Genomic DNA, 1,153,433 nt, shown 5'->3' on the forward strand with positions numbered 1-1,153,433 from the left:
AGTGATTAGGTATGTTTGCTATGCCTAGGGCTTAACAGTAATGCTCGATCGTCTCCTAGCGATTAAAGCAGCCAACAGGATCATGCAAAGATCAGGCAGCTTTTCCATGCGGTCACCAGTGAAGTTTTCTTCAGGTGTTAATTTCAAAGTCAGCGCAGTGTTGGAGCCAACTTTATGCCAAGGGTTTGTGTAAGAATTACACGGCAGCTCTGGTCACTCTATGGCTGGCATTGGTGCTCCACAAGAGCCTCATCTCACTCAACTGATTAGGTTTCACATTCTCTAATTTGGACCCACCTCCCCCCTCCCCCAAACAACCCACACCCAACCCCAGGACTTTCCATCAAGTCATTGATTACACTCAGTTAAAAGGGGAGCAGCCTCCCCCTGCTCTCTGTTGCTCTAAACATCCAAGCTCTTGCCCGTTCCTTCCTCATCTCGCCCCACCCTCACTCCTAGTCTGATACCCTACACCGTGTGGTCATCTACCCACTGGCACAGTCGCTTGGCATACTGATCAGGGTTGACAGTGGAGAAGGATTGCCCCCGATACCGGATGGACTTCCACAGGTGCTCCAGCTTCTTGCGGAAGCCGTAAACGGTGAAGATGTCGATGATGCCCACGAAGTAGCGGGTTTGGGCCCCATCGATGACATGCAGAGAGTTCCTGAAGTTGGGCAACAGCCGGCGGTTCTGAGCTGCTGCCTCCACCAGCTCCAACTCCGACCCGCTGCTACCTGCTGAGGTCAGGGTCACCCCAGGGATCTCCTTGACGTGGCACTCGTCCGTGCCAGTCACCGTCTCAGCCACCAGCACTGCTGATTCCTCTTCCACCAGTCCCGGCACCGAGGTTCCTGCTGAGGTAGTGGGGCTGCCTCCACTGGTCATCGACCTGCCAGAGAGACAGACGCAGAGAAAATAAAGAACTTGCATTTATATAGAACCTTACAGCCAACCAGGTACCTTGTTGAAGTAAAGCCCCTGTTGTAATGCAAGGAAACGTGACCAATTTATGCACAGCAAGACTCCATCAACAACAATGGGATAATGGTCAAATAACCTGTTTTTAGTGATGCTGAGTCGAGGATAAATATTAGCCCCAGGATATGGGGAGAACTCTTCATTGAAGTAGTGCCATTGGATCTTTTACATCCACCCAAGAGGGCAAACAGGGCCTTGGTTTAATATCTCATCCAAGAGACAGCACCCCCGACAGTACAGCACTCCCTCAGTAATGCACTGGAGTGTCAGCCTGGATTTCGTGCTCAAGTCTCTGGAGAAGAACTTGAACCCTCAAACCTCTGACTCCGAGCATCTGACGCCCTGAACAGGAACATATCGCCAATCGTTGTCATAGAACCATACTGCACGGAAAGACGCCACTCAGTCTACCACTGTCCTGGGTCTTGTTAGCTGATACTTTAGGCCCAGTTTAATTATGGGTTAGCTCCAGAGGGAAGCAGCCACGCCCAGGGAACTGGCCTGTACTGGTAAATTTGCTTACTTCTTAGTGCGGAGAATGATATTGGCAAAGGACCAACTCTGGCGACGCTCATCAAGGTGCAGAGGCTGATGGGCCACCAGGAGGCTGTAGTCCAGAACATTCAGTCCTTTCAGATATTCTGTGTCAATGCCCACTTGTCGAATGAGCCAGGACTTTTGCTGATCTGGAACAGAAAGTTTTGGAAATCCAGAGCAGTGCGGAATGAACATAAAAAATACAGCACATAGGCTTGTAGATTCAGGAACTCACAAGCTGAGTATAATGGGGTGTGTTTCGTTTCTTATTCATTCACTGAATAAGTGTGTCGCTGGCTAGGCCAGCATTTGTTGCCCATCTCTAGTTGCCCTTGAGAAGTTGGAGGTGAGCTGCCATCTTGAACCGCTACAGTCCATGTGGTGTAGGTACACCCACAGTGCTGTTAGGAAGGGAGCTCCAGGATTTTGACCCAGTGACAGTGAAGGAACGGAGACGTCTTTCCAAGTCAGGATGGTGAGTGGCTTGGAGGGGAATTTCCAGGTGGTGGTGCTCCCATCTATCTGCTGCCTTTGTCCTTCTAGATGGTAGTGGTCATGGGTTTGGAAGGTGCTGTCTAAGGAACCTTGCTGAGTTCCTGCAGTGTATCTTATAGATGGTGCACTGTGTGTTGGTGATGGAAGGCATGAATGTTTGTTGATAGCGTGCCAGTCAAGCGGGCTGCTTTGTCCTGGATGGTGTCAAGCTTCTTGGGAGTTGTGGGAGCTGCACTCATCCAGGAAGTGGGGAGCATTCCATCACACTCCTGACTTGTGCCTTGTAGTTGGTGGACAGTCTTTGGGGAGTAAGGAGGTGAGTTACTCATCCCAGGATTCCTAGCCTTTAACCTGCTCTTGTAGCCACAGTATTTATATAGCTGGTCCAGTTCAGTTTCTGGTCAATGATGACCCCCAGGATGTATCTTTATATCATTATAAATTCACAGTATAATGGGCCAGCCTGATCTTCATCAGTTAACTCCCATCTGCTCAGTGACAATACAGCATCAGGTTGCAATGCTCTTAATTTCATTAATAGGGGTTACAGTGGACAGGGGAAGCTGGGGAGTAAAAATAGATATGGACAGATTGACTACATGTAATTGGAAGATGGTGAAGGTGGCTCCTTACCCAGGCAGATGGTGTTCCCCTCGAAATTCAAGTCTTTAAGCACCACGATGACATTGCTACCCTCAGGGGCAGGGTCTGTCCATCGACTCACCTGGCAACCCTTGATATCATACCTGGGGAAAAGAGCAATGTTACTGAACACAGCCATTCCAGTCACACTCATAGGCTCCGAGCTAGGGAGGAGTAATGGGATATGGTGGGTGGGGGGATTGTGGGCGTACTGGACAGTTAATGGCAGCACCACAGGTTGATAAGGCCATTAACGAAAACTTAATGGGATCCTAATTTTTAGGCTAGATTTGCTACCAACACAGTGCATGCACAGCTGTACCACTTCACTCTGTGACATTATTGCGAGTGACAGAGATCAGAACTCGACTCATTCCCCCAAGCTCAGCATGATACTTATCCTCCCCATTTATTTCTCATTTTTTTTAAAGCATAATTCAAACTTGCAGTGATCCTAATGGGAACTGAAACTGAAAACAAAATAAAATTAACAATCCTAGAAAGGATTTTGAAACCAGAAAGGACTATTTTATTCAGAACAAGGTACAATACCCATTTCCACCCGGGTAATTTCCTTTAGCTTTATCATTTTCTGCGGCATATTTTCAGTTCTGTTACATACAAACCCTGGCAGCTCACTGAAACATTTTATATTTTAAAAAAAAGAGTGCAGAAATTAGCAAAGTCAATTTCTCTTACACAATCTGCAACACACATAGTTCTGTTAATAATAACCCTGGAAACGTGCGGTTTTATTTTCCAACGTTTTTAACCGGGTCGCATTTGCTGCCAATGCATCCGGCCAATGACGTCATTGGGTTTCTGTGCTTGCGCAGGCAAGTGCACGCGTGCTGATGGGTGTCATCGGCCATATCGCGTTGGCAGGAGACACAGCGTAATTGTTATCCCAGGAGGTGCAGTATCTGCAGAATCTAAAAGGTGTTTTCATATTGTCACTCTCTTGGTTTGGAAATTAGCACAAGGATTCAGAGGTCGACGGACAGCCTGACAAGTCACACACGAACGCTATTTGTGTGTCTGTAGCAATCTTTGTACCAGCCAGTCAGAAGCTTAGCCTTTTACAGCACGAACATAAGACCCAAACTGAAGTTTACTATCAAACAAGCACTATTGGTGAAAGTCCATCCAATATTTAACTTACTCGACTGCAGAAGATAATTCCTAAAAGGACTACATACCTGGTAACAATTCTCTCGTCGGGGTAAAAGACACTCTGCATTACAATGAAGTATTTCTGTCAAAAAAAGAGAAACTGTTTTCAGAAAGACGGGTTATGTTACTGGACTAGTGATCCGGAGAGCTGGACTAATGACTTGGGAGCATGAGTTCAAATCCCACCGGAGGTGCTGAAGAATTTAAATTAAATTATTTAAATAAATCTGGGATTAAAAAGTTAGTACAAAACTACGGGTCTGTCATAAAAACCCATCTAGTTCACTAATGCCCTTTAGGGGAGGAAATCTTCCATCCTCACCCGGTCTGGCCTGCACGTGACTCCAGACCCATAGCAATGTGGTTGACTCTTAACTGCCCTCTGCAATGGCCAAGCAAGACACTCAGCTGTATTCAAGGCAGCCGCTCGCCACCACCTTCTCAAGGGGCAATGAGGGATGGGCAATAAATGCTGGCCTAGCCAGCAGTGCCCTCATCCCTTGAATGAATAAAGAAATGTTTCAGCACTGAATCCACCTGACCCACTCACAACCTGTGCTTAGTCCTTGAATGTTCCCATTGTGCTGCCAAATAGTTGCCACGTTTCCTGCATTACATCACTGACGATGCTTCATTGGCTGTGAAGGCCTCCTGCTATGATACTATGGGTGGGTTATTCCTACAGGCTTCAGGACCAAATGGAGGTCCCAAGCCCACACTTGTCAGAAGACAGATTTTCCAGGAGGCAGCAACCTCCACGATCATCATCCTATTAAGGGAGGGCAGGCAGGGGTCCCCCAGGCTGCTGGCCCAATCATATGGCTGGAGGTTCTACCAGAGAACTAGGTGTTGCTGAGGCAGGTAGTTGAACCTGAGGGTGCCTCAACATGGAGTCTTCCTCAGGAGGGGTAAAAATAATGAAATGTTTCGGTGGGGGGGGGGTGTGAAAGGCATCAGGTCTCGTGGAACAGAGGGAAAGTCCTCCAAGGGGATATTTGGGCTGTCAGGGTTGTCTTCCCCTTCTGTGTCCCCATCAGTGGGGTATGGGACCACCAGCATTCTGTAGGGAGGTCACCTCCATTAGGCTGACAGCCTCCCCATGCTGCCGACCTAATGCCAGAAAGCTTGAAAAAAATCACCCCCAATTAGGGCCTTAATTATTTAAATTTATCCCGCCTCCGTTCAGTGGGCAGCCGGTCCACATCCTGTCCTGCCCGGTGGCTGGAATGCATCGGGGACCCCCAAGGCTGGGGAAATTCTGCCCCCATGATTTCTATAATATTGGAATCAAACCAAACCTTCAGGCTGCCATTCCTTTTCTGGTCACCAGGGGACAGTACTTGCACAGGAATTATTCTGTCCAAGTGAGCGCTGGTGTCCATTCCAATCTCCCTCTCCCACATCATCACTCCTTTTCACAGCAAGAGGAAATTTACTGAATATACACTTGGCAACAACTAAGGAATTTTCTCTCATGGGTATTTTAACAGTTTGTGCCCTGTGAAGAATCAAACATGCATCATTCTGGGGAGCCACTCTGAACAGAGTTTACTCCACTCCTGTATACAGGGAGCTCTCAGCAAACCAAATAAGCACAGCCATAGGAAATTGGGTCACAATCTGAATGCTGTGGTTTTATTTTAAATCTTAATTTTGGTCCATTTTGATCCTCCATGCGTCAAGATAGATAACTCACGGGCTTCTTAAAAGGTTTAACTCATTCATCTCTCCCCACCTGTAGGGAACTTGTATTCCCACCTGACTCTCTTTATATAAAGTGGGACAATATGAAGAGAGTGGGAAAACTGTACAGACCCTCTGGATCTACGCCCATTAAGCTCTCTTTCTTATCTCTCTCTGCCCTTTCTTGGAACCCATCCAAAACTCAGTGGCCTGCATCCCGACCTGCACCGAGTTTCATTCACCAATCACCCCCTGTGCTCGCTGACCTACACACCACTCCACCATTAGATTCACACAAATGGCATCTCAGCCTCAACCTCCTTGTTATTTTTAACAGCTTGCTGGATCTGCACATGAATTCTCCATTAAACACACTGGTAATTCAAAGTGCAAGTATCCTTTTAGCATCATGACTATTGTTGTGGTGGAGGTGACTGTCTTGCAGAAGGCCAGTGGTTCCATACCCTATTGATGGGGCCTCAGAACTGGAAGACCATCCTCATGGCCCCAATGATCCCCTTGGAGGATCTTTCCCTCTGTTCTGCTCGGTCTGATGCCTTCCACCTCCCCTTAAATTATTTATTATTTTTTACCCCTCTGAAGATACCTCCATGTTGAGGCGCCCTCGGGTTCAACTACCTGCATCAGCAGCGCCTACCTCTCTCAGTGGAACAGCCGAGGCTCTCGCACTTCCTGACACGTGATTGGGCCAGCAGCATCGGGAGCGCCGGCGAGCGAGGGAATGGCCCGTTAGGAGGCTGCCTCTTGGGAAACCGTTCCCCCGGTCAGGCTCCGAATCAGAAATGCCTCAATTTTGAAATTCTCATCCTTGTTGGAGGTGAGACCATGGATGGATTTGAAAACCAGGACAAGAACCAAACAGTGAGATTCCTAAGGAGTTCTGCAGGTTCCAAAGGAATATTTATTCAGGTTTTGATGGGAGAGAGTCCCACAAACATACTACTGAGGGGGAAAGGGCCAGACTGTAATGGAGTGGGCATCTTACATTGAGCCATGTTACTTAGATCATCTTTTTACCTGCACCCTACACTCCAAAATGTTTTTGAGCTGTAACTTGCTGGGAGTGTAAGCTGCTAACGGTGCAGTGAGAACAATGGGACATCTGGGATCTTAGTAAACAAGGGGACCAACAATGTATTTTGTTAAGCAGCGATTGAGAACAAAACAGAGAAGGACGTAGGGTGAATTAGAGTTAAATCAGGTACAAAACAAAAAATAAAAGGCTGAATTACGAGAGAGATAAAGAGAGACAGAAGGGGAAAGCAAGGAAACAAAATTAAAATGTAAAAAAACCTCTAAAAACAATTTAGGGCCTCTGGGAATGAGATTGAATAATTTAAATTGTTTTCCTTCTTGGTTGGAGAGGTTGGTTGGCATTGCATTAAGAATAGTAATAATGTTAAGAGAGTTCAGGTGAGTACCTGGAAGTATGCTGCTATTTACACAGGGGTCCCTGGGAACGTGCATATATTCTGTTTGGGGGGGTGGGTGGGGGGGGAAGGGAGAAGTGGGGTGGAGGGGCAGAGGGCTCTCTCTGTTCCAAACACTTGGAGACCGAATCCAAATGTGTTTTACTGGTGTCTCAAGAGGTTATCACAAGCCGTTGTAAAGTTGGGACATACGAACATATGAAATAGGAGGAGTAGGCCACTCGGCCCTTCAAGCCTGCTCTGCCATTCAATAAAATCATGGCTGATCTGATTATAACCTCCGGCCTACCTCCGAAAACCTTTCACCCCCTTGTTAATCAAGAATCTGTCTGGCCCTGCCTTAAAAATATTCAAAGAGTCTGCTTTCACTGCCTTTTGAGGAAGAGAGTTCCAAAGACTCATGACCCACTGGGAGAAAAAAAATTCTCCTCACCTCTCTCTTAAATGAGCAACCCCTTATTTTTAAACCATGACCCCTGGTTGTAGATTCTCCCACAACAGAAAACATACTCTCCACATCCATTCTGTTAAAACCCCTCAGGATCTTAAAGGTTTCAATCAAGTTGCCTCTTACTCTTCTAGACTGTAGTGGATACAAGCCGAATCTGTCCAGCCATCCCTCATTAGACAACCTGTCCATTCCTGGTATTAGTCTAGTAAATTTCCTATGAACTACTTCTCATGCATTTACATCATTCCTTAAATAAGGAGATTAATACTGTACAGAATACTCCAAATGTGGTCTCACACGTGCCCTATATAACTGAAGCATAATCTCTCCACTTTTGTACTCACTTGCCCTCACAATAAACATTTTCCAAGCCAATGCTACTTAGTAAACACAGTTCAAAGCTGTTCAGCCCCAATGCTGGCAGAGATGGGCCGGGTGTGAACACAGCACAGTGCAGTTTCTAACAGAGAATGTAGACACTGACTCACCATCCTCTCGTGTGGTATCTTGATACTGTGTACACCTGTAAGTAAGAAAAGAGTGGAAAACCTCAAATAACTAATGGTCACAAGTAAAATTGATTCAGACATGAGTACAAGGCTTTAAAAAAAAATCAATATTCTAGTGCTGGAGACTGATCCCGAGCCTGAGATTGTCAGACATCATGAGAATTATTTCCTTACTGGCTCATAATTTGCATCCTTATACAGTGGTAAAAAGTACTTGCCGGCCTGAAGTTTCAGCTCAGTGGGCAGGCCTGATCGGCAGGCTCGGGAGCAGTCGGGAAACAAGCCCCCGACTGTGATTTCACACTGGCTGGCTGGCTGACCAGCATGATTTTAAGGCTGATATAATTTGCACTGCCTGGGTTGGGGGGGGCGGCGAGAGGAGGGCGAGCACTGAAGTCAGCGCGAGCGTGGGGGTGCGTGAAATGTAAGGCAGGGAGCTGAAGAATTTAAATGCAAAAAATTCAGTTTTTAAAAACCGGGAAAAAACGCCCACGCATCAAAATCAGTCACCGGAACATGCGGTTGATGAAAACTCTGTGCAAACATTTTTTTTTAAATTAATATCGGAAACCTCAGCCCGCCCTTGGGATGAGCTTTCCTGAAAAATGCAAAGGCCGCCTGGCTGATTCACCCGCCCGCCAACTGTAACGTTGGACGGGCAGCGAAAAATCCCAGTTAATTGCGCCATTACTGGGCTTAGTTGATAGCTGCGCTTCTGAGATTTGCGCGCACCCGTTGACCGTCATCGTGCGCTATTTACGCTCAAGTGTGTCGGGATCTGCCCTCTCTAACCACACTGCAACTTTGTCTTTAGATAACTAATAGAATAAAGGCCTGCCCAGGAGTATGTCAGTATTTACAGGGGGTCCCTGGGAGTGTGTCAGTATTTACAGGGGTTCCCGGGGTGTGTGTCAGTATTTACAGGGGGTCCCGAGGTGTGTGTCAGTATTTACAGGGGGTCCCTGGGGAGTGTGTCAGCATTTACAGGGGGTCCCTGGGGAGTGTGTCAGTATTTACAGGGGGTCCCTGGGGAGTGTGTCAGTATTTACAAGGGGTCCCGAGAGTGTGTCAGTATTTACAGGGGGTCCCCGGGAGTGTGTCAGTATTTACAAGGGGTCCTCGGGAGTCTGTAGTATTTACAGGGGGTCCCTGGGGAGTGTGTCAGTATTTACAGGGGGTCCCTGGGGAGTGTGTCAGTATTTACAAGGGGTCCCGAGAGTGTGTCAGTATTTACAGGGGGTCCCCGGGGTGTGTCAGTATTTACAAGGGGTCCTCGGGAGTCTGTAGTATTTACAGGGGGTCCCCGGGAGTGTGTCAGTATTTACAGGGGGTCCCTGGGGAGGGTGTCAGTATTTACAGGGGGTCCCTGGGGAGGGTGTCAGTACTTACAGGGGGTACCTGGGGAGGGTGTCAGTACTTACAGGGGGTACCTGGGGAGGGTGTCAGTACTTACAGGGGGTCCCTGGGGAGGGTGTCAGTACTTACAGGGGGTCCCTGGGGAGGGTGTCAGTACTTACAGGGGGCACTGGGGAGCGTGTTGGTGTTTATAGGGGCCCCCAGGAGCGTATCAGGATTTACAGGAGCTCACCGGGGAGTGCGTCACTATTTACACGAGGGAATCCCCAGTAAGTGTGTCAGTATTTACAGGGAGTCCCCGGATGTGTGCCAGGATTTACTAGGAGTCCCCAGGAGCATGTCAATATTTACAGGGGTGCCCAGTAGTGTGTCAATATTCACAGGGGGCTCTGGGTGTGTCAGTATTTACAGGGGGGGGGGTCCCCAGGAGTATGTCAGGATTTACAGGGGATCCTCCTGTCATTCTGTGCAAGAATACTGGAACAAAGGTGAGGGCTCCATTGTCTCCTTTGCCCAAGTACTGCCTGCTACCTGCTACCTGCAGAAGGAACTGGTGGACATTCCAGGATGGGTCATCCTCCCAGCGTTCCCATCAGCATTCTCACATTGGGCAGCCAGGGGCAGGAATCTGGCACTCCCCCACACATCCCCCTCCCCCCTCCTCCAAGGAGACTCCAGCATCTCTGGAGAGTAGTGGCAGAATCCTGGCATCACTGGGTTCTATTCCTATCCACAAGCCGCTAAACCTGCCATGGATATCAAAGATTTCTCAGATCCTAGAAGACTGGGATTTTGCCTGGAAGACTGTTACTTTGGATGAATTACCAGAATGGGTGCCCATAGGATCCCGTAATCTGGTGCTGATGGGGTGTCGAGGCACTAATGGAAAACACACTGCTCTTGAGGAGCTGGAGGTCCCGTCAGCTCAGCATTACTGACAGTGGTGGTTTAGCAGCATTTACAATTCACAGGAAGCCATTATAGGGCTGTTTACCAACAATGACTCATTGTGTTAGTATCTAATAAACGCAGGATAAATGGCTATCAGGGAGCAATTACCAGGCAGTTACATGATCCAGAGCTTCAAATAACCTCCTAAATGGTGACAGTCAGACTCCCGTAGTTTGTGACTACCATTTAGACCCTCCCAAGATGGGAGCTGGAACAACACCATGATCACCCCAGGGGATTGGTTATTTTTTAAGACTAAAATGGGTCTCCTGTGGCACTATTCAGGGACGTAAATAAATCTATCCCTCACCCAGTGCACCAAAAGCAATGAGAACTCTGCCCTCATGGACCAGATACAAAAATAATCCTCTCCCTCAGCTCTTGCCTTGGGCTTAGTTATATAATGATTAGACATGAACATACGAATGAGGAGGAGGAGGCCATTTGGGCCCTCAAGACTGCTCCACCATTTGATAAGATCATGGTTGATCGGATTGTGGTCTCAACTCTACTTTCCTGTCTGCCCCTCACAACACTTGACTCCTTTGTCAACCAAGGATCTAGCTAACTCAGCCTTGAATATATTCAATGACCCTGCCTCCACTGCTCTCTGAGGAAGCGAATTCTGTAGCGAATGAATTCCATCGTTAATCACCCTCAGAGAAAAAAATTTTCATCTCCATCCTAAATGGGAGACTAACCGAATGTTCTAGACTCAGCCACAAGTGGAAGAATCCTCGCAGCATCCACCATCAGGATGGGCAGTTTCAGTAAGGTCAGATCTCATTCTAAACTCTAATGGATATAGGTTCAACTTGTTCAACCTTTCCTCATAAAATAAGCTCTTCATCCCAGGCATCAGTCGAGTGAACCTTCTCCCCACTGCTCCTAATGCAACTTTATCCTTTCTTAAGTAAGAAGACCAAAACAGTACACAGTACTCTAGATATGGTCTTACTGAGGGCCTGTAAAACTGTAACAACATTTCTCTACTTTATATTCCATTTCCCTTGCTGTAAACAACAACATTGCATTTGCCTTCCTAATCACTTGCAGTATCTGCATACTAACTTTTAGTGATTCATGTACCAGGACACCCAGATCCCTCTGTACCTCGTGTTCTACAATCTCTCTCCAGTTAAGTAATATGTAGCTTTTCTATTCTTCCTGCCAAACTGGACAAGTTCACATTTTTTTAAACTTATCTATCTATAACCCTTTGTAGACACTTTATTGTCCTCTTCACAGCTTACTTTCCTACCTATCTTTGTGTCATCTGCAAATTTAGCAACCATATATTCGGTCCCTTCATCCAAGTAATTGATATAGATTGTAAATAGTTGAGGCCCCAGCACTGATCTCTGCGGCATTCCACTAGTCAGATCCTGCCATCCTGAAAATGACCCATTTTATCCCAACTCTCTGCTTCCTGTTAGCTAACCAATCTTCTAACCATGCTAATATACTACCTCCTATATCATGAGTTCTTATTTTGTGTAGTAACCTTTGATGTGGCACCTTGTCAAATGCCTTCTGGAAAGCCAAGTGTACCAGTTCCACAGGTTCCCCTTTATCCACATTGCTTATTACTTCCTCTAAGAACTCCAATAAATTAAACATCATTTCCCTTTCACAAAACCATTTTGACTCTGCCGGATTGTATTATAATTTCCAAATGCCCTGTTATAACCTTCTTAATAATGGATTCTCCCTGTGACTGATGCTGGACCAACTGGCCTATAGTTTCCTGCTTTCTGTCTCCCACCTTTCTTGAATAGACATGTTATATTATCTATTTTCCAATCTGCTGGGACCTTTCCAGAATCTAGGGAATTTTGGAAGATCACAAGCTGTGCATCTACTATCTCCATAGCCACTTCTTTTAAGATCCTAGAATGAAAGCCATCAGGTCCTGGGGAATTGTCAGGCTTTAGCTCTAATAGTTTTCCCAGCACCTTTTCCCTGGTGATTGTGATTGCTTTAAGTTCCTCCCTCCCTTTTCCCTCTTGTTTTTCAAATATTTTTGGGATGGATTTTGTGTCTTGTGAAGGCAAACACAAAATATCTGTTCAACACTTCCTCCCTTTCCTTATATACCATTATTAATTCCCCAGACTCACTCTCTGGAGGACCAACACTCAATTTAGTTACTCTTTTCCTTTTTATGTACTTGTAAAATCTCTTAATACCTGTTTTTACATTTCTAGCTAGCTTTCTCTCATACTTTAATTTCTCCCTTTTCTCTTAGTCTTTCTTTGTTGGTTTTTAAAATTTGTCCATTCTTCTGAACTACCAATAAACTTCATAGAATTGCACATTTTTTCTTTCAAATTTGAAACTATCTTTATCTTCTTTAGTTAGCCATGGATGGTTCATCCTTCTGCTAGAGTCTTTCTTTCTCACTGGAATGTACCTTTGCTGAGTGTTATGAAATATCTCTTTAAATGTCTGTCACTGCATCTCTACTGTCCTACATTTTAACCTAATTTTGCAGTTCACTTTTGCCAACTCTGTCCTCATATCCTTTTAATTGCCTTTAAGTTTAAAATACTAGTCCTAGACCCATACTTCCCATCCTCAAACCAAATGTGAAAATCTATCATGTTACCCAGAAGTTCCTTCACTTTGATGTTATTAATTAATCCTGTCTCATTGCACATTGTCAGGTCTAGAATAGCCTGCTCCCTGGTTGCCATTAGGACATACTGCTCTAAGAAACTGTCCAGAATGCACTCCATAAACTCATCTTCCAGGCTACCTTTGCCAATCTGAGATTGATCAGATTCATCCAATCTATATATAAATATGTAAAAAGCAGGACAAATCCAACCTGGCCAATTACTGCCCCATCAGTCTACTCTCCATCATCAGTAAAGTGATGGAAGGGATCATCAACAGTGCCACCAAGCGGCACTTGCTTAGCAATAACCCTGCTCACTGATGCCCAGTTTGGGTTCCGCCAGGGCCACTCAGTTCCTTACCTAGTTAAAGCTATGGTTCAAGTATGGATAAAAGAGCTAAACGCCCGAGGTGAGGTGAGAGTCACTATCCTTGACATCAAGGCAGCATTTGACTGGCATCGAGGAGCCGTAGCAAAACTGGAGTCAATGGGAATCAGGGGTAAAACTCTCCATTGATTGGAGTCATACCTAACACAAAGGAAGATGGTTTTGTTGTTGGTCAGTCATCTCAGCTCCAGGACATCACTGCAGGAGTTCCTCAGGGTAGTGTCCTAGGCCCAACCATCTTCAGCTGTTTCATCAATGACCTTCCTTCCATCATAAGGTCAGAAGTGGGGACGTTCATTGACGATTGCACAATGTTCAGCACCATTTGCGACTCCTCAGGTACTGAAGCAGTTGCTGTCCAAATTCAGCAAGACCTGGACAATATCCAGGCTTGGGCTGACAAGTGGCAAGTAACATTTACGCCACACAAGTGTCAGGCAATGATCATCTCCAACAAGAGAGAATCCAACCATCACCCCTTGATGTTCAATGGCATTACCATCACTAAATCTCCCACTATTAACATCCTGGAGGTTACTATTGACCAGAAACTGAACTGGACTAGTCATATAAATACTGTGGCTACAAGAGCAGGTCAGAGGCTAGGAATCCTGCGACGAGTAATTTGCCTCCTGACTCCCCAAAGCCTGTCCACCATATACAAGGCACAAGTCAGGAGTCTGATGGAATACTCCCCACTTGCCTGGATGAGTGCAGCTCCTACAACACTGAAGAAGCTTGACACCATCCAGGACAAAGCAGTCCACTTGATTGGCACCACACCCACAAATATTCACTCCCTCCACCACTGATGCAAAGTAGCTGTGTGTACCATCTACAAGATGCACTGCAGGAATTCACCAAGGCTCCTTAGACAGAACCTTCCAAACCCACGACCACTACCATCTAGAAGGACAAGAGCAGCAGATAGATGGGAAACCACCACCTGCAAGTTCCCCTCCAAGTCACTCACCATCCTGACTTGGAAAGGTATCACCATTCCTTCACTGTTGCTAGGTCAAAATCCTGGCACTCCCTTCCTAACAGCATGGACTGCAGTGGTTCAAGAAGGCAGCTCATCACCACCTTTTCAAGGGCAACTAGGGATGGGCAATAAATGCTGGCCCAGCCAGCGAAGCCCACATCTCGTGAATGAATAAAAAAAAAAGTCAGCCATGATTATTGCAGTACTTTTGTTACAAGCCCACATTATTTCTTCTTGTATACTCTGTCCTACTGTTAGGGGGCCTTTCAACAACTCGCACAAGTGACTTCTTACCTTTGCTATTTCTTCTGTCTACCCAAACTGATTCTATATCTTGATCTTTTGAACTGTCATCTCTCGCTACTAATGTCACTTCTAATTACCAGACCTACCCCACCATCTTTTCCGAGCTTTATGTCCTTCCAAAATGTCAAATACCCCTGAATAATCAGGTCCCAGACATGGTCAACTTGCAGCCATGCCACAATGCTCCCCAGGGATTGGTACTCAGACCACTGACATCCGTGATCTATATTGATGACCTAGGCTTGGGTGTACAGGGCACAACTTCAAAATTTGTAGCTGATACAAAGATCGCAAGTATAGCGAACTGTGAGGATAGTGATAGATTTCAAGAGGACATAGACAGGTTGGTGGAATGGGCGGACACATGGCACATAAAACTTAATGCAGAGAAGTGTGAAGTGATTCATTTTGGTAGGAAGAACAAGGAAAGGCAATACGAAATAAAGGGTGAAATGCAGGAAAGGAGGGACCTGGAAAGGTGGGGAGGTGGGGGGATCATTGGTGTGATGCGGCGTGGAGGTGTGTACAATTCAATGAAGGTGGCAGGATAGGTTGAGAGAGTGATTAATAAGGCATATGGGATCCTGGGCTTTATTTATAAAGGCATAGGGTAAGGAAAGCAAGGAAATGATAATCAAACTTTATGAACCACTGGTTCAGCCTTAACTAGAGTTCTGTCCACAATTCTGGGCACCACACTTTAGGAAGGATGTGAGGGCATTACAGAGGCTGAAGATAAGTTTTATGAGAATTGTTCCAGAGCTGAGAAATTTCAGTTATGTGGATAGATTGGAGAAGCTGGGGATGTTCTCCTTACAGAAGGTGGAGAGTGGATTTGACAGAGGTGTTCAAAATCATGAGGGGTCTGGGCAGAGATAGAGAGAAACTGGCAAATTTGAAAAACAAGGCATTGTCGTACAAGGAGCTAATGTTGATCAGTGAGCACACTGGTATTGGGTTAAAGGGACATGGTGTGAGTTAGGATATGGGCAGCAGTGATTTGGATGAGTTCAAGTTTATGGAGAGGGAAAGAAAGAAATGAAAGACTTGCATTTATATAGCACCTTTCACAGTCTGAGGACATCTCAAAGCGTTTTACAGCCAATGAAGTACTTCTGAAATGTAATCCACTGTTGTAATGTAGGAAACTTAGCAGCCAATTTGTGCACAGCAAGCTCCCACAATCAACCATATAATAATGACCAGAGAATTTATTTTTGTGATGTTGGTTGAGGAATAAGTATTGGCCCCAGGACAACAGAATTCCCCTGCTCTTTTTCAAAATAATGCCATTGGACCTCTTACATAAAAATTCATTTATGGGATATGGGCATCTCTGGCTTGGCCAGCATTTATTGCCCATCCCTAATTGCCCTTGAGAAAGTGGTGGTGAGCTGCCCTCTTGAACATCTGCAGTTCATGTGATGTAGGTATACCCACAGTGCTGTTAGGAAGGGAGTTCCAGGATTTTGACCCAGTGATAGTGAAAAAATAGAGATATATTTCCAAGTCAGAATAGTGAGTGGCTTGGAGGGGAACTTCCAGGTGGTGGTGTTCCCAAGCATCTGTTGCCCTTGTCCTTGATGCCTGGGAGTGGGGGCAGATGGGGGTCTCAGTTTAACATTGCACCTGAAAATGGCACGTTCAATAGTACTGAAGGAGTGCTGCACTATACTGGGGGCTATCAGCTTAGGTTTGGCACTCAAGTTTCTGGAGTGGGGACTTGAACCCATAACCTTCTGGCTGAGTCACAGCAGACCAAAGCAGCTGGAGAATTGGATGTAAAAATGTGATAAAAATTACTTAATAACTTGAAGTCCAAAATCCAATATGGCTGCTGTTCACATGGTGATGCAATTGATTCCTTTGATCTGATATACAAGCCAAACCAGACGATAATACCATATGCAATACTTTCTAGCTATCAGGAATGATTGAACAAGGCAGGGGCTTTTTGTTTCAGAGAAGTCTGAGTGGGTGACCCAATAGAGGTCATTAAAATAATGATGGGTTTGATAGGGTAGGCGGAGAGAAGATGTTTCCACATTGGGGCTTTCAGTACATGATAGTAATTCATAAATTCAATAGAGAATTCAGGAGAAAGTTTCCTTCCCAGAGTGGCGAGAATGTGAAACCCACTACCACAGTGAGTGGTTGAGGTGCATAGCATAGGTACATTTAAGGGGAAGCTTAATAAACGTGAGAAAGGAATAGAAGGATATGGTGATAGGGCAGGGTGCAGGGAGAGGCTCATGTGGAACATAAACACTGGCATGAGCAGATAGGTCAAATGGACCTGTTTCTTCTGATGTATACTCTAGGGGGCATCCATAAAGATGCACCCGGACAGTGATCAGAAATGCAGGTTGAGCTGATTTTTGCCTCACCAACAGGCCCCACCAGTAATGCTGCCACTCTGATCAGCTGATGTAGATCAAACTGGAGATTGACCCTGGGATCTTCTGATCTCAGTCTCTCAGCTACATGCTGCCTTTACTCACTGAGCCACTGTGTGGGAGCTCCTTTATTTATTTACTTTTCTTTATTCTTCCATGGGATGCAGATGTTGCCCATCCTTAAATGTCCTTGAATTTAACATTTCAGAGGGCAATTAAGAGTCAACCATATTGTTGTGGGTCTGAAGTCACACATAAGCCAGACCAGGCAAGGATGGCAGGTTTCCTTCTCTAAAGGGCATTAGTGAACCAAAACAGAAAATGCTGGAAAAGCTCAGCAGGTCTAGCAGCATCCGTGGAGAGAGAAACAGACTTTCGACTCGTTTTGACTCAAAAGGTTAACTCTGTTTCTCTCTCCACAAATGCTGCTGGACCTGCTGAGCTTTTCCCAGCATTTTCAGTTTTTGTTTCAGATTTCCAGCATCTGCCTCATTTTGCTTTTGATATTAGTGAATCAGGTGGGTTTTTAAAACAAGAGATGATAGTTGCATGGTCACCATTACTAACTAGCTTTCAAATCCAATCTTGTCTTTATTAATTGAATTTAAATTTCACCTGCCAGGGCGGAATTTGAACCCATGTCACTAGTGCATTCGCCTGAGCCTCTGGATGACTTGTCCAGTGATATTACCATATACCACCATCTTACCCCGAAATTAAAAGGTTCTTCTTCCTCTTACCCAGAAACTTGACGAGCAGCGAGTGTGGGTACTTCTCCATGTGCTGTATGTAGGACCGCAGGTTTGATAGCAGAAACTTCATCTCTCTCTTCTCCTGGGTTTTCAGGAAAATCCTCTTGTCATTCCTAAGTCAGGTTAATAAATTAAGCAGTTTGTTTTCTCTCCCAAAAATCAGCAGCTCAACTCTGACGTTTATGTTGAGGGATAGGGAACAGGGAATGGGGGGGTGGAAGAGGAATGGGGAAGGAGTGTGAGTATATGGGAAAGGAGAGGGACCGTCATTCTGCACACTCACGGTTGGGGGGGGTTTGGGGGGGGGGGGGGGGGGGGGGGGGGGGGTGGTGGTGGGGGGGTGAAAGGGAAGAGGACCTTCACCCCGGGTGTGGTGGAAGGGAGGTGTGGAGACCCTGGTGGTGGGGGGTGGGGGGAGAGAAGAGGAAAGACCTGTCACCCCCGTCACCTCGGGGTGTCAAAGAGGGGGGTTCGGGAGAGGTGGGGGGAGGAAACCTTCAGTCTATCCAGGGAGGGGCTAGGCAGCAGACCATCACTCTATGCAGAAAGTAATCAGGGTCTTTTATTACTGCTTTTGCCACAGCTGCAGGAAGTCACCGCATGCTACCCACGTGGCGATCACACTCACGTCAGGAAGAAGTTGGCCTTGCTCTTCGAGTTGCTGATGAACTGAAGGTAGAATCCTTCTGAACTGAGAGACTGCTGGTAATCCTTCTCGCTCATTCCCAACATGGACCGGAACTTTGCAAATACAGGTCCCGCAAACGTCCTCATCTCAAAACCCTGTCACAGTCAGATAGACAGAAAATCTGAGCCCACAGCTGATACTGTGACAATCCTTAACGCACAAAGCAAATGTTCTCTACACTGAGTGCAAACTGATGAATCTCCTGGCAGACACCTTCAAACGTTTCCCGTAAAACAGTTAAATTGTCTTTGGTCAATTCAGCATTGTGTCAAAACCAGCAAAAGTGGAAAGTTATGCAGCCGTTTTTTTTTTTACATAGAAACATAGAAAATAGGAGCAGGAGTAGGTCATTCGGCCCTTCCAGCCTGTTCCGCCATTCATTATGATCATAGCTGATCCCTCTATCTCAACACCATACTCCCGCTGTCTCCCCATACCCCTTGATGCCTAATCGATTGGGTTCCCAGGCCAGGGCGCTGAAACGCAAAGTATGATTAGCAACGCAATACAAAGAAGCACAGGTGATGCGAAGAAAAACTCTCGCATGACATAAGTGTTTAAGGTTTAGAATGCACTGCCTGAGTGTGCGGTGGAGGCAGATTCAATCAAGGATATTCAGAAGGGAATTAGACTGCTGTCTGAAAAGGAAGAATGTGCAGGGTTACGGGGAGAAGGCCGGGGGGAACAGCACTAAATGAATTGCTCATTCAGAAAGCTGGTGCAGACACAATGATGGAATGGCCTCCTCCTGCGCTGTAACAATTCTGAGATTGTGTGTTTCTGGAGAGAAGAGGGAGATGCATGGTAGAGTGGATCACTCAGTAAGGAAGGAGCTTCTAACATTCTCCTAAAAATTGGGTGCAGAGGTCAATCTGAATAAACACCCGACTATTCCTCAAACAGCTAATGGCACAATTCCATTTACCTCCCCTTAAACACAACTAGAGGAAGTGGAGTGACCCACCTTGTGCACCTGAGTTAGGTCAGCACTGAAGTCTGTTTCACAGAGTATGCCCTGGAAAAGAAAGAATATCAAATTACAAACAGGAAAACCGTTTCCCTTCCGTCATCGTTAAGTAAAAAGAAAGACATGCATTTATGTAGCACCTTTCATGCTCCCTCACGTGACATGAAGGCCCTAAACATCGACCATCGCACTTGGGAGTCACTAGCTGACGAAAGAGGGAAATGGCGACATTTCCTGTGGGCTGACGTGCATCACCATGACAACCAGTGGCTACAACAGCTTAGCAACAGTTGCCAATGCTGAAAACAACCTAGAACTTTACTTGGTAGCTTCATGTGTGGTGCTTGTGGCAGAACCTGCTTCTGAAGGATTGACCTTCATATCCATCAGCAATGATGCACCAAATGAAGACCCCTCCCCCACCTAAATGGATTATTTGCTGCGTGTTCATCAACTCTTGTAGATGGAAGGATGCCAACACCATGACCTCTGGACATCCCAGAGCGCCTCACCGCTACACTTTGAAATGAAGTTGCTGTTGGAATGTAGGGAATGCGGCAGCCAATTTTCACACTGCAAGATCCCAAAAACAGCAATGTGATAACGACCAGATAAGCTGTTCTGATGCAAGGTCATCAATCTGCAACATTCACTCTGCTTCTCTTGCCATAAGACAGACCTCCTAAGCATTTCTAGCATTTTCTGGTCTTATTTCAGATTTCCAACATCCGGAGTATTTTGCTTTTGTAATTGGTTTTGATTATATCAGTTAAAGGATAAATATTGGCCAGGGCATCGGGAATAACTCCCTTGCTGTTCTTAAGAATAGTGACCATGGGATATTTTACACCCACCTGAGGGGGCAGATGGGGCCTTGGTTTAATAGAACATCCAAAAGACAGCACTGCCGACACTTACTCTCTCAGTTCTGCACTGGGCATGTTGGCCCGGGTTTTGCATTCAAGTCTTTAGAGTGGGGTTTGAACCTACAACTTTCTGACTCGGGGTGGCGGGGGGAAAGAGTTATCCCACCGAGCCACAGCTTATCCAAGTATCAGTTTTCTCACAGCAGCTACGGTTGTGGATTGACGGTCACGGTGTCTTGTCACAGTTGATTCTGAAAGCCATTTCCTGAGATTCTCGAGAGTGTAGTTTATCCTCATTCTGCTTGCTCCCATAGACAAAACAGGAAGGAGTTCGCATTTTGAAATTACAGTCTGATGCTGCAAAGGAGACGACAATTTGGCTCTTTGAAAGAGTTACCCGGTTAGTCCCTCTGTCTCCTCCCCAGCTCTTTCCTCAGAGTAATTTTTTTCCCCTACAAGTATTTATCCAATTCCCATATGAAGGTTGCTTTTTAATCTATCTCCACCACCATTCCAGGCAGTGCATTCTAGATAACTACCTGCTGTCCTCATGTCGCCTCTGGTTCTTTTGCCATATGCCTTAAATCTGCGTCCTCTGGTTACTGATCCTTTGCAATTCTCTGCCCCAGGGAGCTGTAGATGCCCCAGCTTTGAATATATTTAAGGCTGGGATAGACATATTTTTGGTCTCTCCTGGGATATTGGGAAGAAGTTCTGAACAGGAGTCATATTGAACTCGAAATGTTAACTCTGTTCCTCTCCCCACAGGTGCTGCCAGGCCTGCTGAGTTTTTCCAGCACTTTCTGCTTTATAATGGGAGTGGGCAGGAAAATGGAGTTGTGTCCCAAGGTTAGCCATGATTGGACTGAATAATGGAGCAGGCTTGATGGGCTGAATGGTCTACTCCTGCTCCTATTTCCTATGTTCTGCCACTGGAACTAGTTTCTATTTACTATATCAAAACCCTTCATGAACACCTCTATTAAGTCTCCTTTTTTACATAGAGAAGCCAAACTTGTGTCTTACAGTTTATTGCTATTACTGACATTAGTGTTTTTATAGGTAAGGCTATATTCAGGGATTATGAAGCCAAGGTGGGTAAATGCACTTGAGATATACATCAGCCATGATCTAACTGAATAGTGGAACAGGCTGGAAGGGTCGAATGGCCTCCTCCTGGTCCTACATGTTCACTGATAGATAATTTTTTATCAACATTAGTCTGGTGATGTTGATTAATACTCCAGGATTTAATCTGGTTCAGAAATGCCAGGGATTTAAAACATGTGGCTTTATTATGTTTATATCAATACTGTAACCACAGGAGAATTTATAGCTGTAACAACAGGGCAGCTTTAATCCATGGGGTATTGGATAGTCTCTGTTGTGTGTTTGTCAACAAGGAGATCGGCCCACTCTCAGATTTCCATTCAGAGTGATGTGTCTCCAATTACCATAACAAAACGACAAGGTCATATATGACTACTGGAGGGAGGCAGGAAGGGAACTCTCTCTCTACCTACCAATGTGCAACTGTGATTTATTAGAAACAAGAGAAGGCCATTCAGCCTCTCTAGACTGTTCTGTCTCTCAATTAGATCCTGGCTGCTCTGTACCAATGAAAACCAGTCAATCCCAGTCTTGAAAATTTCAACTTCCCCAACATCCACATTGTTATGGGCAAGTGAATTTCAGATTTCCACAACGGTGTGAGAGAAATGGTGCTTCCTGATTTCCCTCCTGAAAGTCCTGGCTCTAATATTGAGATCATGCCCCTTTGATTTTGATTCCCCCACCAAAGGAGACAGACAGAAACTATCCACCCTAATAAATCCTTTTCACATTTGAAACACTGAACAGATGACCCCTCAATTTTCGATACTTAAGGGAATACAAGCCTGGTCTATGCTAATTTAACCTGCTCAGCCCCGATTTCCTTCTGGAGAATCTGCACTGTGGCCCCTCCAAGGCCAGTATATCCTTCCCAAGGTACAGTGCCCAGGACTGAATGCAATACGCCAGATGTTGTCAGTTAAACAACTCACTGGAGGAGGTGGCTCCACAAATAACCCCATCCTCAATGATGGGGGAGCCCAGCACTTCAGTGCAAAAGATAAGGCTGAAGCATTCGCAACAATCTTCAGCCAGAAGTGCCGGGTGGATGATCCATCTCGGCCTCCTCCCATATCACAGACGTCAGTCTTCAGCCAATTTCATGCACTCCACATGATATCAAGAAATGGCTGAAGGCACTGGATACTGCAAAGGTTATGGGCCCTGACAACATTCCAGCAATGGTATTGAAGACGTGCTCCAGAACTTGCTGCACCTCTCGCCAAGCTGTTCCAGGAGAGCTACAAGACTGGCATTTACCCGGCTATGTGGAAAATTGCCCAGGTATGAGCTGTACATAAAAAGCAGAATAAATCCACCCCAGCCAATTACCACCCCATTAGTCTACTCTCCATCATCAGTAAATGATGGAAGGGGTCGTCAACCGTGCTATCAAGTGGCACTTACTCAGAAATAACCTGCTTGCTCACGCTCAGGTTGGGTTCCGCCAGGGTCACTCAGCTCCTGACCCCATTAAAGCCTTGGCTCAAACATGGACAAAAGAGCTGAACTCCCGAGGTGAGATGAGAGTCACTTCCTTAGACATCAAGGCAGCATTTGACCAAGTGTAGCATCAAGGAGCCCGAGCACAACTGGAGTCAATGGGAATCAGGGAGAAAACTCTCCAATGATTAGAGCCATACCTAACACAAAGGAAGATGGTTCTAGCTGTTGGAGGTCAATCATCTCAGTCTCAGGACATCACTGCAGGAGTTCTTCAGGGTAGTGTCCTAGGCCCAACCATCTTCAGCTGCTTCACCAACAAACTTCCCTCCATCATAAAGTCAGAAGTGGGGATATTCACTGATGATTGCACAATGCTCAGCACCATTCACGACTCCTCAGATACTGAAGCAGTCCATGTCCAAATGCAGCAAGACCTGAACAACATTCAGGACCGTTAAGCGGCAAGTTATATTCGTGCCACACAAGTGCCAGGCAATGACCATCTCCAACAAGAGAGAATCAAAACATCTTCCTGTGACATCCAATGGTATTATCATCACCGAATCCCCCACTATCAATATCCTGTGAATTACCATTGACCTAAACTGAACTGGACAAACCATATAAATATTGTGGTTGTAACAGCAGGTCAGAGGCTGGGAACTCTGCAGCGAGTAATTCACCTCCCGACTCCCCAGAGCTTTTCTGCCATCTACAAGGGACAAGTCAGGGGTGTGATGGAATACTCTCCATTTGTTTGGCTGAGTGAAGCTCTGACACTCAAGAAGCTAACGCCATCCAGGACAAAGCAGCCTGCTTGACTGGCACCCCATCCACCACCTTTAACACTCACTCCCCTCCACCACCAAAGCACAGGCAGCATTGTGTACAAATCTACAAGATGCACTGCAGAAATTCACCAAGACTTCTCTGACAGGCCCTTCCAAACCTATGCCCTCTACCACTAAGAACAAGGGCAGCAGATACATGGGTGCACCACCACCTGCAAGCTCTACTCCTAGACACACGCCATCCTGACTTGGAATAATATCGCCGTTCCTTCACTGTCGCTGGGTCAAAGTTCTGCAATTCCCTCCCTAACAGCACTGTGGGTGTACCTACATCACATGGACTGCAGCAGTTCAAGAAGGCAGTTCACCAACGTCTCAAGGGCATTTTGGTGCTGACCTAGCCAGTGACATCCACATCCTATGAAAGAATTAAAAAAAAAGACCAAAGTTCCATATAAGTATTACTTCCTTCACTTTGTAATCCAGCCCCCTTGAGATACATGTTGTAAACCCAGACAGAGTTTCCCACTTTGTTTTGGGACAGCAGCAACACCTTAACTTTGTTCATTTTTAATATGCCCCTGTACAACTATACTTAATTAATCCGTACTGAAAATTTCTCCATAAAAGATTAGGATTTCCATTGACTGAGTGGAAGCTCTCATAGGGTACTTCATCTGATCGGGGACCTCTGAATTTACATTGGTTTCCAGACTCTTACAAGTCTACAGTTCTCTCCCCTAACCTACACACATTTGGGCTTCTACCGAATGGAAATAGAAATGTCCACTCTTGTGATTGTGCAAGGGGAATGTTTGGTGACTAAGATATATTGGAATGAGCCCTCACTCGCCAGCCCTGTTACTTGCCATCTCAGTCAGCACAAAGTGCCTCCAATCCTTTGATGCGGAGTTGGGTGAGAGTACAAATGCTGGAGTTAAAAAAGCACCATTAGAGAGAGCAAATATCATCATCTCTCTCAGGCTGGATGTATTCATGGAACTGTCACATGAGCCGCCCGCTGGCAACTACCTTACTCAACTTTGGCTGGACACATTCCTGGAAGATCATCACATGATCTCCTGTCTCCAACCACCCCATTTCCATACTCCCCTGGGGGTTACCATTGACCAGAAACTGAACTGGACTAGCCATAAATACTGTGGCTACAAGAACAGGTCAGAGGCTTGGAATCCTGCGACGAGTAACTCACCTCCTGATTTCCCAAAGCCTGTCCAGCATCTACAAGGGACATGTCCAGAGTGTGATGGAATACTCTCCACTTGCCTGGATGAGTGCAGCTCCCACAACATTGAAGAAGCTTGACACCATCCTGGACAAAGCAGTCCGCATTATTGGCACCATCTCCACAAACATTCACTCCCTCCACCACCAATGCACAGTAGCAGCAGTGTGTACCATCTACAAGATACCCTGCAGGAATTCACCAAGGCTCTTTAGACAGCACCTTCCAAATCTACAACCACTACCACCTAGAAGAACAAAGGCAGCAGATAGATGGGAACAGCACCACTTGGAAGTTCCCCTCCAAGTCACTCACCATCCTGACTTGGAAATATATCGCCGTTCCTTCACTGTCGCTGGGTCAAAATCCTGGAACTCCCTTCCTAACAGTACTGTGGGTGCACCTATACCACATGGACTGCAGTGGTTCAAGAAGGTAGCTCACCATAACCTTCTCAAGGGCAACTAGGGATGGGCAATAAATGCTGGCCCAGCAAGCAAAAGCCCACATCTCTTGAATGAATAAAAAAAAGCCATTGGTTGTCCAAGATGTCCATCACCTTCCTCCAGCCAATCAGAAAGTGAACAGATTTTCCTTTACCCAGTTGGATGCTTCTTGACCATCCATCCAACAGTCTTTTCCTCCCATCTCCCATACTTTCATAACTAACTTGAAAGATGATTCAAAGCAAATGAGAAAAAATCTACTTTTAAATGTCACTAATAATGTTTGTCCAGGATATGCCAGAAGCAATGTCAAAGGAAAGTCATCTTTAATTCCTGCAGGGTCCAGAATAATGCTGGAAAGTTAGCAGCCCTACTCTGTGTGTGTTGGATTTGAAATTAAATCTGAGAAAGGACCATTCTGCTTTAGTGCTAGTTGATCGTGGCTGCATATAGTGACATCATAAGTTCCAGCCAGAATGGGAATGATTGGTAATTCTCCTGTCAATCATTCCTGGAAACTGCACTGCTTGGATTGTGGCTCGGATTGATATTAGGTGTGAAATTAGACAAACAATCATCTGCTCACTGCATTTTGCTAAGGGAAGACTCTGCTACAATTTTTGTCAAGAGTCCTGTTTGCTGTAGTTCATGGAGTCTCTTAAGACTCAGTTTGCCAAATAAAAGACTGAGCTGAATAAATTGACTCTGTTTGCTGTAAAATAGACTGTTTGTCATACATCCTGACCCATCCCTAAGTCAGTGGCTGACGTGGTAGTGTCAACAAGCACTCTGGTTAACCTTACTATTTGTGGATTGTCGATGGAGACTTGGACTGCAGCTGTCAATCCCTCCTTCAGCATACAGGTAAAGTCATAAAATTCATGATCCCGATCAATCTCAAACAACCCCAACAGTTTCCACTTCTGTCTGACTCGCCACAGAAACTTCCTCTTTGCGGCTGATCTTTGGTTCACGTTGATGTCTTGACTGTCCATCTGAAAAAAAAACATCAAACTAAATCAGTGCCTTAAAACCCTCAATCATTCATGCAGCTGGGGTCCAGAGAGGCCATGATAAATTACTGCAGGGTTGTTGTCCATCAAAAAGCATGAAATTAACCTGGCTACAAGGCATGCAACCTCAACTAGCAATCTCGCCTTTAGTGCGACAGTCTCTGTAGACCTTTAGTCTACAGAGCTAGCAGCTACTGGAGGAGAAGAAACAATAGCTAGTCTGATGTTGAGGTTAATTCAGGCCAGTGAAAGTACTGAATGAGGAGCTTTGTGTCTTGTCTTTCAGAAGACAAGGAATGCAAAGAATAAACGTATTTGTGTGGAACTCAGTTATGATAAATTCAGCTGTTAACTAAAAACCAAGAAAAGATGATTGATAATAATCAAGAATGAAGATTTCAGATGACAAGCCCACAAGAGGTAAACCAGCACACCAATAGAGGAAGACTCAAATATTTTAATTTAGTGGCTAACCAACAACAACTTATGTTTATATGGTGCCTTTAACACAGTAAAGAGTCCCAAGATGCTTCACAGGAGCATTGGCATACAAAATGCTGACGCTGAACCAAAGGACGTGACATTAGGAAAGGTGACCAAAGGTTTGGTCGGAGGGTCTTAAAGGAGTGGAGGGGTGGGGGGCAGGCGGGGGGGGTTGGTGGGTTGTAGAGAAGTTGAGATATTTAGGAAGGGAATTTCAGAGCTTAGGGCAATGACGGCTGATAGCGCGGTCACGATGGTGGAAAGAAGGGGGTGGAGAATGTACAGGAGACCATAAATGGAGGAATTCTCCAGGGGGGCTATAGGACTGAAGGAGGTGACAGAGTTAGGGAGAGGTGAGGCCATGGAGGCAGTTCAACACAAGGAGGAGAAAGAATTTAAAAATCTGTGATGTTGGAAAGGGAGCCAATGTAGTTCAGTGAGCATGGGGTGATGGATGAACAAGATTTGGTATGAGTTAGGATATGGGCAGCAGTGTTACTACCAAATCGAAGATATTGTATCATCCTATATTAATATTCTTCAAAATTCTGCAGGTGTTCGACTCAGCTCTCCACCACCTACAAGGCACAAGACAGGAGTGTGATGCATTATTCTCAACTTGCCTGGATGAGTGCAGCTGCAACAACACTCAAGAAACTCACCAACCAGGACAATGCAGCCTGAATGATCGGCACCCCATCCACCACCTTTGTTGTGTTTTACTATGGGGTCGCTTTGCCTGCTAACCGGTTGCACGCTTATCTGTCAACAGGTGAGTCGATTACAATATGCTGCTGATGCAGAGACAAATATGAAATAAATCACATGCTATTTATTTACGTGAACAACAAAGCACTAACAATATGTATGCTTCTCCAACCAGACCCTGCTCTAGACTAACATTAACATGGTAACCCGCGCTTCACAGCTATTGGGTCTTACAGTCACATGGTCAATCTGCTCACGTTCTCTTAAAGATGTATTACATCTCCGATTACCACAACCTTTGACATTCATTCCCCTCATTGTGGCATCTTCAGCCACACCTCTCAAAGCTGCACCCTCCACCACCTAGGAGGACTGGGGCAGCAGAGGCACGGAGCACCACATTACACCAAATTACACCCCACCCTGACATGGGAACATATCACCATTCTTTCATCGTTGCTGGATCAAATGGATGATATGTTGATGAGGTTAGATGAATTAAAGTGGAAGCAGGCTGGCATAGAACATAAACAACAGCATTGACCTGTTGGGCCGAATGGCCTGTTGCTGTGCTATAACATTTTATGTAATTCTATATAAAGTCCTGGAACTAAGAACACTGTGGGAGCACCTTTCAGTATAGGCTGCCGGGGTGGACAATAAATGCTGGCTTTACCAGTGACGCCCACATCCCGAGAATGATTTTAAGAATTCCAGCAAGAGACCTGCACAACCATCGGGGGAATGCTATAAACTGGAGAATGGCCACTTTACACCGTTTCCATTTTATACCATTCCCTGGGTATTCCCACCAGTCTCCTCCCAGGGTTGCACTGGGAGATTAGTCGGTTTCCCCACAGAATTGCAGGGTCAAGTTGTTCATCATGGAGCTAAAGAACATGAATGCCACTCATTGTTCAGTTATATAAATCAAGAAAAGGTAACTTTGCCAAGCACAGACTGTAATCTTCATTGAGCAGCATGAGCTGATTGCATTTTGAATTCAGCTAAGTCTCCAAACCTGTGATTCTGGAAATGCGATGTGTCATATTTAATTGAAGCCAGTAAACACTGCGCTGTTGTAATTCTGAAAGCAAGTTATTGTACTGCTTGTGACAATCTCTCTTTCGATTGTATTATCTCTTCCCATACAGAAGGGAAATAAAGTGGTGACTAGAAATACATCTTCTCCTTTCAGTCCAATAACCCAGGTTCTACTGCTGGCCTTCTGCTATCTGGACTGTAACGAATCTTAAGACAACTCAAATTATGAAGGAAAGCTCAAGGAACAAATTGGGCATCAAACCATAGACAAAAGTGCACCCAGATCCAATCCTGTTGCAGAGTATCAGGTCCAACTCAGGGCATCACATTTTAAGAAAGACGTAAAGGCTTTGGAGAGTTAACAGAAGACAGTTAAAAGAATGATGAGGATCACAGTGACGTGGATAGACGAGGGAAATTGGGGTTGCTGTCCTTAGAGAAGAGGGGAGATTTGATGGAAGTGATCAAAATTATGAAGGGTTCAGATAGAATAAGCAAAGAAAAATGGTTTCCAGTGGCTGAAGGGTTGATAACCAGAGTGCACAGATTTAAAGTGATTGGTAAAAGAACCAGAGGTGATAGAGGAAAAGCCTTTTTTAATGCAACGAGTGATTGGGACTTGGAATACATTGCCTGATAGGATGGTGGATACAGATTCAATAGTAGCCTTCAAAAAGGATTTGGATAAATACTTGGAAGGAAATTAAATTACAGGGATATGGGGAAGTGTGGAACTAACTGGACTATTCTTTGAAAGGGCCAGCACAGACTCGATGGGCCGATGAATAATACAGCAGAGAAGGCCGCCAATGATTATATTAGCAGGGTGGAGGGTTGTAGGCCTGGAGGTGGTCACAGGGATCTGGAGGGATGAGGTCAAGGAAGGATTTGAGCACAAACATGAGAATTTTAAAATGGAGGCATTTATGACTGACATCTCTGGTTCTTCCTATTCTAGCCTCTTGCGCATCTCTGACTTACTTTACTCCACCCTTGGTGTCTATGGTTTCAGTCGTCTAGTTCCTAAGCTCTGGAATTTCCTCCCTAAGCCTCTTAGCTTTCTCTGTCCTTCTTTAAGATGCTCCTTAAAATCTACCTCATTAGCTATGCTTTTGTTCTAGTATTTCATATGGTGACTTGTTGACAATGTTGTTGTTTGATAACACTCCCATGAAGGGCCTTGGGATGTTTTGCTGTTAAAGGCGCTATATAAATACAAATTGTTGTGTCGGTCCTGGGAAAAATCAATTAGAGCAAAGCAGGAGCAGGACTGGAGGTCGAATCACTGCTTTAAGGGGATACAGTGGTGTAGTGGTAATGTCACTGGGCTAGTAATTCAGAGACCCAGGTAACTGCCCTGGGGACAGGGGTTCAAATCCCACCATGTCAGCTGGTGGAATTTAAATTCAATTAATAAACTTGGAATTGAAAGATAGTCTCAGTAATGGTGGCCATGAAACTATCGATTGTTATAAAAAACCCATGTAGTTTACTAATATGAAGGAGGGGAAGGAAATCTGCTGGCCTACACACGACTCACAAATTCGTAGTTGACTCTTATGGTCTATGACTGAAATGGCCTAGCAAGCCACTGAGTTCAAAGACAATTAGGGATGGGCTGGTCTTGCCAGAAATGCCCACATCCCATGGAAGAATAAAGAGAGAAAAAAAACATATTTCAGCACAAGGAGCATTTGAAATTCGTGCTACTTTGAGCTTCAATGCATTGAAATTGAAGTGCACCCACACGCAAATCTCTGCGTTACACTTGAAAACTATTTTAAACAAAGATAGGAGAAAGTCAATTCATCACTGATCATTTTTACTGCCCTCTGGGGAATAGCCACTGTTTTACAAATACCTGTCAATTATCTAGAGATACCAATCAAACACCTGCAACTGCCCAACAAATCATCAGCCTCTAACCAACCTCAGGCTATGTCTGCACAACAATAATCATTCATTATAGCACATTTAAGTCCCTAGATGCTTCACAGGAGCGATTATTAAACAAAATTTGACACTGCCACTTAAGGAAATATTAGGACAGGTGACCAAAACCTTGGTCAAAGAGGAAGGTTTTATGGAGCATTTTAAAGGAGGAGAGAGACGCAGTCAGGTGGAGAGGTTTGGGAGGGAATTCCAGAGTTTCGGGCCCAGGCAGTTGAAGGAACGGCCAATGGTGGAGCAATGGAAACTTGGGATGCTCAAGAGGTGAGAAATGAAGGAGTGCGGAGATCTCGGAGGGATGTGGGGCTGGAAGAGGTTACAGGGATAGGGAGGGGGGTGGCCATGGAGGAATTTGGAAACAAGGATGAGAATTTTAAAATGGAGGCCTGTAGATTTTATATGGACAGACTGCTACCTTAACATCAGAATGCGTGTAACATGGTATCTCTCCTCTGTCTTCGTGAAATAGTTTGGTTGACTTATCAGTAGCAACATCATTGAAGTATATTATCATATACAGATTGCTATAGATATGGGCAGTACAATTTCAAGCACTTTTACAATAGCCTAAGATTATTATAGTTAATGATGCAAAACACTGCCTGGGGCACCAATATATGACCAGAAACTTGGTCAAGGTAGGTAGGTTTTAAGTAGCGTCTTAAAGAAGGAGAGAGAGGCGGGGAGGCAAACAGGTTTAGGGAGGGAATTCAAGAGCTTAGGTCTAGACAGCTGATGGCACACTGCCAATGGTGGGGTGATTAAAACTAGGGATGTGGGAGAGGCCAGAAATGGAGGTGTGCAGGGTTAGAGGGCTGTGGGGCTGGAGGAGGTTACAGAGAAAGGGAGGGGTGAGGCCATGAAGAGATTTGAATACAAAGGTAAGAAATTTAAAACTGAGGCATTGCCAGACCAAGAGCCAGCGTAGGTCAGCAAGCAGAGAGGTGAACACACTTGGTGCGAGTTAGGATGTGAGCGGCAGATTTTCGGATGAGCTCAAGTTTATGGAGGGTGGAAGATGGGAGGCTGCCTAAGAGAGCATTGGGATAGTCAAGATAGGTACTGGGAAGAGGGATGACACTCTGTACTTTGTAGGTGAACTGGAGGATCAAAATTAAGGAGGAGACGGAAAGGGGAGAACAATAGAGTGTGATATATAGGAACAGGAGGAGTCCAATCAGCCCCTCGAGCCTGTTAAACCTTTCAAGTAGGTCATAGTTGATCTGTATCTTGGTTCCATTTAATGGTTTAGGCTCAGTAACTCTGAGTAACTCAGTAACCCTAACTCATAAATATGAAAGATTTTATCAAAAAAAAGATATTACCAAGGAAGTAAAGTTTGGGAACAGAAAGTGAAGGAAACAAAGTAAGTAACAATCTGTACTGTAAGAGAGTTTGAATGTATCGGAGCCCAGATAAGGATTTCTACATTATAACACAATTAAGGAAAGGGATGCTGACCTTTTGAAAATGCACATTATCACACTTTGATATTTATGAAGGAATTACAAAGCATTGACAGCATACAGAAACATGCCCAACTGGTCTTTTTTTAAAATTCATTTGGGGATGTGGGTATTGCTGGCTAGGCCAGCATTTATTGCCCATCCCTAACTACACTTGAGAAGGTGGCATTGAGCCACCTTGTTGGCAACTGAGTGGCTTGCTAGGCCATTCCAGAGGACAGTTATGAGTCAACAACATTGCTGTGGATCTAGAGTCACATGCAGGTCAGGCCGGGTAAAGATTGCAGATTACCTTGCCTAAAGGACATTTGTTACAACAATCTGGTTGTTTCATGGGGCCACCATCATTGAGACTAGCCTTCTCATTCCAGGTTTATTTATTTAACTAAATTTAAATTTTCCCAATTGCTGTGGTGAGATTTGAACTCATGTCGCCAGGCCTCTGGATTGCTAGCCCAGTGACCGGATCAATATTCTATTGTTCCCAGATCATGCCAGCCTCCTCCCACCTTACTTCATCTCCCTGAGGTGCTTAAAACTCATGTGCTTCGGGTGTTCCAAAACACTCAAAAATTCTAACAAGTGAAACAAACATGAAGAAAATGACAAATTCATATGGAATAATCACACTTGACTTTTGAAAGATTAATTTTAATTTGCATGCCTGGTGAAGATAGAGGCTGGTTATTCTTTAAGTCTCACAAAATGAAATCTGGTCAAACCACAGGCAGGAGGGATGATCCACTCGACAGAAAAAGGAAGGAGAACCTGGTGGGAAAGGAATGGACCATGTGATACCCATGAGTTTTCCAATCAACATGAACAAAATGGTTACTTGAATAAAATTTGGACAAAACACTGGGAGATCATGGAGTTTTCCTTTCATTGCACGACTCAGAATTATGATTTGAAAGTTCTTACTCATTCTTGGGGTGTGGGTGCCACTAACAGGGCCATCATTCATTGCCCATCCCTTGCTGCAACGGAGCGTGATTTTATGCAGGCTCCTTACAAGATGCCTCACTGTATTAATTTGTAGCTCAATATTTGTGCAAGAGTCTTGTGCAACATGGGAGAGATTGTGTTCAACGCCAGGTGTGAGCCTGATCAGAGGAGTGAAATAGCAGAAGATTATTCATGACAACTCTCTGAGGTTTCTGATCTCCTCCATCCCTTTAACCCTCAAGATCTCTGCTTTCCTCCATTCCTGCAACCTTCAAGGTCTCTGCTCTCCACCATCCCTACAACCCTTGAGATCTCTGCATGTCTCCATTTCTGCCCCTTATGCATCCCCAATTTCCTTCCCTCCATCATTGGCAGCCATGTCTTCAGCTGCCTGGGCCCTAAGCTCTGTATTTCCCTCCATGAACCTTTCTGCTTCTCTTCCTCTCTCTCTCTTCCTTTAAGACCCTACTTTAAAACCTATCTCTTTAACCAAACTATTGGTCATTTGTCCTAAAATCTCCTTAAATGGGTCAGTGCCAAGCTTTGTTTGATAATACTTCCATGAAGTTCCTTGGGATGTTTTACGACATTAATGGCACTATATAAATTAGGGTTGTAATTACAGACCTGACATGATTATTCCCCTCTTTCAGGTACCATGCCTTAAAAAGGCATTGGCAGCCATGGACTTCCATTGGATTGGTCCATGATTATGCTTGGCAAAGCACTGCTGTGGTTTGACCATACTGCAGAAGGCAACAGCAATCATAAAACTCTCCCACCCTTGCTGCCTGCCATTGGGCATATTGGAAGGATTTACAGGCTGATAATCAACCTGTTTGGCCACACTGTCCTGAAGTGGGACTTGAACCTGGAGCTTCTAGGGTGCTATCACTGTGCCACAAGACCTCCCAACACAATTATATTGCCACAAAATTGTGAAAGATGATAAACCTCAATAAAATATTGTTATCACAAAAGGGCTTTATGGATTAATCAACCAGTTATCTGAAAAGCCAACTGAAGGAGCTGGAGAAACTATAATCCACCTTTACTAACTGACCTGCATCTGGCACTAACTGAGTTTCCCAAATCAAAACTTCCCAAAGGATATCCCAAGGGGATAACTCTCCCCTGAAATCCTGCTGATTCAGTCACATTCCTGAGAATGCTACTGAAAAGCTGCAATGGAAGCCATGCATTCTCTGTGAAACCTGCCAGAATTTTCCATTCTTTTCAGTCCACTTATTCACTAGTGCCCTGCACTAGTTTGTGACACACAATATAATCAGGTTCACAACAAATCAACACAAACAGAAGCAGAGGTGACATAGAACGTTCTAGCTTAATAATGAATCATTGCTACTTCTCTCATATTTGTTCAAGCAGAGATCAAGGGGCGTAGATGGCATAGTGGTATTGTCACTGGATTAGTAATCCCAAAGCCCAGGCTGATGCTGTGAGGACATGGGTTCATCCCACTACAGCAGCTGGTGGAATTTAAATTCAATTAATAAATTTGGATTATAAAACTAGTCTCAGTAATGCCAATCATGACCCACAGCATAAGTGTTTGACTCTTAACTGCCCTCTGCAGTGGTCTAGCAAGCCACTCAGTTCAAGGGCAATTAGGGATGTGCAACAAATGCCCACATCTGCCCATGAAAGTGTTCACATGCAGTTGTCATTTGATATCATGAAAATATATAGCATATTAGCTGAGACCTGCAAAACATTTGCTGTATAATTAGTACCTTTATTGCAGAATCAAAACCTCTCACTTGTTTATATTCATAGAATGTGAAAGTCTAATTGGGAAATGTTTTCTCTGAAAAGGCAGGTTTAGTGGGCTCATTATTGTTCAAGGAATAATCATTCTATTTCCTTGAAATCTGCCTGTTATAATTTCCACATTTGCCATTGAAGAAAACAGCCTCCTAACTATCAATCTTGTCTCATGAAAAGTCCTTGTTTATGATTCAAATGTCAAGGCAACATCATAACTGCTCCTTCCTTGAGTCTAAGTTTGCGCTATGGAATGCACATTGAACTTAGAATATCAACTTCATTGGCTATAGAATCAACATGGATGTATCCTTCTAAATCACCTGACAATTTTTCTAAAACCTTTTCATTCAAATCGAGTGAACCTTCATTTTTAGCACAAAGAATAGCTTTTGAATAATCTGTATCAAATAATTTGCCCCTTAATTTTGTCACACTTAACCAATTCTATCTTATCCACCCCTTCCCCGTTCTCCATCTCCTTCACTCCATCATCCCTCACAGAAACTCTCTCTCCAGCCAGGGTAATGTTGTTAACTTTGGTGTAGGGCTTCCCTTGCCTTACACTGTTTAGTTCCTCACTATCGCTGCCCCCTACCTCCAAACCCACCACCACCACGCTCCAGTCCTCTGTACACTCCAGGTACCGCTCACCAAATAAATCCACCACAGAGATGCCCCTTAGGCCGACCAATCACAACAGTCAGGACGGACAAAAACTGACTATGATTATTATAGATCGCACACAATTAATCATTATTCCTCAACATTCCCCTTGACATTGATTGGCATCGCCAAATCCTGTGCCATCAACATCCTGCATGGGTGCCACCACAGATCAAAAAGTCAATGGACCAGCCATTTAAATGCCCTGGCTACCAAAGCAGGTCTGGGGCTGAATATTCTGAGGTGAGTAACTCACCTCCTAACCAATGTTCTCCCTAAGCTGAACAGTCATGCACCTACCCGAAAGTGCCTATGCAGGTCACACACAAATAGGCTCCTTAAGTTACCGTGCATGCTTTTAAAAAATTTATTTGTTCATGGGATGTGGGTGTTGCTGGCTAGACCAACATTTAGTTGACCTTGAGGTGGTGGTGAGCTAACTTCTTGAACATGTGGTGTAGGTACACCCACAGTGCCGTTAGGAAGGGAGTTCCAGGATTTTGACCCTGCAACAGTGAAGAAACGGCGATATATTTCCAAGTCAAGACGGTGTGTGGCTTGGAGGGGAACCTCCAGGTGGTGGTGTTCTCATGTGTCTGCTGTCCTTGCCCTTCCAGGTGGTAGAGTTCATGGGTTTGGAAGGTGCTGTTAAAGGAGCCTTGGTGAGTCTCTGCAGTGCATCTGGTAGATGGTACACACTGCTGCCACACTGGTTGTGGAAGGAGTGAATGGGGTGCCAATCATGTGGGCTGCTTTGCCCTGGATGGTGTCGAGAATTTGCGGTTACACAAGGAATTTTAAAGGGGCCACACATTTAAATCACCCATGCAAGCTTTGTCATCACCTACAAAGCTCAAGTCAGGAGTGTGATGGAATACTCTCCACTTGCCTGGATGTGTGCAGCTCCCACAACACTCAAGAAGCTCAACACCATTCAGAACAAAGCAGTCTGTTTGATCGGCTCTCCATTCACTAGCATAATCATTCACTTTCACCACCAGTAGCATGCCATGTGTACTATAGGATTGGGGATGAAACCAGCTAAACTGGGTCAAAATCCTGGTTCCCCCCAAGCCACTCACCATCTTGACTTGGAAATATATCACCATTCCTTCATTGTCACTGAGTCAAAATCCTGGAACTCCCTTCCTAACAGCACTGTGGGTGTACCTACAACCACATGGACTGCAATAGCTCAAGATGGAAGCTTACCACCACCTTTTCCAGGGCAATTAGGATGGTCAGTAAATGCTGGCCTTGCTATCGAGGCTCACATCACAAGAATGAGTTAAAAAAAATTACTCTTACAGAGAGCAGCCACAGACTCAGCAGGTCAAATGGCCTCCTTCTGTGCTGTAACCATTCTATGATTCTAACCCACCAAGACTCCTTCAACAGCACCACCAAACCCCCAACCTCTACCTTCTAGGAGGACAAGGGCAGCAGGGGAAAGGGAACACCACTACCTGCAAGTTCTAATCCAAGTCACTCACTGTACTAGCTGGAAGTATGTTGCTGCGCCTGGAACTCCTCCACTAGTAGCACTGTGGAAGCACTTTGGAATAGTCATTCAAGAAGGAGGCCCATAACCACCTTCTCAAGGGCAACTAAAGGATGGGCAATGATAACTGGTGGCTTGCCAGTGAAATACACAAACAGAAACGCCTAAAGATTCAAACACAAGTTTCCTTGCAAGTGGAGAAAGATAAAACCTTAAAAAATCCAACAACCAGGGGCATTGAGTGCAAGAGTTGAAAGATAGTGATAAATTTGTATTGTAACATTGGTTAGGCTATAGTTAGAACACTCTGTGCAGTTTGGGGCACTCTATTACAGAAAGGACATTAAAACCATGAAGAGCATACAGCGCTAATTCACCAAGGTGATGCCTTGAATGAGAAACTATAAGGAGGTGCTTGAGATAATGGTGCTTGTCTACTGGAACAGGGGGCGAAAAGGTGATTTAATCAAGTTTTTCAAATGATGTAAAGTTTGATAGGGGTCATAGAAAAAGATTCTTTTCTCTGGTGAGGGATTATCAATTTAAAATGATCACAAAGGAAGTGAGTAGAAAAGATCAGAGCACTTTCCTTATGCAGGGGTTTGTTGGGAGACAGAGAAGGAAATGTGGATAAGAATTAGAATCAGAGGGAGATACAGAACAACAGGAGAGGGCAGAGCTGTGGAATTAGTTCTGGATTGCTGGAATGAAACCCAGCACAGACATGATGTATTGGATAGGCTTCTTCTGTCTTGTGAGTTTCTATTTCTGACATTGAATTGTCAAATTTAGTAATTGTCCTCTCTCAGGCAACACAAAATCCTGTCATATTAATTCCTGGTGTCCGCAAACCAGAGCTGAGCTTGAAACATCACCTAGATTTCCTATCTCTGCATCAATACCCTCCTCTGCTCTGACCTCACCTTGAATCTTTATTGTTATTTTTGTCACCTCTTGACTTAATCTTCCTAAAGTCCACCCCCCCATCCTTTGTCCTCCTTGAGTTTCAACTTGCTCATAACTTCAATTGCCTATGCACCCCCCCCCCCCCCCCACATTGTCCATCACCCCCATCCCTGGCTCATCTACACTGATTAAAATTAATGCTCCACCTTGGTACTCAAATCTCTCATCTTCCTCTGCAGCCTCCAGCCTCAGACCTCCCCATGTCCTATGATCTTCTAACTTCCACCTCTGTGAATCTGCCCTGTTCTGCACCCCAAAACTGATGACAAAGCCTCCAGCTATTGTGACCTGTGAAACTCTCACCTTAAGTACCTTGCCATTCCTAATTCTCCCACCCTTTCTTGATGTCAGTTCTATTACACCTTTTATTTACTTGTCCCTCGTCACACTGTAAAATGCCGTTGGATGCTTTGAATATTAAAGGCACTGTCTAAACTCACACTGTTATCAGGAAAGAAGGCATTAAGAATGTGAAATGTTGCTGGGGAGCTAATTTCCCAGAATAAGCTTTTCCAAAAACATCACTATAATGCTGGAATGCCGGACTCTGCAATAAGTCATACAGTTGCAAGAAGTTATGGTTAACTAAAGTTAAGGAAAGCATCAAACTTAAGGAAAAAGCATACAACTCTGCAAAGATGAGTGGCAGGACAAGTGATTGGACAAAATATAAAGAACAACAGAGAATGGCTAAAAGGTTAATCAGGAGAAAGAAATTAGAGTTTGAGAGGAAGCTAGCTAGAAATGTAAAAATGGATAGCAAGGGTTTCTACAGAAACTTTAAAAGGAAAAAAGTGAAGTTAGTGTTGGTCCTCTAGAGAGTGACAGTGGAGAGTTAATAGTAGATAAGAAGGAAATGGCGGAAGAGATGAGCAAATATATTGCTTCTGTGTTCACTATAGAGGATACAAAAAACATTCCAGTAATAGCTGCAAATCAGGAGGTGAACGGGGGAAAGGAACTTGGTGACATTGAAGTCACTAGGGGAATGGCACTGAGCAAATTGATGGAGCGGCAGACTGGCAAGTCTCCGGGTCCCATTGGACTACATCCTAGGGTCTTAAAAGAAGTGGCTAATGAGGTAGTCGATGCACTGGTGTTAATTTTCCAAAATTCACCAGATTCGGAAAGGTCCCATCAGATTGGAAAGTAGCAAAGGTAACCCCTCTATTCAGGGAGGGAGGGAGGCTTGCATAAAACAGGAAACTATAGGCCAGTTAGCTTGACATCTGTTGTGGGGAAATTATTAGAATTGATCATTAAGGAGGTTATAGCTGGGCACTTAGAAGAGCTCAAGGTAATCGGGAAAAGTCAGCATGGTTTTATGAAAGGAAAATCATGTTTAAACAATTTATTGGAGTTTTTGAAGGAGTAACATACACAGTGGATAAAAGGGATAAAGGAGAGACATACTGTACTTGGATTTCCAGCAGGCTTTTGATAAGATGCCACAAAGATTATTACGGAAAATAAAAGCATATGGTGTAGGGGGTAACATATTAGGATGAATAGAAGCTTGGCTGGCTGGCAGAAAGCAGAGAGTATGTATAAATGGACCTTTTTCTGATTGGTAAGATGTGATGAGTGTAGTCCCACAGGGATCTGTACTGGGGCCTCAACTTTTTACAATTTACGTCAATGACTTAGATGAAGGGAGTGAAGACATGGTAGCTAAATTTGCATATGACACAAAAATAGGTAGGAAAGTACGTTGTGAAGAGGACATGAGAAGGTTGCAGATGGATATAGATAGGTTGAGTGAGTGGGCAAAGATTTGGAAAATGGAGTTTAATGTGGGAAAATGTGAAGTTGTTCACTTTGGCAGGAAGAACAAAAAAGCAGAGTATTACTTAAATGGAGAATGGCTGCATAATTCTGAGGTGCAGAGGGGTCTAGGTATCCTAGAACATGAGTGGCAAAAAGTTGGTATGCAGATAGAGCAAGTAATTAAAAAGGCTAATGGGATGCTATCCTTTATTATGAGAGGGATTGAACATAAAAATAAGGATGTTATGCTTCAGTAATACAGGGCATTGGTGAGACCGCGCCTCGAATACTATGTGCAGTTTTGGTCTCCTTATTTAAGAAAGGATGTAAATGCATTGGAGGTGGTTCAATGGAGGTTTACTAGATTGATACCTGGAATGAGTGGATTGTCTTATGAGGAAAGGTTGGACAGGCTGGGCTTGAGGGGTGATTTGATTGACGTATATAAAGGTCCTGAACGGCCTTGACAAGGTGGACATCGAAAGGATGTTTCCTCCTGCTGGTGAATCCAGAACTAGGAGGCACTGTTTTAAAATTAGGGGTCGCCCTTTTAGGAAATAGATGTGGAGAAATTTTTTCTCTCAGGGTTGTGTGACTTTGGAACGCTGTCTCAGAAGGTGATGGGGGCAGAGTCATTGAATACTTTTAAGGCAGAGGTAGATATATAGTTGTTAGGCAAGAAAATCAAAGGTCATTTGGGTTAGATGGGAATGTGGAAATCGAAACACAAGATGATCTGCCATGATCTTATTGAATGGTGGAGCAGGCTCGAGGGGCTGAATGGCCTACGTCTATTCCTATTTCTTATGTTCTTAAAGTTGGCCGAGGGAGAATGAGCACGGTTGTAGCAGTGAATCTGTGAATTCAGACCAGTCATGATCTATTAAATGATGGACTAGGCTCGAAGAGCTGAATGGCCTTCTCCTATGTTCCTTCCTTTTAGCGTCATGCTAGTCTTTCAAATTTTCCCAAATTACCAATCCCAGAGTCATATTTCCAATGCTGGTTTCACTTACTGTTACTTTCTGATCATAAGGATCAGCACAAATAGGGGATCATTCCCCCTGTTCATGTCATTCTTCTACAGAAACCTCCAACACAGCATCCTGCTGCCTTCTGAGCCATGGTATCAGAGAAATTTACATTATGGAGGGAAGCCATTTGATCCATCAGGTCCTTGCCAGCCAACAAGGAACATCCTGCCTAAGCCCACTTTCTGATTCTTGGGCCGTAGCCCCATAGGTTACGGAATTCAAGTGCATTTCCAAGTACTTTTTAAAAGTTATGAGGGTTTCTGTTTCTACCACCCTTTCAGGTTCCATTACCCTACCCAGAAAACCATTCCAGATACTGCAACAGGCCTGAGGCGTTCAATGAAGATCTTACATTAACTTTTTAGTTCTTGTCTCCGAGCTCCATTTCTCACCAACCTGTATCGTATTGCACATGGGGAGTGGGTGTGTGTATGGAATGCACCAACCACCTGTTAAAGGAAATGCAGAAAATCTGCCTCAGACCTCTATTAAATTCTATGTTATGAATGACTTCTCCCCACTATCTGGATATGTTGCTCTAAGATTGACTGCTAGATGGTAAATGATAGAAGGTCAGGGTGATTCTTCATGGGCTGGCACCCAGTTTCCATGTGCACAGTTCTGGTCTCCATATTACAAAAATATAAAGGCACCAGAGAAGGTTGAAACAAAGATTCACACGGGCAATATCAGAATTGAGAGACCAAATATCAGGAAATACTGAACAGACCAGGGCTCTTTTTTTTGTAGAAAAGGAAGGCTGAAGGGTCATCTGATTGAGGTATTTAATGTTATGAAAAGGGTTCGATAGGGTAGATGTAGAGATGATGTTTCCCCTTCTGGACAGACCAAAACTAGGGGCCATAAATTATCACTAATATACCCATAGGGAATTCAGGAGAAACTTACTTACGCAGGGAGCGGTTAGAACATGGAACCCCCATCCTCCCCACCCCCCACCACAGGTAATAGTTGAGGTGAATAGCGCAGATGCATTTAAGGGGGAAGCTAGTGAGGGAGAAAGAAAGAGAGGGAGAGGTCGATAGGGTGAGATGAAGAGGGGTGGGAGGAATCTCAAGTGGAGCATAAAGACTAGCTTGGGGCAGTTGGGCCGAATGGCCTGTTTCTACTCTGTACATTCAATGTAAAGATGTAATTCTATGTACATAGGTATATCTCAGTCACTCAAAGTAGGGAATTGCAGACACAAACCCACCTCCTATCATGCCATAGTACATCCACATGCCCTTGTTAGAAGAACATCTTTGGACACCACCCCCCCTCCAACCTTTTTTGTTAAATTGGAGATTCTTTGAGGTTTTCAGTGGGTAAGAAAGGATTTTAACCTCTCCCAAGTTTGTTCAGTTACTAATCTGGCCAGGAAGTGGATATACTTGAAGGAGAAAGATTTGCAGGTCGACAAGGAAAGGACGTGGTATTGGTGACTAATTGGATAGCTTTTTCAAAGAGCCAACAGTAGGTATAATGGGTCAAATGGCTTTCTTCTGTCCTGTAAGTTTCTATTTACATCCAATAAAGCACAGTCCTTCCAGGTGCATGGCCATATGACACAGATTGGGCTTTATACAATGAAGCAAATATTCTCTTCCTTTTGTGTTTGATGATGGATGGTCCATTTGTTGAAGGGGATGGAGTTCACAGCTACATTCTGTAGATTTGATTTATTTTGCTAGACAATCACAACAGTGAAGTCTGATGACTCAGCTGAGCTTACATATACCATCTTTCTGAAGCAAGTGGGAAAGGAGCAAAGATAGGGGCTATGAGACTACAAGGTGAGGGAACATGCACAGGCATTGTGCTTGAGAATGCCGTTGGAGTGAGTAACTTGTGTTTAGACATAATGATGCATGCAAGAAATTCCTCACTAGGAATCTTTGAATTTTCTATGAGTTGGGGGGGGTGCGGGGAGGTAGCGATAGGTCCTCCCTCCCTCTGTCCTCCGCATTTTCATCCATTTTCTCCTGCACATGTTGCTCTTTGAGTACAGGCACTATGAGACCTCTGCTATCTTACTCAGGGGGTTGTGACCAAGTCTGGACATCAAATGTCAGGTTACTTCACCACAGACCTTGACCTACTCCAACCCAATATCAAAACACGTTGCACCTCCCATTCCAAGTCAGTGAATAATGATAAAGGGCCCAGAACCAAGAAAGTCAAGTTGACAACAACAGCTTGCATTTCTATAGCACCTTTAACTTAGGAAAATATCGCAAGGCACTCCACAGCAGTGTTTTGAGACAAAATTTGACACCGAATCACACAAGGAGAAATTAGGACAGGTGGCCAAATACATGATCAAACAGGTAGGTTTTAAGAAGCATCCTAAAGGAGGTGGAGAGATTTAGGGAGAAAAATCCCCAGCTTAGAGCCCAGGTGGAGGCATGGCCACCACTGGTGGAGCGATTAAAATCAGAGAAAGGCAAGATGCCAGAATTGGAGCAGAGCAGAGATCTCGTAGGGTTGTAGAGCTGGAGGAGATTACACAGATAGAGGGGCGCAGGGACATCGAGGGATTTGAAAGCAATGATGAAAATTTTAAAATCGAGGGTGTTGCTGGACTGGGGAGCCAATGTAGGTCAGCCAGCACAGGCGGTGATGGGTGAAGGGCTCTTGGTGTGAGTTAGGATATGGGTAGAGTCTTGGATGAACTCAAGTTTACCAGCTGAAATACTGCTCCTGTTGATATTAACTATCTCAGTGTACAAAGGCCTTCTAACTCTAAATAGTTCAGCAATGTTCACCCACTCAGCCTTCAAGGAAGCTCGACAAGTGGATTGTAAGGAGTATTGCATAGCTCAACTGTTTCAATTATATTACAGAAATCCCCTTCTCCTTCTCATATTTCCTTAAGTAACCTCAGCAATTTAGGGGAAACTATTTCAACCAGAGGGTGACAAGAATGTGGAACTTTCCATGCAGTAGTTGAGGCTAATAGCATAGATGTATTTAAAGGAAAGCTAAAGAAGTACATGAGGGAGAAGGAATAGAAGGTTACACTGATAGGGTGAGATGAAATAGGATGGAAGGAGGCATAAACACTGGCGTGGACCAGTTGTGTTGAATGTTTTTCTGTGCTGTAAATTCTATGTATTCCTATGAAAGTATACTAACTTTCTACTTCAAATTCTGTACAAATTAAAATTTCATTATGCATGCAGTCAAAGTTTCTGCCCACGGTATAATTTAATCAATAGCATGAACTGCATCTCCCAATTTCATTTTGTCCTGACACTGTTATCATCCTGACTGATAGTTACTGTTGAAACCTAGTCTGAATATTGAACACTGCAGCTTTCGAAAATAGGTTGTTTTAATCGCACTCAAATAAAATCTATGAAACGACATTCTCTCACATTACAAGACTGGAGATACGTAGAAACATCCAAGGATCAACCAATTTATTGGAATCTCAAAAAAGATCCCTGCTGCTCTTAAATAAAACTTGTAAGTTTGGTTACAAATCCAAATTCATTCTCAATTTTACTGTAATAAATCTCTTAAAAAAATCACAGCAATATCACGGCATGCTGAAATATTTTACAGATTTCATCAGATCTTACCTCCTCAGCCATAATGCAAGGATGTTGACAGCAAACTGGCTTCCCTGTGATCTGTTTGGATCTACAGTTATTTTTTTGGGCTCCCTGGGGTTAGGTTGAGCTGATAACCACTCTCCTTTTTTCCGGCATCCTCCTTGCTAGTTAGTCCCTCCAGAGGCCTGGGTACAGTAGAGCATCTCAAGTGAATTCTTCAACACAGTGCCTCCACTTACAGACTGACTGCTCATTCCAGGACACCCCTACAACACAGAAACTCGCAAACATAAAGATCCATCACTATTCGAGATCCACAGCCTGTGGGCTGAACCTTTGTTTAAATCGTAGCAGGGGTGGTCAGTTTTCAGACTGCTGGATGTAAATGTACTTACACCCTAGTAAATAAATCCTTCACAGTTATTCCTTTAAATTATGCCCTTTACTCAATTGCAAAACTTTTGGCTGATGATATACTGTTTGTTCTTTTTTCAAAGAAATATTATCATTTGTGCCACTTTCCAACAATGGAATGGTGCAGGGCAGGGTTTGCAGACTGTACTAGAATAAAAACCTCCAGTCAGCAGGACTAATATCGACAGCATTGCAGCTAATGCTAGTGCTCTCGATCCACCCCATAATCACGCTCTAGCTGATAAACAACCATGTTGCCAGGTAACTTCATACACCTACTTCTTTCAGTGGTGCAGGTGTCTTCCAACAAAACATCTAGCAGAAAAATACCCTTACAACAGCATAACAATTAACATCAAGGTGACAGGTGTGCTGCTTAAGGCTGAGTTTGGAAATCCTTAAAACAGTTCCTCTTTCCAATCTACAACTGTGATTGTCAGACAGGGGACAGAGGCCAATGCAACTGGTAGAAACCCTTGAAACAGGGTTAATTGAATGAACAAACTTGCATTTACATAGTGCCTTTCACAACCTTTTCTAATAGAATCATACAGAGACATAGTGCAGAAAAAGACCATTCAGCCCACCCACTTCTCTATCCCCATAGCCCTGCAAATTTAGGATTTATCTTAAATCTGCATCCTGTGGTTATTGATCCTTCTGCCACTGCTAACAGTTTCTCATTATCTACACTGTCAAAACCACTTGTAACTTTGAACGCCTCTCTTAAATCTCTCCTTACTCTTCCCTGTTCTAAGAACAATCTTGGCTTCTCTAGTCTCTTCACAATTTTAAATTCATTTACTGGAGTCAGTTCTAATAAAAGCTTATCTGAAATATTAACTCAGTTTCTCTCTCCACAGATGCTGTCTGATCTGCTGAGTGTTTCCAGCATTACTTCAGATTTCTGGCACCTACAGTATTTTGCTTTTGATATCATGCTTTTGAAGTGAAGTCACTATTGTAATGTAGGACACTTGGCAGCCAACATGCACACAGCAAGATCCCTGACACAGCAATGCGATAATTGCTAGATGCTCTGTTATTTGTGATGTTGGTTAAGGGATAAATATTGGACAAGATGTGGCAAATTCCCAATCTTCTTCAGAACAGTGACATAGGATCTTTTCTGCCCGCCTTAGAGAACAGACAGAGCTTTGGTTAAACATCTCACTTGAAAGATGGCCCCTCCGACAGTACCTCACAGTACTCCACTGGGAGTGTCAGCCTGGGTCATGGCTCAAGAGAGTCAACAGGGACTTGAACCCGTGACCATCTGACTCTGAGGTGTGAATACTACACACAGGCAAATGGAAGTAGCGTTACCCTAGCCCCATTATAATATCTTATTTCATTCTTTCATGGGAAATTGCATTCACTGGCTAGGCCATTTGTCACCCATCCCTAACTGCCCTTGAGAAGGTGGAGGTGAGCCACCTTCTTGAACCTCTGGAGTCCATGTGGTGTAGGTACACCCACAATGCTGTTAGGTAGGGAGTTCCAGGATTTTGGGCCAGCCATAATAAAGGAACGGTGATATATTTCCAAGTCAGGATGGTGAGTGACTTGAAGGAAAACTTCCAGGTGGTGGTGTTCCCATGCATCTGCTGCCCTTGTCCTTCTAGGTGGTAGAGGTTGCAGGTTTGGAAAGTATTATCAAAGGAGCCTTGGTGAGTTGTTGCAATGCACCTTGTATATAGTACATGCTGCTGCCACTGTGCAAAACTTTTTATATAAAAAGTAATATTAGTAAAAAAAACATCTAGATAAGCCTCTCACACGAGTGTCTTTTGTCAACACCTAGGTACTATTCAACTAAATCAACACCACAAGCCAGTGGTCATAACTACAGGTTTCCAACTCCAGTAAACGTGCTGTCTGAAAACTCTGTTATCATCGTTGCGAGTCTTAAATGAAGCTGTCCATAGTGAGGATTTAGAGATACTGCTGGAGTCAAGGCTGTTGGTAAACTTTACCTTTTATGGAACATTCTATTAATAATGTACAATACTAGGCTTAGTACGAGGCTTCACACACAACTATCTCTCAGTGTAAGACCATAAGACATAGGAGCAGAAGTAGGCCATTTGACTCATTGAGTCTGCTCCACCATTCAATGAGATCATGGCTGATCTGATAATCCTCAACTCCACTTTCCTGCCTTTTCCTCATGACCCTTGATTCCCTTACTGATTAAAAACCTGTCTGTCTCAGCCTTGAATATACTTAATGACCCAGCCTCTGCGGTAAAGAATTCCACAGATTCACTACCTTCCAAGAGAAGAAATTCCTCCTCATCTTGGTCTTAAATAGGCAGTCCCTTACTCTGAGATTATGCCCTTTGGTCCTAGACTCCCCCAAAAGGGAAAACAACCTCTCAGCATCTACCCTGTCAAGCCCCCTAAGAATCCTATTTGTTTCAATAGGTTGCCTCTCATTCTTCTGAACTCCAATGAGTAACAGGCCCAACCTACTCAACCTGTCCCCATAAGAAAATCCCTCCATGCCCAGGATCAACCTTGTGAACCTTCTCTGGACTGCCTCCAATGCCAGTATATCTTTTCTTAGATAAGGGGACCAAAACTGTTCGCAGTATTCTAGATGTGGTCTAACTAGTACCTTGTATAGTTTTAGCAAGGCTTCCCTATTTTTATACTCCATCCCCTTTGAAATAAAGGCCAACATTCCATATGCCTTCCCTATTAAACTGAACTTGTGTGCTGGCTATATTGGATTCATGCGCGAGGACCCCCAAAACCCTGTGCTGCAGCCTTCTGCAGTCTTCCTCCATTTAAATAACATTCAGCACATCTATTCTTCCTGTCAAAGTGCGTAACCTCACATTTTCCCACATTATATTTGTCAAGTTTTTTCCTCACTCACATAACCTATCTATATCCCTCCAGACTCTTTGTGTCATCCTCACCACTTGCCTTCCCGCCTATTTTTGTGTCATCTGCAAACTTGGTGATAATACATTCACTTCCCTCATCTAAGTCATTAACATATATTGTAAATAATTGTGGCCCCAGCACTGACCCCTGTGGCACTCCACTAGTTACAGATTACATCCTGAAAATGCCTCCCTTATCCCAACTCTGTCTTCTATTAGTTAGCCAATCCTCTATCCATGCTAATATACTACTCCAATACCATGGGCTCTTATCTTATTAAGTAGCCTTATGTGCGGTACCTTATCGAATGCCTTCTGAAAATCCAAATATATTACATCTACTGGTCCCCTTTTATCTATCCTGCCTGTAACCTCCTCAAAGAATGCTAATAAATTTGTCAGGCAAGACTTGCCCTTCATGAAGCCATGCTGATTCTGCTTGATTATATTATGCATTTCTACATGTTCTGCTATTACATCCTGTATAATAGGTTCCAACATTTTCCCAATGACAGATGTTGTTAACTGGCCTATTGTGACCTGTTTTTTGTCTCCCTCCCTTTTTGAGTAAGGGTGTTACATTGGCAGTTTTCCAATCCTCTGGGACTTTTCCAGAATCTAAGGATTCTTGGAAGATTACTACCAGTGCATCCATTATCTCTGTAGCTACTTCCTTTAATACCCTAGGAGTAAGGACAGTAAAAGTTTTGATAAGAAAAACGACCTGATCAATTTAGCACTGTTGAGCTACCATCCCACACCACTCCAGAATGGTTTGGCTCCATCAGAACTTCTAATGGAAAGAAACTTAGCATACTCTGGTGTCATGTGACTTTACATCAATGATGATGTAGACTGTCTATTTATATATTTAACATTAATCCTTTATACTACATCTCGCCCCCGCCCCCACCACCCCCTAAGTCTCTACTCCATTAAATACATTCTTTACATTACTCTACATCCCCTATCGAAATCTCTGCCTTCATCCCTGGTTCACAGAGATAAGCGTTGTCATGGTTTCATCAATCTCCTTGATCTTGTTCTCAGCTCTCTCAGAGGTTGTATAAGATTTATGCTCTCCATGCTCTCTCTCAAACTCAGTAGAGTAGTATGTGAATCATCAGAGACAACTGGCTCTCTGTTCAGGTTGTTTTCCTGATTGTCTGGGTAGTTGGTCCATTCCATTGATGGTCATCTTGTACATACAGTGTGCTTCTGTTTCTTCTAACTATTCCATTTTCAGTGTCTACAAGACAAGATCATGAATTCAGTATTTTTTTTTCCCAAAATTTGACCTTTGCAATTCTGGTCACGAATCCAGACTGATTCATCTGCCTAGAGTTCTAGTAAACCATGTGCTCCATGACATTGATTATAGTTTCTGGTTTGATCTGCACAATACTCATCCTCCTTCTCCCTTCCTCTTTCTATATTTGTTGCTTCAAGACATGGCATGCATGTGTGGAAGAACAGGAAGCTGGATACGTAGTGGTCTTTTCATCAGAAGTTCTGACAGAGCCAAACCGTTCTGGAGTGGCGTGGGACAGTAGCCAACAGTGCTAAATTGATTAGGTCATTTTTTAAAAAAATCAAAACCTTCACAGTCCTTAATCCCCTTTCGGCCTCTCCATTAGATTGTGGGTATCTGCCTGAACTAGTCATGTGGACAAATCCATATTCTTCTGTGAACTATTTAAAAAATTTGTTGGTAAACTGCAAACCATTGTCTGAAATGACTAGATCTGGAATGCCAAGTCGGGGAAAAATTTTCTTTTAGTAATTTGATGACTGTTTCCTAGGTGGGACCATGAAGACGTTTGACCTCAATCCATTTGAAGTAATAGTTAACAACTATGAGGGATGCCTTCCCTTTGAGCTTGATAAAGTCCATTCCAAGACATTCCCAGGGTCTGGATGGAAGTAAAGATATCATGAGTTCTTCGCTTTGCTCCTGGCGATGGATTGCACAGGTGACGCAGCTCAAAATCATTTCCCCCTAATGAGTTTAAGATCCTTGTCCACCAAGTGGAATTTTGCGCTCTAGCACAAAGCTTCGTAATGCCTACATGTTCCTGATGCATTCACTGAAGGATCTTGAGTCTGAGGACTCTGAGTGTCTAAACTCTCATCATAAAATCTGCAAGCATCCACAACCCTGAGCTGTCCTTGTTGCTTGAAGTGTTGCTTCATAGTGAGAGTATTTGGAACATATTCTGGCCATCCACTGATGCAGCATTCCCTAATCTTAGCACATTCTTCATCCGCTTTTTGTGCTTTTCAAATTTCATTTAGCCTTTGTGAAGTTGCTGGTAGGAATTTTGTGGTCAATGTGGTACATGACTCTACATCCTCAACAAAATTTATGTCTTCCTGTTCAAGGTTTTCAACAGGAATGCGTGACAATGTGTCTGTTGTTGTTTGTTGTCTCCCTTGTTCCGGTTTGTCCATGTGTTTCTTGCTTGATGCGAGCTGCCCTTTCAGGTACTGAACTGGTGATTCCTTCTCCTGCTGTTCATGGGAAACCTTCTGCCTCATTTTCTCAAGTTTTCACATGATTCTATTAAGTTCTGGTGCTCCTGCTTCAGGGCACTTGTTTCAGCTTTCTCAAGGCCTCTGAATAATAATGGAAATCCTGTCCTGAATTCAGTTGGTCTTCCTGGGCTTCCCAGTTCATCCACTTTATGATGAGTTGTAGATCTGTGCAAGATTTTCAGCTGAACAGTGAACATTCTTCGTTTTGGGTCACATAAAAGTTTCTATGACTTCTCTTCCTTTGTACTGAAGTGTACCAGTTAGCTGTTCATTGACCTTCAGTTGAATGCCTCCTGGACCATGGAGTTGTATGACCAATGGCTGGAGGAAGTCTTGCTTTAGCTGCTGTTCTGCGACTGAAAGAACTGAAACTCATGCTCCAGTTTGTTTTATGTCTGTTGACCACAATGTCTGCGTTATAAAAGTTCCCATTAGATCCTGTAATTTCTCCCAAGAATGGCACTTCATTATCTTTTTCATCTTCAATTTCTTGAATGCTACATGATTTAAGTTGCTTCTGCTTTAATTGTTGTGTTAGGAGCTTTTACAAGAACGGCACTCTGCATTTTTGGCGGGGCATTCTTTGCGCCGATGCAGCCTTTTCCTGCCAGAGAGAGAAAGTTGAGTAATGGCGGCTACCGCATCCTCTTCACTCCTTGTTTTTGCATGGATGTGCTACCCCTTGTGTCCTACAAACCGTGTCAGTCATTTTTCTCCACCTTTTGCTTTCTCACTTCTGCCTGCCTTGTTAATTACATAGCCTTCAATAAGGTTAAATCTTCCTTTGACTGCAAAAAATCTGAGAAAGTCTCCTCCAAGACGCCTGCCACAATGCAATCCCGAATTATTTTGTCTTTCAGGAATCCATATTCATAATTCTCAGCTTTAAGTCATTAATGAAGGAACCTACACGCTTTCTGGCCTTTGGACACATCCATTGAACTTGGGCCTATGATGGTGTTCCTTCTAAGGCTGAAATATGGATCAAAGGCTTTGATACCCACTTCGTATTTCGATGTCTCTTCTTTTTTGTCCTGTCTAACCATTATGCCATCTGCACTGCTGCCTATGGCATAGAGAAGGGTACTGACCTGTTCCTTGCTAGTCTTCTCTGCTAGTTCTGGTAAACATACAACGCCAGTTCTGCCACTTCTCAGCCTGTTCCGGGCTTTCCACGTGATGGAAGCAATCTGGTAAGGATAGGATTTTCTCCATGGCTTTTCTTCAATCTAGCCTTTGAGTTCTGTTGATGTTTTCCTGCGTTGCCCTTGTCCTGCAGTCATTTCTTGTTGCTTTTTCCAGTCATTGGGATCTTTAATTTTGCCATCGTCTTTTCCACCGTCACCATTTGTTATCATTGTTGTGGGTCTTAGATGAGGTTGTCCAAGGTGAGGATTTATAGATACTACTGGAGTAAAGGTTGTTGGTAAACTTTACCTTGTATTGAACATTCTATGTACAGTGCAAAGCTTAATATGAAGCTTCACATTGAACTATCTCTCAGCATACTTTGTTGTCATGTGATCTTGCAACACTGATGATGTAGACTGCCTATTTATATATTTAACATTAACCCTTTAGACTACAAACTCCAAACGGCCCATCCAGTCAAATAGCTCTTTATTCCCAACTCCAATATTTTCATAACTAATAAACCAAAATGATCAAAGAAATGAATCTTAAAAATCCACACACAATGGTTCTTGGAGCCGCTATGACTTTTACGCCCAACTGTAGTTTGCAGCAACATCCTGGAGATGAATCTCTAATTTCTGTAGACTCCAGGGCAATCCTGGAGGGTTGGCAACCCCAAGTAAAACAAGTCAATTTTTCCCAACTTTGCATTCAGTAGTAACTGAACCAGATTCAGCTCTACTCCCATGCAAACACCAAATATTGTCAGGGAAAATACCTAGTCAGTCTAATAGCCTTGGACTTCCTGACTTGAGGGAGTTGGTGCTATGAGTCACATTGGAGGACAGAATATTGTCCGTGACTAAAAACTCAACCTGTTCTAACTCTCTTGTATGGCTCTAAATGGAAATTGGAACCAAACCGGATGTTGCCTGGTTTCCTGACAGTGTTGATCGCAATTAATTGGGAGATCGGATGTAAAACATAGGATCATATAGCACACCAGGTGGCCATTTGGCCCATTGTGTCTGTGAAAGAGCTATCCCATTACTCCCACTTCTCCTGCTCTTTCCTGCGCATTATTTCTTAGTGTTTATCCAATTCCCTTATTGAAAGTAATTGAATCTGCATCTACACCCTTCCAGCCAGTAAATTCTCAATCACCACCGTGAAAAAGAAATCTAGCCTGCTTTCTTGTTCCTTTGCTAATTACCTTAGAATCAGTACTCACTGTTTATTGATCCTTCTGCCAGTGGAAACTGTTCCCTTCTCCTAACGTTATTGCTAAACATTCAAACTGTACCAAATGTTAAACAGGCCTTTCTGAAAGCCTGTTATCCATCCAATCCCAGGCAAAGTTCTATGCTATAAAATGATGATGTAGTTGGCCATGCAAACCTTGCCCATTCCTCATGCCCGTTTCCAGACCGTGATCTGCTAATCTCACTGACAAGAAACCTTGGTTACACACAGGGGAGAGAGCAAAACAGGCTACATGAAGGCAGAATGTTCCTTTTACCTCTCACTTCTGCAGCATCGATCTTCTTTTTGCATAGGGAGCATTAAGACATTCAAAGCCACCTGCATGGAAATCAGAATAAGCAAATGCTCTATGCAGCAACAGTGGATGAAATTCATGGGGTGCTCCTGGTTTAATCAAAGCTGATGTAACCAGTCTAGGTACACGAATCTGCTTGTCAGCAATCTTACTTTAAAAAATGCGCTGTTACAAATGACACATCTTACAATATTGTATAACGTAAGTTGTTATTGGTTAAGCTGATGGTTAATCGAAACTGTGTGGAATCTCGAAGATCAAGAAAGAGGTACTTTTTGAATTGCATTACTCTCCTGGCCAGCCTCCTTTCCTGCACACTTTGCAAACTTCAGCAACACTGCTGCCCATATTCTATCTCTCACCAAGTCCCCCTCATCCATCAATTGCCTGTTCCATGTTAGGTCCCAGTCCCCTCAGTACCCCCAACTTAAAATGATCACTGTCATATTTAAGCCCCTCCATGGGTCTTGTCCCTCTCCACCTCAGTGACCTTCTCGAGCTTTACAGCCACTCCATAACCTTCCATTCCTCCGACTCTGGCCTCTCATGCACCCCCAACTTCCTTTGCCCCACCGTTGACAGCCATGCCTTTAGTGGCCTCTGCCCTAAGCTCTGTAATTCCCTCCCTGAAACTTTCTCCCTCAACCTCTTTCCTTTAAAAACCACCTTGAAACTCACTTCACTGACTAAGCTTTTGGTCACCCCTATTACCTTCTTCTGTGGCTCAGCATCCACTTTTGTCTGATATTTGCACCTTTGTGAAGCTCCTAGCAAGGCTTTTCTACATTAAAGGTGCTATACAAAGTCTAGATGCTGTTGCTATTCTTTGTAACACAGCTTAATAGAAAAGGCATTATTGTCTCCTCTACCACCTTTGGCTCACATCCAGATGGAACACAATTTGGCTTCCTGTAGCTGTACTCCCGGATAGAAATAAAAATATATTTACCAAACACTTTGCAAGACAGAGTTATGCATCCCACACCATTCCTTTGCCTACCTGCCTGTGCTGCGTTGAACTTACCTCGATTTCTTTTCGAGTTATTGATCCTAGTTTTGAAGTTACTTTCATGCCAGCCAGCCATCCACTTTTGAGGTGGACAACAGTGTTTTAAGGGATAATCCCAAAGGTCTGGGATCAACGACGACATGATAAAAAGCTTTTTTGTGTAGCGAGTGGTTAGGATTTGTAACCATGGAATCATAGAATGGTTACAGCACAAAAGGAGGCCATTTGGCCCGTTGTGTCTGTGCTAGCCCTCTGAAGGAGCAATTCACCTAATGCCACACTTCTGCCAATTTCTCACAGCCCTACAAAGTTTTCCTTTTCATATAATGATCCAATTTCTTTTTGAAAGCCTCAGTTGACCTTGCCGCCACCACACTCTCAGGCAGCCTGTTCCAGGTCCTAACCACTCGCTGCGAGAAAAAGTTTTTCCTCATGTTGCCGTTGCTTCTTTTGACAATTTCCTTAAATCCGTCCCCTCTGGTTCTCAATCTTCCACCAATGGGAACAGTTTCTCCCTACCTACCTGTCCAGGCCTCATGATTTTGAAGACCTCTTGTCAAATTTCCTCTCATCCTTCTCTCCTCCAAGAAGAACAGTCCCAATTTGTCCAGTCTTACGACATAATGCACTGCTTGAGAATGTGTTGGAGGCAGATTCAATCGTGGCTTTCAAAAGGAAATTGGACAAGCACTGAAGAGAAAAGGTTCGCAGGACTACAGGGAAAGGATAGGGTAGTGGGAATAACTGAGTTGCTCTTGCAGACAGCAGGTACGGACATGACAGATTGAAAGGCCTCCTTCTGTGCTGTAGCCATTCTATGACCTTATGTTCATTAGTTAAGTCCCTTCTGCCCTCAGCTCTGGTTCCAACCATATTGCTGCTGCTCCAAGTAATTCCTCCCACTGCATACTCTAGGCTGGGGCGTCTTGAGAGATAAAGGTGTTCGCACCCACAATACACTATGGGAGTTAGTGCATTATAGCAAGGTTCAGGCAGGAGGTCCACAGGCCAGACTAAGGGAATGAGGAAGAAGGGAGGAATGGCTTCTGAGGCTTGTGGTGGTGGGGGTGGAGAATGTGTGTGTGTGGGGGCAGTGGGGATGGTGCAGGCAGAAGGGAGGAATGCCAGGAGCAGTACTTCAAGTTGGGTAGGGGATGAGATTGCCTGTGTTAACTGGGGTGAGGCAGAGGTGAAGAATGCCAGCTTGGAGGAGGGTGAAGAGGTGAAAATTGTTAACCTACACACCGATTATCAATGTGCTTCCACAGCATTGACTGCATTGTGCTTGGGATGTACTAAGGTAATGAATAACACTTTATAAACACTGCCCATACTTGTAACTGGAAAATCCCATGGTCAATAAGGCATAATAACCAGACAACTCTCAAAAATGTAATTAATAAGATAGGATTTCTTGGACTCGAACTCAAGTTCTGTTGAAGGGTCATGAGGACTCGAAACATCAACTCTTTTCTTCTCCGCCGATGCTGCCAGACCTGCTGAGTTTTTCCAGGTAATTCTGTTTTTGTTTTTGTTTTGAATTCTCTGTTTGTTATTAGGCAATTAAAACAATAACTAAAACATTTCTCCACTGCCAGTAATGCATTATTTAAGAAGTAAAATAACTCACTCAAATGGCACAATGAAAGTTTTTAAATAAAACTCAGCGAACATTCCCTTCCTTTTTAAATTGAATGAATATCAGATGCTAGTGTTCCATATAGATTCCAAAGAGCTGGAATTGAATCAAATAAAGTTTCCAAAATTAAATGTCAGATTATTATGGGGATGGGGAGGGGTTGTGTCAGTTGGACTAATTTTTCAGTTGCATGTATGGATTTTTTTGTAAACTGGGGGGAAGAAAACAGTAAAAATCAATTGAAATTACCTAGGATATACAGCTCAGAAACAGGCTATTCAGCCCAACTAGTCTGTCCTAGTGTTTGTATTCCACATGAGTTATCTCCCATTTCAGCTCAGATTTTCAGTATCTTTCAATTCCCTTCCTTCTTAGGTAGAAAGGATCAAAGTTATTTTCTTTAAGCACTTCCTGTGGTAGCAAGTTCGACATTCGAAACACTCTCCGCTATGCCCTTCCGCACCAAATGGCAACTAGGGACTAATAACAGTCGAGATTTAGTTTTGTCACAATTTTGCTACAGACCAATCACAGCTCTCAACATCTCAGAGGCACCAGTTAGTTACCAGGGACAAATGGGTCCTTTGTGTAGCCATGCCCAGGCATGAAGGTACCATAAACTTTAAAGCTATATTTTTAAAAGTGGACAGCAAAAGCTGTAAGATGGCTGTAGCCTATTGTGCGACTTGGCAGTATCTAGCTCCAGTCAGCCCTGAAACTTAAGCAAATACTCAATTAAAATATAGACAATCACAGCCACTTGTGAAATTCACACATCCCTTTTGGTAAGGATGTGCCGTCAACAGAAAGGATCATGGGCACGAGAGACATCGAACTCAATGGATGCTAGGCAAACATGCAATGGATCACATTGACCTTTCATTGTATTGAGATAGCTCCTCATCCCAAATACAAAGCCTTGGCTGCCTGAAACTGTCAGTGTGAAAAGCCACAATATAGGATGTTCACCTGTTTAACACACCACCTTATTTGGAAAAGGACTTTGGACTTGTAACAGGTCACATTTGTATCTCCCCCTCAAGCATTGAGCTTGAAAGCATGTAACTCCTGTCTCTCTTGGAATTCCCGTTTTCCTTTCCTTTGGGGTTTCTCTCTCTTTCCCTTCCTTCCTTGCCTGAAATTCTAGCCTGTGCTCTTGCAGGCTAATTTTGGGTTAGGTTAACCTGGTCTATTTTAGGTTCCGTTTCTTCTACCTGTTCTAATTCTGGAGTGAGGCCCAAATTGCTCGGCCAGCATCTTTAGTACCTTGCATCTCTGTATTGGAAAAGCCCATGAGATTTATTCCACGCTACTTGACAGTTCTGCCAGTTGTGATCAGACAAAGTTAAAATATAACAGCAGAAGCTGTTCTGAAACATGCCATCAGAAACACCACCTTAGCAATTGAACCAGCTGCAAGACAAATGCGCAGCTGAGGTAATTACAGCTATGCCTTTAAAGTGGGAGGAGGACTCTTCCCTCCCCACAACCTGTTCCAACTTCAAGTTCAACTAAGAGCCGACCTCCTGGCAATTCAATTACAATAAACCTTGCAGCTTACTGAGAATCCTTTGCTTTTACAAGATCTCCACTCCAGCTAAAGCATCAATTCATCTAAGAAATTATAGGCCAACAATGAAAGAGACTGAAATAATTCTAGATTGTATTACTTTCTTTCCCATCTGTATCTAACCTTTGTAATCGTGATATTGTATGAGAGACATCATGTTTTAAACCTCCGGGGCAGTGTGTTATAATAAATAATTTTCTTTTTTTTTTAATTCACAAAACCTTGCTGCTGGAACCATTTAAATTGGGACAAATCACTGAGAATCCACTAACCTCACACATTAAAACACTTTGATCATGGACAGCAACAAAATACATAAATTCTGTCCGTGACAAATTGGGAGCTCATGTGGGATCAATCTATTGCAAACAAATCAAATCTGACTTTAAAGGAATTGCAGTTAAAATGGAAAAGTAACCCAAAGCCAAAATTGTTGAAATAGGAATAAAGGGACTATAGCTGTAAGCTTGTGAATACAAACAATTGAAAATAAAATGGTTACTTTTGATGTGAAAGCATTTCTGCAGGAGGAGAGCTTAACTTGACAAAAATGAGCATTCTTAAACATAGAACAACTAAAAATCATAGATAAGCAAGTATAACTTAATATATGCAATAATGCACAGAAATTCAAGGTATGAAAAATGCTGGCCGAGCATTTGGGCCTCAACCCAGAATTAGAACAGGTAGAAGAAACAGAATCTAAAACAGACCGGGTTAACCTAACCAAAATTAGCCTGCAAGAGCAGAAGCTAGCATTTCAGGCAAGGAAGGAAAGGGAACAGAGAGAAACCCTGAAGGGAAGGGAAACAGGGGAATTCCAAGAGAGACAGGAGTTGCATCCTTTCTAGCTCGAAAAGCTTGAGGGGGAGATACAGGCACAGAAAGATCGGGAGTGGAGACAGATTGCAGCACCTGGGGACTTTACCTGGCTTTAGCCAATGGTATTTTAAATACCGAGCTTGGAGACAAATTTTGATTTCCTGAAGTATTCCCAATTTGTCCCCAAGTTTGAAGAGGAGGATGTGGAAATTTTCTTTACAGCTTTTGGAAAACTGGCAGTTCAATTACAATGGCCAGCAGAATTTTGGACGCTCCTGACAGAAGGTCAGCTGTTCGGAAAAGCCCATGAGATTTATTCCACGCTACTTGTTGACAGTTCTGCCAGTTACAGTCAGAGAAAGGCTGCTCTTCTCCATGAACTCATGTCAGAGGCACGTCGGAATTCCCATATAAAAACCCAAATAGGCCATCCTAGAGTTCTAAAGAATTAAACAGTTAGTTTTTGACTGGTGGACCCAAGCCTCAAAAATTGACAGCACCTTGGAAGGGCTGACAGTTAGTTTTTAAAACTCCTCTTGCAGCACTGTCTCCCATAAAGCCTTACAACTCAAGTAAAGGAACAAAGGATTTACAGAGTTAGAGATGCAGCTATCATGGCTGATGATTACAACTTAACTCAAAACTCTAAACCAAAACAAAATTTGGATCTAGCAACTCTTACCAGCAAGGCAGAGATAAAAAGAAGTTGGAGAGAACAGGAATAGACTCCAGAGGAAAGGAGAGTAAGGAAGGCAGATCCGATCAATCCCCAACTTTTAATAGACCCTGGAAAGTAAATCAGCAGGACCACACCCTGCTTGCTCTAATGTGGTAAGCCAGGCAATATAAAAGAGAACGGTTGGTTTACTAAGAAGTAAACAGGATGGGCTGCAATTAAACTGTGCCCATAGCCTTAAAAGTACCAAGCTCAAAGTGCTCAAATGGGATGGGAGTAGGACAAAATTCCTACTAAGGCTTTTTGCAAAAAGGGACAATGACTTGCAGCACAAGCTCACAAAAAATAAATAATTATTTCCCAAGATACAAGGTGTTTTCAAACTCTGCTTGCAGCAACACTCGAAAGCAGGACAAATATCTCAGTGCAAGCAAAGGGGAAGGAACCAGGAAAATGCTGTTCAGCGGGAAAAAGCTGAAGGCAATCCCAACATCCTACAGGAGGTGACAGATCCAACAAGGATTAGGGAGTTAGAAGGAAAGCCAGGGAACATTGCAGAGGATAGAGCCGTCTGAGAATTTTAAAAAAGGGTCAGTACTGTACCCAGATAAGTTAAAGAGGCCAAAACTAGGCCGGTTGAGCTTTACAAGGCCAAGAAATTTTTTTTTAAACGAAGGCGCTGAACCAGAGGTCTGGTTAGCACAAAACTCCTTTCCAGGTTTGAACAGGGACAGAGGAAGTTCCCAAACCAGCAGACAGAGGGGAATGCCTCACCCAGTTGAAGAGCCACTAAGCAATGATGCAGAAGCTGGCCAGCCACCTGTGGGCAGAAGTTTCCCAAAAGCTATGGAGCAGATTGAGGACCAACTCATTCCCAAACTAACAAAGAGGGGAAATTCAATGCCCTTTAAAAGGTGAATCGCACTTGTGAAGGCCACAAGGGATATACAAGAGCAGCTAACTGCAGAGCCAAAGAATCAGATCAGAGCCCCAATGCTCAGTCACATCATGAATTACTTGCATTAATGAAAAAGCAAATGCACATTAACTGTATTTAGAATGAAGGTGGATTCTACAACAAGTCTAAAATAATATCTTTGAAAAGTACTTTCTTTTTTATTCATTCACGGGATGTGGGCTCCACTGGCTGGGCCAGCATTTATTGCCCATCCCTAGTTACCCTTGAGAAGGTGATGGTGAGCTGCCTTCTTGAACCGCTGTAGTCCATGTGGTATAGGTACACCCATAGTGCTGTTAGGGAGAGAGTTCCAGGATTTTGACACAGCAACATTGAAGGAACAGTGATATATTTCCAAGTCAGGATGGTGAGTGGCTTGGAGAGGAATTTCCAAGTGGTGGTGTTCCCATCTATCTTCTGCCTTTGTCCTTCTAGTTGTCATGGGTTTGGAAGGTGGTGTCGAAGGAGCTTTGGTGAATTCCTCCAGTGCATCTTGTAGATGGCACACACTGCTGCTACTGTGCGTCAGTGGTGGAAGGAGTGAATTTTTGTGGATGTGATGCCAGTCAAGCGAGCTGCTTTGCCCTGGATGGTGTCAAGTTTCTTGAGTGTTGCACTCATCCAGGCAAGTGGGAGGTATTCCATCACACTCCTGACTTGTGCCTTGTAGATGGTGGACAGGCTTTGGGAAGTCAGATGAGTTACTGGTCACATGATTCCTAGCCTCTGACCTGCTCTTGTAGCCACAGTATTTAAATGGCTAGCCCAGTTCAGTTTCTGGTCCATGGTAACCCCAGGATGTTGATAGTGGGGGATTCAGTGATGGTAATATCATTGAACATCAAGGGGTGATGGTTGGATTCTCTCTTGTTGGATATGGCCATTGCCTGACACTTGTGTGGCACGAATGTTGCTTGCCACTTGTCAGCCCAGGCCTGGATATTGTCCAGGTCTTGATGCATTTGGACATGGACTGCTTCAGTATCTGAGGAGTCGTGAATGGTGAACATTGTGCAATCATCAGCGAACATCCCCACTCCTGACCTTATGATGGAAGGAAGGTCATTGATGAAGCTGCTGAAGATGGTTAGGCCTAGGACATTATCCTGAGGAACTCCTGCAGTGATATCCTGGAGCTGAGATGACTTGACCTCCAACAACCACAATCATCTTCCTTTGTGCTAGGTATGCCTCCAACCAGCAGAGAGTTTTCCCCGATTCCCATTGACTCTACTTTTGCTAGGGCTCCTTGATGTCACACTCTGTTAAATGCGGCCTTGATGTCAAGGGCAGTCAGTCGCATCTCACCTCTGGAGTTTGGCTGTTTTGTCCATGTTTGAACAAAGGCTGTAATGAGGTCAGGAGCTGAGTGGCCCTGGCGGAACCCAAACTGTAAGTTAGTGAGCAGGTTATTGCTAAGCAAGTGCCTCTTGATAGCACTGTTGATGACCTCTTCCATCAATTTACTGATGATGGAGAGTAGACTGATGGGATGGTAATTAGTCAGGTTGGATGTGTCCTGCTTTTTGGGTACAGGACATACCTGGACAATTTTCCACATAGCCTGGTAGATGCCAGTGTTGTAGCTGTACTGGAACAGCTTGGTTAGGGATGTGACAAGTTCTGGGGCACAAATCTTCAGTACTATTGCCACTATCCAATGCTTTCAGCAGTTTCTTGATATCACGTGGAGTGAATTGAATTGGCTGAAGACTGCTGGGGACCTCTGGAGGAGGCCGAGATGGATCATACACTCAGTCCTTGTGGCTAAAGATTGTGACAAATGCTTTAACCTTATCTTTTACACTGATGTGCTTTGTGCAGTGATGTAGCGGTACGTAGAACACTTCTTCACTTACACAGTGAAGAGTGATTGGAAAACCTCCTGTATCAGGCAATGCCAAGACTGATTTTCAACCAGCTTTGCCACTCAATGTAATACTGAATCATTTCCATTTTAACTGCATTATACTTCACATCTTTTAGATGTGGAGAAATGCAAAGGGCCAGGAAGTTACTCTGGTCAGTTACCAGAGGGGACAGATTTAAGACAAGTGGCAAAAGAACCAGAAGGGGAGGTCAAAAGAGTTGGAATACATTACCTGAAAGGGTGGCAGCAGCAGATTCAAAAGTAACATTAAAAAGGGATTTGAATAAATTCTTGAAAAGGGAATAATTTGGAGGGCTATGGGGCAAGTGGGGGTGTGGGGACTAATTGGATAGCTTTTACAAAGAGCTGGCACAGACATAATGGGTTGAATGGCCTCCTGTGTTGAGAGATTCGAAAAGTTGTGATTGCATGATTTTCCATTCTGTCCTTTATACTTATTTGCCTCCCAATAGGATGCCAATTGAAACCTCCAGCTCAAAGACTAGACTCTTCCATCCCCCTCTCCTCAGCACACAATAATTCTTCCATTTAAGGGTTTCAAGTATAAGATTGAGATGAACAGAATTTTTTTCTTTAAGGGACATTAGTCTGTTGAATTCTCTTCCCCTGAGAGCAGTAGAGGCTGGGTCACTGAATGTATTCAAGGCTGAGTTAGACAGATTTTTGATTGACAAGGAAGTCTAGGGTTATGGGGGGGCACATAGGAAAGTGGAGTTGAGACCACAATCATATCAACCCAGATCTTATGAGGAAAATTTGAACAGGTTGGGCCTACACCCACTGAAGTGAAGAAGAATGAGAGGTGATCTTGTTGAAACATACAAGAGCCTGAGGGGATTTGATAGCTGGAGGATGTTTCCTCCTGTGGGAGAGACTAGAACCTGGGGACACAATTTAAGGATAAAAGGTCCAGCGTTTAAGATGGAGATGAGGAGAATTTTTTTTTCTCAAAGGGTTGTCAGTCTGTGGAATTCTCTTCTCCAGCAAGCAATGGAGGCTGGGTCATTGAATTTATTCAAGGTTGAGTTAGACAGAGTTTTGATGGACAAGAGAGTTATTGGGGGGGAGAGGGGGGGGGTGCAGATGGAAAGATGCAGTTGAGACCACAACCATATCAGCTATGGTCTTACTGAATGGCAGAGCAAGTATGGAAGGATGAATAGTCTACTCCTGCTCCCAAGTCCTATGTTCCTGTGATGTTATCGAATGGCAGAGCAGGCTTGAGGGGCCAAATGGCCTATTCTTGCTCTTATTTCTTATGTGCTTGTGTTAATTCTGATAAGTCAATGCTCCTCTTTCTTAGCTGTTAATTATGAAGCTTATATATCCTGAATAATACTCATCTATTTCCTGAACACACATGGTGGGATAAGAATGCTTTGGGTGTAGACAAGCCTTTAGTATGGTACATTCTCTCAATGAATGTCACTCTCTGTTCCACTGGATTGGGAGGGAGGTGCATTGAGGGGAAGTCTAGTGCCGGACTGCTTTGGTTGAGACTGGATAACTTAAATCTGGGAGCTTCTTGCTGCATATGACGAAGTATAGCACCATGCATTTATCCCTTAAATCATCAGGGAAATCCATTTCATTCTCATCGCTGCCCAAAATTTAGATAGTAATTTAACTATAAGTAATTTCCGATGTGTTGCAGTCTTCACAACCATCTAGTCAGCTTTTATTTTCTTTTGAAAACTTTAGAAAATGGCCACTTAGAAACTTTAGAAAATGCTTACACACATTTGCCATGGTCTCCATACTGATCCTGACAACAGGGTGTCACCCATAAATTATCTATTCATATTTCATCTGAACCACACACGATGTTGAAGGCTTTTAGGTTCATACAATGGACACAGGTTCCAGTATGTCTGGCTTCTAAACTCGAACTTCCTACCTTCCAAATCAAAGGAAATACTCACTGAGAAAGGAAGAACGCAGGTGCCGTGTAGGAATGCAATGGAGCTCCACATCCTTCATGGAGCGTCCAAATTCAAATTGGAGTTCCTGACTTCAGGAATATTCTGAAAAGGACAACTGCTACCATTGCCATCTAAAACCCCAACAGAGAAGTTACAGTCAGGGAAACAAACTTATTAGATGTTGAAACGATGTTTCCACTTATATGGAGTCCAAAACTGGGGACCACAAATATAGGAAAGTCACTAATAAATCCAGTTGAGAATTCAGGAGAAACTTTACTTAAGAGAGTGGCAAGAATGTGGAACTTGCTATCACAGGGAATGGTTGAGGCTAATAGCATAGATGTATTTAAGGGAAAGCTAGGTAAGTACCTGAGGGAGTACATGAGGGAGAAAGGAACAATAGGTATTGGTGATCAGGTGAAATGAAATAAGGGGAGAGGGTTCATGTGCAGCATTAACACTAGCATGGACAAGATGGATCAAATGGGCTGCTTCCATGCTGTGAGTTAGATATAATTCTACGTAACCCTTAATCTCTCTGTGTATACATTATAGACTTACCACTTTGCACTCCATTACCAATGGCATGTTCTTGATTTAGATTTGTAATCCTTTGACTAGAACCAATTGCACTGGACACTTTAGACACAGCTTCTCCACTCCCTGGGTTCTGTGATATATCAGGTGCACCAACTGTAAAATTGCTACTCCGCAGAAATGACTGACCATTCATTCACAAATGAAAAACAGCACCTATACAGAAACTTTAACATAGAAAGCAACGGGGTGCTTTATGGTTCCAGGTGGAGAGGGGTGTGGAAATAGGGCACTAAGCCGGAGCAGACACAATGGGCTGAATGGCCTCCTTCTACACCGTAACAATTCTGTGATTCTGTGAAGTTGTTTGGATGTAGTTATGGTGATAGCCAGTCGATAAAAACACTAATGCAAACAAACCGAGGATAACAGCACAAACTAAAGCCATTAGCCACTGTCATTCTGATCAGATTAAGAGTTCCATCAATAAAATCCTAGAATACAAAATTGAACAAAAATGTTTTATCCTTCATGACTGATATGGATCATCCAGAATTTATGTTTTGACTATCTATCCATGTTTTGGTGTTACTTTGAAGGCAAGAAAACTTCTCAGTGTTTTTCACTGTGCATGAGAACCTGTATCCAACCTCTCATCAGGTGGAAGACCATCTTCCCACTTGCTTTGCAGTTACTAGCTGTGTCAGAATTTCTTCCTCCCACTTTGCTCGGTCCAGTCGGTGCTGTGGTATTATTAATCCTCTTAGCATCAACAGTGAGAAAGAAAATTTGGCATCTTTATCTCACTCTCCTCTCGTTATTATTTTCTCAGTTGTTTCGCAAGAGGTATCGGTTATCACTGAACATAAAAAAAGTCTCTCCAAGTTGCAGGTGATAACCTCCTTAGTCCCAGCGTTTGAATCCCCTTCCTTGGCTCATCACTCAAGAACAAATCTCCTTCCTTCTCAACATCAATGAGTGTGCATGAACAAATCCTCTCCTGATCATTTTGAGTTCTTCAATGTCTTCCAGCAAAGCTGAGCTGTGAGCGTATCAGTATTACTATTAAATATTCATACCTCAAAAGGTTGCTAGGAGATGACACAAGTGTTTTGAAAGATAGTATTCCATTTAAGTATTCTATTTATAGCTCTAGATACTTCAGAACTGACAACTGAAGAAATATTACATTTCCTACCTTTAGTCCCTCCTGAAATTTCTACTATTTTCACTGTAACATTTAAATATCATTGGCAATTTCTTGCAATTGCTCTCCTTTTCCCTAAAAGCTCACAATGATATACATTCCTCCCTCATGGACAGCAGGTTCTCCAAGTGACCACTCCCTTACAGGATACTAGACAGGGAGGCTATTTAACCAAGGGCATGGATCAAAGCCAAGAATGAATTCAATATTCACAGAGGCACTTTCCTGCAAAAGATCACTGGATACCAATCCCAAACAGGGACTCGAGTCCAGGGCAGTTGGATGAAATCAGCAAACTCAGCACAGACAAAAAGTCAGTTTGATTTATTGGTTTAAGCAACCCACTTAATGGCTAAAGCAGCTGGCTTGATTGTCACCACATCCACCACCAACACACAATAGCAGCAGTATGTACCATCAACTACTTGCATTGCAGCAACTCACCAAGGCTCCTTCGACAGCACCTTCCAAACTTGTGACCTCTATCGCCTAGAAGGACTAGGGCAGCAAACGCATGGAAACACCACCAACTGCAAATTCCCAAGTCACTCATCATCCTGACTTGGAAATATATCGCTGTGCCTTCAACTGTCGCTGGGTCAAAATCCAGCAACTCCCTCCTTAACAGCACTGTGGGTGTACCTACACCACATGGATTGAAGTGGTTCACCACCTTCTCAAGGGCAATTAGGGGTGGGCAATAAATGCTGGCTTAGCCAGCGACACCTATATCCCATGATTGAATATTAAAAAGGGCAAATTACTTTTTAAAACTGGACATAGGTAGATGGGAAGAGGAGGAGTTACTATCAGAACTTCCTGCTTTGTCCAGCATCTCTGGACAGCAAGTACAAAAACTATTGACTGGTTTGGACCACATCGCAGTGTAAACTTTGCAATTTCCAAACCTGCGATGTCCACCACATAGGCCAAGGACAGCCAGCAGATGGGAAGAGCATCACCTCCCAGGTTCTCCTCCAAGGTGCACATCATTCCCATCAGAACATAAATCACTGTTCCTTCATTGTCACTGGGTCAAATCCCTGGAACTTCTTGCTTAATGTCACTATTAGTGTCCCTTCACCACAAAGACGGCAGTAGTCCAAGATTTAGGCCATCACCAACTTTTCAAGAGCAACTAGGGATGTGTAATAAATGCTAGCTTTGCCAAGGATGCGATAATTTTTTTTTAAAAAAAGAAGTGGGCTGGGGACTACCTATGATTCCCAAGTGAGTCCAGTTAATAGAAACATCTTCTGGCTTTGGGTGTGTGTTGTAAACAAGCTGGTGTTAAACCAGAATCAGCGTGCAACCAGAGATACCTCGAGATTCATTCCAGAATTTAAAATCCATTGTGCAACTGTACAAAATACACTAGATTTTGATCCCGTCCAAATTTACAATAACACTAATGCAGTTTTTGTGGAAATGCCAGAATTCCCTTTAAGGCAAATAAAATTTGGTGGAAAAATAGGCATGTTTATGACCGTGTTTCACACTTGAAGAGAGACAGGGCTGGAACAGTCACTTGGAAAAACAAGGGCAAAATAAACTTCAAAAACAAAAGTCTTTCCTTTACTACATTGTCAGGTGCTGATCCATAAAATCCCTAAAAATACGAAAAGGCTGGTTAACAAAACCGAAGCTCATGCAATAGGAAGTTCCATGTCAGCTTGGATTAAAAATTGGCTTAATGCAGAAAACAGTGAGTCATGGTAAGTGATTGTTTTTCAGGGTGGTTAGAAAGTAGTGTTCCCCAAGGGTTACCAGTGCTAGGACCATTGCTTTTTTTTGTTATATATAAATGACTTGGATATTGGAACACAGAGTAAAATTTCAAAATTTGCCAATGATGCCAAACTCGGAGCTGCAGGATGGACAGCGAGGATCAAACCAACCAACTGCACAGGACAGAACAGGCAGACAAGCAGCAGGTGGAATTTAATACAGAGAAATGCAAGGGGATGCATTTTGGCAGCAGGAATAGGGAGACATCTAGACTTAATGAGAGGTTGAATTCTAAAGGATGTGCAGGAACAAAGGGGCCTAGGGGTGCATGTGTATAGATCTTTGATGGTAGCAGGACATATTGAGAAGGTTAGCAAAGTATATGGGATCTTAAGTTTCATAGAAGTATTGAATACAAAAGCAGGGAGGTTATGTTGAACCTTTAAAAAGCTCTGGTTAGACCACAACTAGAATATTACACCCAGTTCTGGTTACCACGCTTCAGGGAGGGCGGTAAGGGTCCTCGAAAGGGTGCAGAGGAGATTTACCAGAATGGTTCCAAGGATGAGGGATTTTAGTTATGAAGTTAGATAAATTAGACAAAGGAAAGCTGTTCCCATTAGCTGATAGTAATAGGACTAAGGGATGAAGAGTTAAGGTTTTGGATGAGATATGGTCGGGGAGCAGGAGCTGGTGTATGTTGATATGTAGAACTTTTCTTTTAATGCAGCAAGCGGTAATGACATAAACACTCTGTCTACAAGGGTGGTAGAAGCCGAGCTGATCAATTATTTTAAAAGCAAATTGGATGGACACTTGAGGGAAATAAGAGTTTCAGGGATTCAGAGATCGAGCAGGGGAATGGAACTGACTGGGATTGTTCTACAGAGCACCCGCATGGGCTCAATTATCTCCTTCTATGAAGTAATAACTCTCTGACTGCTTCTGTACCAGAAGAGTTACTACTATGGACTGCAAAGAATAAAGTGACTTTAGTCAAACTACCAGAGCTGGTGAAAATAGTCACTCTATGACTGCACAACACAAAAGTAGTCCATTCAGTCCAACTGAGCTCTCCTGATGCTTATGCTCCATTCCAGTCTCTTCCCAACCTTTTCAGCATAACCTTCTATTCTGTTTTCCCTCATGTGTTTATTCACGCGCCCCTTAAATGCATCTATACTATTCACCTTAACTGCTACACTCGTTTCTAATTCCAAACACTTCATCAATGAAATGAAGTAGTTTCTCCTGAATTCCCTATTGGATTAATTATAAATATTTATGGGCCCTAGAATTGATCCCCCCCACAAGTGGAAACATTATCCCTCTTTAACCTATCAAACCCTTTCATAATCTTAATCATAATCCTATCAGGTCACTCTTCAGCCGTCTCTTTTCTAGGGGGAAACAGCTTCAGCCTGTTCAGTCTTTTCTAATAGGTATAACCTCACATACTTGTAGATCTCCTTTGCACCTTCTCCAGTGCTTATTTTATAAGAGAGACCAAAACCGTGCATGGTACTTCAAGTGTGGTTTAAGGCTTGATACATTTATTTTACGTTATATTAAATCTATTTTATGCAGTGTAGTACAGCTTTACCAGTAGTCACAGACCCTGCCCATGTCACTTAGCACATCATCCAGAAAACGTGACAACAATCATTCAGATGGAACAACAGAACTCTAGCGATAATTACTAATGTTTCTAATTATAAATTTCCACGACATTCTCTGATCCCAACCAGACCACCTGTAGCATGTATACCTGAAGCAAATAAAACAGCTTCAACCACAACAGGTAGCAATACTTTCCACAATTACAGTAAACATGTAACACTTTGCTGCAATTCTTGCACAGTTTCCAGAGAGAAATTATATTTGGGCTTCAAAATAAACAAATACTTTAAAATCTCACGCTGTAGCTGAGTGACGTAAACCAAGGAGTTCCCCAAATTCAATCCCCAGTCTGCCCTGGGCTAACTTAATTGAGCCAAGTTGCATTTCGCCTGGGTGGGGGAGGATTGGTGGAAAAGAAAATTAAGCAATGCTCTCAGCCTAGGCTGCTATCTGACTGGAAATGGCACTGTTGGTGACAGGAATAAGGAGAGTCTTGTTTCATTGTGGTGCACCTGCATGACATAAAATTAGAAATAGGAGTAGGCTATTTGGTCCATCGGGCCAGTTCCGCCATTCAACAAGATCTTGGCGGATCTGCATCCTTAATTTAATTTTCCTGCCTGCCCCTATTGTAACCCTTTTACTTCAAAAATCTATCCAACTCAGCCTTGAATATATTCCACGGCCCAGCTTCCACTGCTCTGAGGTAGAGAATTCCAATCTTTTAAAATTCATTTGAGGGATGTGGGTGTCACTGGCTATGCTAGTGTTTATTACTCATCCCTTATTGCCCTTGAGAAGGTGGTGGTGAGCTGCCTTCTTGAACTGCTACAGTCCCTGTGATGTAGATATAACCACAGTGTTGTTAGGGAGAGAGTTCCAGGATTTTGACCTAGCAGTGAAGTAATAGCGATATATTTCCAATTCAGGATGGTGACTGGCTTGGAGGGGAACTTCCAGGTGGTGGTGTTCCCATCTATCTGTTGCCCTTGTCCTTCTAGATGGTAGCAGTCCTGGGTTTGGAAGGTGCTGCCTAAAGAGCCTTGGTGGGCATCTGCAGTGCATGTTGTAGATGGTACACACTGCTGCCTCTGTTCGTCAATGGTGGAGGGAGCAAATGTTTGTGGATGTGATGCCAATCAAGTGAGCTGCTTTGTCCTGGACGGTGTCAAGCTTCTTGAGTGTTGTTGGAGCTGCACTCATCCAGGCAAGTGGAGAGTATTCTATCACAGCCTTGACTTGTGCCGTGTAGATGGTGGGCTGGCTGGGTGGGTGGGTGGGGGGGTGTTGGGAGTGAGTTATGTGCCACAGGATTCCTAACCTCTGACCTGCTCTTGTGGCCACAGTATTTATATGGCTAGTCCAGTTCAGTTTCTGGTCAATGGTAACACCCAGGATATTGATAGTAAGGGATTCAGAAATAATAATGCTATTGATTGTTATGGGGCAATGGTTAGATTCTCTCTTGTTGCAGATGGTCATTGCCTGGCACTTGTGTGTGAGAATGTTACTTGCCACTTGTCAGCCCAAGCCTGGATATTGTTCAGGTCTTGCTGCATTTAGGCTGCTTCAGTATCTGAGGAGTCATGAATGGTGAACACTGTACAATCATCAGCAAACAATGATTAACAACTCCCTGAAAGAAGAAATTCCGTCTCATCTCTGTCTTAAATGGGAAGCCCCTTATTTTGAAACTTCCCTCACAAGAGGTAATATCCTGTCAGCATCTACCCTGTCAAGCTCCCTCAGAGTCTTATACGTTGCAATGAGATTGCCTCATGTTCTTCTAAACTCCAGTAAGCATAGGCCCAACCTGCTTAACCTTTCCCCAGAAGGCAACCCCTTCATCCCAGGAATCAGTCGAGTGAACCTTCTCTGAACCATCTCCCTGACAGAACAACTTGCTGATGCTCTCAGTTAAGGTTGGGAAATCAATGGACGCTAGCTTTGGTGAAGCATCTCCTGGCAGAGAGTCCTTGTTTTAGAAAATAAATTTGAAAAGGGAGGATAGGAAATAAATGTGTTGAATTTGAAATAAAAAATAATATTGGGTTTTTGGAGCCATTTAATCAGTGTTACAGGCAAGCTCCTATAAAGAGGGGTAGTATGAGCATACAGATATGGAAAAAAAAAATCAAGATAATTCCGTATGTTCTATTTTGATCCAAATAAACCAATATTTTAGGCAGAGAAAATGAACTGATAACAAAACTAAACCACAGTTTCTGAACAGAACATTTTCTTAGTTAGTCCTGTTTCAATGAATCTTGACAAAGTGATTCATGCTCAGGGAATTCTCATTTTCAAATAGACAGAACATCCTCTTCCCTCACTTTGAAATGATTTTATTGCTCCTTGCTAATAGGCTTGTCAAGCACACAAATCTAATTATAAGCCATTTCATGTTTTATCCAGTTTTACGTTGCATTTTAAGTGCAGGGCTCCTCCGACACACTGCTGAACAGAAATTTAAATACCATAACTCACAGCATTTAAGTTGACCTGGTGTATAATACGACCCCAATTTTCTGGGCTCAAAATCACATTTTTGCATACACTTGGTGTATAAATTTCCCCCCTTTTCAGCCACGATATGTTGTACTCGCATTAGTAGACAGGCCAATTTTTCATCCCTCAAATGCATGTCTTACTTACCAGTACCTTAGAGCTGGGCACAAGGAATCAAACAGGCGATACGTGCTGCGTTATGAAGACGCGCAGGAGTTTTAGACACGCCCACTCTTTGTGTCAGATGCTGATGACATTTCAAAATGGCGACCACCCGCACCCACGCCGACAGTTCACTTTTATACTCGGTGTAAATATCAATCCCCGTTTTTGGAGGGATTGTTCGAGACTTCAAACGTTGATTTATATGCTGACAGCTCCTTTGTGTTTGCTCGCATCAGGTCAATTTACAATACAAATTGTGCTTTACAATTAAAAAAATCATACAAATCTATTTGCAGCATTTGCTCCCACAATTCAAGTTGCTTTTGAAAACACTGCTGGATTATATGGAAGATCCAGTTATACTCCCACACATAGTATTTTCCACTTTCCAGTGATGCATGGATGATTTGTGTAACTGCAGGGTAAGGTCCTGATTGGACTGCAGAATACAGCAGGGAGCCACACAATCTAGGAGAAAGCATTCTGCTTTGATCAGCAGCTCATCCACCATCTTAAGTAGCTACTCCATCCACCACTGGTGCATTGTGGATGCACGACCCACAGGATGCAACTTGCTAAGGCTGCTTTGCCAGCACCTCCCAAATCACGACCTTTACCATCTAGAAGAACAAGGTCAGCAGGCACGTGGGAACACCACCAATGGCAAGTGCCCCAAGTAACACACCATCCTGACTTGAATACATATTCACCATTGCTTCCTCATTGCTGTGTTGAAATCCTGGAACTGTCTAACAGCACTGGGAGTATCGTCACTGCATGGATTGCAGTGGTTCAAGAAGTTCCACCAGCACCTTCTCAAGGCCTTGCCAGCGACACTCACATCCCAAGAATAAATTTTTGCAAAAAGCTCATTATTGCATCAAATAAAACTCCAGAGAAATGAGATGCTGGGCTTAAACAGAGCTCAAATGACCCTCTTGGATCCCCCAGATTCTTTAGAACCAGAGTCTTTATAATGCTGTGAGAACCACATGCTCCCAATAATGCTCTTAAAACATTAGAACCTTGCCAGGCAGGCACGCAGCTCTGCACACAAGCAGCTGAACGTTCTTTACCGCACGAGAGGTTCAGGGTGCAATTTTCAGTCTGCAGTCTAACACAGCAGCTACTGGACATACCTGCCACTCACCAACTAGCTGCCTCAACACATATAGTACGTGATAGTTGTGACATTATTCTCCAAAGTACTCTCCTAAATATGTGAGAAGTTGCTGTGTTTATTATACTGCAGACTCCACTGTGATAAAACTTCAACAACTTAGTTTCACAGCACATGTTAATAAAAAAGATCATTAGAAATTTTGACAAATGGTCTGGAATTGGTGAATGTATTGCTCGTGTTGAACTCCTTCCCCAATGCTCTCTGAAGCTCCATGATAGTTAGGGCAGCTAAACTTCTCTTGATAAGAGGAATTATTTGTGTCAGCTTCTCCAGTGTATTACAATTAAGCAATTCAGCTTCTCTGATAAACAGGTATATTGCATGAGTCCTAATTTTACACAAACATTTCTAGACAAGACTGATTTTTTTTTTTGGAAAAATAAGTGTTTCTCTGAGACCAAGCACAAGGTTCAACTTGCACAGTGGAATTACAGTACTGATAGACTAACACAAGGGGCACTGTGTCCAAACCTGGCACCGGTGGAATCCCGTTACAGATGGAATGAGGTACCCATACAATACATCAGACAGTCAAAAAACAATGTGCAATGGCATCTCAAAGCAGAAAGGTTTGTTAATCCACTGTCTGTATTTAAATCCTCTGTTTACGCCGTTATCTGACCTGGACGAGTCGACATTGGGGTAATCTGTAGTTCTCATTTGGATCCTGCTTAATCTATTTTCTTCGCAGGTTTTCTGTTTCTCCACATAACTATAGCAACAAATGTTCCTTGGAGAAGAGAACAGAACAGCATCAGTACAATTCCGCTCTTATTTCACAGAATTTACAGTATGGAAACAGGCCCATGCAGCTCAACTGGTTTATAATTAGTACAGGCCTCTTCCCACCCTCACCATCTCACCTCATCAACATATCCTTCAATTCCTTTCACCCCTGTGTGTTTATCCAGCTTCCCATTAAATGCATTGATGCCATTCACCTCAAATACTCCTTGTGATTCCACATTCTCACCACTCTCTGGGTAAAATTTGTCCTGAACTCTTCACTGGAAATATTGGTGACTATCTTATACTTATGGCCCCTAGTCCGGTCTCCCCTACAAGTGGAGGCATCCACACATTTACCCAATCAAATCACTTCATAATTTTAAAGAGCTCTATTATGTCACCCTCCTCAGTCTTTTCTTTTCTAGAGTAAAGAACCCCAGCCTGTTCAATCTTTTCTGATGAATTCCAAGCTCTCATTTCCCTCACAGCTGTCGACTATACTTAATTTCCTTCTCAAGCTCATGCTTTTCTGCTGGTTACAAATATCCAACAGCAAGTGGACACATGCTCTACTCTCACTAGCTTCTAAGAGATATTGAAAGAAGGGACTTGAATTTATATCACGTCTTTCACATCCTCAAGCACTTTAGCTCCAATGAAGTATTTCTGAAGCTCTGTCACTATATTTAATGTGGGAAGCACTCAGCAAGGTCTGACAGTGTGATACATGACAAGATAATCTGTTTTTGTGATGTTAGTTAACGCATAAATTTTGGCAGGACACCAGAGATAACTCCCCTGCACTTCAATGAATAGCTGCCACAAGACTTTTTAAGCCACCTGAGCGGGCAGATGGGGCCTCAGTTTAACATGCTGTCTGAAAGGTGGAACGCCCTCAATGCTGGGCTGATTTGTCATGATTGCCTTTAAAAACACGGAACAGAGTTTTTTTTTCCATAGCGGTGATGTTGGGAATGATCACAAGCCTTTAAAATAAACAGAATTCCAGCATGCCTCGTAGCTTCGAGTTCTGGAACACCTCCAGCAGAGACCTCGGAGGAGGCTAGGTATCTGATCTCTTACTCAGGGAGGGGGGCAGGAAAAGCACTAAAAGAAAACTTACAAAATGGAGATGACAGAAATTAAAAACAAAAAAGACAAGGGTAGCAATTTCATCCCATGAACAATACAATGCCTGTTGATGTTTTTCTCTGTAACTCACAACAACAAACACCCCCGCGTGCCCCGAATCCAGAGACATTGTAACTGGAAATCGAGAACACAGACGGATCAAGATTAAACATCCCTTTTGGCCAGTCAGCATTAGTATGAAGGTCTGCCCTGGAGTAGTTTTATATAGTGGCCAACTGGGACTCAATGTGAAATAAGAACCTGGACTGTAGTTTCCTTCCCCTCCCACAGGGACCAATTTCCACCATCAATCAGCCAATTAAAGGGGTCAGCAGTCATATCTGGCTGGCTGAAAACAAGTTGAGCGTTTTGATGAAACAATTACAAAGGGACAAGTCAGTGCACTCACCTACTAATAAAACCAAGAGCAGGCCAGCAACAGCGGGTAGGATCACAGCATACTCACGTGCCAGGAAATAGCTGTGAAGAACATGACTGCTGTCCACAAATGGCTGTAATACAAGAATTACTTTGGTCAGCAGATTTATTCTCAATTTTTTAGACAGCATTAAGAGTGAAAAGCCACTTCACTCCAGCAGGAGGCTGTAAGATTGGGCAGCAAACTTAAAACCTTTCAGGCCAGGGCTGCTAAATTCCAGTGCCTGACGTTGGAGCTGTTTAATGGTGATTATTGTACGTGTAAATGGCCAATCAGACAGATTTCCACCATACACAGGCTGAAATGGACACAAAAAATAGTACCTCACTACAACCAAAAGATTGTTAGAGGCATGAGCCACTATCATTTCAGGTTTTGTTTTAGTGGCAATATGGCCAAACAGATATTCTTACTCCAGTTTTTTCCTACCATGTATGAGAACCAAACAGCACAAGAGAGTGACCATTCAGCTCATTGTGCCTGGGCCAGCCTACTGAAAGAGCTAAATGATTAGTCCTAATCACCCACCCTTTCCCCGTGGCTCTGCAAAAGTTTCCTTTTAACGATATATCTGATCTCCTTTTGAAAGAAGTTACTATTAAACTGCTTTCCCAGTCCTTTCAGTCAGTGCCTTCCCGGTCACAACAAATCACTCTTTCTCATCTCCCCGCTGGCTTTCCTACCACTTATTGTAAATTTGTCCTCTCTGGAACTGACCCTCCTGCCAGTGGAAATAGTACAACATTTAAATAATATTTTAACAAAGACTTAATATTAAATTACATAGGCCATGTTGATGACCCAGAGAGTTGTGAATGCTCAGGTGATGAGTATATTCAAGACTGAGGTTGATAGATTTTTGGGCAAAAGGGGAATTAATGGATATAGCGGGGTGGGGGGGAGAGCAGGCAGGCAAGTGGAATGGAGGTGGTAGATTAGCCATGATGGTATTGAATGCGAATTAGCCATGATTAGAATGCAAATTGAATTAGCCATGAGGATTGAGGGGTCAGAAAATGGGGAAATTTAAAACAATTCTGGAAATGAGCCCAAATACTTAGCATCTTCCTGATTGATGGAGTATTTAAACCAATATCGAAATCCAAACTGTATCATATCACTTATAAAATCAACACTCACCAAGACAATAACCCAGATTGTGTAGTACGTGAAAACCAACAAGCTGAAGCCCACAAGGCCCATTCCAACCACTTGGTCTGCTCCTGTAGCCTGAGAGAGAAAACAATAAGGGGAAGTTAAGTAAAGAACATTGTAAATCACACACTGTCATAAGTGGCTGCTAACATTCATGTCACACAAGTGCCATACTGTGACCACCTCCAACAAGAAAGAATCTAGCCATCTCCCCATGACATTCAATGGCATTACTATTGCCTGATCCCCCACCATCAACATTCTCCCCGGGGGGGTGGGGGGAGGGTTGTTTCAATACTGTGGCTATAAGAACAGGTCAGGGGCTGGGAATTCTGTGACAAGTAACTAATCTCCTGACTCTCCAAAGCCTGTCCACCATCTAGAAGTCATAAGTCAGGAGTGTGATGGAATACCCTCCATTTGTCTGGATGTGTGCAGCTCCAACAACACTCAAGAAGCTCAACACCACCCAGGACAAATCAACCCGCTTGATTGGCAGCCCATCTGCCACCTTAAACATTCACACCCTCCGCCACCAGTGTTGCAACAATGTGTACCCTATACAAGATGCACAGCAGCAACTTGCCAAGGTTCTTCCAAACCCATGACTTCTATCACTTAGAAGAACAAGGCCAACAGATACATGGGAGCACCACCGCCACCAGCAAGTCCCCCTTTCAAGCCACTCACCACCCTGACTTGGAAATAGACCCCCATTCCTTCAATGTCACTGGGTCAAAATCCTGGAACTCCCTCCCTAACTGCACTGTGGGTATACCTACACCTCATGGGCTGCAGCGATTCAAGAAACCGGCCTCTCTACCACGTTCTCAAGGGCAACAGGGATAGACAACAAATGCTGGACTTGCCAGTGATGTCCACATCCCAAGAATGAATGAATAAAAAAAAGTGGCAGACTGGGTAAGAGCCAAACCTCAAACTGCCACAAACCTAACAAAACCTCAACCCCTCATGAGTTCCACATAGCCCCTGAACAAACTAACCAACTGCTCCAATACCAGCAACTAGTATTTATATAGCACCTTTAATGTGGTAAAACATCTAAGGGTCCTTCATAGGAGTGATTATCAAACAAAATTTGATACCAAGCCACATAAGGAGATATTAGGGCAGATAAAAGAGGTAGGTTTTAATGAGTGTCATAAAAGGTAGGATTAGGTGGAGAGACGGAGAGATTCAGGGAGGAAATTCCAGAGCTTAGGACCCAGACAGCTGAAGGCATAGTTGCTAATGGTGGAGTAAAATAAGACATAAGACATAGGAGCAGAAATTAGGCCAATTGGCCCATTGAGTCTGCTCTGCCATTCAATCATGGCTGATAAGTTTCTCAACCCCTTTCTCCCACCTTCTCCCTGTAACCTTTGATCCCCTTACCAATCGAGAACCTATCTATCTCAGTTTTAAATACACTCAATGACCTGGCCTCCACAGCCTTCTGTGGCAATGAATTCCATAGATTCACCACTCTCTGGCTAAAGAAGTTTATCCTCATCTCTGTTCTAAAAGGTCTTCCCTTTATTCTAAGGCTGTGCCCTCGGGCCCTAGTCTCTCTGACTAATGGAAACATCTTCCCCACGTCCACTCTATCCAGGCCTTTCAGTATTCTGTAAGTTTCAATCAGATCCCCCTTCATTCTTCTAAACTCCATCGAGTATAGACCCAGAGTCCTCAAACGTTCCTCATCTGTTAAGCCTTTCATTCCTAGGATCATTCTCATGAACCTCCTCTGGACCCTCTCCAGGGCCAGCACATCCTTCCTGAGATACAGGGCCCAAAATTGCTCACAATATTCTAAATGTGGTCTGACCAGAGCCTTATAAAGCCTCAACAGCACATCCCTGCTTTTATATTCTTGTCCTCTCGAAATCAATGCCAACATTACATTTGCCTTCCTAACTACCGATTAAACCTGCAAGTTAACCTTAACAGAATCCTGGACTAGGACTCCCAAGTCCCTTTGCACTCCAGATTTCTGAATTCTCTCCCCATTTAGAAAATAGTCAATGCCTCTATTCTTCCTACCAAAGTGCATGACCTCACACTTCCCCACATTGTATTCCATCTGCCACTTTTTTGCCCATTCTCCTAACCTGTCCAAATCCTTCTGCAGCCTCCCTGCCTCCTCAATACTACCTGTCCCTCCACCTATCTTTGTATCATCTGCAAACTTAGCCAGGATGCCCTCAGTTCCTTCATCTAGATCATTAATGTATAAAGTGAAAAGTTGTGGTCCCAACACTGACCCCTGCGGAACTCCACTAGTCACCTGCCGCCATCCTGAGGACTCCCTTATCCCTACTCTCTGCCTCATGCCAGACAGCCAATCTTCTATCCATGCTAATACCTTGCCTCTAACATCATGGGCTTTTATCTTACTGAGCAGCCTCCTGTGCAGCACCTTATCAAAGGTGGACTTCTGGAAGTCCAAGTAGATAACATCTATTGGCTCTCCTTTGTCTAACCGACTCGTTACCTTCTCAAAGAATTCTAACAGATTTATCAGCATGACCTCCCCTTGATGAAACCATGCTGACTTTGCCCGATTTTACCATGCACTTACAAGTATTCTGAAATCTCATCCTTAGTAATGGACTCTAAAATCTTACCAACGACCGAGGTCAAGCTAATCGGCCTGTAATTTCCCATCTTTTGCCTCACTCCCTTCTTAAACAGGGGGGTTACATTAGCGATTTTCCAGTCTTCTGGGACCTTCCCTGACTCCAGTGATTCCTGAAAGACCACCACTAACGCCTCCACTATCTCTTCAGCTATCTGCTTCAGAACTCTGGGGTGTAATCCATCTGGTCCAGGTGATTTATCCACCTTCAGATCTTTGTTTTCCTAGCACCTTCTCCTTAGTAATGGCCACCATACTCACCTCTGCCCCCCGACTCTTGAACTTTGGGGATGTCACTCGTGTCTTCCACTGTGAAGACTGATGAAAAGTACCTATTCAGTTCCTCCGCCATTTCTTTGTTCCCCACTACTACTTCTCCAGCGTCATTTTCCAGCGGCCCAATGTCCACTTTTGCCTCTCTCTTACCTTTTATATATCTAAAAAAACTCTTGCAATCTTCTTTTATATTACTGGCTAGTTTATCCTCATATTTAATCCTCTCCCTCCTTATTTCTTTTTTAGTTGTCCTCTGTTGGTCTTTGTAGGCTTCCCAAACCCTTGGTTGTCCAGTGCTCTTCACCGCATTGTATGCTTTCTCTTTAGCTATTATGCTGTCCCTGACTTCCCTTGTCAGCCATGGTTGCCTCGTCCTCCCTTTAGTATGCTTCTTCTTCCTAGGGATGAATTTTTGCTGTCTCCCCCAAACTACTCCCAGAAATTCCTGACATTGCTGTTCCACTGTCTTTCCTGCTAGGCTCATCTCCCAATCAATTCTGGCCAGCTCCTCCCTCATGCCTCTGTAGTTGCCTTTAATCAACTGTAATACCGTTACATCTGATTCCAGCTTTTTCCTCTCAAATTGCAGGATAAATTCTATCATATTATGGTCACTTCCTCCTAAGGGTTCCTTCACCTTGAGCTCCCTTATCAAATCTGCCTCATTACACATCACTAAATCTAGAATTGCCTGTTCCCCTAGTGGGCTCCACCACAAGCTGCTCCAAAAAGCTATCTCGTAGACATTCCACAAATTCCTTTCCTTGGGATCCACTACCAACTTGATTTTCTCAGTCTACCTGCATATTGAAATCCCCCATGATCACTAACTTTGCCTTTCTTACACGCCTTTTCTATCTCCTGGTGTATCTTGTGCCCCACATCCTGACTACTGTTCAGAGGCCTGTACATAACTCCCATTATGGTTTTTTTACCTTTGCAGTTCCTCAACTCTACCCACACAGATTCTACATCATCTGACCCTACATCATTTCTTGCTATCGATTTAATTTCATTTCTTACTAACAAAGCAACCCCACCCCCTCTGCCAATCTTTTCGATAGGATGTATATCCTTGGATATTTAGCTCCCAGTCCTGATCCCCTTGCAACCAAGTCTGTGATGCACACCACATCATACCTGCCAATTTCAATCTGCGCCATAAGCCCATTTACCTTATTTCATATACTGCGTGCATTCAGATACAACACCTTCCGTCCTGTATTTCCCGTCCCCTTTCTCATTGTCATCCCTTAATCTGATGTGCTTGAAGTTAGATTCCTAGCCCTTTCCAAACACTCTGTCCTATTTTGTGTTCTGGAGACTTTAAAAGCCTCTCCTGGGCTCTCCTTTCTTTTCAGTTTTTTTCATAATTATCCATGAAGTTGAAATGGTGTATGTGCAGCAGGCCAGATTTGGAAAAGCACAGTATCTCTGAGGGCTGTATGCTGGAGGAGATTACAGGGATAGGGAATAAGCAACCTCCATCTGAGAGAGATTTGACAACTTGTTCTTAGGTCCTTTATCAGAACTGTCCTGAAGTCTATCGCTATGTGTACAAGATCAGCCTATGGAAGCACTCTAATTATTTCTCAGTGGGAAAACAAGAATGTGAATGGAATGCCTAGAGACGAATCTACATCCACCAAAGCCTGGTTCATGGCAATCCCAACCTGCTGTTTCACTTCTTGCACAGGGTGTCAGGAAGGTATAATAATTCTCAATGTTATTGGAGTTTATTGTAGAGTAATAGTGGGGTTTGTGTCTATGGGCTATGTCTGTGTGTGTGTGTGTGTGTGTGTGAGAGACTTAATTGAATTAAAGGCAGCTGAATGTTTTGATGTATTAGAAGATAAACTAGGCTTGAAATGTTACATTTTGAAATAAAGCAGACCAGACTGATTTCAAAAGAGGGGTGAAATGTGTCATCTAGCCAGATGAAGTTCAGAAACAGTGTGTTTATTTTTCCCGAAGATTACTGGTAAAATTGGTACTATGAGAGATTTTTATTATAAGAGAGGTAAAGTCCAAAGACATAGTGAAACAATGAGAATTTGCATTCAAAGGGGAAAATGTGTATAAAGGAGCAAAGGTTGTGTGTAAGGGCAGGAATTCTAAGGTCTAAACAAGTGTGAAAAATCTTCAGAATCTAAACTTCAAGCTGCTGACTACAAAGGGCTGAAGTTAAGAAAACTCACTTTGAATTGCATTGTTCAGGGTATGGTGTTTCTTTGCCTGGGTCTTTTAAAATCTGTGCATCTTACTGTTGCCTTAACAAAAATGTAACTGGAAGTTAGATTAACTAGGATTTAGGAGTTAGCATAAATCTATAAATTACAAACTATGGATGTACTTAAAATCACTTCTATTAATAAAGGTTTAATTTAGTTTTGTAAGAAACCTATTAGACTTGGTGGTCTTATTACTGCTGAATTCAAGGCACGCATGTTGAAATTATACAAATTGCAAAACTGTTGTGGCAGTTGTTTCAAGTTTCCCTTTGGGATTTGAGCAGCTCAACATTTACCATCGGCTGTGTCATAACAGAGAGCCTAGGTCAGGCCCCCAACTAGAGAGTAACTGCATTCAGTTCTGGACACAACCTCAGGAAGGATATACTGGCCTTGGAGGAAATTCACCAGGATAATACCGAGGTGGAATGGTGAGATCAGAGTTAGCTATGCGTAAACCTGGTTTGCATTTCCTTGAGCTTTAAGATTGAGGGGGTGATCCAATCAAGGTGAGTCAGATACAGAGAAACTATTTCCTCTGACAGGGGAAATCAAAAAGAGAGCATAATCTTATAGTCAAGTCATTCAGGAGACAGAATTAGTGCTACCTTTAATTATTTAGGGTGACACAAGGGAGGGTTCTTTAGGAAATCAATATGAACGAGTGTAACTCCACCTGAAAGATACTTTACACTTAAAATAGTTCCCAGGAAGGCTATCAACGGAGAATAATAGTGGGCTTCAGCTTGGCAGTTTTCATGTACTATAAGTCTGGGTCATCGTCTTGGTGAGCATTGATTTTATAAATGATGTGATACTGTATATAGATAATGGTAGTTTAAATACTCCAATCAGGAAGATGCTAAGTATTTGGACTTGTGGTCCAAATGGTTCGGTCACAATCAAGGTATATGCCCTCAAAAGGGAAAGGCAGGGCAAACAAATCCAGAGCTCCTTGGAAGAAAAAAAAGAGATAGGAATTAAGGTAAAGAAGAAAAGGTGTGCTGATGACAGGTGTCAGGTAGAAAATACAATTGAGAACCATTCTGAATACAGAAGGTACAGAAGAGAGGTTTTTTAAAATTCATTCATGGGATGTGAGTGTTGCTGGCTAGGCCAGCAATTATTGCCCATTATCCCTAATTACCCATGAGAAGGTAGTGGTGAGCTTCCTTCTTGAACTACTGCAGTCCACTAGTGTAGGTACACCCACAGTGCTGTTAGGGAGGGAGTTCCAGGATTGTGACCCAGCGACAGTGAAGGAACGGCGATATATTTCCATGTCAGGATGGTGAGTGTCTTGGAGGAGAACTTGCAGGTGGTGGTGTTGCTGCCCTGTCCTTCTAGATGATAGGGGTCGTGGGTTTGGAAGGTGTTGCTTAAGGAGGCTTGGTGAGTTTCTGAAGTGTATCTTGTAGATGGCCCACATTGCTGCCACTGTCCATTAGTGGTGAAGGGGTGAGTATTTATGGATGAGGTTTTAATCAAGTCAGCTGCTTTGCCCTGGATGGTGTCAAGCTGCTTGAATGTTGTTGGAGTTGCGCTCATCCAGGCAAGTGGGGAGTATTCCATCACACTCCTGACTTGTGCCTTGTTGATGGTGGACAAACTCTGGGGAGTCAGGTAAGTTGCTCGCTTACGGATTCCTAGCCTCTGTATTTACATGGCTAGTCCAGTTCAGTTTCTGGTCAATGGTAACCCCCAGAATGTTGATAGTGCGGGATTCAGCGATGGTAATGCCACTGAACATCAAGGGACAATGGTTGGATTCTCTTTTGTTGGAGGTGGTCATTGCCTGGCACTCATGTGGCATGAATGTTACATACCACTTATCAGCCCAAGCCTGGATGTTGTCCAGGTTTTGCTGCATTTGGACATGGACTGCTTCAGTATCTGGAGAGTCACAAATGGCGAACACTGTGCAATCATCAGTGAACATCCCCACTTCTGACCTTATGATGGAAGGAAGGTCATTGATGAAGCAGCTGAAGATGGATGGGCCTAGGTCACTACCCTGAGGAACTCCTGCAGTGATGTACTGGAACTGAGATGATTGACCTTCGACAACCACAACCATCTTCATTTGTGATCGGTATGACTCCAAGCAGCGGAGAGCTTTCCCCCGATTCCCAACAACTTTGGTTTTGCTAGAGCTGCTTGATGCCACACTTGGTCAAATGCTGCCTTGATGTCAAGGGCTGTCACTCTTGCCTCACCTCGGGAGCTCAGCTCTTTTGTCCATGTTTTAACCAAGGCTCTAATGAGGACAGGAGCTGACTAGCTCTGGCAGAAGCCAAACTGAGTATCAGCTAAGCAAGTGCCCTTGATAGTACTGTTGAAGACACCTTCCAACACTTTTCTGCAGATCGAGAATAGACAGAAGGACAGTAACTGACCAGGTTGTATTTATCCTTTGTGTACACAGGACATACGTAGGCAATTTTCCACATTGCTGGGTAGATGCCAGTGTTGTATCTGTACTGGAACAGCTTGTATACTAGGTACAGTATAGAGCTGGTTAATAGTTTTTATAGTATTTTTGCCACTTAATGTCTAAACACTGAAATGTTGGAACTTGAGAAATGCAAATTATACAAGGGTGAAATATAAAATGTGATGAGTTTCATTCAAGTACATTGAATGGCTAGTCCCAGATGGAAGGTATCAGCTATGGAAAATATAGAAATGGTATGCAGAAAATTACAGGCAATGAGATGGTCAAGATTCAGAAAGGTTATTGAAGTTTCTCTCATGAGATAATTTATGAAATTGGAAACCTCATCATTCAGCATCAACACTGGAAAAGGAGGAGGTCATTCATCCTCTTGAACCTGTTCTGACATTCCTTTAGATCATGCCTGATCTGCATCTTAACTCCATCCACTTGCCTTGGTTCCGTGACCTTAAAATGCCTGCCTAGCAAAAATCTACCAATCTCAGTTTTAAACTTTAAGTTAAACATTATTCCACTGAAAACACCAGTAGTAGATTACTAAGAGTTTGGGGATACTTCTCATCATAAGATCGCGAGTTCTTATGAGTAGAAAGACATGAAGCTATGATAGAATCAAAAGAGAGAAACTAAGAAAAAATATCAGACGAAGAGTCCTATTGAAAACAAAGTTCAATTGTAAGAACAGAAGAAACATGAACATGGGTAGGTCAACATGCCCCACAGGTTGGCTCCATCATTCAATATAATTGTGGCTGATCTTCTACCTCAACTTCTCTTCCCTGCTATATCCCCATATCCCTTGATTCCTTTAATGTCCAACAATTTATCGATCACAGTCTATTCAACAACTGGGGATCCACAGCTTTCTGGAGTAGAAAATTCCAAAGATTTACAACCCTGAGTGAAGAAATTTCTCATGTCAGTCCTAAATGGCTGACCCCTCATTCTGACTACTAGCTCTAGACTCTCCAGCCAGGGAAAACAGCACCTACCATGTCAAGCGGAAGAATTTTATATGTTTCAATGAGATCACCTCTCATTCTTTGAAACTTCAAAGAATATAGGCCCATTATACCCGCATTCTCCTCATAGGACAGCCTTCTCACCCCAGAATCTATCTAGCTGAAAGGAATATTTGGTGTAATCATACACCGGGATTGTTAAACACATAGAAAGGAGTGAAAGACAATGAATAACAAATGACAACAAATCAGATGGACCACATCACACTAAATCAGCTTTTCAGGAACTCAAAGAGCAGACCAACAGACTGCAACTCAGCAAATGTAGAGAGCAATCAAGAAATAAAAACAAAGTGCAGGAAAAACTCAACGGGCCTGGTAGCATCTGTGGAGACAGAAACAGAGCTAACATTTCGAGTATGTCTCTTCTTCGGAACTGGTAAAGATGAACAAGATCACACCATTTCAATTCATAGTTTCCAAAAGGCCACAGTGCAAAGGAAGGAATTGTGGAAATAACGGACTTGAAACATTTTAATGGAATACAAGCAGAGAGTAAAAGCTATCATTGAGGAATGCTGGTACAGCTTTAAAACAATCCTGGTTTAGAACAGTAGGGGAAACTTGGGTTGAAAAAAGGCAAAGGGGAAGCAACACAAGGAATTGTCAATGCAAGTGAAGCTGAGGAGAAAATATAAACCGAAACATAGAAACTAGGAGGAGTAGGCCAATTGGCCCTTTGAGCCTGCTCCGCCATTCAATACGATCATGGCTGATCCTCTATCTCAATGCTATATTCCCGCTTTCTTTCCATACCCCTTGATGCCCCTAATATCAAAAAAATTATCAATTTCTTTCTTGAATATATTCAGCTACCCAGCCTTCTGTGGTAGAGAATTCCACAGGTTGACCATCCTCTAAGTGAAGAAATGTTTCCTCATCTCAGTCCTAAATGGCCTGCCCTGTATCCTGAGACTGTGGCCCTGGTTCTAGGCTCCCCCAACCAGGGGAAACATCCTCCCTGCATCTAGACTGTCTGGCCCCATTAGAATTTCATATGCTTCAATCAGATCCCTTCTCATTCTTCTAAATTCTAGTGAAAACAGGCCCAGTCAAACCAAACTCTCCCCATACGACAGTCCTGCCATCCCCAGTATCAGCCTAGTGAACCTTCGCTGCACTCCTTCTATAGCATCCTCTCTAAGGAAGGGAGACCAAAACTGCATGCAATACTCGAGATGTGGTCTCACCAAAGCCTTGTATAACTGTAGTAAGACATCTCTACTTCTGAGCTCAAATCCTCTTGCACAATGAAGGCTAACATACCATTTGCCTTCCTAATTGCTTGCTGTACCTGCCTGTTTACTTTCATTGACTGGTGCATAAGGACACCCAGATCCCTTTGTACGGCCGCATTTCCCAATATATCACCATTTAAATAATACTATCTTTCTGTTTTTCACACCGAAGCGTATAACTTCACATTTATCCACATTATACTGCATCTGCCATGTGTTTGCCCACAAACACACAACTTGTCTAAATCGACTTGAAGCCTCCTTGCATCTTCCACACATCTCACAACCCCACTCAGGATTAGATGATATTAAAAGAAAACAATAAAGGAAACATACACAGAAGTGTGAGTGGAACAAAGTGCAGAAACAAAAAACAAGAGTAGATAGCCCCATGGAAAAATCAAAGAGCTTATGACCAAACAGGAGGAAAAATACAATAAGCGATCACACAGTAAACAGTAAAACATTTTCTGCGATGGATATCACTGCAGGATAACCAAAATACACTGAAGGACTTTCTTCTGACTTAAGCCAAAAAGAATAGGCCTGTAATATAGCTGAGCTGGGACTCTGGAGGCAATTCTACAACTACATCAGGGGCTAAGCATGCTATAAAACAGAGATACACAGCTGGCAGTGACCCAACAGATGCTGCAGAATATGGGAGGAATGGTGCACAGGAAATAACCCAACTGTCATATAATCTACAGCTCAGGGATTTTACCCCTGGACTTGGAAAGATATTTGACTACCCCTCCCCACCAAAAAAAACCTACAAAATGGACTGTCTTTTGGACCAGACTGTGAAAATGCTATCCACAACATCCATAGAGTTACATAGGACACACATCACAAACTATTCAGCTTCACTGGTCAATGTCAGGGTTTATGCTCCACACAAGCCTCCTCACACTCTACTTCAAAATGTAAACAGGATTGGGAATTAAATGGTGATAGCTTGGTTTTAAGAATGAAAAAAAATTAAAAATGCCATGGTACTATTTTGAAGAAGGGCAGGGGAGTTCTCCTTGGTGTCAATATTTGTCCCTTGATCAACATCGCCTAAAAATAATCTGGTCATTATCACATTGCTGTTCAGAGGGAGTTTGCAGTGCACAAATTGGTTGCTGTGTTTCCTAGATTACAACAGCAACTACACTTCAGAAAGTACTTCTTTGGATGTCCTGGGGGTATGTAAAGTACTATAGAAATGGAATACTTTTTTGTGTTGTCACTGTAACATACGAACATGAGACAGAAATAGGCCATTCGGCCCCTCAAGCCTGCTCCGCCATTCAATAAGATTATGGCTGACCGGATTGTGGCCTCAATTCCACATTCCCACCTATTCCCAGACAACCTTTCACCCCTTTGTTAATCAAGAATCTATCTAGCTCTGCCTTCTGCAAAAAAATTGTTTGATTTAGATTCCTTTGCAGCACCTTTAGATGTTTAGCTTCAATAAAGGCGCAGAGCAATTACACAGTAATGTTGAAACACAATTGCAGTTATCCACACAGCAAAATCCCACAAACAGAAACATAATGAGAATTTGAACTGTTTTTGTGATGTTGATCATGAGGATTTTTTAAGTTGAACCTGGGAGAAGACAACTGGTTCAAGGTCTCATCTGAAAAGATAGCACCTCCTACACTATGGTGCTCCCTCAGTACTGACCCTCCGACAGTGCGGCGCTCCCTCAGAACTGACCCTCCGACAGTGCGGCGCTCCCTCAGAACTGACCATCCCACAGTGCGGCGCTCCCTCAGTACTGACCCTCCGACAGTGCGGCGCTCCCTCAGTACTGACCCTCCCACAGTGCGGCGCTCCCTCAGTACTGACCCTCCCACAGTGCGGCGCTCCCTCAGTACTGACCCTCCGACAGTGCGGCGCTCCCTCAGTACTGACCCTCCGACAGTGCGGCGCTCCCTCAGTACTGACCCTCCGACAGTGCGGCGCTCCCTCAGTACTGACCCTCTGACAGTGCAGCACTCCCTCAGTACTGAACCTCCGACAGTGCGGCGCTCCCTCAGTACTGACCCTCCCACAGTGCGGCGCTCCCTCAGTACTGACCCTCGGACAGTGCGGCGCTCCCTCAGTACTGACCCTCCGACAGTGCGGCGCTCCCTCAGTACTGACCCTCCGACAGTGCGGCGCTCCCTCAGTACTGACCCTCCGACAGTGCGGCGCTCCCTCAGTACTGACCCTCCGACAGTGCGGCACTCCCTCAGTACTGACCCTTTGACAGTGCAGCGCTCCCTCAGTACTGACCCTCCAGTCCCCTTGGTCTGACCATTCCCGCCTCACTCACCATCTCCACTGTACCAGCCACACCGTCTTCCACTTCCGGGGTCACCAGTCAGTGTCACACTGGCTGACCAATCAGTAGCGAGCCTTCGTTCCCGCCCGAAAATTGCCCATATTTGTCCCGTCAGTCCGGCGGGATATTAATCTCTTTTTTCCGTTTGATATCTTGCGAGGAACATTGAGATTTCTGTAATTAAAACCAGCCGCGGTGTTTTGTTTTTCGGATCTAGTTTATGATTGGTCTGTCCTGATGTCAATCATCACCAACCGACCTCGGTTTGCGCATGTGTATTCCCGATAGCCTTTTCCAATGACGTCATGTCCTTGGCGCAGCGCCCCCTGCTGCTGAGAGGCGGTAATTTCCTTAAGAGCCTCGGATTCCCCAGCTCAGCTCCAGCCCACCCCTGCTCAATCCAGCTCCACGCAGCCCAACTGAACCCAACCCAGCCCATATCAACCTAGCTGAGCCCAGCTCAACTAAAACCAGCCCATGTCAACCTAGCTGAGCCCAGCTCAACCTATATCAGCCTAGCCCAGCCCAGCTCAGCTGAGACCGGCCCAGCTCTGTCCAGCACTGCCCAACCCAGCCTTGCTCAGCCCAATTCTGCCCAGTTCAGCTCCACCCAGCCCAGCCCATCCCAGTTCAGTTCAACCTAGCCCAGCCCCACCCTTCAGCTGCTTTAGTCTCCCAGCCCAGTGCAGCTCAGCTCCCAGCAGCTTCAGTCTCCCAGTCCAGCCTAGCTGAACCTAGTCCAGCACAGCCCAGGTGGTTAAGAAGGCATATGGGATACTTACCTTTGTTAGCCGAGGCACAGAATATAAGAGCAGGGAGGTAATGCTGGAACTGTATAAAACACTGGTTAGGCCACAGCTAGAGTATTGCGTGCAGTTCTGGAATCCGCATTATAGGAAGGATGTGACTGCACTAGAGCGAGTGCAGAGGAGATTTACCAGGATGTTGCCTGAGCTGAAGAGTTTTAGTTATGCGGAGAGATTGGAAAGACTGGGGTTATTTTCCCTGGAGCAGAGGAGATTGAGGGAGGACATGATTGAGGTGTATAAAATTATGAGGGGCATAGATAGGGTAGACAGGAAGGAACTTTTCCCCTTGGTGGAGGGATCAATAACCAGGGGGCATAGATTTAAGGTAAGGGCAAGAGGTTTAGAGGGTATTTGAGGAAGAATTGTTTCATCCAGAGGTTGGTGGGAATCTGCAACTCACTGCCTGAAAGTGTGGTAGAGGCAGAAACCCTCACAACATTTAAGAAGTATTTGGATGTGCACTTGCAATGCCATGGCATACAAGGCTGTGGGCCTAGTGCTGGAAAATGGGATTAGAATAGTTAGGTACTTGTTTGACCGGTGCAGACTCAATGGGCCAAAGGTCATTTTCTGTGCTGTAGACTTCTATGAGTCTATGACTCAAGACGATCTGATCATCTCCCTCTGCCACATCCCTCTCTTCCACTAGCCCACCGAACCAAACTCACTCTAAAATTCTCCACTTCCCGAGCCCTGAACACAAATCTCTCCCTAGTTTCTCTCCTATTTCCCCTGAAGCCCTCTCTAAGCTCATTTTGTTTATGAGACCCATCTGTTCCCTCAATACTATTCCCATTAAACTGCTGACCACCAACTTGTCCTCCTGGTGCCCAAGTTAGCGGTATTGTAAATGGTTCTCTCTTCAGGTCTTGTCCCTCTCTCCTTTAAATCTGTTGTCATCACCCCTCCTCAAAAAACAACCCTTGACACCATTGTCCTTGGAAACTAGCTCCCTATCTCTAACATCCCTTTCCTCTTAAGCCCATGGAAATGTTATCCTTTCCCTAAAACCATGCCCATCTTTCCCTATGTTTTCTCCATTCTGAACCTGTCCAATCAGGTTTCCACTCCTCCAAAACAGCTTTTGTCAAAATTACTAATGACATTCCGTGTGACTGTCACAAAGGTAAACTTTCCCTCCTCATTCTTCTCGACCTGTCTGCAACCTTTGACATGGTGGACCACATCATTCTCCTCCAACACCTCTCCACTGTCGTCCAGCTCAGTGGGACTGCTCTCACCTGGTTCCATTCTTAACTAATCGTAGCCGGAATATCACTTGCAATAGCTTCTCTTCCTGCTCCTGCACCATTGCCTCTGGTGTCCCCCAAGGATCTATCCTTGAACTCCTCCTATTGCTCATCTACATGCTGCCCCTCAGCGACATCAACCAAAAACATGGTGTTAGTTTTCACATGTACGCTGACAACACCTACCTTTACCTCACCGCCACCTCTCTTGATTCCTCCACTGCTGCTATCTTATCAGACTGCTTATCTGATATCCAAGCTGGGCAATTGTCCTACAATTAAATAAAGGAAAGACTGAAGCCATTTGTTTTCATTTCCTTTCCAAGCTCCATTCCCTAGATACTGATTCCATCCCTCTCCCTAGCAACAGTCTGAGAGTAAGCCAGGCTGTACCCAACATTGGCATCATATTTAACCCTAAGATGAGCTTCTGACCACATATTTGTGCCATCATCAAAACTGCCCTGTTCCATCTCCATATGTAACATCGCCTGACTTTTAGCTCATCTACCGCCGAAACTCTCACTCATGCCTTTGTTACCTCTAGACTGACAATGTTTTCCAATAAGTTCCTCATTATGATGTTAGGCTGACTGACCTGTGGTTTCATGGGTTATCTCTCTGCCCTTTCTCATCAGCCTTGTTTCCTGGGTTAAATGGGCGGAATGAAGTGATAGCCAAGTCTATTAGGTAACAGTTTGCAAAGGAAGTCACAGTTCTGGCTTGATTTTGAGAAAACTACAAGTTACACTTACACAGCAACCTATAGTGTACTAAAACGTCCCTAGTCGCTTCACGGGAGTGTTTTCAAATTTTGGACACTGAGCCACTTAAGGAGATATTAGGTCAGATGACCGAAAGCATGGTCAAACAGGTAGATTTTAGAGAGTGTCTTAGAGGAGGAAAGTGAGGTAGAGAGCAGAGAGGTGTAGAGAGGGAATTCCAGAGTTCCAGGGCTTTGGCCACCAATGATGAAGTGATTAAAATCAGGAATGCTAAGAGGCCAGAATTGGAGGAGCTCATAGATCTCTGAAAGTTGTAAAAACTTAACATAAGATAAATGGGAACAGGAGTAGGCCATTCAGCCCCTCGAGCCTGCTCCGCCATTCAGTGAGGTCATGGCTGATGCATTTTCCTGCATTATCCCTTGAGATTTTTAAAATGTAAAAATCTATCGGCCTCAGTCTTGAACATACCCAACGACTGAGCCTCCGCTGCCCTCTGAGGGAGAGAATTCCAAAGTTTCCCCCTGAGTGAAGAAATTGCACCCTATCTCAATCCTAAATGACCTGCCCCTTATTCCGAGACTGTGTCCCCTGATTCTAGATCCCCCCAACCCCCACCAGGGGCAAAGGCCAAAAAGGTTTAAGAGCTGGGGAGAGGGAGAGGCCAGGGAGGGATTTGAAAATGAGGGTGAGAATTTTGAAAATTGAGGCGTTACCTGACCAGGAGTTATTGTAAAGGAGAGGAGGGAGAGTAAAACAGTCTGCACCAATCAGACAAGGGAGCTTAGGCCACCCCCATGAGTTAACTTAGCAACTGAGGCTTTAGTACCAATGAAATACTGCAAACAGTTTCTCTTCAGTTGCCGGCTTCAAGTACAATTCTCACTCTGATGATACTTCAACACGCAGTCAGAGTGAGGAATTCCTCTCCGAGATGCCAAGTGTTGTGACTGTCAGCTGGATGTGCCTGCTGGTGATATTATGGCCTTCTGTCTCTTGCTCCCAGAAAACCGAATGCATTAAGATGAACCCCTGCAAATGTATAATGGAGGATGGATCAGGGGTGATTAATCTGGCAGCAATGGGAGACTCTGATGGATTTCTGGAGAGGAATAAACCATTAACCGGTTCAAGCAAGGAATCTGATCCTGATACTTTGTACTCATTTAGTCCTTGTTTTCCATTTAGTGAACCTGTTGAATTTGCCTTTGAATGTTTGGACGTGGCAGTTTGTCTTGTTATCAGACACCAGACCCAGAACGGGGAGATTGTGGATTTTCTCAACTTTGGAAGACACGAGTATAACGAGTTCAGCTATGACAACAATTCGCAAACACTCACTGTCACCTACCCTGGTAAGAATTCTTTTCCATTTGTCCTTAGAAACCTGAGCAAAGAGCTAAGTTATCGATCAGTGGTAAAAAGACTAGCAGATAAAAAGCTGGATGGGCTGACAAGTCTCCTCTTGTTCCTAAATGAGCAAGTTTGAGTCGGCTTTTAAAGATGTTAAATTGAAGGCAGAATGAGGCAACTGAAGAAATTTGGGTGTTTTAAGTTGTTGAGAAAGAAAGGTTTATTCTGGAGAGACAATCCAATGAGTAAGGATGTATGTTATGACTGAGCAGCTGATAAAGCTGAGCTGTTTAAAAAAAAATCCCAGAGGGAAACTTTAAACAACTGTTATAACCTATAATTTTAAGTGTTATGTTTGAGATACAATTCTAAATTCAGGAATCAGACCACCAGTTCTCGAGATGTTTTACATTAAGCTAAATGAAACATTTTATTAATTTATGCAAGTTAAACTTATACACATGGCTACAAATTAGGATGATCATAACTTTTAACAAATTCCCAAACTAAACTCTATTAAGGCAACAGCGACTCATAGACTTAACCAAACACCAGGCAAAGCATTTTCACCTTACAAATTCAAAATGAGGTTCTTTTGGAGGCTTACAGCTGCTTTTGATCTCACATTGCCTCTGCTTTATACACACAAAACTATTGAAGTTATACCTAGCGCAGCCCATTGAATGTAAATTCTCATTGTATCACCAGTCTCTTCTAACAATAAAACTCCTTTCATAGTACCAATTTTATTAGTAATATAAACATATTGCTTGCTATCTGCTAGCTAGGTAGTAGTTTTCACCCCACTTCTTGAACGCTTTATTCAAAATATGCAAATACACTCTACCTCTCTGTTTAAATCTCAAAACTAGTATGCATCAAAGCACTCAGGCTAGCTGGTTTTATTCCAATTAAGACACACCCACAGACTAAACCTCTATTTTAAAAGAAAAATCTTTTCCAATAATATGATATAAATTAATAGCTTCATGACAATGTAGCAAAGGAGAGCAGCTTATGAGGAAGCAGAAAGAAAAGTCTCAGGAACCAGTGTTCATTGTGTTATCTCTAAAATGTGACAAGAAAAATAGAAGGAGGCGTGAAACTCTGGAATTCTCATCCTACACCTCTCTATGTCTCTTCCTTCCTTTAAACTTACCCCCTTTGACCAAACTTTCTGTTACTTGTCCTAAAATCTCCTTTTATGACTCAGCGCCAAATTTTGTTTGATAACATTTCTGTAAAGCATCTTGGGACATTTTACTATGTTAAAGGTGCTATATAAATGCAAATTGTTATTAAATGATTCACTTCTATCTTAAAGATAGACTTTACCTTTTAAATGCTAAATTTCTAATTTTTTGTGAAACTCATCAACCTGAATGTTCTTATTTTTTACGGGTGGGACTTTGTTATGATGGAAGAGTTTTACCGGGTAATTTCAGAGGGCAATTGTTATGGCACTGCTGATGGTAAAGGCTGAATTGTTCAAATTCCAGAAAGAAACTTGAGACAACTGCCATAACTATTTTTTGCAATTTGTGTGTTTCAAGATGAGGGCTTTGAATTCAGTAGTATTAAGACCACTGAGCCTTATATGTTTTTACAAAACTACAATGATTTTAAGCACATATATATGTCTATAAATTGTTACAATAATAACTTCTAAATCCCTTAATTAATCTGACTTCCTGTTACACCTCTGTTAAGGCAACAGTAAGACACGTAGATTTTAAAAGACCCAGGCAAAGAAACATGATACCCTGAACAATCCAATTCAAAGTGAGTTTTCTTAACTTCAGTTCATTGTAGACAGCAGCTTGAGGCGTCGATGCCGAAGGCTTTTCACACTTGTTAGATCTTAAGATGCCTGCCTTTACACAAAGCCTCCTCTCCTTTATATATATTTTCCCCTTTGAATGCAAATTCCCATTGTTTCACTATGTCTTTGGACTTTATCTCCTTGCTCATAAAAAATTATCATAATACCAATTTTACCAGTAATCTTTGGGAAAAATAAACACACTATTTCTTAACTTCTGCTGGTTAGGTGTCATATTTCACTCCCTCTTTTGAATTCAAGCTGGTCTAGTGTATTTAAAAATGCAAAGGTCCTTTTGCACCTTATGTTCTAAGCTTCCCCCATGTTTACCAGCTTAACATTTCATACCTAGCTCATCTTCTAATACATCAAAGCCTTCAGACCAGCTGTCTTTAATCCAATTAGGCCTCACACAGACACATATACCACTATTTTACAATAAATTCTAATAACATTATTATTCCTTCCTGACAGCAATTAAGAGACAATCATTTTTTTATTTATTCTTTCTTGGGATGTGGGCATCACTGGCAGGCCCAGCATTCACTGCCTATCCCTAATTGCCCTTGAACTGAATGGTTTGCTAAGCCATTTCAGAGGGTAGTTAAGAGTCAACCACATTGTTGTGGGTCTGGAGTCACATTTAGGACATATACCACATTCCTGAAGGACATTAGTGAACCAGGTGAATTTTTACAACAATCACCTTGATTGTACCTAACTTTTATTATTATTGAATTTAAATTCTACCAGCTGCCATGGTGGGATTTGAACCCATGTCCCCACAGCATTAGGCTGGGCCTCTGGATTACTACTCCAATGACATTACCATTGCACCACCATCTACCCCACATTAAGCAGACCCATCTTCTCCAGGCAACATGGGATGGGTAATAACTGCTGGCCTTACCAATGACACTCAGCCACAAAATGATTATTTTTTAAAAAAAGTTAGGTTTTTCCAAATTTTAGAAAAATATTATTAGCAAATTTGAACAGTTTGAAAGACTTCATCTGTCCCTGCTGATTGTAGAAACTGGCAGCTATGGAGCCCTGCAGGCAGTGTGTGTGTGTGGAAGGGCAAGGGTGAACACAGGCACTCTGGGTGGAGGGTGAGTGCAGCCGCTATTGGTGTGGAGGGGAGGGCGGTGGGGGCAGAGGTGGGGTGGTGGAGGGTAAATGCAGCTATGCTGGTTGTTGAGGGTCGGGTTTAACAGGCGCTTTGCTTGTTCATTCTGGGGCCTGGTTGAAAACTTTAAACACATCGTACCCACAGGTAATGAACCAAGTCCACGCGACACTTACTAAAATCTTCCACTGCCTCCCACCATGCCAGAATCATACACCCTCAATTAGGCAGCAAATAAAATGCCCAGTCCCCATGTGGCTCTTGGTCGTATTTTAAAGTTCAATTTTGTGCTTACCAAGCCATTCAATAATGCAGTTCTTACCATTTTTGTCACCTGTCCTATTATCTCTTTGTGACACAGTATTAAATTGTGTCTGATAATGCTCCTATGAAGCGCTTTGGGTGGTTTCATCATTATAGGGACTACATAAATACAAGCTGTCGTTGTCATTCTCTCCCAGCTCTTACACATTTTCATTCTTTTCTTCTCTGTTATTTTGCAGCATCTCACAGCAGCCCACTGCATACAGTGGTTCGGTTTAACTGCAACGCCAGTCACTCAGTGGTTCTATCGCGCAATGCGGAAAATCCCAACCTGTTACAGATTTCCGTCGAGAGTCCTTGCGCCTGTCCAAATGGCTGCAAACCTCAGGATGTGGGTCCAGGAACCATCATCTCAATAGTGTTCAGCATAACCGTCACAGCCTACTTCTTGTTTGGTGGGTGAAACAACTTGCACTTAAATAACTCCTCTAACCAAGGGGTGGGGGATGGGTGGGGAGGGGGTGTGTTAGTTCCTAGGTACCTCGTGACATTGTCAGAAACATGAATGCTAAAGGGCACATTGGTGGGAGTGTGCAGAAGGTTGGTCAAAAAGGGTTTTAAGGAGGGTCTTACAGGAGAGAAAGGAGGAAAGGCTAAGGGAGGGAATTGCAGAAAATGGGGACTAGATTCTGAAGGTACGGGCACCAATAGTGGGGTGAAGGAAGCCAACTTGCCCAGCATCGAGGCACTAATCACTCAAAACCAGCTCTACTGAGTGGGGCTTGTTCATATGCCTGACATCAGACTCTTGAAGCAACTGCTCTACTTGGAACTTGGTAGTGACAGGAGACTCCCAGGAGGACAGCGGAAATACTTTAGGGGTGTCTCACAGCGTCCCTGAAGAGATCAAATGTCCCCTGATTCATGAGAGACCCTGGCTTGTGACTGACCAAGGTGGAGAAGGCTGATTCGGGAAGCCACCGAACAGGAGAGGAACGTCAGGAACGTGCTGAGGTGAAGTCAAGGCATTGGAAGGAGGGCACAAACCTCTAAACATCCCATCTACCCAACGCTTTAAGGACCACCTGCCTCACATGTGGCAGAGTCTGCAGATTGCACATTAGATTTATCAGGTCTCTCAGAACCCATCGAGCCGGAGTGGGAGAAAGTCATCCTCGATCCTGAGGGACTGCCTAAGGAGGAGGAGGTAGGGCAGTGGGACGCATAAGAGACCAGAGTTAGAGAAATGAACAGTTTGGTGAGGTTTATAGGCTGTAGGGGATTTGAGAGATAGGGAGGGGCAAGGTTATGAAGGGACTTGGATACAAGAATGAGAATTTTAAATGAGATGTTCCAGGAATTAATACAGGACAACAAGGGAAAGATGAAAAGGGAAAAGCAAAATACTGCAGATGCTGGAAGTCTGAAATAAAAACAAAAAGTGCTGGAAAAACTCAGCAGGTCGGGCAGCATCTGCGGAGAGAGAAACAGAGTTAACGTTTCGAGTCCAATATGACTCTTCTTTGGAAAGGTGAAAAGATGATGTGTAACTAGGACTACCAGATGTCTTTGTATCCGAGTCAGAGCTGCAAACCTACTCCAGAGACTTGACCACATAATCCAGGCTGCCATTTCCAGCAGTACTGAGGGAGTGTTACACTGTTAAGGGGTGCCAACTTTCAGCTGAGACGTTTAACTGAGGCCCTGCCTGCCCTCTCAGGTGGATGTAAAAATGTCCTATGCCACTATTTTGAAGAGCAAGGGCATCTTCCTGGTGCCCTGGCCAATTTTTATCCCTCGAACATCTCTTTCTCTTCAGGTACCATGCTCCATGGACTTCCATTTTTAACTTATGTTGGCCCATGATTATGCTCGACAAGGTACTGCAGTAGTTTGCCTTTGCCTTTTGTAGTATGGCTGACCAAGAAACTCTCCTGCTCTTACTGCCTGGAAGGATTCACAGGGTTGACAATCAACCTAATAATAATATAACAACCTGTTCAGCCACGTTATAAATGCACTTTCCACGGGCATCAAGTCTTGCAGGTGAACTTGAACCCAGAGCTTATGGCTAAAAGGCAGGGCTGCTACCTGCTGAGCCACAAGACTGGAGAATTGCAAACATTACGCCCTTGTTCAATAAAGGTTATAAGGATAAGCCCAGCAATTAGACTAGTCAGTTTTTTAGTGGTGGGCAAGGCTCTAGAAACAATCATTTGGGATAAAATTAGTCACATGGAAAAACGCAGGTTGATGAGGAAGAGCCAGCACGGATTTCTAAAGGGGAAATCGTGTTTAACTGAATTGGAGTTTTTTGAAAAGGTCGATGAGGGTAATGCTGTTGCTGTGGTGTACATGGACTTTCAAAAGGCATTTGATATAGTGTCACACAGACTTGAGAGAAAAGTTATTGCGCATTGGAATAAAAGGGACAGTAGCAATGTGGATACGATATTTGCTGAAAAATAGGAAGCAGAGAATAATGCTCAATGGATATTTTTCGGGCTGGAGGGAGGCTTGTAGTGGAGCTCCCGAGGGGTTAGCATTGGGACCCTTGCTTTTCCTATACATTAATGATCTTGATAGCAGGGGACAATTTAAAAGTTTGCAAATGATACAAAGCTTGAGAGTGTTGTAAACCGCGAGGAGGATAGTGTAGAACTTCAAAAGGACATAGACAAGTTGGTGGAGTGGGCAGATAGGTGGCAGATGACATTCAATGCGGATAAGTGTGAGGTGATGCATTTTGGTAGGAAGAACACGAACAGACAATATAAAATAAGGAATGAAATTCTGAAGGGGGTGCAGGAGCAGAAAGACCTGGGTGTATTTGTGCATAGATCATTGAAGGTGGCAGGACAGGTGGAGAGAGCAGTTAAAGTAGCATATACTATCCTGGGCTTTATTAATAGGGGCATAGAGTACAAGAGCAAGGAGGTTATGCTGAATTTATATAAGACACTCGTTAGACCACAGCTGGAGTATTGTGTACAGTTCTGGGCACCACATTATAGGAAGGATGTGAACACATTGGACAGAGTGCAGAAGAGGTTTACAAGAATGGTTCCAAGGTGAGAAACTTTAGTTACAAAGTTAGTTTGGAGGGGTTGGGACTGTTCTCCCTAGGGAGAATGCAGCTAAGATGAGATTTGATAGAGAAGTTCAAAATCATGAGGGGGCTGGACAGTGTGGATAGGGAGAAGCTGTTCCTGCTCATAAAAATATCAAGAATGAGAGGGCACAGACTTAAAGTGATTTGCAAAAGAAGCAAGTGACATGAGAAAAAACTTTTTCACACAACGAGTGGTTTGGGTCTGGAATGCACTGCCTGGAAGTGTGGCGGAGGCAGGTTCAATCAAGGCATCCAAGAGGGCATTAGATAATTATTTGAATAGAAACAATTTGCAGGGGTACAAGGAAAAGGCAGGCAATGGTACCAGGTCTTAATACTCATTTGGAGAGCTGGTGCTGACACAATAGGCCGAGTGGCCTCCTTCTGTGCTGTTAAAATTCTGTGATTCTGTTTGTGGGACCTGGCTGTGCTCAAATTTACTGCAGCATTTCCTACATTAGAACAGTGACTACACTTTAGAATTACTTCATCTTCTCATTTCCCCTTGCATCTCTAGCCCAAAATTTTAAATCTGTGCCCCCTAATCCTTTTGCCATCAGCTAATGGGAAGTGTTTTTCTTTATCCATCTTATCTAAGCTGGTCATAAGCTGTGCTCAAATTGACTGCAGCATTTCATACATTACAATGACTACACTTTAGAATTACTTCATTGGTTGTAAAGCATTGGTTTGTGTGTCTTAAAAGGAGACAGTGTGAATCAAGTTGGTCTTTTTAAGTTTAAATGCTGTTGAACCACATCACCAATATTAGCAGTCCCCACACCCCCCCCCAAATCAACATGCCTTCTTCACTCTGCACTGACACTTCAAAACAAAAAAATGTCTTTGGTTTTGAGATTTCCCAGCATGTGCAGCATTTTGCTTTTGACTTTTTTAAACAAGTTGTGAATAGAATCTAAGGCCCTCCCTCATTAAACGAGTGTTTGTTAATGGGAACATTAGAGTGAGGAATCTGAAATCCTTCTGGTTGTTTTCTCAGGTTTATGCGCGCTCAATCCAGTCAGAACTCCCAACGGCATTGAAATCATTCCCAAAGAAAAGATATGGTGCAGTCTGTGTTACACCTGCGTAGAAAGGAAAAGAAGAAAGCAGAGGAAGCATCAACAGCACAAATGAAGTACTACAGTGAGGATTTGCTGTAAAATGTTCAATTTCATTTTTCACACACATTAGGGATATTGTGCATGAAAACAGTACAAGTTTTATTTTGTAGTTGGGTTATTTTCCAAATCTGCTCTTCAATGCTCTCAATTTTTACCCTTAAAACACAAACCAAAGCCAGTTCTCCATGGATTGAAAGAAGCAGAACCAGACGTTGAGTCATAGTATTTTACAGCACAGGAGGCCGCCATTCAACCCATCAAGGTTATGCCAGTTCCCTGCAGAGCAATCCAGTCAGTCCCTGCAAGCTTATTTCTTTCAAGTACCCATCCAATTTCCTTTTGAAGTCATCAACTGCCTGCTCATGAGGCTGGTGAAAGGGGAGAGTGTTCCTGGTCTCTGCATAAAAAAATTCTTCCTCTAATTTCCCCCTGCATTTCGAGCCCAAAATTTTAAATCTGTGCCTCCTAGTCCTTTTGCCATCAGCTAATGGGAAGTGTTTTTCTTTATCTATCTTATCTAAGCCGGTCATAATTTTGAACATCTTTAAAATCAAATCTCCCCTCAAACTCCTTTGCATGAACGAGAGCAACACCAGCCTTTCCAATCTAAGCTTGCAACTAAAACCCCCAGTCCGAGGAACCATTACATTGGTGATTCTCAATCTTTTTTTGATTGGGGAGTCAAGAAAATACTGAGACCTCCAGGAACCTCCTGTAAATACTAACACACTTCCAGAGATTCCCAGCCCAGTCACTCAAGACAGGGATAATAGTATAGCAGTTATGTCACTGGATTAAAAAGTTAGAGAGGATTGTTGCTCGGTAGTACAGAACTTGAATATTGCTGAAAAGAGACGTTGCCAAAATTTTTCACCTTGTACTCAAAAGGACAAATTCAAGAATGCCAAATTTCAAACAAGCTCAACAATTTATACGACAGGATAAAAGGGTTGTGATTGGTTGGTAAATTGGCTCCGATTGACATGGAGACTTGCCAACCAATCAGCATCCTTTTTCTTTTTAGTATAAATTGAGATATTTTGAAATTTGGCATTCTTGCATTTGTCGTGATGAAAGACAGGCAGAAAGCTTTGGCAACATGTCTCTTTTCAGCAATATCAGAGAATTCAAATCTCACTCTGGCAGTTTAAGAATTTAAATTCAGACTTTTTGTAAAAAGAGTATGATAGTACAATGATTATATATTATGTGACTAGCGATCCAGAGGTCCGGATACATAATCCAGAGAATTACTTCAACAGTCATGATGAGCTAGCGGCTTCCCGTGCCGTCTCATTCCACAAGACATGATTGGAAGTTTGCTATGAAGACTGACAGGTAGCATAACCTGCCACACACCATCTAGGAAAATTGTTTTGTTGAGCACTGCCGTCAGCTCACGTACAACCTGGTTTATTACCAAGCTATACAGGCTATGAAGGTCATAGGATCAAATCCGTCTCCTGTGCTGAATTAGCCAATCTCAGGAGTTGACAATTCTCCCCTGGCCTATAGAAATGAGGAAATCTTCCTGGGTTCCCATTACAGAATACTATCCAGATAATCCAATTAGTAAAATGCCAATGTTACATTAGTGACAGATTATTGACTTGCAAACTGGCACCACAGACAATGTGCCAGAACACACACCATGTAACCTTGCACAAAGAATGACCACTTGGGCAAAGCATGAGAAAGTTACCGGGGGTCTCACTGAACCACAAGAGTCTAGAAAGGTGTAAAGGTCTTTACAATATCGAACAGGAAAAGATCCTTTGGGCTTATCCAGCCTGCCTCAATGGTGATAGGACGTGTCCCAAAACCATTTGTCTCCAGGGAGAGGCCAAAAAACAGAAAAACCCAAGTAACCGCGTTTAAAATAAGATTCTTCACGCTAAACACAAAATAACATTTTTATTGTTAATACAGGTACCCAATATCATTTATTTCCCAGAAAACAGTATTACATGATACTGCTCCTATAGTTACACTTTAAAATATGAAACAAATAACCTTAATACAAATATCTTTTAACCAATTACAGTACATTGTGCATTCTAAACATATCTAAATGTTATACAATATTCCAGCTGATAAACATTTCTATAAATTCCACATCCTCTGGGCATTTTTTTTAAGAAACCTGTACACCCACCTCCATTAAGATCACAAAAATAAGTGTCTAAATATATCATTCGAAATACATTCTGTAACACCTTTACTTTTAACAAAATCATAAAAATCTCTTGTCATCATTTAGCTTTAGTTCAGAGTTAGGTCATTTCAGAAAATGTTAAATCCATCTAAAGAAGTGCCTAATCTCCCAATGCATAGCTTCAAATCCCTTTCAGAAATATACAGATTTACTTAAGGCAAGTAGAGTGCCAGGAGGCCACACGTCATTTGCCCGAATGCAGCTGGTTAGGATCACTAATAATTGTTGTAATGAATGTGCCACCTGATCAGGTAATGGGTATATTGCCACCTTCAGCAGTCCTATGTGGGTTTATGCTGCTGGCATTTAATGAGCTGTTGGTTAAGAAAAATGAGCATCAAATACTTTCAAAATCAATCCAGATTTAAGGTGACGCTACTCATTGGTTGGAACATCCAGAATCTACAAGGTTCTCTATAGCTCCCATATAAAGCAGGGAAATCTCAAAAAATATTTCAAAGGGAAATGCAAGCAACAATCTACCCAAAAAACAATTAAAAGAACATCGATAGTTAGCAATAAAAATGTCCCAGTGGTACCTAGGTGCTGGAATAAACCACCTATAGCAGAGTTCACCCCTGGCTGTGGCAGTGAACCTATGCTACTCCTTTAAACAGCCAATGGGCCACCAGAACACATGATCAGTAGCAAGTACTTCATGGAGCACACAGCAAATTTCAATTTTCCTCTCATTTCCTGCTTGTTATGAAAGTGGAGTGTCCAGCACTGTCATTTTAAAGGTAACTAGCAAACTAGTTAGTTACCCAGTTAACTTAGGACGGCTTTAACAATATGGTTTCCCCACAGGAAATGGACTCTCTGTTTGGATTTAACTCTAGTCTCTCTCTGAATGCTTCCCCCCACCCCCCCCCCACACCTCCTCCCATTGATTCTATGCTAATGAAGTTGCAGAATCTCAACTCAAAAATATCTGCTTTTCAGTTTAAACCAGGACACACACCACATCTCTCTCACACAAACACACACTCCAGTTGTATGATAAAAACGAAAAAACTGCGGATGCTGGAAATCCAAAACAAAAACAGAATTACCTGGAAAAACTCAGCAGGTCTGGCAGCATCGGCGGAGAAGAAAAGAGTTAAAACTCTTTTCTTCTCCGCCGATGCTGCCAGACCTGCTGAGTTTTTCCAGGTAATTCTGTTTTTGCTCCAGTTGTATGAATTAGTTGGAAACAAACGACAATCAAAATAAATCTTTGGAATGAAGTATGTGTTTGCTTCTGGTTCTACGGCAGATTTTAGTCGCCTCAAAGATTCAAGTGCAAGATTCTGCAAATTCAGGTATTCACAACAGACAGAGAGTAAGCCCACAGGTCTCTTGTGCAATGGAAACATATTCTAACCAGGCTTTCTGCTGCTCAATAAAGCATCCTCTCATGGAATTGGGTTAAAGGCTTTAAGTCTGATTTGGTTTAAATATCATTTAAAGTTTATATTGTTTGACCTTCCCATCCAATTCCAATCCAAACAAAGATATACAACTAATGTAGCTGTGATCGATTTACCCATTATAAATGAACACACTGTAGGCTTCATATAACTGGTACAATTAACTGCAGGTACCACACATTTTACCATCCGGGAGTGACTGCATTCAATTGCTGCTATAAAACCCTGAACTGATGATCCAGAAAAATCTTGCTTTGCTTATCAATATTTTTTCATCGGCTGTGGATATACCATGGGAACTAAAGCAGGGGTATCACAACATTTCAACTAATTATCTTTAACCTAACTGGGCAGAGATTGCCTTTGTCAGTGTGGCCAGATGGCACTCCATCATGCAAATGTCTTTAGTCAGAGGTTACAACAGTCCAATATAAACTCTCACACTAAATACCAAAAAAAAAATGCTGCCTTTTAAAAAAGAAAATCAGAAACACGATTGATATTCTAAACACATTTTCTAATGTCACACTGGGAGACGCCCATGCTTATGGGCCACTCTCCCACCGTGACAACACAGCACACAACCAGCCCGCTGGTTGTAAGCGCTGTGATACATCGCAAAAAGAATCAAGACAATTCAGAAACAGCTTAAAAAAAAAACACAGCTCCTACAACAGTGGTCAATATTGGACAGTTTTACAAATAAAAGCAATCACCAAATATTCTTTTTTAAAATCTGTGATCAATATTTGATTGGCAGAAAAAGCTATTAAATATGAATTGGAGGAAAAAAAGCAGTGCACCTGAGCTCTAAAATGGATTAATTACTACAGTATTTTTATAATGAAATGGGTAAAGCAAACTCTCAAACCATGTCCAACAAGAGTGAGGTTCTTTCACTGCATTAGCGATATTTTGGGAACTCCAGTTTCCTGGTGTGATCCAGTCTCATTAGCAAGAAGCCTCACATATTATGTTAAGTCATAACTCAAAAGTCCTGCCTTTCCTTCAAAGTTACTAGTTTCACATGGTTCTGTGAGCAAATGCAACAAAAAGGGGTGGGGGTGTGGGAGTTCGCTTTGCAAGTCCGCTCTCATCAATTCCCCAGATGGCAAGACCTCGGTCCTACTTAGCAAAGGACTTGGAGGTGGCATGGTTGGTTGGTACTTCAATACTGCTATGCCATGGAGTGGCAGCATAAGAGCCCACACAAGGGAGAAACGGTACAAAGGTGAGGGCAGAGGCCTGGTAGTAGGTTACCTACCAGCTTCGCAACCAGGGAATGACATGAAAGCAGGAGAAAATTAAACTGGGATGCAGGGGAGAGTCATGGATAAAGGAAAAAATGGAATCAAAAGACGACTGCTTCAAGTCTCAGTTACGAAGATTTTCTGCTTTGGTTGAATAAAATTGGCTCTTTCAATGGCCACAGCATAAGTGCAGCTCCGAGTTGGTGGCAATCTAGTTTGAAATCCCTGTATTTAAAGTAAAGTACAAATTGAAGCTCTGTCAGCAAGACCTGCAGTAGTGTGAGATCCTACCTCCGAAAGCAGCACGTAAAAACAGGAAAAACTGCTAGAAAAGGATCTCATTAGAAAACTGTTCAAGTGAAGTTACTCTAAACTATGATTAACTGAACACCTTGATCACCAATAACCAAATGTTGTTAAAACACAATAAAACTCATTCAATTTTAACACTTGATCTGCTGGTTTTGTAGATGCTGAAAATATCTGCTTTTCAACACTTCCTGAAAAGTTTAACTTCTCTTGAGAAAAGAATCAATGCAGGAAAGGGCTGTGATATTACACACACACACTTATAATCATGTACGAGAGATCTCTGATGTGTATGGAGCTCAGCCTGAGCAAAGATTTTCTATGGAAATCCCTGCATGTATGTTAACACACTAAGCTGCCTGTCTGCAATAAATGTGTACTGCGCTACCCCAATTCAACATTCAGAGGCTGTTAAGTTGTTTAACAGATGGGGTGAGAAATCTCTCAAAGAGTCATGTGCCAAATTAAAAAGAGCCTAATGATGGAGAGATCAAACCAAAGCATTGGGGTCATGAAACTGTTGGTCATTTAGTCGATAAGCATCAAGTATATTGATATATATATATATATATATTTTTTTTTTTACAGCTAAAATCTGAAAATACAACTGCATAAAGTATTTAATATTTTCTATCCATTTAAGTAGAATGAAAAATATTTTTATTCACTACAATTTTGTCAATGGGGCAGCATTCCACCTTATGGATAGCTAACTGTAGGAAAAAAAATATTGGGCATTAAATCTAGTCTTCTTTAAGCCACAGTGTATGTCATCCGTAGGGAGCATACCTGCATAGCGCACATCTGTGCTCAGATTAAATGCCCACTGGCAGTTCCTGCCTCATGCCCCACACAATATATAACAATATTATTAATTTGAAACAATGGACAGCATGCATGCATCCCACTTTGTTGTACTTTGACGTTACTGAACGTGTTTTGGATAGGCACCAGCTTTGGCAGGGGACAGCATGAAGCAGAGAAAGTGTCCTTGAAGTAAAATATAAGAGTGGGCTTTACATGGATACTGGGTCTCCATATCCCAGTGTTGGCTTGGATATGTATCAAATTCACAATAATTAAAAGGGAAGACCTTACATTTCTATGTAACTTGACAAATGGGCCACCTTTTATTTCTTCAAGCATGTTGCACTTCAGTGCTGAAGCTGAGCAAATGCCCAGAAAGATTTTTTTAAACAAATATGCAGACTGTAGGAGCTTGAAGGTGGTGTGTTTAGACTTTTGTGAACCAGTCTGTGCGATGAATTCTGTCCCAGCAGGTAAAGTGTTAATTTTGGCTCTGCATTCAACAAATAACTTAAGCAAGAGTTTTCCTTTCACTAGTTGTCACAGAACAGTTATTAAAACGGTACAAAAGTCAGGAGATAAGATTCATCACAGCCATTGTATTTTAGGCCTAATATACCACAGATACGGATAGTGGACAAGTTAACCGTTCACAATACGTCAAACTGAGGCACAATATTCACAGGTGGCATGCAATAAGCAAGACGATAAGAATAGTGTAGGAAATGTATAAGTCTTCAAAGTGCATAGCTAACCCAACGCCAGGACATTCAGACAGGAACAGGAAAATGACATCATTAAAGAGCTACAGCTTCTAGGCATCATTTGTTCCATTAGAGGTGACAGATATTGCTCACAACATACTGACTCAGGACTGAAAAGTCGAAGATCTGGACCATCAGATTATACACTTGCAGCCTGAAAGGCCAGCAAAAACCATGGAGTGCTCAATTTTCATTGTTGGATATTTCAACAGCTGAGCGTTGCAATAGCATAGTATTGCTGAAAAAAAGAGTCAGCTATTAATGTTGTGTAGCAGAAATCTGTGGCACTTCTTTAAACACATCCCTCAGATCAATGGGGCAGTAGGTTCTGCTCCGCTGTTCCAGAAACAATTCAGGGAAAAAAAAAACAATTCCAGCCCTGAAGGTTTACAGGAACCTTGTTTCAAAGCAAGAAAGGCCTCTATTAAAGGCCACTTGCCAATGGACTTTGAGACAAATTCCAGTTTTAGAATCAGCTGCCTGCACTTGAAATATAATTCAGCTGCAAGGAAACATCAGCAATTCTGCAAAGGCAAGACTTGCCCACCCCTGTTCTGAACAGTTGGGTAACAATTAAAAGGTATTAATAGTCATCTATTGCCTGGTTCAGTGGTGCATCACTAGTCTCTGCAAGTAGGTAGTAGAGCACACAGAATGTACTTTTCTTCAGAATAATTTCTGACTAGGTTACTGTTATTGCAACAGCATGCCACTTGACTTTAATATTTTTCTTGAGCATTTAAAGCCAGCCTTTTTAGTAAGTGTTCAGATAGTGCATGGTAAAACACATTGGATTTTTCTTCTGAAGCACAGATTTTAAAAAGTGATTTTTTTAAAAAAAATGAGTGAACCTGCTCCCTGCCTATAAAGAAATGTGCTCCCGTAACATTCATTATTAAAGGAACATTGACATACATGAAACTGTCGAGTCCCTGACTTGCGTAGGAAGCATCAGAAAACATGAATAATGTCATAACTAGACAAAGGAAAAAAAAGTCCTATTACTTCATTTCAGGAGAAATACAACACCCCACAGGTACACAAATACTCTGTACAAGACATCACCGTATTTGATGTGTCCACTGATGGCGTCATAGTTGATTCATTGATTTGGAATTGGGTCATCGTGTTTTACTGTGAAAACATAATGGCCCGTCCTTTTCTTGATGGCAATTAATGTTTAAAATTAAATGAAAAACTAATGACCAAAACCACAATCAATTTTGGTTGTGTAAAACAAACTGTTCTCTGCACACACATGGCAGCTTAAATATTTGGGGCTAAACACAATAAAATCTTTAAAAGCATTTAAAAGTAATTTTTTCTTTATGCAGCAGTCAAAGATTCACATGGTGGTGTGCAGTGCAGTCCTTAGCCCTGGTCTGTAAATGGCTGAGGAATGGGGAGAAAACAGTTTTTATGTGCGCTCTGGTTTTACCATGAAATAACACTGCCACAACATCTCAAGGAAAAACTGTCACCTTTTTAACAAACTCACAGCCAAATAGTTTTGGTATTTAATTGTTGCATTTCGAAAAGGTTTTGGAAACATTTTAAAGTCAAGAAAATTATTTTTCAAATTAAGTCCCAAAAGCTGTACTGGTTCAGAAGATTTTGTGACAAAGGAATGAAGATCCTTTTTTAGGGACTTGTGTCCCACTCAATTACTCCAATGCGGTCAGAATCAACGTCGGCCACTTCTTGGGGTTGTTGGATAGAAATGGCCACCCTCCTCCTTCAGTCCAGCTGGGCTGGTGGGCAGCATGACCTGATGAATAAGACTAGATGTGCAGTAGGCAAGGAGCTCAAATGGAAAGTGGTTAAGTAGGTGCAGAGGGGCTCACAAGCTTCTCAGCGGCTCTCAATAACAACAGGCTCAAAGACACCTGCAGATACCCTGTGGAGAAAGGAGCAGTGTTTGTTACTCTCATAACATAAACACTCTGCAAACACCAAGGCATTCCATTGCTTCAACATTGACACCTTAAGCATAAGAATCACACACACACACATTTGAATACAGCATGACTGATAGCAAGTCTCAGTTTGATTTGGTTTCTGAAATCATTTGCAGGGCTGATGCGAGAATGGAAAACAATCTTGGTCAAGAGATTCTCTCAATTTCTATCTCATTGCTTTCTGGACAGTGTTCAACATAAAAGTATATTCTGCTGTCACTGCACAGCTAATGAGAGTTATGTTTTAGGTTGGAGGGTACAAAATGCCATATTCCCCAGATTGGACAGGAAAAGAAACAAACCCATTAAATGATGATTAAAACTTGGTATTACTGTCAGAAATTAGTTGAATGAACAGTGGTTTTTAAAATGACATTTATTTAGCACTTTTCAAATAGTAAAACATCCAAGGCATTTCACAAGAGCATTATCAGACAACTAGTTGATTGTCGAGAATTTGTTCTGTGTAAAACCTTCAAAGTTTTATTAAAGAATGTATTTACAATGTCAGTACAGCTGGCACAGAGGAAATGCTTCCCTCAGGTGTTGTTGTTTAATGAGATACTGATAAACAAAACCCCTTGATCAGATGGTTGCCTGGTGGGGAAGTCACTACATTGCATTAAAACACTTGTGGATTTAAAGGGTCAAAATTGTTATTCTAAAGCATTCCTCTGTGCAAACAGAGGAAAGACAAGCTGAAGATTAAAGGGCCCAACCTTACAAGATAAACCTCAGAAGGGTTTTTAAGCACCAAAGATTCATTTAGAAGAAAATCCCACCCTAAAATAATCTGGGTGTCTAGGATAAATTAGACATGAAACACACCTGTTTCCCAGCTGAATGCCACTGAGTGCTGTTGTTCCATCTCTGCTCACAAACAGCCTTAAATTACTGTCTGGAAATTAAGAGTACACAACATTAGCATACGGTAGAGAGAAAAAAATGCATTCCTGGCTCAAGAATCTAAGCCCTTGGCAACAGCTCATTTTGAGAACACTGATTCAAAGACTTGCATTTATATCACACCTCAACATGTCTCTCGAGGAATGCAGAAGTACAATGAATTACAATGTGTAACAGCTGCTGTTCTCCAGGTAAAGATGGCAGTCTTTTTACAAGTTCTTGCAAACAGCAAGGAGATAAATAGCCAGTTAATCACTGTTTGATGAAGTTTGCTGAGCAATGTCAGTCTGGACAGTGGGAGAACTCCCTGTTCCCTTTGAAGGAATAATGGTCTGGAACCTTTGACATCCACCTGAACAGTGGGAATAAGCAGATGAAGCCTTGGGATTAAAGGCTCACTGAAAAGTTGAGAATTCTGATAATGTAGCAATCCATCAGTACTGCAATGAACTGTTGCCCTGAATTGATAAACTGAGTCAGAGAGAATTAATTACATCATTTCTCTAACCAGAGTTTGCCAATAACTATCTTTTCATAAGGCCAAGATCAAGGAGTTTGAGGCATAAATGTGCGCCTCCTTGTGGTTGGTGCTGGGAATCAATGGAGAGAAATAAGAGGAACCTAAAGAAAAGCACAAAATAGAGAGTAGATCATGTGGCCCATTGATCCTCCTCTGCCATTCAATACAATTATGGCTGATCTTGGCCTTCAACTTCATTTTCCCACCTGCTCCCATATCCATTAATTCCCTGAGACCTCACAAATCTGTCTATCAAGCTTTAAATACATTCAACGATAGAGAAGCCACAACCCTCTGGGACAGAGAATTCCAAAGATTCATAACCTTTTGAGTGATGTAATTTCTCCTGGTCTCAGTTCGAAACCATCGGCCCCTTATCCTGAGATTGTGCCCTTGTGTTTTAGATTCCCCAACCATGGAAACAACCTTTGTGTCCAGCCTGAAATGCCGCTTCAGAATCTTGTATGTTTCAGTAAGATCACCTCTCAGTCTTCTAAACTCCAGCAAATATAGACCCAATTTACTCAGCCTCTCATCCCAGGTGACCAATCTAGTGAGTCTTTGCTGTATTACCTCCAAGCAATGTGTTTTTAAACTTTTTTTTAAGAGCAAAATGCTCTTTGGAGTTAAACAAAATCCTTAGATAGGAATTATATAATTTTATGAAAGCTACCCACTTTAATATAGCATTAAGAACAGGTCACAGAAAAAAGGGGTGAACTCCATCCATCATTGCAAAAGTACATCTCTATTAAAAAGAACTTTATTCGAAATAAGCTACCCACCTCAACTCCATCAGCAACAGTCACTCCTATTTACACCACAATTGGACAATATTACTAACCAAATGTTTTATTTTTAAACCAATAAAAACAGTGGAGACATTCACAATCACTGCTTACATCATAAAGTCTCCGTCAATTTGGACTCCATATACAAACCTCAGCATAAATGACGAGGTTCAAATGGCTTGAATCCCAGAACACTGAAGGAGTGTGGGGAGGAGGGAGCAGAGACACTAACCATAATTCTTCAAAAATCTTGGCAGTTGTGACAAAGGACTGCAGAGTGGCAATTATTGCACTCCTTCTCAAGAAGTCAGGTTAAGGCAGGAAAATTGTCTCACCTTGTGCGTAGGCAAAGAAATTCCTGTTGATTACTACCTACTGCCCTCCATCAGCTGATGAATCAGCACTCCATGTTGAACACCATTTGAAGCAAGCACTGAGGGTAGCAAGAACACAATGTACTATGGTTGGGGAACTTCAATGTCCATCACCAAGAGTGGCTCAGCAGCACCACTACTGACTAAACCCTGAAGGATATTTCTACCAGACAGGGCCTGAACCACATGATGAGGGAACCAATAAGAGGGAAAAACCTACTAGACCTTATCCTCACAAATCTACCTCTTGCAGGCAGGAGTGACCACTGCACAACTTTGGCAACATGTCTCTTTTCAGAAAGGTGAATTATTGAATAATATGAAGATACGAATTAGAAGGAGTAGGCCACCCGGTCCCTTCAGCCTGCTCTGCCATTCAATAAGATCGTGGTTGATCTAATTTTAACCTTGGCTCCATATTTTTGCCTACCCTTGATGATCTTTCATCCCCTTGCTTACGACAGTGGAGCTGGTAGCAGTTTGGCCCATCATGTTTGTACGAGTTCTTTGAAAAAGCTATCCGATTGGTTCAAATGCTATGCCTCTCCCTGTGGCACTGCGAAGGTTTGATCCTTCCAATTCCCTTTTGAAAATTATTGAATTGGTTTCCATTACCCTTTCAGGTAGCACATTGCAAATCAAAATGCACTGCGCAAAAAAATTCTCATCTTGCTTCTGGTTCTTTTGCCAATTACATTAAAGTCTGTGCTCTCTGGTATACAGCATAGCTTTGCCACAAGTTGAGGTTGAGACTGCAATGTGATTTAAAGGCGACTGGATAAATACTTGAAAAGGAAGCATAAGTGAACACGGGGAAAGCAGGGAAGTGTGATTAGGTTAAATTGAAGTTACAGGTGTGACGAGCCGTATGGCCTCTGCCCATGCTGTAGTTTCTATAATACTTGTGTGGTCCAATTGACAGTGGTGAAATAAGATTTGGCAACTGCTGAAATCAACATATTTCCACAGTTGTTTCATCATAGACCACACACCATTGTGGTTTTCCCCATGAGTAACTGAGGCACGTGATGAGTACTGTGCCAGAGCCAGATTCTCTGCAGCAACATTAGTCACACTGCTGGACATTGATGGTGATCACTGTACAAATTTAATCAACATTTTGCCTTTTCTTTTGAACTTAAGTCATACTAACCTCACAATACATTTGCAAAGTAGGTAGCATTTTGGAAAGAAGCTTTCAATTTGGGTGATTCAACCTATAATAGCCCTGTTGGCCCCTAAAAGAGCAGCCACTTGAATGAGTGATAGTTGGTGGTGCCCTGGGAATCATGCCCCCTGCATTAGGAGAGAACAACAGAATGGGGTGAGCTTACCTTCAGCATTACTGACATCTGTGAAATCTTGACTCTGCACGATTTTTTCCACAATGTCATCTGCATCAATCCTGGTGTCATCGACCCAAGTGGGTTGACTCTCCACAGTTTCCTTCTTCCGCCTAAGGGATGGAGAAACTGTTAGAAACAGCTACATGCCTAAAAATTAGATCAACAGCCAGTGTATGAGGGCCCTGAAATTCTGAAGTTGGCATACATCTTCCAATTCTTTGTGGAATGCCAACTGTGACAGACCTTTCCCAAGATGTCATTAAAATCATGTCAGTAGCTATGGTATGTTTCATCTTGTGAAGCAACGTTGTCAATCTACTCTTTCCCCCAAAAATGTGCATTTTCCAGCAAAGTCTACATAATCCAGGAGCATGAATTTGGGCTAAATTTTCTCCCCTTACAGTGTCACAAAAGACCAAGTGTAGCACCCACAGAAGGATCAACTAAATCAGCACAGTACAGGGATAAACCCAGCACCTTCCTGATCTATATAGCCTAGTACTACACCAAATAGTTGCTCACCAAGCCATGAGGGCAGCTGAACTTGAGTTTTCTTAGGCTGCTTCCAATGATCCTGAATCAAATTGGAATTTACAGAGAGAGTACCCTTTTGTGCGAACTGGTTGTGCAACACTTATGGTTCAGACGCATACAGAATACATCAAGGTCACAGATCAGTTAATGAACTAATGAAGTTGCTTTTTTTCACTTCTACATTATCAGCAGTACACTGTTGACGCACTCCAGGTTTGATATTTATTTCTAAATTTTGGGCCCACTTTTTACATTGTTAAATACAGTACAGATCATATAAAGATGTGTACACTTTCCATTCTGCCCACATTCCTACATCACCAATTCTTAGGTCTTTCTGAGGGAGGCTGCGTATTTAATACCAGTCTGTAATGGATTATTCAAGTCTCAGGGCACAGGCAACAATCCAGTAGGATAGAGTGAGATTTCCCATACTCATTCCATAGAGAACCTTCACTGTATGGTTTGATGGTGTCCTAGGAGAAACAAGAGTTAACGTTTCGAGTCGGATATGACTCCTCTTCTGTCCAAAGAAGTCATAACAGACTTAAAACATTAACTCTGTTTCTCTCTTCACAGATGGAGACAGGCCTGCTGAGTCTTCCCAACATGTTCTGTGAATTTGATCAAACTAGTCTGGGTTGAATTTGGGCCTGTACAGATGAAAGGACAGCATCCTGCATTGTCTGTTTTGGACACAAGGCAATACAATGCCTTGGAACACCTTAAGTCGGTCATAAGGTTGGATACGCTGAGACAAAAACAGTCAGAAGCAAAACTGAAGACATTCAGCTATTTGAATCCTGTTAAGTCAAATTGTTTTGAAGAAAAATGGCATAAGGTAGAGGTACTTAATAAATTAAATAGAACAGCACAATTTCAATTTGAATAAACAGATGATTCAAATTAAGCAACTTTGAATTAAGAGTAGAATGTCTTTAAAATCCAAACTGGAGCAATAAAATAACCATCCATTTAGTCTGCCAGAAAAGTTACTTTGAAGTTTTTCCAGTCAGAGACTGCAGGGTGTGAAGATGCGCGGGCCATTTGCTGGCAGAGTCGAAAACCTTGAATGGGACAAAGAATGCATTATCTACAGTTTTATTTATTTAAAAACAGTTGGACTACAGACAAACAATTTCTGATCTGGAACAAACAGATCTCAAGACAGAGGACAGTGTGGAGTTTGAAAATGTAAAGACACAGAAAATATCACAAATTGGTAACAGTAACACCCTTCAAATCAAACTGTACACACAATGTTCCGTGTTCTCACCTTCTATGGGTCCTGCTATCAGGATGTGCACTATCCAGAGATAGGGAACTACCTCTTTTAAAGAGAACAGCTGTGTACCTGGATGGCCTGTCAGGTGGAAGTGCTGGCCTCGGGGGCCGGGGTGGTTTCTCCACTTTTTGTTCCTTCTCCCCTTCTGTGCTCTCAACGGTTATGCTGAGCCCTCCAGAGGCACTGCTGCTACTGGATGTGTTACGCCGGTGAGTTAGGTCCGAAAGACTAGAGGACCGTGAGTGCTCTGTGCTGTAACCTGAATTTTTAAACAATATTGAATTTTCAATACATAATTTGTTGATTATAAGTGTAGAATTTTCTCTGTAGATATAAACCATACAACCATTTTCCAATTTTGCGGTCATTGCTCTTTTGGACACAACTTTAGTTAACAGCAATTAGCTAAAAATTGCTATCCGATTTGGACAGTTAGGAACTGAACTATCCATGGACATGTACAACATGACTAATCTAATTCGACAATTGAACTCAACCCCAGGCTTTCTAAAGAACAAATCACTTCAAGGGACATGAGCATCCTGCACTAGATTGCTCCCTCCTGTGAATCATACAACTCTATTCTTCTGCACCCCATGACAGTAGACTTTCATCCTGGCACTAATTTTACTTCATCAGCATGAATTTCACATGAAATTACAGTGTACATTTAAAAAAAAAGCAGGGAGTGAGCAGAATCTGGCATCTCATCTATTCATGACATCACCCAAAGTACAAACAAACTGCAGCTGTAATATTCATACCAGATGTGTAATATCCCTTACCCATCATTACAGACGAAATAATAGTCAGCATGAGGCTTTCTTTGCTAGATAGACTCTCAAATATTTCATTATTCCAGCAATGTCTTTAAATTTCTTTTATTATGTTTCTTCCTATAGTCTCATGTTAATATCCCGGCCATGTAACCATTTCCTGTTTCTCCCAAGCATGAATCTTATTCTCTCACGTGTGCCCTTTCCCTTCCGTTCCCCTTTGTTTTTTTCCTATTTAAATCCTGATAATTTTCCCAACACCAGGAAGTTTAACTCGTCTGTTCTCTCTAAAGATATTGATTAATTTGATGAGTGTTCCTAACCTTCTGTTTTTCTTCCACTCTTTAATGCAGTACTCAGCTCAAGGCCCCACCTAAGAGATTATTAGTAAAATTACGGAATCAGAGGTAACCTTGTGGTATGGCTCTGTTAATTAACTGCGAGGTTGGAGATGGCAAGCAGGGATAAAGGTTTTGTTCTTGAATTGTCAGGATATGATGGAGTCTTCCCCAGGGATCTGTACTGGGACCTCAGCTTTTCACCATTAATATTAATGGCTTGGATGAAGGAAGAGAGTTATATATCCACTTTTGCAGACAACACTAAGTTAGGAAGCACAGCAAGGTGTGTGGATAGGAACATGAAGTTACAAAGGGCCAGACAAAGTGAGTGAGTGGACAAAACTGCGGCTGATGTAATTCAATGTTGAGAAGTAGGCAGCTATTCACTTTGGATCAGAATATTTTCTTAATGGTGAGACTAGGAAATTTTGTATACTCATTTTGAAATTCAAAAGTGAGAATATTGTACTGAGCCTTGGTCACTCCAACCTGGAGTGCTGTGTTTAGTTTTGAGTAGAGAACCTCAGGCAAGATATAATGGCCTCGAAACAGGTACAGTGCAGATTCCCCAGGATGATACGAAAAAGCAAGATATTGAGGGTACTGAAAATCTGAAATAAAACAGAAAATGCTGGAAATACTCAGGTCAGGCAGCATCCATGGAGAGAAATAGAAATAGATGACCTGTCACTTGAACTGGAAAGGTTAGAGTTATAAAACATTTTAAGCAAGTACACTGGCAGGGAACAGATTGCAGAAAGAACAAAAGGGAAGGTCTTTGAAAGAAGGTTTATGCAGGAGTGATATTTGGACTCAAAGGGTAATTATGAAGACAGGTTGCATAAGCTTTTCTCAATTATCAAACTTAGCCTGCAATTCCTCAAATTTGGATGGTCAAGGGTGATCTAGAGGCATTAATATGATAAGAGATTCAATAGGGTAAGTGGAGAAAGAGAAAATGTTTTCCTCTGATGGTGGACTTCAGCGCATGTAGCAATAAATGCTAGCCTCGTCAGTGACACCCATATCAATGATCTTGACCACAAGATTGAGATCGACTGACCTGGGCTGGCAGGCCCTCAACCCATTGCATACTGGTGCGTTGTAGTAGGATAAATGTACTCTATAGGCATCAGGGCTACAAGGTTAACCTGGTCCCCAACCTGATATTAAATCGGTGTGTACATGATTTGTTAAATGTAGAATTTCCTTAAATCCATCTAGTTTTTTGCAACTGTATCCCTCCATTGACAATGATACTAATACACAATCTGTGTCAAACTTTGATGACCCTGAATGGGATCTTGGACTGTCCCCATTCCACTGTGCTCCTAATGCAAATATGCAGATTAAAAAAGATTAATGGAAAAAGGTTATGTGCTTCATGGCCTTAATCCTAAACAGCTTTAGTTCTTTATCTAATGTTTTGTCAGGTCAAGCTGCTGCTTTCTCTTGAGACTGCTTTGAAATAGTTAAAAGTTGTGATACTTCTAAAGGGTAGGATAGAGATTCCAAAGCCAGCATCTAAAAGAGTGTATATTATTTTCCCTCAAAAAGTATAAAGCTAAATTAATTGCTGAACAATTAAGGCTACAAGACTAAAATCAGATGGCTGAGGGATGAAAATACTCACTGATTGAAATGACCAATGTTCCCTTCAATAAAGGGAAAATACTACAGGTGCTGGAAACCTAGAAAAAAAATCATTAAGTGCTGGAAATACTCAGCAGATCTGGTAGCATCTGTGGAGAGAAAAAAGGCTAATGTTACATGTTGAATATGACTTCTTCAGAAAGGTTAAACGTTAACTCTCGCTCTCCACAGATGCTGCCAGGCCTGCTGAATATTTCCAGCACTTTGCTTTTCCCTTTAATGTTTTGCTGTGCACAAGCACATTTTTCAATATGGAGTACTTTTAAAGTTTTCACACAATTGTGCGTGTGTGCAGTTTACTGGGAACACTAAACATGATTGATGCAAATAGGTGGCACTTTACTGGGCACTGGATGAAACAGCAGGTTAACACATTGCCCTGTTCAATACTGGCACCCAAGCTTGAATCCTACCCAGAGCACAGCAAAGAAAATCTCCTCTCTGCTGGCTTCAAGGATCCAATGGGAAAGAATGGTGGCCAGGCTTAACACAAGATCCTAATGGGTGCATAGCATAAAGCTCTAATCTGGTAATAACTGGTATAGCTGGAAATCACAAACAGGAACACCTAAGGGACCAACTGCTGTGGGAAATGAGGAAAGAAAAATTACAGTGCTGCAGGGAGTTATTTTTGGTGGTTGGAACTTGCCGTTGTGCAGAACGAAAGGAGCTTTGCTCTGCAGTTGACTAGGTTATAAATGCCTGCTGATACAGCACACTGAAATAAGAAAGCATTCCATTCCTCAGCACTGACCTCCTTTATCTTACTGAGTTGCTGAGTGCATAAAAAATCTGTTTAAAGAAACAAATACAATAAACATGAAAAATGGCATTCAAGGGTACCTTACAGGACATGGGAAGGTTATACCTTGAAAACAAAAAAAGAAACAAACAACTGAATTGCACTCCACTCCCAAAATAGGATTGAATTACTTTGCTGAGAAGGAACAAAAGGCTATTGCAGTAAAATCTTTGGAAAGGTTACTGCAACAGAGAAAGCCATCAGGAATTTTCAAATGCCGTCAGTTCTTTTCATTTGCTTCACCAGCAAATGCTGGCTTGCATCTTGTGCCAGTTGCTAAATTTATTTCAACCCTCTACCCACACTTAGCTAGTTTCTTTCATTACAGGAGCAGTATGTCATTTTGAGTGAAGGACTGTGTCACCGGTAAGGACCCATTTGTGAAAAATATTTTAACTACACAATTACAGGATAAAAAAGTGATTTGAATCTGAAGTTTCCAATGGATAAAACATTGCAAGGGCAATTAATACCTTTTGCACTGCAGCACAGGGAGAGCTGAATTCATCCTGTAGGACCATTCTGTACAAAGCAACTAAAACACTTCGATTGAAGGGAATGTGTATAAACAGCAGATTTGAAGAGTACATCCCCATTTTTACTTCCTCTTAAATTCCAACAGGAAATGTTCAACTTCTAATCATACCACAGGTTTGTTGCTTTTAAAAACTAGCCTCGCTCCCAGTGTTACTTTAACTGGACTCTGAATCCTGGCTTTGTATTCTCATGTTGCCTTGCTCTATCAATCTCTCTACACCGTTTGTTTTTACTGCCCTAGATAACAGGACTTTTATTTTCCCCTCTTGCTAAGATTCACTATCCCACCCAGGCCAGCTATTCTCGAAGGGTCATGAGGACTCGAAACGTCAACTCTATTCTTCTCCGCTGATGCTGCCAGACCTGCTGAGTTTTTCCAGGTAATTCTGTTTTTGTTTCAGCTATTCTAACCTCAAATTACTATCTGCTGTGCACTGAACTGCAAGGCTGGTTAAAGAACATCAATCCAACACTACTGAAACCCACTTTCCTGTCATCAAATCTGGCATCACATTACCAAATACTCCATAGTTTGGCCTCTTCTGTATGTTCAAGATTACAACTCCCCAGCCTACACTAAGCCTCCCCAAGAGAAGGCAGAAACACAGGAAGAACCACAGGAAATATTTACCTGACACTTTAGAATGCTGACTGGCATAGCTGGAATTCCGAGAATGACCAGTTTGAAACACTTCATCTGGGCTGGACGGGGTCTGATCTGCATCTTCGGTCAGGCCTAGCACAAACAGTACAAACAAAGGCGGCATTGCAAAAAGCTTCATTTTCTTTTCAAAATCAATTTAATCCGCTCAGGACAAAGGTAAACGGTAACACAAGTGGTACGGGGTTGGGCGGGGCAGAGAAACAAAGTGTTCCACCATGTAACTTGCAGAAGCCCATCTCTGCTCAGCTAATGAAGTGCAGCTACAGGCCAGGGCTGTGCTGAGACACAGTACAAGAGTTTGGTCTGTTCCACCTTGTTGAGGTCTGGGTTTTTGTTGTGATACAGCAATGGAAAGGGGTGGCATAAAAAAACACTATTCAAACTTTAATTTTAAACAAAAACTAACAGTGGTAACGAGAAACCCCAGCACTGGCCAATGCACTTATATATGCTATGTATCGAATAAAATTCTAATCTTAAAATACCACAAAGTCCTTGAAAATAGTCTTATGCACGAATAACTTGGCATTTTAAAATATTTCCATTCTAGCAAATCTGCCATGGCATCGCTGATGGCAGGTTGAATGATTTAAAGTAATTGGCAAAAAAGCCAGAGCTGGGATGAGGAAAAGGTTTTTATACAGGGAGTTATGATGATCTGGATTGCACTGCCTGAAAGGGTAGAGGAATCTGACTCAATAGCAATTTTCAAAAGGCAATGCGATAAAAACCTGAAGGTAAGAAAACTGCATGGTTATGGTGAATGGGCAATGGAGTGGAACTAACTGAATAGGTCTTTTAAAGAGTCTACATTAGCTGAATAGCCTCATGTTCTGCAAGTCTTGATGATCTGTTTATAATGATGGTAGCTTCATACAATGTAACACGCAATTATTATGCTGCTAATGTGTAGTTACGTATAACTAGCCTGCCCCTCAGAGGCCACAAACCTCAAGTGCTGTAATATCCTAACGTCAACTGCTGCTGATGAAGTTATATTTTCTCATTTTTATTGTGAAGTTTACATTACTAGCTGGCTCTAATGCAACTGAGGAACCCAAGTACTTGGGCCTAAAGTGTAGTATATCGCAGATGACCTTCCTATAACAAGATCTACAGGACTTGTGTTTATATAGCACTTTTAACGTAGTAAAATGTCCCAAAGTGTTTCACATCAATAAATCACCAGTTTGACTTTACATGTCAACAGAAAATTGAACTTTTCTAATAAAATCTGATGGTTCCTTAAGGCGGGAGTCAACTAATTGATATTCCTGCTGACTGGACAATAGGAAGTCATTAGGAACACTAAGGAGATGCCATAAAGAGGTCGGCACACTATTTAAAAACGTGATCACTTAAGCTGAAAGTCTGATTTATAGGCCCAGGAAGCCAAGTGCAATGAGTGAAATGAGCCCTATTAACAGTAGCGCAGTGGGAAGGACCTGCTCAGGCTGTGAAGGACAGTCGTAAAGTCAACTGAAGAAATTTAATTTTTACTTGCACAGACAACGAGGTTTGCAGACTACTTCAGATCCACATTAAACATGTTATTTAAAAGAAAAACGCTTATCTCTAAGGATTTCCATTGTGAAAATCTCAGTTTGGATGTTGAATAGAGCAGCAAACTAAATCAAGGCTATCCAGTGCAGATAACGACATTTCAGAAATCCCCAGATGAAGAGTGAGTAATGTCTGCCCTGGTTAAGTAAATGAGATTTATGGGTCTGCTGCATGAGATCATCTTTAACCTTTCCAGTGAATGTAATGACAATGGGTAAGACTGTCTTTTCATTTGTAGTAGATAGATGGAAATGGTTACATTAGCAGCTTCATTTAACAATGTCCCAAGGCACTTCACAGGAGCACTATAAAACAAAGTGTGACACCAAGGCACACAAAAAAGTCAAATGACCAAGGCTCCTTTGACAGCACCTTCCAAACCCACAACCACTACTATCTAGGAGGACAAGGGCAGCAGCTAGATGGGAACACCAGCATTTGGAAGTTCCCCTCCAAGTCATTCAACATCCTGACTTAGAAATATATCGCCGTTCCTTCACTGTTGCAGGGTTAAAATCCTGGAACTCCCTAACAGCACTGTGGATGTACCTACATCACATGGACTGCAGCGGTTCAAGGCAGCAGCTCACCACTACCTTCTCAAGGGCAACTAGGGATGGGCAATAAATGCTGACTGAGCCAGCAAAGCCCACATCCCATGATTGAAAAAAAGGTCAAATGACCAAAAGTTTGGTCAAAGAGGCAGTTTTTAAAGGTGTGTCTTAGGAAAAGAGACGGAGCCAGAGAGGTTAAGGAGGGAATTCCAGAACTTAGAGCTTAGGCAGCTAAAAGCATGGTCACCAATGGTGGAGCAATGAATTACAGGGAGGAAGATTATCATAGAAGGTTGTGGGTTGGATGAGATAGGGAGGGGGAAAGGTCATGGAGGGATTTGAAAACAAGGATGAGAATTTTAAAATCAATACATTGCTTGACCAGGGGCCAATGCAGGGCAGCAAGCACAGGGATGATGGGGGAATGGGAGTTGGTGCGAGTTAAGACACTGGCAGTAGAGTTTAGGACGACCTCAAGGTTATGGAGGGCAGAATGTGGGAGATCAGCTGGGAGGATGTTGGAAGAGTCAAGTAGAGAGGTAATGAAGGCATGAATGAGAGGTAAAATTAATTTAGTCAAAACCCATCATTTATTTATTTATTGTGTTAAGACGTTGATACTACCCAGGCCATACATACAGAGAAAACAGTATTTCACACAACTGGAATATCTTTTACCTGAACTGAGTGGAGGCCGAGGTTTTGGCTGCCTCACTGAATGCAAGCCACCGGAGGCAACATTTTTGCCTGTGGTCCCATCCCCCTTACAGTCCAGCTGCAAGGAGCTATCTTGGCCTGGGATTGCGATAGACTTGGCAGTACATGCAGGCCTATGGAAATCAACACAAGAAATTAGCTGCAACACTTTCGAAATTCTTGCACTTTTGGCTGGAATATCTTGATTGGCAATACCATTTTTACAGCTGGGCAGACGAAATGGTAACCAAATTCTCTCTCTGGAACCTCAAGTTTCAAATCAGTTCAGATAGCATCTGGACTGGTAGGACAATGGGCTGCAGATTAACAACATTATCTCTTCATCTAAAACCTTATTCTAATCCCAAAAAAGGTCAATAAAGCTACCATCTCTCTGATCAGCAGCAACATATCCAAAGGAAATCCCCAATTACTCAGCCGAGTGGAAACGAGAGATAAACCGGTCATTTGAGAACTATTTGCAGCACAGAACGACAGCAAGTGCTGCTACAAAATAGTTGTTGCAAACAAGTTCATTTCATGAATATTGTGAAAAGTTTCCATAGAGATAAAAATGCTATAAATAAATGCAAATATTTATTTTATTTCTTGTTCCATATTTGATGCCTGGTCTGTTTTGAGTTAGCTGCTGTTCTCAGATTAGGCAGTGAGGTGGCATAAACACTGGACACAAATGTCCTTGGCCAGAGGAGGCGGAAGTCAGGCCGACTGCTATTCAGTAAAGTACCTTGGTGTATTTGGGCTTAGTTGCAAAGAAACACCCACAGGCACACAGCTTGCCTACACTTTAGGCTTACAAAGAGAATGGCCACTTGTGTGAGGCACTGGAGGGCTGTTGGCACCTGTGGAACTGGCACCCCATTTGACAAAGCCTTCAGGAGGAGGAGAAAGGGGAAAAACCCCCAGTAAATTCCTATAATTCTCAGAATAAGTTCACAGTTAAGAAAAGTTCACACCTTAAACCACCTACAAAAATGATTTGTATCAGACCAACATTCTTTACTTCATCATTGTGAACACTGGTATGCAGAAACATTAAATAAATACAGGCGCCAGATGCTCTAAGAAATCACGTACAATAATACTCAGAGGGGACTGGGGGCGGAGAAAGAGGACTTAATCACAGCTCTAATCTGTGCTATCCCTATCCTGGGACTGTTCCATGCTCCCAATGCCAAGCAGTCAGTCGGCATTGCATTTCAGGTGGCTACTCATCTTCAGTAAAATGTTAAAAGAAATCTTTTACAGACTGTGGAGAGACTCAAGTTCAGCTTCCTTATTTGGAGATTTATGACAGTAGGCCTCAAATTAAAATTAGTGGACACAATTGCAAAGCAAATGTACACCCTAACAAAGAGAACCTGCTTTTCTTTTACCAAAATTCTTTGTTCTAAAATTCAAACTTTTTTTTCCTCAATTTAAATCATTAAAGGAGGAAAAATCCTAGAATTGTTTTAAAATGTAGCTGGGTGCTGAAATGGGAGGAAAATGTGGCTTTACTTATCTGTGGAACAATGAGCCAAATAACTTTTATTATTCATTTATGGGGGCATGAGTACCACGACAAGGCAGCATTTATTGCCCACCCCTAATTGTCCTCAAGACAATTAAGTGGCTTAGAGGCAATTTCAAAGGACAATTGAGTCAGACACACTGTGGTGGGCCTGGAATCACATGTAGGCCAGATCAGCTTAAGGACAGATCTCCTTCCCTAAAAAAGGATATTAGTAAACGAGGTGGGTTTTACAACAAAACAGTAGTTTCATGGTCACCCTGACGGATATTTGGTTTTTTTTCATTCCCGATTTACTTACTGAAATTTAAATTCTGTCAGCTGTGACATGGGATGTGAACTCATGTCTCCAGATCATTAGCCAAGGCCCATGGATTACTGTCCAGTACTGTAATCATCATGCTGTACCATGTACCAACTGTACCATGAAAACTAGCTTTCCTTATCTGTATCAAATGATGAAGATTACAAGATATTCATAGAATCACAGAGCTGTTATAGAAGAGGCGGTGGGCATTCGGCCCACTGTATCTGTGCCAGCTCTCTGGAAGATTAACTCAGAGTTCCACTCCTTTGCCTTTTCCCCCATAGCCTTGCAATTTTTTTCTCTTCAGATAATTAGCCAGTTCTCTTTTGAAGGTCTTGATTGAACCTGCATCCACCACATTCTCACACAGGGCATTCCAGGTCCTGATCACACACATCGTAGAAGTAGTTTTTCCTCGTGTTGCCTCTGCTTCTTTTGCAAATCACCTTAAATCAGTGTTCTCTGGTTCTCAGCCCTTCTGCCAATGGGAGCAGTTTTCCCCCATCTGCTCTGTCCAGGTCCCTCATGATTTTGAACACTTCTATCAAATCTTGGGTGTTGAACACTGCACAGATACCCACAGGCACCAGAGGGCAGCGTACTCTCACACTCCCAAAATGCTGGAACAATGAAACAAAAATGGAGATTTTCTAACTGGCAAAGAAAGATTGCCCAATGACTGCAATGGAAACACTTATAGCAAATTAACCTCAACATTGGTTCTGAATGCACTGTGGAGCTAATAAAATTTAAAGACATTCATTGTGCAATGAGCAACATTTGTCAGAGGACCATGAGCACATAGAGGAAAGAAGCTGCTTGTTGTAAAGGCTGCCTTCGAGAGAGGTTTGTTGCGTTAGTATTTTGTCATGGCTGTGTGCAAATACTACCAATTTGGATCAATCGTTAGTGCGATCCTAACTGCTGTCAGCCTGGTCTAAGTGGTGGCACTCAGCCCCCACAAAGTCAGATTAAAGCCCCACTTCCAAGGACTCGAGCACACAACCTGTGTGTGACTTGAAATCAGGTGCAGCCGAGCCACACTTAAGGTACCCCACACAAACAAGTTCAAAGTGGACTAAAAAGATCCTGGAAGTCAAGGCTTAATTGAGGAGATATTTACAGACCAGAAAAAAGTACAGCAAGAGATGGAGATTGCTGTTTAGTGACAATTGCAGGAGATGTGTGGATTTCAGGTAAATCCAGACGAGGATTAGGCTGGCATGGACTCAAACAGTCTGCGGTCAACCATTGTTACAGTCTATACATAATAATAGCACATAGGCAGGCTGTCGTGCCCAAATAAGGGTATCAATGTTTTTAGGAAAGAAGAAATACCAAGGTCTGTAATTTAGCAACTCTTTCTCCCCAGTTTCAGTTTTCACTTCTCCTGAAGGTAGTTATCAATAGGGTACAGAGTTCCATGGAGGCGGTAGTAACAATCCCCACTACTCACTCAAAATATTTGCCCAAAAAGTGTCTTTTTCATGCTGGAGCCTGCATTGACCATCCATGGCCCTGCCCTTATCCACAGCCATACACATTAAGCATCAGAGCCAGGATTATCCTCTTTGTATAGTTAGTACTGTACACTGCTAATAAACGGAAAATCTAAACATTTTGATTGTGTACAAAATTATATTGCTTGATGGGACAAGAAAATAAATTGAGGTTTCGCAAGATGCCAGGACGCACGCTCGCCATCTGCTGCCCTGTTTAGAGTGACATTTTCAACATTTTTTAAAAAAAAATTTTAAATGTATAAACAAATCCACACATCTCCTGCTTCCATTTTGAAACTTCCTTTAGGGCAGGACATGAGCACAATTTTCAAATGTCCCACAATGCTTTTGTGGTTTCTTCAATCTTTTGCAACACTGCACTGACTTTTCAGATGGTTGCACAATAGATTTTCTCCAGTTTGTAACACAGATTGGAAAGAATAATCTTCAGTCATCCTTTGGCAATGCAGCCTTGGCATAGTTTTGCATTATGCCTGGTGATATAAAACTTGTGACTGTTGCCACAGTTACTTCTTCAACAAAGAACAATTGTTTTAGTTTTGACCGTTCACATTCAAAGCTCAATAATTCTGTGAATCATAAATATTGGGCCATTGCACTCATCCTCACATGAACTCCCAACCTCAAACTCAACATCTGAGGAACTGAGGTGCTTCCAGAGTACTTTTAGACAAAGGATGGGGAGGGTGGAAAAGGAAGGAAGACATCAAGGATGTGTCAACCTATTATAAGCCTCTTGCAACCGGTGAGACTGATGTCCATGCAACTCAGATCTCCTTCCTGTGGGCTCTCAGTCAGGGAATAGTCGGTGACAGAGTTTCAATAAATGGAGCAGAAGTGGCATAAGAAAAGGGTGGACACTCCCCAGTGATTCAGGAGGGTGACTCTGCTGTTTAATGTAACACTGTACTAAACATAATAGAACCATCCTAGGTTTCCAACTGTGCTGGGTCAACAAGTATCAGCCAGGGGCAAGAGGGATGGCCTCCAAACCCACTGCCCAACCCAACAGGAAGAGTGGCTATTTAGGCACAATCTCATTTGCCAGTGGAATTGGATACCAACAAAATACATGAATTTCACGAGAGGGAGCAAGCTGTGACATTGATATTTTAAGTGGTTGACAACTAATAGATTTTGATGACTGGCATGGTGTAAATTATAACGTCCTCTGTTACTTTACAACCAAAGTAGAATCCGAGTGTGGATCACTAAAATAGTCAGAGGGGAACAGTCTACGGAGAAATGGTATATAACTGGAACCTACCAAAAGAGAAAAGAAAATGGGAAAATTGTGAGGTGTGGAAAATCAGTTCTTCACAATTTCCATTAGCTGAATGGATTGTTTTAATCAGCACAAAGTTACTTTTCCCAATCACCCCTGTGAACAAACCAATGAGCATGTGCATGGTGCAGCACTAAGCATGTATGATCCAGTTCAGTTGGTCTAGCTCTACTGCATTTCACTGATATCACTATGCCAACAAGACAAATACTGAAGTGTATTTTTAGTATTTAGTTCACTATCTGGACAATTGATGTACATACACGTTTGAAAAACATCACCCGACACCACTGGTTGGATGTCAACCAGCTATTGTTCAATTTATTGAGTGTGCATTTAACGAGAGAGTGGTGCCAGAGGTTAATCCATCACAATGCAGCAGTAATAGATTCTTTGACTCTTGGCAAACTTTTGTTGGCAAAACCCTACCAGGAAACATTTCCCATCGCACTTGACTGCTTTTTGTCTCCAGAATCTGTGCGTGGAATCATTCCTTACACATTTTAAAAAACATATTGGTGGTGAAGTGAAGTTTAGTCATCAAAAGAGACATAATACTTGAAGGAGTTATATAGCAAAGAATGTGAATCAATATAAAACTATAGTTATGAAACTTTTGAAGTGTCCTGTGGGAGGTCAACTTTACACTCTCATCAGAGAGAGCAACTTTCATTCATTTGTGGAATGTGGGCACTGGTGTCAAGGCCAGCATTTATTGCCAATCCCTAAATGTCCTTGAGAAGGTGGTGGTGAGTTATCTTCTTGGCAACCGAGTGGCCTGCTAGGCCATTTCACAGAGCAGTTAAACATCAACCACGTTATTGAAACATAAGTTACCTTTGCCATGTCATCAGCTTAATGCTTCAGTGATATCCAGTCAAGAGGGGGATGTTTGCCAAGGTTAATAGCTCAGGAGATGCTGAGATTAAAGCTTATTCTTTAAAAGTCAAGATTCATGACATTGTAGGATGTCTACACTTGGTATTGAGAATAACGAATGTGCAGCTTCACGGAATTCGCTGGTTATTTTTGGAAAGCAACTAATCCACACAGGAAGTTTCCCAGGTAGGAGGAGAATTTAAAACATGGTCCTGTAGATTGCAAAGCATTTTGCATTCTGAAAGGAGCACCGTTTCAGAATCTCTCTGCCCACACAATGCAGCCCCCCAGAAGAATGGGCTACTCCAGGAGTTAATCTTGAAGAGCCAGATTTCATGTCATCCTAATCTGCCACTTCAGACAGCAACAGACCTGAGACTTTTAAATCCAATTCTCAACCATACAAGGCCGGCTACTAAAATCAATGCAGATTAGCCCTATTATCATTTCACTTTTACAGATTTTACAAAAAAAATTTCCCCTCTGCCACTTTTACATGAAAAAGCAACTGCTCCCCGTTTAACAACTGATAAACAGTTCTAAACTCTGCAATCCTGCCACATCCAGTCGTGAATGGTGGACAATTAAACAACTCATTGGAGCAGTACGCTCCACAAATATCCCCATTCTCAATGACGGAGGAGCCCAGCGCATCAGTGCAAAAGATACGGTTGAAGCACTTGCTACAATCTTCGGCCAGAAGTGCCGAGTACATAATCCATCTAGGCTCCTCCAGAGGTCCCCAGCATCACAGGTGCTAGTCTTCAGCCAACTCAATTCACTCCATGTGATATCAAGGAACAGCTGAAGGCACTGGATACTGCAAAGGTTATGGGCCCTGACAATATTTCAGCAACAGTACTGAAACTAGTGCTCCAGAACTTGATGCACCCTTCACCAAGCTGTTCCAGTACAGCTACAACACTGGCAAGTGCCGTCTCAGGGAGATCGGTTACGCTTTTAAAAATAGAAGAAAAAAATTCCCTAACATGTCCCCCTCATGTGACAATGTCACATGAGATGGGACATGTTCATAATTAACATAACTTTATTAAAAATTTTGAAACCCTGCATGAAACCTCATCCCGTCTGTGGATGAGGTTTCACGTTTTATCTGTTTGCCGCTGGGGCAATCTTAAGGTTGGATGGTCAGGTCCTTTAATTGTATAAGTGATCCTGTTAATGGCCTCAATTGGCCACTGGCAGGTCGGTGGGCCCACAACTGATTTTGCTGCGGGCCCACCTTCCTGAAAATTTAAATGGACCAGGATGATGTTGGGGGTTCCGCCCAACGTCATCCTGTGTCATTTCACGCATCGGCGAGCAGGCCCCACCCCTGCAAAATTCTGCCCTTGGTTCAAACAGGGACAAAAGAGCTGAACTCCTGAGGTGACTGCCCTTGACATCACGGCCACATTTGACTGTGTAGCATCAAGGGGCCCTAGCAAAACTGGAGTCAATGGGAATTGTGGGGGGGGGCGGGGAGACACGACTCTCACTGGTTGGAGTCATACCTAGCACAAAGGAAGATGGTTGTGGTTGTTGGAGGTCAGTCATCTCAGCTCGAGGACATCACTGCAGGAGCTCCTCAGGGTAGTGTCCTAGGCCCAATCATCTTCAGCTGCTTCATCAATGACCTTCCTTCTATCATAAGTTCAGGAGTGGGGATGTTCGCTGATGAATGCACGATGTTCAGCACCATTCGCAACTCCTCAGATACTGAAGCAGTCCATGTCCAAATTCAGCAAGACCTGGGCAATGTCCAGGCTTGGGCTGACAAGTGGCAAGTAACATTCGTGCCGCACAGGTGTCAGGCAATGACCATCAACAAGCGAGGATCCAGCCATCAACCCTTGATGTTCAATGGTATTACCATCACTAAATCCCCCACTATCAACATCCTGGGGACTACCATTGACCAGAAACTGAACTGCACGAGCCACATAAATACTGTGGCTACAAGAGCAGGTCAGAGGCTAGGAATAGTAAGACGAGTAACCCACCTCCTGACTCCCAAAAGCCTGTCTACCATGTACAAGGCATAAGTCAGGAGTGTGATGGGATACTCCCCACTTGCCTGGGTGATTGCAGCTCCCACAACACTCCAGGTCAAAGCAGCCTGCTTGATTGGCACCACATCCACAAATATTCACTCCCACCACCACTGACACACAGTAGCAGCAATGAATACCATCTACAAGATGCACTGCAGGAATTCACCAAGGCTCCTTAGACAGCACCTTCCAAACCCACAACCACTATCATCCAGAAGGACAAGGGCAGCGGATAGATGGGAACACCACCACCTGGAAGTTCCCCTCTAAGTCGTTCAACATCCTGACTTGGAAATATATCATCGTTCCTTCTCTGTCGCTGGGTCAAAATCCTGGAAACCCCCACCCTAACAGCACTATGGGTGTACCCACACCACACGGGCTGCAGCAGTTCAAAAAGGCAGCTCACCAACACCTTCTCAAGAGCAATTAGGGATGAGCAATAAATGCTGGCCCAGCCAGCGAAGCCCACATTCCATGAATGAATAAAAAAAACTGTTACCTTTTAATGTATGGAGGGTCAAAATCCAACCTGGTACGAAATAAAGTTTAATATGGAATCCAGAGGAAACAGGCATTCCATTTCTAGAAAATACCTAAACACGGAAAGGTTTCATACTAGATAGAACAGTTACTTTTCAGTTTCAATTGCTCAGCGACTGACATAAATTGGATCCATCCATAACACATTTTCTGATACTTGGATGAGCTACCGCCATCAGGTACACTGTTTCATTGATTTGCCCTAACAACAAAACAGTCCTTAGCAGTTTTAAGCACTTAAATAAAATAATTTTAAAACATTTAGTACCATTTTATTGCTTCCTCACAATTAACAGCTTACACAACACCACCAGATGCTATCACATTTGTGCTATTTTATCACTTCAGTTTTTTTGTTTAGAGGGGAGCGGGCAGGGAATGAGATATACTGTCAGACTAAATTTTTCATTCAGAATCATTCACAAGACATGATTGGGTATTTGTTCGAGCCCTTGAGCTTAAGGATGCAAGAAAACACCCCTTTGAAAGAGTCCTTCCACTATTAAATTGCATTATTAATACTTTTTTTTAAAAAAAGTGTATTAGTGGGCAGATGCTCAAAGTTCCTATTTTCAATCTGTGCCAATGCTACACTGGAAATGGAAAGGAGTAAATGTTTCTTTGCCACGTTCTGCATCTGGCTTTTCCCGGCAACCAGACAGGGACAGGAGGTGCCAGGCAGCTTCCTGCTGAGCTCCCAGCACTTCCGGTTTCATCTCACTGAATCAGACTGCTGACAAACTTGGTGTCAATATCTGACCACCGAAATGGTGGTAAATGAAAACCGAAGAAATGGATGCTTGGAATCTGATCTTCGCGGAGCATTTACTCCACTGGCAATCCAGCACCGACATCCAAGAAACACAAACTAGCCAAAACCTCAAAATAAAAGCTTGAGATGGAGCAATCTGTTACTTTTTAAAACAAGAAAATAAAGTATGAGGGAGCATAACTGTCTTTAAACCACATCAGCATCTAGAAAAACACAAGTCAGGCTGTTTTTATTATCTGCATGAGTTCAGCTGTAACTGTACTGAATTCATACACAAAAGCTAGTGTAAGCGTCACTGAAACACTTACGTTTTGAAACATGGGTCTCCTGACAACAGTTGCATGCCTATGGTGACCTGAGAAGAGAAAAAAGGCTTTGTCAGAAACTGGATAAGATTTCTAATAAAAGGTCCATTACTGCTTTTAAAGCAGCTGTGAGAATGCAAGGGAAAAAACTGAATCATTAAAAGGCAGCGATTTCATCCAGGGATCAGAGAACCTCAAACCAAAAAGGTCAGAATTCATCTAAACTCCAAACATATGATCACAACCCTGTAATTACTTCAAACTCTTCCCCCCTCCCCACCATTATTTTGATAATACCACTACAAGTTTGAAAGCACATTGTTTATATGCTGCTGGTGGAGATCTGTAGTCGACTACAGTGTAGTATCTTTTCAGTGGTTCTGCACTATAGCCCACTTGGCAAATCATGTCTTTTTTTTAAAAAAGTGCTACAAGAATAAGTGATGCTTCAGAAAAACATTAGTACAATCCTTAGCTTTCAAACAAAATGAAGCAACCTTCTTGAGAATTACAGCAATGATTGACATCTATCAAGTGAATGCTAGGTTTTAGGCTAGTTACCTATAAAACACAGACCTGTATTTATAAACCTATAAAAGAAAGACCTGCCTTTCACAGCCAAAAATATATTTATTTCTGAACAGCATTGAGGTTGTGTAGGCAAATACACAGCAAGCAATCACCGGAGCCCACTAGCAATTAAATAAATTGTAAGAAATCTGTGAAAATCTGAAATAACAACGGAAAATGCTGGAAACACTCAGGTCAAGTCACAGCTGAGGATAGAGAAACAGGGTTATGTTCTAGCTTGATTACCTTTGCCAGAACTGATGAAAAGTCATCAACCTGAAAAGTTGGGCGGAATTTTCCTGGGCCTGCAGGGGAGGGCTTCAAGGCGGGACTGGGGGGAATCTGAGAGAAATACGTGTCAGGCCAGCGTAGGCAGAGGCTTCTGCCCGACAGTCAGTCTGCATAATTAAATGTCCATTTGCGGGCCAATTGCACACATTGCTGACAGGCGGACACCCCATTCAGGGGCAAGCCTGGCAGGTGGCTTGCCAGTGGTTGGCCGGATGGAGGCTCACGAGGACTTCTGTTTTAGCATGTCCACAGGGATGGTCACTGTTTATTTAATTGAATTTTAAGTTGTCAGAGGGTGCCTCAAGATGGAGGAGGCCTTGAATTCCCCCCACCCTGACATTGGCAGCACCCACCTCTCATGATGGGATGCAGCCCTTCCAAGCCTGCAAGCCCTCTGATTGGGTCTGCAGCCTCAGGTACCCACCCGCCATTCTTACTTGGGCAGCAGGCCCAGAGGTAGGCTCTTAATCAGCTGCCTCCAGGGATATCTCATAGACAGGCACCCTGACAAAAAGAGCAGGGCCAGAACCTGGATATGATCCTGACTCATGCTCATATTTCAAGAGATGATGATTCCACCCATTAACTATTTCCCTCTCTTCAGATGCTGCCACACTTTTTGTATTTCCAGTATTCTCTGCTTTATTAATGAAATCAGGGACCTGTTTTTGCTGATTGAAGGAAGGGCATTGGCTACAACCCAGAAGAATTCTCCTACTCCTCTTCGAATAATTTGCAGGATTTTAAAAAGAATTTTAAACATCCACTCGAGGAAGCAGATAGGCCATAGTTTAACATCTCATTTAAAAAAAAATTTAAACCTCAGAATCTTCTCTCTCCACGCCCCCCCCCCGCAACAATACCTTAAGGATAGAGTTGTCCTGACGAGTATTCTTTGTGTCATAACCCTCCAATAAACAGCAGCGTGCAGTGGAGCCTGAACCTGCAAACTCCGCTAGGTTGAGGTCAGCGAACCCAAGCTGGGAAGTGGGGAAAAAAACAAGTTTTAAAAAAGGAAAATTACCAGAGAACGTCTGGCCATTGCCCTTGGAAAACCAGGACAACAAAGCCTAATTAAATTTAATCTGGTGTGTCCTCTTTTACTTTCACAAAAATAAATAACTCAAGAGAAACACACCATACACAAACACACAAATTTCTTATCTAGAAGTTCACACTAGCAAACAAATTTACAGGTCAATTATTATTTTAAATGAATTAGATTTGAAGGATTAAATTGGAACTGAACTTCATATTCTGCACCTCCCCACCACAACCCTCAATAAAAGAAAAGTGCATTAGCAGAGAAATCACACTGGACAGATATCTGCACAATCACGCATGACTTTCCCAGAGAGTACAAAGAAACAACGCTTATGTGGCAGTGGCTAAAAACCAATAAAGTAAACTGAACATGCAGAACTGGCTAAGCATGACGACAGAGAAAGATGAGCTATAATGACTTCCAGCAGTTGAAACTCATAAACCAAACAACACAGTTGCACTTGGGTAAACATTTTAAACTGTATGCTTTAAAGCGGCACTCTTCAGATTTCTTGGAAAACTTCACTACCAACCAAGCTGGAAGTACTCTGCATTGGACCACAAACAGTTTCGAACTGTCAGGAGCAAAGGTGAAAAATTTGACTTCCAGAAACTAGGCATTCAGCTCAAATGGGAACAAGAAAATGGAGGGGGAGGGGGAGGGGGCATGAGGAGAAACTGACAGAAGCTTCAAAAGAAAGCCATGTTTCCAGCTGAGTGCTGTCAGTTTCCACATGAATGCTGATGACAGCCAGCTCTCTCACCACCATCTCTCTCAATCCTTCCACTGTGCAGAGATTCTTGGCTGACATTCAGTCTTCAAATGTGATGTTACCTCCCAAATTCATACCCAGCTTTCCTGAATCTGTCCAATCAGGTTTCAGTCCCAGCCACAGAACCAAATGGGCTCTCAAAAGGCACAAATGACATCCTATGCGGCTATCACAAAGGTAAACTATCCCCGCCTCGTCCTTTTCAACTTGCCTGCAGCCTTCACAAGTTGACTACGCCATCCTCCTCCTGGGGGGCTGTTCTCAAGTGATTCCATTCTTAACTAAATGTAGGCAGAGTATCACTTGCAATTGGCTTCTCTTCCTGCTCTTGCACCATTACCTTTGGTATTTCCCAAGGGTCTCTCCTTGGCCCCCTATTTCTCATCTACATGCTGCCCCTTGGCAGCTTCATCTGAAGGTACAATGTTAGTTTCCACATGTATGCTGACAACACCCATCTCTACTTTACTACCACCTCTCCATGGCTCCACTGTTGCTAAATTATCAGACAGCTTACCTGATATCCATTCTGGATGATCAGAAATTTCCTCGTATTGGGGTGAACAAAGCCATTGTTTTGTTCCCCTCCAAACTCTGTTCCTAGTTATTAATTCCATCCCTCTTTCTGGCAACAGTCTGAGACTAAACCAGACTTCGCAATCTTGGTATCATATTTGACCCCGCGATGAGCTTCTGATCACATCTTAGTGCCAGCACTAAGACCGTCCATTTCCAGCTCCATAACACAACCAGACTTTGTCTGTTTGAACTGCAGGTTAGCTTAGATATTTATTCATACCTTCGTTACCTCTGGACTTAACCATTCCAACACACTCCTGTCTGGTTTCCCACATTCTACACTCTTGACTCCTCCTGGGGGTCATCCAAACTTTGCTGCCCATGTCTTAACTAGCAGCTAGTTCTAATCACCTGTCACCTGTGCTCATTAACCTACAATGGTGGGAGCCAAGTAATATCTTCATTTTTAAATTCTTGTCCTTATTTTCAAATCTCTGTGGCCTTGCCCCTCCCTACCTTTGCAATCTCCTCCAGTCCCACAAGTCGAGTTTTGGTGCTCATCTAATTCAGGACTCTTCAGCATCCCTGATTCTAATTGCTCCACTGCTGGTGGCTGAGCTTTCAGTTGCCTAAGTCCGAAACTCTGGAATTCCCTCCCTATAACTCTCCGTCTCTCCACCTCTTTCCTCAAGACATTCCTCAAACATTGATCTGGTCATCTACTCGAATATATAATGTGGCTCGGTCAAAATTTGTTTGATAAACACTCCTGTGCAGTACCTGGGGATGTTAAAAGGCGCTATGCAAATGCAAGTAGTTTGTTTTTGGTAGGATAATAACTGACGACATTCACAGGCATATCCATTGCATCAGCACAATTTGTTCTACTGCATAATTCTGCCACAGCTTCGTTTAAATCAAAATTAAGATTCATTATAATGCTTGCATATGTGCCAACAAATTGTGACATGCAAGTTTTATGGCTATGGAACCACTCCAACAGTTATTAAAGTCCCCTCCAAAAAAAAGGATACACCAAATTCATCCAAGTGGATTTGAGTACCGCCTATATGAAAAGGTGTTGGTGAAAAGACACCAACATATTTTTAAAAACTAAATGCGGTTTCACAAAATAATTTGAAAATCTTAATATAATAAATGTTAAAAGAGAGGGTGAAAAGAAAGACAAAAGTGAAGGTGACCTCTCTCATGGGCTTAGCTGGCTAAAGCAGTGAGTGGTTCAGTGAGTGGCTGGTGCCTTGCATTAAAGTACATCAGCTAGATTTTGCGAAAGAGAAGAACAATTGTTGTCTTAAAGAAGTTCAGGCTGTAGGTTATGCAGTCAGGAAGAATTCATGGTTCTAGGATGGAGAAAACTTCATACAGTATATCTATAAACACCATTATTAAATTGGTCTACACAGTGCTGAAAAACAAGCATCTAAATAAGTCAAAGCAAGTCATTTTGAGCTAACAATCCTTTACAGAGGCTAACTATCTATTGTCTGATCATTCTTCACCTCCTCCCCACCAACACTGCCCCAACCCCACAATCACAAACTAAAGTCATTATAGAAAAGTCACGCAAGTTGTCCAGATTGTTAGCATCTTAGTAAGGTTCTTACTCCACCCCCCACTCCCACCCCCCCACTAACCCTGGACCCCAACCAGTACCCTCTGCTGTCCACTGTGAGAAGTAGCAAAACTCCACAGTAGTGATGAGAAATATTAACAGCAAAACTTAAAAACTAATACACTTTACTTAGAAGAGAAAAGATGACATTTGCAAAGCTATAAGACCAGCTCCAGATTCAGAGGTCTTGATGTTCAAACCATCCAAAGTCAAGTGTTTTCCTCAATATAAACAGGTTCCTCTATACATGGGGAGATGATGGCATAGTGGTAATGTCACTGGACCAGTAATCCAGAGGCCCAGGCTAATGCTCTGGGTACACAGGTTCAAATCTCACTGGCAGCTGGTGGAATTTAAATTCAATTAATTAATAAATTTGTTGGTGATCATGAAGTATGATTCACTCTGCCATCCTTGAGCCCAGTGAGTCACTCAAGGGCATTTAGGGATGGGCAACAAATGCTGGCCTTACCAACAACACTAACATCCCATGAAAGAATAGACAGAATAAAATATATACTTGAACATTAATACAGCAAGGTAAAAGAATTGTGATCATAGGTCCTGATGACTGTGATACACAAGGAACTCCTTGGTCTGCATTGCACCTACAGATACCATATTATCGTAAGTAATACACTTTTTTAAGTATCCACAGAGGAGATCCTGTTCTCATTACTTTTAAAATGTCCTGAGGCAGCACATACCAGTTAATGGGTTATCTCAGATCTACAAGCAGGTGTTTGCCACCGAAGAGGTTTAATTGCATACCCTTGTTAACACTGCTGATTAAACTGACAAATTTAGACAATGCAACACTGTTTAGGAGGAGGTTATTTCAGATTGAAATAAGAGGCTCATTGTCCCAGTCTCTTCTGAGCCTATTATGAGAAAGCAGTAAATACTGTTTTAGAAAATCAAACTTCCTCTTAACTCACAATGTAAAGAACAATTTAAGCTTTCACAGATTTTCTCAAACTAGTACAAGATGTTAGCATTTTTCTTGCCACTTGCGAAAGCACCAATTTATCAACTGCAGAAAGGGCAACATAAATTTCATACTCTCTGTAACAGACGCATGTCTAGTAATTGGAGTTGGACAGAAGCACATAGAAAAGCACCACAGGCACAAGACCGGTATGTGTTTCAGTTCCAGTATGCCACAGAAGTTGCTCAATACTTGTATCAATGTCCAGACATTGGCACAGGCCTCCTAAAGACAAGTGGCTTCTTGACATTTAAGTTTGTAAGGAGAGGGGTGCATTATCCACAGGCTGCACAACAACTTCCATCTTAGGCTGGAAATGGTTGGCAGTCTCTAGTTATTCAAAAGAAAGAAGCACAATCCAATGGAGAAAGACTAAACAACTGTTCAAACTTGGCATTTAAGTGTTGAGGGAAAAACTTGCACAACTTGTCAGATTAATCTGAAAGGTTGAAGCCAAAAAATATGCTAAGAACGTGGAATATAACTATACAGTGGGCTTGATCTGTTCACAATTGAGATGTCAGGTGATTTTATTCGGGTGGGATGCAAGGACGTTGAAATGACCTCGAGCAGTGCTTCCTGTTAGCTAATCCAGGAGGCAGTATTGGAGGTAAAGTCCTGGAAGTGTGTAACTACTCAAAAATAGCACAGAGGTAAGTCGTTAAAATGTTGGAGAGCAAGAAAAGGATTAAGATAATTGAGAATGGAGAATGGAGAGGAAGAGAAAGTGAAATATTTTAAAATTATTTTGGATTGGGGAAGAGAGATTGGATTTTCCGCTGTTTAATCCATTCAATCTGATACAATCCAGAACTATTGTGAAGTGATGTAAAGTCTTCTTCCATAGACGGATGTAGGCTTATAAAATGGAACAGCAATGTTATCTTTACTGAAAATAATCCCCATTTATATTTGAGGCATCTGTGAAACCAAACACCTTTTCCACTGTCCAATGTTTTGATCTATTTGGTATTCAAAATGCTGCTCTGGCATCATTCACCATCTGGTTCTTGGTCTGAATCTTTAGTGTTCATGAAAATAAAAGCTGGCAAGTGGGTTGCTCTGGCACAGGAGTGCTGGAGCTCAGATACACAATCCTTCATTTCATTTCTAGCTTTATCACACACATATATATTTAATTGATATCTTAATTCTGATTTTGCCAACACTGGAGCCAAGGTATCAGATGCAGCAAATTTCCTAATGCCCATGTCTGGGAGAAGTAAACCTCATCTGATCAATGAGTGAGTTGAAGCGGTTGGTGTTCCAGACCAGCTAATCCTGAAAGCTAATGCATGAAGAACAGCAAAGAGAATTTTGCGCGTTTTAAGAATCAGTTACAAGTGGGGAAAGGGAACATTTGAACTGCTTCAACTCGCTCATTGATCAGATGAGGTTTACTTCTCCCAGACATGGGGCATCAGGAAATTTGCTGCATCTGATAGCTTGGCTCCAGTATTGGCAAAATCGGGATTAAGATGTCAATTAAGTATAAACGTGTGGTAAAGCTAGAAATTAAATGAAGGATTGTGTACCTGAGTTCCAGACTGGCACAGAACATTGGTATTTTAAGAGGTTCTGCAGTTCAAAGTTAAAATGCTTGCTCAGCATGGAAATAGTATAATATTGTACACAATAGGAACCCTTCTCTCTTTTAACCATAGTACAAAATGCAATTAACACAGTCTGTGTTATTTAACTTAACTGGCCTGTTAATACACTGCACAGTCTTATTATTATTTTTCAAACATTTACAGACATGTCAGAAACTACTGCCTTGGAAGAGACTTACTTATGGGTGAGTATTCACTATTTGCGGCAACATGACCCTTAAAAATAGTCCAATGACAAATGTGGTACATATCCAAAAACCAATTGAGGTCACACTGGAAGTAAAATATCTACATATTCACATTCACTGCTATCTTGCAGCTTCGCCATGGTAACTGCAACTGACAACATATTGTTGACTCTTTAGGAAAAATTATGTCACTGTTGAAGACCGCATTGATCAGGAAACCTTTCAATCCATTCCCTTCAGGAATAATAGGTAATATTCAAACATTACTAGGAATTAATAGATCACCATACACCCCTTTACAAATGCATACAGATATATCATATTTTATGGTAGGCAGTGCTAAGGAGCAAAGTGCTAGGAGCTCCAATTCTTGGCACAAATGCAGCAACAGCATGTTCAATTTTTCCAATCCACTGCATTTCTTAGTCACACCCCTTAATGATGGTAAGGAAACAAAGAGAAGCATTTATATTGAAGTTTATCATTATTTCTGAAAATACATCTCAGAGGACTTCACATATTATTGTGAACATATGTAAGCAAATAAACTTTGCGCAGTTATATCCTACAAAGAGGAAGGAGATGAATGACCTAATCTAATATTTTTTGAACCCGTGCTGGTTAATTGAAGAACACTGGCCAGGATTGCAGCAGAACTCCCAGCTATTCTCCAGCATCCTTCAGGTCCACCAGAACCTGTGGAACATGTAGATGAACCTTGTTTTAACATCGTCCAAGGACAGCGCCTGTACAAGTACAGTGCTCACATATTAATCTCACCTGATATTACAGTGCAGCATGTGCTCAAATTCTAGAGGGGGAGGACTTGAACCCACTAACGTCCAACCAGAAACAAGAATGCTACCGCCTGAATCAAGGGTTCCTGTTTACTCAGTCTAGGTAGAGTTGTATTTTTCAGTCAGGAAACAGTGCTTACAGTTGAGTTGGTAAAGGTGAATATTTGGACTGAAAAGACAGTTGGCAAAAATGGTGGAGTGTTGGTTCGGTGGATCAATTCCCTCTGCAAAGTGTCTTCCTAGCAGATGTTTATTGTGTTACTCACTGATTTCAGTCACATATAATGCAAGCATCCTGACCATGTGAACCCCGTTACTCTACATCACATTCCGTCTATGGCTTACATGTCACTATGTAGATATGTGATCTTACCTTAGAGAATGTCTTTCCGCCTTTCAGTTCCTACAACAAAACAGGAAGGAGCAACAATTATAATTACAAACTCTATTCTTACCATTGTGTGACTCTCAGATGGATACATGAAAGTTTACTCTAGCACACTGCCATGTGATTGAAGGAGCTCCAGAGGTGCCCTTCTTACTGAAACTTAATTTTATGTGGAAGAGTTCAAAAACGTTTATATTTCTTAATTTCAGCAATGCTCCTATCTGAAAGGTTTTGACAGGAAGAAAAGGACTGTTGTAACTATTATATTATGTTATACAGATTACAGAAATGATCAATTAAGACATATCAGGGTGGAGAGTGGTTGAAGACATAAAAGGTCTGAAATTCTTTTATCAAGGAATTATGTAATTATAGCACTTTTTATAATCTGCAGTGAAACGCAAATACTTCTAGGTCACTTCAAATAGGTGGAATAAATTAGATTTCAAGTGGGTAAAAACACCATCCCTTTGTTTACCTTCTATACTGTCAAGACTGTGGACCAATGCACTTGTACCAAATCACCAAAGTGACCTCAGTATTTCAGCATTCAACGCAGTCAGTATGTTTAATATAGGATGAAGTCCATATGAACAACAGAACATGACCTGGCTGGATTATGTACATGTCAGGAGAAGCAAGGTCTATGACAGTGTTTTGCAAACTATTTTCCAATGTCACTACATTTTAATTCACCACCACCTTCTCAAGGACAATTTAGGGACAGGAAATAAATGCTAGCCTCGCCAGCAATGCCGACATCCCATGAACGAGTATACAAAAAATCTCTTGAAAATTAACGCAAACACAGGCAACCAAAAATAAAACAGCAATAAAGCAGCATAGTAATATTCATGGACTGCAGCAGTTCAAGGTGGTGGCTCAGCGCCACTTTCTCGAGGGCAATTAAGGATGGGCAATACATGCTGGCCAGCAAGCGACACCCACATCCTGCGAAAGAATAAATTACAAGTCTCTCTCACATTGCAATCAGCCTCTTTGCCCAAAACCCACAAATTCTGCCTCAAACCCACTCGTCTTGCCAACCACCCTCCCTCCCTCTCATCAGTCAGCAGCCCATCTTCCCAACAGCTTTCCATCCACTTACTCAGCAGCTCCTCTCTCTAAACTCTTGTACCTACCCCCTGCCCAGTCACTCAGCAGCCCCTATTGCCAACTTCACTTCCCTCCCTCCCATCCGCCCCAAATACCAAATCCACGGAGACTCAGGCTCTGCTGCTTCCACGCCCGGGCTTTCCAATCCCCGCAGAGACTCAGGCTCCATTGCTCATGCCCCCAGCTGGGCCTGCCAAACCCTTTGGCTCCACCAAGCAGCCCTTTTGGTGGGCTGAGTGCTGGCAGCTGGGTCTGAGCTGGTGCAAGGCTAAGCAGCGGCTGCTTGGGTCCTACTCCTGGCCTAGTTATCTCCTGATGGAGATTTTCCAGATTGAGACTCTCCCCTCCTGGCTTTGGCTGAGTTGGAGGCAACAGCTGAGGGGAGGCATAGGTCAGGAAAAAAATAAAAGAATAGCATTCCATTCTCCAAAAGTTGGAACTGCAGAAACTTCTTAAGCCTGGATATACAAACTGTCATGAATAGCACGGCAATTTTCCAAGCAGGGTGTTTAAAATGAATGGAAAAATATGGTCACAGACTTGAATCAGTCATGCAAATCTCGTGAATCCTCATTCTTACCTCAACAATCCAAAACATCCAATATAATATCCAACTCAGTTTATTTATCTGGCCATTTACTTGGCCATTCCTTTGAGCAAGGAATCAAAAAATTAAGAAAATTCAGCACAAATTCCCTGTAAGAAATAGATTTGGGGGAAGTGGAGAGGAGGAGCAAGCTGTGTATTAAAGATGAAAAACAGGGACAAACAGTTAGAATACAATCCTTCAGGCTCTGGGACCTTAAATCCATCCTGGACACTTAAGACAATATGTCTTTTCTTGGGTGTATATAATAGCTCAGATTTTCCTCTCAGCGACAAAGGAACAATTCGGCATTGACCTCGTGTACAGTTGCCCAGAGATATTTAACGGGTTTGTCAGCAGAGATTTCTACTAAACCTGCATCCAATCCAGTGCTGCGTCCTCTAAAGGGGCTATGTGGTGTCTGAATGGGGAAAGCACCAGGAAATTCTTCAATCAATAAGATTAAAGAATCCTCCCTGACATGGACTGCAAACTAGGAAGTGAAAAACAGGAACTATAAGCTACACGTAAATAATTGTGCAGGAAGCAAAGTAAAGATTGGGACATGCAGACTGGATTATGAGAAAGAAAAACAGAGAACTAAAGAATTTCAAAAATATCTCCAACATTAATTTGAGGAAACTTAAGTCCATACTTGTAAAGTTATTTTAATGCCAAAGGGGCACAAGAGGGATAGCAGAAAACTGTCCATATTTCAAGATCAACGGAACAATCTTTTTCCAGGAACACAGGGTGCCATAGGTAATCCAATAAAGTTTAGGCTTAAAATTGTATCTGGACAGAAATTTTCCTCTAACAAAACAATAAAGCAATCAAGAAGAAAAAAACCTGTGCAGGTAAAGAATGTTTTCCCTACATAGTCCATCTCCTCTGTCTGAAATTCATTAGTGTTGAGCACTCTGCACACATGGCAGTTGAGCCATTTCACAAAACAGACATTAATAAAACTCAATAAAACATGATCTCTAGATAATTTTTACATAGTGAGATGCAAGTCCTGGGTTCCAAGATACCCACCTTACGTACAGATACTCTGCAGATACACGGATCTAGTACACCAGTTGCGGGATTTGCACTCATCTTGCAGATGAAATTAAATTTCTTCTTCCAACGAACACAATTCTCCTGAACTTCCTCTCTGCAAAAAGATGAAGAATTTGTTACCTAGTGCTCACATCACATTTTCATGCAAGTATGGTTTTTAAAATCAAGCATACCAAATTGGAATGCTCCCTCCCATGTCTTTTTTCTGGGTATAAATCACCTGTCCCATTCTTTACTGACAGACTCTCCTCCCCAACTACCAATGGACACCTCCGCCAGCCAAAGTTTTGAGTGCCTGTGGCTAACTCCAAAGTCCTCACATTACTGACCAGTCTGGTGGGAGACTCCGCATTTCGTTCCTTTTTAACTGCCTCTTCCTATCGTCAGTGGAAAGTTGATAGCCACTCTTTTAAAAAGGTGCAAAATGGAGGTTAAGATCGGGAATACAGTTGCAAGGAGGAGACGAGAGTCTATAACTGAAGGTGTCTTTAAATACACTTGGCAAGATTAGTTCAAGGATGAATTTCAGAACTGGACAAGTTACCTACTCACAAAGTGAAGTATTATTTTGAAAACTGAATATAAATCATCTGTCAAGCATCTCACACTGGCATCAATTAATGATTTTCTTCAGACACACCACAGTAACTTGCACTTATTTAACGCCTTTAACATTGTAAAGCATCCCAATGGGCTTTACAGGAGCATTATCAAATAAAATTCAATGCCAAGGCACATAGAGATATTAGGAAAGTTGACCAAAGGCCTGGTCAAAAAAGTAGATTTCAATGAGCATCTTAAAGGAGGAAAGGTAGCGAGCCAGAGAAGGTTAGCAAGGGATTCAGAGCTTTGGGCCCAGGCAACAGAAGGCACTGCAACCAATAGTGCAGCAATAAAAATCAGGGGTGCATGTGTAAGAGGCCAGAATTGGAAGAGTGCAGAGAGCTTTAGGGCTGGACGAGGTTACACAGCATGTCGCAAAGGCCAAATCAAGAAGAACATCAACTATGTGGCAGGACCATGAGGTCATTCTATAACAAGTAGCAACTTAATTTTTGCAATAAAGTTTTAATGACTCGATTAGATCATGAGCTTTGATTACATAGATTTACTGCACAGAAAAAGGCCATTCAAGTAACGAGTTCCATATTTTCACCACTCTTTGGGTAGAGAAGTTTCTTCTGAATTCCCTACTGGATTCCTTGCAAAGGCACTGAGCTATTTTTCTATTCGAAAATAGATGGAATATTGGACAGGCTCAGGGTTAAAAATCTACAGGAGTGTCAGTCTGAAGCCTGTGGGGTAGATGTAATTAATTTAACTCCTATTCTTTTGTCAAAGGTAATGCTGCTATTTTCATAATTTACTGTGGATCTCTAACTACTTACAACCAACATGGTTCTATCAAGGGGCTGAAAAATGTTCAGTTTCTGGACCAGAACATGCACAAAATTATATTCTCTATACTGGTTGCAAACATCATAGATGTCTAACTTTTCAATACAAATCACAAAAGTATGGATAGCTTTCACAACAGTAAGCTCACACCAGTTCTACATAGGGTAATGGTCTATTTACCTCTATTGCAAAAATTAGCTGATGCCTGCCATGTCACGCTTAAAAACTTTAAAGGAAATGTGCTATTGATTTTTGTTAAATTACTGTAGCTCAGAGTAAGAGCACATAACTTGGTGCAGACACTGCAGTTAAATGCTCCCAGATGAGACCATTACTGGTACAAAACAAAGTGTTGGGAAAACTCAGCAGGTCTGGCAGCATCTGGAGAGAGTGAAACAGAGTTAACATTTTGAGTCCAATATGACTCTTATTACTGGTAGATTTATTCACGTCGCAAGAATGAATTAAACTAACAAAACAGCTGACTGTCATGCTTTGTCCAATTGCAAAATAATTAAGGCAATGACCAAGCACAATAATTAATCAAACTAAGTAATAAACAGGTTTTTGAAATTGCTCAGATCATATTTAACTCCTAGACTGGGTCTGCAGCAGGTGGTGAGGAAACCAAGAGGGAAGAACATATACTTGATCTCATCCTCACCAACCTGCCTGTCCATGGGAGTATCAGTAAGAGTGACCACCTTACAGTCCCTGTGGAGACAAAGCCCCATCTTCATTGAGCGTACCCTCAATGTTTGTGTGGCACTAGCACTGAGCTAAAGGGGATAGATGTTGAATAAATCTAGCAACGAGACTGGACATCCATGAGACGCTGTGGGCCATCAGCAGCAGAATTATACTCAACCATTATCTGTAACCTCATGGCCCAGCATATCCCCCACTTTACAATTACCACTGAGCCAGGAGATCAACCCTGGTTCAATGAAGAGTGCAGCAGGGCGCCCAGGAACAGCGTCAGGCATACCTAAAAAAATCAGATGTCATTCTTGTGACACACATGGGACCACTTGCATGCCAAACAGCATAAGCAGCAAGCAAAAAGCAACGCTGTGCGATTCCACAACCAACGGGTCAGGTCTAAGCTCTGCAGTCCTACCACATCCAGTCGTGAATAGTGGTGGACTATTAAACAAATCACTCCATGTGATATCAAGAAACTAAAGGCACTAGATATTGCAAAAGGCTATGGGTTCTGACAAAATTCCAGCAACAATACTGAAGACTTGTGCTCCAGCTGTTCCAGTACAGCTACAACGCTGGCAATGTGGAAAATTACCCAGGCACGTCCTGCACACAAAAAACAAGACAAATCCAACCCTGCCAATTACTGCCCCATCTGTCTACTTTCGATCTTCAGCAAAGTGACAGAAGGGGGCCATCAACAGTTCTATCAAGCAGCAGTTGCTTAGCAATAACCTGCTCACTGATGCTCAGTTTGGGTTCCACCAAGGCCACACAGCTCCTGGCCTCATTGCAGCCTTGCTTCAAATATGGACAAAAAGAGCTGAATTCCAGAAGGGAGGCGAGAGAGACTGCCCTTGATATCAAGGCAGCATTTGACCAAATGTGGCATCAAGGAGCCCTAGCAAAACTGAAGTCAAAGGGAATCAGAGAGAATACTCTCCGCTGGTTGGAGGTATACCTAGCACAAAGGAAGATGGCTGTGTGTTGGAGGTCAATCATTTCAGTTCCAGGATATCACTGCAGGAGTTCCTCAGGGTAGTGTCCTAGGCCCAACCATCTTCAGCTGCCAACCAGTAACTTTCCTTGCATCACAAAGTCAGAAGTGCGGATGCTCACTGATGACTGCACAATGTTTAGCAACATTTGCGACTCCTTAGATACTGAAACAGCCTATGTCCAAATGCAGCAAGACCTGGATAACATTCAGGCTTGGGCTGACAAGTGGCAAGTAACATTCATGCCACACAAGTGTTAAGCAATGACCATCTCCAACAAGAGAGAATCTAACCATTGTCCCCTAGCATTCAATGGCATTACCCCAGCTGAATTCCCTTCTATCAACATCCTGGTGGTTACCATTGACCAGAAACTGAACTGGTCACTAGCTACAAGAGCAGGTAAGAGGTTAGGAATGCTGTGGTGAGTAACTCACTACAGACTCCCCAAAGCCTGTCAGCCATCTACTAGGCACAAGTCAGAAGTGTGATGGAATACTCCCCACTTGCCTGGATGAGTGCAGCTCCCACAACACTCAAGGAGCTGGACACCATCCAGGACAAAACAGCACTTTTGATTGGCACCCCATCCACAAACATTCATTCCCTCCTCCACTGATGCACAGTAGCAGTGTGTATCATCTACAAGATGCACTCTAGATAGAACTCACCAAGCTTCCTTGGACAGCACCTTCCAAACCCATGACTGCTACCATTGAGGACAAGGGCAGCAGGTATATGTGAACACCACCACATGGAAGTTCCCCTCCAAACCAATCACCATCCTGTCTTGGAAATATATCACTGTCCCTTGCCGCTGGGTCAAAATCCTAACAGCACTGTGGGGATACCTACACCACACAAACTGCAGCGGTTCAGGAAGGCAGCTCACCATCACCTGAGGGAGCAATTAGGGATGAACAATAAATGCAGGCCTAGCCAGCAATGCCCATATCCCATTAATGAATAAAGTTTTTTAAAAAGTGATGAGGGAGTTCTCTCTAGGATAACTTAACCATAAACAGCAGACTGATAGGTGGGATCTAATAATCACAGCTTTCTGCTAGACTCTATTGCCAGTGGTGATTGCAAGTGTTTTTCAACAAGGGTTCCTTCTCTAGGTTGAGCATGTTAGGCAATATCTCAGACCGAAAAAGGGCTTCTTTGAAGTATTTCTCCCTCTCACCCCCAACACCAAAGAAAAAGATCATAGGAGCAGCAAAAGGACTTGATCACTGCAGCTTGCCTCTCCCAGTGGTCACGTTGAACATCTCCGCTTAATGCTTGGTCTCGGAGTCAGATTGTAGGGCGGCCTCAAACTCATCACGTTGTGTGCTTAAATTATATTGTTAAAAAAGGCCCAGTATGCACAACAAGGCAGTGAACACTTTTTTGAACCTAGGACATAGGAATATAGCACTTTGAATTTTGGGATATTTATAACACAGTGGAAAATATGCTGCATTAGAGATGCTGACACCTGCTTGCGAGTTCACTAATACTAGGTTAATCATCTTAACTGATTCCATTATAGCTCCAGATTTTAAATACAACTGCACATGGAATTTAAACAGCAAACTGCTTGAAGAATTTACATTACAAATTATGTTCTTAACAAACACACTTTCAAAGAGAGGCTTACCCAAGAGGAATAAAAATGTTAATCAATCCTACCAAGAACTTTGAAAACATATCAAAGACATAATAGTGCAAGTTTTATTAGAGCAGCAAGGAACTGGGCAGCACCAGCACAACCCCAGGCAGTTATGGCTAAGATTGTTAAAGGTGTTAGTTATAGCAGAGGATAGGTTGCAGTCCTAGAGTCTTTCCATGCAATAAATTACAATAAGTTTGTGGGATGAAGAAGCAACTAGCCAAAAAACATCAGGCAATGTAGCAGTCACACAGAGCACAGTGCGGCACAGTACAAGACTGGTCCTTCAACTATAGCTCTCCAGTTTTGAAATTCAACTTAGCCTGATTAAATTAAATTACTCGTCTCCAAGATTGAAAGAGCGTGAGAGGGTTGTGCTACACCTCAGTTGGCAATGTTTAAAGATGACATGAATGCAAAAACATGAAACACATTTTGCTTCACAGCATCAACATGTTTCGCATCAAACAGCACAAAATTCACCTTATGTTCGGAAAGAAGCATTCTGGTGCACTGACTCTTGGGCAACAGTCTTGACACAGTATAGTAACCGCACACATTCTATGTGACAAGAATGAGGGAGGAATTCACAGTTGTTGACATGATTAGGGTGAAACAAAGGAGTCTAAATTCCTTGGTGACAAACCTAACGCAATTCTGGTGTTGTGCCAGAATGGAGAGGCCCAAGGGCCAAAGTAAATTCAACCTCAAGCCTCATCAAGATAGATCAGCCGAATAGCTGAAACCAATGTCAGAACCTATGGTTGGAGGGGGAGGGAGAGACTGGGGGTCTGAGGGCTGACTAGCACTGACTCAGTTGGCCTATTCCATTCAAATCCCACAAAACTAAAAAAATAAAAATTTTGACCTTTTTCAAATAAGTGGGTGCAACAGTGTTAAATTTCAACAGCGTTTTTGGTCAGAGTGGAGAAAAATGGACAATTTTCAGTTCTTTAAATAGAATTGTCAAGGAAAATCAGTATACAAAAATTCATAACTATTGACCCCAGACAGAAAGCTTGAGACTTTACAATTTGTGATAGGGCTCGTCTGTGCGCAAAAAAAAAATGGGTTTACACCAAAATATGTCCTCTCCCTTCTCCATGGATGACTCAGACGCCATTAGGCAGCACACAGACTTAGAACTGTAGCACTAGGCTGCTTCACACTGAGACCACAGCTGCAAAGAAAATGCAACCTCAAATCCTCTGCATGAATGCTGCATTTGGTAATCAAAACTTCATTAAATGTATTTTTTTTTAAATTAACAAATCTGCACTATGCTCCCAGCAGTCTTGTGGATAGTTTGGCACTGAAATCAGTTTGAGAGAAGTCAAATGTAACAGAACTGAAGTTCGATTTATGAAAGGTTTGAAGTAATGCAGGGACATGAGAGATCTTTCCTCCTCCCCGCACTGAACCTAACTCTTTCCCACCCCCACCAATCCTGTTTACATATATACAGCAAAGCCACAGGGAATCTAGAGGGATAAAGATATGCTTAGCTTCAAAATTTTGCTCAACAGATGCAAAGTCAACATTTGCAACACATAATGCCCTCTACACCTGCCACATCCAGAGGTGTGGGAAAAATTCTCGCAACATTTAAACTGTACAGGTTTATGCTTGCTGGATATAAATTCTCAGAGTAAGAGCAAATCTTCAGGTGTTGCTTACATTAATTTTAAATCAGCACTGAAATTAGTTACTTTTAAGCATCAACGCTTAACTTTAAATCGGTTGTTAATTCCATTTCATTTTGAATACAGGACTTAAAGCTTTCATTGGCATCAGGCACTCTTGATGAAAACAAACAACATCCTTAAATTACTACAGACATGCTGAAAACTAACTAAAGTATAGTTAATGACCCATCAGAGACAGTCAACTAACGTTTATTAGTGCAGGGGGTGGAAATGAAGTCTTCTGTAGTCGGTTGAACTAACTGTCCTGATATTACAAACTGCACCAGCATCCTGGCAATGGAAAAATTCACTTCGATTCATATCCCCTAGTCTGTCAAAGGCCAGGAACTGACGATAAGACATAGGAGAAATTAGGCCATTGGGCCCATCGAGTCTGCTCCGCCATTCAATCATGGCTGATAAGTTTCTCAACCCCATTCTCCCGCCGTCTCCCCGCAACCTTTGATCCCCATACCAATCAAGAACTTATCTATCGAACTTATTTTCTTTTCTTCTCCGCCGATGCTGCCAGACCTACTGAGTTTTTCCAGGTAATTCTTTTTTTTGTTTTGGATCTCCAGCATCTGCAGTTTTTTTGTTTTTTAAGAACTTATCTATCTCCATCTTAAATACACTCAATGACCTGGCCTCCACAGCCTTCTGTGGCAATGAATTCCACAGATTCACCACTCTCTGGCTAAAGAAATTTCTCCTCATCTCTGTTCTAAAAGGTCTTCCCTTTACTCTGAGGCTGTGCCCTCGGGTCCTAGTCTCTCCTACTAATGGAAACATCTTCCCCATGTCCACTCTATCCAGGACTTTCAGTATTCTGTAAGTTTCAATCAGATCCCCCTTCATTCTTCTAAACTCCATCGAGTATAGACCCAGAGTCCTCAAACGTTCCTCATATGTTAAGCCTTTCATTCCTGGGATCGTTCTCGTGAATCTGCTCCGGACCCTCTCCAGGGTCAGCACAAGCTTCCTGAGATACGGGGCCCAAAATTGCTCACAATATTCCAAATGTGGTCTGACCAGAGCCTTATAAAGCCTCAGCAGCACATCCCTGCTTTTATTTTCTAGCCCTCTCGAAATAAATGCCAACATTGCATTTGCTTTCCTATCTACCAACTCAAACTGCAAGTTAACCTTAAGAGAATCCTGGACTCGGACTTCCAAGTCCCTTTGCACTCCAGATTTCTGAATTCTCTCCCCATTTAGGAAATAGTCTATGCCTCAATCCTTCCTACCAAAGTGCATGACCTCACACTTCCCCATGTTGTATTCCATCTGCCACTTCTTTGCCCATTCTCCTAACCTGTCCAAAATCTTCTGCAGCCTCCCCTCCTCCTCAATACTATCTCCACCTATCTTTGTATCATCTGTAAACTTAGCCAGAATGCCCCCAATTCCTTCATCTAGATCATTAATGTATAAAGTGAAAAGTTGTGGTACCAACACCTACTCCTGCGGAACTCCGCTAGTCACTAGCCACCATCCTGAAAAGGACCCCCTAATCCGCACTCTCCGCCTCCTGTCAGATGGCCAATCTTCTAAGTACCTTGTCCCTAACACCATGGGCTCTTACCTTATTGAGCAGCCTCCTGTGTGGCACCTTGTCAAAGGCCTTCTGGAAGTCCAAGTAGATTAAATCCATTGGCTCTCCTTTGTCTAACCTACTCATTACCTCCTCAAAGAATTCTAACAGATTTATCAGGCATGACCTCCCCTTGATGAAACCGTGCTGACTTTGCCCTATTTTACCATGCACTTCCAAGCATTCTGAAATTTCATCCTTAATAATGGACTCTAAAATCTTACCAACGACCGAGGTCAGGCTAATAGGCCTGTAATTTCCCGTCTTTTGCCCCATTCCCTTCTTAAACAGGGGGGTTACATTAGCGGTTTTCCAGTCTTCTGGGACCCTCCCTGACTCCAGTAATTCCTGAAGGATCACCACTAATGCCTCCATTATCTCTTCAGCTAACTCCTTCAGAACGCTGAGGTGTAATCCATCTGGTCCAGGTGATTTATCCACCTTCAGACCTTTCAGTTTTCCTAGCACCTTCTCCTTGGTAATGGCCACTATACTCACCTCTGCACCCCACCCCCGACTCTGTTGAACTTTGGTGATGTTACTCGTGTCTTCCACCGTGAAGACTGACACAAAGTACCTATTCAGTTCCTCCGCCATTTCTTTGTTCCCCACTACTACTTCTCCAGCGTCATTTTCCAGTGGCCCAATGTCCACTTTTGCCTCTCTCTTATCCTTTATATATCTAAAAAAAAACTCTTGCAATCTTCTTTTATATTACTGGTTAGTTTACCCTCATATTAATCTTCTCCCTCCTTATTTCTTTTTTAGTTGTCCTTTGTTGTCTTTGTAGGCTTCCCAATCCCCTGGTTTCCCACTGCTCTTCACCGCATTGTATGCTTTCTCTTTAGCTTTAATGCTGTCCCTGACTTCCCTTGTCAGCCATGGTTGCCTCGTCCTCCCTTCTTCCTAGGGATGAATTTTTGCTGTGTCTCCCGGATTATTTCCAGAAGCTCCTGCCATTGCTGTTCCACTGTCTTTTCTGCTAGGCTCATCTCTCAGTCAATTCTGGCCAGCTCCTCCCTCATGCCTCAGTAGTTGCCTTTATTCAACTGTAATACCATTACATCTGATTCCAGCTTTTTCCTCTCAAATTGCAGGATAAATTCTATCATATTATGATCACTTCCTCCTAAGGGTTCCTTCACCTTAAGCTCCCTTATCAAATCTGCCTCATTACACATCACTAAATCTAGAATTGCCTGTTCCCTAGTGGGCTCCACCACAAGCTGCTCCAAAAAGCCATCTCGTAGACATTCCACAAATTCCTTTTCTTGGGATCCACTACCAACCTGATTTTCTCAGTCTACCTGCATATTGAAATCCCCCATGATCACTAACTTTGCCTTTCTTACACACCTTTTCTATCTCCTGGTGTATCTTGTGCCCCACATCCTGACTACTGTTCGGAAGCCTGTACATAACTCCCATTATGGTTTTTTTTTAACCTTTGCGATTCCTCAACTCTACCCACACAAATTCTACATCATCTGACCCTACGCCGTTTCTTGCTTACGATTTAATTTAATTTCTTAATTAACAAAGCAACCCCACTCCCTCTGCCAACCTGCCTATCTTTTCAATAGGATGTATATCCTTGGATATTTAGCTCCCAGTCCTGATCCCCTTGCAGCCATGTCTCCATGATGCCCACCACATCATACCTGCCAATTTCAATCTGCGCCACAAGCCCATTTACCTTATTTCGTATACTGCGTGCATTCAGATACAACACCTTCAGTCCTGTATTTCCCATCCCCTTTCTCATTGTCGTCCCTGTATCTGATGTGCTTGAAGTTAGATTCCTAGCCTTTTCCAAACACACTGTCCTATTTTGTGTTCTCGAGAACTTAATAGCCTCTCCTGGGCTCTCCTTTCTTTTCAGTTTTTTCATAATTTTCCATGAAGTTGAATCCACCCCCCACACACTAACCTGCTGCTTTGTTTTCTATTAGTCATACTTCTCAGAGTTTTACCCCCCTTCCCCGAGTTTAAAGTCCTATTGACCACCCTATTTACCTTTTTCGCTAGAACATTGGTCCCAGATCGGTTCAGGTGGAGACCGCCCCAACGGTACAGATCTCTCCTGTTCCAATACTGATGCCAGTGCCCCATGAAATGGAACCCCTCTTTCCCATACCATTCCTTTAGCCACGTGTTTACTTCCCTTATTCTTGCATCCCTATGCCAATTTGCATGTGGCTCGGGTAGTAATCTGGAGATTATAACTCTTGAGGACCTGTTCTTTAATTTAGTGCAGGGGGTGGAAATGAAGTCTTCTGTAGTCGGTTGAACTAACTGTCCTGATGTTACAAACTGCACCAGCATCCTGGCAATGGAAAAATTCATTTCAATTCATGTCTCCTAATCTGTCAAAGGCCAGGAACTGACATTTTCCTTTACGCAATCAAAACATATGTGGAGCCTTTTGTCAAGGATACATCTGTGTGCAGTAGGTGCATAAGAACAAGGACACTGAAAAGTTGGAGAAGTGTTACAAAGAATCACTCCCTTCCTCCCCACCTTCAAAACAGTGCCATGCCAAAAACCTATGGAAAATGAAAGCATTCGCAGCATTTCTAAAATATTTCTGTTTCAGGGGATCCCAAAATCCACATTAACTCATTCTGTAAAGAGAGGATATACACTTCCTGGCAACTTTTCTCCATTATAAAGTTCTGTGTCTACATTTACAATGGAAACTGCCTATGTAAACTTATCACGTTGTAACTACCCCTCCCACCAATGTGTCTCTGTAATTACACCCTCGTACCTCCAACCTGCCAAATTTACATGGGTAATTCCCATTACACATGTACTCAGGCATTTAGAATGGAAATATAAAAACGAATCAAATGCATTCCTTTAAAATGAGGAGTGAATTACTTTGCAACGTGGCCAAATTATTTCCAGACCTCTAATCCCACTTTATCTAAAGAAAATACCTGGTCTTGATTCCTCACGTGTAACAACACAAGAGGCTGATTGGTATACCCAACTCCCTTTCTCTCCACAGGAAAACACCAAGACCAATTATGCAAAATGTTACCATTTCCAGCCTCATACACCTGGCTCTCAGCTCCAGACTAGTCCTTTACCAAAATACTCCCCTATAATTTGAAACATTTTCCAGTGTGCTAATGCCAAAAATGTTCATTTCACAAAATTAAAACACATTTTAAAAATGAAGAAAAGCACTCGCCAGCTTCATGACTGGTTGTTATTCACAACTATTTTATTCAAATACCTTGAGAACATAAACAGCCCATTGCTCACAAGTTGAGATGGTTCCATCTACTGAGAAAGCGAACTGACCCAACCTAACACTTCCAAAGTGGGGAGGGGGAGTGGGGGAGCCATCCTTTTCAAAAACCAATTCAGTAGAGTTTTCATGTACTCTGAAATCAGTGGTTATCTAAATTTATTTTATCATCTGCTTCAAGTAAGAGGAATTCAAAACTTATGGACTGTAAGAGAAACTGAGAAAATTCTGAAATTCAAATACACCTTGTTCAAACTGATTTATTTGACACCAACATTCTTTATACATAAGCTATTTCACTCAAGGTTATAAGCCCTTGAGCTATGCAGTATTCTTGCAGAGGTTAAAAACTAGGAATGGAAAGCAGCCAAAAATGTAATCAGTAGACAGACATGCCGATGACTTTGCACATTAAAAAGGTCAAATTTTCAAAAATTCTGCAGAAGCAACACAGGTTGTGCTATTTTTAAAAGGGCCTTGATCACCTTGGAAGTTGAGAACTCCACAGAGTTAGATTGTGTTAACCGTGTCAGCCAGGCAAAGTGCATCACATTGGTCTATATGACCCAAGAAAGGCCCCTCAAATCTCTTAGTGCCAGTCTGTCTAGAGTTAACTAATCTCAGTGTGCTTGGCAGCACAAGGGCCACAATAGTCATGTTGTCCTTGGGGTATGGAGAAAGAAAACAAAAACAACACCACTTCCCGTTCTTAATTGCCAAATAACCCGAAAGAATATCAATTGAGACCAGGGTCATGCCAACTGGTGGTAAAAGCTCCCTTAAACGGCCTGCCCATTCTCGCCTGTTGACCTATGAATAATTATCACTGGGTTAGGACTCAAAGATGCCACTGCAGTCCCGCATAAAACCAACTTGTAAATAAGTGGTAAATCGGAGGAGAAAAAGTTGAAAGATGCAGTCTAGATCACAAAATCTGTGCAATATTTGAGTGGTTAAACCTAATTATCATAAAACATTGAATACACTAATAGATTTGCAAGGTTACATATAATCTAATATTGCATCTACTTTTCAACAAGTACGGTCCCAGCAGAAAAGTAGAAAACAAGGCAATGGATACCAAATCTGGTAGTATACCACCAATGACAATATTAACACTTGGCAGGGAGAGATCATGAGTTTGTCTAAAGAACAATTCCTCCTTCCTTCTTTCCATACCTCCTCCATTAGATCACATAAATGAAAAATCTATAGAATTCAGTGACTTCGGAACAATTGTACATTGTGTTGTGGCTCTGCTGTAGAAAGAATCTATATCACTCACAACCATCAATTCTAAGCACAAGAAGCTACAGATGCAATTACACACCAAAACCATCTTTCCTATGGTTGATGTAGATGTAGAGCTACAACTATCATTTTACATTCAGTTATAGTGGATGGGGATGGGGAGGTGAAAAAGTGATGAATTGTTTAGGTATCATCATAGAGCAACGGTTCCCAAACTGTGGTCATGGCCACAATTGAGGTCACTGAAACAACAAATGGGGCTGCGAATTCCCCTTCCTCCAAAACTTCAGTCCACACAAAGACCAAGGCCCAGCTGGCAACCAGCACTGCCCTTCGCTACTTAATCAAGTCTTCTGTCACTGGGGGGGTTATGAATAGTTTGGCTGAAACCTCAGTGGCCAGTAACTGTCCCATCGCATGCCCTATGCCTGCTCAGAAGCACTCCACTTTCCTCAAAGCCTGGCCCCAACCGTGAGCCTGTTAGTGATGCCCCCACTGCAGAGCTGGGCCTGCCCGAGCCCAGCCCCATCACCCTGGTGTTGTGGAACAACCTGGATCGCAACATCAGCTACCTTAAGACCCTCAACCTACATTTCCACTGCTTCCTGGTCAAGGTCCATCCCGCGACTCGGATGAACTAAGGGGCAGCAGAGTACATAAAATAACATTTTCAAGAAGTACTTTAAAAACAGATTTTCATTTTTGTGTGTTGTATGTTGATTTATAATATGCAAAGTTATTGTGCTTTATTACTTTTGTTGTCTGAGGGTGTGTTAATTTTTAAGTATTAAAATGGGGTTGAATTAGAAAGTAGTTTGGGAAGCGCGGTGGTAAACGCTACAGAAAGAAGCCAAAAAGGTGGTAGAAATAATTCACAAAATTGGAAGAAAGTAGGCCTGCAACACTTAAGACTTTTTTCAGATCTGTGCTTATAGCATGGGAGTACACTGAAAATTGAAGAGGTCTATTTTGTTCACGAGTGGTTATATGCCTCATGCTCATCTGCCGCTGTGCTATCTGCATGCTGGATGCATAAAGAACACACTTATGCAATGTCTTTCACATCCTGACGATGAGCTAAAGTACTTTTACAAACTGTTTCTGAAGTGCAGTCACTCATGTTATGCAGGCAAACGTGAAAGCCAAATTGCACACAGCAAGGCCATAGTAATGAACAGACAGACAGCCCTGTGAGCTACAGTTTGGTGTCATTCAATATAAAATTGTTACTGGTTATTTGAGTACGGCAGCTGTTTTGGTGCTTCCACTTCTGGGCCAATCCAAATAATTAACCAGAAGTACAATAGCTTTAAAATAAAAGTACAGAAAATGTAGCCTGGAAGCAGTGTGTGAATAAAATGGTTTTATTGGCAAACAAAAATGTGACAGCAGTCCCTCAGGGAATATTTACTCAAAAATAAGGGGAACTAAGAATATGAAGGTTTCAAAAGTGGTTTAAACAAAACGCACAAAATACAGGAGTTGTACTTAAGAAAAAAAATAAGAAAAAACTTAAAATACAACATACGGAACTCCCAATTGTTTCCTTCCTGCACGCAAACATTTAGACAAGGTTAAATATTGCAGCTATAAGCATCCACCACTGAGTAATCTATTTAGTTAAGTTTGAGACCAATTACACAACTGAAAAGAAAAAAAATCTGTTGGAGTTGGTCCTGGGTGTTGAGACCTTTGCCTAATGTCATATGATTTTTCACAACAGTATCCTTTTTTACTAATCATCAGGGAGGGGGTGGTGTAGTAGTATTGTCACTGGACTGGTCATCCAGAGACCCAGGGTGATGCTCTGGGTAGCCGGGTTCGAAACCCACCACAGCAGATGGTGGAATTTGAATTCAATAAAAATCTGGAATTAGAAGTCTAACGATGACCGTGAAACCATTGTCAATTGTTTGTAAAAACCCATCTGGTTCGCTAATGTCCCTTAGGGAAGGAAATCTGCCATCCTCACCTGATTTGGCCTACATGTGACTCCACATCTGCAGTAATGTGGTTGATTCTTAAATTCCCTCTGAAGTGGTGTAAGTAAGCCACTCAGTTGTATCAAACCGCTGAAGAGTCAACAGGAATGAAACCAGACAGACCATCGGGTATGATCTCGGCACTGGAAACGACAACAGCATACACAGACCTGTCAACCCTGCAAAGTCCTTCTTACCAACATCTGGGGGCTTGTGCCTCTCAGACTAGTCAAGCAACAGCCTGACAGTCATACGCACAGAATCATACCCTCAGATCATGCCCCAGACACCACCATCACAATCCCCGGATATGTCCTGCCCCACTGGCAGGACAGACCTAGAGGTAGAGGCACAGTGGTTTACAGTTGGGAGGGAGATGCCATGGGAGTCCTCAACATTGGCTCCGGCACCCAGGAAATCCCATCAGGTCAAACATGGGCAAGGGAACCTCTTGCTAATTACCATGTACCACCCTCCCTCAGCTGATGAATCAATGCTCCTCCATGTTGAACATCACTTGGAGGAAGCACTGAGTGTAGCATGGGTGCAGAATGTACTCTGGGTCACGGATTTCAATGTGCATCACCAAGAATGGCTCAGTAGCACCACCACAGACCAACCTGGCCAAGTCATTATTGATATAGCTGCTAGGCTGGGTCTGCGGCAGGTGATGAGGGAACCAACAAGAGGGAAAAACATACTCTACTTCATCCTCACCAACCTGCCTGCCACAGGTTCATCTGTCCATTACAGTATCGATAGGAGTGACCTCCATCATTGTGGAGATGAAGTCCCGCCTTCACATTGAGGATACCCTCCATCATGTTGTGTGGTACTACCACCATGCTAAATGGGTTAGATTTCGAACAGATCTAGCAGTGCAAGACTGGGCATCCATGAGGCACTATGGGCCAGCAGCAGAATTGTACTCGACCACAACCTGTAACCTCATGGACCAGCATATCCCCCATTCTACCATTACCATCAAGCCAGGGGATCAACCCTGGTTCAATGAAGAGTGAAGCTACAACATAGGACTTTTTGCGTGCCAAATAGCAAAGCTGCAAGTGTTAAACAGAGCTAAGTGATTCTAGAACCAACTGATCAGGTCTAAGCTCCGCAGTCCTACCACATCCAGTCGTGAATGGTCGTGGACAATTAAACAACTCACTGAAGGAGGCGGCTCCACGAATATCCCCATCCTCAATGATGGAGGAGCCCAGCAAATCAATGCAAAAGATAAGGCTGAAGCATTCACAACAATCTTCAGGCCACAAGTGCTGAGTGGATGATCCATCTCGGTCTCCTCTGGACGCCCCCAGTATCACAGATGCCAGTCTTCATCCAATTCAATCCACTCCACATGATATTAAGAAACAGCTGAAGGCATTGGATATTATAAAGGCTATAGGCCCTGACTGTATTCCAGCAAAAGTACTGAAGGCTTGGGCTCCAGTACTTGCCACACCCCTAGCCAAGCTGTTCCAGTATAGCTACAACACTGGCATCTGCCTGGCAATGTGGAAAATTGCCCAGGTATGTCCTGTCCACAAAAAGCAGGACAAATCCGACCCAGTCAATTATTGCCCCATTAGTCTACTCCCAATCATCAGTAAAGTGATGCAAGGGATCATCAACAGTGCTCCATCAAGGGGCACTTGCTTTGCAACAACCCGCTCATTGATGTGCAGTTTCAGTTCCACCGGTTGTTTGTTGGCAATCAATCAGCTCAGTTTCAGGACATCACTGCAGGAGTTCCTCAGGCTAGTGTCCTAGACTCAACCATCTTCAGCTGCTTTCTTAATGACCTTCCCACCATAAGGTCAGAAGTGGAGATGTTCGCTGACGATTGCACAATGTTCAGCACCATTTGCAACTCCTCAAATATTGAAGAAGTCCATGTCCAAACGAAACAAGGCCTGGACATTATCCAGGCTTGGGCTGACAAGTGGCAAGTAACATTTGTGTCAAACAAGTGCCAGGTCATGATCACCCCCAAGAGAGAATCTGTCACCCCTTGACATTCAATGGCATTACCATCACTGAATCCCTCACTAACAACACCCTGGGATTACCAATGACCAGAACTGAACTGGACTAGCCATATAAATACTGTGGCTACAAGAACAAGTCAGAGGCTTGGAATCCCACAGCGAGTAACTCACCTAACTCCCCAAAGCCTGTCCACCATCTACAAGGCACAAGTCAGGAGTGTGATGGAATACTCTCCACTTGCTTGGGTGAGTGTTGCTTCCACAACACTCAAGAAGCTTGACACCATCCAGGACAAAACAGCCCACTTGATTGGCACCCCATCCGTCAACATTCACTCCCTCCACCACCGACAAACAGTGGCAGCAGTGTGTACCATCTACAAGATGCACTGCAGAAACTCACCAAGGCTCCTTAGACAGCACCTTCCAAACCCATGACCACTATCATTAAGAAGGGCAAGGGCAGCAGATACATGGGAACACCACCACCTGGAAGGTCCCCTCCAAGCCACTCACCATCCTGACTTGGAAATATACTGCTGGGTCAAAATCCTCCCTAATAGCACTGTGGATATACCTACACCACAGAGACTGCAGCGGTTCAAGAACACAGCTCACCACCATCTTCTCAAGGACAATTAGGGGTGGGCAATAAATGCTGGCCTAGCCAGTGATGCCCAAATCCCGTAAATGAATTTTAAAAATCTGCAAGTATTGTCGTTTTAGAAGTTTAAAAAAAAGGTTGGGGTGGGGTGCAGGCACGATAAAGGGAATTTTAAAAAGTAGCAAAACTCAAGACTTGTGACATCACAGTGCTACATGGAGAATCTAAAACACAAAACAAGCCATTCAGCTCAATTGATTCATGATGGTTCTACTCCACACAGGTCTCCTCCCATGCTAACTGCCTCATCCCACCTAGCCCCATATTCCTCTTTTCCCCTCTCCCTCACGTATGCATCTGCTACAACCACTCAATGAGATGTTCAGTTGCATTCTCATCACTATGTGTTAATTGAATCGGAGTCGGTTGGTGAAGTTGAACACAAGACAGGGCTTTTCTTTACCGAGTTTATGACTTGGTTCAGTCTCACAGCTCTCCTTCCACACAACCCAGTGTCCGAGCTATCCTCTATTTATACATGCTCAAAGACAATTAATACCCATCACCTGTTTCTCTTAACCTTAATGTAATTGATATGACATAAACAAACCTCAGTGAAATTTGTTATTTTCCTCCTTTATTAGCATTTTCCTCCTAAATGTTTTATTTGATCTGTTGGTGGCTATCATATATTTAAATCCTCTTGTTTTGGACAACTCAAGTGGAAATAGTTTCTTCATGTTTGTTCCATCAAATTCCTTCTTAACTTTAAAATCTTATCAGGTCACCCTCGGTCTTCTTTCACCCTCCCAGCTAGAACTGAGCCTCCAGCCGATTCAATCCTTCCCAACAGTTGCATCCTCTCAGTTCTGGGAACATCCTTGTAAATACTTCCTACTCTTTCTCCAGGGCTTCAATATCCTTTCTTGTAGTGCGGAGTGCAGAATTACAGACAATACTCCCAGGTGTGGTCTGGCTGAGATTTCTATATAAATTTAACATGACCTCCTGCTTTTGTATTCTATTGCTCTGGAAAATGAACCCAAGTGTGTTTCCATTCAATGACCTTGTAACTTATGCTGGCAATCCGATGCATCCCTTGAAGCTTGACTGCTGACTGGTAGACACAAAAAGGAGCAAGTGAACTACAACAAGCAACTCAAGAGTTACAATGGAAGAAAGGATCCAACAACATCTTGAGATTATAAGATCTGGACAAATGACCCAGGGACAGCATTTTTGATCCTGAACATTTCAGTCATGAATGAGACAGGTGTGTTTTTTTTTAAAAATCCCCAGATCTCTCTCATCATTTTTCTCCTGACAACAATGACCTACATAGTACATGTCCACCAGTACTGACAGCCCTCCAGTATTTTCACCGTGGTCATTCTTCACCCTTGAGCCCAGATTGTGTCAGTGAGCTCAATGACCATGACATCCATAGGAATGGAGCCTAACCCTGTCCTCAACCAATATTTTACTGCCAAGTCAGCTGATAGCAATCAGTAACGTGAACCAATAATCAAGGCACCCACATGCCAAGATCTTTTTGATACATGTATATCAGGGCTGCCCTGTGCAATGGAACTCTCAACTCATTTACTGCCCATCGACTACGAATGGGTGGATATGGTCCTTTTCATTTGGTTGGGGGAAGAGAAATGGGAAGAAGGAGAACATGGAACTATGGCCATCAACAAGGTGGAATTTTCCCAGATGAGAGGCACACAGTTTCAGCCAAACATTCTTGTGGGTCAAATAATCAGCAGGCATGATTGAAGTGAAGCAGGCCAGACAATATTCACTTTTCCAATGACAATTATATTAACAAAAGGACTGTGCCCTGCATAGATTAAAGTTAGGCCTACAAAGATACACTATCTTTTGTTTTCAAAATCAATATCAAGCAAACTGATAGCTTTGCATCAGTATAAATGGCTGCACTACCTGCATGGTGTCACATTGTGACACAAGTGCATTTTATTTTTGTCTTAGAATCACAGAAGGGTTACAGCACAGGAGGTGAATATTTGGCCTGTCATATCTGCGTTGGCTCCTTAAAGTTGAGGTTCACCTAATGCCTCTCCCCTATAGAGTCATAGAATTGATCAGAAATGTTTTCAGAAGCAATTCTGATACAGCAGCAAAATGTAATAGAAGATTTTTTTCAATGTCAGATAAAGTTGAAATTGTAGAAATATAGTTTTCTTTATAACATATGCATAAAATGGATAATAATTTCTTTACATAGGACATGAGGCAGAAAACGATCATACTGTAAGGGATTTCAAAGCACATATCAGTATATAAAGATTATGAGAACAATCACAGTTTGCTTTTAACTTGGTTGGGGACAGTTATCTAAGTGCCATTAATGTTCAGTGAACATTCGACCCTTGCAAACAGGTAAACCTCATTCCACTTTACATGGAGACAGGAATGTTAGGTCTTGCACTATTTTCAGAATGTGACCTCATGTACAACTGAGATTCCTCCCTTAAGTACATGGTTGCTATTTAAGAAAACTACCCAAAATGCAGTTACAAATGCAGCCTTGTTCCCTCACAGCTCCTGGTTTGATGGTCTAACAAGACATTTTTGGAATAATGATCTAGGTTTTCAAATAACAAGGGGGCAGCCAAGGTGTCGAATCAGGATCCACCCAGAAACAAAGCTCAAGAATTGCACATTTTCAAGAGTAAATTCAAAATAATTACTGATAAGCCTAAACAATGGAATTGCTGTTAATAACCTCTCCAGCCACGTTTTATTCCCTCATTTGAAATCCAGATCAATTTAGAGTCAATCAGGAAAACAACTGTACAGAGAACATGGCCATAATTGCCCCTACCCTCCCATATAATACCTCCCCATGTCATCCAGGGCTGCTATCTGGGAACTAATAAAACTCTGATAAAAAGTAAACTTTATTTTAAAAAGCATTCCCCACTCCCAATGTCATTGGCTCAATGGGCCATTTTCCCTGTGCATTTGTTTTCCTGACTGACTAAATTGATCTGGATTTCAGATGAGGGAATAAAACATGGCTAGAGAAGTTAGAGATTGAATGTTTAGATGCACCAGTCAAGTGAGTGATGTGCAGCTGGGGCAGCATGAAAGGAACTTCAATTGGTGCCAGCACTCTTGGGATGGTAGAATCAGCCAGGACCCCCACTTCTCAACGCTAGATGAAAGTGCATGTAAAGTCAAGATTGGGTGTAGGTGGTCCCTGAAGTTGAGATGCACCGCCTAGCTTCACACTCGAATAGCAACCACTCTGGAGGACACACCTGAGAACAGTGACTCCTTCACTGGAAAGACAAGGAGGGGGCAAAGTTGACAAGAAATGCATGAGAGGGAAGCAGAGAAAAATTAATCACTTTGGATTTACAAGTACCCGTATAAAAAAAGCTAGCTTTAGTCACAATGTCTTCTGTAGTGGTCAAAGGAGACAAGAAGAGGAGCATTGTGCTGAAGGGAGATCTGGGTACAAAGAATAGAAATAACTCGTCTAACAGGAGTATGAGGACACAAGAAAGCAATGAGAAATAGTCTGCAATTTACCATAAAGTCTAGCATTTTTCACCTCCATGTAGACGTTTGTGGGATGGGTGAAGGAGGATTCTGAAACAGATTGAAAAATCGAATGTCCCAATTACTACACAGTGGATTTTATAGTACATTTTCTTTGCTACGATTGTTTCCAAATGGGCAAAATTAGCCTAGAACAATTCACTCCTTTTCTCTTCTAATGGCAGCAATATTTGCTCACAAAGAAAGGTCTGACTGGGAAACGACGTCTAGTGGATTGTAACAACAAACCAACATTCTGGCACAGCACAGTGTCGACATGTAACAAGATGGGTCAGGAAGATTTTGCAGAGGTTGGATAACAAAGGGACATTCAAAGCTGCACAAGCCACATCTTTGAAAAGGTTTCAGATGTCTTCACACAAGTTGGCACTTTCTTCTAAATACGGATCCAAAATCATATTTCACAGCTGTGCGATTGCATAAAAATGTCAAATAACATTACCAGCCACCCAGTGCAGAAAAGTGAAAGATACAGTAACCCAAAATGAAGGCAGCAATCACTTCAACTCTCAACACACAATCTCCAACTATTCTAAACAACAACAGCCCTTTGTGTTAACTTGAATAGTACCATTTCAAGACTCCAAAAACTAAACTTAAACCTGACAGAGACACAATGAATATCTTACTGACCCTGGAAAATTATAGACCACTTTATTCATCATTCCTTGCTACACTATTTAAAACCAACTCTGCAACAAACCTTACAAATAAAAAAGGGGGGAAAGCTGTAGGATTTTGAGCTGATTTTTAAATTTCAGTGCTAGCACCACCTCTATATTATTTGTGGTTTAGTCACTCAAAGGAATAAAATAGCTTCTAAGTGACATAGCATAAGTAAGGTTTTTGTTGTCAAATGCATTTGAACACACATCTCAGATTAAACGTGAATGAGATTAGACACACCACAAAGTCCTTTCATCTGCTAAAAGGATCAAGACAGAATGTGGTCCCAGAATATAGCAATAGCTTCTGTTCAGGCATAGGCAGACGGAGCAGGGACCCCACTAGCTCTATCCCTATGATCCAATAAGAGCTAAATCCACATCAGCTGCTTCAGAGTCCAAACAGGTTACCTAGGGTCAAATCACTCCTCTTGAGCAAGCTGCACATCACTACTATCTAGTCCCTATCCAAATGTCCGTAAAGACATATTATAATGCACAAGAAACTGCTTCACATAAGGCAGACCGGATCCAGAAGCTGCAACGGGTCACAAAACAGACTTGCATTTATACAATGCCTTCCACAACCTCAGGACATCCCAAAGCACTTCATATCCAATGGAGAACCTTTGACGTTTACCCAGAGTTTTAATGTAGAAAACACAGCAGCTAATTTGAGTACAGTGAGGTCCCATAAACAGCAATGTGACAATCTGTTTTGATGATGTTGGTTGGGGGGCAATTATTTTCCAAGATATCGGTGAAACTCCACAGATTTTCTTTGAAATAGAGGCACAAGATCTTCTACCCCACCCAAGAGGGCCGATGGGAGCTCCTTTCAGCATCTCATCTGCAAGTACAGACTTTAGTTCCTGAAAAACTTGTATCAATTTGAATCAATAAAAAGAGTTATGTTTCATCACCATAAACAAACTGGCCCTGTTCAAATGGACTCCTCTCAGCTGGAAGTTGACTCAGCCTAGAGTGAATACTGTCATTTATTAAATCTATTAATTGCTAATGTTTTTTCTGGGTTACTGAACAGTTTACAGGGACAGTAAACAGAGGACACAGATGTTCAAGGGTAATTGTTAAATAAAAAGCGAGATCAGGAGAAATTTTTATACAGCAAGTCATGATGATATGGAATGCACTGCGTGAAAAGATGATGCAAGCAGATAAACTAACTTCTAAAAAGGAAGCCAGATGCATATTTTAAAAGTAAAAATATGTTGACAGAGCAGATGAGTGGGATTAATTGGACAGATCTTTCAAAGAGCTGGCACAGGCATGATGGGCTAAATGACCTGTTTTGTGCTCCATTATTCTACATGACAGAAGGACTTTTTGATTAAAATCTGAACTTTCCCAGAGTTTAAGTAGCTGCCGAAGTCATTTAAAATGAAAACTGAACACTCCTGTAAGGTGTTGGGTAAGAACTGTCAAGTGACTCTTCCGTCATTTTTAAAATTTACAATCTGAAGGACCCAGCTAATGATGTCAAACCAACGTACAACATAAAATTTATCATGCAGTGGACTGACAACTTGCCAGCAACTCCAGGAATCCTTACCATCAAATATCAGCATCTGCTGTAACTGAGGATTGACATGTTGGCACTAGCTTCATCATTAAAAATCTTGCCACTGTCTGTAAAACCTTCTAACTTTGACCATAGTCAATTCAGTACTGGTCAATTCAGTATTTCAAAAATCAATTATCAAAACTCAGAGGTGCAATCCACTGGCTAATCAACATAATGTACCATAAAGTCAACTTTTTGTCTTGTATCAGAAAGCAAATACAAATGTTCAAATAACTAACCATCACATGGAATGTGATTCTGTTGTGCAAGGCACTAAAAATGCAAACAAATTGAGCCGGTGGCAAACAAGTGGATTAAAAGGAGTCTTAAAAACACCCTGTAACAAGGACACAATGTGCAAGAGTTTAAAAAATCTCATATCACATCATATTGCAGGAAAGGTCCTCAATGATGGCATTTTTGCACTATTTGCAACCTGTGCTGCATAAAGATCACATTTCTCAAATACAACTAGTGAATTTAAGAGGAGATCATTCTTGTGCCTTGACTGAACCATCTGAAGCGTTTTTTTGGTCACCCTACATGCAAGGTACTAACAGGTTAAACTGCAACAAAGTATATACAAACTGAAAAACTGGCAGATGTTCAGCAGTTTTAGTTTACATAAATTGCAGTTGTACCTCAAGTACTTTTTGTGTAAAATCAGGCCTCTTAGTTATGGAAGCTGAAAAATAATTGTCACAAAGCTACTTGGAACATGGTAAACAGGAAAATCAAAAATGAGTGACACTTGTGAAAGGAAGCTCACTAACACTTCGCCTGTTATTAAACAAGTATGTCAAGCTTTGACACAGCAAGCAAACAGGAAGAGTCAAGAGCAATACGATGTTTGCTCCAAGCCAACTCCATGTCTAATAGCGTGCACAAAACTCTAGGGCTGGGAGCCAAATAAATGCTTTCCCCTTACTCTGAGTAGGAAGCCAAGTTATTGAACTGGAATATTCCAGTATGCAAAGGTCAATAAACCAGCTCCAAACAAGTTCCTCCTCATTTCCACACAGGTTTCTGAACCAACTATTGAAACAACGAACTTACATTTATACAGCACCTTTCACAATCTCAGCATGTCCCAATGCACTTTGCAGCCAACTAGGTACATTTTGCAGCATAGGCACTATTATAATGTAGGAAACATGGCAGCCAATGCACATGGCAAGGTTGCTCAAATGGCAATGTAACAATGACAAGACCATCTTTTTTTTAAAAGAAATTCAAGTTGGTTGAGGACTAAACATCTGTCAGGACACCAGGTAGAGCTTCCCTTCACTCAAACGGCTGAAGGCACTAGGATACTGCAAAGGCTATGGACCTTGACAACATTCTGTCAATGCTGCAGGACCTCTTAAATGTCCACTCCTAGGCTGGAATAGCAGCATCAAATTTGAGCTTATCTTCATAAGTTCCACAGATCACACTGACTGATATTTCCCATTCCAAGTCTAAGAATATCACAGATCATTTTGGTGGTCTTATTTTGTCCCAGCTGAAGTCAGGCAAAACCAAGCTGGAATATGAACCTAAAACCTGTTCTGTATGGCTAAGTAACTTTCGCAATATGCAACTACCTCCATTGATGTGATAAAAGCAAAATACTGCGGTTGCTGGAAATCTGAAACAAAAACAAAAATTGCTGGAAAAACTCAGCAGGTCTGACAGCATCTGTGGAGAGAAAGAGTTAACGTTTCGAGTCTGGGTGACTTTTTCAGAACTCAGCATCTTCCATTGATGTGACCTAATTTTGTGACTGGCGGCAGAACCACAATGATTCTATCAGCAGGAGCTGTCTATGCTATTATCTTGATTTAGGAAATAAACATCTTTGCATACGTTAAACAAATATTGATCCTAACAAAAATAACTGAAAATCTTTGAAATTCCCAGTATTGATATCAATTGAAATTTCTGCCCATCAGCCATTGCCAAAACGCACGTCTACACGATGGCATAGTCTGTTTCACACTTTGGTTGGTAATAGACAAGTTGAACCACATACAAGAGCCTGATGGGGAAACAACTTCACAACTTGAAAGAAAACCACAAACCACAATCTAAAACATTTGGATGATTGGTTACACAGCCCATCTGAAATAAACTAGCCACAGTGGTGGGGTTTTTGGGGCAAGGGAGCATTAGAAAAGTTTCCAGGCTGACCTACATTTTGGAAAATACAAAATAGCTTTTCACTTAGCTTCAACTATTAAGTAAATGATCACACTCCAGAAAGCAAAAAGAAAATAGATCCGCCATCATTAACTCAATGGCAGTTCACACCTGCCAAATGTCACTCTTGTAAAGTCAAAGAGCTGCTTACACCATTAAAAACACTGTCACACTGAGAATTTATCCATAAACAGCATGATCAGATGAAAGGCTGTAACTGAAACATGAACTATTGATCACTCAATGGTTAACTAAGGATGTAAAACACATTCTCAGTTTCAAAAATGACAAACATTAATTTGAAAAGGATACTATGGTAAGCTCAGCTCTCAAACAACTAGCCCTGAAATGTTATTCTTAAAATACAGTCCTCTTGGCCGTTGGGCATGGTGCATAAACTTTCACAAAGTACATTTCATGATCCGAAAGTTTTATTTTTAGAAATTAAAACTGAAGATTGACTGCAATGTACAGAATTTAAAGACTTGGACAAAGATCTTAGTTGCATATCCAAGTTTGCTGATGGCATTAAATTAAGAGGCACAGCAGGTTGTGAAGCACAGTAGGTTGTATAGATGAGAGTAAGAAGTTACAAAAGAACACAGGCAGATTTAAGTGAGTGGACAAAACTGAGGTAGGCAGGAGTTCAATGGGGCAAGTGTGACATCGCCATTACGGACCGTAGAAAAAGAAGTTAAACATTTCTTAATGGCAAGAGAGTAGGATGATGTTGGGTAAAAGGATTTGGATGTTCAGATGCCCTAGGTGATGGGTGCCCAAGGATCAACCATCTTCAGCTGCTTCATCAATGACCATCCTCCCACACAAGGTCAGAAGTGGGGATGTTCATCGATGATTGCACAATGTTCAGCACCATTCACAATTCCTCAGATACTGAAGCAGTCCATGTCCAAATGCAGCAAGACCAGGACAATATCCAGACTTGGGCTGACAAGTGGCAAGTAACATTCATGCCACACAAGTATCAGGCAATGACCATCTCCAACAAGAGAGAATCTTACATTTGCCCCTTGACACTCAATGATTACTATCGTTGAATGCCCCACTTATCATCCTGGGGGTTACCACCAACCAGCAACTGAACTGGACTAGCTATATAAATACTGTGGCTACAAGAGCAGGTCAGAGGCTAGGAATCCTGTGGCGAGTAACTCACCTCCTGACTCCCCAAAGCCTGTCCACCATCTATAAGGCACATCAGGAGTGTGATGGAGCTCTCCCCACTTGCCTGGATGAGTGCAGCTCCAGCAACACAAGAAGTTTGACATCGTCCAGGACAAAGCAGCCCGCTTGATTGGCATCCCATCCACAAACATTCACTCCCTCCACCATTGACGCACAAGTGGCAGCAGTGAGTACCATCGACAAGATGCACTGCTGCAACTCACCTAGGCTCCTTAGCACCTTCCAAACCCACAAGCACTACCATCTAGAAGGACAAGGGCAGTAGACACATGGAAACACCATCACCTGGTAGTGCCCCTCCAAGCCACTCATCATCCTGACTTGGAAATACATCGCCTTTCTTTCACTGTCACTGGGTCAAAATCCGGGAATGCCCTAACAGCACTGTGGGTGTACCTACACCACATGAACTGCAGCGGTTCAAGACAGCAACTTACCACCACCTTCTCAAGGGCAATTTGGGATGAGCAATAAATGCAGACCTAGCCAGCGACGCCCACATTCCATGAATGTAAAAAAAAAGAAAAAAGGTACACTAAAGATGGTACTCAAGCTCAGAAAGTAATTAAGAAGGCAAATGGAATGCCAGCTATTATCTCAAAAGGGGGGTTTGAACTCAAATGTGAGGAAGTAATGTATCAGTTATACATTCTTGATCAAACCCCACCTGGAATACAGAGTTCAATTTTGGGTACTGCACTTTCGGATAGACAATTTGTCACTTGGTAGTACAGAACTCGAATATTGCTGAAAAGGGAGACAAGTTGCCGAAGCTTTTCATCTGGCACTCATCTGGCCAAATTTCAAACAATCTCAACAATTTTTACTACAGGAGAAAAGGATGCTGATTGGTTGGCAAGTTGACTGACTGGCTGAGGTATTGCCATGGAGAAAGCAACTATAAGCTCCCCAAGCTCCTGGGTAATTCAGAAAATGTACAAGGCTTGAACATATTCCTTTTGTTTGCAGAGAACAGGTCCCTGTATATGAATGTATGCTGCTTCTAGCAAGTGTAAATGGGCCACATTACAAGCTCTACTTAATAATTTGTTCAGCACTTTTAAATCCATTGCAGATTCAAGAGATTGGCAGATGCAATTTAATGCAGATAAGTGTGAAGTGACATACTTTGAGGGAAACAACAGTATGGTACTATTTTGAAGGGTGTGCATATTTATATGACTTTGGAGATACCAAAAGCTGATAAGGAGATTTTAAAAAGCATATGAGATACTTGGCTTTGTAAACAGGGCTTTGGGTTACTAAGACAAGGATGTCACGTTAAACCTTTCTAAAATCTCTGGTTAGACCTCAGCTGGAGCACTGTGTACAATTAAGAGCATCACACTTTAGGATAGATGTCCAAGGTGATGGTAATCCTTTGTACCCTCTCCAAAATAATACCAGGGATGAGTGAATTTAGTCATGTGGAGAGACTGGAGAAAAAGTGAAGATGGTTCTCCTTAGAGCAGAGAAAGTTAAATAGAGACCTAACAGAAGTATTCAAAATTGGGAGTTTTGATAGAGCAAGTAGGGAGAAGCTATTTCCATTTACAAATGGGCCTGTAAATAGTGGCCATAGATTTAAAATAATTGGCAGGGTTGGAAAGGAAATGGGTAGAAACTTCTTCACACAAGAATGCACTACTTGAAAGGAACTACTAAAAAATCAACTGGACATCTACTTGGAGGATTAATCTGCATTATGGGGGAAAAGCTAGGGAGTGGGACTAAATTGCACAACTCTGTCAAAGAGCCACCATAAGCATGATGGGCCAGATGGCCATCTCCTCCATCTGTGCATCTATATAATTATGAATGATACTAGGGTTTAAAGGGTTAACTTATATGAGGCTAGATTGCTTAAACTTAGTTTGCATTCCTTCAATTTAGAAGGGTGAACTATATATACTGTTTTGCACATTTAGCAACAGCAAAACAACTGCTCTTACGTAAAAGCTGTTCAAGAGTCATGTTTGTCTGTCTAATTCTGGCTATGGAACTTCCCTGATGTTAGAGGAAGCTCTGATAGGATAGCAACAGAATTTACATGTTAGCCTGAGAGTTGAGCCCTCCAGCAGCTTGAATAAAAAGCTGAACCCAGCCAGAGGCATTTATCTCTACCTCTAACAATGTCTTCCTCCATAGGCAGAGAATGAACCACCTTATGTGGTGATGTTCTCCACCACCATGTTAATGAGGTACCAATGACAAATTAACTGAACCACTGGCCCCAAATCATATGGGTGGGGGTCAAAAGCAATATTTTATAGTAAAATGGTCAGGGTGAAAATGAATGACTAATTTATTTTTTAAAAAAACCTGATCAAATAGTAGTTCTTAAACAATTGCTCAATAGTTTTCTTCCTTAATATAGGGATTGAAATAATACACAAGTCAACAATGCTATTAATCAATACAATGATCAGTGCTTTAAAAAAAGCGAATTACTCATAGTTGCTGCAAAAATCTCGAAAGTTGATAAAGATTTAAACAATTTTGTTCATAAGATTTCAACAAAACTGGAAAGACAATTTCTTTCCCACTACCCTGAGATAATAATGATAGCTTATGCTCTTGTAACACTACAAACCATGTAATGACAGTGTTTCCACAGAAGTGTTAGGTACAGAGTTTCAGGATTTTGAAGGAATAGTGATTATATCTCCAGGTCAGGATGGGTTTGTGACTTGGGGTGACGGGGCTTCAAATTAAAATGCTGCTCTTATCTTTTTTGGAGGTTGAGTTTTCAGAGCTGGCTGTGTTGTTGAAGTCTGCTCAGTGAATTGCTACAACACACCCTAAAATAGTACATACTGCAGTTGCAGTGCACCAGCAGTGAAAGGGATTATAAGGAGACAAAAACATGAAATGTCTTACATGCTTTGCAGGTAGTCAAGTAACTTGTAGGGAATAAAACTATGGTTTATTGAAACAAGTACTATGACTACAGGGTCAATGTCGACTGCATTAAATATACGAGCTTTAACATTTTCAAAGAGTCATATTCCTGAAATACTGATTTGAAAAAATGTGGCAGGCACAGATTGACTAAATTCTTGGTTAAAGTACAATGTGCACAGAATGCGGCATCAACTAATGCATAGCATTTATGAAAATGGCACAAGCTGACAGCTTGTTAACTGGAGAGGTTAGAACATACATACTCAAATATGTGCATAAAGCTCTGTGCACAGTTGAGAGTCAGAGAATGGGCCGGGGTCTCCACTGGCAACTCAGTGGATTAAATACAATACATGTAAACCAGGTTTGCTGTCTTGTCAATAGTGAGTTAGTCAGGACAGCAATGGCCACCATATAATTGGCCTATGTCCCAAGACAAAATGGGATTGGGAAGCAGCGGACCACTATTTATTCACTCTTCTACAAACTGCATAGGATTGGGTGCTGAGAGAACAGGTTGAATCTGTGCCTTTCCTAACCGTTCTCCAAACAGCACGCTATATGCTCCATGCAGAGACCAGAAGGCAGGAGAGCTGAGGAGGGAAATAAAGAAAACGAAAAGATGGTTGGTGAACAACTGGAGATGCTCGGTTCTTTCAAACTTAAATGTAAATACAACTGGCACAATTTTTTTTAGCAACACGAGACATTGATGGGAAAACAGCCAGAGGTGTTGCCAGAAATCACCAATGTCAAGTTGGTGCAGTTATGCAGCGCTGGAATTGTCTTTCAAATCAATACAACACAAGGCCTCTGATCTAAATAGGATATAAATTCAAGTGACTGGCCGCACACTGCTTCAGCACCCGCTTTCACTTGATGGAAAACATGACATTTTAAAAACCAAGCTCTCTTTTTCTTTGAAGAATTATTTGGTAGTTCAATTGAACATTTATTTAGCGCTTCAACTGAAGGTTAGAATATTTTCACTCTTTCCACATTTTAAATGAAATTTTTAGAAGTCTTGAACCTCAAATCCTCACCAATTCCACAACTATTTGGCATTAGCCTTGTCAAATTCAACTGCAACTCCACCACACCTCATTCGAGACCAAAAGTTGTAGAAATCAACTCAGGAAACAGTGATTCAACAATATACTACACTGATGGCACAGTTGCAAATTTCTCTCCTTATAAACTTCCTTTTTCAACCACCTTTTAACTCTATTGACCAGGTTGGCTTGTTACTCAAATATAATATTTACACACAACCTTGAACTTGTGTATTTATTTTAGAAGCAGAATCTTTAAACACTAATGCTAACAAGCCAAGGCTGGACCAGTAGAAAGCGATAGACCAACCAATTTGAATTTCTGTAAGTTTCTCTATACCTACAAACTGGTCAGCTGTTAAACTATCAGAAAGTATTCAATTCAGTCCACCATGCCATAGAGTAGACCAGAAATACAGACCTGTTACAACTTGTTTAGGATAATTAAAGGTTAAATACATCAGTATCAGGAAGAGGAAATCAGGAGCCAGTTTTTCCATGTCTTCACATTCCACTGCAGTGGCAAGGATCCAAACTGAAGGCATTCAGGAAGACTCCTTACTAACAATTAACATCTGATGTAAGCCCTTCCTGAAGTTTTTCAGTTACTTCTCTCTAGCCTACCTTCACAATTTAGACAGAAGTTATTTGGGGTTTTCAAAAAGCTTATTCATTCACAGGATGTGGGCACTAAGATACTCCTACAGTTCTGTTACAAGGGAGTTCCAGAAATTTGACCTAGCAACGATGAATGACCAGCTTGTGACTTGGAAGTGATGGTACTCCCATCCACGAGCTGCTCTTGTCCTGCTAGGGGAAAGTGCTGTTCAAGAAGCTTTGGCGAGTAGCTGCAGTGCCTCTCGTATATGGCACACAGTGCAGCATATTGCGTCACTGGTAGAGGGGCTTGATGTTTAAGGTAATGGATGGGTGATCAAGCAGGCTGCTTTGTCCTGGATGGTGTTGAGCTTCCAGGGTGTTGTTGGAGCTGTACTCATCCAGGCAACTGGAGAGTTTTCCAATCACACCCCACTTGTGCCTTGTAGATGGTGGACAGGCTCAGGGATTCAGGTGATGATTCATGTTCTGCAGAATATGTAGCCTTTGACCTACTCAGGTCCAGTTAAGTTTCTGGCCAAAGGTGACCTTCAGGATGTTGAAGTTGAGGGGTTTGACAATGGTTTGGTAATGCCATGGAGTATCAAGGGGACCAGTTAAACTCATGCATGGAGATACTTATTCAAAACAAAAACAGAAAATGCTGGAAAAACTCAGTAGGTCTGACAGCATCTTTGGAGAGGGAAACAGAGTTAACATTTTGAATCCATATAACTCTTCAGAGCTACAGAAAAGTAGAAATGTGATGGAATTTATACTGTTTAAGGGGGGGGTGGAGGTGAAGCTGGATAGGCCAGCGATAGGTGGGGGCAAAGGAGAGATTGACAAAGATGTCATAAACAAAAGGACAAAGGGAGTGATAATGGAAGTGTTAAGAGCTAAAAAAAATGGTGCTGATAGTGGCATTAAGGTGAGAAAGCAGAATGTGATAATAGCAGGACACGGGCCAGCACTCTGAAAAGAACATGAACAAGTAACAGCTGTGGTGGGGAGAAAAAAAGTGATCAAAAATGGGATAAAAAGGGGGGATAAAACAAAGAACAAATGAAAAAAAATAAAGTGGATAAAATATAAAAATGAATTTTGAAAAATGGGATGTAGATAGAGGGGGAGTTCATGGTCGGAAGTTGTTGAACTCAATGTTAAGCCTAGAAGGCTGTAAAGTGCCTAATTGGAAGATGAGGTGATGTTTCTCCAGCTTGCATTGGGCTTCACCGGAACACTGCAGCAGGCTAAGGACGGACATGTGGGCATGAGAGCAGGGTGGTTTGTCGAAATGGCAAATGACAGGAAAGCCTGGGTCATGCTTGTGGACAAAGTGAAGGTGTTCCGCAAAGCGGTCACCCAGTCTGTGTTTGGTCTCCCCAACGTAGAGACGACCGTATTGGGAGCAGCGAGTCCAGTAGACCAAATTGAAGGAGATGCAAGTGAAGCGCTGCTTCACCTGAAAGGGATTGTTTGGGCCCATGGAGGGTGAGGAGCAAGGAAGTAAAGGGGTAGGTGTTGCACCTTCTGCGATTGCATGGGAAGGTGCCATGGGAAGGGGTTGAGGGTGATGGAGGAGTGGGCCAGGGTGTCCTAGGGGAAACAGTCCCTACAGAATGTTAACATTGGGGGTGGGAGATGTGTTTGGTAATGGCATCATGCTGGAAATGGCGGAAATGACGGAGGATGATCCTTTGAACACAGAGGCTGGTGGGATGAAAAGTGAGGACAAGGGGACCCTATCATGGTTCTGGGAGGGGGAGGAAGGTGTGAAGGCAGAGGCGTGGGAGATGGGTGAACACGTTTGAGGGTCCTGTCAACCACAGTGGGTGGGTGGGAAACCTCGGTTAAGGAAGACATGACAGAAGCGCCATTTTGAAAAGTGACATCATCGGAATAAATGCGACAGAGGCGAAAGAACTGAGAGAATGGATGGAGTTCTTACAGGAAGCAGGGTGTGAGGAGCTGTAGTCGAGGTAGCTGTGGAAGTCGGTGGGCTTGTAATGAATATTGGTAGTGTATCACCAGAAAAGGAGACAGAGGGGTCAAGGAAGGGGAGGGAAGTGTCGGGAATGGACCATGTCAAGGTGACAGAGGGGTGGAAATTGGAAGCAAATTGATAAATTTTGGAGGTCCAGACAAGAGCCTGAAGCAGCATCGAAACGGTCATCGATACTCCAAAAAAGAGAATTGTAGGAGAGGGCTCGAGTAGGATTGGAACAAGGAATGTTCCACATACCCAACCTATCACTGGCCTTTTATCCAGCTTCACCCCCCTCAAACAGTATAAATTTCATACATTTCTACTTCTCTGTAGCTCTGAGGAAGGGTCATTTGGACTAAACGTTAACTTTGTTTCTCTCTCCACAGTTGCTGTCAGACCCGAGCTTTTCCAGCATTTTCTGTTTTTGTTTCAAATTTCCAGCATCCACAGTATTTTGTTTTTATTATATTGGAGATGGTTATTGCCTGGCATAAATGAACCACTTTCCAGCCCAAGCCCAAGCCCAAATGTTGTCCAGGTCTTGCTGCAAGCACGACTGCTTCGTTATCCGAGAAATTACAAATAGAACAGGACATTGCAATCAGCAACACCCCCAATTTGCCGAATGCACTCGATCGAGACATCCAGGAGTTTATTGATAAGGGAATGCACAAATGCAAGTCTTTCCTTCTTTCGATTAAAGATGCTATCTGCCCATTTCCAGTTCACCTTATGTTTCCTGTCTTTTTTTTGACTATTTTGCAATCGTTGTACATTATTACTTATTCTAATGAATGATTGAGCATATCAACCTGTGACAAAACTAGGAAGTCAATGCTTTGAAGGAAGGGTGGTCTTTATTTTCACAAGCTCCAGTTAAGCTTGAGCTCAAAATGATACAGTTTTCATTCCTATTAAAGCTCACTAATCACAAGATTTGCCACATGTACCAGAGCTCTACGGTGCTGAAGCTACTGCATAAAACATCTTTAGCCAAGACAAAAGCAATTCTGCAGCAAATTTTAAGAAACAATATTTTCACAGAATGATTTCACACATTCTATTGTATAATAGGGAGCACAAAAATTGTTACATCAACTGTGATGCATGTTTTAGAATAGATTACCGAATGAAAACCAGCTTTTACTACAAGATGGTCAGATGCTACAGCGCAGGACAAACCCAACATTCGCATTCCTCCTACAAATCGCAGAATGTTACAACTATGTCCATGTACCACGTGATTCAAATGTTTATTAGGTAACTGGAGACACCAGCACTAAAGGAGTTAATTAGGCAGGGCTGAAGTTCTGGTGTACAAAGAAGTTTTTGTATTGAGAGTGTGCGAGTGGAATAAGAATAAGACTAATACTGGCCATACAATGTCGGGGATGTCTGGTGCCACATTAAGATAGGCACCTTTTTATATTCACTCTCATACTGTTCAAAAGCTGCTGTTGACTAGACAAGAGCAAGATTCAATATTTTGGCTGAAACAATCGTCCTCATTGAAAACAGGACTGGCTAGTACAGCCGAATTTGGAAAAAAAGCAGAATAAGCTTGCCAGGAAACTTTCTGCTTGGATCAGCATTTGTGCAGCCTGTTTCTTAACAACAAAATGTGTAATAATTGTACTGCAATCCACTTAATCATTTGTGCTGCAATCAAATGAAAATTCAAACAGTTATATAGTCCATATTTCAGAGGGTGTGTGAGAAAGATGCCACATTTACTGAGGTGATAGGCTGAAGAGTCATTAAAAAATAATTAGGTAACAGTTTGTGCCAGAATCAGGAATACTTATTTAATCATTATGCTGGGGCAGGAATTCTTTATAACAAGAGTGAATGGAGCATGATTTTGTATAGGGGAATTTGCTGCTTGAATCAGAAAAAGTGTCTCAAATCAGCTACCTACTTAAAAAAAAGATTTGGTCTGCTAATTGTGAAAGAAGCAACTATCCTCAAAAGTGAAAATATTATATTACTTTCACCGCACCCTGACACATTATTAGCTCAATGAAGTGAGGTTTGTTAAAGGTTTAACATTCCACCTCAAATTCAATGTGAACTTCAATAATATTAATTTTACACAGGTGAGACAAAGGTCACTGAAGAGTCTTCCACCCTGAAAACAATTCAAGCTTCAAAATAAAAGACAGAAGGGGAGATTCCCAATCAAGCATGACTGTTTTCCCTCTCCACAGATGAGGAGTTAACGCTCAAGGTGACGACCTTTCAACAGAATTGCTGCAAAATATACACTCAGAGCAGCAGAACACCAGGCCAGAGGATAGATTTTACACATCTTTACACTCAAAAACAACTCCTACATGACTACAGTAAAAATGTCTCAGGGGGCTGCTGGTTTACACAAAGCAAAATCAGTTCTACTTTTGGAAAACGGCAGCAAGGCTGTGGTATTATGAACCTTTTGGGACAGAATTTCATATGATGTGTTTGGTGCATTTATCACAACGCATTTCAATGTGCTGCACTCTCAGTAAAAGTAGTTACATTATGAAACTGTTAGATTATATAACACGAGTGTCAAGGAATCAAAACACAAGCTGTGCACAGATACCGCATTTGCAAACAATGGTGAATTTGGGGGTGGGGGACGGGGATTCACCTCCAAAAACCATCGTGCAGTGAAAGGTAAACTTCAATTTCCTTCTTAAAAATTTTACCCGAGTCCTCAGTATAAAATGAATCAAATGGGTGTACAAAACGTCATTACATCACTGTTTATTTAGACGTTTTCTGTATCTGGAAGCAGATCATCCAGTGAGGATCAATTCAGAAATGGGATACAAAAAGCTCCTTGTGTCAGCACAGTTTGTAAGTTAATTTAACCATGATTGTACAAAGCAAAATGGGGCTAAGACATGAAATACATGCTGCAAAGTCACTGATAATGTTATCTCAAACGTTCTGCAATGAATGCACAGTAGTTAATAAAAGCATGGATAATGCAATCTCTTCTGCCCAGTCAGCACAGTGCATGAGCAATTCATAAATCATCCATCACTTATGTATGTATAAGCACTGAGGTTAAAATCATATCTTACTTCCAACAACAAATATTTGCATATAAGCATTCCCTGCTGTAAATTCAGTGCTTACTTTTTAACAAGCATAAATATATAACCATGCTTTAAGAGCCATCCATAGAGCATAAAGCCTTAAGCAAAGCCAAAAGTAGTGTTCCTCTAAAGAACAGAGATAAAAAATCTTGAGAAATGCACTTTAGCTTTCAAAGAAGCTTAAAAAAAATTTAAGATGCCAGCACCAAAAGCAATATAAAGAGTAATTACCCAAGTCAGTATGTGGGAACCAAAAATGCAAGGCTCACGCTCAACCTCATGCAAGCAATCCAAATCTGAAGAGGTGTGTCTCCATGTTGGTGTTCAAATCACTCATAAGCTAAAAGAGATGAATGACTATGCACAAGAGGTGTTCAATGATCTGGATTTAAAATGGGATGAAAAGCAATTAACAGTTTCCTAATTAAACAAGGTTAATAATCAAGAGTGACCAATGAACTTTCACCTTTCTGGCACAACGTATAGAATGTACGCTCCACTTAAATACTATACAATAATGCAACGTGCTCTCAAATTGCATGGCACAAAAGCAACAGCTGATGGTGCAACAAGCTGTTCTGTTGATTGTTACTACATAAGACCATAAGACATAGGAGCAGAAGTAGGCCATTTGGCCCAGCGAGTCTGCTCCGCCATTCAACGAGATCATGGCTGATCTGAATTCTCAACTCCACTTTCCTGCCTTTTCTCCATAACTCTCGATTCCCTTACTGATTAAAAATCTGCCTATCTCAGCCTTGAATATACTTAACAACCCAGCCTCTACGGTAAAGAATTCCACAGATTCACTACCCTCAGAAGAATTTCCTCTTCATCTCTGCTTTAAATGAGTCCCCCCTTACTGAGATTATGCCCACTGTCCTCAACTCTCTCACAAGGGGAAACAACCTTTCAGCATTTACTTTGTCAAGCCCCCTAAGAGTCTTTTATGTTTCAATAAGGTCGCCTTTCATTCTTCTAAACTCCAACGAGTACAGGCCCAACTTAGTCAACCTCTCCATGCCTGTGGTCTACCTAGTCAACCTTTTCTGGACTGCCTCCAAGCAAGTATTTCTGTCCTTAGAAAAGGGGACCAAAATTGTTCACAGTATTCTACGTGTGGTCTAACTAGTGCCTTGTATAGTTTTAGCAAGACTTCCCTATTTTTATACTCCATTCCCTTTGAAATAAAGGTCAACATTCCATTTGCTTTCCCTATTACCTGCTGAACTTTATGTTAGCATTTTGCGATTCATGCACAATGACTCCCAAAACCCTGTGCTGCCGCCTTCCTCCATTTAAACATTCAACTCCTCTATTCTTCCTGCCAAAGTGCATCACCTCACATATTATAAAGTGCATTACCTCACCATATTATATTCTATCTGCAAAGTTTTTTGCCCGCTCAATTAACCTGTCTATATCCCTCTGTAGGCTGTGTCATCCTCACTACTTGCCTTCCCACCTATTTTTGTCATCCATAAACTTAGATGAGGGAAGTGAATGTACTATCACTAAGTCATTGACAAATATTGTAAATAATTGAGGTCCCAGCACCGATCCCTGCGGCACTCCATTAGTTACAGGCTGCCATCCCGAAAATGCCCCCCTTATCCCAACTCTGTCTTCTATTAGTTAGCTAATCTTCTATCCATGCTAACATACTACCCCTAATACCATGGGGGCTCTTATATTATTTAGTAACCTTATGTGCAGTACCTTATCGAACGCCTTTTGGAAATCCAACTATATTACATCTACTGGTTCCCCTTATTCTATCAGCTTATTACCTTCTCAAAGAATTCTAATAAATTTGTTAGGCACAAACAGTGTGATGCCAGCTTCACAGCCTGAGTTGGAGGAGGCTAAAATAGAAGCAAGTGGCTCCAATACAACAGTTACCTTACAGAAATCATTAACTACACTCAGACCATCTTAACCACACATTAACTTTTAATAGAAAACACTATATAGATATTCTTCACAATCCAGGTAATTGTACTTCACTGATGTATACAACAAACACCTACCATCATCCAGCAACCAAAGTAACACACTCACAGTGATCAAAAAAACTCTTGCTTGGTTTCAAGTCTTACCAGTTTACCAACAAACATACACAAATGTTGAAGTACCCACATACATGCCATGTGAATAAAAGAATTGAGATCATATGCCCAACAACTGTCATTTATATACTAATTAGAAATACATTGAGAATTCAGATGTAGAGAATTGTGTCGCATGTGGCACATGCTGACGCAGTGAACAACCCTGCAATAGAAGTAAGTTGCATCTCTCAAAAAATCACAAGCTTTATTTTGTCCTTATTTACGGCAGGGGTGGGGTGGATTAATATCAAATTGTGTGCTATTTGGCCATGGTTTTAGACGAGTGGTGGCTGCTCTCCAATGAATCTCACTATGATTTGAGATATGTCTATCCCACAATACATTCAGACTATCAGAGGATCTAATCATAAAATAAGCCCCTGAAGCTCAGTGTACAAATGCATTTTATGTAATTTGCTTAGCACAGCTCCTCTGTTGAGAACACTACAAAGACAGTAAGTGAAATTCTATTTATTTAAGTACTCGCTTGAACACTTTTGTAACCCCATGGAGTAGAAATGCAAATGAACATATGAAGAAAGGAAAACCATGGCTCATTCAACTAGAAGTAAAAAGCTGAGCTGATACATCACACAACCATATGTTCAGTGAGTCACCAATCAAGCAGCTTGAATGAAAATGGTGAAAAATGTAAAGTGAACAGAGTAATATGGAATTTTACATACAACAGGATGTGAAGGTTCTTGAGAGGGTGCAGAGGAGATTTACCACAATGGTTCCAGGAATGGGGTGGGGGGGGGGGGGAATGTGAGGAAGAACTTTCTCTTTGCCTACAGTGCGTGGAACCCACTGTGGAAGCAGAAACAATGATTTCAAAAGGAATTTGGATGGGCACTTGAAGGAAATATAAACTTGCAGGGATATGGGGGCTGAGCAGGGCAATAGGACTGACGATTGCTCTGCAGGAGCTGGCATGGATTCAATGGACTGAATGGCCTCCTTCTGGGTTGTAAATGACTAGGAGATCCATTGTGCTGGATAGCAAGTGACCACAAAATAAAACCCTCCTTTTGGCAAAAAAAAGAACCTAAAAAACAAGTTCAGAATACATCAGATTAAAGAAATGTTGTTGTAAGCAATGAATATGGATTACAATTAGGATATTTTAAACGAAGGCAAGGTTTATTTACATCATTGCATGGATCTAAATGATCATTTATCAATCCTGGAAATGGAAATCAGTGTTTGAAAGTTTTAGTGTTCTTACACAAGTGCTTCAGACACGCACAGTTCATATCACCCAAAATACGTTACCAATTTAGTTAATAATGGCTTTATGGACTCTAAGGACATCTCAGCATTTTCAAAAACCACACAACAGTCCTCACTTGCCCAAAGTTTAAATGGATTTTTCCTTCATATCAGCATGCTTCAGTTATAGTATAGCAACTGAAGTACTTCAGTTTATTGGTAATCTGCTATTCCACTCAGATGTTTGTCTTAACAGTGCCATTGACATAGTGCCATTATGTTGACATTGCGCCATTAGGGGCATGAGCAGAGTACTTCTAAAACTAACTGCACTGGATAATTATGCTGAAGGTGAGCTCCACACCTCCAAAAGGATTCAAGAGCTGACTTTTTCTGGATTCAATTTTGCCCGAGGACATAGAAAGAAATGGTTAGTTTCCTCAGTGGCCCTCAATAAAAAAAGAATGCAACCACCAGCACCACACTACAATATTGAGGGCAGGATTGGTGCTCGCCAGGTATTAGGTCTCTGTCTCAACACCACCTCTTGCAATTATTGTATTTAGATTCTTTACACTACTGCCTTTAGATTCAGTTTCTTGTGCCACTTCTTTTCATCTGATTTGGCCATGAACTACTTTTAAACAAAACTCTTGCTTTGCTTAGTTTCAGAGCAAAGCTCAGGAGAGCTGGCTTTATACTTTCCTTAGGATTTCTGTTACCTCAAAAAGAACAGGTCAAAAGGATTCTCCACACTGCAACAAACAAGTGGCATCAAAAGCAGAGTTCTTAAATTCAGCAACTTTTTCTTCTTTTCACCCCTTAGGTAGGTACTCACTTTTAAAATGCATCTCACAGCACTTCCCACAAGAACCACTTCAAAGACCAAATAGTGTTTTGATCTAAGCATCTCTTCAATAATAATGTAGGTCCATAAAATATCACTTGCTTACAAGCTCAATCATAGACACAAAGACGCTATTTTGCAGATGCTATGTGCGTTCAAAGAGTTTACAAAAAGAAAACAGATTTAAAAGCAAATAGTTAAAATATATAGCATTCTACAATCTCACCTCTGCACATTCTAAGGCAACAATTTTATATTTAATAAAACTAACTGGTCAAAAAAGTGACCAGTTGACCAGGATTTTTCACTTTAAATGGATGAATTAGCATGCTTTACAGATGTATTTTATCCTTGTCATTTGAAACTAAAAACAAATACTATATCTTCTACATGCAGAACACTGTGCTTTAGCAGATCATCCAAAGCTTGCCTTTTCATTATATGCAAGGTTAATTACATTCGCTACCTCATTACTCCCTCCCAGACAGATCATCAAGAAATGTATGAAAATTGAGTAAAGGAAGAAGCCATCACCAATCACCACCAATTTGTACACTTCTCTGAAGATCCAAGCCATAACAAAGTACCTCCGAGAACTAATCAGCTATACAACAGTACAGCACAGGAGGCCATTCAGCCCCTCGAGTCTGGACTTTCAAAGAACTACCCAGTTAGTTCCACTCCCTGTATCTGTCCCCATATCCCTATAAGTTTTTGTCCTTCAAGTGCTTATCAAATTCCTTTTTGAAAACTACTAATGAATTTGATTCCACTGTCCTATCAATCAATACATTTGAAACCTGTTCTGTGAAAATAAAATGTTTCCTCCATGTCACCTCTGGATCCTTTACCAAGCACTTAAATCTGTGCCCTTTGGTTATCAGCCCTTCAGTCACTAGGATTAGTTTATCTTTACTTATTTTATCTAAATGTTGCATAATTTTAAAATACCTCTATCAAATCACCTCTTCAACCTTCTCTACGGGGAACAACCTCAGCTTCTCCAGTCTATGCTGTAATCCTTCATCCCTGGAACTATTCGCATAAATCTCTGCTGCACCCTCTCCAAGATGTTCACTACCTTCCATTCAACTTTAAGCAAAAGAGGACAACTGGATTTCACTTTACCAAAAAAAATAGAAGGTAATCTAAATGAGGGTGGATGGCGGGGGGGCGGGGGGAATGGTTCAGTGGGTCAGGCATTGGTCTTTCATTTCTGGGATCTGGATTCAAACTCATCCCAAACTAATGGGATTGGAGTTTTCTCTGTCACCTTGCTGTAAAGGTCTATGGAATCTGTGAGGTCAGTTTCAATCTAGTCGCTGGTAGGCATGTGTTTAAGAAAAATGGTCCTCAACTCTGCACTAATTGGCAACCTCATTCATTCCTCTTATTCTGGCCGACTTGGGACAGCTGGATGCTGACACTAGAAAAGTACTCCATTCGCCAAGCGTCAACATGCTTCATTAGGGGAAAATTCACAAAACAAATTGCAAAATTATAGTGAAATATTACTGACAACTGATGGCAGGCTCATTAGTGGTTTAGCAAGCTGTGAACATTATGTCACATGCATTGGGCAACTTGTCACTAATACCTATGTATATTGCAAATCCTAAATTTCTGCCAAAGAGAACTGGATTCCACCTATTGCCATCTGGAATTCTGTCAGTCTGGGGAGCCCAATTTGGGCTTCAGCTTCCAAAAGGATAGAATTACAGATCAGAATTTTAAAATTTTAAAACAGGGACTCATCTAAACATAATACTCAAGGGTTCAACAAAATTACTCAAAGTATCTCAAGGCGATTGAGAGTAAATGCAAGGCATGGAGTCACAGAGAGTTTCAGAGGCAAAGGTAGTTGAAGCTTTGCTCCCAGGCTGCGCTGTTAGCTGATATGCTTGGGGACAATGGCAAGGAGCTCCAAATTCTAATGCCAAAATCCTTGGGCTGAAGAGTGGGGCAAATCAGAAAGGCCTCTGATTTCTGGTTACTATCTAGACCCCTGGTGAAAATAGGCATCAATGGAAACTATCTGATGATTATCTAAAATAAAAAAGAGGTGGGGGGGGGGTCTCTAACAGAAGCTTGCAACTAGCCCCAATAGTACACTAACTGCAAAATTGAACTCGACAGACTGACAGCGCTCTGGTTTGTAATTGACAACAGATTTTACAATGTTATTCCATTATATTAGTTACTTGAGGCTCATAAATAGGCCTTTTCAAAGCACTTGGGATGGGTAAAATGAGCAACATGGATGATAAACGGGCATGAAAGTTGCAGATTTAATAAAAAAGAAACTTTAATAAGGAATAAATGCATGTGCCATAATGTGGAGTTGGAATGCCAAGAGAAATGCATCTGTAGAGATCAGCTAGTTATCTCAGTTATTAACCTGTGGAGTTTACAACTATTTTACAGAATTGTATTAGCATCTGTTTTTTTTAAAAAAAATCAAAAAGAACCAAATAAAATTAGGTTTCTATATCATAATGAGACTTACTGGAATTGGATAAAAAAGCTCACTTGCCTCGACAAGCAAATACTTAAGAGCATGTGAAGATTAATGTTACCTGTTCTCAGAATAAGCACTTCAGGTTAGGTTACTTGAGATCAACTCAGAAATAGCATAAATCTGCCTAAAGGTTGTAGAGATATGCTTAACTGTAACTTGAGAAAGCAATAATTCAACAAGTTGACAAATGGTTTGTGGTCTGTGCATCAGACATAATTTCATCAGCTTCTGCAACACATTTCCTGAGAAATGTCATCTCATTCCAGGAATGTCATGGTTTTCCATACTTTTGTCATTAACTATTCATACTCCCACTAATGCATGTTGTAACTGATGAATACGTGGATTCCTGAACTGTAACACACAACATCAGTTGAAGTCACAGTGCCTCAAGGGGTCAGGTATACTATAGGATATGATATTGAGCTATAAGAGACCAGGGAACATCACATTTCCAATCCTTAGCCTATACTGAGTTAGATGCTCTCAGCCTGAGCTGTGTTGTGGATACAGACAGACCTCGTGGTTCTGATTAAAAGCAGAATGGGTAAAATATACAGGGTAGAGCAGAAAACAGCTAGAATTCCTACTCAGAACTGCAGTCCAGTGATTACCATCAATCTCTTAATGTAGCTCACTTGAGTCAGAAGGTTTAAACCCTGGTGTGAGACATGAGCCTATAGCATACATTGATACTTCAGCACAGAAGGAACCCTGCAATTTTGAAGATGCCAACTTTCTGATGTGATGTTAAGCCAAGGTCATGTCTATCTATTCAAGTGGATGCAAAAATATTCCAAGAGCATGAGACACCTCCTGGTGACCTGACAAACTCTTAGTTCTTCAATTATCCCCCAAAACAGATTAATTCGTCATTCATCTCAGTGCTGGGGCCATTGTGAGTGCAAACTGGCGGTTGTGCTTATCTACATGAACAACAGTGACCACTCTTGGTTGTGAAACACTTTAGCATTGAGTATATGTGAGAGAAGCTACACAAATGCAACTATTTTCTCTTATTCCTTCTAATTGAAAAAGTACATTATTTCAGTTGTTAGGCAAGGACTTGGCAGGGATGCTCCCAGTAAAAAAGCTTGGACTCCAACCGCTTAGGAGCTATAAAAGGGACCGCCAACATCTGCTGAACTGTACCCAGACTGAGTCACTGCCTTCAGGAGAGGAGATAGGAAGACAAGGGAAAAGAATAAAAGGGCGATTTTGGTATACAGCAACTTAAAACAAAATATACATAAAACAGATCCCGCATTTGGGCTTTGATCTCTGGAGTTTAAAGCATTCTTTACTTATACCAAAGCTTCCCCAACCTACTCAGTCACACAGTCAGCTGCAATCCATTCTTATAGTACCACAGCAACCACTGAACCAAACCACACAAAAAATCTGTCAATGGTCCAGTTAATGTCAGTCTTAAGCATTGTGTTTCCCCATAAAGGTCCCCTTCAGTGTAACCCAATCCAACCATTCCCATCCCCCATTCTAGACTGCACTTTCGTCTGACCCTCAAGTGGAGCACATTCTCTCCTTTTCCCATACATTCCAGTGTAAAACCTGAAACCACTTCCGTGCAGCTTTCATTACTTTTTGTTTCACACAGAATCAAAAACATAAGTGCTTTTTGCCTGTGGCTCCGAATATTAAAAACCTAAAACTGCACATCCAAACATCTGGTATTGAAGGAACATGTGTCTTTGATGTAATTTTAACCTGGAACTTTATTGTGAAGTCTGCACAATCACTTCCGCAACATTTATCAATCTTGCCTGCAGTAACATCCTGAAGACCACTTGCTGACTGACCATCAGATCCAGCCACAAATTCATACTTCAGACTTAAACTTTAATTCGGAAACCTCATGCCCTCTATCCCAAAGGGGATTACAACACTGACTGTTCAGAATTGTTAACATTCAACACAAACCACACAGGTGGCTATATCAATACTGGAACCATTTAAATACTCAAGTGCATTTCACACAAATATGGACCATGGCGCTTTGTGGACTCAGGGTATTGCAATATGACAGCCAAATAAATTAACAGCTAAATAGGACAACTGATGAGAAAAGAAATCACTTAATGCCAGTAAAGATTTAATTTTAATCTCACCTTACTTCTGTTATGTAACTGTATCATGCTAACAGGAAGGCAGAGATGATCTATAAGGGGATTTTACCAATCACCACGCAAGGGTGCCTTACCTTAAACCCAAATTAGGTAATTTTCATTATAATATAGAAGAAAAATGTGATTTATAACACCAAGGTTTACCCAAAATATAGAATAGAGAGCTTCTGTTTAAAGAAAATGCACTTCAACAAAATCTCAAGTACTGATTATTCATATCCTTTATTGGGAAATTGGGAGCAAAGTGAGAAGCCACAAAGTAACGAAATTTTGACACCAAGTGTCAGCAAGCCATAGAAATTCATGGATAAAAACAAAAAACTGCGGATGCTGGAAATCCAAAACAAAAACAGAATTACCTGGAAAAACTCAGCAGGTCTGGCAGCATCGGCGGAGAAGAAAAGAGTTGACGTTTCGAGTCCTCATGACCCTTCGACAGAACTTGAGTTCGAGTCCAAGAAAGAGCTGAAATATAAGCTGGTTTAAGGTGTGTGTGTGGGGGGCGGAGAGATAGAGAGACAGAGAGGTGGAGGGGGGGCGGGGGGTGTGGTTGTAGGGACAAACAAGCAGTGATAGAAGCAGATCATCAAAAGATGTCAACGACAATAGTACAATAGAACACATAGGTGTTAAAGTTAGAGTTGGTGATATTATCTAAACGAATGTGCTAATTAAGAATGGATGATAGGGCACTCAAGGTATAGCTCTAGTGGGGTTTTTTTTATAATGGAAATAGGTGGGAAAAGGAAAATCTTTATAATTTATTGGAAAAAAAAGGAAGGGGGAAACAGAAAGGGGGTGGGGATGGGGGAGGGAGCTCACGACCTAAAGTTGTTGAAATCAATATTCAGTCCGGAAGGCTGTAAAGTCCCTAGTCGGAAGATGAGGTGTTGTTCCTCCAGTTTGCGTTGGGCTTCACTGGAACAATGCAGCAAGCCAAGGACAGACATGTGGGCAAGAGAGCAGGGTGGAGTGTTAAAATGGCAAGCGACAGGGAGGTTTGGGTCATTCTTGCGGACAGACCGCAGGTGTTCTGCAAAGCGGTCGCCCAGTTTACGTTTGGTCTCTCCAATGTAGAGGAGACCACATTGGGAGCAACGAATGCAGTAGACTAAGTTGGGGGAAATGCAAGTGAAATGCTGCTTCACTTGAAAGGAGTGTTTGGGTCCTTGGACGGTGAGGAGAGAGGAAGTGAAGGGGCAGGTGTTGCATCTTTTGCGTGGGCATGGAGTTGTGCCATAGGAGGGGGTTGAGGAGTAGGGGGTGATGGAGGAGCGGACCAGGGTGTCCTGGAGGGAGCGATCCCTACGGAATGGCGATAAGGGGGGTGAAGGGAAGATGTGTTTGGTGGTGGCATCATGCTGGAGTTGGCGGAAATGGCGGAGGATGATCCTTTGAATGCGGAGGCTGGTGGGGTGATAAGTGAGGACAAGGGGGACCCTATCATGTTTCTGGGAGGGAGGAGAAGGCGTGAGGGCGGATGCGCGGGAGATGGGCCGGACACGGTTGAGGGCCCTGTCAACGACCGTGGGTGGAAAACCTCGGTTAAGGAAGAAGGAGGACATGTCAGAGGAACTGTTTTTGAATGTAGCATCATCGGAACAGATGCGACGGAGGCGAAGGAACTGAGAGAATGGGATGGAGTCCTTACAGGAAGCAGGGTGTGAGGAGCTGTAGTCGAGATAGCTGTGGGAGTCGGTGGGTTTGTAATGGATCTTGTAATGAATATTCTTACCTTCTCTCGATCTTTTCATTGAGAACTGTCGGCGCGACGTTAGTCGTCTCAATTTCTCTGCTCCTCTCACCCATTCTAACCTGTCTCTCTCTGAACTTACTGCACTCCATTCTCTCAGGTCCAACTCTGACATTGTCATCAAACCCGCTGACAAGGGTGGTGCTGTTGTTGTCTGGCGCACTGACCTCTACCTCGCGGAGGCTGAGCGTCAACTCGCAGACACTTCCTCCTACCTCTCCCTGGACCATGACCCCACCACTGAACATCAAGCCACTGTTTCCAGGACTGTCACTGACCTCATCTCCTCTGGGGATCTCCCTCCCACAGCTTCCAACCTGATAGTCGCCCAACCTCGGACGGCCCGCTTCTATCTCCTACCCAAAATCCACAAACAGAACTGCCCCAGTAGACCGATCGTCTCAGCTTGCTCCTGCCCCACAGAACTAATTTCTCGTTATCTTGACTCCCTTCTCTCTCCCCTTGTCCAGTCCCTTCCCACCTACATCCGTGATTCCTCTGACACCTTACGTCACATCAACAATTTCCAGTTCCCTGGCCCCAAACGCTTCCTCTTCACAATGGACGTCCAATCCCTCTACACCTCCATCCCCCACCAGGATGGTCTGAGGGCCCTTAGCTTCTTCCTCGAACAGAGGCCCGAACAATCCCCATCCACCACTACTCTCCTCCGTCTGGCTGAACTTGTTCTCACGCTGAACAATTTCTCCTTCAACTCCTCTCACTTCCTCCAAATAAAAGGTGTGGCTATGGGTACCCGCATGGGCCCCAGCTATGCCTGTCTCTTTATGGGGTATGTGGAACATTCCTTGTTCCAGTCCTACTCCGGACCCCTTCCACAACTCTTTCTCCGGTACATCGATGATTACTTCGGTGCCGCTTCATGCTCTCGTCAGGACTTGGAAAAATTTATTAATTTTGCTTCCAATCTCCACCCCCCCATCATTTTCACGTGGTCCATCTCTGACACTTCCCTTCCGTGACCTCTCTGTCTCAATCTCTGGTGATAGACTGTCCACCAATATCCATTACAAACCCACCGACTCCCACGGCTATCTCAACTACAGCTCCTCACGCCCCGCTTCCTGTAAGGACTCCATCCCATTCTCTCAGTTCCTTCGCCTCCGTCGCATCTGTTCCGATGATGCTACATTCAAAAACAGTTCCTCTGATATGTCCTCCTTCTTCCTTAACCGAGGTTTTCCACCCACGGTCGTTGACAGGGCCCTCAACCGTGTCCGGCCCATCTCCCGCGCATCCGCCCTCACGCCTTCTCCTCCCTCCCAGAAACATGATAGGGTCCCCCTTGTCCTCACTTATCACCCCACCAGCCTCCGCATTCAAAGGATCATCCTCCGCCATTTCCGCCAACTCCAGCATGATGCCACCACCAAACACATCTTCCCTTCACCCCCCTTATCGCCATTCCGTAGGGATCGCTCCCTCCGGGACACCCTGGTCCGCTCCTCCATCACCCCCTACTACTCAACCCCCTCCTATGGCACAACTCCATGCCCACGCAAAAGATGCAACACCTGCCCCTTCACTTCCTCTCTCCTCACCGTCCAAGGACCCAAACACTCCTTTCAAGTGAAGCAGCATTTCACTTGCATTTCCCCCAACTTAGTCTACTGCATTCGTTGCTCCCAATGTGGTCTCCTCTACATTGGAGAGACCAAACGTAAACTGGGCGACCGCTTTACAGAACACCTGCGGTCTGTCCGCAAGAATGACCCAAACCTCCCTGTCGCTTGCCATTTTAACACTCCACCCTGCTCTCTTGCCCACATGTCTGTCCTTGGCTTGCTGCATTGTTCCAGTGAAGCCCAACGCAAACTGGAGGAACAACACCTCATCTTCCGACTAGGCACTTTACAGCCTTCCGGACTGAATATTGAATTCAACAACTTTAGGTCGTGAGCTCCCTCCCCCATCCCCACCCCCTTTCTGTTTCCCCCTTCCTTTTTTTTCCAATAAATTATAAAGATTTTCCTTTTCCCACCTATTTCCATTATAAAAAAAACCCCACTAGAGCTATACCTTGAGTGCCCTATCATCCATTCTTAATTAGCACATTCGTTTAGATAATATCACCAACTTTAACACCTATGTGTTCTATTGTACTACTGTCGTTGACATCTTTTGATGATCTGCTTCTATCACTGCTTGTTTGTCCCTACAACCACACTCCCCGCCCCCCCCCTCCACCTCTCTGTCTCTCTATCTCTCCGCCCCCCACACACACACCTTAAACCAGCTTATATTTCAGCTCTTTCTTGGACTCGAACTCAAGTTCTGTCGAAGGGTCATGAGGACTCGAAACGTCAACTCTTTTCTTCTCCGCCGATGCTGCCAGACCTGCTGAGTTTTTCCAGGTAATTCTGTTTTTTTATAGAAATTCATGGCTTCACTTCAGAAATTGAGTACACTCCCTCAGTACTGTCGGAGGTACTGCCTTTTAGATGAAACATTAAACCAAGATCTTATTTGCTTGCTTAGGGTGGGTGTGGAAAATGTAGGATATCCCATGGCATTATTTTGAAGAGTAGTGAAGCTATACTTGGTGCCCTGGCCAATATTTATCCCTCAAATCAACATCACGGAAGCATTATCACATTTGGTAGTACAGAGCTTGAGTATTGCTGTCAAAAGACATTTTGTCAAAGCTTTTCATCTTGCACTCATCAGGACAATTGCAAGAATACCAACGTCAGGAGAAGCAACAAAATTGTACTGTATGAGAAGAGGGTGCTGATTGGCTGTCAATGGACACTGATTGGCAGATGTGTTGCCATGGAGACTGTACCAGTTAATGGTGACTGACAGTTAACTGCCAAACATTTTGAAATTTAAACCAGGCAGCTTAACCCTGATTGGTCCAGGCATTGCCCCAAGGAATGAACCAGTCACTTATTTTGTTTAGCTGAAACAAGCACAAGGTGTGCACATTTTCTTTCTGCCTGCAAAGAGGGTCCTGTGTATTAATATATGTAGCTTCCAGTACATGCAAACATGCCACATTGAGACCAACTGCCAATCTTAAATTAGTTATCAGCGTAGTTTTTAGCACACTGAGGATTATTTCTTCTCATCTGACCTTGCTGATTCATTCTTTTTTTAAAAAAACAAAGAACTTTTTGCCTATCGCCTACAGATCTTTAGACATTCAGTTAAACCACCTGTTTTGTCACAAGAAAAAGCTGCCAACAAAGAAAGTAGCGTTTTCTAGTCTGCGTAATTTTAGACTGTTTACTCATTATCCCATGGTCTGCAGCTCATAGCAACATTCAAAATTCACTGCATCACTGGCAACAGAAAAAACATTCTTTTCAGGACAGAAACACATGGGAGCCTTGTAAAAACAAAGAGGAACTGTATGCAATGCTATTGTGCATCATTTCTCCACCCTCCACTAAACAATGGCCTAGTCTCAGCAGTCACACTGTACAAAGCACTGCAGAGCACCAACTTTCAGTCTAATTCTAGGGCAGGCAGGGTGATGTGTCTACGCTTTGTCTGGGCTTTGAAAAGAGATTTTCCAGAGACGGGCACTACCATCAGCTGCCTGGTACAGCTGAATTCTGATAGATTTCCTTACATCAGAATTTGAATGCAGTTGAAGGGAGCAGAACTGGGAACTCTTGGATGAGATATGCATGTGTCCACTAGCTATTCCATTGTTTTGCTAAACTGCAAGCATCTAACAGTACCCATAGGATCGCGAGCATCTGCTGACACTTGCCACCTTTGAACTATGACCTGAAGTAACACCTGCTCACAATTAACAAAGAAACAGCAAAGACAAAACAAAACAAAATGCAGAAGTACAAAACTCAGTTACAATGAATCTTGCTCTAGGCACCAGCCAAGAAATAGTGCCATCTGGGAAATCAGATTTTGACAAAATTCAGATTTTACGGGGTCTGTAAAAACATTGTTGGAGCATGCCTATTAATAATTGAATTTAAAACATTATGTTTGTAGATCTAGGACAGCTTTAATTAGCAGAAGACCCTGCATAACCAATTTTTCACATTTTAAAAAGATGTACAAGTGGAAGATTCTAAACTGTACACTGAAGCCTCGCCACAACACCTTACGCAACAAACTTACACATTTATCCATCGGAATTTGTAAAAGAAACTAATTAGCTCAAGCGCTGAACATTTGTGTGTGCTGCATCAGCTTTACAGGACATTATCTATCTTGCAATGTCACCTCCCTTAGGCACAGTCTGGGAGGACAATCTGAAAACAATGATGAGCTTGGGATGCCACAGTGTCTTGCTGCTTTTCAGCCATCCCATCTGGTTATGGTCACAGTGCAGACAATGTTGAACAGAATGAGGATGAGTAAGGAAACATCTGCCACTGTTGGTTTACAAATATAGGGCAGAGAGGCAAGGTCACGTCACTGCCATTCCATGGAGTTTGTCAGCTCTGAAAAAGACTGTCCCCTCCCCAAAAATTCTGTAGGGTCCTCCCGAGTAGGTATCCTTAGTGTTTGAGCCTCTCAAGGCAAACCACACTATTGAAGAGGTTTCAAATTAATGTGAATAGATTTTTTAGCCTGCAAGTCAAACTAACCAAATTCCCAACTGGATAGTTAATAGCAGATTTGAGAAGCTTAAGATGCAGCAAATTGGGCACACCTTGCTTCTTTCAAGTTTTGTTAAACGAATAGTTGAGTAAGAAAAAGCTGATTAAAACACATTTAATGAAAAGATAACAGCTAAAATAATTATGCCATTTCTTCAAAATCATGTGCAGTTTTAGGCAGCTAAAGTTTTCTTGGACAATCACTGGCATATTAAACAAAAAACAGATTTCTGGAAACACATGACTGATCAGTCAGCATTGGTGGAGAAGACAGACATGAACATTTTGGGTGTAACCCATCACTAGAACTGTTCTAATGAAGGCTCTCTACCAGAGCATCAACTTGCACGCTCTCCAAAAATACTGACTGATTGGCTGCGTGTTTCCAGCACTTTTGGTTTTAGGTTTCCAGTACTTGCAGATTTTTATTCACTTTGATTTATGACTGCTTTAAGAGGAGTGGGGTGTCTTTTTCTGAACAGCTCAGGAAATACATACCTTGAAAAAATAAAAATTTGAACAAAAAATCACAATGCTGCACTATTTCAGCAGAGAAAGAGTCATAAAATGAACTAACTATATGGAACATACATAGTTTCTCACTGCACACTTTACAGTTACCAAGTTTCATCCAATACTTTGCAGGATCCACACACAATCTTTTTGAGATGTCTCTGGGTGGAAAAGTAAAGGAAATGTGGGAAAACAAAGTTTTACCCTCCTAAATTTATGTGGCTCACTGGATCAATGGAGCCAAATGAAAACATCTGTGTTTCAAACTCACCATCTTTATCTAAATAAACGCCACGTTTCAAGCTACTTACAAAGGCTACTTTCCTCCCTCCCACCCTCAAATCCTCTTGAGCGCTCATGCTGGAAAGTGATCAGGATAGCTAATTACAACCAGAGTTTTGCCAGACTATTGTCAAATGAGAGAGGCCCCCAAGTAGGACCTAGTGCCAGAAGGAGGTGCGCTGATAGAGTACTGTTCGGACAACAGCAAATAACATGTACATGATCTTCACTTTATAGCACAAATTAAACTGGGTATTGTGAATCTGGAGTCAGGCTGACTTCATTCCAAAGCAGAGCTAGACTCTGCTTCAGGGAATCCCACTCCACTTCAGTTTCAGACTGTATCCTGACTTAGGATTTGAACTGCGTTCATATTAACTGTGGAACTGGTACAAATGAAAATCTCATAACAACATCTCCACCTCACAACCACTTACGTAAAATATTTAAAAAGACATTGCTTCACTTCAGTTTAAATGTAACTCTATTGTATTGTAATCGTGCCCACTGACCTACATTACTTGACCAGAAGCCAATGCCTTGTTGTTAAAATTCTCATCCTTGTTTTCAAAGCCCTCTATGGCCTCACCTCTCCCTATCCCTGTAATCACCTCCAGCCTCACAAACCTCCAAGCTATCTAGGCTCTTTAATTCTGATCTCATGTATCCTGAATTTTACTTATTCTACTATTGGCTACCCAGTCTTGCACTGCTGGATCTGTGCAAAATCTATCCCATTTAACAGTGTTAGTGCCACACAACACAATGGAGGGCATCCTCAATGTGAAGACAGGACCGTGCAGTGGTCATTCCTACTGATACTGCCATGGACAGATGCATCTGGGGCAGGCACGTTTGTAAGGATGATGTAGTGTGTTTTTCCCTCTTTTAGTTCCCTCACCACCTGCCGCAGACCCAGTTGAGCAGCTATGCCCTTGGTGATGGACATTGAAGTCCCCACCGGGGGGGAGTACGTGGTGATCAGCAGGAGGATTCCTTGCCCATTTTTGATGCTATGAAGTGTCATAGGCTCTGGAGTCGATTTGAGGACTCCCAGAGCAACTCCTTCCTGAGTGTATAACAATGTGCCGCTGCCTCACCCTCAGGTAAGACAGAACACACCCAGGGATGGTGATAGTGGCGTCTGGGACATTGTCTGTAAGGTATGTTTCCGTGAGTATAACTATATCAGGCTGTTGCTTGACTAGTCTGAGAGACACTAGTCCCCTGTTGTTAGTAAAGAGGACTTTGCAGGGTCGACTGGGCTGAGTTTGCCATGTTGTTTCTGGTGCCTAGGTCAATGCCAGGTGGTCCATATGGTTCCATTCCTTTTAGACTTTTTAACGGGTTGATACAACTGAGTGGCTTGCTAGGCCATTTCAGAGGGCCACATTGCTGTGGTTCTGGAGTCACATGTAGGCCAGACCAGGTAAGGACAGATTTCCTTCCCGAAAAGGCATTAGTGAACCAGATGGATTTTTACAACAACCAACAATAGTTTCATGGTCATTAGACTTTTAATTCTAGATTTTTATTGAATTCGAACCCAGGGCCCCAGAGCATTATCCTGGGTCTCTGGATTACTGGTCCAGTGACAATACCACTATGCCATTGCCTCATTGCTATGCAATCGGGAAAGAAATAGCTGGCAGCTCATAACGGATGCAGGTGGGAGGGTGTGAGAAAACAGTGCCATGTTCTGGTCCAACTAGAAATGACTTTTTTAAAATCTCATGTATCAAGTGGAGACATTGACCAATTAAACAAAACTGAAATCACAAAATCTAAAGGGGCAACTAGTAAAATGCAAAAGAGTAGTTTTGAACCCAAGGTGGGTCAGAGGAGAAAGGAAAAAATCCAAGAATCTGGCAAACAAGTAAATTTTAACCATGAAGCTGTACATAGCCAGTGGCTCAATGTTTCAAACTCAATGCAAATTGGTCATAGAAACAGAAAATAGGAGTAGGCCATTCAGCCCTTCGAGCCTACTCCACCATTCATTATGATCATGGCTGAGCATCCAACTCAATATCCTGCTCCCACTTTCACACAGAATCAGATTCACACAGTGCAGAAGAGGCCCTTTGGCCCATCAAGTCTGCACTAACATGTGAGAAACACCTGACCTACCTACCTAATCCCATTTACCAGCACTTGGCCCATAGCCTTGAATGTTATGACATGCCAAGTGCTCATCTGGGTACTTTTTAAAGGATGTGAGGCAACCCACCTCCACCACCCTCCCAGTGAGCGCATTCCAGACCATCACCACCTTCTGGGTAAAAAAAAGTTTTTCCTCACATTTATATACACCATCTGGTTTTGCCTTCTTTATAAGTCTCCCATGTGGGACCTTGTCAAAGGCTCTGCTGAAATCCATATAAACTACATCAACTGCACTACACTCATCTACACACCTGGTCCTCAAAAAATTCAATCAAATTTGTTAGGCATGACCTCCCGCTGACAAAGCCACGCTGACTATCTTTGATCAAACCTTGCCTCTCCAAGTGGAGATAGATTCTCTCCTTCAGAATTTTCTCCAATAGTTTCCCTATCACTGACATGAGACTCACTGGCCTGTAATTCCCTGGCTTACCTCTACAACCCTTCTTAAATAGCGGAACCACATTAGCTGTTCTCCAGGCCTCTGGCACCTCCCCCGTGGCCAGAGAGGAATTAAAAATTTGGGTCAGAGCCCCCGCGATCTCCTCCCTTGCCTCCCTCAGCAGTCTGGGACACAAATCATCCGGACCTGGAGATTTGCCCACTTTTAAGCCTGCCAACACCTCCAATACCTTCTCACTCCCTATATTAATTTGCTCAAGAACCTTGTAGTCTCGCTCCCCGAGTTCCATACCTTCATCCTCATTCTCTTGGATGAAGACGGATGTGAAGTATTCGTTCAACACTCTAATGATGTCCTCTGGCTCCACCCATAAAGTGCCCCCTTGAACCCTAATGGGCCCTACTTTTTCCCTAGTTATTCTCTTCCCATTGATATACTTATAGAATATCTTGGGATTTTCCCTACTTTTACCAGCCGGAGGCTTCTCATATCCTCTCTTTGCTCTCCTAATTGCTTTCTTAAGTTCCACCCTGCACTCTCTGTACTCTACTAATGCCACCGCTGATTTGCTCCCCTTGTACCTGCTAAAAGCCTTTCTTTTCCTTCTCATCGTATCCTGAATATCTCTGCTCATCCATGGTTCTCTGGGCTTGTTACTCATTCCTATCAACCTAGAGGGAACATGTTGAGCCGGTACCCACCCCATTGCCTTTTTGAACACCCCACTGCTCTTCTGTAGATTTTCCCACAAGTAGCTGTTCCCAGTCTACCTTGGCCAGATCCTGCCTTATTTTACTAAAATCTGCTCTCCCCCAAACCAAAACATTTTTTTGCAACTTGTCTATTTCTTTGTCCATAACAAGCTTAAATTGTACCATGTTGTGGTCGCTATCACTAAAATGCTCCCCCGCCATCACCTCAGCCACCTGTCCGGCTTCATTCCCCAGAATTAGGTCCAGCACTGCGCCATCCCTTGCTGGACCCTCTACATATTGACCTAAAAAAGTTCTCCTGTACACATTTCAAGAAATCCACTCCATCCAAGCACTTAACACTATATCTATCCCAATTAATGTTGGGAAAGTTGAAATCACCTAATATAATTACCCTATTGTTATTGTTTTTACACACCTCCACAAATTGTGTACATATTTGCTCCTCAGTTTCCCGCTGACTATCTGGGAGTCTATAATAAACACCTAACAATGTGGCGGCCCCTTTTTTATTCCTAAGCTCTACCCACAAAGCTTCATTCGATGCTCCCTCCAAGATATCATCTCTCCTACTGCAGTTACTGACTCCTTAACTAATAATGCAATGCCTCCTCGTCTTTTACCCCCTCCCTGTCTCACCTGAAGATTTCCCGGGATGTTGAGCTGCCAATCCTGCCCCTCCCTCGACCACGTCTCTGTGATGGCTACAATATCACAATTCCACATGTCAATCTTCACCCGTTTTACTTGTAATACTCCAGGCATTAAGTCCCAGTCCTGCCCAGGTGTAACCCCCCCCAGTTTGCACTGGTCCCACCTCCCCCAGAACCAGTCCCAATGTCCCACGAATCTGAAAGCCTCCCCCTCACACCATATTTTCAGCCACGTATTCATCCGATATATCCTGCTATTTCTACTCTGATCAGCACGTGGCACTGGTAGTAACCCTGAGATCACTGCCTTTGGAGGTCCTACTTTTCAACTTACTTCCTAATTCCCTATATTCTGCTTTTAGGACCTCATCCCTTTTTTTAAACCTATGTTGTTTGTACCAATGTGTACCACGACCACTGGCTGTTAAAAATGCCCTGTAGCCGCTCTGAGACATCTTTGACCCTAGCACCAGGGAGGCAACATACCATCCTGGAGTCTTGTTTGTGGCCACAGAAATGCCTATCTATTCCCCTTACAATTGAATCCCCTATAACTATTGCATTCCCACACCTTTTACTCCTCCCCTGTGCAGCAGAGTCAACCGTGGTGCAACCAATCTGGCTGTTGCTGCTTTCCCCTGAGAGGCCATTCCCCCCCCCAACAGTGTCCAAAGCAGTATATCTGTTTTGCAGGGGAATAGCCACAGGAGATTCCTGCGCTGCCTGTCTAGTCCTCTTGCTCTGCCTGGTGGGCACCCATTCCCTTCCTGCCTGTGGACTCAGCCTGCGGTGTGACCACCTCTCTATACGTGCTATCCACGATATTCTCCACCTCGCAAATGCTCCACAGTGTCCCCTGCCGCCACTCCAGCTCCGAAACCTGGGCTTCCAGGAGCTGCAGCTGGAGACACTTCCCGCACACATGCTGGCCCCAGGCACTGGAAATGTTCCCAGCTTCCCACATAGAGCTGGGGGAGGCACACCATGGCTTTGAGCTCTCCTACCATGACTTACCCCTTTAAATTAAATTAAACTTTTTGGAAGATACTTAATATCAATTACTCTAGGGCCCCTTCTTCCCTGCTTGTTGTTACAGAATATAGCCCTTACAAATGATGAACCACAAAATAGGACCTTAAAAACTATGTGATAAAATTAGTAAATACTTACCCAACCGTACTAACGGCATTCAAAGGATCACCTCGTTTCCTCTTCACCAAACCCCAATTTAAGCACTCTACTGCAGCCCAGAGCAGTACTCCAGTGCAGACAAAGTCAGCACTGTAAGATGGCCTGTTTTTATTATCTCTGAATTTAGCCTCTGAAAACCTGCTTAAGCCAGTTTTCTAATTAACTAGTAATAGCTGCAAGCAGAGCCTGTATAAACCCTGTTTTAAAGCTGGCCTAAAACTCACCTGCTTCCAATCCAAACAGCAACTCAATAGTCGAATAATCAATAATGGTCAAATTTGAATATTATGCCAAGTTAGGAAACAAAGACTTACTTTTATACAGTGTCTTAAACGCAATAAAACACCCCAATGCGCTTCACAGGAGGGTTAAGAAAAACATGTCACCAAACCACATAAGGAGATGTTAGGTCAGATGACCCAAAAGCTTGGTCAAAGAGGTAGGTTTAAGTTCTGATGAAAGGTCATTGACCTGAAACGTTAACTCTGTCCTTTCTCCGCAGGTGCTGCCTGGCCTGAGTATTTCAAAACATTTTCTGTTTTTATTTCAGATTTCCAGCATCCTCATTATTGTGCTTTGCGATGAGCTTTTAAGAGGTGTCTGAAAAGGAGGAAGGCACAGGAGAGAGACAGGGAACTGTAGGAAGGGCACAAGGCCTAGACAGCTGAAGAAACACATGAATTAGACAAAGAATACACATGCGCAGAACAATGGGAGACAAAAGTGAATGCAACGTGTAAAGTCCTGCACACAAGCAAGAAAAATGACTGACCCACGCACTACATAAATAGTAAATAGTAAAAAGCAGCAATTTGAAAGTGACCTAGGAGCTTTGGTAGAATGGTAGACTCTCATGCATAACCAATATTGAACAATAGCCAAGGAGACCAAGGGTTCAAACACAAAGGGACAAGTTTTAAATTTTGAGGCACCGGGAGGCCAGGGGCCAATTCTGGTCAGTGGGAACAGGAGTGATGCCAAGCAGGATTAAGTAGGGCACAGAGTTTTGGATGAGCTGAAGATTATGGAGAATGGCTAGGAGACCATAGTCAAGCCTGGAAGTAACTAAAGCATGATTGAGGATTTCAGTGGCAGATGGTTTGGAGGTTGGGACGGACACAGAAGACAGACTGGAAACATTTCAGTTCTTGAATTTTGAAAAAGGCATCCAACAAGCGATTTTGGAGAGGCATTTGTTAGCCTGGGCTCAGTGGTAGCACTCCTACCTCTGAGTCAGAAGGTTCAGAAGGACTTGAGCAATTTCAGTACCAAACTGTACTGTACTTCTGGACGAGCTATTAAACGGACCCCTCAGGTGACATCCCATTCTATAATTCAAAGAGAAGGAGGGGGTTCCCTTAGTTATGATACCAACACATTGTCCTTCAATAAATATTACTAAAACAGATTACACGGTCACTTATCTCATTGCTGATTGTGGGAGCTTTCTGGGAACAAATTGGCTGCTGCATTTTCCTACATTATAACAGTGACTACAAATGACAAAAGTACTTCATTGGGTTTGAGCAATTTAGAATCTCCCGAGGCTGCGAAAGAAATACTCCCCTTCATTCTTGCATGGGAAAGGTAAAATCTGAAAAATTACTTTCAGCTGAATTGTCAGACATGGGAACACCAGTTTAAACTGGTAAAGACAAAAAAAAAAAATCATCATTGTGTTGCCTTGTACAAAAAAGTAAAAGTCAAAACGAACATGAAACTGAAAGGTGAAAGCTGTCCCAATACAGGATTTTCAACTCTAGTTATTGATCATGGATAAAGCAAGAAAAACTAAAAAAAAACTTCAGGACAAGTTCAAATAAATTTTGAGCATATTCAGATAACTGACGACAGTACTGCAGGAACAGCAAATAGTTGCCTACCTAGGTTACAGTCAGTTATTATACATGGTCAGTGCAACTGATGGATGGACATTACATAAAACTTTTATTCTGTGGCATGTTAGATTTACAGCAACAGACACAGTGATCGAATGTATACTTCCAGCTATGTTTTTTAAAAATATTAAACATCAGAGCTGGTTTGAGAGAGAAGACAGCAGCCAATCTAATTTTAAAACACCCACTTTCTAACTTTTCAACAGGCTGAACCACCTTGCCTTTCTCTTTTGGATTTTCCAATGTAACATGAGGTCACCACAACGCTGGGTGATCAGTCCTGCATTTCAATCATCATTTTTGGATGCGGCAGGTGGCTTTACAGCCAGATACCTTTCCTTTTCAGCAGGCTTAACCACTTGAACAGCACAACTTAAACATTTCAACAACTTTGGTTGCCAAACTCATTAAAGAGTGGCTCAAGTTCAGATAAGACAATGCATCAACTACAATGCAAGTTGAAAAGATTACAGCATTCTTTAAACCCAGCTCTCAGCATCTGTACAACATAGGAAAGCAACATTACAAAAACCTTAAGGGTAAAACCAGATTTTCCCCCCAAGACCCCACTGTCTATTCCTCATTAAAAAACGACACATAAAAAGATGGAAAACAAACTAAATTTTAGGTGAATAAAAATGACTCGACATCAAATGCATTGATAAATATAGTTGGTTGAAAAGAAAACAAATTTGGAGAATCCTTTAAAAGAGGTGAAAAGGTTTCATCATCATTTCCTTCTGACATGTTATCTTTATTATGCACCTGCTGTTCTGCAAGTGTAGATAATCAATTCCATGCTGCATTGCATTGCTTAAATGTCAATCTTGCTCTAATCCACTCACATCCTACTAAGCACTACAAGTACAAAAATTACAAACTGAAAGACCATTGAATACTACACATTGCCCCAAACCTTCTGCAAAAGTCCTAACAAAAGACAATCCATTACATTTAAAAGTGATGCTATCAAACAGGCAATTTAAACCAATATCTTTCATGCTATCGGTGTTTTATTTTTTTCTATAACAGCTAGTAACTAAATCAAGCTAAAGGTAAATGATAATGGCCATCTTTTGTCAGGCTGATAACAACACAATCCTTTTGAGGGAGGCAAGAGGGAGGCGTTATGGCACAGCCAATGGTAAAAGCCGAGTTGTTCAAATCCCAAAGGGAAACTTGAAACAACTGCCACAACTTGTTTTGCAATTTGTATAAATTTTGAGATGCGTGCCCTGAATTCAGTAGTACTAAGACCACCACCTTAAAAAGAAAATGATTTTAAGCACATACGTCTATGAAATACTACTATAACTTCTAAATCCCCCAATTATTTTAACTCCCAGTTACACTTTCGTTAAGGCAACAGTAAGGCATAGATTTTAAAAGACCCAGGCAAAAAAATGATACCCTGAACCAGTCAAATTCAAAATGTTTTCTCTTAACTTCAGTTCTTTGAAGATAGCAGCTTGAGGCATAGATGCTGAAGGCTTTTCACACTTTTAAGGTCTTAAAACGCCTACCCTTACACTCAGCCTTCACTCCTTTATACATATTTCCCCCTTTGAATGCAAATTTGCATTGTTTCACTATGCCTTTGGACTCCATACTTCTGATAATAAAAATCTGTCATACCACTAAGTTTTATCAGTAATCATTAGTAAAAAGAAACACTTTCTAAACTTCACCTGGCTAGGTGACACATTTCTCTCCTCCTCTGAAAACAATCTAGCCTGGTTTATTTAAAAATGCAAAAGTTCCCTTGACACCCATGTTTCCAAACTTCCCCCATGTTTATATCAAAGCCTTCAGACTAGCTGACTTTAATTCAATTAACTAACAAACGCACACACACACACCCTTTACAATAAATCCCAATAGCATTATTGCATCTTCCTGACATGTGCTAAAGGGGTGGTAAAACAGCTTCTGAAAGTGTCACCAAGTCCAAGCATATTAACACGGTTGCACAAGTCCAACTTTTTGAGCACACGTAATGCAAACATCCTTCATCCTAAATCTTAATCCATTTGACCCAGCTACAATCTTAAACCAACAGGAAAACATTTCTGGAGAAAAATATGTACTCACTATATCAATGCTTCAATTCACACCCACCATCCCCTCTTTGGCACATTTCCAACTTCAGCCATGCCAAAGGAGGGAGCAGCCAAGTGAGGCCAAGAGTCTCTTCCCCTGCCGACCTCTTGTTCCCCCACCCCAAAAACCAGGGCAGAATTTCAGCTTTCAAAATCAGGCACAGGCACCCAACCATTTCTGCAAACCTCCAACCAACACAATCTAACATATTAGCAGGAACGTAGAAGTACGGTATGGTGCAAAGCATAGGAATAAAGGGAAAAGACAGGACCGAAAATGTAGAAATTGTTTTAGAAAATATTTCACCTGGAATAAGACCGTCTCTGAATCAAAACATCTCAAACTTCTAAAGGTCTTATACAACTCTCAAAATGTTTAAGGATCCTATGTGAATGTGAATGATGGTCATGTTGAGGATTGAAGGTTTTTCTCCCCCAGGTACCCAATATCCCCATCACGACCAAGTTAGGCACAGCACATTTAAATGTAGGTTAAGAACTCAGGTAAAATTCCACCCAACCTCATGGGCATCTGTCCAGTGGTTTGACAGTTTTCCATTTCTGGCACCTACTTTTGGACTAATAGTAATAATTGGCATCAAAGTTGCAAAGTTAAGGATTGTTTTATGCATGAGCTTGTGTTCATCTGGAGGTCAATTGTGACTGTGCAAGCAGATTTCACCTAAAACATAAGGCACCCAACAGTCAGGAGATTTTTGTCCCATCATTTTGGGCTAAATTCAAAGATAAACCTCAAGGTGAAGAGTAAAGGTCTAACCCACTACACCACTTCCCTTTTTGCCAACTTGAGTGTCTTTTCTAACAGAAGTTTCACCATTGAAACTGGGGTAGTATTCACGAAATGTGTAAAACAATTTTACATGAAACTATACTTCCTACCTACAGGGCTGTGCAATAACACCCCTATTTCAGTGCTTACATTTAATGGCATCCAGCAATTTGATGGCATCCAATTTTTTAAATCTTTATCTTTTGAGGGGAAGGGAAAAGAGGTCCACACTGGGCAGGTGAGGTGGTTCAAAACATCGACCATGCTCCTCTATAAGCACATTACAGTTCCAGATCATAAATAGAAAACAAAGAATATGAGATCTTATCTGAATTTATATGTTTTTAAATGCAGGATCATATGACACAACATTCAGATTTTATACGGCACTCTTTCCACTTCAATTGATGAACTCACTTCCCTTTTTTGATTCAAACTCTGATCATAACCTACAGATGCACTTCATTTAAGTGATGTTATTCATGTTATTCAACTAAAAAGCTATGAACTTGTGACAGTCAACTAAACACAAATTAAATAGTCAATTTTACAAAATGAAATAGCATTTTTAGGAATAGTGGATAATGTTTCGCTTAAGTTTCAATACTCCTTAACTCAGTCCAATTTTAGAAAATTATATCTGTATTTTACTCCCTGCTCCCAATTTCTGAACTTATCCTCAATTATCAAAAATAAACAACTCACTCCCAAGCACAGAAACTACACTGGAAGGCAGATTGTGATTGGGTGGGTGGTGGGGGGGGGTGGGGGGGGGGTAGTTTTTAAACAGAGAGAAAAAAGTGGTTTTGCTAACAAGTTGCTAACCTCGCAATCATCTGGGACTGATATTTAGACATTGTAAATGTTGGATTCTGTCCAGAATAATTTTCCTGTTAACAGCACAAATTGTTCCACTCCCATTGCAAAGCTCTCAAAAACATCTCTGCTTGTTGGGTTCAATTATTCCCTTTGCTGCTGACCAAGAGTTTTTCTTGACGAACTACATATGGACATATTATAAAATAAATCAAACAGGCAGTAATCCCCAAAGAACTCTAAAACGCACAAGATTTTTCCATGAATCTCTAAGCAATTAGATTAGGATAATCCAGCAAAGAGTTGTTGATCATTTCCATTTAACTCCTTCAGCTGTACGAATACAATGCGGACCTCAATTAGAAAACTTACCATTACATTACAGTGAAGAAATACTGGTATTACCAATCTCACTGCATTTGAACTGCACCTTCAATTGGCTAATGGCGAAGCAGCGCTGATGAAAGTTGAAGTAGTGTACATTGCCCACACCATTCTACCTTCCAAATAGTAGGATAATAAAAGGTTGCAAAGGGATGAGAAAAGAGAATGAAACATAAAAGAAATTGTACTTGATTAGAATTTGATAGACCCTACCTCATCCTGCCTACAACCCATGATTGTGTCAAGGCAATAATCACAGGAAAGTTCAAAGTTAGACTGTCTTGAATTAAAATTAGTATGGAGTATTAATACTCTATTTAGAAGCAAATAACCTGTGTTCAGATGTCTTTTAAAACGTAAATGTCATCATAATAAAATGCAAGCTGAGTATTACACTGTCTAGCCTTTTCTACAATGGCATAATTGACAGTTGCAATACCTTACCCATCATTTGGTGTTGCATGGGAAATCAAGTCAGGCTGCAAATGGACTGAACGTGCACACTACTCTGTATTTTTACCCACATTCAAAATATTACCTTGACAAAAATGCAAGATTTGTCTTCCAACTGAAGTAAACTAATTAGAATTGTACATCCAGGCGGAAGATATTACCACCCATGCCAATTAAGTGCACTATTTCTTGAAGGAATCAGACACTCATTACCCAAAATATCTTGGGAGCTACTCCCGAGCATTAAAACTACACAAAGTTTCCAATTTCACTTGTAAAATTCAAGCAAAAATAAGGCAGGCTGTTTAATATAACAGCACTAAACTGTTAGGATGGACTTAGTCTCCTGACAGGTGGTTACCTATTGCAAGTACCCTTGTTCATCTTTCCAGGCATGTGATAGTTATTAATACAAGTGGTAAAAAGCTTAATGGCATGTTACATTCCATCATCCTCCCTTGCTTCCCATTTCAATTTCTGCATTTTTCATCAAGCTAAACCATAAATGAGTAGCAACTGAAGAAAAGTTCAGAGTTAAAATAGGAAAACAAGTTATTAGTAAATAAAGCTAACCCTTATGCATGTTTGAAAAGAGCACAAACAATTAGGTGGGCATCTTTTTCCTATTTTTGCACGATGGCTAAAACCACATAACACAATGAATACAAACAGCAAAACAGCTTGAAATGTAAAATACAAATATCAGTGAATTTAAGTTTTAGAGTTTTGCATTATTCAGTGCTCAGAAAGATCCTGGTTAGGTTCAAGTGCATAAACTGGGCCGCAGACTAGATTCAGTGATATATCCGTTAACCACAGTTCAGCCAAGTGGTTTGAACTTAAAAACAAAATTAAAATACTTCATCAACATAATACAGTAATTATCTAGTGTTAATTTTGGATCTGGATTTTGATAGATTAAATAGTGGTGGCATATTGCAATTAATTATTTGGATCCTTCATCATAATTCATTTGTGAACATGTAGAAAATGCACAGCGCAAGTTCTAAAATTGAGACACTGCACAAACTGTACCTGTATGCAAAGCACTGCAAGAAGCTAGGTCATCCAAATTAACATTCATCAACATTTCAACAGATTGGAAAGTATGCGTGACAATCCACTAAAAGCCCCAGAATTAATATCACATTTCCCACCATTGCTTGTGTGTTCTGTGGTTACAAAAATAACCTCAATTTCAGCAGAATCAAGTGTAATGACTCAGCATGTACACACAACCAAATGTCTTCATACAGTTCTACATGAAAGTAAATCTCTGTTACTGAAAAATAATACCTTCATGCACCTCACTGGATGCAAAGCACAGAGGTCATGGAAGGTGCTATATAAATGCGCGTTCTTTCTGATTGTTTCCGAGATGAGAGCTACTATTTGCAATTGTTTATGTCTATGGGTAAGTGCCCTAGCTTCTGTCATACAGAGCTTGATCTTTCACGTGGGAAGATAGAGCCGATATCAGCAGCAACAGTGGTGAAGATGCTTACAACTATTCTCCACATCCTTAAGCTAGGGACAGGAAATTAAATAGACCTTGCCACAGTTTCAATTCTGATGGCTGTTCATTGCCTTCAGCCTGAATGTGTTACGTTACACACACACTCCAAGTTAAGGACAGGGCTCAGCTCTCCGCACTTCCCCTCCCAGTGATCATTCTCTAGCCTCATGTGTGTAGGATAACAATTTGAAGGCGGCAGTATTTGCCTACACATGGGGGCTACACCCTTGTATGAGTTAGCACCGGGGAGGGAAAACAGAAAATAAAAATTGTAGGTTTAATAGATTTGTTATGAAGTGGTTCTGCAAGAACATCTTACTGTTGTGGGCCAAATACGTTTACCTGCTTGGTATGTAGTCTAATGAAAAGCAAATGCACATTTTTATCCATATACCTTACAGTAAATGCAAGGAACAGGAGAAAGCAAGTACGCAGATGAGGTCCGATTTTGGAAGGGACTCGATTCGGATAATAAATCCTCCTTTCATTGAAACATGGCATCAAGAGTTCTCCTCAGAGAAAGGACACCGGCAATAATCTTTCATCTCAAATGATGCCTTGCTTTTATACAAACAGCACTGGCAAATTGTAGTGCTTCCAAACTGATATTTTAAGCAGATTATAATTTGTATATAATCAGGAACAAAAAAAATGACATGAAAACATGATGTAACGCGCAAATCTATAGTTACTGCATATCAGTAAATATTAGGAAATGGTATGTGACATTCACAAGGTCTGTGATCAACACAGAGCTGTTATCAAAAAAGGAATAAATCAATAATATATAAAAATAGATCAAGGGCATTTGATTACAACTCCAAACAGATTATTCTAACTTTCCAAAGATCACTGCTAAAGCTAGATTTCAGACAGTGTGTGAAATTGAGCATCTAATGAGAAGGTCTTTTAAAAATAGTCCTTACTAGCACTGGCAAAGCCACATTTATTACCTCTTCCTAGTTGCCCTGGGAAGGCATTGGTGCTCCATAGCGACTGTACATGTAAGTGGTTCACTCAGTCACTTTTTGGGTATTAGGCTTTAAGCGAGTGTGGACTGGAACCACATTAAGGCCAGACTGGTTGTGGCTGGCAAGGAGCCGGTAAACCAGTTGGTGATAACGTGGTAACTCCCATGGTAGTATTTCTTCTGAAGCTGTGATGGGATTTAGACTGGACTTGCGAGTTTGAAAGTCCAGTACTGAGGCACAGGCATGTTGAATTTGAAAGTCCAGTACTGAGGCGCAGGCATGTTGAACAGGGTTCAGAAACAAACTCATTTTAGAAAATAAGACTCAAAATACAAATAAAATGAAGGGCACTGTACATATATTTAAAATAATAAGAATCTTAAATTATGTAAGCTTAAAACAGGTTGGGAGCAGAGAAGCACAGGACAAGGGTTTAAGGAGCAAACAACACTGGGTATTACAAAAAACAGGCTTGCTCTTATATAGCACCTTTCATAATCGCAGAGCACTTTACAACTGAAGCAGTTCTGAAACACAGTCACTGTTGTAATGTAGAAAACATTTGGAAGAAATATTAACTCTGCTCAACCTGCAGGAACAGACCCTCCAGCAAAAGCAAAGTTCTAAGAATAGGTATAAACCAAGATCAACTACTCCACAGAGGCCAACAGTTTGTGCCCTGCTGGAGCCAGAGGGATAAGAACTTGGCTGTGCTTGTCTATAGGAAAGGGAACAGTAAGCTTGAGCTAAACAGTAGAGTTATGAGGGTGGATGAATTTTCTGGAGTTTTGACCAATTACCTTTGGGAATCAAAAAATATTTAAACAGATCATTTCCTCATGAGACTAAATATGTGTCCGAAGGAACTGAGACAGGAAAACACGCGTCTGGGAGGAATGGGCTTGGCAATCTGATTTTTTTTCTCACTATTCCATCTTATTGGTTTCATCTATGTATTAAAACACAAGAATCATCACTATATATTCCCAGAAAAAGTTAAAACTCAATACTGCCTAAAGATAGGGTTTTTATTTGGTAGGGGGGAGCTCTGGTAGAGTGTGTAGTCCAAAAGACTAAGAGCAATGCTATTTTGCTAGGAATTGTAATCCAGCTGATTTAACAGTAAATTTGCTCCTATATTCCTATGAATTTAGTGGGGCAAGGTTCATTATAAAATGACAAGATACAATAGATCACTTCCTCAACAGTTTTGCAAACTCTGAGCAGTTATAGAGTCAGAGTCATTTTTGCACCAACCAGGATGATTAAATGCTCGACAGGATATCTAAAAAAATACAAAAGCCCAAGATTGCCAAAACTCTCACTTCCCCAATCTGCCCATTGCACGTTCACTACTCATACTAATAAATTTTATATACACTCGAACGGTGGTTCTCAATTTGGGGTCCAAGAACCCCAGGAGTCTGTAGAGACATTCCAACCAGTCTGCAAAATGTGAAAGTGCAGTGTGCAGTTGCTAAAAGTACAGCAAGGAGTAGGTAGGAGGAGCGTGTACATAGAGAAGCACAGAGTGGCACAAAAGACCTGTTTTGGTAAAAGCATTATTAATGCTTGCTTTATATGCAGCACTTTTATATATCTTAATTTAGACTGGTGGCCCATGATTACTAATCCATTTGAAGACGGGCCCTTCAATCAAAAATGTTTGATGAACTGCCTCAGGCTGAGGAATGTGAAGTCCAGCAGTACAGGAAACTGAAGTAAAGGGCAGTAATGCAGACAGTAACTATTAAGCTATGTATTTTATACTGAAACGTATCCTTTTATTACTCAGCAACTTTTGCAAAACCTGATGAAATTAATTGCAAGAGCATGTTATGACCCACAAAGTTAAAAAAATTAAATCCAATTGCTGGTGTTCGAAAGATGTGTTATAAAGGGTGCAATGTGTTGTACTAGAATGCTGTGGCAAGAGATGGTTTACACGTCAACACATCTAATCCTCCTCCCCCACTCCCAGGTACTTTTTCTTATAGGAATGGAATGAAAAGAAAAAAATAAAATAAAATCTCAATGCAATGCACCCTCCTGCTCCCAGCTGCCACCAATTGATTCAAGAACAAACATCAGCAGAGGAAGCACCTGCACACCCGGTCAAGCAAGAGAACATTTCAGAGATCATTAAATAAAGTTACAAGAATAGGTGAGGGAGAAATAAAAGTGACACAACTCTAGCGTAAAAAAATATAAAGGACATAAATAGAGCAGTGTGCCCTCAAGTGTCATTTTACAGGACCATTCATTTGCAGTAAATACAGGTGGTGAATGGAGAAAGTGAATATCCTGGCTGCCCCACTGCATGTATGAAAGGAATGTAGATTTTTTAAACAAGACTGAAACTACCTGTCTAAATCTGATAAATGCAAGAGATTTGCATTCTGAATTTCTCCATCTCCAGGTAATAGCTCTGCTGTTCCAAGCTTTGGCACTGAATTTAGCAGAAGGAGAAATAAAATCACTTAGCCACTTTAATGCAGTTCAGTGCAATACTGCAGAAGCACTGACCTGTCGGAGGTGCTTAGTTAAGATGGTAAACTACAGCCCCTCTGTCCTCTCAGGTAGGTATAAGAGATCCCATGGCACTCTTTCAAAGGGCACTGGAGCACTTCAGGGTGTCCTGGCCTCTTCTTATCCCTCATTCAACACCACGGAAACAGGTCATCTGATCATTCTCAAGTTAATGTTTGTGGGAGCTTGCTATGTACAAATTGTTTGCCACATTTCCTACATTATAACTGACTACACTTCAAAAGCACTCCTTTGCTTGTAAAGTATTTTGGGACATTACACAGTTATAAATGCAAGTCAGTCAGTCTTTATTTTTTTTCCTTACAGAACTCTTAACTGTACTCCTCAATAGTGTCCTTGCAAACTTACCTGATCCATGTCATGCAAAGGGCAAGAGATCCCTCAGGAAACCTTTCTGCAGGCCTGAACAAGTAATCCCACAGCTTCAATGTTACAACTTGTTTAATTAATTTAAGAGTAATTGTTTTGCTTCTAATGGGTTTGGCCTACAAGGTGTAATCACTCTGAACAGCACCACTCCTTTCATGTTGAGCATGTCATGAAAACCACTTCATGTTCTATTTTTTCCAGTTTGAAAACTTAAACTCAAATGGTAAAATCGTCACAAATCGGACCTAAAAACCAAGCTATTCCAGGATGGGATAGTCTGAGGAGACTGCATTTCAGTCTGACAAAAAAAAAACACAAAACAAAATCCCATGAAATTGCTTCAATACTGTTCATGAAAATTACATGTGCAATGCAATATCTGGAACAATTTAACCGTGCTTTGGTACTGAAAATAGTGAGATAGCAGCCTAGAACCACAATAAGAATGGAGAGCATTTCAATGTTTTTAATATATAGTTTTAACTGTGCTTTGACTGTAGAAGTTCACCACTATCAGTGACTTGCTGATGTATTGAACAGACAGCAACACTTTTCTGATTCTGCCACAGCTTTGCTTCACATCAGAAACTACAACTGCACCACATCCTTCGTTACTGTTCTAACATCGTTCACTCAATGAAAACCAACAAGGCCAATACTGCTGACATGCAATTTTTTCCATTCACTGGCTCATGGAAAAAGAACCGCATCATTTGTTGTAACCTGTTTTATTCAGTTATCAATTAAGAAACTCAGAATGCAAATCACTTGCATTTAACAGATTTAACTGGAGAATTTCTGGCTTGCAAAATATTTTTGCCTACATTCCTAGACATTAATCTGGCAGAAAGCATTGACAAGGAGAGTTCCTTTCCAATATATTTTGGCAAGTTATTCAAAACCTTCCATTTTCTGCAGCACAGCACAAAAAAAACTCACTCAGACAACAGAGAGTAATATCAAATAGTCCTGATTTCCTTATAACTGTAACAGAACATAATACCATCACAATCTGACTTCTACTGCTAACTACAAAAAGACAAAACTGAGCCATAACTCAAAATCAGGCCATTTCTGAACTCTAAAAAAATTCAAAGCAATGTACTTTATTGCAAAAGGATTTAAGGGAAAACTAATTCATAAGGTCGGACTTGAACAAGTATCAACAGGTTCAAGGACAAAGTATATACGTAACGCATGTGGGAGATAAGCGTAGGTTTGAAAACTTGCTTGAAAACCACACAACGTTTTCAAATGCAATTGGTAAAATCACTCAGTGAACGCAACTCTCAAGTCTGTATAAAAGACATCTAAAATGTTTGCTGCAACAGATAACAGTGCACTTAGCCCAGCTTCATTCTCTGAGCTCCCCAACAGAGGGTAAATGTTACTGCGACACAGAACAATACAGAGCAGAGGGACCCAGGGTTCAATTATGTCATGCCATGCCAATTGAAGTGACAATGGTGTGTGCTGCATTTGGTTTTGTTTCATTTCATCCAAAAGCTGGACAGGGAAATAAATCAGCCAGGATCACTGAGTGCACATAACTGAGCATAGCTGTGATGCATTCATGGTCAAATAATTATAAATATCTAGACTGATGCATTTAGAATTGTCACTGAAAAGCTTCCTGCACCTAATAAATTGCATTGCCCTTTGCTAAAATAAACTACCACCCTCAAGAAACAGAGTAAGAGGGGTAAAGGATTTATATCTAGCCAAGTCAAAAATATATAAAAGCTCGAGTTTTGGAGGTGGTCCCAATCAGCTTTATCTCACTTGCCTGTTGACGCCATAATATCACTGGTGAGGCAGCAATCTGTGAAAAAAAACCTCCGGATTTCCAACACAGTCCAATTTACAAAGAACAGAGCACAGAAACAGGCCACTTGGCTCCACTGGTCTATGCTAGTGTTATTTATGGTCCACATGAGCCTCCTCCCATCCTCTTCAACTAACCCGATCGGCATAACTTCCTATTCCTTTCTCTCCCCCGTGTCCCTCACGCTTACCCTTAAATGCATCTAAACCATCCGCCTCAACTACATCTTATGGTAGTGAGTTCCACATTTCAACTGCTCTCTGGGTGAAGGTTTTCCTGAATTCCCTATTGGATTTATTAGTGGACCCTAGTTTTGGTGTCTCCCACAAGCAGAAATGTCTTCTGTGTCTGCCATATCAAACACCCTCCTAAACTCAAAGATCTCATCAGGTCATTCAACCTTTTCAACAGAAATGTGACATTCTAACCACAAGTACTTCAGACACATGCTAAGGAAACTAAAGGGACAAAAGATTAAATCTGCAAATACAGCAAGTGAACTGATAGTTAGACAAATTCCCTTCCAGAACATGTAGGTAATAGAAAATGGGTACCTGGGAGTGATCTAGATAATCTTTTTTAAAATATTCAGATAATACCCTAATTGTCATATGAACCACCAATCACAAGCAGATTGTCACAATGTTTGTTGGATCTTGTTGTGCATAAATAAGCCATCATATTTTCTATATTACAATCATGACTGTACTTCAAAAGTATCCCATTGATTTTAAAGGGCTTTTGGGCATCTTGAGGTTGAGCTCAGAAATTCAAGTTTTACTATATAATCCTAGATTTTGCTCCACTAGCTGAAAGTACACTGGCAGTGCACTGTTTTGTTGAAAGGTCAGCAAGCTGAAAGTTAATTGTTTTGCTCTCCACAGATGCTGCCAAAACTGATGAGTACTTCCAGCATTTTTTCCATTTAAATTTGCCTTTGGCTTGTTTGACCCCGTGTCCCCTTTGTTCTATTCCTACATTTTAACTTAAGCCATTTTGCAGATTTACTTTTACCATCTTATATCCCTCAATGAGACCACTCCCAGATACGTCCTTCCCAGACAGAAATCCCCAAGTTTTCCCAATCTTTGTTCACTGCTTTGCCCTGGGATATTAATCCACCGGTATTGTGACTCTCTCTCCCTCCCTCTCTCTCTGCTAAGCCTTCTCAGGCCCAGAACTAAGCGGACCTCAAGTGGCCTTGACTGGAGCACAGCCCAGAGTTAGGATTAAATACTCCAGGCTTGTACAAGTTTAGTTCAGCATTCAATTTGCATTGCTGATGGCTGCTGCAGAGTGAGCCGGAACGGCCACATGCAAAATTAAAACTGCGCAAAAAAAAGACACTTTTCTCTCTGGCCACATCAAACCAGCACAGCGCAGAGCCACAAGGCAGGGTTTTTGCAGCTTCTACAAACGACAGTGGAGGGTAGGCACCCGTGTGCCCCCACCTCACCCCACCCCATGTCCCAGTCGTCTAAACAAAAATCGCCCTCTCTAAACAGAAACTAATTTTCTGGGACTTGTACCGGTTTGGAAACAGAAAGACATCCTTGCTTGGGGGGGGGGGGGGGGGGGGAGCACAACTTTCCTCAGCAGCCTCAGGGGTACCTTCCTGCCCCTGGGTTGCAGCCAGGGGTGATATAAGGGGGGAGGGGGGTGGGGGAGGGTTCCTGAAGGGTTTTAGGTTATTTATTTATTTTTGGTTTACCTGGTCGAGAGTTGGGTGAAGTCCCCTCCGTCCAAGAGGCGGATTTTGCAGAAGAGCACCCCGTTGACGAAGGGGACGGCGGCCAGCTCCTCCAGGCTGAAGAGCGTCTGGAACTTGAACTTCTTCTTCTTCATGATGAAAGCCATGGACCTGGGGCCGGGGCGGGCGGAGCGGGCCACCCACCTCTCAGTAATCCGGCGACCAGGAGGAGAGAGAGAGACAGAGACTGAGAGAGAGAGAGAGAGAGTCGGAGACCGAGATCAGCAGCCGGACGGGGGAGGCCCGGGGCGGCTAGAGGCCGGAGCCAAGCCCGCCGGCGGCACCACCGCCGCCGCCGAGGTCGGACGGGAGTCAGGCCCGGGGACGCAGGGGTCGGCGCTCGGGCCGCATCCGTCCTCCCGGGAGCTGGGCATGGGCGCCGAGCGGGGCTGTTTCCCTCCTCATGGGCCACACTCCAGCGGGGATGGAGGAGAGGGGAGGGGGGGGGGGCGGCTTCTCTCCGGCCGCTGAGCCGGGGGCGTTTATTTGTTTTAATTTAATTTAATGGGGCAATGACCCCGCCGCCCCGGGAGTTATTTCAAATGCTTTCCTTCCCCTTCGCTTCCCCTCACGGACTCAGTCAGTGACCAGCAGCAGCAGCCGCCGCCAACACCGCCCCCGCCCACAGCGCCTCCTGTCAGCCACTCCGGCCGCCGCTCCAATCAAAGCGCGACGCCCATTGGCCGCACGGCCTCCCCTTCCCCCTCCCCCCCACCCCCACCATTAACGACACCTCTGATTGGCTGCGACCGGTCTCCCTTCAAAAACAATCAACAGGGAACGATGATGATTGGTTACCGGCGCAGGCGCCGTATGAAACAAACCATTTCATTGGCCCGTACGCCCCTCAAAGATAAAAGGCCGACGACAGTTGGCTAAGACCTACCCGTGTTCAGATACGGCGTCGTCGACCGGTTGAACACGGTTCCGGGTGTCTGACTGGTTAGGTTGTTTTCGGATCTGATTGGTTACCTTAGCTTCGTACCTGATTGGCTCTTGTAGTTGTGATATCAATATTACTGGTTACTTCTGGAGAGGACATCCTGTCCAGGAATGTCATTGGCATTCTGTTTATTGTTTATTTACCATTTGTGATGTTTAGGTGAAGCTGATAGGCCAGTGTCCAAATCCTTCAGGTGCTTGTGCAGAGTTCATTGGCATGAAATGGATATGTTAGTTTGTCATCACTTCTTGTGAGGACAGTGTTAAACTTCAACGGAATGTAGACAGGCTGATGGAATGGGCAGATGGAATTTAATACACAGAAGTTTAAAATGATTCATTCTGGTGGGAAGAATGAGGAGAAGTTATATACGATAAGGTATGTGCACTAATCACTGAAGGTGGCAGAGCAAGTTAAGACAATTGTTTAAAGAAAACATACAGTATGCTTGGGCTTTATAAGTAAAGCCATAAAGTACAAGAAGTTATGATTTAAAAAAAACCTGTATAAAACACTGGTTCAGCCTCACCTGGAGTATTGTGTCCAGTCCTGGGCACCGCACTTTAGAAAGGATGTGAGGGTGCAGAAAATGATGAGGATGAAGAACTTCAGTTAGGTAGATAAATTGGAGAAGCTTGTTGTTTTCCCTGGAGTAGAGAAGGTTGAGAGGAGATTTGATAGAGGTATTCAAAATCATGAGGGGTCTGGGTGAATTAGCACTTACTCGACAGGCCGAATGGCCTCCTTTTGTGCTGTAACCATTCAATGAAAAGCCAACCAAACACAAGAACAGAAGCAAAATACTGTGGAGGTTGAAAAACTGTATTTAAAAAAAAAAACAGAAAATGCTGCAAATACTCAACAGGTCAAGCAGCATCTGTGGAGAGAGAAACAGAGTTACCATTTCAGGTACATGACTTGGAAGAAGTTAGATTGGAGATTTAACAGATTAAAGTGAGAACAGAGGTTGTGGGGAGGAGGCAGAAAGAACAAAAGGGAAGAGCTGTCACAAGCAGGAGTGATTTCAACAACAAAAGGGAGATGGTAATAGCACAAACAAAAGAACACATGATAGGTCTAGAGGACAGAAAATGCTGGAAGTGCTCAGCAGGTTGGGCAGCATATGTGGAGAGAGAGTTAATGTTTCAGGTTAGTGTCCTCCTGTCAAAACTAGAACAAGTTGAGAGATGTGACAGGTTTAAAGTAGCCTAGAGGCAGGGAAAAAGGTGGAGGATAGAACTGAAGTGAAGATCTGAGAAAGGCTGGAAGGCAAGAGAGATTAGATGGCAAAATGGGTTATGGTGCAAGGGAATGATAATAATGGGACAATTAAAAAAATAAACAAAGGTATATTTAGAAGAGAGGTATATGGGAAAGCAGAATCATTACTAACAACTGACATCCAAAAACAAAATCAGAAACCACAGAACAAAATTGGAGCAGAGGTTATGATTTGAAACTGTTGGACCCAATAATGATTCCAGAACCAGCAGGCTGTAAAGAGTCTAATCAAAAATTGAGTGCGGTTCCTCAAACTTACACTGACCCTAATTAGAACACCGCAGGAGGCTGGTGGCAGAGGAGGAGAATTGGATTGACAGGTGACTGAAAGCTTGGGATCTTGCTGGCGGATTGAATGGAGGTGTTCAAGCAAGGAGATCACCCAATCTGCTTTTGGTCTCCCCAGTGTAGAGGAGACTATTTCGTGAGTAGACGAATACAATATGCCAAATTAAACTGTAAGGAAGGGGAGGGATGAGAGCAGAAGGGCAGGAAATGGAATGGACTCAGTTGAAGCTCTTGTCAACTGTGGTGGAGGGGATTCTCAGTTGAGGGGAAAAAGAAGACATATTGGAAGCACTGTTGTGGAAGGTAGCATTGTCAGAACAGATGCAATGGAGAAATTTGGAGAATGGAATAGACTCCTTACGGGAGGTGGGTTAAGTTATGTAATCAGAGGACCTGTGGGAGTCAGTGGGCTTATGGTAGTAATTGGTTGACAGCTTGTTGTGCCCAGACAGAGTGAGAGAGAAACCAAGGAAAGGAAAGGAAAAGTTGAAATGGACACTGTGTCGTATGGGAGGGATGGATTTTGGAAGCAAAGTTGATGATATTTTCCAGTTTGAAGTGAGCTGGAAGCAGCACTGTTAGGAAGATATAATTTTCATAATGTTATTGGAATTTATGTAGAGTAATAGTGTGGTCTGTGTCTATGGGTGTGTGTGTGTGTGTGTGTGTGTGTGTGTGTGTTTGGGACTTAATTGAATTAAAGGCAGCTGGCCTGAAGGCTTTGATGTAACAGAAGATAAGCTAGGTTTGAAATGTTAAGTAGGTAAACATAGGAACATAGGTGTAAAGGGAACATTTGCATTTTTAAATAAACCAGACTAGCTTGAATTTAAAATAGGGTGTGAAGTGTTTCACCTAGCCAGGAGAAGTTAAGAAACCGTGTGTTTATTTGTCTTAAAGATTACTGGTAAAATTGTACTTTGATAGATTTTTATTATTAGAGAGGTAAAGTCTAAAGACATAGTGAAACAATGGGAATTTGTATTCAAAAGGGAAAATATTATAAAAGAGATGTGGTAGTGTATAGGAAAGAAGGCATTCTAAGATCTAACATGTATGAAAAGCCTCCACCCTCTAAGCCTCAAACTGCTGTCTGCAAGAACTGAAGTTAAGAAAATGCACTTTGAATTTGACTGTTCAGGGTATCGTGTTACTTTGCTTGGGTCTGTTGGAATCTATGTTGTTTTACTGTTCCCTCAACAAAGGTGTAACTGGGTGTTAGCTTAATTAGTGGAGCTAGGAGTTATCACATTAGTAATTTGTAAACCTATGTATATACTTAAAATCATTTTTTTTATTTAATAAAGGTTTAATTTAGGTTTGTAAGAAACCACTAAGACTCGGTGCTCTTAATACTACTGAATTCAAGGCACACATATCGAAATATATACAAATTGCAGAACAGTTGTAGCAGTTGTTTCAAGTTTTCCTTTGGGATTTGAACAGCTCAGCATTTACCATCAGCTGTGCCATAACAGCACCAATACAGTCATCAATATACCAGAAAAGAAGTGAGGAAGGGGCCCTGAGTAGGACTGGAATAAAGAATATTCTACATAACTAGAGTTCCCAACCCTCCAGGATTGGCCTGGAGTCTCCAGGAATTGAAGATCATTTTTCACAACACTACTGTGTGCAACCCTGGAGAAAAATCATAGGGACATTAAAATGGATTGATTTTTAAAACTTTTTTTGAACATTTCTCTTTACCACTTACAGGAGTATTGAAAATGGGGGGAAAAGGGCTGGCTGACATTTAAGCATCATCCAATTGGGTATTGTGTCTATTTGCTTCCAATTGGTGTAGGAAGGCAGTGCTTGACAAGGATGGATGTGTCAACTGACTAATGGCTGGAACATGGGGGCAAGTAATGTGATGAAACCTCCAGGAATATACTTAATCAGAAACAGAATTACCTGGAAAAACTCAGCAGGTCTGGCAGCATCGGCGGAGAAGAAAAGAGTTGACATTTCGAGTCCTCATGACCCTTCGACAGAACTAGGTTAATCCAAGGAGAGGGGTGAAATATAAGCTGGTTTAAGGTTGGGGGTGGGGGGGCCCGAACAATCCCCATCCACCACTACTCTCCTCTGTCTGGCTGAACTTGTTCTCACACTGAACAATTTCTCACTTCCTCCAAGCAAAAGGTGTGGCTACGGGTACCCACGTGGGCCCCAGCTATGCCTGTCTCTTTATGGGATACATGGAACATTCCTTGTTCCAGTCCTACCCCGGCCCCCTCCCACAGCTCTTTCTCCGGTACATCGATGATTTCTTCGGTGCTGCTTCATGCTCTCGTCTGGACCTGGAAAAATTTATTAATTTTGCTTTCAAGGTTGTGACTTCAAGTGCTCGTGCAAAATCAAGGCTGAAACACCCAATTGCCAATACTGAGGGAAATGTTGCACTGTTTGAGGTGGTGTTTTATGGATGAGATGCTGTATCGAGGTCCTGTCTGTCCTCTCAGCTAAATGCAAAAGTTCCCATGGAATTATTTTGAAGAAGAGCAGGGGGGCGCGGTTTCTCTCTGTTGCCCTGGCGCCTGTATTTAGCTCTAAATCAACATCACTATAAACAGGTGATCTGGTCGTTATCACATTGCTGTTTGTGAGAGGTTGCTGTGTTTTCTACATTACAATGGTGCCTACTGTTCAAAAGTATTTAATTGGCTGAAAAGTACTGTAGGAGGTCCTGGTGTTGTGAAAGATGCTATACAAATGCAAATTCTTTCCCTTCTATGTATCTTTAAACATAGTGTGGAAATTACATCAAATTTTACAGCACAGAAAGCAGTCATTCAGCCCACCTGGCCCAAACTGATATTTATGCTCCACACAAGCCTCCTCCCACTTCTCTTCTTCTCAACCTTTCAACGTAACCTTCTGTTCTTTTCTCCCACATGTGTTTATCTAGCTTCCACTTAAATACATCAATACTATTCACATCAACCACACCACATGGTAGTGAGTTCCACTTTCTCACTGCTCTCTGGGTAGGCAGGTTCATCCTGCATTCCCTATTTAATTCATTGGAGACAATTTTACGTTTACAGTATTTAGTTCTGGTCACCCCCCCCCCCCCCCCAGAGATGTTTTTCTCAACATCCACCCAATCGAACCCCTGTATCTGTAATAATTTTAAAAATTTCTATCAGGCCCAGCCCGTTAACCTTTACCTTTCTAGGGAAAAGAGTTGTAACTTCTCAATTCTGGTATCATTCTTGTAAAAAAAAAAAAATAGAACAATCGCACCTTTTCCAGTGCCTCTATATCCTCATCAGAAACTTGCACAGTACTCCAAGTGTTAAATTATGTTTTACTGTCAAGGTTGAGATGAGTGCAACTTTCCAGTGACTAAATGTAGCTCATGACATAGTGTTGAGCATAAGCCTTGTGTTCGATCACTGGGCGTGTGCTGCGCCAGCTGGTTGATGCTACAACTTCCATCGGTGCTTAAGGCCAGGGAGGGGATGAAGCATTCTGTTTCCCAGCTCCGTATTATCATCCAATGATGCTGGCTAGAAAGTGTATACATTTGGACATTGGGTGAGATGAGGGTCAAACTCCACTCTGATAGCACACATGGCTGCTCAGGGTTGTAGGTAAAGAGTAGGATGCTTGGCAATGGTAAGGATAAGGCCCATTGAATGCATTCAAGGCTGAGTTAGATATTTGATCCACAAGGAAGTTAGGGGTAGGGTGGGACAGGTGTGGAAGTGGAGTTAAGGCCACAATCAGATCAGCCATGATCTTATTGAATATTGGAGCAGGCTTGAGGGGCCGAATGGTCTACTCCTGTTCCTAATTCTTGTGTGCTTGCATTACCCAAGGCATAAGTAACCCAGCATGAATAATAGAGCCAAAGAGGAGGCCATATCGGGGAGGTGATGACATAGTGGTATTGTCTCTGGACTATTATTCCAGATGCCCAGGTTCATGCTCTGGGGACCTGGGTTTGAATCCCACCATGGCAGATGGCCAAATTTGAATTCAATAAAAATCTAGAATTAAGAATGATGACCACGAAACCATTGCCGGTTGTTGTTGTAATAACTCACCTGGTTCACTTTGTGCTTTAGGGAGGGAAATCTGCAGTCATTACCTGGTCTGGCCTGCATGTGACTCCAGACCCACAGCAATGCGGTTGACTCTTAAATGCCCTCTGAACTAGGACAAATAAGGATGGGCAATAAATGCTGGCCTAGCCAGCAACGCCCACATCCCATGAATGAACAAAAGAAAAGTCAGCCTGTCGAGTCCAGGTCAGCTCTCTGTAGAGCGATCCAATCAATTCCATTCCCTTGCTCTATGTTTCCCTGCAAGTACGCATCCAATTTCCTTTTTTTGAAATCCTTGATCGCCTGCGTTTCCACCACCCTCATGGAAGTGAGTTCCAGGAAATTAGGGATGGGCAATACACACTGGCCTAGTCAGTGACGCCCATGTCCCGTAAAATGAATTTAAAAATACAACCCCCCCACCCCAATGCCTCCCCCCGCCCCCCCCCCCCCCGGACACACACACACACACACACACACACACACACAGCATCTCGTGGCCAAAATCTTAAACCCGTGTCCCCTAGTCCTGCACCATCAGCCAATGGGAACAGTTTTTCTTTGTCTAGCTTATAGCTTATTTAAACCTTTTACACCTCTATCAGATCTCCCCTCACTCTCCTTGTTTGTTCACTACCATTCAGATGGGAAAGGGGTAAATTTGGAATCAAAAATAACACGTCTCCAATTTGCCTTCTGCCTCCCACCCAAAATTAAACGTTCCAAGCACAAGGGAGGCATTTCTTTAACAGTGACCCTTAACAAATGCATATTCTGGCAATGATTACATGTTGACATCAAACATCAAAGTGAGGGAGACCTCCACCATCTGGCTGGCTTGGGTCACATGCATGTCATTGCGAGCCATAAGAAAAAAATGATCCACCTGAAAATAAATGATTAATGTTCATTTCGCAACTTGATTCGTTGGAGTTCATTCCCAGAGGAATTAGGCAGAATGCAAATAGTACCGAGGCCCACTGTCACACTGTACCTCTGGAATGGGCATAGTTAGATCAAGACAAGGCTGGCTCTGTCACTCCTGATTTATTGCCTTGGCTCCAGCGGGCTTAATGCACTGAAACATGTATTCATTCAATAATTGAGCAGTTATCATGACCTCATTTATTTAAAAAAAGATTCAGCAGAGAGGGGAATAATTTGATCGACATCACACCAGGGCCCTCTAGAGGAAATAGGATGATATCATAATATTTTACAGATTTGAAAAATACATTGATTGTAGAATATTTAATTTGCAAATTAACTTTAAATGTAAAAAAGAAAGGTGCTGTTTACAACTACAAACAGCTGCAGTTTATTATTTTAAGATGAGCTAGTCTTATTATTAAAATAATTTTCACAGAATCTCACAATGCAGAAGAGGCCCTTCGGCCCATCGAGTCTGCACCGACACGTGAGAAACACCTGACCTACCTACTTAATCCCATTTACCAGCACTTGGCCCATAGTCTTGAATGTTATGACGTGCCAAGTGCTCATCCAGGTACTTTTTAAAGGATGTGAGGCAACCCGCCTCCACCACCCTCCCAGGCAGCGCATTCCAGACCGTCACCACCCTCTGGGTAAAAAAGTTTTTCCTCACATCCCCCCCTAAACCTCCAGCCCCTCACCTTGAACTTGCGTCCCCTCGTGACTGACCCTTCAACTAAGGGGAACAGCTTTGCTTCCTATCCACCCTGCCCCTCATTTTGATCTGTTCATTTACCTAAGAGAAGGAGAAGGACACACAACATCTCTCTGCTTCTCTCTTCTGCTTTAAGACACTCCTTAAATCGCCCTCACTAGCCACTTCTGAGGCATTTGTCCAAATATCTCCTTACCTGGCTCAGTGTCAAATGTTGTCTGCTGCTGTTGCTCCTATGAAACACCCTGAGACATTTCACTCGGTTAAAAATTAGGGTGTAAGAATGGAAGTTGTTGTTGATCTTCACAACCACAGGCCATCCCAAAGCACTTTACAACCAATGAAGTACTTTTGAAGTGTAATCTTTTCTTATTGCTCTTTCATGGGATGTGAGCGTTGCTGGCAAAGCCAGGTGTGATGCAGCGATTAGCCCCGGGGGTATTGCCAATTACAGGGTGGCACATCGACGCAACGGTTAGCGCTGCTGCCTCACAGTTCCAGGGGCCCCGGGTTTGACCCTGACCTCGGGTGTCTGTCTGTGTGGAGTTTGCACGTTCTCCCTGTGTCGGTGTGGGTTTTTGCCAGGTGCTCTGGTTTCAAAGAGGTGCTGGTTAGGCGGATTGGCAGTGGTAAAGTGTGTGCATGTGAGTGTGTGCCCTGTGATGGCCTGGCACCTGTCCTGGGTGTACCCATTGCCTGTTGGGATAGGCTCTGACTCCCCATCACCCTGAATTGGATGAGGTGGTTCTGGATAAGTGAGTATTGCTAATGACTTACAACCATAGTAAATAGTTAATTTTCTATTTGATTAACAACTTGTAGGGATGAAACCGGACTAAAATTGCTGATCCCTAATTGCCCTTGAGAAGGTGGTGGTGAGCTGCCTTCTTGAACTGCTGCAGTCCATATGGTGTAGGTACACCCACAGTGCTGTTAGGGAGAGAGTTCCAGGATTTTGACCCAGCGACAGTGAACGGTGATATATTTCCAAGGCAGGATGGTGAGTGGCTTGGAGGGGAACTTCCAGGTAGTGGCGTTCTCATGTGTCTGCTGGTCTTGTTACACTGGTACACTATAGGAAAAGTCTGCAGAAGAGTCATACGGACTCGAAATGTTAACTCTGTTTCTCTCTCCACAGATGCTGCCAGACCCACTGAGTTTTTCCAGCATTTCCTGTTTTTATTATAGCCAAACAAACTCCCTGAGATAATGACCAGATCACCTGTTTCTATTTTTAATGATGTTGGTTGAGGAGTAAATATTGTCCAGGACAGTGGGGTGTCTCTTCTTCGGAAAGCGCCCTGGAATCTTTTACATCCACCTGACAGGGCAGTTGAGGCCTCGATTTAATGCCTCATCCAAAAGGCAACAGCTCCGAAAAGACTTGATTCATGTAACATCTTTCACAACCTCCAGATATCCTGAAGCACTTTATAGCCAATGAAGTGAAGTCGCTGACGTAGGAATGGGCAGTACTCCATCAGCACTGTGTCCAGAATTTCAGCTGAGAGTTTGTGCTCAAGCCTCTGGAATCAGGACTTGAACTCATAACCTTCTGCGTCAGAGGCATGAGTGCTACCCACAGAGCCACACTACGGAATATAATTACTATAATTACAGTGCCTTGTAAAGACAGTAGCTGTTTGTCAGAGGAGAGAGTCACAGTATTGTTTGAATTTAAAGCGGTAGAAACTCCTCTTGGGTGGAGGGCGCAGAGGCATTTATCAGGTGCAGTGTAAAACAACAACAGCTTGTATTTATATAGCACCTTTAACATAATTAAACGTCAGAAGGTGCTTCACAGGAGCATGACAAAACAAAGTGTGACACCGAGCCACATGGGAAAGATTGGGTCAGGTGACCAAAAGATTAGTGAAAGAGGTAGGTTTTAAGGAGGAGTGTCTTGAAGGAGGTAAGTGAAGTAGAGAGGCAGGCGGGTTTCAAGAGAGAATTCCAGAGCTCGGGCTTAGGCAACTGAAGGCATGACCACCAATGGTGGAGAGATTAAAATTAGGAATGCTCAAGAGGCCAGAATTAGAGGAGCACAGGTATCTCGGTGGGTTGTGGAACAGAGGAGATTACAGAAATAGGCCGATTAGCCTGACCTCGTCATTCCTAAGATTTTAGAGTCCATTATTAAGGATGAGATTTCAGAATACTTGGAAGTGCATGGTAAAATAGGGCAAAGTCAGCATGGTTTCATCAAGGGGAGGTCATGCCTGATAAATCTGTTAGAATTCTTTGAGGAGGTAACGAGTAGGTTAGACAAAGGAGAGCCAATGGATGTTATCTACTTGGACTTCCAGAAGGCCTTTGACAAGGTGCCGCACAGGAGGCTGCTCAGTAAGATAAGAGCCCATGGTGTTAGAGGCAAGGTACTAGCATGGATAGAAGATTGGCTGCCTGGCAGGAGGCAGAGAGTGGAAATAAGGGGGTCCTTCTCAGGATGGCAGCCGGTGACTAGTGGAGTTCCGCAGGGGTCAGTGTTGGGACCACAACTTTTCACTTTATACATTAATGATCTAGATGAAGGAACTGAGGGCATCCTGGCTAAGTTTGCAGATGATACAAAGATAGGTGGAGGGACAGGTAGTATTGAGGAAGCAGGGAGGCTGCAGAAGGATTTGGACAGGTTAGGAGAATGGGCAAAGAAGTGGCAGATGGAATTCAACGTGGAGAAGTGTGAGATCATGCACTTTGGTAGGAAGAATAGAGGCATTGACTATTTTCTAAATGGGGAGAGAATTCAGAAATCTGGAGTGCAAAGGGACTTGGGAGTCCTAGTCCAGGATTCTCTTAAGGTTAACTTGCAGGTTGACGTGGAGTTAGGAAGGCAAATGCAATGTTGGCATTTATTTCGAGAGGACTAGAATATAAAAGCAGTGATGTGCTACTGAGGCTTATAAGGCTCTGGTCAGACCACATTTAGAATATTGTGAGCAATTTTGGGCCCCGTATCTCAGGAAGGATGTTCTGGCCCTGGAGAGGGTCCAGAGGAGGTTCATGAGAACGATCCCAGGAATGAAAGGCTTAACATATGAAGAACGTTTGAGGACTCTGGGTCTATACTCGATGGAGTTTAGAAGGATGGGGGAGATCTGATTGAAACTTACAGAATACTGAAAGGCCTGGATAGAATGGACATGGGGAAGATGTTTCCGTTAGTAGGAGAGACTAGGACCTGAGGGCACAGCCTCAGAGTAAAGGGAAGACCTTTTAGAACGGAGATGAGCAGAAACTTCTTTAGCCAGAGAGTGGTGAATCTATGGAATTCATTGCCACAGAAGGCTGTGGAGGCCAGGTCATTGAGTGTATTTAAAATGAGATAGATAGGTTCTTGATTGGTATGGGGATCAAAGGTTACAGGGAGAAGGCGGTAGAATGGGGTTGAGAAACTTATCAGCCATGATTGAATGGCGGAGCAGACTCGATGGGCCAAATGGCCTAATTTCTGCTCTTATGTCTTATGGTCTAAATAGGGAGGGGCAAGGACGCATGGAGGGATTTAAAAACAGGATGAGAATTTTAAAATCAAGACGTTGCTTGACTGGGAACCAAGGTAGGTCAGTGACTTACGACCCTCTTCAAGGGTAATATGGGATTGGGACTTGGTGCAAGTTAAAACAAGGACCACAGGGTTTTGGATGACCTCAAGTTTATGGAGGGTAGAACATGGGAGACCAGTGAGGAGTGTTTTGGTACAGCTGAATTTGGAGGTTACCAAGACAAGTTGCGTGATCATGCATGACAAATTTCATCTCTCAAAAAACTTAGAAGGCTTCTCGCCCTTAGTGACATGTGAGGCAGATTCTTATGTCTGTTTCCATAGCTAATTTTTTCTGGAATAGGTCACTAGCCTGTTTGTAGCAAGCATGGCTGACCAGGAGACTTCTCTGCTCTTACCACCTGCCATAGGTATTTTGGAAGGATTTACAGATTGATACTCAACCTATTTGGTTATGTTATGAACACACCTTCCTTAACCAAAGTCCTGAAGTGGAATTGAAACCCAGTGTTTCTGGCTCTGAGGCAGGGATGCTACCCACTAAACCACCCACCCCTCTAAAGTTTGTTGATCAATTCAGGCTCCAAAATTAAGCACTTCCTCTTGGGAGAGATACTACTGAACTAATTTCACCAATGGGAGCTGTAGCCAACAACAATCTCTTCCCCAGAAAGGAGCAGGGATCCTGGGTTAAAAATAACCAAGTACCAGTGACATTTATGTCCTCAAATAATGAGCATGCTACCATCTAGTGGTGACAGTGAAAACTGTTTCTTTAGAACAAAAAGCAAAATGCTGCATTGTACTCCAGATGAAATAAAAGCAGAAAATGCTGGAAATACTCAGAAGGCATGGCAGCATCTGTGAAGAGAGAAACAAGATTAAAGTTTCAAGTACAGGAATTCACCAAGGCTCCTTAGACAGCATCTTCCAAACCCATGACCACTACCATCTAGAAGGACAAGGGCAGCAGATAGATGGGAACACCACCACCTGGAAGTTCCCTTCCAAGCCACTCACCATCTTCACTTGGAAATATATCGCTGTTCCTTCACTGTCGCTGGGTCAAAATCCTGGAACTCCCTTCCTAACAGCACAGTGGACCCACAGGGACTGCAGCAACTCAAGAAGGCAGCTCAACCCCACCTTCTCAAGGGTAACTAGGGATGGGCAATAAATGCTGGCCCAGCCAGTGAAGCCCATATTCTGTGAATGAATTTTTACATGTACCTTTTTAAAAAGATACATGACCTTTCACTAGACTGGTTGAGTGTTTATAGGATTTTTCAGTTTTTATTTAAAACTTTTCTTTGACAGACATCCTTTGGGCTGACTTGCTGAGAGTCAGGAACTAAATACTGTTCACATATTAAGATGCACTTTCCTTTCTGTAAAAGAACCACAAACAGTATCACAGGAATTCTCCTGTACAACAGATTCAAGCCGTAGAACAACAGTGGCTTGTGCAGATGATGATACCGGAATGGAGAGGTTATACCTAGCAGGAAAGATTGAACAGGATGGGACTCTTTTGTGGCAGAGAGTTTCAAACATCACCCTTTGTGTGAAGAAATGTTTCCTAATTTCATGCCTAAAAGATCTGGCTTTTTGGCTATAGCCCCTAATCCTAGACTCCCCAACCAGCGGAAATAGTTTCTCTCTAACTACTCTATCATTTCCTTTTAATATCTTAAAAACGTTGATGAAATCACCTCTTAACCTTCTGAATTCCAAGAAATTCAACCCTAGTTTGTGTAATCTTCCTCGTGATTTAACCCTTGGAATCCAAGTATTATTCTGATAAACCAATGCTGCACTCTCCCCATGGTCATTCTATCCTTCCTTAGGTGTGGTGCCCAGAACTGCTCACAGTACTCCAGGTGTGGTCTAACCAGGGCACTGTATAGCTGAAGAATGACTTCCACCCACTTCATGCAATCATTAGGTACTGATCACCATCCAGCAACCCTGATTGAAAAGGGCATGTGTGGGCATTAGCTGAGCTAGCAGATGTGGTCTTGGCTGAAATGTCTCACACCTTTCGCTCGTTTGTTGGCAGATCCCATCTTGGTCATTTGGATACAGTATCAAACACACCAAAAAAGTGACTGAGAAAATAAAAACTGGTCCATCTAAATCAGTCCGATTCAGATGAGGACCAGCTAGAATGGTAGGAGCACAAAGATCTCGGAAGGTTGTGGGGCTAGAGGAGGTAACAGAGGTAGGGAGTAGCAAGGCCATGGATGGGTTTGAACACAAGGAAGGGGACTGTAAAATTATGACATTGCTGGACTAGGAGCCAACCTAGTTCAGTTAGAACAGGGTTGGGGGCATGGGGTGTAGCTGATGGGTAAATAGGATTTAGTGTGAGTTAGGATGTGAGCAGCAGAGTTTTGAATCAATTCAAGATGAAGAAAGCCCATTTAGGGGAGCCACCAGTGGTGTCCAGCACGAAGCAATGGTTTTGTGTGACCTGCTCAGGCCAAGGGGTGGTAGATTTAAAACAGAGATGAGGAGGAATTACTTTTCTCAACGGGCCGTGAATCTGTGGAACTCACTACCTCAGAGTGCAATGGATATCGGGAGGCTGAATAAATTTACGGAGGAGATAGACAGATTTTTAATTAATAATGGGTTGAAAGGTTATAGGGAGAGGGCGGGAAATTGGAGTTGAGGCCAAAATGAGATCAGCCATGATCGTATTGAATGGCGGGGCAGGCTCGAGGGGCTGAATTGCCTACTCCTGCTCCTAGTTCTTATGTTCTTATGCTTTTTGCAGCGATGGAGTGAAAGCTTTTAACAAGCACTTCCCTCTGGCAGCAAAACATTTCCTCTTCCAACGATTCCAGTTCAGAGGTTTGTGTACTGATCCTAATCCCCAATTTACAAGGTGTCTCAAAACTGGCCAGAACTATAAAAAAAAACATTGCCTGTGAGAGTGACTTTTCTTTAGACGTTATAAAGGATAATAGGGTCATAAAATTCCTCCGATAATCAGATCTTTTGAATGGGCCCCGATTATAACTCACTTAAAACTCATTCACTTGGACAGAGTTAAAATTGGGCCATCAATTTGCATGAAACCCTATAGAGCAACAGCAGGATGGGTTCTGGTGTTTGCTTATCTATTCTCAGTACAATAAAAGCTGCACATATTCTTGGAGCATTTGGAAGATTGTAGGGCTGGATGCGGTTACAGGGGTAGGGGTAGTTGAAGGGAGGTCTTGTGGTGCAGTGAGCAGTGTCCCTGCCTCTGAGCCAGAAGCTCTGGGTACAAGTCCTACTCCTACTCCAGGACTTGCTGACCAAGGAAGGTGCATTTATAACAAAACCAAACAGGTTGAATATCAATGTATAAATCCTTCCAACACACACCAATAGCAGGCAAGAAGAGTGGGAGAGATTGCTGGTCAGCCATGTGATGGAAAGAATGTTGGAGCCTCTCCCATCACTATCTGTAGCTCCAGATTACAATGTGCATGTAAAAGTACATGTTGCTGTTGGGAGTGTGATTGGCTCAGTCAGCTGGACAGCCAGTGTGAATCAGATTGGTACAAACAGCATGGGGTCCAATCCCTATTTTGGAGGTGGATTTGGGACCTGCCTCCTTGTCCTACCAGCTCTGTTGGTCAGACCTCCCTTGGGCAGTAGGCTGAAGAAGTTGTGAAGAAATTTGAACATAAGGATAGCTATTGGGAGACAAGGAGCTAACACAGACCAACAAAGTCAGGGACGATGGGTGAGTTATGAAACTATATGGGATCAATGTTCAAGTTTTCCAAAACCGCTCCCACTCAACCCCATCTCACCCCCAGAAGCAGTTTTGGATTTTGGAAGTGGTTACTAATCTACAGATCCTTCCCTAGGCTCTAATTGCTTCCAGAATGTGCTTATTCAGGCCACTCCACCCACCAGGAGTACCAGGACTCCAAGGGTAAAATGATGAGAAGTTACACAATCTAGGGTTGTATTCCCTGGAAGAATTTAGAAGATTAAGAAGGGATTTGATTGAAGATTTCAAAATATTGAGGGAACTGATAAGGTCAATAGAGAGAAAATATTTCTGCTGACTGGGGAATCTAGGATGAGGGGCGTTGTCCAAATATCAGACTCCGATCATCCAGGAGTGAATTTATAGAGCCAAAGAGTCATCAATGAAACAGAAAGAGGTCACTTGGCCCACCAAGTCCATGCCAGCTCCTGGGGAGTATTCCAGTCAGTCTCATTCCCCCGTCTATCCCCATACCCCCTGCAAGCTTATTTCCTCCAATTGCCCATCCAATTGCCTTTAGAAATCATTAATTGTCTCCGTTTCCACCACCCTCGTGGGCAACAGCTTCCAAGTCATTACCATTGCTGCTTAAAAATGATATTCCTCACATCCTCCTTTATCTCTTGTCCAAAACCTTTAATCTGTGTCTCCCCGGTCCTTGTTACAAGAGGCTACTGAAAATAGTTTTTCCTTGTCTACTTTATCCAAACCGGTCATTATCCTGTACAGCAACTATCAAATCCCCTCTCAATCTCCTTTGCTCCAAGGAGAAAAACCCCAGCCTAACCTTGTCACTAAAATCCTTCGTCCCTGGAACCGTTCTGGTAAATCTCCTCTCCACCCTCTCAAGAATCCTCCCTCCTTCCTTCCTAAAATGTGATGACTGGAATAGGGAAAAAAATGTTAGAAGACACTTCTATACACAAAAGATGGTGGAAGTTCAGAACTCTTCTCCACAGGAGGCAGTAGAGACTGGGTCAATTGTTAATGTTAAATCTGAGATTGATAGATTTTTGTTATCTGAAGGTATTAAGATATTTGTGGCAAAGGTGGGTTTATGGAGTTGGGTCACAGATCAGCCTTGATCTCATTGACTGGCGGAATAGGCTTGAGGGGTTAAATGTCCTTTCCTTTAATGTCCTTCAGCTTTGGCCTTAAAGGAACATGCCTGGTTTCAAAGAGCTCCATCCGAGCAACTGGAACATTACAATCCTGCTCCAGAGGATATCAGCTGGTGCACAAAGAAAAGTGAGTCTACTGCAGCTTAGTACAGCAATGGGACAATTAGAGAATCACGTATAGTATTCAGGAAGAGTAATAAGAGCAGATTCAGTGGAATTCACTTTCAGGTCTAGTGCCTGGTTACTGCCAGCACTACAGACCACCCAGTTAAATTGCTCTGTGTGGTTTTTAGAAGTGATTGCTTCTCCTCTGAGCATCCGCTTCCCTCCCGGTTACATTTGCACTGATTGTCTCTTCCCCATGTTGGTCATTGTGTGGAAGGCAGCTGATGCCGAGTGAGGGAAGGTGATGAAGAAATTAAGTCCTGTGCATCCAGGAGCATTTAGTATGCGTGAGCTTTGTGTCGGACACCACAGCAGTGATTTATGTAGCTTGTGTAATTTAACACTGTTACTTGTTAACATTTTAAAGTAGGACAAAGTGCCAGGGGGACTGGCGTTTCCTTCTGGGAAATCAACATTTGACTTTTCACTGCCCTTTTGCTTTGTTTAATCATGTCACTGTAGCTCTGCTACTCATTCTGCTCAGCACTGTAATCGAGCACTCAAACACAGCAAGTGGCAGCATGGCCAACTAACTCAGTTGTGGCTCAGTGGGTAGTGCTTTTTTATATATATCTCTGAATGAGAAGGTTGTGTGTTCAAGCCCCACTCCAGGGACCTGAGCACAAAAATCTAAGCTCACACTTCAGCACTGGTGTTGTGAAGGAACACTGTGTGTTTGGATGTGCCAGCTTTTAAATGAGATTTTAAACCAAGGCCCTGTCTGCTGTCTAGATGGATGCAAAAGATCGTGAGGCCACTATTTTGAAGAAGAGTAAGGGAATTCTGTCTGGTGTCCTGACCAAAATTGATCCTTCAATCAAAATCACTTGATCATTATCATAGTGCTGTTAGCGGGAGCTTGCTATGCGCAAATTGGCTGCTGTGTTTCCTACATTACAACGGTGACTACACTTCCAAGTACTTAATTTGCTGTAAAGCGTTTTGGTCATGGAAGGCACTATAGAAATGCAAGTCTTTAATCTTTCAATTGCTGAGGTTTTTCCCTCCCTCCCTCCTACCCCCCCAAGTCTCATGCTGATCTTACACTGCTTCCTACGGTGCTCTGATTGTACCTGATCCAGAGTTTTGGTTTCGTAAACACTGACCACTGGACATGGTCAGGATTTGGAGAAAATGTGGATGTATTTTACGCATTTAGAGTGGATTGAATTGAATTGCAATTGGTTCATAACTGATAACTCACCACGGCTGATTTTTGCACGATGGATCAAGTGAAGATGGCACAGCTTGGTCTATTTACTGGTCTTATGCCCGCACTTAAAATGACATTGGCGATTGTGTAAGGCTTTTTCACTGGGCTTGGGCCTAAAGTGTGAGAACGGGAATCCCGTGGGACTCTTATTTTGAGATGGGAACTGCAGGAGACTGGCAGAGTGACAATTCAATTAATCTTCAGTGTGGCTGGACTGTTGAACGCAGAAGTGTCCGGCTTTATAAAGAGGACAAGAATAAACCTGACAGTATTCCAGATTGAGGCTAAAGGGGCATTATGAGGCTTTGTGGATTTATTATTTAGAAAGGAATTTAACAGTGGCATTTTTTGATCTGACTTTGAAGTTCAATCATCTAATACATCGTGATGTGGTCACATAGTGATTATGTTACTGGACTATTAAATCAGAGGCCCAGATTAATGGTCTGGGGACATGAATTTGAAACTCGCCATGGCAGCTGGAGAATTTAGGTTCAATTAAATAAATCAGGAAGTAAAAAACTATTACTGGTAATGGTTACTTGTAACTAGAGGGAGGTGGTGGTGGCATAGTGGTCTTGTCATGGGACTGGTATTCTAGATACCCAGGGTAATGCTGTGGGGAGCTGGGTTCAATGCCCACCACAAGCAGATGGTGAATAAAAAAAATCTGGAATTAAAAGTCTAATGATTTTTGTTAAAAACCCATCTAGTTCCTTTAGGGAAGGGAATCTGCTGCTCTCACCCTGGTGTGACTCCAGACCCACAGCAATGTGGTTGGCTCCTAAATGCCCTCTGAAATGAACTAGCAAGCCCCTCAGTTCTCAAGGGCAAAATAGGGATGGGCCAGCAAAAATAAATTTTAAAAAAACTACAGGATGGCTGTAAAACCTAACCTGGTTCACGAATGTCCTTTAGGGAAGGAAGCCTGCTGTTGTTACCCAGCCTGGCCCACAGGTCTAAATGGTAAGGGAACGATTGTCCGGTACAAAGGAATGGTCACCATGTTTTTAAGTGTGGTGAGCAGAGGTAGGCACGGTTAGTACTTGTGGCTGGGAGACCCCCTGCCTCAGGTCTGCAGGTCTTGTCTGTGCCCAAATGGCTCTGGAGAGGGAACACCCAGTGTCTGCTGGTATGCTCGAGATCTTCTGTGACCAGTGGGGACCGGAGAGTGTAACATATAATATTGTCCTTTTTACTATTGTTCGTTTCAGTTTTCTTTTTATTATTAGTCACGGAGTCATATAATCATTTAAGGCACAGAAGGAGGCCATTCAGCCCACTGAGTCTATGCCAGTGATGGACCCTTTTTAAAAAAAAGGGGACATTTATTATTTGGTTTTTAGTTGATGTCACTGGGACAACTCAGTGCATCCTTATTGTTTAAATAACAAGAAGGCATACTGATGCTGCTGAGCATCGCCAGCATTTTCTGCTTTTATTCCAGGTTTCCAGCATCTGCAATACTTTATTCCTGTATTATTGCTGCTGCTCTGTTAGCCACTGGCTCTCTCTCTCTCTCTCTCTCATACACCAGATGGTGCTGTAGCCTCTCTTCCTGAATCTCATGCTGAGGGGGTGACAGCGTGTCTTGCTGCAGGAGGAAAGTGTAGCCAGCTTGACATAACACCTTCAGGCACAAAATAGGCTCAATCTGTGACAAGCTGCACTCATCCATGCCAGGGTGAAACTGGAGTGTCTATTTTATATGCAGCTTCTAGGAGCTGTTTCTGCATTTGTTACTCGACTATTCCGGTGCTCTCTGATCTAGCCGTGCAATGTCTGTTAAAACATACACCCCGAGGTGATTACCCCACGGAAGCAATGATCAAACACAATTTTGACACTGAGCTACATAAAGGAGATATCAGGACAAGTGACCTAAATATTGGTCAAAGATGTTGATTTTAAGGAGCGTTCTTAATGTAGGAGGGGGAGTTGGATAGATGGAAAGGTGGAAGGAATTCCAGAGCTTAGGCCCTTGGCAACTGAAGGCATGGTCACCATTGGTGGAGCAATTGGGGATATGCAGGAGGCCAGAATTGAAGGAGTGCAGAGATCTCAGAGGTGGGGCTGGAGGAGGTTTCAGGTGTAGAGAGGGCAGTGCTAAAACAAGTCAATCTCAGCTAAAGGATTGCTCAATTGACCTGATGTTTTTTCAGGATTCTACACATTATGCTACATGCTATTAACTGGCAAGATGGCAGCCACTCTGATAGTTTTACTCCAGAAGGGCAAAGCTGACAAAAGCTAACACAGTGCATGTGATTTGAATTTTCTATCCTTTTAAACTCACTTGTACTTTTTTTTTGCAAAAATATACTTTATTCATAAAACTTCAAAAACATTTTGAACCATTTCAAAATCATCATTACAAAAATACAATCAGGTTCAACTTTTACAACATGAATCACAATGTGTATCAGTACAGATAATGAATATTACAATCATTGGCAGACATTCATTTTAAGCTGTACAGCCTGAGGGGCTCTTTACAGTTCCCAGCCCCTCAGTGCACTGTGGCAGAAAGGTCTTAGGCAGCGACCCTTCCCCATTGCACCTTTGTGGCGGCTGCCCCAAGCTTAACTGTGTCCCTCAGCAGGTAGTCCTGGACCTTGGACTGTGCCAGTCTGCAACACTCGGTCGGGGACAACTCTTTGCGCTGGAAAACCAACAAGTTTCAGGCAGACCAAAGAGCGTCTTTCACCGAGTTGATGATCCTCCAGCTGCAGTTGATGTTTGTCTCGGTGTGTGTCCCTGGGAACAGCCCGTAGAGCACAGAGTCCTCTGTCACAGAACTGCTCGGGATGAACCTCGACAGAAACCACTGCATCTCTCTCCAGACCTTCTTCGCAAAGACACAATCTACAAGGAGGTGAACAACGGTCTCTTCCCCACCACAGCCACCTCGAGGGCAACGTGCAGAGGGGGTGAGACTCCTGGCGTGTAGGAAACTCACTTGTACCCTGAGGTGTATCACTAATTTGTCATACGGACAGGTTTTAGGTGCCTTAAAATAGTCACAGGTTGTTCTGAACGCAGCCTGGTATAGTGAATCCTTTCTCACCCGCCCCATCATCTTCTGACCCCGTGAGACCCACAAACCATCTCCCGGCCCCCGACTCCCTCACAAACCCCCGCACCGACCCGAAGCTTGAAACCCTACTGACATTTCAAACAGTTTCCAGTGCCTTTAATTATGCAGGTTGCCTCCTTGAGTTTAATTAGCTGGCAGAGCTGCTTCAATTGCTTATAGGAAAATGTAGCCAAAAGCGTGCTTAATATGGAAACTGTTGCAAGTCATCAAGTTGGCCAGTCACAAAAGACAATTTGTTCTCCCTTAGCTCATCCAGCCAGTAAAGGTCCCAAGGTGCCCTCTGCATTGCTGCACCCAACTGATTCCCAAAATTTGCTGGAAGTCCATCCCTTGTTCAATCATCACGGCTTGAAAAGTGAATGCTTCAATATGTTCTAAATTTCTTTTTCACCATTTGGTATCCATGCCACCTTGTTCCATTCTCGTGGTTTAATTTGAAGTAATGTCTCAGAGCAGTTCTTTTGTACTCTCACCTATTTCACATTCCTCTGTAACGTTAGCTCTCTAAGTTTGGCTGTTAATGTCACCTACATCCTGAGAACTGGAACAGACCTTCTCAGATGCAATGACCATCAATACATTCTCATCTTGGCGCCAGTGACTTTGGTCCCTACCACAACGTTGTTCCCGAACCAGCAATTCCATACTCCCTCTTAGTAAATGTCTGAAAGCTTAACCAGACTGTTCATAACCTTGGTGGCATATTTGACTGAAGTTGAGCTTTTTTTCAAATGTGTTCATGGGATGTGGGCGTTGTTGGCTAGGCCAGCATTTATTACTCATTACTAATTGCCCTTGAGAAGGTGGTGATGAGCACCTCTCGAACTGTTGCAGTCCATGTGGTGCTTGTACACCCACAGTGCTGTTAGGGAGGGAGTCCCAGGATTTTGACCCAGAATCACAGAATCTTGACAGTGCAGAAGGAGGCCATTCAGTCCATTGAGTCTGCACTGGCTCTCTGAAAGAGTATTCCACCTAGTCACACCCAGCAACAGTAAAGGAACAGCAATTTATTTCCAAGTCAGGATGGTGAGTGGATTGGAGGGGAACTTCTAGGTGGTGGTGTTCCTACGTATCTGCTGTCCTTGTCCCTCTAGATGGAAGCGGTCGTGGGTATGGAAGGTGCTGCCTAAGGAGCCTTGGTGGGTTCCTGCAGCGCATCTTATAGATGGTACACACTGCTGCCACTGTTTGTTGGTGGTGGAGGGAGTGAATGTTTGTGGATGGGCTGCTTTGTTCTGGAGGGTGTCAAGCTTCTTGAGTGTTGTTGGAGTTGCATTCATCCAGGCAAGTGGGGAGTATTCCATTAGACTCCTAACTTGTGCTTTGTGGATGGTGTACAGGCTTTGCGGAGTCAGGAGGTGAGTTACTCGCTGCGGGATTCCTTGCCACTGACCTGCTCTTGTAGCCACAACATTTATATGGCTAGTTCAGTTCAGTTTCTAGTGAATGGTAACTCCCAGGATGTTGATAGTGGGGGATTCAGCTATGGTTATGCCATTGAATGTCAAGGTTAGGTTCTCTCTTGTCTCATGTTGGAGATGGTCATTACCTGATACTTGTGTGGCGAGAATGTTACTTGCCACTTTTCAACCCAAGCCTGAATATTGTCCCGGTCTTGCTGCATTTAGACATGGACTGCTTCAGTATCTGAAGGGTCACAAATGGTGCTGAACATTGTGCAATCATCAGTGAACATCCCCACTCCTGACCTTATGATTGAAGAAAGGTCATTGATGAAGCTGCTGAAGATGGTTGGGCCTAGGACACAACCCTGAGGCACTTCTGCAGTGATGACCTGGAGCTGAGCTGACTGACCTCCAACAGCCACAACGATCTTCCTTTGTGCTAGGTATGGCTCCAACCAGCGGAATGTTTTCCATTGACTCCAGTTTTGCTGGGATTCCTTGATGCCATACCTGGTCAAATGCTGTCTTGATGTCAAGGACAGTCACTGTCATGTGCCAACCACATATCCAGGCTATCACTAAGATTGCCTACTTCCATTTCTGTCACACCACCTGGCCTCGCCACTGCTTCAGCTCACCTGTTGCTGAAACCCCTGTCTTTGTTACCTCTAGACTTGACTATCCCAACTCACTCCTGGGCTGCCTTCCCATCTTCCACTCTCCATGAACCTGAGCTCATCCAAAACCCGGCTGCACATATCCTAATTGGCACCAAGACCACTTACCCTATCATCCCTCTGCTCGCTGACCTACTTTGGATCCCTCTCCATCACACCTCAGTTTTCAAATTCTCTTCTTTGTTTTCAAATTGGTCTATGGTCTCACCTCTCCCTATCTCTGTAATTTCCTCCAGCCTAACAACCCTCCAAGATCCCTGAGCTCCTTCAATTCTGGCCTCTTAAGCATCCTTGATTTTATTCAGTCCATCATTGGTGGCACCTGTAGATGCCTGGATAAAATCTCTGGAATTTCAATCCTAAACCCCTTCACCTCTCTAACTTTGTCACTGCCTTTAAGACCAATCCGTCCTGATATCTCCTTATGTGGCCCGGTGTCAAATTTTGTTTGATTACATTCCTGTGAAGCGCCTTAGGACATTATACAACACTAAAGGTGCTATATAAATGAAAATTGTTGTTGTTGAATCAAGACCTCTTTTCTTTCCCACTGTTTGAGTGGAATTCTACTAACTTCATCCAATTTCAGGGCCTATACTTCTTTGGCTTGACATCAGCTGCCTCAGAGCAGAATTTGGGTCCAAATTCTTGGTTGAATGACTAGGTACCACTTCAGGCAGCACATTTACCTTCACATTTACTAGGGGAGCAATTATATAGGCCCTCAAGTTTATGATTTGCAATATCCTTACTGGGAAAATCGTTAAAGTATTAAATGGAATTACATGGTATATGAACATGCAAACAAGGTGCAGGAGTAGGCCATTCAGCCCCTTGAGCCTGCTCCGCCATTCAACAATATCATGGCTGATCTCAAATCTGCATCCGGCCTACCCTCGATAACCTATCACCACCTTGCTTACCAGCACAGAAACAGGCCATTTGGCCTAACTGGCCAGTGCCAGTATTTCTGCTTCACGTAAGCCTCCTCCCACCTCTCTTCATCTCACCCCATCAACATGCCCTTATATTTCTTTCTCCCTCATGTATTTATCTAGCTTCTCCTTAAATGCACCTATACTATTCACCTCAACTACTCCCTGTGGTAATGGGCTCCAAATTCCCACTGCTCTGGGCAAAGAAGTTTCTTCTGAATTCCCTATTGGATTTATTAGTGACTATCTATCCTATATTTATGGCTCTTAGTTTTGGTCTCACACCTTCTCTACATCCACACTATCAAACCCTTTCAGAATCCTAAAGACCCTATCAGGTCACTCCTCAGCCTTCTCATTTCTAGAAAAAAAGAACTCGAGTCTGGTCAATCTTTTCTGATAGGGGTCAACCATGCTATCATTCTTGTAAATCTTTACTTTGGCGTCATTGTGCATAACCCTGGTGAAGTGGCATAAAATTAATAAAGTGGCTAGTCCTGCTCTGCCTGAATGTGCTCACGCTGCAAGAATAATAAAAACAGCTCTGTCTCAAGAGGATTGCTCAGGGACAAACACACATGGGAAAATTCCATGGGACCAAAAACACTTTCGACAGTGTTTGCATATTGCACACAGGGACATGATTTGCAAAAGCTTGTTAGCAAAGACCAATATATTTATAAATAAGCTGATTAGGGCCATGTCTGATAGTACGGGAATGTAGTAAGACTTGGTGAATTGTTACATTCTGTAGGCAAAGGTCACCAAGTCACAAAAAATACTCCATAAGGTTGAAATACTTAAATGCAACCTTTTCTGCAGACTCAGGTTGTCGAGAAGCCACGGACATTGACAGGATTAGTTGTGGAGACGGGAGGGGGTGGGGACTGGAAATAGCACCTCTTTATGGAGACACCCTTCGACCCCAATTTGTGTGTTTTCAAGAACACAATTCAAAGACAAACAGAATTGCATTTGTGCCCCCTTTAAAAGGATCTCAAGTCACATGAAAGAAAAAAAAGTGCATTTTTATATCACCTTTCATGACCTCAGGACGATCCAAAGCACTTGACAGCCAGTGAAGCACTTTTGAAGTGTAGTCACTGTTGTAATGTAAAAAAGGTGACCAATTTACCACAACAAGCTCCCACATACAGCAATAGAATAATAACCAAGTAATCTGGTTTAGTGATGTTGTTTGAGGGATAATTATTGGCTAGAACACCAGGGAGAACTTGCTTGTTCTCCTTAGTGCCATGGGGATCTTTTACATCGAGAGGGCTGGCAGGGGTTTGTTTATCGATTCATCCAAAAGACAACACCTCCAACAGTGCAGCATCCCTCAGTACTGCACTGGCGTGTCAGCCTGGATTTTGTACTCAGACCTCTGGAGTGGGACTTGAATCCACAATCTTCAAACTCAGATGTGAATGCTGCCCAACTGAACCACTAGAGGGATAGGACTGGAAGAAGGGGTTATGCTAAATTTGTATCAAACATTGGTTAGACCACACTTGGAATACTGTGAACAGTTCAGGTCTCCATATAATAAAAAAAGATACAGAGGCACTGGAGAGCATGTAAAAATGATTTACAAGAATTATACCAGAACTGAGAGGTTATAGCCATGACGAAAGACTGAACAGGGTAGGGCTCTTCCCTGCAGAAGGCAGAGGGGTGACCAGATAGAGGTCTTTAAAATTATGCAGGGTTCGACAGGGTCATTACAGAAGCAAGGTTTCCAATTTCAGAGGAGGCCAGAACATGGGGCCATAATTTTCGAGATAGTCACTAATAAATCTGGTTAAGAATTTCAGGAGAAACTTCTTTACCCAGAGGATGGTTAGAATGTGGAGCTCACTACCACAAGGAATAGTTGAGGTGAATAGTGCTGAGGCATTTAAGGGTTCCAAAGAAGAACCATAATGGAGTTATGGTCAATTCTGTTCCTCTCTCCACAGATGCTGCCAGTCCTGTTGAGTTTTTCCAGCACTTTCTGTTTTTATTTCAGATCTCCAGCATCTGCAGTATTTTACTTTTATCTTGCATTTAAGGGGAAGCTAGATAAACACACAAGAATGGAAGAAATAGAAGGGTATGTTGATGGGAGTAGATGAAGTAGGGTAGGAGGAGGTTCATGTGGAGAATTAACACTGGCATTGACCGGCTGGGCTAAATGACCCATTTCTGTGTTGTAGACATGATATAACTTGATGTAAAGTGCTTTTTGAATTTGGGAAAGGTGCAATAGAAATGAAAGTCTTTCTTTCTTTTAGCTAAGGGAAATTGCAACTTTTTTCCATCTGCATCTCAGTACATTATGGGATTTTGAACATTTTTTCCTTATCTTTGGGCTCTTGGCAATCTGTAAAAGTCTGGAACCTGTTAGTGTTAGTTTCCCCAGCAATAATGCACTTGCATTTCTTCAATGTAACTTGTTTGCTCCATTGGCCACATGATTATTGATTGGGTACAGCAGGGGTGGTGGTTGGGGGTGGGGTGTGTGTGTGTGTGTGTGTGGAGGGGTTGGGCGGGCAGGGGTGGAGGGTGATGGGTGGGGAGTGGCGGGCTTGTTGGGTGGTGGTGGTGGATGGAGGTGGGGGTGGTGGAGGGGGATGGGGTGATGATGGTGAGGGGGTAGTGGAAGGAGAACACGGGGCATCAGAGCTGTTTCTGGTCCAGCGCTCTTCACTGACTAATGAACCATTGAAAAGAGCGTAGTCCCAATGAAATACCATTGACCTGAAATGGTAACTCTGTTTCGCTCTCCAAAGCTGCTGCCAGACCTGCTGAGTATTTTTTGTTTGTATTTTGATATGGTGGGGGGGAATAATGTGTAGCCTGAGATGCAACTTCAGAGCCCAGCAAAGTGAAATAGGACATGCAGTGTTGACAAGAGGATTAACTCAGCAGCAAATCTATTTATGTTAATCTATTTTTGAACTAGTCCCAACGATAGCTCTGCCACCAAGAATTTACTTTATCCTTTTGCAGATTAAATGCACCACTAGAGGGGACATTTACAACATACAATATGTTCACCCTCAGAAGCTGCACGTCATTATACCCTGAGCAGCTTGATTGTGCTACTTGGGTGCATGAGTTTCAAATGTTATACTTAAAAGGAACCTCCATGCTAGTAAAATGCAGTACAAAATGTATCACTGAGGTCAGTTTGCAATAAAGTAGTTTATAGCTTGACATTTTATCAGCTGTTGAATTTTACATCACCACCACCTCAAATGGTGGAGCAGACTCGATGGACCGAATGGCCTTATTTCTGCTGCTATGTCTTATGGTCTTATGGTCTTAACTAGCTAAATTTTATGTTAAAATAATAAACTAACACTGCGTTCTGAAAGCTTGCAAGCAACAAACACAGCCTCTAATATAGAAACACCCATGTTTTTCGAAACACTTTACTGAATGTACTCAGCAGGTTGCAAAAGAGAAAGAAACTTTAAATCTGAAAGAAGTATAAACAGAGATAACAATTGCTGAGCTTTGTGGTTTCAGAATTGATTTGTCTTTAGCTTAACTTGCATTACAAGTGCACAAAACCTAAGAGAATGCGCACCAGACACCTAGGCAATCATGAAACAGAACCTTAATCACTTTGTCAACTGCTTTTGTGCTGCCTATTTCAAACACAACTTTTCACCACTGTTCGTGTATGGACTTGACACTAGATTAGGTTGGTACTACTCAGTATCGTTGCAAAATGAAGGGACCCCCTGCAAGGCGATCACCACTCTTGCCTCCACACGTTTCCTTCCATTCATGGCCCAAGTAGCCAAAATCCATAATGTCAAACAAAGCTCAAAGAATTCCCCAGCTGGTAAACACAGGAGCATGAGTAGCCATTTGATAAGATCATGTCTGATCTTTAAAAATATATTTGTTCATTCATGGGATGTGGGCATCACTGGTTAGGCCAGCATTTATTGCCCATCCCTAATTGCCCTGTTCAGAGGGCATTTTAAGAGTCAACCACATCGTTGTGGGTCTGGAGTCACATGTAGGCCAGACCAGGTAAGGACAGCAGGTTTCCTTCCCTAAAGGGACCAGATGGGTTTTTACAACAATCAGCCATGGTATTGTGGTTATCATCAGACTTTTAATTATTGAATTCAAATTTCACCATCTGCCATGGTGGGATTCAAACCTGGGTTTCCAGAGAATTATCCTGAGTCTAGAATACTGGTCCAGTGACAATACCACTATGCCATCGCCTCACTCTAATTGTAGTCTCAGCTCCACTTTCTTGTTTATCCCCCATAACCTGTTGACTCCCTTGTCTATCAAGAATCTAACTCAGCCTTGAATATATTCAATGACCCTGCCTTCATCGCTCTCTGGGAAGAAAATTCCACAGGCTAACAATCCTCAGAGAAAAGATTTCTCCTAATCTCCGGCTTAACATTGGATGGCAGCTAGGTTCTCAAGGACACTTCATTTAGTTAAACAAGTTAATTCTCACTTTCCTTCAACAATCCAGATGTAACTTGCAGTGCAGATGTTTTGGATGTTGATCCTGGTTTAATACAATGGAAATAGACATGGCCCTATATATTTATGTTTAGCTTTGGTGCATTCCAGCGACAAATGGTGGTTATGTACATTAGCAACAACTTGCATTTATACAATGCCTGCAACCCAGTAAGGTATCCTAAGAGGCTTCACAGCAGCATAATCAGATAGTGGGTGACAATAGGAGGTATTAGAACAGGTGATCAAAAACTATACATAGGCTGCACAGGATAGAAACAGGCCATTCATCCCCATCACACTAGGTCAAAGAACCAGGTTTTAAGGCGCGACTTAAAGGAGGAGAGAGAGGTGAGAAGCTGAAGACGTTTAGAGAAGGAACTTCAGAGCTTAGGGACCAGACTGTTGAAGGTACGTCAACAACGGTGGAACAATTAAAGTCGGGGATGCACAAGAGGCCAGCATTGAATGAGCGTAGAGATCTCAGTGGTGGTGGTGGGGTGTTATAGGGTTGGAGGAACTTGCATAGGTATGGACATCAACACACCTATCATTCAGGTTGACCTTATACGGCACTGAATTGCTAAGAGCTTGATTGTACTGCTGCCCTGACTCATTAGCTAACTCAGGTTTATGTCTTAGTACCATGACCGCTAACATTTACTCAGAATCATTGGTTATGAATGCTTCTAGTTTCTAGAGGCACTTACCTTTTTAAAAAAAACTTCCATATTGATCCCAGTACATTTCAAATCTGACCTATCAGGCAGCAGATGCTAAGGACACATATGTGCAACACTTAACATGCATACATCATCATGACAATGATGGATAGAGACAGCTGGGCATTTTACAGTGCAATCTCCTTAATTTTTCCCATTGACAAAAGGGGGGAAGCAGTCAGAGCACATCAGGGAACACAGGAACACAAGAAAGAATAACGGGAGTCAGCCATGTGGTGCCTCAAGTCTGCTCTGCCATTCAATAAGGTCATGACTTATCTTGTACCTCAACACCCTGGGTGTTACCATTAACCAGAAACTGAACTGGATCAGCCAAATAAATATTGTGGCTACAAGAGCAGGTCAGAGGCTGGAGATTCTGCAGCGAGTAGCTCATCTCCTGACTCCCCAAAGCCTGTCGACCATCTACAAGGCACAATTGAGGGGTGTGATAAAATACTCTCCACTTGCCTGGATGAGTGCAGCTCCAACAACACTCAAGAAGCTCAACACCATCCAGCCCACTAGATTGGCATAAGCATTCACTCCATCCACCACTGGTGCACAGTGGCAGCTGTGTGTACTATCTACAAGATGCACGGCTGCTGCAAATCACCAAAGCTCCTTTGACAGCACCTTCCAAACCCATGACCTCTATCACCTAGAAGGACAAGGGCAGCAAATAGATGGGAACACCACTACCTGGAAGTTCCCCTCCAAGCCACTCACCATCCTGACTTGGAAGTATATTGCTGTTCCTTCACTGAGTTAACATTTCAAGTCCATATGACTCTTCATCAGAACTAAAGACAAATAGAAATATGGTGAAATATAAGCTGTTGGACAGATAAAGCTGGATAGAGGGCCAGTGATAGGTGGAGGCTAAGGAGAGATTGCCAAAGGTGACATAAACAAAAGGTCAGAGAGGTGTTGACGGTGGTGATATTATCTAAAGGATGTGCTAATGGTGACATTAAGGGTAGAAAGCAAGATGAGCAAGTGAGATGGCCCTAGTGGGGGTGGGGTGGGGGGAGGAGATCGAAATAGGCTAAAAGGTGGAGATAAAACAATATGGAATTAAATAATAATAGAAAAAGGTGGGAAAAGAAAAAAAATTTAAACTATATAATAATTATTTGAAAAAAGGGGATAAAAAAGGGATGAGGATGGAGGAGAGAGTTCACGATCTGAAGTTGTTGAACTCAATGTTAAGTCCGGAAGGCTGTAAATTGCATAATTGGAAGATGAGGTGCTGTTCCTCCAGTTTGCGTTGAGCTTGACTGGAACATTGCAGTAGGCCTAAGGATGGACATGTGTGCATGAGAGCAGGGTGGTGTGTTGAAATGGCAAGCAACAAGAAGGTCTGGGTCATGCTTGCAGACAGACCGAAGGTGTTCCGCAAAGCGGTCACCCAGTCTGTGTTTGGTCTCTCCAATGTAGAGGAAACCACATTGGAAACAGCGAATGCAGTATACAAAATTGAGGGAAATACAAGTGAAGTGCTGCTTCACTTGAAAGGAGTGTTTGGCCCGTTGGACAGTGAGGAGGGGGGAAGTAAAGGGGCAGCTGTGAAGCTCAACACAAACTGGAGGAACAGCACCTCATCCTCCAATTACGCACTTTACAGCATTCCGGACTTAACATTGAGTTCAACAACTTTAGATATGAACTCTCTCCTCCATCCTCAACCCTTTTTTCTAATAATTATTATATATTTTTTTATATATATTTTTTCTTTTCCCACTTATTTCTATTATTATTATGACTTATTTCCATATTGTTAAAACAACACCTTTTAGCCTATTTCGATCCTCTTCCCCCACCCCACCCCCACTAGGGCCATCTGCCACTTGCTCATCCTGCTTTCTACCCTTAATGTCACCATTAGCACCTCCTTTAGCTAATATCACCACCATCAACACCCCTTTGACCTCTTTATGACATATTTGGCAATCTCTCCTTTGGTCCTCTATCCAGCTTCACCTGTCCAAACACCCTTAAACAGCTAATGTTTCACCACATTTCTATTCTTCTTTAGTTATGAAGAAGTCATACGGACTCAAAATGTTAACTCTGTATTTCTCTCCATTGATGCTGTTAGACCTGCTGAATTTTTCCAGCAATTTTTGTTTTTGTTTGTTTTATTATTGTTTTATTTGTGGCACCTGGTTTAATGTTCTGTGACACCTTAACCCACAGGTAAACTAAAGTAAAGCACCCTGTCTGATTCCAGTCTCACCTGAAAAACTGCAGCTTGGAAGAAACAATCACCCAAGTTTCTCACTCTCAAGCAAGGCTCATGCACTGGCCAACGATTATTGGATAACAAACCTGTCAATCATTTTTGACGACGCCCTCTTCACTTCCCCATGATCTTATTGGCTGGAATCCCTGACAAGACCCACAATAACGTAAAGTCTATTGGTGAATGATGCTGTCAATCTAAATCTTGCTTAGGTTCCTCTCGCCAACCCACCGAGTGAGATATCATTGGCTAAGCTTTCGCACGCGCCCACAAAAATGGCCATTCCTTGTGGCGGCTGCGCTGTCAATCGTCGTCCCCACCCGCCCCTCCCCGCTACGGCGCCTAAGCCCTGAGTGAGATATTATTGGCTGATTCTGAGCACATGGCCTCAGCGTTCTGCAGTCTGATTGGTAAATGCTGCTGTCAATCTAGACCCCAATTCCCCCCCCCAACTCCTCCGGGTGTGATATCATTGGATGAAACCTTGCACACACCCAATTCTAGTTGTGGCTGGTGGTGTCAAGTTAAACGCTGACGTCAGGCTCCCGCCCCACTCCCGGGTGTGAGATATGATTGGCGGATGTGGCGCACCCGCTCGCAGAGTTCCGCAGCTGGATTGGTGGACAGAGCTGTCAATCGTTCCCGCCCAGCGCGCTGCCATCACCTCAGGAGCGGACTGCCCGGCTCGCGAGTGCTTCCCGCCTGAAGCGAACGGGCGGAGTGACCGGTCCGCTCATTCTCTTCGGTCTCTACCTCTCCAATCCCCGCTTTCCCGCCCTGCCACCCCCCGTCTCCCCCCCCACCCACCCACCCAACACAGGATATGAAAGAACGGGCCGTCACCTCCCCTCCATCCAGCGGCCCCTGGTGCGAGTGTGAGCCGGCCGACGCTCAGGGCCAGCAGGAGCAGCGGCTGCACCTCCTCTTCCAGCAGCTGGATGTCAACCAGGATGGCGGGCTGTGCGTCGACGACCTGGCGGCCGGCCTGCAGCGGCTCGGAGTCTACCGGACCAGGTCCGAGCTGAGGGTGAGTGTCCGGGGGCTGAGGGCAGGCTTGGAAATGCCGGTCCTGCTAGGCCGCTGTGGGGGGTGGGGGTGGGACTGGGACCGTGGTGGATGCGTTGGGGGGGGGTGTGTGTGTGTGTGTGTGTGTGTGTGTGTGGGGGGGGGGGGGGGGGGGTGGGGGGGGCGGTTGGGACTGTGGCTGAGGGGAATCAGCACAATCAAACTAAATATTTTGGGTGGGTGGGGGGGTGTGTTGGTTGTGAGCTGAAAACATTCACCAGAATGGTTCCAGGAATGGGCAGCTTCAGTCATGATGATGGATTGGAGGAGTTGGGGCTGGTCTCCTTGGAGAAGAGAAGGTTGAAGGAGATTTTATGTAGCTGTTCGCAGCCATGCAGGGTCTGGACAGAATAGATGAGGAGAAACCATCCCCTGTTGACAGAAGTGTCAAGAACCAGGTCGAGAGGAGATTTTGTAGAGGCACCGGTGTTCAAAATCGTGTGGGGTCTGGGCAGTGTCGATGGGGAGGCACTGTTGCCGTTGGGGGGAAAGGGGTGGAAGAGCGAGCGGGCACCGATTTAAGGCAATTGGCGCAAGAAGTGGCGGCAAGATGCGGAAGAGCTTTTTCCACGCAGTGAGTGGTTAGGATCTGTAACACGCTGCCTGACTGTGTGGCGGAGGCAGATTCGATCGAGGCTTCCAAACAGGAATTGGATCATTTTCTGAAAAGGCAAACTTTTGCAAGGCTGTGGGGCAAAAGGCAGTGGAGTGGCACTAAGTGATTGCTCCTTCTGTGGGCCAGTACAGACACGACAGGCTGAATCTTTCCGTGTGCTGTTACCAATCTACGGGCACCCAGTTATGACCGAGCCATGTAAGGCAATGTTAAGCCTGGTGATCAAAAACCTGGTTTATTTTACAGACCATATTAAAGCTGGAGATTTAACGGTTTCTAAATCTCTTCCTCTGCCCCTCCTCCTTTTAAGATGCACCTTAAACTCGTTGCTCTTTGCCACCCAAATACGTTCGTCTGTAGCTCAGCTATAATTGGGTGACTGTACATTTAAAGCTTAAGTGTAAAACCAAGCAAAATGAGTCAATTTCTTTCATAATGCTCCGGTGAAGCACTGTGGGATGTTATCCTGTGTTAAAGGCCCTGTATAAATGCAATCTGTCATCCCAAGTTCCCCAGCAATTTGGAGTTGATGCCATGGGATTTGCTGCATCTGCCTGAGAGTCTTTAATGTCTCATCCAAAGACAGCACTTGTGACAATGCAGCACGCCTTGGGCAGTGTCAGCAATTTTAGGTACCACACCTTGGGCAAAATACTGTGGATGCTGGAAATCAGCAATAAAAATAGAAATTACTGGAAATACTCAGGAAGTCAGACAGCATCTCAGTCAGAACTGAAAAGTGCACTCACCCCTGGATCAGAAGATTCAGGTCCCTGCGACTTAGGTGCATAATCCAGCATAATAGCACTGTTACTGAGGGAGTGAAACATAGGAACAGCAATAGGCCATTTAACTCCTTGAGCCTGTTCCACCACTCGAGATTGTGGTTGATCTGCAGCCTAACTCCATATACCTGCCTTTGCCCCGTACCCCTTCATATCTTTAGCTAACAAAAATCTCAGCCTCATATTTAAAATTAACAATTGGTCTAGCATCAATTGCCCTTTGTATGCAGAAGTGGTTCCTAATTTCACTCTTGGAAGGTTTGGCTCTTATTTTAACTGTGCCCTCCACCCTCCCCAATCAGCGGAAATAGCTTCTTTCTCTTTATCTCATCTGTTCCCCATAATATCTTGAAAACTGATCAGATCGCCTCTTAACTTTCTAAATTTCAGGATACAATCCCAGTTTATGTAATCTCTCTTTGTAGCTTAAACCTTGGGAATTCAGGTATGATTCTGGTAAATGTATGTTGCACTCCCTCCATGCCCATTATATACTTTGCAGGTCAGTTAGCATCTGTGGCGAGAGAGAGTTAACATTGCAAATCTGATGAAAATTAACTCTTGTTTCTCTTTCCACAGATGTTGCCTGACCTCCTGAATATTTCCAGCATTTTCTATTTTTATTTCTGATTTCCAGCATTGGTAGTACTTTGCTTCTGTGACAATATACCCTGTCTAAGGTTTAGTGCCCAGAACTGCCCAAAGCATTCCATGGCGTATTGTATTGTCACTTGTGTCATCTTTGGACAAGATATTAACACCAACTCTGCCTTATTGGACGGATGCAAAAGAGCCTGAGGCACCACTGCAGAAGAGCTGGGATGTCCATGCCAATAGATTGCGTTTGTATGGCACCTTTAACATAGGCTGATACGTAGCAGCACTTCACAGGAGTGTCATGAAGCAAAATTAGACACCGAACCATATATAGAGATATTAAGATGTGGGAGCCAAAGTTTGGTTAAAGAGGGAGCTTTTAATGAACATCTTAAAAGGAGAGGGAGAGATTGAGAGGAAATTCAGAACTGAGCTTTCAATTCTGGAATTTCCTTCTAAATCCTACCTTTTTAGGTGCTCTATAAAATAAACCCCTTTGCCCCATGTTTGTGGAGAGGGATGGTTGTAACTGTTCAATTTGACATTAATTTAAAATGTTCTGAACGTATTGTCCTAGATGATGGTGCTTGATTTTTAAGCAGCCATGGTGTTACAATTGTTTGCAGCTACGTTGCCATGTACCACTTTTCAATGGATACTGAATGTACTGTTTGCTTGTGATCAGCAGCTCATCACTTGCATCTGTTTTGATGAATTAGTAGAGTGGTATTGCGTACATAATGCCACAAAACAAACTACTAATTCCTAACAAGTACCCCTCCATTTTCCTGGGGAACCTGTAAACAGAGGTAGCCATTCAGCATCTCAAGCCCTTTCCAACATTTAAGTAGCTCTTGGCTGATCTGTATTTCAACCTTATTTACTCACCTTTGATCTATCACAGAATTGTTGCAGTGCAGAAGGTGGCCATTTGGCTCATTGTGTCTGCACCAGCTCTCCAAATGAGCAATTCATTAATGCCAGTCCTCTGTGGTCTCCCCATGACCCTACACATTCTTCCTTTTCAGATATGCTATGACACCTACCAATACAAGATGGCCACTGATACCTGTCTGCGCATGCGCAGAAAACCAATGATGTCATTTGTAGGAGACACAGTGCTGGTTGGATCTTGAAGCCGTTCACCCAGTGTCTGAGTTGGGCAGCCGATGGAAAGTCAGGGCATGGCCTCTCTGCTGTTTCCATCGATGAGGAGGGAGGGGAAACTTCTGATAAAACCTCCATATCCTACACTTGCAGCTCCGGGGCTATTTCCTGATGACAGGCCCGGGTTAAGACGAAGAGGCTCCGGAGCTGGAGATTCAGAAACTGGCCCTGACTGCCCACATGCCACGAGGCTCAGAAACTGGGTGACATCTTCAGGGTCCAATTAAGACCCAACCAGAAATGGCCCCAGAGCTGCAAACATAGGATATGGAAAAAACGTCCTTGTACATTAGAATGTTAGTCATCAACAATTCTTCCGAATGACTCATTCTCCCTACAGGCCTTAATTAAAGACGTCTTAATTAAACAGCCTCTGAAAGTTTACACGCAATATGTGCTTATAAACAAAATAGTTTTACATTTTGTAAAACTTTATTAAAAAAAACATAATTAAAGCATTTGAAATTTCCTCTTTAAAAGTGTATCCTCGATTTCTGCAGCCTGTAGGAAAAAATGCAAAACTTGAATTAGATCAAAAGTGAGCCCAGGTTAATGGCAAAGAAAAACAATACAAAGAATACAACACAATACAAAGAAAAACAATGCAGGGCGGGGGAGTTAATACAGCAAATACAAATGGACACCAGAAATAAGATACCAAAAATAAGCTCCAGACAGATCTGAACATTGAAGTCATTTATAAATCTGTTGGGTACTGGCGAGTCCCACGACTCTGAGAAGGCGAGGCTTTTTAAAAGTCACTTGTCTTTAATAGCTGTTTGATGAGCATGACACAGGAGTCTACAGAGGGGTATAGACAGGTTAAGTGAGTGGGTAAAAACCTGGCAGGTGGAATATAATGTGGGAAAATGTGAAGTTATGCACTTTGCCAGGGTGAATAGAGGACCTGAATATTATTTAAATAGAGAAAGGCTGCACCACAGAGGGATTTGGAAGTCCTTGTACATGAATCCCAAAAAACTAACGTACAAGTTCAACAGGTAATAGGGAAGGCAAATGTTGGCCTTTATACTCTATTCCCTTTGAAATAAAAATAGGCAGTCTTGCTAAAACTATACAAGCTACTAGTTAGACCACAACAAGAGTACTGTGAACAGTTTTGGTCCCCTTATCTAAGGAAAGATATGCTGGCATTGGAGGCAGTCAAGAGAAGGTTCACTAGGTTGATCCTGGGTATGGAAGGACTTTCTTATTAGGAAACACTGAGTAGGTTGGGCATGTACTCACTGGAGTTTAGAAGAATGAGAGGTGACCTCTCTGAAACATACAAGATTCTTAGGGGGTTCAACAAGATAGATGCTGAGAGGTTGTTTCCCCTTGTGAGTGACCAGAGGGCATAATCTCAGAGTAAGGGGGTGCCCATTTAAAACAGAGATGAGGAGGAATTTCTTCTCTCAGATGGTAGCGAATCTGTGGAATTCTTTGTTGTGGAGGCTGGGTCGTTAAGTATATTCAAGGCTGACATAGACTAATTTTTAACCAGTAAGGGAAGCAAGGGTTATGGGGAAAAGGCAGGAACGTGGAGTTGAGGATTATCAGATCAGCCATGATCTCATTGAATGGCAGAGCAGACTCAATGGGCCAAATGGCCTACTTCTGCTGCTACGTCTTATGAGCATCTCTATTCCTGTTCACTGCCTACTCTGTCGCTCGCAACGACGTCACTGAGTAAAACAGTACAATTGTGCATGTACAGTGTTGGCAGCAAATGCAGCCTTTCAGATAACAGCCTAATTCCCCTTTTGAATGTCTTGATTTAACCTGCCTCCACCATACTCCTCAAGCAGTGCATTCCAGACCTTAACCACTTGCTGCGTGAAAAAGTTTTTTCTCATCCCTTTTGCTTTTTGTCCCCCCAATTATTTAAAATCTGTGCCCTCTTGTTCTTAATTCTTTCATGAGTGGGAATGGTTTCTCCCTATCTACTTTGTCCAGACCCCCCCATGATCTTGAATACCTCTATCAAATCTCCTCTCAGCCTTCTTTTCTCCAAGGAAAACAGTCTCAACTACCCCAATCTGTTCATAACTGAAGTTCCTCATCCTGGAACTATTCTCGTGAATCTTTTCTGTCTTACCCTATCTGCCTTAACATCCTTACCTGAACAAATCTGTCGCTCTTAGCCTTGAAAATTTCAGCTGAGCGTGTTACAGTTTTCCATTATCTGTTATTTCTGTTGTTTGTGTGTGGAAAAAGTGCTTATTTTCACTCCTAAATGGCTTGCTTTAACTTCAAGATGTGCCCCTTTGTTCTGGATTACCTGATCACAAGAAATTGTTTATGCCCAATGTCACTCTGGGCCCAGACAGAAATGCAGCTTGTTGTAGTGAATTTATTTCAGCTAGGACTTGCCTTTTCTTTGCTCTGAGTTGACATCAATACTACTTTAAACTCAACCATAGAATAGAATATTTGTACTGCAGTTTCAAAGCACATCAAAATGTTTCATTTTTGTAACTTAAGCGTTCCATACAGACACATTTCAGTTGGGTAATAGAATTCCATAATTAAATAAGAAATAACTATTCATTAGAACCGAAAACAATGCCTAAATACTATAGGATAGATGGTATCATTTAAAGTAAAGTGACTTAAACTTACTGTAAACTTGAACCCTGTAACGTGTAACCTTTATTCTTAAGTTTTTCTTTTTAGCACTGAGATGCTGAGGCTACTGTAATTTCTGTTTTCTATAGGTCATCTTATTTATTATAGGAAATAGGAGTAGAAATAGTGCATACTCCTAAGAGTTTCTTGGTTAATGGAAAATGTCATGATTTTATCCCAGACTTTGTTTCTAAAGCAGGTTTCATGATTTTCTCTTGTGAATTGTTGGATTTTCTTTAGTTATGACACTTCAGTTTTGGCAAGGAAGTTCCTAAAACGAAATATAACCACCTGGTGACTGCTGGATATAATTTCAAGCCTGTAATTTCATTCCAGGGCTCAAACTTCTTCAGCTTTGCTCAATTGTTGTCCTGAACAATTGGATAAGATTACAATTATGGCCTTGAAGTCACTTGCAGCTGCCTGTTTCGGCAGTGACTAACACAGGTTTATATTTCATATGGAGTCAATTGGAACAAGGCTGGAGTTTTCTGCTATTTATGGCTTATCAAATTGAGGTTGATTTTCTATTTCTGTATGGTGTGAAGAGGAGTCCTGCTTTCTGCAAGCATAGTAGGAAAAACAGTGAACAGCATTTTGACAGTTTGACTTGCAATCCACATAGTCCAATGTGTTGTCACTAGGCTTATTTCATTGTGTGCTAGGAAAAGTCACGTAACATTGTGAGATACTCAGTTCATCACAATATTGCTGCTAGCAGCCTTATTACCATTGCTTCTCTCTAGTATTCTCACCAAATGCGCCAAGATTTTGTCCTTCCAGAATTATCATGGTATTGTTGGATCAAGTTGTTCAAGGAGTCATAGAATGAAAATTTTGCATGGTCACATTTACTCCTTGCTGAAATCTGAATTGCACATGACCAACAATTGTGGTAATAGGGGATAATTATTTACAGAATATAGCTTAAAAGTACATATGATTCAAAAATTTTTTTAAAAAAGCTGCTCTCAAAATGAATATTAAAGAAAATAACCTGTGTCAGGACATTCTTGCTACAATCAGGTTGTTGGTTTACTTAATGATGAATGGAGTCAATACTTTTGAATAAATCATGTTATTACTAAGGCAGGTGTCTTCCCAAATAACTGTAGGTCGACTGATTTCTTCATTGAACTTTACAAATGGTAAAATCTGAATGTGACTAGTTTTAAAACAACTTGTGATTTGGCACTTACAATCTACTGTCTCATGTGCCTCTTTAACTACTGTACTTTTACATAATCAGCTGTTTTGTAGAAGCTGTAATTTCATTATGCATTTTGCTGGTGTTTATTAATTAATTTGGTCGTTTGTGTCAGCATTTGACTTGAACCAGCAATGTTAATTTGTGCTTCATCCCAGCTCTAAGACTCTTTGTTATTTAAATCTCCTGTGCACTTTAAATTGTAAAAAAAAAGCTGAAGAAGAATGATATAGCATTGGGGGGAGCGGGGGGAGAATTCAGCAGAAGGCCCAAAAATCAGTTTCATGCTGGCGTGTATTTTAAGCAGGATCTTCCGATGCTGCACACCATGGCGGATCGGGAATCCCTTGGAGGCTGGCGTGAAGCTCAAAGAGGGGTGCAAAGGAAGGCCCGACTAGGATCACCCCTGCCGTGCCCCACTTCTCCCAGCAGGAAAACACGCTGGCCCAGAACACCTCTGGACAAGAGGGACATGCAGAAGCCGGGACTTTAGGAGCTTGTCAGGTCACAGACATCCAAAGGGAAGATGATGCTGGAGGCCAACAGCCACCTGACCCTGGAGGAACATGTGGCATCACATGGTGGGTGGATGCTCATGCACATGGCTGCACCATGAAGCAGCTCTTGGAAGGTGGGAGGTCTCCAGGCAGCAGTTTTGACTTTGCTGAGGTCTTTATGTACTTCACCATGGACTGGTAAGGATGTGGCGAAGTGGGAGTGGGGAGGGGAGGTGAAGTTGGAGATGGTGGCGAAGGTGGGGGTGGTGAAGATGAGAGGCACGGGCAAAGGTTTCGGGGAGAGGGATTTCGGAGGGAGGAGGAGTAAGTGGGGAGGTAGTTGTAAGGGGGGAAGAGAAGTGTAAGGGAGGGTGTTTGAAGGTGGGCAGGTGTCTGGGTGGGGGGTAAATGTCCAGGTGAATGCAAGGGAAGGATTTGTGGAGTCAATGATTGCCTCCTGGGGAGCGAAGTCAGGGTGAGTGTGGTGGGAGGTGATGGCTAGAGTAATAGGGGGATGGGAAGGAGGTGGCTGGGGAGTTCATTGTAAGCAGGAATGGGGTTCTCTGGAAGGTAGGGAACATGCGTGCTCACCTGGACGTTCTGGAATGTGATGGTGAGGAGGTTGAAGGTTATGCCAGGCGGGTCTGTTATGGCGGAATGGACATGGGTGACTGGGGGAGAGGAAATGATGGGGTGGGGGGGGCGGGGGTTGCTGGCTGATCAGAAATCTGACTATTGCCATCTTTTGGATATTGAAAGTGAGCGGAGCCTCATGTTGGAAGGGCACAGGTGCTGCATGGGAGTGTGATCAGTGGGTGGGCAGAGATGCACTTCAGCTCAACTGGACAACCGAAAGAGAACCCCAGCAGGCAGCTTTAAAAACGCTTGCACAAGTCTGAAAGGCTCTGTCACAGACAATTCTCCCTCCAAATTCACTCATGGTCCGGCTGCTTTCAGCTGAACTGCTAGGGGTGGGGGAGGTCTCACGATGCTGACGTAATGACACTGACTGACAGCAGTAGACATTATTTAGTAAGAGTGAATTTATTTGCAGCTAATACAGTGACAGTGTTCACCTGTGAAACCTCTTGAGATCAAATTTTCTTGATTTTACATTGCCTACCACTTCTGTGGTAGGTGCTGCCCTGACATCAGCAGTGGTGGAGGCATCCTGTGGAGTTGTTTGTCCTTTTACCTTTGATGACTTCGGTGGTCATTTTCTGGAGAGCCGAAGCCTGGAGGGTCCTGGCTTACTTTGGCTGCCTGCTTGTGGGCCAGCTGCTCCCTCTGCAGCAACAGAGGACGAGGTTGAAGGGGTCAAAAGCAAGGGTGATTCAGAGGGAGTGGATAATCTGAGTCCTGGGTGGATGACCCAGGCCTGTCCAGTTGCCACTCCTCCTCCCTCTGGGTGTCCAAGGACCCCAGCCTGACTCCTTGAGCGGAGGGGGTGCCTGGAGGGACGTTGAGGTGCCCCATTCCTCTCTCGTGTTGCCACTGCATGAACTTACCCACAGCAAAAGCAATGGAGTGCAGGTCTGCATGCATCTCCAGCAGAAACTGGGTGTTCTGTTGGACTAGATTCTCCATGGTGTCCGCCATCCTCTCCATGGAAATCTCCATGCACGCACATGTGGGCACCACTTCATCAGAGAGCAGGCGGGTGGGCTCCTCCAACTCTCGTGCCACTCTGAGTGCTTCCATTATCTCTGCATGATGTTTTCCTGCCTCTTGCTGAGATTCCACTATGAGTTAGGCCAATTCTAGAGGTTTGTCATCTGATTCGGACCTCACTGATTCTTCTTCCCCAGCTGTCCTCTGAGAGCCAGGAAGCTCAGCTGAAGTTGCCTCCTGCTGTGGACATGTGTCTATGCAGTGACTGCCAGATTGAGAGACCCTTTCTAAACTAGCATACCCACAGGGGTTTATTTTCCTGAGCTGGTGGAGGATGCACGTGACAGCTGTGACTCCTCTTCCGCTCCCTCCAGCATATCTCTGGGCTAACGCTGACACCTGATAGGGAGGCCTCTTCCTCTTTCCCCAGGCCTTGGTCTCTTCCTAGAAACACCTGTAAGTGAGATAGAAGAGTGCAATTGATAGCATCAGCTGCCTTCAACTTGGAGGTATATTTGGCTTCAGGTTTGCATTGAATGGATGAGTCCTTACTAGGTGGACGCCCAAAGCCAAGCTCCCCATCGGCAATGGCTCTGTCCTGCGAGATCAGGTGCCCTCTCCGTGAATACTGTCAGACCTGAAAAGTGGTGCCCTGCACCACCCATCTTCTCATGTTCTCTGCAATTGTGACTGAGCTTCTCCTGTTCAAAGCAGGGAATATGTTTGTGAGGATTACCGCAAAGATATGTTGCGTGGATTGGGCCAGTGGAAATTGGTTCGTTTATCATATCTCCCCTTGGAAGATAGCCCACTTTTGTGGCACATCATCACTGGTACGAAGTGGGCAGAAGGATAGTGGAACAGCTCCGTCCAGAGTGCTGAGCAAATCCACATGCAAGGGGAAAGCTCAGACAGGCATATGATTTGCGGAGGTTGATGGTTCCCTCTTCGCTTAAGCTGGTTCTCCCCCCCTCATCCCCTTCCATGCAGTGTTCCCTGTCTACTGAAGGGTGAGGGAGGCACTGTGGGCACTCTACCATAGCATGGGGTAACTGAAGAGGAACTGTGGGGCAGGACACACTGTTGCCACTGGGTTTTAGATCCTGATATATTGGAGCCTTTGTGATTTATATGGCCATCTGATGAGTTTTACCCTGGTGGAGCGAATAGGGTTGTCCATCCTCTTCCAGCACTGTGTTGCTGACCTCTTGTGCACCCCCCGGGCACTGACGGCATCGGTCACCTGTGCCCATGCAGCAATGGTAGCCCTGCTTGGTGGTCATCTCCCATTAGGTGGGTACAGCACGTTCCATGGTCCAGGAGGATGCGCAGGGAGGCATCACTAAATGTTGGAGCTCGGCCGGTGGATAACCTTGCAGACATCTGTTTTTGGCCTGATGTTGTGGATATGATGGCGGGAAGCATGCCATCAAGCCTGTCCCACAACAGAAAACGACACAATACTCCTGTATGCATAATTAATTGCGTTGGGGCTGCAATATATGGTGTGGTTTCCCGTCAGCCTCCACAGTGGAAGACACTCTCTGACCCTACTGCCACCATGGGACTTAGTCCCGGATGGGAGAATTCTGCCCATTGTGTTACCTTGCAAATGCTAGTGCTGCAAGATCAGATGAAGTTATATTTCTAGATCAGCAAGATTGATCCTCATTTAGACTAATGTTCAGATTTTTATCCCTCATCACAAATTTTGGTTAGCATAATTTGTGCATTGTCATTTGTTCCTGCTGCACGATGAGGCACAGTAGATGCATGGAAACAGTAATACCATGAAAAGCTGGTAAAATTTTAGTTACTTTGTGCTGAAGGAGCAAACGAGACTCCTGAGCTGACAAAGTGTGGATATCCTGGTTAGCAATACCAGAATCGTAAAGCCACAGCTTTTAGTTATTAAATGGACTATTAAATTATCAAGGCAACTGGGTGGATGCAAAATAATTTACCTTTCAAAACTTGAACAAGTTAATCTAACATTTATGATTAGTTTTTTTTTTAATTGGAAGTAAATCATTTTCATAAGTTTGGGAATGTGATCCTGTTCCATACATAGTTATGCTTACTTTGCAGTAATATATATTGTCAAAATATGAAATGTTGCATTCCATACTGAATTTTGCATTTCCTTTTGATAGGAAAGGATGGATCTTATTGAAAATTAGAATTTACAGCTTCTTACTGAACATTGGGTACTGTAACGTGTTGTTTTTCTCTAATATCAGTTTTGGGTAGATACAAATTTAAGTAAAATAATCCAATAATTATAATAATAATGACAAATGTAGCACATGCATGGCAACGCCACCACCTCTAGTCATATACTATCTTGATTTAGATGTTGATCACTGTACCACCATCAAAACCCTGGAACTCTCAACCTAACAGCATTGTGAGAGTACCTTCCAACGTGGATTCGAACTGTTCCAAAAGATAGCTCACCACTACCACCTTGAGGGCAGCAAGATATGTGCAGCAAAGGCTGGATTTGCCCGTGATGCCCACACCATTCGAACATAACACCTCAACAATAGTTAATCTTCTAAGCCTTTTTCTATAAATATCTCCCCTAAGTTGTGGGGGATTTCATTTTGTCATTATTTTTATTGTTGAATCTTGTTCAGCCATCCAGACAAATCCTAAAATACTTGGATTGGGAATCCTAACTCGTTTTGTATTGCTTATTTTTCATTAGTACCATACAAAAAAAAATGCATTTTAATGCTGCTTTTACTGGTATCAGCTCTAGTCACCTAAATATATTGATTATCTTAAGTTTTGTTTAAAAAAACTGTCCTTTAATCTATTCCATAAAGTATTAAGAGTCAAATTATTCAGAAGGGGACCTTTTGTGGTGGTATTCATTTTATTTTATGCTTAGGTTATTATCATTGCTGACTGGTTGCCTACTTATTCAAAGCAGAGGCAATTAAACTTCTTTTGTAGTAAATCTAGGCCGGGCGGTGTGATGCTAAGTCATGTGACTTGCCTCCTCTTTACCACTTCTGTGCTGAGAAGAGTCATAATTCAATGACCTCTGTCAGCTTCTTCTATGCATCCCATGAAAGCAAATGGTTCACTATGTCCAGTGAGCTTCTGTGTATGTAAAGCATAATGTTGTGGTGTGACATGATAAATTGATGGATCAATATGAACTGCTCAGCAGCTTTTCATCAACGGTGACCCCAAAGATGCTTCAGCATCAGGTTCTACAATGTGATTGGCTAAAGGGTAGTACTTGAATAATGATGTGTTAGTATCTTGTTTTGTGAGTGGTTAGAAAAATACTGCATTGAGTCTGCAAGCTTTGCGACACTGCAGGGAGAATGAGACTCCTCTGCATTACTTTCACATACCTTTTGGCCTGTGGTTCAGTAAATATAGCATAGTGTAGGGTGCTGCTGCATCTCCCCAATAGGGATTATACACATTTCTAGTTTTGAACAATTTAAGATACAGGATGCTGAAAGCTGTTTATGAGTATCTATATAGAATATTTCTGAAAGCCGTGTGTCAGGATGCAGGTATGGGGAGGGAACAAACCAATTGCTTGGACAATGCAACTGAAACACAGGGGAAACCCAGTGACACAGAGGATGGGAGTGATGCTGACGGAAAGCGAGATGGGCGGAAAGAGAAATCTGTGCAAGAACCAGTAAAGGTAGTGTGTGAAGATTCTTATGGTCAGAGAGCAATACTGTTTTCTTTCAACAACTTAAGAGGGTATGTTGTGGTATATACAGCATGGCAGATGTTGCTTTAAAGTTTCGACAAGATCCAATTTTAATTCCTTTAGAAATTACCCTTTTATTTGTGAAACAATCACAAAAATAACGTATTTGAACGTGCTAATAAAGAAGTGAAAATGATTTCAGTGTTTGTTGTATAAAAGTATTTCTTTGTTATCCAATCTATTAACTGCATTCAGCTATAGATTGTAAAATGAACGCCACTTCACACTTTTCTATGGGGGGGGAAGGGGTTTTTTTAAAGAGCAATTTTATTAGTACATATCAAAAGATGATCTATGGAGCGATTATACAGAATGTGATTTGCCTCATCCCTTGCTATATTATTGCATTGTCCAATCAAGTACATTAAGCAGGTTAATTTTTTTGCTGTCCTTCGTGAGGGGTAAACAAAGAATCTTATTTGATTGGTCAGGTAATGAAATATACTTACTGGTGAACATTTTCCTTGGAACAGTGGACACAATGTACCTAAGGAGAAAATTGAGCTTGTTCCTGCGCAGTGCTTGTCGGTTTACCCTCTAACGTGGTCTCCATTGCAATTGACTTGCAGTTTAAAACTTGTCATTTTGACAGTCCTGAAACAATTTCTGGATTATAGGGTGTGATTTTCATTTGTGTCAACTGTGACTCTATTCAGGATGTAGGGTTTGATGATGATTTTGCAGAATGGGTCATCACATGAACAGATTTCAAAGTTGAATGGAGGGTGCCCACTTTGCCTCTAGAGTTAAGACACTCAAAAAGTTATTTCTGTAATTAGAAAATGCTTAATTATCAGTGTATAATTTGCTTAGCCTCTTATGCAAAATCAAAAGCTACTGTGTTGTATTTTCATGGAAAGTTAATCTCACTGTTCACCCACTTTTGTGGTTTTTCTCTGGAGGATTTTTGGAAGATCAGGAAATCGAGGCAACTAATCATCCTGCCTCAACATGATGCAGGATGATTGGTTGCCTCAACTGCTGAATATTTAATGAAACTCTATCTATATGTCCTGATTGGTCTATTCTATTTGTATTTAAGAGAAATGTGATGCAATGTTGAACACTGAGTTGAACACGGCTAAATATAGGGAAATGTTGTACCAAGTGGTTTAATTAAAGAAAATCCAAAATATTCTGTAAATGCAACTGTTTGCTGAGTTGACTAAGGTGCACAGAATCCCATAAATTACATTTGAATAACCTTAATCATACTGTGCTTTAGAAATAATTAAAGGACCACAATGTAAATTTAATTCAGTTGCAGTGTAGTTGTTGTCATTTGTAGTTGTGCTGTTTACCTTGAAGATGACTGCAGAAATCGTAAAGCTAGTTTTTATTAAATATTGTATTTTTCAAGAATGTGTTATGGTCTCTTGTCTAAATTTGGATGGGAATGAATCTTTGCATGCAATGCAATTAAGTAATTTCATAATGCAAGTGGCTAGTAACTGATAAAACACATGTAAGTGGAGACAGCATCAGGGTGTACCTTTTTTTGACAGTTTCAAACAGCATTTCCAGGTTGAAAACATTCTGCGAGTAGCAGTCTTTCAAATATTGAATCTGTATAACTTGATCTGTAAACTACCTCTTATCTTAATGAAAAAGATAAGTACTCTAGCTTTTCATAATATTACTGTGGGTCTGCCTAGACTATTACTGTACTGTTTTATTGTAATTACCTTTTTATGACTAATTTGATGACTAATATTAGATGGCTTGTTTTAATCCTTTTTGATTGAGATAGTTCTCAAATTTAGTAAAATCCAACTGAGCTAAGAACACCGAAAATGGATTTTATTTTTGTTACGCCATTTTTTGAGGAAACTTTTATTTAACGTAACAAATTAAGAAATCTGTGTGAAGCTCATGTATTTCTAAATTGTGATATGAAAAATTCAATTGTGGTTATACCTTTCAGTAAAACCTGAGAGCCAGGCTCAGAATTCTGCCTTCTAATTATTATGTATTGAATGCCTTGTTTAGCTTTCTGTACTTTGCAAGCCAGTGCATTATGGGATCAGAGAATCCACGTTGTTAGTTCTGTTACTGTAATATTCAATCAACTCCAAGCCTCTGAGTATCGATTTAGTCTTTAAAAAGTTATCGGGCGTACCAATATTAAAACATAACATAACATAATTATATAGTCTCAGCATTACTCGGGTGGATGTAGTCCGGGGAAACTAAAGATGCACATTTTTGTGGAAATAGTACTAATCTGTAATGAAATCCTATTAAGGAAAGCACAACCAAAGATAATGAATTTCTGTCAATAATACAAACCCTCACGGTGAAATTCCATTAAGCATGACATAAGGAATTTCCTTCATAATGAACAGCTAATAAGATCGCACCCTCAAATCAGGTATTTCAAAGCTGTTTGTTAGTTAGTTTTCTCCACAATTGACAACCATCATTTTAGAGAATTTAGATCCCCATGTTAGTTGGGAAGCAACTTGGAGGAGAACTTGCAGGTGGTAGTGTTCCCATGCATTTGCTGTCCTTGTCCTTCTAGGTGGTAGGGCTGCAGATTTAGAAGGTGCTGTCAAAGGAGTCTTGATGAATTGCTTGGAGGGAGTGAATGTTTAAGGTGGTGGATGGGGTTCCAATTAAGAGGGCTACTTTGTCCTGGATGGTGTCCAGCTACTTGTGTTGTGGGAGCTGCAGTTGTCCAGGCAAATGAAGAGTATTCCATCACACCCCTGAGATGTGCCTTGTAGGTGGTGGACAGGCTTTGGGGAATCAGGAGATGAGGTACTCAGCATAGAATTCCCAGCCTTTGGCCTGCTGTTGTATTTATATGGCTAGTGCACTTCCATTTCTGTTCAATGATAACCCCAGGACCCTAACTTCTTGCTGGCCTACGGTTTAAAGATCCCTCTCCTTGCCTTAATCCTTCCACAGCTTTCCTCCATTCTTTCTCTAATCTCCAGAATTATAAATTCTCTCCAGTCTGCTTTGGTCTTCTGAGTCTGACCTCTTTGTACCCCTCCTCCAGCTGTCCCAGCTTCACATTCTTGGAACTCTCCAGCATTTCTCTACTTGTCTTTTTTTGTTTAAAATGAAATTTTTTCAATATCCGGCTTTTGAATTGAATTTATGGCTATTTTTAATTTCATCTTTGTGCATTTCTTCCAACTCCTCTCATACCCCCAACCCAGCCAGATCATAGCTCAGCATCCATTCTTCTAGCCTGTTTTCTACGTTAAAAATCAATTTAAGCTCAAGCCGTGTTGATAATTTATGACTGTGTGTGGTGGAGGGTGGATTTTGTGGAGTCTGCAAGAGTGGAAAACTCTTGGGTGACTGAATTAGGTGGGATGTGAAATTTCAATTTCCCGATGGGTTGAGATTCAGAATGGCAAGAAAAACATTGGACGCTAACATGAATAGTCAATAAATTGAAGAGTTTCTTCCACAATAAAGGAAATGTCCCTCATTCCCCTGTAACTATCAATGCATGCCAGCCATGAGGTGTGTCAGCACATTTAGAAACTAGGAGCAGGAGTAGGCCATTCGGCCCTTTCTGCCATTCAATATGATCATGGCTGATCCTCCATCTCAAAGCCATATTCCAGCTTTCTCTCCATTCCCCTTGATGCCCCTAATATCCCAAAAATTATCAGTTTCTTTCTTGGATATACTCAGTGACCCAGCCTCAATAGTCTTCTGTGGTAGAGAAATCCACAGATTGACCACCCCCTGGGTGAAGAATTGTTTCCTCATCTCAGTCCTAAGTGACCTGGCCCATACCCTGACACTATGGCCCCTGGTTCTAGACTCTCCAGCCAGGGGAAATATCTTCCCTGCATCTATCTATCTAGCTCTGTTAAAGTTTTATACGTTTCAATCAGATCCCCTCTCATTCTTTTAAACTCTACTGAATATAGGCCCAGTTGAACTAATCTCTCCTCGTACGACAGTCCTGCCATCCCCGGTATCAGCCTAGTGAACCTTCGCTGCACTCATTCTCTATGGCCAGTATACCCTTTCTTAGGTGGGGAGACCAAAACTGCACGCAATACTCCAGGTGTGGTCTCACCAAGGCCTTGTATAACTGCAGGTAGACATCTCTACTTTTGAACTCAAATCCTCTTGCAACAAAGGCCAACGTACCATTTGCCTTCCTAATTGTTTGCTGTAGCTGCCTATTTACTTTCATTGACTGGTGTACAAGGACACCCAGATCCCTTTGTACATCCACATTTCCCAATATATCACCATTTAAATAATACTCTGCATTTCTGTTTTTCACACTGAAGCATATAACTTCACATTTATCCAAGTTATATTGAATCTGCCATGTGTTTGCCCACACAGAAAATTTGTCTAAATTGTCCTGAAGCCTCCTTGCATCCTCCTCACAACTCAAACCCTGCCCAGTTTTGTGTCGTTAGCAAACTTGGAAATATTTCATTTGGTTTCCTCATCCAAGTCATTTATATATATTTTGTGAATAGCTAGGGCCCAAACACTGATCCCCGTGGTACACCAGTAGTCACTGCCTGCCATCCAGAAAAAGACTCATTTATTCCCACTCTCTGTTTCCAGTCTGTCAACTAATTCTCAATCCATGCCAGTATATTACCCCGACTTCATGTATTTTAATTTTGCTGACTATTCTCTTATGTGGGACTTTATCAAAAGCCTTCTTGAAACCCAAATACACCACATCCACTTGTTCTCCCTTATCTGTTCTACTAGTTACATCCTCAAGAAACTCCAGCAGATTAGTTAAGCATTATTTCCCTTTCATAAACCCATGCTGACTTTGTCTAATCCTGTTCATGCTTTCCAAGTGCTCTGTTATCACACCTTTTATAACAGACTCTTGCATTTTCCCCACCGCTACTGATGTTAGGCTAACTGGCCTATAATTCTGTTTTTTCTCTCCCTCCTTTTTTAAATAGTGGGGTTGCATTTGCTACCCTCCAATCTATAGGACCTGCTTTAGAGTCTATAGAATTTTGGAAGATGACTGCCAATGCATCTAATATTCCCAGGGCCACTTCCTTTAGTACTCTGGGATGTAGATTATCAGGCCTTGGGGATTTTTCAGCCTTTAACCCCATTAGTTTCTCTAGCACCTTTTTTTTTTTTACTTAAACTGATTTTCTTCATTTCCTCCCTCTCACTAGACCCTTGGTTCCCTAAGATTTCTGAGAAATTATTTGTGTCCTCTTTTGTAAAGACAGAACGAAAATATGTGTTCAATTCTTCTGCCATTTCTTTGTTTTCCCATAATTTCTCCCATTTCTGACTGTAAGGGACCTACATTTGTGTTTGCTAATCTTTTTCTCTTCATGTATTTATAGAAGCTTTTACAGTCAGTTTTTATGTTCCCTGCAAGTTTACTCTCATACTCCATTTCCTCCTTCTTGATCAATCTTTTTGTCCACTTTTGCTGAATTCTGAACTGCTCCCAATCCTCAGGCTTGCTTTTCCTGGCAATTTTATATGTCTCCTCTTTGGATCTAATACTATCCCTAATTTATTTTGTAATCCATGGTTAAGCCACCTTTCCTGTTTTATTTTTGCACCAGACAGGAATGAATAATTGTTGTAATTCATGCATACATTCTTTAAATATTAGCCACTGCCTATCCACTGTCAACCCTTTTAGTAAGGTTCCCCAATCCATCATTGCCAACTCGCGCCTCATACCCTCGTAGTTCCCTTTATTTAGATTCAGGACCCTAGTTTCGGATTCAATTTCTTCACCCTCCATCTCAATAAACAATTCTATCATTTTATGGTCGCTCTAAAAAACCATCACGTACACACTCCAGGAAATCCTCCTCCGTAGTATTATTGCTAGTTTGGTTTGTCCAATCTATAAATGTAGATTAAAGTCATCCATGGTTACAGTTGTGCCCTTATTGCATGCGTCTCTAATTTCCTGTTTAATGCCTTCCCTTACATCTCCGTAACTGTTTGGGGGCCTATAGACAACCCCCACCAATGTTTCTTGCCCCTTGGTGTTTCTTATCTCTACCCAAATAGATACCACATCATGATTTTCCAAGCCAATATCCCTCCTCACTATTGTATTGATTTCCTCCTTTACTAACAGTACTACCCACCTCCTTTCTCAATTTGTCTGTCCTTCCTAAATATTGAATACCCCTGGATGTTCAGTTCCCATCCTTGGTCACCCTGCATCCATGTCTCTAATTGCAACTATATCATAACCGTTTATATCTGCTGGCGCTGTTAGTTCATCTATCTTATTGTGAATGCTCTGCGCATTAAGATACAATGCCTTTAGACTTGTCTTTTTAACCTTGTTAGTCATCTTAGCTTCATTTTACACCATGACTCCATTTGTTTTTTGCCCGTGTTTTTTCTGCCTTCCACTTTTGCTTCTTACTTTTCTGTCTTTCTTTCCTATCGTTGTTTCCCCCTCCTCTGTCTCCCTGCTCAGGTACCTGTCTCCCTGCCATTCTAGTGAGTCTCAACAAACAACAATGATGCACACATGATTAAGGTGAAACCAATATAATGTAAAACATTTACAAGTGAAATTTAAATTAGTAAAAAAAATCTGTGCCACCTTTTGTGCTCAGTAAGTCTTATGTTAATTGCAATGGAGTTGGGTAGGAAAGTTGTTTTTGACCGTGATGCAGGGCCATCCTGATAGCCCATCTGTAGCTGCAGCACGATGGCAGATTTCACCAGTGAAAAATATCTCCTCTGTGGAATCACATATGCACTTTAAATTGTAATCGTGTGAGGAAATGGGAGAAAGCGAGAGCACGGAAGTGACACACTTCCAGTTTCACTGTCAAGAACAGTTTGCCACTAATAAAATTCCGCCCATGTTTCCCTCTGACCACTGTTCGTACACAGAATGTTTTACATAATGACAGAAGCAAGGGACTTCTTGAAATTATTAATATCTATAAGTAATTGTATGTTAGTCAGGTGTCTGAAGGTTACTGTAACTGGCAATTCTCAGTAAGAAGGAAGTGTTCATTTTGTAACTTTTTGCACAACAATTTTAAATTGGGGGTAAGGTGGTCTGTCTATTTTAGGAATTTCCTTTTGTGGTAACAGTTGCAATTTTTAAAATTGTATTGGAGTGAATTATCTAACAAGCAGATTCTTGTAGAATTAATACTAGTTAATTGTTGCATAGAGAGTAGACAAGAAAGATACATTAGTTCTGAAAATTTGAGTTGGTCCTATTGTTTCATTGCTGCTGTTAAAGGCAAATCTTATCCTGTATATACTGGGCCTGTATTTTGGTATACATAATTTTACTTTCCTATTTATGGTACAGAATTACCTGACTATTTGAGAGTAATAACAAGAATTTCTAGTCTAGGATCACGAAGTACAGAATGTGGCAGGCTTTGGGATCTATGGTAGAGATGGTTATGGTATTGGACCATCAGTCCAGAGGTTGGTGTTCAAATTCATTATAACAAGTTGTGAAAAAGTTTAATAAATCTGGCAATATTTGATAACGGGATGGCCATGAAAGCTGCTGGATTGTTCTGAAATTGATAAATTGATTCCTTGATATTCTTTAAGAAAGAGTACATGACACACCCACTGAGTGATCTACATGTGATTCTAGTCCCACAGTGTGGTTGACTTTTAATGTCTTCCTAAGTAAGTAAGTTAGTGAACCACTCCATTGTAAAAACACTCACTAATAAAATGCTTCTAATCATCTTTTCAAGGCACCCAAGGATGGGCAGTGCCTGGTGCCTTGCCAGTTTTACACACATCCCATCAACCAATTAAAAAAAAATAACCTGTATTGAAGAGTGGGGCGGGGGGGTTGCAGAAGGCAGACTTGGGGCAGCTGAGTGTGTAGAAATCCAGTAACTCGAATGATGCAATTGGAGTAAAATGACTTGCATTTATTTGCATGATTTGCACCTTTCAATTAAGTACTTTTTGAAGTGCAGCCTTATGTTGTAACATAGGAAATGTGACAGCTAATTTGCACATGGTTAGATCCCACAAATAGCAATTAAATGAAAGACCAGATGTTTACAGGTAAAAGATAAATGGTTGCCAGAATAGCAAAAAGCTCTTGAAGTACAGAAATGGGATCTCTTATGCCCACTTGAGAGGGAAAGATGGGGCCTTGATCCAATTTCTCAACCTGAAGAATGGTACCTCTGACAGTGTAGCAATCCTTCAGCACGGCACTAGATTTTGTGCTGAAGCTTCTTGTTAGTAGTTAAAATCAAGGGAGGTCATTAAGGTATGAGATGTCTGAGTAAATTAAATATAATTTTCTTCCTTATTCTACCTCACTTTCTTTTGAGACACTCCTTAAAACCTGCCTCTTTGACCAACTCTTTAGTCATCTGACCTAATGTCTCCTTATTTGGCTTGTTTCATTTTTATTATGCTCCTGTGAACTGCCTTGGGACTGTATTTTTACTTGAAAGGCACTATATAAATATATTGTTGCAGCATGTGTGGTATATCAGTGAAATGGAAAATAACTGGGCAAAGACTAATCCTTAGTGCCTTTTTTGGTCAGGCAGAGAGCGACTGACATAGGATTGCTCTTTTTGTCATTTGAAAAGGGTTTGAATGGAGCGAAAAGTTATAGTGTGATCTCCTCCTCTTCCTCCTCTTCCCTCCCCCAGTTCTAGATCATTGGTTCTGAGATGACAAGTTCAATGTGTAATTTGCAGACCTACTACACTTGACGCAGGTGGTGCATGAAGGTCGGGTAGACAAGTTGTTTGTAGGTTTGTGCACTCTCCAACTTAGCCTCTGCATGTTGCTGACAAAGTCTCGAGATGTGTTCAGTGTCTTCGTGAATGAAACATCTCCACTTTGGTCAGTCACAAACTGGGGACTCCAATAAGTTGGCGGGGATCCTTTTGAGGACATCCCTGAGTTTCAGCTGTCTTCCTGGGAATCTCATGCTGCAGCCGAGTTCAGAGTAGAGCGCTAAGATAAAAGCAAAATACTGCGGATGCTAGAAATCTGAAACGAAAACAAAAATTGCTGGAAAAACTCAGCAGGTCTGACAGCATCTGGACAGCTTGTGATATTCATTATAAGCCTCCCGACTCCGAGAGCTACCTCGACTACAGCTCCTCACACCTTGCTTCATGTGAGGACTCCATCCCATTCTCTCAGTTCCTTCACCTCTGTCGCATCTGTTCCGATGATGCCACTTTCTGAAACAGTTCCTCTGAAATGTCTTCCTTAACCGAGGTTTTCCACCCACGGTGGTTGACAGGGCCCTCAACCATGTCCGACCCATCTCCGGCGCCTCCGCCCTTACACCTTCCTCGCCTTCCCAGAGCCATGATAGGGTCCCCTTGTCCTCACTTTTCATCCCATCAGCCTCCGCATTCAAAGGATTATCCTCTGCCATTTCCGCCAACTCCAGCATGATGCTACCACCAAACCCATCTTCCCTTCCCCCCTCCTCACCATCCAAGGGGCCAAACACTCCTTTCAAGTGAAGCAGCACTTCATTTGCACTTCCCTCAATTTAGTCTACTGCATTCGCCGCTCCCAATGTGGTCTCCTCTACATTGGTGAAATCAAACCAGACTGGGTGACCGTTTTGTGGAACACCTTCGGTCTGTCCGCAAGCATGATCCAGATCTTCCTGTTGCTTGCCATTTTAAAGCACCGTCCTGCTCTCATGCCCACATGTCCGTCCTTGGCCTGCTGTAATGTTCCAGTGAAGCTCAACGCAAACTGGAGGAATAGCACCTCATTTTCCGATCAGGCGCTTTACAGCCTTCCAGACTTAACATTGAGTTCAACAAATTCAAATCATGAGCTCTCTCCTCCATCCTCACCCCTTTTTTATCTCATTTTTTTCTAATAATTATTATATAAATTTTTTATATACATTTTTATTTTCCGACCTATTTCTATTATTATTTTTACAATTTATTTCCATATTGTTTTATCCTCACCTTTTAGCCTATTTCGATCCCCTTCCCCCACCCCCACCCCCTCTAGGGCCATCTATCACTTGCTTATCCTGCTTTCTACCCTTAATGTCACCATTAGCATATCCTTTAGCTAATATCACCACCATCAACACCCCTTTGACCTTTTGTTTATGACATCTTTGGCAATCTCTTCTTTGCCTCCACCTGGCCCTCTATCCAGCTTCACCTGTCCAACCCCCCTTAAACAGTATATTTCACTACGTTTCTATTTCTCTTCAGTTCTGATGAATTCATATGGACTCAAAACGTTAACTCTGTCTTCCTCTCCACAGATGCTGAGTAGCAGTTTTTGTTTCAGAGTAGAGCAATTGCTTCGGGAAATGAAGGTGCCAGGTATACGAAGGACATTTCCTGCTGAACGAAGTGGGTATTGAGTGATCAGCATCTCTATGCTAGGCATGTTTGTTTGGGAGAGGATGCATTTTGATACTGAGAAGAATATAACACAGTAGATGAGTGGGGGCAGGGGTACAGATTCTTTGGAAATTGAAATGGCTGGAAGTACTTTCCCCTTCAGCTAACTTTTGCTGAACAAAAAGATTCGTTTTGTAGTTTAGTTCATGTGAAAATCACCTGAAATTAAAGGGATCACAAATAATTTAAAATGTCGTCATTACTTTTATAAATTGTTAAATCATTGATTTTCAGCTGTAAAGAAAGAACTTGTGCTAGATAAATACCTTTTCAGAGCTTTGGGATGCCCCAAAGTTCTTTGCAGCCAATGAAGTATTTTTGTGTGATCACTGTTGTAATGAAGGGAAGTGTTGCTAATTAACAGTCATGAGGGTGTCTTTCAGCAAGTTACCAGTACAGACTGGCAAAGATGAACTCTACATCTTTAATCCATGTAAGTAGTATAGCAGAATATGTGGGACACAGCTGAATTGTTTTAAACTGTTTGGATCAACCCATTGTTTTCTTCCTGATTTATGACTTCCATTGAAACAAAGATAGAAAATGGCTTTTGTACAAAATTGGAATGCCTATGCAGTTTATTTTGGAGTGAAAAAGAATTCTGTTCCTGGACTAGGACGAACTAATCAGCAAATAAAGTGATTTGCTATTTGGAGCTTTCCTCTTCCCCTATTGCATGACAAATTACAGAAGCATTCATGTCATTAATTGACCCTGTGTCCCGAAGGGCTTTCCCTAGCTGCCCCCTTCTCTTCCTCAGACTTCCATAAACTTTCTCCCCTTGGAACAAAGATTTTTTGTTGACCAGGAATGTTTTATTGGGCTTGCACCTCCTTTTCTTCCATGTTTTCTGTAAGGCTTCCAGACCTTCTGTGCAGCAAGGTATTTTGTTGCACATTTGCCAAGCGTGTATCTCATTTCAATATTCAGCTTGTCTGGGAAACTGACTGGCTGCTGTTATGTACAGACGCTTGTCCCCTGCATAAAATGAAGGACTCCATAATATTTTGACATTGCAGCTGAGGAAATAGGCAATTAGTTTATTTAATAAGAAATCATTTGTTTAATATGAATAATATTTGGGTAAGAATACCCGTTTCTTTTATTTAAAAAAAAAATCAAAATCTAAATAAGGATTAGTAAGAATAGCAGTGGAGAAAGGAGAACCTTTTTTTCTGTGTATTACTTTAAACAAGTTCAGTTTCTGACCTGCATTTCATATTGGCCTGAATTTTTAATTTTTGTTCCCAGGATGTGGGTGTCACTGATGAGGCCACTTTTATTGACCATTCCTAACTGCCCTTGAGAAGGCGGTGGTGAGCTGCCTTCCTGAGCCCCTGCAGGGTATGTGGTGTAGGTACTCCCACAGTGCTGTTAGGGAGGGAGTTCCAGGATCTTGACCAAGCAGATTAATGAACTGTGCAATTTGGCTGAAGTAAAAAGTTATTTTAAATTTTCCTCTTTATACCATAGGTAAGCTGGCCAATCCGCCTGGGAAATAGCTTTGAATGTAATGTTTTTAATCTATATCATGTGGCTTCTCTTAAGTGGCTGGTCATCTTAATTCCTTGAATTGGGCATCTTCTGTTGTTGCTCCACATAAGTGATTTGTCATTCAAATTTCCATCCATTGCAGGAATGCCTTTTCAACCATCTAGTTACAATTCACATAATTGTTACAGCACATTTGGCCCATCATGTCTGCGCCAGCTTTTTGAATTTTTTAAAATTCATTCATGTGATGTGGACGTCACTGGCTGGGCCAGCATTTATTACCCATCCTTAGTTCACTTGCATTGCTATTGCCTCCAGAGCTATGGGTCAAGTGCTGGAAAATGGGATTAATGTAGTCAGATCTTTTGACCAGTGCAAACACGATGGGCTGAATGGCCTCCTGTGCTCTAGACGTCTGAGTCTCTGAGCCCTCGAAGGTGGTGATGAGCTGCCTTCATGAACTGCTGCAATCATAACCAGCCATAGCTTCTTTGTATCAATGAATTTCTGTTGGAAATTTAAATGAAGACTGAGGGAATTCAACTGATTTTTAAAAATGCCATTACAATAAAGAAGCTTGGAAATGAATTTTGCTATTAGTAGAAAACTTAATGCATTCATGACATTTAATTTCTTTATTTAGAAAAAGCATTAACCCATTTGAAATAAGCAGGTTAACACCTAGAGCAAAATACCTGGAGAGGAATGCCATCGGACTGCTGGCCAATACTTATCTCTTAATCAACATCACAAATAGATTATCTGCCCTTTGACATTACTGTTTATGACAGCTTTCCAAAATTGACTCCATGCTTTCTTTGTTATAACAGTGACTATACATCAGAAGTATTTCGTTAGCTTTGTGCTTTGAGATTTTCAGCAATCATGAAAGGTGTTATATAAATGTAATTCATTGCCACCTTTATTAAGAGTTCAGGTAAACCTGGTCAATGGGCCTTGATGCTCCCTATGGGGATCAAGGGGGAATTCTCCAGTGGCTCGAGTTGTACTTGTTAAGAGGGAAGGTGACTGTGATCATTGGAAGCCAATCTTCACCGTCTTCTGGGCATTACTGTTACATTCCTCGGGGCTTTGTTCTGGTCCCAGTTATCATCAGTTGTTTAAGTAATAGCTTTCCCTTCTTCATTAAGTCTGAAGCTTTGTGAATGATTGCAGTGTTAAGCTGTATTTTCATTTCCTCAGATCAGTCCATGCCTGCATGCAACAAGACTTGGACAGCATCCAGGCTTGGGCTGATGAGCACCAGATAACATTTGCACCACGCAAGTGCCAGGCAATAACCATCTTCAGCAAGAGCATAACCACCTCCCCATGACATTCAGTGCCAATGCACAGTCTTGCAACATCTTATAAGTTACTATTGAGTAGAAACTGAACTACATCATCCACCTAAATGCTGTGATAAAACCAAAATACTGCAGATGCTGGAAATCTGAAACAAAAACAAAAATAGCTGGAAAAACTCAGGTCTGACAGCATCTGCGGAGAGGAAGACAGTTAACGTTTCAAGTCCGTATGACTCTTCATCAGAACGAAGGAAAAATAGAAATGAGGTGAAATATAAATTGGTTGAGGGGGGTGGGACAGGTGGAGCTGGATAGAGGGCCAGTGATAGATGGAGGCAAAGATGAGATTGCCAAAGAAGTCATAGACAAAAGGACAAAGGGATGTTGATGGTGGTGATATTAGCTAAGAAATGTGCTAATGGTGACATTAAGGGTAGAAAGCAGGACGAGCAAGTGACAGCTCTCGTGGGGGTGGGGTGGGGGCCGGGGAAGGAATCGAAATAGGCTGAAAGGTGGAGATAAAACAATGGATAGAATTACATTTTAAAATAATAGAAGTAGGTGGGAAAAAAAAATATATATTGAAAAAAAATGATAAATTATTGGAAAAAGGGGGATCAGAAAGGGGGTGGGGATGGAGGAGAGAGTTCATGATCTGAAGTTGTTGAACTCCATGTTAAGTCTGGAAGGCTGCAAAGTGCCTAGTCGGAAAATGAGGTGCTGTTCTTCCAGTTTGCATTGAGCTTCACTGGAACATTGCAGCAGGCCAAGGACGGACATGTGGGCATGAGAACAGGGTGGTGTGCTGAAATGGCAAGCGACAGGGAGGTCTGGGTTATGCTTGCGGACAAACCGAAGGTGTTCGCAAGGCAGTTATCCAGTCTGCGTTTGATCTCTCCAATGTAGAGGAGACCACATTGGGAGCAGCGAATGCAGTAGACTAAATTGAGGGAAGTGCAAGTGAAGTGCTGCTTCACTTGAAAGGAGTGCTTGGCCCCTTGGACAGTAAGGAGGGGGGAAGTAAAGGGGCAGCTGTTGCACCTTCTGCGGTTGCTTGGGAAGGTGCTGTGGGAGGGGGTTGAGGTGTAGGGGGTGATGGAGGAGTGGACCAGGGTGTCCCGGAGGGAACGGTCCCTATGGAATGCCGACACGGGGGTGAAGGGAAGACGTGTTTGGTGGTGGCATCATGCTGGAGTTGGTGGAAATGGCGGAGGATGATCCTTTGAATGCGGAGGCTGGTGGGGTGATAAGTGAGGACAAGGGGGACCCTATCATGTTTCTGGGAGGGAGAGGAAGGTGTGAGGGCAAAGGCGCGGGAGATGGGCTGGACACGGTTGAGGGCCCTGTCAACCACCGTGGATGGAAAACCTCAGTTAAGGAAGAAGGAAGACATGTCAGAGGAACTGTTGCAGAAAGTGGCATCATCGGAACAGATGCGGAGGCAAAGGAACTGAGAGAATGGGATGGAGCCCTTACTGGAAGCAAGATGTGAGGTGCTGTAGTTGAGGTAGCTGTGGGAGTCAGTAGGTTTGTAATGAATATTGGTGGACAGTCTATCGCTAGAAATTGAGACAGAGAGGTCAAGGAAGGGAAGGGAAGTGTCAGTGATGGACCATGTGAAAATGATGGAAGAGTGGAAATTGGAAGCAAAATTAATAAATTTTTCCAGGTCCAGACGAGAACATGAAACTGCACCTGTTGTCTTTCTCCGGTACATCAATGACTGCTTCGGTGCCGCTTCATGCTCTTGTCTGGATCTGGAAAAATTTATTAATTTTGCTTCCAATTTCCACTCCTCCATTTCCGTCAACTCCAGCATGATGCCACCACCAAACACATCTTCCTTTACCCCACCTGTCGGTATTCCGTAGGGACCGTTCCCTCCAGGACACCCTGGTCCACTCCTCTATCACCCCCTACACCTCAACCCCCTCCCACGGCACCTTCCCATGCAACCGCAGAAGGTGCAACAGCTGCTCCTTTACTCCCCCGCCATCTCACCGTCCAAGGGCCCAAACACTCCTTTCAAGTGAAGCAGCACTTCACTTGCACTTCCCTCAATTGAGTCTACTGCATTCGCTGCTCCCAATGCGGTCTCCTCTACATTAGAGAGACCAAACGCAGACTGGGTGACTGCTTTGCGGAACACCTTTGGTCTGTCACAAGCATGACTCAGACCTCCCTGTCGCTCGCCATTTCAGCACACCACCCTGTTCTCATGCCCACATGTCCATCCTTGGCCTGCTGCAATGTTCCAGTGAAGCTCAACGCAAACTGGAGGAACAGCACCTCATCTTCCGATTAGGCACTTTGCAGCCTTCCGGACTTAACATGGAGTTCAACAACTTCAGATCAAGAACTCTCTCCTCCAACCCCACCCCCTTTCCGATCCCCCTTTTCCCAATAATTTATCATTTTTTTTTCAATATATATTTTTCTTTTCCCACCTATTTCTATTATTTTTAAATTTAATTCCATCTATTGTTTTATCTCCACCTTTCAGTTTATTTCAATCCCTTCCCCTCCACCCCCAGCAGGGCTATCTGTCACTTGCTCGTCCTGCTTTCTACCCTTAATGTCACCATTAGCACATTTCTTAGCTAATATCGCCACCATCAACCCCCCTTTGTCCTTTTGTCTATGACTTCTTTAGCAATCTCTTCTTTGCCTCCACCTGTCACTGGCCCTCTATCCAGCTCCACCTGTCCCACTCCCCTCAATCAACTTATATTTCACCTCATTTCTATTTTTCCTTAGATCTGATTAAGTCATACGGATTCGAAATGTTAACTGTATTCCTCTCCGCAGATGCTGTCAGACCTGCTGGATTTTTCCAGCTATTTTTAGTTTTGACCTAAATGCTGTGGTTGGGTATTCTTTAACAAGTGGCTCATCTCCTGATTTCCCAAAGCCTCTCCACCACTTACAATTAACAAAGCTTGACACCATCTAGGACAAAGCAGTCTGCTTGATTAACACCCCTGCTGGCTTGAACGTCACTCCCTCCAACAGCACCAAACCATGCCTATTATTTGTGCAATCTTAAGATCTGTTCAGCAAAACCCAAAACCATCACCTCCAATTGCCTAGCAGAATAAGAATCACCACCACCTCACACCTCAAGTCCAAGTCTCACATCATCCTGAGTTTATACATAAATTGCCATTCATTCATTGTTGTTGGGTCAGAATCCTGGAGCTCCCTACCTAACTGCATTTTTTTTGAGCATATTCACTGCAGCCGTTCAAGAAAGCCCATCACCATCACCTCAAGGGAACTAGGAATGGATACAAACTGTGCCAGCCTTGTCAGTTTCAAAAGAAAACTACACCTCCATTTGCCACCACAATGAGAAGCTATTTAGCCAGTTCAGATTCATACCTATCAAACTCTGCATTTTTGTTTGATGGAAAATAAACCATGATGGCTGATTCTAACTTTTCATAACTTGTATATGGACTTTAGTGTGAAGTCTGTTATAACCAAGATGAGAGGCTTTAATGTTAGATAAGGGAATTAAATACTTATGATTTATTTTGTGTTATTCATTGTTGTAGTTAAACCTTTTGCAGATGAAAATAGTCCCTGATATGTTTTGAAGTAACACTGGGTATTCAGCTACACCACAGAATTCTGGCTGGCTTATCTTGTGAACTGCTTAATAACATTGACCAGTTGAGTAAAACAGCTGGGGCTGTCACTTTGGAGTATTGAAAGCTCTCTGTTAAGTTAAAATGTTAACATCTATCAATCGGGGAGTTTTCCCTCTGGGTCTTTTAGGTGATTAGTCAATAGTTGATTCTGGCACCCTTGAATCTGAGCTATGAGGAAATGTTAAGCAAGCTGGACTTGCTGAGAAGAGATGTAACAGTGATTAGATTGAAGTGTTCAAGATTTTTAAGTTCCTATAGTAAAGCCCTTAAATTCAAGGAGGCATAGGTTAAGTGCTGAGAAAGCAGAGTTCAGAAAGGTGGTCAAATAGATTTTTTTTTTTCAGTCAAATGGTCAAAAATACTATGGAATAAGGTACTAGGAAACACCATTGAAACTGCATAAAGGTCAAGAGTTTGGATGAATTGATAATGAGGGATACAATGAGAAAGCAAGTAGATGTAATTGAGTGTTAAAAATGGCCGTATTGTGCCTAATGGATTTTTCTTTTCTCAAATTCTCAAGAAAAGCTGCATCTTCAGGTTTTTGTCTGTCCTATGCCAAATGAAATTCAATTATCTGTGCACCTAGCCCATTACTTGTCTCGCAAGGGCCAGACAGACATTCTGTTAAAGCCACCAAGAAATGTGTAGAAATGGTACAGACCTGAGCCAAAATACTGCAGATGCTGGAAATCCTGAGATAAAAACAAAATGCTGGAAATACTCAGCAGGTCTGGCAACATTTGTGGAAAGAGAAACAGAGTTAACGTTTTGAGTCCATGTGACTTGAAGAAGATTCATGCGGACTCGAATTGTTAACTCTGTTTCTCTCTCCATAGATGCTGCCAGACCTACTGAGTTCTTCCAGCATGTTCTGTTTATATTATAGACCTAAGCCAAGGCCTATTTGGCTTCTTGGGGGTCTCTGATATTGCCAACTAAAGATATGACTGGAAAACAATAGAATCACCTACCTGGCTCCTTGAGTTCACAATTTTGATTACTTTTTCCAGCAGCAGAATCGTAGTCCCAGTATTTCAACTTTGATTTGCTACCAGGAGGAGGGAGCTGCATTAAACTCAAGGTGGCAGCTTATGACATCCAAATTAAAAAAGCACCAGTTTAAAACCAACTCACGTTTTACTCAAGAGATCCACAGATATACACTTAAAGCAGGAATTGCCATTGATAAAAGTGAGCCCCATCATTGTTTTACTTTTCTTTTCATTCTTTAGCTGAAAACCCCTAACTTCAGTTATGCAAGGATTCAAGTCAGGTACTGTCCTGTTCTCTATGGCTCATTGAGCCATTGGGGTTCTTTTGGTTTTTTGCTAAGTTTTATGGTCACCGTTTTCACCATATCCTTAAGACGAGGCCATTGGCCTCATTACTTCTTCTCTGGCTTTCTTCAAACCTCCCACCTCTTAGTCCGCATCTCAATGTTATCCAACCATCTGGTTTTTCCTCCTGTACTATTTTTGCCTTCACTTTATCCTTAAATTGATGCCAGGACAAGGCTGTTTATCTTGTCATGATAAATGTGTGTTTGCAGCCTAGGGGCAATGTTGATCTATTTGGTCCCAAGGCACAGTCATTACTGCTTTGGAACAGCCCACTCTACAGTACCCAACACTGAGGTTCCATTGCACAGTGCTATTACATCACTCAATCATTGGGAAAATGCTAGAGAGTCCATTATTAAGGAAGAACTAGCAAGACATTTAGAAAAGCTTAACACAATCAGAGTCAACATGGTTTTGTGAAAGCGAAATCATGTTTGACAAATTTGCTAGAGTTCTTTGAGGATATAACAAGCAGAGTTGATAAAGGGGAACCGGTAGATGTAGTGTATTTGGATTTCCAGAAAGCATTTGATAAGGCGCCACAGAAAAGGTTATTGCACAAGATAAAAGCTCATGGTATTGGGGGTAATGTATTAGTATGGATTGAGGATTGGTTAACAAGCAGAAGACAGAGTCGGCATTAAAGGGTCTTTTTCAGGTTGGAAAGGTGTAACTAGTGGAGTGCCACAAGGATCATTCCTAGGGCCTCAATTATTTAATATATATATTAATGACTTGGAGGAGAGGGCAGAGTGTAATGTATCCAAATTTGCTGCTGATACAGAAATAGATGGGAGGGCAGTTGTGATGAGGGCATAATCTCCAAGGGAATATAGACGGGTTGAGTGAGTGGGCAAAACTTGGCAGATGGAGTTTAATGTAGGAAAATGGGGTCGCTTCCAAGGCCAAACATTTTTTCATTTTAGTGGAGTTCAAGTGTACATTTTGAAATAGTGTGCACAATTGGTTATATGAAAGTTCATGGTATCTTTAAAATGTAATATCTTGAACTATTTGAACTTGTAACAGCACTTATGTTGATGGACTTTATTCATTTGCGTATGTTTGAACGTCAATGTGCTCCTTGCAAAACTCTGGAGAATTGCCAGACAAATTAATGATCAATATGCAATCAATACTTTACTGGCCAGTATGCATCATTGAATCAGGTATGTTTAATGTAATATAAAACAAAGTATTACATTTTGTAACAACAGTTTGTCTTCAAGTGCGTTTTAGATATTTTTCTGAAAGTGAGTTGAGAATCCTTGGTTACTAATCCACAGCAAGACTTAACTTGAGTGGCTATATTAAGTTTGTAGATCTGTGCTTGTGACTGGTGAGAATGCCGGGTGTCATGAGACTGCGTAGACAGGAAGGGCAGAGGAAACTGATCTCTGTTATAAAAATGACGTAGATAACTTCCAGTAATACGATCTTCAGTCAGCCGGCATTTCAGCAGTGCCTCAGTAGTGGCTGCTTAAGTGTAATAATTTTTAATTTATTTATTATTGATACATCTGAATTTGTAAAGAATTAAACTTTTGACATAAAATCCAGTCAATATGCTGTGCCTATGTTTAACTGTACCAGTACTGGATAGTTTGGAAAGAGAATTTGAATACTTTGAATCAGGACGGCTGCCTGCTGAGCTAAAATCTTTGTTCAAGCTCAGCCTTTTCATCCCTTCGCAGGAGTTATCAACCTATCGTCAGTGGAGACAGGTAATTCGTAATGCAGTCTGAAGTATTTCGGTCTTGTTTGTACCTAATAATTTCAGGTGTTTTGTAGGATTTTTAACTTTTAGGAATCCTGTGCTATTTGATGGCTGTTCAGAAGACACTTCCCTAGATTTCTAAATGTTCAACATTCCAGCAATAATCGGCTGCTTTCTGAATGACTCACCGTGTACTAGCTGTGGGGATGGGATAGGCTAAAGTCTCCCACTTACAAATTCCTGTTAATGTCAATAGTTTTATACCAGTTACTGGAAGCTGACTGATAATATCACAGCAAAGACTCCTTTTTCTTTCTGGTCTCTTCCCAAAGCACTACAACTCAAAAAAAATAGAATTCTGAGTGGGTGGTTAGACTTGCAACTTACAACGTGCATTACAGTGCATTATTTTGTTCTTATCTCATGTCGTCTTTTGTGGCTGTAAGAGGTTGGTGTTACTGTTAAAATGTTAATGTTGCAATATTGCAACCTTGCTGGATTTGCATATTTTATTAAGGATTACTTTGTAGTCAAGGCAATACTGGAAATTTGAAAAATAAATATTGAGAAGACCCAGCAGGTCTTCCACAGCAAGTTAACTTTGTATCTGGAACCTTACCTCACCAGAATTGTAGCATCTGAGCTGAAACTTCCAAAATTTCATTCACTACTGAGGATTTCAAACCATGAGCATTAGGATTCCTCTCAGATTATCATTTTTAATGAGGTTTTTAAATAAATGATTAGCCAAGCAAACATTCAATATACTAAAGATATATAAATGCTTTCCAATGCATGCACTGGCCCAGGCTTCTTATAACCATCACATGTTACTTTCTTAGAAGTCTAGCAGTGAAATAGCTTATTGAACCTTGGAGAATGAATCTGCTTTTACCATGTCAATAGTACAGGTTGCAGGGCTATATTTGGCCCTGCTTGTAGATATTGACTGTCCCATCAATATCTTAATGGGAAGCATTTTAAAGAAAGGGTCCTCTTTTTCCACAGTGTCCCATGCTGTTTCCTGTTCAAAAAGACAGGCAAGCAACCCTTGCAGGGTATGTCTTGCTCTAATGCATTACTTCAAGGTTTGCGCTCAGCACATTGTCTGAGTGGTTGAATTTGAGTTTGCTGTATAGAACACAATGGAGAATTCCTTCCTACTAATCCCACTGCATATACAATGTTGAGACTACACAATTTTGGAGTCCAGGGTGACTTACCCACCTCCATTATGATCTTTATTTATCAGATCCAGCTTTGTACATGTACATTTGTTTTGAAATGGGGAGCTACAAAACCTTAATTATAGTATATATGATGTTAGTAATGGAGTGAATAGTTAGCTGTCTGGTTTGCCGAGGCAGTTCTGCTTATTATCAGCTGACATTGCAATTCAGCTTGGTGAGGAACCTGATCCCCACATACAAAATTTTTATTGGAACTTGACCTTTAGTATTAGGTGTAGTGTAATCACAACCCTAACTATTTAAAAGTCATGCTCCAAAGTGCATCTTGATAATGTATATTTGAGGGTGGGAAGGAAATAAAATCTCTGCTGTGATTCTTGGATTTTTTTATGGCATAGAAGGAGGCTGTTTAGCTTATGCTTGAGTCAAGTGTGGAAGAACCATTAAGTTAAACATATGCTTTTTGTTCATTGTAGTACCAGGCAATTATATATTGTGACAAATCTTAAAAGTAGCAATGGAATGCTTACCCTTCGCATTTCAATGCTTTCCATTTAAGAAAAAAAACAGTACAAATATACACTGCACTAGATGCCTGCATGAATGGCTTGAGTATGAGGTGACCAAATTCCATTAATGGTGATCTTAGCTACGTTGGAAAAGGTCAGCTTGTTACACTTTTTTTTTAAAAAAGCAAATTGCTCAGACAACATGAGTTTTAAATTATAACCTGTAGCCCCTTCATTGCAGGCAAATGTTCAGGTATGGGTAGAGTTTGCATTTGATGAAGACACAGAATATCTTTACGTTCTAAGCATAGATTGTTATTTTTATAGTCTGTATGATGGACCAACAGTTTTAATTTGTCTGAGCTGTTGTCAAGATGAATTATAGAAAAGTCTGTAATATCTGGTATTTGTGAATTAGTACTTCAGAAACCTGCTTACACAAAAGAAAGACCCTTTGTACCACAGGACCTTGAGAAAAAAATCTGTAAATTAGGCATTGAACAAAATTATAATTATAATGAAAGTGATCACACACAAATCCCTTTGTATCTGACTTTAAGGGATGTTATTTAGTCAATAAGCACTCGCAAATGGCAGATGTACAGACTTTGATCCTCCCCTTCAAGATTGAATTACCCACACCAAAAGGCATGGGGATGTGATGGGTTTTTCGTGAAAAATGTTTCACATCATTCCCATTCCTCTATTGTCTGTAAAATATTTATTTTGTCTTTTTAAAACAGAAAGTTGTAAAAGCTGGTGACAAAGACTGTGATGGCCAACTGGATTTCGAAGAATTTGTTCATTATTTAAAAGACCATGAGAAGAAGCTCCGACTGGTTTTCAAAAGCCTGGATAAAAAAAATGATGGTAAGAACTAAATTGTCAGCACAATCTAAAAATGCACACAGTTAAGTGAATTCCAAATTCTAGCTTAAATCTCAAACACTGCAGTGCAGCATTGTTGTCTAAGGCTTGTAGTATGGCCCGGTAAGAAATATATCCACAGATTTAATCGTGTTAAGCAGAGAGTGCAGTAAGAATTTTTCTTGATTTTTCAGGTAAAATTGATGCACAAGAAATCATGCAGTCGCTGCGTGACCTTGGAGTGCACATTTCAGAGCAGCAGGCAGAAAAGATCCTGAAACGGTGAGTCGTGTTACTTAGATGAGCAGTCATTTTTTTAGTCACTCATTATAAATGTCCTGCACCATTATTACCAATTTGTGAAGTTTTCCTTTGAAACTTCCTGCCCCTCTATTTAGGAATTTCTGTGCAATTATAGAGTTTATTTCTTCCCTTTTCCATACCCTGGTCATACACCAGATCTTGTTTGGGTGGAGGTACATGAGGACTGCCTTGTAAAGATGCATCCTTTCATTTTTCATCTATATGGCATATGGCCTTGACTTTAGAGCCTCCCCATGCATTAGGAATAAAAATGGAACTTTGTAAAATTAGGATCAATCGTGAATCCTTCCACTCAGTAGCTGGTACTTGAGTACGGAATGCTACTGCACAGGCTCCAGCTGAATGCGTTCTGACGTCTCCCACCTCTTACCCCTGGAAATCTTTGGCCTTGTAATTATGCTGATGCATCTGTCTGAAGCTGTTTTTTTCTGCATTAATTTTAAACAAATTCGTATTCTTATGAAAATAACAATAGAATTTCAATTTTCTTTCATATTCTCGTGTCCCACGATTGTCTCTTTTTGAAACTTTTTTGACAGGATTGGCCAACACGTTAAGAGAGAATGCTCTGAGCCTTATTTGGCACTCCCTTATGTTATTTAGCCAATTGACACGGTCTGCAATACTAATTTTTTTCCCCAGAGTAAAGATACGCCACATTCATGTCACCTGCCCCTGAGATTGTATCCTCTGCAGGGTACTTGTGACTTTTATAGTTGGGTGACATCCCTACAGTAGTTTGTGAGAAAATGATCTAGTAACCCTGCAAAATACAAGTTGCCACCAGAATCACAGAACTGTTAGTGTAGAAGGAGGCCATTCGGCCCATCATGTCTGCACCAGCCCTTTGAGCATTCTAACTTAGTCCCATTCACCTGCCTTTTCCCTGTAAACCTGCACATTGTTTCTACTCCAGCAATCATCCAATGCCCTCTTGAGTGCCTCAACTGAACCTGCCTCCATGGAGGTGATATTGGGGCAGAAAGAACTTTTAAACATTTGTGAATGTGTTTTTTTAAAAAAAAAAAGAATATTGGGATAGTAGCTTTGCCTAGGAAAGATTGTGCAGTTTGTAGTGACGGGGATGAGGTGGTGTAGCAAAGTGTATTTGTTCTATGCCCTCTGTTAAATGTACAAAATACTTTATCTGTGCTGTTTTCTGCATCTTTTGCTTTCTGTCTTCAGAATTTGGAGAGGGCACCTCTGGGGCCCTATTGTATAGTAAGTACCAGTGTATGCCTGTCTACTTTCTCTATCTGCTCTCCTTCATAGAAATTATTAACACACATTTGTTTCCATCTTGTGCAGCTTCACCCTTCCCTGATTTGTAAAATAGGTTTGAATAATTATCCTTGCACAAACTCATGAGCCTATAATGCTAGTTAGTTACATGCTGATAAACCTTCACCTCCTATTCCTGCAACAACAGCTTATAATATAAAATTCTAATGTTTTAAAATATTGGATTCTACCACGTATATGTAGATTATAACTGTTGCATTAAATGGTAGAGTTTGTATATGTAGCAACCACAACTTAACTTCATGCTTTTGTTGTCTTGCTCTGCTTTTTTTAACAGTATGGATAAAAATGGAACAATGACAATTGACTGGAACGAGTGGCGAGATTATCACCTTCTACATCCAGCGGACAACATTCCTGAAATAATCCTGTACTGGAAGCACTCCACAGTAAGTCCAGCACGTAGTGTATTGAGAATGACTACCTGAGATTAGCTAGCTGTAGCTGAATGTTTTGACAGCTCCTACACCCCTGATCCAATGTCTTGTTCTTAACTTCTGCACATGTGCTCCAAGTGAGCATGGCACAAGCCTGTAATAAAATCAGTAGTGGAAAATAAACACTTGAGATATCCATTAATGTTCAGGACTAACTCATTCTCAGTTAGCATTCATTAGTACATTGTGTTGGAGCAGAAACATTTGCCCTGTGGATTTCATAATTGAACTTGTGTAAGAAGAATACTCTAGGAAGTATTTGGAATGACGTTAAACCTACATAACTCATTGGTTGGGGCAAAGCCGGAATAGTTAACTTTTTTACTTTAGGAACAATGTTGATGTGGAAAGGTTGCAGAAGAGATTCACTAAGACAACCCCAGGGATGAGAATAGGCTTTAGATATGAAGAGGGATTAAAGAAACTGGGTTCTTTGCATTGGAACAAAAATAGTTGAGATCGGATAGAGGTGTTCGAAATTGAAATTTTTGCTGAGGTAAATAGAGGGGAAATTATTTCTGGTGATCAGTATTTGATAACTAGAAGGTGTAAACCGAAGAGCATCACCAAAAGAATGAAGGGAGAGTGTGGGAGGTATTTTTACTCAAGATTTGTTAGGAAAAAGAATGCCCCTGAAAATATGTTGGTGGAAGCAAAATCTTTACTAGCTTATAATATGGGAATGGATAATATTTGATTGAAAAAGGTATAATGTATGGGCTAAAGGCAAGGGAATGAAACTAAGGGAAAAGGTATTTCAGAGGGCCAGCACAGATACAATGGACAGAATGGCTGCCTGTGTGCTGTAAATTTTGAGGTGGGTTTCATTTGCTTTTCCTTCTCTGGCTTCATGCCCTTGTGTAGCTTAATCTAGACCAGCTGAGCTTTTTCCTCTTTCAGTCCTAGTAACTTAAATAGCGCAGGCAGATTGTTCTGGTTTTTCACTGGAATGAGCTGGTGGCTCAAATTGATTGGAATTTTTGGCTTTGACTTTTTACTTTTGATAACATCACTTGCTCACGTAACTGAGTCCATGAACTAATACTTGGTGACAGGTCAATGTCAGATGTCACAATTTGACATGTATATCTTTTAGCAATATGTTTGCATGAAGTGACCTCATAACCTACCAGATAGAAGTCAAAAGGAAGGTAACTATTGGCATGTACAAATTGGCACCATACCTCAGCAATAATATAGCATGTTTAAGGTAACATTGGAAAAACCTGTGTTCACATTTTTTAAAAATGAATGGATCCTGGAACCCAGTGCCTCATGCAAATTTTATATTGGGTAGTATCAAACTTGCTTTTGATTGGATACAATGCGTAGTCTTTCTTTTGTGAAAGATTTAGTTAAAACAGATGTATTACCGTGAACTTAATTGTCTTTTGATTTGGTAAGGGATGGGTTGTCTGAATAGAGTGAAAGTTGACTGAAAAATATAGAACTTTTGAGCATGTTTTAAATGTGTGAATTGCACCACAATTATGTTACAAGCAAATTGGGTTACAGGTATTATTCTACACACCAAGTACTAACACACCAAGGCACACCTGGGCAATATGCTATTTTTGATGGGGGAGGAGGGCTTACTATATCTAAGCCACTCTTGCTGGTGATTAAATTCCAATAACTAGGTTTATGCAGCAAATCTATTTGCTGTTTAAAATAGTGTTTATTTAAAATTGTAATTCCCAGATCAAAATTTTATTAATTATTGGTATTTTGCAATTGTGATCAGGATCATTGTGTTCCTGTAGATGGTGGTGATCGGTACATTACATGAGACTTGGCAACTTAAAATTGTTATCCTTGTTTCATAATAAGGGAGATGTTTGAAATGTAAAATTCCATTGTAGCCTAGTTTAAATATTAATTATTTAGAATGTAATACTAGTAAATGTACCCTGGTAAATGTACCCTGACTCATCAATTAGTGTGCAGCAACAGTTTCCTTGCTCAGCAGTTGAATTGAGCAACAGATCTGATTTAAATAACCTTTGGATATCAGCAGATGGATTTAAAGTTTGCACCAGAAAATCTTTGAGATCATGTTGCTTCCATCTTACTTGAAATAAAGCTATCTTGAAATCAATAAAATTATTAGTTTGGGTACAGGTATTCTCCATTTATTAACTGAAAAGATTGTTACATCGATTACTGCCGTATTTATACATGGGTTTATTTTGAAACCAGTGCCTAGCTGTAGGAAGTAAAAAAAAAGCCTCAACTTGTGGTTTCAGATCTTTGATGTGGGTGAGAGTTTAACAATTCCAGACGAGTTCACAGAGGAGGAAAAGCAAACTGGGATGTGGTGGCGACAGTTGGTAGCGGGAGGAGGTGCGGGTGCTGTGTCCAGAACATGCACTGCTCCACTTGATCGGCTCAAGGTACTCATGCAGGTGAGTTTCCCACTTGTTTCATTTTGTTGTAAGTGTCAAGTATTTAATTCTAACAACCCAGGTTGCTGGGTCTGCAGCCCTCTGATGCCTCACCTCCTCAATCTGTAATCTCATGGCCTTGCGTATTCCCCCACTCTACCATTACTATCAAGCCAGGGGATCAACCCTGGTTCCATGCAGAGTGCAAGAGGGCATTCCAGGAGCAGAACCAGGCATACCTAAAAATGAGATGTCGACCTGGTGATAACACAGGACTACTTGCATGCCAAACAGCATAAGCAGCAAGTGATAGACAGAGCTAAGCAATCCCACAACCAATGGATCAAATCTAAGTTCTACAGTTCTACCACATCCAGCTATGAATGGTGCTGGATAATTAACCTCATTGGAGGAGGCGGCTCCACAAGTATCCCCACCTCAACGATGGGGGAGCCCAGCACATCATTGCAAAAGATAAGGCTGAAGCATTTGCTACAGTCTTCAATCAGAAGTGCCAAGTGGATGATCTATCTCAGCCTTCTAAGGAGGTCCCCAGCGTCACAGATGCCAGTCTTCAGCCAATTCGATTCAATCCACGTGATTTCAAAAAACGGCTGAAACCACTGGATACTGCAAAGGCTATGGGCCCTGACAATATTCTGGCAATAGTACTGAAGACTTGGATAGTTACCACCCCATCAATCTACTCTCGATCATCAGTAAAGTAAGGGAAAGGGCCATCAACAGTGATATGAAACTGCACTTGCTTAGTAATAACCTGCTCATGTCGCCCAGTTTGGGTTCCGCCAGGGCCACTCAGCTCCTGACCTCATTACAGCCTTGGCTCAAACATGGACAAAAGAGCTGAACTCACGAAGTGAGGTGAGAGTGACTGCCCTTGATATCAAGGCCACATTAGACCGGGCGTGGCATCAAGGAGCCCCCACAAAACTGGAGGCAATGGGAATTGGAGAAAACTCTCCACTGGTTGAAGTCATACCTAACACAAAGGAAGATAGTTGTGGTTGTTGGAGGTTAGTCATCTTGGCTCCAGGACATCGCTGCAGGAGTTCCTCAGGGTCATAGGGCCAATCATCTTCAGCTGTTTCATCAATGACCTTCCTTCCATCGTAAGGTCAGAAGTGGGGATGTTCGCTGATGATTGCAGAGTGTTCACCATTTGAAACCCCTCAGATACTGAAGGAGTCCATGTCCAAATGCAACAAGACCTGGATAATATCCAAGATTGAGCTGACAAACGGCAAGTAATGTTCGCACCACACAAACGTCAAGTAATGACCATCTCCAACAAGATAGAATCCAAGCATCACCCCTTGATGTTCAATGGCATTACCATCACTGAATCCCACGCTATCAACATCCTGGGGGTTACCATTGACCAGAAACTGAACTGGACTAGCCATATAAATACTGTGGCTACAAGAACAGGTCAGAGGCTAGGAATCATGTGACGAGTAACTCATCTTCTGACCCCCCCAAAGCCTGCCCACCATCTACAAGGCACAAGTTAGGAGTGTGGAATACTACCCCTTGCCTGGATGAGTGCGGCTCCCACAACACTCAAGAAGCTTGACACCACCCAGGACAAAGCAACCTGCTTGATTGGCACCACATCCACAAACATTCACTCCCCCCACCTCTGACACCCAGTAGCAGCAGTGTGTACCATCTACAAGATGTACTACAGGAATTCACCAAAATTCCTAGACGGCACCTTCCAAACCTACAATCACTACCATCTAGAAGGACAAGGGCAGCAGATAGATGGGAACACCACCACCTGGAAGTTCCCTCCAAGTCACTCACCATCCTGACTTGGAAATATATCGCTTTTCCTTCACTGTCACTGAGTCAAAAACCTGGAACCCCCTCCCTAACAGCACTGTGGGTGTACCTACACCACATGGACTTCAGCAGTTCAAGATGGCAGCTCACCACCACCTTCTCAAGAGCAACTATGGATGGGCAATAAATGCTGGCCCAGCCAGCGAAGCCCACATCCTGTGAAGAATAATTTTTTAAAAATGGCTTTTTAAAAATTTTTGAGTTAATATGTGTGCAATATTGACTGGTGCATTTACCCATTGAGCAGTTGGGATCGCTCAGGAATTGGATAGCCACAGGGTTGTTTCTTTCTCTCCTTTCTTCTGAGTGTATTTGATCCTGTGGGGTTGCCATTACCCAGGCAATTTTCATATATGGACATTATCAGCAAGTGTCAACAAGCTGTTCAATCACACGAGGCTCAACCTCATCCTGCCCCACACTTCAACAAGGGTCCCTGAATAGCAATCAGGTGAAGGAACCAGGGCTGATGGGTTTTGCTCTCGCTCTCACTCTCACCCCTATCTGTAAAGTACTGAAGTCGGTTGCCACACCTTTGTCACGCTAGACGAGATCAGCTAACTTAGTAAAAACAAGCCATTTGCAGGAGAAACTGAGTAAACCATTAGTAACAGTTAACCTGGGTTACTCTTTGTCCTAACAGTCAGATGTTGGAACAACCAATGTTGTATTGGGAAGTATGGCTATGCCTGTAGGAAATTTAGAGGGAATATGCATAACTCCTCCCTGAGTTTGTAACTTAACACACTTCACACAAGTGGATTAATTTGAAGGTTAAGGGCATGATCCCTTCATCTATCATTTTCCTATTTTAAAAGTAGAAGGGAAGAACTGATGGAATATAGAACATTTTAATGCAGTTTTGACCATCATAAGTAACATGCTGAAGGTTTTCTTTAAAAAGACTCATGTCTTCCCAAATGCAGGAATTGTAAAGCAGAAATAACATCTCGGTTCATTTTCACAAATCTGTCTACCAGGTCAGTGGGATATAAATCAATAGGTGGAATTGTTTTGGTTTTGGCTCAGTAATGGCTTTTCTGCTTTGCTGTACATAAAATGTTAAGAAGGTGCAAGTCTCTGTAAACTTGGCTAATGACTTTTTCTCTAAATGCTGCAGTGGAACAAAGAGAGGTTTGAGTTTTAAAAAAAAGTTGAGGTTGAGTTGGCATTCTTCCATCAAAATTAAAGTAAATTGACTTGATTGCCTAACCCTAGGAGGGTTCTTAGCAGAAATAATTGCACAACTGATTGATATGTTAATCAGTAGTCAGTTTTTTGTAACAGTCCAACTCTATTATGTGGTTTCTCCTTCAAAACTTAATTATTAGTAAATGACTGCAAAGGATTGAATTTTGGTATAAAACTAACTTTGTCCCCTTTTTAATGCTTCTGAGGGCAGAATCTTATCAACAATGTTCTTGTACTCTGTATAATATTTGCCTTGGCTTTAAGGCTTTAATATATCTATAGCATGTTTACATATGGAGCAGAGCAGGGATCAGTGCAGACTCGATGGGCCAAAGGGCCTTTTTCTGTGCTGTAGACCTCTGACTTTTTTTTGTTAAAAGCATTAATTTCTCATGTAGGAATAAAGTAACTGAGTATAAAATGCTCTTCATCTTCACAAAACACAGGTTCTTTACAGTAACACTTTATTTCATTAAAATTGAGCCACCGACATGTCTTGTGCCAATAACTGATACTTGGTGCATCAATGAGATTGCCTTAATTTTCAATATTTGTCCAAGGGTTTTGAATATTTGGGGTATGTTTCTGGGGATTTAACCTTCTTGATTAGTGTCAACAGGCCATTTGATTACTCTTGGCGCTATCTTGCTCATTACACACACTTATAACTGGGCTCATGATGGGTACCAAATAGAACCCTTGACTCTTTGTTCCATTATCTGAAACCCAGGTGTTGAGAATGAGTCGGTCCCCTCACTAGTACCATATGTGAAAAACCTAACTTGGGATGGGCTGGGGATCAAGCTTCACAACCTTGGTCTACATGACTCAGGTAATCACACTAGATAAATTTCCTGAGTGGAGAAGCAGTGCTGAATTAAGATGAAACTTTATGAAGAAATTTAGATAGCACAAGATTAGCAGTGCTAATTATGTAGCCTGGTTATGTGGTGGGGAGAGGCAGAGAGAGAATGTGTGTTTTTCAAGCTGCTAATGATCATTTTAATTCATGGCACTTGATGATAAAACAAAAAAAAAATTCCAATCCTTATCCCATGTTTCCAATAGCTGAAGTATATACACTGCTCACGTAGGGCATGATAACTGGTAAATGAAGACAACTTTCATGTGTTCTTACTAAACAGGTTCATGCTTCCAAATCGAACAATATGTGCATTGCAGGAGGATTTAGCCACATGATTAAAGAAGGAGGATTCCGGTCTCTGTGGAGAGGAAATGGAATCAATGCAATCAAAATTGCACCCGAGTCTGCACTGAAATTCATGGCATATGAGCAGGTGAGATAGATCATAGTCATAAATTGGAATTTGGTCAAAAATGAAATTATCAATAGTTTTACTGACTCCATTTTTGACTTATTCTGTTGTATTAAATGTGATCTAATTAAAAGTTAAAGTGATGAATCCAGTCAGACTAAGAAGAGAGCATTTAAAAAAAATGTTGACAGTGAGGAAATTTGAATAAGCATTATTTGCCTGATATTTACACAGTTCAATGTGGCCATTATTTTAATTGCAAACATTCTTTTGCAGATTAAGAGATTAATTGGTAGTGACCAGCAGCCTTTGGGAATTCAGGAGAGATTGATTGCAGGGTCACTAGCTGGACTAATTGCACAGAGTACAATCTACCCAATGGAGGTAACAGGACTTAATTTGGAGTTATAATCTCCATAGCAATTTACACTTCTTCAATCTTTAAAAAAAATACCATTTTCTATTTGTGCTTCTGGCTATAACTCTGGGTATTGCTCACATTAGGTGTTAAAGACAAGATTGGCGCTGCGGAAAACTGGACAGTATTCAGGAATGCTTGACTGTGCAAAGCACATATTTAAGAAGGAGGGAGTTACAGCCTTTTACAAAGGCTATGTTCCTAATATGCTGGGCATCATCCCTTATGCTGGAATAGACTTGGCTATTTATGAGGTGAGTTTTCCAACTTTCAGGATTCCTTTTAAGATTTAAAAAAAAATAGCTGATTGTAGGACTTATTTTTGTTACTGCGTTTGCATTTCCCTTTTTTTTTGTTACAAGGAAGCTCTTGCCTTACACTGCAGTTGAGGTTCATTTCTAATTATATGTATGTTAAGCTGATTGGAAATGTTTTTGTTTTTCTTTAGACTTTGAAGAATTCCTGGTTGCAGCGCTATGCCATTGACAGTGTGGATCCTGGGGTGTTTGTTCTCTTGGCTTGTGGCACCGTCTCGAGCACATGTGGACAGTTAGCTAGTTACCCATTAGCACTTGTCAGGACACGAATGCAGGCGCAAGGTAACTCCCTCTACAATGGGAAGATCCACTTTGATTTTCCTCGTGAAGGGCGGGAGAAATTTAGTTTTCAGTTGATAAGTCGGTCACCTTTTAGAATGGATTGTTTGTCAGTGAGAAACTGACACATAAAAAACATTGTGCATTGGACAGAGTTCAATCCATAAAGTCTGTAGCTGGTTTGCTGTTTGCAGCAAGGATTGGAAGAGCATTTGGTCGATCTGTTCCCAAAGAGACTTCTGTGTATTCTGCATAAACTCCGACTTGCTGAATACCAGTATAAGTCACTGTGAATTTAACCAAACACGACACCTGAATGAAACTGTTTTTGTGATTTCCCCCCCCCCCACCGCTTGTCTTTCCTTCTATTCTGAAGACACTGATTTTTGCTGGGGTATATTTTTGAAAATTGCTGCAGGCCTGTTGCACTCTTACAAGAGGCAATTCACGTGGGAGCCTACAGGATGAGTGTTTTTTTTTTCTCAGAGCCAAGCCTGATCCCATCCTTGTGCTCATTGGTACAGAGAATCAGCCAGCGTTCACAACTTTGATTGTTAGCGCGTGATTTCAGGGAGCTGAAGGCTCATTGTAGCACTCTAAACTGTTGTCCCAGATGACATCAGCAAGCCCTGCTCAGAGCAGGGTTTGCATCTGGGACCCTCCTGTTCTGTTGTTTGTTAGTTTCTAATAGTGCGTTTACCTAATCAGCAATTGGGGGGAGATCCTCGATGACGTTTTAATTAATATTTCCAGTAACATTTTATTAATACAATGGTAGGATATGTTTCACAGTATTAGATTTGAAATCCATCTTAGATCATCTTTTGGTCTGCAGCTGCGTTCTGCTATTGGGTTTGTTTCTTGAATAATCTATAATTCAAATAGTTATTTGCCTTAAATAATTATCCATTTATTTTCCCTTTTTTTTAAAGCTACCACTGAAGGAGCACCCCAGCACACAATGCTTGGACTCTTCAGGCACATTCTGAGCACGGAAGGAGCAACTGGACTGTACCGGGGTTTAGCACCAAATTTCATGAAAGTTATTCCTGCTGTGAGCATTAGCTACGTAGTGTATGAAAACCTGAAGATGACCCTCGGTGTCACATCACGATGAGACTTAGAAAAGTGACTTGAAGCTGTTTAATCTTGGGTGATCACCCTGAGGTTTTAACCATCTCATTCTGTGAATGTCATAAAACACTAGTTATTTAAGGACAATGGGGAAGAGGGTTAAAGGGACCATTCCCCAACTCATCAGCAGATTTATTTTCTGATTAGCCTTTCATTTTTGTCAAAAGCTGTATAATTAAGTCTGAATCTTTGATGGAGCCATTTTGTGCAGCGTTATCACCATTTCAGCTCATCAGATGAATCATCAATCATTCAAAGGCCACATGGAGCTTCTTAATTGTTTAATGACATGATTGCAAATATCCATGTAGAAATTGCTGTTGGCAGTAATAGAGGGTGAATGCTTTCACAGCCTTATGATATTCTGCCAGCTGATTTAACAGTGGCACTGTCCTAATTTTAAAATAAGTGGGTTAACGTTACTGTTAAACAGTAAATAGAGCAATATCATGGGAATGCTTTTTAAGTATTCATCCACTAGTATTGCCAATCATCATTGGTATCTTGAAGTCAAGAAACAAAATCATTTTTTTTTAAATGAGCAAGTTTGCATCTGTGAAGAATCCTAATTTCCACAATCCTATGTAATGTGGCCTTGGGTTCCCCTCTGATTTGTAATTGACATGCACAACTGGAAAGTTCCAGAAAGGATTCTGATTTCCTTGTTAATTTTGGGGACAAAAGCAAAGTCATTCTTTTGACCCACTTGCACATTTCCTGACGTTCATTACCAGCTGAGTTAGTTTTATTACAGTGTCTGGTTTTATCATATAGTTCAGGTGTCAACTGGGTATTTATGTTATTTATTGTTTACAAGTTTTGAAAAGGCTTAAAATCTGTGATAATGGAGGCTTAATCTTCTGGTGAAGGAACCAAATATTAGGTCCATATAAGATTCTGTTAGACCATCATGAGTGAAGTCAAACCCAGTGATGGCCATTGAAGTTTGTCAGAAATCTCCTTCACTATTTGCTGTGCAGGTGGTCAACTATTATCTTATAGAAACCTTAAATGACCGTCTTACATTTAGAAAGGGGTTAAATTATTTATTTTTATACACCTTGCAGTGCTAACCAGATATTTATTAATAAATGTGACCTAAATGAGGACAGTGTGTGTGTGTGTTGCTGTCATTTGCACGTCCTATAAATTAGCTGTTTTGTATGGGTTTTAAAGCTTTTCAAAAGCCCTTTCTAATGTGTGGAGGCAATGGTTAACATTAGTATCAGTTATTAGTCTTTTTTGTTCATTCCAGACCTTTTTTGGCTGAGATGAGGAATGAAAGGAACAAAAGCACATGTACTGCACAGGCCTGTTTACTCCTTTGGGGATAACATTTTCCAATGTAGCATATTTCTGCAGCAGACTTCTGAGTAAAGTAGTTGAAAGGGTGGAAGTTATAAGGCCACAACTTCAGTTCAAACATAATCACAAAGATGAGCCACTTTATTAATATTGTTTCAGTAATTTAAAATGAAGGCATCTAACATTCTGACCATTTATGAAAAAAGTAGCAAATCTGAGCTGGCAAACTTTACTATTTTAAGACAGTCTGAGAGTCATCATAGCTTTCATGCAAACTACAAAATGGGAATGACTGTCTCTCACCTGGTGAAAGGCCCAAGGCACCTTGTAGACCGGTACTGCAAATGTACTCTTGCCTATCTTAGATTTTGTGTTGTTAGGCCTGATCAATTACAGTCTGCTTTGATTAGAAAAGCTTTTTTTTTAAGAGGGTGGTGAGTGGGAGGCAAATGCCTGGTGGAAGAAGGCAAGGTGATTTGAAAGTGTTGAAGGATGTTGCAAACCCCTGGGTGTGGGGGGAGTGGGGGGTGTGGGTATATGCACAGAGCTTGATGAAATTTCATGGTGAGGTGGGGCCTGCAGGATTTGGGGACCAGAAACCATATCTATCTGGTGAAATGTCACTTTCAGCAGTTGTCTTGGGCTCCTTTAGCAAGACTTGTCCTTGTGCATTTGTATGTGATCAGAACTGGGAGGGTTGAGGAGCATGTGGTTTGTGCTATACTTGAGCAAAAAAATCTGTATAGCTCAACTGTTAAGTGTTGTTTTAGCAGCAGCAGGTTGAAAGTCTTGTGCTGATTCTGTTTTTAAAAAAGGACAGTTTTCTGAACTAACTTGCTCTTCGCTGACTGAACAACCTTTTTACAAGATATCATTTTAGACCTACAAACTGAAAATCTTATTCACATGTCTAATATTGGCTAGTATGTGTTGTAAGCTGAGTTTTTGAGGCGTTTTCTTTCTCCCATCTAATTTATGTATTTATTTTGGAAGCTTGTGAAAAGTAAATTGTGTGTAACTTTAGTTGTAACTGTTTTTGTAATCACTAAACTTAAAAAGATCTGACCTAGAGCATGGCTTGGTCTCTGCCTTGTCCAGCGTGTTTCTGTTCTAGCTGTTTATGCACAGAATTAACGGGGTGTGAAACTGCTGCCCTTCAACGTTCTGTGAAGTGAACAGGACACTCACCCCATTTATTTTGTTTAAAAAAAAACACTTCCTACTGGTACAGTGCTGCACTCTGGAAGTGGGCTATAGATTGTCTGCAAAAAAAAATCACAGACAATCTTCTTGATCTGATGCGCAGCCCTGGAATCTGCACTGTTTACACTTTTTTGGAGGAGGGGATCAAGGGAATGAAGTGGCTTTGTTTTACATGGGTGATTTACTTCACAAACATGTAGTCAGATTTAATAAAATGATATTTTACTGGGACCAGAAGGTGTTTTTCTTTTGGAAGGTAATTTCATGTTGTGAATCAGTTGATCATGTGAATGCAGTTTTTTTTTAAATGTATGAAAGCTTTTTTTAAAAAAATACATTTAATAAAAGCAAGACCTATTGATCAATGGAGGTGGCCCAGGGTCTGTAAACTGTGGATATTGGTTTGTTCTCAAAGCCTTACAGCGTTAAAAGTGCCTCTGCAGATCCTGACGTATGTGTTTTCCCTGTTTGGGGACTGTGCTGTGAGCCCTCTTCTATTGGTGCAGTATCTCCAGAGAACAGGTCCAAATGTCCTGTAATGCTGCCGTTTAGCTCAACCCTTTATTTCTTAACTGAGTTAAGGTCACTGTTTATTCTGGGATTTCACAGTGGAACCTGATTTGCCAAAGGCAGCCTGTAATTAATTTCTTAAATTATGAAATGCAAGCCGTGCAGAATCAATGCAATCTGTGTTTTGTGTTCCTGTTTGTGTTGCAGAGTAAGACTGATAAATTGACCCTTTATGTACTTACGTTCAGATAGGGAACAGTCTTCTAATAAAGTAATTTCTATGCGAATAAACTTTGTTGGTGTCTTTCTGCTATGTTTGTATAAAGTGTCTACCAGAGCATGCCGTAATGTGAAAAATGCACTGAATTGTATAGACCAGAATGTCCCAGATTTGACCCCCAATCTGACGAGTTAGCAAATTGCCTTTGGTGCTTTTGCACTAGAATAGGGAGGGGGAAACAATTGGCCAGAATTTCTGCTCTTGAGGGCACCACTTTTTGAGTGGGAACTTGATCACAGAATTGTTACAGCACAGAAAGAGGACATTTGGCCCATCGTGTCTCTTCCGGCTTTCTGATTGAGTGACACACCTAGTGCCATTCCCTGGCCTTCTCCCCCCCAATCCTTCACACTCTTCCTTTTCAGATAACAGCTTAATTTATTGCTGAATGCTTGAATTGAGCCAGCCCACTATCAAACAGTGCATTCCAGACCCTAACCACTCGGTGTAAAAAAAAATGTTTCTCTTCGTATCGCTTTTTTGCCCCTATTACTAATTACTTTAAAATTGTGCCCTCGTTCCTGATCCTTTCCTTTCATGAGTGGGAACAGCTTCTTCCTAACTACTCTGTCCAGGTGCTTCGTGATTTTGAATATCTCTTCTCAGTTGTCTTTTCTCAAAGGAAAACAGTCCTAACTTCTCCAATCTATCTTCATAACTGAAGTTTCTCATCCCTGGAATCATTCTTGTGAAACTTTATCTGCAACCTCTCTAATGCCTTCATATCCTTACTAAAGTGCAGTGCCCAGAACTGGATGCAATACTCCAGCTGGGGCTGAGCTGGTGACTTATACAAATTCAACATTACCTCCTTGCTATAATACTCTCTGCCCCTATTAATAAAGCCCAGGATACACTATGCTTTATTAGTTGCTATGTCAACCTTCAATGATTTATGTTCATATACACCCCATTCCCTTTGCTCCTGCACTCCTTTGAGTTGAATCCTTTATTTTATGTTGTCTCTCCATGTTCTTCCCACCAAGATGAATTATTTCACACTTCTCTGCATTGAACTTCATCTGCCACCTGTCCACCCATTCCACCAACTTGCCTATGTCCCTTTGACGTTCTACACTATCCTCCTCACAGTTCACAATGCTTCCAAGTTTTGTATTGTCTGCGAACTTTGAAATTGTGCCCTGTACACCAAGGTCTAGGTGGTCATTAATATGTCAGGAAAAGCAAGGGTCCCAAAAGCAGGATTTCCCTGGGGAACTACCACAAACCTTCCTTCAGCACAAAAATAACATCCATCAACCACTATTGTTTCCAGTCATTCAGCCAATTCCGTATCCATGTTGCTACTGTCCCTTTTATTCCATGAACTGAACTTCTTTTGCAAGCCTGTTGTGTGAAATTGTATCAAATGCCGTTGGAAAGTCCATATACACCACACAACATCATTGCCCTTATCAACCCTATCTGTTACTTCTTCAAAAAACAAGTTAGCTAAACACTGTTCCTTTAAGAAATCCATGCTGGCTTTACTTAATTAACCCACGTTTGTGCACATGACTATTAATATTGACCTGAATTGATTGTCGGAGTTTCCCCACCACTAAAGTTAAACTGACTACTGGCCTGTATTTGCTGGGCTTATCTTTACACCCTTTTTTTGAACAATGTTCAAACATTGTCTGATGTCTGCAATTCTCCTTTCTGAGGGAATATACCTTAACCATATCTGAATCATCTCTCTTTTGAAGGTAGCCCGTTGATCATCTACTGATTTTGCTGCCGTTAGATTCCAATTTATTCGGCCCAGTTCCGTTCTTACTCCATTAATGTTGGTTTTCTCCCAGTTAATTTTTCTTACTCTGGATTGCACTTTGTCCTTTTCCATACAGCCTAAACCTTTAATACAATGACCACTGTCCCCTAAATGTTCTCCTACTGACACTAGATCCACTTGGCCCCCTAATTTACAAGAACCAGGTCCAACAGCACCTCCTTCCTTATTGGACTGGAAACATACTGCTGAAAGAGGTTGTCCTGAACAATATGAACTCTTGCCCCTCTGTCCTTTACATTAATACTAACCCAGTTTACATTTGGATAATTAAAATCCCTCATAAGCACTCAATAATATTTGCACCTCTGATTTCTTTGCAAATTTGTTCCTCTACATCCTCCCACTAGTTTGTGGCCTATAGACTACAATTAGCAATGTAATTGCATGTTTTTTATTCCTGAGCTCTAGCCAAATAGATTTCTGTCCTTGATCCCTCTAGGATATCCATTTTCTCTAGCATTGCAATGCTGTCCTTCATCAATACTGCCACTCTTCCTCATTTTCTTCCTTTCCTATCTTTCCTGGATACCTTGTATCCAAGGATATTTAACACCCAGTCCTGTTCTTTGAGCCAGGTCTCTTACAGCCATAACATCATATTTCATGGCAATCTGCACCTGTAACTCACCAGTCTTATTTACCACGCTCTGAGCATTCACATACATGCACAGTAACCCTGATTTAGACTCTATTACTGTCTTTCTTTGACAACTATTAACATTATTTCCTATTCTAGTGCTATCTATCTCTCCAAGTATTCTGTGTCCCTTGGTATTCTTCTCTCATATTATCTCCTGGTTCCTGCACCCCTGCCGAGTTAGTTTTAACCATCCCCAACAGTACTGGCAAAATGCTCCGCAAGGAGCTCTGTTCTGGCTCTGTTCAGGTGCAACCAGTCTGGCCTGTTCAAGTCCCAATCTCATAAGAATCTAAAATCCTCCCTCCTGCCCCATCTTTCCAGTCACACATTCATCTGTCTTAACCTCCCATTTCAGTACTCACTTGCGTGTGGCACTAGGAGGAAACTGGAGGTTACTAATTTTGAGATCTACCTAGCTAATTTTCTACCTAGCTCCCTAAATTCAGACTGCAGGACCATGTCGCTCTTTCTACCTGTTTGATTGGTGCCAATTAATGTGGAACACAACTGGCTGTTCAGCTACCTCCTCCACAGCCAGGCCCCCCCACCCCCCCTCAGTGCTCTGTAATCGCAGGTGAATTTGCCTTTCAAATGATGACAGGATCAGGTTCACTTAAATAGTTTGTAGAAACTTACTGCAGACTCAGTTGTGAAAAATGACTACTGGGGTGGGTGGTGGTGGTGGTTGGGGGGGGCGGGGGGGTGTTGGGGGAGAGAGGAGGAAGAGAGATAGTGTTACTGGAGGGTGACCAGCATGTGAGGACTGTAACAGCATCAGCTGTGCCTCAGTGGGTAGCACTTTTACCTCTGAGTTCAAGTCACACTCCAGAGATTTGAGCACAAAATCTAGAATGACACGCTTGTGCACTATTGAAGGAATGCTACGTTGTTGGAAGTTCAGGCTTTCAGGTTAGACGTTAAGCTGAGGCTCCATTTTTAAAAATTCTTTGGGATGTAGCCCAACCCTAACTGCCCTTGAGCTGAGTGGCATGTTAGGTCATTTCAGAGAGCAATTAAGAGTCAACCTCATTACTGTGGATCTGGAGTCACATGTAGGCTAGACCAGATAAGAATGGAAGATCTCCCTCCCTAAAGCGGCATTAGTGAATCGGGTGGGTTTTTACAACAATTGATGATGGTTGTCATGGTCACTGTTACTGAGGCTAGATTTCAATTCCAGATTTTATTAATTTAGCTTAAACTCCATCAGTTGCTGTGTTGGGATTTGAACCCATGTCCCGAGTATCCTGGGCCTCTGGATTATTAGTCCAGTGATGTTAGCACCACGCTGCTCACTTCCCCCTCAGATAAACATGAAAGAGCCCAGGACACTGTTTCAGGAAGAGCAGTGAGTTTTCCCTGTTGTCCATGTCAATATTAAACCCGGAACCAACATCATTCGACACATTATTTAACTGGGATCTTGCTGTACACAAATTTGTCACCATATTTCCTACATTGCTGTGGTAACTACACTTCAAAAATAGTATCTTATTGGCTGTAAAGTGCTTTGGAACTTCCTGAGGTTGTGAAAGGTGCCATAGAAATTCAAGTCTGTCTTTGATCTGTTGCCTATTTTTACCCCAATAGCATTAGTTTATGCAGGTCTCCAATTTTATTCCCCCCATAGGAACATAGGACTTAGGAGCAGGAATAGGTTATTCAGTCCCTCAAGCCTGCTCCACCATTCCATAAGATCAGGCTGATCTGGTTGTGGTCTCAAGTCCACTTTCCTATCTGCCCCAAAACTCCTGACTGCCTTGTCTTATCAAAAATCTGTCTAACTCAGCCTTGAATAAATTCAATGACCCAGCCTCCACTGTTTTCTGGGGAAGAGAATTCCACATCCTGATGACTCTGAGAGAAAATATTTCTCCTCATCTCCATCTTAATTGGGAGACCACTTATTCTTAAACTGCTTCCCCTATTTTATACACTCCTGCAAGAGGAAACATCCTCCTGTTATCAGCCCTATCAAGTCCTCTCAGGGTCTTATATGTTTCAATAAGATCACCTCTCATTCTTCTAAACTCCAACGGGTACAGGCCCAACCTCCTCAGCCTTTCTTCATAGGATAAGTCCCTCATCCCAGGAATGAGTCAAGTGAACCTTCTCTGAACTGCTTCTAACGCGATTATATTTTTTTTCAAATAATGAAGCCAAAACTGTACACATTATTCCAGCTGTGGTCTCACCAAGGCCCTGTACGACTTCAGTAAAGCTTCCCTACTTTTATATTTCATTCCCTTTGCAATAAACACCAACGTTCCTTTTGCCTTCCAACTGACTCTGATCTCTGAATTCCATTCGTCTGCTCCACTGCTTCAAGTTTAGTATCAAGTGCAACTTCGACCAATTTGAATTCAATTTCTGAATCCAAGTCATTAATGTAAATTAGAAACACTTGTCAATGAGTGAGAGGGCTTTTTTGATGAGGAGCATAAGAATTGCTGAATTTTTTTAAAAAAAGACCAATGTGCATCTCCCTTACCTGCCATCCTGGTATGCCTATAACGAAACAATAATGGAGTTGATGTCCAGCCACAGCAATAGTTCTATCAATGAGTCTACAATAGACACCAACATCAGGCGAGGAAAACCCCTAGTGGTGAAGATCTTTGGGAACTGCAGGTCCAAATTTCACCCCAAGCGTGTTGTGCCCATTACATGTCTTGGGCCAGATATTCGTGGAGCCGTGGAGAACCTTGTGGACCTTCAAAATGGGAGGCTCCTGGATTTGAAAGCCCTGCCCTCATTTCTGACATCCCATTTTCACCAGTAGGGGACAGGTATGACCCACATGAGGGAAATCTGAACTCAGCAGGGCCATTTGAACTCTGAGCTGAGTTCAAACTGACCCCATTTTCGCTATAGCAAGAGCCTTAACCCACACTGTGGGGTCATGAATTTTTTTAGTAGATGTAAATGCTCATCAAGGGTGGATAAGGCCTTTAGAACTGTCAAGCTGTGAAGTTATTTAAGCCCCCAACCCTTTAAAAAAAATGCTGCCTGTGTCAGTGAGTGTTAAAAAAATCTGTCCCAGCAAATTCAACAGCTATTTGTTGACATTTCACCCAGGGTTTTCATTATGTCATTATCTCAGCAGAGGCTCCTAAATTCACAGTTTAATTGACAGCTCAAAGAGATTATTAAAGGATTAAAAACAAAAAACTGTGGATGCTGGAAATCCAAAGCAAAAACAGAATTACCTGGAAAAACTCAATAGGTCTGGCAGCATTGGCGGAGAAGAAAAAAGTTGACGTTTCGAGTCCTCATGACCCTTCGACAGAACTGAGTGAATTTTAGGAAAGGGGTGAAATATAAACTGGTTTAAGATGGGGGGGGCGGTGGGGGGAGAAGTATGGGGGGTGGTGGTGTGGTTGTAGGGACAAGCAAGCAGTGATAGGAGCAGATAATCAAAAGATGTCACAGACAAAAGAACAAAAGAACACAGAGGTGTTGAAGGTGGTGATATTATCTAAACGAATGTGCTAATTAAGAATGGATGGTAGAGCACTCAAGGTACAGCTCTTGTGGGGGTGTGAAGCAGCATTTCACTTGCATTTCCCCCAACTTAGTCTACTGCATTCGTTGCTCCCAATGTGGTCTCCTCTACATTGGAGAGACCAAACGTAAACTGGGCGACCGCTTTGCAGAACACCTGCGGTCTGTCCACAAGAATGACCCAAACCTCCCTGTCGCTTGCCATTTTAACATTCCACCCTGCTCTCTTGCCCACATGTCTGTCCTTGGCTTGCTGCATTGTTCCAGTGAAGCCCAACACAAACTGGAGGAACAGCATCTCATCTTCCGACTAGGCACTTTACAGCCTTCCGGACTGAATATTGAATTCAACAACTTTAGATCTTGACCTGCCTCCTCCATCCCCACCCCCTTTCTGTTTCTTCCCCCTTCCTTTTGTTTTTTCCAATAATTTATATAGATTTTTCTTTTCCCACCTATTTCCATTATTTTTAAATCTTTTATGCCCTGCTAGCCTTTCCCCCCCACCCCCAATAGAGCTGTACTTTGAGTGCCCTACCATCCAGTCTTAATTAGCACATTCGTTTAGATAATATCACCACCTTCAACACCTCTGTGTTCTTTTGTTCTTTTGTCTGTGACATCTTTTGATTATCTGCTCCTATCACTGCTTGCTTGTCCCTACAACCACACCACCGCCCCCCACTTCTCTCCCCCCACCAACTTAAACCAGCTTATATTTCACCCCTTTCCTAAGATTCACTTAGTTCTGTTGAAGGGTCATGAGGACTCGATACATCGATTCTTTTCTTCTCCGCCGACGCTGCCAGACCTGCTGAGTTTTTCCAGGTAATTCTGTTTTTGTTTTTTATTAAAGGATTAGCTGTTGTAGATGCAGGCTCATGAATACAAGCCTGTTTGTTTATAAAGGATTAAATTCTTGAGGAGGTTTAAAGGTTTAGAATGGGCCATTCATAAATTGGATTATTTTATCTAGTGTTGGCTATAATAGGCATTTAGATCTTTGTTTAATTCTCAACTTGGGTCCTGAGGTCTGCCATGGTGGATACTGGGTGAGTTGGCATGGAGGGTGTAAGAGCAAAGGGTGGTGGACAAAAGTTAGCATGAGTTGGCATTAAGTTGTCACAGGGCTGTAAGGAGACATGGGGGAGCATGAGTTGGCATGGGAGTATAGGGGTGGTGTGAGATGTGGGTGGTGGGGGTGTGATGGAGTTGGGGGTGGGGTGTGGGTTAGAGGCTCTAAAATTTGAGGAAACAACTGGGACAAAGTCCCAGAGAGCGGAAGCGGGTTTTTAACCAGCCCACCTCGGCACTCAGCAGCCCACGCGGCTGCCTTCGGTCTGTGATTGGTGGGGGTGTGGTGGGACTGCCTCTGTCTCCAACAGCACCTCGCCTTTGGAGCGAAAATCGGGTCTGACGGGTACCTTCTCCCAAGGAGGGTGCAGTGAGTTGGTAACTTCCCTGACTTGTGCTGCCCATCTCAGAGTGAAAATCCTGCCTCATGTACCCAACTGCTCACATACAATACCCTAAAACGTTAGTTCCTGAGATAAATGTATCTAACTTGCTTTTGAATGAATCAATGCTAACCGTTTTCCACCATCCGCTCAAGGGGCTTTTTTCGTAGGTTAACCACTGTCTCGCTGACTCTGTGTTTCCACAAATTATTTTAAATAACCTCCCCCAGCATGGGCTGTAAACTCAGCTTCTAAATAATACTTTCAAAAAAACTATTCTCTCCAAACAAGCAGAGAAAGGTTGATAAATGGGTGAAAATAGAATGGCAATTTGCAGAATCACGGTGCCTTATAATGAGATTACAAATCAGTGGAATGGGGATACCTATTAAAAAATTAATCTGAACCTTGCAGCCTGAGGAATTGGAATTCAGACAATATATACTGAAACTGCTTTTCAAAATGGAGCCTGTTGCTTCTACATACTGAGCCTGTCAGTATTTGAGAAGATGGGTGAATGGTTTGAAAGCCTCTTTTGTTGGGGGGAACAATTCTGATGAATCTCACCCAAAACATTAACCCAATGTTCTCCTTCTGCTTTTCTCTTCAAACGCTGTCAGGCCTGCCTGAATTACATTTTATTTTGGCTTTCCAGCATTAACAGCTTTGCACTTAATCTCGGATCAGGTTTCATTTGGACAAAGAGAGTGAAACTCATGATCTTGAGCTCATTGTGAATGTTTTGAATCAACTGCTGTTTTGCAGAGATAAGCCCAACTGGTATTTTTCTGTTGGAAGTTTAGTGAGATTGTCTTATCTCCTGGCAAAACCTCAAGAACTTGTCCTAACGGTAAATCCATTGATCAGCCCAAAGGTTTGGTTCATGTTATTCTGCTGGGCACAAATTGGCAAATCATACCCACTCAATTATTTTTAAATTGTTTCAAGTTTTTGGATAAAGCTAAAGAATACATCTTTTAAAAATGTCCTAGAAATATTTGAGCAAAATGTGAGCATTGCAATACAGAATGGAAGGCCATTCGGCCCATTGTGGTTGTGCCAGCTTTTTAAAAGAGCTATTCAATTAGCCCCACTGCCCTCTCCCCAGAGCGCTAATTCCGTGTTCAAAGAATCTGCTACCACCACCCATTCAGGCAGTGCATTCCAGATCATCGTAACTAGGGATGGGCAATAAATGCTGGTCCAGACAGCAAAGCCCAAATCCCGTGAATGAATTTTTTAAAAAGTGTGTTAAAAAACAACCTTCTCGTTTCAATTCAGGTCCTTTTTATAATTAAACCTGTTTCTTCTAGTTACTGAACATTCTGCAACTGGAAACAGCTAATATCTTGTTACCTATTCTATCAGAAGTCTTCATGAGTTTGAAAACCTCTGTCAAATCTTCCCCTAATCTTCTCTGCTCTGTAAGGAACACCGATTTTCCAATCTCTTCACAAAACTGAAGTCATGCATCCTGGTACCAGTCTGACAAATCTCTCCACCACCTCTAAGACCTTGCCAACTTTAGTATGAACTACATATGAATAAAACTGAGAAGAAAGTGTGTCTTAAAAACATGGCCACTGTCAGACTGTACCTGGAATCAACCCTAATAGTACAGATGTGCTTTGTAAAAAAAACCACTCTACCACAAACTTGCATTTTAAAATGATGATGATGATGGTGGAATGTATCAAAGGTCATTGTAAATGTTTTGAGCTGGTGCTGTTTTTCAGAGTGTGGAGCCAATCTCCGTTTAGTCTAACAAGAGGCAGCTGATCTCCCAGAATACACAATCTGTGTTCTGGATTTGCCGAGCTTAGGCAAAAAGACAGTTTGCTAAAACATGCCTTGCGAAGGTTGGGTTTTCGACACCTGACCCCGGTGGACCCCAGTGAACAGACAAATTCCTTCAACCTTGAAACCTCACTGACCTTCCAACATGGCACAACAAGGCTTAAGTGAGGCTGTAGCTTGTTCCTGCAAGCACCATGCATCAACTTATACATTGGCTTTATGAGATCAAACATATGCATGTCACTGTAAACTCCTGAAATTACAATTTATTATTTACTTGGTAGTACAGAGTTTGAATATTGCTGAAAACAGAGACATGTTGCCAAAGCTTTTCATCTTGCATTCATCAGGACAAATGCAAGAATGCCAAATTTCAAACGATCACAACAATTTATACTACAGGAGATAGGGCGCTGATTGGTTAGCGCTTGCAAAACCCAAAACAAGATGTCTACTAAGATAAAGTCAAAATACTGCAGATGATGGAAATCTGGAATAAAAATGGAAAATGCTGGAAAAATGCAGCAGGTCTGGCAGCATCTGTGGCGAGAGAAACAGAGTTAACATTTTGAGCCCATATAGCCCTTCTTCAGAGCTCTGGATTAAATTAAACCAATTATCACCCTTTTCTACTGCAGTGTAAATTGTTGTGATCATTTGAAATTTGGCACTCTTGCAATTGTCCTGATGAATACACATCAGAAAGCTTCGTTAACAAGTCTCTCTTTTTGGCAATATACAATTTAATATATTAGGAATGTCATGGAAAGTCTGGAGCCTAATAAAGACTTTTGGATTTTTAAATATCCAATAATGGACACGAGAGGGCATGTTATATCCTGTGCTCCTCCAATTCTGCCCACTTGAGAATTCCTGATTTAATTACTCCTCCATTGGCCCACCATGGTGATCATGCCTCCAGCTGCCTAGACCCTAAGCTCTGGAATTCCTTCTCTAATCAGACAGCAACATTCAGCATCCACACATGTGCAGTTAAACACAGAAATTCAGGAAATTTCGCTACTTCGCTACAAGCTTCACTCCAACAATGTCTCACCAATAGACTTGGCATTGGAATCAATGTAAAAGTGTGGAGTTGTTGCATTTATCCACTAGTTACCCTTTAAACTTGCTAGAAAAGGTTAAGGCTGGGGCAGTCAAATGTAATTAATTTTTAACAAAGTGGTAAGTCTTAATTTCTACCAAACAACCTCTCTGGCATTGAAAATAATTTTATAAATGGGGAGCATCATTGCTTCAGAATTTAATTATTAAAAACAAATTTAAAAATAGATTGAAAAAAAGTTAAAATAAACCTTTGCTTTTAATACTTTCTTTCTGTCTCTTTTTTCTCTCTCCTAATCATGTCTTCCCCTCGTTTCATTTTACTCCTGTACATGATTTTGCAATGAAGTAAATATTCTAATTTATACTTCCTGGTTTAGACACTGCGGCCGGAATTTTCCAGCCCCACTCCTCGCCCACCCCTCACCTGGCCCGTGGCAGGTTCCGTTGTGGCAGGGCTGTCGAGCTATTGAAATCTCCATTCACACTGGCAGGGCCGGAATATCCCATCTACGTGAGGATGCTGTAAAATTCTGGCCTGCGTGTCTCAGTGAGGATTCTTCAATCTGATTGGTGGAGAAGCCACCCTGTCGTTTGCACTTCCCACATATGCTACCACACCCGCGTAGAGGTGCCGCACTGCGCCAGATGCCTGATGACAACTAGTCCACGCCCAAAAGACTGCAAAAGGAACTCTGTGAGCAGCTTTCAATGTGGTGAGTGGGTAGCATCACCCCCTTCATCACTACCAACAAAAGTCAATGCCTTTGCATTCTGTTTGGGGAAAAAAAGTGTGTGGATGGATTTTGATTTTTATATGTACTTTCTAAAAATTGAATTGTAAATTTGAGTATATGCTATGATGCAACAACCAAAATTAAGCTGATGTTAGGCAGGGTAGGGTAGGATAGATGTAAAGATGTTTCCAGTTGTGGGAGAAACCAGAACCAGGGACCAGATGTCATTAGTAAATCCAACAGGAAATTCAGCAGAAATTTCTCTACCCAGAGACTAGTGAGAACTTAGGACTACAAAGGGTAGTTGAGGCAAATAGCATTGAGAAATTTAAGGGAGAACAAGATAAACACACGAGGCAGAAATAAAAAGAACGATATACTGATTGGGTTAGATGAAGTAGGCTGGGAGGGGGCTTGTACAAAGCATAAAGACCAGTCAGTTGAACTGAATGACTTGCTTTTATTGGTGGCCATGCCTTCAGCTGCCAGGGCCTTAAACTCTGGAGTTCCCTCCCTAAGCCTCTCTGCCTTTCTCTCTTGCTTCCCTCCTATAAGATGCTCCTTAAAACCTACCTCTTGGAACAAACTTTTCCCCAATATTTCTTTAAGTGGTTTGGTGGCAAATCAACTTTATAACGCTCCCATGAAGAGCTTGGACATTATACTAAAGGCGCTATATAGATAAAAGTTGTTCTTGTTTCTCTGATGCAATTTCTGTGTCATTTTGTGTATATTTGATAATCTGTGGGCTACCAAAGCAGATTGATTAAAACAAAATACACCCAACTGGATTAAGGGAAACTAACCTACTTGGTATGGGTTTATATGTGACTCCAGTCCCATGCCAATTTGGTCAACTCTTATCTACCATCTGAAGTGGCCTAGCAAGCCACTCAATTGTACCAAACACCAAACAGGAGAAGTCAGGTCCCCACCGCCTTCTCAGGGGCAACTGGAGACGAGCAATGAACGCTGGCCTTGCCAATGATGCCCACATCCTGTGACTAAGTTAAAGTAAATTAACAAGTTGGCCAAGATCTGGATCTTCACTGGATTGAACTGGCACCTCCTTTTTCTCAATTGTGTTGTGTGTTGGATTTATGCTCGAATAACAACAGAATTATATAATTACCACTGGGCTAGTAATCCAGAGACCCTGGCCAATGCTCTGGGAACACGGGTTCAAATCCCACCACGGCAGCTGGTGGAATTTAAATTCAGTTAATAAATCTGGAATATAAAGCTAGCCTCAGTAATGGTGAGCATGACAACTAGCATCAGTTGTTGTAAAAACCCATCAAGTTCAGTTACGCCCTTTAGGGAAGGAAATCTGCTGTCCTTACCTGGTCTGGCCTACATGTGACTCCAGAGCCACAGCAATGTGGTTGAATTGTAACAGCCCTCTGAAATGGCATAACAAGGCACTCAGTTCAAGGGCAATTAGGGATGGGCAACAAATCCTGGCCTTGCCAATGATGGCCACATACCATGAAAGAATTAAAAAAAAATAAACAGAGTAATGCGTCATTGCACTGTGATATCGACATACCCCATCGCACTTCAAGGAGAACCTTGCCAACATATCTTTAAAACTTGTTCCTGCTTGCATGTTTGAGATATTAACTTGCTTGGATCAGGATCATGTCAGTTTGAGTTTCACAATACAGGCTTAAAATGTCTTTGCTTAGAATCAGTGAATGATGCACCACCTTTGGCCCATCATGCCTCTGCTGGCCCTTTGAACAAGCTATCCAACTAGTCCCATTCCATTTCCACGTAGCCCTCACTATGTGAATAGATGTGACCAGTTTTTAACCCCTCACCTAAATGTTGCCAAGGACTCTTTAATTTTAATCTGAATGTCTCTCAGGGTTAGTGAGTTACTTGAATAATATTCTGGAAAGTGATTTGAATGAAAAGTACATGCATAGTGAAGGGTGATGTGAGGCCAAACAGGTAACCAAGGGCCCAGTGCTTAGTATTAAACTGATTATGTCTATGACATGTGAGATTTGGGTGAGTGAAATATCAGATTCCTTTTTAAAATTCATTCATGTGATGCCAGCATCTCTGGCTAGGCCAGCATTTGTTGCCCATCCCCAACTGCCTTCAAGAATATAGAGTAAGTCACATTCTTGAACTGCTGCAGTCCATAATGGTGTTAGGGAGGGAGTACCAGGTTTTGACCCAGTGACAGTGAAGAGAAAGCGATATAGAATGATGAAAGCAAATTATTGCAGATACTGCAAATCTGAAATAAAAGCAGAAAATGCTGGAAAAACTCAGCAGGTCTGGCAGCATCTGTGGAGAGAGAAACAGTGTTAACGTTTCCAGTCCAAATGACTCTTTTTCAGAGTTAAAAGGAAGTAGAAATGAGATGGATTTTACACTGTGCAGGTGGAGAAAGATAGAAGATGAGGGATAGCTGGGGGCTAAGGAGAGCTGGGCCAGCATTTATTGCCCATCCCTAGATGCCCTTGAGAAGCTGGTTGTGAGCTGCCTTCTTGAACCACTGCAGTCCATGTGGTGTAGATACACCCACAGTGCTGTTAGGGAGGAAGTTCCAGGATTTTGACCCAGCGACAGTGAAGGAACAGCGATATATTTCCAAGTCAGGATGGTGAGTGGCTTGGAGGGGAACTTCCAGGTGGTGGTGTTCCCGTCTATCTGCTGCCCTTGTCCTTCCAGATGGTAGTCGTCATGGGTTTGGAAAGTGCTGCCTAAGGAACTTTGGTGAATTCCTGCAGTGCATCTTGTAGACACTGCTGCTACTGTGCGTTGGTGGTGGGGGGAGTGAACGTTTGTGGATCAGGTGCTAATCAAGTGGGTTGCTTTGTCCAGAATGGTGTGAAGCTTCTTGAGTGTTGTGGGAGCTGCACTCATCCAGGCAAGTGGGGAGTATTCTAACACACTCCTGACTTGTGCCTTGTAGATGATGGACAGGTTTTGGAGAGTCGCCTGCCACTGGATTCCTAGCCTCTGACCTGCTCTTGTAGCCACAGTATTTATATGACCAGTCCAGTTCAGTTTCTGGTCAATGGCAATCCCCAGGATGTTGACTGTGGGGTATTCAGTGATGATAATGCCATTGAATGTCCAGGGGTGATGGTTAGGTTATCTCTTGTTAGAGATGGTCATTGCCTGGCACTTGTGAGGCATGAATGTTACTTGCTACTTGTCAGCACAAGTCTGGATAAGGTCATTGATGAAGCAACTGAAGATGGTTGGGCCGAGGACACTACCCTGAGGAACTCCTGCTGTGATGTCCTGGAGCTGAGATGACTAACCTCCAACAGCCACAATCACCTTCCTTTGTGCTAGGTATGAGTCCAACCTGTGGAGAGTTTTCCCCCTGATTCCCATTGACTCCAGTTTTGCTGGGGCTCCTTGATGCCACACTCGGTCAAATGCAGCCTTGATGTCAAGGGCAGTCACTCTCACCTCACCTCGGGAGCTCAGCTCTTTTGTCTACGTCTGAACCAAGTCTGTAATGAGGCCTTGGCAGAACCTAAACTCGGTGTCAATGAGTAGGTTGTTGCTAAGTAAGTGCCACTTGATTGCGCTGTTGATAACCCCTCCCATTACTTTACTCATGATCGAGAGTAGTCTGATGGGACGGTAATTGGCTGGGTTGGATTTGTCCTGCTTTTTGTGTACAGGACATACCTGGGCAATTTTCCACATGGCCGGGTAGGTGCCAGTGTTGTAGCTGTACTGGAACAGCTTGGCAAGGGGTGCAGCAAGTTCTGGGGCACGAGTCTTCAGCATTTTTGCCAAAATGTGGTCTGGGCCCATAGCCTTTGCAATATTCAATGCCTTCAGCTGTTTCTTGGTATCATTTGGAGTGAATTGAATTGGCTGAACACCAGCAGCTGTGATGCTGGGGACCTCCGGAGGAGGCCAAGATGGATCAGCACTTCTGGCTGAAGATTGTTGCGAACGCTTCAGCTTTACCTTTTGCATTGATGTGCTGGGCTCCCCCATCATTGAGGATGGGGATATTTGTGGAGCCTCCTGCTCCAGTGAGTTGGTTAATTGTCCACCACCATTCACAACTGGATGTGACAGGACTGCAGAGCTTAGATCTGATCCATTGGTTGTGGGATCACTTAGCTCTCCCTATCACTTGCTGCTAATGTTGTCTGGCACGCAAATAGTCCTGTGTTAAAGCTTCACCAGGTTGACGCCTCATTTTTGGGTATTACTGGTGCTGCTCCTGGCATGCCCTCCTGCACTCTTCGTTGAACCAGGGTTGATCCCCTGGCTTGAAGGTAATGGTGGAGTGGGGGATATGGCAGGCCATGAGGTTACACATTGCTTTTGAGTACAATTCTGCTGCTGCTGATGGTCCACAGCACCTCATGGATGTCCAGTCTTGAGTATCTGTACAAAAACTATCCCATGTAGCACAGTGGTAGTGCCACACAACATGATGGAGGGTATCCTCAATGTGAAGGCAGGACTTCATCTCCACAACGACTGTGAGTTGGTCACTCCTACCAATACTGTCAGGGACAGATGCATCTGCGGCAGGCAGGTTGGTGAGGGTGAGGTCAAGTATGTTTTTCCCTCTTGTTTGTTCCCTCACCACCTGCTGCCGATCTAGTCTAGCAGCTATGCCCTTTAGGGCTCAGCCAGCTCGGTCAGTGGTGGTGCTACTGAGCCACTCTTGGTGATGGACATTGAAGTCCGCCACCCAGAGTACATTCTGGGCCCTTACAAACCTCAGTTCTTTGCAGGGTCGACAGGGCTGAGTTTGCCATTGTCATTTCCGGTGCCTTGGTTGATGCCTGGTTTCATTCCTTTTTTGAGGCTTTGATAGAACTGAGTAGCTTGCGAGGCCATTTCAGAGGCAACCACATTGTTGTGGGTCTGGATGTCAAATGTAGGCCAGACCGAGTAAAGACAGCAGATTTCATTCCCTAAAGGGCATTAGTGAACCAGATCAGTTTTTACAACAATTGACAATGGCTTCATGGTCATCATTAGACTTTTAATTCCAGGTTTTAACCAAATTCAAATTCCACCATCCGCTGGTGGGATTGAACCCAGGACCCCAGAGCATTACCCTGGGTCTCTGGATTACTAGTCCAGTGACAATAGCGTTACGCCATCACCTCCTCCACTTGAGGGGCACTGGGCAGTCGGGGTGAAGGGCAGCCCTGCCATTGAGGTGACTTGTGTGGGGGTTGGGGGGCAATGGCCTGCCATTAAATATAGTACACAGGCATTCAGGGTGAGTGGTAGTGTGGGCGAGGGAAGTGGCCACACATTAGGGAAACCTCGTATATAGTGACCATTCCTCTGCAACTGAGACAGTTCAGGCGCAGCGACATTGATATGATTGGGGTCAGGCTTCTAGCTTACCTGCTGCCTTTACTTCCTGCAGATGACCAGCAACCATTGTCACTGAAGACAGCACATGTCTAGGGAACTGGCCGGTCACATCTGCTGGCTACTGCAGGATTTGGTGCCACAGGGACATGGAGGGCATCCACTGCCAGTGCCCATGAAAGTGACCATGGTGCTCAATTTTTATGCCAGTGGCTCTTTTCAGGGCTCCACAGGTGACCTCTGTGGGATATCACAAGCCTCCACCCACAAATACATCCATGAGGTTATGGATGCCATCTTCATGAGGGAACACAACTTTGTGCATTTTGCCCGGGACCAGGACAGCCAGGATGGAAGAGCGATTGGATTTGCCCAGGTCTTGGGTTTCTCACAGATGCAGGGGGCGATTGACTGCACCCTTGTGGCGCTCAGATCTCTGTCGCAACACGTGGTGAACTATATCAACCACAAGGGGTTCCATTCGCTGAATATGCAGTTAGTGTACGACCACCAGAAACACATCTTGCAGGTGTGCGCATGGTTTCCAGGGAATGGGTGCGACTCCTATGTTCTCAGCCGGTCACAGATCCAGAGTCTTCCAGGGTCCACAGAGGCTGTAGCGATGGCTCCTCAGGGACAAGGGCTACCCACAGAGGCCGTGGCTGATGACACCCATGTGGCGGCCTCAGACTGCAACAGAGCGATGTTATAATGAGGCTCATGCTGCAGCTCACAACTTGGTGGAGCAGACCATCGGGATGCTGAAGATGCAGTTCCGGTGCCTGGACCGGTCTGGTGGAGCCCTGCAATACAGTCCGCAGAGGGTGTCATCATTGTCTGCTGTGCCCTTTACCACCTGCCACTCCAACGGGGAGAGAAGCTGGCTGATGAGGAGATGGAGGAGCTGGAGGTCTCCTAAGATGAGGAGGACGCCAGCGGGGATGAGGGTGAGGAGGTCCTTGGAGGCAGCGATGAAGGGTTTGAGCCCCTTGCACTGGCCAGATGAGGCAGGCGCACTCAGGAGGCCCTCATAGCTGCTAGATTTGTAGAGAGTGATGTAATGATGTGACTCCATAGATCGGGACTACTGCAGGAGGATGCTGACGTCATGCAGTGAGGACACTCCATAAATCTTCACATAGCCTCTGAGAATGTCTGACTCCTGTCTGGCCAAGGGCAGATCACTTGCACCCTGTGATCAGGGTCATATCATAGAGATGCAGCCATGAAACTTTGGGAGCATCTGATCCTTTGTCCGCCTTCAACACCTGAGCCCTTCAGGAGCACAACTTCACTGGTCACAGATGCTGAAGAGTTGGGGGCCAGCCCCTCCATAGAGGTGCTGAGAGCACACAGAGAGAATGAGCGAACTCTGTGACTCCTGCCCACTACATTCTGGCAGCAATGACCAGCACCATCGAGGTGCAGGCATCGGTAATATTTCCAGGGAGTGTGAGGCTGGACCATCACGTTGGTCTGAAGGCTGCACAGAGCACAGGGGAGAGGCCCTGGACTGAGACACCCGCCTTTAGCTTGTGCAGAAAGGATTCACATCTGAATGACAAGAACACTGCTCATCAGAACAAAGCGCCACAGACAGAGAGACATTCTTGGGAGTTTATTGACAATAGTGAACAGTGTGTACAAGTGATTAACACCCGTGCCCAGGCTGTGCAACTAATTCTCCTTAACGTTCCTAACCCTGCCTCTACGTCTTGGTGCTCCCCGGAGATCCACAGCGGTTGTGGAGGCAGCCTGCTGACTGTGATGCCCTGTCTGTGATGACTCTGGTGGGCATCCTCTGGAGGCTGAGACGTGGAAGGCCCCGGCCTGCTTTCAGGGTTCTGCTGTGTAGGCCATGATACCCTACTCGGCCTGTGAAGCTGGAGTTTCTGAGGTCACAGGAAGAGGGGATTCGGATGGGTCGGACACTCACAGTCACCTGGGTGGATGACCCTGGGGCATGCACCTGCTGATCCTCCTCCCTTTGGGTTCCCCTGGTTGACTCCTTGAGGAGAAGGGGTAGCTGGAGTGAGATTGATCTGCCCGGCACCCCTCTCAGTGATGGAGTTGAGTCCTTGCAGCAGTGCAGGAGCGAAGTCCTGGACCAAGGTCTCCATGGCGGCTGCCATCCTACCAGTGTTGACCTCAGTGTGTTGGCATGCCGGCGCTATCACCTCAGCCTGAAGACTGAGACTCCTCCAACGTGCCTTGCAACCTGAGGAGTGCAACAGACATCCCTTCCTGATGTTCCCTAGCTTACTTTTGTAGCTCCAGCAACTGTGACATGACTGGGTCCAGAGACTTGTCATCTGACTCGGACTCAGCAAAGTTCTGTCCTGCAGCAATCCTCCAAGTGCCGGGGACCTGGGAAGTTCCTGCCTCCACCTGCTGTGGATCAGATGGCACAATGTGCTCACCAAATTGTGATCCCGATGCTATTCTAATACTAGGTCCCACCAAGGTGTGTGTCTCTGCACTAGTGGAGGGTGTGGGTGAGCGCTGTGATGGGACTTTAGAGAGGGTGCCTCCAGATTCCTCTTCAGAGGTTTCTTTGGGTCTTAATTGGAGGCCTTGGGTCATGGACTCTGTCAGTTGTTTCCCAGATGTGCCTGTGAAATCAAGGAGAGATAATTAGTGCATGGCAGTGGCCTGTGAAAGAGGACACATCACTCACAGCATGGTTGTTTGATGGATGTTGCACAGCTGGATCCTCACTTGGTAGAGCAGCGCTGACCTCACCGTCAGCACAGGACTGGTCTACATCCTCGCTGGACAGCTGGATGGCTCTGTTTTCAAAGTCTGTGAGGACCTTGATTTCGGGCATTCCTCCACCAGTCTGTGACCTCTCCCTCTTGTTGTGTGCCAGCTTGTCCTGCATGAATAGAGATGGAGAGAGTGTAATCAGGATGTCTGCCAGGCTAGATAATAAGTATGCCTGGAATGTGTGGGTGGTGGGTGGTCCCATGGATGGGGTGAGGACAATGAAGGTGTGTGTGAGAGAGTGAATGATGATGTCCCTTGCATTGGCAGTGAGTGAGGGCCCTGTGGATGTGTGATGGGTTTGTGAGTGTGTGGGTTGAGAGTGTGAGAAGAGCGACTTACTCTGGCAGAATGGAGGAGATCATTCATCCTCTTGTGGCACTGGGTGGCTGTCCTCTTTTGCAGGGCGTTGGCGCTGACCACCAATGGCACCGCCTCCCAAGCCGGGTTAGTGCTGTTGCTGCCCATTCTGTGGCCAGAGTGGTGGTAGAGGACATCCTGGTGGGCCTCCACAGCATCTAAAAGGCGCTCGAGGGACACGTCACTGAACCTGGGGGCTGTCGTCTTCTTCAGTTTTAGGGCCATGTCTTCCGTGCAGCAGTGGCGGTCTGGAAGCGCTGAGGTGTGTGCGCACGGCTGGACTTTAAATATGGCGCCCGGCATGATGAAGTGGCGAGTTGATGGCGTGGTGGGCAAATGAGACCCCGCCCGTCATGGAGATGGCAAGTTCCCTGGGAATGCATCAATAATGTGGCAGATTCGGGATGATATGGCGTGAAAACCGTGTGATTGCGGTCGGCGGGTAAGATGTTGTTTAACCTGCCTGCTACCCCACGTGGTGCAAATCTGGGATGATTCCGCCCAAAGTTGAAGTAACTATGCAGCATTTGAAATTAGAGCCGATACTAGGGAAAACCCCATTCTCCAAAGGGTGAGTCACTTGAGTCGGCTGAGTTTCAGTTGCAAATCAAAAAACATGAACTGGAGGCGCAAGAGAAAGAGAACGAGCATTTCAAAGGGAGCAAGCAGAAAGAAAGGATAGAGAAAGGAGACAGGAAAGGGAATTGGAAAAGAGGGGTTAGCAATGGAGGAAAGAGAAAATGAGAGAGAAAGGAAATATCAACTTAAAAGGCTGGGCTTTATAAAAGGGACCTTAGATGCTGAGGAAGGTTCTGATGGTGAAATGACCACCTTCAACACAAAACCCAGGGGGGGAGATATTTAAATTTGTGCAGGTTCTTCCGAAGTTTGAGGCAAGGGATGTGGGGACGTTTCTTTATTTCATTTGAAAAGGTAGCTAAGCAAATGAAATGGCCAAAAGAAATCTGGACATTGCTTTTACAAAGTAAGTTGGTAGGTAGAGCTCATGGGGTATATACATCGCTGTCAGAAGAAGTATCTGCGGATTATGACGCAGTAAAAAAGGTTATTCTGAGTGCGTATGAGTTGGTTCCTGAGTGGTACAGGCAGAAGTTTTGAAATGTAAGGAAACAGCCTGGACAGACTTGTATTGAGTTTGAGAGAGTAAAACAAAGTAAATTTGACTGGTGGATATGGGCATTAAAAGTACAGACAGTATGCAGCTCTTAGGGAAGTAACTCTTTGGGAAGGATTTAAAGATTCACTTCCCTATGTGGAAGAACAGAGGGTTAGGACGGCCAGGCAGCAGCAGAGGTAGCCAATGATTATGAGCTGGTCCATCGATCTAAACCTTTTTTACTGTCACCCTTTCAAATGTGAGACGGATTGGAAGTGGGAAGGTGAAAGGGAAGGCAGGTCGTCAGGGAAGGGAAGGGGGCAGCTGGGAATTCTCTGGAAATTTCTCCTCGGACCAGAAAGGAAGGTGCCGAGGGAGGTAGTGACACTCGAAGACTTGAATGTTTCCTTTGTAATAAGATTGGGCACACAAAGTCAATGTGCTGGAGGCTACGGGGAAAAGCTTCTGCAGGAATTGAAACTCAGAGAAGTTCTGGAAATAAGAGTACTGTCGATTCTGAGATCCAGAGGCAAGAAAAAGCCAGTGGCCTGTGTACAGATGGAGCAGGAAGAATCAGTAGTGGCCAAAGAAGTTGGGATGCGTTCACAACCTACCCAAAGGAGTTCCGAAGGGCAGGTTACAGAAATGTTTAAATATCCTACAACGTGAAGGGAAAGTCTATCCACGTTTACAGTGTGGAGCCGGCAAAGATATTAAAATTTTAAGAGGCATGGTCGCTAGTCAGTCCTTAACGTTATGGGATTGTGCTATTTGTGGTCCAGAGGAGTATTGCAGGACAGAGTATTAATAAGTAGGATTCATGGAGACACTAAACCTGTTCCATTGTGTCAGGTAAATTTAAAAAGTAGGTTTAAAACAGGCGAGGTGTTTGCTGGGGTGGTGGAAACATCTCCCATTTCAGGGGTTCAATTTAACTGAGGAAATGATACAGCTGAGTTCACAGATGTTGGCGATACCTACAGTAGTCCAGCAGATGTGGAGACACAATCAACAAAGATGTTGCAGAAAGAGCATCCTGGATTGTGTTTCTAGATTGTGTAGCAATGAGATCACAAACTCACAGGTTGAAACAGGAAGAGGAAGAATCTAAAAGATATGGGAAAGGATGCTGACATCCAGTCAACTGGATTTGCCTTTGGAAAGACTGTTCAGGAAGAGAAAGTTGGAGGGAGTGAGACTGATGTGTTTAACTCGTTGAAATTAGTAGAGTTACAGCAGAAAGATCCACGAATAAAGCAGTTATACCAGACAGCTTATTTTGAAACAGAGGCAGAATGTAGTCCAGAGTGTTATTACCTTAAAAGTAATGTGTAAGTGAGGAAATGGAGATCTCCTCATGTTCTGGCAGATGAAAAGTGGACGGTAGTACATCAAATAATAAAACCATCTGGATGCAGAAATGAAATATTAAGAGTAGCTAATGAAATTCCAATAGCTGGACATTTAGGAATTAGGAAAGCTCAGGCTAAAATACAGAAACATTTCTATTGGTCTGGACTGCATAAAGATATAGTCAAATTCTGTTGAACATGTCACACATGTCAGGTGATAGGGAAATCTCGAGTAGTGATTAAACCTGCACCTTCAATTCCGATTCCAGCATTTGAGGAACCTTTTACTAGGGTCCTGACTGATTGTGTAAGGCCCCGTCACTAAGGCCAAAAGTGGAAATCAGTACTTGATGACAAGCATGGATGTGACCACAAGATTTCCGGAAGCGATACTTTTATGAAATATTACAGGAAAGAGCATTGTAGAGGAATTCTTGGCAATGTATAGGTTAGCAAAAGAAATACAGTCGGATCAGGGTTCAAATTTCATGTCTCAGCTGTTTAAGGGAGTAATGAACAGCCTGGGGAAAAAGCAATTTAAATCCTCAGCTTATCACCCTGAATCACCAGGTGCTTTAGAGAGTTGGTATCAAACTTTAAAAACTGTGATGAGACCTTACTGACAGGACTGGAATCGAGGGATTCTGTTCTTGCCATTTGCTATTAGGGACGCCCTCAATGAATCGACAGGGTTTAGTCTTTTTGAATTAATCTATGGCCCTGAAGTAAGGGGACCACTCAAGTTGATTTGGGAGAAATCGGTGGGCCGGAGTTCCAAAACTGCTCTCCTGGATTATGTGGCAACATTTAGAGAAAAACTGAACAGAGCATGTGAGGTAGCTAAGGAGCATTTAAAGATATCGCAGCACGGGCTGAAGACAAGTGCAGATAAGAGGGCAAAAGCTCATAGTTTCTTTGCTGGAGAAAAGGTGTTGTCTTGTTGCCAGGTGAACCATTAAAGCCAAAGTTTAGTGGGCCTTACAGGATTGAAAAGAGACTAAGCGAAGTCAATTATTTAATAAATATCCCAGATAGAAGAAAGAATCAAAGGGTGTGTCATGTAAATATGCTTAAAAGGTACTTTGACAGGGAAGATAACCAAAAGGAGGCATTAGTAGGGGTAGATAAGGAAAAAGAGGTGGAAATTAAGGTTTCTGAATTGACTTTCCACTAATTAAGTTGGACAATTAGGGAGTGCTTAAAAATTTAAATGTGATACTGAGTTACCTTCCAGACAAAGTGTTGAAGTGATTTGGGAAAGCTATTGCAGCCACACAAAGCTATTTGTGGGACTAAGCTGGAGAAAAACAAAACAAAAACAGAAACAGAAATACCTGGAAAAACTCAGCAGGTCTGGCAGCATCGGCGAAGAAGAGTACAGTTGACGTTTCGAGTCCTCATGACACTTCAACAGAATTGTTCAACGTTTTCCAGGTATTCCTGTTTCTGTTTTTGTTTTGGATTTCCAGCATCCGCAGTTTTTTGTTTTTATATCTGGAGGAAACAAATTTGGCTATACATGACATAGATGTGAGGGATTCAGTTTCAATAAGGCAATGTCCTTATAGATTAAATCCAGTAAAATTAGCTCAAGTGCAAAAAGAAATTGAATTCATGCTTCAGAATGACATCACAGAGTTTAGTTGCAGTGTCTGGAGTTCACCCATCGTGATGGTACCGAAGCAGAACACAAAGACTGTGTATGGATTATCAAAAAGTGAACGCAGTGACAAAAGTGGATTCATATCCTATTCCACGGTTGGAAAATTGTATTGAGAGAGGGGGACAATCAGAATTTGTCACAAAGATTGACTTGCTGCAAGGATGTTGGCAAGTAACCTTATCGGAAAGCGATATCAGCTTTTGTGATGCCAGATGAACTATATCAGTTCAAAGTTATGCCATTTGGTATGAAGAATGCACCAGCAACATTTCAAAGACTGACAAGCAAAGTAATTGCAGGGCTGAGCAATTGTGCTGCTTATATTGATGACTTGATAGTTTATAGTCAAACGTGGGAGGAGCACTCACAACATCTAGACAAATTGTTTGATTGACTGCAAGAAGCTAATTTGGTGGTGATCGTGGCTAAGAATGAATTTGCGAAAGTGCAAGTTACATATTTAGGCCACACTGTTGGACATGGTCCGGGGGCCCTAAGAGATGTGAAAGTAAAAGCCATCGCAGTGAATTTTGCAGTGCTTACAGCAAAACGGGAAGTTTTGAGATTTCTCGGCATGAGTGGACTTTAATGGAAATTTGTACCAAATTCTAGCAGTGCGGTTGCTCCATTGACTGAACTATTAAAAAAGAACAAGAAACTTCAATGGACACATGAGTGTCAGGATGCGTTTGACAGTTTAAAAGCTGTTTAGTTTTGGCAGCACCTAACGACGCCAAGCAGTTTAAATTGGCAACTGATGCACGAGAGATTGATGCTGTGTTGTTGCAAGGAGATGAAGCAGGAATTGAAAAGCCTGTAGGGTATTTTTCACAGCAGCTAAATGTATATCAGAAAAGATATTCAGCCATCGAAAAAGAGACTCTAGGCCTGGTGTTAGTGTTGCAACATTTCAAGGTTTTTGTTGCAAACAATTCTTCAGGAGCAATTGTTTATACAGTCCACATTCCTTTAAAATTTCTGGAAAAATGTTGAAACCAGGATGCCAGACAGTTCAGATGGAGTTTATTACTGCAACCGTTTAATTTACAAATTATGCATGTGGCTGGGTGAGAAAATTTAGTTTCAGATACATTGTCAAGAGTTTAAAGTTCAAAGGAAATTGGACATTTGAATCATGGTCAATGGACTGAAATGACCTCTGCTGATACATAGGCCTTGTGTATATTGTCATGTTAATGCACGTAACTAGTAGTATAATAGTCTTGTGTATAAATAAGTGAAGTAAGTAATAGGTTGAGAAAATGAAACTGTCCTTTAGAATTATGACGATTCATTTTTCCACAAGGATGGAAGTGTAAAGAGAATATCATCCTTTCCAATATTACTGTGGGATGCTGGGAAGCAGGCTTTTGGGGGCTGTGTGTATGTTTTGTGTATGTGAATAATTTAGTTAGGCTGAAGACAGTCAGACTGCAAAGTTTAAATCATAAAAGGGTTAGGTGCAAAGCAGGCATTTTTGAAGTGGAAATGAATGAGCTAATCTGGGATCCCAGTAGATACAGCATGAATAGTAATTTGCGTTAGGAGATAAATGAGGAGTGAATTTTTAGCCATTGAATTTCAAAGAGAGAACAATGGAAGTTTTACAACTAGCAAAGATCATAAATAAATAAAGCAAAGTTATTATGTTTATTTTTCCCAAAAGTAGTGGCCATATAGACAACATGAAAAATTTGTAGATCCTGGGAAAGGTAGCTTTCAAAACACAGTTGAAAACAATAGGTTTAAAGATGGAAGGGGGAAAATTGTATTGAAGAAAAGATTGAAAGTTGTATGAGGTGTGTGTGTGTGTGGCCATGTGATTTTGAAGAGTCTGCTGTGTGAGCACAGTCTTGTGAAGGAAGCAGCTTCTAGCTACCACAGAGAAGTGTCTGGCTGTTCCAGAGAACAAAGTTTTGTTACAAGCCTTGGTTTTCCATTGTTGAGTGAGAGGGAGAGAGAAGCTTGTAAAATACCTCCCTTGTAGCAACAGTGGGTGCCTTGTGGCAATACTACTGGATGTTTATAGATTAAGAATCTATAGGGACTGTTGCCTGGAAAAGGGTGTTTATTTGTGAGTCTAGCTAAGTGGAAATATTTTGGGAAATGTTATAAGACTAAATTTAACTGTGTAACTGTAACTTTGTGTGTTTAAGTTTTCTTTTCTTTAATAAATATTTTAATTTAAAATTAAAATCTCCAAAAGTGGTAGTGGAATCTTTACTTCTGACTTCAGTAAGCATACCTAATATAAATACAAATTGCAACTTGTTGTGATAGCTTGGCCAAGTTTCCTTTTGGGATTTGGTTAGCCTGGCAATTACCACCTGCCATATCACAACAATAGCAGCATGTGTTAATGGAAGAACAAGGGTCAGCGTTCTGTGAAAGCATAACACAGAAATAAGTGACAGATGACCCTGTGGGGGTGTGGGGAGGATTGAGATAGTGGATAAAAATTAACAAATAAATAAAAATAAATAGATAAAAAATAAAAAAAATGAAAGATTTTTTAAAAATTGGATGGAAAAGCGGGTGAGGATAGAGGAGCGAGTTCATGGTCTGAAGCTGTTGAACTTGATGTTAAGTCTGGAAGGCTACAAAGTGCCTAATTGGAAGATGAGGTGCTGCTCCTCCAGTTTGCGTTGAGCTTCACTGGAACATTGCAGCAGGCCAAGGACGGACATTTGGGCATGAGAGCAGGATGGTGTGTTGAAATGGCAAGCAACAGGAAAGTCTGGGTCATGCTTGTGGACTGAGTGAAGTTCCGCAAAGCGGTCACCCAGTCTGTGTTTAGTTTCATCAATGTAAAGGGAACTGCATTGGGAGCAGTGAATACAGTAGATAAAAGTGAAAGGAGTGCAAGTGAAGCATTGAGAGGGGTATTTGGGGCCTTGGATGGTGAGGAGGGAGGAGGTAAAGGGGCAGGTGTTGCACCTTCTGCGATTGAATGGGGCGGTGCCGTGGGAAGGACAAGAGGAGTTAGGGTTGATGCAGGAGTGGCTCAGGGTGTCCCGGAGGGAACAGTCCCTTCGGAATGCTGACAGGGGGTGAGGAGAAGATGTGTTTGGTGATGGCATCAATTAGATGTGGGCCAAGATTTTGTGGCTCCACCCGCCAGTGGGTATGGCGAGCCACTTAAACCCCCATTCAGTTTGGCGGGACCATAATATCACGCCGGGCAGGAGGGGCTGTAAAATCCTGGCCATGGGGTGTGGCTTGGAGGAGAACCTGCAGGTGCTTGGGTTCCCATGCATCTGCTGTCCTTGACCTTCTAGGCTATAGTGGCCATGGGTTTGGAGCTGTTGGAGTTTAAAAGAATGAGGGGTGAGTGATTTCATTGAAAGGTACAAGATTCTGAAGGGGCTGGACAGGGTTAACGCTGAGAGGTTGCTGGAGGACCTGGAACACTGGAGGGGGGGTGCAGCCTCAGGATGAGGGGCTGATCACTTAGGACTGAGACCTGGAGAATTCCTTCACTTAGAGGGTTGTGAACCTTTGGAATTGCCTGTCCCAGAGGGTTGTGGATGTTCCATCTTTGAATACATTGTGGACAACGGTGGGTAGACTTTTGATCTCTCAGGGAATCAAGGGGTATGGGGAGCGGGCAGGAAAGTGGAGCTGAAGCAGATGATCAGCCACGATCGTACTGGATGACGCAGCAGCTTCAATGGGCTGAATGGTCTACTCCTGCTCGTGTTCCTTATGTTCCTATGGATTGGTGCCTTAGCTATCTCGGAGTAATAGGACAATATATCTGCAGCTGTAATTCTCGACACAAGTTTCAGTCACAACCCGATTGTCAGGAAATGCCATTCACCCACTGAGAGGGCGCAACTACTGGGAGAAGGATTGAATCGGCTGGAGGCTCTGTTCTAGCTGGGAGAGTGAAAGAAGACTGAGGGCAGCCTGACAGGGGTCTTTAGTGATAGGAATCACTGAGGTGGGATGTGGAGAAGACGTTTCCAGAGCGTGAGGATTTAAATATAAAACAGCCACCGACAGATCAAATGAAGAAATTAAGAGAAATTTCTTCGTACAGATAGTGATGAGAAAAACTGGTCGCATGAGGTGGTTGAAGCAGGTTAATTAATTATGTTGATGCTTTTAAGGGGAGACTTGATGCAAACATGTGCTAAGAGAGTAGAGAGGGTCTGGGTGGGAAGAGGTAATTAGAGTGGGTGCAGATTTGTGGGAACTAAATACACAGAATCGATTTGACTGGATGGTCTGTTTCTGTGCTCAAGATTCTAGAGGATTGTAATGTTGCATTACCAACCATTGTGCACACCCTGGTGGCAGCATTGAGGTATTGCAAGCAGATTTTTTATCTAATCCATTTTGTGAAATATAAAGAACTTAGAAAGAAAAGAAATACTTGGATCCATATGGCACTTTTCGCAACCACATGCCACCCCAAAACACTTTGCAGCCAATGGAGTACTTTTGAAATGTGGTCACTGTGTTAATGTAGGAATCACAGGTGCCAATTTGTGCACAGCAAGCCCCCACAAGATCCCATTTGATAATTATCAGATAACCTGTTTTTCTGATGTTGATGGATGAATAAATAGTGGCCAGGACACCAGGACACCACTGCGCTTCTTTGAACAGTGCCATGGGATCATATGCATTCGCCAGAGGAGGCAGATGGAGTCTCAGTTTAACATCTCATGCGAAAAGCAGCACCTCCAACAGTGTAGCACACTCTCTGTACTGCACTGGAATGTCAGCCTAGGTTTTTGTGCTCAAGTCCTGGAGTGAGGCAAGAGTTCTACCAACTGGACCACAGCTGCGTCACAGACTACAAGCATTGTGGCCCATTCCATGCTATGAATGCATTTTCTGTTGGTTAGGGTGAGTTTCACTGTTATTTCAAAGATTGTTGTAAGAAATTTGCAAGTAAGGTATATAACTGCCAGAGATTTACCTCAACTGATAGTCACACAGGCATTGTGACATGACAGAGTGAAAACGTACAGGCCATGTACTTTTTTTTAATATATTCATTCATGGGATGTGGGTATCACTGCCTCAGCCAGCATTGCCCATTTCTAACTGCCCTTGTTCAGAGGGTATTTAAGAGTCAATCACATTGCTGTGGGTCTGGAGTCACATGTAGGCCAGAGCAGGTAAGGGTGGAAGATTTCCTTCCCTAAAAGGCATTAGTGAACCAGAAGTGTTTTTTTAATAACAATCAGCAATGGCTTTAGAAGCATTATCAGACTTTTAAATTCCAGGTTTTTACTGAATTCAAATTTCACCATTTGCTGCAGTGGGATTTGAACCCTGGATCTCTGGGATACTAGTCCAGTGACAATACCACTGCACCACCACCTCCCCCCATACTGTACTTCTTATATTGCCAATGAATCCATTACTCACGATGAGCTTGATGATAACCATATGGTTCAGTGCTCCAAATGTGGTCTAAGCAAGATTCTACACAAATTTAACATAGCTTCTCTGTTTTTCAATTCTTTTCCTCTCCTATGATTTCCAATGCCTCTTTACAATTTTTAAAATGAATCAAAAATTGGAGTTTGATTCTTAGGAAGTGATGGGCACACAATGCACCACAGGCTATACAGTTAACATAATGTTACTAGCGAGGGACCCAAAGGCATTGTTCATGGTCAGTCAGAGGATGCATTGCCCTAGAAGGACGGGAATGTTATACAACGTTCTCACCAACTAAGTTGTAGATTTGTGTCCCTTTACGTTACGCCTGCAAAGTGTAATTCGAAAGTAAGCTCTGGGTGGATTCTTTCAAAGTTCTGTTGTTACATTAGGTTGCCTACATTTGTGGGGTGGTCAATGAAAAGGCTGCAGACATTGTGGCTCTGCCATCGTATGTTCCCGGAGAAACCTTTTGCATTGTAACTGGTTGCCTTTATATCTTTCTACATTGACCTAAGTCTGTTGTGTCAGCATGTGACATCAGAAGTGTAGCAGACAGAAAATGTGTGCATAAAGTTTTTCAAATATCCATTAAATAGTTTAGAAATTAGCTGTTACGCAGCTAATAACAGCATTTGCAAAATACTGTGGATACTGGAATATTCAGCAGGTCAGGCAACATCAGTGGAGGGAGAAACAGAGTTGGATGAAAGGTCATCGACTTAAAATTTCAAAACAAAAGCAAAATACTGCAGGTGCTGGAAAACTGAAATTAAAAACAGAAAATGTAGGAGAAACTCAGCAGGTTTGGCAGTGTCTGTGGAGAGAGGAACAGAGTTAACGTTTTGAACGCAAAGAGTTATCTTGGATGCAAAGTATTAGCTCTGTATCTCTCTCCACAGCTGCAGCCAGACCTGCTGAGTGGTTGTCTTGTGGTTTATTGTTAATTATAGCCTCTATTTGAGTAAGCGTTTTGAACACTCTCTGATATCTGCAACAGTAACACATACAAACATTGGGAACTGGTAGTTGACAAAGATTGACAAGTGAGTGAATCATGAGGTAGATTCCAGTCCCCCATTAATGTTGTGATTTTTTTAAAAGCTGGAAGGTTGAACAATGCAACATAGGACAGCGGACTGCAAGAATTCATAGACCAGTACCTTTCAATACATGACACCCATTGCAGGAGTGGCACCTAGGACAGGATTTTGGGTTGATAACCCAAAGTCGGGGTCAAATAAGTGTCCCGAACCCACACCGTGTCAGGAGCAGTCACCTGACTGGATTGGACAATTAACGGCCAGGATTAATCTCGAAGCTGAAAAGCCAGTAGGAGGCCCTCCAGTATGGAAGGAGCTACAGCCTGCACCTTAAGGTGTCCTCTCAGCATTTTTTGGAGATTCTGAAGTAACAAAACAGCCATGGCCCCTGGAGCAGCATTGTGGAAAGGAAGGAAAGATTCACAGGCTGACCTGTGGCAGGGCCTGTGCCTGGGTAAGCCTGGGTTTGGTGGGGGTGGGGTCAAGGGGTGGGACAGAGCTTTGGGGCAGAACGGTGAGGCCCCAAAATCTTCCTGGAGAGCTGAGCGTCCCACCCCATCCCCCGCCACCCGCCCTCGTCTGCTGCTGGGATGCTCCCGCCAGGCAATTGGTCTGTTCTCAAAAATTCTCTTTGGCCTCCAACCAACGGTTTTAATCAGCCTCTTATTACCATAGGGGGAGGCGATGGAGTCGTGGTTATGTCGCTGGGCTAGTAATCCAGAGACCCAGTGTAATGCTCTGGGGACCCACCACAGCAGATGGTGGAATTTGAATTCAATAAATATCTGGAATTAACAGTCTGATGATGACCATGAAACCATTGTCAATTGTTGTAAAAACACATCTGGTTCACTAATGTCCTTTAGGGAAGGAAATCTGCTGCCCTTACCTGGCCTGGCCTACATGTGACTCCAGACCCTCAGCAATGTGGTTGACTCTTAAATGCCCTCTGAAATGGCCTAGCAAGCCACTCAGTCATAACAACCCGCTACAAAGACACAAAAAAGGAATGAAACCAGACGGACCACCCGGCATCGACCAAGGCACCGGAAATGACAACGGCAATCGCAGCCCTGTCGACCCTGCAAAGTCCTCCTTACTAACATCTGGGGGCTAGTGCCAAAATTGGGAGAGCTGTCTCACAGACTAGTCAAGCAACAGCCTGACATAGTCACCCTCACGGAATCATACCTTACAGATAATGTCCCAGACTCCACCATCACCATCCCTGGGTATGTCCTGATGTCCTGTCCCACCGGCAGGACAGGCCCAGCAGAGGTGACGGCACAGTGGTATACAGTCGGGAGGGAGTTGCCCTGGGAGTCCTCAGCATTGACTCTGGACCCATGAAGTCTCGTGGCATCAGGTCAAACATGGGCAAGGAAACCTCCTGCTGATTACCATGTACCACCCTCCCTCAGCTGATGCATCAGTGCTCCTCTATGTTTAACATCACTTGGATGAAGCACTGTGGTGGCAAAGGCACAGAATGTACTCTGGGTGGGGGACTTCAATGTCTATCACCAAGTGTGGCTCGGTAGCACCATTTCCGGCTGAGCTGGCCGAATCCCAAAGGACATATCTGCTAGGCTGGGTCTGCAGCTGGTGGTGAGAGAACCAACAAGAGAGAAAACATATTTGACCTCACCCTCACCAACCTGCCTGCCGCAGATGCATCTGTCCATGACAGTATCGGTAAAAGTGATCAATGCACAGTCATTGTGGAGATGAAGTCCTGCCTTCACATTGACGATACCCTCCATCATGTTGTGTGGCACTACCACTGTGCTAAATGGGATAGATTTCAAACAGATCTAGCAACTCAAGGCTGGGCATCCATGAGGCGCTGTGGGCCATCAGCAGCAGCAGAATTGTACTCGAACACAATCTGTAACCTCATGGCCCATCATATCTCCAACTCTACCATTATCATCAAGCCAGGGGATCAACCCTGGTTCAATGAAGAGTGCAGGAGGGCATGCCAGGAGCAGCACCAGGCATAACTAAAAATGAGGTGTCAACCTGGTGAAGCTATAACACAGGACTACTTGCATGCCAAACAGCATAAGCAGCATGTGATAAACAGAGCTAAGAGATTCCACAACCAATGGATCAGATCTAAGCTCTGCAGTCCTGCCACATCCAGTCTTGAAGGGTGGTGAACAATTAAAAGCTCTCTGGAGGAGGTGATTCCACAATATCCCCATCCTCAATGATGGAGGAGCCCAGCACATCAGTACAAAAGATAGGGCCTAAGTATTTGCTACAACCTTCAGCCAGAATTGCCGAGTGGATGATTCATCTCAGCCTCCCCCGGAGGTCCCCAGCCTCACAGATGCCAGTCTTCATCCAATTCAATTCACTCCATGTGACATCAAGAAATGGCTGAAGGCACTGGACACTGCAAGGACTAGGGGCCCCTGACAATATTCGGCAATAGTACTGAAGACTTATGCTCCAGAACTTGCCACGACCATAGACAAGCTGTTCCAGTACAGCTACAACACTGGCATCTTCCCAGCTATGTGAAAAATTGTCCGGTTATGTCCTGTACATAAAAAGCAGGACAAATCCAACCTGGCCAATTACTGCCCCATCAGTCTACTCTCCATTAACAGTAAAGTGATGGAAGGGGTCATCAACTGTGCTATCAAGCAGCACTTGCTTAGCAATAACCTGCTCACTGATGCCCAGTTTGGGTTCTGCCAGGGTCACTCAGCTCCTGACCTCATTACAGCCTTGGTTCAAACATGGACAAAAGAGCTGAACTCCAGACGTGAGGTAAGAGTGACTGCCCTCAGCATCAAGGCAGCATTTGACTGAGTGTGGCATCAAGGAACCCTAGCAAAACTGGAGTCAATGGGAATCAGGAGGAAAACTCTCCACTGGTTGGAGTCACACCTAGCACAAAGGAAGGTGGTTGTGGTTTTTGGAGGTCAGTCATCTCAGCTCCAGGACATCACTGCAAGAGTTCCTCAGGGTGGTGTCCTCGTCCCAACCATCTTCAGCTGCTTCATCAATGACCTTCCTTCCATTATAAGATCAGAAGTGGGGATGTTCGCTGATGATTGCACAATGTTCAGCACCATTCGCGACTCCTCAGATACTGAAGCAGTCCATGTCCAAATGCAGCAAGACCTGGACAATATCCAGGCTTGGAATGATAAGTGACAAGTAACATTTGTTCCACACAAGTGCCAGGCAATGGCTATCTCCAACAAGAGAGAATATAACCATTGCCTCTTGACGTTCAATGGCATTACCATCACTGATGCCCCCACTATCAACATCCTGGGGGATACAATTGACCAGAAACTGAACTGGGCTGGTTATATAAATACTGTGGCTACAAGAGCAGGTCAGAGGCTAGGAATCCTGCAATGAGTAACCCACCTCCTGACTCCCCAAAGCCTGTCCACCGTCTACAAGGCACAAGTCAGGAGTGTGATGGAATACTCCCCACTTGCCTGGATGAGCGCAGCTCCCACAACTCTCAAGAAGCCTGACACCATCCAGGACAAAGCAGCCCACTTGATTGGCACCACATCCACAAACATTCACTCCCTCCACCACAGACGCACAGTGGCAGCAGTGTGTACCATCTACAAGATGCACTGCAGGAATGCACAAAGGCTTTTTAGGCAGCACCTTCCAAACCCACATCCATTACCACCTAGAAGGACAAGAGCAGCAGATAGATGGGAACACCATCACCTGGAAGTTACCCTCCTGACTTGGAAATATATCGCCGTTCCTTCACTGTCACTGGGTCAAAATCTTGGAACTTCCTCTCTAACAGCACTGTGGCTATACCTACACCACATGGACTACAAGAAGGTTCAAGAAGGCAGCTCACCACCACCTTCTCAAGGGCAATTAGGAATGGGCAATAAATGCTGGCCCAGCCAGAGAAGCCCACATCCCGTGAATGAATAATAAAAAAACCCAGCAATGACTCACCGCTTGCGGGTGGGTAGCCAATTTATCCCGAACCGGTTTCCAGTAAAAAGGTTCAGGGTGGGATGGTGCCAGCATCACCGGGAAAACGGCCGGCAGTGCCAAATTATATTCCAAAGATGACTTATATTGGACTTGAAACGTTAACTCTGTTCCTCCCCCCGCAGATGCTGCCAGACCTGCTGAGCTTTTCCAGCATTTTCTGTTTTTATTCAAAGTGATGCAGCTGCCCGTTTCTGTCCCTGATGGCCCCTTGAACGTATTACTCCTGGTGAACAATGACCCCGTGCGAGTTATTGCGGAGTTTAACTCTTGCATTTCTCCACCGTGCTGGGGAGAGATTGTGGCGCAGCCCACACTAATGCCAACAAGGCACCCGGAGGAATTTAAATTCAATTAATAAACCCGGAATTGAAAGCTGGTGTCCGTAATGGTGACTGTGAACCTATCACTGGTTGCTGTAAAATTCACTAATGCCCTTCAGAGGAGGAAATTCACCGCCCTTCCCGGGTGATGGCCTGTGTGTGACTTTAGGCCCACAGCGATGGGGTTGGCTCTTAGCAGTCCTCTGAAATGGCCTGGCAAGCTGCTCGGCTCGAGGGCAACTAGGGCTGGCCTGGCCAGCGGTGCCCGTGAAAGAATAAACAAAGGTCATTTTGGCTCCACGTAGTGATGTTTTGCGTTCTGTGCAGGGTGCAATGTGGATGGACTGTGAGAAGAAAGGCCATTGGCACCTGTCAACATCACGGCTGCTGAGCAACAGCACGGAGCAAAAAATATTGTCTGTGATTACAATGTTCTTACTCTCTGCCTAGTTATATAAACACTAAATATTTAAACAGCGGAGACATTTGTGGCGAAGACGTTGACAGTTGGCTGTGGGAACAGATTGAGGTAAAAGGTTATATCCTGTTTTCTTTGTTTCTCTCTGGCTATAGTGCTGGGCCGTGTTCTCCATAATTCCAATATTTTCCTTCCACCCCCCACCCCCTCTTTGAACAAGGTCAGTTCAGTTAATATAAAAGCAAAATACTGTGGAGGCCGGAGATCTGAAATAAAAACAGCAAATGCTGGAAAAGCTCAGCGAGTCTGGCAGCCTCTGCGGAGAGAGAAACAGAGTTAACGTTACGAGTCCTCTCAGCTCTGAAGAAGAGTCATATGGACTCGAAACGTTAACTCTGTTTCCCGCTCCACAGCTGCTTCCAGGCTCGCTGGGCTTTTCCAGCACTTGCTGCTTTTATTTCAGAAACGAAAACAGAAAATGCTGGAAAAACAGATCTGACAGCATCTGTGGAGAGAGAAACAGAGCTGACGTTTCGAGTCCGTATGACTCTTCTTCAGAGCTACAGAGAAGTAGAAATGTGGTTACATTTAGACTGTTTAAGTGGGGGTGGCGCAGGTGAAGCTGGATAGAAGGCCAGCGATTGGTAGGGACAAAGGAGAGTTTGACGAAGATGTCATGAACAAAAGGACAAAGGAGTGTTAATGGTAGCGGTACGGGCTAAAGGAGGTGCTGATAGTGGCATTAAGGTGAGAAAGCAGAATGTGATAATAGCAGGACAAGAGTAAGCACTCTGAAAAGAACAACATGAACAAGTGACAGACGGCCCTTGTGGGGGTGGGGTAGGGGGAGGGGATGGTGATGGGGGAAAGAAAAGGATTGAAAATGGGATAAAAAGGGAGATAAAACAATGAATAAATGAATGAAAATAAAAATGAATAAAATAAGTGGATAAAAAATAAAAATGAATATTGAAAAAAGGGATAAAAAATGGGTGCAGATAGAGGAAGAGTTCATGGCCTGAAATTGTTGAACTCAATGTTAAGTCCGGAAGGCCGTAAAGTGCCTAGTCGGAAGATGAGGTGCTGTTCCTCCAGCTTGCGTTGAGCTTCACTGGAACAATGCAGCAAGTCAAGGACAGACATGTGGGCATGAGAGCAGGGTGGAGTGCTGAAATGGCAAGCGACAGGGAGGTCTGGGTAATGCTTGTGGACAGACCGAAGGTGTTCCGCAAAGCGGTCACCCAGTCTGTGTTTGGTCTCCCCGATGTAGAGGAAACCACATTGGGAGCTGCAAATGCAGTAGACTAAATTAAGGAAATGCAAGTGAAGCGATGCGTCACCTGAAAGGAGTGTTTGGGCCCTTGGACAGTGAGAGGGTAAAGGGATTCTGCGATTGCATGGGAATGTGCTGTGAGAAGGGGATGAGGTATTGGAGATGATGGAGGAGTGGACCAGGATGTTTCAGAGGGAACAGTCCTTTCAGATCATGAATCCTCTCCTCTTCTACACCCCCTTCTTTTATCCCTTTTTTCAATATTCATTTTTATTATTTATCCATTTATTTTTATTCATTTTTATTTTCATTCATTTATTCATTGTTTTATCCTCCCTTTTTATCCCATTTTCAATCCCTTTGTAGCTTAGAAGAAGAGTTAGACTGACTTGAAATGTCAACTTTGTTTCTCTCTCCACAAACCTGCTGAGTTTTCCCAGTATTTTCTGTTTTTGTTTCAGGTTTCCAGCATCTACCATATTTTGCTTTTATCTGAGTGCTTTTATTTCAGTTCAGTTAATGTTTGGACACCTTTTTGTGGGGACTCAGTGTTACTCACAGTAAGTGCTTGTGATGGAAGAAAAAGCCCAAAGCTGGTCTTTTTCCACAAGTTGGTTTATTCTCAAGACAGGTCTTCAGTACAACAGACTTCCAAGTACACCCACCCACCAGATTGTTCCAGCTGTATCAATTTATACAGTTTTTATAGGAGAACCAATGCCCATCAGCTGTTTTAACTAGCTATTGTTTCTTTAACAATGTAATTTCTATGCAATGTAATTACCAATACATTGACACTCAACCTCAGCTCAGGTGACTGTTTCATCTTGTTTTGTCTGTGAGTTTGGAAGGAAAGAAGGAACAGTATTTTCATAGTGCTTTCCATGTCCAATGGACATAGCAAAGCACTTTGCAGCTAATGAAGCACATTTTGAAGTGCAGTCACTGTTGTAATGTAGGACATGTGGCAGCCAATTTGCACACAGCAAGCTCCCACAAGCAGCAATGTGATGATGACCAAATAATTTGTCTTCTTGGTGTTGATTGAAGGGTTGGTCAGGACACCAGGGAGAACTCCCCTGCTCCTCTTCAAATAGCACCGTGGGATCTTTTACATCCACCTGGTGCAGGCAGTTGGTTTAATGTCTCAACTGAAGGCGCTGCAACTCCAACAGTGCAGCACTCCCTCAGTACTGCACATGTAGTGTCAGCTTTGATTTTTGTGCTCAAGCTCTGGAGTGGAACTTGAACCCAGAAACTTGTGACTCAGGGGCAAGAGTGACACAACTGAGTCGCTGTTAACTCTTCAGGGTTATCGATAGGCTGTTCGACTATATTGGCCACTGCAGACCATTCTGATCCAAATTGAAGTGTGTCCTGGGTTGTGTCTTTATAGTTTTGTGTGATCTGTGTGTGATCTTTAGATTTGATTGCCTGGTTGGAGAGGGAGGGGGAGGGATGTGGAGGGGAGAGGAATTTTCCAGTATTTTTTTCTCCTCATTGGCCCTGGGTATTTTCCTGTGTCTTTTAACAGTCCCAGAAGATTACAGAGCTGTGGGGATGGAAGTGGAGAGGGATGGGGCTGTGTAGGAAGGCTCTATTCATGATGCTGCATGTACTATTAGATGTGACCAGACTCAGTGTTCCAGCTGGTCTTTGCTGACCAATCACTGTTACATGTACATGTGTCATTCTTAAAATGATCAGGGCTGAAAATCTCAGCTGAGTGTTCCCCTCCCCTTCCTCCACTCTTCCCTTCCTCCCCTCCTCCCTTCCTCCCCTCCTCCCTTCCTCTCCTTCCTCCCCTCTTCCCTTCCTCCCCTCCTCCCTTCCTCCCCTTCTCCCCTCCTCCCTTCCTCCCCTTCCTCCCTCCTCTCCCCTCAGGCTCCTGGCCTGCCTGCCAGCCTTAAGATTGGACGGGGAGGTCTTTAATGACTTTAAGTGGCCTGTCAATAGCCTCAATTGGCCATTGACAGGTCGGGGACGGACAGCTGATCTCGCTGTCCGCCCGCCTTCCTCAATACTTAAATGGGGTGGGATGACGTCGGGCGTTCCTCCCAACGTCATCCCGTGTCATTTTCCCCTCGGCAACCGGGCCCCGCCCCCAAATCACCAAGGGGAAAATCCTGGCCATGGAAAACCACAGTCTCTATATACCTTAACACTGGTGCGGGTTGGGACCCGGAAATGGTTCCGACATCACAGCCCTGACCCCCCATCCCCCAGGCTCCCCAGGTGAAAATCCTGCCCATTGTTTCCCCAGATTAGTTTTAAATTCTCTCCCCTTCGAGCTCAGGCTGTGATCTCAGGTTCTGGACATCTCGACATTATTCCATTCCCTTTGAACCCTCAACACAGCAAACCAATCACCTCTCAACTTTCTCTTACCCAATGGGAACGTTTCCAATTTATTGCTGGAAAAAGGGACATGTCGAAGCTTTTTGTCTTGCACTCCTTGTCAGGACACTTTGCAAGAATACCAATGTAAGGGGGAAAAGAACAATTTATACTGTATGTTTTCCCCTTTATATTGGGATTCTTGTGAAGTGTTCTGATGAGTACAAGACAAAAAAACTTCAACATGTCTCAGCAAAACTCTAAGTTCTGTACTACCAAACAACTGTGTCCAATTTACACAACGGCTCCTCACAATCCAATCCCCTCAATCATTCTGTTTGCTTTGTTCTGTATCCTTTCAATAACTGTGATATCCTCTCTATACTGAGGCAACCAGAACCGTACAGATTGTTCCAGCTGTGGTGGTTGCTCCAGTGGTTTATAAAGTGGCGGGTTTACTTCACTATATTTTAGCTCAGTATTGACCTTTTTAATACACCCTAGCACCTGATATGTATACATATGTATAAATATATAGACAATAACAGTGCCAATGCAAATGAGAGCTTTATTACCATTGCAGAGGTATTGACAGACATTGAATAGGATGGTGAGTATCATTATGCCAATTGTGATCTGAAGCGAGTACAGTATCCAAACTAGAAAAGTCATTGCATATTGTACAGAATGACATCTCCATATGTCTCCAATACTTTATTAAGATTCGATCAAAAACTGACAGCAAATGAGATTTCAATATAATTTAAGATAAACATATTGGTATCTGAATATCACCTTCCCGACCTCACATCCAGACTGTCTCATGTGCTTAATGGAGGAAGCGTGTCAGCAGTGATAACATCTGCTTTGCTTCATTCAAACCTTACCCCAAAAAACACCATCGCTGGGTCAAAATCCTGGAACTCCCTCCCTAACAGCACTGTGGGTGTACCTACACCACATGGATTGCAGCAGTTCAAGGAGGCAGCTCACCATCACCTTCTCAAGGGCAACTAGGGATGGGCAATAAATGCGATGTTGACAATCCATGAACGAATTTTAAAAAAACACCCAACAGTAAACTGCAGAGTTACTGAAACAGGTGGAAAGATTTTTCAAAAGATTCTTAGGGGTTTTTAGTTAAAGGCCTGTCTGAGTGCCTCCATTTCCTTGCCCTTTCTCCCATATTTCTTTATTTCTCTCCTCACCTATGGGCCATTTTCCTTTCTTTCTCTGCCAATCATCTTCCTGTCCTATTGCAAGCCGCCAGGGAAAGGTCGCACTCTGAGTCGCTCAAACCCAGAGCCACAATCACAGAATCATCGTACAACATAGCAGGAGGCCATTCAGTCCATTGTGCCTGTGCCAGCTCTTTGAAACAGCTATCCGATTAGTCCCAACCCTCCCTTTCTCTTTCCCCACTGCCCAGCAAACATTTTCTTCTCAAGTATACATCCCGTTTCTTTTGAAAGTTCCTATTGAATCTGCTCCTGTCGCCCATTTTGGCTGTATGGTGATTACACCATCTCGCTGCATTAAAGCATTCCCACCTCCCCTTTCCTCTGCTCCTTTCACCCAAATATCTCTCAACGCACAGAAACCTTCCCTCTCAATAAAACTCCGTACTCTGTCCTGTCTAAATAGAATCACGGGCTGTTGCTGTGATCTGCTATTCGGAGATATCTCACTGGGATCACACAGGTTCTCCGTACAAAACACTTCAAATAATGCCTGTTCATTAAATATCAAATATCTGCGGGATAATTTTAACCTAACTCTCTGTCTGGGAGTCCTATGGGATGGGGTGGAATGCTGGTTTTACATTCCTGCCCAGTATCTGTTGACAATGCGGTGTAAAATCAGAGGGGCTGTAAAATCAATGTTGCACCCAATACCATCAGCTTCCTGGTGGGTAGGTGATTTTAGAATTCTCCCCACCAACTCTGGCGTGGAGACTGTGAGACACTGGTTAATCCCTCAACTGTAAACTAAAATGGGTCCACTCTCATGCACTGCTGCCTCTACCACAATGCTTTTCGCATTATCGCTAGCTGTGACTTGAGCTATTAGCTCTGGGTCCCTGTGACAGGTACTGACCCACAGTCAGGGGGAGTCACAGCAGCATCAGCTCTATCAACAGGGTTATCACAGGGTCAGTTCTGCTCGGTTGCCACCAATCCCTCTCCCAGATCTCTCAGTTCATAGTCAACCCTCAACTTATGCAGACACCGCCATTGATCCCGGATCAAGCTCCATTTTAATTCTTTCAGCATCACTGGCTGGGTCAGCACTTATTGCCCATCCCTAATTGCCCTTGAGAAGGTGGTGGTGAGCTGCCTTCATGAACCGCTGGTGTAGGGATACCCACAGTGCTGTGAGGGAGGGAGTTCCAGGATTTTGACCCAGTGAAGGAACGGCGAGATATTTCCAAGTCAGGACAGAGCATCAGCTGCCCTTGTCACTCCAGGTGGGTTTGGCCATGGGTTTGGCAGGTGCTGTCTAAGGAGCCTTGTCGAGTTGCTGCAGTGCTTCTTGTAGATGGTGCACACTGTGCGTCGGGGAGAGACCTCTATGGAAAGCTGAAGTCAGTGATATCCAGTCAGATACACAATGGAACATTCTGCTGATGGACCATGAGGGAAACAATTTGTTTTCTAGAGAAGAAAATGTGAGGGCTATCGCTGAAAATCACTACCAGCTTTTTGCTAACTTGCTTCCGGTTTAGAAACTTGATATTTGAAATTCATTGCTGGACAGTGTTTTGCAAAGCTTGTGTTTACTGGGGAGCCGGTGCTGTCACTTCCGACTGATAGCTTCCTCTGTATCTTGTGGGTCACACTCTTCCTGAAGTGAAGAAAAATAAATAATCAAACATTGACAGAAATCATGTTTGAGATAGTACAAATTTCATTCACCCCCCCATCAGGATACATGAGAGGAGTTAAAACACCATCTTTGCATACACTAGAATACCTTTGATACAAATGCTTCCAAGTTTTGGTCTGTTTCAATGCAGATGTCTGCAGGAATTAAAGTTATAAAGAAAGACTTGCATTTTATCATGACTTACCATAACCTCAGGATGTCCCCAAAGTGCTTTACAGCCAATGAGTCACTTCTGAAGTGTAGTTTCTGTTATAATGTAGGAAGTGGGGCAGCCAATTTGTGCACAGCAAGCTCCCACAGACAGCCTTGAGTTCATGCTGGATGTTTATATGCTGCATGTGGTCTATTCCCATTCTATCTATCTCATCTCAGCCTTTCAGCTCGTTCTATCTCTTTTTCTCTCATCTACTCATCTAGTTGGAGGCAGGAGGTCATTTGATGAAGGCTAAAAGAGCAAAATTAGGCCACTTGGCCCCTCGAACCTGCTCTACCATTCAATAAAATCACAGCTGATCCTCCACCTGACCTCCAGATTCATTGATTCCCTTAATGTGCAAGAAAAAAATCAATCGAGCTCTGTCCTGAACATGCTCAACGATGGAGCATCCGCAGCCCCCTGGGGTAGAGAATTCCAAAGATTCACAACGCTCTGAGTGAAGAAATTTCTCCTTGTCTCAGTCTTTAATGGTCTTTAATGAGAATGTGACCCTGTGTTCTAGACTCTGCACCAGAGGAAACTGTCCCTCAGCATTTACCCATCAAACCCCTTAAGAAATGTATATGTTTCAATGAGATATATCTCCAAGCTTTGTCAGCTTTAACTGCGACTTCAACTCCCAGTGTGTGTGTCCTCGGGTGTCGAAGGGTATTTGATGGAATCAGTGTGGGGCCCACAGCACCATGAGATCTCTGATCCATATGCCAGTTGGCATTCTCATTCAGAGATCACAGGATGGACAATGTGCTATTGTGCAGTTTGCTATGGTCCCCTGATTGGTGACGCGGTGGGGTGGGGGGGGGGGGGGGGGGGGGGGGGGGGGGGGTGAGATGGTGAGATTTGCGTTCAGCAGAGCTTTACTCTGTATCTGAATATGGGATCCTTCTCCAACACAAACCATCTTTCACTTTAGCTAATTTGAGCTAAGTTTAGCACTGGTGTTTGATCACCTGGAGGGGCTACAGAAGAATTTTCCATATTTTCAAGAATTCCCTTAAAGAAATGGCATCAGAAATTGTTTGGAATTAGCTGCTCTATTTCTGCTTTCTCTCTGTTTGTATGCATTACTCATTTCGATTCTAAGCTTTTAGTTTGAGGTTGTCCTGGAAGCTCTCACTGGCAGCAATCTTCTTCAATGTCTGTCTCAGTGAGAGGCTTATTGAACTGAATAGAAATGGCTGCCTACAGTGACTTTGCCAGAATCACATGACTACGGCAAGTCAGGTGTGGCATCAGTCTGATTACATTTCACAACCCAAACATCCCTCCTTCCATATCGAGCAAAAGATATAAACATCCCCCTTTACCCAGTGAACAAAAGACATTTGCATGCACGATCCTGTGTGACTGTGAGTTACTCAAGTTACCCACGATGCACCCATTGTTCTCCTGCATTGACAACTGTTTGTAACCGGTCTGATGTCACATCTGACTGGTAACATTTTACAACCCAAACATGCCACTTTCCATATTGAACAAAAGATGTTCCAGCCACAGGAACCTTCATCCCCTCTGTTTTCTTCTATTACTCGAGCCCTAGAGTCATTACAGCACCCAGAAGGAGGCCATTCAGACCATGCCAGCTCCCTGTAGAACAATCCAGTCAGTCTCCATTCCCCCGCTCTATCTCTGCATACTGGCAATTTATTTCACTTAAGTGCCCATCCAATTTCTGTTTGAAACCATTCATCGGGTGGAATTTACCATGGCTGGGGGATGTCATAGGGTGGCATGGGAGACCCCGTGTTGGAGGCCAGACACTGGGAACCCAGGACTGAATCAGGTCGGGGTTGGGGAAGCAGTGAGGTGGCCATGCTGTATGTGAGTGGTGGGAAGGTATTTGAGATCATTGAAAAGGTAATTAATTCAAATGAGCAATACCTCAGACAGGAATTAAACATTGCTCTCCAAACTTAACAAGCTGTCAGTTCCCCCAACATTAAAAGGTAGTGGTTTTGAGGTGAGGTCTCTGAGGGGGAAGGTCAGCCATTCTGGAGCTGCCTGCCATTGGAGGGCAGGCATTTTACAAAAGGAGAGAGGAAGGAAACAAGTGTATGAAGGGGCAAAACTGAGGGGCAATACCTGCGCCAAGGGCAGCAGCTAGCGAAGGGGGTGGGGCGGGGGTATATCATCCAAGTCCTGTCTTCCTGGACCCACAAGCGGTGGAGGAGAGGCGGAGTGGGAGGGGACAGCAGGCCCCAGAGCGGCCATTACTGGGACAGAGGGAGCAGCGGGATGCAGCCTATGGCTGGACAGGCTGCACCAAGACGCAATGGGGAGCAGGAGCAGGAGGGCGGTCGAAGACAGCTCGCGCCGTGGACTGGACATTGCATGAATTACCTGCAGATGTCAGAGCACCAGTGCCAGGGAAGACTGCGTCTCTCAAGGGAATCTGTTACCACACCTGTGCATGAAGCTGCAGGGTGACCTCTGACCAATGGGTCTGGGTGGACATCCAATGCCATTGCCATTGCAAATCACCACAAAGCTGAATTTCTACACCTCTGGCTATTTCCAAAAAATCACAGGGACACAGTGCAGAATATCCCAGGCAGCCACACAGTGTTAGAGAAGTGACCAATGCCCTGTTTAAGAGACCTGGAGAGTTTGTATGACTCCACACTGACCCTGATGGCCAGGCTGAGAGGTCTCTTGGCTTCAGGTTGCAGGTTGCCAGGGTGCAGGGTGCACCGGGCGTAACTGGTTGCACCCATGTGGCCAGCAAAGCTCCCTCGAGCTGTCCTGCAGCCTTCATCAACAGGAGGGGCTTCTGCTCCATAGATGTCCAGCTGGTATGTGACCAACCTGCAAGTTTGGGGCCCGTTTCCCTGGGAGGCCCTATGATGGCATATATCCCTTAGCACTTCCAGCTGCCAGTTGTTCAAGCGCCTCACATGCTGCAAGGATGTCCTGGCTGCTGTCGCCAGTGATGAGCCCTCGCACTGAAGCTGAGGGACGGTACAATGCTTGGCACAGGTCGACCTGGGCCACAATCAAACAGACAATAGAGCGGCTCGAGGTGGGATCCTGTTCCTTGGGCTGCTCCAAAGGGGCTCTTTAATATGACACAGTGACAGTTTCCAGAATCATTGTCATCTACTGCGCTCTTCATAACCCCCAGCGGCAGAGCGATGAGGCATTGAGGGGGTGTGGAGGAGACTTAGTCCAACTTCTGACAAGGAGGGTGTGGAAGAAGAGGCTGAGGAGACAGGTCAGCCACATCAGCTACCTGCACCAGGAGCCAGAGCCTTGGAGATACTCTGCTCGGGAGGTGGTGACAACCTAATTCACACCAGTTCCAGCAGGCATCAGTCAGGTCACTGAGCTGGCTGTAGACACCATCAGCAGATCATGCCTCCCCCACATCCCATTAGACATATTACCCACCACTTTCCATTGAGCCACCATCTCCAAATCCAAAGGACACGGGAATAAATGTGCAAACACAATTTAATGAAATATTAAACATTGGTCAAAGCTGTCGCCCTGGTGTGTCCAGGTGCCCTTTCTCACATGCTTCCGTTTTAATGAGGCTTGGCTCTGGCAGCTGCAGCTGGGGTGTAAGGAGGATGTTGGATGCGATTCCCATGACCTGAGTGACTTTGCAGGGCATCCTCTGGCAGCCTGAGTCCTGGAGGGCCCCAGGATGCTGGGGACGCTTGCACCAGTGCAGCTGCCTCAACTGTGGCCACTTCCATTGGGAGGTAGTTGGCAGAGGAGCTGAGGGGAGCTTTCCACCCTTGAGGCACCTTGAGAGGGGTCTCCAGATGTGTCAGGCTGCAGCTCCTCCTTCCTCCCAGTGCGCAACGGCATCTCATTGTCTACCAGAGAAAGAGGGGGCAACTGGAGGAGTGTCCAAGTGCTCCGTCCCCTCCATTGCCTGTTTCCACCACGCTCGTGGGCAGCGAGTTCCCGGTCACCACTTGCTGCGAAAAATATTCTTCCTCCCCCCACCTACCCTTTGCATCTTTTGCCCAAAACTTTAAACCTGTAACCCCCGCCCCCACACCCCACCCCCCCTGCCCCCGGCCCCGGCCATTGTTATTATCTTGTTCCTTTTAAACTGCAGTTTGTTCACAATATATTGTTCACTGTCACTTCAATCACCAAGTCCCAGAATGAGCTTTAGCTGCTGGAAGTGGAGTTGAACAGTGAAAAGATAATTGAACCAAAGCAATGAAGCTGCTTGGGTTTTTCATCTGTTATTTAAATTTAGCAACAACTTGCATTTATATAGCACCTTCAACATAGTAAAATGTTCCAAGGTGCTTGACAGGATTGTTATCAGGCAATTCTTGACACCAAACCACAGTAGAGTGACATAAAGAGAGGTGATTGAAAATCTGGGCAAAGGGCAAAGTGGAAGGGACGTCTCCAATGTGGAAACTAAGGTGGAAAGGCTGATGAGGGAAGTTCAGGACTTCCAGCCTCGTTAATTGAGGGCACAGCCGCCAACCAGGGAGCGGTTGAAGTTGTGGTTGTGTAAAGACACCAGACCTAGAGGATATCTCAGAGGGTTCTGGGGGCTGGAGGAGACTACAGTGAGAGCGAGGGCATGGAGGGATTTGGAAACAAGGATGAGAATTTTAAAATGGAGGCGTTGGACTGGGAGCCAGTGTCGGTCAGTGAGCGCAGGGGTTGATGGGTGAAAGGGATTTGGTGTCAATTTTGGATGAGCTCAAATTGATGGAAAGTCCGGGACAGCAATAAAATTGTCAAGTCCAAAGGTAACAAGGGTATAGATGAGGAGAATTTGCACTTTGGCTTTTAGACTTTTGACAGTCAAAACTAGTATTGCTGAGAGAAACCAAAACAAGAAACCAACCTCTCTCTGAGCCAGGATAATGATTTTATCCTTCGTCATTCCCAAACATTCAACCTGGTCTTCAAATTCCTTCACTGCATCCTCCAACCCAGTTGCATTTCGATCTGTTTTCATTCATAAAGGAAACGTTTAGAGTGATGCCTGCTCATTATCACATTTTATTACCTGTTCCTTTGCCTCTCGATAAACACCCTAGAGAAAATGTGCAGGGTTACGGGGAGAACGCCAGGAGGTGGGGGGGCGGGGGGGGGGGGTTGGGAATGGCACTGAGTCGCTCATTCGGAGAGCTAGTGCAGACACTATGGGCAGAATGGCCTCCTTCTGCACCCTCCTTTCCACATGAAAACACCAATAAGTTTGAGTTGTGGCTCAGTGGTGCATCTCATCTGAAAGTCAGCGCCTCTGACAGTGCAGCACATCCTCAGCACTGCACTGCGAGTGTTGGGCCCAGATTATAGACTTAAGTCTCTGGAGTGAGCTATGAAATCTTCTGAAAGATTTGTCAGTTGTGGCTCAGTAGGAATCTCTCTTGACCTGAGTCAGAAGATTGTACTCTTACTGCATTAAAGGTGCTATATGAATGCAGATTCTTGATCTTCTTGTGCACATTAGAACAAAGACCAGCCCTCCCAGGGTTGAAGACCCTTTCTGCAATTAATAGCTGACCTTGACTACTAAATTGGGGAGGGCTGAGGGAATCCCTGAGGGAGGGGAAGGAAGAAGGAGGAGGGGTGCGTGTGTGGTGGAGGTTGGAGGAAGGAGAGATGGAAGCTGGGAAAGAGAGCGGGGGGGGAAGGAAGGAAAGCAGTGTAGAGGAAAGGGAGGAGGAGAAGGGATTGGGAAAGGGAGAGATAAAGAGAGAAGGTGGAGATGGAAAGCGGGCAGGGAGGGTGAAGGTGGAGAGGGTGGGAGGAAGAAGGTGGGAGGTTGAGAGAGAGATGGGGAGGGGAAGGGAGGGGCAAGGAGAAAATTGAGGGGGAGAAGCGGGAGGGAAGGTATAGAGGGGGAGATGGAAAATGGGTAAGGAGGATGAAGGGGGAGAGCGAGAGGAGAGGGAGGGGGAGAGGGTGGGAGGCTGAGGGGGAGTTGGGAGGCAGTAGAGAGAGAGAGGAGGAGGGACTGGGGGCAAGAGATAGGTTGAGGGAAATAGGGAAGGAGAGATGGAGGGGCAAGAGGAGGAGGCATGGGGTGGAGAGAGGGGAGGGAACAGAAAGCCTGGGCCTGGTAAATTTATGCAAAAGCTTGATTTAGAAAAGAAACTTAATTCAGCAATTTGAGAACACTCACTGTACAGTTCGATGGTGCTGTACTTTATGCCTTCTCGTACCTCTTGGGCGTGAAAAATCAGGGTGTCTTGAATTTTGGAGTTGAGAACACTCATGACAATGCCACGTTTTGCTGCAGGAGACAGAGGACAAATACTTCATCCAGTTCTCAAATCTCCTGCGAGTTAAACTGCACAGGGAAAGGATCAAAAGTTCTGGCAGCATCGGCGGAGAAGAAAAGAGTTGACGGTTCCCTCTTCCTCTCCGCTGATGCTCCCAGACCTGCTGAGTTTTTCCAGGTAATTCTGTTGTTGTTTTGGATTTCCAGCATCCGCAGTTTTTTGTTTTTATATATTTTTAAGGATCAAAAGGTCCTGTCCTACTCAGGCCCCCCTCCCACGACTCTGCCTATGGTTCATCGATGACTGCTTCCTGTTCTCAGCCAGAACTGGAAAAATTCATCAATTTTTCTTCCAGTTTCCAGTCCTGAAGAAGAGCCAGATTTGACTTGAAGCATTAACTCTGTTTCTCTCATCTGTACAGATGCTGCCAGGTGTGCTGATCTTTTCATCATCCCCATTTGCTCCCCTCCCCTTGCCTTCCCTCACCTCACCTTACCTCCCCTCCCCTTGTCTCCCTTCTCACTTCACCTCCCCCTTGCCTCCCCTCACCTCCCCCCTCGTCTTCCTCCTCCTCACCTCACCTCCCCTCGCCTCACCTCACCTTCTTGCAATTTTCCGCCTTCCCTAAGCCTCTCTCCCCTTTCCCTGCTCCAAGTCTGGCTCACCCCCCCCACCACCCCCACCCCAACCCACCACATGCCTACACAGGTTCCCTATTCAATTTAAAATGGCCATATCTACATCCACATTTTCCCGTTCCACCTCCACTGGCACCTCCAGCACAGCCTCCTCCTGCCTCTTTCAGTTCTCCAACTCTGGCTTTCTACACGCCTCCCTAAAGCTGCCCTCTACTGCACCTTCATTGGAAAGGCTATCACTAACTGAGTGAAAGTTGCAAGTTGCACAAGCATACATCAATTTTTTTGTTGTTTAAGCTTTAAATCTAGTACTTACATCCACAATTCAATTCCAGATGATCATTAGATAAGTAGCAAACATCCGACTCAGAGGTACAGTTGTTTCCTCTAGGTGAAATGAAAAAGGAATTATCAAGCATGCAAACCTGATGGTCTCGTTATCTCGACATTGCTGGTAAATCCTTCATCGCAAATGTCTTAGACTCATAGAATCATAGAATGATTGCGTCACAGAAGGAGGCCATTTGGCCCATTGTGTTCACGTCAGCTCTCTGCAAGAGCAATTTAGCTCCTCCCACTCCGCCATTCTTTCCCACAGCCTTGAAAATTTTTTCTCTTCAGATAATTATCCAATTTCCTTTTGAAAGCCACAATTGTATCTACCTCCGCCACACTCTCAGGCAGTGCATTCCAGATCCTAACCACTTATTCCTGAAAAAAGATTTCCCTCATGTAACCTTTGGTTCTTTTGGCTGCCATCTTAAATCAGTGTCCACTGGTTCTCCATCCTTCCACCAATGGCAGCACTTCCCCCCGATCTACACTTTCATGGGATGTGGGCATCGCTGCCTGGGCCAGCATTTATTGCACATCCTTAATTGACCTTGAGAAGGTGGTGGTGAGCTGCCTTCTTGAACCGCTGCAGTCCATGTGGTGTAGGTACACCCACAGGACTGTTAGGGGGGGAATTCCATGATTTTGACCCAGCGACAGTGAAGGAACAGCTGATGTCTTTCCAAGTCAGGATGGTGAGTGACTTGGAGGGAAACTTCCAGGTGGTGGTGTTCCCATGTGTCTGCTGCCCTTGTCCTTCTAGATGATAGAGGTCATGGGTTTGGAAGGTGCTGTCTAAGGAGCCTTGGTGAATTCCTGCAGTGTCCAGACCACTCATGATTTTGAACACCTTGATCAAATCTCCTCTCAACCTTCTCCTCTCCAAGGACAACAGCCCCAGTGTTGGATCCAATGTCCTTGGTTTGTACGGGCTAAAGGATCTGGGTTGCACACTTGTTTCTGGGTGACCGAGTTGGTACAGAGACAGAGAACACCCAGAGATCATTGTTAGAATAAACACATGCTGTTTATTTACAAACTAAACTCAGCAGCTACACTTGTGTGCTCACAACTTAAAAACTCTTTCTTCACTCATCAGGGTCTAACTCAAGACTCTCTCACAGAGAGGTAGCCTTCACTACTCTGCTATTGGGTATCAAGATCCTGTGACCTTACATTACAATACTTGTCTTAAAGGAATGTTATATATCATATTACTACACCCAGCTTCTCCAATCTATCCACGTCACTGAAGACCCCATGCTTGGAACCATCCTTGTGAATCTTTTCGGCACCTTCTCCAATGCCTTCACATCCTTCCTGAATTGTGGCGCCCAGAATTGTCCTGATGAGGCCAAGCCAATGTTTAATAAAAATAGGAAAATTTGGTAGTTCAGAACTTGAATATTACTGAAAAAAGAGACATGTTGAATCTTTTTGTCTTGCACTCATCAGGAAACTTTGCAAGGATACCTGTGTGCAAGTGTCATGATTTCAAGATGAAAAGTTTCAACATGTCTCTTTTTTCAGCAATACTGTTTCATAAAGGTTCCTCATAATTGCCTTGCTTTTGTTGGTATTTTTCTGACAATCTGACAGACAGCAGCATTTCAGAACAAAATTCATTTTCTCAAACTTCCACCGTGAGATTTGAGCTACCTGAGTTCTTAGTGAAGGTCACTTGGAGCTACTGGTCCAATGCATAACCAATCCCTTGGCCTATTCTTGTCCTTAGAGCAGAGAAGGTTAAGGGGAAATTTATTAGAGGTGTTCAAAATTATGAGGGATTTTGATGGAGTAAATAAGGAGAAACTGTTTCCACTGGCAGGAGGGTTGGTAACCGGAGGATACATTTGAAGTGATTGGCAAAAGAACCAGAGAGGAGAAGAGGAAAAACATTTTTTTACATGGCGAGTGGTTAAGATCTGATAGTATTGATAGGGCGGATAGGAGAATTTTTTTCTCTCAGGGGGTTATGAGTCTTTGGAACCCTCTTCCTCGAAAGGCAGTGGATACAGGGTCTTTGAATATTTTAAAGGCAGAGCTAGACAGATTCTTGATTAACAAGGGGGTGAAACATTACCAGGGGTCAACAGGAATGTGGAGCTGAGGTTACAATCAGATCAGCCATGATTTTATTGAATACTGGAGCAGGCTCGAGGGGCCGAGTGGCCTACTCCTGCTCCTAATTTGTATGTTTGTATTCACAAGTAAAATCCCAAAAGTGAGTTGAATACTCGAAGGGGAAAGAAATTAAGCAGGGCTACGGGGAAGGAACTAATTGGATAGGTCTACAAAGAACTGGCACAGGCATAATGGGTGAATGGCCTCCTTCCGAGCTGTAAGGTTCTATGGGCAGAATTTTACAGCCCCATTTCAGTGGGGACAGGGCTGTAAAATGCAGCGGGCCGTTATAAATCCCACTGACGACAGCGGGAACATAAAATCCCACTGTCGTAAAATTCTGCCCGATGATCCTATTTGAGCACAAAGACATGGCTAGGTGATACCTGAATTCCATCTTTAAATCTGGTCAGAAATTCATTGCAAATCTTTAATGAAACAGGTACTTGAGTATTTCTGAAATGAAAGGCCTGTTGTTGAAGATTTTCACCTTGCGCTCATCAGGACACATGAAAGAATGCCAAATTTCGAAGGTGGTGGTGTGGATGGGTGGGGGGTGGGGTGGGGGGGGTGCAACAAAAGAAAATATACTCCTGAAATAAGGGCAGAAAATGCTGGAAATAGATGGCAAGCCTGCTCACCAGCAGAAGTAAAGAAGGGGTAATTTAAACAAAAGCAGAAAATGCTGGAAAAACTCAGCAGGTCTATCCAGCATCTGCTCTGAAGAAGAGTCATACGGACTCGAAACGTTAACCCTGTTTCTCTCCCCACAGACACTGCCAGACCTGCTGAGTTTTTCCAGCATTTTCTGTTTTTATTTCAGATTTCCAGTATCTGCAGTATTTTGCTTTTACCTCAGGGTAATATAAAGTTTATCGTTCCAGCCTGAACAGTATGAGAAGTAAATGTTATCCAAAGGGATGGGTGAATATACTGTCTCATTGAGCAGGATGGGGAGCAGTGTTTATATGAGGCAGAGCATGGCTCTCTACTCCATCCCTGCCTGATCGATCTAGCTCTATCACTTCTGTAGTCCAGGTTTAATTGGTCTGGTAAATGCAATTTTCCTCACTTCAAGTGGAGATCCGGGACTCTCCCCTACAAAAGAACAAAAGCTGAGAATGACAGATTTTTGTTCGACAAAGGGCATTAAGAGTTACAGAACAAAGGTGGAAAACTGGAGTTAAACTGCTGATCAGCCATGATCAAATTGAATGGCGGAATAGGCTTGAGGGGGGAGGAATAGGCTTGAGGGGCTGAATGGCCTCCTTTTGTTCTTCTGTAGTCAGAGGTCTCAGTTGCCTCCACCAACCATAAAACATCAAAAAGGCACACTGTAAAAGAAATGGAATATAAAATGGTTCACCTGATGGGGTTGGACTTACAATTGCATATAGCCCTTGATCAATGTCTCGTTCATTTGGGTGGTGGGAGTGTTTATAAGGAATGCGTTGTCTATCAGGCCGTATTGCCTTCGGTATGGCTCATACTCTGTCGCCCAACGGATCAAGTGCCACTTGCCAGTAAACTGTCAGGGATGAAGAAGGTTAAAAACTGTCATTGCTAATGAATTGTTGAAGGTTTTTCAATGTTTCTTTCTTATAAGCAGGTGGGTCATGTTGCACAGATTCTGTCGCACAATGAGCCAAGAAAGATAGGGCTTGCATTTATATAGCGCCTTTCATGACCTCAGGATGCCCCTAAGCGCTTGCTAGTCAATGAAGAACTTTTGAAAAAGTCGCTTGGTAGTACAGAACTTGAATATTGTTGAAAAGAGAGGCATGTTGCTGAAGTTTTTCATCTTGCACTCATCAGGACAAATGAAAGAATGCCATATTTCAAACGATCACAACAATTTATTCTACAGGAGAAAAGAGTGCTGATTGGTTGACAAGTTGAGTCTGTATACATGGAAAACTTTGGCCAGTCAGATTGCCAACTCTGGTTGGGTGGAGATTTTATCACACGACCTCCTGTCTTCAAATGCCCCGCCCCCATACTCTCACCATTTTTAGCCCAATACATCCATTTTCATGGCATCCCACCTCCCTACCACCAATTGGAGAGCGGAACAGCCTTTTAAGAATTTATGAATTTAAGATATCAGATCTGGAGTAGGCCATTCAGCCCTTCGAGACTGGTCCACCATTCAGTGAGTTCATGGTTGATCTTCTACTTTAACTCCACCTTCACAGACTATCCCTTAATTCACTTAGTACACAAACATCTAACGACCTCTATCTTGAATTTACTCAATGACTGATCATCCACAGCCCCCTGAGGTAGAGAATTACAAGGGTGCACAACCCTCTGAATGAGGCGCTTTCTCTTCATCTCAGTCCTAAATGATTGACCCTTTATTTCTAAATGTCAGAGCAAAAATGAACTAAAGACAATTTTATTTTAAAGTCCTGATAATTTTCCCCCTGAGTGTTGCTGGTAGTCGTGTCCAGGAGATTAACCTTCAATTGCTGGAGACTCCAGGGCAATCTTGGAGGAGTTGGCAACCTTTATTGGCCACAATTGAATTGATTGAATTTTTTCTTTGTTTTGTAACAAATCCAGAGCTAGCCTGATTTATGTCATTGAAAAACCTGCAGGAATTATCTTACCAGTCAGGAGATGCTCTACATTTAAATTGAATGTAAAATGCGGAACTGATTGCTGAGAGGCTGGGAATCTAGCGGCGAGTAACTCACCTCCTGACCCTCCAAAGCCTGTCCACCATCTACGGGGCACAAGTCAGGAGTGTGATGGAATACTCCCCACTTGCCTGGATGAGTGCATCTCCCACAACACTCAAGAAGCTCGACACCATCTAGGACAAAGCAGCCCCGCTTGATTGGCACCACATCCTCAAACATTCACTCCCTCCACAACAGACACACAGCGGCAGCAGTGTGTACCATCTCCAAGATGCACTGCAGGAACTCACCAAGGCTCCTTAGACAGCACTTTCCAAACCCACGACCGTTATCACCTAGAAGGACAAGGGCAGCAGATAAATGGGAACACCACCACCTGGAAGTTCCCCTCCAAGCCACTCAGTACCCTGACTTGGAAATATATCACTGTTCCTTCGCTGTTGCTGGGTCAAAATCCTGGAACTCCCTCCCTAACAGCACTGTGGGTGTACCTACACCAAATGGACTGCGACAGTTCAAGAAGGCAACTCAAGGGCAATTAGGCATGGGCAACAAATGCTGGCCCAGCCAGCAATGCCCACATCCTGGAAAAGAATCAGAAAAATCATCTGTACTTGCTCAGAGGGCTGGCAAGTGCTTCGCTGGCAGAGCAACATTATTCACTGTTCTCTCAGCAGCCGGTGGGGCAAAACACTCACCGTGACATGGTTCTCAGTCACAAGCACAGGAAGATCCCAGGCCTGCGCTGAGTTGGCTGACCTTAGACGGGACACTGCAATTAGCGTCAGTGCCTCTGCGCTTCAAAGGGTGGGGCTTGGGAGGGCTGCGCTAAGGGGGGAAAAAGCAGCCAATAATCCCCTCTGCCGATTGCTATCTTGTGATACTGAGCAGATGTTTGTTCTACTGACTCTCGGGATCTGGGCATGACTGGCATGGCCAGCATTTATTACCCATCTGCATTTGAACCCTAACCTGAGGGGCTCACAGGGCCTCTTCAAGGGGAGAGTTAGGTGTCAGCCACTAAGCTGTGGGACAGGAGCCACATGTAGGCCGGAGCCAGATAAGGATGGCAGGTTTTCTTTTGGATAAATGCCGCTAGCGAACCGGTTGGGTTTTCACAACAATCTGACGGCTTCATGGTCACTTTTATGTTTCCAGATTTTTAAACCTGAATTCAAATCCTAGTGGGATTTGATTTCAGGTCCTCTCATTCATTAGTCTATGCGTGTTTGGGAGATTGGGCAGGGAGGGGGCAGGATCCAGCTTGATTTGGAAATAACTTACAGTCAAATAACTTGCCGACACTCATAGGAGCAGGAGGAAACCATCTGGCCCATCGAACCTGGTCCACCATCCATTTAGATTACAGCCTAGCCAGCTTTTCTCCACATCCCACTGTACCCACACCCAACTAAAATCCATCCATCTCAGTCTTGAAAGCCGGAACTGATTCCCGCTCTCTGTAGCCTTTTTGGGGGAGAGCTGCTATAGAGAAGGTCGAGAGGAGATTTGATCAAGGTGTTCAAAATCATGAGGGGTCTGAACGGGGAAACTGTTCCCATTGGCAGAAGGATTGAGAACCAGAGGACATTGATTTAAAATGATTGGTAAAAGAAGCAATGGCGAATTGAGGAAAACCTTTTTTTTTACTGGAAATGGCGACATACTGGTACTGTCACTGGGCTAATAATCCAGAGACTCAGGCTCTGGGGACACAGTTCAAATGTCACCATGGCAACTGGTGGATCTAAATTCAATTAACAAAATTTGGAATTGAAAGCTTGTCTCAGTATTGGTGACCAGGAAACCATCGTCGATTTGCTGTTATAAACCCACCTGGTTCACTAATGTCCTTGAGGGAAGGAAATCTGCCATCCTTACCTGGTCTGGCCTACATGTGACTCCAGTCCCACAGCAATGTGGCTGACTCTTAACTGCCCTCTGGAATGGCCGAGCAAGCCATTCATTTTCAAGGGCAATTAGGGATGGGCAACAAACGCTGGCATGGCCAGCAGCGCCTGCACTCAATGGAAAAATAAAAAATAATGGTAAAAATGCAGGGAGAGGTTAGAATCTGGACTGCGCTGCCTGAGAGTGTGGTGGGGGCAGATTCAATCGTGGCTTTCAAAAGGGAATTGGATTAATGCCTGAAGGTTGTTCAGGTGGTTTCAGTGTTGCAGGGTTACGAGGAAAGTGGGACTAGCTAAATTACTCTTGTGGAGAGCCAGCATGAACACAGTGGGCTGAATGGCCTCCTTCTGTGCTGTAACCATTCTGCGATTCTATCCTCCAGATTTCCTCTCCCTTTTGTGTGAAGAAGTGCTTCCTCAGGGGCCTGGTTCTGATTTGAAGATTTGTTCCTGATGCCACCAGAAGAGACTCGCTAACAACCCTACTAAAGTCTTTAACATTGTGAGCACATCAGTCCGAACATTCCTCAACATTCCAATGCTGCAGGGCTTACAAGCCTAGTTAATGCAACTGTTCCCGTAGCATAACCGTCTTATTCCTAGCATCGTTCAGGTGAACCTTCTCCAAGGACAATATACCATTCCTGGGGGTGACTGGGCCTGACCCAAGTACAATGAATGAGCGTGAGTGGACAAGGGTCACCACATGCTGAGCAGAGAGAAGAGCAGAGGAACAAAGTTAAACTGTTTTAAATCCAAAGTTTATATCTTCCCAGCCCCACCTGGTGGCAGACTCAAGCAAGAGCACCTGAAGCCTCTAGAAGCAGGAGGTTCACTCGACTGATTCAGGTTAGCTTTTTAAAAATTCATTCATGGGTGCGGGTGTGCGGGTGTCACTGGCTGGGCCAGCATTTATTGCCCAACCCTAATTTCCCTTGAGAAGGTGGTGGTGAGCTGCCCTCTTGAACCGCTGCAGTCCATGTGGTGTAGGTACACCCACAGTGCTGTTAGGGAGGGAACTCCAGGATTTTGGCCCAGCGACAGTGAAGTAACGGTGATATATTTCCAAGTCAGGATGGTGAGTGGCTTGGAGGGGAAACCTCAAGGTGGTGGTGTACCCATGTATCAGCTGCCCTTGTCCTTCTAGATGGCAGTGGTCATGGGTTTGGAAGGTGTTGCCTAAGGAACCTTGGTAAATTCTTGCAGTGCATCTGGTAGATGGTACACACTGCAGTCACTGTGCGTTGGTGGTGGAGGGAGTGAATGTTTGTGGATGTGGTGTCAATCAAGTGAGCTGCTTTGTCCTGGATGGTGTCAAGCTGCTTGAGTGTTGTTGGAGCTGCACTCATCCAGGCAAGTGGAGAGTATTCCATCACACTCCTGATTTGTGCCTTGTATACAGGCTTTGGGGAGTCAGGAGGTGAGTTCAAGTGAAGTCAAAACTAAGACACAGAGCCTTTCCTTGCTGAGCGAGCTTATTGACCATTTCAGTGTCAACACTCCTCACCTCCCTCCAGTGTCCCAGCTATCCCCTATTTATATGTGTTCAAATACCCATCATCTGTTTCCCTTAGCAATGTAGTTGACAAGCCATTGACACAAGGGATCAGAGTTGAAGGAAAGCAGAGACCTCAGAGGTTTGAAGGACTGAAGGAAGTTCCAAATGGAGATGTGGGTTCATGAAATGGTTTCAATGCAGGGGTCAGATGTTGGGTTTTAAATGCTGTGTGAGCTACGCTGAGGGGCTTCACGTGAAGTATTTTGTACAACTGAGTGAAGTGTAATCCTGCCCAAATGTTACAATTGGCCTGGTAGCCCTGTGTTTGAAAGCGCGCGGGAGTGGGGGAGCGGGGTGAAATCAGCCCACTTTCCGCACCTCACCCTGATCCAGTGACACCTGCAAGAAAGGACTTATGTCTCTATAGCAACTTTCATGACCTAACACGTCCCAAAGTGCTTCACAGCCAATGAAATACTTCTGAAGTGTAGCCACGGTTGCAAAATAGGAATTGTAGCAACTAATCCAAGACCCCACAAAAAAGCATTGCAATCAACAACCAGCTAATCCATTTTGGTTAAGGGATAAATATTGGGTTAGGCACCAGTCCCTGCTTTTCTTCGAAATAGCTGCAGCAATTTTTTACAACAGCCTGACAGGGCAGATTGGGCCTCCGTTCACCTCAGTTTAACACATTATCCAAAAGGCAGCACCTCCAACAGTGCAGCACCCCCTCAGTGCCAGTGTCAAACTGGATTCAAGGCTGTGGAATGGGGCTTGAACCCTCGGCCGACTCAGAGGGAAGACAACTGAGCCACAGCTGACACCCAACTGGTGTGGTGTTCTGCATTTTTAATATACCCGATCACTGGTAGGATTCCCAGCCTCTGACCTGCTCTTGTCAGATAAGGTTGAGCAGGTTGGGCTTATCCCCGTTGCCGTTTAGAGGAAAGAGAGGTGATCTTACAGAAACATAAAAGACCCTGAGGGGCTTGACAGGGCATCTTTAAAATTAGGGGTCTCCCATTTTAGGCTGAGATGAGGAGAATTTTTTTCTTTCAGGGGGTCATGAGTCTGTGGAATCCTCTTTCCCAGGGAACGGTGGAGATGGGGCATTGCATTTATTGAAGGCTGAGTTAGACAGATTTTTGATTAACAAGGGGTTCAAGAGTTATGGGGGACAGACAGGAAAGTGGAGTTAAGGCCACAATCAGATTGCCATAAGCTTATTGAATGGCAGAGCAGGCTTGAGGGGCTGAATGGCCTAGTTTTCCTAATTTCTATATTCCTAATTAAGTCAACCCTGGGATGGGAGGTTGCCCCAGCTGGCTGGGGAGCTGTTTGGGATTGAGTCACAGTTCAGGGTGGTACATTATGTTTCTTACCAAGGTCAATACTAAGGGAGCACCGTGCTGTCAGAGGGTCAGTACTAAGGGTGCTGCAGCATTGTCTGAGGGTCAGTAGTGAGGGAGTGCCACACTGTCGGAGGGTTAGTACTGAGGAAGCACCGCATTGTCAGAGGGTCAGTACTGAGGGAGTGTTGCACTGTTGGAGGGTCAGTACAAGGGTGTGCTACACTTTTGGAGGGTCAGTACCAAGGAATTGCTGCACTATAGAACAGTCAGTACTGAGGATGTACTGCATTGTTGGAGGGTCAGCACCAATGGAGTGCTGCACTGTTGGATGGTCAGTATTGAGTGAGCACCATGCTGTTGGATGGTCAGTACTGAGGGAGAGCTGCACTGTCAGAGGTTCAGTACTGAGGGAGTGCTGCACTGTCGGAGGTGCCATCTTTTGGATGAAATATTAAGGCTTTGTTTGCCCTCTCAGGTGAACTTAAAAGAGGCACAGCCATTATTTTGGAGTTCAGCAGGGGAGTCCTTCCCAGTATCCTGGACAATATTTATCCCTCAACCAACATTACTTAGAAAAGAGATTGTCTTGTCGTTATCATATTGCCCTTTCTTGCTGGGATCTTGCTGTGTGCAAATTGGCTACTGCATTTCATACATTCCAGTAATGGCTACTCTTCAAAAAGTATTTCATTGGCTACAAAATACTTTGGGGTTTCCTGAAGTGGTGAAAGGTGCTATATAAATGCAAGTTTGGTCTTTTCTATTCAAGTTAAAATCTCATCAGGTTAACGTTGGTCTTACCATGGGACTTGTCACGTCAATCTTTCTCGGTGTCAGCATCTTGCAGGGCTGTGGTGAGGCACAGAATGATCCAATCACATTGGCAGTGATGAAGATCAGGGCAGTCAGGACAGCCATTGTTGCCCTTGCTCTGTCTGTTGCTGTATTGGTGGGTCCTGGGCGGCAGCAGGAGTACTTATAGGAGCTTGTTGCAATCGAAGTACTGACTGTGCTTTTGCCCAATAACAAGACAACATTTCCCAGTCTAATCATGATGAAATGTCTCCTTGTATTTGTGTCATGAACAATTTCTTCATGCAGAGGTACACACAAACACAAATCAAGTTCAGGACCTCAAAGCAATTGTGAAGCAATGGCAGGTTGTCCTATATCTGACCCTGAGCACTGACCTTGCGAATTAGTGTCTCAGTGTTGGCCAGGGCTCAGGAGGCTGCACTTTGGGCGCACAAAATCAATGCTGGTATGGTACAGAGGGAGTTCTGCACTGTCGGAGTTGTACCCTTTCCGTTCAAGTGTTAAAGGCAGGCCCTGACTGCCCTCCCAGGTGGATTAAAACGACCTTGGGGCCACCATTTCAATGTCGACCAAGGGGAGTATATCCCATGGTGGGCCCGCCCAGTTTTTAATCCCTCAAACAACATCGTTAAAATAGAGAATCCAGACATTTCATCTCACTGCTGTTTGTGGGAGCTTGCTGTGCGCAAATTGGCGGGGGTTGCGTTTGCTACATTACAGCAGTGACTGCGTTTCAAGGGTATTTCGTTGGCTGCCAAGCACTTTGAGATACCCTGAGGTTGTGGAAGGCGCTATTGAAATGCCAGTCTTTCATCTTTTCCACTCAGTGGGCGTTCGTTGGGAGTCAAAATGGGGACGGAGGAGGGTGAGGGGAGTGGGGGTGGGGGACAGGATGGATGAAAGCATAGAGCGTGAGATGGAGTGAATAGGGGAGTGTTGAGAAGTGGCAGGGCACAGGCGCGCACAGCAAGCTCCCACAAACAGCAATGTGAGGATGACCAGGTCATCTTTTTTGAGTGAGGTTAGTTGAGGGATTAGTATTGGTGCGGGGCACCGGGGAGAACTGCCCGGATCTTCCATGGGGTAGTTTACATCCACTTACCAGAGCAGGCGGGGCCTCAGTGTAACATCTCATCCTAAAGATTGCACCTGGGGTAGAACAGCACTCCTTCAGTGCTGTGCAGAAATGGCGTCCAAAGGTTAGGAGCTCATGGGTAGAAACTTCCGCTTGGCTTGTGGGCGTGTGCCCGACCGTGCTCGAGCATGAAATAGCGTCAGGCGAGCGCCCCAGTGTCACTGCGCACTCACTTGACATTTCGGTCAGTGGGCGCTGGCAAGAGTTGGCGGCACGCCCGCCGACAATTAAGGGGTCTATTAAGGACATCAAAATAACAATTGGCGGCGACTTTCCGCTGCTTGTCCCAACATTCCGGATGGCGGGCAGGTGAATCGGCCAGGCGGCCTTTTGCATTTTTGAGGAAACATCATCCAAGGGCGGGATGAGGCTTCCGTGACTGACTAAAACAAAGGTGAAAAGGTTTGAAAAAAATTTTCATCACCCGTATGTTGAGGTGTCTCGTTCTGAGATGTGGACATTTTCTGCGCCCCCCGCCCCCCCCCCCCCACCTCGATTTTACATTCTGTTTCTATTGGTTTTAAATTCTTCAGCTCCCTGAGGCAGCTCTCAGCCTTCAGGGAGCCTTCATCCTGTGCTCCCCCACACCCGCGCTGACTTCAGTGCTCGTCCTGCTCCTGCACAACCCCCCCCACCCACCCACCCACCCCTGCCCAGGCAATGCTAAGCCTTTCAGTATGCCTTTTGCGCTGGCTGGCTGTTAATTGGCCAGCCAGAGTGAAATCGCGGCCCGGGGCCGATCGTGGTCGGTGGTCTGTTTCCCAGCCGCTCCTGGGCCTGAAAATTCTGTCCCAGGTCTCTGGACCGGGTCATGAACCCTTCAGCCTTTGAAGATTGTTACTCACTGAACCAATTCCGCACAGGAAATATCGATTTTGTAATCTCAGAATTCTCAAACACGATTGCATCATGACTGTAATTTCTGTTAAGTTCCTGCTTTTATTTGAGCAGATTGTGGTTTTGCTGCAAGCTGGTTGTTTGAATGTTTGTGGTTGAATGATTCCCTTAATGGGACATGCGGGTTTACTGAGTCTGATGAAATGGGACTGGCGGCGAGGTTGTAAGTTTAAATCCCATCATGATAAGTTGCGAAATTGAGTTCAACAAACCTGAGCTGGTGTGAGAAAAACAACTATTCAAGTGCTGCTGTCTTGTTATAAAAATCATGTCGGCTCACTAACATCCTGCGGAGTAGGGAGTCTACTGTCCCTGCCTGCACAGGTTGAACCTGGATCTCTTGCATTTTGAATGTGCCTCCTTAATCTCCACCATTGAATTGTAGAATGCTTATAATACAGGAGGCCCTTCAGCTCATCATGTCCGTGTGCTGGCTCACTGTAAGAGCAACTCAGCTAGTCCCGTTTCCCAACCCTTTCCCTGTATCCCTGCAAATTTTTCCTTCAAATAATTTATCCAATTCCCTTTTGAAAACTATAATTGAATCTGCCTCCACCACACTCCCAGGCAGTGCACTCCGGATCCCAACCATTCAGCACATATAAATATTTTCCTCATGTTGCCTTTGGTTCTTTTGCCATTCACTTTAAATCTGCCTCCTCTGATCCTTCCACCAACGAGAACAGTTTCTCTCTATCTACTCCATCCAGACCCTTCATGATTTTGAAATCCTCTACAAAATTTCCCCTCAACCTACTCTGCTCTAAGGAGGCCGGTCCCAGCTTCTCCAATGTATGCATGTAACTGAAGTTCCTCATCGCTGGAACCATTCTCATAAATCAATTCTACACCCTCTTTGATGCCTTCAATTCCTTCCTAAAGTGTGATGCCCGGAATTGGACACAATATTCCAGCTGAGATGGAATCGGTTATAAAGGTTCACTATAACTTCCTCGTTTTTGTACACTGTGCCTCTATAAAGCCCAGGTTCCCATATATCTTTTCAACACACTTTCATTTTTAAGTGTTTAGACTGAATTGTCCTTCCCTAAGGAGAATAAGCAAGACCTTTCAGCATAACTGGAATAAAAACTGGTTCACGAGATTTGGGTGATATTGGCAAGGTTGTATTTATACCAACCCTGAGGAACTGTTAGGCCATTGGCTTAACAATTGTTTGTTCTACTGAATGTCTTTCTAGGCAGCTTGAGAAGGTGCGAGGGGGCAACCCTATAGCTGTGGGTCTGCCTACCTTTCTCTTAATGGGAAAAAGGTCCTGTTCAAAATGAGAAATTGGATCTCCCAATGTTTGGAATAGAAAGAACCTTCCTGGGTTCAATTCTTGTGTTGTGGAGCAAGTTGTGGAACATAACAACAGGAGGTGGCCATTTAGCCCCTCGAGCCTTTTCTGTCATTCAACGAGATGTCTAATCTGCAACCTAACTCCCTGTCCCAGCATTTTCTCCATATCCCTGAGTATCCCTTTAGCTAACAAAAATCCTCCAATCTTAGATTTACAATTAACAATTGATCCAGCACCAGTTACTGTTTCTGGAAAGGTGTTCCAAAGTTGTACCACACTTTGGGTGAAGAAGTATTTCCTAATTTCACTCTCTGATTTTAGACTATGTTCCTGAGTCCTAGACTCCCCAGCCAGCGAAAGTAGTTTCTATCTACCCAAACTATTCCCCTTCATATCGTGAAACCTCAATCAAATCCCCTTTAATTCCAGGGAATACACTGTGGTAAAGTGAGGTACCCTGTCCCTGATCATGTGACAGCGCTGACGAATCACTGTAAAGCACGGGCAACTGGGAACTGTAAGTCTAGCTCTGGAGCTTTCTGAGGGAGCACATATGATCTGGTGCTCTGCCCTATGTCTCAATAAACCATCACTGTTTATTCTTGCATCAGTCCCACCCTGTTATTGACTGCAAGCAGCTACTGAAGAGAACATAGGAAGGTGTGCAGTTAGTGTTCGGTTGGCCAACAAACTCTTACTCAAGATGCAAAAACAACCTTAGTTTGCTTAATCTCTTCTTGTAATTTAACCCTTCAGCTGAAGGTATCATTCAGGTAAATTTACATTACACTCCTTCCAAGGCCAAAATATCTGCTCACAGCAATGCCAGGTGTGTTATAACAAGGGCAGCATGACGTCTAACCCTTTGTATTCTGGTCCATCTAGATATAAAGGCCACATATAGAGATATTCGGGATGGGATTTTCTGGCCTCGTCCATTGCTGGGAATTTCCGGTCCCCCTGAAAGCCAATGGGCTTTTGACTGGGCCGCCAAATCTCCTGTGGCAGGTCCTCCCATACTGGAGCTGGAAAATCCCTCAGATAATGAGGGGGGAAAGAAGTCTGGTTAGAGTTGGTCCTGCTCACTATCCCTAATGCTTGATGGGTGAGGACTGGATGAGGCTTTGGGGAATGGTGAACAGGGAAGGGAAATGCTAACACCTTCCTGATAAAGGGATGGGAAAAATAGACAAGAACGAGAGGAGGAAAATATATAAAAAGTAATGAAAATTTGATGGCTTTTGGAGACTTTCCCACTGCTCATTCTGCCCTTCTTTCCAATGAGCTCCCTGTTGTTGTGTGATCTTCACAGAGCTGTGTGAGCTGGAGCTCATGGTGCCAATGTCCTTGGATTTTGAGGTTTCAGTTCCCTCGGTCTCTGAGTGGAGTCAGGATCCATTCCTCCCCCTCCGACCACTGTTTACAGGGGTACCCGTGACCCACCCCTGCCTGCTGCAGTGTGATTGATTACAGGGCTGCCCTAACGCAATGTCCCCCACCACAGTGCTCATAACCCTGTGTCTTTTCAAGAACAATAATCCATTGTTGTTACCAACTTGGGAAGACCTTGTATAATGTCTTGTTGTCAGTTTGCAGTGAGCAGCTTTAATGCAATTAGTTCATCACTAAATGTTGCCTTTTCACTCTACACTGCACAGGTGCTGAGACCTGCTCTCCAGGCTGTTTTGCCGGTTGGGATAGGTGGGTGCTGCTGATGTAGGTAGGAGAATGTGAGGGCACCTCAGGATCGAGGTTCCCTCTGAGAATTATGAAACTGTTAAAAATAAGTCTGGACCTCAGCTGCTTGGAGATCATTACGGGTGGGGGGACATCTCTCCACAGGAAGGTCTGCATCCTCTGTTATTCATGGCTCCAGGACAGGGGGAATCAAAGCAGGTATCGTTGGCTCCCTGTTCTGATGCTGAGCGGCTGGCTCCAGGTAATAACCGGTCTTTAGTCTCAGCATGGGAGGTGGGATCGGTCAGCTGCTGAGAGGGCCATCCAGCAGGGGTGGGCAAGGGGGTCCTCCACTGCTGGGAAGATCCCAACAATGAAGCCAATTTGACTTCAAATGGGGTCTTGATTGAACCTCGTTCATGGTCCATCGCTCCTGGGCGGGAGTCAGACCCTGTTCCCGGGCAAGATCATTCAGAAGCAGGGGAGCTGTTCTAATGTGAGAATCTCAGTGCTCCCAGTGCCACCTCCAAACAGGTGGGGCCAGGAAAATTCAGCCCAACATTTCAGGTTTGTAATTTTTCATAAGGCTGACTTTAAAAATGTCTTACTGATTATGCATTTACCCCAAAATAAATGCCTCAGATATGATTACCGATTCCAATCGTGAATCGTCTAATCTCTGATTTGAAACGTGACTCAGTAACACCAGAAGTATAGTCAGCTCTCAAGCAACTTAATGTGCATTAAAGAGCAATGTGGAAGCTTCTTTGCCATGCTTTCAGCTGGATAGGTAACTGTTACGCTTTGTTTCATTCTAGCACAGTTCTATAATGGTAATGAAGCTGCATGAATGTAGGAGCTAACTGTGAGAAACGTTCTCATCATTCCTTCCTTAAGGCAATGTGTTTCTTTACTGTCAACTATTTACTGCTGTATTTTGACAGAAGTATTGGGACTCGCACCAAGTCCCCGTTCCCCCCTGTGCACATTGACCTACACTGGCTCCCAGTCAAGCAACATCTTGATTTTAAAATTCGCACCCTTGTTTGCAAATCTGTCCATGGCCTCACCCCTCCCTGGTCGGAATTTCCTGCCCTTGCAGGAGGAGAGGAAGGAGGTGGGTGGGCCTGAGAATTTGGCGGGCGGGTGTCAGGACTGATATCTGTTGCCTTCCCTCCTCCACGTGTATTAAGATCTGGGCAGGAAGGGCCATGGTGAGCCTTCCTGCCCAGCCTCCACTTGAGTCCCTTAAATGGTCAACTAACAACCACTTAAGGGCCCCTTCCTAGCTGCAGACAGTCTTGCCAACATACAGCCTGTGCGCCAGGTAAAACTGTGTGGGTTACATGACAGCTGGAAGGAGTGGGGGTGGGGGGGGGTGGTGGTGTGGTCTCCCAATCTGCACTAATCTGTACACGATCAAAGGCATAGTCATGGGACAGGGAGATGGCCACTGACAGGCAACCCCCCCCCCCCTTCCCTTGCTGCTGACTCCCATGGCCCCCCCCTCAGCTCACTCCACACTAGACCCCCTCCCCCAGCAGCACTTACCTTTTTCCAGGGCCACTCCATGATCCTGAGACTCAGGGGAGGGTGTTGCTCTGGCAGCAGCCACAACCTCCTAAGTGGCACTGCTGAGCGCATGAGCTGCTGGCCTCTGATTGGCTGACAACTCTTGGCAGGTGGGAAGTAGACTCCCAGGGTCCTCAGTCTGGAGGAAGGCCCGCTGCTGTCCACTAAACTGCCTGATGGGCAGAAGATATAGCAGGCCTTCCTCCTCAGAGTCAGCATATGTGTCTCGCTGCTTTTTCAGGCAGCAAGTGAAATACCTGCCGAGAATGAAAGATTCCACCCCCCCCTCCCCACCACCGATCTCTGTAAACTCCTCCAACCCCACAACCCTCTGGAATATCTGTGCTCCTCAAATCCTGGCCTCTTTTGCATGTTTGATTTTAATTGCTCCACCATTGATGGCTGTGCGTTCAGTTGCCTGGGCCCCAAGCTCTGGAACTCTCTTGAGTGTGGGAGGAATGGCAAGCGGGAGACAAGAACCCAGAGCACACACCCTGGTTGACTTTGGCCCTTCCTACATCAGTGACACAAGTCATTTATACTACCCAACTTCCCTCAGATTCTCACACCGGCTGAGATGAATTAACTCAAACTATTGCAAGGTTTGAATCTACAACTTCCTAGTTTGTCAAAGATTACGGGGAGAAGGCAGGAGAATGGGGTTGAAAAACTTGTCAGCCATGACTGAATGGCGGAGCAGACTCGATGGACTGAAGGGCCTAATTTCTGCTCCTATGTCTTATGGTGTGACTCAGTAAGAGCTGTTGTTGACTCTGTGGTTGACTCTTAACTGCCCTCTGAAATGGCTGAGCAAGCCACTCAGTTATATTCAAGATGGCAGCGTGAGGGCAATCGGGGATGGGCAATAAATGCTGGCCTTCTCTTAGTAGGCCTTTAAAAAGCCTTAATTGGTTATAAAGTGGGATAATTGAAATGACTTCATATTAAGATTGATATCAAAACATGCGTTAATAGGTTTTAGAATAGACAACTGAACAGATTCAGAATAGACAAATGTAGTGAGAGCTCTTTCTAGGCATTATGGGAAAGATGGTCTGTACTATAAGCATAAAGTGATATGTAGCTAGTGCTGTGGGAACTTAGCTAAGAACGTTAGAGCGATAAGAGGGAGGCATTAGATCCAGACAGTAACAGCTTCCCAGTGCAAAATAAGGAGGAAGCCACTTAGAACTGAGACGAGGAGAAATTCTTTCACTCAGTGGTGGAAGCTAAGTCATTGAGTATGTTTAAAGTAGAGATCGACAGATTTCTAAATGCCAGTGACATAGAGGGATATGGGGATAGTGTGAGGAAAAAGGCATTGATCAGCCATGATCAGGTTGAATGGCAGAGCAGGCTTGATGGGCTGAATGGCCCACTCCTGCTCCTATGAGAGAACAGAGACCATCTTCAGCCTGAACAATCATTAGGTTTTATGATGTATGTAACTGAAGTTTGTAACCAAAAGCTAAAAATATGTTACAAAGCCTTGGTATCAGAGAGAGAGGGACACCCTGTAGAATCAGGCTGTGTTTCTCCCAGTAGCTTGTAGCAAAGTCCTTGCTTACTTGAAGCTCACAGACTCGAGAGTGTTTGTTTATTTACCACATCAGTTACCCATCCAACCTGCTTTTATTTTCTTTTATTCTTTCATGGGATATGGGCATTTTTGGCCCATCCCTAATTGCCCTTGGATTGAGAGGGCAGTTAAGAGTCAGCCACATTGCTGTGGGTCTGGAGTGACATGTAGGCCAGACCAGGTAAGGATGGCAGATTTCCTTCCCTAAAGGGGCATGAGTGAACCAGATGGATTTTTAGACCAATCAATGATAGTTGGCATGGTCACCAATTACTCAAGAGTAGCTTTTATGTTCCAGATTTATTAATTGAATATAAATTCCAGCAGCTGCCATGGTGGGATTTGAACCCATGTCCCCAGAGCATTAGTCCAAGCCTCTGGATTACAAGTCCAGTGAGATTACCATTATGCCACCTCTGGGAGGGTGGCCTGCTGGTTGGCAGCATGAACTTCCTCCCCCATGGGGTGGGGGGGGGGGGCGGTGACTAAAAGTCCAGCTCCAAGTATGACAAAAACATGGAAGTCACACAGTGCAGACAGGAAGTATAAATACTTTAAATGGTGAAACTGTTTAAGAAGTTGCCTGGTGATGAGAATGTGGCTAAAAATATTGCTGTTGTGTGATGCCGAAGATGCTTTGATTCAGAGTGCAAAAACGTCTTGATCAGTTTTAAAATGCGTGGACTCGGATCGCTCCAAAAGCCATCTTCTACTTTTCTTGAAGAACGCACAGAACGGTCAAGGCTGGTTTCGTTGCTTCAGTTTGAAATATTTATTTCATTAAAATTTCAGAAACTTTTAATTTCAAACAACGGAAGAGTCTAAGCCCCATCGAGTCTAGCAAAGGCTGAATAAAGTAATTCACAGCTAAATAGTGAACTCTTGCACAGAACGTTCAAACGTGACTAAGGCAATAATGATACTGATGTCTGCGGTTGACCATTTTATGGCGACTCTGTTTCTATAGCAACAGACACACACAGAAAAGCGAATGGAATAGATGGAAAAAAAACCCCCAAAAACAAAGTAAAAAAAAAAGAAATTAAAAAAGGAAATAAAAATAAACAAAGCTGAAGTGTGCTCAGAATGGTACCGAAATGTATTTGAGGTATTCTGATGGCTGGCTTTTCAACTGTATTATCAGATTTTTGATTTTAAAAAAAATGAAATAAATTTAAAATAACGCATTAGAATTCTAGATTCTTCACATATTTCCTTCAAAGTAAAAAAAAACTTCAGGAATTAAAAAGCGCTTAAAGCATTTTCCTATACAGTACGTTTAAACTCTGCATAATATCTTATAGATTTGAAACACTGAAATATCCTTCTCTTCAAAGCACCAAATTTACACATTAGGACAAGCAAAACAAAAAGAACTCTACATAATTCTCCAAGACCAGTTGGGTGCTGAAGCAACATCTTTACAACTACTACAAAAAAAAAGACAGTCTACTTCAAACATAGACATCTGTGATAGGGACAGGCGATTGGTTTTTTTTTTCTTTCAACCATAGTTTTAAAACATTTAAATAACATTAAATAGCAGATTGTAAAATATTGACCCACTGTATACAACATAGCGCAGAGAAACATTGTACACAATCTGATGAGGAGTTGGAAAATCTATCATTGTTTCACGGAAAGATCTGGGTTCCTTTTTTTTTAATGAATAAAGCTTCTCTAAATATTAATTACAGCTTTTGGGGCAACTTTGTACATAAGAAAGCAAATGTTCAAGGTGAAGAACTTCAGTGTGGGTTTCAAAAACTCTCAGCAATTTTCCCCAACTCTCTTTCTTTCAAAAAAAAATCAGTGACTCAGGAACAGTAGGGTTTGAAACCTCTCCAAAGCACAACTAAAATAATCCCTTCAAATATTAAAGGCACTTTAGAAATCATTAAGTTAACAATTATCGCTGTGTTTTTTTTTGGCTGTCGGTGGGCAGAGGCCCCGGGGGGAGGGTGGGGGGGGTCACCCCACTCTCTAAACATCAGCCTACCCCCCACCCTGTGATAATTACATAGCACCATTGATTCAAAAATATGACATGCGAATGAAAGCAAAACATGAGAATGTGAGCACCAATACCAGAGGTAGAAAAATCACCCCACGAAGCTCAATCCATTAGCACCCTGTCATAATCACCAGGAAAGTGGACACTGCTAACGCACTTCCTCATTACTTGGTTTCTCCTTGCCCGAACCTGATCAATTAGTTTCAGGCGTTTGGTGGCTGAAAGCTAACACTAGAACCGTTCACACATCACAACGAAGTATCACAGATTTAGAGAATTTCAACAACTCGTACAGTTCCCCCTTTCCCCCTCACTATTGCACATTGGAGATGCTTAGCAGGCGATGCAGCCACCAGCTCTATCTACTATGTATAGTCACTCCTCTGAGTATTCTAACCTGGGACTGCTGAAAATAATGCTGGTTAAGTATCTGTCTTTAGAATGGATCTTCTGCAACCCAGTTAGAGCCATTCTCGTCCCTTGCACTGCAACGTCCTACAGATTCTTTGGCTATAGGTGGAGATCTTCAATTCTAGGTTGTTTTAGCTAAACATTCTCCCACAAAACAAGTCCTCTTAACATTTCTTTATAGAATTTTTTTTTGTTTAAAAAAAGCCATTGACAGTCTTCTCTGGTGGGTAATGTGACATTTTCACATCACCTCAGCAATTCCTTGAGTTTTATTGAATACACAGTAAAGAATAACTACGCTCTGATGTGGGTTAAAGATGGTTCACTCAGGAGCTCAGAGGAAGCAGACGGGCCCAACCTCAAGGTGGTAATGTAGTCCAGGCTTTGGTTGTGGTAAATTATAAATACCAATTATGGGCAACTGATTGGGATCCTGCGTGTGAAACAAGAAGTGGGTCTGGTGCCATCGGCCATCCTTTATCTGTAAGGCAACAACAATGAAAGAAAATGGTCGTCATATTTTATTTCTACCTGTGTTTAAAGCAGCTAAAGCCGTGGGCTTGTGTAAATTAAAAAGCTCTTCCCCTCTCTACACTTTTAAGACGCTCCTTAAAACCCACCTCTGACCAAGCTTTTGGTTACTTGTCCTAACATCTCCTTATGCGCCTCAGTGTCAAATTTTGTTTGGTAGCGCTCCTGTCAGGCGCTTTAGGATATTTACTACATTGAAGGTGCTACGTAAATATAAGCTGTTGGTGTCAAACTTTCTGATGGGTATTGAAGTGGGTTAGCACATTGGACTTGCACCCCTGGTTCCGGGATTTGAATCCCCCTCTCCATCACTGGCAACTGTGCCTTCAGTTGTCTAGGCCCTACCCTCTGGAACCTGCTTCCTTGGCTATCTGCCCCAACATCTCTCGATGTGACTTGTTGTCACATTTTGTTTGATTTACGCTCTAATGAAGCACCTTGGGACATTTTGCTACTTTAGAGGTGCTATATAAATGCAAGGGTGGGATTTTTCCCGCCCTGCCATTTGAAGAGTTGGCGGGGAATGCAGTCAGCGGCCAACGCAGCCCCGCAGCCGTGTGACACTCGAGGAGTGTTAATTAACCGCAGGCAGAAATTCTGTGCCTTGCTTGGGCACAAGTCCTGCCTCAAGAGAGCTGTCGGCCATATAGTCCCAGCAGTGCCAATGACAGTAATGGCCAGAACTGAGACTCCCCAGGTTCTGAGCCCCAGAGTCCAGGACCAGGTTAAGTGTGGGTGGTCTCACAGCGGGGAGGGAAGATGAGGCCCCGGGGGAGGTGTGGAGGGAGGGGTAGGGGTCTTGATGAAGAGGTCATGGGTGGAGGGAGCACCGCAGGGAGGGCTGACTGGGGGGGGCAGTGCCTAAGGTGGAAAATGGGCCTTTGAGGGACGCGCCCCCCCGCCTCACTTACGTCTGAGACCCGAGCTGGGTGATCTGCCCTGTACTCCTCTTGCCAGCCTTAAAATTGAGCCAGGCAGGAAGCGGCCCAGTAATTGGCCACTCAAGGGCCTCAAATGGTACAAAGCAGGGGCTGGCCACCCCAGGCCTCTCCTGCCCTCTGTAAAATCATAGACAAGTCTGAAGTGGGCAGGACCCCCACCACTTGCAAACCCACCAGCGGGGATTGCAAAATTCTGGCCCAAGTGTTGTTTTTGTGTATCCAGTGACCACCAGGCTACAGCACAAAGCTGGGTGTAATTCATTCCTGCAATTGGTAGAATCATTCAGAGGCTCCAAATGATGTGAAGTGACAAATGGAAACATAGTTCTGATGCTGTACGTGGTACTCTGGTGTTATTGGGTTAATGGGTGCTCGGCAATGTAGTGAATTTTAATCTCCACGCATGGATAGGCTGGATGTGGAATATGCAATTTAGGGGGAAGCAGCTAAATACTTCAATGCTTTACCTTTGAATGCCAACTCTCTGGCACATCGCTCTACCTCCCTCCACTGAACATCAAATATCCTTACCAAGACTGAAGGCCAACCAGTCCCATCTTCCTCCGTCTGACTGAACTTGTTCTCACTCTGAACAACTTCGCCTTCAACTCCACTCACTTCCTCCAAATAAAAGTTGTTGCCTGGGTCCTAGCTAAGCTTGTCCTTTCGTGCGATCTGTGGAACAGTCTTTGCTCTAGTCCTACTCAGACTCCCGCCCTTATCTCTTTTCCCGGTACACTGATGACTGTGTAGGTGCCTTTTCCTCCACTAGTCTTGAACTGGACAATTTCATTAACTTTGCTTCCAATCTCCATCTGTCCTATACCTTCACGTGGTCCATCTCCAACTCTTCCCTCCTCTTCCTTGACCTCTCTGTCTCCATTTCTGTGGATGGGCCATCAATCAATATTCAATGTAAACCCTCTGAATCTCACAGCTACACTTCCTCCCACCCTGCTTCCTGGAAAGACTTTTCCATTCTCCCAATTTCTTTGTTCTTGTCACATCTTTTCAAATGATGCAACCTTCCACGACAACGCTTCCATTACATCTTCCCCTTTGTCCTTGACCAAGGACCCCCCCCCACCATGGCTACAGGGCCCACGACCATGTCCGATCAATTTTGGGCACTTTCTGCTCTCAATCCTTCCCCTCCCTCCCAGAACCATGATAAGGTTCCCCTTATCCTCACTTTCCACCGCACCAGCCTCCATATTCAATATATCATCCTGCACCATTCCCACCATTCACCACTAAACACATCTTCCCCCCACCTTCCTGTTCCACATTCCAAAGGGACCATTACCTCCGCAACACTCTACTCCACTCCTCTATTACTCCCACCACCCTTTCCTATGGTATCTTTCCATCCAAGTGTAGAAGATGCAACACCTGCCTTTTACCTCCTCCATCCAAGGCCCCAACCACTCTTTCTAGGTGAAACCTGTGCTTCTTTCACTTCAATATATTGTATTCACCGCTGACAATGAGGTCTCCTCTACTTTGGGGGGGACAAACACAGGCTAAGTGACTGCTTTGTGGAACATCTCCGCCCAATCTACAAGCATGACCCCGAACTTCTGGTCACCAGTCTTTTTAATTCTCATCTTGTTTCTGCTCTGACCTCTCTGCCCTTGGCCTGCTGCAGTGTTCCAGGGAAGCTCAATGCAAGTTCAAGGAATAGCACCTCATCTTTCAATTAGTCGTTTTACAGCCTTCTGGACTCAACATTGAGGTCAACAACTTCAGTTCATAATCACTGCTCCTTGTGATTAGACAGCAACTATGATCAGACAGCAACTATTGTTGAAGATTCTGCTTTCTCATTTATACCTTCTCTAGACACATCTTTGTTTCGTTACTTGTTGCATTAACATCTCCTTTGCCTTCTGCCATCATCCCTTTTGCCATTTAGTCCCTGCTGCCTTTCACCTTATCATAGGCCTTCCCTTTTGTTCATCCTCCCTCCCCACCTTTCTTTGTCTCTGTACTTGCTTAAAACTTGTTGCATCTCTAACTTGCCCCAGTTCTGAAGAAAGATCATCAACCTGAAATGCTAACTGTTTCTCTCTCCGCTGATGCTGCCCGATCTTCCAGCTTGGAGTATGAAAAAAAAATCTTTGACTCCTTTCGGCAATTTGTACCTAGAGTCACGGGGACATTTATGACACTGAAGAGGGCCATTCGGCCCTCCGAGAGCATGCCAGCTCGCCACGATTACTATCTAGTCAGCCCAATTTCCCCCGCTCTATTCCCGCCACCCTACAAGTTGACTTCCTTCAGTTTCCTTTTGAAATCGTTGATCATCTCCACTCCCACTGCCCTCACAGGCAACGGGTTCCAGATCATTACCTGACAGTCATCCAACACCACCTTGGGTACCAGCTGCCCCCCTGCTTCCATCATCAGGCCATTCCAGGACTTGAACTTTACAGCTTGTTTGAAGGGTTTGTCCGAACTTCCATCTGCCCAGACTGGCACGTTCAGACAGTGAATGGTGATGTGTTGTACCGCCTCTGAGCTTAGCAAATGTAAGAAGTTCATCTGGACCCGGCCCACTGAAAACTCCAACTGAAACCAAAGCAAAGAATTATTAGGAGCCGTCGTGTTAGGGCTTGAAGAGAAAAGGAAAACAGCGGCGGCCTTGTGTATAAAAGCAAAATACTGCGGTTGCTGGAAATCTGAAATAAAAACAAACAAAAAAAAAATCTCTGCCCCCATGTTGGTTCCTTGTCACAGAGTTGTTACAGCGCAGAAGGAGGTCATTCGGCCCATCGTGTCTGCACTGACTCTCCAAGTGAACATTATGACCTAGTGCCATTGCCCTGCCTTTTCCCCCATGCCCTTCCACATTGTTTCTATTCAAATAATTATCTAATGCCCTCTTGAATGCCTCGATTGAACCTGCCTCCACCACACTTCCAGGCAATGCATTCCAGACCCAAACCACTCGTTGTGTGACAAAGTTTTTTCTCACATTGCATTTGCTTCTTTTGCAAATCACTAAATCTGTACCCTCTTGTTCTCTATCCTTTTACAAGTGGGAATAGTTTCTCTCTATCTACTCTGTCCAGCCCCCTTTTGAACACCTCCATCAAATCTCCTCTTAGCCTTCTCTCCAAGGAGGACAGTCCCAACTTCTCCAATCTATCTTCATAACTGTCCTTGCATGTTTTGGTCTTTATCTTGCTTTTCTGCTGTTCTCCTTTCAGAAGGCAGCTGTTCATTATTCTACCATTCACACCTCCGCTGGACATATAATTTGTTTCTTTACTTGTCCTATACCACTCTCTTTGGCTCTGAACCACCAACTCTTTGGTCAAATAATGCCTCCCACCTTCCACCCTATCACAGACCTTCCCTTTTGTTCTTTCTCCACTCTCTCCCATTTCACTCGCTTAAAACCTATGACATCCCTAACTTTTTCCAGTTCTGATGAAAGGTCGTCAACTTGAAACGTTAATGCTGCTTTTCTCTCCACAGATGCTGCCAAACCTGCTGAGCATTTCCAGCACTTTCCGTTTTTATGCCTCATATACAGATTGTTCTACAAATTAGAACTGTTTTCCATAAATATTACTGACAGGAACAACCCAGCACTAGTGATGCGCTGTGTGGGTCAAATAGCTGGAGTGTGGTGTTAGTAACACCAGGGTTCTGGGCTCATTGCTTGCAATGGTCAGTTCATGGTGCCTCGAATGCATTAAATGCATTTCTTGCAAATGGTTCATGTTTTTACTCTTTCACGGGATGTGGGCATCACCGACAAGGCCAGCATTTGTTGCCCATCCTGAGTTGCCCTCAAGAGCAGCTAAGAGTCAACCACATTGCTGAGAGTCTGGGGTCACATGTAGGCCAGACCAGATAAACATGACAGATTTCCATCCCTAAAGGACATTGGTGAACCAGATGGGTTTTTAATGGCAATCGCTGATAGTTGTTGCGTCAGATGAAGTCCAAGGCGGAGAAATGTGAAATGCTACATTTTGGTAGGAAGAACATGGAGAGGCAGGGGTGTAATGGGAGTTACTGCGAGTTAGGGTACAGGCAGCAAGGTTTTGGGTGACCCCCAACTTTTACGGAGTGTAGAATGTGGGAGACCGGCCACATCCGGAATAGTCGAGTCTAGAGCTAATAAAGGCATGGACAAGGGTTTCAGCAGCAGAGGGGTTGAGGCAGGTACAGAGTTGGGTGATTGTACAGAGGTGGAAATAGGAAGTCTTAGAGATGGCACGAATATGAGGTTGGAAGCTCTTCTAGGCGTCAAATGAGACACCAAGGTTGCGAACAATCTGGTTCAGCTTCAGACACATGACGAGGAGAGGGCTGGGGTCGGTAGCTAGGGATTGTGGCAGGGGCTGAAAGGTCCTCCCAATATTTAGTTGGAGGAAATTTCCTCTCATCCAGCACCAAGTGCTGGACAAGCACTTAAGATAACTTAACAACAGTGGACGGGTTGAGAGATGTGGTGGTGAGGTAGAGCTGGGTGCCGCCAGTGCACCTATGAAAACTAATGCTGTGCCTTTGGATGTTGCTGTCAAAGGGCAAGGCGTAGATGAGAAATAGGAGGGAGCCAAGGATAGATCCTTGGGGAACACCAGAGCTAATGTCGCAGGAGCAGGAAGAGAAGCCATTTTAGGCAACACCCTGATTACGATTACATTAATCCTCCCTAAATGTATCCCCTAACCTCACATAGCTCTGCATTGAGACCAAGGCCAAAGTGACACTGTAATATTTGTTGTATAAATTTAAATAGTAAAGATTGGGTACAGGTTTTTGGTGACAGCTACAGTAGTTATTTTTACCTCTTTATATAGTTACAGGTTGAGACCCAGGTTAAGCTAAAAGAGTATTTGTTGTGCAACTCCTAACGATATAAAGTGATATCTTTGTTGCAGAATTATACAGAACTGTTTGCCATTAAGGACAAGGTTAAAATGATAGTCACAATATTTGTTGAGTAACTATGTGCAATCATTATTTATTCAGCAGCATGAATAGGAACAAAGTCTTTCACTGTCAGGAACATAGGAACAAGAGTTGGTTATTCAGTCCCTTAAGCCTAGTCTGCCATTCAGTTAACTCAGGGCTGATCTGTACCTCAACCCATTCAGCTGCCTTGATTTATTTCCATTGAAATCCTTCCATAGAACTACAGAACCATAGAAAAGTTACGGCACAGAAAGAGGCCATTCAGCCCATCGTGGCTGTGCCGGCTGAAAAAAACCAGCCACCCATTCTAATTTCACCTTCCAGCATCTGGTCTGTAGCCTTGCAGGTTACAACACTTCAGGTGCCTTTTAAATGAGTTGAGGGTTTCAGCCTCAACCACCAATCTGGGCAGCAAATTTCAGACACCCACCATCCTCCTCTGGGTGAAAATGCTTTTCCTAATATCTTCTCTAACCCTTCTACCAAACACCTTGAATCATGTATTCCCTGGTAATTGACCCATCCGCTAGGCAAAACATGTCTTTCATGTCTGCTCTATCTACTCCCGATCAAGAATTTGTTCATCTTAGTCTTGAAAATTTCAATTGATCCCCAGTATTTCCAGTTATCATTCGGGTGAGATTTTAAACCGAGGCCCATCTACCCTCTCAGGCGGACGGGAAAGATCCCATGGTACAATTTTGAAGAAGAGCAGGGGATGTCTCCCCAGTGTCCTGGCCAATAATTATCTCCCAATCAACATCACAAAAAAAGCTGATCTGGTCTTTATCACATTGCTGTTTGTGAGAGCTTGCTGTGTGCAAATTGGCTGCCACATTTCCGACATTACAACAGTGACTACACTTCAAAACACTGCAATGGTTGTAAAGCATTTTGAGATGTCCAGTAGTCGTGAAAGGTGCCATAGAAATGCAAGTCTTTCTTTTTTTTGGGGGGAGGTTTCCACTCCCCTCTATGTGAACAGTGTTTCCAATTGCCTGGCCCTAATTGAAGATTACTCTGCCAGCAGAGGAAATTGTTTCCTCCTATCTGCCCTATCAAATATCTATATCATTTTAAACACCCCAATCAGATCAAACCCTCAACCTTTTAAACTGTCCGAATCCAATCGTTACAACTTGGCCTCACAATTTAACCCTTTAAGCCCTGGTATCATTCTGGTGAATCTCTGCTGCACCCCTCAAAGGTCAGTGTATCTTTGCTGAGGTGTGGTGCTCAGAATGGAACACTGCTCCTTCAGATTGAGCCTGACCAATGTTCTGCACAATTGAAGCATCACTTCCTCACCTTTGAATTTCAATCCCCTTGAGGTACAGGTCAATTTTTTCTTCTCCGCCAATGCTGCCAGACCTGCTGAGTTTTTCCAGGTAATTTTGTTTTTGTTTTGGATTTCCAGCATCCACAGTTTTTTGTTTTTATCTCAACATTCCATTAGCTTTGTGATCATTTTTGTAACTGCTCACTGGCTTTTAGTGATTAGACACATTTCCTGTCAAATGCAGGGTCTGTAGAAAATATCACTAACAGGAACATGCTGTACCTAAAGCTTATAGATTCCTATAGGCCAAAAGAATCCAGTCTAGGTGTAGAGTTCCGGGATATCACAGCAGGAGTTCCTCAGGGTAGTGTCCTCGGCCCAATCGTCTTCAGCTGCTTCATCAATGACCTTCCTTTCATCATAAGGTCAGAAGTGGGGATGTTCGCTGATGATTGTACAATGTTCAGCACTATTTGCGACTCCTCATACACTGAAGCAGTCCATGTCCAAATACAGCAATAACCTGGACAATATCCAGGCTTGGGCTGACAAATGGCAAGTAACATTTGCAGCACACAAGTGCCAGGCAATGACCATCTCCAACAAGAGAGAATCCAACCATCGCCCTTTGACATTCAATTGCATTACCATCATTGAATCCCCACTATCAACATCCTGGGGGTTACCATTGACCAGAAACTGAACTGGTCTAGCCATATAAAAACCTTGGCTACAAGAGCAGGTCAGATGCTAGGAATCATGTGACAAGTAACCCACCTCCTGACTCCCCAGAGCTGTCCACCATCTGCAAGGCACAAGTCAGGAGTGTGATGGAATACTCCCCACTTGCCTGGATGAGTACAGCTCCCACAACACTCATGAAACTTGACACCATCCAGGACAAAGCAGCCCACTTGATTGGCACCACATCCACAAACATTCACTCCCTCCCCCACCGACACACAGTAGCAGCAGTGTGTACCATCTACATGATGCACTGCAGGAACTCACCAAGGCTCCTCAGACAGCAGCTTCCAAACCCATGGCCGCTACGATCTAGAAGAACAAGGGCAGCAGATACATGGGAACACCACCACCTGGAAGTTTCCCTCCAAGTCACTCACTATCCTGATCTGGAAATATATCACCATTCCTTCACTGTCGCTGGGTCAAAATTCTGGAACTCCCTCCCTAACAGCACCGTGGGTGCAACTACATCACATGGACTGCAGTGATTCAAGAAGGTAGCTCACCACCACCTTCTCAAGGGCAATTAGGGATGGACGATAAATGCTGTTCTAGCCAGCGATGCCCACATCCTGACAATGAGTAAAAACACACTTGATAGTACTGACAACCTGAGATAACAATAACCCACAAATTAGCAGGAACTCAAACTTTCTTAGTGTAAGTGAGGATCTGGTGCATAAAGCAGCCCATCTGTCGGGTTTAAAAGTTTTGTTTGTGGTTTCAGGTTAAAAACATTAATACCAGCAATCTTTCTGCTTCGGGTAAGGATTCGAGAGAGTTTTGCAAATAGCTGCAGTAACAGCATGCGCCTGCTGGGGGTGCTGCTTTCATTCTCGGCACTTCCACCTGGTGTTCCCGACTGGTACTGCTGCTCTAAATAACAATGGTTTGGATTCCATGTCCCTGCCCGCTTCCCTCCATCGCGGCAAACCGCGCGACGCTGGGCTCATTAATTACACAGCCGGGGTTGTCCTGACTTTGCCAGCGGTGGGGTGGGCAGGAAGCTGCGCGCCCCACCCTCACATCTGGGCACCATGTTTAAAAGGCGCCTGGACAGCTGCGGCTTTATCCCCACCCTGAACTGCGGTCCAGGAAAAACGGCTCGGAGGCCCCCAAGCAGCACTGGCACCCAGGTTCAGCGATGCTGCGCCCCTGGAAGTACTGCTGAACACAGCGGAGGACAGGCGGGACGTCCCCTACCCCAGGGATGGACGGTTGGGGGGGGGGGAGGCCCACCCGACTCACCAGCCCTGCACGGGAGGCCGTCGCCAGGGTGGTGAGTGCCAACAGTGTACGCCAGGGGACAGCCTTGCGGTGCAGGAAAAGGATGAGCGACCTCACCCGCACCGCCAGGGTCAGCGAACCCTCTGCTGCTCAAATTCACCTCACAGAGCAGGAACTGGGACAGGGGCCTCAGAGATCAGGCCACCACCTGTGCATAAAACGCTTCTCGACGTGAAGTGTTGATGTCTCATAGCCATGTTGCAGTCCGCAGGTAGAAAGACAACTGCCCGACAGAGAGCTCATATTGTGGGAGGTGGGGAGTGATCTGGAGTAGAGGTCCCTCAGCAAGCACAGCTGATGCCATGCCTCCTCGTGCCTTACCCTTCCATCTGCATGAGCCCACCGCTCTGGAGGGTGCTGCCAAAGAACCCTAGTGGATGAGCTGCAGTGGATCTTTCATACGGCATACTGCAGCCAGTGGACTGCTGCATTGACATCCGAATATCACCAGCATCTCAAGTGCTCTCAAACCCCCTCTCTCTTTCTGCAGTGTGAGTTAGCACACAACAAGTGCGAGAGCCAGAGAGAGGATGGGAGGCAGCTCACACCACACAAAGAGTGGCCTGCCGAGCTGCTAGGGGAGGATTGAGACCGGGGCACCTGGAGACAGTGAGTTAGGCGTCTGGTCTCCAACCAGTGAGGAACAATGCTTAATGTCTCTACCGAGAAACCTAAGGGTCTTGTGTGGTGCCATGTTGGAGGCAGCCCATGTGGTCACTCGCTCTCTCCTCTCACAATGGCAGGTGCCAGCAGGAGAGGGAAGAGGCCAGACCTCAAACCCGACTCCATTGATAGCTCCAGCCCACAGAGGGGTGAGGATAATAAGGGCAATGTCGAGATTGCACCTGTAGAGCCATCACTGCAGCAGTCACCTGCCCCCTCCACCAGCCCAGAGACACAGAGCTCGGTGGGTACGAGAGCCAGTTCAGGCAAGGTCTCACATTATGGTGGTCACCGCATGGACACGTTTGCCCAGCAGGAGGAGGCAGGGGCAGCCAAGCCCACTGGTATTCGGACGGCTGCTGGGGAAGAGGCCCCTGCAAAGTCCGAGTCAGCTGATGGGCCTCTGGGAGCGGTGCTGGACAGGGTGCTTGGGATGCAGCAAGGGGAACACCGGGCAGAGGTGTCAGAGGCATTCAACAGAGCGGTGGAGGAGATGGAGGAGTCCGTCTACGAACTGCCTGATGATGTGCTGCTGACATGCACCCATGTTGGGCTTTTGGGGCGGGGCAGCAGAAGCCCTTGTCCAGCAGAACGCCCAGTTTCTGCTGGTGATGTGTGCACACTGCACTCCGTCGCAGTATCCATGGGCGAGGTTTCGCAGTGGCTACACGAGAGGGGGGGGGGGGGCAACTCACCTCCACCTCCATCCACCTGCCCTTTCTCCTCAAGGAGGGGCCCGAGAAGGGATATCCCTGGGACCTCCACTCAGGACTCTCTGAGGGTGTGCAGCCCCTATGGAATCCCCTTTGTGTGTGATCCCATCAGCTTCGGCCCCTGCTACAGATGTTGGCGGTGCAACCTAGACACGGCTACACTTTCAGTGTTCAATGTTGGCACACTTTTGTTAATAGACTACACTTGCACCTTAATGAGGTCTGAAGTGGTTTCACTGTGATTCTTAGTTGTTAAGCCTGCCTGCCCTCCCCGCACCCCCCACTTTCAGGGGGCCACCCCAGGCTGTGTCCATGTCCCCTGGAATCATGTGAATGCAGGGAGGCAAAGGTCTATGCCAGGGTCCTTGTGAGCCGTGTGTGAGAAGCCTCCCACGCACACTTATCCTTTGCCCTTCACATACTAATCGGTTCAAACGCCTTTGCACTGTGAGCACTACATGCTGGGGGTTCACCTTCAGTTGTCCAGCTGAGCTGACCTGCAGCTCTGGCCACCCGATGACCCACCTCACCACCCTTCAGATCACCAATTACCTCATTTCCTACACCTCGAGGTTCTGAGCAGCCATCACGAGGGTACGCTTCGAGACCCACTTAAACACCTTTTACACTCCCCTCGTTACCCAGGCCACATTTCCCCCGGCCCCCCACCGCCAACCAGTGACCCTCCCGTTGTCACCGTGAACCTCTCCACAGTGACCCTTGAATGCCACCCCATTACCCCTCGTCCCATACAGATTAACGTACATGTGCCCTCCCTTCCCAAGAAGCCCACCCTAGTCACTGTAGGAATGCCCACCCTCATCCTTCCCACCCCCAAAATCTGCGTGTCCTTTCGTCTATCCTCAAACAACCCTTTCCGCCCCCTTCAGCAGACATCACTGCACCACAACCCTCCCACCAATCGGATTTCACTGCCTCCTTCCCCATCCTTCATATCACCAATTACCCAGGGCTCAGCTGTCGACACCACAGGTTCCTCCCTTCGAGACCCTCCGCCCCCTCCCCCATGCTCTCCTCACTCACCTGCACTCTCCCCCTCGCACTAGATGCCCTCAATCCGCCAGGGCCTTTCCCAGGCTCACACACACCAGACACCACTGCTGCTACGACCATTTCAAGACCCCTGCAGCATCTCACTCTTTCCCTCAACAGCCTCAAACTCACCTGCACCACCACCCCACCCCCCCCAAACCCCCCCCCTTCCCCCGGCTCTCGGCCTCCACACTCACCCCGCCACTTCATTCCTCTCCTCCCTATCCCTACCCTGCCCACACTCCTCCCCCCGGCCAACGTAATACCGACCATCACCGTGCTCGCGTACATCACGCAGCCGACCATGTGACCCAAGTCCTGGGTGCTGCAGCCACTTCAGCGTCTGCCTGATCGATGCTGCCCCCATCCTCTGGTCCACGTGATGTTCCACCATCGCGAGAGCCCTCCACCTCTCCCAGGCTCCGCAAGCTGCCCCATGCCTCCATCCAGGTAAGTCCCGACATGGGCACGCCATTGTTGGTTTAGACATGTTCCAGGTGTGGAAACCCGCTGGTAAGGTGAGGGGTGGAATTTCCAGTCAGGGGCTCATTTAAATCCCGACAATGGGATGCAAATGGGCTTCCCAGTGGCTTCTAGTGGGAATGGTGAGCCGCCATTACCCCGCTCCAATGGTCAGGACCACAAGTTCCCATCATCCACTCTCACAGATCCGGTGGGATTGTCCACCCCCGCCCACCATGACTCCCACTGGTGGCAGGTAGGAGGGGGGGGGAACGGTTCCGCCCTTGATCACATTTATTTTGTTCGCCCGCGTTTTGAAACTGTGAGATACAATAAGTTATGGACATTGCTGTCTGTGGTGTCTGCAAAACCTTCCAGTGCCCTTATTTGAATGTTGATGAAGAGGAAGACATGCTGCTGAAGCTTTTCATCCTGCACTCATCAGGACAAACACAAGAGTGTCAAATTTCAAAGTCTCACAACAATTTATACTGCAAGAGAAAAAGGCGCTGATTGGTCAATCAGAGTCAACTTGCCAACCAATCAGTACCTTTTTCTCCTGTAGTATAAATTGTTGTGATCGTTTGAAATTTGGTATTCTTGTGTTTGTCCCAATGAGTACAAGATGAAAATCTTCAGTGACATGTCTCTCTTTTCAGCAATATTTATGTTCTGCGCCACCAAATAACTGTTAGTGCCCTTATCTAACCCTACCTGCAGCTAAACTGATACAATGTCTGCTGGATGCACAGCTCTGAAGAGCAGAGTGACACTTAATGAAAATGCTTGGAGCACACAAAGGAGCAAGGGGAGGCCATTCAGCCCCTCAAGCCTGTTCCATCATTTAACGAGATCACGGCTGATCTGTGAGCTAACTCCATATAGGCCCTTAATATCTTTGGATAACAAAAATACATCAATCTCAGGTTTTAACATCAGTTGCCATTTGTGGAGAGAGTTCCAAACTTCTACCAGTCTTTGCGTGAAGAACTGTTTCCTAATTTCACTTTTGAAAGGTCTGGCTCTAGTTTTTTGTCCCTGCCCCTTAGTCCTGGACTCTCCAACCAGCGGAAACAGGTTCTCTCTTTGTACCCCATCTGTCTCCCTTAATATTTTCGAAACATCAATCAAACCACCTTTAAACATTCCAAATTCCACGGAATGCTACCCTCGCCTGTGTAATTTCTCCTTGCAATTTAACCCTTGGATTCCTAGTGTCATTCTGGTAAACCGGCACTGCCCTCTGTCCAAGGTCAACAAATTCCTTTCAAAGGTTTGAGGCCCTGAACTGCTCGCCATACTCAGCGGGTCAGGCAGCATCTGTGGAGAGAGGAACGGAATTCATGGCTGGAATTTCCCAGCCCCCTCACGCTGACGGGATCTTCCGGTCCCGCCGATGTGGATGGGGATTTCGACGTCTCTGGGGGAACCCGCTGTGGCATTCGGTGGTGGGGCAGAGGGGGGGAGCGTGGGGGCTGAAAAGTTGCAGCTGATGTTTCCGGTCAGCTCCGGTGAAAGATCACACAGACCCGAAACATTAAAGCTCTCTCTCTCTCTCTCTTTCCAGATGCTGACTGAGGCATCTCTGGCACTTTGCTGTTTTTATTTCAGATTCCCTGCATCGTGGCTTTTTTTGTCATGACACCTTTTAATAACCAATGCGTCTGGTGCCACAAGTTCACCAATTAAGCCTTCATCAAAAGTAAGAGTCATATCAGAAAGTTGCAGACATTTTCTGTCCCTTTAGTCTCAGTGCATCCAGATATTTGCAGGTCCATCTCTGTCCAGGGAAAAGGTGTAAGTTTATTGTTAACAGTTCCTGTTAGCTTATCTAGATAGGCACTAACGGTACGTATTTGATGAATACGTACTAGGCTATAGAAGGAAGCTAGGTAGATAGTTAAGTTAGTAAAAAAAATACAAGAAAATGAACATTGTAGCATTACCTTGGAGACAGTGATGGGTTTCAGACAGGTCTGCCCACCATTAGTGAAGTTACAGGTCACTTCAACAGTGTCAGATGTGCAGCCGAGGTTAGGATCGACCCAGTAAGTGCCTGAAAAGCAAATAAAAGACAAAGATCAGATCTTGACCTCAAACAGCTGTGGGGAGTTGAGGGGAACTACGCCTTTCAAATCACTGATACAACATGGTCTGAGCTGGGGGTCTAACTTGTGTCTGTCCAACAAAACCAGTCTGGGAATGAATGGGATCAAAACTGTACGGCATGTATACTGGACACTATGGACCAGTCTGAGATACCGGTCACTACGACTGGTCTGAGAGACCGGACACTAGGGACTGGTCTGAGAGACCGGACACTACGACCGGTCTGAGAGACCGGACACTAGGGACCGGTCTGAGAGACCGGACACTAGGGACCGGTCTGAGAGACCGAACACTAGGGACCGGTCTGAGAGGCCGGTCACTACGGACCGGTCTGAGAGGCCGGACACTACGGACCGGTCTGAGAGGCCGGACACTACGGACCGGTCTGAGAGGCCGGACACTACGGACCGGTCTGAGAGGCCGGTCACTACGGACCGGTCTGAGAGGCCGTTCACTACGGACCGGTCTGAGAGGCCGGACACTACGGACCGGTCTGAGAGACCGGACACTACGGACCGGTCTGAGAGACAGACCGGACACTATAGGCCAGTCTGAGAGACTGGACACTGTGGACCAGTCTGAAAGATGGGTCACTACAGGCCAGTCTGAGAAACTGGACACTGTGGACCAGTCTGAAAGATGGGTCACTACAGGCCAGTCTGAGAGACTGGACACTCTGCTGTTTTGGGAATGGAGGGGGAAGTGAAAAATATTCTGTCACAAAGTAACAGGATGCTGTATTGTCTCCATGTTTGGGTTCTAGCTCTGGCTGCAGTGGGGGTGGATGTACCTCACAGCTTGGTCAGAAGCTGTGAAAGGAAACCAGAGAGAAGTGGACTGTTTACACCTTGTAATATCACTGTGTGGTTTAGCCAACTACTTCTCGAGGGCAATTAGGGATGGGCAATAAATGCTGGGCTAGACAGCGAAACCCACATCCCATGAATGAATAAAAAAAAATGAAAACAATTGGGTCATTGGTGAGCTGATAGGATTTGTTATTGAAGTTCATGCTGCCCATTTATTCAACATGTTTCTACATAGTCAGATTGGGAGCTCCCCTGGTTTGCGTTCGTACTGTATAATTCATCAGGTAAGCTCAGAGAGACAGTGTTTGACTCCAACATTGGCAATAATTTCCAAGAAACAAAATTGCCAACTTGAATCTGGAGTGGCAACAGTGTGTGCGGCATAGCCAAGAACAGGTTTCAGGTGATTGGTGGAAGGATTAAAGGGGACGTGAGGAAAAGCGTCTTCACCCAGAGGGTGGTGGGAGTCTAGAATTCGCTGCCTGGTTTGGTGGTGGAGGCAGAAACCTCCAACTCATTTAAAAGGCACCTAATGATGACCATGAAACCATTGTTGTAAAAACCCATTTGGTTCACTAATGCCCTTTCGGGAATGAAATCTGCCGTCTTTACCTTGTCTGGCCTACATGTGACTCCAGATCCCTAGCAATGTGGTTGACTCTTAAAATGCCCCCGAAGGGCAATTGGGGCTGGGCAATAAATGCTGGCCTAGCCAGTGATGCCCACATCCCTTGAATGAATAAGAAAAAGATGCGATTAAAACGGGCAGCTAATTTTTTTAAAATATGTTTTCTATATCAGCCAATGCAGACACAATGGGCTGAGTGGCCTCTTTTCAATGGTTATGTTTCAGATCAGTCAGCTGGGAGTGATATTAGAAAACACTAATACATCTATAGGTTTAGAGAAGATTTGAAAGCGTGTTCAAAATCACACATAATTTTCACAGATTAAATAAAGAGAAACCGTTCCCAGTGGCAGAAGGGTCTGGAACCAGAGGAGACAGATTGAGGTGACAGAGGCGACATGAGGAAACATTTTTATACACAAGTTGTTGTGATCAGGAATGCACTGCCTGAAAGGCCGGAGGGGGTGAAGCAGATTCAATAGGAACTTTTGAAAGAGAATTAGACAAACAGTTGATGAAAAAAAAAAGTTGCAAAGCTTTGGGGAAAAAGCAGGGGAGTGGGACTAATGGGATTGCTCTACTAAAAAGCTGACATAGGCATGAGGGGCTGAATGGCTTCCTCCCGTCTGGTCTCATTTTATGACTTGTAGCAGCAAAGGGTCAAATTGGGAGCTGAATTGTGAAGACATGGCCATTGGCCGCGATAGTAGAAAAGTTAACCGTAGAACGTGATGCAAATGGACTCACCATCATTCATTCGCTGCTCACAGTTCATGAGGTCACGGCAAACACGAGCCGGATTGTCCCTGGTGCCCAGGGGATTCTTAATGCTGTGGATAAGATTACTGAGGTAGTGTAGGGTCTTAAAGATCTCCGCTCCTTGGTCAATCAAAGGTAGGTCTGAATTCTGATAGTTCTGCAGGACGAAAACAGAGAGGTTGGTTCTAATAATTACAGCTGGTTACTTTGGTGATTCATTTTACAATGGGATATTAATACAGGAGTTATCAAAAATATGGGTCCAACTGATCAGGGATATCAACACACAGATGAGGAGCATTAGATTACCTCGGTCCTGAGTGCAGTTTTCGATTCGATAAAAGCTTGTAAAGCAGCACCTAGCTCTTCATGTTTCTGAAGATACAAATGGTACAAAATAAGAACAGAAAGTGCTTCAAACTCAAACCAAGGGGATGGGACTGTGAGGAGAGCTTTTGCAGAGTGTTAGCACAGGAGTGGTGGGCCGATTGGTCACCCCCATGCTGTAAGTTGCCCAAGGCCTTTTTGTTGCGGCCTTACCTACTGTAGCTTTTTTCCCCTGGCTGGAGAGAGAGTCTAGAACACGGGGTCACAGTCTCAGAATGAGGGGTCGGCAATTTAGGACTGAGATGGGGAAAAATGGCTTCACTCAAGGGACTGTGAATCTTTGGAGTCCCTCTGCTCCAGCGAGCCAGGGATGCTCAATCGTTGAGTATATTCAAGGCTGAGATTGATACTTTTTGGGCATTAAGGGAATCATGGGGAGAGGATAGGAAAGTGGAATTGAGGTGGAAGATCAGCGATGACTTTGCTGAATGGTGGAGCAAGCTCCATATGACCTACTGCTGCTCCTGCTTCTTACGTCCTTTGTAGTATGTTAGAAATGTTTAAAGCCTCTATAACTGCACTGTACATAATGCATTTTATAAATATTTAACCCATTTTAATGTTATTGCATGATGCGTAAAATATTACTATTTAATATTAGCTGTACCACATTTTTTAGCTTGCTAAATCAGCCAGTTTATTTAGTCACAATGTTGTATCTCGATTATTAAATAACCTGAGAGAGTGTGCATATATAGTTTAGGGCCAGTGTTACCGGCAGACTATCAGCAATTCTATACATTGATGCCTTCAATCTCAGAAGCTAGGGATTCCATCCTAGTTGGAAGATCAATGAAGCTATGTTTTTTTTAAAGAAGGAAGCAGACTGGTAGTTTGAGATGGTGCCATGTGAGATTTGAACTCATGACGCTGGGAGTTCAGGCTTACTAGTCACTACACGGTTGTACTTTACATTTTTTTTCATTCTTATTAGTAGAAGAGGCAATAACATTTTGTTCTAGTGAACAAGGGGATTGATGCTTCTGTGATGTTGTTCTGTTCCATATCATTTTCCTTGACGAGTATAACACCCGAGAACTTGGCAAACATTTCTCACAAAAAGCATGAAACAATCATAGGATTGTGACGTGGATAAATTGGGAGAGGCTGGGATTGTGTTCCTTGGAGAAGAGAAGGTTGTAAGGAGATTTGACAGACGCTTTCAAAATCATGAGGGGCCTGGCCAGAGTAGATAGGGAGAAACTGTTCCCATTGGTGCAACAAGAGGACAAATATTTAAGGTGACTGACAAAAGAAGCAATAGCAACATGAGGGAAAGCTTCTACATGCAGCGAGTGGTTGGGGTTTAGAGTGTGCTGCCTGAGAATGATTCAATCGAGGCAGATTCAATCGAGGCATTTTAGAGGGAATAGGATTATCTAATAAGCAAGAATGTGCACGGATACGGGGAGGAGGCTGGAGTGTTAAAGTCACTGTTCATGCATTAGATAAAGAATAAATCTGGAGCCAGTCTTTTGCTTAACACAGGTTTATAGGAGTGCAGGCATGCATTCCCCCAACATCGGTGTAAACCAATTCTTATACACTTAAGTATAATGCCCTAATCTTTCCCCAATTACTAACAGCCGCCTTCACTTAGAAACTAAAGAAGGCACTCTATTGTAACAGGATTCCAACAGGAATATGGGAAGTGGCACTAGGTAAATTGCTCCTTGGGAGAGCCCACACAGATATGATGGGGCGAATGGCCTCTTTCTGTGCACAACTGTTCTGTGATTGTGAGCAGGGTGGAGAACTGCCTAGTTACCCAAAGGAACTTTGTGACAATTTAACTTTCCGTGAAAAGTGTTGCTGTAACACTGTCCACTTATTCCGATCGTGTACAGCCACTGCATGGCTGTGAAACAGATGCAGAGATTGCAGATTAAATAACTTTAAAAAATAAACTTACAAGTGCGGCTTGAATTCCAGGAGGACCCTGTTCAAAAGATCAGAGGTTATCTCACCAACAAGTAAATGCTGGAGCTTTTATAGCTCATTGTGACTTTTGTGTTTTTCCACTGCGCATACTGAGCACAAACTTTCAAGGTATTAAATTATGTTGCTGCAATGATAAAAATTTAAAAGATGCAATTAAAGAAACTCACCGGTGGGCCAGGGAGTCCCCGTGGGCCTACTGGACCCTAAAAAAAGGTTAAAATGTATCTCATTATTTTCCGGTGTAAAGACAAGTTGAATATGAATATATTCCTGCCTCCTGATCTATATTGCAACACATTGATGTCTTCAACCTCAATAGTTTGAGATTCCACTCCCATTGGAAGATGAATGATGCTTTTAATTTTTTTTTGAGCAGAGTGCAGTCTGGTAGTGAGATGGGGACATGGTGGGATTTGAACTTATGCGACAGGATCCAGATCACTGGTTTATTGGGTTCACCAGACTGATTCCTGGGATGGCAGGATTGTCGTTTGAGGAGAGACTGGGGCGACGAGGCCTGTATTCACTGGAGTTTAGAAGAATGAGAGGGGATCTCATTGAAACGTATGCAACTCTGACAGGGCTGGACAAGCTCGATGCAGGGGATGTTATTTCCTCTGGCTGGGGTGCGGGGGGGGTGGGGGGCGGGTAGGGGGGTGGTGGTCTAGAACAATGATATCTTAGCACACGGGGTAGGCCATTCAGGACTGAGAGAAGGAGAAACCTCTTCACTCAGAGGCTGGTGAATCTGTGGAATTCTCTACCACAGAAGGCTGTGGCCAAGTCACTGAATATATTTAAGAAGCAAATTGATAGATTTCTAGACTCAAAAAGCGTCAAGGGGTATGGGGAGAGAGCGGGAGTATGGCTTTGAGATAGAGGATCAGCCATGATCATAATGAATGGCGGAGCAGGCTCAAAGGGCCGAATGACCTACTCCTGCTCCTACCTTCTATGTTTCTATGTTACTGGCACAGTGACGTAATCACTACAGTATTGTCCCCTACAGTTTTCCACTGAAAATTCTTAGGTAATGGAAGAGGCATTGCCAGTTTGTTGCTGAACTGTTTCTAATGAGCAATGCCTCGATTTTAAAATTCTCATCCTTGTTTTCCAATCCTCCCATGGCTTCGCTCCTCCCTATCTCTGTAATCTCCCCCAGCCCCACAACCCTCTGATCTCTGTGCTCCTTGGCTTCAATTTTCCCAACACTGGTGGAAATTTCTGCTCATCCAGTTCTGGACGATAATATGGCAACAGTGGAGGGGTCGAGAGAGATGGTGGTGAGGGAGAGCTGGGTGTGGTCAGCGTATGTGTGAAAACTGAGACTGCGTTTTTGAATGATGTTATCCGGAGCAACACGTGGATGAGAAGTAGGGGGAGGCCAAGGATAGATCCTTGGGGCACAAAGGTAATGATCCAGGAACAGGAAGAGAAGCCATTGCAAGTGATATTCCGGCTAGGATTAGATCGATGGGAATGGAACCAGGTGAGCGCAGCCCCACTCAGCTGGACAACAGTGGAGGTGTGATGGAGGAGGATGGTGTGGCTAAAGGCTACGGACAGGTTGGGAAGGACGAGGAGGGAAAGTTTACCTTTGACACAGTCACACGGGATGTCATCTGTGACTTTGGTGAGCCGTTTCAGTTCAGCGGAGGGGCAGAAACCTATTTGGAGGGATTCAAACACAGAGTTTCGGGAAGGATGGGCCCAAATTTGGAAGGTGACATCATGTTCAAGGAGCTTGGAGAGCAAAGGGAGGTTTGCAGGGATGGGAAGGTCAGGGGTTGGTTTTTTGAGGAGTAGGGTGATGATGGCAGATTTGAAGGGCAGGGGGACAGTAACTGAGGAGAGGGAAGCTTTAACAATATCAGTAACACGGGAACCAGGGAGAGAACTTGGGTGATCAGCGACTTGGTGGGACTAGGGCTGAGGAAGTTTGAAGCGTGTCTCATGGAAGCACATGAACATTAAATCGTTGGCTCCTATTTTCTGTCACCAGTCAGGACCATACCAGTCACACTTGCAAATTGGTGGCCCAGGTTAAAGTTCACTTTAGTCTTAAGAGTGAAATAAAAGGAGAACCTTACCTTCGGTCCCTGTGGCCCCTGAAATCCAAACATGGAACAAAGAAGGAAAAAAAAGGGATAATGATTAGAAAAAAAAGGTTCCATTCGGATACCCAGAATTTTAAATTAGTAACATCAATCTAATGACTAGTCACCTGGCACACTTAGCATTCTCATTCAGCTTGCATCATCTTAATTTGAGAGTTACAATTACCACATGCACTAATCATGTGCTAAAGTGAACTATAATCATCTCTGCTGGCAGGTACAAGTGTGTGCTGCTGGACGATCGGCAGAGAGAATCTCTTGTGCACTCCGGTTTACTTGATATCTTGTCTGCCCTTCTTTCCATTGGCAATCCCATTGATTTGGAGGGGGGGTGATGGTCAGCCCACATTTACAAAACCCAAAACAAAGGGTCTGCTGTTAGGCAATTGGGCAGCACTCACTGAACAATCCTGAGTGCGCTAATAGCTACAACTACAACCAATTTAAGATAATCAGTTGAGCTTATAATGTGATTCATTTGTGTTTGCCAGAATTGCAGAAGTGACATACATTCATATACAGGGACCTGTTCTCTGCAAACAAAAGGAATTTGTTCAAGCCTTGCATCTTCTTTAATTTCCTGGGAGTTTGTTGGAGGTTGGGGGGATGGGGTTGGGGGGGTGGGGGGGAGGTGGGAGGTGCTGTTGGTTCATGTTTCTTTCGCCATGGAAACACCTCAGCCAATCAGAGTTCACTTGCCAACCAATCGGCACCCTTTTCTCCTGTAGTATGAATCATTGTGTTTGTTTGAAATTTGGCATTCTTATGTTTGTCCAGATGAATGCAAGATAAAAAATTTCACCAACACGTCTCTGTTCAGCAAGATTCAATTTTTTTTTGCTTTAAAACAATTGGCACAAGGGATCATAAGAACCCAGGCACCAGGAGTGGAAAAATTGGATCTCAAAAGGCCCAAAATGAGTGGCACAAATCTCTTCACTGGCCATTTGAACTTGTTTCTACCCCTTATACCCCTGATCTCTACCTCCCACCCCACCCCCTAAGTAAGTATATTGTTACAAATTTTACGTTCACCACAGTCCAAATCTTTTTACACTATCTGAGTGAGGTTGACAGTTTTGCACTAATCTTGAGCTGTGGACTCACACCTACTCTCCAAACTCTTGACTTTTTTATTTGTTATTATTCACAGCGCTTTTCGCAACCTCGGAGCGCTCCAAAGCATTTTACAGCAGACGGGGGAGCTCTTTAAAAGCGTAGTCGCTGTTGTAATTTAGGAGACGCTGCAGCCAATTTGTGCACAGCAAGCTTCACATAATTAGCTTTTTAGCGACATTGGTTAAGGGATAAATACTGGCCAGGACATGAGCCCTACTCTATGTCAAAATGGCAGCCATGTGACCTTTCACATTGACTCGAGAGAGCAAACAGGGCCTCAGCATATCGTCTGAAAGGCAGGTCATTTTCTGCTCAAGCTTCATGGAGCAGGGCTTGAACCCGCAGCCTCCCGACTCAGAGGCCAATGTGTTACCCGCTGAGCTACAATTGACAGCGTAACTAGATGTGAAAATGAGTTCCCTTATTATCGAAGGTGACTTTCAGACTTTCAAAGCAAAGCCCGCTGTATCATCACAAGAAGTGGGAAAAAATGTTCCATCCATCGTTTGTGACTTGACCAGGACAAAATAAAATAAATAAAATAATGAATACATTTACGCAGCTCTTCAAGAATAGCACTTCAGCCCACCATATTGAAGAGCTGAGCGCATGTGTCCATTCTCAAAGCGGAGAGATGGACTTTTAATTCTTTCAAATTAATCAATCTTACCGTATCACCTTGATTTCCTTTATACCCTTTTGGACCCTAAGAAAACAAAGGACCATAGAATTTGTGCTTAAATTAACATATTACAAAAATTGTAAGCAACAGCGATTACTTTTGACCTTTGCTTCTTTCAACTTCATAAAGACAAAATGGAGGTTACTCACAGGATGCCCAGTGGGACCCGTCACGCCAAATGGACCCATGATGCCTTCTTTGCCCTGGGTAGGAAATAGCGTTTAGAGACCGTTCGGCTTTTAAACAGCACGTTACCAAGTCATGTGTGCAATTTACAATCCGGCTTTAGAATTCTATTTTACGTCCAAGTCTTGAGCTGTTTTTGCATTGGGTTTTATTGAGACCCGGGCTTGCTAGATTTGCAAAAGACCGAAACTTGGAAGGGCCCAGTGAAAGGCCAGTCCCAACAGCCGCGGAATCCAACACCTTTAACAGTCACTGAATTTACCACACGCTTTTAGGCTCAAACTTCAAATGCATGCATACACTGATTATACATCGTGTTGCAATAATGTAGAACTGATGCTTGGCAGGAATCCACAATAGAAGTACAGGTATATTAGCACCTTCCAGTGAACCAGGCCTTTACACTGATTCCATGTGACAAAATGATACTTGTCGGACATGAGGATTGCTTGTAGAATTTTAAATTTCTCACAAAATCCGTAAATAGTACGACACATCATTTAAAGGAGCCTGCAATGCTTATCAAACAACACAGAATTGCTCATTTAAACAACCCAGTGTTACTCAGTTAAAGACCTATGCGTAGCCCATTGAATAATCTTTCATTGCTCATTTAAAGGATGCTGCCTTGCTCATGTATTAAATGGAGCAGGGCTGAAGGGGAATCGCAGGCACAGGCTCAAACACTAAATGTGTTGGGGCTTCATTGAGTTACAATTAGTGATTTGGTGAAAAGCGAATCAGCTATTCAAACAGCCATTGGCATGAATACATCATGCCCTTTACACAGAAATTGTGCCATTACAGATTATGTAAAACAATTGAAATGAAAACTCAATGAGGTCCTCTGAATTCCCTGCAATAAACGATTACTTACCATTAATCCTGGTGGTCCTTTTGGGCCCTGGATCCCAGTAAAACCAAGATCACCAGGATGACCCTAAATGAAAAGAAGAAGATCACAGAAGATGGATCTTTCTATTCTGAACTCTAATTGGATCCACATCAATAAACAATGACCAGAACTGGCACGATACACACACTCTCACTGGAGAAAATAATTAACAACCATCGTATTTTTGACTGGAATTTCCCATTTCCACAACCCCTAGGCCAGGATTTCCAGTCACTGAGTCAAATAGGTGAAAAGTCACAAGCTGGCAAGCATTAAATCTTCCATACTGCTAATTACGGCCCACTCAAAGATTCAGGAGAGCACGGAGGAGCCATCACTAGGAACTGTAGCTACGCAGAACTGTTGGTCCTCAGAAGACTGGGTGTTTGAGGGTTTAAGTTCTGGATTGCTGACTGTTTGAATATGTGTGTGTCAGGTTACAAAATTACAATAACAATAACTTGCATTTAAACAATGTATAAAATATCTCAAGGTGCTTCACAGGGGTGTTACGAAACAAAATTTGCATCAAGCCACTTAAGGAGATATTAGGCCAGATGGCCAAAAGTTTGGTCAAAGAGGTAGGTTTAAGAAACGTCTTAGAGCAGGTGAGCAGAATGCATTTTTCTCCGGCTGACCTTTCCATTTTAGAGTGCTATTTTGTTTACCCTTGGCCTTATCGCTGTCTTACTGAACTCTTTTCAGTTCTTTTAAAGCCTGTCAGAGCCTGAGCTGTTGAGTATACATCATTTCAGTAATGTTCTAGATTTTTATTAAAAACTCACTTGCAGAATAATTAAATACTTTCTTGTGTTTGGAGTCACAACATGTGGGCTCTTGACTTTTGCTGCTGTTCTCTGTCCTTGTTTTGTCACAGTTTAGTTCTGATGAAGTGTGTAGACGAATCCACAACTGTTAGTCTGACAGGGTTGGGAGTGGTTCTATCCCAGGACCATCCTGGAGGTGACGGGACCCCCTCCCTCCCTCTGAAATCTGAAAATCCCTGGAAGCAGAAGCGCACTCATCCTACATCACCAGCACTTGTTGCTGGAGAGAAAATGGGAGCTGTAGTTCAACTCGGAGTTTTTAAAGTCAATATTAAGGCCAGAGGTCTGTAGGAAGCCCATTAGAAAGATGAGCTGCTGTGCCTTGAACTTGTGTTGTGAGTGATTGGAATGTTGGAGAAGGCTAAAGATGTGGAAGCTGGAGTGGGACGCGGAATTGAAATGGCAAACGACAGAGAGCTGAGGGTCACAATTGTGTACAGAATGGAGATATTCAGCAAAGCGATCACCTTATCTGCATTTGAACCCTCCAATACAGAAGAAACCACACTGTGTTCTCCACAGAACAGAGAAAGCTAGGAGGAGATTTGATAGAGGTGTTTAAAATCATGATGGGTTTAGACAGAGTAAATAAAGAGAAACTGTTTCCAAAAGCTGAAGAGTCTAGGGCACAGATTTAAGGTGATTGGCAGAACAGCCAGTGGCAGCATAAGGAAAAACATGTTTATTCAATGAGTGACTGGGGCTTGGAACGCAGCGCCTGAGATGATGGTGGGAAGATTCAATAGCGGCCTTCAAAAAGGAATTGGCTAAATACTTGAAGGAGAAAAGAATTGTGGGAATATGGGGCGGGTTAGGCTAACTTGGCTGTTCTTTGAACGAACCAGCTCAGGCTTGATAGATTGAATGGCCTCATTCTGTGCAGTATGAGGTAATCTGAGGAGCAATATACCTTTAAGAGAATGTGAGCAGATTGACCACATGACTGTATTACCCAATGACTGTGTAGCACGGGCTACAATGTTAATCAGTAGTTTAGAATAGGGTCTGGTTGGAGAAGCACATGTGTTAGTGCTCTGTTACTTGTGTTAATAAACAGCATGTGCTTCATCTTATATTGGTCTCTGCGTCTGCAGTATCTTGTTTTTCTTTATATTCATTCACGGGATGTGGGCTTCGCTGGCTAGACCAGCATTTATTACCCATCCCTAGTTGCCCTTGAGAAGGTGGTGGTGAGCTGCCTTCTTGGACCGCTGTAGTCCATGTGGTGTAGGTGCTGTCAGGGAGGGAGTTCCAGGATTTTGACCCAGCAACGGTGAAGGAACGGCGATATATTTCCAAGTCAGGATGGTGAGTGGCTTGGAGGGGAACTTTCAGGTGGCGGTGTTCCCATGTGTCTGCTGCCCTTGTCCTTCTAGATGGTAGTGGTTGTGGGTTTGGAAGGTGCTGTCGAAGGAGCCTTGAGTGAGTTCACCAACTCACTCAACAGTAGATAGGCGTGCAACTGTGTTCACTGAGCAAAGCGACCCGACAGAAGGAACATAACAACTAGCGACGAAGAAAATCACGACCAGTAGACGTCACCAAAGAAAGCCACGAAAATTAAACAGAAGTGAATCAGCCGTAACTTGCAAGGTGATTATGAGTACAGCCTACATCATAGTTGTCAAAGTTATCTCCCTCCAGTATGCCACAGTTTGACCGTATCGAACTGTTTGGTCAGACCGCGATGGTAACATTATATTGAATGCCTCGCTTTCTTCTTGTTGGCCAATGACATATCGGGGGAGGAGAAGATGCGAGCGACCCTTTTATCGACATGTGGCAGTAAAACATATGGCCTAATTCATAGTCTAATGGCACCCAAATCCCCAGATCCTGAGAGCTTTGATGAGATGGTAAATCTCGTGAAAAGCTACTTTCAGCCGAAACCCTCGGTAACAACACAGAGTTTTAAATTCAATTCGAGGTGTCTTGCCCCTGGAGAGACAGTCGTTGCTATGTAGCAGCTTTAAAACAACTGACAGAGCACTGTGAGTTCGGGAGGTCGACTAACGACATGTTAAGAGACCAGATTAGTATGTGAGAGTAATGAAGACTCCATTCAAAAAAGGTTGTTCTCAGAAACAAATTTAGTCTTCAGCAAGGTGCTGGAGTTGGCGCTCGCAATGGAGAGCACAATCAGGGATTCAGAAGCAGTCAAGGGAGCACAAAATGGTTCCATCCTTCACATCAGGAGGAAAGCACCGGTTAGAAATGGCGTGGAAGCGCAGGGCTCCGCGGAAAGGCAGGAAACAGCCTCCATTAACAGACCAGCAAAAAGCAAAGGTTTAACAGAGAAAAACCACAATAATAATGGCAGAACTGGAAGCAGACAGCCTGCAAGTGAACGACAATTTAAAAGAATCAAGTGTTTCACTGCCATCGTAATGGGCCCATTATGCGATATTGTAAAGACAGATTAAGACAAAACTTTAAGGAAAAAGGTAGAAATTGTGAAATCCACATAATAGAGGAACCAGGAGAAACAGAGCCAGATATTTACTCACTACATAACTTAAAAATGGGTAAAACAGCCAATCCATGTGACAGTGAAATAATGTGAAATTCACAGGAAACCCATCGGAATGGAGGTGGATATAGGGGCATCACGACAGTTATAGGGGAACATGCATTCAAATATCTGAATGGAGGAGACCACTCACTAAATATGGAAAATTCAGATGCTAAGTTAAAGACATATGGTGAAGACATATGAGTAGGAGGTATATGCAAGGTTTCAGTACAGTATGGAAATCAGTCTGTGAATCTACTGCTAATAGTGACAGCAGGCAGAGGATCGAATCTCCTCGGAAGGAACTGGTCAGGAGAGAGTAATCTTGAGAGACTACTGAGACCTCAGTCAGAAGCAGGAAATGCTACTGTTTGGAAAAATGAGTGTGTAAAGACTCAACAAAAGGAATTCGTAGAGCTGGTGCTTCAGGACAGAGTTTGAGTTGAAGCCAGTAACCTCCAAAAAGAAAAAGAAAACCTGCTGAAGGACTTTTGCGTATTGCAAGATTCCCTCAGATCCCAATTTATATCACTAAAAAAAAGTATGACAAAGAACAGAAAGAATTCAGCATATCTCTGGCAGAGATGAAGAATAAATTAGCAGAGAAAACACAATAATGTTTAATTCTCCAGGAAACAACTAACAACTACAAAAAAGAAATGGAAGAGCTGAAGAATCAGCTGCGTGGAAGCCAAGAAGCTTTAAAAATAGAGACCTCTGAGTTTTCAGAGCTGACAGATGAGGAAATGCTGGAAGACTCAACCACTGAGTTCACTTAAATTGAGCTTATTCCTGAGCCTAGTCTGGTCAATAGGGAAAGTGAAAAGAAGGCTGAGATTAAAGTCAGCACTGCCAGGAAGAAAAGCCATCAAAAGAGGATGCATAAGAAGAAAATGTGGAAATACTAAGAAGGCCCCAGAAATTTTTTTACACAACAGGAAGCTGATCATACTGTGTTGAATTTAGCCTTGCCCAACATCCTGATTTCAAGAACCTTCCCGACAGTTGACCTTCATATTGTTGAACTTGGAGGGGAGAGGCAGCAGAAGTGCATGCAGTTGGGCGCAAAAGAGTGTGAAAACATTCCCGTTGGAGTCTACACCATATGTGGAAGGAACTGCACTTGGTTTGGAAGTGCCTGTAGGATCTGTTGAGTCTGAGACAGGCAAAGAAACAAACTTACAGGTTCCGACTGGAGAGCCTAGTGGACAGATGACTCCTGAGAGAGAGAGGCCTCGGATAAACCATCCGAAGTCATAGAACTACGACATTCAACATGTTTGAAGAAGCCTCCAGAGAGACTGAATTTGTAAATAGTTTATTTATGTAAATAGTTTATATATTGTAAAGATTGTAAATTGTACTTTCAAGTAAAGGGGGAGGGATGTGGTAATCTGAGATGCACTACACCTTTAAGAGAATGTGAGCAAATTGACCACCTGATTGTATTACCCAACTGCTGCGTAGCACAGACTACAGTGTTAATCAGTAGTTTAGAATAGGGTCTGGTTGGAGAAGCACACATTGTGTTACCGCTCTGTTACTTGTGTAAATAAACAGCATGTGCTTCATCTTACATTGGTCTCTGCGTCTGCAGTATCTTGTTTACCAACCCACCCACCGGTAGACAGGTGAGCAACCATGTTCGCTGAGCGGAGTGACCCGATAGAAGGAACATAACAGTGTACCATTCTATGACTCTATGAGATAAACCTGCCTGTGCTCTTTTACAGATGCAGAGTGGTCCGCAGCAAATTTTCAACACTTTCTGCTCTCGTTCCCAATTTCCAGCACTTGGACATGATCGTTTATCTCTCTGCTGGACTAAAAGACTTCAATAACACCACAACAAAGGTTGCTATAGAAAGGTGCTCAGTGAGTTAGATGGTTTTAATCCCTTCCTAGATTCAAGTTCCAGACTTTGAAACAAAGGTTTAGTAGGTGATGTAGGGATTTATTCTTTTGATATGTGGATGCTGGGGGAAACAGCTTCCGAGAACAGACCCACATTAATTACCTCCTTACTGAAAACAATAGGAATTACTTTAGTAAACTGTGAGTTCAACTATATTTTTACTGAGTATTGATGCCGTCAGCTGTGTATATGCAACTGTCTCTTAGTGCCATGGGTAATGCCAATTGTTACCATTGGAAACAGCCACATGGTTGTAATAGAGAGATAGAGAGACAAATAACTCCTTGTTGCCCAAGGGTGACACACACAGTATTTAAATATTTCCTTAAGGATGAATAAATAAAAATTAAACATTTCAATGCAGCTCCTTAGACGTGAACACATGTACATAATGAGGCTGTTTACAGGAAGACGTCAATACTGATTACACCCTAAATAGTTTAAGTCAGAGTTAATCTGCTTACACAGGTCTCAACAAATGTTTATGCCCATTTGTTGATACTTATCAATGAGTTTATGAACAATTATTTAAAATTACCCAACATCTGCTGTACATATAATGTTGGCCATGAGCAATATTTGCTGGTTGGTTCATTGAGTGGTTTCCAGGCTATGAAGGCAGCATTGTAAAGAAAACATTTTTTTTAATCAACAAATTCACCAAGCTTGAAGGTGAAATGTTGAATTAAATCTGCACTGTCTTACTTAATTCATTAAAATAAATGTTAAAATCAAAAGCATTGGTCAAACAAGCTTTGCAACAACTTCAAGCAAACGCACTTGAGGTCACTGAATCCTGTGAGATTCTAATCAGCTCTTGGAAAATACCCTGGGGGACATCACATTATCCTTTTCAAATGTTTGTGTGCATGGCTAAATTTGGAATGCTGGACTCTGGAAAAGGCTGTGACACTTAGCTTAAATAATTACTACCAGACACTTGAGGCTTGTTTGTTAGTTTTGCGTATTTTCACACACTCTTTTCCTTTGAAAAGTAGTGAGGAAATGTTCAGAAGGAATCGCTGACTGATTATCAACCTTGGCCACATCACAAACACTCCTTCCGTGGCCATCTAGTCCTAGACTGTGGATTAAACCCTGAGTTTGCGGGCTTGTAGGAAGGGGCGCTACCCAATAGAGTCAAAAGTCCTTCTGCATGATATTAAAACCCTTGATTGCACAAATGCCATTGAATTTTACAACCCAAGTGACTTGGCCTGCTCCAGGTCTATCTGGTCACTTGCTTTCTGTACAGTTCAATTCCCTCCCTCCTATCTTTTCTTGTCCATGTGAAATCTCCAATGTGAAGCCCCCAACCACTTCTCAACATTCTCAAACCTCCCACCTGCTACATGGCAGATAGCCGGACAGTGAATGATAGAACCGGAGCCTGGTCTTTACATAGCTATAGGCTTTTATTTACAGAGCCACAAATCACAAACATGCGCCTCCAAACCCAGCAAACACAATTTCAGTATGTTCGTATCTATAGGAGCCCTAGTGAATCCCCACCACCCGAGTACAATTAAATGCTCAATTAGTTTAATAGATATGGTGGTAATGTCACTGGACTAGTAATCCAGAGGCCCAGGCTAACGCTCTGGGGATTGGGTTCAAATCCCACCATGGCAGCTGGTAGAATGTAAATTCAATTATTCAAAATCTGGAAAATAAAGCTAGTGATAGTGACCATGAAGCTATCATTAATTGTTGTAAAAACACATTTGGCTCACTAAGAGAAGGAAATCTGCCATCTTTACTTGGTCTGGCCCATTAGTGACTCTGGATCCGCATGACTTTTAACTACTCTCTGAAATGACCTAGCAAGTCACTCAGTTTAAGAGCATTTAGGGATGGGCAACAAATGCTGGCATTGCCAATGATGCCCACATTCCATGAAGGAATAAAGAAACAAAATACAATTAACGCTACCAGTTTCCTCTTCATCATGCTACTAAAGTCCCTGCTTTTACAGGTAATGAAACAGAGGAACACTACAGCACATTGAACACAACTGATGGGATTGCAGTGTCACCACTGGAATCTGGGATGCTGATTTAGCCTTGATGTCCCCTTTTCTCACTGAGAGAGGCAGTACTGCAGTACTGGGATAACTGGAGGCAGGGGATGTGGATGTGGGAAGAGGAGAATTAGGAAACAGGGTTGAGGGAGGAGTAAAAGACTCAACTATGAGGCAGGTGGAGAAGGTGAGTGTGTGTACTTGAGGGGTGTAAGAGATGGCGGGAAGGTGGGCTTTTCAGGAGATGAAAGCAGATGAGAGGTTTCAAAGATATGGAACAATGGGTGTTGAGAGTTAGTTGGGGAGGGGCCTTGAAGTGTTGGAGAAGATGATGCAACCTTGAAGACAAGAAACTTCATGAGGAATCTTGGAGACACAGATAAGTTGGTGATCACAAAGGGTAGGAAGTTGGGGATATAAAGAAGATGGAGGATTATGGAGAGGGCCAGGAGGGTTGTTGTGGAGGATATCATGTGTTGAATTGATTAGGGTCTGCCACTCTTGTATTTTTAAAATGCAAGTTGACCCCTGTTTTCCTAAACTCACCATCAACATTTGTTAGAGGGCAATATAATTCATTTCCACTTTCACTCCTTTCAATAAATTATTCAAACTTTGATAAAGAAATTTAAACAAAAATTTTGAGTGACCTCTGCAGGAATGATTTCCCCTAATTGTGTGGCAGCTTTATAGAGTGCAGAGAATTTTAAAGAGAGATCTTTTGTATGAAAGAAGCTTTGTGTGTGCCTCAGGAATCACTATCTTCATTCAGAGAATGTAATGAAAAGCATATGGTAGCTACTGGAGAGCTACTGGGTATAAATGACTACAGCAGAGGGAGATGTGAGACCACAATACTGTCTCATTGAACAACTGACTGTTAAGTGTTTGCAGGATTTATAAATTATAGCTGTAGGCAGTTCATAAAGTGAGTGCATTCTTACATATCCAATAAATTATATACCATTCCAAATTTGAAAGGCAGAGTCCCAGATCAGTCTACAGTTTTCCTAAATTAATTATTTTTTCCCCACTATGTTCTGGCTCATGAACTGTTCTTCACATTGCGAGTGTTGGTGGGCGATATGATAGTGCAGGTGGTGGTGGTGGTTGGGGGGGGGAGTGTTCCCTTGACGCTGCATGGGTGTGGGGTCGTGCAGCAATCTGGAATATACCGGGAAGTGCATGAAACCACATCCAACAAGTGTGTGCCAGCGGTGGCCCAGTTAGTAGCAATCTTGCCTCTCAATCACAAGAATCACAGAATCACACAGTGCAGAAGAGGCCCTTTGGCCCATCGAGTCTGCATCGACACGTGAGAAACACCTGACCTACCCACCTAATCCCATTTACCAGCACTTGGCCCACAACCTTGAATGTTATGATGTGCCAAGTGCTCATCCAGGTACTTTTTAAAGGATGTGAGACAACCTGCTCCCACCACCCTCCCAGCTCCCAGGCAGCGCATTCCAGACCATCACCACCCTCTGGGTAAAAAAGTTTTTCCTCATATCCCCCTAAACCTCCTGCCCCTCACCTTGAATTTATGTCCCCTCGTGACTGACCCTTCAACTAAGGGGAACAGCTGCTCCCTATCCACCCCTCATAATCTTGTACACCTCGATCAGGTCGCCCCTCAGTCTGCTCCAATGAAAACAACCCAAGTCTATCCAACCTCTCTTCAGAACTTAAATGTTTCATCCCAGGCAACATCCTGGTGAATCTCCTCTGCACCCCCTCCAATGCAATCACATCCTTCCTATAATGTGGTGACCTGAACTGCACACAATACTCCAGCTGTGGCCTCACCAAGGTTCTATACAACTCCAACATGACCTCCCTACTTTTGTATTCTATGCCTCGATTGATAAAGGCAAGTGTCCCAAATGTCTTTTTTATCACCCCACTAACATGCCCCTCCGCCTTCAGAGATCTATGGACACACACGCCAAAGTCCCTTTGTTCCTCAGAACTTCATAGTGTCATGCCGTCCATTGAATACTTCCTTATCAAATTATTCCTTCCAAAGTGTATCACCTCACACCTTTCAATTTAAATTCCATCTGCCACTTATCTGCCCATTTGACCATCCTGTTTATATCCTCCTGTAGCCCAAGACACTCAACCTCACTGCAAGGTTCTGGGTTTGTGTCTCTCTCCAGAACTTGAGTATAAAAGTTAAGGTTGATACTCCCAATGCGATACTGAGGGAGCACTGACTGCACTGTTGGAGGTACTGCCTTTTGGATGAGATGCCCTGTCTGCCCTCTTAGTTGGATGTAAAAGATCCTATGGCACTATTTCAAAGAAGAGCAGGGGACTTATCCCTGGTGTCCTGCGCAATATTTATCCCTCAATCCACATCACAAAGGCAGATTATCTGGCCATTATCACATTGCTGTTTGTGGGAGCTTGCTGTGCACAAATTGGCTGACGTGTTTCCTACATTACAACAGCGACTACACTTCAAAAAGTACTTCATCGGCTGTAAAGTGCTTCGGGACGCCGTGTGGCCTTAAAAGCACCATATAAATGCACATCTTTCTTTCTATTAAAGAAAGATTAGAGGGAATATTATTGCATCTAATGTAGAAGAGGGGAGATAATGCATCTAAGAAGGAAGGAGATAGAATTGTAACGTAGGGTATTAAGTGAAACAGAGACACTTTGGTTTACACATACACAGACATTTAAAGGTGCTGGCACGAGGAGGTAAGGGCATTATAAAAAGGCAAAAAGAATCTAAAGGTATAGAACATAGAATAAGGAAGCAAAGGTAAACTTGTCAAAGACTTTAGTTAGGCTGCAGTTAGAGTTGTGCACATCATTGTGGCAGGTTATTACATTGGATAGACAAGGTGCAGGGTAGCGTCACTAGGATATGACCAGGGACGATTTAGAATGAAAAAAGACTTGAGAAGACTGGAAACTAGAGATGAAAAACAAAAGGTGACTTGATGAAAAGGTTCCGACAATGGAAACGGTGATATTTATAAGAGGGCACAAATTTAGAAAAACATATGATGAATCAAAGTGAGGATAGGAAAAAAACCCTTCACAAAGAGATTGAATAGAATTTGCAATTTTTGGTTGCAAGGAGAATTGATTAATGCTTTTAAAAGTGAATTGGGTTGCAGCTTTAAGAAGAGGAATATTAGATGGGCTGGGGACTGGGGGTTAAATTTGTTGAACCCCATGATATAAACCAGTGTGGACTTGCTGAGTTAAATGGCCTGTTCACAGGCTAAGTGTGGACCTAGTGAGTCACATGTCTGATCACATGTTACCAGAGCCATGGCTTGTACTCAAATTCACCTGTTTGAATGGATGCCCAGAGATCCTAAACTGGGGTGAAATTAATGCACTTTCCAAAATGTCCAAATGATATGAAATAAACTATGAAATAAAATGTGAAGTACAAACTTCCTGACCATTAATACAGATAATTCTCATAAACTTCTCCAATGACAGGTGTCAAACAGGACAGACCCTGATTTTTGTAACAGAGGCACCAATAAGTTTAAGTGGCTTCAAAGAACTTTGAAACCTGTTGCAAGCAAAATGCATTTAGTATTTCACAATAAATTTGGGGAGATGGTGGCATAGTGGTAATATCACTAGACTAGTAATCCAGAGGCCCAAGCTAATGCTCAGGGACATGGGTTCAAATCCCACCATGGCAGCTGGTGGAGTTTAAATTCAATTAATAAATCTGGAACTGAAAGCTAAGGGAGAATATTTTCTCACCATCGGGGGTTGGGGGGGGGGAAGTGTTGGGCAGGAGCAGGTGTGGGCGGGCGCACCACCATTTCACATGGGTGGGCCAATTAAGACCCGCACAACGTGACGCGCACCCGGAAGCGCTGAACACTCCCTGTGCGGGTGGGGGGAGTAGGCTGAGTCGGGGCCTGCACTCTTCCGTGCATGCACGTGAAAGAGCGCAGAAATCTCCCTGAGGCAGCCATGTGATATATAAAAATTTAAATAAAGGGAAAAAGACATTTCTTAAGACATGTCCCCTCATGTGACAGTGTCGCATGAGCTGGGACATGTCTGAATTGTTTTGAAAATTTTTATTAAAGTTTAAAAACCCTCATGAAACCTCATCCCGCCCGTGGATGGGGTTTCATGATAAATGCGAAGGCCGTCTGGGCTCTTCGCCATGATCCCCGCCAACCTTAAGGTTGGATGGGCAGCTCAGTTAACTATTTGAATTGCTGTTTAAACGCCTTTAACAGGCCTTTGACAGTTTGGACGGCACGCAGCCGACTCCGGTGCGCGCCCGCTGAACTGAAGATCTGAATGGCGCACGGTGATATGTCAGGATGCACACCCAACGTCATTTTACGCGTCGGCGAGTGGGGCCTGCCCTGCTCACCGGCCCGAAGATTCTGACCCTAATCTCAGTAATGGTGACCATGACGACTGTAATCAATTGTTGCATAAACCCATCTGGTTCCCTAATGCCCCTTTAGGAAAGGAAATCTGGCCTACCTGTGACTCCAGACCCACTAAACTGCCCTCTGTGATGGCTGAGCAAGACACTCAGTTCTCAAGGGCAATTAGGGATGGGCAACAAATGCTGGCGCCCACATCCCATGAAAGAATTTTATAAAGCCTCCAGCGTGGAGGAAGGGATTATGCAGCAAATGTGTGTTCGTGTCATTTCATTCACACAGCGAGAAAAATCGAGCGTAGGGGTAGAGGCTGGTTATTCAGCTTGGAGGAAGGTGGTAAGTGGTATTCTTGGTGCCGGGACCACTGCTATTCAGAAGTTACATTAATGATTTGCACTTAAGTCACTCAATATCACAATTTGTAGGAGGTGACAAACTGTGCTGCAACTTCTATGTAATTTTCTTATTCATCATCTGACCGGCACTATTATTTAAACTGCGATAAGGTGGATTCAGTGAGTAATGAGACCTGTTTTATTAAAGGGAATAGATCAGGTAATAAACACAGGTAAAAAATGTTTGGCTTGTGTTGGGTTTTCATGACTCTGCACAGTTTGGGGATAATGAATTTCTCTGGTTCTCAGTCAGGAGGCTTGGAAGAATACCTTGTGCTGGATCAGAACTGTGCAAGTACACATTATTGCACATACAGGTGAAATTGAGAAGTCTTCGATTTTTTCCAGATTACACCTGCCCACTTGTTGGCTTTGCACGCAAAGGGCTAATTGTTTGATGATGTTTTTAATATGGATCTAGAAAAAGGCAGGATTGAGATTGGGCAGATTATATTTTCAAGTTCATTTCAATTTTCATAGAATCATATGGCACAGGAGGAGGCCATTCAGCGTGATGCCCTTGCTAGCTCATTGAAAGAGCTATCCAATTAGTCCAACTCTCCTGCTCTTTCCCCATTGCCCTGTAAATTTTTCCTTTTAAATATTCAATTCCCTTTTGATGGTTACTATTGAATCTGCATCATAATATATTCATGCTATCCACTGTAAATGGAGATTCATTAGTCTATCTCCTGTCATTTGTACGCACAATGAATCGCAGAAACAGTGGCCGTAAAAGATAGTTGCAAAGTTAGTTTGAGAATATCTCTAAACCTGTGAACACTTGCTCTTTTGGCCCTGAATGCTCAGCCTCCCTGGTTGCAGTGGAATGGACAAGCTGGGATAGGCAAGAAGTCCCCCAAAAAGCAACAGCAAACACAGGATGAAAATAAAGCTCACAAAACATCTTCAGATACAATACCTTTGGTCCAAATACTCCCATCAGCCCAGGGAAACCAGATTCTCCAGGGTCCCCCTAAAGTCAAGAAGAAAACTTTGGTTAGTGATGAAGAGAAGGATCATGTTAGCCGCAGAACACATTGCGGGGTGAGACATGGGCAGGATGCAAGAGCATTGGAACACGAGAAATAGGAACAACCAGCATAACTTCAGCACAAGTTTTAGCCGTGATTTGAGCTAGGCGCTGAATGAAGCTCATGTTTCCCTGCTAACCTGAGTCACAGTTGTGCAACTGTCAGCAGCAGGATAGAGATACTTGTGAAGGTGAACTAGGGCAGGAGGGGGCTCATGTGGAGTTAGGAATTTTGCAGCGAGTAACTCACCTCCTCACCCTCCAAAGTCTGTCCAGCATCTACAAGGCACAAATCGGGAGTGCAATGGAATACTCTCCACTTACCTGGATGGTGCAGCTCCAACAACACTCAAGAAGCTTAACATCATCCAGGACAAAGCAGCCCACTTGTTCGGCATCTAATCCACCACATTAAATATTCACTCCTCAACCACCAACGCACAGTGGCAGCAGTGTGTACCATCTACAAGATGCACTGCAGCAACTCACCAAACCTCCTTAGACAGCAGCACCTTCCAAACCTGAGATCTCTACCATCTAGAAGGACAAGGGCAGCAGACGCATGGGAACACCACCATCTGCAAGTTCCCCTGCAAGCCACTCACCATCCTGACTTGGAAATATATCGCTGTTCCTTCACTGTTGCTGGGTCAAAATCCTGGAACTCCCTGCCTAACAGCACTGTGGGTGTGCCTACACCGCAGGGACTTTAGTGGTTCAAGAAGGCAGCTCACCACCACCTTCTCAAGGCAACTCGGGACAGGCAATAAATCCTGGCCCAGCCAGTGTCACATCCTATGAAGAACAAGCAAAAACGTCAACACAGACCAGTTTCTGTGCTGTACACTCAATGTAACTGGATGTAGCTGGATAACTCCCAATAGCAGATGCTGGAAAGAGGTGTGCAGGGATAGAGTTTGGCTCTGTATTGTCTCCTGCTTTGTTTTGCCGGCAAAGACTGCATACCTTCCGAGGCTTGCAATGTAAAACCATCACGGGCATGGAAGAGAGGGCAAGTCAGAAGCTGTATTTTTAAGCATGTTGCAAGGATCTTCAATATTGGAGCATTTCATGAAACAAATTTATTTTTGGATTAATAACAATGTTTGAGTTACAAACAATTCTTCTGATTTTCTGGGACAGATTTCTTTTCTACAATGATTTTGCTTTCCCGCTATTGCCGCTGGAGACTCGACGACAGAGTTCTAACGTCAGAAAACCCATTCACAATGACTCAATAATCTCAAGCTCTAATTCACATGAATACCTGCTTTCTATGCTAGTGCTAGTTAGTCCCACTGCAATGGATGGAAAATGAGACCAAGTACTTTCTGGTGCTGTGCTGCATTGGTTAAGTCATGCAGTGAAGTGAAGTGATGGGTTAGTATACACGCACATGCATGCCCACGCAACACACATTATTCCGTGGGGTTACTGGACAGTTGGAAGTTAGTGGAAATCCTGGCTGATCTTTCTCCTAAACCTTCGGCTGGCTAAGGCTAACCACAGCACCCTACACTGCCCCAACTGAGATCAGCTTGTGACCTGCTTGGTTGGTCCGGTTCAGCCCATCATAGGAACGTGGGTCAATGATTTGAAACTGGATGGCAATTCAACTGTGCCAGCACACAACGCCACCAATCTAACAGATCAAATCGAGCAATGCATCATATATCATACCCAATCATCCGATCTTCTTGAACCACAAAATTGTTGCAGTGCAGGAGGAGTCCATTCAGCCCATCATGTCTGCACCTGCTCTCCAGCTGAACAACTCCCCTCGTTCCATTCCCCCTGCCTTCTCCCTGTAACCCTGCGTTTTCTTTCTTTTCAGATACCAATCTAATTCCCTCTTGAATGTCTCGATTGAACCTGCCTCCATTACACTATTCTGGATTTTTAGGTTTGGTATCCTAAACAACACAAGTTGGGAAGGATTGATTGTCTTTCAACTTGACTGGCTGAAGTCAGATAAACTAGGAAGAATGAAAAATTTTCCCCACAGAACAGTAGAGGCTGGGTTGTTGAATATATTTAAGTCTGAGTTAGACAGATTTTTGATCAACAAGGAAGTAAAGGATTATGTTGGTTGGGGGCAGGGGGGCGAGGGGTGCTGGGGGAGTAAGGAGGTAAGTGGAGCTGAGACCAAAATCAGATCAGCCATCATCATACTGAATGGTGCAGCAGGTTTGAGGACCAACGGCCTACTCCAGCTCCTAATTCTTGTGTAACTCCGCACATTCTTCCTTTTCACAGAATAATCCAATTTCCACTTAAATGCCTCGATCGAACCTGCCTCCACCGCACTCTCAGACAGCGCATTCCAGATCTTAACCATTCGCTGCATGAAAATGTTTTTCCTCGTGTCTCCATTGCTTCTTTTGTCAACCACCTTACATTTTCTACCTAATCTAAAGCTAGTTGAGAATTCAAGCTGTGAGGAGGACACAAAAAGGTTGCAAAGTGGTATAGACAAGGTAACAGAGTGGGCAACAAGGTGGCAGATGGAGTATAAAGTGGGAATTGTTAGATTATTCAAAGAAAGAAGAAAGAATAGAAGGGCAGGATATTTTTTACAAGGCGTGAAACCTATAAACATTGATATTCAGATAGACTTGGTCAAGTTGTACAGGGAACACAGAAAGTTAAGCATGCAGGTACATCAAGCAATTAGGAAGGCAAATGGTATTTATTGCAAGGGAATTGGAGCACAAGGGTAAAGAAGTCTTGCTACAATTGTACAGGGTTTTGATGAGACCATGCCTGGAATACTGTGCACAGTTTTGGTGCCCTATTTAAAGGAAGGATATACTTGAATTAGGGACCCAGTTAGTTCAGTTGGCTAGCGTGTGGTTCAATATAACCAACGGCATGGGTTTGATACCTGTTCCAGTTGAGGTAGACTTGGGATCTGCCTCCTTGTCCTACCCCTGAGAGTGGGAGGCAATGACAAACCACCACCAAGGAAACAACTCAGGATGATGTATTGGCAGATCATGGGCAGAGCACTCATGAATGGATACTTGAACTGGAGGCGAAGGTTCACTAGATCAGTCCCTGGGATGAGAGGATTCTCCGATGATGACAAGCTGAGTAAATTGGACCTATATTCTTTGGAGTTTAGAAGAGTGAGAGGCATTGCAAGGTACAAGGTTCTGAAGGGAGTTGACAGGGTAGACACTGGGAAGTTTTTTCCCTTGGCTGGGGAATCTAGAACACGGGGTCACAGTCTCAGAATACAGGGTCAATCTTTCAGGATTTAGATGAGAAATGCTTCACTCAAAGGGCTGTGAATCTTTGGAATTCTCTACCCCAGAGGGTTGTGGATGCTTCATCGTTGAATATATTTAAGGCTGAGACAGACAGATTTTTGGTCTCTCAGGAAATTCAAGGATTTGGGGATTGGGGTGGGGAAAATGGAGCTAAGACCGAAGATCAGCCAAGATTGTATTGAATGGTGGAGCAAGTTTGATGGGCTGTAGAGTCTAATCTTCCTCCTATTTCTTATGCTCTTGTTCCTAATAATTAATTTTAGACTGTTCCCTAAATGATAGCAAAGCCATTATCATTTCTGTGATCATAGCTCCCATAATACTCAGCTGAAGCACTTGACATCATCTTGTTAGAATACAGCTCAGAGAACAATGTATTACTGACCGGTTGACCTTTGGAACCTGGATTGCCTCTCTTCCCAGGCAAGCCTGTCCCGCCTTCTGTTCCTTTGATTCCAGGAGGTCCTGCTTGGCCCCGCAAACCTCTCTCTCCCTGTGGCAATCACAGTGGATAAAGAAGCATAAATTTACTGAAACTGGTTACAGATTACATAGGACTGGCTACTTCACAATGAACCATCTGTGGTTGTTACAGTATCTGACTGAACACCAACTGACTACTAAGTTCAGTGTTCTCTAAAACATTGAAGGGAAGACTGGTAAACATACTAATGCAACAATAATTCACTTTCAGACAAAAAAAACGCACAAATAAATGTTTCCAACAAATATGTAGTGAACCAGGCTTTATTTTTTAAGTGCAGTCACTCCCCCAAGAGGTTATGGATGGTGGGGGGTTGGGGGTTCAATTGAAATTTTCATGATGGAGATGGACAGGATTTTGTATGGCAAGGGTATCGAGGGATATAAACCATGGTGGGTAAATGGACTTGAGGTATAGACCAGTTATCATCTAGTTGAACAGCAGAGCAGGCTTGAAAAGCTGAATGGCCTAATCCTCTATGAACACACAGAGTGATCAGAGATCTTTTGAAAGTTGAATAAGTTCCATCATTTCTCCACTGATTTCACTGAAGCACTCTCCAAGGCTCCTTGGACAGCACCTTCCAAACCCTCCACCGCTACCATCAGGAAGGGCAAGGGCAGCAGAGACATGGGAACATCACCACCTGCAAGTTCCCCTGCAAGTTCATCCTGACTTGGAAATATATCGTCGTTCCTTCACCGTCACTGGGTCAAAATCCTGGAACTCCATCCCTAACAGCACTGTGGGTGTACCTATGCCACATGGACTGCAGTGGTTCAAGAAGGTGGCTCATCTCTACCTTCCCATGGGCAATTAGGGATGGGCAATAAATGCTGGTCCAGCCAGTGATGCCCACATCCAGTGAATGAATAAAAACTAACTGCTGGAGTTTTATCTCGTTTGTGCTTGATGTTGCTGGTGTTTGGATATAGCCAGCTTAGTGATAAGAACAAAAAACTGCGGATGCTGGAAATCGAAAACAAAAACAAAATTACCTGGAAAAACTCAGCAGGTCTGGCAGCATTGGCGGAGAAGAAAAGAGTTGACGTTTCGAGTCCTCATGACCCTTCAACAGAACTGATTGAATATTAGAAGAGGGGTGAAATATAAGCTGGTTTAAGGTGGGGGGGTTGGGGGGAGAGAAGTGGCAGGGGTTGGTGTGGTTGTAGGGACAAGCAAGCAGTGATAGGAGCAGATAATCAAAAGATGTCACAGACAAAGGAACAAAAAAGTGTTGAAGGTGGTGATATTATCTAAACGAATGTGCTAATTAAGAATGGATGGCAGGACACTCAAGGTACAGCTCCAGTGGGGGTGGGGTGGAAAGACTAGCAGGGCATACAAGATTTAAAAATAATGGAAATAGGTGGGAAAAGAAAAATCTATATAAATTATTGGAAAAAATAAAAGGAAGGGGGAAGAAACGGAAAGGGGGTGGGGATGGAGGAGGGAGGTCAAGATCTAAAGTTGTTGAATTCAATATTCAGTCCGGAAGGCTGTAAAATGCCTAGTCGGAAGATGAGGTGTTGTTCCTCCAGTTTACGTTGGGCTTCACTGGAACAATGTGGCAAGCCAAGGACAGACATGTGGGCAAGAGAGCAGGGTGGAGTGTTAAAATGGCACAAGTGACAGGGAGGTTTGGGTCTTTCTTGCGGACAGACCGCAGTTGTTCTGCAAAGCGGTTGCCCAGTTTACGTTTGGTCTCTCCAATGTAGAGGAGACCGCATTGGGAGCAATGAATACAGTAGACTAAGTTGGGGGAAATGCAAGTGAAATGCTGCTTCACTTGAAAGGAATGTTTGGGCCCTTGGACCCTTGGACGGTGAGGAGAGAGGAAGTGAAGGGGCAGGTGTTGCATCTTTTGCGTGGGCATGGGGAGGTGCCATAGGTAGGGGTTGAGGAGTAGGGGATGATGGAGGAGTGGACCAGGGTGCCCGGAGGGAACGATCCCTACAGAATGCCACCGGGGGGGGGGGGGTGGTGGAGGGAAGATGTGTTTGGTGGTGGCATCATACTGGAGTTGGCGGAAATGGCAGAGGATGTTCCTTTGAACGCGGAGGCTGGTGGGGTGATAAGTGAGGACAAGGGGGACCCTATCATGTTTCTGGGAGGGAGGAGACGGCGTGAGGGCAGATGGGCCAGACACGGTTGAGGGCCCTGTCAACAACCGTGGGTGGAAAACCTCGGTTAAGGAAGAAGGAGGAAATGTCAGAGGAACTGTTTTTGAAGGTAGCATCAATAGATGCGACGGAGGCGAAAGAACTGCTCCAACAACTCATCGACACCAACACCCATCAAGGACCCTCCACCTCTGCCTGTCCCTCCGTCCCCACCCTTTCTTCCAATCCCAGCCCCGGCCGTGTATTCACTATACCCCCTGACCTTCCCCTCTCCGCTGCTGAACGTTCAGTGCTCAGCAAAGGACTTAGTTTCATCCCCTTACACCCTCATCTCAATGAATATCGGGCTCGGCATGATGCTGAACTCTTCTGCCGCCGTATTCGTCTCCGTGCTCACTTCTTTGGGCAGGAGTCCTCTCCCCGTTCAACGGATCCTTTCACCCACCTCCAATATTCTCCCTCCACCCGGATCCCTCCCTCTGGATTCTTACCTTCTCTTGATCTTTTCATTGAGAACTGTTGGCGTGACATTAGTCGTCTCAATTTCTCTGCTCCTATCACCCGTTCTAATCTGTCCCTCTCTGAACTTACTGCACTCTGCTCTCTCAGGTCCAACCCCAACATTGTCATCAAACCCGCTGACAAGGATGGTGCTGTTGTTGTCTGGCGCACTGACCTCTACCTCGCGGAGGCTGAGCTTCAACTCGCAGACACTTCCTCCTACCTCTCCCTGGACCATGACCCCACCACTGAACATCAAGCCATTGTTTCCAGGACTGTCACTGACCTCATCTCCTCTGGAGATCTTCCTCCCACAGCTTCCAACCTGATAGTCGCCCAACCTCGGACGGCCCGCTTCTACCTCCTACCCAAAATCCACAAACAGGACTGTCCCGGCAGACCGATCGTGTCAGCCTGTTCCTGCCCCACGGAACTCATTTCTCGTTATCTTGACTCCTTTCTCTCTCCCCTTGTCTAGTCCCTTCCCACTTACATCCGTGATTCCTCTGACACCTTACGTCACATCAACAATTTCCAGTTCCCTGGCCCCAACCGCTTCCTCTTCACCATGGACGTCCAATCCCTCTACACCTCCATCCCCCACCAGGATGGTCTGAGGGCTCTTTGCTTCTTCCTCGAACAGAGGCCCGAACAATCCCCATCCACCACCACTCTCCTCCGTCTGGCTGAACTTGTTCTCACACTGAACAATTTCTCCTTTAACTCCTCTCACTTCCTCCAAATAAAAGGTGTGGCTATGGGTACCCGCATGGGCACCAGCTATGCCTGTCTCTTTATGGGGTATGTGGAACATTCCTTGTTTCAGTCCTACTCCCGCCCCCTCCCACAACTCTTTCTCCAGTACATCGATGATTATTTCATGCTCTCGTCTGGACTTGGAAAAATTTATTAATTTTGTTTCCAATCTCCACCCCTCCATCATTTTCACATGGTTCATCTCTGACACTTCCCTTCCCTTCCTTGACCTCTCTGTCTCAATTTCCGGTGATAGACTGTCCACCAATATCCATTACAAGCCTACCGACTCCCACAGCTACCTCGACTACAGCTCCTCACACCCCGCTTCCTGTAAGGACTCCATCCCATTCTCTCAGTTCCTTCGCCTCCATCACATCTGTTCTGATGATGCTACCTTCAAAAACAGTTCCTCTGATATGTCCTCCTTCTTCCTTAACCGAGGTTTTCCACCCACGGTTGTTGACAGGGCCCTCAAATGTGTCCGGCCCATCTCCCGCGCATCCACCCTCACGCCTTCTCCGCCCTCCCAGAAACATGATAGGGTCCCCCTTGTCCTCGCTTATCAACCCACCAGCCTCCGCATTCAAAGGATCATCCTCTGCCATTTCTGCCAACTCCAGCATGATGCCACCACCAAACATATCTTCCCTTCACACCCCCCCGGTGGCATTCCGTAGGGATCGTTCCCTCCGGGACACCCTGGTCCACTCCTCCATCACCCCCTACTCCTCACCTACCTATGGCACCTCCCCATGCCCACGCAAAAGATGCAACACCTGCCCTTTCACTTCCTCTCTCCTCACTGTCCAAGGGCCCAAACAGTCCTTTCAAGTGAAGCGGAATTTCACTTGCATTTCCCCCAACTTAGTCTACTGCATTTATTGCTCCCAATGCGGTCTCCTCTACATTGGAGAGACCAAATGCAAACTGGGCGACCGCTTTGCAGAACACCTGCGGTCTGTCCACAAGAAAGACCCAAACCTCCCTGTCACTTGCTATTTTAATACTCCACCCTGCTCTCTTGCCCACATGTCTGTCCTTGGCTTGCTGCATTGTTCCAGTGAAGCTCAATGCAAACTGGAGGAACAGCACCTCATCATCCGACTAGGCACTTTACAGCCTTCCGGACTGAATATTGAATTCAACAAGTTTAGATCTTGAACTCCCTCCTCCATCCCCACCGCCTTTCTGTTTCTTCCCCCTTCCTTTTGTTTTTTTCCAATAATTTATATAGATTTTTCTTTTCCCACCTATTTCCATTATTTTTAAATCTTGTATGCCCTGCTAGTCTTTCCACCCCACCCCCACTAGAGCTGTACCTTGAGTGCCCTGCCATCCATTCTTAATTAGCACATTCGTTTAGATAATATCACCACCTTCAACACTTTTTTGTTCCTTTGTCTGTAACATCTTTTGATTATCTGCTCCTATCACTGCTTGCTTGTCCCTACAACCACACCAACCCCCCAACTTCACTCCCCCCACCCCCTTAAACCAGCTTATATTTCACCCCTCTTCTAATATTCAATCAGTTCTGTTGAAGGGTCATGAAGACTCGAAACATCAACTCTTTTCTTCTCCGCCGATGCTGCCAGACCTGCTGAATTTTTCCAGGTAATTCTGTTTTTGTTTTAGCTCATTTGGCCAAATCAAAGCAGGGTCAATTAAACCAGACTGTGTGAAGCTTGGTCAAGCAGTGGTTTGTGTTAAACTTCTTACAGGAAGGAGGCCAGACGTCAACTCTTTCAGATTCATTCACAAGGTGAGACTTTATGTAAAGCTCCTAACTCTACAATCCACTACCAATGTCAATAAATGTCTCTTTATATGTACACAAGTCATTACCCAGTGAGTGCCTGCCACCTGTAGACATGACTTAATTAACAGTTTGGCCTTTCCTTGCAGTGTTAGTCATAGTTCAGTCAGCAGCATCCCAGGACTGGAGTGCAAAAATCAAAGCTGACACTCCAGTGCAGTACTGAAGGAGTACTGAACAGTTAGAGGTGCTGCCTTTCAGATGAGATGTTAAATTAAGGCCCTGTTTGCCTGCTTGCGCGGGTTTAAAAGATTTGTCGGCACTATTTTTTGAAGAAGTGCAGGGGAGTTATCCCTGGCCAGCATTTACCCCTCAATAAGCATCACAAAAAACAGATTATCTGGTTATATCATGTTAGCAGTTTGTGGGAGCTTACTGTGTGCAAATGGATCTTTCCTACATTACAACAGTGACTGCACTTCAAAAATACTCCATTGGCTGAGATACCTGGTGGTGATGAAAAGTGCTATTTAAATGCAAGTCTTTTTTTAGATCACGTGACTCCATATATTAAAAGCTTTCAATACTCCCACTAGTTTGCTGTACAGACAATGGACAATGGTGAGTTCCCAAGCCCTTTTGTCACAAATGTATATGTATACGTTTCAAACAACGACTTGACTTTAAAATCCTTATCCTCATTTTAAAATCCGACAATGCCCTTGGCCTTGCCCCTCCCTATCTCTGTAATCACCTCTAGCTCCACAACCTCCTGAGATAATTGTGCCCCTCTAATTCTGGCCTCTTGTGCATCCCCAATCATAATTGCCCCACCATTGGTGGCTGTGCCTTCAATTGTCTGGGCCCCAAGCTCTGGAATTCCCTCCCTGCAGCTCTCCACCATTCTACCTCTTTTTCCTTTAAGACACTCCTTTAAAACCCATGTCTTTGACCAAGCTTTTAGTTCATCTGACCTAAGATCTCCTTATGAGGCTCAGTGGCATACTTTATTTCATAATGTTTCTGTAAAGTGCCTTGGGAGGTTTCATGACATGAAAAGTGCTATGTAAATATAAGTTGCTGTTTCTACACCACGCTACTTTAAACAATTTGACACCTCAAGAGGTTAGAAGAGAGCATAAACATGCACCTTAATCACTTAAGGGGATGAGCTCTCCAAAGGAGCAAAGAGAGATGGCCGTTTGATATCTGTAGTGTAGTGACAGTCTATTTTAACTTTTGATCATGTTTCTTCCTTGACCCCAACCGAAGGGTTATTCTGGCTTCAGAATGGGGAACATTTGCACTCCTTAAGGCAGTTAAGTGAGCAATTCCTGGCAACTATCATAAAAACATCACAATGAGAATAGGGTACGTGGCATGAAGATAAAATAAAAATGTGAATCATGGAGACACTGGGGATTTGTTTGTTATCAGTCTATAACCACTAAAATAACTTGTTTACAATTTGCTTAACAGATGGAGCAAAATGTGTGGCTTTGTTTCATTTGTTGTGAAATGACAATTGACCACATCAGATACACCATGGAGTTCATGGTAAACAGAATAATACTGGGGTTGTTTCCACTCTGAAATACACAGGAAGAAGTGATTAGAATTCCCTGTAAAACTATTTCTCCTCCTCTTAGGCAGTCCCTCTGGACTGAGGACGACTTGCTTCCACTCCGGTTTGATGGATTCTGAGATGGCTGATAAATCCAAGGCATGATCTGCAGACCCTGCTATGTGGGGGGCAGGTGGTCCTTGAAGCATTGGGTAGCTGGGTCGTTTGGAGGTTTGTGCACTCCCTCACTCACCTTGACTTCACCTCAGCACGTTTCTGACGTTCCTCTCAATGCGTTGGCCGCCTTCCCAAATCGCCTTCTCCATTTTGGTCGGTCATAAACCAGGGTCCTCACATGAGTCAGGGGGGATGTTTGATCTCTTCAGGGGCGTTTGATCTCTTCAGGGATGCTTTGTGGACATCAAGCGATTCCGCTGTCCTCCTGGGGGTCCCCTGCCGTGACCGAGTTCAGAGAAGAGCAGTTGCTTTGGGAGCCTGGTGTCAGGGAAGGCCTGACTGGTGGAGCTGGTTTTGAGTGATTAGCGACTTGATTCTGGGTGACTTGGCTTGGAAGAGGACGCTGCTGTTGAGATTCTTCATTCTTTAGATTGTGATCCTCCGGCAAATTGGCTTCTTCTGTTCCAGATTGTTAAAGCTTCTTGGTAAATTAGAGTCAATCTTCTGGCAGTTTGGGGCGTCAGGATTTTTATCACCTGTTATTAGATTTTGTGTGACAGGTTTGTGTGAGGGTACGGAATTTCAGGAAATGATTGGAAAGTGGTGGAAGAAGTCTTGTATAGATGCATAACAATCTTTCACTAGCACTATTAGACATTAATTAAGGTAAAATGTCTGTTATTCCTTTGTACAGATGAATTGAGAATTTGTATCAATCTTTAGGTTACATTTTCCCAAATTTGAGATACTGAAGTATTTGTCTGATCTGGGAACATTGTGATAGGTTTATTCAATTATGCGGCAAATTGATTCCAAAGTTTGAAATAGTTTTTTAAGTTATTTCTTGTCCGCAAAAAGTGTGAATCAGACAGGGTCTAACACACAATGGCAAGGTGATTTCTAAGTGTGAATTGAAGATGACCAGATACATTAACAGCATCCAGGAGGAGGGCAGGCTACTAACTCACAAGGGGTTCCAATCGTTTCAGCTATCAAACCTGCAGTAACTGCATTAAACCACCCTATTTACTGATCTGACTGTAATAGCAATGAACCAGTTAATACAATGTGAACTATAAATGCTGACAGGAGATCCAAAATTGCTTCGCCCTAAGAAATTTAGTAATATTTAGAGACAAAACCATTCATATAACCTTCAAATGGACAGAGTTGTCTTGACCTTGCCAGAAAACATCCTGCATTTATATAACACCTTGAACATAAAATGATTTTAACATCTCAATTTGAAAATTCTCATCTTTGTTTTCAAAACCCTCCATCACCTCACTCCTCCCTATCTCTGTAAACTTCTCCAGTCCCACAACTCTCTGAAATCTCAGAGTTCCTTTAATCCCAGGTCCCTTCAGCACCCTGATTTTAATCACTCCACCATAGGTGGCTGTGCCTTCCGTTCTTTGGACCTTAAATTCTGGGATTCCCTCCCTAAACCTCTTCACTTTGCTCTCCTCCTTTAAGACACTCCTTAAAACCTATTTCTTTGACCAAGCTTTTGGTTTCCTGCCCTAATATTTCCTTATCTGGTTTGGTGTCCTATTTTGCTTTATAATGCTCCTGTGAAATGCCTGGGGATGTTTTATGATGTTAAGAGGCGCTGTATAAATATAAGTGGGAAAACGCCCCAGGTCAGAATAGTTGAACCTTTGCTTTAAGATCCAGCATTTTAGCAACGAGGCTCATCTTGAGGTCACAACTTTGACTCTGCATCAAAATTACTATTTCCTAATTTTATCAATATTACGATTCATAAACATTACCATAGCAACGCTGCTGCTTCAGCTAAAATATCTCAAGCTGGGAGTTTCCTAGAATGGTTGGCTTGGTACCACACGTTGTGTAAATTTAAGGATTGTAGTTGGGTTTGATATATTTGAAGGAATAATGAACTAACAGAAGAATATAAAAGATAGGGATGGGGCAGGCCATTTGGCCCATGGAACCCTGCTTCAACCATTCAATTCCTGCCCAATCCCATATCCCTTGATTCCTCGAGAATCCAAAAATCTATCGCTCTCTGACTTGAATATGGTCAATGACTGAACATCCACAGCTCTCTGAAGGAGGGAAGAAGATGCACAGCCCTCCGAGTGAAGAAACTCCTTCTCATCTCCATCTTAAATGATCCAGCTATGGGAAGCAGCCTCCCAGAGCCATTCCACCCCACCAAGCTCCCTCAGAATCTGTTATCCAAGTTGTTGTGAAATCTACTTTCTCTTGCTAAGAGAAAGAGACTGGTATTTACATAGGACTTTGGGATGTCCATAAACATTTCACAGCTACTGAGGTACTTTTGTAATGACTGCTGTGATCCAAGCAAGCATTGCAGCCAATTTGCGCACACTAGAGAGAGTTCCAACAAACAACCCCGATTTAACATTTCACCAAACGCAGCACATTCTGTGCTGTACAATCAGTTTGGTTACATACTCAAGTCAGACTTGTCAGGATCCACATTTTTATTCCCTCAGAGGCAAGAGCGCTGCCACTGAGCTCAGATAAGACAAAAAAAGTATAAAATTACAATGGCTTTTAAAGAAAACATAAAATTGACAATATGCAACAATGGCAATGTCTTACATAACTGTGTCTCTCCCAGTAGAGTGAGAATTCCCTCTAGAGTATTATTGCTTTTTTCACTTGAGTGGTGTACCATTTTATTGATTAGCAACACCATCCTTCACCCCAATGAATAAAGGTCTCTTCTGAGTTGGATGGGCAGGCCCTCGGGATCATAGGAACATACAAAATCGGAGCAGAAGTAGGCCATTTGGTCCCATGAGCCTGCTCCGCCATTCAATAAGGTCATGGTTGATCTGTTTTGTGTTTCGAATTCCACATTCTCATCTATCCCCGATAACCTTCGATTTCCTTGCCTAACAAGAACCTATGTACCTCTGCCTTAAAAATATTCAATGACCCTACCTCCACTGCCTTCTGAGGCAGAGTTCCAAAGTCACACAACACCATGACAGAACAACATTCCTCCTCATCTCTGTCCTAATGATTGAGGATAACTTGCTTCCACTCCTGTTCGATGGGTTCTGAGATGGCTGATAAGAGTATACAGATCGCAAATTGGACCTGCTACATGTGGGGCAGGCAGTCCTTGAAGCGTTGGGTAGTTTGGAGGTTTGTGCGCTCCCTCCGAACGCCTCGGCTTCACCTCAGCACGTTCCCGATGTTCCTCTGAACGTGTTTGCTGCCTTCCTGAATGGGCCTTCTCCAGTTTGGTCGGAATCAAGCCAGGGTCTCCCATGAGTCGACGGGGAAGACTGACCTCTTCAGAGGCGCTGTGAGGAAATCCCTAAAGCGTTTCGGCTTTAGGGGTGATCCGTGTGGGCGAATCGCCTTTCGAGGAACTACCACTGCCTTTCTAGTTAGTGAGCGGTTGTACACCCCAGCTTTTGGCTACTGAGCTTTGGCCCGGGGGTTCCTCGAACTTGCTTACCTTAAAGCCAGGAGGCCCCTGAGATCCAGGTAATCCTGGGACTCCAACACCGCCACGGCCTCCCGGTTTGCCAAGCAACCCGACACTCCTGTCGTCGCCCTGTTCTCCCTAAGGAATGAGGGAAAATGACATCTTAACAAACCTCAAGAGGAACAAATGGTCGTCAGTTAATTCCAAGAACAGCTGCTGCAATTCTTTATCCTTGACAAGTGATTCGCTGCAGTGAAAATAAAATGCAGACCAACAAATGTCACTCACAGGGACACTGGGTGCAATTCACTGCAATCCATAAATTTGAATGCCTTTATCAGATCGCCTTTTAACCTCAGTTCTAATTAAAACAGTTTTTTTTCTATCCTTTCATTACCAAAGCTTCCGAAGCCCAGCGTAATCTTAGTGAATCACTGCTGCACACCCTTCAGGGCCTCGAGATTCTTTCTAAAGCGCGGCCAAATTTACAAAACCTCAGCAACTGATTTCCTCCTTACTTGAACAGCTTATCAATGGCATAACCTTCCATTTAGCCAGGAAACCCGATCTCTTCATTAGATTATAAAATAGGAGTGGTGGTGGGGGGGGAGGGGGGGGTGGTGAGGGAGGCAGTCATGTTTCACAAAGGGGAAATTCCCTTTTCATCAGATATTAGTTACCATAAAGATGCTTCGATAGCGGGACTGCATGGGGAGAATTTTCTCCCCGCCGGGCAGGCCAATTAAGGCCCACCCCAGTGTGACACACGCATCCGGAAGCACTGAGCACTCCATGCGGGTGGTGGTGGTGGTGGTGGTGGTTGGGTGGGGGGGGGGGGGGGGGGGGGGGGGGGTGGGGAGGAGGAGGAGGAGGAGGAGGAGGAGGAGGAGGAGGAGGAGGAGGAGGGGGAGGGAAGAATCAGGGTCTGCACTCTTTCACGCATGCACATGGAAGAGAGCTGGAATCTCCCTGAGTCACGGAGCTGCCTCAGGGAGATTAATTGGATTGTGGGGAAAAAGGAATAAATTAAAAAAATTATTCAGACATGTCCCCCACCCCCCCCCCCCACCATGTGTCACATGAGCTGGGACATGTCTATGAATTTTAACAAAAAACTTCTTATTGAAGTTTGAAATCCTTCATGAATCCTCTTCCCCCTCCGTGGACCCAGACACTCAGTTTAATTCGCTACTTAATGACCTTGACAGGCCTTTGACAGCTCGGCGGGTGCGCAGCTGACTCAGCTGCGCACCCCCCGAACTGAAGATCGGAATGACACCTGGTGATGTCAGGACGCACGCCCGATGTCACCGTGCGTCCTTTTACGCATCAGCGTGTGGGCCCCGCCCCCACACCTGAGCGGAAGATTCTGGCCCATGTTTCACTTTTCAATTAACGCAGCTTAGACAGAAAGATGCATCATGGGAGAGAAAAGACTCCCCAAGCTGTTTAGTATTTTGCCCGTGTGTCATTGCCAGTATGTATCATTTTATTTGTAAATAAATCCAGCAGCTGTTTTGATCTTACACATGTTCCAGACATCAAGTTATAACAAAAAAGGGCAGCAGACACATGGGAACACCACCACCTGCAATTTCTCCTCCGAGCCACACACCATCCTGACTTGGAAATATATCGCCGTTCCTTCACTGTCGCTGGGGCAGAATCCTGGAACTCCCTCCCTAATGGCACTGTGGGCGTACCTGCACAAAGGCAGCTCACCACCAACTTCCCAAGGGCAATTAGGGACGGGCAATAAATTCTGGCCCAGCCAGCGACACCCACATCCCGTGAAAGAATTAAAAAAAAAGGGGGAGGTTAATTGTTTGATCTGCATTAAGCAAATTGAAATACAGCGTTGGCTAAGGAGCCATGGTCGTTGCTTACAAACAGTGACACTGGCAGGATTTACTAACTGAATTATTTGGAAGCAGAGCTTTAAACTGGGAGAAAAAAAATTAACAAACAGCAATGTATCAAATTGCAATGGATTTGATGGCTCGACTGTGTATTTAACTGTGCAGTATGGCTGGTATATTTATTTCTACTGTTGTGCAATATTACTGGTAGGCACAGATTCAATCAAGGAGGATATCTTAAACGATCTCTACACAGATGTCTTTAACACTTTACCAGAAGCAAAATCTGACCTGGATTCCTGGTTTCCCATTGATTCCGGGAGCTCCGTCCAACCCTGGAGCCCCCTCTTGACCTTGTCGACCAACAACACCTCTGGGACCTGGAGGTCCGACAGGACCCTGAGTGTTAAGCAGAAGTGATGCCATTAATTAAACTTTAAAATATTCTGAATTACAACAGTGTTAGAATGTATTATGCATAATATTCATCTTTGTTCTGATAGACCTTACAATAATGTATTACACTGTTAGAAATCATTTATGTTTGCAGCTTTATAGCCTCCGGACATCGCCAGACCCTTTGGAACCGCTGAAGTTGTTTTGAAGTGCTGCTACGCAGCTGAATTGATGAATTGAATGCGTAGGCATAGTTTTAAAATCCACAGACAACACTTACTGGTGGGCCTGGGCTTCCTTGCGTGCCGTGGGAACCTGTTTTTCCTTTTCGTCCCTAAACCAAAAAAGGAAAGGGTTGAAAGAAAAAGGAGAGACTTGCATTTATATGGCACCTTCTATAACCGCTGGACATCCCAAAGTGTTTGACAGCCAATGTAGCATTTTTGAACTGCAGTCACTGTTGTGACGTTGGCAACAAAACCGCCAATTTGCACACAGGAAACTCCCACAAAACAACGATGTGGTAATGACCAGATAATCTGTTTCAGCGACGTTGACTGGGGATAAATATTGGCCAGGGCATTGGGGTTACAGGCACAGGCAATACCAACACACGTAGACACCAGCAGAAACCACAACCATGACTTCCAGCAATGTGGTTTATCCAACAGCTGTTGCGCTCAGTGAAATGGAGATGGAAGCCAATTTCAATCTCAATAAGTGGAGTAGAGTACGCTGGCTGAACTTTGCCGATCGGGCAGGCAGCCTGACATTGTCTGGGTAAATGAGTCGCTGGCATTCATGGGCAGTTGGTGGGACCTCCCCGCTCCATTTTATGGGCGTTGAACCTGCCGCTCCAGTCAGCAGACCGGCAGCCTCAGGAGCGTCAGGGGTGTCACCAGGAATGGTGGTTGCTTCGGAGGCAGGTAGGGACCCCTACTAGGTAGGCCGAAAATATTAAACAAATAAATGTGCAAGTGATGGAGGGGGGAAGCCCCCTCCTAGGAAATCATGGGGAGTTGTTGTGTGTGTGTGTGTGTGTGTGTGTGTGTGTGTGGGGGGGGGGGGGTGGGGGTGCGCATGGGGACTGCCTCCCCTGTCCATGGCCCTTCTATTCTTTGAAATAAAAACAATCCTCTCCGGGCTGTCACTGGGAGGTCGTCCTCCTCACACAACCGGGGACGGGGTTGATCTGTTGTCAGCAAAATGCCATTGGCTCTGCAAAAATGGCCCCTAATTGGACCTTTATTCATGCAAATTGGCTGCCTGGCTTCCTGGGGCGGGCGGACTGTCCAATCCTGCTTCTGCCATCAGTTAAATTCCCCAATGGAGGGACATGGTCGAGGGGCTGATCCATGATTTCCCATCTCCTGGGAGCCAGTGAAATTCTGCCCTGTGTGCGCTTTGGTCAAAGAGTTGATGTTGCGAAAGAATCATGAGTTCTCTTTTGTGACTCTAGCTTGTCACCTAACCACACATAGGTATGACAAATACAAATCACAGAGAACTGGTGTGTTACAGTCACTCAGGAGTCCAAATTTCTGTGCACTTGCACACATATACTGTAGTCTGGAGCTAATCAGAGTGATAGTAGAGGCTTCAAGTTTCTTCCCATCATATGCTGACCAGGAATCTCTCTCTCTCTGTTACCTCCTGTCAGTGTGTTCAAAGGATTTGCTCAACCTGTTTGTCCATGTCATGAATGCACCTTCCTTGGGCATCAAGTCCTGGGGTGACACTTGAACCCAGAGCTTCTGACTCAAAGGCAAGGGAAATACCCACTGCGCCACAAGACCTCCTCACAAGGAATGAGTAGATTATATGTTTATATGAATCGAAAATTCGATGAAGGAATTGCCACTCAAACAGAGAGAGCTCTGCAAAGTGATGGGTGTTGCTGAGGTATATTCTTCTGTCAGCATTTTGGGGAATACATCCATGAATATATTTTGGAGTGCTTTAATATTGGCCTAAAAGCACAGCACATGGAAGATATTACATATTTCAAACCCCTTGCAAAAGACATGGTTATGTAATGTTGGGCTTCTTTTCAATGAAAGGCTGGCCCTCTGGACTTGTAATTTTCCCAATTTTTTTTGAACTTTTGGTGTCATTCCACATGGATCACATTATAAATTTTAAACTCTGCTCATCAGCTGCAACTTTCAAACTCTTGGCATACTTGTGGAGAACCGAGCTGGTGATTACTACAGGGGAAAGTTTGTAATTAATTGGTGAGAAAGCTGAGTGCTGCAGTGGGATTTGGGCTTACTTAACCCATTTGCTCATTGCTGCTAAACTGTCCTCAGCACAATCCTACATTAAGGATGAAAAACAGTGCTTCCCGGGTGGATTACCATTTTCCAATATTGAATAATATTTGGCGCACAGCAATTGAGTTTGAGTTGTGAGGCGCTGTATGTATGAAGCAAGGAATGAAATCTTGATGTGGGTCCATGAAGGTCAAGCATAATACTTCAGTATTGCTGAAGATAGAGGAATGCTGTGGAAGCTTTTTGTCTTGCACTCATCAGGACAGGTTCACAAGAATACCAAGTGTAAAGGGAAGAACAATTTATACTGCATGAGAAGAGAGTGCTAATTGGTTGGTAAGTGGGCTCAAAACTCAAAACATAATATCCAACATTAGATGTGATTCTGCAATTGGACAGCACTGGCTAAACAATCCTGATTGCACTAAGAATTACACTGACAACAAATTTAAGATTATCAGTCGGACTCGCAGCGTGGCTCACTTATGCATGCTAGAAGCTACATATATTTGCAAACAGGGCCCTGTCCTTTGCAAACAGAAGGAGCATGTCCACACATTGTGCCTTTTTCAACTAAACAAAAGTTTTGTTTACAAAAGACTGGCCCACAGCCAGTCTCTGGTTCATTTCCCCATAGCAATGCCTTGACCAGCCAGAGCTGACCTGCCTGATCTGAATTTAAACAAAAGCTTGGCAGTTAACTGTTCCCTGGTACATTCTTCATGGCAGCACTTTGACCAATTAGAGTCCACTTGCCAAATCAATCAATTAGCACTCTCTTCTCATGCAGTATAAATTGTTGCTCCCTCTACACTTGGTATTCTTGCAAATTCTGTCCTGATGAGTGCAAGACAAAAAACTTCAATAGCGTGTCTCTTTCTGCAATACTCAAGTTCTATACTACGAAACGATTAATCATAATACTTCAGACATATATATCAACTGGAAAATGTAAACATTGAAATTATGGCCAAGTGACTTAAACTCCAAAGTGAGGATGCATTCAAGGTCTACGTTTTCTAATTGATAGAAGTTCAGGGAAGTTACGCTGAACCTTTATAAAGCTCTGGTTAGGCCCCAACTAGGGTACTGCATTCAGTTCTGGTCACCACATTTTAGAAAGGATGTGAGGGTCCTAGAGAGGGTGCAGAGGGAGATTTAACCAGAAAGGTTCCCGGGATGGGGGATTTTAGCTACAAGTTTACGTTGAAGAAGCTGGGGTTGTTCTCCTTGGAGAAAAGGAGATTGAGAGATCTAGAGATATGCAGGGTTGTGCCAGGTTTAGATAAGATAAACAAAGTAAAGCTATTCCCATTAGCTGATGGTACAAGGGCTAGAGGACACAGATTAAGGCTTTGGGCGAGAGATGCAGGGGGAATGGTGAGGAAAAACATTTTTACACAGCAAGTTGTAATGACCTGGAACTTGATGCCTACGAGGGTGGTAGAAGCGGAGACGATGAATGATTTCAAAAGGAAATTGGATGGGCACTTGAGGGAAATAAACTCGCATGGTTACTAGGATAGAGTGAGGGAATGGGACTGACTAGATTGCTCTTCAGAGAGCTAGCATGGAGTTGATGGGCCAGTTGGCCTGGTTCTTTGCTGTGATGACTCTATAAACAGTGTAGTGCTGGAATGCTAATGCTGGAAGATTGCACAAGTGTTAAGCACTTTACACAAGCTGAGCGCCCAATCTTGTCCAGAATGCTTTGCAACACCAAGGAAGTTGCAGGAGAGGTCTATCCTCAGCTGGATTTAACCACCTCTGCGTGATTAATCATAGAATAGAGCTGATATAGGAGGGGATATTGATTACTTTGCCTCCTCCAACCTGTTCTCATCCCAAATATCTCAGGCACAGATCATGCATGAAGAAGGGGAAAGTCACTTTAAATGAAAATGGGAAGGTTAATTTCAAGCCAATCGCAGCACTAACAAGGATCTGTGCAATAGATCACACTGGTGCTGCTTGGCTTGATTCAGTGGATTTTGGATGTCACACAAACTAAAAGTTAATGTGCAACAGGAATCTTTGGTGATTATTTTTCCCCAGATGAGAATTCTTTGCACTGATATACCTTCCGGTAGAGAGAGAATATTCCTGCCAAGCCTACATGACGCATTGTATTTTGGCTCTGCCGCTGTCTTGCCCATGACTTATCATTCAATAAACTGCTGACTGCTAACGTAATGATCTTACACCATGTCACTCCAACGCCAATTCCATTCCAAACATGCACCCTTCCATTATTTTCTAGCTAGAGTGCATGTAGGAGTATTCTGCAGTAAAGGAAAAGTTTATTGCTTCTCTGTAAAAGCTTCTTTCATGTCAGCTGACCCCTTCTATCATGTTGGTCTCACTCCATGCAATATACGGTTGGATTTTGTGGAGGCCACATGGGTTTCACAACCGGAGCGACCTCACGTAGGTTAACTCCCAAGAGCTGCCAGCCCAATCAGAGGGTCGGCCGTTCAGTAGCCTCAGCAGCGCTATTACTAGCTGTAGCCATCGCTGGAGCTGCACCTGGAGGATGAGGGCCTATGCCCTCAAAGTCGTAGGTAAGTAGGGAATGGGGGTGCTGGGGTGTCTCACACTGGCTGCGGGGAGGGTGGCGTGGGTGTCACTGAGGGTAGGTGATGCCGATGCTGCGGCAATTGCCACCGGGGGCAGGGATGTTCTCCCTGGGTCAAGGAATGCCCACAATGGAAGGTCCTCCCCATGAACCCACTAGGAAGCTGCCAAGGTTTAGCTCCCCACGTCTCCCAACTGCTGATGAAATGTCAGAGGTGGTGGGAAGTGGCTCTAATTGTCCACTTAAGTGGGCAATTGGGCTCCAGGCAGGAGTACTGTCAGGACATCCCATAGAAGTGTGCTATGTTAAAGTACTTTTGAAGTGTAGTCACTGTTGTAATGTAGGAAACACAGCAGCCAATTTGCACACAGCAAGTTCCCACAAACAATGTGATAATGACCAAATAATCTGTTTTTGTCATGTTGATGGAGGGATAAATATTGGCCAGGATACTGGGGAGAATTCTGGTGCACTTGTTTGAAATAGTGCCATGGGGTCCTTCACGTCCATCTGAAAGAGCAGATGGGTCCTCGGTTCAAATCTCGTCTCTGACGGTGCTGCACTCCCCTCAGTAATACACTGAAGTGTCAGCCTGGATTTTTGTGTTAAAATCTTGGAGCGTAATCATCGTGGAAGTTTTAAAACTTGCATTTTTTCACGGAAGCAGAGGAAGTTGGGGAGTTCCAATCAGCATTTAAATTTTGAAAGGTTTTGAATGATATTTGGTGAAAAATTGGCGGCCAAATCGGTTAACAAGGGGGAGCAGCCTGAGAATCAGTACTAGAAAGACAAGGATGGGAATTGGAAGAATTCATTTCACACAGAAAGCTACTAGAACATGAAATGCTTTGTCACAAGTGGTTATCGAGGCACACATAAGAAGCCACTTGGAAGGGAACCGAATATATATCTTAAAAGGGTAAACGTCAAATGTATATTGGGCACGAGCAGAGAAACCAGAACAAGTGCAATATGCCAAATCCCTTCCTTCTGCCAGTTCATTTTTAGGATTCAAGTTGGCTGTAGGGAATAATAGAGCAGAAAGTTGAACACTGTACAGTTACCTACCTCTTGCCCCTTAGAGCCTTTAACACCTGGTTTACCTGGAGGTCCAGGGTTACCCTAGAAGTTCAAAACAAACAATTAAGAAATTATCTGTTAAACTATATCTAGTGTAAGTCAGCATTTTTACTCCATAAAATGTGGAATCAATTACTGTAACGCTTCCCATCCAGAAAAATTCTCCTCCCACTGCACAATCACACAAGTAATTCAACACTTGTGGTTTGCAATGAAAAATGCCGGCTTTCTAATAAAATGAAATTTTAAGCTCAGGGAGCACTTACTCCAGCTCGCGGATCTTTATGAAGTTTTAATGTCCACTTACCGGCAAACCTTGCTGGCCATGCTTCCCTCTCTCGCCGTCCAGCCCCTGCTGTCCCTGTAAGTGAACATATGCCAGTCAATGCTAACGTGCCAAATCCTACTAAGTTTATCATACTTTGGGCATTTTAAATTCAAACACCCAAGTAGCTTCATATTTGTTCATTGTGCACTGCCCACTGCTCTCATTAAATGTATAGATGACTTTTTAAAAACAAATTGATAGTAGAGCATAGTTCTCTACTGCGCAGCCTCTTGTGATAATCCCCACTGCTGTCAGTGGCTGCTGAATAAATCAGAATGTATTTTCCAATGAGGTAAAGTGCCAGCTGTGATTGGTCCACGATGCCTGCCCCATTTGTGGAGGTCTCAATTCAGCTATGACTTGAATAATTCCCGGGATGAAGAAGTGTAGCTGTGAGGATAGATTGGAGAGGTTGGGACTGTTTTCCTTGGAGAAAAGAAGACTGAGAGGAGACTTGATAGAGGTATTCAGGATCCTGAGGGGTATGGACAGGGTAAATAGTGAGAGAGCGCAAAAAGAACTAGAGGGCAAAAAAAATTGGCAAAAGGAGTAAATGTGACGCGAGGAAAAATGTTTTCACCCAAAGGGTGGCTGGAACAAACTTCCCGAGAGGGTGGTGGAGGCAGGTTTGATCGAGGTATTCAAAAGGGAATTGGATTGCTACCTGAAAAGAGAGAATGCACAAGGTTACGGGGATAAGGCAAGGGAGTAGGACTAGGTGGAATGCACTTTCAGAGAGCCAGTGCACATTCGACGGGCCAAATGACCTCCTTCTGCACGGTGAAGATACTATGGTACTGAGGTCCCTAAGTTTGCTATCTCATAGTTCCTACAAGTACCCAATCCTTACACATATATGCATGCACCATCAATAAACTGCTTTCGGAGAAGATTACAGGTTTAGGGAGGGGTGAGCCGTGGGGGGGCTTTGAAAACAAGGATGAGGATTTTAAAATTGAGGGATTGCCTCTCCAGGAGCCAGTGTAGGTCGTCGAGCACAGAGGTGATGGGTGGATGGGGGTTGGTGCCAGTGAGGATATGGGCAGTTGAGTTTCAGACAAACTCAAGTTTTCAGAAGGCGCAGGGTGGGAGGTCAGCCAGGGGAGCATTGGAATAGTCAAGTCTAGAGGTAACAAAGGAATGGATAAAGGCTTCAGCAGCAGATGAGCTGAGGCTGGGGAACAGTTGTCTGGAGTTTGCGGCTGTGAATTTTGAGAATGAATTGGAACTGGACACTTGAAGGAAAACAGGAGGGGAAATATTTAAACAGTTGCACACATGAAGGCTGCAGATGTATCTGCGGACATTCCACACCGAGAGAATAATTGTCACTTCAACCATCTAAAAGGCCGCCTGAGACATGTACAGTCATTTTATTGGTATTTTGTCTGTTTACCTTGTGTCTTGTGGGCCAATCACAATTCATTGCCAGTTTTCCCAATCATCAAATGGTTCAGTTCATGTGACTGCATTAGTTTATTTTTCCATTTAACAGATCAATCAGTCTCTAAACAAGAGGCCAGTTTAGGGTCAAATTACATCAAACAACAGGACTTAGCTGTGGCGGCTTAAATCAATTTAATGCAGGACTCTTACTGCGGACTGAGAGGAGTATCATCCAGTCAGTGTGGCTGATTCACAGTTCCCTGAGTTAATTGGACAGTAGGCTTACACATTCCACCACCTAGCCTTCAGTTCCTTCGTAGGTTTCTCTCCCATTTTAGTCACTCCACTATGGGCAGCCATGTCATTAGTTACCAAAGCCCTAAGCTCTGGAATTCCATCTCTGCCCCTCTCCCTCGCTCTCCTCCTTTGAGACAGTCCTCAAATCCTATCTCCTCGGTGACACATTGTGTTTGATAATCACCGCTGTGAAGCAGCTTGGGATATTTTACTACATTAAAAGGTGCTTTATAAATACAAGTTGTTGTTGTTAGCTCTTCGACTTTGCTGGCAGCGTTTTCACAACCAAATGCTTCAAATACAATGCATCCATCAACATGCTGAGCCCCTTATAAGTGAAGGTACTGATTGTGACCAACTGCTTTTGCCCTATCATTCACGAATGGGATTTGCTACTCAGTAGTTCGGGAGCTCGGAGACAAACTCTGCAAAACTCTATAAAAGCTTCACGGGTTATTTAAGTCATGGAAAGCTGAGCCTTATTGCAGCTGCAACCAGCTGCAGGCATGGGATGGCCACTTGAACGGTAGGGTGGGGCAGGAGATGCTGAGAGAAATGGTAAATAACCTACAATATAACCAGGGTCTCCAGATTCGCCTCTGTCTCCTCGATCCCCAACAGGGCCCTGCGAAAACAACACACCAGCACTTTAATTACGTAGGTTTTCTTCCTCCTCTTTCAGTATGTCAAGTGTCCGCTGTCAATATTCCTGGGAGTTTAAAAGTGCGCGGGGTGATCTATTTGAAACATAGGGGCTTGACCTGGTAGACGCTGAGAAAATGTTTCCCCCCCACCTGGGGGAATCTAGAACACGGGGGTCACAGTCTCAGGGTAAGAGGTCAGCAATTTAGGACTGAGGTAAAGAGAAATTTCTTCACTCCGAAGGTTGACAACATTTGAAATTTGCTACCCCAGAGAGCTGGGGATGTTCAGTCCTTTATAGATTCAAGACGGAGTTCAATAGATTTTTGGGCACGAGGGGATTAAGGGATATGGGGATAGTACTGGAGGGGGGAGTCGAGGCAGAAGATCCAGCTTGAATGGTGAAGCAGGCTTAAAGGGTCAAATTGCCTATCCCTGCTCCTATATCTTGTGTCCGAATATCTGTACTGGTACAAGATTTTTTGGTTTAACTTTACTCTTGCTGGAGTGTCAGTTCTGGATCAGTCAGCAGCACCCCTTGTCTCTGAGTCAGAAGGTTCTGGGTTCAAGTCGCACTCCAGGATTTAAGCACAAAAATCTAGGCTGACACTCCAGTGCAGTACTGAGGGAGTGCTGCACTGTCTTTTGGATGAGACATTAAACTGAGGAAGAGGAGCCAGGAAGTTCTCCCCTGTTCCCTGGCCGATATTTATCCCTCAATCAATATCACAGAAACAGGTTATCTGGCCATTATCACGTTGCTGTTTTGTGGGAGCTTGCTGTGCACATATTGGCTGCTGCGTTTCTGACATCACAACTGTGACCACAATTCAAAAGTACTTCATTGGCTATAAAATTGCTTTGTGACATCTGGTGGGTCGTGAGAAGCGCTATATAAATGCAAGTTTTTTTTGCTGTTTGTTGGATCTTGCTGCGTGCAAATCGGCTGATGTGTTTTCTGTATTACGACAGTGATTGTCCTTCATTGGCTGTAAAGCACTTTGAGCTCAGTGATCGTGAAAGGAGCTACATAAATGCAAGTCCTCCTTTCTCTCTGTAAAATGAAACTTCACGATTTTATGTCCCACTTCTTATGATGGCTTTGCTTTTTATAACTAGCAATTTGCAGAAATTATGGTAGATGCTTCTTCCACTAACTGAGGCTGTGTTCCAAAGCGGTTTTACCTTTGTACATAGATGACTGTCAAGGCTAGTGCAAGATGGCAAGAGTTAAGTAAATTATTTATAGTTTGAAATTAATGAGGACCTTGGCTGGAAGTCATCTAAAGAGCATCTGTTGAGAGTTGGATGCGCGCTAGCCCTGAGCGCTCTGGTAACAATTTAGCGATTGGAAACTGAATCGTCTTTGTGATTCACTGCAGAAGTTGTCGTCATACTGAAGGCAACTCGGATTAGGTTACATCTACTCAGTGAATGCAGATCAGATTTAGGGCATGACTTTGCACTGGGGATATGACCGTACAGAAGCTAGCAGAAGAGCCTATATTCTTCTCAATGCTCATGGAGACAATACCCCATTTACTTTAGGTCAACTTTGTAATTTCAGTTTCCAAGACTCCATCATATAACCGTACATGCATCTATCGGATGCTACACCACGAGAGTTAAGCTACCCTGTATTTAGTTTGCAGTTGGCTGAGAAAGATATTGCACTGTGTTCCTTCAGTGCACTCCCACTCTAAGGCCAACAGGGGTATAGAGGAAGACTTGTGCCCAGCCAACAGAATGCCAAATAAGTGCTAGCCTACCATTGTGATCCAGCTCCCTCTGCTGGATACATATGCAGCTGCACAATACGCTCTCAAAACACTGGTCAGGAAATCCCTGTGTCTTAATTGCTCCACTGGTCTAATTCCTCTAGAGCAGAACCCTGCCTGCCCTTGGCCTCATGCCATGATCCCACCCTCAATCCTGGGGTTGTTGGGATGTTTAGCTCAGGCATCTGCCATGGCGTACCCTTCAGTGCCCTTCCAAGGTGACAGGAATTTCAGATGAAGGCAAAATACTGCTGGAAATCTGAAACAAAAACGAGAAACGCTAGAAAAACTCAGCAGGTCTGACAGCATCTGTGGAGTGAAAGACAGAGTTAACGTTTCGAGTCCGTATGACTCTTCTTCAGAGCTAAAGGGAAGTAGAAATGTGGTGAAATATATACTGTTTATATATCAACTGTTCCACCCCCCCCCTTAAAACGGATTATATTTCACCGCATTTCTACTTCCCTTTAGCTCTGAAGAGTCATACGGACTCGAAACGTTAACTTTGTCTTTCTCGCCACAGATGCTGTCAGACCTGCTGACATTTTCCAGCAATTTTTGTTTTGGAGTTTCAGATGAATGTATTCATTATTCTTAAACTCTGGAGGAAGTGTAAGGCCCAGGAGGACAAAGGCAGTAGTCCTGTCTATCTGGGTCATAAACTGTTGCCTTAGCTTCTGGGGAGGAGGTGCATCTTGATGAGGCAGGGACTCCTAGGCCATGAGTCGCCAAGATCCCCTATCCCTCATACGCCTGGTGTTCAAATGGTGGAAGTGGGGTTCACCTTGGGGTTCCAGAGTAGAGAAGCACCTGGTTCCCCAAAGGTTTGTGCTATTCCGCCATTCCCTTACAGCGAGGCTGCTTGAAGCCAGAACGGGAGGTTTCTACGAGGGGACAGGGAGCTAGGCTGATACTGTTCGGATATCCCAGGAACCTGCCAGAGGTGGGCACCCAAATGTGTGCACAGATGGTGCAGGTGTCCGCCGGACAAAGGCAAATCAGGTGCCTTCTCTATGAACTTGCACACTCCCCCGGGGGTAGGGGGGACTGTCAGCAGTGAGCCGGTGGTGTGTTTCTGGTATGTGCCAGAATCCCTGGCACAACCATTTGCGAAGCCTTTGTAATCGCTACAGACCGGAAAGGTCATTTGGCTAATCTTAGCTCATCTATTCAGGAAGAAAAAATTAAGCTACAATATCACCACCCCTGCCCATCAGAATATCCTGAACTCCTGTTCGATGAACTTTGAAGTTTTTGCATCACTTACTCTTCACAGCACTCCATCCCAAGTGATGAGTATTCTTTACTGAAATTCTTCTTTGATATCAGCTCCAAATTATTCCCTCAGCAGCTTGAACTTGTGGCACACTGTCCGACTAACACCATATAATTAAAGTTTGATTAACTTTGTTGAGCCATTTGGTATGTTATGAATTAAAAAAGGATCCCCTGCCCCAACCTGTTGTCAAAGTCCAGGTGCCTCAGTCTCTCTGGCTTTCGCTCATGAGTCAGTTGTCTCACACAGTTACTTAGCCTCATCCCTTTTCACTGTGTCGGCAGAATCATGAGTCCCTTCATCAGGGTCATCGACTTGAAACATTGGGCGAGGCATTAAATTCTGCCCTAAGGTGGCGTTGGTGACGGAGGGGCATTTAACTGAGTGGGAAGGTGGCAGCTGGGGGCCTCACTGCCTTCTTTACTCTACCCCGATTAAGTCAGGCCTTCCTGCCCAGCTGCCAATTGAGGCCTTTAAGTGGGCAATTTATGCCCATGTAAGGGCCTCATCTCACCACCGTGAGAAGCCCAAAGAGCAAACCTGTTGGGGTTGCTTACAGGCTTCTGGGGGTGGCGAGGTCTCTTGTTCAAAGGCACTCTATCTGATCAAAGGACCCGATATCAGGGAGGGGAAAGCTTGTGGAGAGCCACCCCCCTGTCCTTGCTGCTGACTCCCATCTCCAACCCCACAATCTCATCCTGCCATCACTCACCTGTGGCCTGGGTCCCTTGGTGATCCTGTGTCACAGGTGGGTTGCATTACTGGTAGCAGCCACCGTATTCCCAGTGGCGCTCTCAAGCAATTCACAGCTGACAGCCTCTGATTGGCCGGCAAGTTGTGAAGGAATAAGGGGTCAAATAAGTTGGAATCATTATGGGAATATTAGATCAAAGGTTACTTTGGGTAAACTCACAGTTACTTGACTAGGCAAAGTTGACCAATATGACTGTTACCTAAGGTCTAGTTTTCTGGGATAAGTTCAAAATAACATTTCTTAGAAGTTGAATGGTCCTATTATCAAATAGGGGATATTAGGTAAGGCTGATCTTTTATCGAACAAGTGAACGTCGTCTACCATTAACCATTAATGATACAACTCCAAAATTTATTATAAATATCTGAACCCAAACTCAAATAATTTCAGGTTTGTATGGGTGTTTAGATTGGCTTCATGTCCTTCTGAATCTAACGAGCTTCAGACACTCAGGAATTAAGATAGTTTTACTTTAATATTTGATGGACATCCTTACGTTTCTTCTTTTAGAAGTACTGGATTTGTAACATTTTGAAGCTTAAATTTTGGAGAGAAATAAGAGCCAGCAACTTTTTTCTTTTTGGAATTTATCTGTTCGCAATTTATGCTTTACATATATAAAATTGCAGGCTTTCTTTCACAATAAATTTGTGCGTACTTAAAACTTAAATTGTCTCATTTAGTCAGAGTCATGAACCTGATTCCTGGCGGGAGAATATTTACGAAGGAGTTTCATATGATTTCCGGGAAAATTACAACCTAGCTAAAAGCTAGGCTGTCAGGGACAAGGTTCTAATCTTAAACAAAAACAGAAACAGAAATACCTGGAAAAACTCAGCAGGTTCTAATCTTGGCTGGTTTCCGCTCCTTTGCCTGAGGTTTGAGTTAGACTCAGGAAACCCAGTTATGTGTTTTTGAGCAGAATTTTGCCCTTGTGGGGCAGGCTCGGCAGAGGCGTTGTGGGGTGGGGGGACCGACTGTGATCGGGGCAGACCGCTGTTTCCACGCTGGTGGGCCGATCAAGTTCCGCCCAGCGTGAAATGCGTGCTGCAGTGCTCAGCGCGGCCTGTAAGGGGGGGGGTGTTGGTAAAGAGGGCAAGCGTGGTGAGCGGGGAACTTCACGCGGGTACGCGCTGGGAAAGCTCCCCGAGGCACAGAGCTGCCTCAGGGGGATGAAGAGTTCTGAAAAACAGAAATAAAGAATTGTTAAATGTTAAAAAAAACACCCGTGGATGAGGTTTCCTAAAAAGGTGCAAAGGCCGCTTGGCCTTATCGCCTGGCCGTCAACTGCAAGGTTGGACGGGTGGCGAAAAATGTAAGTTAATGAATGCCTTAACAGGCCTTTTAATTGTTGGCGGGCGCGCTGCTGACTCTGACCCACGCCCGCCTACCGAAATATCGCATGTCATTTCACGCTCGGTCAGGTCGGTCTCGCGCCTGCCCACCAAGCTAAAAATTCTCCTCCAGGTAGCAATCTAAGATTATAATACGCCACAAGCTCTCAGGGGAGGGTGCCGGGATTTCCGGCCCCTGGATCCTTGATTCCAAGGGTCAAGTACCCGGCGGGCACCTAATTCGGCGGGCCTTCCCGAAAGGGAAGTGTGTGTGGGCACTCACCAGCTCTTCAGTCACCTCCATTAAATGCCGCCCATTAACTCTGTCTGTCTCTCTCTCTCTCTCTCCACAGATGCTGCCTGACCTGCTAAGTATTTCCAGCATTTTCTATTCTTATTTCAGATTTCCAGCATCCGCAATATTTCGCTGATGTAGGAAAATTTGCAGGAAGACATGCACGGGGACAGTGGGATGGATGGGCGGATAGGTAGTAGATTCAGTTCAATACAGAGTGGTATAAAGTAACACATCTCGGAAATAAGACTAAAAATTTTAAAGGAATTAATGGAATATTTGAGCCTGGTGTCTATTAAAGAAGATAGCAAAGTAGATTAGGCCATTAAAAAACAATGTTCAGCATTTTTTCGAGAGCCATTAAATATAAAATTAAAGGAGAATGTTGAACAGGTTTAATTAATTATGTTTAACAAGGGTTTTTCTTAAAAAAAGACACTTACCCTGTCTCCGGCTGGGCCGGGAGGTCCTTCCACCTTCCCATCATCCCCTTGTTCACCCTGGGACACAAGAGTAATTTGATTAGTAACATCCTCAATGTACCATGGGAACCAGGGCCTACAGAATGGCTTAGCCAGGAAAGCCCTGGTAGCGTCAACGATTCCACTAATGTAAAAATAAAAAAGAAAGACATGCATTCATGTAGCACCTTACTTGGCATCTCAAAGCACTTTACAGCCAATGCAGTACTCTTGAATTGTAGTCACTATTGTAATGTAGGAAGCCAACTGGCAGCAGCCAATTTGCGCACAGCAAGCTCCCACAAACAGTGATGACCAGATAATCTGTTTTTGTGAAATTGATTGAGGAGTAAATATTGACCAGGACATTGGGGAGAACTTCCACCACCAACCCCCCCCATCTCCTTCAAAATAGTGCCATGGGATCATTTACATAACCCTGTGGGGGCAGCTTAATTTCTGATCCAAAAGACAGCACATCCAACAATGCAGCACTCCCTCAGTACTGTGGAGTGTCAGCCTCGATTCCTGTTTCTGGCATAGGATTTGAAACCCAGCCTGTTCTTAATCAGAGGCCAGAGTGCTACCAACTGATCCAAGATTAACACTTTATGTGAACAAAATAAAAGAAAGTGAAACCGGAAGTCCAATTAAGTGGTACAGGTTTACTGATAACTGAACCTAGTAATCACTCTGAGTTGGCAGGTCGGTGCTATAACGTAGCCAGATTTTCTGAATAACACTGCTTATTGCCAATGCAGTTAATAAGATTGATCAGAGGATCTGGGGCAGGATTTTCCTCTGTTGGGTGGACGCGGTGGTCGGCCGCCTGCGATCGGGCCCCGACCACGGTTTCACGCCGGCTGGCCAATTAACGGCTACCCGGTGTGAAAAGTGCGCCGAGGAGCTCAGCGCTGCCGGGGTGGGGGGTGGTGCGGGAGGAGGGCGAGTGCTAAAGTCTGCGCGAGGGGAGCGCGCACTGAAAGCTTCCTGAAGGCACAAAGCTGCCTCAGGAAGCTGAAGAATTTTACAATCAAATATTAAGATTTTAAAAATGTGAGGGAAACGTGCCCACATGTGACTCAGTCACATGAACAGGGACTTGTTAAGAGTGTTTAAAAATGTTTCTTTTTCTCATTACTGTTGGAAACCTCATCTCGCCCGTGGATGAGGCTGCCTAAAAAAAATCCAAACGCCACTTGGCCGATTTGCCTGCCCGACAACCATAACTGTAAGCTGAATTAATTGATTAATGGGCTTATTAGCCCTCTTAATTGTAAATATTGCGTGAGTGCACGATGACCTTGGTGCCCTTGCCCGATGTCATCTCGCACTATGTTACACCTGATCAGCCCAGGCGCACACGTGCCTGACGCACGTTAAAAATCCTGCCCCTAGACTTGAGATCGTCGGTCAGAATTACAATTCCCAAGGAAATATTTCACTAATTTCCATCAAGGTTTATTTATGGCTGCATTGCAAAATGTCACAAATTCCACACAAACAATTTTTAAATGGACGCAGCAGGCTGAAATATTCCTGTTCCTGGAGTAAAAACCAGTCTGGCCACTAGATAGAGTCAACAAAAACTGAGAGATCAGAATAAGAGATAACATTACTGAGTACTTAGACAGGTGTGAGCTACTTAAGGATGAATTTGTGAATTTGTTAAAGACAGGTCATGCTCAAATGAATTCTCTGAAGAGATCACCGAGCAGACAGGCAAAGGGAATACAGAAAATAACCTGGACTTTCAAAAAGCGTTTGAAAAAAATGCCATATAAGAGAACTGTGAAGATGAAAGAAATTGGGACGAAAGGTAAAGTAGAGATATGGATAGAGCCTGAAAAGTTCAACCCCAGGACTTCAGATGCTGTAGTGCAGCACTGTAGGAGTGCTGCACACACACTGCCCTTGCAGCATCACAGCTTAGAGAGGACATGGCTCCTGACTCCCCAAAGCCTGTCCGCCATCTACAAGGCACAAATCAGGAGTGTGATGGAATACTCCCCACTTGCCTGGATAAGTGCAGCTCCCACAACACTCAAGAAGCTCGACACCATCCAGGACAAAGCATCCCGCTTGATTGGCACCCCATCCACCAACATTCACTCCCTCCACCACCGACGCACAGCGGCAGCAGTGTGTACCATCTACAAGATGCACTGCAGGAACTCGCCAAGCCTCCTTAGACATGTGGGGGAGTGGTGGGGTGGGGGGCCGCACACACACAGCTTTTTGGGTGAAAACTGATTCGGATGAAAACTGTTGAACAAGCTTAAAAGATTGTACAGACTCAGGCTTAATGTAGTTATGTATGTTGTTGTATTTCATTAAGGCAGGCAGCAACTCACCATAGCTCCTTCAACAGCACCTTCTTAACCTCCACCACCTAGAAGGACAAGGGCAGTAGATACATGGGAACACCACCACCTGCAAGTTCCCCTCCAAGTCACTCACCATCCTATCTTGGAACTAGATCGCCATTCCTTCACTGTCGCTGGGTCAAAATCCTGGAACTCCCTTCCTAACAGCACTGTGGATGTACTTACACCACACGGACTGCAGCGGTTCAAGGCGGCAGCTCACCACTACCTTCTCAAGGGCAATTAGGGATGGGCAATAAATGCTGGCCCAGCCAGCAACGCCCATAACTCATGAATGAAAAAACAAAATCAATTTGCAGGGCTGGGGAATGGGGCTAATTGGATAGCCCTTTCAAAGAGCTGACCCAGACATGAATGGCCTCCTTCTGTGCTGTATCATTCTATGATCCTATTCAGCCATTTAAAAAAAAAATGATGACAAATGGGGTCTCAGGATTTTAGTGAAAAGACAGCTCTGGTTCTTGTGAGTCAGAACACCAGACATTATGAAACAATTTTCTTTCCTAATCTCCCAGTGAAATGAGATATTTCGCTCTGGGTTGTGTGCAGACAGCAAGTTAATTTTGACTGTCAAGATTTGGCAGCTGCTCCCACCTTCAGGATTGTTAGAGAATCATGGGCACTTTGTTTTCCTGTGGGTTGAATCCAGCTGGAACGGAGTCTGTTTTTAATCGTAGATAGTGGGGAGGTGAGTCAGCAATGAACCACAGGGCTGAGTTCTTTTTTGCTACGTCTGGAGAACTCATTCAGTTTTAGAGCAAGAAAACTCCAAACATCAGAACAATTGGAAAATGGGAGTAATTTTACCTAAAGCTAGTTTAAAAGATAGATCCTTTCCATTTCCTTTCGATGAACTCACTAACGTTTTTTTTTACGTACAATTGCTATATTTGGTAACTCTCAGCTGGTTGCTCCTGTCTCCTCATTCTATTATTGAATTTTATTAAAAGTATCTACAAAATGAATGTTATTTGAAGCCAAAAACAAATCATTGCTTGCAAGTGTGACAACGGTGTTTTATCATCTACTTCTGAAATATGATCCAGTTTCCTGGAAGAGGAATGAACAAGCCCATGTCATGGCCTCTGAACTTGCACTGCAGGAATGCACCAATGCTCCTCAGACAGCACCTTTCAAACCCATGACCATTACCATCTAGAAGGACAAGGGCAGCAAACACATGGGAACACCACCACTTAGGAAGTTCCCCTCCAAGCCACTCACCATCCTGACTTGGAAATATATCGCCGTACCTTCACTGTTGCTGGGTCAAAATCCTGGAGCTCCCTTCCTAACAGCACTGTGGGTGGACCTACACCACATGGACTGCAGCGGCTCAAGAAGGCAGCTCACTGCCACCTTCTCAAGGGCAGTTAGGGATGGGCAATAAATGCTGGCCCAACCAGCAAAGCCCACATCCTGTGAATGAATTTTTAAAAATTACTGCCAATGTGTTAATGGCAATATTGGTCTGTTTAAATTAAATGCTTCTGTTAAAATTTTCAAAAGGTGTTTCGTACAAATTGATTGTAGCTCAGGACAAAAACTATGCTGATTGGGGTTGGCTCCTAGAATATTAAGAGGAGATTTGATGGAGGTGTTGAAACTCATGTAGGATTTAGATAAGGTAGAAAAACTGCTCCCAATAGCTGATGTAACAAGGAGTGGGAACACAGAGTTAAGGTTCTGGACAAAAAGGTTGGGGGGGGGGGGGTGGGGGGGATGTAAGGAAGAACTTTTATTACACAGCAAGTGGTAATGACCTGGAACCCGCCACCCATGAGGGTGGTGGAAGTGGAGATGATGAATGATTTCAAAAGGAAATTGGATGGGCACTTGAGGGAAGTAAACTTGCAGGGATATGGGAATAGGGAGAGGGGACTGATTGGATGATCGCCAGGGAGCTGGCATGGACTCAATGGGCCGAATGGCCTCCTTCTGTGCCATAATTACTCTATGACTTCAGACTGAGTAAATAAAGAGGAGCTCTTTTCAGTGGTTGAAGGGTTGATACCAGCGGACACAGATTTACGGTAATTGGCAGAAGAACCAGAGGTGACATGAGGAAAAACCTTTTTATCTAATAAGTGGTTGGGATTTGGAACACACTGTTTGATAAGGTGGTGGATACAGATTTAATAGTAGCTTTCAAAAGGGAATTGGATAAATACTTGAAGGAGAGAAAAACTGCAGGGATATGGGGATAAAGCTGGGGATTGGGACTAATTGGATTAAAAACAAAAAAACTGCGGATGCTGGAAATCCAAAACAAAAACAGAATTACCTGGAAAAACTCAGCAGGTCTGGCAGCATCGGCGGAGAAGAAAAGAGTTGACGTTTCGAGTCCTCATGACCCTTCGACAGAACTTGCGTTCGAGTCCAAGAAAGAGTTGAAATATAAGCTGGTTTAAGGTGTGTGTGTGGGGGGCGGAGAGATAGAGAGACAAAGAGGTGGAGGGGGGGGAGTTGGGGGGGTGTGGTTGTAGGGACAAACAAGCAGTGATAGAAGCAGATCATCAAAAGATGTCAATGACAATAGTACAATAGAACACATAGGTGTTAAAATTAAAGTTGGTGATATTATCTAAACGAATGTGCTAATTAAGAATGGATGGTAGGGCACTCAAGGTATAGCTCTAGTGGGTTTTTTTTAATATAATGGAAATAGGTGAAATAGGTGGGAAAAGGAAAATCTTTATAATTTATTGGAATAAAAAAAAGGGGAAGGGGGAAACAGAAAAGGGGTGGGGATGGGGGAGGGAGCTTACGACCTAAAGTTGTTGAATTCAATATTCAGTCCAGAAGGCTGTAAAGTCCCTAGTCGGAATTGGATTGTTGTTTGAAAGAGCCAGCTTAGACTTGATGGGCAGAATGGTCTCTGTGTTGTACTATTCTATGATTCTACGCTTAAGATTAAATTGATCACAGCAAAATTATTAGAAGAGAAATTCTAATTTTAAGATTCAATACAATTCTATGACAGCAACTGGTCCCTAAAACTTAGAAGGTTTCCTACACTTATAGACCCGTGAGGCAGGCAAAGCACATGCTTATATCTGTTTTCTGTAGCTTGTTTTATCTGGAACAGGTTGCTAGCCTGAAGCCAATGGCTATAGCTTGATGGGCACTGCTCCACATCAAGCATGGCTGACAAGGAGTCTCTCTTCTGGCTCTTACCACCTGCTATCAAGTGTGCTGGAAAGATTTGCAGGTGAATAGTCAACATTATGAAAACACCTTCTGTAGCCATCAAGTCCTGGAGTAGGACTTGAACCCAGAGCTTCTGGCTTAGAGGCAGGGCACTCCCCACTGCGCCACAAGAACTCCAGGTCTCTAACTGACCATAATGAAACATAACCAGCCATGTAGTCTCCAGTCCGTCAGTCTTCTAAGAGGGCAAGTCGATAGATGACATTGTAAAATCAAATCCCCTCCCCCCAATTGTTGTTGACATCTTTTGATGATCTGCTTCTAACACTGCTTGTTTGTCCCTACAACCACACCCCCCCCTCCACTTCTCTCTCTCTCTCCGCCCCCCCCACACACCTTAAACCAGCTTATATTTCAACTCTTTCTTGGACTCGAACTCAAGTTCTGTCGAAGGGTCATGAGGACTCGAAATGTCAACTCTTTTCTTCTCCGCCGATGCTGCCAGACCTGCTGAGTTTTTCCAGGTAATTCTGTTTTTGTTTTGGATTTCCAGCATCCGCAGTTTTTTTGTTTTTACCCCTCCCCCCAAACTGGTGCTGGCTTCGAGGACAAAATGGTGCAAATGGTAAGAAAATGACATAAAAGTCAAATGGTAAAAACCAAAGACAGAAGCAGCTTCACAAGTAAGAATTTGGGAGTAAGGAACATATTGATCAAAACTGCATGTCACAGTTCGAGTCAAAGGGCAGAATCATCCCTGAATTGCACTAAGCATGAGAAACGAGGTTTTACCCATCAGCAGCTGCAATGGTGGGTTTTTGTGCTGTATCGTCCGCTTCCTGGCACATCCTGCCTTAGTAATAATGTATTCACCAGGAAACACACCAGATCGCTGGCAGGCGGGCTCGGATTTTCCTGCCGTGCTGGAGCCTCAGTGCTTCCTCACTCCAGCAGAGCACAGCTTACAGACCAGGGCTGCAGCAGGTGACAGGTGGCACCAAAAGCAAAGGTGACAGCAGCATCTAAATTTAGTGAAGCCTCTCTGAGGCGACAGTGGAAGGCCGCCGCAATGTCTTCTATCCCCGCTCTGGCCGCAGGAGGTCCATCAGAGTCACCAATCCGGCCTGGGAGGTGGTGGCAGTGGCAGTCAGCGCCACCGGAGCACAGAGGAAGAAGGGGATGAATGATCTCATCCGTTCCACCAGGTTAAGTCAACCACCTCATCGTCCTCAACTCTCACACTCCCAAACCCATCCACAGGGATCTCACACCTCAAGGGGCAACACCACTAACCCTCACACACACCCTCACATCTTTAGGCTCGTGTCCGCTCGAGCTCACTTCCTCATCCTGTCCATGGCTCCGTTCACCACACAAACATTCTACACAGTGTCCTGCTCACACTCTCTCCGTCTGTTTTCATGCAGGAGTAGCCTGCTCGCATCAGTAGGAAGAGTTCCCAGGCCAGGGGTGGAGTGACCTACATTAGGCTCCTCACTCACTTTGAGGAGCGTGCCATCACACTGACTGGTGAGGACGTGGACTGCGCTTGCAGTGAAGGTGAGTCGGTGGCGAACAGTCCTCATGAGGATCCTGCACCACATCATCCCTCCCTCAATGTGACTGAGTGCTCTCTCTCCTGTTTGTTCACTCTGCTGCACCTGCCAATTATTCCTACTTTGGTTCACAGGGAGCTCTGTCAAGCGACCAACGGCCAAAGCCAGCCAGTTCCTCAGCTCCATCCAGGTCCACACCTCCAACGAAGAGGACACCTCCTCCTTGGATGAGCTGGAAATAAGCAACCTGGAAGACCTGTCATAACGTTTACCCACACCCGCTAACAGCGCAGAGGCATATACCTCTGTGGGACCTAGATCTAGAGCAGGCTTGGGTTCACAATCTGGTGGTCACGTGTCCGCAGCAGGAGGAGGCAGGTTCAGCCGAGCTCCCCGGCACTCGGAGGACTGGGGAAGAGGCATCTGTCAGGCCGGGTCGGACAAAGCCCTCTGGATTTGGCCTTCCAACTCATCCTGGAGAGTCAGCAGAAGGTGGGGGAACGTCACGTAGAGTGGATGGTAGTCCTCAGCAGAGCGACACGCAAGACAGAGGAGTATGTACACCTGTTCTCTGATGAAGTGTTGCCCATATGTGCACACATGGAGGTCTCCATGGCGAGGATGGCAGATGCCATGGAGACCCTGGTCCAGCAGAGCATAGAGATGCGCGCAGACCTGCAGTCCATCGCGGGAGTCATGGGTGAGTTCCTGCAGTGGCAATGCCTCCCCTCAAGGAGTCAGGCTGGGGCCCACGAGCACCTGAAGGGAGGAGGAACAGCAGCTGGACAACCCTGTGTCATCCACTCAGGAATCTCAGAGGCTGCCAGCTCCCTCCAAATTCCCTTTGCCTGTGACCTCCTCAACCTCAACCCCAGTCACTGCAGAGGGAGCAGCTGGACCAAGGTTGGGAGAGGAAAGGAACATGTCTGGAGGGACTACCAAAGCAAGCTGGGGCCCTCAAGGCCTCGGTTCTCCAGAGGATGCATGCCGAACCATAAGAGGCAACAGGCCAACCGTTGCACAGGCTGTCTCCACCCCTGCTGCGGATGTCAGGGCAGCACCTAGATGAAGTGGTAGGACTAGCAAAGTTAAGAAATTCTGCTCATAAGTGATTGCATGGGTGAACACATGTTGTCACCTTATAACCTGAAAATATATTCACTTTCACTGAATAATGTGTAATGGTGTCTTTCAGCATCATTGACACACTTTGTGAATGCTCCCCCTGCATTCCTCTCACTTCGGCTGAAAGCAGTGAATTTGGAGGGAGAAGTGTCTGTGACAGGGCCTTTCCGAGCCTTGTGCAAGCACTCTCCTGTGCATGTGGAACCTTCATCCATCACACTCATCTCAGTGCCGAGCATTTTTAAAGCTGCCTGCTGGGGTTCTCTTTCGGTTGTCCAGTTGAGCTGAATTGCATCTCTGCCCAGCCACTGATCACACTCCCATGCAGCACCTGTGTCCGTCCAACACGAGGCTCCGCTCACTTTCAATATCCAAAAGATGGCAGTCATCGGATTTCTGATCAGCCCCCTCACCATTTCCTCTCCCCCAGTCACCCACGTCCTTTTGTCATAACCATAGAGTCACCCCCAACCCCCCACCCTACCCCCACCCCCGGCATAACCTTCAACCTCCTCACCGTAAACGTCCAGCTCGAACCCTTCTCATACCAGGATGTCCAGGTGAATGCGCATGTTCCCTACATTCCTTATCTTCCTGAAAATTCCACCCGTCCACATTGATTTCCCTGACCTCCTGCTTCCCGCCCTGACCCCATGCCTACCTCTGTGTCCCCACCAACCGCTAGCGCTGCCCCTTCTACCGATACCGTCCACCCTTACACCCCCACTCTACCAGCGCCTCTGCCCTGTTACTCTAACCATCCCCTACTACCACACCCATCCTGAGTTTGCTCCCCAGAAGGCATTGACTCCACTGACCCCTCCCTTGCACGTTCACCTAAACATTCCGCCTCCCCCCAACATCCATCTCCATCCTCACTCCTTCCTCCCCCCTCCCCCAATTTTCCCTCCATCCCCCGGACTCCCTCCCCACTCCGGACTCCCTTCTATCTCCAGGGACACCTTCTCCATTCCGGACTCCCTCCTATCCCTGGGGACACCTTCTCCCCTCTGGACACCTTCCTTCCCCTGGATAATTAGGCCCCCGCACCCCACCCCCCCCACCTGCCCCCCCCACTTTACAAACTTCCTCCCTTACAACATCCTCCCCCCAACCCTTTACATCCACCTGCCCACTTGCGGCACTCTTTCCCGTTATATCTTCCTCCCCTCTGGACTCCCTCCTCCCCCGTACTCCATCCTCCCCCCAGACACGCTCCTTTCCTCTCCCAACCTCAGCCCCGTTGCCTTCGCCAACCCCCCTCCCTCACCCCTCCTTCCCTAAAACCTTCACCATCACCCCGCCCTCCCCACAAACTTCCAACCTCACTCCCTGGTACACCTTCCTCTCCCCCTCGCACCCAGACCTTCCTCTCTCCTCACTCCATCTTTCACCAAACACCCGTACCAGCCCAGGGTGAAGTCCGTGAAGTTCTGAAGCCTCAGCGAAGTTGAAGCTGCTGTCTGGAGACCTCCCATCTTCTGAGAGCTGCTTCGCAGTGGAGCCATGTGCATGAGGATCCACCCACCATGCGATGCCATGTGTTCCTCCAGGGTCTGGTAGCTGTAGGGCTCCAGCATCTTCTCCTCCTCGGATGCCTGTGACCTGAGCAAGGCCCTAAGGTTAAGTCTCAACTTCTGCACATCTCGCTTGTCCAGATGTGTTCTGGGGGTAGGCCAGTTTTCCCACCGGTGTAACAGTAAATCGGACATGGGGGGAGGGTGGAGGGACGATTCCAGTCTGGCCATTAGTGGGATGCAAATCGAGTTCACGACGGCCTTTAGCGGGATTCCCAATTAGCCATGGTGGACACCATCGGATGATCCTGCTGTGATTTAACGCTAGTGTCAAACTGATTTCTGCCCCTCCCACCGAATTCTACCCCCTCGCTCACCATGATGCCTGCTGCAGACCAGTCAGCCTAAAGAGTTGGATACTGAGATTCTACAAAATAGAAGCTACTGGTTTTAGGAAATTACAATCAGGGGTAATAGTCTTTCAGAGCTATTAGTGTCTGAAGTCTTGATGGAATCTGATGAATTGAAATTCTAACCATTAACTTTGTGAGAATTCTTGTAGTGTGCATCAATAGTGAACAGGAAGCAGCATTTACAGGCATGGATGCTTAGAGAAAATCTAAAGGGAAATGGCCTAAATTTCCACAGTTCCCACTTTGCAGAGGGGTGCTCAGTGCAGTGCAACGTCTGGCCACTGAACTGCGGGGCTAAGGAACTATGAGAGTCTGCAGTTTGCTGTGGTTCAGTTGGTAGCAATTACCTCTTAGTTAGAAGGTTGTGGGTTCAAGTCCCGCTCCAGGACTCGAGTACAATGAGCAAGGCTGACGCTCCTCAGAACCACACTGATGGTGGTGCTGTCCTTTGGGTGAGATATTAAACCGAGAGGACCTCTGGCGGATGTGAAAGATCCCATGGCACTTTTTCGAAGAACGGCAGGGTAGTGATCTCTGTTATCCTGGCCAATATTTATCCCTCAGCAAACATCACAAAGCCAGATTGTCTGGTTATTACCACATTGTTGTTGTGGGAGCTTGTTGTGTATTCCCTGTGTTACGGGAACACAGAGTGGAAAGGCACAGGCTCTATCTCCACAGTGCTGTGGTATCAATGTGAGGTATTAGAGAGTGGAGCTGGAGCATTGCTGTAGACACTGAGCAGAGGCTAGGAATTCTGCGGCGAGTAACTCGTCTCTTGACCCTCCAAAGCCTGTCCACCATCTACAACAAATCAGGAGTGTGATGGAATACTCCCCGCTTGCCTGGATGGGTGCAGCTCCCACAACACTCAAGAAGCTTGACACCATCCAGGACAAAGCAGCCCACTTGATTGGCACCACATCCACAAACATTCACTCCCTCCAGCACCGATGCACAGTAGCAGCAGCATGTACCATCTACAAGATGCACTGCAGGAATTCACCAAGGCTCCTTTGACAACACCTTCCAAGCCCACAGCCGCTATCATCTAGAAGGACAAGGGCAGCAGATAGAAAGGAACACCACCACCTGGAAGTTCCCCTCCAAGTCACATACCATCCTGACTTGGAAATATATCACCGTTCCTTCACTGTCTCTGGGTCAAAATCCTGGAACTCCCTTCCTAATTGCACTGTGGGTGTACCTACACCAGATGGCCTGCAACAGGCAGTCAAGGGCAATTCTCAAGGGCAATTAGAGGTGGACAATAAATGCTGGCCTAGCCAGCGAAGCTCACTTCCTGTGAATGAATAAAGAAAAGTCTGTTCTTGACTTGCTTGTCCCAACCTCTCAGTTTCAAGGGGTGCTTGGCTTAGGGAGGATGTACGAGGAGTGAAGCTGCTGGGGGGTAAGATTTGCCAGGGTGGGTAAAGACTTAAAACTCAATTTTTAATAAATCCATCTCATTGGATTTCAAGGTTCATAAACAACTGCAGAGAGCTGGCATGGACATAATGGGCCGAAAGTTCTTCTTCTGTAACCAGGCTGTAACCATTCTATGATTCTAATTATTTTTACATATCAGAACTGGCCAGTCTTACCATTTTCAATCTAAAAGTGTAACTTTCTGGAGGCCACAATGTTGAGCATAAATAACTTAAAAAAGGAAATTCACAATTAATGATGGCCAGGGTCCTGGGCAGATGTTGGTCTCTGGCACAGGGTATATTTCAGAAACAAGGTCACAGGTGCAGAGCCATCTCCCTCCACAGACAACTAAACATTGACAGCAACAAAATTCAAACAAAAATAAACAAAATGTTTCCCTTCACCTCTCCCCTTGAGGAAGATGTAAAGGAATCGCAATGCACTGGAGATTTAGAGACCTTAAAGAAGCCTGTCTAAAATATAAAGCAATGAGCTACCATCCACTGAACAAAAAGACTGTTCCATCTTTGATTCAGCTCTGCCTTCAGTGCACAAGCTCATTTCCAGATAAAAGCAAAAAACTCATTTTTTCTCATTTCCAGATGTGCCCGGCTGCAGTCGGTCTAGTCAACACATACAGGATGAGATGTTGGTGGAGTAGTTTGTTTAATGATTTAATTGGGTACATTGAAAGGGAGTACGGTTCAGAGCTCCAGGCATGTGTCACTGAGACGACTGATATATATATAGGTTATTTAATGCAACTGAGTTGTATAAACTGGGGAACAGCTGAGGATTGTGGAACTGGGTGTACGATTCACTCTTTAGCTTGGGTCTTTTGTTGCTGCCAAAACACAATTTAACTCTACAGAGCTTTCGCTGCAGAGTAATTAAAAGCCAGCTTTAAAAAAAAATTAGGCGATTTTACCTTTTCACCTTTCGGGCCAGGTGGTCCTTTTGGGCCTGGTGGTCCTTTATGTCCCTGTAAAAGACAGCAGCAACCAGGTTAAAGTGAAGGGATACAGGCAGTCATGCGGCATTTTAGACCAGCACATTAAAGACACCATAATATTCACCATTACCAGCACAAAAAAGGCTGCAAGGGTAGCAACCACTGCTCTTGCACAGCTCTTCCACTTTAAATTAATCTGTGACAGGTGTGGGTGCAGTCTCAGTGTGATAATGGGGTATTCCCCTCAGAAATGCAATAAACCCAGATGATTACCAGCTTCATCACTGGAACAGCTCACAGATATTGCAAACATATGTTTCACCTTTATGGAAGGCACAATAACCTGTTGAACACAATCACGTTCCATTATGATAAAGGACTGGGAAGTAAAATAGGGATAGTTGTAAAACAGCAGCTGATTCCATCCACAATAAAAACAGAAACAGAAATACCTGGAAAAATTCAGCAGGTCTGGCAGCATCGGTGGAGAAGAGCACAGTGCTCTTCTCCACCGATGCTGCCAGACCTGCTGAGTTTTTCCAGGTATTTCTGTTTCTGTTTTTGTTTTGGATTTCCAGCATCCGCAGTTCTTTGCTTTTATCGCTGATTCCATCCTGTTAGGCCTCGGGTGGTTAGTTTTAGTTTAAAATTACTCCCTGTTGAATGTAAAGTGCCAATTTGATTTTAAATGATCTTGGGAACAGAATTTAATAGGTAATGAATAGATCAGCACAATGCAATAATGAACATTCCATCAGAATCACAGATGGAGGCCATTCGACCCATTGTGTCTGTGCTGGCTCTCCCAGTAAGCAATGCACTGGGTGCCATTCCCGCCTTCTCCCCATAATCCTGCACATTCTTCCTTTTTAGATAATAATCAATGCCCTCTTGAATGTCTCGATTGAACCTGCCTCCACCACACTCTCAGGCAGCGCATTCCAAATCTTAACCACTCGCTGCATGGAGAAGTTTTTCCTCATGTCTCCATTGCTTCTTTTGCCAATTACCTTAAATCTGCGTCCCTTTTGTTCATGGTCCTTTCACCAGTGGGAACAGTTTCTCCCCATTTACTCTGTCCAGACCTCTCATGATTGAGAAAAACCTCTATCAAATCTCTCAAACTTCTCTTCTTCAAAGACAATGTCCCTACTTTTCCAATATATCTTTCTGACTGAATCAGACTGCAAACAATGTTTTGATATGACAAATATCATCCCAATATTAATGTGATGGTGTTTGATCACTTTAAGCCAGCATCTGGTGCAAGATTTGACTTGTCTTGGAGCTTTGCCTTTCTCCTTTTTGGACATGCATCGGATGTAGTGCAGGAAATCTTTGCAAATTACTGAATGTAAGTGAAAGATCTGGATTCTGATCTCTCTTGGCCATATAACTGGAAGCTGCAGTAGTCTTCACTTAGCAATCAACCGGTCACTTCCATCAAGCCAGATTCCAGCCCATCACCAAAATTTTAGCAGATGAAAGATAATGATTGGAATAAATTTTGGGGGCCCCAAGCACAGGAAGGGCTTCCTGTGTCCTCAGTAAATTCTATAACTATGGGTCAAACCACTTAATTAATCTGAGGGTGCCATGGATTGTCTCAATCAGCATATCCCACCAGACAGGGATAACTGCTACTGAGAGAAGAGTCCACTTCTAATGACAGGGTTAATTTGCTCGTTTGCTGAGATTGTGACGAACCTGAAGGAGCCGCAGTCTGCTTGGACCTTGCTTCACTGCCTTAGGGGCTTGTCATGAAGCTATTAATGTACATAAGGTAACTGGAAATTTTTTTTTTAAATAGAGGGTTACTCTGTGGGTGTGTCTTAATTGGATTAAAACCAGCTAATTTGGGTGCTTTGATGTGTGCTAGTTTTGAGATGTAAGAGAGGTGGAGTGCATTTGTATTTTGTTGAATAAAGCATTCAAGAAGGGGAGTGGAATCTGGCACCTAGCCAGCAGAGACCTAGCAATGTTTATATTACTAATAAAATTGGTACAATGAAAGGGATTTTATTATTAGAAGAGGTGGAGTTGAAAGGGGCTGGTGATACAATGGGAATTTACATTCAATGAGATGTGCTGGGTATAACAGATAGCAGTTTTGTATGTGCAGCGCAGAGGCAATGTAAGACCAAAGCCTGTAAGCCTACCACTGTGACTGCAAAGGAACCAAAGTGAAAGGAACTTCATTTTGAATTTGTAAGGTGAAAATGCTTTGTCTGGTCTGCTTAAAATCCATGGGTTGCTGTTGCTTTAGTGGAGATTAGTTTGGGAATTTGTTAAAAGTTATGATAGTAGTAATTTGTAGCCATGTTTAACTTGTGTAAATTAATAAATGTCTCATGTAATTTGACATAAAAACCTCTCAAAAACTGGTGGTCTGATTCCTGAATTTAGAGCTGCATCTCAAACATACCACATAAAAATATAGGTTATGACAGTTGTTTAAAGTTTCCCTCTGGGATTTTTAAACTCAGCTTTACCAACTGCTGGATCATAACAGGGCTCAGAAGCAAATTCCCAAAGTTTTTTCCCACATGTACCAAATGATTTTTCCTTTAGTCTTTTTCTGTCTCTTGCAAGAAGTTGCAATATCCAGAGAGAATCAGGTGGTACGTGATTGGTGTCTGAACTTACGAACTCGGAGCAGGAGTAGGCCACTCGGCCCTTCGAGCCTGCTCTGCCATTCAATAAAATCATGGCTGATCTGACTGTAACCTCCCGCTTACCCCCGGTAATCTTTCACCCCCTTGTTTATCAAGGATCTATCTACCCCTTCCTTGAAAACATTTAAAGACTCTGCTTCCACTGCCTTTTGAGGAAGGGAGTTTCAAAGACTCAGTACCCTCTGAGAGAAAAAATTCTCCTCATCTCTGTCTTAAATGGGTGACCCCTTATTTTTAAACAGTGAACCCCAGTTCTAGATTCTCTAACAAGAGGAACCATCTTTTCCACATCCACCCTGTCAAGACCCCTCAGGATCTTATATATTTCAATCAAGTTGTCTCTTACTCTTCTAAACTCCAGCGGAGACAAGCCTAACCTGTCCAACCTTTCCTCATAAGACAACCTGCCCATTCCTGGTATTAGTTTGGTAAACCTTCTCTGAACTGCTTCTAATGCATTTACATCATTCCTTAAATAAGGTGACCAATACTGTATGCAGTACTCCAGATGTGGTCTCACCAATGCCCTATATAACCGAAGCACAACCTCCTTACTTCTATATTCAATGGCCCTCACAATAAACGATAATATTCCATTAGCTTTCCTAATTAACTATACCTGCATTCTAGCCTTTTGTGACTCATGCAGATACCTCTCACTATTTCTCACCATTTAGATAATGGGCAGAATTTTGCCCTCGGATGGTTGGTGGGCCCCACTGGCTCGGCAGTGGGCAGGCAGCCAATCCCTGCCACTGAAGCGGGCCCCGCCGCCATTTTAAATGCGCTTCCGGTGCAAGGGTCAGTGGGGGGGGAGGAGGGAATCCCCAGCTGTCGAAGTGCACTCTTTCGCGCATCGCCCTGAGACTAAGTGCTGTCTCAGGGAGATCACAAAGTTTTTTCAACATCAAGATGTCACATGAGATGGGCCATGTTAATAAAAAGGACTTAAAGTTTATTAAACATTTCTAAAACGAATATGAAACCTCATCCCGCCGGTGGATGAGGTTTCATGTTTTTTTCTATTCCCCACCGGGGCTCCTGGTCTGCCTGCCAACCTTAAGGTTGGACGGGCAGGGCCTTTAATGAGCTTAATTATCCTGTCAATGGCCTCAATTGGCCATTGACAGGTCGGCGGGCGGACAGCTGATTTCGCTGTCCGCCCGCCTTCCTCAATACTTAAATGGACCGGGATGAGATCGGTGGTTCCTCCCGATGTCATTTTCCCGTCAGTGAGCAGGCCCCGCCCCCTGCTCACCGACGGAAAAATTCTGGCCAATATGTTTCTTTTTATTCTTCCTGCCAAAATGGGCAATTTCACATTTTTACACATTATACTTCATTTGCCAGACCTTTGCCCACTCATTTAACCTGTCTATGTCCCCTTCATGCCTCTTTATGTCCTCTTCACAATTTACTTTCCTATCAATCTTTGTATCATTAGCAAATTTAGCAAACATTCCTTCTGTCCCTTCATTCAGGTTTTTATATAAATTGTAAAGAGCTGAGGCTCAGCACTGATCCCTGTGGCACAACCCACCAACCAGAAACCAGGGCAACCCTCTGTTTCCTGTTAGCTAGCCACTCCTCTATCCATGCCAATATGTTATCCCCTACACCATGAGCTTTTATTTTTGGTAATAACTTTTGATGTGGCACCTTTATCCACAGTACATGTGACTCCGTTAAAGAAGTCCAATATATTAGTTAAATATGATTTCCCTTTCACAAAACCACATTGATATGCCTGATTGCCTTGAGTTTTTCTAAGTGCCCTGCCATAACATCTTTAATAATAGCTTCTAACACCTTCGGTCTGTCCGCAAGAATGACCCAAACCTCCCTGTCGCTTGCCATTTTAACACTCCACCCTGCTCTCTTGCCCACATGTCTGTCCTTGGCCTGCTGCATTGTTCCACTGAAGCTCAACATAAACTGGAGGAACAGCACCTCATCTTCCGACTAGGCACTTTACAGCCTTCCGGACTGAATATTGAGTTCAACAACTTTAGATCTTGAACTCCCTACTCCATCCTCACCCCTTTCCGTTTCTTCCCCCTCCCTTTTGTTTTTTCCAATAATTTATACAGATTTTTCTTTTCCCACCTATTTCCATTATTTTTAAATATATTCCACCCATGGTTTATTTCACCCCATCCCCACTAGAGCTACCTTGCTCATCCTGCTCGCCAATCTTAATTAGCACATTCTTTTAGATAATAGCACCGCCTTCAACACCTCTTTGTTCTTTTGTCTGTGACATCTTTTGGTTATCCGCTCCTATCACTGCTTGCTTGTCCCAACAAACCCCGCCGCCTTCTCCTCCCCCCCTTAAATCAGCTTATATTTCACCCCTTTCCTATTTCTACTTAGTTCTGTTGAAGAGTCATGAGGACTCGAAACGTCAACTTTGTTCTTCTCCACCGATGCTGCCCGACCTGCTGAGTTTTTCAGGTATTTCTGTTTTTGCTCACAAAGCCATTGTCAATTGTCATAAAAACCCATCTGGTTCACTGATGCCCTTTAGGGGAGGAAATCTGCCATCCTTACCTGGTCTGGCCTACAAGTGACTCCAGAACCACAGCAATGTGGTTGACCCTTAAAAATGCCCTCTGAACAAGGGCAATTAGGGGTGGGCAATAAATGCTGGCCTAGCCAGTGATGCCCACATCCCATGAATGAATTAAAAAAAAGTTACCTGCTTCCCTCCCTATTTGAATCAAGGAGAAGTTGACTGGATTGGGTGGGCTTTACGATTTAATTCATATGGTCAAATTTCTTACTATCATAACTATTTAAATGTTTGGATAGAAAGACATTATTTTTCTGTGCATTGGTTGAAAGTGGAAGTGATTTGTGTGAAGGGTTACTGTTTTAAATTGAAGCACTAAGTATTATCCACTGGGGGGCTCTTGATCACTCAAATTATTTGAAGATTTAAAATAAGTGAAAGTCCTTGGCTTTAGACTCAAAGTCATAAAAGTCATACAGCACAGACGGAGGCCATTTGGCCCATCGTGTCCACGCCAGCTCTCTGTAGAGCAAATCTGTTAGTCCCATTCCCCTGCTTCATCCCTGTAGCCCTGCTAGTTTATTTCCCTCAAGTGTCCATCCAGTTTCCTTTTAAAATCACTCATTGTCTCTGCTTTTACCAACCTCATAGGTAACGAGTTCTAGGTCGTTACCATTCACTGCATGAAAAAAGGTCTTCCTCATATCCTCCTGACATCTCTTGCCAAAACCTTAAATCTATGTCCCTTAGTCTTTATACCATCAGCGAATGGGAACAGCTTTTCTCTACCTTATCTATACCATTCACAAACTTGTGCCCCTCTATCAAATCTCCCCTCAATCTCCCTTGCTCGAAGGCAAACAACCCCAGCTTCTCCAACCTATCCTCGTAGCTAAAATCCCTCATACCTGGAACCATCCTGGTAAATCTCCTCCGCACCCTCTCAAGGGCCTTCGCACTTAACCCACTTCATTTACCCGGCCAAACCGTCTATTCTGTTTTAACTCTGGTCACTCTCTGACGTCGGACTTCATTGACAATTCACGCCTTTTCTTGCCTTAACGCATCGGTGAAATATTTTCTCGCTCCGCTGTTTGGATGCCGCCATGTGACACGGTGACAGGTTTAAATGGGTCAAAGTATATTTAACCGGGTTGGCGTTTACAACTTGCCATGCTGAGTTTTGAAGCCAAATTTCTATTCCCGCACCAGAAGAGCGGAGGCATTGGGCGGGATTTTCTGGACCCGGTACCGGCGGACATCGTTGTGGGCGGGACGGGAAAATTTGGAGAAGCTGTTAAAAGCCAACAGCTCTCCAAATCCTCCCGTCCCACCCGTGACGATGTCCGCTACTGATGGAGCCGGAAAGTTCCACCCATTGATTGCTCAGATACTGCCTGGCTGACTGCAGAATTTCCAGCTTTCGTCTGTTTTTATTTTTATTGATCCAGCATCTGTAGCTTTTTTTTTGATCACAGCCACTGCCCTACTCTAGCCGTCTTGGGACAATGCTGTGAAAACAAGATAACTTTACTATTTATTCCTGTAAATGTAGTTGCGGCTACATAATGCTGCAGCGAATGTCGCAACAGTCAGATGACTGATCCCCGTGAAGAGGGGTAACTTTTAAAAGACTGGAATCCCCACGGTGAGAACAGAAAGACAACCGATGCACAACATTTCACTTTTTAAAGCTTTCGCTCGAACAAACCAACCAAAATCAACATAACTCACACCTTAATTAACAGGCAAAGGATATTTCAAACCAAGAGATAGCTTTCACTTTAGGTGGTCAATACAGGCCTCAAGCATTTACAAGCACTTGCATTACTACCCACACATTTGTGGCACCTTGTGCAATCTCAGTCCTTCCAACTCAGCCTCCGCTATGTAGGATCTCTCACCTCTCACTCAATTATTTCAGCCTTGAGTTGCATTCACCAGCAGCTGTGCTCCATCCGATGTCCTTGGACATGGTTACCACCAACAAGAAGCATGTCTATGAACCCCCTCACACAAGGCATGACAGTCTTGATGCCACAGAATCCTCAGAGACGCCCTTTTACAATCTCTTTAAATGGTCTGGTGGGCTGTGGCAATACTGAAACAGCAGAAATGGGTCTTGTCCAATCCATAATCTTCGTTGCCCTTCCTGTCTTCATCTCTCTGCTTTTTCCAACTGTATAACACACATAGTAACTCAGTCTCTGCTCTATTCTCAGAGGCCTGTTTCAATACCCAGATCCATTTCAGAACTGCCAAACAGAAAACTGAGAGAGAACCTTACTTGTTTCTCTCTCACACAAATTCTCAGTGGGTTCTGAACTGTCAGCCACAAAGATGGACAGAAAAACCCAACACCACTGCAATTAGCTTTATATTTACTCTTTGCTTCTTAGCTGTTCATCCCCACGGCAACCTCAGGTCACATGGGCATCTCGTAGAACCTAATGATGTCATAATCAGGAAACCAATTAACCCTCTTTCAGAATACTCCCCAGCCCTCTTCGGTATTAAAGGGACACAAAAGAAAATACAGACTTTTCCAATATAGGCTTTTCCCAAAGCAAATGGGTCATCACACAGGTGATAATATTCCTTTGTTATGCCTAGCTCACATTCATAAGTTTACTGTACTCACTCCTGTCTTTGCTCATCTGCTGCTGAAACCCTCATTCATGACTGTGTTACCTCTAGGCTTGTCTATTCCAACATGCTCTTGCCTGGTCTCCCACATTCAACCCTCCCTAAACTTGAGGGAAGTTATCCGAAAATCTGTTGCCCATGTCTTAACTCGCACCAAATCTTGTTCTCCCATCATCCCCTGTGCTCTCTGGCCTCCACTGGCTCCTAGTCGAGCAATGCCTTAATTTTAAAATTCTCATCTTTGTTTTCAAGTCCCTCACCGACCTCACCCCTCCCTATTTCTGCAATCTCCTCCAGCCCCACGCCTTCTGAGGTCTCTGCGTTCCTCTAATTCTGACATCGTCAGCAGCCCCCATTTTAATCCTTCTACCACTGGTGACCGTGCTTTTGGCTGCCTGGGCTCCAAGCTCTGGAACATAATCCCTACATCCCGATATGAAAGCAAAATACAGTAGATGCCTGAAATCTGAAATAAAAACAAAAAATGCTGGAAAAATTCAGGTCAGCCAGCGTCTGTGGAAAGAAACAGAGTTAACATTTCAGGTCAAGGGACTCTCCTGACCCAGCTCTGATGAAAGGTCACCCGTTAGCTGAAATGTTAACTCTGTTTCTCTCCGCAGATGCTGACCGACCTCCATAAACCTCACTGCTTCTCTACCCCTCTATCCTGTATTCCACCCTTAAGATGCCCCTTAAAATCCACCTCTTTGACCGGGCTTTCAGTTATTTGGCTGATGAGCTCTTTACGTTGCTCAGTGTCAGATTTTGCTTTATAGTGCTCCGATGAAGCACCTTGGGGCGTTTCATTATGTCAAAGACGCTATCTTAAAATAAGTTGTTGTTGCCAGCAGAATATCCTACGAAGGAGGAGGGAGCATCCGATGGACTAACGAGCCTGTCTGACTGCTACTTCAGCCACTCTTTTGTGCTCAATGTTCCTCCCCCACTTCCCTGTAGGTACAGATTCGCGCTGGGATCTTCTGACAGGCCGTAACCAATGATATGCTTGCCAGCGTCACTTTAGAACATGCCTGAGGGAGTTGTTGAGTCAGAGACCGTTCAGTTGTTTTTAAAAGGAAGAGTAGATACACATTTGGAGAAATGGGGCAGTGGAGACGAGTCCTGGATTGTTTTAGCGAAGATTCAGTGCAGACATCATGGGCCGAAAGGCCCTCCTTCTGTGCTACAAACCTCAATGGTAACACATGCAATTCACCTACTGCATTATCGTGTGATATCAGGCAACAAGTGGGCCAAAGGGCCTTTTTCTGTGCTGTAGACTTTACGTATCTAAATCTTTTGCACTGCAGGAAGCTACAGTGCATGGTGTAGAGTGCTGACTGAATGAAGTACTAAAGCAAACGCAGAAATGCTGGAAAAACTCAGCAGGTCAGACAGCATTTATGCAGAGAGAAACAGAGTTAACATTTCAAGTCCGTATGACTCTTCTTCAGGGAGTTTTGGTTTAACAGCATTGTTCCGAGACACAGTTGTGCTGTGGTTATGTTAAAAAAAATAGAACCAACTGGGATTACTGGAAATATGAAAACATAAACAGAAAAAGCTGGAAATGCACAGCAGGTCAGAGAGCATCTGTGGCAAACAGTCATTGTTGCCTGACATTTGGCACTGCACCAGAAATCTGAAGGTTACAAGTTCAAACCCCACTGCAGCAAGTTGTAGAATCAAATAAGAGAAAGAGCAGAAAATATTTACAGGTAGGGTTCCAGGGATGAGTAATTTTAATTATGCAGACAGTTTGGAGTGCTGTTCTCCTTACAGAAGGTTAAGAGGAGATTTGGTAGAAGTGTTCAAGATCATGAGGGGGAATCTGGACAGGGTAGATAGGAAGAAACTGCTCCCATTGGCGGAAGTGTCGAGAACCCGAGGACAGCGCTTTAAGGTGAACGGCAGAGACACGATGAGGGAAAACGTTTACCTGCAGCAAGCACTGGATGCACCTGCCTGAGAGTGTGGCGGAGGCACATTCAATTATGGCTTTCAAAAGGGAATTGGATTGTTAGCTGAAGAGAAAAAATCTGCAGAGCTACAGGGAAAAGGCAGAGGTGTGGAACTAGGTGAGTTGCTCTTGCAACTCACAAAGACATGGCATGGACATGGACTTCTGTGCTGGAACCATTCTATGATTTTATGAATTCAATACAATTGATCATTTTTGGCCTGGCACCAGAAAAAGCCTTTCCTTCAGGGAAGGGAAGCTGTCACCTCCTATTGGTTCTGGCCACACATGCTTCCAGAGTGGTTGACTCTTTGTGCTCTCTGAGTTGGAGTGGGGAGTTACTCAGTTGTAAAAATAATTGTTAAGCTGATTGCATGCAATAAATGTGGCCATTCCAGCATCATCCACACCCCAAGAACAAATCAAAAAGGTGGTGAAGTCATTGCAGTCTTCTCACAGTTAACTCAGATGTAGTAGAAGGTTATGGGCTAAGAAGCATTAAATGTAGCATTTGGTAAGAACACACAAGAACTAGGGGCAGGAGTTGGCCATTCAGCCCCTTGAGCCTGCTCCACCATTCGATTAAATCGTGGCTGATCTGATTGTACCTCAAGTTCACTTTTCTGTTTGCCCATCATAATCCTCGACTTCCTTGTTGATCGAAAATCTAACTCAGCCTTGAATATGTTCAAAGACCCAGCCTCCACTGCTCTCTGTGGAAGAGAATTCCACAGACTAAGGACCCGCTGAGAAAAAAAGATTCACCTTATTTCAGGCAAACTGAGTGGTGGCTGGGCCATTTCAGGGGGCAGTTAAGAGTCAACTACACTGTTGTGGATCTGAAGTCACTTATAGGCCAGACTGGTTAAGGATGGAGGATTCCCTTCCCTGACAGACGTTCACACACAACAGTCCAGCAGTTTTGTGATCATTATTACTGACAGTAGCATTTTATTCCATTAGTCACCATGATGGGATTTGAACTCATGTCTCCTCCAGGATTAGTCTATTACACTACCACTACCCTACCTTCTGAAGGGCAATTAGGGCTAGGCAATAAATTGTGGCCTTGCCAGCGACACCCATAACCCAAGAATGAATAGCGAAAAAAAACTATGCATAGCTCTTTCATTTTCATACCTGTGTTGTTACCTGTTGTGCTGTGGAGTAAAGCGGAGTCTGTATCGTAAAGTGCTCTTACCTCATACCCTGCGATCCCTGGTTCACCCTGAGCTCCCATGCGACCAGGTGCGCCCTAACAAAGAGGGGAAGATAAGTTGATCAGACAGCTAAATCAGGAAGCAAGCAGAGATAACAATGTGTTTGTACATTTTTAATCATTTTACTCATCCATTCTTTGGAAAATATGCTAAATACGTTTATGAGCTCCCCTTTTGCAGCACCAATCAAGACCTAGTGTATCTGAATGTGCAAAGTTCAATGGAACTTCTAACAACAGATATGGCGGGCTGGGGAAGGCAAAACATACACTCATACTTCCTGCACAAATGTGTTTTATCCAAAAATAGAATTAAGTCCTCAATAGGGTGCAATTTTAATCTATCAGTTTTGAGACATATAAATTAGCACATTAATAATGTTCTCTTTTTGGAAATGTACTGGGAAATAACACATGTTGTATGCCTGCTCCAGTTTCTCATGCTGTAATGCGATAGTTTATCTCCTTTGTCTGCTGTGCTGCTCAATATCTAGAGCTTCTGTATATTCAGTGTACAGATCATTTATATGAAATGTCCTGTTCAGTATACACAGCTTCTGTGTGCAACACCTTGCTCACTGTTCAAATTTCACATACAGTGCTGTTCGGTGTACAAAGCCTCTGCGTGCTATTTAATGTACAAAATGTTCACCGTACAAAGCTGTCAATTACATTGTATACTTACAGACTCCTATTTTCATTTAAAATCCCATCCTTAAGTGTCCATAACTGGCATAATATCATACAGGCAATTAAGGAGGTGTCACGTCTACACACCATAGCTTTTGATTAAATGTGCATTATTTACGCCTCCTTTACTAGTAGAAAATCATTTTTAAATAGTGTAACCCTGACTATAACACATCTTTTGTGCAGCAATCAAGTGTAACAATATAGAAGAAGATTACCTGTATTCCCACAGTTAAATATTGTAGAGTTTGTCAGTGCTTTCATGAGTTAAGAAGTAACTTTACATTTTTTTAGGTGATAACAGATTGACATGTGTTTAATTCAGTGAAAGATACTGTAATTACAAAGTAAGTACCATAGCTCCTCGTGTTCCTCGAGATCCCTTGGGCCCCTGGGTTCCCTCGGGCCCTTGTTCTCCTGGGGGACCAGTCTCTCCCAGATGTCCCAAGTGACCTTTGCTACCCTACAATGCATAAGACATGAAAGTGTTAACAAGGATTTAATCACTGGCAAAGTCTTAGTGATTCCAGCACATTGCGCAAAGGGGAGTATAAATTGCAAATAACAGGGCAGTCCAAGAAACAAGTGCCTTGAATTTATTGAATAATTTGACTTTAGATGGAGGGGGGGTGGGGCAGAAAGAAAATCATCTGGGCTTTTCTTATCTGAGGAGCAGTCATTGTAAGAGTGGATGACGTGTCTGGGTTGTGGAAGTGATCTGAGAGAGGTTGTGGCTACTGTTGGATGGATATAAGCTGTCTTTCAGAGAGAGATGCCTCCCCTCCATTCTGCATTGCTCCTGGCCACAGCAAATAACTTTATTCAAAAGAAAATAAAAATACAAAACAATTTTCCCACACAGCTGATTTGATCCATCTCTCGATTTTTCAGCTTTCGTTTTAGTGATGTGCGAATGATTAATTTGTACTCAAAATCCATTCGCCAAAAAATATCACTTGTTGTTGGGCTGGGGGTTGCGGGGGGTGGGGAGTTGGTGGGGAAGAATGCTGTTAGCGTCTAGGGACTGAATGGTTTTACAGTTTGCTGATGGATCTTGTCCAAGGTCACAGAGGAAACTACATATCCTTGTAAGTTTCACATTATTTTGATATGAGATCGGAATGTGTTACTTTCAACGCAATTCAATGATGCTCAAGAGATTACACCCTTGTAATGCTTTTACATGAACGGGTTGTGAGTCTATTTGGCACTTAACTGCATGTAACTTTTGGATGTCAGGACAATACATTATCAATGGAGAAGGTTGAATGAGGAAGTGTACCAAATTCTGAGGGAAAGGTAGATGAATACAATGAAAGATAAGTGCACGAAGAGGTAGATAACCGCAGGCTGATTTTGCAAACAGGTAGACAGATCTGGAGCTAGGGGCTGACAAATACCATATATACTCGTGTAAACGATTTTGGGCCTAAAAAAAACGTAATTTTTCATGTACCCCGGCCGCAATTTTCTGGTCCCACCTGCTGCGGGAATCATCGTGGGCGGGATGGAAAATTTGCTGGATCAGCAAAAGGTCTTCGGGGGCGGGACTGGAAAACTCCACCCCCTGTGTAGAAGTCGGCCCGCCATGTTTCAGAGATTGAAGCCCACAACTTTCAAAACCAAATTATAATCCTGGAGGTGATAATGACTCAACGTCATTCTATTCATAACTACTAATGAAAATGAATACCAGTAAGTAAATTACTTAATATTAAATAATTATTATGAATTCTTTAGTGTTCTTTAGATTTTTAAAAATTTTATTCCATTAAGGAAGCCTCATCTGGATTTCACCTGGGCCCAAAGCATGAAATGTTAACCTTTCGAAAACATTACCATGTAAAAGACAACTCCAGGACTTTTGGCTTAAAAAAAAATCTGGCCTCAAAAATTCGACTTTTGCATGAGTATTTATGGTAGATGTATCTTTATAATTCAATTTTAAAAAATGCAGGCCCCACTAACCTTTCTGCCAGGTTTTCCCCTCTCCCCAGGTTTTCCTGGTTTTCCTTCAGGTCCCTGGGTGGGAAATAACAACACTGATGAAAGACATTGTGCACAGCTTTTATAGCAATCACTGATTAAGCTGACAGTCCTGGTGTTGTGTTGGTCTGGGTCTCTGGCTTTGCTCTAACTCTGCTTGTTGACTGGGCGATAGGAGGAATAATTCACAAGGGGCCCTTCCTTCTCAACCATTCCTTGGCTTTATGGTACCTCAGTATTGTATGATATTCTGACCAGTACGTTTGTGAAGTACAGGAAGGAGAATGAAATGGTGTCTGCGTAACTTTTACTTATGTTCATTCGGGGAGAGGGGGAGGGGGAGGCTTTGCTTTTATCGTACGAAAGAAAATCATAATGGAACTATGTGTCAGAGGCACTTTCACATGACTTCCTGGGCTCTCAATTTGATAATCTCTCTGTAAATATTATTGTCATATTGCACACTTGAGGCAAACAGAAAAAACCACCTCAGCGGGTCTGGCAGCATCACTGGAGAGAGAAACAGAGTCAACGTTTCGAGTTGGACATGATTCTCATACAGGGTTCCAAAGAAGTTTCATCTTTCTGCAATATTTATAGTCAATATGAGGTCCATTGGAACAGGAGTTTAGCTATTCAAGCCTGCTCCGACATTCAATGAGGTCATGGCTGATCTGCAACCTAACTCATGTTATGGCACAGCTGATGGGAAATGCTGAGTTGTTCAAATCCCAGAGGGACAGTTGAGACAACTGCAACAACTGTTTTTAGCAAGTTGTATGTTTCGAGATGCGGGCTTTGAATTCAGTAGTAATTACACCGCCGAGGCTTGTAGGTTTTTACAAAACTAGATTAAACATTTATTAATAAGAGAAATGGTTTTAAGCACATACATATGTCTAGAAATGTGTACTACTATAATAACTTCTAAATCCTATAATTAATCTGACTCCCAGTTACACCTTCATTAAGGCAACAGTTAAACACATAGGGTAGAGTTTTCTGAATGGCAGTAGGGGGCAGAGCAGGAGCGGACACAGACCTGATCGTCGCTTGCGATCAGGTCCGTGCCGCCATTTTGAGCGGGCAGGCCAATTAAGGCCCGCCCAGCATACTTCACGACTCCCGTGCATAGTGAGAGTGTCCAGGCGGCAGCGGGTGCGCTCATCCTGCCAGGTCCAATGGCGACCCGGTGGCCTGTATAAAGGAAGGCCTGGGAGCCTTGGAAAGGCTGCTCGCAATGTCTGGGTGAAGGGCTCTGCAGAGGGGCAATGGAGGTGACGCAAGTCCGGAGAGTAGGCCATTGGGGCGGGTCAGGCCGGAGGGTAGAACACTAGGGCAGGCCAGGCTGGATGGTAGGGCAGGGGGCCAGTGTGCTATTCATTTTTCCGATGACTGCCTTGCTGTTCTCAAGGAGGCGGCAGCACGGTGGGAGGTGCTGGGTCCCCAGGACAGGAGGAGGAGGCCCCCCCCACATGATGAAACGTGCCTGGGAGGAGGTGGCGGAGGTGGTGAGCTCCTGCGACGTGGTGCGGTGCACCTGGATCCAGTGTCGCAAGCACTTCAGTGATTTGTTGCGCTCTGGAAGGGCGAGTACCATGTTGGCATTGGTCACTTAACCCAGCAGGTCGGCTTACCCCCTGCTGCAACCCCTCAAGTTTGAGTGTAGTGACTGCATTGACTCATTGATGGCATTTGTCCTTTGCTGGGTGGGTCCGCAGATATTGCCCATGCCGAGGTCAGCCTGAGAGGGTGGTGAAGAGATGTGTTTTGCATCTGCAGCATGTGGTACACTGAGACCCACATGACTGGTTTGGGGGCAACCTGGAGGAGCTGCACCTAGGCGCTGTGTTTGAACTGCAGGACATGTCCAAGTCATGGTGATGAGATGCTGGGAGAGGAGCTTCAAGGTGGCGTGGCAATGAACCATCTGCTACCCTCTGCGCTCCACGTGCTTGCGCGTCCTTGCTATGGAAGGATATACCATATGGTGCCTAATGTGATGTAGGCAGCATATGGCCAAAGGGGTGGGGGTTGGGGAGGGGGGATAGGCCCAGCATCTTTGTGCGAGTGATCGGTAGCAGCGGGGTGAGGAGGCTCTGGAGCCCTGATATGTCCCACTCTGGCTGGGGTGGGCTGTGCGTGAAGAGAGTCCAGGTACAAATGGAAGCTCTTCTCTCATTTTCAGGAGAAGAATGCACATAACACGGCAGAGCAGGTGAGGACTGGCAGCAGCCAGGCGCAGACGCCATTCTTAGCTGGTTTGAGCAGGAGGCCCTGGATTTGGAGAGGCGCCATGCACCTAGGTCCACTGGTGTGGGTGAGGCTGGGGTGCTATGGGTAGGTATGTTTGCACAGCAGTCAGGTCAGCATTGTCCTCCCAACAGCTACAGCAGTGCTGATTGTTAAGTGATTTAATTTTGCAATATGGCTTGAGCACATAATAATCCAGGGGACAGGGATGCCCTTTGTCATTGTCTCCAAGTTAACTGATCCAATGTCCTTGTTCTTCCTTTCAACATCAGTGCAGCAGGGCCAGGAGGAGGAGCAGCAGAGGCCCCCTCTCACACCGGAGGGCCCTGAAGTCTCACCAGTGTCACACCATCTCTGCCAGGCACCAGCGCAGATACTAGCACCTCGGTGGGAATTAGAACATTGGCTAGTGTCCCGGGGAACAGTGGTGAGGGCACTTCACAGTCGCTGGAGAAGCTGGTAGAGACAGAAAGTGCCCATAGTGCCAGCAGTTGGAGGACTGCAGGAGACCAGGCACATGCTCAGTCGGTGCCTGATGATGTGCCTCTGGAGTTGTCTGCAACACAGCAGGGGCAGGAAATGCAGCTGGGTGTGCGGGAGCATCTGGGGGAGATACATGAGGCTACGTTTGGCTTGGTCTCCGTGATGGAGGAGTCTACGCGGACGTTCGCCGAAGCAATAAGCGATATGTCCGAGCGCTATGTGTCCTCCATAGAGAGAATGGCAACTATCGTAGAGAGGCTCCTCCAGGAGACCCAACAGGGCTTCCTGGGGATTCGCTCTGACCAGCAAGCCCTCACATCGGCATTGATCTCAGCTGGTCAGCGCCAATGTAAGAGATGGTATGGGCACCAAGTTTCCCAGCTCGGTGCCCAGCCATCCAAGGTGAGCATGGAGGTCCGAAGCAATCTCATGTTGGTGCAGCAGCTGCCTGTTGCCTCTGCGGGCTCCTCTCAGGGCGCTCCAGATGAGGGTGGCAGCTCCTCTGCCCCTCCCCCAGTGACCGTATCATCCGGTGTGGCAGTGACGACTGGGGAGATGCCAGCTGTAGCACTGGCAGATCCCTCCCAGGCGGGGCCAGCACAGGCTCCATGGGCCAGAGGACGGCCGCCAAGGTCATCAAGGCCAACAGGACAGCAGAGTCAGCAGGCTGGCTCAGATGGGGCAACACCAAGACGTAGCACCCAGAAACATAAACATAAGGCACCTTAGGCACATCACGGGTTTCTCACTGCTGCTTTTGTGTTGGCCCGAGATGAGGTCTTCATGATTTGCTTTGAATTGGAACACCATCGTCATTTTTTTGGCTAAAGTTTCTTTGCTTGTGATATTAATTTCAGACATGTGATCATGGCTGAGGGTGCCTCTTCTGCTAGTGGACGGCTTTCAAAATTGTTAGGAGTGCTTTGTGGAACATTCAGCTTTATTAACAAGACACTTAGTTACTGTTCCTAATCTGACAGATTTGGCACGTAGGTATTGAGTATGGAGCCTGCAGCCCAGGCTTGTCCTGGTGATCCATCTGTGTTGTGCTGGCTGAAGGTTCGTTGGATTAAAGCCTCCCGGGTGTCCCTGCCTCCCTGGAGTATGCCCGGGTCAGTGTCTACCCCCTCAGTATTTCCCTGTACGTGCTCATCCTCGGACTCACTGCTGGACTCATCGTGTGCAACCGCAGCCACTGCGTCTACATCTTCATCGTCCACTGCGTCCCCCCTTTTGAGCGCAAGATTGTGGAGAGCACAGCCTGCAACCACTATCACTGGCACACGATCTGGGGGGTATTGCAGTGTTCCCCCTGAATGGTCCAGGCATCTGAAGCACATCTTGAGAAGACCGATGGCTCTCTCCACCACAGCCCTTGTGGAGACGTGGTTCCTACTGTACCGCTGCTCAGCTTCTGTTCTTGGATGGCGGAGAGGCGTCATGAGCCACCTTCTGAGGGGATAGCCCTTGTCACCCAGCAGCCAACCATCCAGCCGGGCTGGAGCACCGAAGAGCCCCGGCACCTGGGAGTGTCTGAGGATGTAGGTGTCATGGGAGCTGCCTGGGTACCTTGCACAGACTTGTAGAATCTGCATCCTATGATCACACACTATCTACACGTTCATGGAGTGAAGCCTTCCTGTTGTCAAAGGCACCAGGCTCACCTGCTGGCACCTTGATGGCCACATGTGTACAGTCTATTGTATGTCACAGGGGAAGCCAGCAATGGCCGCGAAGCCTCTGGCTCAGTGTGTCTGGTTGGCCTGGTCCCAGCGGTAGTGGTTGCAGGTCAATGCACGCCTGCACAGAGCGTCTGTGATCTGCTTGACACAAGTGTGGTCAGCTGATTGGGAGACACCTCAAGGATCACCCACCGACCAATGGAAGGAGCCAGATGCATAGAAGTTGAGGGCAGCTGTGACATTTAGAGCCACTGGCATGGGGTGTCCACCCACAGTTAGGGGAGATCTCAGGCCTAATCACCTGACAGATATAGTTGACTGTCTCCCTTGAGAGATGGAGTCTCCTTCTGCACTGCACCTCAGACATATTGAGGTAGCTGCTTCGCCATCTTTATACTCTTACAGCAGGAAAGTGGCATCTTCTGCGGCCCCTTCCACCTTGGTCCACCTCTTGGCCCTGAGCCCCCTGTGCCTGCCCAAAGGTGACTCCCCTGGAGGCTGAATGTGCACTCCTGGCCTCCTCCCCCTTCTAGCCATCCATTCCTCCTCAGAGGAGGTGCCTCCAGTGGAGAGTTCAGCTCCCATTCCCAGGCTATGGGAAGGCTTCCTGAAAGCTGCAAGCCCAAAAAAGATTCCTGACTGCAGAGTGCTGACCTGAAGGTTAAGGGTTCAGTCCAGGCAGCTGGTACGCGCTTTGAAATATTGCTGATCACACAGGCAAGTTTCAATAACTTTGATAAATCAATACTTGAGAGAGCACACTCATGACCTCACTGACCCCTCTTATCCCGCCCATGGATGATGTTTATACAAATGTCTCCGACCCATCTGCCCGTTGCGCCTGTGTGCCAACCTGAAGATTGCACGGGCGACAAAAAATTGGCGTCGATTGGTGTCAAGGGCCTTAAGTGGCCCATTAATTAATGGCAGGCGCGCAGCAGATATCATTGTGCGCCCTCCCAGTGAAATATCGCGATGGCGCGTGGTGACGGGACACTCGCCCGACATCACTGTGCGTAATTATACGTGTGGACGTGTGGGGCCTTCCCCCGCACACCAGCTGGAAAATTCTGTCCATAGATTTAAAAAAAAACAGGCATAGAAACATGATACCCTGAACAATCCAATTCAAAGTGAGTTCCCTTAACTTTAGTTCTTTGTAGACAGCAGCTTGAGGCTTAGATGCTGAAGGCTTTTCGCACTTGTTAGACCTTAAAATGCCTACCCTTACAGACAGACTTCACTCCTTTATACATATTTTCCCCATTTTTTCACTATGTCCTTGGACTTTACCTCCCTGATCATAAAAAATGATCACAGTACTAATTTTACCAGTAATCTTTGGGAAAAATGAACCCACTGTTTCTGAACTTCACCTGGCTAGGTGACACATTTCACCCCTTCCTTTGAAAACAATCTAGTCTGCTTTATTTAAAAACGCAAATGTCCTTTTGCACCTTACATTCTAAACTTCCCCCATGTTTACCTTTTTTAAAATTCATTCATGGGATGTGGGCGTCGCTGGCTGGGCCAGCATGTATCGCCCATCCCTCGTTGCCCTTGAGGAGGTGGTGGTGAGCTGCCTTCTTAAATTGTTAGCTGTTAGCAGGGTGGGGGGGAGTCCCAGGATTTTGACCCAGCGACAGTGAAGGAACGGCGATATATTTCCAAGTCGGGATGGTGAATGGCTTGGAGGGGAACTTCCAGGTGGTGGTATTCCCATGTGCCTGCTGCCCTTGTCCTTCTCGATGGTAGTGGTTGTCGGTTTGGAAGGTGCTGTCTAAAGTGCTTTGGTGAATTACCTACTTACTATTTCAAACCTAGCATATCTTTTGTTATATCAAAGGGTCCTGACCAGCTATATTATATATATATATATATATATATATATATATACACACACACACCACAAATAACATTATTGTATCTTCCTGACACATCTTTTCAGAGAGAGTGCAGGTAGGCATGTGATGTACCTCTAAGTAACATTCCATTATGATTCTCTCCTGTCCAATAAAGACAAAACTCCCCACAGCCACCTCGAATGATCATAAGTTAAAGTTACGCAGACACCATTTCATTCTCCCTCCTGCAATTCACAAACAGAAATAAATAAAGGGCTTTTCCATTTCTTCAGGAATGAATAGGGCACTCAGTTTTCGAAAAAGTCAATGAGGAAATTAGTAAACCACTAGGTGGTCTTACCATAAAGTTTTTCACTCATCTGATTTTTTTTTCCCCCTCATGAATTTGTTTTGCTTTCCTTTCAGAGTGGTTATCTTATATTTATCCCTCCTTTTTTCCAGACTCACCCACCTGTGGAAACTGTTTCTCCACATCTATCCTTTGAATTATTCCATAATTTTAAAGGCCTCTCTTAGGCCACCTTTGTATCTTCCCTTTTCCAGAAAAAAGGGCCCCAATCCTGCACAATTTTTCCTCTTGATTCTGGTAACATCCCTTGTAAATCTTTTCCACACTTTCTCAATATCCTTTTTTATAGTATGGGGAAATAGTGTGTATTAAGTGAACTATTCATTTTATAGCTCATATGAGCGTGAATAATGGAGACATCTTTTTGGTGCCAATTCTCAGTCGTTGCTAAATTATAATACATTTTCAAATCTGTGCAGAGGAATAGCATAAGCGATGGAAACAGGAGAGAGCTGCCGCCCTGATGTTTGTATTGCCTGGAACAGAGCTGACTGAGATAACTGTGGAGACTCGAGGATGGAAATTGCTCCTGGTGACAACTATAGTGAAAAAGTGGGTTTGAGCAGGAAATTACCAGAGAAGGAATTTTATCCTCAGAGTCTGGAGACAAAGGCTGAGTTGGAATATGAAGCGGATGGAAACATAGATAATTTACAGCACAGAAGGAGGCCTTTCAGCCCATCGTGACTGTGGTGGCCGAAAAAGCTATCCAGCCTAATCTCACTTTCCAGCTCTTGGCCCGTAGCCTTGTAGATTTCAGCACTTCAAGTGTTTTATAAATGCAGTCAATTTACTCATGGCAAGGTCCCATAAGCAGCAACGTGATAATGTGCTTTTGTGGTGTTGATTGAAGGATAAATATTGGCCAGGAGATGGGGGATAACTTGCTTGCTTTTCTTTGAAATAGCGCCATGGGTTCTTTCAGGTCCACTTGAGAGAGGAGTCAGGGCCTCAGTTCAAAGCTTCATCCAAAACATAGCACCTCCAAAAATGAGGGAGGTACTGCACAAGAGTGTGCTAGCCTTGAATTTTAGGCTTCGCTCCTAGAGTGGGACTTAAACACACAACCTTCTGACTTAAAAGTAGAGAGTGTGACCAATGGAGCCACAGCTGATACACAGCTTTGGGCTGCCAATGATTCAGTGTGATTCTTCATGAATTGTCCTTTTCGTTCCAGGCTTTCTGATTGTACATTTCCAAAAGCACATTTCTTGGTTGTGACGATACTGCAAATGCTTTAGGAAAACTTTTGATTAAAAAAAAATTTGGCAAAATGGGTATTTTACCCTGGAGAATTGGTGATGACAGCCTGTGATTGCGACTTCACCCCTCTGCAAACAGCTAGTGGCTAATTATCTAAGGTACCTTACGTGTACAGGATTCATTTAATTGCTCCTGTTGGGGATCTACGGGCTGGTTAACACACAACCATTAATGGTGACATCATTCATTTCACTCTGAAAATGACCAAAATGCAGGAAGCTATTAATTGCAGGAATTTCCTCTGACTTCTCTCTCTGAAAGCTTGGGAAATGGGGAGGTGTGACTAACCTGAGGTTGATCCCTGATCTCACAGACTGACTTCCTTCAATCTGGGTATTTGAAATAGTTCTCAGACAAGGGGCATGGGCCTGGAGCAGATCTGTTGGAGCAAATTATCTAAACGGAGACACAGTGGCATCTACAAGATGCACTACTGTAACTCACCAAGGCTCCTTTAACGGCATCTTCCAAATCTGTCACCTCTACCACCCGGAAAGACAAGGGCAGCAGGCACATGGTAACACCAGCACCTCCATAGAATCACAGAATGGTTACAGCACAGAAGGAGGCCATTTGGTCTGTCAGGTCTGTGCATACTTTCTGCAAGAGCAATTTAGTGAGTTCCACTCCCCTGCCCTGTCCCCACAGCCCTGCAAATCCTTTCCCTCTCGTATTTACCCAACGTACCAGCCATAATTTCCCTCCTAGTTCAACAGTGCTGAAATTCAGCATTCCATACAATTTATGATAAGCATTGTGCAATGATCTCCCTCAGAATTTGTTTAAAGACTACATCTGGGGTAATACAAAATTAAAGAAAAACAGTGATGTCCACATCCCAGGGAGCAGTCATAAAGTCAACCACTGCCCGCGATAGGGGCCCCGACATCGATCTCACGCTGGCTGGCCAATTAACGGCCGCCCAGTGAGAAAAGCGCGCTGCAGCGCTGTCTGGGAGGGGGCAGGAGGAGGGCGAGCATGCGAGTGTGTGCAATGAAAGCTACCGGTGGCACAGAGCTGGTTCAGGGAGCTGAAGATTTAAAAACAAAAAAATTAAAACATTTACCTCAGTTAAAAAAACATGTCCCCTCATGTGAGTGTCACATGAGCAGGGATGTGTTATGAATGAAATTCAAAGACTTTTATTTAATTTTTATCTGCAGTTGGGAACCTCATCCCGCCCGTGGATGAGGTTTCCTAAAAAATCCAAAGGCTGCTTGGCCTTCTCGCCTGCCCACCGACCGTATGGTTGGACGGGCAGTGAAATGGTTCAGTCAATTATTACTTTAATGGTCTTAATAGGCCTGTTAATTGTCGGCGGGCGCTCTGCCGACTGCTGCGCGTGCCCACCGAAATATCGGGCGAGTGCATGATGACGTCAGAGCGCTCCCCTGACATCATCGCACGTCATTTTACACTCGAGCGAGATGGGCACGTGCCCGCCCGCTCAGTGCAAATTTCTACCCGCAAACTAGATATTCACAAGAATAGTGAATGCTATCCTGGAGGGAATAGGTTTTATTTATATTTTCTTGGGATGTGGACATCACTGGAAAGGCCAGCATTTATTGCCCATCCCTAACTGCTCTTGAGAAGGTGGTGGTGAGCAGCCTTCTTGAACCGCTGCAGTCCATGTGATGTAGGTACACCCACAGCGCTGTTTGAGTGTGATCCATGTTTGTTTCATAAAGACAGAATAGATGAGATAGAGCTATAAAACAGCAGATTATCTTACTTAGAGCTGGAGATGTGATGTCTACAAAGCTTGCAAGAGCAATGGCAATGATGAGGGATTTTTTTTTGGGAGGTTCAGTTAAATTGGTTTCAAAGCATTTGACAAACCATGAAAGGTTATAAAACCCATTTACTTCATCAGATCTAAAAGGAAATTGCAAATCAGGCATAATTAACATAAAGGTCAGTTTGAGGACAGCCCAAGGTCGTCATGAAGATGGTTGGAGCTGAGGAAGATTCTCTGGTTTCAATTTATCTGGGTGCTTTTTGTTGGGAGGGTTAGTCGCAGCTTCAAACTGGTTGTGAGCAGCTTGGAGCTCACTGAGAGAAGTTAGCCAAAGTAAGTGACAGATAGACCTGCACTGTAAGCAGAGAGAAGAACTAATGTCACCGCTGCCCCTGTGGAAAGTCAATAAGGCTTAATCTAAGTTTGAATTATTATTTTGTTTTATTCATTCAAGGGATGTGGGCTTCGCTGGCTGGGCCAGCATTTATTGCCCATCCCTAGAGAAGGTGGTGGTGAGCTGCCTCCTTGAACCGCTGCAGTCCATGTGGTGTAGGTACACCCACAGTGCTGTTAGGAAGGGAGTTCTAGGATTTTGACTCAGTGATAGTGAAGGAATGGCGATATATTTCCAAGTCAGGATGGTGAGTCACTTGGAGGGGAACTTCCAGGTGGTGATGTTCCAATTTATTTGCTGCCCTTGTCCTTCTGGGTGGTAGTGGTCGTGGGTTTGGAAGGTGCTGTCTAAGGAGCCTTGGTGAATTCCTGCAGTGCATCTTGTAGATGGTACGCACTGCTGCTACTGTGCGGTGGTGGTAGAAGGAGTGAATGTTTGTGGATGTGGTGTCAATCAAATGGACTGCTTTGTCCTGGACGGTGTCAAGCTTCTTGAGTGTTGTGGGAGCTGCATTCATCCAGGAAAGTGGGGAGTATTCCATCACACTCCTTATGCCCTGTAGATGATGGACAGGCTGTGGGGAGTCAGGAGGTGAGTTACTCATTGCAGGATTCCTAGCCTCTGACCTGTTCTTGTAGCCACAGTATTTATATGGCTAGTCCAGGTCAGATTCTGGTCAATGGTAACCCTCAGGATGTTGATAGTGGGGGATTCAGTGATGGTTAAGCCATTGAACATCAAGGGCAATGGTTGGGTTCTCACTTGTTGGAGATGGTCGTTGTCTGACACTTGTGCGGCACGAATGTTACTTGCCATTTGTCAGCCCAAGCCTGGATATTGTCCAAGTCTTGCTGCATTTAGACGTGGACTGCTCCATTATCTGAGGAGTTGCGAATGGTGCTGAACATTGTGCAATCATCAATGAACATCCCCACTTCTGACCTTATGGGTGGAAGGAAGGTCACTGATGAAGCAGCTGAAGATGGTTGGGCCTCACCTCCAACAACCACAACCATCTTCCTTTGTGCCATGTATGACTCTAACCAGCGGAGAGTTTTCCCCCTGATTCCCATTGAATCTAGTTTTGCTAGGGCTCCTTGATGCCACACTTGGTCAAATGCTGTCTTGATGTCAAGGGCAGTCACTCTCAACTCACCTTGTGAGTTCAGCTCTTTTGTCCATGTTTGAACCAAGGCTGTAATCTTGTCAGGAGCTGAGTGGCCCTGGCAGAACCCAAACTGGGCATCAGTGCACAGGTTATTGCTAAGCAAGTGCTGCCTGATAGCACTGTTGATGACCCCTTCCATTACTTTACTGATGATCGAGAGTAGATTGATGGGGCAGTAATTGGCCAGCTTGTATTTGTCCTGCTTTTTGTGTACAGGATATATCTGGGCAAATGTCTATATACATGAGTAGATGCCAGTGTTGTAGCTGTACTGGAACAGCTTGGCTAGGGGCTCGGCAAGTTCTGGAGCACAAGTCTTCAGTATTATTTCCAGAATATAGTCAGAGCCCATAGCTTTTGCAGTATTGAGTGCCTTCAGCCATTTCTTGATATCATGTGGAGTGAATCGAGTTGGCTGAAGACTGACAGAAGTAACGCTGGGGACCTCCAGAGGAGGCTGAGATGGATCATCCACTCGGCACTTCTGACCGAAGATTGTAGCAAATCTTTTGCACTGATGTGCCGGGCTCCTCCATCATTGAGGATGGGGATATTTGTGGAGTCTCCTCCGCCAGTGAGTTGTTTAATTGCCCACCACCATTCATAACTGGATGTGGCAGGACTGCAGAGATTAGATCTGATCCGTTGGTTGTGGGATCGCTTAGCTCTGTCTATCACTTGCTGCTTATGCTGTTTGGCACACAAGTAGTCCTGTGTTATAGCTTCACCAGGTCTCCACAATGTCTGTGCAGTGCTCACTGATGCTGTCGTGGACAGATGCATTTATAGCAGGCAGGTCGGTGAGGATGAGGTCAAGTATGTTTTTCCCTCTCGTTGGTTCCTTCACCACTTGCCACAGACCCAGTCTGGCAGCTATGTCCTTTAGGACTCGGCCAGCTCAGTCAGCAGTGGTGCTCCCGAGCCCTTCTTGGTCATGGACATTGAAGTCCCCCATCCAGAGTACATTCTGTGCCCTTCCCACCCTCAGTGCTTCCTCCAAGTGGTGTTCAACATGGAGGAGCACTGATTCATCAGCTGAGGGAGGGTGGTATGTGGTAATCAGCAGGAGGTTTCCTTGCCCATGTTTGGCCTGATGGCATGAGACTTCATGGGGTCCACAGTCAATGTTGAAGACTCCCAGGGCAACTCCCTCCCGGCTGTATCGCTACCTCTACCCAGGGAATGCGATGGTGGTGTCTGGGACATTATCTGTAAGTATGATTCCATGAGGATGGCTATGCCCTGCTGTTGCTTGACTCATCTGTGAGACAGCTCTCCCAATTAATAATTACTGTTGTTTCCCATGCTTAAGTTGATGCCAGGTTGTCTGCCCAGTTTCATGACTTTGCAGTGGTTTGATACAACTGAGTGGCTTGCTAGGCTATTTCAGAGGGCATTTAAGAGTCAACTAGCTGGATAGAGGGTCGGTCATAGGTGGAGATAGCCAAAAGATGTCATAGACAAAAGGACAAAGAGGTGTTGAAGGTAGTGATATTATCTAAAGGAATGTGCTAATTAAGGGTAGAAAGCAGGACAAGCAAGGTACAGATAGCCCTAGTGGGGGTGGAGTGGGGTGAAGGAATCAAAAAAGGCTAAAAGGTAGAGATAAAACAATGGATGGAAATACATTTAAAAATGATGGAAATAGGTGGGAAATGAAAAATCTATATAAATTATTGGAAAAAAAAAAGGGGAGATCGGAAAGGGGGTGGGGATGGAGGAGAGAGTTCATGATCTAAAATTGTTGAACTCAATATTCAGTCCGGAAGGCTGTAAAGTGCCTAGTCGGAAGATGAGGTGCTGTTCCTCCAGTTTGCTTTGAGCTTCACTGGAACAATGTAGCAGGCCAAGGATGGACATGTGGGCATGAGAGCAGGGTTGCGTGTTGAAATGGCAAGCGACAGGGAGGTCTGGGTAATGCTTGTGGACAGACTGAAGGTGTTCTGCAAAGCGGAATTTCCGTATCTCTCTTTTGCCTTGTACACCTTCATTGCTTTCCATTTCTCTCCTGGTGTTTGACAAGGTGTTTAATAAAACCTGCTTTCACAGCCATATTTCCTTCCTCAGTGACTGTCTCCGTCTCTGACTTACCCCATGTGGATTTCAACTGAAGTTCCATCCCTCATGTTTCGAACCCACCCAGGATTACAGGTACCTTTGGGACATACAACACTCCTCGGACTGCTGTTCTCATCGTATTCTGAGATCCACACTCAGTGCCATGTGCCGCCATATGAACACACTCAACCTCTCCCTCCAGCAGCACTGCCGTGCCCTTTTTCTAAGCTGCATGTGCCCCCAGTTTCATTTTATTCTTCGTCTCATCCAACGCCTCAACAACTTTGTTTCTTTCTTTCAGGTGCAAAAGAACGCAAGCTCCAACAACTCATCGACACCAACACCCATCAAGGACCCTCCACCCCTGCCTGTCCCTCCGTCCCCACCCCATCTTCCAATCCCAGCCCCAGCCGTGTATTCACTATACCCCCTGACCTTCCCCTCTCCAACACTGAACGTTCAGTGCTCAGCAAAGGACTTAGTTTCATACTCTTACACCCTCATCTCAATGAATTTTGGGCTCAGCACGATGCTGAACTCTTCTTCCTCCGCCTTCGTCTCCGTGCTCACTTCTTTGAGCAGGAGTCCTATCCCCATTCAATGGATCCTTTTACCCACCTCCAATATTCTCCCTCCACCTGGACCCCTCCCTCTGAATTCTTACCTTCTCTTGATCTTTTCATTGAGAACTGTCGGCATGACATTAGTCACAATTTCTCTGCTCCTATCACCCACTCTAACCTGTCTCTCTCTGAACTTGCTGCACTCTGTTCTCTCAGGTCCAACCCTGACATTGTCATCAAACCCGCTGACAAGGGTGGTGCTGTTGTTGTCTGGCGCACTGACCTCTACCTTGCAGAGGCTGAGCGCCAACTCGCAGACACTTCCTCCTACCTCCCCCTGGACCATGACCCCACCACTGAACATCAAGCCATTGTTTCCAGGACTGTCACTGACCTCATCTCCTCTGGGGATCTACAGCTTCCAACCTGATAGCCGCCCAACCTCAGACGGTCCGCTTCTACCTCCTACCCAAAATCCACAAACAGGACTGTCCCGGCAGACCGATCGTGTCAGCCTGTTCCTGCCCCATGGAATTAATTTCTTGCTATCTTGACTCCATTCTCTCCCACCTTGTCCAGTCCCTTCCCACCTACATCCGTGATTCCTCTGACACCCTACATCATATCAACAATTTCCAGTTCTCTGGCCCTAACCGCCTCCTCTTCACCATGGACGTCCAATCCTCTACACCTTCATCCCCCACTGGGATGGTCTGATGGTTCTCTGCTTCTTCCTCAGAGGCCCGAACAAAACAAAAACAGAATTACCTGGAAAAACTCAGCAGGTCTGACAGCATCAGCGGAGAAGAAAAGAGTTGACGTTTCGAGTCCTCATGATCCTTCAACAGAACTAGGTTAATCCAAGGAGAGGGGTGAAATATAAGCTGGTTTAAGGTTGGGGGGTGGGGCCCGAACAATCGCCATCCACCACTACTCTCCTTTGTCTGGCTGAACTTGTTCTCACACTGAACAATTTCTCACTTCCTCCAGGTAAAAGGTACCCACGTGGGCCCCAGCTATGCCTGTCTCTTTATGGGATACATGGAACATTCCTTGTTCCAGTCCTACCCCGGCCCCCTCCCACAACTCTTTCTCCAGTACATCGATGATTACTTCGGTGCTGCTTCATGCTCTCGTCTGGACCTGGAAAAATTTATTAATTTTGCTTTCAATTTTCACCCCTCCATCATTTTCACATGGTCCATCTCTGACACTTCCCTTCCCTTCCTTGACCTCTCTGTCTCAATTTCTGGTGATAGACTGTCCAACAATATCCATTACAAGCCTACAGACTCCCACAGTTCCTCACACCCCGCTTCCTGTAAGGACTCCATCCCATTCTCTCAGTTCCTTCACCTCCGTCGCATCTGTTCTGATGATGCCACTTTCAAAAACTGTTCCTCTGACAGGTCTTCCTTCTACCTTAACCGAGGTTTTCCACCCATGGTTATTGACAGGGCCCTCAACCATGTCCGGCCCATCTCTTGCGCATCTGCTTTCACACCTTCCTCTCCCTCCCAGAAACATGATAGGGTCCCCCTTGTCCTTACTTATCAACCCACCAGCCTCCACATTCAAAGGATCATCCTCCGTCAACTCCAGCATGATGCCACCACCAAACACATCTTCCCTTCACCCTCCCCGGTAGCATTCCGCAGGGATCGTTCCCTCCGGGACACCCTGGTCCACTCCTCCATCACCCCCTACACCTCAACCCCCTCCCACGGCACCTTCCCATGCAACCGCTGAAGGTGCAACACCTGCCCCTTCACTTCCCTTCTCCTCACCGTCCAAGGGCCCAAACACTCCATTCAAGTGAAGCAGCATTTCGCTTGCACTTCCCTCAATTTAGTCTACTGCATTCGTTACTCCCAATACTCTACATTGGAGAGACCAAACGCAGACTGGGTGACTGCTTTGCAGAACAACTTCGGTCTGTCCGCAAGAATTACCCAGACCTCCTTGTCACTTGCCATTTCAGCACTCCACCGTGCTCTCATGCCCACATGTCCGTCCTTGGCCTGCTGCATTGTTCCAGTGAAGCTCAACGCAAACTGGAGGAACAGCACCTCATCTTCCGACTAGGCACTTTACAGCCTTCCGGACTGAATATTGAATTCAACAACTTTAGATCTTGACCTCCCTCCTCCATCCCCATCCCCTTTCCGTTTCTTCCCCCTTCCTTTTGTTTTTTCCAATAATTTATATAGATTTTTCATTTCCCACCTATTTCCATTATTTTTAAATGTATTTCCATCCATTGTTTCATCTCTACCTTTTAGCCTTTTTTGATTCCTTCACCCCACCCCATCTCCACTAGGGCTATCTGTACCTTGCTTGTCCTGCTTTCTACCCTTAATTAGCACATTCCTTAGATAATATCACCACCGTCAACACCTCTTTGTCCTTTTGTCTATGACATCTTTTGGCTATCTCCACCTATCACTGGCCCTCTATCCAGCTCTATTTGTCCCAACCCCCTTAAACCAGCTTATATTTCACCTCTCTTCTATTTTTCCTTAGTTCTGTTGAAGAGTCATACAGACTCGAAACATTAACTGTGTTCCTCTCCGCAGATGCTGTCAGACCTGCTGAGTTTTTCCAGGTATTTTTATTTTTGTTTTGGATTTCCAGCATCCGCAGTTTATATAAGAGTCAACCAGGTCTGGATGGCAGATTTCCTTCCCTAAAGGGCATTTGTGAAACAGATGGTTTGTTACAAAGAAGAGACAATGGTTTCGTGGTCATCAGACTTTTAAATTCCAGATTTTTATTAAATTCAATTTCCACCATATGCTATGACAGGATTTGAACCCAGAGCATCACCCTGAGATTACTAGTCCAGTGACAATACCACTACACCATCACTGCCCCATGAGGGAATGAACAGAAGCTGGAAGGTTTTCTAGTTTGAATCCATTGGGCGAATCATCATGGCTTACTGCAAACGAAAGTATTCAGCTGAATTTAGCTTGGGAGTATTGAAAAGTAACCAGAGCAAGTGACTGAGGCCCCCCACAGGCAGGAGATGGTGAATGAAAGATGGCAAATAGCTGGAGCTGAGGAGAATTCCCCAGAGGACTTGGCATACACATGGGTGGCCCCTACAGAAGTAACTAACTATAAATTGATGTGTCTTATAAGAGAATTCTTGGGCGAAGCAAAAAGTAACCCGAATACACAACATGTAATTATAAGCTATTGTGTTAACTTAATCATATTTGCTCTGTTTAATTCTTTTATATACTACAAACTTTGTTTTGTGAAAAAATGTGAAATACTTCTGTTGGTCAAAACAAGGTATTCATAATCGTTTTTAAATGTTAATGATCCCTAACTGGATCGTAACAGTATATTGGGTTTGCACTATGATTTTCCTTTGTGTCCAGTTAATCGGCAGACTGCCATAAATAAAGAAAGAATAAATAATCCAGATCAGTCCAAATAAAGTTATTGTTTCAAACAATAAAAAGCATTAAACATCTCTCAACGTAGGAAGTAGAACGTCACAGTCACTGGGCTTTATTACTATATCGAGGCCCAATTTAAAAAGCCGTCATAAAATGTTTCTTGCAGGTCTGTACTTAAAAGTTGTGTTCGTCTCAACAGAATTCCGGGTCTAGTAAATGTGATCAGTTCATCGCCAAGCCACAGCCGTATTATGATCAAGATTTTAAAAGGTTTTCGTGTAATACTTGTGGGATACTACTTGGAAAAAAAATGCTTTCTTGCTTCAAAAATATCCCCTGGTTCTGCGATCATACATAAGGTTTGAATAAATGTTAAATGAACTAAACAAGTGGTTTAGGAAAAGATGACATCACTTCTATTTTACTGATTACTTAGGAAGCTATCAGTAAACGGAGATAATCTGATGAAAGGCTATTATCTGGTAATTTGCCAAATGGGTGCATAACTGATAATAATCCTGCTGCACTTCAATAAACTTTTATCAAACAACATTTGTTTATTTAATGTCTTGATATGCTGGTTTTCCTTTACTTTCTTGCATCTGGGTGTTATTGTCCTACAACAAAGGTTGTCTGGGCTACCTAGTCTCTGCAATCTGCACCAGTACAACTTGACAGAAGGCACATGTAGTGAGCGGAGGGGGTACATTTTCCCCTAACACTAAGATTCTCCCCATCTGGTGGCCAGCTGAACTTCAATAAATTTGCCATTGGGAGCAATTGATTCCAATGTCAATTGAGGCTGGAATTTGGCCTTGGGTCCTTTGAGAAGTCCAAGGCTTTAACCACAAGACATCGGGTTACCAGAAATGTTATTTTTATTTATGATGTTCCCCTATAAAGTCAGTCACGTCAATGCATTTCTTTTGAAGGCTATGAGGGTTTGTCAATCGGGCCTCAGGCTTACCAAGTTCTTCCAGTTCCTTTGTTGGTGGGCAGTAGTTTCAGAACAGGACCAGTCCCTACCTCTGTGTCCTCAGAATCACAGAATTGTTACAGCACAGAAGGAGACCATTCAGCCCATTGTGTCTGTGTCGGCTCTCCAAATGAGCAATAGACCTAGTGCCATTGCCTTGCCTTCTCCCTGTAACCCTGCACATTCTTCCTCCTCCAACCCGATATTCAAATACACACACTTCACTCTTCTGTGCAAGTTTCCTTCCCTTACTTTAGGGTCTTGGACTGTCCTCTTAGCTTCTAGCCTTTATCCAAGTGTAAGCTGGTGTCTTTGAAATAATTCGCAACTTTGAAGTGCAGCATTAATTGGATCTGCAGTAAAATAGTTAATTTTGACTGCTCCAGGTGATTGAATTAACAAAAATAACATATTAAGAATCAAAATACATCTTTGACAGCACCTTCCAAATCTGCAACTTCTATTACCTACAAAGGCAATGGGGCAGCATGGAAACACCGCCACCTGCAAGTTTCATTCCAAGTCACACATCATCTTGACTTGGAACTATATCACCGTTCCTTCACTGTCACTGGGTCAAAATCCTGGAACTTCCTTACCAGCGATACCCACAACCCGTGAACAAATGAAAAGAATGTACTTCATCTTGTGATACTTAAGGGCAATTAGGGATGGGCAATAGAAATGCTGGCCTAGCCAGTGAGGCCCATGTCCCGTGAAGGAATAACAAAAAACAAAGTTAAATAAAAGACAGGAGCATTAGTAGGTCACAAGGCCTCTTAAGCCTGCTTTGCCATTCAATAAGATCACGGCTGATTTATCTCTTCTTCCTCATTGTTTTCTGCTGCAATGAGCAATTCAGGTTCAGCAGGTCTTCATGTGGATGATCACCGCCTGCCCCTGTGTTTCTGTATCTGCCACCTCTGCCCTAACTTCACGAAGAACTGAGAGGTTCATAACTCCGATCTCCGCCCGGGATGGATGGTGTCCCTGTGAAAGAAAGGAACTTACCGCTGATTGAATAAACTTCCTCAGCTGCTATAGGCTGAAGTTCCACCAGTTCTAAATAAAAGGTCGAAGGTTGTTCGATGAACGACATTGTGTTGGTCAAATGCTGGGCATCATCTGGTTTTTCTAGGATTCCTGGAAGCATGCCAACATCGCCACTCAATAAGGATTCGCTGCCTGGCCTTTGTAATTTGATGACAAATGGATGAAGAGGTATTGGATGAAGCCAGTCAATATCATCTGCCAGTATGTTAACACCAGCTCCTGTATCAATGTTAAAGGTGGTATCGAAGTCTTTAACTTGCACTGCAACTGACCAATAGTTCGGGCTAAGATTATTCCTTTTCCCTGGGAACTCTGTAATTTCATCTTTATCTTGATTTCCAATCTCTTTGATGGAGTGTGTTTCATTAATATTTTCTTGTCTTCTACTTTGATTAAAGTTGTTAGATTTGCAGTAACGTTTGAAATGTCCAGTTTTGCTGCACTGGAAACATTCCACACACACCACCCCGCTCCCCCCCCCCACGCCCCCACCCTGTGCTGTGCAGTCCAGGCATCTATGTTGGCTCTTTATGCCACAACGCAAGCATCTCAAAATGGCTGGCGGTGTGGAGTTTTCCACCCTTTCGCCCGGTTCGGCGGGCTTTCTTTTGGGTGGGGCCACTGCCCGTGGGCCTACCCAGTCAACAGAGTCATGTCAAGCCTCAGAGTCGCGCCATAGTATAACTCCGCTAAATCCTCTGAGCTCGACCTGCCTTGCATACTGGACCGCTTGATCCAAAGTAAGATTGTCTTTGGTCTGCAGGAAGTCGGAGAGTTTTCCATCCTGGACACTCATAGCTGTGCGATCATGATTAGCTTGTCCTTCAGTGCCCCGTACATGTAAGAACTAGCTAGGTCACATAGTTGGTGAGAAATAATTCAGTCAATTCTGTTGCAAATCAAAAGGTGCTGGCTCTAAGTTTTGCTTTGGGCTAAAATAGGTGTCAAAGGCTTTGAGGATGTTCTCAAAGTCCGTGGTGGGCTCTTCCACTTCCTGCCTCAGGAGGACATCGGCTGCTACTGGACCTACAGCACAAAGAAAGGAACTGACTTGATGCTTCTGCTCTGCAGTGTGAAAGCCCGATGTTACTCGGCACCGAAGGAAATGGCGTTTCCATAACTCCCTCTGCTGGCCTCTCTGTGGGCCCTCGAGACAGCCAAACAGGTGGGATAGTGGCAGGAACTGCTCACCAGGTATGGCCGTTGTTACCTCTCTCCAGTTTACCTTCTCCTTCCACTGAGTAGTAAGTATGAGCTGCTATCAAGCTTTTCTTCACTGTGTGGCTCCTTTGATAAGAGCAATGTAATTTTTACATCAATGTCTCTATGGCAGTCACCAAGTTCTGAAATGGTCCTTTCTTTCTGTGGACTATAGGTGTGGTACTTGATTACTAGACAGACTGTAGTCATACTCTGGCACTTGCTTAACACTTGTTTATTACTACTACATCCAAAAAGGTACAGAGTAGGCATGTTGCTCCTGAGCATGGTGTTCCAATATCTCTCTCTCTCTCTCGAGAAAGTCTAACCCATGACTGACTGATGTCAGTGATGCTTCAACATCTATGTCATACATCAGCATATCCCATCTGTTAAGCCTTTATACTACATTTCACCTTGTCATACATATAAATAATAGGAGCAGGAGTCGGTCAAAAGGCCCCACAAGCCTGCTTTGCCATTCAATAAGATGATGGCTGATTTACCTCAATTCCACTTTCCCGCCCTATCTCCCTAATCCTTGATTACTTTGCTTTTGGAGTGTTTTTGTTACCTCTAGGCTCGATTATTTCAAAGCCCTCTGGGCTGGTCTCCCACATCCTACCCTCTGCAAACTTGAGGTCATCCAAAATTCTGCTGCTCGTGTCTCATCTCGTAGCAAGTCCCCTTTCCCCTATCATCCCGAAGCTCCCTGACCTACACTGGCTCCCAGTCAAGCAAGTCTTGATTTTAAAAGTCTCATGCTTGTTTTCAAATCCTTCCATGTCCTTGCACTCCCTATCTCCGTGATCTCCTCCAGCCCCACAACCCTCTGAGATATCTGCACTCCTCTAATTCTGGACTCTTGTGCATCCCCAATTTTATTTGATCCACATTGTTGGCCATGCCTCCACTTGCCTAAGCCCCAAGCTCTGGAATACCCTCCCACTATCTCTCCACCTCTCTACCTCACTTTCCTCCTTTAAGACATCTCTTAAAACCTACCTCTTTGACCAAGCTTCTGGTCATCTGTCCTAATATCTCCTTGTGTGGCTCCGTGTCATATTTTGTTTTATATGAAGTGCCTTGGGGTGTTTCATTATTTAAAGGTGCTATATAAATAAAAATTGTTGTTGGTGGTAGCAATTTGCAGTGTTGATTAAAGGAATCAATGTTGGTCATGTTGCTTGAAAGGTCTTTCGATCGACTTTAAGGCCCAGCAGTTTGTGAGCCGCTCTCTTTGTTCTGAGTCTAAGAAGGCTCCTCTGAAAAAAAAGTACCTCTGACTATGCAGCATTCCCTCAGTGCAACACTGGAGCATCAGCCTAGATATTTCTGCTCAAGCCCCTGGAGTGTGACTTGAACCCACAACCTTTGGACTCAAGAGGCGAGAGAGCTACTGACTGAGGGGCAGCTGACACTTTAAAGCAAAAGTGAAACACAATACTTAATATAACCGTACAAAGAGATAATCCAAGTCTGGTACTAGGAAACATGGGAGACAGTGGTGTGATGGTAATGTCATTGGACTAATAATGCAGAGGCCCGGACTGATACTCTGGGGACATGGGTTCAAATTCCACCATAGCAGCTGGTGGAATTTAAATTAGAAATTAATTAATAAATCTGAAATATATAGCTAGCCTCAGTAACCCAACAATCAATGATTGTTGTAAAAAGCCATCTGGTTCACTAATGTCCTTTAGGGGAGGTAATCTGTCATCCTTACCTGGTCTGGCCTACATGTAACTCCAGACCCACAGCAATGTGGTTGACTCTTAACTTCCCTCTGCAATGACCTAGAAGTCACTCAGTTCAAGGGCAATTAGGGATGGGCAACAAATACTGGCTTTGCCAGTAATGCCCACATCCCATGAAAGAATAAAACAAAAAATTATAGCTAGCAAAAAATGTGTGTAATGCATGCTAATCTTTGACAGCACAGAAACAGGTCCGTCAATCTAATGGTCCATGCCAGTGCTTATTTTCTACATGAGCCCCCTCCCACCCTTCATCATCTGACCCTGTCATCAACATACCCTTCTAGTCCTTTCTCCCTCATGTACTTGTCTGGGTTCCCCTTCAATGCAACCAAGCTACTCATCTCAATTCTGCCTGTGGTTCAAGTTCCACTCTCTGGCTAAAGAAGTTACTGCTGGATTTCTTAGTGACTGTCTTATATTTATATTCTGGTCTCATCTCAAAATGAAACCATCTTCTCTACATTTATCCTATCAATCCATGGACTAAAGTGGTTCAAGAAGGCAGCTCATCACCACCTTCACAAGGGCAATTAGGGATGGGCAATAAAAATCCGTTCATGATCTTAAAGACCCCTATCAGACCATTCCTCATTCCGCTTTTTACTAAAGAGAAAAAGCTTCATGCCTTTTCAACTTTCCTTGACAGGTATAAGCTCTCACTGCTGATATCATTCTAGTAAATCTTTTTCGCACCTTCTCCAGCACCTCTACATCCTTTTTTAATAATATGAAGACCAGAATTGTGCACAGTATCCAAATGTGGTCAATCCAAGGTTCTGCACAAGTTTAATATCATTTCTCTACTTTACAATTCTACCCTTCTAGAAAATGATTTGATTTAAGCTCTCCTCTTACACTAAAGCTTAATTCACTTCATTTGTGGTAGATTTGTGTTTCTCCCACTTTAGTATTTTCTATTGCACTTTATTTTCTATTCTGATATTCAAGTTCCTTTGATGGTGCAGGATTTGCTCACTATTCCAGAAGAGGTACATATGCAAATACCTTTATATGTATCCTAATTGGCTAAAATGCCTCTAAATGTAGTTTAAACGAAGGGGTGGACTTTACAGGTGACGCATTACCCACACTGCTACCCACCACCACTAGCCCCCAGACCACCAGCACCCCGCGCACCCCACCCACCACCACCCCCCCACCCCCCGCCCCGCCCTCCCCCCCCACCCCCACCCGGCCTGGCCTAAAAGTCAGTCAGCACCTTGCCGACCAGCAATCCGGCTGTCCCATAATGATATTACACTTTTATCAGTTGAGAGCAGGATTTCCGCACCCAATGTCCTGCAGCTCTGTCGTCCCAGCAATGCCAGAAGACAGTAGTGGCCACTGCTGGACTACAACCAGTGTCCACGAAGAAGTGAAGATGGACACTGGTCTTAAGGGAAGTCCAGGGGCTTTGGGTGAGCATGGCTGGGTGGTTGCAGCAAGGAGGGTGAGGGGATCGTGTCAGAGAGGTGGGGAGGGCAAAGCATAAAGGGTGGGGCGGGGGGGGGGGGGTGGGGGTTGCTCCTGATGGGCACAGGGGACTCCCAGAGGAGGTAGCTCCCTTTCCTGCCCAACAGTAGCTCGTGCACTCAAAGCTTCCGGCTGCTTACCTTTCTTCCGCCTTCCCTGCAGGCCGAGAATCTGTGGCGGAGGCAGAATGAGGCGAGGCGATGGCGTAGTGGTATTGGCGCTAGACGAGTAATTCAGAGACCCAGGGTAATGCTCTGGAGACCCGGGTTTGAATCCCGTCACAGCAGATGGCGGCATTTGAATTCAGCAAAAATTTGGAATTAGAAGAGTTTAGAATTAATTATGACCATGAAACCATTGTCGATTGTTGTAAAAACCCGTTGGTTCACTAATGTCCTTTAGGAAAGGAAATCTGCTGTCCTTACCTGGTCTGGCCCTACATGTGACTCCAGACCCACAGCAATGTGATTGACTCTTAAATGCCCTCTGCACAAGGGCAACTAGGGATGGGCAATAAATGCTGGCCTGGCCAGCAATGCCCACATCCCATGAATGAATTAAAAAAAAAGCGGCAGTTATTGTCCACTTAAGGGCCTCGATAGGCCTAAGGGCAGGCGGGCTGCCTGATGCTTTATCTGCCCCCCTTAAATATGGCGGACAGGGTCGGGGATGGGCAGGAAGATGGTGGTCAAGCCACTCACATTATTTCATGTGCCCCCGCCTTTAAATACGCTGGTGGGGTCCATAAAAATTGAACCTTGTAAGTTAGACTGCAGGCCTAAGAGGGCACAGGAGATTTGACTGAGGTGTTCAGGATCACCAGATGTTGTTGTGGAGGGCGTAGCGGACTACCATAAATATGGGGACATGGTCCAGTGAGTACTGGAGGGCTCTTCCCAATTGGTCCAGGCAGCGTAACTGTGGTTTCAGGATGTTGGAGGCTATCTCCACAACATTCCTGGTGGCAGCGGTTCTTATCATAGGTGCGCTATCCATGCACGGCTAGGTGGCGAGGGGAGTCATGTGCCAGATGTAGGGTGGGCAACCCTTGACACCCAATAACCAACTTTTGGTCCTTTGTGGTGGCTCAGAGATGGTGGGTACAGCTGACAGTCGCAAGATAAAAGCATTGTGGCTGATGCCCGATAGCAGGAATTCACCAACATGATGTTTTCTGTAACAGCTGCACACCAACTGCAAGCTTAGAATGTGGCACCCCCTGTAGTTATGGGTTCCGGTGCATCTCCCTGTAACTATGAGGCAGCCGCAGAGACACATGCGCACAGTCCATTGCTGCCTGCACCATTGGAAATCCTGCTAGCTTAACAAAAATATGTGCTTGCACCTTCTGCTTCTCTCTGGTAGGAGAGAAGAGTACGAAGTCCCGTCTCCTTATGTACAGTGCCTCCGTAACCCCCCTGATGCAGTGATTCACAACAAACTGTTACATGTTGGTAATAGCACTGCTCCCACCTGGAAGCATCTGCTGGTGTGAAGAAATTGAGGACCAGAGGAACTTTCCCAGCCATTGGCAGCTCTGTCCTCATCCAGCTGGGTGGCTGTAGGTCCATTTGTAAGAGAGGCCACAGTTCAGGGACCACCTCCTTGGTGAAATGCAAATATCTTGGACACTGCTCCTTGCTGAATTGGAGGTAGAACAAGTGCTCTCTAAAGACCCTTGGGGGGTATGGCCTTCTATTGGGAACCTCCTCCTCCTCTCACTGTGCATGGCCTCCCCCCTCTGCTGCCCACGCTCCATCCTCAATTCATGTTGCAGCCCAAGAGTGACTGTAACTCTAGCCCCCATTACTGAAAGCAGGCTTTCTATTGACAGGATCCAAACTCCTCCTTGTTAAAGTCTAGCAGCACTATCTTCAGAATCTTCCCAATTTTCCACACTCCAACAACACAATATAGTCATTCCACTCACTCTGCAGCACCTCACTTGGAAGTCCCATGGTGATCCCTTTAAATAGCACTCATGGGAGGTCCCTCATGCAGTTGAACACATGTTCGGACGGAAGTATCTAAGAGAGGGTGTTAACAGGTTCTACGAGGTCCAAATCATAAGCTGCGCACCAAACCATCACTAGACATGGAGTGATGTCATGGTCTATCTACTCTCTGAGCCTCCGACACATGTACACCACGGCCTCACTGGTGCTGTTACAATCTCGGCATGCTGTGTGGCTCTTGCTGGAAGTAGCTGAAAGTCATATGGTTGCCATTTTATAAGCCCTGGGCTTTCACTAGTGGTCTTAATGTTTAAGTGTGGCCAGAGAGCCTGACAGTGTGCTCAAAGAGCTCTACTTCCCATGAGCAAAAATCAGAGACAAAACTCAAAACTAGTTTTGTAGGATTGGTTTGTGATGGCATCACTAGCATGCCTCATTCAGATTGGATGGATTGCTGTTAACACATTCAAGTCTAGAGTAGTATGTACCACTTGTGAATATAACAACAGGCATGTAGCTATGCTCTGGAATGCTGCAATAGTGTCCTGCAAAGCCTCCAGACGTTAAGACTGAGCGGGTGCTTATGTTGCAGTATGAGGCTCTGATTATTAAAGAGACTTGGAAGAGTCACAAGGAGATTTCCTGCTCTTCACCATCTACAGGGGAGAGTGAATGCCAAAATCTGGAGTGATTTATGCAAACTCAGGCCAACATGAACTTGCACTAAGTACAAACTCATTCCAGATTTTATTGGCTTGGGTCCCTTCTGAAACTTAATGGAAACAGTTAATCTAACGGGTTCATCAAGACTGAACAAACTCAACAGTGGAAATGAATTGAAACAGGGAATTCAAATGAGTCTTTGCAGCAGTAGCCCATTTAACCCTTTGCCATATTTAATCAACCAAATCTGCATGGAAGCTGCAAGCACTTGTGTCACTTCATTTGTTTAAAGCCAAAGCAGCTGCAAGACTCCCAAACTGCAGTCACGCCTGACTATGACAGCTGTCAGCTTTGTTCAAATTCATTGATCTAATGTTATCAGAAAAGGCATTTTGCATGCCTACCATTGTAGGTTGTGGATTTAAATGCAGTGATGGGTAGACCCTTTGGCATTCTAGTCCCTTGTGTAACCACAATAGAAATCACCCATTAAACATTCTGAGAACACATCCAAAATGCATACTGAGAAAATCCAAAACTCTCACTAATAGTATGGTCTTAGTGCCCAGCCCCTCTCCAGTAATACTTCTCATTTTAGTGGTCCTCACTCTTATCAGTGAGTGGTGATCCTACGCACCTGTGTTGGTGAAGAAGGAAAATCCAGCACCAAACACAGAAAATGATATCATGAGGATTTGTAAAATGAAACTAGCAGTAAAAGAATTAACTTTTTTTCACAGAATTGAAACATGGAGATTCAGATTTAGATTTTTATTAAAAAGTCACGTGGCGTGCAATGTTTAGGTTTTTGCTGCTGGCTTTTTTTTCATTGTAATATTAGAACGCTGTCCCTGGGCACATCCATACAGGTGCCAATTCACACAGACAGGCAAAAGAAAAAAAAAACAAAAACCCTTCTGCTTCGGGAACACGAAGAAGGAATGAACCTTGTAAACAAGGTGCGGCTGATTTAAGTGGGAACATGTCTGGCTGGCGTCCACGTAATTTACAATGAAAAGATAACCAAGTTTTGTAAGGGGTTTAGCGCAACCGACCCATAATTGAGCATTTAACCTGCGTTTGTAAACATTAGTTTGTCTACTCGGTGGCTGGTTCTGTAATTTTGAAACGTTTGGAATTGGTTTCAGATCCAGAACATACAGCCTTGACCCAATTCCCCCTGCCTGCCTGACGCCTGCTCCCTCACAATCCTGACTGTACAATGTCATTAAATGTCAGGTTCAAACAGCCTCCAGATGTTGGGCACCTGGTTCTTGAAGTCGCTACTCAACAACTTCCTAAATCTACAAACATTGGACAGAACCGCGACCTATTGGGAAAAAAGCATCTCTTGTTTGTACTCGTATGCAGCATTTAAAAATAGCCTCTAAAAGATACACAATATTTTCTTTTGAATAAGCCATTCTTTTCAACAAAGGGTTTACAGTGTTCCTGAACAGTTTCGAAAACAGTTTGAAACCGCAGATAAGGATGGCAGCAAGCCACTGCTCCCACATTCATCCCCTCTGAGAATATTAACTGAGATGATAGGAAACAGTATACAAAGACCTTAGCATGGCCTACTGCTGTAAATGAAACTACCAGGAGTATTATTCAGCGGAAAAAAACAGCAAAATCAAACACCACTGCACTTTGACACACAGAAAAGAACATATTTTTAAGAATTCTTTTAACAGCTAAGATGACCGACTGTAATTTTCTAAAACAGAGCTATGTGGTGGTTTTAAACAAGCAGAACGACGCAAGATTTCTACCTGAGTAATACTTACTAGTTTGCAACATGGTTGCTCTGTGCTAATGTTCATTTTAAGAGGTAAAATGCTGTCAATTTATCTCAAAAATGATGCCGGGCAGGTTCCTTGACATGACCTGTCTCCCAAACCGTAACAGACAAAATAACTCCTTCAAAAAAAACTATTTCCATCTCCCACGCTGGGAAGATATTCAACGCTGGAACAAAATGGGTGAGTTGTAAGCGGGGGGGAAGGGGAATGGTGACAGAACAACATCCCACTGCTTCCCACCACATCTCAAATGACTCAAAAATGTGAAATGCACGTTTCCTAGGTTTTGCCGGCAGAAATTGCTGAATCAATCAAACCTTCACTGCATCGCACCTGATGTAACAGGTGAAATAATGCAGCGATATAGGGCGGGATCTTCCAGCCCCAATTGTGATGATCCACGCTGCAGGCTGGACTGGAAAATCCTGGCCACAGAGTTAACTCTTCAGTCCCCTGATTGTAACAGGAGTAGAGATTAAATAACACATTGTAATGTCCACTTATTCAACATACAAAGATATCAAAAGTAGGAGGAGTAGGCCACTCGGCCCCTCGAGTCTGCTCTGCCATTCAATAAGATCATGGCTGATCAACCTCACATTTCTGCTGACCCCTGATAACCTTTCACCCCCTTGTTAATCAAGAATCTATCTAGCCCTGCCTTAAAAATGTTTAAAGGCTCTGTTTTTACTACCTTTTGAGAAAGAGAGTTCCAGAGACTCACCACCCTTTGAGAGAAAAGGTTTCTCCTCATCCCTGTCCTAAATGGGCGACCCCTTATTTTTAAACAGTGACCCCTAGTTCTAGATTTACTAGATTCTCCCTCAAGAGGAAACATTGGCCAGAATTTTCCAGCCCCTCATGCCAGCGTGATCCTCCAGTCCCACCGATGTGAACGGAGATTTCAATAGCTCACCAGCCCTGCTGTGGGGAATGTGCTGCAAAGGGCTGGAAGATTCTGGCCATCCTGACAACATCCACCTTGTCCAGACCCTTCAGGATCTTATATGTTTCAATTAAGTCACCTCTTACTTTTCTAAACTCCAGCGGATACAAGCCTAGTCTGTCCGATCCTTCCTCATAAGACAACTTCATAAACCAGGTATTAGCTAAGATAAAAGCAAAATATTGCAGAAGCTGGAAATCTGAAACAAAAACAAAAATTGCTGGAAAAACTCAGCAGGTCTGACAGCGCAAGGGTCCACCTTGTCCTCACTTATCACCCCACAAGCCTCCGCATTCAAAGGATCATCCTCCGCCATTTCTGCCAGCTCCGGCATGATGCCACCACCAAACACATCTTCCCTTCACCCCGCCCCGGCGGCATTCCGCAGGGATTGTTCCCTCTGGGACACCCTGGTCCACTCCTCCATCACCCCCTACACTTCAACCCTCTCCCACGCCACCTTCCCATGCAACCACAGAAGATGTAACAACTGCCCCTTTACTTCCCCCCTCCTCACCATCCCAGGGCCCAAACACTCCTTTCAAGTGAAGCAGCACCTCACTTGCACTTCCCTCAATTTAGTCTACTGCACTCGCTGCTCCCAATGCAGTCTCCTCTACACTGGAGAGACCAAACACAGACTGGGTGACCGCTTTGCGGAACACCTTCGGTCTGTCTGCAAGCATGACCCAGACCTCCCTGTCGCTTGCCATTTCAACACTCCACCCTGCTCTCATGCCCACATGTCTGTCCTTAGCCTGCTGCAATGTTCCAGTGAAGCTCAACGCACACTGGAGGAACAGCACCTCATCTTCTGACTAGGCATTTTACAGCCTTCCGGACTTAACATTAAGTTCAACAACTTCAGATCCTGAACTCTCTCCTCCATCCCCATCCCCTATCAGATCCCCGCTTTTCCCATAATTTATAATTTAAAAACAAAATTTTCTTTTCCCACCTATTTCCATTATTTTTAAATGTATTTCCATCCATTGTTTTATCTCTACCTTTTAGTCTATTTCAATCCCTTCCCCCCACCCCACCCCCACTAGGGCTATCTGTCACTTGCTCTTCCTGCTTTCTACCCTTAATGGCACCATTAGCACATTCCTTAGATAATATCACCACCGTCAACACCTCTTTGTCCTTTTGTCTATGACATCTTTGGCAATCTCTTCTTTACCTCCACCTAACACTGGCCCTCTATCCAGCTCTACCTGTCCCACCCCCGTCGACCAGCTTATATTTCACCTAATTTCTATATTTCCTTAGTTCTGATGAAGAGTCATACAGACTTGAAATGTTAACTGTGTTCCTCTCTGCAGATGCTGTCAGACCTGCTGAGTTTTTCCAGCTATTTTTGTTTTTGTTTCAATCCAGGTATTAGTTTAGTAAACCTTCTCTGAGCTGCTGCCAATGCATCTACATCCTTCTTTAAATAAGGAGACAAATACTGTACACTGTACTCCAATGCCCTGTATAACTGAAGCATAACCTCCCTACTTTTCTAATTCATTCCCCTCACAATAAACAATAACATTCTGTTTGCTTTCCTAATTACTTGCTGTGCCTGCATACTAGCCTTTTGCGATTCATGCACTAAGACACCCAGATCCCTCTGCACCACAGAGCTCTGCAATCTCTCACCATTTCGAAAATATGCTTCCTTTTTTATTTTTCCTGCCAACATGGACAATTTCACACTTTCCCATATTGTACTCCATTTGCCAGGTCTTTGCCCATTCACTTAACCTATCTATATATCTCTGTAGCCTCCTTGAATCCTTTTCACATCTCACATCCCAGCTACCTTTGTGTCATCAGCAAATTTAGCAACCATACCTTTGGTCCCTTCATCCGAGTCATTTATGTATTGCAAAAAAAGTTGAGGCCCCAGAACTGATCCCTGTGGCACACCACTTGCTATATCTTGCCAATCAGAAAAAAGACCTATTAATGCCTACCCTCAGTTTTCTGTTAGCTAGCCAATCTTCTATCCATGTCAATATGTCACCTCCTATTTTTTGCAATAACCTTTGATGTGGCAGCTTATCAAATGTCTTTTGGAAATCTAAGTACAGTACATCCACCAGTTCCCCTTTATCCACAGCAAATACTACTTATTTAAAGAACTCCAATAAATTGGTTAAACATGATTTCTCCTTCACAAAACCATGTTGACTCTGCCTGATTACCCTGAATTTTTCCAAGTGCCCTGTTATAACATGTTTAATAATAGCTTCTAACATTTTCCTTATGACAAATGCTAGACTACCTGGCCTGTAATTTCTTGCTTTCTGTCACCTTCCCTTTTTGAATAAAGGAGTTACATTCGCTATTTTCCAATCTAATGGAACCTTCTCTGAATATAGGGAATTTTGGAAAATTAAAACCAATGCATCAACTATCTCACTAGCCACTTCTTTTAAGGCCCTAGGATGATGTCCATCCGGGCCTGGGGATTTGTCAGCCTGCAGCCCCTACAATTTTCTCAGTACCGCTTCCCTGGTGATTGTAATTTTCCCGGGTTTCTCCCTCCCTCCCTTCCTGATTTACAGCTAGTGCGGAATGTTACTCGTGTCCTCCATAGTGAAGAACAAAGCAAAATATCTGTTTAAATCACTCGCCATTTCCCTACTTTCCTTTCTCAATTCCCCAGATGCTCTTTCTATAGGACCAGCACTCACTTTGTTAACTCTTTGCTTATTTAAATATCTATAGAAACTCTTACTATCCGTTTTTGCATTACTAACTTGCTTTCTCTCATACTCTAATTTTTTCCCTCCTTATTAATGCTGTGGGTGAGTCTCGACTCCAGTGTAGAGCCTCGCCAGCAGTCAGTGCATGTTGAAAAATTGGATTGCTGCATTGTAGTCCTATCTCCTAAGTACTGTGGGGTAGATGGTAGTGTAGTGGTAATGTCACTGGACGAGCAATCCAGAGGCCCAGACTCATAATCTAGGGACATGTGTTCAAATCCCACCATAGCAGCTGGTGAAGGTCAATTAATCAAATCTGGAATAAAAAGTGACCCTCAGTAGTGGTGACTGTGAAACTATGTCACTTGTAAAAACCCATCTGGTTCACTAATGTTCTTTGAGGAAGGTATCTGCTGTCCTTAACTGGTCTGGCCTACACAGGACTCCAAATCTATGTGTTGACTCTTAACTGCTCTCTGAAATGGTGTGGCAAACCACTCAGTTCAAGGGAAATTCAGGATGGGAAACAAATTTGACAACCACATCCCACGAAAGAAGAAGAGAGTGGAACCTGGCAAAATTACCAGTAACTTGCAAATGCATCAAAGATGATCAAGTCTGTGAATAATCTTGGTGGGCAATTATCATAAGATTATTGGGGATTTAAAGCTTTTTCATGGGCACTTTGACATCCTTCATCTGTGATTGTCTCCAACTTATTTTCAGCTGCTCCATATTCATGATTTCTGTGAAAATAGAAATGGTACTTACTTGAACTCCTGTGATTCCTGGTACTCCTGGTGGTCCTTCTGTTCCTTTCAATCCTTCAAGCCCCTTGTCTCCTTTATCTCCTTCTGCCCCTGGGTCTCCCTTGTCACCCTAATATGGAAAAAAGACAAGAGCGCGGTCAACAAGATGGAGATCATTCAACAAGAGAAAGATTAGTGAAAGCTGGAGCCTCCTCCAATCCTCCGAGATATTTGCACTCTTCCGATTCTGGTCTCCTGAACATGCCCAATTTTCATTGCTCCAAAGACATGGCTGCCAAGGCCCCAAGTTCTGGAATTCTCTCTAAACCCCATCCGACTCTCTACCTCTCTACCTTCCTTCAAGGCATTCCCTGAAACCTACCTCTCTGACCTAGTTTTTGGTCACCAGTCCTAATATCTCCTTATGTGGGTCGGTGTAAACGTCTGTTTGATAATCGCTCCTGTGATGGGCTTCAGGATATTTATGTAAAAGGCACTATATCAATGCTAGTTGTTGTTACTGCCTGTGAAGCACTTTGGGAAGTCTTGAGGTCATGAAACCAGTGCTAGATCAGTGAGGTAAGGAGCAATGGGTTAAGGAGTTCATTTGTACCTGTCTTGGTCAGTGAGATTGGGAAAACGTTCCGTAAGAAATATCTCTGAGCCTTTCCTCAAGTCCACATGATAGTCTGTGAATAGGAATAACACAATGGTCCAAATCTTCTGGTCTCGGGGTAGTAGGCAACAGGGCATATGACTGAAGATGCACGTCAGGATTCTGTGGAAGCCCTAACATATGGACCTCCTTGGGAATTGCCTGGGAAGTTTCAACTTTTGATGGGCAATTCCACTGCTCCCTGAGATCTTCCACAAAAGTCTGAGAGTTAGAGTGAGAGACTTTGGACAGTTTCCGATGTACTGTCCAGGAAATGTTAGGCAAATTAAACCCTAGTCTTAGTCCCGGCTAACTAAACAGCTGACTCCCCAGGCATACCCCCTGACCCCTGCCCCATTATCTCGACAACCTGACTACCTCCCTGACCACCTCCTGTAGATCCAACTGCCCATTCATCTACCCTACTCACCTCATCCACCTGCCACTTCACCCACCCTGTCCACCTCACGCACCCTCCCGATATCACCCACCCTGTCCACCTCACCCACCCTACTCACCTCACCCACCCTGTCCACCTCACCCACCCTACTCACCTCACCCACCCTGTCCACCTCACCCACCCTGTCCACCTCACCCACCCTGTCCACCTCACCCACCTTACTCACCTCACCACCCTGTCCACCTCACCCACCCTACTCACCTCACCCACCCTGTCCACTTCACTCACCCTCCCGATATCACCCACCCTGTCCACCTCACCCACCATGTCCACTTCACCCACCCTGTCCACCTCACCCACCCTGTCTACCTCACCCACCCTACTCACCTCACCTGCCCTCCCAACCTCACCCACCCTGTCCATCTCACCCACCCTACTCACCTCACCCACTCTCCCGACCTCACCCACCTTACTCACCTCACTCACCCTCCCGACTTCACCCATCCTACCCATCTCACCCACCCTGTCCACCTCATCTCATCCACTAACATTCAAATTAGACCTTTAAACTTACTATATGGCAGTGAGTGCCGTAAAAAAGGGCATGTCCTGTCTTCTGCTAACTCCGCTTCGATAGACACTGCCCGTTTCTGTGGAAGCTGGGCTCAGAAGGTCCCAGTAGGAATATGCAGCGGTGTCGAATTGGGGGAATTTTTGATCGCAGTGTCAATCTGACGATCATTGCCGCTGCTTGGAAGATCCGGGCGAATATATTTTGAAAGCATAAGAAAATTCCACAATACTGTCTTTTCTTAGCAGAATACGGAGTCAAAAGATTGTCTGCTTCAGGACAAGTTGACACTCCACTAAGAGATGGCTTCAACGTTGGAGGTGTTATTCGTCAGGTGAAATGTCAAGATGAGGTCTTGAATGCTCTGGTTCAAATGTACCTGGTCATCTTCCAGCTCTTGATCCCCCAGGGCCCTGGCTTGTAATACGTTTATAGAGACATGCAGAATTCTAGATTCCAATGGAAACTCCATAGCCTATTACTGGGCCAGGCTGGCTGATGTTTAGTGTTGCTCAAGACATGAGTTACCTTTAAATGTTGTGTTTTAAACCATTGTGTATTATTCTTCTTCAGTTCTCTGCCTGAAGACAGGTCCGACCCACAGCACCACGATCTTCACCATGGGTAGGGCAAGGACGCAAGTCCAACTCCACCTCAGCTGGAATGGGGAGGTCGAACCCCCTGCTGTTGGCACCAATCTGATCCACACTGGCTGCCCAACTAACTGTGCCAACCCGTGCCCTGGCTAAGGAGTCTGAGTTGCTGTGGCAACACAGACCTTTACATACAAGTCATAGTCCAGGTCTATCAATGGAGTATGGTAGAGGCTCCAATTTTCTTGACTGAGTAGTTTATGGCTCAGAGGCAGGAATGCTGCACTCTGCCCGACAAGATCTCCCCATTGTGTACTCATGATAGTTACTGAAATAAAGCTGCAAGATTATAGGTAGTTAAGATGCAAACAAGCTAGCTTTCATGTTCTTTCCCATGAACTCTAACAAGTAATTCCTTAGTTGATCTCAGAAATTGATATAGACCTCGCATCTCATGCGTTGGGTCGACGCTGATGTTTAATTGGGGATATGGCAGGCCTCCCCCTCCTATATAAACAGCAAGAGATTAAGTACATTTTTCCTTCAAATTGATACTGATTCATTCAAGATGGTCCATGGAGGAGTTACCTGGATGATTTTTAAAAAAATAATTCACAGGCTGTAGGCTTCGCTGGCTGGACCAGCATTTATTGCCCATCCCTAGTTGCCCTTGAGAAGGTGGTAGTGAGCCGCCTTCTTGAATCGCTGCAGTCCATGTGGTGTAGGTGCATCCACAGTGCTGTTAAGGAGGGAGTTCTAGGATTTTGATCCAGCGACAGTGAAGGATCAGCGATATATTTCCAAGTCAGGATGGTGAGTGACTTGAAGGGGAACTTCCAGGTGGTGGTGTTCCCATTTATCTCTGCCCTTATCTTTCTAGGTGGTAGTGGTTGCGGGTTTGGAAGGTGCTGTCTAAGGAGCCTTGGTGAATTCCTGCAGTGCATCTTGTAGTTGGTACACACTGCTGCTACCGTACATTGGTGGTGGAGGGAGTGAATGTTTGTGGATGTGGTGCCAATCAAGTGGACTGCTTTGTCCCGGATGGTATCCAGCTTCTTCAGTGTTGTACTAGATGCACTAATCCAGGCAAGTCGGGGGTATTCCATCACATTCCTGATTTGTGCCTTGTAGGTGGTGGACAGGCTTTGAGGAGTCAGGTGATGAGTTACTCGTCGCATAATTCCTAACGTCTGACCTTCTTTTGGAGCCACAGTATTTATATGGCTAGTCCAGTTCAGGTTCTGGTCAATGGTAACTCCCAAGATGTTGATAGTGGGGGATTCAGTGATGGTAATGCCATTGAACATTAAGGGGTGATGGCTGGAGATGGTCATTGCCTGACACTTGTGCGGCGCAAATGTTACTTGCCACTTGTCAGCTCAAGCCTGGATTTTGTCCGGGTCTTGCTGAATTTGGACATGGACTTCTCCAGTATCTGAGGAGTCGCTGAACATTGTGCAATCATCAGTGAACATCCCCACTTCTGATCTTATGATGGAAGGAAGGTCATTGATGAAGCAGCTGAAGGTGGTTGGGCCTAGGACACTACCCTGAGGAACTCCTGCAGTGATGTCCTGGAGCTGAGATGACTGACCTCCAACAACCACAACCATCTTCCTTTGTGTTAGGTATAACTCCAACCAGCAAGAGTTTCCCCCTGATTCCCATTGACTCCAGTCTTGCTAGGGCCCCTCGATGCCACACTCAGTCAAATGCTGCCTTGATGTCAAGGGCAGTCACTCCCATCTCACTTCGGGAGTTCAGCTAATTTGCCTATGTTTAAACCAAGACTGTAATGAGGTCAGGAGCTGAGTGGTCCTAGCAGAACCCAAACTGGGCATCAGTGAGCAGGTTATTGCTATGCAAGTGCCGCTTGATAGTACTGTTGATGACCCTCTTCCATTGCTTTATTGATGATCGAGAGTAGACTGATGGGATGGTAATTGGCCGGGTTGGACACGTCCTTCTTTTTGTGTACAGGACATACCTGGGCAATTTTCCACATAGCCAAATAAATGCCAGTGCTGTAGCTGTACTGGAACAGCTTGGCTAGGGGTGCGGCAAGTTCTGGAGCAGAAGTCTTCAGTACTATTGCCAGAATATTGTCAGGACCCAAAGCCTTTGCAGTATCCAGCGCCTTCAGCCATTCCTTGATATCATGCGGAGTGAATCGAATTGGCTGAAGACTGGCATTTGTGATGCTGGGGAGCACCGGAGGAGGTGGAGATGGATCATCCACTTGGCACTTCTGGCTGAAGACCGTTGCGAATGCTTCAGCCTTATCTTTGGCACTGATGTGCTGGGCTCCTCCATCATTGAGGATGGGGATATTTGTGGAGCCTCCTCCTCCAGTGAGTTGTTTAATTGTCCACTACCATTCACGACTGGATGTGGCAGGACTGCAGAGCTTAGATCTGATCCATTGGTTGTGGAATTGCTTAGCTCAGTCTATCACTTGTTGCTAATGCTGTTTGGCACGCAAGTAGTCCTGTGTTGTCGCTTCACCAGGTTGACACCTCATTTTTAGGTATGCCTGGTGCTGCTCCTGGCATGCCCTCCTGCACTCTTCATTGATTTTGGGGCTTAACAGTTATCAAATGAAAGGTTCAAGGAGGTGAACTTCTTTTCACTAAAGAAAGAATATCGGGACTGGATATGTTCTACATCTTTGAAATGCTGCAGGAAGCATTGGTCAATGTAGATTTCAGCAGGTTTATATGACATCAGCCATTATCACGGAACTAAAGGACATAAGTATGTTTCAACAAGCTGCAAGGGAGACCTCACTTTCGAAAATAAATTTCTCCAGCAAAGTCTTTCAGGTAGGAACAGTCAAGGCAGATTAATTCCTTAAAAAAAGGTACAGAGATGTGTGATTAAGCCTGCAAGCATAAGTTCTGTTAAAAAACAAGACAAGTGATCTACAGAAGGGCATGGGTGTGTGAAATGTACCTGGTTGGTTATCAATATTGATATAACATATTAAAAATGCCATGTTTTCATGTGCTTCCCGGCAACTTTTTCCATTATAAATTATGTTGCAATGTAAACCTGTGTAAGCTCATCATACTGTAATTACACCTCCCCCAGCTTCCACTATAAATGTGGACATTGGAATTTTTAAAGGAAATATAAAAATAAGGACCTGATGTAAGACTTAAAAACACAACAGATTTACATCTTTTTTAATAAATTCTTTCACGGGATGTGGGCGTCGCTGGCTAGGCCAGCATTAATTGCCCTTGAGAAGGTGGTGGGGAGCTGTCTTTTTGAACCATTGCAGACCATGTGGTGTAGGTACACCCACAGTGCTGTTAGGGTGGGAGTTCCAGGATTTTGGCCCAGAGACAGTGAAGGAACAGCAATATAGTTCCAAGTCAGGATGGAATGTGGCTTGGAGGGGAATTTGCAGGTGGTGGTGTTCCCATCTATCTGTTGCCCTTGTCCTTCTAATTGGTGGAGGTCACGGGTTTGGAAGGTGCTGTCTGAGGAGCCTTGGTGAGTTCCTGCAGTGCATCTTGTAGATGGTCCACACTGCTGCTACTGTGCGCTGGTGGTGGAGGGAATGAATGTTTGTGGATGGGGTGCCAATCAAGCGGGCTGCTTTGTCCTGGATGGTGTCGAGCTTCTTGAGTGTTGTGGGAGCTGCACTCATCCAGACAAGTGGGGATATTCCATCACACTCCTGACTTGTGCTTTGAAGATGGTGAACAGGCATTGGGGGATCAGGAGGTGAGTTACTTGCCACAGAATGCAGGGCTTCTGACCTGCTCTTGTAGCCACAGTATTTATATAGCTGGTCCAGTTCAATTTCTGGTCAATGTTAACCCCCAGGATGTTGATAGTGAGTCCCAATGGTTGAATTATACTTCAACCTTTAACCCCACTTCACCTGAAGACTACATGTGCCCACACTGCAATAGTACAGGAGCTCAAAAAGTAATATATTAAAATTTACATCTGTGAACACTTCTTTTTACAAGTTCGTGTGTCCATCCACATTTAGAATGGAAACAGCCTCTATGGTTATGCTGCAGCACACAATAAGGTGTTAAAGAATAGGGGACAAAGTGGGTAACTGGAGTTAGGTCACAGATAAGCCATAACCACATTGAATAGTGGAACAGGCTTGAAGGGTTAAATGGCCTTCTTCTATTCCCATGTTCCTGTGTATTTAAGCACTGCAATTTTACATCTCCCAGCTGCTTAGTAAAGAAATGGCAACACTCCAGCAATTCTAATTCTCTGCTTCCAAGTGCAGTCGGTTTGCTGTTTAACAACTACAGTGTATTAAAAATCTTGTCAGCGTAATTTCTCCAATATGCTTTTTTCCAACATAAATTCCTATGTCCACATTTATAATGGAAAATGTCTATGTAAACCTGTCAAGCAGTAAACTCTTCTTCTCACACTGCCCAATCCCCACCCCTGGTGGTGCTGCACTAGCGCTGGAAGGAGGGTGTAATTACAGCAAGAAAGGTCTTCAAAATGGAGACATAATCACTCTGCATGCCCTGGTTGAATTATACTCCACTCTCTGATTTAAAACCTGCACTGAATTGGAATGATTTCTACTGATACCAAGGATTTGCATATATATTGGAGAATGTCAAGAAGATACAATAATGTTACTGGAGATTATTTTAAAATAGAGTTCTAGTGGGATCTATGTCTATGTGTGTGGTCTGCGTGTGTCTTAATTAGATCAAAGCCAGCTTGTCTGGGTGCTTTGATGTATAGTAATTTTGAGATGTTAATTAGGTAAACATAAGGAGGGTAGAAGGTAAAGTGTAAATTTGCAGTTGTTAAAAGAAACCACTCAAGACTGCGGGTGAAATCTTGCACCTAGCTAGAAGACGCCAAGCAATGTGTTTATTTTTTATTAATAAAATTGGTGGGATGAAAAGATGTCATTGTTAGATGAAGCAAAGTTGAAAGCCTAGTGATACAATGGAAAATTTACATTCATATGCATAAAGGGGAAAGGAGATTGTGTATAAGGTAGAGGCATTTTAAGATCCAACAAGTGTGAGAAACTTCCAGCCTGTAAGCCTCAAGTCTGTCTGCAAGGGCCCAGAGCTGAAAGAAACTCATTTTGAATGTGACTGTCCAAGGTGTGCTTAGCCTGGTGTCTGTTCAAATCTGTGAGATTTACTGTTGCCTTAAAGGGGGTGTAACTGAGAGTCAGATTCATTGGAGGATTTTTGTGTAGTTATTATAGTAGTCATTTTGTAGACATATGTATGTGTTTACAATCTTTTTTGTAGTAATAAATGTTTAATTTAGTTTTATAAAAACCTTGCGACTCGGTGGTCTTATTACTACTGAATTCAAAGCATCTCGAAACATACAAATTACAAAATTGGGTTATGACAGTTGTTTCAAGTTTTCCTCTGGGATTTGAACAACTCAGCCTTTACCATCAGCTGTGTCATAATAACTGGAACTGAAGACTAGGCTTGGTTTTCACTCTCATTGTGCAATTGTACAGAAGATCAATTAGTATAAATAACAACCTGTCACTGAAAGGTTGTTCCCCCGATTGGGGAATTTAGAACACAGTATCAGGATAAGGGATCGATCATTTAGGACTGAGATGAGGAGAATTTTCTTCACCTAGAGGATTGTGAATTTTTGGAATATAACTACATAAATGTTTTGGAAATTTTGGAGTGTCACAGGGTTACCTTAGAGAGACCTGAGTTTAGCTCTGTCCACCTTAGAAGATTTACCCCTGCTCAGCTTTTTCCAAGCAATTCAATAAATTGGTTAGAGAGAAGGAAGATTGTACATAATCTCTCAACAGAGGTTGAATGGATGAGGTGGAGAAAACAATCAGAGAGCTTAGAATTGTGATTTGCAGTCAATTTCTGCTGGTTCTTAGCAATGGATAATTCAAATTAAGCTTGGAAAAGCTACTGCATCATATAATGCCATTTGGATTATTGGATCCTGACTATTCCTGATGCTTTTCTAGTTGGCAGGCGGCAGGACTATTGGTGAAGTTTGAAACTCTGAAGGCCACAAAGAACTGTGCCAAAACTACCTTGTTCAAAAGTGTTTTTGTCGAGGTGGGGGGGCAGAATATTGAAAAGTTTTGGGCCACGAGTTGTCACCCAAGTTCCTATGTAGCCTGACTAGCTCACTGGGTAGTTACTGGGAGTCTTAAAACCAGGGTCCTGATGTCCTGCCCTAAATTGGGTGTTAATTTTTTAAAATTGAACATTTTATTTAAGAAGGTAATAAACTGCACTCAATTAATTGAACAATAAACTTTTGAACAAGAGAGTTTGGGAAGAGTTCTTTGCCAGTTAATGTTTGTTGCATCATGAAGTGTTGCTGACACATTCATTGGAAGGAGCCTGGATTTAGCGTCTAGAGAATCAGATATTGTTGCTGGGACTGTTGCTACTTTCTCACTGGCATTTTCCTCTCTTACTCTGTCACGGTTTTGCTAGCCTGGTCATCATTTTCAGGGATACCTTTAGGGTGGAGCATGCAGTGGATGCGACACTAACTCCAATCTATGGCAGCTGCATCGGAGCATATGCAGGAAGTGCTCCCTCTAGTGTTGCGGCATAAATATGCGCAGCCTTAAGTAAAGAAAAAGGACGTTGAATTAACAGGAGTAGGCTGGATTCCTCTTCAAAGTTGTCTCCACAGATATTCCATTTTTGGTTAGCATTGTAGGCAATGTCAGTTGTTGTTTATATCACTTCCGCCATTTAACGGTCTCTTTTCACCTCAGCACTGTACTGGTCTTTCTATTTCTTTCCTCTGTGTGTTCTTGTGTTTCCACTTTCCATCTCCTTGTCCTGCTCCTTTTTAAGTGTTGTTCATGAGAAACTGTTTAGGAGAAACAGCCAATTGTTGTTGCGCAAGATACCATTGGTGACACGGTGATCTCATTGAAACATAAAGGGGCCTGACAAGGGTGGATGCTGAGAGGCTGCTTCGCCCCAGCTAGGGAATTTAGGTCATGGGGGTCACGATCTCAGGATAAGGGACCGATCACTTAGGGCAGAGATGAGGAGAAATTTCTTCACTCAAAGGTTGTCAATCTTTGGAATTCTCTGCACCAGAGAGTTGTGGGTGCTCAGTCACCAAGTATGATAAAGGCTGAGAAAGACATTTTTTTTGTTTCCCAAGGAATCAAGGGATATGGGGAGCGGGTGGGAAAGTGGAGCTCAAGGTCAGCCATAAATGGTGGAGCAGGCTCGAGGAGCTGAGTTCTACTCCTGCTCCTACTTCTTACATTGTTATGACTTTATCCTGAGAGGTCCCAGTCCTGGTGCTATGGGATGCTCAGAGGGAGTACAGGGAGGGTGGGAGAACTGGGTATGTAGTTGCATGTTAAAGATGCAGAGGAATCTCGGACAGAATGGAGAGGTTAGAGATAGGGTGATAAATTGGGAAGCTTGAGGAGTTAAGGGAGGGGTTAAATGACAATTTTCAAAGGGATGGAAACAATAAAGTCATGGATAAGTTGACAATACTGCTAAGCACTGGGGCAGTTGAGTAGTCAGGTGCTTGGTTAAACAGGAGGTCAAAGGAGCATGAAGGAGATGGGAATAAATCCTGTATATGTAAAGAAGGTTGTGTATGAAGAGGTGGGCTTGAAAGAGAGCTAGGGACATTGGAGGTGGACATCTAGAATCAGAGGTGAGGATGGACGATGAAGGAGAAAATTGGAAAAGGGGGTTAGCGGTCACGAAAATGGAGTCTGAGGTTGATATTGCTTTTCCGGATTTGTCTCTGGATTGGGAGAAGCACTACTGCTGAAGTCAGACCACATATGAAGTCATATTCACATATTGCTCTGGGGACGTGGGTTCAAGTCCCATCATGGTAGCTGGTGAAAATTATCTTCAATAAAATCCAGGATCGAAAGCTAGTCTCAGTAATGGTGACCATGAAACTCTCACCAATTGTTATAAAAAGGCATCTGGTTCACTAATGTCCTTTAGGGAAGGAAACCTGTCATCCTTACCTAGTCTGGGCTACATGTGACTCCAGACCCATAGCAATATGGTTGACTCTTAATTGCCCTCTGAAATGGCCTAGCTTTTCAGTTCAAGGGCAATTAAGGATGGACAACAAATGCTGGCCTTGATGCCCACATTCTAAATAATTTTTAAAAAGCATATACTCTAATGACACTGCCTATATGACAGCACCAGAGCACCTATACTACTCTAAATAATGTCTCAATGGCGCTGCAGCTGAAGAATAACTAATTTTGCGGGAGGCCGCTGATCACTCTTTCAGAGATTCATAGAACAGTACAGCAAACAAAGAGGCCATTCAGCCCATCATGCCTGTGCCGGCTCTATTGTTGAGCTATCCAACAAATCCCACTTGCCTGCTCTTTTCCCATCCCCCTGTAATTTGATTCCCTGCAAGTATTTATCCTATTCTCTTTTGTAAGTTATTACTGAATCTGCTCCCACTGCCCTTTCAGGCAGTGCATTCCAGATCGCAATAACTCACTATGGTAAAATAAAGTTTCCTTATATTGCCCCTGTTTTTTTGTTCCAATCACCTGTCCTCTGGTAACTGACCGTTCTGCTAGTGGAAACGGTTTCTACCTATTTACTCTATTGAAACCATACATGAATTTGAACATGTCTAGCAAGTTTCCTCTTCACCTTCTCTGCTCTAAGGAAAACAATCCGGGCTTCTCTAGACTCGTCACAGAACTGAAGCCCCTCACCCAGGTCCTTACCTGTAAATCTCTTCAGTATAGTCTCCGAGTTCTTGCCATTCTTCCTGAAAAGGATGTTGCTCAGACTCGGTGTTGTCCAGCTGAGGCTGAACTAGTGCTTTATAAAGGTGTTGCATAAATTCCTTGTTTTTGGACTCTATTTGGGTGTCGACTGGAATGTGGAATTCAAAACACAAACAGATCAGCCATGATCTTATTGAATGGTGGATCTGTTGGGAGGGGCCGAATGGCCTACTTCTGCTCCTATTTCGTATGTTCATATTCCTCTATTAATAAAGTTGAGTATTCCATTTGCAATTTTAACAGGCTTCTCAACTTGTCCTGCCACCTTCAAAGGTCTGTGTACATGCAGCCCAGGTCTCTTACTCCAAAACTCCCTTTAAAATTGTATCATTTAGCCTCTCCTCATTCTTTCTACCAAAATACATCACTTCACACTTCCCTGTGTGAAATTTCATCTGCCCATCTCATCAGTCTATGTTTCCCTGAAGTCTCTTACTACCCTCCTCACTGTTTATTATATCTCCAAGTTTTGTATCATTTGCAAACTTTGAAATGATGGCCTGTATACCAAAGTCCAGGCCGCTAACATATATCAAAAGCAGCAGTCATCCTAATAGCAATTCCTGGGGAACGCCAATGCACATCTCCATCCAGTCTGAGAGACAACTGTTCACCATTGCTCTCTGTCCCTTATTCAACTTTGTATCCATGCTGCCACTGTTCCTTTAGTCTTATGGGTTTTAACTTTGCCAACAAGTCTAATGTGTGGTCATGCATTTTATTCTTTGCAGACAAGAAGCCAATTTTAACTTGGACTCATCATATTTGCAAGAGGCTTTTGGTGAGCCAGCTAACACAAAAGCGGTTCAGTGTATTAAACCTTCCAATTTCTGTGCTCTGTTATATTGACATCAATCACAAAAACCAGAATCGGGACATAAGCATCCACTTTCTGAAACCAGCCTTCCGACTTATTAATTAGAAGACAAGATATGGGGCGGAATCCTCCCTGCCCGCTGGCGTCAGGCGTGCTTGGCAATGTGAACGGGCAATATGGCAAGAAGGCCAAAGATCGGTTTCACGACGTCGTGAAACCAGTTTGCGATCGTCCGCTCAACCCGTCAATAGTGGGCCGCGTTTCCCGACATCCGATGTCGGGAACCTCATTGTAATCTATCTGCATGTCATTCTATGGCTAGACTGCCGGACTCATCCCCCCTCCCTGACGCTGGATCGTCTGCCTATGTCGGTGTGATTGCACTCCGACATGTTTCACGACTGTACATAAGTGGCGTGTATCTGGCGAGCTGCTTGGGACTTCGGGGTTGGTTTGCCTACCTTGCTTCGGGCAGCACCCGCAGTCATCAGCCCCAGGCTTCACAGCGGGGGGCTCATGACAGGTCTCTACTTACCAGACCAGCTGTAAACCGGGGGGGGGGGGGGGGCGGCGGCGGCTTTGTACATCTGCAGGGCCAGGGCTTGCTTGGGGAAGTGGGAGAAGTGGCCTCAGGCAAGGGAAGAGGCTCATGATGAGGGCTGTACTGGGGAAGGAGTGTATCCCAGGGTGTGTTCTGGGGGCACAAGTTGATCTGTGCAAGTGGCCTCAAGATGGTGAGGGCTGAGGAGGCAGTCTCCAGAGGAGATGAGGCCGGATGGAGATGTGAGGTTTTGTGTGTGAGAGAGTGAGTGGTGATGTCCCTTGAATTGGCAGTGAGTGACATGCCAGTGAATGTGTGATGGACTTGAGTGGGTGAGTTTAGAGAGATGAGATGGTTGCCATACCCTGGTGACACAATGAGATCATTCATCCTCTATCTGCACTGGTTGGCCAACCTCTTCTGTGCAGCATTGGCACTGATCACCACTGCCACCGCTTACCAAGCTGGTGTAATAATGTTGCTGCCCCTCCTGCGGCCTGAGTGGGGGGTGGAGGACATTGTGGCGGCGCCTCCACAGTGTTCAAAGGCGCTCAGAGGACATGTCACTAAACCTGGGGGCTGCAATCTTCTTGCCTTTGGGGCCATGTCCTGCTTGCAGCAGTCCAGGGCTGGAAGCCCTGAGAAGTGCATGCGTGGCTGTACTTTAAATCTGGCGCCCGGCATGATGAAGTGGCGAGGTGACGGTGTGCAGGTGAATTGGAGCCTGCCCACCATGGAAGCGGCTTGTTTCCTAGGATGCATAATTAATACGGCAGGTTTGGGATGATACGGTGTAAGAAGCGACCATCGTGGCCAACGGGTAAAACATTGGTTTACTCGCCCACTACCATGCTTAGTGCAAATCTGGGACAATTCTGCCCATGGTCGCTACCCTTTTGGCATTGTAAAAAATAATAGAATTCCACAAACAAAAATTAGTATTTGTACATAAAAATACATTTCTGTAGGGCCTTTCACCATCTCAGGACATCCCAAAGTGCTCAGCAGCCAATGAAATACTTTAGACATGTAGTCAATTATGTCTCGTAGGTAATGCGGCAACCAACTGGCACGCAGCGAGGTCTCTCAGGCAGCCTTGAGATAATCGAGCAGATAGAATGTTATGGTGTTGGCTGAAGGATAATTATTGGCCAGGATACCAGGGGTAACTTTCCCCTGCTCTCTTCAAAATGGGGCCATATGGTCTTTTAGGTCCACCTGAGAGGTCAGATAGGAGCTCAGTATAAAGCCTCATTTGAAAGACCTCTGGCAGTGTGACACTCCTTCAGTACTGACTGGGATGTCAGCCCAGATTATGGGGTTCAAGTAAACAACATGAATGGGACAGAGTAATTACAGCCCTGTGCAAAAGGGTAGGACGAAAAGATATCCAGAAGACTAAACTGGAGAAATAAAAGTCTTCACAAAATCTGCATTCATTTTGCAGTAGTCTTCAAGGGATCTCTTCCAATTTAAATATACCAGAACCCTGAAGTCAATTCTGTATTTTCTTTAAACCATATGTGGATATTCAGATTTCCAGCACCCACAGTGCAGGTACAGTACCTCAAATCGGGCTATCCAAAAATTGGTGATGTCCAAAAACTGGAAATCTTTTTTTTTAAGGACAAGTTGAACCGTGTTTTTCTTCGCCGGGAATAACCTTTCCGGAGTCTGCTGACAGGGCAATGCTGCGGCAATCTGTGTGATGTTAGCTACAGGGCTTTTGATCCAAACAAGCTGTTGCAGTCATTACATTCTCAGCTGACTGCCAAGGACAGGGTACATGTCTACGCTCAGAAAATAATAATGTAGGCCGGAATTTTCCAGCCCCTCATGCCGGTGGGATCTTCTGGTCCTGCCGATGCGAATGGAAATTTCAGTGGCTCGGCGACCCCCGCCCACGGTTAGGGGGTTTTGGGGGGGGGGGGGGGGGGGGGGGGGAGCGGTGGTGGTGGTTTGTGGCAGCGGTGGGGTGGGGTTGTGCTGGAAAAGTCGAGCTGTAGTTTTGATTAGCCGCCCGGCCTGAAAACCAGCAAGATCCCAAATGCGACACGGGCTCGATCTCAAAGCTGCTGGTTTTGAGACACTGCATCTGTTTTGTACATTACAGTCCACGCAGATTCATCATTGAAAATTCTTACCTTGAGCCCATCGATGCCGACCGGTCCATCATCTCCCACCAGACCAGGGTCTCCCTTGAGAAAAAAGAAAAGTACTAAGCGATTTTAACTCTTTTAGAGTCAACCAACTGAACTAAATTAACAAGCTGAGGTTTAAAATAAACACAGCCCCTAAATTAGGGCAGCTGTAAAACCAAAGACAAAGTTTAAAGGAGACTGAGCGATTTTAGAAGGAGCCAGTTGGCAGCTGCTCATTATGAACTGATAGATAAATTTAGGAATATAGGAAATAGGAGCAGACGTAGGCCATTCGGCCTGTCGAGCCTGCTCTACCCTTCGAACAGGTCACGGCTGATTCGTATGCATGTGTTTACAATTTGTTTACAATTGAAGCAGCATCACTGAGTTATCTCACCCGACACTCAGCGGTGCAGTTAAAGTTTTGAGACTAAGCACGTAAAAATAAATTTCTACAGTGCCTTTCACCATCTCAGGACATCCCAAAGTGCTCAGCAACCAATTAAGTACTTCAGGCATGTTGTCGATGTTGTACCGTGAGTAAGGTGGGATGCTGCAATCACAACACAAGAGAGTGGATAAAGTTTGACTATCCCCCCAGAAATCCTTAAATTGTTGGCCCGTGAAGGCCAAACTCTGAACAGGTTCTAACTGGAAATTCTCATAAGTTACCTGAAAACTGGTCCTTTGGGATAGGCCAGATACACACCCCACAGCTGTCCTCATTGTCTGCTATGTGCAGGTTTGGGCAAGGTAATTGTCTAAACATAATGCAGCTATCACTACTAAAAATCACTTGGAGTCACCAGTGTCACTGAGTGAAAGAGAGACTTGGATTTTTATACAGCACTTTTCACAGCCACCGGAAGCCTCAAAGCCAATAAAGTGCTTCCTGAATTGTAGTCACTGTTCTAAAGTAGGAAATGCAGCAACCAATATGCACTCAGAAAGCACCAACAAGGTGATAACGACCAGTTAATCTTTTTTTTGCGATGTTGACTTTGGGATAAATATTGGCCAGGACACCGGGGAGAACTCTCCTGCTCTTCTTTGAAATAGTTGCTGTGGGATCTTTTACCTCCACCCGAGCAGGCAGACGGGAGCCTTGGTTTAACCTCTCACATGAAAGATGGCACCTGCGACAGTGCAACACTCCCTCAGCGCTGCACTGGAGTGTCGGCCTTGATTTTTGTGCTCAAGCCCCGGGGCGGGACTTGACTCTGAACCATGGGGTATGGACAGAGATTGATTTGAAAGTGTGGGATATTTGAATGGGGAATTATGTCTGGCTGTTGGTAGGCAGCCCTCAAAGTAGCCTGGGAGTAGTCAGACTTGGAAATACAGTGGGCTAGAGCAGCTCGATTGTTGATCAGGGATAGTTTAAAAGGAAAACAATTTATTTTTTAAAAAATAATCTGTTTACAAAAAGTAAATACTTGAATGCGGCACAGAAGGCTGAGAGGCAACATTTTGTAAGGCTGGACCCTATATGATCATCTATCCTTGGGATTCAGGGCATCCAACAAGTTGAGCAGACATTCTGAGCAGGATTTTGGGTTGGGACCCTGACTCCAGAGTCAAATGGGGGTCAGAAGCCCACACTGGTGGGAGGAACACTCATCACTCACCTGGCTGTGATTTTCTTTTCCTGAGTTGGCCAATCAGCGGCCAGAGGGTGGGCTCGCCGTCCAATTAAAGACAATGGGCGGGCACTCGAGGCTGGAGGGCCAATCAGCTCAGAAGGAGCAACGGCCTACAGCTCAGGTAAGAGAGAGAGAGAGAGAGAGACAAACCGGCACGCTGACCTGCAGTGCGTCCGTATTTGTCCACGCGTGGGAGCAAAGATTTGGCCCTCTTGGCTGAATTATCTGAGGTACGCGTGACCATTCTTGAGTTTCCTTTTCCCGTGAAAAGCATTCAAGTTACTGACGGCCTTGACTGGGCCAAAGAATAACCTCGGCCTCCCCAGCCAAGGCAGCACTTCTGCTTGTGTTATACAGCGAGACTGGGTTGAAGAGCCTCTGTGAAACTTGGGAAAGAAAATGGGAATTTAGGCGCCTGACCCACCCATTTTTTTCCATAACCTAAAGAAAAGCAACTTATTTGGCCCGAAGGAACATCAGGTTGGAATAACGCTCGGGCTTCTGAGAGCGTGGGCTGGATTTTTGGCCCTCTCCTGGGCTGGGATTGGAGACAAGACAGGGGCTAAAATTGGTCCCGCCAGCCAATGTGCTGGTTTCCCGGCTCCTTGCCATCCACGGGCTATTTTTGTGTGGGTACAATCGGAAGCCAGCAGGGCCACCTATCCACATGTGGCAGGTAAGCCAATCAGGCATCAACATGAGCATAATTGAGGCAAACTGAAGGAAGCTGACTCAGATTTTTCAGTTGGCCTCTAGGTTCCTGGGGGTAACTGGTGGGGGGGGGGGGGTGGGGACGGTGGTCAGCTGGTGGTCACCCAGCAGCAGAGTGGGATTGGGGGTGAGGGGTGGTGGGCAATGCTCCAGGCAGATCTAGCGGCCCTGACTGCTGCCAGAGTAGCCACAGGCTGGTCTGTGGAGGGGCTCCTTCCCATCCCTCCACAGTGGCGACCTGACTGCTGAATCTATTTTTTAATTCAAGATTTTAAAAAATTTGGAGGGAGGCCACCTCCATCTTGAAGCACCCTCTTTCTGACTCACCTTCCACTGTAACCTGCTGCACCCCTCAAGCTGCAAGGCTTCTGACTGGCCCTCCAACTTCAGGAACCTGCCCGCTATCCTTAACTGGACTGCGAATCTGTCCTCTGGCCATTAACTGTTCGCTTTAGGGAAAATTCCAGTTGAGTGACTGTTTCCCTTGGGGCCGGTTTTGGGACCCTGGATACAGTCCCGACCTCTGTTGCATACCCCTGGCGGCGAAACCCAGCCCCATGTCCTTGATGACGTTGCTCAAAAATAGGATATAGCAGCCATTCCATATTTCTTGGCACTTCTTCCAATATGCTATCATGCTCTCAACTAGCCCATGAAAGGGAGCATCTGGTGCAAAGTGAAACTCTAAGAGCTTTATCCTGAGGACTGAGGGTCAAACAGGAATTCAGATCGTAGCCAGAGTGGAACAATAACCTCAACAATACAAGAGTTGAGAGATTTTCTTTTCCGATGGCCTTCTGCACGACAATGCACTGGAAAGCTTTCGCAAAATCATTTTATATTGGCAGCACGAGGTTATTCTGATATGTAACGAATCCGTCACTTACTCTTTGACCCATGAGTCCTTGTTCACCTCTGGCTCCTGGCTGCCCAACTGCACCCTGATAGGTGAAAATTACAAAGAGAAAATATTAATTCATAAAATCGAAATCACAAATCATCCAACTTGGAACAAATCATGACTATGTTTTATTATTTGCTCATGAGATGTGCGTGTTGTTGGCACAAAAAAAATATATTTGGAAATGTTGTTTATCTGAGAATGTTTTTATTAATGGAGCAGTATTATCGCAGCAGGGTTATATATTAATTTTTGACAAATTCCACTGATTCCTCAAGGGTCAGGGGGAAATTGCATTGTCCACAGGGTCTTCTTGGTGGACGGAGGTGGGCAACGGGACTGATTGGATTGCTCTGCAGGGAGATGACAAGCGACTGAAGTTTCCAGTCAGCGTGTGGGGGTGGGCCCGACACGTAAAATGATGCGCGATATTTCATTTGGCGGATGCACGCTGGAGTTGGCTGCGCACCCGCAGAAATGTCAATGGCCTATTAAGGCCATTGAGAAATTAACTAAAGCACTTAACGCTGCCTGTTCAAACTTAAAGTTGGGGGGGGGGGCGCAGGCGAAGAGCCTAAGTGGCCTTCGCGTTTTTCAGGAAACCCCATCCACGGGCAGGATGAGGTTTCCTGAAGCTTTTATTAAATAAACGAATAAATTTTCATAAATTTACAAACATGCCCCAACTCATGTGACACCGTCAAATAAATTTTTACGTCATTTATTCAACTGTTTTATTATCCATTCAATCTCCCCCATGCAGCTCCGTGCCTCAGGGAGATTGCTGCGCTCTTCCGCGCGCATGCCCCGACTCTCCCTCCTCCACCCCCGCCGCCCGCACAGGTAGCGCTGAGCGCTACCAGCCGCATATTACGCTGGGCTGGCCTTAACTGGCCTGCCCATGCAAAATGGCGGCATGCACGCCTGACCCCGCCCAGCCTGCCTGCCATAGGAAAAATCCTGGTCATGGACTCAATAGGCTGAATGGCCTCCTTCGGTGCTTTAAATGATTCTTTAACTCTATGGCCGGGATTTTCTGGCCCTGTCATGGCAAGACCCACCGTGGGCGATTCAGTGGCCCAGACAGAAGCCCATTGACTTTCGGCAGGGCCTGGCGATCCCAGTGGCGGGCAGAGGGTTGGTGGGGGGGGGCGGAGAATCCCGCCCAATGACTCTTGCCTGCAGATAATAACTGCGTTATTAAGGGTTGCATCATGTAACGTGGTAACATCCAACAGATTCTAAGCTTAACATCTCAAAAAATATCATCAAAGCAACCTCTGTATGACAAAGAAAAAAGCCTGTTGTACTTTCCTGTAAAAGATTCAACACACCCTACTGGAAAGTGTCCAATTTTTAAATTAGTGAATGTTGCCCTAATGGAAACTTTTTGTCCTTGGGGGCCACATAAGTCTATATCACGGGGTCTCTGAGGCCACACGTAGGACACTGTTCTATCTGTGGTGCGCTATTCCCAACGGCGGAACCAGAATTGTGTACGGAACTAAACGCTCGAGACATGTGCGATTACGCGGTGGAGGAAGATTTTCATTGTTGAAACACACCGCCCGCTGACAATGCAGCAAGTAATGGGCGGGCTATAAAAAAAAATCCTCCTGGTCAAGTAGGGAGGCCCAGCATCACGGCCAAAACTTGCCAAACCCCACTGCCTCAGTAATCTCATTATTATCTCAATTCAACATATTGTGACCCTCACCCCCACCTCAAGCTGCTCCCCCACCCCCATCACTCTCTACCTTATTATTTACTGTCATTCACCACCACCCCCACCACACCCAGGATGCCAGCTCTTTCCCACTTCACTCCTCCAAGCCCCCAGCCCCACTGTCTGTCCTCCCTCGGATCCCTCTGCCACTTCTCTATGCCCCTAATACCCACTCCCCCACCACCGACTCACCCTTGCTGGTCCCAAGCCTCCATGCAAGCTGCCATTCTCCTGCTCCCCTCCCCCTCCCTGGTGCCGCAGAGTCCAACAAAGAAAATCGCTGACCTCAGACACAGCTGCACCAAGCTGACGGTTGCGCACCACCTTCGAACAAAGAAACCGTGAGGTTCCCGGCTGCCGCAAGATTCCCCTATGCCGCTGGCTTTGGGCGGGGCTTTCTGGTCCCGCCCACCGCGGGAATCGCCACGCCCTTTATCTTGAAGGCAGGACTTCACTTCAGAAAGTCTGAACACAATGATTATTCATGACGTGCAGACGTATGACAAGTAGGAACCCACAACAGGAAGGCGTGAGGCCTGACCTGCCATTGCTACGCTAGTGACTTAATCTCCGCAGTCCACCATTGCGAAACCAAGGCTTCGGCCCCTGCCTAACTAAATCACCCCGCCTGCCATGTTTCCCAGTCTTACAAGCTTCGCACAACACTGCCCATAAAGTTTAAATCCCTTCTCTCATTAATTTACATGCAACTAGCATTGCGAAAGCTAACTGATCTTAGTGTTTGGATTTAGGATCATAGACGTTCACAGCACAGAAGTGATAGGAATAATGTTTACATCTGCGATCCTCTACATAATGATGCAGATACACCAGTGCCAGGCTGAATATTTTTCCACCGGAAGAGCAGGAATACCGAAGGAAGGAAGAGTATTTTGTTAAGTTGCTCTGTGTACCTTTTAATAGCTGGTTTCAGTACTGGCCCAGCCAGAACCATCACACACCCTCATAATTGGGCAAAGTCCAGTGATGTTCCCACTGCACCACTGCCTCCCTTACCAAGTACAGCCAAGGAACAGTCTAGAGTATAGCTGGACGTCCTAACATTTGCTAACATGCATTCTCTAGACGTGCAAAGCCGCACTGTTATGTTCCAAATGTGAAAATAAACAAAACCTTGCCGTTCACAAGGTCACATTAAATATTATTTTCATAATGTTAAAAATAAATAGACAATATTGTCTTTCCTTTCAGTCACCCGTGTGGGTTTTCGATGTCTAACTGATTGCCAACAATGCCTTTCTAAACATAATGAAAGGTGATCTCACTGAAACATTCTGAAGGAGCTCGACTGGGTAGACACCGAGAGGTTGTTTCCACTGGTCGGGGAATCTAGAACACGGGGGCACAGTCTCAGGATAAGAGGTCAAACATTTCAGGCTGAGATGAGGAGAAATTTTTTCACTTGGAGGGTTGTGAAACTTTGGAATTTTTTACCCCACAGGGTTGTGGATTCTCCATCATTGAATAGACTCACGGGGATGAATAGATTTTTGATCTCTCAGAAAATCAATGGAGATGGGGAGCGGAAGGGGAAGTGGAGCTGAGGCAGAAGATCAGACATGACCTTACTGAATGGCAGCACAGACTCGAGATGCCAAAGAGTCCATGCCTGCTCCTATTTTATGCTCTTACACTGACAGTAGGTACTCATCAGGAACTGTGTGGAATGTGGTGGCAAAACAGTTTGCACCTCTTGGTTCAAATCCAAATCAAACAGAAGGGATGAAGGAACTAGATGGAGCGTTGTGTTGGAACCTCTACCCAACTTGCATGCCAATGTGGATTGAAGCTCATCTGCCAGAATCTATGCCTGTTGCATAATGTGAGGTTCCTTCTCAACAAGGCATCCTGCTGCTGTGATGTGGGGAGAAGTCACAAAAACCTCCTACCTTGTGGGCACATTTTAAGAATGCACCTTTTGCTGCTGATGATTGTGAACTGGATAGCGAGTAGGCCAACCGATATTAGGAAAACTGCTTTTTAAATATAAAATGAAAAAACAGGGAATGCTGGAGATGTTTCTTTTTGCTTTTTGCAACCATGCGCTTAGCACGATTTCAGTCTTTTGGGGTGGATTTAAGTTAGGGTTACATCAGCTTTAACATATGCCTGTTTAATTGAAAATTTGCCCCAAGATTAACATATTATTTACAATAGAAAGTGGATTTAACATTTTATATGTATGAACAAATGAAACTGAAGATAAGAAAAGGTCTGCTGGTCCATCCATTCAGAATTATTTAAATCAGAATGTCGTGACCCGGGGCTATAAACCTGACGTGATTAGCATAAAAACATAGAGGGAAGAATTTTCCCACCGGCGAGTGGGGGGCGGGTCTCACTCGCTGATGCGTAAAATGACGCGCGGTGATGTCGGGCGGGCACCCCGAGGTCACCACGCGCCATTTACATTGTCAGTTCGGTGGGCGTGCATCCGTGTCAGCTGCACTTCCGCTGAACTGTCAAAGGCTTATGAAGGCCCTTAAGAAAGTCATTGAAGCTGTTAAGAATGCTTCCCGTCCAACCTTAAGGTTGGTGGGCTGGCGAAGAGCCCAGGTGGCCCTCGCATTTCTCATGAAACCTCATCCACGGGTGGGATGAGGTTTCATGGAGTGTTTTAAAATGTAATAAAAATTTATACTTTTATTCTTTGACATGTCCCAGCTCATGTGATAGTGTTGTAAAAGTGTTACAAACCTTTATTTCAAACTTCAGCACCGAAACCAATCTCCCTGAGGCACCTCCGTACCTTGGGGAGATCTCTGAGCTCTTTTGTGCGCAGGCCCCAACTGAGGGACCCCCCAACCCCCCCTCCTGCACGTGCACCTGAAAGGGGGCGCCAATTGGGTTTGTCCTCGCTCCTGCCCACTCCTGCACAACCCCCCTGACGGGGGGAAAATTCAGCCCATGATTAGCATATACTCTCATGCAGCGTAAATTGTCATTCCCTTTACAACTTGGTATTCTTGCCAATTGTCCTGATGAGTGCAAGACAAAAAGCTTTGACAGCATGTGCCTTTTTCAGCAATACTCAAGTTCTGTCCTACCAAATGACTATAAAAACAACTATAATCTCATGCAGGATTTACATCAAAATATTTTAACTTCAACTTGGTTTTTAATGCAACTCTGTATAAGCTCCAACCCTTAAACATTGCAAACATAAAGACACTTATAAAATACTCAGCTTTGGACAGCATTACTCTCATGTGCCCTCATAGTTTTCAACAAGTGAAGTAAACAGCAACTAGGGTCTCTTCCAAAATAGCTTCAGCTTACTGGCAGAATAACTGTGTTTATTTTTGGACACGGAGGACTTTAAAGGAGCATTAACATCTTTATAAATTTTATAAAAGATTTTGCGTTTTTCATGAAAGCAAATAACAGAGTCAAACTGATCCACTTGTGTGATTCATAATAATTAAAATAATACTACCTGGCACTTACAAAATTGAGGCGTGAAAATTAATTCCCCAAAATAGCCACATTACGTCCTTGAATTTTACAGAAGGAAATAAAAACTGCAATCTAGTTAAGATTCAAACTCTTTTCATTATTCCAAATTAATGCTGGTTTGCTAGCCTGATGGATAGGGAAGAGTTTATGGGTAATGTCCATATGGACTTCCAGACAGCATTTGGTAGGTTCTGCACAAGAGATTGTTGGCAAAAGTAAGAGTGCATGGAATTGGAGGCAGCCATGTGACATGGAACAGTAATTTATTTGTGAAAAACAGAAGGTAGAGATTTGCAGGATGTAGTAAATTGTACTTTCCAAGGACCAACATTGGGGTCTCAAATTTTCAGCCTATGTATTAATGAAGGAATGGAATGGAGAGTTGTATATCCATGCTTGCACAGGACACTAAGTTAGGAGGCACAGTAAGTTGAGTGGATGGGAAGATGAAGTTACGAAGGGGCTTGGACAGTCTAAGTGAATTGGCGGAATTTTCCATGCCCGTTGGTGGCGGGCGTGATTGGCAGCGTGAGCAGACAATATAGCGCAAAGGCGAAAAATCGGTTTCACGGTGTCGTGAAACCAGTTTGCAATTGTCCGCTGTGCCTATCTCCGGCCATGTTTCCCGCCATCAGGCATCAGGAACCTCATTGTAATAGATCTGCATATCATTATAAGCCCAGCTCGCCAGAATCATTGCCCCATGTTGGATTATCCGAACAAGTCAGCGTTTCACAACAGTACATAAGTGATGTGCACCCTGGCAGGCTGCACTTTGCTTGGGACTTCGAGGTTTGTTTGCCTATCTTGCTTTGGGCAGCACCCGCAGTCATCAGTGCCAGGCTTCACAGATAGCACCGCATCACTTTTAGGGTGCCCACGGGCAGGTTTCTACCTACCTACTCCACCTTTCCAATGACTGCAAGGTAGGGATTGGTTGGGGAAGGGGGAGAAGTGGCCTCAGGTAAGGGAAGAGGCAGCAAGGTGAGGGCTGTACTAGGGAGGTGGGGTTATCTCAAGGTGTGTGTGGGGGCACAGATTGATCTGTGCAAGTGGTCTCAAGATGTTGAGGGCTGAGGAGGCAGTCTCCAGAGGAGATAAGGCCAGATGGAGATGTAAGGGTATGTGTGTGAGAGTGAGTTGTGATGTTCCTTGAGCTGGCAGTGAGCAAGATGCCAGTGAATATGTGATGGGCTTCAGTATGTAAGTTTGAGTGCTGAGATGGTTGCCATATCCTGCCAGCACAGATAAGATCACTCATCTTCTATCTGCATTGGATGGCCAACCTCTTCTGTGCAGAACTGGTACTGATCCCCACAGCCACCACCTCCCAAGCCAAGGTGGTAATTATTTCTGCCCCTCTTGCGGCCAAAGCGGGGGTAAAGGACATCATGGCTGGCTTCCATGGCGTCCAAAAGGTGCTCGAGGGGCACCTGGGGGCTGCAATCTTCTTGCCTTTTGGGACCATGTCCTCTTTGCAGCAGTCCTGGGCTGTACTTTAAATATGGCGCCCGGCGTGATGAAGCAGTGAGGTGTCAGCGTGCGGGCGAATCGGAGCCCACCTGCCACTGAAATGACATGTTTCCTGGGAATGCATGATCAATGAAGCGGGATTGGGATGATACGGTATGAAAAGCCGCCATTGCAGCTGGTGGGTAAAATGTTTTTTTTCCCCCGCCCGCTGCTGCACGTAGTGGAAATCTGGGACGATTGAGTGTGGGGAAATGTGAGGTCCTCCACACAGCTGAGTCAGACACACTGGAATATTTTCTTAACAGCAAGAAACTATAGGAGCTGTAAAGAAGCAAAGGGATTTAGACATCCATATAGAAAACCATTCAGGTCTAGCTTACAGATACAAAAAGTGGTCAAAAAGATTAATGGAATGTTGGCTGTTATGACAAGGAGACTGGAATTCAGAAGTGAGGAAGTGATGCTTCAGCTGTAATCTTGACCAGACTAGACCACATCTGAAATTCTGTATTCAGCTTTGGGCACCTCAGGAAATTTATACAGGCATTGGAAAGGGTGAGGTGACTGATTCACCAGAGCCATACCAGGATTTAACAGGTTAAATTATAACGTCAGGTTGGATAAAGTTGGCTAATATTCCCTTGAGTTTAGAAAGTGAAGGATAATCTAATAAAGGTGTTTAAAATGATAAATGTTAAACACAACAAGCTATTTCCTCTGTTGGGAGAATCCAGTACAAGAGTGCGTATTCTTAAAATCAGACTCAGGCCATTTAGGGTGAAATTAGGAAGCACTTTATTGCAAAGTCTGGAATCGAGTTAATTGGAATTCTCAAGATGCGATCAATAAATTTTTATTAGGCAAGAATATCAAGTAATATGCACCAAAAGGTGGGTAAATAGAGCTGAGGTACAGATGAACCACAACCTAGTTGAAAGACAGAACAACCTCAATGGGCATAAGTTCCTAGGCTAATTCAAGGCAGCAAATTTAACTCATTAAAGCCTTTGAAGAGTACAGGGTGAAAAGGAGCAGGGAAAGCAATGTTTGCTAACACGTGAGGACTTGCATCACTTATCACAGCCATCAGGGATAAACTTGTTACAAGCATATATTAATGTACATTTGATAATAGCTATTCAGAAATTTCCGCTGCTGCAGATTTCACATCTGGTGCCATGTAAACTTTACTGGAAGCCAGTATTCAGGCTGTGGAAATGGAAACTTTGGAGTTGGAAAATTCTTCCTGCCTGAGAACTCTTGCTTAAGCATATCTCTGTTGAAGAAGTAGGCACTCTCTATATTTCTCTAATTTTGCTTTCTATCATTCAGAATTCGACACTTCCTGAAAATCAATTTTTATCTGATAGAAAACAGGTGCATATTTTAGTAGCTGCAAAGAAACTCAGTGCACACAGAGGGTTACTGTGAGAAAGACTCTGCCCGCCTTTTCAGAAAGAATGGAGCCTGCTGTAGAAACTCTGGCTTATTCTGTCTGACTGCCCAGTTGGACTGGGTTGTAATGAGAGAGCCAGGCTTCAAAACAAAAGCCCCCATTATCCATAGAAAATCAGTCAGGGATGATTAGAAAGTCATACCTTCTCTCCTGGTTCACCTGGGAGTCCAGGCTCACCAATAGGGCCAGGAATCCCCTGAAAAACAGAGAGCAAAAAAAAAAGTCAGAAACAGCCTTCAGTGAAAATGTCCAATATTATGACTTGAATGTAAATGGAATCTGTGGCAATCGGATTCAGTTTGGTGTCCAGAACAGCAACTGAGAAGGACTGATATAGAAAGTCTGCTGTAGCTGAAGCCAAGGTTGGAACTAAATAGCACAACATGTCAAAACACATCCTCCTCTGCTTTGCTTGATACTGTCAGGATGCAGAGGGCACCATGCGCGCACTAACTCTTTGTAGAATTGTTACAGCACAGGAGGAGGCCACTCAGTCCCTCAAACGAACAAAGCACCTCGTGCCATTCCCCCAGCTTTTCCCAGCCACTATTTTCAGAGTAACTGGTCACAGCTTGGGATGGGGAACACAATTGTATATCCTGGTTTGGTAATCTAAATAATACAAGTTGGGAAGGATTGATTGTCTATCAACTTGACCAGTTGAAGTTAAATAAATGAGGAGGAATGAAAATCCTTCCCAACAGAGCTGTGGAGGCCGGGTCATTGAATATAGTCAAGACTGAGTTAGACAGATTTTTGATCGACAAGGAAGTCAAGGGTTATGGGGGCTACAGAAAAGTGGTGTTCAGATCACAATCAGATCAGCCATGATTATATTGAATGGCAGATCAGGCTTGAGGGGCCAGATGGCCTACTCCTGCTTCTAATTCTTGTGTAACTCTGCACATTCTGCATTTTCAGATAATAATCTAATTGCCTCTTAAATGCCTTGATCGGACCTGCCTCCATCACACTCTCAGGCAGCGCATTCCGGACCTTAAACACTTGGTGCATGAAAATATTTCTCCTCAGGTCTTCATTACCTCTTTTGCCAATTATCATAAATCTGTGCCATCTTGTTCTCAATCCTTCCACCAGTGGGAATGGCTTTTCCCAATCCACTTTGTCCAGACCCTTCATGATTGTGAATACCTCTTATCAAATCTCCTCTCAACCTTCTCTTCTCCGAGGAAAATAGCTCCAACTTCTCCAATCTATCTCCATAACTGAATTACCTCATCCCTGGAACCATTCTTGTGAATCTTTTCTGCACTTTCTCTGATGCCTTCACATCTTAAGTCACATTGTTTTCAATTGCATTTCTACTGAGGTCTTGTCCTTTATTCAGAGAACGTTTTGGGAATAAGAGTTTGTAGAGATTAAGGGGTGAACCTTCATTCCTGCAGTTTCTGACTTGAATAATGAGTGACCTGGAGATGAAAGTTTGGTGGGAACCTTACAGATTTGTCCCCTTGATTCAACTTTCAGGCCGGCCTACAAGTGGGTACCTCACTCCCGCCAAACACGGGTACGACGCTGCTTAGATGCGCACTTTGGGGTCCTATACCTGTGGTCAACCATAGCTCAGTCATCAAGAGCCTTGCAGGTGAGTCAGAGGTTTGTGGTTACAGGGATATTAGCGCATCATCTAGGCTGACACTCCAGTGGAGTACCGAGGGAGTGCTGTACCATTGAAGCTGCTGTCTTTAGGATGAGACATTAAAACTGGGGCCCTGTCTGCTCTCTCAGGTGGACATAAAAGATCCAATGGCATTATTTTGAAGGAGAGCAGGGGAGTTCTTCCTGAAGCCTTGGCCAATACTTATCCCTTAATCAACATCACTGAAATTGACACTGCTGTTTGTGGGAGCTTGCTGTGCACAAGCTGTTTCCTACATCACAACGGTGACTATGCTTAACAAATACTTCTTTAGCTGTAATGCGCTTTGGGGCATCCTGCGGTTGGGAAAGGCACGATTTCAATGCAAGTTCTTTTTTTTTCTTTTCTGTGGGACCCCGATTGTAACTTTCAAGGAGAACTGGGCAAAGGATGCGTGTGTGGCCCATGCCAGTCGCAGCTCATCCAGGCATCCTGTGGCCTAACTGGGGTCTGAAAAGAGGCTGCTGGAGGCCTCTCCCGAAAGGTAAGCTTTTCTTTTAGTTGAAGGTTTTTTCTGGTGCTGGAAGAAGGAGGAGTGTTTGTCCTGGCCCCACAAAAATATTCTGGCCTGTGGCTAGACCATTTTCTTCCCATCCCGTCCTGGACATGAGCTCACCCTCCCAACAGGCCTCACCTGCGTCCAGCAGCTGGCTGGTTTTCTTCCCGAGCTGCAGTGGGACGCCTGGCGTTAACAGCCTGCTGAGGAAATGTTAACGAGCCTGAAAGTACCCGCAGCCTGTGGACTGTCACGTTGGACAGGCGCTATGAGTACACCCGACTGCATGTCCACAACCCCACAAGCCTCCCTGCTGTGTCACACAGCTTTTCAGATACTGTCCCTTCATGTCTGGGTCTCGGGTTAAAATCCAACGTAGAAACGATGATCTTCCAGGTAAACGTCCAAAATCTAAAGTTAAATTAACTTGGCCAGCCGCAGTGGAGCAGTTCTAATGGACTTTAGCCTAAAGCACAAACTGTCTGTAATGAAGCAATTAACTAAACAATCCCCTTGTTTTAGAGCAAGACAATGTGGACCAATGGGAATGCCATATTGATATTGTCCTGGGTGCTAATCTGGGGGTAGTTTTATAACACACTATTGAGACAGTATAGAGAGAGATAGCACTTCATCAACTCTCACTGCATCTGGCCAGTAAAAATATTGTACTGATACTGGACATTAAAAAAAAATTCACTTTCAAAGCATTGCCATGTACATCAGAAAATGCAGTTCTTTTTTAAAATGATTGTTTTAATTTTACCTTTGGTCCCATCTCCCCCAGCACACCAATTACACCCTCCGGCCCAGATGGTCCCTGGGAAAACAAATAAGGGAGTTAAAATATTTTCACAATTTAAGCCTTTGCTTGCTTATGAAGAAATTTCTATTGAACAGTATTGGCTGGTGATAAATGTTCAGGTACAAATGACTGACCAGAGGACTCTAGCAGGCATCAATTACCAAAGTGAGCCCACACAGCTGGTTTTAATTGTAGTGATAACCCTTTGTATTGTTCACTTGGTTGTAATGACCACGCTGTACAGCTTGATACATTTTGAGAGAGAACGTACTGCACTGAATGACACCATCATTGAAGCATTTCAGATTTTTTTTAAACTTTCAGACATTGTGTCATACATCCTTTAGTCAATAAGGCATTAAGGTAATAGCTACACTAGCATTTTAAACTCATAACATGGCTCATTTACACTTGCTAGAGGTGACATACATTCATACGCAGGCCCGCGTTCTCTGAAAACAGAGGGAGCATGTTCAAGCCTTGTGCCTTCTTTGAAATACCCAGGGGATTGAGGCACCTATAGTTTGGGATTTCTTTCTCCATGACAATTCTTCGACCAATCAGAGTTGAATTGCCAACCAATCAGCTTCCTTTTCTGCTGTCATATAAATTGTTGTGATATTTTGAAATTTGACATTCCTGCATTTGTCCTGATGAAAAGCTTTGGTAACATGTCTCACTTTTTAGTAATATTCAAGTTCTGCACTACCAAGTGACTAGTTCAATTAACTTAAAGAAAAACAGTTATTGTAACCAATTCCAAGTGGGTATGACCCTCCAGAGATAACTACCCACAATCATTTAGTTGGCAGTTTTATTCAGAGAGATCATAAGGATGGTGGAAACTGTTGTAGTAGGGGAGTAAAGCTGGGTTGAGGCATATTGTTGGGGAGGATACAAGAATGAATTTCACATCATTTTTTTGAAGATGTATCACATTTCAATGGATAAGGCAGAATTGTTTGCTTCTTTCGTGACAAGCTGCATTAATAAGTGTATAATGGGCGTGGATGTTGTATTATTTTCAGTCCTGAGAAGATCATGTGAGTAACTCTGGCCAGAAAGGTTGATAATAATGATAATGATCTCTGCTCCATTATTGTGGCAACAACAAGCGCTTGTATTTATTTAGTGTTAATAGGGGGAGAAAGGTATGGATAAACAGAGTGCCCGCCAAAGCGGATGAGTTAGGAGAGGGGACCAAAAGTTTGGTTGTTGTCAACAACAACTTGCATTTAATAGTGTGTTTAACATTAAAAGAAAACCCTCAGATGCTCCTTAGGAACGTACTGAGCCAAAAAACAGAAAGATTATGAGGGCTAACCAAAAGATTGGGAGATGACGATGTGGAGGGGTTTGGCGAAGGACTTCCAGGGAATGGAATCTTGGTGGGTGGAAGGCATGAATCAGGATTGAGGGATGCACAAGAACCAGACTCAGAGGAATTTTCATTTTGTGGAAGGGTTGGCAGGGAGTGGGGCTGGGGGTGGGGGGCATTAAAGGGCTTGAGGGTCCAGGGATAGGAAGGGATGATGCTATTGAGGGATTTGAACTAAAGGATGAGAATTTCAAATTTGAAGGTGTGCAGGAGAGGAGGCAATGTCAGTCAGTGAGGATGGATATGATGGGTGAGCATGACTTGGTGTAGAATACATCATGGACAGAAGAGTTTTGGATGAGGTGAAAGTCAATGGAAGGTGGGGAATGCGAGGTTAGTCTGGAGAGAATTGGAATAATGAAGTCTAGAGGCAACAGGGGCATGAATGAAGGTTTCAGTGACAAATAGACTAAGGTGGGGATGGAGGTAACAATATTACAGAGGCAAAAGTAGATGGCCCTTGCAATAGAGAGGATACAAGGTCAGACAGAAAGACATGGTTGCCAGCTGTCGGGTTTACTCGCAGACAGTGGGAAGGGTCAGGGGTGGGGTCAACAGCATCAGTTGTCCCATGTTTAGCTGGAGGAAGTTACAGTTCATCCATTGCTGATGTCAGGCACCAGTCTGATGGCAGTAGGCAGAGTTGAGTGAGTTACAGTTGCATGTCAATGGGATATATATGGATGACAACGCCAAAGGGCAGCAACTAAATGAGGAACAGGAAGGGACCAAATATGGTCAAGAAAAATGGGTGTTGATTTTTAAAAAATGTAAATTGAAGTGGAGAGACAAAGTGTAATAGGCAGTGAGTTCCAGAAAGTGGGGCCAATGTGGTTGAAGGCTTGGCTATCAATGGCGAGATGTAGGTGGGGAGAGGGTCAGTGTCAGATGGCTGAAGGGTCTGGGAGGAAATATGGTGGAGCAATGCCATGGAGAAATCTGAAGACAAGGATGAGGATTTTAAATTTAATGTGGTGGGTGACAGACAGCAAGTGAGGAATGAAGGGCAAGTGCAGTTTAGTGCGGGACAGGATTCGGGCAGCTCAATTTTAAATTGCAAAATGGAATTGGTAGAAACTGGAGCATTGGCGTCTGACAGGAGGGTACTGGAGAAATTCAGAGGTGATAAAAGCAAGGATAAGGGCAAACACTCCTCTCATACATTTAGCATCTAGAGAATCACATCTGATTGTCCTGAGGAAAGCAAGTCATGAAGGCACTGGAAAAACAGATGAAAGAGTAGAAATCCTTAAATATGCCTGGTTCTGCCTTCACTACCTGAAACTCCTGTATTCTGTGAAGTCAATATTCATTCAGTGACTCAATATCGTAGCTTTTTGGCAGGTTAGAGAGAAACCCCATCTTTTGTGGACAGGTTATGGTGCAGAGTCATGCACACCAGTACATGTAACTCAATGCCCAAGTCCCCTTTCTACGACATAAGGGAGACAGCCAGCTATCTGTCTTGTGTAAGACTTACAGCCAGAGCAATGCTATGAGTTGCCAGCTCTCAAGTCAGATTCCAGGGTTTATGACAGGAGCATGATTGGCTTCTGCTGCTGCCCCTCAGTGAGCTTTATCGATCTCAAATGTCTGCCCATTACTAACGATGCAGCTTCCCATATCTCTTCTCCTGCAGGCGATCTTTTAGCCAACCCCTGTTTACTGAAGTCTAAGCCCTTGTATGAATATGTCCAAATGCAGAGTTAGATATCTTTGGTATACTGGCGTTTCTGGAATATGGATTTGGTTACAGGGACTGCAACCTGCTCACAGATATTACAGTACAGTTTCTTCAAACTTCCTATCTGTAGATTTTAGGTACAAATGGATCTTCTCTCTCCCTATCAAACACTTCTTTCATGCAGCTGGGGTCGTATTAAGCAATTATAAAGGTACTTACGGGCTCTCCTGGGACTCCTTTTGCTCCTGGAGGGCCTGAAGGTCCCGGGATACCCTACAACAACAGAGACGATCGAGTTCATTCTCAACAGTCGAATGTTTGGTGAACAAGTTAAAACAATGAAATCGTGACAAGGTCAAAGTAAGTAACATTAATATGCTGTTTTGATTCAAAAAAACTGTTCCAGTCTCTAATCTAATGTTTCCATGTCTCGTTGCTGTTTTGAGAAGGGGTGGATTGTTCCCATCTCTGTTACACTCTAACACACGATTTCTGTGGCACCCATAGGTTTTGTCAGCAGCAATTTATACGAGATGCCAGTTGTGCAGATCTTTGTCTCCTGTGCACCATGCAGGGGATGGAGCAAATTGTAGAAACTAAGATCTTGCTAACTCGAGAGCTAACGATTGACATATTGACTTAAAGGGGAACAAAAGAATTAAAATGGACCAGGAACAGGGCACTTGACTTCCAGGGGCTAGAGTGAGTTATTAAAACAAGAGGAGGAAAAAAACGTTTTGACATAACTCTTCTAGTATCAGGTAGCAGGAAAAAAGAGAGTACAGCACAGAGCCACGAGTCACAATTAGTTTTTTCACTGTTAGGCTACTGGCAGGTTAAGGAAATCTACTTAATCTTGAAATTCTGGCTTAACAAATATCATTAAAGATTTTTTTTCATTTTTCCTTGGGATATGAGTGCTGCTGGCAAGGCCAGCATTTGTTCACCATTCCTAATTGCCCTTGATGGTGAGCTGCCTTCTGGAACCGCTGCAGTCCATGTGCTGTATGTACAGTGTTGTTAAGAAGGGAGTTGTCCCAATGACAGTGAAGGAACGGCGATATATTTCCAAGTCAGAATGTTGTGTGACTTGGAGGGAAGTTGCAGGTGGTGGTGTTCACATGTGTCTGCTGCCTTTGTCCTTCTAGATGGTAGAGGTTGTGGGTTTGGAAGGTGCTATTGGCGAGTTGCTGGTTAGGTCTTTAGAAGAGCCAGCACAGATGTAATGGGCTGAATGGCCTTCTTCTCTCCTGTATGACTCTTATGACAGACTGAATGACAGGATATCCGGTGGTGCAATAAATTGGGGTACGGGCACAGAGATGAATTTGTGTCACAAAAAAGGGCAAACCGCTGCACTCTGTGCGGTGAAGGTGTCCTCACAATGCAGTTAGGATGCAAATTCCTGGAATTTGACCCAACGGCGATGAAGGAACAGCGACATGTTCAAGTCGGGATAATGTGCAATCTGCAATCAGGAGGTGATATTCCCATGTGCCTGCTACCTGTGTCCTTCCAGGAGGTGAAGGTCATGGGGTTTGGGAAGTGCTGTTGAAGAGGTTTTGTTAACTTATGCAGTGCATCTTGTAGATAGAGCACATGGCAGCCATAGTGCACTAGTGGAGGAGGGAGTGACATTTGAAGGTGATGGATGGGTTGCTGATGAAGCAGAGTGCTTTACCCTGGATGTGTGTAGCTTCTGGAATTTTGTTGCAGCTGTATTCATCCAGGTAAATGGAGTGTATTCCAACATACCCCGAACTGGGGCGTTACAGGTGGTGGAGAAGCTTTGAGAAGTCAGGAGGTGAGCCACTCCCACTGATTATCCAACCTCTGAGCTGCTCCAGTAGCTATGACACTCAGGTGGCTGCTCCAGTTCGGTTTCTGGTCACTAATGATTGTGGTGGTAGGATGGGGGAACACTCTATGATGGTAATGCCAGTGAAAGTCAAGAGGAGGTATTTAAGCTCTCCCTTGTTGGAGAAGGTCATTCCCTGCCAATTATTTGGCACAAGTGTCATTCTTCACTTATCAGCCCAAGCTTGGATGTTGTCCAGGTCATGCTGCATGTGGGTACAGACTGCTTAATTATCTGAGCAATTACAAAAATCAGTTAATCAATTTTGAAGTGCAGACACTGCTCTCATGCTAATTTGCACAAAATAAGGCCTCACAATCAGTAAAAATAAGATGAATGCCCACTTTAATTTATTTGGGAGCGCAGGAGCAGAGGGACCTGAGTGTTTCTGTGCATAAACGATTGAAGGTGATAGGACAGTTTGGGAGCATGGTTAATAAAACATACAGCATATTGGGTTTATTAATAGGGGCCTAGGGTACAAAAGCAAGGAAGTTATGTTAAACTTGTTTGGCCTCAACCCGTTCTGGGTGCCATGCTCTAGGAAGGGTGCAAAGGAATTAGAGTGCAGAAAAGATGCACAAGAATGGTTCCAGGGATGAGGAACTTCAGTTATGTGGATAGATTGGAGAAGTTGGGACAGTTTTCCGTGGAGAAAAGGAGGAGAAGAAGAGATTTGATCAAGGTGTTCAAAATCATGAAGGGTCCGGACAGAGTAGATAGGGAGAAACTGTTCCCATTGGTGGAAGGATCGAGGACCAGAGGGCAGAGAGTTAAGGTGTTTGGCAAAAGAAGAAATGGTAACATGAGGAAGAACTTTTTCATGCAGCAAGTGGTTAGGATCTGGATTGCACTGCCTGAGAGTGTGGTCGGGGCACTCAAGAGGGGATTAGATTATTATATAAAAAGAAAAAATGTGCAGGGCTATGGAGTGAAGTGGCATTAGGTGAATTGCTCCTTCAGAGAGCCAGCACAGGCACTGCATGCTGAATGGCCTCCTTATGTGCTGTAACCATTCTGTGAAACTGCATGATTGGTCGGTTTTGGTTGAGGGACAAATATTAATGGGATACCAAAAGACTCCCCTGTCCTTATTTGAATAGTACAGTGGAATCTTGTGCATTCAGCTGAAGGTGTGGATGGACTCCATTTTAATGTGAAAAAGAAAATAATTGGAAAAGTAACAAAATACTGTAACAGGTTTAAGCAGCGGTAGTTTGTTGAAGCTGCATGACACCAGATTAATTCGTATTGACTTAAGCAGAATCCTGACTGAAGAATGGAATTCCAATGCACCAAATATCTTCCTGTTAGCTCATGCTGTGTGGAACTGCTAATCAAGCAGGATATTTAAATGTCTAGCTTTGATTGATGAACAGAATCCCAGTCTACCAAACCACTTCCCATTGACTCCTACTGTACACAATTCATGATCCAAGCAAAATATTTAAATACAAAATGGTGATACAAGGATAAAAATTCAATGAGCCAACCCACTTGTAATTCACTTTTCTTGGATATAATATCAGATCCAAGTATAACACTTGAAAATTAAATCCTGATCTAAGCACAGAATACCCCCTGAGTTATCCAGATTTGGTCATCAAGATCTCAGACACAGTCAATCGATTACTAGAGACAGCAGGTCATTTTAGATACTTCAATAACTTCCATATAAAATGTCTGATTTTAATTAGATTTTGCTGTTTTTGTTTGGACTGAATAATTAAATACATTAGAACCGAATGAGTTAATGAATTCCATATAATAGAAATCCATATCTCAAAGCATATTTGATGGAAAGCCTTTCATGATTGGTTGCAACTTTGAATAGTTAAGGACTTTTAAAAATATTTATGTACCAGCTGAATTAAAATATCATTCACATGCACAGCCATGTGCCAGAGATGGGGCATTTCTGTGCTCATCCCACAAGCAATTTTTTGTTCATTCATAGAATGTAGGCATCACTGGCAAGGCGGCATTTATTGCCCATCCCTAACTGCCCTTGAGAAGGCCTTCTTAAACCACTCCAGTCATATGGTGTAGGCACACCCACAGTGCTGATAAGGAGGGATTTCCAGAATTTTGACTCAGCAACCATGAAGAAACAGCGATATATTTCCAAGTCAGGATGATGTGTGACTTGGAGCAGAACTTGCAGGTGATGGTGTTCCCATGCATCTGCTGCCCTTGACCTTCTAGATGGTAGAGGTTGTGGGTTTGGAAGGTGCTGTCGAAGGAGCCTTGGTGAATTCCTGCAGTGCATCTTGTAGATGGCACACACAGCTGCTACTGTGCATCAGTGGTGGAGGGGGTGAATATTGAAGGTGGTAGATAGGGTACCAATCAAGCGGGCTGCTTTGTCTTGGATGGTGTCAAACCTCTTGTGTGTTGTTGGACCGGCATTCATCCAGGCAAACTGAAAGTATTCGATCACACTCCTGACTTGTGCCTTTTAGATGGCTTCAGGGAGTCAGGAGGTGAGTCACATGCCGCAGGATTCCTAGCCTCTGACCTGCTCTTGTAGCCACAGTAATTATATCACTAGTCCATCTGAGATAGGTAGAGTAGGTTAAGTAGGTTTCTCCCTTGTGTTGGTTCTCTCACCATCTATCACAAGGCCAGTCTGGAAGATACGTCCTTCAGGACTCAGCCTGCTTGGTCAATAGTGATGTTACTGAGCCACTTGGTGATGGGCATTGAAGCCCCCTCCCCAGAGTACATTATTTGCCCTTGCCACCCTCAGTGCTTCTTCCAAGTGGTGTTCAGCATGGAGGAGCACTGATTCATCAGCTGAGGGAGGGCAGTAAGTGGTAATCAGCAGGAGGTTTCCTTGCCCATATTTGACCCAATGCCATGAAATATCATGGGGCCCGGAATCAATGTTGAGGAGTTCCAGGCTATGTTTGTATATCACTGTGTTGCCGCCACCTCTACTGGGTCAATCCAACCAATGGGACAGGACATATCCAGGAATGATGATGGAAGTCTCTGGGACATTCTCTGCACAGTGCGATTCTGAGGGTGACTATGTCAGGCTGTTGCTTGCCTAATGTGTGGGACAGCTCTCCCAATTTTGGACAAAGTCTCCAGGTTTTAGTGAGGAGGACTCTGCAGAATTTATTGGGTAGGGTGTGTCTTCATGGGTCCGAATCCTGAGTCTAGGTCAGTGCCAGGTGGTCCATCCTGTTTTATCCTTATTATATTTTGCTTAGCCGTTTGGTACAACTGAGCAGCTGGCTAGGCCATTTCAGAGGGCAGTTAAGAGTCAACCACATTCATATCGATCACATATAGGCCAGACTGGGTAAGAACACTGGGTTTCCTGTTCTAAAGGGCATTAGTGAATCAGATGGGTTCTTACAACAATCTAGTAGTTACATGGTCGCATCACTGGTACTGATTTTTCATTCCAGATTTACTTAATTAACAGAATTTAACTTCTCCAGCTGCAGTGATGGAATCTGAGCTCATGTCTCTGGGTCATTAGTCCAGGCCTCTGACTTATTGGTCCAGGAACTTAACCACGATGCTGCCATACATCAGAGCAGACTTTGTTGGTATAGCAATCAAGAACAAAATCTGTGACATTGTGGAGGTGTGGAAGCCAACTAGAGCTCATGATCTACTAACTGGGCTGAAATCACTAAGTTCCAAAGAGGCCAATGATTGAACCCAGCATCCCTGTGACGTAGTGCCATATCAGTTGGTGATTTTCCCCAATGAACAGCTCGAGAGCAGTATGGGGGCATTGCAGAACAAACAGGCTATTGAAGTTGACTTACTTTCCCTTCTTCTGATCATTTGCCTCTCTCCCTAGAAGGTATACTGGTGTTTGAGGAGTAGGTGGGGATGGGGGTGGGGGTTGGTGGATAGCAGGGGGACGGCTTGTGTTTTATGGCTTCCAGGAAAGCAATCTCTCAATGTTTGCACTTCCCAGTTCCAGCTGGAGGCCCATATATCATGCTGAAGTTTTAATTTGCTTCTAATTGGCCATTTGTATTTAATCAAGAATTTTTGCCTCAGTGGATGAAATTCCAAAGATATATTCTTCAGTAAGGGTCACATCTATGCACAGTTACACACACTAAACAGCAGCAAAGAGAAATGTTTGCATAATATTCAGCACCATTCGTGACTCCTCAGATACTGAAGCAGTCCATATCCAAATGCAGCAAGACCTGGACAATATCCAGGCTTGGGCTGACAAATGGCAAGTAACATTCGTGTCACGCAAGTGCCAGCCAAGACACTTGATGTTCAATGGCATTACCATCACTGAATCCCCCATTATCAACATCCTGGGATTACCATTGACCACAAACTGAATTGGTCCAGCCATATGAATGCTGTGGCTACAACAGCAGGTTAGAGACTAGGAACTCTGCAACAAATGACTCACCTCCTGACTCTCCAAAGCCTGTCCACCATCTACAAGGCACAAGTCAGGAGTGTGATGGAATATTTTCCACTTGCCTGGATGAGTGCAGCTCCCACAACACTCAAGAGGCTTGACACCATCCAGGACAAAGCAGCCCGCTTGATTGGCACCACATCTGCAAACATTCACTCCCTCCACCACCGACACAGTAGCAGCAGTGTGTACCATCTACAAGATGCACTGCAAGTACTTGCCAAGGCTCCTTAGACAGCACCTTCCAAACCCAAAACCACTGCCATCCAGATGGACAAGGACAGCAGATAGTGGGAAAACCACCACCTGCAAATTTCCCTCCAAGTCATTCACCCATCCTGATTTGGAAATATGTCGCCATTCCTTCACTGTCGCTGGGTCAAAATCCTAGAGCTTCCTCCCTAACAGCACTGGGGCTGTACCTACACCACATGGACTGCAGCGGTTCAAGAAGGCAGCTCACCACCACCTTCTCAAGGGCAATTCAGGACGGGCAATAAATGCTGGCCTAGCCAGCAACACCCACATGCCATGAACAAATATAAAAAAAATGGTGTGGATTAAATTAAGGCCTAGAAATTGGATCAGCCCAAAGCCACCACCTGACATGGCACTATTAAGCCACAAAAATCCCAAGCTCAATCAATGGTCTGTTCCGAACTTACTGATTTCAGCCCAATTGGCAGATCGTGAGCCATAGATTTTGTTCTTGATTGCTATGCCAGAAAAATCTGCTCTGGTGTATGGCAGCATCGCGGCTAAGCTCCTGGACCAGTAAGTCAGAGGCCTGGACTAATGACCCAGAGACATCAGCTCAGGTTCCATCGATGCAGCCGGAGAATTTAAATTTGAGATGCAGCGAGTGCCCCATGCGCCTAACCAGGCCAGCAACAAAATCAGGCCAAGTTGATCTGCCGGACTCGTTTGTTTGTTGCCAGAGAGTTGTGGTCAGCAGCCGCAGTCCCAGAGACAGCTTGGCAGTCGAGAGGGACAGTGAGATAGGCCAGCTGGGTCCCCAGCTCTGGATAATCATGAGAGGAGGGAATGCAGGCAGATCACTGTCTCCATATGGAACCAAGAAATAAGAAAGTACTTGCATTTGCACAACCTCAGTGCATACCAAGCAATTTACAGCCAAATGAAGTGCTTCTTTTTGAAGTGCAATCATTGTTGCAATGTAGAAAATGTAGCAACCACTTTGTGCACAGCAAGCCCCCACAATCTGTAAAGTAATAACGACCAGATAATCTGTTTTATTGATGTTGGCTGAGCAATACAATTTTAACTTCTTTCCTGAGATGTGGGCATCACTGGCAAGGCCAGCATTTGTTGGCCAACCCTAATTTCCCTTGAACTGAGTGGCTTGCTAAGTGCTCAGAGGGCATTTAAGAGCCAACAACATTGCTGTGGATCTGGAATTCCATGTAGGCTAGACCAGGTAAAGCCAGCAGATTTCCTTCCCTAAAGGACATTAGTGAACCAGGTGGGTTTTTATGACAATTGATGATAATTGTCATGGTCACTATTACTGAGACTAGCTTTATATTCCAGATTTATTCATTGAATTCCACCAACTGCCATGACCAGGATGTGGAGGAGCTTCAAAATAGCGCCATGGTATCTTTTTAGAGACACCACCTCCAACAATGCAGTACTCCCTCACTACTGCAGTGGAACGTTAGCCTAGTATATGTGCTCAACTCTCTGTAATGGGACTTGAGCCCACAACCTTTTGACAAGATTGCTACTCTGAACCAAGGATGGCACTTGAGGAGCATTTTACTCCTTTTGGTTCCACATTCAGGTAAATATAAAACTCTTCCCCAATTGGTGGCAGCCTGCAGTGGTCTCTTTAAGGAACCTCTGGTTTTCTGGCTGTGGCCTGGAGAAAGGTGAATGAAACATGGGCAGTGCAATCCAATTTGGCAAAGGGACCTTAAACAGGTGTTTAACCTCTGATTTGCATCTGCAGTGGGCCTAAAGTCACTAAAGTACTCTAATCTCTATGACAAGTAGCAGACGTATGGTCTGAAAAGAATGTACATATGCCATATTGGAGCCTGCCGCATCTGTTTTTTACCTGGGAAACACGTGCAATGAGATTATCAGTCGGGCTCACAATGTAGCTCACTTACACTTGCTAGAAGCTACATGTATTCATATGCAGGGACCTGTCCTCTAAGGGCAAAGCGATTATGTCTAGACATGGTTTCTTTCTTGAATAAACAAAAGCATGGGAGACTATAGCTCCCTGGTGCATTTGCTATGGCAACATCTCAACCAATCACAGCCAACTTGCCAACCAATCGGCATCCCTTTTCCTATGCAGTATAAATTGTTGTCCCTTCGTAACTTAACATACTTGTGTCTGTCCTGATGAGTGCAACGTGAAAAGCTTCAACAGCACGTCTCTTTTTTCAGCAATACTCAAGTTCTGTACTACCAAGTGGTTATTAGTCATGTAATTATTCTCCTGACAGCTTACTCTGTGGTTTTGTTTTGTTAAAGGAAGAACTTTTGATGTATGTTTCAGTGTGTTTGCTGAGGACAGTTAAATCTTAGGGAAGTTTTGTTACTGAAATTAATTTGCTTCTAAACATGTTATTCAAAAGCATTCCAACATTTCAAAACATTCAGGCATTGACTCGATGGGCTAAGTGGCCTCCTGTGCCATAATGACCATATGACTTACTGGAAATCCTGATGCTCCTGTGCCTCCTGGTTCCCCTCTTTTACCCTGTAAATAAATGGAAGGGTTTAATGATTAGGGTGTCGGAAATGTGACTCATATGTTAAAGTGCTTGCCAGAAAATAATTTACATCTTTTAAATATTAAATAAAAAATATAACATTGGACCGAATCTTTGGTTTTACATACCCTCTGTCCAGCTGGTCCAGTCCGACCTGGTTCCCCTAGAGATCCCTGTTGGAAAAAGAAACTAAGTTTTAAAAATTTAAAATGATTATTTCAGGCAATCAGAGCATAATTAGCTCAGTGACTTTGGAGCGAGTGGCCTATTTATCCGCTAACCCTAAGTTGGGAACCATTGGACTAAATAGAAAATCTCTTTATTTAGGTTAATCCTCATTAGAAGTGCTACCAACATTCATGTGTGAATAAATGATTGGTTGCGGATTATTTCCATAAACATGTATGTAACATATTGCAACATGGAAATTAAACATTAATTTCAATAAATTTTATCAGTTACTTCAAAAACACTAAAGAAAGTCGAAACTGAAATACTGCTCGTAGCATATGAAATCTTTTCGCAGAAACAATACGGCTCACAAAGTAATTCAATAAACAGCCTTGCTTCATCACTTTCATTTACCACTCAATTTTAAGAGCAGGTCCCCTGTACCTGGAAATTAGTTTGGGAATGGCTGCATGTAATCTAACTCAGGTACTGAAAACATTCTTGGAAACTTACTTTTGAAGCTAATGCGTAAATAGAAAAAACAAATCAAACAAATATTTGACTTTTTTATTAACTCTACTTTGAAGTTAAATTACTAAGTGAACAATTTTTCACAGTTCCAAAATAAAGGAACATTGCCTTTAGTCCTGGCTCCCATCTTCTCTACCCGACTCCCGATTACATACCTTGATACCTGATGAACCCGGCTCCCCTGTAGGACCATCAGAACCTCTTGCACCCTGAAAGACAGAGCAGATGATTTGAACAGCAGGTGTCTCTCTCGCACTTCTCCCAACTTCTAGCATCAGCGCAGAGCTGGTGCTGCACTGGGATTCTTCCTGCCTGTATCCCTATTTCTATAATTTTCTAGCTTATTCACTTGCTAATTTTTTTTTTGTTGCTGTTTTTGTTCTCTCACATCCTCCCTTTTTACTTTGCCACCCCCTGCCCCCCACAAACCCTGCACTCATTGAATTTTCTGGTATTAGTGGAAGTTATTGGCTCTCTGGATAACAGATTTTTCATTCTGTGGCCTGTCTGAATGATTAATCCTTCTAAAGACATCAGTGAAGACTTGCATCAAAATTAGAGCATTGTACAACAAGAAATACACTTCCTGAAAAAAGAGTGTGAATGAGGACTCTGTGATTGAAAACATTTCTTTAGTTTATAAAGTATATGTACTAATAGTCAGGGAGTGTAAATTACAAAAAAGTATTTTTGATAATTGCATAGACAAAAGAAAATGCATATTTTACATTCAGTGCACAGAAAGTTCAAACAATTGCACATACTTCCATTAAACAACCACAGGGTCATCTACAGTTCCTGTGTCTCCTGGCTTCCAGCATATGTTTTGTATTGTTTTTGTTACATAGAATGAAAGGCACAGTTTTATTTCTTGAATATTACTGAAAAGAGAGATATGTTGCTACAGCTTTTTGTCTTGCACTCAGCAGGGCAAACGCAAGATTTTCAAATGATTACAACAATTTATACTACAGGAAAAAAGGGGTGCTTGATTGGTTGGCAAGTGGGCTCTGATTGGCTGAGGCCTTACCATGGAGAAAGCAACGGGAAACTATAGGCTCCCCAAACTCCCAGGTAATTTCAAAAAGGTGCAAAGCTTGAGTTTGTTCCATTTGTTTGCAGGGAGAGGATTAATCCTTATGGATGTATGTTGTGTATAGAAAGGGTAAATGAACCACATTACAGGCTTGACTGATTATGTTAAATTGGTAGTTGGTGTAACTATTAGCACTCAGGGTTGTTCAGCAAGTGCTGCCTAATTGCAGAATCACATCTAACAACAGGCATTTTGTTTAGGGTTTTGCAAGGGCAGGATGGTTGATTTTTTTCTCTTGAATGTGCCGCAGTTTTTAAGATGGTGTATTCTACTTGTCTTTAAAGGTTCTAGTTTGTTTAAAAAAAAACACAGTGCAGAACGCAGGGCCAAGATCCAGCAGTTAAAATTTGATGAGATGGTTAATGTGCAGAGGAAATTCCAGACTTTCACTTCCATTAAACTTGATTTCTCCTGGAACTCTGTCCTGGGTTGCTGCTGATTTTCAGTCCCTGCTTCTGGGAAGGGCAATCCATTAAACTCCAGAACCAAACAATGTGCTACTTGATAATGGTGTATAATGGTTAAATAGATAGAGATTGAAAACCAAAACTGTTGCCTACTTGTATACTGCATTAATTGACTGAATGATTTTGGGTTTGAGTAGTTGATAGGGAAATTCTTGAAAGCTAATGGTTACTGCAAAGTGACATTTGGCAATAAAAACGTTTACCAAGTGGCTACAAACAATATCTAACCAACGTCAAACTGTTAGATATTAAGGTCACATTTCAGTACCAAATGGCTGAATCTCTGGAATTCTCTGTCCCAGAGAAGCATTCTCGGCTCCATTGCTGAATACATTTAAGGCTGGGATAGACAGGTTTTTGGTCTCTCAGGAAATGAAGGGAAATAGGGAGCGGACAGGAAAATGGAGTTGAAGTCCAAGATCAGCCATGACCATATTGAATTTCAGAGCGGGTTTGAGGACCCACGTGGTCTACTCTTCCTCCTATTTCTCACTTTCTTGAGATTTCCCTGTGGAAGTCGCCATCAGGCTCAAATTGGGGTCAGACACCCGCACTGTGTGGGAAACAGTCACTCATTGTGATTTTCCTCAGAGCGGCCAGAGGGCAGGCTCACCATCCAATTAAGATTCTGGGTGGGCTCTCGAAGTTGGAGGGCCAATCAGAGCCTCCCAGCTTGGGAGAAACAGCAGGATGCCATGGGAGGTAAGTGAGAGAGACAGGAGGCTACAAAATGGAGGCACTCTCTCTTAAAAGCTTTAAACTAGAATTGACCTTTCTAGCTGTGCCATCACTGTGGAGCAGCGTTGTTGTTGTGTGGGGGGGGGGTCGGAATACCCCTTTGTGGGGCAGCTTGCAGCTGCTGCAGCCAGGCATGCAGGAGGTGTTGCCCGGCTCCCCTGTCTGCCAGGGGGAGGCTGCCTCCAGGCAGCAAAATTGCACGCCTGCCACCTCTGGGAAATTGTGGAGAACAACTGGACAATTCTCCATTAACAGGCTCTAATAGGCCTTCAGTTGGGTTACTTGTCAACCTGTCACTTGTGGGCAAGTAGCCCTGCTGCTGTTCCTCCTGCCTCAGGACTGGGGGGGTGGAGGGCAGGGTGGCAGTGGGTGGCAGAATGCTGGCGGTGTCGAATTCCGCATTCGCCCTCCACCGTTCCCACAGCTGGTGGGATCTAAATGTCCAGCCTGAAGTGTCTACACGCTCTGATGCCAGCAGTAATTTTATTGACTGCCCCGAGCTAAATTATAAAATAATCAACACGAACACTTCCCATATTAATCACAGAGTAGATAACGATAGCAGAACTGCAGTAATTAGACATAACTTACACTTAATGAAAGCTTGTTGCAGTGTTTGATCTTTCTCCTTAAATAAACGTAATTGCATGAGAGACAGGTGCTGGTGTTGGAAAGACAGGATTCAAAATACTTCCCAACTCCACTCACTCAGACAGAGTCTTTAGACCATGTTACTGGTGAAGGGAAAGAGTTAACTAGATTAATCTGACTGTAGCTCTCCCATGGAGATGATGAGCATCCTGTATTTTACAAATCAGCACCATCAGAATCTTTACTCATCATCACTCAAGAAAGCTGGATACAATCTAACTGCACTAATCACAATTCACCTAAGAAACAAATACATTGCAATGCGAGTATACATCACATGAGCAATTAGACAGCTGGGGTCAAAAATATGTCTGTAAGTATAGGAACAAGAGCTGTTAATTGGAAGAAACAAGTTCCAGATTTATTTAAAATGGTCCAATATCTGTGTTCATACAAGCTCATCCACTGCTGAAAGCCTCATTCGTGCCTGACTACCCCTTAAGACTTAATAATTCCAATGCACTCCTGGCTGGTCTCTTACAGTAAACTTGAGGTCATCCAAACTCCACTGTCTGTGTATTAACTTGTACCATTCCCCTGTCACCCCTGCGCTGCTGACTTACATTAGCTCCCAGTCAAGCAATGCCTTGATTTTAAAATTCTCATTGTTTTCAAATCCCTCAATGGCCTCGATCCTCCCTATCTCTGTAATCTCCTCCAGCTCCACAACCCTCCGACCCCTTCTCTAATTTTGCCCTCTCGAGCATCCCCGATTTTAATTGCCCCACCGTTGGTGGACGTGCCTTTAGTTGCCTTTGTCCTAAGCTCTGGTTTATCCTCTAAACCTCTCCGCCTCTCTATCTCACTTTCCTCCCTTAAGACACTCTTTAAAAGCTGCCTCTTTGGCTAAGCTTTTAGACATCTGACCTAATATCTCCTTACGTGGCTCAGTGTCACATTATGTTTTATAATGCTCCTGTGAAACGACTGGGACATTGCATTACATTAAAGGTGCAATATAAATATGTTGCTGTTAAAAAAAAGTGGAGAGAGGCATTTGGTACAAGCTCATATGCTCCAAATGGAAACGTGGTGAAGATCATTTCTATTCTATAATGCTCAGATGAAGATTTTTGCATCCCAGCCGCATGAAGCCTGAGCTTATCCCACCGTTTGCATTGATCGTTATGTCAGTTGTATTGAGCAGTTTGCCTAGAGTGCTATATTGCTCTCTGTGTGGGACAAAGTCACTGCTTGCTGGCCTCTCACTGTCTGACTGCAGCTAGCACTGTGACTGCATCATGATTTGATTACCTTGCGAACCTACCGCATGCAGTCCTGGTGAGTGTGCCAGCTCTATAGGCTTACTGTGTAATTTCACTCTGCAAACATGGCTTCTCAACAGCTACAACTACAACTTATAGTTATGTAGCAACTTTAACATAATGAAACATTCCAAGATGCTTCACAGGAGCATGATAAAGCAAAGTATGACATTGATCCACATAAGGAGATATTATGTCAGATGACCAAAAGCTTAGTCAAAGAGGCAGATTTAAGGAGTGTCTTAAAGGAGGAAAGTGAGGTAGAGAGGCATGGGGAGGGAGCTCAGGGCCTAGACAACTGAAGCTATAGCCACCAATTGTGGTGTGGTCAAAGCTGGGGATGCTCAGGAGGTTAGAATTAGACAAACACAGATATCTCAGAGGTTTCTGGGGCTGGAGGAAATTACAGAGATGGAGATCTCATTACAATAAGGATCTGATGTTGGATTGACTGTCACAGATAACATTAAACTGTAATCTGGATTGATGAAGGTAGAGTTCAACATATGAGCATAACTGGCATATTCAGCAATTGGAGGCAAGCTGTCTGAGGTAAACATTGTAAATGTATTGTTGCTTTAAATAGAAGTGTTAACATTAACAGTGTCAAGAGTCCAATGTAACCTCCAACATATAAAGGGTAGAGCTGGAACATTCTCACCACCATTATGTAAACAATCACTGTAATCATATAAAGCAGATGTTAAAACAGCTAAGAAAGATTCTCCAAATGCCCAAGATATTGAGATAAAAATCATAACCATTTGACGATGTAAAAACCAAATTGTTTGAGATCGCTTGTGTGATTTTATTTGTGCAATTTTCCATAAAACAATTAGGCTGGCCTTGGGGCACTTGAATGTGCAGACACTTTTATTCCCAAACTGGGCAAAATTAACGTGCAAAGATTTACTGAGCAAGACTGACTCTGAATAGAAGGTTAACTGTTGACAAGGGGTTCACGTATCCTAAAATACACTTCCTGAACATAAACACCACAGGAATACTGGTCCGGTCAACAGAAACAAATATAGCACTGTGAACACACAATGCAAAGAATCTGAAAGTGAAAGGGGTATTTTAAACTTACAAATTGGGTTGTAAACAGGGGAGTTTATACAGATGTTATGGGCTTCGCAGTACAAGTTCCACCTCAACTTAAACTCACTTTCAGTAAAATCTTTGGGAGGTGGTGCCTGTAGCAAAGCTCAGCTGGCCCATTGCTGGTAAACACTACCTCTCTTTTTGGTGGGCATGTGGAATGGGAAAGTGGGAGTAGACATAAATGGAGTAAAGAACAATGTTATGCACGTGGTCCTCAACATTACTATGATGAGCAGTCATGGTAAATCCACAGCTTGACATTAAATATGTGTAATGTAGAAGCCTGATGGTTCTGCTTTGCATTAAGCTCAATTACTGTATCTTCTATATGGAATGTACGAAAAGAATTAAATGGACAAACTCAATGGAAAAGAAACTGCCAGATTTACAGAGGAAATTATGCGGGGGAAAAGAAACCATCTTTGTATTCTTGGCAAGTGTGATCAAACGATACAGCCAGAAATACAGAGACAAACAAAGCGGACATGTCAGGCTGATGAAACAAGGCCAACTCAGTAACAAACTGTTTCTTTATAATACTGTGCATGTGGTCACTGCTGATTTCAAAATGAAGATATATAGAAGGTAGGACAGATGAAAAATAGCACAAGGCAGCAGGATTGTAGATGATGACAGTGAAACGTGAGGTACCTTAAATCTCTACTGTCCCTGACTTAATGTGCACCAAGTCCCATATTCCTATCATCCCCGTGCCTGTTAACCTACCTTGGTTCCTGTTTAAGGAACTTTTTGATTTTAAAATTCTCATCCTTCTTTTCAAGCCTCTCCATGCCTTCACCTCTCCCTATCTCTATGATCTCCTCCAGCTCCAGCACCCTCCGAGATATCTGCACTCCTCTAATTCTGGCTTCTTGAGCATCCCTGATATTAGTCACACCATCATTGCTGGCCGTGCCTACTGTTTCCTAGCCCCAAAGCTCTGGAATTCCCTCCCCATGCCTCTCTGCCTCGCCACCTCCATTTTCTCCTTTAAGACACTCCTTAAAACCTACATCTTTGACCAAGCTTCTGGTCATTTGGCCTAATATCACTTTATGTAGCTTTTAGTGTCAGACTTTGTTCCTGTGATGCTCCTGTGAAGCACCTTGGGATATTTTATTATGTTAAAGGCACTATATAAATGTAGATTTGCTATCACTGTGGAGTAACAAATTTAAGATTTCTGCTGTGTGTTGATTTCTAATGACTGCTGGAATTTTTTCCCATAAGCAACACAAATAAATTCTTCTTAAATAATCTGTAAGTTGCACGGTTATCAAAATGAGGAGTGTTTAGGACACAAATACATTTAATATTTTCTGCACTATAGGTCTGTGTTAAAAATGCACCGCTTGTGACTGGGATGATCTCGTGGACCTTAATTTTCTGCAGACCCCTGTGTCTTCCTGATAGGCTGGTTGATGGGTGAGACTCGTCATTCGCGATATACATTTGTCAAGTCAGCCCCTAAACATAGGAACAGGAGGAGGTCATTCGGCCCCTTGAACCTGTACCGCCTCTCAGTGAGATCCAAGCAGAGCTATACCCTAACTCCACCCACCCACCATGGCTCCATATCGCTTAATGCCCTTGGGCTAGCAACAATCCATTAGTCTCAGATTTCTTGAGTACTCGAGCCAGCATCCACGGCTTTTTGTAGGACAGGGTTCCACACCTTTGCATAGAAGATGTGCCTCTTGACACCTCTGCTGAATGGTTTGGTTCTGGTTTTCGGGTTGCGTCCCCTTGCCAAAGACTCTTCCACCTGTGGGGAAATATGTTTCTCTCTATCTAACCTAGCAATTCCTTTTAAAGGCCTAGGGATCTCATTCAAATCACCCCTTAGCATCAGTCTGAGCTGTTCCGAGGTCAGCCGCACAAAGCTCGAGTGCAAGATGAAGGTGCTGACAGACTACCACAACAAAGGCCACTTATCACAGAACCTCTAGAAATCAGCCAGCGGACAGATTTTCCCAGTGTCTCTCCAAAAGGTCATTTGCAGGCTCGCCGGCAGAAAAATTCTGTGATTTTCAACAAAAATAGCAAAAGCTATATTCCTGCCTGAATGCAATCTTTATGAACGAGGCTGCTATGCCTTCGCCATTCAACCACAGCAGCTAATTTCCCTTTCCCATTCTAGCCATCCTTATGTCTGCCCTGCATGAGGCAGCTTAATTGGTGTCAATCAGTGTCTCATTATGAGCAGTTGCGGACGGTGAATTTGCAGACAGTGGTAATTTGGCTAGGATGAGTGGAGTTCATGTTACTTAAAACCCTGACTGGATATCAGAAAAATAATTTTTAACGACTGGCCTGTGAAAAAATCTAAACTAATCATATTTGGGTGTTTAATACACCGGAGGGATTGGAGCAGCAGCTGTACCAGTTATGAAACACACCCATATTAAATTTCAATAAAATGATAGTCAAAAATTCAAATCTGAGTCCAAATCATTGGCCTACGCTGACATTTTCACCTGGAATTTCATTGCATGGCTAGATCTCTACCTGAGCTGGGCATTTGATACTGTACCAAAAGAACTGCTGGGATTGTTGAAGGGAGGGATTACAGGATTCCAGGGGCCATATGTGTGACTTTTCCAAAAAGTCGGGGTAATTGCCCATTTTTCACTGTAATTTAAGGCTTGTTAATAAAATCGCATGAACACAATTTGTACTTCTTCACAATACACTCTAGCACTACAGATCCTTTAACACTTTACCTGACAAGCTATGGAAACAGCTGGCATAAGTGCTGGAACATTTGTTAATCATCTGAGTCAGAAGGTTGTGAATTTATGTCCCACTCTAGAGACTTGAGCACAAAAATGCAGGCTGACACTCCAGTGCGGTACTGAGAGAGTACAGCACTGTCAGAGGTGCTGTCTTCTGGGTGAGACATTGAACTGAGGCCCCATCTGCCCTCTCAGGTGAATGTAAAAGATCCCACGGCCACTATTTTGAAGATGAGCAGGGGAGTCCTGGTCAGTATTTACCCCTCAATCAACATCACAAGAAAACAGATTATCTGCACATTATCACACTTCTGTTTGTGGGATCTTGCTGTGTGTAAATTGGCTGCCATTTTTCCTATATTATCACAGTGACTACGCTTTAAAAAAGTATTTAATTTACTGCAAAGCTCCCTCGGATGTCCTGAGGTCCTGAAGGGCGCTATAGAAATGCAAGTCTTTCTTTTTCTTTAGCTTTGGGTTACAACATTTTTGAAGATAATGGCAGCTACACAGAAAAGACCAATTTAGTTTCAATGACCTGCGTATGCCTAAAAACTCAGTATCAGGGAATTGCAGGAGGATGACCCTCAAACACATGAAAGACATATCAAGTCACTGAAAGTGTAACATCTTGCCAAGTAATTGCAAGAGATGGCAAGAGATCTAAAAAAGCCTGCAAAACATAAAGTGCAGTACAAGGATAACGCATGAATATTACTGAAAAGGAGCAGCACAGGATGTATCTGGACATGAAAGAAAGTACAAGTTATTACTGTACTGAGATTGATTCTTTGTAATTGAACAGGGTATATTTAGACATGAAGGAAAGTATTAGTGGCTAAAGAACATGCAAAATAAAACCCCAGTGATATGAAGTTTGATACAACTGATTGGCTTGCTTAATCAGCCCAAGTGGGCAGCTGAAGAGTTAACCATGTCGGTGAGGGCTGACCGGGTAAGGATGGCAAATCAAGGGGGAGAATTTTCTCCCCGTCTGGGGGGGCTGAACAGGAGCGGGCGGGGGTGGGAGCGCAGCCGATCGTGACTGCAATTGGCTGCGCACCGCCAATTTACCTGGGCAAGTCAATTAAGGCCCTCCCAACGTGACGTGCACACGGAAGTGCTGTGTGCTCCCTGTGCGGGTGGGGGGAAGAGCGAGAGTCAGGACCCGCGCCCTATCGTGCATGCACGACAAAGACTGCAGAAATCTCCCCGAGGCACAGAGCTCAGTTTGTCGAAAATTTTAATAAAGAAAAGAAAATGTTTTAAGACATGTCCCCTCATGTGAGCTGGGACGTGTCAATGAACTGTAATAAAAAGTTTTATTCAATTTGTAAACACTTCATGAAACCTCATCCTGCTCTGTGGATAAGGTTACATGATAAATACGAAGGCTGCATGGGCTCTTCATCTGCCTGCCAACCTTAAGGTTGGATGGGCAGCTCAGTTAATTACTTTAATTAGTTTTTAAATGGCCTTAATAGGCCTTTAACAGTTCGGTGGGCATGCAGCTGACTCTGGCGCACGCCTGCCGAACTGAAGATCTGAATGACACGCGGTGACATCGGGACGCACGCCCGACATCACTGCGCGTCATTTTACACATCAGCGAGCAGGGCCCGCCCCTACACCCGAACAGTAGATTCTGGCCAAGAGGTTGATAGATTTTTGGGTACTAAGGGATCTGTGGACAGTGCAGGAGTGTGTAGCTGTGGTAGATGATCAGCCATGATCTTGTTGAATGGCAGAGCAGGCTTGAAAGTCCAAGTGGTCTAATCCAGCTCCTATTTCTTATGGTCTTGTGATTGAAGGTATATCTGTCCAGGGTGGCACAAAGTAGGGTGAGTGGGCATGAACAGGGCCAGGATCAGAGGAATGGAGAGTTAGGGGAGTGGGGTGGGGGTGGATGTAGGGTTGGAGGAGGTTAGAGATAGAGAGGTGGGAGGCCTTGAAGGATTTAAACACAAGGACGTAAACTATGAATTTGTGGCTTTGGGGGAATGTGAACTAATACAGGCCTGTGAGGTGCTGGGCAAGTGGGATAGGCTATGGGCAGCAGAATGTAGGGGTGACCTTTGCTGTTACTAACAGTACAATGTGGATGGCAAGCTTGACACAGACTGTTACATACCCTGTGGTTGCTATGTTCTCTAGTGCACACCATGCCCCCTCTCCTCCTGCCTGTCACACTGCAAGAAATATTCACTAATTCTAGATCTGGTTTGGATTAAAATAATGACTTTTCAATTATCCTCCACAGCTGTGTGATTCTGCATATTTGTTTTCATTATAAAACCTTTATCAACATTGTTACAAGAAAAATGGGCTTTTGTGCCCTCAATTTTTTCCAAATGCTCGTGAAACCCTTTTAGGGGGGTTAGATTTCTTTGGAGTTGTACAATGGACAAGCGGCTAGTCTGTTCGAGCTCTCTGCCAACATCTTCCCTTTTTTCCAACATTGTCTAAAAGAGAAAAAAGGTGTTTCCCAGTGGCTGGAGAGATTGCCTTGCATTGAAAAGGCCAAAAACACAAAGAGAGATATCAATTTTAACAAATAGGCAGTTTTAAAAGTATTTTCCAATGTTGTGAATGGGACGGGTATAGAAAAGGTTGCAAACAGCTCTGCAACAGCCTTTTGGGGCTGAGACCTTTCAGTCAGTAATCACTCTGCTCTCTCTCCCTCAGCCCCAGCACAGGTGAGGAGAACCACAAACCGTAGATGTCAAATGCATGATAGGCATCTTTATAATTTAGTCGGGCAAGTTTCTGCCCATTAACTGAAAATGAAATCTATTAAATTTACTAAACCTGACATGCTTTATTAAATATTAGTGAAGGAAGTAAGGCATTCCTGAATTACTTCCAGTAACCATCACATTAGCGCCTCATTGACTCTGCTGGGCTGCTCAGAACTTGGCAATGAAAATAGATTTAAAATAATAACTTAATCTCACTGTTGCTGGAAGAGCAGTCTCCATCCTGAGAAACGTTTTTAATCAAAGATTACTCAAACATGAACATTTTCGCGGGTAGCTTTTTAACTGAGAACTTAATGCTGCTTTAGCAGATACTGCTGTGAAGTGATTTCAAAAGCTTTTTGTTTTCAAAGTCCACATAACTTGTTTTTTCCCCTGTGCAGATGAGAGATGGGTTATCTATTGTAGACAGAGCGGCCTTCACTCTTTGAATGAAAGCATTCGTCACACAACGTGGATAAGCTAAACCACGCAATCTGGAAAATTCATAAGGTTGTCAGTCTTTTCTTTAAATAAATTTATGGTTGTGGCTATACTTCCTACATTCTCTAACTATGTCCCCTTGAGTGGCCATCCCATGTGGTTCAAGTAGAAGTTGTATTCAGTGTCAGCATTAACAAAGCCACAGACCTCATAAGAGCATATGAACTGGGAGAGTAGACCATATGCCCCCTTGAGTCTGCTCTGCTATTCAATCCGATGGTGGCTGATCTTTGACCTCAACTCAACTTTCCCTCCTGCTACCTGTATCCCTTGATTTCCTTGAGAGGCTAAACATCTATCTCGGCCTTGACTATTCTCAGCGATGGAGCATCCACAACCTTCTGTGGCTGAGAATTCCAAAGATTCACAACCCTCTGAGTTAAAAAAAATTCTATTCATCTCAGTCCTAAAGGATTGACCCCTTACCCCAAGACTGTGCCCCCATGTTCTAGATTCCCCAAAGAGGGGAAACAACATCTCAGTGTCTACCCTGTTAAGCCTATTGCATGTTTCAATGAGATCACCTGACATTCTTCTAAACTCCAGAGAGTATAAGCCCGGTTTACTCAGCTTCTCATTATCGGACAATCCTCATCCCAGGGACCAATCCACTGAACCCTTGCTTCACTGCCTCCAATTCAAGTACATCCTTCCTCGTTATTACAATGGTAAAGGCAAGAATATTGAAGCTATATCAACCTAGACCAAGGCAAAGCTATGGCAATTTTAATACTCCCTCAATGTCCTAATTCTGCACTGCCAAATACATTTCTAAAAAGCTGCAGGAGGGCTGGAGCATGAAATCATAGGTTTGAAACCTTATCGCAGAATAATTATGTAACTACAGTTCAAAAAATAGGATAAATGGCTGCAGTGCTTGATTCCTACTATCAGCCCATGGCTCAGTTGCTTGCCTCTGAGTCAAAAGGTTCTGGGTTCAAGTCCTCTCAATCCCTACTCCATAATTTGAGCACAAAAATCTAGGCTGACACTCCAGTGTGGTACTGGAGGAGTACCGCACTGTTGAAGGTGCTGTCTTTCAGATGAGATATTAAACTAATGCCCCATCTGCCTGCTCAGGCACATATAAAAGATCCTATGGTACTCGGGTGGAGACTAAACACTGGCATGGTCTGATTGAGCTATTTCTCTGCTGTAAACCCTACATATTTTGAAGAGGAGCAGATGAGTTACCTTGGTCAATATTTAACCCTCCAACAACATGACCAAACAGATTATCTGGTCATTATAGCATTGCTGTTTGTGGGAGCTTGCTGTGCACATATTGGCCATGTTTCCTACATTGCAACAATTCAAACAGCACTTCATTGGTAGTGAAGGGCTTTGAGCCTTCTAGCAGTTGTGAAAAGCATTGTATAAATGTAGGTATTTCTTTATGATGATTAATCTATGATTAGACATTGCACCAAGGGAGGCTGATAATCAGCAATCTCTTGTGATTAAGTATCTATGCAAGGGACAACAGCTGCACTGTGCTGAGATGAGTGATGCAAACATGGCTGACCAACAGCAACCACTAAAAACACAACTGTGGAGTTTAAATTACAGGTTTGAATGCTTCCTCTTACAAAGCAAGATGGATCAAATCCCATACGATTTTGGGTTAACAGCCTGCTCTTTCCTCTGTCCTTGCCAGCTGACTACAGATGGCCATCCACCCCGATAGTTTGACGTTTCGGCTCCAGAGTAAATGGGCACTTTCATCGCCTTTGTGTTTGGTGCATTTTATGGGTCAGTTAACAGGAAACGTTGGAGTCATAGGTGCAATGATTCATGCAATATCTGTAATAATTCACTCAGTTTCCCACTCACATAATGGTATGACAGGAACCATGGCAATGCAACTCTTTCATTGGACAGAATGTCGGTTCACAAGATCTCAGTGTACTGCAAGTTTCATGATGATACCTTGAAATTGGTCTAACAAAACCTCATAGAACCATAGGAATATACAGCATGGAAGGAGGCCATTCGACCCATAGCTGTCTGCGTCAGCCAATAGGGAGCATCCAGCCTTATCCCACTTTCCAGCTCTCATTTTGTAGCCTTGTAGGTTACAGCAAAGGAACATCCAAGTACTTCTTAAATGTGATGAGGCTCTCTAGCGCCCTTTCAAATAGTGAGTTCCAGATCTCCATCACCCTCTGGGTGAAAAGGTTTCCCCTCAAATACTCTCTTAACCACCTGCAACTTACCCTAAGTCTATGCCCACTGGTTATGGACCCCTAAATCAAGGAGAATAGATCCTTCCTATCTACTCTATCTAGGCCCCTCATGATTTTATACACTTCAATTAAATTGCCCTTCAGCCTCCTCTATTCCAAAGAAAACTACCCCAGCCTATCCGTCTTTCCTCATAACTAAAATTCTCCAGTCCAGCAACATCTTTGCAAATCTCCTCTGTGCCCTCTTGAGTGCAAACACCTCCTCCCTATAGTGGGGTGGACAATTTTTGCCCATGCCTTGTCTTTTCCACAGTTTCAAGGTGTTTACTGGTTTTGTGTCCTGGTTATGATGAGCTTGTGAGGCAACGCCCTCAGAGAAAGTGAAAAATAACTCTAACAACATCGATACGCTTTAATATTGTAGAGAATGTTATGTACAAGTAACCTTGTGGGGAACTGTGGCTACATGTTCTATGCAGTGCCAGGGAACAATATTTGGTAACATTTTTGAGTTCCGTGCAATGTAGGTCTTGCGCCAGGGTCAAATGCAAAGTGTTTATAAATTTAGAATGAAATAGGAAAAGATCATGGAAAAATAAAAGCAGACTAGGAGAGCTGAGAGAGAAGGCACACACTGCATCCAAACTGTGCCAGCGTGGGAACTGAACATTAATCTAAAAGTAGTTGTGACGCAAGTGCTGTGGAATTATCAAGTAGGTGTCAGCCTTAGTTCAATGGTTAGCACTCTAGCCTCAGAGTCAGAAGGTCATGGGTTCATGCTCCTTGATAGGGACTTCAGCACCTAATCTAGGTTGACCTATTGCTTTCATTAAAAATAACTGCACGGTAACTGGAATTTATTTTTCATTCATTTACAGGATGTGGGTGTCGCTGGCTGGGCCAGTATTTCTTGCCCATCCCTAATTGTCCATGATAAGATGATGGTGAGCTGCCTTCTTGAACCGCTGCAGTCCATGTGATGTAGGTACACCCACAGTGCTGTTAGGAAGGGAGTTCCAGGATTTTGACCCAGCGACAGTGAAGGAACGGCGATATATTTCCAAGTCAGGATGGCGTGTGGCTTGGGGGGGAGCCTCCAGGTGGTGATATTCCCATCTATCTGCTGCTTTTGTCATTCTAGATGGTACCAGTCCTGGGTTTGGAAGGTGCTACCTAAGGAGCCTTGGTGAGTTTCTGCACTGCATCTTGTAGATGGTACACACTGCTGCCACTGTCCGTTGGTGGTGGAGGGAGTGACTGTTTGTGGAAGGGGTGTCAATCAATTGGGCTGCTTTGTCCTGGGCAGTGTGGAGCTTCTTGATTGTTGTGGGAGCTGAATTCATCCAGGCAAGTGGAGAGTATTCCACCACATTCCTGACTTGTACCTTGTAGATGGTGGACAGGTTTTGGGGAGTCAGAAGGTGAGTTACTTGCTGCAGCATTCCTAGCCTCTGACCTGCTCTTTTAGCCACTGTATTTATATGGCTAGTCCAGTTCAGTTTCTGGTCAATGGTAACTCCCAGGATGTTTAAAATCACAAGTTTGAGTTCTGACCATGACTATCCTGGAACAGGATAGTTCAAATCTCTAAAGAGCTGAAGCCCTTGCACTGATCTTTCCCCTTTGTGTCTCTTTGGTCTTCTACTCTTCAGCGTGTCTGCAATTCCAACTTAACAAGAGAATTCCAGCTTTCAACAATTGGTGCCATTTTAACAAATGTTCCCCTTGATGAAGGGCTGATGTCCTGCCCTCTTCTCCCAGATGGTAGAGGCAGCCCCTTCTTGTATAAACACTTGCTGAACACTTCCGAGCAGTCGCTTGACTATTCTAACAAGATAGCTACTGCTGCCAGTATCTCATGACACTTTGTTAGAGGTACCACCATTCTTGGCACAATCCCACTTGTCCCAAGATAAATGTTGATGTGCATGTATTTTTCGATGTAGTGTTTGCACCATGTTATCGTACAACGTACCTTACTGTTTGATGTCTAAATTATCCACATATAGTGTGCAGACTTTCTTTTCTTAGTGATCTAGAACTATTATGTAGCAGGGCCCAGACACCACCATCAGCATCCCTGGGTATGTCCTGTCCCATGGGCAGGACAGACCCAGAAGAGATGGCGGCACTGTAGTATACAGCATCCCTGGGTATGTCCTGTCCCATGGGCAGGACAGACCCAGAAGAGATGGCGGCACTGTAGGATACAGTCGGGGGGGAGGCTGGGAGTCCTCAGCATCGTCTCTGGATCAAATGCAGTCTCATGGCATCAGGTCAAACATGGACAAGGAGACCTCCTGCTGATTACCACGTACTGCACAACCCCCCCTCAGCCGATGAATCAGTGCCCCTCCATGTTGAAAACCATTTGGAGGAAGCACTGAGGGTGACAAGGGCACAGAACGTACTCTGGGTGGGGGACTTCAATGTCCATCACCAAGAGTGGCTCGGTAGCACTACTACTGATCGAGCTGGCCGAGTCTTAAAGGACATAGCTGCTTGACTCGGTCTGCAGCAGGTGGTGAGGGAACCAACAAGAGGGAAAAACATACTTGATCTCATCCTCACCAACCTGCCTGCTGCAGATGCATCTGTCCCTGACAGTATTGGTAGGAGTGACCACCGCACAGTCCTTGTGGAGATGAAGTCCTGCCTTCATATTGAGGATACCTTTCATCGTGTTGTGTGGCACTACCACCATGCTAAATGGGACAGATTTAGAACAGATCTGGCAACTCAAGACTGGGCAACCATGAAGCACTGTGGGCCATCAGCAACAGCTGAATTGTACTCAAATACAATCTGTAACCTCATGATCCAGCATATCCCTCACACTGCCATTGCCATCAAGCCAGGGGATCAACCCTGGTTCAATGAAGAGTGCAGGAGGGCATGACAGGAGCAGCACCAGGCATTCCTAAAAATGAGGTGTCAAGCTGGTGAAGCTACAACACAGGACTACTTGCATGCCAAACAGCATAAGCAGCAAGTGATAGACAGAGGTAAGTGATCCTACAACCAACGGATCAGATCTAAGCTCTGCAGTCCTGCCATTTCCAATCCTGAATAGCGGTGGACAATTAAACAACTCACTGGAGGAGGTGATTCCACAAATATCCCCATCCTCAATGATGAGGGAACCCATCACACCAGTGCAAAAGATAAGGCTGAAGTATTTGCAGCAATCTTCAGCCAGAAGTGCTGAGTGGATGATCCATCTAGGCATCCTCCAGAGATCCCCAGCATCACAGATGCCATACCAGACAATTCAATTCACTCCATGTGATATTAAGAAATGGCTGAAGGCACTGGAAACTGCAAAGGATATGAGACCTGACAATATTCCAGCAATAGTACTGAAGACTTGTGTTCCAGAACTTGTCCCGCCCGTAGCCAAGCTGTTCCAATACAGCTATGACACTGGCATCTACCTGGCATGTAAAAATGCCCAGGTAGGTCCTGTACACAAAAAGGAATGTCCTATGCTCAACCATTTTCAGCAGCTTCTTCAATGACCTTCCTTCAATCATAAGGTCAGAAGAGGGGGTGTTCGCTGATGACTGCACGTTCAGCACAATTCACGACGACTCAGGTACTGAAGCAGTCCATGTCCAAATGCAGCAAGACCTGGACAATATCTAGTCTTGGGCTGACAAGCAGCAAGTAACATTCGCGCCACATAAGTGTCAGGCAATGACCATCTCCAACAAGAGAGAATCTCACTATCATCCCTTGACATTCAATGGCATTACCATTGCTGAATCCCCCACTATCGACATCCTGAGGGTCACCATTGACCAGAAACTGAACTGAACTAGCCATATAAATACTGTGGCCACAAGAGCAGGTCAGAGGCTTGGAATCCTGCGACGAATAACTCATCTCCTAACTCCCCAAAGTCTGTCCACCAATTATAAGGTACAAGTCAGGAGTGTGATGGAATACTCTCCACTTGCTTGGATGAGAGCAGTTCCCACAACACTCAAGAAGCTTGACACCATCCAGGACAATGCAGCCCGCTTGATTGGCACCCTATCCACAAACATTCGTTCCCTCCACCCTCGATGCACATTGGCAGCAGTGTGTACCATCTACAAGGTGTACTTCAGGAACTCACCAAAGCTCCTTCGACAGCACCTTCCAAACCCAGGACTGCTACCATCTAGAAGGAGAAGGACAGCAGACACTTAGGAACACCACCACCTGGGAGTTTCCCTCCAAGCCACTCACCATCCTGACTTGGAAATATATTGCGGTTCCTTCACTGTCGCTGGGTCAAAATCCTGGAACTCTCCCTTTAACAGCACTGTGGGTGTACCTACACCACATGGACTGCAGCGGTTCAAGGAGGCAGCTCACCACCAACTTCTAAAGGGCAATTAGGGATGGGAAATAAATGGTGGCCCAGCCAGTGACGCGCAAATCCCATGAACAAATAAAAAAGAAGTTTTACGTTTTCCTCGGTATATTATTAGAATTGTTCTTATATCTACAGGGAACAATCCCAAGGCATGCGCCTTATCACTCATTTTCCTCAACTACAGTACATAAGAACATAAGAAATAGGAACAGGAGTAGACCATTCAGCCCCTCAAGCCTGCTACGCCATTCAATAAATCATGGCTGATTTTCTTGTGTTTTGATTTCCATATTCACATCTACCCCTCATAATCTTTGAATCCCTTGCCTAACAAGAATCTATCTACCTCTGCCTTAAAAATATTCAATGACCCCGCCTCCACCACCTTCTGAGGCAGACAGTTCCAAAGTTGCACAACCCTCAGAAAAATTTCTCCTCATCTCTATCCTAAAAGGGCGACCCCTAATTTTAAAACAGTGCCCCCTAGTTCTGGACTCACCCACAGGAGGAAACATCCTTATCGGCGTCCACTTTGTCAAGGCCATTCAGGATCTTGTAGACTTCAATCAAATCACTCATCACTCTTCTAAACTCCAGTGGAAACAAGCCCAGTCTGTCCAACCTTTCCTCATAAGACAACCCACTCGTTCCAGATATCAATCTAATAAACCTCCTCTGAACTGCCTCTAATGTATTTACATCCTTCCTTAAGTAAGGAGTACAAAACTACACATAGTATTCGAGGTACGGTCTCACCAATGCCCTGTATAACTGAAGCATAACATCCTTACTTTTACGTTCAATCCCTCTCGTAATAAAGGATAGCATTCCATTAGCCTTCTTAATTACTTGCTGTACCTGCATACTAACTATTTGTGACTCGTATACTAGAACACTTAGATCCCTCTGCACCTCAGAATTATGCAGCCTTTCTCCATTTAAGTAATACTCTGCTTTTTTGTTCTTCCTGCCAAAGTGAACAACTTTACATTTTCCCACATTAAACTCCATTTGCTAGATCTTTGTCCACTCACTCAACCTATCTATATCCTTCTGCAATCTCCTCATATCTTCTTCACAACATACTTTTCTACCTATCTTTGTGCCATCTGCAAATTTAGCTACCATGTCTTCACTCCCCTCATCTAAGTCATTGATGTAAATCGTAAAAAGTTGAGGATCCAGCACAGACACCTACCAATCCAAAAAAGGTCCATTTATGCATACTTTCTGCTTTCTGCCAGCCAGCCAATCTTCTATCCATTCTAATATCTTACTCCTTACACCATGCGCTTTTATTTTTCATAATAACCTTTGATTTGGCACCTTATCAAATACCTTCTGGGAATCCAAGTACACTATGTCTACAAGGCTCCTTTTTATCCACCGCATATGTTATTCCTTCAAAAAACTCCAATAAATTGGTTAAACATGATTTCCCTTTCACAAAACCATGCTGACTCTTCCCGATTGCCTTGAACTCTTCTAAGTGCCCAGCTATAACCTCTTTAATGATCGATTCTAATAACTTCCCCACGACAGACGTCAAGCTAACTGGCCTTTATTTTCCTGTGTTCTGCCTCCTTCCTTTCTTGAATAGAGGGGTTATATTTGCTACTTTCCAACCTGATGGAACCTTTCCAGAATCTAGTGAATTTTGGAAAATTAACACCAGTGCATCGACTACCTTATTAGCCACCTCTTTTAAGACCTCAGGATGTAGTCCATTGGGACCCAGAGACTTGTCAGCGCGCAGCTCCATCAGTTTTCTCAGTACTAGTTCCCTAGTGATTGTCATTTCAACAAGTTCCCCTCTCCCTTCCACCTCCTGATTTGCAGCTATTACTGGAAAGCTTTTTGTATCCTCTATAGTAAAAACAGAAGCAAAATATTTGTTCATTTCTTCAGCTGTTTCCTTTTTATCCACTATTAACTCCCCACTGTCGCTCTCTGGAGGACCAGTATTGTGTCCAATTTTGCACACCAAACTTTAGGAAGGATGTGAAGGCATTGGAGAGGGTGCAGAAAAGGTTTATGCAAATGGTTCCAGGAATGAAGGACTTCAGTTACCTGGATCGATTGGTAAAGCTGGAGTTGTTTTCTTTCAGGAAATGAAGGCTGAGAGGGGATTTGATCGAGGTGTTCAAAATCATGAAGGGTCTGGATAAAGAGAAACTGTTACCATTGTTTAAAAGATCGAGAAGAGGACACTGATTTAAGGTGATTGGCAAAAGAGCCAGAGGCAAGTTGGGAAAAAGCTTTTCTTACACAGTGTGTGGCTAGGACCTGGAATGCTCTGCCCAAGAGTGTGGTGGAGGCAGAGCATTCTGTGGCTTTCAAAAAGGAATCGGGTAATTAGCTGATGAGTAAACATTTCCAGGATTGCGGGGAAATGGTAGGGAAATGGGACAAGCTGAGTCGCCCTTGTAGAGAGCCAGCATGGTCATGACTGGCCGAATGGCCTCCTTCTGTGCTGTAACAATTCTAGCGATTCCATTTACTCCAAATTAGTTACCGCCTTTCCAAATACTAATATTTCCAGATAGTCGAATGGCTTTCTTGACCAATGTTGCTAACTTTGTAAATCCTTTGACAGCACTTTTACATCATAAACGAGATACAACAAAATTGAGACTACTTAAATCTCTTAAAAGTTGTCCCCAAAACTGTACCGAGCAAACAGGAGCACAGATTAGTAATCAGGGCCAGGAAGCAGCATGCTGATGAGGCAGGAACAAACAGAGACAAGGCATATGTTGCTGCTCATGTGTTAGTTATGCTTTACATTCTACAAGGAGTTGTTACTGAATTCTTCATCCAACCTATTTACTCAGTACTGAGTGTCTGGTGACATTGCTAACTATAGTCCAGATAAGACACATATTTGGGGCTAGCGGTGACCTGTAGGTGCATCTAAGTCTTACATGGAGAGTAATCACTGGATTATGTTTGGAATATGGTATTGTAGCACGTGACTGAATGAGGATTTTTGCCAGTTTCCAACCAGAGAGAGATTTCCTCTGCAACTTAAACCAAATTCAAAAATGCACCTTTCAAAGCTTGTGCTTATGGGCTTGTTACAAAGAGTTAACAGGAGAAATCTTTCCCCCGTGATATTTCTCTCTCAGTTATTGTAACAGATGTTATCCCATTTATGGCATTACTAGACAGAGGAATGTAATACAAACTTGTTATGTATTTACCTGCTAATACTAACAATACCCTCCAGGCTGTGAGTTTCTTTTAAAGCTATTGCCAAAATTGCTCATTGAAGTGTAGTCACTGGTCAAGGTTTTACCAGCAGGGGGTAAATTCCGATGCTGGGACCGAATGCGGGTCCCGAGCCCAGCTGGGCGGGCAGTGTCCGTGGCAGCAGTCTTCCTGGCAGCGGCCTCTTAATTGGCGATCCAACATTCTGCCAGAGGTTTGGGAGCGTGCCACTAACATCCAGTCATCGGGAGGGCGACAAGCTTGGGATGGGGTCTCCTGCTTGGGGCCAGTGCATTTGTGTCAACATAGCTGATCTCCAGGGATTTCAAGCCTAAAATCTTTATCTGAGACACTGGCAAGGATAAAGATAAAATCTGATGAAATCGCATAGTTGTCAAGATCAACTTTTCTAACGAGAGATTCTCAGCATCACTCTCTTGGAATACGTGGCTGTTTGTCATGAAAATACCTCTTTCCCAAATCAAGCAGTAATAGACTAAACAATACTAATCCTGTTGGATGCCTTAATCACATTTACACGCCAAATCTAATTATTGTTTGTAGAGGTGTTTGATGTAGCAGCTTGACATGTAGTGTTTTATGAAACTGCTGACAATCTCTCCTGCTGCACTAAAGTAAACCTGTTTAATGTGTTCTGGCATGTGGAAATTATGTATGTGTGTGCGCGTGTGTGAGTTGTGTGTGCGCGTGTGTGTGATGTGCGTGTTGTGTGTGTGTGTGTGGTGTGCGTGTTGTGTGTGTGTGTTGTGTGTGTGTGGTGTGCGTGGTGTGTGTGCATGTTGTATGTGTGTGGTGTGTGTTTTGTGTGCGTGTTGTGTGTGTGTGTAGTGTGTGTGTGGTGTGTGTGGTGTGTGTGGTGTGTGTGTGTGTGTGTGGTGTGGGTGTGTGTGTATGTGTGTGTTGTGCGTGTTTTGTGTGTTGTGTGCGTGTTGTGTGTGGGTTGTGTGTGTATGTGTGTTGTGTGTGTTGTGTGTGGGTGTGCTTTGTGTGTGGGTGTGTATGTGTGTCAATCAAAATGAGATCTGTTATTTCCCTAGCTACTGAAAGCAGCCTTGTTTGAGTGCTAGAAGTGAATCCTTTGTACTTATGCAGGTTGACAGATAATTTTGCAGAAGAATACTGTCTCAGGAGGGAAGGGCTTTTCTACATTAAACAGCTGTGTTGCTGTTGGCCAGTTCGCTAGAAAAATTGCCAAATAATGTTTGGCTTTTCAAAGGGTTTGTTACAACAATCAGAAAATTATTTAACTCAATTATTTATGTGTTACATTCCATCGTTACCTTTCACTAGCTGTCTCATTTACTTGGGAATTCTTTCTCAGGCTTGAATATCCATGAAAATTGCCTAGTTCAATCCATTATTATCAATCCTGAGGAACTAGTAATGTTTTCCAATGTGACTCCTTCACCCTGAGATTGAGAGACTCAAGTTCCAATCCAATTCTTGCCAGACTACAATTTGTAACCTCATGGCCCGGCATAGCCCCCATTCTACAATTACCACCAAGCCAGGGGATCAACCCTGGTTCAATGAAGAGTGCAGGAGGGTATGCCAGGATCAACGCCAGGCATACCTAAAAATGAGGTGTCAACCTGGTGAAGCTATAACACAGGACTACTTGCGTGCCAAACAGCATAAGCAGCAAGCAATAGACAGAGATAAGTGATCCCACAACCAACGGGTCAGGTCTAAGCTCTGCAGTCCTGCCACATCCAGTCGTGAATGGTGGTGAACAATCAAACACTCACTGGAGGAGGAGGCTTCACAAATCCACAAAGATGGGGAAGCCCAGCACATCAGTGCAAAAGATAAGGTTGAAGCATTTGCAACAAGCTTCAGCCAGAGATATTGAGTGGATGATCCAACTCGGCCTCCTCTTGAGGTCCCCAGCACCACAGCATCACTCTGCTGGTTGGAGTCATACCTAGCACAAAGGAAGATGGTTGTGGTTGTTGGAGGTCAATGCCGGCCTTCAGCCAATTTAGTTCACTCCACATGATATCAAGAAACTGCTGCAGGCACGGGATACTGCAAAGGCTATGGTTCCTGACAAAATTCCGGCAGTAGTACCGAAGACTTGTTCTCCAGAACTTGCTGTTTCCCTAGCCAGTTTGTTTCAGTACAGCTGTGACACTGGCACCTACCTGGCAATGTGGAAAATTGCCCAGGTATGTCCTGTACACAAAAAGAAGGACAAATCCAACACAGCCAATTACTCTCAATCATCAGTAAACTAATGGGAGGGGTCCATCAACAGTGCTATCAAGCGGCACTTGTTTAGCAATAACCTGCTCACTGACACTCAATTTGGGTTCTTCAAAGGCCACTGGGCTCCTCACCTCATTACAGCTTTGGTTCAAACATGGGCAAAAGAGCAGAACACCAGAGACGAGGTGAGAGTGACTGCCCTTGACACCAAGGCAGCATTTGACCGAGTGTGGCATCAAGGAGCCCTAGGAAAACTGGCGTCAATGGGGATCAATGGGAAAAACTCTCCGCTGGTTGGAGTCATACCTAGCACAAAGGAAGATGGTTGTGGTTGTTGGAGGCCAAACATCTCAGGTCCAGGACATCACTGCAGGAGTTCCTCAGGGTAGTGTCCTAGGCCCAACCATCTTCAGCTGCTTCACCAATGACTTCCTTTCCATCATAGGGTCAGAAGTGGGGATTTTCACTTATGATTGTACAGTGTTTAGCACCATTCGTGACTCTGCAGACACTGAAGCAGCCCAGGTCCAAATGCGGTAAGTCCTGGACAATATCCAGGCTTGGATGACAAATGGCAAGTAACATTTGTGCCACACAAGTGCCAAGCAATGATCATCTCCAACAAGAGAGAGTTTAATCCTTGACATTCAACAGCTTTTCTATTGCTGAGTCCCCCACTATCAACATCCTAGGGGTTACTATTGACCAGAAACTGAACTGGACTAGCCATATAAATACTGTGGCTACAAGAGCAGGTCAGAGGCTAGGAATCCTGTGACGAGTAACTCACCTCCTGACTCCCCAAAGCTTGTCCACCACCTACAAGGCACAAGTCAGGAGTGTGATGGAATACTCCCCACTTGCCTGGATAAATGCAGCTCCAAAAACACTCAAGAAGCTTGGTACTATCCAGGACAAAGCACTACGTTTGATTTGCACCCCATGCACAAACATTCACTCCTTCCACCACCAACACACACAGTGGCAGTAGTGTGTACCATCTACAAGATGCACTGCAGGAGTTAACCAAGCCTCCTTCAACAGCACTTTCCAAACCCACGACCACTACCATCTAGGACAAGATAAATGGAAAAACCATCACCTGGAAGTTCCCCTCCAAGCCACTCACCATCCTGACTTGGAAATATATTGCTGTTCCGTCACTGTTGCTGGATCAAAATCCTGGAACTCTCTCCCTAACAGCACTGTGGGTGTACCTACACCACATGGACTGCAGCGGTTCAAGTCAGCAGCTCACCACCACCTTCTCAAGGGCAGTTAGGGATGGCCAAGCCAGCGATGCCCACATCCCATGAAAAATAAGTGATACAGAAGTGTATTTCACCTTAAATCCACACAGTTGTTCTTAACAATAGGTTCATGATGGGAGACTTAAAAGGTTTTAAACAGTGGGGTCTGAGTTAATGGTGAAACTGCTGAGGACAAATCTCCCTTCCAACTTTATTACAGGAGTTGCAGGATTTTGAATGACTGACGCCATCTCCTTTTTGGAAGAACATCAATAAAATGTATTAATTTATTGTATCAGCTCTGTGGGGATGTTCATTGTTTACACTCAAACTTCAAATCTGAATGTTGCTGATCCATGGAGAAATTTCTAAGGGTCCAATAAATAGATGTTGACTGATTGTGGGCATGACATCATAGCAGTAACCATGAGTGACTTCAAGTACTGATGGTTGCAGAGCCAGAACTGATTTCTGGCACAAATCATCTTTACCTTATTTATAAGTCAGTAACTTATTAGCAATCTCCTCCAAACAGCTCCATCCTCCTCTCTATAGACCAATCTTTCAAGTAAACATCAATCCTCATTCACTTGCAGTGAGAATAGTTCCAATTGGGGTACTTGGAACAGACTGTAATTCTGGCAGGTGCAAGGACTCAAGTTTCTTTGCACCGCATTTGTATTTCATATCATAAATCTATTAAAAAAAATGCTTGTATTTATATTGCACCTTTCATGACCAGCAGTTTCAAAGTGGTTTACAGCCATTGAAGTACATTTGAAGTGTCGTCACTGTCGTATTGTGGAAAACGCAGCAGCCAATTTGCACACAGCAAGTCTCACAAACGTCAACGTGAAAACGACCAGATAAGCTGTCTTAGTGATGTTGGTGGAGGGAAAAATATCGGCCAGGGCACCAGGGAGAACTCCCCTGCTCTTCTATGAGATCGTGCCATAGCACCTTTTGCATCCACCAGAGAGGGCAGGCAGGCCCTCATTTTAACATCTTACCCGAGACACAGCACCTCCAACCGTGCACAATGCCCTCACTACTGAACTATAGGGCAGGTTCTTCCGGCCCCGTCATGGTGGGACCCGCCACGGCAGAGTTGGTGGCCCCGGTCAGAAGCCCATTGACTTTCGGCAGACCGGGCGATGCTGGTGGTGGGCGGGGCCAGAAAATCCCGCCCATGGTGTCAACCTTTTGTGATTTTTTTTTTGTGCTCAAGTCTTGGGGATGAATTTTCCCGCTGGCGAGCGGGGGCAGGGCCTGCTCACTGATGCGTAAAATGATGAGCGGTGATGTCGGGCGGGCATCCTGATGTCACCGCGCGTCATTTAGGTTGTCAGTTCGACGGGGGCGCAGCCACACCAGCCGTGCACCCGCCGAACTGTCAAAGGCCTATTAAAGCCGTTAACAAAGTCATTAAAGCTGTTAAGAACGCTGCTCGTCCAACCTTAAGGTTGGTGGGTGGAGGGGGGCAGGTGAAGAGCCCAGCCGGCCTTCACGTTTCTCGTGAAACCTCATCCACGGGCGGGATGAGGTTTCATGAAGGGTTCGTTAATCTCCGTGCCTCAGGGAGATTTCTGCCCCATTTCGTGCACATGCGTGAAAGAGCACAAGCCCCGACTCAGGGAATCCCCCCACCCCCCCAGCACAGGGAGTGCACAGTGTTTAATTGGCCCGCTCACGTAAAATGGCGCCGCGCACCTGATTGGGGGCGCTGATCGGGTTCGGGCTTGCTCCTGCCCGCCCCCGCACAACCCCCCCCCCCCCCACCCCCCCATCCCCGACAGGGGGAAAATTCAGCCCTTGGAGTGGGGTTTGAACCTATAACCTTCCAACTAAAAAAAGAGTCCTATCCAACTGAGTCACAGATAGCTAAAACTGGAATAAAAAGCTAGTGTCGGTAATACTAATAACAAAACTACTGGATTTTCACAAAAACTTATTGAGTTCATTATCGTCCTTTAGGGAAGGAACTCTGCTGTTCTCCTTACCTGGTCTGGCCTACATGTGACTCCCAACCCACAGCAATGTGGTTAACTCTTAACAGAGTTAACTTAGCAGTATGGAACGGTCGAGCAAGCCACTCAGTTGCTAAGGACGGACAATAAGTGATGGTTTTGCCAGTGACCCTTACATCCCATGAAGTACTGACAAAAGCGAAATGAAAGCATTGGCTTCATCTGGCAAAGAGTGTATGTATCACCTTTATAAGGCTAATCTCATGTGTTGCAGACTGGAATAACCTAGCGCCATAAACATTTAGAGCCACAGTGACATTCGCAACCGCCCCCCCTCTCTGTCCCCCTGCCCCGCCGACAAGACAAGAATGGGTATGACCAGAATACTGGGCTGCAGTTGTGCTACTGAAGGTGACATAGCTCTGTGACAGTGTCCCTTGTACAGCCAAACCTTCTCACACAGCAACTCGATATTCAGAGCTGCTTCACTGGCGAGTTGCCTGTGGATACCTAATATCCTGGAATGAGAGGGTTATCCTATGATGAGAGGCTGAATATTATGTTAATGGTATATTAATTGCATTATCAAGATTAAGGATTAACAGGTAAAGGGCATTGATTGATTAAGTACCTTGAGCACATAAAAAGAAAGACTTGTGGGATACTGGGTGTTAGTAGGTAAAAGGCAGGCACATATCATGCTGCATTCTGTAAATAAACCAACTATCAAGAAAAAGATTTGCATCTAGTTTCATACTGCACCATCTGGCTCGGGATATAAGTAATATTATGTTCTCTGGAGTTTAGAAGATTGGGAGGTAATCTCATTGAAACGTACAAGATTCTGGAGGGGCTTGACAGGGTAAACTCAGAGGCTGTTTCCACTGGCTCAGGAATCTAGAACACTGGAGGCAGTCTCAGGATAAGGGCCAGAAACTTACCTATGTCGAGTGGGCCGGACGGGAGCCTAATTAAGGCCCACCCAGCGTAAAATGCTTTCCATAGCGCTCAGCACTACCTGTACGGGCAGGGGGGAGGAGGGAGAGTCAGGGCCTGCGTGAAAGAGTGTGAAAGAGTGCAGCAATCTCCCTGAGGCAGCTCCATGCCTCAGGGAGATTAAGTACATATCGAAGTTTTTTAATAAAGAAAGAGAAAAATTATTTAGGCATGTCCGCTCATGTGACAGTGTCACATGTTTGTTAATTTAGCAAAATTTATTTAATTATTTTATTAAACCTTCAGGAAACCTCATCCCACCCGTGGATGAGGTTTCCTGAAAAACGCGAAGGTTGCTTGGGGCTCTTCACCTGCCCAACTTTAAGGTTGGATGGGCAGCACTGTTAATTAGCTAAATTACTTTCCTAATGACCTTAACAGGCCTTTGACAGTTCAGCGGGCTTGCAACCACCTCCGGTGCGCGCCTGTCGAACGAAATACCTAAATGACGCACGATGATGTTGGGACGCACGCCCGATGTCATTTTGTGTGTGTCGGGCCCATCCCCCCACACACCGACGGCAATATTCTGGCCAAGGGGTCAGTTGTTTAGGACTGAGGTGGGGAGAATTTTTTTTCACTCAAAGCGTTCTGAATCTTTGGAATTCACCAGCCTAAAGGGTTGTAGATACTCCATCGTTGAATAAGTTCGAGGCTGGGATAGACTAGGTTTTTGATCTCTCAGAGGATCAAGGGATAAGAGGGGCAGGGGAGAAAGTGGAGATGAGGCAGAAGCTCAGCCACGATTGTATTGAATGGTGGGGCTGGCTTAAGGGACTGCTGCTCCTATTTCCCGGCGTAATATAAATGAGAGCAGAGACCTGACATCAGGTGAGCCTTGCGTTCACTCATTCAGGCACAGGGATTATATACGTATGGGACGTGACTGGAATGATTCCATATGAAACTTACTGTTTTTCTTGTGTACAATAATGGAATCAATTTATGTTGCCCTTGTACACATTTCTGCACACCTTGCTGTGGTACACCTGTTGGAATTACATAGACAGAATGGGGCCCAGATTATCAAAGCGGGGTTGGGAACGAGGAAGGAATCCGGGTCCTGACCCTGCAGCCTGGCAGCGTTGCCACGCACCTCCCGGAGGCAGGAGCAGCCTGTCTGGCACCAGTGGAAAAGGCTGACTGCGGCCATGTTGAGGGCTGCCAGCGCCTCGCTGATTAGAGCAGGCAGTTCATCAGAAGGCCAGGAGCTGGAAAATTCCAGAATGCGGCCATTCAATTAAATTTAAGGTACAACGCTGGACCGGGCGCCAGTTGGCCCATGAAGCTTCCGCTTTTAACAAGCAAGTCAGTGAGTGGGTCAAATGTCCCTGCAGCAAACCGGACACTCATGCACACCACACTGTTCGTGTTTATTGAAACGAAGATTGAAAATCGCATTCCCGACTGCACATGCCCCTCCCTTAACAAGCTCCTAAAGGATCTTAATGGCCGAATAATTGCTGGCGAGTGGGTTTCTTGTTCCCTCCCTCTCAGCCAGCACTTTGAAAATTTGAAACCGAGATGGTGGGATACAGCTGCCCTCCACAAATGCCATTTTCAAATTGTGCCCACACTTGTACCTGCCCCCCACCCCCCACCAGCAATTGAAAATCCAGCCCAATGTCTCAGTGTGCTGTGAAGCAATGACACAATGAAAGCATTTAGGTGATGTTGCTTAAACCCTAAGTCTGTTGCCCGAATCGATGCAACACACTATCTAACACAGCTGCATTTTAACAACACAGACAGTGTTCTAATCTGCACAATTTTTCCCCCCCAGTATCTTCGCCAAGTTCTGCTCTTCAGGTTTGTATTTCCTGCAGCTGCTGCTCCTGTGACCTGAATGCTCAGAGGGTTGTCACAGATGAAAGTATGTGGGGTGGGATTATTTTACATAGTCCTCTACCAGAACACATGAAATAAGAGCAGGGGTAGACCGCACAGCCCACTGGGTGTACCCCACTATTCAATACAATCAGGGCCGATCTTGCTCCTCAACTCCACTTTCCTTCCTATTCTCTGTATCCCTTGATTCCCTGAGAGGTCAAAAATCCATCTATCCCAGCCTTAAATATACTCAGCGATGGAGCACCCACAATCCACTGTGATAGAGAATTCCAAAGATTCACAACCCTTTGAGTGAAGTACTTTCTCCTCATCTCAGTCCTAAATCATGGCCCCTTATCCGTCTACCCTATTAAGCCCAGGGTCAGTGAAAGGGCACTTAATTAACATGGAACTGCAGGAGCTGCTGGCATTTGCCTGTCCCATGGAGACATAATATGCCCTGCCTGCCTCTTGGGGCAGTGGGTTTGTCCAAGATTTCTCTCTGAGTCCCATCATTTACTCCTTCAGTCCCCTGTGTATGGGGACCGATCCAGGTTCTGTGGCCACTTTTTGTTTCAAATGCTTTCTTCTGGGTTCAGGCCACTGGTGGACATCCAGAAGCTGGCACATCTCATCACGCTCCACATTAATGAGACTCTGGTCTCACACCTAGCCCCAGCAGCCTGAACCCCAGCCATTTTGGGTCTGATTTTAACTCTAATGATGGGTTTTTGATTGAGTTAAAATCAGGCCCAAACTGGTAGCTGAATCAATGACAAGGTCATTGACCTCAAGACAAGCAGTATATCTATCAGCAGATTTTTTTTTTAATGCAAAAAATATTGGAATGTAAAAGTCTTTGCCACGAGTGGTGATTGATGCTTAATTAATGGACGTTTTCAAAAACATGATGGATAAATATTAAAACATTAGAAAAGGGAGGAAAATGGGATTGCTTTGGGGGAGAAAGCATACTGTGTAAAATCAGAGTGGCAGAAATTCAGTGCCATCAAGAACAACACATGACCTCCTGCATTAAAAATTCCTGTGCTTTTTATGTAGTTGCTTTCTCAAGAATGCGTTCTGACCAGAGTACCTCTGAGCCAAAATATAGCAATCGGCATTCAGCTAGATTGAACACACTGCAAAGGAAACCTTATATGTAACTAGAAAGGAGAAAATCTGTATGGTTGGTAACTGTTACGGCACTGATACTGGGTATGACTGTCAACTACACATGGTTGGTCAAGAAATCTCGGTCATACTGGTATTGAATTGGATCGCAACATCCTAAAAGTTTCGTAGACCTCTTCGTTTAACTTGTAAAATCTCAACCATCTTTCTCAGCAGGGCCAGTGCTTACAAAGTTTGCATCAGCTCTCCTGCTCCTAAAAGTTATTGTTCTGAAAACAACTCTTGCCACATGTTAGAAAATGAAATTAGAAAAATGACAGCAAAATCTGGCAAACATTTCATTTCTCAAAAAATATTCTCTGGAAAATTATGCAGCATTCATGTCGCTATGAAGTTGCTACTGCTCTTACAGCAGGCTGATAAGATGCTTTCCAGAGGGTTTGATCTTTCATGGACTTGAACTTCAGCCTAAATGCGTTGTATCAAAGGAGCCTATGCATTTAAGTTCACATTTTACGCCCCTTCCCCCATTAGCATTACCTTAAATTTACTGAAACTTTGACAGTGCCTCAAAAAAAGCTGCATGATTCCAAATTGTGAAATAAATTAAAGGTCTCCTGCAAAAGAAATGTCGTTTAGTTTGTACAATTTGCAGATAATTATCCTTGTTTTTAATCAGTTTAATGTTGTGCTTGTCCAGCCTGCATGCAAGATGCTCTCAGTTGCCTGTCTGAGCCATCAGCACTGCCATCCAGAGCATTGGTGAAGCCACGCCTGGGCCAGAGTATTACACCCGTTGGGCGGGCGCGCACCCGACCTGAACGAGCGTAAAATGACCCGCGATGACGACGGGCGAATGTCCCGAAGTCATCGCGTACTTGCACGGTATTCTGGTTGGCGGGTGTGTGCGGGAGTCGGCTGCGCGCCCACCAACAATTAAAAGGTTTATTAAGGCCATTAAAGTCCCACTTAAATGTTACTTTTCGCTGCCCGTCCAACCTTACGGTTGGCCTTTGCACTTTTAAGGAAACCTCATCCAGGGGCGGGATGAGGTTTCCAACAGCAATTAAGTAAATAAAAATTTTAACACTTCATTAAGAACATGTCCCTGCTCATGTGACAGAGTCACATGATGGGACTTTTTTTAACCATTTTATAATTCTTTATTTTTCATTTTTTTATATCTTCAGCTCCCTGAGGCAGTTCTGTGCAGTCAATTTCAAAGCCCCACCAATCACGGATTAACAAAGCTAGAAGGGGTTTCAGTCCCATGGTACTCAGCTTGTCTATATTGCAAACCAGGTCATGTCCTTATTGGTCACCACAATGGTTACTGGAAGACAGATTCTGCATGATGTTTATATCACCTGATTTGGCTGCAATGACAGAATTGGGAGATGTGGGGGTGAGGGTGAGGATGGTAGACTGCAGATAGAAGATTAGGGTTGTGCAAGGCAGTTATGTGTGTTAGGAGGGATGTAGGTCCAGAGTGTAGTGTGGCAGGTTAACGTTGCAAAGTTGTTTTAACAGGTTGCAATGTGTTGAGGTGTCCTTGGAAGGTGGTGTAAAGAGATAACGTGGTGACATGCAACCCTTGCCTCCCCTCGTGAAATGTTTTGACTTATGGAATCATGGAATGGCTACAGAAAAAAAGGAGGCCACTCAGGCCCATCATAGCTGTGCCAGCTCTCTGTAATAGCGGCTCAGCTAGTCCCATTCACCCACCCTTTCCCCATAGCCTTGCAAATATTTTCTCTTCAGATCATAATCGAATTCTCTTTTGAAAGCCTTGATTGAACCTGCCTCCACCACACTATCTGTGTAAAAAGCCTTTTCCTCATGTTGCCTTTGGCTCAAACACAAATCAGTGTCCTCTGGCTCTTGATCCCTCTGCCAATGGGAACAGTTTCTCCCTATTTACTCTGTCCGGACTCCTCATGATTTTTGAACATCTCTATCAAATCTCCTCTCAAGATCTTGCTGCGGTGTTGATCAGTATTGAGTGATGATTGTCAGTGACAGCACAAGCTTCCTACTGCTAGCACCACTGATGTTGGTGCCTGCCTTACTGAAAAGAAAACCCAGGAGCGTGAACCTCATAGCTCTTGGAGGATGGTTCATGGGCCTTTATCAGACAAGCCTATTGTGCTTCATCTGCCTGCTGTCCTACAATGGTGTTCAGTGGGCACCTAAGTTGACATACTGCCTTCAACCTGGACTGATGCTATGGATGACAGATGTCATCAAATGACTTGGTGGAAATTGGCAGTGAAAATACTTATCAGTTGCTTATCTAGCTGCGAGATAGAGTTCTCCTAGTGCTGGTTGTCAGTAGAGTGATTTTAAAGAGTTACACCATTATTGCACAGAGGTTTCCTGGGGCTGTCAGCAACTTATATAGTTCCTATTCGCACATTACACTAGAGCTGCACCAAAAATACTTCAATTAACTAAGGCTGAACTTGGTGACGCCACAACTGCAGGGGGTGCACTTCCTGCACATGTACTTGCACTGCTTATGACATCAAAGCCAGTGACTGAAACTGGTGCCTACGCCTCCCAAAACTTGTTCTTTCATATACAAACTGATTGATTACTCTTGTAGACATTACTGGAAGTGAAGGCTTACTTGCATTTTTATTTGAAAGGTGAGCCGTTTTATTTTGATAGGCTAAATTGTTTTGAAACACACAGTTGTCGGGAATGTCATGGATAATGCGGTATGGAAAGAGCTTGAATATCCCCAAAATGGGATTCCAAATAGAGCCCATTGCTCAATTGTCAGAGACGGGAGCGCCACACTGGGGACAGGGACGGCGAAGGGCCAGCAGCGGACAGGAGGTGTGTGAACCTGGGGCGCAAAACGGCACTGGCACCGGCTGAGGGTGCACGCCAATGGCGTCAGCAGTGGTTAGAACAGCACACGCACTGGTGGATGCGGTGCAAGCTGAGTGCGTGTGTGCAACTGCCCTTGGGGAAGAATTTTCCGGTCGGCGAGCAGGGGTGGGGCCCACTCACCGACGCGTAAAATGACGCGTGGTGACATTGGGCGGGCATCCCGGTGTCACCGCGCGTCAATTAGATGTTCAGTTCGCCCAACTGTCAAAGGCCTATTAAGGCCTGTTAAAAACTAATTAAAACAATTAACTGAGCGGCCCGTCCAACCTTAAGGTAGGCGGGCAGGCGAAGAGCCCAGGCGGCCTTCGCATTTTTCATGAAACCCCATCCACGGGTGGGATGAGGCTTCATTAAGGGTTTCAAAATTCTCTAAAAGTTTTTCAAAAATTTCATTGACCTGTTCCAGCTCACGTGACACTGTCACATGAGGGGACATGTCTTATAATATTTTATTCTCCGAATTTAGCTTTTAAAAATTTTAACGGAGATGCCTCAGGGAGATTTCCATGCTCTTTCGCGTGCAGGTCCCAACTCAGGGAATCCCCGCCCGTCCGCACAGGGAGCGCTCAGCCCTTTCTGGCCAACGTCACGCTGGGTGGACCTTAATTGGCCTGCCCGCGTAAAATGGCAGCACACACTTAATTGGGGGTGCCAATCGGGTTCACGCTGGCTCCCGCCCAACCCTGCACAACCCCGCCACCCCCCCCCCCCCCGCCCCCCCCGATGGGGGGAGGGGGAAAATTCAGCCCTTGGTGTCTGGCCAATGGCTTCAGGAGTTGCAGTGTAACCTATCCCAGGAAACCGGTGTGTAACTCCCTCTGCTGGTGCATGGTGTAACTTTATGGTGCAACAATGGCATAGCTGACCACGGAGATTCAAAGCAACAATTTCACTTCCTGCAACAAAAAACACTACAATTCTTTCCTAATATGTGAAGGATCGCAGCTTATTTTAATAGACTGATACCTGAGCTTTTTGGATGCAAACTAGCAAACAGTCTGCAAAGATATTGCATGCAAATTAATATGTAGCTGAGCAATCCAGTCACTTCCATTCCCTGCTCTATCCCCATATCCGTGCAAGTTTGTTTCCCTCAAGTGTCCATCCAATTTCCTTTTGAAATCATTCACTGTTTCCTCTTCCACCACCTTCCTGGGCAGAGTTCCAGGTCATTACCACTCACTGTGTAAAACAGTTATTCCTCACATTACCCCGCTCCTGCATCTCTCACTCAAAATCTTAAATCTGTGCCCTCCTGGTCCTTTTACCATCAACTAATGGGAACAGCTTTACTTAGTTCTTTTGAAGGGTCATTCAGATTCGAAACGTTAACTGTGTTCCTCTCCGCAGATGCTACCAGACTTGCTGAGTTTTTCCAGGTATTTTTGTTTTAGCTTTGCTTTGTCTACCTTCTCTAAGCCAGTCATAACCCTGTGCACCTCTACCAGGTCCCCCCTCAACCTCCTTTGCGCCAGAGAGAACAACCCCAGTCTCCCGAGCCCAGCCTTGTTGCTAAAATCCCTCATTCCCAGAACCATTCTGGTATAACTCCTCTGCGTCCTCTCAGGGACCCTTCCTAAAGAGTCAGTATGGACCCAACGGGCCAAACGGCCTTCGTTTGAGCAGTAATAACTCTTTGATTCTGGGGGTTATGTGGAATTGGCTGTGAGTTTGTACACTACTGACTTGTTCAGGCACCAGGAAAATTGCTTTCTGATTTTCTTTAATCAACTCCCAGTCCACATACCCAGTTTAACTTTACCTACAATTGATTGGGATAAGGGGTAGTTAGCAAATCTAGGAGTAAAATAGGGTGTGTCCTTCTAATTTGAAACATTATAGCCAAGAAGTTACTGTTTGTGATATTAGTGCCGTAAACATTTAACATATTCGTTTGACATTTCTCTGTTCTTTTAACAGAACTGTTGACCCAATAAAAATAAGCAGATTAATCTCTGCATTGAAACAAAAGCGGAAATAATGTCATGTGAACAGGTTAAGCATTCATGTGCTAATTCCTATTGAATTCAAAGCTAAAAACATGAGGCAATAAAATATAGGAACAGTGGGGCCATGCAGCTTTAGGTAGGGCTACACGGATCAAGTATTTCAGTTCTAAATCACTGTGTAATGGCAAACAGCCTGTATTTTATTTGTTGCTGTTGCTTTAACAAGAGGTCCACACTAAATCCTTCATATTTAACATGCAATAAATCTGTGGAGGGCTCGGCTATTTCAAAAACCCTCTTTGTAAGTGCTTATCACACTTTTAAAGTGCTGAAAGGATTAAGGTGCATCATTTTACTGCTCCCACCGTTGATACTCATCTCCCCTACATGCGAAAATTTCTGAATCTTCTGCTTTTAGGAATAAGCACGTTCACGCTTAACCTGTTCCCTTTCTCCAAGCTAATATTAAAATTTTCTCTTCCATATCAAAGTGTGATTTCATGAGCACGGTTGTGTGAACAGTGAGCCCCCACTTGTATTCAAACAGAATGATTTTGTACAGAAACAAGTCAAAACGAGCATTCTTGTGGATTTTCACAAAAAAAAAATCCATTGCCTATATTGTTTGCATTAACGGCCAAAAGCAACAGGACAGTTAAGTCACTGGACTAGTAATCCGGAGTTCCGGATGACTGATTCAAAGACACAAATTCAAATCCCACCTTGGCAGCTGGGGAATCAGAATTCAATTAATTAAATAATCCTGGGGTATAAAAAGCTTGGGTCAGTAATGATGACCATTACACAGGGAGGAAAGCGGAATGGAGGTCAGATTCATTTTAGCCATGATCTTATCGCATGGCGGAGCAGGCTTGAGGAGCTGAATGGCCGACTACTGCACCTAATTCTTGTGTAGTGTTGCGAACGGGAGTACCTTCCCCAAGGGGAGCTGCCAAAAGTTGTAAGTGAACAGATACCAAGGGATTCCAACACATAAATCCCAGGGAGTGTGAGTGGAAGACGATAAAAGAAAAGGTGTTAGAGGGACAAAGTGGCATGGGGAATGAACCACGCCCGTCGAGGCTAAACTTAAATATAACAAATTCTTTCAGGATTGCACTGCAATAGGGCTGTCTGAGAAGAGGCTGAGAACAGTGAAAGATGCAAAAAGGTTTGAAACTGAAGATGAGTATAAAATAATAAACATTCTGAACGATTGCTCCCTCAAAAGTATTCATAAAGGAAGTCATAAGTGAACAGAACGTAGTACCAAGGGATTTTACTTAGACAGGCTTTTTCTTTTATTCTTTCATGGGATGTGGGCGTTGCTGGCAAGGCCAGCATTTATTGCCCATCTCTAATTTCCCTTGAACCGAGTGACTTGCTAGACCATTTACGAGGGCGGTTAAGAGTCAACCACATTACTGTGGGCCTGGAGTTAAATGTAGGCCAGTGCTATATGGCCTTAAAGTTAATAAATCCCCAGAGTTAAAAGAGATGAGACAGGAAATGTATGTGTCATTGACAATCATTATGGCCTGAATCTTCGGCTCGGCGAGCGGGGCTGGGGCCTGTTCGCTGAGGCCTAAAATAACGCGCGGTGAGGTTGGGCAGAGGTCCCGATGTTACTGCGCGTCATTTAGATTTCCAGTTTGGCGGGGGCGCACCCGAGTCGGCTGCACGCCCGCCGAACTGTCAATGACCTATTGAGGCCATTTAGATATCAATTAAACTAATAAATTGAGCTGCCAGTCCAACCTTAAGGTTGGGGGGCAGGTGAAGGGCCCAGGCGGCCTTCGCATTTTTCATGGAACCTCATCCACGGGGAGATATAAATTAAATAAATTTTTTCATTAACGTTCATTGACACTGTCACATGAGGAGACATGTCTTAAAACTTTTTCATTTCTTTATTAAAATTTTGCGAAATTAAACCAATCTGCGTGTATCCACACTCCCAACTCAGGGAACTCCCCCACCTCTGCCCACACAGGGAGCGCTCAGCGGTCCCAGGCGCATGTCACGCTGGGCGGGCCAATTCGTAAAATGGCGGCGCGGACCCGATCAAGGGCATCAATCAGGTCCATGCCCCCCCACCTCCCCCCCGGGCAACAGGAGGAAAATTCTCCCCTATGAAAGAGAAAAAAAGAAAGACTTGCATTTATATAGCTACTAATCCGATCTCAGGGTGTTTCGAAGAGCTTAACAGCCAATGAAGCATTTCTAAAGTATAATCACTGTCATAATGCAGGAAAAGAGTTAATAAACACGAGAAGACTGGAAATGGGAAATTCCCAGCCTTCTTACACCTTCTAGGAAATGTGTGCAACTGAGGAAAATATGGTTTCCTTTCCCTTCGGCTCCTGTTTGCCAATAACTCAGGACTGTCCTGCGCCTTCACTCTGCCATTACCTCCTGGCATAACTCTGCTGTGTTTCAGGATGAATATATGTTACTCAGCTCTCTTCCTCCCAGTCCATTTTTCCTGGTGGACCTAGGTTCTGCTAGGCTTGTACCTCACTGGTTCATCCAGGGCCAAGATGCTGCTGTTGTGTCCTGACCCCAAACTCTGCTGCTTACGAGCCTCATCTTTCTTTTCCCGAAAGCTTCCATGTCTCCCTCGTTCCCTGAACGGTTTGAGACCTCAGACAACCCACACCTGGCTTGAATCCACCCAGTACCAGTGTGCTGAGACCTTAGACTCACTTTGTGGTAGACCTCGGCTGCAGAGGCTGGGCTTTATAGGAGTTAAACACAAAGTAAAGATCACAGGTATCGGAGCTATACTGAGACATACAAGGAGAAAGAAAGTTAAGGAGAAGGGCAGACAGGAGGAAAGAGTGAAAGAGAAAGTCATATAGATAGTTCATGGATAAGAATGCTGATAAATGTGCAGTGTTGTGTAAGGATAGGGAGAGAGAAAATAAACCAGTAAGGCTTTAAAACGAGTCTGTGGGGTGTGAGAATACACATTGTACAAAACATCAAATATTAGCGAAAGATTAAATACATAAACTGCTGAAAGTTCTCAGAATTTAGAGGAACGTTATCAGTACTTTAAAGAGCTGGTGGTTTTCAGTACTCTTCCGGATTCCTTTAACAGAAGAATTAACCTGATTTAATTAATTAACTAATGAATTGAGTGTGGAGCAGGGAAAGGAAATAAAAATTCAGATAATGGACTATAATCATTTGTTCACTGCTTATCCTATGACTGGAAGACAAACATTAACAGACAGAGGGAGACAGAAAGTGTGGGAGGCACACAGGAATACAACGATTCCCTCAATCACTTTTATAAATCTGTTTCCATTTACAAGGTGGCAGTGTTGTGAATTTGTTTCGTTCTTTAATTCATTAAGCTGTTTCAACAAAAGAACTATGAAAAGATTTTGATTATTGTAAGTGCTTTGCAATAATAAAAAAAGATAACTTCAGGGATGTTCCAAACAGAAATGAAGTCATTGGAAAAACTTCCTTTCCACCCACACAAATCACTAGATGGACACTTTGGTGTAATTGATTTCTATTGGGAATGTCATCACCATAATTTTCCTATTTATTTTTTTATTGTGCAACATGTTGTGATTTTGGTTTACCATGTGGAACTCACAGACAGTTTGGTTTAATTCATTGCTTGTTATGTTATAATGTCCCTGCTTTGGGAAGACTGTAAGTCTCGTTCATCACAAGCAACATCCGGGGAGAACAGAAGTAATTTATTTGCAAATCAGGCCCTATGCTTCAGAAGCTTAATTTTTTCAAAATGCTTTGATGGGACATGGGCATCGCTGGCTTGGCCAGCATTTTTATTACCCATCCTTAATTGCCCTTGAAGAAGAATTATATTCCTTTAAATATTTAAATGCACCACCCTCATTGGTCATAATTCCGCTTTATAGGTTAAAGATTTTATGGACTATTCTGCTCAAGACCCCGAGGTTTATGGAGAACAGACTGTACTTTCCAAAGGCTGGGACTGAGAGACCACAGTCCTGACATTTGTGAATGCTGAAAGCTTAGAAAAATATGTAAGGGAAGAAAGAGCTTCTTTAAAATGCGGGAGAGTTTGATCAAATAGCTGTACTATACCAGTGAACTGTGGAGTGGCAGGCCAGTTGAGGTACAGACCACTGACTACAATTTCCTGATAGAATGACGATTGTGTCTATTGTAGCTAAGGTTGAGTCTGCTGAAGTCCAAGATACACTGAGGTACACTTGTTGCACAGACTGGATGTTAGACCGGCCAGAATGGAGACAGGCAGCCACTGAATGCAATGTTTACCGAAGGCAAGGATTTTTATATTACAATTCAGACACGAGTATAAGACACTAGTTTGGCCTCAGCTGGAGTATTGCATCCAGTTCTGGGTGCTACACTTTAGGAAAGATGTGAAGGATTTGGAGAGAGAGTGCAGAGAAGATTCATGAAAATGGTTCAGGGATGAGGAACTTTAGTTATAAAGATAGATTGAAGAAATTGGGACTCTTTTCCTTGGAGAAAAGAAGGTTAAGAGGAGATTTGATAGAGGTATTCATCATGAGGGTCTGGACAAGGTGGATAGGGAGAAACTGTTCCTGCTCATGAAAGGATCGAGAACAAGAGGGCACAGAATTAAAGCAACTGGCAAAAAGCAGAAGTGATATGAGAAAAAACTTTTTCATGCAATGAGTGACTAAGGTCTGGAATGCACTGCCTGAGAGTGTGGTGGAGTCAGGTTCAGTCAAGGCATTCAAAAGGGAATTAGACTGTTATATGAAAAAGAAGAATATGCAGGATTATGGGGAGAAGGTGGGAGAACGGCACTAAATAAATTGCTTGTTCAGAGAGCCGTGCAGACATGTGGGCTGAATGACCTACTTCTGTGCCACAGCAATTCTGTCATTCTGTGAATTACTATAGAATCTGGTTCACATAGCCATTGCCAATGGCGATCATGTGTTAAAGTCACAATTATCAAAGTATTAACATTGGTGTTTTGACCAATACACACAGTAGCTTCCAATTGTAATTTATTAAAAATACAGCTGCATGTTTATTACCTTGAGGGGATACCAACGTTTACCCTGGTACTATGCCAATGAGTAAAGTTTTTCCCAAAAATAGTAGATAAAAAAATTCCTAACATGAATGCAAATTAAAAGCACTTGTCACACTGAGGACCGGATTTTTGCCCTCGAGGCGGATAGCAGGAAATTTCCAGCCTCAGCCGCCCACTTCAGGATTTTCATCGTCAGGGGGTGAGGGAATGGGCCGCAGTCGGGCCAGTCGACCTGGGAAAGAGTTCGTAGGCAGCCATGGGGGCTGCCGTCTGCCAAGGCAGGCTGTTTAAAAGGCCCACCATAGTGCTGTGACACTTCATCCCAATTATAATGAAGAAAGTAAAGCCGCTTAGCCCTCACCCCTCACTCCCCACATACTCGCCATGTCCCATCCACACCATCTTATGCTCCCCCACCCACCTCACCCATGGCCCTTCATGACCCCATGCCAAAGCATGTCCACTCACATTTCCCCATGGCCTCTCATACACAGCTATGGCATTTCCATGCCCAATCACCCACTCCATATGAAATGTCTTCAGTCCCTTCATTAAGCAATGCTTTCCTTGGGGCTCAGGTATTTTAGCTCCCTAATGGATGCCTGGGCTCTCAGCATAACGAGGCTAGGCTGAGAGCCCAGGAATCTATTAGTCTGTTGAAACACCTGGGCTTCGGGAAAACGTTGCTTGATTGACAGCTCTGGCTCTCTGATCTATGTTGGCAATTGCGCAATGTTTATTTACAGAAGAGAAAGAGGTATTAAGTGCTTGCAGTTTCTGCCATTGATACTCTAAAGAGTCTGAATGAATGACACTTTTATTGGCTTGTAGGAAAAAGGAGTTTCCTTTTTAAGCAGTAGAAAGTTATCAATGAATGTATGATTTTTAAAGAACACTTTTTTCACATACCCCACTGTTACTATGGCGTTCATTGGTTCTATGTAGGGCATGAAAGGGTATGGATGTGCCATAGCTTGGCATGGAGGCATGAATGCCAATAGAGGGTGAATGAGGGACATGCCTTGGCATGGGAGGCATGAGGGGCCATTTGGGTGAGTGGGGCATCCATTGGCATGGGGGCATGGGGGCCATAGAGGGTGTTTGGGGGCATCCCTCGGCATGGAGGGAATGAGAAAGACCTTTTGAACATGTCTTTCAAAAGGATCCCTCATGCAGACTATGGTTTATGACAACTCTGAGGTGCAGTGATCACGATTCTTGAAAAGTTGACCTGACTCCATGAAAATCGCAGAGGATGAGGACATGAACGCAGAATGCGGGCTCACGTCTTGAACCAGCCCACACCCTTAAAAGGCCCTGGCGAAAATTGGAAACTCCAGGGATGGGGTTGGGCATCCCGGAATTGGGTCCTGGCCACCATTTTTAAATGTCCATGGAGCCTCTCTGACTGTGTCAAAATCCAGCCCAAATAGTACATTGTCTCCGCCGCCATTTTGAATGAATACTGGATTCATAAAGTGTCGACCATACTCTGGTCTCAATCCGATACAGTTTGGACATGGTGTACAGTAGACAAAGTGAATGACCCTCTGTTTGACCCACAAAAATCACCTGGAATGCAACATTATTCATGAGAATGAAACCATTGAACATCACAACACACTTGGCTCAGGAAGTCCGAACTGGGGTCTTTCTCCACATTAGCCGCATGCTCTAATCCTACTTTCTTGCTCGCACCCACATCCTTTCATATCGCTACGTCGTCATTAATTCTGTATTTTTAATCTACACAAATCACACACAATAATTTTTAAACACTACACAAGGGGAAGTTCCTGCAATTCGTTATTGATTGCATTTTGTGCTGAGTTACAGTGGGCTTGAAGATCCTTGGAGCCCCTGGACTGGCACAAATGGGGCACAGTGGGTGCCACTGACCTCTGGTCTTGACCCTAACTGGGACAACTGGGGTCAAGTTTAGGCGACATGTTTTACATATTCATAGTGGGCACACACACAATATGGAAGCTGCTGGGTGGACCACCCCCCAATATAGGGCCACCTTTTCTTACTAATGAAGTAATTTTTGGTCAGATACAGCAAGGGGACTTAACGTTCCCGGCAAATGCAAGTATAAAACAACTTGGCAGCAAAGTTTCAGCACCAGTAGGCTGATATTGCAGCTCCGAAACACTTCTAAAAGGCCAATTTCAGCTATTTTTTTAAAACACAGAAATCAATTGTCTTACCTTGAAATATGCTGCACAGCAATGTTCTTCAATATTAATTTGGTACATTAATAACACAGAATTCATAATACAAATAGGAGCACTCAACTCATTCTATGCTGAAATACTCTACTCAATAAGAAGTTCTCGATGTGATTTGTTCTCACTTGTATTTGAAAGTGTTTGCTTACCCTGCGGCCCTTGATTCCTCGCATCCCAGGAGATCCTCGAATTCCTTTGGCACCCTAAGATAGATAGATAAGCAAGTCAGTGTGATTACTACTAGCACCTGGACATGATTAGCTCAAGAAAAGGAAAAACTTGCATTTCTGTAAAATCTTTTATGATCTCAGATTATCCCAAAGCACTTTACAGCCAATGAAGTCGTTTCTAAGTGTAGTCATTGTTGTAATGTAGGAAGCACGGCAACCAATTTGCGCACAGCAAGCTCCCACAAACAGCAGTGTGATAAAGACCAAATAATCTGTTCTTTTAAATGTTGGTTGAGGGATAAATATTGGCCAGGACACCGGGGAAAACTCTCCTGCTCTTCTTCAAATAGTGCAATAGGAATTTCGCTACCTAAGCAGGCAGATGGGACCCACGCTTTAACATCTCATCCAAATGACAGCACCTCGGCTCAATACTGCACTGGAGTATCAGTCCATGTTCTTGTACTCAAATCCAGGAATGGGACTTGAACCTTGCAATTCAGAGGCCAGAGTGTTACCATAGTTAACTCCAAGTGAAGAAACAACAGTGCAAGGACAAACATGGAGTGGAAGATTATTGAAGAGTTTATTCATTCCAGAAGAGTTAGAGGGGAGATTAATAGAGAGAGTGGGGAATAGAGAAAACATAGCAGGAGGATAGGTAAAGAGGTCAGAGCTTGAGAAACAACAAGCTGAAAGGCAGAAAATAAACAAAGATAACAGGGAACGGTATCTGTGCAGTTTAGACTTACTGCTGCATAAATACTTGTCTTAAATTGATTATTATGCCAACAAAGCTGAAGGAAGTTAGTGCTAGAGAACAAAAACACTATTCTACTTTTGGTAACTAGTATCATCATTAAACACTCCCAGGCCAGTCAAATCTCCAACCATCTTCATCCAATTTATATCGGCTGCATCCAAAACCACATCCAAAAGTGAAGTGTCAATATTTTAAGACGTTATTTAGCTGAACACCACTGAAAATACCTGAGGTATTTATTTATCTTGTTGTTAGTGGGATCTGGCGGTATGTACATTTGCTGCCATATCTGCCTACAAAACAACAGCAAAACAGTTTGGGATATCCAGAGGATGTGAAAGGTTTTACATAAATTCAAGCTCACTCGTTCTCTTACCGCTCCCCACAGCCCCCCCACCCCCACCAACTGCTGCTAAGATTCTCTAAGTCCTTGCATAATTTGTCTCCAATCTCGGCAAGCATATTGTTGTAGCATGTACTGTTTGTTTATTTCAGAGCAGGAATAAGTTAAAGGAACAGAAAAGGGAGATAAGAGAAATGAGGAAGTTGGAGAAGCAAAGATAAACAACTGGAGATATAAATCAGAGAAACGGAGGGAATGAAGAACTGCGGAAATGGCAAAATGAGGAAAAAACATTCAAGAAAAGAGAAGCACAAAGGCTTGGGAGAACAAAACAACTGAAAAATGCACAGAGGCAAAGAAGCAAAGTGTTGAGAAAGCAGAGCATTTCAGTTCAATTTAGTTTTAAAAAAAAATCACATTTTTGCATTCATTTGGCAAACAGGGAAAGTATGGAAAGTTAAAATAATATATCATATGAGAAAAGCCAGAACATTGTATTAGAACACAAAATATTATTTTGTTTAGGCAAACCATCATGTTAGTTGCATTCAGGAGACTAGTGAGCACCATAATTCCTGTACATATGATTCATTAACGTGTGTGCATATACAAAGATGATACTGTACGTTCTCCAATGAAGGGAACCAGGATTCTGGTTTATTAGCATACCAATGATGTGTGAACTAAAAGTCATTTTCGAACAAAGTAAAATAGTTTGCCATTATTAAAGGCTCTATACATAAATTGCCCACAGAGTTTAAATATCTGATTCGGAAGGGAACAAAAAAATCCATCTTGGGAGCTGAGTGTTTATTCCATCCTGGAGATGTGCTCCACATCAAAGAGTCCCCATGGTGTAGTGATTGGGGGGGGTGTTATCCTGTGATATTTCACATTCCTTTACCTTAAGATGGAGAGGAAATATTTTCTTTAACAGTAGGTGCACAATGTTATTCCATTAAAAAACGCTCTTCGAGCAACTAAAGGACAGAGTTCAATGAAAATAAAGACCCTTTGTCCAGTAGGACAGTGGTATTGGCGCTGGGTTCTAATGCCTGAGGAAAAGTTGTATTGGTTACATTCATAAATGAGTTTCAGTCTCTGAAGAACCAGCATGAAGAGTCTCTGGAGATATTTATACACCATGATACTTCGGGAGCCTTGATCAGCCAGTAGGAGGTCTGTTCAAGAGCATGTTGCATGGTACTTGCAAGTGTATGTGTATAACACACATCCGCGCACACATACACAAACACATATATAAATAAACATATATGACTACACGTCTCTATACTCATTTACATGCATTCAAAGCATGAAAAATATTTAACTTCTTCAACCCTGATGCAACCCACGGCTTTCAGAAGAATTATCCTACACTTGGCCTGTGTCCACACACACAGACTGAAATACATTTAAAGTTAACATTGCATAGTGGGCTGCTAGGCAGACTGTTCAGAACTAGTTTATTACTGCAGGCGATCTTTGCAACCATTAGATATGTAACACAATTGTGGAAATGGTCTTAATGGTCAGTTTAACACCAGTGGGTGGCCCCCACATTAAAGAAATTTGATATTGTCGCACAGTACAATCTAGATGTTAGGCAGCCTGAGCAATGAATGTCAAAAAAGCACTTTCACAGGAAATACAAAGGTTCCACGTGAGGCCTAACTGAAGTGTTAATAATTACGAGGGGTCCAGATACAGTAGATAGGAAGGCCCTATTCCTCTTGGCTGACAGGTTTATAACCAGGGGACATCAATTTAGAGTAAGAGGTAGGTGGTTTACAGGGGATTTGAGGGGAAGTTTTTTCATCCAGAGGGTGGTGGGGTCTGGAATTTACTGCCTGAAAGGGTGGCAGAGGCAGAAACCCTCATCCCATTGAAAAATTTGAAGTGCGGTAATCTATAAGGATATGGACCAAGAGCAGGGAAGTGAGATTAGGCTGGAAGGCTGCTTGTTGGCTAGCCCAATGGCCTCCTGTTATGCTGTAAATGTCTATAATTCTATGAATGTTACACACCTTTATCAGGGTAAATTTGAAGGTAAGGGACACACACACAAGCAAGCACACATGCGCGTCCCTTCTGTGCATGGGGGAAGAAAGTGCCTTTAAGGTAGCAAAAAAGTCTTGTGGCACAGTGGGTAGCATCTCTGCCAATGAGCCAGTAGCTCTGGGTACAAGTCCCACTCCTGGGCTTGATGGCCAAGGAAGGTGGTCAAATAGGTTGAATATCAAGCAGTAAATCCTTCCAACATACACTAATGGCAGGGTGTAAAAGTGGGAGAGATTCCTGGTCAGCCATATGATAGAAAAAAAAATGGAAGCTTCTACCACAGCAACCCAGACTCTTTGAGGGGCTGCTTGGCTCAGTTGACTGGACAGCCGATGTGAATCAGATTGATGCCATTCAATCCCCATTCCGGCTGGGGTGGATTCCGGACCTGCCTACGTGCCCTAACCCACAGTGGAGGTTGTGGCACTGTGGGTCAGACGTGGCTTTGGGCAGAGAACACAAGAAGGAGGTAGTAAAAATGCTCCAAGGTTGTTCACAGGAACATTATTAAACATGTTCGCAGATCCACAAAATCTTGGCAAACAGGGGGCCCATTGTGAATGCAGGGCTGGATACAGGATTATATCTCACATCCCTACACTTTGGTAGCCAGTAGTCTTTCTGAGAAGCTTTTGCTTTAACATTGTTGAAAGAATAAACAGAAGCAGTGAAGGACGGTGTGAGGGAAAATGGTTAATTTGTGTCTTTGTACACTGAAGCTTACTGACCAGGTTTCCTATTAACGTGAGAGTTAATATAATCCAGAAAACTGTTGGGCACTTACAGGTGGTCCAACTGGTCCCAGGGGGCCAAGCTCTCCAGGAGGTCCGGGGTGTCCCTTAAAGTCAAATGGAAAAAAAAACAACATGACTTGGTAGTACAGAACTAGAATACCGCAGAAAGTGAGACATGTTGCATTAGCTTTTCATCTTGCATTCATCAGGACAAACACAAGAATGCCAAGTTTCAAACAATCACAACAGTTTATACTACTATTGAAAAGTGTGCTGGTTAGTTGGCAAGTTGACTTTGATTGGCTGAGGCATTGTCATGGAGTTCCCCAAGCACCCGGGTACAAAACGAATATGTTCAAGCCTTGCGCCTTTTTTGAATTATCTGGGAGCTTGGGAAGCCTGTAGTTCCCCGTTGCTTTCTCCATGGCAACATTTCAGCCAATTAGACTTGACCTGCTGACCAATCAGCACACTTTCTCCCTGTAGTATAAATTGCTGTGATGGTTTGAAATTTGGTGTTCTTGTGTTTGTCCTGATGGGTGCAAGACTTCGGCAACATGTTTCTCTTTACAGCAATAAAAAAAATGTGAATTCAGTGAAGGAGACATTACAAAGTTGGAATAAGTCAGTACATTCCTGCAAATAGAGATGGATAGAAATAGTTGAAAGAGCATTGAGATGGGAAATTTGAAGAGTTAACACACACCAGATGTGTTTTTTGTGATGTTAATTGAGGGATAAACATTGGCTAGGACATCATGCATTGCTCCCCTCCTTTTCTTCAAAATAGTGTCTTGGGATCTTTTACGTTCATCTGAGAGGGTAGACGGGGGTCTCGATTTAACGCCACATCAGAAAGAATTAATGCAGCTGCTTGCTCTATAATGTTGGTGCTTCCGATGGCCTTTTCATACTTACCTACTTAAGGGGAAAGAATATTACTCCCCTTTCTGGCAAATTTTTGTACTCACAGGAAGGGATGTGAATGCTGAATAGTGGAATGCTTTTCCATTTTCAGGATCAGTGCCAGCACTGAATACTCCTGTGCCAGGTACAGTATGATGCTTTGGTAAGTGAAATAAGGAAGCCACATATAACTTGAAAAATAAGAATCTAAATGAGGTAGAGGAGCAACGGGATCAGGGAGTGCAAATACACAAATCGCTGAAGGTTGTGATGCAGGTCAGGGCCATAACAAAGGCAAACCAAACACTAGGGTTTATTTCTAGAGGGATAGAATTGAAAAAAAGAGAAGTTATTTTAAACTTGTACTGAACCATGGTTAGACCACAGCTGGAGGACTCAAATAAAAACAGAAGGTGCTGGAAAAACACAGCAAATCTAGCAGCATCTGTGGAGAGAGAACCAGTTAACGTTGAGTCCAATATGACTCTCCTACAGAACCTGGAGTAGTCTGTCCTGTACCAATCACCAAGTTATATAAAAAGGATACAGAGGCACCGGAGAAGGTGCAGAAACAATTTACAGGAGAGGATGAACAGATTGGGTCAATTTTTCCCTGGAAAAGAGAAGGGTGAGGAGTGATTAGAGGTATTTAAAATGATGAAAGGTTTTCATGGAGTAGACATTGAAAGTGTCTTCACTTGTGGGAAAGAGCAAAGCTAAGAGCTGAGCTTAGCTAAATGGAGATTATCCAAGATCACTTCACACGGCGTGATTATAGGCATCAGAAAAGAAAACTTTAATCCTGTCATTCTGGGTCAGCTTCAAACACATGCCCAAGAAATGTTAATTTGCATGTCAGCCAGTCCCAAAATAAAATTAAAAAGGTAATAATTTCTTCACTCTATTTTGTGCAACTTTAGACACTACTAAGTTGTACTTGTCTATCCCCAGCATCCATTGTATTTTTGTGTAACAATTATTTCCCAAATTCTGTTACCATCATTGTGGGCCTTAGCTTAGGTTGTCCTTGATTAGGAGTGATAGAGACCGTTGGAGGCAAGACTATTGATAATTCTAACTACAGGGCTTTGCACGAGGCTTCACATAGAACTATCTCTCAGCATGCTGTGTCGTCATGTTATCTAACATCACTGATGATGTGGACTGTCTAATTATATATTTATCATTAACCCTTTACACTACACAAATAACCTACATGCTCCGAATTTCTAAATTAGCCAAAGTAGAAGACAGATATGGGGATAGTGCAGGAAAGGGGACTTGAAGTAAAAGATCAGTCATGTGCTTATTCAAAGCAGGATTTCTCCTCTTCCTATTTCTTGCGTACTTACCATGAAGAAATGGTAAGTAAAGTACACACTGCTGACTGAGTGCCGGTGTAGCCTTGTGAAGTTTGGTTTCACAAATTGCTCAAGATTTAGGCATAACTAAACAAACCAATGTGATGCAGTTATAGTGATAAAAACAGAAAATGCTGGAAATATTCAGTGGGTCAGGCAGCATCTGGAGAGAGAGAGAAACAGAGTTAATGTTTCAGGGCTGTGGCCTTTCATCAGAACTGGGAACAGTCGAAAATGCAGTAGGCTTTTGGGTGAGTGAAGAGTGGGGTTGGGGGGGGGAGGGTGGAAAGAAGAACAAAAGGAAAGGGCTATAATAGGGTGGAGGGCAGGGTAGATGAAATGACAAAGGGTTTTTCCATTTCTCTCTCTGGTGGATATTTCCAGCATTTTCCTGTTTTTATTTCAGATTTCCAGCGTCCACAGTATTTGCCTTTTGTATAATGCATTTAGAGGTTTGCAGAAGAGAATCATTAGTCTTTACTACATTTTGCATGGAGTGGGTAGCTCAGTGAAATAGAATGGGTATTGATGAAGTGATCCAGGTTCTAAATTAGAATCATTATTTAAAAACAGCTCAGCAACTTCCTTTTTGGCTGTATTTGGGCTGGGGCCTACTAAAATGTAAAATTCTTTTCCTTTTCTTGTGCTTTCCTTTCTCAAATTGCTTTAAGTAAAGTTTCTTCCTTCTTCTGTTTCTGTTGCCATTCTCCTTTCAGCTTCTCCCATTTTACCTGGGGTCACCACAACCCTTCTCCATCTCCCCCTGTTATGTCACTCATTCCTCTTCCAATCTGTTGTATTTAAGTCTCTCATCACCACATCTTCCCATCTGGTCTTAGGCCGTCCTCTTCTCCTCCTTCTTGGCAGTCCCATCTCATCACTCATCTCCCCACATTTTTCTCTCTCTCTCCGCGACAGATGACCATACCAGTCCAATCTCTTCTCAGCTCCTTTCTTCGATACTCCCACAAACGTCACTGACCCCCTGATGTACTGGTACCTCAATTTTGTCCTTTCTCGTTACCCCACACACCTGTCTCAGCATCTGCATCTCATTGTTCCTCTCTTCTTGATGTTGCCCAAATTTCTGCACTAAATAACAAGGCCATTCTCACAACTGTCTTGTAGATTCCTCCTGTAAAACCACCTGCCAAACCCAAACGATGATGATGGTTGCCAGCTGAAAATGAAATATGTTTTTTTACATGTTTTTGCAAATATTTGGTAGGGATGGGGGGGTAATCTGGGGTTCACCACTGATCAGAAACTGAACTGGACTAGCCATATAAATACTGTGGCTACAAGAGCAGGTCAGAGGCTAGGAATCCTGCGGTGAATAACTCAACTCTTGGCTCCCCAAAATGTGTCCACCATCTACAAGGCACAGGTCAGGAGTGTGCTGGAATACTCTCCACTTGGTGGATGAGTGCAGCTCCCACAACACTCAAGATGTTCTATGCCATCCAGGGCAAAGCAACCTGCTTGATTGGCACCCCATCCACAAACATTCACTCCCTCCATCACCGACGCACAGTAGCAGCAGTGTGTATCATCTACAAGATGTACTGCAAGAACTCACCAAGGCTCCTTTGACAGCACCTTCCAAACCCATGTCCTCTACCATCTGGAAGGGCAAGGGCAGCAGGCACAAGGGAACACCGCCACCTGGAAGTTCCCTCCAAGTCACTCACCATCCTGACTTGGAAATATATCGCTGTTCCTTCACTGTCACTGGATCAAAATCCTGGAACTCCCTCCCTAACAGCACTGTGGGTGTACCTACACCACATGGACTGCAGCGGTTCGAGAAGGCAGCTCACCACCACCTTCTCAAGGGCAATTAGGGATGGGCAATAAATGCTGGCCTAGCCAGCGACACCCACATCCTGTAAACGAATAAAAAAAAAAAAAATTTTTGTAACTTCATGAACACAAGATCATGAACTATTGCTGTGTGATATCATTAACTCAGAAATGGCAACACCATGTTAAAAGCTAACATGGTAGATGTGAGTAGCTATCAAGAACGCACAATGTTCAATTCTTTGAATCTAAAAACGCAAAGCAATCCTTTAGGAGCACGGAAGAAAATGAATAAATCCGTGAAGCCATGGTAAATTGTCCAGCTACAGACCTGGAGATGTTCCATTTCTTAATGCTCAGGGCAGCCTGTCTGCAGAGCTATTGCTTCATCTACCCTGCACCTTGCATCTGCAAAGTCAGCTTATATTTATATAGTGCCTGTAACATAATAAAATCTTCCAAGGCACCTCAGGGGGTCGTTATGAAGCAAAATTAGACTATGAGCCACTTAAGGTGATATTAGGGCAGATGATCAAAAGCTCGATCAAAAAGGTAGGTTTTGAGAAAAGGCTCAAAGGAAGGAAGTGAGGTGGGGAGTCAGAGAAGGTGGAGGGAGGGAACTCTAGGGCTTGGGGCTGAGGCAGCTGAAGACATGACTGCTGACGGTGGAGCAATAAAGTGGGGTTACTCGAGGTCAGAATTAGATGAGCACAGCTATTTCCAGAGGTTGTGGGGCTCGAGGAGAATAGAGACAAGGAGCAACGAGGCCATGGAAGGATTTGAAACAAGGACGAAAATTTTAAAATTGAGGCATTGCTGGGCCGGGAGCCAATATAGGTCAGCGAACACAGGGGTGATGGGTGAAGAGGACTTGTTGCGAGTAAGGACATGGGCATCAGAGTTTTGGATGACCTAGGAGAGAAGAATTGTGTGGGAGGCCAGTCAGGGTTAATTGACTAACAGTTTAGAATTACCATTTAGATGATGCGCATGAAACAGATATCATGCACACTCCTAAAAACAGCAATTTGAATCGTCCAAACAGGGTGGGGTGTAACTGTACCGAGAAAATACTGTGTGCCAACTATTTAAAACCCTTCAATCATAAAGTCATGCGTATATAAACCTCCTGCCACCACAAAATAAAATTAAAGTTCACCAAATGTTTTAAAATAGGAATACATTCATTTTTGGACAGGTTGGAAGAACTGACTAAACAAAACAAGGATATCCATTTTACACAGGAAAACTGGCATGTTTAATGACATTGAATGAGAGACAGTGTAGATTTTGGCATTTTTAGTTGGAAAATGTTCTTAGGTACAAGTGTTCATTCATCTGAATTTTATAAAACAGAAATTTTAATCTCAATTTGTGGGAAATAAGAAATGGCGTCCATGTGAAATAAATTTCCCTTTAACGCTTATGATTGGCTATTGGTGGAGCCTTCGTTTTGCTGCCATTTCCTGGCTGTTTCCTGTGTGAAGGAAACTGCTTTCAATAAATATTTCTGCCTTTTTAACTTTTCCAACTTCCCTTAGACTCAGATGTGCCAAACCACTCCCCAACCAAGCCCCACCCCCCCACCTCCCCTCCCCCCCACCCCAGTCCCTGGCAAGTGAAGACTGAAGCATCTATGTTCCATCTCCCTGCCTACATTGGCCAAGAGACACAGAAAATACATGGGATATGTGTTCTGGCTCTATTGGGGGAATGTCCACAGTTTCAGAGCAATTATCAACATATTGAACAGATATCAGGTAAAATGACCCGACTGTTCCAAAAATAGTTACCAGTTTTCAAGCTCTTTCTTCTGTCTTTCTGGGTGGGCAGCTAAACTCATGTTCACAACTGCCAGCAAGGAACTGAAAGGTTTATTGACACACAACGCTGGAACTGCATTCAGACAGACCTCCATATGCAGTCTGAATGTGGTTAGTGCAGGTTTGGCAGCTTTTGGAGTGCAGAGAAAAGACATGAATTAAAAGGGAATCCACACCGGTACCAACGCCTTGAAAGTGAGCCAATTGGTGGAAATAATCTATCACAAAAGCCTGATGCACACACCATATGTTGTCATCACATCCACGCATAAATCTTATGTCTGACTTCACTCAGAAAGTCAGCAAAGTTGCACAGCTTTTAGATCAATTTGTCCTTTTTGCTCCCTGAGACAAAAATAGTAAGGTCGGCAATTTTTGACTCAATTCCATTCCCAAAGCAGAACTGAGATGAAAATCTGAATGCAGCCTACAAAGAAATATGGAGAATAAAGTTGGAATTAAATTCTCATGGGCCTCAGCATCACAATATAGCAAATCCATACTTATAATGAGGAACTGGAGTGCATTTGCATCAATGTGATGTAATTAAACATATATTCCAGATTCCCAGACACAAAATAAAAGCTACACCGAATAACTTCTTTCCTTAATAAAAATCCTTTTGGTAACTGTAGCTTTCACAAATTGTTACGTTATAGCCCATAACTATTTCAGCACACAGCACAAGCCATAGTGTAAATATTAGCCATTCAGAGTTTACTCTGGTCAAACTGTGTAAACATAACGACCGCAGAAGTGTTGCTACATGGTGGATAATTTGCAAAAAAGACAAAACAATAAACAGATTTGGTAGAATGTTCGCTTTGGGGATGGGAAATAGGGACCAGGACTGTTTCTATGTCCCAAACCCACCCCCGCCCATCGCCCTTGGGATTTTAAGCATCTTGTCTCATTCTGTGAGTTAGATCTGTTCATGCACATTTGCATTTAACGCTTCTTTTTTGCCCAGAAAGCTGCAGCTGATAACAGAGTCATGAGGGTAACAAGCCAGCCAGGACCTAATAACAGGTTAGATACTACAACCAATGAGGATAAAGGGTTGAGAAATAAACTGAATAAGGACTGAGAACAAGGGTGAATTAGAGTCAAATCATGTTCAGCAAGAGAAATAAAGAGAGAGAGAAAGACAAAATGACAGAAAGGAAAAGTAAAAATATTTTGGAATTTAAATGACATTTTGCAAATCTCCAACAACAATTCACAGCCTGAAGGAATGAGACTCCACGCTTGTATTGTTCATTTTCTGGGCCGGAGAGATTGTGCATCTGTCAATAACAATTATCATGTCCTTAGAAGGGCACTTGTGATGTTAATTACTAGACTTGACATTCTGTGGTGAGCTTAATGGGCAATTCATGTCCAAATACAACATGTTCATGAAGCTCACCAAGTGGTTAAGTGCAAGATGTCATTTTTTGCTACTGTCAGGGCAGCGAAAATCAGAGAGCAATGTATGGTGATTCACAATGCACAGGGTATCTCCTCCTCAACATAAGCTGCTGGTCAATTTGCATGTAAATAATAGTGAGCATCACTTCCTGAAAAAATCTGGACCTGAATAATTCTCCCTTCTAATTATCATCTTCCACCCAGGTACGCCCTCAATTGGCGTGGAGACCAGTTCCCTCTCCGATTAAGGGCGGCGGGTGAGCTCTCGAAGTTGGAGGGCCTGTTAGAATCTTTGCAGCTTGAGAGGGGCAGCAGGCTGCAGTAAAGGGTAAGTGACTGAGAGGGTGCATGAGCAGGAAGCTTTTTTAAAACTTTTAATTTAAAAATAGAAAAAGTGGCCAGACCACCACGGTCTACCGGGTTGCCTTTGGCCGCACCCACATCCAGACTGGCATGGAAGGCCTGTTGGCCCGCCTGGAGTGCTGGCACCCCTGACGTGACAATGGGCACCCACCCCCAGGCAGCTAATCTGCTTCTCCCCACCTACATCCCATTGCATTGGGAAACTGGAGGCTGGCTGGAAAATCCCAATGGGTCTGCTTCAACTGCTCTTAGCAAGGCTCTGAACGAACCTCATTGGCTGACTGCCTTGTGGGGATGGGGCAGCCCTATTGGCCCCGAATTCCACATCGGCCAAAATGGCTGACACCAGGAAACTGCATGTTGGCCAGTTCCAGTATTTTTGGGCCCTATCTGCTTCCATGGCTGAGTTCAGCGGGGTCTGAAAATCCTTCCCTTTAGGTTTTTTTTGCAAAACAATCTGACTCATGTAATTTTAAGAACAGCCTTTTTTTTTTAACTAAAGTAGGAAATTCTCCCAGTGGCCTGAACATTAGAAAACACAGAAAACATATAGCACAGGAGGAAGCTATGCATTCCATTGTGTCCGTGCCAGCTGGGAGATAGCTGGCGAGCCTAACCCCGCTTTCCAGCTCTTGGTCTATCGCCCTGTAGTTTAGGGTATTTCAAGTGCAAATCCAAGTGCCATACGCCAGAACTGTCCCAGATTTGCACTAAGTGCGGTAGCAGGCGGGAAAAACGACGCAACTTTTCACATCGTATCGTCACAAACCCGCCCCATTAACTATGCATTCCTGGGTATACAAGCCGTTTCCAAGGCGGGCGGATTCCGATTCACCTGGCACGCCTCACCTGGCCACTTCATCACGCCAGGCGCCACATTTAAGGTGCAGCTGCACTCAGTGCTTCCAGCCCAGGACTGCAGCAAAGAAGACATGGCCCCGAAAAGGAAGAAGACTGCAGCCCTTGAGCGCCTTTCGGACCCCATGGAGGCCCGCTGTAATGTCCTCTAGCCCCGCCCCCCCCCCCCCCCCATTCTGGCCACTGGAGGGGCAGCAACATTACCACTCCGGCTTGGGAGGCGATGGCAGTGGGGATCGGTGCTAATGCTGCACCGAAGAGGTTGGCCATCCGATGCAGATAGAGGATGAACGATCTCACTTGTGCCGCCTGGGTAAGGCAACCATCTCATCACTCTAAACTCACACACTCAAGCCCATCACAGATTCACTGGCATCTCACTCACTGCCAATTCAAGGGACATCACCACTCTCTCTCTCTCACACACATACCCTCACATGTCCATCTGGCCTCATCTCCTCTGGAGACTGCTTCCTCAGCCTGCACCAGCTTGAGGCCACTTGCACAAATCAACTTGTGCCTCCACACACACCCTGGGATACCTCCCCTTCCGCAGTCCAGCCCTCGTACTGCAGTCTCTTCCCTTGCCTGAGGCCACTTCTCCCCCTTCCTCAAGCAAGCCCTATGCCTGCAGCCATTGAAAAGCCACCCACATATGGCTGACCTGGTAGCTAGGGACCTGCCCGTGAGCTCTCCTAAAAGTGATGCGGTGCTGTCTGCGAAGCTTGGTGCTGATGACTATCAGTGCTGACTGAAGCAAGGTAGGCAAACGAACCTTGATTTCTTCAGCAAGGTGCAGCCCGCCAAGTGCACACCTGAAATATGCTGTTGTGAAACACATCGGCGTGTTCTCCCACTGACATGGGTGGACGATCCAGCAGGGTGAGGATGAGTCTGGCGGGCTGGCCTTATAATGATATGCTGATGTATTACAACGAGGTTCCCGAAGATGGGCTGGGCTGAGCAGACACGGATGATTGCAAACTGCTTTCACAAGTTGTGAAACTGATTTTTGACCTTCTCGCCATATCGTCCGCTCACATCACCAAACATGGTCGATACCAGTGGGCACGGGAAATCCCGGCCATAGTCACCTGCAGCCAAGCTCACAAAAGTCAGGTTAATTGGTCATTCTTCTTATAGCTGTTTGTAGGATCTAGCAGTCCTGTTTGCTGATGTCATGGAATGGTTACAGCACAGAGGAAGGCCACAGGCCCATCGCTTCAATGCTGGCTCTCTGAATTCACCCTGAGCCACTCCCCTGCCTTCTCCTTGACCCCACAAACTCAGATGATAATCCAACTCCCTCTTGAATGCTTCAGTTGAATCAGCCTCCACCACACTCTCAGGCAATGCTTTCCAAATCCTAACTACTTGTTGCATGAAAATGTTTTTCCTCATGCTGCACCATTGCTTCGTATGCAATTACCTTCAATCTGTGCCCTCTGGTTCTCGATACTTCCAGCAATGGGAACAGTTTTCTCCCCATGTATTCCAACAGTAATTCACTGCATTTGACATATTTCCGAGAGATATTTGTTTGTTTTGTATCTTCACACTCTTTCCCTTGGAGAGAATAGCGTAGAGTTTTTTTTAACTCATTCTCAGGATGTGGGCATCACTGGCTGGTCCAGCATTTATCGCCAATCCCTAATTGCCCTTGAGAAGGTGGTGGTGAGCTGCCTTCTTGAACTGCCGCAGTCCATGTGGTGTAGGTACACCCACAGTGCTGTTAGGGAGGGAGTTCCAGGATTTTGACCCAGTGACAGTGAAGGAACGGTGATATATTTCCAAGTCAGGATGGTGTGTGACTTCGATAGGAACTTCCAGGTGATGGTGTTCCCATGTGTCTGCTGCCCATGTCCTTCTAGATGGTAGCAGTCGGGAGTTTGAAAAGATGCTAAGGAGCCTTGGTGAATTCCTACAGTGCATCTTGTAGATGGTACACACTGCTGCTACTATGCGTCGGTGATGGATGGAGTGAATGTTTGTGGATGGGTGCCAATCAAGCAGGTTGCTTTGTCCTGGATGGTGTCGATTCAGTGATGGTAATGCCACTGAATGTCAAGGGGCAATGGTTGGATTCTCTCTTGCAGGGGATGGCATTTGTGTGGCATGAATGTTACTTTCATTTGTCAGCCCAAGCCTGGATATTGTCCAAGTCTTGCTGCTTCTGCATCTGAGGAGCTGTGAATGGTGCTGAACATTGTGCAATCATCAGCAAATATCCTCATTTCTGACCTTACAATGGAAGGAAGGCCATTGATGAAGCAGCTGGAGATGGTTGGGCTGAGGACACTACCCTGAGGAACTCCTGCAGTGATGTCCTGGAACTCAGGTGATTGACCTCCAACAACCACAACCACCTTCCTTTGTGCTAGGTATGACTCCAACCGGTGGAGAGTTTTCCCCCTGATTCCCATTGACTGTAGTTTTGCTAGGGCTCCTTGATGCCACACTTGGTTAAATGCTGCTCTGATGTCAAGGGCAGTCACTCTCACCTCAACTCTTGAGTTTAACTCTTTTGTCCATGTTTGAACCAAGGCTGTAATGAGGTCAGGAGCTGACTGATCCTGGCAGAATCCAAACTGAGCGCCAGTGAGTAGGTTATTGTGAAGCAAGTGCCGCTTGATAGCACTGTTGATGACCCTTTCAATCACTTTACTGATGATCGAGAATAGATTGATGGGGAAGTAATTGGCCGGGTTGGATTTGTCCTGCTTTTAGTGTGCAGGACATACCTGGGCAATTTTCCACATTGCCGGGTGGATGCCACTGTTGTAGCTGTACTGGAAAAGCTTGGCCAGGGACGCAGCAAGTTCTGGAGCACAAGTCTTCAGTACTATTGCTGAAATATTGTCAGGACCCATAGCCTTTGCAGTATCCAGTGTCTTCATCCGTTTCTTGATAATAGTCATTTGGTGATACAGACCTTGAGTATTGCTGAAAAAAGAGACAATCTGAAGCTTTTTGTCTTGCACTCTTCAGAACACTTCACAAGAATACCAATATACAGGGAAAACAACAATTTACACTGTATTTGAAGATAGTGCTGAATGGTTGGCAAGTGGACTTTGATTGGTAGAGGCATTCCCATGGAAAATGCACCAGTGATGGTGACTGGCAGTTAATTGCCATGCATTGGTTCAAATATAAACCAGGCAGCTTGACCCCGATTGGTCAAGGTATTGCTCTGAGGAATGAGTCGACGAATAGTTGTCACTTATTTTGTTTAGCTGAAACAAATGCAATGTGTGTATATGTCTGGGTTGGTCATCCTTAACAAACGTGACTATTTCAACAAAATGCACATCATTCTTAATGACGAGTCCAAATTTATATCCATTGGATCTGCCGCTCAACATGACCAGACAGCCTTGCTCGAAAGTAATCTAAAAAAAACTCTTGCTCGAATTGTGTAAGAGTGATGAGCTCTGCATGATATATATGACTGCGTTTATCCTCATGGTTTGCTGTGTGTGTATGGGCAGCCTAAGGCACACAAAAGTGATGTCCTGTTATGTCACATCTAATCTATGACCAGTTCTGCACAACATGAATTGGCCAAGTGGTTGGGCGAATTGTTACAACCAGTTTTGACCAAGTTTTCCACATACGCGCTGAAGGATTCCATCACATTTGCGAAGGCCGTACAGGACTTGCATACCAATAGCAATGCTGTGTCCATGTGCTCATTTGACATTGCTAGCCTATTCACCAATGTTCCACTTAAGGAAGCCATAGATATTTGCGCTGCAGCGCTATGTCATGGTGATCTAGACACCATTGTGTGAATCAGTATTCATTGGGCTTATGCACTCGGCAACTTGCCCAATTGAGTTCAGTTTTAATGACATCATATATGCCCAAATAGATAGCGTTGCCATGGGATCCCCTCTAGGCTCAGCTCTTGCAAACATTTTCCATGAGAAACGTGTCTTCAATGGAATGACACCTAACCTCCTACCTCTCGCATATTTCTGATGTGTGGATGATACATTCGCTGTATTTAAATCCACAGCTGCATGTAACAATTTCCTCACATGTCTTAACGGGCTCCAACCTGCGCTCAAATTCACCTTTGAAATGGAACAGTCAAATTAATTCCCCTTTCTTTATGTACTAGTTGAGAAATCTGTCTGGGGATTCTCTACCACAAGCCTACTGGTCAATATACGTGTTGGGGTTCTTACAGTTCTGCACACTATAAGGTTGGTCTTATTGGCAACATTGAAAATAGGACCTGGGCCATTTTCTCACCATGCAAACTTGATGCTGAAATAGGGCATCAAAGGCATCCTGCAGGATACAAGCTACCCTGATCAGATCCTTTTGTGCTGTGTATCACGCAAACTCATGAACGGGCCTAAGGCCTTCACTTTTGACCCTGAAAAGTGCCCAGTCTACCTCAGATTATCCTGGATGGGTAAGGTATCTCAAAAATTTGAGCAACAGGTGAAGCTTGCTGTTTCACGCTGCTACTATGCAGTAGCAACATGAGTGGTTTTCGCCACTAACAGGATGCTGCCGTCAAGCCAAAAGATATTGTGCCTATCACACAAATGAATAACGTGGTATATGAATTTTAGTGCCAGTGTGATGCTAGGTATGTAGGCTGTAGGTCCCAAAGACTGCGGATTGTATCAAACAGCGTATCCCAGCTGCTGTTCACAACGGGCAAGGTACAGACGGTACCCAACCAGCCCATGCTTGCAAAACTCAAAACACAGTGTCCAATATTAGATGTGATTCCATGATTGGACAACATTTGCTAAATAGTCCTCAAGGTGCTAAGAATTACACTGACAGTCAATTTAAAATTGTTAGTCGGACTCGCAGTGTGGTGCATTTGCTTGTATCAAAAGCTACATATATTAATACACAGGACCTTGTTCTTTGCAGACAGAAAGAACATGTACACACATTGCTCCTGTTTCAGTTAAACAAAATAAGCGACAGCCATTCGCTGACTCATTCCTCAGGGCAATGCCTTGACCAATCAGGGTCCGCTTGCCTACCAATCAGCAGTCTCTTCACATACAGTATAAATTGTTGTTTTCCCCTTATATGGGTATTCTAGCAAAGTGCCCTGATGAATGCAAGACAAAAAGCTTCGACATGTCTCTTTTTTTCATCAAAACTCAACTTTCTCGATATCACATGGAGTAAATCGAATTAGCTGAAGACTGGCATCTGTGATGCTGGCGACCTCTGGAGGACGCTGAGATGGATCATCCACACGGCAATTCTGGCTGAAGATTGTTGCAAATACTTCAAGCCTTGTCTTTGCCGGCTGATTGAAAACCTCCGTCAAGTCCTGGAGCGGGACTTGAACCTGGAGCCTCCTGGCTCAGAAGCAGGGCTGCGACTAACTGAGCCAGAAGACCCGCTCCGGGGGGAACGTGGTAAGGCTCTATATAAATATAAATATAAATCTTTCGAGCAATAGTAATTTCAACAAAATTGCAGAAAAGAAGCAGAGAGCTTTGTACGCAGCTCTTTCTGTCTCATTTGTTTTCGTGTGCCATTAATTGACGCTTTTTAATTCCAAAATGTGGGAGGGAGTCTCAAGAAGGTGCTCAAACTGTAAATGCTTCAAGCTCTAGTGTGTAGATAATGCGAGGGAGCAGGAATCCATGGCTGCAGTCAACTTTAGTCAATCTAAATACAGGGGAGGTTTTCCACTTCTCTGCTTCTGACGTAAACTGGTGGCGCATGGCAGAAAATTCTGCAGCCCCAGCCCTTGATTTTCTGTCCATTAAAATTAGGAAACAGAAGATCATTGTTCACAGTATGAAACCTTTTGATATGTGCTCCAGGCGTGCACCAGGAGTATTGAATTCTTCCATTACATCGGTGGTAAAGAGCTTTACTCCAATGGGATTTGTTGGTATGTGGGATTTTCAATGAAGCCTGGCCATTTTAATGCTGGGAAAATGTGGACCGCTTGAAAGCTATACAGAGAAAAAAAAACTAAATAAGAAATACTGTCATATTTTCTGGAGATCTGCTGGTGTGGCCAGGGTTAGTGCACTTGTGATTTCTTAAGTTACAATGTTAAAAAAAAAGTCAGCAAAGCGTTTCTGATTTATTGGCCCAGATTTTGCGCGAACGGGGCATCTTCAGCCATGCTGTTAGCGAGGTCTGTTCATGCACATTTAAGTTTTAACACTTCTTTTTGCCCAGAAAGTTATAGAATGTGTGAGCTGATAATAGAGATGTGAGGGCCAACAAGCCGGCTAGGTCCTAATAATAGGACAGATAATACAACACCACAACCAATGAGGATAAAGGATTGAGAAATAAACAGAGTAGGGACCGAGGACAAGGGTGAATTTGTTTCATATCATGTCCAGAAGAGAAATAGAGAGAAAGAAAGATTGTCACTTTTCTCTCTCACTCTCTCTATCCGGAGAGGAAAAGTAAGAAAAAATATTTCTGAATTTAAATGACATTTTCCAAATCTCCAACAACAATTCACAACTTGAAGGAGTGAGACTCCACACTAATCCTGTTCATTTTCTGGGCAATGGAAGTTGTTCATTAGTCATTAACAATTATCATGTCCTTAAAAGGGCTCTTATGGTGCTAATTACTAGATCCAACTTTCTGTGGATGGTTTAATAGACAATTCATGGGCAAATCCAGCAAGTTCATGAAACTCACGAGGTGGTTCATCGCAAGATGCCATTTTTTGCTAAAAACAGGGTGGTGAACATCAGAGAGCAATGTGTGGCAATTCATGATACCCAGGTTACCTCTTCCCTGCCAAAAGTTGCTGGTCGACTCGCATGTAAATTATGGTGAGCATCATTTCCAGGAAAATCTGAGCTGTAATAATCCTCCCTTCTAATCATCATCTTCCATCCAAGAAAACTACCACTGTTTCCTTTTCACACTTTATTCCTATGGTCACATCTTAAATGTTATTTTGGTGATTCTTTTGGTCTCCTCAAGCCAGGAATCATTGCTGGGGAATGGAGTAAATGGTGTCCCAATATTATGCTTCTCTAATCACCTACAGGGAAGAGTGTGTGTGTGTTTGTGTGTGTGTGTGTGTGTGTGTGCGCTTACATGTGTATGCCTACGTGTGTGTGGAAGGCCAGCTTTGGATATGAATCTCACTAATTCACCCCCTCCCACGTCTTCACTGGAAAACACTGGTCTTCACTTGGCACAGAGCTCCAACAGCAGAAACAAAGTCAGCAAATTGCTGTGTGGTGAATCATGCGGGTGCAAACTCAAACCCACCATTCTGCTGCATAGCACACTGAGGCCTAGACCACACTCATGGCTTTATTTCAATTGTAACTGTACGGAACTAACCATATGTTAATTAAGAGATTTCAGGAAATATTACAGGCTCTGTTTTTTATTGGTGGCAAAGTCTCTTTTTCAGTTAATGCCCAACACATCAGTTTTGAGATCTTGATGTTGGTTATGCTGAAACTATTCCAGCTTTTGGCAGTCACATACTGAATTCTGAAAGAATTTTATTTCTAAACTCTTGTTATCTTAGCTCTTCCTGTTGGATAAGCTGTGACCCTACGCAATTATGCAAACAAATGCTGTGACCCAGCAGGGTAACTATTTCCTTGCTTAATAAACAGGAATCCTACATGAACGTACGAATTAGGAGCAGGAGTAGGCCACTGCTTGTGGCTGCTCCGCCATTCAATAAGATCATGGCCGCTCTAATTTTAACCTCAACTCCACATTCCGGCCTAGCTCCGATAACCTTTCACCCTCTTGCTTATCAAGAATCTATCAACCTCTGCCTTAAAGATGTTCAAAGACTCTGTTTCCATCACCTTTTGAGGAAGAGAATTCCAAAGTCTCACAACCCTCTGAGAGAAAAAATAATTCCTCATCTCTGTCTTAAGTGAGTGATCCCTTATTTTTAAACAGTGACCCCTAGTTCTAGATTTTTCCACAAGAGAAAACATCCTTTCCACATCCACCCTGTCAAGTCCCCTCAGGATCTTACATGTTTCAATCAAGTCACCTCTTACTCTTCTAAACTCCAGCTGAACAAGCCCAGCCTGTCCAACCTTTCCTCATAAGACAACCCACCCATTCCTGGTATTAGTCTAGTAAACTTTTTCTGAACTGCTTCCAATGCATGAACGTCTTCCTTAAATAAGGAGACCAATGCTGTACACAGCACTCCAGATGTGGCCTCACCAATGCCCTGTACAAATGAAGCATAACCTCCCTACTTTTGTCCTCAATTCCTCTCACAATAAATGATACGAATTAGGAGCAGGAGTAGGCCACTCGGCCTCTTGAGCCTGCTCCACCATTCAATAAGATGCCATGAGTGTGGTCTAGGCCTTAGCGTACTATGCAACAGAATGGTGGGTTTGAGTTTGCACCTGCATGATTAGCTTTGCTAATGACTTGCTGCACCTGCATTCTAACCTTTTGCGATTCATGCACTAGGACACCCAGATCCCTCTGCATCTCAGAGCTTTGCAATCTCTCACCATTTAGATAGTCTGCTTTTTTATTTGTCCTGCCAAAATGGAACTCACATTTTTCCCACATTATACATGGACTGCAGCAGTTCAAGAAAGGTGGGTCATCACTACCTTTGCTAGGGCATTTAGGGATAGGCAATGAATGAAATGTTAAATTTTCCAGACCAATATTTATCCCTCAATTGACATCACAGAAACAAATTATCTGATCGTTATCACATATCTGCTTGTGGGAGCTTGCTGCGCACAAATTGGCTGCTGTGTTTCCTACATTACAACAGCGACTACACTTCAAAAGCACTTCATTGGCTGTATTGATTAGACCATATTATTGAGTTCTGAAGAAGAGTCATACGGACTTGAAACATTAACTCTGGCTTTCTCTCCACAGATGCTGTTAGACCTGCTGAGTTTTTCCAGCAATTTTTGTTTTTGTCTCAGATCTCCAGCATCCACAGTATTTTGCTTTTATCTTAGGCTGCATTGGATTGGGTGAACATTGAACCTTCTGCCAGGTACTCTTGAGTGAGATTTTAATTCACTCAAAATCCATTCACCTGCACAGAGTTAAAATCGAGCCCAGTCTGAATTCAAATCCCACAGTTCAGGCTCAGCTGGCCTCAATGGGAATAATTATGATTTTGCAGATTCAGTTTGGCCACCAGATGGAGCATTTTATCATTGGGATGGAGTGAAAGTGATGACAAAAAATCTTGCAAGACTTCAATTTGCCTTTTAGAAATGCTCCTTTTATTGGAAGAGGAACTTTGTAACACCAATAGTCAGGAAATGAGGCTTCACATGGAACTTTAAGCTGTCCTTTACCTTTTCAAATATTGATGGACCTGGCATTTTCTACCACTCATGGTTTTACATTTCTGCAATAGAGTCAGAGAATGATGCAGTGCTGAATGAGGCCATTCGGCCCATTGTGTCTCTGTCAGCTCCTTGGTGATTCAATGGATTCCATGCTTTTTTTCTTTCTCCGTCGCTCTGTAAATTTTTCTCTATCGACTATTTATCCAATTCACTTTTGAAAGTTGCTACTGAATCTGCTTCCACCGCATGTGCAGGCAGTGCACTCCAGATCACAACACACTGTGTAAAAAGTATTTCCTCATATTTCCTGGTTCTTTTACCAATTACCTGCAATCTGGTTACCAACCCTTCTGCCTGCTTTTCCTTGTTTACCTATTTCTCCTCTAGAACTTCTCTGTTCCAAGGGGAACAAGCTCAGCTTCTCCAGTATCACCAAATAACTGAAGTCCCTCATCCTGAAAATTTAGTAAATCTCTTCTGCAAACTTCCCAAGGCCTTGCCATCCTTCCCAATGTGTGGTGCCCAGGAATTAACATAATACTCCAGTTAGGATCAAACTAGTGTCTCACAAAGGTTCAGCATAACTCCCTTGCTTTTGTATTCCATTCCTATCATAATAAAGTCAAGGATCCTGTACGCTGTTTAACGCTTCTCAACCTGTCCTTGTTACAAGGATGCCAAGCCAGATGGCGAAGAATGATTTCAAACCCAAATCCTTTGCTTGCTGGTCGATTTATTCACAGAATGTAGCATTACGTTTCTCTACCGCCTAGGTATCTATACCTACTCACCAACCAACCCAGTGTCCCAGCAGTCCCTCTTTATATGTGCTCAAGATACTTAATCAATCAATACCCTCCATCTATTTAACCCTGACCATAACAATACAATTGATATAATGTTAAGAGACCTGCCACCTTCAAAGGTTTGTTGACCTATTCCGTCACATCTCTCTGTTTCTGCATCCCTTTAAAATTTTACCATTTAGTTCATACTGCCTCTCCTCATTCTTCCTACCAAAATGTAGCACATCACACTTTGCTGGGCGAAATTATCATCTGTCATGTGTCTGTCCTTTTCACCAGTCTGCCTGTGTCCTCCTGAAGTCTGTTGCTATCTTACCCACAGTTTACTGCATTTCGAAGTTTTATATCATTTGAAAGCTTTGAAATTATGTCCTGTAAATCCAATCCACTCCATTAGATAAATATCAAAAAGAGCAGTGGTCACACCCGGGAAATACCACTGTATACCTCACTCCTGTCCGAAAACAACCATTCACCATTACCCTCTGCTTTCTGTCTCTTAGCCAATTTCATACCAATACAGCCAGTGTCCCTTTGACCCCCATGGGTTTTAATTTTACTAACAAGTCTACTGTGTTGTACTTTATCATACACCCTTTGGAAGTCCATATACACAACATCCACTGATGAGTGTGACTCTCATCAACCCTCTCTGTCGCTTCATCAATGAGCCTAACCAAGTTTGTCAAACACAATTTTATTTTAGCAGATCTATGCTGGTTTTCATTTATTAGCCCATACTTTTCCAAATGCCATTTAATTTAGTCTCGGATTATTGTCTTTACAAGTTTCACCACCACCACTTACATCAGGTTTACTTAGGGGCTGAATAAAATATTACTGAGATGTTTTGATGTATGTGGCTTTTATGTAGTATAGTGTTATCTTGCTATTGGAAGACACCCAGACAAAGTATATTATAATACAAAGCTCAATGACATTGACAATATTTACACAATCATAGTGCTGAATGAAAAAACTATCATACCAAAATATTTCTATTTTTTAAAAAATTTTTTCTACCTTTCCTCTTGTAAAACTGTTGACTGGAGTCTGAGGTCTCATTACTTCAGCCCAGAGGACTAATTTCCCTTGTGGAGCAATAATTTGCAGGGTCATGGGGTTTAACACTAGAGTTAGTGGGATTAGGATGAATTAGGGTTAGGATTAATGGATAGCTCGATCAGGGTGAAATCTTCTGCTCTTAGGCTACGAATGCGAGTTGAGACCATTTTCAGGTTCCGACCCCGCCCTGACAAGCCCATCTGCGAGATCCTCCTGGAGACGACTGAGTAAGACCCCGACTCCAGATCCACCATCCGATTAAGGTTCTAGAGGCTGCTGACTCAATCACAGGAGGAGGGTGCCTCCATCCTCAGACACCCTCCGAAGCTGTTTGTACTTTAACAAAATAAACAGTGGCCACGGTTGGGAGGCCACCTCTGTGGAGGCCTCATGGGCCTTCCCCACCCGACCACCCCCCCACCACCCCCGAGTCAGCTGCCTCCAGACACCTGACAAGCCTGGGGGCCCTCAGTGGGGAACCCACCCACTGGTGGCAAACTTAATCTACTCATAAAAGGGCACTTAATTACGCAGATTGCCTACCCGCTGTTTTTGGTCGGGTAGCCGCTGTTCACCTACTTCTGGGCAATCTTGCCTGAGGCGGGGGATGCATCAGCCCCCCTGATTCAACGCCGGCCTTTCCCATTTCCCTCCCAGTGTCGCCTCTGCGGGTCACAAAAGAGCCCGCCCATTAACTGTGGGTGGGATTTTCCCGCCCTGCCAACTGCAGGACAGGTAATTCCCTCCCAAAGCCAACCGGCCTTTTGCTGGTCCATCAAATATTCCACCCTGCCCGCGATGATTCCCGTGGTGGGTGGGAGCGGAAGATTTGGGCCTCTGTTTCTCTCTCCACAGTTGCTGCCTGACGTGCCGAGTATTTCCAGTGCTTTCTGTTTTTATTTCAGATTCAGGTCCAGATCAGATGAAAGTTTATCAACCCAAAATATTAACTCTGTTTCCCAATAACGTATTGTTCAAAATGCAGTTTTTATGACTATGCATCGAAACTAAAAGTAACAAGTACACGAGCCCCAATCGCTCGCAGCTCTACTCAGAAACCTGCATATTAAGGAAGAATTTCAGATTGTGTATTGGTCAGAGTCAATGTCTGTGTTACAGACTATTGCACATTTATACCATGTAATCCACAGTGCAACTGGTGAGTTGGCCATTTGTCACGATGCAAAAGCTTTACAGCAAAGAGAACCTGACTGAGAAAATACCGACTGGACAGGTTAAAGAGAAAGAGATAAAGGAGGGGAGAGGAGTGACAGAGTGGGGAGGATAGACAGGTTGGGGGGAGGGGGAGACAGAGCAGGGAGGGGAGAAAAAAGGTGAGGGGAGAGAGGGGAGACAGTGGGGGAGGAGAGAGTTGGGGAGGAGAGAGAGGGGAAGGAAAAAGTGGGGGAGGAGAGAGTCAGGGAGGAAAGAGAGGGGAAGGAGAGAGTGGGGGAGGAGAGAGAGGGGAAGGGGAAGGAGAGAGCAAGCGAGAACAGACTTACTCCTTACCATCGCTCCTTTAACTCCTGGAGGCCCTGGAGGACCTGTTTCACCACGATCACCCTGTAGAAACAAGAGGAAATGACATTCAGTGGAATTCCACAAAACAGACTACATGTACACTCCAACAATACGTACACTAAGATGGGCCAAGAGGTCTGTGTTTGGTGTGTACAATCATTCATGTAACACAGCATGTTGATGTTTTGTAACTGTGCTTTTCCACTGGCTGAAATGTACTGTTCCAATGCTCTGTACAAACAGCCCAAAAAACCAAACAAGCTGAGTCATTATCTGCCTGGACAAAAGTCGCTTTTGGAATATAATGTGCTCTTATACACACAGTGCAAGAAGCCAGGCATCCACAATAAACCCTCCATTTGTAGGATTTTCCTTAATTTCAAAACCTGTCCTTGTTTGCATTACTTCATTGAGCAGGTGACCAGAATATTATGCAGGTATCATCCTGCATTGTGGATACAGTAACATGGACAAACAAGCACACAAAGACAGATAAAGCAGGCTTTTTTGTTGGGGGAAACTCCTTCGGGTATCATTAAAATGAGAAATGAGGAAAATAAGAAATCGACCTCTCCAATCCTTGCATGCATTGGGTTCTTGTTGCCGGTTTGCTGGGCAATGGTCTGACATTAAATGTAGACCAGTGACAGCTGGTGTCATTCTCCTCTGGAAACATTCAGCCTTAAAGTCATGCAACAATGTCACTATGAACCGAGTCACAAGTGTTTTATTTGACTGTTCTGTAGATATTTTCATTTGAATGAGCTGAAAAGTTGTTTCTGAATTCAAATCTACCCAGGCAATTTGCTCGGTTTCCTGTAACAGTGATTAAATTTCCACAGTCTAAAGAGTATGCAGGGACAAGAGGGGTTGGGGAGCGATCATAAAGTATATGGAGCCTTGAGCTTCATAAATAGAGGTATTAGCCAGAATTTTACACTGCCCCCCACCCCCCCCACAACAGGTTCTGAGGTGGGCCGGTGGGGGGGGGGAGAGTGTGAAATTGCATGGATGGGATTCCCTCCGGGATGCTGCCCAGCCTCAATATTTAGGCTGGTGGATGGATGACAGATCAGGGGGACAAACCCAAAAATGAACAGAGTTTGATCTCAGGTAGGGAGGGTGGAGGGAGGTGGGTGCCTCCATCAGAAGCCTCCTTCTCACTGGGGGCGCCCTCCCCTCCCCTTAAGGCCTGGTGACCTCTGAACCTCCCTCCACCGGGGCCCATCCCTCTTGACCCCTTCGGCCCCCTCGTGGCTCCCAAGGCCTTCCCTACCCTCTCCACCTGGGACCCCCGCCACTTACCTCCCCTCTGGTTCCTGGCACTTAGTTCCAGGCAGCTCCCTGCAGTGCCTCTTCCAGCCACTGCAGCGCTGTGGCTGGAGGGCCTGCAGAGCTGCTGGATCAACCTGATTAGCCGGCAGCTCTCCAAACGACGGGCAGAAGTCCCACTTTTTGCCAATCAACGCCCGTCCCCAAGACTGCAGGGCCAGCTGGTGTGGGTGCGGATGTGTTCCCCACTGACTCTTTGGATGGCGGGGGGCCGAGCCTCTGCCATCCTGAAAATTCAGGCCGTTGAGTATGAAAGCAGGGAAGTTATGCTGAAACTATATAAAGCTCTGTAGGCCACAACAAGAGAACTGGTTCCAGTTCTGGTCACCGCATATGAGGGAGAATGTGGGGACCTTTGAGACAGTGTGCAGGGGGGATTCACCAGAATGGATCCAGGGATAGGGGATTTTAGCTGCAAGGTTACGTTGGAGAAACTGAGATTGTTTTCCTCGCAGCAAAGATTGAGGGAAAATTTGATAGAGGTGTACAAGATGATGACAGATTTAGGTAAGATAGACAAAGTAAAGCTGTTCCCATTGGCAGATGGTACAAGGATGGGAGGACACAGATTTAAGAGTTTGAACAAGAGATGCAGGGGGGAATGTGAGGCAGAATATTTTTACGCAGTGAATGGTAATGACCCTGGAACATGCTGCCCATGAGGGTGGTGGATGTAGAGATGATCAAGGATTTGAAAAGGAAATTGGATGGAGGGAAATAAGCTTGCAGGACCATGGGGATGGAGTGGGGGAATGGGGAATGGGACTGATTGAATTGCTCTACAGAGAACCGGCATGGACTCAATGGGCCGAATAGCTTCCTTCTGTGCTAAAATGACTCCATGACTTAAAAAATACTTCACTGGCTGGAAAGCGTTTGGGACTTCTGGTAGTTGTGAAAGGCATTATATAAATGCAAGTTTCTCTTTTCTTATGCAGTTTGGACTTGAGATACCAGTTCTGGCTATTTCAGGGAAAGTGGGACACAAACAATGTCCATGCCTTGCTGGAAAACATACTGCAGGTGTCAAAGAAAAATACAAAACCAAGAACAGTGCTATGTTGCTCTGTGAAACCAAAGCACGCTATTAGAGTGGTGAGATTTTGGGTGCACTGTCGCAATGTTCTTTAGCACTTAGAGATGGTCACCGCTGAGACACACGGGAGACCTCAAGAGCTGCAACAGTTAAGTTTAAATAAAATACAAAACTTCAGATGGCCGAGGGATGAAGGGGAAACTCCTGTGCGAGGGTGGGGAATTATTGGGGATGCAGGGAATGCCTTTCCTGCTATGTTGCTCCCGGCTTCAATAAGCCCACTCTGGGGCTGGTGCGTGGAGACCACCTCCATGAAGCCGATGTCTTCCCCCTGCATTGGGTGGGGGTGGGGTGGCGTTGGCACTCTGCCATCAGCAAAATGTCAGGAGTCTGGCAAAATGGCCCTGAACAGCACCTTTAATTGTGCTAATTGGCTGGCTGCAACCTTGGCAAGGGCAGCTGCTTGACTTCTGGTCCCACTGCTGGGAAAATGCCTTGGTGGCTGGGCCTCAGCGGGGAGCTGTCCTGGTATAGTGGCCCACATCCTCCCTGTAAACTCTGTTTCTCTCTCCACAGAAATGGGCTTACTTATATTGTCCTGACAGGGATTGAGAGAAGTAATCCAGCTGTATTAGTATAAAGACACAGTGTTCACCAGACCCGCTGAGTAGTTCCAGTATTTTCTGTCCTTATGTCAGATTTCCAGAATCTGCAAGATTTTACTTCTGTAATTTGGTAATTTGCAGACAAGTTCATGGGGAAAGATCCGAGTTCCCCTATATCCTCGAGGAAGGGATAGGGCCATTCTTCATGGGTGTGGCCTGTATTCGACTCCAGCCTCACAATGCATCTAAACATCTCCAGGGAGCCCAGGATTGGTAATACATACTGCCTCACTAGTAAGCATCACAGATAGTGCAGCACTCCCTCAGTACTGCACAGGAGTGTCAGCTTTGATTTTTGAGCTTAATCTCTGGGAGTTGAATGCATGACCTTTGGACTCAGGCGAGAGTGGTACCCAATGAGTTACAACTGACACCACAAGAAAAGGGCATGATCCCAGATGTACTCTACACTAGGAAGATTAGGAAAAAAATTGTCCATCCCAACATGGAGGCTTGATAAACATTTGAGAGAGAAAGAAAAAGAAAGATATATTGATGGGATTGGGTGAAGAAGGATGGGAGGAGGCTCATGTGGAGCATAAACAATGGCATGGACCAGTTGGGCTGAAAGGTCTGTTTCCCTGTTCTAAATACTATCGAGTAACACTACATAAAACCCAATTTTTAAAATGTGTCTGTAAATTGGATTTTCTTTTACTTTATTTTTGTCTGTCAGTTCCTCACTTTGGTGGCTACAGCCACCATTTCTAACCATTCTTTACACTAATATGTCTGGATTACATCTCTCAATCCAATACAAGTAAACCCATTTCTAACCTTCAACCTCCCCCATTAACTTTTACCAAATCATTCTGTGCTCAGAAGCCATGAAGATGGGTTGAGTCACTTCAGATTTGAGGATAAAACTTCTATAACCATTCCATTTTTAAAAAAAAAAATTGTTCATGGGATGTGTTGCCCATCCACAATTGCCCTTGAGGGTAGTCTGGAGTCACACATAGGCAGGTGTTTACAACAATCATGACTAAGACTTTCATTCAATCAATTCCACCATGGTAGGATTTGAACACATGCCTCTAGAATATTGGCCTAGACCTCTAGGTTACTAACCCAGCAACATTACCACTAGGCCACTGCCTTCCAAGTGGAAGAGACAGGGGGCTATCTTGTTGGTAAAGCTGACTAATCGGCTGGCATTAGACTATGACACTCAGGTATGCCACCAGGTTAGACTGCACTGTGTTCCCACCACCTTTGTTCAAACGATACTTATGAATACACTGTCATTGAAGTGTAATTTAAATTCCAAATAACTCGCTTTAAACACAAATTGTTGGCTGTAAATTTAATGTACCTTTTCCCCAACTTTCCCGAGTTCTCCAATTGGTCCCATGAATCCTGGCTCCCCCTAGTAAAGGAAAACAAACAGAAAAGTTGTTTCATTTCACAGGGAACAATCAAGGTTTGCAGTGTATTCAGTTCCCTACCATTTCACCACTCTAGCCAGGGATTCAGTCAAAACAATGATTGCACAAATTGTAAGCAGAAGGTGTGCTTCCACGTAACTTTTAAGCACATAAGAACATAAGGAATAGGAGCAGTAGTAGGCCATTTGGCCTTTTGAACCTGCTCAACCATTCAAAATTATGGCTGGTCTTTTATCACTTTGCTGCACTCTCCTCATATTCCTTAATTTGCATGGTACCCAAAAACCTATCGACCTCTCTTTTGAATATGCTCAATAGCTGAGCATCCATTGCTCTCTCGGCAGTAGAGAATTCCATTGATTCACAATCCTTTGAGTGAAGAAATTTCTCCTTATCTCAGTCCTAAATGGCTGACCCTGTATTCTGAGACTGTGATCCTGTGTTCTAGATTTCCCAGCCAGAGGGAAACATTTCCTTAATATCTGCCTGTCGAGCCCCTTAAGAATCGTATATGTTTGGTTTGGATAACCTCTCATTCTTCTAAACTCTAGGGAATAAAGGCCTAGTCTACTCAATCTCTCCTTCTGTCCTCATGGGACAATCCCCTCATCCCAATAATCAGTCTCTCCTTTCTATGGGTTCAAATGTATTTCCTGCTTTACAGATTGATCGGTGGGGGGGGGTTACAGGTCACACTGGGGCAGAAACTGCCATTACCTTAAAATATGTGATGCATCTTCAAAGTAGACTGGTGGAGGTTGTAGAAAACCAAAAGCGTGCTGGAGAGATCTGAACCTAAGTCACCAGTGGGAATCCTGTGATTCCTGCCAATTTTTCTATTCATTCATAGGATGTGGGTGTCGCTGGTTAGGCCAGCATTTCTTGCCCATTCTTAATTACCCTTGAGAAGTTGGTGGTGAACCATCCCCTTGAACCGCTGCAGTCCATGTGGTGTAGGTACATCCACAGTGCTGTTAGGAAGGGAGTTCCAGGATTTTGACCCAGCGACAATGAAGAAACGGCAATATATTTCCAAGTTAGGATGGTGTGTGGCTTGGAGGGGAGCCTGCAGGGGGTGGTGTTTCAGTGCATCCTCTGCCCTTGTTCTTCTAGATGGTAGTGGTCATGGGTTCAGAAGGTCCGTCAAAGGAGCCTTGGTGAGTTGCTGCATTGTATCTTGTGGGTGGTACACACCATTGGCACTGTGCACCAGTGGTGGAGGGAGTGAACGTTTATGATGGTGGATAGGGTGCCAATCAAGTGGGCTGTTCTGGATGGTGTTGAGCTTCCTGAGTGCGGTTGAAGCTGCACTCATCCAGACAAGTGGGGAGTATTCCATCGCAGACCTGACTTGTGCCTTGTAGATGGTGGACAGGCTTTGGGGAGTCAGGAGGTGAGTTACCTGTCACAGAAATCCCAATTCTTAACCTGGTCTTGTATGACTGGTCCAGTTAATTTAATAGGGTAACCCTCAGCATATTGATGATACTATATCGATTTCAACAGAGATTAAAATTGAGCAGTGTAGGAAAGCAGACTTACACAGATCCAGTCAGTTTTCTGACAGAAAGGTTAGACTAAAATTGGCTCCTTTGTGTCATCCTGGGCTGTGTAATTTTTTAAGATTCAACTCAAAAGTGTCAGGGGACCAGCAGTCATAAGTTGCCTAGTGATCAGACCCTTGCATAAGTGGATTGTAAAGATAAAATAAAATCTTTCCATAGCTGCAAGAGTGTGGGCTGCACAATGCAACATTTTCCTGAGATATTATCAAAGATCAACAGGCCAAAGACTTGGCTACAATAATTAAGATCGACTGTGACAATAGCAGTGATGACAGCTATTTCCTTGCTCCCTTCAGACACTGTACTGATTATCACTCAAGGTGGAAGTAATGATTCTAAAAAAAGCTGACAGATTTTTGAAAGTCAGGCTGTTACTCACAGATCGTTAACTGTGCTGATCAGGAGGGAATTCATCCTCATTTTACTGAAGGATTTTTTTTTTAATGAAGCAAGAACTGACAGCTCTTGCCTTTCTTATCTACATTCACCTGGGAAATGAGGACGATGGGGTTTCAGAGAATATTACTGCTAAAAATGCACAGGAAAATCATTCCCAGCGCGTTTACTTCCCTGGGAATGAAGGCTGACATCGCACAGATGTTTCTGTTTGGTGGATTCAGAATTCTGCAACACAAGAGCTTCTTCCATATTGTTGCCCACTTTAATGGTAATTCAGATGGGATGGCAACAACCCATTGATTCAGAATTACAATTCCCATCGAACTCCCTCATCGTAGTTGTACAACTTGCCATAAGCTTGTCCACCATCCGCAAGGCACAATTCAGGAGTGTGATGGAATACTCCCCACTTGCCTGGATGAGTGCAGCTCCAACAACACTCAAGATGCTCAACACCATCCAAGACAAAGCAGCGCATTTGATTAGCACCACATCCATCACCTTCAACATCACTCCCTCCACCACCAATGCACAGTGACAGTAATGTGTACCATCTACAAGATGCACTGCAGCAACTCACCAAGCCTCCTTAGACAGCAGCTTCCAAACCCGTGACCTCCATCACATAGAAGCGCAAGGGCAGCAGATGCATGGGAACATCACCATCTGCAAGTTCCCCTCCAAATCACACACCACATGGCTCAGAAATATATTGGTGTTCCTTCAATGTCACTGGATCAAAATCCTGGGACTCCCTTCCTAACAGCACTATGGGTGTACCTACACTATAGACATAGAAACATAGAAAATGGGAGCAGGAGTAGGTAATTCAGCCCTTTGAGCCTGCTCCGCCATTCAATATGATCATGGCTGATCCTCTATCTCAACGCCATACTCCCGTGCTCTCCCCATACTCCTTGATGCCTTCAGAGTCTAGAATTCTACGAGTTTCTTCTTAAATACATTCAGTGGCTTGACCTCCACAGCTTCCAAACCCATGGCCACTACCATCTAGAAGGACAAGGGCAGCAGATAGATGGGAACACTACCACCTTGAAGGTCCCCTCCTAGTCACTCAACATCCTAACTTGGAAATATATCGCCATTTCTTCACTGTCGCTGGATCAAAATCCTGGAACTCCCTTCCTAACAGCACTGTGAATGTACCTACGCCACATGGACTGCAGTGGTTCAAGAAAGCTGCTCACCACCACCTTCTCAAGGGCAATGAGAGATGGGCAATAAATGTTGGCCCAGCCAGCGAAGCCCACATCCCATGGGTGAATAAAAAAAAAGCTCCCTATGGTAGAAAATTCCACAGGTTCACTTCCCCCCTACTTTATTTTTATTCATTTATGGTACATGGGCATTGCTGGCTAGGCCAGCATTTATTGCCCATCCCTAATTGTGCTTGAGAAGGTGGTGGTGAGCTGCCTTCTTGAACCGCTGCAGTCTATGTGGTGTAGGTATATCCACAGTGCTGTTAGGGAGGTAGTTCCAGGATTTTGACCCAGCGACAGTGAAGGAACGGCGATATATTTCCAAGTCAAGATGGTGAGTGGGTTTGGAGGGGAACTTCCAGGCGGTGGTGTTCCCATTTATCTGCTGCCCTTGTCCTTCTAGATGGTAGTGGTCGTGGGTTTGGAAGGCGCCACCTAAGGAACGTTGGTAGATTTCTGCAGTGCATCTTGTAGATGGTACACACTGCTGCTACTGTGCGCCGGTGCTGGAGGGAGTGAATGTTTGTGGATGGGGTGCTAATCAAGTGGGCTGCTTTGTCCTGGATGGTGCCAAGCTTCTCCTCATCTCAGTCCTAAATGGTCTACCACGTATCCTGAGACTGTGGCCTCTTGTTCTAGACCCCACCAGCCAGAGGAAACATCTTCCCTGCGTCCAGCTGATCCAGCCCTGTCAAAATTTTATACGTTTCAATGAGATCCGCACACATTCTTCTAAACTGCAGTTAATACAGGCCTATTCGACCCAATCTCTCCTCATACGACAATCCTGCCTTCCCAGGAATCAGTCTGGTGATCTTTCACTGCACTCCCTCTATGGCACGTATATCCCTTCTTAGGTAAGGAGACCAAAACTGCACACATTGCTCCAGGTGAGGTCTCACCAAGGCCCTGTATAGCTGCAGTAAGACGTTCTTGTTCCTGTACTCAAGTCCTCCCACAATGAAGGCCAACATACCATTTGCCTTCTTAACTGCTCGCTGCACCTGCATGCTAGCTTTCAGTGATGGTGTACAAGGACACCCAGGTCCCTTTGTACATCAACATTTCCCAATCTATCACCATTTAAATAATACGCTGCCATTCTGTTGTTTCACCGAAGTGGATAACTTCACAGTTATCCAAGCTATACACTATACTGCATCTTCCATGTATTTGCCCACCCACTCAATCTGTCTACATCGGCTTGAAGCCTCTTAATATCCTCCTCACCACGCACATTACCACCAAGTTTTGTGTCATCAGCAAATTTCGAAATATTACATTTGGTTCCATCATCCAAATCATTGATATAAATTATGAATAGCTGGGGCACAAGCACAGATACCTGCAGTACCACACTAGTCACCACCTGCCATTTCGAAAAAGACCCATTTATTCTTACTCTCTCTTTCCTGTCTGCTAACCAATTCTCAATCCATGCCAATATATTACCTCCAATCCCATGAGCTTTAATTTTACATACCAACCTCTAATGTGGGACTTTATCAAAACCTTTCTGAAAATCAAAATACATCACATCCACTGGTTCTCTGTTTTCTAATCTGCTAGTTAAGGCCTAAAAAACTCCAGTGGGTTTGTCAAACATGATTTCCCTTGCATAAATTCACGTTGAATTTGTCTAATCCTGTTGATCTTTTCTAAGTGTCCTGTTATCACATCCTTTATAATAGGTTCCAGCATTTTCCCTACTACTGATGTTAGGCTAACATCTGTTTTTTTCCCTTTATTCTCCCTCCCTCCTTTTTTTAAATAGTGGGGTTACATTTGTCACCCTTCAATGTGCCGGGACTGTTCCAGAATCACCAGATGGACTTCAGCAGTTCAAGAAGGCAACTCACCATCACCTTCTCAAGAGCAATGAGGGATGGGCAATAAATGCTGGCCTAGCCAGTGATGTCTATGAAAGAATAAAAAAAAATCCATTTGGCCCATCAAGTCTGAGCCAGCTGTTTCATTGGGAGCTCAGATAGTCCCACTCCCCTTGCTCTTTCTATATATCCTCACAACTGTTTTCTCCTCACAAACAAGGAAACACCTTTGAACCTATCTAGCTTATTGTTTAGATCCATGCACATTACCAAACTGGACCATTTTCCTGTCCCTCAGGCCTCAGTGCAGCCTGAATCCCCAGACTCAACACCGAATCAGAATTTATCCATTCTTTTTCATATGCTTGGAACCACGATTGTAGTTACTGCAATGATGTCGTAATTTAACAGATCAAAGCTATAGTTGCTGAGGTTGCCTTGGCATCCTCCACCTGAGAGCCTTAGGGTAGTAAGCACGTGGTTTAGACAGCGAGCAGGCAACTGGTTGCCAGGTATTTGCCAATGTAGGATCAGTTAGACATTACCTTTGAGCAGGGACAATTCTCCCTTGCAATCTCCCCATGCAAATGTAGGTGCCTGGCCTCAGCTCAGCACCTTCCCTTAGCAAAATACATTTTTATACTATGCTGATGCATGTCGATACACCCACATGTTATAGCAACATGTCCAAAAAATTATTCCACTTGCAATCATGTCCCAGTCCTAGTCTGCTCGTTACCTCTGAAATATATTTAATAACTTCAATTACCGAAGCATGCATAGTGGAAAAAAAAGCACACAATGATCAGGACGCTTGTGAAAACTTTCCAGACACAAGCTGATCTGGAAATAAGACATTCTACAGAGCTTGACTAACAATGGCCAATTTCCCAACTGTGCTGTATAGTTGACTCTGGAGTGAACTGTAATTTTCATAGTATTCCAATGTACCAAATTGTTCACTTTCTGTCTCATTAGAATGAACTTGTGATACAAACATAATACTCAATCCTTATTTGAGTATCAAATATCCCCCAACAATCTGTATTTTTAATTGGTTAGCACATTAAGTGTTGCCACTTCATAGCATTTTAACCATCTTCTGTGTACTAAGACACATAAAAGTTCAAATTGTGGTTTTATCAGGTCAAAACTGGTAACTTTTAGATACAAATGAGTTACAGATTAACCAGAGTTCAGCACAATATAAATCAGTTCTGCTCATACAATGAGAAATGAGGTAACAGTTACCTGTTCTCCAACCTTCCCCACCTTTCCAGAATCGCCAGGTTCACCCTAGGTGGTGGTGGGGGTGGTGGGGGGGGGGAAACAGGGGTTGGGGGGTGGGGGGTAAGAGAACAAAGAAAATCTTAGCATGCGCAGTTTCTGAGTAAAAACATGTTTCAAGAGCCTGCAAGTTGTTTTGAAATGTTATTTAATTTCCCTAGACATTTTACTGCAGAAGAAAATTGGTTTCTTTGCACAATTCAATCTATAGATGGGAAACACACTTCCAGAGCCAGTGGGGGGCTGAATAAATCTTTTCTCGAGTTGACATATCTGCAATGACTTATTTGAGAGAACTGTTAATGTCATACATAAGGTCATAAAGAATTGGCCTTTGGCTTCACACAAGCACAATCCCTGTTGTCTCCTTCAACAACATTAAAACATTAAGAGCAGGACTGGTTAGGACTGGGGGACACAGTGGCCACGTAGCACCTCTTTCTGTGCAATGGGTGCTGTTTTGATGCCAAAGTGGCACCCGCACTGCGTGTACAGACTTCCGTCACGGCACGTATCAGACGTCATTTTGGTGAGGGTGGTAGCGCGGGTGTTATGAGTGTGTGCTGGAAGTACACTGTATACAGGCAGATCGTGACATCAGTCAGAGTGTCACGATAATTTGATGCCAGCCCTGCCGTTTTCGACCACGCTACTCCAACTATCGGTCTCTCAAGCACGCACAGCTCGACATGCATTCAGAAGCAGGAAGATCCCCTCCCACCAGCACTATTTAATAGGATCATCATCTACTTTCAGGTTAAATGCTGATTGATTTCTGTTGGCTCCGTCTGCATTTGTTGAAATGCTGTTAGTTTTCTACTGCTGTTTAAAGTCGTTAAGGTCAACTGGGAGAGGTGCTGCGCGTGACGAAGGACTTGATTCTGACTTCAAGGGTTCTGGTCAGACCATTTGCTCCCAGTCATGGGTGCTTCTCTTACCAACCCACCTGCAGCATGACAGGGAGGTGAACAGAGGCAGCACAGAAGGAGACAATCTGCTCGAAGAGGGAGGAGGAGGAAGGGGACAATGGCTCTTGATGGGAGGCCTTATCCATCTACTCTTCAGGGAGGATTTCTTGTCACTCCACCTAAGACAGGAGCAGTTGTGTGTGTTGACTTTGTTTTACAAAGGAGCTGCTCGTGAAAATTTGTGGACTCAGAGCAGGGCAAGGATGGCACTATCAATGACTGTGAAGGTGACTCTGGCCCTGAATATCTTCACGTAAGGATCCTTCCAGGCTGAATTTCTTCACGTAAGGATCCTTCCAGGCTGGCACGGTGATATCTCACCGCTACGTAATGGAGGTAACTGATGCTGTTCATGTCAGGACAGGGGACTACATTGTATTCTCTCTGAACAGAGAGAAGCAGGTGAAGTATGCACATGGCTTTGGCAGGATAGAGGGCTTTCCCATGGCATCAGGTGCCATGGACTGCACCCACATGGCTTTGTGGGTGCTGCATCTAAATGCAACTGCAATAGCTTCCACCCCCTATGTATGCAGTTGGTATGCAACAACACTCATCACATCATGCAGGTCAATGCCCACATTCCTGGCACATTAAACCAGAGGGTGGTTGCAGGGTGACAAGGGCTATCCATTGACCACTTGGCATAAACCCACCACACGTGGCCAGCATGCATATAATGAGAGCCAGGCTGCCATAGGGCAGACCACTGAGGTAAAGGTTCTGCTGCCTGGACCATCCTTGAGGAGCTCTGCAGGATTCAACGGGATGTGAGTCACGATTCATTATGGTCTGCTGTATTGTGCCCAATTTAGCCAATATGAGGGCATGACCCTTGCCATGAGGGATACGGTAAGCAGCTGAGGAGGGAGGGTGGGAGAAGGTAGTTGACACTTACTCTTTCTAATGGGCTGTCTGATCAAATTCTACTTCCAGTGAATGCAACCCCAAATCCCCATTCTACACACCTTACCTTCCAGCTGTCACTGACATCACAGTGTCCTCTTAGCTACAATGTGAAAATAAAAGCCACCACGAAATAACCATTCCAAACCAACCTCAGCAAACATCCAATCTTTCATACTAAAGTCAACTAATCATCCTTTCGCCTTCCCTTGGTGCCTGTCTTGTGCGTGCCTTTACCTGTCCTGGTGATCCTAGGCAGTGCGACCCCACTGCCTGCAGCATGGTGAAGGTTGCTTTCATGGGGGAGACTGTAGGTGCCCTTGCAGGACTCTTCTCACTAGCTCTAGGCCTAGAAGGCCTCGCTTTGGATGGTACCACCTTGTCATGGGTAATCAGGCTGGCAGGCTGACAGCAAGAGCCGTGGTGAGTTGGCAGTGATGGGAGAAGGTATCATCCTGACAGAGGGCAACAGGTTTGCACTCCACAAAGCCACAGCCACTCCCCTGGCACCACAGGAATCCATGCAATCTACTGGAGGACAGATTGTGGCACTGCTCTGGTACTCTCAAGCCCCGTTGAGCGCTGGTAACCACAGATGGCAGCAAGCTGAGGTTACATGACCTCGGCCTGTGCTTCCTGTGCTGCACTCAAAAGTTTGGCTGGCTTCTGCTTGTGCTGCAATGAAAGCTGAGACATCGGCCACCCTGACGTTGCCCCGTGGTTGGCTCGGTGAGTGTTCTCACGGAGTGGGCCACCGATGCCACACTGGAACGGACAGGCTCCGAACTCTGCACAAAACCCTGTGCCAAGCTGGTGTCAGAGTCCTCCATGCTGCTTGACAGTGACAGCAGTCTTTTGGTTAATGCATCAAGCATTTAATTGAGCATGCCTGTTACTTTTTCACCATCTGTTTGAATGCCATCCCATTGAAGTGCTCATCCCTGACCACTGGAGGGGAGACCTCACCCTCCAGGGAGCTGGCACCTGTGTGACCTTTACCCCACTCCTGGCTGTTACTGACTTGTAGCTGGTAACTCATCATGTGCAGGCCTCATCTCTATGCTACCCTCTAAAGAATGTATGGCGGTAGAATCTGGTGCCTGTGAGCGTGGGATTGAGTGATGGTGTTGTGTCCTGCTCCTCTGGGACTTCACTCTGTTGCACCACGGCCTGGCCAGGCGACAGTTCTTGGGTATCTGAGAGGAGAAAGGCACAGAAAGGCACAGTTGCAGTGAGGGGAGGGAGGGGGGAAGCAAGAGCTGCATGCTTACACTATCTGAAGCTTGTAGGTCAGAAAAGGCTGTGGGATGGTGTTGGGGTTCGCGGGGGGGGGTAGGGGGGGGGGGGTGGTGGTGGTGGTGGCAATGAGTGTGAGAAGGTGGATTGGGTAGGGACATATTGTTATCTTATGTGGTTTCAGCCCCACTGCTGACTATTTCCTAAATCATGGCTCCTCCAGTGATTGTCAGCGCCACCTCCTCCATGGAGATGAGGGCATGCAGCCATGCCAGCCCGCAGCCAGTTAGATGTGGCACTCTGCTCTCTGCTCTGCAAGAGAGAAGGAAGTGTCTCAGTGGGTGTGCAATATGCTTGGGTGATGTGCCTGTCATAGTTGAACAGCTGGCAGTGTGTGAAATCTGTGAGAATTGGGTGTGAGACTTGCAGCAGTGAGGGTGAGGTGAGGCTTTGAAGGTTAGTTATGAATCATGATTGACAGAGAATGTTGGTGGGTAACTGAAGATGGGTGGGGAGGGTGGTGAATGAAGCAGTGTTTGAGGCTGTTATTTAATATGGCTTTTGAAGATGCATCTACTGACCTTGATCACTTGTGTGAGATCATTAAACTTCTTCCTGCACTGCGTCCAGGTTCTCAGGGCTACAATTCTGGCATTGAAAACGATGGTTATCTGCTCCCACTACCTTCTCAGTGTCTCTCTGGAGGGCCTTCTGGCCACCTGTGGGGAGGTGATCTCTCTCCTACTGTCCACCTCCTGCACTGAGGCCTCCAGTGCTGCGTCAGAGAACCTTGGAGTCTCTGCCCCTCTTGTGCCATTTCACTCTACTTCCTGCTCAGAACGTCCTCTGCAACCAGTTCCAGCACCTCCAGCAGCCAGAATGCAGCTCTCCTTTAAGGGGTGCAGGCTAGCTTTAAGTCTTGATAGCCTTGCATTGACTTGGGGGCCCCCCCTGCTGAGGGGTGCAGCCACTCGGCAGAGTGTTTACCACTGGGCTGCACGTAATATTATTTAAATTAGCAGGCAGCACAATGTTTGTGTGTTGCTGACATTGGAACGAGTGGGCATGAGTTAATGGGCATCACCATTCCCGCACCCATTTTCCGGCTTATCCAATTACTCCCACAGAAATCTCACAAGGCCGCAAAAATCATCGGAATGTCTGTAAACCTTCCCATGGTTCAGTCCTGAAATAAAATATCACTGTTCCATCCTAATGCAGATAATATAGCAAAATAAACATAGATTATGTGGCAAGCTTCTTTGCCTCTGTTTCCTTTTGCAGGATACATACATTAAATAAAGAGTGCTCGTGTCAACACTAGTCACCAAGCAAACCAAAGGGAGTGTCAAACAAAGCTCCCTGGCGACCAGAGTTTAGTGTTGCTCCGGCAACTTCTCAGAAAACAGGTTAGTTGTGAGGTTAAAGGTTGAGAAAATGACAGGGACCCTCCCCTCAACTGGTTCCAGTTTAGCCTGTGTAGTCAATGCCCTCGCTATGAAATTCTCAGTGGAGCAGGATTTTCAGGGCTTCCCGAGGTGGGGAACAGAGGTGGACGGTGCCCAAAAATACTGGAACTGGCTGGCAGGCTGGTTTCCGGACTCTGTTCACGGTGTCAACCATTTTGGCCAAGGCAGGTTCCAGCTCAGTGGCGCTGCCTGCTCCCATGAAGCGGGCCAGCAATTAGGTCCATTAAGAGCCTCCTTCTTAAAGGTCAAGTTTAGGAGGCTGATTTGCGATTTTCTAGTTTCCTGATGTAACAGGGGGCAGCTTAGCTGTTTGAAGGCAGGCACCCAGCAGCAGGCCAGTTTGGGATGGGGGGAGAGTCCAGCAGCACTCCTTACAGGCGCTCCATACCCGCCTGGGAGTGAGTGAAGCCAAAGGCTACCCCTACAAAGGGATTCCCCCCCACACCCCCCACCAGCCCCCCCACCCCCACAACCCCCACCTACCCACCCCCTACAGGTGGCCTATCTGCTTTCTTTATTTTTAAATTAAAATTTTAAGGAAGTGGCCAAATCTTCCTGTTGAAGTGCCGTCTCTGTTACTTACCTCGTCCTGCAGTCTGCTGCTCCTCTCAAACTGGAAGGTCTCTGACTGGCCCTCCGGTTTCGAGAAGCTGCCCACCGCCCCCAGTTGGGTAGGGAACCCATCTCCATGCCAATTTAAGGGCCGACCCAGTAAGTAACTGCTTCCCCCCACAAGGGGTGGGCTTGGGACCAGGAAGCATTCTCAGCTCCTGTTTCCCATTGCCAAAGTGAAAATTCAGCCCAGTGTTATGCAGATTAAATTGTGTGTTCCACACTGAAATGATTATATGGAACTCTGACTCACAGCTGCAAATATAATGGTTAGTTTGATTACAATTTTGAAGGAGTGTTAAATGCACAACTGTTGAAAGATTAAACACATATTACTACATAAAGAGTGGGTGTAGCAAAAGAATAAAACTAAAATTGGTTTGAGTTCACACAACATTTAATGCTCAAAAATGCATGAAATTGTTTTGTTCAGACAAGCGTTAGGGAGATTTTAACTCCACTTGGTAGTGACCCAAAAATGTCTTCTCGTTCCTTTTCAGCCACTGCCTTCCTCAAAGGAGGCTGATGATCTGTGTGTTTCCAGTGGTAGTCCCTTTAAATATGCAAATTGGGTGGTGCAACAATGACAGGACCCCAACTGGGTGGTGCGTGTGCCATGCAATTGGCTGACAGCTAGTTAAAGTCTAACCCCATCCTGGACGCCTACCGCGTATTTTTTTTAGCTGCATCAGAAAACAAATTTTTAATTAAAGTGAGTCCAACCACTTGTTGCTTTACATTCATTTTAACTCTCGCCAGAGACAAGTGAACACCCAAGCAGCGCTGGCTCCGTTTGGTTCAACCTGATCCAACTGCACTTAGATCAAGACCCAGGCTCATTTCAGAGGTTTGGGGAAAGGGGTTGGATTTTCAACCCAACACCACATTCCTCTCCAATTGCTGCACACGTTGTCAGCGGCAGGTCAATTTAGGACATGCAGGACAAGCTGCATTCAGTACTCAATGCATTGCTGCAGGACAACAGTGGCATAACTCTAAAGAACGTGCAGGGACAAAGGGACCTAGGGGTTCGAGGGCATCAACTTCGAAGGTGGCAATTCAATAAGTAGCAAAGCATGTGGGACCTTGAGCTTCATAAATAGAGGTATAGAGTACAAACGCAAGGAGCTTATGATGAAACAAAAACAAAAAAATGCTGGAAATACTCAGCAGGTCTGGCAGCATCTGTGGAGAGAGAAACAGAGTTAACGTTTCAAGTCCGTGTGACCCTTCTTCAGCGCTGAAGAGAAGTGGAAATGTGATGCAATTTAAACCGTTTAAGGGGGGGTGGGGCAGGTGGAGCCGGATAGAAGGCCAGAGATAGGTGGGGACAAAGGAGGGATTGACAAAGATGTCATGAACTAAAGGACAAAGGGATTGTTAATGGCAGTGGTTTGTGCTAAAAAAAGGCGCTGATAGTGGCATAAAGGTAAGAAAGCAGAATGTGATTATAGCAGAACAAGGGAAGCATTGTGTGAAAGAACAACATGGAACAAGTAACAGATGGACCTGTGGGGGAATGGAGTGGGGGGGAGGGGGCAGTGGTGGGGACAAAAAGGATAGAAAATGGGATAGAAGGGGGGGATAAACCACGGATAAATGAACAAAAATAAAAATAAGTGGATACAAAATAAAAATGAATGTAGAAGTTATGATGAACCTTTATAAAGCTCTGGTTAGGCTACAACTAGGGTATTATGTCCAGTTCTGGACACCACAGAGTTTTCAGAGGAGTTTTACTAGAATTGTTCCAGGGATAAGGGAATTTAGCAACAAGGTTAGATTGGAGCAGCTGGGGTTGTTCTCCTTGGAGCAAAGGAGATTGAGGGGAGACTTGATAGCTGGTGTACAGGATTATGAGAAGTTTAACTATGTCAGACAAAAAAAAAGTTGTTCTCATTATCTGATGGTCCAAGGACTTGGGAACACAGATTTAAGGTTTTGGCCAAGAGATGCAGGGAGGATGTGAGGGAGAACTATTTTTTACACAGCGAGTAGTTATGTCCTGGACCTGGCTGCTTTCAAGGGTGGTGGAAGCGGAGACAATGAATGATTTCAAAAGGAAATTGGATGGGCTACTGGAGGGAAATAAATTCTCAGAGTCACTGGGATAGAGCAGGTGGATTGGGACTGACTAGTTCGGTCTACAGAGAGTTGGTATAGACTCAATGGGCCAAATGTCCTCCTTCTGTCCCGTAATGCCTCTATGACTGGTTTTGGAAGTCATATTAATGCAATAACAAGAAGGTATCTGTGATTTTTGACCAGAAGTGAACATGGTTTGTGCAAAGAAACAAATTGCGAACTTGACACATACACTTTACATTTTACTACTTAGCTGTAACTTGAGTTAAATGTATATGAAACAGCCAAAATATGATCCAGATTGTTACATCTACCTAGTGTTTTACCTTAGGACCATCAGGCCCTGGTTTTCCTGGAAATCCTCTCCTCCCAGGACGTCCCTAGAATGATACATATAAATGGAACTAAATTAATGCTACATGTTGGAACACATGAATTAATTCCAAAACCCATTCAGGAGAGTTTGAAACATCGTTTGGCAGATGCTTGGACTACTATAGTACTTAATAACCTCACTGTAATTACACTATAGTCTTTGAAATTGGTGAGCCTTGCTCAAGTGGAAGGTACTTTGGAAAAATCACAGGCAACTCACGCCCCAAATTTCTGACAGGTGGTCCAAGTGGGAGAAGCTCTTTGATTGACATAATGACCAGAAAATCTTAAGGTACCATGAACATAGGAACAAGGAGCAGGCTATTCAGAGCTTCATGTTCTTCTGCTATTCAATAAGATCATGGCCGATCTGCGAGTTAACTGTATATGAATGGGACACTCTTATGCTCACTCCTGGGATGGGGGACTTACCTTATGAAGAAAGGTTGAACAGATTGTGTCTATACCCATTGGAGTTCAGAAGAATGAGAGGTGATCTTATTGAAACATTTAAGATCCTGAGAGGTCTTGATAGGGTAGACACCAGGAGGATGTTTCCACTTGTGGGAGAAACTAGAACTAGGGGACACAGTTTAAGAATAAGCGGTCTACTATTTAAGACGGAGATGAGGAGAATTTTTTTTCTCTCAGAGGGTTGTTCATATGTGGACTTCTCTTTCCCAGAAAGCAGTGGAGGCCAGGTCATTGAATTTATTCAAGGTTGAGTTATACAGAAAACTCATATTTGATAGACAAGGGGGTCAAGGGTTATGTGGGAAAGATAGGAAAGTAGAATTGAGACCACAACCAGAGCCGTGAGCTAACTGAATGGCGCAGCAGGCTCGAAGGATTGACTGGCCTACTCTTGCTCCTAAGTCCTATGTTCCCAAGTTCCTACGATGCATGCACCTAATTCAATGATATAGAGTGAGATGAGGCAGATTTTGGAGGTGACAGATCATAACGCTATGGGCCCTATTTTGTGTTACTGAAGCGCATTAATAATGGGCAGAAAACTTACACGAGATACTTCAGTCATCTTTGGTAGCAGAAACTGTGATATCCACACACATTAACTTTTCAGTGGGCAATCAGGGTTGGGAACCCTGGCTGATTTTTTTTTTAAATACTTTCTGGTCCAGTGATTTGGAGGCCAATTGTAGAGCATCCAATGTCAACACAGCTGTGATTAGTAAACCCAGCACAGACCAGGGCTGAGATCTTCCTGATCTGTGCGATGCACTCACCCTGACATTTATCAGAAGAACTCAATGGTCTATTTGAGGTTTACGTTTCTGTGGCAGTCCTGATTTAAACAGTTGGTGCAAATTTGAGGGAATGATAATTGCATCAGTGATAGGCAGTTTAGGGTTAGCACCTTTTGCCTTCATATCTGCCACATGGGGCAGAATTTTACGGTCACCTGCCGGTGAGTTTTAAGGCAGAGGGGCTCGTAAAATGCAGCACATGAGCCTGCGCACCATCTATCCACCCACCCTGATCTGACTCCCATTTGAAGAGGGAAGCGGGAGCAGTGGAGGCAACGGGTAGCCCCACTGCCCTCCCTTGGGCCTATTAAAGTCCTAAAATGGCTAATTAATGGCCACGTGCCTCATCCTGCCCCGCCACTATTTGACTCATGGCAGGAGGAGGCTCACGCCAAGCAGGTAGCTTGGCAGCTTTAGCTGTAAGGGCTGGAGTTGGGCAAGTGGGGGATACACCTCCTTTCAGGAGCCCCTGAATCCATTGGAGACACCCCCGCCAACAAAGTCATAGACCCTTTAATCCTCCTTCCACCCCCACCAAACCTCTCAAACCCAGCCCTCCAAACCCCTCTCCTCTTGCTGAGGCCTGTTGGCCAGGCCCCGCCAATACCTTGGACTTACCTTCAGTCAGGCCTCCATTAGTTCCACGTTTGGGAGATTGCCTGTAGTCCCAGCAGTGGCCACCGCTCCAGCCTGGCGCTGCTGGGGCTACAGAGCAGCCAGCCAATTGGCTCTCTCAGGTGGGACTCCCTCCCCAGATTGGGGGGGGGGGGGGCAGAAGTCTCTCCCAAGCTTTAAGTGGCCATGAGGCAGCCGAGTGATTGGGCGCGAAACCTTGTCACCTGAAAAATCCTGCCCATTGGCTGGGATTTCCCGGCCCTGCCATGGAGGGACCTGCCACAATTTGGGGGGGGGGTGGGTGCGGCGGCCCAGCGGGATTGGGCAATCCCGGCAAGGGGTGGGGCTGGAAGATCCCATCCCGTGGGTTTGAATGCTGCTCACATTGCTGGGATGAAAGTCTTTTCTCTCCTTTTTACTCGGCAGGTCCTACATGTAATAAGGACTGTTCAGCCTCAAGCCAGATGTTAGCAAGCACAGGCTTTGCTCCACAAAGCTGGCCACCGTTCAACACAAACTGGCAGAGGGACACAGCACAAGAATGGTTGATGTGGGAAACGGGAAAATTCACACAGAAGAGGGTGTCGTTCCGAGTTGGTGCTTTGTGTCGTGTCGAGAGCGGAGCGAGGGGAGTTTTCCTATGAAGCTGACCGTGCTGTGGAAACTTTGATGTTGATATTAGGTGCCAAACGTAGAAGAATATTCACTTCCCAGTAGGAAAGTTCCTTACTTTACTCAGCACAAAAATATGAATGGCTAGGCTTTTTATCTTCGGCATGTAGGAAGAGCTTCAACCACTTGGTGCTTCCAGTGGAAATTTGGGCATGAGCTCCCTATGGTTTCTCAGTCAAATGGAAAATTGTGGCCAACGCATGTTTGAATTTCAATCCCAGTCAGTGATCTGAGTGAGTAAATGGATTAAGTGGATCGTCACATGGTTACTGATAGGTCTCAATCCTGATGTCACTTTCATTGGTGTTGTGGTCTGTCCCAAATCTGGGGTTCAGTGCCGAGATCTCTGCACTCAACTAATGCTAGCTGGCTTCTTGAGCGTCCCCGATTCTAATCGCCCCACCACTGGCAGTTGTACCTTCAGCTGACGAACTCCTGAGCTCTGGAATTCTCTCTGTAAACCTCTCCACCTCTCTTTCTCCCTTTAAGAATAGCCTCCTGATCAAGCTTTGGTCACTGTTCCTGACAACTCCTTATGTGGCTCATTGTCAAGTTCTGCTCCTGTGGAATGCCTTGGGGCATTTTATTCCATTAAAGGCGCTATATAAATGCAAGTTACTGTTCTTGCTCAGATGGCACCCCTTCCTAATCATATTAGACAGCTACTCTATACTCAATTGGACAGTACATTATTTTCAGTTGCATCTCACTCAGTCAGTAGGCATTGCTAAAGTTATTTATACGGTCACAAGTTCAATCATTCTAAACAATCATTCCTAAAATAATTTTAGCACTCAGTTGCAAATTATGATTCAGCGGCCCATTCTAAATCACACTCGGCAATGGCTTTCCCACATGTCAATAATGACTTTCTCCCCAAAATCTTGCTCAGTGCCTCCTTTATCAAAACTTTGCTCCCTCCAAATCTTACTTCCCCAAAGCCCCCAGACCAGACCAGACCAGACCAGACCTCAACTCCTGCCTGGTGTCCTTTCCGACAAATCTCACTCAGCATCTCCTTCAAATCTCCCACAGCCTCTTCCTTAAATGTTAAATAATGCTCCTTCATAAATAGTGTAGTGTCACCTCCCCAAAATTTTGTGTAATGCTTCTGCCTTGAAATCTTACTCAAGTACACACTCCCCATCGGTTCACACATTTCCTCCAATCGCACATAGCTTCTTTCGTTAAGCCCAGGCTAGGGCTCGCTGTTTCAAATCTCATTCTACACTGACTCTCTCACACCTTGCTCGGCGTTCACTTTAAGTCGCTCCCAATGCTCACCCTTCAAATCTTGCTCAGTGCTCCAACCCCAAATCTTCAGGTTTCACTCAGCTCTAACCCTCCTCAAATTATCCACAGGGCTCACCCCATCACAATTCTCACCAAGCCAGATTATTAATAAAAAAGTACGCGAGGCTATAAAAATGCTGCTGAAGTGGTAAAGGCCCATATCAACTCCCTTAATTATTAAACTAGTTATAATGATATACATAATGATATAATAAAAATTATATAAACATGACCTTCAATAAAAAAGTAATGGTTACAACTGGAATATGATAGCTTTGTTGAACATTTGAGACTGTGTGTAAGAATGAATAATGAAATACACTGCATTAGGAATCTGAAGTCATGCTGAGGGTCTGCTCCCCAGTATGGTGCCTTTCCATTATTGCAATTACATCTCAATTTGTAATTGCTTGAATAAGTACCTTATTATCATGTTTTTAAGACATCTAAAGAACACTTGCAATTGTCAAATAATTGGGACAAATTCCTATTTACTGCTGCCATGCAGCCACATCACTGAAAAGACCCCAAGCTTTTATGAAGTTCAGTGTTTCAAGCTTTGTTTAGTCCTTATCCACTATTGTTTGTAACAAGCATCTTGTTCCGTCCACAGGGAGGAAAAGCTCCTTCCTTGGAGAGGAAACACTGTGAACACAGCCCAGCCATCAATCCATGTTCTCCCATTCAATGATGTCACCACATCACTAAGGGATTAGAGGTTTAAATTTTAACTTATTTAAGGTGAGTTTGTGTCCGAATCATTCATTTATCTGCTTTTTTAACATCGTGCATGCCTTTGCTTCACGGTGCTAAAAACTATTTATACCTAGTAAATTTTGTTAAGACTTCGCCCGGCCATAACATGCTTAAGGTTGCAGGGCCAGGATTTTACACCCCCGCGGGTGGGAGCGTACCCGACCCGTCCGGCCGCGAAATAGCGCGAGGTGACGTTGACGAGGTGACGTCATCGCGCACCCATGTAATATCTCGCTCAGCAGACACGCGTGGCAGTGGGAATGGGCCCGCCGACAATCAAGCGTGCAACTGAGCTCATTGAGGAGGCAACTGAAGGCGAGTTTTCACGGCCCGTCCAATGTTACAGTTGGCAGACTGGCCAATCGGCCAGGGCGGCCTTCACATTTTTGCTCAAACCTCGATCCAAGGGTCGGATGAAATCTCCGTGGGGAAGTAAGATAAAAAGAGATATCTGGGGGGGCTGTTTTTTTTTAATGAGGACGTGCTTTCAGGAGCTCGATTGTGCCGCATGGGCACATTTTGCAGCATTTTCGTTGTTTCATTTATTCTCTGGAGGTCTGCAGCTCCCTGGGGCAGCCGTCTGCCTTCAGGGAGCTCAGTGGAAGCGCTCACCCACACCCGCGGTGACGTCAGCGCCTGCCCTCTCTCCACCCCCACCGGCTGCGCTGAGCCTTTCTGAGCGCGTGTTTCATGCTGGCTACCCGTTAATTGGGCAGCCGGCGTGAACTCAGCGGTCAGGGGCCCATTTCCCGTCCGCTCCCAGGCCCACCGCTCACACAGGCCCGACGGGCAAAACGTTCAGGCCAAGGTGTTTATTTTCAACTGTCCATGAGCATTGCAATAAATGAATAATTATTAATTTAAAGCGTAAACACACCTCAGGACCTGGATCTCCAAGTGGTCCTATTCGTCCTTCATCGCCCTGCAATGAACCGCATAAAAACCATTAATCGATGAATAACAAGTATTACTCATTAGAATACGCCTTACCATTCTCACATCAAAGCTTTGTCATGCTGTGGGATAAGCCGCACTCTTTTCAATAGGAAGAGGCTCAGCATTTTTGTGATTTGCATAGTCACTGCTGATTGGCATGACAGGAGTATAAATTTATACCCCTAGATAGGGTAGCCATTCTAGTTTGCTTGAGTTGTATCATTTTTATAATTTACCATCCAGCAATAACTACTGGTCAAAGTAAAATGATCACAACAGGTTTCTCATCATTTCTAGTCATATTGATTCTGGGTGCAGACTATCGCTTGGACCCTAGTTTGTCTTGACAACACTGAGACAGCTATATAAACATCTGCCTTCAATAGAGGCTCTTGTTTAAATGTTTTTCCAACTCTCGTTTTCGCTGCCTTTGTAAAGAAAAGACGAAAAAATTATGTTGGCAATATCAGCGAGCGAATGCGTACAGCAATTGTAAGGCATCAATATGCTACTTTAAAAGTGGCGTTAAGATGTTTGAAGCATTAACAACAAATTGAACCAACTTACATTTATATAGCGCGCTTAATGTAATAAAAATGTAAAGGCGCTTCACAGGAGCATTAAAAACAAAATATGACACTGAGCCACATAAGGAGATATTAGGTGAGATGGCCAAAAGCTTGGTCAGAGAGGTAAGATTTCCGGAGGAAAGCGAGGTAGAGAGGCAGACAGGTATAGGGAGGGAAGGATGAGGCAACTGAAGGCATGGCCGCCAATGGTGGAGTGATTAAAATCCGGGGGTACTCAAGAGGCTGGAACTAGAGGAGTTCAGAAACCTTGGCGGGCTGTGGGATTGGAGAGGTTACAGAAATAGGGAGGGGTGAGGCCATGGAGGGATTTGAATAAAAAGACAAGAAAAGCACAATATAAATGCAAGTCTTCATTTTGCTTAGAAACAAACATTAGAGACTGATTATATTTGTGCTAAATCTAACTTATTTAGAGCCTGGCATCTTCCTTTCAGTTCATTCCTGAACTGTGGAAAAATATATTTGTTTCTTATGCTTCAATAACTACAGTTGAAAACAAACTCAATGTCTGCATGTGGTTTCTTCACATCTATTGAAATGACTGGTGATCCAAACTGGAATCATTTATCTCTGATCTTAGCTGGATGATATACTGAATAAACCAAATGTATTTTATAAGGAAGTCTTTCCATTAATTTTCCTATTCTTCCTTTGAAAACTCTCTGATCCCATTCCCATACTCACATCAGATACAGCTGTTGGCTATGACTGACACCAATATGGAATTGCCCTGAGTTGTGATGTGAACTGTTTTAACCCTTTGTTGTGCTGGATTTTTAAAAAAACACAATCTAAGCTTGCGCAGCCTCAAACACTGAATGTTGTTGGTCAGTAAGACCATAACGGTCCAACTCTGAATCTGCTCCAGCCAGTGCAGAAAGCCTAAGCCACACTTCTTACAGTTCAAGAAGTGAATTATTGAGCATCTTATCCACCTTCTAGAAAACTCTGCTGTTCACATCCCAACCCACACCAGGTTCTGCTCTTCCACTGCCACCCACCCCGCACCCCCCTTTTATCCAGTTTACTATCAGCCTGAATTAGAAATTCTTTAAATTGCTCCTGGCCTTATCTCAACCTCTGACAAAATCCTTCAGTTCTACCTCCCTGCCTGCTCCCTATGATGCCTTAAATCAGTCCTCCTGTGTGTTCTGCTCTCCTCATGTCCCACCCTCTGTGACTGAACTTTCAGCTATTTATATATCAAGCTGGCGGTGAAAGGAGAGTTTGGACCTCTTGGTACAGTCTGCAATCACAGATCACACTTCCAAAAACTCGCTTTTTACCTTGTCTTTGAAAATGTCATGGATTTTAAGTTCACTTTTCAATTTAGTTGCTTAGAAGTTTGATTACAATTCAGTTTGAATTTACCTTTAGTTCTTTTCAATCAATAGAACTTGGTTTGCATTTATATGATAGCTTTCAGGACTGTTAATAGAATCTAAGCCAGTTGGTGAAGTCAAAGCCAGGACACAGAGCTTTTCTTTACTGAGAGGGTTTATTGACTTTATTCAGTCTCATGGCTCTCCTTTCTCACACAAACACAGTGTCCCAGCTATCCCCTATTTGTAACTCTTTTGGAGTCAACCAATTAAGCTAAATTAACAAAATGAGGGACAAAATAAATTAGGGAGACTGCAAAACCAAAGATAAAATTTAAAGGAAACTCACAAACATTAAACCAAAATGTGATTAAGGGGGTCAATAAAACATCCCCGTCTCTGCGGTGCCCACCGAGCACAGAAGGCCTTGATGGTCCCTCTCCAGGGACATCCAGCCGCAAACATAACTGCAGAAGAGGGGCAGACAGTCGGGCTCGATGACTGCAAAGCACGAGCACTGCTTATACAGTGCACACTTGGAACAAGGACTGGCCTCCCCATCATGGAATTGAACCCCAGTCTCCCACGTGACAGGCGGGGATACAAACCACTATAATTACTTAATTAAACAATGTCTTTCACCCTGTGCATCTTAACAAATAATTAACATATATTAACAAGGACAACTCAAAAGTATTTCACAACCAAACAATTCCTTTTAAGTACCATCACTGCTGCTAATATAAAAAAAACTTGCATTTATATAGCACCTTTCAAGACCTCAGAACGTTCCAAAGCACTTTATAGCCAGTGAAATACTTTTTGAAGTGTAATCACTGGCACAATGTGGGAAAGAAACGGCAGCCAATTCACACAGCAAGCTCCCATAAACAGCAATGTGATAAATGACTGGGTAATGTTTTATGATGTTGATTGAGGGATAAATATTGGCTCCAGGACACAAGGAACACTCCCCTGCTCCTCTTCAAAGTAGTGCCCGGGGGTTTGGTTTTAATGCTTCATTTACCCCCACCCAAGCGGGGATTTGGTTTTAACGCTTCATTTGAAAGCTTAGCTACAGTCATAACAGCATCACGGATGTAAATTTTCTCCCGGCGCTTACCTCTTGACCAGGTAGGCCCTGTGGCCCAGGTAACCCTCGCGCTCCTGGCTTTCCCTGGGGAATATTTCAAAAAGAAAATATTAAACGTAGCAAATTTCTTACAAAATTATCAAACTCTTTGAGGCCTAAAACACTGGAGCCACCACAGCTGGGCTGACCTCCAACTCGTGGCTGCCTGGGAAGACTTTCCAGCACCCCTTTTTAATCCAGTTTGGAGCAATAGCAACAAAAACACAAACATTATTAGTCAGTCAATCTTTTGGAAAGGCAGCCCGGTAATTTATTTATTTAGCAAATGCAAATCCCCGAAGCTGAGCGATAGCTTCCTCATTTGCTGAGTTTAAGATGATTGGTCCGCCACTTAGTCTGTAGGGGGGACGCTCCTTGGTAATGCGCAGCATTGTTTGCATCTCTCCACAAGTGCATGAGGGGTTTGTACTGAGGGCCCAGCACTGGAGGGTGGCTACACAGGGGCCATGGCCTGTCCTGAAGTATTTAGCAAGGACCACCATCATCATAGCAGTTCAAAGCCTGCCATTCGACAGGTGGGGTTTGTCACAAGGGACTTTGTTGGTGACTTCCCCTGTTTTCTATTCCTTGTTCCAAAGGACGTCCACTGGTAGATCTTGCTTAGGAAGGGTGCTCCATATGGAGCACCGAGATGGAAGGCAGACAGTAGGTGGGTTGAATAGGTCATCGTGGAGTGGTAAGTGAGGTGCAGCACTTATGGTTCTGACCAGCTTGTGGGCTTTGAAATGGAAATTTTGAAAATTCAAATCTTTCAGCCAGTAATGAAGTCAGGATCACTGACTTCAGTTCACTGATTGCCTGCCTGACTGGAAAGTAATTTCATTGTACTCACCTTTGGACCTTCTGGACCATTTTGCCCTGGAGGACCGATATCTCCTGGGAAACCCTAAATGGAATGTAAAAGATAAAATAAAAGATGACGGATAGTTCATGAGTAAGTGGCCCTTCATATTTGCACATAATACACTATGGATCACTGACAGTCAAGAGTCTTTGAAGTTATAAAACCGATATTCTAATCAATTTTTCTTGCATCTTACAAGAATGGTAGATGAGTATGTCCAATCTGTGAGCGATTTTGTGTAAGTGACACTGCACAGATAAACCTATGCTAAAGAGTTTGATTGTGGTGGAGGGTGCACGCTGCTGTCCCCATTCCCCCAGCTGCTTTATGCATAATTCCAGAGACAAGGAGGATCTGAGACGTCGAGGGAGCTTGGCAGCTACAGTGGATAACCAAAGGGGGTGTTTCTCTGCCTTCACCCTTTGCTGCAGTCCACACTGTGTTATATTGTAAGTATCAAATACTTGTAGGTGTGACCTTCATGCCACAATGGACTTCATTTTGCCCATTCCAATCTCTAGCCCTCCAATGTGAAGTAAAAGTTAACAGGGTTCATCACAAAGGGCAGATGGGGGGGACAGTGGTGTAGTGGTAATGTCACTGGATTAGTAATCCAGAGGCTACTCTGGGGGACATGGATTCAAATCCCAGCTGGTGGAATTTCAATTCAATTAATTAAAATCTGGAATATAAAGCTAGCCTCACAAGCCACTCAGTCCCTGATAATAAGGGATGGGCAACAAATGTTCACCCACATCCTGTGAAAGAATGAAGATTAAAAATGAGTAGATCAGATTTGAGGCTGGAGGTCCAGGGGAGGAGGGGGGGATTCTGAATCAGAGATCAGCCTCTCTAGGACCCATCCAGTAAACAAGATGAGAGGCATTGCACAACCTTAGAACCCAACATTTTACAATACCAGAGAATCAACGTCAAAATCTATTACATAGATTTCAAAGTTTGTGCGAGCTTAAGAAAAAGTTAAGGAAAGGTTCAGGTGTTTCAGGTCAGTGAGCTGATCTCTCTAAAACTCCAACTCGCCCAATCTAATATTCACCTGTATTTTCAACTTTTAAAAAACTAAGCCCCAAGGCTCACCAGAGACATTACACCAAACATTTATCATCTTTTGAGGAAATAATTTATTCCGATGTTTTTTCAATTCGCCATTGGCTAAATCGATATCTTATTGGCCTGACGCACCGCAAAGTAATGTTCTGGATTCAGCTTATCTGTAACATTTAATATTTCATGTTTCTTTAACAAGATCTTCTATTAATTGCCTTCTTGTTAGGCTGGTGAAGTATGATTTTAACTCGTACCTCGCCGCCTTTACACTAAAGTTCATTTTTGCTGTTTTTCTCTGCATTCTCTCCAATGCTGCAAACAGAGTCGCACATGGTCTGCCCAGCGCTCCACCATGGTAATTTAGTAAACCTTTGCTCTCACCACGAATTGTAACATTGGGCAGAATCTTCTGTTTGGCAAGCAGCTTTCTTTAAAAGTCGCTTTCTGCTAATCCTATACATCTGCCAGCTGCGGTTCAGAGATTAGCACTCCCGCAGCTGCGTCAGAAGGTCGCGGGTTCAGCTCCTGCCAGTGCAGTATTGAGGTGGCGCTGCACTGTCAGAGGTGCTCTCTTTTGGATGATATTATTAAATCAAGGCCCTGTCTGCCTTCTCAGATGAACATAAAGACCCCATGGCACTATTTCGAAGGACACCAAGCGAGTTACCTCCAGAGTCCTGGGCCAAGTATTTATTTCCCAAACAACACCACTAAGGTTTGCCATGTGCAAAATGGTCACTGCATTTCTGATTTTTTTTTAAAAAATTCATTCGCAGGATGAGGTTGTCGCTGGCAAGGCCTTCATTTATTGTCCATCCCTAATTTCCCTTAATGGAGTGGCTTGCCGGGCCATTTTCAGACGACACTTAAGATTCAACCACGTTGCTGAGAGTCTGGAGTTACATATAGGCTAGACTGGGTAAGAAAAGCAGATTTCATTGCTTAAAGGACATTAGTGAACCAGACAGGCGTTTAACAACAATCCAGCATTACTAATACTAACTTTTTATTCCAGATAACTGTAATTAACTGAATTAAATCTCCCCAGCTGCCCAGGTGGGATTTAAACTCTTGCCTCTGAATCATTAGCTTGGTTCTCAGGATTACTCATCCAATAACATAACCAGCATGCTGTCATTTCCTCAACATTACAACATTGCCAATATTTGAAAAGTGCTTCATTGGTTAGAAAGTGCTTTGGGATGCCCTGAGTTTATGAAAGGAACTATATTTGTGTAAGTTTTTCCAGAGAAGATTAATCTTTCTTCTATGCAATACTCCTGCTACTGAAAAGCCACCTCCCCCATAATGAGATGAAAGCATCCTTTAATTCATTGGGCCTGATTAAATTTCCTGCACCCACCAAAATGGTAAACTACCCAATAACACTTAGACAGCTCATCAGCTGAATCAAAATGAGGCCCAACCATTAAGCGCGATTGTTCTGCCCACAGGGTCCAGCTGAGGCACACCAAAGACCAAAACTAGGGCCAAGATGTTTTAGGAAACACACAACGGTTACCACGCAGAAGGAGTCTATTTGGCCCGTCGGATCTGTGCTGGCTCTCTGTAAGAGCAAGTTCACTACTGCCTTTCCTCATAGTCCTGGAACTTTTTTCCCTTCAGGTGCTTATCCAATCCCTTTGAATTTGCCTCCACCACACTCTCAGCCAGTGCATTTCATAGCCACTTACTGTGAAAAAAATGTTCTTCTCATGTCATCGCTGTCTTTCACCAATCAATTTAAATCAGTGTCCTCTGATTTCGTTTCTTCCACCAATGGGAATAGTTTCTGCCTACCTACTCTTTCCAGACCCTTCATGATTTTGAACACCTCAATCAAATCTCCTCTCAACCTTCTCTTTTCTAAGGAGAACAGCCCCAACTTCTCCAGACTATCCACGTTACTGAAGTCCCTCATCCCTGGAACCATTCTAGTAAAATCTTTTCTGCACCCTCTCTAACGCCTTCAGATCCTTCCTAAAATGTGGTGCACAATCCTTCAGCTGATGCCTCACTAGAGTTCACCATAACTTCCTTGAACTTTATTGTTACGTTACTGGATGACACTCACCAAGTCCTAGTACAAATTCTTAGCTTCAAACTGTTCCTATTCTCTTTGAGATGAAGAGTGTGTATGTAGCGGGACTGGGGCTACGGGGAGAGAAGTGGTCCAAAAGCTATTTTATGTTGCGAGTATGGAACCCTTTCCCCTTCCTCCTTCAGATGATTAACAAACCCCTGCAATTGCCTTGAAAGAAAGTATTTAGAAACCAGCAGTCTGTTGATGGTAAGGAAAAGCATTGGCTCCACACAGCCCTGTCCTCAATAATGTATGGTTTATTGTGTAGTAACAGATTGCCTGCTTCTTGGCCGTTTGCACATTTTGATTTGAGATGAAGTTGCAGCACTTCAACTTTGGTCTGGCATGTGCTGTGCAATTCTGACCCAAAGAATGCCATTGCCTTTGGATCTAGCCCACAGCACTTGGACAAACCCAACTGTTGGCATAAGAATTTGCAGAGCAGGCGATCCTTTACTCAGCCGCAGTGCAGAGGAACATAAACCCATGCGTACGCAGATCACAGGAGTCAGGTGGTGCATGCCATGATGCATTGTGGGCAACCCCAACACAAATCATGTTTCCAGACCCCTTACATCGAACAATAGAACGGTTACAGCACAGGAAGGAGACTATTCGACCTATCGGGTGGAATCTTGCGGAGGTGGTGGAAATCTCTGCCACTGGCTAGCTAGCGAGAGGCCTGCGCCGCGTGTTTTTGAGAAGGCCCGCCACATCTTGTGCCACTCAGGCACTTGACAGACCAGCGGCTGGCCTTCCCCTGGGATCAAGGGCCCCAGGGGCGGAGTCCCAGCCGACAAGAGCTGTTGGCCAATCAGAGGCCGGCAGCTCTTCTGTACTCAGCAGCGCCACCAGGGAAGCAGTGGTTGCTGCCGGTACCACACCAACCAGCCTCGGACAGTGGTGGGACCCAGGCACAGGTGAGTGATGGAAGAGAGGGTTGAAGGTCAATGGTTGGGGAGTAGGGGGTTCGGCAGCAAGGGCAGGGGTTGGCTCTCAGCGGGTCCACCCTTCCTGATGCCGGGTTCCGTGATCAGCCACTGAGCGCCTTTGATTGGGGCACCCTTTCCTGGGAGCCCGCAAGCAAACATGCCAGGGTTTGCTTATTGGGCCCCCTGCTTGATGAGGCCCCCACCTGCCACTGGACAGATACCAGCAGCAGAGGGATGAGTCTGTTCACTGGGCATTAACTGCCCATTTAAGAGCCTCGATTGGCAGCAGGGTGGGAAGGCTCTCCACAGGCATTTCCGCCACTTACTTAATGGGGTGGTGGTGGGAAGGTGGCAGGGACCCCACCCACCACTCACCCCCCCCCCCCGATGAAATGACCCCCCGTCCCCAAATGTGCCAGGTGGAGGGCACAAGATTCTGCCCATCACGTCTCTACGGGCTCTCTCCAAGGGCGATTCCACAAATGCCAGTCCCCTGCCTTGTCCCTGTGGCCCTGCAAATTATTTATTTTCAAGTAATTATCCAATTCCTCTTTTGAAAGCCACAATTAGAATCCGCCTCCACCACACTCTCAGGCAGAACATTCCAGATCCTAACCACTCGCTGTGTGAAAAATTGTCTCCTTGTGCCGCTGCTGCTTCTTTTGCCAATCACCTTCAACTGGCAGTTGACCCTTCCGCCAATGGGAACAGTTTCTCCCTATTTACTCTGTCCAGACCCCTTCATGATTTTGAGTAACGTTATCAAATCCAAAGCCAGGGTTGGAGATGCCGATCACCCTGCAAAAAATGAGATAAAGCCACAGCAGCACATAAGTCCATGCTGGGATTTGGTGGCGGAGGTGCGGGAGGTGGGGGTGGGGTTAGTCAATTGGGGACAGGGATGGGGTTCAGCCAGAAGGGGATCCCATTATGTGTGGGGGTGATCAGAGGCCTGGTGGGTGTGGTGGGGGGGTTGGGCGGGGCAATCAGGGCCTTGTGGTAAGGGGGCGATGGGAAGCATTGGAGTGAGGGATCAGTCGGGTGTCTTGGAGGGTGGTGGGGGTGGAGAGGGAATCGTGGCCTGCGGGGGTGGGGTGTGATTGGAGGCTGGTGGGGAAGCCCATGTCGATCACTAAGGCTGTCAGGCATGCACTTGGATCCACAGGATAAGTATAAAGACCCTCACCATCTTGAAGAAACCATCAGGCTCCCCAAGGCTTGGGAAAGCTGGCCAACGGCTGATACACTCCAAAAGCTGAATGACAATGAGGCTGGAGCATATGTTATCATATTTAAAGTTCCAACCTGCCTCTTTGAATTAGGTTGGCCGCTCACCCACCTTCCATCCTCAGTTACAGTTGCAACTGGGTGGGTTTGGGTCGGGAAACAGATTTCTGAGTCTTTAAAACCCCATCCCCACCACACTCCCCGAACCCAAATCAGCCTGTTCCTAAATTAAAATTTAGCCCTTAATTTCTGCACTACAGTTTTTAGGGCAGAGGTATAATTCTGTAAAATATGGCTATAAAAATTGTCATGATGATGCAATAATTAACTTTCCAAACTCTTGACCTCCACCATCTAGAAGGACAGGGGCAGCAGATAGATGGGAACAACACCCCCTGGAAGTTCCCCTCCAAGTCACTCACCATCCTGACTTGGAACTATATCTCCATTCCTTCACTGTCGCTGGGTCAAAATCCGGGAACTCCCTTCCAAACAGCTCTGTGGGTGTGCCTACACCACATGGACTGCAGCTCACCACCACCTTCTCAAGGGAAATTAGGGACAGGCAATAAATGCAGGCCTAGCCTACGTCCCATGAAAGAATAAATAGAAAATAACCTCTGCGTCTGAAGGCGAGGGAGTACATAACTTCAAAAATAGGTACAATTTTAATATTTAGACTTTTAAATAATTGCTTTAAATATATGAAGTGCGAAGGGGAAGTATGAAAATGCCCGATTTACCAAGTGTGAAAAAGCTGAAGGTAGACCTGCAATCAGAATCCAGTTACACAGTGGAATACAGAGCCAAGGATTCATGAATCACAGCCAGTCCAACAAAGTGATCTAATCATACTGCAGAACGTTGAAAATCGCAATCAGATAACTTCGACCCACAAACTAAGTTTGAATGTGAAATTTGAATATGAATTCCAGCTGCGTAATTTTTTAAAAGAATCAATAAGTGGACGGTCGGCTGGACGGCTGGTGCGGTGTCAGCAGCATGGAGTTCAATCCCTGGACCGGCTGGGATGCATCTGGGACCTGCCTCCTTGCCCTGCTTGTGACGGAGGTCACGGCAGAATGGGGGAACAGACCTGCCTGCGGGCAGAGTACTCAGGTAGAAGAATGTCTATAATCTCCTGTTCTGAGCTGCAGTGTTATTGATAATAATCACTAAGGATGCAGTTTTAATTGTTTGTTCATTGTTGTATCACGGCACATATCTGCGGTGTGAGATTCGGTGTGTAAATATATGACTTTTATTGATACATAGAAAGCAGGATTTGGAGTTTTGTGTCGGGACCCCTAAGGTCAGGGTCCAGTACGGGTTGTAACTCTTAGTTGGGAGCAGTCACCCCAGCAGTGGAGTCCCCTAAATTGGCCAATTATTAGTTCCCACCTTCAGGTGTCCTCTCAGCGCTTTTAAAACTTTTCAGTTAAAAAATGGCCAAAGCTGCTGGGCCACTATTGTGGAGGGGCAGCCCCACCACAGGGTGAACAATGCCCGCAGCCCAAGCCAAGAGGATGGAGAGGGCTTCAGAGCGTGCAGGGAGCTCTGGTCCTTGGTGAGCAACCAGAGGTTGCCTCTGGGCAGCCGACCCAAACCCCAACACCATGGGTGGGCCCTGCAGGCCAACAGGACAATTACAGTCAGCCTCTGATAACTGACCTTAATTGGCTATTGACATACCTTAATAGGGGTGGGGGCTAGCCCTTCTGTCCATGATCCCACCTCCAGGAAATTTGCCCAGGGGTGGGATGGTCATGCCAGGCGGCACTGCAAAATTACCCGCTCGCCTGCCACCATGCATGCCCCTATATAGGGGCAAAAATTGTGCCCGGAGTTTCCAAGCTGCAGTATCCATGTCAATGGCAGCAGCTTCCAAACAACATCCAAATCCTCAACAAAACCGAATTACCTGGAAAAACTCAGCAGGTCTGGCAGCATTGGCGGAGAAGAAAAGAGTTGGCGTTTCGAGTCCTCATGACCCTTCAACAGAACTGAGTGAATCTTAGGAAAGGGGTGAAATATAAGCTGATTTAAGGTGGGGGGGGGGGGGTGCGGTGGGGGGGTTGGTGTGGTTGTAGGGACAAGCAAGCAGTGATAGGAGCAGATAATCAAAATATGTCACAGACAAAAGAACACAGAGGTGTTGAAGTTGGTGATATTATCTAAACGAATGTGCTAATTAAGAATGGATGGCAGGGCACTCAAGGTACAGCTCTAGTGGGGGTGAAGTGGAAAGACTAGCAGGGCATAAAAGATTTAAAAATAATGGAAATAGGTGGGAAAAGAAAAATCTATATAAATTATTGGAAAAAACAAAAGGAAGGGGGAAGAAACAGAAAGGGGGCGGGGATGGAGGAGGAAGCCCAAGACCTAAAGTTGTTGAATTCAATATTCAGTCTGGAAGGCTGTAAAGTGCCTAGTCGGAAGATGAGGTGCTGTTCCTCCAGTTTGCGTTGGGCTTCACTGGAACAATGCAGCAAGCCAAGGACGGACATGTGGGCAAGAGAGCAGGGTGGAGTGTTAAAATGGCAAGCGACAGGGAGGTTTGGGTCATTCTTGCGGACAGACTGCAGGTGTTCTGCAAAGCTTTGCAGAACACCTGCGGTCTGTCTGCACGAAAGACCCAAACCTCCCTGTTGCTTGCCAAACGTAAACTGGGCGACCGCTTTGCAGAACATCTGCAGTCTGTCCGCAAGAATGACCCAAACCTCCCTGTCGCTTGCCGTTTTAACACTCCACCCTGCTCTCTTGCCCACATGTCTGTCCTTGGCTTGCTGCATTGTTCCAGTGAAGCCCAACGCAAACTGGAGGAACAGCACCTCATCTTCTGACTAGGCACTTTACAGCCTTCCAGACTGAATATTGAATTCAACAATTTTAGGTCTTGAACTCCCTCCTCCATCCCCACCCCCTTTCTGTTTCTTCCCCCTTCCTTTTGTTTGTTCCAATAATTTATATAGATTTTTCTTTTCCCACCTATTTCCATTATTTTTAAATCTTTTATGCCCTGCTAGCTTTTCCACTCCACCCCCACTACAGCTATACCTTGAGTGCCCTGCCATCCATTCTTAGTTAGCACATTCATTTAGATAATATCACCACCTTCAACACCTCTGTGTTCTTTTGTCTGTGACATCTTTTGATTATCTGCTCCTATCACTGCTTGCTTGTCCCTACAACCACACCACCCCCCCCAACTTCTCTCCCCCACCCCCACCTTAAACCAGCTTATATTTCACCTCTTTCCTAAGATTCACTCAGTTCTGTTGAAGGGTCATGAGGACTCGAAACATCAACTCTTTTCTTCTCCGCCGATGCTGCCAGACCTGCTGAGTTTTTCCAGGTAATTCTGTTTTTGTTTTGGATTTCCAGCATCCGCAGTTTTTTGTTTTTATCCAAATCCTCAAGACTGGTACAAGGTCAGCTGAGTAGCTTGTGGCGGAAAGTCTAGTCAGGCTCGACTGAATCATCCCAGAGTAAATCAGAGAAAGAGCCAGGGGATGAAATGAGTGAGCAAGGGAAGAGCGCGTCTTGAGACATGCAGCTTGATGAACATCAACCCCCACAATGAAACCCACAGAGCAGCTGACTGTTTAATTCCAGCTCCTTTTGATTTTGGTCAGTTAAAAGGGCTTGAGAAAAAAAAATAAGATGCAAAACACAGCTGGATGATGACCATGGGCAAACGAAAGAGAACAGTGCATGGTGTCTAACTGTAGTAAACAGAGAGATCTCAGTGCTGCTTAGTTGATGGTTTATCCAGTGCTGCCAGTGCAACGTTGAAAGCATTGGGAAAGGTCAGGCTTATGCAGGCCAGAACTTTCCATCCTCGTTGGCATCGGGTATCATGGTGGGCATGAGTGGACCAAATGTCAGGAAGGCCAAAACTCGGTTTCACAACGTCATGAAAGCAGTTTGCGATCGTCCGCTCTGCCCGTCAATGCTAGGCTGCCTTTCCTGCTGCCAGACGCTGGGAATGTCATTTTAATACATCTGCATTTAATTATATTCCCTGCCCGCTGGAATCATCGTCCCATGCTGGATCACGCCAACCTGTATCACAACTGTACATAAGCGACATGCATCTGGCAAGCTGCACTTTGCTTGGGACTTCAAGGTTTGTTTGCCTACTTTGCTTCAGGCAGCACTCGCAGTCATCAGCGCCAGGCTTCGCAGGCAGCACCACATCACTTTTAAGGGGGCTCATGGGCAGGTCTCTACCTACCATACCAGCCATAAGATGGAGGTGGCTTTTCAACAGTTGCAGGGCTAGGGCTTGCTTGGGGAAGGGGGAGAAGAGGTGTCAGGCAAGGGAAGAGGCTGCAGGGTGAGAATTGTACTGGGAAGGGAGGGTATCCCAGGGTATGTGTGGGAGCGCATGTTGATTTGAGCAAGTGGCCTCAAGATGGTGAGGAGGCAGACTCCAGAGGAGATGAGGCCAGGTGGAGATGTGAGGGTGTGTGTGAGAGAGTGAGTGGTGATGTCCCTTGAGCTGGCAGTGAGTAAGCTGCCAGTGAATATGTGATGGCCTTGAGTGTGTCAGTTTAGAGTGATGAGATGGTTGCCTTACCCTGGCGCATGGATGAGATCATTCATCCACTTTTTGCAGTTGATGCCAACCACTTCTGTGCAGCATTGGCACTGACCACCACTGTCACCGCCTCCCAAGCTGGAGTGGTGAGATTGCTGGACCTCCTGTGGACAGAGCGGGGGTGGAGGACATCACGCTGAGCCTCCAAAAGGCACTCCAGTGACGGGTCACTGAAACCCTCTTGGCTTTCAGGGCCATGTCTTCACTGGAGCAGCCCTGGGCTGTAGGCATTGAAAACTGTGTGGGAGGCTGCAGTTTGGATATGGTACCCAGAATGAGGGAACAGTGAGGTAACGGCATGGCGGGCGATTCAGAGGCTGCCACCCAGCGAGACAGTGTGGTTCCTGTGGCTGCACAATTAATGAGGTGGGAAGCAGACAATGCTGTGTGAAAATCCGCCATTACAGCCGGTGGGTAAAATGTCCTTTTTCCCACCCGCTATCCCACTTTGTGCAATTCTAGGATGATTCTGCCCGTAGAGTTTAATGATGAGGAGGATATGAAGGGCCATTGGGGTGGGTGGGTGGTTGGGGTGGGGTGGTGGGGGGGGGGGGGGTGCCGGGAGGTGGGTACAATTTGGCGTGGAGGGAGCATTGGGGCACTGATAGGAATCTTTGAAGTTACATTTCAAAAGGTCCTGAATCCTGAGTATGGTTCATGACTCTTCTGAGATCCATGGAGTCATAAGTCATGGAGAAGCTGACCTGACTCGATGAAAAGTACAGGAGGATTAGGAGATGCCTACCCCCATAATTGAACTGGCCAGGTTGGGAGTGCAGGATGTGGGCTCGCTACCCACATGCTTATCCTGCGCCAGCAAAAATCTGGGGCACAGGAACGGGGTGGGGTGGGGGGAGGGTGGGGAGGGGTGGGGGGGGGGGGGGGGGGGGGGGGCGGGGGGGTAGAAATCCCACAAGTGGGTCCTGCCCGCCATTTTTAAATGACTCCTTCCAACACTGAAAAAATTGCCCATGGGAGCAGGAAGTAAAAGATGCAAATGGATAAAAAGCCAGAGAGGCTCCGAAATAAAAAGGAATATGCAGAAAGGAGAAAATAATTGCTGGAGTATGAGGAAAAAATAGGAGAGTGGGACCAACTGGGTTGCTCGTTGGAGGAGCCAGCAGAGACCCAATGGGTGGATTGGCCTCCTGTGCTGTACTACCTGATAATTCTACATTGTTCTTGAAAGCCTCCAGTTTGTGGAGTACACATTACATGAGATTCTGCAATGAACTTGGAAGTCAATGCTGTGGAAAAGCCAGATACAAATAAATGTTCCCTCACAAATATTCTTCGGAATTATTCTTCTCCAGATCATGAGTAAGATTTGGTGGTTACAAATTTTGTAAGGCTTAATTCTAAAATTTTCCAGTAATGACTAAACACTAATGACTTTGCAGGCCCCCAACCACACAAAGCTGCTATGAGTCATTTTAAATAATATCTTATGTCACCAGTCCAACCATAGAGGAACTCTTCCTTTGTCTAAAAGACTCAAACGAAATGTAAACACACATTCCTGATGTTGACTAACAGCAGTTCTTGTCCCATGGAGGGTTGACACTCATCCTTTTTTGGCCTATTCAATAACAAGAGTGGCACAAATCATAAGGGAAACATTTAGCTAACTAAACTGAGTGCAAGTTTCATGCTTCACCTTTGGCAACAACTCAACTCATTTCACTTGCTGTCATGGGAGACAGTAAGCATGGTGGTAATGTTACTGAGCCTGTAATCCAGAGATCTGGATTAACGCTCCAGAGAAATGAGTTAAAATCCCACCTTGGCAGTTGGGTATATTTAAATTCAATTAATTTAATAACTCTGGAACAAAATGCAAGTCTCATTAACAATGATTAATTGACAACTGCCAGATTTCCAGAAAAACCCATCTGGTTCACTAACGTCCTTCAGGGAAGAAAATCTGCCATCCTTACCTGGTCTGGCCTACATGTGATTCAACCACAGCAATGTGGTTGATCCTTAGCTGCCCTCTGAAATGCCTAGCAAGCCACTCAGTTCAAGGGCATGGGATGGGCAACAAACGTTGGCCTTGCCAGTGATGCTTACATCCCAGGAAACCAATAAAAACAAAATGTAGCTCTCCTCGAAAAGCTGCAGATTCTCCTTTGCCAGATTTTGGACAGCAACAATGCACCTGAAACATCTAAATTTGTGGCTTGTGTTCCCTCATAAGCATCAGTTTTTTCAGGCACTGCAGTCAGCCACATCATTACAGCCACAAAATGGCTGCACTGTTAGAAGAGTTAGAATCCAAAGGAAGGCTTTAACAGTACTGGTAACCTGGCATGGATACTCAGTGAAGGTGCAGTAAAGGAAATTGGGCTAGTCCTTGGCAATATAGTTCTGGTGGGTGGTCTACCCCAGTTCGTTTATGTCAATAAAGTCATCACCTAGCAAAACCTAGCCTATTTTGCTCAGAATACGTTGGGCTGTTCCAGCATGGGCCTGTGGTAGAGAGATTACTCAGCTGTCAGAAATCCTTGAGGAACTGCTTAAGGACTTTTTAGTGGGCAGGAATGTGGTAAATGATGGGTTCTTTAGGATAATAGTATACATGCCCATCAAAACCAAAAGGCTGCCTATTAGAGTGCGGAAGACTGAAGCCGCAGCACTTCCTGTTGGTATCTTGGATCCACAGGAGCTCCAACACAACGCCACCACACTGTTGCTGTTGGATGCAACTGATGTTCCAGAAAACTGCTCTCTTTGGTTTCATTTGTTTACTTAAGAAATGACTAATTGTGTATGTCTCACATCTACTACAAACAAGTGGAATATTGCCTGAAATCTTCCTTCATGCGACTGATTCTGTATTAAGGTGCGTAGAAAGAGAACGAGGGAGAAGAAGAGAAATAAGAGAGGAGAGAAAACCTGTAAAATAACATTTTAAAAACGTGTTAAAGAATAATAAGGACAGGGAGAAGAAGGAGAAATAGAGGGTGAAAATGAAAGAATTCAAGGTGTCGACCAAAGGTGACAAGAGGAAAAATCTTTTTATGGTGGTTAGGATCTGGAATGCTCTGCCTGAGAGCCTGGTAGAGGCAGATTCTAATTGTGGCTTTCAAAAGGGAATTGGATAATAGTCTGAAGAGAAAAGAATTGCAGAGCTACGGTGAAAAGGCAGGGGTGTGGAATGTAGTATCAGAGTCTGGCATAGAAAGTGTTAACGTGGGACTGGGTACAATACCGCCCACAGTGTGATGTAAAGGAACAATGACCTGAGTCTAGAGGGAAGTCTTGTACTGGACAGAGGTATGTGTAGAGGCAAGCATGGAGACAGCTCCTAGTTTAGACCTTATACTGCATATATGTATATAATTACAAATAGTTAAGAAACACTTGGTGTTAAACTCTACAAGGCCCAGAACTTCCTTTAGAGACCTACCGAGCTACACACAACATCTTGCAACATGGTGACAGCTATCGGGACAACCTGGAACCTCACAGAAGCCAGAGAAGAAATTTGAAAGCTAGAAGATTGAAACAAGCAGCATTCTGACCTGACGAAAAACACCAGAATCAGAGGCACAGAAGGAGATCTCCAGAGAAAAACGCCAAAGCAGGATTGGAAGCAGAAGGCAGAAGTAAAACTCCACACTGCAGCAGAAGATTCAACTGAATCCCGGGGAAGTCTAGCTTCAATAGCCAAAGAATGCAGAGTCAGAAGACCTAGCGGGGTGGGCTAAAAGAAAATTAAGTTCTTAGCCGGAATGAGTTTTAAAAAGCTTTCTAATCAGCAGCAGTCAGAATTACCGTTTTAAAACGCACCATGAATAGCCCAAGGCCTGAGTCAGCACCTGAACACGTGGTGACTAAGCTTGTTCCGATCGAGAAAGATATATAATTGAAAAAAAAAATCAGCACTTAAAAAACCCAGCAAAAGCCAGGAATCAACAGTTTCAAGACCCGTAAATACTTAGATACTGCGGGAAAGACTCAAAGAAAGGTTGATCCGGGGAGTCGCTACTGAAAATTTTAAAACATAGATATTGCGACAGCCATTACTGCAGAAGCCTGCCAAAGCTGACAAGCGTGGGATACCTCTTTGAGAAGAATGACAGCACTATCCTGGAATCCTAACAGCATTTAAAGCTATACGCATTTTTTAATTTTAAAATGACCATGGATCAAAAATCTACCTTACCAGACCAGTTTGGACTCAGCCAAGGTCCAGACCAGTCACAAAATTGAGGATGCTGGAGAAAGAGATTCCTTAGATAAATGATTGCTTAAGGCCTAGACATGGAGACAGAAGCTGAACAGGTTGACACACTGTTTTATTCAGTAGGTCCAATAGCTGACAATATAATTGCTAGACAAGGAATCAATGAATCCTCAGCAAAATTTGACAAAGTTTTAAAATAATTTGATACATATTTTAATCTGAGCAGTAACAAGATCCTTGAAAGAACAAAGTATAACAAATGTGTCCATCAGCCAGGAAAACCTGGCTCATTAATCAGCTGTACAGAATGGCTGAAAGCTGTGACTGTGGTGGCCTAAAATCAGGGCTAATCAGGGACAGAATTGTTGTCAGAATGGCAGATGCTGCACTCTCAGACACGCTTCAAACTAAGGAAGATTTGACCCTGGAAAAGGACATTTGAATTGTCAGGCAATCCGAAATCCATTTACAGCACAGATTCATCTTAAGGAGTGAAAGCAAGCTATGGTACAGAGCAATCCCCAATGTCCAGCCAGTAAAGCAGCAGAGGAGCAAAGACACGCCAGGTCAAGTGAAGCAATACCCTACCTGACCACCAGAGGGTGGGCGACCGCACCAGCACTGTGGAACCAAGTGACCCCACAGACATGATCAATGTGCGGTAGTTTCAGCACAGTGTTTTAATTGCAACCTCATAGGACACTTCGGAGACCAATGCAAAGCTAACACAACCAGATGCACAGGAAATCCCAAGATGACTCATGAGGTTGAGGTACTACACCAAGAGAAAACACAACCATGCTTCTGAGGTGAGGGCAAAGATCAGGGATTATCATTCTGGAACGCGGACATCTCGGTTAAAGGTCACCTCGCAAACTTTAAATTGGACACGAAGCCACTGTCATGGTCCTCTCAGACAAGGAACCATGGGTGAGAGATCTCTGGCTACAAACAACGGAGACACCACTCTACGGGCCCAGAAGAATCTGACTTCTGGTTATAGGCATGATTCTGGAACCATTAAGGTATGGCGGCAAACAAATCTTTGACGTCATGTACATCATCTGTAACCAGTCTTTTTCTCTTCTGAGCAGAGATGCTTGTGGTGCCCAGAGCCTTCTTAAAACAGCAGAAGACGTCAAAGCAGCCTCTGTCATTAATTATACAGAACTGCAAGCTCTCGAGAGCCCCAACAGAAAAGATGCTCTCGACTGGGACTTCAGCTCTGAATCGTCTTACTCTTTGCAGAGCTGGTTTGTTCATTTTCTTTGCGGGTGCCAGAAGCTCCTTGTTGGTTAGGCCAGCCAACCACTCAGATGGTTACCATGACGCCTTCAGTGGAAGACAGCCAAGAGCTGAACTAGCAGCGAGAAGAGCCTCAACCTCTGGCTCTAACATCTGTTGGTAAGATACCTCAAGACACCACGACACAGACATTGCAACCTCCGTCCAGTATGAATGTTAGCCAGACGATGCAGGAAGCAGCCATCAATCAAAAGCAGCACACCTCAGCAAGGAGGCAAACCAACAAGAACATTGTCACACAGGAAGCTGTGTGGTGAGCCCGTTGATAAGTCACACCCACGCAATAGGAAGAGGCATCTTCCATCCCAATGTGCATCACGCTGAACCACATGTAGGAAGATAAACAGAATGAGCACTATCGACGAGCTGCCAATTCATTTTCCCTCTAAGGAATGGGATAAACCAATGACCATCATTAAATCCAGGTGGGGAGTGCAGAAGGTACCATTCAACTCCAAAGAACGAAAAAAGAGAATTAAGATCAACCAACCAAATACCAGAATGACCACATTCAAAACAACCTATCCAGCAAGGTTGACCCAGCACAACAGAGTCTTCTACTCCTCCACCTGTTGTAAAGACAAAATCTGTAAGAATTATAAAGCCTCCAGATGGCCTGAACCTGTAAACACAGAGACGAAGTGGGGAAGAAGGGGTAGTAGAAGTAATGTAAGTACGTTGGATAAACAGGAATGCATTGTAAATATGTTGGGATAGGTTTAGTATAAGAGTCTAGCATAGAAAGGGTTGATGTGGGATTGGGTACAGTACCGCCCACAGTGTGATGTAAAGAAACACAAGACATGTGTCTGGAGGGAAGTCTTGTACTGGACAGAGATGTGTAGAAGCAAGCATGGAGACAGCTCCTAGCTTAGATCTTATACTGTATATATGTATATAATTACGAGTAACTAATAAACACTTAGTGTTAAACTCTACAAGACTCAGAACCTCTTCATGAGACCTACCGAACTACTCAACATCTTACAGCATGGGACAAACTGAGTTGCTCTTGCAGATGTAAATATAAGCCAAATGGCCTCCTTTGGGTTGTAACCATTCTATGGTAAGTGCAAAGGGAAAATGACAAAATGGAGAAATGAAGTTGCAATTAAAAAATGGCTTTTAAACAATACCTGATAAAGATGAGGAATGGTTAGGTAAAAAGTTGTTTGAGCAAGTGACTCTTTCAGTTTTTAAAAGTTTAGTTTATTAGAGCAGAAAGATTTGCGAAGATTATGTATAAATGTCAAAAGGCTTAGACCTGAAATACCTGTAACCTTTACTTTTTTTTATTTGTACATGGGATGTGGGCGTCATTGGCTAGGCCAGCATTTATTGTCCATCCCCAAATACCCTTGTTCAGAGGGCATTTAAGAGGCAACCACATCTCTGTGGGTCTGGAGTCACATGTAGGCCAGACCAGGTAAGGACGGCAGGTTTCCGCCCCTAGAGGACATTAGTGAACCAGCTGGGTTTTTACAACAATCAACAATGGTTTCGTGGTCATCATCAGACTTTTAATTCCTTTGAAAGTTTAGCTGCACGGTGGATGCTGCCATTGGCTTCAGCTCCCAAGCAAGGAGCAGAAGGGAAATACTGGAGGGTAACAGAGGCATGGGAGAAATGTGGCAAAACCAAGAGAGAAACATCTAGAAAAGGTGCAAATAGAAGATTCAGGGTGGGAGTAACTGAAGAAGAGAAAGATATCTAGTAATCCCAAGAAAATGTGATCATATTTTGGTCGTCTAGACCAAAATATGATTGAGGAATGAGGCAAATGAGACCTTTTCTGAATATTATTGATAATGCCAAATAAAGCTTTAGGTCAAATAAAATACTAAGTTTAATGTCAACAACAACAATAATGATGTAATAAAACATCCCAAGGCATCTTACAGGAGCTTGGTCAAAGAGGTAAGTCTTAAGGAGTGTCTTAAAGGAGGAAAGGGAGGCAGAGAGCCAGAGATGTTTAGGGACGGTATTCCAGTGCTTAGGACCTTGGCAATTGAAGGCAAGGCCCCCAATGGTGGAGCGATTAAAATCAGGGATACACAAGAGGCCAGAATTAGAGAAGCGCAGATATCTTGGATGGTTATAGGGCCAAAGGAGGTTATGGAGATAGGGAGGGGACGAGGCCCTGGAAGGACTTAAAAACAAGGATATGAATTTTAAAATTAAGAGGTTGCTTGACCAGGGGTCAATGCAGGTCAGTGAGCACAGGGGTGATAGGAGAACGGGATTTGCTGCGCGTTAAGACAGGGCCAGCAAAATTTTAGATGACCCGAAGTTGATGGAGGGTAGAATGTAGGAGATTAGCCAGGAGTACGTTGGAATAGTCAAGTCTAGCCGTAACAATGAATGAGAGCCAAGCTAAACAGCTACATTGTCAACAGCAACTAGATATGTTGAAAACACACTTCTAACACTCATATATTGTCCTACCCATTGCTCAGCCTTTTGCCCTCCAACCTCTTTTGTTTGATTCATTAAGTTGAACAACTCTATTTGCATGCAGACAATTCTCAGTTTCAATTTAGTCACCAGTACTTCTCAAAATAGAGGTTACGCCTAACATACTATATGTTCATATTTAATGGACATACACATTCCTTTAGTTGTGATTATTATTTTGTTAGAGCCTAGTTGTTGCCCAATCATTGTGAATCAATTTTGATGGCTTTTGTTTGGTTGGTAAGATTAGTAAGTTGAACTTTGATATCTCAATTAACTATACAAGTGTGTCCAAAAACACATTGCACCAGTCCTTTACAATTTACCAGTGAGTTCTTTCCCCCAGAAGATCTTTTACATCTTTGTAAGGCATACAGTTATGTTATTTCAACAGATTGTTGTTTGGAGATGCACAAGGGTGTAGAAGGGGATGCCCCACCTCTGCTTCTCTATCAGTAGAAGGAAATTGTCTGAGATGTCAGAATTTTGCAAAGCCACAGATTCTCAAGATAATTCGTTTTCTCATAAGCTCCTAGAATGTTAACAATCATGTTTGCGGCTGTCCAAGATTTAGGCCAAGGATCTTATGGCCCCTCCCACCCAGCGGGATATTACGGTCCTGCCGAGTGGAATGGAGATTTAAATGGCTCGCCACATCTGCTGGGCGGGGGAGAGGCAGGCTGTAGTGGGGGCCGTAAAATCCTGGCCTTAATTGCGGATCGGAGGGTGGGATCTGGAGACAAATTGCGGAGTATGGAAAGAAAGACAGGTGAGGTAAACATAAAGGACGGACAAATAAGTATAAATTTGAAACCATGTAAGAAATTTGCCACAAAAAAAAATACTTAAATTAACTTTTAGTCTGATCATAAATGGGTCAAAGCTAAATTTTGATAAATTGGGTTTGGACGTATAAAAATTCCAGTTTGTCTCCAGGCAGCTTGTGTCATGACTCATCTTTGTCAGGTACTGTTTAAAAGTCATTTTAATCCCAATTTTATGGGGATGGGACACCAAAGTGACAAAGATTGCAGCATCAATAAAAGGTTTCTACTTAAAAAAATAGCAATTTGCCTAATTTTGTCTAATAATTGTAAACCAAAGTGTTAAAAATAAAACTGACTGTAAAGTAACTTCAGGAAGCATCTGATTACAAAAATTGTCTCTGAGTTTAACTGTAAGAACATTACTTCATTACAAATAGAATTCACAATTAAATTCTTGTGCATGTTGTAACAATACATACATAAGCTTATAAGGGATGTTTAATAGAATATGAATCAGGGTGTTCAGCTGGGAGCAAGAGTTCTGGTTGCTGCCATCTGAACAGCTTCCACATCCTACTGTTTGCCTCTGCATTACACGCCTGTCCTTGGGGAAATATTTCCAGAATTGACATTTTTTTAAACAACTTCTTTGGTGGTGGAAGGAGTAGAGACAAAAGGTTAAGAATTGGACTCAGATCCTGGGTGAAGACAGTATGACAGTATTACATCTGATATCTCCCCTCTCTGACGCTACTCATCTGATCAGTTTTTGCTATTTCCTAGGCAATACAGCAAATCCCTTTTTATCGTTTTGTTTATCTATTGCTGGATAATGATCTTTCTGGGTTCATTCAATTTTACTTCTTCATGATTTCCATTGGCCATTCCAGGGTGTGCCTCATAGAATCATGGCATGGTTACAGCCCCGAAGGAGACTGTTCAGCCCATCGTGTCCATGCCAGCTCTCTGCAACAGCAACTCAGCTAGCTCCACCCCCTGCTTTTTCCCTGCAGCCCTACAATTTTTTCTCTTCAGATAATTATCCAATTCTCATTTGAAAGTCATAATTAAATCTGCCCCCACCACCCTCTTGGGCAATGCATTCCAGGTTCTAATCACTTATAGTGACAAAAAACACTTTTTTCATTGCTTCTTTTGCTAACCACCTTAAATCAGTGACCTCTGCTTCTCAATTCTTTCACTAATGGGAACAGTTTCTCCCTGTTGACTCGGTCCAAAACCCTCATGATTTTGAACACCTCGATCAAATCTCCTCTCTATCTTCTCTTTATGAAGGAGAACAGCCCCAGCTTCTCTAACCTAGTCAGGTAACTAAAGTCCCTGATACCTGGAACGCTTCACATAAATTTTCTGAAACCTAAGGTGAGGAAGCCTGGCTTAGCATATCGATGATATGCTCCAACCAACAGAAACCAATTTAAGTGGCAGCCACTCCCGCTGAATGTCAGGTTGGGCTCATTGTGGATTGAGAGGTTGGAGTTATACCTAGCACAAAGAAAGATGGTTGTGGTTGTTGGAGTTCAATTGCATCAGTCCCAGGACATCACTGCAGGAGATCTTCAGGGTGGTGTCCTCGGCCCAACCATCTTCAGCTGCTTCATCAATGACCTTACTTCAATCATAAGTTCAGAATTGGGGACGTTTGCAGATGATTGCCGACTCCTCAGATACTGAAGCAGTCTGTGCCCATATGCAGCAAGACCTCATTTATATTCAGGCATGGACTGATAAGTGGCAAGTAATATTCATGCCACACAAGTGCCAAGCAAGGACCATCTCCAATAACAGAGAATCTAACCATCTTCCCTTGATGTTCAATGGCATTACCATCACTGAATCCCCCACTATCAGCATCCTGGAGATAACCATTAACCAGAAACTGAACTGGACCAGCCATATAAATACTGTGGCTGCAAGAGCAGGTCAGAATGGGGATTCTGTGGAGAGTAACTCATCTCCTGACTCCCAAAGCCTGTCCATCATCTACAAGGGACAAGTCAGGAGTTTGATGGAATACTCTCCACTTGCCCAGATGAGTGCAGCTCCCACAACACTCAAGATGCTCAACACCATCCAGGACAAAGCAGCCTGTTTGATTGGCACCTCACCCATCACCTTCAACATTCACTCCTCCACCACTGACACACAGTAGCAGCAGTGTGTACCATCTACAAGATGCACTGCAGCATCTCAGCAAGGTTACTTCAACAGCACCTTCCAAACCCACAATCTCAACCACCTAGAAGGACAAGGACAGCAGATAGATGGGAATACCACCACCTGCAAGTTCCCCTCCAAGTCAAACACCATTCTGACTTGGAAATATATCACCGTACCTTCACTGTCGCGGGGTCAAAATCGTGGAACTTCCTCGCTATCAGCACTGTGGGTGTACCTACATCACATGGACTGCAGCGGTTCAAGAAGGCAGCTCACCACCACCTTCTCAAGGGCAATTAGGAATGGGCAATAAATGCTGGCCTAGCCAGAGACACCCACATTCCTGGCTAGAATAAAAGCTACTCTCAGTGCTTCCAAGGCAGTAATCTGAATGACTTGTTCTCAAAATGTCATAAATTGCGACAGTGAAACACAAGGGGCTGATTCTTCGGCTCAGTGAGCGGGGGCTGGGCCCGCTCACCGAGGCGTAAAGTTACGCAGGGCGATGTCGGGCGTATGTCCTGACCTCACTGCGCGTCACTTAGATTTTCAGTTTGGAGGGCACGCAGCCAAGTCGGGTGTCACAAAGGCCTGTTAAGGCCGAACTGTCAAAGAAAGGCCTGTTAAGGCCATTAGTTAACTAATTAACCCTATTGAGAAAGCTGCCCACCCAACTTTAAGGTTGGCAGTGGGGGGTGGGGGGGTGGGTTGGCAGGCGAAGAGCCCAGACGGCCTTCGCATTTATCATGGCACCTCATCCTTGGGCGGGATGAGGTGTCATGAAGGGTTTATAAATTAAATAAATTTTTAAATTAAAGTTCATTGACATGTCCCAGCTCACATGACACTGTCACATGAGGGGACATCTTAATTTGTTTTTCTTCATTAAAATTTTAGGAACTTAAACTAATCTCCCTGAGGCGGCTCAGGCCCCAACTCAGGGACCCCACCCCCCTCCCCCCACCCCACTGCCCACACAGGGAGCGCTCAGTGCTTCCGGGTGTGGGTCACGCTGGGCAGGCCTTAAAATGGCGGCGCTGACCCCATCAGGGGCGCCGATCAGGTCTATGCCCGCGTCCGCACAACCCCCTCGACGGGAGGAAATTCTACCCCAGGGATTAGATTGCAGCCTTGAAATCACTCCTTGGCATCTGCTAACTTATTTAAAATACAGTGTGAATGCCATGTAGTTGTACAGGATTGCTTTTTGGCAACTCCTGTTACAGCCCAAGTTGATGTGTTGATGTGTGATGGCACGCCGAATGATTAGCAAGTGTGACATAGCCGTTGAATACTTAATGAGAAATCATTTGCATTTTATTTCCAAGAAACAGGATAATCAGCAAATATTTCACGGTTTAGCACAAAGTTACTGAAAAACCACTGATGCTAGGAAAAATGGTGGTTTAATGACGTATATAATTTTATCAGTTCTGTCCCCTGCTGCACCAAGATAGCTGGTTTAGAAATACGAACCAGCAAGCTCACTCACACAGTGAATGAGAAAACTGTCCTTTCATATCTGGGATTCTGTCCAAAGTTATCCAACTGATCTGTCTCACTCACAGCTCCATCGATTTGGTGTGAAATTAATGGGCTGACTTCAATCTGATTTCTAGTGGGCACTGAATAATTTGTCATTAAGCTGGACAGCTCACTTGGAGGTGCCACCAAGGTAGGGGTTGCGGGCAGCTCTGCTCTTACACTGGGAATGCTTGACTGAAGCTGTCAACCAGCGCACCTTTCTGAAGCAGCAGGAAGCAAGCTTTGCTGAGCCACAAACTATGCTGCGCCATACCCGAATGTGTTCAGCAATGACAACAGGTGCCAAAGTGCAGAAGGTTTTCATCGCCCCCAGGAGGTGGGCTGGGATGCCGGGGGGGCGGGGGGGGGGTCAGGGGAGTCGGGTGGTATAAAATTGGGTGGGATGGCATGGGCATCCCTCAGCTCGGTGAACACAAAATTTGTCGCCGCCAAATGGAACGTAAGGAATGTCATTTTTGCCCCTTACGAGTATGAGAATGGAGGTGGGTGCGTGCGTCAGTTTGCGTGACCAGCAGGCATGCTGGTTCCTCAGTATCATTCCTGCCCCTGGACCATTTTCTCAGAGCTGAGAATGCAGGTGGAATGGCTATTCACCTGCAAGTGGCAGGAAGCCAATTAATGTAGTTTTTGGCCAATTATCAGAGGCCTTCAGTCAACCTACAGGGCCCCTGAGGCATCAGGGACTAGGCCAACTGCCAAGAGGCGGCCTCCTGGTGGCAGGCTGGGACCAGCACTCCAGGCAGGCTTTGAGGCCCTCCCCATCCGCCTGGCCTCAGCGGCGGCCCCAGGTTGGAGGGACTCCCCTCCACAATGGCGGCCCGGCAGCTGTAGGGAATTTTTAATCAAAATGCTTCAAAATTGCTGAGGAGGCATCTCAAGGTGGCGGTGCCCTCCCTCTCCCTGACCTACAATGCCAGGCTGCAACTCTCCTTCCGAGCTGGATGGCCTTCGATCGGATGGCTGCTCCGCCATCCTTAATGGGACAACGAGCTCACCCTCCGGCCACTGATTAGCCAATTTCAGAGAAAACCACTGCCGGGTGACTGCTCCCGACACAGCGTGGGGTTGGGACCCACATTGGAATCCAACATCAGGCTCCAGGCCCAATAAGCAAAATCCTGCCTAAAATGCCAAAAGTGCAATTTTTCAATTATATCGGGGATATCATTTTGTCAAACTTTACATCTGTTATTACTCTTGCTTCACCGTCGAACCTCTTTATTGTTAACATCACGATTAGACTTAACTTTTTTCACATTATTCGGATGAACAATCTGGATCTGTGCAGTCTTGTTTTGGAGCCAACTAAAATGTTGCTTGGACTGAAGAAAGGGATTGCTGAATTGGCCCCAAGTCACCGAAGTATAATCCTTGGAGCCCAGCTCCAGTTCCAAATTAAATTCACTCATCTGGCATGGTTCCTGAAACTTCTTCCCTTCCACATGGATTAAGCTAACACAGACTGAAGCAATGCAACTGCCGGTGCAGATAACAACCGCATGTGGGCTACTTTACTGCAGTATAAAAAAAAAAGCGTTGCCCAAATGAGAAAGAACTTTGAGCTACAAAGTAAAACTAAAAACCTAATACAGTTGCTTAGTCATATGTAATTTGAAAGCCAGTAAGGGCTTAATTCCAGCTATTACTTTGCCAGTTCATCAAGTATGATGCTAACCCTGTTACACATATGGATATAGTTGGTGTACTTAGAATTGGCAAGCTCGCGCTCAACGTCCTGAAGCATCAGACAACATGACATGAGAGTCTGTAATGATCAAATGTCCAATTTCTAGGAACATCCTACAATAGAACGACTGGATAAGGTGAACCCAAAAATCAACACGAATGTTTTAGTTACGTTAAACCATTCTGTTTCCAGAGCTGAACAACACACAAGCCCTCACAATCAGTGTGCAGCATGTTAGAAGTTTCTGTTGGGGAACCCATTATTATCCAGTTTGTGCACTGCTACATAAGAACATAAGAAATAGGAGCAGGAGTGGGCCATTTGGCCCCTCGAGCCTGCTATGCTATTCAATAAGATCATGGCTGATCTTAACTCCATTTCCCTGCCTATTCCTCCATAACTCTTGTAGATCAAAAATCTGTCTATTGCTTTTTGGCCCTTAAACCTGCTTCACTTAACGCAATCATATGCTCTGTGATCTGTCCTTTCTGTTTTTACAAGATGATTTTTTTTGCGGTTATAAAAAAAATGTCCACACTTAAAGAGTTAAATATCTATGAATGTTGGGGAGTGCAGAAGAAAAGCAAAACTTCAAACAATGTGCTTACAAAATCATTTAATTACTTTTATGTCAGCTTGTCAAACCATATCTGTAGAACATTTTTATTAAAACCTATCGGGAACTCCTTTTTTCTCTTGCACTCATGGGAATATTGTCATCTTGTATTAATTTTTATGTAAAAGTTTAGTCCTGAATGGAATGGAGGAGCTGGGTTGCTGTATCACTGCTAACTGAATCAGTGCCTTATTAAATCACATTATTTACAGAACAAGAGACTTGCAGAAACAGCTGCTACCAGTTCAAATCCAACATAAACATCAAACAGAATAAGGCAGACCAAAAACTGACCTAATTTTTATTTAGAGTACAAAAATGTCAGTCCTTTATTATTCTATTATTATTCTACATTGGCTCCCAGTCGGCAGTGTCTCGATTTTAAAATTCTTATCCGTGTGTTCAAGTCCCTCCATGGTCTTGTTCTTCCCCATCTGGGTAACCTCCTCCAACCTTACAACCCGCTGAGATCTCTGCGCTCCTGTTGTGGCCTCCTGCACATCCCTGGTTTTCTTCTCTCTGCCATTGGCAGTCACGCCATTGGTAAGCTCTGGAATTCCTTCCTTAAATCTATCCACCAATCTCTCTCTTTCCTGAATTCGTGCCTTAAAACCTACCCTGTTGACCAAGCTTTTGAACATCTGTCCTAATACCCCTTTATATATCTCAGTGTTAAATTTTATCTGATAATGTTTTTGTGAAGCATCTTGGGATGTTTTGCTATGTTAAAGGCATGATGCAAATGCAGGTTTTTTCATACACCGTTATATGTGGCATCAGTGTACACCTGATATGTACTTAGACTATTGGTGCCTCTAAGAGATCTGCATTATACCAAACCCCAGCTGGTTAAATGATACAATTCACTGGGACTGGCAAATGTGCAAATGTCAGCTAAAGCAATTAGCTCAATCTTTAAATACATTGATCCGTTCTGCGTGCATTAGCTTTGTGCTTTTTCTCACTTGTTTGTGGGATGTGAGCAAAGTCAACGTTTATCGCCCATCCCGACACCAGGATTCTCCCGTCATCATGGGCGGGATGGGAAATTTGACGGACCAGCAGAAGGTCCTTTGGCTTCGGGCGGGAATTTCCTGCGGGACTGGAAAATCTCGCCTCTAATTGCTGTCGAGAATGTGGTGGTGAGCCACCGTCTCGAACAGATGTAGTCCATCTGATGTAGGTTCACTCACAGGGCTGCTAGGGAGGGAGTTCCAGGCTTTTGACCCAACGATAGTGAAGGAACTGTGTAATATTGTGGAGCGGCCCTCTCTGCTGCCCCTTCTGTTATTTTGCTGAGGTGTAAATAAAGTAAGTTCAATAATAGCTGCTTACAGTGAGTCCACATGTTAACCTTCTCTCCGTGCAATGCACAACAGAAAAATGGCCACAAGGATGGGATGCAATTTTCTTTTACATTTCATCTGAGAAATTAAGGACTGAAGAACATTGCGCCTTTTTTTTTGGAACTCCTAAAGTTGATTTTGAGGACGTTTGAGCGAGTTGAAAGATTGTTCCACATGCACATCATGTTCAGGTACGCAGTGAGTCAGCATGGTACATAATTGAAAACGTAGCACTGAAGGCATATTTGAGGACAATGGGGGACTCAGCACTAACAAAGGGGGCTGGTGTCAGTATGAACCAAGGTTAGACATTTGGCTAAAACTAAAGCAAATAAAATAGAAGATGAGGATAAATTTTCTTCACTATGATGGGGACAGATTCTTTTGAGACGGTGACTAACTAGAGTTGCCCGTGAGACCCCAGTGCTATGGGCTATTCTGAAATGAATGAGATTCTAGACTCATATTATAGCATGACAAGAGCTGCATTCTGCGAAAGGAATCAGTTGCCAAGTGAGACTGTTGCAGATTACATTCTTGAATTAAAGAAACTCTCTCATCATTGTGGGTATGACGCAAACTTAGAAATTGACCTTAGAGACAATTCGTAGGATGCTTAAAGAACAAAAAAATCCAGGCCAAGCTTTTCAACAAAGGCAATAAGCTGACCTGGAAGGAGATCTGCATTGGGGCCACAGCCAAAATGGCAGAAAGAAATAGTTGCAGGTTGCAAGGGAGTTCTTTTCCTGCGCTGACATGTAAGATCCACCAGATTTCAGCACAATCCAGGCCACGACAGCCGAGTTCACAGTATCAGAATCATAAATTTAGATATTACCGTTGCCATGGTAGCCACCATCAGCTAATTATCCTTTTTCCAGTTAAAGTGCGATGCCTTTGGGAAATTTGATCATATCAAGGCAGCATGCTGGAGTAGAGGAAACAGTCATGCTTCAGATTGCCACCATGCACCAGGCTGAGGCTGTGGTAGATCTGAGGCTAGTTCAGGAGCCTGGAAATCTTTGAATGCACATATGATAGACATTGAAGCAGAAGTTGATGTTATCGAACAGGAGGATCAAGAATTATACTTAGTCTGACAGCAAGAAAAATAGCACATGGAAGAAGATAGTAATAGGGCTGAAGATTGCACAGTAAAAATGCAAGTTGGAGATTCACAACTTAATTTCATCATTGAAACTGCTGCAGCAGTGTCCCTTATCTCAGAAGGAGAGCACAAGAAATCTCTAAGTCACATTCCCTTATGGAAAGCTGACATGAAACTGACTAGTTATTCCAATAACAGTATTCCATTGTTATGTGAAGTTAATGTTAAAGTGGAATAGGATGATGTATCCTATTACTTGCCATAGGAGGGAACAAAGTCTCCCTAAAGGGGAGAGATTGGTTTAAGAAAATATGGTTAAACAGGGCAGATTTATATACAGCAGGGATCAGTTAAGTACATCTGCCATTGAGGAAGTACTAAGAGAGCACAAAGTGGTCTTTGAGCAAGGAGGACCAAATGATAAAATTAGGCCTCACAAGGCTGAAGTCAAGATAAAGGACAACGTACAGCCAACATTTTGCGTGGCTAGACTAGTGCCTTATGTAAAGTTAGAAGCTGTAAATCAAGAGCTGAATAGATTAGAAAGAACAGGGGCTGGTAAGAAGGTGAAGAGCAGTAAATGGGCTTCACCCAATGTAGTCATTCCAAAAGCAAATGGGCCTGTTTGGATTTGTGAAGCTTATAAACAAACGGTAAATAAGCTGATGCTTACTCACTGCCTACCAGTGAAGATTTGTTTTCTAATTTAGCCAATGGAAAGGTGTTCAGTAAGATAGATTAGTCATATACATATTTGCAATTAGAATTGACTGACAAGAGCAAGGAGCTGCTCACCATTCATACAGACAAAGGGTTGTATCATTACGAAAGGTTACCATTTAGTCTGTCTACTGTACCAGTGTTCCAGAGCGTCATGCATCAAGCACTGAGTGGGATGAAAGGAGTGTGCTGCCTCTTCGATGACATTCTAATTAGCAGTAAGACAGAGGGAGAGCACATTGCAAGGTTGAATGAAGCCCTAGATTGACTTCTAGATCATGGTATCAAAGCTAAAAAGCACAAGTATTGCTTCATGGTGTCATGTGTAACATATCTGGGTCATCGAATAGATGGTGAAGATATCCACCCAATGCAGGAGAAGGTTGAGGGAATTTTGAAAACAAAGACACCAGAGAACAGAGAAGAACTTAGAATAATACACAACAATCCCTATGAATGTTCTAAGTTCATCCCTGATTTAGCTAATACATTCACTCCACTGTATCAACCGCTCAACGATGGAATAGTTTGGGAGTGGTCTGCGGAATGTCAGAAAGCATTTGAAGAAGTGAAGAAAGTGCTGACTAGTAATGCTATTTTACCCACAATGATCCCAAGAAACAATTGGCTTTAGCTTGCGGTGCCTCACCGCAGGGGTTAGGTGTAGTGTTATCTCACATAATGGAAGACAGTATGGAGAAGCCTGTAACATATGCTTCATGCACTTTAACAGAACGGGTGAACTGGCTTGCACCTCCGGATGCAAAACAAGCTCAAAGCGTATGGCTTTCACAGACGGTCAGATATTTTTGCAACTAGTAGTTTGAGCCCATGAGCCACTGATATTTGCTCGTTCGGGGTCCGGCCAAGTAGCTTTCTCCCAATGGAGTGCACAAGCTTTTCTCAGTCTGTAATAAACAATCACTTTAAAACAATTACCGCGGAACCATTATAACATATAAATAGGGTGTCACTACTGTGGAAATAACTACACAACATAAACATGGTCGTTTCTACAGCAACTGAAGTTGGAGGTATTCAGGAAACAATTATCCAATTTAAACACTACATGAGATTTAAATCTTTTGCTCAGGGGTCAGATTCAGTCTCTCCCTCTCCTTCTGTCCAGTTGAATTATAACATAATGAAGGATGCACACAACAAAGAGGGTTGGCATGATGGATGTTAAAATTGCTTAGAAACAAGCTTATTACATCTGTTTTACATTCCACTCCTCAACAGCAAATGATGCTATATCCCATATTTCAGTTAACTCTTTCAACAGATTAGCTGCATTTTTAAAACATATCCTGGAGTGATTGAGGTGTTAGGATCGTACGTTTTTTTTGTGTACTTTACAAAATTGCACACATTTTTAGTATCTTCCCTTCATCGAAAGAATCATTGCTGTTTCTCATGACTATGCTGTGTGGTATAGCTGCTACCATTTGTGTGTGGCTATCCTGGTCTCTCCTGACTCCACGTCCATTGTTGCTTGACATTATGCTGTGTATTTGCGTAATGGCTGCTGTTTGTGCTGAGCATAGCGTGTGTTTGTACAGTTATTGCTGTTTGTGACTGCACAGTGTGCTTGTGAGTTTTCCATTATTTGCAATGGTGGTCCGATGGGTCTTGTGTGCTCGCAGTTGTTTACTTGAATATAAATCATCATGGTGCCATATAAGCAATCCTTTAATTCTTTGACAAGAATGTTGGTTTTCTTTATAAATGTAATTGCCCTGATTAACCACAGTCCTAGAAAAACTGATGCCCTTAAACATGTGCATGATTGGTGACTGGTGCATAAAATGTAGTGAAAATGGCAGGATAGCTGTTGAATCAGCAAAGCCACTTGCAAACAAAAGTGGATTTTAAAAGTTGTATTTAAATTTCTGCTCCATAACACATGACCTGCATCTATTTCCACGAATTATGAGAAATATTCAACATCCAACTGATCAAAATGAAAGAAAAGAAAAAGAAAGACTTGCATTTATATAGCACTTTTCACAACCACCGGATATCTCAAAGTGCTTTACAGCTAATGGAATACTTTTGAAGTGTAATCAGTGTGGTAATATAGCAGCCAATTCGTGAGCAGAAAGCTCCCATAAACAGCAATGTGATAATGATCAGATAATCTGTTTTTGTAGTATTGATGGATAAAGATTGGCCAGGAGACAAGGGGTAACTCCCTTGCTCTTCTATGAGGTAGTATCATGGGATCTTTAACATCCACTCAAGCAGGCAGATGAGGCCTCAGCTTAATGTCTCATCTGAAAAATAGCACCTCTGACAGTTTCCTCAGTACTGCCCTGGAGTATCAGCCTTGATTTTTGAGTTCAAGCCCTGGATTGGGACTTGAGCTCAGAAACTTGTGATTCAGCAGTGCTTGTGCTTCCAAATGAGCCACAGCTGACACTATAATGGTTAGAACATGTGTGGAATGGAAAGGGAGGAAGTGCTGCTTCAGTTGTTAAGAAGCGTGGTCAGATCCTATCTAGACTCCAAAGGCATCAAGGGATATGGGGAGATAGAGGATCAGCCATGATTGTATTGAATGGAGGAGCAGGCTCGAAGAGCTGAATGACCTACTCCTGCTCTGATTTTCCATGTTTCTATGGAGTTCAGCACTTGGTGCCTCGGGAAGGATATGCTGGTTTTCGAGGAGTGCAAATTTACCAGGGCCTAGAGGTTAAACTGTACAAACTTACCAGGGCCGAGAGGGTTAAACTTCGCTTGCAGTCTTTTGAAAATACAAGGTCAAGTGTTGACCTAATCCAGACGTCCAAGATGATAAAGAGATTCAATAGGGAGAATAAAGAGAATCTATTTTCTCTGTTGGGGGCAAATCCAGAACAAGAACTTAAAATTAGAGCCAGACTATTCATGAGTAGAATTAGGAAGCACTTTTTCATACAAAGGGTGGAGAAACTTTGGAACTTGATCGCTGAGCAGGCCGTGGATGCTCGGTCAACTGGAACTTTCAAAAACCTTGACAGTTAGATTTTTGATAGGGAAGGCTATCAAGGGATATAGAGCAGAGACAGGTAAATGGAGTTGATGTGCAAATCCACCATGTTCTAACTGAATGGTGGAAAAGACTCAAGGGGCTGAATGGCCTCCTCCTGCACCCACAATATATTCAACAGTTAGTATTTAATTTTGCTACTAATGAAGATTCTAATGGATTTTTCATTGGGGGTAAAACTGCATTTGATTACTGTGCATTTGAAATTTTGTTCTCTTTTTACAGTTCAGCAGCTGGATACATTCCAGTAGGGGGAGCAGCTGTCTGAAAACACATTGCAAACGATTAACCCAACCTGTCATTTCCTTGTTTGTCGGCAATTGCAGGTTATACATTTTTGAAGGGTCACGAGGACTCGAAACGTCAACTGTGCTCTCCTCCGCCGATGCTGCCAGACCTGCTGAGTTTTTCCAGGTATTTCTGTTTCTGTTTTTGTTAAACATGTTTGCTTCCTGATTCTTACTTAATCTGACATCACTTAATTTCCATTTTCCACTGCTCAGTTGTTTTCCTCATCTTTCACCTCCGCAAGTTCTGATTAGGAAGGCGATTAAGAAAAAGTGGATGCAGACCAATTTGATAATGAAGCAGTCCGTACCTGAATGAGGCAGGAGTTGGACAACATCCAGGCTTGGGCTCGTAAATGGGAAGCAACATTCACACCGTGCACATCTATCAAACAATGAACAATTTCACCAAGAAAGAGCAGAACGATCCCTCTTTAACATCTGTGACATTACTGACTTCCCCACCATCAACATCCTGGGGGATCATCATTTGACCAAAAACTGACTGCATGAGCTACATAAATGTACAGCAGATATTGTGAAGGGAGAGACTTCTTCAGCTGCACCTAAGCCTGCAACCTTAAGACAAGAGCAGCAGGCACATGGGAAAACATCATTTGCAAGTTGCCCTCCAAATCTCACACCATCCTGACTTGGAAATGTATCACTGTTTGTTCATTATCCCTGAATTAAAATCCTGGAGCTCACTACCCAACAGCACTGTGGAGGCATCTTTTGAACTGCAACAGATCACCACCACCAGGGCAACTAGGGATGAACAACAACACTCAAGAATCTAAACACCACCCAGGACAAAGCAGCCCACTTGACTGGCACCCCATCGACCACCTTAAATATTCACCCCTCTACCACCGACGCACAATGGCAGCAGCGTGTGCTATCTATAAGATGCACTGCAACAAATCACCAAGGTTCCTTCACCATGATCTTCAAAACCCAGGACCTCTACCACCTAGAAGGACAAGGGCAGCAGATACATGGGAACACCACCAACTGGAAGTTCCCCTCCAAGTCACTCACCATCCTGATTTGGAAATATATCGCCGTTCCTTCAGTGTCACTGAGTCAAAATCCTGGAACTCCCTTCCTAACAGCGCTGTGGGTTTAGCTACACCACATGGACTGTAGCAGTTCAAGAAGGCGGCTCACCACCACTTTCTCAAGGGCAACTAGGGATAGGCAATAAATGTTGGCCTAGCCAGTGACACCCACATCCCGTAAAAGAGTTTAAAAAAACACTAAATGCCAGGCTTGCTAGTGATGCCCAGATCCTGAGAATGATGCAAAAAATCAAACACAAGAACAATTCCCTTGGAAAGTCAGACAAAGTTGATTTATAAAGGTGTAGCATAATTTCCTTGCTTTTTTAGCTTCTGCTAAGAGTGGCTGGTAACATCATTAGCTAAAAACTGAACATTTTGGAGGTGAAATTCAACCTGGGCATGGATACAAAGTGGACAGTATTTCATGTGTCAATGGAACGGAATATTGCGTGACATATAACAAGCAGCAGGTCTGATTCAACATGGTTTGCATTCCCACCATGAATTTCACCTCCTTTGACTAATGCATTAAAATTTCAAAATCTCGCAAGACTCCAAGGTACAGCAACAGTTGTGATGGAGGGAATGCAGTAGTTAACTTGCACAAAGCAATATCACACAAATGGCAATGGGGTGAATAGACATTGCTGATGTTTGTGAGCTGGGTGTTGGCCCAGAGTGCACCTCAGTTTAGTGCCACACCTGAAGGATGACACCTCCAACAGTGCAGCACTCCCTCAGGCCTGCACTGAAGTGTCAGCCTACCTTAGGTGCTCAGGTCTCTGGAGTTGGGACTCAGAGGCGAGAGTGCTACAACAGATAGTTTGAACTATCAAAGACAGACTTAGATACGTACATTTGTCTTCAGTTTCCCATTCCAGGATGCTTTCAAAGAGGTTGCATTACTTTATATATCATGACAATTATTTTATACTTTTTAATATTGTGGATCTAACCCTCATACTGTAGAATTAAAAAGCAATGCATATCAGTTCTACCATGGAGAAGAAAACATACTCTGAGGAGAATGTTAGAAAGAGCAAAAGTAAAAATCTGACTGCTGATTTACATTGTGTTTGCTCAGTTCAAACCTCAACACTTAATGAAATAACCTCACACTTACCTCTAGGCCAGGAGGTCCTGGTATTCCAACTGGACCTTTTTCACCAATTTCCCCCTAAAAAAATTAACACGAATAACATATCAAGAAGCTTTCCAATTCACAATAATCCAGCTGAGGGCTAACCGATCATTCATAAAGGTGTAGCATCATTTCCTTTTGAAATCTATGCTTTTATTTATAAAACCAGGTAGCCCATATGCTTTTTTTATCAGCTTTATTAAAGATTTGTGGATATCAACCTTCAAGGTCAATCCAAGTTTAAAATTGCATCAATTAGTTAATATTGCTTATCCTCAAAATGCATCACTTCACACTTCTTTGCATTAAATTTCATCAGCCATGTGTCTGCCTATTTTACCGGTCTGTCTATGTCCTTCTGATCTTACTATTTTGATCACTGTTTACTACATTGCCAAGTTTTCTGCCATCTACAAACTTTTGAAATTAGGCCCTAACAACCCCCTTACTCCAAATCCATGTCAAGAATATATATATATATATATAATATATCATATATATATAATACTGACCGCTAAGGGACATCATTTCATCGGTCCCTCCAATCTGAAAAGCAGCCATTCATCACTACTCTCTGCTTCCTGTCTCTTAGCCAATCTTGTACACATGCTGCTCTTACATACATAAACACATACGAACATATGAATTAAGAGCAGGAGTAAGCCATTCAGCCCTCGAGCCTGCTCCACCATTTGACAAGATCATGGCTGATCTGACTGTGGCCTCTACTTTCCTGCCTACCCCCTATACTCTTTCACCCAGCCTCTCATGTTCTCTGGGTAAGGAAATGCCACAGAGTAATGACCCTCTGAGAGAGAACAAAAGCTCTTCATCTCCATCTTAAATGGGAGGCCCCTTATTTTTAAACTGTGTCCCCCTAGTTCTAGTGTCTCCCATAAAGGGAACCATTTATTCAGCATCCACCCTGTCAAAACCTCTCAGGATCTTTTAATCCCTTTTTACACATAGGCTTCAATTTTGCTAGCAAGTCTTTAGGTGCCACTTCATCAAATGCCTTTTGAAAGTTCACCTAAACAACATGAACTGCACTATCTTCACCAACCCCTTCATTAGTTAGTCAAAGTCCCGAGTCATTTTTCTCAGACACAATTTGCCTTCAACAAATTTGTGTTGACTGTTACCTAATTCACGTGTTTGGAAATGAAAAGGAATATTGACCTAGACTATAGTCTCTTGAAGTACCCCCAGGTTAGTTGTACATATTCAGGCTAAATAAGTAACATGTTTTGCCTATTTTTTAGGCTTGAGTATCATAGGAAAATATGAACATAGGAAATGGGAGCAAGAATAGGCCATTCAGTCCATCAAGCCTGCTCTGCCATTTAAACACATCGTGGCTGATCATCTTTCTCTATGTCATTTTTCCCCCCTATCCCCATATCCATTGATGTCATTAGTCTCCAGAAATCTATCGATCTCAGTCTTGAACATGCTCAATGATTGAGCTTCCACAGCCCTCTGAGGTGGAGAATTCCAAAGATTCACCACCCTCTGAGTGAAGAAATTCCTCCTCATCTCAGTCTTAAATGGCCTACCCCTTATTCTGAGACTGTTTCCCCTACTTCTAGACTCACCAGCCAGGGGAAACATCCTATCCACATCCACCCTGTCACACCCCGTAAGAATTCTGTAAGTTTCAATTAGATCACTTCTCATTCTTCAAAACTCCAGAGAATGCAGGCTCAGTTTCCTCAATCTCTCCTCATAACACAATCCCGCCATCATAAGGATTGGTCTGGTGAATCTCCGTTGGACTCTCTCTATGGCAAGTACATCCTTCCTTAGATAAGGAGCCCAAAACTGTGCACAATACTCCAGGTGCAGTCTCACCAAGGCTCTACAAAATTGCTGCAAGACATCTTTACCCCTGTACTCAAATCCCCTTGTAATGAAGGTCAACATACCATTTGCCTTCCTAAGTGCTTGCTAGGTGGCAGAACACAGCCATGGGTGGGGAAGCATGCTGGTTACCTTTCTTGTGAAATTGAACACATTCTTTTTTGAATCTGGTTATGGGGCTGCTAGACTTAATGACCGGACTAATTACTGCACAACCCTCTGCCCTACTCCATCATGTGCAATATATGGTGTACCAATGTAAGAGTAACATGAGACAATATTCCATTCAGAATAAATCTTCAAGTGCAATAGAAAACAGAATAGAATCATAGAATGTTACAGCACAGCAGGCCATTTGACCCATCAAGTCTGTGCCAGCTCTTTCGAAGAGTACTCCAGTTCGTCCCAGTCTCCTGCTCTTTCTCTGAATTCCTGCAATTTTTTTCTCATTGAGTATTTATCCAATACCCTGTTGAAGACTACTATTGAATCTGTATCCACCCCAATCCTAGTCACTGGTTGCATGAAAAGGTGTTTCCTCATGTCGCCTCTGCTTCTTTTCCCAGGCACCTTAAATCTGTGCAATCTCATTATTGCCCCTTCAGCCACTGGAAACAGCTTCTCTTTATTTACTCTAAATCCTTCATGGCTTCAAACACCTCTAGCAAATCAAAACACAGGCAAGAAACAATGGCTATGATGGCATGAACCTCCAAAATAGCACAGACAGAAATATAGTGCAGTTACATCGAGCATTCATTCCAAAACTGCAGCAATCGCAAATATTACTAAATAATTCACCTACGGATATGTTTTTATACATATTTAGGAAATTTTAAATTCGAAAAATATAAAACATCTTCCATGCATCAAACAAATGCAGATATTTGGATGCTGAGCTGTGCTATTTTTAAAGATGCACCAATAAGGAGTAAAAAGTATCGTAAGAACAGGCTTGTCCAACCCGCAGTCCAGGGGCCACAATCCGGCTCGCCCTTCCTCTCTATCCCACCCGTAAAATATAAGCAGAGTGGAAGATTCTACAACGAGCTGCTCCTTCAATCATTGGCCGTTTCTCTCCAGTGTTTGCTGCTAATAGGCTCACTAATGAGCCCATCGGCAGCAAATGCAGGAGAGATCTGTCTCTAACTGGAGGAACAATGTACAGTGTGAAGGTGAGTGACTTTGTTCAGCCTGAGGTCTGAACACCGGCAGTGGTGGTGAGTCTGCTGGGATGAGGTGGGGACGAGAAGAGGCTTTCAGGGAGTGGGGAAGAGTGAGAGAGAGAGAGAGACTGGCTGCCAAGGCTTGGGGAGAAAAAGCCCCCTACATGAGTCAACATGGTTGCAGCAACAATGGAACCCTGGACAGCTGGAGTGTTAGACAGGGTGGGGAGAAAGAGGCCTGTCCTGAACCTCTCCTCAGCGTTTTAATCTCCAAACCACCCGAGCCTGGGATGTGTAAGTGAATGAGTGACTGTGCATGAGAGTGTGTGCGTGAGAGAGAGTGTGTGCATGAAAGTGTGAGGGTGCGAGAAGGTGTGTGCGTGAGAGAGAGTGTGTGTGTGAGAGAGAGTGTGCGCATGAGAGAGTCTGCACGTGAATGTGTGCGTGAGTGTGTGCGCATGAGAAAGTGCGCTTGAGAGAGTGCACGTGAGAGTGCGCGTGAGAGTGTGTGCGAGTGAGAGTGAGAGTGTGTATGCATGTGAGAGAGTGTGTGTGCGCGTCTGACAGTGTGTGTGTGCATGCAAGAGAGAGAGCGTCTGTGTGTGTGAGAGAGAGTCTGTGTGCATGTGAGAGAAAGAGATTGTGTGTGTGTGAGTGTGTGTGCGTGTGAGAGAAAGAGATTGTGTGTGCGTGTGAGAGAGTGTGTGTGCGTGTGAGAGAAAGATTGTGTGTGCGTGTGAGAGAGAGTGTGTGTGCGTGTGAGAGAAAGAGTGTACGTGTGCATGTGAGACAGCATGTGTGTGTGTATGCGCGCGCGCCAATCTAGCTCACTCCCAGTCTCACGGTTCTCACTCACCCTCATTCCCACTCACACAGTGGGTGAGAGTGAGTGAGTGAGCACCCTGAGACTGGGAGTGAGCAGGACGTAGACACTCACCCTTTCACACTCTAATGGTCATCTTTATTAATTACTCATTTTTTAAATGATCAATTTATTGCTTTGACATTAAATTTATTTTGCTCAGCAAGTTGTTTCTTTTCTTCGTAGCTCAACATTTTTTTTGCAATTCTCGTTTAATGTGCCAAAACTTATCTTTCCAAAATTTACTCATCCACCCTTGAGTGAGAAAAAAATTGAAATGTGGCCCCTCACGCGAAAAGGTTGGACAAGCCTGTTTAAGAATGAGAAATGTTGGGATACTCACAGCTATCCCGGGCTTCCCCCTCATTCCAGGCATTCCCTGTAACCCAGGATTACCCTGTAGCGACATAACAACACTTTAAGCCAACATAACAGCAGATTTGCTGATGCTGAGTAATATAATTATCATTAATTACTTACGCTATCAATCATAGCAATCTGCTCAACGGTCATTAGACTCACAAAACCAATTTCCAAGAGAGGCGTCAAATTAGTAGCTGCAGTTTGCAAGCAGAAAGGAATTTGACTCAAATAATTATATCTGGAAAGTGATTGCAGAACTAGAGGGCACATTTTGACAAAAACACAATCCTCAAACAAGATTAAGCACCAGAAGCAATGCTTTACCCAAAGGGTAGTGGATATATGGAACAGGCTAATATAAAAACTATTTCTGGGTTAATGGTACCTTTAAAAAGGAACTACAACAATTGTTCAGGTGGATGACTTGAGAGTTTTACCATTATTAATAAATGTGTTTCATTCACATAACTGGAGGACTGGAGATATACTCAGGGGTAGGTGGGGAGTAGTGGGGTGGTGGGGGGGGGATGAGTTTGCAGGGCTATGTCCATGAATGTAGTGATACACTGAACAGTGGAAGGAGAAGATTGGCTGAATCTTTTTATTGTTCCAAGTTTTACTGATATGGAGCTAATGTAACTATCCTCTCCTGGGTCCCCTGAGTTCAAATGATATTTCAACCACAACGATGCAAAAACAAAACACTCAGGATGCTAGAAGTCTGAAATAATGTCAAAAAAAAATTGCTGGAAATACTCGGCAGGTCACGAGACATCTTTGGAGAGAGAAACAGAGTTAACGTTTCAGGTCGAGACGACCTTTCATCCAAACTGTTCAGAACTCTGCTTGTCTCTCCACAGATGCTGCCTGACCTGCTGAGTATTTCCAGCATGTTTGTTTTTATTTCAGATTTCACTGCATTGGAATTGATTCGAGTACATGTGTTGCAGACCAGTCCCTGCAAAGATAAACATCTCTGCAGCATATTTAAGTGACAACGTTTCAGTCTCTCTGGGAACATCTGTCCCTACTCTTTGGAAACACAGCACAAGCTGTACTCACGGAAACATAAAAGACAATGTGGGATTCTGGGGTTACGAAGTGACAGCAACATAGCAGTGACAGATTTCTTTGAAGTAACGGAGATTAGACTTATTATCACTTCATTAGTTGGTGTTTAGTGCAGCTGTATCCCCCTTTAAACTAAACTAAATAGATCCTGGTTTTGCAGAACTCAAAAGTAATATAGTCAAAAGGTTCAGGAACCACAGTACCCATTGCAACTGGTATACTTTCAATTCATTAATACGCAAAGCACTCAGTGTATCTTCTAGCTGTTCTGGAGCAATTTCAGGAGTAGGTCATCTGCCTCCCCTCTGAACCAGTGGCAAATATATTTAAATATAAAATAAAAACAGAATATGCTTTAAAAACCCAGCAGATTTGGCAGCATCTGTGGAGAGCGAAACTTAATTAACATTTCAAATCCTTATGACTCTTCTTTGGAGTTCTGAAGGAGGGTCATACGGACTCGAAACGTTAACTCTGTTCTTCTGTCCACAGATGCTGTCAGACCTGCTGGGTTTTTCCAGCATTTTGTTTTTATTTCAGATTTCCAACATCCGCAGTATTTTGCTTTTATCTTAGTAAATATATTTAACGCCTGTAGCCAATATATTTATGGTTAGAGGCTCATTTTAACCATCAGCACGCCTACTACAGAGCTTCCTACACCAGGGATGCATTCTGGGAGTTCAAGGTATGCACTCTCCAATAATCTTCTGTCCTTTGATTTTATTCGTTCATGGGGTGTGGGCGCCGTTGGCTAAGCCAGCATTTATTGCTCATCTCTAATTGCCCTTGAGAAGGTGGTGGTGAGCAACCTTCTTGAACCGCTGCAGTCCATGTGGTGTAGGGACACCCACAGTACTGTTAGGGAGGGAGTTCCAGGATTTTGACCCAGCGACAGTGAAGGAACGGTGATATATTTCCAAGTCAGGATGGTGTGTGACTTGGAGGGATACTTGCAGGGCTGAATACAATACCTTGGGGCATTGAGATTAAAATGTACCATTATTGTCTTCTGGTATTCTTTTCCCCAGGAATATTTTCCAATGGGCTCCTGTTCATTTTTATCCTATAAAGTTGGCTTTATATTGCCAGAATCTCCCATGTATCGTTTTAACTTTCAGCCCTCATAAAACTGAAATTATCAGTTTTTCTTGTAATTTAATGCAGTTCCTTTAAAAAAAACATGAAATTAAACCACCTACAAAATTCCAGTAGTAAGTCCATCCAGGAAAAAGAATAGTAACAGCACACTTATAGTGAAATAGTTCATCTTGAAATAATCATTTTCCCCTCTGGGATTGGTTATGTCCAAAGAATGCATTAATATTTCCTGTGCCATCGCATAATACTAAGGAAACAATCCCTCATCAAACGACAATGTTGGGGCTGATTTTCAGCATCCTGAGAGGGCCAAATGCTGAATCGGAGTTCCAAACTTTTTTCCTTCCCATGCCATGCACATCTCATGAGCTGACTGCTTAAATTTACACCCAAGTGCGAATTAACTCTGGGCGAGGTTTCTCAGAATGTATAACTATGCCCAGTAAAGCTTAAGAGAGCTTTTTTTTTCACCTATTTGGACGTGAGCTCCCTGTAACAAATGGATGATTCATGGAAACACTTATAGCTGGCCAGCTTTAAAACGTTGGCATCCCTGAATGCAATTTGCAAGTTAAGCTCAAGCCGTCAACATGGAAAGAATAGAATTTACAGAGAAATAATCTTGCAGCATATTTTACACTTGGATCACACTCAAGAGTTCTACAACTCCAATAACTGCCCATCTGGCATCTATTCATGAGAACGGTTCCATTAGTGATTAATCTTGATGGTATTTTTAGTCCAAACGTGTGAATTACAATAATTATTTTAAATAATTTTTTACTTGTTGTAGAGACCTATGATATATAAAGGAGTAGTTATAGCTGGTAGCATGAGTGAATTCCATCAATCCATCGTTACAGGTGGAAGATCAGAAAAAAAATTTCTGTAACAACTGTTTGTAAATATTGTTCAAAATTAATAATCGCGATGCCTATTTGTTATTAGTTTGCACTTTATCATCCGAACCGTCTCAGGCTGTAGAAATAAATTCAGAACCAGCCTGATAAGAAGCAGCCATGCCAAACTTGAGGTGATAAGTGGCAAGTGACTTTGTGTCGTTTAAGGGTCAGTTACTGACCATCTCGAACAAGAGGGGGCCAAGACCATTTTCTCTTGATGTTCAGTCACACCAACATTGCCAAGTTCTCTACCATCAGCATCACGGGAGTTGTCACTGAGCTGAAGCTGAACTGGTTCAATCATATCAGCCCTGCGGCCACAGGAGTAGGCTGTAGCTTTGTACTCCACAATGAGTGGCTCACCTCATGACCCCCTCAAAGTTTTCCACCACCCACAAGGACCAGGCCAGGAGTATGACGGAGTAGTCATCACTTGTTTGGATGTTTTCTGGGCACGAGGACCGGATTTTACCTGCCCTTCGCCCCAGCGGGATCTTCTGGTCTCACTGATGTGAACGGAGATTTCAACGGCTCACCGGCCTTGCCGTGAGGGAACCCACCCCGGGCTGGGGGAGGGGGGGAGGGGGCTGGAAAATTACAGCTTAGATTTCCAACCCTTCCAACCCTGGTGTGCTGGGGCTGCAGCATGTGCAACCTATAAAGCTTGCAGTGCGGCAGCCAACAGTACCTTTGCCAACAGTTCCCTCCCCTGCAACTTCAAGGCCAGAATATTTGGCTTGGTGAGCGGGGGCGGGGCCCACTCGCTGTGGCGTAAAATGACACGCGGTGACGTCAGGCGGGCTTCATTTAGATTTTCAGTTCGCCGGGCGTGCACCCGAGTTGGCTGCGCGCCCGCCAGACTGTCAAAGGCCTGTTAAGGCCATTTAAAAACGAATTTAACTAATAAACTGAGCAGCCCGTCCAACTTTAAGGTTGGCGGTGGTGGTGGTGGTTGGGGGGGGGGGGCAGGCAAAGAGCCCAGACAGCCTTTGCTTTTTTCATGGAACCTCATCTGCGGGCGGGATGAGGTTTCATGAAGTGTTTCTAAATTGAATAAAAGTTTTTATAAAACGTCACTGACACTGTCACATGAGGGGACGTGTCTTAAAATTTTTTTCTTTTCTTTACTTAGATTTTTAAAACTTAAACTAATCTCCCTGAGGCAACGCCACACGCATGCATCAAAGAGCGCAGGCCCTGATTCAGGGACCCCCCCCCCCACCCCTGGCCGCCGCACAGGGAGTGCTCAACGCTTCCTGGCGCTCGTCGCACTGGGTGGGCCTTAACTGGCCCACCCATGTAAAATGGCGGCGTGGACCCAATCGGGGGCATTGATCAGGTCCACACCCGCACCCCCCCCCCCCCCACACAAACCCCCCTCCCCCCTCCACTTCCCGCCCAGATGGAGAGAAACTATTTCCACTGGTTGGGGAGTCTAGGATTAGAAGACACAGGGCAGGATTTTCCCGCTGCCCGGATCGTCTGGTCCCACCAAAAGTCAATGGATTTTGGGCAGGACTGCCGAATTTCCTGCAGCGGATCCCAGCACGGTGGGGGGCTGGAAAACCCCGGCCGCGGTGTAAAAATTAGAGCCAGGTCAAAAACATCTCCACACCAAAGATGGTAGAAGTTTTGAACACTTATCCAGGAGCAGCAATTGGTGCTGGATCAATTGTTAATTGTAAATTAAGATTGAAGGATTTCAGCTGAAGATTTTAAGGGATTTGGGGAAAGGGAGTTAGGTCACAGATCAACCAGGTACTGGCAAACAGGCTGGAAAGGCTAAATGTCCTCCTCCTGTTCTTATGTCCTATTTTCCTTTTATCTTCCTGTCATGAAGACCTTGTCAGATTGCTGCCCTGACTGTTCATGGTTTCCGAGGGGTGAGCAGTGTCTTTCTAGGGATCTAAGGGAGACCATCGTTTTCCCCTAATGAACAGTACAGTCCGGCTCCGTCTTCACTTTGATTGAAATGTTTTTAATAAAAGTTAAATGGTTGTTGTATCACATTTCAGATCCAAATAAGCTTAAACCTGATGGAACCAAAAATACATCCGAGCTCTCATCTTGGTGCATTTGTCGAGATCACAATTAATTATCGAAGGAAAGAAATTCGGAAACTGTGGGCATGAAGTAGCTGTATAAATGTGAAACAAACACTTCCTTCCTGCACTTTAAATTAATTACTCTGAAACAACAACAAAAAAAAGTTTATTTGTAAGGGAAACAGCTATGCTTAAAAGATGAAAAGGAAGAGGTCACATTCATCCCACTATGCACCTTCCACTGAAATCACCGTTAGCTATTTAAGTACCGGGTAAAAACTGGAAATTAAGGAGGTTGAATTTTCAAAGTTCACACTTGTCAGATTAGCAAAAACTCTCACCTTATCGCCAGGGAAACCCGGTTCTCCTGGTATTCCTGGAATGCCCTCGTCACCCTAAACTCACAGTACAAGACAGCATAGTGTTAGAGCATTGCCTCAACCCTCTTAATACACAGTAGAACAACACAGATCTGCAACATTCTCTCACCAATTTCAATATAATGGACCAGACAGCGCAGTTCGACCTAGCCTGTCACTCTACAAATACTGCACAAGTCAAGATGTTGCCGTAATACTCCAACACAATGGGCCCAGTTGGGTAGACTGCTTCACAACTCTACGTGGAGTTACCGTGCAGCATTACGGTGCTGTCTAATACTGCAGATCCATGGTAAAACACAGATGTTAGAATATTGTTTCTAAATGCAGACATAACAAGATAATATTAGAGCATTGCCTCATTCCTTTTGACACAGCAAAACGGCAAAGTACTGAGGTGTTGCCACGCCACGTTAAGGCAATGTGATAACACTGAAATCACAATATTGCCTCGTGCTCTTCTACACCACCTAGTATCATGCAGAAATTTAGTCAGCTAAAAAAAAGGCACTACAATTAATAAAATACTTTGAAGTGAATTATTTCAGCTGTTAAAATGCTCCTGTGTAAGTGAAAAGTTTGGAATATTTTCCATCGATTTATCACCTCAATTTGAACAATGCAAACCTATAATAGCTTTGACAAAAGTGCAAATTTTCTCTCCAAGAGATTACTAGACTGTAATAAAACATACTACATGTTTTACCTTACCTGAAACATACAAGGCAACCAAAATAAAATGTTATTTCATGATTTTGGGCCATTTTGAGTAGCAATTATTGTCAAAATATTTGTGTTAGTGCGTTTGGCTGTTTCTATAAGTTTACCCTGAATAGATTCTTAACTTCAGCAATCCTCTGCTGACAAACTGGGAAAAAAAAAACCTGTAACAGATCTATTCATGTTAATCAACTGACAGAAGACACCGAGACTGTTTGGCAAACACAATATTCCCTCAGCTTCCCCCATGTGAGGCCTCCACTATTCCAAATCAATAAACTTTACTGGGAACTGATGGATTTGAGATTTGTGCTTACAGCCTCAGGAATGGAGGAGGGGGTGGGCATGAGACATTACGTCACTACATGATTGCCCACTGTGTTTCAGGCTGAAAGCGGAAGGATGCTGTTGAGCCTTAGTGCATCTCATGATGGACCTTAATGTGAAAGTGAGAGGCTCTTTTGCCTTCTATCAGTTTTGGAATTTAAGTCTTCCTGTTCTGATAATCTGCTCGCATGAACATTTCAAAAAGGTTCACTTGTCCATGACAAGCAAGCTTTAATATTTATGCCTTACTCAGCCAGCTTGGGGCTGAATTTTCTCGGCCCTGTAGAGACAGGTTTTGAGGCTGGTGGGCGCCAGGGTGGGCGTGGGAAGTAGTGGGAGATGGGATGCAGTAGTGTAGTGGCAATATCATTTGACTAGTAATACAGAAGCCCAGGTTAATGCTCTGGGGACTCGGGTTCAAATCCCACCATAGCAGCTGGTAGAATTTAAATTCAATTGATAAAATCTGGAATTAAAAGCTATTCTCAGTAATAATGACTATGAAACCATTGCTGATTGTCATAAAAAAAACCCCACCTGGTTCACTAAGGTCCTTTAGGGAAGGAAATCTGCCGTCCTTACCTGGTCTGGCCTACCTGTGACTCCAGACCCACAGCAATGTGGTTGACTCTTAACTGCCCCTCTGAAATGGCCTAGTAAGCCACTCAGTTCAAGGGCAATTAGGGATGGGCAACAAATGCTGGCCTTGCTGGTAGCCCACATCCCATGAAAGAATACATTTTGAAAAATCCTGTCAGCATGGCTCCCTGAAGCTGTCCTGACTCTGGGCTACTTTCCCAGGGCTGATTGCCATGGGAATTAGCAGCTCGCTCCGTGGATGCAGACAGAGCAATGAAGTAAATTAAAGCCCCAATCAAGGGTCATTTTCCTGGAGTGGCATGGGTTCCCCCTGCCCCCGCTACCCCACCCCCCCCACCTCCCCCCCACCCCCGCTGTGCTGGGAGCCCAGCAACGCTGCAGGTGTGGGGTGTGGGCTCTCTCATGGGAGGCCTGCAGGCCATGGGTGGCTGAATTAACTGGCAGCATCGGTGGTGGGGGTGGTGGGGCAGAATTCTTACTGTGGTTCAGCAGTGGCCACCAGCAGCCTTCTGGAAAGGTCGGCCCCCCCCCCCACCCTGAGACCTCTCACAAGCGTTTGTCATTTTGTTTCTGCCATTGAAGAGGGAGGCCTTTGTGAACACCTCCACTGAGGCTCTCCCTTGGCTCTCTCTTTTCTTCAGCAGCGTTCATCTATGCCAGCGAGGCTGCGATCCAGGTATTGCAGCGGGCCCTCTCCCTGGGCCGCCCGTTTCCCTGGTCCACCCGCTTCCCTGGTCCGCCCTCTCCCTGGTCCACCCTCTCCCTGGTCCACCCTCTCCCTGGTCCACCCTCTCCCTGGTCCGCCCACTTCCCTGGTCCGCCCGCTTCCCTGGTCCGCCCTCTCCCTGGTCCGCCTGTTTCCCTGGTCCACCCTCTCCCTGGTCCGCCCTCTCCCTGGTCCGCCTGTTTCCCTGGTCCGCCTGTTTCCCTGGTCCACCCGCTTCCCCGCTTCCCTGGTCCGCCCGCTTCCCTGGTCCGCCCTCTCCCTGGTCCGCCCGTTTCTCTGGTCCGCCCTCTCCCTGGACCTGCTGCTTCCCTGGTCCGCCCGCTTCCCTGCTCCGCCCGTTTCCCTGGTCCACCCGTTATCCTGGTCCGCCTGTTTCCCTGGTCCGCCCGTTTCCCTGGTCCGCCCGTTTCCCTGGTCCGCCCTGGTCCGCCCGTTTCCCTGGTCCGCCCGTTTCCCTGGTCTGCCCTGGTCCGCCCGTTTCCCTGGTCCGCCCTGGTCCGCCCATTTCCCTGGTCCGCCCGTTGCCCTGGTCCGCCCTGGTCCGCCCGTTTCCCTGGTCCGCCCTGGTCCACCCATTTCCCTGTTCCGCCCGTTTCCCTGGTCCGCCCACCACCCTTAACTGGACGGCGAACACAGATGCAGCCAATTAAGAAATGAAGACAGAAAGTACTGGAAATACTCAGCTGGTCTGGCAGCATCTGTGGAGACAGAAAGAGAGTTAATGTTTTGATTCGAATATGACTCTTCCCTCAAGCAAAGTTACTCTGGTGGTTCATGGCTCACATATGGCCCTGATGTTAGAATCGCAACACCTGCAGGAAACTTCAGCCCATTGTGTTGGAGCAGAATGGTGCATTCTCTATGAAATATATATATATATTTTATAACATTTTCAAATAGTTATAGGGCAATTATCACAAACATAAGGGTAGGTGGGTATCATAAACATACAAGGTACTCTCAGTCTTACAAGAGTACTGTCTGCTGCTCATGTTATTGTTGTATTAACACCCTGACTAAGCTTCTCTTCATAGGTCTTTTTAAGCTGAGAACTTATTTTCTTCAGCTTAAGTTTTACGCATTTCCCTCACGTGAAAACACTCTGATTTTAACGCTGCCGTTTAAAGGCTACAGGCACAATGCGGAAAAGCTGAAAAGAGTAACCGATTTGATTTGTATTTTAACTCATCTCTGGTGAAATACTGGGAGAAAACCTTGCTTGCCCACTCGACCTAAAGGGGCAGATTTTGAACTTTCCGCCTGAGCATAACATTGGCTTCGTGGGTTGGTTTTCCGCTGTAGGAACGGACGGAGTCTCAGTGAAAACTGGGCAGGTTCTATAACAAATGACCCGTGGGAAGCAGTAGATAGGTGAAATATAACTGAAATCTACGACTTTTTTAAGCTTCTGAAACAGGCGGGCTACAAATAATCACCACCAGAAGCACTGGGGGAGGAATTGCTCCGGCCACAATGTAAAAAATATGTGCAGTGAAATCGCGATGAGTCAAACTCAAATGACACCAAATCCAGTTATATCGAAGTCATCAACCATTCCCGCAAATCCCATAGAATGACGCCCATGATAAGCCAAAATTACGTACGGGTAACTCCAGATTAGCCGAACTCAATTGTCTAAGCTTGTCATATGACTGCGCCAACCAATCAGAGCGGAGTTAGACCACACAAGAGCACAAAATCATGGAGCTCTGGGCAGGTCATCAATTGACATTGAGAGCTCCCTGTGGAAGGATGTGCAAGGCATGCAAGAATGGCTAAATTCCCGCCCGCCTGCCTGTTTCCCTAGCCAATGCCGTAAGGGCTGTAGAGATGCTGCAGGATTTCACACTGCAGCATGAACACACGAAAAACATGTTTGACTGCATCGATAACATGGTGGACTGCGTTGTGCATGTCCGAAGACAGCACACTAAGCAGAGAAAGATTACGGAGATTTTCTGGAGCTATCTCCTGTCCTCTTTTTTTATTTGTTCATGGGATGTCAACGTCGCTGGATAGGCCAGCATTTATTGCCCATCCCTAATTGCCCTTGAGAAGGTGGTGGTGAACTGCCTTCCTGAACTGCTGCAGTCTGTGTGGTGTAGGTACACCCACAGTGATGTTAGGGAGGGAGTTCCAGGATTTTGGCCCAGCAACAGTGAAGAAATGGTGATTCATTTCCAAGTCAGGATTGTGAGTGGCTTGGAGGGGATTTTCCAGGTGGTGGTGCTCCCATGTGTTTGCTGCATTTTTCAATGCAAAGTTCCGGCCTTTTACAAGGGCAGGCCATTGTAAGTTGTGAACAGATTGAATAAAGACTTTTTCACATAGTTGCTGCTTTACTGAATTTCAATTTGGCATTTGGCCGTTGTTTTTGACATAGACTGCATTTGTAGGCATATTGGGTTACATAGAGATGCATTCATGTGGGAATGGGGCCTCCTCGGCTATCATGAAGTTCCACTTAACCTGCATTTGTGGGCAGATCCCCTGGGTTTCGACTCATTGGGATTTTACTGTACATGAGCACTTCTTGTAGCTAGCTCAGCATTCAAAAAGCAGATGATTAGAATTTTAGCAGAGCGACTGATCAGGAGAAATCACCATGAACATGCTCATCTATTGCTGACCAGAACAATTTGTAAGCTCATTATTATATGTTCAATATTGTTCAAACAAAATTACTTTCCGTAAAATAATAAGTTAATCATTGTTGATTAATAAAAAAGGTAGAATAATTTTGCTAAATATAGGCTAATAAATGTTTTAAAATCGAAAAATATTGCATGAAAACAAAAAGAATGATATCTTATTATCAAAAATAATTTACATTATAAGCTCAAGAGAGGAATCGATGTGGCTATGGAAGCTTGTGAGTGGTATATTTATTTTTAGCAGCTCTGGGATGCATTAATTCATATTTGCTGAGGCAAACACAGTGTGGAATCTTTATAGTGACATTCCATTCTTTAATTAGCTTCTCTTTGCCGACTGGGCTAGTGTAAGAATTAAATCGCATGTTGAAAAATAAAAACAAGATGTGTTCAGTACACAGAATATTTATAAAAGACATCTGTTTACAGCGGAAGATAGTTAACTATATTTAGAATAACGTGTGAAAAATATTTCCTTAACAGCTGTATTGTTTAAATAAGTTTCAAATATGTATTTCTAATTACATTTTTCATTATACTGAAGTGATTAAATAGGAAGTGTGGTTATTTATATGAACAGTCTCATGTTAAGCAATGTGACATAGGGCAGAATTATCCCCCCACTGGGGGGGATGTTTAAGAGCGGGCACGCAGAGGCGCGCCTCCGATCGACGCTCCCCGTGCAGACGGGAGAGGGGTGGATTCCCTGAGCCGAGAGCGTGCTCTTTCACACATGTGCACGAAAGTGCGCACTCATCTCCCTGAGACCAAGTGCTGCCTCAGGGAGATCAGCTCTACAGTAAAAAAATCTGAAAAATAGAAGAACAAAATTTCCCTGACATGTCCCCTCATGTGACACAGTCACATGAGTTGGGACATGTCCATCACTTTTAAATACACTTTAATTACATTTTTAAAAACCTACATGAAACCTCATCCTGCCTGAGGATGAGGTTTCACGCTTTTTCTAATGCCCGCCAGGGCTCCCAGCCTGCCCGCCAACCTTAAGATTAGATGGGCAGGTCCATTAATTACTTCAATGACTCTATCAATGGCCTCAATTGGCCATTGACAGGTCGGCGGGCGCACAGCTGATTCTGCTGAGCCTCCGCCTACCTGAAAATTTAAACAGGGCGGGGTGACGTCGGAAGTTCTGCCCGACATCACCACGTGTCGTTTTATGCGTCGGCTAGCGGGCCCTGCCCCCTGGTTCACCGACCGGGAAATCCTGGCTATAGATTATTTATAGAAAAATTGCAGCGCTAATTCCTTTGCCCTGAGAAGCAATTAATATAGAGGCATATCCTTATCTTGGAAAGGAATAGTGTGTAAAGCACAATCAACAATCACATTAAAGAAACAGGAAATGAAACAAGTGTGAGGAGGAACGATTGTGAGGGAGAGCCATGATTAATCTTGCCTATTTAGTGACAACTGAATATATATTATAATATATATATATATTCAAAGTGTATATTAGACCAAGCTACACATTAATGCCAAGCAGCAAGGATACTCTGACAGTTTGAACACTGGCACAAAACATTGATGGTTGAGCATGCTGTGCCACAGAAAGGTAGCTTGTGATTTTCTTTATGAATAATTTCCTACAGATTGAGATCCCAAGCTTGGGCATGCCATCGTGAACACTTCAAGGAGAGGCTTAGCACTTCCCCAAAGAGAGAAAGGGAAGAGAATGTTTAAAAATGATGAACTCATTTGCAGCCACTGCCACACACCTCTTAGTGCACAGTTATAGAGTGTTGGGGTGAGCTGTAGCTCCAACCACGATGACGGGTGGCAGGTAACCAAAACAACCTCCAGATATGGAGGCTAGCTGCAAGAAAAGCAGAGCCTCTCCTGATGATTAAGCAGTCATGGACCACAGTGGCAGGGTGTTGAGGCTGGAGTAAGGTAGAGGGTAGTGCCTCAATATCATTCAAAAACCCACCATAACTCTACTTTACAGCACCCCATTTTTAATGTTGCAATCCTGTCACAATGAAGTGCATGGTCCAGTTGTGCAGTTGTTAATAATTGGGAAAAGGTTGGGGCATTATTCTTAAGTATATATAAGAACCGGTTTCCACCTGTGTAGGGTGGAAGGAAAAGGGAGTCTGTGCCTATGCTCTCTGGGTTTTGTGAGTAAACCTAGGTTAAGGAAAGACTGGCTCCAGATTCCTCCTTTACTTAGTGAATGAGCAGCGAATTATAACACATGAGGACGTGGCGAGTGAGGGTCGCCATTCAATAATTTCCACCACAACAAAATCCTTCAATGGTGGATCGGCCGATCGCGGTGAAGGCGGTGAAAAAGTTGCAGCATGGCTTTGTCTTCAATAATACAGGCACGTCTGATTATTGCAACCAGCCATTCCCCACCCACACAGCATAGCATTCACTGTACAATCGGCTTCCCATTCTAAAAGACACCACGCTCAGGCCCTTCTACAAATGGCAAAAAAAGCGTGGGATCAGCAAGCTGCTTGTGTGCTCCTTGGATAGGAGTATTCTGCAGCAAAAGGTACTTAAACAGGAGTAATAAGAATGGATGGAAATTTTAATTATGGACTACTAAGGAGGATTAATTCATCCTGACAAGTATTAAAACTACAGTGCAATGTAATAAGGGAGCTTAAATAATGTTTTGTAAAAGTTATGAAACTCAGTGCTTCAAGGTATTAAAGCTGAATCACAGATATTGATGAAGAATTAAACTCCATGCTCGAGTGAGAATTAATATTAAGCCAATGGTGGAAAGGTATTATTTCTAATTTAGTGCAACATACTCTGTTATCAGGAAGTGCTATACTAATATAGTGCAGTAAGGGAGTATTACCACAGAGTAATAGACACAGTGTTTGAAAAGATTAATATTATGTCACAGTGCAATAAGAGAATATTAAACTCAAGTGCTGGAAGAAAGTATTAATATCACATCACAGTGCAATAAGGAGGTATTCAGATCACCTTATCACCTTTCATTCCTGGTTCTCCACGGTTTCCAATCAGCCCCTAGGAAAACAAGCAGATAGATTAGAAAACATAAACATACTGGAGGCATGTAGATGCCAGGTTCCTGATTATGTTCATTGGTAAAGGTACAAATAAGTAAAATATAAAACAAACTACCATGTGATGAGATTGAATTTCCTGATGGTCTTGTCCTAGTTTGCTATTTAATTCATTCTTGTGATGTGAGCATCATTGGCCAGCATTTATTGCTCATCCCTAATTGCGCTTGAGAAGGTGGTGGTGAACCATCTTTTGAATCACTGCAGTCCATGTGATGTAGGTACATCCATAATGCTGTTAGGATAAGTTCCAGGATTTTGACCCAGTGACAGTGAAGGAACGGCGATATATTTCCAATCAAGATGGTGTGTGACTTGGAGGGCAATTTGCAGGTGGTGGTGCTCCCAGACATATGCTTGGCTTCTAAGTGATAGAGTCACGAGTTTGGAAGGCGCTTTCAAGGGCCCCTTGGCGAGTTGCTACATTGCATCTTGTAGATGGTACACAGTGCTCCCATTGTGCACCGGTGGTGGAAGGAACGAATGGTTGAGGTGTTAGATGGCCTGTTCTATCCTAGATGATGTCAAGCCTCTTGAGTGCTGTTGCAGCTATACTCACTAAGGCAAGTCAAGAATATCCCAACATACTCCTGACTTGAGCTTTGTAGATGGTGGACAGGCTTTGAGGAATCAGGAGGTGAGTTACTCACCTCAGAATTCCCAGCCTCTGCCCTCTTAAGTCTGCAGAAATGTCAGAGAAACAGGGCAAATGGTGTTTACCAGATTCCCTGTGGACCTCCTGTTGAAGCTACACTGTAAGATGCTTACAGAAATCCAACCCTAATGTCACTAATCCAACAGATGTTTGCAGATGCCATTGAGCTATGTGGTGGGAATGATTAGAACACGACCGAGTATCTGGAGAAAAGCACTGGAAGATAAGGGTTTGAAGATCAGTAGACCAAGTATCCAATTTATGGAAATCAGTTGAGTCTAGGGAAGAGGATCAGAGTGAAGGTGCAAAGACTATGGGTGAAGACTTGGAGAAGGTGAGTAGTTTCAAGTGACCTGGGGTCAACACTGACAGAAGATGGAAGTATGAAAATGGAGATTAAGGAACGGATTAGCTCTGGTTGGAGTGGTTGGAAGAAGTGCAGTGGAATGTTGTGTGATAGAAAAGTATCGCTGAGACTGAAAGGAAGGATCTACAAGAGAGTGTGAGACTGGCCTTGTTATATAGTGCAGAAACTTGGGTCATATCAAAAACACAGGAACAATGCATGGATACAAATGAGATGCAGATGCTGTGATGGATGTGTGGAGTAATGAGAAAGGACAAAATCAGGAACCAGTACATCGGGCGGGGGTGGGGAGGGGGGCAGTGAAGATTGTGAGAGCATCGAAGAAAGTAGCCAAGAAGAGATTGAAATGGTATGGTCATCTCTTGTGGAGGGAGAGAGAGAGAGAGAGAGAGAGAGAGAAAGGATTTGCGGTGAATTGAGTGCTGGAGATGGGACTGTCAGGAAGAAAGAGAAGAGGAAGGCCTAAGACCAGATGGGAAGATGCGGTGGAGGGAGACTTAAACACATCGGGATTGGAAGAGGAATGGGTGGTTGACAGAGGGAGATGGAGAAGGATGATCAACCAGTATTGTGGCGACCCCGAGTAAAAGGGGAGAAGCTGAAAGAAGGGAAATCACTTAAGCCTACAAAGGTTTAAAGGGTAACACTGTGGCAGGACAGTTAATAAATAATGATGTATTCAGGCAGGTACACACAATTCTGTGAAATGTTGGAAATCTGAAATAAAAAAGAAAATGCTGGAAATACTAATTATGTCTGGCAGCATCTGTTGGAGAGAGAAACAAAGTTAACATTTCAGGTGATGATACTTCATCAGAACTGACTGATCTGAAACGTTAACTCCGTTTCTCACTCCACAGATGCTGCCGAGTGTTTCCAGCATTTTCTGTTTTTATTGCACGGAGTTCTTTCACGGTTTACCAAAGTTGTATCACATACATCGAGCAACTGAGCTGCCTTTTTGTCTGTGCTTTTTCATTATTCCTACGCACCCCATAAAATTTTTTATTGGACCTTAGTGGAAAGGGAGTAAAAGCCCTCCATGGGTATAAAATAAGGAATCACTTTACACTCACATCAATGCTTTTTTTTATTATGATTGAACCAGAAACTCTGTTTGTGAATTTCTTAGGAGTTTGATTTGGAGGTTTCCTAACATGGCCATGAGCTTCTGTTTATACATGATACTTGGCTGAGAAAAAACAAAAACCCTTTGCAAAACTACCTGCGGCATGTACACTCAGAGTGGTTAGTAGTGTGGAAAACTGCGGAGGAGCTAGCGCTTATTTTTAACAGTGGCGTACCTCAAAAATACTTCACAACTTTAAACCACATGAATGGCTGTACTGTTGTTACCCCCAAGAAAAGACAATTGGGTGGTCATATTAAAATTACATGATGTCCATTCTTGGTTGAAATTAGCATCAGCTTATATTATGCTGAACAATGTATGACACTTTACACAAAACCACAATACACATTCATCAGCATACAGCTGATGCACAATGTATTTTCAATCACTCTGATACAATGCATTCAGTAACAAACTCAGTCAATAACAAAGAATTAAACTGTGGCAAAAAAATCCAGCAAGCTTCATTAATGTGCCAATATGTATCTTTAGCACATGGAGTTGCTATTTTTTTCCAAAATTTTGGATAGGTATTTTGTCATAAGGTTTCCAAACAACTGGAGTTATTTTTGATTCTTGACACAAGCTCTGTTTTGGCAACAGACCTTAAGTATATATATTATAGATTATAGAGGAAATGCAACACAATTTAAGTGCTGAATATATATTTCTATCTTTCACATTACACAATTTGCATTGTATAAATCATTTTCTATGTATCTATTGTGCTAAATATTAAAACGTTAATTTTGAAAAATGCACAAGGCCAAAATTTACAGAATTCCCAATGTAATCAAACAGCATAAGCAACTATCACCTTGATGCTCACTGACTCACATTAGTTCCTTGTCAAACAATGCCTTGATTTTAAAATTCTCATCTTTGTTTTCAAATCTCTCCATGGCCTTATTGTCCCTCCCTGTCTCTGTAACCTCCTCTAGTCCTATAACCCTCCAAGACTTGAACATATCCCTTTTGTTTGCAGAGAATGGGTCCCTGTGTATGAATGGAAGTTACTTCTACCAAGCATAAATGAGCCTTGTTACAAGGTTTACTGATATCTTAAATTGGTTGTTAGTGTAGCCATTAGCACAGTCAGGGTTATTCAGCAATTTATTGACCAATTGCAGAATCACATCTAACTGTAGACATTTTATTTTTGGTGTTGCAAGTGCAGGCTGGTTGGGTACAGTCTGTACTCTGCCTTTCATGAACAACCCAAGGAATATGATGTTAGGTTCGACCTACTAATGTATTAACAATTTTACTGAAAAAATTGCTACTTTGAAGAAATTTCAACCAGTGGCTAGTAACATAATCTGACTGATAACCGATCACTTAGGTTTTGATTAATTAACAAAAGAAGAGTTTAAATAATCCACCTCACCTTCGGTCCACGATGTCCAGGCAAGCCCATCTTCCCAAGATGCCCCATGTCACCCTGCCAAGAACAACAAAGAATCAATTAAAGTCTGCAGCTTGTACTGGCATTTACCGACATTGAATAAAACAGTCAAACCAAATAAAACATTTTATGCGAACAGTTCCTTAGTTTCATTGGGAAATGGAATTCCTACATGTTCTAAGCAGTGCTTGGCATCAGCGTTCCCAGATCAGGTACACGAAGGGCAAAGGCATTACAAAGCTTTTCTGATGATAGATCACTAATGAGCTTGCTGCCTGTTACTGCAGGTACAAGAGATTCCCATTTCCAACACACTCAAGTGTGTTGTGACACCATCAAGCAATTTTGTCTCATGGTTTTCCAGTGAATTGATGAATTTCCAATTGGGCTAAATTAATGCTCCATAACACCCAAATTTAAAAACATTTTTCAACTGTGAATTTTCACCTTTTGAGGATTGGATGAATATTATTCACATTCATATCACTACGCTCATTACATTATCACTCCTCTGTCTGAATTGCTTTCGTGTCTGTGTCATTTGCGGGGGGGGGTGGGGGGGGGGTGGGGGGGGGGGGGGCGGTGGCGAATGGGCAGTGTTGTATACTTTATATCTCAGATCTATGCAGAGATGACACCAGCTTACATGTGTGTAACAGTTTTTATTCACAGTGCTTTAAAATGTCTACGCCACGCTCCAGGTATGACATCCAGCTTTTTCTACAGCTTGATTTCTTTTCCCTGAGTCCATACTCAGGCTTAACTAATCAAGCACAGTGAGCATCAATAGTAAACAGACTCACATAATCAAGCACAGAACAAATTGAACATTATAGGCAGTGTAAGATATAGCACCACTATCTTACTTTTTGGTTATTTAAATAGGACTTTAAAATATGATTATGATTTTTTAACAATGTGGCTTCAATCCTCCAGGTTCTGTTCATTAACTAATGGTCTAAAATAGATTTCCTCGTTGCTGTTTTGTGTTTAAAGTGGAACTGCACCTCAATACATTAATATTAAATAAACCAACAAGATCCTTTTTCAATGACAGCACTACTTTATCATTGTAGATCTAAACTAGATTTGCAAAAATAAGGGCCTGGATTTGTAGTAGTTATGATGACAGAACTATCACTGTTTGCCATCATTGCTCCTCGAAGACTGATAAAAACTTACAGAATCCGCACCTGTGCAGTTAAATGCCCACAGCCAAAAGTTGCTGTCAGTGATTCTGCACTTCTCCATAGTGTGCACTGTTAAAAATTGTGATCAATTAGAAATCACTGAACTGATGAAAACTAGCTCTTTCATGCTGTTAGTCTCACTGTAAAAATGCCTTGGAAAAGTTCCGCCTTGTTGAATGAGGTATAACTGGGTTTTTAACCTTACTAATTCATAATTACTTCATAATCATGCCAAAAATCCTCATTGGCCCAGAGAAACTGATCTTATATTTGCGGACAGCCAAGTTTCTCCATAATGATGCAACATTCCACATATTTTAAAAATATATATCTTATATTTTAAAATATATAAGTTTGTGATATTCCAGTTTCTACCCCAATCCCACATTTATGACCCAATCATTCAATTTTCTCATCCCAGGACATCTCTGAGGAGTTCCTCAGGGTAATATTCTAGGCCCAACCATCTTCACCTGCTTCATCAACGACCTTCATTCCACCATAAGGTCAGAAGTGGGGATGTTCGTTGATGATTGCTCAATGTTCAGCACCATTCGCGGATCCTCAGATACTGAAGCAGTCTGTGTCCAAATGCAACAAGATCTGGACAATATCCAGGCTTGGGCTGACAAGTGGCAAGTAACATTTACACCACACAAGTGCCAGGCAATAACCATCTTCAACAAGAGAGAATCTAGCCATCACCCCATGACATTCAAGGGCATTACCATCGCTGAATCCCCCACTAACAACATCTTGGGGGGGTTACCATTAACCAGAAGCTGAACTGGATTAGCCATATAAATACTGTGGCTTCAAGAGCAGGTCAGAGGCATGGATCCTGTGGCAAGTAACTCACCTCCTGACTCCCAAAAGCCTGTCCACCATCTACAAAGCACAAGTCAGGAGTGTGATGGAATACTCTCCACTTGCCTGGATGAGTGCAGTTCCAACAACACCGAAGAAGCTCGACACCATCCACAAAGCAGCCCAATTGATTGGCACTTCATCTGCAAACATTCACTTCCTCCACCACCACACATAGTGGCAGTGTGTACCATCTACAAGATGCACTGTGGGAACTCACCAAGTCTCCTTAGACAGCACCTTCCAAACCCACAACCACTACCATCTAAAAGGGCAAAGGCAGCAGACAGATGGGAACAGCACCTCCTGGAAGTTCTCCTCAAAGCCACTCACCATTCTGACTTGGAAATATATTGGCGTTCCTTTTATGTCACTGGATCAAAATCCTGGAACTCCCTTCCTAACAGCACTGTGGGTGTACCTACACCATAAGCATAGAAACATAGAAAATAGGAGCAGGAGTAGGTAATTCAGCACTTCGAGCCTGCTCCGCCATTCAATATGATCATAGCTAATCCTCTATCTCAACGTCATACTCCCGGGATCTCCCCATACCCCATGATGCCTTCAGAGTCTAGAATTCTATCAATTTCTTCTTAAATGCATTCAGTGGCTTGACCTCCACAGCTTCCAAACCCATGACCACTACCATCTAGAAGGACAAGGGCAGCAGATAGATGGGAACATCACCACCTGGAAATTCCCCTCCAAGCCACTCACCATCCTGACTTGGAAATATATCGCCGTTCCTTCACTGTCACTGGGTCAAAATCCTGGAACCCCCTCTCCCTAACAGCACCGTGGGTGTACCTACACAAAACAGACTGCAGCCATTTAAGAAGGCAGCTCACCGCCATCTTCTGAAGGGCAATTAGGGGTGGGCAATAAATGCTGGCCCAGCCAGCGATGCCCACATCCCATGAATTAATTTTTAAAAACTGAAATAAAAGTGAAGAATAATCAGTGAATTTAACTTCCTGGTTTGCTGGCTGTTAGAATACTTCAGCGTGATTGTCTGCCTTCTGTTTGATGACACCATTGCTGCTGGATGCCCTTGACTTGGCACCAGATTCAAAGTAATGCCAGGAAAGGGGAAACTCGTGCCACCAGATTATTCAATCTTTGTAGGCACCTTTCTTTGTCACTTTGTGAAATTCAGGACAAAGTTTCTAATTAACAACCATACAAGCCAAATATTGTATATATCCCCAAATGAGTCTCAGAACATTTTAACTTTTTAAAGTTAGCCTTCTGATCAGCAATATGCAACATTGTTATATAATTACTTGTTTCAAAGGGAAAAAGCAACATGCAGAGCTGTTAGTTCCTGTTTTACTGGATCGAATCCATACAATGAAACGATTAGTCAAGTAGGAATCGTTCTTTTATTAACTGGCCAAGTATATGCACACAGTCCATTGAGGGCATCAAGTTAGAATGTTAGTCAAGCCAGTAATCCAAACTTTATTGTCACCAAGTATAGAATCTAATATCTTGCATCTTCAAGTGGGAGAATTACTGGTAGTTGCATGAAAAGTAAAGGAATTTAGTTCTTATTGCAGTTACAATAATTGAACATGGTAGTTGCAGAATGAGAAGAAAGATTAAGATATTGCAGCCGAGAGAACCGCGGTCTGAGAGTCTAGGGATTCATTGATTGTGGCAGTGCAGAAGAGCCTGGGGGAGGGAACTGTTGGTTGACTTGGAAGAAGTGTGCAAAACAGACACCAGGCTTCATGCAACTTGGGGGGAAATGGCACCTGCAGCCAGAGTATTGTTGATTGTTGCTATGGCAGGAAAAGATTCTGATTGTACTTGCGGCTGAGGCTAAAGAATGTGCATTTGCAGGAGAAAGGAGAAACACAGGATTACAGGCAATAACTGGACACGAGATTTATGAGACGGAGGATCACTGATTGTAGCTGGAATCAAAGGAAGTTTATTGTATTTGGGGTAGAAAGAGCTTGTAGAGTTGGTAGTGTGAGGACTGGCCTGGTAAGGGTGTTAGGGTCAGGATTAATAGGGTTAATGCATTAGGATTAATGTTAAGGCTGCTGCACTATTGTTATGATTAAGGTTAGGGTTGGTGCATTAGGGTTAGAGTTAGGATTAAGCCATTAGGGTTATGGTGAGGGCATTAGGGTTAGGGTCAGGGTTAGTAAATTAGGGTTAGGGTAGGATTAAGGTATTGGTTTAGGGTTAGTGCATATGGGTTAGAGTATTTCAATATGGATTATCAAGATATAGTTGAAACGAACCTCACTGTGATAGTTCAATGAATCCTGATCATTTCGTGAATTCTTGGATAAATTGTCCTTTAACACATGTTTTATAGGGTGTGTTCACTCACCTTGCTCCTTCTTCTTTTCATTAACCGTCTCCACTCATACTGGGGATAATTCAGGTGTACATTAGGGTTAGGGTTAGAGTGGAGGTGGGATATATATCTGTCCAATAGAGTTGCCCAATCAATTATCATATCTGGGCTTCATTAACACTGAATTGGCAAGCTGACAGGGCTACTGGCACTGTTTATAGGACACTCACTGATGGGGTGGTAAGGAATCCAACAGGGTTCATTTTAGTGTGCCAGCAGCAGCAGCTTAAACAGGAGGGGTGAAGTGTGGGACCAAGAAGGACCTGTGGTTTATTGTTATCAAGAGCAATGTTTGCATCACCTACAGTGACAAATATTGGAAGCCTTAAAAGGTTCAGAGCACACAAGAAACCGTAGTAAAAATGTGTGCCAGACCTGTTTCCAGCTTTCTCTGACTGCAGCCAATGATCCCTTCAAATATCACCACCAGTGGCCACCTCCAACATGTCCCACTCATGGTTTGTGAGCAGGTATAAGTGAACTGACAATGGCAGCACGGTGTTGGATCTTAACCAACATTCCCTGTAAAATTTCATTGTTGCGTGCAGCCAGCCTTTATTTTCCCCAATGTGCAAGATCTTTAAATTTTTACGCGCGGTATTTAACTTGAACCAGGCCTGCACGGTACCTTCCAGGCAGCTATGAAAGTGCAGAGTTTTAACAGGGAGATTGATCTTAATTGGATCATTTGACCCCAATTTGTATATATTAGCAAGACTTCCATCTGATCTTGGCTATAATTCTAGCTTCTGAGATTGCTGAAAGTCAGAATGGATGTTAACCCTCCCCCATGATTTTGGTCCTGTTACCTCCCCCAATTTATATGTAAAATTTTACAAAACTGCCTCCAATATATTTATTGACTCATTAGATGAAGATTCAATTTGCGTTTTTCTGCTTCCTTCACAGCCTTTAGATCATTCCTTTCACAGTGCCATTGTTGTATTGCTGCAATTTAGATCTATGCTCTTCAACAGGAAAATGAAAATCCCCCTCAATTATTTCATTTCAATTATTAAAAGCTAATTTCTTCATTACTATTACAGGCTCCACCAACAGTTGCCACCTCATATTTTTTTGGCTCCAACCCTAATCTTTCCTTTTCTATTTAAATCTTCCATTTATTATTATTCCATTTTTAGCCTTCAATCTGAAATCGAATCCCTTCGTCTCTTCCTGTGTTAGTGCAGCTTTTAATAAGCGTGGCTTCCTCTTCCCCGAAAGAGGCTTCTTTCCCCTCTCTTCATTCAAAATTTGGGGGAGCTATGGCTCAGCTGGTAACACTCTCATCATCTCTGAATCGAATGTTGTGGGTTCAAGACCCGCTCCAGGAGTGAAGGTGGGGGCCTGGGACCCCGGCTGAAAGGTTTGGGGTGAGCCCACCCACTTGGCTTCAGCGATTTAACAGCTGCTGCCATATTGATGGGCACAAGTTGAATCTTCTGCCCCCATCTGGATGATCTGGGTGGGGGGGAATGGGGTGGGGGTAGGGGGATGGTGTGTGGGGTCAATGTAAAATTCCACCCAGGACTTGATTGAAAAAATCAAGCCTGACATTCCAGTGCAGTACAGTGCTGTCTTTCGATTATCCAGTCATTTTCACGATGCTTTTTGTGGGAGCTTGCTGTGTGCAAACTGGCTGCCACATTTCCTACATTACAACAGTGACTACACTTCAAAAAACATGTTGATTGTAAAGTGCTTTCAGGTGTCCAGTGGTTATGAAAGGAGCTATTTTTTTTCCCCCTATTCATTCACGGGATGTGGTCATTGCTGGCCAGGCTAGCATTTATTGCCCATCCCTAATTGCCCTTGTTCAGAGGGCATTTATAAGAGTCAACCACATTGCTGTGGGTCTGGAGTCACATGTAGGCCAGACCAGGTAAGGGCAGCAGATTTCCTTTCCTGGAGGGAATTAGTGAACCAGGTGGGTTTTTACAACACTTGACAGTGGTTTCATGGACATCATTAGTCTTTTAATTCTAGATTTTTTTTTATTATTGGGTTCAAATTCCACCATCTGCCATGGCAGAATTCAAACCCAGGTCCCCAGAGCATTACCCAGGGTCTCTGGATTATTATTCCAGCAACAATACCACTACGCCATCACCTCCCCTTTTCTTTTTCTACTAAAACTCTGCTAGTGTCTGGGATCGGACTCCCAGGCCACCAGTCAATGTTGGTTGAGAATATAGAGTATCGTACAGTCTAGGAAAACAACATACTTTTAAGCCTAGCACTAAGGCTGCACACTGTTGAGCAAGCAGTCAGGGAGGAAAAAGAATTAGTGGCTGTGATGCAGAATTTCTGACAGGTGCCAAAAATGGATGGCCTCAGTCTTGTCACTGTTGACCTGAAGGAAACACTAACTCAACCATGATTTGGTTTCCATTAATTAGGTGGACACCGCAGCAACCATTGTGAAATTATTGGTATAGAGAAAGAGAGAGAGAGAGTGGGGGTGGGGGGATGGGAGGGGGTGCGGAGATAGAGAGAGGGGGAGAGTGAGAGAGGGGCAGAGTGAGAAAGAAGAGAGCCTTGTTTAATCAGATTACATAGTAATGCTGATTTCATCCTTATGGATATCACCTCTGAGGCTCAGTAAATACATGAGATAAAGGAGATGAGCATGCACGTAATGTAGGGACACACCAGATGTGGCCAGATGGAGTTAAGAGACTAAGACATTCCTGATTAAATTGAGGTAGGTAGGATCCTTGTGAAGGCCGTATCATTCACTGGAGGAAGATGGGGTGGTTAACTATATCAAAGTGCAGGGAGAGGTTATGGAGGATGAACATGGATTTACTGTGGGCAGATTAGAAATCAGATGAAATGGATTTGAATAGCAGGAGGTGGGAGAATTGTGCATGGATATGCAGTGTATTCCAAGAGAGGGAGAGGAAAATATAAATGGTACCATATTTGGAAAGGATAGAAAATGTCATGTAGGCCAGTGCTTCCCAAACTTTTCCCAGTGTGACACCATTTTAATGACTCAAAATTTGTGTGACCTCAGGGTGAAAATTTGCAGGGGGGCTGGGTATATGAATTGTTGAGTGGGTGGGGGTGAGGCTTCAATTGTTGAGCGGGGAGCAGGGGGTGGAGTTGAGCATTGGTGGGGTTGGGGGAGGGTGGGGGGGTGGGTGGTAGAATTGATGAAAAGGCCAGGTTTCTCCAAAAAAAAAAACCAAATACCTACCTATTCAAAGGCTTTTTCTGCTGCGCAGGCTCTGAGCTCATGACCCCAAAATCTCAGTTTGGGAAGTACTGATGTAGGCTTTTCAATGTAAAGAAGTCAACAATAATTTTGATATGGGGCAGTAACGGCATTGGTTAAAATGGAGCAAAGGATGTGAGATTAAAGCACTGATGTTACTGAGTTTTCTAAATCTTGAAAATAATTTAGCTCAAGTTGGTAAAATTACTTCAGATATTCCTTGATTAACATCCTCAGAATCTAGAATTTCAGGCACAGGCTCCCCTCTTCATCAAAACATCCAACACTGCAATGAACACTAATTCCAATAATTGTATGGTGAGGAAGAATCAGTCTGAAGCTAGCTTGCACCTTAAAACAGGTTTATTTCCAAGACAGCAAAGTAAAGTCACAGACTCATCCAGTTCCTCCCAGACACCCAGAGTAAACTGGTTTATATACTCCTGCAATGCTTCCCTAATCCTTCCCCAATTGGGGACAGCTGTGCTTAATTCCCAATTTAAAGCACGTATTCTATTGCAGCACACATTCAACATTAACTATGAAGAGTTATTCAAAGAAATAGCAGAGAGTGTCGATGAAGGCTGCAGCCGAGTTGTATATATGGACTTTCCAAAGACATTTGATGAAGTACCACATAATCTAGGCTAGCAAAATTGAAGTCCATGGGATTAATGGGGCAGCGGCAGCACGGATACAGAATTGGCTAAGACAGAAAGCGGGGAGTAATGTTGAATGGTTCTGTTGAAGACTGGAAGAAAGAATACATTGGGGTCCCTCAGAGCTCGGAATTGAGACCACTGCTCTTTGTGATCTATGTTAATGAACTGGACTTGGGTAGGCAAGGCATAATTTCAAAGTTTGCAGTAAAAGGTGAGAAGCATCATAGCAGACATCAGGAAGACATAGATTTGTGAAATAGACAGACATAAGGCCAATGGAATTTAATGCAGAGAAGTGTGAAGTGATACATTTTGGAAGGAAAAAGGGAGACGAGATATATTTTTATCATTCATTCATGGGATGTGGATGTCACTGGCTGGGCCAGCATTTACTGCCCATCCCTAATTGTTCCTGAGAAGGTGGTGGTGAGCTGCCTTCTTGAACCACAGCAGTCTATGTGCTGTTAGGAAGGAAGTTCCAGAATTTTGACCCAGCGACAGTGGAGTAAATTTAAATATGTAACTCACCAAACAACTTCAAAGGGGGTGAAGGAACAGAGACAAGAAATACAAATTTTTGAAGCAGGCAGGACAAGTTGATAAAGCTGTTTAAAAACAACATATGCAAGCCTTGGCGTTATTAATTGGAGTATAGTAAACAAAAAATAAGTTATGGTAAACCTTCATAAAACATTGGTTTCACCTCAGCTGGGTTAGTGTATCCAATTCTGCTTTAGGAAGGACGTCACAGCCTTGCAGAGGGTGCAGCAGAGGTGTACTAGAATGGGACCAGGGATGAAGGACCCAAGTTATGTGGAGAGACAAAAGAAGCTGGGATTGCTCTCCTTAGAGAAGGTAACATTAAGGGGAGATTTAACAGCAATGTTCAGAATTATGAGGGGTTTTGTTAGAGTGTAGTCTTGAGAAGCTGTTTCACTTAGCAGAAGGTTTAGTAACCAGAGAACACAGATTTAAGATAATGGCAAAAAATTCAGGGGGGAGGTGAGGAAAATTTTTTTAATGCAGCGAGTTATGTTCTGGAATGCACTAACTGAAAAAGCAGTGGAAATACATTAAATAGTAGCTTTCAAAAGGGAATTGGTTAAATAGTGAAAAAGAGAAATTTGCAAGGGGGCTTTTGGGAAAGGGCAGAGGAATGAGGTAATTCCTTCAAAGAGCTGGCACAGATATGATGGGCCAAGTGGCCTCCTTCTGTGACAAATCATTTTACAATCAATGTAGAACTGAAATGCACCATGAACTAAGCTGCCCTCTCTCATGTGGCTCACAATGATGGTGAAAAATGTATCAGCAAACCACAATAAGGAGGTTGGTGAGTTACATATTTCACATTCAGTCTGCAGTGACATCAGAAGTTAAATGTTTGAACCCAGTGCAAGATTCTGAAGGCAAGCAATCATTGTCTGTTCGCCAAGTTGCTGAAACGCAAGTTCTGTAGCAGCCGCAGGTTTAATTTTTAAAATACTTACAAAAACAAAATACAAATCTAATTTAAATTACATTAACACTGGAGTGCTGTTTTGGGCTGCAGTAGAGTGCTTAAGTTGTAGTTTGACTGAGGGAGTTTAAGGGTTAAATTAAGGGTCAAATTATTTCTAAAGTCTAGTCTTTTTTAAATCAGCAATTCACTAAAAGTTGTTGTTGGGTTGGAAGGTGAGTTTTAGTCCAGCCTTAAAACAGGCCTCATACAGGCTCTGCTTACAGCTACAATGAGTTAATTAGATAACTTGCTTAATCAGGTTTCCAGATTCTCGGTGCAGAGAGTATAAAAGTAGGCTAACTTATAGTGCTGACTTTTTCTGTACTGGAGTGCTGTTTTGGGCTGCAGTAGTGTACTTTAGTTGGAGTTTGGTGACTGAGGGAGTTCAGGGAAGAGGTGCTCCTTTCCTTTTCTACCTTTCCTCAGAAAGAAGAGCGGCAGCCTTGGTAAGTAGGACCTGGTGAGTAAATTAGAAAAGTGTAATATTTTTAAACAAGTAGCTAAACTTGGATTTAACTGAAAAGCACCCAGAATAAGGGAAATTTAAGGCCAATGTAATAAAGTAATATAAATAATCCAAAGTAGAATAAAGTTAACGTAAGGGAAATAGAGTTAAGACAGGGGAGGGCAGCTCAGTTGAGTGGAATGTGTGTCCTGTAATATGCGCAAAGTCATGGACGCTATCGGTGTCCTGGACGACCACATGTGCAGGAAGTGATTCCAGCTACAAAAACTTGAGCTCCGGGTTTCAGAGCTCGAGCAGCGGCTGGAGTCATTGTGGCTCATCCACGAGGCTGAGAACTGCATGGTTAGTATGTTCTGAGAGGTGGTCACACCGCAGCTTCAGGGCCTGGAGGGAATGGGTGACCAGCAGGCAGCCCAAGAGAAGTGGGAAGGTAGTGCGGGAGTCCCCTGGGGTCCCACTCACCAATCTGTTTTCTGTTTTGGAAGCTTGCGAGGGTGCTGGTTCCTCAGCGGAGTGCAATCAGAGTCAAGGTTGTAGCACTACGAGTGGCTCGACCATACAGGAAGCGAGGAAAAAGAAGAGCAATAGTGATTGGGGATTCATTGGTTAAGGGAACAGATAGGCGTTCCTGTGGCCATAGACGTGACTCCAGGATGGTATGTTGCCTCCCTGGTGCCAGGGTCAAGGGTGTCACAGAGCGGCTGGGGGACATTCTTTTGGTGGGGGAGGGGGGGGAGGTGAACAGCCAGCGGTCGTGGTCCACATTGGTACCAATGACTTAGGTAATAAGGGGGACGTGGTCCTGCAATCAGAATTTAGGAAGCTAGGTAGAAAGCTAGCAAGCAGTACCTCAAATGTAGTAATCTCTGGATTGCTCCCAGTACCACGTGCCAGTGAGCACAGAAATAGGAGGATGAGGCAGATGAATGTGTGGCTGGAAGATGGTGCAGAGGGAGGACTTTAGATTCCTGGAATGCTGGGATAGGCTCTGGGGGAGATGGCACCTGTACAAGCTGGACGGGTTGCACCTGAACAGAGCTGGGACTGAGTTGCTAGTGAGATGATTTTCTAGTGCCGTTGGAAGGGCTTTAAACTAACTTGGCAGGGGTGTGGGAACCAGGAGAGAATATGACAGAGGAATACCAGGGTCCACAAAATACTGGGATTGACAGATAACACTAGACTAGAGAATAGTAAGTTCATCGTAAGTTAACTCAGGGTGAGGAAGAAAGTAACAAAATCTAAATCAGGATTACTATGCATGTATGTGAATGTATGGAGTATAGTAAATAAGATTGGGGAGTTACAGGTGCAGATTGCCCTGTGGAAATATGATGTTGTGGTGATAACAGAGACCTGGCTCAAAGAAGGGCAGAACTGGGTGTAAATATTCCTGGGTACCAGGTGTTCAGAAAAGATAGGAAAGGAGGGGTGGCGGTATTGGTTAAGGAGGGCATTGCAATGCTGGAGAAAGGATATCTAAGAGGGTTCAAGGACAGGATCGATTTGGCTAGAGCTAAGGAACAAAAACGGTGCAATTACATTGCTCGGTGTAGTCTATAGAGCACCAAATAGTGAGAAGGACATAGAAGAACAAATCTGCAGGGAAATTGCAGAGAGAGGCATGCGTTATAGAGTAGTTATAGTGGATGACTTTAGTTACCTGTATGTAGAAGGCAAAAGTGGTAGTGTAAAGGGTGGAGAGGGGCAAAAGTTCCTAGATTGTGTTCAGGAAAATTTTCTACAGCAGTATGTGCCCAATCCAACAAGAAAAGACACACTGTTGGATCTGGTTATTGGAAATGAGGTGGGCCAAGTAAATAAAACGTCAGTAGGGGAACATTTAGGAGACAGTGATCGTATTTTAGGATAATGATAGAAAAGGATGATAGGCAATCCAGAGTAAGAATAATTAACTGGACGAAAACTGACTTTGATGGGGCAAAAACGGATCAAAGCCAGATAGACTGGAACGAAAGATTGGCGGGAAAAACTGTAGCTGAACAATGGGCTACCTTCAAAAAATAATTGGTTTGGGCACAGTCAAGGTATATTCCATTGAAAGGGAAAGGAAGGGAAAACAAATCCAAAGCTCCCTGGATGAAAAAGGAAATAGAAATTAAGATAAAGAAGAAAAAGTGTGCTTATAACAGGTGTCAGGTAAAAAATACAGTTGAGAACCAAGAGGAATACAGAAGGTTCAGAGGGGAGGTGAAAAAGCATATTAGAGAAGTGAAGAGGGATTCTGAGAAAAGACTGGCAGCCAACATAAAGGGGAATCCCAAAGTCTTCTATAGGCATATAAATAATAAAAGGGTGGTAAAAGGAGGAGTAGGGCCAATTAGGGACCTGAAAGGGAATTTACACATGGATGAAGGGGCTATGGCTGAGGTATTAAATGAATATTTTGCATCCGTCTTTACCAAGGAGGTAGATGTTACCCAGGCCATGGTGATAGGCGAGGAAGCTCTGTCACTAGAAGGATTCAAAATTGATAAGGAGGAAGTGTTGAATAGACTGTTGGTCCTTAAAGTTGACAATGCACTGGGATTGGATGAGATGCATCCAAGGATAATGAAGGAAGTGAGAGTAGAAATTGTAAGGACACTGGCCATAATTTTTCACTCTTTCCAAGTCTCAGGGAAGGTGCTAGAGGACTGGAGAATTGCAAACATTATGCCCTTGTTCAAAAAAGGTTATAAGGATAAGCCCAGCAATTATAGACCAGTCAGTTTAACTTCAGTGGTGGGCAAGATTCTAGAAAAAAATATTTGGATAAAATCAGTAGTCACATGGAAAAATATGGGTTGATAAGGAAGAGCCAGCATGGATTTCTAAAAGGGAAATTGTGTTTAACTAACTTGCTGGAGTTTTTTTGAAGAGGTAACAGAAAAGGTCTGCGGGTAATGCTGTTGATGTGGTGTACGTGGGCTTTCAAAAGGCATTTGACACAGTGTCACACAACAGACTTGTGAGAAAAATTATTGCTGAAGAATAAAAGGGACAGTAGCAATGTGGATACAAAATTGACTGAAAAATAGGAAGCAGAGAGTAATGGTCAATGGATATTTTTTTCAGGCTAGAGGAAGGTTTGTAGTGGAGTTCCCCAGGGGTCGGTATTGGGTCCCTTGATTTTCCTGATATATATTAATGATCTAGATCTTGGTGTGCAGAGGGTAATTTCAAAGTTTGCAGATGATACGAAGCTTGGGAGTGTTGTAGCTGCGAGGAGGTCAGTGTAGAACTTCAAAAGGACATAGACAAGTTGGTGGAGTGGGCAGATAGATGGCAGATGAAGTTCAATGTGGAGAAGTATGAGGTGATGCATTTTGGTAGGAAGGACAGACAATATAAAATAAAGGGTGAAATTTTGAAGTGGGTGCAGGAGCAAAAAGAGCTGGGTGTATATGTGTATAGATCATTGAAGGCGGCAGGACAGGTGGAGAGAGCAGTTAATAAAGCATATAGTATCCTGGGCTTTATTAATAGGGGCACAGAGTACAAGAACAAGGAGGTTATGCTGAATTTATATAAGACACTCATTAGACCTCAGCTGGAGTATTGTGTACAGTTCTGGGTGCCACATTATAGGAAGGATGTGAACACATTGGAGAGAGTGCAGAAAAGGTTTCAAGAATGGTTCCAGGGATAAGAAACTTCAGCTATGAAGATGGATTCAAGTGGTTGGGACTGTTCTCCTTGGAGAGAAGGCTGAGAGGAGATTTGATAGAGATGCTCAAAATCATGAGGGGACTGGACAGAGTAGATAGGGAGAAGATGTTCCCACTCATAAAAGGATCAAGAACGAGAGGGCACAAATTCAAAATGATATGCAAAAGAAGCACATGTGACGTGAGAAAAAAACTTTTTCACACAACGAGCAGTTCAGGTCTGGAATGCACTGCCTGGAAGTTTGATGGAGGCAGGTTTAATTGAGGCATTCAAGAAGACATTCTAAAGTTGGCACCTCTAACACCGCAGCACTCCCTCAATACTGCACTGGAGTGTCCACCTTGATTTTTGTACTCAAGTCACTAAAATGGGACTTGAGCCTGGAATCATATGATTCAGAGGCAAGAGTGTTACCAACTAGCCACCATGGACACTTCACAGCTGCATTACACTATAGTTGCTGAAAATGATTTGCAGCAATACAAACTGTTTTAAGTCACCTGAAAGACAAATCATTAAAAATTCTGTTCACAAGAAACAAGTGAAGAGGGCACTCAGTAGAGCGCATACCTCCACCATGTTGGGTTAACTCAATGTTGTTATAATTACATCACTCTTTCTTCAGGGTTTTCCCTGCCTGGTTGATGCTCTGGAGCTACAAAGCTGCAAAAAGAAATCTTTTTATTAAGAACTTCCATCTCACGGAGGAGGCTTCAGGCCAATTCACATCCAATAACCTGCTCTGAAAACTCTGCTCACATTTCGACAGCTGTGACAAATTGCACCACAGCAACTGAGACAATCCACAACAGTCTAAAACAATCAGCAAAATTCAAAATAAAACAGCCTATAACATACTTTAAAAAAAAGTCAATTCACCCTATCTCCCAATGTTAACAGATCCTTTAAAAAATTCTAGGATCTGGATTTGGATCTACATTTTCGCCAAAATCTATTTGGTTCTTCCTTGGGTCATGCCCTATTTGCGTACCAAGTTTTGTTGAAATCCATCAATTAGCCTTTGAGATATATGTTTACAAACTGACTAACAGGGTGAAAACATTACCTCCGGCCACCTTCAGTGAGGGAGGTTAAAAAAAAATCCTTCTGAATTAAGAATCTAGTGCAATGAATACATCTAACATTACAATCATCTTCAGGAAGTGAATAATTGTAAAGTTTGTCTTTTAAATTAATATTTGAGAAAAAAACTTTTTGTGATTAAGTTGCTGCTTTAAGTAGCCTGTAGCCTTGAAAACAGCGAGGCTTATGTAATTGAAGCTAAACTGCAATACTCTGAGAGAACTGCTACACTTTTAATAATCTGGTTGCAGAAGTTATTCTGCACATGGCAGTTTATTTATTCAGGTCTAAAAACATAACTATGCACAAGAGTGAGTAGTATTGACTATAATTATATTTTTTGAAGTGCTTTAAAAAGACCACCTGGAGGTATTTAAAAGAAAGTCAGATAATTACCCCTTGTTCTATAGATGTTCTGCCCCTGGAGAATTAAGGGCATTAAACAGAAGTGACAGAGCTATATAACATTTCAAAATCTGCAAAAATTATAGGTTCTGAGCTTCAATAGCCTAAGATTTAGAATGAAAGGGATGATATGAATGCTAACAGTGCCATTTTGCAATTAGTTAAAAAAAAACACTTGGATCTGTGTAAGAAAATCAAAGAAAATATCATCTCTTTTGAGCTTCTTCAGCCCAGGTCTAAAAGTACATTTCCAAAACACTTCAATTCACGTTTTACAGATGGACATTTGGAAGTGAAAAGGGGACAGCTAGCCATTAGCAGATAGATTCGCAGGTGGCAAGCACCAGCTATTTTTACTGATATTATTTCAAAGCAATTGCAATAATGGAAAACTCTCAATGTTCAATGTCGTTACTCTGTGAAACTGAGAGCAACTTCTGGCACGGACACATGGGCAGGTAAACATGAAAATCCAGGGCTGGAAATTTATGGCCTCATCACAACAGGGATGGGAGCCGTAAAATGCGGCGAGCCATTCTAAACTCCTAAGACTTGGGTGGGACTGGAAAATCCCCTGGCATAAAATTCTCACCCAGATGTGGCTCTCAGTGATTCCCTGCTCATCCACAGGATGCTTGTAGATGGAAATCAATTAGAAATCACTGAATTGATATGAACTTCCACTTTTATGCTCTATTCTTGCTGTCAAATCCCTTGAAAAAGTTAAGCCTCGATGAATGAGGTGTAACTTGATTTTTAAATGGTACACTAAGTCACAAATACTTATGAACAACCTCTCTTGTCCTGAAAAATAATTTCATACTTGAAGAATTTCAAATTTCTTCATTCCATGATAAAAATTCCACAGATTTTTAAAATAATAGTTTAGTTATGATATTTCAATTCTACCTTAATCCTATATATATTTATCCCAGCATTTATTTAATTTTCTGCAAAATCATAAAATGTGAATACTAATATCTACTTCTCATTTCCAGGTTTGCTGCCTGTGAGAATTCTTAAATGTAATTGGTTGCTTAGCCAGCTTTAAGCCATCATTATAGCTGGATGCTGGAAATCTCCTACAAATGGTGCCAGAATGAAATTAACATTGGGAAAGAGGGAATTCACACCACAGGGATCCCTTGGTCTTTGTGGGCAACTTTCTTTGGGGTCATTGGTGAGCCTTGCCACTTTGTCATTGACTGCAAAATCTAGGCCTATAATTTCAATAGCTATGTGCACACTTTCTGCAGTGCTGTGGGTGTCCCCTGAAGGAGGCAGCTACTTGTGGAAATAGCCTATTCTTTGAGCAAAGCCTCCAAATCACCCTCAACGTATATGGTGTTAGAGCTGCTTTAGAATTATATTTGTTGGGGAAAGAAACTGTTCATTCACTAATTTTTCTCTTCAGCTTTCTGGAAAGATGTTAGGGGTTAAAAGAGACTTGTATTAAAGTCAAAGTTATCTTAATTTTAATTGTAAGCCTATCTGGCAATGTCATTTTAGATAATGTTGAAACAGATCATAGAATCAAAGGAGGACACCATTTGGCCTGTCATGCCCCTGCAAGACCAACTTAGTTAGTTTTTCATTGGGCAGGGTTTTACGCGTTGGCGAGTGGGACCCGCTCACTGACACGTAAAACGACGCGCGGTGACGTTGTGGGGAACTCTCGACATCACCGCGCCCCATTTAAATTTTCAGAAAGGCATGGATGCAGCAAAATCAGCTGCACACCCGCCGACCTGTCAATGGCCAATTGAGTCAATTATGTAGTTAAAGGACCTGCCCGTTCAACCTTAAGGTTGGCGGGCAGGCCAGGAGCCCCAGTGCGAACTAGAAAAAGCAAGAAGCCTCATTCATGGGTGGGATGAGGTTTCATGTATGGTTTAAAAAATTTTCATAAAGTTTTTTTTGACAATCATGGACATGTCCCAACTCATGTGACATGAGGGGGCATGTTGGGGAAATTTTACGTTTCTATTTTTTAGGTTTTGTACATTTTGAGCCGATCTCCCTGAAGCTGCACTTAGCCTCAGGGGGATGAGTGCGCTCTTTCGTACGCATGCGCGAAAGAGCGCACTCTTGATTTTGGGATTCCCCCCGTCCACACACAGAGTGCATAGCCTTTCTGTGCGGACATCAAGCTGGGTGAGCCTTAATTGGCCCACCCATGAAAAATGGCACCGCGCCTCTGATTGGGAGCCGCCAATCGGAAGCGCGCCTGTGCATGCCCACCCTTCACCTTCAACTTCTCCCCTGACAGGGGGAAAATTCAGCCCATTGTCTAACTCTGGGACTCCCCCAGCAATGATGTTGTGTAACTCAGGAGCCTTTGTGTCGGGGCAGGGGTGGTGGAATGAAGGTCTTGTTTTTGATTTAAGATGGGATGTAACATCCATTCCTCATCCTATTGAGAGAGATAACTCATCTTGTGCCTGAATAATTGTGAGCTGGGGGCTGGGGCGGGGGGGGGGGGGTGCGGGGGGAGGAGTGGGGTTGTGCAATGGGTGGCATTGTAGATAAAAGTCTTCCTCTGGCTTCAAACCACTCATTTCCAAAATTGAGTGTTAGTCTTTAATCTACCAGCATGTAGCTTAAAGGCTCATTAATGGTTTTTTTGAATCATTTAAGGATTTGTGTTCTTATTGAAACAAGTTGGGAACTACTCAGCCAACTTCTGCAAAAGTTCCCTTTGTGATTAATTCCATATATCACACGCTGAATGATTTTTATCTGATTTTCGCTACTCATAGATCACATCGAGTAACTTCGATGTGTTATTAGGAAAATGCTATCTAGTCGTTTAAGTCTAGCAAAATGCTGCCAGCATTTGGTGGCTTCTGAAATCATGGCTCTTCCTTCTATCACCCCATATAATTTCTGTACAGGAAAAATTCTGCTCCCAGAGTTTGCAAGATAAAAGCTGAGAACAAAGTGAGCTAGATTTTCACAATGGATAGCAAGGCATATTAGAGAAAGAGCTAGGCAAGTTTTGCAATTTTGTATTTACTAAAGCCATCTTGCATCGTTAAGCAAATGGTTTATGTCCTTTTTAAAAGGAACGCTGGTGGCACCCAAAATGTTCTGTTTAGTTATTGTGAATATCTGGAATCAATCTTTATCAAAGTTGCAATGTTAAGGGTGGAATTATACTTCCATTAATTCAAACCATTATAGGGAAACGTCCTGGAGTGTTTGGGTGTACTAGGTCAGATTGGAACAGTAATACCAAAGCAAAATGCAGCACATGTTGGAAATCTGAAATAAAAAGCAGAAAATGCCAGAAATACTCAGCAGGTTATGCAGCATCCATGGAGTAGAAACAGAGTTAGAGTGATGATGATCCTTTGTCAGAACTCCTTTCTTTGAGTCACAAGGTTATGAGTTCAAATCCCCAGGGCTTGTGTGCATAAATCAAGGCTGACACTCCAGTGTAGTACTGGGGCAGTGCTTTACCATGGGAGGTGCCGTCTTTCAGATGAGACATTAAACAGAGGGCCAATCTGCCTGCTCAGATGGATGTAAAAGATCCCATGGCAATATTTCAAAGAAGAGATGGCGAGTTATCCCCAGTCTCCTGGCCAATATTTGTCCTAATATTTATCTCAATCAACATCACAAAAACAGATCATCTCTTCATTATCGCATTGCTTGTTGTGGGAGCTTGCTGTGTGAAAATTGGCTGCCATGTTTCCTACATTACAACACTAAATACACTTCAAAAACACTTACTTGCTTATAAAGCATTCTGAGATATCTGGTGGTTGTGAAAAGTGCTATATAAACGCAAGTATTTCTTTACTTTTTAAAAATAGGTTAGATAGAGAATGGGAAAGAAGAAAAAGAGGGATAAAATAGGAACATCATGAAATGGAAGTGTTTAATTTTAGTTTAAATTGTGTTTTAACCATTTTTTAAATTCTTTCATGGGATGTGGGTGTCGCTGGCTGGGCCAGCATTTATTACCCATCCCTAATTGCCCTTGAAAAGGTGGTGGTGTGCCGCCTTCTTGAAATGCTGCAAGCCATGTCATAAAGTTACACCCAGAGTGCTGTTAGGAAGGGAGTTCCAGGATTTTGACCCAGCGACAGTGAAGGTACGGTGATATAGGACTGAATTTTCCCTCGTGGCGCTAAGTCCCGTGGTGGGGATAGGGATGAGGAGTGTTTCCCGCCGCGGAGGCCTTTGGGGATTCACGCTGTATCACGCAACACCGGCCTCATTAGTTATGCTGTCAGCGGTTTCCCAATGTACCGCACGGAAGGTTGGGCTGGATGGCTCGCGCCCCACCATCATATCCAGGCGCCATCTTTAAAAAGCATCTGGACATCACTGAACTACCATCGAAGGAAGAAGATGGACCTCCTGGAGAAAGATGATGGACCTCCAGGAATACTCTGAAGCTGGAAGATGAAGCTCCTCGAAGACAGTGAAGCTTTTAGATCCACCCTTTGGATGCTCCCCCCCACCCACTGCCGTGTGTTCCAGGGCCCACAGCCACTGGAGGCCTCCATCAGAACTCTGGAGGCAGCCCCTGGCCTTCTTCAGCTAAACGCTGAAATGTACATGCCACGTTGGTCCAGATGACGTGCTTTCCCACTGGTGGCGCGGACGATTGGGCGGGTGAGGGGAGGCCAATTCCGGTTGGGCCTTCATCTGCACCCCATTAATGGGATGCAAATCAGTTTCCCACTGGCTTCTGGCAGGAACTGAACCACTATGGCGGACCGGAGCGGAAGATCCCGCCCTCATTTTTACGCTGGCAGGAAACTGACTTCTCAGCTCCCGTCGCATTTTGTTCCTACCCCTGCCTGCCATCAAACCCGCTGTGGCAGAGCCTGGAAAACTTCGCCCATTGTTCCAAGTCACGATATTATGTGAATTGAAGGGGAACTTGTTGATGGTGGTGGTATCCCCATGCACCTGCTGCCCTTGTCCTTCTAGATGGTAGAGGTCGTAGGTTTGGAAAGTGCTGCCGAAGGAATCTTGGCAAGTTGCTGCAGTGCATCTTGTAGATGGTACACACTGCTGCTACTGTGCATCGGTGGTGGAGGGAGTGAATGTTGAAGGTGGTGGATGGGGTGCAATCAAGCGGCTGCTTTGTCCTGGAGGGTGTCGAGCTTCTTGAGTGCTCTTGGAGCTGTACTCATCCAGGTAAGTGGAGAATATTCTGTTACACTCCTGACTTGAGCCTTGTAGATGGTGAACAGGCTTTGGGGAGTCAGGAGGTGAGTTTCTTATTGCAGAGTGGTTGACAGCTTTAATATTACAATAATAAAACTACTCCTAATTGTATAATGTGAGTGTTAATGTAAGTTTCAGAGTTGCACGCTGAAGACAAACTGGCTGATCTCTGGAGACTGGAATGACCTGGAGATGGGAATTTCTCAGGAGGCAGCAATGCTCTTGGAGCTGCCAACAGTGTAAGAGTTAAAATGCGCTTGGTTCTATGGAATAAAAAAGGTGCAATTACATTGCTCGGTGTAGTCTATAGGCCAGTAAGTAGTGAGAAAGCTGTAGAGGAACGAATCTGTGATCACATTAGAGAGGTGCAAAAATTAGTTATAATGGGGGATTTTACTACTATTCCAGTCTGTATTGGGTAATTAATGTAAAGGGCAGAGAAAATTTTATATAGCAGTATGTTTCCAATCCCAAGAGAAAGGAGACACTGATGGACCTGGTTCATGGAAATGAGGTGGGCCAAGTGGATCAAGTGTCAGTAAGAAAAAGTTTAAGGGACAGTGACCCCTGTATCATAAGGTTTAGGCTGGCTATGGAAAAGATCAAAGAACAATCCAGTGTAAGAATAAACAGTAAGAACAAATCTGGGCCAAATAAATTGGAGTCAAAGGTTGGCAGGAAAAATGGTAATTGAACAATGGGCAACGTTCAAAGAAGAGATAATTTGAGCACAGTCAAGGTATATTCCCTTGAAAGGGAAAGGTAGGGTAAATAAATCCAGAGCTCCTTGGATGACAAAGGAGATAGAAATTAAGATAAAGAAGAAAAACTGTGCTTATGACAGATGTCAGGTCGAAAACACACTTGCGAACAAGGCTGAATATAGAAGGTTCAGAGGGGAGGTGAGGAAGCAAATAAGAAAAATAAAGAGGTAGCTAACATAAAAGGGAATCCCAAAGTCTTCTATAGCCATATAAATAGTAAAAGGGTGATAAAAGGAGGAGAAGGGCTGATTAGGGACCAAAAACAGAATTTACACAAGGAGGCAGAGGGCATGTCTGAGGTATTAAATGAATACTTTGCATCTGTCTTTACCAAGGAATAAGATGCCACCCAGGCCATGGTGAAGGAGGTAGTAATTCATACACTAGAAGGGTTTACAATTGATAAGGATATTGTATAGGCTGCCTGCACTTAAAGTTGATAAGAAACAGATGAGATGCATCCAAGAATACGGAAGGAAGTGAAAGTGGAAATTGCAGAGGCACTGGCCAAATATTTTCAGTCTTCCTTAGACTCAGGGCTGGTGTCAGAGAATTGCAAACCTTACACCCTTGCTGAAAAAAGGTGTAAGGATAAGCCCAGTAACTACAGGTTATTCAATTTAATTTCTAGATACAATAATTCGGGGCAAAGTTAAAAGTCACATGACCAAATGTGGGTTAATTAAGGGTAAGTCAGCATGGATTTCTTAAAGAAAAATCATGTATAACTAACTTGCTGGAGTTTTTGAAAAGGTAACAGCGATGATTGATAAGGGCAATGCTGTTGATGTGGTGTACGTGGACTTCCAAAAGGCATTTGATACAGTGCTGCACAACAGACTTGTGAGCAAAGTCATAGCTTATGGAATAAAAGGGACAGTAGCAAAATGGATGCGCAATTGGCTGAGTGACAAGAAGCAAAGGGTAGTGGTTATGTTTATCAGGCTGGAGGAAGGTTTGTAGTGGAGTTCCCCAGGGGGTCATCGTTGGGACCCTTGCTTTTCCTGACATATATTAATGACCTAGACCTTGATGTACAGGACACAATTTCAAAATTTGTAGAAGACACTAAACTTGGAAGCATTGTGAACCGTGAGGAGGATAGTGTAGAATTCAAAAGGACATAGACAAATTGGTGGAATGGCCACACAGGTGGCAGATGAAGTCAATGCAGAGAAATGTGAAGTGATTCATTTTGGTAGGAAGAACATGGAGAGAGAATATAAAGATTAAAGTTACAACTCCAAAGAGGGTGCAAGAGCAGAGGGACTTGGGTGTATATATAAGTCACTGGAGGTGGCAGGACAGGTTGAGAGCATGGTTAATAAAGCACAAGTATCCTAGGCTTTATTAATAGGGGCATAGAGTGTAAGAGCAAGGAGGTTATGTTGAACCTCCTAGTTCTGGGCACTGTACTTGGAAAGATGTCAAGGCATTGGAGAGAGTGCAGAAAAGATACGAGTTATAAAGAAAGATTGGAGAAGTTAGGACTGTTTTCCTTATAGAGAAAAGAAAGTTGAGAAGAGATATTTGACAGAGGTATTCAAAATCATGAGGAGTCTGGATGGAGCTGACATGGAGAAACTATTCCTGCTCGTGAAGGATCGAGGGCGAGGCGGTACAGGTTTAAAGTAATTGGCAAAAGAAGCAAAAGTGACATGAGGAAAATCTTTTTCACATAGCGAGTGGTTAAGGTCTGGAATGCACTGCCTGAGAGCTTGGTGGAGGCAGGTTCAATCGAAGCATTCAAAAGGGGATTAGACTGTTATCTGAAAGAGGAGAATGTGCAGGGTTACAGGGGGAAGGTGGGGGTGGGGGGGAAATGGCAATAAGTGAGTTTCTTATTCAGAGAGCCGGTATAGACACGATGGACCAAATGGGCTCCTGCAACGTAACAATTCTGTGATTCTGAAGTCACTAGTAGAAACAGGCCAATGATATTTTGAGACTAAAGCAGCATTAGGCTTCAGCAAGTAAAAAGATCAGAGAATTTAAGTAACTAAGGCGTTAATGCTTTGAATAACTTTCAATTAAACACTAATGAATAAATATCAACTATTAAACATGAAGGCTTTAATATTCAGTTTTCAGTTCTGTGTTTTGAAACAGAGGATAATGTGACATTCATGCAATTTTTTGAATGACTAAAGACATTATTCTCCAGATTTGTAATATTTCCACATATACTAACATAGAACCGAAAGCAGAGCAATGTGGCTCAATGCAAAATAAAAGTGGCATTGAAGCAGCTAAGGAATGTTTGATACTTACAACCAATCCACGAACGCCAGGAGGTCCTGGGGCTCCCAAATCTCCCTGTAAGCAAAGATCGGAAGATTATTGGCTCTTTTCTAAACAAATAAGAGTTTGGAAGTGGCTAGATCTCTGAGAAAGTGCAGGCTCAAGGGGGAAGACCTAGTTCCCTCCCTGGCCTGTGTAATCTGCAGCTCCCATCCAAAGAAGGCACGCAAATGAATGAAGCTCAGCCACATTCACTCTGTATTCAAACAGAGACCTGCTTGTTGTCCGGCTTCAGTGGCCTAGTTATGAGCAAACCTGATTTCCTCCGCTCAGCCAGCGGGAGTACAGGAACACTTTAGTGAAAGAGATAACTGTAACCACCCCAGCAATCAGCACTGTTTTTGGGTTGGGTGAACTGGTAGCAAATTGGAATAGAACCGGGGTAAAAATCCCAACTAAAATAATGAACTTGTGTCCCACGGATGTTTCTGTTAGCAGAATCACTGCTAGGTTTAATCCTGTAAATAAAGGTCTGAATGACATTGATCTCAATCCAAACAAACCTCAAACATTTACTGAATTACAACCTTTGTATGTGTGTTATTGTACCAACACAGGCTGAATCACAGCCCTTTTTGTACCATGCTACGATTTATAGCATTGCCTTCTCTAAATTATTTTTCTATGCTATTGAAACCCTGCAATGAATTATAATCTCAATAAAGTTTCTTGCTTTTTCATTACACTAATACTGATGTAACTGTTCTTTGAATGAAATATAGAATAGTTCATTAACACCACTTAACTATATATGAAATTCAATGTGTGTGATGAGAATTAAGGATGCATTTGGATCTCAAACTACACAAGTTCAGGAAAACATCAATGGTGTGCAATTAAAACATTCCTCTTTTTTTAAATGATAGTTATAAGAGGAAGCCAGTGTAACTGTTATTGGATACACATGTCCAACATTCTCAAAATCACACACATCACACAAAATGTATTAACATTCTGCAGAAAAGTATATCTCAGCTCTGCCCTTGTTTATCCAACCACCTCATTTTTTGTGACAGTTATAAGAGGAGTTTCCACTATTAGAGAATCGTCATCATCAAACTGAAAGTCCCCAAACTATGTAATGAAAAACCTCAAGAGATTTTGATGGCACACAATTTGCTTGTTGTTCTTGATCATATCAGAAAATATATTATAAATTTCCCTTCCTAATAATTGTTTCTATACTGCTTATTACAACACCAAATGAATGAGATTAGTCCAGGAATGCACACTTGAGGTATGGAGGGAGGGAATCAGAGCAGTGAATGAAAGCTTGGTTGGTAAAGAAGAAGTTTGCTGAAGAATCTCTCATCAGTTCATCAACGGTGGATACGTAAAGGATAGAATCAGAGGACTGGCAGGTGGGATGGGGGAGGTGGGGAAGAGGGGTTTAAGGCAGGATAACATTGCAGAGATAATGTGGGGTGGGGAGGGGAATCTGAAGAGATGGACCAGGATTATAAATCCAAAAACATTAATGGATAGGAATTAATGTGGGTGAGCGAGGGCCGGGTGCTGGGGCAGCGGGCACGGTGTGGGCAGGATGTCAGAAGCTGCATTTTGGTAGTTGTCTTTGCATGGAGGGTGCAGGTTGGGTGATCAACTGGTCCCGTATTTTAAGCGATTGTCCCTTATTCTGACTGTTAGTCCCGTGTCCCTTAAGGGATGCCTTTTGTCCCGTTCTAGGATAGCCTATTGGAGATGGAGCCTGGGAGTCTCAGTTGAGTGATTTGAATGGGACTGCAAATCTGAGTTGGCCAGCAGCGAGACGATAATGTGGCGAATCCACAAGACAAGTTTTGGGTGCGCTAAATGCCCTTCCCCCCACTCTTATGGTCACCAGAAACTCCCACTCTCACACTCAACAGCGCCTGCCACCTACTCTTATCCTTACCAGCAACAATTCGCCTCCCAGTCCTACCATCGGAGTGTCCATTATTTTATTTCATAAGAGTTGGCCACACTGAATAGGGGATAAGAAGACCTTGTCTAAGAGGGTAAGCAACAAAAGTATGGCTAAGGGTTTTTGAAGCAGCAGTATGAGTAGAGGCGAAAAGTATTACTGAGTCAGAATTAACAGCCTTTGGAGTTAAAGGGGACGTGCGATTTGAAGCTTAGCTCTGGTTTGAACAGGTTGCAGAGATTTTGCACGGACTGTGTAAGTGGTCAGCTAACTGGTGGAGTCCGTTGGAAAGGAGTGGAGTTTCTGGTGGCAGCTGAGAGCAATGCTTTAGGCTCTTCTGACGTGAAGTGTCAGCAAGCTGAATTGCCATTAAACTTATAGCAAAATTTGACCCAAACCACTCCCCTCACCTCCGCCACCCCACCGATAGGCCATATTTTAACCCTGAAATAAAAACTGAAACTGCTCTAAAAACACAGCGGGTCTGGCAGCATCTGTGGAGAGAGAAACAGGTTTTACTTTTCCAGTCCGTAAGACTCTTCTTCAGTACTTTGCTTTCATCCCATGCTTTAACCCTGCCAGCCTGGCCAGAGGAGGCGTTGAAATCGGGTTGGGGGGCTGCAACAACTCACTTCCCCCAATCCCGCTACTTTCCTGTGGTGCTTCATTTCAACTTGACGTTTCTCGCAGGGTCACAGAACAGAGAGGGCAGCAGGGCCTGAATGGAATATTTAATCAGAAAATGTATTGATTTTCCCCTTATTTTGGACAGGAAATCGCAGAAAGCGCATTCACGATTTCCCGATTGGCGAATCAGCTAGACAAACCTTCCTGATAATGGTGTGTGTTTGAAACGTTGGCTCCTGGAGCTTAATGGCTTCAAGCTCATAAAGTTAATGGCACATTGGAAATGAATACCTCTGCAATTTCTCAAGTAATATTTAAAACAATGCCGCAGATTAATAACGTAAGAGGAGTTGGACAAGCACATGAAGGAGAAAGGGATAGAGGATGACAATGGTAGATTTAGATGAGAGGAGGTTCAAATGGAGCACAAACACAGATATGGACTGATTGGGCCAATCGCTTGGCACTGTGTTGTATATCCTATGTAATCCCCTGTAGATTCATTTCCATCATATTTTATGTAAGTAAATGCTATTTATAAAAATTGAAACAGGCCAACTAAATCCCCTTGTATGTAATTTTATTTAGTTAGAAACTAATAGAAATAATCATCATGGGCACGTGCACCAAAAGACAATGGGCAGAGTCTTCTGTTTGGCAGGTGGGGGCAAGGCCCGCTCGCCAACGCCTAAAATGATGCGGAATGACGTCGGATGTCACCCCGCGTCATTTAGATTTTCAGTTCGCTGAACTGTCAAAGACCTATTAAGACCATTAAAAAAGTAATTAACATGATTAATGGACCTGCCCACTCCCGCACATCCCACCACCACCCCCCCCCCCCCACCCACCACTCCCACCCCCACAAACGGGGGCGGGGGGAAGATCCTGCCCATTGAAATTTTGGTGAACATTGGATCATAAATATAGTTTCAATTTATTAATTCAGCATTAAATTAATTACAGTGAAAATTTATTTGGATAGTTCTGTTTGTTTATCCCACCACTTCTGATTGCTTCTACTTCTCTATGATATTTATATAATTCTGTCTAGGATTTCATTTTGGAGGAGCAAACGGATTGGACTGAGTTCAAGACAAACCCAAGGAAACTTTAGGGTCCAAAGCCTTTTAAAATGAAAACATTTTGATATTAATCTTTTCAAACAGCTCTTTATTGAGTTACCTACTACTTATTTACATTTTGTGTAAACCCTCAGTAGCCAAATCAAGCATCATTTGTGAAGTCAATGCTATTGGTTCACACATGACAAATTTTGCTATCATGGTGTCCTTTCTATTTAATAGTTCTCAGTCTCTCTCAGTTACCTCTGACATTTCTCTTTTGATCCATTTTGATCTCTTCATCATGTGTCTGTTATCCGTCCTTTTTGCGTGTCGCAATGATCTCTATTCCAACTCTCAAAATCCTGATAATTCAGGGGCTTTTCATAGAATCATAGAATGGATACAGCACAGCAGGAAGCCATTCAGCCCATTGTGTTCGTGCCAGCTCTCTGCCAGAACATCTCAGCTAGTGCACTCCCCCGAACTTTCCCTGTAGCCCCTAATTTTCTTTTTCTTCAAATAATTATCCAATTCCCTTTTGAAAGCCCCGATTGAATCCGCCTCCACCACCACTCTCAGGCAGTGCATTCCCAATCCTAACCACTCGCTTGTCAATGTATCAGGAATTACTTTGTCAAGATCCAATAACAATCACCTTGCTGACTGAGAGTCTGTCACTCTGTTGAGCTGGCTAAAGAATAAACCTGCTTGAGGTAAAAGACCAGCGTCAGACTCATTCTTCCCTTATCTACAATTATTGGAGTTAACATCGCTCCTCACATCGCTCCTTATGCCATCGTTGCTTCTTTTACCAATCACCTTAAATCAGCGCTTTTTTTTGTGTGTGCGCGTAGGTGTGGTTATCAGTGTTCTAAGCCTCTATGTACATGGGGCATTAAAGCCAATTATTAAGTAGCCTTGTTAGAATTGAGAAATACTGTGAACTGATGGACTCCCTCAGTTCTGAGCTGTACAAATTCAGTGTCTGGTCACCATGGAGGAGTGTAAACACAAACAGGCAGGGACTTTACTTTAATTTTCAAATGAAGCAAGGACATTTGTACAGCAATTTTTTTGAGCTCATACAATTTCGAAGAAAAACAGGGGAGTTTTCCCAGGTGTTCTGGCCAATATTTATCTTTCAGTCAACATCACAAGGAAGGGATTATCCCTTGTCATTATGACATTGCTGTTTGTGGGAGCTTGCTGTGCACAAATTGGCTGCCATGTTTCCTACATTACAGCAGTGACTACATTTCAAAAGTATTTCATTGGCTGTAAAGCACTTTGAGATGTCTGGTGGTTGTGAAAAGCGCTACAACAAATGCAAGTCTTTCCTTTTCTTTTCTCAGGACATCCCAAAGTACTTTACGGTCAAAGAGGTAGTTTGATGAGTAGTCGTTGTTGCAATGCAGGAAATGGGGCAGCCAACTTGAATGGAGCAAGCTCTCCTACACAGCAATGGGATAAGGGCCAGGTCATCTGCTTCAATGATGTTATTTGAGGCATAAATATTGGCCAGGACGTTAGCTTTGGTTTAATGCCTCATACAAAAGTTGGACATGGAATGAATGATGTGCAAGTGGTGTGATAAAACCTGCTTTTTCCACGTTTTATAAGCACGCCACATAAATAGGTGTTCGGGGTTGCTCAGGGAGAAGCTGCAAGTGAACTTCAGTGCGAAGGGCACAGGAAAAAATCAAAATGAACAGTTTTAAGGCTCATTTATGCAGCTTGTTTCTGAATATGTTTGTCTCTTTGTTGTCACAAAGGTTTCCATGAACTTTCTTGATTGTTACTCTGCCATTTTTGTGCTCTTTTACAGGACCCCATTAGTGCCCACAACAGGATTAACTCCAGGGAAACTCTTTCTATATAAACTAGCAGGAGGATGAGGACAAGTGGATAGATGTCAAGCGTCTAAGGAAGACTCTAAGACACGAGAAATTGACAATTTTGAGAAGATGGCGCCTCAGGCATAATAGTTTCTGGACTGTAAACCATGAACCGTCACCTAGGCTCCAAAACAGGTGATTTTTTTTTTCAAATCTTCCCAAAGGTTGTAAGGTATTTTGGTCGGGATTTTCAAGTCCCGCCAGTGGCAGGCATTGTTGCAGGCGGAATGGGAAAATCTGGAGAGTGGCCTTGGATACTGGCGGGGCTGGGAAATCCCGCTCTTTGTTTCTCCCTTGTACCACTTTCCTTCAACTGTCTACACCCTGCAATTTTCACTCCAGGACAATTTTCTGTTTCTGTTGCTATGTGTAAATGCACAAACTTACATAGAGCTGTGAATACTTATTGAGAAGGGACAGACACATGAAAACTGAATGCTCCCATCATTATCACCACCTTGGGCAGATGTACATGTGCTAATTTACACCAATATAGGAAAAAATCAGCCTCATGGGCCTGAATATGAATCATGGGTCTGATCTACATGAGGTAATTTGTGGGTGGAAATGTGGACAGGTAAAAGAAGACTGTGGGTTTTTATAAAATGCACATTCCTCCCCCCACAATAGAAACTGTTGCCTGCAGACTCTCAGCTTAATTAGCAGGTTAAGGATTAAAACAAACATCACACAGTTTAACACAGTTGAAATTCCTGTTTATTCAGCTAACGGAAAGTTAAATCACTGGCTGCAGCACTTGTTTAGCTAACTATTCAAGATTTGTGTTTTACTACCTAGGTACAGTTAAAGGGCAGTTCCAGGGATCTCTTCATCAATTAAAGGTAGGAGCTAAAGATCCAACTATTATCTGGTACAAACTGCTAAGAGTCTGGCCCTTGCTGCAAAGGAAGGTGCGGTGTTGAGTATTTGTGGTGCCAACTGTGCATTCACTGAATAAGAAGATAAATACACCACCACAACACTATTAAGACCAAACTAAATTTACAAATGTTAGGCCACACAAGAGTGCAAAGTATTCAAGGATGTGGAAGCCAGGACATTTGGATGCGCCAGTTTTTTTGAAGTGGGGACAGTTGAGTGTGGGAAGTGGGCAGGTTCATGGAACAATTGCTATGCCTGAAATGTGGGGCCTGAGGTCTCACCCAATAGTCGGCATGTGGTCTCACAGTTTGATGCTGAGCTACATAAGGGATATTAGGACAGATGACTAAAAGCTTGGTCAAAGAGCTAGGGGTTAAGGAGCATCCTAAAGAAAGAGAGAGAGGTGGAAAGGTAGAAGAAATAAAAGAGCATAGGTCCCAGGCAGCAGAAGGCGCCTAAACCACAGTTCAAACTGAGGAAGCAGAAGGGGCCAGAATTAGAGGAGCACAGAGATCTTGAAGTAATGATGGGCAACCTAGGCTAGCGAGTGGCTGCATGAGTGACCCTCCATCTCATTGGGCCGCAAGATTGAAATCGGGCATGTGTGTACTGACCATGACCCCATGAATAAGAATTTGCACCAATTGAACCATAGCAGCACTTTGATTGGATGCAGAGGGAGCACACGGCTCTCATAGTCAATGTCGTGTGCAATTGGCACACACCTCATTTCATGTGCCCTTGCTTTGCGTGTGTATCACTTCAGTAATACCAGTAGGAAAAAAACCTAGGTTGGCAGAAACCAGCGGAATCTGGTGACCCTGTGGGTGGGGAACGGTCAACAAAATGTCTCGCAGGCACTCAGAGTCCTGATGGGCCGCATGCCTGCCCACCACTGTCTTGGAGGGTGGTGGGGCTGCTGGAGGTTACAGAGATAGGGAGGGACAAGGCCACGGAGGGATTTGAAAACAAGGATGAAAACTTTAAAGTCAAGATGTTGCTGGACCGGGAGTCAATGTAGGTCAGCGAGCACAGGGGTGATAAAGTAAGGGACTTGGTGCTAGTTAAGGACATGGGCACAACTGCTTCTCCACATGCAAGGAAGTATTTTTTAAAACCTTCTCTTGTTGCATGTGGTCTGATATGTGTTCCCTTTGAGGGGTTCATGTTAGACCAGACTTAAACATTAAGCCTAATTAACCTTGTGATTGGGGTTTCTCAGGCGTTGAGCTCTTCTGTTAGATATGTGAAAGGGCCTAACACTTGTTTCGCTGCGCACTGATTTTTAGGCCTTTACCACCTTTACCAGGTGGTGTCTTATCATCTCATAACAGAGTGAAAAACTTCAATGCCCTCTCAGTGTCAGGACAGTTTATTGTCATACTGGACTACAGCTCCCATTACCCTACTTATGAGCATATGCAGTAATGGAGAAGAGTGAACGTCAGGTGGATTTCTTTTGCCCGGCAGAGACAAATTTGAAAGATTTGGTATTTAGTTTGCTGTTGATAGTGTTGCTACTTATGAGTGTAGTCAGTCTGTTATAAATATCTTCACCCTGAACATGCAATTACGTTTACAGAAATTGAGGGTGACTATATGGTTTCCAGTGTCAACTTTGTTCAGAAGGTTGCCTCTCAGCAGGTTCAAGCCCCACTCCAGGGCTTAAGCGCACACATTAGGGTAAGGCTACACTGTCAGAAACTATTTTTCCTACCCTGCTTGTAGCTACTCCTGCTGTCAAATTTTGTTTTACAATGCCTTGGGATATTTTAGTACATTAAAGGTACCATATAAATATAGGTTTGTTGTTGTTTGAAGCACCTTAGGATGTCCTGAAGATGTAACAAGGATTAATAAAAATACAAGTCTTCCTTATGTAGGTTCAGGGAAATTCCTTTCTGTCTTGCCTATAAACTTTGTTATTATTTAGATGACAGGCTGCAGCTGCTACAATAGACACCAGCATTACACTCATAAGCCCACTCAAACATACTTCTGTTGCTTGAATGTTAATTTTAAAACAATTTAGAGCAGCTAATATTCTGTCTCTCTCCCTTTCTATTTTCTGTCCTCCATTAACCCTCACTGCCGATGTGTTTCCTCCCTGTGTCTTTCCTCCAACAATCCATTTTCGGAGATGGAAGCAACTTTGAAAAACTTACCTTGGCCACAAACTGTCCATAAGGTGATCTGCAAAAACCTGAAGACTGACTTGATTTTATCACACTGGAAATGACTACTGACAAATGTGTGAATTAATCGACAGCAATGGATTGGGGGTTGAATATAGCCAAGTTCACCTCTGCTAGTACAGGTCGCTGAAAAGTTTAAATGCCTTTTTCAGCAAAATGTGTATTATAAAGCTCCTCGATTACTGACACTGTCATTAACAGTATGTGCTCTACAAGAGTATATTATCCAAAGGGGTTATCATGTGATAACATCAGGAATAAGATCCACTGTGATATATCTGATTTACCAGTAATTCAGAGAGATTTCGCTTTTTGGTATGATTAGATACAAAAATACCACTACCTCAATCTGGATACCATTACAGTAAGTACACAGTTCAATGACTGTCACTAAACCACCGCTGGCTAAATCCTCTAGAGAGTTCAAAGTGTTCTTTGATGAAAATCACAAAACAACGACTAACAAAACCCACGCAAATAATTTCAACATGGAGCTAAAGCTATCCAATCATTTCTTACTTGGTGAACAAATAGAGACGCCAGTTACAGGCTACAAAGAAAGGAACCATTTTCAAACTGCAGGCTAGATTAATTAAATCATTTCAATACATGATGTCTACTTCATCGTGGTTGTTTCCATTAAGGTGTTGTCTAGCACTAAAGCAGACACATGGAAACGCTGAGTTACTGAAGGGAGGATTAAACAATTTGTCAAAAAGAAATATCAACGTGAGCAAAGGTCTAACATGTGACGGAAAGTGACCAACATGCTTGGGTCTTACCACAATCATCTCTGTATTGCATTGCTCCCAACAAAATCATGATTCTTGCATTTACCTGGAAAATTGAGGCAGGTGAAGCCTTTAAAATTAGAGGGGTGGATTTACCTCATGGCATCCAGCACCAATCCCATGTTTTCCAATGAGGGAAGCTAGCAGGAGGACGATGATCAACAGAACTGGCATCTTAATTTAAGTTTGTTACTTTTCTTGGTGGGGACTGAAGGCTCAGGAATGCACCTCTGCGCCCCTTAGGGGAAACATGTCTGCCTGTACTCTCCTCCACCGTCTGACAACACCCTGGAAAACCTCTCACACTGCATTTACCCTGGACCTGACTGGCAGCCTTTGAAATGTCAGATTTCCACATCCAGTGGTTATTTTTGGGATCTTTTGGGTACACTATCTCATTGGGGGAGACGGCAGTGTAGTGGTAATGTCATTGGGTTAATAATTCAGAGGCCTAGGCTAATGCTCTAGGAACATGGGTTCAAATCCCACCACATAGTGGGTGGAATTTAGAAATTAAATGAACAAATCTGGAATATAAAGCTAGTCTCTGCATTGGTGACCATGACAACTATCATTGATTGTTGTAGAAACCCATCTGGTTCACCATATGCCGTTTAGGGCAGAATTCTTCGTCCCGTGGGCAGGTGCACACCCAAACCTGATCAGCAGTAAAATAGTGCGCAATGAGGTCGGGCGAGCGAGAGGCAGCAACGCGCTCGCCGACAATTAGGAGGCCTAGTAAGGCCCTTAGTCTATGAATTAAATCAAATTTTTCACTGCCCTTCCAACCGTTGGGTTGGCGGACGAGCGAGAAGGCCAAGCGGCCTTTGCATTTTTGCGAAACCTCATCCACGGGTGGGATGAAGTTTCGACCAGCGATTAAAAAAAAACAACTTTTAAAACTCATTTTTACTATGTCCCTGCTCACGTGTCAGCCACACGAGGGGACATGTTTTCTTTATTTTTCAACACTTCATTTGTAATGTTAGAAATCTTCAGTTCCCTGAGGCAGCTCTGTGCCTACAGGGAGCTTTCACTGAGCGCACCCCCTTCGCACATGCGCACACATCAGCGCTCGTGCTCCTCCCGCACACACCCCACCCGCCCTGCCATCCCCCGGCAGCGCTGAGAGTCTGAGTGCACCTCTCACACTGGCTAGCCGTTAATTGGCCGGCCAGTGTGAAATCGCGGTCAAGGCCCGATTGTGGGCAACAGTCGGTTTCGCGGCTGTTCCTGGGCCCGCCCACCCACCACACCCCCCCCACCCCCGACAAGGTAAAAATCCTGCCCTTAGGGAAGGAAATCTGCCATCCTTGCCTGGTCTGGCCGACATACAATATGGTTGACTCTTAACTGCCCTCTGGCATAGCCTAGCAGACCAATCAGTTCAAGGGCAATTAGGAATGGGCAACATCCCTTGCCAGCAATGCCAATATCCCATGAGAAAATTGAAGTGCAGATTAGGGGTAATTTCAGGGAATAATGGTCCCAGTTCAGAACCTTGGCTGCAGGGTTCAGGAAGTTGGAGATTTTGGGCAAGTCGCGGTTTTCCACCAATGGGGGGTAGTGGCACGTCAATCTCTGTTAGGTTCGGCCCAGCAGTCGTGGTTCCAGTCCAGCAGCAAAATAGAATTGCCTTTAGGGCGGTCATTTCTGAGAATTCCTATTTCAGTTCAAGACTTCTTGATGGCAGAGACAGCTAACAATTTTTATGCCACTTATTTAGAATTTTGCCTGAACTCTTCACCTCCCTTCATCAAGCTTCAACCCCACTTGTTTCTGAATTTGTCTATATCCTGGACTGGTGAACATGTTAACAGGTGAGATGGAGATTTAAATTAATAATTTAAATGATTCCTATCACAGCTATACACATTATATATATATATAGATTATCATTTTTTTTGTGGTGAACAAATTAAGTTTTTAGTGATGATTTATCCACCTAGAAATGACTGTGGATAGTATCTTAGTCCTTCTCCTCAGCCTTTTGGCCCACCAACAATAGCAGAGCATTCGGTTCCTCCCCATTGGCCTGGCCAATCCCTCAACCAACGTCGCAAAAACAGATTACCTGGTCATTTAGCTCACTGCTGTTTATGGGATCTTGCTTTGTGTATTTTGGCTCTCATGCTTCCTTACATTACAACTGTGGCTATATTTCATTCCCTGTGAGACTTTGTGGGCCACCCTGAGGTAGTGATTTTCATTATATAAATGAACATTCGTTCTTTGTCACTCTGCCCAAAACCCTCCATGTGAACCCACCTGTGAAAACCCTCAACCCACCCCCTCTAACTAGCTTTAGCTCTGCCACTATTCTATTGGCAGATCTCTCTAGGTTTTCTCTCCCTGTACAAAATGGTTTGTGACTTTTTCTTCTTTAACGGGTGTGATGTAAATACAAGTAGTTGTGTTGTTTCAACCAATGGCAAATGCACTCACTGACAAATGAATCCAAAGAAGTGATGGATAAGCAATGCTTTATCTTGCTTTGCCAGTATTGGTAATCATCTTTTATTCAATGCTGATAATATTTAATTGGTACCTAAAGATATAAACCTTTATCCAGACCTGGAAGGATTTCATTGCAAATTATTGCTGCTTTCTTTGCTTGGGGAGGAAAGTCAATTTTAATGTTCTTCACTGTTCCCCCTCTTGAAATCAGCTAAATCTGGCCAGATTAGGTATTGACCCCGAGATACTCTTGGTCCAGGATCTCCTAGCATCATTCAACTACAAGCAGAAACACTATATGGTAATGGCCATTTAGTTCTACGCTCTACAGGCTTAATTAAAATTCCTGCTTGAATAAGGGATGAAGATTTCATTGGAATTCTCTACCCCGGAGGTTGTGGATGCTCCATCACTGAATATTTTGAATGCTGAGATGGGCACAAGATTTTTGGTCTCTCTGGGAGTCCAGGGATATCGGGACTGGGCAGGAAAGTGGAGCTGAGGCAGAAGTTCAGCCATAATCGTGTCGAATGGCAGGGAAAGCTCAAGGGGTGGTATGGTCTATCCTTTCTTCCATTCTTATAAGATTGATACAGGTATCTTTGCCATTGGATAAGTGATGCCACAAGTGGTGATTTATGAAAACACAACATAGTAATGCTTCATAGAACTCCAGCATGTCACAAAAGCAACATTACATTACAAAACATCATTTCTGAGATCATTGCAAGGTAAGATGCAAACTCAGTAATGTCGATTGGCTCAATATGGGGAGATGGTGGCTAGGTGGTAATATCACTGGTCTTGCAATCCAAGGGCCCTAGCTAATACACTGGTTCAAGTCCCACAATAGCTGTGAGTGGAGTTTAAATGTAATAAAACAAAACCTGGAATATAAAGTTAGTCTCAGTAATGGTGACCATGAAACTATCACTAACTGTTGCAAAAACCACCCATCTGGTTCACTAATGTCCTTTAGGGAAGGAAATCTGCTGTCCTTACCTGGTCTGGTCTACATGTGATTCTAGACCCTCAGCAATGTGGCTGACTCTGAAATGGCTAAGCAAGCCACTCAGTTCAGGGGCAATTAGGGACAGGCATTAAATGCTGGCCTTGCCAGCAACTCCCACATCCCATGAAAGAATAAAAAATCCCAATTAAGACTTGATATGTTCAGTCCTATGACTATTCTAATACAGGCATCAATTTGTTGCTTTTAAGAGGTTGACGCTTATGTCAAAACAATAATTTCTGGACAATAGATCCTTTTTTCTTCCCTGATATGGCAACAATGCATGCTTAAGAGGCCTAACTGAAATGAAATCAGATTTTATGTCCTTTTAGCGAACAGGAATCCAAAGTATAAAATAAGCTATACAATAATAAACTGGAAATAAAATACTGGCAGGCTAAGGCTAGACTACTAATGAAGTGGTGTTCTGAAAAACATTGCTATGAGACCACAAAGCACCAGTTTTCCAGTTATCGTACAGCTTATTGGTATTTTCATTCAATCTTTATTCACACTTTCTTAAGTAAACAAACTAAATTCTACCAAATGCTTCATTACTGTTGGAACCCTAGCAGCAATATTTGTGGTTTGGCAGATTAGTTTGAAGAAAAAAACTAAATGGCCATTACCATATAGATCACTGTATATATAAAATTGCAAGCTACGATATAATGAGCAGCTGGTGCAGATTCTAGATCATTGCCATACTGAACATTTGTTACAGAATATTAACAAGTAAACTTTTGATAACATTAAGTGCTAGAGTTTATTTCTGAGCAAAGAATTGATCGATATCTTGAACTACTCAACAATAGTCTAGGGTCTGTTGTTGTTATTTCGTACACATTGGCTGAGAAAAAGGTCCTTCACATTCTAAAATGGCACATCCACAAAATGCCAATGCATGTGAAATCCTGATTGGCTCAAATATCACATTCATTGGAATGCAACATTGTGATTTCATTCCAAGCAGGGATGGTCCCAGCAATAAGACACAGCTGGAGTTGGGGAACACAGCACAGTGGGGCAGCATGTGCAAAATAACAGAGCCAGGGAGCAGTGCACAGTGGGGAACTGGGGAGTGGTGCACATTGGAGTAATGGAGGCTCAAAGAACAAAACCATAATTAGTTATTTTTCTGATTGGTCTATGTACCTATTTACTTATCAAGCTATCTATATTAATCTGTTTCAACTGTTTAGAGTTTGGGAAAGTGTCCTTTGCAGGTTGTATCACTTTCAAAGGATTCCCACTTGACATCCAGATTGGTTCATAGTCATACAAAAAAAATCAAGATCAGTGTTAACTGAACAATGTCGATTACCTCAAATATGACTAAACCAATTCGCTGGCAGGAATGATATCAATGAACAAGTGACAGGAACCAGCAATACCAATCAGTGAACACAATACCAATCAGTGAACACAAACCAATCAGTGAACACAATACCAATCAGTGAAACGCTTCCCCAGTGCTTTATTAGACAATTCTGATGTTAAATTAGTGGGTAAGCCTTGAAATTGATAGCAACATTGTAGAATGAATTATGCAAAGCATATGCAGGAACACGTATCTATTATTATCTTATTATCTGGACAAAGATTCGAAAACAAACTGCATCTCCCATATTGTCTCTTGTCTCACACTATGTAATGTTTATCTGGATCCCTCTTTATCTATCCTTCTCTTTGACATTCTTTTCTTGCTTTATACCTCTTCAATTTTTTTTCCATATGTCTTTGCAATTCAGTATCTTTGTTTTCTGCCTCTTCAGAAGGGAACAGGAGTAGATGACAATTCCACAAGAGAATGTGTGTCAGAGGCCCAGCAGATTTTAACTATTCCTGATGCTCAGCTTTTTAGCCGTTTCCATCAGTAAGTGAGAGCTGGCTGGCTGGAGAAGGACAATGGGCCACTTCCAGAAACAAGCCAGTGCACCTTGTTGGCCACATCTCAACATAATAACACCAACCATATAGAATCATCAAATCGTACAGCACAGGAGGAGGCCAGTTGACCCATGTGTCTGTGCTAGCCCTTTCAAAGAACAATCCGATTAATCCCACTCCCCCATTCTTTCCCCATATCCCTGGAGTAGGGCAGACCAAGACCAGGCATTGTGAATATAAGATAGTCATGAGTAAATCCAACAAGGAATTCAGGAGAAACTTTTTTACCTAGAGCAATCATAATGTGGAACTCTCTATCACAAGGAGTGGTTGAGGGGAATAGCATAGATGGTGGTGTAGTGGTAATGTCAATAGACTAGTAATACAAATGTCTGGGCTAATGCTCTCAAATGGGTTCAAATCCTACCACAGCAGCTGGTGGAATTTAAGTTCAACACATAAATCTGGAATATAGAGGTTGACTGTGATAACTGATGTTGGAAAAACCCATCTGATTCCCTAATATCCTTTGGCAAAGAAAATCTGCCATTCCTACTTGGTCTGGCCTACATGTAACTGCCCTCTGAAATGGCCCAGCAAGCCACTCAGTTCAAGGGCAATTAGGGATGGGCAACAAATGCTGGCCTTGCCAGCAACAGCCTCATCCCATGAAAGAATAAAATTTAAAAATTGCATTTATGGGGAACCTGGTAACCATGAGGGAGGAAGGAATAGAAGGATATGGTGGTAGGGTTACATAAGCTTGTGTGGGGCACTAAACACCGACATGAACCTGTTGAGCTGAATGGCCTATTTCTGTATTGTATATTCCATGTAATTTTAGGTAATCATTTGTACTTCAAGTAGTTGCTAAAGACAAGTGCAAAAAAAATTACTGGCAAAGATATGTTTGCAAGTAAGGTTTTAGAAGTGACTGGTGTTGGGTTATGCAAATTACACTATAATTACTAAGGTGGGTAAGAGAACACAGTTACAAGAAGAGATTTCCATTTGTCAGATCACCATCTCAAACTCCACCACTTATAGTCAAAGGTTAAACTTGAGTAAGGTCTTACATCACAGTTGTACAAACCAGAGATTTTGTTCAAGGGTATAACCACATGTAATACTGGGATTCACACAGCAGGGCCAAATTGTTAATTTTGCTCATTTATTCACTAGTACATTTCTAATGGTGTTGTTCAATGTAACTCAAGAGGATATGCCACTTTATAATGGCAGGAAGGTTACACTATGGAGTATATAAATCATGTTATCAGAATGCCTTGAGCAAATACTTAGGATTACATAAGACATCACAGAACTGCTACAGCACAGAAGAGGGCCATTCCACCCATCCAGCCTGTGCTGGCCTTCCAAACGAGCAATTTACCTAGTGCAATTGCTCCGCCTTATAAGAGCGTGGAAACAGGCCATTTGGCCCAACCAATCCATGCTGCTGTTGATGCTCCACTCAAGCTTCATCTAAATCTAATATTGTAACCCTCATTCACTTCTCCATCTAGTTTTCCCTTAAATGCATCAATACAATTCACTTTAACCACTCCCTGTGGCAGCAAGTTCCACATTCTCACCACTTCTTGGGTAAAGAAGTCTTTTCTGAGTTACCTGTGGATTTCTTGCTCAATATCTAATTGACGGCCTCTAGTTTATGCTTTTCCTCACAAGAGGAAGCTTCACTCTGTATCCACTCTATCAAAACCTTAAGACCTCTATTAGGTGACCCCCTCCGCCTCCTTTTTTCAAGAGAAAAGAGAGCCAATCCCTGTATAGTCACACATCTGGTATCATCCTTATAAATCTAGTATCATCCTTGTAAATTGTAGCAATTTTCTGAACATCCATTCTGGAAATAATCCAGAATCATTTTAAGCTCAAAGCTTTCTAAGATACACATGCACTTTAAGAACTTCCACAAATCTAACTTTTCTAAAATCATTCAGAGGATGTGGGCTTTGCTGGCTGGGCCTGCATTTATTGTCCATCCCTAGTTGCCCTTGAGAAGGTGGTGGTGAGCTGCCTTCTTGAACTGCTGCAGTCCGTGTGGTGTAGGTAGACCCACAGTGCTGTTTGGGAGGGAGTTCCAGGATTTTGACCCAGTGACAGTGAAGGAACAGCAATATATTTCCAAGTCAGGGTGGTGTGTGACTTGGAGGGCAACTTCCAGGTGGTGGTGTTCCCATCTATCTGTTGCCCTTGCCCTTCTAGATGGTAGTGGCCATGGATTTGGAAGGTGCTGTCTAAGGAGCTTTGGTGAATTCCTGCAGTGCTTACTGTCCACAGTAAGCAAAGAAACCTAGAATTCATCCAGTAGGTTCTGTTGGTACAATAGTCTGAATAATATTCGGAATTGAATGATGAAGTATATACATGCTTTATAACGCTCAGTAACTTTGAATGATATCTTGCTGCCTTTGACAACCATGCAGAAATGTGGTTCTGGGAACCTTGACCACTTGAGGGTGGCAGGCAGGATCCTGACACTAATGGCCCAACCAAAGGCCCACAGTTTTGGAAGGCCGACAGCTCCACTGGTAGAGGTTAGCACTGCTCAGGCAGTAAGGAGAGCATGAAGGCACTTCAGAGACATGCGTCAAATTTGAAAATGCTGAGGGCCAAAGCTGGTAGGCCTTTCCAAACAGAGGAGAAACCCCCTTCAGATGAATTGCTTGGGCACTGCTGCAGTCTTTCTGCCCCTGGCCCCATCACTGTGACATGGAATCTCTGGCTTTGACGACCACATGTCTCCACTGAGCTGCCAAGCTAGGCACCAAGCGAGAGGCCACTCAAACACTGGGAAGATCCCAGCGGAGTCCTTCCCATTCCCCTCAATAGGCCCTTAATTGGAAATTCTTGGCTACTTGCCACTGTCCAGCAGGTAGCCACTTCTGTTGTTCACCTGCAAGGTCAGCAAGATTGCCTGGAGGCTGGAATGCATTGACCCACTGACCCAATGTTGACCTTTCTGATTTCCCTTCCAGTCCCACCTCCAACCTCCCCTCCAAGGCTCTCATAAGATCTTGCCCTTACTCCTAAAGGAAATGTAAAGGCAAACCAACCTGAAAGGCACCCCTTCGACTATGTTGAAAAGTATTTAAATAAGAACCTGCCAATACATTAACAGGTAATTATAAATATGAAATCATAAAGCTTAAATTGCTCTGCATGTAATTAGCCATATTCCACAATGGGCCATAGGAATCTCTCTCAGTTAGAGAGAGACGATTGGTTATTTATAGCTAAGGGGGCACCACTCTGCAAACATGGGGAAAGATGAGGAGATAGGCCTCCAGGAACTACCACAGCAGTACAGGGGTTGAACCCACGATACTGGCATCATTCTGCATCACGCTCTAATCATCTAAGGTAACCAACCCCACTAACTGAGCTGAAAGTGAACAATATTTCAACAGACCATTCACACCCTGAGCTTATTGAAATGCCAAGTGAATAACCATGCCCACCAATCCAGAAACCCATTCATCCTGAATGTGGTCTTCCCCCACCAACACAGCCCATTTGTCAAAGCACAAATTTGTATAATATGACCACAAGGATAGGGGAAAGAGCACTTCTTGCTTGAACTTTGAGCAATTGTATGCGCGGTTGCAGCAACCTAAGGTTAAGTCAAAGGCCTATGCACAAAATAAGCATAAACTGTTTCTTTTAAAGGACACACACACACAAAGCACGCATGCATGCACACACACACAACGCACGCGCACACACACACAACGCATGCACACACACAGAGACACAAGACCCTCGCACACACAGACACACACACAACGCACGCACACACACAATGCATGCACACACAGAGACACAAAACTCACGCACACACAACACACGCACACACACAACGCATGCACACACACACACACAGACACACAACGCACGCACACACAATACACGCACACACAGACACAACGCACGCACACACACACAGACATACACACAACGCATGCACACACACACACACACACAACACACACAACACACACACACACACAGATACACACACACACAGATACACACACACACACACACACACACACACACATACACACACACACACACACAGATACACACACAAACACACACAGAGATACACACACACACACACAGATACACACACACACACCGGCATTAAAGAATTAAAGGGTTCTAAAATTCCATTCCCAGGGATTGACCTTGTGAAGAAAATCTGAATGGAAACGTTGGCAACTCTCAGAGACAACTGTGTGGGTGAGGTTATTTGCTTCGGCTGTAAATTTATTGTTCTTGTTTGTCCATTGGTATAAGTTAGGCTTTAAAATCCAAACAGAACTCAAACTACTTAAGAAAAAATCCTTTCAGCAATAATTTTGGCTAATGCTTGCTGCTTGGTAGTTCACAGCTGTTTCCTGGCTGTGTAAGTGACAAGTGATGATTAGTTTGTAAATTTCCCTCATTGCTCAGTTTCTGAACACTTAATGTTAATGTGATATTTCAGCCAATTCTTAAATGAGTTATCAAAATGATGACCACTTTTGCACTGTGACAACTGACAGTACATTCAAGAGTTTACACGCGCACACTTACATAATTGATAATGTGTTATACACCTCCCAAAGACAAGAGAGATTGGAACCAACCACTCTCTTAAAAAAATGGAAAAGCGCTATGCATTCTCTTAAAAAAATGGAAAAGCGCTATGCATTAAAGCATCAACTGTCATCAGTCAACTTTAAGCATGTACAAGCATAGATACAGACACTATAGGGGGAGTTTTAATCACAAAAACAGACAGGTTTGAGTTGGGAGAGGGTGATTAAAGTCGTAAAGATCAGTACTTCCATTCAAATCCGCCCACAAAACCACTCACTTCAACAGAGAGGTTGGGGGGTGGGGGGGGAGAGAGAGAGAGAGTGTGGAAGATGGGCAAGTCTGGAAGGTGCTATGTCATTAAGGTTGAGAAGAGTAGTGACTTAATTCAACAGCTAACTCTCCCTCCTGGTCCTGTGAAGATGTTTTATTAATTAAACTGACCTAACCCAATTCTGATAAAGGAGCAAAATGGCATTATCAAGGCCTTAACAAGCAAATAAAACGCAGCCTTGTGGATGCATTTTTGGCAGTGTTAAAAACATCTGGTACAGTCATTAGTGTCGAGTGTTGCTCTCTATGGATGTGAGAGTTGCATTCTGAAGAGGATGAGGATCTCGGTGGTACCTTGCTTTGCCAACACAGACAAGGTGGGCCAAGTGGCCTCTTTCTGTGCCGTAAGCTTTCTATGAGAGGAGGATGACAGCTTTTGGAATGTGGGCATGGCGGAGGACGGTCAGAATCAGGATGGACAGAAAGACAAATGAATGGCTACGTCAAGAGTAGAAGTTCAGGAATTAAAAGGGTTGCTAAGTACAGTTAGAGAGAGAGAGAGAGAGAGAGAGAGAAATGGCCAGGTACAGACATTGGAAATGAATTGGAAACAGCCTTGTCCTGGCAACAATTGAAGGAGAGACTGAGAGTGAAAACAGAAGAGGAAGAAAAAAAAATCAGATGGATGGATAACATTGAGATGTGGACTGAGGAAGGAGTTATGAAAGCCAGAGGAAAAGTAAGAGGAGGCTCTGGCGAAAATGAATGAATGAATGAATCCACATTTGGAATAAGAATTATCACAACATTTTCTACTAACATTACAAAACTATCAATAGAAAAATATGGGTCACTGCCAATAATACTGAAGGAACTGTATCTCAGCATTAAATAAGATTTCATTGAAATAAATTAGATACTGTTGGTGGCTGAACATTGCCGATGAGAGTTGTTGCATTTTTAAAAATTCATTCATGGGATGTGGGCTTTGCTGGCTAGGCCAGTATTTATTTCCCATCCCTAAATGCCCTTGAGGAGGTGGTAGTGGGCAGCCTTCTTAAACCACTGCAGTCCATGTGGTGTAGGTACACACACAGTGCTGTTAGGAAGAGAATTCCAGGATTTTGACCCAGCAACAGTGAAGGAACGGCAATATATTTCCCAGTCAGGATGGTGAGTGACTTGGAGGGAAGCTTCCAGGTGGTGGTGTTCCCATCTATCTGCTGCCCTTGTCCTTCTAGATGGTAGTGGTCGTGGGTTTGGAAGGTGCTGTCGAAGGAGCCTTGGTGAATTCCTGCAGTGCATCTGTAGATGGTACACACTGCTGTTCCTGTGTGTTAGTGGTGGAGGGAGTGAATATTTGTGGATGTGGTGCCAGTCAAGTGGGCTGCTTTGTCCTGGTCGTTGTCCAGCTCCTGGAGTGTTGTGGGACCTGCACTCATTCAGGCAAATGGGGAGTATTCCATCACACTCCTGATTTGTGCCTTGTAGATGGTGGACAGGCTTTGAGGTGTCTGGAGGTGGGTTACTCATCGCACAATTCCTAGCCTCTGTAGCCACAGTATTTATATGGCTAGTCCAGTTCAGTTTCTGGTCAATGGTGACCCCCTAGTATGCTGATAGTGGTGGATTCAGTGATGGTAATGCCATTGAATATCAAGGGGCGATGGTTGGATTCTCTCATGTTGGAGATGGTCATTGCCTGATACTTGTGTGGCTTGAATGTTACTTACTACCTATCAGCCCAAGCCTGGATATTGTCCAGGTCTTGCTGCATTTGGACATGGGTTGCTTCAGTATCGGAGGAGTCGCAAATGGTGCTGAACATTGTGCAATCATCAGCAAACATCCGCACTTCTGACCTTATGATGGCAAAAAGGTCATTGATGAAGCAGCTGAATATGGTTGGGCCAAGGACATTACCCTGAAGAACTCCTGAAACAATACATTGGGACTGAGACTGATCTCCAACAACCACAATCATCTTCCTTTGTGCTAGGTATGACTTCAACCAGTGGAGAGATTTCCCCCCGATTCCATTGACTCCAGTTTTGCTAGGGCTCTTTGATGCTATACCTGGTCAAATGCTGCCTTGATGTCAAGGGCAGTCACTCTCACCTCACCTTGGGAGTTCAGCTCTTGTGTTCATGTTTGGAGCGAGTCTGTAATGAGGTGAGGAGCTGAGTCAATGACTCTTTCCATCACTTTGCTGAAGGGGCGGTAATTGGCCGGGTCGGATTTATCCTGCTTTTTGTGTACAGGACATAGCTGGACAATTTTTCACTTTGCCAGGTAGATGCCATTGATGTAGCTGTACTGGAACAGCTTGGCTAGAGGCACGGCAAGTTCCGGAGCACAGGTCTTCAGCAGTATTGCTGGAATATCGTCAGGGCCCATAGCCTTTGCAGTATCCAGTGCTTTCAGCCGTTTCTTGATATCACGTGGAGTGAATTGAATTGGCTGAAAACTGGCATCTGTGATGTTGGGAACCTTAGCAGGAGGCCGAGGTGGATCATCCACTTGGCACTTCTGGCTGAAGATAGCTGCAAAGCTTCAGCCTTGTCTTCTGCACTGATGTGCTGGGCTTGCTCATCATTGAGGATGGGGATTTTTGTGGAGCCTCCTCCAGTTAGTTCTTTAATTGTCCACCACCATTCACAACAGGATGTGGCAGGACTGAGGAGTTCATAGGATGCTTTTGAGATAGTTTTTTAGAGCAGCATGTTCTGGAACCAACCAGAGAGCAGGTTATATTAGGCTTGGTATTGTGTAACATGACAGGATTAATTAACAACCTCAAGACTGAAGGCACCCCTAGGTAGCAGTGACCACAATATGACTGAATTTTACATCCAGTTTGAAAGGGAGAAGAGTGGGTCTAAGACTAGTATTTTAAACTTAAATAAGGGCAACTATGTGGACAGGAAAGCTGAGCTAGCTGAAGTGAACTGGTTTACTAGGCTAAGGAATAGCTCAATATAGAAGCAGTGGCAGACATTTTAGGGGATATTTCAGAATATTCAGAATAAGTATAATCCTATGATAAAGAAAAATTCTAAGGGGAGGACCCACCATCCGTGGTTAACTAAAGAAGTTAAGGAAAGAATCAAACTTAAGGAAAAAGCATCTAACTGTGCAAAGATGAGTGGCAGGTCAGATGATTGGTCAGAATATAAAGAACAGCAGAGAATGACTAAAAGGTTAATCAGGAGGAGAAGCTAGCTAGAAACATAAAAATGGATAGCAAGAGTTTCTACAGGTACTTAAAAAGGAAAAGAGTAAGTAAAATGAGTGTTAGCCCTCTAGAGGGTGAGAATGGGGAGTTAATAGTAGATAATAAGGAAATGGCAGATGAAACGAACAAATATTTTGCTTCTATTTTCACTATAGAGGATACAAAAAACATTCCAGTAACAGCTGTAAATCAGGAGGTGGAGGAGACAGAGGAACTTGGTGAAATTACAATCACTAGGGAAGCACTACTGAGCAAACTGATGGAGCTGTGGGCTGACAAGTCTCCGGGTCCTGATGGACTTCATCCTAGGGTCTTAAAAGAGATGGCTAATGAGGTATTAGATGCATTGGCGTTAATTTTCTAAAATTTGCTAGATTCTGGAAAGGCTCCATCAGATTGGAAAGTAGCAAATATAACCCCTCTATTCAAAGAGGGAGAGAGGCAGAAAACAGGAAACTATAGGCCAGTTAGTTTGATGTCTGTTGTGGGGAAGGTGTTACAATCAATCATTAAGGAGATCATAGCTGGGCACTTGGAGAAACTCAATATAATTGGGAAAAGTCAGCATGGTTTAACCAATTTACTGGAGTTTTTTGAAGGCGTAACATGCGCAGTGGATAAAGGGGAGCCTGTAGACGTACTGTACTTGGATTTCCAGAAGGCATTTGAAAAGGTGCCACATCAAAGATTATTGCGGAAAATAAAAGCACATGGTGTAGGGGGTAACATATTAGCATGGATAGAAGATTGGCTGGCTGGCAGAAAGCAGAGAGTATGCATAAATGGGTCCTTTTCTGATTGGCAGGATGTAACAAGTGGAGTCCCGCAGGGGTCTGTGCTGGCACCTCAACCTTTTATAACTTACATCAATAATTTAGATGAGGGGAGTGAAGACATGGTAGCTAGATTTGCAGATAACACTAAGATAGGTAGGAAAGTATATTATGAAGAGGACATAAGGAGGTTGCAGATGGGTATAGATAGGTTGAGTGAGTGGGCAAAAATCTGGCAGATGGAGTATAATGTAGGAAAATGTGAAGTTGTTCAGTTTGGCAGGAAGACTGAAAAGCAGGGTATTACCTAAAAGGAGCATGATTTCAGAGCTTCCAGATGCAGAGGGATCTAATTGTTCTAATATATGAGTCACAAAAGGTTAGTGTGCAGGTAAAGCAAGTAATTAAGGAGGCTAATGGAATGTTATCCTTTATTACGAGAGGAATTGAACATAAAAGTAAGGATGTTATGCTTCAGTTATACAGGGCATTGGTGAGACCACATCTCGAATAGTGTGCACAGTTTTAGTCTCCTTATTTAAGGAAGGATGTAAATGCTTTGGAGGCGGTTCAGAAGAGGTTTACTAGATTGATACCTGGAATGTCTTATGAGGAAAGGTTGGACAGACTGGGCTCATTTCCACTGGAGTTTAGAAGAGTGAGGGGTGACTTGGTAGTATATAAGGTCCTAAACGATATTAACAAGGTGGATGTGGAAAGGATGTTTCCTCTGGTGAGTGAGTGCAGCCTAGGGGGCACTGTTTTAAAATTAGGGGTCATCCTTTTAGGACAGAGATGTGGAGAATTTTTTTCTCTCGGAGGGTTGTGCAACTTTGGAACTCTCTGCCTCAGAAGGCATTGGAGGAGGGGTCAATGAATATCTTTAAGGCAAGGGAATCAAAGGTTATTGGGAGTAGATGGGAATGTGGAAATCAAAACACAAGAAGATCAGCCATAATCTTATTGAATGGCGGAGCAGGCCTGAGGGGCCGAATGGCCTACTTCTGCTCCTATTTCATATGCTCGTATGCATGTTCGACTGCAGAGCTTAGATCTGACCTGTTGGCTGTGGGATCGCTTAGCTCTTTCATCACATGTTACTTCCGCTGTCCGGCATGAAAGTAGTCCTGTGCTGTAGCTTCACCAGGTTGATGCCTCATTTTTAGGTATGCCTAGTGCTGCTCCTGGCATGCCCTCCTGCACTCTTCATTGAACCAGGGTTGATCCCTCGGCATGATGGTAATGGTAGAATGGGGGATATGCCAGGCCTTGAGGTTACAGATTGTGGTTGTATACAATTCTGCTGCTGCTGATGGCCTACAGTGTCTCATGGATGCCCAGTTTTGAGTTGCTGGATCTGTTTGAAATCTATCCCATTTAGCACGGTGGTAATGCCACTCAACATGATGGAGGGTATCCTCAATGTAGAGACGGGACTTCATCTCCACAAGGACTGTGCGTTGGTCACTCCTACTAATATTGTCATGGACAGATGTATCTGCGGCAGATAGACTGGCTAGGATAAGGTCAAGTATGTTTTTCCCTCTTGTTGGTTCCATCACCACCTGCCAAAGACCCTGCTTAGCAGCTATGTCCTTTAGGACTTGGCCAGCTCGATCAGAAGTTGTGCTACTGAACCACTCTTGGTGATGAACATTGAAGTTCCCTACCCAAGGTACATTATGTGTCCTTGCCACCCTCAGGGCTTCCTCCAAGTGGTGTTCAACATGGAGGAGCACTGACTCATCAGGCCGAGGGGGGAACGGTAGGTGGTAACCATCAGGAGATTTCATTGCCCATGTTTGACCTGATGCCATGAGACTTCATGTCCAGAGCTGATGTTGAAGACTCCCAGGACAACTCCCTCCTGACTGTATACCACTGTGCCGCTACCTCTGGTGGGTCTGTCCTATTGATGGGACAGGACATACCCAAGGATAGTGATGGTGGTGCCTGGGACATTATCTGTAAGATATGACTTTGCAAGTATGAGATGGTCAGGCTATTGCTTGACTAGCCTGTGGGACAGCTCCCTTAATTTTGGCACAATCCCCCAGATGTTAGTAAGGAGGACTTTGTAGGGTCGACAGGGCTTGCTGTGCATTGTCATTTCTGGTGCCTAGGTCATTGTCAGGTGGTCCATTCCATTTCATTCTTTTTAGACTTTGTAGCTGTTTGAGACAACTGAGTGGCTTGCTGGGCGATTTAAGAGTCAATGACATTGCTGTGGGTCTGGAGTCACATATAGACCAGACTAGGTAAGGACGGCAGATTTCCTTTCCTGAAGGACATTATTGAATCAGATGGGTTTTATCGACAATCAACAATGGTTTTGTGGTCACCATTAGACTAGATTTTTTTAATTCCAGATTTATTGAACCCATGTCCCCCGAGTATTAGCCTGGGACTCTAGATTACTAGTTTAGTGACATTACCATTACACCACCGCCTCCCACCTAATTATATCCCTTAATTCCCTTAGTACCCAAAAATCTATTGATTTTAGTCTTGAATATACTCAATCACAGCTCTTAGGAGGTAGAGAAATCCAAAGATTCACAGCCCTTCTCAACATAAGAACATAAGAAACAGAAGCAGGGTTACATGATACCCCTCAAGCCTGCACTGCCACATATGATCATAGCTGATTATCGGTCTTAAATCCATGTTCCAGGCCTGCTCCCCATGTCCCTGGAATCCATGAGAGGCCAAACATCCGTCTATCTCAGCCTTCAGCATATTCAACAATGAAGCATCCACAATCCTCTGGGGTAGAGAATTCCAAAGATTCACAACTCTTTGAGTAAAGAAATTTCTCCTCATCACAGTCCTAAATGCTCGGCCTCTTATCCTGAGGCTGTGCCCAGTGATCTAGGATCCCCGACAGGGGAAACAACCTTTCAGTGTCTACCCTGTCAACTCCCTTTAGAAGTTTGCATATTTCAATGAGATCACCTCTCATTCTTCTAAACTCCAGAGAGTATAGGCCCAACTCAGCCTCTCATCATAGGGCAACCCTCTCATCCCAGGTGCCAATCTCGTGAACTTTTGCTGCGCTGCCTCCAAGGCAAGTACATCCTTCCTTAAAAATGGAGACTGAAAGTGCACACAGTACTCCAGGTGTGGTCTCGCCAAAGCCTGGTGCAATTGCGGTAAGACTTCCTTATACCTACACTCTAATCCACTTGCAATACACGTCAGCATGCCATTTGCCTTCCTAACTGCCTGCTGTACCTGCAAGCTAACTTTCTGTGTTCCTTGATCAAGGACATCCGACATTTGTTGAGTGAAGCAATTTTTCCTCATCTCCATCCTGAAAATCCTAAAAACAAGCCTTGGCAGGTAATAAAGAGGAATCATTGGAGCAGAAGAGTAAAGCAGACTATTCTACTAACATGCTAAGGCAGACATGTCAACTTACTGGGCTTCCATCCACGCCTGGCGATCCCCTCTCCCCAAAATTTCCTGGAAATCCCTGTGGGGAGGAGAAACATGTTATCAGCACAAAGAACAGAAAACCAGTTTCGCAAGAATAAAGAAGCGTGGCTTTTAGCTGAAGTATCCACTGTGATTTTCAGTTCAGCTGCCAACTCTGTACAGATTATCATTCTCACACAGGTTACTCTACAGCAACAGCTCTTCAGTCTGGTTTGAAAAATAGTTTCACCAACTCTGTGGTACCATTAGGCAGGTGCGCCATTTCCCTTGGGGGTTGTTGGAGGGGTAGGCGGGGGGGGTGGTGGGGGGTGATGTTCGTGGGTCCAGTTCAAAGGTTTAGTTTGGTCCCCCTTACATTTTACCAGGAAATAATATTGAAAGCTACCTACTTAATCTGGTATCAAAGCCATACATTTTTTGCCTGGAACCAATTATACAGTTTCCTTCATGGTCTTGGAAGCCTTAAATCAGGTTGTCTCGAAGTCCCCTTTCCCAAAGAATGTCAACCCAATCATTTTTAACCTGTTGTCATGGCATAAATTTCTGATAACTATTGTCAACTTTTGAAGCTTGTATTCTGACACCCATCTTGGTCATTCTTGGGAGAGCAGTAGGAGTTGGCTCCCTGCATTTGTTCTACTAAACCCAATTCCTCTCCTTGTGGCAGAATAATGGTTCTCTTAGGGTACATGCTCACAGGTACCAGTCTCTCAGTAAAAGGATAAACTTCAGGTGCAGATCCATGTACCCTATCAAAGAAAATAATATCCTGTCAGCGATTAGGCGACCAAAATTATACACAGTTAAGTAGATGGATTGGACAACCCTTATAGTTTTGAAAGCTGGGGCGATTTCAATGAGACAGATTAAAATGCTGCAAATGCTTTCGCTTTTGACAAATAAGCAGCTTTGGTCAAAATGCATGCACTTTATTAAATACTCACGAGGGTGAACTTGCTGTACATCAGCAGGGTGAAACAGGCTCGTAGTTAATCACCATACCAGAACTTCTTTCCACTAAAGTTTACAGGACAAAGGTTCAAGTGCTTTCTGGCAACTTGTTTCCTAGTCTCACTTTCACACTTTAATTGGTATGAAATGATAAAACCTTGGCGAAATTTTCTAAGGTAGCGAAACATTGACAGCCGATTCGCTATGAGCTCATATTGCACTGCTGCCTTAGACCAATTTCACCTCCACTGGCCTGAAATTTTCGCTTGTCAGACATGCACGATCGGCAAGCCTGGGAGCAGACGGGAAATGGGCCCCTGACTGCGGTCGGCCCCCGACCGCGATTTCATGCTGGCTGGACAATTAGCGGCCAAGCCAGTGTGAACCGCGCCCGGAGAAAAGCTCAGCGCTGCCGGTGGGGGAGGGGAGAGGGCGGGTACCGAAGTCACCGCGGGTGTGGGTGAGCGCTTCCAGTGAGCTCCCTGAAGGCAGACGGCTGCCCCAGGGAGCTGCAGACCTCCAGAGAATAAACAAAGCAACAAAAATGCTGCAAAATACATCCCTGCAGCACAATCAAGCAACGGAAAGCAAACCCTCATAAAAAAAATATCCATTTTCATTTCATTTCCTCGCGGAGATTTCATCCCGCCCTGGATCGAGGTTTGAGCAAAAATGGGAAGAGCGCCTGGCTGACTGGCCCTTCCGCCAACTGCAAAAGCGGACGGAACACAAAAAGTTGCTTTCAATTGCCTCCTTAGTGGCTTAATTGCCCCGCTTAACTGTCGGCAGGCTCACTTCCGACTGCTGCGTGTGAGATATCGTGCGGGTGCGCGATGATGTTGGGACGCTCGACTGACGTCATCTCACGCTATTTCACAGCCGGGCGGGTCGGGCATGCGCCCGCCTGCGGGGCGTGAAATTCTGGTCATTATGTTTTATGAGATTCATTGGGGGTAATTTTGACTTCGGGTTTTAGCTTAAATTGGCTGACAGCTGTACAACTCTCTCAATTTTCATTTCCACTGACTTCCAAAAGATTTTGAAAGGTGGGGGTGATCACAAGCTGGAATGAAGAGGTGGAATTTAAGTAGGCCGAGAGAGAAGTGGAGAGGTTCAGGTAGGAAATTCCTGAGTTTGGGGTCTAGGCAGCTGAAGGCTCAACCGCCAAAGATGTGACAAAAGTAGGGGGAGATGCACAAGAGACCAAAGTCAGGGTCACTAGCACTACAGCAACACTGAATTTACTTTATATTTTTGTGACGCCCAGTGTTGTTTTAGATCATCTAGGCAACAGGATTCAATGTAGCACTGGAAAATAAGAAGGCACCTGAAATACCATTGTAGACCTCCACCCACCCGTCCCCTGACATTGAAATATTGGACTCTTTTCAGAGCTTGCACTGCAACTGGGCTATCTTGCCTTTTGCAAGCACATATCAGGAAATAGCATGTGCAATTCTCGCAGTTTTCCATCAATTAAAACCCTGTGTTGTGCACACAAAATCATCCAATATGTGTTGGCAGTGAGCATGGTGCCTAGCTGCCAAAACCATACTTGGAAAATTACACCCAATACAGAAAAACTACCTCTAATGTTCCAGTAGGATTTACTTGACGATAGCGACCAAAAGTTTTTGGGGCATGTGACTAAACCTTTACACATGTTAATCGGTCAGGGATCAGAGTTGTACACATGTCTGATCAAAACTTAGATTGAACTAACCGAAAGATAAGTAAATCAGCGTGTGATGTTTAGAGACAAGGCCAGGATGTGAAGCCCAGCATTAGCACAAGGAATGAATTTAACAGTAACACCAATCTCATATATACCCGTTACTTTGAGGCAGTACCTGCAGTCATTAAAATGTGTTTCAATATTTTTCTATTTTCTGAAACACAGCACAATGACATCTGCTGATAATGTAAAAATTGTACAGTATTGGGCAAAATCTTCTGCCCAGCTGTAATCAATAGATAGCTTTAACAGAGAGTGCATTTTTCACGATGGACCATAAGAACTGAGGAAATTGAGAGATTACTGGAAAGAAATACACCTCGTGTCAGTGTCCAGCGTGAAGTGAGCAGTGGGATCGGAGCATGCACCTTGAGTACAATAGTGATGGGAGGATGGGCGATGTGTTGCTACTGCAGCATGTGGCAGCTGCTATACACCAAGGTGATCCAGAATAGGTATTTGCAGCTCGAGGAACTTCGGATCAGAGTTGAGGAGCTGAAGTCCGAGCTGCAGACTTTGTGGCACATCAGGGAGGGGGAAAGTTACCTGGACACATTGCTCCAGGAGGTGGTCACACTCCTCAGATGAGGTCATTCAAATTTGGTCTGTTATCTGGGCCAGGAGGGTGTGACTGCAGGTGAGGCAGGTATGGAGGACCAGGGGGTAGCGTTCGAGGAGGCTTGGCCCCTGCAACTGTCCAACAGTTATGAGGTTCTTGCAAGCTGTATGGGTGAGACCGGGGACTGCAAGGACGATGAGCGAACTGACCATAGCACCATGGTACAGGGAGCCATTCAAGTGGGGAGAGGAAATAGGAACATAGTAGTGGTAGGGGATAGATACCATTCTCTGCAGCCGTGAGCATGAGTCCTGAAGGCTGTGTTGCCTGCCCGATGCCAGGGTTAAGGACATCTCCTCTGAGCTGGAGAGGAACTTGGAGCGGAAGGGGAGGGATCCAGTTGTCGTCTTCCGCGTTGGTACCAAAGACATTGTTAGGACTAGAAAGGAGGTTCTGCTAAAAGAATTTGAACAGTTAGGAGCTAAATTGAAAAGCAGAACCTCCAAGGTAATAACCTCAGGATTTCTACCTGAGCCGCAGGCAAACTGACATAGGGTAAATAAAGTCAAGGAGTTAAATGCGTGGCTCAAAGATTGGTGTGGGAGGAATGGGTTTCAGTTCATGGGGCACTGGCATCAGTACTGGGGTGGAAGAGAGCTGTTCCAGTGAGATGGGCTTCAGTTGAACCATGCCTGGACCATGTCCTGGCGAATCAAATAATTAGGGCTGGAGAGAGGGTTTTAAACTAAATAGAGGGGGAGGAGGGTTCCGGAGAGGGGATACAAAGGCTTACAAAGCAAAAGATATGGCAGCATTGCAGGGCAGCTATTTAGGTAGTGATACCCAGGGTGTGACAGGAAGGGACAGTGTACAAACATAAAAAAACAACAGCAAATAGGGTCAAAGGGAGAAGAAATGGTAAAAAGGCAAAATTAATGGCTTTTTACTTAAATGCACATAGTATTCGGAACAAAATAAATGAATTAACGGCACAAATAGAGGTTAATGGGTATGATCTTATAGCCATTACAAGACAGGGTTTCAAGGAGATCAAAGCTGGGAACTAAATATTCAGCGGTATGTGACTTTTCAAAAGGACAGGCAGGAAGGAAAGGGTGGTGGGGTAGCTTTGTTAGTACGAGATAGAATAAGTATGATAGCAATAAATGATCTTGGATTGGAAGATGTAGAATCCATATGGGTGGAGGTAAGAAATAACAAGGGGAAGAAGATGCTGGTGGGAGTAATCTATCAGCCGCCTAAGAGTAGCTATACTGTAGGACAGAGAATAAATCAGGAGATAAGGAGGGCATGTAAAAAAAAGCAGTACATTAATCATGGGTGACTTTAATCTTTATGTAGATTGGGAAAACCAAATTGGCAGTGGTTCGATGGGCCAAAGGGCCTTTTTTCAATGGGCCGAAGGGCCTTTTTCTGTGCTGTAGACCTCTATGACTCTATGAGGTAGTCACAAGCAAGAAAGCAAGAATTTGGAGTGTATTCAGGGCAGTTTCCTAGAACAATATGTTGTGGATCCAACCAGGGATCAGGCTATTTTGATCTAGTAATATGTAATGAGGCAAGTTTAATAAAAGATCTAGGAGTAAAAGATTCCCCACAAAACAGTGACCATAACATGGTAGAGTTTAGCATTCAGTTTGAGAGTGAGAAACTTGAGTCGGACACAACTGTGCTGAACTTAAATAAAGGTAATTACAAAGGAATGAGGACAGAGTTGGCTGGACTGGGATAGGAGTTTAACAGAAAAGACAGTTGATGAACAATGGCAGACGTTAAAGAAAATAGTTCATGACTCATAACAAAGATATATCCCAGTAAGGAAAAAGGATTCTAGGAAGGGAATAAACCAACCATGGTTAGCCAAGGAAGTTAAGGATAATATCAAATTGAAAGAAAAAACATACAATGTGGCAAAGATTAGTGGTAAGCCAGAGGATTGGGAAAGTTTTAAAAACCAGCAAAAGATGACCAAAAAATAGAGGGAGAAAATAAACTTTGAGGGTAAACTAGCAAGTAAAATAAAAACAGACAGTAAGAGCTTATTTAAATATATAAAAAGGAAGAGAGAGGCCAAAGTGAACATAGGCCCCATAGAGGATGAGGCTGCAGAAATCATAATGGGGAACCAGGAAATGGCAGGGGAGTTGAATAAATACTTTGCATCGGTCTTCACGATAGAAGACACTAATAGCATTCCAAAAATACTAAATAATCAAGGGCAAAAGGAGGGGAGAGAATAAGTATAATGAATTAACACTAGAGAAAAAGTACTAGGGAAACTAATGGAGCTAAAGGCCGATATGTCCCCTGGACCTAATGGGTTGCATCCAAGGATATTTAAGGAAGTAGCTACAGAGATAGTGGATGCACTGATAGTGAATCCTTAGATTCTGGAAAAGACCCAGAGGATTGGAAAATTGCCAATGTAACACCCTTATTCAAAAAGGGAGGGAGACAAAAAAAAAACAGGTGACTATAAACCAATTAGCTTAACATCCGTCATTGGGAAAATGTTAGAGTCTATTATAAAGGATGTAATAGCAGAGCATTTATAAATGCTAAAATAATCAAGCAGACTCAGCATGGCTTCATGAAGGGGAAATCTTGCCTGACAAATTTATTAGAATTCTTTGAGGAGGCAACAAGCAGGGTAGGTAATAGGGAACCAGTAGATGTAATATATTTGGATTTCCAAAAGAGATTCAATAAGGTACCGCACATAAGGTTACTTAATAAGATAAGAGCCCATGGTGTTGGGGTAGTATATTAGCATGGATAGAGGATTGGCTAACTAATAGAAGACAAAGAGTTGGGATAGGTGGGCATTTTCAGGGTGACAACCTGTAACTAGCGGAGTGCCACAGGGATCAATGCTGGGGCCACAATTATTTACAATATATATTAATGATTTGGATGAGGGAAGTGAATGTACTATAGCCAAGTTTGCAGATGACATAAAAATAGGTGGGAAGGCAAGTGGTGAGGATGACACAAAGAGTCTACGGAGGGATATAGACAGGTTAAGTGAGTGGGTAAAAACTTGGCAGATGGAATATAATGTGGGAAAATGTGAAGTTATGCACTTTGGCAGGAAGAATAAAGGAGCTGAATATTATTTAAATGGAGAAAGACTGCAAAAAGCTGCAGCACAGAGGGATTTGGGGGTCCTTGTGCATGAATCACAAAAAGCTAACATACAAGTTCAGCAGGTAATAGGGAAGGCAAATGGAATGTTGGCCTTTTTTTCAAAGGGAATGGAGTATAAAAATAGGGAAGCCTTGCTAAAACTATACAAGGCACCAGTTAGACCACACCTAGAATACTGCGAACAGTTTTGGTCCCCTTGTCTAAGGAAAGATATACTGGCATTGGAGGCAGTCCAGAGAAGGTTCACTAAGTTGATCCCAGGTATGGAGGGATTTTCTTATGAGGAGAGGGTGAGTAAGTTGGGCCTGTACTTATTGAAGTTTAGAAGAATGAGAGGCGACCTTATTGAAATATGTAAGATTCTTAGGGGGCTTGACAGGGTAGATGCTGAGAGGTTGTTTCCCCTTGTGGGAGAGTCTAGAACCAGAGGGCATAATCTCAGAGTAAGGGGTCACCCATTTAAGACAGAGATGAGGAAGACTTTCTTCTCTCAGAGGGTAGTTAATCTGTGGAATTCTTTACTGCTGAGGGCTGTAGAGGCTGGGTCGTTAAGTATATTCAAGGCTGAGCTAGGCAGATTTTTAATCAGTAAGGGAATCAAGGGTTATGGGGAAAAGAGAGGAAAGTGGAGCTGAGGGTTATCAGATCAGTCATGATCCCATTGAATGGCGGAGCAGACTCAATGTGCTGAAAGGCCTACTTCTGCTCCTACGTCTTATGGCCCTGAGACGCAGCCCAGCTTATCTCCAGCACCTTCTCCTCTGTAGCTGGAAAGGTGGAGATGTCTGGAGGGCCACCCCCGGTTCGTTGCCTCTCCCTGGCATTCTGTGCTCAACCCTCCTGCAAAGAGAGAAATCTATGGCTGTGAGCTGCAGAATGCATTGAGAGGATGGAAGGACAGGATCTCTGGGAGGAGTTTGTCCAGCCTGGTGGTGAGATGAGGATGAATGTCAGCGGTGACTGGTCAAATGGGAACGTGAGGAAGCGCTTCGACAGAGAGAGATAGACGCACCTGCAACATATGCTGGTATGAGCAGAGACATGCAAGAGAAGGTTGGGGAAAGGCAGAGTGAGGTGGTTTGTCCTTGAATATGTCATGCCACTTACCCTTCCTACCCTGACCAGGTCACTAAACTTCTCGTGGCACAGTATCCAGGAGCGAGGCACCACACTTCAGCTGCTGGCCTCCTCTGTCTCCAGCTATGCCTGCTTGTGTTCAGTAGCTGCCTTAAACCTCCCATTGACAGGGAACAGAATCCCACTGCAAGCACTTACACTCCACTGCATTATCACCAGGGATGTATCGCTGAAGCGTGGTGCTGCCTTGCCAAGTTAACCCTCCATCTGTGCAGGTTCAGTTAACAAAACCCCTGCCACCCTTCAGATCTGATCAGCGCAGAGTCCCTTTAAATAGTTAAGCCATCACACCCGCCTGCTCTAACTGGTCGGGAAACACAGAAGTCAGATGCAAAGGCAGGGGCTGGTTTAAAAAGCCACTGACAAACATGTTGCTGAAACTTCCCTATACCTAACAAACTGCAGGTCTCTTCCACTGCGAGCAGGTCTAAAAGAAAAACTCAGCTCACTGAGCCTGAGTAGACACTGGGCAAAGAACTGGGCCACATTATATATCTGTCTGACCCAGCCATCAGAAGATCAACGAACATATTGCTGCTGATCAAATGGGATTTCTTTTTACATAGAATAATAAGCTCCAGATCCAGAATCATTGCACATTCAACACAGAACCATAGAAACATAGGGCAGAATCATCCCAGATTCGCACTAAGTGTGGTAGCGGGTGGGTGAAACGACGTTTTATCTGCTGGCCGTGATGGCGGGTTTTCATGTCGTATCGTCCCAAATCCGTCACACTATTTATGCATTACTGGGGAACACACCATTTCCATGGTGGGCAGGCTCTCATTCGCTTGCCCACCCACCATCACCTCGCTGCCTCATCATGCCGGGCACCATCTTTAAAGTCCAGCCGCGCGCACACGTCTTCAGCCCATGACCACTGCAGGGAAGATGTCCACGAGAGGCAAAAAGGTGCGTCACTGGAATGCCATTTGGACGCCGTGGAGGCTGCCGTGATGTCCTCTACCCCCGCTCTGGCCGCAGGACGGGCAGCAGCATCGCCACCCACTCCAGCATGGCAGGCAGTGACAGTGGTGGTCAGTGCCAATGCTGTACAGAAGAGGTTGGCCATCCAATACAGATAGAGGATGAATGATCTCATCCATGCAGCCAAGGTAAGGCAACCATCTCATCACTCTAAACTCAAATACCCAAGCCCACCATACATTTCACTGACATCGCACTTACTACCAGTTCAAGGGACATGACCAAACACACACACACACACACAGCCTCCCCCCCCCCACCCCGGGATACCCCCCTTCCCAAGTACAGTTATCACCCTGCAGCCTCTTTCCTTCCCTGACACCATTTCTTCCTTTTCCCCAAGCAAGGCCTTGCCCTGCAGCTATTGAAAAGCCACCCACTTATGGCTGATCTAGTAGGTAAAGACCTGCTGGTGAGCCCCGCTAAAAGGGATGTGATGTGGCACTGATGAGTGTCAGTGCTGCCCGAAGCAAGGTAGGCAAGCAAACCTTAAAGTTCCAAGTGAAGTGTGTATAGCCCACCAGCTGCACACCGCTGATGTGCTGTTACCAAACACGTCGGCGTGTTTTCCTGCCGATGTGGGCTGACGATCCAGCATGGGGGTGGGGGAATGAGTCTGGTGGGCTGGCCTTATAATGATATGCTGATGTATTACAATGAGGTTCCTGATATCTAATGGCAGGAAATGCGGCCCACCATCGGCGGGCGGAGCGGACGATTGCAAACTGGTCTCATGTAATGAAACTGATTTTTGGCCTTCTTGCCATATTGTCTGCTCAAGCCACTGAACACGCCCGACGCCTGCGGGCACAGAAAATCCCGGCCATAGGAACATAAAAAATAGGAATAGGTCATCTGGCCCTTCAAGCCTGCTCCGCCATTCAATATGGTCATGGCTGATCCTCCATTTCTATATCATACTCCCGCTCTCTCCTCATACCCTTTAACGTCTTCAGGGTCCAGAAATCTATTTCCTTCTTAAATATATTCAGTGACTTGGCCTCCACAGCCTTCTGTGGTAGGGAATTCCATAGGTTCACCACCCTCTGAGTGAAGAAGTTTCTCCTCATCTCAGTCCTAAATGGCCTACCCTGCATCCTGAGACTGTGACCCCTTGTTCTAGACACAGTAGACAGGGGAAACATTATCCCTGCATCCAGTCTGTCCGTCCCTGTCAGAAGTTTATATGTTTCAATGAGATCTTCTTTCATTCTTCAAATCTCCAGTGAATACAGGCCTAATTGGCCCAGTCTCTCCTCCCACAACAATTCTGCCATCCCAGGAGTCAGTCTGGTGAACCTTCGTTGCACTCCCTCTATGGCAAGTATATCCTTTCTTAGGTAGGGAGACCAAAACTGCACACAATACTCCAGGTGTGATCTCACCAAGGCTCTGTACAGCTGCAGTAAGACATCATTGCTCCTGTTCTCAAGTCCTCTCACAATGAAGACCAACATACCATTTGCCTTTTTACCTGTTCCTAAGCTTGTCCTAGTTCCACATTTGGGCTATCTGTTCTGATCCCATTTTCTTCTCCTTTTCCAATAGCCTTCATATTTTTATTCTTCAATGTGTAATTATATTTCAATTAAATGAATAGTCACTTGAATAAAGAAAACTAATTTCCAATTATACTTAGTGGGTCGATTTTCATGTGGCCACTTCCATCGGGAAGGTGGAGGGAGTGAGTCTGATGTCCACTCGAAGGAGGTGATCCGAGGCCCAGGCTATGTTTGCTGATCAAGAGAGGCAGGAAATTTTGTGGCTTCACCATGGAGCTGAGCTGGGTGAGCAGGTGATCCTGGGGGAGGGCTTTGGATGGCCAGGCATTGGGGATGGGGGTCAACTTCTTAGGTAGCCAGCTGTGGCTAAGTGGATAGCTTTCTCTCACCTCTGGGTCAGAAGGTTGTGGGTTCAAGTTCCCACTCTAAAGACTTGAGCACAAAAATCCAGGCTGGCACTCCAGTGCGGTACTGAGGAAGTGCTGCACTGTCAGAGGTGCTGTCTCTTGGGTGAGATGTTAAACTGAGGCCTCAAGAGCGCATATAGGTGAATGTAAAAGATCCCATGACATTATTTCAAAGAAGAGCAGGGACATCGTTCCCCAGTGGCCTTGTTAATATTTATCCCTTAATCAACATCACAAAAAACAATGACCTGGTGATGGTCACATTGTTGCTTATGGGAGCTTGCTGTGTTTTCCACAATATAACAATGACAACTCTTCAAAATATTTTGTTGGCTGAAAAGCACTTTGAGACATCACAAGGTCATTAAAAGCACTGTATACATGTAGATCGTTCTTTCCTTTTAATGCTCCTCTTGACCAGTCAAAAAAGTTCGAAAACCTTTGGAAACACCTTGGGAGGGAATTTCCGGCCCTGCCCATCAGCAAGATCTTCCAGTCCCACCGAAGTTAGTGGACTCTTGGCTTGCATGCTGCATCCGACACGGTGGGACCTGTTGTGCTGGGGCCAAAAAATCCTGGCCCTTATTTTTGAGTGTTCCATTGGCATCACAAAATTGGTATCACAGGATCCTGATTTGAATGGGCCAACGAGGTTCCAAATCACTTCCAGTGAGCAGGTGCTATTTTTATTAAGCTATCGCTCCAAGGCCGCTCAGCTGAGGGGAGGAAAACAATGCTTCCAAATAAATGGAATCATTCTGGCAGTAAATTTATTCCACATGACACACCTTTCTGCACAGTGTCACTTTCTCACCTCCAAAACTCTGCCCAACCTCCGCTTCTCCAGAAATTTTTGATGAAGAACCAGAGGCGACATGAGGGAAACTTTTTTTTGTGCAACGAGTGGTTAGGATTTGGAATGTGCTGCCTGAATGGGTGAGAAGACAAGGACATAAGAATTAGGAGCAGGGGTAGGCCATTCGGTCCCTAAAGCATGCTTCACCATTCGATAAAATCATGGCTGATCTGATTGTGGCCTCAATTCCACTTTCAAGTCTGCCTCCGCCCCCGACCCCCCCACCCCACCATAACCCTTATCGATCAAAAATCTATCTAACTCAGCCTTGAATAAATGCCCTGCCCCAGCCTCCACTGCTCTCTTGGAAAGAGATTTCACAGACTACTGACCCTCAGAGAAAAAAATTCTCCTCATCTCCCTCTTAAATGTGAGACTCCTAATTTTTAAACTGTGTCCATTAGTTCTAGGATCCCCGACAAGGGGAAACGTCCTCCCAGAATGCACCCTGTCACGTCCCCTAAGGATCTTATCTGTTTCAGTAAGGTCACCTCTCAGTCTTCTAAATTCCAATGAATATAGGCCCAACTGTCCATCCTTTCCTCAGAAGGTAACCCCTTCATCCCAGGAATTAGCTGAGTGGCGGACACAATTTCACTAGCAGTTTTCACAAAGGAATTGGATAAGTACCTGAAGGAAAATAAACTTCAGGAATACAGGGAAAGAGCGGGGCAATGGAACTAACTGGATTGCTCTTCAAAGGAGCCAGCACTTACCCGATGGGCTGAATGTCCTCCTTCTGTGCAGAACTATTCTATGGGTCTATTAGAATCCCAGTGTGAAACACTGCTCCGTCTGTTCTCTCCTTAAGTGTCAACCTGCTTGCTGCGTATTTCAGCAGTTTCATTTCTTTTACTTTAGATTTCCAAGATTCTCAGTTTCTCTTGGTCTCTGCTCTGTTTATAATTAGGCTACAAGTTTGCTCATAGGCTGGGATTTTTCATGCTCGTCTGCATCAGGCGTGTTCGGTGGTCTGAGCAGACAATATGGCAAGAAGGCCAAAAGTCGGTTTCACGACATCCTGAAAACAGTTTGCAATTGCCAACTCAGCGTTCCCCACCATTGCACATCGGGAACTTCATTGTAATACATCAGTATATCATTATAAGGCTGGCCCACCAGACTCATTCCTCCCCACTGGATCATTCACCCACATTAGCAGGAAAACACACCGACATGTTTCAGAACAGCAAATATAAGGCGTGCACTTGGCAGGCTGCACATTGAGGTTTGTTTGCCTACCTTGCTTCGGTCAGCACTCATAGTCATCAGCGCCAGGCTTCACGGACAGCACCACATCACTTTTAGGAGAGCTCATGGGCAGGTCTCTAGCTACCAGGTCAGCTATATGTGGGTGGCTTTTCAATGGCTGCAGGCATAGGGCTTGCTTGAGGAAGGGGGAGAAGTGGCATCAGGCAAGGGAAGAGACTACAAGATGAGGGCTGTACTGTGGAAGGAGGGTAACCCAGGGTGTGTATGGGGGCACATGTTGATCTGTGAGGGCTGAGGAGGCAGTCTCCAGAGGAGATGAGGCCAGATGGACATGTGTGTGTATGTAAGAATGGGTGGTGATGTCCCGGGAGCTGGCAGTGAGTGAGATGCCAGTGAATGTGTGATGGGTTTGAGTGTGTGAGTTTAGAGTAATGAAATGGTTGCCTTACCTTGGCTGCATGGATGAGATCATTCATCCTCTATCTGTATTGGATGGCCAACCTCTTCTATGCAACATTGGCACTGATCACCATGGCCATTTCCTCCCAAACCGGAGTGGTAATGTAACTGCCCATCCTGCGGCCAGAGAAGAAGTGGAGGAGGTCACAGCAGGGCCTCAGGGTGTCCAAGTGGCACTCGAGGGCTGCAGTCTTCTTTGCTGAAGTCCTGGGCTGGAAGCACCGAGCGCGGCTGCATTTTGAATGTGGCGCCTGGCATGATGAAGCAGCAAGGTGACAGCGTGGCAGGTGAATCGGAGCCTGCCCGCCATCACAACGGCGTGTGTCCCAGGAATGCATAATTAATGCGGCAGGTTTGAGGTGATACAGCGTGAAAAGCTGCCATTGCAGACGGTGGGATAAATGTCGTTTCTCCCGCCCGCTACTTCACTTAGTTCAAATCTGGGACGATTCCGCCCATAAGAACAAGTAAGGGAAGAAATTCCAGTTACCCTTAAAGAATATAATTTTTTTTGAATGTGTGTGTGTGTGTGTGTGTGTGTGTGTGTGTGTGTGTGTGTTCTTATTTATTCAGAATCATTGTTAGGAATCCAACATTGTCCCTGAACATTGTCTGTTTGGATTATTCATTTCATGCAGTCAAAATGATGGGAAGTGATTACACTGGACTAAATGGGAAATGAAGGATAATCACCATCAAGGAAAATAAGAAAAGAACATTAAGGGGACTCCATGACCCTAAGTTCTGAGTGAGAAGCAGTTTTCAAAGAAAATATTAGCCAGTATTAACCCTAATTCCCCAACCTACACACCATGTAGTGTGACACCTCGCTGGGAGTGCAGATTTACAAGACATCAGAAATGTGTGGGTGCACATATCAGGAAAGCATGGACAGGCTGGGTTTCTTTCCACTTGAAAAAAGACTGAAGGGTGTCCTAATAATGGTCTTTAAAATGATGAAAGGTTTTTGAGAGAGTGGATACAGAGAGAATGTGGGGAAGAGCATAACTAGAGGTCATCAATACAAGATAGTCACCAAGAAATCCAGTAGGGAATTCAGAAGAAACGTCTTCACCCAAAGAGTGGAGAGAATGTGGAGATCACTACCACAGGGAATCATAGAATCATAACATGATCACAGCACAGGAGGAGGCCATTCAGCCTGTCACGTCCCTGCTAGCTCTGTGCAAGAGCAACTCACCTCATCCCACTCCCCTGTCTTTTCCCTGTAATGCTGCAACTCTTTTTCTCTTCAGATAATTATCCAATTCCCTTCTGAATCTGCCTCCACCACACTCTCAGGCAGTGCATTCCAGATCCTAACCACTCGCTGCATAAAAATATTTTTCTCATGTCACTGCTGCTTTGTTGAACAGTATAGATGTCTTTAAGGGGAAGCTAGACAAGCAAATGAGGGAGAATGGAACAGAGGGTTAGTTACAATGATAAATTTAGATGAGGAAAAATGGAAAGTGGTTGCAGTGGAGCTTGGTCTGATTGGGCTGAATGGGCTGCTTGTGTGCTGTATATCCTAGGTAATCCTATGATCATAGAAAATAATAACAGAAGAAATAGGAGCAGGAGTAGGCAATTCGGCCCTTCGAACCTGCTCTGCCATTCAACAAGATCATGGCTGATCTTTGACCTCCACCTTCCCCGCACTGTCCCCATATCCCTTCATTAACTTAGCGCCCAAAAATCTGTCAACCTCCCTCTTGAACGTATTCAAGAACTGAGCATCCACAGCCCCGTGGGTGGAGAATTCAAAAGATTCGCAACCCTTTGAGTAAAGGAATTTCTCCTTATCTCAGTCCTAAATGGTTGACATCTTCTCCTGAGACTGTGACACTGTGTTCTAGCTCCCCCAGCCGGGAAACATGATCTCAGAATCTACTCTGTCAGGCCCCTTAAGAATTTTATGTTTCAATTAGATCACCTCTCATTCCTCTAAACTTCAGCGAATATAGGCGTAGTCTATTCAATCTTTCCTCATAGGCAATTCCCCTCCCAGGAACCAGTCCAGTGAATCTTCCTTGCACTCCCTCTAGGCCATGTATATCCTTTCTTAGGGAAGGAGACCAAAACTGCACACACCACCACCAAGTTTGTGAGGGTTGCCAACCCTCCAAGATTGGCCTGGAGTCTCGGGAATTGAAGATCAATCTCCAGGACACTGCTGTGTGCAACCTTAAAGAAAAAACATCAGGACATTAAAAGAAGATTTTTGTTTGTCATTTTCTTTGAACATTTCTCTTTACCAGATAGAAATATTGAAAATGGGGGGGGAAAAAGGGGCAGTTTGTCTGACAGTCAATCATCATCCAATTGGGTAATGAGTTTTTTCGCTTTCCAATTGGCGTAGGAAGGCAATATGCCACAAGGATGAACGTTTTGGCCGACTAGTGGGGGGCAAGTCATGCGAAGCAACCTCCAGGAATACATTTAATCACAACTGGCAACCCTACTCACCAATGCTCTGTATAATTGTAAGACTTCTTTATTCATACACTCTAATCCCTTTACAAAAAAGCTAACATGCCATTTGGCTTCCTAACCTGCTTTTTAACTCTCTGTGATTCATGTGCAGGGACACCCCAGTTCCTCTGAGTGAAAGAGTTCCCACTCAGAATCATGTCCAAGGGCCTCCCTTTCTCCTTCGGGCAGTATCTGCCATGCTGTGCAATTAGAAGTTTTCACATTTTTATTTCCCACTTGCAGTTTTTCTCTGCCTCCATTGGGATGCTGTAATCTGACTCCTGCCTGAATTGAACTTCGCTACGTTACACACAAACATACAATTTAGCAACAGGAATAGTCCATTCAGTCCCCTCAAACCTGCTCCGCTATTCAAAAAGATCATGGCTGATCTGATCAGCTCCACATTCTGTCTAATCCCGCACACCCCCACCACCCCCCCTGCCCCTGCCCCACCAAACAAGGCGCAAAGGAAATCTTTTGCTCAAAAAATCTAAAATATCAGAATAACGGAGAACTGGCAAGTTATTCCAAATCATACCATTTCCATCCCCTAACTTTCAAGCTTTTTAGTCTCAAAATTAAATACTCTCTTGTCACTCTGGTTCTATTTCTTTCATGATATCCATATACTCAATTTTAATATTATTCTCTTCCATTTCAGTCCTTTCACCATTCCTTCTCTACCTCTTTCCTTTTTATATTTATTTCTTTGTGGCACATGCCTATTGGAGTAAAGAGTAACGCTTGACTGCCAAGAGGAGAGTCCGGGAAATCCTGGCATAATTCCACCTCTGTGCTATTTTCATCCAAAAATAGGATTGAATTGAATTCTCCCTGGCTGATGACCAGATTTTAGAACAAATTCAAGGACTGTTTGAAAATGCTCGTTGTGCAGATAAAACAAAAGGACTTTTGCCAATATTTTACTTGAGGTGAAACTGCCTGCCTAGTGTCCCGCTGCAGGGACGTATGGAGGAAAAAGAAAGTATTGTTCCTACTAGTACAGTACAGTGTCTCAAATCTGCCTGGCCTAAAACCAGAGTTGTCCGCAAACAGGACATTTTTAGAATGGGACCTGCATCAATTTCAATTGAGGAAAATGAGAAAAAACTAACTTACCTGGACAATTTGGCTAGGTGCAGCATTGGCACCAGATTAGTTATCTGTTTCGCCCCTTGCGAGCTGGTCTGTTCCTGAGCTCTGAGCGACCCTCGCCCCCACCCAACCCTGCTTGGCCCAAACCGCCCGAGCTGAAATCTCGGCAAGATTCGAAATCCGGCACAGCCTCAGTCCTGAGATTGCTGGATTTGAGACGTTGTATCTCTTTGGTTGCACAAAAGCCGCGAAAACCAACCCAACTTTAGTTTACCTCCCGTCTTATAGCAAGCTCAAAGGTTAGAGCAGCAAACACTTTCAATGAAGATGTGACATGGTCAAATAGTTGCTGTCTCTAAGTTCCAACCTGATGGCCACTTGATGTAGTACTGAGCCACACAGCTCAGGAAGGTAGCAGGTTTGATCTCTGGTCCCAGGTTGGTTAGTAATAAAGATGCTATCATTGGCAACAGGAAAGGGACAGCCACAGTAAAGCTCTATTCTTGACCAACCTAAAGAAAAGTGGATATTCATAGAATCATAGAATGGATACAGCACAGGAGGCCATTCGGCCCATCACGTTTGTGCCGGATCTCTGCAAGAGCATCTCAGCTGGTGCGTTCCCCTGACCTTTCCCTGTAGCCCCTAATTTTTTTTCTCTTCAGATAATTATCCAATTCCCTATGAAATCCCTGACTGAATCCACCTCCACCACCACTCTCAGGCTGTGCATTCCAGATCCTAACCACTTGCTTGACAATGGGCAAGAACAGTGGGTGTGAAAGGTCTCAAGGCACTATTTCGAAGAAAAGCCGTTATCCCTGGTTTCCTGGCCAATACTTATCCCTCAACCAACATCACAGAAACATGTTATCTAATCATTATCACATTGTGGCTTGTGGGAGTTTGCTGTGTTCAAATTGGCTGCCATATTTCTTACATTCAATGGCGACTACAGTTCAAAAGTACTTCCTTGGCTGTAAAACACTTTGGGACATCCTAGGATCATGAAAGGCACTACGGAGATGCAAGCCTTTCCTTTCTCTTCTATGTCGCCCTAATTAAATAGTGAGTAGCTACTCATTGTTCATGATTACAGAGAAGAAATATCCCAACTCATAGAATGCCAGGATCTGACAACCTCTGGCCTATATAATTACCCATACTTTGAGACAATCATTTTTTAAAAATGCGAATTTGTTTAACTTGGAATGCTTTTAGTGATGAATGGGTTGTTTCTGGAGTGAAAGGAGTAAAGGCATTTTACAGTTTTGCTGTGGTAAGTGGATTCACTTATCACCCATCCAATAACATGAAATATTATAATCCACAGCATCTTAACTTTAAGTCAGCAGAATGTTAATGCACTCATCGTACAGCTACAATTACAGTTAAGCAGTTATTCATAGTTTGATGGCCTAGATATTAAGGCAGCATGAAGCATAAACAGACTATAAAGTCTTATACTCAAGTTGTGTTTGTTTTTAGTTAGCGTGGCAGGGAGTTGGAACCCCCACAGCTGGCCTCTACACTCCTCATCCAGGCAGATGAACAATAAAGAGTTGTCACTTCATCAGGATACTGGAGGCCTCCAGGCACCTGAGAAATTGTAACCTGACTGGGTAGTGGGCAAAACAAAGGGCAAAATTAGCAGCTCAACAAGGAGGCGATGAAGCATTTTCTTCTATGAGTCACCGGGTGACAATATTGCGGTTGGAGTTGATCAGAAATTAGCACTGGGAAGAGAGCCAAATTCTGGTAAATGAAGCAGATGCGGTTGTGGAAAAGGCAATGGCAATAATATCTGGAACGGGACTCAGTTCACCAAAGGATAACACTGAAAGGTAGGATTCGGAGAAGGGTACAAACTGGTTAAAAATGCAGCCTCTATGAACAAAAAAAACATGGCAATTGGATGGGAATCATCAAGGATAAGGTTGCATTCAACCACCAACTCACAGCGATGACCAGACAATAGTAACCAAAAAAACTCTCTGAAGGGAATGGAAGAGAGTGGCACTGTTCTTCAGCTTAGCATACTTGGAAGACATACTGAAAACTGAATAGATCAACTGTTGACACTGGTAAGGATTTTCTTCTTGTGGAAAATATTCAGGATGTTTGGATCCAGCAACAGAAAAGTTTTGCAGTTAACTTATAGAACTGTGAACTAATGTCAACGAGCAGTTGGGCAAGCCAGTTGTGGGTTGCAGGTATGGTTTGACATGTTGTACTGTGCATTCTTGAATACCCCATGGTGCAGGTTCGTGTGTGGAGGGAGAGAAGGTGCTCATTGACAGTGTATCAGACCACTTCCACGACAGAATCAGCACTGAAGCTGACATTTATTGAGACAAATTTGTTTGCAATTTTAACAAGGGAGTTAGTTTATTTTAGATCAGTTAATAACCGTTTAAAAGTATAAGAATGTGGTAAGTAGTCAGATACTAATACTACACAAATCTAATTTCGAGCCATACCTAACATAATGAAACATGTCAACATTGCTAATGATCTATTTTTCTAATGTTAGATCCCATATTACAGACAGATTTTTCCTGTGGGCTTCTGAAGTCTACCATTAGGCTCAAAGGGGGTCAGGTGCCGTCACGATGTGGGAAAGTCACTCACTTGTGTTTTCCCCCCCAGAGTTGGACAATTAGTGGCCAAAGGACAGGTTCACCATCCAAGCTGCATAGTCCAAGCCAGAGACCTCACAGCTTGAAAGCTGCAACAGCAATTGGATGCCAGGGCAGGTAAGTGAGAGAGAGGGCATTCCAAATAGAGATACCCTTTCTCCAACTTTTTAATGTTTGAAGTAGAAATTAGATTCAGCAGTCTGACCACCATAGTGGAGGGTGAAATTTTTCTACAGGGCAACTTGGAGCAGCAGTTTATAGACAGGCAGGCAAGGAGGGCCTCCAAGCCTGCTAGGAATGCTGGCCGCCCTGTCTGCCAGGGACGCCACCTCCAGACAGCTAAACTCTCCCCCACCGGAGCTTGGAGGCTGACTGAACAATCCAATAATTGGTCTTAATAGGCCTTTAATAAGCTTAATATGCTGCCTGCTGCTTCTAGTTGGTAAAAGTTGCGGGTTTAGAATGTACTGCTGAAGGAGCCTTGGCAATTTACTGCAGTGCATCTTGTAGATGGTACACACTGCTGTACATCAGTAGTGGAGGGAATGAATGTTGAAGGTGGTAGCTGGAGTGCCGATCAGGTGAGTTGCTTTGTCCTGAATGGTGTCAAGCTTTTTGAGAGTTGTTGAAGTTATACTCATTCAGGTAAGTGGAGGTTATTCCATCACACTCCTGTCTTATGCCTTTTAGATGGTGGACAGGCTTCAGGGAGTCAGGAGGTGAGTTACTCGCCACAGAATTCCCAGCCTTTGATTTAACCTTGTAGTGACAGTATTTATATGGCTGGTCCAACTAATTTTCTGGAAATGGTAACCGCCCAGGATGTTGATAGTGGGGGATTCAGTGATGGTAATGCTATTCAATGTCAAAGGGTGATGGTTAGATTCTCTCCTGTTGGAAATGGTCATTGCTTGGCACTTGTGTGGCACAAAATGTTACTTGACACTTATCACTCCCCAAAGCCTGTCCACCATCTACAAGGCACAAGTCAGGAGTGTGCTGGGATACTCCCCACTTGCCTGGATGAGTGCAGCTCTAACAACACTCAAGAAGCTTGACACCATCCAGGACAAAGCAACCTGCTTGATTGGCACCACATGCACAAACATTCACACTTGCCACCACCGACAAGCAGTGGCAGCAGTGTGTACCATCTACAAGGTGCAATGCAGAAACTCACGAAGGCTCCTTAGACAGCACCTTCCAAACTCACAACTGCTACCATCTAGAAGGACAAGGGCAGCAGACACATGGCAACACCACCACCTGGAACTTCCCCTCCGAGCCACTCACCATCCTGACTTGGAAATACATCACTGTTCCTTCACTGACACTGGGTCTCCTGGAACTCCCTCCCTAACTACACTGTGGATGTACCTACACCTCAGGGACTGCAATGGTTCAAGAGGGCAGTTCACCACCACCTTTTCAAGGGCAATTAGGGATGGGCAATAAATGCTGCCTTAGCCAGCGATGCCCACATCCCGTAAATGAATATAAAAAAAAAGCCCAAGCCTGAATGTTGTCCAGGTCTTGCTGCATAGGGACATGGACTGCTTCAGTATCTGAGCAGTGGTGATCATCAACGAACGTCCCCACTTCTGACCTTATGTTGGTGAGAAGGTCATTAATGATGCAGCTAAAGATGGTTGGGCCTAGGACACTACTCCGAGGAGCTCCTGCAGCGATGCCTTGGGGCTGAGATGATTGGCTTCCAACAACCAGAACCATCTTTGTTTATGCTCAGTATGACTGTAGTCCACCATGAAGAAAATGATGTCCATTGTGATAGTTGCAATGGAGACATCAGCCAGCATTAGTGCAGGAAGGGTACAGGCCAGCAGGATATCAATTCAATTCAAACGGATTATCTCATTGAGTCAATTTACATGTATTAAGGAATGCAAATTAACGTAACTATATCCCAGGGTGGTGAAGGCATAAAATGGGAGACCAGAAAGCGAGAAATTTGGACAGATTCTGTGCAACAGAATTGTTTTTCTTTGCAAGTAGCTTGGAAAGTTTCGAACTGCATTATTACTTGGAACACTTGAAATAAGGCCACAGAGTCTGACACAAAAGAAAACAGATTTACAAAACTTCAAACATTACAGTTCCACAGATAGATTGAGAAAGTTGGGACTGTTCTCCCTAGAGGAGGGAAGGTTGAGGGGAGATCTGATAGAGGTGTTCAAAATCATGAGGGGTCTGGACAGAGTAGATAAGGGGAAACTGTTCCCATTGGTGAAAGCATCCGGGAGCAGAGGGCAGAGATTTAAGGTTATTGGCAAAAGAAGTAACAGTGACATGAGGAAAAGCTTTTTAATGCAGCGAGTGGTGAGGATCTGATATGCACTTTCTGAAAGTGTGGTGAAGACAGATTCCGTTGAGGCTTCGAGAAGAGTAATTTTCTGAACAGAAAAAATATGCAGGGCTACAAAAAATGGGGGTGTGGGAATAGGTGAGTTGCTCTTGCAGAGGGCCAGCGTGGGCATGATGGGCTGAATGACCTCCTCTGCACGGTAAGCATTCTAAAATTGGATGCCAGGTCTGTTGAAAACAAATCAGCAACATGAAGGCTTACAGAAAAAAGGTTAGGTTTGAACACACAATTGTCAAAGATTGCCAAGGCATACTGCCACCAAAGAAAACTCCACATTGGCAGGATTGCAAAGTGTTCAAAATAATACCAGAGATCAAAATCTCTACCCAAGAGTGCACAATATCTGGTTAGGTTTACATCAAACCTTCAGCTTCCATGTAAGGTTTGAGCAAAGTAAAAGTAGCCTGAAAAACATTCTATAAATGGTCATTTAAAAATCATATCATACAAGTCGTAGAATTTTCCAATATATATGCAGAACATCCTTTATACAATGGTGCACAATTGGACATCACCTGCAAATATAAACTTCTTTCAAATGGCATCTGCAGCTGTCTTTCTGCAGTTCCAGTTACATCTGCCTACTTGTAACAGTTTGTGGATTGTTTCCTTGCAGCGATAATCACCATTTCTCCCAGTGACAAGGCAGAGGGGAGAGGATTATGTGGAAAGGACTTGTCAGCAACCTCTGACCAATTTCCACCCAGGAGGGAAGTTCACAAACGGGGAAAGGGTATGACCTGTCCCACAGGAAGTCCCTCCATGGGGTTTGTCTGGACGTAACTGAAATATTTGGGATGTTCATCAAAGGGATTTGTCAAAAGGAAAAGGCAGATACCCCATAGCTTTGTAGATGAGGATACACATCCGTGAAACTAGAACAATGTCCATGCCAATGTCTGACCTGAAACACTCAAACATAGATTGCCATGGTTTGTCTGCCTAATATTACACAGTTGACAGAGCAGGCTTTTAACCTATCTTTTTACATAAATTCATCATTATTTCTTTATCCTCTAACTCTACAAAACCATAAGATGCTATTGGCCTTTTTTTTTAAACTGGTTTATTGACCCACATTCTCAATTTCAGAGAACTATATACTCGAGCTTAAATCTGAACTTTGAACAAGTCAAAGTGTAAGGTGCAGGAGTTCGGGGGAGCTAAGTGCAGATTTACATTCATTGCACCTGAATGGTGAGGCTTGAAGTATTGGAGCTGGAGAACTGTGTTCCAAGCTAACTTTTAAGAGGTGAGAGAGATTGGGCCACTGATAGTGTCACAGCGATTCTGAGATATGTGGGTCCAAGGAAAGGGTTTGGGGATCGTGGGGTGTGTGCAAAGGGCATGTTTCAGGCATGGCCATGGATGCTTGTTTCTTTTCCAATACCAACACGGCAGCTGGTGCATTTCTTGTTTGTAATGAGCGCGCACTTCCCTCCCCCATAATGGATGCTTAGGAGGTTGTTCAGCGCTGATTACCAGCTGCTACATGATCACATTCCTGGGTCTAAACTGGTTACACATGTCATTAGCTGACTTACACTGCTGCAGCAGAGTGCAACATCTATAATGCGCTGCTGTAACTTGTCAAGCCCCCTTTGACAGCATCTCCCAAACCCACAACTTCTACCACCTAGAAGAACAAGGACAGCAGGTGCATGGAAACACCACCACTTGCAAGTTCTCCTCCAAGCCACACACCATCCGATTTGGAAATATTTCACTGTTCCTTCACTGTCACTGGGTCAATGTCCTGCTAGTGAAGGATCTGCATGCAATAAAGCTAGACTCCCACTTTGCAGGTAGTATAATGTACATATTGCACATGCATTTCTGCATGATTTCCACCCAATAAAATAGCTCAATCTGGGGGAAATCATAACAAATAGTGCAAAAAATTGCCAAATTTTAAATGTAACTGAGTTGCGTCTGTTAATAGTATATTAATTGTGTTTAATGGTATGCAGGTGCTGGACACTAACTGGGATTTCACTTGTACCCCCATAAAAAGCAACAGACTGAAACTATAGTAGCTGGTTAGCAGGCACATGCTTATAATGTCTAATCTTGTAAATGGGCTGACAAGTGGCAACTAACATTTGCGTCACACAAGTGCCAGGCAATGACCACCTCCAACAAGAGAGAATATAACCATTGCCCCCTAACATTTAAGGGCATTACCATCACTGAATCCCCACTATCAACATCCTGGGGGTTATCAGTGGCCAGAAACTGAATTGGACTAGCCATATAAATACAATGGCTACGACAGCAGGTCAGAGGCTAGGAATCCTGCGCTGATTAACTCACCTCCTGACTCCCCAAAGCCTATCCACCATCTACAAGGCACAAGTCAGGAGTGTGATGGACTACTCTCCACTTGCCTGGATGAGTGCAGCTCCAACAACACTCAAGAAGCTTGACACCATCCAGGATAAAGCAGCTCACTTGATTGGCACCCCATCCACAAACATTCACTCCCTCCACCACTGGTGAACAGTGGCAGCAACATGTACCATCTACAAAATGCACTGTAGGAACTCACCAAGCCTCCTTAGACAGTACCTTCCAAACCCACGACCACTGCCATCTAGAAGGACAAAGGCAGCAGACACATGGGGACACTATCACCTGGAAGTTCTCTTTCAAGCCACTCATCATCCTGATTTGGAAATATATCACCGTTCCTTCACTGTGGCTGGGTCAAAATCCTGGAACTCCCTCCCTAACAGCATAGTGGGTATACCTACACCACATGGACTGCAGCAGTTCAAGAAGACAGCTCACCATCACCTTCTCAAGGGCAATTAGGGATGGACAATAAATGCTGGCCTAGCCAGCAACGCCCACATCCCATGAATGAATTAAAAAAAACACATATAAAATTGTGTAAAGATATGCTCAAGTTCTATCCTTCACTGCCTGCCTTAATGAAATACAACAACATGCATAACTACATTAAGCCTGAGTCTGCACAATCTTTTAAGCTTGTTTAATAGTCTTCATCCAAATCAGTTTTCACCCAAAAAGCTGCGCGTGTCCCCCCCATGTGGAAGGGGCTATCTAAGGAGGCTCGGTGAGTTCCTGCAGTGCATCTTGTAGATGGTACACACTGCTGCCGCTGTGCGTCGGTGGTGAAAGGAGTGAATGTTTGTGGATGGCTTGCCAATCAAGTGGGTTGCTTTGTCCTGGATGGCATCAAGCTTGAGTGCTGTTGGAGCTGCACTCATCCAGGCAAGTGGGGAGTATTCCATCACACTCCTGGCTTGTGCCTTGTAGATGGTGGACAGGCTTTGAGGAGTCAGGTGTTGAGTTACTCACTGCAGAATTGCTTGCCTATGTCCTGCTTTTGTAGCCACAGTATTTATATGGCTAGCCCAGTTCAGTTTCTGGTCAATGGTAACCCCCAGGATGTTGATAGTGGGAGATTCAGAGATGGTGATGCCATTGAATGTTAGGGGGTGATGGTTGGATTCTGTCTTGCTGGAGGTGGTCATTGCCTGACACTTGTGTGGCGCGAATGTTACTTGCCACTTGTCAGCCCATTTACAAAATTAGACATAAACATGCGCCTGCTAACCCAACTGCCACAGTTTCAGTCTAATGCTTTTTATGGGGGCACAAGTGAATTCCCAGTTAGTGTCCAGCACCTGCATACCATTAAACACAATTAATATACTATTAACAGAACAACTCAGTTACCTTTAAAATTTGGCAATATTTTGCCCCCCACCCACAATTTATAACACATTGGAAAGGCGTGCTTCCGGTGATTGCACATGACTGGGGTGCGTTGTGGGGGGGGGCGGTGGTTAAATCGCATTATGCCCAAATTCTCAGGCTTACAGGCACCCACAGTCACATCAATCCATCATTAACCAGCTGACCGGGAGTCAAGTGAAGCCATAGGTCTGCCCTGCTGCAGCAGAAATCGTCAAAAAAGTTGTTTAGTCCCTGGGAACTGACAGCCCACATTACACTCCACCAATTCACTATTGTCCTGAGATGACTTCATCACTTGAGTCCAAGTTATTCACTTAGCGTGCGTTCTTTGGAGAACAATGTTTTGTGGCGTTTTTTTTTTCCGTCCACAGAACATCTTACATTTTAGCAGGTGGTGCATTTAATGACGATCACATAATAATATTTAATCCTTGACCATAAAATCTGTGTCCTGAATTAGTAGGAGACCACACTGGATTCAAATCGCAGTGGAACAGGTTGCATTTCTATCTGTGAGAACAAGGATTACAGCCGCTATATTTCACAAACATGAGGTGTTCAGTGACCATTAGCATCGTTAAAGATTGCTGTCTTTTTGTATGTTTGAATTGTATGAGCGAACACTTGAACAAAGCACAAAGTCTTCCAATGTTTAATTTCCATTCGCTCCCTCCACCGCTCCAAGCACAGATGTAAAACATTTCATTCCTATTATGCAAAAATCCTGTCCATTCATTGCATTCCAAATGTTGAATTCCCATTCTACCATAATCCCCATCCAAAAAAAACATTTATTTGCAAATGCAAGTGTATCTTTGCACAGCTTTACTGTTGGAACTCATAAAAATGTCTCGGTTTCTTATGGGGACTCTTATTCTTACAAAGGCTGCACTGTAAAGTATTTTATATATACACTAATGTTTTATATCAGCCTATCTCCAGCCCCTGTGGTTTTGTTTATAAAGGATAGAAGCCACTGGTTTGTGAATGTTAAAATAGTGAGTCATTCAGCCTCACACTCAATGTCAACACATGCATAGATTGCAATTAACTTGGTACTGTAATTACATCATCTTTTGAGGCTCAGGAACTTGTCTAAGAATTATAAAGTAGGTAATTAATGACAGGCAACTTGCAAAGTGTGGAAGTCAGGAGTGTGATGGAATACTCTCTAATTGACTGGATGAGTACCTCTCCAACAACACTAATGAAGCTTGACACCATCAAGGACAAAACAGCCCACTTGATCAGCACTCCAGCCGCTACCATAAACATTTACTCTCCCCACTCACTGGCATGCAGCGACACCAGTGTGTACTATCTACAAGATGCACTGCAGCAACTCACAAAGGCTCCTTCAACAGTACCTTCCAAACCTGCGACCTCTACCACCTAGAAGGACAAGGGCAGTAGATGTATGGGAACACCATCACCAGGAAGTTCCCCTCTAATCTACAAAGCACCCTGACTTGGAACTATATTGCCATTCCTTCACTGTCACCAGATCAACAGCCTGGAGCTCCCTCCCTAACAGCACTGTGGGTCTACCTACATCACACGGACTGCAGCGGTTCAAGAAAGTGGCTCACCATCACCTTCTCAAGGATACTTAGGAATGGGCAACAAGTGCTGGCCTAGCCAGTGATGCCCGCACCCTGAGAAAGAATTAAAAACAATTGGTGCAGCTATTTCAATATTTTTTCTTTCAAATTAAAAGGTGCAAGACAGTCTTGAGCAGCTTATAAATTATATATGATGTGTAGCTGTATATTTCTCATTGCAATTTCCCTTTCCTCATCCATTTCTCAGTCTCTTTTGCAAGTTTTGTTTTAAATTTGCATTGCTGTTCATCACTGTCTCGCACTTTCAGACAAAACAGCTAAGAAAAATGGAGAAAATCTTTACCGGCCTACCCATCTTGCCCCTCTTCCCTGCTTCTCCTGGCATGCCCTGCAAAATAAAGGGGAAAAAAAACACACACATTAGACCACTGTAACATGGAAAACTTTATTCAGCTGAATGTTCAACTTCACAATGTAAAGGACTATTATTGCATTGGTTAATTATCGTGAAATAGACTCCATTTTTCCCTGGAAAGAAGCGATGGCAGTGCTTAACATCACAGGCAGAGTGCGCTGTGTGATTAGATTCTTTGATCAAACTTTCCAACAATCAAGAGCCTCAACTTTTTTTTAAAACAGATATCATATATTCACTATTGTCCTAATCAAAAGCTGAAAATTACTTTTAACAGCAACTTATACTTATATTGCCCCTTTAATGCAATAAAAGTTCCCAAGGTGCTTTACAGGAGCATTATAAAACAAAATTTTACACCAAACTACTAAGGATATATTTGGGCCGATGACCGATAGGTTTTAAGGTGCATCTGAGTGGAGGAAAACAATGTTGGGAGGTGGGGAGGTGTAGGGAGGGTATTCTTGAGCTTGGGACCTAGGCATCTGAAGGTGTGGTCATCAATAGTGGAGCACTTAAAATTAGGGATGCACAAGAGACCACAATGAGAGGAGCACAGATATCCAGGAAAAAAATTCTTAAATTAAATGCATTGTAAAATGTGTGCAAGTTAATCAAATTCTCTGCAACAATTTAGTCAGACTAATCTGCATTAGATGCAGCAGCGAAGCCAATATCAACAGTTCAATAAATTAACTTGCCTGATCTGAGGAGGTTACTGTACTGTGCAATGGACAATTAGGAAGCACTGAGACACAAATATTAACGGATTCGCATCACAGTTCGTGCTTCTTTAGTGGAGAGTATAGATTGCTGTCAGTTAATGTCAGCGACACCACAATGATAATGTAAAAATGATTAATTAAGTAACAAACTTACGCTTCAATGAGAAATAAATTGCTGTAAACCATGGGGACTGGATAAAATATTATACAGTGCTAGTAATAACACCAGTAAAATATTAGTATCATATTTCAGAACCTTCCACCCATCCAAAAGAATTCCTTAGTTTATCTTTCCAGCAAACTCCCAGAATGTTGAGTGTAACAGTCGCCAGATGCACACTCCTCAAGAACAATAAAGACAAATGATGTTTCCATAAGGAATTTGGGACAAGAACTTGGAAACAGCCCAAAGTGCGCCTGCTTAGTTGAACCTCTTGGTACACTAATTTGCGTCCACTGAGATGACTTCACTGACAAGCATTTTTCTAGAACTATAAGCAGTCTTTTGAAGTGAAGTAAATCAGAGGCTGTTTCTATGTTTTAGTGTTGGAAGTGGAGTGCTCATAGCAGCATAGGAACCAGAGGAGCCCATTCAGTCCATCACCTTATTCAGTGCCATTCTATTACATTATGGCTGATCTGTGACCTAACTCCATACATGTGCTGACACTACTGCTGATGACAATTGCCATTAATAATTTATGCTTTGTAATCAAAAATAAAATCTCTAAAATTGCGGTTGAAAAAATTGCCAGAGATTATGAATACTGAGGGAGACTCCAACAATTTACAGGAAGGTATTATTGCTGAAAGAAGAGACATGTCTAAGCTTTTCATCTTGCACTCATCAGGACACTTGCAAGAATACCAGTATAAGGGGGAAAACAACAATTTCTACTGTTTGTGAAGAGACCACTGATTGGTTGGCAAGTGGCGTTGCCATGAGAATGCACCACTGTTAGTGACTTACAGTTAAGTGACATGCATTGTTTAAAATTTAAACCAGGCAGCTTGACCCTGGATTGTTCAAGGCAGTGCCCTGAGGAATGGGTCAGTGAATGGCTGTCACTTACTTTGTTTAGCTGAAACAGGCACAATGTATGTGTTTCACCTCTCTTCTATTTTTACTTAGTTCTGTTGAAGGGTCATTCAGACTCGAAACGTTAACTGTGTTCCTCTCCACAGATGCTGCCAGACCTGCTGAGTCTTTCTAGGTATTTTTGTTTTTGTTTTGAATTTCCAGCATCCGCAGTTTTTTGCTTTTACAACAACGTATGTACAGTTCTTTCTGTCTGCAAAGAACAGGGCCCTGTGTATTAATATATGTAGCTTCCAGTACATGTAAATGTGCCACATTGCGAGCCCAACTGATACTTTTAAATTGGTTGTCAGCGTAATTCTTGGCACATTGGGGATTATTTAACATTCCTCAGGGCAATGCCTTGACCAATCAGGATCAAGCTGCCTGGTTTAAATTTCAAACTATGCTCAGCAGTTAACTGCCAGTCACCATCAGTGGTGCAGTCTCCATGGCAATGCCACTTGCCAACCAATCAGCAGTCTCTTCACATACGGTATAAATGGTTGTTTTCCCCCTTATATTGATATTCTTGTGTGTCCTGATGAGTGCAGGATGGAAAGCTTAGACATGTCTCTTTTTTTGAGCAATACTCAAGGAAGATATTAATAAACTTGCAGAATAGGCAAAATACTTGGCAAATAAAGTTCAACGCATTGTGAGGTTGTATTTCTTGGTAGGAAGAATAGCAAGGTCACATTACTTCGACGGTGCAAGTCTAGGCAGGGTAGAATAGATCCAGAGGTGAAAGTAAGCCGTTACGGTCCGGAACAACATAGTGGTAAGAAAGTGGCTGAAGAAATGGGAACGCAGAGACGTGGGGAGGAAGAATGGCAAGCGGCAGCTGGAGAGAGGCAATCTTCCAGCTGTAGTTAAGAAATCGAGTGGTCGACCCATCGAATTGTGGTTAAAGGACTGGACGAACGGGAAAAATGGAAGTGAGAATGGAAGTCACTGGGTTATGGTTTTAGTGTGGATGTGTGGGGGTGACAGTTTCTCTCGATTTCTGTATCGATGATTCCTGTCTTTTGAACATAATGACTGCCATTAAGACAAATCAATAACTGATCTTGTGTGAGGATTAGTTCAAGAAGAATGTGGTGTCTTTGAGCAACTAATGGGCACTTCTTTCCACGCTTCTTGTACAGATGGAATTCGAAATACAGTATGTTCCTTTGATGTGCTTTCATCCCGTTGTTTGAAACATGAACAAGCACCAAACTCATTCACTAAAGCTTACTGCGACGGTTGACAATGTCCACCACCAACATCACCTGATCCCAGAGACTTCAATGATTGGCTGATTGTTGCGTCCGTAAGACTGATAAGTGATATCCTCAAGGGGCAGTGCCACCTTTTAAAACCGGCCCACTGTAAAGCGGAATATTCCTGATGCTTTGCGGAATTGAGGGGTTTTCTCGTTAGTCTTTCCTGACAGTGGATGGCTTGTGGTGAACCACTTTAGGTTGAGGGAGGGGGCCTGTGCTATTGTTTGTGGATTATTGGCTGCATCAATCTGTCCAGTCATTTGATGCCAGTCATGGTGCGAATTCTTTATTTTGTTCCAACGTGCCTTGGGGATAAGGGACTGATAATCAGAGTGCTTTGAACACGGGAGCTACAAGTTCAGTAGAAAAAAGCGATTACTGGTCAAGGAAACAACCTACCATGCATTAAATTATAATTAGTCAAATTTGGGATTCCTTATACGACCATGCCGGTAAGAAATTTAGGGCAGGATTTTCAGGTTGGCAGGCTGGCGCGATTGGCGGACCCGGGATCGGCTGGGGAGCCGGACTGCTGCCCGCGATCAGCCCCCGACAGTGATTTCCACGCTGGCTGGCCAATTAACGCTGCCTGGGTAGGAGGGGCGGGAGGAGGGCAGGCGCTGACATAAGCACGGGCGTGGGCTGAATGAAAGCTCCCCGAAGACAGAGAGCAGCCTCAGGGAGCTGAAGACTTGAAAACAGTTAAATAAAGTTTGTAAAATCAGGAAAATGAAATGTCCAAGCATCACAATCAGTCACCTGAACATATACATGATAAGAATGCTGTCCATAGATTTTTTTTTCAAATTTAATAGCGGAAACCTCATCCCGCCCTTAGATGAGGTTTCATGAAAAATGTAAAGTCCGCCTGGCAGAGTCGCCCACCCGCCAACTGTAAGGTTGGCCGGACCACGAAAAATTAGAGACAATGACAACCTTAATGACTTTTAATGGGCCTCTTAAATGTTGGCGGGTGTGTTTCCGGCTTTTGTGCAGGTCCACCAACCAAAATATCACGTGAGCGTGGGATGACATCAGGATGCTCATCCAATGCCATCCCGCACGGTTTCATGTCCCATTGGGTTGGGCATGTGCCCTCACAACAACCTAAAAATTCTGCCCTTAAATTACTTTTTCCCCTGAACAGATCTCAGAGTGATGTCAGAACACCAGCCGTTAAATGTTGTGCCACAGGTTGTGGCATAGTGGTATTGTCGCTGGACTGGTAATCCAGAGGCCTACAGTAATGCTCTGGGCTGGGTTTGAATCTGGAATTTGAAGTCAATAAAGATCTGGAATTAAAAGACTAATGATGATTGTCGATTGTTGTAAAAACCCATCTGGTTCACTAATGCCCTTTAGGGAAAGAAATCTGCCGTCCTCACCTGGTCTGGCCTACATGTGACTCCAGACCTACAGCAATGTGGTTGACTCTGAAATGGCCTAGCAAACCACTCAGTTGTATCAAGCCGCTACAAAGCCTCAAAAAAGGAATGAAGCCTGACAGACCACTTGGCATCCACCAAGGCACCGGAAACGACAATGGCAGTCGCAGCCCTGTTGACCCTGCAAAGTCCTCCTTACTAACATCTGGGGGTTAGTGCCAAAATTGGGGAGAGCTGTCTCACAGACTAGTCAAGCAACAACCTGACATAGTCATCCTCACAGAATCATACCTTACAGATAATGTCCCAGACACCACCATCACCATCCTTGGGAATGTCCTGACCCGCTAGCAAGATAGACCCTGCAGAGGTGGTGGCACAGTGGTATACAGTCGGGAGGGAGTTGCCCTGGGAGTCCTGAAGATTGATTCCGGACCCCATGAAGTCTCATGGCATTAAGTCAAATATGGGCAAGGAAACCTCCTGCTGATTACCATGTACCGCCCTTCCTCATCTGATGAATCAGTGCTCCTCCATGTTTAACATCACTTGGAGGAAGCACTGAGGGTGGCATGGGTGCAGAATATACTCTGGGTGGGGAGCTTCAATGTCCTTCACCAAGAGTGGCTCGGTAGCACCACTACTGACCAAGCTGGCCGAGTCCTAAAGGAAATAGCTGCTAGACTGGGTCTGTGGCAGGTGGTGAGGGAACCAACAAGAGGGAAAAGCATACTTGACCTCATCCTCATCAGCCTGCCTGCTGCAGATGCATCTGTCCATGCCAGTATCGGTAAGACTGACCACTGCATAATCGTTGTGGAGACGAAGTCCCACCTTCACATTGAGGACACTCTCCATCATGTGTGGCACTACCACCATGTTAAATGGGATAGATTTCGAACAGATCTAGCAACTTAAAACTGGGCCTCCGAGAGGCACTATTGGCCATCAGCAGCAGCAGAATTGTACTCGAACACAATCTGTAACCTTATGGCCCATCATATCCCCCACTCTACCATTACCATCAAGCTAGGGAATCAACCCTGATTCAATGAAGAGTGTAAGAGGGCATGCCTAAAAATGAGGTGTCAACCAGATGAAGTTATAACACAGGACTACTTGTGTGCCAAACAACAAAAGCAGCAAGTGATAGTCAGAGCTAAGCGATCCCACAACCAAAGGATCAGGTCTTAAGCTCTACTGTCCTGCCACATCCAGTCGTGAATTGTGGTGGACAATTAAACAACTCACTGGAGGAGGAGGCTCCACAAATATCCATATCCTCAATGATGGGGGAGTCCAGCACATCAGTGCAAAAGATAAGGCTGAAGCATTTGCTATAATCTTCAGCCTGAAGTGTCAAGTGTATGCTCCATCTTGGCCTCCTCCGGAGATCCCCAGTATCACAGATGTCAATCTTTAGCCAATTCAATTCACTCCACATGATATCAAGAAACAGCTGAAGACACTGGACAGTGCAAAGGCTATAGGCCCTGACAATATTCCAGCAATAGTACTGAAGACTTCTGCTCCAGAACTTGCCACACCCCTAGCCAAGCTGTTCCAGTACAGCTACAATACTAGCATCTACCCGGTTTTGTGGAAGATTACCCAGGTATGTCCTGTACACAAAAAGCAGGACAAATCCAACACAGCCAGTTACTGGCCCATCAGTCTAAGCTCAATCATCAGTAAAGAAATGGAACGGGTCACCAACAGTGCTATTAAGTTGCACTTGCTTAGCAATAACCTGCTCACTGATGTTCAGTTTGGGTTCCACCAGGGCCACTCAGCTTCTGACCTCGTTACAGCCTTGATTCAAACATGGACAAACAAGCGGAACTCCCGAGGTGAGGTGAGAGTGACTGCCCTTGACATCCAACTGAGTGTGGCATTAAGGAGCCCTGGCAAAACTGGAGTCAATGGAAATCAGGGGGAAAACTCTCCACTGGTTGGAGTCATACCTAGCACAAAGGAAGATGGTTGTGGTTTTTGGAGGTCAGTCATCTCAGCTCCAGGATATCACAGCAGGAGTTCCTCAGGGTGGTGTCCTAGGCCCAACCACCTTCAGCTGCTTCATCAATGACCTTCCTTCCAGCATAAGGTCAGAAGTGGGGATGTTCGCTGATGATTGCACAATGTTCAGCACCATTTGTGACTCCTCAGATATTGAAGCAGTCTGTGTCCAAATGCAGCAAGACCTGGACAATATCTATGTTTGGGCTGACAAGTGGCAAGTAACATTCGCGCCACACAAGTGCCAGGCAATGACCATCTCCAACAAGAGAGAATCAAACCATCACCCTTTGACATTCAATGGCATTACCATTACTGAATCCCCCACTATCAATAGCCTGGGGGGTTACCATTGACTAGAAACTGAACTGGACTAGCCATATAAATACTGTGGCTACAAGAGCAGGTCAGAGGCTAGGAAGCCTGCGACGAGTAACTCACCTCCTGACTCCCCAAAGATTGTCCACCATCTACAAGGCACAAGTAAGGAGTTTGATGGAATACTCCCCACTTGCCTGGATGAGTGCGGCTCCCACAATACTCAAGAAGCTTGACACCATCAAGGACAAAGCCCGCTTGATTGGCACCACATCCACAAACATTCATTCCCTCCACCACCGACGCACAGTAGCAGCAGTGTGTACCATGTACAAGATGTACTGCAGGAATGCACCAAAGTTCCTCAGGTAGCACCTTCTAAACCCATGACCACTATCATCTAGAATGACAAGGGCAGTAGATACATGGTAACACCACCACCTGGAAGTTCCCTCCAAGTCACTCACCATACTGACTTGGAAATATATCGCTGTTCCTTCACTGTCACGGGGTCAAAATCCTGGAACTCCCTCCCTAACAGCACTGTGGGTGTACCTACACCACATTGACTTCAGAGGTCCAAGAAGCTAGCTCACCACCACCTTCTCAAGGGCAATTAAGGATGGGCAATAAATGCTGGCACAGCCATTGAAGCCCACATCCCATGAATTAATAAAAAAGAATTAAAAAAGGCAAATCAAGCCCTAGGCTTTATTGTTAGAGGGACAGAATTGAAAAGTATCTAAGTTATGCTCAACCTACACCAAATCTTGGTTAGACCACAGTTAGAGTACTGATATGGTTCTGGTTGCCATATTATAAAAAGGACATAGAGGCACTGAAGAGGGTGCAGAGAAGACTGATAAGGACGATACCAGAAATGCATGGGTTTGCATTTAAGAAAAGGATTGACAGACTGGGCGGCCGGAATTTTCAAGCCCGGGGCTGGCAAACTATTGAAATCTCCCTTCAAATTGGTGGGACTGAAAGATCCTGCCAGCTGGAAAATTCTGGCCGGTGTCTTTTGCCTTGAAGAAGAGAAGGCTGGGCGATGGCCGAACAGAGGTCTTTAAAATTAGGAAAGGCTTTGATAGAGTGGATACAGAGAGAATGTTTCCTCTTGTTGGGAGCTCATAACTGGAGGCCATCAATATAAGGCAAACACCAAGAAATCCAACGTGGAATTCAGAAGATAGTTCTCTACCCAGAGAGTGGTGAGAGTGCGGAACATTGCCACAGGGAGTCGTTGAAATGTATAGTATAGTTGCATGTAGGGGGAAGCTGAATAAGCATATGAGGGAGAAGAGAATGATGAAAACCATGGTAGATTAAGATGAGAAAAGATGGGTCAAAGCTCAGGTGGAGCATAAACACTGGTTGGTCTAAATGGCCTGTTTCTGTGCCATACATCTTATGTAATCCTATGTAATCTGTCTTCCAACCAGCAGGCTGGAAGTTTCACTCATTTGGGGACATGACTTGTTTGCCTAAGTTGGCAAATGTGATCAATTCTCAGCTCAGCTGCTGGAGAAAACTTCACTTGATAAGAGGGCAATGCACCTTGAAAGAAGGAAGGATCTGCTGTTGGAAACCTTGGTCCTATTGAAGTCCATCTCGTGCTGGGTAATAATGGTACAGCCTGATGATAGGGAGAGGGTCTGCCTCAGCTTGTACTTGCTCTCCCAATTGGACAATGGTTCAGTATTCCAAGCATCAAAGACATGGTCGCCAGGTAAGTGTTAAAACGAGATAGGGGCCTGGAAATTCAGTCCTCCTGTCAGCATACACATCCTGTACCCAAATGGATTTGTCTCAGGAACCCTGGATATTAGACATCAGTAGAATGGAGATGGTGCGGTGGAAGGAGGCCCAAAAAGTGCAAGCAATAAGAGCTCAGGCACTTGCTGGTGTCCCCACAGGTGCATGAAGGCCTGAAGGATCACTGTCCTGGGAGGGAGGTGGGTTGGATGTCAAGAGAGAACGGTAGCTTGGCAGGAGGGTTTACACAGTTGAGATACCTGATCACGGGTTCAGCCTGGGACTGGTGGGGTGCTGGGTGTCAGGAATCTTGGCAATGGGAAATTGGAGGTTGGTTATAGGCTGGGAGGGGGAGTTTCTAGGGAGGGGTTCTAGTGACTGGGTGCAGTGGCATTCTGGAGTGTGGTTAAATGTGGGGTTGAAAGAAACACGCCTTCTCCTCCCAGCACTTGTTTAAAGGCAAACAATTTAACTTTCTGTGTGTTGTCATAGGTATTGGCTGCCTCAGGGTAAACACAACTTGCAGTGGGGACTGCAAGCATGTGTTCGGCCCACATGTGTAAAGGGCCCAACTCTTGCTTCAGGCTTGAGTAAAGATCGTGTCTCATCCTCTCAATATGGCGGGTGGCGCACATCTGGTCGACTCAAGCAGCATCTCACCAAAGCTTATGGACTCCCTGCGCACAGATACGTGTCAGGTCCCAATGACGTATTTGGGGCAGGTCTGCAATTTTAACTGGGCAGCCTGAGCGGGAGGCTGCAGCAGCGTTTCCACTTGGGGATGCCAGCTAGGAAGGTTCTTCAGGGCCAGGACAGGTAAGCTTTCCAAATTCTAAAACTTTGGGTGGAGTGCTCCTACCACGTCTCGGAAAGCCTAGGCCTCACTTGCCACAGACTCGATCCTCTTCCCGATGATGAGTCCCTGTGGGGGGAGGTGGGGGGAAGGGGGCAGAGGCATGCAATGTTTGTCACCTACGCCCCGCAATGTTCCACCACTTCCTGCTGCCGAATCCCCGCTTGGAATGGGATGGGACTTAAATGAGGCCTGGGAATCCATATAATACTAGGCCTCATTTGTAGAGCTGGTGGGAGGGGTAGGGGGAGTAGGGGGGTAGGGGTGTGCGGGCTGAGCTTGTAACTCACGCAACTACTCACCCACCAAAGCCTTCCCGTGGTACAAATCCCAGCCTTATTTAGCAATGATTACGATGTTGTAGTGTAAGGAGTTCAGTGTATTAAGCTTAATAGCTTCTATTGCGGTGCAAGCTACACTGGGTAAGGGTCAACATTGCAAATAATGGGCATAATTTCTCCCTCGTCGAGCGGGTGCGCGCCCAGCCCGAATGGGAGTGAAAGAGTGGTGAGCGTCCCGACGTCACCGGGCACTCTCGCGATATTTTGCTCGGCGGAATCGCAGGAGAGGCGGCAGCACAGCCGCCAACAAAAAGGCCTATTAAGGCCGTTAATCAAGTAATTACATCGAATTTTTCGCTGCCCGTCCAACCACAGGTGGGATGAGGTTTCGACCAGCGATTTAAAAACTTTAGGAACTCATTTTTAGCATGTTCCTGCTCCCGTGACAGAGTCACATGAGAGGACGTGTTTTCCTTATTTTTCAATTCTCTATTTCTCAGGTCAAAAATCTTCAGCTCCCCTGTGGCAGCTCTGTGCCTTCAGGGAGTTTTTTTTACTGAGTGCGCCCTCAGCGCGCTCCTTCCTCCCGCTACCACCCCCCCCCCCCCCCCCCACCCCGGCAGCGCTGAGGTCATCAGCACGGGATTCACGCTGTCTGGCCGTTAATTGACCAGCCAGCGTGAGATCGCAGGCAGCGGGGACTGTTCCGCAGCCGCTCCCGGCCCTGCCCTCCATGCCCGCCCGATGCGGGGGAGAAACCTTCAACTTATATGAGCTGAGTAGATTATAGTTAGTTTGAGTCCTGGTAACCCTGAAGTGTATGTGATCATCCCACCTCCAACACTTACATTTTCTTTTAAAGGGACCTCAAGTCAGATTGTGCTCCAAGAAGACGTGAATCAAATTGCTTACCTTTATATGAAAAATGTGCTGACACTTCATTTACGTTTTTCCCTCCATGAGGGATTAATACTTTGATGTGACGTGAATTTTCTACTTTGCAGCCCAGACAAAATAAAAGGCAAGGAAGGAATTTTTTTTTTTACACTGAATGGCAAGCTGAGTAAATAACTCTGTTTAGTTTATACTTCCCCATAAATGTGACTGTGCTGAAGCATTTCTAGCTCAAGGAAAATGAGGGCAATGTGTCTAAAAGACAAGGTGCCGTCGCTATGCTTAACGGTTCATACGAACAAGGAGCAGGAACAGGCCATTCGGCCCCTCGAGTCTGCTCCACCGTTTAATAAGATTGTGGCCGATCAGATGGTAACCCCAAATCTGCATCCCGCCGATAATCTATCACCCCCTTGCTCACCAAGAATCTATCCACGTCTGACTGATCTGACTGTAACCCCCGCTGCCCCCAGTAACCCTTCACTCTCGTTTATCAAAAATCTACCTACCTCTGCCTTTAAAATATTCAAAGAGTCCGCGTTCACCGCCTTTTCAGGAAGAGAGTTCCAAAGACTCACGACCCTCAGAGGAAAAATTTCGCCTCCCCTTATTTTTAAACAGTGACCCCTAGTTCTAGATTCCCCCACAAGAGGAAACACCCTTTCCACATCCACCCTGTCAAGACCTCTCAGGGTCTTATATGTTTCAATCAAGTCGCCTCCTACTCTTCTAAACTCCAGCGGATATAAGCCTAGCCTGTCCAACCTTTGTATTTTATACACCAATGTATTTTATCAGCAGCCCCATTTCTTTGTAGATCAGTATTCTGCAGTATGTTGGTGAAAATATAGGGGGGGGACTATTAGCTGCCGATGGGGTTGAGCACAGAGGCAAATATTCAAGCTGCAGTCAGTGTGCTAGTTTGCCCACATCATCACACTACCACTATCCTGGAGGCATGATGGAGGGGGGAAGGGATAGGGCAGGGATACCCCTGCCCACCAGCGGCAGGTAGCCAACTGACTTGGTTAATGGCCATTTAAGGCCTATTGTCGGAGGCTAACTGGTATTTTCCGGTCAGCCTCCAGATTCCCCAGAGGCAATGGGGAACTGTGCAGCTGCCTAGAGGTAACCTCCCGACGTCAGATAAGGGTTGTTGGGAAGGTGTGGTGGAGGGGGGGGGGGGTGGGTGGATATTGAGTTGCAGTGCTCCCGGCAGGCTTAGAGGCCCTTCCTGCCTGCCTTCAACTGCAGGTACAAACCACTGTATGGAGGGTATACCCACCGCCACCCCCCCGCTCTCCCCACACCCACTCTCCCCAACCCCCCCCAACCCCAACTCTCCCCAAACACCCCACCACTCACCAAAAATGGTTGCCTGGCAGCTGAGGGCTTTTTATATTTTAAATTTTAAAAGGTTGGAGAGAGAGCGCCTCCATCTTGGGGCATGCTTTCCTTCACTCACCTGAAAAGGCAGCTTGCTGGTGCTTCTGAGCTGAAGGCCTCCCACTGCCTCCCATCCCCACCCCCGCTTTGACAGTCCACCTGCCATCCTCAATTGGATGGTGAGCCCACCCTCCGGCCACTAATTGGCCAATTCGAGGTGGCTTCCCTGAAGCCCACAAGGGAAATCATACCCATGGGATCATTAATAAACTGCACTTATTGTTACAAAATCAATATCCAGACACATGTACGCTCCGTTTTCAGGTTTCATCAGATGGATGGGTTCATTTCCAGCTGGATTTTTGTTTTGTAGATATTGTTGGTCTGGCAAATGTGAAAACATCATGGACAAGTTTGTGGTGTCAAAAGTTCCAGCCACTCACCAACTTCCAACAGGTCTTAAGTTATGCAACTGAACCGTGAGAGGTCACTTATTAAACATGGTGCTGGGCTGGAAATGGGTCTCTTTAACATTATAAGCAAATATGTCACAGTAACATTGCCAGGGCATATTGGAAAATTATAAACTCCAAAAAAGAACCCCAGGTTGACGGAGTAGGAGGTAGATGCGGTGGTGATGGCGAAGGAGGGACGGGAGAGTTAGGTCCACAAAGTGCTTCATATATGGAATTATGACCAACCTAAAGAGGGAAGCAATGGTATAAAAGACAATTACCAGGCCTGTCCTTACATAGACCTCTGCGGGTCGCCAACTAAAAAGGCAAGTTTTGTAAAGAAAGCCTTACCTGAATGTGGACCCAGAGAGAGCACATGACAGTGGAAATTGTGCCTGATTTACTGAAGGAGAAAGCCCGGTGCCTCAATTGAGCTTTTTGTAATCGATGCCAACTTACTGTCTGGTCTCACTCAACAACAACTTGTATTTGTATAGCACCAAATGTCCCAACGGGCTTCACAGGGGCATTATGAAACATAAGGAGACATTAGGTCAGATGATCAAAAGCTTGGTCAGGGATAGGGTTTTAAGGAGGGTCTTAAATGAGGAAAGATAGGTAGAGAGGCGGAGAGGTGTAGGGAGGGAATTCCAGAGCTTAGGGTCTTGGCTGCTGAAGGCAGAGCTGTCAATAGTGGAGTGATTAAAATTAGGCGTGCTCAAGAAGACAGAATTAGGCGAGTGCAGATATTTCAGAGGATTGTGGGGCTGGAAGAAATTATACAGATAGAGAGGGGTGAGGCCATGGAGAGATTTGAAAACAAGGACGAGTATATTAAAAGTGAGGTGCTGCTTAACTGGGAACCAATGTAGGTCAGGGTGATGGGGAACGAAACTTGATGCAGGTTAAGACACGGGCAGCAGAGTTCTAGATGACCTCAAGTTAACAGAGTGCAGAACGTGGAAGGCTAGCCAGGGGTGTGTTGGAATAGTCAGGTTTGGAGGTAACAAAGGCATCGATATAAATTTCAACAGCAGATAAGCTGAGACAGGGGCTGATTCAGGTGAAATTGCAGAGATGGAAATAGAGAGGGAAACAGGCGGATATGAGGTTGAAAACCTCTCAGGCTTGCTGCTCCCACTTGCTGGAAAGATTTCCCACCTACACTAACCAGTAGGGAATTGACATGGCAAATACCAAGGTGAAAATCCAAATTATAGAGCTGGAAGTTAATGTGCTGGTAAATACAATAGTAATGCAATTAGGGAACTATTACAGAGCAGTTTCTCTTTAGAAAGTGCTAAGACAAAGGCAGTTCAACATTAATATGGATTCCTTCTGTTTTTTTATTCAGAGAGGTAATGTAGATCTAGATACAGCATACATAGCAAAATAAAGACTTACTTGCTTTCCATCTGCTCCCGGAAGACCCATTAACCCTCGTGGGCCTATGAAGCCCTGTAGAAAGAGGAGAGAAGTGCCATCAGTAGATCTTGTAGAACCTCAGGGATGTCAATGCGTTTATCTGGCTCCATCGATGCAGCGAAGTGGTGCAAGTGATGAACAAAGCCTTGAGGCAAGTGTATATGCCCATGGACTGCATGGTGCTGGCTTCCACGATGTAGTCCAAGGGCACATACCCTCACACCAGGGATCGAGCTGTGTCGGCCGCACACTGTTGCTAGAAACAAAGATAACATGAAAAGCCGACCTTGCGTTCCGTGGTAAAGGGAGTAACAACTTGATTAATATCATAGACACCATATTATATCCTTGACATTTCCACTTCAGGTCAAATAAAGAGGTCCATTCAACAATGAAGCGTAGAAAGCCACCATGTAATCCTTCTCTCAGGTTGAAGACTAAATGTCATGTGGGCTATTGTTCATTCTCTAGCAACACAACTAGAATATCACATATGCTGAACCTGCTCATACAATGTAGACAAAGTTATCTTATAATTAATCTTTCCACAAAAACTTATTTTAATTCCAGCAGATGTTCATAAAAATAACCTCCCTTAGCTAAGCATTACTATAAACATTCATCTCTTTCATTCTATTATGTTGGCCTGGCATAAGCAAATGTGGATATGAATTTGGGGCTGTATTGATTAAAGAAAAAGAGGTTTAAGAAAGGATGTTCAAAATGATGGAGTGATGAGGCAGGGGAGACAGAAAGTGACCACTTCCAGAGGTTCTCTTTCTGCATTATATAAAAGCAAAATACTGCGGATGCTGGAAATCTGAAATAAAAACAGAAAACGCTGGAAAAACTCAGCAGGTCTAACAGCATCTTTGGAAAGAAAAAAGACAGTTAACATTTCGAGTCTGTATGACTTTTCTTCAGAGCCCTGAAAAAGAGTCATACGGACTCAAAATGTTAACTTGTTTTTTTTTCTCTCCACAAATGCTGTTAGACCTGCTGAGTTTTTCCAGCGTTTTCTGTTTTTGTTTCCCTCTTTGCATGTAGTGTCCTCTTTGTCTGAGGGCTGTTCATCATGGCTCCATGATGCCACAAAATCACATTGGGCCAAGTTGAAGTGGTAAAGCCCTAAGAACTCCCTCAGCAAGTAGATGGATTGAGCCCAATTCTCGGCTTCCCAAAACCAGCAGCAGCAGATCAGTGGTTTGGAGCTATTAGACACATGCTGCAACCTACTGAGCTAACCGGCACCCAGTTTCCAGAGATTAGGGATCTAGAACAAGTGAATATTGCTTTAAGGGGAAGCTGTGTGGGAGAAAGGAAAAGAAGGTTCTGCTGATTGGGTTAGATGAAGAGGGTTGGGAGGAGGTTCACTGTGGAGTATAAATACCGGCATGGACCAGTTGAACTGATTGGCCTGTTTCTGTGCTGTCATTACTATGTCAGTTTAAATGTGAACACTTTAGAATAGAGAGCAGGAGAATCTTCCTTCTTCTTTACACAAAGAGTTGAGAAAGGCTGTGGAATGCACTACCAGAGTTAGTGATTGAAGCAGAGTAAATTTTAACTTCAGCCCAAAAAGGACTTTGAGTAGACATTATATGTCCACGGTATCCAATGTCGGAAAAAACCAATGTTGGGAAAAGGCACTGCTGGGAAACTAGAAGTCCAGACTATTGAGCCTTAATTAAGCTGCAAGCTGCAGGTGCCAAACCTCTGATCCTGTTGCTGGTTTTAGGGAGGCCAAGAACTGGGTGCCTCTGCACGGAACCTTCTAGTAGGTCGAGCCTTCTCAGGGAGGTTGGGAGGGACGAAGTGAGAACTGGCCTGGCAGCAGACCACTATTCTTTTGTTGAGTTTGGGGATGCACTCTCACTGAAAAACCCCTCAAAGAAAAGATTCCAGCATGTTTTTGGAGCAGCGGGTCCATTGAAGGACCTCCATATTGCACATTTCACTAGCTTCCAAACTAGCTTTGGGTGGGAGTGCTGGTTGGCCATTTATAAAGCAGGCAGTCTAAAAATTGAAATAGATGGGTCTTGGCCGTCAAAGATATCCACTCCATTTTTCACAGCCAGTAATCCATTCTGAAATGGGTAAGCCACAGATGGAACCAAACCCTGTGTCAACACTTAATAGTTTGGAAAGATGGTTGAAGGGAATGGGGGAAGTGGAATCAAGACAGGCAAGTATCTGTAGGACTACAGATCCTGTAGAAAATAAACACAAAGAGAGACTAGTTGTGCCAAACAGCTTGGTTCTATGAAGTAATTGCTATGCAATTATATCTGCTAACAGTATCTCTATATCCTAGCACTTAAAACATTCTAACATTTTCCTAAACAATGTGATCACCAACCAGTATGGCTAAAAACATTCAGCTCAATAAAATAGTATGTTCACCTTGTCCAGACCAGCATTACCTTGCACATTCATCTCACTAAGTCAACAGTCTCATTCAACCACACTTCACTCCAAATAGCCCAGTTCCCGAAACACAAATCAAATCCCAAATGGTCTCTGACAGGAGTATGTTTGAGGTGCGGAATTGTATTCTGAATTGCCCGCCTGACAATGCCAACAATTCACTTCACAAATGACCCAACACAGCTTTCCACAACAGCTAACTAACGTCTCAAGAGCTTCATTTAAACATCAGGAGTGTTCAGAAATAAACCAGGAATTCAGAACAGAGGAAATAATTGACATCTGCAACCTAGCAAACCATCATTTGGGAATTCAGAATTGGAAATATTTTGAAAATTTGCACACACAATAAATCATATTCTTTAACCTGTATGCATTCCTGACTAACTATCGCATGGGCTGTTGTTTCTTTCAAGGCTAGTTTGTACTGCTTCCTGTTCCTGCACTAAAGTGTCAAAATTGAACTCAAATTAAGTTGCCAAATTTCAAGGTTCAGTCCTACAACTGACATGAAACAAACCATTGCAATTCATATACCTGTCCTAAAGATAAAAAAACATGCTATGCACTTCTGAAATCCTAAATTAGTGGATTAAGTTTCAGTCCGATGAGTCAATGATGAATATTTCATGAATGAAGACCAATCAATGAATGTTTTATATTTTTTGAATCTGAGGGTGAGGATCAATAGTCTAATCTGCTTTACAGCTGAAATGCATCTCTCTTCTGATTAGGTGTGCTGTGCTGCATTTCATCACTCTCCCCAATTCCCGTGGACCCTTCCATTCACAGGCAGTGGGATTCATTCTTAAATTCCTCAATCACTGGTCAATATGACGTGTGAGGACTTTCCAGAAGCACAGTTTACCTTTAGACCACTTCACTGGCCTGGGCCTAGTCCTCCCCAAAGCAAACCTGTTAAATCCTTCTTTCTGAATGTTCTTCATCCTGCCTCCTAACACAGAATCAGTTCCAGAGCATTAACCATTACCTGAAAATTCTGCAGCCAACAACTGGAAGCTGACAGATGACTGGAAAGGGGTCTAGTTTTTATAATAGGAAGTATTTCTTTATAACTTCACTATCATTGAGACAGTGCACCAACTGTAAAATTATAATATGACCAGTCATGATTTTTGGATTAGCTTAACCAGTATTAGTTCTACATTGGGGAACAGTCAAAATTGCTCCCACAAAGAGTAAATCGCTTGACATTATTATGGATGGAGGTAAGTCAATTTATATTAATTGTTTGAACTGAAGATGGGTTAGTTGCTGACGGCAATGGAAAGTTAAACAGTTAGAACAACCGATCCTTGTTACCAAAGAGGAAAAAATGAAAGGGCGGGACACTCAAGGCTGTTCACTCTCACTTTCTAACAGCCGCTGGTACAGTGGAATCGACAGGGCTTGGGAATGGAGCACCTGCCTGCTTTCCGACCTGAATAATGAAGTGCATTGTCCATCGGAGGAATCTAAAGAACTGAAGCAATATGGATTGAAAAGCTCTGAATGTACTTTACACGGTCGAAATACAGAATGAGCAGAACGTTCTAAATCCTAACTTTCCTGACAAGGATTGGGAATTTGTTTTGTGAGGAAAGTGCTCACTTCTTGACTTAATATGCCAATCCATTAAGGAAAATTTAATTTTCAAAGAAAGTACAAGAATTGGTTAAGCCAAGAAGTGAGCACTTTCCTCACAAAGCAAATTCCCAATCCTCGTCAGGAAAGTTAGGATTGAGAACGTTCTGCTCATTCTGTTTTTTGACTGTGTAAAACACATTCAGAGCTTTTCAATCCATATTGCTTCAGTTCGTTTGATTCCCCCAGTGGACAATGCGCTCCATTATTCAGGTCAGAAAGCAGGCAGGCGCTCCATTCCCAAGCCCTGTCCATTCCACTGTACCAGTGGCTGTTAGAAAGTGAGAGTGAACAGCCTCGAGTGTCCCGCTCTTTCCTTTTCTCCTCTTTGATTTAAAACCCCATCTCAGCAGGGAACCTCTTGGCAGTAAAAGGGAGACTGGGGACCTGCCAAGTGTGGAAACAAATATTGCAGACAAGAACCTATATTCCAATACTCTTTGCCTACATAACAATAGTAATTGCACATCAAAGTAATTCACTGACAATGAAGCTCTTTGGGACATTCCCTAGAGAGGTACAATAAGCACATTATAAATGTAACACTTTCTCTTCCCTTTCATTCCAGTGACCCAGTGTGTTGGAGCACCAATACAGTGAACTATTGTATCAACTATATTTTTAGATATTTCGAAATGACGGAAAGACACTAATAGTTTTGAAGGAGTGAACGGTACATCACATCTAAATTGAAAATTTTCTTCCGGCCACACACACAGCAATCATTTAAATATCAAAATGGTGGCGAAATCCAGCTTTGTAGTTAAGCTTCCAAACTCTCAATAAGTTTTGGAATTCTTGGGCAGGATTTTGCCCATGTTGGGCGGGCTTGGCGGAGGGGGGGGTGCGGTCGGGAAGTCAACTGCTGCCCGCGACTGGGGCCACACTATGATTTCACGCTGGCGGGCCAATTAAGGCCTACGTGGGGCTGTTGAAAACCTCATCCCGCCCGTGGATGAGGTTTCCAAAAAAAAAAATTGCAAAGGCCACTTGGCTTTTTCACCTGCCCACCAACCGTAAGGCTGGACATATAATTTCTTCTTAAAAGGCTGCCCACTCTGGTGCGCGCCCGCCGGCTGAAATATCGCACGACTGCGTGATGACGTCAGGACCCTCGCCCGACGTTTTACGCTTGGTTGGCTCGGGCGCATGCCCGCCTGCCCAGCTGAAGATTCAGCCCCTTATATTTTTGAGTGAAGAAGGAATAAGTGCCAAAGGCTTAATGCTCAGGGCGGGATTTCCTCCTTGGTGCACCAAGTGTGGCAGCGGGTGTGAAAAACCCTCAGTGGCGGGTTTTCGCACCATATTGTCCCGCTTCCCACCGCATTAGTTAATTATGCCCCATGGGAAACCCTCCAGATCACGGGCGGGCGGCTTCTGATTTTCCCACCCCACCGTGAGTTCACCACGCTCTCACTCGGGGCACCATATTTAAACAGTAGCCGTGCACAGTGTTCTCAATGTCTGCAGCCCAGGGCTGCTCCCTGAAAGTCAAGAAGACGGCAGACACCAAGTTTGCTGACGCCTCACTGGAACGCTTGCTGGACGCCGCGGGGGCCCGCCACGATGTCCTCTACCCCCGTGATGGCTGGAGGAGATGCACCAACTTCACCACTCCGGCTTGGGAGGCAGTAGCAGCGGTGATCAGTGCTAATGCTGCACAGAGGAGGTCAGCCACCCAGTGCGGAAATAGGATGAATGATCTCATCCGTTCCGCCAGGGTAAGTCAACCATCTCATCACTCTCAACTAACACACTCACAAATCCATCACACATTCACAGGAATATAACACACTGCCAGTTCAAGGGATATCACCATTCACTCTCACACATACCTTCTCCATCTGGGCTCATCTACTCTGGAGCTTGCGTTCATGGCTCCAATCACCACCCATGCCAGGCATCCTTACCACTTACCCTGGCATGTGTCCTGCTCACACTCTCCATCTGTCTTTATGCAGGACAAACTCGCACACAATCACAGGGAAAGGTCCCAGACTCGGGGTGGAATGCCAGAACTCAAGGTCCTCACTGCATTCGAGAACAGAGCCATCGAGCTGGCCAGAGAGGATGTGGACTGTGCCTGCTGCGATGGCGAGGTCGGTGGCAAACACCCATGTGAGGATCTTGCACCAGCTCATCCCTCAAACAACGATACTGAGAGTGCATTGTTCTGTTTTACAGCTGCCAGCCATGCACTAATTATCTCTGCTTTCTTTCATGGGCACCCCTGCGAAGCACCCGAGGTCCTCAACCAGCCAAGCCCTTAGCTCGAGCCCCGACATCATCTCAGATGAGGAACCCAAGGACATCAACGTTGAAGACCCATCACAGCACTCACCCACATCCTCCACCAGCGTAGAGACACGCACCTCGGTGGGACAAAGTTCTAATGCAGCCTTGGGGTCACATCTGGTGCACAGCAGGCAGGGGCAGGGACATCTGAGGTCGCCGGCATTCGGAGGATTGCCGGAGGCCACGATTCTGCTGAGTCCGAGTCAGATGACGAACCTCTGAACTTGGTCCTAAGTCAGTTGGTGGAGCTGCAGCAACAATCACGGGGACATCAGGAAGGGATGTCAGCTGCGTTCCTCAGATTGCTATAGATGACGGAGGAGTCCATCCACATTCAGTCTCAGGTGATAGCGCCAGCTTGCCAACGCACCGAGGTCAACACTGGGAGGACATCAATCCTGCACTACTGCAGGAGCAGCACTCCATTGCTGCAGCCATTGGTGGCATCCGTCAGTGGCTACACCTGGAGGGGGAGCACCTTTCAGCTCTGAAGAAGATTCATGCAGACTCAACACGTTAACTCTGTTTCTTTCTCCACAGATGCCACCAGATGATCCGCTGAGTCTTCCAACATTTTCCGTTTTTATTTCAAGTTCCCAGCATCTGCAGTATTTTGGTTTTATATTATATTGATCTCACTCCAGCTGCCCCTTCTCTTCAAGTAGTCAGTCAGGTGCCCTCCAGTACCCATAGGAAGGACCACCAGCAGCTCAACACCCCGGGGTCATCCACCCAGGTGACTCCGGGAGTGTCCAACTGATGCAAATCCCCTCCTCCCGTGTCCCCATCAGCTCCTGCTCCACAGGCCGAGGAGGCTGCAACTGGCCCACAGCAGGACCCCGAAAGCAGGCCGAAATCCTCCACGTATCAGCCCTCCAGAGGATGCCTGCCAAAGTCATCACAGACAACAGTACATAGCAGTCAGCAGGCTGCCTGTAGCTCGACTGTGGGATGTCAAGGGATGCACCCAGATGTGGTGGTGGGGTTTGGAAGGTTAAAAAATTTAGGAGCACAATGGTGGCACGGCTGATCACATAATGTGTATAATGTTGACAAATGTAAATAGAATCGCACCAATTTCACATCTCCTCTTGTGTATATCACCTTTTTACGATGAGCTGTGTTGCTGTCAATCAGGTGTGATACCATGGTGCCTCCCCCCACTTATCACATATGTCACTATCATAGGTCTCTCATCTATGTAGTGTGCTTCCATATCACCACAGTGTGTGCCGCTCTTCAGATCATTCTCAACCTCAGTGATGCCTTGACCCTAATGTTCAGTGTGCTTGTGGGAGGAACCTCGTTCACATGCTTTGCAGGGTCATGTCATGTTTGTTCTTGGCTGTGTAAGATTAAAGCAGAGGTGTTCTCCTATCTCGTCTGCATTCTTGAAAGGTGAAGGTGTTGTGTAGAAGGAAAGATGTGTTTAAGCATGGAGAAATGTCATGTATCATGCAACTCCATGTGCTCTCTGTCATCTGTCAGGGTTTTCACGCTATGAGCCCATAGTCAGCTTGTGTGCGTTCCTGTTTACTGACTTTCCAAGTGTACATCTGCTAAGCTCACCAACAAGTGGGAGCACCTTGCCACCCCAAGGTGTCAAAGTTCTGCCCCTCTCAGCCACATTAGTGCCTTGGTGCTCGAACCTACAGCCTTGATTGTTTCTCAACCTGTAATTGTATGGATTGTGGCCACAAGGCTTTCGTCATAATGTTGAGATGCAGCGTTGTTCATCCCATCACCTAAGCACTCGCCGAGACATGTGATGCTCATTGCAAATGGTGATTTTTGGCAGTCAATAGAGCCTTTGTGCATGCTGTGGAAGCACATATCATAGCTTTAGACAATGTTGAGGGGAGCAATGGGATAGCAGCAAGGATGTACTGAAGCTAAAGTCTGCTCTTTATTAGCAATGACTCCTCACCTTGAGGGCCTCATGGTGTCTGAAAATTTTGAAGTCCACAAGGGCCAGAGCTGGCCACAAGGGCACAATGTGTGACTTAAAGAGGAGGCATTTTAATGTCTGGCCCACAAGTGGTTGAACATCACCATCCTCAGGTGGTCCCCATGCATAGTAAGGTGAGGGTAATAGAAGGCCAGCATCCCTAACTGAGAGTGCTGCGTGTTAATATGATAGAGAAGAAGGCAACACAGAGGAATGAGTCATCTCTGATTAGATGCACACCAGCGAAACATCCTTGGCCCAAGTGTTACCTATCAGTTTCACCATCAAGGTTACATAGAATACGTTGTCCCATTGCTGGAGATGGATCTCCTTGAGGAGCTTTGTCAGATTGAAGGCATATGGCTACGAGTCCACTGAGGTTAGTGGAACAACTCCTCACTCTTGTAGGCTGCCGCTGCGACTGGGAGACTGGAGAGATGCTTGAAGAGGCAGCACCTTCTGACGTCTGATGCCGGGACTCCCTCCTCCAGTTAGCACCTCATCTCAACAAGGACACGCTCCTGAGGCTTCAGCATCCTTCAAAGGATCAGGACAATGTGAGTCTGATGTGTAACTATTCACTCTCATATTGAAGCGCATGGTTGAAATGAGAGGAATAGCAACACTGGTGTTCATGTTGGCCCCTGATGGAGGGCACTTGTAAAAAAGGGTATTCACTGCAACTCATCATCCTTATGGAATCTGGTGGCTATGAGGGCCTCACGTACTTGCTTGCAGGTCACGACTCTGCACTATTTAGCATAATATTGTCTTTCTCTGAAAATTGCCATAAAATATTTAGTTTATCCTACCCTGTGCTTACATTTTTCCAAAAATCACATATTTGTTGGTCTAGTTTCAAATTTTTAGATCATACTGTTCTTTATCAATCCATAAAATATTCATCCTTTTCAGATTAACAATATCTGAAAACAACTTTTAAGCTGTACTGGTTTGAATGAATAATTCACAGGACATTTAAAAAAAATCCTGATTATTCCTCGCGATGGATTGATTCATTGTTAACAGGGTATCAACAAAATATCTGTTTATAATAACTGTCAGCAATGAGTGGGAAGACTGCCTCAGTATTACATGTGCCATTGCACCTGGCATTAGTACGACTGGAATTCTGAATCTGCTAAAGTGAAGAGATCAAGCCTTTATTCACAGCATTACACTACCAAAAATCAGCCGCCTGGGCAAGGTACGATCAACACCAGTGCTGGTAGCACAGTTGTCACTTGAGGATACACCAAATGCTAAAGCCACCCACTGTCTGTCTTTTGTCCAAGCTCCAGAAGAAAGGCTTACCGGAGGTACTCCAAGTAAGGAGAAAAATTGACAACCAGCAATTTTAAGAAGAAATGTTTTGACTATAGGTCTGGAGTCAAGTTACATCTGGAGTAATATTGTCTCAGGTATTGTCAAAAGAACCATAACACCCAGTTTAATGGGTTGGTAATTTTCTCTATATTCAAATTTTCTCTTACATCTCCACTTTGCTGATTCACTATTCTTGGTCAGTAGGATGGGAAACAATGTGGCCTATCACTCCTTCCACAGATACAATCATGCTAAATCTGAAAAGAACTATGAATAAGCACAGAGAAATGGAAAGTGAAAGGGAATAGAACTCTCCACTCTCCATCTATTTTAACCAGACTAATAGTAAGGAAACACATTATCTTGGTGAAACCTGGGATTCATTCTCAGATCTCCTAACTGAGAGACTATCACTGAAGCTACCACGTCACGCCAAGTCTTGATTTCTTGTGCGTTAAAGAGTAGTCAACATTCAAGAGGATTTACTCTGTAGAAGACACTGGAGCTGCAAGTTAAGAGGTAGTTGGTGAATCACATTTACAATCCTACTGAAACCTGACAATAATAGCACATAAAAACAATGATAACATTGAGTAGTGATGAATTGAGTAATGAGCCGAATGCGTCAAATAAATACAAGACTCCACCTGTTCTCTATCTTGATTTTCCAACAAATATACATCACCATAACATAGTAGCTATTTCTAGTCAGAATAATTTATTTCACACAAGTCATTTTAAAACCTCTACGCCATTTATTTTCTTCCTCAGATGAAAATGGTGAACATTCCTGAATGATAATGTAATCACTTAAACATAGACTTTATCACAGTCTCTCCTGCGTGGTCTACAATTAATGGTACTGATACACCAATTAGACTGGAAACAGCTGAGTTATAAATATTCTAAACTGAAAAGGACTTTAATTTATTTAGACAATTTTATTTTCTTCACCAGAACTTTCTCTCCTTCTGGAGGTGTTGATTCATGCTAGGATAAGGTTACATTATTGTTGTAAAAGGGGCGTCTCTTCAAGCACGAACCTAGACAGAAATCATCGGTCTATTTAATCCTAGACCCAACCCTGCTCTTAGTCATACACTTTCTAGAATGGGCCGCCAGAGAGCATTCAGCAGGAGTACAGGCTGCTTCCACATCTCAGCAAATTGGCAATAACTGCTGCTCCAGCTAAAATTAACTCACAGCAAGGATTGGGAATCAAAGCTGGGACCTTTTGTCCAAAGAGTTTACTACTACATTTGGTGGTGCACTTGCTCCCCAGCTACCCCCAGGCTAACGGGGAAGATCAAGAAAACAATGTTTAAAGGGTCTTACTAACATTTGAAAAACATGAAGAGGGGGATTACCAATACTGTAGGTTTTTCTCAGTTCTTCAAATTGAAACCATCCTCCACACGCTGCTATAGCGAACTTATTCCTCAGCACTGTTATCCAGGCAAAAGTCACAAGCCACAGCCTCCCAACAAGGCATTTTGAAGCTGTGATATACAATGTCAGGAACATCATCACATGTCTTCCTCTGCTCTCGCATAATTTATTGGGTAAGCTATGTCCCTGAAGCCTCATTGTGTTCTGACTGGAAAATCCCTGGAAACATATATACTTCAATGAACCAACTGCCTATGTGGGGTGATGGAAGAACAGGGTGGGTCTGCGGCGGCTGGAGGATTCCTGATCTTTGAGGAATGACTATGAGTCTGCAATACAGCTAACCTTTCTTCTTCATTTTTGGCAACCTCTGCGCGCACACACTGCGGGAAACTGGCCAAATAGTAACTTAGGAAGAGGTAGAGTCAGAGCTTGTTGCCAAATGTAAAGCATCCAGAGTTTGTAAGTCCAAACAGTAATGCTTCTTAAAGATGTGAGGATTCATTGATGGACACTTGTTAAAACTCCCCTGTGGAATGATTTTTAACTGAGCCAAAGGGTGAGATAGCAGTAGAGGAAACATTCCATAAGCCACATTGCTAATCTCCATTATGTCCTTTTTTAGGACATAGTTCACATCCTACAAAGAACTGACAAAATTCCTCAAAAGATTCTAGTCTAGTGATTTGAAAAGGGCAGGTGTTCTGGATACTTCCACATTATAGAATGAACAATCCAGTTCAAACCACCATAGCAATAGATAAAGTGAAGGGGCATCAATATCCTGAATAAAAATGATAACTTTCAAGAAGAATTTGATGTATATTCAGCTTGAGTAGAATGGCACAAAATAGGACTGATCAGTGAAATATTTCTGGAACTCACTTGGCCTTTGTGCAACGTTGTGTGGAGCAATAACACAGAGACACAGCAAGGCAGATGTTGATTCAAGTGCTAACATATGGTATGGCCAAGCACCAATAATATTGCAACAATAGTATTGTTGGATGTCCTGATTAGATCCCAACTTGCTTTTAGCAGTGTACCAGATTAACATGGTACCTTGTATCTACAGTTTGTCCTGAATAGGGGACAGAATCCTTGTTTTCAAATCCCTTCATGGCCTTCTCGCCCCTCCCTATCACTGTAAGCTCCTCCAACCACATAACCCTCCAACATATCTGCATTCTTCTAATTATGGCCTCTCGTGCATTTCCAATTATAATGGCCCCACCGTTGGTGACCGTGCCTTCAACTGCCTAGGTCCTAAGCTCTGTAATTCCCTCCCTACACCTCTCTGCCTCTCAACCTCACTTCCCTCCTTTAAGATATTTCTTAAAACTTATCTCGTTGACTAAGCTTTTGATTATCTGACCTAATATCTCATCATGTGGCTCTTTGTCACACTTTCTTTTATTGTACTCCTGTGAAGCGTCTTGGGGCATTTCATTACGTTGAAGGCGCCATGTAAATATAATTTGTTCCTGTTGTTGTAGAATGTTTATGTTCAAGCCCTTTAATATCCTATGTGCATTCTGCTGCAGTCCATTAATTCTGTATGCACACTTCTCAAGTGCAAGTCTTCTCAGGAGCCGTCAAGGAACAATAGCATATCTATGGCCAACAATGATGAAGGTGATGACTGAGGAAGAGTTTGCAGTAGAACGACCATCTCTGATCTGGTGCACAGGGCTGACCATTAGCTGGGACAACTGAACCATTCACAAAATAGGCTCAACTGCAAGGACTTTCTGAACAGCCTCGTACTGGGGAGTACACAGATGGCCATTGTCAGAATGATGCATGGAAGAGGTGTTCTACTGTGATCCAAATCTCCTTTCAACTGAGTGGAGACCACTCCATACCACCACATCCCAGCCTTTTGGCAAGACACTTTGCCAGGGCTTATGTCCACCAATTGAAACTTCCTATTTTTGATGAGGAGACAAATCTCCTGGGAAAGAGTGTTTCCTTGTGTGGGGCAAAGCATAACTAGTGACCATCAATATAAAATAGTCACCAATAAATCAATAGGGAATTCAGAAGAAACTTCTTCACCGAAAGAGTGGTGAAAAAAGTGTCACTCACTACCACAGGGAAAGGTTGAGGTGAATAGTATAGATGTATTTAAGGGGAAGCTAGACAAGCATATGAAGGAGATGGTCACAATAGCATTTTTTGATGAGGAATGATGGGAGGAGGCTTGAGTGGAGCATAAACACCAGCATGGACTGGTTGGGCCGAACTGAGGGTGATAAGAGAGGAGCACCTTGTACTGTTTGCTGAGATCCTGAAAACCACTTTTTTTAGGACATTTAATTTAATGACAAAACTAGATAGCCAAGTGAAAATGGATATTGTGAAAGTGTGTTAAGGTTGGTGGACAGCCAATCCCATACATACAGACTGCATGTTCTGAAGCAACGTTACTGTTTTCAACTCTTTCATTTGAGGAACTTGTTCAAAGATCTGAGACGAAAGAGAAATAGAATTTATGGGAACCACAATGGTTGCCTTATATAAAACACGGGAGCTGGGAAGGATATGTAGGTGACACAGTACAATGTCAAGTCATCTTAATGAGACATAATTCATGTGACTATTCCCCAGTATTGACTCATAAACTCATAGACGTTTACAGCATGGAAGGAGGCCATTCAGTCCATCATGTCCACACTGGTCAACAAGATCCAGCACTTGGCCCATAGCCCTGGAGGCTATGGCAATGCAAGTGAATAGCTAAATACTTCTTAAGTGTTACAAGGGTTTCTGACTCGAGCACCCTTTCAGGCAATGAGTTCCAAAAAAATGTCTCCTCAACTCCCCTCTTAGCCTTCCATCTCTTACCTTAAATCTATGCCCCTCCCATAATCTTATACAACTCTATCAGGACCGCTCTCAACCTTTGCTGCTCCAAGGAAAACAACCCTAGCCTGTCCAATCTTTCCTCATCACCCAGACCCTCCAGTATCCTAGTACAGGATGGTACACACCAGACAAATTGGGAGCTAATACTTGGGTATTTGGTTGGCACTGGGTCAGTTAGCACAGAATCAGTCTTGCCATGCTTCAACTTGCACAGTGAAATTGTCACTGATAGTCCCATCTTCCTGATAAGAGAACATGTTTACTGAACAGGCAATGAAGGCAGAAGCCATAACTATCCATTATAAGTGCCTTGCTATCTTTAGTGTTGGGCTTGACATGTTTGTATTAATTCTTTTATGCAATGTGGGCATCCCTGGAGCAGGGCAAGCATTTGTTGCCCATCCCAAATTGCCCCTTGAACTGAGTATCTTGCTAGGCCAGTTAAGAGTCAACCACATTAATGGGAGCCTGGAGTCAAGGGTGGCAGATTTCCTTCCCTAAAGGGGCATTAGTGAACTAGATGGGTTTTTACAACAACCAATGGTGTTGTTGTCATGGTCACCATCACTGAGACTAGCTACATTCCAGATTTATTAATTGCACCAGCTACCGTGGTCGGATTTGAACCCATGTTCCCACAGCATTAGCCTGAGCCTCCGGATTACTAGTGACATTACCACTATGCCACCATCTTTCCCTGAACTGATCTGTGGTTGACGGATACAAATACCTGATAATGACAGAAAATGGTGAGAAACCAGAAGTATTAATGTGTCGAGGATGACAAAAATGAAGAAACATCAACTTAATTACCATTGGAGATTATCTCCAGGAATAGGTTAATATTCAAGTTTGTATAGTCTTAGCACAGTCATGAAGATGTTTTATAATATAAAAGCAAAATACTGCGGATGCTGGGAATCTGAAATAAAAACAGAAAATGCTGGAAAAACTCAGCAGGTCTGACAGTGTCTGTGGAGAGAGAAACAGAGTTAACGTTTCGAATCCATATGACTTCTTCAGAGACTCATCTGAAGATCTTTCACCTTGTCTACCATGAGGAAATAAATTAAGGAAGTAAGAACTAAAAGGCATTAAGCCTATCGTGTCTATTCCTGGATCGCGTGTAATGAGGGAAATGGACCAAAGAAGCTGCTGTTGTTCCATTTACAATAAGGTAAAAGGCACAAGTTAAAATGCTGCCAATACATGATGTTTGGTCCCACCTCTTTCTAGACAGGGTTCAGTACCTGAAAATTGTTTACTAAGATTTGAAACAGTTTTGATTTTTCTTTTACATTAATAAACATAATAATTAAGCTGTTAGGAACCTCAGTTAACAGCAAGCACAGCCCCTGGTAATACAAAAGGACCGATCTAAATCAATGTGAGCTTTTTACTGGGATTTGGTTGACTGGTTGTCTACAAGACCCTCACATGTGCCTCAGTAAGAGGATTATCCACAATGGAGAGATAATCACTGAAACAACTTTAACGACACATTTAACCAAACCATTTGGTTTCATAGAAAGCAAGAGATGGCTTCAGCCTAATCACTTACCCGATTTCCTTTTGATCCCTGTTTTCCCATTGGGCCCGGAAAACCCTGGAAAAGAAACAACAGATTCAAAAGAGGAAATTATAGCAGCGACGGCCATGATTTTAACTCAAGGCAGGATCAGCGGGTGGTGGACGGAAGGCAAGTGACAAGCTCGCAATGCTAAAGTCCTGAGAGATTACAGCTCCCAGGTATGGCTACCGCTTGCAAGATCGGACCTGTCAAGAATTACTGTTTGGTCTGTGGGTGGGAGTGGAATTTCGTGGGGAGTGGGGGGGGGGGGAGCAGGGGGCCGTCATGGGTACCCCACCAGAATGGCCTTGGAACAAGACAGAGGTGTGGGAGAGAAACACCCCGGGTAGTGCGTGGAGAGAGTAGTCTGGGCGAAGGAGGAGAGTCAGGAGAACACATCCCTGTTCCTCCTGACCCACAAAGAAAAATATATTTTAAAAACTCACCATTGTGTGTCACTTCTGGCAGATTTGGTCTGGTGTGACACCACCATTGCTCCCAGGCTCAGGCCTGGGACGGGGTCCTGAAGGTGTCACCGCAACATAATCTGCATATTTAAAGGGGACTTCACCAGCTTGGGGCAAGTGTCCTTGCCACCAGCAACTTAGAATCAGTGGCCAGATCAGGACAGGAAAGGAGTGGGTAAGCTGCCCTGGTTCACTTTAACAGTTCTCACTTGGTTCCCACCAAGTGGGGAGAGTTAAAATCAGGACCATATATCTCGTTGTATTTGTTCTTAAACAGGCATTTTATGCTATTTCACAAATATATTTATCTTTTAAAAACACTTAGGGATTTTTATTCTGCCCTAACTTTATTTACATTTTGTTGTCATGATCTAACACAAACCAATCTTTGCAATGCTGACATCAGGAAGTTAAAATACAGTTCAAAACTAACAAATGGTAGAGAGGGATTTTCAGGTAAATGTGCACCCCTGCTACAATTTTAATGTCTTTTAAAAGGGGCGAAACCTTCTAAACGTTGATATTCAGAGAGACTTGGGTGTGCTCGTGCAAGGGAAACAGAAAGTTAGCATGCAGGCGCAGCAAGCAAATAGGATGACAAATGGCATGATGGCCTTTACTGCAAGGGGATTGAAGTACAAGAGTGAGCAGGTCTTGCTGCAACTGTAAAGGGTTTTGGCGAAATCACACCTGGGGCAGAATCTTCGGTTCGGCGAGCGGGGGCAGGGCCTGCTCGCCGAGGCGTAAAATGACACCTGACGTCACTGCACATCATTTAGATTTTCATTTAAAAAGCCAATAAAGCAATTAGCTGAGCTGCCAGTCCAAACTTAAGGTTGGCGGGGAGGCAGGCGAAGAGCCCAGGCGGCCTTCGCATTTTTCATGGAACCTCATCCACGGGTGGGATGTTTCATGAACACTTTTAAAGTGTTTGAAAAATTTTTAAATAAAATTAATGGACATGTCCCAGTTTATAAGACGGTTTCACATGAGGGGACATGTCCTTAAATTTTTTTTTAACCTTTCTACAATATTTCACAGGTGAAAGTAACAGAGGGGAGATTTCAGCGCTCTTTCACAGACACTCCCCGACTCAGGCAACCCCCTCCGCCCACACAAGGAGCACTCAGCTCCTCCGGGTACCTGTCACGCTGGGCGGGCCTTTATTGGCCTGCCCACATAAAATGGCAGTGTCCAGCTGATTGGGGGCACCAATCGGCTGCGCGCTCATCCCTGCATAATCCCCCAGACGGGGAGAAAATTCTCCCCCTGGTGTACTGAGCACAGCTTTGGTCTCTATATCTGAGCAAAGGCATACTCGTTAGTCTCCAACAGTAGCCCTGTGCATATTTATGGCTGTTTAGTGCTTACTAACCAAAGCAAATATCTGCTTTGGTGGCGTGTCAAGCACCTACAGTACTATGAAGCAGTCCTTCTGAAGATTTTCTTGGTTGATCAACCATACTTTCTAAAAAGAGTTTACGATAAAAGTATTTCACTTTCAATATACTTCGACACACCATATGTTCAAGCTACATTGGTCATTTCAAAAGCTCTGGAATATAGCAGGTACTACACTGTGATTAACAGAGCAATTTATAAAATTTGGGAGAAATCTGGAAACATCAGGGGCTGTGCTTTATGCTTCTCCACTTGCCAGCCTGCGATTTCCCACCCATTATAGTAAACAAGTATAAAGTCACAGGCTTGCAAGCATAGAAGCAGAAAACCCCAATCCAGATGTGACTAGGGACTGAAGCACCATGAATTACTTCAAACTAAAAACCAACGATGGCAAAGATTTTTGCTCAACAGACATTGTCCCTCATGTATTTACAAGTTATTTGCCAATGTATATGGATAGATAAATGTAAATTAATCTAAATTAACAATCTCCCTGGAGTTCTGTATGCTTAAGTTCCAGCTGGCACAGTATCTACTCCATTCTTACATCAAATATGAATTGATCTTTGATTGGAATAAAGAATATGTAGTCACCAGGGAGCTCATCCAATAAATTTCATGTAGCTCTCTGAATGCCTTCCTGATTTCACTTGGCTTATTTGTTTCTATTGGAGCGAAGACAGTCAGATGTTATGCATTCCCTTCCCACAAGGAAAAATAAAAAGCAGAACTAGGGTAGGATCACTGCATTTTCCAGTCTGATTAACATTTTGGAGAGAAAAAAAAACAATCTTTCACAAAAAAGTGATTTGCTTCCAGTGTCAAAATAGCACTAAAGTATCATTCTTGCCAAATACCATGAAATTGAATAAGGAATGGGTTTTTATTGAATACAATGTTCTCAATAGCTGTATCGTTCATTGGTTTGTTCAGAAACTTTAATATTTTTGAGGTTCTGGAATCCAAATTGGGTTTGTATGTGTTTCCTTTCTCCTCAAACTTGAAAGAAAAGGCAAAGCAATTTCATAAGCAAACAGAAATCCTGGGCTAATTAGTTACTTGATGATGAGAGAAGTGGGTCATACATCATATAAAAATAAGTCCTCTTTTATTAGACTAGATAAAAATACATAATACACATTTCAGTCTGAACACTGAAATTTTCCCACGGGGCTTATTTTTTACCTGCTGTCAATTGAGTAAAACATTTATTTAAATACTGTCAGATTATACATGTATAGAGCAGATTAAACTAATTAATTCAATGTCTAAATGTTCTGTCTTGCCTTTGGAACTCTGCATATAAAGATGCCATTTTTACATGGATATCAAGTGTGGCAGCACTCAAATTATGGAATACCCTCTTGAGTTACAGATGAAAGTAAGCAACCTTGCTCATGGAGCTTGTTATAATCATTATTGTTTGACTCACAACTACATTGCCTTATGGCATGTTGCTGTCTCACTCAGTCGCTCACTTTTCCAGAACCGTTTCATCCAATTCAGGGTCGCGGGGAGTAAGAGCCTATCCCAATAGGCAATGGACGCTAGGTGGGGTACACCCAGGATGGGACACTAGTCCATCAAAGGTGTGTAGCTGTCTGCATAATATAATTGATTGCGTAGTGAACGGGCTTACTGCTAGGTAATGGATATACCATGATGATTCATTTTTAATCTCATTCTTGGAATGTGGGAATTGTAGGCATTTATTGCCCATCACTCATTGCCCTAGAGAATGGAAGGTCTTCTTCAACTTCTCTGCAGTCTGTGTGGTAAAGGCACTCCCACCATGCTGTCAGCCAGGGAGTTCCAGGATCTTGACCCAGTTCCAATTATAGATATTTAAAACAACATCTACACTAGTGGAATAAAGGTGAGCCCAGAACCAGGGATAGCAAAAATACAGGTGCTTTCTGATTAATAAATACAGTTACCATTAAAAAAACGCACACCTAACTCTGCCATTATACTCCAAATGCAACTGTTCAACTTCTGTACCACGCTCGCACCATATTTTGCTAAGGGACAGACACTATGATAATTCACCCATGTTGTCCGTACTTCAGTGCTGGAAAGTTGAGGGTTGGAATTCTAATCAGCTGTGTTTCTATGTGATGCTCAATGCACCTGTTTCAAATAGCTCTCTTGTTAGCTCATTCAGCCTCCATCACCTCACAATAATGTGCCTTTTGGGTTGCTTCATAGAATCTCAATTAAACGTGTTTTGCAAACATATCAACATTTTCTCTGTGTTAAACTGCACGGCACGAGAAGATTTACTGCACCTGCCTGCCAGGATAACCTTTGGCACCTCGACTTCCATCTGGTCCACGCTCCCCCTGTTAAAAAGAAACGGACAATGTCACTGATAATGTCGCTCTTTTTAGCCTTTTTGTTTCCAATGATCAAATACCCAGAGTTTAAAACCTTCTGAATGTATTTTCAGCAGTAACTTCCATTTCATTACGAAGAGTAGTGAGATGTCTCAGTTGGGATTACAGCGTTAAACACACTCTAGCGTATGTCTTTGGAAACTATTCTCCAGATGTGTTGCTTATACAGTATTCGAGCCTGCACACAATTAGAGAGATCCCCTGCCAAGTGCAGCATGATTCAGTGTAAAAACCTGGCATTAAAGTCTATGCGTCCCCTGTTCCAAGGAATTCATGTTTCAGTTCAACCCCTGGGGCATGATTCCACAGCACAGAACTATTCTTAATTCAGCAGACTCAGGTTAGTCCAAGTCATCTGGAATTTTATTTTAAATTTACATAGACATAATTTTGATCTACAATGGTGTTGTTTTCAAACCATCCCGAGGTGAGGGGAGCAGGTGTGGGAAGTGGGGGGGGAGGCGGATGGGGGGGGGGGGTGGATTTCTATATTACCAATGAACTGAGCTGATCTATGTCAGTCTGAAATTAAGCAGGTTATAATGTTCCAGATTAGTTGTATCTTTACCTCTTATTGAGGCTTTGGTTTATAATCTAGGATAGATTTGGCACAGATTCAGCTCACGGTTAAACCTGCAATAGCTGTTAGAGTAAATACGGAGTTCAGTATCAGCCTGGTTTGGAACTGATTTACATGAAGATTAGCCCTGAAATTACTATTGATTGCATTAACCCAAAAAAGGCTGAACGTATTTGTGTAATACCCCTTTGTCTGCCACCTTATTCCAGGCATTAACCAAATTAAATGGGATTAACTCATTCAGAGGAACATCACACAAACACACTACTCATTCGCAGACTAAAATATCCAACAAATGTTTCATGGCTATAGTTTTGGGTTTGCTCTGCTCTAGTACATACGCTGAGGTCTTGTGGCACAGCAGGTAGCACCTCTGCGTCTGAATCAGAAGCTCCAGTTTTGAGTCTCACTCCAGGACTTGATGGCCAAGGAAGTTGCATAATGTGGCCAAACAGGCTTGAGTATCAACCTGCAAATCCTTCCAACACACGCCAACGGCAGGTGGTAAGAGAAGATTCCTTGTCAGCCATGTGATAGAAAGAATGTTGGAGCCTGTACCGTCATTATAGCTCCAGACAACAACATACAGGTAAAAGTACACATTGTCACAGTAACTCAGGCTCCCTGAGTAATCTGTAACACACCACCACCATTACACATCACAGTCACCCAGACCAGGAACTAAATTTCTGTAGGAATTTTGCCTCTTGACTATTATTGACTCACGACAATGAAAATGGTTTCTTCACCATCAAGGCCTGGCAACAGAAACACTAACAAGATATTATTAGTGGTGACTGACAGGACTTCATTGTATCCAAATGGCTTAAATTGATGCAGGCATGCTGAGTAGAACTGAAATGTTGCTATTTCAATCACTGAGTGGAGAAACGAGGCAGCTCCAGCAATTATCAGAAAATCCTTCCTCAGAAACACTGAAAATAAAAATTAAAATAGGTTTTCAGGTGAGGTGGGCGAGAAAACGGACATGAAGACTGCAAAACACAGAGTCAAGCATTTGGAAACAAGCTGACTCCAATCTGAGTGTCGATGAGAATGCTTCATCTAAGTCCTAAAGCAAAGTAGCTCTTTCTAACTCATGGAGCTGGAATAGGTTAGCAATTTAGCTACATAAAAACGGAGCAGAGGAATTTTTCTCTCAAAGTGGCAATTCAGAAATTTAAGTTTCTCAGGTTTTTAATGACTGTGTTCCAATGTCTTTCAGAATTTCATTATTGTTTTTGCCTGTGTATTTTCCTATACAGGCATAAATCAGGTAGCACCAACACTATGGTGGAAACAAAGAAGACTTGCATTCATACAGCACCTTTCACAGCCACAGGATATCCCAGAGCACTTTACAGGCCATGAAATACTTATTGAAGTGTAGTCACTGTTGTAATGTAGGAAACACACAGCCAATTATGCACAGCAAGCTCCCACAAACAGCAAAGTGATCACAGCCATATGATATGTGATGTTGAATGAGGCATATATTTTGGCTAGTTACATCGGGGTTAACTCTCCAACTCTTCTTTGAAATGATGCCTTGGGGTCTTTTACGTCCACCTGGCTGGGCAGACAGGTCCTTGGTTTAACATAGCTGAAAGCCAGCACCTCCAACAGTGCAGCACTCCACCTGTCCTGCACTGGTAATGTCAGTCTAGAGTTTTGTCATCAGGGGCAGGACTTTTAGGTCAATGGGCGGGTGCGATTGGCAGGTCCAGAATCGGTGAGGGAACGGACTGCTGACCGCGATCAGCACCACCCCTCCCACCCCAAACGCATTTTACGCTGGCTGGCCAATCAATGGCCAACCAGCGTGAAACACACACTGAGAAGCTCAGCATCACTGGGGGGGGGGGCGGTGGTGGGAGGTGGGCAAGCGCTGACAGAAAGCTCCCCGAAGGGAGGGAGCTGTCTCAGGGAGCTGAAGACCTGAAAAGCATTAAATAAAGTTTTTTTAAATCAGGAAAAAAATGTCCAAGCATGACAATCACTCACCTGGACATATACATGGGGCAGAACTTTGCTCTTGTCGAGTGGTCCAACCTAAACGAGCATAAATTGACACTCGATATATCTGCGGGTGTGCGTGGGAGTCGGCAGCACGCTCACTGACAATTAAGCGGTCTATTAAGGCCCTTAACCAATTAATTGGGTACAATTTTTCGCTACTCGTCCAACTGTTCAGTTGGCATGCGAGTGAAAAAGCCAAGCGACCTTTGCATTTTTGGCGAAACCTTATCCACAGGCGAGACGAGGTTTCGACCAGTGATTAAAAACAAATAGTAACTTTTCACACTCCTATTTAACACGTCCCTGCTCGTGTGACAGAGTCACACGAGGGGACATGTGTTCGTGATTTTAAATATCTTTATGGTCAAAAATCTTCAGCTCCCCGAGGCAGCTCTGTGTCTCAGGGACTTTTTATGGCGCCCACCCATGCGCATGCGCGAGCTACAGTGCGCGCACTCCTCTCGCCCCCACCACCCCGGCAGTGCTGAGCGCTGCTGGGTGTGTTTGACGCTGGCTGGCTGATAATTGGCCGGCCACCGTGTAATTGCGGTTGGGGCCCAATCGGGGGCAGCAGTTGGCTGCGCGGCCGTTCCCAGGCCCGCCCGTCCATCGAGGCAAAATTCTGCCCCGGATAAAAATGCCGTCCATTGATTTTTATTTTCCTTTCATTTAATAACGGACACCTCATCCTGCCCTTGGATGGGGTTTCGTGAAAAATGCAAAGTCCACCTGCCAATTCGCGACCACGAAAAATCGGAGACAACTGCATCTTTAATAAACTTAATTGGCCTCTTAATCGTCGGTGGACGTGCTTCCAACTTTTGTGCCCGCCCGCCAACTGAAACATTGTGCGAGCGCGGGATGATGTCGGGACGCTTGCCAGACGTCATCTTGTGCAATTTCGCGTCCAATCGGGTGGCGCGTGCACCCGATCAGCCTAAAATTCAGCCCCGAGTCTCTGGTCTGAAACTTGAACCCACAACCTTCTGAATCATCGCTGAGAGTGCTACCTACAGAACCACAGCTGACACTCACTGTTAGAGGTTTTTGATCCAAGATGTTGATAGGGTAAACCACTAAGATTGAAAAAAAAAGTAGCACAGAGTGAAAGGAAACTTCATAAACTGTACAACATGTTCATTTTATTTTGCTTTCCTCTCTCATTCTGCCAATTCTCCTTGTTTCTTTGATACTTGCTGGAATCCCTTGTATTTTCTACCTCAATTTCCTCTCTCAACCATAAATGTATCTAAGCATCTCCATTCATCTCTCAAGCTATTGTTTATTTTCAATTTTGGCAGTCTTCTGAAGCAACTGTTGCCATGACCATTGTGCATTCTTGGAACCCTTGTAACATTAACTTGATTGTCTCTTCACTGCCTCAGTTCTTTCCGACTGCTTGTTCAACATAAATCTCAGGTTGACAGGCTGACTGTAAACATTAGTGCTTTGGCCCTTGCCGTTAACAATCTATATCAATGATTTTGATATAGGGACCAAAAATAATATTTCCAAGTTTGCTGATCAATCAAAACTAGCTGGGAATGTGAGTTGTGAGGAGGATGCTAAGAGGCTTCAAGGGGATTTTGACAGGCTAAGTGAGTGGGCAAGAACATGGCAATGTGGAAAGATGTGAAGTTTTGAAGGAAAAACAGAAATGCAGAGTATTTCTTAAATGGTGAGAGACTGGGAAATGTTGATGCCCAAAGGGACCTGGGTGTCCTTATTCGTAAGTCACTGAAAGCCGATGCAGCAAGCAATTAGGAAGGCAAATGGTATGTTGGTCTTTATTGCAAGAGGATTTGAGTACAGGAGTAAAGGAGTCTTGCTTCAATTGTAGATCACATCTGGAGTACTGTGTATGGTTTTGGGTCCCCTTACTGAAGAAAGGGTATACTTGTCATAGAGGGATTGCAACGGAAGTTCACCAGGCTAATTCTTGGGATAGTGGGATTGTCCTACGAGGAGAGACTGGGCCTGTATTCTCTAGAAGAAGGATAGGTGAAACATATAAAATTCTTACAGGGCTTGACAGAGTAGATGCAGGTAGGAATTTTCCATTGGCTGGGGGCTCTAGAATCAGGAGACACAATCTCAGGATAAGGAGTAGGCCATTTAGAGACAGAGATGAGGAGGAATTTCTTCACTCAAAGGGTGGTGAATCTTTGGAATTCTCTACCACAGAGGGCTGCGGAGGCTCTGTCATTGAGTCTGTTCAAGACAAAAAGAGATAGATTTCTAGACATTAAAGACATCAAGGGATATGGGGATTACGAGGGAAAATGGGGCTGGCTTTCGGATGAGATGTTAAACTGAGGCCCCATCTGCCTTCTCAGGTCGATGTAAAAGATCCATTGGTAATATTTTGAAGAAGAGCAGGGAAATTCTCCCCAATGTTCTGGCCAATATTTATCCCTCAACATCACAGAAACAGATCCTCTGACCATTATCACACAATGTTTGAGGGAGCTTGCTGTGCATAAATTGGTCGCTGTGCTTCCTTCATTACACCAGTGACGACGCTTCGAAAGTACTTCATTGGCTGTGAAGCACTTTGAGATATTCGGTGGTTGTGAAAAGTGCTGTGTAAGTGCAAATCTTTCTTCTTTCCCTCAATTCTTCCTCCTCTTTTGAAACTGGCCTTCAAGTGCTATGTCTTCGCAATTCTTCGGTTTGAATTCCTTTATTTCACCCTCACATTTCTGAAGCTCCTTGGCTTTTCTTTCAACATTAAACATGCTGCATAAACGCAGGTTCTGTTGTTTATGTGCCATCACAGGAACACGTTCTCTGTGCCTAGTAATGCCCGTCTGGTTTCTCCCCAACACTCCAGAAGACAATGGCTGGGGTTTTTCTCTTCGGTATTCGCTAGGCTGTGATTTTCCTACCCATTTCCCCTTCAGTGGCAAAAGTAGAGAATCCAGGCCAGCAATTGTGCTGAGGTTCCACAAGTGTCAGCAGCTCCACAAGGGCAGAATTTTTCTCTCGTTGGGGCGAGCGTGCGTCCGACCTGAATGAGAGTTAAATAGTGAGCGCTGACATCGGGCGAGTGTCCCGACATCATCGAGCACCCTCGTGGTATTTCACTGGGCTGACAATCAAGGGGCCTATTAAGGCCCTTAATCAATTCATTAAATCGGATTTTTCGCTGACGTCCAACCGTTCGGTAGGCGGGCGGACGAGAAAGGCCAAGCGGCCTTTGGATTTTTTAATGAAACCCCATCCGCAGGCGGGATGAGGTTCCCCGACAGGAATTAAAAATAAAAAGGTGTAAGAAAATAAATGAAGGTGTGAAATGGCGGGCGGCGGCCGGTTTCACGACCGCTCCAGGGCCCACCCGCCCGCCTGACGAGGTAAAACTCCTGCCCCAAGTGACTGCTTTATGCGCGAGTCCGGACGGTGAGGGGTTGTCAGCCTCGAAAACTATGGACGCTTCAGAGTCAAGAATGTTCGCATTTTTGTCCCACGTCTCGCGCTCACATTTTCCCACGGAATGCTGACGGGGGGGTGAAGGGAAGATGTGTTTGGTGGGGGCATCATACTGGAGTTGGCGGAAATGGCGGAGGATGATCCTTTGAATGCAGAGGCTGGTGGGGTGATAAGTGAGGACCCTATCATGTTTCTGGGAGGGAGGAGAAGGCATGAGGGCGGATGAGCGGGAGATGGGCCGGACACGGTTGAGGGGCCTGTCAACAACCGTGGGTGGAAAACCTCAGTTAAGGAAGAAGGAGGGCATGTGTATGCATCCGCCCTCACGCCTTCTCCTCCCTCCCAGAAACATGATAGGGTCCCCCTTGTCCTCACTTATCACCCCACCAGCCTCCGCATTCAAAGGATCATCCTCCGCCATTTCCACCAACTCCAGCATGATGCCACCACCAAATACATCTTCCCTTCACCCCCCCGTCAGCATTCTGTAGGGATCGTTCCCTCCGGGACACCCTAGTCCACTCCTCCATCATCCCCTACTCCTCAACCCCCACCTATGGCACCTCCCCATGCCCACACAAAAGATGTAACACCTGCCCCTTCACTTCCTCTCTCCTCACCGTCCAAGGGCCCAAGCACTCCTTTCAAGTGAAGCAGCATTTCACTTGCATTTCCCCCAACTTAGTCTACTATATTAATTGCTCCCAATGCGGTCTCCTCTACATTGGAGAGACCAAACGTAAACTGGGCGACCGCTTTGCAGAACACCTGCAGTCTGTCCGCAAGAATGATCCAAACCTCCCTGTCGCTTGCCATTTTAACACTCCACCCTGCTCTCTTGCCCACATGTCTGTCCTTGGCCTGCTGCATTGTTCCAGTCAAGCCCAACGCAAACTGGAGGAACAGCACCTCATCTTCCGACTAGGCACTTTACAGCCTTCCGGACTGAATATTGAATTCAACAACTTTAGGTCTTGAGCTCCCTCCTCTATCCTCACCCCCTTTCTGTTTCTTCCCCCTTCCCTTTGTTTTTTTTCCAATAATTTATATAGATTTTTCTTTTCCCACCTATTTCCATTATTTTTAAATCTGTTATGCCCCCCCACCCCCACTAGAGCTATACCTTGAGTGCCCTACCATCCATTCTTAATTAGCACATTCGTTTAGATAATATCACCAACTTCAACACCTCTGTGTTCTTTTGTTCTTTTGTCTGTGACATCTTTTGATGATCTGCTCCTATCACTGCTTGTTTGTCCCTACAACAACACCCCCCCTCCACTTCTCTCCCCCCCCAACCTTAAACCCTCTCCTTGTAAAGAAAAATTAGTTCTGTTGAAGGGTCATGAGGACTCGAAACGTCAACTCTTTTCTTCTCCGCCAATGCTGCCAGACCTGCTGAGTTTTTCCAGGTAATTCTGTTTTTGTAGTGTATTCTCACTATGGTTCACTTGAAAATCTTTATTTCTAGGATACTTGAAGTTCCTAAGTAGAATAGAGGTTCTGAATCACCTAAAAGTGCAGTTGAAGAGTAATAATTAAAAAAAAAACATTTGGAGTGTTGAATTTATTTTTCTTTATTCTTTCGTGGGATGTGGGCATCGCTGGCAAGACCAGCATTTTTCCCTAATTGTCCTTGAAATTAGTTCACTTGCTCAGACATTTCAGGGGATAGTTAAGAGTCACCCACATTGCTGTGGGTCTGGAGCCCCATGTAGGCCAGACCAGGTAAGGATAGAAGATTTTCTTACTGAAAGGGCATTATTGAACCAGGTGGGTTTTTACAACAATCGATGATAGTTTCATGGTCACCACTAATGAGACTAGCTTTCAATTACAGGGTCTGAATTTGAGTCAACAAAAAATGCTAGAAAAACTCAGGTGTGGCAGCATCTGTGGAGAGAGAAACACAGTTGACATTTCCAGTCCGTATGACTCTTCTTCAGAGCAGTAGAAGAGTCTGAAGAAGAGTCATATGGACCCAAAGGCATTAGCCAGGGCCGCTGGATTACTAGTGACATTACCACTGTGCCACCGGCTCACCTTTATCAGTGTATAGACAGTGTGAAGAACATAACAAGAGATGGAGACTGTGAAAAACAGTCGGCTAGGAACTAGAAGGAATTCATTTATGATAAAACATCAAAATGTCAAAGCGGAAAGGACTAAGAGAATTAATGTTGTTTGGATATGAGGAAAAGTGTTTTTATGTTGCTGGTGGTTATGATCTGGAATGCACTGCGTGAGATGGTAGCAGATTAAACTATGGCCTGCAAAAGGGAATTGGATAAGCACCTGAAGGGAAAACAATTGCAGGCCTGCAAGGAAAGGGTCAGGGAACGGGACTAGTTAAATTGCTCATGCATTGAGTTAGCATGGATCTGAAGTGCCGAATGGCCTCTTTCTGTGTTGTACTAATCTGTGATTTGATAGTCAATAGGACCTTGAATGCCCTAGAAGAAACATTGGTGGAGTCATTAATTTCTCTGCTCAACTCAATGCATTACATAATAAAGACCTTTTCTGCTTTTCTCGCCTCTCTCACAAAGTTACATGGCTCTGGGTGGGTGGGAGTGTTTGTATTGTGATGCATTGTGATCATATGGACCAATTGGTCTTTTCCTGTCTGTCATTTTTGTATATTCGTACAATTGCCAGTCCACTACTCTAGACACACAAAGTTAGTGCAGGAAGTGAACAGCCTGAACAGGATTGCAGGGCATTGAGAGGAAACAATGTGGGAGGTGACAAATTAAAGTTTTTTTTTGCATTGAATGGGATTTGATAATGAAATCCATGTACGTTCTCTCCAAAAAATCAGACTGAATCTGTGAGAATGAAGGGAAACAAACACTCACTGGTTTTCCAGGGTGGCCAGGTGCTCCAGGGTAACCTTTGAGTCCCTAAATAGAAGGAAGAATAGCACATTATTCCATTTGAAAAAGAATAAGAAAATCAAAGCATTTGTACAACTGAAAACCGAAAATCATCCTTAAAACCAAATAGAGGAAAGGGCAAAAAAGCACAATCTCAGCAAAATGTGCAAATACAATACACCTTCATGAAAAATACACTCAGTGAACTATATTCCTGTGTTGGGAGGAAAAGGAAGAATCAGAAGCTAAACATGTCATTTTTTGTAGCAGCAAATGTGAGATGACGTAGCTTGAGGTGGATTATATCAGCTTGTTTGCCAAATACTTTATCTTGGAGATGACACTCTGAAATCTGGTAGGAAATGCGGCTAATTATTGTGTGTCAGCTGTAGCTCCGCTGATAGCTCACTCAGCTCTGTGCGAGAAAGTTTTGGATTCAAGTCCCAATGCAGGACTTGAGCACAAAAATCGAGGCTGATATCCCAGTGCAATGCTGAGGGAGCGCTGCACTGTCAGAGTCGCTGTCTATTGGATGAAATATTAAATTGAGGCCCCAAGTGCTTGTTCAGTTGATATAAAAGATGCAATGGCACTATTTCAAAGAAGAACATGGGAGTTATCCCCAGTGTCCTGGCCAATTGGCAGCCCCTCAATCAACATCACAAAAACAGATTACCTGGTTATTATCACATTGCTGTTTGTGGCAGTACAACAGTGACTACACATCAGGAGTACTTCACCAGCTGTCAAGCACTTTGAGACATCCAGTGGCAATGATAAGATCCATATAAATGCAGTTCCTTCCTTTTTATTTGTTTTCTTGATCACTTCATACTGACATGAGGACTGATCGTCTTATCTGTGGTGAGGGTTAATGGGTTTGGTTTGATCTTTAACCTTCATCTTCTCAGCTTGAAGATGTACTAAACATTGCCAAAGATCCCAAGGATCTCTTGAATTTTTTTAATTCAATGGGTAAATAATGGTAATAAGCCACGTAGATCATTTGTTCATTTTCACCAGAGCCTTACTGGGGCTGTTGGCATCGTCTTACTTCTTCTCTGTTTTCTTCAAGCCTCCCTCCGTCCATGTCTCAATGTTATTCATCCACCTGATTTTCCCTCTTCCTCTCCTGTTTTTACCCTCAATTTCTCCTTCAATTGTTGCCAACACAAGGTCGTCGGGTCTTTATTTCCAATGTCCAGACTTGGCCATCTCTCTCTCTAACTGTACTTAGCAACCCTTTTGCTTCCTGAAGATCTACTCTTGATCTAACCCACTCATTTGTCTTCCTGTCCATCCTGATTCAGAGCATCCTCCACCAAGCCCACTTTTCAAATCCTCCTCTCACCCTCTTTCCTCAGAGTCCAACTCTCACATCCACAGAGTGGACACTCCACACCAGTGACTGGATTAGACTGTCTAAAGACAATTCCTGCTCTATGTCGAGACAGGATGTTGCAATCAGCCTCAGTATTCTGACAGAAGGAAGGGACAAAAACCAGTTCGGGTTCCTGATGCCAGTTGCTGTGCGGTGATACCTTCCAGAAAGGGAGAGAGTGTAAAATGGTGTATGTTGGGTGATGACAGGGTCAGGCTATGTTGCAATGTCTCAATGATTGACTTTGCCTATCAATGTACATCTAAGGAGACACATAAAGAACGGCCGCTTGGGTCCTGTACCAGAGAATAGCCAGCGGCTTATTGAAAAGCTGAATTCGGCAGATGAGGAACAGGGAAGAAACTGGGAGATGATGAACAGGGAATCACTAATGGTAACTGACAAAGAAGAAAGCACAATGGGGATTTTTTGATGATAAACAGTTGTTTGGTGCCTCAACTTAACTTAATCCACACAACCAAGTATTTAAAGCATTCACACGAATTCACTGGACAAACTCAAATACATTTGGTGAGCTAACACAAAAAAGGTGTGTTTATAAAATGTTAGCGTTCCTACATGGAGGGTAATTGCTCTCTCTAGGTGATTTTGACCTGGTCTGATTCACTTCTAACAGTGACAATCAAATCAAACATCTGAAATTAATTCAGATGTCCAAAAAACTTTTTGGAATGATTTGTTTTTCTCGTTTTCACCCTCTTCCCCTGGTGGTCAGAAGTATGCAGGCAGTGCTCGGATACCTCACAGCTTCATAATCGTGGACGGCATCACTGCAGACACCTATCCTTTCTTCATCGGACGGCCTTGAACACACACTTTCCTGCATGGGTCAGTGAATGGCATTTCCAGCATGGGTCAGTGAATGGCATTTCCAGCATGGGTCAGTGAATGGCAATCAGCAGTAAAAGGACTGGCTGATTTTTTTTCTTCTCTGCTCTCTAAACTGCCCGTGCTGCCTGCCAAAGATCAGCAAAGTCAACAGTGACTGAGAAATGTTAGGAGCCTCTGATCTGCATGGTTTAGTTCTACAGTGAGCCACCGGGGAAGTAGAGTTCGATTCATATTGGCGCTATAAGCAAGATTTTAACTCATTCAAAACCCATTCCCTTAACAGATTGCAAAGCAGACCCTATTGGGGGAAGGGGGGGATTTTATGGAGGTAGCGGGGGTTTCAGCTGCCAGCTGAAGAGCCAGTGAGAGATCCTCGTTGCCTACTCTGGAAAGGCCTGCCAGTATTAAGTGTCCAGCAGCAGGCCTTCTCTGGGGACAAGGACAACATGGGCGTAAATGCCAGCCACTGAGAGCTGCCAGTCAATCAGAGGCCAGCAGTTCTTTTGCTCAGCAACATCACCAGGGAGACAGTGGCTGCTGTTGGAATGACACCCATCAGAGGCCTAGGATTGCGGAGTGACCCAGGCCAGAGGTATTTAATGGCGGGAGGGGTTTCACAGGGTCAACAGTGAGGGCAGGTGGGTTGGCTCTCAGCGGGCCTCCCCTCCCTGATGCTGGCTCCCTCGATCAGGCAGCGAGTGCCTTTCAAAAAGGGACCCTCCCCCCCACCAGGAGACCATAATTCACTGGCACCTATCTTCTGACGTAGTGGTACTGTCACTGGACTGGTAATCCAGAGACCCAGAGTAATGCTCTGGGGACCTGGGTTCGAATCCCGGCACAGCAGATGGTGGAATTTGAATTCAGTAAAAAAAATCTGGAATTAAAAGTCTGATGATGACCATGAAACCATTGTTGATTGTTGTAAAAACCCATCTGGTTCACTAATGTCCTTTATGTCTGCTGTCCTTACCTGGTCTGGCCCACATGTGACTCCAGACCCACAGCAATGTGGTTGACTCTTAAATGCTCTCTGAACAAGGGCAAATAGGGATGGGCAATAAATGCTGGCCTAGCCAGCGACACCACATCCCATGAACGAATAAAAAAAAACACATCTTGCAATTCGGCACTGCTTTCCTTAGGATAGGACACTCTCCTTCAGAAGTTAGAATGATGCGCGTCAATATTCGCAGGAAGTCCCCAGGACTTATTAAATTTATATGGACTAAAACCAACTGCACCAAGATATTACCTGCCCAATACCTGCCCAAGACAGGCTTAAAGTTCAAATCATTATATTCTGAATCATAGATTCTATCTCACTAACCAAATTAGTTTAATTTTTCTTTGCCTGAGAAAACATTATCAGTAATATTTTTGCACAGGAATTCTCCTGTCTCGCTGCTCACTCTCAGTAATTCAGTTTTTGCTGTGGAAAATCAGCAATCTGGTAACATTTTCTTCTTTATATCCAGACATAAAAGCCCCCTAAAATGGCCATCCTGGTATATGTTTAGAAAATTAAAGAACCCATTTTTCAAAAGTAAAATCTCATTTTTCCACAAAATGTGAGACAGACCTTCAGCCAAGGCACCTGGTAAAAGATAAAACAGGTTCTTTCCAAAGTCTTTGGGTTTTTGAGTAGGTTTGCCAGGTATCAACTACGATTAGCAATTGTTAAGCAAGTTTAAAACAGAGCATTCAAGGCAAATACTCTTCCAACACTTCAACACTCCAAACTCCATTCCCTAGCTACCAAGTCCATCCCTTTACTTGGCAACTGTCTGAGATTAAATCAGGCTGTTTGCAACCTGTGTGTCATATTTGACCCTGAGATGAGCTTCCGGCTACACATCTGTGCTGTCACTAAGACTCCTGGAATACACATCAAGAAATTGGGCATCCATAGCTCATTAATTAATTTTTGTGTTTCATTTTAAGGAGAACAAATTTTACACTAGCACTTTGAAGTGGCAACATAAAGAGAAATGTACAGGATTATGAGGGACATGGACAGGGTGGATAGGGAGCAGCTGTTCCCCTTAGTTGAAGGGTCAGTCACGAGGGGACATAAGTTCAAGGTGAGGGGCAGGAGGTTTAGGTGGGGTTGTGAGAAAAAACTTTTTTACCCAGAGGGTGGTGATGGTCTGGAATGCACTGCCTGGGGGGGTGGTGGAGGCGGGTTGCCTCACATCCTTTAAAAAGTACCTGGATGAGCACTTGGCATGTCATAACATTCAAGGCTATGGGCCAAGTGCTAGTAAATGGGATTAGGTAGGTAGGTCAGGTGTTTCCCATGTGTCAGTGCAGACTCGATGGGCCAAACGGCCTCTTCTGCACTGTGTGATTCTGTGATTCTGTACACAAATGTATGAGGTTCCTGACAGATTCCCACTCTGGTGAAATCCACCAGAAAGTGTCCCACTTTTCTCCAGGAGCTCCTACTTGGCCTTGTAAAGGGGGTGAATCTCCACTTCTGGTCCTTGACAAGGAAAAAGATGATACTGTAGCTACAAGAGCAGGCCCAATGCAATAACTAGGAAAACAGGCACTTACCTGGACAGCTTCAAGCCTCCCATGGGCTTATGCCCCAATAGGGCAGAAATCCTGAAACCAATACCACCACCCCCCCACCACCAGACCTGCCGGCCAAACAGGGGGCAGCGAATCTCCAGCACCAGCAATGCCACTGGGAGCAGTAGCCACTGGGTAACACATCGGGGCCTTCACCAGGGATCGTCACTGGATCCCTGGAGAGAAGTAAGTAGGTGGATTGGGATCATTGGTGAGGGTGGGAGGAGTGGTCAGTGGCAAGGACAGGGGGGTGCCTTTTAGCAAGGCCCCCCTTTCCTAAAGCCAGAGCCCACGATCGGGCAGCGAGTGCCTGTGAACGAAGAAACCTCCCAACCCCTCCCCAGCCCACAAAGCCTCTAGTATCACTGAGGAGGTTTGCAGAGCAGCTTTCTGGAGGAACCAAAGACTCATGCAAGTCTTGTCATCCCTGAGCCCACCAGCAAATCCTGGTGGGCTCAGGGATAATTGGGTTTAAATGCTCATCAATGAGCTTGATTGCCTTCCCACCACTAGCAGGCAAGTTTCCCGCATCAGTCCCTTCCTGCCACTCACTTAACACGCTACAGTTTTCCTGTTGCCCGGAATCAGTCACGCGGCCTCCTGTGCGATTGTCTGGGTCTGCCTGCTGTCTTGCCCACTCCAGTGGGCTCCACTAAATTCTGCCCGCTATCCGAGCATTAGCAGATTGCTATTTGAGAGTTTGCTGTGCGTATATTGGCTGCAGTGTTTCCCACATTACAACAGTGACCACACTTCAAAAGTATTTCATTGGCTGTAAAGCACTTTGAGATGTCAAGTGGTCAACTCATACTCTTTACCTTGTAAACAAATGCTAAGGAGGCTCCAAAGATGTCAATGAACCCAGATTTGCCAGCTACAATGCACACACATCAATGGCAGCAGGTGTGTGTGTGTGAGAATATGGGTGAAGTTTTAGAATGTGAGGTGTAAAGGGAACACTTGCATTTTTAAATAAACCAGAGTAGCTTGAATTCAAAAGAGGGGGTGAAATGTTACATGTCATCAGAAGAAGTTACGAAATAGTGTGTTTATTTTCCCTAGGATAACTGATAAAATTAGTACTATGATAGATTTTTATTATTAGAGAGGTAAAGTCCAAAGACATAGTGAAACAATGGGAATTTGCATTCAAAGGGGAAAATATGTATAAAGGAGAGAAGGCTGTGTGTGAGGTCAGGCATTTTTAAAAACTAACACAAATGTGAAAAGCCTCCAGCCTCTAAGCCTCAAGCTGCTGTCTACAAGGAACCAAAGCGGAGAAAAAGTCGCTTTGGATTCCACTATTCAGGGTATCGTATTACTTTGCCTGGGTCTTTTAAAATCTATGGGCAGAATTTTTACCTTGGTGGGAGGGCACACGCCCGACCCGCTCGAGCGAAAAATGATGTGCGTTGATGTCAGGTGAGCATCCCGTCATCAACGTGCAGTCGCGCGATATTTAGGTCGGCGGGCGCGCACAGGAATCGGCAGCACGCCTGCCGACAATCAAAAAACCCATTAAGGCCATTAAAAGCATAATTAACTTAAATTTTTCATTGCCCGTCCAACCTTATGGTTGGGGGGCAGGCGAGAAGGCCAAGCAGCCTTTACACTTTTTAGGAAACTTCATCCATGGGCGGGATGAGCTCCCCCCCCCCCCCCCAACCCAAACCCAATGCCTCCACATAGGCAGTGCTGAGCACTGCAGCATGCGTTTCACGCTGGGCCGGCCTTAATTGGCCCAGCAGTGTGAAATCACGATCCGGCCCCAATCGCGGGTGACAGTCAGCTTCCCTATCTCCCCCGCCGAGCCCGCCCAACAAGGGCAAAATTCTGCCCTATCTGTCTTACTGTTGCCTTAACATTGGTGTAAATAGGAGTTAGATTAATCAGGGGAGCTAGGAGTTATCATAGTAGTAACTTGTACCCTATGTATGTGCTTAAAATCGTTGCTTCTATTAATAAATGTTTACTTTAATTTTGTAAAAAACTAAGAAGACTCGGTAGTCTTATTAGTACTGAATTCAAGGCATGCATCTCAAAATAAAATACAAATTGCAAAATAGTTGTGGCAGTTGTTTCAAGCTTCCCTTTGGGATTTGAGCAGCTCAACATTTACCATCGGCTGTGCCATAACAGGTGGAGGTCATGGAGCTGTGAGTCGGACCTGCCTTTGGGCAGAGAACTGAAGAAGAAAAGAAACTAGCAATGGAAAGGTGCAACCTGCTGCAGATGCTAAGAGATATACACCAACAGAAGGGTGATTTCCAAATGATACACTTGGTGATAACATATTCAACTTTACTTGAGCAGTGGCAGCTGGGAAGTTGAATGTCTCCGGTCAAGCACAAGCTAGCAAAGTATTTTTTTTAAAATCACTTGTTTATAATAGTGCCTTGCTAGCAATATAAACACAGATAGTTATTTAAATGTGGACCTGGTGCAGTAAAAACCCATTCCCAATAAAAGGGAAGGGCTTCCAAAGCACTGAGAGCTGCAGCTGGTATTTCAGAAATATTTCCTGGCACAATTCTACAACATAACTGTGGAGGAATGAGCTATTCGCAATTGTAAGGACTGGTCTCGCCTAATCGGTCATTAAAGATCTGCACCTTCACAAAATCTGGTGTGAGAATGAAACCAGAAGTACAGTTAAGCCCCAAACTATTTTTTTTATTCTATTCATTCTTGGGACATGTGTATCACTGGCAAGCTCAGCATTTATTGCCTATTCATAAGTAGGTGGTGATCTGCCTGGCTTGCTAGACCATTTCCGAGACCAATTAAGAGTCGACCACATTGCTGAGGGTCTGGACTTCCATATAGGCCAGACCCGGTATGGATGGCAGATTTCACCCCCCCCCCCCGAGAATATTATTGAACCAGATGGGTTTTTATGACAATTTGTTAGTTGCATGATTGTTGTTAATAAGACTCACATATAATTCCAGATTTATTAGTGAATTGAATTTAAATTCTCCCAGCTGCCATGTTGGGATTTGAACTCATGTCTCCAGAGCATTAGTCCAGGCCTCTGCAATTGACCTCATAGGCCACAAATGTCACCAGGCAACAGCAGGTGAGCCAGACTTTATTAGCTTTGTTCATAACTTAACAAAGAGAAACACTCAGTGGTTGAGCTTCAAACCTGTTTGTTAAGGTAAATGTGTTCCATCACTATAAGATGTAGAGGTGAAAACTTAGGCCACGATTTTCCCCGAAATTGACAAAGTCTGTCAGCGGCTGTAAAAATTGGCATCGCACCCGCCCTATCGTACGCTCCCAGCTTAAGTAATCAGTAATTCACGGGGTTATTCACGACGCCTTATCACTGGCCTTTGATTCGCCTGTCTCGTCGTGACCTCGGGGCTCCTTATCTCCAGGCACCATATTTAAAGGGCGTTCCTTCACAGTGTGTGCACTCTCTCAGCTGAGGAAAGCTGCAGGAAATGGGAGGAAGCATGCAGCGCCCAAACTTAGCGACGCCTTACTGGAGCGCCTGCTGGACGCAGTGGCGGCCTGCTGCGATGTCCTCTACCCCAGCTCTGGACACAGAACTGCCAAAGCCAAGTGACCAATTCGGCTTGGGTGGTGGTCGCAGAGGTAGTCAGTGCAAACGCCCTGCAGAAGAGGTCAGCCACCCAGTGCTGGATGAGGATGAATGATCTCCCCCATTCTGCCAAATAGGTCACCCATCCCATCACTCCCAACTCACACACCCATAAGCCCATCACACATTTATTTACATGGATCTCACTCGCTGCCACCTCAGGGGACATCACCACTCACTCTCACACACCTGCACATCTCCACCTGGCCCCATCTCCGCAGGGGCTTGCGTCCCTATCTTCTCCAGGGCTCTGCTCGCCACCCACATATAAGAACATAAGAAATAGGGAGCAGGAGTGAGCCATTCAGCCCCTCAAGCCTGCCCCGCTATTCAATAAGATCATGGCTGATCTGCCCCAGGCCTCAACTCATCTTTTGTGCCAGCTCCTCATAGCCCTCAACTCCCTATTTCAAAAATCTATCTACCTTCTCTTTAAATATAAGAACATAATGCCAGGTATCCTTATCATCTGTGCTTGTGGGTGTCTTGCTCACACTCTCTCCATCTGTCTTTATGCAGGACAAGCTGTCTTTTTTTAAAAATTCATTCATGGGATGTGGGCTTCACTGGCTGGGCCAGCATTTATTGCCGATTCCTAGTTACCCTTGAGAAGGTGGAGGTGAGCTGCCTTCATGAACCACTGCAGCCCACGTAGTGTAGGTACACCCACAGTGCTGTTAGGGGGAGAGTTCCAGGATTTTGACCCAGTCTTACAATGTAAAAGAGAAGTCCCACAATGGTGGAGGAGTTGTCGAGATCAAGGTCCTCTCTGACTTTGACAGGAGAGCTATCCAACTGGCCAGTGAGCATGTTGGACCATGCCTACAATGACGGTGAGGTCAGCGGCACTCAACCAAGTGAGGATCTTCCGCTAAAACATCCATCAGACAACCATACTGCGAGTGATATCTCTTGTTTCACAGTCGCCTGCTATTCACTAATTATCTCTCCTTTCTTTCACAGACCCCTGGGAAAGCTGCTGAGGTCAAACACAAGCCAGGCCATTGACTCCAGCCCCGAGGAAACCTCAGATGATGAATTTGAGGGGAGCCACATCGAAGACCTGTCACAGCGCTCACCCACACCCTCCACCAGCTCAGAGACACACACCTCGGTGGGACCTAGTTCTAGAGTAGCCTCGGGATCACAACATGGGGAGCACAGCGCACCATCTGCTCCACTGCAGGTGGAGGCAGGGACATCAGAGGTCCCCAGCACTCAGAGGATTGCTGGAGGCCATGGTTCTCCTGAGTCTGAGTCAGTTGAGGAGCCTCTGGACTCAGACCTAAATCAGTTGGTGCAGCTTCAGCGACAGTCAAGAGAACGTCAGGGAGGAGATGTCAGCTGCACTCCCCAGATTGCAAGGCATTTTGGAGAAGACGGTCCACCTTCAGGCTGAGGTGATAGCGCTGGCATGCCAACACACTGAGGTCAACACTGATAGGATGGCGGCCACCATGGATACATTGGTCCAGGACATCGTTCCTGTACTGCTGCATGAGCTGCACTTCATCACTGAGACCCTTGGTAGCATCCATCGGTATCAAATTGAGAGGGGGACAAGGCATCTTGATCTCACTCCAGCTGCCCCTTCTCTTCAAGGAGTTGGCCAGGGGCCCTTAGGCACCCATAGGGGGGAGGACCAGCAGCTTGACACTCCAGAGCCATCCACCCAGGTGACTCTGGGACTCTCCAACCAGTCCAAATCCCCTCTTCCCATGACCCCATCATCTCTTGCTTCATAGGTCGAGGAGGCTGCAACTGGCCCACAGCAAGACCCCAAAAGCAGGCTGAGGCCCCCTAGGTCTCGGCCCTCTAGAGGATGCCCGCCAAAGTCGTCACAGACAACCGTGCGTAGCAGTCAGCAGGTTACCTCCACCTCCGCGGTGTTGTTGGGGGAGCAGCAAGACATAGCAGCAGAGTAAGGAAAGTGAAGAAGATGTAGTTGCACAAAACGTGGACATGGGTGTTAACACTTGTACATAATGTTCACGAATGTAAATACACTCGCAATCATTTCATGTGTCCTTGTGTATGCCTCCTTCTTATGATGGACTATGTTAATGTCAATCAGGTGTGAAATAAAAACAGAAAGTTCTGGAAAAACCCAGCAGGTCTGACAGCAACTGTGGAGAGAGAAACAGAGTTAATGTCTTGAGTCCATATGACTCTTCTTCAGAGCTGGTATGAAACCTTGGTTACTGCACACACTAATAGCGATTGTTGGTATCCTGAGTCACTCTTCTGTGTAGTGTGTTACCTTCTGACCACAGTGAGTGTCCCGTTTCAACGTCAGTCTCCAGGTCACTAATGCATTAATGTAAAGTATGGTGGCTGCAAGGATCTCGTCCCAAGTTTCACAAGGTTCCTTGATGTGCTGTGTTGGCTCTGCAACACTGAGGCAACCAAGGCTCCTTTGACAGCACCTTCCAAACCCATGACCACTAGCATCTAGAAGGGCAAGGGCAGCAGACACATGGGAACACGAGCACCTGGAAATTCCCCTTCAAGTCACTCACCATCCTGACTTGGAAATATATCGCTGATCCTTCACTGTCGCTGGATCAAAATCCTGGAACTCCCTCCCTAACAGCACTGTGGATGCACCTACACCACATGGACTGCAGCGATTCAAGAAGGCGGCTCACCACCACCTTCTCAAGGCCAATTAGGGATGGGCAATAAACGCTGGTCCAGCCAGCGAAGCCTACATTTCGTGAATGAATAATGACCCTATCTGATCTGCATTCCTGAGAGGTGAAGATGTGGTGTTGAAGAGAACAGCGATGGTGCTTGCAGAAAGCTCATGTAATCTGAAACTCCATGTGCCCACTGTCTCCTAGCATCTTCACAGAGATAATAATGCGCTGCCCTCAGCCAGGCAAGCATCTGACGCTCCCAAATGTAATCTGATGACTCAGCTCCAAGTCGGAGAACCTTTCCACCTCAAGTTGATGAAGCCATGACACACTTGTGTCACAGGCACTGAGACGTCCAGCCATGAGCATTTGTAACCCTGAACTTGGGACTATTGCGGGGAGAATGGTATCTTCACAAAGTTGGTGGACAGCGATGTTCGTCCCATCGCCTTCACCTCCAGCAGGTTACTGATGCAACTTGCAAATGGTGACCTCTGAGGGCCACATCAGCCTTGAGGGCTGCACTGTAATCGTTCATTGTTGCTTCTCGCGATGTGCTGAGGACCAATGCGATAGGATTGAGTGTGTGATGAGCCAGAACATGGCTCTTCATAAACCAAAGCCCCTCGAGGGCTTCATGTTGTCGTCATTTTGGGCTTTGCAAGGGCAAAGTTTGGCCATGAGGGCTCACTGCTTGTATGTCAGAGGAGGCATCTCAATGTCACGCAACCAAGATCTGGTCTTGTCATTCACAGGTGTACTGCCTCCATTCTTGCGTTGTGATTAATTAAGTTATTCAACCTGAACTGACTCTGCCAAATGGGAGTGTCACTTTGCGGAGTGTGCCAAGGCCTACACAGTCATCTGTATGTGCTGCCACAACAGCAGGGTTTCATCGCATCCCTTGTCCCAAGTGTAGGGTTTTTTTCTCTCACCAAGGTAACTCATCGTGCGTGGCTGCCTTGGTCACGATGGATCTCACTGAGGAGCCTTGCCAGATTGAAGGCGTGCAGCCATTATCACACTTGTGATCGTCCTGGTGCAAGTGCGTCTTTTAAGGTGGTGCTGTGACTGGGATGCTGGATGAACATGTGAGGATACAGCAGTTTCTGATGTCTGAGGCCGGAAAGACCTCCTCCGAGGCCGGAAAGACCTCCTCCAGGTAGCACATCCTTTCAGGACGATGTGAGCAAGCTGTGCGATGATGCACTATCACTTCGAAATTCATGGCTGAAATTAGAGGAGTACAATGATCATTTTGATGTTGGCCCATTGTGATGGAGACCTGTCCATGAGTGTCCTCACTGCATTTTGTTATCCTCCTCCTGGAATCTTCTGGTAATGAGGGCCTCACGAGCACGCCTGTCTCATCTGGCTAGTGCAATGACCCTTTCGCCTGCCTCCTCAGCTTCCAGGACTTCATTACCCCCATCTCCTTCAACTTCCTCCTCATCGGAGGAGACATGCAGGCTCTTCCATCTCCTCATCAGCCAGGTCCTCTCCACTTTGCATCGCCAGGTTGTGTAGGAGGCAGCAAGGCATGATGATGAGTGAAACCCTCTGGGGACTGTACTGAGCCGCTCCTCCAGATGTGTCCAGGCATCAGAATCACATTTTAAGGATCCCTATGAAGTCTGGGCTGCGGCATGAGCCTCATTATACCTTGTCCCAGCAGGAATCTGAGGTCGCCGCAGTCCTGCTTGTTGCCAGGGAGATTTAAGAACCATGTGTGTGCAGTTGATGACATCCTACACCTGTGGGAATCCTGAAATCTCAGAGAATGCCAGTGCGCTTGCTTCCTGGCTTGCCCTGATCTGTCGACGTTGACAAAATTGTATGCATTGGCGAAAATAGCGTCCGGGACCTCCTGGGTGCTTTTGTGGGTGGGGGCTTGTGAAATCTCACAAAGATCCCCAGTGGAGCCCTGGAAGGAGCCACTGCCATAGAAGTTGAGTGTGGCAACGGATGCCCTCCATGTCCCCGTGGCGCCAAATTCTGCAGAAAGTGGCAAATGTGAGTGACCAGTTCCCTTGACACGCACAGGCATTGGTGACACTGGTTCTTGCTCACCTGCATGTGATGTTTATAGGCTCTGGGTCTAGCGAGGCACCTATGCATGATGGCTCTCTGGGGGTGATCCTCTGTCTGGAGAAGGCCATGCTGCCCCTTGGTATTGAGGGTTCTGTGCCTCCCTTTGGCAAGCCAGGCATGTCTGTCACATTCTCCTCCTTCTTTCCTGCCTATAAGCAATATTGCAGGCAACGATATCACCAGGCTCCAACTTCGGGATGGTCTCTTCACTGCAGTATCAATGAGAGAGATACAATAATCAGCACCTGTTTCCTAAGGTCCACTTTGGGTCAAGGTATCACCTACGGTTGTGGCCTCAAGGCCCATATACACATGCTGGGGAGTCCTGGCCCCCGAAATGAAGGCCAGTAGGGGGTGCACATGAAGGTTGACCACAATCCCCCCTGCCGCCAACTCCATCCCAACTCACATGACTGACTGCCAACAGCTTCAGCTCCTCGACTGGATGTTCTGCTCTCATCTCAGACGCTGGCATCATCCAAAGCTCTGTGGTTTGGTATGACCATGAGGGTGAATGTTCAGAGTCTACCTTACAATAAGTTAGGGGGTCCGGAGTGTACCCTCAGTGTGTTCCCCTCCAAAAGGGGTCCTTAAGCTTGTCCAGGTGCCAAATAGTTCTGCTGTTCCATAAGACTCTGTGGATTTTAAAGGCTGCACACGAGGGGTTAAAACTAGGGGAGCAATCATCGCCACTTTGAGGAATCAGTGTTGCTTGGGTGGGCTTTTTGCTTCACTTGCCTGACTCCGTGCATGTCAATTGCGTTGGTGCTGAACTGTCTCAGCTGTGGCACTGCCCTCATTTTTGAACATATTTTCCAGTTGGGTGGCCATTTACTTCCCAACCCCACCTCCAGTCATGGGTTTGTGTACAACCCTCCCCAGCTCTTCGGTCCCGGTGAAGACCTTGCTCGAGGCCCCTGCCCTTCGCTTTGTACTGTCTTGACCCCACCGGAATGGAACACAATGAAAGCCGGCCACACCTTAAGCCTGGTCCGGTCGCTGTGCAGACTTGCCTGAGAGACCCCCATGAATCCGCGCTGGCGCTTACTTCGAAGCCTTGTGCTGATCCTGGCAAGCGCCGTGCTAGGATGTGCAAACTAACCTTGGCCCTCCCAGCGAAGTGCAGGTTGCCAGCTACACATCATTTAAAGGTTGTTGTAAAACACATCGTTCTGATTTCACGTCGCCGTGGGATTGAAATTCAACGTGGGGGGATCACTCAGCAGGTAGGCCTCATAACGAGATGCAAATATACGATAATGACATTCATGGCGTTTGGCGGTGGGAAACGCAGCTCGCTATTGGCCGGGGGGGGGTGTAGTGAACAATTGCTTCCTGCTTTTACGTCATTGGAAATTGTGCCTCAGGCCTTCTTTGTGATCGTGCCCAACACCAAACCCGCCCTGATCGGAAGCAGAAAATCCCGGCCCTAGTTTGCAGCAACGAATTGTGCCAGCTAGTTTTTCATTTGGTTTGACATGTCATTGATTAATTTTTCAAAGCTATTACCTTTTTAATAAGCATTAGTTCATTATAGATTTACACAGTTTCCTGGGATTTTACTCTTATGTATAGTCCATCTTGTTTTGTATATTTTTGATATCGGGTGGCTGGCTAACTCTTAGTTCTCTTTGATGTGGCACTTAATATGAAGCATTTTGTGCAGTAATATTTGCATTCAAATTGAGAAACTTCCCACAGAATGAACAATTAAATGTGGTCTACCATCACACACATTTTGAAGGGTTGTATAAAAGAAACTAATTTTTCAGCTAATTGCTTTAAGGACTCCTGCAGGTCATTGTAAAATGGTCAAATTAATTTGAAACTTGCATGTTCAGAGAATCATAGGGTGGTTACAGCATGGGAAGGAGTAACATGGTTACAGTATTGAATCTCAACATTGACCAACTGAACCCGGAATAGAAATCCATAGCTGGTCCAATACATATAATGAAACGACCCGGATAAAAGGTCCAATGCAACGTTTCCCTGGTATGACACCAAAACCTGTCGTTATGCATTTTACTATGAAAAAGGTGCTATAAAAATGCAAGTTTTTGTTCATCTACACTGATACTTTACTAAATATTGCCTGTCAGTGTGGTCAAAGATGGTAATACAGTAATACTGCCTGGTATATCCTCGAGCCACTTGACAACAACGTCAACGCCAATAGAGAGGTATCTTTACATTTTATGCAGAGAAATACATGATTATGCATTTTTTTAAAAATTCATTCATAGGCTGTGGGCATCGCTTGCTAGCCCAGCATTTATTGTCCATCCCTAATTGCCCTTGAGAAAGTGGTAGTGAACTGTCTTCTTGAATGGCTGTAGTCCATATGGTGTAGGTACACTCACAGTGCTGTTAGGGAGGAAGTTCCAGGGTTTTGACCCAGTGACAGTGAAGGAATGGCGATATATTTCCAAATCAGAATGGTGCTGGCTTGGAGGGGAACTTCCAGGCGGTAGCGGTCATGGGTTTGGAAGGTGGTGTCTAAGGAGACTTGGTGAGTTCCTGCAGTGCATCTTATAGATGATACACACTGCTGCCACTGTGCATCAGTGGTGGAGGGAGTGAATGTTTGTGGATGGGGTGCCAATCAAGCAGCTGCTTTGTCTTGGATGGTGTCAAGCTTCTTAAGTGTTGTTGGAGCTGTACTCATCCAGGCAAGCGGAGAGTATTCCGTCACAGTCTTCAGCTGTTCACTATACTGAATTAAGTACTGAAAATACTTCACCAGTCCATGCTCAGAACATAACGTTAGGTGTGATTCTGAAATTGGACAGTACTTGTTGAACAACCCTGAGTGTACAAAGAATTTCTCTAACAACCAAGTTAAGGTTATCAGTTAGGCTCGCAATGTAGCTCACTCACACTTGCTAGAGGCTACATATATTCAGGACCTGTCCTCTGTAGGTAAAAGGAACATGTCCAAGCATTTTTTTTAATTCATTCATGGGATTGCTGGTTAGGCCAGCATTTTATTGCCCATCTCTAATTGCCCTTGACAAGCAGGTGGACAGCAGTGTCCTTGAATTGCTACCATCCATGTGGTGTAGGTGCACCCACAGAGCTGTTAGGGAAGGGGGGAATTCCAGGGTTTTGACCCAGCAACAGTGAAGGAACAGTGGTATGGTTCCAAGTCAGGGTGGTGAGTGGTTTGGAGGGGAACTTGCAAGTGGTGTTTGATACGATGCACCAATCTTTGGGACGTACGGCCTATGTACCTGGCATTGCAACGACGCTGAAATTTATTGACCATATTACTCATTTGTGCGGCAGGCAGAACATCTCTCTGGCTTGATGGCAGCATCCTGTTTTTGGAAAATTCCACTTGTGTGGTTACTGCACAGTAGCATCCTGAAATGGCTAGCTTTACCTGTTGCTCAAACGTTTGCCATACCTTAGCCTTCCAGCATAATTTGAGGTAGACTGGGCACTTCTCAGGTCCAAAGTGGTGGCCTTAGGTGCCATGAGTGTGCACGATACACAATGTGCAATGATCTGATTGGCGTAGTGATTATTCCACAGGATAGTTCTGATGCTCCCTATTCCAGCATCAAGCTTGTACAATGAGCAAATGGCTCAGGCCCTTGAGGAATCTTCAGTGTAATCCATTAATCAACTGATTCAGCTATGGTCGGGGAAGAGATAATCCTCATTGATTTGTGATGTCTGCATATTTTTTTTCAGGCCTGGATCAGAAGGGAAAGTTTTGCAGAAAAGAAATGATTTTACAAGGGCAAAGACATTTTTGCATAATTAATACACACCCACATGTGTGTGGCAGAAAAGAACTGCCACTGAGCAGTTATTGGAAACAAATTACCCAGCGTCAGATCACATAATCCCTCACAAGTGTGGATTGAAGTGAATTATGTAACCCAGATGTCACAAGGTGGATTATTTATATTTTTACTGGAATTGGTAAGAGTTTTTAAATTGGCTCGTAGGAGAAATAAACTACTTTTCAAAACTGCATTTGCAAGATAGATGCAGATGACTCATAATTCCAGATTCTACAACTGACACACGTTTACAAATGGAATACGTGGCATGCCTGTAAATTCATGTCACTCAGTATAGAGCCTAACTGGTCTCTTTTGTGAAGACAATATTAAAAAGAAAAAATATGATTAAGACCTTAGCCCTAAGTTGTAGGTGTGATATGACTTATCCTCTAAAGTTAGGGTCTCTTCTGTGCTATAGCTCACTTGGAAGTGCTCTTGCCTCTGTTGGAAGTTTGTAGGTTCAATTCCTACTCCCAGGCTTGAGCACACAGATCTAGACTGACACTCCGGTGCAGTACTGAGGGAGTGCTGCACTGCTGCAAATGCCATCTTTTGGGTGGGATATTAAACTGAAACCCCAACTGCCCCCTCAGGTAGGCGCGAAAAGATCCCAGGGCCACAATTCCAAAGGAGAGCAGGGGAGTTGTCCCCAGTGTTCCAGGTAATATTGATCTCTCAGTCAACATCACAGAAAGCATGGTCATGGTTGATGTTTGTGGGGACCTGCTGTGTGTAAATTGGCTGCCACATTTCCTACATTATGACAGAATCATAGAATCATTACAGCACAGAAGGAGGCCATTCGGCCCACTGTGTCTGTACTACTTCTCTGAATCAGCAATTCGCCTGGTGCCATTCTCCTGCTTTCTCCCTGTAACCCTGTTTCTTTTCAAATACTGTCATCATCTACTTCCCTCTTGAATGCCTCAATTTGAACCTTCCTCCACCACACTGTCAGGCAGTGCATTCTGGGCCCTAATCACTCACTGTGTGAAAAATTATTTTCTCATATCACTTTTGCTTCTTTTGCCAATGACTTTAAAACTGTGCCCTCTAGTTCTCGATCCTTTCACAAATGGGAACAGTTTCTCCCTATCTACTCTGTCCAGACCCCTCATGATTATGAACTCCACTAGGAAATCACCTCCCAGCCTTCTTTTCTCCAAGGAAAAGAGTCCCAACTTCTCCAATCTATCTTCACAACTGAAGCTCCTCATCCCTGGAACCATTCTCATAAACTCTTCTGCACTCTCCCGTCCTTCAACATCCTTCCCAAAGTGTGGCAGCCAGAACTGTATGTAATACTCCAGCTGAGGTCTAACTAGTATCTTATATAAGCTCAACATATGAGTGTGTCTACACACTTCAAGAGTACTTCATTGGCTGTAAAACTTTGGTGGCTGCAAAAGGTGCTATATTAATGCAAGTTTCAAAATTATTCTTTGGTTCAATTGACAAATTTTTAGCCCACTGACAGAAACTAAAATTGTGTTAAACCCATTTTGGAAAGTATGACTGACATTAATGGCATAGAGTCACATGTTCACTGAAACACGCTGTTTTTCAAATTATATTAAGTTGCCATAAAAATGACTGGCACTCGATAAATTGTCCCCATAATACGGACGGATGCTACTCTGAAAAATGTACGAGCATGCAACTGTCATGTGACTGACTGGAATGAGCTAGCTCAAGGGCTGACAGGAACATGTGACGATTGCAAAGAAACTGACTCGGATTTATTTCAACTCTCCATCTCCATCATCAGAAACCGTTTTATATTACTGAATGAAGATTCCACCATATTTCACATTCATAGGTTAAAGGCAGTGTTCCAGAGAAAGGCCTGGCTTAGAATGCTTTTCATAACTTAACATTCAAAATCTCAGCTTGCCTGCAAATGTAGTCAATGAAAAGTTCACTGATCCCCAAATGAACCAGCAGGTAATCCAAGGTCTTAGATAATAATAAATAGTCACTTGGTAGTACAGAACTTGAGTATTGCTGAAAAAGACATTGGGCAGAATTTTTTGCCTGTTGGGCGGGCGGGCCTGACCCAATCTCCGACGGGCGGGGAGACGATCCTCGCCAGAGAAGCGGACTCAGCCGCCATTTTATGTGGGTGTGACATCCGGCGGGTAGCACTATGTGCTTCCTGTGCAGGCGGTCGGGGGGGGGGGGGGTGAATTCCCCAAAAGTGAGGGAGCACTCTTTTGCACATGCGCACAAAGGCTAAGTGCTGCCTCAGGGAGATCGCTGACGCTTTTAAAAATAAAAAAAAATTGGAAAAAAAAATTCCTTAACATGTCCCCCTCATGTGACAATGCCACATGAGATGGGACGTGTTCATAATTTACATAATAAGTTGATTGAACTTTTTTAAACACTACATGAAACCTCATCCCGCCGGTGGATGTGGTTTCATGTGTTTTCTATTGCCCACCAGGGCTCCTGGCCTGCCCGCCAAGCTTAAGGTTGGACGGGCAGGTCCTTTAGTTGTATAATTGATCCTGTCAATGGCCTCAATTGGCCATTGACAGGTCGGTGGGCCCGCAGCTGGTTTTGCTGTGCCCCCGCCTTCCTGAAAATTTAAATGGGGTGGGATAACGTCGGGGGTTATGCCCCCTGCTCGCCAACGGCAAAATTCTGCCCATTGTGTTAAAGCTTTTCACCTTGCATTTATCAGGGCAATTGCAAGAATACCAATGTCTGGGGAAGCAACAACCTTACACTGTATAATAGATACACTTGCTTCCTCTATTGTGACATCAGAATCAGAGACAACACACTCATTAATTCACCAGCCATTCCATATTAGTATAGGCAGCAAACCTGGGGTTTTACTTTCATATCTTATATAGAAATAAACTCTGGAGACAACAGTACAAAATTACCTCTATAAAATATCTGTGGGTTTATTTGCTTTGCTGCACATATTAGATGTTAAATGAAAGTTATTTTTTCCTTCTTTTGTGGGACCCTCGCAGGATATCACCTTTTATAAGGAGTAAAAGGATAATCAAGTAATATTCACACCGCACATGTGTCAGGCAATGACTGTCTCCATCAAGAGAGAATCCACCTCCCCTTGACATTCAATGGCATTATCATCGCTGAATCCTCCACTAGCAACACCCTGGAGGGTTATCATGGACCAGAAACTGAAATGATCAGCCACATAAATACTGTGGCTCCAAGGACAGGTCAAAGGCTGGGAATTCTGTGACAAGTAACTCACCTCCTGTCTCCCCAAAGCCTGTCCACCATCTACAAGGCACAAGTCAGGAGTGTGATGAAATACTCGTTACTTGCCTGGGTTAGTGCAGCTCCCACAACACTCAAGAAGCTCAACACCATCCAGGTCAAAGCAGCCCACTTGATTGACACCATATCCACCATTTTCAACATCCATTCTCTCCACCACTGACGTACAGTGGCAGCAGCGTGTACCATCTACAAGATGCATTGCAGCAACTCACAAAGGCTCCTTCGACAGCACTTTCCAAGGGCTGCAGATGGATGGGAACATTACCACCTGCAAGCTACCCTCCAAGCCACACAGTATTTTGGCTTGGAAATACATCGCCATTCCTTCACTGTCACTGGGTCAAAATCTTGGAACTCTCTCTCTAACAGCATTGTGGATGTAGCTGTGCCACATGAATTGCCGCGCTCACAACCACTTGTTCAAGGGCAATTAGGGATGGGAAAAATGCTGGCCTAGCCAGCGATGTCCACGTCCCATGAATAGAATGAAAAACAAAATCAAAGAACGGGTGAGATCACTTCAAGAAAAAGCAGAACATTGTGAGCTGGAGTCTAGTGTCAGCTGTGGCTCAGTAGGTGGCACTCTTACCTCTGAACTACAAGGCTCCAGCTTCAAGTCCCCACTCCAGGACCTAAGTGCGAAAATCAAGGGACGCTCTAGTGCATTACCGTGGGACTGCTGCACTATGGGGTTAGATTTTGGATGAGGCCCCACCTGCCTTGTCAGCTAGATGTAAAAGATCCCATGGCACTTGGAAAAATATCCTTCAATCAACATCACAAAAAGACAGATTATCTGGTCATTATCACATTGCTGTTTGTGGGACATGCTCTGTGCAAAGTGGCTGCTCTGTTTCCTACAGTACAACAGTGGCCACTCTTCAAAAATACTTCACTGGCTGTTAAGCACTTTGGGATATCTGGCGGTTGTGATGAAAGGGAGAAATGTTTTGTAGGAGTGTGTAAGGAGGACATCAAAGAGTTGCAACTGGAAATATTTAAAAGCAAACTATTAAAAGGACTAAAAGTAAAATGTCACCAGACACAGAAATATGTATCGCTGAAAGCTGAAGGATGCATTAACCATAAATTTTCCAGCACAATTCGGAAACGGGAATGGAGCTAAAGACTGGAGAGTGGCAAGTATAACCCATGTTCACAAAAGATGAAAGGGATATGTCAAAAAATAAAGGGATGGACTGTGATTAACATTTGAATTTCTGAAATCCGGGACAATAGAAGGGAAGGTTTCAGCCCAAGCCAGGGCCAAGAATTTGGGGCAGAGTCAACTAGACTGGGATTCAATCCCATTCAGATTGATCCTTTAGATAATAGCAATGGATACTGAGATCTGGTTTGGTTTGCGCAGTGTGCAGAGGTCAATACTCATGTTGGGAGTAAAGGAAGGTCCACTTGATCAATGGGAGCCTGTAGATCACACTTTTAGGCTTTGTCTAGAGATTTTCCTTGTGCTTTATGCAAGGGCCACTCATGAAGCCCTTGAATCTATGCACCAGGTGTAACTGTTAAGCATCTGATGTATGGAAACACAGCCTGGTGACAAACATTTCTGTCGAAGGGTCATGAGGACTCGAAACGTCAACTCTTTTCTTCTCCGCTGATGCTGCCAGACCTGCTGAGTTTTTCCAGGTAATTCTGTTTTTGTTTTGGATTTCCAGCATCCGCAGTTTTTTGTTTTTATTTTTATAAACCTTTGGTTGCCGTTCTATGCTTCCCGGATTGAAGTTCGTTGTTGATCTCTGAAATTTCTCGAGGGGTTCATGTTATCCAACTGTTCAACACTAGCAAGGCAGAGGGATTACAGTAGCATTCTCAGTAACTCATGGAGGAACCACAGGCACCATTTAGAGTGAAAGGTAAAGAAATATATTACACTTGCATTAAACCTTAGTTAGGCCAGACCTGGAGTACTGTGTAAAATTCTAGTTGTCACATTCTAAAAAGGATACAGAGGGTGCAAAAGAGATTTACAAGAATTATACAATAAAGACAGGGGTGCAGCTACCAGGAGAGGATGAACAGGATGGGTCAGTTTTACTCTTGAAAAGAGAATGCTGAGCAGTGACCTAATAGAGGTCTTAAAATTATCAACATTCTATTCAATCAAAAATCAGAAAGAATGGGCTGGATTTAACAGAGGGTCTCGTCCGTTGGTTATGGAGCCAGCAGGTGCCTCACATCACCTCTTTCAGGGAAGGCCTGCTGAATTTTCCCATTCGTTCATGGGATGTGGGCATTGCTGGTTGGGCCAACATTTATTGCCCATCCCTAACTGCCCCTGTTCTGGGGGCACTTAAGAGTCAACAACATTGCATGGTGTGGAGTCACACATAGGCCAGACCAGGTAGGGACAGCAGATTTCCTTCCCTAAAGGACATTAGTGAACCAGATGGGTTTTTATGACAATCGGCATGGTCATTATCAGACTAGTAATTGCAGATTTTTATTGAATTCAAATTCCACCATTTTTATTGAATTCAAATTCCACCATCTGCTGCAGTGGGTCTCTGGATTACTAGTCCAATGAAAACACCACTATGCCACAGCCTCCCCAACTGGACAGTGGGGGGCCTTCCCTAGGATCAAGGACCCGCCCACCGAAAGCTGCTAGCCAATCAGAGGCCGGTGGTGGCTGCTGCCCGTAATGCACTCACCCAAGGCCTAGAATTGTCACTGGATTCCAGGCAGAGGTGAGTGAGGGAAGGTTTTTTTTATTCATTCAAGGGATGAGGGCTTCGCTGGCTAAACCAACATTTGTTTCCCATCTCTAATTGCCCTTGAGAAGGTGGTGGTGAGCTGCTTCTTGAACCGCTGCAGTCCATGTGGTGTAGGTACACTCACAGTGCTGTTAGAGAGGAGTTCCAGGATTCTGACCCAGTGGCAGTGAAGGAATGGCGATATATTTCCAAGTCAGGATGGTGTGTGGCTTGGAGGGGAACTTCCAGGTGGTGGCGTTCCCATCTATCTGCTGCCCTTGTCCTTCTCGATGGTAGCAGTTGTGGGTTTGAAAGGTGCTGTCTAAGGAGCCTTGGTGAGTTCCTGCAGTGCATCTTGTAGATGGTGCACACTGCTGCCACTGTGCATCGGTGGTGCAGGGAGTGAATGTTTGTGGATGTGGTCCCAATCTAGCGGGCTACTTTGTCCTGGATGGTGTCAAGCTTCTCGAGTGTTGCTGGAGCTGCACTCATCCAGGCAAGTGGAGAGTATTCCATCACACTCCTGACTTGTAACTTGTAGATGGTGGACAGGCTTTGGGGAGTCAGGAGGTGAGTTACTGGCCGCAGGATTCCTAGTCTTGGACCTGCTCTTGTAGCCACAGTACTTATATGGCTAGTCCAGTTCAGTTTCTGGTCAATGGTAACTCCCAGGATGGGGGATTCAGCGATGGTAATGCCATTGAATGTCATGATGAAGGGGTGCCTCTCAGCCGTCCCCCTCCCCAATACTAGGTCCCTCAATTAGGCACTGAGTGCCTTTGAATGTGGAACTACAGCACCCCCCCCAACCCCCAGGAGCCTTCAAGCAGCCCCGCATCCATTTGCTTGTTGTGCTCCCCACATGGCCACCACCCGCCACCCACCACTGGGCAAATACTAGTGGCAGCAGGATGAGACTCTTAAGCGGGCATTAATTGGCGATGGGGAGGTAAAACTGTCCACGCACCTTCTGGCCATGGACTTAGTCAAGATGGAGGCGGGAAGGTGGTGCAGTCTCCACCCACCACCCTCCTGCCTGATTAAATGCCCCCCACCACCAAACCCGGCACAGGGGATGGCATTAAATTCTACCCACTGTTTCCACATGCAGAGAAGAGCAAAACTAGAGGCCATCAATATAAGATTGACACAAAATAATGACATCAGGGATTTAAAAGAAACTTCTTTCCCAGAGTGATGCTAAGGAATTCATTACCACAGGTCCTGGTCTAGCTTACAGGTGACTCCAGACACACAGCAACGTGGTTGACCCTGAGCAAAGGCAATAAATGCTGACCTAGCCAGCAACGCCCACATCCCATGAATGAATCAAAAAAATATATCCTGTGTAAAATTAAATTACAACTCACTGCTCCATTCGCACCTAAAACTCTGTTATCCACTCCGAGAGTAGCTTCAATCATGTAAATCAAACACACGAGGGTATATACTCCAAAATTAGCCCTTTCCAGTTGCAGAATGGAGGACAAGGAAGCAAGATCCGTTACATCGGGCAGGCAGGGGGGATAGTGGCGTGTCCCAACCTCCCCCAGCTCACTTTTCAGAGGATACCCTGGCTGGGTGTTCCAGGGCAGCAATGCCTGTCAAAACCCAAAACTTGGCAGTGAGCCCTGCTAACCTGAGGGAAATTTGCAGACTTTAAGTCATTTTAATTTGGAGCAACTCCACTTTGCCCCCTCCCCAAGCCAAGTCCACATGATTGATCTCAGTTTTCAGCAAGCAGTTAAATATACAAGCCAGTGGTTCAAAGAATACATCCCTGATATCCTTTAGCACTCCTGGATGAATGCCATTAGGTCCAGCAGCCTGGAAATCTTGAAGAGCTTTGGCCAACACTACTTTCATATTAAGTTCCAAGTATTCAATATTGAAGCACCGCTGTCTGTTACCACCACCTGCATAGTACCATTTTTTGCTGTGAAAACAGGTACATTAATCATGCAACAGTTGTACCATTTCTCTTTTAATGAGTGTTCCAAAAGGAAGAGCTAAACTGTCTGAAGGCAGGAAATTTCTTCTGTAAGAAATGTATACACTTGACTTAGCCAAGTACAAGAAATTCCTACTGTCAACTACAGCTAGATGTCTCAAAGAGGGGTCAAGGTGATGACTACAACAATGCATAAGACAAAAAAGTCAGTGAGTGGAACACAGATGATCTGTGTTTTTTTTAAATTCGTTCATGGGATGTGGCCTTCACTGGCTAGGCCAGCATTTACTGCCAATTCAAACTGACCTTGAAAAGTTGGTGGTCAGCTCCCCTCTTGAACTTCTGTAGTCTGTGTAGTATAGGTACTCGCACAGAGCTGTTAGGGAAGGAGTTCCAGGATTTTGCCCCAGCGACAGTGAATGAACAGCGATATCGTTCCAAGTCAGGATGGTGTGTGACTATGAGGGCGTCTCTTCCCATGCCTGCTGCCATCTACATGATAGAGGTCCTGGTATGGTGCTGTCGAAGGTGCCTTGGCAAGTTGCTGCAGTGCTGGTACACATTGTGCACCAGTGGTGGAATGAATGTTTAATGTGGCAGATGGGGGTGTCGATCAAGTGGACTGTTTGTCCTGGATGGTACCGAGCATCTGGAGTGTTGCATTCATCCAGGCAGGTGGAGGGTATCCCATCACACTTCTGACTTGTATAATGGAGCCCAGTGTCCATTGTTAGACATTTGATTTGGATACAATTACTAACACAGCCAATGCATCTTAAAACTCATAATACTCGATCCAATTAACCCTCTTTGCAATGATTTTCAAATCAGGGCTTTTGTCATTCCTAAAATTCATTTAAATTCACTCTTACTCCTGATAACATAAACAAATTAGCAGGTATTCCATTTTAGTAATGAGTAATAATCTCTGTTGCCTACCTTTCGGCCTGGTGGTCCTGGGAACCCTACAGCACCAGGTCGGCCTACGTCACCCTGTAAGCAATGAAACCAAGTCAGCATGTTAAAAATATCTTTGTTATTAATACAAAAAGCTTCCACCAATTTCACTGTTTGAATTACGTAAGATAAGGTGAACCGATATGGCGATCAGTGTTGTCTTTAGTTATTCATAGCAAGATAGATCAATATCAGCACAGCAACCAAAGATTTTAAAGCAATGCAGAATGTAATTTGTTTATGCTCTATCACATCGATACCTGTCTAATATCTTCAAGTCTTGCCATAGGCAGTGCTGGGCAAGATTTTACCTCACTCAAAACCCATTCACTTAGACAGTTAAAATCTGGCCCACTAATGTTTCAGCTGGACAGTATTCTTTCCAACAAAACTATTTTGCATCTTTCTAATTTATATATATATATTTTAATATATATATTTTCATTAAAAAAGGGCAAAGAACAGAGAACAGCTCCACCACAAAATAAAGGAGGTTATAAATAGCAAATACAAAATTCCACGAGAGCAGACAAGTTTTGCTCATGCTCTCCATAAAATGGTGCAGATAATGTTGGTGGTTTGGTCCATTTCCGCTCTGTAAATGATATATTGGCTTCATTTTAGTATTATGGTTTGTATTGCAAAATCATTTATCAAACAGTTCAGGTTTGTTGCTGTCATGAATCATTTATGCAACTCAAAGTGTGAGATATCAATGCTGGATAACTACATAACCTTTCCACTTTCAGTGTCAGATACTCCCAAGTCAGGTATACCATGGACAGGTACAGGATAAACCACTTTAACTACAACCTCAGCAGTACACCTTTCTTACTGGGACATGAATGTTCACAGTTTCTCAAATGGCACTGCTGTGGTTCAGGAACTGAATGCTCAAATCCCACTGTGATAGGCTGTGGAACTGAATCCAATATATCTAGTTATTTTTGAACTGGGCTTCACAGGTCCAGTTGATCAGTGCCCCAGTCAAATTAACTCTTCTCTGTCTATGGTGCACTATTGCTGTTGAAACAGATAAAATTGCTAAAGGGCCTTACAGAATAGATGCTGAGGTATTTTCCCCTGGCTGGGGAATCTAGAACACAGGGCCCCGGTTTCAGTATAAGGGGTTGGCCCTTTAGGATGGCGATGAGGAGAAACTGCTTCACTCAAAGGATAGTGAAGCTTTGGAATTCTCTACCTCAGAGGGCTGTGGATGCTCAGTCATTGAGTGTATTCCAGACTGAGGTCAATAGACTTTTGCACTCTAAGAGGATTAATTAAGGGATATGAGGATATTGCGGGAAGGTGGAAATAAGGTAGAAGGTCAGCCAGGAGCTTGCTAAGTGGCGGAGAAGGCTCAGAAGGGCTAAATGACCTATTCCTGATCCTATTTCTTCTGTATACACTATCCATATACTCATTTCAACATCTCCCCAACTTTACTTAGCGGTCACTACTACCAATAAAGAAAATGACATAGGAACAATAACACCTCCAATCCAAACACCGTCCAGACATACATGGCCATTCCTGCATAGTCACTGGATTAAAACCCTAGTATTTCCTATCCAGCACCCCACCACAATGATTACATCAGGCCATGGGGACTGACCACCACTCTACCAGGGTGACTAAGAATGGACAATAAATGTGCTCACATAACAGGAACAAACAAAAAGGTAGGGTCTTTTGAAGTAAAATGCCTACCAATCTGCACTGCCAATTGTTATCAATCTTTTTATCTCAGCAAATATCACTATAGGTGGTTTTACTGGTACTGGTCATACACAGCACAAAGCACTTTCAATCCAACTTTCAATCATTTTTTTCCCTCAATTTTCTTCCTTTCTCTCCAAAAGGTGCTGACTCTTATCAGAGTACAATTCCACAGAGAGATGATCTCTGATGCCTTACTCATAATGAGGTCCAATAGTGAATGTTGTCAAGAAAGTTACAAATACACCTCACCGCTGAGTCCATCTCGCCCATCATCCGATGCCTATATCTTGCAGCAAGGTTCAAAAGACAGCAATCGGAAGCAATCACCTGGTTGTTTGTTACTCCTCCTCACATTGGGACACTGAGAGCGACAATGGCTTTCCCATTACTATCCAAGCTCAGATCAATTAACAGCACAGACCAGGGATTGAAGCTGGGACCTTTACAACCTGCATGGTCCAGTGAAGCAGTATCTTTACCACCAGGATAGTGTCACACCAATTCAGTATGAGAGCTATTGTTAGGTTCTCCTTTTATTTAAGATGCTGGTGTCAGCATCAGTCCTGGTACTTTATTTTAAAGAGAACAGTAATTGAAAAATCATTTTCCCTCTATAAGGCACCTTATAACATGTTTCTGTGCTCTATGAATACAAACTGTTGTTGGTATTACGGTATAATTCTCCAATCTAACCTTTTGTCCATTGTATGCTTTCCCTGGAGAGATGCCAGGTTCACCTTTATATCCCTGAAAGATAAAAGGGTAACAGTTAATAGATGTTAAGTTAACTCTCCTATTCTTCTGGGTCATGAATAATTCCTCTAGCTGTTCCTTAAACTCAACTAGATTCACTAAATGAAATACCGAGTACTGCCTTCACCAGGAGTACAGAGAGTTCACATGGATATGTTAAAATAGCTGCAAGTATTCCGATATGAAAAATTCAACGTTTCATTCAGTATTTCTTCTGAAACATTCTTAATAAGAGCAGGAGAAACTTCTTATCATGGTTAACAATATTCTATCGTCTGTACACAGGAATGTGAATCCTGGGATAAAGGTCAGTCGCTCATTATGACTTTATTACAAGCACCAAGACATCTGTATTTGTATTAATGTTATTGGACCATCTGTGTTTCAATGATTTAAAATATATACATTCCATTTGGTAAACCCTTTGGTTGAAAATTTCAATGAGCTGCTTGTCTTTCATTTGATCAAATTGCTCCCCTCTTGAGCATCAAACTTTTTCATAATTGTATCAACCGTGGCTCAGTTGATAGAACACGTGCCTCTAACCCAAATGGTTGTGGGTTCAAATCCTACTCCAGGACTTGTCCTACACTGAGAGAGTGCTGCCTGAGAGGTGCTGACTTCCAGATGAGATGTTAACCTGAGGCCCAATCCGCCTGCTCTTGGGGATGTGGTAGATCACTTGGTGTTATTTGAAGAAAAGCAGGAGAGTTATCCTGGCCAATATTTATCCCCCCAAAAACTACATCAAAAAAATTGAGCTTACTGTGTGCAAAATTGCATACACTTCCTGCATTAAACAGTGACTACACTTCAAAAGTGCTTTAAGACATCTGGTACTTGTGAAAAGGGCTTTGTAAATGCAAGTTTTGTTTTCCTTAATTAATATGTCTCCTCAAACATTTCTCTTAATTAACCTGCTGACACCCTGTGTTGTAGGTTGACTTGTGAATAATCAACACTTAGGCAAGGTATGAAAGATGGATGGCACTCATGGAACCATGGAACTTAGACCCTTCAAGACACAAGTGCTGAAAGTGAACAAGTGAATGACTGAACAAACGTGAGTGTGAGAGTGCGAGTATACTGGACAGAGAAGGTGGAACAGGAAGACACAATATGCAGGTATTTTCTAGAACTAGGGGTCACTGTTTAAAAATAAGGGGTACGTCCATTTAAAGCAGAGATGAGGTGAAATTTTTTTTTCTCTCAAAGGGTCGTGAGTCTTTGAAACTCTCCTCCCGAAAAGGTGGTGGAAGCAGAGTCTTTGAATATTTTTAAGGCAGAGTGGATAGATTCTTGGTAAGCAAGGGGATGATGGGTTATCGGGAGTGGGCAGGATGCAGATTTCAGGTTGTCAGATCAGCCATGATCTTATTAAATGGTGAAGCAGGCTCGAGGGGCTGAAAATGGCCTACTCCAGCTCCTTGTTCATATGTTTGTATGACATCAGATCTACAAAGTGAGTTTTTAAAAAAACCACAGTAGTGGTTTTCTGCTCCTTACTTGCTAAGCTGTGGCTTTCTGTCCATTAAAGAAAGTGGATAGTTGGAAATTGCAAACTGACCAGCACAACAGAGGATAACCCTGGAATGTATCTAAAATCCATCAGCATAATTTTCTATCACAAAGCCTCGGGTTGTGTAATACAACTATTTATATTAAAAGATGCACAGTAAAACACTGGCTGGCTTGAGGAGCTGGAAGAAAATCCATTGGCACAAGAGACCAGAAGCTCAGAGTTTCTATCCAGTTTTCCTTTTGAAGCAGCTTCACTATGTGGGCAAACAAACAGTGTCACCAAAGTTTCCATCTTTAGAAAGCCTTAAAATCGGTTGAGTAGCTTCATGTGATTCTGTTCATCTTCACAACTCTTCAACCGTTCTTATAGTTTTGGAAAGTGCTCCAGGCAAGGTCTTGGTCATGTGTCATGTAACCAGACAAAGCCAAGAAAACTGATGAGGAGTGGGGCAGGATTTTCTCTGTGGGCTTCTGAACCCTGCTGTCAGACTCAAATGGGAGTAAGAAAACACCACCACGTAGTAAAGTCACTCAATATGATTCACCCCTGGATGGCCAATTAGTGGCCAGATGGCGGACTCACCAACCAATTGCTGGGAGACGGTAGCATAATGGTAATTTCACTGGACTAGTAACCCAGTCTTGGGGACATGGGTTCTAATCCCTCCGTGGTAGCTGGTGGAATTTAGGTTCAATTAATAAATTTAGAATTGAAAGCTAGTTTCAGTAATGGTGACCATGACAACTACCATCAGTTGTTGTAAAAAATCTATCTGGTTCACTAATGTCCTTTAGGGAAGGAAATCTGCTGTCCTCACCTGGCCTGGCCTACATGTGACTCCAGACCCACAGCGAGGTGGTTGACTCTTAGCTGCCCTCTGAAATGGCCCCGCAAGCCACTCAGTTCAAGGCCAATTGGCTTGGGCAACAAATGCTGGCCTTGCCAGCAACACCCACATTCCATTAAATTTAAAAAAAAAACCAAGGATGGTGGGTGGGCTCTCGAAGCTGGAGGACCAGTATTCCAGCTTAAAAACAGCAGCAGGGCTCTATGGTAGGTTTTTAAAGGGCAAGGGTGCCGCAAGATGGAGGCATCCTCCCTCCAAACATTTTCAAAATTTAAGTTAGAAATGGCCTTTGCAACCAGGCCACTGGTGTGGCAGTTGATATGGAGGATTTTTTTTTTTAATTAATTCATGGGACTTGGGCATCACTGGATAGGCCAGCATTTATTGCCCATCCCTAATTCAGAGGGTAGTTAAGAGTCAACCACATTGCTGTGGGCCTGGAGTCACATGCAGGCCAGACCAGGTAAGGACAGCAGATTTCCTCTCCGAAAGGACATTAGTGAACCAGATGTGTTTTTACAACAGTGGTGTTGTGGCCATCGTTAGACCTTTAATTCCAGATTTCTATTGAATTCAAATTCTACCATCTGCTGCGGCAGGATTCAAACATTACCCTGGGTCTCCGGATTATTAGTCCAAGCAACAATACCACTATGTCATCAAGGTGGTGGGGGTTGAAATTCTTGGGACAGAAACAGTATTAAGTTCAGCTGGAGGTATTTACAATTAGAACTGCATGAGCTCTTAGAAATGGATCCTTTATTTTCTCTTCCTAGTCGACTCCCTCTGCTGGTACATGTGCATAATGGGAACCTCAAGTGAGCCAGGTGACAAAATGCACAATCCAATTTTCAATACACTAGTGGGGGTGGGGGTTGTGGAGTAGAGAACCCTCCTTAGGGCGGCATGCAGCTGTTGTTGAACACAGGCAGGCGCCCAGGGGCCTCTAAGCCTGCCCTTAGCACTGGCACCTTTGCTGCCAGGAAGCCCCAGGTCGTTAAACTGTTCCTAGCTGCCTCCTGGAACCCAGGGGCTGAGTGAAAAATCCCAGTCGGCCTCCTGCATTTGGCCTTAAAAGGCTGTTGATTAGCTTAATTGCTGCCCTCCAGAACCCACCTCCTGGAAGAGGGCCTGGGTTCTGGGATGGAGCAGAGGAACCGTGACACTAGGGCCAGTGGTGCTATTTTTAGTGTCCGCTTGTCTCCGTTTGCAGACCCAAACCCAGCCCATGATTTTTTTTTTCAGTTTTTATTTGTGTCACCTCATAAGAAGTCACTTCTCAAGCAGGCGTCTTAATTGCTACTCCGTCAGATTATTTAAAAAGCAGCATTGCAAGGATTTCACTTAAATGGGAAATATGATCACACAGGATGAAAATGCCCATTTTTGTTTTATTTTGATCCATTTATGTAGCAGTGTTCAATTTTAACTGAATTTTGTCTAGGTATGCTCACCATACATGGAGTCAGTGATGTAATATTATCAGCCGCTTTCTGTATGGTTTGCAAGCCTGGCCGCTGTTCAAATAGTTTGAACTACATTTGGAAGTTAACAGAATTTAGTGTTACAATCAATTTCCTGAGCACACATAACAGACCCTGAAAAAGATTTGAATTTGTAGACCAAGTGTTGCATCTAGTTTTAAATGCAATTAGTAGAAAACAGTAGGAAGATAAACTATATAACAGTCTAAAAAAAGTCATTGCACAAGCATAAAACACTAAGAACGAAATAATTCATTGAACAGCACAGAAGAATATCAGTGAAAATGATTCCCTCCAGGCAAGAGCTTGGCTCATTATTCACTAAAATAAATCTTGGCACAATTTAAACTTCCAATCAAGGCCGTGACGAACCTCCAAAGTGATTTAGGTTCCAGGAGATGTTTTTTCCTTATGGTTTACTGTTAACTGGAACAAAGTGAGGAAAAATTACTGCGATCAGTTGGGGTAAAAATTTCCAATCTAGTCGAATCCACAATCTGGACTATCTCACCAGAAGCCAATTTACTCAAAAAGAAAAAAATGAGCAGGGCCATATGAATCTAAACATCCAAATTCTTAAGGTGCTTTAACACAGATCTTTGGAACTCACTAAACTATTGCCATTTATCATGGTTACAGGCCAGAAGCTGGGGTAGATAGTGGTGTAATGTCACTGGATTAGTAGTCCAGCGGCCCAAGCTAAAGCTCTGGGGATGCGGGTTCAAATCCCACCACAGCAGCTGGTGGGATCGGAATTCAATAAATCTGGAATTATAAAGCTAGCGTTTCAGCAGTGGTGATTGTGGCAACTATCATGGATTGTTGCAAAAACCCATCTGGTTCACAAATGCCCCTTTACAGGAAGGAAATCTGCTGGCCTGTGTATGACTCCAGATCTATGTTGCTTAACTGCCCTCTGAAATGGTGGATCAAGCCACTCAAGAGTAATTAGGAATGGGCAACAAGTGCTGGTCTTACCAGTGACACCCACATCCCATGAAAGAATAAAGGAAAAAAAGCAGACCATTGTGCCTATAAAAGCAACTTGCCGAGGTCCCACTCCCTTGATTTATCCCCCAATGGCCCTGCAAGTTTCCTCTCTTCAGTTGATTTTTTTTGAAAGCCACGATTGATTTTGCCTCCACAACACTTCTCAGGCAGCACATTCCAGATGCTAACTACTCCTGCATGAGACCATTTCTCACGCGTCTGGTTTCATTAGGAGGAGTAACCCTGCTGCCTGCCCCATGGGATGGGTTGAAGGCCCTGTCATTTTCATTTAAATATATCCAGCAACCCATCAACTAGAAAGGCAGCTCACTGATCAGAGGATTGGGAGGGAGCGTGCCCAGGATGGGCCGAATGGTTTCCTCCATTGTTGTAAGTTTCTACGATTCTATGAATTGATGATTCATGATTTAAAATCATTACGACAAATAAGTGATGTTTCACATTTAGTCAAATAATTAAACATCACCCTGGCCATTTCGCTTCTCTTCCTGAAGTATCTAAAGTTCCACTCAGATTTGGAATGATAAATTGCTGAATCCAATCGCTAATTGCATTGTGACTTTCCTGACAAAATGTTACACATCGTGAACATTTCACTGCTGCGATTTATAAGATGTCATTAGATTGCAGCATGAAATACCACACATGTCACAGTGGCCAGCTGGTATATTGAGCACTACATGCACCAGACAGAAATACATGAGCAAACGTTCACATCCAATGCATCTGGCCTGAAACCAAGAAACTTAGCCCTTTCCAACTTTTCATTCTCTTCAATATTCATAAATATATAGAAAAATAAGACTTGCATTGATTCATAACCATAGTCCGTTCCAAAGCACTCTACAGCCAATGGGGTGCTTTTGAAGTGGGGTCACTGCAGTGCTGCGGGAATCTCAGCAGCCAATTTGTGCACAGCAAACCCACAAACATAATAACATAACAAACAGATAATCTGTTTTTGTGGTGGTTATTGAGGGATGAATATTGGCTTGGCCACCGCAGAGAGCTCCCTGCTCATCTTCAAAATAATGCCATGGGGTCTTTTTGCACTCACTTGAGGGGGCAGACAGGGCCTCAGTTTAGCATCTCATCCAAAAGATGGCACCTCCAAAAGTTCAGCACTCCCTCAGCGCTGCATTGCAATGTCAGCTTTGACTTTTGTGTTCAAGTTCTGGAAAAGGTGTTGAACCCACAGCCTTCAGACTCAGAAGCCAGAGTGCTGGCAACCGAGCTCCAGTTGAGAGAAAAAAAACACAATATAACAAAAGAGCGCCTCATTCTAAGAATGCAATTCAAGAAGTACAATATCAGCATCAGCTACGGAAAATAACTAGAGCTTACTTTTTTTTAAAAAGTAAGCCATTTTTTAAATCATACTGCTGAAAAGAGCAGCACCAGGCATACCTAAAAATGAGGTGTCAACCTGGTGAAGCTATAACAGGACTACTTGTGTGCCAAACAACATAAGCAGCAAGTGATAGACGGAGCTAAGTGATCCCACTACCAACTGATCAGATCTAAGCTCTGCAGTCCTGCCACATCCAGTCGTGAATGGTGGTGGACAATTAGACAAATCACTGGAGGAGGAGGCTCCACAAATATCCCCATCCTCAATGATGGAGGTGTCCAGCACATCAGTGCAAAAGGTAAGGTTGAAGCATTTGCTACAATCTTCAGCCAGAAGTGCCGAGTGGATGATCCATCTCGGCCTCCTCTGGAGGTCTCCAGCATCACAGATGTCAGTCTTCAGCCAATTCAATTCACTCCACATAATATCAAGAAATGGCTGAAGGCACCAGATACCGCAAAAGCTATGGGCCCTGACAATATTCCGGCAATAGTACTGAAGACTCGTGCTCCAGAACTTGCCACACCTCTTGCCAAGCTGTTCCAGTACAGCTGCAACACTGGCATCTACCCAGCTACGTGGAAAATTGCCCAAGTATGTCCTGGACACAAAATGCAGGACAAATCCAACCTGGTCAATTACCGCCCCATCATTCTACTTTTGATCATCAGTAAAGTAATGGAAGGGGTCATCAACAGTGCTATCAAGCAGCACTTACTTTGCAATAACCTGCTCACTGATGCCCAGCTTGGGTTCCGCCAGGGTCACTCAGCTCCTGACCTCATTACAGCCTTTGTTCAAACATGAACAAAAGAGCTAAATTCCCAAGGTGAGGTGAGAATGACTGCCCTCAACATCAAGACAACATTTGAACGAGTGTGGCATCGAGGAGCCCTAGAAAAACTGGAGTCAATGGGAATCAGGGGGAAAACTCTCCACTGGTTGGAGTCATACCTAGCACAAAGGAAGATGGTTGTGGTTTTTGGAGGTCAGTCATCTCAGCTCCAGGACTTCACTGCAGGAGTTCCTCAGGGTAGTGTCCTAGGCCCAACCATAAAGGACCTTCCTTCCAACATAAGATCAGAAGTGGGGATGTTCGCTGATTGCACAATGTTCAGCAGCGTTCACGACTCTTCAGATACTGAAGCAGTCCATTTCCAAATGCAGCAAGACCTGCACAATATCCAGGCTTGGACTGGTAACATTCATGGTAACAAGTGGCAAGTAACATTCGTGCCACACAAGTGCCAGGCAATGACCAGCTCCAACAAGGGAGAATCTAACCATCGCCCTTTGACGTTCAATGGCATTACCATCACTGAATCCCCCACTATCAACATCCTGGGGGTTACCATTGACCAGAAACTGAACTGGACTAGCCATATAAATACTGTAGCTACAAGAGCAGGTCAGAAGCTAGGAATCCTGCCACGAGTAACTCACCTCCTGACTCTCCAAAGCCATTCATCATCCACAAGGCACAAGTCAGGAGTGTGATTGAATACTCCCCACTTGCCTGGATGAGTGCAGCTCCCACAACAGTCAAGAAGCTTGACACCATCCAGGACAAAGCAGCCCACTTGATTGTCACCACATCCACAAACATTCACTCCCTCCACCACTGACGTACAGTAGCAGCAGTGTGTATCATCTACAAGATACAATGCAGGAATTCACCAAGTCTCTTTCAACAGTACTTTCTAAAACCACAACCACCATAATCTAGAAGGGCAAGGGCAGCAGACAGATGGGAACAGCACCACCTGGAAGTTCCCCTCCAAGTCACTCACCATCCTGACTTGGAGGTATATCGCTGTTCCTTCACTGTTGCTGGATCAAAATCCTGGAACTCCCTTCCTAACAGCACTATGGGTGTACCTACACCACATGGATTGCAGTGGTTCAAGAAGGCAGCTCACCACCACCTTCTCAAGGGATGGGCAATAAATTCTGGCCCAGCCAGCGAAGCCCACATCCCGTGAATGAATGAAAAAATAAGAAAGACACTCTCCGCTCATCTGGACAAACACAAAAATGTCAAATTTCAAACAATCACATGGCTGTTTTATGTATTAAAGGAACCCCATCCACCACCTTAAACATTCACTCCGTCCATCACCGACGCACAGTGGCAGCAGTGTATACCATCTACAAGATGCATTGCATCAACTCACCAAGGTTCCTTCGAAAGCACCTTCCAAACCCACGACCACTACCATCTAGAAAGGACAAAGGCAGCAGATAGATGGGAACACCACCACCTGCAAGTTCTCAATCAAGCCACTCACCACCCTGACTTGGAAATATATTGCCATTTCTTCACTGTCACTGGGACAAAATCCTGGAACTCCCTTCCTAACAGCACTGTGGGTGTACCTATGCCACATGAACTGCAGCGGTTCAAGAAGGCAGCTCACCACCACCTTCTCAAGGGCAACTAGGGATGAGCAATAAATGCTAGTCTAGCCAGCGAATATAAAAAAGAAATTTGTAAGCAAAGCCCTTTCATAGTCAGGTCACTAGTCCAGGGGGAGGCAGTGGCACAGTCTCTGGACTAGTACTCTAGATACCCAGGGTAATGCTCTGAGGGCCTGGGATCAAATCCCACCTCAGCAGATGATGACCTAAACGTCTAATGATGACCATGAAACCACTGGTTTTTTTTGTTGTAAAAACCCATCTGGTTCACTAATGCCTTTAGGAAAGAAAATCTACCATCCTTACCTGGTCTGGCCTACATGTGACTCCAGACCTACAGCAACATGGTTGACTCTTAACTGCCCTCTGAAATGGCCCTACAAGGCACTCACTTTTCAAGGGCAATTAGGGATGGGCAATAAATGCTAACCCAGCAAATGACACCCACATCCCATGAATGAATAATTAAAAAAAGTGAAGATATTTCTCATTCAAAGTTATCAATACCCCTCCAGCAGAACTTGAAAGCAATTGCATTTCTCTGCAGAGGAAAAAACATTCTGAGGAACAGGTTTATTGTGAATATTTTATTCTGCAAATCTAACTGTCGCAATCTGAGATCTGTACTTGCTAACAAATCTCAAATTTAACAAATCGTATAAAAGTAACCCAAAGTTCAAATATTGTGATTCTGACTTTTAAACATCAGACTAATAGATCATTTAGAAATGTCTCCTACAGTTTATACGATTGTTTATGAAGCAATATGGGGTCTCGAGCAGAGAAGCACGTTCGAATCCATGACAATTCCCAGAGCAAGACTTTCCCCGCCTGGCTGACAGCTGCTTGTCTAAGATGATATTACTTGCTGTTTTGCCAAAGACTCTTCATGTAGTTAAGAGGGGCAAACCATTTGGCTCCTCAAGTCTGTTTTGCCATTAATTAGATCACGACTGACCTGCACCTCAAACCCAATTATCTGTCTTTGATCCATATTTTGTGACCACATTAAATCAAGTGCAACTTGGCAGCACTCAAAACTCTGAATCACAACTTCTGAGGTAAGTCCCACTCCAGGGCTTGATTACAAAAATCAAAGCCGACACTCCAGTGCATTACTGAGGGAGTGCTGCACTGTCGATGGTGCCGGCCTTCAGATGAGCCATCAGACGGAGGCTCCGACTGATTCTTTGTGTGTGGGTAAAAAATTCCATGGCACTATTTCGAAGAGCAGGGGAGTTATCCCCAGTGTCCTGACCAATACTGATCCCTCAGTCAGCATTACACCAAAAAAGAACAGGTTACCTGGTCATGATCAGAGTGCTGCTTATGGGAGTTTGTTGTGCAAACAGACTGATGTGTTTCCTATGTTACAACAGCGGCGACAATTCAAAAATGTTTCATTAGCTGTAAAGTGCTTTGAGATATCCAGTGGTTGCAAAAAGCACTATAGAAATGCAAGTCTGTTAGCTCACTGCTATTCTTAAAAGCACCAGAACCTCCTTGTGCAGTCAAGTCCTGATAATAATAATAGGAATTGTGGTAGCAAATCACAGTGCTTCTGACAGTCATATCATTATTGCCTCATGTTTAAAGGAAATCAGTCACCTTAATGCTGAAAGGGATACTCCAGCACGACAATGACAATGTTTATCTGCCATCTAATTTGTCACAGAGCAGGCTTTAATGGGATAATGAGCATATTTCAATCCTCATAAATAATCCCCTGTTCTGAGAAGCTGCTGTGTGGTTTTGTTCGCAACGACAAACGATTAAGTAAGGATGCCTGAGGTTCCGGGTACTCAACTGACTATGTTAGAAAAACCTCAACACTGGCCTGGATGAAACAGTCAGAAAGAAACAGTGGGCTCTGCCTTTGGTGTCAATGTTTATATCGTCACAAAGTGCACAGCTGCCTTTAAAGGGGGCTGGCGAAAATAAAAGGATGGGTTTCTGAGCTTCTGGAATCACTAGTATCACTGCGTTTATCTTAGAATATGTGCACAGAAGTTGGGGCTGTTATTAACAGCAATGTTATTACTTTATTCCAAGAGTCTTTTCTTCCTCCCCCAATGGCATGTTAGTAAGTGAAAACATCGAACAAGCCTGTCAAGAAGTTAAAATTATAATTTTAGCATACTTTTCTTCAGGCCCACCATCATGGCCATAGGTTTGGTCAGTCACTGGCTACCATGGCATATAGATTTAAAATAAACCGCTGGAGTTTCTCAACATTTTTCCGATGTTGGAGTGTCAGCTGAGGCTCAGTCAGCAGCAGTCTGGCCTTCTGACTCTGAAGGCCGTGGGCTCAAGTTCCATTCCAGAGCACAAGAACAGAAGTCAAGGCTGACACCTCAGCGCAGCACTGAGCGAGTGCTGCACTGTTGGAGGTGCTGTCTGTCAGATGAGATGTTAAGCCAAGACCTTGTCTGCCCTCTGAAGTGGGACTAAAAGATCCTGTGGCACTATTTTGATCGAGAGAGCGGAGTTGTCCCTGGTGTCCTGATCAATATTTGTCCCTCAATCAACATCACAAAAAACAGGCTGTCTGGTCATTATCAGAGGGCTGTTTGTGGGAGCTTGCTGTGTGCAAATTGGCTGCCGTGTTTCCAGTATTACAACGGTGACTCGTTCCCCTTCCTTAAACAAGGGAAAACTTTTTGACACATGCAATAAAAAAGCCAAGGCAGACTATAGCTACACTCCTTCTAATTTAACATCAGGTGAGGTTTAAAAACATGGCTACCTTTGTACAATATCCTCTTTTAAAATGAAAACAGAAAATGCTGGAAAAACTCAGCAGGTCCAGCAGCATCTGTGGAGAGAGAAACAGAGTTAATGGGCAGCATTTTGCCCTAGGTTGGAGGGTGGGCCCCACCGGCTTGGCGGCGGGTGGGCAGCCGAACTCTGCCGCCGAAGCGGGCCCCGCCGCCATTTTAAGTGGGCGGGCCAATTAAGGGCCGCCCAGTGGTCTGCCCGACAGGAAGCGCTATGCGCCTCCTGTTCCGGGGGAAGAGGGAATCCCCAACTGTCAAAGTGCGCATGAAAGAGCGCACGGCTCCCTGAGACTAAGTGCCGTCTCAGGGAGGTCACTGACAGTGCTTCAAAGTGTCAAAATAGAAAAATTTAAAAAATCATTAACATGTCCCCCTCATGTGACAATGTCAGACGAGATGGGACATGTTAATAAATCTCACGTAAAGTTTATTTAAGATTTTAAAAACGGACGTGAAACCTCATCCCGCCGGTTGAGGTTTAAGGTTGGACGGGCCGGTCCTTTCGTTACCTTAATTATCCTGTCATTGGCCTCATTTGGACATTGGCAGGTCGGCGGGCGGACAGCTGATCGCGCTGAAGATTTAAATGGGGCGGAATGATGCCGGGGATTCCTCCCAATGTCACCCCGCGTCATTTTCCCCTCGGCGAGCAGGGCCCTGCCCCCCAAATCGCCGACGGGAAAGATCAGGCCCATGTTTCATGACCCTTCTTCATAGCTTCTTTTTCAATGATGGTTGAAGCATACGGTGTACGATTCTGAGATACTCTCCGGTGTCACGGGGGAGGATCTTCCCCCTCGTCGAGCGGGCGCGACGGGCGGGCTGGACAGTCCACTGCCCAGGATCGGGCCCTGACTGCGATTTCACGCTGGCTAGCCGATCAACGGTCAGCCAGCGTGAATCACGGGCTGAAACGCTCAGCATTGCCTGGGTGGGGGAGGAAGAGGGCGAGCGTGGAAGTCAGCGCGTGCGTCCGGGTGTGCGCTCAGCGAAAGCTCCCTGAGGGCACCAGAGCTGCCTCAGGGAGCTGAAGATTTCTAACGTTAAAATAAAGATTTTAAAATTAAGGTAAACACATCCGCCCGCCCCCCCCCCCCCCCCCCCCCCCCCCCCCCCCCCCCCCACACACTCCCCCGACCTCATGTGGCTCTGTCACACGAGCAGGGACGTGTTAAAAATGAGATTTAAAAATTTTACATTATTTTTAATTAACGTCGGAAACCTCATCCCGCCCCGTGGACGAGGTTTCCTCAAAAATCCAAAGGCCGCTTGGCCTTTTCGCCAGCCCGCCGACCGTAAGGTTGGACGGGCAGGGAAGAATTCACTTCAAACAATTCATGAATAGGCTTGACAGCCCTCTGAACTGTCGGCGGGTGGGCTGCTGACTCCCGCGCGCACCCACCGACCGAAATATCCCGCGAGTGCGCGATGGCCTTGGGACGGTCGCCCGACATCATCACCGCACGCTATTTCACACTTGCCCGCCCAGCTGAAAATCCAGCCCATGATGTTGCTGACACAACCACGCACAGCGTACAGGTGGAGCCTACGTGAAAAAGGGTAACCCCTTTTTCACCTGGCCCCCAAAGTACAAACATGCAACAATACACTCCATACATTATCTGCACTGACGAGAGGCGGTGTTTGCCCATTCAAAGTGTGTAGGGTGGTAGGGAATCTTTGTTCTCCCTTCCCGGTTGTACAAGCAAGCCAACTGGCACAATCAAGATCAGGAGAAAGGAGTTCTTTGTAGTGCAGGCACCTGTTGTGATCACTAGGACTCATGAAGGACAAGAACAAATTGGCGTAATTAAATGTTTGAAACTAATACGGCCATTTTTACTCAGTCAGTTGGTACCCAAACGGTCAAAATACTGCATCTGCAAAGCAACTTTGAAAATTGGTCGGCATTAAACTGGAGTCTGGCCCGTCAAGCGGACATGAAGAAGTGCAAACATTTTTTTTGAAAGGTTTTGCACCAGGTGGAAAGGAACATTTCTACCAGTAGGACAGAAACAAACTGGTGCTTCTCAAAATGCTTTAAATGGAATAAAAATGGGGAATTAGAGGATAACATTCCAATAGCACTGACACAATGGGCAGAATTTTACTGTCCCTGGTGGCGGGATGGGATGTCGTGGGGTGGCGGTGGGTGGGGGGGGCAAGGGGGGGTGGTGTTTGTGTGGCTGCTACAATAGTGAGGAGAGCGGCGAGTGGGGAATCCTGTCAGGACACATCCCCAATCCCACAGCCAGGGAAATTTCCCCGTGAGCGGGCTGTGAGGCAGAGTATTGCATATTGAAAAGCTCTATTAAGGGCTGCTTGTGTTTTGCCATTGGCTGGTGGCCCACTGCTGTTAGGGGAGGCTGCTAGCTTCATGGAGGCAGACCTCCTGCCCCAACACAGGGACCCATCGTAGCTGGGGGATCCAAGGCCCAAAGAGGCGGGGTGGGGGGGGGGGGGGGGGGGGGGGGGGGGGGGGAGGTAGCCTCCACAGCCCTAACAATCCCTCCGGAGGAGGTTCCCCTCTGTCCCACAGACTCTACTGCCCTCAGTCCCCTAAATGTTAATCCTTACATACCTCTCCACGGGCAACTCCATTTCAAGGCACCTCTGAGGTTTCCCACCTGCCTCGGCAGCGACCACCTTTCCCCCCCATGACGTCACTGAGACTTCAGAGCTGTCGGCCACCGGATTGGACCAGCAACGTAGCCTGCCTACCATTGGACGGTGGGCCCGCAAGCAGCCAATTAGGAGGCCGGCTGCAGTAAAATCACCATGTCGGTCCTACAGTCGGGACCAACCTTCCCTCCAGATGGTGGGGTCCTGAAACCCATGGTAAAATCCAGCCCAATAAATCAAAACAAACTAACATTTGACTTTCACTGCAAATTCAAAACCAGATATAAATATTAACCAAAACAAAAACAGAATTACCTGGAAAAACTCAGCAGGTCTGGCAGCATCGGCGGAGAAGAAAAGAGTTGACGTTTCGAGTCCTCATGACCCTTCGACAGAACTGTCGAAGGGTCATGAGGACTCGAAACGTCAACTCTTTTCTTCTCCGCCGATGCTGCCAGACCTGCTGAGTTTTTCCAGGTAATTCTGTTTTTGTTTTGGATTTCCAGCATCCGCAGTTTTTTTGTTTTTTTCATAAATATTAACCATGTGGAAATAAAAATGTTAATTTTTATGCCTTCCCCTTGTATTTGTCTATTTTTCTTGTTTTGTCTGCCAAGTACCCGTTTCTGGATGGGGAAGAGCATGTGATTTATTTCCAGGTTGTTGCCAAACACAACTAGCAACCCGCCATATATCAATTTATAACGTTTCCTGCCTCCCTGCATGGAAGTAGATCATTATGAATATGAGGCCTCTGTTGAATTGATCTTTTCTATTCATAGGGGTTTATATGTTAAATTCACAAGTGGTGCATTCTAGGCTTTATTTTGCCCTGAAATTACTAAATTGCTATTCGATGCTCATCCTTTGAATTTCCTTTAGCTCAGAAATGCTCTTAGAACAACAGCAGCTGAATTAGGCCACTCTCCCATCCAACATGGCTGATCTAGCGATCTCTACTTTGAATATCCTTAATGACTGAACAGCCATAGCTCTCTGGGGTAGAAAATTCCAATGATTCACAATCCTTTGAGAGAAGAAATTTCTTCTCATCTCAGCCCTAAATTGCTGACTCTTCATTCTGAAACTGTGACTCCCCGTGTTCTGGATTCCACAGTCATCTAGCCTGTCAAGTACCTTACGAACCTTATCTGTTTTAATGGGATCATCCCTTCTTTCTAAACTCCTTATGATTTTGAGCACCTCTATCAAACCTCCTCTGAAGGGCCCAGTCTACTCTCGCAGGCCTAGGCTACTCTCGCAGGCCTCGTCTACTCTCCTAAGCCTAGTCCACTCTCCTAGGCCTAGTCTATAAAATCACTCCTCACAGGACAATCCCCTCATCCCAGGAACACTGTGTACACTCTTATACAGATCACACTTACTTCCCATATCCACAGGTTGTTGTTGATCCCTATTAATATATAGTGCATCTTGTATCATTACGACCAATGCTACGGGATTGCGTGTATATAAAATAAAAGCAGAAATTGCCATAATGATGAACACCTTTCAATTGGGCATTTCTTATCCACAATATGTGTTCATTATAATTTGACGAATAGATACAAGAATTCTCTGAATTCATGGATTTTGTGTTGTTACATCAATTCTTGAGGATAATGTAGCTGATCTGGGAGGGCTGTTTGCAAATGAGCAAATTCAACTGTGTTGCACTGAGCATTGAAATTAAACGCTTATAAGGCTACATTTTGCACGATATTATAAAATGGGTGACAGCAGATCATAGCTTGGTTTACATTTCACCTGGTTATTATTGCCATTGAAATCCAGTGAACACATTTAAAACTGTTGCAGAGTCAGAATGTATTTATCTTTAGTTATATCCTTGCAGTTATTGTGAAATGGAATATATAATGGAGGAGAGTGGAAGACCCAGTTCATGACGCTCTCCAAACCTTCACAATTTTGAAATAAACACAGAAGCTTAAATTGTTCAAGGACGCACTGGCAGCAAACCTTGTCACCAATCAGTGCCTGTCAGAAAAGCATTCATTCATTAGTACCATTTGTGGATCAAGCTGTTCTCCACAACAGACCTAACAGAGTTTATAGAGCAATGGTGGGCACCTTAATTACATGGGGCAGGTGCCTGTTGACCATGAGCGGAAGGAGGGTATGTTCCAACTCCTCATATCCATGGAGAACCCATTCATTCCCCATTGGCCCCTGTATTAGCAAGTTAATTCCAAGTACATTTTTGTCACATTCAGATCTACACCCCCAAACACACGCCAGGGTGGAGGTGGGGGCGGGGGCAAGGCGTGATCTGGTGGAGCATTGCAATACAGTCCACCAAGGGTGTCGTGCATCATTGTCGCTTCACAAACTGGCACTGCAATGGGGGGAGGACCTGGCTGAGGAGGAGATGGAGGAGCTGCACGTATCCTCCAATGAGGAGGATGTCGAAGGGGAGGGTGATGAGGAGGTCTTCGAAGGCGAAGATGCCAGTGATAAGGCCACCGCACTGGCCGGATGAGGTAGGCGCGCTCGGGAGGCCCTCGCAGCCATATGAATCGTGGGGGATGACGACGAAATGCAGTGAGGACAGTTCTGATATCCTCATCTTGCATCTGTGAATGTTTGACTCCTATGTGGCTGATGGCTGCGCACATACCCTCAGTGCTTGGCTCGTGTCATGGAGACGCAGCAAAGACCCTAATAGTTTCTAGGTTCCAGGAGGATAATGATGACAACATGCAGCGAGGACACTCCATAGATCTTCACATCGTCTCTGTGAATATCTGAATGATTTTCTTCTGACTGCTACACCCTGTCTGTGATGACCTTGGCGGGTGTCCTCTGGAGGGCTGAGACCTTGAGGGCCCCGGCCTGCTTTTGGGGTCCTGTGTGGCAGTGGCACCCTCCTGGAGTTGGAGCCATTGGGGTCACAGGATGAGGGGATTTGGATGGGCCAGATACTCTTGGATTCACCTGGGTGGATGGCCCCTTGGCGTGTATCTGCGGATCCTCCTCCCTATGGGTGCCCAAGGGCCACTTGCTGACTCCTTAAGGAGAAGGGGAAGCTGGAGTGAGATCAAGCTGCCCTGCACCCCGCTCGCATTGACACTGTTGGAGGCCAACTATGGTGTCAGCAATGGAATTCAGCCCGTGCAACTGTGCAGGACCAATGACCTGGACCAAGGTCTCCACGGCAGCTGCCATCCTACCAATGTTGACCGTGGTGCATTGGCATGCTGATACTATCATCCCAGACTGAAGGTGGATGGTCTGCTCCATCGTGCCCTGCAATCTGATGTGCACTGACATCCCTTCCTGATATACCCGAGCTTGCCTTCGCAGCTCCAGCAACTGAGGTATGACCGAGTCCAGAGGCTCATCATCTGACTCGGACTCAGCAAAGTTCTGGCCTCCAGAAGTCCTCCAAGTGCTGGAAACCTGGGAAGTCCCCAAAGCCGCCTGCTGTGGATCAGACAGTGCGCAGTGCTCACCATCGTGACTCTGAGGCTACTCTAGAACTAGGTCCCACTGAGGTGTGTGTCTCCATGCTGGTGGAGGGTGTGGGTGAGCGCTGTGACGGGACTTCAATTAGGGTGTCATCAGATTCTTCTTCTGAGGTGTCTTTGGGGCTTGAGTTGAGGATGAGAAGGATGCCTGGCATGTGTGGATGGTGAGTAGTGCCATGGACAGGATGAGGGCATGATCAGAGGGCAGATGAAGGTGTGTGTGAGAGAGTGAAGCTGACGTCCCATGAACTGGCAGTGTGTCCCTTGAACTGGCATTTGACGCAGTGCCACACAACAGGCTTGTGAGAAAAGTTATTGCTCATGGAATAAAAGGGACAATAGCAACATGGATACAAAATTGGCTGAAACATAGGAAGCAGAGAGTAATGGTCAATGGATATTTTTGGGGCTGGAGGAAGGTTTGTAGTGGCGTTTCCCAGAGGTTGGTATTGAGACCTTTGCTTTTCCTGATATATATTAACGATCTAGATCTTGGTGCGTAGGGATAATTTCAAAGTTTGCGGACGATACGAAGCTTGGGAGTGTTGTAGCTGCGAGGAGGTCAGTGTAGAACTTCAAAGGACATAGACAAGTTGGTGGAGTGGGCAGATAGATGGCAGATGAAGTTCAATGTGGAGAAGTGTGAGATGATGTATTTTGGTAGGAAGAACATGGACAGACAATATAAAATAAGGGGTGAAATTTTGAAGTGGGTGCAGGAGCAGAAAGACCTTGGTGTATATGTGCATAGACCATTGAAGGTGGCAGGTCAGGTGGAGAAAGCAGTTAATAAAGCATATAGTATCCTGGGCTTTATTAATAGGGGCATAGAATACGAGAGCAAGGAGGTCATGCTGAATTTATATAAGACACTCATTAGACCTCAGCTGGAGTATTGTGTACAGTTCTGGGTGCCACAGTACAGGAAGGATGTGAACACATTGGAGAAAGTGCAGAAGAGGTTTACAAGAATGGTTCAGGGATGAGAAACTTCAGCTATGAGGATAGATTGGAGAGGTTGGGACTGTTCTCCTTGGAGAGGAGAAGGCCAAGAGGAGTTTTGATAGAGATGTTCAAAATCATGAGGGGGCTGGACAGAGTAGACAGGGAAGAGCTGTTCCTGCTCATAAAAGGATCAAGAACAAGAGGGCACAGATTTAAAATAATTTGCAAAAGAAGCAAATGTGACGTGAGATAAAACTTTTTCACACAACGAGTGGTTCGTGTCTGGAATGCACTGCCTGGGAAGTGTGGTGGAGGCAGGTTTAACTGAGGCATTCAAGAGGGCATTAGATGATTATTTGAATAGAAGCAAATTGCAGGGGTATGGGGAAAAGGCAGGGCAGTGGCACTGTGTCATAATACTCATTTGGAGAGCCGGTGCAGACATGCTGGGCCGAATAGCCTCCCTCTGCGCCATTAAAATTATGTGATTCTGTGATTCCGAGTGAGATTCCTGTGGATGTGTGATGGGTTTTTGAGTGCGTGAGTTGAGAGTGATGAGGAGAGTGACTTACCTTGGCAGAATGGAGGTCATTCATCCTCTTCCGGCACTGAGTGGCTGTCCTCTTTTGCAGGGTGTTGGCAGTGACCATCGCTGCCACTGTCACCCAGGCTGGATTTATCACCTTGTTTGCTAGTCTTCACCCATACGGGGGTGGTGGTGGTGGGGGGGGGGCGGGGGGGGGGGGGGGGGGGGGGGGGGGGGGGTGGCGGTAGAGGACTTCACGGCGGTCCTCCACTGTGCCCAGTAGGCGCCCCAGGGAGGAGTTTGGGGGCAGCATGTTTCCTCCCTTTGGCAACCGTGGCTTCACAGCAGCTTTCGATCGCTCAGAGAGAGTCAGCTCTGTGCAGGGGCGCTCTTTTAAATACAGAGCCCAGATTACTGAAGGCCTGAGGTGATGGCGGGGCTGCCGAATCAAAGGCCGCTCCCCCAGTGATCTGGCGTGTTTCCCAGGAACGCATTATTAGTGAGGTGGGACGCACCGGGATTGGGACGACATGGAGCGAAAACCCGCCACTGCAGCCAATGTGAAACGTCCTTTCTCCCTGCCCTCTAACGCACTTTCCGCAAATCGGGGACAGTTCCGCCCATTGAGTAAACTTGGAGCTCAGAGACGGAACAATACAGAACAATGTTAATGTTTATTGTAAATCGCTGCTATAGTCTGATTTCTAATCAGAGTGTTAGATGACAAGATGCAGTTCATAAAAATGGGGATAAGTTAGGAATATTTATAATAAGCAATATATTTGTTATTGGATGCGCAACGATTGCAAAGCGTACCATCAGAATTAAACACAATATTTTTAAATGAAGCACCAACCTTCACACCTGGGGGACCCGGGCGACCTGGATTTCCATGTGGTCCTTGGCGTCCCTATTGAACAAAAACACAGAGAACCAAAGAAATCAGATGGGTAAGATTCCTAGACGAGTAGCTTGCTGCGTATCAGATAAAACAGGTTTCCGATTTCTAATAGTAAGTATACTTGCCAATGCAGAGTTCACCTTGTTTCTCACTTCATGAAACATAAGAACACAGGAAATGGCAATGGGAGTGGTCTACTCGCCCCTTTGTGCCTGCTCTGCTATTCAACAAGACCTTTCATCTCAACTCCACTTTCCCTCACCATCCCCATATCCCTTAATTCCCAAATATCGATCAATTTCTGTCTTGAATAAACCCAATGATTGAGCATCCACGGCTCTCTGGGGTGAAGAATTCCAAAGATTCACAACCCTTAAGTAAAGAAACTTCTCACCCTTGTACTAAACAGACAACCCCTTATTCCGGGGCTGTGACTCCATGTTCCCCAACCAGGTGAAACATTTCCTCTGCATCTGCTCCAGAAAGTCCCTTAAAATTTCATGTTTCAGTTGGATCACCCCTCATTCTCCTAAACTCCAGGAGCGGAATCTTCTTGTTTGGCGTGTCGGGGCAGGCCCCACAAGCCAACGCCTAAAATGATGGGCAGTGACGTTGGGCGTACGTCCCGACATCACCGCGCATCATTCCGATCTGGAGCTCGGCGGGCGCGCACCGGAGTCAGCTGCGCGCCCGCCGAACTGTCAAAGGCCTGTTAAGGCCATTAATAAACTAATGAAAGTAATTGTCACGGCTGCCCATCCAGCCTTAAGGTTGGCGGGCGGGCAGGTGAAGAGCCCAAGGCGGCCTTCGCATTTTTCACGAAACCTCGTCCACGGGCGGAATGAGGTTTCATGAAGGTTTTAGTAATTCAATAAAAATTTTCATGAAAATTCATAAACATGTCCCGGCTCATGTGACACTGTCTGAGTAATGAGGGGACATGTCTGAGTAATTTTCTTTTTTCCTTTTTCAATGCTTCATTATGGAACTAATCTCCTTGAGGCAGCTCCATGCCTCAGGGAGATTTCTGCACTCTTTCGTGAAAGAGCGCTGGCCCCGACTCTCCCTCCTCGCCCTGCCCGCGCAGGTAGTGCTGAGCACTACCCAGGTGTGTGTGTCACACTGCGCGGGCCTTAATTGGCCCGCCCATCTAAAATGGCAGAGTGTAGCCAATCGTGGGTGGCAATCGGCTCCGCGTCCGCTCCCAACCAGCCCGCCCAATGAGGAGAAAATTCTCCTCCAGGGAGCAAAGGCCCAGTTTACTCAATCTCCTCTCGTGGGACAATCCCCTCATCCCAGGAATCAGTCAATTGAATCTTCACTGCACTCTGTCTTGGGCAAGTATATCTCTCCTTAGGTAAGAAGACGAAAACTACGCACAGTATTCCAGGTGTGCCCCCCAGCCCTCTTGCCCTCCCCAAAATATTGTAATTTGGAAAAACCAAATTATTTAATTGGTATCTGTGCAAATATAAAATTGAAGTGTTCCTCTATGTTTTTTTTGGCTTTGCCAGGTATAAGTGTATGAGTCAATGCAGCATATACACTAGATAAAACAACTGAAACTGAGAGGCTGTACAACATGGTCAAGTTTTCAATGAGCTTTTTTTTGTTAGTTAGAAACCACAAGTTTTTCAGTGTGGTTCAGTATTAAGGCTAAAATATTAATGTACTAGAGAATGCATTCACTGTGGTGATTGATGGAGTGCATTCCATTTTTTGCACTCAGCAGTGTTCAGCAAATGTTTCATAACCAACTATTCTCATTAAATCAACTTGCGCAAAGACACATGTTTTTCCATTGCCACTCTACCTCGGAACCCGTAGACAGATTAAAAATTATTTCAGGACCACCGTCTCACCCTATCCCACTCCAAATAATCCACAAAATCTCACTTTCCGCTGGTACACTAATTAAATCCATAATTCCAGCTGGACATTGACAGACATGTGGTTTCTCCATGGTCAAGTTTAAGTAACCTTTAAGTCAAACTTGAGACTCATGTCACTTCAGGATGTGTAACATCTGGCTCTGAGGAAGCACGTTATAATGGTAGTGGAATATCTTCTCAAGTTGGTGGTATTCCAGAGAGAGAATTCTTTCCTCTATTCAAGAAAAAAAAGATGAAGTTGCTTCCATTTTGCACTGGAACTTGCAACTCATTCTTGATATTCTTAGTTTAAAAATGTGAACTGTGATTTTAACTTCCTGCGCTCAACGAGAACGGGATTGTTTGCGGGGAGGGTCGTGGGGGGGGGGGTGGTGGTGGTGGTGGTGGTGGGGGGGGTGGGGGGGGGGGCAGGGTGAGTGGCAGGGAACAGAATCACAGAATTGTTAAGGTGCAGAATGAGGCCATCCAGCCCATCGTGTCTGCACTAGCGGAAGAGGAAGGTTAAAATGTGGTGTTGACATACCCAATTCTCATTGGTCTCACACAATTTTAGCAGGCGTTTTCCTCCCAGCTAGCAAGGTCCTTCCACCAGGCAGCTCGGGGCCTCGTTTGAATTTATAATCTCGGATATGATAATGCCATTCAGACGCCATTTTAAAACCGTTGCCATCGCATTCAGCATCTGGTGTCGACCTTATCAGGACCACCAGGCGTGGAGAAATTTGATATTCCGCAAATATAAAACTAGTCTTTTAGGAATAGAGGGTTTTTTTTTAAGCTATAACTATGAACTTAATTTCTAATTAGAAACCCAGTTACCCCTCGTACAACAAAGCCTAACTTTTTCAAGGGCTTTTACGCCTAGACTAATATCGTAAAAATGGAAGTTCTCATCATTTCAGTGATTTCTAATTGTTTGCGGTCTGCAGGAACTTTCAACTGCATGCCCTTCAGAGAATCACTGACATAAACTTCTGGATTTCTGTGTTTAACACAGTGCAAAGTTGCAGTCAATTTCAGAGGAGTAATAATGGCGAATGCTGACAGTTTAAGCATCCTTCATACTGCAAAATTCGGGCCATCACTTGGGGACCACATCATCCCTCAACCATAATTTGAGAGTTTTAAGGGAACTTACAAAAATAGATTTCTTACCACTGTATGCATTATACCTTCTTCATAACAATTTAGACAATGAGGAAATAGACCGGCGTCTGAAAATGACTAAAATACCCGCATTTCGATTGGGCTCTGTAGCTGTGAAATGCAGCCAGGATGCCTCACTTTAGCCATTTTGATAAGGAGTTTGAGAAGCATAATCAATATTTTTCTGAACTTTTATTTGTTAATCTAATTTTGGAGAGATGCTTCTTAGGTTTAGAACACGGTCAAACATTTTTCCCACTCGTTTCTCGTCAATTTATTTGCCAACTTTAGAGAAACACATAACTCTTGTTTATCTACTTGTGTGTTGTGGAAAAAAAGAGACAGACTATCAAAGCTCTTCTTCATGCATTCATCAGGAAAGTTTGTAAGAAATAACCAACAATAACGGGGGAGCACCAATGCATATTGCATGAGAAGAGGATGCTGATTGGTTGGCAGGCGGACTCTGATTGGCAGAGGCATTGCCATGGAGAATGCAGCATGCACAACATCCCTGCATCCTTTCTCCCTGTTCTTGGCTTACTTGAAATGAAGAAAAGAGAGATTCCATAATAAAAAGTTTTAAATAGCTTTCAAAAATGGTGTCGCCAAAATTCATAATTCTCGCCCAGAATAGAGTGTAAGAAAAAATCCTTTTGGTGGACAACTCAATTTCAAAGCACATCTTTACTTAACTGCCTGGTCCTTTAAACGCTTTTGCATTTAACTGGCAGGCCTGCTGGCATTTAGGAGGCAGCCTCCTCTGCGTAAAGGCTGCAAAATTCTATTGGTGTTGAAATGACATAACTCCCTCTTCAGTTTAATAAGATTATAAGCTCCTGCCACTTGTCTCAAGCTTCAGCTGAAACGTACACAGCATGTTACATTGGCAGATACCTTTCGTTACTTGTCTCTGTCCATTTTTCCAATCTATTAGCCTCATTTTGTCTGAATGTGGCTGAGATTAAAATCTATCCCAGTCATTAACAACAAATTACACCACAGGAGAAATGGGTGCTGATTTGTTGGCAAGGTGACTCTGGTTGGCCGAGGCGTTACCACGGAGAAAGCAATGAGGAACAATGGGCTCCCTAAGCTCCCGACTAATTCATAAAAGTTGCAAGGCTTGAACATATTCCTTTTATTTGCAGAGAATGGATCCCTGCACATGAATGCATGTCACTTCTAGCAAGTATAAATGAGCTACGTTACAAGTTTCACTGATTATCTTAATTGGTTGTTAGTGTTCTCAGGATTGACCACACAACTGAGCAACATCATGTATGAATTTCAGTGCCAGCGTGATGCCAGATATGTAGGCTTTACATCCCAACAATTGATTGATTGAATCAAACAGCATGTTCCTTCAGTTGTTCATGACAGGCAGCGTAGACTGTACTTGCAAAACACAAAGCAAAATGACTCCATGTGCTGCAATTGAACAATCCTGGGTGCACTGAAAGCTACACTTACAGCCAATTTGAGATAATCTGTTACACTTAGAACATGGCTCATTTATACCTACTAGAAGCAACATACATTTATGTGCATGGACCCGTTCTCTACAAACTAAAAGGAATATGTTCAAGCCTTGCACCTTTTTTTTGAATTATCCAGTAGCCTATAGTTTCCAGTTGCTTTTTCCATGGCCATACCTCTGCCAATCAGAGTCAACGTGCCAACCAATCAGCATCCTTTTCTCTTGTAGTATAAATTGTTGTGATCATTTGAAATTTGGCATTCTTGTATATGTCCTGATGAGTGTAAGGCAAAAGGCTTCAGCAACATGTCTCTCTTTTCAGCAATATTCAAGCTCTGCACTACCGAGCAACTATTGGTTAGCTGACTGTTACAGGAGACTCTTGTACATTGCAGCAAGTTCACATAGGCCAGCTGTACCAAACTGTTGCAGTCAAACTGACAGATGTTCTGGTATTAAAGTGGTTTAATGTATTTTTTTCTCAGTCCAATGTGGAATTACAGGAAAATGAGCCAAAAATGGAATATAACCCAATCGATGTCCGGCCAATTTTCAACAACTAATTGTGATTCACAGTTAGCTGCTTATAATCAGCTGAAATTACTGTTGTCCTTTACTTCTGAGTAGATTCTAGCAATACCTAAATAGTGAGCAATCCTACGACTTACATCTTTTGAAGGGTTGTGATATGGCCAATGGCATCTCAAAGAGGTCGTTAAGAGGAACATTATTAGATATTTCTGGATCCTAAGCCAGAAATTCAATATACAGGCTATTTGAACATTATTTAAGCCAGCTGCAATGTTACAGATAATTTTGAACAGCTCAAATCACAAGTATCAAACTGTAATAAACAATTCAGTTTGAACCAGGCCAGTTCAACTTCATTCAAATCCAGCTGGTGTGAACAACTCAAATCAAATCCAGCTGCCATAAACAACTTGATTTAAGTTGAATTCATGCAAGGGAATATTGCACAGTGCCATAGTTAGTTTCTTGTGAAAGGCCTCCCACACACATGCACTTGCATTCAATCTATATGCAAAATTTTTGATTATTACAATATGTGGGTTTATGTTATCAAATAGCTTCCCCAAGTTCCCTTCCCCCCTCTGTATAAATAGAGAGGATACAGCACAAATGTTATCTAGTTGTTCTATGTCGTCTCCATTTATGGCAGATAGACAGTTTTTCAATTCCCTGGACAAAAATAGAACATTGACCTCGCATGTATTTTTGTTTAAGCTAACACCTTTCTTCAATAGAATTGAACAATTTACTTTGACTGAGCAAACTTGTAGCTAATGGGCCAGGTTTCGCTGTCAACATGGCAATAATGGTGCTCAGCTTCACTAATGTGCAAATGGTACAGCAAGTTCAGGTGATGAGCAGATGTGCATTTAAATGCCAATATCTTAAAGTTGCTGCCCGAGGTGCCCTATTCAGCCATCAGCTTCGCAAAAGCTGCATCTTGCTGCCTACCTCATCATTGAAATGCATTAGATTCCATGAAGTTGCTATATTCACATGGTAGATACTATCTGAACTTGCCACATAAAATAAGCCTTTTCCTTTCAACAAATCATTTAATGATGCAATAAGTGTTAATTGCAACCAACCTACCTCTCTGGCACTGAAAATTAACTATTATAAGTGTGGAACCTCATTCCTTCAGATATTAATTGTTGAAAGTTTTAAAAATGTAAAATTTAGCTTTTTTCTAACTTTTCCACTCTGTCTTTTTTCCCTCTCTTAATCTAATGTTTTTTCTTTCTCTTTATTTCTCTTTCAGTACCCTACTTGACACTGAATTTGCCTGCTCTAATTTACACTTCCTTCTGAGTTCCTGCACTGCATATTTCACAATCCTTCTAGTGGATTGGTTAAAGAGATACACAGTTGTTTGCTCTGTTCATGGGCCCCAGCTGCTGTTTCCTTCACTGTGTCCACTTTCAGAGGCTTGCCAGGCAAAATATTTGAAAACCTAAAAATGCACAGGCAAGTCCTACTAACAGCAGATGTCCAATAGATGTCTTGTCACAGCAAAATGGAGAGGGGAATTCCTAGTTATAGATGCACAAGTGTAAGTCAGATGGAACTGGACTTAGGGAAAAGTATAGTGACAGACTTCAAGGGGACATAGTCAGGTGAGTGGAATGGGTGGACATGTGGCAGATGAAACTTAATGCAGTGAGGTGGTACATTTTGTTAGAAAGAATGGGGAAAGGCAATGTTATAGAAAGGATACAATTCCAAAGTTGGTGCAGGAACAGAGGAACCTGGATATATAGGTGCATAAATTATTGTAGGTGATAGGGCAAGTTGAGAAAGCGGTCAACAAGACATACGGGATCCAGGTTTTATAAATAGAGGTATGGAGTACAAGAGCAAGGAAGTCATAGAGGTCTGCAGCACAGAAAAAGGCCCTTCGGCCCATCGAGTCTATGCCAGTCAAACAAGTGCCTAACTATTCTAATCCCATTTTCCAGCACTAGGCTCACAGCCTTGTATGCCATGGCATTGCAAGTGCACATCCAAATACTTCTTAAATGTTGTGAGGGTTTCTGCCTCTATCACCCTTTCAGGCAGTGAGTTCCAGATTCCCACCACCCTCTGGGTGAAAAAATTCTTCCTCACATCCCCTCTAAACCTCCTGCCCCTTACCTTAAATCTATGTCCCCTTATTGATCCCTCCATCAAGGGGAAAACTTCCTTCCTGTCCACCCTATCTACGTCCCTCATAATTTTATACACCTCAATCATGTACCCCCTCAACCTCTGCTATGGTCTGGTAAACCTTTATAAAATACTGGTTTGGCCTCAAGTGGAGTATCATGTCCAATTCTAAGCACCACACTTTAAGAATGATCTGAAGGCATTAGAGAGGGTGCAGAAAAAATTACAAGAGTGGTTTCAGGGATGACAGAGTTCAGTTACAGGGAAAGATTGGCAAAGCTTGAGCTGTTCTCCTTAGAGAAGAAAAGTTTGAGGGGAGATTCAAAATAGAGTAGGGGTGTTCTCCCCAGTATCCTGGCCAACATTTATCCCTCAATCAACATTACAAAATGTCAGATTATCTTGTCATTATCACACTGGGGTTTATGGAAGCATGTAGCTGAAGTTTTTCATCTTGTACTCATCAGGATAAACACAAGAATGTTGAATTTCAAAGGAGCACAACAATTTATACTACTGGAGAAAAACTTGCTGATTGGTTAGCAAGTCAGTCAGCTGCCGTGTTTCTCACATTACAACAGTGACTGCATTTCAAAAGCATTTTGTTGACTGTAAAGTGCTTTGGAATGTCCCGTGCTGGTGAAAGGTCCTATATAAATGCAAGTATTTTTTCTTTCCTCATACTATGCAACATCTTAGTGAATCTACGCTATGCTCCAACATCCTTTCTGTTGTGTAGAGTACAAAGCTGTACACAATACTACAACCATGGTCTTCCACAGGTTTTCTATTTATAGGTTCATCATTAAACCTTGACTTTGACGTTCTAAAGTGAATCAAATCAAATGATTTGGTCTGGTCATTCATACAGTGCCAGTGGTTTTGAGCCACTGTTGGAAATTTCAAGCCAAGAGTTATTGCTGGTTTAAACAATCAGCAAACATACATCCTTTTGGCAACTTGGTTTATAGGAGGATCCAACATTGTCACCGCTCTTTAAAGCAGATGACTTATAGTCGAGGACCTGCAGTCCCAAACTAAATGGGTGGTATGTATATCATGAACCAGTTTCCAGACCAGAACAAAAGGGTGGTTTAAGAATAGTAGCATTTTGGGCAACAAGAACTTATAGGATTTGAGACATTGCTTACGCAATATAAATTAGATTGTTTTTTTACTTCCATGTAGAAAAGTATTGGCTGGCCATCATTCCTGTTGCCTAAAAGCTGTAAATGAATTTGATTCATGTTCGTGCATACAATCTGCTTCCAATTAGGCTGTTCTAAATGATTTGAATTTACTCAGATTTATGTGAATAATTTGAATCAGGTTAGTATAAACAATTGGAATTCTAATTAGGTTTTTATAAGTAAGGTTGCTGAGGGAAGACTACAAATTTAGGAATAAAATCTCAAAATAAGTACAATTGATCATAATTTGGTACAATTGATTATAACGTTACTTTTTCCCAGAAAAATGTCGAAAGAGACAGCCACCTGGACATTCACTGGACAGAAGTGCATTTTTTCTTCTGGTCAAATGCTGCCATTGAACTGAGTGAGTTATTCCATAGTAATGGCATTCCTCCAGAAGCACTGAGTATTCCTTCACCTCGACTGTGATATTTTCTATAGTTATGTTTAAAAATATAGAATTTTGAGCGAAGTCTTATGATCCCTGTGGAGGGGCTGTAGACCAGAATAACTAAATTTGCTAAATTAACTCCAAATGAAGAAATTATACCAGCAAGATTCCACTTTTTGTAACTTATACTTTAACATGAATCAGAGCCAACACAAATTACCCATGCATTAACAGGCAAATGTTCGCGGATACAACAAAGATACATATGCACTCATAAGCCCCACATCAATCCCTGCACAAGTGTGGCACTACAATGCTGCACAGTTCTGAAATATGCTATTCTTTATTCATGCAGGGGAGGTCAAATGTCCTATCGAACAACAGCTTTCACCTTTGAGTTTTGTAGATACGATTATCACCAAGGCACATTTCTACAAACTCTCTCTACCTTGGGTCTGTCCTGATGGTGTAGTTTTCCAGAATTCCTTTTCAATTGACCAACCAATAACATCCTGGTTCATGATTTAGCCACTTCTGGGAAAGCGCTCAGCACTTTAGCATCTCCCGAGCTATTCACACAGCTTTCCAGGCTTTAGACCTTTTTAGCCAGCTCGCAGAGTTCCTCCGAGAGCTTCTGTTTCTTTTTCTGCCAAACAGAAAAACCAGCCTCTTCCTGAAAGCGATTTGTTTCATCTCCTCACAAGAATTCTGTGTCCATCTTCCTGTCTGCCTCTGCTGTCTCTTTGTGTCGGCATCTGTGCGTTAGTCACCTTCATCCTTCAGCTCCTCTACTTCGTGTCTGCCAGCCACACGGCTTCTTTCATAACTTTCTTCCTGTTGGTGCTGCTTCCAGGTCAAGGGTTGCCAGGTCACATGGACCACTTTTTCTTATTATCCAAGAAAATTACAATTGATCCCTTTACAATCATTTCAAACTCTTAAAAGTCCTTTTCAAACATTCTTAAAAACAATTTCAGAATCCACAGACTTTTTAAAGAATTTACAAATTTACTGTACTATTTCCACGTCAAAGGACATCACAAAAGAAACTAAAGAGCTAACATTTTATGACACTTTAGCACATCCACGGGATATCCCAAAATGCATCCATGCCAAAAATCTTTAAGGCCAGGATTTCCCGGTCGGCGAGTCGGTGGGGGGGTGTGACCCGCACGCCAACGCGTAAAATGACACGGGATGATGTCGGGCAGAACTCCCGATGTCACCGCGCCCCATTTCAATTTTCAGGTAGGCGGGGGCTCAGCAGAATCCGCTGTCCACTCACTGACCTATCAATAACCAAGTGAGGCCATTGACAAACTCATTAAAGTTTAAGGTTGGTGGGCAGGCTGGGAGCCCTGGCGGGCATTAGAAAAAGCATGAAACCTCATCCACGAGCGGGATGAGGTTTCATGTAGGTTTTAAAAAATGTAATAAAAGTGTCTTTGAAAGTGATGGATATGTCCCAACTCATGTGACAGTGTCACATGAAGGGACATATCAAGGAGATTTTTTTTTCTATTTTTAAGATTTTTCAATGTGGAGCCGATCTCCCTGAGGCAACACTTAGCCTCAGGGAGATGAGTGTGCTCTTTCATGTGCATGTGTGAAAGAGCACACTCTCGGCTCAGGGAATCCCCCCCCCCACCCCCCCCAGCCACCCGCACAGGGAGCGCAAATTGGCCCACCCGCATAAAATGGCGACGCACCCCCCCCGGTTGGGGGTGCCGTTCAGAAGCACGCCTCCATGTGCCCGCTCTGAAAATCCCCCCCAACAGAGGGGGGGGGGAAATTCTGCCCTAAGTGCAGCCATGTTGTTATGTAGGTAAATACAAAGCCAAATGCATAGCCCAACTAACAGCATATTGAACTAACCATTGATGATCAAGAGAGGAATGTCCTGACGCTGGTGAGCTCCCGGTTCATCTTCAAATAAGTTGTAAGTGGCAGGGATCTTCTACATCCAGATGGACAACTAGAACAGACATATGTGCCTTTGGTTTAATGTCTCATCCAATAGCACCTCCAAAGTTGCAACAGTGGACAGGATTGTCAGCCTGGGTTATGTTCTCGAATCCTTGCATGGGACTTGAATCTATGGACAGAACTTTACGGTCCCTCCCGCTGGTGGCATTTTCCAGTCCTGCCAAGTCAATGGACTTTTGAGCAGCTCACCGCATTTTCCAGCCCACCCCCATCATGATGACGCCGTAAAATTCTGCTCCATGACTTTCTGATCCAATCAAGAGTGCTACCAACTGAGTAAAAGAGGCTTTTATACAATTTTTCATTTTTACTGCTTGAAATTGAACCAAACCAGTGTGAGTTAACAAAGGGTTACTATTCATTTAACACTAAAGTTTTTCACATTTTAACCTACTCCCACTTGCCGACTGGACACCCGACAGAACACAAGAACATTTTCATTCACTATTTTCTTTGGTAAAAATGTTTAAATGCTTGACAAATAGCCAAGCCAACCCCTTTAAATATTTATACATTAAAAACTGTTAAACCTGCCCCTATTTTCCTTCTGACTAGGCGTTATTTATGCAGTGGGAAAGGCTATCATGCAACCAATCCTTTATTTTCTAAATCAATGCTTCAAAACTTTCAAAATAAAATTTCCAATAGCAGCCAAGGCAATAATCATGTGAAATAAGCCCTGCCACAACTTATATGGTCAAAGGAAGTATTCCTTTTTCTCTCTTGATCATGCTGGTAACTAGAACTTCCACATTTGCTATAATATGAATCAGATGCAATCCAATTCACATCAACTTCAGAACAACTTTACCTATTACACAACAGCGATTTTGACCATCTTGGTGAACTACCATGTGGCAATGTTGGCTCCAGCTATTACAAAAATGCTTCTAGCTAAAATCCCACATTCTTTCAGTCAGCATTATTCAAAAAGTCACCACAGATGTTTCATTATTGGCAACAAACAGTCCTGATTCACCATCCCCAATGGTGGATGTATCTTGTTTGTGTATCTCGTTCATAGAATGAATTGAATCAACAAGATTCAACTCAAGCTTTAATGTTGTTTATTAAAATCTGGTGCCAACTGAATCCCAGCAACATCCCATAGTAATGACGTTTCTCCAGGTTATAGGGCTAATACAAGTTCTCTATTTTTCTTCATTCCTCTGAAAGTGCTAATTCTAGAAAAGATCTGACTGTAACAGGGACCAGCAGCTCTCTATTATTCAACTAGGTGCCTTTCTTTACTCCCAAGTCTGATAGTGAATGGCAAAAGACATGGAGAGAATCACAGCCTGGTTCGATTATGCTCTCATGCCATTTCGCTCTCATGCCATTAACCTGCTCGTTGTTGCTTGGATTGGGTTAGCTCAGGACTAGCAGCCTGCTGACCTCATTACAGCCTAGCTCCAAACATGGACAAAACAGCTGAATTCTAGAGATGAGGTGAGAGTGACTGCCCTTGACATCAAGGCAGCATTTGACTGAATGTGCCATCAAGCAGCCTTGGCAAAATTGAAGTCCATGGGAATCAGCAGGAAAACTCTCCACTGGTTGGAGTCATACCTAGTACAAAGGAAGATAGTTCTGGTTGTTGGAGGCCAAACATCTCAGTCCTAGGGCATCGCTGCAAGAGTTCCTCAGGGTAGTGTTCTAGGTCCAACCATCTTCAGCTGCTTCATCAATGACATTCCCTCCATCATAAGGTCAGGAGTGGGGATGTTTGCTGATGATTCCACAATGCTAAACACCATTTACAACTCCTCAGATACTGAAGCAGTCCATGTCCAAATGCAGCAAGACCTGGACAACATTCAGGCTTGGCCTGGCAATTGGTAAGTACATTTCCGCCACACAAGTGTCAGGCAATGACCATCTCCAACAAGAGAGAATCTAACCATCGTCCCCTGACATTCAACGACATTGCCATTGCTGAATCCCCCACTATCAACATCCTGGGGGGTTACCAGTGACCTGAAACTGAACTGGACCAGCTGTCTAAATAATGTGGCTACAAGAGCAAGTCAGAGACTAGGAATCCTGCGGCAAGTAACTCATTTTCTGACTCTGCAAAGCCTGTCCACCATCTACAAGGTGCAAGTCAGGTGCATGATGGAATACTCCCTAGTTGCCTGGATGAGTATGGCTCCAACAAAACTCAAGAAACTGGACACATCCAGGACAAAGCAACCCACTTGATTGGCACTCCATCCACTAACCTAAAAATCCAATCCCTCTCCCACCAATGCACAGTGGCAGCAGTGTGTACTATATGCAAGATGCACATCAGCAACTCATCTTCTAAACCCATGACCTCTACCACCTAGAAGGCCAAAGGCAACAGATGCATGGGAACACCAACACCTCTATGTTCCCCTCCAAGTCACACACCATCCTGACTTGGAAATATATCACCGTTCATTCACTGTCACTGGGTCAAAATCCTGGAACTCCCTACAGCACTGTGGCTCCACCTATACCACATGGACTGCAGCAGTTCAGGAAGGTGGCTCACCATCTCCTTCTAAAGGGCAATAAGGGATAGACAACAAATGCTGACCTAGCCAGCAATGCCCACATCCCATGAAAGAATAAAAAGAACATGAGTTGCCACAAAGTGGTGAGATATTGGTCCTTACTCGCAGCTCCTCACCAGTTGCCATCAGGGTGTACATGAATAAAATGCTTTCCTACTGAGCGAAAAATCAACAAACAAATGTCCCCACCTCTTTCATGCAGCTTTTAGCAACAATTTAGTCTGGTAATAACAGAGACCTGGGGAAATCCAAAGTTTTTTTAAAAAATCAGCTTCTCTCTGTAACTATTATTTAATTTAGAAATCTGTGGTATTTGTTGCCCATCTCAGTAATTGGTCACATTTTATCATCGGAAAATACAACATCTTATGTCTGCCTTGTGGTTACTGGCTGTCCAACCTCTCAAGTTCCTAAGATCATTAGGGCACAGGGCGAAGCCATTCACACTCTTGAGTTCAGCTCTCTGTAGAGCAATCCAACTAGTCCCAGTTCCCACACCTATTTCCATAATCCTGCAAGTTTATTTCCCTCAAATGCCCATTCAATTTTATTTTCAAATCACTCATTGTCTCCACTTCCACCACCCTCATAGGCTGTGTGTTCCAGGTCATTAGCACTCACGTTATAAAAGAAGTTCTCTCTCATATTCCACCGTATCTCTTTCCCAATCCCTTAAACCTTAGTCCTTGTGTGATCAGTTAATGGGAGCAGATTTTCTTTGACTCCCTTATCTAAACCTGTCATAAATTCTGAGATTAGCTGAGATTTCTCTACAGCTCAACACTTACAAGACTAAATTCAGCTAATTCATGCATCACCCATGTTGCCCCTGATTTCGATTCTATCAATCAAACATTCATTGTGTTGGGCTCCCCACCTCCATAATTCCACAAACATCAGTTAAACCAAAATTCTAGAGCCCAAATCCACTCCTTGACAATATTCTGTACAACTATCACTCCATGATTAAGGTACATTTGATCCCTGTGCCCAGAAAGGTCAAACTTCACCCTCCCATTCAAGTCTCTTCACTATTTCATTCCATTTCATTTGGGCAATCACAAGATGGGCCATCTCAGTTTACACTGTATTCTTCTCTGATATTGGATTGCTACTTGTTGCAATGCTCTGGAGTTTTGATCTCTCTGCTATTAAGCCCCTGCCCTTAAGCATTCTGTCCCAAGGTGGCTTAACTTTTCAACCTTTATTGCTTTTAAAGTCCTATCTTGTTGACCTGCTTTCTGTCTCCTGACCCTTAAATCCCTTGATTTCCTGCCTGGTGTCTATCTAACCCCTTGATGGAAATCTTCATAATGAGAGGTATAGAAATGTGTATCATTGCAGTAGCACTTTTAAAATGTACTTCAAGAGTAATGCCTGGAAAATTACCTGGAAAAAAAATGCGGTCATCTATTTAGTTTGTAAAGTTCAGAATGGAAAGGTTCTGTAATTCCAAAGACAAGCTCTCAATTCATTCCAGTAAAGAACTAACACTTATTTCTACTCATACTGTAGCGTGGGAAATTAGGCAGCATCAAATCAGCTGAAAAGTGGTTTCCAATGCCATACTCCCAGAATGAACTCATCTCAAACTGCAGCAAGTTAGACAAAGAAAGTTACAATCGGGCTGAAGTTACTATTGAGCTTGTTCCGCTATGGCTCAGGTGTAGTGCACCCTCCCCTAAGTCAGAAGGTCCTGGGTTATATCCCACTCCTGGGCCAGAATTTTATCTTCGGCGTGTAGGCAAGTGCCTGACACGCACAAGCGCAACGTGACGCGTGATATTTTGTTCAGTGGGCACGCGCTGGAGTCAGCTGCGCGCCCGGTGATAATTGAAAGACCTACTAAGACCATTAACGAGCTAACTAACTTCAAATTTACGCTGCCCGTCCAACCTAATGGTTGGTGGGCAGGCAAAAAGGCCAAGCGGCCTTTACATTTTTTGGGAAACCTCATCCACAAGCAGGAGGAGATTTTCTAATGTTGATACAAATTAAATAAAAACTTTCTTTTGACATTAAAAACATGGTCACATGAGGGGACATGTTTCATTAAATTTTTATTGTATTTATTAATTTTTTATAAAGCGCTTCAAGCTCACTGAGGCAGCTCCGTGCCTCAGGGAGATTGAAGGGCTCTTTCGCGCGCATGCTTGAACTGTGCACGAGGCCCAGCTCTCGCTCCTCCTCCTGCCCGCACAGGTAGCGCTCAGCGCTGTTGCTCACGTTCCATTTGGGGTTGGGGGGGGCTTAATTGGCCCGCCCGCGTGTGAAATTGGGTGTGGAGCTGATCATGGGCGGTGGTTGGCTTCCCGTCTGCCCCCTCCCATTCCCACCAAGCCCCCCCGACAAGGGAAAAATTCTGGCCCTGGGCTTGAAAACAAAGGGAGTGCGACACTATCGTAGGTGCAATCTTTCAGATGAGACATTCAACCGAGGCCTGGATGAGTGGATGTAAAAGATTGGACGGCACTATTGCAAAGAGGAACAAGGGAGCTCTTCCTGATGTCCTGCTCAACATTTATCCTTCAATCAACATCACATAAACACATTATCTGATCATTATCACGTTGCTATTTGCAGGAGTTTGCTGTGTGCAGTGGCTGCCGTGTTTCCTACATTATAACCGTGGCTACACTTCAAAAGTACTTCATTGGCTGTAAAGTGCTTTGAAATATCCAGTGATTGTGAAAACACAGCTGGATTGAAATATCCTCTTCTTCTACTTATTATTTTAAAATTTTTTTCTTATTTTTGCTTTCTGTTTCTTTTTCCTCTCTCTCTCTCTCTCTTAATCCATTCTCTATTTCTCTTTCAGCAACTAACTTCACTCTAATTTCTTCCTCTACTCTTAAATTTCATTGGTCATGGAGATGCACCTCAAAGCATGGTGTTCAGGTGGTCCCAGATGTGCTATGTTGACATCGCTACACCATTATCAATTCACAATTCCAGCAATTTGTGGTGCAAATATAGTGCAATCTGAAGGATGAGGAAAAAAGTCCTATTCACGTCACTCATAAGAATGTAAGAAACAAGGGCTGGAGTAGACCATTTAACCCTTCAATCCTGCTCCATCATTCAACAAGATCATGGCTGATCTTCCATATCAACTCCACTTTCCTACATTATGCCTACATCCCTTAATTCCCTTAATGCCAAAAATCTATCAACCTCTGCCTTGAATATACTCAACAACTGAGCGTCCACAGCTCCCGGGCTAGAGAATTCCAAAGATTCATGACCCTTCAGTGAAGAAATTTCTCCTCACCTCAGTCCTAAATAGCTGACTCCTTATTCTGAGACTGTGGCCCTGTGTTCTAGGCACCCCAGTCAAGGGAAACAACCTTTCAGCATCTACCCTGTCATCAGTGGCAGCCTTTCATCAACATGAGATGATAGACACGCAGCAAATCCATTGACAATGGGATGGCTGACATGGTGCATTTCTGCTGATGGGCTGAAGAGACCTGTCAGTGAGAGATAGTTTCTGCCACCAGTGCTGCACATAAGGTGGTTATCAGGTGTTGTTGCGAGTTGCTGTTTTTGGTGCTGGCACCTGTTGTCAAACTGCTGTTGCCGCTGATCGTCATGGTGACGCACAGCGCCCCACAGGTAATGCTGTCATTTCAATTCAATTCAATTTCAATTCATTGTCCGTATGGAAATGAATTTCGGGTACATTGTCATTATTCACTTTTTAACAATGAAAAGCCAATGAAAAGAAAGACAATTACCCTATCCCAGAGGTCTAATTTTAGTAAAATATATTGCTAAATTCAGGGCTCCCATGGTCCACAGCACTCCTGAACAAATAGACCATGAATGCTGTGTAAACAAGATGTGTTGATTGGAAACTCAAGAGATCAAGCTCTTGAAGACATTCTAGTGACTAGCGTTTGGACACTCGAGTGTCCTTGACATTGTACTCATTCCCCAGTAGATCAGGAACAATGATTTTTGACATCCCTGCCCCACTTCAGACAAGACAGAATTTTGAGAAGATATAATGATGGGAGGAGGCCATTCAGCCCCTCGAGCCCTGTTCCGCTCATTGCACTGCCCTTCAGTGAGATCAGGGCTGATCACTACGTGATCATGAAGAGGCAGTGGCATAGTGGTATTGTCACTAGACTCATGCTCCAGAGACCTAGGGTAATGCTCTGGGGATGAGGGAGATGGTGGAAGTCGAATTCAATATATGTCTGATGATGACTATGAAACCATTGCCAACTGTCGTAAAAACTCAGATAAAAGCAAAATACTGCACATGCTGGAAATCTGAAACAAAAACAAAAATAGCTGGAAAAACTCAGCAGGTCTGACAGCATCTGCGGAGAGGCATACAGTTAACGTTTCGAGTCCATATGACTCTTCATCAGAACTGCATCAGACTCTTCTGATGAAGAGTCATACGGACTCAAAACGTTTAACTGCATTCCTCTCCACAGATGCTTTCAGACCTGCTGAGTTTTTCCAGCTATTTTTGTTTTTGTGTCGTAAAAACTCATCTGGTTCAATAATGCCCTTTAGGGAAGGAAATCTGCTGCCCTTACCTGGTCTGGGCTACATGTGGCTCTAGACCCACAGCAATGTGGTTGACTCTTATATGCCCTCTGAACAATGGGCAATAAATGCTGGCCTATCGAGTGACACCCACATGAACAAATTTTTAAAAATTCTATCCACCTGTCTTGACTCCAAATTCTCCATAACCATCCAGCACCGATATCTTTTTCAGCGAAATTTGAACTTAATCTGCAATGACGTATATATGCAGACTACTTAAATATAGAAAAATATAGCTACAACTATTTGAATGTGCTCAATCCCTCATTAATAGCTGGTTTTCCGATAGCTTCGGAAACTCATAACTGGAGTTCCCAAACTTTTTTGGCAATTGGAAAGTGCAGTGTGCCTTGGATGACTGTTTTGTGGTGCATTCCACTGCTAATTTGGGGTTTTGTTAAAGTTCTAGTAAAAGATTTGGAACTCTGACATGGCTCTCGGTTGAAGGGACAGAATAGAAAAAATTGAACAGTCAACTCTGGGACCATTTAGCATTATTCTCAGTCACTTTCCTTTCTCACTAGGTGATCTTTGGGTTTTATATGTTACGCTTTTGATTGAGCTAAATATCTGTTCACAGGTTAAACGTGTGCTTCTCATTGCTTTTTCTACCTGTATTCATCTGTACACCATTAATGCCAAAGCTAAATACTGATCTTTGACACTGACTTGGGTGGCTCTGAATGGCTACTCGTTGCTGGCATTTTGATCTAATGATCTCAGGAACAAACTGATATGGCTTTGGCGAGTGATTGTATAAAAGATAAACTTAATCGGGCAGGATTTTTACCTCATCAGGCGGGCACAGGGGATGCTGCAAAACTGACTGTCGCCCACGATCGGGCCCTGACTGTGATTTCACACTGGCTGGCCAATTAACAGCCAGACAGTGAGAAAGGGGCGTTCAGAGCCTCAGCGCTACCGGGGTGGGGGTGGGGCGTGAGCGTTGAAGCGTGCGCACGCGCGGGGGGGGTGCACTCAGTGAAAGCTCCCTGAAGGCTCAGAGCTGCCCCAGGAAGTTGAAGGTTTTTAACATTACAAATAAAGAGCTAAAAAATAAGGAAAACATGTCGCCCTTATGTGACTCTGTCACATGAGCGGGGAATGTTAAAACTGAGTTTTAAAAGCTTTTTTTTTTAAATCCCTGGTCGAAACCTCAACCCACCAGTGGATGAGATTTCGCAAAAAATACAAAGGCCGCTTGGCCTTTTCGCCCGCCTGCCAACCAAACGGTAGGACGGGCAGTGGAAAGTTCCATTTGATTAATTGATTAAGGGCCTTAAGAGGCCTCTTTGCTGTCGGCGGGTGCGCTGCCGCCTCTCGCACGTACCCGCTGGGCGAAATATCGCAAAGGGGGTGCGCGATGACATCGGGACACTCGCACTACTTCACTCTCACTCAGGTTGGACGCATGCCCACCCGACAAGGGAAAAAAACCTGCCCATTGCTTTATAATTGTATTTCCGTTGTAAGTATCTGAGTATTAATTTTTTTTGTGATGTACCATTGGGTCTTGTTTTCTGTTGTTATGTTTGTTACATGATAACAGCTGCAAGCTCAAATAGGAAGCTATGTATAAAATCATCATAGAAACTATTGGGCAAATCGTACGATTTAGTGTCCCTGGCATGGAGATACAATACTTTTGAAATGCACTTAAAAATCTGCGCACTACTCGCTGCATAAAACTTGCCACGTGCGCACTTGCCCCATGAAGTTCTGCACTGGGAATACTACCTGAGAAAATGTGCCCTTGAAAACCCACACTTCCCCACTGAGAAAGGTCCACCTCCCAGTCTCTTGAGTTCAGCGGCTACAGAAAGTTTATATATTTCATCAAAACCAGCACCTCACATGATCCAAAATTCACTGGGCAGAATTTTACACTTGGCATGCGGGCGCGCGCCTCCCCCCACCCTGGCACATTCGAGCATAAAATAGCGCACGATGACGTTGGGCGAGTGTTCCGACATCATCGCGCGCCTGTGCGATATTTCAGTCGGCAGGCGCATATTGAACTCAGAAGTGCGCCGCTGGCAATTAAGAGGGCTATTAAGCCTGTTAACGGTGCAATTAGCTGGGTTTTTTTTACTGCCCATCCAACATTAAGGTTGGCGGGAGGGTGAATCGGCCAGATGGCCTTTGCATTTTTCAGGCAACTTCACCCCAGGGCGGGATGAGGTCTCTGATATTAATTTAAAAAAAAAATAAAAATGTTTGGACAGAGTTTTCATCATCCATGTGTTCCGGTGACTGATTCTGATGCATGGGCATTTTTTTCCTGGTTTTTAAAATCTTTTTTTTTTGCATTTGAATTCTTCAGCTCCCTGAGGCAGCTCTCTACCTTCAGGGAGCTTTAATTCCGTGCTCCCCCACGCCCGCGCAGACTTCAGTGCTCGCCCTCCTCCCAGCCCTCGACCCAGGCAACGCTGTTCTCTGACCGCGATTGCCCCTCCACCACGCCTGCCCACCGAGCTGAAAACTCAGGCCCACTGATTATCATTTCAATCCAACTTCCCTCAACTCAGAACAAGCTGCATGACAATGATACAAAAATTGTAAAGGGTCAGTTAACTGCACTGCCCTCTAATCACTGACTCCTGTTTACGCCAGCTGAGCAAATATACAAACCATTACAGCAAATAAATGATTCAGTCTTGCAAAAGCTAAAGAAGGGTTCGGTACCAGCTTTGCTGCAAGTAAGCAGATTTCACTGGGCCTGAAAATCTGACAGTTTCTTTCAGAAAAATGGACAAAACCACAGAAAAGAAGGTGTTTAAAACATGCCCGGCTTCAGAACGTGATTGTCAGTGGCAATAAAAACGAGGTGATGGTGATGTGCCTGCAACAACACTCTTTTAACACTTCTCAGGCAGCTCACGAGCTCATCATGCTGCAGAACCAGCAGGGAATTTGCTAAGCCGGATGTGGAGTAAGGAATATTACAGAATCACATCACCTCACGTTTTACCAACAGGATCATGGGCGACTATTTTATTGGCAGCTATGACGGGATTTTCAGAGTGGGCGATGTCACAAATATGTGAAAGAGACATAGTAATAGGTGGAGGCCATTCAGCCTCTCAAACTTGTTCCACCATTTAAAGAGACCATGGCTGATATGTGACCAAACGCCATTTACCCAGCTTTGTCCCAAATGCTTTAATACCTTTGGATAACAAAAATCTATCAAAGATTTAAAACTGACAATTAACCTATCAGCAGTTGCTGTTTGCGGAAGAGTTCTACTAACCTTTGTGCTTAAAAGCATTTCCTAATTTCATTCCTGGAAGATCTGGCTTTAATTTTATACTACCTCCCCTAGTCCTTGATTCCCCAGCCTGCAGGAATGGCTTCTCTCTGTCCACCCTATTTGTTCCCCTTAACATCTTGAAAATTTCAGCCAATTTTTTAAAAATTCTTTCACAGGACGTGGGCGTTGTTGACTAGGCCAGCATTTCTTGCCCATCCCTAATTGCCCTTGAGAAGGTGGTGGTGAGCCGCCTTCTTGAACCACTGCAGACCATGTGGTATAGGTACACCCAAAGTACTGTTAGGGAGGGAGTTCCAGGATTTTGACCCAGCAACAGTGAAGGAACGACGATATATTTCCAAGTCAGGATGATGAGGGGCTTGGAGGGGGATTTGCAGGTGGTGGTGTTCACATGCATCTGGTGGTGGAGGTCATGGGTTTGATAAGTGCAGTCATCAGAAAACATCCCGATGTCTGACTTTAGGTCATTGATCAAGCAGCTGAAGATGGTTGGGCCTAGGACACTGCCCTGAAGAACTCCTGTAGTGATGTCCTGGAACTGAGATGATTCATCTCCAACCACTACAACCATCCTCCATTGTGCTAGGTATGGCTCCAACCAGCAGAGAGTTTCCCACCCCCCCCCGATTCCCACTGACACCAGACTTGCTAGGGCTCCTTGATGCCACGCTCTGTCAAATGTTACCTTGATGTCAAGGTCAGTCACTCTCGCCTCACCTCTTGAGTTCAGCTCTTTTGTCCATGTTGGGACCGAAGCTGTAATGAGGTTAATAGCTGGTTGGTCCTGGTTGAATCCAAAATGAGCGTCAATGAACAGGTTATTGCTGTGTAAGTGCCGCTTGACAGCACCGTTGATGACCCTTTCCATCACTTTGCTGATGATCGAGCTTAGACTGATGAGGCGGTAATTGACCAAGTTGGGTTTGTCCTGCTTTTTGTGGACAGGACATAGCTGGGCAGTTTACCACGTTGCCAGGTGGATACCAGTGTTGTAGCTTGCAAATCATGCCATAACCTTCCAAATTCTAGGAAATGCAATCAACGTTCCCTCTAACTTCCCTGTGCTGTACGCTGCCGGCTTGTTGCACTGCACGGCTCTTTTAAGATTGACACGTGGCCGTGCCTGTTGCTCATCATAAAGGGAATGCTGCTTCTGCGTGGCTGTGCACAGCACATTCCCGATTACAGCCTGGCTGCGGACTCCTGCAGCTTAGAGAGAACGTTGAATACAACCTTAGTTTGTACAATTGGAGTCCAGGTATCATTCTGATAAACGTACGCTGCAATCCCTCCAAGGAAAACGTAAGAGCGCGTGACAGAGATCGTGAACACTGCATCAACCTCAAAAAGGGGTTTCACAAGAGAGAGAGGTAAACAGCAAAGATTGCTGCTGGATTTTTTTTTTCACCATCAATCATTTCCTTAAATTCCTGTCCCCTCTATTCTTATCTTCAATAACTGAAGGAGCTGATGAAGATTGAGGCTCTTCCCCTTCACCACCTAGCCAAACTCCCCCCAGGTTTCTTCTTGCCCGAGCCCTGAACACACACACCTCTCTCTAATTTCTCCCCTAATTCCCTGCACGCTGTCACACTGTGTCTGTGTGAAAACATTTTGCTCTCTTGACCTTGTTTCCACTAAACTGCCGACCGCCCAACTTCCCCTTTGTCTCCTCTGTACTAACTAATACTGTAAATGGCTCCTTCTCCTCAGGTCTGGTGCCCCTCCCTTGCACAGCTGGCATCATCGCCCTCATCAAAGGGCGAGAGATGGCGCAGGGTGCGTGTTCAGAGTGTCAAGGGTGCCTACTGATTTGCACGGGTAAACTAATCCTTGTGACGCTTCCTCGAGGTGGAGGTTGGTACAACAGCAGGGACTACACAGTGTCATTTACCTTACTGAACATACAGCGGAAGGCTTTTCACCTAGTGTAACACATAGGGCAGAATTTTGCCCTCGTCAGGAGGGCACAGTGGGCAACCCTGGGAACAGCCACAAAGCTAGCCACCGCCTGCGATCAGGCCCCCACCGCGATTTCACGCTGACTGGCCAATTAACTGCCTCAGGGAGCTGAAGATTTTTAACCATTAAAATAAAGATACTTAAGAATAATGAAAACAATGTCCCCTCGTGTGACTCTGTTAAATAGGAGCATTAAAAGTTCTTACACTTTTTTAATCCCGCCCGTGGATGAGGTTTCGCAAAAACTGCAAAGGCCGCCTGGCCTATTCGCCCGCCCACCAAACGATTGGACAGGCAGCGGAAAATTCTCACCAATTAATTGATTAAGGGCCTTAATAGGGCCTCTTAATTGTCGGTGGGCGCGCGAAATATCGCTCGACTGCGTGATGATGTCAGGACACTCGCCCGGTGTCATCGCGCGACCTTTACGCTCGTTCGGGCTGGGCACACACCCTCTCGACGAGAGGAAAATTCTGCCCATAGTTCCTGTATGGACATCTCCCACTATCTGAGCTGCATTAGGGTTAGGGAGCGTTATTCGTATAGCAGGGGGGGGTATCTTCCTCTCTTGTGCTTATATGCTCACTTTGAGTTTGGTTCCACTCGCATCTGCCACTTTTTTCAGTTCATGCTCTTTACCGGTGTCCGCCTAAGTTTTTCTTGCCATTATCCGGTCTGACCATTCCAAGAGGTTATAGGAGGGTGTGAGGTGTAGCCTAATCAGATGTGGGAGATGGTGGTGTAATGGTGAAGCCAGAGGCCCAGGCTAATGTTCTGGGGCAATAGGTTCAAATCCCACTATGGAAGTTGATGGAATTTAAATTCAATCAATAAATTTGGAATATAAATATAGGAACTAAATCATTGATTGTTGTAAAAACTCATCTGACTTACTGATGAGTTCCAATGAGGGCCAATTTTCCCCTTGTGTGTAGTCAGGGACCATTCAGCCCCCTTTAGGGCAAGAAATCTGCTATCTTGGTCTGACCTACATGGGACTCTAGACCCACAATTACTCTCTGAAATGGCCAGCAAACCATTCAATTCAAGTGGCAAATAGGGATGGTAACAATGCCCACATCCCAGGAAAGAACAAAAGAAAACTTTGAAAGCAGTGTATTTGGATTGAGAGAGCAGTCACATCTGGGTTTAGGGTTAGGGTGCACGGTGGAGGCAGATTCAATTGTGGCCCTCAAAAGAGGGGAATTGGAAAAGGTCCTGAAAATAAAAGCATTTGCGGGGTTCTGGGGAAAGGGTAGGGTAGGACTAGTTGAGTCGCTCTTACAGAGTGCTGGCATGCATTCAATGGGCCAACTGCACTCCTTCTGTGCTGCAACCATTCAATGATCCGCTACATAAGGAGACTAGAAATCAGAAGGTTTGTCCTATGCTCTGAACCCAAGTTAGAATGTAGTTCGGTATTTCACTGGTAATTTGCTCATGTTTTCTTATGTCTACTTAGATTAATTTTATACATTGGACAATTGCCCACCTCTCACTTGTATTTGTCTAAACTTTATATATTGCAGTAAGTACACATTTTTCCTCAGTTACTTATGATGCTATTTTCACAATTTTACGTACACCTCACTATTACATCAGTTTGGATAAAATCTACAGTTCATTTGCAAATCACAGTGCCTGCCTTGGCAAGCTGGAGGGTAAACAAATGAGTTAAGACCACATGCAGATACAATGGGCCTAAATTATGTTCCAACACCTGCACCAACTTATTTCTTTCCATAACTTGCTGGAACAAATAGGTTGCTGTGCAGGAAGATGCGGCATTGAACATTTAAATGAGCATCACCTTCAGGGGAAAGCATGTCGCAAGCCTGAATTAGGGAAAGGGGTCTGGTTATTTTTGTCAAGTTACATTACACAAAAGGGCCAATTTTCCCCTCGTGTGTAGTCAGGGACCATTCGGTTCCTGGGCACAAAGCAACTGTAAAATGGGTGTGATTACGAGTAGGCTTTGCTGCACCTGTCTTTCAGGCATAAAATGGGTGCACAAGTAGGGCTGCCAACTGTGATTAAATGTATTCCTGAAGGTTTCATCACATGAATTGCCCCCGCATTCTTTCCATTATTCAGCCCGTACATCCATCCTTGAGATGCACTGTCTTCCTCCGCCAATTAGAAAGCAAAAAGACCCAATTGGCCGATGCTTGACGGTCAGTCAGCCAAACAGCCTTTCCTCCCACGCCCCTCTCCCACCAGCCGCAACCCCCTCCCCATTTTCAATATTTTTATATCGGGTAAAAATGTTCAAAGTAAATGACAAAAACAATCTTTTACAATGTCCTTATGACTTTTCTCCAGGGTTGCCCAGAGCTGTGCCCAGGAGATTGATCAACAATTCCTGGTGATTCCAGGCCATTCTTGAAGGGTTGGCAGCCTATGTACAAGCCCCAATTTCAGGAAACAACATTCTGTGCCCAAGGATGCTCGTAGAAACAATATTCAGTTAGGCCAAATCAGGTAGTTGCCTAAAACAGGTGCTGGGAGAGGGGTTTGCATATGCTAATCAGGGGCCTAGTGAATCCTCAGGGAAATTGGGTTGCACTGAACACTAACAGGCATAAGGCCTGCTCCCCTCCAGTTTTCTAGATGTGGATGTGGCCTACCCACCAAAAATGTAGGTTTAGTTTTCTTTTTAAGTTCACGTGGTGTCAGGGTTACATGCGTGATTGGGCTGCCCCCGTTGTTTTCCTCTTCTTCACCCCTCCTGGTCCTGACGAGAGGGCAGGCATAGCCTAAAATTCGCTTCCAGGATGGAGGAGCAGTCTGTGGACGCCTGGCAGAAGCTGACTGAAATGAGGCCCAAGGCCCCAATTTCGACCACCTGAAAATGGATCCAGACAAATATTTGCCCTATTACATCTTGTCTCTGCTCCCTTTATGTTTCGCTGGGATGAGGATTCTCCAAAAAAACAGGCTGGGAAGTTACACCCTGAAGAGGAGAGGAAGGAGGATGGGGAGTGAAACACAGCCCACTGTTTCATTTCCCTGCAGAAATATTAGGCAGACACCCCATGTCCCAGGAAAGAATAAGGCCTTACCTCCATTTGTATTGGAATTTCTGCCTACTTCCCATACACCAAGGAGAATTTGAAGTCTTACGTATGGTGACGATACAAATTGGCCAGGCATGTGTGCATACAAACAAGGAGGGGCACTGAGTTGTCATTCTGGTCTTTGAGATACCTTTACCAGCACAACTTCTGGGTACCACTGACCTCCTGAAATCTTTTAATTTGTCTTCATATTGAAAAACAATTAGGAAAAGTGGCATTCAAGGCTTAAATGGAAAACAAGGACAATAAGAGAATTTGCAGATATATTAAGTTACAGGTGCCATCTGTGGAGTTATCACCATTTTATTCATTGCCTATTCACTGGATCTGGTAAGTTGATTTTTTTTATTGGGAGTATTTTGACATCAGAACAATCATGAACGTGAACATAAACTCAGGATTAAGGCGATGAATTCATTTTAGTTACCAGGTAAAGTGACAGTACCGAGGCTACTAATACAACATTGATGCTGACTTTAAATGGCTGTCCTCACTGTTTTATGCTCTTGAAAGGGGTTGATACTCAAACCAACACTTCCGAGGAGTTAAACTTTAGAATAAAGAAGCTCAAGCACTTACCCGAGGTCCTCTTTTTCCAGCTAAGCCCGGTAGTCCTGGAGGGCCAGGGGGACCCTGCGCAGAAATAATTAATATATATTAAAGTATTATATAGTCATTTTTCTATCTTTCAGTACAGCAATTAGTTACTAATCCTACTTGAGGTGAGGGAGTTCATGGACTATTTGCCAGAATATCAGTAATATTTTCCACAGAGAGTTAAGAATTTTCAGAAAATTACAGACTTGACAAGGTCACCTCTTAATGAGGGTATTAATTATGACACAGTAATCTCCATGCTGAGCAAAAAGATTTAGAAAGCACAGTGATGATCTGGCTGTTTTTGCAAGTCACCGTTGCTGATTGATTTTGGGCAGGTTCACCCTTAGAAACCTTGTCCACTCCACTTTGGTGGAAATCTTTTGCGAGCTGGTTTTTCACAGGAAGCGTTGGCGAGATCCTGTTCATGGTTCTATAACAGCACAGAACCCACCTCATAACTACGGGCTTAAACTGGACAGACTGACCAATAGATCCACATTTTCTCATGTGATTCCCTGATTACACCCAAATGGTTACGCTAGGGTTCTGCTCCAAGACAAACAGGAGTGTGCTATTGGCAGCCAACTTTCGGGCTTATTTCTACAAAAGGAGAAATGAGGGCATGAAGCAGCTGCTTTATCCTGGATGGCGTCGAACTTCTTCAGTGTTGTTGCAGCTGCGCTCATCCAGGCAAAAGGAGAGTATTCCGCCACACTCCTGATTTGTGTCTTTGGGGTGTAGGGAGGTTGAGATTCCCGCCCAACATAACAACAAATGATGAAGTTTGTCATGATCTAGGATTGAAAAGTATCAGAGACCAGATGTCTCCATGGCTGCCACCATGTTCTGAGATGGGCCCTTCTACCTTAGACCCTAGGCATAGGACTTGGATCTTAGACAGACTGTAGACATACTCTGGTATCTGCTTAACACTTGTTTATTAGTAATATATCTAAACAGGTTACAGTGGGTTCGTAGCTCCTAGGCATGGTTTCAACATCCCTCTCAGGAGAGTCTAACACATGACTGACTGCTGTCAGTGATACATCATTATCTACATCATATATTAGCCTATTCCATCTGTTAACCTTTTATACGACACTTCAAGGCAAAGTGGGAAGATCTTAAGCAAAATGATTGGGAGGTTTCTTCAACAACACTTCAGTACATTATAAGTGGAATTAAAGACATTGAAGATAATTGCATACGTGGATTAGCTTTTGTACAATATACATGCATCAGCCTAATGCGTAGTAATGACCTGGACTTGAGCATACAGGTCATCATTTCAAAGTCTGCAGATGACACAAAGCTCAGCAATGTATTAAACAGTGAGGAGGAAAGTAAGGGAATTCAGGAGGACATAGACAGACTGGTGAAATGGGAAGACATACGGCAGATGAAATTTCATTCAGAGGAGTCTGAAGTGATGCATTTCAATAGGAAGAATAAGGAAAGGCAATATGAACTAAATAGTTTAAAGTGAGTGCAGGAACAAAGAGACCCGAGACTGTATGCACACAAATCTTCAAAGGTGCCAGGAGAAGCCTGTTTTACAAGCATATTGGCTTTATTAATAGAGGAACAGAGTACAAAATCGAGAATGTTATGCTAAACCTTTCTTAAACCTTGGTTAGGGCATAGATGAAGTATTCTGGATACCATGCTTTAAGAAGGATGTCCAGGTCTTGGAGAGGGTGCAGAGGGGGTTTAACTAGGGAATTTACAAGGATGGTGCTAAGGATGAGGAATTATTGTTACATGGAGAGAATGGAGAAACTGGGATTGATCTCCTTAGAGCAGCGCAGGGGAAGGGGAGATTTGATTGTAGTGTTCAAAATCATGGATCATTTTGATAGAATAAATAAGGAGAAACTGTTTCTACCACCAGAAGGCTCAGTAATCAAAGGGCCCAGATTTAAGGTGATTGGCAAAATAAACTTTTTTTTTAAACGTAACAAGTTGTTACGATCTGAAATACACAGAATGAAAGGATAGTGGAAGCAGATTCAGAAGTCACTTACAAATGAGAATTGAACATAGTCTAAATTGACAGGACAATAGGGAAAGAGCAGGAGGGTGGGATTCATTGGCTAGCTCTTTGGAAAAGCTGGCACAGATATGAGGGGCCTAATGGCCTCTCTCTGTGCTGTATGATTTGATAACCCTAAATTTGAGGACAATACTAAAATAAAGGACAGAGCAAACAATTCTGAAGCCCAAAAGAAGCTGAAAAGAAACGTTGATAAGATAGCAGAAATAGGCAAAAAAATTACAGATAGGAACCAATGTCAGGAAATATGAGATTATATATCTGGCATAAACAAAACAAGCAACAACTATTACTTAAAATTGGTGACGGCAGAGTAATGTGGAAGAGGAGAGAAACTTGGGCAGGGTCAGGTGTCAGGTTCACAAAGCAGTAAAAACAGCTCATTAACTGGACAAGGTCATAAGAAACCTACTTGAATACTTGGACCTATTGCACTGTGCCATAAGACCTCCTCATGTCTCTTTGTAGAAATGAGGAAAATCAGGGCGTGGGGAAAGTAACATCGGGACTCAGGCTTCTACTACAGACAAATAGTTAATAGGGTTAATGATCAGCAGACTGGATTTAGAAAAGCTGGAAACAGAGGGAAACTGGTGAACAATATCCAAACAGGTGCAACAGTGAAAGGGCGATAAAAGAAAAGATGTGTAATAGCTAAGCTAGGCAGTAAAAAAGCCACAAGAATAATGCCAAACTGAAGAGTACGTGGAAAGTGCTGTCTCACACAGAAGGAGTGCTTCAGAGTCTGGACAAGCACAGCAGTCCATTTGTGTGCAAATTGGTTATTATCCAATTTGCATATTTTGTTCATTAGCAATCTAGCCATCGCTCAGACTATTGCAGCCCAAGGTTGCACACAATGCGGGCAAAACAGAAAGGTCTGCCAACAAGTCACCCAACTGCATTGTTTCAGACTTTAAGTCTGCTGCCCGCGTTTGGGAATGAGGATCAGTGCTGCTCCCCATCACTTCTACCTAAGATTACTGCACTGGCGATCAAAATCCCGCCCTCACTCACGGACTTCTGATCTCCTGGAATAGGCAGCTTCAGGCAGGGGAGGAGAATCAGAGGAGAGCCTATGAATGGGCGAATGGATAGGAATGAGAGAAGTGTGCCCCCGTCAAGGGGAGATGAAGAGGAATTGGAAAGAGTACCGCTTTGAGCTGAAAGCAGAGAGATTCCTGGGATGAGGGGGAATATCCCACGAGGAGAGATTGCGTGGACCAGGAGCAGGGTTTTACATCCCGCGGGCCCGAACCGATTGGGCGTGAAATAGTTCACGATGAAGTTAGGCGAGCGTCCCGACGTGTTCGCACACTCGCGCGTTATTTCGGTCGGCAGGTACGCGCGGGAGTCGGCAGCGCGTCTGCCAACAATTAAGAGGCCTCTTAATCAATTAATTTAAACATATTTCTCGCTGCCCGTCCAACCTTACGGTTGGTGGGTGGGCAAATCGGCCAGGCGGCCTTTTGATTTTTTTTTAAAACGAAATTCATCCACGGGCGGGATGAGGTTTCCACAATCAAATGAAAAGAATATAAATATTTGGGCAGGATTTTTATTCTGTTCATGTAATCGGGAGTGAGTCCTGTGTTGGGACATGTTTTCAGATTTTAAAAATCTTTATTTTCTGATTTTAAAATTGTTCAGCTCCCTGAGGCAGCTCCCCACCTTCAGGGAGCTGTCAGTGCGCGCTCCCCCTCCTAGGCGCACGCGCAGACTTCTGTACTCGCCCTCCTCCCATCCCCACCCTGGCAGCGCTGAGATTCTCAGCAGCAGGGGTTTTACGTTGGCTGGTCGTAAATTGGTCAGAGAGCGTGAAATCGCGGTTGGGGGCTGATTGCGGGCGGTGGACTGTTTCCCGGCCGCTCCTTGCCCAGAAATTTATTGCCAAGAAGAATGAGGAGCAATCTCGTTTAAAAATATAAAATTTTTAGCCAGGGACATGATAGGATAGATGCTGGATGGATATTTCCCCCCTGGCTATGGAATCAAGGACTGGGCTGGGGGGGTGGGGGGTTGGTGGACACCATCTCAAAATAAGGGTTCAGCCACTGAGGACTGAGGTGAGGAGAATTCTCTTCATGCAGAGTGTTGTGAATCTTTGGAATTTTCCAACCTAGGGAGCTGTGGATGTTCAGTTGTTGAGTATATTCAAGAAAGTAATCGATGGGTGTTTGGATACGAAGGGTATTATGGAAATTGGGGATAGTGTGGGAAGCTGGAGTTGAGGTGGTGATTGTACTGAATGACAGAGCAGGCTTGAAGGGCCGAATGGCCTACCTGTGCACCTGTTTCAACCATGCTAGAAGAATAGAGCCAAGCTAAACTGAGGAAGAGTGAAGAGAACTAGGCCAGCATGAATTAGTGGGAGGGTTGCCAACCATCCAGGATTGGCTGAGAATCTCCAGGAGTTGAAGATCAATCTCCAGGACACAGCTGTTTGCAACCCTGGAGAAATATCATTGGGACATTGAAAAAGTTTTTTTCTTAATTTCCTTTAAACATTTCTCTTCACCAGATACAAAAGGATTGAAAATGTTGGGAGGCGGGGTGTGGGGTAATTGTTTGGCTGAGTCAAGCATTATCCAATTGGATAATGAGTCTTTTGCCTTCCAATTGGCATAGGAAGGTAGTGATTAACAAGGACAGATGCGTTGACTAAAGAATGGCTGGAGCATGGGGGCAAGTCATCTGATGAAACCTCCAGGGATACACTTAATCACAGTTGGTAACCCTAATTGATGGGGGTGGGAGAAGGAGGGTCGAGGAAAAGCGTCTGCTGGGAACGGTAAAGTGCCAGGTGAGAAGAGTGCCAAAGGATGTGGACCCAACTAGAGGGGGTGCAAGCCTGGATCATAGCCATAAACCCTCAAAGAAAAAACACAAAAATAATTACATTTTTAAAAAAATTTGCCACATTATGAAGAAGGTCATGAGACGTTTATTCTTTCTGGTAGGGAGGCAGGAGGAAGCAATCAATCAATGCTCTGGCTTCTGGGAGCAGGTGGACACCTAGATTCATCTCAGAGCGTTGCAGGCAGCTCCCATTGCTGTGCAAATAAGGGATCTCCAAAGTCCACTATGAAAAAGTGCTGGAGGATCCAAAGCAAAACACTCCTGGCACCTACACCAGAAGTGACCACCATGGATTTTTCATCCCTTTTCTTCCAGCAACAACTGGCGCTACCACCTCAACTTTTGATATTCTCCACCAGCTAAGACACCCAGTGAAGAAATTACCTTTGTGTTATTTGATGTGGATTGTCATGCTTCATTCTGGTTAATATAGTTTCACAGAAGCTGAATACAACCAGCGTAATGTGGTCAGGATCTGCCTAAGGCTGTAATCAAAATTCAGCGGAAACTTGCTTTGCAAAACCGCAAGTCTCATACAGAGAAACCTCTTGTGGTGTTATATATCTAACCTTATAGGTGAGTTTAGTGATGTTTTTTCAGCATTGTGTAACGTTTTGGGCATAATATTATTTCAGCTATGCACACTAAGTGGGAAAGGGGGTGGAACAGTGAGACAAAATTATCTGGATGATCATACCAGTTGTTTTTGTGGTACTTGGTTTGTGAATGGTACTTTTGGAATAAAAGCCGAGGGATTCAATTCATTCTGCCTTGGAATTCCCTCCCTTAATCTCTCTCTATCTATCTCTCCTCCTTTAAGAGGTTCCTTAAAATCCACCTATTGGACCAAGCTTTTGGCCATCTGCCTAATATCTCCTTACGTGGCTCGGTGTCAAATAATACTCCTGTGAAGCACCTTGGGGCATTTTATTACTTATAAAGGTACTATATAAACACAAGATGGTGTTGCTGTTGCTACTATTATTGTTGCTTGGTTTTCTACTGGTTACTTGTTCCTCATTAATACTTTCATTTGTTGATGTTTAAGCATTTGGACATTAGCTTGGCAATAACATAAACAATTGATTCAGCTGATTGCAAAGTCCTGAGGAAATGTGACACATTTAAGCTGTGACACCTCCAAGTGCAGGTTTTCAGATGTGGCTAGATGCAAAACTTTTAATTATACAGATATAATGGGAGCAGCTGCAAAACAGGATACGTGCTATTCATTTGAAGTTTCATGTTTTACAATTTTACAATGGATACAATGAATGTCATTTTCCTTCAGATTCCCTTTCATGCTCAAATGCAATAGCTTTGATGTAATTTCAAAGTGCATCAAATTGTTTATTTTTCTACCTCTAATTTTTTTCCCTTTACCACTTCTCTTCTGAAGGTGATGCCTCTCATTAGGATGATAAAAGTGCGAGTCTTCTTTCTTAAAACTACAGTTTCAGCAGCACTGGCAACAGCTCTGGCAATGGTGACTACTGGACTTCACCAATTATGGACAGCCCCCTAGTGTCCGTGTTTAGGGGTGGGGGGAGAAACCAAGAGTAGAGCTGTGGTTGGTTTGTTTTACCTTCCCTGGCTAAGGGCTAATGTTAACCATTACATGATCAAGGGGAATCTGGCTCTGAGGTCAGTTATCTCAACACACACCAGGTGTTGAACCTAACAGCCTCCTGATAAGTATCACTCATTCCAGTGTGCCTGTAGCTTGTGAGGCATTAAGGCATCTAGATCGGCGTTAGTTTCAACCAGCTAACGATTCTACAAATCCTGCTGAATCTATGCAGTCCTGCTCTGTGGACTTACACTATTGATGGTTCCTGCTATCTCCAAGTACCTCATGATCCTGCGGCCCCAATTTACACAAGGAAGTTGCAAACAGCCAAAAGACCTGGCAAGGCTAGGGGTGGGGAGATCCCCAAATCCACAACCTCTACCATGTAGAAGGTCAAGAGCAGCAGATGCATGGGAACCCACTTTCCAAACCCACAACCTCCACCAGCAGACACATGGGAACGCCACCACCTGGAAGTTCCCCTCCAAGCCACTCACCATCCTGACTTGGAATTATATCGCCGTCCCTTCACTGTCACTGGGTCAAAATCTTGGAATTCTGCCCCTAACAGCATTACAGATATCCCTGCACCAGATGGGTTGCAAGTAGGCAGTTCACCACCACCTTCTCAAGGGCAGTTAGGAATAGGTAATTAATACTGGCTTTGGCAGTGGCGCTCACATCTCATGAAAGAATTAAAAAAAAATTCCTGCCAACCTTAAAGGCACAACCTTGTTTGTCACTTTTTCTTTCATTTCCTGTCCAACGGCTGACCTCATTTACATCTGGCCAGCAACCAGGCAGCAAAACCAGCAGAAGGTCACAGCCAGGGAGACTTGGAAGTGGTCTACCAGCAACCATGAGGAGAGAGGTCAACTTTCAGAGTTTTTTGGTTGAGGGGAGGGTGGGGTGGTATTGGGGAAGAGAGACCACTGCTGGGGTGGTGGGAGTAGGTAAGTGATTGGGAAAGGAGTGTGGGTTGGGATTGGCCACAGTTGGCTGGGGGAAGAGAGACCATCAAGGCTTGTGGGAGATCAGTGACTGTGGGAGAGATTTGCAGAAGGCTTCTTTGAAAGATGGGGTTGATGGGGGACCGGTGAGCATTCCTGCTCCTCCTGGCTCGCAAGGAGTGCCGGAAGGATACTTCCCTTGTGTAGCCGACATCTCCTGCCTCCCTTTCACTGCCGGGTTTCCTGAGCCCTGGCAAACTCACCAGGGTAAAATTTAAATTGCGCTGCTAACTCCATTATAAGATCCCAATTTGAATTCCGAGGTGGGATACTCATGTGCCATTAAACCTGCCATTTTAAAGCTGGCAAAGGGCTCCTCAGCACTTGGTCCAGTCACATTCCCCATTATTTCATTTGTAACCACGACCCTCTCTCCTCTCTCACACATCCGGGGGGGGGGGTCATTAATATGAAGGCTATAGTGTTTACATACCTACCACCAGCAAACATAGCTTTTAAGTTGCTGTCTAGGATCATTTCAATAGCAGTAGCATGAATTTGAAAAGGGAATAAAGAAAAAGTAAATGATGCAAGCAAAATCCCTAAACGGGCAACCATTTAATCACCAACAGTTGCCGAGTAACCCTGCCACCACCTCCTCATATTAGAAACCGTTGCCAAGCAACGCTACCCACTTCCCCAGGAATTACAGCTATAGTAATCCTGAGTTATTTTTCTTCATTGGTGTGTTACAGGTAGCACTTTTTAAAAGAACCCTCAGCCGCCAACAAACAACAGTTTCATCTTAACGTCAATGCAAACCGAATAGGCCCCTTGACTGTATTTGGCTCAGTAATAAGACCATAAGATGTAGGAGCAGAAGTAGGCCATTCGGCCCATCGAGTCTGCCCCGCCATTCAATGAGATCATGACTGATCTGATAATCCTCAACTCCACTTTCCTGCCTTTTTCCCCATAACCCTTGATTCCCTTATTGATTAAAAATCTGTCCATCTCAGCCTTGAATGTACCTAACGATCTAGTCTCTATAGCCCTCTGTGGTAAAGAATTCCACAGATTCACCACTCTCTGAGAGAAGAAATTCCTCCTCATCTCTGTTTTAAGTGGGTGACCCCCTTACTCGGAGATTATGCCCTCTGGTCCAAATGCTTAGAGGATTAATGATACAGAGTATTGTTGGAATAACTTTTCAAGGTAGAACCTGTTCTCTGATATTTCAGTATTGCAACTTAGCAGCCTAACCATCCAGATATTTCATGTTTCTGTTGTAAGTTCTAATTAAGAAATAATTAGAATTGCAATGTCCCGAGAATCTCTGCTTTGATGCTACATATCTCTGATGGTTGGTTCTTATCTCTCTCCTTCCATTTGTCTGGAGCTCGGGATTAATGTTATTGGGCAGAATATTACGGGGAGGGGGTGCGGACAGTTGGCACCCCCACCCCACCCTGAAGCAAAGTGGGTGTGGTGCTGACCTCACTCCGTGCCAGCCCGCTCCGCAGCCATAACGCGCTGCAGGTGGGCTAAGTTGGGCAGTGTGGAACTTCCGGCCCTCACTGGGGAGGATGTCCCTCCTTCGGGAGCTGCCACCCAATCCGACTGGCCAATCCGGCCAATTCCTGGTTTGAGTCCTGGCAAAGCCAAGAGCACATTAGTGGACACTGGCCGGGAGTGCAACCAGAAAACAAGAAGAAGGAGCAATGCATCCCCGGGGCCGGGCATGTCTGGGGTCTTGGGGACGGAGGGTTTGGGCAGTTTAGGGAGGGGGTTGGAGGGGGATGGGGTTGATGTGTTTAATGGAGCAGGCGGATAGGAAGAAAGGTGGGGTTACTAGCTTAAGGGGGGTGGTTGCACCCCAAATCTACAAAAGGCACACCCTGTAGGTAGCACATCCCCTTCCTTCCCACCCTTTGAAAAAATTTCTGACAAAACGGCCTGCCCACTCCCACCCAACTGCCAACGCCAACCATTTTACGGTGTTTATTATCGGGGTCAACTGGCTAGTTAACAAGCCCAGTTGACCCTTGATTATTTATTTAAATATGGTGAGCTGTTGGCTGATTTCGGCACCCCCACCACCACCACCACCCATAATATGGGGATGAGCTTGGAGGCGGGTGTGAAGGTGGAGAGGTGGCACTCGCCCTATTTTCTGTGCCACCCACCCCCCCAAACCAAAAACATGCCCAGCAGTGGCATGTAAAATGCAGTCCACAGTATTTGCAGCACAATTCCTGCTTACGGACACTGGCATTCCCTCATTACTACCTGGGGATCTGGCTACTCGCCCACCGCTGCACCACCAGCTTTCACTTCCATACACCCAGTTTACACTGCCTCGGCCCACAGCAGCGGAGACAGACACAAACCTGAATTCATCAGCCTGTTGCTCAGCCAATTGAGAAAAATAGGTTCTCGATAAACCCAGATTCCTTTATTCAATGTTTCTGAAATAGAGGCAGTTCATAAGTGCACCAGTAAATGTTTAACTATTGTTTGGATTTCAAGAGACAATTTAAAAGAGCAGACAGCCTTCCAGACTACAGGTGGGTTAAAAGGTTAAAAACTTTAACTTCCCAAGGCACGTAATAGAGGCTCTTGTCAGATAAAAATGCACACGGAGCCCAAGAAGGAGATATTAGTAGGGGTGCCCAAATGCTTGGTCGAGCAAATGGGTTTTTAGGAGGGGCTTAACAGAAGAAAGGTTACAGTACAGAAGAAGGCCATTCAGCCCATCACACCTGTACTGACCCTCTGAAGAAGCAATTCAGCTAGTGCCACTCTCCCACCTTTTCACCATAGCCCTGCAAACCTTTCCGATAGTGATCCAATTTCCTTTTGAAACCCTTGATTGAACCTGCCTCCACCCTACTCTCAGGCAGTGCACTCCAAATCATAACCACTCGCTGCATGAAAAAGTTTTCCCTCATGTCACCATTGCTTCTTTTGCCAGTTACCTTAAATCTGGTTCTCAATTCTTCCATCATTGGGAACAGTTTCTCCCTATCTACCTGGTCTAGACCTCATGATTTTGAATCTCTCTGTCAAATTTCCTCTCAACCTTTTCTTCTCCAAGGAAAACAATTCCAACTTCTCCAATCATTCTATGTAACTGAGGTTCCTCATCCCTGGAACCATTCTCCTGAACCTTTTCTGCACTCTCTCTAATGCCTTCCCATGCTTTCTAAAGTGTGGAGCCCAGAGCTGGATGCATACTACAATTGAGGCCCAACCAGTTTTTTATACAGATTTAACCTAACTTCCTTGCTTTCATGTCTATGCCCCTATTGATAAAGTCCAGCCTGCCACCTGCTTTATTAACCACTCTCTCAACGTGTGCCGCCACCTTCAATGATTTATGCACACATACACCCAGGTCCCTCTGCTCCTGCAGCCCCTTTAGAGTTGCACCCCCTATTTTATATTGTCTCTCCACATTCCTCACACCAAAACGAATCACTTCATACTTTTCTGCATTAAATTACATCTGCCACTTGTCTGCCCATTCCACCAACCTGACTATGTCTTTTTGAAGTTCTACACTATCCTCCTTCATGGTTCACAATGCTTCCAAGTTTCAGGTCATGTGCAAATTTTGAAATTGTGCCCTGTACACGAGGGTCTAGGTCATTAATACATATCAGGAACAGCAGGGGATCCCTGGGGAAATCCACTATAAACCATCGTCCAATCTGTAAAATAACCGCTGACCATTACTCTTTGTTTCCTGTCACTCAGCCAATTTTGTACCCATGTTGCTACTGCCCCTTTTATTCTACGAGTTCTAACATTGCTCACAAGTCTGTTGTGCAGCACTGTATCAAATGCCTTTTGGAAGTCCATGTACACCACATCAACAGCATTATCCTCATCAACCCTCTCCGTTATCACATCAAAAAACTCAAGCAAGTTAGTTGAACACGGTTAGCCCTTAATAATTTCATGCTGGCTTTCCTTAATTAACCCACACCTGCCCAAGTGACATTGTCCTGAATTATCATTTCTAAAAGCTTCCCCACTACTGAGGTTAAACTGACTGGCCTGTAGTTGCTGGGCTTAACTTTATTTGCTTTTTTGAACACTGATGTAACATTTACAATTCTCCAATCCTCTAACACCAGCCGAGCCCAAGGAAAATTAGAAAATTATGGCCACTGCTCCTGCGATATCCACTCTCTCTTTCTTCAGTATCCTTGGATACATCTCCATTTAAAGTACAGACAGCCTATCCAATATGTCCTCCTTATAAATTTTAAACCCTTCTAGTGTTTGAACTACATCCTCTTTCACCTCAGCCTAGGCAGCATCTTCTTCCCTGATAAAGATGCTGGCCCAGTTTACGCCACAGCGGAGTGCCTCTCCATTGTGGCGAAAACCCCCGAAATGGCTGAAAATCTAAGCCCCGCCTCAGAACCCGGCATTTCCCATCTTTGCGGGGGTGAGACTAGAGTTGGGCCGGGGTTCATGCATGCGCGATTCATGGAGGCAGCTGGCCATTTAAATCACGAGCTGCCTCCGCTGAAATGGGATTTTGGAAGAACTGGAGTGTGGAATCTGGAGTGTGCAGGTTAGAACAGGTAAAAGAAGATCTGAACTTGGTGGGTGCATTTGGATAGCCAAGGTACCCCTTTGGATAGGGCCCCGGGATATCTTTGGGAGATGTAAGACACCCTTTTTAAATTTTAATTTTTTTAAAAGTGAATATGATCATGCCCTTTTTACACAGAAACTCCTTGGAACTGTCAAGCTGTCAAAGAGCTGTCCAGCTTTCAAACTTCTCCAGGAAGTGTCAAAGCTGTCAAGGGAATGTCCAAGGATACTAGGTGAGTTGTTTAAGAGAAAAGGGTGGTGGCATGCGGGCATGTGTTGGCATGAGTTGGTACAAAGTGGGCATAGGGGTGTGGGGCAATGGGGGTGGGTAGAGGGGAATTAAGTTGGCATAGGGTGTATGGGTCCATGGAGGGTGGGTGGGGGGCATGGGTTGGCATAGGTCAGCAGGCATGGGGCATAGGGAGTTGGGGCGAGCGACCCTTGAACGAATGTGCAGACTGCAGAGTGTAGTGGCAGGCTGGGAGCAAGGCCTGCCTCTGTGCTCTGGCACTGTTTAAATAAATAGAATCACAGGATCACATCGAGTCTGCACTGGCACGAGAGAAACACCTGACCTACCTACCTAATCCCATTTACCAGCACTTGGCCCATAGCCTTGAATGTTATGACCTGCCAAGTGCTCATCCAGGTACTTTTTAAACGATGTGAGGCAACCCGCCTCCACCACCCTCCCAGGCAGTGCATTCCAGGGGGGTTGAGGGCTGAAGACTGGAGAGGTTTTTAAAAAATTATTCTTTACAAATGTATGGAGGTCATATTGGAGTAGTATAGAACCCTGGTGAGGCCATAGCTGGAGTACTGTATGTAGTTCTGGTCGCCACATTATCGAAAGGATGTGATTGCACTGGAGGGGGTGCAGAGGAGATTCACTGGGATGTTGCCTGGGATGAAACATTTAAGTTATGAAGTGAGGTTTGATAGGCTTGGGTCGTTTTCGTTGCAGCAGAGAAGACTGAGGGGCGGCCTGATCGAGGTGTACAAGATTATGAGGGGCACGGACAGGGTGGATAGGGAGCAGCTATTCCCCTTAGTTGAAGGGTCAGTCACAAGGGGACACAAAGTTCAAGGTGAGGGACAGGAGGTTTAGGGGGGGATGTGAGGAAGAAACTTTTTTACCCAGAGGGCGGTGACGGTCTGGAATGCACTGCTTGGGAGGGTGGTGGAGACGGGTTGCCTCACATCCTTTAAAAAGTACCTAGATGAGCACTTGGCGTTTCATAAAATTCAAGGCAATGGGCCAAGTGCTGGTAAATGGGATTAGGTAGGTAGGTCAGGTGTTTCTTACGTGTCGGTGCAGATTCGATGGGCCGAAGGGCCTCTTATGCATTGTGATTCTATTTATTTCAACAGTGCCGGAGCACAGAGGCAGGCCTCACTCCCAGCCCACCACAACACCCTGCAGTCTGTGCATTCGTTCCAGGGTCGCCCACCCCAACTTATGTTTCAGCTCCCCCACACCCCAACCCCACCCGATGGAAAATCCGACCTACGGACGGACATTTTTAAAGATCAGGCTCACTGAGCCGGGAATTGTCCTGACTCAGCATACCCAACCCAGGAACAGAAACCCGGGCCACAAAGTCAGAGGAACACATAGTTCGGTGGGTGTTGATGGTCTGGAGGGTGCTACAAAGATAGGGAGAGGCAAGGCTTTGATGGAACTTAAACAGGAAAATGAGAACTTAAACTGGGGCATTGAGTGCCAACGTAGGTCACCAAGGGAAGGGGTGACAGCTGAGGGAGATCTGGGACGAGATAGGAGTTTTGGATAAGCTGCAACTTCTGGATGATGGGGCTTGAGAAACCAGTCAAAAGCAGCACATAGATGAGGAAGAGGAGGAATCCTTGTGGGGTATCAGAATTCATGGTTCAGGGACATGAAGACAGTCATTGCTGCAGATGCCCGGGCTATGGTTAGACAGATCATCATTTAATTCTTAAAAATTACCCCCCTACCCCCCCACCCCCACCCCCCCGATTTACAATCTCCCTTTCTTCTCTAAAGTTCTTGAACCGCTGAATCAAAGCGTCATTTTTTCTGACAACTTTGCATTTGGGTCTCTTCCAGTCAGGTTTCTGCTCCTGCCACAGCACTGAGAAGCCCTCATCAAAGTCAGAAAGTGACACCTTCTGTTATGGTGCTTGCAAATGCTGATACTAAAAGCTATTATTGATCTTGGAGAACTTTACAATGCAACATGGTGCTAACCAGTGGATGTTCCTATGTTAGGTAACATTCGTTGCAGATTTAGTTTAATCTTAGTATCTTGTCCCTTCCAATTTTTTGGTGAACCATGTTGGTAAAATAGCACTTTGTGTGCAGCGCAATTTGTTTTGTATTTTTGTTTTAGTGATGTGAAATGGCAGAACCATTTCAGCATTAAGACCACTTTTTTTTTATGCAAAGGGCAGAATTTTCCACAAGTTTTATTACAATGCCACAATTTAACTTCTGCAGTTACGTAAAAAAAAAATTCATTTTAAAGCTGTAACATAATTTCTTGCAGGCCTGTAAATAGATTTTGTGGTTTTCTTTTGCGGTTATTTTGAACTTTATGGATTTGAAATTCCTTGAATGTTATAGTGGAACTGGGGATATAAAAGAAAGGATGCTGTACAGAATTAATTTCTGATAGTCACAAGATCCTATCCAGCTCAGTGAGCCAAAGTAGAAGAGTATCACTTTAACTAATAATTGCCACAAAGGTAGCAAGGTGATTATTTTATTTATTCACTTACAGGATGTGGGCATCGCTGACAAGGCCATCATACATTGCCCATTCCTAATTGCTCTTGAGAAGATGATGGAGAGCCATATTCTTGAACCACTGGAGTCTATGAGGTGTAGTTACTCCCACAGTGCTGCTAGAGAGAGTTCCAGGATTTTGATCCAACAACAGTGAAGGAACAGCGACATATTTCCAAGTTTGGGAATTTTCAGGTCCTGGTGTTCCCATGCGCCTGATGCCCTTGTTTTTCTAGGTGGTAGAGGTCGCAGGTTTGGGAGATGCTGCTGAAGAAGTCTTGGCAAGTTGCAACTTGTAGATGGCAAATGCTGCTGCCACAGTGGTGGAGGAAGTGAACGTTTAAAATGGTTGATGGGATGCCAGTCAAATGATTGCTTTGTCCTGGATGTTTTGAGCTCGACTGTTGTTGGAACAATACTCAGCCAGGCAGGCAGGGAATATTCCATCACACTCCTGACTTGTGCCTTGTAGATAGTGGACAGGCTTTGGGGAGTCAGGTGGTGAGTTACTCTCCACAGGATTCCCAGTCTCTGACCTGCTCTTGTAGCTGACCCAACTACTACAATAAAACTACTATATAAATATATCGCCGTTCCTTCACTGTCGTTGGGTCAAAATCCTGGAACCCCCTTCCTAACAGCGCTGTGGGTGCACCTACGCCACATGGACTGCAGTGGTTCAAGAAGGCAACTCACCATCCCCCTTCTCAAGGGCAACTAGGGGTGGGCAATAAGTGTTGGCCCAGCCAGCGAGGCCCACATCCATGAACGAATAAATAAAAAAAATACAAGTGGTTGTTGTCACGTAAAATCTCAACATTAGCTGATTATTTTTCTATTGAATTATATGCTGAATTGTGTGGTAAATGGTAGAGGTAGTTGTCCAAGGAAGGGTAAATGGTATAAGGAATAGCAAAACTAAAAATTTTAAGGACTGATTTGTGGCATTAAATAACCGATTGAAACTGTGGAGAAATGAGATAATGTTCTCAGGCTTGTGACAATCCAGAAAAGTTAGCAATCTGTGAGTTGAAAGGGAAAGAGAAAAAAGCATCGCTCACCAACAAATTGGGTGGTTTTAGTGATAAAATGAGTTGGTACTGAAGTGATAGGCTGCACCCAGAAAGACATCTGGGGGCTTGTGAGAAGGATAGAAATAGACAGTGAGTGTTGTTAAACTAAATGGGACACAATGGAGCCCATACAAAAGTATAATGTATTCAACGAAAATAGGTTGAGTTAGGTTGATTGTCCAAAATAAGGAAAACAAAGCATCATTTTAAGAAGATAAGATCATAAGGGTGAGCCTCAAAGGCAAAATGGAAATAATTCTGATTTTGTTAGCAGGGACGGAGTTCAGCTTGTTCCAGTTTACGATGCAAATGTGAAGGAAGACATGCGCAGGACAGCTGGCCTGGGTTTGACTGAGATTGGCCCTCAGGCATCATTTGCATTAGATTAGCTAGTTGCAGACAACTTTCATATTCTCAGAACACAAAGGAGTTCGCAGTCAATTAACTGTTTACATAAAGGAGTCACTGTTGTTTTATAGGCAAATACAACAGCCAATTTGCACATGGAAAGGTCCCCAAAAACAGCAGTGAAATTTTCTTGGTGTTGGCTGAGAGCCAGTATACCAGGAGAGCTCCTCTGTCTTTCTCCAAATAGTACCATCTACATTCATCTGCAGATTATCACGCAGTTTGACATCTCATCTGCAAGATGATGCTGGAGTGAAGCTTGAACCTATAACCTTCTTCCTCAGCGACATGTGTGCTCGTGCTGGGAGAGGAAGTTGCTGAGCCATATAGCGGCTCTGACACAGCATTATTCAATCTGACAGAGAACAACAACACAGATGGATTCAAGGCTATGAATTAGTCAAGGAAGTGCCTGGAGGATGAATTAGCCATCTTTCGAGAAAATTATGTAGAACTGTATCAATGCCAAAATAAATCAAAACGCTTTATAATTGAACAACAGGAAAACTAAAAGGCTGATTAATAGAAAAATATTTGACAAGCTTGTTGGAAGAAGGGGCAGTAAATATTGGGCTCGATACAAAATAATTCAGAAGCAGGTTTTCTAAGACAGGATGGGATGCCAAGGAAGACTGGAAAGTGATACAGCAGCAAAAGGCACCAAAAGAATTCTTCCAATACTCCAACAGCAGAAGAAGAGTAAAATTTGAAATCCTAAATGTCATACGAGGATGAACCAAGAAAATATCTGTCATCCTACATGACTTCTTCTTGAAGCTATTTAACTAGAAAAGGTATTTAACAATATACCATTGAACAAAAAAAAATGTGTTCTGGCACTTTGACATGGATGCAGCATACATTAGACTAGTTAGACTGAAAATCAGTGACTCACGACAAAATAATTATTTTGAGGGAATCAATGAATGCAGAAGAGTTTAAAACAGATAGGGAAACAGGTAAATTCCCTTTCCATGTTTAAGTATGTTGGTACATGTATATCTGACAATGGCAGACCCACCAGTACAACGACCACAGCTGTTGGAAAACAAACTGAATTCTTAATCATCAATCAAGTGTTAATAAAGCAAATGGGCTTTATCAATAAATGCAAAGAGTACAGGAGCAAGGAGCTTATTCTTATGAATCATTGATTAGGTCCAGATGGAGTTCTCAAATCTGAACACCACACTCTAGCAAGAATATCAAGGTCTTGGAGAGGGTGCAGAGGAGATTTACTAAAATGGCACCAGGGATGAGAACCTTCAGTTACATGGAGAGACTGGAGAAGTTATGACTGCTCTCCTTAGAACAGAGAAGGTTCAGGGGGGTAAAAACAAAAAAAAACTGGAAAAACTCAGCAGGTCAGGCAACGTCTGTGGACAGAAACAGGGTTAACATTTCAGGTCGATGACCTTTCATCAGAGAAGAGCAGAACTTCTTCGATAGGCATTCCTGGGAGAGAGCATAGGAACATAGGGCTTAGGAGCAGGAATAGGCCATTCAGTCCTTCCAGCTTGCTCCACCATTCAATAATATCATGGCTGATCTGGTTGTGGTCTCAACTCAACTTTTCTGTCTGCCTGCCATAACCCTTCACTCCCTTGTCTTTCAAAAATCTGTCTAACTCAGCCTTGAATAAATTCGAGACCCAGTCTCCACTGGTTTCTGGGGGAAAGAGAATTCCACGTAGTAATGACCCTCTGAGAGAAAATGTTTTTCCTCATCTCCGCCTTATTCTTAAACTGTGCCTCCTGGTTCTCATCTTCCTCATAAGAGGAAGTGGAGAGGCAGAAGTTCCAGGAATGCCTATCTTGAAGGAGTTCTACACTTCTCTGATGGAAGATCATCGACCTGTAATGTTAACACTGTTTCTCTCTGCAGATACTGCCCAAGCTGATGAGTTTTTCCAGCATTTTATTTCATATTTCCAGCCTCTGCAGTATTTTGCTTTTGTATTAAGGTTAAGGGGAGATTTAATAGGTGTTCAAAATTATGGAAAGTTTTGATATAAGTAAATAAGGAAAAATTGTTTCCACTAGCAGGAAGGTCAGTAACCAGCAGGCATATATTTAAGGTGAAAGCAAAACATTGCAGATGCTGGAAATCTGAAACAAAAACAAAAATGGCTGGAAAAACTCAGCAGGTCTGACAGCATCTGTGGAGAAGGAAGACAGCTAATGTTTCGAGTCCGTATGACTCTTCATCAGAACTGAAGAAAAATAGAAATGAGGTGAAATATAAGCTGTATTTATGTTTTAGGTGATTGCCAAAGGTAGCAGAGGTAGAATAAACATTATAATGGTGATGTAGTGGTAATGTCACTGGACCAGTAATCCAGAGGTCCAAGTCTGGGGACATGGATTCAAATTCCACCTTGGCAGCTGGTGGGGTTTAAGTTCAATTAATAAAACCTGGAACTGAAACTTAGTCTCAGTGATGGTGACCATGAAATGAGCATCACTTGTTGTAAAAACCCAGCTGGTTCACTATTGCCCTTTAGGGAAGGAAATTTGCCACCCTTACCCGGTCTGGCCTACATGTGACTCCCGACCTACAGAATGTGGTTGGCTCTTAGCTGCCCTCTGAAATGGCCTAGCCAGCCACCAGGTACAATGGGCAATTAGGGATGGGCAACAAATGTTGGCCTTGCCAGTGACACCACATCCCAAGAAAGAATAAATGTTTTAAAATGCAGCACCGAAGTAGCAAGTGATCAATGAAATGAAAGAGTATCTGTATAAAAATACTGCATACTGGGAGTAAGAACACGGCATGGGCTAGAATTTGCCTTGAAAAAAGTTAAAAAGGGTGTAGCCACTTAGAACTATTACAGCACAGAAACAGTAACTTTTGGCCTAACAGGTCAATGCCAGTATTTATACTCTACACGGGCCTTCTCCCACCTTACATCACTTCATAATTTGATGCATCGCCCATCGTGTCTAAACAGCAGCAACACGCAATGAAAATAAGTGCTGGGTACACTGCTAAGTCAGTTGCACAGAGTCCTTGACAGACTTTGCTTAAGGTAGTGTGTATAATTTTGGCGACCATGAAATAAAAAAGGCCATCGGGCAGAGAAAGAGTGTAGGGGAGAACACCAATAGTGTCAGAGGGGAGAGCTATCAAGAAAAACTAGGATTGTTCAGCCTCATAATGAGATGTTTCTCTGGGAACTGTTTAGGGGTGAACAACATACTTATAAGACACCAGGATATTGGATAGAACTCTCACCTTTGAGTCAGAAGGTTGTGGGTTCAAGTCCCATTCCTGAGACTTGAGCACAAAAATCTAGGCTGACAAAAGTACTGAGGGAGTGCTGCATTGTTGGAGGTGCTGTCTTTCAAATGAGATGTTAAACTGATACCAAGGTGGACATAAAAGATCCCATAACACAATTTCAAAGAAGAGCAGGGGAGTTTTCTTTGGTATCCTGGCCAATATTTAATCAAATACAAGAAAGCAGGTTTACTGGGCATTATCACATTGCTGTTCAGAGGGAGCTGGCTGTGTGCATATTGGCTGCCATGTTTCCTACATTACACCAGTGACTACACTAAAAACAATACTTCATTGGTTGGAAAGTGTTTTGGGATAAACTGAGGTTGTGACAGGCACTACATAAATGCAAGTCCTTTTTTAAATGGGATGGAGAAAGTGAACCATAAGCATTACTTTAACAAATGATTTATGAGATTAGATTGGTTAGATTCTCTCTTGTTGGAGGTGATCATTGCCTGGCACTTGTGTGGTGCAAATGTTACTTGCCACTTATCAGCCCAAGCCTGGATATTGTCCAGGTCTTGCTGCATTTGGACATGGACTGCTTCAGTACCTGAGGAGTCGTGAATGGTGCTGAACATTGTGCAATCATCAGCGAACATCCCCACTTCTGACCTTATGATGGAAGGAAGATCATTGATGAAGTAGCTGGAGATGGTTGGGCCTAGGGCTCTACCCTGAGGAACTCCTGCAGTGATGTCCTGGGACTGAGATGATTGAGCACCAACAACCACAGCCATCTTCCTTTGAGCTAGGTATGACTGCAACCAGCGGAGATTTTTCCCCCTGAATCCCATTAATGCCAGCTTTGCTAAGGCACTTTGATGCCACACTCGGTCAAATGCTGCCTTGATGTCAAGTGCAGTCACTCTCACCTCACCTTGGAAGTTCAGCTCTTTTGTCCATGTTTGTACCAAGTTGTAATGAGGTAACCCTGGCAGAACTTAAACTGAGCATCAGTGAGTAGGTTATTGCTAAGCAAGAGCTGCTTGATAGTGCTGTTGATGACTCCTTCCATTACTTTACTGATGATCGAGAGTAGACTAATGGGGCGGTAATTGGCCAGGTTGGATTTGCCTTGCTTTTCGTGTGCAGGACATACCTGGGAAATTTTCCACATAGCCGGGTAGATGCCAGTGTCGGAGCTGTACTGGGTCAGTTGACTAGGGATGCAGCAAGTTCTGGAGCACAAGTCTTCAGTACTATTGCCGGAACTCACCAAGCCTCCTCAGACAACACCTTCCAAACCCACGACCACTACTACCTAGAAGAACAAGGGCAGCAAACACATGGGAACACCAGTACCTGGAAGGTCCCCTTCAAGTCGCTTAACCTCCTGACTTGGAAATATCGCAGTTCCTTCACTGTCGCTGGGTCAAAATCCTGGAACTCCATAACAGCTCTGTGGGTGTACCTACACCACATGGACTGCGGTTCAAGAAGGCAGCTCACCGCAATAAGGGATGGGCAATTAGGGATGGGCGATAAATACTGGACTAGCCAGTGACACCCAGATCCATGAATGAATAATCGAATTGGCTGAAGACTGGCACCTGATGCTGGGGATCTCCGGAGGAGGCCGAGATGGATCATGAGGCAACCTTTCTCAGCTTCCATCTTATATGATCATATAAACCGAATTTTTTTAGCTAAAGCTGCACTACGTTTCAGCTCAAGGTTCTGAATTCAATGGCCTGAGTTTGTGCAATTCACATTGTTGGATATAGTGCAATCTTTGTCATGATGGATGTAGCCAACTCACGTCACGTCTTGCAAAGGGGGAACAGTAGTTTTTGTGCAAGTGTGAAGTCCTGTGATGAGTCAACCTATGGCTTACCCTTAAAATTATTCAATAATATGTGAGAATGATAGCTATCTCAGGCAGGCCACTCATTATTATTCTACATCATGATCATGAATTATGTTGCTCAATAAAGGTCAACTTTTCAATAACTTTAGTTCAAATGCAGCAGTTCCCTGATTGTCAGTTGTGCCCCTGGTGGTGTTGCAGAGATAGCTTTTGGGTTGCAAGCTGCTCCTCCTCCATGCAGCAATGGTGACTGTGGAGAGGAGGCTAAGTAGTCCAGAGGCTCTGGTGAGACAGCCCTGGATCCGCTGGGTCAATACGGCTAAAATGCAAGGGGCAGTGAGCCCAAAGTGCTCAGGAAACACCCAGGCTTGGAATGTCTGCGCATGTGCAGAGGCCGGCAGCTCTAATGCAGTGACTGACTGCCATGTCGGGAGAGTGGCAAATAAAAACAGGAGGTCTCGAGGCTGAGCCAGGAAAGTGAGTACCAGCTTCAAACTTTGCTGTGTTTTTGGCTTATTTCTGCCTGCTCTGCAGCTTCCTTACATTGGGCCAGCGACTCTTTTATATTATTCGCTCATGGGATGTGGGCATCACTGGCCAGGCCAGCATTTATTACCCATCCCTAGTTGTCCTAGTTCAGAGGGCATTTACGAGTCAACCACTTTGCTGTAGGTCTAGAGTCACATGTAGGCCAGACCAGGTAAGGGCAGCAGATTTCCTTCCCTAAAGGGTATTAGTGAACCAGATGAGTTTTTACAACAATCAGCAATGGTTTCATGATCATCATCAGACTTCTATTGAATTCAATTTCCACCATCTCCCTCATCCCCAGAGCATTACCCTGGGACTCTGGAGCATGAGTTCAGTGACAATACCACTGTGCTACTTCCTCTTAGTGATCACCTAGTGATCAGCCATGATCTCACTGTAGGGCAATGCAAAAAGCGGAACAGGGCTCGAGGGGCTACATGGCCTCTTCCCATCATTATATCTTCTCAAACTTATGCCTTGTTGTCTGAAGTGGGGGCAGGGATGCCAAAAATCATTGTTTCTGATCTACTGGGGAATGAGTGCAATGTCAAAGACACTCGAGTATCCAGACACTAGACACTAGAATGTCTTCAAGAGCTTGATCTCTTGAGTTTCCAATCAACACATCTTGTTTACACAGCATTCATGCTCCATTTGTCCTGGAGGGCTGTGGACCAGATGGATTTTTACAACAATCAACAATGGTTTCATGGTCATCATTAGACTTTTAATTCCAGATTTTTATTGAATTCAAATTCCACCATCTGCTGTAATGGGATTCAAACACAGATCCCTGGAGCATTACCCTAAGTCTCTGGATTACTAGTCCAGCGACAATACCACTACACCATCACCTCCCCTGCTTCACAGGCACTGGGGGCTGGACCAAAAGAGGGGCAAATGAGGGAAGGGGAAAAGGAGATGAATAGAGAGTGAGTGAGAGTGAATGAGTGAGTGAGTGAATGTGTGTGTGTCCATCAATGAGTCTTCTGTCACTGAGGAATATGAACTGTTTGGCTGAAAACTTCATTGTACATAAAATAGTTTTTACAAAGCATTTTAAAAACAGATTTTAAATTTATATGAGGTATTTTATGTTGGCCTATAATACGCAAATGTTAATAATTATATACTGAATGTTACTGTGCTGCTTTGTTCCTGTCATGTTTTTGCTAGCATCTGGGGTCACATTAATTTTCAAGTGTTAAAATGAGGTCATATAGGAACATAGTTTATGAAGTGCTGCTTTAATATAAACATGGCTAGAGCATTTTCTTGTTTTTCCTTAAACGATGTTGTAACTGCCACAGATTCTACAATTCTGCTTGTAAGAAAATGAATTAGAAATGCATCCAGTACCCTACATTTCACGTTAGCATCGACTGGATGGGTAAAAGCTTCAACACGAAAAGCTATTGGCAACAAGCCTGCTGAAGCATAAGCTAAGAAAGAAAGACTTGCATTTATATAGCATCTTTCATGACCCACTGGGCGTCTCAAAAGTTCTTTTCTGCCAATGAAGTACTTTTGAAGTGTTGTCACTGTTGTAATGTAGATAATTGGGCAGTTAATCTGTGCACAGCAAGCTCCCATAAACAACAATGTAATAGTGACCAGATAATCCATTTTTGTGATGTGATTGAGGGGTAAATATTGGCCAGGACATCAGTGATAACACCCCTGCTTCCCTTCAAAATAGCGCATGGAATCTTTTATGTACACCTGGCAGGGTAGAGAGGGTTTAACGTCTTATATAAAAGGTGGCACCTCCAACAGTTCAGCACTCCCTCAGTACTGAAATGCAGCGTCAGCGTAGATTTTTGTGCTCCAAGTCCTGGAGTGGGACTTGAACATACATTTTTTGACTCAGAGGCAAGAATGCTTCCAACTGAGTTATAAGAGCAAATGGCCTAAGCGTTTTATACAAATAAACAAGAATTAGTTTATACTTTGTTGGGTTAGGACTTATTTGAATTGTGTTGCTTAAATGTATTTCACTTTTCCATACACTGTTTCTTATTGATGGAAAGTCCAATTTGGAAAAAAAAAGTGCTTGTAAGTTCAATTCTGGGGAGATGGTGGTGTGATAGTCATGTCACTGGACTAGTATCGAGGGGCCCAGGCTAATGCTCTGGGGACATGGATTCATATCCTAACATGGCAGCTGGTGGAATTTAAATTCAATTAATAAGTCTGGAATTGAAAGCTGGTCTCAGTACTGGTGACCATACCAACTATAATCAATTATTGTTAAAAACCCATCTAGTTCACTAGATAAAGAAATCTGGCCTACATGTGACTCCAGACCCACAGTGACGTGGTTGACTCTTAACTGCCCTCTGAAATGGCCTGGCTAAGCCACTCAGTTCAAGGGCAATTAGGGATAGCAAACAAATACTGGCATTGCAATGGTGCCCACATCCCACAAAAAGAATAAAGAAAAAAATTGGCACTGACTTGCCACAGAAAAATAAATACAATTACGAGAGTCTCTCGCTTGTTCTTTCCTCCCATATTCTGTGCTCCAAAACAACTGATTAAATTTATATGGCAGTGTGGTTTACAACTGAGTGCGATTCGGCAATTTAAGTAACATGGGACTACACAGAGAAGATCAAACAATGCTGCGTACTTTTGCTACTTAAACTCATGTTACAATTTTAAGCTAGATCTAGGAAAGATGGAAGCAGTTGAAAAAGGTTACATGCACATTGCTTGATTTTTTTGACCTTGGAGAACTAAAAAGTGCACATTGGGGTTAATGGCTGAAATGCTAGAGGCTCTGCCCAAGTATCATCAGAGAAAAATTTACCCGAGAATGTTTTTTTCAGCTGACAGGGTGGTACCTCTGGAAATCTAATAAATTCAAATCCTAGGCTTCAGCAAAAGGAAGGTAAAATATGTTCGACATATTCTAAGCATATAAAATGCTGCTTTACCGACAAGTCTAATTACTTTCTTGTAAAATTTGAGTTTTTTTAACATCCTTGTGGTATTACAAAGCCTATCTTTGTTAATGTTTTGTCAATTGCATTGTTAAGATTTGTTAATGTCATGTCAATTACGTTAAGGTTAAGAGAAACAAGTGGTGAGTATTAATTGCCTTTGAGCACATATAATTAGGAGATTGATGGGACATTGGGTTGAGTGGGAGAGCTGTGAGATGGAACAAGTCAATAAACTCCCTCAGTGAAGAAAAGCTCTGTGTCTTGGTTTCAGCTTCATTAACCGGCTTGGATCTTATTAACAATCTTCACTCGTATGTGTTCAGCTTACTGGAGGAAAGAGGTAAAGAGCCTCAAAAAATATTTTAACTAATTTGATTGGTTTTGGCTTAATTTTCTTCTTATTTATTACCTATTGGTTGCCTATTTTGATTTTACAGTTCATCATTTTCATTCCAGCTTGCTGCTTGCTGACTGGTATATTGCCTACATGCTTGGCTGTAATTTGTTATGTTTCATGATTTAAACAAAGTGTGACAGATGTTTTATGTATCAATTGTGAGAGCTGAGGAGTGATACAGGTTGTTCGGAAGACAAAAACACCCACTAGACTTACGCTCCATAAATATAATGCAGATAAAAGAGTCTTACCATTGGTCCCGGGTCCCCTTTTATGCTTAGATATCCTTGAAGCATTGGATCAATGGTAAAACTTTCCATCCCAAAGGTCTGGTATCCATCCGTGGCGGCAGGTGTTACAGACATAACAGTGTAGGTATCTCTGGAGTACGAGGGAGTTGTTGTTGGGTTTGGCTCAGTTTTCTTTGCTGGTGGCTGTTTGGTCTGTCCTTGTGGCAGTTTTTCCACAAATTCTGCTGAGGTTGCTTTCTGGGTCACAAGATGATTCTTGGCGGACTGGTGTTCGGGTTTCTTTTTCACTGGTGTGGTTGATGTTGGGCTTGCTGTCACGTTTCCAGTTGGTTTAGCTTTCTTCTTGGTGTCTTGCCATGTTGTGTTGCCTGAAGGACCTTGGCTAATCTGTCCTTGCTGTTTCGCTAATGTTGCGTCATTCTTTTCCACGGACTTGTCTGGAGCTGCATGAGATAGCATCGTAGGAGGGGTTGCGGTTGGAAGCTTGACATGCGGAGGGAGCTGGAGGAACTCAGTGCTTGGGAATAGTGTTGAAGTCGTCAGCTTCAGGTGGGAAGTGGCAGTGCTCTGGTGTTGTGTTGGCAGCGTGGTGGGCAGGGTTGAGGTACCAAAAGTTGACCATTTATTGGTTTGGGTGTTGAGGTTTGGCATTGTTTGAGCCAAGCCCATCAAAGTTGCACTCTCTTTATAGTTGTCATCCTGTCCAGTCTTCTTATGCAGAATAAATGGGGAAGGAGAGATGGTAGAGGAATTGGGAAAGCGTAGCAAAAGAGGAAGTAGCGGAAGAAGATTCGGCCGGTAGATGTCTGCCTGCCGACACTGTTTTTTTATGTATTTGCAATAATTATGAGCTGCCTTTGCAGAGGGATAAATATCAAATTGACAGATGGCTCCTTCAAATTGTACTGAGTGTTGGTCCAATTTTCCCAAGAGGAAGGACCCTTCTGGGTCTAAAGAATCTTCTTTCTTGAAATGCAAATTTGCATTAGTGCGGTTCTTCCCACAAGAAGTATATAGAGTAACCTTTCGGCTTCTGATGTTGATGGCCATGTGGTGCCATTGGCCATCGTGGACATTGTAATCAAAATATACAGACTGTTTGTGTCCTAAGTACACAATGATTTTGCCTGGTATAAACTGCACACCAAGCTGCAGTTTTTTCTTCTTATTTCTAACAGTGAATAAAAAAGCATTGTTGATGCGATGTGAGCACAGGCTCAAAACAATGGCGAGGTTAGTGCCATACGAGGCAGGAATGAGGGCTGCTACGGGTGTCTTGATGCGAGCTCTCTGTGTGAGAATAACGCCCGACTTAAAAGGAATGACCCCCTGAGGAACGGTGTGGGACGGCGTGGAAGATGGCGATGACAGTGTTTGTGCTTTTTTCCCAATAAGGCCCAGCCTTTGGAGAATGTCCACATCTGAAAGACAAAATGAAGAAAGAAGTCAATTTAAGCATTAAATCTATGCAGATGAGATATTTTCACCCATCTTTTTTTATTTGTTCAATTCCTTTCTGGGAACATTTCAATTCTAAGGGTCATTATTCTGCAGACTGGTTAAGCCCAGATGAGGTCATGTTTTTCTGTAGATCAACTCTCTCACTGGCAATTCTTTTGCTAATTTTATCAGACTGTACAGTTTGCAAAGTAGCCAGAATATTTCTATCACAAGCATCAGAAGCAATTCAGTGCCAATAATAGCTTACAATACAAATTGGCTTAAATAACAATTTCCCCAAGTAATACTGCTCACTCGTTTTGGTTAAACTGTTCAGCGCCGAAATTTGCTTTTCAGGCGTCCGGCAGTCATGATAAATGCAAGTCTTGCTTCTTTTTTCTTGTACTTCATGGGTCTTGAGTCTAATCTTGAAGGTTGATGGTTCCTGTCTCAAAACTAACCCTGGAAGTGAACACCACAGCCTCAGAACTCATTGTAAGAAGAAGTTTCTTCTGCTTAATCTTGGAAATCTCTTACCCTTAATCTTGTGCTTCTAACACTTTTTGTAGATCTCTTAACTAAATACCTGAAGAAGCTAAAGTGAGTTCCCATTACATTAAGTATATTTTTTTTTAGTTCAGACAACTGATGGTGCCACAAGGTCTCTTAAATCGGAGGAAAGCTATATCTTCATTGGTACTGTTCTTTTTTTTAAATCAAATCTCTCCTCCTATTTATTTTTTCCTATTTACCTTGGCCATGGTTCAGGACGAACTGGAGAAATCTTGGTTTTAAAAAAGATTCAAGAAAGAGAGAAAATTTTCTGTGTTTGTGTGTTGGAGCATTAAAAACAGCTGATTTAGCGCAGCGCCATTAGTTTGAAACACGACTGGAAGCTGACCATTTTTCGAGGTAAATGGTGTAATGGAGCCAAAAGAATGAGCTGCTGGAGGAAAATAAAACCCTGGTTGTACTGCACATTAAGCATTGAATCCATTCCAAACTGGCTTTAATCCAATGCACTCCAACGCGCATCAAAAACCCCACCAGAATCTTAGGTGCTGAATCAATGCTTGGTTAAACCATGATTTTCCTCTGGCACTGATTTACATCAATTCAACAAATTCATCATTAATATTTTTGTATGCTGATTACAGCACCGGGTTTCAGTGTAATGGAGCTGAACGCTTCCATAAAATAAACTCTTAAACTCAACTCTTAAACTGAATCAGCATGTCAGCACGTTGTGCATCATATAAATTTCAGCCCAGGAAGTCACTTGGCTCACCAAACCAATACCAGTGTTAGTTCCCATGTGGAACTATCTCCTTTGATATTGTTTTCATCCTTGCCTGGTGCCCCTTAATGTTTTCATCAAGTATTTAATTCTGTCTTGAATGCGTGATTCACTCAGTTTCAACAGCCACTTGTGGTATTTTATGTGAAAAATTTCTTCTAATCTCCCCATTAAGCTTCTAGTGCTAATCCTAAATTCAAGCCCCCTGATTCAAGGAGTAGTAGAAATAATTTTTAACTCTTTAGTCTTAAACCTAGTCATAACTTGCAATACTTCAAATAAAATTTCCCCTTGATCTTCTCAGCTGTCCGTTCATTTTCAAGTTTTATCATAAGAACATAACAGCCAGGAGCAGGAGTAGACCACATGGCCCATCGAGCCTGCTCTGCTAATTAATACAATTATGACTGATCTTGGGCTTCAGCTCCACATTCCTGCTCACTCCCCCTAACCCTTGATTCCCTGAGAGACCAAAAATCTTACTATCTCAGTCTTAAGTATATTAAATGATGGCACACCCACAACTTTCTGGAGCAGAGAAAAGATTCACAATCCTTTGAGTGAAGAAATTACTCCTTTCAGTCCTAAATAATCAGCCCTTATCCTAAACTATGTCCTCTTGTTCTGAATTCCCCAGCCAGGGGAAACAACATCTCAGGATCTACATTGCCTAGCCCTTACTTAATCTTGAATGTTTCAATGAGGTCACCTCTCATTCCTCTAAAAGAGAATATAGACCCAATTTACTCAGCTTTTCAGCATGAGACAACTCTCCCATCCCTGGGACCAATCTAGAGAACCTTTTCCACACTACCTCCAATGCAAGAACATTCTTCTTTAAATATGGAGACACAAACCCAATCGTAACCTCACCCGATCATCCTTGACGTCACCCTGCTTCTTTCCTGTGGCTCCAACATCTTTTCTATGACAAAATGTGAGAAGTGCACACTGCCCTCCAATTGTGACCTAATCAATGTCAACTGCGGATTCAACATCATCAATTTGCTTATGTATTCAGCATCCTTACATAAACTCAGGAACACCATTTGACTCTTACTGAATGTTTTCCACAATTTCTACTTTGTGCATGAAGAAGTGTGTGCCATCTACAAAGTGCACGATAGCAGTCATCAAGACTCCTTCAACATCACTCTCCAAACCCGCAACCTCTACCATCCAGAAGGACAAGGATAGCAGATGCATGGAAACACCACAACCTGCAAGTTCTCCTCCAAGTCACTCACCATCCTGACTTGGAAATATATCACCTTTCCTTCACTGTCGCTAGGTCAAAATCCTGGAACTCCCTTCCTAACGGCACTGTGGGTGTGCATACACCACAGGGACTGCAGCGGTTCAAGAAGGCAGCTCACCACCACCTCCTCAAGGGCAACTAGGGCCTTACCAGCGATGCCCACGACCCAAGAACAAATAGATGAAAAAAATACACTGCATTATTAGCCCCACAGTGTGATAGAGGAACAGGCACAAATGTTTAGATGTGTTTTATTCTGATATTCTTGGAAAATCAGATTAATTGTGTGTCAAGGAACAGGAGAAATATGGTTAAATCAAAGTTCTTCAGCCCACAAATTTAGACTGCTTTTAAGAAATGTCATAACGATGTGTTTTTAAAAGATGCAAAGATATTGGGGATGATCTGGAAGAGGCTGGAATTGGACAAGTGCAGAGATCCCAGAAAGTTGGAGGAGATGGCAGAGAAAGGGACAGGCAAGGCCATGGGGGAGTTTGAAAACAGTGATGAGGTTTTAAAAATTGGCGCATGGCACAACAAGGCATCATTGTAGGCCAATAAAATGGGGAACGATGCAATTTAAGATATGGGCAGCAAAGATTTGGATGCGTTCGATTTTACAGAGGGTGCAAAAGGTGGGAAGCCTGGCCAGCAGGGCATTGGAATAGTCGAGTTTAAAGACAGCAAAGGCATGGATGAGGGTTTCAGCAGCAAATGAGGTGAGGCAGGGCGGAGGCCAGTGATGTAGTGGAAGTAGGCAGTCTTAGCGATGGCAGGGACAACAGAGAACTTGGGACCATGAAAAAAGTCAGGATCAATCTTAATTTTAATCAGCGTACTGTTACCAATCCTTCGCAGCAGACTGGGGCATATCAAACTCATGTTACCAAATTTTTGAATTACAATAAGGGCTTTTGAGGCTGAATCTCTAAGCCCTAATGGGGTGAGCATGAAGGTCAGCAGGCACGGGATTTCACACTGCCGGTCAGTGTGCCAGTTGCTGGGCTCCATCCCACCCTAGGTCATTTTCCTGAAGCAGGAATGGGGGTGCAGCAGGGTTACCTGCCCGCAAGTGGCGGGCCACCAGTCGAGATAGCTAATGGCCACAAAGCCTATTGTCAGAGGCCGTATGGGATTTTCCAGTCAGCCACCAGGTTCCTGCAGAAAACAACGAAGCAAACCATGAATTCCGAATATAGGTAAAAATGGAAGGTTCTGCGCTATAGTGTATATTTATTGTATTCAGCCATTGATAAACGCATTTGCAAAAGTCTGAGCCTTGGAAATTTTTCTCCTAACCTCCCATTGCCCACTTAATCAACACAGAATCAGGTACCTTGCAAATGGTAGGAATGGAAGCTACAAATAACAACTGGTATTCGTATAGCGCCTTTAACGTAATGAAACATCCCAAGGCACTTCAGAGGAGCATTAAAAACAAAGTATGCCTCCGAGCCACTAAGGGAGATATTAGGTCAGATGACCAAAAGCTTGGTCAAAGAGGTAGTTTTTAAGGAGTGTTTAAAGGAGGAAAGCAAGGTAGAGAGGCAGAGGGGCGTGGGGAGGGAATTGTAGAGTTTTGCGCCTAGGCAACTGAAGGCACGGCCATCAATGGTGCAGTGACTAAAATCAGGAATGCACAGGAAGCCAGAATTGGACAAGCGTAGCTATCCCGGAGGGTTATGCGGCTGGAGGAGATTACAGAGTTAGGGAGTGGTAAGGCCAAAATCTATAAACCAATGTAGATTTCCAGAACTACCACTGGCCCAAATCTTCCAACCAGGGTCAGAATCCCTTGTTTCCAGCCCTGATCAAACAAAAAAAAACTACCCACTTACCTTCCTCCTAATTTTCTGGTCAAACATCCAATGGAAGGTCCTGAAAAATTCCCTCAGCCCTGGACACCTCAGAGTCAACAGCAAAGGGAATCCGCACAGAAGCCGCGCTCCCTTTTTACAGCATTAGGGGCCTTATTCTGTTTAAGTCAGAGTTTAAATGTCCCAAAGGCTCTTTGAAATGCTATGAAGAGAACGCTGATACGTTCATCTTTGCAACACGCATTAGCACTTTGCCTCTCATTTAAAAATTACTATTTTGTTCGGTACAAATTAAAACAATGCACCAAGTCTCATTCACTTTATGAAAGACAAAAGAAAACATATTCTCAAATTTCTCAGCATAGATCAATTTTTAACTACTGACTGCACAATCACTATCTGGGGTCTACGAGAATATATTTTGTACCAAACCCAGTATGACATTTATTAACTGTGCCACTGGGGGAGCTATCTGCAGGTGATTTTAGGGGTGTGAATTTAATCTTTTAATTAAATGCAAGAAAATGTTATTTACCTCCAGAATCATCAACCTACAATTGACATCACTGAAAAATGTAGCTTCAAAAAGTATGATTTCAGAGAATGTAATTTTGCTCGTAAGTTGTCAATTAATTAGAAAGTTAGAGTTAGTGAATGAGTGTGTGAGTGGATGGGTGAGTGAGTGGGTGAGTGTGTAAGTGTGGAAGGGAATAGGATAGGCGAGGCAAGTGGGTAAGGGGGTAGGGTGGCAGCTGTGTAGCATGGCGAGGTCTGGTCAGGGGGAGTTGGGTGGTGGAAGGTAGTCAGGTCAGGTCAGGTCAGAGTTGGGGGGTGCTGGGGTGCGCTGGTCAGGTCGGGTTGTGGGGGAATAGAGTCAAGGGAGGTCAGTTGTACTTACCCAGGAACTATACAAGGAATTTTCTGTCCAACATTTCCTGGGTAACTTCAGGTTAAGTAAATTGGAAGTGTCTGAAGTCTCTGGCTCGTAAATCAGAGTCGGAGACTTTTTTGGAGGGTCCCGGGGTGCAGGGGCACTGCCCGTCAGAAGTTCAAACTTTCTGGGCAATTCACATGAAGTCAGTGTGTCAGCACTTCCGAGGTGCCCCGAAGCACAACTTGGGGGGTACCTTCAATGATCTGGAGACCAGAAGGTCTGGGCCAATATTGCACAAGTGTGAGACCAGTTTCTGTTTAGAGGCTCACAAACCCAAATTAAACCATCCATTCCACATTACTCCTTTGGCAAGAGAAACACAATTCTGCACACATGTGCCTTGTAGCTCTGCTCACTGGACAGTTAAGCTTTAACGTAACTAAGAGAGACATGTGGCTCTCTGCTGACACTTGAAAGATTAAAAACGTAGATGTAAAAGTTCACAGGCAGTTCAATGACTCCAAATTAAAACTGCACAGTTTCCATTGATGGTGAAAGTGAAGATGCACAAACTGTACAGCAGAACCGACCCACTGATGTCTTGATTTGTTCAGTTCTTTACTGTCCCACTATATGTTGCATATTTCAAATCTCGGCATGCCAAATACAGTTTATAAAGATCAAAACTTTAAACGAAAAGAGAAAAACATTGGGTAAACCTTTTATTTGAAGAATAAAGACTACATGTAGTTGAACCACCAAGCTTGTGCATCAGCGTATTAGCAAATGGTAGACTGAGTTATGTGGGTATTGCTACATATGGACAGAATTAAAGTCGGCTGCCCCACAGTATTCTGTTTGTCTCCGTTTTCTAAACAAAACATTTTAATTACAATTGCGCTCTCCCAGCAGACCGCATCCTTCTTCAATCAATACAGAATCTGTGTTTAATACAAGAATAGTGCAAAAGCATGACATCTGCCTCAGAAAATAACAGCACAAATCGTTCCAAAACAGGCCTGAATCTTTCACATTTAATATTTTGAGCACGGGGGTCTTTATTGCAAGAATTTAAATACAAATTTAAACATAAATTTTAACCTGTTAACTGTTTTCTAATTTGGTCCATTTGAAATTGAGATAAAAAGAACCATCTTAAATGAGGGTGTTAAATATTTGAGAGGTTAAATAACTTGATTAATTTTTACAATCTGCTTTCCCTCTTTATTCCCCTTGTTGGGCCCCACTTCATTCTCTCTCTCCCTTGCTCTACACTTCCACCTTTTGGCAGGATGGTGGGCTGATCTTGGCTACGGACTTTTCCACATCATGGTGGATGCCAAGAATCTGACGGTTTTGCTAATTCCCTTTTTTTTAAACTGACGTAGAATTGGTGCAAAGAATCATTCTCACAGCAATCAAGAAATTCAGAGACTGTATTCAAACTATTTCCCCTTCCTCTTCTAGAGACAGTGACTCATGCAGCAGCGAAGTTCCTTTCGGCAGCCCTCTAGCATCTTAGCCTGAGACCCAACTTTGTGTTCAGGCCTTCACAGTGAATGTTGCCAGTTCATCTGACTTTGAGAGACTTCTCAACTGAACCCAATCCTGTTTGCATATGGGATTATTTAGCAATCAGAAAACGCGAGCATGGACTGATTTGTCCTCTGCCAAGCCGAAAGCACTGAAGCAAATTGTAGCATCTCATCCCTGCCTTCGCTGTGCAAGGATCTGAGGGCTAAATGATGACACCAATTTTGAACAAAACAGGGATGGTGCATGAATGAGTCAGGAAACGTGTGAACCTTGAGAGAAAGCTGAGTCCTCAGAAATTGCGCTGATAGAGCAGGATGTGAGTGTTATGGGAGAGATGACCTTGGAGTACGGGAGACTGATGGGAAAATGATGAGTGACAGGGAACAGTATGTAAGGTGTGTGGGAGACTGGGGAGCAGTTGATAGCGAGGGGTGGGAGAAGGGGGATGTGGGGCAGACAGGGGAATACACTTCAACATTACTGAGTCACATATTTATGCCTTAAAATTCAGAAAAATCTAACTCAAGTCCACATGACGTTGTATAATTTAAAAAAAAATTAATTCATTGTTTTTGTGCATTACTACTCTTAATCCAATCATTTTAGAATTTTCGTATCCCTATTTTAAGGAAAAAATGACCAAGTATGTGTTATGTTACTCATATCAGTTCATTGTTCTCACAGCATTCATCACTATTAGACACTGATTGTGTATCCTGGTTCTGTCTGCATCGTTGTAAACAATATTACCTTAACTGAAAACATACTGCAATGAGATCAGACAGGTGCTAGACACACATAGGAAACTGCAATGTTGCTGAGAAACCTGTTTTGAATTATTGCAATCAGAGCGGATTGAATACTTGCACTGACTTCTTAACCACAACCTAGAAATGACTACAATTTCCCCATCTGCTGTTCTGACATAGTGATTAATGTACATTTAAACTGCATTAAATAATTCATTAAAAAGTGGACAAATTAATGGAATGCAGATGTGTTGATTTATCACAAACACCGACCACAGTGAACTCTGGGCTTATACTTTCATAATTTTGCGATAAAGCAAACAATACTTAATTTGGGGATTCGTCCTTATAGTTTTCTTTAAATCAATGAGAACGTCATGGCCAGGATTTTTGCCCTCGTCAGGCGGGCTCGGTGGTGGCAAGGGGATGCGGTCGGGATGCCAGTGGCCGCCTGTGATTGGATTACTACCACAATTTCACACTGGTGGGCCAATTAAGGCCTGCCCAGCGTGAAACACGTGCTGCGGTGCTCAGCGCTGCCTGTGTGCAGGGGCAGGAAGGAGGGCAAGTAGGGAACTTCGCGCGTGCGCACAGGAAAAGGTCCCTGAGGCACAGAGCTGCCGCAGGGAGCTGGAGAGCTCTGAAAATGCAAAATAAAGATTTTTAAAATGTTAAAAAAAAACATGTCCCATCGTGTGACTCTGTCACGTGAGCAGGGACATGCTGTTAATGAAATGTTCAAATTTTTGTTCGCTGCTGGAAACCTCATACCGCCCGTGGATGAGGTTTCCTAAAAAATGTAAAGGCCGCTTGGCCTTTTCATCTGCCCGCCAACCGTAAGGTCAGACGGGCAGGGAAAAATTGAATTCAATTATAACTTTCATTTCCTTAATAGGCCTTTTAATTGTTGGCGGGCGTGCTGCCGACTCCATCCCACACCCGCCTGCCGATCGAAATATCGTGCAAGTGCGCGAATGACATTGGGACACTGGCCCGATATTATTGAACGTCATTCGGGTCGGACACACGCCCACCCGACGAGGTAACAATTCTGGCCCATGATATATTCTCTTTGATAAGGGCACCTCTATCCAACCTGAGTGCTGGACTATGGAATTCAATATCGGAACCAAGGTATTGCTAGATGAAGAAAGGTCGACATCTATCTGGTTCACTTTGATAGAATAATAATGGGATTGTTGACTAATTTTAGCAATTAGTCTACAACAGACACCCAAACTGCACATGGAAAGCTCAATGTGAACAGCTGGAATCCATTGATCCAAAGTCACCCATTCCTCCCAAGTCTACTACAATCACCAGCCGACAGATTTCAAATTATTGATTTCTTTCAGAAAATAACACCATTTATTTAATTTGCATCTGGATGAATCAACATTAACTGCTTCCACCATCTCCCATGGCAACCAGTTCCACAGATTGATTACATGCTTACCAAAGTATTATTTTAACTGTTTTAACATTCACTTGGTAGTACAGAACTTGAATATTGTTGAAAAGAGAAGCATGTTGCTGAAGCTTTTCGTCTTGACAAACACAAGAGTGCCAAGTTTCAAACAATCATAACAATTTATACTACAGGAGAAGCAGGTGCTGATTGATTGGCAAGCTGACTTCTGATTGGCCGAGGCATTGCCATGGAGAAAGCAAGGGGGACAACAGGCTTTCCCAAGCTCCCAGTAAATCAAAAAAGGAACAAGGCTCAAACATATTCCTTTTGTTTGCAGAGAACGGGTCCCTGCGTCTGACTGTATTTCTCTTCTACCAAGCGTAAATGAGCCACGTTACAAGCTTTGTCTGATCGCCTCACAAAATTGAACAAGAGCAGGAATAGAAGTGGAGAGTTCCTGCTGGAGGGTGCAGGAGCCTCTAAGTTCTGCTCAGCTAAATGCAGATGTTAAACCTTAAGGGCCGTCGACAATGAGGATAGTTCTGGAGTATTTGTGAAGGATGTTCAAGGTGCTGGCCGGCTTTCCAGCCACGATGTGCAAACTCAGAGACGGACTTGAAGAGGCTGTCGTAGCCTGAGCGGCATGATGTTGCAGGCCTTTGCAATGATGTCTTCATCCATGCAAAGAGGGGCCAAGGGCATGGAGCATCAAATGGAACAATCAAAAAAGTACATGCTGACCCTCACCAATGGCTTGCACATTCTGAATGTCACCTTAAACAGGATTGATCAAAGCCTAGCTTTAGTCTGTCAGCATCTCACTGATGTGCATAAAATGAATTCTGGCTCACTGTTATCAGGGAAAGTGTGTCTGAGCCATGAGAGGGAAGATGGACCAAGAGAACATGGAAATGGGGACTCTGCTCAAAGCAGTTCCAATTCCTGCCCTTTGCACCACCCCCCTTCAGTCTGTGCTCCACCAACTGCCTTGTGTCCTGATGGCCAACTCTGCCCTGAAGAGGTGGGGCACACTTTGCCGGGGCTCTTACAGACTCCAAAACCCAGAGGTCATCAGCCAAGAGCATTTCAGCAGTTGGAACCGGGATTGGAGCAACCTGTGTTCACCTCTGTTGAAGCCACAGGGGTTGCACAATGTAGGAGTAACAGAAAAAAGAAGAGCAAAGGTCTGTAGTTGCACAGGCTTATGTATATGGGTGAGTTACACAATGTGAGATTGTTAAGTTTCTGTTTAGTTTTTGAGCCACCTAAATATTATTTGTTTCCACCACTTTCCCATTTTTATCTGATGCCTGAAAAGTGGCCCTTTCGATAATGATGAATGGTAAGACAGGACTTAAAACTGTTATGGGGGTCTGTGTAATGGGATGCTTTATTACATGTAGGACTGTTTTGTGTTGGGGAGGGAGGGCGGGTTCAGCATGTGGCTGCCAGATGCAACCTAACTAAACTGAGGCTGCAATGTGCGCAGCTGTTCGTGTCACAGCTGTATCAGGTTTCTCCTCCTCCAAAGAGGCACCGCAATCTGTCCCTGGCTCCTCCTGCATTTCCAAGCCTGATTTCTGCATTGTATTGTACAGAGCAGAGCACACCACGATCAATCAAGACCCTGACTAGTGCATATTGAAGGACACCTCCAGATCTGTCCAGGCACCTGAAACCCATCTTCAGCATCAAGATTGGTTGCTCAGTGACACTTCTCATTGTCATATGGCTTCAATTGTAGCACTATTGGGCCTCATTGCTTGGGCTGCTCGTGAGTGTCGTTAGTTAAGTCTAAGTGGATAGCTGGTAAGTCCATTCTGAGGTGCGAGGAGCTCAGAGAGGGTGGACTGACGCAGGACAAATGCATCACAACAGCTCTCGGGAAATCTTGTGCGGACATCTGCATAAATAACATTCTCATGATTGCAGCCCAGAGGCATATTGATGGACTTTCCCAACACTCCTGAGGTGATCTGGAGGTACCTTGACTGCTAAGTTTACAGTTGATGCCACTCTACACCCGGTGCAAAAGCAGCCAGAGTCTCAAACCCTCATGTCCTAAACCAGAGCACCTGTTTGTTATGACTGGCATCATGGGTGATTTGGTTTGCATAATTGCCTGTGCTGGCAAGCTTGGCATTGATCACCAGTGTGACACATTTGTGAGTGGTTGACTGCAAAATGCGCCTAATGTCTCCTACAGATCCCTCAAAGGAATCCAAACCAAGGAAGCTGAGGGTAGTTGTGATTTTGACAGCCAGTGACAAAGCATGGCACCATGTTTTTTTAAAAATTCTTTCATGGGATGTAGGCATCGCTGGCAATGCCAGCATTTGATGTCCATTCCTAATGTCCTCAAGAAGGTGGTGAGCCCCCATCTTGAACCACTGTAGTCCATCTATGTAAGTATACCCATAGTGCTGTTAGGAAGACAGTTCCAGGATTTTGACCCAGCGATAGTAAAGGAACAGCAATATAGTTCCAAGTCAGGATGGCATGTGGTTTGGAGGGTAATTTATAGATGGCGGGGTTCCCATGCATCTGCTGCCCTTGTGCCTAGGTGGTAGAGGTCATGGATTTGAAAGGTGCTGTCCAAGGAGTCAGGGCAGATTGGTCAATTTGGCAGCATCTTTTCTTCCAGCCGACAGCAATTGGTGATGTCTCTTAAGAGGCTGGTGTTCAAACCTGACTTCTACATTGTATTGTACAGAGCAAAGCACACCACACCACATTCAATCAATTGTTCTCAAGACCCTGACTAGTGTGTATTGAAGGATGCCTCCAGATCTGTCCAGGCACCTGAAACCCATCTTCAGCATCAAAATTGGTTGCTCAATGACACTTCTCATCGTCATCACATCTTCAATTGTAGCACTATTGGGCCTTGTTGCTTGGGCTGCTCGTGAGTGTCATCAGTTAAGACCCTCTTTCTGTGTAATCTGTTGCAGGAATCGCCTCATGCAAGGTGGAATTCTAAGCTCAGCTCCTCACTCCTGTAGAGCTGCAGGTCTGTCAGGAGGGAGAAGGCTGGTGCTGCTCAAACTGCTGGTCACCAAGCGGCTGTTGCTGTTTATGCTGCTGCAATGTGGTTGACTCTTAACTGCCCTCTGGAATGGCTTAGCAAGCTACTCAGTTCAAGGGCAATTAGGGGTGGGCAACAAATGCTGGCCTTGCATGCCCTCATCCCAAGAAAGAATAAAGGAGAAAAAAAATCCATGCTGGACTGATATATAACAGTTGGAAACCGGAAATCAGATGCGCAAATTTCCACCATAGTGTAAGTCTCCTCCAAAGCAGCAGCAATTAACTCCAAAGTAGTGAAAGAAAACACTCAAAACAAGTGCCGTTATCAAAAACCTTTCACTTAGGCAAGGAAGCAGGTGTGAACCCGTGGTACCGTGGAATATTTTGGCACTCATTTCTTCAATTGCTGCTTCCACTGGCAAGATCCAGGATATCCTAGAAAACCCATGAACCTAAAATTCCCATTCAAAATCACTGCCCTAAGAGCTTTTAATTACATCTTAATTTATTTAAAATTGGTAACCTGCCTTTCCCGATGGGGGAGTTTCCTCACACAGAGCTGAACAAGCCACAGTTAAATGCTCCCAGCAAGTGAGAGATCAAGGCCCCCCATTTGGACCAGACACTGGGGGTCCCAAAGCCCAAGTGAAGATCCACCTCTACCTGAACACAATGTTATTCAGGGAACATATATAATCAAGCACGCACTATTCACCAAATTAAGCAAAACTCACTGAAATCAGAATAAATAACATGCAGTACTCTGGTCAATTATCGTCCCCAATGCACATTCAGTATAAATGAGACAAACAAGGTTGCACAAGTACTAATTACCCATTTAGGTTCCAAATCTTTTTGGTCACAATCCAGCTCAGGATGTAACTGTTTGTATATGCCTTAAGTTTTACAGCGCAGCACTCGACTAGATTTAGAATTAATTTAGTTGTACCACTTCTTTATTCGATCCTGTGCTGTGTAACATTCTGGCTTCAATGAAGAAAATAATAAGAAACACTCTTCACTCAGAATCTGTTTTAGATACATCTGTCAGGTGTCAGGCCTTGGCAGTATGGTGCAATATCTGCTGAGGAAATCCCTCATTCACATCATCCAGCTACAAATTTAGCTTGAAACAGAGTGAAGGTTCTTAAATTAGATTTGAATAGTTGATTCAATAATAGATGCAATGTTTAACTCTGTGAGCACAACTGCCATGAGGTCTAACAAGGGGACCCAGGCTAAAAGCTGGACATTCTGCATACAGTCCACAATAACAAGCTAGTTTTTAGAAACCGTGCTGTTTGCCATTTCAGACATCTGTGAATTGTTCTCCCTACAAACTTTGCAGTTTCCTTCCATATTGGCCGACAAAACAGTAAGAGATATCCACTGTGCAATACAGCAATTTTCATCTTGAATTACTCTCCACATTAGTTTTCTCATCTTCACTGTAAGCAGCTAAGTACTTACTGCTTTCACTATTATCCTCTGTGTTTTTGGATGGTGCACGGCATTATTACAGTATGACCTTTACATGAATACTGATCTCGTTGAGTGTTTGTAAACAATGCATCATAAATAGAGTATAATAGTTGGGAATTTGACGGGAGTCAATTTCTCTGGTAAGTGGTTGGTGAGTATATATCAAACTGAGATTTAATTTGACACTTTGAACTTAACTTGGAACTTTAAAAATTGTAGAGAAACTGCAAGTTAGCTAACAGAAACAATCAGTCAGTGGCAGTTAACTTGCCAAGGCTCCTACAATAGCACCTGCCAAACCTGCGACCTCTACCACCTAGAAAGACAAGGGCAGCAGTCACATGGGAACACCACCACCTGCAAGATCCCCTCCAAGTCACATACCATCCTGACTTGGAACCATATGGGTCAAAAACCTGGGACTCTCTTCTGAACATCACTGTGGGTGTACCTTCAGCACACAAACTGCAGCAATTCTAGGGGTGGGGGCAGGGCACTCACCACCACCTTCTCAAGAGCAATTTATAGCGATGGACAATAAATGCTGGTCTTGCCAGCAACACTCACACCCCATGAAAGAATAAAAAATCTATCAATCAGCCATAAGTGATTGCCTGAATAGGTGCTAATTATTATGAGCAAGAAGGTGATAGCACTTTTTACTTGGGTGAGGCTCAAAAAGGTATGAATGAGATTGCCAATTTATTTCCTTACAATGAGGATTCGTGGCCACTGAATTGACAATGGCTCTATATACATTCACTGAAAACTTGTCCAATTGTGACAGAGGTGAGATTTACACAATCAGGAGAGTGGTGTGCATTCAGACTGGGGAGTCTTTAATCATCAATAAAAACAGAAAGTACTGGAAATACTCAAAAGATCTGGCAGCGTCCCATGAGAGTGAAACAGAGTTAACGTTTCAGGTCGATTACCTTTTACCAGCAATTGAGCGGAAATGCCACAGGATTAAAATGTCGGGATTGTGCAATCCAGCCCCATTCCCGACCATTGAAAACTTCACAATCACAAACCAAGCCACTGACGAGGCTCCGGTGGAAAGCACATGGGTGCCTCATTAACAGAGTTTTGTGAGAAGCATGAGCACACATAAGGAGACAGCAACAAAGGTGTAAGACTTTACAGATGAAAAGAGAAAGGGAGTGTTCCCCTATAGCAAAGTCAAGCAAATTTAAACTCAGTTTGAGGAATTTTGTAAGTGTGTTGTAAAACAACAACAGGACGAAAGTAATTATTACTAAAGCCATTTGAACTAGGTGGGAAAAGACATTTTAACATCTCAAAAGTGCCACATTTTGACTAGATGATTAATCTCTGCAATGAATCATGGTCTCTAAGGGACATCACAACTTCCAGATCAGATCAGTGAGCAAGGAAGATTAGCTAAAACATATGTTCTGTTGCACCACAAAAGTGCCACACCTTGAGGCATCATACACACAAAGATACTCAAATATCATATTCATAAATCAATAACAAATAACTGAACAATCTTGGAGACGTATTAAAATTGATATTTGACATCTTTCGGAAGAGATGCTAAACAAAGACCCTGTCTGTGCTCTCAGGCGGGCATAATAGATTCCACAGTACTATTTCAAAGAAGAGCAGGGGATTTCACCCTCGTGCCATGGGCAAGACTTAGCCCTCAATAAGCATAATGAAACAGGTTATCTGGTCGTTACCATTTCGTTGCTTGTGAGAGCTGGCCGTGTGCAACTTGGCTGCTGTATTTCCTACATTATGACAGTGACTACACTTCAAAAGCACTTTGTTGGCTGCCAAGCACTTTGAGACTGCAAGATCATGAAAGGCACTATATAAATGCAAGTATTTCTTTTCTTTCTTTAAAGAACAGGAAAGCAGTTATTTTCCAGTGATATTTTCCAACCTTAATAATCTAATTTCTTCTCAAGGAGAAGAGTAAGGGGTTTCCAGCAGCTGCCAATTTAGAGAAACTTCAATCAACAAGAGTAATTAACCTCTAACAGCCCTCTGGGTGTGCCTATTTAGACTACATTCCCCAACAGGGAGTACCTAAGCTGTAGCCTTAAGCAGCTAAGCACTGCAACTGTGTTCCAGACTACCTCTGAGCGCCACTACAATGGGTTTGCTTGTTTGAGCAAGGATTAAATGAGTCTAACTTTTATTTGAGAAAATAAGCAAGGCTCTTCACTTCAACTGCCACCAATGTGGATCTTACAAAGTTAAAGTTACATCAGTCGAAATTGTCAAGTGCAAATATTGAACATTAGCTTGAGTTATTATGCAGCACTATTATCGAGTTAGTATGCAGGAAGGTGAGGAGTAGGAGTACGCCTTGCAGAGATAAAGATATTGCACAGCAGCTAAAGTATACAGTGTGCAACTGTAATAACAACAACTTGCTTATAAATAGCACGGTTAATGTGGTCAAATGTCCCTCGGCAGTTCATAGGAGCATATTCAAACAGCATTTGACAATTAGTGAGTCACATGAGGAGATATTAGAACAGGTGATGTGGAGCAGTTTTACAGATCACCTTTAAAGAGGGGACAGCCAGGCTTGAAGTTTGAGATGGACAATTCCAAAGCTTGGGGCCAAGATAGCTGAAGGGCCATCAACAGTGCAGGGAGGAAAATGAGAAATAAGGGGCCAGCATTGGAGGAGTGCAGAGATTTTGGAGGGCTGTAAAACTGAGGAGATTACAGAGATAGGGAGGGACAAGGCCATAGAGGGTGCAGAGGATGGTTACACTATACCCTGAATGGATTAAAGTAACCACTTTAGCTTCACTAATAATAAGCTACAACAGACTTTCTTCTTCAACATGCTTTTACTGCTCTTATATTAACAATTTGAATGTCAGTTCAGTGAGCTGTGCAGTTCACTGAAGTTCCTCTTCAACAGATTCTCTTTGCTGTCCATGGTACTGAGGTCAATGCATTCCACTGTACCAAGCTGTCACACTGGATAGCTTCAATGTGCTAACAACATTATCACGACAAACTAACACACTCAAGTCATGGTAGCATAGTGATAATATTAGTAGTAATCCAGAGGCCTATACTAATGCTCTGGAGATATGGGTTCAAATCCCACCATGGCAGCTAGAGTGAGTTAAATTCAATTAATAAAATCTGAAATAAGGATGTTCGTCTCATAATTAATAATCATGAAACTACAGAGTTGTCACAAAAAACTACTTGCTTCGCTAATGATCTTCAGAAATAAAATGTTCTCATTTATGAGTACTGTGTAAGCTGGAGACAGTTGGACCAAAGGCTAAAAGGAGCATAAACTGGAAGGGAAATCTCACCAAAGACTACGCACTGGGGAAGTGGATAACCAGGATTTTACAGCAAAAGCTGGGAGGAGTGGAACAGGGTCAGATGCTCAAATGAAGAAAAGGTGCCACAGAAAGCAGGGTGGAAGCGCAGCTGGCCATGGTAGCCATGCCAATACAAGGTATAATGGAACATTAAGGTAAAAGCAAAATACCGCGGATGCTGGAAATCTGAAATAAAAACAGAAAATGCAGGAAAAACTCAGCAAGTCTAACAGCTGTAGTGAGAAAAAAAAGAGTTAACGTTTCGAGTCCTTATGACTCTTCTTCTGCTCTGAAGAGGAGTCATAAGGGCTTGAAACGTTAACTCTGTTTTTTTTTCTCTCCACAGATGCTGTTAGACCTGCTGAGGTTTTCCAGCATTTTCTGTTTTTGTATAATGCAACATACTGGCTTCTATATATATATATATATATATATTCATATATATAGTATACAGAAACCAATCTTTGCCACAAAATTTACTTACTGAAGTAAATTCATCAGCAGTCACCATAACCCAATGGCATTCATCTGTCATGTTCATCTGAGACTTCATAATTTTTAGCTTTAAATCTGCTATTTTGGGGGAGGAGTTCTCTCCCTCTATTCTATCTGAACACTAATGAAAGTTTTTGCCAAAGGATCACTTAAGTTGAAGTAACTTGGTTGCAAGTTATAAATATTTCCTACAATAAAGAAGAAATACAAAAAGAAAGGAACATATGATCCCAGAATTGATTTTGGTTTATATCCTGGCATGATACATGTGTCTGCAGACTTGTTTTTACAGTCTATATGTAATGGATGCCTTGCAGTTCTTTCAATTGCCAACCTATTCCCTGAGCTACTGTTTTAACAAAGGTCAACTAGGCCTGAGCTATTTTCACACAAGCCTGTAATTGCCAACAAATTTGACTGAAAATAGTACATTATGGTCTTTGAGATTTCACAACATGTACAGTTATGTTTGAGTTATGGAAGCAATAGAAAAATATTTGTAGCAAAATCTTATATTGATGTTGAAATTTGGCATGACAAATGAAATCTAATCATACATGCAAGTTAAATATTACTGACTATATGCATATCTGAAATATTTCACAGTGCAGTTAATGCTGTGTTTCACATCGATCAAACAATATCACGTAACATCAATGGAACTAAACTGGTAATTGCAAACTCCTCAAAAGCAACAGGAAGTTGAGCTCTGGAGAAGAGCCATACGGACTCGAAACGTTAACTCTGTTTCTCTCTCAACAGATGCTGCCAGACTTACTGTGGTTTTCAGACATTTTCTGCTTTTGTTTTAGATTCCCAGCATCCGCAGTATTTTGCTTTGACCCTTGCTGATTTGTTGATCCCACACTTTAAAATTTTCATCTGCATTTTTAAATTCCTTCATGGGCTCCTCACCCCACCCCAACCAGTTTTGAAACTTCTTCCAGCCGTATAAGCCTCCTCCTCTCATTCTGGCCTTCTCTGAATAAGAAATAGGAGCAGGAAGAGTCCGCTTGGCTCCTTGAGTCTGCTGCACAATTCAATATGACCATGGCTGATCTTTGGCTTCAACTCCACCTTTTTGCCATATCCCACCATACCCTGAGAGATAAAAAATCTATCAATCTCACTCGACGATGGAGCATACACATCGTTCTGGGGCAGATAATTCCAAAGATTAACAACCCTCTGGGTCAAGCAATTTCTCCTAATTTCAATCCCAAATGATTGACCCCTTATCCTGAGGCTGTGTCCCTGTGTTCTAGATTTCCCAGCCAGCAGAAACAACCTCACAGCATCTATCCTGTCCAGTCCCTTTAGAAACCTATGTATTTTTCCCTGTGATCATCTCTCATTCTTCTAAATTCCAGAGACTATAAGCCCAATTTACTCAGCCTCCCATCATAGGACAACCCTCTCACCCCAGGAACCAATCTTGAGTCAATTTAGGATCTCCCACTCCCTTCAACCCACCAGTGACCAGCATGCCTTCATGCACCTAGGCCCCACGCTTGTACTCTCTTGCTATCTCTCCACTTCCAGAATCCTCCTTAAAATCCACCTCTTAACCGTGTTTTTGCATTTTGGGATGTCCTATGTTTGAAGATGCTACATGAAGTCAAATTGTTGTATGAACAGATTGGATGCCAAGACCTTTGGTCAAGGTTTGGTGTAAAAATTGGTGGGTGATTCATAAACAACATTCGTAGGTCACTGGGAGTGGATTGCTTGACCACCTTTTTGGCCAATAAATACCATTCAACTCATCACAGCATAAAATGTAAATCCACACCCACTGCAAGGTGTTCTAAACAGAAGGCCCAAGGCTGGTCCTAAATTGGAACTTTGACTTCATTAACATTGTTTGGGCAAGCTCACCCCATTTAATAGGGATAGTGGGCTTCAAGAGTGTTGTAGAGCTGGAAATGTTGGCATGACACATTCAGTGTCTGCATTGGATAGGTTTATTATGGATACACAACAAGTTGTGTTGTGTGACACCAACCACCACGTTATATGGGATAAATTCCGAACAGATCTAGCAAATCAAGACTGGGCATCCATGAGGTGCTGTGGGCCATCAGCAGCAGCAGAATTGTACTCAATCACAGTCTGTAACCTTATGGCCTGGTATATCCCCCACTCTACCATTACCACCAAGCCAGGGGATCAACCCTGGTTCAATGAAGAGTGCAGGAGGGCATGCCAGGAGCAGCACCAGGCATACCTAAAAATGAGGTGTCAGCCTGGTGAAGCTATAACACAGGACCACTTGCGTGCCAAACAGCATAAGCAGCATGTGATAGACAGAGCTAAGTGATCCCACAACCAATGGATCAGATCTAAGCTCTGCCATCCTGCCATATCCAGTCATGAATGGTGGAGGATAATTGAACAACCAACTGGAGGAGGAGGCTCCACAAATATTCCCATCCTCAATAATGGGGGAACTCAGCACATCAGTCCCAAATTACAGCCACCTTCAGCCAGAAGTGCCGAGTGAATGATCCATCTCAGACTCCCCCTGAGGTCTACAGCTTCACAGATGCCAGACTTCACCCAGTTCAGTTCAAGCCATGTGATATAAAGAAACAGCTGAAGGCACTGGATACTGCAAAGGCTTTGGGCCCTGGTGATATCCCGGCAACAGTACTGAAGGCTGGTGCTCCAGGACTAGCCGTGCCCCTAGCTGAGCTGTTCCAGTACAGCTACAATACTGGCATGTACCCAGCAATTTGGAAAATTTCCCAGGTGTTTCCTGTCCATAAAAAGCAGGACAAATCCAATCTGGTCAATTACTGCCACTCCAGTCTATTCTCGACCATCAAAGTGATAGGAGGTGTCAGAAACAGTGCTATCACGCGGCACTTACTCAGACATAAGCTATTCACTGATGCTCAGTTTGGGTTCTGCCAGGGCTAACCAGCTCCTGACCTCATAACATCCTTGATCCAAACATGGAGAAAATAGCTGAATTCACAAGGTGAAGTGAGAGTGGCTGCCCTTGACATTAAGGCAGCATTTGACCGAGTGTGGCATCAAGGAGCCCTAGTAAAACCGGAGTCAATGGGAATCAGGAGAAAACTCTTCACTGGTTGGAGTCATACCTAGCACAAAGGAAGATGGTTGTGGTTGTTGGAGGTCAATCATCTCAGTCCCAGGACATCACTTCAGGAGCTCCTCAGGGTAGTGTCCTAAGCTCAACCATCTTCAGCTGCTTCATCAATAATGTTCCCTCCATCATAAGGTCAGAAGTGGGGATGTTTATTAATGATTGCACAATGTTCAGCATTGTGTACCATCTATAAGGTGCACTGCAGCAACTCCTTCCAGACCTGTGACCTCTACCACCTAGAAGGACAAGGGCAGCAGATGCATGGCCACACCACCCCCAAGCCACTCACCAATCTGACTTGGAAAAATATCGCCGTTCCTTCACTGTCACTGGCTCAAAATCCTGGAGCTCCCCGCCTAACAGCACTGTGGGTGTACCTACACTACATGGACTGCAGTGGTTCAAGAAGGTGGCTCACCACCACCTTCTCAAGGGCAATTAGGGATGGGCAATTAATGCTGACCTAGTCAGCGGTGCCCACATCCTGTGAATGATTTTTAAAAAGTCAATCTACCTCTAAATAGCCTCAAAAACATCCTTTGCTACTGTCACACACTTGTCTTAATTAAAGCAGTATACAAACTGAGCAGGCAACAACTTTTTTTTTGCCAATTATCTACAATCTGTCTCCTCAGTTTGATGGAAATCTTGCTAACATCTTTCTTTCCCTCCTTCCTAATCCAAATCAATGGGTTTCTCCTCCAGGGCACCTGTAGTGTCCAGACCACTGCTGAGAGCAGCAAGATTAATGGAGCCAAGCATTCTTGATCTGCCTGACCTGAATGTTTCAGCATAGCACCACATAGTGCATTTCCTCACTGAAGCATTATAACTACCAACCTAAATTAATTTATTAATGCCAATCTTTATATTAATGGAAGCATTCTTATTCATGCACAAAATTGTTTGAAAAAATAAATTATGAGCATCTAAATTGCAGACAATAATATTCTCCAATACTCTGCACAGCTTCCAAAAATGGTTAGAAATTACATTTGTACTGACATGTTTTCATTGTTCTATTGATAAATAGTTGCTAATGAAATGAATCTTACCTTCAGGCAGTACTTGTGCAAGTCCCAGGTAACAAGTACAATAAAAAACAGCACAGAGGATTAGGGCTCTCCTAGGGGAATAATAACAGGTTAAAATTAAATGAAAAGTACACTATACATATCTATGTCAACATGTGCTATATGTCAATCTAATTTTATTATTAACCTTGCTGCATTCTACATTGCACTATTTTTCATTTTAACAAGATGGCAACATAGGTACAACTGAGGAAGGCCTCCCATTTTAACCCATCCAACCAGAGGTAAAAAAACACCTTCTTTAGACACCCAAAATGTTCTTAAATGATTCCTGCCCTTTAGCCATCATCAAGATATGCACATACATATTTTAATTATCCTTCATGACATCAATCCTGATTTGCCTTTTGATCATTTGAATGTACTATTGATCGAGTTCTTAGCAGTGTTGTGCATCTTCCTGTTTTAGTGTCACCCTTGGCTCAGTGGGTCGCGCTCACTTCTGAGTTAGAAGATTGTGGGTTCAGGTCACCACTCCAGGACTTGAGCACAATAATTAAGGCCGAGGCCCAGAACAGTACTGAGGGTGTCCTGCACTGTCGGAAATACCGTCTTTCAGGTGAGACATTGAAGCAAGTCCCCATCTGCTCCCTCAGTTGGGCATAAATGATCCCATGGCATTATTTCAAACAAAACCAAGGGAGCTATTTCTGGTGTCCTGGTCAATATTTATCCCTCAGTCAATATCACATTGGTCATTATCACATTGCAGTTGGTGGGAACTTGCTGTGCACAAAGCTATCTACTGCATTTCCTACATTACAATAGTGACTGCAAAAGTACTTAATTGGCTGTAAAGTGCTTTGGGACATCCTGAGGCTTTGAAAGGCGCTATATAAATGCAAGTCTTTTATGTCTTTACTATTTACTATCTGGTATCCTTCTTTGAGATTCCTCTCAGCTGTTCCCTCTCAAGGATGTAAAATCCAAGTTTCTCTAGTCTTTCCTCATAACTCAGTTCTCTGACTTTCTGGTTCAGCCGTTTGACTCTTCCTGAGCTGCTTCCAATGATCAAATACCTCCCTTGTGTCTTAGTGACGAGAGTTATATGTGACATTCAAGGTGCGATATGAACAGAACACGGTGCACTAGTACCGTGACATTCTTGGACTTATACTCTGTTGTCTTGGCTACGGTTTACTCCCGCCAATTCGAAGTCCTTTTTGCACTCCACAGAAAAATGTGTTTCCAATTAAGCAGTTGAGTTAAAATTGAACAAGAGGCTTTTTGCAACTAAAAAATAAATTTACTCAACCTTTTGAATTACAGGAGTAAAAATGTTTATTGATCAGCATTCTATCTGCTGAGGGGCCAGTTAACTCACTTGGCTTGGTGGCTAGCAAGTGGAGCATATTATCACCAACAGCACAGGGGTTCGATCCCTGATCTGGCTGGGGCATACTCAGGGCACGTCTTCCCACCCTACCTGCAATTAAAAAAATTGCAGCACCTTGCTGTGGTTTGGTGAATAATTGCCAAGAGCCTGCCTTTGGGCAGAGAGCTGAAGAAGGAAGATTCTATCTGCTCCACAATGATTGAACACTGACTCCACTCAAACCCCTAAGTCACTTTTAGCTAACTGTCAGATATTCCAACACCATTCACAAAACAAGTACCTCAGCCATATTTACAAAAGCAAAATACTGCAGACGCTGGAAATCTGAAACAAAAGCAGAAAATGTTGGAAAAACCCAGATGAAGAAGGGTCATACGGACTCGAACCGTTAACTCTGTTTCTCTCTCCACAGATGCTGTCAGACTTGCTGAGTTTTTCCAGCATTTTCTGTTTTTGTTGCCTCAACCATATTTTACTCCTACATCTAATACTTAGAAGTGTCCATACTAAGTTTTACTTTCCATGTTCTACCCACTTACATATTTGGTCTAACTCTTTTTAGTCCCATTTAAACATACAAAACGTCTATACAGTATATGAATTAATGCTGGGACTAAGGTTACTGTTTGGTTGAATGGATATTACATCAATAAATGTTTGAAGGCTGTATTACATTTTGGTGCTAGTGTAACTGTAGCCTTTAAACATTTATTGATCTTATAGCCATCAGCAAGATTATGATATTTTTGTTTATTATATAGCAACTAAGAAACCCATCGCACTCACATTACTTTACTTCATAGTATTTATCATTGCAAAAATAAAGCAATATTTGCAGATATTATTTCTTGGGGGAAGAATCTACAAGGCAGTTGAGACCAGCCTCGTTATGTAGTGCAGAAACTTGAGCAAGGTCAAGAAGGGAGGAACAAAGACTGGATGCAAATGAGATGTGGATGCTGAGATGGATGTGTGGAATAACAAGGAAGGACAAAATCAGGAACCAGTACATCAAAGGATCAGTGAAGATTGTGGGAGCAGCTGAGAAGAGATTGAAGAGAGAGAGAGACACACACAGAGAGATAGAGAGACAGAGAGAGAGAGAGAGAGCGAGAGAGAGAAAAAATGTGGTCAGATGAATGATGGAGAGAGAAAGAGAGAGAAAATGTGGTCAGGTGAGTGATGAAGATGGGACTGTCAGGGAGAAGGAAAAGGCCTGAGACCAGATGGAACGATACAGCAGAGAGAGACTATAACAGCAGAAATGGACGAGCAATGGGTGACTGGCAGGGGAAGATGGAGGAGGATGATCAACCAGTATTGTGGAGACCCCAGGTAAAATGGGAGAATCGGAAAGAAGAAGATTATTCCTGGTTTTGGAGGGGCGGGTAAGAGGGGGAGGGGGGAGGGGAGGGTGGGTGTGACAATCCATCTGCCACAATTCAAGTTACTTACCCACTGGAATTTAACCTTTTGCGCCATTTCAGATTTTAACGTGCAGGGATCTGCTCACAGAACCTTGTGGAAAGCTCGCAGTGGCAGTTAAGTTAACAGTCCCTTCCTGTAGACTGCTGGGCTGGATATTGGGTTCTGGGTCAGTACCCCAACATTGGGGTCAAGTGGGGGTCCCGACCCCGCCATATGTTGGGTAACAGTTAGCCAACTGCAATTTTGTCTGGATTGGCCGATTATGGCTGGAGGGCACACTTGCTATCCAACTGAGGACAGCAGACGAGTTCTCAAAGCTAGAGGGCCAATAGGAGGCTCTCCAGCATTGAAGGAGCTGCCCACCTCTATTCGCAATGGCAGCCTGCCGTTCAGGTATGGGAGAGAGAGAGGGTGCTTCTATCCTAAGGCCCTCTCAGCACTTCGAGGAAAAATGGCCACAGCTGCCAGGCCACTGTTCCGGAGGGGAAACCTCTCCACAAGGCGGTCAACTGATGCAACTGTGGCCAGGTAGGTGGGGTGAGGGGGGTGGGGTGAGGGGGGGATGGGGGACGCAGGGTGCTCAGTCTACCTGGAATACTGGAACCCCACCACTCGCCGCACCCCCACCCGCCCCCCACCCCTCCCCCCACCACCCCACCCCCAAACAATCCACAGTCTGTCACTGGGTTGCCATCTCCAAACAGTTTCTGTGCTGCCATCACCAAAGGGGAAAACTCCAGTCAGCCTCTGATACTCGGCCTTAAACTTACCTCATTTTGCTACCTGCCGCTTGTGGGCAGGTAGCCCTTTCTCTGCTGAAACCGCCTCCAAGAAAATGGCTCGGGGGCATAATGGTGCCAGCAAACCAGCTAGCGGCTCAAAATTACACACCCGCCCACCTCTATTCTCACCACCATATTCAGGACGAAGATCCTGCCCTTGGTGTCTGTAATAAAGCTGTTGGCTTTGGCGAAGTGGGCATCAATGACCTACTTGGTGCAGGAATGGAGGGGCAGCTGAACTCACCCAGTTCTGGATATTGCCTAGTCTAGAAAATAAGTTAAAGGGGGAAAAGGAAGGACTTGCATTTATATGTTGCCTTTACTTTGTCAGGAAGTTCCCAAGCAATGAAGTACTTTTGAAACATAGTCATTATTGTAATGCAGGGAAACACAGGAGCCAACATGCACACAGCAAGGTGTCACAAATATCAATGCAATAATTGATCAGATGTCTACTTCAGGTCAGCTTTGTTGAGAGATAAATGTTAGTCTGAGCAGTGACATTTATCTTTTACATGCAGCTAAACAGACAGGACCTCACTTTATCATTCCTTCCTATTCAACTAAAGTATCAGACTGGGTTATATACTCAGATCTCTGAATTGAGATTCAGGATCACCATAATCTCCTGACTCAATAGTAAGTGCCATTCCAAGGGCAACACAGGCTTCATTAAAGGAATTGTAAAAATATTGAGCTGAATATTCCTAACAGCACTGTGGGTGTACCTACACCACATGGACTGCAGTGGCTCAAGAAGGCAGCTCACCACCGCCTTCTCAAGGGAAGTTAGGGATGATGGGCAATACATGCTGGCCTAGCCAGCGAGTCCCACACCCTGTGAACGAATGAATGAATAAATAAATAAATAAATAAACAGACCGAGGAGCCACTCACCCAGCCACTACAAGCTCACTCAGAGAATAAGACAACCAATAGGCTGTGCTCCTATATCAATATATTGATAATATATTAAAAGTCCATCATATAATGCACTCTTCCTATATGTGTCCCACTTTATTCCAGTAGCATTTCAGGATGTCACATCTATTAACATCCCCAATGTTATCATAGACGCATCATCTAACTTCCCAAGAATAATGCTAGGAATATAAAAAGTGTTTCATGTCGCGTCCATTTAATTATTCTTTCCCATTATAATTTGTTGATAGTATTATTATTAAATAGCGTATCCTCCAACTCACCACAAGCAACGTCATGGGAGATCACTGCGGCTTAGGCAATTGTTTTTTCCTTCAGCGACTGGGGTTAAAATTAAACATGAAATAAAACCAGAATAAGCTGGAAATTCTCAGGATGGCAAGAAAGACAGGTTGTTGACATTGTGGGAGTGTGCCAGATGTGTCCAATGGGGCTTTTTGGAGATTTTCCTCCTTCAAGATATCTTGAAATTGGTCCCACTTGGTCAGGGGGAAGAGAAGCCCAGACAGATGCTGCAGTGACATCTTTCACAGTGTTTTGGAGAGACAGTAGAGAATGCGATGATGACCATCTATCATGGTGAATGCACAGCAGAGCCACAAATAATGATTGAAACTATCAAGTGATTTGGCTTTTTTCAAAATTTAGTTTTGGAAATGATGAACATTGGCGAGGAAGACTTCCTTCTTGCTTTGAAGATGAAGATAACAAAATGGATTTCTTTTCCCATGACAAAGGGTGAAGAAAATAATTTAACATGTAAACGTTAAAAATGGTGCCATAAAAAAACTCGGTGCATTGAATGGTATGTGTGAATATCAAAGGTTTCTCCTAGTCCTGAGGAAATCAGGTTACTCAAGGGTTGGGGGGGGGGGGGGCAATGAGGGAATGGGCAATAAATGCTGGCATCACCAATGATAATGTTCACATGCCTCGGATGAACAAAAATAAAACGATGCACTCTGTTACTGGGTCAATCCTCAGAAATTACTTTTTCCAAATGATTTTCAAAGAATATTCTGTGTAACCAGAATGCCCAATAGTACAGAATACAATCATGATGATTTAAGGCATTTCTACATAATAGTCAAACCCAGTAAACAAAAGGGTTTGTCAAGTGTGTCCAGATTATTAAAGGCTTAGAGAAATTGAAAGCCAAGATTTGCTGCATGTATTTATAAAACATTCCATGGCTCGGGCCTTATAAATAGACAGAGTGCAGAAGCCAGGAAGTCACACTAGACCTACAAGAAAACACTAATTCAGCCCCATGTGGAGTATTGTGTCCAATTCTGGACACCACACTTTAGGAAAGGCCTGAAGCGTTTGAAGAGGGGACAGAATAGTTCCAAAAATGAGGGATTACAATTATGTGGAGAGGCTAGGAAAGCTGGCACTGTTGTCCTTAGAGCAGAGAAAGTAAAGAGAAGATTTGATACAATTATGAAGCGTTTAGACATAGGAAATAAAGCGAGAAACTGTGTCCAATGGCTTAAGGGTCCAAAACAAGAAGGCACATTTGTAAAGTAATTGGCAAAATAAGCTGCAATAACATGAGGAAAAACTTTTCTGCAACGAGTGCTTGGGATTTGGAATAGGATACAGTTTCAACAGTAGCTTTTAAAAGGGAATTGGGTAAATATTTGAATGAGAAAACACTGCACGGATATGGGGGAAAAACTAGCAGAGGTAAATGGATGAGAGCCAGTACAAACTCAATGGGCTGAAGTTTCCCCTGTGCTAGACTATAAGAATAAAGAAAAGCTCACAACAAATTGGCTAAGAACAAAAGTCTAATGAAAGAATTACTTGCTGTTTTTATCATTCCTGCCCTGCTTATACAGAGAGCGAGGAGCGAATGTGTAGCCTGCAGTAATGTAATCTTCCCGGTGTGAGTTGCCCTGCATTAACACGAAGCAAACCATGACGTGCGTGGCAAAGGTGATGTTTTCTCCTCCCTGTGGCTTCACGCCGTCTACACAGGAGAGATGAAAAGGCAGAAAAGCTGCTTGTATTTTTCAGCATGATAACGTCACACAGTATAGTCAAGTGAAAGTGTAGCAATAGCACTTTTAATTCATTCATGGGATGCGAGATCGCTGCCAAGGCCAGCATTTAAGGCCCATTCCTAATTGTCCTGGAGAAATTGGCGGTAAGCCATCTTCTTGAACCACTGCAGTCCATGTGGTGTAGGTGAGGGAGTGCAGTGAAGGTTCATCAGACTTGTTCCCAGGATGGCGGGACTGTCCTATACAGAGAGGTTGGGAAAACTGGGTCTGTGTTCTCTATTGTTTCGAAGAATGGGAGGTGATCTCATTGAAACCTACAAAATACTTAAAGGGATGGACAGGGTAGAAGTAGGTAAGACGTTTCTCCTGGCTGGAGGGTCTAGAACCAGGGGACACAATGTCAAAATAAGGGAGAAGCTACTTAGGGCTGAGATGAGACTTTTTTTTACTCAAAGGGTTGTAAATCTTTGGAATTCTCTACCCTAGAAGCTGTGGAAGTTCAGTCATTGAGTATGTTCAAAGCAGAGATAGGCAGATTTCTAAATACTAGTGATGTAAAGGGATATGGGGATAGTGTGGGGAAAAAGGCATTGAAGTGAATGATGAGCCATGATTGTATTGAATGGGGGAGCAGATTCAATGGGCTGAATCGCCTATTCCTGCTCCTATATTCCTAAATACACTCACAGTGCTGTTAGGAAGGGAGTTCCAGGATTTTGACCCAGCGGCAATGAAAGGACAGTGATGTAGTTCCAAGTCAGGATGGTAAGTGGCTGAGAGACAAGCTTAAGGGTCCAAAACAAGAAGGCACATTTGTAAAGTAATTGGCAAAAGCAGCAGCAATAACATGAGGAAAAACTTTTCTGCAACGAGTGCTTGGGATTTGGAATAGGATACAGTTTCAACAGTAGCTTTTAAAAGGGAATTGGGTAAATATTTGAATGAGAAAACACTGCACGGATATGGGGAAAAAACTAGCAGAGGTAAATGGATGAGAGCCAGTACAAACTCAATGGGCTGAAGTTTCCCCTGTGCTGGACTATAAGAATAAAGAAAAGCTCACAACAAATTGGCTAAGAACAAAAGTCTAATGAAAGAATTACTTTCTGTTTTTATCAATCCTGCCCTGTTTATACAGAGAGCGAGGAGCGGATGTGTAGCCTGCTGTAATGTAATCCATCAGGTAGTGGTGTTCCCATGGGTAGAATTTTATGGATGGCGGAACCGGGAGCGGGCGCAATCGCAGCTCGCAATCGGGTCCATGCCGCAATTCTATACAGGTGGGCCAATTAAGGCCCGCCCAGTGCACTTCACGACTCCCGTGCATAGTGGGCGACCCGGCGGCCTGTATAAAGGAAGACCTGGCAGCCTTGGAAAGGCTGCTCACAATGTCTGGGTGAAGGGCTCCGCAAAGGGGCAAAGGAGGTTATGCAAGTCCGGACGGTAGGCCATCGGGGCAGGCCAGTCCAGAGGGCAGGCCATCGGGGCAGGCAAGGCCGGAGGGTAGGCCATTGAGGCAGGCCAGGCCGGAGAGTAGGCCATCGGGGCAGGCCAGGCCGGAGGGTAGGCCATCGGGGCAGGCCAGGCCGGAGGGTAGGCCATCGGAGCAGGCCAGGCCGGAGGGTAGGCCACTGGGGCAGGCCAGGCCGGAAGGTAGGGCAGGGGGCCAGTGTGCTCCTCGTTTTTCCGATGATTGCCTTGCTGCCCTCCTCGAGGAGGTGGCAGCACGGCGGGAGGTACTGGTTCCACAGGGCAGGAAGAGGAGGACCCCCACATGACAAAATGTGCCTGGGAGGAGGTGGCAGAGGTGGTGAGCGTCCGCAACGTGATGCGATGCACCTGGATCAAGTACTTCAATGACTTGTTGCACTCTGGAAGGGTGAGGACAATGTTGGCATTGGTCACTTAACCCAGCAGGTCGGCTTTCCCCCTGCTGCAACCCCCCAAGTCTGAGTGCAGTTACTGCATTGAATCATTGAAGCCATGTGTCCTTTGCTGGGTGGGCCAGCAGATATTGCCCATGCCGAGGTCAGCCTGAGAGGGTGGTGAAGAAATGGGTTCTGCATCTGCAGCATGTGGTACACTGAGACCCACATGACTGGTTTGGGGGCAACCTGGAGGAGCTGCACCTAGACGCTGTGTTTGAACTGCAGGACATGTCCAAGTCAGGGTGATGAGATGCTGGGAGAGGAGCTTCAAGGTGGCGTGGCAATGAACCATCTGCTACCCTCTGCGCTCCACGTGCTTGCGCATCCTTGCTATGGAAGGATATACCATATGGTGCCTAATGTGATGTAGGCAGCATGTGGCCAAAGGGGTGGGGGTTGAGGAGGGGGGATAGGCCCAGCATCTTTGTGTGAGTGTTCGGCAGCAGCGGGGTGAGGAGGCTCTGGAGCCCTGATATGTCCCACTCTGGCTGGGGTGGGCTGTGCGTGAAGAGAATCCAGGTACAATATTCACAAATCGAAGCTCTTCTCTCATTTTCAGGAGAAGAATGCACATAACACGGCAGAGTGGGTGAGGACTGGCGGTGGCCAGGCGCAGATGCCATTCTTAGCCGGTTTGAGCAGGAGGCCCTGGATTTGGAGAGGCGCCATGCACCTAGGTCCACTGGTGTGGGTGAGGCTGGGGTGCTATGGGTAGGTATGTTTGCACAGCAGTCAGGTCAGCATTGTCCTCCCAACAGCCACAGCAGTGCTGAATGTTAAGTGATTTAATTTTGCAATATGGCTTGAGCGCATAATAATCCAGGGGACAGGGATGCACATTGACATTGTCTCCATGTTAACTGATCCAATGTCCTTGATGAGGTCTTCAGGCTTTGCTTTGAATTGGAACACCATCGTCATTTTTCCGGCTTAAGTTTCTTTGCTTGTGATATTAAATTCAGACATGTCACCATGGCTGAAGGTGCCTCTTTTCTTCTGCTTGTGGATGGTTTCCAAAATTGTTAGGAGTGTTTTGTGGGACATTCAGCTTTATTAACAAGACACTTAGTTACTGTTCCTAATCTGGCAGATTTGGCACTTGGGTATTGAGTATGGAGCCTGCAGCCCAGGCTTGTCCTGGAGGTACGTATGTGGTGTGCTGGCTGAAGGTTCATTGGATTAAAGGCTCCTGGGTGTCCCTGCCTCCCTGGAGTATGCCCGGGTCAGCGTCTGCCACCTCAGCATTTCCCTGTACGTGCTCATCCTCGGACTCACTGCTGGACTCATCGTGTGCAGCCGCAGCCACTTCATTGACTTCTTCATCATCTACTGCGTCCCCCTCTTTCCAGTGCAAGATTGTGGAGAGCGCAGCATGCACCAACTATCACCGAGACATGATCTGGGGGCTATTGGAGTGCGTCCCCTGAGCGGTCTAGGCATTAGAAGCACATCTTGAGAAGACCGATGGTTCTCTCTACCACAGCCCTTGTGGAATCGTGGCTCCTATTGTACCGCTGCTCAGCTTCTGTTCTTGGATGGCAGTGAGGCATTATGAGTCACCTTCTGAGGGGATAGCCCTTGTCACCCAGCAGCCAACCATCCAGCCGGGCTGGAGCACTGAAGAGCCCTGGCACCTGGGAGTGTCTGAGGATGTAGGCGTCGTGGGAACTGCCTGGGTACCTTGCACAGACTTGTAGAATCAGCATCCTGTGATCACACACTATCTGCACGTTCATGGAGTGGAAGCCCTTCCTGTTGTCAAAGGCACCGGGCTCACCTGCTGGCACCTTGATGGCCACATGTGTACAGTCTATAGCACACTGGACAAGGGGGAAGCCAGCAATGGCCATGAAGCCTCTGGCTCGCTGTGCCTGACTTGCCTGGTCCCAACGGTAGTGGATGAAGGTCAATGTACACCTGCACAGAGCGTCTGTGATCTGCTTGAGAAAAGTGTGGACAGCTGATTGGGAGACACCGCAAAGATCACCCACCGAGCCCTGGAAGAAGCCAGAGGCATAGAAGTTGAGGGCAGCTGTGACCTTTAGAGCCACTGGCATGGGGTGCCCACCCACACAGTTAGGGGAGATCTCAGGCCCAATCATCTGACAGATATAGTTGACTGTCTCCCTCGAGAGACGGATCCTCCTTCAGCACTGCACCTCAGACATATTGAGGTAGCTGCTTCGCCGCCTGTATACCCTGGCGTCTTCTGCAGCCCCTTCCCCCTTGGTCTACCTCTTGGCCCAGTGCCCCTTGCCCCCTTGTGCCTGCACCTGTCCTCCCAAAGGTGGCTCCCCTGGAGGCTGAATGTGCACTCTTGGCCTCCTCCCCCTTCTAGCCCTCCCTTCCTCCTCAGAGGAGGTGCCTCGAGTAGAGAGTTCAGCTCCCAGTCCCAGGCTATGGGAAGGTTTCCTGAAACCTGCAGGCCCAGAAAAGATTCCTCACTGCAGAGTGCTGACCTGAAGGTTAAGAGTCCAGACAAAGCAGCTGGTATGCGTTTTGAAGTATTGCAGATCACACAGGCAAGTTTCAATAACTTTGAAAAATCAATACTTGAGAGAGCACACTCACGACCCCAGTGAGGCCTCTTATCCCACACGTGGATGAGGTTTATACAAATGTGTCCTACCCACCTGCCCTTTGTGCCGACCCGAAGATTGCATGGGCAACGGAAAATTGCATCGATTGGTGAGTCAATGGCCTTAAATGGCCCATTAATTAATGGTGGGTGCACAGTGGACATCACCACATGCTCGCCCGACGTCACTGTGTGTCATTTTACACGCAGACACGCGGGGCCAATCCCCGCACAACAACGGGAAAATTCTGCCCCATGTGTCCGCTGCCCTTGTCCTCCTAGGTGGTAGAGGTCACAGGTTTGGAAGCTACTGTTGAAGGAGCCTTGGTGAATTGCTGCAGTGTATCCTGTAGGGGTACACACTGCTGCTAAGGGTACACTATTTACATAGCCAGAATTTCCTCAGAACTATTCCTGTGCCGCTGCCATAACTTCACCATGCCAACAGCGGTCACCAATTTTCGCATGTAAACTAGGTTTCTGTCACACTTCAGCTGACGTTGTGGCAAATTCAGAGCAGCTCCGAGAAAATTCTAGCTTCCCCTTTTTTAAAACATGCATGTCCCTTTTGAAATGCTGTGACCAAATGGCGTACAGTGATCCACGCACTCTCTGGCCAGTTCATGGTAAAGTCGTAGCATAACTTCTGTAAGATTTGTACTGCAAGGCTCTGGTGATCTATCCCGACATTAAATTTGCCTCTCAGTTTGCTTCAGACAAATAATTGGATTTGGCTCGAGGGAAGGAAATCCAGACAAGTCAGTTGTCATGGCACCATCTGTAACCCTTTCAAGTGTAGATACCACAATCAGAAAGATGGTTAAAAACTAATTTTGGGATCCAGATCGGATTAAGTGTTTTTGAAATTTGGCTTGTATGGGCTACTTGATGTGATGCACATGGGCTCATGCCTGCAACCTTTGGAATTTCTGATGTTAGTCACATGGCTGTGGGGTAAGTACTGAGCAGAGAAAGAAAAGAAAGATTTGCACTTATTTAGTGTCTTTCCCAACTACCAGACTCCCCAAAGCGCTGAAGGAAATTTTGAAATGTAGTCACCGTTGTAATGCAGGAAACGCAGCAGTCAATATGTACACATCAAGCTCCCACAAACAGCAATGTGATAATGACCAGATAATCTGTTTTAGTGATGTTAATTGAGGGACAAATATTGGCCTGGACACTGGGGAGAACTCCCCTGCTCTTCTTCAGAAAGTGCCATGGGATCTTTTACACCCACCCATGAGAGATGATGGTTTAACGTCTCATCCAAAAGACAGCACCTCCCCCAGTGCACCACTCCCTCAGTGCTGCACTGGGATGTCAGCCTTGATTTTTGCGCTCAAGCCCTGGCGTGGGACTTGAACCTACAGCTGAGGTCTGACTCAGAGGTAAGAGGGCTACCAACTGAACCACGGCTGATACAGGTAGGTCATTCCCCTCAGGAAAGGAGAGTCTTCCCGAGATTCTGTTCCAACTGTTAATCAGGAGTGATACTGGCACAGGTTCAACAACATTGCATTGTAGGTGCTATCGAGCACAGGGAGTTCAGCAAAGGAGTGAATAATTACTGGAGATAATATTTGCTGGTGGATAGCAAACTGGTGACTGTGCATGGGTCATTGCCCATTATGCATGAGAAGCAAGCCAAGCTCACAGCACAAAGGTGAAAAATTAAGCCTAAGTGCCATCTATATTAAATACAGGAGTGGGTGTTTCACTTGGCAACACTTAAAAGCTGCACCATACAAACCAATTGCCTGATGAGCAGACACAAGAACAAAGTTTGGGTTTAGGAATAGAAAAATATTGTTGCACACAACAGAATAGAATTGGATCCCCAGACATTTTTAAAGCAAGCCTATCTCCTGAAACTAACCAGAGTTAAGCAGAAACCTTGGCAGACTGCACCCTGTGCAGATCATCCTGACCTGCGCATAATAGACTATCAGAGAAATACCATGGGAAAGAATGCTGTTTTATTTCCAGTGTTCTGCAGTCTCACAGGAAAAAATCCAGATTATTGCTTTAAGAACACTGATAATATCTATTTTTAGTTTAACATGCCTCTTGAAGACATAATCAAGCATGAAATGAAGCCATTATTGTGTATTTTTACCCTATACATTCACAAATTTTATCTGTTTTGTTTAAGTAACAGAATAGTATGTGAAAATCAACACTGCGAACCAACTATCATAGGACACTTACTGAACAACACAGGGGCAATGTCAAGTGCCAGAGATTAATAATATCACACTGTGAGACCCGCTGAAGAGACATAACTAAATCAGATCATTCATAAGAAGTATATGCCAACTTGAATCCAACTCTCATAAATAAAAAGGCAATATCCTTACTCCTTTAGGACTGTGACTGCAATGTACACCTGCAGCTCAGAAAGCAGTGTTTTGTTTTTGCCTCCGAGTCCCAAGATTCCATGTCCAAGTCCCACTGCAGGACTGGAGCACAGAAATCAAGGCTGACACTCCAGTAAAGTACTGAGCAAGCGGGATCAGCAGGTGGTGAGTCAGCTGGGTACAAGTGGGTTGCTGCAATGTCAGAGGAGTCATCTTTTGCAATGAGACATTAACCTGAGTCCCTGTCCACCCCTCAGGTGGATGTGAAAGGTCCCAAGGCTACTCTTCCAAAGAAGCGCAGGAGAATTTCTCCCTGATGTCCTGCCCAATATTCATCTCTCAGTCAACATTTGAAAATGAAAACAAAATGCTGTGCACAAACTGGTTGCCGCACTTCTAACATTACAATGTTGGCTACACTTCAAAGTACTTCATTGGCTATAAAACACTTGAGGCCTCCACCAGTCACGAAAAGCGCAATATAAATGGATATTTTTTTTTTCAATAATTATAATTAAATAAATAAAAGCAGCAGCAATTAGCAGATGCTGAAGTATGGGATGGAGAAGGGACAGCTAGCTGTAAAAGACAGCAACTGTGTTGAAACTACAGCATTAAATGACACTAAACGCAATTTAAAAATACAGAGCACCACATTCCCTGTGTGTACCGAACCCCTTTGAATCGACACTACCCCGACATCAAACAGTCCAGCTGGCTGACATGAAGCCAAGATGCCAAATTTGGACCAGACAGCATCGTCAAGGCTGTGGTGGGTTGGAGATGCCCTGTGAAGATGCATTCACTGGCCTTGCCCAACCACATGAGGTCATTACACTTCTTGTGACGCTGCTATCCAATCCTTGGGCCCAAATGACAGAACTGGCCTCCCTGGCCCCTTGCGTCCACTCCCTTCTGAGGGTGGTCGTTGAGGGCCTCCTGATGCCCCACGGAACCCATGGTGCCTCTTCTCCTGCCCACCTCCATCAGTGATGCCTTCAGTGCCACATCTCTCACCCAGTAACCCTCCCTCTGTCCTGCTGTTCACTTTGCCATCGCTTAAAATTGCGGCAACATTCTTTGGTGCAACTTCCCTTTAAGGGCAAAAGCCCGCCTTTAAGAAGAACAGACGGCCTGCACCATGTGGTATCTGCACAAGACTATGAGCACAGAGGCAGGTGGCAGAAATCAGAAGATTGCATTGTGGTACCTGCTTGGCCAGATGCTACAATAATTCAGATGAGGTGTGCTGCTCACAGCACTCTAAATGGGTGTGAATTGCAATCCCGGCAGCCAAAAGTAAGGGGCCAACTGAATTTTGAGCCCAAGGTCGCAAAAAGGTACAGAAATTTAAAAACAAAAAGAGTTCAGCAAGCAAAATAAAACGCAAAAACCTTTCTGCATTTATATATCTCCATCTTCATAGCTCTGATTCAACATAGAAATCATAGTACTTTCTGTAGCAATCACAACCTAGATATAATGGCTATCACTGTATGTTTCATCATCACATTTTTTGCACTGATTAACTGATGGTATGTGACTCCTTGCCATTCCTATTTCTCAATTTAACAGTCAAGGGAAATGACTTAATTTAACAATATCACAAATATTTAATACATTTTGGAATGAAGCAGCGTATAGTTGAGGTTTCACACTTATTCAAATTCAGCATTCGCCAAACTCAAACCTTGGGGACAGATGCAGATTTAATTCAAACATGGCAGCAACCATTGTGTGCTATATCGAAAATGATTATTTGTGTAATACTGCTATTGACAGCAGTGTGCTGTCAGCAGAATCCTGAAGGATTTGAATACAAAAGTGACAGTATTCTCCTTTTTATCCTCAGATAGATACCCAGGATTTACTCCCTTTGGAATAAATATTAATAATGGAATCGAATGTGCCTGGTAATGTATAGTTTTGGTTAAGATATTGGCAAAGCAGTAAATAACTCAAAAGGAATCTGATCTTCTCTAATATTTTGCTTGTGTCATGCCCAGTAAAGGCACATCATTTTGTGAACTTTCAGTCAATAGTTTTAAACACTGGACTCAAACAAGCTGTTAAGATGGTTGCCACAAGTCATGTGACTTTTTGGCATTTGGGCTACAGGCAGCATCAAGGTCAGAATTTTTAGCTCGGCGTGTGGACGCACACCCAACCTGACAGAGTGTGAAATGACGCGTGCCGACATCAGAGCGTAGTTGTGCGATAGTTCGGTCAGCGGGCGGACACCAGAGTCAGCAGCGCATCCGCCAACAAATAAAAGACCTACTAAGGCCATTAAGTCATCAATTGTGCTAAGGGAGTCTGGAGTTACCTGTTGCTTTCTCCATGGCATTGCCTCGACCAATCAGAGTCGATTTGCCAAACAATCAGCATTCTTTTTTCTTGTAGTACAAATTGTTGTGATTGTTTGAAATTTGGCATTTTTCAGCATTATTCATATGCTCTTATACTTAAATAAAGATTAAGAAAGCTTGGAACAAGAAAAAGCCTTTGGCCCATCCAGCCTTCCACAGACAATGTTTGGCCCAGATTTTTCAGTAGTAATAACAGTGGAAATGCCAGCGTTGCCATCATTATCCCTTTGAAACTGACAGGAACGTCTGGAGTCTGCACATGCAGAGTTAAACACAGAAATCCAGAAATTGCTATGCTTTTCCAATAGGGTAAGTTTTGAGTTATGAGCAGCGAGTACACAAATTGGGTTGCATTCTCCAGATTTTAGAAGTTAGAGGGGTGATCTGATCAAAATTTTCAAGCTATTAATGGGAACAGAGAGGGAAGATAGAGAGAAACTGTTTCCACTGATTGGGAGTGCACGGTTAGAGATCTAGGCTAAAAGCTAGAGACAGGCCCATCAAGAGTTAAGTTAGGAAACATTTCTACTCTCAAGGGGTGGTAATGCTGGGAACTCTCTTCTGTAAATGGCAGTTGATGCTGGCTCAATTCTTAATTTTGAATCTGAGATTGATAAGAGTTTTGTTAGCCAAAGGTATTAAGGAACATGAAGCTTGGGTAGGTACATGGAGTTAGTTCTCAAGTCAGCCATGATCGCACTGAATGACAGAACAAGTTCTAGAGGCTCAGTGGATACTTCTGGTCCTATGTCACTATTACAGGAAATTGGTAAGAATAGGGAGTAAAAGGGGAAGATCTTTATAACTGAAAATAACAAAACACGAGGTAATCGTTCACACAAACTACAAAGGCCGTTTGTTTCCAAGACGTTGCATCGTCAATCGTTCTTCTCAAGGACAACCCCACAATGGAACAAGTTGCCAAGTGAAATAGTCACAGCCCATCTTTAGATTATTTCCATTTCAAAGTTTTATCAAGATTTACCATCTCAGCAGGTCATAAATGTTGGCAGAATGTGGATATTGGTCTGTGATGCCAACACAACGAGAGCAGCAGAAATAAAAGACAACTCTCACCCCAAGGTCTCACCAGAATTCAAATCGTAGTCCAAGCTAATCTTCAGGAATGATGGTATGTAATTTGGGAAGAGTGAGACTCATCAACTGGAGCCAACATGAAAAGGCTACCTCAAGTAGCTGGTGCACATAAGTAGCTAAGAAGCTAGGCATTAAAAGAATTGATGTGAGCCAAACCTTGATTCTGACAAGTGGCTCATCAAAGAGTGTACAGAAAATTATTAATGTATCATTGATTTCAACAGAACAAAAGCATTTTAAATTGAAAAAGAAAGTAAGTGTCAATCTCTCTAAGCATACACGCACACATGTTCTGTGGCTGGTAGGGTCATTTGTGAAATTAATTAAAGTTTTGATAACAGAAGTTCCTAATAAAGCTCAGTTAAAAAACAATGTTCTCAAATTATTAAAGCAATATTCCAGTTGTTAGTATCACACCAACACAATGTTCCCACATATGCTTGCAACTTTGTTCCTTTTGACAGGGTGGATGCTGGAAAGATGTTTTCCTTTATGGAAGTGACTAGAACTAGGGGACACAGTTTAAAAATAATGGGCCTCCCATTTAAGATGGAGATGAGGAGAACTTTTTTTTTCACTCAGGGTGGTCATTACTCTGTGGAATTCCCTTCCTCAGAGAGCAGTGGAGGCAGTCGTAGAGTCATAGAGGTCTACAGCACAGAAAAAAGCCCTTTGGTCCATCGAGTCTGTGCCGGTCAAACAAGTACCTATTCTAATCCCATTTTCCAGCACTAGGCCCACAGCCTTGTATGCCATGGCATTGCAAGTGCACAACCAAGTACTTCTTAAATGTTATGAGGGTTTCTGCCTCTACCACCCTTTCAGGCAGTGAGTCCCAGATTCCCACCCCCCTCTGGTGAAAAAATTCTTCCTCACATCCCCTCTAAACCTCTTGCCCCTTACCTTAAATCTATGACCCCTGGTTATTGATCCCTCCACCAAGGGGAAAAGTTCCTTCCTGTCTACCCAATCCATGCCCCTCATAATTTTATACACCTCAATCATATCCCCCCTCAATCTCTCTGCTCCAGGGAAAATAACCCCAGTCTATCCAATCTCTCCTCATAACTAAAACTCTCTAGCCCAGGCAACATCCTGGTAAATCTCCTCTGCACTCTCTCTAGTGCAATCACATCCTTCCTATAATGCGGATTCCAGAACTGCACGCAATACTCTAGCTGTGGCCTAACCAGCATTTTATACAGTTCCAGCATAACCTCCCTGCTCTTGTATTCTATGCCTCGGCTTATAAAAGCAACTATCCCAGGTCCATTGAGTATATTTTAAGGCTGAGATATATGGATTCTTGATTGACAAAGGGGTCAAAGATAGGGGGGTGAATAGGAAAGTAGAGTTGAGGCCATAATCAGATCAGCCACGACCTTATGAAAAGGTGAAGCAGGCTGAATGGACTACTCCTAATTCACATGTTTGTACTGTGCTTACAATGGATGGCAAAAAATCTCTTTATGAGCCATGGATAAAATCTGGTGACGCTAAATGTATTGCATGGTTCAGTGTCCAGGATGGGGCTTTACTTGTTAAACCTTTGAAAGTCAATTGGTGAAGGATGACACCAGAAGTTAATCTTTACTCTGTTTAGATTTATTCACAAAGGGAAACATTACAAGTGCATTGCTCCTAACCCTACTCTCCACTGCAGTGTCAATGAGTGTCCCTTTATATGTGCTCAAATAATGAATGAACTCCATCTACTTATCCTTACCTTTAATTTATACAATTGACACTACTCCCGTCAGTACAATTATACTCATTCGTCAATGCGACAACAGACTCCATTATGCTGCTATATAGACCAGGGAAGTTCAAAATTCAATCACTGTTATGTCTAAATCATATTTACTTGTATAGAAACACTAACATAACATGGGAGCATCATTACTAAGGACCACCATCTTTTCAGGGCAACTCAACCATAAGGATACTTTGCCAGTGTTACCCAAATCCTACAAACAAACCTAAAATATATGGTATCAGAGGTAAATTAACTTCTGTTCAAAGCTACCAGTCCCTTTATTGGAGAGGATAAGATTAAGAGGAGTTTGATCAAGGTATTCAAAATCATGAGTGGTCTGGGCAGAGTAGATAAGAAGAAACTGTTCCCATTGGTGGAAGGGTTGAGAGTAGAGGTCATTGATTTAAGGTGAATGGCAAAAGAAGCAATGGCGACATGAGGAAAAACATTTTTACACAGTGAGTGATTAGGATCTGGAATGTTCTGCCTGAGAGTGTGGTGGAGGCAGATTCAATCAAGGCTTTCAAAAGGGAAAAAAAATTGCAGGGCTATGGGAAAGTGGGATTGGATGAGTTGGTCTTGCAGAGAGCTGGCACTGACACCAAGGGCTGAATGGCCTCGATGCTGTAACCATTGTATAACTCTATGATTAATCAACACCACCCAAGGAGTGGCCTCTGTCTTTCTCTATGCTGTTCCAGTCAGCACAATCTGGACATAGGAGCAGAAGGCCTTTAACCTGCTCGAGCCTGTTCTCCCATTCAATGAGGTCATGGTTGATGTGGTGAACTAATCCTTATACCCACCTTTGCCCCCATATCCCTTAATACTTTTGGTTAAGAAAAACATATCAATCTCACTTTTAAAACTAACGATTGATCTAGCATCAATTTCCATTTGTGGGCGAGAGTTCCAAACTTCTCCCGTTGATTGTGTGCAGTAGTGTTTTCTAATTTCACTTCTGAAAGGCCTGGCTTCTTAGACCATACACCCTAGTCCTAGACTCCCCAGCCGGCAGAAATAGTCCGTCTACCCAATCTGTTCCCTTATCTGCGCTTCACTCCGGAGATGCACAGATTTTATTGGGCGAAGCTGAAATAAGGAATTATTACATTAATTCATTCTGAAAAACATTAAAAGCAATGACGTGGACACACACGTTTCCGGGACTCATTTTCTGTTATTCATTATTTCAAAAAAAATAAAACCTTTGAATGAATAAGAGCTAAAGCTAGTTGGTCAGTTTAAAACGCTGAGAGGAAATACCGCTATTTGTATCTAAGCCCAGTAAATCCACCCTTCTGGAATCTCTTTCAATGCTTTTATTGCAGTTATTCATTACTACGAGTCAGTTCCTGTGATGTCTTCAGAAGCAATTATAGCCACTCATTGCTCTTATTATAGTCAGTCATTGCTAATTCATAAGCATCATGATGTTTCCTGTGGCTGGTCAGGGTGAGCTTTATTTTTGCAGTGCACTAGAAGATCCACGTGACTTGCTGCGGAACGGAAGAGATTTAAGTTTCTCTTTTATTCAGAAGTATATGGGGATGGCACTCAAGATCCTTCCTTGTAGATTTCAACAATTCAGTTAATCCTTCCGCATCCTGTCAGGTTCGAAGCAAAGCTCTGCCCGGGTTCTGAAAGCTTTGTTTTTGGGTGGGGCGCAGGGGGGAACGGTTTTGCTCAGTGCTGAGAACTGCCCGCATTAAAACTCGTCTGCCTGAGATACACTCACAAAGCTAATGGCCTGGACACTGTGGTTAAATTATAGTGATGCCTTCAGCGCTTACCATTATTATGGAGTAAATCAGGCCGCAGCTCCTGGAATACGCACATGCACAGTTATACGTGAAAACCAAGATGCTACCATCCAATCTTCGCCACTGCTCCACACACTCCTCTACAACAGAGACCTTACTAATCAGTAAAACACATGCTGGATGTAAGGCTGTGGTGATTATTCACTAGCTACCCACTAAACATTAGAACACATTAGTGCTGGTGCATTTAGGTTTAAGTGGATTTTTAATGGTGGGATAAGTCTCAATTCTCATCCAAGCAATCTCATTGAAATTTTAATTTTACAAGTGTGAAGTCTCATTCCTTCAGAAATGAATAATTGTTGGAGTTTTTTTAAAAAACATTTTAACTTTTTCTTTCTGTCTATTTTATCTCTCTTGCTTAATCCCAGCTTTATTTCCCTCTGTTTATTTTGCTTTCTGGGCATGATTTTACATTAAATTAAATATTATTAATTTATCCTTCCTATGTCTTCATGGCTCGATGAAGATTCTTCAATCTGATTTGTTGAAGAGACACACTGTTGCTTGTCCTGTTCAATCATGTTACAGATATCCTGTTAAGGGTGCCAACTTAAAAGTCTCTCTAGAAACTGTAAGTTGCCGCTCAAAAACCCATGAAGTCTCTGGGAAGCTAACAAGCACAATGTATGACGAGTGCCATTCCTTTGCAAAATCTGGGCAAATGAACTTTGCCCAACATTTTCTTTTAGCAACGTTCTCTCATTGCTTGAAGCATTAAACATTAATTAACACACATGTTTATGATACACTGTCACATAGTGACTTTATAAGAACACGTATAAATGGTATCTACTGGTTATTCAGCTTCAAGTAATAAATTTTCCCGGATAAAGTGTTTACAATGTGGACTGAAGACGCGCAAAAAAAAAAGTGATTGATAAAGAACTGCCCATCTGAAGATCGAAAAGGGAAAATGAATAGTCTATTCTCAGACATCACCCTTTGCTCTCCCATGGTCTTAGTTGACTTCTGTCAAGCATTCACAGCATGTTTATTTTTCTCTATTTCTGTGCCATTTCAGATTTTGAAGCTTTTATTCATTTCCATTTAATTTCCCCTTTGATGGGCACAGTATAGTAGGTTCTAGTTTCTGTTTTCAATTTGCCTTAGGTCGGCTGGACGGATTTGAGTTGAATTGAAAACAGAAAATAGCCTACGGGTAATTGTGATAATTATTTAGTGTTTCTATATTTTGTATTTCTTCAGCAATCTTGCTATTTGTTATTGACTGGGATTGCCTGAATAAAGATAACTAAACACAGCTGAACTCAGGACAAACTCCACATGAGAGAAATGGGGAGCTGCCATGATGGAACAGATATAGGAAAGTTCTCAGTCATCCACATTGTTCTGGAGTGTCCAGGAATTGAAGATTAATGTCCAGGATACTGCTAGAAGCAACCCAAGAGGAATAGGAGCAGCAAAGAAATAAATCTTCAGAGTCTTGTTTATTATAAAAAATAATGTGCAGTTGGAAAGGGGAAGGCTGTTTGACTCACAACCAAAAGTCAACCAATCAGGTAATGAAGAGTCTGTTCACTTTCCCATTGCCATGAGAATCAATCGCACCATGAAAATGAATCATAATGGCACAGACGGAGGCCATTTGACCCATCAAGTCCATGCCAGCCCTCTATAGAGCAATCCAATTAGTCCCATTCTTCAGTTTTACCCCTGTGGACTGCACGTTTATTTCCTGCAAATGTCCATCCAATTCCCTTTCGAAATCATCAATTACATCAACTTCCACTGCCCTTGTGGGCACGAGTTCCAGGTCATTACCACTCGCCATGTCAAAACGTTCTTCTCATTCCCCCCTCCCCACCCCAGCATCTCTTGCTCAAAGCCTTAAATGTGTCCTCTAGTTCTTGTACAAATCAGCTAATAGAAACAGTTTAATTTTTGTTTGCTTTATCTAAGCCTGTCATAATTTTGTACTCCTCTATCAAATATCCCCTCAATCTCCCTTGCTCCATGGAGAACAACCCCCAGCTTCTCCAACCTAAGCTTGTAGCTAAAATCCCTCATCCCTGTAACCATTCTGGCAAATCTCCTCTGCACTTTCTCAGGGACCCTAACATCCTTCCTAAGGTGCATTGACCAGAACGGGACAACAACTTTATTGTGACCTAACCAGAACTTCATAAAGGTCAGCATAAAACTTTCCTATTTTTGAACTCAATAATCCTATTTATGAAGCCCATGTGCTTTTCTAATTACTCTCTCAATATGTCCTGCCACCTTCAATGATCTGTGCACAAGAACCCCCAGGTCTCTCTGACCCCGCACGTGTTAGCCCAACAATGGGTGGGAGGGGCAGGGCAGTTGGAGATAGGAGTTCATGCTATAAAGCCTGTTGGAATATAACATGCCAGAGTTAACTAAAAAGGTTCAAATAAGATGTGACTTGGTGCAAATATGGAAACTGGCAATGGTGGGATTCCCAAGAACATGCTTGGAAATAGCTACAATGCAATGGATCTTTGGCCAAATATTGTACGCCTTGGGGGAAGCATGAAGGTTTAAATGCAATAAGATTCAGAGTTTGAGGCAAATATTCAGATCAGATCTGTTAAGATTTGTGGCAATAACAAATGGTGCTCAGATACAAGGCTGCTGGCAAACCATTGCATGAGGTCCTTTCATTCTTAATCCCACCAAAAGTATAGACAGGTGACAAATTTTAGGGTCATAAGCAGCATTTTCTTTTATTTGTTTATGGGATGTAGCCATCACTGGTTAGGCCAGCATTAATTGCCCATCCCTAAATGCCCTTGAGAAGGTGGTGGTGAGCTGCCTCTGAATCGCTGCAGTCCATGTGGTATAGGTACATCCACAGTGCTGCTAGTGGAGGGTGGGGGGAGCAGTTCCAGGATTTTAACTCAGCGACAGTGAAGGAATGGCAATATATTTCCAAGTCAAGATTGTAAGTGGCTTGGAGGGGAACTTGCAGGTGGCGGTGTTCCCATCTATCTGCTGCCTTTGCCTTTCTAAGAAGTAGAGGTCATGGGTTCAGGTTTAGAAGTATGCTCATCTGCATTATTGTTATAACCTCTTTCACTCTCTGAATGCAATGTTGCTATCAGTCAAACACAAACGTGTGTAACAGAACAGGAAACAACACATTGGTGAGATTTTGCAGTTGGCAAGCATCATAAGCTAACAGCCCACTTCAACTAACTGTGACGACTGCCAGGAAATCTGCTACTATAACATGTATTTTTTTTAAGTGGTGTGAAGAAGAGAAAGGAGCAGACAGCCGAATAGCAAAATGAAAACAAAAAGATTTGTAATTATCCAGTTAAGGAAGCTTTCACACCTAACAAAATCCTACTGCTATGAAGGTATACGGTGAAAGTTCTGCCCCAGGGAATTTTAAACCCATTAAAATAAATGCTGTGCAGTGGAAGCCTGTTCTTAGGGCAATTAGGGTACAGGGATATGCCCTCTGTCACCGTGGATAGAGTAAAATCAAAAATGGACTGTATTTCCACTAATAAAATATATTAATTCTTCGTGATTCATTACTGGCAGGTGGCTGTCAAATGAATAATGGCAGACAGACTTATAAAGCCAGTGCAAAATTGGAAGGCAATATTCCTAATGAAAAATCCAAGTTTTAATTCCAACTGCCAAGTCAAAGCAAAAATTGGAACATGCCTCTCTTGATAGGCCATTCTGATAAAAAGAATATGACAGCTAACCAAATTATTTCAATGCCAATACTATTATATGCTCTGAGCTCTGTTAATAGCCTGAATCTTTGTTGCTCTATGCCAATTATCCCCTTCAAACCAGCGAAGCAAATCATCTCTCTGGTGAAATTGGTCATGCTTAGCAGTCCATATAAGATTGCTGAACTAATGCTATATGTGGCTGGGTAATCGGAATGTCAGTTGTATTGATAGTAATAAACTTAGCACAAATTCAACTCAAGGTTTGGGTGTTCGATGCAGCTGAAAGCATAAACTTATCACTATAGGGTGGGTGTCTATGGGTCATCTTGGGACTTTGCCAAATATGAATACAGAGATGCAAAATCACTCCATTAAATTGGAAGATATTTTCTTATGTTCAAAGTGTTTCCCTATTTTACAGTAAAATGTTATCCACAAAGGAATTTAAATTGATGTATTCCAAAACAAATCTTATTTATTGAAATGTGGGTATGGTCAGAATCAGCTGGATGGACAGAAACACCAATGAGATCAAGTGTTCAGGAATCAAAAGGGTTGCCAAGTCCAATTAAAGAGAGAAAAATAACTAAGGGCATTAGAAATGAAGACCTGACAGCCTTGATAAAAGCAAAAAACTGCGGATGCTGGAAATCCAAAACAAAAACAGAAACAGAAATACCTGGAAAAACTCAGCAGGTCTGGCAGCATTGGCGGAGGAGAGCACAGTTGACGTTGCGAGTCCTTATGACCCTTCAACAGAACTGCTTTTTCAAACAAGGATACAGAGATGCAAAATCATTCCATTAAATTGGAAGATATTTTCTTATGTTCAAAGTGTTACCCTATTTGACAGTAAAATGTTATCCACAAAGGAATTTAAATTGATGTATTCCAAAACAAATCTTATTTATTAAAATGTGGGTATGGCGGACAATGGTCAGAATCAGCTGGATGGACAGAAACACCAATGAGTGCAGAGTTCTGTTGAAGGGTCATGAGGACTCGAAACGTCAACAGTGCTCTCCTCCGCCGATGCTGCCAGACCTGCTGAGTTTTTCCAGGTAATTCTGTTTTTGTTTTGTCCTGGTAACAACTGAAGGAGAAACAGAAGGTAAAAACAGAAGAGGAAGAAGAAAAATCAGATGGGTGGATAACATTGGACTGAGGCAGGATTGAAGAAAACCAAAGAAGAAGCAAAACAATGCCAACTAAAGCTATCATGACAACCAACAAACTTGTTTATTGGTGACCTTGAAACAAGCATGGAAAACACTGGAAACACTCAGCAGGCCAGACCAAATCTTGAGAGAATACAAGTCAACAATTTCAGGTTTTAGAAACTTTCCTCAGAAATGGAAGGTGTTACAAGTGAACTGCATTTAAATAAAAACAGAACAAGGGAAAAGGGAAGGAGAACACACAACCAGCACACACCTTCTGTACTGTTCCAATCAAATACAGGGCAAGCTCTACATACAGACAGCTTTGAATCTGTCCACCAGGCACTTGGCAGCCTTCTGCCCTTAATATTGACCTATACAACTTAAAAACTTAACTGTAGTTCAGACTTTCTTTCTGGCACCAGAAGCTGTCAACATTGTATGGATGTGACGGCCTTTCCAGGGATGAATGTGGGGAATGTGTTGTGCATGAGATGCAGATCCCTCTCCCAGTCAGAACAGCACAACAACTTTGATGCTGATCTGTTTTTTTTTACTTCCATTGAACTGCTGACCCACTGGAGCCTGCTTGCTTTGCTAGTTATACAAGTTTCCCATTCTACAGACCCATCCAGCTTCAGTTATTCTCACACTTTCAGTATCTTATATATACCTTAACTTCTCTCATCTTTTATCTCATCTGCAAATAAATGTTCTCTATCTCAGCACGTTACGGGTCATTCTCTTTATTTTCTTGCCCTTTTGTCCATGTTTGAATCAAGGCTGTAATGAGGTCAGTAGCTGCAAGGCCCTGGCGGAACCCAAACTGAACATCAGTGAGCAGGTTATTGCTGCAGAAGTGCCACTTAATAGCACTGTCTACAACACCTTCCATCACTTTGCTGATGATCAAGAGTAGATTGATGGGGCGGTAATTGACCAGGTTGGATTTGTCATGCTTTTTGTGTAACAGGATGTACTTGGGCAATTTTCCACATAGCTGGGGAGATGCCAGAGTTGTAGCTGTACTGGAACATCTTGGCTAAGGGTGTGGCAAGTTCTGGTGCCCAAGTCTTCAGTATTACTGCTGGAATATTGTCAGGACACATAGCCTTTGCACTATTCAGTGCCTTCAGCCATTTCATGATATCATGTGGAGTGAATAGAATTGGCTGAAGACTGGCATCTGTGATGCTGGAGACCCTGGAGGAGGCCGAGATGGATTATCCACCTGGCATTTCTGGCTGGAAATTGCTGCAAACACTTCAGCTTTGTCTTTTGCACTGATGTACTGGGCTCCCCATCATTGCAGATGGAGATATTTGTGGAGCCTCCGCCTCCAGTGAGTTGTTTAATTGCTCAGCACCATTCACGACTAAATGTGGCGGGACTGCAGAGCTTAGGTGTGCTCCGTTGGCTGTGGGATCACTTAGCTCTGTCATTCACTTGCTGCTTACGCTGTTTGGCACGCAAGTAGTCCTGTGTTATTGCTTCACCAGGTTGACACCTCATTTTTAGGTATGCCTGGTGCTGCTCCTGGCATGCCCTCCTACACCCTTCATTGAACCAGGGTTGATCCCCTGGCTTGATGGTAATGGTAGAGTGGGGAAAATGCCGGGCCATGAGGTTACAGATTATGTTTGAGTACAATTCTGCTGCTGCTGCTGATGGCCCACAGCACCTCATGGATGCCCAGTTTTGAGCACTAAATCTGTTTGAAATCTATCCTGTTTAACACAGTGGTAGTGCCATGCAACACGATGGAGGGCGTCCTCAATGTGAAGGTAGAACTTTGTCTCCACAAGAACTGTGCATTGGTCACTCCTGCCAATACTGTCATGGATAGATGCATCTGTGATAAGTAAACTGGTGAAGACAGAGTCAAGTAGACCTCTCCCTCAGCACCTGCTGCAGACCCAGTCTAGCAGCTATGACATTTTGGCCTCGGCCAGCTCGGTCAGTAGTGGTGCTACTGAGCCACTTTTGGTGATGGACATTGAAATCCCCCACCCAGAGCACATTCTGTGGCCTTTCCAACATCAGTGCTTCTTCCAATTTGTGTTCAACGTGAAGGAGTAGTGATTGATAAGTTGAGTGGGGTAGGGGTTGAGGGGCACTGTAAGCGGTAATTATGAGGAGGCTTCCTTGCCCATGAATGATCTGATGCCATGAGACTTCATGGTTCCGGAGCTTGTTAATGCTGCTCGTCTGTAATGTCATCCCATTCTGATGGCCAGAGAGCTCCAGTCTTCGACTGAAAGAAAACAACTTGTGTTCTCTCTCCTCAGATAATGCCTGATCTGCTGAGTCTTTCCAGCATTTTCTTCTGTTTTTGTTTCAGGTTTCCAGCCTCTGCAGTGTTTAATATTTTTGCAGTAGATACAGGTTATCTTTTGGTTGGAATGAATATTGGAACTATAACATCCCCCCATGACTCTTCTCGGAACTGTCTCCAAGATCGGAGGCTTGCTTCGATTGCCCTGTTGGAGGACACAACCAGTTGCTGGCTCCCTTTCCTACAACTAAGTGTTTCCTCACAACAGTCCACTTTACCGCTTTGTAAGCTTGAGTCGGACAGACGACTAGGTTCACATTTAAGCCCTGCTTCTCAGGAAATATCTTGGAAGCAGTACAATGCAGATTTGCCAGAATAAAACCAGGGCATAAAGGGTTGAATTATGAAGACAAGTTGCACAAAATTGGCTTATAGTCCCTGGAATTTAGAAGGTTGGGGGATTACCTAATCAATGGTGAAGAAATGAAATTGGGAAGTACCTTCTCATATAAAGGGTGGTGGAAATCTGGAATAAGCTCCCCCACATTTTCCTATATTACAACAAGTGATCACACTTCATTCACTTTCGGACAACACAAGATCATGAAAGACGTTACATACACAAACGCAAGTCCAAAGGTTTGAGGGAATATTTTTCCATGCACTTGCTTGCGACAGGGAGACAGGAGCAGTGCCTAAAATTTTTTGTCCACAGCAAATGGAAATCATGCACAACGTGCCTGTTATTTTCCTCTTTGTGCTGTCGCATGGCTAAGCTCCTGACTGCCAGTGTGTATTTAGAAAGTTGGCCCCCTGTCTCCACACAGAATGTTAACCTTCCTTTTCTTTCAGAAACTGAAGGATTTTCTCTGTTTTTGCTTTTAATTATACAAAAGAAACCCTTACTTATTTAATACAGATACAGACTCCACATCATCCAGCACACATTCAAATCCTGCTACATGTTCAAAAGTGATACAAACACTCTTACTCAGTGCGCCCAGATAAAGATCCTCCCCTTCATTCAAAGCGCAAAACCTTTCCCTCTCAATCTTGGACACAGGTTCAACTCCTGATCAGTACAGAGGCAAGCCCTTGATCTCATTCAATGCACAGACACAAATCTGCCTTTTTTCTTCACAATTCACAAACCAACTCAGTCATTCAGAATAGGTGCAAATACCTCATTCACTGCAGATACGAAACTTTCCCCTTGTTGAGTAGATACCAGCCCTCCTCCTTAGTTGACAGGCAGATTAAAAACTCTCACTCAGTACGATGGCAAACCCTCCCTCTCATTCAGTACAAAGCTATTAACCATAATCGTCATTCAGTACAGGTACCATCCCTCCTTCCTGTTCAGCATACAGATCTAAACTCACACTTCATTTTAAAATCACCGATACCTTCTTTTTATTGTCTCCTGCAACCTTTATACTTTTCTTAACTTTTGCACTGAAGTAGGATTTGAACCCACAAACTTCCAGCTCAAAGGTAAGTGCACTAAGGTTTTCAGCAGGGGCAACAACAAGATGTCTGGTTGCAGTAAAACTGGAGGGAAAGGGAGAACCAAGGCCAAGACTCGCTCCTCCAGAGCCGGTCTGCAGCTTCCTGTCGGCCGCGTCCACCGGCTGCTACGAGAGGGTCACTGTACCAAGCATGTCCAGGCCAGAGCCCCTGTTTGCCTGGCCGTCGTCCTCGAGTACCGGACCACTGAGATTCCTCGAGCTGGCCGGCAACGCGGCCCAGGATGACAAGAAGACCCGCATCATTCCCCCGCCACTTTCAGCTCGCCGTCCACAACGACGGGGAACTCAAGCTGCTGGGAGGGGTCACCATAGCCCAGGGTGGGGGTCCTGCCCAACATCCAGGCTGTGCTGCTGCCCAAGAAAACCGGCCACCCCAGCAAGTTTCATGCCCGAAGGGGGCGAGATCAGGAAAAAGATCAGCAGAGCCACAACTAACTATAAGGTCAGTGACACTGGGGTCCAGCCTCAACCCAGCAATTGGAATAATTTTTGCATTGCTTGCCCTGACTTCTCCACGTAACTAAATTAATGGTTTAATTGCTAACAATTAAGTCTGGAAGACAGCAAAGCCAATTACCTTGATTGTCTAGCTGACCTTTAAACCAAGAAAGCAGCAAAGGCTGGATCCCACGACAATGGCCAGAAATTCAAGGTCAAATCTCGAGGTCAAAATTGGGCTGGGGTAAAATTGTTAACACCTCTTCCAGAAGTAATCCATATGCACAGATATGCAGTATAGGAATTTATTGCTTTCAATAAATCCTACTCAAAGTGGATAAATAAACCACTTGATTTATTTTCCAAATCTCTGATTTAGCCTCCATTCCATGTTTAGATTGAAATTTCTCAATGGCTCAACTGTTGAAGCATAGCCAAGTGATGTAAACAAAGGATGTGAAAGGTTTGATACCACAATAATTAACCTCAACAGTTTGTTGAGGGAGGACAATAAATCAGTCAGGATCTAAGCACCCCTACTGGGCATGAAGAGATTTGTTACTTAGGAAGATGTAAAGACAGCTTTAATATTGCTGAAAAGAGAGACATGTTGCTGAAGCTTTCCGTCTTGCACTTATCAGGACAAATGCAAGAATGCCAAATTTCAAATGTTCACAGCAATTTATACTACAGGGGAAAAAAGGTGCTGATTGGCTGGCAAGTCGACTCTGGAGAGCTTTCATTGGCATTAGATAGATGTGCAGTTCTGAGGCGTATGTTAATTTTATGAGACAGATGTCAGTACCCCTAGAAAGGCATTCATTTGTGGGTGGATCAAATGGTCAATGCTGACAGCTACTTGATAATTAGCATGATCCAAGGTCTCCAGTCTTCCAGTTTTCCTTCCTTCCTTATGGAGAAGTGTCTACCCTGCAGTTGGCATTTGTTTCTACCTTGTTGAGAATGGGAGCTCAATATTAAAGGGTGAAATTATGAAAAGAAGTTGCATAAATGCTTTGAGTTTAGAAGGCTGAGGGGTGATCTAATCGACGGATTTAAAATAATAATGAGATCCGAGAGGGTAGATACAGATAAACTCTTTCCTCTGGCGGGAGAATTCAGAAGGAGGACATAATCTTAAAATTGGAACTCAATCAGTTTGAAGAGAAATCAGGAAGCATGTTTTCACACAAAGGGAGTGGGTATCTGGAACTCTCTCTCTCAATAAACTATAGATGCTGGGACAATTAACATTTTCAAGAATAGGGTTAACAGTTTTTTGTTGTGTAATGTTATCAAGGAATATGAAACAAAGTCAGTTCAATGGTTTTATGGCATATCTGCATAAGTGTCTTTAAATAGGTTGGTAATTTTTATAAAGGTATTATTGCCCTTAAGACAATTGTTTCAACACATTTACAGCTAAACATTATTTTCCTTCATGAGTTAAATTAGAATGTGATTTACATTCAAAAAATTCACATTTTTAGCGGGCAAAATAGAAACAGTTTAATAACTAAAATTATTTGTTACTGATTGTTGCCTACTAGCTACAGGTTGACACAGAGTGCATAGTCTATTTAGGAAATTTCTATAAATATGCACACATTAAGGGAGGGGTGTTGGAGTGCCAAATGATTTTCCCCAAGTGTTTAAGTCCCTGACTACATGCAAACAGATGTCAAGTGCACGATAGGCAATGGTCCACAGGCAAAGGCGGACATCTGGGGGAATGCTAATACACCTCCTAGTGGTTGGCTAAACTGTAGCACTGGCAGACTGAGCCCATTGTAGCTTGTCATCTCTGCCACAAAAGTACACATGGCATGCAGGAAGTTACAGGAGGAGAGCCTGGAGAGAAAAGTAAGTAAACCAGCAGATCAAAGTTTTGTGTATTGTGCACACATTTTACACAAAAAGTCATGGTTGACTGATATTGGCACCACCCCACCCCATGCAAAAAATAGAATTTTAACACATATTTCATGACCACCCTCACAAATTTAAATTCAAATTCCAATCACACTTCTGACTACCTAACATGTTAAGTATTACACACAGTAATACTCCTGTTTTTTTTTAATCAGAAAATAAACATGTCCTCTAGAGTCTGTGAGCAAATCTACTAGGCAACTTATTAATGTTATCGTCTGTCTCTACCACATACATATAGCCACAGTCTTTGGGATGGGTTGGCACAACATGAGCAGGACAGTACATTCAAGATGTACGAGGCATTCAACAAAGTGATCTGATGATTTTGCAAACTGCCAGAGCAAAAACCCAAGCAAAAATCGCAAAACTGATACGTTTGTTGCGGACAAGATTTTCTGCTCAACGACATTGAACAAGCAGTAAATCTGACCCAAACACAATCTCAAGTTTTCATTTTGCCCCACCATCATGTGGTACCTCAGTCCAGGTAATAATCCCTGTGATACGGGTAAAACAGCTAAAGAAAAATGCTGGTAAAAACAGAGAAGATATACGGAATCCCATTACTAGTAATATATTATCACCAGTTTGTCCTCTAGTAGAACACGATGACATATAATTAGTCACCACTGCAGAAGATGACAGAAAAATCTCTATTGGAACAAAAAGTTCTATCTGATAGACTTCTTCTATGTGAAAAGGGGCAGAAGTATCAACAGAGGTTAAGTAGTACAGTCCAGGAGAAACCACTGTAGATTTGAGTCACAGTCTCCACTACATGAAATATTCACAATGCTAACTACAGACTGGCTAAGATCCAGCAGTACAGTACAGAGAGACCTCTGTGGATTAAAGTTATGGTGCAGTAATTGTGTGCTTCTAAGGTCTTCAGTAACTGAACATACATTATGGTATTGTATCGTCAAGATCTCATTATGTATTTTAATCTAAAAATTAATAACACGTACCCATATTGAAAATCTAGATTTCCTTTAACAATTATTCAGTGTCGACCAGCTCATTATGAAAATAAAAATGAAAATCGATGCAATGACTTATAAACTTTGGATAATTAATATTCACTGCACTTTCAAACTACTCACAATATCTACATTGCAGCTGCAAAAACACCATTGATATAAGCTGACAACCTCGATATCAGGTCAAATTAGTCAAATAAATAAGACGACAGTGCATTTCCTGATTTATAAACAGTGTTTGTGCTATGTTGGTAAAGAGAGCAAAGATGCACCATTGCATTATGGAAATTCTTGCCTTAATATGCCTTGGGGTTCTTAAATCAGCTGAAAATTAGCCACCGATCCCCAACTAACTGAAATCAGAGGAGGTGCCTTTCAAACAAAATAAGACACGCATCTCAATTAGAGATGCTTTGTGTGAAAACTAAGACTCCCAGAACTGTACTAAATTTTGGTATGCCCCCACCCCCAACTCAACTCTCCCGGGAGTTTTTGCAGCTGTCACAGAAAAGGAAAGAAAAGTGATTCTGCATAAGCTGCAGTACAGGAACTCTGCTTCTCTCTCTCTCTCACCTGAAGTTACTCCGTATTGTGGGCATGCACCGCGTTCTGCAAACGATTCAAGCCGGTTAAAGGTTGCTTGGCTGTGCAAAAACAGAGTGTGTGCCGAAATTAATTCTGTCTGAAAGACAGTCTGATTCGGTCCTGGAAGGAAAACCTTTCTCTGATAATTTGGAAATGCTGCCCAGAACAGTCCAGTCCAGCATTGCGAGTCCAGGCACCGTCTCTAAATTACTCACCTCTCATTCTCAAATTAAGACACAAACATTATGTCCGGGCGAATCCTGGAGTGCTGGATGTACTAAAAGTAATACTCAAGGTGCAAGCTGTGTAAAGGCTTGACCTGAGTTCGTTAAAATGCAAGTTTGCACTCAACACTTTCACAGCACATTTAAATATTTTCATTCTCTACACGAGACTATGGTCTTGCAAGAACAAATAAAAAGTAAACGAGCAGGTAGTTGAAACACTTCTGCAGAAGTAACAAGCCCAATTCTTATCTCTAATCACCTCAAAAAATAAATTGGAGATTGGTTGCATAAAAAGACAAAACAAACGTTACTTTGCAGGACTTCCCTAACTTGTAACTGACAGATCTGAAACTTATCTGCCTTACAGAGGAAATGGGAAGATGAATTTACACAGATCTCCAACTAATCCACACTACTACTACAGCCCAGCGCAGCTAACCGCCTCTTAAAAAGCAAAAGAAAACGCTAAACTCTTCCCTTAATTTGCACTGTAATTTTTTTTCGCAACCTATTACATTGTCGATAAAGCCTTTGCAGTCTGAATAAATACAGGTCGCTATTTTCCAAGTGCGGGTATGACTTAGATAACACTTGTCCTGATAAGCATTATATTTGAAACTAACATGTCAGTTCAGCCGTTCCCTTGCGGGGCATCAAGATGGGGGGGGGGGGGGGTGGGGGGCGAGACCCTTGCTTCTCATGTGTCAACTTGGGATGTTTGGGTTAGATACGGATTTTTTCCTGATAATCTCCAGAAACATAAATCCGGCTTTTTTTTCTCCTCCAAATCACTTCCTGTCCACCCCGGGAGCCACTGAAGCATCGAGGAACTTGTCAAAAGTTTTCGGCAAAGTTTTTTTTTTGTCGTTTGCTGCTTGTTTGCGAAAAAAACAAAAAAAAAGGAATGAGTTGGTTGAGGTTCACTCACCCCCCGAAGGCAGCTGTCTTGCTGTTGGAGTCCAAGGCTGCCGCAGTCTCCATTCCGTTACTTCATTTTCTGCCTGATTCCCATTGGGGAGAAAAGAGGCGCATCTGACAACATCTGCCTGTTCACTCCATGGAGCTCTTGGAAACTTTGAAAGTGGAAACAAAATGGCTTGGGAGGGGGGAAGGCACATCAACTTTACAGCCTGCTTAACTCTGGAGCATCGAGCTGTGCTGGCCTCTCGATGTGTCAGTCCCATTGAAGTGCCAGTGGCTGCAGAATGTTAACCAGCGGTTTGGTGATGGGGGGGGGGGGGGGGGAGGGGGGTGTGGGGTAGGGAGGAGGTGGTGGGGGGGGGGGAGAGAGAGAGAAACACTGCCGATTTCTTTCACATGTGTGTGTGTGCGAAAACAAACCTTTCGAGAGAAAAAGGAACTTCAAAAAGCTTTGAATCCCAGCGGAGAGGCATTGAGGGGGTGGGTGGGTTGAGGGTGGGGGTGGGAGTGGGAGTGGGGAGGGGGGGGGAGGAGGAGGAGGAGGTCTTATCAGCCTGATGCCTTCACAACCCGGTCCCACTCCCACCAGGAATCACCCGAGGCTCTCGACATAGCCCAGCCGAACAAACTCGGACTGAAGCGGCTCGGGGGAAGCAGCTGGAGGAGAGCAAAGGAGGATTTCAAAAGCCAGCAAAGGGATATTTTTTTAAAAAAATATATATCCCCTCTCTACTGCCGCCGCACGGAATGGAATGCAATCTGCAGCCTGACACCAACACACAAAATCCAGGCCCTGAGTGACACAACTTTTACGGATCTGCCAATTGCAGTAAAAATGCAAAAAAATAACTAATTGCAAGCAACTAAATTATTCTGCAAAAAAAAATCTGCAATGGTAAAAGCCCGTGAACCTCAGAGATTTCGATCAATTAGTTTAAGTTAGGATGGATGTAGGCGATAAGAGCTCATAAATGTAATTTTTTTTGAAATTGCAATTAGTTTTATTAAACTGTATGTACTAAAATATGCACAAATACTTTTCCATACGACTCCTATACAAAATCAAGAGCACTATAAACTGCATGGATAGAACACCAGATAAGTGATTTAAATAGATTTAACACTATGCGACCTTAAAAAGGTCCATTTTGAAACTAAACAGTGGTAGCTAAAACGAAGAGAATGTTATATGTTGGACCTAATTGATATTTGAGGTTAAGAATGAAAGGCACCTGAAGAATGGATCAAAATAAGTTACTGTAATGCCAGGGCACCATATTGATTATTCAACAGACTTGTACAATACAGCATTGTGCAAATTCGATATCCTAGTTGTGCTGGGGGGAGGAGGGGGGCTTTCCGGTGAATCGTTGCCGCATTTTAATCCCAAATATTACGGGTTACATAACATTTGAAGTATAGCATATGTGTTGCACTGGGACTAAAAGGGAGGCTTGAGTTACTTATAATGTAAGTGCAGTCCAGGAAATAAAATTCTTACCATTTGTTACTGATTTAATGGTGTACATGGATGTATGTACAGTATGATGACCAAATAACATGTCTCTGTAATGATTCAGAATTTGTAAGTACATATAAATTTGTAAGTTTGTTCCTATGCACAAGGTTGGGAATCCTTTGGGTATACAATTACTGACTAGTTTAGGAAGTGCATATATAATATGTGTATGTAAGGTGGCGATTTAATGGTGTATGCTGGAGGCTGGTGGTGAAAATCATTGAATCCAGTCTGTCTGTGTGCCACTGTGCGGTTGGCAGAGACACTTCTGTGTTTGTTATTGAGCTGGTTGACTGAGCTTGCTTATGAATGAAGACTTTACAGACTGCCTGTGTTAAATTATTGAGTGAAGATTCGTTTTGCGCGTCACTGAAGCATTTAGCAGAGGTGCAGATAAAGCGTTCATGCATCATTGCAAACTTTATAGTCCACTGGAGATGCTGGGTGTGAGGGTGATTCTTCATTTGCCTCAGATAAACTACATATTCCCGAAATAAAAGCAAAATACTGCCGATACGGCTGAGCTTTTCCAGCATTTTCTGTTTTTATTCCATATTCCTGAATGCTGGCAAAATTTGACAGAGTTTGTTTGTTGAACTTGCATTTTTATAGCTCTCTTCACGACCTCTGCAGACCTCGAAGCGCTTTACAGCCAATCAAGTGCTTTTGACGCAGTCACTATTGTAAATTCGGAAACCGAAGAGCCAATTTGCGTACAGCAAGCTCCCACGAACACCAACGTGATAATGACCAGATGGTTAGAACATGGGGAATATGTTCCCTGCTCTACTTCAAAACAATGCCATGGATCTTGTCCATCCGACTGAGTGGGTTAATAAAGGCCTCAGCTTAACCTCTCACCCAACAGACCACACCTCCAGCAATGCAGCACTCCCTCAGGGCTGCAGCACTGGGGTGCCAGCCTTGGCTGTTGCATAAAGCCCTGCATTAGGGGCTATGAACCCACAACCTGCTGAGTCAGGGGCGAGCGTGGCACCAACTGAGCTACAGCTGACAGCCAGATACTGCTGGGGTGTGTGTGTGTGTGTGTACCTGTGAATCTGTGTAAGGACCGCTTTCCAGTTCCTTTTGTGCCCGTGTGATGTAGTAAATGTGTGCAACCGTGTGTTAGTGGAGTGTAGGTCTGAGCAGAGACTTGTGTGCCTTGGGTTTTTGAAGATATATGCGTTGGTATATCTCTGCATTAGTGTGGTGGATGTTGGCGTGGGTGATTGTGGTGGGGGTGGGGGGTTAGGGGTGTGTGGTTGTTGGGTGTAAACGCCTGTAAGTATAGGAACTGTCCTAACGCTTTGTTCTCCAACACCATTTGACCAGGGATCGCCTGCATCAACTGTCAGCACACGCTAATCAGCAAATGTCAGGTCAAATCTTTCACCGGTAAAATGTGAGGTCTGAGCAATAACTTCTAAACCGCACAGTTAAACACCAAGACTCCAACGGCAAGCAGGAGGAAAGCTGGCTGCAAAGAGGCAGTTCCGAATGTTCGGAGAAATGGGTATTGTTTCTAGGAAAGGGCTCCCCTGTGCCCCATTAGGATGCACACCTCTCCCCCCTTTTCATAGTTTCCCGTACTGGCCGCATGAACTTCAGCTGTTTTAAGTGGAAACTTCTAGCCTCGTGTCCCATTGGATCTCACTCTGCTGAATCACCGTACCAGAAACCCACAGCCAGAGAATCCTTCCAAAAATCTGAAAAGCACTCTCACACATCCAGACAAAATCCTGCTCGCGTTGCTATAAGATGCCAGAGACCTCCACCAGCACTGTACAGTCCTCCGAAGCGAAAGTGCCCAGTCAGTCAATAGTAGTGCCACTGTGCGTACGCCTCCCAGGATCCTGACCAGACTGTTCAGTTAAATACAACGGGGGATACGCCGCTACACGCTTTACTTAACCCTCATGGGTCATTTTCTCATATCCCGAGGGCACTTGAGGCGAGGAGCAATGTTTGGGGTTGTGGGAAGCTCAATAAGAGTGGGGGGGGGGGGGGGGGGCGTTATTGAGAAAAAATAAGCAATCCCAATTAACATGCTCTTCCCACCCCAGGACTTCCAGACCCCAAGCAAGAAATCCCGCTTCAAACCGGAACAAAAGAGGACTTACTTTCTTGCGAGTGTAGAGCGTCTGCAATCTCTCCTTCGAGTCGCTAAATACATTTGTATGCATTTGTCCCAATAGCTAAATCCAAGGTTTAATCAGAACGTGCATCCAAGAGCTGGCCCACAGAATGGAGCCGTTGCACTCATTGGGGAAGCTGCGAGGAAGTGTCCCCCCCCCCCCCCCCCCCACCCCCACCAACAACAAACAACAGCAAATCCAGAAGTTTCCCTCACCCCGTCCGGCGCTCGGACAACAATCCTAAAGTGCGCTCACTGTCCTGGGGGCGGCTTTACACTTCCAGAAATGGCTTTCCTTCTGTTTCTGACGAGTACTCATTGAGGACAATCCAGTTTACAGGGTGTGTTGGGGCAGGGAGGTTTGGGGGTATGGCTCTGGTACCTGGTGGGGTTGCAAGAAGAGAAGGACCCGATCGGCGACACAGTTGAACTCACACTGGCGGGGATCCGAGGATGGTTTTTTTTTCCCATTTAAATAGCCATTTGCTCCTGACTGGGATTTTTTTGGCTTCAATACCTCAGGTGTCCGGTTTCACCACACATTCGACCGAATGCGCCACGAGCCTTGCCTTCAGGCTATGGCACCAGCTACATAACGCATCCTTCTCTCAAATGGAGCTAAACCCAGTCACTCTTTCTGGCTGGCATAGCCCCACTCTGAAATGTAACTAACTCCATTCATATCGCTAAAGCAGCGCTTTCCCGAAACGCCCACTCTCCCAAATAACATTACCTCCAACTCTCAGAAATGAGAAACTTCACTGCAGTAACTCATCACACTTTCAAAAATAGTAGGCTCCCCACTTCTTTCTTAAACTCAACTGACTATCTCACCACAGAACTCAAAAATGGATGGAATTCACCCACCACTCACAGGGTACAGGCTAGACTGTAACTTTTAGTGTAACTGATTATAGTGGTATTAAATTAAAATGTAAACCTAGAGTCAGGGTCCACTGCCTTCAGGGAAATAGCGTGTGAGAGGAGACACTGGAAGGGGGGTAAACTGTAGTGTGGTGTTAAATTGGCTTTAAAATATACTCACTCATCCCTAAATTAACTGTTTAGGTTGTGTGTAAATGCCACCCCCACCCCCCACTTAAACATTTAAAATATCACTGCTGAGAGGAATTCTGCACATACATTATCACCAGACAGGAGCCAAGCTCCCTCCTCAGCAAGAGGATTGTACTTCCAGTCAGGTAGTATAAATAGGGAACACAAACAGAAAATGCTGGAGAGACATAGCTGGTCTGGCAGCATCTGTCGAGAGCAGACAAGTTAACGATTCATGGACCCCCCTTCTGATGAAGAGTTCATCCCTGAAATATTAACTGTCCATTCTCTCCACAACTTCTGGCAGGCCTCTGGGTGTTTCCAGCATTTTCTGACTTTGTTTCAGGTTTCCAGTATTTTGCTTTTTTGTAGTATAAACAGGCTGTTGCTCAGCTGGAACTAATACTACACTATAACTTCCCTGTGGCTCTGCTCTGAACTGCACGCCAAGGCTAGAATGCCTGACTCTCTTGTGTCCTGCTGAGCACAACTGGACACAGTAATCAAGGCAAAGTCCGGCCGGGGAGTTTACTCTTTGAGCAGGTCTTCGTCTGACTTCCACTGTCTTGGCCACACAGTTCAGCCTGTAATCTGCTGGTTTTGTTGACTGCTGCACTGAACCATGATGTGTGTCAAGTCTAGTAAGAATCCGTAAATCTCTTTCAATTTTGACACCATTCATGAAATTCATGTGTGACTCCATTGCTATTGTGCTCTCAGACTGCTCCCTGTGACATCCAGTCCTGAGTAAGTTGGAATTTCCTCCAGTGATCGGCAGGAGGATTAGAGAGGGACTGAGGAGACATTTATGCACCCAGAGCGTGGTGCGACTCTGGAACTCACTATCTGAAAGGATGTTAGAGGCAGAAACTTTGTAAAATTTCGGTCTGGGGATCACAGGTTGCCCAAATAGGGGGTCAAAGTCATAGTTGATTTTAAAGCAATTTATGAAGAAGCAACAGCTTAGATATGATACATAAGCTAAATATAAGGAATGGAATAAATCTTCCATTTATCTGGAAGATAAAAACTCACCATAACTGCCACAAACTCTGTTTCTTACCCATCAATTCCACCTCTCTCCCCGGACACTGCCTTAAGCTTAACCAGCCTATTTGCAACCTTGACGTCCTATCTGATCCTGAGCTGAGTTTCAGACCCCACATCCACTCCAACGCAAAGACCACCCACTTCCACCTCTGTAACATCACCCTTCTGCACCCCTGCCTCAGCCCGTCTTCTGCTGAAACCCTCCTCCAAGCTTCAGCTACATCCAGGTTCGACTAGCTGGAGGCTCTCCTGCAAGCCATCAATCGGCCACTCCCTCTAACCCTCAGTTCATCCATAGCTTTACTGCCCATATCCTAACTTGCATCAAATTTGGCACACTCGTCACCTGTGTTTGCTGATCGATGTCGACTCCCCATCCACCGGCAACTGATTTAAAAATTCTTATCCTCCTGTTCAAATCCCTCCATGACCTTTTCCTTTCCTACCTCCTCCAGTCCTACAACCCTCCATGAATGCATTCCAACTGGCCTCTTATGCTTCCCCACATCCTTCACACCACCAGGTGTGAAAGGCAAAATTGCCTTCATCCTAAACTCTGCAATTTCCTCCCTAAATCTCTCAGCCTCTCAGCCTCACACTCCTTCTTTCAGATGATCCTTAAAGCTGGTCTCTTTGGCCAAGTTTTTGGTCATTCGTCCCAATATCTCCTCCTTTGGCTTAGTATTGATTTTTGTCAGACTAATGTCCTGTGAAGCACATTGGAGCATTTTATAACGTTAAAGGGAGCATATAAATGCAAGTTATTTTTGTTGGTTTATTCTTCCTGTGTGTGGTATATGTGGCTGTATTACATGTGATATTGCTTTGCTCTTGCACGTTTGTCCAGCTCAATTTGTATTTCCTGAGCTACCTCCTCGGAACAAACTGTTCTTTATTACATGATATAATCTGAACGTTAAAGCTATTTTTCAATCCAAGTGTTTCATGTAAATAAATAGAGTGGTGATCCCATACTGATTTCCTATTGATCTCACTCAGCATTTATACACAGTAAATGGCTGGACACTGAGAAGTGTAAAGAGAGGACCAGGATGGGCAGAGAAAATGCAGAAGAAAAGAGGTGGTAGAAAAAGTATTCAGGATACTGGATATTAATCCACAGGTCAGGCTAATGCTTTGGAGACATGGGTTCAAATCCATGGCAGTTGGTGGAATTTAAATTCAATTAATAAATCTGGAATATAAAGCTTATCTCAATATTGGTTGTGAGATATGCATCTGGTTCACTAACGTTCTTTGAGGGAAGGAAATCTGCCATCCTTACCTAGTCTGACCTACATATGACTCCAGATCCACAGCAATGTGTGTATAAGTGGCAAATGGAATTTAACCCTGAAAAGTATAAGATGATACACTTTGGAAGGAGTAATTTGACAAGGAAGTATTCAATGAAGGGCATGACACTAGGAAGTTCTGAGGAACAAAGGGACCTTGGCGTGTGTGTCCATAGATCTCTGAAGGCGGAGGGGCGTGTTTGTGGGGTGGTAAAAAAGGCATATAGGACAATTGCCTTTATCAATTGAGGCATATATTACAAAAGTAGGAAGGTCATGTTGGAGTTTTATAGAACCTTGGTGAGGCCACAGCTGGAGTACTGTATGCAGTTCAGTTATAGGAAGGATGTGATTGCACTGGAGGGGGTGTAGAGGAGATTCACCAGGATGTTGCCTGAGATGAAACATTTAAGTTATGAAGAGGGTTGGATAGACTTGCGTTGTTTTCATTGGAGCAGAGAAGACTGAGGAGCAACCTGATCGAGGTGTACAAGATTATGAGGGGCATGGACAGGGTGGATAGGAAGCAGCTGTTCCCCTTAGTTGAAGGGTCAGTCACAAGGGGACATAAGTTCAAGGTGAGGGGCAGTAGGTTCAGGGGGGATATGAGGGAAAACTTTTTTACCCAGAGGGTGGTGACAGCCTGGAATGCACTGCCTGGGAGGGTGGTGGAGGCGGGTTGCCTCACATCCTTTAAAAAGTACCTGGATGAGCACTTGGCATGTCATAACATTCAAGGCTATGGGCAAAGTGCTGGTAAATGGGATTAGGTAGGTAGGTCAGGTATTTCTCATGTGTCGGTGCAGATTCGATGGGCTGAAGGGCCTCTTCTGCACTCTGTGATTCTGTGATTCTGTGACTCTTATTTATCCTCATGGCCTAGCAAGCCACTCAGTTCAAGGGCAATTAGGGAAGCGTAAAAACTACTGGCCCACATCCTGTGAAAGAACTTTTTAAAAACTGTATCAGTCAACACTATTTAGACCACAGCCAGAGTACTGCATATAGTTCTGGAATCACCACCTTACAGGAAGGATGTGATCACACCAGAGAGGGTACAGAACAAAGATGTTGCCAGGGCTGGAGAATTTTAGCTAAGAGCAAAAAATGGATAGACTGGGATTGTTTTACTTGTAACAGAGGAGGCTGAGGGTAGATTTAGTTGGGATGTATGAAATTATGACAGGCCAAGATAGAGTGAATAGGAAAAGCCTATTACCCTTAGCAGGGAGGTCAATAGCCAGGGGCCAGAGACTTAAAGTGCTCGGCAGAAGGATTAGAGAGGGGCTGAGGAGACATTTATGCATCCAGAGGGTGGTGTGGGTCTGGAACTCATTATCTGAAAGGATATTAGAGGCAGAAACTTTGTAAGATTTTGGTCTGGGGAATCACAGGTTGCCCAAATAGGGGTCAAAGTCATAGTTGATTTTAAAGCAGTTTATCAAGAAACAACAGCTTAGATATGATACATAAGCTAAATAGGCAGAAAAGACATACAACCTGTTATGACTGGTCCACTGGTCCGGGATAGGACAAACAGATGGATGAAGCTGATCCCCATGGCTGGAGGTGGCAGTATCTTCTGTTCTCAGTCTTCTTGAGATAACCAAGGTGTTAGGCTGGAGCTAGACTTGAGAAACTACTTCGCGTCTGAAACGATTGTTTTTTCTCATTTATAGACCCAATTTCTGGGACTCTGATATCAATCACTTATTCAATTGTCCATTAGCAAGGGGCAGATATTCAAGGTAATCCCTCCTACTTCTGTTGGAAGCCCATAAAGTCATTTCATAGCTCATCTTTTTCTCGGACATCCTGTTTAATCTTTACTCAGGAGGTGGGCTTACATTTGAATCATGAGACACCTCCCCCCTCCCCCTCCCCCACCCCACCCAACACACACTTTATCAAGCTCAGGAAGGTGTGTTTCAAATTTTGTACTGCAGAAACATGTACTTGGTAGAGATAATGACCTACATGGTCTTTTGGTTGTCCACCTAGGAAGCTTTCTTCACAAGAGGGAGAAAGCAACTTCTTCAAATTTTATAACACTGTTATACAGTGATATCTTACAATCTTCATCATATTTAAAAATACCTGGATATGCACTTGAAGTGCCATAGCTTAGAGGTAGAAAGGTAGACATAGTCAAGGGTAGAAAGTAAGATTAAGCATGATTAACTCTTTTTCATGCTAGCATAAACAAAATGGGCCAAATAGTTGCTTCAGTGCAGTAATTTTTTATGATTCTATGCTTCAAGCACACTCCTTCCTGACGTAATTACTCTAACTAGTATCTATGGTTTTTTACTTTTCAGCTAATTTATTAATCATTCCTAATGTTTATGCAGAATCTTCACTACATTGAGCTTATCTAGAAGCCTTTCATGTGGAACTTTATAGAGTGCTTTTTGGAAGTCTCGGTAAATCATGTTGTAAGGATGTTGCTTTCTCCAAAACAGTCAAGCAAGTGCTTAACGTTTACATAACAGCACCTTGCAGGCTTTAGCAAGTGATGTCAATTACATCTTCTAGTATATAGCAGGAGGAACATCCACATCATTTTCAGAATGGAGAGAGCTAAGCGGGATAAGAGAGCACAAGGCTTTGTCTGCATTGCAGGGTTGCCCAGGATCTAAGATGCCACAGACTGTATTCACATCGCCTTACATGCTCCTCATTACCAAGCTGGCATCTCTCTCAATAGAAGGGGACTCGTTTTGCCTGAATGTGCAGTTTACTAGTCGCTATGGGCAGAATGTCATGCAGGTCTGTCTCCTGACAACAGTCAAGATTCAATCATTGAGCGCCAGTCCTCTGTGCCGGCTTTAGTCTAACCAGGCTGTCACGTCATAAGCTTGCTGTTGGATGAAAAGGGGCATTAACTCCAGACATAGTTCACAACTCCTATCTGGAACCCAGGAACAGCTGTACAATCAGCTTACAGGAGCCGCACAGGCACCAGCAATATAGTCAAGCAGACCATCAGTGGGCTTGGCCATTTGACAGCAACTCTGCAGCGCACCCCTGACCATGTTATCAGATTTGTGGTCATGTTCAGCAAGTTGTCTGTACAGATGGAAGGCAAAGATCATGCAGCTCCATTAGAGAAAGAGCAGGGGGATTAGTCCCATTGTCTTGGCCTATTTGACACGTACAGTATTTCTGTATTCTCATGCATTCCTTTCTCTCTGTTACCATAGCACCCCACCCCGTTAAGAGGTAATGGCTGTCTATAAATGGCATCAGTGAAGCTCAATTTCCCGCCCCTTTAAACAGATTTGCAGCCATTAGTCAGTGCAAATAGCACTGTCTAGATGACCAAATCATTATAATGAGCTGCTTGAACAAATTTCACTTGTGTACATGAACAAGCGTGTGCAGCACATGCTGGCCCCTGTGCACCCAGTTTTTGCCATAATCAAAGCTCTTTGCCCATGCGTTTTAAATATTACTGTTCCCTGTTGCCCAGTTTCTTTCCACTTATTCATTTCCAAGCCATCTTCTTTCAACAACCAGAAATGGAAGAGTGAGTCAGGTGTTCCCATATTATCCTTCTCCAGCTTTGACTGGAAGGTTTGGCTGTTAAATAGTGAAACCAATAAAATGTTGTGGAAATGTCTGTGGCTTTTGTTAGTTATATTGTTAAGACACACTGGTGAAGGGCATAGTTTAACGAAGTAGCTAGAGCACTTGTAAAGAGAGATTGCTGAGACATGGGGCTTGGTAGGTAGTAAGCCGATATATGTAATGCTGCATTCTTAAGTAATCCTATTATCAAGTAAAGTATAAGTATCTAGTTTCATACTTCACCAACTGGCTTGGGATTGATTTAACAGTCCAACTGCTATTGGGAGAAACTAACTTACACATGAAAGTTTAAGACCACCAGAAAACTGGAAGAAGAAATAAATGTACGGCAACACAGTTATATATACAAGCAAGTGTGTAACAATATACTTTTACACAAACGACCACCCTTCTCGAAAACTAACTTCGTAACATGCCTTTGCATACATCACAATTCTTCTAACATGTTGTTAAGAACATCACCCACACAGATCTGAAGCAGTGAACCACAAGAAGATTACAACTTCATGAATTAAAATGAAAAAAATTAGATTGGATTTTATAAACATATGGGAAATAATGGCAGCAGACTTCTCAATACCTGAACTAAGCAGTTCAGGATATAGCCTACAAAAATTAGAAACAAATTATTAATATTAGAGGCACCAAGTCCTGTCCACCCCTGTGCTCGCCGACCTACTTTAGCTCCCAATTAACAATGCCTTGGTTTTAAAATTCTCATTTCTGTTTTCAAATTCTTCTATGGCCTTGGTCCCCCCTAGCTCTGGAATCTCCTCCAGATGCATAACCTTCTGAGATATCTGGGTTCCTCCAATTCCCCAGTTTCAACCGCTCCATAGACAATTGGCAGTTCCTTCAAGGAATTTGAAACTTTTGTTACATTTTTTATAGTTTTACAGCATATTTTTGGCGTCAGTTAGCATGTCCTGGGCTCTAGTTTCACATGAATAAAAGTTGCAGTAAATATAGTTCTTAATTTCCATCACTGTGATTGCTGTGTTTGAAAGAAATTTATTGCATAATGCACTTTTAGTTGTTGCAAAGTGTTGCCAAGTTATCAATGCAAGCTTTAATAAGGATAATTCATTGTGTGTTAAACAGTTGCAACACAATAAGTACTTCTGATAATGTCATAAAAGAAAGTACTCATCACAATCTCTGCGGTTAGATTCCAATCTTAAATGCATTTAAGATTTTTAAAATTATGTTCAGTATTTGGAATACTAAAATTCATTTCAGTTCATGGTATTATAAAGTCCTTATGAATTACTTCACTCCCCTTCAAATCCTTGTAGGGTGATATTACTGAACATTTATTATAAACTTTGTGGTGTTACGGACGAGAGAGCACGGCAAAGTAAACTTCTTTCCTCTCTCCAATTGTCCATAAGCAGAAGGCGTTTTTGAATCATTTTTAAAGCAGGCAGTGGTGTGTTTTGCCAAACCCTCAGTTTGTGTGATCCCATTTACTAATGACTCACAACAAACTCGCATTATGATTACCTCAGAAGGTTAGTTTATTCACATTAAAATCCAGGGAAGAAGTGTTTGCAATGTCCTACTCCTTTACACACACACACTGTAAGGGGGGATAGAAAAAAAAGTTTTACAACTCTGGATAGTAACAGTAAAAGAAGCACAGAAATGAATATTAGTTCATGTAATTATCAGAGTCCAGAGTTAGGGTTCAGTGAGGAGTTCTTTCACATTGGAGCTCACGTTCAGCTGGCTGAAGACTGGAGTTGTCAACTTCTTTTTACAATTGGTGCTGACACCACAAGATGAAATTGGTACACAGAGACTGGGTCAGCTCTGTAGGCAAAGGTAGGAAATTTTCCAGCAGAGACAAGCTTCAAGGAGTAGGCTGTTGTTCAGCCTGAAGTCCTGCTTTTTGTTGTTCACTGGTTAAATGATAAACAGCAGACTGAGTGTTCCTCAGATCTCAAAGGAACGTAGAGATTCCAAAATGGTCACTCAAGTCATGTGACCTTCTTTCTCCATAATGGTTTCAATAGGGACGTTTATCTAGTGTCTGGAACTGGCTTTGATTTCAAGACTGATAATGTCCCAGCCATTAGCTTTTCAAAGAGTTACCATCCATATTGAGGTTTTTGTACTGGGGAGCCATTGTCTAGGCAGGCCCTCTGACTCCACTAGAGGGGTAAGCTTATCAAGGTGCAAATTACATCCATTGACCCCTTTTGAAATGGACCTGGATAATCCCAGGTGTGAGATGGGTCTGTTAACAACTCTGCAGGCATAACAAGTTTTGATGAGAGGAGGATTCTCTTCTTCTTGCAACTCCCATTGGCAGCTTCTAGAAAAAGGGCCAACCCTGTGGTCATGTGAATTGTAGCAGCCATCATTTTTGGTTCGGCAGAAAATCCATTTTAAAAATTTCAAAAAACAATAAAGTTTTGATATATACAGTTTTGGATTTCCTTTCATGTCTTATTGCCATAGCAGTGATCTAAAAAGTGCTTGTTTTCCCTCGTGGGATAAATGGCTATTCACTATCCTACATCACAGTATGCTTTTTAAGAAGCTCTACTTGATCTTCCCCTGTTAACTTTTCTAGTATGGCACTTATCTTCGATTACTTCAACTTTTTGTTAATTTGGATAAACATTTATCACTGAGGTCTGTCATTTTCAGTTGCTAAAATTCATGTGCACAAAAACTCATCTTTTTCTATGGCCACTGAAATACATAGCATACAGCACAGAAAAAGGCTATCTTATCCAACCAGTCCATGCTCCATTCAAGCCTCCCCCGTCTTTCCTAATCGAACTGGATCAGCATACTCCACTGTCCCCTCCTCCCTCATATACTTATGTAGCCTAATTTGAAACATGTAATGAAATATTCCAAACTAAAATGTTTTATCATTTATGTTAAGATGAATGGGTATTTACATATGAACATATGAATTAGGAGCAGGAGTAGGCCACTCAGCCCCTCAATCCTGCTCCGTCATTCAATAAGATCATGGCTGATCTGAATGCGCCCTCAACCCCACAGTCCTGCCTACCCCCGAGGACCTTTCACCCCCTTGTTAATTAAGAATCTATCTACCTCTGCCTTAAAAATATTCAAAGGCTCCGCTACCACTGCCTTTTCAGGAAGAGAGTTCCAAAGACTCACAACCCTCTGAGAGAAAAAACTTCTCCTCATCTCTGCCTTAAATGAACGACCCCTTATTTTTAAACAGTGACCCCTGGTTCTAGATTCTCCCACAAGAGGAAACATCCTCTCCACATCTGCCCTGTCAAGACGCCTGAGGATCTTAAAGGTTTCAATTAAGTTGCCTCTTACTCTTCTAAATTCCAATGGATACAAGCCTAACCTGTCCAGCTTTTCCTCATAAGACAACTTGTCTATTCCTGGTATTAGTGAAGAAAACCTTCTCTGAACTGCTTCTAACACATTTACATCTTTTTTTTAAATAAGGAGACCAATACCATACACAGTGCTCCAGATGTGGTCTCACCAATTCCCTATACAACTGAAACATAACTTCCCTACTTTTGTAATCCATTCCCCTCACAATAAATAATAACATTCTATTAGCATTCCTAATTACTTGCTGTACCTGCATACTAACCTTTTGTGATTCTTGCACTAGGGCACCCAGATCGCTCTACATCTCAGAGCTCTGCAATCTCTCACCATTTAGATGATAAGCGTCCATTTTATTCTTCCTACCAAAATTAATGATTTCAAATTTTCCCACATTATACTTAATTTTCCAGATCTTTGCCCACTCACTTAACTGATCTATATCACTTTGTAGCCTCCTTACATCCTCCTCACGATTTACTTTCCTTCCTATCTTTGTGTCATCAGCAAATTTGGCAACCATTCCTTTGGTCCCTTCATCCAAGTAATTTATATAAATTGTAAAAAGTTGAGGCCTCAGCACTGATCTCTGTGGCACATCATTCATCACATTCTACCATCCAGAAAAAGATCCATTTATGTTAACTCTCTGTTTTCTGTTAGCTAACCAATCTTCTATTCATGCCAATAAGAAAATAAGAAATAGGAGCAGGAGTAGGCCATGCCCACCATTCAGTAAGATCATGGCCAATATTTTACCCCCAAGACCATGAGCTTTTATTTTCTGAAATAACCTTTGATGTGGCACTTCATCAAATGCCTTCTTGGAATCTAAGTATAGTATATCCACTGGTTCCCCTTTATTCACAGCACATGTGACTCCTTTAAAGAACTCCAATAAATTGGTTAAACATGATTTCCCTTTTAGAAAACTATGTTGACTTTACTTGATTGCCTTGGATTTTTCTAAGTGCCCTGCCTACTATCTTTAATAATAGTTTCTAACCGTTTCTCTATCGCAGATATTAGGCTAACTGGCCTATAGTCTTCTGCTTTCTGTCTCCCTTTTTGAATAAAGGAGTGGCATTTGCTATTTTCCAATCTAATGGAACCTTCCCCGGATCTAGGGGAGTTTGGAAAATTAAAACCAGCATATCAACTATCTCACTAGCCACTTCTTTCAAGACCTTAAGGTGAAGTCCATCTGGAACTGGGGATTTGTCAGCCCGCAGCCCCAACAATTGGCTCAATACCACTTTCCTGGTGATTGTAATTTTCCCGAGTTCCTCCCTCCCTTCCATTTCCTGATTTACAGCTATTTCCGGGACGTTACTTGTGGCCTCTGTAGTGAAGACCGAAGCAAAATACCTGTTTAATTCATCCGCCATCTCCTTACTTTCCATTATCAATTCCCCAGATGCACTCTTTATAGGACCAACGTTCACTTTGTTAACTCTTTTCTTATTTAAATATCTATGGGCACTCTTACTATCTGTCTTTATATTACTAGCTAGCTTTTTCTCAAACTCTAATTTTTCCTTCCTTATTAATCTTTTTGTCATTCTTTGCTGTTCTTTATATTCTTTCCAATCTTCTGACCTGCCACCTGTCTCTGCTTAATTATATGCTTTTTCCTTCAGTTTGATACTGTCTTTAACTTTTTTAGTTAACCATGGATGGTGGGCCCTTGGAATTTGTCTTTCTTATTGGAATGTATATATTCTGTGTATTCTGAAATATCTGTTTAAATGTCTACCATTGAACTTCTATTGACATATTCCTTAACCTCATTTGCCAGTTCACTTTAGCTAGCCCTCATAATTGTCCTTATTTAAGCTTAAAATACTGGACTTGGATGCATTCGTTTCTCCTTTAAAAATGAAAATAAAATTCAACCCAATTATGATTGCTGCCACCTAGGGGTGCCTTCACTAGGAGGTTATCAATTAATCCTATCTCATTGCTCAATACCAGGTCTGGTTGTCTCCAGAATGTGCTGTTCTAAGAAACTATCCTGAAAACATTCTATGAACTCCTCATCTACACTATCTTTGCCCATCTGATTTTTCCAGTCCAAATGCAGATTAAAATCCCCCATGATTATTGTTGTATCTTTCTGGCAAGTTCCCATTATCTCTTTTTTTATATTATAGGCTTTTTAATACTCAACCTTCTGTGCCAGACACAAAGAGTAACAATTCATTCATAATCAGTTCCTATAAAAGAATAAATGCTCTGATATTTAATTCAATATCTAAATATTCACCTTAATGCTGAAAAGTGCAGCTGAGGTACATCCATCTCAAGGTGTTTTCTCTAGCAGCACTTCCCCAAGACACGGCCGCTACCATCTAGAACGACAAGGGCAGTAGCCACATGGGAACACCACTGCCTAGAAGTTCCCCTCCAAGTCACTCACAATCCTGATTTGGAAATACATCGCCAATCCTTAATTGTTGTTGGGTCCAAGTTTTGGGATTTCCTCTGAACAGCACTGTGGGGGTACTTCACCACATGGACTGCAGCAGTTCAAGAAGGCAGCTCACCACCACTTTCTCAAGGGCAATTTGGGATGGACAATAAATACTGGCCTTGCCAGTGAAGCCCACATTCCATGAACAAATGTTAAAAAGTTAATGATGGAAACATCAAAGGCCCAAAAATTAGGTTGATGACTCCCATGTGCAATCTTCCCTCAAATCAACTGGGGTTCTGTGTCTTGAGTTTAAGCTTCTAAATTGCCTCTCTTAACTTTCAGAATGCCCTCATGTTCTCCCAACCAGCTCAAAGCAATAGGATTATGAAAGGCCATGACAGCAGCCATACGGACACAGCCAGAAGCTCGATTCTGCTGTGAATCAATAAGATGTCATTTAGAAGTAACTAACTTAACTTAACATTTAAATATGCACTCTAATTGTGAAAAGTATCAGCTGAGGTATATACACCCCAAGGTATTTGGCATGTGAGGTAAGAGAGAATGTACTGGAAACCTTGCTGCCTACAAAATGGTTGCCGTGATACCTGCATAAGTCTGCATTGCAGAAGTAAACCATTGCCAGTAAAATACATTAGAATGTCCTGTGCAAGTCGAAGGTGATATAGATATGCAAGTTCTTTATTTCTTCAAGACTAATTGTGATGTACTTAATGGATTTATGTTCATTCAAACACATCCGAAAATTAAGTTTAGGTGGTGAGTAGTTCATTGCCAGTGTCATTTTGTTTCATGAAATTAACAGAGGGGGGTAGGTGTGAGGCTGGCCAGGAGAGTCTGGAGATAATTGGAACATGGATGAAGGTTGAAGCTGGGGCAGAATGGGAGCTTTTATGGAAGCGGAAGTAATTGTCTTTCTGAGAGAATATGGAGGTGGAAGCTCAGCTGTGGTCAAACAGGACATTGAGAGACACATGTCTCTCCTTTCAGCAATATTCGGCTTCTGTACTACCAATCAACTGTTTGATGGGGGTGGAGTTACTGGCAGGGACCAAAGAATTAATGAGAATGTCTTCTCATCCAATCCTGGACATTGGGCAAGAGGTTTGATTTAATCAGAGGCAGTGGAAGGGGCGAGAAAGGTGGTGGTGAGGTAGACGCTGGTCTCGTCAACCAACAATGTGGAATGTGATGTGCTTTCAGCTAATGCTGCCGATGGACATCACACAGTTGGGAAATAGAGGGTTCATGGACAGATCAGGGTCTAAATTCCATCTTAGAAGCCCAAAATGCATGAATTGATGAGGCGCTTGAACCACGTAAAGAATCTCTATAGTTAAAATGGAATCAATGGGAATGCGGCCCAGAAGCAATTTTCACAGCGAGCGTGCCCCATCCTCATTTTGATTGGGTTACAATCACCCCCTTAGAATTTAATAGCTGGTCACAGACAATTTGAATATTGAGGGAACGGAATCAGGTTGCATTCAGGAAGTTCAATAGCTTAACTATAGAAGCCTGGAGTGCCATCTATTGCCCCTAGTGAGGAAACCAGTGATAGAGTAGAACAGAATGGCTCTGCCATACAGCTGCCTAACAGTCAACTCAAAATGGGTGAATTCCTCAGCTCTCCTGAAGATGGCATTGGTGACATGGTGGTTATAGGTCGAGATGATGCCCTGGGTTATGTTATAAAAGTTCCTTGCTGCAGCTTAGGAGGAGCCAGTGGCATTAGAAGTTAGTAATGCTCTCAGCTGCAAAAGGTTTCAGGCAGTTGTTCTGGGCTGCAGGTCAGTATGCAGAAGCTTACAGCAGCCATTCGGGACTTTCTTAGTAAATAATTGGGCTGAATTCTACACTAATCGGGTGGACGCATGCCCAACCCAATTGGGCTTGAAATCGTGCAAGATGACGTCGGGCGAGCATCCAGGATTGGATAAGCCATCACCCTGCGCTCATGTGATATTTCGATTGGCGGGCGGGCGCAAAAGTCGGAAGCGCGTCCGCCAACAATTAAAAGGGCAATTAAGCTCAACGAGGGCACAATTGTCTCCGATTTCTCGTGGCCCGTCCAGCCTTATGGTTGGCGGACGGGCAAATCAGCCAGGCGGACTTAGTTTTTTTTATCAAACCTGCTCCAAGGGCGGTATGAGGTTTCCGTTATTAAGTAAAATAAAAAAACAAATATCGATGGGCAGCATTTTTATCATCTATATGTTCAGGTGCCTGATTGTGATGCTTGGGCATCTTTTTCCCCTGATTTTGAAAACTTTGCTTCACGGTTTTCAGGTCTGCAGTCCCCCCCACCACTGCCCCCCCCACCCGAGGCAGAGAGCTGCCTTCAGGGAGCTTTCTCTCAGAGGCTCACCCCCACCCCCCGCACCCGCGGAAACGTCATTGCCCGCCCTCCTCAAGCCCCCACCCCAGCGGCACCGAGCTTTCCAGCACACATTTCACACCGGCTGGCATTAATTAGCCAGCCAGCGCGAAATCGCGGTCGGGGTCCGATTGTGGTCGATGGTCTGTTTCCCGACCAATTCCGGGCCCACCGATGGCACCAGCCCACCGAGTTGAAAATTCAGGCTAATACCTGTACATGCACAGCTCCTCACTTGTAAGATCTCTGTGGCCTGTAGACTCATTCTGCGGGTATTAGGGGGTTGTCCTCATCCTTTGATGCCGACTCCCTTTCCTCTTTTCCAGTCTCCTTCTCCATTAGGATTACATACAGTGGAGTTCCAATAGTATCCCTTACCCGTGCATTGGGATTGGAAATTTGCCAGTGATCAGAGACTCTTTACTCTATCAGCTTAAAGTGCTTCTACTCTGAGCAGAGCAAAAAAATCCTGGAATATGCAGAGAAACCTGACAGAGGGGAAAAATGCTATTCCAGCTGTAGGCAACTTTAAATTTACCAATTCTGGTAAACCATATCATACTGCTGACACCCCAAGTGTAGTATGAAGAAAACACTGATGAACCGGCGGACAGAGTAAATGGCCCCATCACTCAACGTAGAAATTTTGATGAGCACAAGACAGGACTAGACCAAGAACAATATTGGTACACACAGCCCCTCGAGCCCACCCCGCTATTCAATACAATCATGGCTGATCTTCTGCTTCAACCCCACTTTCCTGCCTGCTCCCCATATCTCCTGATTCTCTGAGAGATCAAATATCCATCTATCACAGTCTTAAATATATTCTAAGATAGAGCATCCACAGCTCTCTGGAATCAAGAATTCCAAAGATTCACAACTCTCTGGGTGAAGAAATTTCACCTCACCTCAGTGCTAGATGATCCAAATAAAGAAATGGGTCCAACCCCATAATCCATCCCTGAAAAACGATATGTGGCCAAATTACACTAAAGGGAGTTTGGGGACATTGAACTTAATGATATTCAAGTACGTAATTGGAAACATTTTGTGTGCATTGTAACTACAAACTTTTTTACATATACTTTCCAAATATATTTTCACTATCTTCTCACAAAGTTATTGCTGGGTTACAATAATACAAGTGAACGTAGTTTGTAATAAAGCTGTGAGTGAGCCTGATGTCCAGCTTATCAAGGAAACAGTTCCATTTTGGCCATTCTAGCACCTCCTGCTGCTCCTGACACAGCGAACCACGCATCTGACACGAATCAGACTCAGCTTCTTGAAATACTTGTGGCTTCCTGGAATCCACCCATTAACATCACCAATCATCCAAAGCTCTGACGCCACAATCTGCCCTGTACGAACGCCACTCTCCTGGTCCTGGGTCTCCCGGGACTTGGATTTAAAATCTTGATTCCGAAACCCCTTCAAAGCTTTCCTCTGCCTGATCGCTCGAGCCCTCCACTTGAGCTCACACTCTCTGCTCTTCTGTCTAACATTGTGCCCCTACTGTTGCTGATTTATCAACCAGCCCTCTCCTCTGTAATTTTCTTTCCTAAACTTTGTTACATCTCTTCTCTACCCTCAGCCAATCCTTCAGTCATAACTTGAAATTCTGCTTCAATTTCCTGCTCAGTGTCTATTCCCTACTCCTGAAGCACCTTGGGCCATTTTTTGAAGGCTCTGTGTGATAGCAAGATGTTGTTGTGTGAGTATCAGGAGCAGTTTGAACCATAGTTGAGGATCCTGTCCTCATCAATGTCCACACTTGTGTATTTCCGGTAGGGACGCTGGATAGTTCTCAGACAAAAGAGCCTGGGAGTAGGATTTTACGGGCAGGATTTTTCAGTCGGCGTGTGGGGGAGGGCCCGATGTGCTGATGTGTAAAATGACGGGCGATGACGTTGGGCGTGAGTCCTGATGTCATCGCGCAGTCCCGCAACATTTCGATAAGCGGGCACCCGCCGGACTTGGCCGGGCGCCTGCCAATACATAAACAGCCTGTTCAGGCCATTAAGAAAGCAATTCATGTCATTAATAACGCTGCCTGTCCAACCTTAAGGTTGGCGGGCGGGCGAAAAGCCCAAGTGGCTTTCATGTTTTTTAGGAAACCTCATCCACGAGCGGGATGAGGTTTCCTAGAGCTTTTACTAAATACATAAAAAAGTTTTCACAAAAATAAAAACATGTCCCATCCCATGTGACACAGTCACATGAGGGGACATGCTTAAATGGATTTTAAAATCATTTTAATATCCATTCCATCTCCCTGAGGCAGCTCCGTTCCTCAGGGAGATTTTTGCGCTCTTTCGCGCACAAGAGCACTGGCCCCAACTTTCCCTCCTCCCCGCCCGCCGCCCCCCCCCCCCCCACACAGGTCGCACTGGGCGCTACTGGACACGTATTACGCAGGGCGGGCCTTAATTGTCCCGCCCGCGTAAAATGGCGGCGCGGAGCCTATCGCAGGTGGGGATCGGTTCCGCACCTCCCCCCTGCCCCCAACCCCCCACCCACCCAGCCCACCCGCCAGATTAAAAATTCTGTCCCACGTTTTTTGGTGCGGTGAGGTGAGGGGAGGTGGGACAGAAACCACACGGTCTGCTCGCCCACGCCCCCTGCCATCTCAGCTCATCCAATCAAGCGGTCGGATGCCCGAATATTGGCCGTCCAGCAGGACGGAGGCCAACGAGAGGGGCAAAGGGCTGCTCCGCGCCCAGTTAGGGCTGTGGGCCGGGACGTCATGTGGCAGAAGGGGTCGTGCCGCAAACAGGGAGCAAGAAGTCAGCCACGGCCACAGGTTAAAGGCCCAGTGCTCTCAGAATCAGCCCTTATTTTGCATTGAAGGCTCAAAAAATATTTTTAAAAACGAGTTAAAGATAAACGTGCAGACCCTGCCACCTTTCCCCAGCAGAATCTGCTGCTGCCTTCAGCCGTGGGCGGGGAGACAAGCCTTTTCTTCTGCCTTTGCGCCGCCGTGTCATAACTGTGTTAAACCATTCCCAAAACCTTCCTTCATTCGACGCCCGAGGGCACTGCCTCAGAATAAAGGGAAGACCTTTTTAGAACAGAGATGAGGAGAAACTTCTTTAGCCAGAGAGCGGTGAATCTGTGGAATTCATTGCCACAGAAGGCTGCGGAGGCCAGGTCATTGAGTGTGTTCGAGACCGAGATAGATAGGTTCTTGATTGGTAAGGGGATCAAAGGTCACGGGGAGAAGGCGGGAGAATGGGGTTGAGAAACTTATCAGCCATGATTGAATGGCGGAGCAGACTGGATGGGCCGAATGGCCTAATTTCTGCTCCTTGGTCTTATGGTCTTATGGTCTAAACGCAGTGGCAACGGAAAACTGCAGACTTGCACTTGTTGTGATAATTGCAAGACGGCAGCTGGGCCGGCTGCTGATTTCCAAGCCTGCTTGTCTTCCGGACTTTGGGAGGCTGGCAAAATGATGTTGCATTGCTGACCTGATGTCATCACCCGCTATTTTATGTTCGTAGGGGGCGGGGTCGGGGTACGGCCTGCCCGATTTGCTGACGTTGGGATCCAGCCCCTGGTTTATTTGCCCCCATTGATTATACAGAATTTCCGGATGCTAACTGCATCCTCCTTCGGCAAGCACTGGATGGACTTGATCAGTAATTCAGGGAGGCTTTTCTTCAGATTCTGCACAAGCGTTTACACTAAGAAATAGAAAGGTGGTGCTGAGAGACACCTAGGAACGAATTTTCAAAGCCTGATAGGGACAGGGCTGGAGGCAGACAGGGCCGGAGTTTCCCACCATGTTCAGCAGGCCAATTCGCCAGCAGGATTCCGCACCCAAGCCATTTTCCCAAAGGCTGGCACAGAGGCGAAACTGCTACCTGCCCGCAAGCTACAGGCAGCCAAAGGTAACTGAGGGACCTAGGTCAGCAGCTGGGTCCCCCTATGGTGCCCTGAACATGGACACTGAGAGGAGGTGGCCTCCCAGCTGCAGACCAAGGGGAGATGCCAAGTGGCCTTTTTAAACCCCTCCCCACAGCCACAACTTCTAAATGGTCACATCTGCAGCCACAGGCCGTCTTGTGGAGAGGTTCCCCTCCAAAATGCTAATCTGGTGGCGTGGGAGGTCTTTATTTTTTGTAATTTTTGAAAGTGGTGAGAGGGCACTGTTTGGGTTTTGAAATGCAACAGTACCCCATTGTCCGAGCTGGCTTGCTGTAGTCACGTGACCTCTGCCAGGAAGGAAGCTCTGTAAGCCGCCCCCTTACAATGAGTTCAATAAAAACTTACCGTGGGAAAGCACTTGCAATCATTGAACTCGAAACACGGCATCAGGAGTGGGTTTAAAATAGAGGACAGAATTTTCTGTGAGTGCCCACTGGTGTCGGGTGTGTTCGGTGGACAATATGACGAGAATACATCTGCATATCAATATAAGGCCAGCCCACCCAAAATTATACCCCCCACCCCCCAACCGCTGGATCGCCCACCCACGTCGGCCGAAAACACGCCGGTCTTGACAAGTGTGAGGTGCAGAAGTCGGGACTCACCGCCAGGGCCTTGCTCACATGACAGACACCTGAGGAGCAGAAGGTACTGGAGGCTGACAGCAACAGGGCCCTGGAGGAACGTCCATGACCATGGCTGGGTGGGTTCTCGTGAACATGGCTCTGCTGCAAAGCAGCTCACGGAGGGTGGAAAATCAACTTTGAGGGGCCTGCTCACAATAGATGATGGTCAAGGGGGTCGAGAGGAAGGCCTGGCTTTGTTTGGGAGAGGAAGGTGTACCGGGGTGGGACAGGGAGCCGGGTGGTGGGAGATGGAAGTCTAGGATCGACTGCGAGAGGAAGAGGTGCCGGCCGGGGGAGGCAGGGTAGCAATTAGGAGTTGGGGCTGGAAGGTGTCAGGGGAACCATGAAAGGGGGGAACGAAGGCATGGGCGGGTGGGGAATATGAGGTCGGGGTGGGGGAATGAAGATTTCTTGGGAGAGTTGGGAGGTGGGAGGGGCTATGGGGGAGGAGGGGGTAACGGGGGAGAAGGTGGCAACTTGGGGGGATGGGGATGGAAGGCATAAGGGAAGGAGTCCGGGGGGAGGACGAAGGTGCATGGAGAGATGGAGAGGGGAAGGACTAAGGGTGGATGAAGAAATAAGGGTATCTGAAGGACTCAGGAAGGGAGAAGGACTATGGGGGGGTTTACCAGCGGAGGTGGCGGGGGGGGTGGGGGGGGGGGGAGTGTTTCCAAGGGGGGAAGAGTTTCCAAGGGGGGAAGAAGTTCCGTGGGGGGGAAGGAGTTCCAGGGGAGGGTGCTGGCGGAGTTCCGGGGTGGGGGGGCGGGGTAGGGAGTTCCAAGTGGGGAAGGAATTCCAAGGGGGGGAAGGGGTTCCAAGCAGGAAGGAGACTGATGGGGGGGAAGGAGTCCAGAGGTGTGGATGTCCAAGTGAACATGCAAGGGAGGGCTCTGATGAGTCCATGACTGCCTCCTGGGGAACGGAACTGAGGGTGGAGGTGATATGAGGAAATGGTGAGAATAACCGAGGGCAGAATGAGGTGGTAGGGTGGGAGGGTGAGGGGTCAACTATATCAGTAGAAAGGACAGCGAGCGTGGTTGGTGGGAACTAGGAGACAGACACAGGCCCTGGGGTTGGGAAGAAGGAGGTTGGGGAGGTTGATGTGGATGGGGGTGGGATATTCAGCAAGGAAGGGAATGTACACATTCACCTGGACATCCATGAAAGATAAAGGTTGTGGCTGGTAAGGTCACGGAGGGGAGGTGGAAGGTGATGCCAGGGGGGTCAACAGCGATGGGGGAAAGGAAATGGGTGACTGGAGGAGGGGAAAAGATGGGGGAGTGAAAGAAAAACTATCATACCATACTGGCTAAATCAAAAGTGAAACGAGAGTTGTGGTGGGCGAGATCAGGTGATCAGTGGATGGGCGGAGGTGTGGGTCAGCTCAGATGGCCAACTGAAAGTGAACCTTAGCAGGCAACATTGAAAACGCTCAGGACCTTGAGAGGGATCCATGTGTGTGGGAGAATGCTTGCACAAGGCTCTTTAAGGCCCTGCCACAAACATACTTCTCCCTCCAGAATCACTCATGGGCCAGCTGCGTGCAGCTGAATTGCTAGTGAGGGTAGGAGGGAAGCAGTGGGAGGACTCACAAAGTCTGTCAATGAAGCTGAAAGACACCATTACATATTATCAAGTGAAAGTGAATATATTTCCAGATTGTAAAGTGACAAAATGTGTTCACCAATGCAAAAACTATGATCAGAATTTGTTAGCTTTTGAACGCCTTAGACATCCAGGTGTTGCCCTGACATCCATTACAGGGGTTGAGGCAGCCTGTGCAATGGTTGGCCCTGTTGCCTCTGATGCTTTTGGCATAGGTCCCCTGGAGAGCCGGAGCCTTGGCAGCCCCAGCTTGTTTTGGTTATTCTCCTACGGGCCAATTGCTCCCTCTGTGACGACAGCGGACAAGGATGAAGGTGGGGGGGTGGTGGTCACAGGCAAAGGGGACTCGGAGAGAGAGGACAGCCTCTGAGATCCCTGAATGGATGGCCCAGGGATGTCCAGCTGCTGCTCCTCCTCCCTTCAGCTGCCCAGGGGCCTCGGCCTGACTCCTTGAGGAATTGGAGCGCCTGGAGGGATATCGGGGTGCCCTGTTTCCTTCTCACTGCCGCTGCAAGAACTCGCCCATGGAGTGTAGGTCTGCACACATCTCCATGTTCGGCTGGACCAGGGTCTCCATGGCATCCGCCATCCTTCCCATGGAGACCTCCATACACTCACATGTGGGCAACACTTCATCAGGGAACAGGTGGACATACTTCTCCGACTCAGTTGAGGGCTTCCAACAGCTCCGTGTGATCCTCCCTGGCCTTCTGCAGACCCCCAGTGATGAGTTGGACGGCCGAATCCAGAAGCTCATCATCTGACTTAGACCTCACAGATGCCTCTTCCCCAGCAGTCCTCCGAGCGCCGGGGAGCTTGGCTGAACCTGCCTCTTCCTGTTGTGGACACGTCCTTGCGGTGACCACCGGACTGTGAACCCGAGCCTACTCTAGATCTAGGGCCCACTGAGGTGTGTGTCCCTGCACAGGTGGAGGGTGTGGGTAAGCGTTGTGATGGGCCTTCCAGGCTGCTTATTTCCGGTTCTTCAATGAAGAAAGTGTCCTTTTGGCTGGAGGTGAGGACCTGGATGGAGCTGAGGGACTGGCTGCCTGAGGGTGTTGGTCACTTTGTAGAGATCCCTGTGAACCAAAGTAGAGATGATTATTGCATGGCAGCAGAGTCAAAAGCAGGAGAGAGAACACTCACAATTGTGTTTAGAGAGGGATGATGTTGTGCAGGATCCTCATGAGGGTGTTCGCTGCTGACCTCACTGTCACTGCAAGCACAGTCCACGTCTTCACCAATCAGTGTGATGGCACGCTCCTCAAAGTGAGTGAGGAACCTAATGTAGGTCACTCCACCCCCGGTCTGGGACCTCTCCCTACTGATATGAGCCAGCTTCTCCTGCAGGAAAACAGATGGAGAGTGTGAGCAGGGCATATGGCACTGCGTGGAATGCTTGTGTGGTGAGCGGAGACATGGACGGGATGAGGCCATGAGATTGAGAGGGTATGGGCCTCAGGAAGATATGAGGGTGTGTGTGTGAGTTAGTGGTGTTGTCCTTTGAGGTGTGACATCCTGTGGGTGTGTGATGGGTTTGTGAGTGTGAGGTTTCTTTATTATTCATTCATAGGATGTGGGCTTCGCTGGCTGGGCTAGCATTCATTGCCCATCCCTAGTTGCTCTTAAGAAGGTGGTGGTGAACAGCCTTCTTGAACTGCTGCAGTCCATGTGGTGTAGGTACACCCACCGTGCTGTTAGGAAGGGAGTTCAAGGATTTTGTCCGAGCGACGGTGAAGGAATGGCAATGTATTTCCAAGTCAGGATTATGAGTGACTTGGAGGGGAATTTCCAGGTGGTGGTGTCCCCATCTATTTGCTGCCCTTGTCCTTCTAGATGGTAGTGGTCATGGGTTTGGAAGGTGCTGTCGAAGGAGGCTTGGTGAGTTCCCGCAGTGCACCTTGTAGATGGTACACACTGCTGCTACTGTGCATCGGTGGTGGAGGGAGTGATTGTTTGTGGATGTGGTGCCAATCAAGTGGGTTGCTTTGTCCTGGGTGTTGTCAAGCTTCTTGAGTGTTGTGGGAGCCGCACTTATCCAGACAAGTGGGGAGTATTCCATCACACTCTTGACTTGTGCCTTGTAGATGGTGGACAGACTTTGGGGAGTCAGCAAATAAGTTACATGTCGCACGATTCCTAGCTCTTGTGGCCACAGTATTTATATGGCTAGTCCAGTTCAGTTTCTGGTCAATGGTAACCCCCAGGATGTTGATGGTGGGAGATTCAGTGATGGTAATGCCATTGAACATCAAGGGGTGATAGTTTGATTTTCTCTTGTTGGAGATGGTTGTTGCCTGGCACTTGTGTGGCGCAAATGTTACTTGCCACTTGTCAGCTCAAGCCTGGATATTGTCCAGGTCTTGCTGCTTTTGGACATGGACAGCTTCAGAGTTGAGAGTGATGAGAAGAGTGACTTTACCCTGGTGGAATGGATGAGACCATTCACGCTGTTGCAGCACTGGGTGGCTGTCCTCTTTTGCTGGGCATTGGCTTTGACCACCGCTGCCACCGCCCTCTATGCTGGATTGATGTTGCTGCTGCCTATCCTGCGGTCAGAGTGGGGTTAGAAGACATCTTGGCGGGCCTCCACTGCATTCAAAGGCACTCAGGGGACGGGTCATTAAACCGGGGGCTGCAGTCTTTTTGCCTTTTGGGACAATGTCCTCTTTGCAGCAGTCGTGGGCTGGAAGCACTGAGAGGTGTGCGCGCTGCTGCACTTTAAGTGTTGCACCTGGCGTGATGAGGCGGCGAGGTGATGGCGTGGCAGGTGAATGAGACTCCGCCTGCCATCGAAATGGTGTGTTCTCCGAGAGTACATAATTAATGCGGCAGGACTGGGACTATGCGGCATGTGAAGCTGTCATTACAACCAGTGGGTAAAATGTTGTTTTTCCCACCTGCTACCATACTTAGTACAAATCTGGGACACTTCCATCCAGTTATTAAACCCTGGAAAAGCTGCAGAGAAGCCATAGCTCATAAAGGAACACAGAAATGTTCAAATCTGCAAAAAGCTGCTGATAAAGGACAAGAAAAAGCAAATATACAAACCGAAGGCTGCAAGTAAAATACTAGGTGAGTGAACATGGCTATAGACTTTTTCCTCCCTTCTCCAGGACAAATGAAAGATGCTGGGTGGCAGGACTGGCAGTTTTTCCACTTGCAACGGCAAAACTTTTGAGCCGGCAATAGATTTAGTTAATAAGCCAGAGACAATAAGTGTAGCCTCACTTTTAACACTGCTGGGGAGGGAAGGCTACAAATTGTACACCACCCTAAATCTAACTGATGAACAAAGAAAACAGACGGCAGAGATTTTGAAAGCCTTGAATGAACGCTTTGAACCCTCAGTGAATGTAACTTATGAACACCATGTATTCAACGATAGAGCTCATGGGGAGAAAGAACCCATTAAACAGTATGTGACTGCAGTAACACAGCTTGCTGAATCATGTGAAAAGATGATCTGATTAAAAATGGAATGCTCTTAGGCATACGGAACCCCTCAGTGAGAGAACGTCTCTTGAAAGAGGAGAAAGAGGAAAGCGATGGACGTGTGTAGAAATGCAGAGTTTGCACACGTATGGCAGGACAGACCAGGAGAGACATTATGCTGAAAGATATTACCGCCCGAAACAGCAGAACGATTGCGGACAAAGAGCAGGATGCGAGTACTGCGGGCGACATCATACAAAGGAAAAGAAGGATTGCCCAGCGTGGGGAAAGCAGTATTTTAACTGTAAGAAGCTGAATCATTTCTGTTATGATGCAACAGGTGATGTGTGCCAGGCAGATCAAATCCTTGAGGGAAACTTGATCACGCTATCACAATGGTTTTACAATTTGTATTTATTTTGAGATGCGTGCCCTGAATTCAGAAGTAATAAGTCCATCAAGACTTCAGAGATTTTTTTAGAAAACTATATTTATTAAGAAAAGAAAATATTTCAAGCACATACACGGGTCAACAAATTACTACTATAATAACTCCTAAAACCCCTAATTACTCTGGCTCCCAGTTACACCCCCATTAAGGCAACAGTTAAAAAAAAAGATTTTAAACAGATCCAGGCAATACCCTGGACAGTAGAATTCAAAGTGGCTTTTCCCAGCTTCGGTTTCTGTAGACAGCAGGCTTAATATACAAATACTGGAGGCTTCTCCCACTTCTGTTAGCTCTTACAATGCCTTCCCTGACACAAAGCGTCATTCTCCTTTATACATGTTTCTCTCTTTTAATGTAAAATTCCATTGTTCCTATATGTCTTTGAAACTTTACCTTTCTCACAATATAAATTTTTTCATGGTGCTAATATTGTCAGTAACCTTTGGAAAAAATTAACACAATTCTCTGGCTAGGTGTAATGTCCTGCCATCTCTTTGAAATTCAAAAGATTAGATTTATCTAAAAATGTAAATTGGCCTCACCTTACGTTCTAAGACTTCAGCCATATTTTACATATTTAGCATTTCAAACCTAGCTTCTTTTGATGAATCAAAGCCTCCAGACCAGCTGTCTCCAATTCAATTAAATACTACACACGCAAACAGAGAAACTATCCAAACCCCACTATTAACCTACTTTTACAATAAATCACAATAATATTATGAAAATTATTATACTTTCATGACATTTCATACACAAGTGTTTGACTAGGAAGAAACAAAACAAGCCTATACAGATGGCTACTGGAGAGATATCAGCAAAGAGTCTGATGAAGCACTATACATGATACAACAGGTTGGTTCTGTCAAGTGTATAGTTGGCAAGTGGTTTGTGACTGTTACAATGATGACTGCAGAAGGAGAGTATTAAGTGAACAAGAACTGTCAAATAGACATGGGTGCGTGATGCAATATCATGGCCTTCACAGACCTGTGTGAAGTAGCTCAACACCACAATCCAAAAATTAAGCCCTTGAAAGTAAGGTTGAGGCTATATGATGGCACGATACTCATAGTGAGAGGACACGTTAGTCTGAGAGCCCAATGCAATGGCGAGATGGAAGATCTAGAGTTCCAGATTATAGATGGGATGCAACAGCCACCCATCTCAGCTGAAGCAAGTCTAAAGCTTGAACTGGTAATCCTCAACGTGCCAACAGAGATTTACAATGTGTTGCAGCACACAAAACCATTGACTGCTGAACAGATCATCAAGAAGTACAAAGATGTTTTTACGGGGTTTAGGTGTCCACAAGGTGAATATCATCTAGAAGCAGGTGAGAGTGTAAGACCAATTCAGTATCTGCCAAGAAGCGTCCCAGCTACCCCCCAGTCAAGCCTAAAAGACAGGATAGAAGAGCCGGAAAAGAAGGGAGTAATCAAGAAAGTGACAACTCCTACAGACTGGATTAGCAGCATGGAAAGACAACAACCTGGAAAGCTGTGAGTATGCTTAGACCCAAAGGATCTAAACAAAGCGCTGAAGAGATCTCACTACCCCATGCCAACCATTGAAGGAATTTTGCCACAACTTGCAATTGCATAGATGCGAAGGATGGTTATTGGCAAGTGAAGCTGGATGAAATCAGCAGTTTTCTAACTACATTCTGGATGTCTTTCGGGAGATACAGATGGTTGCACATGTCGTTTGGTGTTTCCACAGCTCCAAAAGAGTATCAACACAGACAGCATGAGATAGTCAGTGATCTTCCCAGAGTGGAAGCTACAGTGGATGATCTACTAGTCCACGGATGTGGGGACACAATGGAAGAAGCCATAGCTGACCATGATCAGAATTTAATATGAATGCTGGAGAGAGCTCACCAGATGAATCTGAAGCTGAGCAAGAAAAAACTGTAACTGAGGATGTCTGAAGTCAAGTACATAGGTCATGTGCTGACAGCAAACTGTCTTTGCCTGGATCCTGACAAGGTGAGAGCTATAACAGCGACGCAGTGACCGACAGATGTGCAAGCAGCGCAACGATTTGTTGGATTCATGAATTATTTAGCAAAATGTTTGCCCAATTTGTCGCCATAGTCTGAACAATTATGCCAGTTCACTGCTAAGGAGGTGCTGTGGCCTTGGGGCACAGGACAAGAAGCAGCATTCACTAAAATCAAACAACTAGTGACAACAAGTCTAGTGCTGAAGTCACCTTGCAGTGTGACGCCAGGAGACAGGTCTTGGAGCAACCCTAATGCAGCAAGGGCAACCAGTCACATTTGCATCCAGGGCATTAACACAAACTGAAAGATGCTACACTCAGATCGAGAAAGAGTGCCTGGCTATTGTCTTTGCTTGTGAGCATTTTCATCAATACCTGCTTGGGAGAGACAAAGTAACAGTAGAGTCCAGCCACAAGCCAGTTCAAACCATTTTTCTCAAACTGCTACCATCTGCTCCAAAGCATCTACAAAGAATGTTACTTCGTTTACAGAGATAAATTCTGGATGTGACATACAAGCAAGCGAAACAGATGTACATCACAGACATGCTGTTGAGAGCAGCACTCCCCATGTAGAAAATTGAGGATGCTACAACAGAATGTGAAATCTTCCAGGTTCAACATAAAGCAACAGCTCATCATGATCTGGAAATCATCAATTCAGCACTGACATTGAATCTAACAGACAAACGCCTTGCTCAAATCAAGTGAACTACCCAACATGATGCAACTCTCCAAGTGCTACAAGAAGTAGTGATGAAAGGATGGCTTGAGAGCATCAAGGTCACACCTGTGGTCACAAGAGCATATTGAGTACATTGAGATGAATCGACAGCCCAACATTGCATCTTGTACAAAGGAAATAGAGTCACCATCCCGAAGGAGATCAGAGGAGAGATGCCGAAGCACTTGCACGCAACCATCAAGGAATTGAGTCGAGTCTGAGGAAGGCAAGAGAAGTGCTCTACTGGCCAAGCATGAGCAATGAAATTAAAAATCACATAGGCCAGTGCGGTGTCTGTAACGAGTACCAAGCTGAACAAGCTAGAGAGCCGTTGATAGCACATGACATTCCAGGCAGACCATGGATGAAGCTGGGAGTAGACCTCTTCACTACAGCAGGAACTGACTATCTTGTCACTGTAGACTACTATTCTGACTACTGGGAGTTAGACAAGCTGAGTTCAATGATGACAGGAGAAATAGTAGAATGCCTGAAAGCACACTTCCATTGTTATGGCATTCCAGACATTGGATGAGTGACAATCACTCTCATGAGGGAAGAATTCAGCCGCTTCATAAAAGATTGGGAAATTCAACACTACACATCATCTCTACACTATCCCCAGTCAAATGGAAAAGCAGAAGTGGCACTGAAAATCACCAAAAGAATCATCAAGAAATTGAGCAAATCTAGCACAAATGTATAAAAGGCAGCCCTCGAGTGGAGAAACACACCGACTGAAGGCATGGAAAGTAATCCAGTCCAAAGGCTAATGTCATGCTGCACCCAAGCTACTCTTCCAATAGCAAAAATGCTCCTGAAACCAGAAGTAGTAACAGGTGCGAGTGAAAAAATCAAGGTGAAATGGTCAAAAGCCAAATTTCATTTTGACAAGGTGCCAAACCACTGCCAGAGCTGAGCATTGGACAGCCAGTTAGGGTATAAACCTTCAACACTGCCAACGGGAGTCAGCCCACATGGAAACTTCGCACACGAGGAGAGAAATTGTCACCTCGATCATATGCTGCGAAAGTGAATGACCAAATATACCAGCGCAGGCGCAGGCATACATGCACAACTAGCAAAGCTGTCTTCACAGCAATCAGCCGGCCAGGGAGAAGGGTACTGAGTACAGAATTACCATCAATCCTAGAGGTCCATGGGTCACCAGCAAAAACAATGAAACAACAACAGTTACCAGGGCAACAAGTGCCACTCGTTGGGAACGATAATCTTTGGACAATGAACATCACCCAGACTAACAGCCAATGAAAATGTGCACACGTACCATTAAGACACTATGTATGCAATGCAGGGGCAGAGACTGACTAGTAGAACAAACAGTTGTTAATGCATGAGAACAATGGGTGTATCAGTGGGTAACTTGGTTAACTCACAGTTACATATGATCGTGCATGCAAATGTGTCTTCTGTTTGTTAGGAAAAGTGGGATGTTTAGATCTTTTGTTTGTTATGGAAAGGGGGATGTTTGGGTCTTGAAACGCAACAGTACTACCTGTCCTATCTGGCTTGCTGTAGTCATGTGATCTCTGCAATGAGGGAAACTCTGTAAGCTGTCATCTTACGATGCGTTCGATAAAGGCTTACTACGAAAAACCATTACAATCACTGAACTCAAAACAGGCACCTCCATAGTGAATCATCCTCTCTCTCTCTTATCTGCATCAATGCGCTGCTGCGTTCTCAGTGCGGGAAGGCCTCCTATTGGTCCTTCAGGGTTGAGGGCCTGCCTACCATCCTTAATTGGACAATGGACCCATCCTCTGGTCACTAATTGGCCTTTCCTTGGAAAATTGTGTTGAAGCTTCACTTCTGACAGGGTGCAAGGTCAGGACCCCGAAATTCTCCCAACTTCGGGTTCTGAACTCTAGAAGGAAAATCCAGCCCCTATTATTGGAAGCTGAATGATGTTTGTTGTTGCAACTGTGTTGGTGTAGGACAATAAAGGTTTAAATAATGTCCATCGTTTGCAGTGGAAATATTATAGAAAAAGCATTGAAGTACATATCTACTCTTCCAGAAAAATCACTGGTGACTGTTGTTCTTAGATGTGATTTTCTAGAAATGGGACAAAATAACATTTGCTGTTGGCCGTTGTAATCTAGAAGTAGTACTCTAGAATCTCTGATGTTAAAGGCTGAATTTTGCTTGGATCAGGAAGAATAGTCCCTGCTTTGTCAGCTCTTCTAGAAACAGTAGTGGAGGGGTATCTCTTCTCGTGGCAATCCTTACAGAGAAAGGACTGAAGAATACTTCTGCTGTTGGTAGACACACATATGTGGAAACAGAGATAAAAGCCATCCTTATTTTTGGCAGCTGCATTCTTCTAGAAATAGTTAAAAGATCCTTGCTGTTGGCAGTTGTATTGTTCTGGAAACTCAACTAGAGACTGTCTCTACTGTTGGCGCTATGTTCTTCTAGAAACACAGACCTATGTAGCTGCTATTGGCATTTGCACAAAAGGATGTCTCTGCCATTGGCAGACACATAAAAAGATACATTTGCTGTTACCACAACACTAAAGGACATCACAACTGTTGGCAGCTGCACCAAAGGATGTATCTACCAGCTGTAAGCAGCTCCACTGAAGAACGGTTTTGCTTTTTGGCACCTGTATTAAATGTGGTCATCCCACTTCAGGATGTATCTGCTCCTGACAGATATGCTAAAGGATATTTGATCTCCTCTTAATCTCACTTTGATCAAATACTGTTTACTGCGGTACTGCTTGATTAAGACATCGGGGGTGTTAAGAGGAAAGGATACAGGTTAAAACGGGTTAAGTTAATCTTAAGGATGTAAAATAAGCGTTATTAATAAGTCAAGCATCTCTTAATAATTCGAATCAGAAGGTGGAACCGTCCTAGATTTGCACTAACTGTGGCAGAAGGCGGGGAAAACAGCATTTTATCCGTCAGCCACAGTGGCGGCTTCTCACGCCGAATTGTCCCAGACCCGCCACATTAATTATGCATTCCCAGGAAACACGGCGTTTCAATGGCGGCAGGCTCTCATTTGCCCACCATGCCATCACCTCACCACCTCATCAAGACAGGCGCCACATTTAAAGTGCCACCACATGCCCACCTCTCTGTACTTCCAGCCCAAAGACTGCTGCATGGAGGACAGGATGGTCCCGGCTTAGTGACACGACCCTCGAGCGCCTTTTGGACACAGTGGAGGCCAGCCGTGATGTCCTCCACCCTCGCTCTGGCCGCAGGAGGGGCAGCAGTATCACCAATCCGGCATAGGAGACGGTGGCAGCGGTGGTCAGTGCCAATACATTGTAAAAGAGGACAGGCACCCAGTGCCACTACAGGATGAATGCTCTCATCTGTTCCGCCAGGGTAAGTCAATCTTCTCATCACTCTCAACTCACAAAACCATCACACATCACAGGGATCTCACACTTTTTTTTTCATTCATTCATGGGATGTGGGCTTTGCTGGCTGGGCCAGCATTTATTGCCTATCCTCAGTTGCCCTTGAGAAGGTGGTGGTGAGCTGCCTTCGTGAACCGCTGCAGTCCCTGTGGTGCAGGTACACCCATCGTGCTGTTAGGAAGGGAATTCAAGGATTTTGACCCAACGCCAGTGAATGAATGGAGATATATTTCCAAGCCAGGATTGTGAATGACTTGGGGGGGAGTTTCCAGGTGGTGTTCTCATCTATCTGCTGCCCTTGTCCTTCTAGATGGTAGTGGTCATGGGCTTGGAAGGTGCTGTCGAAGGATCTTTTGTGAGTTGCTGCAGTGCACCTTGTAGTTGGTACACACTGCTGCCTACTGTGCGTCAGTGGTGGAAGGTGTGAACGTTTGTGGGTATGGTGCCAGTCAAGCGGGCTGCTTTGCCCTGGGTGGTGTCAAGCTTCTTGAGTGTTGTGGGAGCTGCACTCATCCAGGCAAGTGGGTATTATTCCATCAGACCCCTGACTTGTGCCTTGTGGACAAGCTCTGGGGAGTCAGCAGGTGAGTTGTTCATCACGCGATTCCTAGCCGCTGAACTGCTCTTGTAGCCACAGCATTTATATGGCTAGTCCAGTTCAGTTTCTGGTCAACGGTAGCCCCCAGGATGTTGATAGTGGAGGATTCAGTGATGGTAATGCCATTGAACATCAAGTGGTGATGGTCTGATTCTCTCTGGTTGGAGATGATCATTACCTGACACCTGTGTGGCGCGAATGTTACTTGTCACTTGTCAGGCCAAGCCTGGATATTGTCCAGATCTTGCTGTATTTGGACCTCAAAGGACAACGCCACTAACTCTCACACACACCCTCACATCTTCATCCGGCTCATATCCTCTGGAGCTCGTGTCCTCATCCTGTCCATGGCTCCGCTCACCGCACAAACATTCAAGGCAATGCCGTTTGTCCTACTCAAACTCTCTCCATCTGTTTCTATGCAGGAGGAGCCTGCTCACATCTGCAGTGAGAGGTCCCAGAGCAGGTGTGGAGTTGGCCCCTCACTCACTTTGACTGGTGAGGACCTGGACCGTATCTGCGATGACCGTGAGGTTGTCCACAAACACCCTAGTGAGGAGCCTGCACCATATCATCCCTCTCTCAATGCAATTGTGAGTTCTCTCTCTCCTACTTTTAACTGTGCTGCCATGCACTAATTATCTCTACTTTGGTGCACAGGTACCTCTGCCAAGCGACCGACACCCTCAGCCAGCCATTCCCTCAGCTCCATCAATGTCCTCATTTCCAGTGAAGAGGACACCTTCTCCATTGAAGAGCTGGAAATAAGTTGCTTGGAAGACCCGTCACAGTGCTTACCCACACCTTCGACCAGAACAGAGACACACACCTTGGCGGGGCCTGGAAGTAGAGCAGGCTCGGGTTCACAATCTGATGAGCACCACACAAAGACACGTGTCCGCAGCAGGAGGAGGCAAGTTCAGCCGAGCTCCCCGGCACTCGAAGGACTGCTGGGAAAGGGACATCTGTAAGGTCTGAGTCAGATGATGAACTTCTGGATTTGGCCTTCCAACTCATCCTGGAGAGTCAGCGGAAGGTGGGGGAACATCATGCAGAGCTGTTGAAAGCCCTCAACAGAGTGACACGTGAGTAGGAGTGCGTCCGCCTGCTCTCTGATAAAGTGGTGCCCACATGTGCACGTATGGAGGTCTCTATTGGGAGGATGGCGGATACCATGGAGAACCTGGTCCAGCCGAATATGGAGATGCATGCAGACCTGCACTCCATCATGGGAGCCATGGGTGAGTTCCTGCAGTGGCAATGCAAGAGGGAATTGGGGCACTTCAACGTCCCTCCAGGTGCTCCTTCCCCTCAAGGAGTCAGGCCGGGACCCCTGGGCACTCGAAGGGAGGAGGAGCAGCAGCTGGACATTCCTGGGTCATTCACTCAGGAATCTCAGAGGCTATTCTCTCCCTTCGAGTACCCTTTGCCTGTGAGCCCCTCAACCCTGCCCTCTGTCACCGCAGAGGGAGCAGCCAGCCCACGAGTGATTCTGGGGGGAGAAGTGTATGTGTGGCAGGGCCTTTTGGAGACTCGTGAAAGACATGCTTGCTTCTTCCTCAGCTCTTACTTCTTCCTTCACCATTACTCTCCTCTCCGCACTCCTTCCTCCCCCCAAATCCCCTCCCGTCTTCGCATATTTTGCGTCCCCAGGACTCCTTCCCCTCTCCGCACTCCTCCCCCCCCCCGGACTCCTACATATCTCTGCACTCCTTTCACTTTCCAAACTCCTTCCCCCCTCTGAACTCCTTATACCTTCCAACCCCCCTTACACCTACTTCCCCAAGTGCCGTCTTCTCCCCCGTTAGCCCCCCTCCCCCCATACTCCGCACCCCCTTCCCAACATCCCCCCTCCCAACCTCAACACCTGACACCTTCATTATCCCCTCCCAGTCTCACCCCCCGATGTCTTTGTTCCCCCGCTCCCAACCTTAACCCCACCCCGATATCTCTTACTATTCCACTCGATCCTAGGCCTTCCTCTCCCATACCCCCAATACATCTTCCTCTCCTAAACAAGGCTGGACCTTCCTCTCCAACCCCTCGACCATCATCTGTTGTGAGCGTACCCTCACCAGTGACTTTCCAGCTTCTGTGAGCTGCTTGGCAGCGGAGCCATCTCCATGAGAATCCACCCAGCATGCCATGGATGTTCCTCCGGTGTGATGTTGCTGTTAGGCTCCAGCTTCTTCTGCTCCTTGGATATCTGCGATGTGAGCAAGGCATTGGCGGTAAGTCCTGACTTCTACACTCGTTCAGATGGGTCCTGCACTGGTGTGTTTTCCCAACGGCGTGGGCAGGTGATCCAGCTGGGGGGTGGTGGGGTGGGGGGGGGAACAATCCCAGTGGACTGGTCCCATAATGATTTGCAGGTGTATTACGACGAGGTTCCTGACGTCTGATTGTGGGGAATGTGGCTTGCCATCGACAAGCTGAGCGAGCAACCACAAGCTGGTTTCACGGCGTTGTGAAGCCAATTTCTGGCCTCCTGACCATATTGTCCGCTCATGCCGCCCAACGCCAGCTGGCATGGAAAATTCTGCCCAGAGTGTTGGACCTCATTTTGCACGTTATAGCCCAGGAGTCTGCAACCTGCAGCTCCGGATTTGTAGGCGACTCAATAAGGACTCATAAGTGTCTCACCACCTTGATCAATCAAACCCATTTTGATGATAATTAGACGGTTTGATTTGGGTTTTTAAGAAAACTTTTGTTAACAATGTTCTTCTAAAAATTTATCATTCAATTAACAACTTTTTTGTAAAGTTCTTTAAAACGTTGTTGAAATGTATCTCTTCTGTTTTTCATTGTTTTTGGTATTTGAATAACAGCATTGTGGCTCTGCGTTTTTGACTAAACTCAAAAACTGACTCTTATCATTATTAAACTCACCGACCCTGGTCTGGCCTATAGCTTCTTTCCTCTCACAGTTACCAATTATGGTCCTTGAATTAGCACCAGGGAGCTTGGAATGGTCAAGATCAGTTTCCAAAGAAACTGTCAATGTTCAACTAATCAAATGCCATAAACTCTTATAGATAATTTGAACAATGGGGAAATGTTGAGCAAAGACTTGGGCCAAGAGGAAATAAAACTTGAGTTTCTCAAATGGAAGCTCAGTATGTTATCAGGCCATCCTACGGTTCAATTTTAAGAATGTTACTTTCTGATACTGTACATTTTCTCTACTTCCCTTCTGGTGCACCAGTTCAATTACTAGTTGCCCTGAAGAAGCTTCTATCCAATAGGACATGATTCAGTAACCTCAGCACATTCAATAAAATTCCAGTATACAGAGAAATTAATAAAGCATCAATACCGTCTAGGAATAGAATGATTGAAGCATATGACATTAAATTAGCAGGTTTCACAAATATGTCTCTCATGGCAGCCATAGATTAATGAACAAATGGAGCACACAAACTTCAATTCACACCCATTTTGGTAATACTACACAAATCTATAAACAGTCCTCTGCTCATCTGCATCTTAGGTTTCGAGCAAGCCTGTGTATATGTGTTTTATTTCCATTTCAGGTGTTTACCTGGCAGTCTAATTCTGCCCATAACCGTTCAGCCTCTAGCAGTATTACACAGTATTGTAGTGGGAAATTTCCTTTCAATCAGCAGTGGGGCTGAAATGTTAGTTAGGATCATAGGTCAAACTCATAACCATGACTGAACTACTGCTGGTAGAAGAACCTTCAAAGAATGGGTCTTCTTCCTGCCCAACACCATCTGGATCAAGAGTCCTTCTTTAGGACTTTTTATTTAAATCAATGCAGTTTGACTATGTCGCTAAAGGCTGGTTATGTTGTCAGCATAGGTGAAATCAGTATAGCTCCTTCTCTGCAGTGACTGGTATCAGCGTTGCACACAATTAGGATTCATAGGCCAAAGAATTTTTTCTTTATTCATTCATAGGATGTGGACGTTGCTGGCCGAGCTAGTATTTATTGCCCATCCTTAACTGCCCTTGAGAAGGTGGTGGTGAGCCGCCTTCTTGAACTGCTGCAGTCCCTGTGGTGTAGGTACACCCACAATGTTGTTAGCAACTAAATTCTAAGATTCTTATTTGGAGGAGGTAGAAACACTGTATTTTAGACACCAAACATAACATAAAGGCAATTTAGTAAGGTTGCTAAAAACATATTTAACGAAATCAGATCACAGGCAGAAAGACTCAGAATAATGACCATATTTGGACTCTAAAATGGATACAGCATCTCTGCCTCCTCCAAATAAGAATATCTTAGAATTTAATCTTTTGGTTTAGGAAACCTAATTGTATGGAATGCTGATACTAACTTCTCCAAAGAAGGAACTATACTGGGTCTGCAACCTGAAGCTCTGGGGTCACAAGTGGCTCAATAAGGACTCAAGTGCGGCTCCCAAACTTCATCAATCAAACTTATTTTGATGGTAATTTAATGTTTTCTTTTACACTTTTATTCATATAACTTAATATAAATTCAAACCCGCGACCACTACCACCTAGAAGGACAAGGGCAACAGACGAAAGGGAACACCACCACCTGAAAGTTCCCCTCCAAGCCACATACCATCCAGACTTGGAAATATATCGTCATTCGTTCAATGGGTCAAAATCCTGGAACTCCCTCCCTAACAGTGTTGTGGGTGTACCTACACCACATGGACTGCAGCAGTTCAAGAGGGTGGCTCACCATCACCTTCTCAAGGGCAATTAGTGATGGGCAACAAATGATAGCCTAGCCAGCGATGCCGACATCCCGTGAACAAATAAATAAAAAAAGACTGTACTTGTGAGAAAGTCTCATTCAATTAACAACTTTTAGTAAAAACCATGCTATTGAAATGTGACTTTGTCCTGTTTTTCATTATTATTGGCATTTGAATAATAGCACTGTGTCTCTTAAGATATTGCATTTTTGACTAAATTTTAAAAAGGACTCATCTTGTTATTAAACTTGCAAGCCCCTGAGTTATACAGTCTCCACCTATGATGAGCGTATAACCACTATTTGGTGGCATAGTGACATACCATATTGAAGTCAGATGCTTCGGGAAGGTTCATGAATTAGGGCTCTCCAAAGAAATAGGGCACACACGCGTATATACTAGAATTGGAAGGAAGGACAAATAGCTTATTTATGTACATCAAGCATTGAGAACACTCTTGGATGTAAGTGCTGCAGCTTGGTAGATTTGGGTTTTTGCATAACTCAAAATTTAAAGGCACTAAGAAAGGATGCACATTAGCCGTTCGCTCAAAATAGAACATTTCTAAACTTCTTTGGTCCTGATAATAAGTTCATAGTGCTTTCACAGTAGCACACAGCAGCTGTTTCTCCAAAGGCCATATTCATCACTAATTCTTTCCACATGTACTGCCCATCAACAGTTTAGATTCCACCTCAACCTGCCTTGAGTTCCAACTCTAGCTCCAGTGCCAGGAAACTCCCTTTATCCTTCTCCATTCAGCAAACAGCATCTGACAATCCATTTGTAGATTGATAATGACAGTGAACCAGTGAGTGTGATTCAGCTGGATGAGGCACTCTGTTCCACCTCATTAATAACCATTTCTCAATTTTATTTTATTTTTTTCTTAACTGCATCTATTCATCTTGGCCCAAGGAGTGCAAAGGGATTTTACACAGCAAAGAATGGAATGACAATGGACAAAAAAATAAAACAGAAGAGATTTTCAACCATAGTAAATAAGTGTCACTTGTGTATGGTTCTTAGCTTTTAAGCGCACTGAATTGTACAGCTATAAGAAACATCCTTTCATTCAAAAACTTTACACCTCAATTTATATTTTCTCACAGTGCAATTAACCAAAATACTAACATGTTTACACCTATACTGAATGGCTTTTAATCTATTGCTTGGTTATAGCTCAGATTTTTTTTAAAAATTGATCATAGGTCCAAACATACAATAATTCTGGGTCTATTCCAGATTTGTCTAGATGGCAAAGCTCATAAATAGACAGTGTGACCTCCAGATTTTCTTTTTTTTTGTTATTTATTCTTTCGTGGAATGTGGGCATCACTGGCTAGGCCAGCATTTATTGCCCGTCCCTAGTTGCCCTTGAGAAGGTGGTGGTGAGCCACCTTCTTGAACCGCTGCAGTCCATGTGGTGTAGGTACACCCACAGTGCTGTTAGGGAGGGAGTTCCAGGGTTTTGACCCAGCGACGGTGAAGGAATGGCGGTATATTTCCAAGTCAGGATGGCGAGTGGCTTGGAGTTGTTTTAAACTTCTTCAGAGAAGATTTTATTTAGATTGATATGACAATCAAAGTTTGATGCCACAGCTTTACATTCTTAGTCTAATGCAAATCACCAACCCAAAACGACCCAAGAACAGATGATCCATTTCATTTCTGAAACTTGGGAAGGCAAAGGACAATCTTGACAAATGAAAATCAATCTGACTGCCCTCCAAATATATATATAATTCAGAAAGAAGATGCAAACTGGTATATTTTCCACAGTCGCAGTTAAGATGGAAGGGAACCTCAAATCTAAAGTGGTCCTGAAATTTGTCCTTCCAAGCCCATAACGTTCATAGTGGCACCTTATGGTTTCGCCCAACTATTTGCGTGGTACCTTTATAAAGGATACAGCAAAATAATGCACAATGCACTTAGAATACTGCATTCAATCTGGATCAGGAAAAGAAAGGACCCTGGAATATGTAGACCTTTCTGCACACCATCACGACTAGTCAGAGAAGAACAGGCATGCAATGGAAAGCACATAAATTAACCTGACCCACAGGAACACCAGATTTTGGCCTGTGCCTCTATGTTTCATGGAACCTTGTTCAGGAGGGAACATTAGTCCAGCCCTGACATCATTAGGGGGGACGTGGCTGGGGGGAGAGCACACTAAAGCCAGTGGTTTCCTTGTCACCAGTCTGGGATTCGCTGGATGTAAAACAATCTCTCCAGCTAGTGGAAATTAATCTGCCAATTAAGGAGACCAGGTCTGGACCCTTGAAGAATGGTACCAGCTGCTTGAGGAATCTGGCCCCTTCTGCAGTTCAGTCCTTGCAGGATAAGAGAGCACAGCATGGAAGGGAGAAGGCCAAACCCAACTGAGGGCCACAGTAGATTGCGGAAGTAACCACTGGCAGAGGAGGAGGCACTAGAGGTCAGTGGCAACTTAGTCTCCCTGGGCATTGGAGACAGCAAGGCTGGAAGTCCAGTGAAGCAGAGAATGCGATTTGCTCTCAGACCCACAACTCACACAAAGCCACTTCACCCTCAGTGGATTTCAGAGATCAAAGATTCCTGTGAAAATCAACATTTATGCAGTATCATCACCAAATCTTATCCCTGTCTTCTCTTCTCCAGGGCCATCACATAAAGACCATGAATCTTATCTGTGAGGATGAAGACTCCTCAGATGACCTCCTGTCTGCTGAGGATACACTGTTACAGGAAACATGTGTTGCAGGCACCAGCACAGATACCAGCTGGGCCTGTTAGTCAGGTAGATGGGGAAGCACTTTGTGACTCTCATGGCACAAGGGAGCATGAGAAGAGAAGGGGAGCAGGGACAACTGAGGAGTTTGTGCCTGAAGGCACAGTTCTCTCCAAGCTTTTTTTGTTTGTTCATGGGAAGTGAGTGTTATGGGCAAGGTCAGCATTTATTGCCCATCCTTTTTTTAAGCACCTTCATAGTTTTTTTTTCCCCTTTGGGGAATAGTAGAAGGTGGTGAAGGGATTTCCAGGCTGATCATCAGCCCGTTGAACCACATCATGACTGTTCCTTCCGTGCCCATCAAGTCCTGGTGCAGTACTTGAACCTGGATCTTCTGGCCCTGAGGTAAGGATGCTGCCACTACACCACATGACCTCCTATTGCCCATCCCTAATCACCCTTGTGAAGATGGTGGTGAGCTGCCTTCTTGAACTGCTGGAGTTTGTGTGGTGTAGATATATTCTTTTCGCGCCTCGACAAAGGCAGACAAAAACAACTAAATTCATCATTGCCTCCAATGTGCCAGCTCTGACTTCAGCCAACTGAGGAATAGAGTATTTGCAGACCAGGGCCTCAAACCCGAGACTAAGGTCATGGTTTACGGGGCAGCAGTGATCCCTGTGCTCCTTTATGTTTCAGAAACTTGGACAACCTTTGAGCATGCCCTCAAAGCACTGGAGAAGTACCACCAGCAGTGCCTTCTCAAGATCCCCCAAATCCGGTGGCAAGAAAGGCGACTCAACAGCAGCATCCCCTCCCAAGCCAACTTACCCAGCAACAAGGCACTAGTCACTCAATACCAGCCCCATTGGGTGGGAATTGTCGTTCGTATAGATGACACTGGACTCCCGAAACAAATGCTCTATTTGGAACTCAATCGTGACAGGAGACTCCCAGGAGGACAGTGGAAATCCTTTGGGGATGTTCTTAGAGCAGCCCTGAAGAGGTCAAACATCCCCAACTCATGGGAAACCCTGGCTTGGGACTGAGAAAAATGGAGAAGATATATTCGGGGAGGCAGCGAACACATTGAATGACTTTGTTGAGAGCACGCAGAGACGAGGTCCAGGTGTCAGAGAGAGTACATGAACCTCCAAACAACTCATCTACTCAACTCTTCAAGCACCCCCCCAACACCCCCACTGCACCCCCGCCACCCCCACCACCCCCCCACCCCCCCCCACCCCCCGCCCCGCCCCCCCACCCATGTGGCAGTGTCTGCAGATTGCACATTATCAACCCTCTCAGAACCCATGGAACCGGAGTAGAAACAAGTCATCCTCGATCCTAATGGACAGCCTAAGATGAAGAACAGTGCTGTGAGGAAGGGACATCCAGGATTTTGATCCAATGATGGTGAAGAAATGGTGATTTATTTCCAAGTCAGGATGATGTGTAGCTTGGAGGGAAACTTTCAGGTGGTGGTGTTCCCATATGTCTGCTGCCCTCGCCCTTCTAGATGGTAGAAGTAATGGGTATGGAAGGTGCTGCTGAAGGAGCCTTGGTGATTTGCTGCAGTGCATCTTGTAGATGGTGCACACTACTGCTACTGTGCATCAGTGGTGGAGGGAGTGGATGTTGATGATGATGGATGGGGTGTCAGTTAGGTGGGCTGGATGGTGTTGAGCTTCTTGAGCATTGTTGGAGCTGCACTCATCCTGGGAGGTGGCTCTGCTCAGCATGACAGAGATGCAGAGCCCTCTTGAGATCCTGATAGGGACACAGGAAGTCAGACTCCACAATATGTAGGGTGACATTTTAGTGTTTTTTTTTAATTCTACAACCTAGCCTAGAGATTGTGGAAAGCTCCTTAGAAGTTATAGCATGAGGCTTACGTGTGGCTGCTATAAGCCATCACAGCCTGCCTGCAGGCTTACACAACAGCTGTGCAGACTCTGGGCATGAAGGGCAATACTAGATTTAACAAGGTGGTAAAAAGACTAGATGGGGATTTCCAAAGTGTCATTGATCTCCTCTACCCTACTCTCCCGTGGGTAGGTGGGACTGAGGTTCCGGTACCCTGGGGAGGGAAGATGGCAGAATGGGTGAGGCAGTTGCAGACCTCTCAGGTTATCTGCACATCTGATCCATTGTCATAAGCTCAGGCAATACCCAACTGGGCCAGACTGCCCCTGCGGATTGAGCAGCAATCAGTATCACGGTCCTCACAGGCTCCAAACCTCAGAGGCTGTCAGCCCTGAGCTCCTCATGAGCGTGAGACTGATACACAGCAGCCCATCACCATCCTTGCTGAAGCCACTGGGGTTGCATTTTGTAGAAGTAGTTGGGACGGAAAGCAAAAGGCTGAATAGATCACAGAGGGTTAACAAATGGGTGCTTCTTGATTTTGTTTTGTATAATATAATTTCTGGAGAACATTAAAAAGCTTATAATTCAAACCATTCCTTTGTGCCCCATGATTGAATGGCAACTTTAGTCTGGATTGCATTCAATGTAGAATTTGGGGATATGTCTTGGCAGTCACAACTTTCGAATGAGATATCGAACTGAGGCCTCAACTGCCCTCTCAGGTGGACGTAAAAGATCCCATGGAACTATTTAGAGGAAGAGCAGAGGAGTTCTCCCCATTATCTTGGCCAATGTCTAACCCTCAATCAACATAATTAAAACAGGTCATATGGTCATTATCACATTGCTAGTTGTGGGATTTGCTGTGGACAAATTGGCTGCTACAGTTCCTGCATTACCACAGTGACTACGTTTCAAAAGTACTTCATTGGCTGAAAAGTGCTTTGGGACATGTGGTTGCGAAAGGTGCTGTGTAAATACAAGTGTTTCTACTTTCTTTCAACTTGGGGTCCATGAATCAAAGGCCACAGGAGATTTTGTGCGGGTGGAGTGGGGGGGGGGGGGGGGGGGGGGGGGGGGGGGGGGCGGGGTGAGGTGAGGGGCTTATGTTTGCACAGAGACATTGTCCAGTTGACATCAGTCTAACTGAACCTACAAGCAATTAGACCACCGCTTGTATCAGGGGTAGCAATATGATCTGCTGGCTGATTGTTGTAGGTACTTTCCCTTGCTACATTAAGGTGAAAGGTCAATGCAGGTACTCTAAATGCACTGCAAGGGTAGGACTTTTAGTTCGGTGGGTGCACGTGACCGGGGGGGGGGGGAGGGGGCCCGGGAGCGGCTGGGGAATGGACCATCGACCACGATCGGGCCCCTGACCACGATTTCATGCTGGCTGGCCAGTTAACGGCCAGCCAGCATGAAAGGTGCGCTGAAACGCTCAGTGCTGCTGGGTGGGAGGGGCAGGAGGAGGGCGGGTGCTGAAGTCAGCGTGGGTGCAGGGGAGCGCAGAATGAAAGCCCCCTGAAGGCAGAGAGTTACCTCGGGGGGGGGGGCAGCGGATTTTAAAATCAATCAATAAAGATCTTAAAATGCAGAAAAAAATGTTCACTCATCAGAATCAGTCACCTGAACATATGATGATGAAAATTCAGTCCAAACATTTTTTTTTAAGTTTAATAACGGAAACCTCATCCTGCCCTTGGATGAGGTTTCGTCAAAAATGCAAAGTCCGCCTGGCAGATTCACCCGCCCGCCAACCGTAAGGTTGGATGACCACGAAAAATCGGAATCAATTGGAACTTTAATGGGCTTAATTGCCCTCTTAATTGTTGGCGGGCGCGCTTCCAACTTCCGCATGCACCGCCGACTGAAATATCCGCGCGAGCACAGTGATGATGTCGGGACATTTGCCCGATGTCATCACGCTGGGTCAGGCGTGCACCCGCACCCACACCTGCCGAGCTAAAAATTCTGCCCCATGTTTAGAATGGGAGCCGAAGGGAGTGGCAACCAATTTCAAAAGTGGAGAAAATAAAAAGAAACGGAAAATGATGAAAATTGGGCGGGGGGGGGGGAGAACAGAAAATTGTAAAAATGCAGTGTGGATCTAGAAGGATTAAAGTTTTGAAGGCAGACTCGTATTAGAATGAATGATGTTAAAAACTGTTTAAGGGCATGGAAAGGGTATGAGGTTTGATTGCTTCCATTGACACTCCCGTTTTGGGGTGTTGGGCTGGTTCAGTGAAGTATATGCAGAATACTGGGTTCACAGAGCAACATTGACAAGGTTTGTCAGGTAAGTCCTCAACTGAGAACACATTTTGCCAGAAACATCAAAGCAAACAGAAAGAGTATGTAATCGTCCCATTACAAATACAACGCAGAGGAAATATATTCCACACATTAATTGGGAAGAGAAGATGTTTCAAAAGCAGGGGGCACCTTCTAGTCAGCACTAGCACTCCCCGCAAGTTCTTCAGGATGAATCTTAATGTTTTTACATCTGCAAGAATGTAAACAGAATCATGGAAAATAATATAAATGGAATGCAAGTAAAATACAAGATTTTGCAATTTGCAAAAGAACCAGAGGTGATATGAGGATCTTACACAACGGATGGTTAGGTTTTGGAATGCTCTGCATGACAGGTGGCAACAGATTCAATCCGAGCTTTCAAAAGGGAACTGAGTAAATACTTGAAGGAAAGAAAAAGATCATGGGGAGATGGGACAAGAGCCGGGGTGGAAGACCAACTAGATAGCTGTTCAAAAGACCTGGCACTGACTTGATAGGCTAAATGGCTTCCTTGTGTGCTGCACTGTTCCATGATTCTATTCTTGACATAAGGAATATTTTCTAAACTTAATTTGAGGCTGCTGCTGTTAAGTACTTGCTATATCATACTAACAGTGCCTAGAATTGGAATTCCAATTTATTGCTTTGGCGAATGCAGGTGGACATTTGCAGTATCCCAGTGAATCAATGTAGCAAATGTCACACAATTAAAATAGCTTAATAGTAATTAAAACCAAAATACTGTATATTTTTCATTAATTCATACTGCAAAGGAAACACCTCTCAGGTTAGCTATATATAAACATGAACTGGCTCTTCCCCATGGAACCAACAAATTAATCAGAATATTATACTGAAATTCCCTTTCATCTTTCAAAATTCAAATTTCCTGTCATCTAACAGCATTTTTCAATTCTTTCCTGTTGTTCATCAACATAAAATAGAACTAGAGAAACATGCGGAGCCGCCCAACTTTAATAAGTTTAATAAACGTTGCAAAATTAAAGCAAATGTATCAACTTCAACCTAAAATTTTAATATAGGTGCAGCAATTCTATCTTTGACCTCAAATGATTGTCCGCACCTATAGAAATGGTACTGAAACTGAACGAGGCATTAATTAAACACTAGCAGAAACCTGCAAAATATTTGCAGTGAAATTAGTATCTTTAAAACCCTATCCCTTGCTATCCCTCTCTTGCCATACCTATGCCATTCTTTTCATCCCTGTTCTGTCATTCCCATCCCATCTCCTTTATCCTGCGCCATCTCCATCCCCCACTCCATCTCTCCCATGCCATCCCATTCCCATCCTCCATTCTAGATCTGCCATGCTGTGTCTCTCACTGCTCATGCCATCCTGGCCCTCACTCTCCAATCCCTCCAGCCAGGGTGGTATTGTTGTTTGGTTCCCCTTACCTTCCGCTGTTCTCTTTCTTCATCAACTCCCACCACCCTGTCGGCGTCCCTGACGCCACCAACCGTTGGCAGCCACTCCAGTCCTCTGCCCCCCTCACGTACCTCCGTGTGTTCCAGGCTCTGCCCACCAAATCGACCCACTGACCAATCAGAACTTCGCAGGTGGACAAAAACTGTGTGCTTTTATTATAGATTCTTGAGTTGGCTTTTTATTGCCACTCCTTGTCACAACCTTCCCCACATCAGTTCATGGGTTCGTGTTTCCCCGAGGTCAGTTCTGTACAGGTAGTTATATGAATACAATGCAGTTCTACACACCTCTTGAATCAGTATTTAATAAAATTGAAGCTTTTCTGCTTGACTTTGCACATGGATCTCTAAGCCCTCTACAGAACTCCCATTCACGGTGACCCTTTCAAAGGATTCTCTCTTTTCACCTGCATACTGACTGGTACTCTTTGAAAAGCTCTTATTTCCTCACAAAAACAGTGAGCTGTGGCACCAAATATAACATCAAAATGATGTCAATTCACTTCTTGTTTTAAAGTGTCTTAAACACCGGCAGCTGTCTTCAATTTAAATTCCTTTAGAAAGTGTGTAAGAATGGGCCTGTTTATAGCTGTAAGAAACTGGGCCTTTATTTCAATATACCAACCTGGAACAAAATTCAGCTGCTTCATTTACTGATTAAGTTACAGTTTCATTCCTCAGGACGCAGGGCCAGGAAATTTGATTAGATTCCACACACCATGACTGAAGTGAGATCCTGCTAAATAGCATTAAGCAGTATTGCCCTGTAATACAGTTGTTTCTTAACACCTAGTCAGACTAAGTCCTGTGAGTAAACTCTCCCACAGTGTTCAAAGTGCTAAGGACATCTTCCACTCCCGGTGCTTTAAGAACAGATTTGCAGTATCGCAAACTCAGTTGACTTCCGATTGAGTCATCTCCTGGGATTTTCTGGGGTCAGTCTGAGTTTATTATTTATGCTGACTTCCCACCCAAAATTGGGCCTGACACAGGGATCTTACTAAAGGTGAGGGGAGGCCCATAGGAAACTATGCATCAGCTAGAATTTAAAGAGATTGCCGACTAAGAGGAAAGTGACTGAATATCAGTAGTAACTTGGTAGTACAGAACTTGAAAATTGCTGAAAAGAGAAACATCTTGCTGAAGCTTTTCATCTTTCACTCATCAGGACAAATGCAAGAATGTCAAATTTCAAACGATCACAACAATTTATACTACAGGAGAAAAGTGTGCTGATTGTTGCTAATCAGCATCCTTTTCTCCTGTAGTATAAATTGTTGTGATCGTTTGAAATTTGGCAATCTTGCATTTGCCCTGATGACGCAAGATGAAAAGCTTCAGCAAAATGACTGAACATTGTCACTATCGTTCAATGGTAACACTTATGTCTCTGAATCAGAGGGTTGTGCGTTTAAGCAGTGATCAAGGATTCAAGTTCTTAAATTTAGGCTGAAATTCCAGTGCAGTTCTGAGAGAGTGCCACACTGCCAAAGGTACAAATTTTCTGATTAGCTGTTAAACTAGCTCCATCTGCTGGATGAAAAAGAACATCATTAAAGTATTCAAGGAAGAGCAAGGGAATTCTCCTGGTGTTCTTAATATTCATTCCTCAAACAACATTGGAAAAACATGTTGGGCTAATAATTGGATAATGCCAGGCTTCAGGCACATGAATCATGAGGTGCTGCCTGCTCATCACCATGGTTGAGATGTGCAGCCATAAGCTACCCCAGGGAGTGGCATTGATTCCGAGTGGTGCCAGTACCTGCTGTTCTCTCTCAGGAGGGTATTCCTCATGCCCCACAGCTGCCACTCTACCAGTGCCCCTGCTGATGCCACTCAGTCAGCCAGCCCAGACTCCAACCGTGCATGCCAAGAGGGTGCAGTCCAAAATTGGGCCCAGAAGGCCCAGGACTGCTCAAGGGTGCTTTACAAGGTCACGTGCAGCCTATACCACAGTGAAAATCAGCAGCCTTCCACCAGCCATGCTGCATGCACTGGTGTAGTGCTGTGAAGGTGCATTAGGACAGGCAAAGGCACCTACAAGATAGGCACTGAGGGGAAACACAAGGATGAATAGTTCCAAAAACAAAAATAGCTGGAAAAACTCAGCAGGTCTGACAGCATCTGTGGAGAGGAAGACAGTTAACGTTTCGAGTCCATACGACTCTTCTCCTGATGAAGAGTCATACGGATTCGAAACATTAACTGTCTTCCTCTCCACAGATGCTGTCAGACCTGCTGAGTTTTTCCAGCTATTTTTGTTTTTGTTTCAGATTTCCAGCATCCGCAGTATTTTGCTTTTATCTTAGTGATGAACAGTTCCATTTTATATGTATTATTGGAAACGTTGTAGGATGAAGTTGCTATGGAACTTTTTTTTGTGATGTCTTTTTATTTCAGGATTTTGTTCAAGAGAACACTGTGATAGATTATATAATGCAGATAAAAGCATTGTGATTGCTGTTTGGGTTGGAGAGAACGGATAAATCATATATGCAGCCAATGAATAGAGGAGTGGAGAGTGCTAGTTGTAAACCTGACTCATTATAATGAGCTGCTTAAACTCATTTCACGTGGGCAAGGGGACCCTGTCCCTTGCGTGCAGTTTTAGGGCAAGAGTGAGTTTGTTATTTTAAGCGATGAATATACAGCGAAAATTCTGCTAACTATTTCCTTTAACAGAAATATTAAAACTCTTATGCCCGATTAAATTTAAATGCTGAGGCTATGCAGTTCAGCTTGTGGATCTACCTGATTTTTATCCAAAGGCAACTCTGTTCAGAACTGTACAGAGCAATAGTAACAGCGGTTATTACATTATTACCTGGCAGCTGTTCAGTATTTGTGGGTGGAAAATAGTTGTTCTCGACTGTTTTCAATCAAAAATATCTGAACAAAGGGCTTCACCAGTTCCATGTATATGAGCTACCTGTTTGTCTGCTTTGCCACCTTAACTTTTACTAGAATCGTAGATTGGTTACAACATACGGGAGGTCATTCAGCCCCCATCAAGCCCGCGTCAGCTCTCTGCAAGAACAACTGAACTAGTCCTGCTCCCCAGCCCTTTCCCCATAGCCATGCAAATTTCTCTCTCTTCAGGTGGTAATCCAATCCCCTTTTGAAAGCCACAATTGAATCTGCCTCCACTACCCTTCCAGGCAGTCCATTCTAGATCTAATATTTATATTACTACCCAAACCTAATACATCACATACAGTGAAGAATTGAACAGAATTAGGATAAAATTTCCTAACAGCTGTAGAACTACTTTGACAAAAAGTATTTTTCTGATTCAATCGTCTCCTTTTGACATTCAATGGCATTACTATCACTGAATCTCCTACTATAAACATCCTGGGGTTACCGTGGACCAGAAACTGAACTGGGCTAGTCATATAAATACTGTTGGGTTCCTACGACATGGAAAGAAACCCGCCACTATGTAATTAAAAACTTTACCCTTATTGCTATTTTTATTTTAAACGGGACTTTTTCTGCTGAACAGAGGAAATTAAGATGGCTGCTATCAGTCACCTGATCACAGAGTTGACCCTCTGCCTGGGGGCTACCTCCAGGAGTTTCAAGGACAAAAGAATTCTTTTCTCAGTTTCTGGAATGTCACGCCTTGTTACGCCTAGAGAGCTACTAACAGACTCACATCGCACCCGGGACTGTTCAGACCAATTGCAAAGAGAACTGCAGAGATGTCATTTGCATTTGATAATCCAACCTTGCTAGTAGAGTCAGTGGGTCTGCTGAGACAATGGCTTCCCAAACACCAGGCCCTCAACATGAATGGCAACGCTTTCAATAACTAATGACAGAAACATTATCAGTCCCGAAACCAAAGCCAGTTCCAGATGCTGGATAAACATCCCTTTTGAAGTCAGTGTGGAGAAGGAATGTCACATGATCCAAGCTTCGCGCCTTCTGGACCATTTACTATTATATCTTTGCTTTTCACGGCCAATCTGCTGTTTAGCATTCAACTGGTAAGAGAAAGAAGAAGGCTCACCCAGGAAGAATAACCTACCCATCTAACCTGACTCTGCTGGAAGATTTTGTACCATTGCCTATAGAACCAATTCAATCTCCGAGTGCCTCCCTCATCTTGCGATATCAACCCCAACGGAAAAGCGAATCCTACGTTGCCAAAATTCAGCCAGCTGAACTGGAACGCTTACGTAAAATAATTCCTCATTGGACTCTGACGTTGGATTCTGGAACTCATGTGAACCAATATTCATTTTTCTATGGTCCTTGTATAGTAAAACTCCTTTTCTCTATCCCTCCCTTCCCTTTGCTGTGTGAATGTGAGGAGCGGGACATTGCGGACCCTCCTTTTGAATGAAATAAGCTAACCGCCTGAGTTAGTCCTAACTCAAGTTTTTGCGGTTTACTCATGAAATGGCATCGCAAAACCCGAGAGGTTGGGAAAACACATTACCACTTATTCTTTAAAACTAATTCAAACACCTTTCTGCTTACAGACAGGTGTTGAGAGGAAATCAGTGCAATTTGAACTCTCTCTCTTGTTCCAAATAATACTGTAGCTACAACAGCAGATCATAGGCTGGGAATTCTGCAGTGAGTAACTCACCTCCTGACTCCCCACAGCCTGTCCACCATCTATAAGGCGCAAGTCAGGAGTGTGATGGAATACTCTGCACTTGCCTGGATAAATGCGGCTGGTTCAAGAAGTGTGGACACCATCCAGGACTGATTGGTATCCTGTTCACCACCTTCAACATTCACTCCCTCCATCATTGATGCACAGTGACAGCAGTGTGTACCATCTACAAGATGCACTGCGCTTTTTAATCAAGGCTCCTTCAACAGTAACTTCTAAACCCGCAACCTCTGCCATTGAGAAGGATAAGAACAGCTGCTGCTTGGGAACACCACCATCTGCAAATTCCCCTCCAAGCCATACCCCATCCCGATTTGGAACTTATTCACTGTTCCTTCATTGTCACTGGGTCAAAACCCTAGAACTCCCTTCCAAATAGCACTACGGGTGTACCTACACCACACAGGCTGCAACAGTTCAAGAAGGCTGCTCGCTGCCACTTTGTCAAAGGCAATTTGGGATGGACAATAAATGCTGGTCTAACCAGCGATGCCCACATCCCGTGAAAGAATAAATAAAAAAATGATTAGTGTTGTACATATAAAGATGGTTAATCCTCTTTATGTCGTTTCTCATTGTATCCACTGATCTTCCGTGCGACTTGTAGCTGGACATTGAGGGAAGCTCACAAAAACTGCCAGTGCTGAAGGCCTTATGTCATCACCAACGAAGGTCAAATATTAAAAACCACATATATAATTTGTCCATTCTTCCATCTTTGCACCTTCTGATTCAACCCAGGTGCCAGCATAGAAATAGTAAGAGAAAAATGTGCATTTTTCTAGCACTAATCACAATCACCAGATGTCTCAAAGTGCTTTCCAGCTAATGCAGTACTTTTAAAGTGTAGCCACTGTTGCAATGTAGGAATTATGGCAGCCAGCTTGTGAACAGCAAACTCTCCCTAACAACAATGTAATAATGACCAGATAATCTGTTGTGGTTATACTGACTGAGGGATAAATATTGTCCATGGCACTAGGGATATGTCTCTTGCTTTTCTTCAAAATGGCACCATGCGATCATTTACACCCACCCTAGCAGGCAGATGGGGGCCTCAGTTTAGCATCTCACCTGAATGACAGCAGCTCCTGGAGTGGGACTTGAATCCAGAACCTTGTAACACATAGACAAGAGGGCTAACCACTGAGCCACAGCTGACACTAAATAGTATCAACACAGCTGTACAAGGGTTGGATTATGAGCTGTACTCTGGAATCACTCTTCTCAATCTTCTCTGAACCCTCTCTAAAGCATCAATGTTATTTTGAATGGCCAATTCCTAAACGACACTCAAGATTCTAGATCACCATTATCAATAAACCATTCAAAGTGAAAAGGGTGGGATTTTCCGGCTCTGCCATTGGTGGGCCTTATTGCAGGCAGGACGGGAAAACTTAGAGGGCCTTCGGCTTTTAACAGTTCTCCAAATTTTCCCGTCCCACGCGCAATGATGCCTGCCAGTGGCGGGGCCAGGAAATCCTGCCCAAAATAACTTTTATTTGACTTACAGTCAAGCTCCCTTGAGATTCATCCCACTACTTAATCATCCTTTTTGGAAATAGTTTCAAATTGACTGGGTATTTTCAGTGAGTCAGGTGGCTGAATCTTATTCCTCTCTCTGTTTTTTTTTTCAATCATTCTGTACCTTTCTGTATTTTTTAGCCTCTCCCTCACTCTCTTTATTTGCACACTGCTCCGTTCACTGTGTTTTGAGTTTAGATTTACCCTGATTAACTTGGGACTCAGTAGAAACACACTCTAATTAAATAAAATAAGCAAAGCGCTTTAACACTGTACCACATTGTTCCTGACCTTCCTTCCTCAGCAGCAGGATATTAACAAGCCTACCTTTCAGAATGGCTATGAACTAAAACTCAAGTTCAGAGGCCTTTCCGGGTTCCTTGCTGTTTCAATAATTGTAATTAAAAGTAAAATCAAATGTAAAGTAGGACGGTGTATTACGTTTATCGAAAGAATGAGGTTGAGCAAGTTTTGTTACTTGCTCCAAGGCTCAGTTTTTGTTGATAAACTTGAGCAGGCTTTTGGTAATGTGAAGAAAATAGATGTCTCTTTAACATAGGACACTAGATTTTTTTTTTGGGGGGGGTGTGGTCAGGACCCTGACACTGGAATCAAACCTGGGTCTAGACCCCACATTGTGTTGGGAATTAGTCACCCAATACAATTTTCAAAGGATTGGCCAGAGAGGGTGTATGCAATCCAATTAAGGATGGTGGGTGGGCTCTGGAAGCTAGAGGATCAACAGCAGAGCCTCCAGAATAGAAGGAGCTGCAGCCTGCTGATGCAGGCAAGAGAGAGAGAGGGGGCACCTCAGTATGAAGGCGCCCTTGTCAGCACTTTTAATAAATTTTTAATAGCTGCACCTGTGATTTTGCAATTATGGTGGCTGCATGGGGTTCCTCAAATTGATCCTGGTGCTGGTCCCCGATCTGCCACCCAGAGCCGCCTCCAGGCGCCTGTGGACTCTGGATGCCATAGAAGGTCCTGCAGCCCGACTAGAAAATTCCAATCATCCTCTGACCCTTTAATCATGGTAACAAGCTACCCGCCATCTGTGGTAGGGTAGCAGTGACTCCGCCCGCCTGCCTCCTTAAAAATTGTCCAGAGGTGGGAAGATTCTGGCAAAGTGGCATGCTGGCTAGCGTGAGGAAATTCCATGCCCATCTGTCTCCATTCCCACCTCCTGTGGGCTTCCAAAATCCAGCCAAGTGTTCTGAAAGTTAACTATTTAGAATTTACAGACAGCATGTTCCTTCAGTTGTTCACAATGGGCACAATACAGATCATACTCAACCAGCCCGTGCTTACAAAACCCTGTTAGATGTGATTCTACGATTGGGCAGCACTTGCTAAACAATCCTGAGTGCACTAATAGCTACACTAACAACCAATTTAAAATAGTCAGTCAAGCTGCTAACGTGGCTCATTTACTTTTTCTAGAAGTGGCATAACATCCATATGGAGGGAGCAGTTTTCTGGAAACAAAAAGAACATGTTCAAGCCTTGAGCCTTTTTGAATTACATGGTAGCTTGGGGAGGCGACAGTTCCTCTTTGATTTCACCCTATCAATTCCTCAGCCAATCAGTGTCAACTTGCTAACCAATCAGTACCCTTTTCTCCTGTGGTATAAATTGTTGTGATCACTTGAAATTTGGCATTCTTGCATTTGTCCTGATGAGTTCAAGATGAAAAGGTGAAAAGCAACATGTCTCTCTTTTCAGCGATATTTAGAATTGATGGATCAGTGCAAGACGGTTCAGTGCTTTTATGTCTTCATATTCCATTTGTGTTCCACAGAACTGAAGAGGTGGAAAATCTCTCGCGAAGCACAGACAGCAGCTTGAAATGAGAAACTATGAAGAACTTTATGAAAACAGCTAATCCTGAACGGGCAGTCAGAAGAACCCACAATTAAAAGAAATTAAAAGCTGAACCAATCAAAATATTTTCATCCACCACTTTTTCCCTCAGCAACTGATGGTTCTGATACCCATAAAAGGTTTTAAATAAAATAAAAAGATCAAAAATGACATTTCACAGTGACATGATTACATTTACAACTGGCATTTTTTGTGCGTTTATATCTTTCTTAAAATTTTTTCTTCACAGCCGCAGCATGTCTCAAAAGCCAATTGATGAAGTTAATCACTTCAATCAGTGTTTTCATTCTATTAGCTTCAAGGAGATGCCTGAACATATGTACTGCACAAATTTCCACACCTTGCATCAGTGAGATTTGTTACAATGCTTTTGTGTAGCAGAATTTCTCACTTTCTTTCTTCTAAGTATTTTCAAAACACTCTGGAGAACATAAGAACATAGGAACAGGAGAAGCTCATTTAGCCCCTCAAGCCTGTTCCTTCTTTTAAAGAGATCAAGGTTGATCTGTGACCTTACTCCATATATTCACCTTTGTCCTGTATCCCTTAATACCTTTGGTTAACAAAAATGTATCAATCTCAGTTTTAAAACTACCAGTCTTTTTAATGTTCTTTCATGGGATGGGAAGGCCAGCTTTTGTTATCCATCCCTAATTGCCTTTGAGAAAGTGGTGGTGAGCCACCTTCTTGAACCACTACAATCCTTGTGGTGTAGTTACTCCCACAGTGTCGTTAGGAAAGGAGTTCCAGGATTTTGACCCAGTGACAGTGAAGGAACAGCGATATAGTGCCAAGTCAGGATGATGTGTGACTTGGAGGGGAACTTGTAGGTGGTGGTGTTCCCAAGTATCTGCTGCCTTTGTCCTTCTACATGGCAGAGTGTGGAAAGTACTGTCCAAGGAGCCTTGGTGAGGTGCTGCAGTGCATTTTGTATATAGTGCACACTGCTGCCAGTGTGGTGGTGGAGGGAATGAATGTTTAAGTTGGCGGATGAGGTGCCGATCAAGCTGGTTGCTTTGTCTTGGGTAGTGTCAAGCTTCTTGAGTGTTTTTGAAGCTGCACTCACCCAGGCAAGTGGAGGGTATTCAATTACACTCTTGACTTGTGGCCTTGGGAGTCAGGAGGAGAGTTAGTTGCCACAGAATTCCCAGCCTCTGACCTGTCCTTGTCGCCACAGTATTTATATGGCTGGCCGACTTCAATTTCTGGTCAGTGGTAACTCCTAAGATGTTGATAGAGGGGAATTCAGTGATGGCAATGTCATGAAGGTGAAGGGAAGATGGTTAGATTCTCTTTTGTTGGAGATGGTCATTCCCTGGGACTTTATGGCAAAACTGTTACTTGCTGCTTATCAGCCCAAGCCTGAATGTTATCCAGATCTTGCTGCATATTGGCAAGGACTGCTTCAGTACCTGAGGAGTTTCAAATGGTACTGAACGTTGTTCAGCAAGCATCCCCAATTCTGATCTTATGATGGAAGGAAAGTCATTGATGAAGCAGCTGAAGATGGTTGGGTCTAGGACACTACCCTGAGGAACTCGTGCAGTGATGAACTGGAACTGAGATGATTGACCTCCAAAAACCACAACCTTTTTCCTTTGTGCTAGGTATAATTTTGCCCAGTGGATTGTTCTCCCGCTGATTTCCATTGACTTCAGTTTTGCTAGGGCTCCTTGGTGCCACATTCAGTCAAATGTTGTCTTGATGTTAAGGGCAATCGTTCTCACCTCACCTCTAGAGTTTGATCTCGCATCAATTACCATTTGCGGAATTGAGTTCCAAACTGCTGCCACATGAAGAAGTGTTTCCTAATTTCACTCCAGAAAAATCTGGCTCTGACTTTTAGACTATGCCTCAAATCCTAGACTTCCCAATTAGCAGAAATAATTTCTCCTAATCTATCCTACTTGTCACTTTTTATCTTAGAGTAATGTCTTTATTTTAATGATGATGCATCACTGAATTAAACATATTGCTATTGAGTTTCCTGCTGTGGTTACAGTGGATCTTTGGTGGGCACGACATTCACCTTCTCCTTGCCTCCTGGCCCATATTCCGGGTACAGGGGCTTTTAAATCCAGTGGGCAGCTACCTGGGCTATTTGTGTACAACTCAGATGCTCACCTCAGGTGAATGGGAAAGAAATCGCTGTAGCACCTTCCTATGATGAAATTGTGCCCGTCTTCCCAGGCGAACGTTATTTAAAACTTTCAAAAGTGGTCAGTTTCCTTCACAAACTCAGTTGCTCTGTGATCAAATACATGAGGGAACATCATCATTTAAACTTCAAATTCACACCAGTCCAAGGTACCTATAATAACATTGCATCTGAGAGACACTCAGGCGGCCCATGCATTTGACATTATTGGGACACAAAAGGTTGGAAAATATGTTTAATGACATAGCATTTGATTGTCTTTGTAACACACTCCACTGTATTTGAGTAGATATTGTTCTATTCCAGATAGCCAGGCAGTGGAGGATAGTAATGGAGCCAATCTTTACATACTTTATAAACTTTTATTTACAAAGACACACATTACAAACATGCACCTCCTAACCCAACAACCACAGTTTCAGTCTGTTCCTAAATATAGGAGCCGAAGTGAATCCCCAGTTAATGCCCACCATCTGAGTACAATTAAATACTCAATTACAATTCACAGATAAATTGGGCCCTTTGCGTAAGATAATGCAGCACACGTCCAAAGTGACAACAGGAAAATTGAAATGCTTTTAGTTCTTGACCAGTCACTTCTCTCTTTGTGACAGTGAGAATTAAGGAACTTTAAAAAAAAATCTGGTAACTTGCATCAAGCCCAGTGAACAGGTCTTTCATTGAATCCTGATTGAGATATTGGGATGTATATTCTCATTGAGGCTGTTCCCACATGAACATTGAACATGCTTGAAACAAATCTCTCCTAAACTAGTAAACACCTGTGTTTCACAAACACACAGATGTGTGGTTTGAGTGAACGAAGCATTGTACAGGAACAGCACCATGCTGGAAATGCATGTCACCCTGCTCATAAACATAGCAAATTCTTAAAGGGAACTTCAAAAAATTAAAAAGGCTACCAGTTCTGTCCTTGTGTGGTTCAGTTGGTAGAATACTTATTTCTGAGTCACGAGGTTCAAGTCCCACGCTGGGTCAAAATCCTGGAACTCCCTCCCTAACAACGCTGTGGGTGATACCAACACCACAGGGACTGCAGCGGTTCAAGAAGCTCACCACCACCTTCTCAAGGGCAATTAGGGATGGGCAATAAATGCTGGCCTAGCCAGTGATGCCCACATTCTGTCAATGAACAAAAGACAACCAGAACAAAAATTAAGGCTGATACCCCAGTGCAGTACTGAGGTCATGCTGCATTGCTGAAGGTGCCATCTTTATAATATAATGTTAAAGCCTGCTCTGGTGGCTCGATGTGGAAGAAAAGAAAGGGAAATATCCCTGGAGTCCTGGCAAATATTTATTCCTCAACCATCAATACAACAAATTACATAAGGGGGAGGATCTTCCGGTCGGTGAGCAGGGGCGGGGTCTGCTCGCCGACATGTAAAATGAAGCGGGATGACATCAGGTGGAACTCCCGACTTCACCCCATGTCATTTCCATTTTCAAGTCGGTGGGGGCGCAGCCGATTCAGCTGTGCACCTGCCGACCTGTCAACAGCCTATTGAGGCCACTGAAAAAGTAATTAACATCATTAATGGACCAGCCCGTCCAACCTTAAGGTTGGCGGGCAGGCCGGGAGCCCTGGCGGGCTTGAGAAAAAACATGAAACCTCATCCATGGGTAAGATGAGGTTTCATGAGGGTATTTGAACGTTTAATAAAGGTTTCAATAAGAGTTATGGACATGTCCTAACTCATGTGACAGCCACATGAGGGGACATGTCAGGGAAATCTTTCTATCATTTGTTTAACAATTTTTAATTTGGAGCTGATCTCCCTGAGGCAGCACTTAGCCTCAGGGAGATTCGTGTGCCCTTTTGTGCGCTTGTGAGAAAGAGGGCACTCCCGGCTGAGGGAATCCCCCCCCTCCCCACATTCGCCCACAGAGGGAGCTCATAGCGTCAAGCTGGGCGAGCCTTAATTGGCCCGCCCATGTAAAATGGCAGCGTGCCCCCAATTGGGAGTGTCAATTGGAGATGCGCCTGCCCGCACCCGCTCCTGCATCACCTCCCCCCTCCCCCCCCCCAACCAAACGGGGGGAAAATTTTTCCCAAGGGGAATTTTACGCCGGCGGGATTTTATGGTCCCGCCAAAGTCAATGGCTTTTTGAATGGCTCGCCACATTTTATAGCCGCACCCCCACCACAATGGGGCTGTAAAATTCCGCTCATAGTCTAGTATCCCATTGCTGTCTGTTGGAGTTTGCTGTGTGCAAATTGGCTGCTGCATTGCCTATATTATAACAATAGCTACACTTCAAAAGGACACCATCGGCTGAAAAGCACTTTAATAAAGGACAGCATTGGTCACCAAAAGTGCGATATAAATGCCAGTCTTTCTTTTTGTTTTCTCTTTTGCCATTTTATTGTCTTTTGGCCCTCCCTAGCTTTCAATTTCCAAATCTGTAAAGATTTTTTAAAGAAGCAATTGAATAAGTCCAAGGCATCAAAAAGTTCCCAAAGCTACCATTTTCCTCACAGCCTAAATAATGTGCTGTTTGTAGGAAAAAGTTAGTTCAGTAAATACACATCAACTGCAGCTGATCCTGGAACTAATAATAATTTCCCTACATTTCAATGCTGCCATACCGCTACATACCATTCACTATTCCCTGTAGGGCGTCCAAGAAATCTTTGGGTAAAATCATTCTGGCTAAGGATAATTTGTTAATAATGATATTGTAATTATGTGTTCTTACTATTCAACTGTTCAAACACATTTTCTGCTTTTTAATACGTTCATTTAACTGTTGACAGGCCATAATGCTTTTAATGATAATGTGCATTGTTCAAGCAGCCATTCATGAGCTACATGTTAAAGGATCCTGGGGAGGGTTTATGGAACAGAAAGTGAAATTCTTTACTGAGGAGGTGGACCTCCACCTTTCAGGCCATCTTGAATCCAACCATCGAAAGGCCTGCATTGTTTAATAGGTGGATATCTGTTTAGTGAATTGGGCAGCAGAAGACATTCTGTGAATCACAATTGTTATATTGTTAAACTATAGTTCAGTACAAATACCAGTTTCCACTCTTCCTTCTGGATCCTTTCCCTGTCCAGAAGCAAAATCCCCCTACTGAGGAAAAACCCAGCTCTTAAGTACAGGCTTCAATGAGCATCACCCGCTCACAATTCACTCTGAAGCTTGCCATGGTTTACTCTTAAAGGGACCTGCATTTCTAACATTGTCAGGCACAGTGTTGGTTGAACAATGGAATGCATTCTCACTTCGCAAGACTGACAGGATATCAGAAAACATGAACACTGCTAATCACGGGGTGTACTGACATCACATGGACAGCAGTTGTTCAATAAGGCGGCTCACCAACACCTTCTGAAGGGCAATTACAGATGGACAATAAATGCTGGCCCTGCCAGCAATGCAAACATCCCATGAAATAACTTTTTAAAAATTGTGCTTTACCAAGCTCAGCATCCTCCGTTGTTAATGTCTACATTCTTTCTTCTAGAAAAGTGAATCTCAAGGTGTGTGGCATTTCATTTCAACGCTAAAATCTACCAATCTAAGATACGCCAGCCACTATAAGACAAGGGCAATTAGAACACTAATATAGAAGTAAGGTCAGAAATAAAAACAGAAAGTGCTGGAAATACTCAGCAGGTCAGGCAGCATCTGTGGAGAGGGAAACTTTAACTCTGTCTAAATTGAATGGGTTGTAAATGAGCTAAAATCGGGCCCAGAGCTAATGCTTCAGGTCAGCGGCCTCTTGTGTTCTTTTGTGTTTCCCATTCTGATGAAAGGTCAGCAGCGTGAGACTTGCGGTTGGATTTTTCCAAATGGGCCACGGCCCCGACATTGGCCTCAATTACTGGCTGAGGATCCAAACTGACCATGGTGGGATCTTCCCTGAGGCAGCCAATTAAGAAGCTGCCTCCACGAACTCTGTCCAATGGCAGCGGCGGTGGTGGTCCAATGGAAGCAAGGGGGCCCATCAGAGGCCCCAGAGTGATGTCAGGCCAGCAGCCCCACCGGGAGTAGCTCGCTAGGCCACTTCAGAGAGCAGTTAAGAGTTAACCACATTGTTCTGGGTCTGGGGTCACATCCAAGCCAGACCAGCTAAGGATGGCAGATTTCCTTCCCTAAAGGGCTTTAATGAATAAGATGGGCTTCCACAACAATCCAGTTTCCTGGTGACACCCCCATCCCCTGCCCCCATTACTGATACAAGTTTTTAATTCCAGGTTTATTTAATTAACTGAATTTAAGTGCCCCATATGTCATTTGAATGCCTGTCTCCAGACCATTAGTTCAGGCCTCTAGACTACAGGCCCAGTAACATAATGTTACCATACTCAGTATAAACCTATTGCCATCTAGCCTGCCTTGCTTGGGACAGGAACAGAGAAGCCAAGCATAAAACACACCCAACCTAGAAATTCATTGCACAGAGAAACAAATTTCTATATTAGGTGTTATGGAGTTTGGTGGAACCTTGGCAAGTTTTGGAATCACTCCTCTTTGGATTTTCACCAACAAGCTGTAAAAGTTGGTAAGACAGAACTTGGATATTGCTGAAAAGAGAGACATGTTGTTGAAGCTTTTCATCTTGCACTCATCAGGACAAATGCAAGAATGCCAGATTTCAAATGATCACAACAACTTGTACTGCAGGAGAAAAGGGTATGATCAGTTGAGCTTGTAGCATGGCTTATTTACGCTTATGAGAAGTGACATACCTTCATACACAGGGATCCAAACTCTGCAAACAAAAGGAATATGTTCAAGTCTTGTGCCCTTTTTTGAATTACCCAGGAGCTTGGAGAACCTATTGTTCCCTGTTGCTTTGTCCATGGCAACACCTCAGCCAATCAGGATTGAATTGCTAACCAATCAGCACCCTTTACACCTGTGGTATAAATAATTGTAATTGTTTGAAATTTGGCATTCTTGTGTTTGTCCTGATGAATATAAGACGAGAAGCTTCAGCAACATGTCTCTCTTTTCAGCAATATTCAGGCTGTAAAGGAAAAAGAGAATTTGTCTAACTGAATGTAGACTCAAATGTCCTGTCAGAGGTCCAGTCAAAAAAGGTTTTCACCAAGCATTCTGCTCCATTTTACTGTTTCTTCAGCTTTTATACAATTTGTTGTTACTAGTGCAGGTAACCGAGCTGTTAATTCTCTGCCCAACCCATGCACCCCAGAGAGGAAAGCTTGGAAATAACTCTGGCAATGGCAGCAGCCTGCAGTTAAACTACAGTCCCTAGAGGAGTGGTATTTTCACCTCCCCATCCTGAATGGAACCATTATAGAGCCTTCATTAATATTTCTGAAGAGTTTTACTGATATGCCTGCTCTGAGTTTCCTGTTGAAATCCAAACACAGAAAGACTTTTTAAACATTGCATATTTACTTCCCAATAAACAGCACACCTATTAGCAGGGAGTTTGCACACTGGCCATAATTGATTTCCGCATAGCCATCACAAAACTGCATACACTAAATGCTCTTTCTGCTCCTTGAAATAATTTGATCATCGTTTGCCACTTGAAGCATAATTTCAAAATAAAGGATGCTTTATTCTCGAGGAAAGAAAACAAAAATAAAAATTAAAGGGAGCGATTTTGCCCTTACCTGGGCTCCAGAAACTAGGTGGGTGGGCAGTTGAAATCGCCCAGGTTATTTTTCCCCAAACTGGTGATGCCACGCGCTGGCAGTTCCCAATTTTACCCTGCTCGACTCGAGCCGCAAGGCCACAGGTTGCAGGAGATCCAATGAGTAAGTAACCTGGAAAAACTTCATGAGACAATAAATGGGCGGAATCTTATCGTCTTCGTTTATGGGCAAGGGACGGAACCATTTGCGGAGACCCCCTATATGCATCCAGGAGGCTGGAGGGCCAATGGCAGCACCAAAGGTTCTGGGCAGACCCCTGGGAGAGGCAGACGCTGCCATTGTAGGTGGAGGACCATGAGGGCATCTCAAAAAACAAAAGGTTTAAAATAAACTGTGGCCACAGCTGCCAGGACATCATCGTGGGGGGTGGGCAACCCTCAACAGGATGGTACGTGGCCGCAGCTGTGGCCCTCTGTCACCCAGCCCATGGTTCTGGGGGTGGGAAGTGGTTGGGGTGGGGGTTGGCCACAGTGAATTAAGGGAGGCCTCACTAGCTCCCAGGCCTGCCACCAAGAGGCCACCCACAGGCACCGGCCTCAGTGCGGGGTCCATCCATTGTCAGGAAGATCCCAGTGGCATCACCAATTTGCCCTAAGTGGGCACGTAGTTGCTCCTAATTAGTTACCTGCTGCTGGGTGGCATAGTCATTGCCCATCTCACCCCAACTCTGGCAAGTTGGTTTGGAGCCAGAACACATCAGGGAGTCAAAGCTGTCTCTGCATAGCTAATAAGATTCCATCCAATGATAGAAGCCTACAGAACAGTGCTAAGCATGATGCTGAGTGGCTACACACATCAGCAGAGGGCCCATGTCCATGCGAAGCTAACACCATGTAAAGCCAGCCTGCACCTCTTAACTGGGAGCTGCAATCTGGCTGCAGCAGGTGCTGCAAGTGGCTGGGGAAGAGCTCTTGAGCAGGAAGAAGAGTGAAAATGGCACATCAGGGGCAAGAGGGCATGCCCCAAGGTTCTCTGACGCAGCACTGGAGGCCTTGGTACAGGAGGTGGACAGTAGGAGAGAGATCATCTACCCAAAGTGGCCAGAAGGCCCTCCAGAGAGACACTGAGAAGGTAGCGGGAGAGAATAACCATCACTGTCAGTGCCAAGATTGTAGCCCTGAGAACCTGGACACAGTGCAGTAAGAAGTTTAATGATCTCATACAAGCGGTCAAGGTCAGGAAATGCATCTTTAAAAGCCATATTAACCAGTAGCCTCATACACTGCTTCATTCACCACACCTACCGCCCCCAACTTCACTCACCCAACATTCTCCATTAAACATGACTCATAACTAACATTCATAGCCTCACCTCACCCTTACAGCACTGCCACAAGTCTCATACCCACCTCTCACAGCTTGTGCACACTGCCAGCTATTCAGCTATGACAGGCACATTATCTAAACATATTTCACCACACTCACTGACCTACTTCTCCCTCTCTGCAGAGCAAGTTGACACATAACTGGAGGCCGCAACATCCAACTGGCGGGGGAGGGGGGGGGTGCAGGGCCACATGTCCTCATTCCCATGGAGGAGATGGTGCAGGCCAGTGATGAAGCAGCCATGATAGAGGCCATGGCGAGCGACAGGGCTGAAACCATAGAAGAGAAACAAAACCTGTGTAATTGACTCATTTCGAGCCCAAGTGGAATGAAACAGGAAAGGCATACTGATAAAGTTAATGGGGAAATAAGAAAGATCGCAATAGCAGGGTTGGAGTCTGAAAGAAGAGAGAAATATTGCCTATGAGACAACAGATTTGTCTATGCCACATCCAAGAATATAAAAGATGATCTTGCTTTAAGAGTTTCCCCAAGCATTTCAGCATTAGTTAAGTCTCCGAAAGACTGGGGATTTATGAAGAGTTAAGGGATTTTTTTAATGGGGAAAGTAATTGTCATAAAATAGGAAACCAGGATCAGGAATGTCAATAGGAGAAGAATGATTGAGCTGGATACCCAATTGTTGGATTGAAAAGAAATGCTGTAAGAAATTGTGCTAGGTCATAACATGCATTGTTAGTGTGTTGGCATATTCAGTAGTGATCCCAAATGCTTTAATAATAATGTAACCTCTAACATGCATGAATGACAACATAGCAACAAACTCATAAATATTGAAACTGTACCATGTCATGGTTGCTTGCAATGACAGTGGAAAAATACTTAAATGGCTATTATCGGAGAATATGTCATGACAGCAAGGGTAGAAAGTTCAGAATGTAATGTTCTACAAAACTCTGAAATCATTTGCTGCCAATGCATATGTTTCCAAAATTACAGAAGGTTAAATGGTCAGAGTTGGCATTTTGAGTTGATGATGTAATGCAATGAGTTTGGTAATTTATTCAATGAGAACCTTCCTCCGTAAATGAAATATGACATTTCGCTAATGGAGATAATAGCAGCCTTGTGAAAACCATGCACTAAAGGGCATTTATTATTCATGTTAATAAAATACAAAGTTCAACAAAATTCAATCTGGAAAGAATCAAATAATCCCAAGTCATTAGCCAAAAATTAAACTTTGAATTTTTGATTGTAAGGGTTAATGCAAAGAAAAATGTAAAAGTGACAATAACAAGTGAAAGGTTGAGATTATTGGGTGACAGGTATTGACCTGGAAATCTGTTTTGATAAGAATGATTCCTGTCTTGCAACAGACACAGGCCTGTTATTGGACCTGGGTGAAAAAAAACACTCCTCAACTTTTTTCTAATCCTTCTGTCATAATCTTTAAATCTATGCTCACCACTCACCATCCTGACTTGAAACTATATCACCGTTCCTTCACTGTCGCTAGGTCAAAATCCTGGAACTCCTGTCAATTATTTTTTTTTTTAAAATGCTCCCTTGTTGTTGATCTCTCTGCTAAGGGAAATAGATCCTTCCTATCCACTCCATCTTGGCTCCTCATAATTTTATACACCTCCATTAAATCTCCCCTCAGCCTCTTCTGTTCCAAAGAAAACTACCCCATTTATCTAATCTTTCCAAATAGCTAAAATTCTCCATTCCTGGCAACATCTTTCTAAATTTGTTCTGTACCCTATCTAGTGTGATCACGTCCTCGCTGTAGTACAATGATCAGAACTGCACGCAGTACTTTAGCTGCAGTCTATTGTGTTTTACACAATTCCAGCATAGCCTCCCTGCTCTTTCTTCTCTAGGCCTCAGCCTAGGAATATACGAAGGACCTAGCACCTTTTGAGGTGTGCGCTCTGAAGGCCTCTTTTGATGCCTTATACCAGAAGGTGGGTGGTACGCTTTGGTGCAGAATGTGACTGCACATGCTACCCGCTATAATAGGACACTTTGGTATCTGTTTGTGCTGAGCTCATATTGCAGCTCACCTACTGAATCCTGTCCCAGAGTTAAAATGGAGCCACTACTTGCAAAATAGAAGTATGAAAAAGTAAATTGCCTTCAACGGGCTGCAGATACATACAAACATATGTAGTTACGAATTAGGAGCAGGAGTCATCCCTTTGAGCCTGCTCCGCCATTCAATAAGGTCATGGCTGATCTGACTGTAACCTCCTGTCTACCCCCAATATCCTTTCACCCCCTTTCTTATCAAGAATCAATCTACCCTGCCTTGAAAATATTCAAAGACTCTGCTTCCACCGCCTTTTGAGGAAGAGAGTTCCAAAGACTCACTACCCTCTGAATGAAAAAACTTCTCATCTCTGTCTTACATGGGCAACCCCTTATTTTTAAACAGTGACTCCTAGTTCTAGATTCTCCCACAAGAGGAAACACCCTTTCCACATCCACCCTGTCAAGACCCCCTCAGGATCTTATATGTTTCAATCAACTTGCCTATTGTAGGGTGACCAAGTTGTACTCTTAATGATAAAGTTGATCTGCAGACACTTCTTGGATGGAAGCTTTGTTTATTTACAAAATACTCAGCAACAATTACACATGCGCTTCCAATTCCAACTCTATCTCTACACTGTTGAGGTAGCCCGTGCTACTCTCCTATTGGTACCTACAGATCATGTGATCTTGCCTAACAAGTATAATTCTTAAATGTACATTACATAGCAAATGAAACCATAATTACTACATTGCCTCTTAATCTGCTAAACTCCAGTAGATATAAGCCTAGCCTGTCCGATCTTTCCTCATAAGACAACCTGCCCATTCCTGCTATTGAGTAAACCTTCTCTGAACTGCTTCTAATGGATTTAAATCCTTCCTTAAATAAGGAGAGCAATGCTGTGCACAGTATTGAAGATGTAGTCTCACCAGTGTCCTGTATACTGAAGCATAACCTCCTTACTTTTGTATTCAGATAATCATGTTCAGAAAAGTATGAGGCTTCTTCCAAATGCCAATTCTATTCACCCCACTTAAGGCTGGTCACAAAAATGGCTTCAGAGTGAGTCAAATGACCCTTAACATTCTCTTGACAGTCTCATTCCAGTGAAGAAACAATTGTGCCAAATAAACTGTACCAGTCCCACGGCAATTCTTGGTTTGTAAAACATTTTTGGTTCCAAAAATCTGCATTTTGTAACATAGATTTTTTTTAAAATGAGAAACTAAAGCAAAGGCTTGAAGATTGAAAAGATGAAAAAGACTGTGGTTAATCAAAAGGCAACGATTCAGTAATTGGCCAATCTTGGGTTTTAAAAGCTTTAGAAAGTAAAGAGTAAAAGAAGACTGAGGGCAGTAAAGAATCATGTAGTCTGGAGAAGTAAATGTGATCAGGAGATTGTGCAATGAGGTTTTCAATTAAGTGGGAAGAAGAGAGGGAAAGTATGAACATGGCAGGCAGTTTAGAAGAAATGAGAGAAAACAGTAGCATCAGTAAATGAGAAGAAGGTAAGAAAGATTGAGCTGGGCAAAGAGCGATTGGAGGCAAGAGAACAGCTATCAAATGAGGAGTTTTTTTTCTTGTACCTGGTGCAAGAGAGAAGTAGAAAGAGGAATCCCATCTCTGTTGCATTTAGACTGTGCTTTGTAGAAGTTAAGTGTTATTGAGGAGAAAAAGGAAGATTTGACATTGTTAAAATTATGGGATTTATAATATTAAGTTTTTTGGGGCCGTGTCTTTAATTTGAGGTAAAAATGAAAGGTGTCGTGTGACTTGCCTGACAGCAAGTGTTGGCGATTTGATAGAGGTTGATTCACTGGGAGGAAGGTGCAAAGTGATTATGCTTGGAGACAATGGCTGCAGCCTGTGTGCGAACAATGGATCAATTGTTGGGGCAGAATTTTACATCCCACGGGCGGATGCGCGCCCAACCTGATCGGGGGTAAAATAGTGCACGATGATGTTGGTTGGGTGTCCCAACATCATTGCGCCATTCGCAAGATATTTTGGTCAGTGAGCACCAGTGGGTGCTAGAGCCGTGCCCGCCATTAATTAAGAGGCCACTTAAGACCATTAAAAAGCCAATTGATGCTGATGTTTCGTTGCCCGTGCGATTTTGTGCTCAGAGGATTCAGGCTGTATAAATCCTTCCAGGTATCAGACAGCCTTCCGTTACCCTGGTAATAGGGATTGTGGTCTCCGCTGGTGGCACCTCCTCTGAGGAGGAAGAGAGGGGCAGAAGGGAGAGGAGGCTGGGTGTCCACATGCAGTTTCCGCAGGGAACAACCTATAGGTGGAGAGGCGCAGGCACAAGGGGTGCAGGGCCAGCAGGTAGTCCAAGGCAGAAGGGGCCGCAGAAGGTGCCACTATCCTGTTGCCAGGGTTTACAGGCGATGGTGCAGCTACCTCAATATGTCTCAGATGCAATGCTGAAGGAGGCTCTGCCTCTCAAGGGAGACGGTGACCTCCATTTGTCAGATGATCAGGCCTGAGATCAGCTCCAACACCCCATGCCAATTGCTCTGAAGGTCACAGTGGACCTCCACTTCTATGTCTCCGGCTCTTTCCAGGGCTCAGTGGGGGATCTGTGTGGAGTCTCCCAAACAACTGTCCACAGTCGTGTCAAGCTGGTGACAGAAGCTCTGTTCAGGGGGTTACTGACCTTCATTCTTTACCATATGGACAAGGCCAGCCAGGTGAGCGAGCGAGAGGTTTTTGCAGCAATTGCTGGGTTCCCCCACGTCCAGGGTGCAATCGATGGCACATGTATGGCCCTCAAAGTGCCAGCTGGTCAGCTGGGTGCCTTCGTCAACAGGAAGGGATTCCACTTGATGAATGTGCAGATAGTGTGTGACCACAGGATGCAGATTCTGAAGTCTGTGCAAGGTTACCTGGCAGCTCCCATGATGCTTATATCCTGAAACACTTCCAGGTGCCAAGGTTCTTCAGCTGGATGGATGGATGGCTGCTGGGTGACAAGGGCTATCCATTGAAGAGATAGCTCATGACGCCTCTCTGCCATCCAAGAACAGAGGCAGAAAAGCGTTACAATAGGAGTCATGTCTTCACAAGGGCGGAGATAGAGAGGACCATAGGTCCTCTCAAGATGAACTTCCAATGCCTGGACCGTTCAAGAGGTGCACTACAATACTCCCCAGAGCAGGTGTCACTGAAAGTGGTTGCAAGCTGCGCTCGCCACAATCTGGCACTGGCAAGTGGGGACCCACTGGTGGAAGAGGAGCTTGACGCAACTGCAAAGGCCACAGATAATGAGTCTAGTAGTGAGTCAGAAGAGGAGCACAGTGAGGAGAGTGCTGAGGGCATGGAGGCAGACCTCGGTAACCTCCAGGGAGGTAGGGACACCAGAATTGATTGATCCAATGCTCCTTCAGCTAGACTACCAAAGATCTGCTTCTACCTCATGCCAGTGCTGCTGCCTCCATCCCAGATGTCTGAAGGTTCCCTATCATTTGCACCCAAAGTCCACTTAGTGCCTGTGCAATAAAGTATCCAGTCATTCACATCCAGCATTATATACCGCTGTACCCTGCAACTGCAAGAAAAAATGTGAAGCATACTCAGGCCATCAGAACACTCAAGAAGCTTGACACCATCCAGGACAAAGCCCACTTGATTGGCACCACATCCACAAATATTCACTCCCTCCACCACTGAAGCACAGTAGCAGCAGTGTGTACCATTTACAAGATGCACTGCAGGAATTCATCAAGGCTCCTTCGACAGCACCTTCCAAACCCACGATCACTATGTTTGGCCGTCCCCCCATGGACTTCAGGGGTGCTACAGTCTGAGTGCCAACTGTCAGTGATGTCGGAGTTGGCCAAGTGGGTGAGCCTGGGCTGCTTGGACTGAGTGCCTTGTGGCTCAAGGGTCACGACTCGGATGTGGTCTGTGAGGTGGTCCTCAGCTGATGTTGGCCAGGTTGCAATGGCACTGCAGGTAGAGAGGCCCCCCAAACTGCTGCTGCTCACCAGCTTCGAGTGGGGCGCCCTAGAGTTCGAGAGCCAGCACGCTCCAACCGGGCTTGGAGAGGCAATGGTCCCAAGCAAAGGGAAGAGTGCAGTGCACAGAGATGAGAATTTCAGATTGTGCAACCTTTCTAGTGTGATCCCTTCAATGATGGGAGTCTCAAACCTTGAGTCCCCATTGATCATAGAAAGACGATGGCACCATGTTGCAGACCCATTATCTCACCAGGGGGCCTGAGTTGCACAGTGACAGTGTGGTGACGTTAACTAATGACATGTCCTCGTTCTCCCTTTCAGATTCGCCAGCAGGTACTCGCTCTCTGGACCCAAAGGGCCACCCTTGATGCCGGAGGTCCACCGGGCTTCACTTGCATCTGTGTCACGCTCTCTGAACCAGGCACCAGCGCAGGATACCAGCACCTCAGTAGGCATTAGATCAGCAGCTAGAATATCGGTGCAGAATGGTGAGGGCACTTCACACTCACTTGGGGTGCAGGCAGAGGCAGAGTGTGCCCAGGGTGCCAGCAGTCGGAGGACTGCTGGAGACAAGGACGATGCTCAGTCGAAGGCAGATGATGAGCCTCTGGAGTCATCCATTAAGTGGCAGATGCTGGATGTCCAGCTGAATGTACAGGAGGATCTGGTAGTGATCCATGAGGATCTGCATGCCATGATCTCCATTGTGGAGGAGTCCATGTGCAGCATGAGCACCACATTGACCCCAGGGCCAGGCGCACTGCCTCCTCCATTGAGAGAGTGGCAACTCAAATGGAGAGGCAGTTCCAGGAACAGGATCAGGAATTCCTGGGGTTGCGCTCGGACCTACAAGCCCTCACACTATCAATGACCTCAGGTGGTCAGTGCCAGTGTGGAAGAAAGATGAGGCACCCTGTATCCCAGCTAGGTGCCTGTCCATCAATGGTGAGCAGGGAGGTCCAGGGCGACTTCACGTTGGTGTATGAGCTGACTGTCATCTCTGCAGGCTCCTTTCAGGGCACTCTGGATGACCGCAGCAGCTCCTCCGCTCCTCCACCAGTGACTATCGCATCTGATGAGGCTGCGATGACTGGGGAGATGCCAGCCGTGGCACTGGCTGCTCCCTCCCAGGGGGGGCCAGCGAAAGCTCCACTGGCCAGAGGATGACTGCCAAGGTCATCAAGGCCAACAAGACAGCAGAATTAGTAGACTGTCTCCAATGTCAGTGAGAGAGGGGGCACCAAGACGTAGCACTCGCAAACAGAAGTTTGAGGCATCACGAGCACGAGAGAAACAGTTCACTGGTGATTTTCTGCTCATTTATGTTTGATTTATATGGGAATATGTCAACGGTGGGACATCAGTGTGGGCACCAACACCAATAATTGTAAGTTCATAATGATTTCAATATGACGATAACATTAATTGTGTTTTTTTTAATTAATTCATGGGATGTGGGCTTCGCTGGCTGGGCCAGCATTTATTGCCCATCCCTAGTTGCCCATGAGAAGGTGGTGGTGAGCTGCCTTCTTGAACCGTTGCAGTCCATGTGGTGTAGGTACAGCCACAGTGCTCTTAGGAAGGGAGTTCCAGGGTTTTGACTCAGCAATAGTGAAGGAACGCTCATACATTCCCAAATTAGGATGGTGAGTGGCTTGGAGGGAAACTTCCAGGTGTTCTCATCTATCTGCTGCCCTTGTCCTTCTAGTTGATAGAGGTCGTGGGTTTGGAAGGTGCTGCTGAAGGAACCTTGATGAGATAATGCAGTGCTTCTTGTAGGTGGTGCCACTGTGCGTTGGTGGTGGAGGGAGTGAATGTTAAAGGTGGTGGATGGGATACCAATCAAGCAGGCTGCTTTGTCCTGGAAGCTTCTTGAGTGTTGTTGGAGCTGCACCCATCCAGGCAAGTGGAGAGTATTCCATCACACTCCTGACTTGTGCCTTGTAGTTGGTAGACAGGCTTTGGGGAGTCAGAAGGTGAGTTACTCACCACAGGATTCCTGGCCTCTAAATGTGCTCGTAACCTCAAGGATGTTGATAGTTGGGGATTCAATGATGGTAATGCCATTGAATGTCAGGGGGAGATGGTTAGATTCTCTCTTGCTGGAAATGGTCATTATCTGGCACTTGTATGGCATGACTGTTACTTGCCACTTATCAGCCCAAGCTTGAATATTGTCCAGGTCTAGCTGCATATGGACAAGGACCGCTTCAGTATCTGAGGAGTTGCGAATGGTGCTGAACATTGTGCAATCATCAGCGAACATCTCCACTTCTGACCCTATGATGGATGGATTAAGCAGCAGAAGATTGTTGGGCCTAGGACACTACCCTGAGGAACTCCTACAGCAATGTACCAGGGCTGAGATGATTGACCTCTAATAACCACAATCATCTTCCTTTGCACGTGGTATGACACCAACCAGTGGAGAATTTTCCCCCTGGTTTCCATTTACTTCAGTTTTGCTAGGGCTCCTTAATGCCATACTCGGTCAAATGCTGCCTTGATGTCAAGGGCAGTCTTTCCCACCTCATGTCTTGAGTTCAGCTCTTTTTTCCAGGTTTGGACCAAGGCTATGATAAGATCAGGAGCTGAATGGCCTCATGTTGAGAATGTTGGGTTGTAAACACTTTTGCTTTAAAATTTCCATTTATTACCAAGATAAAAGAGAGTTGGGTGTCTCGAGGATAACTAATCAGCATTTCTACATGGATACAAGGCCCCTGTGATTCACACTGCAGACAAATTGGCCTGCTAGAAACCGGGAGAGGGAGAGCAGCTATAGGCAGCAAAGTGCTACAGTTGGCCACACAGATTGGAAAGACTAAATTTGTGAGGCATTAAAACAAGGCTGGAAGATTTGCCCAGCTTTTGCCAGAGGGAGAAATCTCCAGGAAAGCCTCACTGTGAAAGGCAGTTCTGAGATTAAAGGTTCTCAGGCTGAGAAAGGAAAAGAAAAGTGAAAGCTCAGGTGCTAAGAATCATTTTGGACTGATTCTGGGAGAATTAAATGTCTACTTAAAGGACAATGTAAAGTATAAATGTGAAGCGTGTTTCTTTGGTTGTGTTAAAAGTAAAAAAGGAAAGTTCTATTCAATGGTTTAAAGTATAAGCTGCCTTCAAAAATAGTCAACAGTGCTTTTAGTCTTGTGTTACAGTAAAAGCTTTAAAACGTGAAATCTGTCATGTTAACCTTTCAGCTGCTAACTGGATGTTTAAATTTCTCTTTTTAAAAGCTATCGGTCTCTCTGGGGATCATAACAAAGTGCATTCTGAGTCTTGAAGAAACTGAAGGAAGAATTTTAATTCCCAGGGAATCAATAGGTAGAACACATGGATCAACTACCCAGGAGGTGCAGTAGAAGTCCACATCCATTTTAATGGACAGGCTTCATTTAGATGGAGCCAACAGGCTGCGTGCCCCAATCTGATGCCCAGAGACAGTTTACTGGGTTTGAGTTGGTGCAGTGGAAACAAGGGAAATACTCAGGAAGGTTTTGGAAATACTGGAAGGTTGGAACCCCTTGTGACAGAAGACCAAACTATTTATGTTATTAACAAAATATATATCTTTTTTACTTAGAGGGACTTCACATCTGATCTGACATCTTGTGCTGAGCCAAGCTTCCATGCCAGACATTCCATTCAACAGATCACAAACATGTCTTTGGGATCCTATACGGCGTGATGGGAACACACACAGTCTAAATTCATCAGACTGCTGCCTGATGGGTGCTTCAGCTGCCTAACTTTAAAATTGCAATGGGGTGGAAAATGAAAGGTATGTTGACCACTTTGCTTTTAACTCCCATTTTGTCTGCTTAAAATAAGAACATAATGAGAGCTGGAGTAGGCCATTCGGCCCTTCAGGCCTGCTCTGCCATTCAGCAAGATCATGGTTGATCTTCTACTTTAACTCCAACTTCTTGCATTATCCCTGTATCCCTTGATACCTTTAGGACCCACAAATCAATCAACCTCTACCTTGCATATACTCAATGACTGAGCATCCATAGCTCTCTGGTAGAGAATTCCAAAGATTTACAATTCTTTAAGTGAAAAAAAATTCCTCTTCATCTCAGTCCTATATGGTCGTGCCCTTATCCTGAGACTGTGACCCTGTATTCTCGATTTCCCAGCAAAGGGAAATGTTTTCTCAGCATTCACCCTGTCAAGCTCCTAAAGAATTCTATGGGAGGAATTGTTCCAGAATTGCACTAAGTGCGGAAGTGGGCATGATAAACTATATTTTTACCTGCCGACCGCAATTTTCACACCGTATCATTCGCTTCCCGCCTCATTAATTTTGCAGTCACAATAAGCACACCGTCTCACTGGCAGGGGGGCCTCTGAGTTGCCCGCCACGTGGTTACCTCTCCGGGTACCATATCCAAACTGCAGCCTCCCACACAGTTCTCAATGCTTACAGCCCAGGACTGCTCCAGTGAAGACATGTGAAAGCCAAGAAAAGTTCAGTGATCTGTCACTGGAATGCCTTTTGGAAGCCCGCCGTGATGTCCTTCACTCCCACTCTGACCGCAGGAGGTCCAGCAATCTCACCATTCCAGCTTGGGAGGCGGAGGCAGCGGTGGTCAGTTCCAGTGCTGCAGAGAAGAGGTTGGCTATCCAGTGCAGAAAGAAGATGAAGGATCTCATCCAAGGTAAGGCAACTATCTCATCGCTCTAGACTCACACACTCACAAGCCCATCACACATTCACTGGCATCTCACTCACTGCCAGCTCAAGGGACATCACCACTCACTCTTTCACACACACCCTCACATCTCCATCTGGTCTCATTTCCTCTGGAGACTACCTCCTCAGCCCGCACCAGCTTGAGGCCACTTGCACAAATCAACATGTACCCCCACACACACACTCTGGGATATCCCCCTTCCCCACTACAGACCTTGCCCTGCAGCCTCTTCCCTTGCCTGAGGACACTTTTCCCCCTTCCCCAAGCCCAAGTCCTGCAGCCATCGAAAAGCCCCGCTAAAAGTGATGTGGTGCTGCCTGCGAAGCCTGGCGCTGATGACTGTGGGTGCTGCCCAAAGCAAGGTGGGCAAACAAACCTCAAAGTCCTGAGCGAAGTGCAGCTCACCAGGTGTGCAATCACGCTGGCGGTCACCCGGCATGTGGGGTACGATTCAGGTGAACAGGGCTTATAATGAGATATTGAAGTATTGAAATTAGGTTCCCGACATGCAGCAGTGGGAAGGGCAGCCCGCCATTGATGGGTGGAGCGGACGATCACAAACTGGTTTTACGACAACGTGAAACCGATTTTTGCGATCACCCAATATTTTCAGCTCTTGCCCGCTACGACGCCCACCCACAAGTGGGAGCAGACGACTTAGCCCTATGTGTTTCAATTAGATCATCTCTCATTCTTCCAAAATTCAGGGAATACAGGCCTAATCTACTCAATCTCTCCGCACAGGACAATCCCCTCATCCCAGAAACCAGTCTCATGAATTTTTGTTGGAGTCCCTCTAGGGCAAATATGACCTTTCTTAGGTAAGGAGACCAAACTAAACTCAGTCCTCACCAATGTCTTGTATTTTTTAAATGTATTGCCTTTCCCCTATTTCGGAGGGCATTTAAGAGTCAACCACATTGCTGTGGGTCTGGAGTCACAAGGATGGCTGATTTCCTTCCAAAGTGGACAACAGTTGGCAATGGTTTCATCAGACTTTTAATTCCATATTTTTATTGGACTCAAGTTCCACCATCTGCCATGGTGAGATTCTTACCCAGGTCCCCAGAGCATTACCCTGGGTCTCTAAATGACTAGTCAAGCGACAATACCACTACGCTATCACCTTCCCCTGATAATTGTGGTAAGACTTCTTTACTCTTATGCTTAAATTCCTCCTCATGGGATATATTTTACTAATGTTAAGAAAAGTATTGGTGTTTGTGGAAAATAGGGATACCAACCTTTTTGCTAATATGATTGAATACAGGAGATAATGTTCCTGTACCTGTAAACAACTGAAAGATTTCCATGTCTTTATGAGAATGAGATGTGGACATATAGGAGGATATTCTGCATATCCTACACAGATAGAAAGACTAATCAGGAAGTGTTAGAAGTTAATGCATAATATTAAAGACAAAAGATACAATATTTTGGTCACATCATTAGAGCGGATGTTAGACAGAGACAACTATTGGAGGGAAGATTGACTGAAAACATAGGAGCGGGAAGCAGAGGAGAAAATGGCTGAATAAGATAATGGGCTGGATGTGGTTGATCTATGTGGAATGTGCACAGGACAGACAGAGATGGAGATCCGTGGCAGTCAGCCTTCTTGGAAGAAGATAACACCATTGAATTACCGAATTTGTGCATGAATGAGAAAATGAGTGTTCAGTGGAACTTTAAAATCTTGAACACTTCTTGTAGTCCACATTGACAGCTGAAATAAAATACTGGTTCGGCCTCAACTGGAGGATTGTGTACAACTCTGAGCACTATACTTTAGGAAGGATACGGAGGTATTAGAGGGGGTGCAGAAAAGATTTACAAGAATGGTTCCAGGGAAGAAGGATTTCAGTGACGTGGATAGATTGGAGAAGCTGGGGCTCCCTAGAGAAGGTTGAGCAGATATTTAATAGAGGTGTTCAAAATCATGAGAGGCTTAGACACAGCAGATAGGGAAAACTGTTCCTTTTGGCAGAAGGGTCAAGACCAGAAGACACCAATTTAAGGTGATCGACAAAAGAAGCAATGGTAACATAAGGAAAAACTTTCTTACACAGCGAGTGGTTAGGATTTGGAATTCACTGCCTGAGAATGTAGTGGGGGCAGATTCAATTGTGGCATTCAAAAGGGAATTAGATAATTATCTGAAGAGAAAGAAATTGCTGGCAACGGGGATAAGGTAGGTGAGTGGGACTAGCTGAGTTGCTCGTACAAAGAGCTGGCACAAAGACAACGCACTGAATGCCCTCCTTCTGCGCTGTAACCATTCTACGATTCTACAAGTATTCCTGTCAAGCAACTCAAGGTTTTGCTCAATGCGTTGGTAATCAAACTCTTTCTATCAGAGATGTGAACAGACATTTCACTGATTATGATGGCAGCAGAAAAAAACCTTGGAGACAGTCTGCTACACCAAAAGGTTCGTAAACACCATTTTCTTGTTCAAATAGCCTGGCGAGCTTCCATAATTTATTCACACCTCTTACGATCTGAAATCTGTGTCTTTCTCTTGCTGATCTGGACAGAAATAACATCACAAGTCTAGTAATTAACCCTGAATATGGCATTTACATAGAATTCCCACTAAAGCTTCAGACTTCCTGAAAATATGTAAACAACGTTCACACAGACTAAACTAACTAATCCAATATAGTTTTCATTTACAACAGCAAGTTATTAGACCAATATTATATAGAACATGTACTAATCTACAATACATACATCTAAGGAATCATTCCAAAAAGTGGCACTCCCAATAGGGTACACCATCAACAGCAAGAACATATTGGGACATCATGGGAACAGACCCATTATTTAAATCCAGGAAAAATGTCCACTGAAAGAGCCAATTGTTTTGTTGTGTGTTGGGATCAAGATAGGGGTTTTGGGGATTGTCTATTCTCCCAAAGTATGCTGCTCGAGTCTGTAGTTTCTTAAAACCATTACTCTTCATTTACAGAACGTACTTACACATTTGAACCTCTATATGAGGTTGGAGCTTCTCCTCCTTCCAGATCTCACTTATTGCTCAGTCATGTGATCTGACATCATTATTACATTAGCAGTACGTATGCATCTGATGTTAACCGTTACTCTATATCTCCCCCCAAGTGTTTATCCCAATCATGTTTACATCCTCTTACATCTCCCCACAAATTCTCAGACTTCCCAGGATTAGTCTCTGAGGCGCCTTGACCAATCTCCCTGATCTCAGTCTGATCTCTTTTTCAGATTGAGGCTATGCTGTACTCTCCCTTCAGTTAGTGTGTATTCTTCTCCTGGATGACTGTAGAGCTCGTAGTAATCTTTCTTCTTCTTCATCAGGATCTGAGTAGTGAGCCAAAGTTTCTATCGGCTTTCTCTCCAAGAGTATTAAGGCTTTTCTGTCTCAATCTTGTGGAGTTTTTCAATGATTGTGCCTTCCCTCTGTTGGTCTCTGACCTATATTCTCTCCCCGGGTTTCAGCACTGATAACTTTATGCCTGTGATTAAATTTCTGAGCCTGGTTGCTTCTTTGTTCTTCCATACTGCACATCTCATCTTTTTTGTTCTCCAGATTGCATCAAAGTTCAAGAATTTCATTGCTCTTTTCACAGTATACTTCCAGTAGTTCGCCAGTCTTGGTTTTTAATTCTGCCTTCAACCAATTGTTCTGATTCATTGGCAAATCCTTTTCCTGTTCAAGTCGTTTTTCACGATACTTAATAGAGACCTCCGATACTTGAAGTTCAAGTTTTAGCTGAAGATCTATCTTCGATGAATTTGCTTCTACAATTTTATCATTTAGATGTTTCAAATCCTCATTCAAGTGTTGTACTTCCTGTGACCAACACTCCTGTGTTCTCACCAGTTCTCGTTTCTCATCACCAAACTCATCTTTCAAATGTCAAAGTTGATGCTCTACAGCATTTTTAATGACTGGAACCACTTCTCTTAAGCCATGTAACCTAGTTTTTCTTTAGCCAGTTCATACTGTCTGATTTCTCTCTCTCTCTCTGAAACTCTCTGTCTCTTTCCTTTTCTCTTATTTCCCTTGTTAATTTCTCTCTCCAGAGTTCAAGTTCAAGCTTTCGCATTTCTTTTTCTTTCTCTTTTTCAAATCCAAGATTTCGCTTTTCATTTCTTTTTCTTTCTCAATTTCAAGTTTCTTCATTTTTTTTTCTGTCTCAAGCTGCTTCATCTACAACTGAATTCTAGCTAACTCAACGCAATTGCTATCTGGGTTAACATGTTCTTCTTCCGATTTGAGATATTTTGCTATTACCTCAATTACTTCTGCTTTCTTAGACCCCTAAACAATTTGGGGAATTCATTTCAAAATGTACATTAACTTCATACATTTTATAGATTAATTTCAGTTTTAGGCATACCTTTCTGCTTAGTAGAAAGCACTCTTGATATTGAATGACATAGAAAGGTTCGAGGATTTCTCAGTATTCATATTTCAACTTTGCCATGAGTTGGCCTTTCACTTTTAGGGTTGTCCCACCAGGACCAATGTGATAGATGGGGGTTGCAATGTAATTTTTTTGAGCCATTTGGCTTCATCTGACAAAATAGAAACCCCTGCTCCTGTGTCTAGTTTAAACCCTGTGGGGTGTCCATACACATTGTGTTTAATACTCCAATACTTGTTTTCAGTATCATTTACCTCGCCAGGAACCTTAGTTCTTTTGCTTGTGGTTCTTCCACTTCATGGAAATGGCTCTGTTTTAAAATTTTCTCCTTTTTACAGGTTGACTGTGTTTTCGAGTGGCAAACAGTTTTGAAATGGCCTATCTTTCCACAGTAGTGACACTCTGCACCCCCTGTGGGACATTCCTCTTGCTTATGTGGTTTGTTCCTGCTACACTGAAGACATTTCAAAATGACAGTTGGCACGCTTTTCCCATTTTCATGACTTAGGCTTTGATGCGCTATCTCTTTTATGGCCCGCAAACTGAATGGTCTCAGTCGATCATCTCCAGGGGACCTCTGCATCTCCAAGAACAAACACCTGATTCTGTTTCCTGAGTTTGTTTGCCTCGCAATCTGCACTGCTTTAACTAGAGTTAAATCCTCTCTTGTCTGTAAGATATCTGGCAATGATTCATCTGGGACCCTGGCTACAATTCTGTCATAAATCAGCTCATCCTTTAAGATTCCATAGTCACTGTTCCCTGCAAGACTATATTCATCATTGTTGAATGAATCTATGCTTTTGCCTGGTCGTTGCTTTCTTTTATTAAATTTAGCCCAATCTATTAGTAAATTGCGATGGATGCTGAAATAAGAGTGGAAAGCTTGCTGGACTTCTTCATAAGCAGTTAAAGTCTCATCAACCTTCTGCTTTGCTATCATGTTATCAGTGATGGATCCTACTCCATAGAGTGGTGTATTGACCTTGTCTTTTTGAGCTTTTTTGTGTAATCCTGAAGCAGTTCTGTACCCTGTGAACCTTCTTCTTCAGGTTGGCCCAGTTCTGGGCCTCTGGTGAGCCCTCCACATCCTGAAATGATTCTGGGAGTTTCTGGTGTTGGATTCTATACTTGTGCTGAACTCTGGAATTGATCCTGCTACCAGCCTGTGCTCACTGCTGTCCGGTCTCTGGGCCTATGTTTCAGCTTGCATCTGCTGCTCCCATGATGTTCCAATGTCTTGACGAGCCTTAAATTTTATTCTTTTGTCCTTTCTCCAAGGACCTCTTTTCTTGCCAGCCCTGTATCTTCTTTTAAGGCCTGTTGGGTCTTTTACTTGCTGCCACCATGTTTCATTATGTGGTTGGGGTCTAGACGGGGGTTTTGAGGATTAGTTACTCTCCCAAAGTATGCTGCTCAAGTCTGTAGTTTCTTAAACCCATTACTCTTACAGCATGTATTTACACATTTGGACCTCTACACGATGTTGTAGCTTCTCCTCCTTCCAGATCAAGCTTGCTTTTCAGTCATGTGACCTGACATCATTATTGCATCAGCATCATGTATGCTTCTGATGTTAACCCTTTACTCTATGTCAATTACTCCTCCAACTTTTCTGTTAGTCTTTTGAAATGTCTTTTTCTTATGGGGAGCTTGTGTACTGAATACCGATACAGTTTTTGCATCTGGCCAATCACCAGAAATCTAAGAACCTGGGAACACAGCAAGATTATTTCATTGATTTGTTTGGAACTACAGCTTTCTCATGATGTAAACATCGATACTATTTTGGCATGTGACAATAATGCAAATTCTCATCATATTCTTCCATCACCCCTGTGCTCATTGATCTACATTGATTTCCTGCCAAACAACATCTTGTTTTTAAATTCTCTTCCTCGCTTTGAAATCCCTCCATGACCTTGCTGCCACACTGCCCCCCAACTCCAATCTCTGAAATCTCCTCCAACCCAACGACCCTCCAAGATAACTGTGCTACTCCAATTCTGGCCTCTTCTGCGTTCCCATTGATAATTGCTCCACCATTGGTAGACATGTCTTCAGCTGCCTAGGCCCCTAGCTCTGGAATTCTCTTCCTACGCCTCTCCACCCTGTCTACCTCACTTTCCTCCTTTAAGACACTTCCTAAAACATACCTCTTTTACCAAGCTTTTGGTCATCTGACCTAATACCTCCTTACGTGGCTCGATGTCATTAGTTTTATAATGCTCCTGTGAAGTGTCTTGGGACGTTTCATTCCATCAACTTATATAAATATAAGTTGTTGTTGTTCCAAATCACAATATCGCCAAGAAGACCAAAGGAACGCTCATGAGAATGTGCCGACATTGGCCAGAATCTTCTACTCAGTCTCCACACATTTTTCTGTGGAAATTCTGACAGGCAGAGTCAGGAAGTGTAACAGGAGAGGACCTGCCAGCCCCCGAGCTTATCTCCACTGTCTCAAGGATTTCCTGCCAGATGTAAGAGCGCATGTAAAATACATCCACCCATACATGAGTAAATGCATTATTATAAAATGCAAATGAAGGAGCTACAACATAGACTCAGGCTCATAGATGTTTACAGCACAGAAGGAGGTCATTCAGCCCATCGTGTTCGCGCCGGTCAACAAAGATCTGACAACACTAATCCCATTTTCCAGCACTTGGCCCATAGCCCTGGAGGCTATGGCAACACAAGTGAATATCTAAATACTTCTTAAATGTTACAAAAGTTTCTGACTCAACCGCCCTTTCAGGCAGTGAGTTCCAGACTCCCACCACCGTCTGGGTGAAAAAGTTTCTCTTCAATTCCCCTCTTAGCCTTCGACCTCTTACCTAAATCTGTTCCCCCTTGTTATTGACCTCTCTACTAATGAAAAAAGTGCCTTCTTTTCCACCCTATCATATGGCATTCTTCATTTTCTCTATGACAATGCACCATTCAATGCTGGCTATGTCTGCCTGATGTCCAGAGGTTGTTTTGAAAGGCATAATTTAAAACTTAAATGGGACAAACATCTGCACGGTCAATCACTGAATTATTTTTTGCACATCGTTAATGTCACATTCTACAAAGTTTCACTGGTTTGGAATTTTTTTGGGAATGCTGATGTATTCAGCAATTTCATGCTGGAGTGTCCCTTCTCTGCACTCTCTCCAAGCAAATTTCCTGGCCCCTGCTTGGGATTCCACCACCATTCTGTAAATGATACAGAAGTGGGATAATCAGCCAGAGTCAAAATGCATCCTTTTTTTGGCAGGTGGAGGTTGAATGGTTTTCCTTGTAAAGTAACATCTGAACTGTTTCTCTTTTTCTTGGTGGTGGCATGTTCACACAGCCACTTATATCCATTACACATTAAACTATCTTCCAGACACATACAGGAGGTATTGCGGTACAGCAGGTGACTTCCTACCGCGAAGCCAGAAGCTCTGGGTTCAAGTCCTGACAAGGCCAAGGAAGGTGATTTCATAATGTGGCCGAACAGGTTTGAGTATCAACTTGGAAATCCTTCCAACACATGCCAATGGCAGGCGGTAAGAGCGGAAGAGATTCCTGGTCAGTAAAGTGATGGAAAGAACACTGGAGCCTCTGCCGTCACTATCCACAGCTCCAGAATACGACATGGATGTGAAAGTGTGTGTTACCATAGCAACTCGGACTCTGTGAATGAATTGTAACACTACCACCACCGCAGTGGCATATGTCAATATTCCTAGGATTTTCAACAACAAAATGAAGAATTCTAAACTCCTTCAGTGGATTTTGAAATGATGTTAAAACTCTATGACTGCCCCTCTCCAGCTTAAACTCCCTTTTTGCAAAAAACAAACTCCTCAGGATGCAGGCACAGCACAGTGCTCTTTTTGTGTGGTGGTTGTGCAGTGGTGTTTCATGTGGAGTAGGAGCAGAAATGTTGGCTTGTTTCTGCTTCCCTTCACTGAATAATAAGCCAGGATTGTAACTTGGGGGAATTCAGGAATGGAGATAGGTTATTTTTATGAAGAGAATTTGTTAACATATTTATGTTACATTGAAGAGAAGCCAAGGAGCAGCAGAAATGACACATTAAAGTTATAGTTATCATTCATAAAGAAATAATGGGTTTGAAGTCTGAGTGATTTCTACAAACTTTTTTTTGTACTTTCCTTGAGCTAATATGAGGAGATCACTGATACTTTGAAGTAACAGTGTTATTTCACCATCCCCCCAAGAAGATATACTTTTTTAGTCTCCAAGGGCTCACTTAAATTTTACAATTGCACAGGAAAATACTGAAGAAAGTTCTGAGTTTACTGATTGTCAATCTTAACAATGTGGTGGAGATGAAGGTGTAGTGGTAATGTCACTGGACTAGTACTCTAGACAAGCCCAGGCTAATGTATTGGGAACAAGGGTTCAAATCCCACCACAGCAACAGGTGGAATTTGAATTCAAGTTGCAATCTGGAGTTGAAACACTAATCTCAGTCATGGTGACCATGTCAATTGTTGTGAAAACCAACCTGGTTTACTGATGCCCCTTTAGGGAAGGCCATCTGTACCTGGTCTGGCCTACATTTGACTCCAGATTCACAACAATGTGGTTGACTCTTAACTGCCCTCTGCAATGGCATAGCCTACCACTTAGTTCAAGGGCAATTAGGGATGGATGACAAATGTTGGCCTTGTCCCACATCCCATGAAAGAAAAAAAAGTCATTTTATTGTTTAAAACAGGCAAATATTTACACTTGGAAATAGTTCTGACAATGAATGCAAAGAAGTTTTGTTGCAGTTAGGATTCCTGCACTCTTCCTGATTCAGTAACACTGCTCAAAAACAACATGAAGAATTCCTGGAGAAGGTGGCAGAAATTAATGGGGAACTGTAGTGGATGCAGTGTGCATAGAGTTTCAGAGAGTCTTTTGCCCAAGCTACATACAGGAAGCTACAGGAGAAGATTAAGCAGCATGAAATTAAGGAGATGGTAGAAAATGGGATTAAAAACTTGTTAAAAGGGAGGAAACAGAGCGGAAAATAAGGGCAATTTCTCAAGAATAGTTAATAGAGAGCTGAAGTGACATGGGTTCTGTTCTGGTACCTTTTCTGCTCACCGCAAACATCAATAATTTTAATATAAGACTGGAGAGAGAAGTCCAAATTGGCATAAGGTACAAAAATAGGTAGCATTGTAAATAATTCTGAGGATCACAGGAAGCTGCAAGGGTATAATGATAGAAAGTGGGCTAGACAAAATTGTGGCACATGGAATTCAATATTAGGAAATGTAAGGGGATAGATTTGATAAAATGTTGGGAAAATTATACTTTGACTGGGGAAATGCTGGAAGACATGGAAGGGGTGAAGGATCTGGGGATTCACAAGATATTAAAACCAGCACCTCATGTGAATAAGAACTCAAAGGAAAAGACTAATGAAACATTGAGTTTTATTGCATGAGTTTTAGAATATAAAAACCCAGATATAACAGTGAATCTAAATAAAACCTTAGTAAGTTTGTTGTTGGAATACAGTGTACAGTTTTGGGCGCTATGCTATAGCAGGTATGTTGCAGCAGTGGAGAAAATACAGTGCAGGGTCTTTAAGGCGCTGAATGGTGTGAGGAAATACAAGTATAAAGAAAGGCTTGAAAAATTGGAGCTGTTTCACTGGAACAGGGGAAACCATGAGATGATTTGATAGGCGATTTGATGAAGTTATGAAGACTGCTTTCAATGATTGAGGAGCCTAGAATGAGAGGACCTGGATATAAAATTAAATGTAATATATTTCGGACAGGAAACAGGAGGAATGTATTTATGGAAGGTTTTTGAGGCCGTGGAATGCAAAGGAGGTAATGATCAAAGCAGAGACTATGCCAATTTTAAGAACACATTAGTTAAGTGACTGAAAGAAAAGCAAGTGAAGAATGTTGGGGGATGTGTCTCCCAATTATCGTGGCCCAGATCTTCTGAGCAGCGGCAATGATCATTGGATTGCCACTGCATATATAACTTCTCCCGATTGGACGCTACTGCGCATTTCTTGCTGGGTCTTCCTAGCCTGTCTTTGACAGAAATGCGTAGGGCAGTGTCCATCAGATCATAGTAGAGTTGGGGGAAGACAAGACACATCCCCTTCTAACGACACTAGCTACTGTATAGTGAGTTTAAATGTCCTGTATTTGAATGTTAGTGAATGGATGAGTGAGTGAATGGGTAGGGTGGTAGGGTGGCTGTGGTAAGTGGGTAGATGGATGAGGTGGGTAAGGACGGTGAGATGGGTATGGGTGAGGTGGGTAGGGTAAGTAGGTGGGTGAGGTGGGAGAATGGGTGAGTGGGTAGGGTGGGTATGGGGTAGGTGGGTGAGGTAGGTAGGTGAGTGGGTAAGTGGGTAGGTGGGTGAGCTGGGTGGGTGAGTGAGGAGGGTAAGTAGGTAAATGGGTAGGGAGTAGGTGGGTGAGGTGGGTAGGTGAATAAGGTGGGTAAGTGGGTAGGGGGTAGAACGGGTAGGGGGCAGATGGGTGAGTGGGTAGTCAGGTCGGGAGGGTAGTTGGTTGGTTGGTAGGGTAGTTGGAAAGGTAGTCAGGTCGGAGCAGAATAGTCGGGTGGTGGGGAAGGTAGTCGGGTAAGGTTGGGAGGGTTAAGTGGGGTTGGGTGGGGTTGGGAATGTAGTCAGGTCAGAGGGACAGTCGAGTGTTAGGAGAGTAGTTGGATGAGGAAGGGCAGTTGGTTGGTTTGGGTCAGGAGGGTGGTTGGGATGGTCGGGGTGGTGGCCAGGTGTTGGGAGGGTAGTCAGATTGGGGGTTGGTCGGGGGCAGGTGATGGTAGTCAAGGGATTTGGGGGTAATTGAGTCAGATCAGGGGGTTTGGGTTCGGGGGATAGTCAGGTTGGGGGTCACGGGGGGATAGTCGGGGCGGATAGGCGGGTTGAGTTGGGAGTGTTGTCGGGTGGGTAGTTGGGGGGTCAGAGTGGGTGACTGGGGGCACGTGTTACGTAGTTACCCAGGAGTTAGATTAGGCTTTAATCTGTCTAACGTTTCTTGGGTAACCATCCAAGTAAGTACATCGGAACTGTCCAAAGTCTCCAATTCTAACTCAGTTCAGAGACTTTGCGAAGAGTCCCAGGCAGCAAGGGATTATGCCCATTGGAAGTTGAAGCTTCTTCGGCATTTCCCATGTAGGGACATAGGTCCCGATGCACATCTCAGTCGCACGTCTGGTCACCGATGGTCTGGAGATTGGAATATTTGGCCCACATGTGTCTCCTGGAACTTGTCTAATCACCTTAGAGATGAGAAAAGAATTGTCCAGTTCTTTGGGATATCCTGACATCATGAACACTTTAGAAACGCAAGTCTTGTTTTCTAAAGAATGGATTATTTAAACGTTTGTGTAGTTTTAATATTTAGTTCAGTTTACAACAAAATGAAAAGTAATGACTTTATATTTAACTGTTCTTCCTCATCAGAATTATTGTACCAGCTGGCTTATATGGTAGACACTTGACAAATGACAACATACTGAGATGCAAATTGCATCACTACATCCAAAGACATGCTTTATTTAAGGTGAAAGGACCAGTGTCATTAACAGATCGATTTGCAGAAGTAGGCTCGAAATTAGGATTTCACAACTGAAGTTATAAAAATTATATTATGATGTACCCGATGTTCCCTCAAAAATACATTTAGGCTGGGGCACTTAGCACTAGGAGCAATAGTCACACTAATTTTTTTATATTCATTCTTGGGATGTGTGTCACTGGTTAGGCTAGCTTGTATTGCCCATCCCTAACTGCCCTGTTGAGCCACCTACTTGAACCGCTGTAGTCCATATGTTGTAGGTACACCTACAGTGCTGTTAGGGAGGGAGTTCCAAGGTTTTAACCCAGTGACAGTGAAGGAACGGCGATATATTTCCAAGTCAGGATGGTGTGTAACTTGGAAGGGAACTTCCAGGTAGTGGTGTTCCCATGTGTCTGCTGCCCTTGACCTTCTAGATGGTAAAGATCGCAGGTTAGGAAGGTGTTGTTGAAGCAGCCTTGGCAAGTCTTTGCAATGCATCTTGTAGATGGTACACACTGCTGCCACTGTGCATCAGTGGAGGAGGGAGTGAATATTTAAGATGGTGGATGGGGTTCTGATCAAGCAAGCTACTTTATACAGTTTCTCACCATATGTAGCCTCTCCAAAGCAAGTGTCCTAAAATTGATCCCATTTGTGAGAGTCTGAGAACATAAACAGAAGACAGAGAAGAGCTGGAGGTCTCCCCAAAACTGAGGCCTGGTATGGTCACTTTTTTGTATTCCGTCTCCACTCACTGACTTACTCTTACAGACATACACTTAAGTACGACATTATGATTTACGATATATTGCTATATAAGAATTATTTGAATAGGTATCTTGCTGGCAGCCTTCTAGAATATGTTCCCAGCCTAAGCTTAGTGAATTGGAAGACCCCATCAACTCAGTACCCAGCTATAAACCTCAGTCCACCTATCCTGGAACAAGTACTTCCACTCCTGGGGTTTAGATAAGTCAGTTTTACTCATGACCACTGGATAAATCACGCAGCAAAAATGACGATGCACATGCAGCGAAGTAGTAGGAACCTGATGGCCAGAGGACCAGCTCATATCCTTGCTCAACTGCAAAGGAACGGGATTTGGACCTCACAAAACACACATATAAACAGTTGCTAAACTGAGCATAATCATCTAAGGGTATTTGAGACCTTGCAATGTCTGTGGAGAAGAAGTGGCATCTGTACAGTTGTACAATAGACAGCTTATTGGAGCTTCAGTCCACCGTCAAACCCACAAGGCACCCTATCACCAGCAATAAGTTTCTGTAAAGTTTCCTTGGGCATCAGGGAATTCCCTGATGAGCTATAACTGTCATCTCTTGGTGGCAAAAAGGCTAAACAGTTCTACATTCACAGTACAGCAATCGGACAGCAATACGGTACCTGCAACCACTACTGTGGCTTGTCCTCAACATTACAAGATTCATCCAATGTTTGTCTTAATCATGCACACATCTGGATGTCTCAGTGCAGCAGTAATTCAGCGCTGTAATTCTGAGATCTAGGGATCGACTTATATTCACAGCAAAACTAACACCGTTTAGCCCTCCTTCAACCAACTAAGCAAGTGGCAGTTCAGATGTCAGTGCAGAAAAACACAGATTACAAAGCACTCTCTTAAGCACTCTCTTACCTCTGCTCCCCCATACCTTTATAAATATTATGAAACAACTTCATGATTCTTCAGAGGACAATTCAGTCCAAAATTTATTTTCAATCACATGGTGCACTCCAGCCTTCAGAAAAGAGAAACATCAACTGAGCCTGAGCATTTTGAAAACATTAAAGAGCCACATCTTTCACCTTGGAGGAAAGATTTCAGCTCTGTATCAACATTTTTTTATTTGAAAACTGCCTTATGGCGCACCCTCAGCCTTGGGAAACATAAAGGAAAAACTGCATCTTGGCATTAACATTTTATAAACAGTGAGGCAGCACACCCTGGACCACCCGAGACCAACCCACAGTCCTTCATGACAAAGAAATCCTTCATCTTCTTTCTGGAGGCCTGAAGCTCCCACTCCCACTCTAAATTCCACTTCCACTTGACATCCCTTCCTGCTTCTGGTTCTCCTTCCTCTCCCACTCAATGTCCTAATTCTGCTACTGCTCCTATTTGAGATTATGCTCCCTGTCAAGGTCCAACTTTAAAATGGTGTGTATTGCTCCAGAAATAACATCACAGGCGCCAACAGCTCAATGCATTATATTTACTCAATCTGCTAGTGATATTTAGTGCAGAACAAAACACACTGCACTATCCTTTATGTTCAACATACAGTACTTGATAGACTATTTAAGCTTCCATTAGATGATTAGGCAAGTGGCTGGATCTAACACTGTGGCACTTTGGGAGAGGCAGCCAGCAAAATCATCGAAGCTGGCAGCAAGAATCATTTCCATGAACAATGGTAGCACTTTATGAGAGGCTGGCAGCATCCTATGGACACACTGGAAGCAGCAGAGAGGGTGCTGTTAACCTCGGTGGTCTCAGAGAAAGTGAATAGATCTTTCAAAGTCTGTTTTGGCTCACCCTTGGGCTCAGGCGAAAAACTGCATCTTCGCACCAATATTTGTAGAACAGCAACTTGCCGAATTCTCGTCCTCAGCTTCCATGAAGAAGGTGGAACCTCGAAATGTATCGAATTCTGAGAGGTCTAGACAGGGTGGATGCTGAGAGGCTGGAGAATCTAGAAGTGAAGGTCACAGGCTCACCATGAGGACTAAGCTGAGGAGAAATTTCTTCACACAGAGGGTTGTGAATCTTTGGAATTCTCTACCCCAGAGAGCAGTGGGTGCTCAGTTGATGAGTATGTTCAAGTCTAAGATTCATGTATTTTTGGGTTCTACGGTAGGGCAGGAAAGTGGTGTTAATTAAAAGTTCAACCCATGATCTTACTGAATGCCGGAACACACTTGAGAGGTCGTATGGCATACACCTGCTCCTATTTCTTATTTTCATATGTTCTTGGTTAAGTCACACTTGGAGTACTAACAGTTCCAGTCTTCATGTTAGAAAAAGGATATAGAGACACTGGAGAAGGTGCAAGCAAGATTTACAAGAATGATATTAGAACAATGAGGTTATACATAAAACATGTCAGGAAAGACTGAACAGGCCAGCGCTCTTTTTCCTAGAAAAGAGAAGGCTGGGAAGTGACCTGATTGAGGAAGATTATGAAAGGGTTTGATAGAGTAGATGTGAAGAAGATGTTTCCACTTGTAGTAAGACCAGAACTAGGGGGATCTAAATATAAGACAGTCACTAATAAATCCATTAAGGGATTCAGAGAAACTTCGTTAACCAGGGAGTGGTTAGAATGGGAAATTTACTACCAACTGGAGTGGTTGAGATGAATAGCATGGATGCACATAAGGATTATCTAGATAAATACCTGAGGAAGAAAAGAACAGAAGGATATGTTGATGGAGTTAGGTCAAGAAGGGTGGGAGGAAAGTCATATGGAGAATAAACAATGGCCTGGAGCATTTGGGCAAAATGTCCTGTTCTTGTTCTGTAGATTCTATGTAAGAGAATTTAGTTAAACACCAACATTGTATAAGCTCTCCCATGGTAATGTCACTGGACTGATAATCCAGAGATCCAGGTAACGTTCTGGAACCCTGGTTTGAGTCCCACCACAGAAATCATTGTCAATTGTTGTAAAAACCCATCTGGTTCACTAATGCCCTTTAGGGAAGGAAATATTCCATCCTTACTTGGTCTGGCCTACATGTGACTCCAGACCCACAGCATTGTTGTTGACTCTTAACTGCCCTCAGAAATGGCCTAGCAAGCCAGTCAGTGGTATCGAACCGCTAAAAAGCCAATTAAAATAAAAGCAGGAAACCAGACAGACCAACCCGGCATCAACCTAAGCATCGTAAACGACAATGACAAAACCAGCCCTGTGAACCCTGCAAAGTCCTCCTTAATAACATCTGGGGGCCTTGTGCCAAAAGTGGGAGAGTTGCCTCACAGAGTAGTCAAACAACGGCCTAACATAGTCATACTCACGGAATCATACCTTCAGGACAATATCCAGACACAACCATCACCATCCTTGGGTATATCCTGTCCCACCAGCAGGACAAACCCAGCAGAGATGGCAGCACAGTGGTATACAATTGGGAGGGAGGTGCCCTGGGGGTCCTCAACATCAACTCCAGACCCTATGAAGTCTCATAGCATCAGGTCAAACATGGGCAAGGAAACCTCCTGCTGATTTCCCTCAGGTGATGAATCAGTTCTCCTCCATGTTGAACACTACTTGGAGGAAGCTCTGAGGGTTTCTGTCGAAGGGTCATGAGGACTCGAAACGTCAACTCTTTTCTTCTCCGCCGATGCTGCCAGACCTGCTGAGTTTTTCCAGGTAATTCTGTTTTTGAAGAGGAAAAACATACTTGACCTCATCCTCACCAACCTGCCTGCCACAAAGGCACCTATCCCTGACAGGAACAGCAGGAGTAATCACCACACTATCCTTGTGAAGACAAAGACCCTTCTTCACATTAAGGATACCCTCAGTCGTGTTGTGTAGCACCACCACCATGCTAAATGGGATAGATTCCAAACAGATCTAAGAACTCAAGACTGGGCATCCATGAGGCGCTGTGGGCCATCAGCAACAGCATAATTATACTCAATCACAATCTCATGGCCCGGCATATCCCCCACTCTGCCATTACCACCAAGCCAGGGGATCAACCCTGGTTCAATGAAGAATGCAGGAGGGCATGCCTGGAGCTGCACTAGGCATGCCTAAAAGTGAGGTGTCAACCTGGTGAAGCTACAACACAGGACTACTTGCATGCCAAACAGCATAAGCAGCAAGTGATAGAGCTAAGTGATTCCACAGCCAATGCTCTGCAGTTCTGTCACATCCAGTCATAAATGGTGGTAGACAATTAAACAACTCACTGGAGAAGGAAGCTCCACAAATATCTCCATCCTTGATGATGGAGAGGCTCAGCACATCAGCGCAAAAGATAAGGTTAAAGCATTCGCGACAAACTTCAGCCAAAAGTGTAGGGTGGATGATCCATCTCGGCCTCCTCTGGAGGTCCCCAGCATCACAGATGCCAGTCTTCAGGCAATTCAATTCACTCCACATGATATCAAGAAACGGCTGAAGGCACTGGATACTGCAAAGGTTATGGGCACTGACCATATTTGCAATGGTACTGAATACTTGTGCTCCAGAACTTGCTACGCCCCTAGCCAAGCTTTTCCAGTACAGCTACGATACAGACATAAAACTGGCAATATGGATATTTGTTCAGGTATGTCCTATACACAAAAAGCAGAGCAAATCCAACCCAGCTAATTACCACCACAGCAGTCTACTCTTAATAATCAGTAAAGTGATGGAAGGGGTCATCAACAGTGCTATCAAGTGGCACTTGCTTAGCAATAACTTTCTCACTGGTGCTCAGTTTGGGTTCCGCCAGGGTCATTCAGTTTGACAAAAGAGCTGAACTCCCGAGGTGAGGTGAGAGTGACTGCCCTTGACATCAAGGCAGCATTTGACCGAATGTGGCATCAAAGAGCTCTAGCAAAACTGGAGTCAATGGAAATCAGGGGGAAATCTCTCCGCTGGTTGGAGTCATACCTAGCACAAAGAAAGATGGTTGTGGTTGTTGGAGGCCAATCATTTCAGTCCCAAGACATCACTGCAGGAGTTCCTCAGGGTAGTGTCCTATACCCAACCATCTTCAGCTGCTTCATCAATGACCTTTCTTCCATCGTAAGATCAGAAGTGGGGATGTCCACTGATGATTGCACAATGTTCAGCACCATTCACAACTCCTTAGACACTGAAGCAGTCCATTACGAAATGCAGCAAAACCTGGACAATATCGAGGCTTGGGCTGATAAGTGGCAAGTAACATTTGCACCACACAAGTGCCAGGCAATGACCATTTCCAACAATAGAGAATCTATCACCCCTTGACATTCAATGGCATTACCATCACTGAATCTTCCACTATCAACATCCTGACAGTTACCATAGATCAGAAACTGAACTGGACTATCCATATAAATATAGTAGCTGCAAGAGCAGATCAGAGGCAAGGAATCGTGTGGTGAGTAACTCACCTCCAGAGTCTCCAAAGCCTGTCCATCATCTACAAGGCACAAGTCAGAAGTGTGATGGTATACTTTCCACTTACCTGGATGAGTGCAGCTCCAACAACACTCAAGAAGCTTGATACCATTCAGGGCAAAGCAGCCCCGCTTAATTGGCATCTCTTCCAGAAATATTCACTCCCTCCACCACCAAAGAACAGAGGCAGTGATGTGTACCATTTACAAGATGCACTGCAGAAACTCACCAAGGCTCCTTAGACAGCACCTTCCAAACCCACGACTGCTCCCACCTAGAAGGACAAGGGCAGCAGACACATGGGAACACCACAACCTGGAAATTCCCCTCCAAGCCCCACACCATCCTGACTTGGAAATATATTTCCGCTCCTTCATTGTTGGTGGATCAAAATCCTGAGATTCCATCCCTAAAAGCACTGTGGGTGTACCTACACCACATGGGCTGCAGTGGTTCAAGAAGCAGCTCACCACCACCTTCTCCAGGGCAATTAGGGATGAGTAATAAATGCTGGCCTAGCCAGCAATGCCCACATCCCATAAATGAATTTTAAAAAATAAATACTAAAGAGTTATTAAGAGTGAAACTCCATAATCCTTCATGACAAAAATATGGAAATGTGGTGGCATAGTGGTGTTGTTACTGGACTAGTATTCCAGAGACCCAGAGTAATGGCTTTGGAACCAGGGTTTGAATCCCATCATGGCATATGGTGAATTTTGAATTCAATACAAATCTGGAATTAAGAATCTGATGGTGGCCATGAAACCATTGCTGATTGTTGTAAAAACCCATCTGGTTCACTAATGGAAATCTGCATCTGGGTGTGTGGCATTGCATTGCTCAACTCCTCAGCAACCTCCTTCTATGCCTCCATTGTTTCTGCTACAGGTTTTCTTACCCCCCCACTCCCACCCCAGAAATGCTGGGGAATAATATCTCCCTTGCCACCCCAAGCAGCACATCCAGGGAGGCAGCAGTGAACCGGGAACGCAACCTTCAAATGTCTCATATCCATTGTTGAATTTGCTCCTTCTCAACTCATACTTCTGGGTTTCCCTTCCCCCCACCTGCCTAAGATCCCTGTTAGTATCAAGGTTTAAATCCCACTTCCACTTGCATCCCTTATTGTCTGTGGTCATCCTTCCTCTCCTACTCAATGTCCTGTTTCTGTTACTGCTCCTGTTTGAGAGCATGCTCCCTCTCACGTTACTGATTTAAAATCATGTCCATTGCTGCAGAAATAATAGCACAGGTGCCACCAGCACAATACAATACAATTACTAAATCTACCAGTGGCCTTGAGGACAGAGCAAAACATACTGCACTATCCTTTACATTCAACATGGTGATTGGAATATTTAGTTTACAATTCATTTGTTTTAGAATATAACTTTTGGTTTTAGAAAATAAAGTTTTAACTGTAGGTAATAGAGTGCATCTGATTGAGAAACTGATAAGCAACCCTGAAGTAAATGCTATTCAAACAAGTTTGGAGTTAATTACAGTTAAAAGATAACCTATGCTTATCTTCAAGGTCCGAGTTAGAAGTGTAAACACTGAACAATAGATGACCTATCTTGAATCCCTTGGTAGAGCCAGGGTGTCTATCATCATTTCCATTAAAGAAAGTAAAAGCTAGCAATTTTGGGAAAGAGGGTCATGAAACTCTATTAGAGATAAAAATTATTCATATGGGTTATAGAATCAAAGAGTTACCTTGAAGGTAAAATAATTTGTTTGGATTTCCAATTGAATCAATGCAAAGCCAGCAATATTGTCGTAGAGGTGTGATTTAGGATGGAGCCTTAGTTAGAAGGTTCTTTTATTTAATTTATCAGTGTGTGTTTGCAGGCAGAAGCAAGCAGTTCAGCTTGGGAACAGGCAGAGGCAGTTGTAGCTATTGTTGTGCACAGGAGGGGAGTTAATTTAAGCAGACTTAATTTCCCTTCTCACCGCCCGTCTGTAAACAGAAAAGTGTTTTGATTTGTTTCCCTCTTTATAAGCGGTGGTGTATTTCCCCAACACCTCAGTTTTTGCATTCTCCAAGTTTCCATTAATAACCCCACAGTAAACTCGAGATAGCATGAACTCAAAGGGTGAGTTTATTTGCACATATTCAAAATGTGGGAAGAAGGGTTCACAATGTCACTTCCACACTCAGATTGTAAAGAGACGGCTAGAGAAAAGAAGATTTTACAGTACAGGAGACCACAGAAAAAGTAAATATTGGTTCACATGAGTTCTGAGGCTGAACTCAAAGTCCAAGGAGGTATTCTTTCATGGAGGTCAATGAGCTGAAAACTGATGTTGTAGAATTCCCTTTTCCAATGGTGTTGACTTCACAAGCTGTGATATATGCGATAGGTGATTTAGTCTTGTAGGCGATGGCACAGAACTTCCAACAGAAGAAGGGTAGATGGGATCATTTGTCCAGCCTAGCCAGAGCTCCTTCTGTGTGGCCTGTCAGGCAGATGTTAAAGCAGCAGATGGAGCCATTCGGTGCTGCAGGGCACTATCAACTTGTTGAACAAGTCAGAGGCCAAGGTCACAAGACCCTCCCCTCTCCACCAGGTCTTCAACAAAGGATGTGTATCCATTGTCTGGAATTTGGCTGGGTCTCAAAGACTGCTAAACGTCCCAGCATTATGGGTTGAAAGGAATGCTTGAGGGGCTTTTTATCTTAACAAATGCTCTGTCTCCTGTGAGCCAGTTAGGTTATCAGATGCAAATGACCTTTGTACAGTTCTCTTTTAAGTTGGGCTATGCAATCCCCAGGTGATCGTTAGTGGCTTCTCAGAGATAACGAGGTGTGAGTTTCCCTGAAATTGCAAAGTGGCTTCCTTTGTTCTGGAGTCACAGACAGACATAGGTTCAGCCATTTTAATTACCTTGTTCCGCCAAGGTCCAGTTTTAAAATTTAGAAATAGCAATGAGTATATAGATATGTATAAATATATATATTTTTAATTAAAATGTATGAGTTCTTAGTCCATTACAGTCTTCCCAGCCTTGGAGGAAAAATAAATCGATTTCATTTATTTTTAATGTGGTCTTATGAAAGAAAAACAGGAAGTATAGAAGTATGTATTCACTCACACTGGAAAGTCAAACACACAGATAGCAGGGGCAATGATGGTTCCCTGCTGCATTTTTTTTTAGGTTTAAACTCAGGAGGGGGTGTCAGCAAGGACACTGTCCTTTCCTGAGTTGTGGAATGTTTAGGTGCCCTGGGGAGGTTCCAAACCAGTCTTTAGGAGGAAGTGTATTTGGGGTTAGAATTCTGACTTTTCTTCTATTGGGCATCAGGAATAAGCAAAGCCATGGTTTTCAAACTCTGTGTCTGTCCAAATCCTGATTATATATCTTCTGAGATGCCCAGAATTCCCCTGCAGATAGCTCTGAACTGCTTGACCATCATTCACACCCTGAGTGCTAACCGCCAAGTAAAATCCCCAGATTCTTTCAGGTCTTTTGATCATAGGGCTGAGCAACCCATGTCCACCTTAGCTCTTCCCCGTCCACCTTGGTAACCTGTGGGTTCAGTTGTCCCAACCCAGGCACTTTGGTCTGGCTGATAGTCAGGAGATTGGGGTTCTTTAAAGAGACCTAGGTCTCTTTAAGGGAGTCCAGTTTAGTGCCCGGCTTGGGCACGATGACCCCCTACCCCTCCCAGTTCCTGTTGCTGTTGTTAAGTGCTAGGGGTAAGCACTGAAACAGGTGGGTAATCTTCTCCTGAGCCTGGGCCAACTTTTCGGGGCCCAGATGATAGGATTACTGCCTTCTGGAAGGGGTCTCACCTATGTCCATACCAGGTAGGCCTACAGTTCTGCAGCCTGGTGGGCTGGTAAGGGTCATTTTAGATGCAGTGGGCAGCACTGTCAGGTCACCTCGTGATTCTGCATCAAAGTGGGTAAGTATGGGATCCAGTCTGGTTGGAATCTCTCTGCTGGTCAGTTGGGTAGTAGGCTCCATGTCTTTTGTGACAGAACTGCCCTCTGGGGGATGGTCAGCTCTTGTTGTACCTCCCTGTGGCTTTTCAACTAAGTGAGGCATCACCCTCACTCTTTCTGGTCAGTTTGGGAACTTTCTTGGTTCCCATTTAAATTCGCCATAAAGCTAACAGCTAGACAAATCACTGGCTTCTTAGCCCTTGCCTTTGGATTGGGCATGTGCACTTTCCTGACTTGTTCCATGCCCCCTGTGATGCTTTTGCCCTTGTGTGGAGGTGTCGCTCTGGCTATACTCCCTTGTGACTTTTTACCTGGGTGAGGCATCTCACTCTCTATCTGCTCATCTGGTTGGGGACTCCCTGGGTCCCTACTTAAATTTGGAAAGAAGGTTTCTGTGAGCTATACTTCCGACAACTCGTTAATCTTTTTCGTTTTAATAATGTGCCTTCTTCAGGCTATTTGACTATGTGGGGCACCTCCTTCACTATCTCTTTCCCTGCTCTGGGACTTCTCTGGCCCCTTTTAATTTTGTGATATTCTGTAAGTCTGTTTTATATTCTACTGGCCTTTCCTGGAACTCTTTTAACTCTCCTGGCCTGGCTTTGACCTTTAGCCAGGGCATGGGTGGTGGCGGGGGGGTGGGGGGGGGGGGGGGGGGGGGGGGTCGGTGGAGGTGGTGGGTGGTAGGGTGGAGGAGAGGGGAGGGTAGGTTTAGGTTTCCTCCAACGTTAAGGACTGAGTGGCCACTGTGTACTGGAGCAGTACAACAGACTTGCTCACATTTTGGGATGGGTATGGGGACACTGTTCCTGAAAGGACAGAACTCCGGAAGCTCTCTGGGAGTTTGTCCATCTCAGACACACATAGTGCCATGCCCTCCAAAGGGCAAGTTTCTGTAATAAGAGTCTCTGCTTTCTCTGCCACACTACCCATTGAGGCATCCTTCGGGGGACTACTCATATGGAGCTCTATTAGACCTACAGGCTTCCCTCGCAATTTCTAGCACTCGGGTCTGGAATGGCCTATTTTATTACAATGGGGACACACTGGTTTCCAGGTGTTCTCCTTTCCAGCTGCAGGAGGACTCCTCGCACCCTCCTTTGTGTTTTCTTTGGGGGGGGGTTGGTTCTCTCCTATTTAGGTCGCCCTGCTTATCTTTCCAATGGTCATGGGAATGGTTTGGAAAGGGTCTGCCTGTATTTCCAGGCCTATGGGTGAGATCATTGATGTCTACTGTGACTGCTGCATCCCTGGCTGTGAGGAGTCTCTGCCCATCCAAGTGTGTCCTCAGGCTGGATGGTAAGCAGTTTTTACAATGTCAACTCATGCAATCCCTCATAGGTGTGTGGGACTCTTAACCATCAGTCAAAGGCAATTTGCTTCAGCTGTTCAAGCTCAATGTAGGTTTGTGTGGGTTTCTTACAAGGGTTCTGGAATTGCTATCGATATACCTCTGGGATTAACTGGTAGACACTCAGGAGGCAGCATGGAGTAGACCTCTTGGGCTGACCCTGACAACTGCCCTTGAATTAAAAATGTCCTAATATCTGATGGCCATTTAATGTGCCCTGCTAGTTACTCAAAAATGGTAAAAAAAATGACTCCAGGTCACTCTCTTCAAAATTGGGAATGAATCTAGCGTACTTCAGGGCCTCAGAGTGTGGTTTTGGGGTAGGGAGTTAGAGGGTGCTACCGGGTAGAGGGAGATTTTCCCTTGCAGCTTCCAGCTGTCTGGTTTCTCTCTCCCTTTCTCTCTCTCTGTCTTCCTTCTGAGCCTCTTGATCCCAAATCTTTTCTTTCTCCTGAAATTCTACCTGCATTCTGAGCTTTTCCAGCTCAAATTTGGCGAGGCAAGGATTTAGAGTCATGGTTGGGCACTTCCTGTATCTGCTCTGTCGGGAAATGTGAGACCCGAATGTTCTACCAACAACTGGGTCAGTTCATTTCTCTCCACTTTACCTGGTAATTTTAATTGTACCTCCCTATAACCATAGCTTTCAGTTGCTCTGTGCTAAGGGAATTAATGTTTCACTGTTCAGGTCTCCTTGTTTGACCCACACCTAGGTATCAAAAGTTGCCATTTTCTAAGTGTCGGAAAAGAAAATTGCTGTCCTAAATTACTGTGTTTTAAATTTTGTTCAAGCCACGGAGTTTTTCTTTTTGGATTCCAATTGACACTTTTATATCAGATTTGGCTCATGTTTTAATTGGACTCTAGTCAAATTCAAATGGGTGATCTCAGATTTGAGCTCCCAATTTCTGTTATGGACAGGAGGGGGGTAATTTAAACAGCACTAATTTCTCCTCTCACCACCTGTCCATAAACAGAGGGGTGTTTTGATTTGTTTCCCTCTTTATAAGTGGTGGCGTATTTCCCAACTCCTCGGTTTTGGTGTGACCCAAGCAAATCCCACAGCAAATTCGAGATAGCATGAACTCAAAAGGTTAGTTTATTTGCAAAAACGCGGGAAGGAGGGTTCGCAGTGTCAGCTCCACACTCAGGCAGTAAGGCGAGGGATAGAGAAAAGAAGGTTTTACAGTACAGAAACTACAGAAAAAATAAATATTGGTTCACATGTGTTCCAGAATCCAGACTCAAAGCCCAATGAGGTATTCCCTCACCAAGGTTGGTGGGTTGAAAACTGATGTTGTAGACTTCACTTTTCTGGTGGTGTTGACTTCACAAGATGCCATAGGTACACCGAGATGAATCAGTCTTGCAGGCAATGGCACAGAACTTCTAACAGAAGCAGGGTAGATGGGGCCAGTTATCCAGCCTGGCTAGAGCTCTTTCTGTGTGGCCTGCTAGTCTGATGTTAAAGCAGCAGACTGAGCTGTTCAGCTCAGCAAGGCAATATTAACTTGTTCACATAACCCCCACCTCTCCACCAAGTCTTCAACAAAGGGTGTGTATCCATCATCTGGAATTTGGCTGCGTCTCTAAGACTGCTAAATGTTCCAACCATTAATTGCTGGAGTTTTCTCAGGAGGTAACAGAGAAGGTTGATAAGGGAAACGCTGTTGATGTGGTGTGTATGGGTTTTCAAAAGGCATTTGATACAGTGCATGCAATAGACTTATGAGCAAGATTCTAGATCATGGAATAAAAGCGAAAGTAGGTACTTGGATAAGAAATTGCCTGAGTGACAGGAAACAGAGAGTAGTGATAAATGGTTGTTTCACAGATTGGAGGAACGTTTGTAGTAGAGTGCCTCAGGGGTCAGTGTTGGGACCCTTGCTCTTCCTGATATATAGTAATAACCTAGACTGTGGTGTGCAGGGCATGACTTCAAAGTTGCAGATGATAAGAAGATTGGAAATGTTGTCAAATGTGATGGAGATAGTTTTGAACTTCAAAAGGACAGACATGTTGGTGGATTGGGAAGACAAGTGGCAGATGAAGTTCAATGCAGAAATGTGTGAGGTGATTAATTTTGGCAAGAAAAATATGGTGAGACAGTATAAAATAAAGGAAGAGCCTCTAAAGGACGTGCAGGAACAGAGGGACCTTGGTGTATCTGTACATAGGTCATTGAAGATGTCAGGGCATGTTGACAGAGCAGTTAGTAAATCATATAGTATCTTAGTCTTTATTAATTGGGGCATTGAGTACAAGAGTAAGGAGGTCATGTTGAACTTGTATAAGACACTAGTTAGGCCTCATCTGGAGTACTGTGTCCAGTTCTGGGTGCCATACTTGAGGAAGGATGTGAAGGCATTGGAGAAACTACAGAGGAGATTCACAAGAATGATTCCAGGGATAATGAGCTGTAGCTATGAGGATAGATTGGAGAGGTTGGGACTGTTTTCTTTGGAGAAAAGAAGGCTGAGAGGAGACCTGTTAGAGGTTGTTAAGATCCTGAAAGGTATGGACAGGATAAATAGTGAGAAACTGTTCCCACTCAAGAGACCATCAAGAACTAGAGGCACAGATTCAAAATAATTGGCAAAAGGAGTAAGTGTGATGTGAGGAAAACTTTTTTTCACCCAGAAAGTGGTTGGAGCCTGAAGAAAACTTCCTGAATGGGTGGTGGAGGCAGTTTCAATTGAGGTATTCAAATGGGAATTGGGTTGCTACCTGAAAAGAAAGAATGTGCAAGGCTATGGGGATCAGGCAGGGGAGTGGCACTAAGTGGAATGCTCTTTTAGAGAGCCGGTGCAGACTCGGTGGGCTGAATGGCCTCCTTCTGCACTGTAAAGATTCTGTAATATTGTGATATTATGAGTTAAAAGGAATGCTTGAGGGGCCTTTTGTCTTAACAGACCCCCTGTCCCCTGCAGGCTAGCTGGGTTACCTGATGCAAAATGTCTTTGTATAGTTCTCTTTGAAGTTGGGCTGTGCAATCCCCAGGTGATTGTTAGTGACTCCTTAGTGATAACGAGGTGGGAGTTTCCCTAAAGCCTTAAAGTGGCTTATTTTGTTCTGGGCTCCCAGACAGACATAAGTTCAGCATTTTAAGAATCTTGTTCAACCAATATAAATACTTTATAAAAATGTACAGTGTGAGGTATTAGTCTATCACACTATGCTTTGATGAAGACTGCATCTCACTGGATTGTGAGAGTCAAAAGGAGGTGATAGGCAGTTAGACCTGCACTTCAAGCGGAGAAAATACGAACCTCATCATTCACTGCATGGAATGTGGTTAGAGGTCTCTCTCAACTTGGATTTTATGAGGGAAAAGAAGCTGGAAGACTTGTACTAGCTTGCATTTAGTAGAAGAAATCAATGGTCCCTACAGAGCCTTGTGGCAGAGAGCAGGACAGCAGAGTTAGCTTGGGAAGTTGTGGGAAGCCAGTTGGCTATCAAGGAGCTGAGACATCCACAGTCATGAGGTCTCTAAGCAATAAGATAAAGGGTTGTATAACCAAAAGGCTAATGGAAGGACCCCCACAAAATCTTACCTCAGAGGAATAACTGGAAAACCAAGAAGAATTAAAGTAAATTCTGGAGTGCTGTGGCATACCTTTGGGTTAGTTCCAGGAAAAGTGAATGAACTTTCAAGATTTCATAAGATTGAGGGAACTCTTTGGGGGAAGTAAAATGTAGAATTGAGTTTCTTGTTTAAGTCTTTATAAACTATATTGTTAAGTTAACAGTGCTTACTTTACTCAATTCTTTTTGAAATACAATAAAGTTTGCTTTTGTTTAAAATGAAATCTTGTGGTATAGTTCTGTTGGTTAATTGATGGGTGTTCGGATTTCTTCTTTAAACGTTAATGGTCCCCAACACGATCGTAACAAAGGACTGTTTACTTTAACCTTCCACTGGATGATTAGTCAAATGGCTGGATCTAACACTGTGGCAGCTTTGCGGGGAAGGCAGCCAGCAAAATCATTGAAGCTGGCAGCAATAATCCTTTCCACGAACAACGGTAGCACTTTATGAGAGGCTGGCAGCAGAGTTCCGGAGGCTGGCAGCATCCTTGTGGACACATTGGAAGCAGCAGAGAGGGTGCTCCTATTCTCAGTGGCCTCGCAGTAAGTGAATGGACCCTCAGTCACTGACGGCCGTCTTAAACCTTTGGCATCCTCGAAGACATTGGCACCAGGTCTGTTGAGGCTGTTGACATTTTCATGGAATTTTGCAGAATAGAAGCATTTTAGTGTATTTTCATTTTGTCCACCGCGCTGGCACCCACTTAGCATTCACACATTAAATGCTCATTTGTTCACATTGAAATAACTTCAATTCCAGATAGGACTATGAAAATCCATAAAAAAAGAATCAAGTTTTTTTTTCTGATTGACCTATTTTTGTAAATAGTACGGTGACTGTCAGCTACTGCAAACAGTTTTAATGTTTTGCGCTTCAACAACAGAGTTGCACAATAAATTTTATAAATTGCAATAACTATCATTAGGAAAAGCTTGAGACCCCTGTCAAATAGGGTTTTAACTAATATTACAGACACTCAAAGAAACTTTTAAACTTTCTACCTTAGCCAATGCTCGGTCACCGAGAAGCATCTTACAGTTGGGTCCACATGATTAGGAAAATTCACAGAAGACTGTTGGATTTTTGCTCACTTTAGACACGGCATACATTTCCGGAGGCGTAAAAATATTTCATGGTAATGGCCTGACCAAAATAGGAACTTATTTTTAATTTGAGCGTGGGGACATCCTGCATGCCATTTTCTGATGTTCAAACTGCCATTTAGAGTCACTGGGGGGTGGTTAACTATATTGAGGTTCATTTAGAGGATACATTTTGGCTCTGTCCTGCCAGCATTTAGCCAGCCATGCACCTTTGTGCCCATTGTTCTAAATTTCACCGGCTCAGTAATAGAAACATAGAAACATAGAAAATAGGAGCAGGAGTAGGCCATTCGGCCCTTTGAGCCTGCTCCACCATTCAGTATGATCATGGCTGATCAGCCAACTCGATAGCCTGCTCCTGCTTTCTCCCCATATCCTTTGATCCCTTTCGCCCCAAGAGCTACATCTAACTCCTTCTTGAAAACATACAATGTTTTGGCCTCAACTACTTTCTGTGGTAACGATTTCCACAGGCTCACCACTCTGTGGGTGAAGAAATCTCTCCTCTCAGTCCTAAATGGTCTACCCCGTATCCTCAGACTGTGACCCTTGGTTCTGGACTCCCCCATCATCGGGAACATCCTTCCTGCATCTACCCTGTCTAGTCCTGTTAGAATTTTATAGGTTTCTATGAGATGCCCCCCTCATTCTTCTGAACTCCAGCGAATATAATCCTAACCGACTCAATCTCTCCTCATATGTCAGTCCCGCCATCCCAGGAATCAGGAATATTATCCACGTCAATTGGATTTCCAAACGAGAAGAAGAGAACAAAATAACCAGTGCTTTCCAAACATTTTGCCAGTGTGACCCCATTTTAATGCCTCAGATTTTGTGCGAGCCCAGGATGAAAATTTGGGGAGTAAAATTTGGACAGCAGTGCTTCAAGGAGGCAGCTGACCACCACCTTCTCAAGGGCAGCTAGGGAAGCCCACATCCTGTGAATGAATATATAAAAAAAGTGGGGCGGGGGGACAGGGTGGGGGAAGGAGTCGAGCGTGGGGATAGTTTATGAAAAGACAGGTTTCTTCAAAGAAAAAAAAATGAACACCTACCTATTCACAGGCTTTTTCTGCAGCTGCAATCAGGCCCCAGAGAGCAGTCCATTTGGCCGTACCCGGCAATAAAAATCGCGAAGATTTAAAGGGACCTCACAGCTGTCAGAAATCAGTCCAAGCTTAACAGCAGCCATTGCTGCCTTGGAGATCATGACCCTAAAATCTCATCTTGAGACCCCACTGGGTGGTGGTGGGGGGGGGGGGGGGGGGGGGGGGGGGGGGGGGGGTGGTCACGACCCACAGTTTGGGGAACCCTGTCGTAAACTCCACATCACTGTCACACCTGATACTTTCTAGGAAGTATCCCAGTCATAGTGAGTCTGGATCCTCCTAGTTGCTACCGAGGGATGACTGGTAGCAGTGGGGCATTCAGGAATGGAAGATGACCAATGAAGCCACTTCACTGGCTCTCTGACCTCTGCCTTCACTTCTGGGACCTTGTGGTAAGTGACAGCAGATGTTAGTCAAATAAACAAAAATACAGGCAGGCAGATTCAAACCATTTTAGTGTTTAGAACACACCATCTGATGTGTTTCCCTCATTAAAGCCTTAACAATGTTGGGCACTAGAGTCACTGGCACCGGTGCTGCTCAAGTGATGGCGGAGAAAGTTAAACTTCAAAAGGCCATTTGCCCAGTAGAATCGATTACATTGCAATCATTTGCTCTAGATGAGGAGGGAGATATTATTTATTTTTAAACTGAACTTTTCTTTCTTCCACTAAGGTTTCCATCATGTTGAGGTGGGTGATCTGGCATTAGTCAAAATAGCTCAGAAGCCTGGAAAATGATGTAATTGAAAATGACCCCATAAATTCAGCAGGAGTCAGTTCTCAACTCAATGAGCTAATGCAAAGCAAGAGATCCTGCCCAGATGCCACGCTTGCAGTAGTGTTGCATGAAAGAATGCTTGTCAGGGTGATCAATAGCCAGTACTGAAAAATTGGTCACTTCTACCAAGATATCTACCGAGGTCTACAGACTCTGTTGCAACTGCCTAGTACTGACTGTAGGGAGCACTTCTCACATAGTCCAATTCCACCGCCTCACAGCCACCTGGTGCAGCATCCCCTCGACTTCAACAGTCATCAAACAGGGGGGAACCATCATTTCCCTCCAAACTCATGCCTGTGTCTTTGCTTTCCTTTCCCTTCATTTTTTTGGTCATCTTCTTAGTCACATCTTTGTTCAAAAAGGGGGCAGAAGGACCAACCTGGCAATTTCAGGCCAGTCAGGCTAATGTCTGTGGTGGGGAAGCTTTTCGAAACAATGCTGGACTTCTGGGAGGCGGGGGTGTGTAACATCTGGCAGGATGGCACGGACTGCGGTGCCCATCACTTTCCCTTCGCCGCCAGTACTTTACTAGTGGTGGATAGAGTAGCAGATGGCCTCACACCCGTAGACTAATTGAGGTCCTTAAGTGGCCAAATAAGGGCAACTTAAGGGTCTTTTCCCACCGCTGCTGGTATTTTACCCTGGTGGCCTCTCTTCAGGGGGTGGGCGTTCCTCCTGAGCGGACACCATGTAGCCCACAGTGGAACCCCCTCCCCTCGCACCTCCAGAAGCAAGGGTCGCGTCTGCTGAAAGACCCCCTCTCACTGCCTTCAAAAAAGAGTGCAGAGATCTGTTATGTGGGATTTCTGCTCACTTTGGCTAACGCATGATGTGGATGTTGGATAGAATACTAAAAAATGTTAAAAAAGAGGAGAGGTTACAAAAATGATTCTTGACTAATTCTGAATTTTAAATAGCACAAATTGTGGTAAATTCTAGTTTTAAGAGGACTACAGTATAACCATGCAAAAAATCATAAGTCCAGATCACTGAAATCATATCCCTTTCTGAGTATCAATTTATATTCAGGTACACTACACTGAAAGAATGCTATTGCTGGGATTCAGCAGCAGTTGATTCCTGTGAGCGTATGACTGCAGTTAGCAAAGCCCTATATACAATCCAGGCAGGAAAAGCCCACCCACTTATCCAGCTAAAGTGACAGTGTGCCACAGCAGGATTACTCAAAAAAAGTCACGCATCACTGATTCTTCTTATGTGCAAACAATATCATTCTGATTTTTTTATTGTTTCATGGGATATGGGCATCACTGGCAAGGACAGCATTTGTTACCCATCCCTAATGGGAACAACTGAATGGCTTGCTAGGCCATTTCAGAGGGAAGTTAAGAGTCAACCACATTGCTGTGGGTCTGGAGTCACATGTAGGCCAGACCAGGTAATGACAGCTGATTTCCTTCCCTAAAGGACATTAGTGAACCAGATGGGGGTTTTACAACAATTGATGGTAGCTTTGTGGTCACATAACTGAGACCAGTTTTCAATTCTAGAACTATTGTGATTTTTAAAAACTTAATGAATTGAATTCAAATTCCACCAGCGGCTGTGATGGGTCCTAGAACTTGGTCTCTGGATTACTAGTCCAGTGAGATTACCACTACACCACAACCTTCCCACCCTAGTATTTTAGAACCAGACTTTAAAGACATCCAATCTGCTACATATAAAATTGATGCCCATAGTTTGTGTGATACAGTTAAGCATGAAACTTTAACACAGAGGACTAGGTAATCAATAGCAATCACTCTTTTTTATGAAAATCCAATTAAAATATTAATGCATCTCATTTAAAATAAGCAGTACTGGAATGATCTTATTTCTTCTATGGAGATATTAGGCTGGTAATTCAAAGATTTAACTAATAAGTAAAACTTATATAGAAAACTGGTTCAGCCTCAACTGGAGTATTGCGTCTAGTTCTGGGCGCCACACTTTAGGAAATATGTGAGGCATTAGAGAAAGTGCAGAAAGGATTCACAAGAGTGGTACCAAGGATGAGGAACTTCAGTCACACGGACTGGAGAAAAGTTGGACTGCTTTCCTTGAAGACAATGTGAGAGGAGATTTGATAGAGGTGTTCAAAATCATGAGGGGTCTAGACAGAGTTGATAGGGAAAAACTGTTCCCACTAATGGAAGGACTAGTGGAAGGACTGAGTACAAAGGGCACAAATCTAAGGTCATTGGCAAAAGAAGCAATGATGGCACAAGGCAAAACTTTATCATGCAGTGAGCAGTTAGGGTTTGGAATGCACTGCCTGAGAGTGTAGTGGAGGCAGGTTCAAATCAATTCATTGAAGTGGGAATTGGATTGTTATCTGAAAAGGCAGGATGTGCAGGGTTATGGGGAAAAGGCAAGTGAGTGGCAGTAGGTAAATAATTCCTCCGGACAGCTGGCGCCAGCATGATAGGCCAAATGGCCTCCTTCCATTATGTAACGAGCCTGTGATTCTGTGAAGTAAAATAATAGAAAGCAGGAACAGCCTGATCCACCTATTTCACATTGTGTTAGCATGCGCACCCATGCAGATGATTAAGATTCAGTAAATTCAGGGATTTCACTGAAAATGAGGAGCAATAAAATTTCAATTCGGTATATAAATCGCCACCGGCCCAGGAGTTAGCTTCCAGAAAAATTACCCCCAATTTTTTTCCTCTGCATGGGCTCAGAAAATATTATTTGAAATTTATTCTTTCCATCAAATCCCCGTAAACCTCTTGTCACCTTACTTTTCCAAATTTCTCAACAGAAAATATAACAAGAAGTGAACATTTGATGGCACGCAAAACAAAACATTGCTGCATAGGCTCAGTTTTAACCATTTTGTAACTAGTTTGCCAAGTGATCTAGAAAGGATCTTTCAAAAAATATCTTTCCCAATATTCCACACGGAGGGGAGAATTTTTCCTATGGCGGGCGTGTTGGGCGGGGGGGCGGGCGCAGAGCCGATCGCCGCCCGTGATCGGCTGCGCGCCGCCATTTTACGCGGGTGGGCCAAATAAGGCCTGCCCAACGTGATGCGCGGCCAGTAGTGCTCAGCACTACCTGTGCGGGTGGGGGGGGAGGAGGGAGAGTCGGGGCCTGCGCATGCGCACGAAAGAGCGCAGCGATCTCCCTGAGGCAGCTCCGTGCCTCAGGGAGATTGAATGGATTGTAAAAGTTTTTAATAAATAAAGTAAAAATGTATTTAAGTGCGTCCCCTCATGTGACAGCATCACAGGAGCTGGGACTTGTTTGTGAAGTTTGGAAAATTTAGTCAACAATTTCATAAAACCTTCAGGAAACCTCATCCCGCCCGTGGATGAGGTTTCCTGAAAAATGTGAAGGCCGCTTGGGCTCTTCACCTGCCCGTCCGACCTTAAGGTTGGATGGGCAGCATTCTTAACAAGTTTAATTGCTTTTTTAATGGCCTTAATAGGCCATTGATAGTTCGGCGGATATGCAGCCACCTCCAGTGCACCCGTGTCGATGAACTATCACAATGATGTCGGGATGCACGCCCGATGTCATCGCACATCATTTTACGTGTCAGCCTGTCGGGCCTGCACCCACACCCCGATGGCAAAATTCTGCCCAGACACTGAGTAAAATACCATTAAGATGTAAATTCAGACACAATGTGAGTTCTGCTTTTTCACCTGTTGCATCGACAATGTCGGCTAAGTGTTTCAACCAGCTAAATGCACACTTCCCACTACTACAGCAAAGCTTCCTGTCACCCCTGAGATCTCTCTAATCAGCCCAAGTCAATGGCTGATACTTTATAGGATATCAATATCAAGCCGCACACCATCATGACTTGGAAACATATCGCCGTCTCTTCACCGTCGTTGGATCAAAATCCTGAAACTCCCTCCCTAACAGCACTGTGGGTGTACCTACACCACATGAACTGCAGCAGATCAAAAAGGCGGCTCACCACCACCTTCTCAAGGGCAATTAGGGATGGGCAATAAATGCTGGCCCAGCCAACGATGCCCACATCCTATGAATGAATTAAAAAAAAACCTGAAATGGAGTTAAAATCATACAACTATATCATAACTTTCAAGCATTCTCTCAAGACCAAATTCATAGAATCAAAGAATGGTTACAGCACAGAACAAGGCCTTTCAGCCCTTCATGTCCCTGTGCCTGCGCTCTCTGCAAGAGCACCTCAGTTAATCCCACTCTCCCATCCTTGCCCCCACAGCCTTGTAATTTTATTTTTCTCTTTAGATAATGATCCAATTCCCTTTTGAAAACCACGATTGAACCTGCCTCCACCAAACTCTCAGGCAGTGCATTACAGTACTTAGCTCATGCTTGTTTTTATTATCTGGTAGTAGCTTTTGAAAGTTTATTTTTAAATAATACCATAAGCTTATTATTATGAGACAGGCTGTCAAACAAGATGAGGAGAATTGGGGCTATTTTTCTAATCAATGGCATCCCATATATGACAATTAATGGAGGTTACAGCCTTGAATAGTCCTGGTCTCAGTAATGGTGACCATGAAATTATCAATTGTTGTAAATTCCCATCTAGTTCACTAATGCCCTTTAGGGAAGGAAATCTGCCGTTCTTACCTGGTCTGGCCTACAGGTCCATAGCAATGTAGTTGACTCTTAACTGCCCTTTGAGCCCTTATCAAGCCACTCAATTTGAGGGAAATTAGGGATGGGCAACAAATGCCAGCCTTGCCAACGACACCTACATCCCATGAATGAATTAAAAGAAAACCAGTTTTCTGGCACTGTTGCACGTGATGCACATTTTTGAATGAGTGAGCTGGTATTGCTAACTGTTGGAAGCTTTCAAATTATACGCAAATTATGTGGAAATAATGCAACGCATCTTCTGTATCAATTTGCTGGCTTATATATATAAGCCCTCCTAAAATCAGCCTTTTGGTCACCTCTATAATGTCTCCTCTTTTGGATCAGTATCCATTTATTTTAAATTTCACCCCTCACCCCCTGCCCCTATCCTGTGAAATCATGGGGATATTTTTCTACATTAAAAAATCATAGGACTGGACTTTCCCAGCACAAATCGGGCTGAGTTACTACTGAATCTTACATCGTTCTTTCAGACAATGCATTCCGGATCCTAACAGCTCAATATGTAAAATATTCTCATTTCGTCTCTGGGTTTTTTTTTGCCAATTAGTTTAGAATGTAAATATATCCTGTAGTACTGAATCCAATGCTTTTATATGTGTACAGGTAATGTTGGAAATGCTCAGCATTGGTGGAGAGAGAAACAAGAGGTAAGGTTTCAATTTCTGACAAAAGGCTAAAGAGCTCAGGGAGATGATGGTGGAGAAACAATGCGTTGGAAGTTCAAATTTAGCAGAGAAACAGCAACAGAACCCCAGGCAAGGGCACTATCAGTAACAGTGAGGTCATATCGGTCAGCCTACCGTGCGTCAATGCTTAAAGCAAGTGATTTATGTCTTGTTTCCAACAGCGAGTAGTTGACATAATTTTCCCTATGGGCAGGGAAGAATCACTGGAGAGAATCCTAGGATTCTTGCCAAAGGCCAGGAGTTCCTGAAGTCCAGGATATGATTGATTGCACACATGCAATATGTGCTCCAACACACAAGTGATCCCCTTAGTACTACGTGAATTGCAGTGAGCTTCTACTCAATTAATGTGAGCCTTGTCTGTGACCAGAATAACTCAGGTGAAAGTCCTCCACAGCAGGCACGATGCCTTTATTTTACAGGAGTGCACTATTCTCTTAGTACTTGCTACTAGCTAGGAGGCACAAAGCTCAAGAGGCCATGGATAGATGCCACAGCCAAGAGTCAGAATCCTCTGCAAGCCCCATGGACCGTGGCAATAAAGAACCAATCACTAAGGAACTAGAAGACGCAGCAGAATAAAGGTAGCTTTTTTTGCTGTAAGGGATGGATTGGAGAAGCTGGGGCTGTTCTCCTTGGAGAAAAAAAAGATTAAGGGGAGATTTGATTAAAGTGTTCAAAATCATGAGGGGTCTGGACAGAGTAGATAGGGAGAAACTGGTCCTGTTGGCAGGATTGAGAACCAAAGGATACCGATTTAAGGTGATCAGAAAAAGAAGCAACAGCGACATGAGGAAAGATTTTCTTCACACAGAAAGTACTTAGGACCTGGAATACACTGACTGAGAATATGATGGAGACAGTTCCAACGGAAGCCTTCAAAAGAGAATTGGATAATTACCTGAAGAAGAAAAAAATGCAGACCTACAGGGAAAAGGCAGGGGCGTGGGACTGGGTGAGTTGTTCTTGTAGAGAGCTGGTACAGAGATGAGGAGCCAAAGAGCCTCCGTCTGCATCCCAGAGTGTTGAAAGGGGTTGCCGTAGAGATAGTGGATGCATTGGTGATCATTTTCCAAAATTCTATGGATTCTGGAATGGTTCCTGAAGATTGGAAGATAGCAAATGTCATCCCATTGTTTAAGAAGGGAGGGAGAGAGGAAACAGGGAATTACAGACCTGTTTGCCTCACATCAATTGTAGGGAAAATGCTAGAATCTATTATAAAGGATATGATAAATGGATACTTGGATAATAATGATCTGATTGGGCATAGTCAGCATGGATTTGTGAATGGGAAATCATGTTTGATGAACTTGTTGGAGTTTTTTGAGGATGTTACTAACAAAATTGATAAAGGAGAGTTGATGGACGTAGTATACTTGGATTTTCAGAAGGCTTTTGATAAAGTCCCCTACAGGAGGTTGATTAGCAAAGTAAAAGCACATGGGATAGGAGGTAATACACTGGCATGGTATGAGTTGGTTAACAGGCAGAAAACAGAGTAGGAATAAATGGGTAATTCTCACATTGGCAGGCTGTGATTAGTGGGTTACCGCAAGGATCAGTACTTGGGCCCCAGCTATTCACAATATATATCATTGATTTGGATTTGGGGACCAAATGTAATATTTCCAAGTTCACCGATGATATAAAGCTAGGTGGGAATGTATGTTGTGAGGAAGATGTAAAGCGGCTACAGGAGGATTTGGACAGACTTAGTGAATAGGCAAGAACATGGCAGATAGAATATAATGTGGAAAAATGTGAGGTTATCCACTTTGGTAGAAGGGACAGATGTGCAGTGTATTTCCTAAATGGTAAGAGATTAGAAAGTGTAGTTGTACAAAGGGACCTGGGTGTCCTCGTCAATGAGTCACTGAAAGCTAACATGCAGATGCAGCCGGCATTAGGAAGGCTAATGGTATGTTGGCCTTTACTGCAAGAGGATTTGAGTACAGGAGTAGTATTGCTTCAATTGTATGGAAGCTTGGTTAGACCGCACCTGGAGTACTGTGTACAGTTTTTGTCCCCTTATGTCAGAAAAGATATTATTGCCATAGAGGGAGTGCAACGAAGGTTCACCAGACTTGTTCCAGGAATGGCGGGACTGTCCTATGAAGAGAGATTGAGGAAAATGGGCATCACCCTGAAAATAAGCCATCAGACATTGAGTGTAAAGGTTTCCTTTATTAACTACATAGCCTGTTCTTTAAATATAGTGAGACCAGTCTGTTGTTTTATCGCAAATATACAAATCATACATCAAGACCTGAATCTTCTGGTTGATGTGCGGGGAAGGGCCCCGCTCACCGACACGTAAAATGACACGCAGTGACGTTGGGTGTGTGTCCCGACATCACCGCGCGTCATTCCGATCTTCAGTTTGGCGGGTGCGCACCAGAGTCGGCTGCACGCGCACCGAACTGTCAAAGGCCTGTTAAGGCCATTTAAATAGCAATAGAAGCAATTAACAGGGCTGCCCGTCCAACCTTAAGAGATTGAAGAGCCCAGGCGGCCTTCGCATTTTTCATGGAACCTCATGCCTTTCGTGAAGGTTTTTAAACTTAAATAAAATTTTTAAATTAAATTAATAGACATGTCCAAGCTGACGTGACACTGTCACATGAGGGGACATGTCCGAATTATTTTTAAAAATCTTTTATTCCAATTTTTCACAATGAAATTAAACTCCCTGAGGCACCTCAGGGAGATTTCTGCACTCTTTCGCGTGCATGCGTGATAGAGCGCAGACCCCGACTCTCCCTCCTCCCCCCCCCGCCCGCACAGGGAGCGCTCAACGCTTCTAAGTGCACGTCACGCTGAGCGGCCCTTAATTGGCCTACCCACTTAAAATGGCAGCGCGCATCTGATCGCAGGAGTGATCGGCTGTGGGCCTGCCTGCACCCGTTCCCACTCAGCACCCCCGATGGGGAGAAAATTCTCCCCCAAGGGTTGATAAAACAATAATGTGGGTTCTTTATCTGAAGATAAGACTATATAGATATAATGGTAACTTGTCGACAAGCTTGACGTGTCAGACAGCTGGTGAATTCTGTCTACAGAGTCATGGGGTGGAATTTTATGGCTCCTGCTGGAGGGATCTTCTGGTCCTGCTGAAGTCCATGGAGTACTGAACAGCTCACCACATTTAATGACCCTGGCCCCTGCTGTGACTGGGCCATAAAAGTTCCATCCATGGGATTATATATCACATCCTGTCTCATAATGGACAGTGATGGAGAGCAATTTAAGATATGCATCCTCAAAGGTCCATTTACATCACAACATGACAGAGTCTTATATGCATTCACCTTTAAGTGAGGCAGTATGATTTTCTTCATTATCAAGTAGAAGCCAAATCCTTCATGAAGGGGAATGAAAAGCACAGATCTCTTTAGAATCCAGTTGTACTGTTGAAGGATTTGGATACAGTAACTAAGGAGAGACTGATGGCAGTGGCCTAGAGGTTGGTAACTAGAGGGCACAGGTTGGGTGCAGAGCCACTCATTACACCTCTAATTGACCTCCTTCTTGCCAAATGGCCACTAATTGATCACTAGTTTCCAACATCAGCCAGTTTCAAAAGCAGTGCTAAGTAGATTTTTCAATCCAAACAGGGCCAATAAGGAGAGGCAAATCACTCCAAAGACAGAGAAGGAGGCTAGTTAGTTATTAATAAAGGGGCTATTTCAGCCAACAACACCCCACCAAATTATTTTCCCCATTACTGGTGCTTGCCAGAGCAAGAGATGGATCAATGACATGGTCTTATATTCCTGTTTAACATTAAACAGAGACCATTAGGAGCAAAGACATCCTGCTTAATCTTCCCTTTCCCAGTTTTACCTGGCAGCTCCCTCTGTACTACCATTCATTTTGGATGACCTGCCTCTCGGACACGACAATAAACCAAAGCCCCAACTGCTCTCTCAAACGAGAAGGTTCCATGGCACTATTAAAATGACTGGCAATAGAAAGAAAAGTGACATACGGAGGTATTTCTTTATACAGTGAGTTGGTATGATCTGGAATGCCCTACCTGAAAGAGTGGTGGAAACTGATGCAACAGTAACCCCTAACAGTGAATAGGATAAGTACTCGAAGGAAAACAAATCACAGGGCTATGCGAGCAAGGGAGTGGGGCCAGAAAGGGAGCTCTACAAAAGAGATGGTGCAAGCGTGATAGGCATAATGGCCCCCTTCTGCACTGTATGATTCTCTGTAATGTTACTACAAGAATAGGAGCTGAAGTAGGCCATTCAATTGGCCAGAGCGCCGCGTGAAATACGCTGCCAGGGTGGGGGTGGGAGGAGGGTGGGGGAGGTCAGCGTGGGCACAGGGGAGCACTCACAGAAAACTCCCTGGAGGCAGAGAGCTGCTTCAGGGAGCTGAAGAATCCAAAGGCCATAAATAAAGATTTTCAAGTGCCGAAAAAAATTGCCCACACATCAGGGTCAGTCACCTGAACATATGGCTAGTGTAAACTCTGTCCAAACTTTTTTATCTTTTTAAATTTAATATCCTGCCCTTGGATGAGGCTTCCTCAAAAAGGCAAAGCCCGAGGGGCAGATTCGCCTGTCCGCCAACCGTAACGGTGGAGGGGCAACGAAAAATCGCCATTGATTACTGTGTTAATGGCCTTAATAGGCCTCTCTATTGTCAGCGGGCGCGCGGTCAACTCTCGTGTGCGCCCGCTGACCGAACTATCAGGCGAGTGCGCGACGATGTCGGGATGCTCAGCCGATGTCATCATGTGCTGTTTCACACTCGAGCGGGTCGGGCGCACGCCCGCTTGCCAAGAGAAAAATTCTGCCCTATGGATCCGTCGAACAGCAGTTTCAGTTTTTTTTTAACCAACATAATAACATAAAAGCAAAATACTGCCGATGCTGGAAATCTGAAACAAAAACAAAAATAGCTGGAAAAACTCAGCAGGTCTGACAGCATCTGCGGAGAGGAACACAGTTAACGTTTCGAGTCCGTTTGACTCTTCAACAGAACTAAGGAAATGTAGAAATGAGGTGAAATATAAGCTGGTTTAAGGGGTGGGGTTGGGACAGGTACAGCTGGATAGAGGGCCAGTGATAGGTGGAGGCAAAGGAGAGATTGCCAAAGAAGTCATAGACAAAAGGACAAAGAGGTGTTGATGGTGGTGATATTAGCTAAGGAATGTGCTAATGGTGACATTAAGGGTAGAAAGCAGGACGAGCAAGTGACAGATAGCCCTAGTGGGGGTGGAGGGGAAGGGATCAAAATGGCTTGAAAGGTGGAGATAAAACAATAGATGGAAATAAATTTAAAAATAGGTGGGAAAAGAAAAATATATTTAAAAAATGATAAATTATTTGAAAAAGGGGGATCAGAAAGGGGGTGGGGATGGAGGAGAGAGTTCATGATCTGAAGTTGTTGAACTCAATATTGAGTCTGGAAGGCTGTAAAGTGACTAGTCAGAATATGAGGTGCTGTTCCTCCAGTTTGCGTTGAGCTTCACTGGAACATTGCAGCAGGCCAAGGACGGCCATGTGGGCATGAGAGCAGGGTGGTGTGTTGAAACGGCAAGCGACAGGCAGGTCTGGGTCATGCTTGCGGACAGAGAAGGTGTTCTGCAAAGCGGTCACCCAGTCTGCGTTTGGTCTCTCCAATGTAGAGGAGACCGCATTGGGAGCAGCGAATGCAGTAGACTCAATTGAGGGAAGTGCAAGTGAAGTGCTGCTTCACTTGAAAGGAGTGTTTGGGCCCTTGGTCAGTGAAGAGGGGGGGAAGTAAAGGGGCAGGTGTTGCATCTTCTGCGGTTGCATGGGAAGGTGCCATGGGAGGGGGTTGAGTGTGACGGAGGAGTGGACCAGGGTGTCCCAAAGGGAACGATCCCTGTAGAAAGTCGCCGGCGGGGTGAAGGGAAGATGTGTTTGGTGGTGGCATCATGCTGGAGTTTGCGGAAATGGCGGAGGATGATCCTTTGAACGCAGAGGCTGGTGGGGTGATAAGTGAGGACAAGGGGGACCCTATCATGTTTCTGGGAGGGAGAGGAAGGTGTGAGGGCAGATGCATGGGAGATGGGCCGGACACGGTTGAGGGCCCTGTCAACCACCGTGTGTGGAAAACCTTGGTTAAGGAAGAAGGAGGACATGTCAGAGGAACTGTTTTGGAAAGTAGCCTCATCGGAACAGATGCGAAGGAACTGAGAGAATGGGATGGAGTCCTTACAGGAAGCAGGGTGTGAGGAGCTGTGGGAGTCGGTAGGCTTGTAATGAATATTGGTGGACAGTCTATCACCAGAAATTGAGACAGAGAGGTAAAGGAAGGGAAGGGAAGTGTCAGTGATGGAGCAAGTGAAAATGATGGAGGGGTGGAAATTGGAAACAAAATTTATAAATTTTTCAAGGTCCAGACGAGGGCATGAAGCAGCACCGAAGCAGTCATCGATGTACCGGAGAAAGAGTTGTGGGAGGGGGCCTGAGTAGGACTGGAACAAGGAATGTTCCACGTACCCCATTTTTACCAATGCTCACATTATAGGCAGAGTCATGCCAAATTGGCACAAAGTTACGGTAGCAGGCTGGTAAAACGATGTTTTACCCGCTGGCCGTAATGGCGGCTTCTCACACCGTATCATCCCAAACCCGCCACATTAATTATGCATTTCTGGGAAACACGCCGTTTCCATGGCGGAAGGCTCTCATTTGCCCACCACGCCATCACCTCACCATTTCACCGCGATGGGCACCACATTTAAAGTGCAGTTGCGCACACACCTCTCAGTGCTTTCAGCCCACATGGAATGGCCATGAAAGGCAAGAGGATGAAGCCCCCAGGTTCAATGACACATCCCTCAAGGACCTTTTGGATGCACTGGAGGCTTGCCGTGATGTCCACTACCTCCAATCTGGCCGCAGGATGGGCAGCAACATCACTAATCTGGCTTGGGAGGCGGTGCCATTGGTGGTCAGTGCCAGTGACCTTCAAAAGAGGACAGCCACCCAGGCCGTAAGAGGATGAATGATCTCCATTCTGCCAGGGTGAGTCACTTGTCTCATTGCTCTCAACTCAGACACTCACAAGCCCATCACACATCCACAGGGATCTCGCTCACTGCCAGTTCAAGGGACATCACAATTCACTCACTTGTACACACCTTCATTGTCCTCATCCCATCTGTGGGACCACTCACCACCCACACATGCCAGGCATACTTATCATCTAGCCTGGCAGGCATCCTGCTGGTACTCTCTCCATCTCTATTCATGCAGGACAAGCTGGCACACAACAAAAGGTCGCAGACTGGTGGAGGAATACCTGACTGAAATCAAGGTCCTCACAGACTTTGAAAACAGAGTTATCCAGCTGGCTGGCAAGGATCTGGACCAGTCCTGTGCTGATGGTGAGGTCGGCGCTGCTGTACCAAGTAAGGGTCCAGCTGTGCAACATCCATCAAACAACCATTCTGTGAGTGATGTGTCCTGTTTCACAGGCCACTGCCATGCACTAATTATCTCTCCTTGATTTCACAGGCACATCTGGGAAACAGCCAAGTGAGTCCATGACCCAGGGCCACTAATCAAGCCCTGAGGGAAGCTCAGAAGAGGAATCTGCTGAAACCCTCCCTGAAGTCCCGTCAGAGCGCTCACCCCCACCTTCCACCTGCATAGAGATACACACCTCAGTGGGGCCTAGCTTTATAATAGCCTCGGGATCACAATCTGGTGAGAACATTGCACTTTCTGACCCACAGCAGGTGGCGGCAGTGACTTCTCAGGTGTCCGGCACTCGGAGGACTGCTGGAAGCCAGAGATTTGCTGAGTCTGAGTAGATGACGAGCCTCTAGACTCAGTCATGTCACAATTGCTGGAACTGCAAAGGCAAGCTGGGAACATCAGGGAGGGACGTTCGCTGCACTCCTCAGATTGCAAGGCATGATGAGGAGTCTGTCTGCCTTCAGGCTGAGGTGATAGCGCCAGCATGCCAACACACTAAGGTCAACAATGGTAGGATGGCAGCCACCATTCAGACCTTGGTCCAGGACGTCGCTTCTGCACTGCTGCGCGGACTGAACTCCATGGCCTTCAACTGTGTGTACGTGAGAGGGGTGCAGGGCTGCTCAGTCTCACTCCAGCTACCCCTTCTCCTTAAGGCCCTTGAGCACCCAATGGGAGGGGGATGAGCAAGTGTACTCCATGGGGCTATCCATTCGGGTGACTCCAGGAGTGTCCGGCCCATCCGAGCCCCTCTTCCTGTGACCTCAGCACCTCTAGCTCCACAGGCCGAGGAGGGTGCCACTGCCACACTGCAGGACCCAGGAAGCAGGCCGGGGCCCTCCAGGTCTCAGCCCTCTATGGGACACCTACCAAGGTCATCACAGACAGGGCTTTGTAGGCAGCAGGCTGCCTCCGCCTCCACTGTAGATGTCCGGGGAGCACCAAAACGTAGTGGTGGGGTTAGGAAGGTTAAGGATGTGTAATTGCACAGCCTGGGCACGGGCGTTAATCATTTGTACATAATGTTCACTATTGTAAATAAACTCCCAAGAATGTCTCCCTCCTTGTTCTGATGAGCAGTGTTTGTGTCACTCAGATGTGAAACCTTTCTGCACAAGATAAAGGCAGGTGTCTCAGTCCAGAGCCTCTTCCCTGTGCAGTGTGTAACCTTCATACCAAAGTGACGGTCCAGCTTCACACTCCCTGGACACACTAGCGATGACTGCACCTAGATGGTGCTTGTCACTGCTGCCTAAATGTCATGGGCAGGCATCACAGAGTTCTGTCATTGTCTTTGTGTGCTCTCAGCACCTTTAAGGTGGGGCTGGCCCCCATTTCTTCAGCATCTGTGACCAGTGATGCTGTGTTCCTGAAAGGCTCAGGTGCTGAAGGCGGACAAAGGATCAGATGCTTTTAAAGTTTCATGGATTCATCTCTATGATATGACCTGATCACAGAGCGCAAGCGAGCTGCCCTTGGCCAACTAGGAGTCAGACATTCTCAGAGGCTATGTGAAGATTTATGGAGTGTCCTCACTGCATGTCGTCATCATTCCCGAGTGTGCCTGCCTTGTCTGGCCAGCACGAGGGCCTCATCACTGTCATCATCACCTTCAAGGACCTCCTCGCCCTCATTACCATCAACATCCCCCTCATCGGAGGGGACCTCCAGCTCCTGCATCTCCTCCTCAGCCAACTCCTCTCCCTGTTGCAGTGCCAGGTTGTAAAGGGCGCAGCCGACAATAACAATGTGTGACGCCCTCTGTGGACTATATTGCAGGGCTCCACCAGACTGGTCCAGGCACCGGAACCTCATTTTCAGCATCCTGATGGTCTGCTCCACTCCCTGCAAAACCATGTGCAGACCTCCAGGATGCGTTTGAGGTGGTCGCACAACAGCTGCACATTCAGTGAATGGAAGCCCTTGTGGCTAACATAGCTGACCCCTTGCTACGACGGAGATCTAAGCACCACATGAGTGCAGTCGATCACACCCTGCACCTGTGAGAAACCTGAGATCTGGGCAAATCCAATTGTTCTTGCGTCCTGGTTCTCTTGGTCCTGGATGAAATGCACAAAGTTGTGTTCCCTGAAGATGGCATCTATGACCTCATGGATGCATTTGTGGGTTGGGGCTTGTGATATCCCACAGAGGTCACCTGTAGAGCCCTGAAAAGAGCCACTGGCATAAAAATTGAGCACCATGGTCATTTTCACAGCCACTGGCAATGGATGCCCTCCATGTCCCTGTGGCACCAAATCCTGCAGTAGCCAGCAGATATGACTGAACAGTTCCCTAGACATATGCTGTCTTCGGCAACACTGGTTGTCAGTCATCTGCAGGAAGGAAAGGCAACGTTTATAGACCCTGGGTCTAGTTAGGCACTGACCAACAACGGCTCGCTGTGGCTCTTCGGCGGAGTGTGTGGGAGGTCCAGCCACCCCTTCTTCCTGAGGGTACTCTACACAGCCAGGCACCTCTGTCGCTCTCTTCTCCATCGTCTCCGCTCTTTGTACGCCACGAGGCACACAGCTAGTTCACCAGGCTTCATGCTCCTGATGTACTCCTCCTGCAGGACGAAAGAGAGAGACATGTGAGTTAGCTTTGGTACACTAAGAACATCTCTTGGTTAAGTCAGAAGGCCCCTTAATGCATCGCGGAGAGTGCTCCACCACTTGGATGGCCAGAGTTTAGTGTACTGCATGGCTGCCCGAAACCCCAGCCACCTATGCCCCACTCCACTTGACTGATTGGCAGCAGCTTTGCCCACTAGACTGCATGCTGTGCTCTCAGCTCAGGGGCAGGCATTCTCCTAATCCGCACTGTAAGGCTGCACTGTTAGCTTGAACAATGGGGGAGACTAGTCCAAACCAGAATGATGACATTGCAAGGAGCTGTGAGCATCTCCACCAGTGACTGCTCCATGGCCAGCTTTAGCTAGGGGATTGTACAATGTGCCTGGTCGCCCAACTATTCTGCACTCCATTAAAATGCTCATTAGTTTGCAGTGTGTGCCCAAGGTATGAAAAGCTCTGGAGCACTTGCTGGCACTTACATGCCTCTACATTGTGTCAGTGGGCAGAAAAGCTCGAAGCCCAACTCCACGCATGTCAACGTGGCTGCGACTGAACTGTCTCAGCAGCAGAGAAATTGTCACATTATACAATGCATGGCCGCTTCCCTCCCCCATAGCCTGCACATGCCTCTGATCTACCTTCTACCACAGGGCAGTCCTTGCCCCCACCCCCAAGTCACCTCAACTGCAGGACAGCCCTTGACCCCATCTCCAAGTTGATTCAATCACAGGGCAGCCCTTGCCCCCACGCCTCCAGTGTGCCTCAACCTTGAAGTCCAGCAGGTGACGTATGCAACATTACTGTGTACTCACCTCCGAGTTCTCCTCAAAGTGCAGCCCGCCAAGTGTATGCCTTACATATGCTGTTGTGAAACATGTCTGCATGCTGTCCCGCCGACAGGGTGGATGATCCAAGGGGGCGGGGGCCGATTCCGGCGGGCTGGCCTTATAATGATATGCAGATATATTACAACAAGGTCCCCAGCGTCCGATGGTGGGAAACCTGGCCTGCCATCGACGGGCTGAGTGGACGACCGCAAACTGGGTTTCATGATGTTGCAAAACTGATTTTTGGCTTTCTCACCACATTGTCTGCTCACACTTCCTAGCACACCTGTGCCAATGGCCACAAGTGGTTCCGCCCTATGTTTATTTTTATTTTCCTGGAAACGTGTATCAAGTGAATATATCCTCGACCTCTTTCTTCCCATGGCATTGGCTTCCTTCATATGATCCAGTTGCAATCTGTTATTTGACTGTGCACACAGCTTCATGCGCTAACTGATGGAAGGAGGTGAGGGAGAATGAATACAAGTAAAGCTACAATTGGACATACTCAACACTGATTAAAGCACGGTATTTAATTGCTTTGACTTCACTGGGATAGTACACACCAGCCAGTTATTCTAGGACCAAATGAAGTGAATCTTTTGATTCTGGATTTCCATAAACTCTTATTAACTACATAAGCCAGTTAAAGAGTTAGAGCTAAATGGATTTATAGATCATCACCACATCTAATACACTTAGTTGGTGTGCTGCTACTCTAGCACACTGCAGTTTTGAATATATTTCAGCTGCAACGTAGATGTCATAGCAAAAGGTAAATTGATTAATTTTTGTGCTGAACTTTTCTCACAAATTGAATCCACATGTTGTTAAAGTGTGAAGAACCCTGGGGGGTTTGGAAGGACAGTCACTTACATCTGCCAGAATTTTAACTTTCTGAAACTCAGTTTGTTCGTGGTGAAAATCAGATGTTTTCAATCAGCCCTTATATTAATATACTACAATTATATCTATAAATAATACCTAATAGAACTTTTAAGTTTGCGCCTCAGGCATTTCAAAGCGTTTCCAACATTTTCTCTTCACCAAATTATAGTTAGTTGGCTTTCAACTTCTATAGTGCTTTGGAATATAGGAACATAGGAACAGGAGGAGACCACTTAGACTTTCGAGCCTGTTCCACCATTCAATGAGATCATGGCTGATTTGCGACTTAACTCCATATACGCACCTTTGCCCCATATCATTTAATACCTTTGGATAACAAAATATTATTAATCTCAGCTTTAAAAATTACCAACGATCTAGCATCAATTGCTATTTGTGAGTTGCGAATGAGAGTTCCAAACTTCTAGTACCTTTTGTGTGTAGAAGTGTTTCTGGCTTTCACTCCTGAAAGGTCTGGTTCTAGTTGTTAGTCAATGCCTCCCAGTCCTAGTCAGTGGTGGGAGGGAGTGAATGTTTGAATTGGTGGATGCAGTGCCAATCAAGTGGGCTGCTTTGTCCTGGATGGTGCTGAGCTTCTTGAGTGTTGTTGGAGCTGCACTCATCCAGGCAAGTGCAGAGTTTTCCATCACACTCCTGATCTCTGCCTTGTAGATGGTGGACAGGCTTTGGGGAGCCAGGAGGTGAGTTACTTGTCGGTGAAGCTCTTGGTACTGCTGACTGATATCGCCACTAAAAGTGATTTCCTTTTCCCCTCATCATTCACTAGCCTGTGGAAATAGTTTCTCTCTAACCTACCTGTTCCTCTTAATATCTTAAAAGCTTCGATCAAACCCACCCCCCACCTCAATCTTCTAAATTCCAGTGAATACAACCCTGGTTTGTGTAATCTCTCCTCATAACTTAATCTTGAGTCCAGGTATCATTCTGCTAAACCTATGCTGCAGTCACTAGTGCAGAGCACAAAGTGAAAGCCTTCAAGCATGAATATATTTATATCAACGTTTTAGAATATTGTAAATGAGAACCAGAAGAAGGTTATACATATTGAGTAGAATGTTTCTTCAAAACTAAAAATAAAAATAGAAAACTGGACCTGTGTTACATTTCATCATTTTGACTTATGGCCATCCCTAATTGTCCTTGAGAAGGTGGTGGTGAGCTGCCTTCTTGACCCGCTGCAGTCCATGTGCCGTTAGGAAGGGAGTTCCAGGATTTTGACACAGCGACAGTGAAGGAATGATGATATAGTTCCAAGTCAGGATGGTATGTGGCTTGGGGCGAACTTGTGGGTGGGACTGTTCCTATACTGGGGCTGTTCCCTTCCTGGCAGTGGAGGTCGCAGGTTTGGAAGGTCCTGTTGAAAGAGCGTTGATGAATTGCTGCAGTGTAACCTGTAGATGGTACATACTGCTGCCGCTACACATCAGTGGTGGGGGGGCAGTGAATGGATGAGGTGGTGGATGCAGTGCCAATCAAGTGGGCTGCATTGTCCTGGATGGTGTCGAGCTTCTTGAGGGTTGTGGGAGTTGCACTCATCCAGGCAAGTGGAGAGTATTCCATCACACTCCTGACTTGTGCCTTGTAGATGGTGGACAGGCTTTGGGGAGTCAGGAGGTGAGTTACTCGCCAGCGAAGTTCTTGGTACTGCTGACTGACATCTCCACCAAAAGTAATTTATTTTCCCCCCTCATCAATTTAAAGTACATCTTCCTTTCCCCTCACCTTTCTCTGGGTCGTGAACTATTTCACGATCAATTACTTCTTCTCAGGTCTCTGCTCCTGGCTGTCTAACTCTCCAGCCAAACCAAAGGAGATATGCAAGGGCTGGTAAATTCACCATGTCAGGAAATATCTAAAAATTCCAAACACATTTTTATACAGGTTATTCTCCAGGTATCAATTAAATCTCTGTTGATTTTTTGTCAGAGAATGCATTAGACTTTGGCAACTTTTTTGCTGGTCCAAATTTCCATTCCTTTTTAACATTAGAACCTGGCTTCTACACAATATCAAAACCTGTCAGTGTGGCAGATTATTAAAGGCAGAGCCAATCTACTTCAGATTTATTATAATTCTGCTGCACTAAGGGCTACTTTGACTAGGTTTAATTGACAATTTATTAAATCTTAATTGCATTACAGCACAGAAGCAGGCCACTCAGCCCAACAGGTCCATACTGGTGTTTGTGTTCCACGCATGCCTCCTCCCGCCCCACTTCATCTCGCCTTATCAACCTATACCCTTCAATTCCTTTCTCCCTCATGTGCTCATCAGGTTTCTCTTAAATGCATCTATGTCTTTGTCTCAACTACTCCTTATGGCAGCAAGTTCCACATTCTAAACACTCTGTGGGTAACAATGTTTTTTCTGAGTCCCTTATTGGATTTATTAGTGACTATGGCCAGGATTTTATGGCCCTGCTGCGGTGTGTCTCCCCCATGGCGGATGCAGCGAGCCATTTAAATCTGCATTCAGTTCGTAATATCCCACTGGGCAGGAGGACCCATAAAGTCCTGGCCTATGTTAAATTTACCGTGACTTTACTATATTACATTTGTTGATAGGTTAATGCAGGCTGGTACCACAATGGCAAAAGTAGGGTCATTGTGAGAGGTGGATGAAGCCTTGAATTGTTCAATTAGCACAGTGTGGTTGGAATACCAAAAAAAAAGATTATCCTGCAATGTTGAAAGAAATTTTAAAGAAGGGGGCATAGACCAATGAGTGGTAATATAACCCTTTCATTCCAAACTCAAGTTAAGTGGAAGTATCTGTACTGAAAACTGATGAAAGTTAAGTCACATACACCAGGTAACCTTTAATGAAAAGAAAACAAAGAATCAATCCTCCTGTACATTTAAAAGTGCTATATAAATTAAAAGAATTGTGAAAAATATGCAAACATATTTTAGTTAGGTAATTGGCAATACTAAATACAATGTTTTAAAAGCAATTTTTGTACGTTTGTCCAAAATGACAGTTTAATTATCAATAGGGTTTCTGAAAGGGTTCGTCAATTTTGAGATCTTTCACTGGGCCACTCTTAGGGAAGGACTGTCTCCTATATTCTCCTGAGAATGATCCTCAGCCAACTCAGTGGAGGCCTGAATACTGACAATGCAACAAGACTGCTGGATTTGCATAAAAGAACGTGTCTGGCATCCACTAAAGGTGTGGAAGCCAGGTTCTATTGTTAAAAAGGATTGGAAATTTGAACCAGCAAAAAAATTGCCAAAGTCTAATGCATTCTCTGTCAAAAAATCAACAGAGATTGAATTGCTGCAGGAAACATTTCCTGTGATATTGCAAAGCATTTTACAGCCTACTGTCCTGGTTCAATCCACAGTGCAAAGCCCATATATGACTTGCAAGGTTGTGTTCTTTCTTCGCAACATGTTGGGGTCATGAAGAGGGAAATGAGAAGGCATTCTCACTGCCAGATGATCAAGGTGGCCCACTTCTCTATGTTGGTTGAATGTAAGGTAACCTGCCACTGGCTGACTACAGAACATGCTCTCACATGCTCTTGGGTCCAGGAGCTTCCTTCAGCCACAGTGGGATCCTTACGATGCTCTGCAATCTCCCCATCTTCTGAGATCACAGTAGCATCTTCCTTTAACCTTGAAGACAAGGAGGTGGAAAAGACAAGAAAATGGAAGTGTCAGCCATGCCTCAGTGGGTGGCACTCTCTCCTCTGAGTCAGAGGGTTCAGGTCCCACTTGAAGAAATGTGAGCACAAAATTCTAGGCTGACACCACTCTACAGCTGGACTGAGGGAATGCTGCACTGTCTTTTGTAAAAATCGTGGATAGAAGCAGCTGAGAAAGTCAGGAGCACTAGAGACAGTGCACCAAGAGGATCCAAGACCTCAGGAGGGTGGGAAATGCAAGTGGCATAACAATTTCAGGCGCCAAGCCCACTTTCTGACTTGCCTAAACACAATCCTCAGAACAACACACCTTGCAGCTCCACTCATTCTCTTCTCTCTCTCCCCAGGCAATTCCTCACATCCCAACACTCAGACTCGCCCTTATCTTATTGCCCTCTCACACCTAAGTCTCACTGCCTGCCCTCTCGGATGGAGGCAAAAGATCCCCTGCCGCTGTTTCAATGAAGAGAAAGGGATTTCCCCGCAGTATTCCTCCCAATATTTGGCTCATCAAGGCTACATCACAAAGCAGATTTGGTCATTATCATATTGCTGTTTAGGGGGAGACACCCATGTGCAAATTGGCTGCCACGTTTCCTACATTTCAGTGACTACCCTTCAGAAATACTTCATTGGCTGTAAATTGTTTTGAGATGTTCTGAGGTGGTGAAAGGTGCTTATGAACGCAAGTCTTTTGTTTTCTTGACATTTATGGAAACTATACGACAAACCTTAATACTCATTGTGGTATTAATAAATAGAGCAGTATTCCAAACAATGTTTCAGAAATATAGATGACACAAACTGTTGGACTGAAATAATGAAATAAAGGTATGTTTTTATGGTGCCTTCTACCACCTGAAGATCTCTCAAGGCACTTTACAACCAATGAAGTACTTTTAAACTGCAGCTTGAACAAGGGTTCAAAGGGGAGGATCTTCCCCTTGTTGACAGGCGGGTCATGCAGTGGCCATACAACAGTCCGCCACCCACAATCAGGCCCCGACCGAGATTTCACACTGACTGGCCAATTAACAGCCAGCCAATGTGAATCGCGCACTGATACACTCAGCACTGCCTGGGTGGGAGGAAAGGATGGCGAGCGCAGGAGTCATCGCTTACACGTGAGTGCGCTCAGTTAAAGCTCGCTGAGGGCACAGAGCTGCTTCAGGGAGCTGAAGATTTCTAACAATAAAAATGAAGATTTTAAAATTAAGGTCAACGTATGCCCTCATGTGACTCTGTCACATGAGCAGGGACATGTCAAAAATGAGATTTAAAATTTTTTATTTTATTTTCAATTAACATCGGAAACCTCATCCCGCCCATGGATGATCCAAAAGCCACTTGGTCTTTTAGCCCGCCCGCCAACCGTAAGGTTGGACAGGCAGGGAAAAAATCACTTTAATTAACGTATTAATGAGCTAAACAGCCCTCTTAATTATCAGTGGGTGCACTGCCGACTCCCATGCGTGCCCGCTGACTGAAATATCGCGCGCTATTTCACGCTCGAGCATGTTGGGCGCGCGCCCGCATAGCGAGCTGAAAATCTAGCTCTAAAGAAAAGTTTAAGAATGTACAACAGGTTGCTGCAACAAAATACAGTTCTTCATTACTGATCCAAAAAAACTTCAAACACACCAGCCCGAAATATGAAACTCAAATGTAAGAAAGCTTAAAATTAGACTTCAAACAAAAAAAAACTGTAATTTCGACAAAATTGAAATGAAGGTTTTCTACACATTAAAATGTTACTTTGGCCAACACCTATAGTAGATAGTTAAAATAGTTATTAGATTAGAACCTTACCTTTGCATCAAATGTGTTAGCAATGATCAGGAAGAGGGATCCCAGTGGCTGAAATCACTGGAGAGTTTATGTCCCAAGTTTTGAACCTCAGGGCTGCTACTCTCATGTCAATTCTCTTACTTTGAGTGAAAGAAATCTGGGAACTAATAGATTCGGTCATTGTCCAGGGGCTGGGTCAGAGTGCGTGGCATAGGCCAGGAATCCCACCAGCCTCCCTACATCCCACCCTGGAACTCCACCATCTCAGTTGGAGAGGATAGCTTGCAGAGGGCAACTCACAGTCCTGTGATTGCTAGTCATCCACAAGGAGGGATTGATTGCAGATTGCAAAGATGTTTGTGGGTCAGATTGTCGTCACCTTCTAACTAGAGTGTGTTATGAGGTTTGCCAGCAGCAGTAGTGCTGGGGCCTCAGCTATTTACAATCCATATTATTGGCTCAAACGAAAACGGAGATGGGATTTCCAGGGAGACGGAGAAGAGGAATACCTAAGATCAGATGGAAAGATGTGGTGGTGAGAGATGCAGCAAGATCGGAAGAGGAATGGGTGGCAGACGGAGGGAGATGGAGAAGGGTGATCAACCAGCATTGTTGCGACCCCAAGTAAAATGGGAGACGGAAAGGAGAAGAAGAAGATTTAATAACTGTGAGCATGGATGTTATTCTTTAAAATATTTTTGGGGAATATTGCGTTATTCTGCATTTTACATTTTTAGATAAGTTGAGAGTTTGTTTGAATATCAAAGGTGAATCAGAGTTAATAAGAAACATGTTTGCTTCTTGCAGGAGTTCCAGAGGTAAATAGTAGCGGGGATAGTATATTTTATTGACCCGAAAACAAAGACAAGTTAGAGACATAAGAGATTTTATATTTGGAAGGATTTGAGTTTTAAAGAGGTGTGAGAACAATGGAACTGGAGATGAAAGGGGAAAAAGATTTTTGGAGTTACTGGGGAGAGCTTAGGATGGAGATTGCTAGAGATAGCTGGAGCTGTTCCAGTTGTTGAGCTATAGCTATTAGCTTTGGGCTGGGAGAGGATGCCATTTGAATCAACCATCCAGTCAAGCCAGAAAAGTCTTGGGCTGCACCAAGCAGTTTTATTCTGAAGTGCATTCCACCGCAGAGTGGATGAGGATAGAGGTCACGTGATATGCCTTTATTGAAGCTACAGCAGTGGCCTTGTGTAATATTACTGGATTTTTTTTAACATAGTTAACATCTATAAAGGAGTGTTGCCTGGAGGTGTTTACTTGTGGGTTTGATGAAGTAGAGAGATTTTTTGGGTGATGTTTTGTAAGACTAACCTTATTGCTTAAGTTTTCTTTTATTCTTGTTAATGAAACTTTTATTTTTAATTTTTTAAATCCCAAAAGTGTTACTGGACCCCTTACTGCTGAGATCGGTACATTTTCTTCTCATTTTCAGAATACAAAAAAAAGGTATGGCCCATAAGCCAAGTTTTCCTCTGGGATTTGGTTTGCACAGCAATTAACACTGATGGTGGTCATAACATGACTCAGATGAAGAGACTGAGAGTACATTAGTTGACAATACAGAGTGAGCTGGGAATGTAAGCTGTGAGGAAGACAAAGAGACTGCAAAAACATATACACAGGTTAAGTGAATGGGAAACCGGGTGGCACATGGAGTATATTGTGGGGAAGTGTGAGGTTTGTTCATTTTGGTAGCAAGGATAGAAAAGCAGAATTTTTTTAAGTTGTGAAACTTTTAAACGTTAATGTTCATAAAGACTTAGGTTTATTTGCACAAGGAACACAAAGTTAGCATGCAGCAATTCAGAAGGTAAATAGCTTTATTGGCCTTTACTGCAAAGGGATTGGAGGACAAGAATAAGGAGGCCTTGCTACAGCTGTACAGGGCTTTGGCGAGACCACACCTGGAGTACTGTGCACAGTATCCATATCTAGCAAAGGATATATTTGCCTTGAAGGCAGAAGAGCAAAAGTTTATTGGATTGGCGCCTGGGATGAGGGAGGTTGCCCTATAATGAGAGGTTTAATAAATTTGGTTTATATTATCTTAAGTTTAGAAGAATGAAAGGTGATCTCGTTGAAACATTCAAGATTATGAAGGGGCTTGACAGGGTAGTTACAGAGGTTGTTTCTCCAGGCTGGGGAATCTAGAACACAGGAGCACAGTCTCAGGATAAGGGACCAATCATTTTGGACTGAGATCAGGAGAAACTTCTTCACTCAGAGGGTTATGAATCTTTGGGGCAGAATTTTACAGCAGCTGGATTTTACGATCCCACCGAAGCCAATGAGGTTTAGAATGTCTTGCCGCAATTTATGGCCCTGTCCCCGCCAAAACAGGGCCGTGAAATTCTGCCCTTGGAATTCTCTACCCCAGAGAGTTTTGGATGGTCCATCATTGAGCATTGTGCACTTTCGATGCAATGGCATGCAAGGCTATGGGCCTAGTGCTGGAAAATGGGATTAGAGTAGTTAGGTACTTGTTTGACCGACGCAGACTTGATCGGGCAAAGGGCCTTTTTCTGTGCTGTATACTCCTATGACTCTATAACTATGACTCCATGACTCTATATTCAAGAATGAGAGTGATAAATTTTTGATTCAAGGGAGGGACACAAACACACACCGGAAAAGTACAGTACTAGAGGATAGTGCACTGTTACAAGTTTTAAACAGAAGAATAGTTCCATAGTTCACATGTTTGGCTCGTCACAGATAAAGCAGTTGTTGTGGGCCCATTGAAAGAGGAATTCCCACTCCTGAAGAGTAGTCTGGGTGGTTTCAATACCCGGAAGCATTTATCAACATTCCCTTGAAGATGATGTTCAGCAGGTAGCGAAGTTAGTCACTTGTACTTTTACTTATCAAGAGGTCAAGTTTCTGTACTGGTGGACTTTGAAAAGGGATGGATGAGAGGCTTAAGATATTACAGTCTCCGGGTTTTTAAAAAGGCTCAGGTGTTACTGTCGTTTTCTGCAGCTGTTGTTTCTTGCTGTGTTCCCTGCAAGCTGACCAGTTTCTGTCTTGTTCCTGGGATAATGGATTTGTTATCTGAAGACAGTTTCAATCGGGTGACCACTTGTTATTGTCCGCCCAGGATGGTTTAAAACTAGAGGCCATTGTGACAAAAGGAGAATGGATAAGTGGGGTTGGTGGGGTTAGGGGCTCAGTTCACACCTACCTATGATAACCTGCCTTCTGCAGCTTTCTTTTGCTTAGTATAAAGCTCAGGGCTGGAGAGTCTCGGGGGTCTGTAGATTTTGAGCATGATTTTACATCCCACGGACATCATCGCGCTCGACCTGACCGGGTGTAAAATAGTCCACGATGTCGTTGTGCACTCACACGGTGTTCCGACTGGCGGGCATGTGCGAGAGTCAGCAGCGTGCCCGCCAACCATTAAGAGGCCGATTAAGGCCTTTGATCAATTAATTCAATCCTACTTCTTGCGCGCCCGTCCAACCTTACAGCTGGCAGGTGGGCGAATTGGCCAGGCGGCCTTTTGATATTTTACAAACCTCATCCACGGGCGGGATGAGGTTTCCACAATTAAATAAAAAATAAGCGTAAATTACTGGGCGGGGTTTTTATTCTGTTGATGTTATTGTGAGTGAGCCCCATGTCGACACATTTCTTTCTGCTTTTAAAAGTCTTTGTTTCTGAGTTTAAAATTGTTCCGCTCCCTGAGGCAGCTCCCCGCCTTCAGGGAGCTGTCAGTGCGCACTCCCCCCATCGCTACCCCCCCGCCCCCACTGCAGACTTCTGTGCTCGCCCTCCTCCCATCCCCACCCTGGCAGCGCTGAGATTCTCAGCGCGCCTTTCACACTGGCTGGGCGTTAATTGGCCAGAGAGCGTGAAATCGCGGTCTGGGGCCAATCGCGGGGCGGGAGGCCGGGTTCCTGGCCGCTCCAGGGCCCGCCCGACGACCCGAAGGTCCTGCCCGTTGGGTTTTGGGCGAGTCCACAAACAACAGCAAGTGCAAATCCCGCAAATGGATTTCGTCTTGCTGTCTATTCAAGGTGGGAGGCCCCCCACCCCCACCCCCCCACAACATCCCATCCCCCAACTTTGGGCTATTTAATCAGGGGCTTTCTGAGACTCAAAGCAAAAACTGCAAAAGTCACCTGACCTTCAGCAGCCATCTCAGCATTCTTGTTGGTGTTCGTTTTTAAATAAAAGACAGTCCCAGGACATTATATACTGCATGCAGCCCCTGCTTGAAGTTATGAACAGGGCATGACAAGGTTGATGATCAGCCAAGACCATATTGAGTGGTGGAGCAGGCTCGAGGGGCCGTATGGTCTGTTCCTATTTATTATGTTCCTATCACCGGAGAAAAAGTTAGGGCTACAAATCTGGGGTATTTTAAAAAGTGGACTGGGCTGTTCTTGCTCCAGGTCATGGTTCAAATTAGCCTTACTGGGCCTATTTCTGAACAAAATATGGGAATGCCTTTAATATCCCATTGCAGAAAGTAGTGTTTAAAAACATCCTCCTCTTCAAACCGAAAGGATGCAGAACAACTGGACAAATCTGAAAGTATTTGTCTTTCTTCAGTTGCAGGGTAATCCACTGATGGCTAAACAGATCCCAGCATCAACCCTTAAGCTGCTAATGTTTCTGTGCTCTGCTGAATATTGCCAACATACCGGCTTGTAAGATTTAATGGGCTGACTGAATTCTAATTATCCATCCAGCACTTAACCTCTTCAGAGATTTTCTTGACTACAAGTTCCAGACTGAGCTACTGACAGAGGTGAATGTTCTCCTGGTTAGACTGCATGTTTGAATTAATGGAACTTCTTAGATGACCTTTCTCAACAAACCCCCCCTTGCTCATTACTGAAAAACATATTTCAACTTCTTTCCTTCTGTTTCGAGTGTTTGAACAACCAGCTTGCTGACAGGCAACTTTCCAATGATATAAGCGTCTATTTTTAACTGACAATTTAAAAGGATGCAAAAAGAAATCAGGGCAGAAATAGGCATCAGGCCCCTTGAGCCTGTTTCACCTTTCAATAAGATCATGGCCAAGCTTCGACATCAATCCTGAGTGCCAAAAAGTCTTATCCACCTCAGTTTTGAATATACCCGATGACTGAGCATCCATAGCACAGCTCTCTGGAGCAGAGAATTCCAAAGGTTCACTATCCTCTGACAGAAGAAATTTCTCAACTCAGTCTTAAATGGCTGTTCCTTTATCCTGAGACCACGGCTCCTGGTTCTAGACTCTGCAGTAATGGCACCTGTAACCTAATGGCCCAACACCCGCTAGTGATGACTTCTATGTCATCTAACTGTAAATGACCTTCAGGGTCTTATTAACCATGGATTAGCTACTTTCCAAACTGAAGTGGATTACCGCAGGTGCCGGGAAACTGAAAGTAAATCAGAAAATGCTAGAAACGCTCAGCAGCATCTGAGGAGAGATAAAAAGAGTCAATGGCCTTTCGTCAGAGCTGGATGTTATAGATATAAGAAGTTTCAAACAAGTGTAGAGAAAGTACTAACCTGCTCCAGAAAAACCCTACCTCGAGCCCAAGGTTTCAGTCCATGACCAGAACCTGTCAGCAGCGGATGAAAGCAAATACTGCAGATGCTGGAAATCGGAAACAAAAACAGAAAAAGCTGGAAAAACTCAGCAGGTCTAACAGCATCTGTAGAGAGAAAGACAGAGTTAACGTTCTGAGTCTGTATGACTCTTCTTCAGAGCTCAAAATGGATAAGTACACTTATCTTGACAGCAAAGAGTTGAGCTGTCTATACTGAAGACACAATGCATGCAAGAATTGCCAAAGCAAGTAAAGCCTTCGGTAGACTTTGAACACCAGTTTGAAAACATAGAGAAGTAAGTCTGCCTACAAAACTGAACGTCTACAGAGCAGTAGTCCTGTCCAGTATGCTCTACACATGCGAGTCTTGGACTGTGTACCAGCCTCATGCCAAAAAGCTCAACCACTTTCACTCGAGCTGCCTTCAGGAGCTTCTGAAGCTCAGATGGCAAGACAAAATACCAGACACTGAGATGCTCACCTGAGCTGGCATGCCAAACATCTACACCATATTGAAACAGTCACGACTGAAATGGGCTGGTCATGTAGCCAGAATGCCTGACACTGGCTTATCAAAGTGAACCTTCAATGTGGAGCTTGGGTCTGGGGTATGCTCTCAGGGCAGTCAAAGGAAGTGTTACAAGGAAGCTCTGAAGGCTTCACTTAGGAGTTTTAATATCAACTTCAAGTCCTGGGAGAAGCTTGCCCAGGATCGCTGCACCTGGCACAACCAAATAAAAAATGGTGCGGTGTCCTTCGAAAGCAAGCGTGTGTCAGAGGCAGAGAGAAAACACAAGCAGAGGAAACCTCGAGCCAGCAACTCATCCAAAACTCAATTGTCTGCTGTATCCTGTCCTATTTCCAGCAGAACCTTCCGAGCGCAGATCAGCCTTAGCAGTCACCACATATCCACCGGAACCCTACCAAATACCCCAGGTGATGAATATGGTCGTCTTTGCCTCGAGATGAGGCAGGGAAGGAAATATCAAAAGGAAATAGGGTGGAAGGCAGGAGTAATTGCATGACCAAAGCGATGATGGTACAGTGCAAAAGGAAGTTGGTGATGGGACAAGTAAAGAAACACAAGGTGGGTTCAGAGGAGGTGTAAATGATAACAACCAAATCGGCACTTGCTGTCCAAAGAATGGGGGCGGTAGTTCAAATCTGAAATTGTTGATCGCAACATTGAGCTTGTAAGGCTTTGAAGTTATACTATTAAAGCCAGAAGACTATAAACTATTTCCTCCAAATGATAACATCTATTACTACGGGCAGAATCTTGCCCTTGGTGGGTGGGCAGGCCCCACCAGCTCGGCGGTGGGCGGGCAGCCGAACTCCGCCTCCGAAACGGGGCCCGCCGCCATTTTGAGTGGGCGGGCCAATTGAGGCCCACCCAGCAGCCTGCCCGACAGGAAGCGCTCTACGGTGGGGGGAGGGATTCCCCATCTGTCAAAGAGCGCTCTGCTCCCTGAGACCAAGTGCTGTCTCAGGGAGAATACTGACAGGTAAAAAAAACACCAAAAATAGAAAAATATTAAAATTATTAACATGTACCCCTCATGTGACAATGTCATACGAGAAGGGACATGTTAATAAGAAACACATAAACTTAATGAAACTTTTTAAAAACGGACATGAAACCTCATCCCGCCAGTGGGATGAGGTTTCATGTATGATCAGAAGCCAGCTGGGGCCCCTGGCCTGCCCGCCAGCCTTAAGGTTGGACGGGCAGGCCTTTAACAATCTTAATTAGCCTGTCAATGGCCTCAATTGGCCATTGACAGGTCGGCGGGAAGACAGCTGATTTCGCTGTTCGCCTGCCTTCCTGAATATTTAAAGGGACCAGATGACGTCGGGGGTTCCTCACCACGCCATCCCATGTCATTTTCCCGTCAGCGAGCGGGCCCCGCCCCCAAATCACCGACGGGAAAATCCTGGCCTACATTTTACATTTTTATTTATTCCTTAGACAGCTTCTCACACTGTTTGAATGAAACAAGAAGTGAGATTAACAAGGTTGGTCTTGGACAATATACATAAATATTCTGTCAGGCACAATGAGGAAGCTTCTGCTTCAGTTGTGTCGGGATCACAGACTGATACTCTCCACCGCCAATGTTTATATGACTAGTGCTAGCAAAACTAGGCATGACCTGCTAAGATGGCAGTAGTGATAATGAAAACTTTTGCAGGGAAATAATCTAAAGATGGGTCTTGAAGACTTCCAGTGATGGGGCTGTGACTATTTCCTTTGGCAACTTGTTCTGCTGTGGAATAAAGATTATTGATACACTGTCTTGGAAACAAATGATCTTTGTAGTTTGTGTGGATGATTACCTTGTGTTTTGTCATTGCCGGAGGGCACCAGGTACTTGTTTCTGTCAATTCCCACCTCTCCATTCCATACTTTACAGAACACCGTCAGTCTATTTTTCCCCTCCTTTGCTGTAGTGATTCCCATTCCAAATCTTTGATCGTGCAGTATTGGGCAGCACAGCTTTGGGTCGCTTCAATCTTATTTATATCTGTGGTAAAGTGGAATGCTATGTACCCTTAAGAGAATATAGTTAGTTGACCATGTGACTATATTGACCAATCACTGCATGGCAGGGGCTTCTTGGGTAACTGGAAGTCGAGAGCTGGGGATGATTGAAGAAGTATACATGGTGTTAGTGCTCTGTTCTTAGTTCCAATAAACCACCAATGTTTGTTCAGTTAATCGGTGTTCTCTGCCTATATTGTTTCAAGCAGCAACTAATGTGTTAATATCAGGGCACAGCTAGCGTTTGCCACACAAAGCGAACCTGGTAACCAAAAAATATAAAAATATCTCTCCCCTTATAAGGATCCCATATACAGCCTGCATACTCCAGGATTGGGTGAACAAATGTTTGGTAATCTATAACTCTGACATTGTTGTTGCAGTACCAAAGATTCCTCCTCAGGAATCCAAGAGCCCTGTTTGCTTTGGATGTTATTTGCTGAATGTAGAGTCCCTATTTAAGATTATTTTTAAGATGAATCCCCAGCAGCCACAAGCGATCTGAACCGCCACTTTATACCCTTCACAAAGATGCCAGTGACTCATAATGTTGCTAAGGCAGGTACAGGAAGGCAGAGTGAAAATGGGTCAGATGCAGGTAGTCCAACAATGAGGCAAGGTGATCGCAGTCTTGTGCTCTCCCCTCCTTCCTTTGGGCTATTATATCTTACTGGTCTCGGGAGAGCCATAACAAAACAAATGTTTAATTCCTTGCAGTGATATGTCACTTCAACGTCAGAATCATGGATCAGTCCCATTACAGACTGTTCATATATAAACCATAAGATTACAAACAAAACTCAACCAATTGCTGCATCATTCTCAATTTGGGTTCCTTATGAAGAATTTATTACTGACGGATAAATCTTGTTATATAGTGGTTACTATATAGCTCATGAAAATGACTATATGGGCTAACCAGTATTCTTCAGATAGTTACAATAGATCAAATTACACCAGTGCATTTTAAAACTATTTTAAAAAAAATGTCAAAATAACAGTGAGGCTAATGGTGCACACCGTTATTTATATAAAAATACTAAAGCGACCTCAAGAGAGGACAAGTACTCTCTAAGATGGACCACTCTACCATTAGCCATGCAAAAATGGCATCTTGCTGTCTAGCTCCTGGTTAAATGGTGTGAAGTTGCTGTATTTGCGCAGTAGATTCAAACTAAACTCATCACAGAAAATTAGGTGTGGTCTCAAATGACATGGTGAACATGTCTTGGAGCCATTTCAGATCTACACATATTAACTGTCAGGGATTATTTTAACGAAGTGCCAGATGCTAATTACTGCCAATGAGCTTCTCATACCAAAACATAACTATTACAATTTTGAGTCTTATTCCTTCAGGTTTTAATTGTGATTGGAGATTTTTTTTAAAGTAGAATACAGAAATTATTTCTTTCCCTTTTCCTTTCTGTCTCGTTGTTCTCTTTCAACACAAATTTTCCTCCCCACCCACACCCCACCCCCCCTCTCAATTACAGAAATTATAGATATTTGCAGGATGGAAGGAGGCCATTTGGCCCACCTGTCCATGCTGGCTGATGAGGACCAACCAGCATAATCCCACTTTGTAGCTCATGGTCCATAACCTTGTAGGTTATGGCACTTCAAATGTATATCCAAATGTTTTATTTTTTAAATGCGATGAGTGTTTCTGCCTCTAACATCCTTTCAAGCAGTGAGTTCCAGATCCTCACCACCATCTGGATGAAATAATTTCCCCTCAAAGTACCTCTAAACCTCCTGCCTCTTGCCCCAAATCTATACCTCCTGGTTATGGAGCTCCCTCCCCCTCCCACCAACCAATTGAGAATAGGGCCTTCTTATCCATGGTATTCAGCCTTCTCATAATTTATTTTTTATATATCGCTTTCTGTACCTGATTTGAGTGGTGGTCAGTTTGCTCAGATGGTTATAACTCTGTGATGCAAAATAACACAAATGGCTTGGGTTCAATCCCTGCACTGGCTGTGCTGGTTCATGGATGCCTCCCTTGCCTTGCCCCACACTTGGAGTGGTGCCCCTCAAGCTATACACAACCAATTGTCTCTCTCTAATGGGGAGAGATGCAAATGACTACGGCTAATTAACTTACTTTAGCTAATCTGACATTGAATTCACACTCTCTAATTTATCCTTTCATTTCAGTCCCTGCGCTCTTTAATTTCACAATCCTTCAATCATGTTGGTTAAAGAGATACGCAGTTGCTTGCCCAGGTCCCAGATGCCAGGTTTCCCTCGCTGTGCTGTTACCAGTCTGCTCTTTCAGCAACTTGCCATGCAAAAAAAAAATCGCAATTAAACAGCCCAGGGCGAGTCTGATTAACGATGAACACTGTTCATTGTCCTGCTACAGCAAGTTACAACCCATTGAGTTGTTTTCAGTCAGGAACCAATTAAAACATCATTGAGTTAATTTTAATAACCCTACCACAGAAATATTGAACTATTATTTTCTGAACAATAGTGTTGTTCAAGGGAGCGAGCAAAACAAAAGGAGACTTTTTGTCCCAGCTTTGCTACGAAGAGTTAATTAGGATGACTATGTAAATTGCATGTTAATAGTGTAAACCCTGCATTTTAGAGGCAGCTGTGAGTGCAGATGTTTCCAAAAGACATTTAAAAAAAAAATAGTCTCAGAGGAAGCTGGAAAGCTCCTCGAGGCGAAATTCAAACAGGCAGATTTGGAACTCTTCACTGAGAAGGTCCTGAAAATAAAATGAGGTAACTCCTTTTGGCGAAAGCAGAAGAAATCTACAGCTTGGAGCGAGAAATGAAACCCAGATTGTTGTAGCCTAATAAAAGTCATTGCTACATTCACTGCTTATCAGGAGATGGGCAAATTGGAACAGGAGTAGACCATTCAGCCCATCATTTTCATATGTTCATAACCTCAGAACATCCCGAAGCATATTGCAGCCAATGAGGTGCTTTTGCGCAGCGTACTCGCTGGGAAGGATGAAGTCTGGGCTTGTGGAATAATATCAGGTCAGTTACGACGACTGTTCAAAAGTAATTTCAGAGTCAAACTTTACAACCATGCCATAAAGACAGATGGAATTTCAATCTCCTTCACCTACTCTCACCGGGGGCATAGGAACAGGCGGAGGCCATTCAGTCCCTCAAGGCTGTGCCTCCAATCAGTGAGATCTTGACTGATCTGTACCTTAAACCTCGTCCAAAGCCTTGGCCAACAAAAACAAAATCAATCTATCTCAGATTTAAAATTATTAATTGAGCTCGCACCTACTGCTTTTTGTGGGAGTCGGAGTTCATGTTTTGTGTGAAAATGCAATTCCCAACTTCTCTCACGAGCGACCGGCTATCAAGTTAAACACGGAATGTTAAGCAACTATCTCTGGGCAATCTAAGCTACATTGATGGAGGAGGGACGAATCATTGAATCATACAGCACAGTGGAGGCCATTCAGCCCACTGTGCCTGTGCTATTCACCAAGTCCCCATTCCCTTTCCCTATAGCACTGCGAACATTTTTAAAAAAAATCTATATCCAATCCTTTCTGAAAGTTACGACTGAATCTGCTTCCAACCAATGTTCCTGTGGGGAATATGGTCCCATTAAAGAGAAATGGAGTAAACCTCTTGGAAAGTGTGGGTGAGACTGTCATCAGCGTCCTAACATTACACATTTTTAAAATAGGATCCTTTCAACATCGATAGCGAAGATATATAACAAGGAAAAGAACAGCAACTGTGGGAACTTCAGATGCCTCACTGTTGCATTTCATTGTTTGAGAGTGACATCAAGAGAGAGTGCAGAGAGGCTCCTTTAGCCAGCATTTTTTTAAAAATCATTTAAGCGATGTGAGCACCACTGACAAGGCCAGTGTTGATTGCCCATCCCTATTTGTTCTTGAGGAGGTGAGCCACCTTCTTCAATACAACTGAATGGCTTGTTAGACCATTTCATAGGGACTGTTAAGAGCCAACTACATTGCTGTGGGTCTGGACTGCAGATTTCCTTCCCTAGAGGATATTTACAGGGACTTTTACAACAATCCAATAGTTTGAGTTTTTTTTATTCCTGGGGCAGGATTTTCCCCATGTCGGGCGGGAGAGGTGGGCCGGCCCAGCAATACCCGCAATCGGGCTCCGACCGCGACTTCACGCTGGCTGGCCAGCTAACGGCGCTGCCAGGGTAGGGGCGGGCGGAGCGCGGAAGTGTGCGCATGCGCGTGGGGGAGCTCCCTGAAGCCCACAGAGCTGCCTCAGGGGAGCTGAAGAATTTTAAATACAAAAATGAACATTTTTACAAATGTCGCAAACATGTCCCCCACGTGCGACTCAGTCACATGAAGAGGGACATGTAAAAAATGAGGTTAAAAACGTTTCATTGCTTTTTTTTTCAGTCACCGTTGGAAACCTCATCCTGCCCATGGATGAGGTTTCGTAAAAATATGCAAAGGCCGCCTGGCTTATTCGCTCGCCCGCCAACCAAACGGTTGAGCAGGCAGTAAAAAAAATACACATTAATTAATTGCTTAAGGGCCTCAGCAAGCCTCTTAATCGTCGGCGGGCGCACTGCTGCCTCTCGAGCGCAGCCGCCGACCAAAATGGCGCGAGAGTTGCACGATGACATCAGGACGCTCGCCCAACGTCATCGTTCACTATTTCACTCCCATTCGGGTCAGGCCCCCCCCCACCGCGGGATAAAAAAATTCTGCCCCAGATTTAATTTAAATTTCTCACCTGCCCCTAGGAGGGTTTGAACTTTTATCTATTGAGATTCTGAATTACTAGTCCAGCCACATAACCACTATGATGCTGCAGCCAGCATCTAACCCAGGCCTTACCTGGTCGAGTCTAATGCTGACTTATTGGCCAAGAGTGAAAACTTGTTGATTTTTTTTGAGATCACACCCACACCTCACCACCCTCCTCCCCCTGCCGACTACCTCCTTCAGCCCCAAAAATGCATCAAAAAACAATTTGAAGGTGGGGAAGATTAATTGGGAATAGAAATTGAGGAAGCAAGAAAAGACTTATTTTTAAAAAAAAAATCAGCCAGCATCTGATAGTCACTAATACACACAAGTCATTGAGCATTTGACAATCAGAAGGAAAATGATGTGTTTGTGTATGTGTGTGTCACATTCCATATCACCTGCAGAAGTGACCAATGAATGGGGTACCTATTCCAGAATAAAGCTTCATTTGATCATGGTGGGCAGATGAATACATACGTCCTGCTCTATGGAGATTTGGAAAGCCCACAAAAGCACTCAGCCTTCCATTTGATTAGGTTCCAGATGTCCTTCAACTTTTAGCAATCCTGTTTAAACAAGGGGATGTTTCCTGTCCTGTGGATTTTGGCTCCCTAATCACTCCTTCTTTGTACCTGTAGTTTCATGCTGGCACACCCTCCTAATGAGAGCTGACAGGTAACTGAAAGAGACCATCTTTCTTTGCTACATTAACTTCTAGCGTTTACCATATATACTTATGGCCCTGAAATGCCCAAGGTTATAGCTCTGATGATAAGCTAAGTACATGAAATTTAAGAAATTATAGCATTGTTTTAACTTGTTACTGACTGCTGTGTTATTCTTTTCTTCATAATTTAATGATATTTAATTAGAAAAGTTTTAAAAATTGGACCAATAATAAAAATTCTGATGCAGAAGATAGATAATGGATGGCATTATTCAGGCTAGAGTGATCTCTTGGATATGTTTTAGCCACCTGATTTGGGGCGGGAGAGGTTTGGGGGGGCTGCGGGGTAAAGAGGTCAGAGAGGAGAGGAATTTTTCAGACATTTTCTTCTTTAATTGGCTTGGCTTTTACTTGCTTTTTTTTAAACCGCTTTTTCCCCTTGACTTTTAGGTGGAATCACAGAATGGTTACTGTAGAGTAAAGGTTTAACATCAGAAGCATACATGATGCTGATGTAATAATGATGTCAGGTCACATGATTGAGAAGTAACAGAGATCTGGAAGCACCAGCTTCAACCTCATGTAGAGGTCCAAAATGTGTAAATGCTTGCTGTAAATAAAGAGTAATAATTTTGAGAAGCTACCGACTCAAGTAGCATACTTTGGGAGAATAGACAATCCCCAAAGCCCCCAACTCGACCCTGACCACACAACAAAATGGTTACAACACAGGAGGTCATTGGCCCATTGGATCCATGCCAGCTCTCTGAGAGCAACTCCATTCACTCAGCTCTTCCGCCTTTCCCCCCTTTGCCCTGCAAATCTCTTCAGAAAGTTATCCAATGCTCTTCTGCCTCCACCGCATTCAGAGGCAGTGCATCCCGGATCTTAGCCAGTCACTGCACAAGAAATCTTTTCCTCATGTCTTTTCTGGTTTTCCTTCTCATCACTTTAAACCTGTGCCCTCTGTTTCTCGACCCTTCTGCCAATGGGCAGGATTTTACACCCTGTGGCTGGGCGCACGCCCGACCCAATTGGGCGTAAAATAGTGCGTGATGACTTCGGGCGAGCGTCCCAACGTCGTCGCGCAATATTTCGCTCGGTGGGCGCGAGCAAGAGTCAGCAGCGCACCCACCGACCATTAAGAGGCCTATTAAGGCCCTTAATCAATTAATTAAAACCTATTTTTCGCTGCCCGTCCAACCTTACGGTCAGCAGGCGGGCAAGTCGGCCAGGTGGCCTTTGGATTTTTTATGAAACCTCATCCACAGGTGGGATGAGGTTTCCAACAGTATTTTTAAGAAAATAAACATATTTAGACATCAGTTTTAATATGTCCCAGTTCATGTGACTGAGCCATATGTGGGGACATGTTTTTCTCATTTTTAAAATCTTTATATGTTGTTTCTATAATTCTTCGGCTCCCTGAGGCAGCTCTGTGCCTCCAGGGAGCTTTCAGTGCGCGCTTCCCTCGCGCATGCGCGGACTTTAGCGCTCGCGCTCCGCCCACCTGCCCCCCACCCCCACCCCAGCAGCGCTGAGCTTATCGGCAGGCCTTTCACGCCGGCTGCCCACGAATTGGCCGGCCGGTGTGAAATTGTGGTCAGGGGCTGATCGTGGGCTGTTTCCTGGCTGCTCCCAGGCCTGCCTGATGTACCCACCTGGCGACCGGAAAATCCCGCCCAATGGGAAGAGTTTCTCCCCATCTACTCTCTCCAGACCCCTCATGATTTTGAACACCTCTATCAAATCTCCTCTCAACCTTCTCTGTTCGAAGGAGTACAGCCCCAGCTTCTCCAATTTATCTACACAACTGAAGCCTCTTAGCCTTGGAACCATTCTTTTCTGCGCCCTCTCTAAAGCCATCATATCAGTGTCCAGAATTGGACAGAGTAATCCAGCTGAGGACAAACCAGTGTGTTTTATACAGTTTCACTATAATATTCCTGTTTTTGTACTGTATGTCTCTGCTCATAAAGTCCAGGATCCCGTATGTCTTATTAACTGCTTTCTCCACCTTCCCTACCACCTTCAGCAATTTGTGCATATATACCCCCAAGGCTCTCCTCTCCTGCTTCCCTTTTAGAAATGTATGCTTTATTTTATTCTGCCTCTCCTCGTTCTTCCTACCAAAATAATATTTCAATTGCTGTTTGTAATAAAGTGCCTCCCATATCTACCGTTCAATGCTTCAGTAAACACACAATTTGAATTGTGAAATCTCTCATTGTACGCTAGGGTAGGGTGAAGAAGAGTGTACAGCCCAGCTGCCATTGATGTATGGTGAACTCAGAGCTCAGGATTTCAATCATGCCTCTTTTACCCTTGTGCTGATGTGTTAACCGCTGACTTGCATTCATCCCAAATTAGAAGCTTTGCCAAATTAGGTGTGATGGTGTGAACGCCAGCTGCAACTTGGAAAATGTTGAGCAATATCCCATTTCTGGGCTGTGGATCTAACTTTGCAACACAGTGGATGAAAATCTAATAGACTCAGTGATAAGTTTGTGGGTGGCAGCAATTTCCCAGAAAATAAATTTCAAATCTTGGCAGTGCCATTCGGTAGAGCTCAGAGAGAAAGATGCTACACACAACTCCGCTTAAGTTAAAATAAATGACTTAAAGTTCGATTTAACACTTCCATGCAGATAGCTCAACTCAGTATTGTCATATGGTTGAGGATACATTGCTTGGCTACTTTAATAAAGTATGTATTTGCATCTATATAGCCCCTTTCATATCTTCAGGACACCTCAAAACTATTCGTAGCCAATTACTTACTTTTGAAACACAGTTACTGTTATAATGTTGGCAAATGCAGCAGCCAATTTGCACACAGCAAGGTCCCATAAACAGCAATGAGTTGTTGGCCAGCGCTCAGTTGGTAGCATTCTTGTCTCTGACTCAGAAGGTGGTGAGTTCAAGCCCCACTCCAAAGACTTGAGTGCAAAAACTTTGGTTGACACTTTAGTGCAGTACTGAGGGAGTGCTGCACTGTCAGAGGTGCTGTCTTTCAGTTGAAATGTTAAACTGAGGTTTTATCTGAGTTCTCAGGCAAATATCAAAAGATCACACTGCACTATTTTAAAGAAGAACAGTGAAGTTACCCCTGATGTCCTGGTCCAATACTTATCACTCAACATCACAAAAACTGATTATATAGCTATTATCACATTACTGTTTGTGGGATCTTGTTTTGTGCAAATTTCTGACAGAAAACGCACATCAGGTCACTCAACATCTTTTGGGTGTAGACCATTTTTCCGAACCAAAAGGTAAGAGGTTGTTATGGACAGGAGGGGGTTTAATTTAGAACCGATTTCTCCACTCACTACCTTTCCACAAAAAGAAAGGTGTATTTTGATTTTTGATTTCCCCCTTTATAAGTGGTGGCATATTTTCTCCAACACTTCAGTTTTGGAGTGATCCAATTCTCTGTAAGTAACCCCACAGCAAACTCGAGATCGGGTAAAATAAGAGGGGTAGTTTATTTTACACAGACACACACAAAAAATGTGGAAAGGGGTTTTGCAACATCTGCCTCTTTTTGCATTCACACAATAAAAGAGGGATAAAGGGAAGAAAAGGGTTCAAGGCAAAGGTCACGATAAAAGTAAGAATTATGGTTTCATGTGAGTCCAGAATCAAAAAGTCCAAAGGTGCATTCCTTCAGGGGTTAGTAGGCTGAAACTGTTGCAGTGTGATCCACTTTTCTGGAAGTGATGACTTCCACAATGGAAGGTGACACCTAGAGAGAAATTAGTCTCCTAGGCACAGATGCAGAAGTTCAGATGTCCCAGCAGTATGCAATGTATACGAGGGCCAGGCAATTTAAAACCTAGATAGACCCCTGGTTCCATTGCTGCTCTGTTAGGTGGTAAATGGCAGACAGTGGCAGGCTGCCGCCTTGGAGGTCTGGTTCTCTTGAGGTTAAACAGCGACTGACGATAAAAACCAAATGCTGCATCATTAAAGCAATTCAAACAGCTCAAGTCTGTTTTGAGTAGGTGCCTGTAGAACCATTAGCACAATGTTGGAGATAAGGAGTCACAAATAGCTCTGCCCTTATCCGTTGATGGTTGGTGCAGGTGTCTTATCTACTATCCTTTGTGTTGGCTTGGCTGGAATGTTTATACAATGCAAGGCATGTTACATTACAGGTGTTGGCCTTTGTCCATTTTTAAATTGCTCAGAAACTTCTTGAACTACCATCATGTGGTCAGCGGTGGCCATCTTATCAGTCCAGCCATTTGTCCATTTTAAAAAAGAGAAAATTTAAACAAGAGAATATGTAAGAGAAATAAATTTTTTCTTGAGTTTTTTCTTCTTCATGCTGTCTCAGCAGGGCAAGGTGGACAGACATATCATAAAACCAGATTGCTTGTACTGCTACACAGAAGCAAATCTAAGAGGAGTCTTTGAACCTAATTTTAACTCTGTCAGGGTGAACGGTATTGAGTGAGTTAAAATCTCACCCTTTAAGTAAAGGATTGTCAGAGGATAGAAAGTTATTGGGCCTGGGCTTGGATAATACTGGAGAGAAATGGGCAGAGAGGAAAGTGGGGGTTAGGGTAGAGCCAGGAAAAGAAAGTTAATTGGGGTAGAGGGCAGAATGAAGTATAGTGAAAAGACCCTAAGGTCACTGGAAAATGTCAACTTGGGACTGGAGGCTGTAGGAAGCAGCTGCAGTGTTGGAATTAGTGACAGTACTTTAAATGGACGGAAAGAGGAAATGGAAAAGGGGAAGGGGATGAGAGAAGCAAAGGTAATTGGAGAAGAAATTGGGGATTCTGGTGCGGTCAAGGAAAAGATATGCTGGGGGGCAGGGTGGAGAAAGAAACTGGGAAAAGCAGAAAGACAGGGATAGGATGGGGAGAAAGAAGAGGATGACTGAAGAGGAAGTCAGAGAATGGAGGAGAAGTCAGGAATGAGGAAAGGGGTCATGTAAAGGGGAATTGGGCAACAGAGGGAGAAGGGCCAAGAGGATGGGAAGGTTGGAAATGAAAATGTAACCAAGGAAAATGAACTAACTGAGAAAGAACGACCCAAACACTTAACTCAGCTAACATAAAATAAAGAGAATCAGCAGTGAGGAAACATGAATTAAACAAATGGGGAGAAAATTGACAAACAGTTAAATAAAGATGCGGAGTTAATGAATTGAAAAAGCCCTCACACATCAATTAAATGAAGGCCTTTGTTTCAGAAAGCAATAATTATAAGATCAGGACTTCACCGACTACCAATAGGCAAATCACGGGTGACTGAGAGCCACAGCTGATATTCCCTCTGGTTACAAGAACAGTGGGAGTGGTGCTGTGAGCAACAGGCTGTCAGTACTGTGAGATCAGTGAGGTAGATGAGCAGGCACACCCAAAAATTGATAGAGCGAGAAATCTGTGTTGGAATGTTGGAAATAGCAGGAGCAGTTTTGGGGGAGGTGGGGGGGTGGTGAAACATGGATTTGTGGGGGCTCTGAGGTGGATGCAATGGGCACAGGAAATGCTCTCCCAACGTGCAAAATAAGAACCACAGTTCAAATTCATAAAATAAGATTGAGGTCAATTGACTGATGTTCACGTCACATGATGTGCTGTAACATTACACTCAAAGCTTCATTTGCTGATTAAGTATCATTAGAATGTTAGGTAAATTCAACTTTAAAAGAAGCTAACACAAAATGAATCACGAGTAGAACGATGTAATTGTATGGAATGATAATCTCTTTCTCTGATGATTCCTCGCTGAGTTAGTCTATTTTATTTTCAAACAGATTTTGCCCTTCCTGCTTTTTGGGATTGTATAAATATGGGCAGAATTTTCCGTCTGGCGAGGTGGGGGGTGGAGCAGGAGCGGGCATGGGTGGGTGTGGACCAGGTCCGCGCCACCATTTTACATGGGCGCCCACCCAGCGTACTTCCCGACTCCCGTGGATAGCGGGAGTGTGTGGGTGGTGGAGGGTGTGCACAGATTGTCGGGTCCAATGGCGACCAGGTAGTCAGTTTAAAAGAAGGCCGGGCAGCCTTTTGTAGGCTGCTCACAATGGCCAGTGCTAGGCCGCAGCATAGGGGTTCTGGTGAGCAGGCCGGGCTGGAGGGTAGGCCAGCTGTTGGGGGGGGGGGGGGGGGGGGGGGGGGGGGGGGGTCAGTGCGCCCCTCATTTTTCTGATGACGACTCCTCGAGGCGGTGACAGCACAGCAGGAGGTACCGGTTCCACAGGGCAGGAGGCGTTGGTCCCGCAGGATGGGAGGAGGAGGGCACCCCACCCCCCCCATGATGAAACGTGCAGCTCCTGCGATGTGGTGCGGCGCACTTGGATCCAGTGCCGCAAGCACTTCAACGGTTTGTTGCGCTCTGGAAGGGTGAGTACCATGTTGGCTTTGGGCATTTAACACAGCAGGTAGCCACACCCTCTGCAACACCACCCCCCCTCCCCCCAGTCTCAGTGTCATGACTGCATTGAATCATTGACAGCAATTTTCCTTTGCTGGGTGGGCAAGCAGATAGTGCCCATGCTGAGGTCAGCCTGAGTGGGTCATGAGGAGATGAGTTTTCCCCCGCAGCGTGTGTTGATCTGAGCCCCACATGACAGGTTTAGGAGCAACCTGGAGGAGTTGCATCTAGGTGCATGTCCTAGTCAGGGTGATGAGATGGTGGAAGGGGAGCTTCAGGTGGCGTGGCAACGAACCATCTGCTGCCCTCTATGCTGCATGTACTTGCACCTCCTTACTATGGGAGGAAATACCGTGTGGCTCCTAATGTGGTGTAGGCAACATGTGTCGATGGGGGTGGTGGGGAGAAGGCCTAGCATCTTTGTCTGAGTGATCGGCAGCAGCGGGGTGAGGAGGCACTGGAGCCTTGATATGTCCCACTCTGGTTGGGGTGTGCTGTGCGCTAACAGAGTCCATGTGCAATTTGCCCTAATCAATGCTCTTCTCTCTTTTTCAGGAGAAGAATGCAAAGAATGCAGCTGAGCGTGTGAGGACTGGAGGCGGCCAGGCACGGCTCTCCCTACTAAGCTGCTTCGAACAGGAGGCCGTTGAACTGGAGAGGCTCCATGCACCCAGGTATACTGGTGTCGGTGAGGCTGGGGTGTCACGGCCAGGTATTTATGCCCAACAGTCAGCATTGTCCTCCCAACAGCCATAGCACTGATGATTGTTAAATTAGTTGTTGTTGCAACATTGCTGGGCCATTGGTTATGGAAGGTTGAGCGCATAATGAGCTGGGGGCACAGGGATGAATATTGTCATTGTCTGCACGCTAACTGATCCACTGTTCTTCCTTTCAGCATCATCAGAGCATAGCCGGGAGGAGGAGCAGCAGATGCCCCCTCCCACACCTGAGGGGCCTGAAGTCTCACCAACATCACTCCATTTCTGCACCGGCGCAGATACTAGCACCTTGGTGGGAATTAGAACAACAGCTAGTGTCCCGGGGCACAGTGGTGACAGCACTTCACACTCGCTGGAGGAGCTGGCAGAGACAGAGAGTGCCCATGGCGCCAGCAGTCGGAGGACTGCAGGGGACTAGGCACATGCTCAGTTGGTGCCTGATGATGTGCCTCTGGAGTCGTCTGCGATGCAGCTGGTACAGGAAATGTGGCTGGGTGTGCGGGAGCATCTGGAGGTAATAAATGAGGCTATGCTTGGCTTGGTCACAGTGGTGGAGGAGTCTACGCGGATGCTTGCCAAAGCAATGAGCCACATGTCCAAGCGCCAAGCATCCTCCATGGCGACTCTCGTGGAGAGGCTCCTCCAGGAGACGCGCTAGTGCTTCCTGGGAATGTGCCCTGACCAGCAAGCCTTCACATCGGCAATGACCTAAGCTGGTCACTGCCAGTGTGGGAGATGGTGTGGGCATCAAGCTTCCCAGCTCATTGCCCATCCATCCACGGTGAGCAGGCAGGTCTGAAGCGACCTTACATCGGCACAGCAGCTGCCTGTCGTCTCTGTGGGCACCTCTCAGGGCGCTCCGGATGAGGGTGGCAGCTCCTCCGCCCCTCTCCCAGTGACTGTTGCATCCGGTGAGGCTGCGGTGACTGGGGAGATGCCAGCTGTGGAACTGGCAGCTCCTTCCCAGGCAGGGCCAGCACAGGCTCCACGGGCCAGAGGACAACCACCAAGGTCATCGAGGCCACCAGGACAGCAGAGTCAGCAGGCTGGCTCAGATGCCACTCCCAGCGATGGGGCAGCACCAAGACGTTGCACCCGGAAACGAAAACATAAAGCACCTCAGGCACACCACGGGTTTATCACTGGTGCTTTTGTGTTGGATTGAGATGAGGTCCTTATGATTTCTTTTTGATTGTAAACACTATTGTTTTCTCTTTGAAAAGTTCTTTTACTTCACACATTAAATGCAGATAATGTGACCATGGCTGAGGGTGCCTCATTTTTCTGCGTGTGTACAGTTGACAGAAGTGCAATGAGCGATTTGTTGGACATTCAACTTTGTGTACAAGGCCCTTAGTTAACGCTGCTGACCTGGCAGATTTTGCACTTAGGTGTCAAGTATCGAGGTGGCAGCCTAGGCTTGTCCTGGTGATCCATCTGTGTTGTGCTAGCTGGAGGTTTGTTGGATTAAAGCCTCCCAGGTATCCCTGCCTCCCTGGAGTATGCCCGGGTCAGTGTCTACCCCCTCAGCATTTCCCTGTGTGTGCTCATCCTCGGAATCACTACTGGACTCATCGTGTGCAGCCGCAGCCACTGCGTCGATGTCTTCATTGTCCATTGCGTCCCCCCTTTCCAGCGCAAGATTGTGGAGAGTGCAGCATGCAACCACTATCAGCAACACACGATCTGGGGGCTACTGCAGTGCGCCCCCTGAGTGGTCCAGGCATTGGAAGCACCTCTTGAGAAGACCACACTGTGGCGCTCTCCACCACAGCCCTTGTGGTGCCATGGCTCCTATTGTACCACTGCTCAGCTTCTGTTCTTGGATGGCAGAGAGGCATCTTGAGCCACGTTCTGAGGGGATAGCCCCTGTCACCCAGCAGCCATCCATCCAGCCGGGCTGGAGCATTGAAGAGCCCCGGCACCTGGGAGTGTCTGAGGATGTAGGCATTGTGGGAGCTGCCTGGGTACCTTGTACAGATTTGTAGAATCAGCATCCTGTGATCACACACTATCTGCATGTTCATGGAGTGGAAGCCTTTCCTGTTGACGGAGGCACCGGGCTCACCTGCTGGCACCTTGATGGCCACATGTCTGCAGTCTATAGCACCCTGGACGCAGGGGAAGCCAGAAATCGCCACGAAGCCTCTGGCTCGCTGGTCCCAACGGAAGTGGATAAAGGTCAATGCATGCCTGCACAGAGCGTCTGTGATCTGCTTGGCACAAGCGTGGACAGCTGATTGGGAGACGACGCAAAATCACCCACCGAGACCCTGGAAAGAGCCAGAGGCATAGAAATTGAGGGCAGCTGTGACCTTCAGAGCCACTGGCATGGGGTGTCCACCCACACAGTTCGTGGAGATCTCAGGCCCAACCATCTGACAGATATAGTTGACTGTCTCCCTTGAGAGACTGAGCCTTCTTTGGCACTGCACCTCAGACATACTGAGGTAGCTGCTTCACTGCCTGTATACCCTGGCAGCAAGATAGTGGCATCTTCTGCAGCCCCTTCCGCCTTGGACTACCTCTTGGCCTTGCACCCCTTGCGCCTGCACCCGTCCTCCCAAAGGTGGCTCCCCTGGAGGCTGAATGTGCACTCCTGGCCACCTACCCCATCTAGCCCTCTCTTCCTCCTCAGAGGACAGATCAGCTCCCATACCCAGGCTAAGGGAAGGCCTCCAGAAATCTGCAGGCCCGGAAAAGATTCCTCATTGCAGAGCACTGACCTGAAGGTTAAGGGTCCAGAAAAAGCAGCTGGGATGCGTTCTGAAGTATTGCAGATCACACAGGCAAGTTTGAAAAACTTTCAACAATAAATACTTCAAAAAGCAGATTCATGACCCCACTGAGCCCTCCTGTCCCGCCCGTGGATGAGGCTAATACAAATGTCTCCTACCCGCCTGCCCATTGTGTCCGTGCGCCAACCCAATGATCGCACAGCTACCAAAAAATCGGCGTCGATTGAATACTAAAGGGCCTTAAGTGGTCTGTTAATTAATGGTGGGTGCAGGTCGGACTTCATCGCGCACCCGCCCAGAGAAATACCGCACTGGTGCACGTTGACGTCGGGATGCTCGCCCCAACGTCACCGCGTATCATTTCATGCGCGGACATGCTGGGCCTGTTCCCCGCACGTCAAACGGAAAATTCTACCCTATGTCTTTCTCACTCTGGGATATTTAACGGCCCACTCCAGAGACTTGAGCACACACTCTAGATCGTCACTTCAGTCCGATACTGAGGGAGTGCTGAATTGTCTTTCATATGAGATGTTAAAATAGAGGTCAGGCGGGTGTTAAAGATACCCTCAAACTAGTCAGAGAAGAGTAAGGGAGCTCTCCTCAGTGTCATGGTCCATATTTATCCCTCAACCAACGGCACTAAAACAATTATCTAAAAATAAAATAAGACTTGCATTTCTTCATCTTCCATGACCAGGTGTCCCAAAGAATTTTACAGTCAGTGAAGTGTAGGCACTTCTACGATGTAGGAATCTCTCTGCTGTTGGTGGGAGCATTCTGAGTTTCCTACATTGCAACAGTGACTACACTTCAAAAGTATTTCATTGGCTGTGAAATGCTTTGGGATGTCCAGAGGTAGTAAAAGATGCTATAATAATGTAAGTCTCTCTTTTCTTTTCCATAGGAGCGACTTCAAAAGCATGTCTACAATTTACATGAATGGTCCCCATGATATGGGACAAACAGCAGGTGTTGAGCAGGACTGTCACCCCTCGTTGTTCAAGTATGGCAGTTACCATGGAGATGTGGGCTATGGAACAAGATATGCTCTTCAGTCTTGCCAATATTCATTTCATGAATCTTTAAAGGTAGCGGGTCTTTGCCTCCTGGGCAGAGACACTGATTAAACACAGCGACCATTGCTTTCTGCTGTCAGACCTGCTGGGGGACAGCAAGAGCTCCATGTCTCAATACATGCAATATCTACACCAATGCAAATTTGCCCTTTCCTTTTTCCACTCTCCCGGTCTTCCTCACATCTCCATAAACAATCTCACATTGCAAATGAAGTGTGACAGAATGGGCCCCGAGGCTCCTGGTCTAGTTGAGAATTGTACATTGGTAGCACATTAAGGCAACCGTGGCATTATATAACAAGTAAATAGCATACAGGGGAGCAGATGGTGACTTTCTGATAGCCATATGATTGCTTTTAATGAAATGCTTGGATCCTTTTACGATCAAATCCTGCTTTCCATTTAAACTCAGGGGAAGGGGAGATTTAAAACATGAAAGCTCCATATGTGATGCAAACTCACAAGTGCTCCTGCGACATCTATACTTAGGATTGGTTTAACCATACTGTAAAGGCACACAGTTTACCAAAGGCCTTTCAATTACAAACCATTCCATTATTCTCAGTTTGATGACTTCCCTCCAGATCTCATATCATCCTGACCTGGAACTATGTCAACGTTCCTTCATCATCGTTGGGTCAAAATCCTGGAACTTCTTCCCTATCAGGTCTGTGTGTGTACCTACACCACACAGACTGCAGCGATTAAGGTGACTTACCACTGCCCTCACGGGCAATTGGGGATGGACAAATGCTGACCTTGCCAGCGATGCCCACATTCCAAGGATGAATAAATTTTTTTAACAAAATCTATGTTAAATCCAACAAGGGGTGAGGATGGCTGAAAAAGCAAGAACAGTTAAGAACTGTCAAGGTCCCTTTGCCCTGTTCTGGTCAAAGTTTACCGAGTCTATGGGTAAGATTTTTAGCTCGGTGAGCATGTGCGCGACCGACCCGCTCGAGTATAAAATGACATGCACTGACGTCGAGCAAGCAGCCCGACATCAAGGCGCAGTCGCGCGATGTTTCGTTCGGCGTCCGCATGCTGAAGTTGGCTGTGCGCCCGCTGACAATTAAAAGACCTGTTGAGGCCATTAAATTATGAATTAACTTGAATTTTTCGCTGCCCGTCCAACCTTACGGCTGGCGGGCAGGCGAAGATGTCAAGCAAGCCTTTGCACCTGATGGGAAACCTCATCCTCCACTGGCGGGATAAGGTTTCCTAAAGCGAATAAAAAATAAAATTAAAAAAATAGTAAAACTTAATTAATAACATGTCCCTGCTCAGGTGACAGGGAAACATGAGGCGACATGTTTCATTACATTTCTATTTTCTTCATTTTTTTTTAATAACATTTCATCTCCCCGAGGCAGCTCTCAGCCTCAGGGAGATTGTGGAGCGCGCATGCTCAACCAGCTCGCACCCCCCCCACTCCCCCGCCCGCCCACAGCAGTAGCGTTGAGTGCAGCCGTGCCCGTTTCACGCTGGGCCCGTCAATGTGAAATCACCCTCCGGCCCCAATCGCGGGTGGCGGTTGGCTTCCCGACCTCACCCGCCCAACCTCAGCAAGCCTGCCCGACATGGGTAAAATTCTCCCCTATGTCAGCCTAAAATAGAGTATTATAGCTTCTACTGGCAGAAATTCTAGATCTGGAGCCTGAAGCTAGTAGAGCCCAAAGCAAAGACAAGTGGCTTACTCAAAGTTGGACTCCACATTCTGCACCTGTCTTTTAAGAGATCACGTTCCCGTATCTTATAGGGAAAAGACAAATAGTGAGACAAGGGACAGACTCGTCCCAGAATTGCACTAAGTGCCAGTAGTGGGTGTGAAAAGAGACCTTTTACCCGCCAGCTGCAATGGTTGGTTTTTCGCACCTTATTATCAGTTTGCTGCCTCAATCTATTATGCAGCTGCAGGAAACAACACCGGCAGGCAGCCTCTTAACATCCCACCACGTCATTAACTAACCATTTCCTCACACCGGCTGCCCTATCTAAACTGCAGCCAGGCACATAGTTCTCAATACTTGCAGCCCAGGACGGCTCCAGTGAAGACAAGACCCTGAAAGTCAAGAAGAATTCAGTGACCCATCATTGGAATGCCTTCTGGAGGCCCACCGTGATGTCCTCCCATTGCCAATGTGAGCAGAAAATTCTGCTCGGGTAACTAGGTTCAATACTTTAGCATCTTATTATAAACCCTGCTCGCTGGAACCAGGCCCCCCCCCCACCCCCCCCACCAACACTGGATCACCTGGGCACATCGGTGTGATTGCGAAGCCGGAGTGTTTCACAACTGTACCTGAGCGACATGCGAGCTGCACCTCCCTTGGGACTTCGAGATTTGTTTGCCTACCTAACTTTGGGCAGCACTCAGTTGTCTGCGCTCAACTTCTCAGGCAGCACCACATCACTTTTAGGGGGGCTCAAGGGCAGGTCTCTACCTACCTGACCAGCCGTAAGGCTGACGTGACCTTTCAATAGCTGCAGGGCTACGGCTTGCTTGGGAGAGGGGGAAAGGTGGCCTCAGGCAAGGGAAGAGGCTGCAGATCGAGGATTATACTGGGGAAGGGGGGGTATCCCAGGGTGTGTGTGGGGTCTCATATTGATCTGTGCAAGTGGCCTCAAGATGGTGGGGGCTGAGGAGGCAGTCTCCAGAGGAGGTGAGGCCAGGTGGAGAAGTGAGTGTTTGTGTGTGTGAGAGAGTGAGTGGTGATGTCCCTTGAGCTGGCAGTGAGTGAGATGCCAATGAATGTGCGATGGGCTTGTGAGTGTGTGAGTTTAGAGTGATGAGATGGTTGCCTTTCCCTGGCAGCACTGATGAGCTCATTCATCCTCTTTCTGCACTTGGATTGCCAACCTCTTCAGTGCAGCATTGGCACTGATCCCCACTGCCGCTACCTCCCAAGCCGGAGTGGTGAGTTTGCTGGACCTCCTACCGCCAAAGTGGGGATAGAGGACATCATGGCGGGCCTCAAAGGCATGCCAGAGACCACTCACGGAATTTATCTTGGTTTTCCGGGCCATGTCTTCACTGGAGCAGTCCTGGGTTGCAAGCATTGTATACACAGCTGCAATTTAGATATGGCACCCAGAGTGAGGAAACAGTGAGGTAACAGCATGGTGGGAGATTCAGAGGCTGTCCACCAGCGATACAGCATGTTTCCTGTGGCTGCATAATTAATGAGATGGGAAGCAGATTATATTGTGCAAAAACTTGTTCTTGCGCTGGCTGGAAAAATGTCTTTTTTCACACCCACCACCTCACTTTTTGCAATTCAGGGAAAATTTTAGCCCATGTCTTTGCAACCTAATCAGGTACTTTGGTTTTCCCTCATGGCAGGGTTGTCTGAAGTGGGTGGCTGCTGTGTGTTAGGGGCAGATTGACTTGGCCCTTTCCCTATGGCAGCAGAATCTGCTGCAGGCCAGGCCTCTTCCCACTGCTTCACAAGCAACTAGCCCACTGTATCTTTGGAAACATATATGGGTATAGGAGGAGGATGGCAGGAGAATCCAGATGGCTGGCTTCCTGAGATACATCATCCTTTCCCATTCCACACACCATTAGTGCTGGGCACTGCCTCACCCTGGTCGAGGACCTGTGTGAAAGCAGACCCCTCTTTGGGTTGTCCACAGCTGATCCCCAATCCCATAAAAGCAGCAGCACTTAGGCTTGCCAGAAATGCCACTAATTTATATGGTAGGCTCCCTATACCTGAGCCAAAGTTCACAGGCATTGCAAGCAACACATTTAAATAAGCTGATCACACAAACCCAAGCAATATCAACTCTTCAACTGCAAGACTGCTGTGTTGCTATCAACTGTACTTTATCATGCATATCGACCAGAGTTGAAACGAGTCCTTAAGGCTCAGCCAGAAGCCAAACGGCCCATTGACTTGCCATGAGGACCCGCAACCTGAAGGTCAAACCAGACAAAATATTCTGCATCATCCTTCTCTACCTTATACACATTTTAAACTTACCAGTGCTTTCAGTCATTGATCCATAAACTAACTTCTAGCTTGGTGATGTGGTCTGTTTCTGGTAACATTCAGAGTGCTGTATAGGACACAGGGTGCTGTTCATTTTTACAAAGCAAATTCAAAAGGAATTTAAAAACAAAAAATATTGGAAGGAAACAGACGAAGGATGATAAATGGCCAATGGGAACTCGTTTCTAAAGAGCATAAACACAAACATCCTTTTGTGCGTTCCTCAGTGAGACAGCAGCGTTTCAAGGCAGGAGGTGTCATTTTTCTGTGAGAGGACTACAGCATGTGAGGGATCCCCTGGCTACAAATTTTCTTCGGTGACAGACTCTGATTTCGTATTCCCCAAGTTAACTCAAAACAGCTTCACGTGCACAACCCATCTGTTGGTTGTCAGACTGCATTTTCAGCTGGGGCATTTGATTCCCTTCTCTCTCCTTTGGCTTCCTCATGCCATGCACTGGACCTGGCTCAGAGCGAGTGAACGATTTTGCAGCTTTACAAGTTATTGTCCTGAAGTCATCTGCTTAGATAAAGAAAAAACTTGAATTTACATTATGCCTTTCACGACATCTCAAATTGCATTACAGCCAATGAAGTACTTCTGAAGTGTGGGAAAAACAGCAGCCAATATGCACACAGTAAGATCCCACAAAACAGGATTGTGATAATGATCAGATCATCTGGTTTTTGTGATGTTGACTGAGGGTAAATATTGGCCAGAGCACCGGGGATAACTCCCCTGCTCTTCTTCAAAATTTCACCATGAGATCTTTTACATCCACCTGAGGGAACATCTCACCCAAAAAACAGCACCTTTGACAGTGCAGCACTTCCTCAGTACTGCACTGGGATGTCAGTGTTGATTTGTGCACTCAAGTCCTGGAGTGGCCTTGAACCTACGACTTTCTAACTCAAGATGACAGTGTGACTCACAGTTGATATCTTGCAACAAAGGAATAAAAGGTGCAAGATAAAATGGTTTTTGACTGTAACTCAATTCACATAGTTAGTGATGAAAAGACACCCTGCAACAACATGGGTGAATTTGGAACTCAGCAGGTCTGTACTGTAAACATACATCCTTCCACTTGATGATATGGGGCAGAATTTTTAGGTTGGCAGGCGCGATCGGCAGATCCAGGATTGGCTGGGGAATGGACCACCAATCGCGATCATCCTCCGACTGCGATTTCATGCTGGCTGGCCAATTAACAGCCAGCCAGCGTGAAACACACGCAGAAATGCTCAGCACTGCCGGGGTGGGGCGTGGGAGGAGGGCAGACGCTGACATCAGTGCGGGCACGGGTGAGCGCTGAACGAATGCTCCCTGTGGGCAGAGAGCTGCTTCAGGGAGCTGAAGACCTGACAAGTCAAAAATAAAGGTTTCAGAAGCTGAAAGAAAGTGTCCGTGCATTGTTATAAATCACCTGAAAATCTAGCGGCTGAAAATGCTGTGCACAGAAATTTATTTATATTTTATTTCATCATGGAAACCTCATCCCGCCCGTGGACGTGGTTTGAAGAAAAATGCAAAGTCCGTCTGGCCAATTTGCCAACAGTAAAGTTGGATGGGCAACATAAAATTACAGACAATTGCAACTTTAATCGCCTTAATTGGCCTCTTAATTGTCAGCAGCCGCGTTTCCGACTTTTTCGCATGCCCGCCAACTGAAATCTCGTGTGATTTTGTGTCCGACCGGGTTGGGTATGCCTGCCCGCACACCAACCTAAAAATTCTCCCCGTGGAGTACTGTAGCACTTTAAACTGGCTCCACCTTCAGTCTGAAAGTGATTTTCCACTTCCTCTAATAAATTCCTCCATGTCATGCATCATTGCACACAAAAGGGAGAGGGAGGGAATGCTCTCAAAGTCCTCTACTGATACAACTTTGAAACCAAAAACCAGGAGATGAAAGGTCAACTTGCTTTTGCAGTTCATCACTCTTCGCTTTCTTAATTACTGTGAGTTGCCTCTACTCCAGATCTCTACAAGTAGAACGGCTTTCAACATAAATTCTCTGCTTTAATGACCAGGGTTGCTTTCCCTGGTGGATCATACGAAGGAGTTGAGTCATTCGAAGCATAAAGGACCTTACGCGGCGATTGGTAAAGACATGGAACTTTTTTGCCTATGGAAGGGGTGGAAGCTGAAACAATGGCTGAATAATACGGTCACACGCCAACAGCGGGTTCCACACCCAGAAGTCAGCAGTGTTCCGTCATCCAGGCCTGCCATCAGCACATGCCCAATAATACGTTAATTGCTGCCAATTAGCGGCAAGAGCGGGTTGTAGACCTCCATCCTGCCTACTGAGTGCTGGAGGGCGCAATGCCCGTTCTTGGAGGCTGCAGGCCGTGACCCAGAACAAGGTCACAACAGCGCTTTAAAGGGCCCCCCTGGCACGAGGTGTCAATCTATGAATAATCAAACTGCATGTCAATCACTCTGTTGCTAGTTAAACAGGTGATGGGCATTGATTATCCCATCTAAACAGAATTAAAAGATGCAGCTGGAACACTTTGTGAGGAAGCTACTTGGAAGTCAGTAGCACTGAGGAGTTGTCTTGAAAGTAAACCAAGCTTGAACCAAAACCTTCTACTGCAACCTCTTATTGTGAGTAACGAGACAATGTCAGGTGACCCATCAGATGATCATTGAATTAACTATAGGGAGAGAAGATTTTGTGCATTTTCCAGTCTGGCCAGGTAAGTGCAGTTAAATTGTAGCTAATCTCTGCAAACCATGTCAATCTTCATGGGTGGCAGAAAAATCAGTAAGTCTCTCAACTTTTAGCCTTGAGTTGTGCATTTGTTCCATGTTTCTATACATAAATGTCAGCACCATCGGAGCAGGGAGAGTGGGTGTACCAGAAGGGCCAAGCCAGCCCCCAGATTTAGTGAGGCTGCCCTTGGTGCCCTCCTGCATGAAGTTCAACATTGATATGACCAGCTCATTCCAACCACTGGCAAGAAGAGGAAGCCCAGCCAGACTAATGTTGTGTGGGAGGGGGTAGCCGAAGAGGTCAGTGAGGGCATGGTGAGGAGGACTTGGTCCTGGTGCCACAAAAGATTCAATGACCTCATGTGGTCAGCCAAGATAAGCATGGCATCAGTATAAGTAATCTGGGTCCAGTGTGCCACAGGTGCCGCTAGCGAATAAAGCCCTCTTAATCAGAGGAGAGCCCTCCAGATGAAATGATCTCCAAAAAGTTCCTCTGCTTATACACGAGCCGTCCCTGCAGTCACTGAAGTGTTAACTGCAAAGCTGATGCTCTAGTCTCAGCTGCAGTTTAAAAACCTGTCCAAACAAGCTTTCCCATCAAAAAATGGATTCCCCACCTGTCGTGATTCTCACCCTGAAGGCATGTTGTTGCCTTCAGAGCGTATTATTAAAGGGAGTTGGGTCGTTAACAACCTTAATTGCCTTCTCAATTTCCATTTGAATAACACAGACTGTTTTCTGACTTTTTGACCCACCTGCCTATCTTATTATCGCAAACCAGCATGATGATGTCACAAGTGGCGCCTGCTGTCATCACACCCCCCCATTAAGCTCCACAAACAGGTGAACACACCCAATCTGATAGTGCCCAATGATTTCAAAGGGAAATTAGATGGGCACTTGAGGAAAATAAATTTGCAAGAGTAAGGGGATAAAGCAGGGGAATGGAACTGGGCTTGCTCTACAGAGAGCAGGCATGGTTGGACCTTTTGACCTTCTGTCCTGTAAGGACTCTATGACCTTCTCAGGAGCAACAGGAAAGGGAAATAAGCGCCGCATCCAAAAAATGATTAGAAAGAAGAGAACAGATGACCCAGCTACTCTCAGTAGGGCTGTTAACTGGGACTGTAAGCCAACCAATTAAAAGATATTGAGACAAATAGGAAAGAGAAAAATTGTTTAACAAAAAAATTAAGAAGCAAGGAATGAAAAAATTACTCTTGGTAATAATTGCCTCCAGAATCATTTCAACCCAAAATGAAACGACAGGTTAAATATTTAGGATGAGGGACAGAGTCAAAGGACAGAGGTCAGTAAATACAGCTCACTCTTGCACAGTTTCCACAGGCAAACTGAAGAGGTTAATGTTCTTATAATGGGTCACTGACCTGAAATGTTAACACTGTTTTTCTCTCCACAGAAGCTGCCAGGCCTGTGGAATATTTCCAGCATTTATTATTTTTATTTCAGGTTTCCAGCCTCTGCAATTTTAGCTTTTGTAGGTTAAAACAGATTGATTTGGGAGTCCTTGTGCATGAATCCCAAAAAGCTAACATACAAGTTCAACAGGAAAAAGGGAAGGCAAGTAGCATGTTGGCCTTTATTTCAAAAGGAATGGAGTATAAAAATAGGGAAGCCTTGCTAAAACTATACAAGGCACTAGTTAGACCATACCTAGGATAATGTGAACAATTTTGGTCCCCTTATCTAAGGGAAGATTTACTGGCATTGGAGGCAGTCCAGAGGAGGTTTTCTAGGTTGATCCCGGGTATGGAGGGATTTTCTTATGAGGAGAGGTTGAGTAGGTTGGGTCTGTACTCACTGAAGTTTAGAAGAATGAGAGGCAACCTTATTGAAACATGTAAGATACTAAGGGGGCTTGACAGGGTAGATGCTGAGAGGTTGTTTCCCCTTGTGGGAGAGTCTAGGGCATTATCTCAGAGTAAGGGGTCACCCATGTAAGACAGAGAGGAGAAGGGATTTCTTCTCTCAGAGGGTAGTCAATCTGTGGAAGTCTTTACTGCAGAGGGCTGTAGAGGCTGGGTCGTTAAGTACATTCAAGGCTGAGAAAGGCAGATTTTTAATCAGTAAGGGAATCAAGGGTTATGGAGAAAAGGCAGGAAAGTGGAGTTGAGGGTTATCAGATCAGCCATGATCTCATTGAATGGCGGAGCAGACTCGATGAGCCGAATGGCCTACTTCTCCTACATCTTATGGTCTTATGGTCTAATTTAAGTCAGCTTACTGGTGTTTGTGCTTTCTTTCAATGTACAAAACAGCTGCTACAGTGAGACACAATAAGAGTGACCATAGTCCAAGTAAATCATTTATATGTGCAGCGTTTTGGGATGTTTCCAAGATGGGATAAACTGACAGATGAGTACAAGTACAAGTCTTTCTCTTTAATTATGGAACTGAATCAAGAAAGAATGACTTGCATTTCTATTGCACTTCTCGCAACCTAAGAGTATTCCAAATTATAATCATTGAAGTGCTTTTGAAGAATAGTCACGTTGTATCATAGAAAATGTGGCAGTCAATCTGTGCACAGCAAGCTCCCTAAAACAATAACATGCTAATAACCAGAGCATCTATTTCTGGGCTATTGATCGAGAGGTAGCTATTGGCCAGGGCACAATGGAGAAATCCCCCTGCTTTCTTCAAAATAATGACATGGAATCTTGTAAATCTACCTGAGAGCACTTGGGGCTTCGGTTTAATAATTCACCTGAAAGACAGTACCTCTGACAGTTCAGCACTTCCTGAGTATTCCACTGGATTTTGTGCTCAAGTCTAGAACAAGGAACAAGTTTCAGTGCCGATCCTCTTGACTGAGAAAAGAGTGTAACATGTAGAAATTCTTAGGAGGAGAAAGGGGAGCAACTTAAATGCAAGTGTGTATGTTTCAGTTAAAGATAGGTTACTCTTCTGTTTAAAATGTGTTTTGTTCAAGAAAATGTTAAAGGCAGGGTAACACATTTAACTTTCATAATAAACCAAGCCATTAGCTGGGATGATTGGAATCTATAAGGAAAGTACTTTGTATATCAACTTTTTTTTTTAATGCCACAAAACCCCATAAACAAACAGGAAAAAAGAGTAGACAAAATAAAGAAAAAATGCTCAATGAATGCCAAAGCCCAGTGTGGTTCCTACGGATGTGCCAAGTGGTAGCTCAATCTGTGCCATGGCTTATCAATTTTTCTTTAAAAAAAGAACATCCACACTAAGGCCAAATGCTTCTCAGTTCCCTCCCAAGAAAGCCACACAGTCATATTTACAGCAGAATGAAGAAATCGCACAGGGACATTAAAACCACATATCAGAGACCAACATCCCAGTGGTTCCTGACCTACGTGCCTGAAGGCCGTTTAGGATTCCAAAGATGCCTATCCCGAGACTCCTGGAAGACCAGCCAGAGCTTAATGCACGCAGACAGGAGGCAGTCAATGCATGCCGGCACACCTGCTGGCTGTGACCAATCTGGCTGGCCTTCTAGGAGACAGAGGTTAACCCTGTTCAGCATCTTGCTCTGCCCCCATAAATGCCGACTTATAAACAAGAAAGCTCGCACTGTTTGAAAATCTTGAGGCTCCCCCTACCCACCACCCTTCAAGAGGATCCATCGGCAGGTCCTCAGTGACCAACAGGCAGTCTTCAGCAACGCTATGTGCTGGTGGACTCTTGGAGAATTCTTCCTGAGGAGTGTAGAGTTCCCCTTTGAGATAGTTTTCAACAACCACAGCTTTTATCAATAAGACATTATAATTTTCCTGAGAACCTTAAAATGATTGTAAAGCTTTACCATGTTAAATTTACATAAAAAAACAATTAACTCAGAACACAAACTTTAGTAGGAGTTGGGCCTCATGGAGGACAATTGCCAAAGATCAGAAGAATTAGTGCAAGAGGCAATTAATGACTCAGGATTGAAGAACAAAACAAACTTTGAAGTTGAACACGACTCAGGCCAAATAACAATCTGAACAATATTCATATTAACTGGTCACTCATCATCGCTTGAAGGCAACAGAAGCCCTTGGTTCATGGTCTGCTTCTATCTGCAGACATGGTGATGGACCTGAGTGTGTTAGTCCAAGCACCCATTAATTTTCAAGAACCATCCCTGTTCTTTTTGCTCATCAGACCCATGTAAGTAAAGGTTTTCTATGTACAGGTCCATAGTGAAATATCCTGTAGGGTGATAGATGTTATGTTCACTGAAATTTGCAAAATGTACCAGCTGTTGTGATACTTCAAACACCCTATCTCCTAGGAGATGAATGCTATTGTGAATGCGATTTTCCAGGAATCGTAATTTCCTTCAGCTAAGGAAAGGCATTCAGTAAAATCTTCACAGGAAAAATCAGAATTGGCAGTTCCTCTCTATCTCGGACAGTTCCTCAAGCCTGCTCTGCCATTCAGTTAGATCATACTTGATCTGCAACTTAACATAAAAAAACATAAGGACATAAGAACTAGGAGCAGGAATAGGCAATTCAGCCCCTCGAGCCTGCCCCACCATTCAATATGATCATGGCTGATCTCATTTCGGCCTCAACTGCAATTTCCTGTCCTCTCCCTATTACCTTTCAAACCGTTACTAATTAAAAATCTGTCTATCTCCTCCGTAAATTTATTCAGTGTCCCGGCATCCACTGCACTCTGAGGTGGTGAATTCCACAGATTCACGACCCTTGAGAAAAATAATTCCTCCTCATCACTGATTTAAATCTACCACCCTTTAGCCTAAAACTAGAATGCCCCACAAGGGGAAACATCTGCTCCACGTCTACTTTGTCTATCCCCTTTAGCATCTTATACACCTCAATTAGATCTCCTCTCATCCTTCTAAACTCTAGCGAGTATAGGCATAAACTTACAATCTCTCCTCATTAGACAGGCCCCGCATCTCTGGAATCAATCTACTGAACTTCTTCTGAACCACTCCAATGCAACTACATCCTTCCTCAAGTAAGGGGACCAAAACTGTGCACAGTACTCCAGGTGCGGTCTCACCAATGCCTTGTACAGTTGCAACATTTCTTCCCTATTTTTATACTCTATTCCTTTAGCAATAAATGCCAAAATTCCATTTGCCTTCCTTTTTACCTGCTGTACCTGCATACCAACTTTCAGTGATTCATGCACGAGGACGCCCACCTCGATCCCCCTTCACTGAAGAATTCTGAACTTTCTCTCCATTTAAATAATAAGTCTCCTTTTTATTCTTCCAACCAAAATGGATAACACTTATTCACATTAAACTCCATCTGCCAAATTTTGGCCCATTCACCTAACCTGTCCATTTGCATTTGTAAATTTCTTACTTCTTCATTGCAACTTTCTTTCTCACCTATTTTGGTGTCATCTGAAAATTTAGCTATCGTACCTTCTATCCCTGAATCCAAGTCATTAATACAGATTGTAAATAGTTGGGGCCCAAGGAACGAACCCTGTGGCACCCCACTAGTTACAACTTGCCATCCAGAAAAAGACACATTTATCCCGACTCTCTGCTTTCTGTTGGTTAGCCAATCCTCTATCCAAGCTAATATATTACCCCTAACTCCATGTGATCTTATCTTGTGCATTAATCTTTTGTGCGGCACCTTATCACAGGCCTTCTGGAAGTCCAGATATACTACATCTACAGGATCCCCATTATCCACTTTGCTTGTCACATCATCAAAGAACTCCAGCAAATTAGTCAAACACGATTTACTCTTCATAAAACCATGCTGACTCTGATGGATTGCATTTTGATTTTCCAAATGCCCCATTACTACTTCCTTAATAATTGATTCCAACAATTTCCCAACCACAGACGTTAAACTAACTGGTCTATAGTGTCCTACTTTCTGCCTCCCCAACTTTTTGAATAAGGGCGTTATATTAGCATTTTTCCAAACCACTGGAACCTTTCCAGAATCCAGGGAATTTTGGAATATTATTGCCGATGCATCCACTATTCCTGCTGCCACTTCCTTTAAGACCCTGGGATGTAGGCCATCAGGTCCTGGTGTCTTGTCACCTTTTAATCCCAACAGTTTGCTCAGTACTTTTTCTCTGGTGATTATTCTAAGTTCCTCCTTCTCTATACCCTCTGCACTACCTGTTATTATTGGGGTGGTAATAGTGTCCTCCACCGTGAAAACTGAGGCAAAATATTGATTAAGTGTCTCTGCCATTTCTGCGTTCCCCACTATTAACTACCTAGTCTCATCCTCCAAGGGACCAACATTCACTTTAGCTACTCTCTTTCCTTTTATATACTTGTAGAAGCTTTTGCTATCAGTTTTTACATTATGCACTGCTTTTCTTTCATAAGTTACCTTTGCTTTTTTTTTAGTAACCTTTAGTTGATCTTTAAAAGTTTCCCAATCTTCCAGCTTGCCACTGACCTTTGCAATTTGGTATACCTTAGTTTTTGCCTTTATGTTACCTTTAACTTCTTTGCTTAGCCATGGATGCTTTTTCCCCCTCTTACCATCTTTCTTCCTCATTGGGATATATTTTACTTGGGAGGAATTGAATATCTCCTTAAGTATCTGCCACTGTTTATCAACTATCCAACTTATAGTCTTCCTGCCCAGTCCACTAGGGCCAAATTTGCCTTCATGCCTGTGTAGTTACCTTTGTTTAACTCCGGAACACTAGTGTGGGACTCAAGTTTCTCGCTCTCAAACTGAACTTGAAGTTCTACCAAGCTTTGATCACTCTTCCCAAGAGGATCCTTTACTATGAGATCTTTAATTAATCCCATCTCATTACACAAAACCAAATCCAGAATAACCTGCTCCCTGGTTGGTTCCACAACATATTGCTCCAAGAAACAATTTTTAATACACCCTATGAACTGTCCTTCGAGACTACCCTTGTCAATTTCATTAGTCCAGTCTATATGCATATTAAAATCACCCATGAATATTGCTGTGCCTTTCTTACATGCTCCCAGTATTTCCTGGTTTATACTGTGTCCTATTGCTGAAGTACTGTTTGGGGAATATAGATTACTCCCACCAGGGACTTCTTTCCCTTGCTATTTCTTATTTCTACCCAGACTGACTCTACGTCTTGCTCTCCAGTGCCTATATCATTCTTCACTATAGCGCGGATCTCTTCCTTTACTAACAAAGCTACACCACCTCCTTTTCCTTCCTGCCTATCCTTCCGAAACACTGAGTACCCTTGGATATTCAACTCCCAAACCTGTTCTCCCTGTAACCACATCTCAGTAATCAACACCAATCATACCTATTTTTCTCTATTTGTGCTGTTAACTCGTTAGTTTTATACCGAATGTTACGTGCATTCAGAAACAAAGCCTTTAAGTTTGCCCTATTGTCAATTTTCCCAAATCTTATATGATACTTTGGTGCAATATGACCTTCACACACTCTGTCCCTTCCTTTCACTTTTTGGTAACAATCAGCCTCGTCACTAACCTGCACTCTTACCCTCTCCTTAAACTTTGATTTTTTATATTTCCATGCAACTGAACCCTTGCCCCACTATTTAGTTTAAAGCTCTAACTACAACCCTAGCTACGCAATTCGCCAGGACACTGGTCCCAGCATGATTCAAGTGGAGCCTGTCTAAACGGAATAGCTCCCTCTTTCCCCAGTACTGGTGTCAATGTCCTATGAATTCGAACCCATTTCTCCCACACCAATCTTTGAGCTACGCATTTACCTCTTTAATCTTATTGACCCTGTGTCAATTAGCTCATGGCTCAGGTAGTATAGGCCTAAGGAGATAATTACCTTTTTGGTTCTGCTTTTTAATTTAGCCCCTAGCTGCTTGTATTCCCTCAGCAGAACCTCTTTCCTCATTCTACCTATAACATTGGTACCTACATGGACCACGACAACTGGATCTTTCCCCTCCCACTCCAAGTTCTTCTACAGCCCAGATGAGATATCCTTAACCCTGGCACCAGGTAGGCAACACAGCCTTCGAGACTCTCGATCCTGGCTACAGAGAACAGTATCTATTCCCCTAACTATACTATCCCTAATTACAACTACATTTCTTTTTTCTCCCCCCACTTGAATGGCTCCCTGTACCATGGTGCTATGGTCAGTTTGCTCATCCTCTTGTACACAAAGGGAGCAAGATAATGGCAAGGGCTGAGGGTCCTGCAGAGCTACTTCCTGGATCCCTCTACCTGCCTCACTCATAGTCACACCCTCCTGTCCCTGACCACTGGCCGAATTTAAGGTAGTTAATCTAAGGGGTGTGACTGTCTCCTGAAACACAGTGTCCAGGTAACTCCCCCCCAACCCCCCACCCCCCACCGATGTGTCGCAGTGTCCGAAGCTCAGACTCCAGCTCATCAACTCTGAGCTGGTGTTCCTCGAGAAACCAACATGTGCTACAGATGTGGTCACTAGGAACCACAATGGGGTCCACCAGCTCCCACATCATGTAGCTACAACACATCGCCTGGCCCTGCATCTCTATTTTACTTAATTATTTTTTCAATTTGTTTTTAAATTTCCTACTGGTCTTTAGTTTATCAATCTGTAAAATATTTCTCCTATTTAATTTTAATCTGAAAGCAAGTTCAAATAGAGATTCAAAATACACTTTGTTAAATCAACTGGAATTCACTCTCTCTGCTGAGTTGAAGTTGAACTGTTAGGCCTCTGATCCTGGGCCCCAGTAGTCACCTTTAATCTGAAATCAACTTAGAATAGGTAGTTCAAACTAGCAGTTACTTACTAACCAATGAACTTACGGTTTTCCTGTGATGTCGCTCTTTGTTTTTTTTCACTCGGCGACAGTGACTGCAGAGGACAGTCTTCCCAGACTCTTAATAATTTATCTACCCAACTTGGGTCTTAATACCCTTACTTTCCCAATTTGGATCTTATTTGCCAACTCCTAATTTCCTGACTCAAAAATCCATCAATCTCGAGTTTGCAATTTTCCATTGACATACCACCGCAAACACCCCACCAAGCCACCGCACACCCGACCCAGCCTCAGCTTTTTGGGAGTTACCAATAACCAATACCCCTTTGTGTAAAATAATTCTTGAACATCCCTGAATGGCCTTGCTCAAATTTTAAGGTCAAATCCCCTTGTTGTGGACTCCCTCTTCACATGGAGATGGTCAAGGTGAAGTGATGGAAGATGATGCAGATGAAGTAAGAGGATGTTAATAGAAGCTTTCATCTGTCCTTGTTTACTGCTCATCAACGCCATGTTTTACCTCACTCGTATGAACACAAGAAATTGGAGCAGGAGTAGACTATATGGCCCATTGAGCCTGCTCCGCCGTTCAGTACAATCATGGCTGACTTTGGGCTTTAACTTCATTTTCCCAACAGCTCCCCATATCCCTTAATTTCTGGAAGACCAAAACTCTGTCTATCCCAGCCTTAAATGTATTCAGTGGTAGAGCATCCACAGCCCTCTGGGGTAGAGAATTCCAAAGAATCACAACCCTTCGAGAGAAGTAAGTTCTCCTCATCTCAGTCCTGTATGTTCAACAAAACAACTTACATTTATATAGCACATTGATGTAATAAAATGCCCCAAGGTACTTTGCAGGAGCATTATAAAATAAAGTATGACACCACATCAGGAAAAGAATTTAGGAAAAGAGGTAGGTTTTAAGGACCGTCTTAAAGGAGGAAAGCAAGGTAGAGATGCCAAGTGTTTTAGGAGCATATTCCAGGGTTTAGGGCTTAGGTAACTAATGGTACAAGTCACCAAAGGTGGAGTGGGGGATGCTCAAGAGGTCAGAGTTAGAGGAGCGCAGAGATCTCGGAGGGTTGTGGGCCAGAGGAGATTACAGAGACAGGAAGGGGTGGGGCCAAGGAAGGGTTGAAAACAAAGGTGAGCACTTAAAAATGAAGGTGTTGCTTGACTGGGAGCCAACGTAGATCAGCAAGCACAGGGGTGATAGGGGAATGGGACTTGCTGTGAGTTAAGATGTATGCAGCAGAGTTTTGGATGACCTCAAGTTTACAAAGCGTAGAATATAGCAGACCAGCCAGTGTTGTGTTGGAATAATCAAGACTAGAGTTAACAAAGGAACAAATGAAGTTCAAATAACATGCTTTTTCCTATGGTCTACTGAATAAAGGCACTAACATGGTGCAGTGTTGGCCCACACAAAACAGAAGGACTGACTTTCAGTTCAGTCAGTTCTAAATCACCTGATCTCAGTCAGGGCAGCTGTGCTGACGGCCTCAGCACAACTGGGCTCGGGAATGGGCCAATACAAAACCAAACTTGGGTTCCCACCAAGATTTGGGTTGGTTTTGATGGCCTCCAGAGTCTGACAATATTTTCTGTTTATGGCTGTAACTTCAGCCACATGACAATCGAAAGATTGCCGGTTCCAGTTTAACATTATATACCAGAGGCATCAGCACCTTAAAGCGACAGGGAGAAAATTATTATTATTAAAAGAAAGGAGGGGACAAAATACCTCTTTGCACATGTAGGGTGCACTAAACGAGTTTGTGTTTCCTCCCTCATGCTACTGGTGATCAACCCTCAACAACTCCTGTTTTACACTTGGTATTCCGGTTATAGAGAATGAGGGGTGGGGGGGGTTGTGGTTTGGCGGTGGTGTGGGCAGCCTATTGCTAGCTGTATGATGGGGATTGGCCACGAATATTTGTGTTGTCTAATGGAGTATACTTTCAATTAGCCTCCGGGGTCCTGCAGCAGCAGTTTTGTTGAAACAGATGACTAGCGGCAGATAGTCCCGGTTGGCGGGGGAGGGGGAAGTGAACTGGCACTGTCAAGCAGCTTACCCACGCTGGCCTGCACTCTAGGCATCTCACAAAGAAAAACATCGAGACAGATTTCTTTCTGTTTTAGCGCCCTAATTCTCCAACAATGGTTCAACAAGTAACAATGCAGCTGCTGTTTCACACTCCATGTTTTTTGCTGCTGCTGTCAGGACGTTACATGGAAGGTCCATTAACAAAGGATAGAAACAAATTAAATGGGGCGTGCACATGTAAGCTGAGAAGAAGGTTCCAAATGGGGTTGCCACCGTTGAGTCAGGAATCAAATCACCTTAGTTGTAGAAAAAAACAAGTGACTTTTAAGAGGGAAAGAGCAGCAAAAATAAAGTCCATTTAAAGCTACCATGGACTAAAAGAGTAGTTGCTAGACCAGTAGATTAGGCAGAATTTTATAAAGAAAGATATTGCAGAAGTCAGGAAGCAAGTAACAGTCCATTTCTTCCAGTTCATTATTTCTCCCACACGAGCAAAGGAAACGATAAGAAATAGAAGCCAGGAGTGGGCCATTCAGTCCTTCGAATCTGCTGCTCCACTGTCAAGAAGTCCTTAGAAAACCAGGTAGATCTCAGCATTGCAGGCAGTATCTTCTTAAAGAATGCCTGGAACAGGTGAAGTAGTTATATATAGTGGAGGGTGAGAGCTATGAGCAGGATTTTATTGCCAATTGGTCAGGATATTCTGTTTGCAATAGGCAGTATTGGCTGTGCAGACAGTAATGTGTTTCTTGAGTAAGGGTAGCCAAATGATAAGAAGGCCACTGTCTTGCGGGACAGTGTGGTGTTGGTAGATCTCCATTGCCTCCTGATGTGTCATGTATGCCAGGGTTTGAAAATAAGTCTAGAGTTAGACCATTGGATGTGATGGCTATTAGGTTGAGTTTGACAACAGCTGACTTATTCACTGCATTTGAGGTAGGCTTGATGTTCCTTGAGTCAAGTGTGTAGGCTGTGGCCTGTTTCCCCAATATAGACAAGTCTGCAATAGCAAGGTATGTTTCCAATAGCAGTATATTCCTGGTTCATTGAGATGTTTTCTTGTCTTTGTGGGTCTGAAGGATGGAGAGGTGCTTCTTAGATGAATTCTGTGCCCATTGACTTGAGTGCACATTGTAGTCTGTGCAAGGTGGAACCAATGTATCGGAGGCTGCCTCTTGTCTTAATGAAAGTAGTTGTTATGGAGCGAGTAACAGGTAGGCATATGTTAATCTTGTATGAAGTGAATCCATTGAGGTGAAGTGTAGACATAATATGGTGAATTTCTTATTGCAGATGTTTGTCACTGAGTAGGATCTTCTAATGAAGGTGTTAGAGACCGATTGGAGGTGGAGGGATAATGGAAAGATTGGTAGTTCAGGTATCTGTGTGTAGGCTTACGGTAGACTTGATGTATTGGTGTACCGCTGTGTGACTTGGTGATGAGAACTTCAAGAAATGTTATGTAAAGTTGTTGTTCTGCCTCCGTGGTAAAATTAATATTCATATGTTGATTGTTAAGGTGTTGTAGGAGACTATGAAGTTCAGTCCTAGCATGTTGAAACCTATCTAATTTGTATTTGAATGAATCATTTGAATGATTGTGCAGGTCATTCAGAGGTTAAATCCTCACACAAAGTATAGTGGAAATCGAACTCTCTTCCTCACAAAGCTCTTCAGGCTGGGGAGTTAATTGATATTTTCAAAACTGAGGTTCATAGATTTTTGTCAATGAATGGTACAAAGGGTTACAGAACCAAGATAGCTGGATAGATTAGATAAAAATTAACCATGATTTAACTGAAGGATGAAACAGACTGAAAGGTCTGAAAGGGCTACTCTTGTTCCTCTGCCCCCGTCTCCTCTACTGCTCTCTCTTATTTTTGTGCCATCAAAAAATTTGGCTAGTTTGCAATCAGTTGCAATGTTCTATGCAAAAGGCCCTGGAGGGGATCACAGAAGCAGGGAGGCAACAAAGGGATTCAAGAAAAAAAGATAAGAATTTTAAAGCTGAGGCATTGCTTACCAGGGAGCCAATGTTGGTCAGAAAGCACAGAAGTGATGGGTGAAAGGGACTTGATGCGATGTAGGACATGGGAAGCAGGGTTTTGAATGACCTCAACCTTGCAGAGAGTGGAAATAGAGGGCAGAATTTTCCGTTTGTCAGGTGGGCGGGCCCGACACAATCGCTGGCCGGTGCGGAGCCGATCGCTACCGGTGAAGCGGCCGTGTCACCATTTTGCATGGGCAGGCCAGTTAACGCCCACCCAGCGCGTTTCACACACCCGTGGGGAGCGGGATTTTCAAATTTGCGGCGGGCATGCACGGACCGCCGGTTCCAATGGGGAACCAACAGTCTGTAAAAAGAAAGGCCAGGCAGCCTCCTTTAGGCTGTTCACCATGGCCAGCGACAGGTGCAGGGGGGGGTCTGCACAGCGGGCTCCAGAGGAGGGCAGGCCATAGGAGGAGGGCAGGCTGCAGGGCAGGCCAGCGGGGGGCCAATGTGCCCTTCGCTTCTCTGATGCCTGCCTTGCTGCCCTTCTCGAGGAGGTGGCAGAACTTCAGGAGGTCCTGTTTCCGGAGGATGGGAGGAGGAGGGACCCCCACGTCATGAAGCAGGCCTGGCAGGAGGTGGTGGAGGTGGTCAGCTCCCTAGATGCTGTCTGTCACACAGGGACCCACTGCCGCAAGCGCTTCAATGATTTGTTGTGCTCTGGAAGGGTGAGTACCGTGTTGGCCTTGGCCATTTAACCCAGCAGGTAGCCTTAGCCTTTGAGGTCATCCCCCCACCCCACGTCTTAGTGTCGTTACTGCATTTGGCGCACGCTGGGTGGGCAAACAGATAGTGACCATGCTTACATCAGACTTAGTGGTTGAGGAGAAGATGGATTCTCCCCGCAGCGTATGTTGGTGTTTGCCGCATTTGAGTAGTCTGGGGGCAACCTGCAGGAGAGGCAGCTAGACATGTACTCAGAACTCCAACACATGTCTTATTGATGGTGATGAGATGGTGGAAGGGGAGCCTCAAGGTGTCATGGCCAAGAGCCATCTGCTGGCCTCGGCGCAGCACCTAGTTGCGCCTCCTTGCCATGGGCGCTAAGAGCCGTGTGTTATTGAAAGTGATGGATGCCGAATGTGTCCAATGGCTGTTGGGGGAAGGTGTTGGGAGCAGCCGTACTATCTTCTGGTGACTGATCACCAGTAGTGTGGACAGGAGCTGCTGGAAGCCTCAAATGGGCCACTATGGTTGGGGTGCGATGTGTGCGTGGAAGAGTACATGAGCGAACAGCCCCAATAAATGGTCTTCTCTGTTCTGCAGGCAAAAACAGAACACAACAACCAAGAGTGTTTGCGCACTGGTGGTGGCCAGGCCATGCTGCACACCATCACCCACTTCGAAGAAGAGGCCATGGAATTGTGAAGAAGCCAAGCGACCAGATCGGCAGGTGTCGGTGGGGCTGGGGTGCAGCGGCCAGGTATTTGAGGCCCACAATCCCATCCACTCTGTCTTCCCACCATTCAAAGCACTGACGATTGATGCAATCGTTAATGTAGCAACACTGCTCATTCACAGACTGATACAGTCAGACGTGTGGGTCATACACAAAGGTCCCTCAGCCCTTTGAGGATGTACGTCTCTAGCACCTTCCAAAGTCGTCTTATCCCATTTCTGACCACTATCCCCATGGCCTAACATGCCATTGCATCGCTGCAGCACATCCAAATACTTATTGCATCTTAGGAGGGTTTGTACCTCCACCACCCTTTCAGCCAGTGCATCCTACATTACTCTGTCCAAAAGGTCCTCAGCAGCTCACCTGTCAACCTCATGGCACACAACTTAAATAAATGCCACCATGTTAGTCATCCCTGCCCCAAGGGGAAATGTTGCCTTCTGTCCACCCAGTCTATGACCCTCATAATGGTATGAAGGTCAATAATGTGACCTGTCTCCTGTGCTCCACGGCAAAATGTCACAAGTGAATGCAATGCTTCCTCATAAGTCCAACTTATGCAGGCCAGCATGCATCCAGATCAGGAACCTCTGCACTCTCCCCACTCCAATGCCACCCCTCCCATGATGCGCAGGTCACAACTGAACACAGAACTGTAGATGTGGCCTTGACAGCGTTTTCTGCACTTGCAACATGTCCTCCCTTTTCCTACATTCTATTCCTCGGCTAATAAAGGCAACTGGCTTTTACCTTGTTAAATGCCTTAAATTCCTGTTCTGCTACCGTAACGGGTCTGCCCAGCAAGGTGCCTGTAATCGTCCTTACTTCCCACAGTCCTACCATTTCTCCTGTATTCCCGTACCTTGTTTTTCTTGCCCAAGTGCTTAACCTCACACTTATCCACATAACATTCCATGTGGCATTCCTTAGGCCATCTGACCAGCCTGTCTGTATGCACGTGTAATGTTTGGACCTCCTCTTGACTATTTACCGCCCCACCAATGTTCGTCTCCTTAGGTTCTTGAAGGTTGAGTGCATTATGAGCCTGGCGGGGGGAAAGGGATGAATTGTGTTACTGACTGAACGGTAACTGATCCACTGTCCTTGTTGGTAATTTCAGCATCACCACCGCATGGCCGCCAGGAACAAGTCCAGAGCCCCCCCTCCACACCTGAGGGGCTTCACTTGGCACTAGCATCACATCATTTCAGCGAGCCAGGCACCAGTGCAGCGATATCACATCGGTGGGGATTATGATGTTGGCTAGTGTCCCGGGGCACAGTGGAGAGGACACTTCACAATCGCTGGAGGAGATGGCATGGACAGAGAGTGCCGATGACGCCAGCAGCCGGAGGACTGCAGGGGACCAGGCACATGCTGAGTCGGGCAGTGGTGATGTGCCTCTGGAGATGTCTGCCATGCAGCAGCTGCAGGACAAGCAGCCAGGTGCGCAGGAGCATTTGGCAGGGTTGCATGAGGGTGTGCTTCACTTGGTCTCTGTGGTGGAGGAATCCAGGCAAAGTGTCAGTGAAGGCATGAACCTCAGGACAGAGCTTCAGGCTTCCTCCACTGAGAGATTGGCGACTCTCATGGAGAGGGGCTTCTAACAGATTGATCAGCATCTGATTGGGTTACGCTCGGACCTGCAAGCTCTCACAGCGCTAATGGCCACAGCAATGTGGGAGATGTTCTGGGCACCAAGTGTCGCCACTTGGTGCCCATCCACCTGCGGTGAGCAGGGAGGTCCAATGTGACCTCACGTCGGCACAGCAGCTGCCTGTCATTGCTGCGAGCTCCTCTCAGGGCGCTCCAGATGAGGGCAGCAGCTCCTCCGCCCCTCTGCTAGTGACCATTGCATCCGTTGAGGCTGCGACAACTGGGGAGGTGCCAGTTCTGGAACCACTCCCTCCCAGGCGGGGCCATCACAGGCTCCACGGGCCAGAGGACGTCCGCCAGGATCATCGAGGCCAACAGGACAGCAGACTGTCTCACAAGCCACTCCGAGCGATGGTGCGGCACCAAGACGAAACACCCGCAAACGTAAGCATAAGGCATGTTAGTCACACCACGGGTTTATCACTGGTGCTTTTCTGTTGCCCCGAGGTTAGGAAATTTATTTTTGTGAATGTCAGAGCAACGTTTTGTTATGTTTTTGGTGGCACCATCTGACGGATGGCAATAAAGTCCACATTTGTGACCATGGCTGAGGGTGTCTCCTTTGTGCTGCATTTGTCTGTTTCACAGACATATCATGAGTGTTTGAGTGGACATTGATGTTTATGTACTAAGCCCTTAGTTGCAGCTGAAGTGGAAGATATAGCACTTAAGTGCCGCGTATGGATGCGCCAGGCAATGCTGGTCCTGCAGATCCATTTGTGTGGAGCTAGCTGAAGATCCGTTGGATTAAAGTGGTCCGGATGTCCCTGCCTCCTTGGTGTAGTAGCGGGTCGGCGTGCTGCCCCTGATCATCGCCCTGTGCTTCCTCATCCTCTGAGCCACTGCTGGATTCATCATGTGCAGCCTCATCCACTGCGTCAAGGTCTTCATCGTCAACTGCATCCCCCTTTTCCAGCGCACGATTGTGCAGAGCGCAGCATGCTCCCACTATCACAGAGACGCAGTCTGGGAGGTGCTGGAGTGTGCGCCTGAGCGGTCCTGGCCTCGGAAGCGCATCTTGAGAAGACCAGTGGCTTTCTCCACTGCTCAGCTTCTGTTCTTGGATGGTGCAGAGGCGTCATGAGCCACCTTGTCACCCACCAGCCATCTATCCAGCCGAGCTGGAACACTGAAGAGCCCCGGCACTTGGGATTGTCTGAGGATGTAGGCTTCGTTGGAGCTGCCTGGGTACCTTGCACAAACTTGCAGAATCTGCATCCTGTGATCACACGCTATCTGCACGTTCATGGAGTGGAAGCCCTTCCTGTTGACGAAGGCACCAGGCTCACCTACTGGCGCCTTGATTGCCACATGTGTACAGTCTATTGCACCCTGGGCGCAGGGGAAGCCAGCAATGGCCGTGAAGCCACTGGCTCGCTGTGCCTGACTTGCCTGGTCGCAACGGAAGTGGATGAAGGTCAATGCACGTCTGAACAGAGCATCTGTAACCTGCTTGACGCAAGTGTCTCTGATTGGGAGACACCAAAAAGATCACCCACCGAGCCCTGGAAGGAGCCAGATGCATAGAAGTGAAGGGCAACTGTGACCTTCAGAGCTGCTGGCATAGGGTGCCCGCCCACACAGTTCGGAGATATCTCAGGACCTATCATCTGACAGATATGGTTGACTGTTTCCCTTGACAGTCGGAGCCTCCTTCAGCACTGCATCTCAGTCATATTGAGGTAGCTGCTTCGCTGCCTGTATACCCTGGCAGCAGAATAGTGGCGTCTTCTGCAGCCCCTTCCACCTTGGACAACCTCTTGGCCCTGCGCCCCTTGTGCCTGCGCCTGGCCTCCCAAAGGTGGCTCCCCTGGAGGCTGATTGTCCAGTCCTGGCCTCCTCCTTATTCTATCCCTCCCTTCCTCCTCAGAAGAGCTGCCTCCAGTGGAGATGTCGGAACCCATACCCAGGCTAAATGGAGGCCTCCGGAAAGCTGCAGGCCCGAGAAAGATTACTGTCTGCAGACTGGTGAGCTGAAGCTTCAAAGTACAGAGAAAGCTGTTGAAAATCGATCTGAACTGCTACCGATCACACAGGTAAGTCTAAAACAATTGCTGCAATAAACACTTCAGATAAAACATTAACAACCCCTCTGAGCCCACTTTTTCCCGCTCCGTGTATGAGTTTTGTTAAAAAGTCACTTACCCGCCTGCCCGTTGCGCCCGTGCACTGAGCCGAAGATCTCACGGGCGCCTCAAAATCAGCGTCAACTGCTGAGTTAAGGGCCTTAACAAGCCCTTTAATTAATGGCAGGCGGCATTGCGTGTCACACATCATCAAGCACGCGCCCAGCTAAATATCACGATGACGCGCGCTGACATTGGGACACTCACCCGACATCAGCACACGCCATTTTAAGGGCTGACGTGCAGGGCCCGCCACCTACATGTCATCCATAAAATTCCGCCCAGAGAGGGCAGTCAGGGTATGTTGGAGTAATGAATAACAAAGGCATGAGTAAGGGTTCAGCAGCAGGTGAAGGATGAGCGGTCAAGTGATGTTATGTTGGTGGAAACCAGCAATCTTAATGATGGTGGCAATATGTGGTCGGAAGTTCATATCAGGATTAAATACAAAACCAAGATTGTGTACAGTCTGAGAACTTCATTCAGTGCCTGCACCCAGTCCTAGTCTGGTAAAATAATAAAAGTTTTAGAGTGGAACTTTAGAAAGCTCTTATCGTTTCAAAAATAGTTTGAAACACATCACAAGCCCTCTTTTTCCTATCAAGTCTCATGTTCCACCCTGTATTTATGTGGCTTTTAATTTAATTAGGTCTTGCATGTGGAACCCTATCAAAGGCTTTATGAAAAGACCAAAACAATGGTTATCATGGGCTGTGTCAGTACTTACTTTACCTCTAACATCCTCAAAGAAATCAAGCAGTATGTAGAATGTCAGAACTTGTGTTTGAGAAAAAAGCAAAATGGTGAAGTAAAATAAATGCACAAATATTTCACAGTTAGGTGATTTCACCATGTGAGACTTTTTTGTGTCATTAGCCAATTCTAAGTAAATTTTTACAGGTTTACTTTTCAAAACTAATAAAGAAATATAAACTAATTAACTAATTGAAAGCCCAAATCAATGGCGCTGTACGTGGGGCTCAAACCAATCACCCTGAGATTAAGAGTCTCACGCTCTATTGACTGAGCTGGCTGGGCATGGAATCCCTCTTTATATGCTCTTTTTGAAACCAATAAAATAAAATAAACAAATAAAATGAACAGCCCCTTAAAGGGACACTGTAACAAAAAATAAAACTTTCAAAGGAAACTTGTCAAATCAAATCAAAATGGTGTTCAGTCCCTCTTTACATGTGCTCAATGTACTTAATCAATCAATACCCTCCACCTGTTTATCCTTAACCTTAACAATACAATTAAGCTAATATCAACACTTAAAAGCTACCTCTTTCTCCAAGCTTTAAGTCACCTGTTCTTAGATGATTCAAATTTTGTTTGACAATGCTCCAATGAAGCACCTTGGGATGTTTTATTACATTTAAGGTACTATCTAAATGCAAGCTGTTTTGTTGATCGCATAACATCTTTTGACCCCTGATACTTGAGTATAAAACAGCTTAGACAGTTAAGTATCTTCTCTGCTGCTGGCAAGGATTTTCAGTACAGTAAATACTTCAAACTAACTTCATTCCTTGAGAGTGTGAGTTCTTAGCACCAAACTTTTCATAACTTGTCATAATTAACAATAAACGGTAGTATGACAAAATGGATTATTTTCTTGTGTTGAATTTTTTAACTTGCATTATTGTGTTGTTAATAGCAGTACACAAGAGGATAAATTAGTATCCTTTCTTACAAGGCGGGACACTAGTTCACATCAGTTCTGGACACACCAGCTTCAAAATTCCTGACATTAGAAAAAACTAAGAACAAGAGAAAGCTCCTGCAGTCAATTAGCTGAAATAGTCCAATTCATTGATATGCAACTTAGACCAGTGATAGAGATTGATCCCTTTCAGTGACTATTTTGGTTTAATTAATTCATGCTATCATTTGCTCCCTTTGTCTCAGGATTTGCAATGGGTGTTCACAAGCCTCTTTTCACAATTCTAAGGGTTGTGACTTTGATTGAAAACTATTTCAGAGTCCTATGAAAGAAGCAGAGTCTATGATTGGATGGAACCCTTTATGGTTGACAGCTCAGAGGGGAGATATCTCATCTCCCAGACAGATGCTGGCGGTTTTCAGGGAGTGGCACAGAGACGGTCAGCATGTTTGCTAACTCGCAGACACCAGCTGTTAGACTGGGTGATTGAAAGTTCCATGCCAGCCTGACAGATGAAGCTGGTTAGTCTGAGGTTGTAGTCTGTAAACATATGGTAAAACGACTATATTTGGACAGAAAGCAATCTGTGTCATAACATTGAAAATGTAGGAGGTTGGCCTTTGGTGAAAATGCATGGACATGAACAATGGTTAAAACAGGATTATTAAATTAAATCTATTTAGCTGTGAAAACTGCTTTTTGCTCAGTTATCGAGTTCATGTATATAAAGCTATTTGTTCGTTCAAAGGCCGTGACTTGATTCCGTACTTCTTATTCATTCGGTCTGGGTAATATGAAGAGTTCACAAGGTGACATTTAACACCTTACAGTAGCTGCCCGATGGAATAAGGGTGTTTCTTTGTTTCAATTCCTGGGTCATGCAATTGTTTGTTTAAATATTCAATATAAAAGGGGCACCCTGGGTTGTCAAGGACCTGAGGTTCACTCACAAGAATGGTCAGTGATGCCAAATGGAGACAATATCCACCATCAAAACCTCAAAAGTGTAACAAGTAGAAATAGCTGTTTCTAATTATAGTGAACAAAATGCTTAATGCCTTCATATAACAATCATTTACTGGCCATTTTATAGGCATTAAAAATAAATAGATTAATGGCTTGGTTAAAATAGCTGACAAAAAATGTCATACAGATGTATTGTGCATTCATCCATTTAGATTGCCCACAGCAATTTCTAACCATGAAATGGTAATAATATCAGGAGACAGTTAAAGCAAAGAAGGAAGGCTGTTGGTTTGTCGCATCTGCATAATTAGCTGTGAAAACTTTGTGTTGATAAATAATTTATTTCGTGTAAATGAAACTTTTTGTTAATTCAATAAGAGTGTTTATCCAGTCTGTCAGCGGCAAAGAGAAGAGTTCACAACAAGACACATTACAGTAGCTGTCCTACAGAGTAGAATGAAAAAGGCAGACTTGCATTTATGCATGGCCTTTCATGACCTCTGGCTATCTCAAAGTGCATTACAGACAGTGAAGTACTTTTGAAGTGTAGTAACTGTAGGAAACATGGCAACCAATTTGCACGTAGCAAACTCCCACAAACAGCAATGTGGTAATGACCAGATAATCTGTTCATGTGTTATGTTGAACGAGGGATAAATATTAGGCAAGACATGGGTGATAACTCCCCTGCTACAAAAGCAAAATACTGTGGATGCTGGAAATCTGAGATAAAAACAGACAATGTTGTAAACACCCATGGCCCTTCATCAGAATTTATTTCATATTTCCAGTATCCGCAGTGTTTTGTTTTTTGAATTAAGTTCACAGGCACTTCCCCTCCAGGAACACCCATGTTGAAGAAGTTTTGCTCTTCTCTCCGACAGGATTTCCGTTTCTCTCTTCTACTTTGTTCACCTTCATTGATTTCTATTTCCTGTCTTGTCAGGTCTGAAGAAGAGTCATTGACCTGAAACGTTAACTCTGTTTCTTCTCTCTCCACGGATGCTGCCTGGCCTGTTGAGTATTTCCAACAATTTCTGTTTTTATAACTCCCCTGCTATTCTTTGAAATAGTGTCATGGGATCTCTTACATCCACCTGAGCAGGGTGAACGAGGCCTCAGCTTAACGTCTCAGCCATGAGGTGGAATTTCTGATCAGACAGTACTCCCACAGTACTGCACTTGAGTGTGGGCATAGATTTTTGTGTTCAAGCCCTAGAACTTAGAGCCTTGTTCTTAGAAGCAAGAGTGCTACCAACTGAGCCATGCTGACACTTGGAGTAATTTAGAAATGGGTGTGTTCCAGGTTGCAGGGGACCTGAAGTCCACTTACAAGAATGACCAGCAACACCAAACCAGAGATTCACTAGTGAAATCCAAATACAATCCCACTGTCCTGCTTTCTCCCCATAACCCAGTCATCTTACTCAGAGAAACCTGATCCTAGATGATATAAGAAACTGGGGGAAGATGGTGGTGTAGTGATAATGTCACTGGACTAGTAAACTAGAGACCCAGGCTAATCATCTGGGGACATGGATTCAAACGCCACCACAGAGGCTGTTGGAATTTAATTCAATTAATAAATCTGGAGTTGAAAAGTAGTCTCAGCAATGGTGACCATGACAACTACCATCAATTGTTAAAACCCAACTGCAGTGTGGTTGACTCTTAACTGCCCTCTGAAATGGCCTAGCAGTTCAAGGGCAATTAGGATTGGGGCAACAAATGCAGGCCTTCCCAGTGACGCCCCCATCTCATGTAGAATAAAGAAAAAAATACAAAATAATATTCTGCTGATGTAGCAGAAGGGAATGCTCTGAGATTGACCTTAAGATACATTCTCGGGAGCAGTGTAGAGGGATCTTTACTTTGCATTTGGTCACTTTCTACCTGACCTTGGATTGCATGAAGTATGTAACATGTTTTAAAAAAAGGCATTGGTTTATGAGATTAACAAATGATTTGTAGGTAATTTTTACCTGAAGGTAACTTTCTTTTTATTGATTCTTGGGATATGAGTGTCACCTTCAAGGTCAGCATTTATTATCCATCCTTGGTCTCTCAGGGAATCAAAGGATATGGAAGTACCATTGGAAAAGTGGAATTAAGGCCAATGCTTGCATTGAAAGGTGGTGCAGGCTTGAGGGGCCCTTGATCTACTCCTGCTCCTATTTCTTATGACCTTATTTATAACCATTGAAAAGGTGGTGATGAGCCACCTGCTTGAATTGCTGTAGCCCATGTGGTGTAGGCGCACCCATAGCATTTTTCTCTAAAGCCGTTTGTTTTACCTAAGTGGTAAAGAAGGTAGTTAGAAGTTATTTGTGGGCCAGGCTGGGTAAGGACGGCAGATTTCCTCCCTGAAGGACATGTGAACCAGATGGGTTTTTACAATAAAATGGGAATTCCATGATCATTATTAATGAGACTAGCATTTCATTCCAGATTTATTAATTGACTGGCTTTTCAAGGCAGGGTTCTTTTCTTTTGCTGGGCGATCTCTCCCTCTGAGGCCCTGGTCCCAGACTGATTTGCTGGGCTGCCTTTGAGGATTAATAAGGTACTGGCTCGCTCTCCAACCAGTTTCAATCATGTGATGACAGTATCAATGTATTCCATTGTCTACACATTGAGTAGGTTGAAGCCACTGCAATTGACACATAAGGGGGAAATGTTTGACATCCCATCAACGTTCCAGCTAGGATCACCTTACTGAATCCGTTCATTTGAAATACCAACTTCATGGGGCCAGCAAGTCTAGCAGCCATTGTCATTTTAAAGCTCTTCCATTGAAATGGTGGGGGATAGTCAATTAACACCTTGGAAGGCCATTTGCATTTTAAGTAACTCCCCAGAGGTGTGCTGTCATATCTGTCTTGGTCTGTCCAGAAACCACAAAATGAGCGACCTGACTTGCTGGTGTTTATTTTGTGAAGGTATAGTGTCAATATTCCATGTTGATTTTGTTCTTTTTTAAAACAATGTAAAGTGTCCATTTCCCAATAAGCTTTACAGGCATGACATGATTGTCACAAGGCATGAAAAGAAACTTTTGCAAGCAAGTGCTTTTGGCCTGGAATGTGCTGCCTAGTGTGGTGGAGGCAGGTTATATCAAAGCATTCAAGAGGGAATTGGACGATTATCTGAAAAGGAAGAATGTGCAGGGTTATGGGCAGAAGGTGGAGGAATGGTACTATAGATGCATTGTTCATATTGTTCCTTTGGAGAACTGGCATGGACACGATGGGCCAAATGGTCTACTTCTGCACAGTAACAATTTGGTGAAACGTTTACATAGAATGGGCCAGTGATAGTTTGGTTTCAACTTTGTGGCATTTATTTTTCTTTAGGACTCTTTCCTCTTATTCACAGCTGGGTTCCTGTCCTTGACTGAGCCAAATGTTCAGGCAGAATAGTGTGGGGGATGGAGGGGAGAAAGGTGCTGAGCAGAGTAGGAAAGATATTTGAAGTCCCAGAAACTTCCTATCAAACACACACCCCACCTCCTACATACTGTAGCCCCATTAGACTTGCCAAACATCACTCATCTGGAATTAAGTTCATTCCCTGTAGTTCAAAAATGTGCCTAATCTTGATACACCATGTATCATTAAATGGTTTCTTTCACCCTGTTTCACCAGAATGTTTTTCTGATGTTGGCAGCTGGGGTCTTTCATGCCTCTTGGCAGATTGTCACTTATGCAATCCAAGCTGGTGATTACTGCCTGCGGACAAGTTGGCAACAAACTATTACCCCCTCCACAAAGCAAAACTTCAAAATGAGATTGCTTTGTACTGAGATTCCATCTTCCCTTTTGTTAAAATTGTGTGCGTTGTGATCCTTGGTTTTAATTTGATAGCTCCACCTTTTAGAAAGTGCGCTATAGGATGGGGATAAATGACATATTCTGACAGACACAATCTGCCATTTCACCAGATGGTGAGTGTAAATCTCAAAATGGAGGTGGAGGCTGGGGATCAATTACTTTCAAGACTGAGATTGACGGATTTTTGTTCAGTAAGGGCATCAAGAGATACAGCACAAAGGTGAGCAAATGGGGTTGAGGTTCAGAACAGCCAGGAATAGGTGGAGTGGCTCGAGCAGCTGAATGGCCTCCTCCTGTTCCTATCAGAAAAATATGAGAGGTATGCATCATATCATTAAAACAGATAAAAGCAAAACAATGCTGTAAATACATGGCAGGCCAGCCAGGACGTGAAAGAGGATGACAGGTTAAAATTTTGGAGTTTGGCCCTTCATGGTCAAAGGCCTAAAGGGGGTTACTTTGGAAACACAATCCTTTTTTTCAGTTCCTGACTGATCTTCTGGCTCTGCTGGCAGCAGGACTTATGATTAATGCAAGTCTTTAACTGGCCCGTTTTAAAAAGAACAGCAAATCATCCAATTCACTGCGAACAACGCCACAAGAGAGCTATTAATCTTCAGAAAAGCATCTACACTATCTCAAAGGAACATAGGAACAGAAATGGGCCATTCGAGCCCTTGAGCCTTCTCCGTCATTAACTAGATCATGGCTGATCTTCTAGCTCAATGACATTTTCCTGCACTATCCCCATATCCCTTGATATCTTTAACATTTAGAAATCTATCAATCTCTGTCCTGAACATACGCAGTGACTGAGCCTCCGTGCAGCCATCTGGGGTAGAGAATTCTGAAGAGTCACCACCCTCTGAGTGAATAAATTTCTCCTCATCTCAGTCCCAAATGGCCTATCTCTTATTCCAGACTGTCTTTTAGTTCTGGACCTCCCTGACCCAGAGGAAACATCCTTCCTGCATCTACCCTGTCGAGCCCTGTAAGAATTTTGCATGCTTCAATGAGATCTCCTCTTATTCTTCTAAACTCTGGAGAATATAGGCCCAGTCTTCTCAATCTCCCATCATAGGGCATTCCCACCATCCCAGGAATCAGTCTGGTAAACCTTTGAAGCACTCCTCCTATGGCAAGTATATCCTTCCTTCAGGCAGGAGATCAAAACTGTACACAATGCTCAGACCCTAATCACTTGCTGTGTGAAAAAGTTTCTTCTCATAGTGCTTTTGCTTCTTTCCTGTGCCATCTGGTTCTTGATCCTTCAGCCAATGGGAACAATTTCTCCCTTTATACCCTGTCCAGGTCCCTCATGATTTTGTATACTTCTATCAAATCTCCTCTCAGCCTTCTTTTCTCTGAGAAAAAGAGTCCTAACTTCTCCAACCTATCTTCATAAATGAAGTTTCTCATCCCTGGAATTATTCTTCTGCACTCTCTCCAATGCCTTCATATCCTTCCTAAAATGCCCAGAGTTGAACCAGTACTCCAGCTGAGGTCTAACTAGTGTTTTATACAAGCTCAACATAACTTCCTCAAATCATCTTGCAAAAAAGGCCAACATAACATTCGCTTTCCTAATTGTCTGTTGCACCTGCATGTTAGCTTTCAATTACTTATGAACAAGGACACTCAGGTCCCTTTGGATGTCTCATGGATATATATATATCTCTGAGAAAGCACTTGAAGAATCATTTTAACTTTAAATTGATGACACAAAAAGCACAACTCTAACAATAATATATAAATAATTATTCATTGAGGTGGTGAAACATTCTATTTGAATTTACTGCACAGAAACAGGCTATTTGGCCTAACTAGTCTACGGTGGTGTTTAGGATCCACATGAGCCTCCTCCTCGAACTGCTACTGCCAACCGTAACCCCACTCCCTTGCCCCTTATACCTTCATTCTCCCTCCCCCTCATATACACCTAGTTCCCCACCAAGCCACACACTATCCTGAATTGGAAATATATCGCCATTCCTTCACTGTCGTTGGGTCAAAATCCCGGAACTCCCTCCTAACTGCACTGTGGATGGACTGACACCACATGGAGTGCAACAGTTCAAGAAGGCAGCTCATCACCACCTTTTCAAGGGCAATTAGGGATGGGCAATAAATACTGACCCAGCCAGTAAATGAATTAAAAAAAAACAAACACTGGGGTTGGTTAATCAAGCTCCCAATCATAACAGAAAATGCCAAGCCCCAAAACATAAATGAAAATATTTACTATATGCAAAAAGAAATTGATAAAGCAAAATTATTTCAAGGCAGTATGAGGTTCTCAGAGATCCTTTATCAGGTTATAGGGCAAATTTGTAAATCCCATGCTTATAGGGGGGAGTTGTGATTGATTGGAATGTGCTTTGGAGAATTGGTACTATGGTGTTGCATCCCAATCTCCAACATGGATTCATTCCTAACTATTTTCATATTTATTTTTCATTAGCAAGTATAAGTGAAGAAACAAGGTCCACAATGCAGTGTAGTAGTGCACCAGCACTGGAGAAAGTGATTTTAGAAAGATAGGACTGATGGGCTTTCCCATGTCTTAGTGACACATGAGTCAGATAAAGCACATGCTTATGTCTGTTCATATAACTAAATTTTCCTGGAACAGGTCGCTGGTCTGTCATCAAAGGCTCTATTTGAGGGGTGCCACTCCACACGTGCTTTGTCTGACTCAGGTCACTAAGACATGGGAAAGTTCCTAAGTCCCAACTTTATCAAGCCACTTTTCTCAGCATGGCTGACCAGGAGGCTCTCCAGCTCTTACCACCTGCCATGTTGGAAGGATTTACAGGTTGATAATCAACCTGATTGGCCATGCTATGAACACAATTTCCATGGCCATCAAGTCCTGGAGTTGGACTCAAACCCTGAGCTTCTGGCTCAGTGGTAGGGACACTAACCACTGTGCCATAAGACCTCCCTCCTGAAAAAGTTGAGTCAGGAAGAAACTAAAAAAAACTAAAGTCTTGCATCTCTATCATGCCTTTCACAACCTTAGGAGAATCCAAGTCGCTTTACAACCAATGAAGCACTTTTTGAAGTGCAGTCATTATTGTAATTTAGGAAACACAGCAACCAATTTGCACACAGCAAGCTCCCACAAACAGCAATGAGATAATTGTTAATTGTATAAATTAAATTTTCTTCTATTTATTCATTCAGATGATGTGGGTGCCGCTAGCTAGGCCAGCATTTATTGCCAATCACTATTTGTCCTTGAGAAGGTGGTGGTGAGCTGCCTTCTTGAACCGCTGCAATCCACGTGTCATAGGACCCACAGCACTGTTTCAAAAGGACTTCCAGGATTTTGACCCAGTGACAGTGAAGGAACAGCGATATAGTTCCAAGTCAGAATGGTGCGTGGCTTGGAGGGGAACTTGCAGGTGATGGCGTTCTGATGTGTCTGCTGCCCTTGTCCTTCTGGGTGCTAGAGGTCGGTGGTTTGGAAAGTACTGTCGATGGAGCCTTGTTGAATTGCCACAGTGCATCTTGTAGATGGTATGTGGCTGCCACCGTGCGTGGTGGTGGAGGGTGTGAGTGTTTAAGGTGGTGGATGGGGTGCCATTCAAGCAGGCTGCTTTGTTCTGGATGGTGTGAAGCTTCTTGAGTGTTTTGGAGCTGCACTCATCCAGGCAAATGGAGAGTATTCCATCACACTACTGACTTGTAGATGATGGACAGAGTTTGGGGAATCAGGAGCTGAGTTTTTTGCTGCTGAATCCCCAGTCTCTGACCTGCTCTTGTAGCCACAGCATCTATATGGCTAGTACAGTTAAGTTTCTGGTCAATGGTAACCCCAGGATGTTGTTAGTGGGGGATTCAGCAATGGTAATGCCATTGAATGTCAAGCAGAGATGGTTAGATTCTCTGTTGTTGGAGGTAGTCTGGCACTTGTGTGACATGAATGTTACTTGGCACTTATCTGCCTGAGCCTGCATGTTGTCCAGGTCTTGCTGCTTATGGACACGGCCTGCTGCAGTATCTGAGGAGTCTGAGAGTGATGCTGAACATTGCGCAATCATCAGCGAACATCCTCACTTCTGACCTTATGATGGAGGGAAAGTTACTGATGCAGCTGAAGATGGATGGGCCGAGGACTCTACGCTGAGGAACTCCTGCAGTGATGTCCTGCGACTAAGATGATAGACCTCCAACAGCCAAAACCATCCTCCATTGTGCTAGGTATGACTCCAACTAATGGAGTGCTTTCCCCCTGAGTCCCATTGACTTCAGTTTTGCTCGGACACTTTGATGCCACACTCAGTCAAATGCTATCTTGATGTCAAGGGCAGTCACTCTCACCTCACCTCTGGAGTTCAACTTTTTGACCATGTTTGGAACAAGGCTACAATGAGGTCAGGAGTTGAATGGCCCTGGCGGAACTCAGTGAGCAGGTTATTGCTGTGTAAGTGCTGCTTTATAGCACTGTCGACAACCCCTTCCATCACTTTGCTGATGATCAAGAGTAGACTGGTGGGGCAGTAATTGGCCGGATTGGATTTGTCCTGCATTTTGTGTACGGAACATACCTGGGCAACATTTTACATTGTTGGATAGATGGCAGTGTTGTAGCTGTATTGAAACAGCTTGACTAAGGGGACGGCCTATTTCATTATTATTCATTCAAGGGATGTGGGCTTCACTAACTGGGCCAGTATTTATTGCCCATTCCTAATTGCCCTTGAGAAGGTGGTGGTGAGCTGCCTTCTTGAACAACTGCAGTCCATGTGGTGTTGGTACATCCATGTGCTGTTAGGGTGGGAGTTCCAGGATTTCGACCTAGTGACAGTGAAGGAATGGCGATATACTTCCAAGGCAGGATGTTGAGTGACTTGAAGGGGAACTTCCAGGTGGTGGTGTTCCCCTAGTTCTGGAGCATCAAGTCTTCAGTACTATTGCTGGAATGTTTTCAGGGCCCATAGCCTTTGCAGTATCCAGTGCCTTCAGCAGTTTCTTGATATCACGTGGAGTGAATCAAATTGGCTGAAGACTGGCATCTGTGATGCTGGCAACCTCAGGAGGTGGCCAAGATGATCCATCCACTTGACACTTGTGGCTGAAGATTGTTCCAAATACTTCAGACTTATCTTTTGCACTGATGTGCTGGGCTCTTCCATCATTGTGGATGGGGATATTTTGGAGACTCCTCCCCCTGTTAGTTATTTAATTGTCCACCACCATTCACAACTGGAAGTGGCAGGACCACAGAGCTTAGATCTGATCCGTTGGCTGTGGGTTCGCTTAGCTCTGTCTATCGCATGCTGCTTAAGTTGTTTGGCAAGCATGTAGTCCTGTGTTGTAACTTCACCAGGTTGACACCTCATTTTCAGGTATGTCTGATCTGGCATGC

General features: G+C 44.1%; 6 protein-coding genes across 12 annotated transcripts; 2 read left to right on the plus strand and 4 right to left on the minus strand.

Moving 5' to 3' along the window:
• Positions 1 to 345: 345 nt before the first annotated feature.
• pip5kl1 (phosphatidylinositol-4-phosphate 5-kinase-like 1) lies at positions 346 to 49,427 on the minus strand. Its single transcript, XM_041194468.1, has 10 exons — positions 49,260 to 49,427; positions 26,043 to 26,234; positions 19,329 to 19,379; positions 18,305 to 18,459; positions 17,665 to 17,789; positions 7,902 to 7,936; positions 3,855 to 3,910; positions 2,647 to 2,759; positions 1,505 to 1,667; positions 346 to 892 (listed from the first exon to the last, which is right to left on the minus strand). Exons 1-10 carry the CDS (start codon positions 49,425 to 49,427, stop codon positions 469 to 471), a joined length of 1,482 nt encoding a protein of 493 aa, XP_041050402.1. The 3' UTR covers positions 346 to 468.
• A 21,145-nt stretch (positions 49,428 to 70,572) lies between these two features.
• dpm2 (dolichyl-phosphate mannosyltransferase subunit 2, regulatory) lies at positions 70,573 to 87,836 on the minus strand. 2 transcript variants are annotated; one of them, XM_041194618.1, is made up of 4 exons: positions 87,725 to 87,836; positions 75,539 to 75,628; positions 74,369 to 74,471; positions 70,573 to 72,829 (listed from the first exon to the last, which is right to left on the minus strand). In XM_041194618.1, the coding sequence occupies exons 1-4, from the start codon at positions 87,725 to 87,727 to the stop codon at positions 72,771 to 72,773; spliced, it is 255 nt and encodes an 84-aa protein (XP_041050552.1). In that variant the 5' UTR covers positions 87,728 to 87,836; the 3' UTR covers positions 70,573 to 72,770. The 2 variants fall into 2 exon arrangements, with proteins under 2 accessions (XP_041050552.1, XP_041050553.1); XM_041194619.1 differs by lacking the exon at positions 87,725 to 87,836 and adding an exon at positions 87,652 to 87,714.
• A 3,534-nt stretch (positions 87,837 to 91,370) lies between these two features.
• On the plus strand, positions 91,371 to 113,109 carry LOC121280797. The gene is made up of 4 exons (XM_041193026.1): positions 91,371 to 91,872; positions 95,325 to 95,540; positions 99,198 to 99,343; positions 113,084 to 113,109. The coding sequence occupies exons 1-3, from the start codon at positions 91,452 to 91,454 to the stop codon at positions 99,332 to 99,334; spliced, it is 774 nt and encodes a 257-aa protein (XP_041048960.1). The 5' UTR covers positions 91,371 to 91,451; the 3' UTR covers positions 99,335 to 99,343; positions 113,084 to 113,109.
• LOC121280796 (protein FAM102A-like) lies at positions 105,891 to 215,164 on the minus strand. 4 transcript variants are annotated; one of them, XM_041193024.1, is made up of 12 exons: positions 214,622 to 214,742; positions 162,840 to 162,899; positions 142,122 to 142,242; positions 139,367 to 139,396; positions 132,302 to 132,418; positions 130,581 to 130,627; positions 121,358 to 121,509; positions 118,530 to 118,634; positions 113,781 to 114,048; positions 111,959 to 112,080; positions 108,862 to 108,931; positions 105,891 to 107,972 (listed from the first exon to the last, which is right to left on the minus strand). In XM_041193024.1, the coding sequence occupies exons 3-12, from the start codon at positions 142,182 to 142,184 to the stop codon at positions 107,927 to 107,929; spliced, it is 1,020 nt and encodes a 339-aa protein (XP_041048958.1). In that variant the 5' UTR covers positions 142,185 to 142,242; positions 162,840 to 162,899; positions 214,622 to 214,742; the 3' UTR covers positions 105,891 to 107,926. The 4 variants fall into 4 exon arrangements, with proteins under 4 accessions (XP_041048958.1, XP_041048956.1, XP_041048957.1 ...); XM_041193022.1 differs by lacking the exon at positions 162,840 to 162,899 and having other exon boundaries at positions 214,622 to 215,164; XM_041193023.1 differs by lacking the exon at positions 162,840 to 162,899 and having other exon boundaries at positions 113,859 to 114,048; positions 214,622 to 215,159.
• A 64,719-nt stretch (positions 215,165 to 279,883) lies between these two features.
• Positions 279,884 to 296,835, plus strand: slc25a25b (solute carrier family 25 member 25b). 2 transcript variants are annotated; one of them, XM_041193380.1, is made up of 11 exons: positions 279,884 to 280,042; positions 282,478 to 282,604; positions 282,796 to 282,883; positions 284,111 to 284,146; positions 284,505 to 284,616; positions 286,911 to 287,069; positions 291,251 to 291,403; positions 291,659 to 291,766; positions 291,887 to 292,054; positions 292,249 to 292,399; positions 293,329 to 296,835. In XM_041193380.1, exons 1-11 carry the CDS (start codon positions 279,884 to 279,886, stop codon positions 293,511 to 293,513), a joined length of 1,446 nt encoding a protein of 481 aa, XP_041049314.1. In that variant the 3' UTR covers positions 293,514 to 296,835. The 2 variants fall into 2 exon arrangements, with proteins under 2 accessions (XP_041049314.1, XP_041049313.1); XM_041193379.1 differs by lacking the exon at positions 284,111 to 284,146.
• Positions 296,836 to 364,750: 67,915 nt separating this feature from the next.
• col27a1b (collagen, type XXVII, alpha 1b) lies at positions 364,751 to 963,749 on the minus strand. Of its 2 annotated transcripts, none has more exons than XM_041193458.1 (61): positions 963,479 to 963,749; positions 929,294 to 929,364; positions 906,406 to 907,826; positions 880,872 to 880,925; positions 854,062 to 854,115; positions 834,155 to 834,208; positions 831,722 to 831,775; positions 805,883 to 805,927; positions 796,889 to 796,942; positions 792,721 to 792,765; positions 777,242 to 777,295; positions 763,349 to 763,393; positions 736,130 to 736,183; positions 709,071 to 709,115; positions 685,385 to 685,438; positions 681,740 to 681,784; positions 673,703 to 673,756; positions 668,223 to 668,276; positions 663,974 to 664,027; positions 630,626 to 630,679; positions 629,764 to 629,817; positions 626,670 to 626,714; positions 621,140 to 621,193; positions 613,502 to 613,546; positions 607,165 to 607,218; positions 602,805 to 602,858; positions 581,652 to 581,705; positions 577,680 to 577,733; positions 535,104 to 535,157; positions 534,375 to 534,419; positions 534,189 to 534,233; positions 525,441 to 525,494; positions 522,121 to 522,174; positions 519,341 to 519,394; positions 511,053 to 511,106; positions 507,815 to 507,868; positions 493,328 to 493,435; positions 460,777 to 460,830; positions 459,164 to 459,271; positions 458,101 to 458,154; positions 447,083 to 447,136; positions 434,558 to 434,614; positions 428,607 to 428,660; positions 426,332 to 426,385; positions 426,013 to 426,066; positions 420,377 to 420,430; positions 419,992 to 420,099; positions 417,872 to 417,979; positions 407,427 to 407,534; positions 403,659 to 403,712; positions 390,653 to 390,715; positions 389,739 to 389,792; positions 389,578 to 389,613; positions 387,762 to 387,779; positions 385,839 to 385,874; positions 385,643 to 385,669; positions 383,653 to 383,718; positions 383,332 to 383,500; positions 380,985 to 381,094; positions 370,252 to 370,470; positions 364,751 to 366,908 (listed from the first exon to the last, which is right to left on the minus strand). In XM_041193458.1, the coding sequence occupies exons 1-61, from the start codon at positions 963,529 to 963,531 to the stop codon at positions 366,762 to 366,764; spliced, it is 5,220 nt and encodes a 1,739-aa protein (XP_041049392.1). In that variant the 5' UTR covers positions 963,532 to 963,749; the 3' UTR covers positions 364,751 to 366,761. The 2 variants fall into 2 exon arrangements, with proteins under 2 accessions (XP_041049392.1, XP_041049393.1); XM_041193459.1 differs by lacking the exon at positions 963,479 to 963,749 and adding an exon at positions 962,312 to 962,385.
• Between the last annotated feature and the right edge of the window lie 189,684 nt (positions 963,750 to 1,153,433).

This window comes from Carcharodon carcharias, chromosome 8 (genome assembly GCF_017639515.1).
Source record: "Carcharodon carcharias isolate sCarCar2 chromosome 8, sCarCar2.pri, whole genome shotgun sequence".
NCBI classification, from domain to species: Eukaryota; Metazoa; Chordata; class Chondrichthyes; order Lamniformes; family Lamnidae; genus Carcharodon; species Carcharodon carcharias.

Coding starts and splice junctions, on each gene's coding strand:
- pip5kl1 (XM_041194468.1), bottom strand. CDS start 49,427: ATGATTTTGAGCTGCGTCACCTGTGCAATCCATCGCCAGGAGCAAAGC. Junction 7,937..17,664: donor GCTGCTCGTCAAGTTTCTGG/GTAAGAGGAAGA, acceptor TCTTACTTACAG/GTGTACACAGTATCAAGATA. Junction 2,760..3,854: donor GACGAGAGAATTGTTACCAG/GTATGTAGTCCT, acceptor TCTTTTCCCCAG/GTATGATATCAAGGGTTGCC.
- dpm2 (XM_041194618.1), bottom strand. Junction 74,472..75,538: donor CAATCTGGGTTATTGTCTTG/GTGAGTGTTGAT, acceptor CTTGTATTACAG/CCATTTGTGGACAGCAGTCA. Junction 72,830..74,368: donor GCTCTTGGTTTTATTAGTAG/GTGAGTGCACTG, acceptor CTCTTCTCCAAG/GAACATTTGTTGCTATAGTT.
- LOC121280797 (XM_041193026.1), top strand. CDS start 91,452: ATGCCAAGTGTTGTGACTGTCAGCTGGATGTGCCTGCTGGTGATATTA. Junction 91,873..95,324: donor ACTCACTGTCACCTACCCTG/GTAAGAATTCTT, acceptor GTTATTTTGCAG/CATCTCACAGCAGCCCACTG. Junction 95,541..99,197: donor CACAGCCTACTTCTTGTTTG/GTGGGTGAAACA, acceptor TTGTTTTCTCAG/GTTTATGCGCGCTCAATCCA.
- LOC121280796 (XM_041193022.1), bottom strand. CDS start 214,767: ATGGCTTTCATCATGAAGAAGAAGAAGTTCAAGTTCCAGACGCTCTTC. Junction 121,510..130,580: donor GGAGACCCATGTTTCAAAAC/GTAAGTGTTTCA, acceptor TGATTTCCATAG/GCCTGCATGTACTGCCAAGT. Junction 107,973..108,861: donor GGCATTCAGCTGGGAAACAG/GTGTGTTTCATG, acceptor CTTTCTCCACAG/GGTATCTGCAGGTGTCTTTG.
- slc25a25b (XM_041193380.1), top strand. CDS start 279,884: ATGCTGTGCCTATGTTTAACTGTACCAGTACTGGATAGTTTGGAAAGA. Junction 284,147..284,504: donor CTCTGGGGCCCTATTGTATA/GTAAGTACCAGT, acceptor TTTTTTTAACAG/TATGGATAAAAATGGAACAA. Junction 291,767..291,886: donor GTACAATCTACCCAATGGAG/GTAACAGGACTT, acceptor TGCTCACATTAG/GTGTTAAAGACAAGATTGGC.
- col27a1b (XM_041193458.1), bottom strand. CDS start 963,531: ATGGAGACTGCGGCAGCCTTGGACTCCAACAGCAAGACAGCTGCCTTC. Junction 673,757..681,739: donor CAGGAATGAAAGGTGATAAG/GTGATCTGAATA, acceptor CTGTGAGTTTAG/GGTGACGAGGGCATTCCAGG. Junction 389,614..389,738: donor CGGGTCCCACTGGGCATCCT/GTGAGTAACCTC, acceptor TTGTTTTCTTAG/GGTCCAAAAGGGTATAAAGG.